The sequence below is a fragment of the Squalius cephalus genome (genome assembly GCF_949319135.1).
Source record: "Squalius cephalus genome assembly, chromosome: 9".
NCBI classification, from domain to species: Eukaryota; Metazoa; Chordata; class Actinopteri; order Cypriniformes; family Leuciscidae; genus Squalius; species Squalius cephalus.
In genome coordinates this window covers 5,165,854-6,185,515 of record NC_137130.1, presented here as the reverse complement: position 1 = coordinate 6,185,515, position 1,019,662 = coordinate 5,165,854, and the positions used below count along the sequence as shown (strand labels likewise).

General features: G+C 37.2%; 25 protein-coding genes and 1 long non-coding RNA gene across 51 annotated transcripts in view; 14 read left to right on the top strand and 12 right to left on the bottom strand.

Moving 5' to 3' along the window:
- Nucleotides 1-160,948: 160,948 nt before the first annotated feature.
- Nucleotides 160,949-389,910, bottom strand: tns1b (tensin 1b). Of its 16 annotated transcripts, none has more exons than XM_079880479.1 (34): nucleotides 389,415-389,910; nucleotides 314,294-314,408; nucleotides 298,533-298,570; nucleotides 254,167-254,205; nucleotides 239,299-239,340; nucleotides 230,627-230,676; nucleotides 226,307-226,478; nucleotides 226,167-226,217; nucleotides 225,953-226,075; nucleotides 223,796-223,860; nucleotides 223,318-223,401; nucleotides 219,608-219,720; nucleotides 218,441-218,501; nucleotides 218,036-218,111; nucleotides 215,273-215,402; nucleotides 214,355-214,420; nucleotides 214,127-214,243; nucleotides 192,537-193,964; nucleotides 190,968-191,051; nucleotides 187,308-187,492; nucleotides 187,061-187,199; nucleotides 181,635-181,730; nucleotides 178,878-179,052; nucleotides 177,013-178,058; nucleotides 175,581-175,667; nucleotides 174,570-174,698; nucleotides 173,385-173,480; nucleotides 170,449-170,526; nucleotides 168,424-168,495; nucleotides 167,424-167,450; nucleotides 165,118-165,283; nucleotides 164,302-164,370; nucleotides 163,963-163,992; nucleotides 160,949-161,378 (listed from the first exon to the last, which is right to left on the bottom strand). In XM_079880479.1, exons 1-34 carry the CDS (start codon nucleotides 389,517-389,519, stop codon nucleotides 161,237-161,239), a joined length of 5,496 nt encoding a protein of 1,831 aa, XP_079736605.1. In that variant the 5' UTR covers nucleotides 389,520-389,910; the 3' UTR covers nucleotides 160,949-161,236. The 16 variants fall into 16 exon arrangements, with proteins under 16 accessions (XP_079736605.1, XP_079736614.1, XP_079736616.1 ...); XM_079880488.1 differs by having other exon boundaries at nucleotides 187,124-187,199; XM_079880490.1 differs by lacking the exon at nucleotides 389,415-389,910 and adding an exon at nucleotides 365,671-366,034.
- Nucleotides 209,115-620,026, top strand: mettl5 (methyltransferase 5, N6-adenosine). Of its 3 annotated transcripts, none has more exons than XM_079880500.1 (8): nucleotides 209,115-209,132; nucleotides 616,690-616,829; nucleotides 618,338-618,452; nucleotides 618,546-618,727; nucleotides 618,805-618,887; nucleotides 618,976-619,027; nucleotides 619,698-619,747; nucleotides 619,899-620,026. In XM_079880500.1, exons 2-8 carry the CDS (start codon nucleotides 616,730-616,732, stop codon nucleotides 619,938-619,940), a joined length of 624 nt encoding a protein of 207 aa, XP_079736626.1. In that variant the 5' UTR covers nucleotides 209,115-209,132; nucleotides 616,690-616,729; the 3' UTR covers nucleotides 619,941-620,026. The 3 variants fall into 3 exon arrangements, with proteins under 3 accessions (XP_079736626.1, XP_079736625.1, XP_079736627.1); XM_079880499.1 differs by lacking the exon at nucleotides 209,115-209,132 and adding an exon at nucleotides 616,404-616,481; XM_079880501.1 differs by lacking the exon at nucleotides 209,115-209,132 and adding an exon at nucleotides 616,459-616,638 and having other exon boundaries at nucleotides 616,728-616,829.
- On the top strand, nucleotides 440,670-445,760 carry LOC307164090 (legumain-like). The gene is made up of 11 exons (XM_079880497.1): nucleotides 440,670-440,725; nucleotides 441,084-441,184; nucleotides 441,319-441,422; nucleotides 442,465-442,543; nucleotides 442,656-442,726; nucleotides 443,455-443,530; nucleotides 444,198-444,260; nucleotides 444,677-444,743; nucleotides 444,852-444,970; nucleotides 445,092-445,214; nucleotides 445,375-445,760. The coding sequence occupies exons 2-11, from the start codon at nucleotides 441,119-441,121 to the stop codon at nucleotides 445,414-445,416; spliced, it is 810 nt and encodes a 269-aa protein (XP_079736623.1). The 5' UTR covers nucleotides 440,670-440,725; nucleotides 441,084-441,118; the 3' UTR covers nucleotides 445,417-445,760.
- Nucleotides 538,720-543,653, top strand: LOC307164091 (legumain-like). Its single transcript, XM_079880498.1, has 11 exons — nucleotides 538,720-538,764; nucleotides 539,135-539,225; nucleotides 539,346-539,443; nucleotides 539,928-540,012; nucleotides 540,137-540,207; nucleotides 541,082-541,175; nucleotides 541,826-541,888; nucleotides 542,565-542,631; nucleotides 542,773-542,891; nucleotides 543,012-543,116; nucleotides 543,269-543,653. Exons 2-11 carry the CDS (start codon nucleotides 539,160-539,162, stop codon nucleotides 543,308-543,310), a joined length of 810 nt encoding a protein of 269 aa, XP_079736624.1. The 5' UTR covers nucleotides 538,720-538,764; nucleotides 539,135-539,159; the 3' UTR covers nucleotides 543,311-543,653.
- Nucleotides 550,498-556,221, top strand: gpbar1 (G protein-coupled bile acid receptor 1). The gene is made up of 2 exons (XM_079882273.1): nucleotides 550,498-550,621; nucleotides 553,691-556,221. The coding sequence occupies exon 2, from the start codon at nucleotides 553,754-553,756 to the stop codon at nucleotides 554,783-554,785; it is 1,032 nt and encodes a 343-aa protein (XP_079738399.1). The 5' UTR covers nucleotides 550,498-550,621; nucleotides 553,691-553,753; the 3' UTR covers nucleotides 554,786-556,221.
- On the top strand, nucleotides 567,662-575,973 carry LOC307164399 (keratin, type I cytoskeletal 18). Its single transcript, XM_079881217.1, has 8 exons — nucleotides 567,662-568,124; nucleotides 569,031-569,113; nucleotides 569,298-569,454; nucleotides 571,007-571,171; nucleotides 571,853-571,978; nucleotides 572,924-573,165; nucleotides 574,222-574,256; nucleotides 575,605-575,973. The coding sequence occupies exons 1-8, from the start codon at nucleotides 567,774-567,776 to the stop codon at nucleotides 575,955-575,957; spliced, it is 1,512 nt and encodes a 503-aa protein (XP_079737343.1). The 5' UTR covers nucleotides 567,662-567,773; the 3' UTR covers nucleotides 575,958-575,973.
- On the bottom strand, nucleotides 576,465-590,486 carry arpc2 (actin related protein 2/3 complex, subunit 2). The gene is made up of 10 exons (XM_079881219.1): nucleotides 590,260-590,486; nucleotides 588,671-588,705; nucleotides 588,402-588,514; nucleotides 585,088-585,133; nucleotides 584,829-585,015; nucleotides 584,409-584,502; nucleotides 582,680-582,806; nucleotides 581,242-581,342; nucleotides 578,782-578,882; nucleotides 576,465-577,246 (listed from the first exon to the last, which is right to left on the bottom strand). Exons 1-10 carry the CDS (start codon nucleotides 590,331-590,333, stop codon nucleotides 577,225-577,227), a joined length of 900 nt encoding a protein of 299 aa, XP_079737345.1. The 5' UTR covers nucleotides 590,334-590,486; the 3' UTR covers nucleotides 576,465-577,224.
- Nucleotides 594,121-597,942, top strand: cxcr1 (chemokine (C-X-C motif) receptor 1). The gene is made up of 2 exons (XM_079881457.1): nucleotides 594,121-594,380; nucleotides 595,032-597,942. The coding sequence occupies exons 1-2, from the start codon at nucleotides 594,371-594,373 to the stop codon at nucleotides 596,123-596,125; spliced, it is 1,104 nt and encodes a 367-aa protein (XP_079737583.1). The 5' UTR covers nucleotides 594,121-594,370; the 3' UTR covers nucleotides 596,126-597,942.
- cxcr2 (chemokine (C-X-C motif) receptor 2) lies at nucleotides 599,058-604,238 on the top strand. The gene is made up of 3 exons (XM_079880326.1): nucleotides 599,058-599,342; nucleotides 601,234-601,397; nucleotides 602,295-604,238. The coding sequence occupies exon 3, from the start codon at nucleotides 602,317-602,319 to the stop codon at nucleotides 603,346-603,348; it is 1,032 nt and encodes a 343-aa protein (XP_079736452.1). The 5' UTR covers nucleotides 599,058-599,342; nucleotides 601,234-601,397; nucleotides 602,295-602,316; the 3' UTR covers nucleotides 603,349-604,238.
- Nucleotides 608,814-611,246, bottom strand: LOC307164398 (UDP-glucuronosyltransferase 2A3-like). The gene is made up of 2 exons (XM_079881216.1): nucleotides 611,176-611,246; nucleotides 608,814-610,877 (listed from the first exon to the last, which is right to left on the bottom strand). The coding sequence occupies exons 1-2, from the start codon at nucleotides 611,180-611,182 to the stop codon at nucleotides 609,283-609,285; spliced, it is 1,602 nt and encodes a 533-aa protein (XP_079737342.1). The 5' UTR covers nucleotides 611,183-611,246; the 3' UTR covers nucleotides 608,814-609,282.
- A 55-nt stretch (nucleotides 620,027-620,081) lies between the features above and the next one.
- On the bottom strand, nucleotides 620,082-627,332 carry klhl23 (kelch-like family member 23). Its single transcript, XM_079880496.1, has 4 exons — nucleotides 626,958-627,332; nucleotides 623,964-625,181; nucleotides 622,527-622,679; nucleotides 620,082-622,388 (listed from the first exon to the last, which is right to left on the bottom strand). The coding sequence occupies exons 2-4, from the start codon at nucleotides 625,174-625,176 to the stop codon at nucleotides 622,078-622,080; spliced, it is 1,677 nt and encodes a 558-aa protein (XP_079736622.1). The 5' UTR covers nucleotides 625,177-625,181; nucleotides 626,958-627,332; the 3' UTR covers nucleotides 620,082-622,077.
- A 1,978-nt stretch (nucleotides 627,333-629,310) lies between these two features.
- Nucleotides 629,311-640,999, bottom strand: phgdh (phosphoglycerate dehydrogenase). The gene is made up of 12 exons (XM_079880352.1): nucleotides 640,762-640,999; nucleotides 639,944-640,095; nucleotides 639,537-639,602; nucleotides 639,124-639,178; nucleotides 637,085-637,183; nucleotides 636,840-636,972; nucleotides 636,085-636,233; nucleotides 635,801-635,953; nucleotides 632,658-632,796; nucleotides 630,938-631,065; nucleotides 630,627-630,843; nucleotides 629,311-629,910 (listed from the first exon to the last, which is right to left on the bottom strand). Exons 1-12 carry the CDS (start codon nucleotides 640,897-640,899, stop codon nucleotides 629,756-629,758), a joined length of 1,584 nt encoding a protein of 527 aa, XP_079736478.1. The 5' UTR covers nucleotides 640,900-640,999; the 3' UTR covers nucleotides 629,311-629,755.
- Nucleotides 641,000-643,575: 2,576 nt separating this feature from the next.
- cfap210 (cilia and flagella associated protein 210) lies at nucleotides 643,576-651,632 on the top strand. Its single transcript, XM_079880478.1, has 9 exons — nucleotides 643,576-643,801; nucleotides 643,888-644,087; nucleotides 645,382-645,555; nucleotides 645,637-645,842; nucleotides 646,909-647,065; nucleotides 647,153-647,292; nucleotides 648,916-649,108; nucleotides 649,309-649,473; nucleotides 649,553-651,632. Exons 1-9 carry the CDS (start codon nucleotides 643,735-643,737, stop codon nucleotides 649,904-649,906), a joined length of 1,656 nt encoding a protein of 551 aa, XP_079736604.1. The 5' UTR covers nucleotides 643,576-643,734; the 3' UTR covers nucleotides 649,907-651,632.
- fastkd1 (FAST kinase domains 1) lies at nucleotides 651,558-668,788 on the top strand. Of its 3 annotated transcripts, none has more exons than XM_079880474.1 (15): nucleotides 651,558-651,853; nucleotides 653,124-653,557; nucleotides 654,501-654,569; nucleotides 655,489-655,614; nucleotides 656,306-656,704; nucleotides 657,081-657,191; nucleotides 658,692-658,823; nucleotides 659,707-660,193; nucleotides 662,580-662,694; nucleotides 662,783-662,911; nucleotides 665,503-665,634; nucleotides 666,383-666,496; nucleotides 667,601-667,745; nucleotides 668,253-668,367; nucleotides 668,444-668,788. In XM_079880474.1, exons 2-15 carry the CDS (start codon nucleotides 653,223-653,225, stop codon nucleotides 668,534-668,536), a joined length of 2,502 nt encoding a protein of 833 aa, XP_079736600.1. In that variant the 5' UTR covers nucleotides 651,558-651,853; nucleotides 653,124-653,222; the 3' UTR covers nucleotides 668,537-668,788. The 3 variants fall into 3 exon arrangements, with proteins under 3 accessions (XP_079736600.1, XP_079736602.1, XP_079736601.1); XM_079880476.1 differs by having other exon boundaries at nucleotides 651,755-651,853; nucleotides 653,186-653,557; XM_079880475.1 differs by having other exon boundaries at nucleotides 651,831-651,853; nucleotides 653,127-653,557.
- Nucleotides 668,760-675,386, bottom strand: klhl41a (kelch-like family member 41a). Its single transcript, XM_079880477.1, has 6 exons — nucleotides 674,212-675,386; nucleotides 672,580-672,737; nucleotides 672,396-672,503; nucleotides 672,123-672,308; nucleotides 670,125-670,271; nucleotides 668,760-669,261 (listed from the first exon to the last, which is right to left on the bottom strand). The coding sequence occupies exons 1-6, from the start codon at nucleotides 675,304-675,306 to the stop codon at nucleotides 669,150-669,152; spliced, it is 1,806 nt and encodes a 601-aa protein (XP_079736603.1). The 5' UTR covers nucleotides 675,307-675,386; the 3' UTR covers nucleotides 668,760-669,149.
- Nucleotides 675,387-675,829: 443 nt separating this feature from the next.
- On the bottom strand, nucleotides 675,830-682,876 carry bbs5 (Bardet-Biedl syndrome 5). 2 transcript variants are annotated; one of them, XR_013822208.1, is made up of 13 exons: nucleotides 682,666-682,876; nucleotides 681,470-681,552; nucleotides 681,249-681,314; nucleotides 680,904-680,953; nucleotides 680,688-680,815; nucleotides 679,372-679,507; nucleotides 678,338-678,433; nucleotides 678,174-678,236; nucleotides 677,343-677,477; nucleotides 677,001-677,084; nucleotides 676,853-676,908; nucleotides 676,717-676,740; nucleotides 676,209-676,632 (listed from the first exon to the last, which is right to left on the bottom strand). XR_013822208.1 is itself a non-coding variant. In XM_079880473.1 (12 exons), exons 1-12 carry the CDS (start codon nucleotides 682,725-682,727, stop codon nucleotides 676,531-676,533), a joined length of 1,029 nt encoding a protein of 342 aa, XP_079736599.1. In that variant the 5' UTR covers nucleotides 682,728-682,876; the 3' UTR covers nucleotides 675,830-676,530. The 2 variants fall into 2 exon arrangements, 1 of the variants encoding a protein (XP_079736599.1); XM_079880473.1 differs by lacking the exon at nucleotides 676,853-676,908 and having other exon boundaries at nucleotides 675,830-676,632.
- Nucleotides 682,877-685,196: 2,320 nt separating this feature from the next.
- On the bottom strand, nucleotides 685,197-724,022 carry col28a2a (collagen, type XXVIII, alpha 2a). The gene is made up of 36 exons (XM_079880470.1): nucleotides 723,939-724,022; nucleotides 722,329-722,484; nucleotides 718,555-719,129; nucleotides 715,334-715,354; nucleotides 715,168-715,227; nucleotides 712,327-712,380; nucleotides 712,081-712,125; nucleotides 711,053-711,079; nucleotides 710,912-710,956; nucleotides 710,757-710,801; nucleotides 709,114-709,167; nucleotides 706,143-706,211; nucleotides 704,639-704,707; nucleotides 704,163-704,231; nucleotides 702,026-702,094; nucleotides 701,634-701,702; nucleotides 700,745-700,813; nucleotides 700,565-700,633; nucleotides 699,885-699,956; nucleotides 698,595-698,663; nucleotides 698,364-698,435; nucleotides 697,905-697,973; nucleotides 697,683-697,751; nucleotides 697,163-697,231; nucleotides 696,336-696,404; nucleotides 695,524-695,592; nucleotides 695,288-695,356; nucleotides 694,320-694,388; nucleotides 691,733-691,813; nucleotides 691,584-691,619; nucleotides 690,839-690,875; nucleotides 690,196-690,753; nucleotides 688,624-688,880; nucleotides 688,327-688,528; nucleotides 686,512-686,703; nucleotides 685,197-685,453 (listed from the first exon to the last, which is right to left on the bottom strand). The coding sequence occupies exons 2-36, from the start codon at nucleotides 722,471-722,473 to the stop codon at nucleotides 685,446-685,448; spliced, it is 3,621 nt and encodes a 1,206-aa protein (XP_079736596.1). The 5' UTR covers nucleotides 722,474-722,484; nucleotides 723,939-724,022; the 3' UTR covers nucleotides 685,197-685,445.
- On the top strand, nucleotides 686,652-732,451 carry LOC307164079. Its single transcript, XR_013822207.1, has 4 exons — nucleotides 686,652-686,728; nucleotides 697,668-697,772; nucleotides 704,641-704,744; nucleotides 732,381-732,451. It is a non-coding gene; the product is annotated as an uncharacterized lncRNA (long non-coding RNA).
- On the bottom strand, nucleotides 730,053-738,750 carry LOC307164077 (coiled-coil domain-containing protein 89). Its single transcript, XM_079880471.1, has 7 exons — nucleotides 738,461-738,750; nucleotides 735,913-736,385; nucleotides 733,742-733,872; nucleotides 733,036-733,172; nucleotides 732,877-732,953; nucleotides 732,362-732,461; nucleotides 730,053-732,280 (listed from the first exon to the last, which is right to left on the bottom strand). The coding sequence occupies exons 1-7, from the start codon at nucleotides 738,518-738,520 to the stop codon at nucleotides 732,194-732,196; spliced, it is 1,065 nt and encodes a 354-aa protein (XP_079736597.1). The 5' UTR covers nucleotides 738,521-738,750; the 3' UTR covers nucleotides 730,053-732,193.
- Nucleotides 738,751-740,832: 2,082 nt separating this feature from the next.
- Nucleotides 740,833-842,579, top strand: lrp2a (low density lipoprotein receptor-related protein 2a). The gene is made up of 81 exons (XM_079880472.1): nucleotides 740,833-740,967; nucleotides 753,343-753,456; nucleotides 755,091-755,213; nucleotides 755,487-755,603; nucleotides 756,887-756,997; nucleotides 758,460-758,573; nucleotides 758,681-758,797; nucleotides 758,912-759,055; nucleotides 759,934-760,053; nucleotides 760,149-760,277; nucleotides 761,184-761,353; nucleotides 767,204-767,427; nucleotides 767,986-768,192; nucleotides 768,303-768,505; nucleotides 770,250-770,390; nucleotides 770,526-770,729; nucleotides 772,265-772,457; nucleotides 775,165-775,290; nucleotides 775,566-775,696; nucleotides 777,261-777,398; nucleotides 777,550-777,831; nucleotides 778,348-778,587; nucleotides 779,643-779,762; nucleotides 780,041-780,157; nucleotides 781,201-781,581; nucleotides 783,716-783,730; nucleotides 784,857-785,105; nucleotides 786,342-786,553; nucleotides 786,639-786,823; nucleotides 786,982-787,210; nucleotides 788,151-788,328; nucleotides 788,944-789,078; nucleotides 791,549-791,715; nucleotides 791,858-792,001; nucleotides 793,051-793,160; nucleotides 793,883-794,060; nucleotides 794,788-795,001; nucleotides 796,129-796,368; nucleotides 797,452-797,640; nucleotides 798,769-799,689; nucleotides 800,349-800,514; nucleotides 800,609-800,767; nucleotides 800,863-801,152; nucleotides 802,541-802,741; nucleotides 803,160-803,183; nucleotides 804,032-804,064; nucleotides 804,182-804,424; nucleotides 804,513-804,638; nucleotides 806,788-806,907; nucleotides 808,687-808,818; nucleotides 811,011-811,212; nucleotides 811,727-812,022; nucleotides 813,236-813,902; nucleotides 815,071-815,241; nucleotides 815,567-815,790; nucleotides 817,105-817,282; nucleotides 817,434-817,630; nucleotides 818,542-818,787; nucleotides 819,815-819,943; nucleotides 821,664-821,783; nucleotides 825,126-825,242; nucleotides 825,510-825,626; nucleotides 826,466-826,603; nucleotides 827,423-827,545; nucleotides 827,697-827,825; nucleotides 827,973-828,104; nucleotides 829,167-829,298; nucleotides 830,687-830,830; nucleotides 831,080-831,245; nucleotides 831,350-831,478; nucleotides 832,586-832,806; nucleotides 832,885-833,064; nucleotides 834,346-834,465; nucleotides 834,692-834,782; nucleotides 835,909-835,976; nucleotides 836,194-836,311; nucleotides 837,597-837,723; nucleotides 839,725-839,832; nucleotides 839,947-840,063; nucleotides 840,563-840,634; nucleotides 841,103-842,579. The coding sequence occupies exons 1-81, from the start codon at nucleotides 740,871-740,873 to the stop codon at nucleotides 841,271-841,273; spliced, it is 14,073 nt and encodes a 4,690-aa protein (XP_079736598.1). The 5' UTR covers nucleotides 740,833-740,870; the 3' UTR covers nucleotides 841,274-842,579.
- Nucleotides 842,580-844,255: 1,676 nt separating this feature from the next.
- On the bottom strand, nucleotides 844,256-855,336 carry dhrs9 (dehydrogenase/reductase (SDR family) member 9). Its single transcript, XM_079881800.1, has 10 exons — nucleotides 855,078-855,336; nucleotides 853,549-853,863; nucleotides 852,936-853,194; nucleotides 850,740-850,903; nucleotides 850,445-850,664; nucleotides 849,657-849,768; nucleotides 848,468-848,789; nucleotides 847,737-847,995; nucleotides 845,156-845,319; nucleotides 844,256-844,749 (listed from the first exon to the last, which is right to left on the bottom strand). Exons 2-10 carry the CDS (start codon nucleotides 853,859-853,861, stop codon nucleotides 844,517-844,519), a joined length of 2,046 nt encoding a protein of 681 aa, XP_079737926.1. The 5' UTR covers nucleotides 853,862-853,863; nucleotides 855,078-855,336; the 3' UTR covers nucleotides 844,256-844,516.
- Nucleotides 855,337-864,872: 9,536 nt separating this feature from the next.
- Nucleotides 864,873-885,086, top strand: abcb11a (ATP-binding cassette, sub-family B (MDR/TAP), member 11a). Of its 2 annotated transcripts, XM_079882407.1 has the most exons (28): nucleotides 864,873-864,940; nucleotides 865,926-865,992; nucleotides 866,144-866,156; nucleotides 867,329-867,383; nucleotides 867,469-867,710; nucleotides 868,094-868,178; nucleotides 868,380-868,513; nucleotides 868,713-868,884; nucleotides 869,714-869,838; nucleotides 870,867-871,041; nucleotides 872,532-872,645; nucleotides 872,750-872,860; nucleotides 872,953-873,078; nucleotides 873,542-873,745; nucleotides 873,935-874,105; nucleotides 874,743-874,941; nucleotides 875,881-875,962; nucleotides 876,061-876,181; nucleotides 876,265-876,429; nucleotides 877,343-877,447; nucleotides 877,561-877,722; nucleotides 879,008-879,211; nucleotides 879,544-879,785; nucleotides 880,117-880,273; nucleotides 881,552-881,749; nucleotides 882,734-882,940; nucleotides 884,048-884,194; nucleotides 884,314-885,086. In XM_079882407.1, exons 2-28 carry the CDS (start codon nucleotides 865,944-865,946, stop codon nucleotides 884,512-884,514), a joined length of 3,966 nt encoding a protein of 1,321 aa, XP_079738533.1. In that variant the 5' UTR covers nucleotides 864,873-864,940; nucleotides 865,926-865,943; the 3' UTR covers nucleotides 884,515-885,086. The 2 variants fall into 2 exon arrangements, with proteins under 2 accessions (XP_079738533.1, XP_079738534.1); XM_079882408.1 differs by lacking the exon at nucleotides 866,144-866,156 and having other exon boundaries at nucleotides 864,928-864,940.
- A 1,192-nt stretch (nucleotides 885,087-886,278) lies between these two features.
- Nucleotides 886,279-891,473, top strand: spc25 (SPC25 component of NDC80 kinetochore complex). The gene is made up of 7 exons (XM_079882137.1): nucleotides 886,279-886,384; nucleotides 886,687-886,849; nucleotides 887,941-888,006; nucleotides 888,117-888,263; nucleotides 889,951-890,055; nucleotides 890,373-890,471; nucleotides 891,177-891,473. Exons 2-7 carry the CDS (start codon nucleotides 886,693-886,695, stop codon nucleotides 891,311-891,313), a joined length of 711 nt encoding a protein of 236 aa, XP_079738263.1. The 5' UTR covers nucleotides 886,279-886,384; nucleotides 886,687-886,692; the 3' UTR covers nucleotides 891,314-891,473.
- Nucleotides 891,387-901,109, bottom strand: nostrin (nitric oxide synthase trafficking). Of its 2 annotated transcripts, none has more exons than XM_079882135.1 (16): nucleotides 901,006-901,109; nucleotides 900,082-900,167; nucleotides 899,797-899,880; nucleotides 898,510-898,572; nucleotides 898,344-898,425; nucleotides 898,192-898,254; nucleotides 897,968-898,066; nucleotides 897,761-897,886; nucleotides 897,579-897,677; nucleotides 896,757-896,882; nucleotides 896,521-896,629; nucleotides 894,555-894,643; nucleotides 894,235-894,360; nucleotides 892,396-892,609; nucleotides 892,234-892,320; nucleotides 891,387-892,157 (listed from the first exon to the last, which is right to left on the bottom strand). In XM_079882135.1, the coding sequence occupies exons 1-16, from the start codon at nucleotides 901,030-901,032 to the stop codon at nucleotides 892,021-892,023; spliced, it is 1,617 nt and encodes a 538-aa protein (XP_079738261.1). In that variant the 5' UTR covers nucleotides 901,033-901,109; the 3' UTR covers nucleotides 891,387-892,020. The 2 variants fall into 2 exon arrangements, with proteins under 2 accessions (XP_079738261.1, XP_079738262.1); XM_079882136.1 differs by having other exon boundaries at nucleotides 892,234-892,317.
- Nucleotides 901,110-910,514: 9,405 nt separating this feature from the next.
- Nucleotides 910,515-960,761, bottom strand: cers6 (ceramide synthase 6). Of its 2 annotated transcripts, XM_079880344.1 has the most exons (11): nucleotides 960,392-960,761; nucleotides 954,039-954,144; nucleotides 948,438-948,568; nucleotides 934,998-935,055; nucleotides 931,335-931,385; nucleotides 929,510-929,602; nucleotides 923,688-923,816; nucleotides 920,207-920,313; nucleotides 916,946-917,102; nucleotides 914,147-914,170; nucleotides 910,515-913,593 (listed from the first exon to the last, which is right to left on the bottom strand). In XM_079880344.1, the coding sequence occupies exons 1-11, from the start codon at nucleotides 960,559-960,561 to the stop codon at nucleotides 913,444-913,446; spliced, it is 1,176 nt and encodes a 391-aa protein (XP_079736470.1). In that variant the 5' UTR covers nucleotides 960,562-960,761; the 3' UTR covers nucleotides 910,515-913,443. The 2 variants fall into 2 exon arrangements, with proteins under 2 accessions (XP_079736470.1, XP_079736471.1); XM_079880345.1 differs by lacking the exon at nucleotides 914,147-914,170.
- Nucleotides 960,762-963,274: 2,513 nt separating this feature from the next.
- The window catches only part of stk39 (serine threonine kinase 39), a 69,720-nt gene continuing 13,332 nt past the window's right edge, over nucleotides 963,275-1,019,662 (top strand). Inside the window, exons 1-15 of one of the 3 annotated variants that reach the window (XM_079880340.1) lie at nucleotides 963,275-963,547; nucleotides 968,370-968,482; nucleotides 973,294-973,402; nucleotides 973,661-973,802; nucleotides 975,832-975,887; nucleotides 980,482-980,591; nucleotides 984,343-984,444; nucleotides 987,124-987,257; nucleotides 989,023-989,071; nucleotides 989,181-989,246; nucleotides 996,393-996,440; nucleotides 999,349-999,471; nucleotides 1,001,662-1,001,691; nucleotides 1,004,772-1,004,828; nucleotides 1,006,408-1,006,469. In XM_079880340.1, coding sequence (XP_079736466.1) covers nucleotides 963,442-963,547; nucleotides 968,370-968,482; nucleotides 973,294-973,402; nucleotides 973,661-973,802; nucleotides 975,832-975,887; nucleotides 980,482-980,591; nucleotides 984,343-984,444; nucleotides 987,124-987,257; nucleotides 989,023-989,071; nucleotides 989,181-989,246; nucleotides 996,393-996,440; nucleotides 999,349-999,471; nucleotides 1,001,662-1,001,691; nucleotides 1,004,772-1,004,828; nucleotides 1,006,408-1,006,469 — 1,307 coding nt within the window. In that variant the 5' untranslated portion in view covers nucleotides 963,275-963,441. Of the gene's footprint in view, nucleotides 963,548-968,369; nucleotides 968,483-973,293; nucleotides 973,403-973,660; nucleotides 973,803-975,831; nucleotides 975,888-980,481; nucleotides 980,592-984,342; nucleotides 984,445-987,123; nucleotides 987,258-989,022; nucleotides 989,072-989,180; nucleotides 989,247-996,392; nucleotides 996,441-999,348; nucleotides 999,472-1,001,661; nucleotides 1,001,692-1,004,771; nucleotides 1,004,829-1,006,407; nucleotides 1,006,470-1,015,317; nucleotides 1,015,882-1,019,662 lie in introns of those variants that run through there. The other 2 variants (XM_079880342.1, XM_079880341.1) reach the window with 2 other exon arrangements.

The window sequence follows — 1,019,662 nt, the reverse complement described above, 5'->3', positions numbered from 1 at the left end:
AAATTTAGAAGAAAAGGCCTCTCATGTTTTCATCACCTGTACGGGCTTGGTTACAATCTGCTCTGGGCTCGGAGCTCTTAGCCCATTCTCAATAATGGCTGGGGGCTTGTGTACACTCTCTGTCTTTAGCTGTCTCCCCTATAGATGAAGTGCTTAGATAGCAGCACGCACTGAGAAAGACGTTTAAATGGAAACTCTGGATTCTGATGATGGTCCAATTACTTGGTCTGAACAAGTTTCATTACACACCCTTAACCCAACAGGTCACTTTTCACATTGTAAATTAAGGTACATTAATGTGAGAATCACCGAGCTGTTTACCAATGTGAAGTATAAAACTGAAACTTCACTTTATAAATGAAGTTCACAAAATGTTTCCAGATTTTTTTCCAGTTTTGTGTGATAACCTGATAGGAATTACACATTGCATTTTCTAAGGGTTATTTTAAAGATTTATTTATTTTATGGCCTAATGTTCCCAGAACATTCCAGGAACCAAACATTGTTATCTGGGATCACCTTTTCAAGCACCTTTGTAAAACTACTAACTGAAATGAACCAAGCTGTGATGTCAAACAGACTCTCTAAGCACCCTTTGATATTCATCCAACTTGATTTAACCTACACTACCTTTTCTCTTCTATTTTTTTGTATAGGACAAATTGTATCATAAATAAAATGATGCTATAACATTAGTGAAAAGTCAGAGTGTTTTGATTGGACTACGCAATATGACTTCATCCATAATTAAAATTTATACCTGCTGTATTCTCTGAAACGGTCGGTGGCCTCATCTCTTCCATCACATTCAAAGGAATCTGTGACAAAAACATTAGCAGAAATGTCAGGGGAGGCTTTATGAGGAACAAACAGAGCATATGTGTGCAGTTTGGCGTTAGCAGTGATGACGGTGTTTGATTTTGAGATTACAGAGCTCATTAAAGCTCTGGGCCTGAAGCGTTACTTTAAATAAAAAAGCCACCCTGATATCTTGTGAAGCATGTGCAAACATGCACAGCTTTTTATGCCCACTCCAGTTTCATAACGAGAGGTACTTAATCTTAATTACAGATGTCGCAACAACATTCTCTTTCACTTTCTTTCTTTCTTTCTTTCTTTCTTTCTTTCTTTCTTTCTTTCTTTCTTTCTTTCTTTCTTTCTTTCTTTCTTTCTTTCTATGCATTTTTCTAAACATGGTTGTTTCTAAATATCCTTTGCTATGGGGTTTCTAGAGTTTGTTGTCATCAGTTTTCTTTGTTCTTAGTTTGTCTGTGTTGACCGAATTTCTCAGTTCGTTTAATTATCAATTTCGTTTACCTGTTGTCATTTAATTAGCTAATTTCCCTGGTGTATAAATACTTCCTGTTTGGTTCAGTTCAATGTTGGTCATCGTCTATGTTAGTTGTGTAATGTATTTGAAACTATAGCTACTTTTAATGCTAGATAAATGTTTTGTTAGATAATAGTTTATTTAACACGTGGTAGCATTTAAAAGTTTGGGGTCATCAAAATTAATAAAGTTTAAAGTTTAAATAAATTTTTTTAAAGAAATTAATACTTTTGTCATCACAGGATTAAATAACATTTTAAAATATATTAAAGCATTTGTTTAAAATTTTAATAATATTACACAATATAATTTTTTTTTACTGTATTGTTGATCAAATAAATGCAGCATTGCTTCTCATGCTTTAAAAAATGTCATGGTACATCAAAGTGTTCCCTAATAGTGGAAAGCGCCATCTAACTGCTTGTCATAAAAAAAAAAAACCTGTTATTTGCACCTTTCACATTCAGTCTATAGCAGCAAGTATGATTTTTCCAGTGAGAACATTTATGTAGATTCCTTTTCTCACTGTGAATTAGGCATTTTTGCTGTTTAATGAGAAAAATGGCTAGATGAACAGCGCAGAGTTTCACTGGTGAATTACCGGTGATTCTTCGTTCCTGTGGCCGTCAGTCTGTGGCTGGTGAGGAAAGGTTTACTAATACTGAGGAATTACTTTAGTAGAGAAGCCGGAATCTACAGCCTGCATGTGGATAATGCTTTCTCAGTACACAGAATGACTCTTTTCCAAAACCCAGTGAGCTTGCTGTCTTTTGCCCAACATAGGCAGCATCCTAACTCAAATGAAACTGATTAAGTGATTTGGAATGCTCTAGGCCGCAACTCTGTCTTTGCATGTGAGTTTCATTAAACTAGTGATTTTTGTCTTAGATGTTTCTCCTACATTTTCTTAGGAGACATTAAAATCAATACAAATGAGACAATTGTTGACATGCAATAAGAGTTCAGAGCTATAAATTGAATTTGGACAGCTGCTCAGACTGTTTGATCTTGGAACAATTTTGATGAGAAATGTTTGAGTTCATGTTGACATCTCTGAGTTTAGATCACAGACTTTAGTTTCCTTGCAAATCTGAGAACAGGTTGAGATATAGGCCTATGTGTAGAGATCTCTCTTGAAAAGAAATGTCTGAGAAGCATCAGTCTCCAATTCCTCTTCATGCTAATTGCTGTCTGTGAGAAACAATATACTCTTAATGAATATATATATATACTCTTAAAAATAAAGGTTCTTTATTGGCATCTATGGTTTCATGAAGAACCTGTAACATCCGTGGACTTTTCCCAGTGCACAAAAAGTTCTTGATAGTGGAAAAAAGGTTTTATGGATTATTAAAATGTTTTTCACACTATAAAAAAATGGTTCTTTTAATGACTTAAAGGCTCTGTGCATACCCCAAAATTGTTATTCTATAGATTGCTGTGAATACCCCCTTTTGGAACCTTTATTTTTAAGAGTGAATGTGAGATCTCATGTGTGACTTGTTCTTTTCTAGGGATCAACACAATGGAGAACCAAGTCTCTGTATGAATCAAACCTCCGTATTGCTTTAATTACAGCATGAGACAATGACATTCATCAGTGGGAGTGATCTGGTCGGGACCATCCAGGGTTGGACGCCACCATCAATAGATGTTGCTGCCAAGCTGTTGGGCTTACCCGTGACCTCAGGGGCTTTCCTGCCCTATCTTCCTCGTATTCTTCTTCTCTGTCTTTGATTGTTGACTGTCTTCACTCTGGGATTTCCCTAGTGTCAGCCAGTGTCCTGTTGCTCATCTTATGTCTCTCTAATCGCAATCAGATGGCGGTTTCATTTGAACTTTGTGAGCCCCTCATTTAGGACATGGCATTCCTGTCATTCATACAGCAACGCATAGCGCTAACAACGCCAGTGTTGAGCCTGGTTCCCTGGCTCTGCACTGCGAGCCTCCGCTGACTGCGCACGCTCCTCCCAAAATGGACGAGGCATTTACACAATTGCCGTTGTACTATTCTTTAAAACAATAGGGGGTGACCCGGAGTAATTGTCCTCAAAGCAGTGAGAAGAAGTAAGGTACACAAGTGACAATGGCTGAATCTGAAATCACCCCCTGAACCTTCATTCACTATTCCCTACGTTAGTCCACTAATACTGTTCACTTGAAGAAGTGAATGAAAAGGAGTGAGCGAATCTGGGCAGCCGTTGAGCGTACATCGGTTGTACACTCGTTATTGCAGTGCAATGTGGGATTGAATAAGTACACTCAATAACATCCATCAGGTTTCAGACACCACTACAAATGGCTGTCCCCTCAAATAACGCCCTACTTGAGGTTATAGGGAGCGATTTCGGATTCAGCCAATGTTTGTTTTTATTACACTTCACCAAACCCACACTACAAAAGAACCAAAGAATCATGTAAAGACCAGTAAACCTTGAGAGTGTTACTATTATATTATAAAACTAAATTAAACAACACTCTCTTAAATATTTTCCAATTTTATTATTTTTTTTTTTTACGTACCTTTATTTTCATTAAATAGGCTCATTTCTACTATTGTAGGCTCATGTTTGTAAATGTAGGCTAAGCAATTAATTATTATATTATAATATATTATATAACCAGCGCAAACTGGAAACAGACATTGCCTACCTGCTCGGCCAAAATCACCTCAAAGTCGTGCATCTTCAGAAGCGGATCTGCACAGTATAGTTACAAAAACTATTTGGTGTGGAGAGATGGGGTCTCGGAAATGCACTTTTGCACTCGTACGGATGCGGTGAGTATATACCAGGCTTCATGGTTTCAAATTCCATGGAATGCATGACCTGATAAATGTATAGCTTGAATGCAGTCACTTAGCATGCCAATTGCTTAAATGATTTAGCCAAAAATTAAGTAGCAAATGAAGTTGCAAAAATTAAGATTCCATTGTTGCAGTGTTGTTATTGTTCACTATTAAACTTTTTTTAAGCTTTTAGTATGAATATGTTAGCCTTAAGGTTATGAATAAGCTGGTGTGTTCCAAAACAATGACTAAATTCACAATTAGGAGATTCAAAACTTACAGTCTTTCACTTCCGCTGAAATTGATCATGGATTTTTATGACATCACCGCGAACTTCAGCTTCTCATCACATCTTCTGTCCAATCAAATGCTCTCTAGAATCTAAAGTGTCCCGCCCCCTATGCTATAAATATCACCTATCCATAGCGACCGTTGACACGTCACGGAGCAATAAGGGTTGAAGATGTGTGTTCGGTTGCTCAAACGCTCATGTCTTATTCCGTTTTCCAAATGTACTTTGGTTAAGAATGAAATGGCTAGAATTTATTCACACCTCTACTATTGAATCCAACGCATAATCAGCGCTCGGATTCCCTTCCATGGTGCTGTCAAGTATGAATTGCAGTCTGTGAGGTAAACTAAACAATATTGGCTATTTGAAAAATGCCCCGCCTTAGCTTCCTGTTTCAGAGGAAATTAAGTCAACGCATCATACAAAGCTGCGTGTTACAAGGCACTTCAGTGGGCCTTTAAAACTCATTTTCGGTAATTGAAATAAAGCTGAAAATAATAATAATAATAATAATAATAATAATATTGCATGAAACTTAATCAACTTAAACAAAAATCAGAAATGCCTTGGAAACTAACTGAAATAAATACATTTAAGTTAAAGGACAGATATTATGAAAACTGAAATAAAGATCAATTAAAGGTATATATATAAATAAATAAAAACATAAAAGTGAAAAAATCACACAACAAAGTGGCAAAAAATTCAATTTTAATGAAAGCATGAAAAAAGTTTAAATAAATAATATAATAGTATATGTATAATACTAAAATAACACTGTTGTCAGATTGCATCACTAAATTCACATGTTTGTATTTACATCATAGAAATGTAATCTTGCCAAAGTTTTAAGATCTAAGTCATTCCTCATTCATGCTTAAATAACTACATTGAAAATATCTGCTCAAGCTTTGCCAGGATGACCTCTGAGTGAAATGACTTGCTTTGCACAATTCCCAGATTTATTTTATATACTCATATATATAAATAATGAAGTGTGACCACCCCTAAATTTCCATTTTGTTCTACATGCCACGTCCTTTCCGAGAGGATTTCATGACAGATCATGTCATACAACATCTGAGGTAGCACTGTTTATGGAAGAATTCCAGTGGAGAAATTGCTTTTGAATTGCAAAGTGCCTCAAAATGACTCCCTTTCGCATGAGGGAATGCTCCGTGTGCCATATTCATAGAGTGGAAAATGGAGCGCGAATCTCTACATCTCTCTGACTCGAGTTTATATTCCAAAGAATCATGTCCTATTTCAATTTTCACCATTCTTCACACCTCTGATCTCTTGCACAGAGATCAGAGTCATGTTACAGTCAGAAATAATTAGACCTGGTAATTACACGCCGCTTCGTGACTAAGTTGTGTTTAGGGATATAATGACACAGTCAAAGCTCAGCCGAATGCCTTTGTTGTTTGACAATTAACCGTATCTCTGCTCCATATTGCCTACAGTGATCTTTAGTGTTGTGTAATGTGTCACAACGTGCACGCCTGTCTCTTAAATTGTAGTTATTTCCCTGTCCCAGCACTAGTTTTTGGAAAGGGGTGTGAAAAGCATGAGAAAGAAACTACTGCAGGGCACAAAAGGGTCATTCCCTGACCGGTCACGTGCACGCTCTGATGACGCCTGCACTCAGGTTCAGATGTATAGCAGCTCACGTGTTTTCCGAGGGGAGGAAACATGTTTGAAGATCAGTACAGGATCGTCTTGGAAGTTCTAACACCTAATTTGAGCCTGAACTCAGTCTGACACCACAAAGCGGATTCCTGGAAATCACAGAGACTGTGTTCATAACACGTTGCTGACAACGTTTCAGCATCCTATTATGGTTATTTATCTCTGCACTGTGTTGCAATTAACATTTTTTTTTAATTATAGTCAACTGACAATTAGCTTCTAAATATATCACAACAAATTGAGAGAGAGAGGAAAAACACGCACTAAATCCACTAAAGTCTTGGACCGCTTTTTCTCTGAATGTTTTTTTTTTTTTTTGTGGTTTAGCGCAGTGCCATACATATTTAAATTAAAAAATTGTAAGTGATTGGCATTCATTTCAGTATAAACACACCTTTCTATGTTAATAGGCCTATAGTTAAACTTCATTTACAAAATGTAACATGTTTGGAAAAAAAAAAAAGTATATTATTATAAATGATGAAAAGAGTACATGATCAGAAATCAGATCACAATGATATTTTAAAATAAATATCATAAAATAAGATATTTTACTTTGGCAAAGAATCTGTTTTATTAATGCTAAAAATTTGAAAGGAGAAAGCATTAAATGCATTATTGCATAATGCGTAATATCATGAACAAGATGAAAGTTTATTAATAGATGAATCAAACTCGCTGGAAATGTCAATTTCCGAATAGCTTTACATGCATATTATTATTTTAAACTGAGTCACTACATGAGGTTCTTCAGTTATGAAACAAATACAATTTCAAAACAGAACAGACATCTAGGTAACATGAATTTCTTCCATTCTTCCATGGTATCTCACATCAGACGGATCACATGAATGCCACTGTCTTCAATCCCATTGGTAGTCACCACATCACTCTGCTCATTTGCATAAAGTTATACATGTGCTTGTTGAACATCGCTAGACACTCAAACTTCAAATGAAATTGAGAGAGAGGAAAAACACGCACATTTGATGTTTGAGTCAAAATGACTTTCAGTTGATTTGTTGCTGTTAATTATGTGATTTAATGCCCATTTAGAGGCGTGACAGAAAGAGCAAGATGGAAGGCAAAAGACGGCAATCATTCTACATGCCAGAGACTTTTTCTCATTCTCATTTCACATCTCTCATCTTGTCTCCTCTCCACCCGTCTGGATGACACATGTGTAAATCTCAGCGACCTTTAAGTGTATCCTGGGCTGCTTTCCCAATGGCACCGTTTCCTAATGACACAAGCGCTCGTCTGTATTTATGAAGTCCTGTGTCCTGATCATCCATCAGAGTGACAAACTCACTGTGACTCTCAAGAGGACCCTTGATGCTTATTTATGGAGTTTGTAAATAAATTATGAGAAACATTAATTAAAATCTGTAAACATTTTCCCCTCTTGACATCTTTCAAATTCATACTTGACATATTCGTCTGTCTTGGCACAGAGGTTGTAAAGTCCTTTGGGTACACGAGGGGAAAAACACCAGGTAATTCGCTTGACCCGGCAAAGTGCAAACACTTATATATCATAAAACGAATTCTCTCACTCCCAAAGTGGCCTGTAAGAGCGATCAGACAGGGATTGCATAGAAAAGTACCGTGGAAACTTGGGATGTAATGATTCAAATTTGTCATGGTTTGATTTTTATCACACTTCTGTTGTTTTTGCTTACTTTCGGTGAATGCTTGCTATACCATCAGCATAATTTTGAGGTATCAAGGTTGTGCAAAGTTAAAGAATTGGCTACCTTTGATTTCATGACTGTGAATTTGAGTTAAATTTGTCATGGATGGATGGATGGATGGATGGATGGATGGATAGATAGTGTTTAATAATAACACCCAGTTACCTTGGTATGGGTGAGTGTTTTAAAGCTACACTTGACCTGTAGACTGTCAATGGTATGTAATGCATGCCAAATTTCATCAGTGTTGTGTACATTCAGTTCTGCCGTCTAGCCTTGGACTGCATTTGTGCTAAAAATTTGAAGAATTTTGGGCAGGTTCCTTCAAGTATTTTTATAGTGGCAGACAATGACGTCACAGTCACAGACTACAGATAAGCAGTGTGTGTATATGTACAAGCGTTGTTTTCTTAGGCTGTTATTAATGATAGCTCTAAGCAAGCACACAAATCTCACAGACTCGGATTATGACTTATTTGAACTCCTAGGTGTACCCAAATACATTTATCACCGACCTACGGAGGATGACAGTTTCAACTCTCCACCTCATGTAGGCCTTAAGATAAAAATTAATTTTCTTACTCTGTGTTTGTGCTTTTAGTAATATATGTTGGGCAAAAGGTTAAGCCTTAGATTTGGAGTAACTCATAAAACATTTAATGTTCACCAGGAAATCTGGAACATAGCCTTCCCATCAAACCATGGTAGTTGACTTTGGCGGTTTCCAAAGCTACAGTATTATATGGACATAAGTTAATATATTAATACTTTTACATAAATTATGTTTCAAATAAATGCTGAACTTCCTATTAATCAAAGAAACATATATCACGGTTTCCACAAAAATAAAAGCAGCACAACTGTTTTCAACATTGATATTAATAAGAAATGTTTCTTGAGGAGCAAATCAGCATATAGAATGATTTCTGAAGGATCATGTGACACTGAAGACTGGAGGAATGATGCTGAAAATTCAGCTTTACCATCACAGAATAAATTACATTTGAATATATACCAAATAGACAATAGTTATTGTCATTGTAATAATATTTAAAAATATTAGTGTTTTTGTTATTGTATGTTTGATCAAATAAATGGAGCCTTGGTGAGCAAGAGACTTATATCAAAAACATTAAAAATCTTACCGACCCCAAACTTTTGCAGTGTATCTGACACATAAGCAAGGTGTTCTGTTATATAAATGTAAGCCAGACCTGATTTTATCCATAGATAATTTATTAGATAGTGAAAAGTGTAACATCAGCTAATAACTTGCGCTGATGAATCATGGACCAGGAACATGCATTGAAGAGTAAATAGGGTCATTGATTTTACAGCACATGTTCAGACATTGAATAAAAGCAAATACCTTACAAGGACTAGGAAAGGGCCTTACAAGAGCAGAAGCATTCCTGCCACACATCTCCTTCTCAACTGGCACCAATCATAATTACACAGAGAGAGAAACATAGTAAAGCAAACATATCCAATACAATCACACGCAATACGACTCCAAGAAGTTACCAAAACACCGGTCTAAACTTTAACAAGAAATGGTAAATATTTACAGGCTTGGAGTGTCTCAGACCGCAGACCGCAGTGGCCTCTTGCAGTGGAGTTTCAGAGTGTGACCATGGCTTTAAGTTTGGAGTTTGTTTATATAAGACCAGGTTCAGGGAGGTTGTGTTTGCCTCCTCAGGTCAAATAAGTTTACACTGGCCTGATTGAGATATTCGATAGTTGCCAGGCAACAAGCATCAACAACGGCCGTCACCGGCCACGCAACCAGCGTGCATCTCGACTCAGAGCGCTTCCTCCGCATGTGTTTGGGAAATGCATTAGGAGTGTTTTGATTGGCTGCAGCATTTGGTTCTACTTTAGTCCAAGACCGCTGACAAATTAGTCATGAAACCCCGGACGTTGCATTAAAGGTGGCCTTAGTGAATATGCGCAGAGTCCATCATATGAACTCCAGCTCTGCATCTGTGAGATTAATAGACAGACTGGAGTGCTACATCTGTCTAATCTCTTTATGACTTTGGCTTCCCATGACAGGCATTTTAGTTAACATCGTGGAGATTTAGGTCTCTGCAGTTTATCAAAGTTTCGCAGAGAGCTGGTTCGTGACAAGCTGCATGTGAGCTTACCCAAAATTAAATCAATGACAGAAGAAGTATGGAAGAGAGGTCCAAAACAGTGCTGTTTACTGAAGGGCTTGGGCTCTGTTCCAAAACTTAGTGAGCTGACTACATAGGCAACAAGATATTGCAATAGTGTATATTCAATTAACCAGATTCTAAGGATTGCATTTATGCTTTGTGAAGAGGGCAATTACATTAATTATTGCAATGAGCTGACAGACAACAGCGGGAAAAAGTGTGATTATAAATTATTTGAAAAATATATAGCTGCAATCCAATAAAAATGTACTTTTTAAACCTAATATTTGTGTTAAATATTGTATATGCATATTAAAGTAAATTGGCATTTAGCAGAAACACCAATTTCTATTTAAATCTATTGTGAATCAACTATTTGTATGAGGCACGGAATTCCTGCCTAGTGCACTTCAAATTTATGATTTACGAGGTTTCATTTTGGTTTGGATACTGCCTTAGAAGCAGCCTACTGTATGCTGTGGACAATACAGCAGCTCCTTTGGTTTGGAACAGATACTTAATCTTAAATCTACAGCTGTCCCTTACTTTCAGTCAATACATAATGACTATAGATATAGTTCTCTGGAAGAGAGATGGAACATTAATTTCCCCCCTTTAGTTATTAGTGGAGTTTGTACATTTTGTTTCGGTAGCCTAGGTGGTGGTTTGGAAGCACAAGCACCAACAAATCATGAGAAGACATTAACGTCCCAGGTTCAGATTTTTATTAAAACTAATAGATTTAATCTTTTTTTTATATTTTATTATAACTTGCCCCTTCCTGTGTGTGTGTTTACAAAAACGGTTCATTATTTTTGGCATCAAAAGTACTGGTTACCAAGAAGACAAACGTGTCAGTAAAGTTCCAAATATATTGGATTTGCGGTCCTCCAACCCGCAAGTAAATGTTACTTATTTCACTGAGTTTAGATAGGTCCAGTACAAAATGATACTTAAACGAGAACTCCGGTCAATTTTAACATTGAGCTCATTTTTTTGTACATTTGGAGTGCTGTCAATACAGAGAACAACGACAAAAATCGGTGTTGCCTACACCGTGTTATCCTCTTTTTAAAATTTGCACCCTGTTGACTTCAATGGGGCAAGTACTAAACCTGCTTTTAGCCTCTTAACATCCTTGATGTGTCATTACAAGTGCACAGGTCATGTGAGTGATTCCTTCGGAGTGAACGCGGTGAATCTGACTGCAGTAGATGTGAAAGATATGAATAAAAATTATGTTTATTTAGCCAGCGCTCATACCTGTATTTATTTCCTGTTTTCGGTCAAAGTCCATAGTAATCGATTGTCGAGTTCACGTGCATTGGTTTAATACCTATGATCATGCGTGTGAACTCGACAATCGATTACTATGGACTTTGACCGAAAACAGGATGTAAATACAGGTATGAGCGCTGGCTAAATAAATATAATTTTTATTCATATCTTTCACATCTACTGCAGTCAGATTGACCCGCGTTCACTCCGAAGGAATCACTCACATGACCTATGCACTTGTAATGACACATCAAGGATGTTAAGAGGCTAAAAGCAGGTTTAAAACTTGCCCCATTGAAGTCAACAGGGTGCAAATTTTAAAAAGAGGATAACACGGTGTAGGCAACACCGATTTTTGTTGTTGTAATCTGTATTGACAGCACTCCAAATGTACAAAAAAAATGAGCTCAATGTTAAAATTGACCGGAATTCTCCTTTAATTTCTTTCTTTCAGTAGATTACTGTATAGCTATGGCCTATTTGGTCCTTCTGTGTCTTTGAGACTTTCCATGTTCCAATATGAAATGAGATCAAGAAAAAGAGACCACAAAACAGTCTGCACTAAAACGAGATATTAAGATTAGAATGTATAAGCCCCTGCATGAAGGGACAAGTTGATGGGGAAAAAAGAATGAGATGGGAGGTCAATACTTTTGCATTCGAACGCATATCTCAAGAAACGTTTGCATTCACTTACAAACTTTCAGATTCACCAGAGAAACTTATGCAAAGTTTTTGGGATAACGCAAAACCATTGAACCCAAAGTTTTGTGAGCGAATCCAAAGTTTCACAGGGAGTGCAACGTTTTTGCAAGCAAACACAAAACCAGTGAAATATCATTTTTCCTGCCATCTGATTTTTTGCCCTTCGGCACTCTCCAAAAAAAATTAAATCATTAGGAATATTGTTAAAAATAAAAATCAGAAGTTGAATTTCAACTTTCCTTTGTTGTTCTGGTGTTACGAATAATATTATCCGTATACCTCTAGCTATTACCTCACAGTGTGGGCAGTCATAAGTTTGTCTGGTCAAATACATTCATCTATTTGATATCAGAGAGTTATAAAAGTTCAGAATGAGCCATTTTAGCAGGTAAGTTTCAATAAATGCCCAATTATTTGCATAAATAAGAGTATGTTTTAATAGCACTATGAACTGAAGTAAATTGTGATTCCTTGTGATATGAGACCTTTAAGACACTCAGTGAAAGTTGGGAAAACCAGCAGTCATAATTTTTGTATGCTTTGACAGTCTCTCTCACACACAATGTCAAGCATGCTTCATCCTGGGTGGGTGTTTGAACTGTGTGTATCCAGATCTGAGAACAGCACAAGCAAACTGTGTTTGGCCACTGTGTTTGGACAGCATGGCCAGGTCTCCCAGGGTGACTTTATGAGGAGCTGAAAGACCTATGGCCCAGTGATCCCCTTTCCCCAGGCCGCAGAGCAGGCCTGATGTCCCCTCTGGCTCTTTTAGAAACAGCTCTTTAGGCAGGAGGCCAAGTTCCCAGGGCAATGCAGCACATTTGCGTAACTCCAGATGTCCATCTGTTCGGTGGTTTGGGAGGGAATTCGAATCATTTTCTCCAACAGCTTTCCATCATCCAGTTCCCCATTGCATCTACTATCTTTGGCGTTTCCGTCTAAGAACCCAGTGAGCGGGACCCGGGTCAGGCCTACCATCGCGGGGGGAGGGGTGAGGATCATCTGATGGCAGGACGTGACCCTGACATTAGAAAAGGAGGGTCAACTGTCCCGAAGCTGCAGTGAAGTCATGGCAGTGTGGGCAAATGAACACACAGGGAGAGAGTATGTTTGGAATTGCTGTCTGACTGATTGTGTTGTGTGGGATTGGGAAAACGAGCCATCAATCAACAGGATCACGTGTATCAAGCCTGGGTTACACCGTCACGTTTTGCTCTCTCAAGCGCAGAAAGATATCAGAGCAAAAAAGTGGTCCATGTGCATCCCTGTTGTGGCGGTTGTTCTCCATGACCCCTTCAGTCATTCAAATCAGTCCTGCGAGATGCATTTCATACCAAAATCTCAGTGGAAACAGTTTTTCTTGGGTGTTTATACAGCAAATTACAGAATTTTCCTACAGTGCTACAACACACACACACACACACACACACACTCATGAGTTACAGCGGCGTCACACAAAAATAATAATAAAACTATGCGCTGTTGACTGCAACCGGTCAAAAGTGTGTGTACTCCAGTTAGAAGCCAATTTCAATAATCTTTCAGCATCTTGAAAGTATTTATAAAACACCAGCTTCCCATTTCAACAACAGTTCTCCAAATTATATGCCACTGTACTTTGATAAAATAAATCCTTCTTGTGCTTTTAAGCAGACATGTCAAACACACCACAGACTCACTTCATTTAAATCACAAGAAAAACTCAATGAGCTCCTTAAGAGCACTACACCTGACCAGGTGCAAAGCAAGACATGGCTTTAAATAATGTTGTTAAATTCACGCATTAATTGGAAAAACTCGACATTGGCTGTCACTCGCATTTGCGTGCGTGATATTGCGGGCGGAGCTACGTCATCACTCTCTCACAGAGTCTCACATCTCTCACTGCTGGTAAGTCGCATCAGTAAGCACTGTGTCAATAAAATGGAGTTTAGATTGTTTTCAAGTGCAAGGTTGGACTTTAGCCTACTACACACAAGTTTACTTAATTTGTCTGTCAGTTCCTAGTTCTGTCAGTAGAGTCAAATATGTGTTATTTGCGATGATAAAATGGAGAGTGTGTGTGTTAACCTGCTTGTGAACTCTGAATCTTTGTTTATTTCATTTAAGACTTCTGAGCAACGTTGATGCGTTGATGTACACTAACCAGCTTTTGGTTGTGTTTGTCCCAGGTATGTGTTATATTTTGATTTGTCATGTTCTGTGTAAAAATATATTATCCGAATTGAGTGTTAGCATTAACACATAAGCTCGCACGTGATGAACTGTGTAACTGCGCCATTTTAGGTCGGCGTTCTTCTCTTTCTGTTTTTCAATTATACAAAAATATGTAAAATGATGGTTACTTAATTTTATAGTTTCTCTGTATTTATGTGAATTGATGAGAAATGAGAACAGAGACAGTAATTTATATTTTATTTCTTTAAAGGGTTAGTTCACCCAAAAATGAAAATTCTGTCAGTAATTACTCACCCTCATGTTGTTCCAACCCTGTAAGACCTTCGTTCATCTTCGGAACACAAATTAAGATATTTTTGATAAAATCTGAGAGCTGGATCACTCCTCCATAGGCTGCTAGGTGATCGAAACTTACTGGCCCAGAAAAGTTTTTAAAGAGATCGTTAATATAGTCCAAGTGACTACAGTGGCTTAATCTTAAGTTTATAAAGCGACGAGAATACTTTTTGTGCGCAAAAACAAACAAAAATAACGACTTTATTCCACTATTCATTTCCTTCTCTCTGGGCCTCTAGTTGGTTCACGTAGTGTTTTTGCGTAGCGCGTCTGTGTTACACGTCACCACGTAGGCTCACAATTGGCCGAAGCTGGTCATGTGTGTGATGCGTCTGACGTGCAACACAGACGCGCTGCGCAAAAACACTACGAGGCCCAGAGAAGGAAATGAATAGTGGAATAAAGTCGTTATTTTTGTTTGTTTTTGCGCACAAAAAGTATTCTCGTCGCTTGATATACTTAAGATTAAGCCACTGTAGTCACTTGGACTATATTAACGATGTCTTTAATAACTTTTCTGGGCCAGCAAGTTTCGGTCACCTAGCAGCCTATGGAGAAGTGATCCAGCTCTCAGATTTAATCAAAAATATCTTAATTTGTGTTCCGAAGATGAACGAAGGTCTTACGCGGTTGGAACAACATGAGGGTAAGTAATTACTGACAAAATTTTCATTTTTGGGTGAACTAACCCTTTAATGTATGTTTTATTTTGAGTTTTATTCCACTATATGTTCACGATCACTTTGTAAAATGTATATTCAGCAGAGTCTCACATCTCTCGCTGCTAACTTCTGAGCAATGTTGATGCGTTGATGTTCACTAACCAGCTTTTGGTCGTGTTTGTCCCAGTTTTGTCTGTGACAGGCCCATTAAAGAGCATTCTTGAGTGACCATCCACCTGCTCTCAGTCTGATTCCATCCACACAAACACACACAGTCATATATATTATAGATTATAATTAACACATGCAGCACAACAATGCCCAATTAAATGCACCACACTTCTAAAAGAGGGTGGCTGCATCTGACATTGCATACTCTCTTGAGTAGGTACTTATTTTGAATAAGTAATTACTTTGTGTAAAAAAGTGGGTTCTATATAGTATGACTATGAATGTGTGAAGTGTGAATGTAATCTGAAGCACTACATTCACCATGTTGCCATTAACACGTGACTTACCAACGTCAGTTGCGTCGCGTCACCGCCATTCACAAATCCTCTCCCATGTCCTCATGGGATAGTAAAGTGTCCATTGTATGTACACTCCAGAGTCTCGCCGGAAGAAGTAGGTCATCCGGGTACTTTTTGCCTACTCTTTTATGAGTACTGTGAATTCTGACATACTACTTTTGTCACACAATTATCCTACTATATAGTAGGGAAGTATGCGATTTCAAATGCAGCCGCTGCGACCCAAAAAGTACATTTCCATGATGCTTTGAAACATAAACAGCCAATCAGATCTTGGCTGGGACACTAACAATACATTTTGCAGTATTTTGTTTTTATTTAGCTTCAAGCTAAGCAGTTAGTCTACTAGCTTCACATACTGTTAAAACAAATAACCTGTTAGCATAGGATGACATTAACTGATTAGCCTGCGATCTTAGCATATATGCTAAGTTACAACCCTGCCATATTATATGTTATTAGTATTATTATATAGATTATTATTATTATTATTAAACAGTTTACAGTCTCTCTCTTCCAGGAAAATAGACCAAAAGTATTGATGACTCATCATGCAGTGAACTGATTTTTGGCCAATCATATGCTCTCTAGGTTGAGCATGTCCATCCCTCTGATTTCACCTGCCATGTGTATTTGGTTCAAATGTTTGAATAACTTGTGACTGCTAAAAACTTTATCCATTTGCCATCTATTAAAAATGTGCAGTGATAGAAAGTGAATGTTTGCCAACAGAATCTACACCAAATGATTAATATGCTGCCCTTAAGAAGGATGGCCTAGGCCAAAATACACAGATATCCTTTCTCCATGGCTGCCGATAATAGATTTGACAGATCTGCACTGGACTGTAGAATGATCACTTGAAGATGCCATAAAAGATTAGCAAAACATGAGGTAGCAAACTTCAAGAAACAGCAATACCAGCAGGTGGGTCATTATCATTTCTCAACATGCTGGTTCTACTTTTAACTCTTATGGTGACTAAGTTCATAGTTATCTCTTTTCCTCTGAGACTCTTTCAGTAGAAGAGAGATAGTCGTGAACAAAAACTGAAAGAAAAAACAAGCAAAACAATGTCCTTCATTCTCTTGCCAGACAGATGTTTACCACACTATTAGCAGCTGCGATAGGCCAGGTATGTTCTTGAGCTAAAAAGTGGTTCTGCATGACCGCCAAAAAGAAAAGAAATAGCCCATATACCACAGGCATTTCTATTTATACCCTCCAATGAGGTGGCCACAGGCCCTTTGGGTTGCTGAGAAGAGACATCATGCCCCTCAGTGCTATATCCTAATACTTCAGTGTTTGGATCTCTTTGACGCTTTGTCATGTTTCTCATATTTCATCAATATAACCCTACTCGCTATGTTTTGTGCTGTCAATTGGGATTTATTATGTGTGGTAAAGTGCTGACATACAGATTTGTTTCTTCTGCTAGAAAACAGTTGATTTCTAAGAAAATGAAGAAAGACCTGTTTCTAGTCAGTGAGAGCTTTATGTTTTTGTTAGAAGTCCGAATGTTAGAAGATTAGTTGCTTTGTATGATGATGTGGTTTTACTGATCTGATTATGAAATGATATTGAGTTTAGCATGTAGCATTGTGGTACATGACAGAGGCATACTTGAATAGTGAATATGAATATAAATAGTGGAAATCCTAATGTCCTGGAAATCCTAAAATCCTATTTTTTTACATATAAAAATAATAATAAATCCAACACACAACAAATATTCAATCGACTTTCCTGTCATGCTACAAACCTGCAGCTTTAAAGTTTGTGATCAGAGGCCGCGATTTAGGGGCCGTTTACACAACACCGTTTTCAACTAAAATCGGAAAACTTTTTTTGTGCGTTTTGGCCATTCATTTTGGCTGTTCATTTACTCGACAACAGCGTTTTGGGGCCCTGAAGTCAAAGTTTGAAAATGATACTGTTATCCTTGCCATGCAACAACACATGTGAATTTGTGAAAACTACGATGTCATGCGCATGCATATTACCTGTTCAGTCTATATAGGTGCAAAGTGTTTCTTTACAAAGTAACATTTCCAACTACTGGCCTGGCATCATAATACAGCGTTTTTAGTCATTTTCACGGATCTGTATGAACGGGGATCAACATTTTGACAACATTTGTCGTCTGTACATGATAAACACGAAGGAAAAACTTTTGTGCTTTTAGTACATTGTTGTCATGTAAACATACCCTTAGTTTGTGTTTAACTTAGATGTTATGCCATGATGTATCAATCTTCTATTGATCACGTCTTCATGTGATACGAATTCGTTGGTCAGAGGTCAACGAACTTTAACTTTGGAACACAGCAAAATGCAAAACTTCTTCACATGAGCTTGCATTTCCGGTCATTGCAAAGCTCAATATGGCAGATGTGGAAATGGAAGTCCCACCTTACAGGTAAAAGAGCCAATCACAAGTTTGTTTTTATAGCAGGTGCATGAGCTATTGAACAATTTGTCCTGAAGAGGCAAAATCTATGTTTCCACTGTCCATTTGTATTAATGTAAAAATATGTAACTGAAACACATTATCGTAACTTTGACAAATAAAAATTAATGTATGGCAACGATTGTTTAAAAATTTTGAGCATGGCTTGAATGTGACCGCGATAGTAGAAATCTGTTTTGTTTCATTGTGGTTTGTTGTCCTATTGACGAGTTTAAAGACATGTTTACATGTCAGCTTATATTTGCTTAATGATTAAGCTGCTGCACAGAAGTGCATAAAATAATACTTATAATATGTTTAATAACAAACGTGTGCATAATGTTTTTCTGTGGTTGTCATGATAAAAATTATTACAATTGCCGACTCCAATCACTATGATTCCATATTTGATGATTCTTATTGACGATAAAAAGAAAATCTATTATTTTTTTAATTCCATTATTGTGCCATCTGCCATTCATATACCGGGCGAGCTTAATTGTGCAGCCGACGAGCTCTCATGACAGCCTATGCTTCTGGGAGAGTGGAGACTCTATCCCCAGGCGGTCCAGCTGATCTGGAGACGTTTCGCACCCGCACGGGTAGACCTATTTTTCTCTCCGGACAGTTGCTAGTTGCCCCTTACTGTCCTCGTGACAGCCCCTCCCTGGTGCATTCCTCTGAGGAAGGACCTGCTTTCTCAGAAACGGGACACCCTATGGCACCCGTGTGCAAACCTCTGGATTCTCCACGTATGGTCTCTAGACGGGACGCGGAGGACTTAGGTGATCTTCCCCAGGCGATGTTAGACACGAGGCACGCTTACGCCCTGAAGTGGAACCTGTTCATTGAGTGGTGTTCTTCTCAACGGGAAGACCTCCGGAAATGACAGATCAGAACTGTGCTGTCCTGCCTGCATGAAGGACTGGAGCATAGGATGTCTCCGTCCACCCTGAAAGTGTATGTTGTTGCGATTTCCACACATCATGATCCAGTAGATGGTAAATATCTAGGGAAGCATGACCTGATAATCAGGTTCCTGAGGGGTGCGAGAAGGCTAAATCCTCCTCGGCCTCACCACGTACCCTCTTGGGATCTCTCATTGGTGCTTACGGCATTACACTACGAAAAAGCTGAAAATTCTGTCAATGAAGACAGTGCTCCTGACTGAGCTGGCTTCTATCAAGAGGGTACAGGACCTGCAAGCATTTTCGGAAATTCGAATCGTGCCTGGAATTCGGACCGGCCAACTCTCACTTTATCCTGAGACCCCGGCCCGGATAATTGCCCAAGGTTCCCACCACTACTTTCAGGGACCAGAAGGTGAACCTTCAAGCGCTGTCCCTGCAGGAGGCAGACCCAGCCCTAGCTTTACTCTGTCCCATCCGTGCCTTGCACCTATATGTGGACACCACCTGTACGCAGAACTTCAGAACCTCAGACCAGCTCCTTGTTTGTTATGGAGGCCAGCAAAAGGGAATGGCTGTCTCCAAGCAGAGGATGTTCCACTGGATAGAGGATGGCATCGTCTTGGCGTGCCAGACCCTAGGTGTGCTGTGCCCCCTCGGGTTAAGAGCACGCTCTACCAGAAGTGTTGCTTCCTCCTGGGCGCTGGCGCACGGCACCTCATTGACATATATATGTTGAGCTGCGGGCCAGGCGACACCTAACACGTTTGTCTGATTTTATAGTCTTCGTATGTAGTAGGGAACAGAGACGTTACGTCCCGTCGCCACAATTAATGTATCATCGCCACAATTAATGTATCACCGCTCAGCGGCAGGGACACGGCCTCGGCTCCTCAGCGAAAACCTGGATGTGCATAGCATCCGCTTACCGTATTTATACCCGCATTGCGGGGTGGAGTGTGAGATGCAAATCTCGCACACCAATGTGCATTGGCTCATTTAGTTTACATTTGAAGGTGATTGGGCTCTCAAGCGAGATCCCAATTCGTCAGATCACTTCAGGGAACTAGGGTTACATACGTAACTGAGACATCAGTGCAAGAATGGGAGACTGTCTCCAGCGAGTCATATTTTGCTTGCAGGCACTTCAAGTGTTCCTTAGATTTTACTGGAGACAGGTAACTTTTCTCTAAAAGTCCACCCCCCACCCCATTCCCCCCATCCCCCACCCCTTCTGCTCACCTGAGAATTTAATGATACTTTCTGAAAATGCCCTCCTCAGTTTTTGCGACTACGTTGACTGCTCTTCCATCCTCATTGCAGATATGTTTGTCTGTAGGGGAATTTTTTAAAACTTTATGAGTTTTCAGAGCTCAGGTTTCTGTGGAGGGTATCATAAATGATAGTTTATGGCTCAGAGGATTCTTTATCCTGCCAACTACCACAGCTATGAAAGGGCTTCCCAGAGTGAGAATGTCATTAGAAACGAGTGCTGACGAAGAGTTTTCAGATAGTTTGAACAACCTGAAGCACTTTGTCTCACAGTTACTCAGTATTATATTTCCCTTATTCATGGCTCACAGTTCCATTGTTTCCACGAACAGTTATATAACTGACTTTGTTAGTAGTCACGTCAAGTCAACTTGATCTAACTTTATCAACTTTATCTTTATTTATCTTTATCTAGCAGTTTATGCAATAAAGATTTTAAAATTCTAAAAAGACAATAGTGTCAATATTCAGCTCAAGTTAGTTTCCTGTTGATTCAGTTATCAATTATGAATTCAGCTATAACCAGCTCTACAGAACACAACAATGTCGTTATTCAGCTCGAGTCAGTTTAGTATTGATTCAATTCAGTTCAATAACAGTGTCGAATTTGCAAAATGTCAATTATGAAACAAATTAAATTAATGTATAAAGCAGCTCTACAGAAAACAGGAGTCATCATCTAGCTCAGTTCAGTTCAAGCTTTGTTCTCATCTGATAGTGTCAGTGCAGTCAAATCGATAATATCACTGAATAGTAAGTTTCAAACCCCAACTAAACAAGCCAAAGTTTGTGTGGCATAACCCAAACTCCATCAGGTGAACAAAATGGAGAAAAACTCCTTCGGAGAAACCAAGCTCAGTTCTCCTCTAGACAAATAAATCAGATTTGTGGATTGATATTATTCAAACATTTTGCATGCAGCTCTTTTGCTTGAAGATCAGAATATGACACACCAGCATTAGATACATAATCTACCCACAAACAAACCTATTTAATATTAGTTCAGGATCATGTAAATAAAAGTCAAGGATTCAAAGTAACATCTATTCTAAAGAGTGTATTTTTATTTGAGCTTCGACATTGACACTGCCATGAATGACACAAATTCAAGACTTTACCCATTTGCATTAGTTGCAAGTTTCATTGCTGGATGTTGTAGACCATGATCTACAGGCCTTTTAACTAGGGGGAGATTGAGAGGTTCACATTTATCCTTTACACCTCGAGGTGCTGTTGAGCAAGTTGTTGCAGACGTCAGTCTTGTCGTGTAGCATACTATCAGCATGTGTCAGGCTCCCATTTGCTGCCAGATAAAGCTTGGCTGGATGCCCAGTCTCATCACTCGTGCGGGGCTGCGTGCCGCCTCACCTGTAGGAGCTGAGATCCCACTAAAACAATATTGCGTTACGTGCCAGAAATCAGAAACCGCATTTGTCACGTACGCCAGGAGAATTTACAGCCGGCTTATGTGTTTGGTGACACAAAACATCGTTTACCCTTCGGGGCTGATGCATGCTTGTGTAATACATCAAATTGAGTAGTTTAACCCTCATGTTTTGTTTAGGGTCTGTGAAACCTTTTTAACACACTTAACGTTGAAGTAGCAGGTTAAGACTATGATGCTTTTTCTAATATTGTAAGAACTGGTTAAAACATGCATCAAACCAAAAATGTTTGGGGTCTCAGAAACCCCAGATAAGAAACATGAATAAATGCAAAGAATTCTAATGCTAACATTATCTATGTTCTAGAAATATTCATTGATGACCAAAAATTTGATGACAAAAAAAGTCAAAATGATGATGCATACAGTCTCTGGAAGTCCCGAAACAGAAACGTGTAAATGCACGCTATCATTAAAAAGGTTTTTTTTTTATTCTTTTTTTTTATTTTTTTATTAGTACTTTTATTACGCAAGGATGCATTAAATTAAATTGATCGAAAATGACATTTATAATGTTACAAAAGATTTCTATTTCAAATAAATGCTGTTTTTTTAACTTTATATTCATCAAAGAGTAATGAAAAAATGTATCACGATTTCCACAAAAATATGAAGCACCACAACTGTTTTCAAAATTGATAATAATAAATGTTTCTTGAGCAGCAAATCATCATATTATATTGATTTCTGAATGATCATATGACTGAAGACTGGAGTAATGATGCTAAATCACAGAAATATGCTTTGCCATCACAGGAATGCATTACATGTTAAAAATATACTTTAATATAAAACAGTTGTTTTCAAAGGTAATAATATTTCACAATATTAATGTATTTTTGACTTCTTTCAAAAACATTAAAACATTGTTAGAGGCCCCACATATCTGAACGGTTGTGTATGAAACCAATACAAAAAATAATAAAAAAATTATCTGTAAGATCTCTGTGGAAAGGATAAGTAGCTGTTTGCATCCTTTCCAATGAATTAGTGAGTCTTTTAGATAGATTAGCACGACTAGCACAGCCTATTGGTGTTTACTAAATGTTTGCTGAGTCCTGACTTTTCTGCAGTACGTGTGCAAACATGCGAGGTGCAGACTGCAGGTGTTGTTTGACAAGTGCAGTTCTGCATAGCTTTGCCCTTTCCTTTTTTACGTTTGTCAAAAGTCTGCAAATCTCTCTTAAGTCTCATATTTGAACAGAATCTTTTGTATGTCATCAACAGTGCCCATACAGCTGCAACGTCACTAATGTTTATTTTGTGCGTTTCACAGGAGGCAAGTGAGTTCATTGGGCGGAGAAGACTTCGACAGGTTGTGACTGAAGGTATTGTACCAGAGTTTTGTTATGATCACAATGTCCAGAGGGTTTAATGTAATAGGCCTCTTCATTGAATCATGGAGTCTTTTTAGTTCTCTTCACAATAATGTGTTCATTGGTAGTGGTTGCTGCTGAATTGATTTAACAGCTCAGCACAAACTTGCGTTAATGTCGCTGACCTACATAATTGCTTTCTGCTGCTACTGCAAATGGAAAAAATGTTAATGTCATACCAGTTTATTGAAGTTGCATATTGTCGCATGCATGGGAATACCATGTGTACACGTGAGTTACCTTCCCTGCAGTGTAGCGTCATTGTGGGTTGGAGGAAAACCCTTGACCTCTCTTTCTACTTTCCAACCCCCAAAGCTCTTTATAGCTTTTTAAAGAGCACTACTCCCTCTGTTGACACGTCACAAAGCGCCCAGAGGAAATTGTTTGTGCTTAACGGTTGCCATTTCACGAGATGTTCATTTAGCTATCAATTTTGTCTCAGCTGTTTCTTCTTAAATACCTTAGAAGACATCAAAATAAACACAAATAGTAATGGCACACACTCTTAGAAGGAAAGGTTAACCTTAAAGGGTTCTGTCAGGCACTTCATATAGAATATTTTATGGCAGGGGTTCTCAGCCTCAAACTCACCTGCCAGTAACTTTTTAGCAAAGCCGAACTTCTTTTTTTTATAAAGTTGCCAGCCACAGCCAACATTTTTTGATTATTTTCACCAAATTTTCATGGCCCCCACAATATTTTGTTGCATGTATATCTGTACATGCTTATAGATCCTCTGATTTTAAACAACAACAATAGTTTTATTCTAGCTTCTATTTTACATATGCATCTGCTTACATATGCCATCGCTTGTTTCTACTTCTTCTTCACATGTATTGTGATCTGGAGATCAGTACTCTTTCAGGAGTTGTCATAGTGCCCCCTACCGTATAACAGTGAAAACACGGAACGCTGGAAATTTCCAGCAATGGCGGGAAGCGTTGTCTAATAAATGACGGAAATTTATGACGGGAGTTAATGAATCAGCAGCCTATCGGCTAATATTCAACATGTTTGCTCTTAAATATTCATTTTGGATTGATTTATTTTTTGAGTTGACAGCGAAAAAAAATAAAAATACTGTTTAATAACAGAAGTCACAGACAATTGCGCGACAGATTCAGTTTACTTCTCATTCATTTGTATATCCGCAAACAATGATTGACTGTCGCACAACTCTTCTATGACTTCAAGGCTGTAATCTGATTGGTTATGAAGGCACACGTGATCCAAGTTGGCCATTACGAATGGTAGAGCCATGGACCCTCATATCTCCCAATAATAAGACTATCTCTGTCCAGAAACTGTTTCATTCACCTATGTGTGCAAATGCTGCTTGCAAAGTTATTGTCTGTTAGGCAGCTGCCTTAGCTTTCGGATGCAGCCAATGACTGAGCTGGCACTGGAGCAGGGAGAACTCCAGGTGCAGAAAGGGAACATAATCAGGCTACCATTTTAAATGACCAGTTGCCACCGTCTGTGTTTTCTCAGCTGCCTAATTTTGCCAAAAGCACCTGTGCTGAGAAGTAAATACCAAGCAAATAAACTTAGTGAGCTGCTTAAGGCATCACAGGTGCTGTTGTGGCTGTTCCGAATAATAGACAGCATGATTTAGTTTTATCAAAAGAGTGTGTTTTGGCCAAATGTATCCTTTGTGCAGAAGTCAAATCAATAATACACTGATGATTAGTTAAAAAAAAAAACACACACACATCCAAGATGGTGGAAGAAGAAGAATTGTTGATTATAATTAATTAATTATAATTCATTCATTACGTTGAAGCGTTAATACAAAATAGTTACATTAATTATTATAATGTTAAATATAAAATATTATTTGACCCAAATTTGAATTGGCCTGAAATGGGGAACACAAAGTGGAGTCAATACGAAATGATTACAGATTGCTTTTCTGTTTAATTCCTCTTGCATGTAATGCGCATGTAAACATATGTTTTTTTTTTTTTCTTTTTCTTTTTTCTTTTACCAGACTGCAATGTTTAAGGTACGTATAAACAGAACATTTAGAATCTGCAATCAGACTGAATTTAATCAGTGAAAATCTGTGTGTGTAAACAATCAATGAGTTCACTGCCGCCTGTTGCATGTAAGTGACCCTCAAGAAAAAAATCTTGAGATTATACAAGGTGACGTGGCACGACCCTGTAATTTGAGAGTGAAGGAACTAACGCAATTAAATCCTCGGGTCAAGAAACTTTGCTGTGAATGTAGAAGAAACATCCTTAGGCATAATAAAAACATAATGAAACATAATGTGAAAGAGAGAAAAAAGCATGTAGGGACAAACACATATATAGTCACACACACAGGGCAATGAGGCAATGAGCCTGCCATGTGGTGCTCATCTGTTTTAGAGGTGAACGCAGCTGACCCAAGAGCCTGGATTTCTTATTTAATCAATACACGGACAACTTTTACAGAAAAATTCTGCTGTATGAACTGCATATGGTGAAAAACTGTATGCTTTAATATCGCATTGTGTAATTTTACTGTACAATTTTTGCAAAAGCTATTAATTACTTTGTAATTTACAATGAAAAATGGTAAAAGGACATTCCCAAAAGTATCTCTGTGACACATATAATCAAATTGTTCTGAACTCTGATTCTGTTTTATCACCTGTATTATTATGGTGGTTTCCAGTACACTTTATCACAAAGCAGATGCTGGTAGTTCAAGTAGGCTGGAGTAGTACTGCCGATACACACACGGTATCTTCCCCAGCTGTTTACGTTCACAGACATAACCGACTGTGTTTATGTGAACTTTGTGTGTATTAGTTTAAGTGCAATAAGATGCCAAAGAGAATTTAGTTTAATGCTCACGCGATGCACATCATGTGAGAGCTGGCTTTCTGTGTGCACACTTCGGATATGTTTGCTCATCAAAACAAGCAATTTTGGCTTTAAAAATCAAGCAATTAATAAACGTTCATGATGATGAAGAACTGCAATGTCATCACATAGTAACCACGATGCAGACGATAATCAAAAACAAACATGTTTTGTTTGTTGTTGCCATCCATCCATCCATCCATCCATCCATCCATCCATCCATCCATCCATCCATCCATCCATCCATCCCTCATCCAACTCATTTTGTGGAAATATTTGTATTTGACTGTGAAGAGTGTTTGATCAGTGGACTTATTTTAAATTGTATTATTTCCGTGTTGTGGAACATCTATATTATGTAAAACAGAACGCGAAACAGATTTTTACGTTTAGATTTTCTGCCTGTCCTCTATCCTCAATGTGTTGTGCCTCTGTTGGACAGCAAGCAAATGATAAATGGGCAGGGGAAAAAATGCAGTTTTTTTTTTTTCTTTTTTTCTCTTGAGTTTATTTTATGGACAGGCCTAATAATATTTTAATAACCCCTGTAAAAGTGAGCAGAAACAGGAAATGGATTAACCTGACATTTACAAGACGAGGAAGTGGGTATTCGCATAGGCTCCCTGGCACTCCCTGCTATAAATGACCATTTAGTCTGGGATTTTTTGGAATTACATTTAGGACAATCATCTCCAAGGTTCTTGGAGAATGTTCTTCTTTATATAGTGTCTCCACTGTAACATTTCATCCCAAAGTGATTTATATATACATAAATAGTGAGGCAGGAAGATGAAAAATGTTCTTTTCATTGATTTCAAGGATGGAATGTGACCAAAATCCACTTGTTTAATTGTTCTATCAGTACAAGGAAGTTGTGGTCAGGTAACTGCAATGAATACTGGCTTTGTAACTTAGAGTTAAACAGTTCAAACCCATTTTCAAGGAAACGCACGCCCACACAATAGACAAAGCGGGACTGTGTTGCGCTTTCACAACATTTGCTGCAAAATAATACCGTAAGGTTGCAGACAGCACACACCAGGGTCAGAGGTCAGGTCAAAGGTCAGACCTGGACATGGACAGGTGCAGGATTGACCCAACTTTAATCATAAAGTCTTGGCTGTTGCTTTGTTTCATAAACCTGAAAAACAAAAAAGGAATAAGTGGGGTGTACACTTTATTAATATTGTTGATTTGCAACATCAATGTCCTGTCAATTTTTACTTAATGCTACTTTTTCTATTATATTCTTTCCTATACTATGTAAACATACAATTTCACAATTGTGTTTTCCTAGCCTGGAAATATATTTAATGAATGTACACTTTCCTAGTTATGCTCTGCCCTAAAATATTTCATAAGCTATAATGCTCTCAGGTAGAATAAAACCTGCCTGTTAAAGCATGAAGTCTTATTTGTGAGTAAATTGTTATTTTCTTTGCAATGAATCTATTCAGACTGGGTCAAGAGTGAATTGGTCTGAACTGGGATTATTTTTAATAACCTTATCCTTTTTAATATTTTTTTTACTTCTGTTGTATTTTCTAAAAATAAAGTTTTGCGGAATTAGCGACTGATGTGATTTTTTATTTTTGACATACATTTGGCTGAACCTTCCAGGGTTATTTTTGCAAAGTAACCAGCAAATTAATGGTACCATATGATATGGATGATAAGCGGACGTCTTGTTTACACAAGTGGACTCTCATCAATTAGTTGTTTGGACAAAAGCAGCATCCCTAATTAAAGATCTGAATGACCTTTCCATGGTATGCGACGGTTTGATAAGTGTGTAAATAAACAGACTGTGCTTCTAAGTGCAGAATGACACGTAATTGTAGGGTTCAGACGCTGGAACCGATCAGTTGGCACTACAAATCTGTAGGTCTGCCCGTCCAGCTGACACGCTGTAGAGATCCTCAACTTCAGCCTCTGCTTTTCAAATTGTGGGACGTTCGGTGTGTTTTTAAGGAAACTTAAACTCCAGAATTTGGTCCAGAAATGGGAATTGCATGTTGTACAGTTCTTCTTTTAGAACTTGAAGGATTATAGCATGGAGTCAATCACTGTCAGTTAGCCATAGCCATGGACTTTCCCAAAGCTTCAAAAGTTTCCTGTCTGGCCACAGAGACAATTCGCTGTATCCAGAAGCAAAGCTCCTCAGGGATATGTTTAGTTTGAAATAAATCCTGTTTACAAGTTATTTGTGGATGAAGAGTTCGGGGAGCAAGAGTTTTTATTTATTTGTTCATAAGGACCTGCAGCCTCACGTTCTCTGGATGACAGTAGAGCAAGTGACTGATGACAGCAATGCCACTCTTCAGCACATGCTACATCCATTTCCTTTTGAGCTGCAAATTTACATGGAAAATCCAAAAAGGGGGTAAAAAAAAAAGAAAAAAAAAAGTAGGAGCTATGGTCTGGAGACTCAACAGAGTAAGGCTGGAAATCAGGTTGCTCTTGTTGCGAGTACAGGACAAACATATGATAGACATCTGGCCAAGTGTTCACCAGAAAACCATCTGTTTATAGACCCAGATCGTAGATGTTAGATACAGATGTTTTCAACACTTGTGTATAAATACAACACACATCCAACCTGTATACTCTGCTGGAAATGTTGAAGAATGGACAGGTGTGTCCAATTTCAATTTAAGTTCAATTTATAATAATAATAATAATAATAATTATTATTATTATTATTATTATTATTATTATTATTATTAGGGGTTCAAGCACAAAGTCCTGAAACCCTATTGCAATTGTTAGGATTTTTATTATTATTTTTTTTTATTTTTTTTTTTCATGAATTAATTAATTAATTTATTTATTAACTAGATGATCCTACTAATTTATGTTAGTTAATTCAGAATAAAAAAATGAAATGAAACAATGTGCCTTATACTGTAGGTTGATCTGGTATAGGTTCTCCAGTCTAGGCCTATGGTAACATTAGTTGACAACATTAATTAACATTGTTAATTTCCACATTCACTAATACATTATTAAAATCAAAAATTATATATTTTTTTTATATTGAGCTTACACAAACTAACAATTAACAGTTGTATTTTCAATAACTAACGTTAACAAAGATGAATACATACTATATCAGATGTATTGCTCATATGTTAATTAATGTTAGTTAATGCATTAACTAATGTTATTACACGGCTCTGTGGAATACTTGATTCTGATTGTTCAATAGCGCCATCCAGCGGTATGTTATTCCCAGATAACAACCGCTCAAAACAGATAACGCAGGCTCATCCGGGTCACTGAAGTCAGCAGTGCTACACGCCTGCTAGGAACGTTTTTTCTTCGTGGAAGTTTTGTGTTTGATGAGCTAATAAAGTATTATAACTCAGTCGAATCAATATTTTGTGTACAGTTATTTAATTTTGCCATTCAGTATCGTGGACTCGCTGCTGCCATTTTGTGACTATTGTTTTGTACACTGTTGGATTATGAGATACAAACAGGTACGATTTTAAAACAGTTTACTCTGAAATCAATATATCTTATCCCCATAATTATTTATGTGGCGAAATGCTGTGTAATAAGTGATATGAATGACTGTATACCGTATCTCTTAAAGGGATGGTGTAGGGACACTACATCCTTATGCATTGCTTTCTGCCAGGACTTTTACATGCTTTTCCCAAGTGACCTCAACGTCCGGGTTAGCAGTAGCATGAGCCATCAGGCAAGTAAATAAACTCCCGATGTACTTACAAACTTTCCAATGCCTCGTTTTATGAGTACAGAACCTATTTGTACTACTGTATAAGTTTGGTACCATTCTGAGCATTATTAGTGGGGTAATTTACAAGATAAATCCTTGGATCCATTAGCGCCTGCACCTGATATCTCTAAATAAGCTCTAACTTTAATAATGTTCGACCAAGGGTAAAAAGGCTTCTGGGGGGTGTTTGGCTTGAGGTCATGATGCAAAGGACCCTAGGTTGATTTTACTCCGAACCATCCCTTTAAATGTCCGTTTAGTTTGAACTTGCCATGCTGCAACTGCTCTCTCCGTGGAAGCTTTGCGTTTAAAGACCAAATAAAATATTTCAACTCAGATCAATATTTAGTATTTAATTATTTACTTTTGAGGCAAGTAGTCGGGATAATGTACATCCAGCCGGTGCTTCTCTCAAAATAACCCCCAATAGGGGGATGAGGACCCCGATGCGAAGCGGGGTTAATTAACCAACGGGGTTAATTGTGTTTCAACTGGTTTTGAGAACGGCATATTTGGCTTTACTTGAAAATTAGTGTGACAATGAGTTTTTCAAAGTATTTTAACAAAGTATTTTTCTGCACATTTAAATAAGAAAACGTTTGCTATTGTGCTATTTGCATTGTGTGTCTGTCACGTGTATTGTGTTTGGTTTTTATGTACTTTTGTGTCTATTTTCTAAAGCATCTTGACCCAGAGAAATTATTATTATAAAAAAATGACACTAGATATTATTAGTAAAGTAGACATTCTCTACTTTAAGAGTATAACAAATGACTGGCTTGCATTTCAAACAACATGTGCAGTATGTGTTGTGCTTTGGGATTGAATTATGAGGTTAGCATGCTGAAATATATTAAGCAAGTAATGTCCTATCCAGTGCAGTAATATATCTAAGCTGAAAGTATTGCAACACAATACAAGCCTTTTTTCTAACCACTCATATGGTTTACTGCTTGTACGGGTGGGTTATCTATCAAAGTGCTTGGCAGACTCCTCAGTGAACAAATGTCTTATAGAACTGCACGTTTACAGACTTAGGGAGGTAAATCTGTCAACTGTTAGGAGGTGTGATCTTGTTGTGAAGAATCTTTCACTTTTTTCCCAAATTCACATAGATCAGCACCAGGTGAACAACTGGCTAATCAGTTCCACATTAAACAGTGTCCTCAATTGACCCTTCACAGGGAGTTTGATTGACAGGCGATCTGACCAATCATAATCCGCCATCCGCCATTTTTGTCCAACAAAGCAATCCGGAGAGTTAGTAGATTAACGTTGGAGGATTTGAACTTGGAAAAATAGTGTGTACTGACGTCTTTCCGCGGTTAAAACAACATTCCTTCTTATGCTCATTCATGTTTATTTGATGCTATAAATAACTAGAAAGAAGAGATGATCGGCTCACGAGCAGCTTTAACTGAGGCTCTACAGCGATCTGTCAGACACATTAAAGAGCCACAAAACGGTATTTATTGTTTAAATTTCGTTAAAAATGACCAAATTTGAAAGCTGAGACTTTGTTTCACATCAACAGTAGCCTGGTCTGTCAGCGCGTTGTCAGTGTCCTCTCTGCTCCGCGATGTATTTTTCACTGCGTGAGAGTGGCGTTTGTCGGACATAGAACAGGAACTAAAGGGGGCGGGTCTTTGCGAATGGTCAATTGTAATTCAATCGATATACCAAGACTAAGAAGGTCTAATATACCTAGAGAAACCTATCCTATCAACATTCCCATTCAGCATGTGGTTGTAACATCTTTTAAATAGATTTTTGTTGACTGTATTACCAAAATTCAATGACATTTTTGCACAAAACTGGCCAAAATTTCCAAACTGATAACTGACTTAACACAAAAAATTGGGATTGGTAATGAAAAAAAAAAAAAATAAATAAAAAATTATATACATATGTATATGTATATTTATATCTTTTTAAATAAATGTCCAAGTGTACCCAGGCTAAATTTATTTAATTAAAAATATTATTACAATTTAAAATAACTGTTTTCTAAATGAATTGAAAGCTGATTTCTTTTCAGCATCATTACGCCAGTCTTCAGTGTCACATGATCATATGTCTAGAAATCCTTCTAATATGCTGATTTTGTGCTCATTTCTTATTATTATCAATGTGAATATTTGCTGCTTAATATTGTTGTGGAAACCATTGTGCATTTTTTTATGAATATAAAGTTCAAAAGAACAGCGTTTATTTGTAATGGAAATCTTTTGTAACATTATAAATATCTCTGCTGTTGTTTTTTGTTTTGTTTTTTTTTAATCAATTTAATACATCCTTGCTGAATAAAAGTAATGAATTTCTTAAAGATGCAGCATTGCAAACAGCTCTTCAGATAACAGTAAGCTAGCCTATAAATGGGAAAAATGTGGCATAAATATGTGGCCTTTGCACTGTACATTTGCACAAAAAAGTTATTGACGATATTTTAGCAGTAAGTTTGTTGCTGACCTTTAAATCAGTTTCAGTTTTTCAAGCTCCTCCATTCCTCTGTTTTAAATCTGGTACTTTTAGCAGCACCATCACGAGTAAAATACGACACAATGGCCGTGTTTGAGTGTGATGGAGGGTGATTTACTCTTTTGAGGAGGCGACCGCAGTGGGAGAAGAGCAAGAATGGAGCACATTGAGGCGAAAGTGCTGAATCAGAAGTATCGTGTTTGCATTTGCTTGAAGGAAACTCCAGTGGCTCAATGGCTCCATTGTTTGGTGGCTTTATGACACCGGCCATTTAATTTCACCCCGAGCCGAATCTCAGGAGCCATGCGGGTGATGCGGGACGTGATTGGAAGCGATCTCTCCCGGATCCCTTCTCTAGCGACTCAGAGGCGTTCATTTACCTCCATAGGGGTCGAGTCATAGGAGCAACCCATTTGTGGAACCCAAACAGACATCTTCTTTCACAGCTCTGTGGAGGGGTATAGAAGCAGAGACACAGAGATATGTATATACAGTATAGTTTGCTTGGTTAGCGGTAAAAGCAATTAAAGGGTAACTTCATACCCAGTGATGTAATGGTCATGGTTCTCCCACAATTTGTGGCCATCTGCAGATGGCGTGCACTTGATAGTAGCTCACTCTCTCTCACATGCGAAAACCTAAAGAAAAATGAATATGTTTAAGGAAGTGTTTCTATAAAAGAGCACACAAGACGTTCAGAAATATATTCTGGTCAAGCTCAGACACATAAACCTTTTTTTAATTATAACTTGATTATTTACACAATGGCAGGAAAATTAGCAGGATGGAAAAAAAGTGCTAAAGTTAGCCATTGTTCAGCATGTGGCTGAGAGTTAGTTTACACAAGGACGTCAGCTTGAAGTTTGGTTACTTTATTTTGATGGTCCACTTTAGACATTCTTCAAACTATAAGTAACTTTGCAACTACTCTACGTCAGCTAACTCTCATTAGAGTATTAGTAGACTGTTAGGACTACTAACAATGACCAATACATTTGTTACCGTATTTATTCAACTTTGTTAATGTTAATAAAAATACGTTCATTTATTGTTTGTTCATGTTAGTTCACAGTGCATGAGCTAATGTTAACAAATACAACTTTTGATTTTAATAATGTATTAGTAAATGTTGTAATTAACTAGGATTAATAAATGCTGTAGAAGTATTGTTCATTGTTAGTTCATGTAAACTAAAGTAGTTAACTAATGTTAACTAACAAAACCTTACTGTAAATTATTGTGATTTCCATCTTTAAAAATTGTGAGGTTGTTGTTTTTTTTATTTTATTTAAAGCAATTAAATAATTAAAGGATTAAAAGGGATGAAAAAAAAGAATGTAGGAGATCTATAGGTCTAATTCTAGGTATGAACTAATCAATTGAAACTATTTGCAAAATATATTTTATTAAAAAAATATTCACTCATGAAATCTTATTTTTATGTCTAATATGTTGAAAACAAAAAATGTTTCTTGTCATGTCACATTATGAATCATTTAGGCTACACAATACCATATTTTCAATTCAAAACGCCCAAACTTGATAAAGTTCAGTAGTATGCATTACTGTATTCAACTGTGGGTTGTTTAACATTTGTATTAAAAACAGTTGTCAAATATTAAATGTTTAGCTACTTACGACGCTCTTTCGCCATTAAAACTAAACGCATTGCATTTGAATTCACACTTGTCTTATGTGAACAGTAAGCCCCGCCTTCTTTGATTTGATTGGCCATCTTAGAGTCATTTTGACATTGATGAACGCTGTTAGACAACTGAGGCAGACATTTGGCCATTTCTAATTATTGGCCATTTCTCAGTGCACTGTATATGGTGGTTACGGCCCTGTTTCAGACACTTAAAAGTACATGCTAATTATCTTTATGCATTCCATCCATGATATTTGAACTCGGTGAACTGCTGATCTCTGTTGCTAAACAGACAGAGTAGAGACAGTTATCTCTTTCCAGCACTTTGCGGTCTGAGGAGAGCCTATCTCAGGCTGACTTTGGATCTGTCTCTGCCTCTCTGTCTCTCTCGCTCGCCTGTTTCCTGTCTCATATTCTCAGGGAACACTAGGAAACCGTAAAGCTCCTCTAACTGTGGTCTGTGCGATGCTGTGACCTTGCACTGAACCCAGCATTGTGGATTTGTTATTGGAAACACCCCTTCGATGCTCTTATAAAGCCTGTGTAAAGATGAAAGGTTACACTCTGTTTTCACATCTATTTCCAAAAGCAGATCCACAGTCCTCTGTGACGATGTGGCTGCTGCTAAGTTCAGATGTAAAGTAAGCAGCATTGCATGGCCAGAATCTGACTCATTTTGAATTCTCTTTAATATCTCAAATGTTTCTCCTAGAAATCAATGAGATTAAATGGAGACTTTTTTTTCTTTTTTCTAAAATGTAGCTTCTGAGAAAAAGACCCCATGGATCTCTTCTAGCTGTATATAATCTCTCAAACTCTGATCAGTGTTACTTTTGTAACATATTTGTATACTTTTGTTTTTATATATTCCGTTTTGATTATAATTGTACTTACATTTTTAGGATTTGTATTGATTTTTAGGTGTTTTGTCATTTTTGATGTTCATTTTTTACAATATTTTTTTTATATAGTTTTTTTTTTATAAATTTTTATTTTGGTTATTTTAAATGGAAGCTTGTTTCTGCCACTGAATAAATAATTATTCCACAAAAAAATAATTACACAAAAAAAAGGTAACTGCGACTTTTATTCTGACTTTTTTTATATAATTACTTCTCACAATTCGGACTTTTTTTCTCATAATATAAACTCACAATTGCATGTTCTAAAGTTACAATTGTGAGAATAAAAAGTATTTTTTTCCCCACAGAATTTGACTTAACTCGCAAATTGCAAGTTTATATCTAACAATTCTAACAATAGATCTAACAAAAAGTCACAATTGTGAGAAAAAGTCAGAATTGTGAGATATAAATTCGCAATTTTGAGAAAAAAGTCAGAATTGCGAGATATAAACTTGCAATTGCGAGGAAAAAAGTAAGAATTGCGAGATGTGAAATCGCAACTGCGGAAAAAAAGTTCGAATTACAAGATGTAAATTCGCATTTGCGGAGAAAAAAGTCCGAATTGTGAGATATAAACTCGCAATTGCGAGGAAAAAAGTCAGAATTGTGAGATTTTTTTTTTATTATTTTTTTGTGTGCGTTCCCGAGATTAGACCTTCCTTAACATAATGCCGAAAACCCGAAGTCTCTAGGTGGTCTGGTTGAGGAGGAGATAGAAGTGCAAGATTGGTGCGCACAGACAGAACAGAAATCATGAGTTAACAATCGCAATTTTGTCCGTAGGAAAATTGCGCTAAAAAGATAGAATTGCAAGATGTGAATTCACATTAGCGGAGAAAAAAGTCTGAATTGTGAGAGAAAAAGTCGTAGTTATCTTTTACATTTTTTTTTTTTTAACATTTATTTCTTTTTATTCCGTGGCAGAAACAAGCTTCCATAATTTTAGTACATCAAGTTAAAATAAGAAATGTTGTCTTGGCAACTAACTGAAATAAAATAAGTTTAAGTTTTTATATTATATTTTATTTCAGTTAACATTTATTTATTTCAAGTTTTTTTTTATGGTTTTAGTTTGTTTTAGTGAACTATAATAACCATCTTGTTCCATTTAAGCTTGTTGCTGCATAACGGAAATCACTGCAAATATCAAAGAGATCTCTATTTTTTTCCCCTACATGAGCAGTGATTCATCCCTGACTGTATTGAACAGTCATTATTCATATGTTATTTCAATGAGACAAAGGAAGTGCACCTGTGCATGACCTTTACAGTAAAGAGGAAGGAAACCACATCGGTGCCGCTCTATGGATCAGAGCAAACGGCCCACATGTGACTAAATTGTACGGGTGTGTAGGATGATCAAAAAACACGTCATCTTCTCCCCTTCCCTCCCTCTCTCAGCCCAAAGATTAATTTTCCCGGTAAGAAGTAAGGTGGAGTGACCACACAGAGGAAAATGTAATTGCTAAAAATCCTTTGGCAAAATGAAAATATGCAAAAATGAGACAACTGTTGACAGAAGACTAGAGAGCCATACAATTATTCTGGATAGTAATGCTCGTTTTATTCTGTCTTTTTCAATGATGATTTAATGAGAAATGTCAAGTTTAGGCTTACAGCCGGGTTAGGTGCTTCTACATGTTATTTACCATAATTTCCCTCTGATTTTAGGGATAGCTTATGGATAAGGTTAGCTTTAGGGGAAGGGGTAGGGATAGGGTTATGACCAAAATTTTGGACAAAAAGGCACAAGCCTTTGTGTTTCCCATGTTGTTTGTCAGGTCATGTCTTTCTAAAGCTGTTATGTTGTTGCATACATGCGCATGACGTCACTGTTTTCAAAAATTTGCGTTTTTGTAGTTTACATGGAGAAGATAATGGTATGGTTTTCAAAAACTTGCACTTTGAAACCCACTTTCAAACATTTGTGAAACAGCCGCTCAATCCTCTGCATTTATACGGTTAGTATATGGGATGTGAAATTTAGGCGGGAAAGTTTATATTCTTTAAAGTAGTATGCCACCCAGTAATAATAAAAATACTAATAATGATTAATCTTATATACAGAATATTTAATCTGTCATTCCAACCTGAGATTTTCTTCCTTCCATGGAGCATGAAAAGAACATTTTTGAATAATGTACTTTTCTTCTTTTGACCTGCTTGAATGTGAACAGGATCTTTCAAGGTTTAAAAAGGATGCAAAAACAAGCAAGCAAAAAATTAGCACATTCAATTTTGGGGGTGAATTTTCCATGTAATGGCACTGTTGACAATGGCAATGTTTTTTCTAGTTAGTTTTAGACACCCAGTTACAGTTCGACTGGAGCTGCATAGAAATGTATGTTTGTCTATAAACTAGTCTTTTGAGTGGGGTCATCACCGTTAGCATCCCTGTCAGCGTGAGTGACATCATTGACAGGCCAGGTCCTCATTATCCATCAAAAGAAATGATGCGACTCATGCGGAGCCAAAACGCAGAATTTCTCGTCCCACTCAGGGACCGATACAGTGATGCAGTTAGACATTTGTGGTTGTTGATTCATTTGTCATTTGGTACGTTCCCAGGTCAGCGGTTCTGCTTGTGTGTTGTTCTCACTTATACTCGAGGCAACACAGCGTGATGTGTGTCTGTCGAGTTGTTCAGCTTCCCCAAGGCCTTGTGGAAGATCCCTAAACTCTTTCTTCTGTATTCTCACACAAAACCTTTGCTCTGGTTTGTTGGGGTCTGTGAATCAGACATTCTATTACAATATAATCATATTTCTTCCCTGCCCCTGCCAAAGGACATTAAATATCATCTTGGAACCAACACCGGGTTTATTTGAATCATCTGTATGCTTTTTGCTTGGCGTTTGACTCCCATTTAATAGGAAACACATTCGTCATGTGTAAGAAGGAATTTACCTAGTGCTTTTTTTACTCTTTGGGCCAAGTGTGTTATTACTCTAAAATCAATTGACTAGAAAATTTGCGGATGTCACAGAGGTTGGAGAGCCCTGACAAATTGTTGTAGTCCCCAATGGCACTCCATAGTATTATGTACTGAGCAAATAACAGGGCAAACCCATTTTCATTTCAAATGTCATTCTGCTTATTTTAAAACATTAAACCAAAGGAATATGTTTCACTAACTTTGAGATCTCATGTAAAAAGCATGAGTTTTTAGATTTGAAAAATCGTACTGACACCAAACTGTTGAATGTTAGTGTACTACATCTAACACCTCTTGATCATTTGTGCCAAGCATGTTGTTGCAGTATATGGGGCAAGTTGTCACAATGGGAACAGTGCAATTAAATAGTATAGTATAGGTTTTTCAGCTATTGTAAATGGTAAACCAACTGTAGAAGAAACAATTCTGGAAACAGCAACAATTCCAAAGCCTGTGTGTTTGTATGTGTCTGCTTCTACATGTAGCATGCGTATGAGTGTATGTGTGTAAACAGAGAAGTCCGCAGATGCAGTGGGTTGTAGCAGGTGTAAATGGATCTGAGGTCCACAGGGCACTGAAATGGAAGCCAGTAGCAGCTGGAAGGCCTTATGACTCAGAAGGTCATAAGGTCAATGTAGCAGCAGGCAGCAGACTGCATTTACCAGCTCAGAGATGCAGGGTGTGAGAAGAGACTGAAACTCTGTCCTTGGAAACTTAGATTGGGGTCAGGGTGAGTATTAGACCTCATTTCATGCTTTCATTTGGCAGTTGGCACAAAGTTGAAGACATGCAACACTGATGTCAGCTTATTTCTCTGTTCATTCAACCAGGCACACGCATGTAATATAGAGCTGTGTCTGAGTTTCAGAAAAAGACTAATAAAGAGGGGTGAAATTGTTATATATACTGTACATATATATATATATATATATGAAGAGTTCAGATGCAAAAAGTGCCATCTGAAATTTTCTTCTAGAATGATCATTTTTATCAAGCTTGTATATTTAAGTTCAATAATTTCACTTAAATGGCAATGCAAATTACCTATTAATTGTCCTTTAAGTGAAATTACTTAACTTAATAAGCTTTATAAAAATGATCATTCTAGAAGAAAATTTCAGATGGCACTTAGAGCTTTTGCATCTGAACTCTTCATATATTGAAATTAAACCACACGCGATTTTACTTTTTTTTTTTTTTATGTGCAGCTTGTCAGTGAAGCACGGCTCTGTGATCAGTAGTAAATTCTGCTTTTGACCTGTCATTTTGCCAGCACGTGTCACACATTTATCATTTTTAATTGTGGCATATATGTCATATACCATCTAATGTGTTGTATATGGGTTTGGTGGATGGTCGCAGGCACTGGACATCCGTTACCATCATGATTGCTAGCATTCCTAAATGAATCAGTATTTTTAAACAAATCGGTTTAATGAATGATTCAGTGACTCACACATGTTGTGTTACTAAATGAATTGGTGTTCTTGAACAAATCGGTTGAGTAAATAAGTTGATGACTCGCTCATTAAGACAGTCACTTGTTTCGTTTCAGAATGAATTAGTGTTTTTGCACAAATTGTTTGAGTAAATGGTTCCATGACTCACTCACGTTTTGTGTCCCCAACACTAATACACAGATGGACAGCCTGGTCTGGAACCCCAAAGATATACAAGCAGATACAAACCAGCACTCTTGGCCAATAAAATTAGAGGACCGCAACTTGCTGTTGTATAAATAAGCAGTTATGTTTTAAAAACAATACATCTCTTTCAGATGATGATAGATGAACTGACAACGTACTCTTGAATCCGCTGCCCAAAGATTGTCTTGTGAATTCCACAATAACTCACAATAACTTTGCCCAGAGCGATCTTTATCACATCAGTGAAGACAATAATCAGTGCTGTGAGAACTATGCTTCTCATGTCTCTGAGATTTATAAGGCTTTTCTCCCACTGTTCGCCCAAATAGCATTGCATACCTGTAAGACTGGGAAACTCAGGTGCCTCGCTTTGAGTCAATTGGTATTCCTAGAGATATTTAGGGCACAGAATCAACTATGCCACTTTATATCCCAGCATGTCAACACAGAGAAAAACGAATAATGAGTGCGTCTGAAGTCTGAACATACGCTCCACGACATTCCAGATAAACAATTTGCCTTTGTGGAGGGATCTGGCAGAGGCTTAAAGTTGAAGACACTGAAAACACAGACACACACTGCATAAAGTAGAAGAGTATTCTGAACCAAGCTAAGATAGGATCCTGAACTTTACAAATATTCTTTTCTTTCACATTGTTAAAAAAGTTAAACTATGCTTTCTTTCTGTGTTTTTCATGAACTTTTGCGTCAAAACTGGAGAACTGTCCACAATATCTGATCCAGAACAGTCCAGCCCCATAAACACTGGGGAAAATGGGAGAAAATGGAAAACAGGGGTAGGATGTGTAAGCATCGGGCTTATTTGAGGCTCTGTGGCTCTGCCAGTAAACTCTTGGAAGCAGGATGCATCTAAAGCCGAGTCTACAGGCTGCGTAGTACGTACAAAAGGTCGTGACAAAAAGACATGGCATCTCAAAGGCCTCCGTCTTTCCACTGCATCACGAAGATAATAGAAGCAAAATCGGATTATTTACCCCTCGGATCCCTGTCTTCCCTAAACGGAGCAGGCGTGCCTGGGAACGATTTGCTTAGCCATTATCCCAGGATATTTGGGATTCTGATTAAGGGCACATTATGAGCCTGCTTTACTGGTGCTGGGATAAAAAGAGTGCTAATCTTGTTCTCTAGCCCCCTCTCCATCCATCTCACTTTCATTTTTCTTCTCTTATTTGGATGTTTTCCTGACCCGAGAACCCAAACCAACAAGTTCAGTTATCATTTCCACTCCACTCAAATTCATCAGTCATTTCTAACCACCATGTGAAACATGCGAGCATTGCACAGTATGCCTGCCAGTGCACATCCTCCCATAGGAAAGAAAAATCTTTCTCAGTTTATTCTCTTAGAGAGCAAATGGAGATGATTTCCTTCTTTCATGTCACCTCTTGTGTTTCAGAAGAGATCTCAACATTGTCTAAATCTGTGGCACGCTACTAAAATGCATCGTCAATATGAACTCTAACATGGACGGTATAGCTCTGATAATTTACTCTTGGCAAAATTCATTGAGAAATGTTTATCTTACAATTCTGTACTCGTAACAATCATTACCTCATTTGTTTATATGTTCTCCTTTTTTAAGGGAATCCATACTTAAGTATATATAATACTAGTATAAATAAACTTACATATTTAAAACTCAATATTAAAAGTTTTAAGAAATCTAAGATTTAAGAGCCACGAGTGATAAAATTTCCATCTGACCAAGAGATTATGAACCAAAAAATTAAGTTCACCCAAAATGGGAATTCTCCCATTATGTAATTGCCTTCGTTTTTTTCAAGTTGTACTTCTTAGAACAAATATGAAGCCACTGAAATTTGGTCATGAGACATATAAGAACCAATGCCGATTGGCATCAATGGTGTCTAATAGCATTGATTGAGAAACAACCATTCAAATAATGACAAACTTTTGTCTGTTTCTCACACATTTTTTTTTTTTTTAACATAAAAAAAAAAAAAAACGCATGCTGGGAGTTTGACTGCAGTCTGGGTGCTTTGTTCTTCGCTATATGTCACTCAGATCGGACTGAGATGAGTCTCTCTGTATCCGCAGCAGCCGTCTCTGGGCTTTCCTGTCCGTAAGCAAAGGCCGCCAGGCGGATAACATGGCTTGTAAGGAATTGGCAAATTACACTCTGGGGAGATGAAAGGAGCATTGAATTCATGCCAGTACGTTCTTAGTCCACAGCTGCGGATGCCAAGTGCTGGTGACACCAATCAGGGTGTCATTCACCTTTCCCAAGGGCGTCCGCTGTGGATTTAGATGTCTGTGTCAAGAATGACCACGCAATAGGGTGAGATAATTATCAGATTAATACTGTTTTTAGCCCTGGTGAGTCATAATGGTCCAATGAAATTTCAATCTCAGGTGTCCAAAGAGTAATAAAACCTGCCGAGAAAGCCAGCGATGCGACACCCAATCTGGTCATCTTAGAAGGGAAGATGGGCAAAAAGCAAACTGTGTAGAGGCCAAAAATAGAAATGTAATTTCAGAAGGTTCCCCATCCTTGTAAGTGTTAAATTTAATAGTTCATTAGTAAGTTTAGTTTTCATGATATCTCCCCTTATGATTCATTATACAGTGCTTTTGTTTTAAAATGTTGGTTTTATGATGTACACAACCAGTCAAGTTTGGATTTTCCCATAATTTAAAATATAGCTTTTATCTGTCTGTCTGTCTGTCTGTCTGTCTGTCTATATATATATATATGATGCAAATCTCCCATTCTTCCACATCTCAAAGGTGCTCCGTTGAATTGAGATCTGGTGACTGTGACATTTTCAAATTTTTAGATGATTTGAGCTTTGTGACATGGCACGTCATCCTACTGGAAGTAGCCATCAGAAGATGGGAACAATGTGGTCATAATGAACATGGTCAACAACAATACTCATGTGGGCTGCAGCGTTTACACAATGCTTAATTGGTACTAAGTGTGCCCAGAAAATACCCCTCACACCACTACACATCCACCAGCAGACTGAACTGTTGACAGAAGGCAGGATTGATCCATGCATTCATGTTGGTTACGCAAAATTCTGACCTTACCATCTGAATGCTGCAGCAGAAATCAAGGCTCATCAGGCCAGTTTTGGTGAGCCTGTGTGAATTGTAGCCTCAGTTTGCTGTTCTCGGCTGACAGGATTGTCACCGGTGTGATTTTCTGCTGCTGTAGCCCATCTTCTTCAAGGTTGGACGTGTTGTTGGTTCAGAGATGCTCTTCTGCAGACCTCGGTTGTAACAAGTGGTTATTTGAGTTACTGTTGCCTTTCCATCAGCTTGAACCAGTCTGGCCATTCTCCTCTGACCTCTGACCTCTGACATCAACAAAACATTTTCGCCCACAGAACTGCCGCTCACTGGATATTTTCTTTTTTCCGCACCATTCTCTTTAAAAATAATCCCAGGAAATCAGCAGTTTCTGAAATACTCTGACCAGCCAGTCTAACACCATCAACCATGTCACATTGTAAGTTACTTAAATCACCATTCATCCCCATTCAGATGCTCAGTTTGAACTTCAGCAGATTATCTTGACCATGTCAGTATGCCTAAATACATCGAGTTGCTGCCATGTGATTGGCTGACTAGATGTTTGTGTAAATGAGCATATGAACAGGTGTACCTAATAAAGTGGTGAGTATACTATATACTTACAGTATGTATGTACTATATTCAGGCTCTGGTTCCTAGGTCTTACATAACACTCAATATTGAGTACAGTGTGGTATGTATCAGTGATAGACATAGCAGACATAGCAGACTAATCCTCTTAACATGACCTTATCCTCTAAGAACAAAGGTCTCTAATCATGAAATAGTGCACAGTATGCTGCAAAGAGCAGACCTGCCTCCAGCGTCCACCCACCTACCCCAACATTAGAACGGTCATCTGAAATATAAGAACTTACCAGGGGATTTCGTACGTACAGTTAGATTCCTCAGCATTTTCAGTAAAACAGTAGGAATGCCAAATCGGCTCTGAATGCTTCATTTTGAGAATTTTGCATGAAACATTCAACTTTGTGGCAGCTCAAGGATTTGTACTACAAGAAGTTGCATTCTCTGTCACTTTATTGCCTGCAGTTTATTGCTCAGCTTATGCAGTAAATGGAAACGCCGTGATGTCATACCTCCTGAAATAGGTTATGAGCTACAAAGGGCCACGTTGGATGATTTATGGCCGTTGCATACAATCGCTCTAATGTACCATGAGCACTCTTTATTAAATAAATGCATTTTAGCTTCTCAGGAGTTGATTTACTGTGGAGTGTTTTCAGCGGGCACATATTTTACTGGCTGAACATGTAGTGTGCTAAAAGAGCCACATAGCATCTGTCGCTCCACATCTGCTCTCCAGGAAACTTCTCAGTCCAACCGTTATCCATATATTTATTTATTGACCGTACCAATCTCGTTAATGCCAAATTTATGGCATGCGTTTCAGTAACATAGTGATGCAAAGTAATAATAATGCAGGTTGCATCATGTCAGGCTGAACGACTGGCTGGCTAGGCTGGGGAAAAATAACTTTATGATGGGAAAATGTCCAGACCAGTTTCAACAATTGCTTTCAGATCAGTTTGAGATCTCATCTTAATTTCAGTGCATCACGTTGAAAATTTGAAATAAGCCTTCAGATAGTTTATAGGAAAAGTTGACTTTCAAATGGATATTTTGTCATCATTTATTCACCCTCATGTTGTTCCAAAACATATGACTTCTGCAGAGCATAAATTAAAAAAAGAAAGAAAAAAAAGACTATTTTTTCCCCCCATACTCTATTCCATGTAATTATAGTGAAAGAAGACTAAAGCTTCATAAAGGAAACAAAACCATCATAGTATCATAAATAGCCCATTTGACTTGTGCACTCCAAGTTTTCTGAAATCATACAATAGGTTAGTATGAGGAACAGACAAGTCATTATTCACTGAAAATCTTAACATCCACCTTAATTCCCCTTGGCAGGCAAAGTTCTATTTGATTTGTGAATGAATTATTATTTTGAATAAGATCTTTTAAATTAATCGGTTCACAAAACTGTTCTGAATGATTCTTTCATGAACCGGACTGATGCCGTTCAAACCATAAAAATCAGTTTTACTGCAGCTGTTTGTGGATGATCTTTTTTGATAAATTCTCAAAAATATGAGTCACTTATTCTCTTTGTTCATATCATCTCGGTTACATCATTCTTGATCCGGCGAACCTCTGTTTTCTTCCAACACGGATTTCTGCGACTTACCGTAGTGAATCCCATACACATTATCCAGCGGAACCTTTTTTCTCGTTTCACTCTCAGCTCTTACTGGAATTCTGTCCTGTGACCTTACTCTAGTGCTAAACTATGTGCCGTTAAAATCAACAGCCTTGAGGGGACGAGTTGAGGACAAAATAAAATAAGCAGCACTTCAACACATTGGCCTTATTTTAACAAACAATGCTAAAGATAGATTTTGCCATGACCAAAATATGGCAGCTAGAGTGTATGTCACAGAGTGTGTGGTTTCCTTAATCAGTGGTGTGTAGCTTTTGTGCAAACGAGCCAGGATTGTATTTTCTGGAAAAGTACTGACTTCCAGGTTCAGGCTCAGTTGGGATTGACCTGATGCCTCGTTACACAATGTTCTCTATCCATTAACTTTGCTGTATTGCTGCCTCCTGGGAAGTTATACTTACGAGTGCAGAAGTCATAATTGTGCTGCAATTATTTCAAGGTCACAGGAGAGACATTCCATTGCTAGATGTTCAGAATATTAGGCCTATGTATAAAGAAAGAGTATTTTTGTAGGCCTTCCAACTTTTGTACTTTGTTGATTGCATCTAGGCTTTAAAATTTATAAAGGTTCTGTTAATTTGTAAATATTATCATGATGAAGAAAACTTGTAAGAATCATAAACTTTTGTCGGACTCGGAGCTTATTTTCTGGAAGAGAAAAAAAGCCAATGGAAAATCATATTGTGCGTGTGTGTATATTTTTTGTTTTGCTCTGAATTGTTGATTGTAAAAAAATAAATAAAATGGTAACACTTTATTTTGATGGTCCCTTTTGAACATTCTCTTGACTATAAGTAACTTTACATCTACACATCAACTTACTCTCATTAGAGTAGACTGTCTGCTTAATATCTGCTAACTCTTTATTGTGATGGTCCTTCAACAGACATTCAACTGACTATTAGTAACTTTGCAACTACATGTCAACTTATTCTAACCCTACCAGTCTACTATTACTCTACTAACAATATAAATATGTCAACTCTAATTAGTACACATGTAGGTGCAACGTTACTTATAGTCAACAGAATGTGTTAAAGGGAGCATCAAAATAAAGTGAAACCAAAAAAAAAACAGTTTGACATCCCTGTCTCAGCAAATGTTTGCTAAATAGGTTGGATTATGTATATTTAAAAAAATATTTAATTATTTTATCTTAGCTGGGGACTGAGTTATAGAATTTACAATTTGGATGTCAGAGTGCATTCTATAACACATTTTTCCAAGAAGCACCATTAGAGCTAGACAACTTGACAAGTGATTTTAGTTTGACAAAATCAATGCATTGGGCCGTGTCATATTTCTCTCTTTTTAGCCTTTTAGGCACTAATGTTAACTGACACTGCATCTCTGCTCCAAACCATAATAAGTTGAATAAATCCAACCTCATAAATGACCAATATATCATTCACAATGTGTATAGCACTCTTTATGCATGCCATTATCATGTTGCTACACATATGTTCATTTCGTCCACCATCTTGAATAGATTTGTTGCAATGCATTACGAGATTGTATTTAGTTTAGTATATTATACTAATATATAGTTAGACACCACAACATATAGCCATAATGTCAGGAAATTGACATCTATAGGCAGCTCACTACATTCTAAAACTGAGTCTGAGATGTTAATTTCAGGGTGCCTTTCAGATCAGTTTTTAGCTATTTTAGACTGCCTTTGTGTCTACACTGATAATATGGTCCTCGTAAGAGTGCATCCCCACTGGTCTGCCCTTTCCCTTATCATCAAACCCTATCTATAGGCCAGCACATTGGGGTAATCATCACCCTGGATATTTATATCACTACGTTTTGCACGACCACAGAGCTGGCAGACTCCTTCGCCGCTGTGTCATTATTCCAGAGCAGCGGCGTCTTCGCGTGTAATCCCTGCGACTGAAAGAGAGCGTGCACGCCGCAGCTTTCTTTTCCTCGTGCTGCGTTCAGGTCTGGCACAGACCCATGTGCTGTCAGCCACCAACGCCACCACGCTGACGTGGGGTAGCATTCAAGTGCCACTGGTCCTATAAATTACGTTAAGTCATGTATATGGACGTGGAGTCTGCTTATAAAATACTTGGGTTCTGGAGAATTTAACAAGGTGTGGCATACATGAAAGCCTTTTTCTGTCACTCATTTAAAAGGGGATTGAGAAAAACAACAGTGCACCAGACAGTTAGGAATCCAGGGTGCTAAAATCCAAAACACTTTTTTTTTTCTTGAATAATAGCTCTTTTCATTGAATATGGGTTGACATTTCATTATAAAGCACTGTCAGGGTGTTATGTAATTCATTTTAAACACTGTCCTGGGTGAACAGGCACAGCACAAACACACAACTTTCTGTCTGGAATATATCAGAGAGATGAAATCAGGTTCTGCTTTCTCATGGCACAACCTATAGTTGAAATAACCCACAACTCTGTCAACTTTTGCTGCCACCATCTTTGTGGGTTTTTACAAGGTCTCTATGTAGAATTCACTTCTCCCTACACACTCATTAGGGAATATAGCTACTGTAAATTGGTTCTCATACTGTATACTTTATAAGTTCTGTATGTTTTACTGTATAAATTATCTTAATTCTGACACACTTAGCTTATTTTTGAATGTCGAGAACCATGTATATTTAATCTATACATTTCCATGACTTTTGCAAGCATGGAAAAAAATATTTTAATATAAATAAATTATACATATACAATTTTATATATTTATGTAATTGTTTATGCAACCCTGTAGAAATGTTTAATTTATATATATATATATATATATATATATACATACAAGTACAATTATTTTAGCTAAACTTTGCATTCCTCCTTGTCTTTTTTCTGTGGTGTTTTGTACTGACGTGATCTTGCCTTTCACACTTCTCAGGGCTCTATCACTATCAGTTGATTGGAACATACTGTTCAATCAGACACTAACAGGTGCTAACTGTTCTCTTTTTGCAACATGTTTTCTTGATTTAAAGGGGTCATGTTATGAGGAATCAAATTTTCATTGACCTTAGGCTTGGGAATAAGTGCAGCGAAGCACAGAACCTCATTGCAAATGCAAAAAAAAAGGCATTCACATCGACTATTAAAGATGCTAGCTTAATTCTAAGGGTCAGAGAGATGGTGGGAAATGATCATTAAACCACATCATATGAAAAATTGTATGATTATGACCTCTTTAAACAGCAGGATATTGTTGCATGCTATGTCAGTGTGTTTGGCACAGCTGGGTTCGACTTCTAGCAGGTGATGATGTCTGGAATATTGGCTCAGGAATACTGTTTGTGGAACACTGGTTTAAGTGGAATGCATTTTGCCAAGTTTTTTTAAGTCAACTCGCAGGAATTTAAGGTTTGATCACAAAAAGGCTGTGGCTGGGAGGAGGCTAGATGTGTCTCGGAGCTAAAGCCGACTGAAGTATTTCCACCTGGTACATTTTGTCTAGACTAACATCATAGCTCTCGTGCACTCACCTGAAAAAGATGTCGGAACAGAATGACACTTGCGTGTGGGTGTGAACGTGTGCACTGGGGCATCAGCAACTTAAGGGGCATCAGGTTTCCAAACTTGTCCATTGTTGCTTAAGCATATTTATGTCTGGTTAGATTTCAACCAGTGTAACTGTTTCCCAGAACCCTGAATTTCACCCTCGTTTTATTTTCAGCCTTGGAGGCTGTTAGTTTACATAACTGTTCAGAAATACTTTATCCAAGTACAAAGTTCCCTTCAATCATTATGAGTTATTCGACCATTATGGTTATTTAATAAAGAAGAAAAAATAACAACTGTCTGGTTTGTTGATTCATAAATTATGAATAATATAGAATCTGCACTCTAGATCAGTTGTAAATTTAAAGAAACATGAGATTTAAAGTCCACATACCAAAATAAAATAAAAAAGCTCGATGTGTGCACAAAAAAAGCCTCATGTTTCTTCAAATGTAGAATTTTCTTTAACAGAGCAATAAGCCATGAGAGATTGTGTATTACAGTGATTTAGATTAATTGTTCGGCCTTGGGTAACTTGTTGCTTTTATAAAAATAAATACAACAGAACATGTTCCTTCATCAGTTACAAGGGCTAGAATATATAGTCATTATTGATCATTTGTTTCTTATACATGCATTAAGTTCTTTTTAAGGGTAGAAAACATAAATAATAGGCATCAAGAAAATAAAACATAATAAATAAATGACAGTGTTTTACTTATGGCTGATTAGTTCACTTGTTGAGCTTTAATGACAATTCAATCACACTATACAAAATTTGAAAATGACTTTACTTTTGTTAAATATCCTGCCTGTGTTTGGTTTATAAATTACCCATAAAGAAGAGTATGCTCCGAATGAGTGAACAAGTCAGCACTTCTGAACACTGTATATACGTGAACGTGTAAAATGTAATACGTTCTTTCATGCACCTCACGAGTTCACTGCGACGAGATGTCATGATATACGCGAGAAAAAAGGCAATATTGCTAGTTTTCCATCCTCTCTTCCCACGGAAACCGCTAACAATTGTTGAATGACTCTTAGCATTGTGTGGCGAAGCAACCAATGTAGATAAAATAAATATTGCCTACACTGTCGATCAGCTTTCAGTTTGCAGTGTGAATAAAAGATTTGAAAAGACTCTTACAGTAAAAATCACACCATAACCAAATGCTCGTCAGGATTCAGACTGCCGAGGGCTGAGTAATCATACCAGAAGCAAATTTAGCTTCATAAGGGCTGTTAAAAAGCAGAAATGGTTACACACAGACCGAGGACAGTATAAAATTCTGGCTGCCTAATTGGTGACAGGATCGTGAGAGGACCTGCAGTATAAGGTCCTCATGCTAATTTAGTTTTTAAGTATTTGGGCCTCGGTGCCCCGCCCCTGCTGGGACAAGAGCACAATGTTATGGCCTCCAGATGGAGGGTAATGGGCCACACCTGAGCTCGTAACCCTGCGTCTTTGAGCTGGAAGCCTGACTCAGCCAAACACACGCCAGGATCTCTTCCCACTGCGGGCGGCCGTGCAACATGGACACAGCCATTCCCAGGATTTAGTGCCAAACCAATCCTCAGCTGATGTCTATTTAAAACTCTCACTTATTTACAATCTCCATCCCGTCTTACAGCCAGTTTTTCCTACATGCAATCATTTATGTGCCCCTGTGAATTTTCAGCAACCTAACTCCAGTCTTCAGTGTAACATGATCCATCGGAAATCACTGTAATATGCTGATTTGGTGCTTGAAAAATATATCTATAATTATCAATGTTGAAAACAGATGTGCTGATTAATATTTTTGTGGAAACCGTGATATATTGTTTAAAGAAATCTTTTATCACATTATAAATGATAATAATATAATATTTTTATATTAATAACAATTATTGAATTATTAAAGTGTGTGTTTGTGTGTGGATGCACACGCACATCATTTTATTAGAGTATTGCTAAACTGTAAAAGCCGGTTTTCAACTCAGAGTGAAGCATAAATTGTTATTTATGAGATAGTTTGAAATAAGAAGTCAAATCACTTTGTGAGATAAGTCACAAGAAATACGCCAAATCATATTGTGAGATAAGTCATTAGATAAATATAATAAGCAATAAATATAAGGCACATGACTTGACTGTATGTTTGTGTTTTGTGTCTATTTCAACTGTTCGTTGAAATGTCATGCAAAGTGATAAGTTCATTAAAATTGTAGAACGGTTAACCTGAACCTTTCTAACGTGAGAGTTTCTATTCTTAGCTGACCTTCTATTTGTGGAGTAACTTAATCAAACACATTATCTGGCACTTGAGGTGTCAGTGGACGTGGTGTCACACGTTTCCGGTTACATTTAAGTGATCAAAACCTTTTTAGGAGGAGAGAAAATTTCCTTTGTTCAGGGAATTGATTAACTTCTTAATAGGTAGTGACACATATCCAATATCTGCATTTTACAGCAGACAAAACCAAGATGAGGTTATAGCTTGATGTAGCTATAACTTGATGTAACACTTTATAATTTTTGTGTCCTCCACAGCAAAATTAGCCTTAGAATCGTAATGCTAATTCTTATTTATTTTATAGCTCTATAACGCAGTTATTGACTCATTTGTGTATTTTCATATCCAAAGGAATTTTAGGAGAAACATCTTAGACAAAGCCAATGAAATGTTTTAAGTCTCCTGCTTCTCAGATGGTTCTCAGATCTCAATGTCTCCAACTGCACAGGTTTGTCAAGATACCAGGGTCTACAGTCAAAAGTAAGAAATCTTGCTACTCAGAAGTTCATTCATTGTATTGCTCTTTGCTCATATGTAAGCTATTGACTCATTTGTGTCCATTTTTATTTCTCCAAAGGAAAGTTAGGAGAAATATCTGAGAAGTTCACGAAACAACTGAAAGCTCATTGGGCCTTATGAGCCATGAACAAAGAACCCAGTGATCTCAAATGTGTCTCCTCTAGAGTTTTTAGGTTACAATATTTTAAAAACAGCAACCTATTCGGTTGACCTCCATCACTCAAATTTCAGCAGCATCTGAATCTTCTTAGCCACGACAGACCGGATCACCAGCAGCTCTTCATGCGGAATGAAAGGTCAGTTTGTGTGGGATTCACTTCCTCATCTCTTTGTGTTTCACTTTCTCTAAGGGGAAAAGCCCTGATGCATTATGGGAAATTAGAGCAAAGAAACAGCGATGCAATTCCAAGGACACATGCTTTACACAACATTATTTGTTCCATGATTAATTGTTATTAAGAGAAGCTCTATTTGTTATTGGGTCTGAAGTAATGTTGCATGCTCACAGTCTGGTGTGACTGCACTTTAATCCATAAAAAGGGGGATGTGCTGGAGTTATAGGCAGTGAAAGCTGACTGATCTCAGGGACTAACGTTGTCCCTACAGACATTGAGAGAGAACGTACCGGTCATGAGCCGATCAGTCAGGCCTGTTCCACTGCATCAAGCTCAGTACATCCTCTTAATGGTACTGGTCATGTCTGACAGATAATCAATGACTCTTTGAAGCAAACAAAAAGCCAAGAGGAGAAAAAAAAAAACACTTCAAGAGAACAGAAGAAGATTGTGCTAACTACACAAGTTATATAAACTCTATAAGGTTAATATTGGTTCAAATGAATAATTAACTGTGTACATCTTTGGGAAATATATATAATATATTTAGAGACCAATTGTTTAATTTCAGTGAAGGCACATAGCTTGCATCAAGTGAATTTAGTTGACTGATATTACAATATTTGTTAATTATAGAAGTGATCTCCAAATCAATACATCTTTGAGTTGTAAGTTAGAATATACTGTATATGTCTGTGGTATTTATAAAAAAATACTAATTATATTTTATCAAATAAACACTAGTCAAAAGTTTAGATAAACTTGAATGAATTAGTTTTTTGTGATCTTAAAAACATTTTGATGTAGATGCTTACACTTCCTTGAGATTACATTGTGTTAACAAATATTAATTGTGTCTAGTGCCTACACATGGTTTATTACTTATTTTTTTCAAATGTATTCATATATTTTATTGATCAACCACATCCATGAATCTTTAAATGTAAAATATTGTTAATAGTATGTATTTCCAATGTTGCTTGGTAATTTATTAATTCTGGCCTGATATAAAAAATGTATGAGAAGTTGGTTTGGTGCATGAAAACCTTAAAATGTTCACAGATCCCAAATTAACAAATTATATTATTGATACTTTGCAGTCACGTGATATCTGGCGGGCAACAAACGCGGTTAGTGCATCCAATCGCACAACAACTATCTGGCATGTCGTGTACACCTCAAAACACCAACTTTTGTATATTAAAACTGGCAACGTCCTGGCAAGATCCTTGATTAGTTTACTGGTTTTCGTTGCTAGAGAATGACGTTCTTGCCCGCCAGCCAGTACAACTGACGTCACGTGCAAAGTATCAATGGCAAAGGTGTGTCTCATGAATATTCATTGAGATATGTGAATGATGCTCCTGTAAGGTCACCTAGTAACATCAGTGTGACCTAATTAATATTCATGAGCTAAGCAATTGCCATCTCATGACACACAGCCTGTCAGTCGGTGACACTTCAAAACTTTTTCGGCTGCCACTCCGAAAATCTATTTACAATTGTAATACTTTACCGCCCAGCTTTAACTCATACTCATAATATATTTTACACTAACATCTGTGTTGTTTGTGTGTGTGTTTTTGTGACTAAATGTGTCAGAATAATAGCCAAACAATGTCATGTCAAACTGCTCTTCTATTCAAGTTCCATCTATTGAAACTTTACTTCAAAGTGCTCTTGCAGGCAATGCATATGTTGTCATGGTACACAGCGCACATGGAAGTCATTCAGGGCCTTAAAGGGGGATGGTCCTTCGGCTCGACACATACAAGCTCACCCTGGTTAAAAATAGGACACAGTTTCTTATATATATATATATATATATATATATATACACACACACACACATGCACACGCACACACACACACACATATATATATATATAGTTTACTGTTACAAAAGCTTTAGATTTCAGATAAATGCTGTTCTTTTGAACTTTCTATTCATCAAAGAATTTTGAAAAAAAATTGTACACAACTGTTTTCAACATTGATAATAATAATGAATGTTTCTTGAGCCTCAAATCATCATATTAGAATGGATCATGTGACACTGAAGACAGGATCACAGTCTGCATCACAGGTTTGATCACAGGAATAAATTACACTTTACTGTATATTCACATAGAAAACAGCTGTTTTAAATTGGAATAATATTTCACAATATTACTGTTTTTGTTTGTATTTTTAATCAAATAAATGCAGCCTTGGTGAGCAGAAGATACTTCTTTTAAAAACATTAAAAATCTTACTGACCCCAAACTTTTGAACGGTAGTGTATATATTATATATAACTTCAGTGTCATATGATCCTTCAGAAATCATTCTAATATGTTGATATGGTGCTCAAGAAACATTTAGTTTTAATATCAATGCTGAAAACATTTGTGCTGCTTTGTATTTTTGTGGAAACTGTGATAAAACAATTTCCAGGGTTCTTTGAATTTTATTTAAATTAGAAATGTTTTATAACATTCTCAGTTACGTTGTCACTTTTAAATTTTATTAAATCTTACTGACCACAAGTTTTAAATATATATATATATAAAAAAATTCTGACAAAATCTGACATTGTTTTATATTTCTTGATATTTATGTATTGCCTTAAAAGGGTGAATCATTCATTCTTTTGTAATTTCAGTGAATCGGTTGAATCAATCAATGAATCAATCTGAATGATTCACGAATCAGACTAATTCGGTTCAAGTTCAGCGACAGTGAATCCGTAAATCAGTGAATAACAAAGGTTACATTTTGGTTAATTCCTCAATTAAAGCTATCATTTAGCTTCAGAACATTTTGAATATAGTGCATGAGTTGAATGGATCACTTTTATGATACTTTTATGGTGGTTTTGCATTCTTTTTGAAGCCTAACAGCAACTAGTGTGTTCAAATTTGATCTGTGCTGTACAGGAGAAAAAACGTCTTACAAGTTTGGAACAACATGAATGTGAGTAAAGAACGACAGTTTTCATTTTTGAGTGAACTTGTCATTTCACAAAGTCGCTGAAGAAAAACAAATTGCAATACTGGCTCACACACTAAAACTAAGTTTTAGGCCTCTTCTCTGTCTGTGTAGCGTGGGGACAGGAGTCAGAAAAAGTCATGGAGGCATTCCCACTGATGTCAAATGGATTTCGCCTGGGTCACAGACAGGATCCGTCTAATATGAAGACAGGGAGCTGAACTCAGTGTCACAGGGGTGTGTTTGGATTATGCATTCCAGCAGCACAATGGTTATCCTTCGAGGACATTTGGAGCACACACTTTCTGTTGTTCGCCTGACACATACGATTTGGCCTGAGACACTGAATGGACATCTGGTTAGGAAGCCACTTAAATGAACAGAGAAATGGAGAAGCTGAGAAAGTCAAGAGGAAAAAAAGAGAAGAAATAAAGGAAACATGTGTTCTGGCTTTGAACTATTGAGGTTGTATTTGTGTAGTTAACACCCATTTTCAGACGGGTGGTGGTGTTTCAGAATGCACTGATAATCCCCTGAACTTAATCCATATAAGTCAAGAGTCAGTCTTGATTACTATGATGCATTGTGAAAGCAAAGTGTAGCCAAGAATTTGTTCCAATTTTGATTTTTAATCCTTCCTTCCATTATGTTCAAATCAGTCAAGATGGTGAGCTTAGACATTTTTGGAACAAACAACTAAACCTACTGAAATTGGTCTAGGACTATAAATCAAAGGTAATCTCTTGGTATATAATTTAGTTGAAAACACGTTTTAAACAAAAGAAGACCTGTTCCCACTGAAAAGGGCCAGAATAGATCATCTTGAATCTGCATGCTAGCCCAGACTAGTTTGTGCTGACTAGTGCTGGTGCAAAATTCATTTTTGGTAGTGAAAGGAAGTAGTTGATCGAGTTGATTTTAATTAATAGTCATCCTAACTCATTTCACTGCGGCTCTCAAATCAAATATGTCCGCCAGCGGACAAATCATGTTGATGTCGAACCTCATGCAACTCATCTAATTTGAGAGCTACCATGGATATCAAGATTTGCGTCTGTTCTTCACACAATGCTAGCATGGTTTCAGAAGAACATAGGACAATCATATGGATCACTTTTCTGGTGCTTTTCTGACGATTTTGAGGTTAACAGCGCTAGTCCTCATAAACTCCATTAGCATTAACAAAGAAAGAAAGAAAGAAAGAAAGAAAGAAAGAAAGAAAGAAAGAGAAAGAAAGAAAGAATGAATATTGGGAATGACATGAAGGTGAGTAAATGATGACCACATTTTGATTTTGGGGGGAGCTATCCCTTTAAGAAACCTGATGGAAACATCAGCACTCATTTATGTTGGTCTTTTCACCAGGGTCACAAAATAAATGTGAAGTTTGATGTTGTACATTTTGACCCTGTAGTTGGTGTCAAAAGAGAAGTCATAATGGTTCAGTGTGTATGTCTGTATACAGTATGTATTTCTAGTTAGACAGCTCATGCTTTAAATTTAAAACATCAAGACATTAGTGGCCTATGGTAAGGTTCAGTGGGTGTTTGATGGTCCTTGTTGCTCTTAATCAGATTCAACTAATTCAATCAATTGGGATTTAAAGCATGGAAATAACTATGTGAATATGCATTCTATTATTACGAAGAGAAATGGATGGAAACACTCATATATAACACTTATAATGATAAGCGTCCGAACCAACAGATTATAATTCTGTTTATTATAAGTGTGTGCTGCAGTTTTGTCGTATACCACTTTAAATGCTTTAAGGTCAGGTGGATTCTAATTGGCAGTCAATGTTTTAGCATTCATCAGCTGGAAAAAAATCATTCTGAAAGTGATTCCATTGATATAGCTTTGGTGTGGACCTCCATATTCTTACATAATTTGAATGATTATTAAAACTTGATAATTATTAGTTATTTTTCTTGGTGAGAACGGGCCTTAAATCACTATCCACTTTTGTCAGAGTAGCTTGATTCTGTTGAACATGTCCTGTAAGGTTTAACAAAAAATTCAAAACCGCATGAAGGTAAGTAAATAATAAAAAAAAATTGGAATATTCCTTTAATACAAAATTTAGACTGTGAAATTGACTTTTATAGATATGTTAAACCATCTAAACCATAAAGGATTTTTCTATATATTTCAGGGCTGAACCATCCCAGACCATTTCGACAAGGCCTTTCAAAACTGAAACTATGATATGGCATTGGTCAGCTACCCGCTGCTTTGGTAGGACTGAGCGTTGAGTAACTGGAGTTGAGTTCAAGAGAAGGTTAACAAAGCAAGCCCTACCCACACCTCTGTTCTTTTCCCAAAGACAAGTTAGTGCTTTGAAATGCTCCGATATGTCAGAGGCTGACATCACGTGCTGGCTCGACTGTGGCCTGGAATCCTGGGAGTGACTTCCTATTGCATGCAGCGCGTTCTCTTCACACAGTGACGTCACCACGGTGTATCCCAGTGGGAGCCTATAAGTGAGGGTCAAACCGATGAGAGTGAGTGAACGAGAGAATAAGAAAGAAACCAGCAACAGAGCCAATAATGTTTGGCAGAACAAAAGGGGGATATGAAAAGGTTATTTCCCCAAACGTTTATTTTAAGAGGACATATTACTCCTCAGATCACTTTGGGAATGGTGTTTTCTTTCAAGTTTGGTTTGGATGGCTTTCCACTGTGTCTTACAGCGGTCATTGCTATTGACCATGAGATTATACCACTATGTGGTTGTGGGACTATGGCCTGAAAATGAAAACAGGGGCCTTTATTACATTCTGGATGTGCCGCGTCCTGATCACGGTAGGTTACGGGCTTGTATCAGCTCCAGCCTGAGTTTTGGCATGACCAAGTTTTACAAATGAAAATGCATGAGTGTAAATTTCTTGGCCAATCTCTCCAAATGCGCATTAATCTTTCTCTTGTCAAAGTGTAGCATGTGATAAAAACATGGCTTGTTGCCATTTCCTCAACATTTCAGGATGTTGTAAATAAAAAAGCATTTAACATGAAGTTTCCTTACTCCCATGTGTGAGAGAAAATGCACCTGCTTAGCTGAATTCCCACAAGAAAAATTAGTTTTGGCATTATATTCATGAAATGCATTGTTGCCTGTGATCTTGATATTATTTGGCCAATTCTACCTACAGACCTGTGAACTGTAACCCCGGCCAGAGGATCCCATCTGGGAAGGTTTGGCCCATTGAAAAGAAGCGTCCGATTCAGTTCTTGAGCCTTCAAAGATGAGTCAGAGTCATGGCATCAGAAATTAGATTAGTCAGAGCCATGGAGAGTCCAGCAACTCTGAGAAGAAACCGAAGTATTCTAGGGATCAGACGGCCTGGATGCACCCAAGAGAAGAACAAGCATAAATCAAGAGAGTGTTCATCTCAAACAATACCGCCTGCTCAGAGTCCTAAACCTCCAACAGATGCACTGGTTTTCTTGCCCTTCTCCCTATAGCTGTGGAGGCCCCGTAGCAAAAGAATGGGCTTCAGCAGAGCATTAAAAGGAGACTGGTGAATGATGGGCGCAGAAATAATGGAGCAATCCTATCTAGCCCTGTCATGCATATATATATATATATATATATATATATATATATATATATATATATATATATATATATCGTCCAGACGAGTGGGACAGCCAGAAGTAAGATGCTTGTTTTTCGCTATATAGATGTCAGCTGTGAGCAGCAAACCTACTTCCCCGGAACAGGCCCAAAATGAAAGACCCCTTAAACCGGCGGAGCTTATCAAGATTTGAGCAGAAGCACAACTGGACATGAATTAGGTTTTTTTCCCCCCATTCTGCTCCATCTGTACCACTCTGATTTACATGACGTTTTATAATAAGCAGGGCCTTGAGACAAGCAACATTTGGACAGCAATGACAGCACATCTGGCGGGAGGAGAGAAAATAGAGAAGAGAGTCTTCCTTTTCCAAATGCTAAACTTGCCTGGAATGGAAAGGCATGGTCAGGGTGGAATCCCAGGCTGGGGGCTGACATTTGGATGGCTTCTTGCACTGCCTCGGAACAGAATGCTGGGTAAGGATGCAGTGCATGTTCTTAAAGAGTCTTAGGGCCTGTCCCAATACCTCCCCTTACCCTAGATTTCTGCCCTAACCCTTGTTTTTGCGCGTTCTCGTGTAGGGGTAGGGTGTCCCAATACTCTAAAGAGCAAGGGGGAGTGCTATTCTCCCCTTAAAATCAACCCTCAAAACATAGTGCGGTCCGATGCAGGCTTAAAACGAAGTGGAAGATGAAATTACCCAGGATACCTTGCGGACTCAGCAAGCCGGTAAATTTTTTTAAACAAGATGGCGGACACCGCTGGAAAGGAACAATTGAATTGTAATTATATTTTCGCAAATAAGCATGTTAAAATTTCTAAATATGTTGGAATATGTTAGTTTGATGCACATCCAATGGACTGTAAAGTTTTGAACACTAATGTTAGAAAATATTTCACAAAGCTATCTATCTGACGATGTTCATGATATCTGCCGAGTGCTTCAAGAGAGTCTGCCCATCAAATACCTCTTATCTGGGTAGTTAATCTAATTTTATTTTCGATTTTGGCTTCCAATGATTATAAAAAGAAGATGTGAGGTAAAACTATTAAAAACTAGATTGTAAAAAGAGCTATTATAAGCACAGTGATCCGCGCAAGAGACGTTGACCCTGTTCCCATGGCGGCACGCGTTCGGAAACGGACTGCAACTAGACAAGCAAACTATACTTTGGGTTTCATGTGCGCGTCTAAACGATCAAATACAGACAAAAATATGGCTAAATGACCGGTTTGGAGATTCACTTTAACACAGTTTATGTCTTAAATGGGAGTTAGCTGTGGAATAGTTGGGAGAAAATGTGTATTATTAGATCTGCATTCGGTCTTAAAGTGGCAGCGTCTAATAAACCTGCTAATGATTACACCTTTAATGTGAATAAAACAACTAAAGGCAAAGAGAAAATTACTCCCAGCTCTTGAATGAATAACTTTAGCTTTAATGAGCATTAATCTATCTATAATAAACTATGCTGTGTTATTTTAAATTTGATTACTTTATTAGATTTCTAGCATATTATTATAGATACTTATATCCTGATCATACCTGGGATAGTTATGTGCATGTATATGTCACCGGGTGACGAATAGGAACTACAATGAACGGAACGAGTTCCCTTGGGGAAACAGTTCCGGTGTAACACCAGGCCAGTTCCGGCGGCCTGTCATGGCCGCCCATATTGATGAGCAACAGCTGCGGTGGATAATCAAGTGGCTATTTGAGCGTGTGTTGGGAACGAGTGGAGGTCCGTGGCGGTTTGAAGAGAGAGAAGCGGCAGGTTGAAGGGAGGAGTGCGCAGGCAAGCAGAGCGGTTGTGATCAAAGTCGAGGTTAAGAGAAGACGAGAGGCAGAGGCGGCAGGACGGCAGCGGAAGTAAAGACGGTTGGCATGGCGAGGGAAATGAGTGGGTCTGAATTGCAGATTGTTGGTCGAACCCTTTTGAAAGTATCCTCATAGTGGATCGGCCAGCCCCGACGAGCTGAAGTGAAGGTACACTTTTCACTGTTAAGCGGTGTGTCATTGCAGTGTCTGACGATTGAAGTGAGCACGTTGAATATTTAAAGTGGTTTGATACATGCACGAGTGTTTGAACGTTTGATGTTACCAGCACTTTGAAAACTTAGTCGGAGGCCATCTAGTCCGGTGGAGTACCAAGAATTAATGTGAACATAGAGAACCTGTTATCCGTCACTGCATGCTGCCATCGCTGTCCTGTGGTAAGAAGACTCAGTTGTTAACTGCTGGATTCTGTACTCACCACTGCTGTTTTGTGAACATAGAGAAACTGCTATCCACCATCGCATGCTGCCATCGCTGTCCTGTGAAAAGAGAAAGCCCACTGTCTGTTGCCACCCACCTGTAGTCCCTTGTACCCTGCCCGTCACCTACTGCTGACTACTGCATTTGATCTGACGGTTATTGCCTTCTGCCTACCATATACTGCTCGTTGCTCCCCACCAAAAAGGTCCTGGTCCTCCGTCCAATCCCCGTCGTCCTGTGAAAGAGAGGTGACACTCAGATATCTGATGCTGTCCTGTGAGAAGAGAAAACCCACCGTCTGTCGATCCTTACCTGTAGCCTCCTGTGTCCTACTCATTACTTGCGTTGGCCTGCTGTCTGCCATCTGAAGGTCCTGGCCTTTGGACCAATTTGTCCCTCATCCCTTTTTCCCCTCCCCCCTTCTATTGTGGTCCTGTGAGCAGAGTTTCCCAGTCCCTGCTGTTGCTTAACCGAAGGCATCCGTCCCTTGTCCCTTCCCCTTCCCCCTGTACCAATCCGTGCAAGGAGGTGATCAACTGGCGGCTGACCTGAGCCTTCCTCCACTGAAGCCCCGCTCCGATGAGTGGCCCTTATGAAGAGTTCTGGGGCAGTGACATTCCTTTAAAGTGTTTTTATATTCAATAAAAAGAATCAAGTTTTTACATCACGTCGTTGTCTGGCTTTTGGTGTGTCTTGGTGTAGCTCCTCCGGAGTGGTGGTTGTCCTCGGCCCTAGCGGTGACATATATAATTTGCATATAGTGGTGTCCCATTTCATAGGGAAAGATCTTCAACTCCACTTCCCCTCGTTAAGGGGACTTTACTTTCGAGGGCACTCAAAACCAAGTGGAAGTTTTAAGGGGGGAGAAATGGGACAGGGCCTTAGATTAGTGATTCTTAGACTGACGTAGTATGCAACATGACTCTGGAAAATTCCCATTTTATTTAAATTAGTGTTGCCTTTTTGCATGCCATTTTTTTTTTAAATATTTAGTTTTAACAAATTTGTATTTGACTGCAAAATTTGGTTCTAGCAACGCCAGGGTCAAAGTTTTGATTCCCTAGGAATCCCAGGGAATTCATAAACCGTAAACCAGGATTGTGTGAAAATCAGAATTAAATTGAGAGCTTTTTAAAGATGTAGAATTACAATTAGAATTTGAATGTAAGGATGGATAATTAAAATAAACTAAGAAATTCTAACTAGAGACAGAGTTTGTCGAAAATCTTGAATGTTGGTTTGTTCAGAGTTTTAAAAGCCTTCAAGTTGCTAGGAGGTTTCTGGGGTGTTGCTATGTGATTATTAATATGTTCTGTGTAGTTGCTAAGGCGTTGTTATGCAGGTTCTGGGGTGTTGTGGTGATTGATATGGTGTTCTGAGATATATGACTGTCTTTAACCTATTTTATTATTTTTTTTACATGAAAGTGCAGGAAGGCATAACAGAACAGACAAAATAACACACAGAATTGGCAATCCATCTTAAAAAGCCCTTAAAATCTTCCACTGAAGAACCCCTGTTTATTTCCCATGTTGTCAGAGTGATTATGGAACTTAGCATTTTTTTTCTTTGTTATATTTACTCATGAGGTGATGAAGGTTTTTTGGATGGAACAAAGGGAGGATTTTAACAGCTCCGTTTACCGACTGAAAGTATAGACTTCCTGTCAGATCAAGATGGTTTCATCCGAAGCCATAATAACAAATGTGAGATTACAAGAGGTTCGACATCATGTCACTTCATCCACTTTCCAGGAAATGTTGGCTGTTCTCAACTGTTGCACAGCCACAGCCAAGCTCTTGGGTTAACAAACACCGTGAAGCGGCATACAAAAGACTCTAGTGCAAATGTTAAATAAACAGTATGCGTTTCAAGTGCTGAACGTGACATTCAGCGCCTGCCTCATCTCGCTCTCTTTGTGTACAATTTGTCCGGCCTGGATACTTGAGACGGGGTTTGTTTTGGTGTTTGGCTTTCTTTAACTATGCAAACTCATGCATTGTTTCTCCACAGCTTCAAAAGACTGATAGTCCTAAAGAAAATACTTGCCCTCCTCCTAGATATGAGTCTGGAAAACATGGCAAACCACTGTGACTTTCAAATGAACTGGGAAAGGCCTCATATCATACGGTAATTGAAGCAACAAGTCAATTTGCCAAATTCGCCAAAGGGTTTGTCTGTAAACATGACATCTTTCATCATTTGCCGATGTTTGACAACATTTAAATCTGTCTTTAAGTTGATTAAATGATGCCACTTCCATAATCTGTCATATGTTTAAGAATGAAACTGGATTTCAATGTGAACAAATGTAGGGTGGACTTGCAGTTATCCATCAGGAATTGATTAGATGAAAATGTATTAGAATGGGCTGAATAAGTAAGAGAGTGCAAGTGATAACTTGCATGAAGTACACTCCTTACCTGGTGAAGCAAACACTGGCTCACTATAGCTACCGCTGTTCCCTGGTGACTATTGTTTTTATTTTTTTAAACTTATTTAGTAGCTGATATTTAAACAAACGAATTTGGCTTATGGTTTTACAACTATAAGCACTTATCTCTGGAAATAGCTAACTACATCTGGCCAATTCAGTTACACAGGACGGATACCCAGCAGACACATTTACGTTGTGACAACATCTGTGGCACTTTGCATTTCTGCTATGGCAACGTCGCTGTCTACGTGCTCGCAACATTGTAACAACGTAGAATTGTAAGACAATGTACGAACAACGTTGTTGCGCGACATTCAGCAACTAAGAGACGACGTTCTGACGTTCTTTTTTTATGCTAGATATAGATATCCCCCATTTAGCATGTTATTTTTTGTGGTTAATTTTTAATTAGTCATATGTTAGATAATGATATACTTTTTAAATATTGTTTATCCTTATTATTATTTATGGGCCTAACAGTAAATTCATTATAATCAACACCTGCAAGTGTACACTTTGAAGAGTAAAAATGACATAGAAGGTTTGCTTATTCAACTTTATTAAAATTGCACATGGTAATCAAATTGCACTTCCAAAAGTCATACATTTGTGAGAAAAAAACAAATTATACAGGGAGTGGACTAACGTTAACTAGCATGAGCAAACATGCGAAAATCTGGCAAAGAATGAATGAGACGACAAATCAAAGGAAAAAATAAACAGGTGTGCGAGCAGTTACACACTTTTTTTTTTCTCTGTGCGTTTCCCAAAAAAAAAGTAAAAAACATTAACGTGCAACAAGTAGGCTACGCGTCGCTGCCTGTTCAATGAGTGCTGAAATCAATTACTCATCATTAAAGTAATTTTGCCTTCATACTTTTGGCATAAAGTTAAATATTTGTCATACCTGACCAGAAGATGTTCAAATAAATGTCACATTAGACAAGGAAGTTATAGGTTGTGTTTGAATAATTGAGTATCTTATTTAGCTGAGGTAAATTAAACACAATTCTCACATATCCTTGCTTGATGAAGAATGAGACGGCCCAACGGTCAGTTGAAATTTAAAATGCTGATTTTCGCCCTTCAGGGTAGTGACGAGTAGGCTACATATGTTGTCCAGTGGTTGTCCAGACAACCTAGGCACAACCTTAAGCAATGGCCCTGAACGATGATTTAATGTCAACATTGTGACAACGCTGAAACAACCTTCACCACACAACGTAGTTATAGCAACCTTTTGGCCATGTTGTTAAAACGTTGTTTGAAGGTTGGGTACGTTGTGCCAACGTGCTGGGTATCAGCACCGTGTTTGGTCTAACGTTACCGTTTTGCCGTCAATTTGCTGTTTCTCACGGCGATCTCCGGCTGGGTCGGTTAAAGGGTAGCTCTCGCCAAAATGCAAGCTAGGGTCTTTTTGTTAATCTACCCGAGGCAAACTTTCGTTTAAAAGCATAATTAGAATGTAAACGGCACTTTTAAGTTTGACCGTATTTTCGTTTTCGGTCAAATTGCCTTTTGAATGGGAGTTCTTGGGGCACTACTATGATAGCATCAAAAATCGCTATTTTTAAAACACTAAGAAGGCTCGACACAACATAAAACTTTGCTCGAAGTACCACCAGGGGCTCTACACATGAACTCGAGCATTGAGAACATTGTACACAGAGTTTACTAAAAAGAAAGATTTTGAACAGCTCACTATGGCTGTGTCCGCCGGGATTTTGTCAGTCAAAAATAGTTGATCTCTGAATGTGAATGAACTGACTCTGAATTTTAGTATTGTTTCTTATATGAGGATCCTTTTTCAAACACAAGGTCAATATTGATTTTCACTAACGACAAAACAATAAATTATCCATGAATTTATATGGAATAAAGCTTTAGGAGCTTTCCATCTTTACTCTCCTCCCTGTTACATTGCATTCGGAGATCGACTATTTTTGACTTACAAAATGCCGGCGGACACAAATACAGTGAGTTGTTCAAAATCTTTCTTTTTAGTAAACTCTGTGTACACAAACAATGTTCTCAATGCTCCAGTTCATGTGTAGAGAGTAAACAAGGCTTAAACAAGGCTCCACCAGGAGCATTTCAGAAACGAAAGCGACTGGCTTAATGCGCCGCAGACGTGTGCAGTGTAAATAAGGGGTTAGAGTGCACGCTTTCACTGTGTGATTTAGTCTTTATTTATATAATTTAGCAATAAACATCACAAGAGTGCAGTTTTCCTCCAAATATCATGATAACAAATGTGATATTGATTTTATTTAGTAAGCAAGAAGTTGATATTAAGTGACTTATCCTTCATTTTAGATACCATATTGCCTGTTTTTGCTCTATTTCGCCAAACGAAAATAGTTCAAAACAGAGCCACACACGGCGGTGTTTCCTTACTGAGTGAATTAGCTTTTTGAACGAATCAGTTGACTATGATAGATTAAGATATGCAAATGCTTCTTTCCTTGAATGAATCAGCCGTTTGAATGAATCGGTTGAATCTCGATTCGCTCATTAACAGTGACTTGCTGCCACCTACTGGCAGTTTCAATTTCACATTTAAAGTATCTTTTCTTGTTTTAAATCATTTTAAATATCAATATTCAATATTGCAAAGATGAATTTTGTTGAAACTGATTTCATTTGATTGGTAACAGCCAACAGTCTTTTGTGTCTTATTTTTATAATTGAATTTGATTAAATTTATGAAATTAACACAAAAGATGATGCATGCATATAATTAGGTATAATTAGGTATTAGGTATTAAAAAAGGCTTTATAAAGGCAAAAATGCCCATATAAGGTAAAAATCAATTGAGACATATTGGAAAACATTTTGTCACTGCTGTGAACTGACCACCACACATAGTATGAAGAATATCAAAATCTTTAGGAGTCGGCTGTCCACGACAGTCCTAAACCTGCCAAAGTACTAACATAATAAACACACTCAGCAAAATATCGTCTAATAATCGTTATCGAGAGAATCCCAGAAAATATTGAGATATAATTTTTTGTCAATATCGCACACCCCTATCTGTACGTCTGACCACTATGGGATGTAGAGCTTTTAGTTGTAATGCTCCGAGTCTTTGGAATACCTTACCTCAAGACATACGAAATAGTTCTAGTCTTTCAATTTTTAAATCATGTCTTAAAACTATTTTTTTTAGATTAGCATTTTCTGATTGATATGTGTATTTTTTTTTTAATAAAAAAAAAATAAAAAATAATTGTTCATGTTTATATTTAGTGTTCATGTATTTTACTGTTTGTAAGGTGTCCTTGAGTGTCTTGAAAGGCCCCCATAAATTAAATAAATTAGTATTATTATTATCACAATGTGACATCAGTCGGATAGAAAGCTGTTTTAAAGGCTATTTAATTTTTTATATGGATTAACATGAACTGATAAATTTTGCACAATACATTGTTATTTTAGTAAATATTTAATAAGTAATACGTTTAGTAAATCATTTGAATTAGCTTTTACTTTGATATTTAAATTTGTATTTATTTATTTTAGTTACAACATTTCTAATTAAGTTTTTTTTTTTTTTAAGTTGAAGTTTTTCACCCAATATTTTATTTCATTTTATTATATAGCTTTATTACATTACTAAAAAAAAAAAATTGTTAACAGTAACAACACTGGCACAATAAGATCAAGAATGTAAAAGTAAAGTAAATGGGGTCAATTTTGTTTTAATGTTCGCTTTCACTGTTGTGCTCATCCAGGCAATGTACATTTACTGATTCTGTTTCCCCTCTTTTTGCATATTGTTTCCTGCCGTCTCTTTACTGTCCATAAAAATAGTAAAAAAGAAAAATACTTTTAAAGAAAAATATAAAAAGATACTGAAAAGATACTAAAAAATACTAAAATACTAAAAAGAAAAATACACGACAGTGTGTTCCAGATCCTGCCAATATCCATCAACTTCGCACAGCCATTGAAGAGGAGTGGACCAACATTCCACAGGCCACAATCAACAACCTTTTTTATATATATACAGTACAATACAGTAAAACTGCACATTTTATTGTCGCCAGCCTAAGGCACACCTGTGCAATAATCATGCTGTCCAATCAGCATCTTGATATACCACACCTGTGAGGTGGATGGATTATCTCGGCAAAGGAGAATTTTAGAGATTTAGACCAATTTGTGAACAATATTTGAGAGAAATAGGCCTTTTGTGTACTAATGCACGTTATAACCCTTGACGTTATACTCGGAGTGGTTCGTGACTCGAATTTATGCGTTCGATGGCAACACTATCAATGCTGAAATGAATCTGCAGCAGTCAGGTGATACAGGTCAATGCTCTTTAAGTTGTTTATGTTCATTATTATTGTTATGTTATGTCCTTTGAGACATGAGGTAGTTTAACACTGTCTCTCTCGTGACACTTCTGTTTGCTCCCTGTGTACGCCTTCATGTGTTTTGGAGGAGGCATGGCTTTGGAGACGCTCTGAAGGGATGGTTGGATCTTATGCTTTCAAAGCTAACTTGCTATTGCTAGCTCTCCGAAAATTGCCTATTTATTCAGCGATGCCTCTGTCTGCTGGCAATGTCTGAAATATGAGAGCCAGCAACGATAATCCATTTACCCCACACCATCTCACCGTGTGCTTCTTACAGGGTGGGCCCATGCTTGTCATACATCAGCTCTCATGTTTTGTGTCGCCCAAATTCCTTGACAACAGCTGTGTATATGTAAAGATTAAATCAATACAAGGAGGGGAAAAGATGCGCTGTTTGCCAATGACACCATGTCTTCACCTCATTCTTTCATCCTACCCATATACTGGCTTTTCAGCCTTAAGCTGGCTTTCTAAAAAAGACGCTGCCGTTCCATTAACCTTCTCGCTTTTACATTCCTGTCAGGGTCATTTGATACCTCTTCAGATATTATATTGTAACAGCCTTGGTAGAGTTTTTGTGAAATGCACTTCTTAAGAAAGTGTGTGCCCTTGATGATAGATGTGTTTCACTGTTTTACATCTCATTTCCAAAGCAAAAAAGAATGGCTTACACTGTAAAAAAAATATTTTCATGATTTGTTGTCAACATTTCTTTTTTTTTTTTTTTTTTTGTCAAAAATCAACTTAGATAATTTATGTGGTTCAGATAACATAATATTTTGAGTTTCTGTTGATTAAACCAATCTCCTTCATTTTATAACATATTTATATATATAAACAAACATGCAAGTCATGGGGAAAGCATGGAATATTATGGATAATGCTGTTCAAACTCAAAAATATTTTTACTTTCACAGGCATCTTTAGGTCTGCTCTTTGAGGTGTACAAAATGCTCCAAAGTGAAAAAAAAAAAAAAAAAAAAATCCAAAAAAGTACCAGTGTTGTTTTATTAGAAGGGCGTCAGACATACCCTCTTACTGAACATAAGGTGGTCTCAGTGACACGCAGAACTCTCAATGGGATATCCTACTCTCGACCGGCCCCAAACGGTGAGAACACTGTGGGTTCGTGGTTACTGTGCACTTCACTCTTTTGTCCGACAGCTGCCCACATCCTGCCCAGGCATCATGCTGATCTTCTCAGGGTGCCGTCACTCCCAGTCCATTAGGAAGGGAGTTGCTCGTCCTGACTGAAGTCAAGCAGTGTGAAAATACTTCTCTGGGTGGTGTTGTATTATCAGAACAAGAGGTGGGGACACTTTTGGGGCCAGCCAAGAGTTAAAGTGCTTCAGTTTATGTCATTTTTAATGGTTAATGTGATGCCATTCAAAGGAAACACATGAAACACTTTTCTCTTGAACGAGGGCCATCTGAGAGTCAGAATCAGCTTATCCTGTTGGGGAATGTTTTTGTTTCCATAATGTAAGCTGTGCACAGACGCAGATAAGAGTTATTGGACCCCTCAGCGAAGTTTGATCTGATCTTCGACACACTGCACTGCAAACACAAACAATGAGGCGCACTGCCTATGTATAATCAATGCAACGGTTGAAATGCAATCTGATATGACTGTAGGTCATTTTGCTCCTCGTAGAATAAATGCATAAATGTGTTTGGCTTCCATATCTATATCTATCTGTCTGTCTGTCTGTCTGTCTATCTGTCTATCTATCTATCTATCTATCTATCTATCTATCTATCTATCTATCTATCTATCTATCTATCTATCTATCTATCTATCTATCTATCTATCTATCTAGCATTCATTCCACTGTATCTATCCACAAGGCCTATAAACCTTAAAACGTAAAGACTTTCTTTTTCTTCAAAAACTTTCAAACAAGCCACCAACATGTTGTTAAAATGACAGTCATATGAATATCATTCAATTTTAATTGATTTCAATTTGGAATTCCTAACATTCAAATTCAAATTGCAATTCTCAATCCTGCGTCATCAGTTAAAATTCAGGAATTAATTTGTAAACTAAAATACATTTTTAATCAAATTCTAAATGGTGCACAATGGTGGTCACTATAAACTGTTGTTGTATGGGAAAAGAACAGCATATGAGTTAGCAACAGCATGAGGGTGAGTAAATTATGTCAGAATTTCGGGCGGACTATTCCTTTAACTAAATCACTATTGGTTTTGATGAGTATGATTGAAAGCATGCATCTGTGGTTTACCAGCAAGGGAGCAGATTCTTTTGGGGAGTGTTGGGAGCACAGAAGCGCTCTCTTGAGCACTTGATGTTGATTATGATCTTTCATTTGCTCAATTTATCACTCTGGTCACATTAGTCATATCGCTCCTTTTTGGCTATGTGGCTGTGATAAATCGCATTCGTCAGAAGTAAACAAGGGTAGGATGGGGTTGAGGCCGGTTCCATCTCACTCTACATTTCCAGATCTTTCTGCTTCCTTAATCAGATATTTAAAACAGGTGTTCTTTCCAGTTAAAACTGTTTTTCTTCTCCTTTTTATGAAACATGCTTGTTGCATAATGAGAAGCACATTTACCACATTACTGATTTGTTCTTCTTTTTTATTATTGTATGTTAGAGCCAAACCCCCCCACCCCCACCACCACCCCTTTTCCTGGCAGGTTGTGAAGCTGGACTGCTCTTATCAAGCTAAATAACACCTGGAGGGAAACTTTTAACACACTTCACTTAGCTCAATCCTCATCAAATCTAAACGTGTCTGGCACAAAGAGTTTGTCTTCTGGGTCCTTCTTTGCCAAGCCATGAGTCTATTAATGGCACTCCAAGGAAAACAGGTTTGGAGACCGAACAGGAAAGCGCTGGATTTGTACCAGTTTCTATGGCAGGTGAGTCAGTGTTTAGCTTAAAAAGTGCATTTATTTAAAATAATGTAGGCCACTTTTTACTGGTAACAACATAAGACATTTGGCATTATCAGGACCCACAAATATTCCCCCATTGCATTATTATACATTATATTCAACATTACACACAGTAGTTTATTATAATAATATAATATAGTAACTCTAATTTTTATTTGGGGTGAACTATACATAATATATATTGTCACTATCCACGATACATGTTGCATTTTTGTATTGCGATATAATGTGACAAGATATATTGTTATACCCCTATTGTATATTATTTTTAATTGAACATTGGTGTTTTTTATCATATTGCAGTTGCTATCGTTTTGTAAAAATAATAAGCCATGCATGAGTGGTTGTGCTTTACATTTATTCATTATGACAAAGGACATTTTTAGGAACTAATAGCATTCGCAAATATATAAGGTTAGCTGTGCAGTTGAATGTTTCATTTAAAACTATATGACATCAAAGTCATATTTTAGTTGATTGAAAGATTGACAGAACACTCTACGTAGTTTAACAATTACAATTGAAACAATTTGCCTATATACTAAAAGAAATGACTTTTGCATTTCCTAAAGCAAATATCAGTGCTTCCAAGGGATTAAAAGAACAGAGTTCATTTTAAAATGTAAAATAAAATGTCGCATTACCCCCTATAGGTGTAATTTGACAATTCAAATTCAATTTGTTGAACTGGGTGACACTCAAAATTTTCACTGACTTGTATCGAAAAATCAAAATTCTTTAGATAACTTCTGAAATGTTTGCCATTGTCATGACACTCAGCAAGTCATCAACACACAATGCAACATCATCTTTGCAAAGTAAACCTAGTTATTGATGGTTAAATGGATGCATGTATGAAAAGTTTCTATATCAGTATGTTAAATGCATATTGAGGCAAATGTCTCTACTATTGTTCATGATTAGGCTTAGGTTTTTAAACATCTAACCCTAAGTACTAAACTTTGACTAATGTGAGTATTAAACTTTCACATTACTCATCCTGAATCATGGTTATGGTAGGTAATGGTTTATTTTCAAACTTTAATCTTAATTTTAAATAAGTAAAAAGCCCAAAAAAAACGGGTAGCTCACAACCAAGTTTGATTTTAGTCTGTACATCGAGTGCTTCAGGCAATAGTTTAAAACTTAAGTGAGCTAAAAAAAAATTAAAAAATAAAAATCCTGACCTAATGTCTGGGGAATATCAATAAAGCGCTACCTTGCAAGCACCGTGATAACTTGTGAATCAAATGCAATGCAGACGGAGCGAGTTGTGTGGTATCATGCGGATCCAGTGCAAGGGATCCCTCCATCAACACGTGGAGGAGAACAGAACAGGTGGCCTTTAGCCAGAGGGGTTTTGGAAGCACTCACAGAAACACCCCTCTCATTCATCTCACGGCACAAACTGTTCTAGATTTTCACCTCAGACTGCACAGGTTCCCGTTCTCACTTCAAAAGAATAAATAAGTACTTCGCACCAACTTAAAACCGAGAATGTAGTTGATAAAGTATATTTACTACTATTTGAAAGACTTGGCAGACCCTCCAAAGTGACATGATTTAACATACACATTATCATTATTTGTGTTCATATATAGAGAATCACTCCCACAACCGCGCCGTTGTTAGCAACATGCTCCACCAGCTATGGGAACCAAAGTAATATATAATATATCAATAATAATAATAATAATAAATGCAATCATTATAATCTTACTTAAGCATGTTAAGTGGATGGTTCACATTATCAGCTGTTTTTCCAATGGTAGTAAATCAGTATTATAACAACAGATATATAACTCTAAATTCTGATGTTATGAGCTATGTTTGTTTTATGTGTCAAATATTTTATAAATAATGTTGCTACTGTAAATAATTTAAAGTTACCCGAATTATTTAAAAAATATATTTAATTGGCATTTAATAATGAATTATGTATTTTTATTTATCTAATATTTTACTCATTTATTTTTTTTAAATTATTATTATTATTATTATTTATGTCTTACCATATTTACACTTTATATCATGCCTAACTTAAAAATGCAAAACCTCCTGTGTATACATGTATGTATTAATTATTAATTTATTTTAAGCTTTCATGCCCTAGGTCACCAAAAAAACACACAAAATCAAAATCATGTGTTATGTCCTTTATATTCAAGCGCAGCATTATTTCAACATATGTAATAAAATAATGTCATAAAAAAAGAGCTATTGTATATATAAATATACATACACACATACATACATACATATATATATATATATATCCCCTAATGTGCCTCTTCAGCATTTAACGTTTAGTAAGAGCAGTTTTGGCTTGCATGGTTTGCTTCTGATATTTCCAGCAGTCAAGCTCTGGAGAAAACTATGACAAAGCTTATAAGCAAACGTTCTTGGCCGGTTATTATGGCTATACCTCTTTCTGTTTATGCTCTGCTTACATCAACAATTACAGCATATTTGTTCAAAATCCATACAGGATGGCAAACATGCTAGCTCATATTTTCCCCTGCTCTCAGAATCACTGCCAGACCTCACACTTTGTAACTCACTGTTGACTCGGCCATCACTCACCTCATCAAAGTATAACTTAACATTATGTTTTGAGTTATTACTACTGTGCTGAATTAATTGTAACCCCCTAGCTCTTTTAATAGCACTGAGATTCATAATTGTTCAGTGTAATATGCTCCGAGCCTGAAAGATGCACTGTACTTTACAAGAAGATTCAGATTTATAGTGATTGTCAAAAAAGAAAAGGAAGAAAGCAAAAACCTGGCGTCTGTTCTTTTTGGGAGTGGTGTGGTAGACTTTCCCTAATTCATCATGGCCCTTTCATGTATTACATACTAAGTTCATAGAAAAAAAAAAAAAAAAAAAAAAAGACAGCTACACCTTCTACAAGGAAAAATTCCTTCGGCAGAGCGAATATTGGACAGCCCTTCCTTTCACGGTCCTCTGTGCCAGATTCACAGAGCTCTCATGCAAAAAGTGCTGGCTTGGACTGACTCTAGGCCCTTTCATCTCAACCCTGCAATATATTTAATTACTTACCTAAATATACATATGAAAGAGGGGCGTGACATGACCAGAGAGACGTGGGCTGAGAATTTGACAGACGTCCAGATATTAAATGGATCAATAAGAGTCTCTGTCAGTAAATGAAACTAAATAGCAGCTCGCTGTCAGATGAACCCAGAGGTTTATGACTGACTGCTCATAATCCTAAACGCGGCTCAAGCCAGGCAGGACGTGAGTGTACCGTCACGAACAGAGGAAGAAACAGGACAGATTTAGCTGGTGAGACAAACTGTATGGATGGGAAAGGGAAAATAATGGAGGACTATCAATATGAAATATGAGGATTTTTGGATATGCCAGTATAATTCTGGAAAGGCAAGTTTCCCTTTGGACAGAGGAAAAAGGAAAAAAAGAAAAGAAAAAATATACTTTATATTGCACAAGTCAGAAGAGATTTGTCCAGATAAGATAAATTAATTAGAAAACTAATTGAGTTGTGTATATTTTTTGGTTGTTATTATTTTGAAATACTGTCTCCTATCACAACTGCAAGTAATTATTATTATTATTATAATTTTTTTTGTATAGTGGTTTTCACAATCCCCAAAGCAGATTTACAGAAAATGATGGCTTTTATGCCGGGTTCAGACTACACAATATTTTTGTCTGTTATTATAGTCACTGTGTCAGTCTATGCAATTTTGATTCCTAAATTCTTGCCGTGTACAAGAAACATGTCAGACCACACGTTACTTCCTGACCAATCATCGCTTGCCGTCTTTAGTGATGTGCTTGATGTCATAGAGAAGGCGGAACTAGTGACTGACTTATAGAAACAGGAGCATAAACAAACAATGGCAACCGAAGTGGCGTGTTAATATCGTTCGCCAGCTTTTTTTCACTCTGTTGTGGTAGTCACTCGAGAAAACATCATAAAGGCTATTAAAGGCAATAATATTGCTACCATAGCTCCACAAAACTTTCCACCTAGCAGCACCAGTACCATTGTCTCTTTTTTGTTTCACCATGTTTGAAAGCTGTGTCCGCAAGAGCTTCTGATGGGAAGCGTCATAGATGGGACGGAACCTGTCGTATCTTATCGTCCACTATTACACCCTAAACCAGATAAAACGATCGATTCTTGAATCCCGACGCTATTGTCTTTTACGAATTACCACAACACCTTATGCCAAACAGATCGTGCCAAAATCATGCTGATATTGTGCAGTCTGAATCCGGCTTTAATATGAGCAGTGAGTAAGCAATTGTATTATTTATTAATTTATTGTGTTAAATGCATTAATCTGTTTATTGAACATAAGTGTCTTTCGATATAAAAATCAAATTGAGCAGCCTATTTGTAAAACCCTTGTATATGTAATTTTAAGTAATTAAAATTAAGATTATTATTTGATAAACTGTTTCCACACAAGAAATGTTTGAGGGCCGTTCACACCAAGGACAATAACTATAAAGATCATAGACACTGAGCACTGACGGAAATGGCCGAGCACCTTCATTTTATCCAATCAAAAAATCTTTTGAGATTCGGGAACCTCTCTGTTTGGTAGATCTCACATCGGGTTCCAGCAGGTTTTCTACCTTTCCTTACCTAAAATTCAACTTTATTTAGCACTACAACAAAACAACCCAGCACAAAAGCTTGTGTTTTCTATTTTTCACATCATGAACTCAAAAATCATCAGGTATATCAGTGAGAGAGCGACTCTCGATAACACTCATGGAAAGAACCGGCCAAGAGTGTGGGCACCCACCCGCAAAAACATCAATCGACACCTACGATAACGATAACTATTAAGGTTTTGATAATCATTCTAATTCTCTGAAAATAGAAAAGGCCACACCACAAATACAAAGTTCTGTCGTGAAACTCTAGATGGCGCAGGCTGATGGGTTCTTAACTCAATCTGCTTGCAATCCCGTCATTCTCTATAGGGCACAGCTGATTGGTTCCTGCTGTATCAGTAGCCAATGAGCTCGCTGCTCAACCTTCAAATACTTGGTCATCATTTGCTGTAGCAGTCCAGCGCACTTTCAGAAACCCTCCACCTTCCCCAGCTCCACCTGTGCTATTTTGTACAGCAGCAGCATGTCTTACTTGCTCACAGCAGCGTGTTGTGTATGTATTGGCAGTGGAAAGGTCCCATACGTACAGCAATAACCAACAGCAGCAGCAGCGTAGCAGATCTATTCTGCCAAGACCAAACATACAGTATCAACAATGTTATATCCATTACCTTGCCAAACACTCAGAGAGCTGTCATAACAAAACTATGATAACAGCACAAGGGAACAATAAAAACATGTCCAGCTGATAAACGATAAAAACATAGATAGCCAATCATAATCCACCCAATTTTAGGTGGATTTAGAGCTCAAGCATTTAAAGTGGAATATGATGTAACTGCAGCATGTGCTTAGAATAAAGAGACCGTTATCTTGCTTTGGTGTGAATGCTACAGTAATATAGTTATCTTTAGAGTAATTGTTCTTGGTGTGATCTGGCCTTTATTCAGTCATTTTCTCCATTCAGTTCGTTCCATTCAAAAAGGTCTCCTTGTAGATGACGGCATATATGTATTAAGCTAATATCTACAAACAAAACACTATTTATTGGCATGTGATATAATAGGTTATTGAAAAAATTATACAGGCCAGCCTAAGATAGCAATATTTACTAAACCAATGGTGTGACTATGAGGTGGGATTATCTGTGTTTTAGAAACCTGTTTAAAAAACGGATTCATTTTGCAATTCAGTTTGGCACATAAATTGCACACTTTAGCTTTGATATTTCATGATTTCATACACTATATTTATCACTCGTAGCTGTAAATACTTAGGGACATTTAGATATCCAATGATAAAATTCTGGGCCTGGTTGCAACAAACTCCTTATAATTGTAAGGGAATTATCACTAAGAGTTTTCTTAATTTAAGAGGTCTGTTGAAACCGACTGACCCTTATTTATAACCTTGCCTGGTACTAATAATTTATCTTAACTGCATGCATGTGTGAAAAACATTACTGCTTTAAAAATAGTTCTGCATCTAACTTTTAATATAAGAAAATTAGCTTGCTTTTATGTTATCTTGAGGCTGCATGCAATTACTTTAATAACTTACATTCTTGGTTGGCATTGACAGCAGCTCTGAGTCTCGAAATCATATGGTGTTAGACATTAGATTTTGTATTTCTGTAACTTTAAATGAATATCTGTTGATCATTATCATTGTAAGTACACTCTCTCATCATTGTGTAAACATTTCTATTTCTAATTTCCTGCTATCAGACTTTCAGACAGATTTTTTTTTTTACATACAAGCTTTGCATCCCTAAAGATTACAGCATTTTGTTTTGAATAGCATGTTTCTAAGCGACATACACAAACATCTAACCAAGGACAAAGTCACTTGTTTACTTAGAAAAAGGAAAAAAAGCTCTAATGCTGTGCTCTTATATTCCAACATCCTTGTGCAGTTTGCCTGCAGTCACCTGGGAACACGGGCCTGTGAACATGCGTTTGGAGAGGATCTGCTGTGGTTTACACTCTCACACGTTGGCTACGTTCACACAGTCGGTGTTTGGGACTGACGAACGTATTTACTAACTAGTGTGACTTTCAAACTGTCCTGTAGGATGGAATAATGTCTGTATGGACAGGTAACCAAAGTCAGTCTCTTATCCTAACTCACAGGTAATATCTGTAACCACAGAGACATAGTAAATAAAGACTTTGTATTGGAATTTTAAGGACTTGAAGAAATAGTTATGTTGTTTGAATCCTGTATGACTTTCATGATAGCAGAAGATTACATTTTGGTTGAATATTTATGAAAATGAAGACTGGGTGTTTTTTTTTTTAAAGCTTTAAAAAAGCATCATACAAGTAGTTCATATGACTTTTGCACTATAGTATTCAAAGCCATTTGAAATTTAAGTTTAAGCATTGCAAAAAGTCTTAAACATCACTTTGATGCATTTATAAGAAAAACACCATTGTGTAATACAAAAATTAATCTTATTACTTAAGCTAATCGTTTTAGCCAGTTCAGAAAACAGTATGAATTATTTGTTCATGAATCTAAGGCCCTGTTTACACCTGGTATTAAAATGCGTTTTGATCGACAAGTGGACGACGCTAAATACAGGCGTAAACAGAGTCTAAAACGTTTTGCACTTGTCCACTTTCCATGTCACAATTTTGTCGAATGAAGACCAAGTTTGGTTTGGAGATGAAAAACGTACCAAGCACAATGTTCTCTCACCATTCCTGATTTCTTACACACATTTACCGCGTTCGGTATGGTCTTGCGGCTGTCAGAGCAGAAACTAATGTTTTCTGCTTTCACGTTCATACGTCCTTTAGACTGAAAGATCTGAAAAAGCCAATACATTTACCCACACATAGACCCTCCTCTCAAATAAATCAGGACAGAAGTGGTCAAAGGTGGACAAAAGAGATGGATTAAAACACCAGAATGTGGGAATGTTGTCTACTTGTGATCAGATCGACCAAAACACATCTTAATACCAGTTGTAAATAGGGCCTAAATGATCCGGTTTTTGAGTTTATCTCAATGATCAGGGTTGCGTTTCCCAAAAGCATTGTAAGCCTAAGCAGATCGTAGAACCATTGCCTCCAATAGTCTCTATGATCAACTTAGCTCACAATGCTTTTGGGAAACACAGCTCTGTTCAACACAGTTAGTAGCTCACTGCAGATGATAATTATCAAGGAATTAAGAGCATAAACAATGTCTGTTCCTAACGCATCCCTATGACTTCAGATGACTTGGAATATAGGGTGCAAGTCATATAGACTACAGTTTTGATGCTTTTATGGTGCATTTAGATCTTTTTTTGAAGCTTGAAAGCTCCAGTCCACATTTATTGCAACTGCAAAAGAGTGGCTAAATATATCCTTTTGTGTTCTGGAGAAGAAAAGAAGTCATATAGGTTTGCAAATGCAATGACGAGGGTGAGTAAATAATGTTAGATTTTTAATTCAAACTATCCCTTTAAATTTAAATTCAGCACCAATTCAAACAAAGACTCCAAATATAACTCCATAAATACAGTATGGCAGACATGGATGTTATGCAATATTATGACAAGATTCAGCAAGTTAAGTGAGGAAGTTTTTAATAAAGGGGAAAAGAAATCTTTTGACCGTAGGCCTATCCAAAGCCTGTGATCTGCAGTAATTCATTTCATGGTGGAGAATGTTCTGAACCCCCTACAGTTGTTCAACGACACCTCTTTTCCAACACAAACCAGCCGTCTCCAAAAAACACTTCACTAGGGACCGTGTTCCCCACAGTGAGGTCAGCTGTACTTGATTCCGACCAGCTATTATGTTTGGTTGTGAGGCGAGGATCTTTTCTCCAATAAAATTTATGATAATTTAGTCCATCTCCTTTGACAAAGGGGACAGCAAAGCAAATTATGGCCCCACCCTGTAAGACACCCTGACTAGGGCCAAAAACTCAGCATAGAGCAGATTGAACTTGGCCCGTGGACCCTCCAGATGTGTCATATAGAGAACATTTGGTCTTTTTACAATCTCAGAGCTTTTCCCTCCATTTCTCACTTGATATCCTCTGTATCCCGTGAAGAACTTGAAACAGCATGCTCTTTTTTCCATAGCGGCTTGCCAGATTTTATTTCTCTGATCTTAGCATCTCTCTTAGTCGTGTCGTTTCAAGAAACACTTGATGTGGGAAAATTCTGAACAAATCCTTAACCCTGTTTAATATGTATTAAACCGTATCATGTAACTCGTTTGAGCTTGTCTCAGAACGCTTTATTTTTTTAAGTAATGTCTGTTAAATATTCTGTACTTATTACTGTTGGACGGACAGAACTTCTGATTACAGAATCTGTATGCAGTTTTTGATTTTTCAGGTGTTTTCTTTTGAGAATTATTTCCTTTTTACTCTTTCCCCGCCATTGACTGAAGTTTCCATAATTTATGAGACAACGATTCTGCCCTATTGACTGAATTTTTCGGCTTTCCACTGTTATATGGTAGGGGTGCAACTTCTAAAAGAGCACTGAATCTCCGGATCATAACACAGGCAAAAAGGAGCAGAAACAAGCGATAAAAGCATTGCTACTGCACGTTGTAGACTTGATTTTCTTAGCATTTTGTTCAAAATGTTGCTTTTTTTATGAAACTTACCCACATTCAAGTGTTGAAGCTAGAATAAAACATATTTTTTTGTTGTTTTAAATCAGAGGCTCTGTTCTTTCTTTTTATATTTTGCACGTTCAGATATTCCTAAAAAAAATATTCTGGGGGCCATGAAATTGTCGTAAAAAAATTATCACAAATGCTGGCGGTGACTGGCGAATTTCCCCCCCAAAAAAAACTTGCTGACGGGGAAAGTGTAAGTGTGTTTTTATTTTATTTTTTTTATGCTGGTCTTTTGTGGTGTTTTCAACTTCGGATAACCCCACCCTCCTGCAGCACATACAACCAGAACTGTGATTGATCGATTTGCATGTCAATCACACTGCCTCTTCCTGTCTAGGTGGAAATAAGCTGCAATGTAGACCAGAGAGGGGATGTTTCTCATTCCTAATTTGTGCATCCTCGCTTCCTTTCGAGGATGCACAAAAATGAGGATGGAGGAATCGAAGGAAATCTTATTTTTACATTGGAATACAGTATTCTTGATCAGTCGAGCTGCGCTCAAGGGATCTGCCCTTTCGTACTGTAGGTGAAGTGTGGTTATTTAAGAAATTCATAATATAGCTATAATAATAAAGCAAGATGCCCAGTTGAAATATGTAAGATGTACACTCACCTAAATGATTATTAGGAACACCTGTTCAATTTCTCATTAATGCAATTATCTAATCAACCAATCACATGGCAGTTGCTTCAATGCATTTAGGGGTGTGGTCCTGGTCAAGAAAATTTCCTGAACTCCAAACTGAATGTCAGAATGGGAAAGAAAGGTGATTTAAGCAATTTTGAGCGTGGCATGGTTGTTGGTGCCAGACGGGCCGGTCTGAGTATTTCACAATCTGCTCAGTTACTGGGATTTTCACGCACAACCATTTCTAGGGTTTACAAAGAATGGTGTGAAAAGGGAAAAACATCCAGTATGCGGCAGTCCTGTGGGCGAAAATGCCTTGTTGATGCTAGAGGTCAGAGGAGAATGGGCCGACTGATTCAAGCTGATAGAAGAGCAACTTTGACTGAAATAACCACTCGTTACAACCGAGGTATGCAGCAAAGCATTTGTGAAGCCACAACACGCACAACCTTGAGGCGGATGGGCTACAACAGCAGAAGACCCCACCGGGTACCACTCATCTCCACTACAAATAGGAAAAAGAGGCTACAATTTGCACGAGCTCACCAAAATTGGACAGTTGAAGACTGGAAAAATGTTGTCTGGTCTGATGAGTCTCGATTTCTGTTGAGACATTCAGGTGGTAGAGTCAGAATTTGGCGTAAACAGAATGAGAACATGGATCCATCGTGCCTTGTTACCACTGTGCAGGCTGCTGGTGGTGGTGTAATGGTGTGGGGGATGTTTTCTTGGCACACTTTAGGCCCCTTAGTGCCAATTGGGCATCGTTTAAATGCCACGGCCTACCTGAGCATTGTTTCTGACCATGTCCATCCCTTTATGACCACCATGTACCCATCCTCTGATGGCTACTTCCAGCAGGATAATGCACCATGTCACAAAGCTCGAATCATTTCAAATTGGTTTCTTGAACATGACAATGAGTTCACTGTACTAAAATGGCCCCCACAGTCACCAGATCTCAACCCAATAGAGAATCTTTGGGATGTGGTGGAACGGGAGCTTCGTGCCCTGGATGTGCATCCCACAAATCTCCATCAACTGCAAGATGCTATCCTATCAATATGGGCCAACATTTCTAAAGAATGCTTTCAGCACCTTGTTGAATCAATGCCACGTAGAATTAAGGCAGTTCTGAAGGCGAAAGGTGGTCAAACACAGTATTAGTATGGTGTTCCTAATAATCCTTTAGGGGAGTGTATATTTATTTAAACAAAAAAGGTAAAACATAAAATTATTGTGACAGATGTGAATTTATACGTGCATCAGGTTATCGACAAGAAAGACTTCCGGATAGGATACACCTGTGCATCCCTGCTCATAGCTCCTCTGGAAGCTTCCTCACTCCTCGTTCCATGCCAATTAGATAATTGCTCCACAAGGCTATGAAAGACCTCCAACCACCCATTAAATATTTTCCTAGCAACGCCCCAGCAACTACATTGCAACGCCCTGGCAACCCTAGCATTGTGGTGCAGCTTAGAAACTTTTTTCCCATCTTTGTTTTCTAACATTTGTTTATTTCAGGTCCAAAAACAGATTTGAGAGAAAAGTTTTGTAGTTAATGTCAAGTTTAGGCTTACAACAAGTGTTAGGGGGGGCTTCTACATTCTTATTTACCTATCATTTCCCTCTGATTTTATGGGTAACTTATGGGTAGGGTTAGGTTTAGGGGTATAGGGTTAAGACTGTGTTTTTTGGACAGGAATGTTGTACCAGGTTCAACTAAAGATGTTGATCCAGGAACATGTCAAAATCATGTTGACCCAATAACTAAATTCAGAATAGCTTACTATCCTGTTCTTAGTATTTCAGCTTTATTAAATGGCCCAAATAGTAAGATGGTCAGTAGTATGCAGGTGTTCTATTCCGAATCCAGCAACACTTTTTGAGCTCCTCAATGAGCCTCATTTTCCCCTACACCAATCACAACACTTCTAAATAAGGCTGCACCCCTCTCTGATTCAAGTCATACATCCCTGAGGTTCCTCTTATACTTATAGCCCTCCTAAGAACTTGTATTAATGATGCTATAAAAATGATAGATCCTAGCTATATAACAGCGTTGTGTTCCCACACAGCCTCAGCCCTGTCCAGTTATGACTGGAATGCTAGTTTTGCCATGTTTACTGAAGATTCCATAGAGACAGTTTTTTACAGAAAACACCTAGTTCCTTTTTTTTTTTACAAGAACTTTGTCATTGCAATATACGAAATGTCAGAGCTCCCACTGTGCATTGTCATAAAGTTTGTAAGAACAAGAACTTGTTTTAACCAGAAGCAACACATGCAAGGCAAGTTTTGTTTATTACGAAGCAAAATATTTTATAGTTATGCAATCCCACCGGTAAATACAATGGCCATGTACACACTGCAGATAATACAATTGTCACTTGGCAAATGGATTACAAAAAGCAAATTAAATATTGCCTTTAAAAATGATTTGCCAGTTTACCATTCACTATTAACAAAATAATAATACTAATTATTATCATCATCATTTTAAAAAATGAAATAATGTTTTATTTATTTTTTTATTTTTATATTTTTTGGGAAATTATTATTATTATTATTATTATTATTTTAACTACCACTCTTAGTCCTCCATAATAATATGTTTCCAATCCCAAATGTTACTCTGGTCTGGTAAAAAAAGATGAATTGTTTACTGCCACTGCCACATAGCGTAGCTATGGTTATCACTATATCAACCAATACAATTTTGGGAGAGACTCCTGTATTGTGAACATACCAATTATAATTTAGAGGATTCACACCCTTATTTATGGTTGCTCTTAAAACTTTTCAACGTGTACGTGACCAGTGAATGTTCCCTCCAGTTGCTTTTGCCTTGAAGCAGTAAAAAAGAAAAACATTCATCATTCATCTGTCATTATTTTTCCCCAGCGCAAGTCATTCGAAATGTTTGTGAAGAGCCTCTCTTCACATCTTGTAAAGACCTGGGATGCAAACCCCACAATGCTTTTTTGCCAACAATTGCTCTCTTGCTCAAGGCTGCATTCCAGCAGAGGAGAGGTTCTTATTTTGCCTTTTTCCAAGCACCTGTTACCTTGGAGACTGGGTAACCAGGGAAACACAAACTAGCACTAGGAGGCAATATCCTCAGAAATGTACGAGACACACCCTTGGAGATGAAATGGTCGGGAATCAATCATCCTGAATGTGCAATGGAGCTCTTTGTCAAAGCATTGCATTCAAGTTGCATTCATTATTTGATAGAGTTGTGAAATCGTTTATCTTGAACATGCTGAAATTCAGGGCTATTTGACAAAGAGAGATCCTTCAAGAGGAAAAGTTGAGAAAAGTCGAAATGTCATGGCAAATAATTTTTTTTGACGCAACGGATGTGTTTAGCTTTGCAATATTCAAAAGAAATACAGTATACAATATAAAGTTAATACAAGTAGTATATTAGCCTATAGAATAGTTTATATTTACATATAGTTGTATAGTTTATATAATATTTGTAAGATGTATGAGGGTTCTTACAAAAGCATCATTATGAAATAAGAGCATTTTGCATCACCACATTACAATACACTAAGAGTGATGGCAATGCATTGGTACTCACAAACCCTTAATATGTCAGCAGTGATGTTCAGCAATATGTGTTGGGATAACATGCTTATTGTAATAAGATAACATGCTTATTAACGTATGTGTGAGTCCAAAGTTGCGCCATAGAATAAAAAATAAAAATGGTAATTCAGACATTTTTTCTCAGAATTGTGAGATATAAACTCCAAATTTTGAGTTATAAAGTCAGAATTGCATGATATAAAGTTGCAATTGTGTGTTATAAAGTCAGAATTGCGAGATATAAACTCACAATTCTGATTTTTTTTTCTCAGAATCTCTCAATTCTGACTTTAACATGCAACTTTATTTAACACAATTCTGAATTTATGACTCGGAATTGCGAATTGCGAGATAAAAAGTCACAATTATCTTTTTAAATTGCTTTATTACATGGCAGAAACAAGCTTCCATAAGAACCGCTCTTAGCATGCATATGGTAGGCTACTGCTAGAATATGTACAACTCTTTGTTCCATAGGCATTGTAATGTTTGTCGGGTAAAGTCAAAGTTGCATGATATTGCTTGGGACTAATTCCACAATGTTCATAAGAACAACAAATATTTGTTCTTATTTCCCCCAGTGCAGAAATAGACACATTGACACAGTGTTGACCTGGTGTTTGAGTGATGGACACGCTCAACAGTTCCACAGTGACCTTTCACGGTGATGTATTGGATTCTAATACCCCTTCATTTGTCACTCGGAAACAGTTTGCTGGAGCGAGCGCTACATTTTTGGAAGTGCAGGTTGCATGTCAAACTTCAGCGAGTGTTTAGAAAAGTCAACACAATTAACCACAAGAGATTAATCTGTCTCCACCCTCACTTCACTTAACATTCCTTCCTCTCGTTACTGTGATTAATAATTCCCACAAATAACAGGCTAAAACCCAGTCATTAAACACAGACAGTTGTGCCTCGGACTTCTCAGTCCTACGTTCTGCAGCTTTGTTTAATTCCTAAAATACTTTCCTTGCTCATATTTTATATAACGACTCTGACAGCCCATTATCAGGGTGGCAACTCTAAATAAACAGCGCGAATTAGTCGTTTTGTTGACCCTGTCGTCAGGACTGATTCTTATTGTGTGTGTTTGGATCAACATTAGGTCATGTTCTGTCATTTTAAGAGGTGTATTGCTGATAAACTTCAATGCTAGAGGTTATCTGTTTTGACTTGTTTGATAACCTGTGGCCAAAGCTACTGTTCTCTTGTCTCACTGATGAGATGAACTGGAGTGAAGGAGTGGTGTGGTTTTTACATTCCCATCATGCAGAGAGTGGACATCTGCTATACGCTTATCCAGTCTTCTTTTAATACAAGTCAGTCAAGAGAAATGTTCAGACTGCGTGGGGGATTCACAGTGATTCCTCCCTGCTGAGCTGCAGATCGTTTTGAGGCGCTTTCTCGTGGTCTATGGGAGCTAGAGCTGTGTGATGTGCCAAAAAAAAATCACATCACAAGCCACGTTTCCATTACACCTTCAAATTGCGCAAATTGAAATTGCGAATTGAAAATACGCCCAATGGAAACACGTCAATTTCGCAAAAACTCCCATTTATCGCAAAAAAAGTTTTTACGCTCGCATGAGGTGGTTTTTCAGGCAATTCGAAAAAGAAATATTTCGCAAAACTGCAATGGAAACAGTTTTTGCGCATTTACAGTCACCTGACTTAGAAGGCGTGGTGTGTTTGGACAGAATACGAGACAGAGTTCTTTATTGAATTCATAAAAGACAAAAGAATGACAGAAATACTGGATTCTAAACCTCAAAGAAATGCCACAATCAAGACCTTGAAGCAGAAAAGAGTGAGAAAAACCCAGAAACACTTCATATGTGCAGCTCACAGACACAGTATAAGCTCTTTCCTTGCCATTAAGAAAATAATCAGTCTAATATGCTGATTTTGCTCAATCATCAATGTTGCTGCTTAATGTTTTTGTGGAAACTGTGATACATTTGTTTTTTGGCGATTCTTTCTAGAAAATTCAAAAGCACAGATTTTTATTTCAAATAGAATTCTTTTGTAACATTGTTAATGCTTGGATAACACGCCTACGTTTCCTTCCATTAATAATAATAATGTCTAGTGCGGTACGTGACATATATATAAACTTACCAACGTCCGTTGCCATGATTTTTGGAATGACTTATCGCGAGAGGAAAAAATGACGTTTTAGTCGCATAACGTCATCGGTTAATGGAAACGCCGTCATTTCGCTATAGTTTTTTATCGATATTTAGAAAAAATCGCAAAAGTTTTGCGCGAATCTTTAATGGAAACGCGGCTACAGACACACACAAAATCAATGCTTTTTTACAGAATTTATTTATAATGTTAATTTATAAATTACTTTAAAAAAAATCTGTTGCTGTATTAAAGGGACCATCAAAATAAAGTGAGCCCATACTTGTATTCAGCAAAGATGCATTAAATCGATCAAAAGTGTCAGTAAAGACTTGAAACTGTTACAAAACAAATATTTCTGTTCCAAATACATGCTGTTCTTTTGGACTTTCGGTGACACTTTTATTTAAGGTGACGTAGTTACACATTATGTACTTACTATAGTAATAACAGTAAATTATGCATAATTACAAGTAAAAACCAATCCCTAATTGTAACTCTATAGTAAGTACATGTAGTTAATTAATATTACTCAGTACTTATCTGAGTAAGCACAATGTAACTATGTCACCTTAAAATAAAGTGTTTCTATATCAAAGTGTCTTGAAAGAAAAAAAAAATGTATAATGGTTTCCATAAAGATATTAAGCAGCACAACTGTTTTTGACATTGATGAAAATAAGAAATGTTTCTTGAGCACCAAATCAGTGATTACTGAAGGATCATTTGACACAGAAAATTCAGTTTTGCCATCACAGGAATAAATTACATTTTAAAATATTAAAATATAATACCGTTATTTTAAATTATAATAATATTTCACAATATTACTGTTTTTACTCTATTTTTTATTAAATGAAAGCACTCTTGGTGAGCATACGAGACTTCTTTCAAACACAATATAAAATCTTACCGACTCTTTTTAACGGTAATGTATTGAAAAATAACGTTAAACAAGACTAATAAATTCTGTAAAAATTAGGTTCACTATGTCATGTTTTCTAGTGCATTAGATAATGTAAACAAATTTAACCTTATTGTAAAGTAGACAAAAAATTGGACAATCAATAATAGACAATGGGCCAATGGACCAAAATTGGACAATCAATAATGGACTGAATAATGGTAAAATTGATCAACATATATATATATATATATATATATATATTGTCATACATGTCATCAGTGGGAACCCCAGGGTTGTGTGGACGGAGTTGGACTTCATGTCACAGCCCACTGCCCTCTCATGGTTTTAATACATCCAGGTCCTGCTGGCGCACAGCTCAAAGACTAAACACAGGACATTCACATATGTGTGTGTGGTACGTAGACATAAGTTTCCTGCTAGTTCTCCCCAAATAGTGCAGACCACATCAAATGCAAGAAAGGGTACTGGACTGACTTTGCTGACTGAGAGAGACAAATGAGAACGTGCCTGAGGTGAATTACAATAATAGTTCAGTCAAAAATGTACATTGCCATCATTAACTCACCCCCATGATGTTCCACATCTTATTGTTTTCTTAAACAAAAGCAGACATAATCATGAAATGTACATAGACAAAGATATATTTATTTTTCAGAAGGACTCCTTTGGCTGTGGCAGAATTTTTCAAATTTTTGTCTAATTTTTCAGTTAAAGACTTACAAGATAAATGTACTTGAGAAACAACAATACATAAGATATAAAGACTTTTTTAGTGAATGTTTTTTAGAGAATTCATACTTTTGTAAAGTATGAGTTAAAAACAAGTGAACAAAATATGTTGGTGCAGTTAGACAAAACAGAATACAATCTAAGAAAGCATGTCTTAATATCTTAATGCTGTTGCTTCAAGTAAAATACTTGATGATATGTCTTTTTCTAAAAACTAAAAAGTTATTAAGGCGTCATCTTTTTTGCAGTGTACCATAATTATCTTAGAAAGTTCACTACTATTTTTTAAACACTGGCCTGACTGGAGTTGACAGCACTCCGCATCACGTTTTTTATTTTTATTTTTTATACAAAGTTATTTAACAAACAAAAAACATACCTTTTGTTGTGCATCTAGACAAACATTAAAAATCCGGTGCGATTTCTCTCACTTGATGATTCTAATACTGTGGCTAAAACTTGAACAATACTGTATTTGGCCCCAGTGTTTGTCTCAAACTCTGCCTTTTTCATTGTGCAAAAAGAAAAGAATAGAGGGCTGGAATGATATGAGGATGAGGAAAGAATTTTCATTTGTGGGTGAACTGCTCCTTGAATCAGAGATGGAGTAAGTCGGGTGTGGTGATAGAGAAATGCTCAGCAGGAAACAAGCTCAGAGTTCAGGGAGCAAAAGAGCCAAACTTTTTTCTGAATCAGCACGTATACGCAGGAAAAGGCCTCGCCGTGTCTGTCCCTTCCCTAATTAGTCCCTTCTGACAGTTGTTATCTTAAAGAAAACAGCAGTCGCCTAGACGTTCTGTCAAGCGCACTTGAAACGCAGAGGGAAAATTGAGAAGGCTCCATCTGAAACATCACCACGTCGCTACCACTTCTGCCCATGCTGCGCAGAAGAGTGACTTAGCAGTGACTCAGATTCATCCCTGCCAAGACAAAGCCACCCCGGCACATTGATCAGCATCTCTGGTTTAATGAGCACTGCCAGTGGGGCGTCCTACAGTTTACGTCTGAAGTCTCTGCCTCTTCATTAGGCTGCGATTAATCATGTTGGCTCGCGATGAGGTATCGCTTCTGGGAGCTCCAGCAACACTAGCAGAGTTACTGGAAGCAGAACAGCTCAGCAAACAGACCTTTAGGAGGATCTGAACACGCGGCATGAGAAATGGAGGTGGACTCAAACTCGTTTCCCTCCAGTCACGTGGCCAGACGCTCAATGATCCGGGCATGGTCGATTTCACAGCGGGAACTGGACCAAGCTGACTGCGTCACGGCCACGTAATCAATCTCATTTATTATGCAAATGTTTCCTGCCTGCTCATTTAAAATATATGTCTGGTAAACTAATTGCAACACCTAAGATGATCATTTGTTAGAGCATCAAACGCGCCTGAAAGTGACACCCTGAAAACCCTCCGGAGTGTTCTGGGGAGTTGAGCTCAGTCAGCAAGTTTGTAAGGCAACAGAACTCGGTCCTAAAGACGTGCAACAAGCATCTAGCCACCATGTGCCTCTGCATGACGCTACATGTTCCTATATCTCACTCTCTCTGTGTGTTGGCCTGTATGACACTTGTTAAATATAGAGTATTGCAGCCCGGGGCAGTTAGCGAATGACGTCGGTAGTTAAAGCCCAGAAAGTCAGCAGAAATAGGCTCCAGTAATTAAACCGAAAGGTTAAATACTTGATGGAGTGTTTTGTGCAGATCAGAACGAGATAGAAAGAAACAAGTAATGCATCTCTACTTGTGTGGCATTCCATTGTCTAATTGTGGTGCCATGGTGTGTATCAGACCAGCAAGAGAAAGAATTGAAAGTTAAAAGGACTATGAAAAGTCCAGAAGGATTTGTTAGAGTTGGCTCAAGAAGACTTTGGCTTGTTTTATAGCGACAGCAGTGTCTTCAATTGGTGGCCCGCTTTTCTCTTTAAGGGTGCCTACTGCCTACGCACTTTATGTGGGAATGAGTTGACGCAAGGACATAGATGAAATCTGGTGAACTCAGACCTGCACATTCATATAGCAAAAAAAGAAAAAAAAAATCTTAAAATGATGACCTTATTAAAATGATCAAGAATATTTGACAGTTGGGAACTGCCAGGAAAGTACAAGAAGAGAGTGGAAATGGACCAGCACATGCAATATGCAATTTCACTGAATTAGATGTTAAATACTTTTTAAACTATTTTTTAACAAATTGGTCTTGAGATTATTTTTCATGGATGCATGAAGTCATGCAGTTCCCATCAAGTTCATACAGGTGTCCAGAAGAATAACCACTGGTGTAGTTCATCATATGAACAATAAACATTTTCCACAAAGTTTGACAACTAGAATGTGTCCAAGACATATCTGCAGTATTGCTTCATATTTGAAAACCTAACAAACTTAATTTAAAAAATGGTTTGATTGAAAATAATGGCATTTGTTTAGATATATAAAGTAATGGTATGGGCCAGTATGTTTTTTTATTTTTTATAATAATACTTTTCTTAATTTAAATTCACCTAAGGTGACAGTGAAGACATTTATAATGTTACAGAAAGTTTCTATTTCAAATAAATGCTTTTCAGCTTTTTATTCTTTTTTTTAGCTTTTTATTCATCAAAAAATCTTGGAAAAATGTATCACTGTTTCTACAAAAATATTAAGAAGCTGTTTTCAACATTGATACAAATAAGAAATGTTTTTCTGACCACCAAATTAGCATATTAGAATGATTTCTGAAGGATCATGTAACACTGAAGATTTATCTGAAGTTGCTATCAAAGGGTAAATTACATTTTAAAACATGGTATATTAAATTAGAACAAAAGTTTCACAATATTACCGTATTTTTGATCAACTAAATATGTGAGCACAAGAGACTTTCATAAACATTAAAAAAATATAATAATATCATACCAACCCTAAACTTTGTTCTATTTGGCTGTGATTGTGTTGTATCGTTTCTCATTTTTGCTTTTGGTGTGGGCAGGCAAATGCCTTTTCGTTGTAAAGTTGTCGGTTAGGACTCTGTGTAAAGCTTCACCTGCATGAAGTGAGAGCCGATAATGAGCTGTAGGATTCGTCCCAAATGCAGACAGCCCATCCACCACAGAGCGTAGGCAGCGGCCACAGTCAGAGAGCACTGCTGGGCCAGGACACACTGAGTGAGACCTGTTAGAGCCTTATTAAAGGTTGGCGACCGGGGCTGGGTATTTTCAGACTGACGCGTTAATTTCCAGCAGGACTGTGGCTCATTGTGGAGTGGTGGGCTCAAAGCTTCGCAAAGGCCACACATGCTGCGCAGTGAAATGGATGTAAACACAGTAGAGGGTTTTGGACTACTTGCAAGGTGATCAGCCAAACCACTCTAAGGGCTGGCTCTAGTTGGTGCCATGCCACCAGGCACTGACAGTGTCAACATCATTACTGTCAGATGCAATAAATGCCCGGGGTTCTTATGAGCCGCTCTGCAATGACTTACATGATTTACCTTTTTCTCTGTCTGGATCACTGGAGAAGACCTTCACCTTTTCTTAAGCTGGCTGTCATGGAGTCAGTTGTGTCTGAGCACAGGAGGTCACAGGCTGTTCGTTCTTTAGACGAACTCAAAAGTAATTTCGATAGTAAGATCATGATGTGAGGATATATATATATATATATACACTCTAAATAACGCAGGGTTGTTTTCACAGGGTTGTATTCACAAATATGGACAAACCCAACCATTGGGTTAAAAATGTAAGGCTGGGTTTGTCCATATTTTACCCAAATTTGGGTTGAAACAACCCAGCATTTTTTAGAGTGTATATCATATATTATTATTACATATAGAAAAGCTACTGTAGAATCAATTAATCAATATGTAGGCCATTCTTGGGACACTAAATATGTTTGGTTAATTTTATCTGAAGAGAAAGAGTGTAAATTTCAGATGTGCTGAAACTGAAATTTGTCAATGTTTAGAGGTACACTATCATTCATAAGTGAACAGACAAGGATTATAAGTCAGAAAACTTTACCTTTTGATTTCATTTAATGTCATTAAATGGATTTATATTTCTTTTTACCTTCTGCCTTTCACATCACAGCTCAGTAAAATTTGAAAGTTTTGGGTCAGTATTGTCATGACATCCTGCGGCTCTGATGATTGGCTCAAAAAGCCTGAGCACAGATGCCAACTGCTATTGTGATGAATGGGAATGCTGACGGATAGCTTTCTCCAGGTGGAATAGACCTCCTTAGCTTATCTCCCTCTGTCCTGTTGGCAAATTAACTGTGGGAACAGATGTCCAATAAACAGGACAAACAAAAGGGTCATCATTTAATGCGGCATATAATGACATGCATCTTGATATCGATATATATCTTACAAACAAAGCAATCTGTCTGAAGCAGAAAAAAAATAAATGGGCCAAGAACGAAGTAGGTATGTATTTTTGTAGCTTTTGGGGAAAAAACAAAAAACAAAAAAAGTCTAGATCTCCGGGTTCAATATAGTCAACGGTGTTTCGTGAGAAATGCCCAATTATGAAATGTAATTTTCAATTTGTGTCAGTATTCATCAATAAACAAAACGTTCTTGTGCGTGGTTTAATGTACAGTATTAGAAATAAACACATTGCTGTTCAGTCGTGCAAGCTGTGCTGTGAGTCCTGTCAAATGCTTTAAAGGGGCTATATGCTTTTTTCTGAAATTTAAACTCGCGACTGACACCTGTGGCCAAAAAACGGAACTGCTCTTCCTTTCTGCTCGCTCTCGTACGTGCACACTTCACAAGTCATCCGCTGCAAAGAAGTCAACATTATGTTTACAGAGGTAAGAACAGTCAAATACATATATTGTTTGAGAAACTACGTTTGTTTGCTGACTAGCGGTGGTGGCAGAGTGATCTGAAACGTTTAACATGAACGCGCTTGACGTCACATCCGCAGACAGCGCGCGAAAAATCCGACCCGACAGAAAATAGGAAAAATAGGATACAGGCTTATAGGTGCACCCACTGTGAGCTGACAAGGTGTCAGTATGCTCATCAGGAGATGTTTGAGTCATACATGGTCAAATAAAAAGGCAATTGTTACGTTTATTTTGGGGAAACAGTTGCATATAGCCCCTTTAAAGCAATACCCATTAGTCCAAGTTAGTAGGCCTACATTTAGGTCCGGTTTCACAGACAGGGCTTAGACTAAGCCAGGATTAAGCCTTAGTACAATAAGGGCATTTAAGTAGAAAAAAAACATTACTGGTGTGCATCTTGAGACAAAACAATGCACTGGCAGAGGTATAAAGTCCAGGTTCAGAAAGTAAAAGTCCTCCTCAGTATCGAAAAATCACGTGATAAAACGAACCGGAAATAACGCGAAACAGCACGCGCGCCACTACCCAGCGAAGAAGACGAAGAAGAACACAACACGCGAGTCTTTGTTTGAATATAGACGTCAGACAGAAATTAGTGCTGCAAACTGTTTGCGCAATGATTTGCTTCCGTGTTTCTTTGAAAACCGCGTATTTACCCGGTGACCTCAACCCATGCCTTGCTCTGATTGGCTGTAGCTCATGACATCACATGAGGTTGAGTCGTGCGACAGCTCCGGATATCTAGCATGCTAGATATTTTTCTGGGCTCGGCGACGCGTCTGCGAGGCGTCTGCGAGCGTCTTTGACGCGTTGTTGGCTCTTTCATACAAACAGATTGGCGAGCGTTCACCGCCCACTAATCCCTCGCGATTTGCACGCGATAACACCCCGACCTGTCGGCGAGCTCAACCATTTGCAAATCGGGCTTAAATCTGGCTTAAAATCATGTAGTCTGAACTTGACTTTAGTGAAATCAGCTGGCTGAGTTCATGGGTGGAATAAACAAATGGCAGGACTTTTACTTTCTGACCCCTGTACTTTATACCTCTGGGCACTGGCATATTTAGTGGAAGTTCCTTTCAGTTAAAACAGCTCAACATGCATTTTAGTCTGGGACTAGCTTAAAGGTGCAGTATGTTATTTCTCAAAGTCGTTACTGAACATATTGAACATATAGTCATTGTTGATATTTGAAATCAACTCAAACAAACATACCCCTCTCTTAAATGCTCCGCCTCCAAAACTCACCCTCCAATCCTAACTGGCCATCCTGCTCTGAGTCGATCTCGAACCCCGATCGAGCAACAGGGGATTCTATTTTTGAGACGTTGCGACTGGAACGAAACTATTATTAGGACAAAAATAATCTCAGGTCCTTTTTATGTACTTTTTTTCATGTTAAAAGCATTTAATGTGACTTTGAATATCATTTAGTGTGACTTTTATAGCCATACTGAAAGCGACATTGTATAGGCCTATTTAACCTCGGATCTTGAAAAGGAAACAAGAACGTTCATACTGTGAACTCTGTGTGAACAAACAAATGTATTGCATGAAAAAGATAGCTTCAGTGCTTTTTAATAATCTTAAAGTTATCCAAAATGTATTAATTAGATTATGTACTTATCTATTTCATTGTGAGTGCAGTACTCTTGCAGAGAGATCCCACCCATTCGCTCTTCTGATTGGCTATGATTTTTGATTGATTTTATGACGTCTCGTATCGCATCGCGTTTAGTTAGGCACACGGTGTAAGATTTTCTTTCTTTGTAGGCATTCACGTTTTAATATGTTGTGAGTGTGAGACATAAGCTGCATTTCCATTTCAGATTTGCGCAAAACTTTTGCAATATTTTCTAAATGTCGATAAACAACTATTGCGAAATGACGCCGTTTCCATTAACCGATGTTATGCGGCTAAACGTATTTTTTTCCTCTTGCGATACGTCATTCTAAAAATCATGGCAACGGATGTTGGTATGTTTACGTATATATCCCAGTCAACGCACTAGCCATTATTTTTAATCGAAGGAGACATAGGCTTGTTATCCAAGGATTAATGTCAAGAAAAGCCCCTTATACTCGGGAGAAGCACATATGAGGTGTTTCTGAGAGTTTCTCTCTTCTATCTGCTTCAAGGTCTTGATAAATTGTGGCATTTCTTTGTTGTTTAGAATCCAGTATTCCTGTAATTCTTTTGTCTTTTATGAGTTTAATAAAGAACCCTGTCTCGTCTTCTGTCCAAACATACCGCGTCATCTTTAAAGAATGACCGACTTTTACGTACGCAAAGTGACCTATAAATGTGAAATATTCCTTTTTTGAATTGCCTGAAAAACCACCTCATGTGAGCATTGTGATATATGGGAGTTTTTGCGAAACTGACATGTTTCCATTGGACGTATTTTCAATTTTCTATTTCAATTTGCGCAATTTGAAGGGTAATGGGAACGCGCTTGGCTATAGTCATAAGAAACACAGGCCAATATTCAAGTTTGCAAATCCTCTAGCCAAGCATTGACTCCATTTCGGTGCAATGGATAATGTAATGCAAAAGAGGCCTGTCATGTAGAGCTTCTTCTCATTTCTCATCCTTGTCTTTACAAGAATCATCTCACAAGAGATAAATTGAGCTGTCAGTTAATGACTGACTGAGTCTAAGCTGAAAACCACCGAAGACAGGAAACATTTGACAAGAGACATACCCTGAAATTAAAACAAAAACTTACCTTACTGAAATGTCAGATCCAAGTAGTTTCTTTTTTATCGTTAACCGCAAAAAGTGCTGTGATTTCTACAAGATCTGACAACATTTCCCTACTCTTTGCTTCGGTTTTCCAGAAATCTAGGTCATGTAGAACCTTGAGAATGGAAAGACGCATCATATGAGCATCTAACTGACAGATGTTTTATAATATTGTCTTTTTGTGCCTTTGTCGGATTGAAATTCATGAGATTCATCCTGCAAAGCATCAGACTCAGATATGTAGACAGCTCCTTTGTTCCAAAGTTCTCAACTGCGGACAATGTGTTCCAATTAAAGCTTTTGGCATTGTTCATGGATACTTGAATTATTTGTTTCCAGTAAAGTTGTGAACACCCAGTTATTTTAATCTGTGGGGCAAATCACAAAGGAGTCTGGCTGTTCTGGCTGTCTGGATATTCGCTGTCTCTGAAAAGAAGGTGACAGACACTTTAGTGTACTTTAATTGTGGCAAATTAGTGAGAAGCTTTTAAAAAAATGCACCAGTCCACATACCCATCCATTTGAGGGCTCTTTGTCTGCCTAAACCACACACAGGAATGAGAATCTATGATGCCTTTAAAATGCACACCTTGTTTTAGAAGAGGATCATATAAGTTGACAGACAGCTGAAAAGCTATTCAGTGTTTGAATGGGCACAGCTTTGACAGATCCACAATGTTTATCACCTAGCCAGCAGGACTTTCATTTTAGGAATAATATGACTCAAAAGAAGTGCTTAACAGGCTCGCTGTGCATGACTAACAGAGCTTAAGGTGTCCATCTGTATTTCAATCGCTACTTTTCATCCCAACCAGGCCTAGCTTAGCCTTCCGACCCTGAACATCTAGCACCTGCAGAACAGAGAAAAAGACTATATATATATATACAGGTATATTTAGGGGGTATGCATTGACGTCACTTTTCCGCCAAAACACTCCCCTTCAGCCGGACTGAGTGGCAAAAGAGCTGCTGCATGACTGCATTTAATGCAGAAACTGCAAAAACGCGAGTAAAGCAAACGATTATCATTTCAAACTAAAGGTTTGACTCAATATAGTGTTCCTTACAACTTACCAAAGATCCAATGATCCATGGTTATTGACATGCAGCCAGGAATCGTGTTTCCTGACATTTCTATGTGCCTGATTTCGACACTGGGGAAATACATAAAGCTAATTTGCCTGTGAACGCTTTATATAAATACAATATAGGTTGGTCTAAATCTGGGTGTCCAGCACGAAAACGTATAGTTTTTTGTCAGTGTTCATTTAAAAACATCGAATTATGCAGAATATACGATGGTAAATATTTAATGGATGATTTGTCAATACAATATATAACAATACAATATATAGGGTAAGATTTTACCCCTAATTTCAGCATATTGACACAAAATGATAACTGCAATAATCCAGTTGTTTCTATGAATTGCAGCGATCCATTGCTTCTCTGTTCTGTATCTTTCGGCAGTCTGTAAAAATATACCTCAGATTTCGTCAAATAGTTGTACAGTCAATCGCAAAGCTCTTTCCCGTTTTAGATGTTTCTTTCGCGGCATTCACGCTGAAAACAAATGCTGTCGCTCTGTCTTTTTGCCACTCAGTGGGCGTAACCGCAGTCATTCTCGCTAACGGTGACGTAACAAGCATACTTTTATGGTGTGTGTGTTTTTTTTTTTTTTACAGTGCTTTTTAGTCCATTTGTCCATGTGAAGATTATTCAAATATTCTACATTGTTATCTACAGAGAAAGATAACAGCTTACAGATTTGTAACAACGTGAGGGTGAGTAAATAATGACAGAATTTTCATTTTGGGTGAACTATTCCTTTAATATCTGAGACTTCAGCACACCTGAATGATATTAGCAGGTAAAAAAAGAGGGTGGAAAGGTATACAGTAGAGGAAGGCAATAATTTAGCGAAACTGCAATTCGATCAGAATCTATCTGTCTTTCATGGACAGTGCTTGGGGAAAATAACAGTGCCTTAAATGTGAGATGTATTTTCAGCCGTCTGGATGTGGATCCAACATGTGGTTGACATGAAATCCAGACGGCAACACGGAGAAGGCTGCACCCTGCAATAAAATGAAATCCTGACATAGATTCTCTCTCTCAAAAAAAAAGGAGATTCCTAAAAAGTTCCTTTCAGAGACCCCTGTGTCTGTTAGACTAGCCCAGCCTAGAAATGTTGGGGAAGAATCGCTGCAGACTGTGATGGAGAAAGATCCGCCTGCAGGATTAGTTTTAAGAACGAGGTGGAGGGTGGAAGTGGGCAGAGTGGCCTGGCACAAAGACTCTTCCTTCGCGAGCAGCCAACAGAACGGCCTCTGTGGCCACTGTGGCATTGCCGAAATGTCTCCTCAGACCAAAGGCAGCAGCCGGCTAAATTATCCAAAACATGTTTCACTGGGAGCGTTTGTCTCGTGCTGCAGTTCCCAGGAATAACAGAACTATTCAAATATTTGAGGGATGTTGATGCTGTAGAGATATGCATGTCCCAATAAAATTGAAGGCACCTGACTTGTAAATCTAGAGAAATGAATGCATTCCTGGGCTTGTTTTGTGAGCATGTCGTAAAAGAGCCATGCTTTAATAATTCACGTTGTAATTCATGTAATTCGCATTTCAGCAAAAAAAAAAAAAAAAAAAGGAAACAAAAGAAAAAGATCAGAATGTCAGCAGTTAAGAATATTGCTCAATTCAAGTAAAAATAAAATGTATTTTTATACTGAGCAATGTATTGTAGCATTTTATCTATTGTAGATATATATTGTAGCAATATATTATTGGATTCTACACAAAGGATAAATGCAATGCTATGATATCTTAGAAGATAATATATATTTTAATATGATACTTTTGAAAGAATTATACTGACTAATAACTAAAAATATAAAAAACACTACTTTTAATGTCTAAAAGTAGTGATGCTTCTAACTTAGCTGTTTTCATAGTAACAAGCTACCTTTTACAATTAACTGTAGCATGATAAAACACTAAACTGCTTGTTTTTGTCACATTGCATGGCATCGGCCAACTAACAACCAACATGCATTTTAAGCATTGAGGGGCAGTTGAGGCTTTATTTTAGTCAGTTCATTCTTGTAAATCAACCGATTAAAAATACACTTGCACTGCTTCCGAAATTGCATACTGTAATTGGTACTACATTTGGTTTGAAACTTACTTCATGACAGTTAAAAAAAAAAGTGTGTGTAGTTTGAATGAAATTCGGATGTACTACATCCGCCATGTTGACATTGTCATGTGACCTCACTTTTCACTTCAGATGCATCAGGTGCATCACTTCAGTTTCATTCATAAATCCTCTCCATCATATGCCCACTTCACCGGAAGTAGTAGGTCTTCTGGGTACTTTTTGCCTACAGTTTTATGTTTTCGGACATCCTACTGTTTGTTTTGTTTTTTAATATACAGTAAAAGTAGGCATATTCAGACTCAGCGTTAAGGCCCTTTCATACCAAGAATTATAACTATAAAGATAACTGTAACAATAACTATATTATCATCCACACCAGCACACAATATCGTTCTGTTCATAATCTCGCTGTGCAGTTTTGCCGTCTGTCACTTTATATACGCAAGCTCTATAAAGCAGGATGGATTCTGATTGGCTGTCAAATGTTTTTATCGCTTATCAGCTAGAAAAAAATCATTCTGAAAGTGATCCCAGTGACATCGTTCCTCTGTGCCATTATCGATATAGTTGTGGTGTGGCCTCTGCTATTCTTTTAAATTCAGAATGATTTTTAGAACTCTAACTTTATCGTTATAGTTATTGTCCTGGGTGTGAACGGGCCTTTAGTCTTTGCACTGAATTCCAACTCTTCTTTTTTGTAGCAAAATATTTAGCTAAATGCTTCTGTTCGTCACTATAATCAGTTATCTAAATCGCTGTTGTCCATAGTTTCATTGGTTCTGTTTTGTGAAAATATATTTCTATCATGACAACTCTCTGAAGATTTTTCAGCATGGTAATGGATATGACAATATTAATGTATTTGATCTTGGCTGAATATGTCTGCTACTGCTTCTGCTGTTGATTATGGTGTTGCTGTAGATTATTGCTGCTGCCACAGGGTAAGTACAGAGACTTGCTACTGCCAATATCTACACCTATACGCTGCTGTGAGCATGTAAGACATAGTTCTTCAGCACAAATAGCATATGTAAAATTACCCGCAGCAGATCTATACAGGTGGAGCTGGGGAAGGTGGAGGGTTTCAGAGGAACTCTGACAGGGTGTTGCTAACTGCTTTAGTGAATGCTAAGCACCTATTTAAATGTTAAAAAGCTATTTAAATGACTCATCAGCCTGCGCCATATAGAGTTTCATGACAGAACTTGGTATTTATTGCTATATAAATGCTGTTTAATAATGGCACTCCTTTTGAGAGCCTCATTATTTTTTGTGCTAGATAAATGCTGCTTTTATTGCAAAATAAATTGTCATCTAATAGTTGTTGTGTTTTTTTTATTTATTTTTTTAAAGACATGTTCTCATTAAATAGCTTCATTGTAGCTACTGTTTTAAAAGGGCAACATGAATGTAGTTTAACTAGTTTAAATTATGAGTGGTTTCTAGCTTGGGAAGGTACGGTTTCAAAATAGCTTCCTCAACGGTGAAACCAAAAGCCTTGATTGGTGTCATTTACTGCCCTCTGTGCTTCTGACCAATAGACTTGAATTATCAGCGGTCTGTGCCCAGCTGGCAGCTCTGTATCTTTCCTCTATACTCCAGAGATCCTGTTCATTAAACAAACCCTGGGAGGGGGCAGCCGCATGGCTCTGCATTAGCTGCTTTGTTCACTGGAAAAACCACCTGGATTGTGTTTTCGCATGCTATATTTAGCCTCACCTCTAAATGTGAACCACCTGTGCTGGACTAAGACAAAATTTCCCAAAGCTGGCTGAGAGATGTGGCAGCAAAGCTGGCAACACGTGCACCAAGACCAACAAATGCCAGCTTTAAATTAAATTGCAGTTCCTTGAGCAGCAGTGGGAAAGCATTACAGCCAGGTCAATTAATTTGGGCATGACAAGACAAAATAAAACACCTTGATGTTTACTGCAAACATTTAAGTGTAGTGATTTGAAACTGTATATTGCTATCAAAAAAACTGCGTGCAAATAGAAATCTCTTATGCTCACCAAGGCTGCATTCATTTGATCAAAATACAGTAAAACATTAATATTGTGAAATATTATTACAATTTAAAATATTTATTGTCGGTTAGATGAAAATCATAAGTCTGATCTCTTAGAAAAATAACAGCACACCTTTCCTCAGCAAGCTGCTTGGTTTGAGGAATCATTCATGTCTGTAACACAAACAGTGCAAGACAAATTGCACACAGAGTTTTTTTTTTTCTTTTCTTCATATCATGAGCAATATTAATAGTGATGTTTGCCATAGAGAAAAACTTTGTTGTTTTTGTGTGAAATCGGCCTCAACTGTAAAACTGCCTCAGCATCATCCATCACTGCCTGCCTTCTTCCCCTGCAGCTGTACTCTGAGATTTATATCATTATTTTAGAAAAACCATGGCCAAAAGTGGAATGTTGCTTTTCTTTGTGGCATTAAATACACACATGTGTACCATATCTTGATTTGTTTTTTTGTAATAGTTTTAATGAGAAATTATGCATTATATATATTTTTTTCCAAGCACAGTTATTTAACTAAAGTCATTTTGTAACTGTGTCAAAGGAGAGGGCAAAACCAAGAAGAAGAAAAAACGTACAAAAAAAAAACAAAACTAAAAAGGACTGGAAGAAGAAAACCCCAAATGCATGGGTTCCAAGTCGTAGCTCTCAGAAGCCATTAGGACGATGTAAAAATGGATCCTTTGAACAAGTAAACGAGTGTTCATATGGCATCCCAGAAACGGAGACCCCACACGCAGCTGGGTGAGTCATGTTTGCTCGGCAGTTTAGTGACCTTATTGCACGTCTAACAGGTCATTTATTTTTTATTTTAGTAATTACTATCCAATGACATTATTAATGTTGGAAGGACATAAACCTTTATTTATAGCCCTTCACATTCCAATCTCTATTCACCTTCGTTTAAGCTGAATTTGATTACACACTGCGCGCCTGCCGAGTTTTTGCATCTACTCTGAAATGTCTGTTTGACTTCAGCCCAGAAGTTGCTGTGACTTGATGTCAGGTGTCCACTGCCGGGACTTTTGGTAAACGTTTGGCGCAAAGTTTGGAAGTGTACCTGGAATAATTTGTTCTTAAAATAGAACGAGGCGTTACCCTCTTTCCTGCCGGGCTGTTTGATGCTGACACAAACTGATGAATTACAACTTCACTGGAAATTATGAAGATGGAGAGAAAATAGAGTCATTTTGTGTAATTGCGGTAAAGGCCGGTCGTGTTGGGAACTTAAGCGTTTTGGGGTGTGATTATTTTTAGAAAGTAACTTTTTTGTTCCATTAACACATGCTTTGCACACTTCACAACCCATGTTGTTTTTCCAAAGCTTTTTTTTTTCTTCTTGATATTGGAATCCTGATACTGTGTTGACAGTGTTTCAGTATGAACACTGTATTATGGGACCAAGCACCTATTATTTCCATTGGCGTTATTCTTCTTCTTCTTCCGCTCTTGAGTCTATGGCAGCCCATAGAATCGCTTGCAGGAAAGTTATGAAATTTGGCACACAGATAGAAGACAGTCTGAACTGTGACCATAGCAAATTTGGAGTCTCTAACTCAATCCCTCTTGTACCACCAACTGTCCAAATTTGCACTCACGTTTGCACTAATAACATTTGAACTGTAAGGGCTAGAAATAAAATATTTGTTCCTCTCATTCCTTGACTCAAGACGATTCGATAGCACCCTATAACGTCATGAAAATGTTTCTGCCATTTAAAATTTTCTGAAAAACCTAGGCCATTGCTCCGATTTTTACGGAAATTGAACCAGATCATTTTCAGACCAAAACGTTATGGAATTCAAGTTGATTCAACAACCTGTTCTCGAATAATGCGCAAACGAATTTGATGAAGAGGACTCCAAAATGAACGTGAGGCTATATCTCTGCAATGCTTTAGCGTTTTCTGACCAAACTTGGTGTGTGTTATGATAAGCATGACATGAGGCTACCTGCACAGTTTTGGCGCAGTGCCACCTAGTTGTCAGGAGATATGAAACTTTTTTGCTTATAACTTCTGAACAGTTTGGCCAAAAAATGTACAAAACTGGTCTCTTTAGATTTGGTGCAGCATGCCGAGTCGAACGATACCCAATTTTCCCATATCGGCCATTTTGGGCATCGGCCATTATGAATTTTGACATTAAATGCTATATTTTACGAATGCATTGGCACATCGTTACAAAACTTGGTATGTGTCTTCGATCCCATGCCCTGAAGATACTCAAAAAGTTTCGAGGCAGTGTCATCTTGTGGTCAAAGGTTTATTGAAATTTACAAACATGATAATAATGTTTGATTAAATTAGCAAAATGTAATTAAACTGACCTTAATAGATTCCTTGGGTCATGCTGAGAACATAGATACCAATTGTGCCATAGTCAGACAACCTTTCTGTCCACCATTTTGATTTTATTTTAAAAATCTACTTATTCAAATTCCTCCTAGACCGTTTGTCCGGTTTTCACCAAATTCGAGTAAGATCATCTTCAGAATGTGCAGACAAAAAGTTATGGCTTTCGTTATTGAACCATTACATCAAATTACTAGTGACTGTATTTATGATTTTCCAGTCATTTTTGCCTAAAATCATCTTAAAACATCGTTAATTGCTTGTTGTTGCAGTTGGTCTGATTCTCCCAGCCATGTTGGCATGACTTATTGTGCATCCTTAGTGCTTGGCCCCGATAATTGTTGCTTGCAACTATATTTCATGGTTCTGATTTTGTTTTTGAAACATGGGTTGAGAACAGAGAGCTATCTTTATCTCTAGCTATCTCTAAGACCATATTTTCTCTCCTGTATTGACATATTTTCTATTGGAACTGGAAGTCTGGGTGGGACCTAATGAAGAGCGTGCCCTTTTTCCAAAATAGCCATTAGGCTTTAGTTTAGAGGGTGGGCACATTTTTTATTCTAGAGAGCATTTGACTGGACAAAAATATATCTAGTGCATTTTTTTTCTGGTTTTCTTCGGGGAAAAAGCCTGTGAATTTTAATTGTTTAACTGTTAAGTGATTTTTTGTCAACTTTTAGATTACACAATAGGACATAGATAGGTAACACTTTATTTTCATGGTCCACTTTAGACATTCTACTAACTATAAGTACCCGCAACTACATGTCAACTAACTCTCATTAGAGTATTAGTAGACTGTCTGCTTATTATCTGCTAACACTTTATTTTGATGCTCCCCCAACAGACATTATACTGACTATAAGTAACTTTGCAAGTACATCAACTTATTTTACTAAATACTGAATGTTCCATTAACTAGTTACTAGATTATGCTTCTCAGATCAATGTGTATCCCATTAATCCCCGAGCCTAAATCCCCAGAATGTTTTTTTTTTTTCAAGCAATAAATATTTCATTATGTTATGGTGGATGTACAGAGCCACCGTACATGACATACAGACAAAAATACATATATCGTGGCAAGAATTAAGAATTCATTCTCTCGGTTTAGTAAGTTGTGGCCACGATTTACAAATTCTTTCCCTAATTTTAGTTAAATCGTCACCACAAATTAAGAATTAGTTACCATTCATTTGTTCCCTTGTTTTAGTACATTTTGGCCACATTGTACTAATGTGTTCCTTCGTTTTGATATAACTAAAACAAGGGTATGAATTATTACAACGTGGCCATGATTTGGTAAAACGAGGGAGCAAATTGTGCGCACGATTTACATAAAACGAGGGAACAAATTAGTGAGACATGCTGACTTGTTAGTAAGTCGTGGGAACAAATTCTTTATTCAAGGCCACTATTTACATTTTTTTTTCACATCATGTGCGGGGCTCCGTACAGATGTTTAGCCAGTGGCTTGCTTGCTTTATTTATTTATTGATTGATCGATTAATTGATTGATTGATTGATTGCCTCATAAAAGAATGAAATGGACAAAAAATGCTCAAAATACAGCTTAGAATTGTCATTAATTAAGTTTTTGTGCATTCTTATGATGTCACCCACCAGTAAGCATCAATACAGTAAGCACAATTTAGAAAGAAAAAAATAAGTTTTTCTTTAATATACCAGAATTGTAGGCATGGAGAAAGATGCTTTTGGACTGCATAATTGTGTAGTTGCAGCATCTACTAGCAGAAACGGTCACGGCAATTGCATACATACATGCAAATATTACATGCACAAAGTGTCCAATGGGATTTCTAACACATTCCTTCCTGTCTCTTTTCAGAAAGTTTCTCCTGGATTAAAACTTTCCTGTGGTTGGAAGAAAGAAAAAAAGAAAAACTGGCTCCCACACCCACCCATCCACCCAGACAGTACCATCCGCACCGAGTCTGGTAAAGGTCAGCATGTTATGAATATTGTAAACATAAACTCCTTTCGTTCAGCATGCATCTGATGAAAGATGTTCCATTCATTTAGGTGTGATATTACACAGTCCAGATCTGCTATGCAATTAAACCGCTACTGTGATTCAACAGAAACCACTAGCAAATGCACAAGCCAGCTTTTAAAACGAGGTGCTTCTATGATGTGTTCTTCCTACTGTAGGAATCCAGCACTGCTGTTCAGTGGAAAGAGAACACCAATCCGCAAATACATTAACAGGACATTGTCGCTCCGGGACTGGGATCTGACAACTTGTTGCAGGCTGTGAGATGAAGTGTTGGGATTAACCCGGTCACCATTCAGTGCTTCAGAGGAGGGCCAAAGAACGGCACTTAGGTACTCCACCTTTGTCAAGATACTCAGCCAAAATGAGTTAATGTCCTGGAAGATGGGGACGATTTTACCATCTGTCAGGCAAATCCGCCTGGACAGGCTAGGCCGGGGCTTTGCTGGCAGATGAGAGGCTGCTACCACTGAAGACTAATTAGCACAAATAAGCACCTCCTGAGCTCCTCAATCCTATGACAACTCAAGCGAAAAATTCAGAAGACGAAGTTGGCAACATACAGTTAAAGCACAATCTGAATCAGTCAAAGACCCGTCCAGAGTTTTCCTCCTTTGCTTCTCTCTGTTTAGCCACATACGATTTACCATATTATTTACCCTCCTTTCATAGGTCCCCTGACCACAGGGGACTTTGGATTCTCGGTTAGAAGTCATGCATTCAAGTTCCTTAAAAAATTTACATAAATGAGACACTTGTTGAATATAGACATACACATAATGAGGATAGCATGACTCAGATAATTTGGGTTTAGAAACATTTTATGTAAGTATACTGAGTTTATATTGAGAACCTTCTCTGACTTTTGATTGCAGATGTAATGGAGCTAGTAAGAGCTGTGCGAGTAAACCTCACTCCCCTGGCCTCCAGAGGCATACTAGCGACTGATGCTAGAGACTGCGGCCTTGTTAGCGCTACCACCTTCTACCGGTTCGAATCCCACTCAGAGCAGTGTGAGTAGGACCGAAGGGGTTACATTGGTGCCGTGACCCGTATGAGAGTAAAGTTTATGGGGGTGAGTGTAACGGAGGCCAGCTAGTAAGAGCTGTGTGAGTAAACCTCACTCCCCTAGACTCTAGAGGCTGCGGTCTTTAGCGTCCTTGTTAGGGCTCCCGCCTCCCAAGGTGGAAACGCTGGTTCGAATCTTGCTCGGAGCGGTGTAAGTAGAACTGAAGGGGTTACATTGGTGCCGTGAACCAGATGGGAGTGAGGTTTAGGGGGGTGAGTGTAACGGAGGCCAGCTAGTAAGAGCTGTGCAAGTAAACCTCACTCCCCTAGCCTCAAGAGATGCATTGACACTAGAGACTAGTCTTTAGCGCCCTTGTTAGCGCTCCTGCCTTGCAGTGCTCAGCGCTCCCAGTTTGAATCCTACTAGAAAACACATTTGAGATCTTCTCTGAAACTCTAGAGATTACTCCATTTAATCTCATTGCTGTCTAGGAGAAACAAACTAGAAGATCTGTTTCATTCCCATGAAGTCACATCTGCTATATGCCACTCTGCTGTCCAAGACATAAGACACTGGCTTAAATAGTCAAAACCACATTTAGAATGATTGCTAATGTCTAATTTTGCCGAGCCACTGCTTTTTCTCTCCTAATCCTCACCACAATAAGCATTTTCAGTTTGTTTTATCATTGAATTTCACACCTAAAACATGACATGGCTCATGCCAGAGAGAATGGAAGTAATACATACTGTACAACTCTCATAAATAATAGTAAACACTCATTTAGAAGATTTTGACTGATGATCTTAAGGTCAACAATAAATGAACACTGATGCTATACAGTATGTACTTTCTTAATACACATTTTTGGTCATTTCCCCCCCCCTCATGTAACATCCTGTTTCACTCTGAAATATGTAGAATTACCAAAATTAAAAGGGTTGCAAACAGCATGTTTATTTAAAAAATCATAATTATGTATTATGATAACACTTTTCAAAATGAGCCTATACTTAACATTAGTTAATGCAATAGCTAACGTGAAATAACAATAGACATAATTACTCTTAGTTAATTTAGGGTTTTTTTAGAACTTTATTTTAGTTTATTTAGTTTTAGTTATTTTACTACTAAACATCGAGTTTAACTAAACAAAGATGAGAAATGTTGCTTTGACAACTATTTCATTTCAGTTACTATTAAATATTTTTTAGTTAATGATAAGTTAATTTAGTTAATAAATATTATTTTTTAGTTAATGATAATAGCCCTGCCTAGATTAGTAAATTAAGTTAGAAATTGCTCTTCATTGTACCATGATACTGCATTGACTAATGTTAATGAATTGAGTTTTATTGTAAAATGTTACCTGTGTTCTCATATTGCGTAATGCAGTGTACATTCCACTATGTTGAAGTACTAAATAGCAACATATTTGTGTTTTAAATACAGGGGAAACGCACATCTCCTCCCTAATTACCAACGCCTGAGGAAAGCCAGAGACATGAAGGCTTTCCAAAAATACAGATAGCTTCTTCTTTGTCTGATTAATTCTTCACATGCATCCAGCCCCAGGTAATACGTAATAGGGCCTGTCGCAGCTCCAGCTGGTTAATTGCGGGTTTGAGGGTGTTCTTCCCTAAACAGATAGTGACTGGTGAGCTTTACCACATGTTTCATCCTAATCAGTGTCTCCATATAGTCCCTTGTCCCACTTATTGTCATTGGACATGGTGGAAATAAATGGAGACAGTGAGGGGGGAAAGAACAAAGCAGATTTAGTTTTGAGCCTGGAGGCTTTGTTTGACAGCAACACAACACAACAGCTCTTATCTGAAAATTAAAAGAGGGGTATAATTGAAAGGAAAATAAATAGGCTTCTACTCTCTTAAAAAGGAGGAAGAAATGCTTCCCATATCTTTTGTTGTTGACGTTAAAGGCTGCTCATCCCATTTGGACAGGTTATGTGACATGCTCTCATCCTTTAAATCTAAGAAAAAAACTACTTAAAAGAAAAAAGAGCCAAACTATGTTAGTTTGTACAATTAATTGTGCTGAATACATAGAATTTCATATGGTAAACGATTGACTGCTGCGCACTTAAAAATCAATATCAGAAGAAAAATTCAAAATAAATAAATAATTTTGTATATTGTTTTAATATTCAAATGAAGCATGTAATTTTTTCTTGAGAAAATCCTGTCCCTTATGGCAAAAAAACTTAATAAATTAAAACAAATTATATTTAAAATATATATTGTAAAAAGTGAAACTTAAGGAAAGTTTTTATTTTATTTTATTTTATTGAATATATATTGTGTTTAAACCTTCAAATATATATTGTGAAATACATATATTGCAAACTGTATGGGGCAAGAAAATACATTTCCAGTCTTAAAATGCAATTTGGTACATGCAATAAATAAAAGTAAATGTAAATAAATATATAGGTTGAACATATATATTTTAATTGTGAGGGAATTAATACCATTGAAAATATATTGGTAATTACATTTTAAAATCTATGTAAACTAAATATTTTGGGTTACAACAATTACGCACTTCACCTTTAAAAACATGTTTGATAACTTTTGTATATACTGTATTGTATTGTATACTGGTTGCCATTTGTGTCCAATGTGAAATCTCGGCACTGATGTAGTTCATCCACTGAGCTGAGAGTCTAGGATTGGCACAACCTCATCTCTGGGCAAAAGTCAAGTATGTAAAAATGAACATTTCACTCAATGGCATGCATGGAAAAAGCAAGAAAAGGATGAGGAGCAGTAATGAAATAAAATATCAGGGCCAAAAGCGAGAGAAAACTCAAGGGTTCTCGACCATTCAGCCACACTGCGCTCATTGACTCAGACATGAAGTAGGTGTGGCACAGTGGCAGAGAGCGGAAACCAAAACCAAATGGTAATAAGTTCAGATGGAGCGAGGCCTCCGTTGAGCCACCTGAACAAGGGCTGTAAATCTTGCGACTGGGCGTTCCGAGCGACTACCGGTGCACTCGTGTACCGCAGACAGAGAGCCAGACACAGGAAGAAGGACTCTGGGCAGTGCCATGACTGAGGCTCCTATAGGTCTTTGATGACAATCGGCAATGGTTCAACTGCCGCGGTGGTACCCCGGCTAGGCCGACAGAAACATAGGAACTTAGGAACATAGCCAGGCCAACAGAAATATAGGAACTAGGTGCACTTTAGGTTGATCCAGGCAAACGGGCTGTTTCTGCTCTGGGAGAGGGAGAATAGTTGTGCAGCAGCGCCAGTGTGACTTCTCATTTTCATTTAAGAGCACAGACATGAAACCATAAGACATACAACGGTTCACACACACCCCAAACAACACAGTATATGAGGGGTTTTCAATCCAGACAATCTGGTTTTGTGTAGCAGCTAATCAAGAGGCTCATTCCAAAGAAAAGTGTGTTCCTCAAATCTGTTTAGGAAAGGGTAAAAATATTGACTCTTTTGTTTGTGATCATGTAATCTTGAGTGGTGAGTCACTGCGATTCATTTATTTAAGCTCCAGTGATTTTAAAATGCTTAAATGCTCTCATACACCGAAGAGCCAGGTTATTATCGTTAACAGCAACATTTCTCATTCTCGTTCAGTTAAAGTTGAAGTACCACACTCTAAAATTCTGCGTTGTTTCAACCCATTTTTGGGTCAAATATTGGGACAAACCCAAACGGTGGGCTAAAAATTTTATAAAAAAATAACCAATGGCTGGGGTTGTCCATATTTGACCCAAACATGGGCTGGAACAACTAAATCTAAAACCAAAACTTATATATAGACTTTTTTTTTTTTTTTTTTTACTAATAAAAATTAAAAAAAAAAAAAAAAAAACACAACAGAATTAATACATTTAGAACTAAAACTAAAATCAAAACATATACAAATAGTGCAGTCAATCGATCAGAAAAAAAATCAAATAATTAATCAAACATTTTTCTGTAAATAATCCCGATTAATCGCACCTAACATTCAAGTTTTTTATATATTTGTATATTGTAATAATTTAACATTTTATCTCAAATTGATCCCAAATTAATTTGGAAAGAACATAAAGACAATAGCCTATATTTTAAATATTTGCTTAATGGCATCTTTTTTTATGAACGAAGGCCAGTGTCACCGATACCAATACTGCAACAGCAATACTACAAACAGAATTTGTTTTTGTTTTGTTTTTCTCAATTTTAACCATTATAGCCATTCAGAATTACAGCATAATTAAAAGTTTTTAATGTTAACATTTATCAGGCTTTAAAAATAGAACAACTTTTAATTTAAGTGAACTTAAAACAATCTTCACATAAACTCATTGTAATAAATGCCACATTTACCTGTGCCCTTCAATGTATCAGGGCTATTTTTTTTCTATTGGCCCAGTCAGACCAGTTCAGATTTTTAATTATCCAGTCAAAATGCACAAAAAGTTCTTGTTTTCATTGTTTTGACACATGTAAACTTGTAAATAGTGTTTTTAAGATTTTTAGGTAGGATATATACATGAATTCAATAAAGTTATCAAACATTTCACAGTCTTCACTGCATAAATTATAAATTAAATATAGATCAATCCTTATTAAAGCTACAAAAGTTATTCAGTCAAGAGCAGTGAGTGATTTTCTCTTTGATTCTCCTTAATGACAGACAGCAGCAGGTATATTAGGCTGCTATCACTTTAAGACTTGACTCACATGACGTGGGCTATTTTCTCACAACTATTTACGTTCATTTAAGACTTAATTTAACTAATTTAAGACTGTGCTTGCTAGGATACTCGACAAAACGAGCATTTTGCTTAATGTGTGTGTTTTTATCCATTCAAGCACTGTTTAATGCGGCTTTTACGCACGAGTGTGTGTCACACAGACAGGAGATTCACAGCACCATTACTGCACTGCATTTTATTTTGGGTCTTGAATGGTTTAAAAGCATTTACATGAATAATAGCGTGGTCATATAATGTAACACTAGACAAAGGATAATGGAAAAAATGGATGCTATATTTTTAATGTGTTAAACTAAAAGAAAAAAAACATATAAAATAACAGCACTATATAAAATAAAATCGAATTCAAAATATTTACAAAAACTATATATCAATATTAGATAGAATAATGTTGTCAAGCACTGCATCTGGTAAAAACCACAAAAACATGTAGGCACATGTTGTTTCCTTGGTCCGATTTAGTTTTGGTAGGTAATGCAAGGAATGTTCCATAGCTATACATGTTGCCACATTGAGTTCCGGAGGAAAGATTATATCCTTTATATACTTATTGTAGTTTCAAATCAACTGGTGATGAATTTTGTTGTGTTTACTTGCCAAAGTCAATTTTTGTGAAGTTCCTAAACGTAATTTTGGGAGGAGAGAACCCATCTAATCTTTCAATTAACTGGCGGAGCATATAAGCACCTGTTCACCTAGCTCCGCCATCAGCTGTTTTGGCATCCCTCCACCTCCCCAACTTCACCAACATAATTTAGGCCTCTTGCTACCATACTCATCTTCCAAGCATTAGTAGTCCCAATGGGGGGTATAGGCTCGAGTTGAAGCTGCTTCCTCAAGCTCCTCCATTGTGGACAGTAAGCCAAATATGTTTAACCTTAATAGCTTAAAGATTATTGAGGCAAACAAACTCATGAAACTTGTATTTAGTGCTTGTAGAGTGTTCATTTTGCACCCTTAACAAAGGTGTCATGTAAAACATGTCCTCGGACTTGTTTACATTTTCTTTGTCATTATAAGTTTTCATTCTGCTAGTAGGTGTTACAATCTGGCTAACGTTTTAGTTTATTAGTATGATGTTATCAAATTAAATGCCATTTGTTCAAATCAAAAGTTCCATTGAGCACTTCAGTTAGTCAACATGAGTGATTGCTTCCTTAAATCACGGTGTAATGAGAACTTAAATGTTGAAACGTTGTCACTCAATGTGCTATTGAAATTTGCTTCAATTATTTTATACACTTTATTTGTAATCATAATGTTTTCAATAAATTATGAACAGCCGCAGGCTGGATTTCTGGATCAGTACGTCATGTAATCCAGTGTTTCCCAGCCCTGTTCCTGGAGGCCCCCCAACACTACACATTTTGGATGTCTCCCTTATCAGAAACACCCTTTTAAGATCTTGGTGTACTTTACTAGCAGTCTAATGAGTTGAATCAGGTGTGTTTGATTATAAAGATATCCACAATACAGTATGTGCTGTTGGGGAGCATCCAGGAACACGATTGGGAAACACTAACATAGAGTGCTTAAACGCATGATCCTATGCCGAATGTGCCAAATAACCCATCATTGAAGGTCACTTAAATGCCTTAAAGCTGCAGTCCGTAACTTTTTTGGGTTAAAAACTTTCCAAAATAAATTTTTGAGCAAGTACATAACCAGCCAGTGTTCAAAATTATCGGCTTGCCTTAGCTCGATTCAAAACGGTAAGCTTGTAATAAGGTTTTTAATTCCAGTGGTACTGGTGGATTTTCGCGGGAAATTCGAGCATGTCTTTGCATCATGTCACATTTATACACATAAAGAAGGTGTCTCACGACTGACAGCCGCACATTCTCCTCAAAACATTGGATTCATCCGCGCTGTGCCGGGCCGAGGCACAACCCACGTAAAGTTGTTAATTCCGCGAATAACTGCAATTGCAGATTTAGCACAGAGATGGCGACAAAGAGGAAAAACTACAGACTGCAGCTTTAAACAGTGTTCTTTTATTGGGTAAAGGCCACAAACCGTTAAGTAAAAAAATATTTTTTTTCCAGAATTTTGCACACTCCTTTGGTATTCTAACACTTTTTTCAGTGTTGTGTGTACATTTCAAAACTGTAGAAAAACCTGTAATAATCTGTATCGGCCAATAAAAGCAATTATTATCTCTAAAGGGCATAGTTTAAAAACAGGGCCGATTAAAAAAAAATGATCAGGGCCGATTATATCTTGTAAATCAAAAGGGGGTGGAAAAACATGTCAGACTGCAACTCATACTGTATGTGAAGAAAATCTCTCGTGTTAAATTCAGGGCTGTCTATGCGACAATAATGCATTAAGGCTCTATTTGACCCTATAAATCACTAGAAACCAGGGTTTCCAGGTTCGCGGTTTTTCTCTACACCAAACGTTATTTGTAGCTTTCCTCGCATCCAATTATCGCAAAGAGCTTTGTTTCTTCTGATAAGAAACAAAGTCTCAGCTTTCAAATTTTGTAAAAATTCAAACAATAAATGGTGTTATAAACACTCTTAAATGTGACGTGACAGATCACTGTGGCGCCTTAATTCAAGCGTTAGCGTGGAGCACAAGCCACCTCTTTGTCTTTAATACAAGTTATAGCATGAAAAAAACATGCATGAATATCAACCGGTACAGTCATGTGAAAAAGAAAGTACACCCTTTTGAATTCTATGGTTTTAAGTATCAGGACATAATAAAAAAATCATCTAATCCTTGGCAGGTCTTAAAATTAGGTACATACAACCTCAGATGAACAACACATGATATATTACACCGCGTCATGGTTTATTTAACAAAAACTAGACCAAAATGGAGAAACCATGTGTGACAAAGCTACTGCTTTCAGAGGAATAAAGAGGGTAAGTAGCAGGCATGCGCTGCTAATCAAATACCTTTGATTAATTGATCATCAGCAAGCGTGACCAACTCTATAAAGAAGAAGTTTTGTCAGTTTGCTGGTCTGGAGCATTCAGGTGTGTGTTAACACAATGCCAAGGAGGAAAGAGATCAGCAATGTTCGGTGTAGGACATTTCCAAACAGTTTGAAGTCCATCCTTTTACAGTAAGGAAGATTATTCACAAGTGGAAAACATTCAAGGAAGTTGCCAATCTTCCTAGGACTGGACATCCCAGCAAATTTTGTATTATGTCATACGAAAAAACATAGAATTCAAAAGGATGTGCTTTCTTTTCTATATGACTGTATGAAAGATATAGTACAACTTACCGACATGTATCATGTTTAATGTAATAATAAAAACAAACAAAGATGTCATGGCATCTGTTTCATATTTCAAAATACGCCCTTATATAATGAGAACAGCATTTTCAGAGCAAAGATCTTCCTCCACTTGAAAGTTACAGGAAAGAGTGTTAATATAGCGATCAGTAGCCAGAGTTCAGACAGCTGAAGTTTTGTCATGCTGTGCTGTGCTGATCTTTAACCATGAGAACTAGGGAGTTATGAAATTCATTATCCAGGGAGAACATTTTTTTGAGAATGCACCGGGCAAAGATCTCATCGCATTTTCACGAACGACTCACAAGCTGACCATAAGACGCTTAAATTTACGATCCTTGTCTAACTTCATTTATCATACAAGTCAAGAGCTGAACATAAACCCACATGATGTTAAAATAAAACCTATCATTTAAATTGACCAAACGCAGTGCCTTGGATATATCAAATAAACAAGCGGCCTAGAAAATCAGGCAAACCCATGTTATATCAGAATGTAAAATATTGCTGAGGGAATGGGAAAGTTAACACTGAAAACCAAGTTTAAGCAACTCTGGAGCGGGTGATTGATAAATTAGATGGCGCTGTGCCGGACTGGGGTCATGAATGTGCCAAGTAAACACAGTCTGAACCCCTGTGGCCTCTCCTGATGGAGGAAAACGTCATTTCTGTTACAGACACAATAATCGTGATGCGTGTAAGAATTATTGGCCGTTAACATATGAATCAAATTCTTGCTTCGACAGTAAGCAGATGTTGTGGATAACTCTGTTTTATAGATAAAGTGGGTGTTTCAGACAAATGTCTGCTCTGTAGTAAACTCAAAATGAGAATATATTGACAGAGGTCAGCAGCAGCGAGGGTGTGAGAAATGCCCCAGTGTTTGAAAAGGTCTTCAGGGGCTCTTGAATGTGAGGCAAGTTCTGCACGTGCAGCTCTAGTTTTTCATTTAATGCTATACCACAGAATCAAAGTTCTTGGTAGACTGGAACAGACCAAGGCCCAAACTCAGGCACTGTCCCAAATGATGCACTTGATGTGGACAACACTGGATGTTTGTTTCCACTTTACATCTGAGGCGTTTAAAGTCTCCATTTGTCCATTATTTATTTCTAAAGAAACACGAAAATGTATAAAAGGCTCCATTACCTTGTATCTTACGTTATGGCCATGTAGATGCAGTTTTTGTAAAAATAGGCTAACGATTGCGTCATAACCACGCGACTCTCTGTCACACAGTAGAGAGATTACCGTATGGACAGGAGGAGAAGCTCGCGGGCAATCGGGGGGACGTGGAGGCAAAATGACAAAGTAATTAATCAGAATACTTAGCAAAAGTTGCTCCTGCTCCTAGCTCATGGACATCTCCTACTCACACTCTCCGTCTCTGCAAGTTTCGGAAGGGAATGATTCAGATTTCTCATGCCACAGCCACTAGAAGACAGACGGGTTGCTCACGTCACATCTACGTCGTCAAGCTCAGTTTGAGTCTGTGCAGTACGCTCAGCCATCAGGAAGTGAGAGCTTCTAATTGACTTCACTTTTCTCCGTTGAAACCTATGGGGTCGCTGTGTCCAGTTTATACTGTCTATGAGTCCTGCAGCACACTATCAGAGTTCCTCTGAAACCCTCCCCCAGCTCCACCTGCCTAGATCTAATACATGATTTATGTATATCTATTTATGCGGAGCAAATTTAGGCATTTTAAATTTAAAATGTATGCATTTATGCTATATGCATTTTAAAATCCCCAGTAAAATCTTACATAAATGTTGTGTCAAAATGCACAGACACAATGCACAAATCTAACAAAAAATATTTAATTTATTTTGTAATGTTCTTTTTTTTTAATTATCATTTATTTAATTTTTCCAGCCAATAAAGACATTATATGTGTGGTATTCTAAAAACAATCGCTTACTGAAGTAAGCGATTGTTTTTAGAATACCACACATATAATGCCTGTACTGAATAGTCACATTGCCTGTACAATGCCTGTACTGAATAGTCACATTGTACTCAAAATGTTATGAAGAAATTCAGAAACATACTTTCTTTGTCTATATATAATGTCATGCTAACCTGGTGGTTCCCGTTGAAATTCTTCTGTTAGGGAATTGCCCGGCCAACATGGACACCTCCAAAGTGGAGGCGGCGCTGTGAAAATTATGTAGTAGGAATGTATCAAAACAAGCAGAGGCTTTATTGCCATGTAAGGTACCAGATATCGTTCCAGCCAGGTAGTTTCTGTAACCTAAGAACCCATGAGTTTGACTTTTGACTGTATTATGTTCTACGATGCTCAAAGAGCGTCACCCCTTCCCACAGCGCGTCTGCTCCCTATCAGACACAAACATACCCTTCACTGGCTGTAATGTCACGGCTCATAACGGCCGGCTGTCGTCACACATGCCGTGTTTTTTTCAGCGCCGGTGCTTTGAAAAGGTGCTCTCCGGTTGGCACACCACACAATGGCTTTGTTGTTCGCTGAGTGGCACGAGCCTATCTCTTACAGCACAAGGCTGGCTCTCATATGTCTTGTAGGTAGCAAGAGTCCAGTGAGAAGTTCAAGGAGAGAAAATTAACTGAAGGTTTTGTTCCCTGAATGAAGTCACAAAACAAACTGATGGCAACTAAACTGTTATTTTTAAACTATTATATTAATAGTATGCAGTTTATTGTTATATTTTCAGTTTTCATTAGCAATTTTAGTTCTCAAGTTTCAAGTTTAAGTAATTTCATGTGGTTTTGAAAAACAAAAAAAATCAGTTTTTAATTTGTATATTTCTACATATAGCTTTATTAGCAATTTAAGCAAAAGTTTGCAATTTTAGCCAAATTTTATTTTATTTTATTTTTAAAAAGTTATTTCAACATTTTTTAAGTTTTTTAACTAATAATATGTATATTTTTTTTCTATTTCAGCTTTATTTTAATGAAGAAAAACAGATTTGTTTTAATAGTTTTAGTAAACAATAACAACACTGACTAATCACTGACTAATGATTAATCAGTGATATTCACTACATATGTTTATATTTTTGACTAAAATATTATTACTGTACTTTTTTTTATTTATATGTCACACTGCTATGATGTGACTGGAGTTTTCATCTCATATGTACAATGTATCATTGTAACATTTTTAAAATTACTATTTATATCTTTTGAGTAAATGAAAATGAATCTCAACCTATTGCTTTATTATAAAGCGAAGAAGATTTTAAAATTTGTTTGATTTTTTAATAAATATTTTTATACTATTTATAATATAATTGTAAAACAAAAAGTGTGCCCTATTCACTCCTGAGAGTCACTCCTCTTTTATAAGGGCATTTTGAGTGAATGGAACATGTGATAAATGTTTACCTCACCTTATTTGCAGCTTAACTGTTGGTGAGTTGTATAATATCTAAATTAAACCCATGTATTACACACATTAACTTCTGTAACAGTTAATATGTCTTACAGTGTGGTGTAATTCACTGTGTTCAATACAGTTCAGTGGGAAATTAATGAATATACTGAATGTCACAGTTAGGTTAGACTTTGCTTGTCTTGAGCTTACTTGCGCCCATTGACCTCAGCAGGGCCTTTGAGTAAAGGATGCAGGACACATGCGGCGGTAATAAGTATCACATTAAATTACCTCTTTTCCCGAGATCCATTATGTGACTTTTGACATCACTGCATGGCTTGATAAGTCTCTGAATTACGGCCACCCGTTGCATCACACACTGAGATTCCACCTGAAATTGGAGAAAGGTCATGAGATCAGATTCGGTTGAAATGAAAGCAACTGTAATTATGTTTTTACTCGCGGTGGTTCTGGTTGGATGGTGTTCAATTGCGCTGTGGTCAGATTGCTCTAGCAAACATGGCGACCAGGCCAAAGTAAACAAACATGCTGCCCTAACATCTAATCCAGCAAAACACGATGGATCACTTGATAAATGCTATGGAGACTGGGATTTATCCTCTCACTTCTTGTCTTAGACGCTCCTTTCTTTAGTGACCTACTGAGAGGTAAATGAACAAACCAGATGAGCTAACGTTCTGGTCTTTAGTAAAGTCTTTCTTATGCTTACATGATTATCTGTCAATGAACACTTTCCCTTGACTGCATTGTTTTATGAAATATATAAATACTGCAGACTAATTGTAACCTTAAAATATTTTTGAAGGATTTTTTATACATATCATTTTTGTATTTGTTTGAAAATTTGTTTTTCTAATTGAAGACTTTCCCAGATGTCCCTAAAGGCAGCTGTTTTCAGATTTAGCTAACTTCAGGGGACAATTTGCTGTAACTAAGTAATCCTACACACTCAATATGCATTATACATAATTCCAGTTGAAATAACGGACATTTGACAAGGTCTTTTTATAAAGGATTTGGCCAAACTTTAAAGTGGACCTATGATGCCTTTTTCAAAGTCTTCATTTTGTTTTTGGGTTCTACTAGAATAGGTTTTTTTTTATGCTTGAATGTAAAAAAAAAAAAAAAAAAAAAACCTTATGTGTCACATATCTTATTCTGTTTAGTTCCGGTTTCTGTGAAACCCCTCCTTCCAAAAAACGCAATCAGCTGGACCAGTGTGTTGTGATTAGTTCAACCCCTTCGAGCGTGTTTGGGAAATGTCACGCGCCCCTTAGCATAACCAAGAGTTTCAACACACTTCTAATGCAACTCAACCCGGCTTCGCCCCTTTTTTGTATATGCCTTCACAGGAATTATTTAAATGAGGAATATTGTGACATGTATGTTCCCGGAAGAAAACATCTCAAGTTGCGCTGCATCATGGTGTTGATGCTATAGGAACTCTCCTGTGTGAGCCAGTGTCTGAAGCATGTGTCTAAACACGGCAATCTGATTGTCCGAACATATGGGCGTAGCAATGTGTCACCAAAATGCACATAATCAGATTCTAAGGCCTCGTTTACACTGCAGGTCTTGATGCCTAATTCTGATTTGTTGCCTATATCCGTTTCTTTTTACCGTCTGTTTACATGTTCTTTCAATTGTGACCCATATCCGATTCATGTCTTTACTCTTGACATACTATCTGAAACACTGAGCATGCTTAAAGGGGGTTCTTGCACAGATGGAGGAACTAGCTTTGCAATATATGCGAAGTTAGCCAAACATCACCATGATTTTGAGGCGAAGAGGGCCATCATTGCAGCCTGCGCATATGCGTCGGTTATTGTGTGCGAGAGAGATCTCAGGATTGGTGGGGGCATATTGTGGCGGGCTTTAACGAGGAGCAGTGTGTCCGAAATTTTAGGATGAGCAAGCCAACCTTTGATATGTTGTGTCAACGTTTGTCCACATTCCTCTCCTACGACGACACAACGTTTCGACAGGCCATCCGTCCCTTTGCAGACGCGCATCGAGGTTGCTCTCGTCATTAAACTGCGGAGACGTAGCCTAATGCCTCAGAAAATCAGTCAGTCACAGTCGCATTGGCACATATCTGATTTATGTCTTATTTATTTCCACATATGAATGAGGCCTGAAATCAATCTTGAAATATCCGAATGCATGCGTTTTTTTCCTGTTTACGCGGTCATAGAACACATCTGTGTCACATATGAGCAAAAAATCAGAATTGGGTCAGCTAATTGTCTGAAGATGATGCACAGGTGTGTCATGTAAGAGTGCACCCTTAACAGAGCCTTGGAAAAAAACACTCATAGTGGAGTGGACCCTGACTCTTAGAGGCAAAGCTATTTTGCTCACCTCATAGGACAGAGCGACAGCATCTATAACCAATGCAGAATAGCTTTGACCGTACCCAGTTTAAGCAGGAGGAGGCTTACTGACAGGACCTGCAGATCTTCTACTCTTTGAACGACGTGATGCCAATAGTAGAGCCACTTCAAGAATCAGAAGCTTCTCCGAGGCTGACTCGAAGGACTAAGAGGTACACTTGGAGGAACTCCAGCACTGTACCAACCCTAACCCTGGGTGCAAGCTGCAGTGTTCACACATCATGACACAAAGAGCTACCATTGAAGGGCATACAATTGTTTTGTGGACTGAGCTCTGGAACTCAAAACTGTCTCAACAACCTCATTTGAGAGACCAGAATCAATGAGCTGGTACCTCTCAGGGGCAAGACCCAACGATTCCCAGGCTTCTGGTTGGGGGTAAAAGATTGACCTCTACATTTGAGATGGAAAGTCCGTCCTAAGGGAGAGCTCCTTCAAGGAGAGACACCAGATCTGAGAACCAGACTTGGGTTGGCCAGAACAGAGTCACTAATATTAGGTCTGGATGACAAGCTACACTACTTCACCACGTCCATATGTTCGGCCAATCAGATTGGCGTGTTTAGGCACGTGCTTCAGACATTGGCTTAAGCAGGAGCATTCCCGTTTTGCTAACGGCATGACACAGCGTCAAAGTTCCACTTCGAAGGAAAACTCAAAATTACAATCGAGGCATTTCAGGGAGTTCAGAAAATATGCTTAGCCTACTGATATAAATAACCTCCTTTGGGGTGACTTTGGGCTTTATAACTTTTTAACCTTTTTCATGCTCAAACAGCAACATTACTGACTAAATAAAGTTAAAAATGCATAATAGGACCGCTTTAAAAAAAATGCATTGCATATTTAGGTTGATCTCATTTGTATTCATGCATAAAGTGTGAGCATACTTTGTATTTTTGAATCCTCACAGAATTTAAAATGCAAACCCTTTTAAACGTCACAGGTGCAGGTTCAATAAACACACAATCCCATAGCCAGACTCTCATTGATCAGTATATTATGCCGAAACTTGTCTGATAACTTTTTTAATGACACATTTATTGATGAATGCACTCCAGATGGAACTAATAGAAGTCATTAGCACTCTTTGTATGGCTGATTTTAATTATCAAAGCTAAACAAGTATGAAATATAGGCGAAACACTATCAATGTTATGGTATAACATTACTTTTAAATTACTTACTGATTTGTTGTTGCAATAGTTACTGATCTGTCTTTATAATTGTTTCATTCTGTTCTGTTGTGATTTGTAATGTCAAATTAAGAAAATTTGTTAACTTCATTAAACAAATGTGATGGTGTTAAACATTTAATTAGTCTTGTTTATTATAAATAAAACCTCAACACATTCATAAACATTTGTACGTATTTTGTACATTTATATTGTCTTGGAAAAAGAAAATTGCATGCGAAATTAAGACTTGTTTTAGAGAATATATATCTTAAATTAAGTTTATGCTAACAAAATTTAGAGAGGTTTTATACAAGAAAAGAACAATTTGCCAATTTTCTAAAATGTCATACAATCTTGCTTCTAAAATATGTATGTTCCTGGGGAACCAGACAAAAAAAAAATAACCCACAGCAAAATTCCCACAGTCAATGCTGGCGCCTTCAATCTGTGACACTGGTTGCCTTGATGTTCAAATTAATCCAATTACAGATTTAAAAGCAACTGAAAGACTACACACTCTACACCTCAAATATCCGAGCGATTACGTACGACCAGCAGCTGCCAGCTTTGATGACGATGTTTTCCATTCCAAGCGAAACAATGGACAGTGACCACAGAGACACCAGTTTACTTGCAAGGAAATTTGATCACACTGTAGATTGTGGACCTCCATGTTGAAATAAACCCAGGCATTGTGATTGTGAGATAGAAACACATTTCCCGCACTAGAAAACTATGTTACATCAGGTTCCACTGTGAGCCCTCAGATACCACGCATAAAAGAGCTCAATGGAATTTCCATAATGGCTGTGAGCTTTATGATCACAGGAAGCCAGTGGTCTAACAACCCACAATCAGCATAGTGATGGAGAAAAAGCCCATGTACAGTACAAACTGCCTGCTTATGACACTTCACCATAACATTTCAGCTTTAGTCTTGAAAGTCATGCGCTTGACTTAAGGCATGAAGTCAAAATTTAATTCATAATTTAGCAGAATAATCTGTATAAAATGGCATTCATATATTTAATGTTTTTGCACAAGCCAAGTTGTACAATTTATTATGATTATGATTTTGCCATCTCATATGAATTATTGTAGTTGTCATGTATGTTGGTACTTATTATTTTACAGACATACAGTACTGTGCAAAAGTACCCCTTCAAGCATCTTGGAGACGTTCCCGCAGTTCTTCTGGATTTAGTTTGTCTCAGTTTTTTCTGTTTCTTCATGTAATCACAGACGGACTCGATGATGGTGAGATCAGATCATACCGGCTGTTGTCAGACTCCTTGTGCATACAGAAATCTCACTGGATTATTACAATTAATGACAAAAAGAATGTTTGGAAATGTAAACTGATATTTCCTACTGACACACTACAGCAAAAGATATAAATAATTTAAAGGTCCCGTTTTTCGTGTGTTTTTGAAGCTTTGATTGTGTTTACAGTGTGCAATATAACGTGTTCATGTTTCGCGTGTAAAAAAACACAGTATTTTTCGCACAATTTACTTATCTGTATACCGCTGTTTTCACTGTCCTAAAAACGGGCTGATGACTTCCTTGTTCTATGAAGTCCCTCCTTCAGAAATACGTAACGAGTTCTGATTGTGCCAGCGGTTCCTGTTTTGTTATTCGACAGCAGCTTAGCGCACGTTGCCCGGAGAGGTCACGCCTCTTACCATAACGTGGAGATTCATGCGCATGCGCATAAATTGTAACCATTGGTCTCTAAGTACAGCGTCCCTGGGAAGGCCAAACAAAGGTGATTGGACTGCGGGATGAAAATAACAGCATCTCGATGACATGGCGACAAACACACTCTACAAACGCAACTCTTCCTCTTCTCCGTGGGAGCGCAACAAGACCACGCCCCCTTTTTTGTGTATTCCTGTGGGCGGAGGTTGTCAAAAAACTGTTCTAGTGACGTCAAGAAGGAAGTAGAGGGATGTAGTCCAAACCGGCCGTTCACTGTAGGCGACTTCTGTTAAATAAAATATCTCGCTTGGCATTGAACTTTGAGCTTTATAATTTTACAGATATTATTTATACTCTAACAACAACATTACACACTAACTAAAGTTTGAAACATGGGGTCACGAAGAACGGGACCTTTAACTAAAACCTTGTAAATTTTTTTACATAAAAAAAATGTAAACAAAGAAATGCAATGGCATAAAATGAATGCAAATTATTTCAGATTCCAGAGTACTTTAATTCACTAATTTAATAGGTAATTGAACTTGTGACACTGGCTATGCTAAAAGGTCAGATTGTTATATTTATTGTTATATTTATATATTATTTCTATTGGGGACATTTATTTTGAATTAGTAAAATGCAAATACAAAGTGGAATATATAGTTCTGCTCATGTATTTCTAGTACATCAAACAAAACAGAACTTCTGTCAGGACCACTATCATCAAATACGATTGACAATTAGCATACAGTTAGGATTGGCGGTATGGTTCTGTTCTGGCAAGAACTCCCTGCGCATCCATGCAGCCTAGCATGGATAAGAGCAGCAATAACCCCCCTTAGGGGAAACAGAACAGAACCAACATGAATGTATGCAGATATCATTAATTCAAGATTTTAAAGTACAGCATATTCGAGAATTTATTCTGATTCAAGGGGAAACAGAATGCCATACTGACTGACGAGAGGAGCTGGGGATGGAGGAGGGTAATTCGCTCCTGAGAAACGCGATATCTTCTGATAACACTAAAGGAGCTTCTACATGATAGGCGTCGTATTCCTATAGGTAGACGTGGATCAGCTGATGCGAGCTTGACTAACGTGATCAGCCAGAACTGACGCTACACTTGATATCTTGTAAATATTTTGGCAAATCCAGCGCTTTACCCTTCCTTAAAACGCATTTGTTGTATTTAAAAAAAATAAAAAATAAATGAAATATGAAAAAAGATAAATACACTGCAATTTATTTTTTATTGTATTTATTTATTTTTAGCCAAGTATGTTTTTCTTGTTTTACTGAAACATATACTGATGTTGTTTCTAAATACACACTTTCCAATGAGGCATTACAACATTTAAGATATATTATCTGAAAACAAGCCATATTATCATATATTTTGGCTTTTCAGCCATCTTTCCAGATTTGAACGGCAATAGGCCTACTTTACAATGTTTCATTTGTTTACATTAGTTAACTACATTAGTCAACATGAACTAACAATGAACAATACTTGAACAGCATTTATTAATCTTAACCTAAACAATTACTAATACATTTTTTTTAGCTCAGAAGTTGCTGTTAATGTTACTGTTAACTAACATGAACATTTTTAACTAACATTAGCAAAGGTAAATAAATATTGTAAAAATATGTTTTTCATTATACAGTGCAATGCATAAGTGAATACACCCATGCTAAAGTTGACTAAAAAGAGGAATAAAAAATCATATTTTGGAAATTGAACGTAATGCCTTAATTAAAAAAATGAGGAAAAATCCAACCTTTAAGGACACCAATTTTCTTTGTGAATGAATAATGTATCGTAAATAAATAAATGTTCTTCCTTAAAATACATGGTGCATAAGTTAGTACACCCCTATGTTAAATTCCCATAGAGGCAGGCAGATTTTTATTTTTAAGTTTTTTTTTTTTTTTTTTTTTAGGATACTATGCATCCTGATAAAGTTCCCTTGGCCTTTGGAATTAAAATAGCCCCACATCATCACATAGCCTTCACCATACCTAGAGATTGGCATGGAGTACTTTCCATAAGATCATCTCTCAATGCAAATCAAACTAGCTTTTAGGCTAACTGAAATAAAACCATGCCAATCTCTAGGTATGGTGAAGGCTATGTGATGATGTGGGGCTATTTTAACTCCAAAGGCCAAGGGAACTTTATCAGGATGCATAGTATCCTATTTTTTTTTTTTTTTAAATACTTAAAAATAAAAATTAAGTTATTAATTAAATTAAGGCATTACGTTCAATTACGGAAGAACATTTATTTATTTACGATACATTATTCATTCACAAAGAAAATTGGTGTCCTTAAAGGTTGGATTTTTCCTAATTTTTTAAATTAAGGCATTACGTTCAATTTCCAAAATATGATTTTTTATTCCTCTTTTTAGTCAACTTTAGCATGGGTGTATTCACTTATGCATAGCACTGTAGGTCATGTTAGTTAATGCATTAAACATTGTTAAAGCCCCCCTGTAGTCAATAATTGTATCCCTTAAAACTCATCTTTGATTACCAAAATGACATATTTAAATGTATTTCTCATTGAAAAAAAAGTCTTCATGCCAGTGAGCGTTTACACTGAAGTCTCACACAGACACACCCTTAAATCAGAGGGGTAAAATCAGGCTAGGAAAAATGCCTTTTATTTCTAAATTATGACAATTTTTATGTAAAAATAACACTAGCATTATAAGTGCACAACAGAAAACATTATGTTGCATGCATGATAGCAGTTCATGACCCCTTTAAAGCATATTAAAAACACCACATAGACATACAGCATAAACAACATTAAAAGCTTGATTTTCACCTTTAACAAATGAGACCTTATGTGCCACCAATGGAATTGGAAATTTCAATTGTTTTTTCCCCTTAGTTTTGTGTTCAAAATGCATCAGACAGCGAGTTGAATGGAAGGTCATTTGGTCATCACCTCAAACATGCAGATGCTAACATGTGCTCAGCGCAGAAGAGTTGCAGGAAGATAGGGGAAAAAACAAAGGATTTCTGGGAACCGATATATCATATAAGATCAGCTGTGCATCACCAATAAACGCAGACGTCCAGGATCAGTGTCTCTATGGAGCGGTGTTGAGGTTACGATGTGAGATGGACGGAGCAGACCCGGGGTCAGTCTCCCTCTTCTCTACTGCCTGAGAAGCTGGATGAAAATTGGCAGCGGTTCGCTGCTGCTGGATCCAAATGTGACAGGTTTGAGTGTCCAGGGTCCTGAGCTCTTGTTAACAGTCTGAGGCCCACACCTATGCTGTGGGAAGAGTTATCTGTCAAAGCTCAAATCCATCCTGCTCCGGGTCTCTGAGGTAATAAGACCTTTACCCGTCCAAACTTCATCGACTGCTCCTACTAGAAAACGGAGATTTGGTCCCTGATGAATTCCTAAGGATTTTAACAAGACCTCTGTTCTGAGAATCCAGAATGGTGAGTCATGCATAAATTTGATCAGCATAGACATATTTATGGTTATGCAACTTCAATGGCATACTTAAGTCACAAGTTATGTGTTTTATTGATACAATAGGAGATGAAAGCCCCAATTCATATGTACTTGATCAAAGGGACGCTTTCCAGCATGCTATTATATTACGCTTTATTTTCCTGACTAAACTGAACTTTGACTGCTAACTCGTCCCACACTGCTTGTGCTACGGACATGAATGAAACCTCAAACCATGAGGCCTGTTGTGGAGCTGTATGCTGTTGCTTGTCCAAGCAATTGGATTTTTGCGGATGATAAATAGACTTACACTGAATGCCCAAATGCCGAAATACCCAACGCCCAAAATACTCAGAACACTGGGACACTCAGATCACAAGAACCAGACCTCCGCACAGACCCTGTGGCCAGCTTTGGCTTCGTACCGGCATGATGAATCCGATCCGAAAAGGAAATATTTGAATGCTACTGATCCCAATCTCAATTCTGACTTGTGATGCAGCATGAGTCATAATCACACCATGTTCGTTCGTTGGCCAGAGGAGAACTGGCCCTCACGACTGAGCCTGGTTTCTCCCAAGGTTTTTTGGAGTCTGATGGAGTTTGGGTTTCTTGCCACTGTCGCCTCTGGCTTGCTTAGTTGGGGACACTTGATATGCAAACAATATTATTGATCTGACTGAAATGAGTTGGACGATGACATCATTTTTTGCAGAACTGCTTTATAGATGAAATTAACTAATTTGATAATTGATGACCTTTACAAGGGAACTGAATTGAACAAGGGAACAACACTGAACTGACTTCTGGCATAATTTTCCTGTTATCACTGTAAAGCTGCTTTGAAACAATCGGTATTGTATAAAGCGCTATATAAATAGGTGACTTGATTTGACCCGGACACTTAGAGGTGCTGTATGTAACGGAGAAACGACGATCTCTGATATTTTAAATTCGACTGCAGTACCTATTTGGACCACTAGTTTTCATTCTTACATACTACACCTTATACATACAGCTACTGTATATAAAAACCATGGCAAACACAACCGTTCAAAAGTTTGGGGTCGTTAAGTTTATAAATATGTATTAGAATGAATGAAATTTAAATCAAAAGTGACAGTAAAGACATTAATAATGTTACAAGAGATTTATATTTCAACTTTCTACATAGAATCTTGAAAACTAAATCACAAATTCTACAAAAAAATATTAAGCAGCAAAACTGTTTTCAACATTGATAATAATAATAATGATAATAATAATAAATGTTTCTTGAGCAGAAAATCAGCATATTAGAATGATTTCTGAAGGATCATGTGACTGAAGACTGGAGTAATGATGCTGAAAATTCAGCATTTTAAAATGTCATTTTAATCAAATAAATGCAACCTTGGTGAACATGAGACTTCTTTAAAACTCTTTTTTTTAAATTTTTTTTTAGAACTGCTAAATGTAGTAAATACATGTGTCAACCAGCAGTAATTATACACTTAGCACTTTACAGTAACCACCATGCTGCAGCTTTAATTATGGGATTTTCCTATCAATAGCCCTTCAGAATTGTGGTGCACATGAATAACTCCCGAGGCCTGACCAGGCTGGATTAACAACACATGCCCTGGGTAGACAGTGTCCTTTATTCTCTCAACAACGAAGTCATTTTCTCTTGACTTCTCTTTTGAAAATACTTACTGGTCTTGAACGGAATCCAAGTGTCGAGGACCCCGGGATCTGTTCTGTTTTCATGTAACTCCCGGCAGTTCATAACACAAATGAATAAAGGAGGAAAACAACAGATGCACCACTAGAGGCCCGATCGGGCTACTGCACGGCAAGCCAGACATTTGAAGATCAGTCACGGTAATGAATCAAGCAATGCTGGTTATGAAGATAACCTGAAATCTGCTGTCCTGTGGTATGCAGCTGATTTCATAACTCTATTGACCTATCAAGGTTGAAGGTGTATTAATCTGATGCAAATGAAAAAAAAATATATATATATTACACAGGCCATGTTTTCAAAATGTGCTTTTCCACTGGAACATTTTTAGAAAGATGGTTTAGGGTTATGAAGCAGATTGAATAATGACAACTTGAATTGGTACAAGGGAAAATACTGGAGGAAAAAAACAACAAAAAAAACAAAAAAAAAACACTATTGTTTCCAAGTCTCCACTTAATGATTAGTAGATACGAAGCATAAATATTAAGTTTAAGTTTGATATATATATAGCACTTATCAATAACAATACAATATATTGTATTGTATACATGTATTGTGTACCACAAGGTGACATTTTGTCCAATCATTGCCCAAAAATTAAGCTGACTACAGTTGCGGTTCGCAAGTATGCAGTATGCAGTCAATCTGTCATCAGTTTTGACCAAACCAATAACTTTTACACCCACACCTATGTCCTATGGCCATGATTCTCTAGAACATCCATCTTTCTGTTCTCTTCCGCTATTTAGCACCTCTTTAACACTATTTCTGCCCCATTTCAGACTGGTCTACAAACACACACATGCCCCACGCATGAGAAAACCTCACCAGCCCTGCCATGAAACACACACGGCGGTCAGACGGGCCATAAGAAAAGAACATCTGCTTGACAGTGGGCTGGTGGGCTTCTCTGCAGTGACCACTGGAGAATGGAATGCCATTGAGTATTAACTGATTACAGCCAAACGGCCCGGTGTCATAAGCCGCATCACGTCACCCAACACATATGGTGTAGGATTCTCGTGTGCAGCTACCATAAGCCATCGAGTGTCCATGGACAATTTTTTTTTCTATTCCTGGATAAAACAGGCTGTTTTAGCTACTTGGGTTCATGTGGATATGGGTGATCTAATATATATAGACTGTCAAATCGATATGGAAAATGATTAATAATTTCCACGGCCCGCTCATATGTGTTTGGCGTACTGGATAATAAGAAAAAATATTAACTCTCCTGCAAATGAGAAATTATGTATTCTGGAAGAAATAATGAGGCCAGTCTTTCTCATCATAATTGCAAGCAAATGTCTACAGATTGGAAAGCCGTGGAAACTTTGCTCTTCTATAAATATAGTTCCTAATTGCCGTTAATACACGCCTGATGGGGAAAAATTGGGAGAACTAAGCCTTTGGAACATAATCAGTAATATATCACTTCAAATTGTGGTTTGGTTTTTGGAGATACGAGTGAGTACGATTTTCTATGTTTTTAAAAAAGTCTCTCATGCTCACTGAGGCTGCATTTATTTGATTCAAATTACAGTAAAAACAGTCATATTGTGAAATATGATTACAATGTAAAATAATTGCATTTTATTTGAATACATATATTTTAAAATGTAATTCATGTGATGCAAAGCTGAATTTTCAGCATCATTACTCCAGTCTTCATTGTCACATGATCCTTCGAAATCATTCTAGAAACATTTCTTATTGTTATCAATGTTGAAAACAGTTGTGCTGCTTAATATATGCGTGGAAACCATGACACTGTACAATTTGTTCAGGATTATTTGATGAATAGAACGTTTAAAAGAACAACAATTGTTTGAAATTGAATCTGTAAAAACAGAAATGTAAAAGTATTCTCACTTTTGATCAATTTAATGCATCCTTGCTGAATAGAAATATTAATTTCATATACACAAAGCTTTGATTGGAAGTGTGTGTAAAGTAAGCATAATTGGATGAAGCCAATCCTTGCATATGCCAATAATTACATCACAACTTAGAAATGCCCTATATATTTCACATCATCATTTGTTCTTTTGCCAGACAACCTATGATGACTGAACATTTTGCTATTAAGTAAATATGGAAGTGTGGAAAAACAAATGATAGACGGAGACACGTTGGACTTTAAAAAGGCCTCCAGGCCATACAAAATATGCAAATGGCAAGGAAGCTTGCGTTTTTTTGGCAAAGTACATGACAAGATTTGAGGTCACCCCTCTCCAGGAAAGCAAGACTGGACATGTTTATGAGAAGGTCAGAAGTGTAACCTCACAGAACCCTTTGCATGCTCACGTTCCTGCACCCTGCGTTTGAATGGCTGCTCATGTCAGATTCATAAAAGTGAGCCCCAGTTATCTGGGGTCAGCCAAGAATCAAGTCGAGGTTGGTGGAACACAGCAAAGCCGTTGGCATTCGCAGATGGTACAGCCCCGAGGCCAGCTGAAACAAATGCCTGCCTGATAACACATATATACACATTCTTAGACTCTCCGGCATTGATAATCAAACCCACAAATCCACAAACACAAAGAAATGGATTCACGCTCATCTGTGGGAACACACAAACACACACACACACGAACAAGACCCCTGGAAGACTTCCGACTTGGCCTGCACAGCAGTCAGTATGGTTTGCTGTAGAGAGCTGGTGTGTTGATACTTCATTGCATGCTTCAACGTGAGTAATACTTTTAATTATGGGTGTTCTGATTGTATGTAGTTTATTTCCTGGAGCTGATTCCAGATATTGGGTCATTCTCGCTGCGCGAAAGGCAGAATCTGTTCACAATTTAAATTCCTGGAGGAAGAAAATCAATAACGATTTTTCCCCCCAAAGGCATTAAATGTATGTGACATATTTAAAAGCAAACGAACCTTGTCTAGCACTTGAAATGTATGCCTAGAACGTTTCTTACAACACATGGTTCCTGTGTCATTTAACTGCACTAAACCTTTCTTATAGCAAAGAATAGTTTGGATGGATGGATAAATATATATATATATATATATAAAATAATAAATAAAATTATGATAATATAATAATGTATCAAATAATGTAACAAAATATCATTTGTATAAAATAGTATATCAAATTAGTATATATTTTTAATATAAAATATACAAATGCAAAATTAAATATAATATACCTTAAAGTAAATTAATATAATGTAAAGAAAATCTGTTCAATTTAATTTAATTTATATTAAAATATAGATTAATATAAAAAATATATAATATAATATAATAAATGGATGTCATGTCAGGGTGGTGAAGGTCAAAGGTCAAAGTTCATCTCCCCAGAGGCAGCACTCTGTGAGAGTCAGTGTCATGTGCCTTTGCTCAGCCAGCTGGGGGTGAGATGGCTAAGGTCAAAGTCAAGGGGCAGGTGAGCTTAAGCAGAGGACAACAGAACACAGTACTACCACTAATCACACCTCGCTGACCCCAAACCCCCACCTCTCTAAACCACTACGTGACTCTCTCTCTGTCTCTCTGGGCCGCTGAGTTCCCCTGTCCTTGACCGCTCTCTTACTCAGCCCACAGTAACCTGCTGCCCAGCCAGAGGAAACACAGTCCTGCATTGACATCCAGCATCTAGACCGCTGACTATACCACAGTCATCCACTTCCACCCCAGCAGTCCACATGCTGGCTCACTGCATCAATAGGTCAGCGGAGACTTATTGACAAGCCCTTGGCACCAGCAGGCCTGTCCATGCCAGAGTTTCAGTGCCAGTATTAACTCTTTCCCCGCCATTGATTTTCCATCATTTGTGACACAATGCTTCCCCGTAATTGACAAGCTTTTTCGCCTTTCCATGTTTTTTACTTGGAATATACTTAGTATAAGTATATACTTAATATACTTTGTTATATGGAAGGGGGCGCTATTACGCATCTTCTGAAAGAGTATAGCTCTGAAAAAGAAAAAGATTTACGTATTCCAGAAGGAGCTGATAGAAGATTTAATACACACAATTAAGCTAACGTGATTAAAATTTTGATTTTAAATTTTGATTTTAAATTCAACAGAATTTAAAGTGCCCCTATTCTGGTTTTTCGAATATTCCCTTTCATGCAGTGTGTAATATTGATGTCTGTGAATGTAAACGTTCTACAAAGTTGTAAAGACGAAGGTGCACAGTAAATAAAGTTACTGTCTCCCAAAAGAAAATCAACTCTGAACCGCCTCAAGTCATTTGTAATTCGAATCCCACAGCATTACCGTTCTACGTCACTAAAATGCCCACACTATTTTGTACGTTGTCTGCCATGCACGAAGAACTTGACCCTCCCTCAAACACGTCATTTTACTGGCGACTGCTTCTTAAAACTCAAGAGTTCAACTCGGGATTCGCAAAACGCATGCTTTTGAAAGATGGGTCAGTACCCAGTTTATTTGGACCAGCTTGCTCCTCAGAATCACAACCTGTAACTATGAATAATTATTGATGTATATATTTTCCACTGGGTGTTCAAAATACGTAGTTTTGTCTTTTTTATTTGTAAGTTTCCGGCAAACAGGCAAACTCACATTATTACGGTCTTACTGAAATAGTTATGCAAATCAGCAGTGGGCCACTATTACCTAAAACTGTGTCAATAATGCAGATTGTCTGTTGCTCTTACTACTATGAGAAAAGATAAAGGAAGGAGCAAGATTTGTTTTGCAAAACTAAATGTTACATCAGTCATTCACGTTAGTGCTCGGCTAACGTATGCATTGTTATTGATACAGTTCCCGCATGTGCACCGCAATCGATACGCCGTACAATACGTCATCGTTACTGTCTTTACAGTGTTTACAATCGCTGAGGACTGAGGAAGCCTTCTAAGCTGAAATTCAGTTATAGTAATGGGCATTTAGCTTCCGACAAACACTGTAAGCGATTGACCAATCAGAGCAGAGTAGCTCGCGGAAAGGAGGGATTTAGAGAGACTGATTCAGCTGATGAGTCATTTGAGAATCATTTAAATATGATGTGCAACGTATATTATGAGAAAATGAAAGTGTTTTTTGACCGTTGATGCATGTAAACCTGTTGTAGAAGACCTAACAAAATTAAGAACCTTTAAAATAGCATAATAGGGGCACTTTAAATCAAGACTGCCTAACATTACCAAATTAAGTGTGAAACCCACGAAGAGGGTGTTGATGAACTCGATCTACAGTTTGATCATGGCTCTGATTCTGATCTTGACAAAGTCTTTGACAGAATTTTTATTTTTGAGCTGTTTGTTTGTTGTTGTTTTTTTTTTTTACTTACACACGTTCAAGTATTGATAAAAAAAATAACAAATGAAGCTAGAATAATTAATTTTTTTCATGTTTAAAAGCAGGGGCTTTGTTCTTTTATTTGATATATTGAATGTTTACATATTCATTCAAAAAATATTCTGGGGGCCATGAAAATTTTGTGAAAATTATCAAAAATCCTGGCGCTGAATGGCAACTTTAAAAAAAAATGCTGTCAGGGAAATAATTAATGCAGCAACACCATCTGTCACAGAGTCCCTAAAGGGACATGGTAACGGTAAAAAAAAAAAAAAAAAATAAAAAAAAAAAAAATGCTGAGGAAAATTGAATTTCAATATATTTATAAAGTATATAACTTTTGCGTTGGAAAACTTTGAAAACTTTTGTGCTGCAAATATGTTGTGGGAGGGAAAACATCTATATTTCAGTGCTGTTGCGAGCGAATGCAAAATTTCTTGGCGGAACGCAAATGTTTTGCACAGGAACACTCATTTTCTCTGTGAAATGCAGTGCATTTGCGAGCGAAGGCAAATGTTTTGCGGAAACTATCACCTATTTCAGTGCTTTTGTGAGGGAACGCAAAGTTTAAGTGGAACGCAATAGTTTTGTGAGCAAAAGCATAGAAATATTTTTTTTTCACCATATCCCATTAGGGACTCCATAGTTCGTGACTGGGCAGCAGAGAGTGAATTCTGACCTGCTGCATAGGTTAATGTGCACAACCATCAGGGCTGCATCTGCGGACCGGGAAGAAGTGATTTCAGGAGATTCCGGGAAGGGGGACTAACATTACTTTGTGTTGATGAGGCAAGAGGGCAGGTGTTGTCCCGTTCTACTGCTCCACCTGCCACTGCCTGTCAGCCCCGGAAGCGCATGCTGCACATTCTAATGCTGTCACCCAAGACAGAGTTTCCCTACTTCGCTATCTCAAATATTATATACTTGCTTCCTATACGGAAAAATTATCCTCCCTGACCCACTGTCCTCTGAGCCAGTATCAATCCCGCTAGGTTTATCTGTGGGCTGGACTGTTTGTTTTGGTAAAGCCGCTGCACTCACATGGCACTGCATGGGAAAGCGATTTCCCACGAAACCAACCTTGACAGCTCACGGCTGCCTTAGATAGGCGTCCCAGAGCCGGCTTCTGTCATGCGATACTCCATGCAGGAGAGCTGGGGTTTTGGAAGCACTCCCTCAGTGTAGCAAGAGGGCTCGTTAAATTAATGAAACACTCTATGATCAGCGCATTTTTTTACAGCGCTGCAGAGCTGCATGCCAGCGCAGCGAGTCAGGCCCAGTTCATGCAGAGCCATGCTTCATCATCACGCTTATATGAAAATTAATTCGAAGTTTGACAGAAGCATGCGTAGCATCTAAAGCAACATTTTTAAACAAAAATAATATCCTGAGCTTTCAGTCAACATGAAATACATCAGATTGATCATGAACTATAAAAATGTTCTGAAAACGGGTGTTGTGTATCAGAATGGTGCCAAATTTGGAGGGGAGGGGTTGAAAAAGTCGAAAGGAATCCATGATGTCAGCCGAAAAAGGAAGTTATTTCACACGCGGAATATTTTATTACGTTTTGATAAAAGATTATGAAGATCCAACAATTTTTCTTTAGAAAGACATGCAATGATAAATTATGTGCTGTAAGACCAAGAACATGCACCACATCCATCCATCCATCCATCCATCATCCACAAACCTTAAATTCATGAATTAAATTGCAATATAATAGTCATTCCCAATTCAGTTCCGCATGCTGCACAATCTTAGAGCAATGCATTATACACAAGTCTAGATAAAGCAGTTCCAACTCTGGATAAATGAACGCTTTGCAATTGTGACATAATAACCTGTTGTTACGCCACTTCTGTTATTTATTATGAACTAAAAAAAGGACAGCACAGTCCTTGATCAAACAGTCTAGTCCTTGGTCAGACTGCAGCAAGATATCAAACAGTGGCGCCATGTCTACAGTGGGAAAAGTCTGAAGAAAGTAAACCAGACAGGCGACTGTGACTCTGTCGTGCAAAGGGCCCTGGCAGGGAAGGAAGTCAACTGTAGGAGAGGAAGAACTCTATACCCGTATGCCTGTTTACAAGAATCACCACAATCACCACAAAGCCCCTCCATCCCAGAGTCCTGCGAGGCAGCCGCATCTGTGAGGAGAAATCCGGCCAGGGCAAGAGCGTTTTCCCAGAGATATCAGTGAACACAGACACACTCTCTCACACAAGGTAACATACACAGATGCAGACCAGGCCAGAGAGAATGCTTATGTGAATGCCTCCATCATTTTGAGTTTTTCTCCTAGATGCCGAAGTTCAATATTACACTTTTTAAGAAATCACAGAAAGATGAGCGAGAAGGAGAAAAAGTGGCATCTACATCTGCCTACTTCACCGTTCCATGAGTGAAGCGACACCTCAGCCTTCCCAGGACACACACATTTCGTCACTGGATTGAAGTAGTGAGACTTCCACAAGTCACGACACAAATCGGCACAATGCCAAATGATTTTGTCTCATTATAACTGCGGAAACAACTTAAATTCATTACCCATAATCATTATCATTATCAACATCATTTATAGTCATACAGATAAGAGTAAGACATTTGAAACTGTAAAGCATGTCACAAAAATGAATCGGAACTCAGTGTATAGGCTATTAGCAAGCTCTTGCGTGCATTTCGTGAACGCATGCTGGGTTGGTACATACACCGTCTCTTCTTCTTCTGCTCTTTTTCCTGTTGTGGCGGTTAGTAAACAGCATTGCATTACCACTCACGCCCCCTTCTGGATTGGAGTGTGGATCGCCTGTGACTGACTGTATTTGTCGTCTGACTGTATGCACCGAACTGTGACGTCCGTACTGTGATGGTTCAAGACAAATGCATTACAGTACATTACAGTACCGTTACATCCCTAATATATACTATACTATATATAGTATGTAGTGTATGTATATATATATATATACACACACATATACACATACATATATATATATATATATATATATATATATATATATATATATATATATACACACACATATACACATACACACATATATATATATATATATATAGTATAATATAGGATATATGAAACTCATTCTTGTATTCTTGTACACTGTAAAGAACAGACTAGTCTTTCATTAATTTGTCAGATTTTTCGTTATATTTGGCCCAATAGCCAATATGTGTCAGGTCAGTCAGGTTGTAGTCTGGGAGAGAACTACTCTACCTCCACATTCACTCTCAGGAGGCCCAGGCTGGTTCTGGTGTCAGGGTGTTCCCTGCCGAGAGCCTGCGCCCATGTAAAAGAATCACTGGCCCGTCCCATTCCAGGCATTGCAGACGCTGGAAAGAATGCCGTGATGAAAGTTGTGATAGGTTCAGGCAGGATGAATGGTATTCTCAGGGACTGGGGTATTCTGGGACAAGCTGGAGAAGTCTGCAATGGGGCAATAAGGGTCAGAGAGGGTTCAAATATAAGGGTTCTCCAGACATTGAATGCACCCTGGTAGTACGGGCTATCCTGTCCTCTTCACCTACAGTGAGCATTAGGAATGGTTCCCCAGGAGTCACTGCAATCTAGCAATGGGCATTAACACCTGGGCAAGGAAAGAATCGCTGAAGGCATGCAGTTCTGATATTAGCCACCTATGAAACTTTAGAGCAATGCATAAATCAACTGCAGACATGCTGTATAACACAACAGTCCTGTATGTGAACCATGTCCATTTAAGCCATAACATACAACTGACAAGGTTCTTTTGAAATGGAATGCTGCTGATAGGACAGTAAGATTTGATATGCCCGCAGGGCTCGACATTAAGGCTTGTCCGCTTGTCCGGGACAAGTGGATTTTTTTGTAGGACAAGTGGAAGAGAAAATTAGTTGTCCGACTGGACAAGTTAAATTTCAAACAAAATAAAATGCCATGTTACTTAACGTTATGTGCCGTTAACGACAGAGCAGAACGCGCAGCGCAAACACCGAGCGGAATATTGAACAGAGAGCGCAGCACGCCGACACACACACACACACACGGAACGGAAAAGACCCGCTCGTGAAGTTACTAAACAAGCTGCGCGCACATGAAACCTGATCGCCGAACACGGAGGGGCGGGACGGCATATTTTCGGCCTTTTCGGCAGCCGCAACTGGAAGTCATTAAAACGCGGCAAAAAAGACGGGAGTGGAGAGAGATGTTTCTTCAGGCTCCGCAGCCCGGCCAAGGACCAGGAAAAGCTCCAAAAATATGTCACCCAACAGCACCAAATGGAAAGATGAATTCGACTGGGTTATTTATGAAGACAGAGAAATGTTCTGTGGCGTCTGTCGGCGGCAACCCAACCTGGCTGACAAGTAAGTGACGTTAGCTAGTTAGCGTCAGCAGCCATGTATTGTAAACAAGCATTAACAGCATTTGTATTGGTTAAATGTACATAGTTAAATATTAGCTAATGTTCAGATGTAAAGTAGCTACACGTTTTAAAGTATCCCTTGGTAAATCAGCCTCTGCTGGGTAGAAAGTGGCAAAATCCATTGTTATGTCTACAAAATTATTTTAGATATAGTATACAGTAAGTCTAGCTATAGCTTGCAAATACTGAGGCTACCTACCGAATTTGAGTTAGCCAATGTCGCTAGCAATGCAAGCTACGTTAGTTTGTTAGCTGTATATAATTATTATTATTATGAAATTATTAATAATTAATTAATTAATTTTTTACTGAAATTATTATGAAAGGTTGATAATGTACGTACTGTAACTGAGATGACGCAGTAAATAATTCCTCTTTCAAGTAATGAAACCCCTGTTCAAGTGTTGAGCATTAAATTAACTGCACGGTCTGAATGTTCCCAAGGGATCTTGGGACGAAGCTGCAAAACAGTACATAACAGAAAGTGTTTCATTCTGCAGAAATTGTGTAAATGTTTAACAAATAACATTTTTAATAACACCTAAATTGTTACCTATATTATTTGTATAATATTTCAGCTCATCTTCGTTGGTCAAAGGGACAAGTGCCTTTAGACATGACACACTGCTGTCCCACGGGATCAGCAAACGCCACCAGCACTGTGCTGTTGCAGAGAAGGCAAAAGGTCCTAATGCAGAAGTGCCAACTATAGTCCAATGAGTACAAAAAATGGATCCAGCCTTGTATAATAAAATGAAAAACGTTACGCCTGGTTCACACCGGACGCGGAAGCGATGCGGAAGCGATGCGGAAGCGGCGCGGAACGGAAAATCACGCGCGGTCCGGCGCCTGCCTGTTCACACCAGACGCGTATTCTCCGCGGCGGTCGACAAGCGCTTCTGCTCAGTTGTTGTTTATTCAGAGCTATTTTTTACATCATGGGTAAGTAAATAACCTCATAAAATGAATACACCATGTTTCTGTAACCAAGAAGTTTGTACACTTCTTTTATTAATCCGTTGTCGAGACACACACGCAACCAGAGAGAGAATATGGTAGACAGTAGTAGTGTAGATATACCGTTGAAATATACATCCTCTCTTCAAATTTATTAAATCTATTTTGTTGTGTTTTTTCTTTGTTTGTTTTCATCTTTCTAGTCTGTTTAGATACACAAATATGATCGCATTTGTCACTCGCGGTATTTTAATTTTTGAAAATTGCTTATATTTTGACAATTGACCGGATTGTCTCGTGTTTCTTGGTGTAACTTCCTGCCGGAATGGACACGGATCACTCGCGGCTCGCGCAAAAAATAGACCAGACGCCGAAACTGGCGCTTCACGGCGCGGGCCGACCGCGGCGTGCTGCGGCACTCCGCGTCTGGTGTGAACGACACCATAGGTTAACATGGGCGCTGAAAGGAAGTGGCATCCGTTCCGCGCCGCTTCCGCCTCGCTTCGGCGTCCGGTGTGAACCAGGCCTTATGCACACAGCCTATTACATTTCAAAGCAGGAGCAACCCTTCACTCAATTTCCTGAACTTTATGGGCTCATCAACAGGACCGGTGGGACACTCCCAGACAGCTACAATTCAGACAAAGCTTGCGCTCGGTATGTCACACACAGACAAAATAAACACAAATAAAGTAGCCGAACAATGCTTTATTGTGTGCAGTACCCAAAGTGTTAACAGAATAATGTTGTTCTTTGCAGCTTCATTTGTAACATATATGATGTGGAGAGGGAAAAGCTCATGGAGAAGTTGAGGAAAGCCAAATATTTCTCCATCATGATTGATGGGGCAACTGATGGTGGCACCATTGAAAATGAAGCTGTCTATATCCGCTTCATGGCAGACGAGGGTCCAGTAAATGCTTTCCTCTCCATTCAAGCTGTTAAGCAAGGAAATGCTTCTGGGATCCTGGATGCCATCTATGCAGGTAATGTGGAATGGTTGGATGGTAGATTTACGGTGCACAAGTGTTTTCACTTGAAATGTCATTATGATATTGAAATGCAGAAAGCAATTGACAAGTGAGACTGATTTGGTTGCAACTACCTTAATCCAGAGGGGTTTGTTTTAGCAATGTAATATCTGTGTTTTCATGTCTACATTTAATATATGGTGCTCAACTGACTTCTTTTTTTGTGTTTTTCTTCAAAGCATTTGGAGAAGCTGGCATTGATGACTGGAAAGAACGGCTAGTGGGATTTGGCAGCGATGGAGCAGCAGTCAATGTCGGATGCAGGAATGGGGTGGCAGCGCAGCTTCTGAGGGACATTCCATACCTCATCTCCATACACTGTGTTGCTCATCGCCTGGAGCTGGGTGTGACTAAAGCAATTAAAGAAAATGCCAACATGGTACAGCTTCAGAATACACTGAAGAACCTATATGACCAGTACCACTACTACCACTACTCCCCCAAGGCTCTCAGGGAGCTTCACCTGATTGCTGAGGCCCTGGAGGAGAAGGTACTGAAGCCGTCCAACCTCCATGGTGCCCAATGGCTACCATATGTGCATCGTGCAACAAAGGTCAGTGCTAAATTAACTACAGCTTTTTCAGCAGATTTTATTAATGAGTAATGCCAAATGGATATTATGTAATAATAATTATTTTTTTGTAGATTGTATATGATAGTTACCCTGTCCTCCTGGCCCATTTTAAGGACATGGCAAGCATGGAAAGGAACCCCAAACCATCACCAGCCGTCGTTGGAAGAGCGAAACAAGTCACTGGGTATCTCAAGAACTTGCACCATTTAATCTTCCTACACTTCATGTGTGACACACTGGATCATCTCGCTCTTTTGAGCAAAGAGTTCCAGAAAGACAACAGCATGGTATGTCAAGCGGTTGAAAGCCTGGAGACATGTTACTGGAACCTGACAGCACTCAAGACAGAAATGGGTTCACAGATGGCCAAAGTCTACGAGGCAGTGAAGACTAATGGAGAACACAGAGGAGTGCAGTTCCACGTTCGACATACAGTTCCAAGCTTGGAAGCAGAACGAGCTGCAGTGATTGGTAAGGAGAAATGTAGTGTTAGTTACATTATAGATTGGTGCTGTGTAATTAAAGATTATGTTTTGATCCAAACAGATGCCATCATCTTTCACTTAGAGGAGAAGCTGAGGGACCTACAAAGGGGCAGCCCAGTCAGTAAATTTAAGGCCTTTGATCCCTCTTGCTGGCCCAAATGGGATAGGTCAAACGGCAGTGCTCAATTCAGGGAGAGTGGTCAGGAGGATCTGAGGGCACTGACTAGTCACTTCAGTGTCCTCCTGTGTAGGGAGGGCATAAGCACAGAAGATGTCATGTCCAACTTTCAAGACTACAAGGTCTTTGCCCAGGGGAGAACAGCTGTTCCAATGAGGGACACATTCTTAAATTTCTTTATTCTTTATTCTGAAGTCAGGTGTGTGTACTACTGTAAGAATTTGACACAAAAACTGTACGGGTTCATTCTCAATAGCCTTTTCCATATCTAACACCTCCTGGTGGCAGGGTAGTGTCAACAGTTAAGGTATGCTTAAACATTATAAGTAAGACAAGGAAAACGTAGTGCCATTCAGTACGGTTGCTGTCATCAGAATGAAAGACCGATAAAATATAACCTTATATTTTCCTATCTTTTCAGATGAGAGATGTGAACGGTTCAGGAGTTTGGTGACACTCCTGAAAATGTACTTGGTCCTGCCAGTCAGCACAGCTGTGTGTGAGAGAGGGTTCTCAACCGTGAAACGGATCAAGTCCGACTGGAGGACTAGCCTCAGCTCAGTCCAGCTTCATAGGCTGCTATTTCTGTCAGTAGAGGGCCCAAAGTTGCAAGACTTTAGCCGCTTTCCGACCAAGTAGTTCTAGGAACTTAGTTCTAGGAACTGTCCACTTCTAAACAGTTCTAAGAACTACTCTCCCCCAAACTCGGTTTTGCTGTTTGCGTTCGCACTGGCCAAGTGGCCATAGGAACTGGTAGGAGGGGTAAGGGAGTGACACAAGCACGACGACTTTTATTTTGGCGGCGCTGAGAACGCCAGAGCAAACAATGCTCGCATTCTCTGTGTTTATTAGTTAGCAATCTGTCTAACAGTACTGTTTAATATCTTATTATATAGAACTGTTATAGAAAGTAGACAGTATATGAAAAAAGGTTATTAGCCTATGCCGTGTGGTTGATGTCCAGTGTTGCTAGCTGGGCAGATAAACATAATCATGTTTGGCTTGGTCCCCTCAAAGTTGCGTTGGATTTTCTCTTCAGCATAAAGGTTTAGAGACCCATCTATCACTGTTTTCCATGTTTGTATAGTTAGTTTATGGAGTAAATATATAGGCTATAATCTGTGTGTTTACATATAGCTGTTTTAAAAATGGCGGGTGCTGGTGTTCCGCGTGCGTTCGGTCAATCAGCGTGAGCGTACACTAAACGTCACGGATAGTTCCTATAGTGCTGGTTTAGACCCTACTCTGAAGTAGGACCTAAATTAGTTCCTACAAATGGAGTTCCTAGAACTAAAATCGTTCCTAGTTCCTGCGGTGCGAACACACCGGCATCCAGGTACTTTAGCCAATAGTTCTAGGAACTGTGAAAAGGTTCCTCCGGTCGGAAAGCGGCTTTTGATGCTGGATTGGTGGTGGAGAGGTGGTGGACCTGCAGCCAAAGGCAGCGGCGCCCAGGATTTAACCCCTGGGAATCAAGGCGTCAGTCCGAAGATACAGAGGATGAATAGTGTTCCAGTTATGTTGCCGATATGACTTGCATAGAGCCTGCATAAAGGTCAGATAGTTTTAATTTTTACACCAAGAGTCACCACTACCTCTGGTGATACAGTACTTTGTATTATGGAGTCTGAAGATCCTTCTACTGTTCCTTTCTACTTCTACTTCTACTTCTATGTTCCTTTCTACTGTTTCAACTGAATTGTATTAATATTGATAGTTTTTGGATGCTTTCAATGGTTTGTTCGAATTCTGCATTAGCAAAACACAAAAAAATAAATGATATTATAAATCTTTACCCGGACAAGTGACTTTTGTGCATGGACAAGTGAAACATAAATTTACTTGTCCGAAGGACAAGTGCCTCAAAAAGTTAATGTCAAGCCCTGTGCCCAGGTCAGAGTGTGTGCACCATTCAGACCGGAATTGAATTACATGCCTTTTAAATGCCAATTAAATTTCTGAATTAAAATTGAGGTAACAAACAAGATGCAGAATTGCAATTCCAAATTTGAATGCAAGGAAGTAGATAAAAAATGCACCGAAATTCCAAGTTCATACCCTGGGACTATTTTTAAATAGAAAGACTGGTAAAAACTTTAAATACTGGCCTGGCAAGCCATGAAGTTTGGTCTTGAAACCTTGATGAGTTTTGAGGGTTTACAGATGGATGGATGAAAAATATTCATTCAATATTCGATAGATAGCTAGATGGATGGATGGATGGATGGATGGATAGATAGATAGATAGATAGATAGATAGATAGATAGATAGATAGATAGATAGATAGATAGATAGATCTATCAGAGCAATGCATAAATCCAACACTTCTGCAGCAAGCCGAGACAGACAATGCAACTGTCCTAAACATGCACCACATGCATTTGAGCCAAAACATACTGACACACTGCCTTTGAAATGGAATGCATGCAAAGACAGTCTACTCAGTCTAAGCTGTCTCTACTGGTCAGCTCTAAACATATATCTCTGAGATGGACACCTGACCCATCCAGCTATTATAAAATGATTAATGATGAGGGGCCCTGCCCGCCCTCCCCCTTCTGCCAATGGACACCCAACACCTGTGGATCGTCCCGGGGCAGTGACTGACACGAGACTCATGCTGTTTCTTAAGCACATGGGTCTGTTTACTGTACTTGTCCTGGATGTTTAATGTGTTGCTCCAGAGGGTGGAGAATACAAAGCCAAGCCCACATGCAAAATTAAAAAATGGGCAAGATTCTTATGACAGTTCTGCCCTTTCTCAAAATGTTGTCTCTGGGAAAGAATATAGCAAAAAAATAGCAAAAAAAAAAAGTATTTTATCAATCACTAAAAAAAAAAAAAAAAAAAACATTGAGTGTGATTGAGTGTGAGATGGAATTTCCACACAGGCACATGTTTAGGGAAGTATCTCTCTTACTGCCTACACAGACAACTGCCCAGACTTTCGGCTGTTTGCAATGAACAAATCAAACAAAAGTAATTGAAATAGCTTGACACAACAAATGTTTCAAGTAATTTACCCAAATTCAACTGAAAATGCAACTTTTAATGACTTCTGCAGTCTCTAAATTATTCAACCCCCTGAATAGGATCCCTCAGAACAGCACAAATCTGCAAATCAGATGTTGTCTCAAGCACATCTGATGCAACCAATCAAGGGCTTCATTAGTTGAACCAGGTGTGCTTGAACACATGAAATATCTGAACTGGCTAGGTTTTTTGAGTGTCACGTTTTAACTGCATGTTAAAAATAAGTCAAAATAATGGTCCAAAAAGTTAAGAGAAGATATCATCACCCTTCACAAACAAGGAACAGGATACAAAACGATAGCGAAGGCACTAAATGTTCCTAGAGACACCATTGGAAGCACAGTTCGCAAGTTCAAAGTTAAAGGAACAGTGGTTACACTACCTGGACGGGGCAGAACAGGAAGCTATCAACGGCTGAAACCAGATTTCTGAGAAGGCAGGTTCAGAAAAACCCCTGAGTGACTGCAAATGACCTGTAAGAAGACTTGGTGGCAACGGACACTGAGGTTTCAGTTTGCACAGTAATGCCGAGGACACACTTTTTGTACGTAATAATGCATACCAGAACTCTACTACTACATGATGTTTTATTAACAAGGTTCGGGAGGAGCACGTTCAGATAATTAACACAAGTGGAAAGCACTCAGCAATCAATGGTGAGAGGTATAAATACTCGGCAGTCTCACCTCATTCCATTGACAGTTTTTGCAGCATGTAGCCAGACAGTATCGTCCTAACAGGTCCGAATCAAGCAATTCCCGTCCGATGAATAATCTCTCGTCTTTAAAGAACCTCTGCCGCAATCCTCTGACCAACATCGCGGGCGTCAGGCTTAACAAAGGGATCATAACCGCGGGTGAAACATCCGCGATCTCCTTCCGCGTATTTCTCTACACCGGTCCATACAACAATTCCCGCCATTAGAGAAATGGTTAGTAAGGCAATGCCGCCCTCTTCACGCGAGGGAAAGGGTCTTCCTCCTTCGCCAGGCCGCCACAGCTGGCCCTAAAGTAAGCCGCGCCGTGCCGCGCCGCAGATTGAGTTCCGGCCAGTCCATACTCAACGTTTGCCGGGTCAACTCAGTGAGTGCTCAGCTCGGCCCCTTTTCGTGTCTGTCTTGGTTGAGCTTGACATTGCTTCAGTTGTTTGAGTCACGAGCCAGTCATGCCATCTGTATACAAATTTGATCGGGGGAATGCAGGTTTTAAATTGTTTCCGTACAAATGATTTACTGTCATACAGTAGGTCGCACGTTACGTGCAGATTGTTCACAGAATCATTAAGAACCTATCGTTAACACTGTCCTGCAATTTATCTGCAAAATCTCGTAAAAAAAAAAAAAAAAAAAAAGGCTATACAAGCAATGTGTTTCATGCCAAGAGATTAGTAATCCTTAATTGAAACACAGTTAAATAAATACAAGATGCCTACATTTATGCAAGCTTCGTCTTTTACCATTAACCGTCTCTTTTGTACTTAACTAAATAAACTTCAGATAATCTAAATTGTTCTAAATGCAAACTATTATCATTGCTCGGTCATTTAAACTTCAATGTGCATTTCATCTCGCCTCCTTTTTCTCGCGTCTTTGATCTAAGCACAAGAAGACGAGCGTCGGTCCGCTAAGCCCCACTCTCCTCCTCCCTTTGTTCAGCCACACACCGCAGGAGCTCAGTTTCTCCAGGTAAGTTTATTCACTGCTGCAGCAGTGATGTCTCCTCTGGTCCTGGAGGAGCTCAATTTCTCTGGTAATTTCTCTAATATTGCAACAGTAATGTCTCCTCCGCTCTCACTAGAGCTCTGTTTCTCTGGCTAATCTTCTCCACTGCCGCAGCAGTGATGTCTCCTATGCTCCCACTGGAGCTCTTTTACTCTGGCTAATGTCTCCACTGCCACAGCAGTGATGTCTCCTATGCTCCCACTGGAGCTCTTTTACTCTGGCTAATCTTCTCCACTGCCACAGCAGTGATGTCTCCTATGCTCCCACTGGAGCTCTTTTACTCTGGCTAATGTCTCCACTGCCACAGCAGTGATGTCTCATGCTCCCACTGGAGCTCTTTTACTCTGGCTAATGTCTCCTCTGCCACAGCAGTGATGTCTCCTATGCTCCCACTGGAGCTCTTTTACTCTGGCTAATGTCTCCACTGTCACAGCAGTGATGTCTCCTATGCTCCCACTGGAGCTCTTTTACTCTGGCTAATCTTCTCCACTGCCACAGCAGTGATGTCTCCTATGCTCCCACTGGAGCTCTTTTACTCTGGCTAATGTCTCCACTGCCACAGCAGTGATGTCTCCTATGCTCCCACTGGAGCTCTTTTACTCTGGCTAATGTCTCCTCTGCCACAGCAGTGATGTCTCCTATAATACTTGATTAAACAAAGTAAGACTGACCAAACCAAAAAAGGTCACTTCATCTACATTTTTAACCTCGCTTCGCAAATCCAACCATACCAGTCAATTCTGGCATATCTGCAATGGAGAAGTTCTCAGGCTAAATCTCCTCTGGAACCCCTGTTCTTAGATGAATCCAAAAAACCCGTGACACGTTTTTGGTTCCAGAAACACCTCAAATCCGTTCTCCAACAGTCAGGCGTTCCAGCAAGAAATTTTCAAGTCACTCATTCCGCATCGGGGCAGCAACTTCAGCAGCCCAAAAAGGCCTCTCCCAACAGCAGATTCAAGCCCTTGGGAGATGGTCCTCCGATGCTTTCCAAAGCTACATCAGGACCAACCGGTTCCATATTTAAAAAGCTCACCAAACCCTCATCGAGTAAAAAAAAAAAAAAAAACCTCTTTCTCTTCTTTACTGTCTCCTCTTTCTGTCCAGCAAGCATTGGTCTCACAGCGGACGGAGTGAGAACTTTCCCAGTGGAGCACTTACGTTTTCTCTTTCATCCAATGATGCAGTGTGAGAAAATCTCCTGGGCAAGCACTCACTTTCCTGTTTCCTTTCCGTCCAGCGAGCATTGGTCTCACAGCGGACGGAGTGAGAACTTTCCCAGTGGAGCACTTCCGTTTTCTCTTTCATCCAATGATGCAGTGTGAGAAAATCTCCTGGGCAAGCACTCATTTTCCTGTTTCTTTTCCGTCCAGCGAGCATTGGTCTCACAGCGGACGGAGTGAGAACTTTCCCAGTGGAGCACTTCCGTTTTCTCTTTCATCCAATGATGCAGTGTGAGAAAATCTCCTGGGCAAGCACTCATTTTCCTGTTTCTTTTCCGTCCAGCGAGCATTGGTCTCACAGCGGACGGAGTGAGAACTTTCCCAGTGGAGCACTTACGTTTTCTCTTTCATCCAATGATGCAGTGTGAGAAAATCTCCTGGGCAAGCACTCACTTTCCTGTTTCCTTTCCGTCCAGCGAGCATTGGTCTCACAGCGGACGGAGTGAGAACTTTCCCAGTGGAGCACTTACGTTTTCTCTTTCATCCAATGATGCAGTGTGAGAAAATCTCCTGGGCAAGCACTCATTTTCCTGTTTTCCTTTCCGTCCAGCGAGCATTGGTTTCACAGCGGACGGAGTGAGAACTTTCCCAGTGGAGCACTTGCGTTTTCTCTTTCATCCAATGATGCAGTGTGAGAAAATCTCCTGGGCAAGCACTCCCTTTCCTGTTTCCTTTCCGTCCAGCGAGCATTGGTCTCACAGTGGACGGAGTGAGAACTTTCCCAGTAGAGTAATAATGTTTTCTCTTTTCTTCCAGCGACGCAGTGTGAGGAAATCTCAGAGGCAAGCACCCACCTTCCTGTTTCTGTAAACTACAACCGCTCCCCGTTTACAGACCAACAGGGGACGTCAGCCGGGCAGGGAGCCACCATTACGGGCCTTCCCGGTCAAGCATCCAGGCCTTCTTGAGATACCAGCCCGCCAACTCGGCACTCATTTGGGGGATCTTTAGTCCGGCGGCTGTCCTCTGCTTTAGCTTTGGGGGGAGTACTCTGGGTTCGGGCTGAACTCCGAGCTCGGAGCCCTCCCTCCGGACAGCACGCCATATACGCATTAAACTTACCCATTCAATTATATGTAAGTGTGAACTCGTGAAATGATGTTTTATTAACAAGGTTCGGGAGGAGCACGTTCAGATAATTAACACAAGTGGAAAGCACTCAGCAATCAATGGTGAGAGGTATAAATACTCGGCAGTCTCACCTCATTCCATTGACAGTTTTTGCAGCATCCCTCCACCACCCCTTCTCCACACTTCTAGTACTAAACACTTACATACGGGGGGAGTACTCTGGGTTCGGGCTGAACTCCGAGCTCGGAGCCCTCCCTCCGGACAGCACGCCATATACGCATTAAACTTACCCATTCAATTATATGTAAGTGTGAACTCGTGAATACTCATGCCGGAACTCTACTACTCTACTCACTACTGACCCAAAAGCACAAGAAAAGTTGGCTCCAAGTTGCTCAAAAATAAGCCACAGAAGTTTTGGGTTTTCGGCCCTATGGATCAGTAGTATGTCTGGAGAAAGAAGAATGAAGAGAACACTGAAAAGAACACTCTGCCTACAGTTAAGCATGGTGGGGCTCGTGATGCTTTGGGGCTGCTTTGTATCCTCTGGCACTGGAAACCTGCAGCGTGTGGAAGGCAAGATGGATTTATTGAAGTAACAGGAAATCCTAGGAGAAAAGATCATGCTGTTAGTGAGGAAGATGAAGCTTGGGAGTCATTGGACCTTCCAACGGGACAATGATCCCAAGCATATACCTCAAATTCCACCAAGGTTTGGTTGCAGAAGAAGTCCTGGAAGATTCTACAGTGGCCATCACAGTCATCTGACTTGAACCCCGTAGATAATCTCTGGTGGGATTTGAAGAAGGCTGTTGCAGCACACAAACCCAAGAACATTACTGAACTGGAGGCCATTGCTCATGAGGAACGGGCTTAGATTCCTCAGAAATGCTGCCAGAAGCAGGTGTTTGGTTTTACATCACAATATAAATATTTTTAACATTATAAATGTCTTTACTGTCACTTTTGATGTAATGCATCCTTGCTGAATAAATGGATCTTTTTCTTTGAAAAAAAAAAAAAAGTACTGACTCCAAACTATTGAACCATTTTAAATTAATTGAACTATGTTTTATTAAAAAAGTTTTAATAATTAAAAGAGCTACAGAGATTAGATACATTAAATACATTTTAGAAATAATAAAATCTAAAATTAAGGACAAGGCGAGAAAATGTAAATTATATATGTTATAAATTTTTGTTAGTTGACAATAACGTTCAATAAAGCTATATGTTATCATTAGTTAAATCATTAGGTGTCATGGAATAAAAGTGAACAATACATCAAGCAAAAAAGTGTATATATATGGTTTTATATATATATATATAAAATCATTTAAGGATCCCTAATGCTATCAAATTGAACCTCATTGCCAAATGTTACAATTGTTTACATTATAAATGTAAAAAGTGACATTTTTCTTGCCTTATCCACCTTATTTTGCAAAGCAAAAGTAAGCTATTTTCTGTGAAAGTGCTAAACTTCAGATTTATTAGTCATTATAGGGAAATAACTAAAAGATTTGCAGTGCACTACAGACCAGTGTTTATAATTACGACCAGTTTGCAATATCAAGCAGCATAACGAGCTGTTTTGTTCAGCTCAAAATAACTGAAAGCGAATGACAACGAAAGCCAGACTTATTCAATTTACAAATGGCCGTACTTGTGGATATCCTTAGATGTACATATTCAATCAGTGCAGTGCATTCTTGGATTGCCTTCACAGCAAAACTGCCATGTTGCCTCAGAATTTGGTCACACAAAGTATTTTAGAAGGCAGCAAAATGACCTACCTTCATGTACAGGAAGTACACCTATGATGCCTTAAAATACTATCTAGGTAGGAAGCTCACTAGGTTTCGAATACAGTATGTGAGTGACTGCTGAAGTTCTTGTGGAAAAGGAGGCATGATTTGATGTGAGACTGACCAGCGGTCCACCTCCAGTCCTCCACCTGCACGTTACAAAGCACCAGCCCTGTCACAACAACCACAAACAGCCGTGACCCGCACTGACCCGTGACGACCCCAGTGCCATCTGGTGCAGTAGGCGCCGATCCCTGCTGATGAACAAGGGACCATTAGCGCAGAAGGGCCCCCTGTGGTAAGACAAAGCACGGGAGCCTCGCACCCATACAATACAGATGCAGAGAGAGCGATACCACCTGAAAGATTAGTGTAAGTGCTCGGCGTGTGAATGTGCGGAGGCTATCGGGGGGCTGACTGCAATCTCCACTAAGAGCCCCAGCTGAGCAGCCTGTAAAACGAAACGGAATAAGCACCTGACCTGTTTGGGTAAACGGAGCCGGATGGTGGCCCGTCTTAGTGAATTCTCCAAGGAGGGGTCGGGAGAGACGGGTGTGTTTTCTCTATCTTAATGGTTCCCACCCGCCTTACCAATCTTTCAGGTGATATCCCACCCCCCTCACCCGTAAAGAGGAGACACCTGATCCCTCTTGGGGTTCCACATTCAGCCCCCCTCCCCTCTGGGCATGGCTCAGCCCTGACCTCTAACCCCTACTTTGGAGGCTATTTATATGGGTGCGTACTTGACCTGACAGCTAAAGAAAAGGAGGGCGGGGGAGGTTAAGCTCTATCCAGATGAGAGGCCTGAAGAGAACTCTCTGTACAAACTTAATAAGGGCACCAGGGATAGTTACAGGGCAGGACTGCATGCTGATATGAGGGTAAAGTTGGGGATGAACATCCAGAAAGTGCAGTGTTGGGGAGCAAGTATCTAAAAGTAGTGATGTTACTAACTTTGTTTGGGACACTTGACTTTTTTTTAGCAAAGTATTAACTTGAAAGTTAATAGGTTTAATGTTTAATTTAAAAATACATTAGCATTTATTCTAATTGCGCAAGTTGTATTAAGCTTAAATTAAAAATATATGTTGTCACCTTAATTGATGTTAATTTATTATAATAACTGTTTTGGTGGCAACATTTTTTAATAGATTAAAACAAACAAACATTTATATTATGATTTATATTGGGGGGGGGGGGGTTAATTCTGAAATTAATACTTTAATTTAGCAAGGATGCATTAAACTGAACAAAAGTGACAGTAAAGACATTTATAATGTTGCAAAATAATTCTATTGTAAATAAATGCTGTTCTATTCATCAAGGAACCATGACAAAAATGTATCATTGTTTTCACAAAAATTAAGCAGCACAACTTTTTTCAACATAATAGTTAGAAATGTTTCTTGAGCACCAAATCAGCATTTACATGGCATGAGCAATATCACATGACTAGCATTGCGATAAGACTGTATATCAGCAGGCTGTCCGAGTGCCATAGGTAGGCTAATCACAGCGGCTACGAGTGTGATATTGCGTTTACATCAGCTCGACGGTAGCCTACAAGTGAGTAAATAAATAAGAACAATGGAGTGTCTTGGAAAACCCCTCTTTTGTGCAGAACTAATTCCTTCCGCCATGGATTCAAATCTAAAATTGGCAGTTTAACAGTTGAGCCCAAGCTTCTGTTACTAATTCTAAAACATCACTTTAGAAGAACTAGTAACAAAGGAATGTTGAGATGCGTCATTGAAGCTTGTATTATGTTTTACCTGCATCTGATATAGCATTCATTCTTCAGTTTGATGTCCATAATATTATATCCATGTCCGCTGAGGAAAGTGATATGTTTTTGTTCTTCCCATGACAGTGCTAAAACAACTTCCTTGTTCTGGCTCACTCATAAAGACAGACTTTGCCGCCATCTAATGGCGTAATAACTTTCACTTAAGTCCATATCACGATCACTAACGGACTCTTTCTCAACACCAAATGGTATAATATTTATATAAAATAATATTTATTGAACAACAATATTTAAATTAACAACAATGGCCATTATAAAAGACAATAGGAAATAAACACACACAAACAATTCTGTCAAACGTACAAAAGCAGTTTAAGGTAAATATAGCCTAACTATAAAAAAAACCTTAATTTTACTTAACTTCATTTAAAATAAAAACCTTAACCAAAATCGATTTGCTCTGGAACAAGTAATAGATTTATAAGACCAAATCTTGCCCGATTGATATACCCTAGAATTATATCTCATGTTTAACCACTATCTACATTAGAGCCAGCTGCAAATTCCCGAAGGACTGGCCAAGATGAAGCTGTTCTCTGCCAGTAGGCTACATGAGCACTGAACGGCCGCTGACGACCCGGATCTCAATCTCCGAAAATGTCTAAACAAATGGTCAAATATGCGCTATGTATATAAGTCATAGCCTATACTTTAGGTCTAAATAATTATATTCTGGCCTAAAAAACTCATTTCTTGACAACAATAGTAGTATTTTTAAAAAATATGGTGGATTTGCTTGACCGCCATGACAGTCGCCACAAGCAGAATGATACAAACTGTGAAAAGGTTCCAGTGCTGATACTTGGGGAATATAGGCCTATGGCATGGCTGGAAAAGGCTCTCAGCCAATCAGTTTCGAGAACCAGAAAGAACTGTTGTGTATGTTGAACTGCTGTAACTATTTTAGATGACCTTTTTAGCTTTTAGCAATTTCAAAGTAGCTTCCAACACTGGTACTTGTCTAGAATAAATCCCGCTGGAGATCTGAAAGGTGTGGCGTGTGTTCTCCAAGGCAGGCACTCTTTGATAATACTTTATGAGCCAATAGAATGTCCCAAGACTCCTTTAACACACACACACTGTAATAAACACATTCTGTACAGTGTCTTACTAGGAAACACACATCATGCTGGACATGCTGTCAGAGGCAAAACATTATTACGTGTTACTGAAGAATTTTACCTCTTTAATTTATGGAGGGAAAAGAGAGAGAGGAAACATCCCAAAGGCAAAAAAATGCTGGCCAGACACGCATGTGCAGCTTAGCAATAACATCCTGGAGCGTGTATTTTTAGTAGGCAAGCTCTGGCCCTTGCTGCCTCGATGGGGTGCTGGCAAGGCCAGATCATGGTCCTACGAGCTCTTTGGGCACAAGTCTTTCAAGGCCATAGCCCCACAGCACCCCTAGTGGCAGACAATTTTCCTACTTAAAAAAAAAAAAATTACTTTTATGGATGCAGCAGCTTGTCTCTGGGGCATCTTTGTACTTTATCTACCACTAAAAGATTCAATCTAGTACCTTAAGGGTGCAAACTACTACTCGAACCTACTAAAATCCACCTTTAGGGGTAAAAGGGTACAGAGTTGTCCTTTTAAGAGTACTGCCCAGTTTTTTTTTTTTTTTTGGCAAACTGTATTCTGATAGTGTAAGCAAACAGACAGCACAGTAAAAATGCCTTCTTTTCCAGTTAAAATACCTAAAAATCCTTAAAACACTACGCTAAAAAAATGTGGTGTAGAACTTAGAAATTCCTAGTACATTTCACAATCAATCACAAAGAAACGGCAAATAACACATTGAATTAATTGTGAAATTTAAAGTTGAAAAACTTAAATAGTATTTTCTTGTAAAACATACTCCAATATTGTTTGTTTTAATTACAACTTTGAAAAAAAGTGCAATGTACATTAGATATTACATCTTGTTTTCATGGAATATACATCAAGATGCAATCTTGTGTGGTAAAGTGGCTCTTGTTTTAAAGGGACAGTATACCCAAAAATGAAAATTCTCTCATCATTTATTCACCCTCAAACCTGTATGAGCTTCTTTCTTCTGTTGAACACAAAAGAAGGTATTTTAGAGAATGCTGGTAACCAGACAGTTTACTGTAACCATTGACTTCCATAGTAGGAAAAAAAATACTATGGAAGTCAGTGGCTACCGTCAATGATGGCAGAATTGAAATTTTTGGCTGAACTATCCCTTTAAGGATTTTTACTGGAAAACAAGTCAAAAAGACTCCTTTTGTGCAGCTGTGTATGCATCATATCAGGCTATGTGTACACCGAAGGTCCTGCTTCCCAAACTTAAACAGAATATGAGATTAGAATTAATGTAACCAAAAGGATAGTGTGTTGAAAAAAGTATCTTCTTTTTTTTTTTTTAACAAAAAGAGTACATTCTTTTAGGACACAGTATAAGTAGGTGAATTGGGACACAGCACTGGTCTTCAACTTCCTTGAACTTCCAGTTTTGGAGGCACGGGCCAGATCCATAATCCATCCCTAGAAAAACCAGGAGATAGTTTGAGTCCGATTACATTTATAGCCTCAGCAAGAAACTTTGTTTTTAATTACACGGACAAACAAACGAGTTCACCATAAACTCACCCTCACGAGAGCCAGCTTACCCATCCACAAGTGCATGAAAACTCACCTAGGCCTTTTACAAATCACTCAGCAGCTCTTTTCTTCAGACTCGAGTATGATTTCAGGTCAGCTCCTTTGAGAGCGCCATCCAATCCTCGGTATGAAAGGGCGTCTCCCTCCCAAAGCTGCCACCATTCGATGTGTGATGCAAGGACAAGAAGCTTTGCCAGGCGATAGGACACCTGTTCTTGAGAAAGATTACTTTGCTCAGCAACCAGACGAAATATTGATTTTCAGATTTTCTTCCCTAGCGCACAAAGCCCGCTGGGATTAGAGGGTTATCCCCTCCTCGGCCTCAAATGGACTGTCTAATTCCTCCCATCTTGTCATTTGGACCCCCTGCCGAGAGCTCTTTCCAAAATCACAATGACATTTGCAGAAAAAAAAAAAAAATTCGGCCCACACACGCTTCAAACGTCGTGTTGTACTTTTCCATTGGCCGTAACGTCAAACAGAGATGTTTTCCTGGAGCGATACGGTGTGTATAAACTGTGGGACTAAACTGGCTCCATTGTTTGGGTGTCGGGGGCGGACAGCTCTTCGAGTCACACATCAGTGAGATTGCCAAAGCGAGACTTGCACTAACAGAGAGTGTCTGAAATTCTTCTGGGGCCTTATCTGCCTCGCTACCAGCATCAATAATACAGTGTTACTCTGTAAAGGACAGATAAGCCGGCATCTCCTCTTTACACCCAGAGACGCTCGTGCATCTCGATTTAGGAAGGGTCAACACTGACATCAAATGGAGAGCTGCTGTTATTGCAGCGTCCTAACATGATTCGGCCTCCTTGTGGTCTGCTCTCATTTTAGCAGAGATGAAACATTCTGGACATTCATTGGCATCATTTTGTCATGAAAAGGGGTGGGGACCATGCTTTAACTATTCATGATGAAACCTAAATGTGTGTGCAGATCGGTCACCATGATTTGCCAAGTGAGACATGTTCCTTGATCAACATATTGATTCCCTGTCTGAAAACATAGTCCTAACCCTATCCCAACCCCTAAACCTAAACCTGACCATAATGTATCTCTAAAATCAGAGGGATACGATAGTTGAACAACCCTGGTTCTAAGCCTAACCTTGACATAAACTATAAATGCGTCCCTCAAATCTGATTGGTTGATTGAAGTGTTGCTGCAGGATCTACAAATATGTTGATCCAGGAACATGTTTTACTTGGTGAAATCATGATATATTTTAGGCCTACACTTCTTTCCCATAAGGGCTGCGCTAAAAAAGGCAGCTACTGTAGAAGCAAGAACGATTAGTATAAGCTTAATTTGTACTAATATTTGGACATCATCAGATGTTCTCAGCGTGTGTTTTTTGTAGAGACAGCTAGGTCTTTGAATACTAGCGCAATGTACTGTAGCCGTACACCACCACCATCACCATAACTTCTGGATAATGATTTGTCATTTGTGTGCCTAACTCCATTCATGAGAGTGGCATATTTAATTGGGTAAACACTCTTAAAAATAAGAGAAAATGGGGGTTTTCATAGCAATGCCATAGAAGAATCTTTTTTTTGTTCCCCAAAGAACCTTTCAGTGAACAGAGCTTAAAAGAACCATTTTTTTCTTAACATTTTATCAATCTAAAGAACCTTTTTTTCCACTGTAAAGTCTCTTTTGTGCAGTGGAAAGTTCCAGGTGTGGAGGTTAAAGGTGCTTTATGGAACCTTAGATGCCAATAAATAACCTTTACTTTTAAGACCAATTGGAAGTATCCTGTTTACTTCATCTCTTAATCTCTCTTAAGCCATATGTCGTTTTTAAATCCTGATATTTGTGACAAGTTTTATTTAGTTGGTGCTAACTGGTGCAATATTTAGTGTAACCGTTATGAAATAAATTATGAAAAATGAAGGATTGTAGATGCCTTTTCTTGGCATTTTAAGCCCTCCGCATGTTGTTTTTTTCTCTCTCTCTCTCTCTCTCTCTCCTCAGTGGCTTTCAAAAACAAAATCGACTTTGGCAAAAAGTCGAGGGGACATGTCCCACCCGCAAATGATGCCTATGTAGACATCTCGTTCTTGCCTTTATAATCAATGTAAGAACTAGTTAAACTGATTCCCTGAGACTGTTATAGGCAGGACAAGATGATTCTAACCAATAACAGACACACAGTCTTAGGTCACCTCGAAGGGCTTTGTCTAACCGATCAGTGGAAACTCTGAGTAATGCTGTAAGCGCTATTGTTTTGCTCAGTAATCCACTGGGGCTTCAAGTGACACTCCCAAAACAATGGGCCAACGTTTTTTGTAACCTTTTAGCAATGTGAAAAAGTAGGAGTGACCCAACTTGGAACAGAACTAATGAGAAAAGGGCTTTCTGCTTACTGATCCGATACATAACTCCATACCTCCCAAATGACATCACCATCTTCTCCTCTCTCGCGGAGAGATGTAATTAGTGAGAGCGAGAGAAATGCGCCTCAGAAATGAAAATCAACACATGCGTGTCTCCTCTATTGGCTCTGCAGTCTGCTGCAAAAAACATCTGTTCTCTGGATGATCTAAACGTGCGTCATGCTGCTGATGTTCAGAGCGTTTACAGTCGGGCCCAAAAGTCAGCATTTTTCTAATCTACATGTTAGGATTTATTAAATCTGTGTTTTTTTTTTGTTTTTTTTTAAAGGTGTTTTCATTCATAATGATCTGCATTATCACAAAACTTTCCTCGAAAATTACATCTGACCGGCTGTACAAAGAGTCGAATAACGACACTCATTTATATGATTCGATACCTGTCAAAATGTTTTTGAAAGAAGTTTCTAATGCTCAACCAAGGCTGCATTTATTTCTTCAAAAATACAGTAAAACAGCAAAAATATACAAAATATTATTACAAATTATAAGAACTTTTTAAATATATTTTAAATTTTTATTTATTCCTGTGATGCAAAGCTGAATTTTTAGCATTATTACTCCAGTCTTCAGTGTCACATGATCCTTCAGAAATCTTTCTAATAGGATGATTTGGTGCTCAGGTCAAATTTCTTATTATTATCAATGTTGAAAACAGTTGTGCTGCTTAACATTTTTGTGGAATGTTAATACTTTTTTTCAGGATTCTTTGATGAATAGAAAGTTCAATGAACATCATTTATTTTCATTTATTACATTTACTAAAGCATTTATTAAATAGAAATCTTTTGTAACAATATAAATGTCTTAACTGTCAGTCTTTTTTTAATCTTACCACAAATGTTTGAATGGTATCATTGTTTCCACAAAATTGTTAAAGGGATAGTTCACCCAAAAATGAAAATTCTGTCAGTAATCAATCACCCTCATGTTACACTACGTGAATTCATTCAGGCCCACACAGACGAAAATGAATAGTTGAATAAAAGTCGTGATTTTTGTTGTTTTTTGCGCACAAAAAGTATTCTCGTCGCTTGATAAACTTGTGGTTGAGCCACTGTAGTCACTTGGACTATTGTAACGATGTCTTTACTAACTTTTCTGGGCCGGCAAGTTTCGATCCCTTAGAAGCCTATGGAGGAGTGATCCAGCTCTCAGATTTCATCAAAAATATCTTAATTTGTGTTCTGAAGATGAACGAAAGTCTTACGGGGTTGGAACAACATGAGGGTGAGTGATTACTGACAGAATTTTCATTTTTGGGTGAACTAGCCTAAACTACATTTTTAAATATATTGAAATTTTTGATTAAATATGTGTAGTCTCGGTGAGCATAAGAGACTTCTTTCAAAAACATTATGAATTTAAATGTAAAAAAATAATAATAATAATTCATCCCAGATTTTCAATCTAGTCTTACATTTTTGACCCTTCTGTATGCGTCTGGACAAATTCTCATCCAAATTCCCATGTTTCTTCACATAGCCAGGGTAATGACATCAAATCAAATTCATTTTGTGCCTGTATTTCGTGCATCGCTTACCCTAGTCCATAACTGAAGGCTCATTTGGCTATGAAAGAGAGAGTTAGAAGTAATGCATTGCCAATCACTGACCAGCAACCAAGGTTTCTTTGTGTGCGAGTTTATTTTCCTCTGTATCTGACTGAGCACTGTGGAAAAAGAGGCTTGGCCTCCGACGGGATTGGTGCTCTGACAGTCACATCAGTAAAAGCAAATACCTTTCACTCAGAGCCGTTCAGTGTAACGCTGCACCTCATGCACATGCGCTGAAGCATCAAGAAATGCACAAACCAGGACTCTTTTTCTAGCAACAGTGTACTTTAATGTAACTGATTTGGATCGCTCTTTAATGTATATTTTTTTGCCAAAACAATACAATGAGGCTGTAAAACTTGAAGCAAATAAAACAACGTGGTTCTGTACAGCAATAGTAGCTCATTCACACATTCTAAGTCTGTTAACAAGTGGACATAAAAATATATATATATAATAATACAACACTGCTGACTAATACATGGAGGAGTAGGGAGCTGGTTTTGTTGGAGGATGTTTTTTTTGTGACTGCCTAGATATTTTCAGGTAAATGCAAAAGCAATGTCTGTGTGGTTTGGAAATGATTGGAAAAAACAAAAAAAACGTGTTGTTTATCTGAGCCTATATGCACCAAATGAAATGACCAGAATGGCAAGCAAAGCGAGTAAATACATATTCTAGTGTGCGAAATCACTCTTACACCATGTCTACACCAGACACGTCCAGTTTGACAAATGTAGACGGCTTCCAACTCAACTGTCGACACTTTCTGTATTCCAGTGACTTAATTATGCTGGGTTTTTTAACTTGCAAATATCATACATGTGAATTGATTGCTCTAAATTTAATTCATTATGTATTTAAATATCGTCCTTATACATCATGTCTATGGCCTACTTATTTTAACCTAAGCAAATGTGCACATTTGTTTCAATGCTAAAAATGTGTCTCGTTCATGAAACATGACAAATGAACTGTGTAAACTGTAAATTCATTCTTAGGTAAACTGAGTAAGAGTGGACTTAATTCTGCACAACTTTCAACTCTATGTAAAAATATGTTGGTATTTTAAAACAAGCCATGCAAAGTGGATTTTAAGAAAGCTTGTATTTTGAGTAAAAGTGTAGCCTGGAGCTTCCAGTGTAAACACGGTGTTGCTGTTATAATTGAAGCAGTCATTTTTATCTGATGTTTTGCTATTTTTTCAGCTCCTGATCGTTAAGTGCTTTGCATTCTTTTGGAGTAGTTTTTTAAGGCTAAACAAAAGGGAATCATGGCAACCAAACACAGTTGAATATATATCCGTCATAGCATGTGCATCGAGTCAAAACAGACTGCCATGCCAAAAACAATAAGCCGCCGTCCGCAAACCACCAGACAGTGATCAGTTCTCAAACATATAAACGTGAAATAAAATCTTTGGCAAAAATGAAGTATTTACATACAAAAAAAAAAAAAAAAAAAAAAAAAAGCAATAATTGTTTTGAAGACATAGGACAGTTATCAGGGCGGCGTGGGTCGAACATCCTGCTTAAACTATAAAGTCAATGGGTATTTTCACCTCAGATCACAGTTAAAACACTGCAGTATTATTTTTAATCTAAATTTAGCAAGGATTCAGAACTGGTGTGTAAATCGAAGGTAATTGTAGAGGATGCATAGATGGAGATATGGCTGGCAATACCTGACAGCGCCTCACGATGGCAGTATGAAACAAAATACTGGAATCTGCCTGAGAAAATCAATGCGAGCGACTAAACAAGTGGGTTTCGCCGAGGGCTGAATACTGGGAGGGAAAGGACGCCAAAATAATAATAATATTAATAATAATACAAAAATAAAGTCACTTCCTTACTTTTCTTTACACAAAGCCTCTTGCAGTAAACATCAGCCAACTCACTTTATCTAAAGGAACTTTAGGATGTAATTCTTATATATGCAAAAGCAACAGTGAGTTCTACTTTGAATCCTATGTCGATCTAAAGCTAAAGAAAAAAGGATGTGAGAAAATATCCAATAATGACAAGCTTTCCAAATACATACACTTTACACCATATATAATAGAATGCTCCTCAAAACCTCATGATTTTGAAATATTAGTCAAAATAAAGAGTATTTCTTTTGGAGGCTAATCTTTATGTAGACTATACAATATATCTATGGGTAAATGAGTTAACATAGCGCAAAAAAAAAAGAAAATATTATACAATAAATATTCAGTAAAATCACTTTTTGAAGTATTTTATATATACTTAGCTTACTTTGGGGAAGAATGATAGTGTGAGTGTGTTTTAAGCGAGGCATAGAGATTCAGTGACAGATTCACACCTTACTGCCAGATACACAATGATACACACTCAGACCTGAAGAGAAGAGAGCTCAGCAAGTGGAGACCAGGAACTGAATGGTGACGCTGGACACTTGATTTGTCTTATATGTTGCTTCACTCAGCTCAATTTACAGCTATCTACTTGGAAAGTGCAACGGAATGGCACGTGAAGTCGGACGTCCATATATTCCTGTGATTTCAGAGATATTTCTCCAAGCGGAAGAAGGTGAATGCAGAATTTGGAATAATATCAGTCCAGATTTTCCGACGCAGTCAGGAATCCTAATCTCACATTGTTTGTGAGCCTGGTTTCTCCCAAGGTTTATTTCCTGCCACTGTCGCCTTTGGCTTGCTCAGTTGGGGCTTAAAGACCATCAATATACAGAAACAATTAAGTATTTGACTGCACTGACTCAACCAGAGAAGAACAACTTGATCTGAATTGAGCAGGATTGTCTTCTGTACAGCTGCCTTTGAATTCACTTTACAACAGACATTGTTATTGAACTGAATTGAACCAACACTGCACTGAATTGCACTGACAATATTCTTTTCTGTAAAGCTGCTTTACAGCTGAACTCTGTTATTTTCCTGTTTATTACTGTGAAGCTTCTGTGAAACTATCTTGTATAAAGCACTATATAAATACATGTGACTTGACGATATGCATGACGTCATGCAAACATGGCGGCACTGAAATAGATGTGCACAGACAATGATGAACATTCACTTTTAAGCAAACTATACAAGCAAAACAAAAGCAAGCATTGCACAGAGAATGCAATTTGGGTGCTGTACTTTTTGTTTCGCAGTCAAACACCTGCAAAATCGAGTTTCAGGCAACAGAAAACTTCAGTAGAAATGTCTCGTATCCGACTTCAATAATGAACCTGGAAATCTGACATCAGGTGCCATTGTATTGCACTCTTTCGAGTAGAGAAACATCAGTTAGCTGCTGGATATTTCTGGACCAGAGGTGAACGAAGACGCTGAATTACTGAATCAACAACTCCAGCATCCCACGTTCTCTCAGAGGAGCATCTTTGAGGGTGAAGATGTCTCACCCGTCCTCACTTATAGCTTCTCCCAGGTCTGTTATATGCGAGGGACCTTCAAAATCCCCACAAGGTTTTGAGTTTATCCAGAGTGGACTGGAAATGAAGTGTCCACTATGAAGTGGTCTTGAGAAGGAAAAGAGTTCATATGTACAGTTTTGACGAAGCAGCTGTGGTTTACCAAGATATACAAGAACGCTTGAATAATGATTGGTTTGTCCTGACTGCTCTCTTATCTTTGGTACATCAGCCCCAGATTTCAGCCTCCTCATCAACCTTTTTTTTTTTTTTTACTTTTTCTTGTCCTTTTTTTCTAAAAAACAAGCAACAAAATCACTGAGATCATTTCCACGTCCCCTGCGAGTGAGATGAAGATCACCTCCTCTCTGTCCTTCACTCCTCTACGCCCACAGTGCACTTCCTCTGTCCCTCTTCCTCACTACCGTCCGAATAACCCTTCCTCACACATTCACAACCACACGTACACGCAGCCTCTCACCCAAACATACAGAACGAAAAACAGAAACGTAAAAAAAAAATAAAAAAAAAATCAAACAGAGCAGAATGGAAGTCCTCCAGAAAGCAGCGCTGTGTGAAGAGTTCACCGCTTCTGAGAGTTGATCATCACTTTAGAGACGAAGTTGACGATGGCTGTGGCCGGCTGATCGGGATCCATCTCAGCGAACAGGTGACTGACGTTGTCTGTTGTGCTGCCCTGCTTTCTGGCCACAAAGCCAAAGAACCTGTGAAGAAAGAAAGAAAAAACCTCTTAATATGCAGTATTTGAGTGAATCTAAAAAGAACATTTCCAGGTCACTATCCTATGGAAGCTTGTTTCCACTCCAGAATAAAAAATTAAGAAGGTATTTGTGACTTTTTATCTCACAATTCAGACTTTTTTTTCCTCACAATTCAGACTTTTTTCTAAGAATTGCGTAATATAAAGTCGTAATTACGTGTTATAAAGTCATAACTGCGAGATATTAAGACTTTTTTTCAGAATTGTGAGTTTATAATTCTGAGAAAAAAGTCAGTCTGTTCCTTCAGAATTGGACTTTATAACTTGAAATTGCGAGTTTATATCTTGGAGTTCTGAGAAAAAAAGTCAGAATTGTGAAATAAAAAGTTGTAATTATCTTTTAAATGGTTTTATTCCATTGCGGAAACGAGCTTCCATACTATCCTCCCCAAAAATGAATATAATTAGAAAATTATTAGGCTGTGAATCTAAATCTGAAATATAACCGTCCTTCGGATGAGACGTTAAACCGAGGTCCTGACTCTCTGTGGTCATTAAAAATCCCAGGATGTCCTTCGAAAAAGAGTAGGGGTGTAACCCCGGCATCCTGGCCAAATTTGCCCCTTGGCCCCTGTCCATCATGGCCTCCTAATCATCCCCATACACTGATTGGCTTCATCACTGTCTCCTCTCCACCAGTAAGCTGGTGTGTGGTGGGCGTTCTGGCGCAATATGACTGCCGTCGCATCATCCAAGTGGATGCTGCACATTGGTGGTGGTTGAGGAGATTCCCCCATCTATGTAAAGCGCTTTGAGGTCTCAGAAAAAGCGCTATATAAATGTAACGAATTATTATTATTATTATAACAAATTAACAGATTTCTGTGATTAATCACACCTAAAATAAAAACTTGTAATCATAAATATATTTACACACTGATCCCTGAATTAATGTAGAATTTAAAGGAAGCATATTTATAATAATGTTTGCTAAATTACATATTTTTCAACTTGAGATGTACAGCTTATTCTGATTTGGAGAACGGATGCTGAATTAATTGCATTATTTTCTTTTTTTTCTTTTGTGCTAACAGCAGAATTCCAGAAATTATATATACACGACTGTTCACAAGTTTGGGGTCAGTAAGAATTTTTTTTTTTTTTTTTTTTTGGAAAGACGAAATGAATACTTTTATTCATCAAGGACACATTCAATTGATCAAAAGTGACAGTAAAGACATTTATAATGTTACAAAAGATTCTATTTCAAATAAATGTTGTTCTTTTGAACTTTCTATTCATCAAAGAATCCTGAGAAATAAAATGTATGACGGTTTCCACAGAAATCGGAACTATTTTCAACACTGATAATAATCATAAATGTTTCTTGATCATCAAATCATCATATTAGAATGATTTCTGAAGGATCATGTGACACTGAAGACTGGAGTAATGATGCTGAAAATTCAGCTTTGATCACAGGAATAAATTACACTTTACTATATATTCACATAGAAAACAGCTGATTTACACTGGAATCATATTTCACAATTTTTACTGTATTTTTAATCAAATAAACACAGCTTCGGTGAGCAGAAGAGACTCTTTTAAAAACATTAAAAATCTTAGCGACCCCAAACTTGTGAACGGCAGTGTATATATTATATATATAAATTGACTACCAATTTCGGAGTCTAAACTGTTTCTCCACCAAATTTTTCGGGGTTTGTGGGAATCATATACAAACTCCACCAAGTTTGTGAGAATCATATACAGTAATAAGAATGTAATAAGACCCCTACCTCTGGTCATAAAAACATGGCTAATAATTTCTTATAGCAGTATTGTACATATGAGCTCTGGCACACATGGTGACATTAGTGAACATGTTGTGAAATGCACAACCCTGTTTTACCGCTGAACATATGAACCCTGCAGTATTGTTCCTTCTGTGGTGGTATTATATTCAGGCTTCATCTCCTGAACCACAACAGCAGAATGATGTTCGCCGTGATCATGTGCTTTCATCCTCAGTCCAGTCCAATGATCTATTCTTCTTCTCTAACATATCTGCCTACTGCATCAACAGCACAGCGCTTTATAACACAGCCGCTCCAGAACAATCTCTTTCAAACTCTGCCCAGATCGAGCCGTGAGGGCTGTCACATGCCTCATTGCTCTGGGAGCGTAAAGTGTCTTGTGTTCTGAGATCTGCTCAGATTGTGTGTGAGAGGATCATATTATACCTTATACCCCCCCCCCCCCCCCCAAGGATCACTTATATCACTTATATATAATAGTCACTTATAAAAGTTTTTTCAAACGAAAAACCCTGTATGTTCTGTGGCCTCAGAGAGTAAATCATCATGCCACACATGTGTGAGGGTTAGCAGGCTAGCATCAGGTTGTGTTAGCAGCACAATCCCGCTCATTCATCATGACACCCCTGAGCATAAGCATTTTATCCCATGATGCACCAGGGAGGGGGAGCAGCGCTTGACACTGATGCATATCTAAACTGCTTTCAGATAACAACGTCTGCTAAGCTGCAAAAGATCAAGTTCTTTGTTATCATAGCTGGTACTTACTTTGCAGTGCCACCCTCAGGTTTGCTCCACCTGGAATGACATTGAAACAGATTATAGATGTTTAACTTAGGGATTTGACAACTAAAGCATTAGCTAAATAACAGTAACACATTTTATTTATAGAGCATTTTTGATATTCTCTTAAGGTTAAATTAGCTTTAGAAAAATCCTCAATTGTAATAATGAGCAACATCAACAGAAATACTGTAAAAGCACCACTAATAAAGCTAATACACTTAAACATAGTTCTGATCCTGTCAGATCCACAGATCAATGTATAAATGCAGTGACATTGACTTTTGTGTCAAAAGTAATGCTAATGTTTCAGGGTTTTCTTACTTCCTCTCCTGTGGATCAATGTCGCAGAACGTGACCGTGCTGATGGGATAATGACGCCTGAAGAAAAGCCTGTGGAAGAAAGCACAGGTATGGGCCTTTAAAACATGTTCACATGTAGCTTTTGAAAGAAAGAAAGAAAGAAAGAAAGAAAGAAAGAAAGAAAGAAAGAAAGAAAGAAAGAAAGAAAGAAAGAATGAAACAAAAGAAAGAAAAAAGAACGAATGGAAGAAGAAAAGGAAGAACAAAAGAACAAACAAAAGAAAGAAAGAAAGAAAGAAAGAAAGAACGTATGAAAGATGGAACAAATGAAAGAAATAAGATAGGAAGTACGAAAGAAAGAAAGAGAAAACAAAAGTATGAATGAATGAAAGAACAAAAGAATGAAAGAATGAACAAAAGAAAGAAAAAAAGGACAAATAACAAAAGAAAGAACGTTCAAACAAAAGAAAGAATGAAAGAAAGAACAAACAAAAGAAAGAAAGAAAGACAGAACAAAAGAACGAACAAACGAAAGAAAGAAAGAAAGAAAGAAAGAAAGAAAGAAAAAGAAAGAACGTTCAAACGAAAGAAAGTACAAAAGAAAGAGCGAACAAAAGAAAGAAAGAAGAAAGAACAAATGAAAGAACAAACAAACGAAAGAATGAACAAAAACAAATGAACGAACGAACAAGCGAAAGAAAGAACGAACAAAAGACAGAAAGAAAGACAGAACAAAAGAACGAAAGAAAGAACGAAAGAAAGAACGAAAGAAAGAAAGAAAGAAAGAAAGAAAGAAAGAAAGAAAGAAAGAAAGAAGGAATGAAAGTGTTCCCTCACTTTCTGTGGTTGTCAGTGAGCGTGATGCCCTGCGCAGACACTTTGAAGTGAACGATGGCTGAGGAGACAGCACTGCTCGTCAGGGTTTCTGAGATGGCTTTAGAGATGGCCTGAGGTCCAGTCAGAGACTCCATGTCCACTGAGTTTATGTACAGGACATTACATGCTGGGAAACACAGGGAAACATGCACTGATGAAAAGCCATGTGACATCTGCAAACAATTCAATTACAAGCAGGATGCATCTTTAAATAAACTCTAACTCTTCACACATACTGTGATCTCATCAAACATACACACACATATCATTAGTATATTCTGCATTTGCATAATCCAGTGGTTCTCAAATTGTGGTTTGTGGGTATTATTTATATATTATTACAGTATTTAATAATATTTTGTATTAGCCTTTATTTAATGTTTTACAATTTATTTTTAATTTTAGTAATTTTATGTGCTTTTTGCCATTTTTATTATTATTATTTTTAATATATTTCCATATTTTTATTTCAGTTTTAGTTTTAGCACTTTTAGAGCCCTATCATACACCTGACAGATAAAGCGTCGTCGGGAAACTCAATTCGCGTATCTACCCCGAATTGATAAAATAAAATAAAATTCTGTATAAAAAATTATAAGGAAACACCAGTACTTTGTTTAGGCTTGGCTTGTAGGGAATTCCAAACCTGCGCACATATATTCAAACGCACATAACTATAGAACCAATTCTAAATGCGCATGTGAACGCCATCAGCGTTTCTCACAGGTTTGCGTTTAAAGTCTGTGTAGAGGGAATGGTGTTGTCTTAGCGGACCCTAATTTAATAACAAATGATCGTTGTGACGGAAGCAAATCAATCAAAACTAACTTTAGATGGAAAATAACTTTATTAAAGAACCGCTATAAAGCCAAAACAATCTCTGTTACCTTAAATTATACGTTTGTAAAGCTCTTTGAAACAATCTACATTGTTAAAAGCGCTATATAAATGAAGATGACTTGACTTGACCCGGTGTAATGCAGCGCCAGGCGTGACGCAAGTGTTTTTTGCTAGCTTTACTGTGACGCAGTTATCATTTTCACGTCCTGCGCCACATTGTTTAAATAGCAAATGCATTTGCTCCCATTTGTGCGCCCATGGGCGTGCTGGTCTGAAAACGAGGTGTGTTCAGGCGCACTATTGGTGCGTTGCTATTTTGAGGCAACTGAAATAGACTACAGACCAACAAAAACCTCAAAAATGTCTTTTGTTATTTAAAGAGCACGTTAATAATATGCGCCTATAGGCGGGTGCACAACGCGCATACACTTTGTCCCATAGATGGTCAGCTTGCGCTCTTTAACCTCGTGCATGAGCAGATCCGTTTGCGCTCTGGAGAAGCGTTCAGTTTTTCCGCTTGCAAATTCCGCCATGTAAATAGCGAATGCACCATGCCATGGTGCGAGTGCAACTGGCTTTTAAAGGGAATGAGAGACGAGACGTTACGCCCAAAACACACCCATTACTCATTAAGAGAATAGGGACAACTCTTTTAGACCACGCGCTGGTGCGCCGACCATTTTTCCCGTTGTTAAACTAGCAAAAGTGGATTCGGACACTCCCTAAGTGCACTTGCACCGTGTGCTTTAGACCATGCGCTTAGATCGTTAAAATATGGCCCTAAGTTTTTTTTAACTCATATTTGTGTGTTTGTGTGTTTTCTTACATTGCATCAGGTGTTTCATTCTTGGGTGAAGGATGCAAATCAGTATTAGTGCTTTATTTTGAACATATACATTTAAAATATTCTTTGTATTTTTTCTTTTTTTTTCTTCTTAAATTTGCAGTTTTCATTATTAAAGTTTTCACGGTCTTCAAATGCAGATGATGGTTTGTATACCGGTTTATCTTTATTAAAATAACTTGATCTACATTGCTATAGAAATATGTACTTTAACAATTCATGATTGATTGGCGTATGATTGGGCCTTGAAAATGAAACAAACCTAGAATGAAAGAAACTGAGAACCACTGGCATCATCTATCAGTAGATCCATGCATAGTAATCTAACATCAGTCATGAAAGAACATGCCATATTCAATCAGAAAGGTGTTCTTGAAATACAATCGAGGCCTTGACAGACAGCAGCAGCCAAACAGTTTTTAGCAGACAGGTAAAGGTGCTTCTGGAGGTCTGAACCATCATCACATGCACAGACAGTAAAAGAGGAGTGCGGCTCTCTCTAGACACGGCAGTCAAAGTCAGGTTAAACACGACAACACAGATAAATCAATGAATTAAACACGCAGAGCATCACTGGCTTTACCATGGGAGTCAGATGAACTCTTCTGCCCTAAATCATTTCCACAGGAGTGACACCAGGGTGGAGAAGAACATGGCAGTTGATATCAGATAATAAACAAGTAAAAATGCTTGGACTAATAGAATAAAATTAATGTATCAAGAGAGCATTAATAAAGAGCTAAGATGGATAAAAATTGCTAGTAGATTCAAATCTACCAATAAATGATCATTTTCGAAGGCTAAACACTTAAAAACCTGATGAGATTGTACCTTATTTAGGGGATTTTGCTGAATGAAGTTGTGCTAAACACAATTAACATTAATGCATTTAATTCTGTTTTTGAACAAATGTTCCAGATTCAGTGCATCACTTTCATTGACATTGTAGATTTTATATTATGGTAACACTTTATTTTACATTGTCCTTGTTGCATGTACTTACAATAGTAATAACAGTAAATTATGCATAATTACATGCAATTAACCCTCAACCAAACCCTAACCCTATAGTAAGTACATGTTGTTAATTAATATTACTCAAAACTTAATTAAATAATCACACTCTAACAATGATAACAATGAAGTGTAACCTAACCTATATTACCTATTACCTCTATGAAGAATGTAGTTGAAGCAAGAAAATATTAACTTTTTCTTTTTACTAATTAGTTTACATTCTCTAGGTTTCCATTTATGTATAATTCATGCAAATTCAATGTATTATATCTATCAGAATTATAGACATTAGCTATATCACTAGCATTTAAGGCATAATGTTAATTATTGCATCCAAATGGTATAATCAATCTTTTGGAGTGCTCTCGGAGTATGCATTTATTTGTCATTTTAACTGTTGGAAATGGAGCGTAAAAGTGGACTTCAAAGATTTCTTATCCTGTTGCGCCCTCTATAGGCCATGATCAACAACTAGTCGACGCTAAGCTAAAAAGCATCATGGATGACATTACTAGAGCATACTAGTCTGTGCAACCCCTATTAGACACTGATGTAAATATCCTCACCTGCACCCTGTTTGAGCATCTCTGCCGCCGGGTTAGTAGGTGTTGCAATCTCAGGTGATTCCTCCAGAGGATCTATAAAAATGACAGGAGGTCAGTGTTTAGACTGTGCATATTCAGTCAGGTTGAGTGCTACTACGATCCTTCATTCTGCTGTGGGAATTCTTGCTAGGCTAGGAATCAAAGCGCCTGGCAAACATGCGTTCACTCTGTGTTTGAACAGGTCCGTGGCTTCATGCCCCCTGACACCTGGATGGCATATAGCAGTTGGCTGAGGACGGAGTCAGCTGAACACGCCACAGTGCAAAACTCAGAAAACACTCACGATTATTCACCCTGGGCAAACAGGACATACATCATCATGACAGAGGTCATGATGAGTGGGAATGTACAGTACATGTACACAAACTCATACAGTGGGCTCCAAAAGTCTGAGACTACTAGTGAAAATAGTACTTTTTTTCAAACAGACATGTTTGAACAAAGGAGTGCAGAAGCATCAGGCTCTTATATGCAAATTGTGCGATATTACATTAAAATGCTGGATCAAAACACCAAGATGCACATAAAAAAATCTGAAATATGCATATAAACCGTATTCGCTCCCATGAGAAGTATGCACATGATAAAAACACATTTACCAAATCCATTTTCCAGACGTGCATGTAAAATAATCACGGCATGTTGTAATTACCGTAATTGCTAGATTTCAACTTGTAAAAAGCGTTCATGTCCTCTTAGAGCCTGTAAGTACAGCTTGTAAAAAGCTCTATACCACCTGATTCATTTAGGCATTGATAGTGTTCCCATAAAACAACAATTCCCAGTCTGAGGACGTGCTCCGAATAGAACGTCACGTGTCAGATATATATATAAAAAGCATCAGCAGCTTGTGCAGTGAAAAAAAAGAAAAGAAAAAAAACCTTGATTTTGATTTTCCCAGAAGAGATAATTCAGTTCTCTTGAACTCATGGAATGGAAATGCTGCTTTATTTGCAGATTTGGTCTATATTATTATTGTTCACAAACAGTAAATTAAATTTTCAACTTACATCAAAACATGGCTAACGGCACAAATTTGATTAGGGACCTAGAAATAAAATAAAATAAAATAATAATAATAAAAAAAAAAAGTTATTGTTTTCCATTTTTCAAAATCCTCAAATTTATTTCACATTTAAATAGGGATGCACCAAAAATGAATATTCTGGGCTGAAACCAAAAATTCTGGATGCACTTGGCCGAAAACCGAAAATGCTTTTAAAAATAATTTATTTCTTATTTTAAATGAGCTTTTTTCTCATAATTGTATTAATATTAGACCTTTTAATGAAATTCAATAATTGTAATGATACGGAATTTAAAAAATACAAGCATAAAAAAATAACCAAAATTGTTTTGAAAGTAACACTAAAATTGAACAGAAAATACATTAATATTAAAAATAAATGTATTATTCTTTATTCAGTTCTATGTAACAGAATCAGATTTAACAGATATATTTTTGACCAACTACCTAAATAATGTATTGTCCTACAAAGCTATTATTATCAGAGCGTATCAAAGAGTGGATCAGTGAACAAGACGGCAGCGTCATTTTACCAGAGTTGCCCAGCAACTCCCACACCTACAGTAGGGCTATTACAAACAGAAACAAGTATAATACTACATAGAAATGTCATGTTGCCGCGTTCTTCGAGCGAGACTTTGCTGTTCCGATAAGCATGAGCGGTACATGAGTTGAGCGCTCGCATGGGCCGTTAGCAACTGAGCCACATCCAAAGTCGAGAGTGAAACCTGAGCGCTGAACACTGAGGCGTATGGCGGGGTGGCATATATTTTTGGCTCATATTTTCACCTCTTTCGGGCAAAAAAACGAAAACGCCATTTTCGGCCGATAAATTTCGGCAGCTAAAATTTTCGGAGCATCCCTGCATTTGAAGAAAAGACAAATGCCATGTTTTCAGAGTGGTCTCAGACCTTTCAGGACCCCACTGTGTGTGTAGAGAAACAGATATGATTTCTCACCTCTGGTTGGTATGACTAGTTTGCAGGGTAGAGCCAGTGGAGTGATGGAGTGCTGGTAGACCAGTGCAGACAGGCAGCCTGGACACAGAAGATGAAAACAAAATTGGGGTCAGATTTACGAGCGGAAATCAGAGGAGGGCATACTTTACATTACAACTGCCCTGAAGAGGTCAAACTTTGATGCCAGGCCTGGCAAACCGTAAATCCATGTTGCTGAAGAGTTGTGGCAGTGAAAGTTAGGAGGATAGGAAGGACAGGAATACTAGCATGTGGCATGTGGTCTTTCTTTATTAAACCCCTGCTTCAAATATTTGACTATATTAGGGAAAACTAACTCTGGATGGGCTTTGTTAGGGCAAAATCTTTCCTCCTGCGCATGAGAAATTGCTACGAAGCTGCGGAAGCAAAAAACGTGGAAAGGAGTCATTGTTGCCAATTTTAAATGTTGTTATCAACTTTTAAACTCTCCTCCTTCAACAATCAGATTTTATCAACACTAACAGGAAATGAAGATTGTTTACTCATTCCACTTTAAGGCCCCTTACAAGAATTTGTTCACTCTTAAACAGCTACTCGCCTTACATTTTTTCCAAACCTGACTTTCCTCTTTCCACGGAGTGAACGAGGACAGATACTGTCAAGCTCAAAAAAAGACAAAAGGCACCACAAAATTAGCCTATATGACTTGTGAACGATAATTCAAGTCTTCTGAAGCCATATGATATATTTGTGTAAAAAAACAGACCTAAATGTGAAAATCAAATATGGCACTGTAAAAGCATTGTGTCACGTTTGACATCAATGATGTTTAGTCACAAAATTGTTTTGTCAAAAGCTATCATATGACTTCAGAAGACTTAAGATGCTTGGACTACTTTTATGATATGTTTATGGTGCTCTCTGTCCTTTTAGGAGAAAAGAATGAAAGATTCTACAGAAATTCACTTTCTGTATCTACTAGGGGTGTAACGGTTCAAATTACTCACGATAAGGTTTTTACCACGGTTTTAGGGTCACGGTTTTGGTTCGGTATTTGTTATGTTCAGGGGGGAAAAATAATGAAGTAAATTAGAAAACATTATCAAACTTCAAGCAGCAGCACAAATAAATACAATAGAGCAAAGATAGAAATAAAATAAACAGTGCTTTTCAGGTTATTTATGTACAGTATCTTTCAGGTATAAAAATTGAATAAAGAAATCAAATGTGAAACAACATTGCATTTAATCTTCACTGTATAAATTAAATAAAGATGAATCATTATTAAAGTTACTAGAGTTACAAGAATTGAGTGATTTCCTCGTCTTTTGTTGCTTGATTAACATTAAAAACACATCCATCAGGAATATTAGGCTGCTGTCACTTTAAGACTAATGGACGGATCCAGTACACTGATAATGATACACTTAAGTTGTCTTTCTCGACTGTAACGACATAACATAAGACATAACAGACTATGTTTACTAGGGATACTTGCCAAGGTGGGCATGTGTACAATTTTTGTGTGATTTTGTCAGTTTAAGCGCAAGACAAGAAAAGAGAAATCAATATTTGTATGCTGTCTGAGAGGCGGCTTTCTGTGTGTGCGCTTTGGGTGAGTTCTTAAATTAGTTTATTTTAAACACAGATAGCATCATGTGATGTGCAGGTCTCTCCTGCACTTGTGCGCTATCAACACCCGGGTGATGACGGTGTAAGTGACTGCTCATATTAAGATGATTTAAGACGAACAGCGGTGCAAGTGCGTGCCGAACCATGGGTGGAGAACGGTATGGTTAGATTTTTTACCGAGAACCGTTACACCCCTTGTATTCACAGGAACAAATAACAGCATACTAATTTGAAATTACATGATGACGACATGTTTGGGGTGAAGAGTTTCTGTGAGCAGTGGGCGTCCTGGCAGACTTCCAGTGTCTGGAGGAGTGGAGCTTAGATACTATTGTACATTTATTAACATGAGCGTTATTCCCGAAAACACAGAAATCCTGCCAAATTTCACCCACACCTGCTTTCGTTCTCACACAACACAGTTTTTCTTTGTCTATTCTGCTTTTCATAATAAACACGCAACGAAATGGTTACCATAACAGGATGTTTGAGCTCTTATGCAAACGGCCCAGCCCTGATTTTTTATGTCTCCTTATTTGATGTGGAACAGGGTATATTGGAGAAGACAGCTCTGTCCATTGAGCAGACTAGGCCTCCATGTAATGTGGTCAGCAGACAGTAAATTAGAGAGAGGCCGTCTTTGAGATGTACTTAATAATTTCAGCTGCTTCCATGCTGTCGTTTGGACTACATGTGTTCTACAGCTTTCTGGAAGCTACACGGACAGCTTGATTTAAAGGGAAGGATTCACATGTTAACTTGTACTGAAGAGCAAAAACCACACACGCATTTGTTCTACAAGCTTGACAGATTGCGCTTTCACATTAGTGAACATTCAACAAATCATTCTTGTGTCAATGTTCTGAGCCATGTGGAGCAAGGAAGCAACATAGGCAAAAATCCTGTGAAATATATGTATATTTTGAAAAAATGAAATAAAATCGATTAAAGGGATAGTGTACCCAAAAATGTAAATTCTTTCATCATTTACTCACCATCAGGTTGTTCCAAACCTGTATGAATTTCTTTGTTCTACTGAACACAAAGGACAATATTTTGAAGAATGTTTGAAACCAAATAGTTGTGGGTCACCACTGACTTTCATGGTATTTTTTTCCATACCACAGAAGTCAATGATGCCCCAAAACTATTGGGTGACAAAATATCTAACACATAGGTGAACTATCCCTTTAAAATCGCTTTTGATCTAATTAAAAATTACCATTTTATTTGTTTTTAATGTGTTAGCAACATGCTAACACCTAAAACAGCCTAAAATAGTTTTAGTACAGAGCTTCATCAAAAATTTAAATTGTTTGATTTACCAAAGTATGGCTCGTTAGGGCAGCCCTTCAGTCTCACGCCCTTCGGACTCGTCTCAATTAGGAAATGTCTCACCAACTCGTTAGTGACGTCTCCAGCTGCAATAATGAAAAATAAGAAATAATATATTTGCAATACAATAATTTTGTCATGATATAAAAAAAAAATGTCTTCGTGTCCATTTATTTAATATAATAAACATAAGCAATGCATTTATTTATTTATTTTATTTTATTTACTTAATGTAAATAAAATAAAATAAAATAAAATAAATAAATAAATGCATTGCTTATGTAAATGTAAATGTAAATAAATAAATGTGGAATTATATGAGTAGGAAGAGCATGTATAAGAGACATACAACTAGCACAGCAATTTAAGAAATCAGTTTTCTGGTACAGTGGTCAATTATGTACTTTGTCATTATACAAAAATATTTGACCACAGAATGCCACTTCTGTCAGGACCACTATCTTCAAATACGATTGACAATTAGCATACAGTTAGGATTGGCGGCATGGTTCTGTTCTGAGCAAGAACTCCCTGCGCATCCATGCAGCCTAGCATGAATACTAGCAGCAATAACCCCCCTTAGGGGAAACAGAACAGAACCAACATGAATGTATGCAGATATCATTAATTCATTTGAATGTACAACATAATTAGAGAATTTTAGTCTGATTCAGAGGTAATCAGAATGCCAAATCCTGACTGATGAGAGGAGCTGGGGATGGAGGAGGGTAATTCGCTCCTGAGAAACGCGATATCTGCTGATAATACTGAAGGAGCTTATACATGTATACAGTGATAGGCGTCGTATTCCTATAGGTAGACGTGGATCAGCTGAGACTCAGCTGATGCGAGCTTGACTAACTTGACCTGCCAGAACTGATGCTATGCTTGATGACTGACAAATCACAATCAACTATTTCAGAAAGCTGTATTGAAAAATACTGAGTTAAGGAATGAGTAGATGGTTTACAACTAGGTTAACCACTGACTTTTGTTTTCATCATGAAACTGCATGTGTTTTAGTGTGTGTTGTTGGGTGTGTGGGTGTGTGTGTGTGAGTCTGCTGAGGACACAACAGGATTATGATCCAGGAGGGGTCAGATCTCCTGTCTGGAATGCATTTGGCAAATTATTATCTGCATTAGCCACATGCCTGGAGGAGGCACATGGAATACCTTTCTTTGTAGGCTGCGCTGTTGGAGGTGGTGAGGAAACTTTCATGGCCAAGCCGTAGGCCCCTCTGAATGAATGACTGTCCCGAATGACAAAGGCTCCAGGCTCTTGATCCTTCAACATGTTGATCGCTAAAGCAAGGGAGGAAATGGTTAGATCTCCATAGAATATCATAGTGCATATATGTAAAGGAAAAATAAATCCTTGTCAAAAAGGCTATATAAGTGCAGTTTAGTGTGTGAAAATCCCAATAATAACCAGAACATATGAAGATTTTGTCCATAGCACTGGACATGTAACAATATATATATTTTTTTTTTTATTATTTTTTTCAGATAATATAAACTTTATATGAATCTCTCTTTTTTAAATAAAAACCTGTTTTAATAATAACAGCTACATTAATATTGCAATATAATAATACAGTATTAATAAAATCAGTCCATAAATAAACAGTGACATAGGCTTTGTTAAAATGCCCTACATGCAATGAGTTGATGTACTATTGATTTATGACATGGTTGATTTTTAAATATGCATTCAGCAGAAGTCCCCCCCACCCCCACCCCCACCCCATTATACTGTAATTCCCAAGTTGGAGATGTGAAGGTGAAGGCTATAATATGTTAACAAATTGCTGCAATGTCCCCCGCAGTTTAACACACAGAGATAGAGAGTGAGTGAAGGAAAAAACCTTGCTAAGGAGGTTTATTCGTTATCGTTAAGACAAGTTAATGAAGCAACAGATGCAGATGTTCGCTGGATTTAACCAAGCACATATGTCCAATGCCGTGTGATGTCACTGCATGTGCTTGCGCTTAGAGAGGTCTCCAACGCAGATGATCTAATCCAATAAGAGCACGGAGGAGAACCAGATGTGGAGACCAACAGAGATTGACCTCATATAGGGTGGCGTGAGACATATTTTACTGTTTATGGGAGTTATGAGCCTCCATTTGGGGGTCTAAATATAGATAAATTAACCCTGGAACATTCATATACTGTGTCCTTACCTTGGTCTCTGGAGATATCTGCTTTATACCAGTATTTGGACGTGTCCTGGACAAACTTCACGTTCAGCCTAGTCTCTGGACTTCCATCTGGAGAATGAAATATGCACTTTATTTAGCAGTCCATCAGCTGTAAATAGATATTAGTTTAGTATGCCTAAGCTAATGAATGCACTACTCTTTCAAAACTACACTAATACACACACACACACCTGTTTAAAATTACTCTCAGGATCATCAGTGTCTTATTAAATTATCGACAGCAACACCTATAATAAGCACAAGTTTCTTACAGCCCATAACACCATGTATTATTACAATAAAGTACAGGAGGCTGAATGTATATGTGAATACAGTCATAGCTAAACAGTGTTGTTAGAGAAGCAGCATAGCATATCTGTAATACAGCACACTTCAAATCTCTTCTCTGAGAAAATGCTTGGTGCATAATAAAAATATTAAGGGCAGAATGATATTTTAGTACTATACTAGAAGACATGCAAGAAGAAATAAACAATTACATAATGTTATTTTATGGGCACAGATTTTCAGGAATATTCATTGTTGTCTAATTAATTCTTTCCCTGCCATTGATGGACACAACGCTTCCCCATTGATGGAATTTTCATGTTTTTCAACGTTATATAGTAGGGGGCGCTATTACACATCTTCTGATATATTGAGAAATGCTCTAACATCTGAATATGTTGAGTCCGCTTTTCATATCTCCACTATGGTTCATAAAGTTAATTTATTATAATATACAACACATTTAATAGTTTGGGGTAATACATTTCAAAATGTAATCTATTTCTGTGATCAAAGTTGAATTTTCAGCATCATTACTCCATTCTTCAGTGTCACATGATCCTTCAGAAATCATTCTAATATGCTGATTTGCTGCTCAAGAAACATTTATGATTATCATCAAATTTGAAAACAGATGTGCTGCTTTTTTTTTTTTTCTGTGGAATCTGTGATACTTTTTTTAGGGTTCTTTGATGAATAGAATGTTCAAAAGAACAGCATTTATTTGAAATCTTTTGTAACATTATAAATGTCTTTACTGACACTTTTGATCAATTGAACACATCCTTGCTAAATAAAAGTATTCATTTCCTTATAGAAAAATATCTTACTTCCCCCAGACTTTTCAACGGTATTGTATATTTATTATAAATAATATCCAAAATTCAATGTAATACAATACTAAATTATATAGATGGCTTTAATGTCAATGCATTTAATGACAATTAAATGTATTAAAAACTACACTACCATCAGTTGTGTAGCATTAAAATAATTTTTAATATAATTTTTTAATATATATCATCTTATTTACAATATAACCTTCTTGCATTGTTAACTGAAATGGAATTTAAAGGCATTCCATTTCAACTGATACCTAGTGGAATTCATCTTCATAAAGTCTTACCGCACATGTTAAGTTTGGAGAAATCAGGGAGCGTGTTGAAGAAATGAACGCTTGGAGTGCTGCCGCCACTGGACACCGGCGAGGACATCTTCCCGTTGAGCGTTCCGTAGGACAGTCCGCCATTGGAGCGATCGCTGCTGGACATGCGTCTCTTCTCGGGGAGCTGAGGCTGGAGGGCAGGGCTGCCCTGTCTGAATCCCACTCCCTCTATGAATCCGGCCGGAGAGACTGGGAAAGACGGTGTGGATGGAGGCTGGTATCCAGAGGAGCTGCTCTGGCGGGACAGGGCTCCGTGACGCTCGTCCGGGGTGGTGTAGCCGCTGTACATCGGGTGCCTGTCCAGACTGGGGCTACCCTGCGGTATGGACGTGTGGTGTCCCAGAATGGGACTGCCCTGACTGGGATGTGTGAGTGAGGATTGCCTGCTCAGGACGGGGCTGCCCTGGTTGGGCTGGCTAACGGACGGCTGTCTACTCAACACCGGGCTGCTTTGGTTAGGCAGAATGATCGGTTGGTTGAGGGACGCCTGTCGGTTGAGGACCGGGCTGCTCTGGACAGCTTGTCCCATAGGCTGCCTGTTGAGAATCGGACTACTCTGAGTCCCGTGGGGGACGGGATACTGTCTGGACAGCATCGGGCTGCTCTGTGTTCCCTGGGTCACCATGGTGTGTCTTCCTTGCATGGGACTAACAGACATCCCAGGCAGATGCCCGTTGGCCGGGGTCGGTTGTTGGCCCAGAACGGGGCCGTCCTGATTGGCTAGTCTGTGCTGAAGGTTGTAAGCGGACGTCATGTCGGGCAGGACAGTGTGGTGTCTTGTGCCAGGGCTACCGGTGAGTGGCTGGATGGTTGTGATGTTGTTTTGCACAGGCCCTGGCAGCGACGGGCTGATATCGGGGGAGATGCCCAACATGCTGCTGGAGGAGGGGTATGAGGGTGTGGGTGTTTGGTATGTTCTGTCGGAAGGCTGGGAGTGAAGGACGGAGTCGACAGTAGCCTGGGACAAAGAATTCATTCCCACCCCACTATCGGCCAATGTGTTTTCACTGAAAGACCACAAAATAAGAGAACTAGAATTATTATAAAATATGCACTAGTATGGCCCCCTTTACACCTGACATTAACCCTGTGAAGCCTGATATATGAAATAATAGTCTATTTTTTTAAATGGAAGTTTATTCAATCGTCCAACAAAAATAAAAACACTTGTTGAGTATCATGTTCGATACATAAGGCTTTTATGACTCATATGATATATTGATAATATGGAGCTTACACTCGAGAAGGAAAAAAAAAAAACACCTTCATTTTATTGAGAGGCCAAAACTGAGCAAAAATATGCAATTTGTTGGTGTTGCTGATTTATATATGGTCAATAGTAAGATGCAATTCTGATAGCTTATAAATTAATGAGATTTTTTATAACAATATAACAGGCTACTTATATAAAATGCATATACATATCAAAAACATCTCCTAATGATATGTGAGTTCAATTAAAATTATAAAAATTTCAGCAGTCTCTGTATACCAAAATAAGCTGCAAAGTGGACCAAATTTACACCACCAGTCAAAAGTATGAAGTATGAAACCAGTGTTGTTATTAACTAAAACTAAAACAATTGAAATTATTATTACATTTTTTTGACATTGAAATAAAAAAAATATTAGATTAAAAACTTAAAATAAGTTTAAGTACTAAAATTACTCAAACTGAAAATTAAATAAAAATTAAAGCTAAATAGAAAAAAATATATAAAAAAAATGACAAAAGGTCATAAAATTACTAAAATATATCAATACATGTTATGAAAGTATATAAATAATTCTACTACTGTATAAACACTCGGGTGGTGGTCACTTACACTGCATCTGGGCTCTGAATGGGGCTGCTGGAGGACAGAGGAGTGTTGTAGGCATGGGAAGGCCCGACAGGACGAGCTAAGCTGTCACTGTCATATGTTGGAGACACGGGCGATGCTGGCGGCCCACCTGACACTGCTGCCGCTTTGGCCACAGACTCCACATAGCTACGGGGCTCTGGCAAACAGACAAAGGGAAAAATACCAGTGAGCACAACATATTACAAGAGTCAAAACAGATGGAACAGTGTCCATGACTTGATGAGTTTAGTTGCTTAAAATGACCATTGATGGAAATGAGTAGGTTTAGATAATCAATATTATTTTTATAAATGTATATATATGTATATGTGTGTATATATATATATATATATATATATATATATATATATATATATATATATATTTTTTTTTTTTTTTTTTTTTTTTACATCTGACCCTGATTCATGAAGAAACTTCATTAAGATGAACCATGGTTTATGTTGCTTGACCAACATGATAAATTGATTTGAGAGAGATGAGTGAATGGAGACGACCGTTATGTGTATAAGATGACAAAAAAAAAGAAAAAAAAGCAGAAGGTGAAGTCGTTTGTATGTACAATTACACTGTAATTCTAAATCTGGTATGTTCTTACCTTCCTCATCCTCACTCTCTGTTTTCCCGACGGCAGAAGAATACAATCATAAGACAGAAATTTCAGAAGTTCAAAGAGACGTGGAGAATAGAATAATAATTGCTAGAGTGTATAATAGATTAGATAATTGTTATTTTAAAGGGGTAGTTGATAGTTGAACACTTTGTCATTATTTACTGACCGTCATGCCATTCCAAACCCAAATTAATATCTTCCGTAAACACAAAAGCACAATCTGTTTGGTTTCCATATCAGGAAAGTGGAAGGTAATTGTTTTTGTTTTTTTTAAGGGGCATATGACTTGTGCATTTTGTCTCTTTTTGTAATTTACAGAAGGAAATCAGTTGTACCGATATGAAGGTGAAAAAACAAAGAGGACATTTTCACATTTAGGTGAATTATTACTTTTAAGAAAACAAAAAGAGGGAAATGCAACCAAAGAAAACAATGTAATCTTCATTCACATTTTTTGCTGCCCCGAATACCAGCAGGCCCCAGTAGACATTAAAATACCAGAAGTAACAGGCCTTATCATCAATAAGCACATGACATCATTTAACCTAACTATAGTAGGACAAAGAAGCCCCTGTGACACATCATCTCGTAATAATGTTAGCGTGTTTACCATATATATTGCTCTTGTTTTAGCAGGCCTCAGATTAACTCCCTCAGGAACGATGCTAAAATCAGCCCTGCATGAGAACTTGTTCTAAACTAAAGAGTCTCCGCAACTCCCCATGGGATCCTGTTACCTCAGAGTCTACAAAAACTACATAGTTTAAGCCCGCTGGCCTCAGGATGAATCTCACCAAACCTGCCGAGACAAGACCGGGTCATATATCACCCCGAAAATCAAAGGAAAGAAATAAGAAATGATAAAGAAAAAGAAATGTGGACATGTTTTCATCAGGCTCACCCCGGAAGACATGACAAATTACTGCTTTGAATTGAAAGAAACAATTTATCAAATAATATTTTTGCTGAGCTTGCTAATACCAAGATTAAAAGTAATCATTTCTTTAAACATTAAATATATCCTTAAGACAAAGAGAACAGGTAATCAGTTTAAAAAGGGCTCTGTTCCAAAAACAGCAGACTTGTTGTCTACTGCCTAGGGAGCCTTCTAAGGGAACATCCTAACTGAAATGGAACCTCATAACTGACCAGTTTGTAGCGCTCAACTTTGATAGCAACTCTGAAATACACAGTATTATTTTATTTATTATTTTGATTGAGTTTGGTGTTAACATGATGCTAAACTAAAAACATGACACTCTAATAAGAATAAAATTACATACAAGTCCATTTGTAATTCAGTTAAACTAGACTGCGCCATCTTGGATGGACAATTCCCATTTGAAAATTATGGGAATGTCTTTTCTGCTCCTCACAGAAAGACTCCCATTCAAAACGTTGGGGTCAGAAAGATTTTTTAAAGAAATGAATACTTTTATTCAACAAGAATGCATTAAACTGATCAAAAGCGACAGTAAATGCATATATAATACTATAGGTTTCTATTTCAAATAAATGCTGTTCTTTTGTACTTTATATTAATTAAATAATCCTGAAGAAAATGTATCACAGTTTCCACAAAAAATATTAAACAGCACAACTGTTTTTAACATTGATAATAATAAGAAAGTTTCTTGAGCAGCACATCAGCATATTTGAATGATTTCTGAAGGATCATGTGACTGAAGACTGGAGTAATGATGCTGGAAATTCAGCCTTGCATGACAGGAATAATAAATAAAATAAAATAAAAATGTAGAGAGAAAAACTATCATTTATTATTTTAAATTCTAATAATATTTCACAGTATTGCTGTTTACTGAATGTTCAAATAAATGCAAAAGGCAGCACACACACACAAAAATTAACAGAGCACAGTAAAATGATCCCAATATAACCGCATATGAACAGAAAACAGCGATCCGTTTAAAGATGTATGAGCTCACGGCTCACGAGACGAGAAAAGGAGAAGGGGAAACACTTTGAGAGGGAGAACTGAAAGGATATTTTGATATATGGCCCACAAGATGCATTTGATCTCCCTTTAAGGAGCAAGTCTTGGACGAGTGTCTGCATGTGCATTTCTGTATGTGTGTGTAAAGTCTCACCTGAGCCCGTCTGGTGGAGCAGGATCTCAGCAGGATTGTGGGGCTTCAGGCCCAGGAAGGACAATGGTGTTTTAGCCAATCCTGGAGGAGATCGACCTAAAGCGACACAGAGCACAGAAAGAATTGTATTATTCAGAGTGTTATCAACTAAAGCCTTCAGCACAAAACATACTCTATAAGCAAGTACGTCAATGCAAATGATTATAGCTTGACAAGCTTGATTTCACGTATTTCTGCACTCGGCACTTTTTGAATGCAAGAACGCATCCTGCACATACATATGTATATACAATATATATTAGTGTTGTCACTTCGATTGTGATTAATCGCATCTAACATAAAAGTTTGTTTATATATGTGTGTGTACATATATATGTTTGTGTTTGTGTGACACACACACACATATGTATAAACATAATAATATATACACACACAAATATTGTATAAACACAAACTTTTATGTTAGTTGCGATTATATATATATAATTGTTTTTCTTTATCCATTTTCCAATTTAGTTAAAAATTCACAGTTCACACATGAGAATAGCATATGAACGTTTCTTTTTTTCTTTTTTTTTTTTTAATGTTGACTTTACTGTTATAAATCAGAGGGGATGATTAAATGTGTATTTTTAACAAATTAACATTTGCATAATTAATTGTACTAAATTAAACAGCTCTAGTTCTTAAATATGTCAGACAGCGATTCATATTGTGTTATGTAATGCTGCAAAGGTGTGCTATATTGGTCTCGCTATGTTTTTAACTAGCTACTTGAAAAACCCAACACACATCTGGTTAATGGCACAGACATTTGAAGGTAACTCTATCCCCCCCTTGAGTACTGAGGTTTGTCACGCCAGCGATGCTTTTGCCAACCATTCATGTCTGCATTTGCGTACTTGCACAAAGTATGTTTCTGTTCCTTAGACCTTATAATACAGATCTGTGTGTACCACTTTCATCTTCAATGCATTAGCTTTCGACAATCTTATCAAAGAGACCAACTTCCAGATCAAGAGCCTTTGAGAGACTGCCGTGGTACACACTGAGCTTTTAAAGACAGCAGACTGAGGTGGCTATTTCAGTATGTGACATGGCTGGGGAATGAGCTAATGTCTCATGCTCTGTGGCAAGGCCGTGCAAGCGCCTCTTTAAAAGAGTTAACGATGTGATTAACACTCGCTGTAACGATGCCCAGTCAAAAGAACGAAAACAAGACAGATCATGCAGACAGAATACACCTCAGCTGAACAGATCTCCAAAACGTCACATTGAAAACATTCAAGACCTCACTACACAACAAATGCTACGAACAACAGGACGAGTGACTCAAAAACAACGAATAAACAAAGGTGCCCAGCAAAAAAAAAAAGAATGGTGCGAACACACAAATGGGGAAAATAAATGGTGATGTGACCACAGAGCTGTGGAAAGCAGCACACTTGAAGAAAGGGAGGATTTTGTGTTTTAAAAATGTCTCTAAAGAAGAACAAAAATGTAAATAAAATTAAAATAAATACTTATACTCAATGTTGTGTATTGTTGCATTCTGAAATGTGTCAGAGCAGAATGCATAATGCAATACACATTGCACCCCAAATATGATGCTTTGAGAGGAAAAAATCTTACCTACATTATTATTTTTTTTATTCTATCATCCATGTTCACTTGTATAGTTTAAAAGCCTTGTTTTGCTGAAGTAGTTGATTGACAGGTGAACAGGCAGTCCTCTGAGGCTACGTTCAGACTGCAGGTAAATGTGGCCCAAATCTGATTTGTTTGCTCATCTATTTTTATCATGACAGTGTGAATGACACAAACCACATGGAATCTGATCTTTTCAATTCCGATTTTGGCCACTTCCATATGTGGTACTAAATCCGATATAGGTCAGATGTTTTGCATTGAGTCTGAACGGTCATATCAGAATTCATGCGAATTTTACGTCACTCTAGAGTAACATTCGGCACAATTCTGTGCTCATGGGAGTCCCTTCAAAGATTTGCATAACCGAATGTTATCAAGACCATTTTCGAAAGGTAGTCAAGTGAAGGACATTGAACTTTATTATAAGTATTACAGTGACAGGCAGCTCTATATAGTGACAAGCAAAACATGAGGGCTTATCTCATAAGTGTTTAAAAACTCAGTTTTTTTGCATCATTGTCTTAGTTTTTTTATATTACCTGCGCATAATTTCGCTGGCTTCCACGGCAGATCACGTTATAAATAAATGCGTAATCTCTTACTATAATATCCTTCGTGTTTGCTTCCATATGACAGTATGATGTGTGTCATCTTGTTATAGTTCTTTTGCGTATGCGGATCAGTCCAGGACGATGATCTGTTCACACTGGAATCTGATTTAAAACAACAATAACAACTATAAAATAAAAAAATAAAAAATAAAAAACGGATCCGAGCAATAAATCGGAATTTAGCGCTAAGGCTCGGCAGTGTGAACGTAGCCTGACTGTGGTCTGAGTGATGGAATCACAATGTCCTGTTTACACCTGTATTTAGAAATGACTACTTCAGATAAGATCATGATGTGTTTGGGTAAGTGTGTGCTCTTCAAGGCTGCTCTCCACATGCATTCTGGGTAAGGCAGAGCATTTGCTTGCGATTTGGCAGGGCCAGGTTGACATCATCGCGGACACACATGCATCCTCCACTTACCAAAGAATCCAAATCAATTCTTTGTTTGGCAGAATAAGTGCCTCAGCATTGGACACAAGGAGAAGGGGAGGGGGGTTGTGTAGAGAAGCTTTTCCAGCCTCTCATTCTCTGCAGGAGGAGGGAGCCACAGAAACGTGCTACCAGAAAGTGGCCATTGGAGCATGTGAGTGTCTGTCAATCTCCGAACAGAAATAGAGCCCCTATGGGTCACCTGCTCCCCAGGAATCCAACAGAACCACTTCAGAAAGTTCTACACATAACGTGAGCAGATCTTTTGAATGAACCTCATCACAGTATGCTGAGGATGTTCACTAGGGGGATTCTTTTTTTTTTTTTTCAGACAGTTGATGATGTTCAATATATCTTGATATTTATGTATTTGCTCTAAAATGACTTTTTTCTCTCAATCATTTTGGATAATTTCAACCATTTTAGCCACTAAGTCAAAAAGTAAAATACAGTACAAATCTAATTATAAAATAAAAAGGCATGTATTTTTTACATAAAAACATTTTAATAAATGAAAAATGCTATGCAGATTTGATTGTTGAATCTGAGTTATGAATCTATTAATTGAATCAAATTCAAATTGTCTGAAGTTTGAAATGATTGATTTAAATAAATCAAACTTACTAGATAATTTTTTCTTTGACTAAAGTTAAAATTATAATATTATAAACAGCAATAGTCACCTATACATATATTTTAACTAAAATGTTTTAACACACAAACATGCAATGGGGAGAGTTTGAATTGATTCTTTAAACAGGCTGTTTAAACTGACTCAAACAATTCTAATGCTAACATACCAAGTCTCATTCTCATACTTAAAAGTTTAGACAAAGAGGGATTACAAAACTACTCTAATGAAATCTATTGAAATGGCCAAATAAACCTCACAAATATATCATGAATATTGAAAATATTGTTCAGTCCTAATGCCCATTAAATATCCTGGGATAATGTAACACAGAAGGACAAGATTTGATTGATTATGTTTTGTGTTATTGTAGGCTGAAGCTCCGTTTTGTTTTCTGAAGCCACATCTAGGTGCTCATGGTAGCAGAACTAGTCTGAAGAGCTTCGAATGCAAAGAGGCCTTGGTGTAAGATGTCAGCTAAAGAAAATGACTTGAATATATTTCAAATGAGGTGTCTGGTGAGAAAAAATGCTGTGAAAGTCCAAGAAAAACAGAGCTGCTTAACATTGTGTGCATCTAACCTTGTAAAGAGGCTACAGACTTTTACAAGAGACATTATATTAAACCTGTAGGGACAGTATGCTGGAGGGGAAGATGAAGCAATAGGTTATAAAAACCAAAGCTATCACTATACTGGAGAAATCCATCTGAACATGAAACCTGAGGCGCAAATGTGCTTGTTCTTGGATTGAGATACAATGACTGTGGAGGCTAGAGAAACTGCTGACAAAAAACACTTCTCAGACCCACAGACGTTGGGAATTGCTGGGGAGCAAGTGAGAGCGGGGTCTTTCTGATCTGAGCACTTATGCATGTCTATGAGCCAACACAAAGTGTGTGTTATCACTCAAACGGAGGCCACACATCTTTAACATTGAGAGCATGTGAATGAACTATAGCATCTGTTAATGATATCTACTGGCTCACACAAACACCCCGAGGTAGGGTTGGATTTAACTGCTGCCAGACCTCACGTTGGCTTATAGACAGTGTGTTAATGTAATGTTAGCCCAAAAGATTCTTTTACGGAAAAAAGCAAAAACACCCACCACTATTCTGATGTGCTAATTACGAAACACAGTGGCTCTGTTCCAAAACCTAGTGAGCTTTCTTGCTGTCTACCACCTAAATAAGCAGCTGCATCCCAACCCTAATAAGTGAGCAATTGGAACACTCTACATGGGCAGCAAATCATACAAATAGTGCTATGCACGTAAATCGTGACTCACAAATGATATAAATTGAGTTTTTTTTTTTGTCTTAGCATGTTGCTAAGCTAATGGTGAAACATTATAAGAATAAAAACAAAAATCATGGGTAACCCAGTTTTAACTATTTTTATCGGTACCTTCAGTCACTAATATTTGTAATTAACATTTATCCCGAATTCTCCACCATCTTGGATGGATTATTGACACATTTAATTGCAATGCATCTTCTCTGTGAAGAATATAAGCGATGCAGCCTTAAGGTGTGGTCACATTTCAAAAAAATTTCCATTGTCCATTATCATTAGCATAGAGATGTATGAAGCACAGCTCACACTGAAGTAATTTTTAAACCAAGCATAATTTGCATGATCAACTTGAGCATGAGCGAAATCTACCTGGTAAACATTTGTACCCTTACACAAAATTCCCAATTGCAAGGATTCTGATTGGAAAGCCTGTATTTCGCCCAGCAATGGTAAATGTGACGACACTTTTATAATCTGTAATAATCATGCTGCCTATGTTCTGGAACAGCATTCGTGTTAAAAGCACACCTATGATGCTGCCTATGTAGGCAGTTCACTAGGTTTAGAAACACTGCCACTATATAAACCGCAAGTGTTACTCTAAAAACTATACAATACAAATAACATCTAAATGGATGACAGTTTGACTTCTTGCTCTGTTTACACTTTGAATTTTGAATGTTCTCCAGATAACATAAAAATGAACAGAACCAACATTCAGCGATGGCTGTGACCCTTTTAAAGCGTTGACAGAGGAAGTGATTTTACAGCTCTATGGCGCCCTCCTCCTCCAACAGGGAAACTTACTCAGGTTGAAGTAAGGGGTTTGTGGCGAGACAGGGAAGGCAGGGGTTTGGGGTAGGGCCTCACCACCAACGAACGGAGGGGGGCTGACGGGACCCCCATCCATTTCCTCAAATGCTTCTCTGTAGCTATGCATGTGTCTCTGGAGAAAGAAGGACAGGTGGACACATATCCATATACAAATACATCCACATTTATTTCTGAGATTAATACTGGGAAAAATGTAAATATGTCCATTCAGTTGGTCTACCTCCTTGGGCCGTCCCCCAGGGTTCAGAGCAATCGTATTGGCCAGCTCGGGTGAGATGCAGCGAATGGGGGAGCGGACTGAGCTTCCTCGGGTTGGGCTCTCATCTTGGGAAAGGCCCTCACTGGTAGTCCGGCACCGTCCAGGAACTGAAGCCTCGTCTGGTGACATTTCACCAAACTGAACTCCTGCCAAGAAAATAAATATATGACATCATCTCTAACAGATAACTATTAGGGCCTGCAGAAGAACATTCATCACACTTCAAATAAAAAAAAATATCCAAATGTCAAAATATTCCTTGAACAAATCCATGGAAACCTGCCAATGAGCTCTGAAGAATTAACTCTCTGTCAAAACCTGCACTGACGTCCAATTCGCACCACATTAAAGCCTGTTGGAGCTACAAACAATGTTCTCATTCAAACAGCCTAGATTACAAAAAGCTGGAATATTAGAGAAACTCAGTGGTGTACTTCTGGATAAAGCTTTGGAACTGCCTCAAAGCAACTCTCAAGCCTATTTCATCACGTTCTGTTTCATACGAAGAGATGGCGGTGTAAATAAAACTGGATTTGTGCAAGTCTTCTCTAGTAGGAAAGAAATGGATAACTGAAGCCATTTGGTAACTAAAAGCAGAAGAAATGCATCTCAATTCATTCATTTAACTTGCTTTCTATGACAAACATCACTATTATTATTGTCATATTAAAAAAAAAAATCATTCAATAAAATCTCCAGTATGCTTTGCGTGGGTTGCTAGGCAGTTAGTGTTGGAGGGTTGCTAGTGTTTCTCTTGTAGGGAGGGAAAAATAGGAAATAGAAATGACTAAGATGAAATGAAAACATGAACATGAATGATATCTAAAAAACCTGCTACTGCTACTTTTCCATTGAATTACATTAAAGGAGTCATATCAAGAGATTTGAACATCATGGAGAATGTTTTGACTCTTTTGATATTCACAACCATCCCAAACACCCTAACAACTTCCTAGAAACCACTCGAAACGCTAGCAACCACAGAGGAATGTGAAAACAGCAAATCAGAATAGCAACCACATAGCAACACAGAAAAAATTATTTGTGAGTCTTTAAATTTCTCTTCAGTACTGGGGTGTGCACAAGGCTTAAGCAGAGCTATTTCACAATTTACTGTCAACTTACAGATAAGGAAAAAGTATGTACAGGCACACACAGTTAACTGGACTCCGTTTGAGACAGAGCAAAGCATTAATACATTTGGGTGGGAGTGAGTGGAATATCATGGAAACCGGGCAACCGGCTGAGCAAAATATTTACTAGCTCCCTGAGCGCGGCCTACGATTGATAGGTTTGGTCAGACCACAGCTCAGACCATCAGAACCTCACGTGCACTGGGAAACAACTTGAGAGAGATTGACCACTTCCACTTCTGGACAAGTGGCCACCCTTGTTCTTAAACATGACGTTAGCCAGACGCTCTGACACCCAGGCAGCGTTTAAACCGCTTCTGGAGTTCTGCCCACAAAACAAGCCTTTCTGAACAATAGAGTAGTGATGTCACAAAGGGAGGGTCTTCAAGAGGACGCTCACACTCCATCTGCAATCTATTTGCATGCCTGGATGAGATTCATGCGGTTTCTACAACAATGTCAAACATGCGGATTCCAAAACTGACTGGTCTAGGAAGCGATGAATCCAGCGCTTGGATGTGCTGGGATATCATATGGTGTATATCCCCGAGTGTCACTTCAGACAAGGTCGGGAGAGGAAACATGCAAAACAGATGTAGTACGCCAGATCTACAGCTGTGCATGAAAAACTGTGCTGTTACCTTAGTGATCACACAGTCTTAATAGATTCAAGCTGCTGTAACTGAGAAACTGATTTTTTTTTTTTTTTTAATCAAACAAGCCATCATTTAAACCAAACAAACACTATTAGATTCAAAATGATTAATGAAATAAGTAAAATACACTAAAAGGCTAGTTAAGTAGCATTAATATGCACCAATATAACAATATAAACAGCAATATTTACTGTACCTACCTAATATCTTTAATAAATCACGAGTACATTCTGAGTGATTATGACAAAAAGTTTAATCTTATTAACGGATTCACTGCATTGTTGTAACTGTCACCCAAAAATGAAACTATTAAAACTGATTTTTGTTAATAATATAAGATGAAAAACTAATGTAAATGTATTCTAAGATAAAAAAAATAAGATAAGATAAGATAAAAGACCCATGAGAGAAAAGTTTATTCTTTTTCTGGCATAGCTTACTCCTTTCTAAACCTCATGGATTCAGCATGAGGTGAATGAGATATCTACACAGAGAAGCAGGATATACTGCTCTTTTTCTCTCCATAGTGTTGTTAATGCCATTGTTATATCTGTAATGGGTTGGATCAGACTCAGGAGAAATCCAAGACAAACATTCATCCTGGTAAATGGCTACCGAACACAACCCGCATGGGCCCTCGAACGGGACCGAAGGCAGTCAGTGTATGAGACGTTTACTCCCCAGTGGCAGATAAGGATGGTATAATGGTCTCCAGACTCAGGGAGGATTTAATACCCTTTGTCCTTCATCTAAATGCTAAAACAGAGGTAAAGAAGAGTCCTTGAATGAAGCCAGTGTCTGCTCGCCTTGGTATTGTTCCCCAGGTCTGGCAGACTGGATCTTGTGACATGGGCTCAGTTGATCCAGACAGACTGGCCTTTGTCCTGCTACAGTGTAACTTTAACTCGACACATAATACAAATGCAATTTGTTTGTAGAGGTCACCTAGCACAAAGGAGCAAACTAAAGCTTTTACTGTTAACCGTTATTCCACCCAAACAAGGTGAATAAAATCCAGCACAGGTTAGTGGTTAAGGAAGAGGGTTAACACTGTAAGGAGAGAGAAAAAAAAAAAAAAAAAAAAGACAAATAGGAAAAGGGACTTATTTTTTTCTAATAACTATTACTCCTAAAGTTTATTCCTTTGGTAGATAGTTCAACAAAAAAATTATATTGTGTCATTATTTACTTTGTATGGCTTTTTTTTCTATGTGGAAGACAAAAGATATTTTTTATGATTGTTTTAACTGTTTTTGTCGATAAAACCATGAAACAATTAAGTAAATGGTCTTTCATTACATAGAAGAAGAAGAAGAAGAAAAAAAACACAGACAAAAAGAAAAAATTCTCAAAATATATTTAAAATGTCTAACATGTTCTGCAAAAGAAAGACATACATTCTCATAATTTTTATTTTTAACTATGCCTTAATATTTACTTTAGTTTACACTTTTTATTAGATTTTATTACAATTTGATTTTATTTATTTATCATCCAATTAGAATTTAGTCACAATGTTTTATATTAATACTATTGCAGATAACCTAAATTGTGCAATACTAATAAAATAAAAATGATTAAGATAATTTAAAATATAATTAAATAATAAAATAAAACAATAAAATAATAGAATAGAATAAAATAAAATACAATATAATTTTTCAAATGAACTGCAGTTTTATAAAAGCAAGTACTCTCACTGAAGTAAACAAGAGCAAGGACAGATAGGGGGCGAAAGCGAGAGAGAACCGAGATATAGCACACAACCACACAACATGCAGAGGTGTAATGAGTTAATGTTAGTTGGAGGCACAGTGCATCAGAGGACCAACCACTGAAGGAGAGAGAGCGGCGGCGGTGGGCGAGCTCAGGAATGCTCTGTCTGTCACTGATGTCTCGGATACGAGCAGTGTACTCTGCACACCACCGGGAAGAGGAGGAGGAATGATGGACCATGTCAGGAAGTAAAGGAAGAAGGTGAAGAGGAGGAAGGGAAGGCGGAGGTGATGATGGGACGGGTGTTCCACAAACAGGATAAACATAAGAGGATGAGAGGAGAAAGGGGGGGGGGGGGAGAGAAAACATTAGCACATGTCAAGCTAGCATATTGAATCAAATATGGGCGATTGGTAGGGAGCTAGGCAACATAGCAAAAAAAAAAAAAAAAAAAAAACACTTGCAAATAAATTATGAATTTTATTGCACAGTCCTAACGTGTAGTATGTGTTTGCCTTAACTGCAGTAAGTAAGATAACAAACAGATAACAAACTCTATCTGTGGGGTCACACTGCGAAAGGTAAATGTAGACAAAGTGTTCCCAAATTCCAGATAGTGACACGTCTGATAACCAAATCCCAAAACTAGATACTGAGAGCTCTTCAAACAGTGTGGCAAGAGCTTGTGTCAAGAGCTAGGATTCAAGGGAAGGTTACAAAGTAAGAGAGCAGCTTCATCCTCTTGCAGTCCTTCCCATTACAGGAACACTTATCTATGCTGAGTCAACAATACTACTAAGCATTGGTCTGCAATAAAACCGAAACAGAGCTGACTAGTTTTGTCCATGAGAGCCTTATCCAAGTTGTTTCCTCTCAGGTTTAATTTGGTTTCCTGCATGCGACCTTCAACACCAGTTGGATGCTCCTTAAACATCCATTTTGTAAGATATTAAAGATAAAGAAGGCTGTAGGATCTAGAACCTTTGGTTGTAGGATCCATCAGCAGTATGTGATAGACTTAGTAATACAGCTGTAATTTAAACTCAATATCGCAAAAACCTAAACAAGTCATGGTGAATTTAGCATGCAACAAAACAAGATTGGTTCAACAAACAACTCGAATGTGCTGGCATTATTCTAAAAACATCACAAGGGAAAAACCTAGGCTTCCAGGAAAATCGTTTTAAACTTTCAAGCTGAACAGATAATGTTAACATAAAAAAGTGCACTGCCGTATAACAGCCCTCAGTTGTTTGGGCACTTCTCCAGATGTAATGTACAAATGTTCAGTTTTGGCTTGGCACAAAACAGAAATGCGGTCTGATATTGAGTCTTAAGCCAGAAGCACTTTGGACAAAGCTTTCTTTGTGATCTCATGGTGCTTATGTCAACGCCAACAAAGAAACTCCACCAAAAAAGGCACCGCCTTGAGTGTAAAAGACAAGCTCAACTCATGCACTCAAGACAAGCATTGAAATGTTTTCCTTTAATATATTTCCCTTGATAAATTGTTTCAATTTGCATTTTGTATTCATAAAAAAATGCAAGAGTAATGTAGCCTAATGGTTCAAAATCTTGGCTGGTTACTGCCCATGGGTTGATCAATGTTACATCACTATTGTATCTTTGAGCAAGTAAACCGACTCTAAAAGTATTAAAAGAGGTATTTTAAAGGTTTCTCTTACCAGCTACACGGTGAGCTACAAGACCATCCAATTTGTAGTTGGTATCTTCTGGTTCAGACTCTTTGGGCAGAGGGGATGAGGATGTAGAGTAGCTACACTGGGTCTCCTGGGGCTCAGGGGACTGGGATGTGGTACTTGAGGGGTAAATGTTGAGGGGTTTTAACTGAAGAACTTCAAAGGTGGAGGAAGGCACTGTGGACTTGGACATGGGAGCCTGACCTACTGCCTCAGAAGGGAATGCAGCATGCTGGGATATGGCTGTGGCTCTCTGATGGTTCACATTGGGTTGTGGAGGTTCTGTGGCTACCTGTTGAAATGCCATTGGGTATCCCGCCAAAGTGGCCCCTGCACGGTCATGAATGGCTGCGTCAGCCTGGTAGGATGGCCGTGCCTGGGTTTGAGAGAAAGACGGCTGGGTGGTGACTACACCACCTTCTCCAGATGGGGCACTATGGGACTTGGGGACTTGAGTAAGTGCTGGGTCAAGGTCCAGCATCAGCATGTTGAGGGCCTCAATGGACTGTTCAATTTCTTGTTGAGATGCCATGGGAGGGAACTCTGGAAGGCTGTGGGATTCTAGTACAGGGTTAAAGGTGACCCCATCTGTGACTGGGACCTCAGGAACACCATATTGTTGCCACACATTCAATCCCCTCTGCACTGCATCCCTACTGCTCGTTGTGCGTGTGGGAGCTTTGGGCATGGTCGGAGTTGTCCCTAATGATTGAGATCGGTAGATGTTGCCATTCTGGTTGGTGTAGCCACTAGAGACCCCCAAGTGCTCCTGGACAGAAGAGGAGCTGTGAACTCTGGGCTCTGGCATTTTCTCGTGGACACCCTTGTCCAAGTAGGGCGCATCTTGTCCATTAATAACCGTCTCTGACTGGTAGTATAGATCCGCTGGAGTTGCTCTGCCCTCAAATGACGAGAGGGTTCCGAGACTGTCCACACTGTTCCCTTCCTGGCTGTTGGGCAGGTCATCATCAAGTATATCTGTCTCTCTATCTATGTTGTTGTGTCCGTTGACGTGAACCTGGGCAGGGACGAGGTGTAGGACTCCTCCGCCTCCGCTGCCAGAGCTGCTTTGGTAACCTATCCGATGCATTGGTGCTTCCAAACCACTGAGCAACTGGTCTAACTCCTGTTTTTCCTCTGGGCTTAGGGGCTGGGAGGACGGCTGACTCACCAAGGTCGGCTGATGGCTGGCTTCATCTGTGCGGTCAGTCTTGATGGAAGCAGTGGAGTTGCCCGAGTCACTGCTTACAGACAAGGCATGGTCGACTGGTGGTAGAGTCTGGTCTACAGCAGGTAAAGCATGATCGACTGCAGCTGGGAGACCATTAGTTGTGACCCCTCCCTCCAAAGACTCTTTCTTCCGAACCTTAGCGTAGAGACTACCATCCAATGGACCTTCAGTGTGAATAACGTCTGTAGAAGACAAAAAGAAAAACGGAATGCTTTAATGAGTTCAGCTATTTCATATACAGATATAAAAGCAATAAGCCGCTTCACATTGTGCCTAAGAACACCAAGTTATATCAGGTTAATTTGTACATGTATGTGTCACATTACTTAATTATACTATTAAGTCCAACCAGCTAATGAAGTTAGCAAAAGCATGCATTAACATGGTAAAAAAGTAGCATTCTGCCCATTCTTTATGTATTCAGACATCGCAAAAGCTATACTCTTCACTACAATGGTAAAACAACATGACAGAATGCATTCTAAATCCCAACATATCTGGACATTAAACACAATTGCAGTTTAAAAAACATTGTTCTTATCTTATTCAAAAACACTTACAGTAGCACTAAATTTCAACATTTACTCACCCCAATCAAGTCCCATGCAAAGCATGCTGGGAACTACTATTCTCTTGGCCAGTTTCAGTTAAAGTTATCGCAAAAACAAATGTTGTATTGGGCCATATTTACTTTTTTTTGTTTTTTTGTATGGACAGTAAACATTGAGATATTTTTCAAAATATATGCTTTTGTTTTGCACAGAAGAAATACATGTATACAGGTTTGGAAACACATGAAGGTGAGTAAATGATGACAGAAATATCATTTTTGGGTGAACTATCCCTTAAATGGCACCAAAAGCAGTCTTTATTGGAGAAAAAATATGCCAAACCCTTATTTGTAGTGGACTACTGAGATACTTGATTGTTTTAAACCATGTAAACAGTTAATGAAGTGAGCACTCAGAATATGTCAAAGCAACTTCATATAAAGGATTCTCTCCTAAAACATGCACGTGTATCTACACATGCTCTGAATGGCAGCTCCACCTCGCGCAAGGAGTCAGTTTGCGCCTCTCATGAGAGGAACCACGCTCCCAGTCCAAGCCAGTGACTCACCAGTGGAAAAATCACCACATACAAGATTGGAGCCATTTCCTGTCTCCTTGGAATTGTAGCATCATTTCCTATACTCACACATTTACACACACATGCTCGGACACTTAACACAAACACATAACACACCTATTTTGGGGTGGCTGTGTTTCAATGTATCTTTGGCTCTTAATAATCAGTGTCTTGTTTCCCTGTGGTCATGGATTTTAATAACAGACTGTAACTGTTTTCTGACTTTCCAAAACCACTAAGCCACTGTTTGACAGTTCACTCTGCAATGGACTTTTGATATCATCAATGCATTGCAATCCCAGAAAAAGAAAAAAAAAAGAGCTGTGTTCTGTTCAGTGTGCTTGGGAGAATGAGACAGCCTCAAAACCACAGACTGTGACAAAATGTCATTCATTCAGATAAAGCCAGCCTGAAACACTCACGCCGAGTTTCCCATGGTGTCTTAATGCATGATCTGTCGAGCCGCAAATCTGATAATACAGCTGGGAAAAGTGGGCACAATACTCTGGATTCTACTGTGCATTTTTTGACACTCTAGAGCACTAATAGCTGAAGACGAGAGACTGTGGCTCCCTAGTCATGAACAGTCGGACTTGTGAGTTTTGGAATAAAGTTTGACCCACAAATGCTCAAACGAGATGAGAAGCAACCGATGTCAAGTGACCATCCGCAGCTTGCCTTATTTTTAAGTGCCATTTAGAGATGTTTTATCTTAAATTATGATATCACAATAAATGCAGCAGGGGAAAAACTCATATTAATTATGCAGAAGTATTGGCCCATGACCAGCTATATAGAAAACACCACCACCAACAACAAAATCAATCTGTAATCTGCAAATCTGTATACATTTTGTAATCAGAATTGCTATCCTCTAAAAGTAGCACATACACTCTATGAAATACTTTTCCCAATTTGATGTGTTTTTAAAAGTCCAATTTTTGTACATTTGTAAACATTCTACCAAACAAATAATGTGCTTAATTATTAATAAACTGCATTGTTATTAATTTTCAATATAGAATGAGATATTGAAAACATCTTCAGAAAGGTAACAGGGTTAACATTTACTTACACATTACAAAACTTGAACACAAGATGATTTAATGCTGATATTTCAACAAATAACAAATTTCCCTCTTGTCCAAATTGACACATTTCCAGTTATTTTCTATTAAAAAAATCCAGATTATTATTTCACAGACATAAAACAAAGTTAAATACACAGTGAATATCTAGTTTACTTGCTACTAAGCGCCTCAAAATATTAGTCCAAAGAGCTGATGCCACTAACCTGCTAAACTATGACTTCCGTTGCTTTAAACCAGGGCTGCAATATGCAGTTTGAGACTAACAATTCCCTCAAGCTCCTTAAAAATAGACATCCCAGGTTACCTCAAGTGACCTGTTGACCTTTAGGTTGTAGATGTCTTCTTGCAACAAATTCAATGATCACCTTTGGCCCCATGTCACATGCAGCTATGTGACCTACTGGTTTGAGAGGAGGTTAAACACGAGAGTACACAAGCTGATGTCTGTCAAATACTGCCAACTTTGATGTTTGTTGCACATCAAATGTAAATTGGTCTATTGACCCGATGAAAAACTATCCATATGCCTCATACCAGCTTAGTATAAATCTGTATAGTCACGATAACAGCAGTTTTCCATTTTCAAAACCAATTTTCATTTATCAGCAACACCTATTATTCTATTAAACACAGTTTACTTAAAAAATAAAACAATAAAAATACAATTAATTTAAAATAATGACACATGATCTCTCAATTAATTGAATTCTTTTCCAAGTAATTATCCAAGTAAATGGTACGACAGTTAGTGGCAATTCTTGTCAATATTATTTGATTTATATTAACAGCACAATAAACATTACACATTCACACTGCAATACCAAGGTACCACAATAATATTAGATTTTTCTTTTTTATGTATTATGTATTCTGTATCTTGGATCAAATACATGCAGCCTTGGTGAGCATTAGAGACATATTTAAATTATTTATGCATATTAACACAAGGATGTTCAAAAGCAGCTACCTATTATTCGGTTTCAACACTGTAGAAAGACTGGTAACATTACAGGTATCATATATATATATTTTGTTTGTTTTTGTTTTTCCTCTATTGCTTTGGTACCAAAGTACAACAGTACCAACAGTACATTTTGACATCCTTAAAGCCAAACATTGTAGGAATGAATTTGAAAGTCAAAACTGAGATGTCTATTTTTATTTTTCCTCTGTGTGACCAGGCTTAGCGCCAGAATTTTAGTTTAACAGCATTGCATGGAAAAAATGAATTTTCCCCCCAGAGTTTCCCCTAACAATCCCCCAGCTGTTTCAAACATCTCCCAGCGCCCTAGTACTCCAAAATAACCCCCACCCTGAGCCACAGAGTAGCCTTGTATAAACCACTCAGCAGGTTAAAACTTCAACCGTGTCATCTCAGATGAGCCGAAAGGATCTCATGTTTTATTTGCACCTCAAAAACACCTCATGACTTAATACTGACATCAGAGGAGCTGTCGCTGTCGCTGTCATTAGAGTCCTGCATCTCAATGTGGAATCAGACACGCCTCTTTCATGAAAAAGAAATCGCTTTCTATTTCGGCATGGTTTTTATCACCTGTTTGCAGACATGGGTGATATCACATCATCAGCAGCTTACGTTTATCCCTAATCATCACCCATAAAAATAGCAGGATGTGAACACATGCTTATGCGCTCTAGAAGATATTCAAAGCTCAAAAATCACTAAAAGAACCGTAAGGAAATGCCCCTACCTGCCTTAGTGCACTCTGTAAGTGTCCAAGAAGAAAGTTTTAAAAAGTGTCTCTGTTTTCTTGCTCTCGAGCCCCAGCAGCTCAACATTAGCGAGCTGTGGGAGTAGTTTTGGATCAGAAAGCTCTCTTCTCTTTCTCCACCTCCCGTTCTACTGAAACTGTTCTGCTAAAGATGACATGACTCTTTCCTTCTCGTTGGATGTACAACACCCCTAGTAAGGTGGGTGTGAATTTATCCTCGCCCAGCTGTGTGTCTGGTGTCTACTAGAGTGACATCACTGGGGCTTTCTTTGTCGGATAGGCTTGTTATCCTTCACTAACTCCCTGGCTGTGCTCCAAAACCCAGTGAGATGCCTACATAGGCAACATTTAAAGACATAGTTTGAATGACACAAAGATTGTTCCAACAGACACTTCTAAGATCCTTATGATGGCCCAATTCTACAGCAGCATTCATCTTTTACAGTGAAGGCAATCTCATAATGAAAAAAAACTCACCAAACAAACGAGCAAGAGATTTAGATTGTAATTCAATATTAATTACAAAAACAACATAATTAAATGCACTTTAAGAAAATATACTTTTATCCATTCAATTCCAAACAAATAGTTAAAAGTTCATCTTTGCACAATGCTAAAAATTCTAACAAAATCAACTGTGCAACTGTGTAATGCAGAGAGTTGCTGTCTACGTAGAGCCTTCCGAATCGGTCTCTTTTGAGGTTCCTGCAGTTATGAAGGGGTCTAGAAGTACGGTGACCACCTGCCCTACATTTTGGATCACTCAAACCTGGACAAATTGAGTGCCAGTCACAGAGCCGGTCACTAAGCTTACTGCCAATTTTAAAGCATGTTATTATGTGCCATAAGTCACAACAAACAGACTTTCTAACTAATGTAAATCAGTATTTACATAGTCTATAGTAGTCAATTTCAATTTATAGACGACAGCTGTCTATGTAGACACTACGCAACAAGGCAGCTTACTAGATGGAACATAACCCTCTCAAACAGACAGTCGAGGGCTCTCACTGTCCCAAATTCAATAAGCAGGGGTTATAGTGTTTCCCAATAGTCGGTAGGCAAAACAGTAGGCCTACCTGATATTACATTACTGGTTGATGCATTCAAGGTGCTGCAAGTGATTGCTTTAAGGAGAATGCATAAAACAATTTTCTTAACTGGTGGTACTGATAATGGTGGTAAAAACTAAAAACAATGCATGTTTTTAAAAATCACATATTAACATACACACCCACACACATTTTTCCAGAATGACCTCTTGCCACTTGGAGATGGAAAAGATGCTGTACTGGGAGATGTTTTCGGAAAATTGTCAATGCAGTCTCAGTATGTATGTATGTATGTATGTATGTATGTATGTATGTATGTATGTCAGTCAGTCTTAAGTAGCCTATTTCTTTCATAAAAAGTACTAAAAAAATAAATTAAATAAAACAGAGACTTATACAAGCATGACATATTGGCTCATGGTGGGCGGAAAAAGCAGACAGTCTTTTGTGATGGATGATTCAAGTAGCAAAGCATGGACTGTTTACTTGGAGTATTTAAAGAGTAAGGTAGGGTAAAGTTTCAGAAATACCAAGGTCCCTTAATAAATTTGTGTGATAAACATGTTAAATCACCAGAATGGGGAAGGGGTTTAAGATCTTTTCCTTGTTCAAGCTGTTCATTAATCGTCTACATTAATGATTTCATCTAGAATCTATCTAAATCTATTTTATCTAAATGTGCTGAATGTTAAAAGAAGATCAATAGTTCTGCGACTTCATACATTGCTGCTTTGTGAGTGATAGTCTGAGCTTTCAAGGACATGGAATGAGATAAAACCAAGAGGAAAGAGAAAAAAAAGGTTCACGGAAGGGCTGTACAAACTTCCAATGGTGCGTCTGCAGGATATGAATGAATATGTTTGTCTAAGTCGGTCAGAAACAGACTACCAGTCAGCAAACAGAAATCCTGACAATGTGACACGACTGATATCCAGTAATGACAAACACCCACTGCTGTGAATCTAAACACACGATGTGATCATCGCTTTAACACCTGCCGCAAAAACACTCCCACAACTGAATCATACTCTTGTGAACGAATGTGGTTTAGATCACCACAGCTGTCTAATTCATCTGAGCTCATCTGCATTTACATTATATGCTGTTTTTTTCTAAACAATTGCCATGTTTGAACAATTTAAGTGCTGTAAACCCTTAGAGCTCCTCAATGATTGCTTTAGCACATGGAGGACATCAAACCTGAAAAAAAAAAAACTTCAATACTGAGCAACAGGCCTAAATGACTGGGACCAAATTATTGCCATGATGTTCAGTTCCATTAAATTGAATGCTTAATGCTTTCTCTAGATTCAAAGACCTAGAGGTGCTTCTTCACTAAAAGAATCCATAAACTTGACTATTTGTTTGTCCAAACAATTCATTGTGTGCATACGTGTTCATAACTATTATTAAAATACTAATGTATTACTAAAAATAAATAAGAAAAATATAATGAAATAAATAAATAATAGAAAGTTATACATATGTATATACACTTAAGTGTAATACTTTTATTCAGGAAGGATGCATTACAGTGGCAGTAAAGAAATGTATAATGTTACACAAGATTTCTGTTTCAATTAAATGCAATTCTTTTGAACTTTTTATTCATCAAAAAATCCTTTAAAAAAGTACACTTTCCACACACACAAAAAATGAAGCAGCACAACTGTTTTTAGCATTGATAATAATAATAATAAATGTTTCTTGAGCATCAAATCAGCATATTAGAATGATTTGTAATATGATTATATCATGTGACACTGAGAACTGGAGTAATGATGCTGATAATTCAGCTTCGTCATCACAGGAATAAATTGTATTTTTAAATATATTCAAATAAATTTGTAATATTATTTTAAAAATATTACTGTTTTTATAATAATAAAATAATAAAATAAAATGCATTTCTTTTAATAATACCGATATGTTTGCACCATGCCAATAAAGCTGCATGAATGCGATTCAGGTTTTGATGAATTGTGTGGTCACTGTAACTTTGGTCAAGGGTTACTCAGAAAACACTGTGTAAGCACTTGAGAAGAAGACAAAGTGCTGTGTTTGACTTCACAGGCGCTCATCACAAGAGCTCTCTGCTAATGGAGCCTGTGTAAGGTAAGTGCAGGACATTAAATATGCATTAAAATGGTTTTGATGGTGCTCTTATAAAAAGGCAGAGATGAGAAAGCCTTGTGCGATTAAAGCACAATGAAAAGAAAGAAAGAAACCTCATCACATCTACTCCAACTAAATTCTCATAAGCAGCTACCACTCTTTGTTCAGACGGTCAGCAAAAAAAGAATCTAAATAATAATCAGATTTTTGGACTATCTGCCTCAAATCACTTTAGTTGTTTGCAATATGAGAAGCAAAAAGCTGCATTTTTACAATCCTGTTCCAAACCACATCCAACTGCGGTTTGAAAGGTGAAAACAGATTCAGTTTCAATTATGCATTTACATTTATGAATACACCAGACGCTTTTATCCCAAGCGATGTACAAATAGAAAACCATAAGCAATTTGTACCGTCATTTTGCAAGTAATTTCATTACTGACTCACAAAGAGAGTCAGTCTTAAAACTGGATTTTAAAACCAAATCAAAATCAAATGGAAGCTTGTTTGCTTGTTTCTGCCACAGAAAAAAAAAAAAAAAAAAAAGTTTATCTTTTAGACTTTTTTAGACTTTTTTCCTCGCAATTTCAAGTTTACATCTCACAATTCTGAGAAAAAAAGTCAAAAGCAAGTCAAAAGTATTTAAACGAGATATAAACTCGAAATTCTGACTTTTTCTCTAAGAATTGCGGGATCTAAATTCACAATTGCGAGTTATAAAGTCTGAATTGCGAGATAAAAAGTCACAATCCCACTGTTTGGAGAATACTTAACCGAGATGATATTTTGGGAATATTTTCCCTGTTTTGAATGTGTGCACCTGCTCGATCCCAGTCTGAGAAAGACATGCTGTGTGCACGCAGCTCTCCACGTGACTCCAGCATGAGGCCATTGATGGGTAACATTTCGTTACCGCTTACGTTGCCTTTAAGGAAAAGCAATCAAGCCCCGCTCAAAGCGCTGGGAACAGACTGGGCGAAACGAGGGCGGCTCTTTGATAGGCATGTAGCGGCTGACTGCGGTTGGGAACTGGCCCGGGCTATCCGCTCCACACACTTACGCACACAGACCGCACACACCAGCTCCTCATCACACACTTCATCATTAGTCCTCAGAGAGTTCTGGAGAACCAAAACAATGAATTACTGAATCAAAACTAAATGAGGCGCTTTGAAAATCAGAAGGATTCTGTATGTTGTGGTTCCGCTCACATGTAGTCCTGTTTCTATGAGAATATCTCATGTATCATTGGCTTTATCTTTAGTTAACTCATAAAGCATGTGAATAGAGTACAGATCCTTTACAGCAATTGATGACACAATTCATTAAGTTTAGGGGATAATTTGTAAAGGTCTCACAGAAAACAAAAAATGCATTGAGAAACATTCAACTCAAACAGCAGCTGTTATTAGCAGTCATAACATTTGCAATCAGATTCCAGATCATTTCAAGGGGACCTCTTATACGCTTTAATACTTATATTTCACATTGTTGCAGCACCTTTCATCCCAGTCTGTCAGTAACACTATGTTTAGTTTCTGTTTCTATAGACCTTATTTACAGCAGCGCCATCTCTTAAATGGGCTGTATTTATTTATTTATTTATTTTTTATTTATTTAATATGTTTTTTGGATTGTTCTGCTCGAAACACTGGAAAAATAACTTTCCAAGAAATTTGAGTTGACAAAAAACTCCCGACAATATAAGCTGTGGAAAATTTGAAGAAATCTAGGAGCTTTATACAGCTTTTTACAGCGGATGCCATTGGAAACACGGCAAGTCTATCCCTCACAGCCTCACTTTCATTCCTGTCATGGCGCTATGAAGTCCCTCCTTCTGAAGAGCACAGCGTGCTCTGATTGGTCGACTGGATCAATGTGTTGTGATTGGCCAACCGTTTCGAGCGTGTTTGGGAAATGTCACGCCCCTTATTGTAACTACGAGTTTCAACACACTGATAATTCAACTCAACCAGATGTTGCCCTTTTCTTGCGTATGCTTCGGACGGTAATTATTTAAATGAGTTTTCCTCTATGTTCCCAGAGGAAAACTCAAGGCTACAATCAAGACGTTTCGGGGAGTTCAGAAACAGTGATATAGAGAATAACTCCCTTTGGAGTGGACTTTGTAACTTTGCAGAGCTTTTTTCATGCTCAAACTGCCACATTACACACTAAAGAAAGTTGAAAATACATTTAGCAGGACCAACTCTTCAAGATTTATCTTTTAACCGATTCAAGGCAAATGGTGCAGCATATCTGCCATTTTATCCCGTTAACTCATAAGAATTGTATATGCAGGTTATGCCGTAATGTCGTCAGTTATGTCCTTGTGGAAACATGGCTCTATTAAAAGTTTACATATGGATCCCTGACCAGGTATCCATCAAACCAGTAACTACGTGAGGAAATCCCAAAAGGTTTCTCAATCAGCGTTAATAGAAGACGGGTGCACATAACTAGACTCTCAGTCTCGTAAATATCAAGACCACCGCCATCTGTCACAGGTCACTGAGAGCTATTTAGGGGGGGAATATCTAACCCGTGCTGAGCTATGCACGTAGGCCTCAGGAATGCTGGAGAAACGGGACAATCTTGTCTTGTAAAGTGTAGGGGAGTGGAGGTGGAGTGTTGATCGGCCGCTAAACGAGTCCTCGTGCTCCTCTCCACGGTAGTTAAATCTAAAGACAAACACAGACGACGAGAGGGATCTGGACAGCAGCTGCAGGCATGTCGTGGGTGTGAAGGCAAAGGTCGAAGGTGAGATGTTATGATTGGCTATATGTGAATCCTCCTGAAGGCCCCGAACACAGCCTGACAAAACAGCCTACAGAAGACACACGCTGAACAACTGAGTCTCTGTGTAAAACTGGACGAACAATTCAGGAACATTCTGGGCATGATGTGCACACAGGCCTTTCATAAGATCTGACATTTTCTATTGTGCAATGAGTTTGGAGTCAAAGCAGTTTAATTCCAGGGATCTGAAGGGACAAATCTAAAGTATGTTTACATAATATGGACACATTCTGTATGTATACAGCAGAGACTGATCTGCCCTGTGATCTGGGATGAAACATGCACACATCTCATGACAGAAGATCTAAGGTATCAGATGTGCATAACAGTTTGTATTCAGGAGCACTGTAATGTGCGATTAGGACAATGCTAAAGGCCCTGGTCAGCCAGGGTTACATTTTGATGGTCCACTTTAGATATTCTACTAACTATAAGTAACTTTGCAACTACATATCAACTAACTCTCAGAGTATTAGTAGACTGTTAGGGTTAGTAGAATAAGTTGACATTTACTTGCAAAGTTACTTACAGTTAGTAGAATGTCTAAAGTGGACCATTGAAATAAAGTGCTGCCAAATTCGGCGCTCCGAACCCATCCTCATCCCCCTGCACCCTGTGTGTGTGTGTAAACTAGCTGTAGCAGAGAATGTTTCCTTTGTGTCTGGGAAAATCTCACAAACCTTGTCAAGAACATTTTCAGAGTTAATCGTTCACTATTATATTTTGCCTAAAGAATATTAAATCTAATTTTGCTGTATTGTGATATTATTATCATGACAACCAAAATCAATTTTGATTACTGTAATGCAGCGGTCAGGAAACTAAAGAATTTAGGGGATTTATGTTCCTCAGTTGGTAATTCAACCTCACAGTGAAAGCCCTGCACAAATAATTCCATATTGCAACTTTTTTATAGTTTGTTGCATATTTGTTTGCTTATGGAAGCTTGTTTCTGCCACAAAATAAAACATTTTAAAAGATAATTGCGACTTTTTATTTCACAATTGCGAGTTTACATTCTGAGAAATAAAGTCAGAATTGCGTGTTATAAAGTCAGAATTGCGAGATATAAAGTCAGAATTGCGTGTTATAAAGTCAGAATTCTGGCTTTTTTTCTCGCAATTGCGACTTTATATCACGCAATTCTGACTTTATAACACGCAATTGCGAGTTTATATCTCTCACAATTATAAACTCACAATTGTGAGATATAAAGTCCAATTCTAAGGGAAAAAAAGACAGACTTTTTATTTATTTATTTTTTACCACAGAATAGTTTATATCTCACAATTCTGACTTTATTACAGGCAATTGCGACTTTATATCGTGCAATTCTGACTTTATTTCTCAGAATTGCGACTTTATATCCCGCAATTGCGACTTTATTTCTCAGAATTGTGACTTTATATCCCGCAATTGCGACTTTATATCACGCAATTGCCACTTTATTTCTCACAATTCTGACTTCATATCTCGCAAATCTAATTATTATTATTTATTTATTATTCAGTGGCTGAAACAAGCTTCCATATTTGCTTTTAGTTGTCTAAGGATCAAATAAATTTACTATCATTGAAATTTTATTAAAAAGAAAATTGTTTTATATGTATGTATGTATATACATACATATATATAAACACAATTTTTATTTTATTTATTTATTTATTGCTGTGGCTCTTTTGGAAAAATGCATTAACCAAAAATAAAAAAAACTGGATCTTTGTTTAAAAGGTTCCTGACCCTGACTGAGAAAAAAAGTCCGTCTTATTACTGTACGGTGAAACAAATAATGATATATGATTTAAATGGTAAAGTAATTTACATGGCAGTATTTACTGCTTAATGCATGCTTTACAGATCACAATATATTAATTAAATATATAATATAATATATATTATATTATATTATATTATATTATATTATATTATATTATATTATATTATATTATATTATATCATATTATATTATATTATATTATAATATTAAATAAAATAAAAAATAAAAAAATTTAGAAGAAAAAAAAATGAGTAGGAAAGCTTAATAATCATGAAAATAATGGCAGTGTAATTGTAAAATACCAGTACTTGTAAAAAACCTTTATGGCCCTTAAAGTATGCTTTTTTTTTTGTTAATGCAAAATATACTTTTAAATTAGATATAATATTATTATTAATAACAAAATTATATTGTAAAGCATTACAGTAGTACATCATGTTTGTAACTTATTCTGATTCAAAATCATCAATTTACAGTAAATCGCTACTGAGAATTTTAAAGTATTTTTTTACTCCAGACCTCACTGAATAGTACATTCCTGTAGGAGACAGGAGTTCAGGTTTGGCATTTCCTGATCCCAATCCCTCTTTTCTCAGCATCATTTCCTGTCCTCAATCTACTAATCCCATCAATATGAGTATAAAAGGCCAAGAAAAAGCATTATTCCACAGCAGAATCCTGTCCAGAGTCAGTATGTGATGATCAGGAATCATCTTCAACGGACATTTCCATATCATTTTCAATTCCAGCTTATCTGTGAGTGAGCCGTGGCTTTTCCCATTGTATCAAAACCACACGACAAAAACATCCGGATGACCACACACGTGAGCAAACAGTCCTCAGGTAGTTAAATCCTTCAGAGGGGAAACACGAAAAGTGCACCTCTGGTGTCATGTGTTAACAGATGGTGACAGTAAAAGCCTAGCATTGTGATGACAGTGCAGTGTCTCTGTGAACGCACTGATGAGAACTAAACTACAGCGTGCTGAAAGGGTTAACCGTCTCATTTTGTTGGCAAAGCTACTGGTTTCTAGCCACATAATATAGAGAGGCCCAGCCATCCATCGCAAGAAGGTTTTTAATTGAAGCCAGCTTGATGTGTAGACACGTTTATTACGTAACAGTTAGACTGCCAGCCACACAAACAGACCATAATAAAGCTCAGCTTTGCACAGCTGAACTCCAAAATGCAATTCAAACACCAATCCTGCAACAACTGTGATGAAACCGTAGCAGACGCTCTGTTTAAGAGCTTAGCTTAAATATGTACTAACCGCACTTAGTCTCATAATAAGGAAATCAGCTGTGCCTGCAAAACTTTGGGAAAAGAAAAAAATACAGTCTGAGTTGGTGAAATTAAACACAGCCAGTGAGATTAATTTAAAAATGCATTTTTTTTTCCTAAATGCATGCTCAAAACCTGTTGGGTTCCCGTTCATTCAACCTAAGTATATTAGCACTCTCAGCCTTGAAAACACATTTAAATTGTTGGAAGTTCTGCAGCCTAGGAAAACTTCATATCATGCTTCAACAAAAATAATGAGAGAGTGATCATACTTTTGGCATATGAGGGCGACTCTTTATTTATTGGCAGATCTTAAAAAAAATAAAACTTCTTCAAACTATACTTCATCTATATTAAAACATATCACATTTACTAAAATATAGATCTGACCACTGACCACAGACTTGATCAACTGTAAAATGAGTTTTAGTGTGAAGCGGATGTGTGTGTGTGTGTGTGTGTGTGTGTGTGTGTGTGTGTGTGTGTGTGTGTGTGTGTGTGTGCGTGTGTGTGTTTGTGTGTGTGTGTGTGTGTGTATGTTGACATTAGCTAGCAGTCAATTAACTCAATTTAAAATAAATTTTTTTAAAAAAATTATAAATATCACCATAACATTTTAATGTTATTATTTATTCATTTTTAGTTTAAAAAAAATCATTCAGTTTTATTTTATTTTTTATGAAAACAATAAAAAAAGGAAAAATATAAAAAATACAAATAAAGAAATCATGTAAAAAAGTTAATGATATTTCAGATTTTCAAACAGTCCCACTGGTTGGGGGACAAAATCATTGTATCTGACAAATATTTGATAAATTTCACCTAAACACAACAAAACCAGATTACAGTTTAAATATATATATATAAAACATATATATAACATATATAACAAGTTCCCCAATTCACAGAATAACCCATGAACATATAACAAACCAAAGCGTAATGCCATTTGTGGTTGACAAGTCAGAAAATAAGTTGTGAGAGGACAAATCATTCACACAACTTTACCTCAGAGCAGATCAGATCTACTGTCAAGCTTCAACATTCCTCTCCAAACACTTCTTCTACCTCTCCTGGGCTTTTATGGTCCAAAAAAGACTGTAACTCTGACAGTCCAGTCTGATGTGTGTGTAGTGAACAGAGACGCTTCGCTCTGTCACTCTCCCTCCAGTGACTGATAACAAAAAGGCTTTTTGGTATCCAAGCTGGAGGAGTTGGCTCTTTTTCACACACCATTTCTTTCAACGCCTCTCCAATCCCATCTCCCCGTCGTCACACTTTTCTTACCCAACCATCCCAAAAATGCTGTGGGCAGGGCCTTAGCCAAATACGGGAAGGCCACGGTAAACAAGAGCTCAGCGCTGCCTCCTGACTCCCGAACCCCAAGAGTCAGAGACACCCTCAATGACACTGATGGACAGAGCGATTGTTTTTACAGTCACAAGACCACAGACAGTTACAGTACATGCCAATTCTAATGTCTTTATGGACTTAATGGGCTTTTTTTAACAACATTAAGATGTTGGGTTAACATGTGCATGTACATTCTGTATACACATTATAATATACACTATCATTCAAAAGTTTGGGGTCAGTAAGTATAATATATTAACACTTTTATTCAGTAAGGATGCATTCAATTGATCAAAAGTAACAGTAAACAAAATATTTCAATTTCAAATAAATTCTGTTCTTTTGAACTGTCTATTGATAAAAGAATCCCGGTTTCCAAAAACTTAAGAAGCAGCACAACAGGTTTCAATATTGATAATAATAAGTATTTATATATTAATAAGTAATAATAAGTAATAAGTAATAATAAATATTTTTATTTTTTTAGAGCAGTAAATCAGCATATTACAATGATTTCTGAAGGATCATGTGACACTGAAGACTTGAGTAATGATGCTGAAAATTAAGCTTTGCATCACAGGAATAAATTGGGGTTTAACATATATTCAAATAGTAAATGGTTATTTTAAATTGCAATAATATTTCACAATATTACTGCTTTTACTGTATTATTTGAGTAAATAAACACAGCCTTGGTGAACTTCTTTCAAACTTCTTCCAAAATCTTACCGACACCAAACTCTTGAATGGCAGTGTGCATATTATAATCTGTATATTAAATTCATATACATTTTAAACTAAAAATCTTGAAAATTATGGGCTCGAGATTTTCGGTTAAAATAATTGTTTGCATAATAATTTAATATTATACAACACTAATAAGTTTTAACCATTTCAATCACCACGGTCGTAAAAAACTCACTTGCGGCGTCCTCTTCCCCCTCTCTACCGCTGCTCATGTGCGTTTGTTATGATCGGAGCAAGCCAACTGTATCGTGTGGAGCTATGTCTACCGAGGTGGGTAATCTGGTAATACATCATACATGCGTGTGTGTTTATGTCGAATTGCTGTAAAGCAATTTGTGTTTCGCGCTCTCGCTTCTCACGAGACTTCCAATTTCTATCTTGCCAGGACGGTAGTCCCCAAGTTGCAAGGTTGGTTTTCCGCCTGGGAACGCTGGGGGGAGCGGGGAAAGTCACCAATATCACCAGAACAGGTTGTTTAACCATCCAAATGAATTCTAGACAGTTTTATTAAGTTAAAAAAGTTACCAAGTTCTCCTTTAAGAACAAATTTTCATTATCAAAAACTCAATAATAATTCCATGTGAGCAAGGGGGAATGTTTTATTTATTTATTATTTATTTATTTATATTTACAGAACATATTAAATCAAATCATGCAAATTATTCTAATTGTTCTTGACAGCCTGATTTGTAAACCTGGCTTTGAAAGTAAGACACAGAAAGCTATTCTGATGGATTCCAGCCCAGCATTGCGGCCAGCTAGTGTGTGGTTTCTGATGTGTACAAATATCAGTGGACCAACAAAGATTGGCCTTGTTTTGCTCTAAGCTTGCCAGCAGCTCCTGTTAAACAGAGAAGTGCTATCTGTGGTCAAGGCATGAAGCCGATAAGACATCAATTACTGAGCCATTAACATCCAAGAAGAGATAAAGCATTATTATCTTAAAATGCTGCCCTCTCATTTGTGGGCTGGTCTACTCTAATTATGGCGCTCGGTCCAATAGATAGCGACTTACTTACTTCTCTAGTACTGGAGGGAACAAACACTGTATGGCTGTGATTCTTAGTAGCCAATATAAGATGCATTAATGTTGTTCACCAAAACAATTATAGTCTGAAAGCATTACTTGTGTCATTTTCCAATGGAAAACACAAAAGTACAATAATATCCACCTCCAAAAAGCACTATAAAAGGATCATAAAAGTAATCCATACACAACATTACAAATCTTCTGAAGTCAAGTAATAGCTTTGAGTGAGAAACAGGGTGAAATGTTTCATTTGCACTTGTATGCATTCATTGAGGCAGGACGACTCAAGACATGGCATGCAGGGTTTGACTTCAGCAATCCCATAAATCATTTGTGCGAATAACAACTTATTTTTTGGTCTGTCCCACAGAAATGTTGTATGACTTCAGAAGACTTGGAATATAGTACACAAGTCACACAAGTGTAACTTTGAAGCTTAAAGGGTTAGTTCACCCAAAAATGAAAATTCTGTCAGTAATCACTCACCCTCATGTTGTTCCAACCCCGTAAGACTTTCGTTCATCTTCGGAACACAAATGAAGATATTTTTGATGAAATCTGAGAGCTGTCTCACTCCTTTTGCTAGGTAATTGATATCTACCAGCCCAGAAAAGTTAGTAAAGACATTGTTAAAATAGTCCAAGTGACTACAGTGGATCAACCTTAAGTTTATCAAGCGACAAGAATACTTTTTGTGCGCAAAACCCCCCCAAAAAATAACGACTTTATTCAATCATCTCTTCTCTTCCATGTCATTCTCCTACTCTGTTGACGTAGTGTAACAGCGCAGCGCTTCTGGGTTGTACGTCATTGGCCAATGCTGGTCATGTGTGTGATGCGTGTGATGCTGGCCAATAGTGAGCCTACGTTCTGACGTACAACCCAGAACCCAGAAGCGCTGTGCTGCGTAACCATGACGCAAGTTCTCTGTTCTTGGTCTATTAGTACCAGTCATTCTCTACTCTGACAATGTCAGCCAGTCCTTCAGTGTTGGCATGAGCTCCAGCACAAAGGCATAATGTCTGGCTGCTTATCATGTCTCTAGAGTCGGTCCCAATCGCTCCATGGAGATGTTTGACTGTGTGATAGGCATCTAAATTCATTTGCAAATGTGCCCTTTCCATTCAGCAGTCCTACTGACTGAAGACAGTCTCTGTCAAGCATGCAGAAGTGGGCGGTATGATCAAAACTTCATATCAGGATATTATATCTCTCTCTTTGGGGGGGTTCTCAAAGAAGCTTCCAAAAAATGTATCACAGTTTAAACCAAAAAAATAAAATATGAAGCAGCACAACTGTTTTCAACATTGATAATAATAAGAAATGTTTCTTGAGCAGCAAATCAGCATAATTAGAATGATTTCTGAATGATCAGAAAACTGAAGACTGGAGGAATGATGCTGACAATTACATTTTAAAATGTGTTCAAATAGAAAACAGTTATTTTGAATTGTGAGAACATTTTCAAAATATTACTGTTTTACTGTATTTTTGGAGGAAATAAATGCAGCCTTCTTCCAAGAGTCTTCTTTTTAAAAACATTAAAAATCTAACCAACCTCAAACTTCTGAATGGTATTTATAGTATCCGTAGCATGTGGCATCTCATAAATGCACCACTGCCAGGTGATGCCAGGGGGCAGTTAGAGGGGCTTTGGGGTCTTGCCTCCTGACCAGAGATTTGGATTAGTTTACACCCCTCTTAAAGGTGGCAGCCTATTTCTGCCTGCCCTATTTAAAGAAAGGACTGGTCAAGAGGCTGGCAGACTTTATAGCCTTTATAGCCTGTCATCTCAAATGGCTTCAGCGTAGAACAGAGTAGAATTTAAATGTGTGCTAAACTGACTGGAGCTCCTAAAATATGACCCTAGGGATATTAAAAATAACACAACGATACAGTCTCGACAGTTTTAAAAGTATTTTTTGGATGGCAATAATCTAAACACACTCTTGTTTTCGAAGATAAAATAATTTATAGACGTAGCTGTTTTGGACATTGTGATCGGACAGGAATGGTCTAACTGTCTCCTCGCTGCATGAATTGCACAATTCTCAGCCAACGCCTGGAATATTTCACAAAAGGCCACTGGAAGTCGATGAGGGAAATGGAGGCTTGGGACGCAGGGTAGTGCGGTGTGACTGTGGTCAAATTCCCACAGGCAAACTGGGCTCTGTGTGTTCTCTATTCAATACTGGGATTGTACCAGCCTCCAGACCACCCTCAGTACTTTTTGATGAATAACACACGCATGCACGCACACACACATACACGGCAAGATCTAGTTGAAAAATCACCATTTTTAGTCTGATTAACTGGTGCTGGTGAACTTATTCTCCTACTTTCTAACCATTCATGCAATCATTGCAATGCAGTGTAATTTATGGCAAAATAAATAAATATGTAAATAAATATATAAATAGCTCAAAGCATTACATTTTTGAACCACCATAACTGTTCCAGGTTCAACAACGGTATATTGACAGCATTCGGGGACCCAATATTTTCTGAAGAGACTCGATCGCTTTATATGGTTTTTAGAGTCTCTTTAAATAGGCCAGTTTTATGATCTCTTTATGAACTTTTTGAAGTGTCAAAGTGGTAGTTGCATAGGTGTCAATGGAGGGTCAGAAAGCTCTCAGATTTGATCTAAAAGATCTTCATTTGTGTTCTGAAGATGAACGAAAGCCTTACAGGCTTGGAACGACATGAGGGTGAGTAATTAATGACAGAATGTTCATTTTTTGGGTGAACTAACACTTTAAGTCTAGCTTTGTGTGACTAGTTGCCATTTCACCCAAGCATGGTTGGAGAAGACTTTATTATGTGTCACTACAACATTTTATAACGAATAGTAAGTAAAAAATAAAGCAGTCTATGATGAGAAAAAAAGTGTAACAGGATGTTAAACTAAAACATATACTTCCAAACCTCGACAGAATTCCATACATATCCTCCTTGAATTCCTCGCTCTGACTTTCCCTCTCCAGAGAGCTGACCCACCAAATGAGGATGTCTCAAAATCGGACAACAAATCACATGTTTGAGGAGCAGAAGCACACCACAAGTCAAAATAAGGAGGCTCGTATCTTAGGCCACAAGGGTGTGAGGACAATTCCAGTGACACTGCGGTGCGTGTGTGAACTCTACTCGACCTCGTGATTTGTTAAAGAGCAACACTACAAACTCGTCTGATTAAATCAGTCCCTGTCGCATGCACGGATTATCATAGTCGTGTACACAAACAGCTCTGTCACAAAACTTTAATACAGCCAGAATGCTGATGAACTGATGGACTGACAGATGACCCGGACACAGACTCTCTGTGAACTCTGAGTGACCAGACTAAGGAAGCATCCTAAGTGTCATGAAACCTTGTACTCTGATCTTGCAACATCTGTGCACAGCGCACAGGAGACTCGACTCACAACTAATTTCAATAGAGTTTGGTGTAAGAATATTGCTAAGCTAGCAATACTATAGAGTGCAACAATCGGGATCCGGAAGTAAAAACGCCATTCACTTTCTCCATAGGGAAATTGATTTTTAACGATAACCTGCAAACCTTTAAAAACAGACCTACTATGAGCTACTAGGTTGTTAATCGATGGTATTTGCTTCATGTTGAAGCCAGCATTATTTCAGCCTATTTTTTAAATAATTGTTTAACAGTGGAAAAAACTACATTACCCATAATGCAGAACAGAAAATTCCACCAATCAGAGACTCAAAGCAAGCAAACACATGCCAAAAGAGCCGTTTAGCTCCGTCCACTCCCATGAAGCGCTGCGAGTGATAAAGTTTGTAGCTGGTTGTACAAGGCTTTAACAAAGACTTTATTTGAATTCCTATGGAAATGTAAAATATACTTCTAGAACTCATTCCACTGAAAAAGGGGGTGGGCACTTGCAATATATACTCATAAAAATACATAGAGGAGCGGCTTCTTTGTGAAGTTAATGTCAATTGACAGCAATTAACACTAAAATTGTTGCAATAAATAATAAAATAAAAAATAATTAACTAAATAAATATGTAAATAATTCTTAAGTTATTAATTATAAATGATGGATGGATGGATGGATGGAAAATATTAGAGATGTGAAATGTGAAACTGGTATATTTGAATTTGTCTGAAGCAAAAATAGAACTGTTTTACTACCATTCTGGCTTCACTGTGGGGAAAATCGAATCATTTCCATTCATTCGTTGAAAATGAGACTATAGTTTCACTCACCTTCCATGGAATCTTCACAGCGCTGGTTGAAGTTCTCGTAAGAATCCCAGCGAATCAGAGATTCTTGAGTATTGTAGTCCACAGAAACACTAGGCCCGTTCTCAAGGTGGTCCATTCCTATGACAGAACATCTACGGTCAGAAGCTTCTGGGCTCAGTATATGCCCTATTTACAGTATTTCTGTGATTCTTTATTAGCTGAAAATTAGCTGAAGAAAAGAATTCTTACCTTGGATTTTTTCTGGACCGAAAGAAAATACAAATTCCACTTTTCCATATTCAGGAAATCTGTCATCTGAAAAAAAATAAAAATAAATAGAATGACCAAAGCAGTGTCATCAATGCAGCCGATTTAATAAAAATAAAATAAAAAAATAAAATAAAATAAAATAAAATAAAATAAAATAAAATAAAATAAAATAAAATAAAATAAAATAAAATAAAATAAAATAAAATAAAATAAAATAAAATAAAATAAAATAAAATGTATCCGTTTACTCAGTTAGCAACAAAAACATCAGCACAGGAATATTACAAAAAATGAAAAGATTAACTAACGACAAAAGAAAAGGAGATAGAAAAAAGGTCAAAAAACTGTGTGGTTCCACTCTCTGATTGCCTGACTGTTCACTCAGAAAACTTCTCCATTCTCGCGAGATTATTCCAAACAATTAAAGGTACATGCAGTTAAAGGTAAAAATGCGATATCAGTCCTCTATTCCCAAAATATCACCAAAGTAATATAAATGCACTCTAAATTATCCATACACATTTTAGATAATTACAAAATTAACTCCTTGCATTACTGTAAATATTAACTGCATCAACTTGTAAATACTGTAAATATTACCTTCAATTTCCTCCACAAAAATGAATCATGTAAATTACTATTTAACGCATAAATTAAAATTATTTATCAGTTAACTGCATTTAGGCTCCTACAAAAATAAAATAAAATAAAATAAAATAAAATAAAATAAAATAAAATAAAATAAAATAAAATAAAATAAAATAAAATAAAATAATAAATAAAAATAAATAAAATAAATAAAACATGAAACCAACCAAATCTAGTCTCAGTCTCAGATGGCACAGCATAGTCAATAGTCGGACTATTCAAGACCAAACCAAAGCAAATCCAGCATACCTTTAAATGTTTCATCAAGCTCATCTTTGCCAAAGACGATGCCTGGGTCATGAACAGCACAGGTGTGAAACTGCACTCTGAATATGACATCACGGGACGGGCTGCGGAAGCGTTTGTGATAGCACTTGAGCTGTGGAGGACATGAGAAAACACACATAACAGGTCAAACACACAGAGACTGAAAACAGCAGAAGAAATCAGTGTAAAGGGAGTAATCTTAATTACAAAAAATATATATATTTTGACTTCTCTAAGTAAGAAATAAAGTAAGCAAATAAATAAATAAGTCAGTTATCAAGCTAAATAAGTTTTGACTTAAATTATATGTATAAATAATAGTTAAAATCTAATAAATAAGTCAGTTATCAAACTAAATAAGTTATTAATAAATAAATTATAAATAACAGTAAAAATCGAATAAATAAATACAATTATTGTATTGCAGTGTATTGTGTTTGTAGTGACTTTCATAGAAACGTATCAACGCTTTGGAGGATTGACTGGTATTTTTGTCATGTTGTCTAAAGCATAAACCAAATTGTTTTTTACCACTTTTCTCGGTGGACTGTTTTCTTTCTGGTTTTGCAATGCCAGTGTAATTCCTGTGAGTGGAGTTTGCTTCACTCAACCACGATTTATGCTTCTTTGTTCAGAAATTATTTTCTGTGGTAATCGACATGGCACAAGTCGTATTGAACTTGTATTGAACCCAGAACATTCCTTTAAGAGCATGGCAAATCATTCAAATGCAATCTTGCGTCAACACACGCACATTCTGCACAGAAAGTTCTATTCATGGGCTTGGAACAGATTGTTTGAGAGGTTTTGGATGCTGGTCGCCTCGCCTTCCCATGGTGCATCAGAGCCAGAGATGTCAGTACAGTGAAAGTATGTAAAACAACAGAGCCTCTCCAAAACCCAGACAAGGACATAAAAATGTCCTCACTGGCCACTGAGGAAACTGTATCCCTCTTTCTGTTGCCCAAAATAACTATAATTAACCTACTTAACTTAGGGCAGATGGACATAAAATGTACAGCTTTTCAGTTCGGAAAGAGTGAAACAAAACAAACACGACCAAATTGAGGAAGATGGGGGTTGGCAAAGCATGCTGCGGTTTTCCCAAACTGCAGCAGAGACTCAGTCGCACACATGGGGGGTCCGCTCCGGAAAAAAACGCATCTCAGTCATTCACAATCAGCAAAATGAAGCTTTTAAAAACAAAGCATTTATCTGAGAATGCAAAAACAAATGATGACGGCAATGCAACATTTTTACATTTTAATTTCCTCCTTAAATTTCACTCAAATTATGCTGATAATATAATCAAAAGAAATGCAAAATCAAAGTATTCTCACTTATGATCTCAGCTGCATTTGATCCTCAAGGGAAGTGTTTTTTTTTTTTTTTTCATGCGAACACCTACATTGATCTATAATATGCTTTGGCCAAAGCTCAATGCTACAGTTGTGGTTCGTGTTCGGGCGAGAGTCCTCTATAGATCAGCTCTGATTGATTTCAGACAGAGTGCTCCTCTATGAGCACAGCATTATGATAAAGCACTCAGCTCGTTTTGGCTTTCTCTTCCAAAAAGCTTTCTGGGGTTAAATGCAGAAAAAAAAAAAAAAATCTATGCAGAGAAAAGTGTCTCTCATCAGGAATAAATCTCTGATGGATGGGCCTCTAGACATCCTGCTTTATTATTGGCGTGTGTGGCTCTGAGAAATGCCCATAAATGGAGGAAAAACCTGTGCCAGATTTAACCCCACAAGTCAAAAGCAAAAAAAAAAAAAAAACGGTATGAAATTACATTTTACATAGAGACAATTAGACTAAGAGACATAGAGACTAGACTAAGAATTAGACAAAGAGACTAATTGTTTTACTTTTGAGTTGTTTTGTTATTCCATTATTATCAGTGATTACAGTGTTACAGAGTAATTGGGAGTAGGCTTTAACATTAACTCTATTAGTGAAAATGTAACATTGTATTATATTATTATTATTATTGATATTGTTTTTAACAATGTCCACATTAATAAAAAAATCACTTTTTTATTATTTATCATTATTATTCTTACTATTATTATTTTTATTTGGTTTGATCGTTTTGTTAATGGTTTGTGTGCAACATGCTAATTATTATTATTATTATTTAAAAAATGATAAAGGAAGTAAAGCAAAAAATTACCATTGTGTAATATAAAATAAAATAATATATAATATAATATAATTAATATATCTTAACAGTCATGGAAATAATGTCATGAACTTTATGGTTCGAAAATAAACTTCATTTTCTTGATATGAAAAATAGGATTCTTTTGAATTAGGCTTGACATATGTGACCCTGGACCACAAAACCATTCACATGGGTCAATTTTTTTATACACCATCTGAAAGCTGAATAAATAAGCTTTCCATTGATCTTTTTCCATTGATGTATGGTTTGTTAGGATATGACAATATTTGGTCGAGATACAACTATTTGAACATCTGGAATCTGAGGCTGCAAAAAAATCTAAACATTGAGAAAATCGCCTTTACACTGTTGTCCATTTATGTTCGTGATTGTGCTGAATTCACTCACAATTTTTTTTATATATATATTTACGGTAGGAAATTTACAAAATATCTTCATGGAACATGATATTTACTTAATATCCTAATGATGTTTGGCATATATACCCGTGCGACTTATGACTGGTTTTGTGATCCAGGGTCACATATGACCAGTGCATGTTGTGTGTGATTCATTCTTACCAGAATGTCTCCTTTCAGGAGCAGGCCGGGTTCGATGGTGATGCAGATGCTGGTCTGACTGTCTCCATGGACGTTACTGCAAATATCAGTCAGACACACACCCGTTAACCACAAAAAACCTCACATAGAAAAACATTTAAGTGATTAATGCATGACTTTCTATTTGTATTGAATTGAAAGGGTCATCTACAAAGCTGTAGTCTGAGAGCATGGGGGAAGCTACAGGGGCCGAGTTCAGTGATGTATGGGAAAAGCACATGCGGGCTCCTCAGAGTGTGTGTGTGATTCAGAAGCCCCCAACCCCCAGACACAGAGGGCCGCCTGTGATTGGACGTCCTGAAGGCTGGGCTACATGCCAGGGAAGCATGAGCAATACCGTGTAGGAAAACATGGGGTGTTTCTTACTAGATCCCAGATGTGTAGACGGGCTGCATAGCCTGGTAGATCTTGAGGAAAGGGCGGCAACCTGAGAAACCATGAGAGAGAACAAAAACAAAATGTTAGTAGAGCTCTAAAAGTGGAATATCTAAAGGTCTTCGTCGTGGAGCAGAAAAGCTCTCTCTAACTCTCTCAGGCCCTGTTTATACTAATTATATTAACATGCGTCCCAGATGATACCATCACAAGCAGAGGCAAGACTTTCTATGATGTTTCTAGAATGTTTTGGGGTATTTACACTATTATCTCCAACGTGTCTCCTGAAACTACTTGTGATCTGGTTTTGTTGAGGAGAGGGTCTGAGATATCATGACTACATGTACGTACGACTTATTTATGCTGACCTTCTGTTCTATTGCATGCTGACATCACTCAAACCAAAGACGTTCCATTTATATTGTTCTAAATGTTTTTATTGGACAATTTTTTCAAGCAATTGTTCAAACCACTTAAATAACTTAAATAACTAACTCCTAATAATATTTTTTTACTTTAAAAATAATTTATAATGTAAATTTCACAGACGATGAAGCACTTTAAAAATTAAATAAACAATATAAAATATATTTTTTATAATATATATGTTTTATTTTCTGTATAAAATGTAAATTACACACACAAATTTTTTTTGTGGTGAGGAGTAAATGATGACAGAATGGGTGAACTATCCCTTTAAAATAATCATAGTTTGTTGCTATGTTTATATCTATTGTAGTTCAATAATCTGTCAATTCGAACAATTCGATGTTGGTGCTTTTTGTCAACAATATATATATTTATTTTTAATCAGCGGACCACTTAGAAAACTTTACGGTCCATCATTCTGAGAACGCCATACATAACTGTCTGGGGAGGATGGATTTGATTATACTACAAATATGATGTGGTCACATGTTTCTCTGACTACGCCCGACTGTGGTTTCAATGATCAGATTCCGGACCCCGTCTACAGCTGTATTTAGCGCTGACCTCTTGTGATCGGATCACCCGAGATGTGTGTAATAGAGCAGCATGTTGTCAGTCTGACAGGAAGGTGTCAAAAACAGCAGGACTGGAGACGGACCCCAGAAACCTGCCTTCAACACCTCCAGGAGCCACTGACAGATGGCCCACAGCCAGAGAGATTGGGCTCACCTCCTTTGGACTCGAAGTTTGGGATCCCGTGCATGATCACGTGGTGCAGAAACAGGGGCTTGTTGTTGATCTTGATGTGACCGGAGAGCAGACCGCTGAAGTACTGCACATACCTAGAGCAAAACACAAGATTATCAGAAATAAACAAAACTAGTGGACAACAGACAACTGGGGAGGACTAAGATATGAACAAGTGTGTACTAGAGATGTCAAAACTACTGGTTCTTCTATAACAAGCCATTCAAAAAATACATCCTTTACAATAATTACAGTAATCAGAAAGATGAAGAATCAAAAAGAGCAGAATGATGGCAGCCTAAAAGTGCACGTATCTACGTTTGAGTTCATCACTTTTGTATTTTTTTGTAATATACAGTACACAAAATATAAAAATGTTTTATATATAAAACTTGCATATATTAAACTTACATAAAAATATATAGTAATACTTAAGTTAGTTGATTAAGGCATTTGCATTAATCTAGGTTAATGTTAATTTCTACATATACTGATGCATTTTTTTTTTAAAGTAAAATTACCATTAGTTAAAAGTTAACAAATTAAACCATATTTCTGTTACTATATACAGTATATGTTTACAAACAAAAAAAGAAATATGTCTAGAAAAATAAGAATAATTCATATTTACTGAATATTTTGTATATTTGCCATTTTAAAATAAAGGACCTTTTGGACATCATGTAAGTTTTTGCTGTGGTATTAAACTTTTATCGAGAATCATAAAATTTCAATGGCATTGCTATCTGCTACTGAATTTATCGTGACAACCATCCGTTTAAGAAACACAGATGCACCTGTTGTATAATCTTGCTGAGTGTGTGAAAGTCTCGGGTTTCAAGCAAAAGACATATTCATGTGAGTGTGTATTACATAACATACTATCTAAACACTGTTGACAACACCATTTAGGGTCATAAGACGGATTCATCTGCAGTTGAGGAGCGTTTTGCTGTGTTTCCGAACCCTTAGCACAGATGTAAGGCTTTATAAACAGGAAAAAGCATTTTTCTTCTTTAACGTTGAGGTTGTGTCTCTGGAGAGGGACAGTGACCAGTGTTGCTGCATCTTCCTGGCAGATCGCCCGAGCCCTGGGTTCCCATGAACATTCAGTTGTTCCAGGGCCCCTCTATTCCAGAAATCACAAGCTTCTTCTTTCGTCCTGGAGCAAGCTCTTACCATGACTCTGCTTTTCCATTTTCCATGAAGGGAGCACAAGTATGTGCCCCAATGAAATCTAGTTTTAATGAAGCCTGAAGTGCCAGTGCTTCCATATACAGATGGAATGCTTGATTCTGTAAAAGCGGCACATCCAGGGCCAAGTGTTCCCTTATGAGGCATAAATGGGTGTGTGTAGATGCATGTGCTCCAGCACAAAAGTGCATTTACACGTTTATCAGCGTAACTGTACATTGGGGTCCAAAAATCATTGAAAATACTAGTGGAAAAACATTATTTTCTTTAATATCAAATTTTTGTTGCAAAATATATAAATCACCATTGCAATCTGAGTGAAAGGTTGAACTGGAAAGCAATGGAGCTGACATGACCAAAACCTATAATTCATGTTCTCCAGCATAATTTTGAGATGTTCCAGAGAACAGCAAGAACATTTGTTCAAAGAACGTCACATGATCAATACTCCTCATTTTACTTATTTAAATGGGACCTATGCCCTTTTTCAAAGTCTTGAGTTTGTTTTTGGGGTCAACTAGAATAGGTTTTCATCATTCATAATTTTTCACATATTTGACATTGTTGCAGCACCTCTCTTCTTAGGCTTTCAGTAACACTCTGTTTAGTTTCTTCTGGTTATCCCCTCCTTTCGTAAAGTGCAATGTGCTCTGATTGGTCGGCTGGCCCAGTGTGTTGTGATTGGTCAACCGCTTCAAGCTTGCTTGGTAAAATGTCACGCCCCTTACTGTAACCGTGAGTTTCAATACACTACTAATGCAACTCAACCTGGCCTCGCCCCCTTTCTTTTTGCGTATGCCTTTGGCAGGAATGAGGAATATTGTGACGTGTGCATTCCTGGAAGAAAACAATCGAGGTGTTTCAGTGTTTACTGATATAGAGAATAACTCCCTTTGGAGTGACTTTGGGCTTTGTAACTTTGCAGAGCTTCATGCTCAAACAGCAACATTACACACTAAAGAAAGCTGAAAATTTAAAAAAACGCATAATAGGGCCCCTTTCATTAATGACCTAGAAACAATGAAGAATCTGAAATATAGATTTTTTTTCATGCAAGTCATAACTATTCTTGTGTATAAATGTTTAAAAATAATAAAACAACCAAGTTTAGTCTTGATTTTTTGGACTCCACTGTACATATAAATCTAAGTAGCAGAACTGGCAACCACTTCTGTTTAATTATAACTCAGGAAATAATAACCCAAAGGGCCGACATCCCAAACATGGCTTTCCAGTGTCTCTCCAGAACATATTTGCGAAATAATCATATAGGTATTCACACACAAAAATCTTCCACAGCTGGAACGTGATTATGAGGATTTGAGAAATGAAAATATATACATATACAAATACATGTACAGTATATATTCATGTGCATATGCATATAAACCAGGGTTTCTCAAACTCGGTCCTGGAGGGCCGCTGTCCTGCACAGTTTAGCTCCAACCCTGATCAAACACACCTGAGCAAGCTAATCAATGTCTTCAGGATCACTAGAAACCCACAGCTAGGTGTGTTTGATCAGGGTTGGAGCTAAACTGTGCAGGACAGTGGCCCTCCAGGACCGAGTTTGAGAAACCACGCACACTACCATTCAAAAGTTTGGGGTGAGTTAGATTGTTTAATGTTTTTGAAAGAAGTCTCTTCTGCTCACCCAGGCTGCATTTATTTGATCAAAAATACAGTAAAACAGCAACATTGTGAAACATTATTACAACTTAAAACAATTGTTTTCCTATTTTAATATGTAATTTATATCTGTGGTGCAAAGCTGAATTTTCAGCATCATTACTCCAGTCTTTAGTGTCACATGATCCTTCAGAAATCATTCTAATATGCTGATTTGCTGCTCAAGAAACATTTCTCATTATTATTATTATCAATGTTGAAAACATTTATGCAGCTTAATTTTGTGGAAATTGTGATAGTTTTTCAGGATTCTTAAATACAGCATTTTAACAACTTTTGTAACATTATAAATGTCTTTACTGTCACTTTCGATCAAAGTGTGCCCTTGTAAAAGTATTAATTTCTTTAAAAAACGAAATATTGCTGACCCCAAACTTTTGAATGGTAGCATATTTTTTTCAGTATTAGCAATCAGAGTGAATTTGATTGCAACTGCAGCAATAGTTTGAGCACATCTGATCTGAGACCTGGTTGTAGTGAGAGATATGTCATTTGCTTATACAGAATGATAGTGGCGGTAATGAGGCAAGATCAGACATGATCCTCAGAAAGAGATTACGTAACTTTTTTTTTTCCTTCTCATTTTAAGGACACACCACACTGCCATATGGTATGGTTAGGTAAACAACACATAACTCAACTTAACCTAACAAAACTCCACAAACATCGTTTGCATGATTGGGGCACCATTATCTGGAGGTGAAGCTCATAAATTTGAACAATGGCTGAAACTGAATGCTCACAATGAGGGTCAAACTCATAAAGCACAAAGATAAGAGGTCAGATGGGGAAAACAATGCACAACTGACCTTCTCTGGGAAGGCTGACCCACAGGAAGCACTTTATCTTCATAAAACCTCTTCATGGCAAACCTGTCCAGAGCCTGGTCCGCACTGCAGAGGCACAGGAAACACGTTTGGGGAAATTTCTCCAACACATTGCAAAAAAAGACGACATATTCTTAATGAGCATCTTTGTCTAGTTTTCCAGTAAACGCATCTAAATCTGCTTCTTGAATTTACTGGAAGCTTTCTGTTCATAAAAATAGCACTTTTTGCATTAGAGATGAATTTGATCAGCACTTAATTTGAGTCTTGAGACAAATCCTCCTTTGTAAAGTGATGCGTTTTGGCAGTTGTTTTTCCCGCCGCCCCCACCGCTCATGTGTTACCTAACCTAACGTGTGGCCAGTCTTGTGATGTGGGATTAAGGTCTTTCCATAATAAGTGTTCAGAGGAGCATCTTTAACTCAATAAACACAGACAGTACGATGTCTGCATGTCTTACCTCGCCGATATGTTGCTGTAATGCATGTACGCAGCCACAACCACCCCAGTTCGACCTCGGTTTCCCTGCATGAAGAGAAGCAGATGGGGTTATCAAATAATGCAGTAGATTATTTCATGTATATCCATCATATACGTCTAAATATTAGAAAAAATGTAACACATGTTTTTTTGTTTTTAAGATGGAAGTCATATTAGTTTGTTTATATTTAAGTAACAAACTATTATATACGGATTATATACGTCACAATTTACAATTAAGTGAAATTCTAACCTGGAAATACTGTCAAGAAAACACACACACACACACACACGCACACACAATTACTAAAATGAAAATGGAAAAAATAAAAATGTATTCAAAACACTAATAAATACAAAAATACTTTATTAATGGTAATGACTAAAATAACAGTAAAAAGGTACATCAGAGCAGCATGGATAGCAAAGTACAATGCAGAAATACAACAAAGTATTTCATCTATGGTTTGAGTAATTTTGAACACAGTTGTGCTTTTTCTGAATGAGTGAACATTTCCACCATCAAGCCATCGCCTCGTCTTTCCACTGTTACAAAGAACAACACAGGTTGCCATAACAATACAATGTTTATGGTTTCTTGTTAAAAAGGCAGCATATTTGTGTTTATGACATTTCTGGCCCTTTATAAATCCAGATCACAACCTCTCTTGGCAGTGTTCCACTTCTTAGGCCACTGAGAAAGCTCTCATGAGGCGCTTTACGGATAGTAATGGGTAAGATGCACTTTGAGGGTGTGGAAAGAGTCGGGTGTATTTGAAATCAAGTGGAAATACAGTGAAGTTTTCAGGATTTCAGGATAGACCTGCGACTCACTGAGAACCAGTGGTGTAGAAGATAACCCACAGACTCCACAAGAGGCTGGTTTCTGACGTTTATACTCACAGACAGAATCCCTTTCATTAGAGAGGCATTTAACAATACCGCTATCCTCAAAAACAACATTTTACAATCTAACTTCAAAACGCATTGTCATCATTCTAATGTTTATAAGTGGTAACCAGCAATGTGACTTAACCAAATCAGAGGGCGATGAAAGAGTAAATTCAAATAAATTGTTTAAGAAAACAGATTAGCTTGAACCTCAAGACTGGGTCAGGCAAAGGCTTTCAAAACAATGGCGAAGTACTAACTTTACAAGTAAATTCAGTCATGTTTTCTCACGTAAAGACTTTAAAATTGCTTCATAAATCTCACTGTTCAGACCACCATAACCTTTGGGCGCACACCACCCCAGGTTTATTAGGAGTAGCATGAGAACGCCATCTACTGACAAAGCACTATGGGTACTATTTACAGTAACTATAGGCCTACTGTGCAGAGAGAAAACTACTATGCAAACATCAGTTTCAAAACCTATTGAGCTTCCTTGCTGGCTATTGAAGGAGCATCAAAACTCTCATGATACCTTGTGAGACTCAAATCACAATAGATATCAATAACAAGTAACACATTAGCATTTTGCTAAGCTAACAAAACAATACTTTAATATGCATTAAAACATGTAACAAACAGTAATACATATTATTTCATTTTTTCTTTTTAAATCAGTATTAAATGATAGACACACACACACACACATACACTGTCCGGCCACAAAAAAAAAAAAAATTGGATTTAAATAGACAGATGCTTAGAGTCTATGATTGGACCATTATTGCTGTGATTAGGCTATTATATTTCAAGCCTGTTATATGTTTGGCAACAGTTCTTCTAACCCTAATTGATGGAGTGCTTGACTCTTGCATTGTCAATACAAGATCTTGAATAATAAATTGATGCACCTCTTGATGGAAATAACATCACAACATTTATTTCCATTAAGAGGTGCATCAATTTTTGATCAAGATCTTGTACTGACAATGCAAGCGACTTTTTTTTTTTGACCGGGCAGTGTATACATAATCATTAGATTACTAGATTTACAATTACATCTATAACTGCAATTCTTTTGCATTGGTAAACACCCTGAATAGATTTCTTTACAGTGCATTATGAGCATTGCCTGTTGCATATATCTTTGGAAGAGCCTTCAAATCATTAGTGCATTTATAATGCCTTCAAATCCAGCTCAATGTGTTTTTTTATTACATGCTGAGAACAACAACTAAAACAGTACCTTATTGTGTAAGACCACCACATTGTGACTGTCAGCATTCATCCAAGTGTCCATGGCTTTGCAGATGCTGCAGATCTTATCCAGAGCTGGAGCGTGATGGTCCGGCCAGCCAAAATCCAACACCTCGCGCAAACAAACACACAACAGCATAAGTAAGACCAAAAGGAACCAACATCTCTACATTAGATAACATAAAACAGTAAACTCTACTTACTTTGGGATTCAGCTTGGAGATATCATATCGCTTTTCACTGAGGTTAAACAGCTGTAAAAAATAAAATAAATAATAATGTCTAAAATGGACTAATCGAAATAAAGTGTAACCCTCAAAGCTATCGAGTTTTGAGGTCTCACCAAGTAGTTGTCACCATGTTTGGAGCGTAGCATGGTGGCCACCTCCTTTATGTTAGCGCTGTAGCTCGGTTCTTCTACATTACTGGGGAAGGTCACAGAAATGATGCGTTCTGTAATGTAGACCAGGTCCACCTCATAGTTTTCCTCCATGGCCTGGATCAAACTCAAACTCCTGCAAAAATTAGAAGACCAGATAACGGTAAGAGAACATTAGAAATAACAATGCATGTCTACAGCAAATCATTTGCTTTTTTCGGTGTGCAACAAAGGCAATTCACAACATTCACTCAGGCACAGTCTTGTGTCTCACAGGAATCATGAAATCACCATGTTTTTTCAGAAGAATGCCTCACCTCAAACATGTCAGCGCTGAACAGTCTATTAAACACATATCTGATGTTCAGTATGGTTTGAATAAAATATAGTGGGGAAAGATTGATCGCAGAGATAAACAAACGAGATATGAAAATATCCTGCATTCCGTGTGTGCAGCAGGGCAGACAAAAGAAAACAATTTGGTCACTGGTGAGGCGTAGGTCTGCCAAGGATGTAACCACAATCAGACCCCCATCTCTGACCTCACTCTCTCCTCAGGTCTGGATTTCAAGGCAATCAGAGAGAAGTACAGCAAGAAGACGGCCATCTTTAAATCCAGTGCTCCGTTCCAAAACCTACTGTAGTAAGCTTCCTAAGTAGGCAGCATTTTGGTGTGCTCCCAAACTGAAAACTGTTTTAAAAAGTAGCCTGAATTCTATTTTTGGAGGATCCCAAAATGCATTGTGACTAGCTTAAAAAAAAAAATAGTTAAAAAATATGAAAAAAATATTGGGTTCTATATCAAAGAGAATGAATCTCTCTCTCTCTCACACACACACACACACACAAAATTGAATGCAATATTTTTTTTTTTTTTGTCAAAATGTATTCTGGTATATGTAGTACAGTGGCTTACGAAAGTATTCAAACCCCATCATTTTTTCACATATGGTTATGTGGCTGCCTTATGTTAAACTAATTTAAATTAATTGTTTTTTGTCGTTTTTTTTTTTTCTCACATCAATCTGCACTCCATACACCATAATGACGAATCAAAAAACAAATCTGTGACAACTTTGCAAATACTGAAATAAGTACATTGCATAAGTATTCAAACCCTTAACTCAGTACTTATTTAAAGCACCTTTACAGCCTCAAGTCTTTTTGGGTATGACATGACAAGCTTTGCACATCTGCATTTGGGGATTTTCTGCCGTTCTTCTCCTCAGATCCTCTCAAGCTCTGTCAGATTGGATGGGGACCGTAGGTGGACAGTCATTTTCAGGTTTCTCCAGAGATGTTTGATTGGGTTCAAGTCCAGGCTGTGGCTGGGCCACTCAAGGATATTCACAGAGTTGTAAATAAGCCACTCTTGCATTGTCTTAGCTATGTGCTTAGGGTCATTGTCCTGTTGCCCAGTCCGAGGTTCTGAATGCTCTGGACCAGATTTTCATTAAGGATATCTCTATATTTTGCTGCATTGAGCAAGTTCCCCAGTCCCTGCCGCTGAAAAAAAAAAAAACACAGCTGATGCACACCACCACACTTTACTGTTGGGATGGACATGATACTTGTAAATGAGGTTCATCAGACCAGATAATCTTGTTTTTCACAGTCTGAAAGAGTCCTTTAGGTACGTTTTTGCTAATTCCAAGTGGGATTTCATGTTGTCCACTGAGGAGACGTTTGAGTCTGGCAATTCTGCCATAAAGCCCAGATCGCTGGAGTGCTGCAGTGATGTTTGTCCTTATTTTAGTTTCTCTCATCACCATTTATGACCATGGAGCTCAATCAGAGTGACCATCAGCTTCTTGATCACCACCCTCTAACCAAGGCCCTTCTCAATCGATTGCTCAGTTCAGCTCTAGGAAGAGTCCTGGTTGTTCCAAACTTATTTTACTAAGGATTATGGAGGCTACATGCTTCTGTGAACCTTCAATACAGCAGAAGCTTTTGTAGCCTTCCCCAGATCTGTGTCTCGACACAATCCTGTCTCTGAGCTCTATGGGCAGTTCCTCTGACCTCATGGCTTAGTTTTTGCTCTGATATGCATTTTTAGCTGTTAGACCTTTTATTGAGAGGTGAATTGAATATCTCTTCATTTGAATTTGCCACAGGTTAACTCCAATCGAAGTGAAAATGGAATTATCCTAAGCTAAATATTCAAGTGTCCCAGAAAAGGGTATGAATATGCAATATAATTCATTCTTCTTTATATATATATATATATATATATATATATATATATATATATATATATATATATATATATATATATATATATATATATATATATATAAATTTGCAATGTTATCACAAATCTGTTTTTGCCTTGTCATCATGGTGTATGTGTAGATTAGTGTATATTGTATATTAATTTAAAGGAGAAAAAAAATAATTTAAAGCAGTTTAACATAAGGCAGCAAAATAACAAAATGTGAAAAAAAACTGAAGGGGTCATAAAATGAATAAATGTGTTTTATATATGGTCATTTTCATTCTTATAGTTATTTTTTCACAATTCATTTTACAGAAATGCTAACAAAGCTCTATTGAAATCAAGCATGAGTTTGCTTCCTGTGTGCTTTAGTGATGTAGGAAGCAGACAGTAAGGCAGCTCACTATTGAGCATGCAAAACTTTAGTAGATTACGGTCAGTGTTTGAACTCAGGCTGTGTAGCTTTTGGAAAGATACCTGTTGGTGAGGCCCATTTTTTGCCCTTGTTTAGCAATGAAGCTATGCATAGGAAAATCTGGATTTCGTCAAGTTTTCTGGGCATTGCAGCTACAGTAAATCATGTAAATCTCTCTACGGCTGATTTTAATCGAAAAGCGATTCGCATTCAGTGCATTTCAGAGAAACAAATGTAAATAACGCATGATTGTGAATGGTACAAGACATATAAACATTGTACTTGCGCCACACTGTCTGGCAAAACACGCACAACATTGCACATCTCAAGAGATCTCTCTGGATGATCTCAGTGTGTGGAAAATACAAGGCGTAACAATGTCTGAACAATCCTTTAATGTTAAGGATTCCCCCCTATTCACACAATCCTTTTGGAAGCCCATAAGGTTTGTGCATTCATTCACTTTTAAACAATCCACTAACCATAATCCATCTTAACCAGGTTCTAAATGCAGTGAAACAGTGCTTAAAAAAAGGCACCATTGACTTTTTCTTGCACTATTTGTTTTGTGGAATTGAAAACAAAAGTTTAAGCACATTTTCAACTTAGAATGGAATAAGTTCTTCATCAAGTGATGATCAAATGAGGGAAAAAGAGCTGATTCATGTGCCTGGATCTCAAATGCTTTTCATATATTCTACGGGCATGTTTGTACTGTTAACTGTTTTGCAGTTAAATGGCAGCTAAAATAACACAGATAGTGCATGCAAATAAAACAGTCTTATCAGCGGGTGCAATTCATTCTCCAAAATAAGTTAAACTACAGTTCCACAGAAACTCCATCTACCATTGAAAAATACCTTGCCATAAAAACAAAACAGGAATGCTCTTTTTGGCAGAAACAAAGGGTTCTCAAAGGGTCTCGTTTTAAGGTTGTGCCCAAATGGACAGTTTCCCAAAACAAGAGACAAATAAAATAGCTGCCCATGTAAATAAAGAGTAAGAATTCCCCCTGGTAGCTGAAATGGGAGCTATTTGTAGTGATGCATTTCACAAAGCATCTTCTCACAGCCTGGCATGAACACACCCAACAGCTGAGAGACATAAGACCATCGGAATGGATCTGAGATCAACTCAAGTGTTATATAATTGGAGACTAATCTTTCATTTGTTTTGAATAATCTTATCTTTTGGTTTGCATCCTAGAGTGCTTTCTAGAGTGTTTTTGTGTATAAGACAGCCAATTCTGTTGAATATATTTGACATTCTTCTGATAGAAATGAATGCGTATAACTATGATACCAGGGATTTGTTTTTTCCATGGGTGGGCAGTGTCTCCTTTGCTACCAGTATCTATAGCAAGCAATCACTCAAGATAAAAGTGCCATTATTAATCTAATATACGTGGGAGAGAAGCCCTATTAGGGCATCATAACTTATCCCCGGAGACTGTGTAGATGTTTTAAAACTTGTTTATTCTTTGCACTCATAAACTGCTATAAAGAATGTGAGACTGATCCAAGCAGAGTCAGATGTCAAACGGAGCTGGATTGAGGAATGCTTCATCCCTTGTGATTTCACTAAAGCTGCACACATGAGATATTGACTAAACTGATTTCTGATTTCTGATGAAGACAAAGACATCTCTCACCTGGATGGCCTGTGTCGAGACTCCATGCTCTTGGAGGATTTGGTTGAGCCCTAAAAGAAAAGAAAATTAGTCAGTTAGAATTTTAAAAAAAAATCTAGTTGAGGAAAGCAAGTGTCTGAACTAAATTCACGATTCCTGTAGGAAACATCAGACCGAATTCTTTATTATTTTTTTTTTTTAAACCATTTGCTGTTTTCTGTTGGTTATGTATGAACACATAACACACACACACACTATATTTATGCAGCGTAAAAATGCATATATGCTTAAATAGATGCACGACGAGACATATTTGCTGTCAGTTTTGATTTCTGAACATTTTTTCAATGTAGGCCTAAGTCAATAGAAGATGTTTTAAACTTTAATCTTACATTTCATAAAAGTATAAAGTTTACAAACCTAAAAATGTTAAGATGGCTGATATAATGTCAATATATTCACAAAACAATTGAATGACTGTAAGGGTGTACTAAATGAAGTTTATGCCATTTTTGCTCAAAAATCTAGTAAAAAAAAATACTATACATAAACAAAGCTATTGGTAGAGTTTGGAATCAACACAACACACAGAGAACATTCTGTTCAGCTTATGCAGATAATCTCAAAATGACCAAATAATGTCCAATTATTCAGCCTGGCCGATACAGCGGACTAATAATGATCTCACAAATACGACAGTTTCCAGATGTTTTTAGCCCATTTCCTGTTTAAAAATGACCGTAAACCAGTTATCCAAATGGGAGGTTACTCTTCATCTCCAGACCTTAGGCTGTTCTGCTGATTACACCAATGAAAAGGCCATTTGTTTGGACAGTTTCTTTTTGTAAGTCCATATGCAAAACTGTGTTAATACAGGTTGAAGAGAGCTGATGTGAGCGTGTGGTCTGTACCTAACATTGAACATGTCATCTCAGCTGTATATACTGTAAAGGCAATGACAGCCTGTGAGGTGAGGTGAGGTGAGGTGAGGGAACGAAATTATATGGATTTCACACCGGAGACATTGAAAGGTGAAGTGTGTAATTTCTGCACTATTTTTTGCAATTTGGTTTGGTGCTGGTAGAGGGACAAAAATACACGCTTCACCTTTAATATCACATCTAGATACAAAGAAAAGTTAAAGTGTTAATGGTCTCACTCTGAGTCTTACAAAAGTAAGAGAAGCCTCGGAAGATGCGTGGTTTATGCTCACCGTCTAAATGACTAGTGTATGACTGACATGACTAAAAAGGAACAATGCCTACTAAGAAAACCCAGAATCCAACGTATAATTATACACAGTGCTGGGGCCTTTTCTAGAAACTGTATAGACTTTGTATGCGGTTTCCCATATGTAGCAGTCTGAGAATAGTACAGAATAACTTAAGGAAGTGAAATGATGGGAAATTTTCAAGTTCAAATGTCTTCAAAAAGATAACATTTTACTGAGGTTTGAATCTGGTTTAACTGGGACATTGCTTAATGAGCGATGCCATATGTAGTGCATAACTAGAATTGTTATTTTTTTACTATAATATTTACTATAGAAATTGCCAGGATTATATTGTCTAACAAAACCCATTTGCTATTCCATTTGGTTAACAAAATATGGTTTTCAAAAAGTCCCACCCCAAACTCAATGTCAATGTGACAAGACAACCCCTCCCTCCCTCCATCCAAATAAATAAATAAATAAATAAATAAATAAATTCCAATGAAACACATCAAAACTGTTCCAAAAGCCTTTTCCAGGTCTGGAAATCAAAACATTGACTGTGGGAATCCTGGGCATTTTAATTAATTCATTCTCTTAAATAAAGACTTAAAGGAACTGTCCACCTAAAAATGAAATTTCTGTCATTATTTACTCACCCTCATGCCTTTAAAACCTATTTGACTTTTTGTTTCTTCTGTGGGACACACAAAAAAGAAGATAATTTTTAAGAAAGTGTCAATGTTTTTGTTCATACAATGAAAGACAATGGGGTCTAAAATAACAGTGACTTCCTATTGACTTTCATTGTGCAAAAACGGTCGAAACATTCTTCAAAATATCTTCTTTCCACAGAAGAAAGAAAGTCATGATGACATGATGGTGAGTAAATGATGACCGACTTTTTATTTTTGGGTGAACTATCACTTTAAGTGCCTATATGTGTGTGTGTGTGTGTGTGTGTGTGTGTGTGTGTGTGTGTGCGTGTGTGTGCGTGTGTGTGTGTGTGTGTGTGTATGCGTGTGTGTGCGTGTGTGTGTGTGTGTGTGTATATATATATATATAATAGGGCTGTCAAACGATTAATCGCGATTAATCGCATCCAAAATAAAAGTTTGTGTTTACATAATTTATGTCTGTGTACGGAGTATAATTATTTTCTATATATAAATACACACACATGCATATATATATTTAAGAAAATGTGTTATTTATATATAAAATATTTACATATAATATAAATTATATATAATATAAATATATATAAACAGTATATACATGCAAATATTTCTTAAATATATACATGCATGTGTGTGTATTTATATATAGAAAATAATTATACACCGTACACACACATGTATTATGTAAAAACAAACTTTTATTTTGGATGCGATTAATCGTTTGACAGCCCTAATAAATATATATATATATATATATATATATATATATATATATATATATATATATATATATATATATATATATATATATATATATTTCGTTGTTATCTTTCGTAGTCTTTCTACTTCAAAATTTCACGTTTAACTCAATGTGTAATTAAATCAATTCTTTGTAACTCAGTGACAGTTTTTTTCAAAGCAAATCCTACACCTTTCTTCTTTTAGTGCAGGAGAATTCATTAAGTAAAATGTTCCCACACAGCATTCGTTTCCTAAATAATCCTCTTTTCCAAGAATCCCAAAAAAATCTACTACAATATTGTTTTCACATATAGTACTTCGAGACCAATCAAGCTTCAAATGATCAGACTGTAAAAGACCATTAACACATTTTGTAGTGTAACACACTTTTGTGTGTATAGATTACTGGGCCAGGCCATTATGAACACTCATAAAGTGCAAAAAAACACAAATAAGCCATACTAAAAGAGATTGCCAAAGTCGCTCACTTATAGCCCGAGCAAGACATTACGACACACTCGAGTAAAACACCCTTGGCATTGCAAACCCCCTCTCTCCATCCACAGGGTCCACCTTCCATCTCTCGCCACACCGTGCCCGGCTCCAAAAACATTCCCTTAATCAGCCGATAATTGCGACCCCCAGAAGGATGGCCAAGAAAGGGTGGGTGGGGGGTTGGACGGGGTCTCAGCCAGGCTTGATCAAAACCAGCTGGAAACGCTGCTTTCGAGCGGGCCCGACAAATGAACAATCAGAGAGCTCAGGGAAGAAAGCGAGGGATAGCTTTGAGGAAATAGTTGCCACTGCACAAAGACCTACACTCTTAAAAATAAAGGCTTTTGATTGGCATGAAGAACCTTAAACATCCATGGAACCTTTCCATTGCACAAAAGGTTCTTTAAAGTGGAAAAGAACTGTTCACTGAAAACCCAAAATGGTTCTTCTATTGCATCGCTGTGGAAGCTCCCTTTTCGGAACATTTAATTTTTAAAGCGTACAATCAAAGTCAGGCGGAAACCTGAAGGCCTACCTTAAACAGGTAACCCGTACTCCACCTCCACGCATCACGCAAGGAGGACAAGCGCCTCCGTAGGGAGCCGCTGGGATTCATGGTCGGGAAGTAACGCTTCCCTTCTCCTTGCATTCCCCTTTTCCCGAAGCGCGCCCCACGTTCCTGGCTCTATTTTGGTTCTGCGCTGTGCCGAAGATGCCACATGCCTGGCGTCAAACTCAAGCGGACCGCAGCTTTCTTCCTTCTCCCACTTGCAGAGTTACTCTTTCCCTTGTTTTGTTCCCTCCCGCCTCCCTCTCCGGCCCCTCCTTGTTCCTCGGCACCTCTCTCCTCCCTCTTTCCCATGCTGTGCGTGTGTGCGCTGCTGCCACCCGCGTTTGTTTGGATCTTCAGTCTAGCCTTTGCTCTCTCTCTGGGTCACACACTCAGCAGCTGACTGGAGGAGATGATCACTCTGACCTCACAACTTCAACAATTCACAGTTGTGTCACCTCCAGGAAACCATGGCCCATCACCTCGCTTTCTCTACAATATAAATGTAGTATATAAAGAATATAAAGAGGTCAAATCGCACTTTTTTTTTTTGTTTCTACATAGTTTTCATCCCTGAGGTCCACTTAGGATGCTAAAAATAACTGTAATTTTTAGTCATGATCATTTTCCATCCTCTCGCTGACCCTGAAGCACGCTGTGTTATTTTGCAGCCATGTCTTTAAGACTCCTAAGTCAACTTTCACTTTGTATGTGAAATGGACCTTTTTCAGAGAGTGTGATGATGCATTTCCACAGTTATTAACATTGCAAATCTAGCCAAGTATTTTATATTTTCATTTTTTGTTGATGGATCTCTTGATGGAAATAACATCACAATTTTTATGTCCATCAAGAGGTGCATTCATTTTTGGTCAATATCTTGTATTGACAATGCAAGAGTCCAGCTTTCTGTAAAGTCTATTAAGAAATGAAAGGCTACACACTCCACCATTTTCATATTTAATTTATATGGCAAGTACACTCTTAAAAGTTGACTAAATGCACATTTGCACACTTAAAATATACAGTTTTAAGGCCTACAATATTGATGACTCATCCTGCACCAATGGGCATCAAATAATGAGAATATCCCTCCCCAATATCACCTGACAGCGGGTAAAAGCAGCAGATAGCAAATCAGCAAAATAAAGCTTCCAGTATAACTGTGACAAGCCCTTTCATATGTCCTGCTGTCACTTCCTGTTTCAATAGGAAACACAGTAAAGAAACAGCCCAAAACTGAAATATAAAAATTAAAGCTAATTCAAAATATTAATAAACAGTAAAATAGTATTTATAGAATATTAAACTAACCCAAATGATTAGAGTTACGTTAAAAATAAACATCACAAATAGGATTTGATGAACTTTAAACATTTTACTTTTGCAAGTTCTAGTGTTTATAAATAATAGCATCTGCTCGTCCTTCATATTACCTCGCTGCAGCTTTATGGACCAAATTTCTGAATACTTAAAAGGTGTTGTTGACGTGTAAATGTGGGCGGCTGTACGCTACTGTCTTCATCGGTTTGACGTCAGAAGATCAGAAACCATCTTTGCGGTTTAGTTTTCAATAAATGCTCTTTTTACAATATGGAGGACATTTTGAGTTCTGAAAGTTACAGTGTGTTTTCATAGTACAATGAAGCCTTTATATCAAAAGTTTAGGAAAAAATGTGATTCCTCATAATACGACTCATCCAAATCAGAGCCAGAAAGAATAATATGCAAATCCAATGACTATAGTCAAGCCAATTTCAAAATATATCTATCTCAATCACTGCTTCAGCAGGAGAATTATGGTCTAAATGAGAAATGAGAGAAAAACAGACAAGCACGTTATCAAGCTCTCCTTGAAAAACAAGCTCTTGAACTAAAAAGATGACACAGTAAGTCATATGACAAAATGACTTTGAGATTCAAAGGGTTTGTTATTGAGAATCAAATACATCAGCATAACCACAACTAACTGACCATGAGAGACCCTTGAGGTGAGGGTGGTGCACGTTTCCCATGATGCCTCAAGAATGAGTAATACTGCCTGACACAGCTGCAAACATACACTGCTCCAAACATCTAAAGACCTATATTCTGGATTATTCACAGAAACGCACAATGCCAAAGAATAATGCAGCATGATAAATGACAAGCTCAACGTATTTTAATTCACAGCAATATACAGCTTTTTGGCATCAGGGCACTAAAGCCGAAGAAGCCTGGAGGAATCAGTTTGAATTTAAATTAAGGCCCGTCGCTCGGCATCGGCCGCCCCAGTTTTTGTGGTGTGTTCCGCACTGTTGGCACTAGCTAGACAATGTCGGCCATATTTTGGACGATTGAGGATGATGAATCGGCAGATCGAAATCTGATTGGCTGTTCAGCTTAGTGAATGAGTCATTGCACGGTAATAAAAGCAAAAGTGATGAAAGCGAGCGAAGATGTCAAGACTGCACAGACAGAAGGCCGTTTTAATTTGATATCATCTTACCTGAGCATTCTAATGCACAAATACTTTCATAACAATATTAGCTGCCTGGAATGAGGAAAGTGATCAAAATGGTAAGCAAGCGCTGCTTTGTTTATGGTTTGCATATATGCAGTCCTACTTTTGGTTTCCCTTTTTGAATGATGAATATAGTCTAATGATAGAATATAACTTTTTGGCCGACGAGAGTCGACAACACAATCAGCTTTCATCGCCGCTAGTTCTTTTACGTTGGCTTGTTGTGTCATTAGAACCCTAGCATGTTTAAAGGGTTAGTTCAGAAATTTTTTTAATTCTGTCATTAATTGATCACCCTCATGTCTTCCCAAATCCGCAAGATCTTCAGAACACAAATTAAGACTTTTTGGTGAAATCTGAGAGCTTTCTGTCCCTCCATTGACAGCTACACAACTACTACTTTTACGCTTTAAAAAGTTCATAAAGAGATCGTAAAACGAATCCATATGAATTGAGCGGTTTAGTCCAAATTTTCTGAGGAGGCTCAATCGCTTTATGTGATGAACAGATTTAATTTAGGCTTTTATTCACATTAACATTCATCAACTCACCCATTAGTTGTGGTAAATGGAAGCTCAAGCATGTTCACTTGACGTGTAAGAAATGAGGTTCATTCTCATGTTACGCATCACGTTTGAGCTTCAGCAAGAACCAATGAGGTTCATTCTCATGTAACGCGTCACGTCTGAGCTTCAGCAAGAACCAATGAGGTTCATTCTCGTGTTACGCATCACGTCTGAGCTTCAGCAAGAACCAATGAGGTTCATTCTCGTGTTACACATCACGTTTGAGCTTCAGCAAGAACCAATGAGGTTCATTCTCGTGTTACGCATCACGTTTGAGCTTCAGCAAGAACCAATGAGGTTCATTCTCGTGTTACGCATCACGCTTGAGCTTCAGCAAGAACCAATGAGGTTCATTCTTGTGTTACGCAGCACGTTTGAGCTTCAGCAAGAACCAATGAGGTTCATTCTCGTGTTACGCATCACGTTTGAGCTTCAGCAAGAACCAATGAGGTTCATTCTCGTGTAACGCATCACGCTTGAGCAAGAACCAATGAGGTTCATTCTCGTGTTACGCATCACGTTTGAGCTTCAGCAAGAACCAATGTGGTTCATTCTCGTGTTACGCATATGATCCATATCATAATAATTCTTAATTTTAAATCATATGAAGAATGAATTAATTGTGGTATTACATGTTTATAATTTAATAATGAATAATAATTGAACAATAATTTTTTCATAATTATTAAGAGTTTTTCTTTGCTTGGTCGAGTTGTTAAAAAAAATAGCCATTTTTGCAATTCACATGAAATAACGATTTAAAAAAATAATAAGCCTCTACCAACTGGCTGTGGAATGAACGAAAACATGGCAGTAATTTCACACTGGGTAACACAGACTTTTGGACTACTAGTTGATAAGGTTTAAAACACCCCACCCACTTTCAGATTGTTCTTACACCCCTGGTTACACGTAGGGCTTTGCTTTATTCGCCATTTCCTTTGGCTACCCTCCAGCTCAATATTGTATCAATAAAACTATCTAATGATGTTTCAGGGGGATTATAAGAGTCTGTTGCTCTGTCCCTAAATCTCTGAGCATACTCATGCTCATATGGACGGCTCCAAACGAAAGTCTGAATTTTATTTGGATCAAGGCAGTTAGTCATCCACAGCTGCGTCTGGAGTGAGTGTTCTTCACCCAGGCATGAGGGGGATGAGGAACGGGGTGGACGGAGGGGCTTCTGAGAGGGGGGCTGCGGCACAAGTGAACACACATGCTTGAGATACAACTCGGATCTCTTCCTCTGCTAATCAGTTAAAGGGACAGTCACCCAAAAATGAACATCCTGTCATTATTTACTCATGTCGTTCCAAACATGTATGATGTTAAAAGCAACATGAAATAACAGATGTGGTCACTTTGAACTGCTGTTGTATGGGAAGAGAGCTGAAAGAAATTTTTCGTTGTGTTCTTTTGGAATAAATAGTATCATACAGGTTATTTTTTGGGGGGGCGGGGGGTTGAGTGTACTGTCCCTTTAAAGCATATTCATTGGGCAGTCATTATAGCCCCAGCGAGGCTGTGTTTAGCTAATCCAACCAATAATTTGAGCTTCAGCACTCCGTGAGGTTTAGACTGGAGAAGTTTAGACTACAGAAGCTGCATAGCAACAGTGTTAGCTAAAGACCTAAATATTTATACCTTAAAGCCGTTATTTCTGAAGCTGTCAGTAATGGCTTTATACCGTGTTCAAACTGACCCAACAAACGGCAACACTTCAAACATTCTACATTTGGCTGTTGTACTTAGAATGTTGGAAACACAACCATCATGTTCACACTGACCCAACATGCTTGTCAATGTTCACTTTAAAGAAGGTGAGTGAAAAGGAAAAGTTTGTGGATGAAGGCAGTGTGAACTACAAAATATGCCATTGGCCATACTGATGTTAAGAAAACATACACACACATGTCAACATTCAAACATGGTTTGAAATACTCACTGTTGTCTCTATATGTTTCAGAGGGAGGTCATTGCTGGGTGCCTGAGGTAAAGAAAACAGAAGAAAGAAAGTAGGTAAGACAAGTATAAACAACTGGAAAGACTTCAGGAAATCCACAAATTCTCCAGATTCAGAATGAAGAGTGATTTTTTTTTCTATATGCACCAATGATGCATAGTAATAAACAGCAAGATTTTGATCTACCTAGTTCCCTACATATGTTTTACAGAAACATTTTAACGCATTAAAATCAACTCACTAATGATTCAAATAATCTTAAGAGCCAATAAAGTGCAATAAAAATCCCTGTAATACTAACAATTTTATTTCAATGCAATTAACTCATTTTATTTCAATGCAATTCAACTAATCATAACTCATTGTACAATCAAAAATAAAAATTTGAGCATACAGTATGTGCTACCAACGCCATTGGTTCAATTCCCAGGGAATGCATGAACTGATATATTGATAAAATCATCTTGGCCAAATGCATAAATGTAAATGCAGTGTGTACACTATTTGGTAAGGTAATTCTGTCATATACAGATCAAACATCGCCAACGAGTAAAAGAGAAGACATGGGCTGGGTCCAGTGTGTAGGTGCATCACTAAACAGCTTTGGTAAATATTTAGACAAGAGCACATAGCTCCAGCGTCACTGTGAACGAGGGGGGAATCTGCCCAGTGGCCGAGAAGGACCATATACAGAAGTTTAGCGCAGGATCTGCAGCACAGTTTATTCACCCGTCAACCCTGAGCCAGAGAAAGGTAATTATTTATGAGGACTCTGGCCCCCAGGAATCCATGATGTCATTCATGGGCCAGCTTGAGTCTGGCTAGCCTCAGAATACCCATGTAAGTCTGAGATGGCACAAGAACACAAGAAATCACCATGTAGAGATGGCAAGACATGGATAAGATAGTGCTGAGATCGCTATGTGCTGCTTTAGTTTTCCAGTAACAGGCAACTCTGCGGTTCTTTAAACTACCGCTGAACTCGAGGGCATGGTTGAATAAGTCGGGAGATGTAATGGGTATAAAAGATGTGACCAGCATCAAAATCATTCAAAACCTAAAGAAAACCTTAAAAAGGTGACTTAAAAGGAAAAGTTTGTCGATGAAGCCTTGCTTGATGCACTTTGAGACAAATAATATTATATATATATATATACACACACTCACCTAAAGGATTATTAGGAACACCTGTTCAATTTCTCATTAAAGCAATTATCTAATCAACCAATCACATGGCAGTTACTTCAATGCATTTAGGAGTGTGGTCCTGGTCAAGACAATCTCCTGAACTCCAAACTGAATGTCAGAATGGGAAAGAACGGTGATTTAAGCAATTTTGAGCGTGGCATGGTTGTTGGTGCCAGACGGGCCGGTCTGAGTATTTCACAATCTGCTCAGTTACTGGGATTTTCATGCACAACCATTTCTAGGGTTTACAAAGAATGGTGTGAAAAGGGAAAAACATCCAGTATGAGGCAGTCCTGTGGGCGAAAATGCCTTGTTGATGCTAGAGATCAGAGGAGAATGGGCCGAATGATTCAAGCTGATAGAAGAGCAACTTTGACTGAAATAACCACTCGTTACAACTGAGGTATGCAGCAAAGCATTTGTGAAGCCACAACATGCACAACCTTGAGGCGGATGGGCTACAACAGCAGAAGACCCCACCGGGTACCATTCATCTCCACTACAAATTGGAAAAAGAGGCTACAATTTGCACAAGCTCACCAAAATTGGACAGTTGAAGACTGGAAAAATGTTGCCTGGTCTGATGAGTCTCGATTTCTGTTGAGACATTCAGATGGTAGAGTCAGAATTTGGCGTAAACAGAATGAGAACATGGATCCATCATGCCTTGTTACCACTGTGCAGGCTGGTGGTGGTGGTGTAATGGTGTGGGGGATGTTTTCTTGGCACACTTTAGGCCCCTTAGTGCCAATTGGGCATCGTTTAAATGTCACGGCCTACATGAGCATTGTTTCTGACCATGTCCATCCCTTTATGACCACCATGTACCCATCCTCTGATGGCTACTTCCAGCACGATAATGCACCATGTCACAAAGCTCGAATCATTTCAAATTGGTTTCTTGAACATGACAATGAGTTCACTGTACTAAAATGGCCCCCACAGTCACCAGATCTCAACCCAATAGAGAATCTTTGGGATGTGGTGGAACGGGAGCTTCGTGCCCTGGATGTGCATCCCACAAATCTCCATCAACTGCAAGATGCTATCCTATCAATATGGGCCAACATTTCTAAAGAATGCTTTCAGCACATTGTTGAATCAATGCCACGTAGAATTAAGGCAGTTCTGAAGGCGAAAGGGGGTCAAACACAGTATTAGTATGGTGTTCCTAATAATCCTTTAGGTGAGTGTATATATATATATATAATATATATGTTTATATATATATATAAAGTAATATAATATTTTTTTCAATGTATAAACTAATATAATGAATTGATTTTTATTTAGAAAAAGTATATATAATTAAAATTATTAAATAAAAATAAATAAATTAAAATAAAATGTATCATTTTAAAATTAAAATGTGTATATATGTATATATATATATATATATATTAGGGGTGTAACGGTACGTGTATTCGTACCGAACCGTTTCGGTACAGGGCTTTCGGTTCGGTGCACGTGTGTACCGAATGACTGAATGCAATATTTTGTGTGCGGAACATAGGTACATTTTCGTGTTTCCACACGAACATATTAAGTGGCGGAAGTCTCCGCGTTCAGCGCAAATCCCGCCCTGCAGCTGATTCTAATGTTTTTTCCTATTAGACATTCTCTGGTTTTACCCGTGTTTTACCCGTCGTCACTGTAACAATGAAATAGACTGCATGGCGAAAAAAAGCTTTTCCGCTTCGTGTGCGCCGCCGCACTCTCCGTTCCGTGGCGTGCGCGCGCGCGTGTGTGTGTGTCGACCATGGTGTCGACGACCCGCTGCGCTCTCTGCTCAATGTTCGAGTCCGTGTTTGCGATGCGCGTTCTGCTCTGTGGTTAACGGCCCAAACACTCCAATCATGTACCGATCACGCACTGGAAAAGCAAAGTCCGCTCAAATAAGGTGAAATTTCTCAGTAGTAACTTAGATTTCTGTTTGCTGAGCTGGTATAGTCATGCTGGCAACAATGGTAAAATGACCTGCTCTGATCACATGCTCTGGTAATAATAGCTTTGTATAGCTTTGGACTATATTTTATTTTGATAATTATTAAAAAAGTGGAAAAAAAAAAATCTTAAATTGATTATGTTGATTAATATAGGGCTATTTTCTGTTCCTGCACTGTAATCATAGTTATTTATTTATATATTTTCATTATATTTTATTATGTGATATTGGTTTGAGACTGAGAGTATTTTATTTAGTGGAGAACTTTGCAGCAGTATTTTATTTCTTATTCTTTTTTTATTTTATATCTATTTTATTATATTTTATTAAAAAGTGTTTAAAAAAGTGTAAACAAATTGTTAAAAAAAGTTTATAGTAATAAACAACCTGCAGTTTAATGTTTGCATTTCTTTCCCTTACTGTACCGAAAATAAACCGAACCGTGACTTTAAAACCGAGGTACGTACCGAACCGTGATTTTTGTGTACCGTTACACCCCTAATATATATATATATATATATATATATATGTATGTATGTACATATATATATTATATATATATATATATATATATATATATATATATATATATATATATATATATATGCATGAGCATTGTTTTGTTATATAATGTGTAAAAAAAAAGATGTGAAATGCATCCAGGGAATCGTCCAAAACCTAAAGGAGATTCAAAACAGCCTCTGCTGAAAGGCGAAACCTCAGGCTATTGAGGTCTGAGTGGTCAGTGATGTAATGTGAATCATCAAATCTCTGTGTTCCGCAAGAGACCCTACATGTCAGTCTCAATTCCTGAGAAAAAACACTCTCTAGGTCTGTCTTCCAAGAGTAATAAAGATTGAGGGAAATTATACCCCAGCTGTAGAGTTAGCACTACTGCAGCCCCCAAAACGGCCTCCCAGAGCTGAGGCTCAACCGCTAACTAGAGCGCATCCGCTCCCTCCACACCGAGCGAGAGCGCTTGGCAACATCACATTTCTGTGAGCTTTTGAGCGCCTCATTATGTCCATCTAGCATGACCACCACCAAACCCATTATAGCCCTCACTGGTCACACAAAGACTTCGGTCCACTAGATGCAGTACAACTGCTGGTGGAAATACACAGAACCCGTTGAGCCATTCTAGATCGCCTATCTCTGTTATCTGTCTCTCCTTTGCCAAGAAGTTCCTTGCAGAAGTTTTTACAACCACATCTGATGGAAAGCAGAGATTTTCAGAGACACTAACAACACACAATTAAAGCCAGCATGCAAATTCACAGGTAAGATCATTTCACGGATAAACTCCCCTCAGCAACAACAAAACCTTGTTTCAGTCTCAGGGAGTGTGCTGGAATATCAATGAAAAGATCGGGTTGGCTGAGAACAGATCAGAGGCATGATAATGGTGCCGCTGGGAGTCTTGTTCTTCTCCACTGCTCCAAATGTTAAAACTTAGCACATTTTGCAAAATGTGACACGCTCTCTCTCATCTTGCTTCAACTGCTCTCAGTATTTTGTAAACTCTTCTCCTCTACTGCTTTCTATGTCTTTTGGTGTTTACTTTCATCTCTCTTTGATCCTTAATCTTTTATTTTCAGAATCGACTTGAAGTGAATGTAAAAAGGAAAATATCTGAGACTACGATCATGTAAAAGTACACAAAAAAAAAAAAAAAAAAAAAAAAAAAATTATATATATATATATATATATATATATATATATATATATATATATATATATATATAAATATATATATATATATATATATATATATATATATATATATATATATATATATATACATATACATATACATATACATATATATATATATATATATATATATATATATATATATATATATATATATAATTAATGAGAAGAAAATGTAAAAAAAAATTCAAATAAAATAATGACTAATTCAAAATGTAAAAAATTCAAAAGTACAATAACCGTGGCTTACAGTATGTTTATGTATTGACTGCAGAGACAGTTTCCCAGGATATTGGGTTAAGAGTATTGCACCATAGTAACGATGGTGAGCAATATTTTGCATTGAGCAACCCTCCAAATCCTGAGTCACCACAATCTTGGATAAAAGCTGCCATTTTTGTACATCAGTGGCAAAGATTCTTAATCATCAGGCTACTATTGCCAAAGTAAAGTCAGTGCTCGGGTCTTACATGCTCAGCAGCTTCCTTCAGGCTTATGTGGTTTAGACTGCTGCTTAAAATGTTAACAAGAACTGATCTTTTTCAGCTCCATCAGTCATAATGGAGCTTAGTGGACAACGATCCTGTACAGAGTGCGTCGGGTGAGGTCAGTTTCATAATAATTGACTGAGTTGCTCTTGCAATCAACGATGAATGGATGGATGGATGGATGGATGGAAAAACACATTATAAAATGTAAAGGTTTTATTCACCTCATAGATAAACAAACACATATGTTAAGTCCGACTGGGAATCGAACCCGGGAGCTCTACCTCGGTGCCAAAAGGTGGTGTGTTTCAACTCAGAATGCAGAGACAGAGACAATAACTCAGTTCAAGGGCTTTACTTGAAAAGCGGGACAAAAGTCCACTATATCTGTCAGAATCAGTGAATAATCCAGAAGCAGGAGGAAAACTCGTAATCCAAGAAACAGGCAGGTACAGGTCGGTAACAAGCAACAATCATAGGGAAAAAATACTCTGAGAATAACTCACGGACCGGTTTAGTCAACAGGACTGTACCGGTGTCAACTCAAGACTGAGCAAAGAACTCAACACGACAGGGGTTTTAAATAGGCAGCTTAACAAGGTTCAGGTGAAACTAACAAATCAATAATGAGAACATATGACAGGCATAAAACAAAAAACACTGAGGACCTCACATGGCCAAAAAAGGAACAACAGTCACATAATTCATGACACATATATCTGTTTAAAATGTCACCTGTATTATTATTTCAATACATTTTATATACTATATACTAATTAATGGACCAGACTGCAAGAAGTTCCACTTCCTGTGAGTGTGGCTAATTCTAATTCCAACCCATAAATTGAAAGGAAGCTCATTCTTAAGCGATGCTATGCGACAAAGTTTGAATAAGGTTTTGTGTTTTGAAAAATTCCTAGCCCTAAGTATATGAGCCACAGAATAGTGAAGCATGTCTTAGTGATCACAACTAACAAGAGCCGCCTGACAGGATTACAGGGGCAGATCTGTGTATCGACGGGCGCTCAAGTTGATCAAAAAGACCGAGAAATGCATGTGTGACTGACTTAATTTGGTCCAGACTGACACGGCTCATCATATGATCATACCATTCGCTTGAACTGATTCACAGAACGCAAATTATAGCCCACTTAAGTAAATACTGCAGAAAAAAAAAAGAAAAAAAAAAGCACAGGGAGTTTCCTAGCAGGAAGGCACAAATTGAGTGAACAGAGCCTCCTTTAAAATGACATGTAGCTAAAATAAACTCAGACGGTACTTATGTGAAACCATGAATGCACTATTATCATTATAATTAATATATTTATATCCTAAATCTACACAGGCAGGTCAACATTTCCAAACGAGTGTCATCTGCTACACTGATTCTATATCATCACAATAGATTTTTTGTTTACTTTTTAAAATGGTATAATGCTATGCTGCATTCAACTGGGAAAAGGCTGAAATTACCACTACTGGAAATAGTGTAAAAGATGTACTTTGCATTTGGAAATGTGCAGAAACCCCCAATTTAGATTCTGCAGAGATGATGCAGATGTATGACGGTACGAAAAGATGGCAGTAACTAGAGAGATATACACAGTATTACACCTTTACATTTAAAGCAAATCAAGTAAATCAATTAATCTTAGTTTTTGCATCATCATAAAAGCTGTTTGAACTTGCAGAGATTTGCTGTGTAATGTTGAGATGTTTTCAACATATTCTCTGTTGAAAAATGGACATCTGCAGAACAAATGCTAGCAGTGCATAGCATAGTTTACACTTGTTTTATGACAAGCCAAAAACCTGCAAACCTCTTGGAAAATCCAGCTTAGGCTGGTAGTTATGTTTTTAAAAGATGTTAGCTGGTTTCTTGAAAGTCTAAGAAGATCTGCTGGATTTTCAAACATCTATTCTTATTCAGCAATGCTAACATTAACAAAAACTAAAATGCAAACAAATGAAATAAACACAGCAAACAGAAAGAAAACAAAAAACTATCTGTGGAAGTAAAATAAAATAACATTAAGATAAAATTTAAAGGAATTTAAAATGGCCACAAATTCATTTTAGTTTTAGATACATGGTATAGGCTGTATAATAAAACTTTGCAACTCACATGTATCAAATATGTAATAGTTTTAAATATACTATTTATTTAGTGCATTCGCTTTTGCAGTCCTAAAATACCAATACTAAGATGGTCATTAGATAGTTGACAAACTACTGTGTTCCAAAAAAACATATGCTGGAATGAGTTAGTAGCTGGTTTGTTGCTGGTCCAAGATGGTTTCCCAGCATGGTGAACATAATTTAACCAAGTACGACATGATCCTGGATCAACATCTGTGTTGATCCTGGAACAACATTCCAATCTTCCAATCAGATTTGAGGGACAAGTTTACAGCTTATGTCAAGTTTAGGCTCACAACCAGGGTTAGGTGCTTCTGCATCTGTGTATGGGATAGTGTGTGTAAAGGAATAACTTATGAGTGGGGTTAGGTTTAGGGGTTAGGATAGGATTCGGACAGAAATGTTTTTTCCAGGATCAGCAAAATACATTGATCCAGGAACATGTCTTACATGGCAAAATCCTGGTGACCTTTACCAGCTATTGATTAGCTTTGTCCAGCTAAAAACCATCGGCCATGTTTCAAAACACTAAAACTGGAATATCCCACTTCTGACTTTGGATGGAAAGCAGCATAAGTGTTTGTTAAGTAGTGTCCCCACAGCGAGCAGATCTACGAAAGCGCTTCAGTTTCGGAGCTGAGGGTGTGTCCACGTCAGTTCGGTGAGACTGGTTCCTTCCCTCCCAATGTGGTATTCCAGCCTTTCTTCTGGGATCCCGAAATACTCTGCCTTTGTTTTGCTAGTCTCTGCATTTAGAACAAGGCTCCCTGTGTGCTTCTGTTTCATTCCGGCTTCATGTGGGTTAAGTTGTAGTTTTATGTTTCACTGCGAGCAGTTCAGTATGTGCCTTTATTTCCCCCCTGGAATACCGATGATCAGCAGCTATTTGTCCTAAATCACCCCTCAGACCATAATTTGTATGCAACAGGTATAAAAGGCATTTTTAAAAGCTTTCATGTGCATTTCTGTGGGCCACAGATTTATATCCCAATGAAAATTCCTTAAACCGCACAGTTAAAAGAGGCATTTTGTCAAATGTACCATGTGCTTGTCCAACTAATGATGGGAAAAACTGCCTGTTCTATGTTCAGAGTGCTTAGACATTTAGTCACTGACGTAGTTGAACTGCTTACAGAACTGCGACGATGTAGATCAGATCTGTCCTCAAACACAGCGCAAGGCTACGGAAACACAAGGAAACCACAAAGAGGAGGCATTTGAAGCCAGAAGTGAATGTACACACTGCATATTGTCTGCTGCCACCTATTGGTGGCTACGGGAAGTGCATGTTCCTTCCAACAGCACAGTGCATTACTCTGTTGATTTAAAGGGGTTATATCATGAGGTATCTGAATGTAGTTTACATTTATAGATAAAACTTTAATATACTATTTACTGTATATGATGTACTATTTGTGTACTGTAACTTCAAGCTTCAAAAAAGACTCATTAAATATAGAAGTTCCTTAAGCCAGCCAGACAAATCTGAGCACGACCATTATCACATCAACAACCCCTACTGAGTGTTCAGAAACTTAAAGGGATAGTCATCCAAAAATGACAATTCTGTCATCATTTACTCAACGACTTTCTTTTACGGGAACACAGAAGCAGCATGAGGGTGAGTAAATAATGACAAAATATACATTTTGGGGTGAACTATCCCTTTAAGATAAAGATCAGAGGAACTAGAGCAACAACAACTAACTATAAGAGTACAATGAGGTAAAGTCTGTCAAACCTGTGCATTTTCTGGCTGTGTGTAGCACCTACAGCTCTGCAGTTTCCACATTTAAAAAAGCAGTGCCAATTGTTCAATAAATCTGTCATCATTTGATGTAACTCTACAAAGAGGATGTTACCGAAGGACAAAAAAAGACAAAGAAACCTTAAAGGCACAGCTGCAAATAATGGCAGTTTAATCAGAGTTTTGATAGAAAATGATCAATGAAAATTAAGACTGTTTGCAGTGCACAATTTTTTTGACTGATATTATAAAAAATGTTGCAAAAACAATGACTAAATTATTATTATTATTATTAATATTCTAAAATTGTATTATAATTTACAATGATTTTATAATTATAATTTGATTTAATTATTCATTATATTGCATAAAAAAAGAAAACAAATAATAATTAAATTAAATAAATAATAATTAATTCATAAAATGTAATATGTAATAATTATTTTTAATCAATATGTATATTAATTGTTTTAAAATAACTAATTCGTCAAAAAAAAAAAAAAAAAAAATTAAATAAAGTATAAATATGACCCCTTTTAAATGGAGAAGTCTTGAAATGGTTGACAGCTCATTTTTTAGGGGCTTGAGGGCTTGGATAGGTCATCAAAAAGAATGTTGATTCCCTTGCAAACCCTCATCATATCAGATTATCTAATAACTCTGTTTTGGTTCATAAACTGTGGAAATGAGTTGTTTGAGGAGGCAAGCAGCTGTTCGGCTCAAAGATCTGGAGATATCTGTCGAAGTGCGGCACACAGAACACCTAAAAAGGACATGTTGTTTCATTCCTGTGTTCAGCACCTCAGAGTCAATTACAGTATGATTTAAATGTGTTTGGTTAATGTCCAGGCATGGTTGAAACAACAACAACCTTTGAAAAAAAACTAGGAGGACAACTAGGAGGGGAAAGTCGAGCAGGTCTCCAGTGTATCTGACCCGGGGGTTATGATGGATATTATGGTGCAGTTGAGGAACATGACATCAGTGACAGCTGCTTTTCTCTCACGGTTTTAGTGGACACCTGCATCTTTTCCGGCACAGTGCAGCAGAGATGGAGAAAATGTAAACAGACAAGACGTTGTGCATTTCAGTGGCACTCTGTTTACATCATGCTAATGGAGGGTCCGTGCATGCCCTCCATCCCGGGAGAGTTCTACGGAAAGAATTCCAAAGATGGTATTCAGCTAAACAACTATTAACTGTGAGAACCTGCGAACAGAAACGTCCCAAAGCAAACCTCTGACCCTGGGTTAACGCTCACAACAGGGGAAGGACCCCACAAAACAGACTAATACATGTCAAGTACTGCATAAAGCATCGTATGCGCTGAGAAAGCGAGAGAGGATGCGAAGCAGAGAGCCTTAAAGGGCCTGGGCACTGAGAATATACACAGAAAGACCTGGAAACACTGGGTCTGCTTAATGTCATCCGAGGCCCGGCATGTGTTTCACCCTCTCATGGCCAATTATGGCCAATATCACATTGTGGTGAAGCAGACGCAGACCAGATGGCTCTAGAGAAAGGTACTGTACACAGCTCTGAGAGAGAGAAAGCCTGAAGCATGTCTTCAAAATACAACCAATGTAGAGGGCATGTTATTGAGATAACGCCCACGTAATGTATGTGTCTGGACGTCTACTCGTATCACCCTGGATGCATCTCTGTACTTTTGTACTGACAAGGTTAGTTTATGAGTGAATCTCACAAAAACATGACCTGCCAGTTGCATAAACAAAGCCATTATGTTAAGACTGTGTCTTAACTAGTATGACCAACTTGCAGGCTGATTTGAAAAAGTTATGAACAGTCTTAAAGAAAAAAAAAAAAAAAAAGAAAATATATATATATATATATATATGACTAACTTCTAAGACTAGTCTTAGCAGTTTATGCAACTGGCAGGTCACATTTCACCTAAAAATGTTAACAGCAATAATAAGACATTTCTGTCCTAAGAACAGCTGTTGGACGCCGTGCTGTGTTGTCATGGGCACTTTCCAAGTGAAAATAATGAGGAAATAAAGTTGGCTGAATCTGAAATCGCCCCCTAAACCCTCATTTACTCTTCTCTTTGTTAGTCCACTAATACAGTTCACTTGAAGGAGTGAATGAAAATGAGTGAGTGAATTCGGACAGTCGCTGATCGTACATCGGCTGTACACATCGGGGTTCGTCACTTATTGGGTTCCCCTGGAAACGTTTCCGTTGTGTTCTGTGTTATTTGCAGCGCGTTTCTGTATTTGGTTGTGTTGTGAACTTTTGCAGCGTGTTTCTGTATTTGGTTTCTCGGCCACCGTACTTATGCACATGAATACATATTATGTCACAATGATCATAAAACAACAAATTACTTCAATATGTGAGAAACTTGCTTTTTGCCAAAAAATTACCACCAGATCAATGATAAAATCATTAGATTTTCTTTTTTTTTTTCACTTTTTTTTAGATCATAACACCTACAGTGAACCTTTTCATCCAAAATTGTACATTCATATTGACATTTGATCGTTGTTATTCGGCCTCAGATCACAGGTCTAGCCAGCAGCCAGCCAACTCATTTAGTGGAGGAGAATTTACCAAACATGGAGCGAGGAGAAAGCAGGTCTACGAGATTCAGCCCGACCACAGAAATATTCCTGAATTCACTGGAAAGCCATTAAACAGGGTTGTTTTTGGCTTCACTGAGCTGCGTCATTGTAAACACAGAGAGTTCAGCAGCTTCGTCCTTGCTGAAGGCAGTGTGTGTGTGTGTGTGTGTGTGTGTGTGTGTGTGTGTGTGTGTGTGTGTGTGTGTGTGTGTGTGTGTGTGTGTGTGTGTGTGTTCTCAACAGACTTTAGGTAAATAAAATCGCTAAATATTCATGTTTGAGATGTTCATGCTGCAGGTCTAAGCCTTACATAAGCATACATTCTTCATTTTCACTTTCTATCTGGACTGATCTGAGGCCAGCTGCTCTGAGTTTCCTTTATAAATACAGCCACTGCTGCCCTTAAGATCCCAGTTTATTTGATCTACTTTAGTGAAGTTCAGCTGCCACAGGCCTTCACTGAAACACTCACTCACTTCAGACAAAACACCTCTCAATTTTACCTGTCAACATTTACCCTCTGATATTAATCTAAAGATGATCACTATATAACATTCAGTCACACTTCATATTAGGGTCCAATTCTCACTATTAATTACAGTGTTTGCATCAAACTCCTAATTACTGCCTATTAATAGTTAGTAAGGCAGTTGTTAAGTTTTGGAATAAGCAGAATAAGCCATTAACATGTGCTTTAGAAGTACTAATAAACAGCCAATATATTAGTATTATGCATGCTAATTAGGGCTGTGTATTGGCAAGAATCTGGCAATACGATACGTATCACGATACATGGGACACGATTCAATATATTGCAATTTCGATACTGTGCATAAGGCGATATATTGGGATTTTTTTTAAAGAAGGACTATAATTTTAGAAAAAGTAATATTTAAAAAAAGACATGATGTGCATAAAAGTCAAAGAAGTTTACTTTAGGTAAACAATTCAGTACACAGAAAATCAAACTGCCAGTTTGGGATTGTGGTTCACATGTTCTTAGGCCAGCGACACACTGGCTGCGTGGCGTTTCTGTTGCGTGTCAGCTGCGTGGCGTTTGCGTGGCGTTTTCCATGTCTTTGCACACCAGAAACGTGTCTGACGCGGCGCTGCTGCTGCTAGGTGACATGATAAGCCTCATTGGTGATATATTTGACATATGGGGAGAGAGGACTATACTTCATGTTAAACATAAATATACAGCAGCAAAGACAACGTCGGCAGTGTTGACGGCAAAATAGGCTATAGAATATTTCGTTCTGTATTGACAGGTGCAGTATTTGAAAATCGATAATAGTTTTTTAAATTACATTTATATTTGCATTTATGTCAAAACCTAGAGACTTTCAAACATCAAAATGACATTTATTAATATGTATTCGTGTCAAAATGACATATAAACATCTTTTCCTATTCTATTTTGCCTGGAAACGCTTCCAACACGCTTGCTTGTCGCGTGAAAAATAGGCGTCGGTTCTATTTCTAGCATGCACGCGTTTTCCGCACGGCTGTCACGCAGGCAGTGTGCAAGCTCTAACCTGTTAACATGGGAGCCGAAATAAAAACGGACACACCACGCAGCCAGTGTCTCGCCGGCCTTAGTGAGCAAATTTTTATATGCTCAAGTAGGCCATAATAAAAGAAAATACATATAGCCCCTGTCACAATACATAACACATTATGTGCAATCAAATTTTTCCCAGACACAATTCACAAACTGCATGGTTCCTGTCGATATCGGTAGTGCCCTCTTTACTCTGGAAACCAAAATGATTCCACACTTCAGCAAAAATAACTTGAACTTGTCCACAACACAATATTTTTAATTGTATGGCTTATATATATTAAAATATTAATATTAATAATTAAAATAATAATTAAACTATATATATACAGTATATATGTATGTATGTATGTATTTGTTTTACATGTATGTTAATTATATTAATAATACTACAATATTAAAAACAAAATAATTCTATATTTGAATATTATATAATATACTAACAGATTATAATATTAAATTGAATGTAGAAAATATATGCATCTTTAAAGGATGTTCAATATAAATCTTTTGTCAGCACCATCAGATTTTCGGTGATGATGATTCAATAAATGGAGCTAAAAATTAGCTTGAAATCCCTTTTCTCAATTTGTCAATATTGTTGATACATTATTGACATGGCAGTACAGATAATATCTGATGATGTTGATATTTGTGATAGCAAAAAAAAAAAAAAATGGAAAGGGAAGAACTGCACGTTTAACACATTCAACATAATTCCTTGGTACAAAAACTTGTATCTTTGCAGACATGTGGCAAGTTTTGTCCCATGTCTCAGGAATCAGTTTCTTGTCCTCCAGACTCTCAATTTTCACTTGTCTTCAGAACATCAGCTTATATAGTTCATTTGTTCATCATTTCATTTGTCTGATTTCAAGTGTGTGTTTGGTGCGTGTGCCGACAGCGACCCTGCATACCTGCATTCACACTGCTCGCTTTACAACGCCATACTTCATCTGAGAAGTGATTGAGGGAACGAGAAAGAGAATTAATCAAACCCTGTCCAACCCAAGCCAAACTTTCCCCCCCAAAAACAAGTAAAACTATCTGTTCCACTGAGGACACTGTGTACAACAAGAGACTTTTTTCATGAACGCGGGTAGAGTAATGATGGACTCTGGCTTGCCTTGCGCAGGCGAGCGTACATAGGAGGAGGAGGAGGAGGAGGAGGAGGAAAGAGATCTTTTGGAGACCAAAAACACAATTCAAACCAAAAAAGGAATGTTCACTATGCTATCGCTCATGCTTTGTTATTCCCCCTGGCTTATTTAGGTCTTGGGAGAGATCTGAACCGAAGACCCCAAGCTTTTATTTCCTTCTTATAAATATTAATGGTTGTGGGATGATACGTTCTGGCCTCCAAAATAGGCAAAAATATCTCTTTATCATCAATCTGATTAACAGAGCAGATTCCAAGAGACGACTGTTCTAGGAAACGATCAAAAACGGGTCATCAAAACAACCACAGAAGTTCTTACCAGTTCATAGTTGGCAACAGGAACGCAGGAGGAGGATACCTGCAACACACAGAGAACACACACGTCAGGCCAAATTCTGGGACTTTAAAGTCTACATAACATGTTGACACATTTTACTACTGTAATATGACATATTTCCAAGGGAAATGGGAAATTCAACAAGAAAACAATGCAGGACTGGCTTTATTTTATCATTGTTGGGGTGTGAAAAGTGGGGGATTGAAAAACAGAGACTAAAGAAGAATTCATGACACTGGCGGTGCAACTTATTTAATTTGGATAAAAGGTTACTAAAACAAACATTTTGCTTTCATTTGGAAAAACTTGCACGGATGAAATGTGCTCAATAAGGAACATTATAGTGAATTATGAAGAAAGTAAATTTTGATTTCTAGCATACGGCCACAAAACACTGGTAAATTTCACACAAAACAGACATGGGAAATTCACTGTTTATATGCAACTCCATCCCGATCTTAATTTATTATTATTAACATCCTAGTTTTTATGTAAAAAAAAAAAAAATTCTGTTTTAGTTGCTTATTTATTTAAGCACTTCATCTTATTTATTTCAGTTAATTGCCAAGGCGAATAGTTGGATTCATACTTTTGTAACAATGACACTTAATTAATTTAAAACAACTAATGGACCATTCAAAATCCTTTTCTGAGGCAATTGACATTCCTAATCCCAAAATATTTATTTCTCACATGATGCTCATTAGTGACTTTATTTATATTGGTCAACAACTGAGATAAACGTCAATGAGTAGTGCTATTACAGATATAACAACCAAAAATGTATATAAACAATACATTTGTGTAAGTTTAAAATAATTTGTAAAACTGAAATAAAAGTGAATTAAAGCTACAGAAGTGTTAAAAAACAAATAACAAGCACAAAAAACTTACTAAAACAAACTAAAATTTAAATCAAACAAAAACTGAAAATAAAATACATACAAGCCAATTCAAAACATTTATACTATAGTATAATACTAAGATAAGACTGTGAATCAGTCACAAACAGATTAAAACATCACTGGTTCATGTTTTAGAAGCAGGCAAACACAGGCAACGAGAGCGCTAACCTCATTTCATCACCATTTCATAAACAGGATTGGAAAGTCACTGATGTTTAAAGGTGATTTGCTTTGTCGGAACTCACAATCTGCTGAAGTCCATTATAATAGGATTGCTGCTCAGACCACTGCCACAACTAATATCCCGCCTCCCATGAACAAATGAGCTCTGTGCTTCACAAACAGGATGGCGGACCATCATTTCTGGCTCTGCTTCTGCTTCCAGGCAAAATTGGACGTGAGGAACTGGAGTTGTGCACAAACAAGAAGCCTTCTCCACAGCTGTCTAAAAGCACAGGCAGCTGTCTAGTCAGTCTATGACTAAACCATTCCAATTCAAATATGAATAATGAGTCAAATGACAAAGCAAATATAAATCCGACTCATTTCTCAGTAGAAATGAAAACACGCACACATTTATGAATCAATTCACTCTTTCCACAGATCATGGCTTGGTGTATTTTTTAGCTTCATCTACATGTTATTTCTTTAAATAAATTAATATCATGTATTAATTAAAGGTAATTTGGCTTTTTTTGTGTGTGCATGTAAAAATGTATGCAACTGAAATAATAATTCAAGAAGATATCATGTATAATATCATGATATTACCAGATCATTCACCACACTACAATTGGAAGGTCAAGTCAAGCACATTGCATTGTGGGATACAGTGTTGCAAGGCAATAAGCCAAAAGAATGCCGTGCGTTACAGTGATTTTACCACGGGTAAGCCTGTGGCTTGGAACCCACAAACATAACGCTGGTTTATTTCTCACTGGTTGAGGACAAATGTGGTAAATAAAAGTCAAGGCAACATGGGTCAGATTTCACTTGTGCCATTCCAAGCACAACTATTTATGAATTCTCAGAGTTCAGTCATGTCTTGCAAAATTTGATTCAGATGAAAGTGAGGAATTTGACATGGTCTGGAAGCCATCGGCTCTTACCATTTGTTTTGACAGCTGAATATATGTGTGTTATTTTCAACCATCTGGCATTTGTGTTAAATTTGCTCGCTCCATTTAATTGCTCGTCTTAATGCTGACGGAGCACATCAGGTTTCCCAATGTCACTTTCACATTTATCAATGACCTCGACCTGTCATTGATAAAGTATTCATGAAAACGGTGCTGAGCCTTAACTAACTGAGTTTATAGTTTAACAGGTGTCCTGCACCTGAAGATCACATGTCTTGTATTGGTGGTGTTTGTGAAGGCAAACATTATTATTAATATTGCTCATATTTAGCAATGGCATATTAACTCACAAAAAGCACCCTAGCAACACACTAAGAGCATGCGGAAAGACATAATGCATTGGTCCGTTCCATTCAAATTTTCTTCAGGGAATGTAAAAACTAAGAATAAAAAGTCTAAAGAGTCATGCAAAAGGTCTGTGTGACTGTTTACATGGTAACAATGATCAGCCTCATGCTTTCATTATGTGAACAGGAAGTTTTCTCCTTAATAAGTGACATGAGACGTTAAGCATGACTAGTGCTTCTGTTTGATTTGACTTCTTGATAAAAGATGTTATTCCAGCTGTGGATGTGGAGCTGTAAAGCACATAAACACTGAAAAGCTCTTGTTTTTTCTCACTACAGGTCTCAGCATATCTAAACGCACTCGAAACACAAATGATCAACCGCTGTAAACAGGAAGACTGATAAGAGTGAAACAATAAATTTAAGCAAGCTGGATAAGTTATTTTGGATAAGTTAGACAAACGTGGATCCACTGCTTTTAGAACATAAGTAAAGCTTACTGTAAAACAGCAGAAAATATACAACGTTCTGAAGTCACATTGAAACAACTGTGGCCAGTTGCATAAACTTAGCCTGGGTCTTAAGAAATAAGTTGCCTTATTTTTCTGATTCAAATTAGACCGATCTACCTTCTTATGTAACTGACTTTAAAAAGTTAGGACCAGTCTTAAAAAAAAAAAAAAATGATGACTAACTTTAAAGTGTCATTTTAACATCAGTGTAAACTAGAGGGATTTAGGGTTTCAGGTAGACAAACATTAAGGTTATTTACCAACAGTTAAAATTAAATAATCAAAAGTAAAAATAAAAAACTGCTTAGTTTACACTGTATGAATTAAATATATACTGATTCTTATTATAGCTTCACAAGTTATTCAGTCAAGAGCAGTGAGTGAATTTGTCTTTGTCTTTGGTTTATTAGGCTGCTATCACTTTAAGAGCTGCACAGATCCAATATACTATTACATGCACACTTTCTTTCTCAACTGTTTAGTTGAAAAATACTGGGCTTTTTGTAATCTTTTGGAGTATTAAAATCATGCTATCGCAAGCCGTTGCATTATGCATATCACGATATTTCGATAATTTCAACATATCATGTAGCCCTATATTATTTATTAGTTTATATAAATTGAGATTTTAAAACTTTGAAAGTTGTAAAACAAAAGAAAGTTATGATATAAACTGAAGAATGTATAATGTAAATAAATTGTAAGAAATGATATAGCCAACTGGCAAAAAAATATGAAAAAGTTCTGCTCCAATATATAAATGAAAAATATTTTCATATACTGTACTTTTGCCATGGTTGTTTATGATGCTGGATCATGACTACTCTTCCTATGTGGGTGGTCATTGTTAATGAATCAGTCATTGTATAATCAAACTACCCAGCTGATTTAGGTAATCATTCTGGTGCCTTGACATGTATAAATGTTGTTGACTAATGTTCAAGCTTTTAGCACTGAAGATGGACTGATACATTTGCTCTTCGTTTTCTTTTTTGTGTGCACACTCACATTTTTGTTTGTAGACTTTGGTATTTTGCTGTCACTTTCTATGCGAATCTTCAGTAAAATAATTTTCATGGAGGATTGAATTTGTTTGGTGTGTGGATGTTTTTCAAGAAATTATATAGGCCAAATATATACATTCACATTTATTACATATTACACATTTATTATTATAATTTGTGTGCTCTGAGTCAGGCTGAAATATGTCCCATCTTATTCTTCTAACATCAACTCTTTTTCAGAGCAGGTCTCAGTTTACTGACAGCCCGTTCCGAACTGGCACAGACATTTACACGATCTTGCATGGAAACCATACACATCCTTATCTCCAGCCAGTCCTAATAAGACCACTGTACCACTCCATAATACTTCAGTGATAAACGGAAATCCCTCCCTAATCTCAGTCCGTCTCAGAGCTCTGCTCTAAGCCTTTCTCCAGTGGCCTGGTCTATCTCCAGACCGGATTCCATCACCTGGCGTAACTCAGCCTGCAGGCACCTGCTGATGACAGCCCGTACACCTGCTATCCATAACTAACAAACACCTTGTGTCTGCGCTGAGACCTGGCCCGACCCAGCATGCCTTCATGCATTCATGTCTCTGAAGATGCCTGGAATGTTTGAAACGGAGCCCTGATGACTTCTCTTTCAAAGGTCATTCTGGAAGGGCAACTTTTATTTACAATTATATTGTTAGCGATATCAAATTAAACATAAAAAATAGTAAAGTATGAAATTAAATTTTACTTTTAACTTTGACTATGTGAATCAATTTGAACCGTCTGTTTCAGTTCATCAAGCCTGCATTTATTTGATCAAAAATACAGAAAAAAAAAGAGTCATATTGTGAAATATATTACAACAATTTAAAATAATGGTTTTCTATTTTAATATACTTTAAAATATCATTTATTTATGTGATGCAAAGCTGAATTTTTACCATTGTTACTCCAGTCTTCAGTGTCACATGATCCTTCAGAAATCGCTAGACAAGGGCAAGGGCATACATATCATGAAATCTATCTTAATACTTTTAGCATGTTATTGAATATAGCAATGTTAATGTATTTGGACTAGATCGATTGATGTTGATCCTGTAGCAGATCTAGGCAGGTGGAGCTGGGGGAGGGGGAGGGTTTCAGAGGAACCGCAGGACTAGTTTACAACAAACAATGAACCAGGCTATTTAAATGTTGAGCAAGCAATCTCATTGGCTGCAGGATCAGCAGAGGCCAATCAGCTTGTGATATGCGGTAATGATGTGATTGCTTGCAGACTGCATGTAAAGCATTCATGACTGAATAAAAAAAAAAAGCCTTTTCAAAGCAAAGTATAAAGCCAAGATATATCCAAAGGCTGAAAACTGTTCGGATATTATTTTTAAGCTTTATCACCCAGTCTTACACGGAAGCACTGACCCTGATCCTTTGACACGGGTCAGACGAGGACATTAAGAGTGGCTAGAAATCCTGAAGGAGCCCGTCTCATGCAAGAAAACAAGAAAACAAGAAAACAGGTGGCTCAACTGTAAAAAGACAGCTTAAAAGTGTTTGGTAATAATTAGTACGATACAAACAACAAACAATGACACTCTTTAACGGGACGTCATCACGTCACATAATGAAACTGATGAACACGCAACCCCTTGGACCCTCATGTGTAAGAACAAGCACCCTGAGAGCTGCATTCATCATGTTGGCAACAGAAGCGGGTTGTTGCTGGTATTCACTTCAGGGCTGAGTCGTGTAAATCATCCTGAGGCGGTCTACCCCGAGCGTAACCTCTGGTAAATGTTTCATGCCAGGCCTTAAACCGCAGCAAGGGTGCAGGTGAACATACAAAAGGTGATAACCGCAGGTCTACTGGTGGGCAACCGCAACACTAAAAATAATCCTGACAATCATTCTGTGGTTATCCAAAAACCAAAGACAAACATAGACATGACAGGTTGGTACAATATTCACCTGCAAGGAAAGAAATACAATCTGCTATTGAATGAATGTCCTGAAACCTAATAACAACGTGTCCTGATCGCATTTACCCTAAAAGCAAAGGAAAAAGTTGAGGAATTCAATAAAAACATGTGGAATGATATAAAATTGTTTTGCATTGTGATATTATTTTTAGTTAGGCAATTAGACACATTTTCCCGCAAACGCTCATTACCTGTTAACTAAACTTAATGTTAAGAAAAGCTGCATTTTATGCAAATGTGAATATTAAAGCACACCATTCATCCATCAATGTATCTTTCCAGCTTGATATCATGGTACGCAACACTTTAAAAAAAATCTTTAAAGTCTATTGATCTAAAGAATGGTTTGTAGAAAAACAGTGCCTCCAAATAAAATCATTTACAACATATTTTGTTTTTGAAGAGTTGTAATGGATAGTGAGGGAAAATCATCAACATCAACATTCTAATAAACCTGACATTGTATACTATAAATACTGTTGGCTCTCTATTGGCTTATGTTTCTCACTAGTAAGTCGCTTTGGATAAAAGTGTTTGCTAAATTAATACATGTAAAAGTAAGTGTAAATAGATATTGGAAAAAACTGACATTGCGATATTTAGTTTTCCTGTGATGTGTTGTGATATGACAACAATTTCACCAGATGATTTGAATAGCTCTATTTGATAAGAATCAATCTTTCTAGGATGATTGGGGTAGTTTCGCAGCGGACTGAATCTGTATAGAAAATAAACAAATTACAAGCATAGATAATAATAATAATAAACAGAGCAAAATTACTTGCAATTTAGACTTTCTAACTCAAAATTGCAGGTTTGTATCTCACAATTGGGGGGGGGGGGGGGGGGGCAGAATAGTTATAGTTATAAAGTTATAAAGCTCCATGGTTTCCAAACTTTTGACTGGTAATAAATATAACATAGAACACACACACACACACACACACACACACACACACACACACACACACAACTTCTTGGCTGGCATGTAAATAGATATTGGAAAAAACTGACATTGCGATATTTAGTTTTCCTGTGATGTGTTGTGATATGACAACAATTTCACCAGATGATTTGAATAGCTCTATTTGATAAGAATCAATCTTTCTAGGATGATTGGGGTAGTTTCGCAGCGGACTGAATCTGTATAGAAAATAAACAAATTACAAGCATAGATAATAATAATAATAAACAGAGCAAAATTACTTGCAATTTAGACTTTCTAACTCAAAATTGCAGGTTTGTATCTCACAATTGGGGGGGGGGGGGGGGGGGGGGGGCAGAATAGTTATAGTTATAAAGTTATAAAGCTCCATGGTTTCCAAACTTTTGACTGGTAATAAATATAACATAGAACACACACACACACACACACACACACACACACACACACACAACTTCTTGGCTGGCATGTCGGTGATGCAAAACCAGTGCACTTTTAGTGTGGAAAAGAAAGAGAAACAAAGCGAGCGAGGGAGGGAACGAGACAGAAAGGGGAGTGGATGTGTGTTGATAACACTGGAGTGTACAAATGAATATTACATAATGAGCGGTAATTGTGCTGTTGCATTCCTCGCATGCTTGCGTTAACAAGATTAAACCGAGACCTGCTGCATTCAGCCTGCATCACGTGTGCTGGAGAAAAAAAACCAAGTGCCAGCCATCGCCAACATTGTTGATCATTTTCTCTGAACCTGCAATATACAGAATGAAAGAATTCTAGCTTCATGCATTCTTTTTTTATCAACACTTTAATATAGGTAAGTTTAATGAAAAAAGCAACATTTTGAGCAAAAAGCTGAGAAAAAAAGCCTTTTATTTCAAAGACTTACAACGTGCATAAGCAATGCTTTTTCTCACTTGTTTCTGTCTGTGTTTTGATCCGGAGATTCTCTACTTTTTTTTCGCCCCCTACCGAATACAGAGCCGGACAGTAACTGAGTACATTTACTTGAGTACAGTACTTAAGTACAATTTTGAGGGATCTGTACTTTACTCGAGTATCACTTTTGGGGAGTACTCATGACTTTACTCAAGTACATTTGAGAGGCAAATATTGTACTCTTTACTCCACTACATTTCTATCCATAACTGTGAGTACCTGTTACTTCTTCTAAAAAAAAAAAGAAAAAAAAAAAGGAAAAAAGAAACATCTCGGAAACCCTCTCAAATGTGATTGGATTGTGCAGGCGCCACTGATTGGGACAGCCTATCAGCAATCACCTTCAGCTTTCCGCCAAAGTCAACTCCATGGTCAGATTTAGATAAGAGAAGAAACCATGGACGAAACAATGGATGAAGACGCAGCAGGTCCATCCTGGGAGCGATATTATTTTTTTATGAGGGGAAGACTCATGAATATTCATTAGGGAAGTCATCCCTGATTGGTCTTAACCCCAGTGACGGGTAGGTTTAGGGGCGGGGTTATGGAGGTCATAAGACCCCCAGTGACGGGTAGGTTTAGGGGTGGGGTTAGGGGTAGGTCATCAGACCAATCAGGGATGACTTCCCTAATGAATATTCATGAGTCTTCCCCTACCATCCTGGGAAAAAAAATATCGCATCCCGGGAATGTGCCAAGCCGTGGCCCCACCTCGCCAGACTATTTCAATTTTCTGAACAAGTTAATGATAGTTTTCGCTTCAAGTGTTTCCTGTGTGTACCAATGTAAGCACTGTGGCAGTATTAATGCAATATTTAGAAAATGTACTCTTGTACTCTTGATACTCAAGTACTTTTAAAAACAAGTACTTTAGTACTTTTACTTAAGTAGACATCTGACTGTAGTACTTTTACTTGTACTTGAGTAAAATTTAGCAAGGGGTATCTGTACTTTTACTCAAGTAATGTAGCTGTGTACTCTGTCCGCCTCTGACCGAATAACAGTAAAAACACGAAAAGCCGAGAAGCGTTGTCTCGTAAATGACGGAAAATTCCATCAATGGTGGGGAAAGAGTTAAAGGGATAGTTTAAAATGAAAATGATAGTTCTATCAAGGACACTATATTCCTAGTCTGCTATGCCATTATGAACAGAGCAAAATTCAATTTGTTCATGATGCTAATTTCATTTTTGGCTGAACTGTTCCTCCAAAATAAGTTGAAGGAAATTAAATTGTAGTTGTGGTGTATGGAAACCACACTCAACCATGCTGAACTCAAAAACACAAGCTCCTTCATGTGTATCCAAGATGATGGAATATTTGCATTTGGCACCAAAGAAACACAGAAAGAAAGAGATAGTTGCTTGAATAAGGAGGCTTGATGTGGTATAATGCATTTCAACACCAAATTTTCAAGACCAAATGGATTTCTATAACTTTGGTGATGATTACTGTATAATGACTTTTTTATAAATAATCATCATCACCACCACATCATTTAAGGATAATTTCTAAAGTATTTTTTTAAACCTGAGCATAACTACATCGGCGAAAATATAAGCAGAGGCTGGCCTGGATGTTGAAAGTCATTTCAGAGGTTCAGGTCAAGTTTTGACAATTATTTTGATTTGTTTTTAAAGCATGCACTGAGGAATTATGCACGATAAGACCAGGAATGTTTATAAAAAAAGAGTAAAAAGAGTTAACCATGCTAACTTTAAGTTTGCATATATACACTATTTAGTTACATTTTCAGAAGAGCAACAGCACAACCAAGAGTAGCTAATATTAAGCCATAACGTATTGTCTGTTTACAATTCACCGGCTTTGCCATGCCATGGAAGAGTGGAAAAATTGCGGAGTCATTTCCTCAACAAAAAAAGAAAAACAAAAGGCAAGGACTACTGAGCCAAAGCAAAAGGTTAATATCTAATCACGAGAGACTTATAACTAAGGGCAATTTCTGAAACTCAATCCTGCTCTAAAACAGTAAGAAGCCGTTTACAACACTGTCAGGAAAACTGCTCCACATAATTCCTAACCTACACCACACATAAAACATGATCTCAATATGACCTACACAGCATGAATTGGGATTGTTGACCTTCCAGAGAATGAGCTGTTTGTTTGCTATCAGTGAAACACGGCAGGTTGAAACAGGCAAGAGCCATCTGCATTTAACACACAAGATATGATGAGTTATTGGCCAGAGAAACTCTCCTTTACAAGCAGGTGAGGAGGAGTCCCGAGTCATTCCACCTTAGGAGACGACGGCTGTCCAGATGAGTTATCCTCACCTCTCGTGCCTCGACCAAAACACTGAGATTGATGTATTTCTCTCTTACACGCACAGATACTGATCCAAATAAACTGATCCAAAAACTACAATTAGGGTGTTACTTAGGGACTCATCAAGCAAGCAAGCAATGTTTTTACACAATTTTGCCAAGGTTTATTTCCGTAAATCCACTTTAAGTTCAAACAAATGCAGACAACATGAAACGGCTTTCACAACTCACTTTACTTCTATAATTGGACACATTAAAAAAAGTAGAACACAACTTAATTATATCAACAGGGACTGACTAGATGAAGAAAAGTCTCAGAACAGAGCCAATCAGATGGCATGGATTGAAAAATAAGGAATTTCCAACATCAAGTGAATAAGAAAGAAATTTTAGAGGCAGAGCAAGTTGACATTTTGATGAAAGAATATGAAGATAAATATGTTTTTCTTTGGAATAATGTGCACTGATGAATCATGCAGATTTAGACTAAAATGTAGAGAAAATAGGAGTATATATAGTATAATGAGGACTTTAAGGCACATTTAACCCTTAAAGGCCTCATATTATGCGATAGTAGTTAATAAATATTGAAAATATGCTGTAACTTTCAAAATTTCAAAACTATCTCTCCAGTCCAAACTGACTTTTCATTGAATATGACTCATTATTTGAAAAATTAACTTGATAAATAAAATAAGAGCAAACCCTTTGAGTCTTAAAAACAGCAAAACAAAAGAAGCCCTAAAGTTCAGAGAGGCTACAAAATAGTCATGAAAAACTAAATCATGGTTGTTTTTTGGCAATTGCCTGGGTTTTATCCCTGGGTTCAGTGCTGCGTGATGTTGCATATCAGCAGAACGGTGGGGCCGGGTGCTGGGTTTCCTGCCTTTATTTCGCTGCCCGGCCCATAAATCAAATGCAAAAGCAAACAAGCCCACAGCAGCTCTGTGCCAGCAACCCCTGAAACGGGCCTGCTTCCTATAAACATTCCACAGGGAGACCGAGCCCTGATAAGACCTCCACATACTCCTGAAGATCATGAACCCCGCCTCCATTTCCCATCAGTACGACCATCAAAATATTTCACATCGTGTTCGACGGCTCTGAGAGGAACAAACTCACTGGTTCTCCACCGCTGGAATTTCCTCATGAACATACACAATCTCTAAACCCGACCGGAACGACTGATAAGAATGGATCTGCTCCAGCCCACAATTCAATGTTCACCACATGTATAGAATTTAATAACTTTCTTTGGTGGAAATTACATTGTTAACATTCTTGGAATAAAATGGCAGTGTTTAATATTTCATAAAAATACACTCAATTGAATACTTTCAAATTTATTTTACTATATTATGTGGGTGATTTTTCTTTACCCATTAAATGCTCTTCACTGATACGGCTGATACAACTAATTTCAATAAAGATTGTTTAATTGTTTGTTGCGATTTTAAAGTTTAAGGTGGTCGGGGTCTGTGTAATGTGTCTTTCATATACAGACCCTTTCCAAAAAATTTGAATATCATGGAAAAGTTTATTTATTTCCATAATTCCATTCATAACGTTTAACTTCCATAGATTATAGATTCAGGGCCCACAACTTAAACGATTTCAAGTATTTAGTTGTTTATTTGTACATAATTTGGGCTTCTAGCTCATAAAACCCACAAAAACAGGATTTCAAAAAAATTAGAATATTACATGAAATCACACAGTACTTACACAGTGATACCATGATCATTGAACCAGGTTTTGGTTCTTTTGGCAGTGTGGGCAGGTGCAAATCCTGCTGGAAAATGAAGTCAGCATCTCCATAAAGCTTGTCTGCTGAGGAAGCATGAAGTGCTCTGGAAATGTCCTGGTAGACGGCTGCGTTGACTCTGGATTTAATAAAGCACAGTGGACCAAAGTCCTCTTTTCTGATGAGAGCAAATTTTGCATCTCATTTGGAAACCAAGGTCCCAGAGTCTGGAGGAAGAATGGAGAGGCACACAATCCAAGATGCTGGAAGTCCAGTGTGAAGTTTCCACAGTCTGTGTTGGTTTGGGGAGCCATGTCATGGGCTGGTGTTGGTCCACTGTGCTGTCCACTCAACGCAGCCGTCTACCAGGACATTTCCAGAGCACTTCATGCTTCCTTCAGCAGACAAGATTTATGGAGATGCTGACTTCATTTTCCAGCAGGATTTGCACCTGCCCACACTGCCAAAAGAACCAAAACCTGGTTCAATGACCATGGTATCACTGTGTAATTACTGTGGGATTTCATGTAATATTCTAATTTTTTGAAATCCTGTTTTCGTGGGTTTTATGAGCTGGAAGCCCAAATTATGTACAAATAAACAACTAAATACTTGAAATCGTTTAAGTTGTGGGCCCTGAATCTATAATCTATGGAAGTTTAACGTTTTGAATGGAATTATGGAAATAAATAAACTTTTCCATGATATTCTAATCTTTTGGAAAGGGTCTGTATATGTGTGTATATATATATATAGTGTAGTTTTACTTCAGTTTTTCTATATGAAGGCTAGTGTGAAGTAGTGTGAAGTAGTGAAGGCTTCGCATTGAGCAGAAAAACACTCCTTACATGTAATAAATCAAATCACAGTGAAAAGTTGACTGACTGTTTTTGAACAGATAAAAAATAGACTTGTGAAGAGGTTTTGTTCACTGCAGCTGTTAAAATGCATGATACAGTCAGCAGCTGCCCTGTTCCCTTCAGTAAATATTGGTGCAAACACCACTAAAAAAGTCCTTTGCACAAATAGTAAAAATAAAAAAATAAGGCTGTCATTTTTAACATGTTATTCAAATAATATTGTTTTCAAAATCAGCTTGAAATACAACTGCATTCAGGACATGTTACGGTAAAACTTTATTTCAATGGTCCAATTTAGACATTCTATAGTAACTACATGCCAACTTACTATACCAACCCGAACTCTAACAACTGTAATCCTAACCTAACAGTCTACTAATACTCTAATAAAAGTTAGTTGACATGTAGTTGCGAAGTTACTTATAGTTAGTGGAATGTCTAAAGCAGACCTTCGAAAAAACAATCTGTTAAAACAGAACAGAGCACAACTGAATGGAACAGAACATCTCTAAAACTTAAAAACATGATGCATTCAATGCTTTACAGACAAAAACATCCATCTGACGCATATGCTCAAATACAAGCAAATGAAATAACCATTAGCCAACAATTTTAGCAAAATATATCAATCCGTCATAGTTGATTCAACTCTGGTCATTATATGATATTCTTATGTGCTCAGAGAGAGTGTGTGTGTGTTTAAAGTCAGTTGGTCCACGGTGACATCACAATCTTGGCAGGATATGAGGAAGAGAAACACATCAGACTGAAGGACTGGCATGTTATAGTAATTATTGGGGACAATACTCCATGCAAGCCACAAAGCTGAACCTCAAAGCTGAAAAAAGCCTCAAACGGGAGCGTGAGCGGCCATGTTTCCTGCCATCCCGTGTCTCCAACAGCGATGGTTGGTTTTTTAAAACCCTGTTTTTGTGAGGAAAAAGAGCCACATGATTGCACTGAAATTTTAAAATGCAGCAATCATTAAGTCACCATCCAGACATATTTCTGGCTGAACTTGCCACACTGGTACTTGCGCGCACCACAGACCCTCATCCGTACGGGGTTTGGTCAGATTGATTTGCCTCGATCACAAAATCCAGTGGTCAACTGCTGCCGACTTCTGTGAATTTCCAATCAGACAAACACCACAATCTAGAATCAGTTGAATGCTCACTGCAGAATGAACAAGGCGACATTTGGCTCACACGGAACCTGCAGACTTTTATCATGTTTTTTGGACTGATTGTTTGCAGAAAATCTATGGAAATCAGAGAGCCAGAGTACTACACTCTTATCATCAGCTGAAAGTATTAACTAATTAACCAAAATATTTAATAAACAAACATGAATGGGGTCAGAGATGTATAAATCTGCAGAGCTCTGTGGAGCAAATTCCATGTGACTCCTTATTAGTGGCTTCCAATGTCCCTTCCAAAAACCCTATTGGTTTTTATCAAGGACAAAAATGTCCCGTTAATGCACACAATTATGGTTTGTCTGAACGATGCTGTTTAATATCACATGGTCTGGAACTTCAGTAAGTAAATAAATTATAGCCACTGAACATTATAGTTCCTCATAACTTCTTTTGAGTTTTTAATCACTGCAACCTCTTTTAGTCAGAATAGAAGCCCCAGTGTGTGAAAGTGGCCCAAAGGCAGGATGTTTTAACTAATTCTGCCCCAAATGACTTCCTGTGGGCCTCTTAGCAGGTCTACGGTGTGCCAACTCTGCTAAAGCTGCTTTGAAAAGTGATCTCCATCCATCTGAGAGCCCCTCAACCACTGTCCTTTCTCTCTGAATGCCTGCTTAATGCATCACACAACCACACCAACTCAATCCAAATGGCCAATTCATTAGAGCAGCAGAATACAAGCCAAAGATGCCATTACTGTACACCCTTTATGGCCGACATCAGTAATGTAACAGCAGGTGCCAAATCATTTGGCATCAGAAACTGCTTACAGTTTACTACATTTCACTAATGTATTACTTTTACTTTTGTTGAAGTGATGAAACTACACATTTTTGTGCAGTTTTGACAGACTGATATATTTGAGGCTGTGGACGATTGTCCTGACAACTCCGTACACAATATATACGTATATGTGTGTGTGTGTGTGTGTGTGTGTGTGTGTGTGTGTGTGTGTGTGTGTGTGTGTGTCTCCCTAACTATATTTTGGGGACAAATTTGTACCCAGAAGTGACCAAAATCTCCAAAAACCTCCCTTTAGGATGTCCTAATTTGTAAATCATCATTAAAAGTTTTTTAAAATTGTAAAAATGCAGAAAGTTTTGTATGATGGGTAGGTTTAGGGATAGGGTTAGTGTAAGGGGATAGAATATAGAATTTGTACAGTATAGAAACCATTACGTCTATGGAAAGTCCCCATTTAAATAGCTAAGTAAACGTGTGTGTGTGTGTGTGTGTGTGTGTGTGTGTGTGTGTGTGTGTGTGTGTGTGTGTGTGTGTGTGTGTGTGTGTGTGTGTGTGTGTGTGTGTGTGTCTGTCTGTCTTGGTAGATAACTTACAAATTGTTGTCAGTTACTGATTCCAAATTACATGATGAATTTTTAATCAGGAAATGACTTTCAAAGATCAATTGATTAATTGGCCTGACCAATATGGTGTACAAATATCTGACCAATGGCATTATAACGACTAATATGTTTTGTTGACATGGCGACCGTTACTAATACTTAAAACATTGCAAACACAAATAAAACCCAATTCATCTGAATTGTCACAGACAAATTGACTTATTTGTATTTAAAGTGAAGATTTCGGTCTTTCAGACACATCTTTCTCATCTGCAGCTGGTTGCAACGAACTCCTCAGGTTAGGAAAACCCTTACTGATTATTCATTTATGATGGGATTCCTTATCTTAAGTGGTTTGTTGCAACCGGCCGTGTACTTTCCGACTCGTGTGATCCCAATCTTCATGACGGGTGCTCCGTCAGCCCCAGCGTGCAGAACGTGCCACCCGCCAACCTGCAGTGATAAACAACCCAAGCAAGCGGCGGAGCTTTGTTTCCGCAGAGCCAACGCATTCATCCGTTTAAATCTGCAGGCTGAGAAGATGCTGCAGGGGTCTTAAATCAGTCCCAGAGCCTCGGCTTCTACGCAGGAATGCCGTGGCGCGTGTTTCTGCCTCCGTCAGCATCTCCTCCCAACCTTCGCAGCCTCCAACCATTTGGCGGAGACAGACTTCAACTTGCTAATGCCTGAAAACCTCTTAAAGATCGCTGCTAATTTGCTGTGACCTCGTGAAAAGCTGGGCCCCAATCTAAACAGCCCCATGTTGGTTACATTTTGGCTATCTTGTCAGATTTCATGTTCGCTGGCACTGTAATTGAACAACCCTGGAGAATGTGGACATCTTGAATGCATTTGCTCTGGTTCCGTTCGAAAACAGTGGCTCTTTTAACATGGCAGTCAACAAGGATTACGGGGAAGTCTATCTGTCTGAGGATCGTAAAGCGGAATGGAAAAGTAACTAGGTGTATGTGATGGTAGGATAACAGAGGCATGATCAGGCCCAGACTGATTTTGCCTAGATATTTTGGGGCAAAATCTGCAGAATTCTGCAAAATGAATGTCAATAAATTCTTAAATGACGCTGAAATATAATCAAATTAGCCAAAATATATAATAAACAGACAAAACAAACAAGGGCCTGAGAGAATGCAGTACTCTGTGATTGATTTTTTTACTTTTTTTTTTTTTTTTTTGTAAAAATTCTATTTATAAATGACAAATATTTATACATATACACTAGGGGTGTAACAGTAGACAGAAGTCACGGTTCGATATGAGTTCGGTATAACAAGAAAAATCAACAAATACCCAATGCTAGTTTTCCTTTCATTTATTTTGATACATGTTAGCAAACTTTTGAACAATAATGTGTGTTAATCCCAGCCATTTTTTACTATATCTACATCTGTGGTTGATCTAAAGTGCAGGATGGTCAATATAAATCAAATGTAATGATGTAGTGATTGAGCAAATACACTCAATTGTGCAGAAAGTTCTGCAAGTGCAGATTCCACACGAGTCCGGTCATAACTCAAACATCTGCAGAACCTCACACGGTGGGTTGTCGCAAAAAACTGTAAATAGTATGTTATGTGGAAATAAGTGTCAGTAAGATTTCTGAAAACTCTAAGAAAAAAACAATTCCCATCAATCCTGAAAAAAAGTTTTGTTTTGTCACGGTATGAATTTGTGGTAAAGATCTCCAGGTATGATGTTAAAACACGGCTCAAGAATGTAAACAAGCTTAACAGCACTCCAAAAACACTCTCAAATTTACGAGCGAGTTCTCCTGTCATTTACCTCCATCGCTGTAATTTCCATTTATGCATTTTGAATAATTCGCTGGTATATTTGAACATGGGATGCAGCTTTTCTAGGAGGAATGCTGAGGATCGTGTGTTGATCTCATTGTTCGACGGCTGGCCAAACTCTCTAACAGCAGAGATGCTGATTTATTTATCTGGTGGAATCCAAGGCGACACTAAATACATCTTCCATCCATGAGATCAAATGATCCTTGAACTTCAATAACAGTGCGTTTTTTAAACGCACATTTATCACATTGAATTCCACAGCGGACAGTGTTAGAGTGCTGTGGATCTGAACCCATCTGCCTCTCTATGTGTAAGCGGGAAATGTTGAAACTGCAGTTACAGAGGAGCTCGAGGAGCCTCTAAATCACAGCTGAAGCCAACAGGAGGAATGCTGGAGAAAACTGCTCCGAGCTCAACCAAGCGGCTAGTATCTCTTTCGACTATGATTACCTGGAGATAAAACGTAGACGAAGCAGAGAAAGATTTTTTTTTTTTTTTTTTGCAAGTCTGGTTAATATACAAATTACAAAACCATTATTACTATAAAAATCAGCCATAAGGGTGTGTTCACACTTGTAGTTCATTTCTCTTGAGTTTTTCATGATCTGGACCAAAAAGAAAATAATACATTTAGTGCTAGTTCGCTTAGAACGTAGAGACACACACAAAAAAAAGCTTTTATGACATATATCTTGCAAGAGGACTTACCGAACATTCAGAACAATGCTGTGTGCTGGGCTAAACGGTATTTTTGATCGGATTTTTACCAGCTGAGAACTCGTGGAGACATTTTAAAATGTGTAAAGGAGTCAAAACAGCTCCAGGAATTCCTCGGTTAAACACAAACGAAGATCTGCTGCAAGGAGATGGTGTTTCCGACACCTTTACTGAACTGGGTAATGTAGCTCCTGAGAAGAACCTGGTATGTTTGAGACATCACGTCATGTTTTTGGATTGTTTAGATGTCTTTACTATGTGTCTCAGTCCGCTTGTTTGGTGCGCACCAGGGTTCGGATGGCACACTAATTCAAATGAGCCGCATTTACAGAGCAATCGCACCAGAGTTCTTTTTAATCGAACCAAACCTTTCAAGTGTGAACACAGCCAAACTTACCAATAACTAGGCCCAGGCACCTATTAAACACGGCAAAAGTTCTGCTCCTTTTTTGTTTTGTTTTATTGCGTGACGAATTTATCTGTCCACAGCTAATGCAGAAACTCTAAGTGGTTTATTTATTAATTAATTAGTAATTAGAAATAGTGGATCACTTCCAAATACAAAGGTATGGGGTCTAAGATTTGAATTAAATTCTGTAACAAAACTCTAGTATAAAGCACCATTATTTGTAAGCATAGTCAACTTACTTAATTGAAAATCATATAGAAAGAATACATTTAGAGGGCATACAGTATATGTATAACTTTATGAATAAGGGGAGCTTCAGTTCTGAAGAGCTTTCTGTGGAGTTTTCCTGATGCAGATTCAGTGTGGGCCTGCCAATAAGTCTAATTTCTCACTGGAAGAAATAGTAACTTTCTCTTAAAAACAGCCTTGAACATCAAACGGGGTTTGCAGCGATCAGACAGCTTAGTCGGGGACTAACGAAATGGTCAATTAATTAGCCATGTTGAGTGACAGCAAATCTGCTTCTTTCACATCGGAGTCATCGCAGGTTTTTAAGCTCAATCAGCTGATAGTTTTACTAAAGAAATCTGCAGAGAGCTGCATGAAGATCAAATACTGGACAGTAGGTTTCTGATCATCAAGAGCACTTTAGAGCATTCTGGCTATCAAAAAGGAACATTCTGGGGACTGATAAAGGAGAAGAATATGCAAAAGCTCAAATGGATTCTGGAGGAATAAAACACATTTGTTATGAGGGATGCAGTCATGAGAAAATGAGACCATCTATTTCCCCCTCTCGCTATCTCTAAATAATGATAAATACACTCAATGTGTTCACAACAGCATTATTTCTCTTTTTCCCCTCAATTTGAGCCAAATTAGTTCAAATTGCATCTGCAAACGTGCCAAAAATACAAAGTGTGCATTCTTTCCCACGACTGAGGTACAATGAACGAAAGGGGAACAAACAGAAGTATAAATGTTGTGTGGGTGTGCACAGATGGCATAATAACGCTTTTTAGTACTAGATTATCATCAGAGTTTTGCCAACTGAGAATTTGTAATAACATGTACCTATTCAAACATTGAAAAGCCAAAGTTTATCTAACCGTTGATGTCATAAACAAATGAGTTGAGTTGGCGTATCATAAATAACCAACACTAAAGAGTCTGGTGTTTGACATTTGAGGTCACAACTGCCTGTCTTGACCTAAGGGTCATCAGGTTATGTCTGGTCAATGGAGAAAAATCTGTGTTTGAACAAGAATGAAACTCACCAAAACATGTACGGGTCACATTTCACCCTATATTCAAAACGAGAAAAAAATATTTATTTTGCATAAAGAAAATGACCATTTTAAGACCATCAAAAATTTCTGTACTGTTTTATTTGAATGATGATTATAAATATTTATAACTCACATTCTCATTACTGCAATGTGTACAGATGTTTTTTTTTCTTTCTTTCTTTTTTTATAATTTCCAAAGAAAATAATCTCACGATAAAAATGTACTATTAAAATACATAAATAAATAAATACAATTTAAAATAAAATAAAATAAAATAAAATAAAATAAAATAAAATAAAATAAAATAAAATAAAATAAAATAAAATAAAATAAAATAAAATAAAATAAAATAAAATAAAATTTTGGCTGCATGTTATTTCAGAAAATTTCTTATTTCTTTTAATCATTTTGGGGTGAAATATGACCAGGACCTGTTCTTGACAGGTCTGGTGAGATGCGCAATAGATCACAATAGAAAGCCACACGCCGCGCTGGTCTGTGCCACAGGGGGACGGCTATTGTTCAGCATTTAACAGCAGCTTTGTCATCCTGTCAGCCGCATTTGTTACAGCAAAAAGGGAAGCTCTGAGAACATGCCACTCAGAGACCCGGATCAAAGCTGAGTGTCCTCGCTGGGAGACCACAATGACTCCAACACCAGACCTGAGACTCACTCAAACAACACTGACAACAAACTGAGCTATTATATTGAAATCTGAAAGTTCAGAAAATCCAAGCCACGTTCAAAGCAAATTCTAAAATGCAGATACAGGCAAATATTCTACATTAATGCAGCAAGTTTGAAGTTTGACAAGTTTCATTTGACAACCGTAAACAGCCTACAATTAGGCTAAATTAACTGGTCACATTTATGTATATGGTGCTTTTTACAATACAGATTGTTTCAAAGCCGCTTCACAGTAATAAACAGGAAAAGAACAGTGTTCATGTTGTAAAATTCATCAATTAGGAAAACAAATTCAGGAATACAAGAAGATAATAGCGTCGTTATTCAGCTCAATTAGTGTTGTTTCGATTCAGTTCAATAACTTAGCCAATGTTGAAAAGATAATCAGCCTTGAAACAGGTTCAATTCAGCTATAAGCAGCTCTATACAACAGAGTCATTATTCAACTCAAGTCTGTTCAATGTCGATTCAATGCCGCAACGTTAGTGTCATTATTAACCCATTTCGATTCAAATTTTAAAGGCTTACAAGTCTTTTGAAGGCTACTCACTAGACCTTGTATATAAGTTCAGATTTAATATATTGCACTGTGCTCAGTCTGATGCCACTAAAACAAGACAACATTACATCATTTGAAGGATAAATGACATTTAAAAGCTACAGTGAAGGGGAAGGTTTTCAGTGAATAACTTAAATTTAATTCTGCTCCACACACAAAGCTATTGATGGCTTCAGAAGACTTGACATATAGTCATATACACTACTTTATTGCTAATTCAACTGCGTCTGATGCTATAAACTGATCTCCAAAACATCATGAAAGAATATCATACAGGTTTGTAACAACATGAGGGTGAATACATAACAGAACTTGAATTTTCAGGTGAACTATTCCTGTTAAAATCACAGTGAAGCATTGAGTCACATTCAAAGCCAGTGTTTAATGTGGCTAAATTTCTCAACATCACCACAGCAGTCCCACGCTTTTCAGTTTGACTTGGGAAATAATAAACAAGAGCAGCTTCACAGTTCTCATCTCACTTCTACAGAACAGAACACACAAGTTTTGCAGTCTGAGCTTTTCCTTAAACACGCCTGAGAACACGCTCTGTTTTCACCAAGAACAAGCAAACAAACTGCTATACACGCGCAGCTGCGAGAGCAAATGAGGTTAAAATTCCCAAGATATCTGGCAACGTTCTCAGCGCCAGCGAGCCGTGTCACCATCTCCTTACCTGATACACAGCGGTGGCCATCCTCAGCGTGTGTGTGTGTGTGTGTGTATGTGTGTGTGTCTGTCAGCCCCAGCGCCGCATTCTCCTCTGAGCAGAGAGTCTTACGGGATCGTCCGGTCCGACTCACAGGCAGAACAGCGCACCTCTCTCAAACACACAGTTTAATCCAGCCAGCGGAAGAGTGTGTGTAGATGTGTGCGCAGACACGTCTGCTTTCTTGGCTTCCTTGAGAAAGGCTGAAATGTTGACTCACATTCCCTGTTTGCTCTAGCCAAAAAAAGAGGATCATAAAAGATATTCACACTATATATGGCTATGGACTACCAGAGCAGGTCAGATCCAGACGCAGCACCTTCAAACCCAACGAGCGCACGGCACGGGAATCTGCCAAGTCTAGCTGCAGGCTACTGACATTCTCCTTTCCCTCGCACTTTTTTTGCCCTCCCTTTTTTGCTCTCTCTCTCTCTCTCTCTCTCTCTCTCTCTCTCTCTCTCTCTCTCTCTCTCTCTCTCTCTCTCTCTCTCTCTCTCTCTCTCTCTCTCTCTCTCTCTCTCTCTCTCTCTCTCTCTCTCTCTCTCTCTCTCTCTCTCTCTCTCTCTCTCTCTCTCTCTCTTGCTCTATGTGAGCATTTATGGAACAGACGGGGAAAAAAAAACTTAGAAAAATATACATTAGGTCCAAAATTAACATTTGTCAAGCGCCAAATGAAAGAAAAAAATGGCTTTGGTGAGTAAATAAAACAAAGTTACACATCAGCTGGCCAATAACTTCATCAGGAATGGCAACGTTGGAATGTTTATATATGGTGATTTATTTATGTATTTTTTGAGTGTGTGTGTGTGTGTGTGTGTGTGTGCGTGTGTGTGTGTGTGTGTGTGTGTGTGAGTGTATGTACGTGTGTGCAGCATTTTATATTGTATTATAATACAAAAAGAACATCAATTATGTAAACAAGGAAAAAAAATATTGAAATAACTACTTTCATAGTAGTTCCTTTTTTCCTTGTTTACATAATTGATGTACTTTTTGTATTGCTTTGGGGTATAACAAAGTAGATGTATGAATATTTGGAACGCGGGTCGATTAATTGTAAGCTTTGATTTGTGGATGGGGGTGGGATTAAATACGTTTTTTTTTTTTCTTCTTCCCACTCCTTTTCGAATATGCAATGGACAATGACAATGGTTAAAAAGTCTTTGGCTGTAACTATTGTTAATTATTATTATTTTGTATTATTTTTTTTATTATGTTATTCTAATTATTTTGATTTGTCTACTTGATTTGATTTTCTTGTCGGATGTTTTTTTTTTTTTTTTTGCATAAATTCGAAAAAAAAAAAAAAAAAAAAAATTATTTAAATGTAATAATAAATGTAATACTAAATTTGTGATAGAACTATATTGGTCAGGCCAATTAATCAGCTAATATTTTGCCATTTTGAGACAACCAGATTATCATGGGTAAGTTTTATCATGTGTAAGTATTGTCAAAATAAATGGTAAATTTCAAATCTATGTATAGACTAAGACTTTTGCACAGTACTGTATATATGCTGTTTATTTAGTCAGTTATTCGTGATCACAATGGAATAAGAATAATAAATAAGATGAATGTTAAATATTTCACGGCTGATAAATACCCTAAAATACAATTATAAAATTAAAAATAAAATTGGTTATTTTAAGGACCATTAAGATATTTGGCATTGTGACATTAGTTTCATAGCAATTACCCAGACTGAAATTACTGCAATGCAAATAAATAAATAAAAGGGTTCACAGAATTACTTTAAAGTTTACAGTAATGACAATCACATTTGAGAAAATGAGAATGACCAAAAAACAGCTGAAATTCCCAGCAGGTTTTGTGGGTTGGACTTGGTTTTGACAGACAAAAAGCCTCTTCATCAGCCCTCTCCTTCTCTAGCTGTTATCAAGTTCTCAGTTTACAGGTTTAACATGAGTTGACAAGCTCAAAGGCAAACTGAGTTACGTAGAGGAGCGCCTCAGAAACGGCACTCAGCGTGAGTAACTGTGTAACTGCGAAGAGCTGTGAAAAACAAACCATTTTAATCCACGTTAAAACAGCCAGAGTGTTTGAGCTACATCCAGCAGTCTGCGCTTTTCTGAAAGATGCTCCGAATCTGATGGATTTCAGACAAAACACAACAACACTAGATTTGTAGAGCTGTTCCTGAAGGAAATACAAGTTCTAGCAAAGCAGCAAATCAAAACAATGCAAAACCATCTTTGGGGTATAAATAATGCTAGACAGAAGCGCAAAATAGATGAGAGAGATTTTCTAGATTTAATCTTAGAGATAAAAAAGAGATAAATAGCCATAAAAATAAAAAATAAAAACATGGTCATTTAAACTTCGGAGGAAAACAGGCAAATGATCATACAGGCTTCACTAACAGCATGGAATTTAACGCTGGCTTCAGGGCTGTTTAAGACCAGACAGAACCAAAGCAATTACTGAGAAGATACTGACAGGTTTAGGGCTCTAACCTTCTGCCCTCACGATACAAACTTTCTGATTCTCCTTTAGTTTAACTACAACACCACATTAGGGCTGTTTGATTGGGTCAGACAATAATATTGAGATGATTTGTTTATTTTTTATATTAAATTATAAAAAATATAAGAAATTAAATAAAATATAAAATAAATCTAATTAAATAAAAAATTCAAACCACAAAAAAAAAAAAAAAAAAAGTACACTACTTTGAAATTAATCGAAAAATAAATAAATAAAAATAAAAATAATGAACGATTATAAAAAAATCTGAAGTTATGACTATATATTTACTACATTTAATCACAGTTTTGTCCTTGTAATGTAATTAAAAAAACATCCTTGCAATGTAATTATCCAATGTACATTTTTTTTCAGAACAAATTGGTTTATCAAAGGTTTATCTGAACTCTGATGACGAGAGCAGATAACATTATCTGTTTTCACGAACGGCACACAAACTATTAGCGTAACAGCCGTCTCTCTCAGTGTTTCTCTCTTTGAAGTCGGACTGGAGTGAACATGCTCCTGCGAAGACTCAGAGAAGCACGGCACAATGTGCTCTCTATTGAATCCAGTCGGAGGGGTGCGTTCAGATTACACACCTCTCTCCCTTCACTGACGAACAGCCTTACACAACCACAGGGAGCAGTGATGTCACCGCCGAAACAACATTACCCCCTGGTCAGGGCTTGGCTGGTTACCTTCAGGTAGTTCAATAACTCCATAAATACATCACTGTGTGGACAAACAGCATCTTTCTCTATTGACGACCATTCAAAAAATAGTTGTGTACTGATACAAATAATGCATTTCCCCCCAAATAAAATTCTGAACACCATATTAAAAAATAAAATGAATATAATATAATATAATATAATATAATATAATATAATATAATATAATATAATATAATATAATATAATATAATATAATAATAACTGACTGCTCTCCTCTCTATAACACTATTTGTTCAATGTATAAATTAAATATAGGTTCATCTTTGTTAAAGCTGTATTTTTTTCATTTTAGGGTGTATTCACACCAGGAAAGTCCAATAGTTCACTTGCTTTGGTCCGGACCAAATACAATGTTGATTTTTTTTGTTTGGTACGGTTCGCTTTCACACCGCTCTTTTTGCAAGTGAACCCAAATTTGTAAACAAAACCACACGTGTGCTAAGGTCGTCCATTCATTGGACAGGAATTTATTTTTAATTTTTTTCCATCAACCTGCCAGTTGTCCTGATCGGGAATAGTGGTGTAATTCTTACTTATCTATATCTAAAGCTTTCTTATTGATATGTATTTATTGTATTGTTGTAGTGTATTTATTGTTTTCTCTTAACCATCAACCTAGAGACTACAGATGAAAATGAGCCTCTATAGCTAAATCTGGCACATTTACATTTTGGACTTTGTCCTCATGTTGATTAATGTGCGCTGTCCCTTTTAAATAAAGAAATAAATAAAAAAAGAATTCTCAAGCAGAGAAAAGCAGGAAGTGCAAAAACAGGCTCAGCATGGAGATATTTCGAAATGCAATATTTGTTCTTTTACTGATTTGGTGTTATTCTCTACAAACGCAATATGAAGAAACTATTGAGCATCATATGACACAATGTCATCTATACGATGTTGTAATTAGGATTTTGAGAAGACGACGATGTGCTGCAAGACAGTTCCGGCGGAGAGAACATGCTTTTAAACCATTTAAGCGCGATAAGAACGCTCTGTCTGTGAATGTCCTGATGCACACACGACGCTCAGAAAGACGCGCAACAGTATCGTGTGCACAGACAGCGCGCCGGAATTCTCTTTCTCGCTTTAACGAACAATAACACACACCATTATGGCAAAATGTCCGTTTTGTTAGTATCCTCATAAGAGCAGTCAAATAAAAAGGTGCAGTTTTCTGCAGTTGGGTCGGTTCATGTTCACACCGTAAACGAACCGAACCAGAGTTCGTTTGGAACCGTACCGAGACCACCTCTTCAGCTGGGTCTCGGTTCGATTGTTTGGTCCGCACCCGAGTTCGATTGCTGTATTCACACCTGCCCAAAAGATCCGCACCAAGGGGGGAAACGAACTAGAGTTCGATTCAATCGAACCAAACCAGGCAGGTGTGAATACACCCTTATTAACATTAATGACACGGACAACAGCAGCAATATTAGGCTGCTGTCACTTTAAGACCTAATACATGGAACGAATATACTGACACACATACGGTTTCTTTCTCAACTGTTCACTTATGACATAACCGAGACGATACTTGCCGAGACGGGTATTTTGACATGATTTTGTGTGTATGTGACCGTTCAAGTGCAAGTATCTCTCTCTCTCTCTCTCTCTCTCTCTCTCTCTCTCTCTCTCTCTCTCTCTCTCTCTCTCTCTCTCTCTGAGGTGCGAGTCCCGATTTCCGCCTCTTCTTCCGTGTTGTTTAAATTTGTTTGAATGTGTAAATTGGCAAGACAAACCCCGTCCAAATAAAAACCTTTAACTCTAGTATGGTTAAACTTAGCAGTTGATCCGAAAAAATCACATGTGTGCCGAACCGCGGGGCCTGGTCCGTACACATCACGAATTAACTGCGATTCTCTAATAATTAACGAACACTCTTATCATCATGATTGCTGTCTTACCAGAGATCTACTCCAGTAAGTAAACGTGTTCCTGGTACTTGGTACTCAAAAGCGCTTCACTCCAAATTTTCTGCTACACATCGTTTATTTTCACCAGTTATGTGCACTCCTGTGTATAAGTAACCGGTTTTCCATTCTTAAGCCTAATAATTGTTGTTTCATGTGGAAACAACTTGAATCATAATGTTCCAGCTTGATTCTGAAAAATACAGCTCTTTGTGCTCCTAAAAATACAGACAATTATTTGTTGGGGCGTGACTATGTGCACTCCTGCCATCTAATCAGCATTTCTGATGGTGGTTTCCACAAAGCTAACAACTGAAGGTCTTTTTATTCAGCACACCATCCTATTGGAAAACATGAGCTGTTTTGTTTGCTTATATCAAAATAATTATACAGAAGATGTCAGCTTCAAAGTGAGATGTCTGTTCGGAGTATCTCGTACCAGATGTTGGTAAGATGTGGGACGCAGAATCCAGCATTAATGACAAGCCTGACGAAAGAGGAGGAGAAGAGCAGAGGGAAAGCACAACTATCCCATCTAGCAAGAGATTGGCCATGTCCCAAATGCAGCACTTGATGTGGACTTCGCTTGCTTGCGAGACCGTAGGGCGCCACCTTTGTGGTGAACTACTACCAATATATACGATATTATGTTGTGACATTTCACAACTAGCACTCAGAATTACTTCGTTTGGATATACCTCGATATAAATAAACAATGGGCCCTATCTTGCACCCAGCGCAATTGACTTTGTACACCGACGCATGTATCATTCCTATTTTGCACCCACGCACAGCGGACTTTTCCCTCCACAGACGCACGTTGGTAAATTAGGGAATGAACCTGCGCTCCCGGGGCGGTTCAGCGAAAAGAGGAGGCGTGATCTGGCGCAAACGTTCCCTGGTGCTATTTTGCAGGTTTAGAAAACAATTCTGCCACTGACCAGGAAAAACCTAGTGGCGCATTGCGCATGTTATTCAAATGCTATTTTGAGGGCGCATGCTTGGCCATAATGTAGCGTGTGCACAACGCGCATGCACTTTGATTCTCTCATCTACACAGAAGCAGCAGTTTTCATTTTTGCAAATCATACTCTACATTATTACAAGGAAAAATATTAACACACGAGGGAAATCATTGTTGTGTCCATGAAGATGTGAAAAAAATAGGCATAAATCTAGCTTACACATTTACCCAAATTATCATACGCCTGTTTAATCGAAGCTAATTTGGGTGGGTTTATCCATCCCCAATGTCACTTCTCTGTGTTTTACGACCCTGACGAGAATGTCGGTCTCCTCGGCTGTGAACCGCTCCTGGTGTGCGTCTGGCAAATCTGCCGTTATAATAGCAATCCGCCATGGAACAAGCGCGCCTGCTCTTAAAGGGAATGTGAGATGATACTCTGATTGGTTTATTTCACGTTACGCCCAAACCACACCTATGAATAATGAAGCTACTTCAGACCAACCCATTTTAGATTTGCATCGGGCGCAAGAGTCATTTATCCCGCCGGTATAATAGCAACAGCGCCCAAGACCCGCCCACAAAGTTACTTGCACTTCGCGTTTGATACTTGCGTTTCAGATCGTTAAAATAGGGCCCAATGTGTTTTCCTAATAAGATGTTTACATGACACAAAATTCTGATTGACATATGCCAGGCGATTTACAGTATGTGAATTTCTAGAAACTGAAACATTGTTTTAATCAAGCAATCAGGTTAACACTAAATTCTCATGTGCATGTACAGTAAACACGATCATTAACACCTTCATCAAAACAGAAGACTATGCACGCATCTTTGATTACGAACAACAACAGAAACACAAACAAAGAACGCAGACCTGCAAAAATCCCCTATTAGATGTTGGCATGTTATGAGTCTGACATATTTCCTGTGTCCTGGAATTTATTATCTTTAATGATCCTCTTGGTGCTGCCTGTAATAAGCATTGTTATGGCTATAAGTAACACTCAGGATGGTGTTTAATGTCTGCAACTAGTGTAATGAAAAATAAATGCCAGGTCTAGCATGGCACAAGAGCCCAAGTGGTCCCAAAACAAGAACCATTCTTCCAGTCAGCACACTGGAACATTCCCGTGATTCCGAGGAGGAACGTCCTGCTGGAACATGCAGGGGCCAATCAGAGTCCTGCAGAGAGGCAGGGGCCAATCAGAGCCCTGCAGAGCGGCAGGTGTGTGAACAGGCAGCCCACCGCACGTTCATAGTCACATATGGAGCGCACATTCAACAAACTGTGAATTCCTGAGGCTTTCTTTAAGCGGCAGGGTGGTAATGATTGATAGAACACAGCTCACTCAATCCTCACGTACAGTAGTGGCCGAAAGTGATGACAGGCTTAGGAAAATTGACATCTTTACCCTTTATTTAAATATTATAAAAAATAAAAAAATCTGTTTTAGTTTGTCTGTAATCTGTATCTATAATCATTTTGCATAGTCATGCTTGGAGTCAATTGTAAGTGAAGTTGACAGCACAGATATAATCCCGTCACTTGAAGTTTTTAAAGCAATTTGCAAATTGTTTAATAATAAAGCTAGTGGGTTGGATGGTGTTGCTGCTGAGCATTTAAAGTTTGCAGGTGTGAGGTTGCCTCTGCATTCTATCCGTTTTACTGCTTTTCTTGTACATGTTTTTTTTTACCTGACTCAATGCTAACTGTCTTGTTAGTTCCTGTGGTCAAAGACAAAACTGGAAAAGTCGGCAGTTCTGACAATTACAAACCAATAGCATTGGCCAGCATAGTGTCAAAAAATATGGAAAAAATCCTGCTGGACAGGATCTCAGAATTTGTTAAATCTACGGATAACCAGTTTGGTTTTAAAGCTACAGTATGCTGCGCGAAGACGTGTATATATGCTCTTAAAGAGATAATTGCTAAATATATAACCAGAGCTCCTCCATTTTTATGTGTTTCTTAGATGCATTCGATAGATAAACCACAGAAAATTATTTATTAAATTAATCCAAAAAGGTGTACCCAAATATGTAGTACATATGTTAACCTACTGGTATGCACAGCAAACAATGCAGATCAAATTGGGGAGCAGTGTGTCTGCTCCATTCAAAGTTAGTAATGGGGTGAGACAAGGGGGAATCTTGTCCCCAGTTCTTTTTAACTTGTATTTGGACGAACTGTCACCAAGGCTCAGAGCGTGTAATACTGGTTGTGTGGCTGGGGATTTTGTTCTGAATCACCTGATGTACGCAGATGATCTCGTAGTGTTTAGTCTGAACACTGCTGGGCTACAGCAGTTACTCAACATTTGTTCAGTCTATGGTCTAGAACATGACATACCGTATAATGCAACTAAGAGTGTGGTCATGATCTGTAGGACCAAGGAAGACAAGTTTATGAAATTTCCAGACTTCTTTCTGTCAAATGTTGTGCTTGAAGTCACAAGTAAAATCAAGTATCTTGTGCATGCATATCTTCACAGAGGACATGTCTGATGATGAAGTCATTTTTAGACAATGTAGAACTTTGTATGCCCAGGCTAATACTCTCGCACGGACGTTTGGACACTGTACAGACAATGTTAAGATGACTTTGTTTAAGATATATTGTACATCTCTGTACACGGCCCATCTTTGGACTAACTATAAAAAAGCCAGTCTGCAAAGGCTGCAAGTGGTCTACAATGATGCTTGTCGTCTGCTTTTAAAGCGACTAAGAATGGACTAGTGCAAGTGAAATGTTTTGGTCACACTCTACAAGCAACTTTGCAAAAGTTAATGTATAGCTCTATCTGTAGGTTAAATAAATTTGAGAATTAAATAATTATGTCACTAACAAATATTAGATTTAGTGCAGTCCGCTATCAGTCCAAGCTGTGGAGGCACTGGTACAGCTGTCTTTTTAAAATGCCTATTTAAATTGTTGTTGTTTTTTCTATTTGGCGTGTGTATGTGTTTTGTATTTATATTGGACCATGAGTCCAGAATAAAGTTGAATTGAATTGAAATTTAATTTAATTGTTTTATTTGTGAAAATGTAATTAAACATGCCAAATTGTACCAATACGACCAGGCTGTCAAACAAAGAATTTATGAACACATGCAAAAACAAGAGAGAACCAACTGAAAATTAATAACAGATTACGTCGTAGTCAGTGTGTGCTCTTTTCTTTGAGCTTTTTTTCAATGTATTTTTTTTTTGTGCATAATAAAAATAAACTGTTGCTTTAGTTTCCCTTTGTTTGCTAAATAATTTTGTCAGATAAATGCCTTAAAGTTTAGTGTTTTGTTTTTCCCTCATATTTAAAATATTTACAAATAAAAAATATGTTCTTATATTTTGATGGTTTAATTTAACCTGTATGGTCATTAAAAACAAATATCCCCTCTGGACACGGCTTTTGGCCACTACTGTATGCTGAAGATTAGAAGTGATGAGTCGGCAGATTTTAAGAACTGCACTGTAAAAAAAAGAAAAAAAAGAAGAAGTAGTAGTTGCTGATTTACAAGTACAATCAGCTTGGATTACATTAAACTTGACTTTTAAAAAATGAGTTGAAACTTGTATAACAAATTTTTTTGCTGAATAAATGCTGAAGATTGGTGCAAAACATGGGCATCGTTTAGTTTAAGTTGCACAGAATAAAGTAAGTCATACAGGTTTGGAACAACGTGAGTGTGAATAATTTTTTGGGTGAACTATTCCTTTAATGCATTGTTAGTGGACGTGCATTGTGAAACTGACTGTACAATGACTCCATACATGGAATGGAATTGTTTTTATGACTCTCAACAGACGGTTTTATCCGTGAAGACCAATTCAATAAGGTCACGCAATATCAAGCCTACTCATAGGCAGGCTCACCGCAGGAACCCAACACTGCTCGAATCAACAGAATGTACACACATACGTTCATCAAAAACATGCGGACTCACACACTCTGGCGGAGTGATGACTATGTCCACATATCGAGTTCCTAGAGAAGCAGACAAGCCAACGAATGCCAAGCAATGAAAATAATCAACAATTACAGTAAGAGAGAATGCTCTGGGTTGGAGAACAGACAAGAAATTTAATGCTGTTCCAGTGGGCCTGCAAAAGAAAAATCCTGGTGCATGACTGCTGACTTTTAGGCTACGTTTACACGACAACGATGTACTAAAAACAGAAAAGTTTTGCGTATAGACAGCAACGTTGTCAAAACAATCCCCGTTCACACGGATTCGCAAAAACGCTGTATTATGCATGCCAGGCGAGTAGTGGGCGATGTCACTTTGAAAAAAATCTTACTCCAGTTTGTTCAGTAACAATATGTTGTCTGACTGAGCTCCACCCAACGGAGGAACTCATAATACACTCTAACATCCCTCATGGCAATGCCAATGTCATGATAGAGTCTGTTTCTAATAAAACTAATATCATTTGTCTGTTTTCAGCATGTGTATTCTCTTCTCTTCTCTTCTGCTCTTTCTCCAGGGACTAATGGCTCATGCTGTTACTCACTTGGCCTGCTGTTTACATATTTTCCACCTTGTCTTGATTACTCCATGTCAACCAGTTCGGGTGTTGCTGTTTGTTTTCCAAACTGTATCTATGCTGAAAATTGAGTAGGAAGAGGAACACATAAATCATGAATGATGAGTAATCATCTAACAGAGAAATCCCAAATAGACAAGCTTTTCAGCAACTAAAGCTCATGACAAATACGCGCCTGTGGCGACATTTTTATCAAAAATAATATCAAGCTTCTTGTTGCATGATCCGCAGCAGTTTTAAAGTGAAATGCCCTGTGAGTGGTGCTAAAAAGTGCATTCATTTATCTCTGAAACAGGTAAACATGACTGTGCCAACATTGTATTACATTGGTTGATGTACATATCGCAGCAGTTCGGAAATGAAATGTCCAGTGCGTGGCGCTAAAAGGTTAACACTATCGCTTTTGAAAATTACGTACAACCTACACTAAACCCAACCAATAGTGTTGAAGAAAGAAAATGTGACATAAAAGACACATTTGCTGAAGAAACCATAGAATTTTACCTTGTTTTTACAAGTTTAGTGCTCCGTTTTGCAAGTGCAATACTGTACCAAGTGCAACTTTACTACATCAGAAAAGCCATACATATGGAGCTGAATATGTGATGTAATGTTAAAATATATTAGTTTACAAATCATGCACATGGTAAAGGTGTTTTGAGGTGATAGCACAGTATTGTGCAAGGAACCACGTGAAAATCTACGTCTTTATAATGAAAATAAATAATACATTGCCTCTAGTGTTCATTTTAGCTGGAAACTCCAGTGAATTGTATGTAGAGTCTAAAAATGTAGAGTCACGTATTTCCAGTGAGCCTGGGTTGTTCTTCGGCCTCTGATTGTAGACACAATCCATGCGAAAACACTTCACCAGAACAAATGGCCCTCCAGGGTGCAAGTGATGTTCAGAAGTGTGTAACTCCTTCAGTGTGCTTAACTCGTTTTTGCATGTTCTCTCAAATGACGAGCGTTTGACTTTAGAGCTCAAGTGTGCTTCAAGTGTGCATTAAAGGTATCAACAAATGAAAAAAGAAGAAAAGTATTACTAAAGAACTCTGAACAATTCAATTCAATTCAAAAGTATCAAGCTGATCATAACTAAATCATACTGAGATTATGAAATCATATGAGACCAGTATATCGATTTGAGCTGCGATATGATAAGCATTTAACATATCATTAATTCTACATGGATTTCTAGTCTAGAAGTATATAAAGGAATAAAATCACAAAAACTAGCATTGATGTAGAACAGTTTAAGCCAAATTAAGCCATATGGAGAAGCAAAGCAATAGTGATATGCAAAGACCTGGTGTTCATAAATGCCCCTGCAAATGATTCCTGTAAAAAAATTCAGAACCTGAATCTCATTTTACTCAAATAACAGAGCTACAGAACCCCGAGTAATCCGTACAGATTAACTTTCACCATGTAGACATCTCATTCATCGTGTCCTATGACAAGCTGGGGTCAAAGCTTGTGTACCATCATAATCCCTACATAAAGTCTCAAGTTCATATAGCACACATAATAGATGATAGTGAGATGAAACAATGTAATATCACATTCTCTTGAAGGTAAAACCACACACAGAATTCAGACATTCCTATTACGTAGACATCACCAAGCCCCCAAAACCCACCAAGCTTATTTTTTTTCCATATTGACTTTTTTCACTCTGTAATCTGTTTGTTTTACACATTACAGAATCATATTAAGTTGTGAGTGGCATTTTATGCTGAAATGAAATATTATGGCAGATTTTTTATGCTTTCCTCTATCAATAAGACTCTATACTCTCTGCTCTGTTTAACAATCCACTCCACAGAAATTCCTGCATATCCCATCTGGACATGCTCATAACTTAACATCTGATACTATGATGCAAGCTCTGGTGTTTCTTGTCAGTGAGTCAGGTACATGTGTTCACATCACAAAATGTGTCTCCTGGGGTCAATGATCCCGCTGTGTGAGAGAGACTAACTCCTCATGAACTCAGAAATGAGCCGAATGTCAAGCACCGGCTTAAAACATCTGGAACAAAAGGTCAGCTCTGTGACTGTAGAGAAATACCAAGCGATTTTGTATGCGACCAAGTCTTACTGTATGTGCTGACTGTACACTAAGAAATACATAATACTTCACAAAATCAGATATGGTAAAAAGTTTAAAATTTGCAAAGCATGATATGGTTTCAATTCAATACATTTGTTCTGAAAATATGTTACTTTTTAGTAACATTTGAACACATTACAATTTTAAAGACAGCCTTTCTGAGTAATGATTGATTCAGTTTTGAATTGGTTCATTAAAATAAAGAAAAATAATCAAATTAATTGAACTTAAACTAATGTCATTTTTGATTGCAAACCTTGTTTAATGATATGGTCTTAATGGCCAAATAAAAAGTGCATTAAAATCATTGAGACATTCAATATGTTTCATCACAAATATTGTAAATATTAAAGTATTGGCCAGTCCTATTCAGAGCAACAGACTCGCTATATTGAAAAATACTCTGTGTGACTTATAATTTGATTGAACATACAGTATAATCACATCAGTCAACTGAGCAGATGCGGGAGTCTGGGTTCATATGCTTCGAATCATTATTCTCTCTCCTCTGCTGAATGACAACTATCATCACCTCTTGGCTTCCATCTCGATCCATTTACTCTATAAATCTCAGGAAATCATAGTCCCGTCCCAAAAAGCAAAGGGAGTTCACTTCCTTCAAGAGACGTCTCACTCTTCAACAGTATTGAACATCAAATGCTTCAATCTGTCACTGACTTCACAATCTGTTAGGCTCCGAAACTGTTTACCTTCCATAATTAGAGTTACAAAGGCTTGTTGTTGTACAGGATCTGAACTTCAGAAGAGACCCTGATGTGAACAGCTCAATTATAGTCGATGGGCACACCCTAAAAGCAAGAAGCCCATGTGAAAGCATTGTTTTCAGCAGGAGGAGACTGAGGACGTGCAAAACCTGAGAAATACCGACAAGAATCAAAGACTGGGAGCTGAGCCAGAGAAGAGGGAAACAGTGGAGTCTTAGGGAAGAAGCTAATAGCCAAAACCCTAAGCTCTGCCCTCTGTGTCTGGGAGCAGTGAAGTAACTATCCACAATACCCTAGCAACAACATTTCAATGTAGAACACCTTAGAAACGGCATAGGTACACCCTGGAAACCACCCAGTATACATGCTAGCATTGCAGCAGCGAGTTTTGTACCGGCAAACAGCACTCACATTTTTCATAAAATGCAAGTGTAGTTTTCCTTTGGACTGCACTCAAGAAAAATAAACCTTTTAAAAAATAATGACTATCTTCCAAAAAGTGGAGGGGTTCAGTTTAGTCATTTCTAAAAGTGAGGGTCATGTCCTTCATACTGTAGTTATAATGGTTGCTATACCTTGCCAAGCTCATCTCCATGCCAAACCCAGTCTAGCCAGCACCCCACAGGGCTATACAACCACTTCACCCACCCATGTTCACCCAAAACTTCTCTATTACATACCAGACATAAATCCTCCTTAATGACAAACTAGTCTATCTGAAAAAAGTCCCCAGAATGGGAGACAGACCATTGGATATGAAATTTTGCTGAAAGGCACTGCCAGGGTGAGGCTAGGAGAAAGCAGTTTGCAACTCATATGAAGCAATGACCTGTGCTGTAGCTGCATAAGCTGAATAGGGGTAAAGAACGGCAAACCACTTCTAAAGTAAAGCTTGCTGCAGGAACGTATCCAAATGAGGCATGACACTCCACAGCTTACTGCATGGCCACAGGCTTGTATAGCAGCTAGATATAAAACACAGCTAGAAAATACTCAGCATGTGTTCAGAATTAACAAAGCCACTGTAAAAATGGGTCACCACCAACTAAAGAGAGTGGGTGGTATAGAATGTTCCATACAGAAAACAAATACCAACACTGAACCCCATAGGAATCATCATCATCTAATATTATAAAACTTAATGTGATAAATAAGAAATGCACATCTTAGAGAGTGCGAGTAAATCACTGTTGCACATTGGCTTGTGCCTTACCTGGTACCGCAGATTCTGTTGAACGATGTTAACTGAAGATGAAAGTCCTATTCCTTCACTTCCAAATGCATTATAGCATATTTTGGTACTAAAGAACCGCTTCAACTGTACCGTACATTTTTATGGGGAGGAAAGTGTGTGTACAGGAGATCCTGCTGCTCAGAAGCCAGAACACATATGCTTCCTGTCAACCACACCTCAAACAGACTTCAAACTTCATAAGCACATACTGTACACTAACTTTTAGCCGATAAACTCTACTGATTATGGATTCTCTCTAATCATTATTATTTATTAAAACTAAATATTATAAATATAATGTATACATAAATATATAATTATAATTATTCTTTGTCTTTTGGAGCTTTCTGTTCAATCAGACAATCAGGCAGACCTTTCCTCTCCAAGTAAACAGTGCTTGGTCAAAATAAATGGCAAACTGAACCAAACTGGGGGGGGGGGGGGATGGGATGGGATGAAGAGGAGGGAGGGTCGAGCTAGCCTCCGTTTTATTTGACAATACCTCGAACGTCAACAAGAAGTGACGTCACCCAACATCGCTTAGAGCACCTTTAAGATTGATCTTAATAAAGTATACAGTATGCAGAACCCCCACCCAAATCCTAGCTATAAAAAAAATAAAAAAATTCTAAAGACTTACATCGAAGGATGGATGCAAGCCATATCTAGACACCAAAATATAATTATCACAGTAACTTGAAAGTGGCTTATTTTAACCTACACTGGTAAGCAACCTCCCAACTGTTCTGTTTTCAGGAAATTAATTATGCTGAAAAGTCGAATCACTGGCTTTGTAATAATGGATGCCTCAGCTGAAGGCCACAGAACAATGGATAGCTGCGATCAAGGGGAGAACACTTTGTGTAAACATATCAAGGACACAAATAACCAATCTGGCAATGCACCTGCTATCTGAACAAGACAAACCCATCCCAGCACATGTGCAGCTCAATCAGGAACCATATGGGCTTCACACTAGCGTTCAACGGACGGGGTGGAGCGCCGTTTTTCCTGCTCAAAGGGGAAAACACCCCGGACCAGCTCTGAATCACCCAATGTTCTTCTTGGCTAGCAGGGAATGCAGATCTTGGAAGAGGACCCATCATTGTTCTGTCCACACTTAGTTCCTCTATTTGTCCTCATTTGAGACCTTTACATCTTTATACGCTCAGTTGGGTCAGCACAGTGAGAACTAAAAGTCGTTTGAGGTGGAAAAACATGCTCCCGAGCAGCCAAATCCAGGAAGCCATTGGCTCCTATCACAGCTCCAGCCCGTCTGACCAATTCAGGAGCGAAATTGCACTCCTCAAGTGGCTGAAAAAATAAACACAGTAAGGTTATAAGTCTCTTGCAAGCAGCCAGTCAGTCCTTCAGCTCAAACCAAGACACATTGAGCTGAGGAAATGAGGTGAAGCATCGTAAAAGACAACACTGTGTTTTCAGAGCATCCCGCCAGGACTAACAATGTGCTATGATCTTAAATGGTTTTTAAAAAGCGGGAAAGAAAAAGAGCACTTAGCTGTTTAAGAAAGAGGTGATTTATGCTGGTCAGAGTTAGTTCATTTTCTCACACTGACTCCCCAGGAGCTGGCCTAAACATTACTCATGCTGTTCACTTCCAGCACAGTTCTTAGCCCACAACCCAAGTCAAAAACATTATCTGTGCAAATGCAGAAACAAATGCTTGGCCAATGGAATCATTTTAGCGCTAATGTGATGGTAACTTCAATACCCAATGGGGGTTATAGTTATCATCCAATGTATCTTGTGTTGTGTTAGGATTCACGTAGCTACAGTTGCAAGGAAAATGACTCACATGTTGCTCATTTCAAGGGTGCAATTACTTTTTCTAGTACTCTATCTCAGTCTCATTAGTTTAGTCAGATTGTGTGTAAATGATAGTGAGTTCAGTGAAGATCAAACCACATTTTATGAGTAATCAATACAAAAATCCAGGTAATTACAAAGGGTTCACAAATTTTTTCTTGCAACTGTAGAAATGAATAAAGTCAACTAATAATAATTATAAAAAAAACAGTAGCGCATTGAATTATATGTGACATTTTGAAAGAAGAGAGACTGAAATAGTATTTTCTTGTAAAATGTACTCCATGTAGCCTTTCTATTATTTGTAGAATATATTTTTTAAGTGTAGCATGTGTAGTCGGTCCTACTCGACCCACTCCGAGCAGGATTCGAAACGGGTTCTCCAGCATGGGAGGCGGTGCGCTAACAAGGACGCTAAAGACCACAGCCGCTAGTTGTAGTCGCTAGACAGCTCTTAGGCCCCATTTACACTGCATGGTTCAAGTGACCCAATTCTGATTTTTTCCTCTCAAGTGGCACAGATCGGATATGACCGGTGAACATGTAAGCAGGAAAAAAACGCATGGATTCCGATTTTCTCAGATCGGATTCAGGCCTCACTCATATGTGGTAATAAATCGGATATGAATCGCATACGTGCATTTGCGTCTGCCATGTAAGCAGACAAATCGGATATTCCCCAGTAAATGCGAGTCGTTATTAAAAAAGGATGAGCTCCAACGTCACCCGAATCCGCAGCCAAAAACAAATCATCCACCCGCCACTCACCCGCACCAATATTTTTGTCTGATTTAAGTATCCGTACCCGATGTTCAAATTATGTATTCATATGTGTTGTTACGCGTGATTATAAATGGATGATCGTCACCTTCAACAGCGTACTCGAGGCGACGGTTGATGCGAGCATCTTTAATGGTAACATAATACACTGATGAATGAGCGCTGCTTTTAAATGAACATTTCTTTAAAACAAAATTTATTTGACAGAATTTAATTTTCTTAATGGCATAAACAGGCTTTACTCCCTTGAAACTTAAACTGGAATGGAACATACTCATATTTTAGAGAATGTAGTTAATATTTTCGTTAATAATGATTTACCATATCCACCCGCGACCCACCCGAAATTAATCAGAATGTTATTTTTATTAGCCTATTGACCCGCCCGATCCGCGGATTATCCGCAGAGCCCCCGCGGATATGACCGCAATCCGCGCATCACTATAATAATTTTGTCTGCTTCTGCATCCATTGCATATTGAGCTGTTTTACTTCATTTTCCGGGTCAGAACGTCTACATTTGTTTGTTTTGGCAGTGTATAGTGTAAATGCAAATATCGGATACGGGTCACTTTTAAAAGATGATGCAAGCGGGTCGTCAAAAAAATCGGATATAGTCATCAAATCGGAATTGGGCATCAAGACCTGCAGTGTAAATGCAGCCTTAGTGGCCTACGTCCGTTACACATGCTCAGTAAGCTTCTTTTCAAAATGCTGCTTTGCCATGAAAGTAGCAGATCTGAAAGATAAAACTGACTGTAGAAGTCCACAGTTTACTCTACTGCCTGCTCTGGTGTCCATATACATTTTACTAACATGAAGCCATGATTTAGCCATGTGCGTTCAAAGACATGGATGTATTCAAAGTAGGAGGGAAAGACATTTCAGGTTCTATATATAGTATGCATAGAATCTGGAAAGACCAGCTGGAACACAAACAACGACATCAGAGCACAGACATTCTATAGCCTTCATATATTACCAAATACGGATGTATTGCTCAATAGACTACAATGACTAATGGCTTTATCTTCTAGTTGGTGCACAGCAGTCTAGGATATTTGCAGCCTGTAGCTCCATAGGTTGAGTAGGAAGTTTTTCTAACACATTGCGATCATATTTCTCACTGCCAACTAAAACAAGCATTTTGGGGCCCCAAGTTAAAGCTGATGTGTATAGTTTTTTTTGATACTTTTTCCTATTTGAATCTTTTAAGTGAACAAATCATTCTTGTTCACTTTCATTCAATGACATTTTTTGTCCACAAAAGTTTGAATTGCTCAACTGCTTTCTTGCCTATAAAGATTGACTATAGAAATAGCAAACTGCATTCCAGGTTGTGAAGGAATTTCATTAGTTGGACCTAATTAAAAAAATACACCCCTTCAAAATATTTGATCCACTAAATAAAGTTGAGGGAATGGTTTATTTGACTCATAACACACAAGAACCTACAGAAAAGGTAAACTAAATGAATGAATGAACAAATCTTTTTGATGAACTGATTCAAAAGATTTAGTCAGTGACAGTCACAATCCCCACCACCAATAGTCATTATTTTTGCAATTCCCGTTAGTGACTCTAACTAAACACAGGAATGAAACTTGAAATTTCACCTTACTGAAACATGTCAGACTACGCAATGAAGCTGCATCTGACGTCTTTGACTAAATGTTTTCCCACACCTTTTAATTCACACTGATTTCCTCTGGCATTTCCAATAATTGGCCTCCTCAACATGCACTGGTACTCTGCACACGTGCTCACCGTCGGCGTCTCACATTAGCTCTCTACAGCTCATGGCTGGCCTTTGAGTCTAATGATTCATTTACTCTCCCACTTAACCTCACTTGCCTATATTTACAATCACCCAGAGACTGTCACTTCATTTTCCAACCTTTGGAATTCAAATCAAGTCCAGTTTCACGGACGTGCTTAAACCTGTTCCAAGCCTGTGCGCAATGAACCCGCTGTGAACCGCTGCAGTCATTTCCGACCCCTCGTGAAACCAGGCTATGCTGTTGACAGAAATGAGCAATAGTAATGAGAAAAGAAGAGGTGAATTTGCTGTGATTGGAGCTGTCTGACCTGCACAACCTTCTGTTATCTAAGACACATTTATGATGTGGGCCTTTCTCTTATTGAAGTGAAGTGATGTGAAGGCCAATTATGGTAACCCATGCTCGGAATTTGTTCTCTGCATTTTTTTAACCCATCCAAGTTAGTGCACACACATTAGAAGCAGTGAGTAGTGACACACACACACACACACACACTGCAAAGCGTAAAAGTGGCAGGGGTTACACAGCGGCCACGTCTTATCTATATATGGATGTAGAGACTTATGGAACAACATGTTGGTGTGGAAACTGTCCATCTGACAAAGGCTTGAATTATATAAATTGCTTGGATTTCAATTGAATTTGCATTGGATTTAATTGAATTTTGTGAGACAGCAGAGTTTTGAGTTCCAGCTCTCGCTTTCAAAACAATTTATAACTTACCAATAAAAGTATCTAAAAATAACCTGAGAAGCAACACAGCATAAGATATTAAGACTTGTTTTCAGAGAATATATCTTCAATATGAATGCATTATGTATTTTGTCTTATCGCAACTGTCTTGTCAGATATTTTTAAAGTTTATAAGTAGAAAAAAGGTAAAATACATAATGCAATCTATATAAAAAAAAAAAAGTCTTGATATCTCAAGCATTGTTGTTTCTCAAGTAAATTTATCTTGTTTGATGGGTTTTTAGATATGTTTTAATGGAAAACCAGTCAAAAAAACTCTTCACGATATAACTTTTTAGCAGTGCAACTAAACATTAACTTTTCTGGACCAAATTCAGATAACTGTGTGTATTTCAGTCGGAGGATACTTTATCCTGTGTCCGATAGCAATGTCATGTTTGTGTTCATGTGTCTCGTTTCTTCCATTATTCCATCAGACCAGAATCAGTCTGGCCAGTGCAAATGGTCTGAGCATTTGTTTTTAGTGGCAGAGGTTACGCAGCGGCCACGTCTTATCTAAATATGGATGTGGAGATTTATGGAATAACATGTTGGTGTGGAAACTGTCCATCTGACAAAGGCTTGAATTATATAAATTGCTTGGATTTCATTTGAATTTGAATTGGAAAGTCAACACGAAATCTACTGTAAATCGAGCCTATTAATTGTATAATGCACAATTCTGTTCTTACTGGAACGATTTGTCAGTAACTTACAATGTTTAATCAAAAAATAACATGCTTTGCTTCTACAACATTCCTTTTCAGCTTACATTGCGGTTAACTTTATTTTAAGGTGATGTAGTTACATTGTGCTTACTCAAATAAGTAATTAATTAACTGCATGTAGTTACTATATATTTACAGTTAGGATTAGTTACTTGCAATTATGTATAATGTACAATAGTAAGTAAATGTACACTGTTAAAAAATGATATGATCAATAAGTTATGACAACATATGCTTTTACATTTCAACTCAAAATAAGTTAAGTAGTTTTCAGCTTTTTACAAGTTATTCAAGATTCAGCTCATTTTTTTAAGTCAGTTTAATGTCATTTAAGTTGAAATGACTTAAACATCCAAGTTGTTTTTTTTTTCTATTTTTGCAATGCAAACGGCCTTTCACGCTGACTTCAAAGTCATTTCCGTAATAAATACTTAAAAAACGGGAGGAATCCAAAGGCTAGCTCTGCATCATTCATCGTTATTTTCATCTTTTATCTAATGGCAGGAAACGAATTGCATCCATTCTTGGATCGTGGGGTCGGAAATTCCTCAGTGATTCTGGCAAGGGAAGTTGTTACAGGTCTCTAAACAGATCTGGAGTCGCAATCGCAGTTTAATCAAGGGAGCTTCTTGGTGACATAGCTGTCCTCCCAATCAGACGCAATCTATCAAACAAAATGACTCGTCCTGTTGGGTTGTTGTTTTTTTCTTTCCTTGATGGTCTCCAAGAGAACAACATCGCCAGACATCCTGTAGTTACTACAAACCACACGGCAAAAATCTCAAGTGTTTCTGAATGCCAGTGTGCACTGATCTGCTAAGTAAACTCAACAGGCCTCTAAAAACATGCACCCCTTCACACCTCTGGAATTTCCTGTTGGTGCAAGAAGTGGCACAGCATTAGTAGGGCTAGTTGCCCGACACACACACCAATATGCACAATAATAGCTGCCATATGGAGCTCAGAGATGATGGAGAGGACTAATCGGCGGCTCTGTTCCAAAATCTAGTGAACTGCCAACGTAGGCAGCATTTTAAGGCGCCATAGACACCAAAGGCTTTTTCCAAAAGCTAGACAACATAGCTAAACATTATTTAATAAAATGTGCCAATTTTACCCAATATTTTAGTATGTCTTGATTATTAAAGTGTCACATTGTTAGTTTAGCAACATGACAACACCAAACTCTATTGAAATCAATTTCCCCGCCATTGACAGAGATTTTCGGCTTTCCGTGTTTTCACTGTTATAGGGTAGGGGGGCGTAATTAGGCGCTATCTTCTGAAAGACAACTGAATCTCTGAATCAAAATACAGACAAAGAAGAAGCAGAAACAAGAGATAGCATGTAAGCATGCATTTGTAAAATAACACGATCATCAATATTAAACAGCATATAAATCAAAACTGCCAAACTTTACTGAATGAAATGTCGAGCCAGGACAAGCTATAGGACTGTGCAAGCTTCTGTTGATGGACTCAATTTACTCCATCCATATTATGATCATCATTCTGAATCCGATCCAGATGTAGTCTTTGAAAAAAAAAAAACATAAATTTTCTAAGCTTTTTGCTCAAAATGTTTGTTTTTTTATGAAACTTACCCACATTCAAGTGTTGATAAAAAAAGAAATCCATGTAGCTAGAATACAACTTTTTTTGTTTTGTTTTATTTAAAATCCGAGGGTCTGTTCTTTCTTTTGATATATTGCATATTCAGATATTCATTCAACAAAATAATCTGGGGGCCATGAAACTTTTGAGAAAATTATCAAAAATGCTGGCGCTGACTGGCAACTTTTTTTCAAAAACACTGGCAGGGAAAGAGTTAAGCCATGTCACCTGAGTTTCTGCCAATGTAGAGTGTTCAAAATCAGTTGAGGTTCCATTTACGTTTGGGATGCTGCCTTAGATGGCATCTTCCTCGTAGTATTAAAATAAAGGTTTTGGAATAGAGCCGAACAAAATAGCTCCACCTATTTGCTAATCTCAAACACTCTCACTCTCAAAACACCCTTCAAAACTGCTTTATCATACAGGAAAAGTCAGGGGATAAATTTTGGGGAGGGTATTCTTGAACAAGGAACGAGTTGGCCAAGCCAAACATGTCCTAGGACAGCATGCAGATGTTTTTTTTTAGATTCCCAAGTATGTCAATACCCTTCCTCAACCAGAGGGGCTTGTCCACTATCAAGGAAAAAAAATGTCCTCTGTGATAAGATTTGTTTGGCGTCCAGACAGAAATGTGATGGTGGATTTGATAAAAGGAGCCAAACCTGTACAAGCAGACACGACCATTTAGGGAAATTCTGAAGGCTGACAGAATAGCAAAAACTCACAACACAATTCCAATGTTACAGACATTCATTTTCTATGCATAACCTGTTAAAAAGAAACAAACTGTACACTGGTATGGTGTCTAATATGACTAATCAAGAATGCTTTGTTTCTTACCTTGACCTCACACTTCCTGTGGCAGGCTAACCGGCAAACTGCAGAGACAAAGAAAAAAACAAACATTATGTTTATATTTTAGAAATTCAACGGTACATTTCAGAAGCTTTTTGTTTACAATGATACTCTAAATGTAAGCACATTGGGGGCTTTGTTCAGGCCAAATAAAATAAAATAAATAATATTTACAAATTAGTACATTTTAAAATATATATACATTTTATTATATACGTTTTGATTACAATAGGATGTATGCACAGTGGGGGCATTTGTTGTCATAAAAAAATAAAAATAATAATAATAATACTTTTTTTTTTTTTTTTTACATTTTCTTTTAAACTTTTTAATCATCTTTTTGCACTGCAAAAGCTTGTTTACTCTGAACATTTACTATTAGACACTTGATGTTACACAGCACCCTTCATATCAGACTGAACCACCGTAGACATTGAGGAGGACATGTTCCCCGCAAGATCATACGGAGATCATTCAGATTAGTGATCATTATGGGTTTTCAATTAACATCATCTGTAATTCATGTAAAATGGAGGAAAATTCCTCAGACGACTATGACTGAAGTAAAGCTGGTCGACACAACAAAAGCTGTTTGCCAAGACCAGTTTTTCCTCAGTGTTTATATTATCATTTCTGGACAGAGTCATAGACCACCAGTGCAGAACACTGGATGAGAATTGCTATTCTCCTGCAAATCTTTGTTATAAACATTGTAGTACATTCACAACTGTCAATGTATTGCATTATAAGATTTTATGATAATTTTTTAGTTATTTAGACTTTAGCTTGCTAAATTTGCACTCTTTGACAATTTATCAGACAAAATACTGACAAGCTCTTTCTAGATGGATTTGTTTTTTGTTTTTTCTCAGGAGCTTAATCTTAATTGGTAAATCACAAATTATCAAGAACTACCTGAAAAAATATATATATATAATAATAATAATAATAATAAAAAAATAAAATAATTAAAACAAATATAAAAATAAAATATAAAATAAAATAATAAATATCTTCCACAACACCCACATCAAGACACTCTAGCAATAAATACAGAGCTTCCAAATTTATCATATTATTCAAGGAAATCACAGTTGTTTTCAGAATATAATTTAAACTCAAATATCATTTAGAAAAATGATCTAGTTGAAATAGTGTTATAGATTATCAGTGTCTGTGGGGCCCAGAGAACATAAAGAACCTCCTATTCGAGCCCATTCCAATCCATCTCCCTGCTCATACAAATACAGCACACTTCAGCAAACAGGGGCCGAGCGTCCCTGCTCTTCTTACACAGAGCCCACTCTGTTCCTCACGTCTGACCTGCCATTCCTCGGACAGGGGCGGAGCTCAGCAACAGAGGGCCTTCACACAAGGAGCGTTTTTTGGTGACTAAGGTGATGAAATATTTCCAAAGCCACACCTAATATCTCCCAAACTCCTCTAACGGCAGAGAGAGAGAGAGAGAGACAACTGCAACTTGTTATATCTTTGTGGCTTAGTGAGCTGCCTTGCTATATACAGTACTACCCTATATTTCAGTTATCTGATTTTTCCTCACAAGGCACAAAAACAAAATTAAAGCAACAAAATTTTGTGAGGATTAAATTGATTATTTATTCAAATAAAATTAAAATCCAGCAAACATTATTGATGCATATCCATATATAATTCTGTACAATTTTGCTTCTCAAACTAATTTTATCCAGCAAAACAAGACAAAATACAGATTTTCTTGGAGTTCTTAAGCGACAGATTTAGGTCATTCTATAAGCACAGTAAAAAAAATATATATATATCTTATTCAGTATTTTTGTGTTGATTTATATTATTAACATTTGATAAGCAAAACTGCATGAGATATTGAGCAGTACGATCATGCTGTCTACCTTTTGAAACAGCCTTGGTGGTGGGAATGTGCATATGATGCCTTAAAATACTCCCTACGTAGGCAGCTAACTATGGAACGTAGCCTGTATCAGTCTTCCTCCTCGTCCTGGAATCCAGGTCACAGTATAAAAACACTGGACTGGAGGCTCATACTACTCACAAATCCACTCTGTTTCAGATGGTTCCTTTAAGAGTGTGAACTAAAGGGCATTGGGAAAATCCAGAATTTCAAAGCAGAGTTTAAAAATATGTGTTTATTCTGGAGTGGACTGTACCTTATGTAATATGGCCTTCTTTCAGTCTCGTTTCACATATTTCTGTGCATACGTTATATTTGCAGTGTTTATTTTCTTAACTCATTGGTTTAGTCTTTGAGAAAAGTAGTGAAAGTCTCAATAGGGGAAAATTATCCATGGGAGCCTTTCAGGAGTGGTAAGAAAAATAGTATTTTGGCTTCATGTCCGCATAGTTATTGACTTTTTTCATGTCAGGATATTTTCATTTGCGTGTGATCCTCCTGTTTGGGAGTGTGTCGGATGTGAGACAGTTTGAAGAACTGATGAGAGTTTCATTCTGGTGTGGCTTAATGGTTGAAGATATGAGCTGGTTATGCAAAAGGTCCCCAAAAGGTTTTTATTCAAAGTGGCTCACAGGTTGAGCATTCATCACTTTGTCAGGTTGTGTGTTCCCTGGAAATCAAACCCACAACCTTGGCATTGCTAGCGCCATGTTCTAATAGTTGAGCTACAGGAACATATACCCCAGAAAAAGGTGATTCATGAGCTGCCATCATCGAGAGCAAAGCACTTAACCCCAGATTGCTCCAGAGAATTGTGCCTGTAAAATAAAGCGAAACAAGCCTGTGCTTTACAGTGATTCCACGTGGGTACAAGATCTTATAATTCATATGAAATAAATATATAATAAATGGCATACAGAGAATTATATGTGTGTGTGTAACGGTCATCAGCTGGAGTGTCCTTGAGAGCCACCTGAGGGCACTCCACATCAGACTATCATGTTTCACTCACAAACTACATCTCCCATAATTCTCTGCCTGGACTCATCAGCACTCATTATCACATTCACCTGTGTCTCATTATCTTGTTAGCTCACCCTATATAAGCCTGGTTCACCCCATAACTCACTGCGAAGTTTTGTACGTTGTTACACTGCATTTCTGAGCATTTCCACTGTTGTCTATGTTCCTGGTTCTTGATATCTGCCTGTGTCCTGGTCTCCCTGTTCCTGATTTACCCTCTGGATTTGTTTCTTTGTATGGACTGCTGCCTGTGTATGACCCTTGCCTGGATTGTGTGTGTGTGTGTGTGTGTGTGTGTGTGCCCTTGTTTATATTACATTGTGGGGACCAAATGTCCCCATAAGAATAGTAAAACCTGAGATCACCTACATTGTGGGGACCAGCCAGCGGTCCCCACTTTTCAAAAGGCTTATAAATCACACAGGATGAGTTGTTTTGAGAAAGTAAAAATGCAGAGTGTTTCCTGTGATGGGTAGGTTTAGGGGCAGGGGCAGTGTAAGGGGATAGAATGTACAGTTTGTACGGTATAAAAACCATTACGTCTATGGAGAGTCCCCACAAAGATAGTGAACCAGACATGTGTGTGTGTGTGTGTGTGTGTGTGTGTGTGTGTGTGTGTGTGTGTGTGTTTTATATTACATTGTGGGAACCAAATGTCCCCACAAGGATAGTAAAACCTGAGATCACCTCCATTGTGGGGACCAGCCAGCGGTCCCCATGAGGGAAATGGGTTAATAAACATACTAAATTATATTTTTTTGAAAATGTAAAAATGCAGAAAGTTTTCTGTGATGGGTAGGTTTAGGGGTAGGGTTAGTGTAAGGAGATAGAATATACAGTTTGTACAGTATAAGAACCATTAAGTCTAAAGATAGTGAACCAGACGTGTGTGTGTGTGTGTGTGTCTTTACTTATTACAACTTTTCACAGATGTTCTAAAGCATTCGGATATCATTAGCTAAATCATATTTTGAAGACTCACTCTCACCTTCAGACAGAACAGTCCACTCACTGACTACCTGATGCATACTGCACACAAAACTGACTAAATCTACCTGAAATCACTAACTCCAATCTGATTGGCAGGCTGATACACATCATATGGGAGTCAGAAAGTCTACCAGCCCACCTAGAGAACAAAGTCATGCTTTCAAGATACCAGGTTGATTGAATCTTGAATTTTGGAATACTGAAACAGTATTTTTGAAATTTCATTTTTTTACAGTGTACACAAACAGTACTATATACACAACTTTTAGACAGTCATACACACTACTAATGTGTTTTTTAAAGTTGGAATTAAAACAAAGATTGTTGGAGTACATTTTACAATCAGTTTTCTACATGCAGTTTCTTTGTAATTATTGTGCATTTCCGCTAGTTTCCTCACTGCTGTGCGACTGTTTTTCCTCATCTGTTATTGTCAGTCCTGTTTTTTCTCACAACAGACACACTATCGTGCCCCATGCGGGCTGCCCAGCACATTTCTGTGCATATGAGCCCTGTGCACAGAATAAAAGATCAGGACTACCATATTGGGTGTGAAAGTGCATTGTGGGGACTGTACTGTACATGGGTTTGCCTTGTTAGGAACTCAGATGTTCAGAGTATAAACACTAGGGCACTGTAGAGAGGAGAGAGAGAGAGAGAGAGAGAGAGAGAGAGAGAGAGAGAGAGAGAGAGAGAGAGAGAGAGAGAGAGAGAGAGAGAGAGAGAGAGAGAGAGAGAGCGAGAGCGAGAGCGAGAGAGAGAGCGAGAGAGAGAGAGAGGTGGAGGGGTGTGTGAAAGAGATGTAGGGAGAGAAAGAGGATTAGGAGGGGGCTTGCTTAATATCTGACACAAGGACTTAAGAATGTTCAGAAAGAGAGCGAGGAGGAGGAGCGGGGTTGGCATTTCCCATGCTGGCCTTTTGTAAAGAGCAGTGGTCCCAAAGGGCTGGGCCGTGCCGGGTTACACAGAGAGCACAATCACAGAGCCGGACCACGAGTTTCCTCAAACACAAGTACACACACATACATTCAGTCCACTTCAACATGCTACGGTCATTCTCTCAAACCCAATGGCTCCCCTGAGTGCCGCAGTGGCAAATGAGGCTTTAGTGTTTTGGCACAATCAGCACTTACGCTCGGTGGTATAACGGAACGAATGTCAAACCCTGGAGATTTTACTATACTGCTGTAGATAACTCTTTTGTGTTATGCACACTTGAGAGAGACAAAGAAACAGAGTTTAGAAGAAAAAAAAATGTTTTGCATACAATGAAAGTCAAAGAGATCCGATGTTGTTTTAGGTCAAAATGATTTGAAAGGAGGAGGAAAAAAAAAAAGAAACATTTTGTTGTTTTGCAGAAGGCATACAGATTTGGAACGACATGAGAGTGAGTAAATGATTTTAATTTTGTGTGAACTATCCCTTAAGATGGAAATAATATGAATAAATAAAATAATAAGAAGTGGAATGGAACATCCCACAGAATACTGACATCTGGATATATCACCAGGGTAAATATTAACTGTGTGCTGTTTTCTGCACTGGACACACTATTCTGGGACCAGTTGAATAAACTTTGGCATTATGATTGATAAGAGTGTTTAACGCATGCCTCAATGTCTGTGACGTATCAGACAGTCATGTGAGGAGCACAATCCATTTCACAGACAACAGACATACGGGAAATGTCTAATCGGGCCTCGTGAGAAAACATAGCTAATTTATGAGGTGGCAACTTTGTATGAATTTGTAAAAAAAAAAAAAAAAAAAAAAAAAAAATTAATTTTATTAAATTATTAATTCATTTATTTATTTATTTTATTATATATTTGATATATTAATGATACATTTTTTATTTATTTTGGAATTATTTTATACAATGTTAAAATATTGGAAGATATACAGATATGCTATGTCTCTGTGTGAGAAAGTGAGTAATAATTGTAAATCATGGAATCCATCCATTTAACCTATACATATTATTTTGCAATCAGTGTGACCCTGTTGTGTCCATTTCGAACACTCTTCAAAGTGTGATTTCAGGTGTTAACTAAGAAACAAACCCCCTGTGAGCTGTTAAGCTTTAATATCCTGTATGGACTACTTCCCACAATTCCCTCTGATGCTCATCTGGTGTGGATTCCGAGCTTTTCTCCAAGTCTAACTGAACTGCAGTCCTGAATCAACAGGCTTTCCGAAAGCCACGCTCAGGCCTGGGAACGCAGGATAAATCACAGCCACGTTTGTTGAAACAGCTGTTGAATTCAACACACATTCTGGTGGATCACAGCGCTTATGTAAGAATATAAGAAATTAACAGCATACAGTGGTCACGCTTCAGAGTGTGTGAAGTTTCATTCATTTTCAAACGTCATAAACATGTCACAAAGAGGATCTCTGCTCAATTTAAAGGCTCATAATGTACAGTATATTCTTGCACTGTCTCCTAGTGGCAAAAGCAAATACTGCAAACAGACACAAAGAAACAGCTTGTGTACAATAGATCCTGAAGCATAATACTGTATCTGTAAACAGTCTTTTTCATATATTTGTTGCATAATTTAGTATAAGGGTCAGTCTGTTTCAAAACAAATAATGCTGTCCATCAAACTAATCCCTTAAAATGAGCAAAATAACGCATCATACCCAACTAAAATGTAAAAATCTTTTGATTAAGATGTTGACTTTTGACAGAAAGCCAATCAAGGTGAATAAAAACACAATTATTGGATCTATCATTTAAATAAGGGCCCAATACTATATACTAAGTAATATAGTATTTGGTCCTTATTTAAACTAAATACTATATACATGTAGAAACTTTAAATATATATTTTTTTTTCTTTTTTTTTTTTTTTTTTTTTTTGACTACTCAAGTGATTTCCTGGCCTTATTTGAATTTTGAATCATAATGACCCATGAAGATTTTAATCCTCTAAAAACTTGTTTTTAACATAGAATGGTTAACGCTATTTTAGCAAACCAGAAATCTTTGTAAATTAAGTTTTAATTGTGTATATTATGTGCAATTTGACTTGTGTGCATTGTATGCACTATTAACACAAATTAAGCTCACCAAACATAAGAAAAAAATACTAGAAGAAAATAAATACATTTTATTCTGACCAAAATCACTCAAATGCACATCATATCATAATCACATCTTTCATCAAAGCCAATAAGGATAATAAGGGATATATTTTTAAAAAAGTAATCTTTAACTCACCAGAAGGTGGCAGCATCGCACTGGTGCATTTAACCTCAAAAGATTTTGGGGTGCTGGACCCTCCCATTCAAATTAATGGCTGAAACCAAGAAAATCTGCCTACTCAAGCCATATACAGAGACAGTAAGTCAATAATGACTAATCAGTTCATTCTATTAAGATGTGTCTTTCTGTCTGCCTTCTTTGTAGATCATCAGATGTTATGATGCAATTATCTAATTGTCCCATTAAAGGCGGCTTCATACTGAAATGCTATGTTAGAGGGAGCTGCCTTCAATTTCACACCAAATGTCTCGACATGCTTCTAAAAGCTTCAAAGAAAACGCGCAGGTTTCTCATGAATACATTCTCAGAAGTAATCTAAAAGATTGAAATAAGCACAAAAAGGAGGAAGTCCTGAGTGTGTTTACTGGCATACTAAACAGAAGGTCATGCTGAGACTGGGAGTTTTAGCTGATTAAAGTAACGATGTTAGACTCAGCACTGAGCTCGTCTATCAGCAGGGAGAAATGAACGGCCGTCTTCATCAATCTGCTTATCTCATTTCACTAATGCAGCTCCAAGAGAGGAGTGGCAACTTCAGGAAGCCCTAATGAGCTGTAGTGAGCGCTTATGTAATGTGTGTGTGTACATGAATCACAATGGCAATGACGGATGGCTGGGAAAAAGTAAACAGTGCGTGATAAACATGCTGTGGGACTTTTTTTTTTAAGGTAAAGTGTGTCATTTCAGCATGTCAAAATGAATTGCAATTTATTTAAGACTGGCCCAGCCATAACAACACTGACTCAAACAATGATGTGAGCTCTGGTTCTTAAATCTGCTTGGTTAAGTGCTGGTAAACATTCAAATAGCACTGGGGCTTTCACTGTTTGCATCACTTCACTTGCCTGTGTTTGTCAGTCCATGCATCTTTCTTTCTGTCACTCTTTTTGCAGGTTACATTGTTATGCCAGTAGGTGGCGATACTGCAAATTACTACTACAGCTACAGCAAATGCTAACCATATATTTGAAGGTTGAGCAGCAAGCTCATTGGCTGCTGATACAGCAGGAACCAATCAGCTGTGCCCTATAGAGAACGACGTGATTGCAAGCAGATTGAGTTGAGGACCTATCAGCCTGCACCATCATGGCTGGCTTTTCTACGCATACAGAAAATTCTAGTAATGTGCAAAGAATACATGGTTTCACTTTATTTTGATGTTCCCTTTTGAACATTCTGTTGACTAAGTAACGATGCACCTACATGTCTACTAACTCTCATTAGAGTGTTAGTAGAGTATTAGTAGACTGGTAGGTTTAGGGTTGGTAGAATAAGTTGACGTACTTATAGTCAGTAGAATGTCTGTTGAAGGACCATCACAATAAAGAGTTAGCAGATATTAAAGGGATATTTCACCGCTGGAAAGATGAATGTGTATTTAAATTGGGTAATTTATGTAGTAGAAATGTGAAATTATTTTAGAAGTTGGTACCTTCTAGACTGAGAATAGAATAGAATAGAATAGAATAGAATAGAATAGAATAGAATAGAATAGAATAGAATAGAATAGAATAGAATGAGGCATTTATATAGCGCTTTCATATGTACTACTGTACACCCAAAGTGCTTTACAATCATATCAGGGGATCTTTCCTCAACCACCACCAGTGTGTAGCATCCACTTAGATGATGCGACAGCAGCCACAGTACAACGGCCCCAGTGCGCTCACCACACACCAGCTATAGGTGGAGAGAGGAGAGAGAGTGATAGAGCCAATTCAGTGGAAGGGGATTATTAGGAGGCCATGATTGTTAAGGGCCAATGGGTGGAATGTGGCCAGGACACCGGGGTTACACCCCTACTCTTTACGAGAAGTGCCATGGGATTTTTAATGACCACAGAGAGTCAGGACCTCAGTTTTACGTCTCAGCCGAAGGTCGGTGCTCTTTGACAGTATAGCGTCCCCGTCACTACACTGGGGCGTTAGGACCCACACAGACCACACGGTGAGCACCCCCTGCTGGCCTCACTAACACCTCTTCCAGCAGCAACCTGGTTTTTCCCAGGAGGTCTCTCATCCAGGTACTGACCAGGCTCAACCCTGCTTAGCTTCAGTGGGGGACCAGTCTTGGGCTACAGGGTGATATGGCTGCTGGCCATATCAAAAGAGAAAAGCCAGAAAATCTATTTTTGGCTCATGTGGATGAAAGACAACAACTCCCAGAATGCACTTGCTTCGCTGCACTACGAGGCCACTCCCAAGCCACGCCTACCGGTTACAGAGGGCAGTATAGGAAGAAATGATACAACTAGGCTACTAGTCGACTCGAAACTGAAAAGACGCGGTTTTATCGTGAGATCCCCCTATGGGCGGGTTGAAAACATGCGGAACGAGCTCCTCCTACTGGCTGTAGTCTCTCGCCTCTGGACAAAAAAGCCTCCAATGACGCAAAATGACGATTTTTGCGTCATCTGAGGTTTTTTTTCCAGACACACGATACAGAAATCTCTCGTCTCAGGGGGACATGAGGGAGGGAAGCAAGGTCAATCGAAAATACTACCGGTTTTCTACTGATACAAAGCTTAATGCCAATCGGTGAAGTATCCCTTTAAGCAGACAGTCTACTAATACTCTAATGGTTGTTAGTTGACAGAGTAGTTGTAGTTGCAAAGTAAACTTATAGTCAACAGAATGTTTAAAAGGGACCATCAAAATAAAGTGTTACTGAACACATATTTCATACTGGAAGAAACAGTAAAAGTACTATGTTAGTATGCTATTCCAATATAACCGACGCAACACGAGGCACAGAAATCATACACTTCGCCTTTAAAAGACATATGTTCACTTATTTGCTGGATGGAGTCCTTTGTGTAAATGGTCTTGGACTGTTGGATTGTGTATGCACACATGGCAAACACATGCAAGTGCAAACACACACTCACACACAAATCCTCGCATCATCAGTCTCTTCAAAAGCAGCCCGCACCCCTGAGGGCGATCAGGGGAGATTTTGCATTTCTCTCTGAAAAAGGAAAACAGTCTCAATGTCCAGAGGCAGAGATGGAATGCTAATGAAACCGCAGAAAGGGCTATTTTTATGCGCATGTTTCCCCTCGACACCGTTTCATATCTCTGGGTCACCTCAGCTCTGCGCTGGAGGTGTTTATGCTGGCGCGAAGACACACCATATCAATTGATGACATTGAAAAGAAAACGAGCAACAACAGTGAGTCATGAGAGAGTCAGTCGGGCTGGTTTCACTCTCGCAGGGAAACGTGTCCAACACTGTGATCGGCTGGAATGAAAATAATCAGATGAGATCACATTACAGGGCAGGGGCTGGAAAAGGGGGACGCACGGTGCGTTCTGTCCTCTACTCTACTGTCCAGTCAGTTGCTGCTCTACTTTGCCAAACTATGACTGCTGGAGATACAGCTATTGTATGAACACACAGCTAACATTATTGTGAATATCATGATACATTTAATCTGCTTTTAATTTGTACATTTAGACTAAAAACTAAAGGGTAAAACTAGTTAGAGTCAATTTCACTTCCTTTTTTGTCAAGCGACTCATAAGAGAGACTGATGTTAGTGTTGGTTAGAGTCATTTGAGTGAGTTCAAACAGCTGCAATAAATCAATTCATAACTGATTCAACGATTAATTTGCAGCATCATTCAAAAAGGTATTGTTCATGTATGAAATGTCATAGCAAAAAAAACTGGATGGATGGATGGATGGATGATGGATGTGGATGGATGGATAGATGGATGTGATTGGATGTATGGATGGATGGATGGATGGATGGATGGATGTGAATGGATGGATGGATGGATGGATGGATGGATGGATGGATGGATGGATGGATGTGAATGGATGGATGGATGGATGGATGGATGGATGGATGGATGGATGTGAATGGATGGATGGATGGATGGATGGATGGATGGATGGATGGATGGATGGATGGATGTGATCGATTGGATGGATAGATGGATGTCCTTTGGTAAAAAACTGATTGACACAGCACAGATCAAACATCCAAAGCCTTTAAAAGCCTAATCTGCATGTATGCAATCAATTCAAGAAAACTCATATTCATTTTGCAGCTGAATTCAGTCTGACTCTGACCTGCTTTTCTAATGTCAAGTGCTCAACTGTGATCAGGGCTGCGGAGTAAACGCTTTATTTACGATTAGATGGGACACAGCTGCCTGCGCTAAAACTACATTCATTTAGGATCATGGCAGGATGCTTATCTTCCTAAAGCTTTTAAGTGCAGGTATGGTTCCTTTCAAAGAAAGTTTACTCAAACAGAGATAATTCATATATATCAGCTCAGATGAAGGCAATTACAAATGATCTACTAAAAGATAATGTCAAGTGATCAGTGATCATACTCACATAGACAAGCACATGGACTTAAAGTATCTGCTGCCTTTTAAAGGGATATTCACACTGACAGTTAAAATATATACACATTCTATACGCATTGGTGATGCACTGACATTAAAGCTTTCATTTAGAAGAAAACCCAAACTAAAATATATAGTTTATATATAATCAATTACCGGTAATAATCACTTTTATTTAATAATCAACACTCAAATCAAAACTGAGTTGCATAGAAACATTTAAGTTGCACATTGTATTATATATAACTTTATAATAATATGATTATTATGTTTATATTCCAATTTTTTGTTGAAATATAAACTTATCATGACATATTCATTCAAACACATTAAATAATGAAGACAAAAGGTAAAGTGAAAATATGTGAATTTAAAAGTAAAATAAATTATGGGATCATTTTCTTTTTTGGGTGAACTATTCCTTTAACAAGGCATAAAACTTTTTGCGATTGTTCATGTATCAACTGAATACAGCTTGTTAATTAAAAATGAGAAATCAATGTTTTTGGTTGACAAGATTTCGATGCATCACTAATAGATCACTAATGAATGTAAAGATGCTGCATTGCATCACTTCATATTTGTGACATCAAGTCATTTGATGGCTATGCAAAGCATCAACCATGTGCCAATCCAGCCACAAAGAGGACCATAAACCTCTGTCCTGTCCTTTCCATCTCAAAGCCCACAGCCATTAGAGTTCACTAAGGAGGTCTCACCCCTTTGTGTTGTGATGGACATGCACTGGAGAAAGTGGCTGTTTAACAGCTCACACAATCAGCTAATAGTCTTAACCGTCTCTAACTCAATGACTCAATACCACTCAGATGGGACAAACTCCCCAGAGACAAGTGACAATGACAGATCTATCATACTGAATGGAAAACATTGACCAAGATCATCTGCACAAGAATCTAAGGCCCGGTTTACACCTGGTAATAAGATGAGTTTTGGTCGATCAGATCGCAAGTAGACGAGGGAGACACATTCCTATTTACACCTGGTGTCTTAATCTGTCTCTTTTGTCCATTTTCAACCACTTCTGTCCTGATTTCTTCGAGGGGAGGGAACAATTCTTCTCTTTCGATCTAATGTACAAAATAAGCTCCAACAATTTACATATGAACACACCAAAGGTGACGGGAAAACACACGGAGAACATCAGCTTTCGTTTCTGCTCTGACAGCCGCAAGACCAGCCGAACGCTGTGAGTGAGTGTTAGAAATCAGGAATGATGAGAGAACGTTGTACTTGGTACGTTTTTCGTCTTCAAACCAAACTTGGCTCTCCAGCCGACAAAGTTTAAATCCCGTCTAGCTAGCCCGCTTCCCATAATGTTCACGCATTAGGTCAATAGACAGAGAGTAGACGGTCTTTTTTGTCTGTTCGGACTCGTTCCACCACATGAGCGTTTACACTACGAAAGCAATCCAGTCAAATGCGTTTTCGACTACCTCTGGAAGTGGTCGAAAGTGGACAAGCTCAAAACGTTTTAGACCCCGATTACACCTGTTTTAGCATCGTACACTTGTGATCTGATCGACCAAAACGCATTTTGATACCAGGTGTAAACACGGCCTTAAGAATCAAGTGCTAATGACTTTGAGCATAACAACACAGACTTCAGATGTATACGAATACAGAAATACAACGATCAACTTTGATACAGACATCGCTCAAGGCTAATAAATCAACATGATGACTTGATTGTTTAAATAAATATGGATTTTATTATTATTATTTTTATGTCCGACCATAACAATCTATAGTTGGCATGAGACTAATGTGATAGAATCATTTACTGTCCTTGTCTGAGCTGGACTGATGCTAAAATATACAGGACCTGAAAATGGGTGTTTTAAGCAACAGCTGCGGATTAAATGGATACATTGACTGGAAGTAAATAAATCACCTGTCACAGTCAAGAAACACAAACATCTGTAAACAACAATATAGTGGACAGTCCTACAGTCTTCAACCATTCAACTACTGAAAATGCAAAAGAGTAAGAGTATTACATTTTATTATACATATTTTAATTAAATATAATAAAATAAAAAAATATCCATAAAAAGACTGCATTAGATACAACTATTATTACAGTACAGCACCAGTAAGTAGTTTGATTTTTGCCAGAACGCTGTAGCTCTTGCTTAAAGTCTCTTTTTATTTTAAAACTATTTAAACTTTAATGTGTATTGAACCTGAAACATGCCATGTCTTGTGCAGGACTTATTCTGGATTTAAATCTGAAGATTTCTACAGATGGAGAGCATCAGACGTCTCTGACAAAAGTTTAACAGCAAATCTCTTTCTTGATACTTGAGTTTCTGCTGGCACTGCTTGGTTTTATGTAACAGATGATAATAAAGCGGTGAAGTGGAGAAATGGAGACCTGGTTTGCCAGAACCCAGCGAACCAGACGAATACTGCCTTTATAGTTACAAGCCTGAACACATTTGACCATTACCGTTGACCCAATATGAGCCTAACTCTAACTACTCATCAGAAGAAAGTCTGCACTGCCTGGTTCATCAATGGCTATGTAATGAAACAGGGAGTAAAAATGCCCGTCCGTCTGTGGAAAAATAAATACTTTTGCTCACACTGACAGAAATTAAGACACTGCCCAACGCACCACGATGACCAGGGCCATTTTTGGCCATTTTGGTGGATCTATATGAGATCCATAATGGTCCCTGTTGGTATTTGTAAATAATATGAATCTCAAGAGGTATTATTATATGAACAATAAATGTACAATTAACATATTAGACACAGTCTATATTAAGTTATTTAGATTACTTTTGCAACATTTCATGTATTAAAGGTATAGCGGAGGATTTTCCCGAATTTTAGAAAAGAACCGCCCTCTCCACTTTTTGAAAAAATGCACATGCGCAACACTCTACCTGCTCCCGAGAGGGAACGCCTATTAAACGTGTGCACGAGCTAATCATAGCTTACATTAACTTTTACTAGCAGGGATTTTAAATGGATTTCTCCAAATAGCATGCCAAACTTTACCTGTCGAGTAGAAACTTTGCGACTGAGGCATCAGCCCAACCTGTGTTTTGAGCGCACGCCATCGTGTGAATCGTGTGCACGAGCACGTACGACGGCCTTACGTAAACATATCACCAGAATGATTGACACTTAGGAGGACCAATAGTCTTGATGATCCACCCGGAAAAAGAAAATCCTCCGCTATACCTTTAAATAAAATATTATTTATCATTGCCTGTCCGTTACATAAATATGCATTTGCCAGATCTTGCCCTATAATTATGTGATCAAAATACATTGCCAGTATATTTTAAACTATTTACAGTTCAATTTAATTTCATATAAGATATAAGACAAATGAGATAACGATTGAAGCATTTGATTAAAATAATGATATGATTCTGAAAAATATTTCATAGGAGCCCGAGAACTATTATACTGACCATAAGACACTTTACAGCTTTTTTTTATTTTATTTTTTTATGTGGTATAGCGTCACTATTTTACTAAATCACTAGTTATTTTGCTGCCGTTGTCATTCATTTAAAAATGATACTTTTTCAATATATTGGAATATTTGAAAAATTCCATCTTCCTTATTCTAATATTCAGCCATATAAATACAATTAAGACTAATTAATTGCAAAAATGCAGTGTCATTATGTTAACTTGCTAACAGAGGCCCCCTCTAGATTAGAAACAGCCCTGATGATGGCGAAGACCCTGACGTTAATACATAAACCTCAAACATAAACCAGGCTTTGATTTCTAGACTTCCCCTGATAAAGTCTGACATTCCATTCTGGCTGAATCTTCACCACAGCGGGACTCAAAACAGGTGAATCGCGGAATATCCGCCCCAAGCATCCAGTATTAATGGGAAACTTGTGTGGCTCTTTCACTCTGTTCTGCGCCTAAAGTCACACAGGCGATGATGTCATCTCCAGTGGCCAACAGGTGTTGTGTGGTAGAAGCGCTGCCTGTAACGCCACACACTCTCCCTCAGTGGCCTAATGGGGTTAATGATTACGTTTCATTAGAGGAAGTGACTGGCTGGTCACTGGGAGCAGCTGACACCCTCACACACATCTTGACCTTTTTCCATTAACTCTCATCAGATGCTGGGACGGACAGATGTCCCTAGTGCAAGACACCCCACAGGCGGTCCACCCTCCCCTGGACTGACCTCTGCAGATGAGACCCTCATTGTTCACAGTCTGCTTGCACACGCCACAGTGCTTCCCCTTCTTGAACGTCTTCAGCCGGAAGGTGTGGGAGTGGACGGCTTCAAACTCTTCAGGCTGCAGTGGGAGAGAAACAAGGACAATTATTGAGATGAAAAAATAGGCTTTCAATGAAAGGAACCATCATTTCAAATAAAATTAGGTCTAATGAAAGAATTGAAGTACAATAAAAACCATCAAGGCATGTTTTTCACACTGTTTTTCACTACATTAAAACAAGGAAGAATAATATTTAATGATAAGCAGCAATATAACAACACATAGTAATAAACAGCATCATTTAACTGATTATGTTTTCATACAACATTGCAATGTATAAAAAATATGTTCTGTCATGACACAAAACAAAACGCTGAATATAGGTGAGAAAAAGTAACGTAATAAATCATGTCATATATATCCGTACATATCATCAAAAAAATATACCGGGCTAAAAACAGAATACCAAATATCAAAAACATTAACAGTTGACATATTTCTAGCAATAACCATTATTTCGCCCAGTGCTTCATCTTATCCAGTCAATTACATGCATATTTATTTTCTTAGTGTGCGCATACATAAGAGAATCAGCTTATCTAGGAAAAAACAAAATGTCGAGATCGCCTTGTTCTTTTTTCTCTAAAGTGAAAATTTAACCCAGACCGTCTCGATGAAACAGAGAACCTTATTTGGGAATGTTGCAGCTGCGTTTAGGTATGACTGAGGCCCCCGTGCTTCACCCTCAGTAGGAGCGAGAGGGGAGAGAGGGGCCATCCAAAAACAAGAGAGCCATGGACAGGATTTGGGCCGCTGCAGGTGTGTTATGTAAGCTGGAACTGCACATTTGGATCTGAGCTGTGCTCCCCTGAACGGCCCCCTGTTTTAGGCCTTCATGGTGTCATTATCCATAACAACGTCTGACGTTTCTTTTTCCTGCCTGCATTTCATGTTTAAGTGTTAAGCAGGAGATTTGAAACAAGAGGGTGGTAAAAAAGTGAAACAATTGAATTTGTTGATAATGTGCATGATGGTGATGTCTAAGATGAGTAAATACCCTTAAACTGATGGCACAAGTTAAATAATCAATGTTTCAGGTTTATTATAGTTAACTTTCTAAAACAATTAAACAAATTAAATTAAATTAAATTAAATTAAATTAAATTAAATTAAATTAAATTAAATTAAATTACAATAAATTATAAAACAAAATAGAAAAATAGCAGTACATTTCAGATTTATCAGTTAACTTTCTAAAATATTAAATTAAATTAAATTAAATTAAATTAAACATAAAAAATAAAATAAAAAAATAAAAAAATAATAAAATGAAATAAAATGAAATAAAATAAAATAAAATAAAATAAAATAAAATAAAATAAAATAAAATAAAATAAAATAAAATAAAATAAAATAAAATAAAACTTATTTTATTTCAGCTATAGTTGCCAAGGCTATGTTTTTCATTTTCATTTAGTTTAACTTGATGTACTAAAATAACTAAAACTGAAATATAAACAATATAGACAAAAAAAAAACTGACAACAAAATTACTAAAACTTTAAATTAAAATGAAAGCAGAAAATATAAAAGTAAAAAAAAACACATACATATTTTATTTTATTTTTTATTTTTTTTTATTTTTTTCAGTGTATATCAATGATATATAACACTGGTGCAGTCCAAGATGTTTTAGATCAAATAGGGTTGAATAGGATGAATAATTTCAGAAAAAAATGGGTGTGATGCTTAAAATAATTAAATAAAAATGAATTTAAAGGAGGAATGAATGAATGAATGAATGAATGAATGAATGAATGAATGAATGAATGAATGAATGAATGAATGAATGAATGAATGAATGAATGAATGAGCAGATTTAAGCATCATGTAGGCAGCGCTCCCCTTCGACTGCCAGTCTGTCTTGGCAGGGATCTGATATGCCACGTGTCTCATGTATTGTGATGCTGACGGGGCAGCACAGAGAGGACAGTGAACTTCAGCTAGCACTCGTGCTGCAGTGTTTTCTGACATTTGGACAACAAGCTCCCAAGTGTCTTCATTCTGTAGAGTTTGTCAGAGTGAGCAACAGTGACTAAAGGGGAGGAGCTTAGCAAACGCCAGATGCTGTGAAAATGCATGTTATGGATCAGGAGAACTACTGTATAGAAGAAATGACTGTATACCCCCTCAAAGTCAACATCTGCATCTATAGCCTGAAACTAGTTAAGGAAAGAAACGCCACAGTAAACATGAGTCTGTGCCTATACTGCATCTGAATTGGCTCTATTATTTAATCTTAATTCTGGAACATTATGACCATTTCTTTATGATCCATAATGCAAAGCAAAGCTAGAATCGTGCTTGAGGTTTTATTTCATTTGGACAAAGATGCTTTATGTGCAGACCTCACCGGAATGAAACTCCACGGGACAGTGTGACATTGACGGCTACGTGCCAACAATGACACAGTCTCATTTCTATTCCTCCATCAGGACGAGCCTCGGCACCAACTTAATGTGATTAGCCTAATCTAATTAGCCATAAACAATCAATGCGCCGGATAGGAGCCCCAGTCTGAGATCTGTGTGTCTTTAACAGATCCTGGATGATACCATCACAATCTTCACATACAGACATACACATGCAGTCCGGCACCTGTGTATGTGTACAGCTCAGTTTGAAATGCCAGAAATTAAAGAAACTAATAAAGACTTCATTTACTCACCCTCATGTTGTTCTAAACCTGTATTATGTTTCCATGAATTATGTGGAAAACAAAAGGAGAACTTCTGAAAAAACTGTCAAGGACCAATAATCAGCACCATAAAAGTAGTCCGTATGAATTGTTTGCTATATGCCAAATCTTCTGCAGCCATACAATTCTGAAATATCAATACTTCCGACTGATACTGATGTTGGAAGAGAATCAAAATGAAAAATGAAAAAGAAAAAAAATGAATTGCGTTCGCAAATATTTGTGTAGGACAGGAACTATTTCTCCATCCACTCATCTGAACACTAGATTCAAACAGACAGAGCAGTGCAGTATTGAAATATGCATCTTCTTTATGACTAAATAAATAAATAAACAAATTATTATTATTAATTTGTTGTTGTAAATAAAATAATAATATATTTTTGTTTTTGTTGTAATAATAATGATAATAATAATAATAATAATAATAATAATAATAATAAATCATGTTCTATATTTTTTTTATTTGATTATAAGTTGGATAGTCTGTTTTTTTTTTTATGTTAACAGCTCCCCAGAAATGCAACTTTCCATTTAATAGAAGTATCTATACTGATATCAATATTGACAGCATTAACCTTTATAATGCTTGGTTTGAGCAAGTCTCTCACAACCAAAATTCTGTAAATATTCACACAAAAAATCTGTCACTTCACTAAAAATCTTCCCCTGATCAATGGTCAATGATGGTCAAATCTGATCCAACATTTGAATGCATTTATTAAAATATTTTGGAACAACTTAAGTTAAGTAATGACAAAATATTCACTTTGGGTAAACCATTCATTTGAAATCAAAACACTTTCTCACATTGCCAAATATTGCATACCTGCACTCCTTTTTCTTTCAGCATACCACACACAAGAATGAATACTGAGGGAGCCTCAGGACAAATAAAAAAAGAGCAAGAGAGAGCGCAAAAGACCAGACAGGAAAATGTCTCAATCAGAGCTCGTGTGAGAGGAGAACGAGACTCGTCTACGTTCCTGACAGTGAGACGGGACCCCGTGAGCTTTTATTCACACGCCTACAGGAGGCTAAACTGAAGAAGACTGAGAAACACTGACAGAAAGAATCTTGGCACACAAACATACACTCCTCTCCTGATACTCCCTTGTTTACTCCGAAAATACATACGTATACATACCCCCCCAAATCAATATGACCAGGCTCCGCTGTTGTGCAATTGTTTCAGGACAATGTGGGCTTTCTGGGATATGGGTTATTGTTGAGGGACGTTGTGGCTGGGGATGTAGGAATTATGGGGAGGGCTGGCTAACCTTCCACAGTCTTTTGAAGCAGATGGGGTTACGAATTACCCAATCCCATCACCCCAAACACTGCCAGCCTTTCAAATGGCCCATCTCACTCTCTCAGACTGGCACAAAGGCCGAGCCCCCGGAGCAGGGCACACATCATCTCCCATGGCCTGCGTAACTGTATACACAACCCCCTCGCAGAGACACTAAGCCCCTGGGAAAGGCACTCAGGCCCATTCAGACGACCAATCCACACAGCAGACAATGCAGCCTCTCCCCCCAATGAGAGGAAGAGGTGGGGCGGGTGGAGTAGACACCAGACAGCAGCGTAAACACCCACATCCACGCAGAGCCCTCATTACTTCATTGATGAAGAGTTCCGAGGGGAAGACACAGGTGATCAGCCATCTCCACATATAGGCTATATCACTGGAGAAATATCTCTCAATACTTTTCATTCTTACATGTATATATTTTTTGTTGGTTTGTTTCTTTTAAGTATAAACAAGTTCAGTGGAAGTATTTTGTATTAAGCAGCACAACTGTTATCAACATTAATAATAAGAAGAAATTCTTCTTGAGCAGCAAAATCAGCATTTCTGAAGGATCGTATCCAGCAGCCATTTCACCCTGTAGCCCAAGACTGGTTTCCCACTGAAGCTAAGCAGGGTTGAGTCTGGTCAGTACCTGGATGGGAGACCTCCTGGGAAAAAAACAGGTTGCTCCTGCAAGAGGTGTTAGTGAGGCCAGCAGGGGGCGCTCATCCTGTGGTCTGTGTGGGTCCTAACGCCCCAGTGTAGTGACGGGGACACTATACTGTCAAAGAGTACCATCCTTTGGATGAGATGTTAAACCGAGGTCCTGACTCTCTGTGGTCATTAAAAATCCCAGGATGTCCTTTGAAAAAGAGTAGGGGTGTAACCCCGGCATCCTGGCCAAATTTGCCCATTGGCATATGTCCATCATGCCCTCCTAATCATCCCCATATAGCCTAACTTATGGGTTAGGGTTAAGACTAAATTTTTCACACAGGAATGTTGTCCGAGGATCAACAAAATATATGTTGACCCAGGAACACATCTAGCTCTGTAAAATCAGGTAGTTCCTAGTTGACACTGTCACTTCTTGTGTGTCCTACTCTCATGCAGAAAACTTTTCCCAAAACCGTACCACCACAAGCACCAGCAGCACCTGGTCTCAGATGCAGTTCCTACAGGACAACAATGATTCCAGATGGGGGTGGGCGTGTGTGTGTGTGTGTGTGTGTGTGTGTGTGTGTGTGTGTGTGTGTGTGTGTGTGTGTGTGTGTGTGTGTGTGTGTGTGTGTGTGTGTGTGTGTGTGTGTGTGTGTGTGTGTGTGTGTGTGTGTGGTGTGTGGTGTGTGGTGTGTGGTGTGTGTGTGAGAGAGAGAGAGAGAGAGAGACGCTGCTGTAAAGCCACCTGTGATTCTCTTTGATAGCTTTCCTTGAACTTGACGTAAGGTAAGACGTTTCCTAGAAAAGCTGGAGGAGAAAGATAACACTCTATTCTCACAGTGCTGCAGTGGGGCCGGACACAAACAGGAAGAGGTGTTCCATAGAATAAATTAGGTAATACGAGATATTTAACTGAGCCATATGTATCAATGTGTCTGCTAATACACCCTCATTTAGCTCCTGAAAGCTTCATATGCCAGGCCCAGAAGCTTCTTTCTTTTTGTTTCTCACTCCCTCTGACACACATTCACTTTCTCTCCATCCTTTCAGCTCGACGACACAGACTGGGCACACGGCCATCAGCGCTGAGGCAGGGAAGGAGGTGTGTTACATCAGAAACTCATTTTGATCAGGAGAGAGAAAAAGTATTTGGACACTTAAGTCACACTTAAGTCACACACTAAAGATAAATCCTGGACATTGAATTAGATGCATGGTCAAAACAAGTGACATCTAGAGACAAATTATGGTAGCTAGAAGTTGACTATGTTAAGCACAATTGATATAATTTTCAGGTTAATTTAACAAACTAGAAATGGAAGGTTAAACAAGTTGAGTGCTTTGCATTGTAGGATACAGTGGTGATCTATACATACTAAATACTGCACAAATATTGAGTAAGAAAAAGAAGTAGACTGCAGATTTAAAAGAGTAGTATAGTAAAATGCCATTTCAAACACAGTCCTTTGGTATAATTAATTCAACATTGTATAATGCAATGAGATTCCTATAGTTTTAAGAATGGGATTGAAGTGTGACTAAATCAATGCTGATGCTAAACAGATGTAGGGTCATTCGTTTAAGGCGTCAGGTTTTATGTCCTAGTACAGTTGGAAAGCATTGGTCTCTCCACGTGAAGCCCCGCCAAACAGCATGGGAAAGTGTCTGTAGGCGTCCTGTGAGGCGTGGTGAATACAGCCATTCACCTACAATCCTCTTAGTGTTTAATCTGTAAATTAACTCTCTGAATGAAGTCATTCCAGGGTATTCAGATCTGCCCTTAAGTGATGTTAAATTACAGCAGTGGTTACTTAAACACGTCCTCTTAAAAGCAGCATGCTACAACAGATAGGAGCACAGAGCCCCAGCAAGCCAGTCTGTGATGCACACACACATTCGTAATGTACATGGCCACCTTGCAGCTTTACAGAAAATACATGTTTCTATATTACAATTTACAGTGATCTGTTATCAGAGGTGACTGTGTCCAAGTTATGTATTTCAGCAATGTACATGTACAAATCACGCAGTTAGCTAACAATGTATTGATTTAAGGCAGAAACAATGAGCTCATTAAAGTAATTATTACGAGTTGCGAACATTGTGATTACAATATATGGAAAATTTAGCATTGGTGCATATTGATTCAGAGTTTGCATCATCTGAAGACCTCGCAGGAGTTGGAGTCATCTCTTCACACCAAATTCATCCTTCAGCTTACAAAATTAGTAAGTAAATGCTTAAAGGCACACTATGTAAGATTTTTGGATCAAAATATCCAAAAACCTCTAGAACAATGTTATATATTTTGTTGATTTGTGTACTTACATTATCCCAAATGTTTCTAAGAATGTTTAAATCCAGAGAAATAAGCAGTTTTAACCAGGATGACATGATACCCGCGTTACCCTCGATTTCCAGTTTTATTTTGTAGAAACCATGGAAACACCAAAGACGGTCTAATATATTATGTTTTTTTATTATACAGGTGAGCAACTGTTAACTGAAAACGAATCATTGTTATACAGCTCAACACAGTTAGCCTTTTAGTTTAAATCTCGTTTTCTTGATTTACCGCGAGTACCATTTTTGGTACTCGCCTAATATTGATCTAGCTCACTGCAGTGCAACATGTGTCTCATATAGTAGCTGCCGAGCGAACGCACTCGTAACCCCCTCATACGCATGACCAGAAGAAGCGGAAGCGGTCTGCAGCATAATAAAAGCTCCACTGCTCTCGAGCTGTGTGTCATGCTTGTCTCTCATTAGCAATTGCTCTAGCGACCTCGTTCCACTCCAACGGCTTTCGTAACGTTAATAAATAATCATTAATACATTACTGGTCATCCATGAATATGATTTCTGCCCGAGTCCCGTCGTATTCTCCACCGGCTGTAGAGGTGAAGGCAACAACTCCCATGATTCCACGAAATCAAGGCGTCATCAAGCTACGCCTCTGTTTTGAATAAACGACCTCTAGTGGCAAAATATTACAGTGTGCCTTTAAATTAAATGTTTGTACAGCATTCACACTGTCTGAATTTGCTCACTCCTTTTCTTTCACACCGTCCTGATACATCAAACTCTGTGGCATCCCCTATGTAGGGAACAGGGAATGAGTGAACAAGTATGTAATTTCAGATACAGTCAGTGTTTTGTTTGCTCAGTAAAGCTCTCCAAAGCTAAACCTCCAAGTGGCCTTATTTCATTTTCCCTCTCCAATCATTTAGCCCCGTTAAACATTACTCATTCCCATATATCTGCCTCAACGTACTATGCTCAACACTGGGGCTTAGCATAAATCTACCAAAACCCACACATACACTCACAGTAACCCTTAAAAATCACCTTATACAAATACACTCACCCTAAAGTCTCCTCATAAATCCTTTAAACACACACACAAATACTTAAAATCCACCCTCTTGTGTTTACCTGATACATCAATCACTCCCTCGAACCATACAAACGCAAAAACACAAAACATCTTCACCTGTGAATGAACCTAAGAAGCTGGAAAAAATGCAAGAACAAATGAGAAATCCATGCAAAGCATGTCAACACAATGCTGGAGTTTGTCTACATGTCGGAAGAGCCCATCCCAATGTATCCATTATATGCAGTGCCAGGATAAAATGGTTGGATCCGGCCATCCACTGGCCTAAAAAGTCCACACCCATGCTTCTATGATATTCTAATGCCAAAACATGGCTGGGGTGTTTTGGGTTGTTGTTGCTATGGTCTTCTAGGTGGTTGCTTTCTGGTCTAAGTCTCTCAAAAAAGCCTCAAAAATTTGGCTTGGGTTCATCCTTCAGTGCAAATCTATGGGATTTGTTTGTCCGTGTTTTATTTGCTGGTAAAAAAACATAAAGCCCATCGCTTAGAAAGCAATATCATTCACGTCCATAGCACAAACACTGCAGCACAAGGTAAGCATCTTATGAAGAACTGCTAATAACATGGCAAACAGGCTCCTTTGTACAGTCCATTACCAGCAGGTCTCCTGAACTCTGATTTATGGCTTGGACACTGTTGGCCAAACTTATTTTCACATCATAAGGTCATTTGGAAAAGGCAGCACTGAGTTTGATTACTAGGATGTCAACAATAGTATACAATGACAGTGAGATGTTTCTTGACATGTCCTGTCAGGAACCATACACAAAGCCTTTGATTTCTGGAACATGTAACCAAAACAGTGATTTGACTATCTGGATTTTCTCCAGTGATTATATTCCTTGTTCACATTACATCTTGGAACAGGGAGTTTTTGTGGAGAGCTGGGAGTATTTGGAATTGGGAGGGGAGATTTGTCTTCTCCATTGGTGTTTGACGGTGAACGTGATTTCACCAAGTACAACATGTTCCTGGATCAACATCTTTGTTGATCCTGGAACAACATTCTAAATCAACCAATCAGAAATGAGAGACATGTTTACAGTGTATGTCAAGTTTAGGCTTAAAACAAGGGTTAGGAGCTTCTACACCATTCTTATTCAACTATCATTTCCCTCTGATTTTAGGGGTAAGTTGTGGGAAGGTTTAGGGGTAGGGATATGGTTAGCACTACATTTTCAGACAGGAATGTTGTAGCAGGATCAACAAAATCTGTTGATCCAGGAACATTTCTTACTTGGCAAAATCACGGTGACCAGTGTTTGACGCCTTCTAACTACCTGCCATCCCTGGCACAACCTCAACCAAGCTTGCTGTCTGTTCAAGATCTATAATACCTGGAGAAAATCAGTCCGCTGGCCTTCCCATTCAACTCAACGGCATGGCGCGAGACTGCCTGGAAGTACCCAACCTGCTTGCTGCCTTCCCCTCACCCTGAAACATCCCACTTTCTGTACCTGACTGGGATCTGAGAGGGTCTGGCCTCTCTGGGACACCCACCCCCACCCATCCCACCACAATGTTTTCTTTCACAACGCTGCAATTCTTCTGCTCACAAAAACATTTCTCAGCAAGGGGGGTCTGACCTTTGACCTCACCCCCCTCCCTTTCCTTCCACTCTTTTTGACCCCACATCCACACAAGCACACAGAGGACGTCTTCCCTCTCCCTGCACTTTAAAAAGGGTTCGAAACCATAGGGGGGTTCGCTCACCATAGGAGGAGCCCCCAGAGCATCCGAGGACAAGAGAAGCATTAAAAGAACACCAAGAACTGATGCGGCATTGATTTGAGAGGAAGACCAATGACTCGGTGAATTCAAAGCGTTAGAGAGAGCCCAAGGGTCCGATCAAGTTCTGCTATAACATCCGCAAGGAGACAGACAGGTTATATTTGTCAAACAAAGCATTTTTGAGTGAAGTCTGCTAAGTGAAAAAAGCTAAAACATATTACTGAGGTAAACTTCCTCCATAAAAATTAGGAAAGATTGTCAAACAAAATCATTTAAATGACAGGAAAGCACGATACTGAAGTTCTGGCCTATAATTACTTTCATGTTATGGCCGATTACCAATGAATGACTGATATTATAAACAATACTATTTTGCATTAATACATAAATAATGACAATTAAAATAATGCTATGATTGATTTTATTCATCACAATATTATAAATATATACTCTTTTATTAAATAAATAAAAGAAAGTAAAAAATGACAAATAGTTTGTATCAGTCCCTCCAGTTTTTCGCGATTCCGCGATCGCTGAATACAACGCAAAATCAACAAATTGTCGCATTTTTTTGCGATCCTGCATAATTCCTAATTTAACCGCAAAATAATCACAAAAATGAAAAATACCTCACAAAACATTAAATTATAATCACCCAATTGAAATATCTCTAGTTTAATTAAAGTTTCAATGCATTTTTACGTGGATACAGATGTTGCGGGGAAAGCGGAAACTCCTTTTCCTCGATTTACTGAAGCCTGTAATGTAAAACGCATTTAAACCACAATCGCCGTCCCCGTGCAACAGGGCCACACCGGGCGGCACGTCACCATGGTTACAGATGGCAAAGAGATGCATTTTTCCTTCCTTTCCAAGTACAGGGATGCAAACAGCGCGCTTTTCGGCGCCTCCCGCTTTTTTTTTTTGGGTGACAAATTCATCTGAAGCCTATTTCATAGCTTAATGTGAGGGACAGAAGTCTATTTACATCATTAAAGTTTACGAAAACTCGTTTTCCCTCCTTTGCGGCTGTCAAACATTCTCCATTCAGTATTCAAACAGCGCGCGCGCCTCGTCCGGTTACAGCAGCATACATGCACGGTAAAACTCTCTCCAATATGATATTCACATTATAATGCTTGATCTGTAGAGAAAAGGCTGTGTATTTGCATAAAATGACTTTATTTTGTTGGAGTTTGTTGCTGTTTTTAAACGACTCGCGCTACCGTGTGCCTGTTAGATCACACACATCACAAGGACAAGGTATCACACGCACAATAACTGGAATTTAAAACTGTGAAGAAACAAATTATCAATAAACTGTTGGACAGATAGACACTAGGATTTGTGCGCTCGACATTTCTTCGCTTTGTGCCGTGAACTTATAAATGCGCACTTGTGCAGCGCTGCACACTGTGACTCCATGTTGCTTTGAGCACATCATTCTGCACCCGCGATGCGCATACGCGCTTTGTGCGCTCTGTTTTGAAGCGTTTAATATTTTCATGGTTTTGCGCACTGAAAGATTATTAAAAGCCTATATTTTTGTATACCTAGTCTGCACAATACATTTAAAATAAGCATAATTTAATTGTATGTTATTTCTGTGTAGTGTAGTGTAGGCTATATAAATATACACACTTCTGAATTCTTGACATTCATATATAAATATAAAATTGTGAAATGTATGATTGCCTGATTGAATTTCAGTATATTTTCCTGCTTTTTTGTCCTTCGCCAATCACATGCCTGATTACTACACCTGCTGTTAATATTTACATAGGTCAGGTAAAAAAAATTGCCCATAGGTTGTTTCAAAAGTTTTTCATTTGATGAGAATTTGATTAGACCAAAATAAACAAGTTTTATGCATTTTGTTTGTGATTTGTGTCATGTATGACTATTGTGCATCTGACATAATACTATTATTGTAAATGTGATGTCCTAATTATAAAATATAAAAATCGCAAATTTTTTCGCAAATTTCTGGAAATTACCACCACAAAATCAGTCATTTTGATCGCAAAAATCACACAAAAAAATCGCGAAATCCTGGAGGGACTGTTGTATGCTATAAAATAATTTTGACAATATCATAATATTTATATATGAAATATGGATACATTTTCCTTTTGAAACCTGCTATACATAAAAACTATGCTGTTTGAATTTTACAAAATAAGTCCTTATTAAAATAGAGGACGAGGCATCTGGGAAGTTTGTTAGAAAGTCCCTGAAAAACACTTAAAGTGTCAAATCTATTTCACAGTATATCACTATCCGTTTAAATTCATGCTAGATCATAAAATAGTTAGAAAAAAAATCCCATATGTATTATATATTATATTATACATTATATTATACTATATTTATTATATATCATAATATAGTATAACAATGAATTAAAATATAAATTCAAATAAACAAACAAACAAACAAATAAATAAATAAATAAGTAAGTAAGTAAGGAAGGTATTGGCAGTTAGCTGATTTGGTACCAATATATTATCCATCTGTAGTGATTTTTATGGAAAAGCACATGGAAAATATCCCTACATCACTGAAATACTGTTGGTGTCACGAGGTATAACACCTGTATTTCAGACAGTGGGATGCTATTTTTCGACCAATCAGAAGACTTTGAGTTGCTCTGTGCTTGTACGTTGGATCCTGTTTTTGGCTGCCATCTCTCTCCAAAACCCTACGCTCCAACTGCAGAGACACATGAATGACTGATGATTGAGGGACAATTCACTTTCTTCCAAACATCCTGGGTCAAATGGTTGCAATTGTTTAAGCATTTCAAACAAACCTCACACAAAGGCGCTGTAGCACAAAACCCCTTCCATCTGGATCGAATTAACCACTATCTGCCCTAGTCCAAGCAATCTAAATCAGCAATGCCTAAATGTTTATATTAGCTGTACTCAAGGCCAGACACTCATTTACTTATTTATTATGATGAGTGTGTTTGTATAGTGTAGGGATTTGCTCCCCAATCCCTTGGTCTACCCTGGCCAGTGTTGTGGACCGGGGATCAGTCTATCCCACCGGGGCTCCTCAGGAAGAGGAGATGTAGTGAGGATGACAGACGGAAACCAGTTCCCATCTCAGTACAGACCGATCTAGTCAAAGCTCATCAGACAGCTGGCACAGTTCCACCGACTGAGACCCAGACTATCCTTACATTACACTACAGGGTTCCTGAAGGAAGAATCTCATTCATTTTCTCCATAGAATAATATATTCTTAGAGATAATGTATAAACCTTTCAAGACAACACGTGTAACCTGCCAAATCATTTTAAATAACTTTCACAGATAAATATGTTTCACTTTGCTAATGCTATAATTATGATTTTTCTACTTTTGTTGATTAAATGTTAGGCCACACTTTATTTTGATAGTCCACTTTAGACATTCTACTAACTAAGTAACTTTGCAACTACATGTCAACTAACTCTCATTAGAGTATTAGTAGACTAAACTGTTAGTATGTTTGGGTGTTAGGATTTGGGTTAGTAGAATAAGTTGACGTAGTTGCAAAGTTACTAATAGTCAGAAGAATGCATCTCATTCACTGATAATTGCGTAGATTATTTCGTATTTGTGCGCACAGGAGTACTTCTCACGAAAAATCTCCGCCTAATTCACAACACGTTCGTAGGCACAAGAATTTTTTCTAAACATCGTTCTGATGTTAGTGAATTTGGAGTATTCGAAATGAGCGGCATCATTTGCATAAAACACGCCCAAACCCTCTCCATATAAGGGCTTTCCGCACATGCTTTTCTTACAGCCTTTCGTCACTCTCGTCAAACTTGCTGCCGCTGTGTGCAAACGCGCTCTCGCCCGATCCTCGAGCAAAGACAAGTGTGCCATTCTCACCAGTTCTCACAATAAACACATTTTATACAGACCCAGATTACAGACCTCTCGAGCCAGCTGAACATACGAGTATATCTGCGTTATTCAGAGAAACCTCACAGCTGACCTCAAACCTCAAAGCACAACTTGTTTAAATATTGTATATATATTAATATACAGTATAAAAAAATATATATTTTTTTTTTCATATAATTCATAACTATAATTTATTACAGTGCCAGATCATATGGAAGCTTGTTTCTACCACGGAATAAAAAAATGTAAAAGATAATTGCAACTTTTATCTTGCATGCAATATATATAAACTTGCAATTGCGAGAAATAAATTCAGATTTGCAAGATGAAAAGTCACAGTAACTTTTTTTTTTATTCTGTGGCAGAAACAAGCTTCCATAAGATCCAGTAGTGCCAAAATTATATATATATATTTTTTTTTCTTTTTTTTTTTTTTTTTATGGTAGATCCGATACCAATATCTATAGGGCTGGGTGGCCAATATAACTTAATATAAAATATAACTTAAATACAAAAAATTACAGACAATTTTCAAAAGTGTACTATAGACATTGACAACAATGTTGGAAGTGACATAAGGCAGATACTTCTGAAATAAGACAATCCAGAATATTTCAATGTTAAATACATCAGCCAGGTTGATATCAGTCAATCACTATAGAGAAAAAAAAAAGATATATTTCACCCTCTTTACACATGTTTGCAGGTGGTCTTCCTCTGTCAACCTCTAGTCCTGGGAACTGTTCTTATGATCGCTCTGTTCAGGACACAGATTAAGTCATTTTTCCTGGGATCTGCTGAAGCCATTATTCCGGTTGGGATGTCACAGCCCAGAGCCCCCATCACTGCCGGAACTACACCGGCTACACTCGACTTGTCACATTCTTTCTAACTTGTCCTTCAGTCCCGGGTATTCATTAATGTTTTATACTCTTTCTTCCTGATGTTGCATTCACATACGACTAACATATCCATGACCACCCACTGCTCCTCATCTAAAAACACACATGTGAGTGAGTGGATGACTATTACTTGCTCATCAGTCTTAAAGTCCAAGAATTTCTTAGATTTTCCTGTCAAACCACTTAGAAAACTGGCCCTATGAGGCCTTTTTAAAACAAAACACATATGCATGTCCACACGGGATATCGCCACAGAAAACACCACAAATTCAAGTTCTTCTTCATTTCATGACGTTTTGAAAAAAATTATACAAACTTTCTTGAGAGTCACTGGAGGTCTACATCATCTAAAGCCCTTGCGGCATGCTGATATCCCATGATGCCATAGAGCGCTCTATATTACATTAGGCCTGATAGGCTCACTCAGAATGCAGCCACAGAATTCAACAGAAAACTTCCAACAAAATTGGAATTTCTGTCAATCATGAAGTTGTACAACGATGGTCAACGAGGTCAATGTTGATAATGACATGAGTTAAGATTATTTCATGCATTCATGACATATACTGGATGTATTTATATATTTATATAAACATAATACACACACACTGTATAACACACTGTATAAACACACACACACACACACACGCACGTGTATATAAAATCTATATATAACTGCAAACCATCTTGAGCATCACAATCCCAGTTGTCACTGGTAGTCTGCATCACCTAAAGCTCCTAAAAGTGGGCTGATATCCCATAATTCACCAGCTGCACATGGCTGCCAAGCCATGAATACTAGCTACTTATTTGTCACTTCTTACAATATCTCACAGTCACAGACAAACGACTGCCTCCTGAACTCTGAGAATAGACACTTAATCATAGTACAAGAGCTGCAGCTACACATGATGCCCCACAGACACATTTATGGAACTCCACATGGAGGCATCATATGGAAACTGGAAGTTCAAAATTGTGTTAAAACGGAAAACAAATATTAAGAAATGTTCTCTAGAAGTCTAAAAACTTTTGGACCACAGTGCATAATTTTTAATACTTTTATTCAGCAGGGACGCATTAAACTGACCAAAAGCGACAGTAAAGACATCTATAATGTTAGAAAAGATTTCTATTTCAAATAAATGCTGTACTTTTCAGCATTCTATTAAGCAAAGATACCTGAAAAAAAATGTACATGGTTTCCACAAAAATCTTAAGCAACTATTTTCAACATAATGATATGATGATAATAAGAAATGTTTCTTGAGCAGCAAAAGCAGCATATTAGAATGATTTCTAAATGATCATGTGACACTTCAGACTGGAGTAATTCAGTAATTCAGAATAACTATTTAAAATACATTCAAATAGAAAAGCTATTTTAAAATGAAATAATATTACACACTTTTACTGTACTTTTCATCAAATGAATGCAGCCTTGGTAAGAATATAAGTGGTGGGATATTTTGGTAAGTCAAAAAAAGAGTGATCTCGCCACAAACAACCACAAGATGGTTTAGATGGGTCATGAATAAAACAACTCCATCATCATTTCTTCTCTCTCTCTTTCTTTCTCTGAGGGGGGAAGGGTCAGAATGTGACCTTGGCTGTGTGATGGTCACCTGCTTTTCATTTAGGCGAAATTTCTCCTCAGGCATTCCAATTTCTCTCTTTTGTTCTCTCATCCCCCATCTAACCTAAACGCATTTCAAAGAGGCAGAGGCCGATCCGGAAGAGGAAATTACTCACTTAATCTGACATTTAGAGTAAAGTACCTTTATAAATGCCTCAACCTGAAGCTGGTGTTTGCAGAGGCCGTGGAGTGAGTGATGGCATGACATGCTGTTGCTAAAACACTTAGTCATTCCTCGTCATGGACATTCACACCTGTCACAAATCATATCCATTCATCATACTGTACAATAACTCAGCTTAAACTGTATGTGTGAGCATGAGCGGACTTGCAGGAAGTATTGTGAATATTTAATGGAGAATAACGTGTATTAAAATAATGCTCCTGGCACAAGATGCTAAAACAAAATGCAACAGCCAAAAATGTGGCACAAAAAAAGTGCAAACTGAACTGAAGAATGCATACTGTATAAATGGCCTCAAATGTATACCTCAAATCAAGTAATGCGGCATTACTCAAAAATGCTTCACATGCTGTAAAATGTTCAATTAAAAATGTTAATGTAAATAATATTAAACACATATGTAAATAATATTACTATATTGTAATATAAAATATTACAAACTTCATGTTTATACACTCATGTTTTTTTTCGTGCTCTGTAATTTTAGACTTTGTAAAAAACTTTTGAGCAAAATTTCACAAGACTAAACAGACATTATTAGAACAGAAACTTGCATCCAATTGTATTACGCAATAAAAATGGTATTTTATGGCAAAAGCATGCTGAAGAATCATATCTTTATCACAGCCATGTAAGGCAGCTAAAGAAACTTGAGATGCAATCACCACGTAAGACCACCAGTGCATCAATCAGAGCCTGTCTTTATCAAAACCAAATAAAGTTCTGTTTCGGTGACATGTATCCTCATGAAAATAAATATCGCATATTGTGCAATTCAGAAAAATAAATGAGGGCTATTAGAAGAGAAGCATTCTTCTACGTCTGTACAGAGTGAAACAGAGTTCACTGCCAGTAATTTACATCTCTCAGTAGAAAGTACAGCCTGCCACACTAAATTGTGCCAATTACCATGATTCACACTGGCCTCAGAGGCATGATAAGGAAACTAACACCAGATCTCTGCCAGCAATGGGGTTGTAGACGCTCGCCCATAAATCAAAGACTTCTAGTCCATGGTTTCACATAGTGTTCAAAAGCCTCATAAGAGACTCGTATGACCGCCAAACTTTCAATAAATAGTTCAACTTTTCCCTCATGTCGTTCCAAACCACTTTGGCTATTAGTTTTTTTGTGTGATTGAGGTTTGTTTTACCTGTTCAACTCAAGAGTATGGACGTCAAACTCCAAAAAGGACAAGAAAGCACCACATAAGAAATAGTCAAACCATACAAATTATCAGTGAATAACAGATTCAATTTCAGTTTGTTTTTTGGAGCAAGAGTTGTGTAAAAAAAAATTATTAAAAAAATGATTTCCATCAAAAACAATAACAGCAAACAGATTTGGACCAACATCAATATCAAAAGAAGTGGAAATTTTTGTGTGAACTGTCCCTTTAAGTGCAATCTAGCACCTGGTGGGACAGAGACAGATGTCCCGAGATAGAAACGAGGTCACAAAATCTGAATCACATTAACCAATATAGGACAGGCCGACAAGAGACAACACTTGGTCATTCTTCAGCAGCTAAAATAAGGTTCCTGGGACATAACCTGAACTGAGAGTCATATTCCTGATCCAGAATTGAAATAGAGTTGGTTATACAAAGTTAAATATAAACAGTCTGCCACAAGACTTTGGCATATGGCTATGTTCAGCATGAAGTGTACAGAATAAAAAGTATTTTTAGAAAAACTACTTGGACTACGTTAATACACATTGTAAACAATAGTATGCTACACTGTTGTCACCTGACGTCACGATTGATGCAATTAAAATTTTGTTAAATGTTGTAGGTCAACCAGGACCATGCATACAGAACATTTGCATACTGCAGAAATATTAAGAAAAGTGCATTAGCATGTTATTCCAACGCATTCTCATCCTAGGGCGTCATATACTGACGCTTTTGACATTTCGTCTACATCGAACGCACATGGCACTCTTTAGCATCAATATGACACGCACAGAGCTTTGTTCGGTTATGGGTAGGTTTAGGTCTGGGGTAGGGTTACGGTTAGACCGCTAGGAGGCGCCTTCTGGCCCATATCTATCTGCGTCTCATATTGACGCTAAAGGGTGCCATGTGCGTTCGATGTAGACGAAATGTAAAAAGCGTCAGTATATGACGCTTTGGAATGAGAACGGGCTGGTTATTCTGAACAAAGGCACTGTCTTTGTGGAAGAATATATGTATTTACCTGAGCTGCGGGCTGCAATTCAGACAGTCGAATTGATTGAGAAACAATTGTGATCAAGATGTTGACGAGTGGGATTGTGCAAGGGTGCAAATTGCATAAGCAGACTGCAGTCAACTGATGGTTTTCATTGGCTGCCCGAAAACAATATCTACTTTGACCCAGCCTCAAATACTGAAGTTGTTGCTGATGGCTTGGAAGAGTTTGGTTTGTGTTGTCTGCATTTCGAGAAGACGAAATCCACTTTGTTTTCTGCGCTTTTAGAGAGACCAAAATCCTTTATCAAACGGTTTCATAAACTGTGAGAAAAGTTGTGGTGTTGTAATGTATATTATGAGAAAATTAAAGTGTTTTTGGTTGCATGTAATCCAAAGGGAGTAGGAGACCTCCAAAACAAAATTAGCAAAATAGGGGCACTTTGATTCAAAATCAGGCCACGGACTTCACACCAGTCTGAACTAAAGAAAAGAGCAAAACATGATCGGTTATCTGTAAGACCCCTAACAGGTCCATGTAGGAGGTCCAGTCAGGTGATCTGGGTACCCTATCACTGTTTACATGATTGCAAAGTACAGGTATCATTCTCTCTCTCGTCTCTGTGAGCAGCTCACCGCTAAATCCCTCATCATCTGCTCAACCACCTCTTCCGTCTCGAGGCCTCTGGTGTGATGCTGATGTGTGACTAACCACAGCACTTAGTCCTGTATATCATTCAATGGCAAGAAAAACACCACACTGCTTCAATCATGTATAGTGGTGAAGGACAGATTGAGAACTAGGGTCTGCATTTTCACATTACCAAACTCATGTTTACGGAGTAAAGAAACAAGCTCAGATACAACAGTGTGCAGACACAGGGCAAATTGCATTTTGAACATGAAAACCATTGGCCCTACTCACTCCAAAAGACAGAGTACTTGAAGTGAACACTCTCAAGGGAGCATTTGATACATCCTGCCACTTTATTTTGAGTCGGAATGTGACCCACTGCCTGACTGAAATAAATGTTGTGATGTTATGTCCATCAAGAGGTGCATACATTTTAAGTCAAGATCTTGTATTGACAATGCAAGAGTCCAGCTCTCTGTAAAGTCTCCTCCAGCACATCCCAAAGACTTTCAATGAATTTATGGTCTGGACTCAGAGGAGCCGATTCATGTGTGAAAATGATTCTTCATGCTCCTCACAACCATTCTTTCACAATTTGAGCCTGATGAATCTTGACAGTGTAATCCTGGAATATGGCCATGATGAGTCTTCCAACATGACTGTTTAAGAAATGAAAAGCTACACACTCCATCAATTAGAGTTAGAAGAACTGTTGCCAAACATATAACATGATAGAAACATAATAATCAATGTAATAATGATCCAATCCATATAAACGCATTTGCCTATTTAAATCCAAACAGCAACTTTTTTTTGAGTGATATTTCTGCTTTTTTTAAAAATTCCTGCTAAGATCTTAAATAAATTTCCAAAGTGATTTCAGAACAAATTGCCAAAACTTGCAACCCAAACATCAAAATTACTTCCTTAAAGTGATCATTGATTGAAGGGAATCCCTCTCATATCTGAAAGCATACAGCGTATCTTCCTTATGATAGTCTGAGTGGGTAGAGAAGTGAAAAATGAGAACATTTTGATGGGTGGTTTCCATCAAAACCACCAAACATTTGGTTCCACTCACAAAGACTAAGAAACAGCCCTGTTTATTTGAGATGCTGGTTGCGCATTGCTTATGAACTGCAAAGTGAACTCACATCAAATAATGCCCCCTACTGAGACAAAACAAGAACGCCAATGAAGAATAATCAAGTAAAGCTTGACATGATGAAAACCACACGACTCCCCAGATAGGCCTCCCTCTAGAAATGCCGCCAAGACATTAATGAGTTTCTGATGAATTACAAAAACTGCCTAAGAGGCATTAGATGCATTCAGTGACTTACTACAGCTCCTCAGCTAGCAAATATTTACCTCTCAGATGACAAACCTACGGTCCACCTATGGAGTGGACCGTTCATTTACCGATCAAGCTTTGAACCAGGAGGGAGCAGGCCGTCAAGCCATCAAATCCGTAAGACTTTAGAACATGCAGTAAGACTTTCATCTCTGACAGATGCTGAAAGACGGAGAAGAATCAAAACTGGCAACTCAGCAAGACTGAGGATTAAGGGAAAGGGAGAAAGAGAGACATGGGAAAAATCAGAGAGGATGACAGAATAATGAGGCACAGTGAGATATTAATAAGAAAACTAGGGGAGGTGATCAGGAGACATTCCAGAATCCAGCTCTATTGACAGCAGTGGATTAGTGAGCAGCTCTGCCCGGTGAAGTGAACACGGGTCGGACTCGCATCATAAATCATCAGAGAAGGTTAAACGGCTTTTAACGTACTCAGAGGAAAGGGGGACAACTCCCTCCGGACTGTCACTTACAGTTTCAGTTTCCACACGGTCCTCCGGTGCAATGACACACAAGGACTGCACAATGTAGCTACAAAGATATAGTGGCATTTGTCAGCCCTTATAACAACATTTTATATGCCTCTCAATGTGTTTGTGAAACAATTTAAATAAACAACATTTTAATATTTAAGAATTTGCTCTGGAATGTCTTAATATGGTGATTTAGGAAGAACCACTCATTCCTAAGCGAATTCATAATGTTTAGAGCAAAAACAACAAAAATCAAGTTGAAAATAAAGCATGCTTTTCAGATAGTTTGTCACTTAATAAACACAAGAGTGATAAATAAATGAATAAATAAATAAATAATATGCACCAATAAAACATACATGGAAATTAAAGCTACACTGTGTGATTTTTACCCCCATCTAGCGGTGAAATTGTATATGACTACCCAATGAATTTTAGTTTCTGTTCCTCTCAATTCCGAGGGCGTTTTAACTCCTACGGTGGCCGTATTATTCCAAGATTAACATGGCTTCCAGTTATCACTTCATCCATGACAATAATAAACAATACTTCTAAAATGAATAAAACTACAGGACAGATGTCAGGAGGTAAACGTCACCCTTGGAATCGGCTATCCCAGCATAATCAGATTAGGCTAACGTTACAATGTGTACAAAGTAAAAGCTATTAAAAATAACTAAAACGTTCAGTGTCCTTTTTTATATATAGCTTAAAAAATTGCGCCTTTAAAACTATTCATCACCTGTGATCCGTCGCAGCACAGATTTATGTTACAAGGTAAACAATACTTTTTCGCGAGGATGAAGTTATACTAGAGGTCGTTCTGGCGTTATGCACAACCATGCTATGGTTAGACAAGCAACTATAAAACTTAGAATTTACACAAATGAATTACAACAGGCTGAATTACCTGTCGAGAAGAAAGCAGGCAACCTCGGCGTCCGTTTTAAAATCTTTTCTCCTCATGAGCTCTTTCCATCTGGGAAAAGTTACTCCAATATTGACTATGGTCTTGCTGATTTGTCTGTCGCGTTGACGTTTTAATTATCTCTTTCAAATGTGAGTACGCACGCACACACACACACACACACACACACACACACACACACACACACACACACACACACCACACTATCTTTCAAATCTGCCGGCACTCGCGAGCTCGCGAGTAATCTCCCCCTCGCATTCGTCACGGTGTCACTGAGTGAAAAACGCAAAAGGCGAAGCTTGAATTTACAGGCATGTCCCTCTTTGGCTAATGTAGTTTCAAGATGGAGGGGCAAAAAAAAAAAAAAAAAAAAAAAAAAAAAAAAGATGGAGGGGCAACATGGCGACCGGCATTCGAACCCCTTACCCGTATGTACTTTCAATGGCAGATTATAAACTTAAGAGAATACTTTATTACTTGAAAGAAGTAAATATACATTAATGAGCACATATATTTTTGAAAGAACTAAGTGTTTTTTGCTAAGAATCAACTAAAAAAGTTACACAGTGTAGCTTTAACATCTATATCATCTAAATACTGTATATTTTTACTAAAACATTTAAGTATATGAAAAATGACACACAGAGACCTGCATTTTAGTGTGATAAATGAAACTGTTGAATTAGAGTTTTGAATTGATTCTCTGAACTGATTCAATTGATTCAACTGAACCGATCCTACCAACAGCAGTTTTTAATACTGAAGTTTATGCTGCATTGAGATCTCATCAAAATTATCATAATTATGAGATGTAAACTCTAGTATCCATCATCTTCGGACTCATGTCAAGAAATATCCATGTGCCAACTTTTTTTGCAAACTGAGGAAATGCATAAAACAAGGAATGATCAGGAATATTGTCTAATGACAGTCAGTGTTGCATAATTATTATTTACCTGCAAAATCATCACTAACACACACACACAGTATGCACTCTATTGCTCAATTTTAATGCACACAAAAACCCAGAAAACATGTACAAGACACGTGCCTAGAAGTACATGAAGAGCTGTGGCTGATCCATTATGAAGGCAAACCAGATGTTCTAATTTTGAATTTGCCAAAATTATAGGGGCCCCTCACAGGCAGCTTTGATAGAAGGATGAAGAGCTTGTAGAGCATGAGGTCATTAAAGTGGAATTCAAAAGCCAACAATGATGAGAGGTGCAAGAGTAAATCATACGCCGAGTGACTTCAAAGACCACAGACTCATTAGTCAGAGAAAATCAAAGGTGACCTACTAGAGACGAGCGTAATGCACAGGGAGGAATGAATATTTACCTGAACCTTTATTTTATAGGTCAGTATTTACATTTGAATATTTATCTTGAAGGATCTGCAAACCAGTAGATTATATATATATATATATATATATATATATATATACACAAAATTTGATAAAAAATAATAAGATAAAATAAAATAAAAGTGCAGAATTGTTCCAGATTGGGCACCGCACCACAGCCACTTCCACACTGTACAGGGCAACTTGTTTGCTGTCGACTGATCAAGAGTGTTAATGGACATTGATCACTGCGCTAAGCTCTTTGACCTCTCAGACAGCTCAAGATGCGTCAATATTTGCATTGGCTGAGTGGCAGAGATTGTGTGTAAGCAACACCTCGTCTCAATGGTCTTTACGCATATTTCCTGAGTGCAAAACATTAAGGGTTTAATAGCCCATGTTCATCCAACCTTAGTCTTTCACTAACAGTCTTTTCAGCCTTCCATCTGACAACGTGATACCATACTGGCAACGGCCACTTTTCACTATCCAATCAATTACCAATGGATAAAAGTCACGCCCTACATTTTTTTCTAACTTAATATCCAGTTTCAGTTGGAAATGCATTATATTTCGGAAGTAAAATGGGCTGTGACGTGTGAATGGCTCTTAGCATTGACTGTAATATCTTGGTAACACTTTAAGATTCAATTTGTTTCATTAGTTAATGCATGATACATTTTACATACAATTTATATAAATTATGAACAAAAGTATGTTTTCAAATCAAAAAAACTTTAAAACTTTGTGTATTCATTTATTTATTTAGGTTAATAGAATAAGTAAATGAATTAATTAACTTTATTAAATGCTGTAAAAAAAATGTTTATTGTTAGGTCATGATACCTAATGCATTAACTAATGTTAACATGTTTAATCTTATTGTAGTAAAGTGTTACCAATATTTTTTTTTTCTTGCGATCAAACTTTCAATGCCTTTTTTCAACTACTTTCAGAGAAATTTACGAACAACAGACTGTCCGGCCCGGCTGGTCCTAAAAGTCTCAGACAGGTCATTTATAATTCAGAGTTTGGAGGAAGTGCATTTCTGAGCTTTTAGGTATTGGATGTTGCCCGCTCTTTTACTGCTTCTTTTTTTCTCTCTCTCTCTCTCTGCTGACATCAGGACAGGTTTCTTTTCAGAGAAGTACATGTCTCTTTCCATTCACAATGTCATCTGTCCACAGCAGGTAATCAAACCATGCCAAGTATAGAGTTTGGGCCCAGGGATTTCGTTTTGGACGCTGCTATCAAATAAATCACATCTGCTTCATTCCGAACGCCTGTTTCCCGCATCTTCTCGCCGTGTATGATGACATCTACAGCTGTAGACAGAGTCCTCGTCCCTGTAAAGCCCATTCCACCAGAGCCAGTGCAGCAGGACTGCACAACCACAGTCTGAAAGGAAGACTGAAAAGCTCCCACTATATTCAAAAAGTGCCTGAGCTTTAAGGAGGATTTGGGATCCTTTTCCACTCCATTCACTAAAGTGGAATGCTAATTAAGAGACCAGAGAGGTCAGAATGTGTGAATGTCCAAAGAGAAAAAGGAGGGGGCACAACCATCGCAAAAGTGACAGTTAAAGGAATAGTTCACCAAAAAAAGATTAAAAAAAGTTGTCATCTTTTACTCACCCATCGGAAAGTCCGAGCTGCTCTTTTCCATCCAACGAAAGTGGATGGTAATTTATCAAGCTCCAAAAAGGACAAAAATCATGAAAGTTTTAGGAGACATAAGACAATTGCTGAAATATATTGAAGTACAGAGAAATAAAATGAATATGAGAATTGGATGAGAAATATTTGAGTTTAAAAAAATATGGCCTTGAACTTTTCTCAACCTGTGCTCTGAGATTTGAATATGAACTTTTTCTCAACAAACTTTTCCAAAGCCAAATTACCTGATCTATAAATAATCTCTAATCTCTGAAATGTTCCTCTGGATCCCTAAGAAAGAAACGTCACAAGTGAAATCTCCTTAATTTCTCAATTGTTTCTCCAATACAACTAGGTTAAATGAAGAAGAGCAAATGCAGAGTTTTGATGAAATCACCTGCTTCTCACATTTAAATTAAGTATAGATAAATAAAATCAATATGAGAATTGGATGAGAAATATTTAGGTTCATATTAAAATTTCTGATTTTGGTATCTTAGTAATGGTATCTTTGGTATCTTATTCCTCTGGACACAAGACACTTTACTCCATTTAATCTCTAAAAGAGAGATCTCATCCATGTCTCAGACGGAGATAATCACTGATCATCTTTAAAATAATGACATGTACGGTCACTTTTGGAGCTGAGTGGTGTGAATCCACTGACATCGAATTGAAAAGAGCAGCTTGGACATTCTTCCACAACCATTCTGGCATGTTTTTCTTTTGGAGTTTCAAGGAAGTGAACAAATGATGACAAAATGTTCTCTCCGACTTCCTTAAAAACACAACCTAGAGCAACAGGCTACAGTGAACGTCCAGAAAATACATCCAAAACACTTAAAATGTGACATACAAAATGAAACAAGCAGCCCTTTCCCCCAGCACAGATCTAATTCATCGAATTATTCAGGAAAATCCTCTCTCCCCCAATCCCACCTGCCCCATGCAGTGAAGTGGACTGACCCACGGCTCACCCAGAACATGCAGGACAGGCAGACCCAGGTGCGTGCGCGGCCGGCCAGAGCGGCTGGCAAGCTGAGAGACACGGAGGGCATCACGAAATCACGCTGAAGGCTTCCTCTCCTCTGGATCTCGCACAGGACACATAACTATTCCACACGCTGGTCCCACAACACTCCACAGATCCATGACACGCTGAGGAGAGCTGCATCAACTGAGCTGCTGTCCTCCTCGCCACTCTCTTATTCCAGGAGCCCTCCCTCCGTCTCTCTCTCTCTCTCTCTTTTTGGGGTCATGTATAGCTCGGCTCCACAGGAGAGAGGGGGAGGTGACTGAGAGCCTCTTTATTTCTCCCCACTGCTCTCCTTGTCGGCTTTAGCCCCTCCTCTCTCCGTGTCTCACTCTTCAGTCTTACTTTCATTCATATCTTCCACCCCCTGCTTTCCTCTCTAACCTCCCCCATGAGCAGATTTTCTCAAAGCGTGCTCGCTCGTTCTCATCTCATCCTGGAGGCAAATATACCCACAGGAAAGAAGGGTCTTTGAAAGTCTCATTTGTTTCTCCTGGATTGTGTCACCTGTCTCTCAAGATATGTCTCCTGAGAAAAAGACTCTGTAATGTGACGTTTCCAGAGTTTCAGATAAGAGAAGAGATCTCAACAACATTGCCAAGAGTCAAAAGACTAAGATTTGAATATGAACTCTTTATTTCTCCTATAAAGGGAGATGAAAGGTAGGCTAAGTAAATGGATTGATTTTCTCTTTGCAAAGTCTCTCAACAAACTCTTCCAAAGCCAAATTGTCTGAGCTATGAAAGAGAAATTTCTGAGCATTAAAATGGATCTATGGGCAACTACGAATGAAACATCACAAATGAAAACTTTTTAAATATCTCAATTGTTTCTCCTAAATGGAGATTAAAAAGGAAAGTAAATGGTCTTAAACGCTTGTCTTGAAGATTTGCAGCAATTTCACTGTGCAATGCGTCTCCTTAAGACAGGGTTTCTCAAACTCGGTCCTGGAGGGCCACTGTCCTGCACAGTTTAGCTCCAACCCTGATCAAACACACCTGAGCAATCTAATCAGTGTCTTCAGGATCACTAGAAACTCACAGCTAGGTGTGTTTGATCAGGGTTGGAGCTAATCTGTGCAGGACAGTGGCCCTCCAGGACCGAGTTTGAGAAACCCTGCCTTAAGAGCTTCAGAAGAAAACTCGACATCTCAAACTTTTCTCAGAATTGAGTAGAAACAGTCTGCAATCAAAAGTTGCAGATCTCAATATGAACTCAAACATTTCTCATCTGATTCTTCCAAGACTACCCATATTAATATTATAGCACAAAACTCTTAATGCATACCAGCAGTTGTCTTGTTTGTGTTCGGTACATCTGAGACAAAGTTAATACTTGAATGAAACATCATTGCAAACTCCATTAAGACTCTCGAGTTTAAAAAAAAAAGCACTGTTCCTAAGAAGTCACAATTGAAATAATATCTCAATTGTTTTTCCTAGAAAATAGTAAAATTAAATGGAGAGCAAATTGAGACTTAATCTTCTCAGATTTTCAGTAATTTCACATGCATCTCCACTATTGTTTGAACAACAATGTCTCAAACTGTGCTCAGAATAGACAAGATAGGCATTAGACAGTCTACAATCAAAACTCAATTACTTCTAAACAAATTCTTCAAGCTATGATCTGAGCTATACTATACCTTATTGTTTAAAGCTCTGCACTCTTACTACACATCAACTATAGTCTCATATGTGTCTTTTTATGTCTCCTAAGGAATTTTAAGAGAATGACACATGATTGAGAACTCCACAAGCCTGAAAAGAGCAACCTCTGAGCAATGATTTTTTTTCCCTCTGGGTCTGTAAATCTCCTTTAATGTCACGGCTACATGTCTCTGCCCCAGATAGCAGTGAGCGTGTTGCTTTTCTGGGCCATCAAACACACAAGCAACCCAAACAGCAAACAGAGCAGAGCAGAGCTCAGAGCTTCATTACTGTCCCATCAAACCTTCAGTGGGCCGCTGGAGGGGAAGGTGGTCTCACTGCGGGTGTCTCTGTGTCTCTGGATGATGTCTGTAATCCCTTGGCATTTCCTCCATCACACTGATGAGATGAAACCTCTCCTGGGGTCAGTCTTGTTTGCTTTCACGGACATTCACCCTGTCCATCATGGCACACGGTGGACACATTTGTAATTAGGGGTTGCATTAGCCACAGACAAGCTAATTCAGGCAGTCAGGGTGCACAAATATGCCTGTAAACATGGTAGATTTATAGCCTGGTGAATCTTTGAGCTTCAGAAACTTCTTGCTAACAAAGGTAGAGGTGAATCACAGCATGAGGGTTGTTATCTACACACAACCTGAAAACAATGTTTTTAAAGTGAAAATGGCTTTTGAGAAAGATCAGAAATCAGTGGATTTGCCAAAATGAACCAGGTTAGTGGTATATTTGAAAGATAATCAGAAAAAAATTTTGGCACTCAGTGGCAAGCAGACTACATATCCACAAGCAGAACTATATATATATATATATATATATATATATATATATATATATATTCTAGGTCTAAAAACATATAGATAAACAAAACAAATAACATTTTCAAAATCAGATAGTTGGTTGGTTGGAGTGACTGGTTAATTAATCAATATTAATTGGTGTGCTCCTTAAACAGAATAAACTGTGAAATGGACCAGAGTTTTTGCTGATAGTCAAAAACGTAGCTATATAAGAAAGGTTTGCAAAGGCTGATGAGACAAATGTCCACTTTTATGGACCGTAGAAGAATCATGCACAGCCAGCAGCGAGATGTGATTCATTAATTGCCTTTAACGTTGAGGTCTCATTCTTACAGTTCACTGCGTCTGACAGAAGTCTCTACACCAGCAAATGTCTCCGATATTTAGTCAGGCTAGAGAAAAGATAGGACAGAAATAAGTGCAGGATTAGTCCCATGCAGTTTGATTAACTTTGTCACAAGACAACATCAGTTCCCCACAGCACCTCAAAGCCTGAGGCTGTGAAAGCATCCATTTTTATTCTTCAAGCAGATCAATCCCTTTATGAGTTCCGCTCTGGTCAATAGACCGGCTAAATATACACACACACAGAACGGTCGTGATGCGCTTTCACTCTGCTCTATTTCGAGAACATGAATCAGATGAGAAGCAATACAATATAGGAAATAATATCCGGCCTCAGATGCAGCGCATTAAAGGAGATTGGGGTCAAAACAGGGAGAAAAGGGATGATTTGAAGAGCTGAGCCTTTCTTTACAGAAGCAAGGAACTTGAAGAACACAGCTGAAGCTAATGAAACTTACTGCTGGATGGTATTAAATTCACAATGCATTTCAAATGATCTGCTAATGATATAAATTCAGCAATATTGTAAATATAATTATGATTTTAATTGCCTTTTTATTTAGCCATTACATTTTTATAAAGACCTTTCAGTTTCGGATATTACACCTTAAATATTGTCTCAAACTTAAGTAGTGAAAATTTCAAAATTACAATTGGTAAGTTCAATTAATTTGCATGAATCAGTATGAATCAATTAAAAAATTCAACAAATCACATGAAAAGTGGTTTAAAACTTATCTTGAATTAAGTATATTTTTACTTTTTGTTTTTACTTCATCCTTTACATATTTGGGGATTCCTCTGAAAAAAAGGCCCTTTTACCGTGTTCACCCACTCACCCTGTTAAAACAGTTATAGCCAATAACTTGGAAAACCTAACTGCATGCAACAACACTGTTTTCAACATTTATAATAATAATAAATGTTTCTTGAGCAGCAAATCAGCATATTAGAATGATTTCTGATCTTTGCCATCACAGAAAGAAATTACATTTTAAAAACTATTTAATATGAAAACTTGTTACAACGTTATTTTAAATTGTGTATATGAAGAGTTCAGATGCAAAAGCCTCTAAGTGCCATCTGAAATTTTCTTCTAGAATGATCATTTTTATCAAGTTTGTATATTTAAGGTCAGTCATTTCACTTAAATGACAATTAATAGGTAATTTGCATTGCCATTTAAGTGAAATTATTGAACTTAAATATACGAGCTTGATAAAAATGATCATTCTAGGAGAAAATTTAAGATGGCACTTAGAGGCTTTTGCATCTGAACTCTTCATATATACACATGCATACAGTATATTTATATGGCTGCATATGGGATGTCAAGGCCTTCTTAGTGCCTGGGTAAAATGATCTTGTTTATTTTCAAGCCAAGTCATAGCATGCAGTCTAATACCTGAACAGAGTCATAGAGTGTACAGAATGAAACACAGCCCTCCAAGACCCCAAAACCATCACTAGTGCTCTTACAAGCAAACAACATCTCTATCTGAGGCCAAAACAATGAAAATAGCAGTCTTTACTGTAATGGCAAACGTAATGGAAACATGAGAACATGACTGAGTAACTCAAGCTCCCACAACAGACCACAGGTGCCAGCACAAATATAGTTAGGGTGTATGACCAGGAGCAATATAGTTTACATGGCATTTTTGTAAAACGTGCAAATTTGTCCTCACTGACCAAAAATGAACTACCTTCAAAGTCTCTTAGGTGCAGACATGGTGAACCAAAAATGCTTTCTCAACAATGTGCTGCAAGAAGTCAAAGCATTTCTTCACACAACACATGAAAATGCCAGTGAGGTGTTCTGCCGTCACTGTAAATGTTCATTTTTGCTCACATTTGGACAACTAACACACACACAGCAAATGTAATTGCCAAAATCAACAAACATGACACATTTGTTGTTGTCTATTTTATGTGACTTGCATTTGATTCTTTTCTAAATCTGTGTAAACTGCATACAATGCACAGAAATAAGGTCCAAATACACTATAGACTTAAAGTAATATGCTAATATGATAATAATATGCACCAACTAAACAGGCATTTTCTCTCAAATAAATCTCTTTACTACTGTTATTGCAATCATTATTTCCGACAAATATCAGAAAAAATTCCGTCACACTATATCTTCAGGTTGTGTGTTTGCATGCGATGGATTGTAAGTCACTGAGGGGAAGAAGAGGTCACCACAAAGACACAGATTAGCACAGTCAACATGCCACTTTACAGCTTTACACAGTCAGATAAGAGCGGTGGGAGGAAACGCTCCGTCACAGTATATGAGTCTGGAGAAGTGATTATAGGAACCTATGTATCGAGTGCAAAAGAAGGCCTCCTGTACATTTCTGTGTCATAGACCAATGAGCTGAGAGGACGAGAGCTGCCAGAGTGACCCCTAGTGTCCATGATGAGAACTGAGAAACAACAAGCTCAGATGACGATTCTCTAAACCTCAAACACATTACTGACATCACATCTACCTTAGCAACTGTTTACTGTCAGTCGTACTATCAAACAAGCTTTTGCTCTTTTCAGTCAATGGTAATGGTAACTCATTGTAAATTAGTATAAATTAATTCATTTGTATTTTACATTTACATTTTAAATGCTTTTATTCAGTATGAGAATGCATTAAACTAATCAAAAGTGACAGTAAAAACATTTATAATGTTAAAAAAAGATTTCTATTTCAAATTAATGCTGTTCTTCTGAACTTTCTATTCATCAAAGAATCAAGAAAAAAATGTATCATGGATTTGACAAAAATATTAACTGTTTTAAACATTGATAATAATAATGTTTCTTGAGCAGCAAATCCGCATATTAGAATGATTTCTGAAGGATCATGTGACACTGAAGACTGGATTAATGATGCTGAAAATTCAGCTTTACATCACAGGAATAAATTACATTTTTAAATATATTCAAACAGAAAAAAGCTATTTTAAACTGTAATAGTATTTCAATATTACTGATTTTACTGTATTTTAATCAATAAATGCAGCCGTGGTGAGCAGAAAAGACTTCTTTCACAAACATCAAAAACCATACAGACCCCAAACTTATGAACGGTAGAGTATGTATTGATTCGAGTCATTGTTTTTCTCTTTGCAGTGACTGTAAGCTAGCCTGGATGCCAGCCGAACTAAGCCCCGCCCACAAAATTTTTAGGTCGGGAAGTTTGGTCTGGACTTGATCCGTTGAGGAGCTATTATGCCCGAACAAAAGTTGTTCGGACCAATCAAATTGTCAGGGCGGGCTTTATACGATGATCAACAGTAACGTAATCATCCACGTCACCAAAGAGCGCTTGGGTTGAATTCGTTTACATTACAACAAAGATGACTGCCGCTGGAGAAATGACATTTCACGAGTTCACACTTACAAATAAGTCAGATAGAATAAATGCATATTTGGCGTGCTGTCTGAGGAGAGGGCTCGGGCTCGGTATTCGGCCCGAACCCAAAGCACTCCCCCCGTATTCCAGGCTGTGGAAGAACAAGCCGAGAGTGAGTGGAGGGATGCTGAAAACTGTCAAGGAATGTTAGGTGAGTTGACAGTGAATAAATATATGCTTCCTCTTATGCTGATAGGGTAGACATGGTAATTGTTTGATGACAAGTTGATTAGATTAGCCTAATTATTTGAACGTGATCCTCCCAAACTTGGTTTATAAAACATCATGTGTAGATTCCGCCATCGCGTCTGTTACAGATATCGACCTCGATCAAGGCATTTGTCGATCGGAAACATGAATGAAAAACATACGTCACTTACTCCGTTGCTCTGATTGGTTGTAGGTCTATCCAATTGAGTGAAGACGGCATTTTCTTTCCTGGTTCGGTTGAAACACGCCCCATAATCACAGCCCAGTGGAGCAGTATCAGACTCACATTCTGACTAGAATCCGAGTATGACGACGTCAGGCTAACTGTAAGCAGCATTTGATTAGAATCTGCAGTTGTAAATAACATTACTGCCAATTTTACACTTTATTTTAAGGTGTCTTTGTAACACTGTAATTTACTCTAAGTACTGAGTTAGATTAAAGGGTTAGTTCACCCAAAAATGAAAATTCTGTCAGTAATTACTTACCCTCATGTTGTTCCAACCGCGTAAGACCTTCGTTCATCTTCGGAACACAAATTAAGATATTTTTGATTAAATCTGAGAGTTGTCTCACTCCTCCATAGGCTTTCAGAGGGACCGAAACTTGCTGGCCCAGAAAAGTTATTAAAGAGATCGTTAATATAGTCCAAGTGACTACAGTGGCTTAATCTTAAGTATATCAAGCGACGAGAATACTTTTTGTGCGCAAAAACAAACAAAAATAACGACTTTATTCCACTATTCATTTCCTTCTCTCTGGGCCTCGTAGTGTTTTTGCGCAGCGCGTCTGTGTTGCACGTCAGACGCATCACACACATGACCAGCTTCGGCCAATTGTGAGCCTACGTGGTGATGTGTAACACAGACGCGCAACGCAAAAACACTACGTGAACCAACTAGAGGCCCAGAGAGAAGGAAATGAATAGTGGAATAAAGTCGTTATTTTTGTTTGTTTTTGCGCACAAAAAGTATTCTCGTCGCTTGATAAACTTAAGATTGAGCCACTGTAGTCACTTGGACTATATTAACGATCTCTTTAATAACTTTTCTGGGCCAGCAAGTTTCAGTCCCTCTGAAAGCCTATGGAGGAGTGAGACAACTCTCAGATTTAATCAAAAATATCTTAATTTGTGTTCCGAAGATGAACGAAAGTCTTACGCGGTTGGAACAACATGAGGGTGAGTAATTACTGACAGAATTTTCATTTTTGGGTGAACTAACCCTTTAAGCAACTGCATGTACTTACTATAGGGTTAGGATTAGGTTTGGGGTTAGTTGCATGTAATTATGAATAATTTATAGCTATTACAGTAGTAGCTTCATATGTAACAGTGGCACTGCAAAATAAAGTCTTACTGATAAAAATTCTCAGCATTGTCACACTTCCTTTCAGCCCACGTAAGAATAATATCCAAAACATTTTTATACCACTTTATGAGTGCAAAACCTGTTTAACTCAAAGCAAACAGCCTGAACTCTGACGTCCAAAGAACCAAAAGCTCTAGTGTGAAAATGCCCTTAAACTAAGATAAAAGTGTCAAATGTCACACCAAAAGGCAAACTGAATCATGTCTGAGAGACACAGCATCAGAGCTGAGTGACAGACGCTGGAGGAGGAGCCTGAAGAACACACAGCATCAACATGGCTTCGACCTTCAGCAAAGTCTTTCCTTGCAGATAAAACACAAGCATTATTCGTATTGCCTCCATTATGGAAATAAAGCTTTCTCTTTCTTTCGTTCTCTCCGACCGGATAGTCTGTGTCAAACGGGGTCGAGTACAGACTGGGGACAGTACTGACTGAGATGGAGCGATTGCTTTTTAGCTAGAGGACAGGGATGAGGATTAAAGGAGCAGAGGAAGGAAGTATGGGAGGACAGGAAAGGAGGAGAGCAGGGCTGGTAGTAGAAAAGCCACATCCAGTAGAGATTTCAATCCCGCGTGTAACACAGCTCACATCACCGAACGTGTCATTGATTGATGATGCAAAACACCGGACAAGTTTTCTTGCGTGTGTCCGTTTTTAACGCGTCTTGACTGCCGTACAGTCTGACATTTAAGACAACTGACATCTTACAGTGTGACATGGCTTACAGCGAGGATCATGTTCGTACAATCTGACAAGCAACAACTGTAAAGGATATAATATAAAAACTATAATAAATCACACACTGTGCATCTGGCTTAAGAAAGATATGATCATCGAGAGCTAAATGAAAACATTACTTGTTTTCAATTACTGTGTTTTGCAATGAAGTGACATCAATTGTTGAATATTCTCTTATGGACACTGGCCCCCCGAACACACACACACACACACACACACACAGAGCATCTGTTCCTCTCTTCCATTCGTGGAAAACAATGATGATACACCCACTCTGACTTCACGTGTAACAGCACGTTTTCCTGAGTGGTCTTTCTGAAAGGACTAGCACATACACACACAGACACACACGCACTCCCAGCAGAACACAAAAAGCGTAAACATCTCTCCTCTCACAATGACTATCGGCAAAAACACGAGGGTCTGAATCCTCCAGTGGTTTGATGTCATTCTAACCTATTACATACCACTGCTGTGAGAGCCAAAGCAAACGAACAAACCCTAGGCTTATCAAACTTATCTTGCTTGAAAACTCAGGAAATCCAGGCAGTTTAATCTGTCTTTTTTCCCCCACATCATTGTGTTTCTCTGCTTGTCAAACTTTTAATGTAACATGTATGTTTGCACAGTTTGAAAGGAACCAGCGCCGGGCCAGATCCTCATCAGAAGCTCACGGGTGTGTTATCTCATCCTCAGTAACTGTGAGAACTCCATGCTCACATAATTACCTGATATCTAATACACTGCTATTACTAATGAAAAGTGCCGCTTGACTTAATAACATTACTCATACCACAGTGACGATCTCCTTTCTTTGACATTGTAAGTAAATGTTTAACTCAATACACTCTGAACAATGATTTAAAGAATGAGAAAACAAGAGCATACATGTTCATATTAAGCTGTAACATGTGCCCTATTCAAAAAAACTTGTGAGATCTCTACGCACTTATAATAGTGTGTGTGTAGTTTTGGCTATACTTGTGAGCGCCAAATGTCCAAATGTGACATCCCTATGACAACCGACTATTGAGGACATTTTGTTGACATTTGCATTTGTCTTATAAATGGGTTTTAAAAGTTTTCATTTAAATCTAGTGTTTTGCACATGTTTCTGTGATGGTAGGTTTAGGTGTAGAGGTATAGGTATACTAATATAGTAAAACAAACATATCTATCTATCTATCTATCTATCATATACTGTATATATATATATATATATATGATTATGTCATATGTGTGATATGTGGTCAGTCTGCATTTAGCATAAAGGTTGCTATCAGAGATGGTGTTAAGGACGTTACGTCTATCTCAGATGACCTACTCGTCTCCCTCTGCCAAGTGTGTGAGTGCCGTTTAATTTACGAGCAGAAAGGACATTAGGCAAATGAGAGGAAAAGTGCTTCATCTTGCCCAATGATAAAGGCCAGATGAAAAAAGCAACGACTGCAATCAAAATGTCAATATCCTGAAATTGATTTTAGGGTGAAAGAGAAATGCTTGCTAAGATCACATTATGTCCGCCAACCCTCTCCATGTACCAACGGCTGGGCAGGACATACTGACTTTGTTTCTTAATTGACACATGGCAGTGTGTGTGTGTGTGTGTATATAGAGACAGCACAATACTACAAGCTATCTATGCACAATTAAAGCAGAAATCTGAAATGATGTTTCTGCCACTACTGGGACCACAGAGAAGTGCAAAAAACTGTCAATAAAGTCCTAACAGAGCAATTTCTGGCTAGAATATGCTGCAAACTAGACCAGATTTTATGTCAAAAGTCTAATAACAGTGTTCACCACGTCCTCAGAGCCCCTCATTGTCACAATGGCTGGTAATATCCGCTGCTGTTATATGAACAATCGTAAATACATCTGACCCTTTTGTCCGTGTCTCTTTTGCCTCCCTCATTCTCTACACATGTCTGGTGTCTCTGTGGATGCTTGATTTGTGGCCAGACCAGCAGATACAAGCACAAAGACGTTTCTGGCCTTTCTCCAAGCAGCCTGGTCTCATATTCAGAGTGCAGAACAGACCATATCACCAGAATTCACCACTGTCCCAAAATCCTTCATTGTGAAGCATTCTGCAGTGAGCCATGATAAGCATGTGGTTGTATGGAGGCCTTGAGCCAATGTGGAATTGGTACAATGGTCTGTACACTGCAGATATCGAGTGCTCTTTATCCACGCTAAATGCTCATTTGACATGCATGGATTATCATCCAGAAAACATCATTTTTGACAGAATCCGAACGTGCCAACACGGATGGGGAAGATGAAGGGACATAGTGCAACGATAAGATTGTAGAGGAAGAGGAAGATTAATAATGCCTAAAAAATACACTTCTAGTTCTGAATGTCTCATATCACATTCATAACGCAATGCAAATGCCATTGCATTTATGCATTCGGTACACTCATTTATTCAAAGCGACTTAAAAAATGCAGGAAAATCGAACTGCATGCACTGCCATTCAAAAGTCTCTTATGCTCACCAAGGCTGTGTTTATTTGATTAAAAATACAAAAAGAAAATAATAATAGTAACATTGTGAAATATTATTACAGTTTAAAATAGCCATTTTCTATCTGAATATATTTAAAATGTAATTTATTCCTGTGATGCAAAGCTGAATTTTCAGCATCATTACTCCAGTCTTCAGTGTCACATGATCCTTCAGAAATCATTCTAATATGCGGATTTGCTGCTTAAGAAATATTTCTTATTAGCATCACTGTTGAAAACAGTTGTGCTGCTTCATATTTTAGTGGAAATTTTCTTTGAGTCTTTGATGAACAGAAGGTTCAAAAGAACAGCATTTATTTGAAGAAATATTTTGTAATATTACAAATGTATGTACTGTCATATTTGATCAATTTAATGTGTCCTTTCTAAATAAAAGTATTCATTTCTTTAAAACGGATCTATCTTTGGACACTTTGTTGGTTTTATACCATTAACAGAAGCAAAGCGGCATGCCTAAGACAATCGAGTGCGAACAATCAAAGACATTCTGAGGTTATTCTGAGACAATCGAAGTAGTGATTCGAAGAGTCCCGATAGAGTTTGCATTTTATGATGACCCAGACAGAAATGAAGCGATTGCCCAATCACAAGTTGCAGCACCTCTCACAGTTCATTAGAGGACACATATACAGGAGCATGGGGCAAAACAGTCCCTCAAAACAAAAAGTAGTTCCTTAATTCCTAAAACCATTGATATTGAGGCAATAAGTATAAATACTATTCTATGTATTTATTTCTAGGAAATATTAAGCCATTATTAACCAAATATTAACCATTATAAACCAAATAGTCACCCAAACTGTTTTGAGATGTGAGAAGCCAAATGCTCCAAAAGAGATGAAACTACACTGTAAAAAAGATTTTAAAAATAAAACAGTTATTATTGGAGTGTTTTAAAACTGTCTTTCTTTTGTATTTCTACTTCAAAATTGCATTTAATTCAATGTTACTTGCCATTTCTTTGTAATTGTCTGTGAAATATTTCAGTGTACCAAACTGAACCGCACACCAATTTCTACCTGAATCCACCAGACAGAGCAGAGTGAACCCATTTACTTCAGCAGTCAACTTATAGTACAACACAAATCAATTTAGTAAGAGCATGTGGGACAATTATATAAAAAAAACATTTAATATATACCTAAAGTGAATGTAAACAGATGTAAAATTGGATCAGTGCATTAGGCCTTTGTGGTATAGGATTTACTTTTATGGAGCTCTACAAGCTAACTGTCGAAATAGGAACAATTTAGTCATGCACACGAGCAGTGCATTGTTATGATAATCAATTGAGTGGCCGTAAAAGCACACGGTGAACTAGAGATGACATTTTACAAGCTGCAATATTTCAAACGTACCACAACCTCCAGATATTAAAGGACATTCACTTAAGCAGAGTGTTGTGGCTGTAAAAACCTACGCATCCTCTTAGTGATTGACACCGTGTGGATTACACCGTGTCATCAACAAACAGGTAAATGCACCAACTAGTCTAAAACAGTAAACATGAAAAGCAAAAAAAGGGTCATGCAACTGTACTTGAGGAGAAGGGTTTACCTTCCCCGTCCTGGACAGTTTAAGCGGAAAGAGGCAAAAGAAGAGGAATTTCCCCCAGTTGAGAAGAGCCGCGAAGCACCAGTTCAGACGGGCCATCCTGGTTCGTACCTCGTACCCTGAACGTCCTTCTACAATATCCCAGCACACTCGATTCAATTATGTTCCTGTTGCGAGGATAAAAGGAAGGCAGCCTACGAATCCAAAGTGAAACTACCAGTACCTCTTCATTCACACGCTCAGTTCTCAGATTCTGAGACTCAGATTCGGTGTACCCCAATGGAGCGCGAGCTGCCTCTCACTCTCTGGATGCTGCAGTGCACATCCAGCCATGAGAAGCAGCGGAGAGGAGGGGGAATGGAGCCGGGGGGGGGAAGGGGTTCACAGCGTTCATCACCGACAGAGAAACACCAAGACCAAAATTACCACAACACTAGTCTTGAATACAACTAAAAACTGACTAGTAACTTTCAGGTAATCTCAAATGACAAACCGACCCTTTCTTATGTAAGTGATGTGCATAATTCAAATCAAACACTAACACTGCCTAATAAAGCATACTATATGCATCTTTTAACAATCATTCCATTGAATTAACTAAAGAACACAGTAAATCCAATGGACGAATAGAATAGAATAGAATAGAATAGAATAGAATAGAATAGAATAGAATAGAATAGAATAGAATAGAATAGAATAGAATAGAATAGAATAGACCTTGTTGTAGTTTGCAAATTTGTTGTGCATAAGAAACGTTGAATTATTCAATGAAGATTCATAATCAATATGACAGTGTGATGTTTTGTTTTGTTTTTTCCCAAATCAAACTCTAAAACTGTCTAATAAAACCAATGGAGGAATAGAATAGAATAGAATAGAATAGAATAGAATAGAATAGAATAGAATAGAATAGAATAGAATAGAATAGAATAGAATAGAATAATGAATTCAAACGAATTTCGAATCAATTCATTGGAATAGAGAGTTTGAACTGATTCATGAGAATGAATTGAACTTACAAACTTTTGTTTTTGCCAATTAAGTTTACATCAGAGACACTATTAAAACATTTGTCAATATTTGTAAAAATGTAAATATACTGTGTATGTATATTAAACACATAGTGTACATATATTATACATGTATTGCAGTACAGCAATGAAAGATGAGATTTTGCATTACCGTAATGAAAATAGCGGAGGAAAATGTGCAAAAATGCAAAATCTTAAAGGTTTGAAAAATGGGCTTAATTTTCTTTAAGCAAAATTGAAATGTATTGTGAACACATATATCACCCAGCCCTATAGCGGACACATCATTTTGATTCAAGATGCCATAACATCACATCCACGGGTACAATGGAAAATGGCATGTAGAAATGAGCAGATGAAATGGAGTACAGCACCCCAGGGAGATCCTGTTAGGACAGGAAGGAGAAGCATAATTAAGATTGACTAGCTCTAACAAATTGCAAAATGGGCTTGCTCTTGACCCTGTGGGACGTTTCTGCCTGTCTGAGTAAACGCTCTCATTAGGAATATTAAGAATAACAGATTTCACAATCACAACAGACCCGCAGTCACATCTGACGGGTACATTATGCTCATGGAGAGAGCGATATGAACTAAAAGAGCAGTAGATGAAATATTAGCCATGAATGAATGCAGAAAGTATATATAGAATCTTAAATCTAAATGTCAAAACAAGCACAGGGTTTTTATAGCAGATGAAGAATTGAGGAGAAACAGCTGATGCCTCAGTTTTACAACATGACAAATATGGCCAATGAAAAACTCAGAGGACATGTACATAGAACTGCACCATCCCATAATACAACAATCACATCAGTATTCAAAGCTAAAGTATGAATTTAAGGCATCATAATTGTCCACTGATCTAAAATACCTTTTGGATAACATCAATCCAATAATGCATTGTGACAAAAACATATTTGAGATATACTTACAACCCAATACTAAAAAACATAAAAATGTTTGAAATTAAATTGTACTATTATTATACTAGTAGCCTGTCTTTAGCTTAAACTAAAGACATCAATCAACAGAATCCCATACAAATCAGTCATGTATGAGGTTTTTATGCTGCTATAGTCCACTGTATCAATTTCCTCTCAGGTAAATGCAGCATGCATCCATTACAAAGCTGGAAGTGGATACGGCGTGTGCCTACGATCAAACACCTTTAATCTTCTGCATGAATGCCTGTTTTATTGAGACAGAACAGATTCAGTTTATAGTCTCTTTTTGAGAACACTGGGAAAAATGGAGGGGGTACAGTTTTTGGGTAGGATGCTGAGCGGACTGTGACTAATTCAGTGGTGGTTTCAGACCGGACTGGCTGTGGGAGATAGAGAGAGTCTGGTTCTGTGCCAGACTTGCACAGCCAGTATCATTTCACAATATGCACACTGTACAAAATGGGATGATACTGTTGATTTAGGATGTCACACAACAGCCCTTTTTCTGGAAATACTCAAATCATACAAATCAAAGTGCACAAAAGCCACAAATAAAAGCTGTAGATATGCATGAAAATGGTTGTAGAATAGGAACAACTTTTCCTCACATGCATGCCATAAACTAAATAAAGTGATCAAAAGTGACACAATGTTGCAGTGAATTTTGCAGACATGCAATGTTACAAAGGATTTCTATTTCAAATAAATCTTGTTTTTTTACTTTCTATTCATCAAAAAATCCTGAAAAATCCACAAAAATATGAAGCAGCACAACTGCTTTCAATTTTGATAATAACAAGAAGTGTTATTTCAGCAGCAAATCAGCATTTTAGAATGATTTCTGAAGGATCATGTGACACTGAAGATTGAAGTAATGATGCTGAAAATTAAGCTTTGCATCACAGGAATAAATTACATTTTAATATACATTCAAATAGAAAACAGTACTTTTAAATTGTAATATTATTTACTGTAATGCTGTATATACTGTATGAGCAAATAAATCCAGTCTTGGTAAACAAAAGAGACTTCTTGCTGGAGAGAAAAACTAAATAAAACATCCTAAGGTAGTTTGCAAGTCATAGCTGGTTTACCAGCCAAGTCAAACAGTGACAAGTACACAAAAATCCAAAACTAGTAAAACAGATGAGCCTAACCAGCTTGAGCAGGCGGAGAGACTAGTTTATCTGACCTAGGCTGGTTAAAACTGGATTTTTCAGCAGTTTTACATGGCTAAGACCGATCCCTAACCCCCTAAAAATGTGCACCATCTCAACACAAACCATGCCACTCCCTGCAGATGTCCATATTAAATTAGTTCCTCACAAAAATAATGGACAGATATCCATCAGATGCAACCATTCGCTCAGTGTCTGTGTGTATTACTCATAAAATCATAGAGGATGTGGCTCTGCTTGCTTTATGAGGGGGAAATGAGATGGAGAGAAAAAATAAAAAATCTGGGAAATCTGCAAACGTGTGGATACATAACCTCGGCCTGGGTGGGTCTCTGCTGTGTCCTGTTTTCCAGAGAACACTTTCATCCAAAATCTGGAAAAAATACAGTTTTGACAGCTGTGTTATCTTCCATTACAGAAAGAGAAATGATACGCTGCCATCTCCTCTGATAAGTGTGAATGCCTTCAGGACATCAAACACACGATCGCTTGACACACACAAGATCCGTGTTTTCTACAGAAGCGCTCTGATAGTGTCGGACATGAAAAGGCAGGAGACAGCTGGGTGGGGAACGGAGAAGCTTCCTGTTTGAGCTGAAAAAAAAAAAACCTTAGAAGCGTGTTTGTTCCTCGAAACCAGGGTTTTTCTGGGAAGTCAGGAGAGACACAGTGCTTAGTTTTCATTGTTTTATGGTCATTGTTTAGGATAGTGAAAAGGAAAGGGCAGGCCCCTGAGAGCGGTTAATCTACCTGACGCTGTTCCTGAGCTAATAAACAAACCCACATCTGCACTGTGCATGATATTAAAATTATCATGAGTTAAAGGCAGTACAACAAACTCTACAATAATTAATACATATTTGATGTTTTAAATTAATTAGATGAATGCGGTGACTTCGGACACAGCCATGGTCAAGATGATCTACTGAAGTTCAAACTGAGCATCAGAAATGGAGAAGAAAGGTGATTTAAGTGACTTTGAACGTGGCATGGTTGTTGGTCAGAAACTGCTGATATACTGGGATTTTCACGCATAATCATCTCTAGGATTTACAGAGAATGGTCTGAAAAAGAAAAAATATCCAGTGAGCTGGGGTGAAAATGCCTTGTTGATGTCAGAGGTCAGAGGTCATAGGAGAATGGCCAGACTGGTTCAAGCTGATGGAAAGGCAACAGTAACTCAAATAACTACTTGTTACAACCGAGGTCTGCAGAAGAGCATCTCTGAACCAACAACACGTCCAACCTTGAAGAAGATCACACCGGTGACACTCTTGTCAGCTAAGAACAGCAAACTGAGGCTACAATTCACACAGGCTCACCAAAATTGGACAATTGAAGATTGAAAAAACATTGCCTGGTCTGATGAGTCTTAATTTTTGCTTTTGCTATTTTTTTTCACTATACTCAAATGGCCTCCACAGTTACCAGATTTCAATCCATTTGAGCACTTTTGGGAAGTGGTGGAACGAATGATCAATTCACAACCGTCAATCACATACACTGCATTTAAACTACTCAGAAAACATGAAAACAAAAATACCCCAGCGACCAAAAAACTGCAATAGCAGATAAAGTATTACACAGTCCCATGCTGCACTGCAGGTTGAAGGAAGATATTTGCATCCTCATGCATAACCAAAGATATAATTTTCATAGCAATCTAGCCCAATTTTTTGTTGCTTAATTGAAATCGACCAACAAAGACAAGAGGTAAAGGATGTGAACGGCCTTTAATATCCATCCGTTAAGCTTGCTCAGCATGCTGTGGGAAAAACAGTGAGAGTGGCTGTGCTTAATCAAATTAGATTTGTGTGTGTGTGTGTGTGTGTGTGTGTGTGTGTGTGTGTGTGTGTGTGTGTGTGTGTGTGTGTGTGTGTGTGTGTGTGTGTGTGTGTGTGTGTGCGTGCGTGCCCTACGGCTGATGTTTTTTATAGATACTGCACCATGAGCCAGTGCTACACTCAGTCCCATACATGCTATTCACTGTGGAAAATGAATAACTCCCTCTAGAATAACTTCCGCAGACCCGTTTTCTGTGCGCACAGCAAAAAGGAGGTTCATTTTCAATTTTAACTCTCTCTCATATCTCATAGCTACTGTATGTCTGTACAAGAATGTTGAGGTCTGGTGAACCACCATGACATCATATGATATGCTGAGTGACTGATTTGAAACACTCTATATAGGCATATCTATAGGTTTCCCTTAACCTTAATGCTCAGTTTAGTGTATATTACAGGGAGAATAATATTAAACCAAAGCAATATCACTTTCTGCACATTAATACACCTCTGTACCAGTTCTTACATATACAAATAGATGCAAACCTCAACATAACATCAGTGACCGATGAAATCAATTACCCTTTCACCTCCTCCTATTGATCCTAAAGCCATTCAGAGGATTGAACAGTCTACAAATGGAGACACATGACAAGCGTCTGACTAATGAATAGAAATTTCTCATTCAAAGGATCCAGTTTCTACCAAAGAAGAGCTGCCCTTGAAAACCTGCATCCATGCATAAAATACAGGACATTAAGCAACCCAGAGCATGTGCTCACAGGAACATATGCATGAGTATGTAGAATGCAAAAAATGCTGACATTCGCACTCGTTTGTGAGACAAAAAAGTAGTACCGGGATATTTGATGGTCCTTAAACGCTAGCATTAGACTGATAAAGACTTTTCAATGGCAGACACCATTTAAAAGAGAGTAGAAAGGATAACAGGACTAGATAATATATAAAATAAATATTAACAATAATTTCCCAATAATGTCGTAGACTATGCATAAAATTAATCTTGATGAATATCACAATTATTTTAACTATAACACATTTATTAATTTAGCATATGCTAAAGGAGGTTTATTTTTGCATTTATTAAATATTAAATATATGAATTCCATTAAATTTAGGCTGAAATAAAATGAAATACAATATAAAAATAAATTAAAAACTTAAAATGAAAAAATGAAAATTATTACCTTGGCAACAAACTGAAAAGAAATAAAGTTGAAGTACTGAAATCACTAGACTGAAATAAAAATAAATTAAAGCTAAATTCAATTCAATTCTATTCAAATGTATTTGTATAGCGCTTTTCACAATACATATTGTTTCAAAGCAGCTTTACAGAAAGTGCATTTCACAAAAGCAGAAATTAAATCACCAAAATTAACAAAATATAAAAGCCAATTCTAAATCTTAACAAATACCATAGTGCATAAATTATTCTAAAATAAAAGTTTCAAAGCAAATACATGAATAGTAAGAAATATATTTATACTGTCAATAGACTGAAAATACTGGCATGTACTTTTTGTTGTTATTGCATAATACAATTTAAGATACAGCAATTATATCACTTATTTTACACAATATTAACTTAAAATTCACCGAAAAAACAACAAAAACAAAAACCCATTAGAAACATGTGCATTATTCATTGCTTTTGAAATGCATGGAAGGGGGAACTACTACTTCTGTTACTCGGCCTAATGGACGTGTTATCATCAGCCAATGCCGATTATCCCAAAAAGGCCTGGCATGAGGCAAAACATAATTTTATCACAACTGAACACTCTCAAACTGAGAGCGAGGGAGAAAAGAAAATAGGAGGAGGGGTAGCAGGATTAGCCAAAGTATCCTGGGCCGCACCAGCCCCACAATGAAGCTTTAATTGGACTCCCTTTGTCTCGAAATTGAACATTTCTGTGTGGGCCTTTAAGAACCTGCACAAAGGAGGGGAAAGGGAGGGAAAGAAAAGGCAAAAGAGGAGGAAAACGGGGAAGAATATCCTCTTCAACTCTCTTCACTCAGGATATTTGGTGCCAGTATCTTATCAAAGCTCTGAGATGGCTCATGGGGTCTCTTCCTCCACCTGAACAAGTGCTTGTTTAAGCCCGCTATTGAATGGAAGCTAATCAGAGGGAGTGTGGGAACTCAAGCATACAGCCTAACGGAGATTCATCCTTACGAAGGAACATTCAGCTATGCCAGGCAGCGTTTCCCGCCTATATATATGTGACCCTGGACCACAAAACCAGTCACATGTCGCACGGGTATATTTGTGGCAATAGCCAACAATACATTGTATGGGCCAAAATTATCGATTTTTCTTTTATGCCAAAAATCATTAGGATATTAAATAAAGATCATGTTCCATGAAGATATTTTGTAAATTTCTTACCGTAAATGTATAAAACATTTATTTTTGTGAGTGAATGCAGCACAATCGCCCACATAAATGGACAACTTTAAAGGCGATTTTCTCAATGTTTCGATTTTTTTGCACCCTCAGATTCCAGATTTTCAAATAGTTGTATCTCGGCCAAATATCGTCCTATCCTTAACAAACCATACATCAATGGAAATCTTATTTATTCACCTTCAGATGATGTATAAATCTCAATTAAAAAAAAAATTACCCATGTGACTGGTTTTGTGGTCCAGGATATATACATATATATGAAATAAAACAAAACAAAACCAAATAAAACAAAACATTAAGCTACACTGATTCCACATAAAGTATGTGTAGTATAAAAATTAAATAAATTTTTAAAAAAAATTATAAATCATTAGGCTAATCTGATTCCACTTCCACATACAGTATATGTAGCATTTTGAAAGCAGATTTGGTCACTGCTGTGACATGTTGTGGTCCTTACTTCTAATGGAGGATGTTTCTAATCAGCTCCCGAGGATTCCCCCACAGGGACAATGCTTGAAAGAGAGGGGCATAACGGGGTCAAGCAGGCTCGACCCCCAGACTGCTATGTAATCATCTATGCATTTAATGAAGGTTGTGCTTGCACATCCTCTCCATTAAGAAAAAAAGGAATGAAGCAGTAAAAAGCCATTGAGGGACTCTCTCAGTAAGTCTCTCTCATCCCTCATTCAAACACCATCCATTGTTATGTGAGGTCTGGCTCTTCCTCATGGGAATCTGTGAGGTGTTAGAAGATGATGACCATTCCTTGCACAACATACTTGGGGTATAAATTCAAACACACACTGCTTTATTGTTATAACATTCACCTTGCCAGAGAAGCAAAATATATTGGCTATAGTGATGATTATCAGCTGATCTTTAATCATTCAGGTCAATAATGGATATTTAATAGTGCACACTCATTTCTGCCTATTTTAATATCTCCACAGCATGCATTTTGTGTTCTGTTGATGTGATTTGAGAAAAAAAGACCAAATTACAATTCAGTATGTAAATATGTGTACAAAAAAGAGCCAATCAATTCAGTATGCAAATATTACGATGACACCACAGCTATCGATTTAACTTTCAATGCTGCTGAGTGTTAATACATTTTCAAACTTTACATTTCTTAAAAAGTATCATGTTTGGCAAAAATAGATACCTATTGAAATTAGAATGAACTCTTATCATAATGTTTGAAGATCATCAATACAGTAATGCCTGTGAAAATACAACGCTCTTTTGCGCTCTAAACTCATTTACTGCACTGCAATGAGATCTGCGTTTGTTCTCTAGAGCATTCTGGTTCCACTGTATTCATAACTACTGTGTCTTTCCACATTGATGAATGGCCGAGGGGCATGCAGGGCTGCCAGGGGAGCATTTTATGTAAGAGATAGCTAATCCCATTACTCTCCTAGCTGGAACATTGCAGTGTGCCGCACTGCCAGAGGCTGAGAGTTTTGGCCCGTGACTGAAGCATTAAGCCGAGAGAGGGAGGGAAGAGCCCGTCCCACTATAACCTGCTCCATGGATGACTTTGAATCACACACACAAATATCATATTAAAGCTATTATGAGATAGAATAATGTGTCTGTGTAGGCATCCAAGAGAAAGAGCAAGACAGCAAAGAAAATAAACACCCACTGTCTAATACTATATATATATATATTACTCGTAATACTCCACTCTATGAATGAATATTTCTGTTCTGAAACAAATAAAAGGCTCAGTGACAGATAAGGATGTCTAAGATGAAGGATAGGGGAAATCTTTGTAATCTGTATTTGTGTTGGTAATAGCATATTTATTTTGACTTTAACCAATTCATCATTCAGCCATTTTAATTTATTTTTGAGTAACTTTTTGAGACATCCAGCCACAAAAAAAAAGAGCATTGGATCCCATTGTTGATCCAAAATATTTCAGCGTCAATTCTCATTAAAGACTCACAATATGGAAACAGAAGCCATACCACCTCTTTCCCAAGAGCAAATTCCGAGGTCACTGTTTTGGCCAGTAGCGCAGAAACACCATAAAGTCCTGTCACTAAGAGGAAGAACCTCCAGCAGGACCCGACTGAGGAGACATGCCTCACTTGTGCAGACATGCTTCACTTGTGGGCTCCTATAGTGTGAAGTGCACATAAAGACCATCCCTGAGGGTTAAATAGACCCAGGTTCAATGACCTGCAGGAACTGTGACCAGGAATTTGAGACATTCACAACACAAAGCCATCAAGATACATCAAAACAGTTGTGCCGAAGCCATGCCAGCACTGTCAAAGCCCTCAAGCTTTTCATGGATCTGTCATCTGACTCTTTGTTATGGTCTGTGCTTCTAACCTTTGCTGGTGAACTCTTGTTCATCAGCAGCTTATTTCCTCAGACCAACCAACATGACTGGTGGCAACTGATGCTAATGGACTAAGCAGACAATGTGGGGAAGAGTCCTAATGACAGGACTGTTGTTTAAAGTTCCTTCCACCCAATGTAATTTTGTTTGTCCTTCAAACTGCACAGCAATCACAATGTATAGAATTGGTGAAACACCAATTATTATGACTAATCTACAATTTCTGTCATGACAACTCTGAGTGTTTGGCATAATGGTTATGACAATGTTTATATGTCTGGTCTTGCCGGAATAGATCTGCTACACTGCTGATGCTGTTGGTTATTGGTTATTGCAGCTGCTACTGCCAATACATACACAACACGCTGCTGTGAGCAAGTAAGACATACTGCTGCTATACAATATTGCATAAGCAAATTACCCGTAGCAGATCTATACAGGTGGAGCTGGGGAAGGTGGAGGGTTTCTGAAAGTGTGCTGGACTGCTACAGCAAATGATGACCAAGTATTTGAAGGTTGAGCAGCGAGCTCATTGGCTACTGATACAGCAGGAACCAATCAGCTGTGCCCAATAGAGAATGATGTGATTGCAACAGATTGAGTTAAGGACCTATCAGCATGCACCATCAAGAACTGTGCATTTATCCACCAAACTACAGTAATAATCAAATATTACTGTATAACCTACACTGTAAAATAAAAATGACTTAGTCAACCTATGCAGTTAATTTAAGTTAAGTCAACTAACAACTTTTGAAAACTCAAAAAAAGTAGTCTCATGAAAAATCTCATGAAATTCCTTTCTAAGTAGCTAAAGGTTATTTAGCATTTAGCAATGCAAGGAGCTACAAACCTTGTTTTTTTATCATTATGTTTGATTTTCAATGCTCACTACATGACATGGGCATTATTTGCCTCTTAAAACTGGCAAACATATTACACCGATAGATAAATATATTAAACTGCACAGATACCTCAATGCAATGTCAAACACAATGAGATCAAACAATTTGAATTAAGTAAAAATAGGAACTCTAAACTATATGACAGCTACAGCAGCATACATTAAGCCAGTAAAATGTAAAAGCAATGATAATTTTTAAATAATATTTCCCACATTATTATTTCAAGGTGCTATGCATGCTGGGACCTTGCAAAACATTGTTTAGATGGCTCAATTTGGAAAATTGGGATTTGAGTAAATAAGGTCAATAAAGCAACTTTTGTTAGCAACATTTAGAGTAATCTTGACTACTCCTACTAAAAACTTTTTGTTCAAGCTACTTCTACATTTACTACTTCTACTTTACATTTGTTAGAGAAATATTTTGTAGTGCACTGAAAAAAATAACATTTTAAATAACATGATTATTATGGTGTCATTTCTGCGGGTACATTTGCTCAAGCCTAGGTGCCAGAAAACAACAACAAAACCAAAAACAGTTTACAAGGAATGGAAACCCCATTATTTTATCCTAGAGGCACCATTAATTCAACATGAATGGTTTTGTAAAATCCTGTCCCACTTAGCAGCAGCCAGAAATCAATTTCGAGTAACTTGGCAATCTTAAGCTGACACCAGAGTCACCCCATTCACAAACAAACGCATTTAGACAGCACAGGAAAACTGTGAAACGCTCATGCCCTCCAGCAAAAAAGACAAACAATGATCCCAGACTGTGGCAATCTGTAAGAGGTGCTGCATTGGTTGTAGTAGTAAACAGGAACATCGTCACTGGTTTGTTGTTCTACCTGTCCTGTAGCAAACCTCACTGACATGTCGGGACTTGGAGCCGTATTGGTTACACTTTGTGTCTTGTTTTTCTTAACCCAGATTCAGAGTCAGATAAGACAAGAGCTGAAAAACACAGCCTGAGGGGCTGTGATTTAAATATCAGTATTATCACAGACATAGCCTTCGCTTTGTAATGTTACGGGTCATACTGAAATAACACATCATGAACCATTACCACTTTTCAACCCTAGTCAAAAAACATATTTCAAACTCAGTTTTAATACACTACTTCACTTAATAATATACATCAAAATACAACAAAATGTATTTCCGGTCATTATATCAACCTTAATAAATCTACATTCTGTGAAACTATAGAGGGGTCCAAACGTCTAAGGCCACTAATAAAAATACATTCTCTACTACACTCTCCATATGGATTTTTGAAATACCTTTGATTCAGATTAAATCATTCCGACCATTCTGTGAATCGTTTTGACCAATTCATTTAAAAAAAAAAAACGACACTGTTCGCTCACAAATCAAATATGCTTCTTTTTTTTTTTTTAACACAATAACAATATCTAGCTCATGGAGTATTTTACAGCAGAGCAGAACCAGGAAAATGTATTCTCACTCCAGAACTTTCTAAACATTTCCATGATTTAAGATTTTATTTGTTTCCATGACAAAAGTAATAAATCTGACATTTCCATGTTTTCCATGATCGTAAGAACCCTGTTTCTAATTTAATACAGCAATTTTCATTCACTCACTAAAGCTGCATTAATCTGACCAGAAAATACAGTGAAACGAGTAATATTTAATGTTTTCAGTTTTAAAGAGTAATTTCTTCCTGTGAATTTTCAGCATGATTTCCCCAGTCTGCAAGAACATCTCATAATCTGTATAAAAAGTTTAACATGATCAGTTTTAGATAAGTGACCTAGAAATAGTGCAGATTATTAAATATGTATTTTCTTGATTATTTCCAGGATTACAAAAAAAAAGGAAAGATTTTTAATAAAGTCTCAGACTTTTGGACAGCACTGTATATTATGTATAAAGTAAATGTCTTTTTTTACACATTCTGTCATCAATTCTCACTAGTCGTAAGTCTGTAATGCTCCATGTCGCCCATATAGAGAGATAGAGAGGTCAACAAGCAACTCACCGTCCAGAGGGACATCGCACAGCCTTCTGTCCCGTGAGTCTAAGAAGAACCTCCAGGTGTCAACCAGTCCAACCTCACTTTTATCATACAGCTGAACTGGATTCACGGTTCTGACTATGAGTGTATCCCAGCCCTCCTCAGCAGTGCACACTGAGAACAAGAGCCTGGATGTCTGGCCTTTGTTCTGACATATTTCCTGAGCTGCATTGTTAGCCATGGAAAGGAAACACATGCATTCTCGCACACACTTTTCTGCGAGATTCTCCTGGGGGGGATGCGATCGTCAGACAACATGCAGTGTGCTAGGAGCCCGACATTGTTTTTCTTTCCTTCACGCTTTTTCCGAGGTCAAAGTTTAACCGGTGCCTCACACAGGGCTACAGTTAAAGAGAAGACTCTTAACATCCATGTTGATCATTTACAGAAGTTTCCAAGCTTGCCTGACCAGACGATCATCCCCGCCACCCACACATGGCTCTGACATGACATTATTAGAATAGGAGGCCTTATTTACAAGTTTATCAACACAGTGTGTTTGACTCTACGAGGTCAAAAGCCAAAGTGTGTAAAATATAATTAGCTGCTGTCACAACACAACTCAATAAAACTGAGATACTCTCAGCTCTAGTTAATCCATTTTAACGTGTAAATTCACTCTGCATATTTTCCCCCAAAATTAGTGAAAATACTTTTTTTTCCCAGGATTCTTTGATGAATAGAAAGTTCAAAAGAACAGCATTTATCTGAAATAGAAAGCTTTTGTAGCATTATAAATGTCTTTACTTAATATATTTTTAATCAATTTAATGCATCCTCCTTGCTGAATAAAAGTATTAATTTCTTTAATTTCCTTCCAAAAAAAAATGTAAAAGCATCTGACCTCAAACTTTTGAAAGGTAGTGTATAATGTTACGAAAGCTTTCTATTTCAGATAAATACTGTTCTTTTAAACTTTCTATTTATCAAATAATCCTGGGAAAAAAACATCTGTTTTCAACATTGATAATAATAATAAATGTTTCTTGAGCATCAAACAGTTATTTTAAATTGTAAAAAAAAAAAAGTGTGCAGAATTTGGATGGATGGATGGATGGATGGATGGATGGATGGATGGATGGATGGATGGATGGATGGATGGATGGATGGATGGATGGATGGATGGATGGATGGATGGATGGATGGATGGATGGATGGATGGATGGATGGATGGATGGATGGATGGATGGATGGATGGATGGATGGATGGATGGATGGATGGATGGATGGATGGATGGATGGATGGATGGATGGATGGATGGATGGATGGATGGATGGATGGATATAGATATATATATATATATATATATATATATATATATATATATATATATATATATATATATATATATATACACACACACACATACATAAATACATACATGCATGCATTTATTTGATCTAATAAATATAAATTAAATATTAAATATAATATAATATATATATTAAAAACTTCTATTTTTGCACCCCTAGTGGTCAGAAATGTATTTTCCAGTATGTCAGTACTGCTGTAAAGTAGATAAGCCAATGCCTTTCAAGCCAAGCCACTTAACACGGTTCCCCATGGTTACCAAGGTGGTACATCTATAAATCTGTACCCAGGCATCAAAATGGCAAAAGGCCGGCCTGTGGGAGGGGGTTAAGCACAGAGCCCAGGCCTGCATGCATTAGCTCTTCAAACCTCACTGCCATGAGCAGAATTAGCACGGGGTGAATGTGTCAGGGGTGAGAGCCACTTGAAATTTAAAGGGCAGACGGGTCACAACCCCATAACCAGCAGCGGGGGAGCGCTTTAATGAATGCCTGAACACCTCAACATCATCTCCTGTTGTTTTCAGGTTTAAATTAAAGTGTGAAAGACAGATAGAGGTGAGATATAAGGGAGAGGCTGCTCTTTTCTATGCACCGACAGGTATTAAATAACACGTCTGTGGGCAGACTTGTCACAGGACATTCTGTGAACACGTCCTCCATTAAAGGAGGTAGATTTACTGTCCCCTTGAGCGTTGACCATGTTTTCATTTGGCGAAAGCAGTGTGACATGGTGCCCTGAGGAGAGAACATCAAGCTCCTGCCTCGACGAGTCAAATTCATCTGCGCCAGCACACACACACACACACACACACAGACATACTGTATGTGTCGTCATATGAGCCAACATACTGTTATTGTACAAATTGATTAATGGTTTTTAATTGCTAAAGCTTTCAAGCTACATCCACAAACTTTTTTTGTAGCTTATTAGATTCATGGTTTGCCAGTAGAGAATGATGAAAAGTCCCCCAAATTCCCAATCATGATGACTGAATGCTCAGTGAAAAGAATAACTTTGGGCGAGGAACAAAATAAATGTAATTATTTATTGCAAATCTTCACCTTCCGCTGCAACTCTCTAATTTCATTCTCCATTCCACATATTTGAGTTGGCGGCTGTCAGTGACATCAATCCTGGTGTGACCATCATCAATGCACCATTTTTTAATCTAAGCTTTGCCAGGGGGGAGGGATTACAAGTGAATATCGACTTTTGGTCTGTTCCTCACACAAAGCCATACAGTAGGATTTATATTAACTTTTCCAAAATCTCAATGATTGTTCCGCAATTTTGTTTTACAATTTTTTGTTGTTACAGACACACAGACAGAGACAGACAGACGGACGGACGGAAGGACGGATGGATGGATGGATTTGCTGAAAAAAATAGACTGCAATTTCGTTTGGTGGCGCAGAAATCACACATGTCATCTTTAACTACGGAATATGTTTGTGTGTGTTATGGTGTGCGCATGCCTGACAAGCCTTGAATTCAACAAAGTCCTGTGAAGGAGGGTATAAATAGAAGCACTCTCTCAGAACAGACTGTTCCCCGGTGCCGGTCAGCTGTGAATGTGTCGGATGTGAACCTGAGTCCTGAGTCCTGACTGTGAGCACCTTGAGAAAATCCCCACACACACACACAGCACAGGAAACACACTGTCCTCACCCACAGGAAACGTTCCAGCTAGACAACAAAACAACCTGCTGCAGCTAACTATAGTAACCTCTGGCCCAGTCCTCCTCCTCGTAACTGGACAGGAAGTGATGTGGGCAGGACCACGCGCCACTACACTGGCTCCTGAGGTACGCCATCACACCGCATAACAAACAAGCCAAACAACAGTGAAGCAATCACTAGTGGTCAGCTGAGGCACTATGCATCTGCTGTATTGTGTCCACTTCTATTCAGATTTCAAGAGGAGTCTCCCCAATATAATGACTATATACATCAGTTACCAGACAGACAGACAGACAGATTAATCTGTGGCTTTAGATTAATAAATGAACGAATAAACGAACGAACAAATTATTCGAGTTGAATGTTTTTTCAGTGAACCTCCTATAATAAAGTCCTTATGAAATAAAAAAAATTGTGGCTTTACAATGAATAAATAGTCTAATTGTCAGTATATTTTTTCAGTCAGCCTCCTATAAACCAAAACTTTTGTGGAAAAGTAAATGTGGACAAATATATACAATATGACATTTCAAGCCAAATGTCAAGTACATTTTTTGGTAAATCTCCTATAGTGATCGATGGAATGATAACCCTATTAAATCAAACATTTTGTGGCTTTTACTACTTATCTTTCAGATGTGACATAACTATAGCCTGTGGGCTACAAAAATAAAGAAATAATTGAAGCCCCAATATGTCCTGCACAAAATTGCTGTTCCAATAGTCTGACCTCATCTGAACTCTTCATATATATATATATATATATATATATATATATATATATATATATATATATATATATATATATATATATATATATATATATATATATATATATATATATATATATATGAAGAGTTCAGATGCAAAAGCCTCTGAGTGCCATCTGAAATTTTCTTCTAGAATGATCATTTTTAACAAGCTTGTATATTTAAGTTCAGTAATTTCACTTAAATGGCAATGAAAAGTACCTATTAATTGTCATTTAAGTGAAATTAACAAGCTTTATAAAAATGATCATTCTAGAAGAAAATTTCAGATGGCACTTAGAGGCTTTTGCATCTGAACTCTCTCTATATATATATATATATATATATATATATATATATATATATATATATATATATATATATATATATATATATATATATATATATGGTATATTTACTATATATTAGTATGTCTATCGTGAAATAAGATCTGTCGTTCCATAGAATCCGGGGACATTCAATGGAATCCCTCACACTGGCTCTGGAATCTTGACCAAAAGCTTGACCACAACAATGGTGATTGTGCTTTGTTTTAACAATACCTCCACCTTGTGGCCAGTGACTAATGTCTTATTGTCTTAAGAACAACCATTAAAAAAGGCTTTACTGACACTATAAGGTGGAAGTGATTCCAATACATATATAAACACAAACATCAAATATATATCTCTTGCAGGTCTGTGATGTTGACTGTGTGGTCAGGTGTAGTGAGTGACTTCTGCCAGATGTCATTCACTGATCACAGAACACAAAACCATAATCATCAGTTTTCACCACCTGCTTCTCAGTCACTCCTCACCTCAGCGTCATCAGCTACTGCCTGGCGAGCACACACAAACTAGTCGTGCGTGTTAAAACACACAAGATGCAGTTCTTAGCCTTGTTCCTGCAATAAATGAAACAACAGTGAGGAACGCCACAGCCTGTTAATGCCTGATTGTTAATGCTTTTAGTTGACAGATATAATAAAATTTGTATGGGTCATTCCTGTTATGCAGTACCTGGTGAACTCTGAACGCTAAAACTTTATGAATTATAACTTGATTGTTTACACAATAGCCAAAAAAATTTGAAATAAAGTTAGTCATTAGCATGTAGCTAGTCTCAGACCGTTGGCTGAACGTCTGATGCACAAGGCACACAAAATTAGAAAAACTTCAGGAGTTTTGAAGTCGTCATCTGCGTGTCATGGTCTTTAACGGTCTGCAAGGAAACAAAGCCGTTGTGACGCCAAACCCCCTCATGGAAAAAGAAAGCCGTTGTGTTTACAGCTGTGATGAACGCTTATGACCTACTAAACGCTGGATGGACTGTGTGAACTTCACGGCATATACTCTTTAAAATATGTCCAAGAGTTTTACAAGCTGGACTGGTATTATAGGGATTTCAACTTTTGATTCTGAACAAAACAATCTGTGATTGGTTGTTTTACATGTCAGTCAGATGTCATAATGGGCGGTCCTTGGCCAGTGAAAGCTGCTATCTGCCGCTAGCTTGAAGGTCTGGCTACGCAAGACTAGCATGTAACTTACATGAGCAAGTTCATTTTCTTAATCAAATTCTGAAATTACTGATTTCTGTAATTATCTTTTAAAGTTAAATATTTAACTAAAATCTGTAAATTGTGCAAAGGACATTTTATCCAATTTATTAAATACATAAGCACATAAAATATATTGCATAGAAATGACCCCAATGTTAAAGTGTCGCCCGTGAATAAATAAATAAAAAAGATGAAAGAGAGAAAGAGGTGTTTTGACTTTCTGTGGCACCACAAAAAGGCTGGAATGAAGCTCAGTTTATTTTCCTTCATTGCAGAAGAACTTTGAAGTCTCTAGACATCAGATAAACACTATACAACCGTACATCTGGAGATGACTAAAAACACTATGGAAAACATGCCATGGGCCTCTCAGACCAAAGTAAGCACTTTACACCGCACACGGTTTACTGAAATTAGCAAAGTAGATCTCCAGCATTCACGATTATAATTACAGTACTGCTACACAGACATTTCATAAAGCGTTTTAATCCTCCAATATTGAGCATTCGCAGTCTCGGTCCTGGTGATGGATACACAGGCCTCTTCTGCTTGACAGATTCTATTAAAACAGCCGACAGGCTTATTTGCAGTTGCCATACAAAAGCAAAAGCCTCATCGGCTGTAAAACTGAAGTCCCTCTCTGAAGTCAATCACGCGTTTGGCTCAAAGACACGAGCGTCTGGCTGAAGGTGACCTTCAGTGATTGTGAACAGATAACAGAAAGCGCTGTTAGCTCTGTTCTTATGTTTGTCAACCGACCTGACCTTCATCACACAGCAAATCCTACAAATCTTACATGGAATTATAAAGTACAGTTTTAGCCTATAGGTAGGGATATTTAATTATCTTTCACATTTCAATTACATTACATTGATAAGACAAATGCAATTATGAATCTTAAAATTAGGAATGCATGGCCACCATATCGGTTTCAGTCGATACATATTCATTTTTAATGTTATGTTTATCAGACCGATAAAAATTTTTTGCAGATTTATTAAAGCTGATAAATAATGGATTATTTCCTTCAGCTGAGACACATCAGATGTGCACTTTTGAATGGCTTGAAATATGATTGGAATCACTCAGAAAAGGAAAATACAGTTATAGTCCATGCAAAAGCTATTTCATTTTATTTATCCATGGCACAAGCATTCTGAATCGTTATATGTGTTTTCCAATGACTTGTTTGCATTATTTAGGAATTATTTTGTTTCTTTGTAAGGAAATAGATTTTTCTTTTGCCTTTTTTTTTTTTTTTTTTTACAAAGAAAGTTGGCCATAGGAGTGTAAAATTAATTGTAAATGTTAAGGAATCTTACACTGGTTCAAACTAGGCTACTGTATTGTATATATTTGATTTATGTAGAAGTGCTTGGTTCTTCCAAATATAAAGAATTATCGGTTATCGGTATCTGCCAAAATGTTCATTTCAGTGCATTCAGGTCTGCTTAATGAGATGTAAAACAGCTGTTTAAGCTCCAAAATAGGTGTAAGCCTCAAAAACAAATATCACATAGACAGAGTACAAAAAAAAAAAAAAAAAGTTTTTTATTTTTTTATTTTTTAAACAACCCACCAGAGCCAACAAGAAAATATACTCTGAAAGTTTTTTTCAGAATAAAAATAAATAAAGAAAACAATATAAAATAAAATCCAACAGTGCCAGCAAGAAAATACATATGGAAGTCTGTTTCAGATAAATAAAACAAAACAAAATTTCTTACATTTAATTGGGTTTCATCTATTTTATTTGTTGCTCTGGCAGAAACAGGCTTTCATAGCTAATGGACCAGAGTTGAGTGAAAGGTCATTTCCAATCAGATTGTTGTCTTGACAGCACACACAGTGTGTATTATCTGTATTACGCTTATGTTTATTGAGATCTACATTAATTGCTGAATGAGAAGGCACTGCCACACCACCTTTTGGCTGCTGACTTGAGTTTGTCATCTCAGCAGCGAGGTGGGTGAGCAGAAGACTCGTATAGTCTGATAAGCCCTTTTTATCATAGAAGTGTTAGATCAAAGGCACACAGGTGTAAAACACACCTGAATAGGTGCTATAAAACAGCACAAATAATCTTTGTCTGTCTGGCATCAACAGCCACGCACATGTCTGCATCAAAACAAATGCTTTCTTCACAGATCATATCTTCATCATCTCCAGATGGTCTGTGTTACAAAAATTCAAGTATGAACTCATATAAACGTTTAGCACAGTACTACTCTGACGTGACTGTAATTATAAATTATAAAAATGCATTAACTGAATTTCTTGACTTTCTTTTTTAACTCTTAACTACTGAAAGACAAACATTTCTATACCATAGTTCTTTTAGTGTGTTCACACTTGTAGTTCGGTTCACTTGGTTTCATTTAGTCCTGGTCTGCTTAGCGTTCACATTGGCATTTTAACATTGAACCTAAAGATACCGAACCTAAAGGCATAGGGATGTGTTCACAACCTGATTGGTCGGCTTTTATTACATGTATTTTGGTATGGAGCTTATGGAACTGTGTGTGGGTAGCCGAAATAAAATCAAATGCGTAAAGGAGTCAAAACAGCAGCAGGAATCCCTCCATCACACACACAAACACAGATCTGCTGTGAGGAGACGCGGTTCTGATGCCTGTGATGGGCAACATCACGACTATGAAGAGAAAAAAACAGGTTTGCTTCAGCATTCATATTTCAGTCGAACTGCAGCAGAGTTCGTTTGGAAGCAGATCAAGACCCATCTTTTCAGGGGTCTCAGTCCGCTTGTTTGGTGCACACCAGGGTTCGGATGGCAGCGTTCCCACGTATTCAAATAAACCGCACTAACAGAGCAATCGCACTAGGGTTCATTTTAATCCAACCAAACATGCCAAGTGTGAACACACCCTTAATATACACCCTCTTAGAAACATGACAGTCATAGCATGAGACCCTGAAAAAGAAAGCAGCAAGTTATACAAAAATACATTCCAAACCCAAAAGTCCAAGCTTCTGTACAATTACAAAAAGAGTACAAATGGAAGGTTGATTTATCTGTACTCAAGTAGACAAAATGACCAGAATGCCCATCTCTAGTAGGGCCACATACTGTATACACAAGTTCTTCTGTGAAGAGTAAAGCCTGCGGCAAGTACAGCACAAACACAAAGAGCGTGATCTTATTCCGTGCCTCATCAGGCTACTTTCAATTCCTCAAGGCACATAATTACACAGACTACAATGACCTTAGAGATTCACAACTGACCAATGAACAATGCATTGCTTTGTTCACTAAACAATTGCCGCTATGTGAATGTGAGATATCCTCACACATTTCCCCACAGCTATCAGAGAAAATAGACGCTCCAGCTCATGTTACAATCAGAGCAACATGTTCGCTCTATAAAGAGAGATCAGGATGACAACATTACACATGTGTGTTAATTACAGAGGTGTGGCACACTTGTGCTTTCCTTTTGCATTGCATGTACTGCAACCTGATTCCGTTTGGGTAATCCCAAAGTTTAGTGCAAGTTTCTAAACATACAGTGCATCCAATGTAGTCCTATTCATTAACTAATTACTTTTATGAGACTATTCATTTAATGAATCATTCAAAAGGACAACACTTTGACAGGTCTGAATCAGTCTGATGAATCCTTCACTGAATTGACTCACTGAATCAGACAGAGCAGCAACTGAATCAACACCTGACTCACTTAATGAACTGCAGTGTGTACACTGTAAGATTCATATTTACAACTGTTGCTTGTCAGACTGTATGAATATGATCCCAGCTGCAAGCCATGTCACACTAGGATCTCAGTTGTCATTAATGTCAAAATGTACGGCAGTCAAGACGCATTTAAAAAACGGACACAAGCAAGAAGACTCGTCTGGGGTTTTACATCATCAGTCCAGCATTTACATGCGGGATAGAAATGGTGGCTAGCAAACAAAAACAATCTCTAACATTAAAGGGATAGTTCACCCAAAAATTAATTTATTTAACCTGAACTTGTTCAAAACCTGTATGAGTTTCTTTCTCCTGTTGAACACAAATGAAGATATTTTAAAGAATGTTGGTAACCAGACAGTTTACGGTAGCCATTAACTTCCATAGTATTTTTTTACTACTATGGAAGTCAATGGCTACAGTTGACTGTATGGGCGTTTTCTGTCCCTCCATTGACAGCTACGCAACTACCACTTTCAAGCCTCAGAAAGGTAGTAAATACATCATAAAAGTAATCCATGTGACTCCAGTGGTTTAACCTCAATTTTATGAAGCAACACAAGTACTTTGTTTGCGCAAAAAAAAAAAAAAACATAATTGACCACTTTATTTACAAACCACTGGAGTCACATGGATTACTTTCATGATGTCTTTATTACCTTTCTGGGGCTTAAAAGGAGCAGTTGTGTAGATTGTCAATGGAGGGATAGAAAGCTTGCAGATTTCATGAAAAATATCTTTATTTGTGTAAAAAATTATAAAAAATGTACAAATAAAAAAAATTCTTTGGAACACAGTAACTAAAAAATTTGCCTTGTTTTGCACTTTCAATATGCATTTTTAACGCAGTTATGTGAAATGTCAAAATTAAGAAATTTTGAATAAGATTATATCACGCTTCCTTGGTATTTCTCCACTAGGACTCAGAATTCCACTGTGCATACTTTACTATTTTACGGAATGTGGAAGTCTGCAAGCCTATCCTTTAAAAACAGTCCGTGCAAGTCAACTAAAATTATCTGCCTTGGCTTGTTACAACATTTCACACAACGTGAAATGGAAAGAAAAAAAGTGGGACTTTCTTCCTGTGCGTATTCAAAGTAAATGCAGCATGTCAGACCAAGGGATATAGTATGATCCCTGAGAAAAACAACCCTCTCCCAGAGTTAAAAAAAAAACACACGAGACCAACCTGGATGGCCATACCCCTCTAATTACCTCATGACTCAACAGTCGTCTCCTCTACAAGAACAAGAAGGCTCTAGAACTGGGTGATCCCTAACATCAGCAATGTGGCATATCAGTCTAAATGTGATGAGCTTTATGAGAGCATTGCACCCTGTCCATCACCCCACAGGCCTTTGAGAATCCACAAAAGCAGACGAGCAGGACGTCCTAGGAGTTCCTGGTTGCCAAGTGCGATTGACTCAGCTCTTTGCCAAGTATTAGAAAGCCTACAAGAAAATCCCTCCACTAGGAAAGTGTCAACAAACATCAAGAATAAAAGCCACATTCATCAACAGACAAAAAGACAGAGCTGGACGGAAGCGACTGCGTAGAATCTACATTCTGTCCATTCCATGCAACAGGCTTGAGCCAAAAGAGGTGTTTAAGTCAGACAAGCCTTGTTATACCCCCACAAAGAGAGCATGCAAGCGTAACTCTGGGAAAAAAATACAGTTGCCCTTAATCCTTAATCGATCATGTGGACTGTCATTTCATCCTCAAAGCGATGCCCGAGCTGCATTAAAGTAGCTTTAAGTGACTGTATTAAAGTCTTTTGTACTCCATTATCTTCTGTTGACAGAGTCTTTGTGAAGGGGTTTCTGCATCAGTGGGTCTGTAATGTCCTGAAAGCCAGACTCTGAAAGAAATATCTGACCATCCCAGAGTTCTGCTGCACGTAGTGCCTCACTCACTCCGCATCGCCTTGCAAACCCCAACCTGAACTGCGACATGAAGTTTTTAGGGCTTTCAATGTAGCATATTGACAAAAATAATTAAAATGAAATGAAATTAAATTAAATTAAAACAAAAACAGTGCTAGATTTATGTTCAATGATATAGAAATATAGCAAAAATATTGACAATATTCAAACAATACTCTAAAGTCAATAAAGACTGTAAGTGCCTTTATGGCTAATAAATAAACAAATAAATAAAATAAAAATATTATGTGATAAAAGAATATTTGTAAAATATTCTTATTTATTGAGTCCTCGAACCTCAGTTTGAAATCCCTCAGTTTAATGCTTTTGAATGATCTTAATTTGGGAGGCTTTTCTCACCAAATATCGGGTAATTGATCAGAATAACGTAATATTTGATTAAAAGTTTTAATCGATTGACAACCAACCCTAGATTTTTTTTCTCAAGTGAATGAAATCGGTAATGTGCAAATCCCTTTCTCAGCTTTCAGCAGATTGTCAAGATTTTGACGTCAAGCAACCTATAATTTCCTTCTGCTCAAGCCAAGCGTGAACATTGGGAAATGGGAAAAACGATATCCTCAAATCGGTCTCATTCACACAGGCCTTCAGTGAAGGAATGAAGTAATCTGAAGCGTACAGTCCTTTGTGTTGGCATTCCCTTCACTTACACTCCACTGGCAGCTTAAACATCACTAACTCATGTAACTCTAGCACATATTTGTCATCCTGTAATCTAAAAGTCAGCTAAACCTTAGAGGATCTTATTTAATCAAACACTATCAGATGCCTATTATTATCTGCTTTTGAACTTGCAACTAGTAGAATGAAACATGTTAAACATGTTAACAAATTGAGGATCAGAATTTCCCTTTAAGAAATGCATTGGTTCGGCTGGAATCTATTCAACCTTCAGCAGTCATTCTGAAAGTAAACTTTTTTTTTTCTATCATATAAAAGTATAAAAAGTTGTATTTTCTCACCATAGTAACCAGATATTTCTTTGGGATTCTCACAAGTGTGTGTGACAACTATATAAGGCTGTGAGTTGTTAGGGATTTTTTCCAATTCCACTTAAAGTTCCTTGTACTAACAAGATACTAAACAAAAATTCTTTACTATTCTGCATAATAAATTATAAACAGCCCCGTTCACCAATGTTTCCCCATTTCTGTCAAATATGGAGTTTGGGTTTCTTGCCACTGTCACCTGACTTGCTTAGTTGGGGAAACTTAATATTCAGCAGTATTATTGACTCGACTGCACTGACACTACTGGATGAGAACTGAACTGAGCTGGATGATAACGTCACGGTTTTCTGCAGAGCTGCTTTATAGCCGAAATGAACTCATTCAAGTCGAATCAAGTCACCTTTATTTATATAGAGGCTTTACAGTGTTACACCGTGTCCAAACCAGACGCGATGCGATAAGATTCCAGTGACAAATAATTTGTCTGTTCACACTAGACGTGATGCGACTGCGAGATGCGTCAAAATCAATCAAAACCCACATCCAATCAGAACAGCGAGTGGGCGGGCTCTCGCGGCAAGTGCACAGCACCAGAGATCTTGAAGGCAATTGCAAGATAATGGATAAGTAGGCTACATAATTAAATTCACAAATATTACACAATTTAAACATTATTCAAATACATCGCCTAGGCTACTGGAGTTACTAAAACAATCTTTGTCAAAGAATACACTTGTTTGTTCACAGTTTGAGCGCTCATGTTTCCATTTGTTTCATCTCAAGATCTGAGGTGAATTATCCTGGAGCACTAAATGATATTCAAAGTCACATTACACACTTTTAACATTAAATTAAGCACATAAACAGTACCTGAGATTATCATTGCCACACTTTGTGTTTGTTATTCCAGCGCGACGTCGCAGAAAAATAGAAACCGTTTCTAAAATAGAATCGTTGCGTGTCGCCGTCACTGCTGGTTAGGACAAAAACTCTGATTAACATGGAAAAGATATTTTTTATCATGTGCCGTGGCGTTGTGGCGCGTGTAGTTAGGACACGGTGTTAAACAGAATTCAAATCTGCTGTAAAACAGCTCTAAAAGGACAGAAACAGCCATTATTCAGCTGAAATCAGTTCAGTGTTGATTCAGTTTGGTTCAATAACTGTCAAAAGTTCATCAATTATGGAATGAGTTCAATTCAGCTTAATCGGCTATAAAGCAGCTGCAGAAAACAGTGATGTCATCATCAAGCTCAGTTCAGTTCAGTTCTTACTTGTCAATAGTGTCAGTGCAGTCGAGTCAATAATACTGCTGAACATTAAGTGTCCCCAACTAAGCAAGCCTGTATAAAGCGCTATATAAATAAAGGTGAATTGACTAAAAATGCTATATACAGGAAGCTCACTGGGTTTCATGTTTACACTGCCTGGATCACAGAAATGTTTTCTAATGAAAAGAGAGAGACAGTTTGACCTTTCAAACGTAATCTTAACTTTAAATAAATATTAATGCGGTAGGACAGATAACCTCAGGTAAGCAAGTATGCCCAAACACAAAAAGTGTCAGTCCACGTACGTATGTGTTTAGAGAGGTCTGCCAGGGGTCAGGTATAGTTCCTGAAGCATTGATACTTTCATTAAAGTATGGAGGGAGTGGCGCAGAGGTCAGTGGTACTCTACACAGAGAACACACTGTTTTCTGCTGGCCAGCAGGACACTGGAATGTGGGGAGGGATTGTGGGTAACTTTCACTGCACCGCATACCTTATCAGATAATTACAGAGCGGAGGCGGGAGGGGAAACCCTGCTGGCGGTCTGTCACAACGCAAACCAGGCGGTAACTGTGTCGAACAGATCTGTGCTGTTGTCCCAACACTAATGCATAGGAAGTGACACTTCATTCAATGGAGTGATTCAGAGAATATGGGCTCGGTTCAAAATAGCATACCAACATATGAATATTTCTATTTGTACAGCAAAGACATGCCAAGAAAAAATTACTTGAAATTAAAAATTAAAAAATAAAATTGAATTACTATTATATACTATTAAAATATAATTACTAAAACTATACATTTTAAAATGAAAACTTAAAAAAATATTAAATAAAAAACAATTCAAAATAGTAATAAAACTGTAATATCTTAATGACAATAAAATAATGTCACAAGCTGCACACAAAAACAAACCTGAACAGGAATCATACTAAAAGCTTAATCAGTCTGAGGAATGATTCACTGAATCAAATGGAACGGTTACTGAATCAACATCTGACACACTGAACAGAAAGCTACTGTATCGTCGCTTCTCATGATGTCTGTCGTGAAATGGAGTCTTATGTTCAAAAATGACCGAATTTTTAATTTTTTTTTTAATGACATGATTGTCCTATATTTTAGTTCGTTAATGTTTTTTATTTAATATTTTATATTTTTAGGTGATTTTATGGTACTGAAATAAGTTTATGCAGTAGTTATAATCCATTTATTCACTTTTTGAGCATGGACCTGAAAGTGAAATTACCATCTTAAACGGTCATAAATCTGTAATGCTTTGGAGCACAGACTTATTTTGGTCTCTTTTTAAAGAAAACACTTGGCAGAGTATTTATGAAGTGAAAAAAAGTGCACTTGAAAACATTTTACATTCATTGTTATGAAAAATACAATTTTAAATTTGTATATGAAATACATATTTTCCAAAACACTTTCTACTCTAAAACTGTGAGAAAATCAAAGCCATAAATCTAAACAAGCTGTGTTCCAAATCTGTGTATGATATCTAAAAAAAAAACAAATGAGCTTTCAGTAACATGTTTGGGTGCAGTACCAAACTTTCCAATAAATGAAATTTGTCTCCCATTCATTTCCAATGTGAACAATACAAGTGTGAATTTTTACTTTTTCGAATGTCCATGATTTGTGTGTGTGTGTGTGTGTGTGTGTGTGTGTGTGTGTGTGTGTGTGTGTGTGTGTGTTCACACAGCAAGTGCCAAAACCTTTACGTACCATTCTGATGAAGTAAAAAATTCTAAAATAAATAACTAAATAAAGCAAAATGATTTGATCAAAAATGACCAAATAGCACCAGAATATTCTAAGGGCAAAAATACAATTTAATGCAGGGGTTTTCACAGCACCTAAATATATATATATATATATATATATTTTTTTTTTTTTTTTTTTTAATATTGTTATTTTCACATTTTCCATGGAGCCTTAGGAGTAACGGACTGAATCAACCGTTTGAAACCCCCTGATTTAATGTTTTTGAATTATCAAAACCAAACCCCACTTTTTCACTTATTATTTTTAAAGAAAAGTGGGAAGTATAAAGTGTAAGATACACAGCACATTCATTCACTAAGAAGTTACTAATGCATACTGAGCATAACCTATGGCTAGCAAAACACCTAATCACTTTTCGTATTCTTAACCTTGAGACAGTTCATGTAGCCATTTTGCTATGAATAAAAGCATAGTAAAGTTTGGAGAGGAACACAATAGCACCATGCCTAATTTATCTAATTCTATCTAGAACATAAACTAACTGAATGAAACCCACTAGGCTGCAATTGTTCAAATGATGGAACAAATTTCACAGTTTGCTGGCTTGTGTCCTATCTGCTCTCTGCTCTCTGCTCTCTGGAACAGGCCAAAAAAACACCGTCACAATGGAAAGTGTGTGATCCGACAACCAAATAATATTTTACATGGACTTCAAACGGATACAGGACCAGTATCAAATTTGGCTTTCAGAAATGCAAGGCATGTTACAATATGTGCTTCTCATTAGTAACTGATACTAAATACATTGAAATAAAAATAACTTGGTTGATTATGAGTTTAAAAGACAATTATGTTTTCTCATAAATCTGATGTTAATTATTTTAAATAACTTCTATTTCTGAAGTTTGGTGCACTAGCTTGAGGGTTATATTTACTTTGTAAACCCTGTCATGTATTGGACGAGTGACTCTTTGTTAAAATGATTGTCCATTTCAATACTCTACAAGCAATAAAAATCCTTCTTCCCCTCATGCTAAGCCTGGCATTGTGCTACACTTCTATTTCCTCTCAACGTTAACAAGCATGACATGCTAGTCCACAAAGAAGACTCAAACCCAGGTGTTACACAACATTCGTTCTTCAGAACAACGCTTCACAAACGCTGAGGGGGAGGGCTGAGAACGGGAGGACTTTCTTTCTATCTCTTACTTCCTTTAGAAAACCTATACCACCAATGAATCTGCAAGAACAAGCCAATCCAACACAAAGAGCAATACAAAAGCTTCAACCATAATAAAACATAAAAAAAAATCAATTGGTTTAAATGCTACAAGTGAATGTAGGCATCACAACATTATGATGCACAGATTGATAATGGATTTTCAAATTTAGATTTGCTAAAGCTCACATTTAACAACATTATTAAATTCATGTTTTAAAGATCAACTTTAAATGAGAGTTAGATGATGTAATCTAAGGGTACGTTTACACGACAACGATATACTAAAAACGGCAAAGATTTGCCTCCCCCTCCCGCCTTTGCATTTTTTGTGTACAGCCGTCAACTCGCACAGATCCACAAACACGACTAAAAACGCTGTATTCTGCTGCCAGGACTTCTATAAACTGAACACGTAACATGCATGCGCATGACGTCACTGTTTTCAAAAATTTGTGTTTTTGTCGTTTACACAGAGAAAATAAGAGTAGAGTTTTCAAAAACTTGAACTTTGAACTTTTAAATTAATAATACAATGTTTTGTTGGGCATAAAGCATTAAATTTAGTCCTTGATTTTAATATGTATTAAATAATATTACATATATTTAAGACTTAATAAAATCAAATTGTGTGTGTGTGTGTGTGTGTGTGTGCGTGTGGGCATGTGTTCAATGTAAAAAAATAAATCTTTAAAATTACATGATATTTGAAAAAAAAAAATTTTACCTTACAAAATATGCAATATATGTAAGGGAAATATGCATCAATTAATCAAAAATCAAAAATTGAAAATAGAAAATAGACTGAACACAACAATTGAATTTTCAAAAATGTAAATCAAAAAATCTCAGGTATGTCGTTTGTGCTTATTCTCAGAGCAATTTTCATACTAAGTATGAAATGTAATGTATAATAATGTAATGTTTAAATTGCATGTGATATAGAAAATCTAGGATCAAGCTAATCATTTTAACTGAACAAATCTCTTATCTTTCTCACGAACACCCCAACCTCTTTAATTGGTTTTTGATTAGACAGCCTGTGTAGGAGTGGGACTGCGACCTAAAAAACTCCATCGGATGCTAAGATCCATTGCAAAGCCAATTAATCAGTCAGTACACTGAGAGATCCAAGACTGCACACTTTCCCCAACGACAACAAATCTATTACAATCCCTATAGATTTGCCTCAGCTGCCAAAAACCGTACAGTGCGCACCCAGAGAGATCGCTCTGACAGGTAGAGTTTGACCTGTTCAATCTATGTGTAGCTAGAGGCTAAGGGTCTAAAAATAAAAGAAGGCATTCATGGAGAAACAAACATGACACTGACCACAAAGTTAGAGATGAGCGCCATTTAAAAAAAAAACACAAAGAGGGGTGAGGCACAACTGAAGATGACTTTTTAACCGGCACATGTTCCTACACCTGACTGGCCATGTTTTTCACTCAGGAACCTTTTGTGTCCAGCACAATCGCTCTGCGATAGCACAAAAGCCCAGGCAGCCGTGTGTGGAATGGCTGAATGGCGTTACTGGGGAAAGAGAAGCTCGGCCCTTTAGATGTTCTCTGCGGCAGTCGGACAGGAATACTGCGAGCGAGCGCTGAGATAAGACCAAAACATTGAGCTGAATCCCTGACAGGAGGGAATGTGTTTCAGCTGGGCGCTGACAGATCATCCAGAATATCCCAGTGGGATGGGAATGGGCTATAAAAACAGCAAACACTTGCCAAGAGTCATCTGAACTCTGAAAACAACAAGTCCCCGTTTCAAAAAGAGGCATAATTAAAAGGAATAAAAATGAAAAATGTATCTTTTTTTTTTTTTTTTTACCAGGTAGGTCAGTTGAGAACAAGTTCTCATTTACAACTGCGATCTGGCCAAGACAAAGCAAAGCAGTGCGACAAAAACAACAACACAGAGTTACACATGGGAAATGAACAAACGTAGAACGTACAGTCAATAACACAATAGAAAATCTATATACAGAGTGCAAATGTAATGCAAAATGCAGTAAGGTTAGGAAGATAGGACAATAAATAGGCCATAGTGGCGAAATAGATTAGCATTAACACTGGAATGATGGAATATTTGTTTACTCTCATGTCATTCTAAAGAATCTTCATGCATGTCTTTTACAGACAGTGATAGACCAAAAGTTCTCACAGAAAGCCATTGTATGGCTTCAGAAGACTTAGAATAAAATCTAATAGGCCCCGTTAACACCTGGTATTGAGATGTGTTTTGGTCGATCGGATCACAAGTAGACGAGGGAGACACATTCCCGTTTACGCCTGGTGTTTTAATCTGTCTCTTTTGTCCACTTTGGTAAGTTTTTTCGTCTTCAAACCAAACTTGGGTCTTCATTCAACAAAGTTTAAATCCCGTCAGCGCGCTTCCCATAATGTTTACGCGTTAGGTCAGTAGGCGGAGAGTAGACGGTCTTTTGTGGCTGTTCGAACACATTCAAGCTTTCGACTACCTCTGGAAATGGTCGAAAGTAAACGAGCGCAAAAGGTTTTAGAACCCGCATCTTAATACCAGGTGTAAACAGGCCATAGACTTCTTTTTAATGGTAAATTGAAGAATGAATCTCATTCTTTTAAAGCACCACTAGTGGCAATAGAATTGTAATCTTTAATTTTTTTGAGCAGCCTGACTAGGCCGGATATAGCTATATAGAGTGTTGCAGGAACGAGTCCTACAATGTGGAAAGTTATAAGTTAGCCTTTTTTTTGCATTTCCAGTTTCATCATCCCAGATTATTTGTTTAATGAGGTTTTAGCTAAATGCCTTTAAAATTCAAAAAAGTTGTGTTAATTTGTGAAGATTACCTTACTGAACAAAACGTGTAAGAACCATTAACTTCTGTTGGTCACAGAGCTTATTTTCTGGAATAATCCAAAAGCTTATGGAAAAATCCTGGGGTTTTGTAGAGGGAACCAGAGTGAGGAAATTCAAAGTTGGCCTACAAAAATACATCACTGCAGTACAGTGTTGAAAAACTTGTTTGAAAACAGTCACTATTTTTGCAATTCTGTATAGTCATAGTGCCACTTTAACACAGAAAAGAACACACAACTGCAAGGCATAAATTCTTGCAGATAGGAAACACATTAAAACATCAAAGATGTTTAGATGCACAATGTGTGCTTGGAATTTCTTTCCTCCTAATACAAGTATATGTTATGATTTAAGTGTAAGCATCTTTCCATAACCCCAAATCAGCCCTAGGATTTATAAACTCACGACCACAATTTATAAAATCCCACATTTTTGTTCTGACAAGTTTGAAAGAGGAAGTTTGGGGTGTGCCTTGCTGAATCCCATTAAGGGAGCGGTGCTTTATTACGCCGTCTAAAGTAGGTTCAGTGCTCATGCCGTGCTCTTACAAGTGGTCTGATAAACAAGTACATGAACCCATAGTTTTTCCCTATGGATCTACCTGGTGCAGGTAACTAGTCAGTCACTCCCTCCCATCCAAATCCCTGGAATTTCCACCTCCCTTCTCCTGACGGCCTTCCCCACCCCTCTCTAATCCCACCACAGATCTGTCTGTGTGATTTATTTCCACTGGAGGGATGAAAGGAAGCCTAAGAGGTTTGGGCACCGCTGGTTAGCTGTGATCTACAACAACCAGTCAATCAAATCTCATTCTCAATTTCTTGCAGTGTGAATTTTCCTTCATATCAGCAGTAATGCGGCTTATAGAATATTACAAACATTGTGATGTAATCTGAAGTCTTCCTTGGAATTTGTAATTATGGCATGACGTGCGTTCAAGTGATTTTGATTTAAACGAAACAGATGCGTTTGGCAATTTCGTGTTTTTTGTTTTGCTTTTTCACTTATTGGCAAAACAAGCAAATTATGTGTATTAGGTGTGTAAATGATGAATCATGTGTCTATTTTATCAGGCATGTCCTGCCCCACAGCATGATGGGAAATTGTTTAAGCCTGTCGCCCAAATAACCTGCATGATCGCAATTCTTTATCGACAGAACAAAAAAAATGGCAACACAATCTCATATCAATTCATAACTATTTTACGTTTTGGCAAATTACTGGCTAAATCGGGTGACTAGGTATGTCTGAGGCCCCAGTGCTTAGGCCCCAGTGACGCGGTTATGTGTAGAGGTGGACTTTCAGGCTTACTTTTTTTTCCCAAAAAAATCATACATTTTCATACAATTCAAATTCATACGAAATTGCTACCTCATAAAAGCATAAAATAAGTTTTCCCCTAAGATCAGGTTGAAAAAAGCGTACAAAAAAAGTTGAGCAACCAACATTCACAATTAAAACTTGATTATGACCATTATGACAAGTCAAGCTTAAAGAAAATCCTGTTTTTCACCCTAAAAATAAAATGGTTGTAATGTGCACTTAGATAAGATCATTCTGACATGGCGAAGGCAGAATGATCCAAATATGTTTATGGTTGAAAGTATGTGCAGTATTCAAATATTTACTATTATTTATATTTCAAATCTACATCTCTGAGCTAATCTTCTCATTCAAAGCATATGCACATATTTATTAATTTGCACATCCTCTTGCAATCCAATGCATTAAGCATGCAAGGCCTATATTTTGTACTTATTGCACACTGCTCAGCATTTATATGATTAAAATCATATTAAAAATAATAACACACTGATTTCCCCCAGGGAATCAAGTTCTATCTTAACCAAATGTTAATGGGAAAAAAATTATTAAGGCATGCTCATTCTTACATGCATTTGAACCTGCAGTAGCAGAGATCTCTAGTCTCACTAAAAAAGTAAATTAATCTTCTAAAAATTAATGCACATTCCTCTCATGAAATGAATGCCACAGGTTCATCGTCATCAAAGTAATGCAACATTAATGGAATAGTTCACCTAAAAATTTAAATTCTGTCGTCATTACATATTCACCCTTGTGTCTGCGAGCAAGTAAACACCATAAAAGTAGTAGAAAAAAGCCATGTAAAGACATGTCTGTGTTGCCACAGGAAAAAAACAAAAAACAAAAACAGCATACAGTTTTGGAATGACATGAGCAAATAATGACAGAATTTCATTTTTGAGTGAACATTTGGCCTTTTTTTGCTGATGACTGCAATTGCTAACAATTTTTTGGCTGTACCCCTGCAAAGTTCACATGACAGAAGCATAATTCAGTATAGCCCTAGTAGACCCTGTAACCACTGCTCTGATGAAAGGTAATTATAACTATCTACTAGGTAGAAAATAGTTTATTCTGATTATTAGATTAATAAATGTAACTATTTATTAAATATTACCTATTATACCCTTTTACAAAGTCTTGATTTTGTTTTTGGGGTCTGGTAGAATAGGTTTTCATGTTTGAATGTTCAAAAAACACATTATTTTCAACATATTTTACATTATTGCAGCACCTATTTTCCAAGTCTGTCAGTAACGCTCTGTTTAGTTCCTGTCTCTATGAAGCCCCTCTTTCCGAAAAGCGTAATGTGCTCTGATTGGTCAGCTGGACCAGTGCGATGTGATTGGTCAACCGCTTCGAGTATGTTTGAGAAATATCAAGCCCCTTTCCTAGTTACAAGTTTTAACACACTTCTAGCACAACTCAACCTGGCCTCGTGCATTTTTTTTTTTTTTTTTTTTTATATGCCTTGGGCGGAATTATTTAAATGAGGAATATTGTGACGTGTTCGTTTGAAAACTCTACAATCAAGGCGTTTCAATGAGTTGCTTACTAATTTTGGGAATAACTCCCTTTGGAGTGGACTTTGTGCTTTGTTACTTTGCAGGCATTTTTCATGCTCAAACAGCAACAGCACACTAAAGAAAGTTGAAATTGTAAACAAGCATAATAGGTCCTCTTTGAACCTTTGTGTCTAATCATATCCTGTTGCCACTACTTCATAAAAAGCATTAAGTCAGCTTTATAAAGACATGCAAAATATCAGGGTGACCCAGCTTTGTGGAACCCCATGTCACAGTGTTACCAAAAATGAAAGATGACTATCGGAATATGGGAGCAACATTCCTTCCAGAGTTCTGGTCCCTTTCTGAGAGCAAAGCAACAATGTGGGGCTTGTTGCTCCAACCCTTCTGCCCCAAGTAACGCCATGACTGACCTTCTAAATCTGACCCCACCACCCAGGGCAGACCACCCCATCAGAACAGTCCCATGTAAGACGTATTTGATTGTTGCACATACAGTACATAGTGAACTTTTCCCTGAAATATAGCAAGCAATTCAACAGAGCTGACTGTGTTTACATGCACAAGAATATTCCATTATTAATCAGAATTCAGTCTGTTTTGATTATGTAAGTGTCATGTAAACACATGAACCAATAGCTTGTAGGCATTTCAGAACAATCTGAACAATGAAGATGATGTGCATGTAAATGTGGTCAGTATGTGAAATAACAACATAAAACCAAAAGGCCTATAAATAGATCCCATGTGGCAGGAACGCACAAATTTCCAATCTGGATTCCATCCGTAATTAAACTGTGCAATGATGCAACTCATTCATTGATCCAAATGTGAACAGAACACTATTGTCTAAGCTTAGTCTTGGATTTGCCCTGATTTCTCACTGTCTGGTCATGTAGGAGATGTGTTTACCCTGTGAGGTCTGAACAGGAGATCCTGGGTTTGTTTTTCATACATAACTGTATAGGTGGGGTTTTTGTTACAAATCTAAAATCTGTCAACACATTAAGCACTTTAACATTCAAACATTTAGACAAACTTGACTGAAAGTATGTTTCTCATGATCTTAAAAACCTTTTGATCTTTAAAGGCGTATACATAAATGCTTTAAATTAGTTTTATAGCCTAAATTCTGCGTTTCCGAAATGTACAATGGTTGGACCAGATATCGAAAAGCAGTCAACAAGTAGCCAGAATACATGGTGGTTTCCAGAGATTAATTTATTTATTTATTAAGGGACAGTATTTGTTTGCTAGACTTGATTATGGAGCATTTTATTATATAATATTATTTATAAATAAATGTAAAATGTCATAAATTTAAATAAATACGGTAATTAAATACATTTTTAAACAACATTTATGAAAATCAAATCAGCATTAAATCTAAAAGTAGCTTTAAGTAGGCTAATGTACAAGACAGAATAATATAGGCCTAATATAAATGTATGTTAAACAAAAAATTTATAATCTAAGCATACCTTGAATCATCATTATTAAAATCATCCCGGCACAATTAGCACCTCATGAAGTTGGCTGAGACAATGTCCAGAGATGTGTATTTCTAAAATATTAGATAGTTTTGATTCGTTCGGCCACTACATAAGGTGTATCCAAACTCTTGACTGTTGTGCATGTTCTATTAGTTAAAGGCAATAAATAAATAAATAAATAAATACACATTTAAAAATATACGACACCTGTATGACCAAGATTAATCTTTCTGAGAAAAAAGTTAATTAAAACAAAAACTATATTTTCTCAACCAATGTACATTTATAGCTTCACTGTCAAGTTCACAGCACAACGTCAAGAACTTTCGATGGACTAGAATGTTCCTGCATGAACCCATGTGCGCCTTACCTTAGATAACAGCCTCTTTTCCTCTTTCTTTTTCTCCACATGCTGATCCAAAGGCATCTGCAGAAAATCGTCTTCACAGCAGATGAAGCTCACGGTGCATCCCATCCAGACAGGTTCAGGTGAGCGTCCTTACGACCCATTCAACGCGAGCGTTCTCGTGACTATTCCTCCTGAAGGTCAGCACGGCAGGTACAAACACTCGCGCGCATTTCAGCCAAAGAGATCCAACAGGCGTTATTCCTTTAGCATCGGCGCCTCCGCGTACGATGTTCCTTTTGCCCACAGAAGTCCCATTCAGAATGACGCAGTGAGGCAGTAGGAAGAGGAAGGATTGGAGTCTGAGGGGAAAAAAAGTTTGAAAACTGTGTGTACCTCGCGCACACGCCTCCAGAGCTGCAGGAAACGCAACTGGCGTTCAATGCAAACAGAGGCTAATGCTCTTGTGATGTGTCGCATAGCGCAGACAACTGCGCAGGTACACTACCTATCGACTAGTACGGTCTCTCAAACCTTCAAGTTATAACTTTCAAATTTCACGCTTTTCAAACTATTTATAACTTTCAGCCAATGCTTTGTCAAGGCCACCTGGCAGCTTGCTTTTATGGACTTTCCTTTTCTAGTTGTCAATAGAGTTGTAAGCGGCGAGATCAAAGCAATATAATCAACACGTGTTTAATCCGTACATGCAGTTACTGATCCGTCACTGATCCCGTCATACTTTTCATTTGCCACCCCAACATTAAAGGTTCAGAGGCTAGAATATCTTGGCTGGGAATTTTCAGCTTGCATTCCTACTTAATGTGCCATTTGTGATGGGGTTATGTTTGTCATTCAAACCTGTGATGTCAGTCAGAATATCTCGAACAAATGGTGCATGGACAGCTATTTATAAAAATACACTGCATAAAATGTCTTGTTTAAACTTATGTTAGAAATTAATTATTAAGCTAGTACATAAAAATGTCTCTACAGTAAGTGTACAATAAGGATTTATATTAAGAGCTGTCGAATTAGATTTGGCCCAAAAATTCAGGCTTTCAGTCATTTGTTTTTGCATGTTTTTATGCAAAAAAAACAATGGCTCTTTTTTTACTCTTTGCATGGAATATTTCTTATTTTACGCACAGGAGAAATGAAGCTCTAGCATAAGTTCTGCTGGTAAGACTCAATTGTTACGTCACTTATTACCTTCTCATCTATCCAATCATATTCCTATACTTGTGGTATAAAAGATTGGTACTTACACACGTCTGAGTTCGCAGATGCTAACGCTTCAATTCACCTCCATCCTCCCCACCACCACCAAGATGGGTCTTTCCCTCCATCCTCCCCAACACCACCAGGATGGTCTCTTCCCTCCATCCACCCCACCACCACCAGGATGGTCCCTTCCTATACCTCGCAGGGGGTCGGCTGCACCCCTGTCTTCGTCTTCAGGCAGGATATGCAGATCCGGACCCTCGGTTTGCAAGCTACGGACGGGGCCTACTCCAAAGAACTTGATTGCTTGTTGAGCTGTTAATAAATGTTTAATTGTTACAGTATTTATTCTTTCTGAGCTTTATTCTTTTCCGAGTCTTTCTGGTAGAACTTCTGACAAAAAAAATGTAACCTAATTGACAGCACGTGTACGCACAATGATTTGTTCTTAACCTTGTTCTAATGTTATACATTTGAAGTGTTCTAAATGAGCGAGCGCATGCCTGAGGTTAGTAATGACTACATATTTTTGTATGTTACGATACTCAATGTGTCAGATTATGCGTTTTTGACTTCTAAATTCTTATCGTGACGTGGACAAGAAACATGCCAGACTACACGTTGCTTCCTGACCAATCGCCATGTGTGTGATGTCATAGAGAAGGTGGATCTAGTGACTGACTTCCTGAAACAAGAGCGTAAACAAACTACCGATGCGGCGTGTAAAGCCTTATGCTAATTCCAACACTTACCGGGTTGCTGAAACGCCTTGGCTATCATTCGCCAGCATTTATCTTTTTTCCCTCTGTCGAGGTAATCACTCGAAGAAACGTCATAAAGGCAGGAGCATTACTGACATACTGTAGCTCCACAAACATTTCCTCCATTGCATAATTCCACCTAGCAGCACCAATACCATCGTCTCTTTTCATTTCACCATGTTTGAAAACCATGTACAGAAGAGCTTCTGTGCTCCTATTGATCAACGTCACAGATGGGACAGAACCCATCATGGAGGAATGAAAAAATGAAACATGCTAGTCTTTCTGATGGCTCGTCGTGAAGCGTCACAGACTGTGTGTAGGTTGTCGTCCACTATTTGACACAGACATTTTCTTTTACAGCCTTTCGTCGCTCTCAGAAATGTGAAAGCAATGCCAAAAGTGCCATCCTCAAAACCAGTTCAAACACAATACACACTTTTATACATACCAAAATTACAGACCTTTCATTAGCCAGCTGTACATACGCATATCTGTGTTGTTATTCAAAAGAAACCTCGCAACTCAAACTATGACGCGACTTTTCTTACGGTACATTTACACAGGAACAATGTAATAAAAACGGAAACGTTTTTCCTTTGTGTTTTTGAAAAGTTGAGTACAGGCGACAATGTTGTTAAAATGATCCCCCTTCAAACGGACCCAGGAAAATGAAAAAAAGAATTAGTATTTTGCATTCCAGGCCAGTAGTTCGCAATGTCACTTAGTAAAGAAACACGTGCCTGTAGACTGAACACGTAATATGCATGCGCATACCGTCACCGTTTTCACAAATTTATGTTTTTGTAGTTTACACTGAGACAATAATGGTATTGTTTTCAAAAACTTGCACTTTGAAACCTGTTTTCAAAAGTTTGCGTTTTCATGCCCTCAAAATCTTAATCTGTAATCTCCACGATTGGTCATCTTTCGTCTGGGACAGCCCAAAATTGTACAATGTGTACCAGGCATAAATCAACAAAAAATCATGTTCACAACCATTTTATTTCTGTAATTTGACGCATTTCCAAGTTAAACTTGATTGTATCTCTCTTGAATTGATTGTAGGGCAATTCCACGCAAAACTGTCACATCCATAACGCCAACTCAATGCCATGGTATTGAGTTGGCGTTATGGATGTGACAGTTTTGCGTGGAATTGCCCTGTACTCTAAAAAAGTCAGGTCAGGTGGTTTGAGTCAGGTGGTTTGAGATGAGAGATTGTGACATCAGTCAAAAATCAAAGTCATTTCAGAGGCGGAGAACATTATTCAATTGCTTTCTTTTTGGAATGACGAGCACAGATGAATCACTCACAATAAGGCGGCATTGCGCATTCATAAAGTAAATAGGGTAATTTTTTGATCTCCCATTGAGTGTAAGCAGTGTCTGAATTTAATTAAAACTAAAGAGTCTGTTTTGTATTTAAGAAATGAATATATTAAGTATATGTGCATATTACATCATAACCAATATTTGGCTAGTACGTTCAAAGCACACAGTGGATTTTGCAGGGAGAGCGCAGCCTTGTCTGAGTTAATTAAAGACTTTTCTGATGTTTATAGGATAGCAGAAAGCTTGGTCGCCTCTTAAGTGGTCAAAAAGAGATAAACAGTGTCATGATTAAAAACATGCGTTCCTGGTCTGCCTTTACCAGCAGAAAGAGCACTTTTTTTAATCGCACTTAATGGACGATTTAAATCCCTGAATCAATACATCACTGTTTCGGCAAGCAAAGTGGACCAGATAAAAGCTTTTGGCCATAAAGTGCATGTGAGTGGAAACATACTCGATTTATTCCTAGCTGCTTTAGTGCTTGAGTTTGTGCAGTCATATTAGACTTTGCTTGCTCAGGTCGACTGGCTGAATTGCATGGACTGATAAGGCATAGCTTAAATAATGACTTCCTTCCTCAAGAGTTTGCTTGTATTCTGTCCAGCGGCTCAGTTGGTTTGTTTGGTTCTGCAGCAAGAGCTTTCTTTTTAACTGTGGGAACAAAACAGGGTTACACTTTATTTCAATGGTCCACTTTAGACATTCTACTAACTATAAGGAACTTTGTAACTACATATCAACTAACTCTCATTAGAGTATAAGTAGACTATAGACTGTTAGAAGGGTTAGGTTTTAGGGTTTGGATTTGTAGAATAAGTTTACATGTAGTTGCAAAGTATCTTAGAGTTAGTAGAATGTCTAAAGTGGACCATCAAAATCACTAAGACCATCACTTTGAGAGTGATTCCTGTGTTTCGTCAAAAAGAATCTGTTCACAAGCTATTTGTTTGAATTGGACTATACTATTTGCTCTGTATGTTAATAGTACACAAATAATTCTGCTTAATTTTTTCTTCTTTTAAATCTTGATACCTATATCTCTACATACTGCCTTAATTTTTTGAGGGTTTAAATTTGTGAATAAAATGTGTGGTCATGACTGAATTTGAAAGCCTTTTTAGTAATAGGCAAGCGTGCAATGCATCTACAAAACGAGCATGTGATGGGTTTCAGTGTTTGTGTGGATTGAAATAGAAGTGCCAGCAGATAACGGTTTGGAGAGGGTGATTTCTTTGGAGCAAAGCCCACATTTTATGAGTCTGTTTACAACCTCTATGTCAAGACCAAATTTCCTGGTTATGTCTAAGCTTACCCATCCATCTGAAGCAAACCAGCCTCATAAAAAACATCACAAACAAGTCATAGACCATGTAATATGTCCTGCTTTTAGATATATTTACACCTGTTAAAGAGAAGGAAAAAAATGGATTTTGTGGCTTTTAGTTCATGTCTTTTAGCTTTGAGTCTGCTCACAGGGGTTTTGTTTTTCTACTATTGTTGGCACTTTTAAGGAAATGTACCATATTAGTGTAGAGGTGGGATAAAACATACCATAATGAAGGATAACTACATTAGTGCCACGATAGCCAAGGTCGAGATCAAGGTCAAGCACCTCTTTCAACCCATTACTGAGTTCAATTTGTCTCTGTCCTTTTTCCATTGACCACTGATATCATTAGTGCTAAGCTCAGGCGGTCAGATGAGTCTTCTTAACTGAGAGGAATGACATCGGGATAATTGAGAGAAATCACAACGGCCCATATTTGTTCATGTGATTATCTAAGACAGAAAATGCCTAGACAATCTTCTGTTTTAGGGTGTTATTCCAGTTTTTAGCATTGTAATTAGCTATGTTTCCATCCACCTATTTTTATGCACATTTTGCTATATTGCATTAAAAAAACGGGGATGGAAACGCTAGGATGCGAATAAACATGCGCAAAAACTACGATGGAAACACATTTACTCAATAAATCCATCGATGCGCAACAAAAAAAAACATGTGACACTGCCTCGACAGAGGATGTGATTGGAGAACTGGACTAACCAGCAGACCAATTTCATTGCACATCATCTCAAATGTTGGTTTGATCATTCTGAAATGCCTGAAATAAAAATTATTTGGTTTAATTCTCTTCCATAAGTGTCTCACATGATTGCATTCCCAAACACCAGCATCCGAACGCAATAGAACATGACAGAGTTTATTGCGTTTCGTCTGCATGCTCCGAGAAGCAAGTCATTAATGATGTCGGAAAAACTTCCTTTTGTTTTAAAGATATTTTGCTCCAATTTCACAGGAAGTGCACACCCTAAGATAACTGTGTTTTTGAGGATCGGTACACACATGACCAAGTATTTCGAACACAGGACTTCCGCATGTGATCTTAAAGATAAGCCATAAGCAATCCATATTCATATAACCCATCATAACCCACTTTCCAATGTGAGCAGTTATGGAAACCAACAGTGCACAAGCAGTAAAAGCTGTAAAAAGGTTTGTGTATTAGCTTGATTCTGGGTCAGTGGATCATCTCTTTCTGATGGACGTGCTCCAGTTATCTTCACTGGCAACGTGGCTAAGTGTAATTACTTGGACTGTGTATTAAATTAATCCTATAGCACTAAGAACATCTAAGAGCATGTTCATTTGATCCGTCAGCAAAGGAGGGCCCAGTAGGGGGAAACATATCCCTGTTTCCATAGTTATTGTGGCTGTTTTCTTTTACACCTATAAGCAATTCAGCAGCATGATGATAAGAGACAACTGTAGAACCTCACATCTATTTTATTCTTACATGTATTTAGCAAGAACACATTAAATTGATCAAAATTGACAGTAAGACATTTATGTTACGAAAAAAATATTTCAAATAAATGCTGTTCTTTTGTACTTTCTATTAAATCAAAGAAACCGTAAAAAAGTATCATGGTTTAAATAAATATATATATTTTTGTAAAAAAAAAAAAAAAAAAAGTTTAGCACCAAATCAGCATATTAGAATGATTTCTGAAGGATCATGTGACACTGAAGACTGGAGAATGATGCTGAAAATTCAGCTTTGCATCACAGGAATAAATTACATTTTAAAAAATATCAAAACAAAAAACTGTTATTTTAAATTGCAATATTTCACAATGGTACAGTTTTACCATATTGATTTAAATGCAGCCTTATAAAGAGTGAGCATATAAAAAAGTGAGCATATAAAGGGACTTCCTTCAAGATCATTAAAATCCTCCTGACCACACACTTTTGAATGTGATGTAAAGTCTATTAATATGTATGGTGGTCATCATTAGCAAAGTATTTCAAACAAAAAAACTCATTGATTTTGTGGATAAAATAACATTAGAGGATAATGCACAAAAACCGGTATTAAAAAAAAGAGTCATTCAGACATTTTTTTTTTTTACTGTTTATTTCAAATCTGCAAAGTCATCTGTTACAGATGTTTCCGCACCGTCACTGAATTTCTTGCATTCACAATGGTCTTCTTTTATTGACTATTTGACCTCTGTTGTGGATTTTGTTTTTACAATTTTAGATTTTTAGCATTTTAAAAAGCAGTTACTTTGCAATGTTTTTTGTCTTTTTTTCATAGAATGGGTAACTATGGACAACAGTATTTGTTTTTCCCCACTAAACCACGCACCCATTTTATGATATGTTCCTGACTGTATCTATACTGTGTTTATAGGCCAATATTGTGAGTGTGAGAGAAAGAGAGAGAGAGAGAGAGAGAGAGAGAGATAGCGAGATAGAGATAGAGAGAGAGAGAGAGAGAGAGAGAGAGAGAGAGAGAGAGAGAGAGAGAGAGAGACATACCTGTTTATGCTGTTTTCAAAGCAATAAAGGTGTGCTGTAGATGAAACTTCACATTCCACAACTTGAAAGGAATCTTTTGGTCTGCTCCCTAAAAAGATTGCAGTGGAGATATGCTGCTTTTTCAGCGTTATTGTTCTGTGTAGTCTGCAGTATATATATATTGCTAAGAACCAACCTGCAATTGTAACATAAATCTGAAGTTATAACACAATGATTAGATGGAAGAATATAGAAAGGTGATATATATTGTATTACTGAAGGATTAGTCATACGAGATATTAATTTGCTGTAATTATTCTATTATATTCTAAAAGAACAGGTTATGTAACTTGCTCATATTTCAGAGGGCCCTGGAATCATTATCTGACCACAATACCTAATATGAGCTTTGCCCTTCACCGTCAAACGTCAGGTGGTTATTGTTGGCTCTTTGGAGTCAGTATGTTGGTCCTGCAGGCAATTTCTTTGCACCACGGGAGAAAATGAAGCTTGGAAAATCCTTTCATTTCTACTTGTGACATGTTTTGGGAAGGCTAGGCTGGCAGGATTGAAGTTGTTGTCATTGATCTTTGTGTACATTCTTTTGCCAGACTTTTCCAAGAGATGGTAATTCTACAACAGTGGAGAATGACAGGCCTCGTCATGTTTTGTTTTGTGTTAGGGTCTTGAGCAGACAGAGCTTGCATTTTTCCATCCCGTTCACTGGAATCCTACATCACCTTGGAATGGGGCTGTTATGTATTTGGGCATCTGCCTTGATAGACTTGGGCTTCTTTCCTCTCTAAGTGTTCCAGCACATTGACATGATGTCCCATAATGCACTGCTCCAATACTCTTCACTCTTCCCCTTAATTTGGAATCGGGATAATCCGATAATGTGCCCTGAGAGAACAATAGGGCTTAAAAGCAGTCTATCCCTTGGGTAGACTGGCTACAAGAGAGGCATTGTGCTTCAATGCCAAACTTAGGTAGCGCTAAGCTGATGTTTGAGTAACGTTTTACGTCGCTCTCATGACTTCCTGTCTGAGATGTTTTCTTGAACAATAAAAGCAATAAAACAATAAAACCAATTAAAATTATTTCCACCATGCTTTTAATGTGCTTTTAGAACAATATTGCACAACAATCTAATAATTATGTATAATTGTTATGAAATTGTGTATAAGGACAAGATACTGAACTAAATTATAGTTTGCTTTAAAATAAATATATATATAAAACAAAATCTAAAATTAAACTGGTCAACTGAGCCCATAATGTCCCATAATATCAGCATTAATATATTTCCTAATCCTAAAATATTCCCAGTCATCAATGGCAGTCCTGCTTTACCTTATCCTTCAAGTTTACGAACATTTATTTTAACCCTAAAACAAAGCAATACAATGCATAATTCAAAATATTCCTTCATGTTAACACAGCATATTGTGCACTATTTTTACTGGCTTTTCTAAAACGATTCTTTAAAATAAATAAATTAATATATCACACACACGCGCACACCTCATGTAACTAATCAAGGGCTTCATTAGTTGCACCAGATGTGCTTGAGCTAGAACACAAGAAATATCTGAACTGGCTAGGTTTGTTGAGTGTCACATTTGACTGCATGTTAGAAATAAGTCAAAAGAATGGTCCAAAAAGTTAAGAGAAGATATCATTGCCCTTCACAAACAAGGAACAGGATACAAAAAGATAGTGAAGGCACAAAATGTTCCTAGAGATACTTTTGGAAGCACAGTTCACAAGTTTAAAGTTAAAGGAACAGCGGTTACACTACCTGGACGGGGCAGAAAAAGGAAGCTATCAATGGAATATTCTAAAATATAATATAACGAAAATATTCAGACAGTTGATGGACCCCATTGACTTCCATAGAGTATTTTTTTTTTCCCCCACTATGGAATTCAATGGGGTCCATCAACTGTTTGGTTACCGACATTCTTCAAAATATCTTCTTTTGTGTTCAGCAGAAGAAAGAAATTCATGTAGGTTTGAAACAACTTGAGGGTGAGTAAATGATGACAGAATTTTCATTTTTAAGTGAACTATTCCTTTAAGCATGGTGGTGATGCTCTGGGGCTGCTTTGTGTCCTCTGGCACTGGAAACCTGCAGCATGTGGAAGGCAAGATGGAAATCCTATGAGAAAACATCATGCCGTCAGTGAGGAAGCTGAAGTTTGGGAGTCATTGGACCTTCCAACAGGACAATGATCCCAAGCATACCTCAAATTCCACCAAGGCTTGGTTGCAGAAGAAGTCCTGGAAGATTACACAGTGGCCATCACAGTCACCATAGAAAATCTCAGGTGGGATTTGAAGAAGGCAGTTTCAACACGCAATCCCAATAATATTACTGAAGTGGAGGCCATTGCTCATGAGGAATGGGCTTAGATTCCTCATAAACACTGCCAGAAGCTGGTGTCTGGTTATACATCTTGTTATACAAGTACTAAAGATGCTTGCCATGAAGGAGTTGAATAATTTTGACACTGCAGAAGTCATTAAAAGTAGCATTTTCAGTTGAATTTGAGGAAACCACTTGAAACATTTGTTGTGTCGAGCTATTTGAATGTTTTTTTGTTTTTTTTTTGTTCATTGCAAACAGCTGTAAGTCTGTAAATTTTACCAATAAACCTGATTAGCAATGGGGATTGAATAATTTATATATATATACTTTAAGCATAATCCTTGTAAGACTTGTACACAGACCTCATTGTCTTACACACATCCAACACACTTCAGCTTTCTTCTTAGCTGTAATCTAAGAAGGAACAAGAAAAGTGGGAAATGGTTCGGAGATATGCGGCCGATGCCCATCGCCAGAACTCCTGGGGGCCAAAGGACCACAAAAAGGCCTCTGTGGAAGAGAGATCCGGGGTCGGGCCAGTGCTGCTTTCATGTCTGGCTTTCCTAGGTCACTTAAATCTGCAGGTTATGACTGCCCAACATTCCCAGGGTGCCATTTGATACAGATGTGAATTAAAACATCCTGTAACTGATGACTGAATTACACTGAACTCATTTCACAGCTTAGCAGTCACATATATTTTATATTCCCATTGGATTCATGTAATATCAGTGACCACTGTTCTGACTATGAAAATAAGCAATAAAATAAATAAGTTTCCCATTGTGCAAACATACTACATAACCCTATAAACCCTTCTGTATTGTATTTGATATGTGAATTAAGGTCTTTAAATTATCAACATGATCAAAACTGGTTGTATGCAGTCTGCTACATGACTGTCATCTGACTGAAAGTTCATACTTTTTAAGTTCAAAAGGCCTTTATAATTATAATTTTATAATGTATAATTTTAAAAATGTCCTCCTTCTGGTTGTGGTACATGTCTCTTTTTGCTGTGAAATCCTTGACGATTCTTATAAAATAAGAGTAAGAATAACTTTTATATTGTTAGTAATATTTCAAGATGAACACTTACTGGATTGAAGCAATTTAGGTTTACTAGAGTATCCATATATAATTATTAGAAAACCATGTTGAAATGTGAGTGTCAAATATGATCCATCAGGCTTTTGAGGAACTTTTATTTGTTTATTTAATGAGCTCTCAATCATCATTGTATTGTATTGCATTGCATTATACTGTATGCCCCCCACAATTAAAACTACAGAGCTTTGACCATAAGGCTAAGCATTTAAATATCTTAATAAGACATTATTGGGAGATATAGAGTCAAAGCTAATACTTATATGCACTTTAAGTATGTAGTCTGTTATAAAGTTTGCACTGATTTACACTATAGTATCATACTATATGAGTCATAAAAGCCTGATGTATAAAATACAAACAACAGTTTAGCCACATAATTTGATTCAAACCGTGGATGGATGGATGGATGGATGGATGGATGGATGGATGGATGGATGGATGGATGGATGCGAAACGTGTTTGACAGATCACCAAATGCAGTGAGGCACAAGGAAAACAGACTGAGAGAAGCCAAGTCAAACTAAGACATACTAAAATATAACATTTACAAAATGTTACAAAATTGTCAAAAGCTGTGTGAACAGTTTTATAGTTTATGGGCAAACACACTCAACACAATCTCAGTTTAATTTGTCTCTAAGATAGATATCTGGGGGAGGAAGTACTTCACATCTTGGGGAAAATCCCAGCATGTTTCCTCATCAGTTAATGTTATTTTATAAGAAACATATGAAACAGAAACATATGAAACAGAAACATATACATATATATGTGAACTCTGTAGTATACTCAGAATGAGCAATGCACATTAAATGAGGATAAAAGGATTTTAAGTGACCCATCTCATGTACTCTACCCCTCTTATGAACTCTTATCGTCTGGAAGAAGATATAGAACTCTCCGTTATAAATGGAACAGGTTTAAAAACTATTTTGTACCAGTATTAATTAGACTGTTGAACATGAATTAGTGAAGTCTATTTATTTCTATGTGTATGAATATTTTGTGTAATTTTTTAATGTATGAGGTTTTGGCGAAATGCCGGCTATGGAGTCAAGTACAAATTTCCCTATCAGGGACAATAAAGTAAATTTCATATACATACATATATGCATATGTGCAATATATATATATATATATATATATATATATATATATATATATATATATATATATATATATATATTGTTTTACTGCAGGACCGCCCCCTTAGGTCTTCACTTTTTTTCCCTGAGGAGACGGAAGAAAAATGCTTTTAGGCAGTATCAGAGAAAAACAGATTCAGGCATTGGCCAGTCAAAGGTCAAGCTCAAGTTACGAGTGGACATTAAAACACAATTGCGTTTGGTGTTAAGAAAGCTGACATTTAAAGTCCAGGGGCTTTGCAGCAATAACCATCATCCCTTTAATCCCAATGCAAAAGCCAGGGGCGGCAATGATGTGAGGAATTTGACTTAAAGTCGACATTTGGCAGCCCGTTCAAAGGAGTCGGTTATAGTGAGGGCCTCATGCTCTATGGATATACAACTGTCCTTTCAAGAAGACATCGGGAATGTGCTTAAGCCACAAAGCAAATGCTATTCAGATGGAGACAATGTGGCTTCTGCGGTCTCTTCTTTTAATTAACACTGGATAATAATTGGGTTAAGTCAAAGGTGTTTTTAGTGTAAACTGTCATTCAGGATTCTGCGTTATAATGGACAAATCCAGTTTTCAGGATATTGTGGATCGCTTTCCCTTCACAAAACACATGTCAGCTCTAAGTTAGATTGATAAGGAGAGTCATAACTATAAGAGTGCAATACCAATTCTAAAGACTGTACATCTATCAACACCACAAAGTACCTCCATAAAAACCGCCTCTAAATCTTTGAATGACGTGAACCTTGCTAGATTATATGGGAAACTCTCATTATTCATATTGTCACCATTTGTATTATATTGTGTTAAAATGTCGAGTCACTTGTAAGAGTCAGTGATTCTTTCTGAAAGTCACTTTAAATTTAAATATGGTCAAAGGCTGCCCTCTGTTGGTCAAAGAGTAAAATATGCTACCAATATACTATTGTTTATTGTTATATAACTGAATATCCTAAATGTAATTTCGGGAGGAGTGAACCCATCTGATCTTTCAATTAACTGAAGGAGAATATAAGCAGCCGTGGTAGAAAAGTACCACAACAACAGAAAGTACGACCACAGGTACAACAACTCCAGAAAGTACCACAACAGAAACAGGAAATAAACGTGATTGATTGCAAATCAGATACTCGAAAACTTTTTCTCAAGTGGTATTGGAATTGGTGACTTGTAACTTGTAAAGGAGTCGTTTTCGCTGTAAGGTATCTGTACTATTTACTCAAGTATGGTTTTCAGGGACTCTTTTCACCTCTGTACAATATTCACATTGGTTCTAGTTTTACACTTGTGTCATAGGTCAACCAGTGCATATACAGAGCATTTGTACGCTGCATACAGTAAACATGCTGCGTCCTGTAGATAGTAAGGATGGTTATCAAATATATTTTTGTGAATATATGCTGCCTTCACGTGCAATCAGAATGATTATAAATACCAGTATCCTAGTTAAAATTGGACATGAATGCCCTCTCAAGTTGTATTGACCACTGGGAAACAGAGATCATTTTGATTCCCGAGATGGATGGGTCATAAACTTCAACCAGTGATCAGTTAAACTTTAACTGATCGCTGCTGTCACTGTGACTGCTTTTCTGTATTAGTTTTCTCCACAACAGCTACATCGCCATGTCTTGTTGTTAAAGTAGTGCATATTATTTACATATATGAATAATCATTTGAAGTAGGCATTGTGTGTTTTATACACAGTGAAAATAGCCTGTATTTGACCAAAAATCCATCAGCAAGCTGGTCAATGTTTACTGTATATGGTTGTCAATGACTGGGCCGCTAAATATCATTTTGGCTTTAATAAGATCTTCCCAATAAATAGGCAAGAATAAACCAATAGTCACTGTGAGTCAATTCATGTTACCCACAATTCTCTGATTGACAGCGGCAAAGCAAACCATCTACAGTGAAATAGCATTTTCTAGTAAAATGCCCGGTCTCACCCCAAAACGTCACATACTGACGCGTCTTGACCAAACGGCAATATACGACGAAAAGGGTACCCCTAAAACGTCCATATGAGACGAAGACATAAGCGCACCAGCAGCGCCTCTTAGCGGTACCCTAACGCATACCTAAACCTACCCATAACCCGAATAGTCACATACGGACGTTTTAGGGGTACCCTTTTCGTCGTATATTGCCGTTTGGTCAAGACGCGTCAGTATGTGACGTTTGGGGGTGAGACTGTGTTGGTTTTATTTATAATTATTTTAGATTTATTTTTTATTTTATTTATTTATTTTTTGCAGTGTACATCAATTCTCTAATTATTTGATCATTTTGTTATTATACAGTAGGGTGAGGGTGAGGGTGTTTTAAGGAAGTTACAGAAACAAGAATTTACTTTCTAGTTGGTTATTATTGTCAGACAGACTGGACAATATTGCAGTGGGAAATTCCACAGCTAATATACACACATTCTCCCATAGAGAGTCACAGGTGGCTGGAGACAGCAGCACACTTCAGTGCATTTAGATTTATTAACCTGAGTGTGTGACACTGATGAATGCAACTCTGCACTTTACAAATTCTCTGGGCCTCTTCTACTCAAAACTATATTCATCATAGACTAGGGTTTGAGGGTTTTTTCAGGGTTTGCTTACATCTGGGTACAAACTTGTCCCCAAAACATGGTTAAGTAAGTACACACACACGCGCGCACACACACGTGACCGTACACACACACATGTTGGGCTTTCATGTTTTGTGGGGACATTCCATAGACATTATGATTTTTATACTGTACAAACTGAATCTATCCCCTAACCACTACAGAAACTTTCTGCATTTTTACAGTTTCATAAAAAGATAAAAAGGACTACACACACATCCAGAGGAAAGAAAAATCAAATCTCTTAAACATCTCAAATGTTTCTCCTAGACAAAAATGAGGTTACTTTAACATCAAATTGAGACTTTTGCTTGCGTCTCCTGCTTTTCACACTTGTCTCCTGGGACAAAAACTTGAACACTCTCACAACGGTCTCCTTTAAAGGTTCAGAAGAGATCTCATCAACATCACACTCTGTGCTCAGATTTTTCTCCTTAGCTACCCTAGTGAAAAAAAATAGTATACTTAAGCACAATTTATTCGTATGTACTTTAATATAACTAAATGTATTTATGGCATAAATTATACTTAAATACTTAAAATCTGTTAAATTCGAACAACTAATTTTGTACTAAATGTATTTTAGTTGTCCAAAAGCAGTGCTGAAGTTTAACTAAAGTTGTATTTAATATACTTGTTTGTGCTAAAGTGGAACTATTCCAAATATACTTAAGTACACTTTAAATAGCTACTCTTGGATTTAAGTTTTGAAATGTCGAAATTTACTCAGCAAAATCTTCAAATGTATTTTGGTGACATTACAATTGCAATTCAATTACACTGTAAGAGTGTTGAACATACATTAATATTATACTGATAACAACGGAGGTTATACTATCCTTTACTTTTAGTGAATTTAAAACACATTCCAATGGAATTCCAAGTAAACTTGGAGTGTACTATGGCATCATTAATGTGTGCTTCAAATACAATAAAGTAATCTTAAAAAATAATGGCACAGCTTAAGAATTTGCCATTACTGACGCCCCCAGTATACCAACTCACTTATCTAGACAACATCAGTGAAACAATGTAAACAGATATATGTACATTGAAATGTAGGAAACCCAACGGACTGTATTAGAACCTGGGTCTCTGCCAAACACCATGCAGACATGCATCACGCAAAACTGGGGTTACTTTGTGTTCTTTCCATACTGTTACAAGTACTGCTATACGCAAACAGACTTTTCCATCAATGACAGCACAAATTATATGGATTTAAAGACGCAGAGAAATGTCTCAATATAGGCTTGGTAAGCGGTGCGTGAAAATAAACGCGAAACTGTATAGAACATGAAAGTGCGTTAAACAAGCTGTTGAAGAAATAAAGCCAGCAGACACAACATTAAAGGGACACTAGGTAACTTTTTAACCTTAACTGAACAGCTTCGGAGTCAGTGGAATGGTTATATTACTTATTTCGGGTTGAATGGTGGTGGTTTCGCACCCCCCTGGTGCCCGAGAGCGGAAAAAACTCACTTGCAACTTTGGGCCGGCGGGTCGGCGGCCTCGCCGTCAGGAAGTATCGCGTGATATCAGGTCTCGCGATGTAACGAATTGCTTGACGGCACTGCACACGTACACGCCCCCATTCAAGCACCGGCTATGTATAAGCAAAGGGCAACGATAGACTGAGTTATGGCTGAGCCTGTAAAAAAGAAGCAGAAAGCTAGGAAATCTTTGTCGGAGGACCAACGAAAGAGGAAACGGGAGACTGACCGAGCAAGAAGTCAGACTCGAGTAAATATCGGACCGGCTTTTTCAGAATGGCGAGAACTGAGAGAAACAGAAGCCTGCAAAACGGATGCTGATCCTGCTGTTGCACTTGTAAGTATCTTTGGAATAAACTGTGTTTAATATTTAAATTTCAAGTAATTGCGACCTCAGGATGTTTGCTATTGTCTGTAAAGGTTTTTATTATGATCGCTGTCTGTTACGGGCTTACTAGTACGCTAACGTTAGATACTATAACTTTGATGTTAGCATTGTCATTAGCAAACATGTTTGATTTCTGTAGTTGTTTGGCCGTTCCTCTGTCGGTTTTATTTGTGTAACTTACACTTTTATTTTATGTCACTAAGTCAATGCGTCTGATAATAGGCAATATCAGACGCGCAAAATGTTGCACAGATCATGATCGAGCTAGAAAAAACGTTCTGATGTTTTCTTAGACAAGCAAAGGTAAACCATCATTCTACCAGATGAACTTATAGACCTTGCTAATATAACTTTAGACAAATATAGCCTCCGATATATATATATATATATGCTCATCCCCATTCTCCCAAAAACAAACAAACACGAAAGCAGTAGTTCGCCTCGTTCATATCGTTCGTTCCCGGTAAAAATACTAGTATGCATGACAACACAATAAAAAAAAAAATCGGCATCAGTTGGAAAGAAAGTATTGCTTTACTTGCCTCGGTAGACATAACTGGTTTTGAAATAGCCGGTTCCTCTGCTCAGCTGGGTTGACAGCTGATCAGCTGGGTTGCTCGTGGCGAGGGGGGAGGGACAACAGTTCGTTTTTACAACAGAGTGTTTGAAAGCATTTACTACCAGACACTAGGGGGAGCTTCGTAGAGAAAAAACACTCAGACTTGCCTAGTGTCCCTTTAAATATAATCTGCAGAATGTTTTTCCCTTTTACCTGACATGATCTTTCATTAAAGCTGCAGGAAGGAATTGCATTAACCAGCATAACATTAGTTTTATTCTTGTGCACTAAAACACAGACAGTTCCGTTGTTTGGTGGAAGAATGTGAACTGAACTGTGAACTGAACAGAACTGCTTGAGTTTCAGTGTGTGTGGATGGAATAAAACCATCCGTAACATTTCTCACAACTCTCCATGTTCTGCAGAACTGCTCCTGATGTAAAACACAATGAAATGATTTGGGATTTGACTGTCTCTCATAATTTTAACTTTTTGTGTAATTTTTTATGGTCAGGATAATTGTTCAAATGTGTTTAATAATTCATGATATTTTGACAGCCCGAAAGGCTGCAGTCCACATTTCAATGTGCAACGGGCCATTAAAGTTTAATGGGAAAAGTGTACTGAAGGTGCATTGGAGTGAATTAGGAATTCACTAAAGTAATAAAACTTCTGATCTTTCTCCATTCTTTCTCCGTTCTTTCACCATTTCAAACTGACTATGTTGTTTTCTTTTTTAGACATAATTACATATCTTTACTTTCTATACGTAGGCTATGCAAAGCTGCTTTGCAAACCATTCAAAATTATGAAAAGTGCTATAGAAATACATCTGAATTGAAATAAATAAATTATTGAAAAGGTAAAGGTCATAATTATAAAACTTACTTCATGATTATGAATTATTATTTTTTGAAACTCAAAACACATTTCCTGTAAACTTTTATATTGTTATACTCAACAAGTAGAACTCAAATACAGTTCATTGTGTTGTACATTTAATCATAACAGGTCAACAGAGGATTAAATAAAAATAAATTTCTTAAATATTTAACAAATTAAATTGTTTTATTTGCAAATTGCTCATTGTTATATTTGCGCTGTAGGCAAAAGTTGTGTTTGGAAATTCTGCCCTTACAGCACCTGTTAGCAGAAGCAAACTAGATGTTTGTCACATTGTCTTTGGTTCCCTAGTGAAAAAAAAACATGTACCAAAATGTATTTAAAATACATTTATGTTATACTAAGTATACAAATTCATTAACATATTTACTGACATTGAGATGATTAAACATTGTTTGGAGTATTTCTTTATTGAACAATGCATTTTTCTTAATATTGAGCCTAAAATGTGTTTAATTTCACTATTGCTAAGGATAGGATCTCTGCTTAATATTAATCTTAGTCTTTAAACGCAAGATATTTAAAGTGTACCTACAGCATACTTGCATTAGTTACACTTTAGCACAATCAAATATACTTCAGTATATCTTTAGTTGGACATCAACACTATTTCTGGATAACTAAAGTACATACAAATTTAGTTGTTCCAAATTAGCAGACTTTAAGTATACCTAGTATGCCAAAAGTACAATTGCAGGGTATTTATATTAACTACATAAATATGAAAATGTATTTGTAGTATATGAAGCATAAAAGTATTTCAAATACATTTTAGTATATTTATTTTTCACTAGGGGTTGTTGAGATCTCCTGAATATTTAGAGAAAAATGTGAGACTACCAGATTCTCTAAGGAGAAACATCTGAGCAGTGTGTGTGATGTTGTTGAGATCTCTTCCCTTCTCACCTCTCCCATTGCTTTCTGTCTCTCCTCCTAATATCCTGTCCATTAAAGGTGAAAACCCCAATGGCAAACAACAACAATAATAAAAGAACAGCAACCTCTGCAAGACAATAAAGAGATCTCCTATGGTTCTCAAAGTCCATTCTCATTCTGAGACTCCTTTTTCTCAGAGCTTTCTCGTGTCTCAGTTGTGCCTTCTTTTATTTCTCCTTAGGAATTTTAGGAGGAACATCTGAGACACTGTTGATAATAAGATGAGAGATATTTGAGAATCACAACCAAGTCTCATGAGCTTAATTGCTTTTGTAATTATATATTTTGGTTTAAAAGGGATATTATCTCCAGCACTACTAATATATTGTATTATATTATTATTACTATAGTTTTAGAATGACTGTGATGGTCTGATGTAGAATTAAATGTAAAAACTAACATAGATGAGTCACATAGTTGGTTCTGTCTTGGATTTGGACCTGTTATCGTTACTTCTAGGTCTTCCGTGTAAATGAATCTAAATAATAAACATGCTAGATGATTTTTTTACATGTTAGGAAAAATATTTTGATGTCTTGTATTAGGGATAAATCACCCTCTCTAAAAGGCTGGCATAAACTTTTAAGATTATTCCTTTGGAGCTCCTGATTCACTCCTCAACAGATTTATTTATTTTAAATCACATTTGGACCCCATTTCTTATTGTTGATATATGTTTTTATTTTGTGTTGTCATACTTGATGCTGTTATTATTAATTTCCCCCCTTTACTATCGATTGGGCTATGTTTGATTGTTATTATGTTTTAATGTTTTAATAAATCTATGGTTTTATATATTTATATACCGGATATGGGGACAAAACGTTCCCAGAACAAAAAGTTCCAAATTGTGTAACTAAAACCAGTGAGTTTGTGCAATCAAAACGGCTGTTTTCAGTATCTCAGTATCTATCTACAGTTTCATTTTTTTCTTGGGAGGTACATGACTGTATAGTCATGTATGACACACTGTACTGTGGCAAATTTTGTGGATTTCCAATGAAACTTCACTGAAGCAGCCCACATAAATACCTTTCATTTTGAAGTGAGAAAACTAACATGTCAAAGAAAAAAATCTGGAAAAACAAGAAAACCTATGGATGAACTTCATGACTTATCTATCATTAACTCTATATATTATTTATCTATATATTATCTATCTTTTAACTTTTTCAGATTTATTTATTTTGGTATTACTAATGATAAACTGTCAAAATGCTTAGTCCTAACCACAAAAGAATCATCCAATATATAACCATCATATATATATATTATTAATAATAATTAATTTGTACATTACATATTAATTTTCCACACATATATTTTGTATATATTTTAAGTATTCCATCTGCACATAACTTTGCTTTACAGTAATATTCTAAATATTCTAAACTACTAGTTTCAGGTCATCAAAAATGCACGGTTTACAGACATTCTAGCATATTTTCAATTATGTTAGTCCAGTAGGCTACACACAATTACAAAGTATCTTTTTCATCCACAGACCAGGTCATGTTTGTAAATGAGAAGTGGTTCTCAAACAGTTTACCTGGATAAATAAAGGTTTAAACAACAACAAAAAAACTACACAAAATGCTTATTACTATAAAACTTTTCATTTGCATCACTTGTGGTTCAGTTTAATACATTTGTCAATTTTTAATCCAGCAAACAAGTTGTGCAGTTGTGCGTTTTATAATTCTGAGGAAATTCTAAATGGAATTTAGTCAAATCCATCTAAATGTAATAAGTAAATGGATAGACCCAACACTTCGTGGTCACAGAATCATGGTCACTATACAACTGTTGTGGTATAGTGTAGTGAGTCTGATCCACTGTGAAGTTTAAAACAATAACCCGAAGCAGAGTTTTAAATAGAATAAATATTGTTTCAGCCTGAAGAACTGTGGTTAAGTAAGCTTTTTTTGTAGCAAAGAATAAAAAACCTTTTGGTGTGGTTTAGTGCGAAGTACTGTGACAGATACTATTCAAAGCCCTGAGACCCACCATGGGATTGATGGAACTGACGGAGCGGCACAGACTCGAACAACAGTGACTGCTTCTTCTAGAAGGACTTATGGTTCAAATGAAAAACAATTGCAAAAAGAAACAAGGGGAGATCAAACCATTTCAGAGACTACAGACAGCAGTCTTTCCACCCAGACAGAAAACAAGTGGGCAAAGGACACTCACACACCAAGAAGTGCACAAAGACACAGACTCACTGCACATGACATGAGACAGAGACAAATACAGTGGGGAGAACAAGTATTTGATACAATGCCGATTTTGCAGGTTTTCCCACTTACAAAGCATGTAGAGGTCTGTAATTTTTATCATAGGTACTCTTCAACTGTGAGTGACGGAATCTAAAACATTGTATGATTTTTAAGTAATTCATTTGCATTTTATTGCATGACATAAGTATTTGATACATCAGAAAAGCAGAACTTTGTTTGCAATTACAGAGATCATACGTTTCCTGTAGTTCTTGACCAGGTTTGCACACACTGCAGCAGGGGTTTTGGCCCACTCCTCCATACAGACCTTCTCCAGATCCTTCAGGTTTCGGGGCTGTCGCTGGGCAATACGTACTCCCTCCAAAGATTTTCTATTGGGTTCAGGTCTGGAGACTGGCTAGGCCACTCCAGGACCTTGAGATGTTTCTTACGGAGCCACTCCTTAGTTGCCCTGGCTGTGTGTTTCGGGTTATTGTCATGCTGGAAGACCCAGCCACGACCCATCTTCAATGCTCTAACTGAGAGAAGGAGGTTATTGGCCAAGATCTCGCAATACATGGCCCCATCCATCCTCCCCTCAATACGGTGTAGTCGTCCTGTCCCCTTTGCAGAAAAGCATCCCCAAAGAATGATGTTTCCACCTCCATGCTTCACGGTTGGGATCGTGTTCTTGGGGTTGTACTCATCCTTCTTCTTCCTCCAAACACGGCGAGTGGAGTTTAGACCAAAAATCTCTATTTCTGTCTCATCAGACCACATGACCTTCTCCCATTCCTCCTCTGGATCATCCAGATGGTCATTGGCAAACTTCAGACGGGCCTGGACATGTGCTGGCTTGAGCAGGGGGACCTTGCGTGCGCTGCAGGATTTTAATCCATGATGGCGTAGTGTTACTAATGGTTTTCTTTGAGACTGTGGTCCACGAGGTGAGATCTTGCATGGTGCCCCAGACCGAGGGAGATTGACCGTCATCTTGAACTTCCATTTTCTAATAATTGCCCCAACAGTTGTTGCCTTCTCACCAAGCTGCTTGCCTATTGTCCTGTAGCCCATCCCAGCCTTGTGCAGGTCTACAATTTTATCCCTGATGTCCTTACACAGCTCTCTGGTCTTGGCATTGTGGAGAGGTTGGAGACTGTTTGATTGAGTGTGTGGACAGGTGTCTTTTATACAGGTAACGAGTTCAAACAGGTGCAGTTAATACAGGTAATGAGTGGAGAACAGGAGGGCTTCTTAAAGAAAAACTAACAGGTCTGTGAGAGCCGGAATTCTTACTGGTTGCTAGGTGATCAAATACTTATGTCATGCAATAAAATGCAAATTAATAACTTATAATCATACAATGTGATTTTCTGGATTTTTGTTTTAGATTCCGTCTCTCACAGTTGAAGAGTACCTACTGTATGATAAAAATTACAGACCTCTACATGCTTTGTAAGTGGGAAAACCTGCAAAATCGGCAGTGTATCAAATACTTGTTCTCCCCACTGTACTGTATATACACATTTGAATGCAGAAAATATGTACTGATTGTACATATGTGGATAAAAGATGCCCACACTGAGAAAATGGACACAATGAAAAACACATGCACATCATACAAACACATTATATTGTATTATATTGATTGTAGATTTTTTTTGAGTTATCAAAACTAAACAATATGCTAATATCATTGATGCAAAGGATAGATAGCCACATTGTGAAAGCCCAACAAGGCCAAGATTATACCAAAACAAATGCATGATGGAGACTTAGATATTGCCTATTCTGGTTTAAGTTGGGATATACACTTTAAAACAGCTGTATGTGTATACTTTATCTTCCTAATTATTTGCCAAATGCATTGTTATGTGTTCTATGTTTAAATGTCAAATTGCAGATACCTCGATGATCTCTTTAGGTTATTTCCCGCTGACTGTGATTGTTCTTGAATGTCTCTCTTCCAAACCCAAGAAATATTTCATATAGTTTCAAATTTTAAGAGTGACTCTGATAATTCTGCCTAATGGATGGAGCTGTAACCAGTGTGCAGGAGGTGTCGACCCAATGACGGGTAAGATTCCCGAGTGGCCAGAAGAGGACAGCCTAAGGCTTCACCGCCACTGGTCACCTGCCCTATAGGGAAGGGAGGTGTAATCTGTGAATGTGATGCTTCTTTTGGGCCAAGAGCATCAGGGGGACTGGGGGGGACTGTAAGAATTTGTAGTCTGCCTCGACTCAGATTCCACTCCAAAGTATATTTTATAATAAGCTCATTCCCAAAATGGCGTAATTATCCTATAGAAGAAGAAAGTCAGTAATATATTTTATGTACCATTAGGGTTGATCATATCCTGAGCAAATGGTCATTAATTGTAGGATGGAATGGGTGTGGGACACAGAGAACCTTCTCAGAAAATGGGGGTGTCTTCAACTTCCAGATCTGGGCCAACACTATGTTGCTGTCTGTGAAGCCATCACAGAAAACTTTCTGCATTTTTACAATTCTAAAAAAAACTTTAATTACTTTCTTCTTCTTTTTTTTTTTTTTTTACTGTTTTTTACAAACAAGGACATCCCCAAAAGAAAATTTTTGGAGATTTTGTCAGGTTTTGCTCAATTCTGGGTACAAATTTGTCCCCAATATATGGTTAAGTAGGTACACACACTCACTCACACACACACACACACACAGTAACATAATTGAAAATGAACTAGTTCCTTTTTTTGTGAAATTAGTGCCAAGCATGAAAAAAGGCAACACTTTATACGTATTTACAAATCATTTGCAAACTATTAGTTTAAAGTTAATTAATAGTTTATAAACTTTAGTTAATACATTAATAGACTAATAGTGAGTTTTTCCATTCATTGTCAATGTAATTAAAGTGTTATCATTTAATTATGTCATATGTAAAGTGTTAGGAAATGCTTTGTTAACAACTTATTGACCGTAAAAAGTTCTCGATGAAAATTGGGAAATGTCATTAATTAAGTGCTTTAAACCTAACAATTATTGGACAATAATTGCATTAGTATTGAGAGTTCATTACAATGTTTACGAATACATTAAGCCTATCCTAAAGTTAGACATAATAACCACTTAAAAAAAAAAAAAAAAAAAGATATATATGTATATATAGCATATACTGTATATATATATATAGCAAACAAATACTTTGTAGATCACATTGGTAAAATACATCAGTTAGGATTAGGGGATAGAATAGTTTGTACAGTATAAAAAATTATTTCTATATGTGTGGCATAACATAAAGTTACATGTGTGTGTTGCTCAAGTGATCTTTGTCTTGCCTGCATGTTTGCACACCTCTGACTCCCACATTTGCATTCCATTTCCACATAATCTGTTGAGAAATCAACAAAGAAAGATAAGAATTTGAGAAAAAGAACAAAAAAAAACACTAACATGGAATTACGTTTCTGAAGAAAATGTAGAGGTTTTCAAATGAGTGATTCTTTCGTCACTGCTGCATGTGACACTGGTATTTGTTTTTTTTTGAAACATGCATGTTGCTGTTACTGATTTTTTTAAAGATTAAAAGACAGGACTTGTCTTGTCTTTTAATCTATAGAAAATAAGTATATGAAACTCAGATGTTTCAAAAGAAACTACTGGAGTACAGCAACAACAAAAAAAAGTATTTATTGTCACTGAATCAAAGCCATTTAGTTCTCTCCTTATTTATGTTGATGCATTTTGTAAGATTTGTTTTTCTTTTGCAGTTTTTTTTTCACCTTGGTAGTAATTCTTTTGTTACATTAAAACAACTCTACAGAAAATATCAAAAACACTAGTTTCAAATGTTTAAAGATATTACCATGTGACTGAGTACTATAGACAAAATCAAGTGTTAATTTGGTTATTTTGAAAATATTATATCTGGACTTCCTTTAAATTAATTGTTTGATTTTCATATTATAAACAGCAGCTGAATAAAGGTCAAATTTATTAAAATTAATTTTTAAAAAAAGAAGCAAATTAAATGTATTTTATCCTCTCCCTGAAAAACAGACGCTTCTTTCTTGGAATGTAATTATTAATTTTTATTTATTTTTTGTCTTATATGCATTGTTTTTATACTCCTTTTTTGTTGTTGCTATAATTTAATCCCTGTAATATTTTGTCATGCATGCCAATTATCAGACTCTCTTGGAGCTCCACCTGTGATAGAGTTGTACTTGTGATAATTAATTTCGGCTGATGACCCCTAATTGCTACTATTCCAACAAAAGGGTGAATGTTTGTTTCAGAGTGAGCACTGAAGATAGCAATGTGCTGAAACGTTTGCTCCTGTTCATTTGTTTTTAATTCAGTTTGCACTTTTTGCACTATGCAATCCAGAAAATAAAAAGAACAATTTTTGATAGACTTCTGTAGTCTGTGCTGAATTCAGTGTGCGGCCAGCCTCCTTCTTGCTCTTTTTGGAATTTAATCTATGAACACAAACTACACCAAACAGGTGTTTTACAGTATCTGGATTAATAAGTATATTTTATATAAAATGTAATTTTTTGAGAATTGCTTTTGATATATTTTGATGAGTGAACTTTTTAACCTGAACTTTTTAACCATGATAAACTTATGTTGACCTGCTCTGTATTTCTCATCTAATATAATATTCCAGTCAATCCTAAAGATTATGCTGTAGTTATAAATGCTGTCCCATCTGGGTTAAAATGCTTCATAAAAATATCTAAATGTCCTTAGATTTCTCTACATTCACTGATATTACTAATGCACCCTTTAAATAACAAAACAAAAACAAAAATACTGTGCCATTGACTTTAGACCAGGTTTCAGTTGGTCAATGGCTCAGTCTATTTCAGTTGCTTAGGGCGTCATATACTGACACTTTTGACATTTCGTCTACATCGAACGCACATGGCACCCTTTAGCGTCAATATGACACGCACAGAGCTTTGTTCGGTTATGGGTAGGTTTAGGTCTGGGGTAGGGTTAGGGTTAGACCGCTAGGAGGCGCCTTCTGGCCCATATCTATCTGCGTCTCATATTGACGCTAAAGGGTGCCATGTGCGTTCAATGTAGACGAAATGTCAAAAGCGTCAGTATATGACGCTTTGGAATGAGAACGGGCTGGTCCAGCACGCCCATGGGCGCACAAATGGGCGCAAATGCATTTGCTATTTAAACAACGTGGCGCAGGACGTGAAAATGATAACTGCGTCGGGCTGAAACTAGCACAACACACACATGTCTAGGGCCGCATTGCGCCGGGTGTGTGATAGGGCCCATGGTCTCCAGCACTAATATATTGGATTATTCTATTATTGGTTTTTACAACGACTGTGATTGTCTGATGTGGAATTAAATGTGGAAATAAATATTTAATTAAATATTTATGAATATTTAATTTAAAAAGTCATTTATTTTAACTCATTTGAAAATATTACTATTGCAATTATTTTCTTCTAAACAGATTTTATTGTGAAATTGATATATTTTGTACATTTTGTGGTTTACATGTTGAAACTTATTTTGTTTTTGGTCTGATTAAGGATTACATCATGCCCAGCTTTCAACTGTTGAAAAATGGAAATGCTTTATTTGTTCTTTCCCCATGTCTTATAAGGAATATTATTCAATTGATCTTCTACTTTTATTACCTAAATGTAGGATACAAAAAAAAGGAAAGTATGGGGAAATAAGTTCAGCTGTAAACATTAGATTCTATTAAGTTATATGGTTAATTGAAGCATAAAAAAAACATTATCTAACTTTACATAATAGCTTATTAAACAATAATTCTTCAATCATTGTAACTGTAATAAACAAAATAATTATTGTTTAATAATTAACAAAATAATTATTAAACAATAATTATTTTGTTAATTACAGTTACAATGATTGAAGAACTCACTAATATGATTATTTGTAAGTATATATAATGTGTTATCCTCTATTCCATAGACAAAATGACTGTTAGTGTTATACTGTACAAACTGTATTTTTATGCCCTACCCCTAAACTTATGTTCACCCCATCACATGAAACCTTCTGCATTTTCAAAAAAAAAAAAAAAATAATAATAATAATAATAATAATTCACTTAGTATGATTTATAAGCTGTTTTCCTAATGGGGACCAAAAGAAAAGTCCCCACAAGGTTAAAAATGCCTTGTATTATTATCCCAGTGGGGACATTTGGTCCTCACAATGTAGGGATTACCAGGCACACACACACACACACACACACACACACACACACACACACACACACATTTACAATCTTGAATGCATTCTATTTTGGCATAATCTGTCAATTGCATAATAAATCACCAAAGAAACAAGATAAGATTTTGACGAAAAAACCTGATTGAAACAAGCGATTAATTCGTCATGAATTTGTGTGGGACAAGAGTTTATCTTAGTTTCATCTGACACTTTCATGTAACACCATTCATATCTTAATCTTTTCCGTTTCATGAGAAAGTCAATGTCAAAGCGTACCTTTAATGTCATTGAACTGAATATGATAGTCTAAATTCTGACTGGAAATCTCACAAACACAATTTATTTTCTAGTATTTTTGACTGAAAAGGGAGATTTGAGGTCGATCTGTAATGAACTAATTTTCTAGGGTAAAGTTGTGTTGTTTTTAATGAGAGGCTTAACAGTTAGCTTGAAAGTTTTTGGGACATATCCTAATGACAATGATGAATTAATAATATTAAGGAGTGAATTTATGACTTCTGGAAGCATCTCTTTCAGTAGCTTAATCGGTATATAGGCTCTAACAAACATGTTGATTTTGATGATTTAACAAACTTTTGTGGAATCAAATTGTGGCTGTGTGTATTTCCCCTTTCTGACAAATCTTTACTGAAGCAACTTGCACAAATGACATTCAATAAATAATAATAATTCAATAATTAAAAAAAAAAAAGTGGATGAGCTTCATATTTCCAATTTGATTACTTGTATGTAACTGTTACTGTAACAAGTGTCCCACCTCAAAAGTTTAAAACCAAATCAACTTAATTCCAATTCAAAACTCGGTTTCAGATGATTCACAAAGTCACCAACTGCCATCAATTAAAGTGAATATGAAAATTATTGCAAAATATGAAATACACACTCCCACCGGCACAAACTCTCCGCCCATGAGTCTCAAATGAAAGGGATAAACTGTGTATATAAAGACAGAGGCTGTCTGACTAAAACCACCAGAGATCAACAGGACAGGCACACAGGAACACCTGATACTCAACACAGGTATGATGGCATATGATCCAATCATCTACATAATAAATCACTAAACATTTATAGCAACTGTATTTAATTACGGTATGTAGATAATAAAATAGAAACATTTTTGAGCAGTATTTTTAACATCATGACGAGTGATTGACATTTCAGCACTTCATGAATAGAAAGCAACACTTAAGTTTAAAACCTGAACTCTTGTTATATCGTCCTAAACTTTATAACATATCACCTACTTGTGTTCTTTTCTGTGTCTCTTAAAACGCATCATAAATGTATGAGCCATTAAAAAATGAATGTTACCCAATTAAAAGCATTAGAACAATGTTAATTTAGTTTTAAATTGTTAGTATTATTATTATTTTTGATTCCAATAGACTTTGCTTTGAAAAGACTCAAGAAATGTCTGGAAAAAAATGGATTCTCCTTGTCGCCGGCTCAAAGGACTGGGCAAATTACAGACACCAGGTTTGTGTTTGTTTGTTTAAAAAAAAAAAAAAAAAAAAGACATACTGCTAAATTCCCCAAGGTGTGATGTGCCTCAGTTTATAAATGATGACAGTAACTGAAATTATCTTTGTCATTTGCGTTTCAGGCCAATGTGTGCGGTTTATATCAGATCATTAAGAAACATGGGATTCCTGATGAGCAGATTGTGGTGATGATGTATGATGACATCGCTCACAATGGAAAGTGAGTAATATGCCAAAGCTTTTGAGTATCATGTGTTTCATAGTTGATCTCAATCATCTGTGCTAAACATACTGCTAATTAGTAGTGCGGGAACAACAGTGTAACGGAGCCGCATACAGTATCTGGGGTTTGTTAAAAGCAAAACAGGGTTGTCACAGAGGGACGACTGGAATACATTACATTATTTTCTGCATTCGCCACAATAGCAAAAGGGGAAAAAGATCAAAAATGCATGATAACAGCATCTGCATGACTTTCCAAAAGAGGAAGAAAATAGAGAGATTGATTACGGAAGACAAGAAAGAAAGATGTCAAATCAACTGTCATTTCCTCAGACATGCATTACAAACACCCTCATAACAGCATTTGCTAGAAATCTTTGCAAGATTGAATAATTCTAGAAACACGTCATCACAGAAAAGTGTGGATAAGATTGTTGGAGCTGACCGCATTTAACACTTTCTTTTTCTTCACTGCCTGCAGAAACCCACAAAATGGAGCCATTCTCAGTGTAGTTGATGAGTCAAACGTGTACTCTGGAGTTCCAAAGGACTACACTGGAGAGGTAATATTTGTTTTGTTTTGACATGGTAACATGTTTAGTTTCGTTTTAATGTTTTTATTCTATATCTGTGCACAATTATAACTTTCAACAATAATGATTAATTATGACAATTATGATCTTATAGGATGTGACCCCAAAGAACTTCCTGTTTGCTCTTCGGGGGGATAAGAGCACACACAAAAAAGTCATAGAAAGGTTTGTTTGTCAGTAAATAAGAAATCTTTCAACCTTTCAATGATATCAATGTCATGTAACGTTTTATTATCATTATTAATATATCATCACTTTTGAGCAGTTAAACGTACAGTATGGAATTTTTTCTCCACTAGGGGTCGCTAACCTCTTTACAATAACAAAGGCGTAGTTTGATGACACAACATTTGCTAAGAATTATGGATCTTGTCGTCAACGTCAAGCCGACCGATCTAATAATGTTTATGGATGAGTGAATACATCGATGTTTTTATCATGACTGTGATAAGAAGCAGGTCGGGATTGCTAAGAGACAGCTTTCAGCTCCACACGCGACGCGAGTCCCGCGGATATAAAGGAATATGGACATTTCATTCTACCGAACTAACGTTACACGCAAGTGCAGAATTACAATTCAGTTTATTAGACAAATTAAACTTGTGAGGTAACGCAGCGTTGTTTCACTTGGTCTAACATTACACTATCACACTAAACTGCATTTAAATGTGTTGAAATGTATGTGTTAGTCTGTCTGTATGAGAGCAGTAAGCTAGATCAACATTAGAATAACATAGATCATATTCTAACATTTTATCATTGTTGAACAATATAACATTGATTAGTTGTATGTAAATGTGCTCACCTGTTTAATAAAGTACATGTAGGAGCGGTCAAAGTCTCGGACGTGGAGCTCTCGGCATCTTGAAAACACCGCGCTGATATTGATTCTCGTTTTAGTTCTCCTTTTTTATCCAGAGTCTGCTTGCCATGGTCCATAATGTTTGAACGAAACAACAACAGCGTGCAGATAGACATTGCGAACTACACAGTTGTCCACGTCTGTCGCCTTGGTTACTATCAGAGAGCTCTGGTTCATAGCTCTGGTTGCTATGGCAATACGAGCGGAAATCAGGGAGAACGCGGATATGACGCCATTGACTGCGACAAAACGGAAATAAAGAAACGTGCCGTATCTTCGAATTAAATTAAAATTTCTCCTGGTTTGAAAGTTGTTGGAAACAGTCGGGATAAAGTACACAACTAAAAAAAATATATAACATAGATATAGTGATTTTTGCTATTTTTAAAGCAAAAAAGTTACATATTGTGCCTTTAATTAAGGGCCAACCACTGAATGTGAGGAAGCAGCACAAGTGCTTAAGTCAAGTCAAGTCAAGTTTATTTATATAGCGCTTTTCACAACATAGGTTGTATCAAAGCAGCTTCACAGTAATAAATTAAAACAATACATCAATGTTTGTTTCTAGTGGAACGTCTACATCCTTAGAGATGTAGCTTTGCATCCTTAGAGATGTAGCTTTGTGTAGAGATGTAGATGTTCTCTAAGATGTAGCCTTAGAGAAAGCTACATCTCCTTAGAGATGTAGCTTTGAATCTGAAATCACATACTTCCCGATATACATATATATGTATATGTGTGTGTGTGTGTTCCTTATACGACCTTAAGTCATAGTGCTGGAGCCTTTCCCAGTTTCCTAGGCCAGAGTCAGGGGAAAGCACCCCAGACAGAAGGCCAGTACTAAAGAGGCAAAAAGCAGTATGTGACAAAAGAAGCATGTCCGAATTTCTCATAAAAGAGTTGGCAAAAAGTACTCAGATTACCTATTTCTTCCGGCAAGATTCTAGCTTCGTCTGAAATTGCATACTCTCTTGAATAGGTACTTATTTTGAATAAGTAATTATTTCACGACCACTAAAAAAGTCATTCATACTATATAGATCCTACTTTTTTAGCAGTCGAAAAGTAATCATTTATTCAAAAGTACCTACTCAGGAGAGTATGCGATTTCGGACGCAGCCAATATGTTCGTCAAAATACACAATTTTCTATGAATTAGGTGACCGCACCTCCTACTGGTCAAAAAGCAATTGTTTCACGTTATAAATATTTCTACATGTGGATTTTGGAAACAACTTTGCCTACAATTATCACCAGGGATGCTCTGTACAATGAAATAACTGTAACAGATCTGCCGCTTCAGTGATTGGCCCTGTAATTGCTGCTTGCAGCTAATGTGAATTTGCAGCTAAAATGAAGTTATTATTTTCATTTAATGCAGTGGACCCAATGACAACATCTACGTCTACATGTCCGGTCTGGGACAAGAAGACGAAAAATTTCAAGAAGGCCCGTTTCAGTTTCTTGAGAACGCAGTAAGTATAAAAAGATTCAAGAGATTATCAGAATAGACATGATATACGGTACATTTATAATGATGAGCCAAAATATTATGATATAAAAATGCCAATTCTCTACTCTCAAGAGTGAATGAAGCTCACAGATCTCAAATAATTCACTTTTAAACCAAGCAGTTTTCTGTCTACAAACTTGAATATGAGCAAAATCTATGGGGAACATTTTCACCCTAATGCAAAACCCCAATCGCACGGATTCCTAATGGAAAGACATTCTGCCAACCCAAAAATTTGCAGTAAAACAATAAATGGGCAGGAAAAAATATAATAATAATAATAATAATACTAATCTATAGCAGAAACCGAAAATTTGCATCACTCATTTATAAGTGTAACTATGGATATACGTTTGACAACAAAACATACAAAAATTTTGTTTTATTTTTTACATTTATTATTTATTTATTTGCTTTTAATGGTTACAAGCGATCATCTTAAAAATGACTATTTACCCAGTAGGAATTTACCATGTAACTACAGGGAATAAAACTAACAATTCAAGATTTTGCATGTAACTACACTGATAAGGGCATAGGAACTGTTGTGTTTAATCTGAAAACCTGCTGACTTCTAGACCATTAATTCAGTGTGTTTTATGACAGCTCGATCCTAAAGATCTCATTAAAGCGCTCCAGAACATGCATGATGAAGGAAAATTTTCAAAGGTATGTATTCAGTAATGTTCACATGATTTTTACGTATTATAGTATTATCCTTCAGAAATCATTCTAATATGATTTAATGCTCAAGAAACATTTTGCATCATCAATGTTGAAAATAGTTTTTTACATTTTTATTTCAGGATTCTTTGAAATAGAAGATTTAAAAGAACAGCATTTCTCTGAAATAGAAAACTTTTGTAACATTAAACACTACCGTTCAAAAGTTTGGGGCCAGTAAGAATTTTATTTTATTTTTGGGGGGAAAGAAATAAAAGTGAATATACTTTTATTCATCAAGGATGAATTAAATTGATCAAAAGTTACAGTAAAGACATTTATAATGTTACAAAAGATTCTATTTAAGATAAATGCTGTTATTTTGAACTTTCTATTCATTAAAGAAACCTAAAAAGACATAAAAAAATTGTACACAACGGTTTTCAACATTGATAATGATGAAAAATTAATGTTTTTTGAGCATCATTCTATTTCTAGCAGGTCCATCTTACCCTACAGTCACATTAGTAGACCTACTGATACTGCCAGCTTTTGAAAGGGGCAACAACAACCTGTAGTGATATAAAACTGCTTAAGTAAAGAGAATGAGTGGGCTGTAAATATCGTACTATTTCCTCATCATGTATATGTGCTGCAGATGGTGATATTCATGGAGTGTAGTTACTCTGCAAGGATGTTTGAAGACCTTCCCGATGATATAAACGGTAAGATGCTATACGAAAACCACAACTAATGGTCCTGCCTTATTCACACTGGTTTTTATTTGAAAGTTATGTGTCCATAATCTATTTTCCCCCCAAAAATCTGAACTGATCTGTTCTGAATCTGTCACCCAGTCTATGCGTTAGCTTCATGTCAGAAAGATGTCCCACTCTGTCCCTCTAATTTCAATAAAGAGAGGGACGTCTACCTCTCTGATCAATTCTCAAGTGCTTGGTTGAAGGACCTTAACACGGTATGTGTTTTCTGCCAGTGAACTTTAAACTGCAAATTGCATTTGAAGGTTAACATTCTGATCTCATTACAGCCACAAAGTAAACATGAAAAATGTGTGTTTTTGTCTTTGTATTCACAGGCTGACTTTACTACAGCAACATTCAAGCGCATAACAATGGCTAGACAATCTAAATATCTTGAAGAAAATTCTGATGGACCCTGCCCCTGCCAGTTTGGGAACAAGGTAGCCTATTAACAATTACAAAACTTTAAACAATAAGAACTTAAGTTATTATTTTCATTATTTAAATGTAACAGGATATGAACACATATATACTGTATATATTCACAAGATCCATGAATTTTGTACTTTTTTCTAAATTGGTTTCTGTTCATTTTTCTTTCTTTCTGTAGGATTACATTAACTGTCACCTCAGTGAATTTCTGCAACAATGAACTCCCTACAAGCTGTTCAACCCTTGTTCAAGAAAACATCCTGCTGAGGCTCAAGCAAATGACCAGAGTAATTAAGAGTATTGTGATGACCTTTTGTACTAGTTTCTTGTTTCAGACTTATAGCTTTATGATTAAAATTAAATTGATTGCAAAGTAGCATACACTATTATTTAAAGGTTTCTGGTTTGGGGTTTATTTTTTTTCTTCTTCTTATGTTCTTCTTTCTTATATTCTTATGTTCACCAAGGCTGCATTTGTTTGATCAAAAATAGCGCCTAAAAAGTAATATTATGAAATATTGTACCAAAAAAAAAAAAAAACAATAAAACTGGGAATAAGGTTAAAAATCCAGTGATTGTGTGTGTTATTTTATGTATGTGAATGGTTTTGACAGCTTCTTTAATTCTACATTGTCTTACGGTGCAAACGGCTGAAAGAATGGTTCGTCAAAAGGATGAAGACTTCACCTTCTAATTTGCTTATTTAAGTTTCACTCCTTACAAACAGATGCAGAAAAATCAGGCATGAAAATCACACAAAGTGCACACATGTAGATAGAAGTGATTTATTTGACTGACCTGTACAAATTTCAGACCTGAACTTCACTGAACACATTTGGGATAATTATATGCATGGATTTGAAATGTGTGGTGTTCGAAATGTGGGGGGGGGGGGGGTATATAGGTATTGCAAACGTGATAGAGCATAAACTTTTAGCGCCACTCAGCGAACATTTCATTTCCAAATGGTATGATGTACAACAACCAACATAATACAACATTGCCTGATTCACGTTCACCTCCTTAAGTTTAAGGCAAGGCAAGACAAGTTTATTTATATAGCACATTTCATACACTGTGGCAATTCAAAGTGCTTTACACAGAAAGGAATTAAAAAGCAAGGAAAATTAAAACAGTTATAAAATGAATTAAAAGAGATAAATGATACAATTATAAAATGAATTGAAAGAGTAAAAAAGATGATACATAAATAAACTTCTCATCTGGCAAAACACCAGTGTACCATATTTTTCACAACTCCCAGTTTTACTCTGATTTCACTGTGTCTGTGGTGTTCTCTTGGCACGCCTAAGAAATCTATTGGAGGTCTCCGATGGATCCGATTTTTCCCTAAAATCGGACAGGAGGAGCTGTAGGAATGACTCATGGGGTAACCTCAGGTTCACTGCCCCATCAGTCCACACCCCAAAGATTTGTTCGGAAGCTCTAGGAATGGGATCGATCCAGTCCGCACCCCACAGAACCTTGAGTGTAATTACTCGTCAAACTCACTACTCCACCACAGACCCACGTCATCAGCATGGTTTCATCTCTCTTACCCAATTCTCAGTGCCATTTCACTTCAGTTTAGAATCAAAAGGAGGAAGCAAAAATAAAATACAGTGTAATCAGTCGTACGTGAGTGCCACTGTATCATTCAGTAAATACACCTGTAGCTAAGCAGATGTGTTTTGAGTCTGGATTTGAATGTGACTGTAGGAGCACATCTGACTTCTTCTGGAAGCTGGTTCCAGCTGCAGCTGGTATAGTAGCTAAAAGGACTTAACTTGCTTTGAGTGAACCCTTGGTATTTCTAGCTGATGTGATCCTAATGATCTGAGTGATCTGTTGGGTTTATATTCAGTGAGCATATCTGCAATGTATTGAGGTCCTAGGCCATTGAATGATTTATATACCAGTATTAATACTTTAAAATCGATCCTAAATGTAACTAGGAGCCAATGTAATGACCTGAGGACTGGTGTGATATGTTCATTTTTTCTGGTTCTGCTCAGAATCCTGGCAGCTTCACCTGTTTAAGTTCAGACTCACAGCCTCACTTTCATACCTGTCATGGTGCTGCTCTGAATAAGGGCTGCGTCCGAAAACTTAAAAATGCTGCCTTCAAAAATCGATCAGATGAAGGTATCTCATAGAGACAGGAAGTGAAGCTGACATTGGATTCGAACATGTCTTGAGGACTTCTTAGCATTTTTTTTTTACGTTTTCGGACACAGCCCTTATTCAGAGCAGCACAGGGCATCAAGGCCCGTCCGAATCCAATGTCAGCTTCACTGCCTGTCTCCTGAGACTGATGTTTGAAGGCATTATAGATATTTCCTTCACTGCTTTTAATATCTCACAATCGTGTTCCATTTAGTGAAGAGTTGAGCTAGAAAAATAAAGATGGCGTCTGAAAGTTGGACAGTTTGTGTGTAAATGTAAATTTTTGACCAACGTTTTCCACTTCTGATATAATTTCTAGCGAGCAAGTAGTCATAAGTATTGCAGTAATTAATATATGCTTAGTTATCACCAAAGCTCTCTTTATTTTTCTGCAGATCTGTCATCTTAGAGCTTCAGTGACCTGACTGCCCTTCTTGCCCTAAAGGTGAAAAAATGACAGAGTCACCATAGGAGGGATTCACAGTCCTTGGACGTTTAGGTGAGGGCTCAACAGTAGACATGTCAGCGGAGTACTGCTGAAATTCACTGTCATTTTCTCTGAGATTTTTCAGTGCTCCAAAACATCCCTGCACAACTTCAGCTGCACTGCACAAATCAACATGCTGAGACTGTAGGATGGCATTTGCTGGTTTTAAAATGGCAAGAAGATATATCAGAAATTTGCCAATGTAAAAAGGTCAGCTGATGCATTGTCATCATTGGAAACCTTAAAATGAATGTTAAGAATGACTTCCTCATTATCCACAACACATTTTGTGACTTCATAATGAGTTGTCCAGCGGATTTCCAACAGTCTCTTGAGATACGGGCAACTGTATCTCTGAGAGACAAAATGATGCCTGAAAAAAAAGTGCAGGGAGCCTGACAAGTCAAAGAATCTTTTGGCACAAGGTTCACTTTGAATTGCATGTATGACAGTGAGGTGAATCTGGTGGTTATAGCAGTGGATGTAGGGGATATTCCTGCCCAACCTTTGTTGTAATAAAGCCTGAACACCAGCTTGCACCCCACTCATCACTGATGCTCCATCATAACACTGGCTCATTATATTATCAGCATACACAGTAGTGATGTAATCTGCATCAAGCTGCTGGAGTTCTAACAAGCCAATGAGATGTTCCTCATTTTAAGTGTTGCACCGATCCCTTGTGCCATCACTTTTTAAACAGAATGCAGCTGAATCAGCAGTGTCATATTTCTGTTTTATTTATTTTTTTCAGAACCATGAACGCCAAAATTTCAATCACTTCATTCTGGATGGTTTTGGAAGTGTACTTTGCATTTTGTGGGATACTGATATAATGTCAGCCAGGTATTTTTCTTTTTCCAACGTGTATTTAAACAACTTGGCAAAAAGTCCAGCAGTTATGCAATCTTCCTCACTGTCACATGTTTCACAATCGCCACGTAGTGATAAAAAAAAAAAAAGAAGATATATATATATATATATGTATATATACCTTTGATCATAGGAATAAATTACATCAGAATAAAATATATCAAAATAGAAAACAAATAAAATAAAATTTTAAATTGGCATAAATTGGCATAAAATTTTACAATACAATTTTTTGTATTTTTAATCAAATAAATACGGCCTTGGTGAGCAGAAGAGACTTCTTTTAAAAACATTAAAAATCTTACAGATCCAAAACTTTTGAATGGCAGTGTATGTATATATATATATATAGAGAGAGAGAGAGAGAGAGAGAGAGAGAGAATTAATAAATACATATATATATATATATATATATATATATATATATATATATATATATATATATATATATATATGCTTTGCATCACAGAAATAAATTAGATTTTTTAAAGTATATCAAAATAGAAAACCATTACTTTAAAAAAAATAATTCTGTATTTTTGATCAAATAAATGCAGGCTTGATGAGCATAAGGGACTTCTTTAAAAAAATAAAAAAAAAATAGTAATGTGTTTGCAAATTTTTGACCAGTAGTACTGTAGCCTACTATTATACTATTGCTGCAAAATTATCAAAAATGTTGAAATAATAACTCACCATTTTGCATGTTGTTTGTCAGCCTACACTTCACATAGGTCTGTAGGTTTAGGCTTCATTTAACAAACTATGATAGTTTCATCAAATGGTAAAAACGGTGTATCAATATAGACTAAATACAAATAACTTGAATACTATACTTACCATTAATGCTACTTTTGGTGCTGGTTTTGTGTAGTGCTTTGTAGTCAATTAACATCCATTAGTTCAGCGACGCAGATTCAGATCGCTTTATAAATGTAAATAATTCGTCTGCCCATGTAATTTTGTCCATGTAATTAAAAAAAATTCAATTAGACCGCCTCTAAATCTCTGAATGATGTGAACCTTGCTAGCTGATTTGGGAAGCTCTTTATATTGACACCATTTTTATTATTGTTAAAATGTCGAGTCACTTGGAAGAGTCAGTGATTCTTTCTGAAAGTCACTTTAAATTTAATTATGGTCAAAGGCTGCCCTCTGTTGGTCAAAGAGTAAAATATGCTACCAATATACTATTGTTTATTGTTATATAAGTGAAGTTTCTAAATGTAATTTCAGGAAGAGTGAACCCATCTGATCTTTCAGTTAACTGCCGGAGAATACAAGCAGTCTTGGTAGAAAAGTACCACAACAACAGAAAGTACGGCGGCGTCGTAGGTCAATCAGTGCATATACAGAGCATTTGTACGCTGCATACAGTAAACATGCTTGTCACATGCCTGTCCTGTCTTGTGCTGCACATGGGTGTTTTGTTATTTTGGGCCATGTGCTCGTGTCTGTTGTCTAGCCCCTCCCATCTTGTTATCTGATTATTGGTTAATTTGTCCCACCTGTCTGTCTCGTTACCCTCCTTTGTTTGTTCCCCTATTTAGCCTCCTTGTTTTTGTAGTCTTGTGCTGGTTCGTTGTCCGAGTTTCCCCGTTCCTGGAGTCCTGAGACTCTGTCACGAAACAGTAACGTGAGACGAGGATACAGATGCAGAGGAAATTTATTAGTAACATGCAGACAAGGTACAAAAACTCAAAAAACTCAGGACTCCAGGAACTCCAGCATTTTTTAGTAAAATGTACTCCAACAATATTTGTTTTATTTATAATTTTTTTTGCAGTGTACATCAATTCTCTAAGTATTTGATAATTTTGTTATTATAGGATGAGAGAAGAGTTTGAACCAGAAAAAGAAATAAAACAAGCATTTGTGACAACATGACGACACAGTCGTGGCTACAAGGTGTTGTAAGAAAGTTACAGAAACAAGAATTTACTTTCTAGTTGGTTATTATTGTCAGACAGACTGGACAGTATTGCTGTAGGAATTTACACAGCTAATATACACACATTCTCCCATAGAGAGTCACAGGTGGCTGGAGACAGCTGTCACAGTCACCAACGCTGTAACCTGTCAGCACTACACTTCCCAGCATCCCTCCTGGTCCCCACCTGCACTCAGTCAGCCATCACCACACCTGCTGCAGATCACCATAGATCACCTGAGTACTGACTCGCTGCACCTGCTCTTCTACTCAAAACTATATACATCATAGACTACAAGAATACAGGCTACAACAGACTGCAGGTGTCAGTAAAACCACGTTCGTGATGTGTAAAAAAATCACTGCTTTGAACTATAGGGCACAAGGATCATTAAGCCCATGTGCAAAAATATAAAAAATTAGCAGCAATACAGAAAACGTCTTGGTTGCGTATGCAACCCTTCTTCCCCCCGAAGGAGGGAACGGAGACGTAGTCGACGTCGACTGAATAGGATCACGCTAGGGAGCCTGTCTTCTTCGAGTACTACTGAACGAGCCAATGGAATAGGCGTGCATGATTCGCATCACATACTCCGCCTCCGCTGTGCGGGTATAAATACGGAAGCGGATGCACGCACTGGTTGCTTTTTGCTGAGGAGCCGAGAGTAACTCAAGAGTCAGCGGTGGTCCAGCTATAGTGGTTTAGGGACTACGTCTCCTTTCCCTCCTTCAGGGAACGAGGGTTGCATACGCAACCGAGACATTCCCTTTCAGTCGTTCAGGTTCGACGTAGTCGACGTCGACTGAATGGGATCTACTATGGAAAGCGCCACTAGAGCTGCCACCTTCCAGTGCCTGGACGAAAGCCTCCTGACCCCCTGCAATTTTGAGGCGGAGAAGGACAAGGCTTAGGCCAGGGATGTCAACTGCTGTTCCACAGGACCACTGGGAAGCGTACCCTATCAAGGAAGCAAGGGAAGCTGCGGATGACCGGGCGGAACAACATATGGAATGTCACACAAGGATTGAGGATCTCTTTTCTAGTATGGAGATGGATGACTCCAGCCTAAACAGAGCAACCGACAGTGACACTGGCTCGCTGCAGGGAGCCGTACCGTGGAAGAATACACATATGGGATCGCCGTAGGGATCACAACATATGGACCCAGCCTAACACAGGTTCCACCAGTGCATACGAGTGATAGGCCTGGCTTTGGACGTTCCGCCACGTCCGTTGCTGAAGGGTATGGAGGAACTCGACAGGGTTCGGGTAATAAGGGGAACTCTACTGGAGCAAGAATTGCGCACGTATGCAGTCTTTAGGAGGGGAATGGCGCAGCAAGCCAACACTTGTTTACAGTGAAACTGGCTTCATGTGAAGGGAGCCCACGGTAAGCAGCAGTTCAACACATAGGCTAGTTCTCTAGTGAACATGTATAGGCGTCGCCCAGCCCCCAACTTTATTTAATATCTGTTCAGCGAGGTACTCTGTGTCAACGCCTAGGAGGGAGCAATACTCTAACTTAGGAGGAGCTCACCGCCCAGGTGGGCACGTGCATCTTGGGAAATTTTTTCACCAAGATGAAGGCAACCACATGTAGTGGGCCAACCTCTGCTTGTTTCCGTAACAGAAGAGCTGGTCTAAGGTCTAGGCTTTGCCTTCTGTATCACGTATAACCGCACTGGAGTGGACGGACAGAGAAAAGCGAGGGCTGGGTCTGCCTCCTCCAGGGCAGCGCTAGCAGGCTCACCGAAGTGATCGAACACCTTCGGCATCTCCTCACGGAGAGAAGACTCAATTCAACGAATAGGTTCCACTTCTAAGGGGTTCCACTTCTTTTTTGAGAGGTGCTCTCACAGAAGTGATGGTCTCTACGGCATAAAAAATTATTGCGGTAGTAACCAGAATCTCCGCGTCCCGTTCTTTTTAGAACCAGACCAGGAACTCTCCAAGGTCTAGACGCGGGTGCCGTTATGCCTCATCCCTGAGAATGTACTCAGAGGAATGAGTCAGGAAGGCTGTAGAGAGGAGAGGTCGGTTGGGCCAATAAGGGACAACTATCAGGACCTGCTTCACCTCTTCCTGATTTTAGCACCGTAGTGCAAGAAGGCTCACTGGGGAGTGCATTTCTGCGGGGGCCCCAGGGCCAGCTGTGGCCAGAGTTTTTTCTTTGTCGAGGGATATCTACTCAGACAGGAGAAGAAACAACTGGCGGAGGGACAAGTCCGGAGGGGCAACAGACGTAGCTGTGCGGCCCCGAAGTAATCCCAAACAGCTGGCTAGCTGGGGACGGAGTCTCCACTCTGTCTGGACCAGAGGCTGTTGTGAGGCTTGTTAGTGGCACGGTTGAGCAGGCCAGCAGTAATAAGTGGAATGAAGCCTCCAAGAGGAGGTGGTGGGCGAGTTGCAACATGCGAGGGGAGCGTAGCTCGACGGTCGCAATGTTGTCTTTTCAGACCAGTACATGCTCGCTGAGCAGCGTTGTCTCGAAGCGAGGAAACTGTAAGCATTTCGAGGCAGTAGATGCCAATGCAGTCGGAGGGTGCCCAGACTTCTGTTACTGTTACTCCTCAGCCGGTATTAGTGGACACTCACTGCCATTGGCCCGGAGAAACGCAAGGTCTGTTTATGGGCTGAGGGTTTGGCGATAGGCCACGGTGTTTATCACACGGAGCGTGTCGCTCTGCCATGGCCACCTCAGGACTCGGTCGTGAAGCCAGTGCTGAAGCGGTCTTAATATGGAAGAAGCCATGTGTCTGCGTCTGCCATATGCCCCAGGAGCCTCTGAAAAGTTTCAGTGGGACCCTTTCTCACTTCTTGAATAGCACTGAGCTGACACATCTCTATGTGAGAGATGCGCTGGACCGAGACCATCTCCATACTAGAAAAGAGATCCTCAATCCTTGAGTGAGTTTACTCTTTCCCAGTTGACCTGAAGACCCAACTGGCTAGCTGGCGAATGAGGGGGCTGAAGGGTGTAAGGCTTTGCAGGGTCACACACCGTCAGACCAACCCTCTTAGGGCCCAGGAACAGAAATTGCTCTTTCTTTGAATATGTGGGTACCGCTGGCTCCACTTTCTGGGAGCCAATGGCGTAACAGACACACACACATATAACAAAAAACTTCACCCGGCCCTGAATGGATCGCTGACCATCTCCTAGAGCATTCCTCCATCCCTGGGCGGTCCGCTCGGGTCAGCATTTCCGCTGTCGCTTGCCACTTGGCTTGGCAGCGCCTGAAGCGGATGGCGATCTGCGGCCGATGACCGAGTGGAGGCAGCAGCAGGCCGCCGGGGCAGGATGTGCCGGATGGCCTCCGTCTGCTTCTGGGTGGCAGAGAACTGCTGGGAAAAGTTCTCTACCGCGTCACCGAATAACTCAAAACTTACAGGCCTTAGAGGGGAGACGAGGATCCCCCTTCCATGAGGTAGCGGTCGCTGGACACAGCTGCATCGCAACAGACCGCTCCACTGGAGGGATCACCTCGAAACCCTTTGCCAGGGTAGGGTAGTGAGGGGGGAGGAGCTACTCAGGCGGTTTCTGGCAGAGAAAGGTGCCGTCCATGCCTTCGTCAACTCCTCATGCACTTCAGAAAAGAATGGCACTGGAACGGCGGGCTGAGAACCAGACCGACCCGCTCCGAGAAACCAATCATCGATTGCGAACGAAGGCGAGTCTCGACCTCAATGCCGAGATGGTCATGTTCCCGCAATGAGAGCATGAGTCATCCACAAAAGCTGCTTCAGTAAGAAGTTGCATCACGTGTAAGCCCAGACACGTGATGCAACTTTCGTGACCGTCAGAGGGGGACAGAGCCTTACAGCACCCAGAAACGCACGGATGGAATGGCATCTTGAGAAGGACGCCAACGCACCCGTGTTGCTCTTTCAGAAAATGGGACCCATCACCAGTGCCGGAGCACACAGGGAATGACCGCGGCAACACTTATTTCAGCGAACTGAAAACAGTGAAGCACTCACTTTTCCGCCCTCAACCAACAGTCAACACACAGACAAAAAGAGAAATTTGTTTGCTGTTAAAACAGCAGATGAGAGCTCAAAAATGTAGGAATCAACAGCAACTGGGAGAGTCTTTTCAGAAGAACACCGACACACTTGCTCGTTGTGTACAACAATACTCTTCAGAGACATCAATGACGAACGGCTCTGACGCAAAAAGAAACTAGTGCGTGCATCCACTTCCATATTTATACCCGCGCTGCGGGGGCGGAGTGTATGATCCGAATCATGCACTCCAATTCCATTGGCTCTTTCAATATTACTCGAAGAGGACAGGCTCCCTAGCATGATCCCATTCAGTCGAATACGTCAAATGTGAATAACTGAAAGGGAACCAAGATTTAAACATTTAATGTCTTCATTTTGTTAATTTTGTTTTAAGGTTAATTTGTTTTAGCTTTCAAGCCTACGGGAGGAATTAAAGGTGGAGATATGCGACTGAACATAAACACACACAAACATTTGTTTCACTGCATTAGTGAGGACATCCCATTTATTCCCAGATTAATGAAATTTTCTATCATCTAACCTGATCCCCTACCCCTAAACATAACCCTCAGAGAAACTTGTGCAAAACACTAGATTTGTGATTCAATAGATTTATATGGGTTTCCCATATTAGTGATGACATTATTGAATAGCGAGGACATATTGGACCTCATAAGTAACCTACACGCACACAGTGGTATTCCTATCATTATGTGACATTCCATAGATGTAATGATTTGTAATACTGTACAAACTGTGTATTCTATCCCTTTACACTAACCCTACCCATCACAGAAAACTCACTGCATTCTTACAATTTTAATAAAACTTCAGTTGCTTAGTTTTTATACCAGTTTTACAAGTCAAATTTGTCCCCAAAACATGGTTAAGTAGGTACACACACGCGCACACACACGTGCATGCACACATATATTGGGCTTCCATGTTTTGTGGGGACATTCCATAGACATAATGATTTTTATACTGTACAAACTGAATCCCCTAACCACCACAGAAACTGCATTTTTACATTTTTTATAAAAGATCCTTGTGTGATTTAAGCTGTTTTCCTCATAGGGACCAAACAAATGTCCCCACAAGATCAAATTACTGGTGTTGCCATCGAGGGCATTTGGTCCCCATAATGTAGGGAAAACCAGGACTACACACACACCCCGAGGAAAGAAAAAATAAATCTCAAATGTTTCTCCTAGACAAAAATGAGGTTACTTTAACATCAAATTGAGACTTTTGCTTGCGTCTCCTGCTTTTCACACTTGTCTCCTGGGACAAAAACTTGAACACTCTCACAACGGTCTCCTTTAAAGATTTGGAAGAGATCTCATCAACATCACACTATGTGCTCAGATTTTTTTCCTTAGCTTCCCTAGTGAAAAAAATAGTACATTTAAGCACAATTTATTCGTATGTACCAAAATGTATTTTTGACATGCTATAAATTATACTTAAATACTTAAAGTCTGTTAAATTGGAACAACTAATTTTGTACTAAATGCATTTTAGTTGTCCAAAAGCAGTGCTGAAGTTCAACTAAAGTTGTATTTAATAGGAAGTATGACCATATTAGCCCGGTTCTGTCAACACTGCATTGGCTCCCTATTAAACATTGCATACATTTTAAAATATTGCTGATTACTTACAAAGCACTAAATGGTTTAGCTCCGCAGTACTTGAGCGAGCTCTTAACGCATTATAGTCCATCACGTCTATTGCGATCTCAAAATTCCGGCCAGTTAATAATACCTAGAATGTCAAAATCAACTGCAGGCGGTAGATCCTTCTCCTAGATGACTAGTACTCGTTACATCATGAGAAGAATGGCATCTACGCTAATTTTAGTGTCTGTGTTTATCCCAAGGTTTTCCCACAGCCTGCCGGATCCAGGCCGTATCCAGATCCGATGGACTTTCGCCTGGACCGATGACAACGCAGTGCTGAAGTGCCAATTAGTCTCTCCCTATGGAGGATCCCTTTACCACTCTACAAATAAGGCGTTGTCGGGAAAATTCGTTTTGCGTTCCCACCCCGAAGTGACAAAATAAAATAAAATTCTTTATCAAAATTTATAAGGAAAGACAAGTACTTTGTTTAGGCTTGGCTTGTAGGGAATTCCAAACCTGCGTACATATATTCAAACGCACATAACTATAGAACCAATTCTAAATGCGCATGTGAACGCCATCAGCGTTTCTCACAGGTTCACGTTTAAAGTCTGTGTAGAGAGAATGGTGTCGTCTTAGCGGCCCCTAATTTAATAACAAATGATCGTTGCGACGGAAGCAAATCAATCAAAACTAACTTTAGCTGGAAAATAACTTTATTAAAGAACCGCTATAAAGCCCAAACAATCTCTGTTACCTTAAATTATACCCTTATCTCTGTAAAGCTGCTTTGAAACAATCTACATTGTTAAAAGCGCTATATAAATGAAATGAAGATGATATGTGGATAAAAGATGTCTACACTGAGAAAATGGACACAATGAAAAACACTGGTTGAATTGGGTTGAGAGAGTATTTCACTGTCTGTTGTTTTAATGAATATTTTGTAAAATGTATAAATTTTTGTATAATTACCATTATATTTAACTATATTTAGTTTGTTTTCTAACATATTGTTTTGAATATTGTTGAATTCTTTGAATGATGATGATATTTTAATGTTTGTTAACAATAGACTAATCTCTGATTGAAACACCATGCTTGACTCATCTTGAATATATCTTATATTCATGCATTAGGCCTGTGCAGGACCAGTAATATTTGCAAAATGCCCCTTAAACTTATAATGGTGGCACACTCTGGCCTACACTATCTGTTGCAAATCAGCTGTTCCAAGAGATAGTTTACAAAAGAAACTACTGGCACAGACTACTTGCAAGGTAAGAGAATAGTTATCCAATTTCCATCTGTGGATGGACTGAGGAATAGTTATATAATTTATATATATATATATATATATATATATATATATATATATATATATATATATATATATAATTTATATTTATATATATTAGTATTTCGAAATATTTCATAATTATGTAGTTGTCTCTTCCTATTGTCTGTGGGCAAGTATTGATTGCAAAACCTGCATCTCTTCTGTGGCAAATGTTAATATCATAATGATGCCTACTTCATGAAGTCAAGCAGCAGAAGTTTAGTGACAATGTGCAATACGTTAGACACAGGCCGTTCATCCAATCTGAGGCTGATAATAACTTTGATGCATGTCTTCAGCACTCATGAATACAGAAAAAGTCCCTACTAGCATTAGTATGACAGCGCTCTGACATTCTCTTACTCCTCATTGAGTGGCCTTTTGTACAAAAACCTAATACTAATAACATTTTCTGATTTTCTGTGACCTTATCTAATGTGAGAACTATTTATGGTTAATTAGTTCAAGCATAAAAAAACATTATCTAACTCTTTGAATATGAGCTAATTAAACAATAGTAATTTTGGTAATTACAGTGGCAATGATTGAAAAACTTTCTATTTGTATATAAGGTAGAGACTACAATTATGAATTAACAATAAACTACTAGTTTGCACATGATTTGTAAGTACTTTATTACTGTATAATTATTATTAAAGAGCTACCCTCTATTCCATAAACATAATGATTGTTATACTGTTATACAAACTGTATATTCCATCCCCTACCCCTAAACCTACCCATCACAGGAAACCTGCCTTTTTGCATCTTCAGAAAACCTCAGTTAGTATGATTTATCAGATGTTTTTCCTCATCGGGACTAAAAATACAAACAAACAAAAAACACACGTTTGCTTAGCTATCTAAATGGGTACATTGCATAGAATTCTGTTGTTTTTATACATGGATAGTTATATATAACGGGTGGTACCGCCCCCCAGGGGGTGTTCAGAGAACAACGGGGGCGTTGGAAGCAAGATTTTTGAAAGGGGGCGTTCACGAGTTTACACCAAAGATCCATGCAAGACACAATTAAACATGTAAATACTTGCAAAATAATTGCCTACAACATTCTAAAATCTGCCCGTTTAATGTGACATGTAAGCTATGTACCGTTTATTTTGCAACGATTTTTCCAGTCATAGACCAGCGCTCAAGCACAGACTAGAATCCAGCGCTGACAAGAATCAGCATTCACGTGCTCAAAAATGTGTTTCACGCTGACAACAATCCGGTGGTGGCTAGAATCATGCAGCGGAGGAATGGAAAGTTGAAAGCCATTAAAAAAGTATTGACTTAAGAACCACTTATTTTCAAATATTTTCAATAAATCATGTTCCCATTCAATCCGGCAACGAATTTTAAAATTAATGAAAGGTAAAACTTTTAAATTTTTAGGCATTAACTAATGCCAATGCCTAATGGCAAAATGTTTTCTTTGTTCACCAAGTAATTTACTGGTCAGGCATTATTGTTAACTCGCAAGACTGTAAGGAGAAAATGACCATTTTTATGGATAATTTAAATATATTCTGTTATCACATTTTGGTAGGCCTATGTGAGAGACCCTGTTTCAGGATAGTTAATTTTTTTTTTTTTTTTTTTTTACTGATTATGAACACAAATTAATCATGATAAACCAAATTAATTGTAATTGTATTAATTATACCATTGATGAAAACATGCTGATACCAAGGTATTTTAGGCCTACATTTTAAATGTTCATGAAAAATCATGATTGTAGCTTTTTTTTTTTTTTTGATAGTAAGGTTAAGCAGCTTCTTGCAATACTCTACTAAATGCGTAATAAAACCTAAGTGCAAACATGACCGCTTTAATGACCGTATAGCCTTCGGTCGTTTTTACTGTCCAATGACAGCCCATCTTATATCTACAGTACAGGTCAAAAGTTTGGAAACATTACTATTTTTAATGTTTTTGAAAGAAGTTTCTTCTGCTCATCAAGCCTGCATTTATTCGATCAAAAATACAGAAAAAAAAGTAATATTGTGATATATCATCCATTCAATCATTCATTCATTCATTCATTCAGCTTTGCATCACAGGAATAAATGATACTAATGATACTATACTAATTTAAAGTATAATAAATTGAAAACCAATTATTTTAAATTGTAATAATATATTCATTGATAAAATACATCAGTTAGGATTAGGGGATAGAATATACAGTTTGTACAGTATAAAACAAAATTATTTCTATATACATATAACATACAGTTAAATGTGTGTGTTGCTCAAGTGATCTTTGTCTTTGTCTTTGTTTGCACACCTCTGACTCCCACATTTGCAATCCATTTCTACATAATCTGTTGAGAAAACAAACACAAACATTGAATTGCGTTTCTGAAGAAAGTGATTCATTCGTCACTGGTTCCCCGAACTAGTACTCCTCGCGACAGCACCTCCCTGGCTAATTCCCCTGAGGAAGGACCTGCTTTCTCAGGGACGGGGCACCCTGGCACCCTCGTCCTGATCTTTTAACTGTAATTTGTTAATTACAGTTACAATGATTGAAGAACTCACTATTTGTATATAGTCTATTAACATATAGAGACTACAGTATTTGTATGTGTGTGTGTATATATATATATATATATATATATATATATATATATATATATATATATATATATATATATATATATATATATTTGTAAGTACTTATATAATGTGTTATCCTCTATTCCATAGACAAAATGACTTTTATACTGTACAAACTATATTTTTATACCCTACCCCTAAACTTACCCATCACAGGAAACCTGCATTTTTGCATTTAAAGAAAAATCACTTAGTATGATTTATAAGCTGTTTTCCTAAAAGAAAAGTCCCAACAAGTTTAAACACATGCCTTGTATTATTATCCCAGTAGGGACATTTGTTCCTCACAATGTATGGATTACCAGGTACACACACACACACACACACACACAAACACACATTTACAATCGTTGAATGCATTAATAATAATTCACCAAAGAAACAAGATAAGATTTTGACGGAAAAAAAAGTAATTGAAACAAGGTGATTCATTCATCATGAATTTGTGTGGGACAGGATTTTACTTTCATGTGACACCATTCATGTCTTAATCTTTTCAGTTTCATGAGAAAGTTAATGTCAAAACATTATGTTACATTTAACATTACACTAAGTTATATAAAAAAAAAAATCCGAAAGTGTAAAAAAACTGTAAAACTTGTGATTTTGTGGAATCAAATTGTGGCTGTGTGTATTTTAAAATAATTTATAAGAATGCTTCTTGTTTGCAGACTGGCTGTTCGCGGTACAGCTGCTTTTGATTCAATTTTGAATGTCAAATTTGTAACCTGTCCTAAACCATCACAGAAAGCTTTCTGCATTTTTACAATTCTAAAAAAAACTTTAATTAATTTTTGCTTTTTTACAAACAAGGACGTCCCAAAAAGGACGTTTTTGGAGATTTTGTCAGGTTTTGCTCAAGTCTGGGTTACAAATTTGTCCCCAAAATATGGTTAAGTATGTACACACACAAACACATACAGTAACATAATTGAAAATATGCTGAAATTATTCCTTTTTAGACTTGCTTGTGCAATTAGTGCCAAGCATGAAAAAAGGCAACACTTTATAAGTATTTACAAATCATTTCCAAACTATAAGTTTGAAGTTAATTTTTAGTTTATAAACCGATACATTAATAGACAATAGTGAGTTTTTCCATTCATTGTCACTGTAATTAAAGTGTTATCATTTAATTATCTCATACGGTATGTAAAGTGTTAGGAAATGCTTTAACAACTTATTGACTGTAAAAAGTACTCTTAAAGTCATGGGAAATGGGAAAATGTCATTAATTAAGTGCTTTAAACCTAACAATTGGATAATAGTTCATTAAATAGTTCATTAAAATGTTTATGAATACATTAAACCTATCCCCAAAGTTAGACATAACCACAAAATAAATAAATAATAATAATTATATATATATATCATAATGCTGTCAATATGAATTACAAACAAATACTTAGTAGATCACATTAATAAAATACATCAGTTAGGATTAGGGGATAGAATATACAGTTTGTACATATAAAAAAGCATTATTTCTATATGTGTGTCATAGCATACAGTTACGTGTGTTGCTCAAGTGATCTTTGTCTTGCCTGCATGTTCACACACCTCTGACTCCCACATTTGCATTCCATTTCCATATAATATGTTGAACAAAGAAAAAGAACAAAAAATATGTTGAAATGACATTTCTGAAGAAAATGTGATTTCTGAAGGAAGTAATTAATTCGTCACTGCTGCATGTGACACTGGTATTTTCTTTTGAAACATGTTGCCATTACTGATTTTTTTTAAAGATTAAAAGACAGGAATTGCCTTGTCTAATCTTTTAATCTATAGAAAATCAGTATATGAAACAGATTCAAAAGAAAATACTGGAGTACAGCAAAAAAAAAGTTTTTAATTTTGTAAGATTTGTTTTTCTTTTGCAGTTTTTTTTTCACCTTGGTAGTAATTCTTTTGTTACATAAAAAAAACTGTTTAAAGATATCATTTGACTGAGTACTTTAGACAAAATCTTTTTGTTATTTTGAAAATACTATATCTGGACTTCCTTTAAATTAATTAAATTTTCATATTATAAAGAGCAGTTGAATAAAGGTCATATTTATTAAAATGAATGAAAATAGAAGCAAATGAAATGTATTTTTTCCTCTCTCTGTAAAATAGATGCTTCGATCTTGGAATTTAATCTATTAATTTTTTTCTATTAAAAATTCTGTGTTTTTTGTCTTACTGTAAAACTGTAAAACTTGTGATTTTGTGGAATCAAATTGTGGCTGTGTGTATTTCCCCTTTCTGACAAAACTTTACTGAAGCAACTCGCGCAAATGACTTTCAATACATAATAATTCAATAATTTTAAAAAAGAGAAAACCTGTAGAACAGCTTATTTTTATTTCCAATTTGATTACTTGTATGTAACTGTTACTGTAACAAGTGTCCCACCTCAAAAGTTTAAAACCAAATCAACTTAATTCTAATTCAAAACTCGGTTTCAGATGATTCACAAAGTCACCAACTGCCATCAATTAAAGTGAATATGAAAAGTATTGCAAAATATGAAATACACACCCATGAGTCTGATGAAATGAAAGGGATAAACTGCCTATATAAAGACAGAGGCTGTCTGACTAAAACCATCAGAGATCAACAGGACAGGCACACAGGAACACCTGATACTCAACACAGGTATGATGACATATGATCCAATCATCTACATAATCTAAATCACTAAACACTTTTAGCAACTGTATTTAATTATGTAGATAATAAAATAGAAACATTTTTGAGCAGTATTTTTAACATCATGACGAGTGATTGACATTCAGCACTTCATGAATAGAAAGCAACACTTAAGTTTAAAACCTGAACTCTTGTTATATCGTCCTAAACTTTATAACATATCACCTACTTGTGTTCTTTTATGTGTTTCTTAAAACGCATCATAAATGTATGAGCCATTAAAAAATGAATGTTACCCAATTAAAAGCATTAGATCAATGTTAATTTAGTTTTTTAATTGTTAGTTTTATAATTATTATTTTAGATTCCAATAGACTTTGCTTGGAAAAGGCTTTTGAAATGTCTGGAAAAAACTGGATTCTCCTTGTCGCCGGCTCAAAGGGCTGGGAAAATTACAAGCACCAGGTTTGTGTTTGTGTTTTTTTTTTTTTTTTTCATTATTTTTGAGACACATTGCTAATAAATTCCCCAAGGTGTGATGTGCCTCAGTTTTTAAATGATGACAGTAACTGAAATCATCTTTGTCATTTGCGTTTCAGGCCAATGTGTGCCTTCATTATCAGATACTTAAGCAGCATCCTGAGCCGATTCCTGATCAGCAGATTGTGGTGATGATGTATGATGACATCGCTCGCAATGGAAAGTGAGTAATTTGCCAAAGCTTTTGAGTATCATGTGTTTCATAGTTGATCTCAATCATCTGTGCTAAACATACTGCTAATTAGTAGTGCGGGAACAACAGTGTAACAGAGCTGCATTTCTGGGGTTTTCAAAAGCAAAACAGGGTTGTCACAGAGGGACGACTGGAAGACAATACAGTAAATGATTTTCGGCATTCGGCACAATAGCAAAAGGGGGAAAAGATTAAAAATGCATGATAACATTAGCCTAGAAATCTAGACGCACCCTAGCAGCAGCAAAATGTATTTTGCAGCCAGGGTAGTCTAGCAACTCTCCATTGACTTTCGTGCTGGAAAAACCTAAATTGGGTCAGGCCAATCACGTCGTGTATAGAGTAGGCGGGGGCGGGCTTAACATATGACGACAGAGTTGCGACGGTTCCCTGCTACTTGAAAACAAAGAACTGCTGCTGCTGCTGGAGAACAGTCTTTCGAATCGGCTTTGGCCACGACTCTGGAGGACTTGAAGTTAAGTTCTTTGAAAAAGAGCAAAGAACGGCACTTAAGTCATTCTTAAAAAAAGGAAGATGTGTTCGTAGTTTTGCCGGCCAGATTCAAAAGTTGAATCTATCAACTAACGTTAGCTCCACTGTTGGGAAAACGCTCTGGTTGGTTGAAGCGCTGTCCTATTGCGTGCAGAGGGAATTTGAAAGACCACTGTTTATCCCACCCCTCGGATTGAGCCGTGTCTATGGTGAGTTGCCAGACCTAACATCCTGATGTAGGTCTGGCTTGCCAGGCTATGATAACATAGCATTTGCATGACTTTCCAAAATAGGAAGAAAATAGAGAGATTGATTACGGAAGACAAATGAAGACAAGAAAGAAAGATGTCAAATTGACTGTCATTTCCTCAGACATGCATTACAAACACCCTCATAACAGCATTTGCTAGCAAACTCTGCAAGATTTAATAATTCTAGAAACACGTCATCACAGAAAAGTGTGGATAAGATTGTTGGAGCTGACCGCATTTAACACTTTCCTTTTCTTCACTGCCTGCAGCAACCCAAGTGATGGAATTCTCAGTGTAGTTGATGATTCAGACGTGTACTCAGGAGTTCCGAAAGACTACACTATAGAGGTAATATTTGTTTTGTTTTGACATAGTTTTGTGTTTATGTTTTTATCCCATATCTGAGCACAATAATAACTTTCAACAATAATGATTAATTATGACAATTATGATCTTATAGGATGTGACCCCAGAGAACTTCCTGGCTGCTCTTAGAGGGGATAAGAGCACACACAAAAAAGTCATAGAAAGGTTTGTTTGTCTGTAAAGAAGAAACTTTCAATGATATCAATTATTAATCATTAATATTATTAATACCTTCACTTTTGTGCAGTTAATTAAGGGCCAACCACTGAATGCGAGGAAGCAGCACAGGTGCTTAGAGATGTAGCTTTGAATCTGAAATCATCTCTCTCTCTCTCTCTTTCTCTCTCTCTCTCTCTCTCTCAAATCGCATACTCTTTTTAGTATTTTTAATTTTTTTTAATAAGTAATTACTTCATGACTGCTAAAAAATTATGTTCTATATAGTATTAGTGTGTATAGTATGAATGTAATCTGTACGTACTACATTCGCCATGTTGTCATTATCATGTGACCTACCAGCATCAGCTGCTCGCTTAACCCGAGAGATTTATGAATGGCAGTGACGTGACACAACTGACGCTAGCATGTCATGTGATAAGGACAACAATGCAAATGTAGTATGTACGGATTATTACATTCATACTACACACACTCATACTATAAAGAACATACTTTTTTAGCGGTCAAGAAGTATTAATTTATTCAAAAGTAAAATATTTCTACATGTGGATTTTGGGAACAACTTTGCCTACAATTATCACCAGGGATGCTCTGTACAATGAAATAACTGTAACAGATCTGCCGCTTCAGTGATTGGCCCTGTAATTGCTGCTTGCAGCTAATGTGAATTTGCAGCTAAAATGAAATACCATTATTATTTTCATTTAATGCAGTGGACCCAATGACAACATCTACATCTACATGTCCGGTCTGGGACAAGAAGGCGCGTTTCAGTTTCCTGAGAAGGCAGTAAGTATAAAAAGATTCAAGAGATTATCAGAATGGACATGATATAGGCCGACGGTATATTTATAATGATGAGCCAACAATATTACGATATAAAAATGGCAATTCTCTACTCTCAAGAGTGTAGCAATGTATGAAGCTCACAGCTCTTAAAGAATTCACTTTTAAACCAAGCAGTTTTCTGTCGACCAACTTGAATATGAGCAATATGGGGAAAATTTTTCACCCTCATGCAAAACTCCCAATCGCACAGATTCCAATAGGAAAGAAATTCTGCAAACCCAAAATTTCGAAGAAAAACAATAAATGTTAAGGAATCTTTTATCTGAACATGAAAAAATATTATGATAATACTAATCTGTATAGTTAAAAGCAAGAACTTGTATCGCATTTATAAGTGTATCTATGGATACGCAATTGACAAAACGTACAACAATTTTATTAAAAAAAATCAATTTATTATTATTTATTTATTTGCTTTTATTGGTTGTTTATAAGTGATCATGTCAAAAATGACTTTATTTACGCAGAAGGAATGGTCATTTCAGGGAATAAAATGATAATTTCAAGATTTTGCATGTAAATACACGGATAAGGACATAGGAACTGATGTGTTTAATCTGAAAACCTGCTGACTTCTAGTCCATTAATTCAGTGTGTTTTATGACAGCTTCATCCTCATAAACTCATTCAAGCGCTCAAGAACATGCATAAAGAAAGAAAATTTTCAAAGGTATGTATTCAGTAATGTTCACATGATTTTTATGTATTATAAACATGATTTTATTAAAGTGTTATTTACATTTTTATTTCAGGATTCTTTGATGAATAGAAAATTCAAAAGAACAGCAATACTGAAATAGAAAACATCTGAAATAGAAAGCTTTTGTAACATTAAACACTACTGTTTAAACACTACTGAGAGAGTGAGAGAGAGAGAGAGAGAGAGAGAGAGAGAGAGAGAGAGAGAGATGGATTCTGTTTAATAATAATAAAAAATAAAAAATCCTGCCAAATGTCCAAATGTGACAACTCAAAAGAAAGGGGCAACAACAACCTGTAGTGATCTAAAACCGCTTAAGTAAAGGGAATGAGTCGGCTGTATTTTTAAATATCTTACTATTTCCTCATCATGTGTATGTGCTGCAGATGGTGATATTCATGGACAGCGATTACTCTGCAACAATGTTCCAAGGACTTCCCAAGCATATAAAAGGTAAGATGCTATATGATACTAATGGTCCTGCCTTATTTGTAACCAGAGTCACACTAGTCTTTATTTGAAAGTTGAGTGTATAACCATAATCCATTTTCTGTCACCCAGTCTTTGCGTTGGCTTCATGTTCCAAATATACCGAAATCACTCCCACTGATTACAATAAAGAGAGGGACGTCTTCCTCTCTGATAAATTCTCAAGAACTTGGTTGAAGTACCTTGACAAGGTATGTGTTTTCTGTCAGTGAACTTTAAACTGCAAATTGTATTTGAAGGTTTAACATTCTGATCTCATTACAGCCACAAAGTAAACATGACAAATGTGTGTTTTTGTCTTTGTATTCACAGGCTGACTTTACTACAGAAACATTCCATGAACTGGTAAAGACTAGACAATCTAAATACCTTAAACAAAATTCTGACCCTGCAAAGCCTGATGATGATCCCTGCCCCTGCGTGTTTGGAGACAGGGTATTAAAAATTCTAAAACTTTATACAATAAGAACTTAAGTTATTATTTTCATTATTTGAAAATAACAGGATATGAACACGTATATACTGTATATATTCACAAGATCCATGAATGTTGTACTTTTTTCTAAATTGTTTTCTGTTCATTTTTTTTCTGTAGAAAATCACTCACTGTTACCTCAGTGAATTTCTGCAAAACTGAACTCCCTACAAGCTGTTCAACCCTTGTTCAAGAAAACATCCAGCTGAGGCTCAAGCAAATGACCAGAGTAATTAAGAGTATTCTGATGACCTTTTGTACTAGTTTCTTGTTTCAGACTTATAGCTTTATGATTAAGATTAAATTGATTGCAAAATAGCATACACTATTATTTAAAGGTTTCTGGTTTGGGGTTTATTTATTTTTTCTTCTTATGTTCTTCTTTTTTTCTTATATTCTTATGTTCACCAAGGCTGCATTTGTTTGATCCAAATAGAGCCTAAAAAGTAATATTGTGAAATACTGTACCAAAAAAACAATAAAACTGGGAATAAGGTTAAAAATCCAGTGATTGTGTGTGTTATTTTATGTATGTGAATGGTTTTGACAGCTTCTTTAATTCTACATTGTCTTACGGTGCAAACGGCTGAAAGAATGGTTCGTCAAAAGGATGAAGACTTCACCTTCTAATTTGCTTATTTAAGTTTCACTCACTACAAACAGATAAAGAAAAATCATGCATGAAAATCACACAAAGTGCACAAATGTAGATAGAAGTGATTTCACGAGTTCACACTTACATACAATTTGAGGGGATAAAGTTTAATGCGTATTTGGCGTGCTGTCCGGACGGAGGGCTCCGAGCTCGGAGTTCGGCCCGAACCCAGAGTTCTCCCGCCGTATGTAAGTGTTTAGGACTAGAAGTGTGGAGGGGATGCTGCAAAACTGTCAATGGATTGAGGTGAGACTGCTGAGTGTATATATACCTCTTACCATTGATTGCTGAGTGCTCTCCACTTGTGTTAATTATCTGAACGTGCTCCTCCCGAACTTTGTTAATAAAACCTCATTTATTGGACTGGCCTGTACAAATTTCAGACCTGAAGTTCACTGAACACATTTGGGATGGTTATTTATATGCATGGATTTGAAATTTGTGGTGTTTAGCACTTTTGCACAAGAGACTTTAAATATGCTGCATATTGACACATAATGTCTTGCTAACAGTGATTTTATGTTGCTGAAATGACCTGTTCACCATTAGAACATCTATAAAACCTGATTACAGCAGAATTCCTGCAAGACGCGAGCTCTAAACAACAACATGAAGGGCCCTATTTTAACGATCTGAAACGCAAGTATCAAGCGCGAAACGCAAGTAACTTTGTGGGCGGGTCTTGGTTGCTATTATACCGGCGGGATAAATGACTCTTGCGCCCGACGCAAATCTAAAATGGGTTGGTCTGAAGTAGCTACATTATTCATAGGTGTGGTTTGGGCGTAACGTGAAATAAACCAATCAGAGCCTCATCTCAAATTCCCTTTAAGAGCAGGCGCGCTTGTTCCATGGCGGATTGCTATTATAACTGCGGATTTGCCAGGCGCACGCCAGGAGCGGTTCACAGCCGAGGAGACCGACGTTCTCGTCAGGGCCGCAAAACACAGAGAAGTGACATTGGGGATGGGAGAAACCCACCCAAATTAGCTTCGGTTAAACAGGCGTATAATAATTTGGGTAAATGTGTAAGCTAGATGTATGCCTATTTTTTCACATCTTCATGGACACAACAATAATTTCCCTCGAGTGTTAATATTTTACCTTGTAATAATGTATGGTTTTCTAAAAATGAGAACTGCTGCATCTGTGTGTAGATGAGATAAGCAAAGTGTATGCGCGTTGTGCACACGCTACATTGATTATGGCCAAGCATGCGCCCTTAAAATAGCATATGAATAACATGCGCCACTGACTTTAGACTAGATTTTTCCTGGTCTGTGGCAGAATTGTTTTCTAAACCTGCAAAATAGCACCAGGGAACGTTTGCGCCGGAACACGCCTCCTCTTTGCGCTGAACCGCCCCCGGGAGCGCAAATGCATTTCCTAGTTTACTGACGTGGGTCTGTGGAGGGAAAAGTCCACTGTGCGCGGGTGCAAAATAGGAATGATACATGCGTCGGTGTACAAAGTCAATTGCGCTGGGTGCAAGATAGGGCCCGAAGTCTTTTACACCTGTTATAAACCACAAAGCAACTTTTGTCATAAATATATCATAACAGATATAAATTGTATGAGATACATGAATTGTCTCAAATATTATCCTTTCGAAGAGATACAGTACTAGTGTTGTCACAATACCAAAATTATGACTTCGATACGATACCAGACCAAAATACCTCGATACCGATACTGAATCGCTACCACGGCAAAAAAAACTAAAACAGTAAAAGTAATTGAAAAATATGACAGAACTTACAAATCATTGTTTTATAAATTAATTTTAAAAAGCTAAAAACTCACATGACCAGCATGTTCCTGCCCTGCTTTATGACCATTCCCTCCCCTTTATTAAAAATAATAATAATTACATGTCAGTGTGAACGTCCTTACCGAGATGTTTGCAACAATCACATTATTATCAATCATGCTAACATTTACAAACCTTTCACAACTCTGAACAGGTTGGGATGACCAAAATCTTATTTCATGATACGAGTCATTTAATATTTTTTAAATGTAATTTTATAATTATAATATAGATATTTAATTTAATTGTATCTTTGTTATTAAAAATAAGCAAAAAAGCAAATTACAAACAATATGACAAATACTAGGCTATAAGAGACAAATAAAATAAACAGTGCTTAATTTATTTTTTGAAAGCTAAATAGACCTTCTGTAGCTGAAAAAATAAGATCTTCACTCTATAAATTAACTATAGACTGAAGGCTTATGCTTAAATCCTTGAAATTAGTTAGACAAATGTAATTTAAGAGCAGAGGCAGATGCAATCATATCCAGACAAGCGAATTTGAAGAAGTTTAAATATAGGCTAAGTAAGCTTCGATTTTACTTTTCTTAAATGTAGGGAAAATAGCAATAATATAAAAATGAGTGAAATAATTGTAGGATTGAAAATAATCCAAGATATTTGAAATGAACCCAGACATTTGCTTTACTGTTTTCCAGCCCCTTTTTCTACCACAAGGACCATTTGGAGTTCCTAAAGGCACAGATGGGCAGATAGTGATCTAGGCCTGTAGGCCAAGATGTGTGTACTTTGGGGGTCGATGAATTGTCACAACTTTAGCTGGGGGAACTTGTAATTATCTGATTGGTCAGTTTGAATGTCTCACATCTGGGTTTTAGTCACATGGTCAGGAAAGGATAAAAGAAGACTGAAACTTTTGCTCTGTCTCTTTGGTGCTCTGGCTCACTGGCTCTTATTCTCTGGGTCCCTTTCTTGGGGGGCTCTCTCTCTCTCTCTTTACATGCTGGGTAAGATTAATGGTATAAGTTATCATCATCTCGTTCATCTATTTTGTAACTATTTTAAGTGTAACCATAAACATTTTCTGTCATTAAACCTTTTCAATTACAAATAATGTGCTAAATAGTTTTGATTTGATATTGACTTTAAAGTGCTACATATTGCAATACAATATTGTCACTCTCTATAGGAACGCTCTCCCACATATTAAGCTATTGTAACTGTGCTTATTTCCATCGTTGGTATAAGTAGCAGTGGGTAGTAATAGACAAGAAATGTGCAGTTTTCTACCATCTTGCTTATAACATTTCTTTAGTAATTCGGCAGTCTTGCAGACTGAACCCCAGCAGGAAATCCACCCTTACATTGCCCAAACATTTGATTCTACCATGTTGATATTTCTCAAACCTTCAGGTTTGTGCATTAGGCATTAAACTTCTGCAATCAATTCAACCCAAATCAGACTCTTATTCAAACCTTCACACTGCAAAGTGACTTTGAGTCTCTGTTAATTTTGATATTTGCATCACATAACCAGCTCCATATGTATGGCTTTTTCTGATGTAGTAAACCTGCTTGGTAGCTCATACATTGTGCTGCATTCACACCATGTCGTAATTGCCGTAATTTCGAGATGACGACATGTAACATTCTACTCTAAAATCTTCAAGTCCTCGAATTGGGAATTATGCATTTCTGTGGCAACACTATTAATGCCTAATGACGCTTTCCACTGCATGGTATAGCTCGGTATGGCTCAGTTTTGGGGGGGGGGGGGGGTTCCATTGTGTACAGTACCTAGTGCCTGGTAGCCGGTTCAGGTGAGCCGCACATGCATTCAGATGTGACGTATAAACACTGCAGATTAGGGGTGGGCGATACTGCAAAATTCAGTAAATATTCAGCAAATACAGGGGCCAGTATCGCCGATATTGATACCGATACCAATACTTATTAATTTTAAATGCATGCACTTGAACTTGCATGCACTTTCCTGTGCTAGAGCAGTGTCATGATTTATGAGATGAATGCATCATTAATATGCTAAATCTGAATACGTTTTCATGACCACTAAATATTTTATGATTTGTGCTCTCAACTCGCCGGCAATTATTAGTCAGTAACTTTTACCAAACTACCTTAATTATTGTAAATGCTCTATTGTACACTAGCCTACTCTTCAAAAGTTTAGGGTCTGTAAGATTTTTAATTCTCTAACTAATAATAATATTATTACAATTCAACATAGGCTATCTGTTTTCTATGTCATAGTAAACTGTAATTTATTCCTGTGATAAAAGCTGAATTTTCAGCATCATTACTCCAGTCTTCATGATCCTTCATGATGATAATTCATTTATATGCTGATTTGGTGCTTAAGAAACATTTCTTATTATCATCATCAATGTTGAAAACAGTTATATTTAATTTTGTGGAAACCATGATACATTTTACGCAGAATTATTTGATTAACAAAGTTGAAAGAACAGCATTTATATGAAATAGATCGATCCTTGTTGAATAAAAATATTAATTTCATTAAAAAAATCTTACTGACAACAACATTTTGAACAGTTATGTACACTTTTAGTTTGTTTATTGCAAAATAACTCCCGATTGTTTCTCTGTCATCTAAGCAAGGCTTCGTTTCCCAAATGCACTGTGGGTCTGTGAGCTCAGCGAAGCACCAGCATCGAACGCTCTCTGTGATTGATTGGTTTCGACTTGTGTCCAGATGAATAGGAGAAATAGTTATATCCTACACAATTATTCACTAACATTCGCTTATTTTCCCACTTAGAAGCTTATTTTACACACTGAATTGTGTGCTAAATTATTAAAAAATATACTGGTAAAAAACACACACATTTGAATCGATATTTTTAATGTGAGGATCGATCTTTTTCGATACCACGTCAGTATCGAATATCGATACTTCAGGATCGATCCGCCCACCCCTACTGCAGATCACCACAGAGAGAAGCGTCACTACCAGCGTCATTGGATTTGCGTCATTTGGATTTGGCGCAACTACAACGATCAGTTGTAATCCCACTTTGAAGCGGTACTACTAAACTGCAGTGGAAAAGAAAACCCAGAGCCGTTGAATATGGATATGTTTTTCAACGGCTATGAGCAAACCGAGCCAAAATAAAGCAAGCAGAGCCTTACCATGCAGTGGAAAAGCGACTAAAATTAATCTGTGGGTGTTACAGAGGTCATGTGGAAGGCCACAAGAGCTCTTGGAAAATGTTCAGCTTACTAAATGTAATTTCGAGCTCTATGAGGACATGAACGCTTTTTACAAGTTGAAATCTTGTAATTACTGTAATTATGACATGGCGTGAAAGCACCATAATTGCATTTGTGATACAGAGCACATAATACAATTCTCATATTTGCTTTTGGTAACACTATCGATTACATTTACGGTATAGGCACTGCAAACATGATAGAGCATAACCTTTTAACGCCACTCAGCGAACATTTCATTTCCAAATGGTATGATGTACAACAACCAACATAATACAACATTGCCTGATTCACGTTCACCTCCTTATAAGTTCATGGCAAGGCAAGACAAGTTTATTTATATAGCACATTTCATACACTGTGGCAATTCAAAGTGCTTTACACAGAAAGGAATTAAAAAGCAAGGAAAATTAAAACAGTTATAAAAGAAATTAAGAGATAAATGATACAATTATAAAATAAAATGAAAGAGTAAAAAAGATGATAGATAAACTTCTCATCTGGCAAAACACCAGTGTACCATATTTTTCACAACTCCCAGTTTTACTCTGATTTCACTGTGTCTGTGGTGTTCTCTTGGCACGCCTAAGAAATCTATTGGAGGTCTCCGATGGATCCGATTTTTCCCTAAAATCGGACAGGAGGAGCTGTAGGAATGACTCATGGGGTAACCTCAGGTTCACTGCCCCATCAGTCCACACCCCAAAGATTTGTTCGGAAGCTCTAGGAATGGGATCGATCCAGTCCGCACCCCACAGAACCTTGAGTGTAATTACTCGTCAAACTCACTACTCCACCACAGACCCACGTCATCAGCATGGTTTCATCTCTCTTACCCAATTCTCAGTGCCATTTCACTTCAGTTTAGAATCAAAAGGAGGAAGCAAAAATAAAATACAGTGTAATCAGTCGTACATGAGTGCCACTGTATCATTCAGTAAATACACCTGTAGCTAAGCAGATGTGTTTTGAGTCTGGATTTGAATGTGACTGTAGGAGCACATCTGACTTCTTCTGGAAGCTGGTTCCAGCTGCAGCTGGTATAGTAGCTAAAAGGACTTAACTTGCTTTGAGTGAACCCTTGGTATTTCTAGCTGATGTGATCCTAATGATCTGAGTGATCTGTTGGGTTTATATTCAGTGAGCATATCTGCAAAGTATTGAGGTCCTAGGCCATTGAATGATTTATATACCTATTAATACTTTCAAATCAATCCTAAATGTACCTGGGAGCTAATGTAATGACCTGAGGACTGGTGTGATATGTTCATTTTTTCTGGTTCTGCTCAGAATCCTGGCAGCTTCACCTGTTTAAGTTCAGACTCACAGCCTCACTTTCATACCTGTCATGGTGCTGCTCTGAATAAGGGCTGCGTCCGAAAACTTAAAAATGCTGCCTTCAAAAATCGATCAGATGAAGGTATCTCATAGAGACAGGAAGTGAAGCTGACATTGGATTCGAACATGTCTTGAAGACTTCTTACTGTGGAATGCGTCCTCCGAAGGCAGCATTTTTTTTTTTTACGTTTTCGGACACAGCCCTTATTCAGAGCAGCACAGGCATTAAGAGCCGTCCGAATCCAATGTCAGCTTCACTGCCTGTCTCCTGAGACTGATGTTTGAAGGCATTATAGATATTTCCTTCACTGCTTTTAATATCTCACAATCGTGTTCCATTTAGTGAAGAGTTGAGCTAGAAAAATAAAGATGGCGTCTGAAAGTTGGACAGTTTGTGTGTAAATGTAAATTTTTGACCAACGTTTTCCACTTCTGATATCATTTCTAGCAAGCAAGTAGTCATAAGTATTGTAGTAATTAATATATGCTTAGTTATCACCAAAGCTCTCTTTATTTTTCTGCAGATCTGTCGTCTTAGAGCTTCAGTGGCACATTCAGAACCTGAGTCACCATAGGAGGGATTCACAGTCCTTGGACGTTTAGGTGAGGGCTCAACAGTAGACATGTCAGCGCAGTACTGCTGAAATTCACTGTCATTTTCTCTGAGATTTTTCAGTGCTCCAAAACATCCCTGCACAACTTCAGCTGCACTGCACAAATCAACATGCTGAGACTGTAGGATGGCATTTGCTGGTTTTAAAATGGCAAGAAGATATATCAGAAATTTGCCAATGTAAAAAGGTCAACTGATGCATTGTCATCATTGGAAACCTTAAAATGAATGTTAAGAATGACTTCCTCATTATCCACAACACATTTTGTGACTTCATAATGAGTTGTCCAGCGGATTTCCAACAGTCTTTTGAGATACGGGCAACTGTATCTCTGAGAGACAAAATGATGCCTGAAAAAAAAGTGCAGGGAGCCTGACAAGTCAAACAATCTTTTGGCACAAGGTTCACTTTGAATACATTTCATTTATACATTTTTTATATATACTGTATACATACAGTATATATACACTTGTATATATGTATATACATATACATATACATATACATATATATATATATATGTATGTATATATACCTTTGATCATAGGAATAAATTACATCAGAATAAAATATATCAAAATAGAAAACAAATAAAATAACATTTTAAATTGGCATAAATTGGCATAAAATTTTACAATACATTTTTTTGTATTTTTAATCAAATAAATACGGCCTTGGTGAGCAGAAGAGACTTCTTTTAAAAACATTAAAAATCTTACAGATCCAAAACTTTTGAATGGCAGTGTATGTATATATATATATATATATATATATATATAGAGAGAGAGAGAGAGAGAGAGAGAGAGAGAGAGAGAGAGAGAGAGAGAGAGAGAGAGAGAGAGAGAGAGAGAGAGAGAGAGAGAGAGAGAGGGAGAATTAATAAATACATATATATATATATGCTTTGCATCACAGAAATAAGTTAGATTTTTTAAAGTATATCAAAATAGAAAACCATTACTTTAAAAAAATAATTCTGTATTTTTGATCAAAAAAATGCAGGCTTGATGAGCATAAGGGACTTCTTTAAAAAAAAAAAAAAATAGTAATGTGTTTGCACATTTTTGACCAGTAGTACTGTAGCCTACTATTGTACTATTGCTGCAAAATTATCAAAAATGTTGAAATAATAAGTCACCATTTTGCATGTTGTTTGTCAGCCTACACTTCACATAGGTCTGTAGGTTTAGGCTTCATTTAACAAACTATGAAAGTTTCATCAAATGGTAAACGGTGTATCAATATAGACTAAATACAAATGACTTGAATACTATACTTACCATTAATGCTACTTTTGGTGCTGGTTTTGTGTAGTGCTTTGTAGTCAATTAACATCCATTAGTTCAGCGACGCAGATTCAGATCGCTTTATAAATGTAAATAATTTGTCTGCCCATGTAATTTTGTCCATGTAATTAAAAAAAAATCAATTAGACCGCCTCTAAATCTCTGAATGATGTGAACCTTGCTAGCTGATTTGGGAAGCTCTTTATATTGACACCATTTTTATTATTGTTAAAATGTCGAGTCACTTGTAAGAGTCAGTGATTCTTTCTGAAAGTCACTTTAAATTTAATTATGGTCAAAGGCTGCCCTCTGTTGGTCAAAGAGTAAAATATGGTACCAATATACTATTGTTTATTGTTATATAAGTGAAGTTTCTAAATGTAATTTCAGGAAGAGTGAACCCATCTGATCTTTCAGTTAACTGCCGGAGAATACAAGCAGCCTTGGTAGAAAAGTACCACAACAACAGAAAGTACGGCGGTGTCGTAGGTCAACCAGTGCATATACAGAGCATTTGTACGCTGCATACAGTAAACATGCTGCGTTCTGTAGATAGTAAGGATGGTTATCAAAGATTCTTTTGTGAATATATGCTGCCTTCACTGCTATCAGAATGATCATAAATACCAGTATCCTAGTTAAAAATTGGACATGAATGCCCTCTCAAGTTGTATTGACCACTGGGAAACAGAGATTATTTTGATTCCCGAGATGGATGGGTCATAACTTCAGACATGGCGATGTGACTGTGGCTGTTGTGGAGAAACTAATACACAATATCAGTCACAGTGACAGCAGCGATCAGTTAGTAGTGCATATTATTTACATATATGAATAATCATTTGAAGTAGGCCTATTGTGTGTTTTATACACAGTGAAAATAGCCTGTATTTGACTGAAAATCCATCAGCAAGCTGGTCAGTGTTTATATGGTTGTCAATGACTGGGCCGCTAAATATCATTTTGGCTTTAATAAGATCTTCCCAATAAATAGGCAAGAATAAACCAATAGTCACTGTGAGTTGCTTCATCTTACCTACAATTCTCTGATTGACAGCGGCAAAGCAAACCATCTACAGTCACAGCAGTGTGTTGTTGTTCTAAGTTTGACACTAGAGGGTGCTGTGACTTTTTTTTTTTTTTTTCAACAAAATTGATTTGTGTGGAATACTATGTAGTTTGGGATATTTGCTGTATTTAGGACAGTCTCATAACATTAGCTGCCACTTTATAGTCAGTATTTCAGTAAATTCTCAACCTTTATTAGAAAAGTAAAGATTCAGAAAAGAACTGTGACTCATTTTTCAATAAAAAAGAAATAAAACAAGCATTTGTGACAACATGACACAGTCGTGGCTACAAGGTGTTGTAAGAAAGTTACAGAAACAAGAATTTACTTTCTAGTTGGTTATTATTGTCAGACAGACTGGACAGTATTGCTGTAGAAATTTACACAGCTAATACTGTATACACATGTTCTCCCATAGAGAGTCACAGGTGGCTGGAGACAGCTGTCACAGTCACCAACGCTGTAACCTGTCAGCACTACACTTCCCAGCATCCCTCCTGGTCCCCACCTGCACTCAGTCAGCCATCACCACACCTGCTGCAGATCATCATAGATCACCTGAGTACTGACTCGCTGCACCTGCTCTTCTACTCAAAACTATAAAATCATAGACTACAAGAATACAGGCTACAACAGACTGCAGGTGTCAGTAAAACCACGTTCATGATGTGTAAAATCACTGCTTTGAACTATAGGGCACAAGGATCATTAAGCCCATGTGCAAAAATAGAAAAAATTAGCAGCAATACAGAAAACGTCTCGGTTGCGTATGCAACCCTCGTTCCCCGAAGGAGGGAACGGAGACGTAGTCGACGTCGACTGAATGGGATCACGCTAGGGAGCCTGTCTTCTTCGAGTACTACTGAACGAGCCAATGGAATAGGCGTGCATGATTCGCATCACATACTCCTCCTCCGCTGCGTGGGTATAAATACGGAAGCGGATGCACGCACTAGTTGCTTTTTGCTGAGGAGCTGAGAGTAACTCAGAGTCAGCGGTGGTCCAGCTATAGTGGTTTAGGGACTACGTCTCCTTTCCCTCCTTCAGGGAACGAGGGTTGCAGACGCAACCGAGACATTCCCTTTCAGTCGTTCACGTTCGGCGTAGTCGACGTCGACTGAATGGGATCTACTATGGAAAGCGCCACTAGAGCTGCCACCTTCCAGTGCCTGGACGAAAGCCTCCTGACCTCCCGCAATTTTGAGGCGGAGAAGGACAAGGCTTAGGCCAGGGATGTCAACTGCTGTTCCACAGGACCACTGGGAAGCGTACCCTATCAAGGAAGCAAGGGAAGCTGCGGATGACCGGGCGGAACAACATATGGAATGTCACTGGGATGACTCCAGCCTAAACAGAGCAACCGACAGTGACACTGGCTCGCTGCAGGGAGCCGTACCGTGGAAGAATACACATATGGGATCGCCGTAGGGATCACAACATATGGACCCAGCCTAACACAGGTTCCACCAGTGCATACGAGTGATAGGCCTGGCTTTGGACGTTCCGCCACGTCCGTTGCTGAAGGGTATGGAGGAACTCGACAGGGTTCGGGTAATAAGGGGAACTCTACTGGAGCAAGAATTGCGCACGTATGCAGTCCTTAGGAGGGGAATGGCGCAGCAAGCCAACACTTCGAACCGTGTTTACAGTGAAACTGGCTTCATGTGAAGGGAGCCCACGGTAAGCAGCAGTTCAACACATAGGCTAGTTCTCTAGTGAACATGTATAGGCGTCGCCCAGCCCCCAACTTTATTTAATATCTGTTCAGCGAGGTACTCTGTGTCAACGCCTAGGAGGGAGCAATACTCCCAGCTCACCGCCCAGGTGGGCACGTGCATCTTGGGAATTTTTTTCACCAAGATGAAGGCAACCACATCTAGTGGGCCAATCTCTGCTTGTTTCTGTAACAGAAGAGCTGGTCTAAGGTCTAGGCTTTGCCTTCTGTATCACGTATAACCGCACTGGAGTGGACGGACAGAGAAAAGCGAGGGCTGGGTCTGCCTCCTCCAGGGCAGCGCTAGCAGGCTCACCGAAGTGATCGAACACCTTCGGGATCTCCTCACGGAGAGAAGACTCAATTCAACGAAAAGGTTCCACTTCTAAGGGGTTCCACTTCTTTTTTGAGAGGTGCTCTCACAGAAGTGATGGTCTCTACGGCATAAAAAATTATTGCGGTAGTAACCAGAATCTCCGCGTCCCGTTCTTTTTAGAACCAGACCAGGAACTCTCCAAGGTCTAGACGCGGGTGCCGTTATGCCCTTTCCCTGAGAATGTACTCAGAGGAATGAGTCAGGAAGGCTGTAGAGAGGAGAGGTCGGTTGGGCCAATAAGGGACAACTATCAGGACCTGCTTCATCTCTTCCTGATTTTAGCACCGTAGTGCAAGAAGGCTCACTGGGGAGTGCATTTCTGCGGGGGCCCCAGGGCCAGCTGTGGCCAGAGTTTTTTCTTTGTCGAGGGATATCTACTCAGACAGGAGAAGAAACAACTGGCGGAGGGACAAGTCCGGAGGGGCAACAGACGTAGCTGTGCGGCCCCGAAGTAATCCCAAACAGCTGGCCAGCTGGGGACGGAGTCTCCACTCTGTCTGGACCAGAGGCTGTTGTGAGGCTTGTTAGTGGCACGGTTGAGCAGGCCAGCAGTAATAAGTGGAATGAAGCGACCTTAGAAGCTTCTGACTCCAAGAGGAGGTGGTGGGCGAGTTGCAACATGCGAGGGGAGCGTAGCTCGACGGTCGCAATGTTGTCTTTTCAGACCAGTACATGCTCGCTGAGCAGCGGTGTCTCGAAGCGAGGAAACTGTAAGCATTTCGAGGCAGTAGATGCCAATGCAGTCGGAGGGTGCCCAGACTTCTGTTACTGTTACCCCTCAGCCGGTATTAGTGGACACTCACTCTAGGAACCATTGGCCCGGAGAAACGCAAGGTCTGTTTACGGGCTGAGGGTTTGGCGATAGGCCACGGTGTTTATCACACGGAGCGTGTCGCTCTGCCATGGCCACCTCAGGACTCGGTCGTGAAGCCAGTGCTGAAGCGGTCTTAATATGGAAGAAGCCATGTGTCTGCGTCTGCCATATGCCCCAGGAGCCTCTGAAAAGTTTCAGTGGGACCCTTTCTCACTTCTTGAATAGCACTGAGCTGACACATCTCTATGTGAGAGATGCGCTGGACCGAGACCATCTCCATACTAGAAAAGAGATCCTCAATCCTTGAGTGAGTTTACTCTTTCCCAGTTGACCTGAAGACCCAACTGGCTAGCTGGCGAATGAGGGGGCTGAAGGGTGTAAGGCTTTGCAGGGTCACACACCGTCAGACCAACCCTCTTGGGGCCCAGGAACAGAAATTGCTCTTTCTTTGAATATGTGTCCAAAAGCAGTGCTGAATAGGGCTGTGTTGAAAAAATCGATTCACCGATTCTGAATCGATTTTCATATTAATTTCTAAAGATCGATCCGTAACTCAGAGGATCGATTTTCCCCGTGAACTTTAACTTTCCGCGTCATTGAATTCACGCATGCGCGCGAGGTAGAAGGACATTAAAACAACGTCAGTAACGTTAAGCAAGCGGTTGCTTTGAAAACTCCAGAAACGCTCAAAGCTGCGATCTGGCACCATTTCGGGTTCAGAAGCAATGCAGAGAACGAGCTTGACAAAAGCAAAGGTTTTGTAAGTTCAAATTTTATTTACATTCTGATAGAGATGCGCGGTTGGCGGTTACAGCCGCGGACTCCGCGGATAAACCGTGGATCGGGCGGATGACGTGACGAAAAATTATATTTTCGGATGGGTGGCGGGCGGTTAACCAATCAAATAAAAAATATATGCATACATTAAGCGGATGGCGGGCGGGTGCTGTTTTGAAAATTGGTCAAAAACGTTGGTGCGGACGGATGAGTTTTGTGATGCGGTTGAAATAATAGCCCATCCGCGCATCTCGTTGTCTGTTTACTGTGAAGCCAGTAACCAACAATCTGTTTACATTTGCACTGGCTTAGAACAAATGTGTTCTAAATGTTGATCATTAAAATAAAAAATAAAGGTGCATTTGCATCTGAACTGTAGCAGCTTTTTGGAAAATTCTTAATGTCATTTTTAATAATAGGCCTACATCAGGTTCGCGTCTAAATAATCGGTCTACTGCTGCTGATATACCTCTGCGTCCTCGGTCGTCTACACCAGTGCAAGTTTGTGAAAGCAGTTGTATCAACACTCTGGAAGGGGGATTGTTCTTTACAACCACCAATACTCCATTAATTTGCAGTTGAATGTCTATAATAATAGTATCAATATGTTGCATAACTACAGTCCTGTAATTCAGGTAACAGCTGGAAAAAAATGCTTTTTTCAAAAACCATTATCTAAATCTCGAAGATCGGATCGGATCGGATCGAATCGAATAATGATAATCGATTCAAGATCTTGAGAATCGGAATCGAATCGATTCTTGAAATTTGAATCGAAACCCAGCCCTAGTGCTGAAGTTCAACTAAAGTTGTATTTAATATACTTGTTTGTGCTAAAGTGGAACTATTCCAAGTATACTTAAGTACACTTTAAATAACTACTCTTGTATTTAAGTTTTGAAATGCAGATTATACTCAGCATAAACTTCAAATGTATTTTGGTGACATTATAATTGCAATTCAATTACACTGTAAGAGTGTTGAACATACATTAATATTATACTGATAACAAATCAAGCACAGAGTTAGTTCAGACAGGCCACATAGGCATAGGCTGCGATCAGCTGACGCGGTCAGCTGTCAAATTGCTCCAACCACTACCGTTCTCCTATTAGACCGGAAGGATATATATATGCGGCACTTCCGCCTGGGAAACATGCTTAAACTACTCGCAACCCCCCCACCCTCACCACTATAAGTATCAAGCATATTTCTGTGCACCTATTGGCTGTTGTCTTCTTTGTTTCAGATTATCAAGGCTTCCAAGTCCTAGAGCCACAGACATCATCGTGAGAGACACACCCTTCCTCATAGCAAGCTACAGCATAGACGTCCCGGACTTCACTGCTACGTCTACATGTTTAACCACGGCTTAAAGACATTACTAAACTGTCTTAATCATCTGTGTATTGCTCAAGCTGATGGTTCCATAGGGGGGTTAATGCTAAAGCTACGTATGTCATTAATTATGGAGCAAGAACCCCCATAAGGAACCATACCGCCAAAGATAAATTGTGTTCAATAAACTCAAGTAAACTTGCCAAAGTGGTCTCGTCTGAACTGAGGTTATACACTGTAAAAATAAAAGGTGCCTAGAGGAACCTTTTGGGGTTTTTCAATTTGCCACACTGGCGGAACCGTCTGTAGATCCTCTAGGCACCCTTTAAAAAGGGGTGGTTCTCTGAGGAACCACGCAGATTTCCTGAGGAACTCTTATATTAGACACTGTGTGGAACCGTTTTGGGTGCCTCCAGGAACCAAATTTTTTATTTTATTTTATTATTCATTTCATGTTGTTACTATGGTTACCATTAAATTCTATTATAATAAACAAAATGAACCGAATACAAAATAAGAATTATTACATATTTTAGATCCATTTTAATACATACACTTCCATGCACTTGGGAAAAAAAGCTAGTAATAGATTAATATCAATGAATATCAATGAATGCACTAGTATGGTTCAAATCATACTTATCTGACCGTTATCAGTTTGTAGCAGTAAATGAAGAGATGTCATATCGATCACAAGTTCAGTATGGAGTACCACAAGGCTCAGTACTAGGACCGTTGCTGTTCACCCTGTACATGCTACCCTTGGGAGATATCATTAGAAGCATGGAATTAGTTTTCACTGTTATGCTGATGATACTCTGTTGATATTTCTACGTGCCCCGACAAAACGCACCAATTCACAAAATTAACAGAATGCAGAGCTGATATAAAAATCAGAATATAAAAATATAAAATAAAAAAATTTCCTACGACTTAATTCTGAAAAAAAACCTGTTTTTTCTAATTATTGGGCAAAAAACCTCTGAACGTATTAACCCAGAATACTGTCAAACAATTGATGGCTGCTCTGTTAAGTCTTTGTCGTCGGTTAGGAACCTGGGTGTGCTCTTTGATACCAATCTTTCATTTGAAAGCCACGTTTCTAGCATCTGTTAAACCGCATTCTTCCATCTTAAAAATATATATAAACTAGATGTACCGCATCGCGGTACAAAATATGACCGCCGCTCAGGCCTGCACTGGCTTTCCACAAAAATAAATGACGTGGAGTAATTTGGCTGTATTGCGTGTTTATGTATATACCTAAAAAAAGTAGTAGTATGTGCATGTCTGTCTGTGTGTGTGTGTGTGTGTGTGTGTGTGTGTGTGTGTGTGTGTGTGTGTGTGTGTGTGTGTTTGTGTATGTGTGTGTGTCTGTGCGTGTATGTATGTGTGCATACATGTGTGCGCGTGTGTGTTTGTGTGTGTGTGTCTGTGCATGTGGATTTGTATGTGTGTGTATGGGTGTGTGTCTGTGCGTGTGGATGTCAGTGTGTGAGCATGCTTGCGTTTGTTTGTATTCCTGCATGTGTGTGTGTGACAGTATCATCCTAAACCAGCAACCCTTCGCTCAACAGCACCATCTACAGGCCGATGAGTGTACAGTCACTAAATGTGCACATAAATGAATTTATTTTATACCCCCCCATGGATGAAATTCTACGAAACTTAGCAGAGGATACCCCCAGAGGATGTCAAGTTAATCATACACATGAAATATGGTGCAGTTCTGAACATCTCCACTGAAGATAGGGGCGATTAAAGCAGAATAATATTGCATTTTCATTTTTTATGGGAGGGGCGCAAATCACAAATGAGTGATTGTGGGCTAGGTTGATGTGGGCCCTTAAGAGCAACATACCATAAAAATTTATTTTGTTTCGGTGTCCCTGGTATCGTTGACGAAAAATTTACGGGGGCCCCAGCGCAGGGGGGAAGTGGCCCCCGGGGACCAAACAAAATTTTTCCGTAAAAGTCTAGTAGACCAACATACCATAAAAATTTCTTCATCCTCGGTGCCACGGTTCAGGTAGTTATTTAGGAAAAACTGCATTTTTTTGAGTTTGGGGGGGCCCAGTGCGGGGGGGAGTGGCCCCCGGGGACCAAACGAAATTTTTCCGTAGAAGTCTAGTGGGGCTACATGCCCACCAAATTTCATGTTCCCTGGTGCTTCGGTGTCCCTGGTATCGTTGACGAAAAATTTATGGGGGCCCCAGCGCGCGGGGGGGGGGAGTGGCCCCCGGGGACCAAACAAAATTTTTCCGTAAAAGTCTAGTAGACCAACATACCATAAAAATGTCTTCATCCTCGGTGCCACGATTCAGGTAGTTATTTAGGAAAAACTGAATTTTTTGGGGTTTGGGGGGGCCCAGCGCAGGGGGGGAGTGGCCCCCGGGGACCAAACTAAATTTTTCCGTAGAAGTCTAGTGGGGCTACATGCCCACCAAATTTCATGTTCCCCGGTGTTTCGGTGTCCCTGGTATCGTTGACGAAAAATTTACGGGGGCCCCAGCGCGGGGGGGGAAGTGGCCCCCGGGGACCAAATGAAATTTTTCCGTAAAAGTCTAGTAGACCAACATACCATAAAAATGTCTTCATCCTCAGTGCCACGGTTCAGGTAGTTATTTAGGAAAAACTGCATTTTTTGGGGTTTGGGGGGGCCCAGCGCAGGGGGGGAGTGGCCCCCGGGGACCAAACGAAATTTTTCCTTAGAAGTCTAGTGGGGCTACATGCCCACCAAATTTCATGTTCCCCGGTGCTTCGGTGTCCCTGGTATCGTTGACGAAAAATTTACGGGGGCCCCAGCGCGGGGGGTGAGTGGCCCCCGGGGACCAAACGAAATTTTTCCGTAAAAGTCTAGTAGACCAACATACCATAAAAATTTCTTCATCCTCGGTGCCACGGTTCAGGTAGTTATTTAGGAAAAACTGCATTTTTTTGGGTTTGGGGGGGCCCAGCGCGGGGGGGGAGTGGCCCCCGGGGACCAAACGAAATTTTTCCGTAGAAGTCTAGTGGGGCTACATGCCCACCAAATTTCATGTTCCCCGGTGTTTCGGTGTCCCTGGTATCGTTGACGAAAAATTTACGGGGGCCCCAGCGCGGGGGGGAAAGTGGCCCCCGGGGACCAAATGAAATTTTTCCGTAAAGTCTAGTAGACCAACATACCATAAAAATTTCTTCATCCTCGGTGCCACGGTTCAGGTAGTTATTTAGGAAAAACTGCATTTTTTGGGTTTGGGGGGGCCCAGCGCGGGGGGGGGAGTGGCCCCCGGGGACCAAACGAAATTTTTCCTTAGAAGTCTAGTGGGGCTACATGCCCACCAAATTTCATGTTCCCCGGTGCTTCGGTGTCCCTGGTATCGTTGACGAAAAATTCAGTAAGGTGACGGGAAAAAAAAAAAAAAAAAACTTTGACAATCCCTATATGACCGCTTTCGCTAGCTACGCTAGCGGCGGTCATAATTATGACACATGCTTTCAATGAAAAATACGGAACAGTTAGTTCATGCGTTCATGACCTCAAGGCTAGATTATTGTAATACTCTACTGGATGGTTGCACTGCATGCTTAGGGTGCTTTCACACCTGCCTCTTTTAGTTCAGTTGAATCGCACTAGAGTTCTTTTTCCCCATTGGTGCAGTTCGTTTGGGCAGGTGTGAATGCGGCAATCACACTCAGGTGCACACCAAAGGAGGTCTCGGTACACTTTGAAACGAACTCTGGAGCGGTTCGTTTGTGGTGAGAACGTGATCCGACCTCGAACAGAACCAACTGCCAAAGAACTGCGGATTTTTGGAATAAACCAGTTGCTGTAGTCAGCTGCGCTGTGCATTATGGGATGAGGAGAAATGTCAGTTTGCACTTTAAGCATGGCAGCTCGTGGACAAACTTGGAGCTGTTAGGAGGTGTGGAGCCTGATAGAAATTATTAACATTATTTTCGAGCCGCATCCTCGCTTCATTCTCAAATATTATTTTTTGTCTAAAGTGGTGTAGACAAACTATATAATAAAATATGACCAAGGATACAATCAGCCCACGCAGTCGTCTCTCCATAGTAAACAGCGGCGTGTTGTCTGCCGGATTTTCCACCTCTTTGTTTACTTCCGGGAGTTCTGTTGGAATTTTCCCGCACGTTAATTCTGACCAAACGAAGAGCAGTTATGGAAATGCGTTCAAGACACATCTGGCCAGCAACGAGTGATGTGGATGTTGTCACGTGACTGCATTTTGGTTTGTTTTATCAACTCATAAACTGATTCGGACCAGAGCGATCAGTGTGGTGTGAAAAGGATCGGATCGGAAAAAGTATCATTTTTCGCCCTTGGTCCGGACCAAATGAACCGAACTACAGATGTGAAAGTACCCTTAATAAACCAGTCCAGTTGGTCCAAAACACAGCAGCTAAAGTTCTCACTAGAACCAGGAAGTATGACCATATTAGCCCCTTTCTGTCAACACTGAATTGGCTCCCTATTAAACATAGTATAAATTTTAAAATATTGGTGACTACTTACAAAGCACTAAATGGTTTAGCTCCCCAGTACTTGAGCGAGCTCTTAAAGGGATACTCCACATTTTATTTTGGAAATAGGCTCGTTTTATAACTCCCCCAGAGTTAAACAGTTGAATTTTACAGTTTTCGAATCCATTCAGCCGATCTCCGGGTCTGGCAGTACCACTTTTAGCATAGCTTAGCATAGATCATTGAATCGGACAAGACCATTAGCATCTCTCTCAAAAAAATGACCAAATCGATATTTTTCCTATTTAAAGGACAAGTTCGGTATTTTACACTTAAAGCCCTGTTTACAGATTGTATCTGATGAAATAGAACGGTTAAGATAAAAATTTGGACACATGCTCCTGTCCCGAGAATTTTAGGTTTATTTCGCTTTCCCCCCCACCCCCACAATGGTTGTCTAGGTGCACTGGAACATTCCTTCCTAAAAGACATTAAACTTTCGTTTACAAAGACGTGAAACTCACCGAGTGGTCAGGGGTGTTCACTGGTATGCTCACTCAAAAATCGCTGCAAAAGATGCTTTCCAACAGGTTTTATCGTAGTTTTTGTCCAACTCCATTGACTTGTATTGAAAGAGCTGTGTGAGGTACGGTATTACTCCGCCGCTTCTTCTTCTGCTTCTTCTGTGTATTCAGTGAAATGCCAGTGGTTTGCTTGCAATCGGCAAATGTGCATTGTCGCCACCAACTGGGCTGGAGTGTCTATTATTCAAGCTCTCAACGGAAGAATCTACGGGTGTGAGACGTTTGGAAAAATAGGTCCACAGTTTTACAACTAATGGTAAAACACCCGTTGGAATGCATCTTTTTCAGCGATTTTTGAGTGAGCATACCAGTGAACACCCCTGACCACTCGGTGAGTTTCACGTCTTTGTAAACGAAAGTTTAATGTGTTTTATGAAGGAATGTTCCAGTGCACCTAGACAACCATTGTGGGGGTGGGGGGGGAAGCGAAATAAACCTAAAATTCTCGGGACAGGAGCATGTGTCCAAATTTTAATCTTAACCGTTCTATTTCATCAGATACGATCTGTAAACAGGGCTTTAAGTGTAAAATACCGAACTTGTCCTTTAAAACTTGACTCTTCTGTAGTTACATCGTGTACTAAGACCGACAGAAAATGTAAAGTTGCGATTTTCTAGGCTGATATGGCTAGGAACTATATTCTCATTCCTGCGTAATAATCAAGAAACTTTGCTGCCCTACCATGAGTGCAGCAGGCGTAATGATATGACGCACATGTGTTGGTTGACTCACTGTACTGTGGCAAGTGTTATGGATTTCTAATGATTTCCAATGAAACTTCACTGAAGCAGCCCAGTAGGCTACACACAATTGCAAAGTATCCTTTTCATTACACAAAATGAGTGTTTCATCGATATAAATGTTTAACTATATACAATAATGCTTATTACTATCAAACTTTTCATTCGCATCTTTTGTGGTTCAGTTTAATACATTTGTCAATTTTTAATCCAGCTAATCTTAATGATTTATTAATAAATAATTTGGAACATCTATACATTTCCACGGATATAGATTCGATAGAACTGCTTTGCAATTTCTGAAACTGAAAAAAGAATTCTTAAAGTCATTTGAGAATTTATCACTAAAAATTCTAGCTTTACTTATTCACTTTACTATAACTTATACAAGTGATTCACTTTTTAACCCAAAGCAGTGTGTTGGCAGAGTTGTATTAGATCTGTTGTTTCTAAACTATACAATAATAATAATAAAAAAGAGCAACCTCTGCAAGACAATAAAGAGATCTCTTATAAATCACCCTCTCTAAAAGGCTGGCATAAACTTTTAAGATTATTCCTTTGGATTCATACCTCAACACTGAATTGGCTCTATCACTCTCTCTCCTCTCCACCTATAGCTGGTGTGTGGTGAGCGCACTGGCGCCGTTGTACTGTGGCTGCCGTCGCTTTGGGTGTACAGTAGTACATATGAAAGCGCTATATAAATGCCTCATTCTGTTCTCATTCATTTTAACAGATTTATTTATTTTAAATTACATTTGGACCCCATTTCTTATTGTTGATCTATGTATTTATTTTGTGTTGTCATACTTAATGCTGTTATTATTAATTTTCCCCTTTACTATGTATTGGGCTATGTTTGATTGTTATTATGTTGTAATGTTTTAATAAATCTATGGTTTTATATATTTATATACCGGATATGGGGACAAAATGTTCCCAGAACAAAAAGTTCCAAATTGTGTAACTGAAACCAGTGAGTTTGTGTAATAAAAACGGCTGTTTTCAGTATCTCAGTATCTATCTACAGTTTCATTTTTTTCTTGGGAGGTGCATGTGTTGGTTGACTCACTGTACTGTGGCAAATTTTATGGATTTCTAATCATTTCTAATGAAACTTCACTGAAGTAAGTGAAAAAATCTGGAAAAACAGGAAAACCTGTGGATGAACTTCATGATTTATCTATCTTTAACTTTATATATTATCTATCTATATCAAATCTTCCTTTCATAGGCAAGATCATTGAAAAAGTTGAAAAAGCTGAACAAATTCTTAAGCTCCAATGGATACTTTGACAATTTTCAATCTGGTTTCGGACCGCAGCACAGAGACAGCGCTCATAAAGATAATAAACGATATTCGCTTAAATACTGATACAGGCAAATTATCAGTGCTGGTACTACTCGACCTCAGTGCTGCATTTGACACTGTCGATCATACTGTAACATACTTCTTGACAGGCTGGAAAACTGGGTGGGGCTTTCTGCGATAGTCCTAAAATGGTTCAGGTCATACTTAGAAGGGAGAGGTTATTATGTGAGTATAGGAGACTTTGGGCCCTATTTTAACGATCTGAAACGCAAGTATCAAACGCGAACGCAGGTAACTTTGTGGGCGGGTCTTGGGCGCTGTTGCTATTATACCGGCGGGATAAATGACTCTTGCACTCAACGCAAATCTAAAATGGGTTGGTCTGAAGAAGCTACATTATTCATAGGTGTGGTTTGGGCGCAACGTGAAATAAACCAATCAGAGCATCATCTCACATTCCCTTTAAGAGCAGGCGCGCTTGTTCCATGGCGGATTGCTATTATAACGGCGGATTATAACGGCATCCCATTGATTCCCATTCATTTTGGCGTCACTTTGACAGCGAATAACTTCACATCTGAGGCGTTTAAAGACTCCATTTGTCTATTATTTATTTCTAAAGAAACACGAAAATGTATAAAAGGCATCATTACCTTGTAGCTTCCGTTATGGCCCCGTAGAAGCAATTTTTGTAAAATTAGGCTAACGATTGCGTCATAACACGCGACTCTCTGTCGCACAGTAGAGAATTACCGTATGGACAGGAGGAAAAGCTTGCGGGCAACCGGGGGGACGTGAAGGCAAAATGACAAAATAATTAATCAGAATACATAGAAAAAGTTTCTCCTGCTGCTAGCTCATGGACACCTCCTACTCACGATCTCTGTCTCTGCAAGTTTCGGAAGGGAATGATTCAGATTTCTCTTGGCACAGCTACTAGAAGACAGACGGGTTGCTCACGTCACATCTACGTCGTCAAGCTCAGTTTGAGTCTGCGCAGTACGCTCGACCCCCAGGAAGTAAGAGTTTCTAATTGACTTCACTTTGTCTCCGTTGAATCCAATGGGGTCGCTGTGTCCATTTCTTTTACTGTCTATGTTTACATTCTTATCAGTTCTTGCTTTCCCTGGGAAACGAACCCATGACCTTGGCGTTGCAAGTGCCAACACTCTACTGTTTGAGCTACAGGAAAGCTGTGACAGTTACTATTCGAAGCCCTGAGACCCACCATGGGATTGATGGAACTGATGGAGCGGCACAGACTCGAACAACACCAGTGACTGCTTCTTCTAGAAGGACTAATGGTTCAAATGAAAACAGAACGGACAATAGCAAAAAGAAACAAGGGGAGATCAAACCATTTCAGAGACTACAGACATCAGTCTTTCCACCTAGATGGAAAACAAGTGGGCCAAGAAATGCACACATACACAGACTCACTGCACATGACACTAGACAGAGACAAATAAATACACACTTGAATGCAGAAAATATGTACTGATTGCACATATGTGGATAAAAGATGCCCACACTGAGAAAATGGACTCAATGAAAAACACTGGGTTGCATTGGGTTGAGAGAGTATATCACTGTTGTTTTAATGAATATTTTGTAAAATGTATACATTTTTGTATAATTACCATTATATTTAACTAGATTTTGTTTGTTTTCTAAAATATTGTTTTGAATATATTGTTGAATTCTTTGAATGATGATGATATATTAATGTTTGTTAACAATAGACTAATCTCTGATTGAAACACCATGGTTGCCTCATCTTGAATATATCTTATATTCATGCATTAGGCCTGTGCAGGACCAGTAATATTTGCAAAATGCCCCTTAAACTTATAATGGTGGCACACTCTGGCCTACACTATCTGTTGCAAATCAGCTGTTCCAAGAGATAGTTTACAAAAGAAACTACTGGCACAGACTACTTGCAAGGTAAGAGAATAGTTATCCAATTTCCATCTGTGAATGGACTGAGGAATAGTTATATAATTTATATATATATGAAGAGTTCAGATGCAAAAGCCTCTTAAGTGCCATCTGAAATTTTCTTCTAGAATGATCATTTTTATAAAGCTTGTGTATTTAAGTTAAGTAATTTCACTTAAATTACAATTAATTGGTAATTTGCATTGCCATTTCAGTGAAATTATTTAATTTAAATATACGAGCTTGATAAAAAATGATCATTCTAGAAGAAAATTTCAGATGGCAGTTAGAGGCTTTTGCATCTGAACTCTTCATATACTGTATATATTAGTATTTAGAAATATTTCATAATTATGTAGTTGCCTCTTCCTATTGTCTGTGGGCCAGTATTGACTGCAAAACCTGCACCTCTTCTGTGGCAAATGCTAATATCATAATGATCCCTACTTCGTGAAGTCAAGCAGCAGAAGTTTAGTGACAATGTCAAATACTTTAGACACAGGCCGTTCATCCAATCTGAGGCTGATAATAACTTTGATGCATGTCTTCATCAGCACTCATGAATACAGCAAATGTCCCCACTACCGTTAGTATAACAGCGCTCTGACATTCTCTTACTCCTCATTAGGTGGCCTTTTGTACAAACACCTAATACTAATAACATTTTCTGATCTAATCTAATGTGAGAACTATTTATGGTTAATTAGTTAACAAAGCATAAAAACAATATCTAACTCTTTGAATATGAGCTAATTAAACAATAGTAATTTTGGTAATTACAGTGACAATGATTGAAAAACGTTCTATTTGTATATACTAACATATTAACAAGAGACTACAATTATGAATTTACATTTACATTTATGCATTTGGCAAACCCTTTTATCCAAAGCGACTTGCATTGCATTTCAAGGTACACATTTACATTCTTATTAGTTCTTGCATTCCCTGTGAATCGAACCCATTACCTTGGCGTTGCAAGCGCCAACACTCAATTAACAATAAACTACTAGTTTGCACATGATTTGTAAGTACTTTATTACTGTATACTTATTATTATTAAAGTGCTACCCTCTATTCCATAAACATAATGATTGTTATACTGTACAAACTGTATATTCTATCCCCTACTCCTAAACCTAACCATCACAGGAAACCTTCTGCATTTTTGCATTTTCAGAAAATCTCACATAGTATGATTTATAAGATGTTTTTCCTCATCGGGACTAAAAATACAAACTTAGCTATCTAAATGGCGTTGGAAGCAAGATTTTTGAAAGGGGGGCGTTCACTAATTTACACCAAAGATCCAGGCAAGACAAGATTAAACATGTAATTACTTGCAAAATAATTGCCTACAACATTCTAAAATCTGCCAGTTTATTGCGACATGTAAGCTATGTATCATTTCTTTTGCAACGACTCTATTCAGTGGCGTGCACAGACCTCTTCAGGGCAGGGGCGGAAGGACCAAAAAGGGCACTTTTTTAAAAAACGTTTATTTTTTAAATAAATCACCTGTATTTAAAGCAGTACCCGTCTGCCTGTTGTGTTTTTATATATTTTAAAGGGGTCATATAATGCCATTTTTGTACAAGCTAATATGATTCTTTAGGGTCTAAATTAAAAATTTGTAATATACTTTAATTAAAAATTCTCATTAGTATTGTAAGAAAACATTCATTTTACCTGGTCAAAAACAGCTCTGTTTTCAGCACGCCGTTTAAGTGCATGTGTCTTTAAATGGTTATGAGCTTTGCTCACCCCGCCCCTCTGTTCTGTGCGTACACCGTTTCTAACACAATAACACAATAACCATAACGCGTTGTTCATTATAAACGTGGGATTATGAATTATATTCAGAAAGTCGTACATAGAAAACATGCCGTAATGTACCCTGAGTGTAAACAGCCGCATTCATCGTGAAGCATGCTAGCGATTTGCAAAGATTAATATAAATATTAATATAAAGGTTAATAAAACGTTACACGCACTTCACTTCTTCGAGGTGCAGCAGGAACACGAATAGTTGGTACTGATCCTTTTTTCAGGAGCAGCTTCTTAGCAAAACCAGCTTTATACTGACCCTCGTTTATAAAGCAGTCTGGTGAGAAATGATTCGCACAAACATGAAAGCATTGACGTTGATCGTGGGGAATATTCCCTTCAAAAACAAAACTCAGCCACTGCGTCTTCAGTGGTTCGGATTTAGGAACATCAAAATGATGCTGTGTTCCTTATTACACCCAAGAACAGAACACCACAATCGCTTAGACGCCATTCTGCTCATAGACAGTGCTCCAGCGTATCAACAATGACGCGCGGACTATGATGACAGACAGCTCGCTCACGAGTGAGGGCGGGTCTGTGTTGAAACGCTGCTGTCAATCAACAATCGTGGGAGGGGCGTCGATTTTGTGACAACGGCTTGATTTGAGAAAGGGTAAAACATATAAGGAGATTTAAAAAAAAAACACTGGATGTATTTTTATCATTTTATGATGGTTGTGTACAGGCACTGCCAACACACATTTCAGTACAATCAACTTGTAAAAGTGCATGTACCATTATATGACCCCTTTAATGACTTCCTCACAATTATTTGGAATATCTCGCTCGATGGAGAGCAGCAGTAGGTCAGAGAGCCTCTCTTCATTACCAATAAAAAGATGTTGATACAATTAGAATGCATTACACATCAAACAAAAATAGGGAAATTATGATAATATTACTAAATATTATTTACTTTACCAAACAAAACAGAGAATCAAGTGGGTAATTATGAGGAATTCATGTTTAGTTATGTTGATGTTATAAATGTTATGTATGTATTCATTAAAGTGTTAGCTATAAACACTATATTATATATAAATAATATACTGTATATGTATTTATTTATTTATTTATTTATTTATGTAAATAAATAAATCATTCTGCTTTTTCCCTGTTAATGTTCTCTGTTCAAAATAATTTATAATAATGCTTCTTGTTTGCTGACTGGCTGTTCGTGGTACAGCTGCTGTTGATTCAATTTTGAATGTCAAATTTGTAACCTGTCCTAAACCATCACAGAAAGCTTTCTGCATTAAAAAATGTAATTAATTTTTGCTTTTTTACAAACAAGGACGTCCCCAAAAGGAAGTTTTGGGAGATTTTGTCAGGTTTTGCTCAAAGTCTGGGTTACAAATTTGGTTAAGTAGGTACACACACAAACACAAACACACACAGTAACATAATTAAAAATATGCTGAAATAATTCCTTTTTACACTTGCTTGTGCAATTAGTGCCAAGCATGAAAAAAGGCAACACTTTATAAGTATTTACAAATCATTTGCAAACTATTAGTTGGTATAGGGTCTAACAAACATGTTGATTTTGATGATTTAACAAACTTTGACAATTCTTCCTCTCCTATAGAAAAGAATGAAAAGAATGAAGAATGAAATGTTCCTCAGGGTCTATTGCACAATGTCTGAAGCAATACTGTCGATGGTTGCATGGTTATCATTTTCTCTGATATTATACATTTTGCAAGTAAAAAAAAAAAAACTCATAAAGGTTTATTTAAGACATTACCAAATGTTTGCATATTTTGAAAATATTTCATCTGGACAGGATTTTTTCTTTAAAGTATCTGAGTTCTAAAAAAAATCCCAAAGTGTAAAATAACTGTAAAACTTGTGATTTTGTGGAATCAAATTGTGGCTGTGTGTATTTCCCCTTTCTGACAAAACTTTACTGAAGCAACTTGCGCAAATGACATTCAATACATAATAATAATAATAATTCAATAATTAAAAAAAAAAGAGAAAACCTGTGGAAGAGCTTCATATTTCCAATTTGATTACTTGTATGTAACTGTTACTGTAACAAGTGTCCCACCTCAAAAGTTTAAAACCAAATCAACTTAATTCTAATTCAAAACTCGGTTTCAGATGATTCACAAAGTCACCAACTGCCATCAATTAAAGTGAATATGAAAATTATTGCAAAATATGAAATACACACTCCCACCACACTGTTAATTATTTCCCTGTTAAATAACTCGAAATTACTGGCAGCAGGGTTACCATTATTTTCCTGGTATTTTAACAGTTAATATCTGTTAATGTTTTTCAACAGGAATTTACTGTGAATCACAGAAAAAACAGGAAACAACTGGCAGCAGTGTTATCATTATTTTCCTGTTAAATCATTAAATATTAATAATTAAATATTGTTCATTATTTTTAGCATAGTAACGTGTACCACTGATTGTTATAGACATATTCTAGCTTGAGTTAATACAAGAATAGGCATAATCCATCAGATAACACTTAAGTGAAAGAAAACTAATAGTTCCGTGTTGAAATTAACTTTTTTTTTTATTGTAATACAAACACTGAAAGGTAAATACTTACAAATGTAGGCACAGATGGATCAGACCAATCACAGAAATATACTGTATATCATGTTCATTGCTGACATTTGTGGTCGCTGGACGGAAAATAACAACTGCGTCTGTCTTAAACTAGCAAAGACACTTGCGTTTGGCTTTGCGCTGCGTCGGTGCAAGATAAGGCCCTAAACCTCAACATTTAATGTTCCCTGAACTGCTAAAATTCAGCTAAAAAGACTCAAACCAAGGATATACACTGTGACTCCTGGTCACATAAATTTTTTACACATAGGCTCAGATTAATCACAAACAAATCTCATTTTCTCATGTTCATGGCTTAAAAAGTATAGCAAATACATTTTTAAACCCAAATACATTGTTCATTATAACAAAATACTGAACCTCAACACTTAGTGTTACCTAAACCACTAAAATTCAACATGTATGAATACATTCAAACCAATACTTAACACTTATGGAACTCTTCACCAATAAAGAGCAATAAACAATAAAAACACTGTCACTGCTTAGGCCACTAACCATTTTCTCAAAGCACACAATGAGGATCCTTTGCAAAGTCTTGGGTCTGTATATGAGAGAGAGAGAGAGAGAGAGAGAGAGAGAGAGAGAGAGAGAGAGAGAGAGAGAGAGAGAGAGAGAGAGAGAGAGAGAGAGAGAGAGAGAGAGAGAGAGAGAGAGAGAGAGAGAGAGAGAGAGAGAGAGAGACGTTTAAAATTCTTTACTCAATCAAAAATTACATTACACACAACATTAATACAATAAATGTTCAAAAGTATTCAGCAAACAAATGATAAAGAGTTTTCTTCACAAAACACAAACAAATCACTATTTACACGCCATTTGTTCATAAATTCACCCATATTTCCGGTAGTTTTAAAAATATATATATTCTGCCCTTATTCTTGATTCAACAAGTGCTGTAAACAGTCAAAACTTTAACAATTCTTCCTTCCAGAGCAAGTCTGCAAGTCTTCCACATAGCTAATTTTGCTTGCCCAAGTATAAAATTAGCAACAGTACAGCGATCCTTGTTCACTTTAGAATACCTACAGCCATAAATAAAAAGTACTTTGTTAAACTCAAAACCCAGCCCATCAATAATTCTTTCCAGCAATGCCAAAAGTGCCACTAACCTTGGACATTCAATAAAAACATGAAAAACCGTTTCATGACTATTACAGGCATGACACAAGGGCAGAACATTCAAGTTGAGTTTGGACACAAAAGCATTAGTGGCTAGCACACAATGTAATATTCTCCATTGCAAATCACCTGAACGTTTTGGAAGAGGACTTTTATAAAAGAGCCTCCAAGAAGGAGAAATATCGTCTGCAACTGTGAGTTTTTCTCTCCATTTTGTATCAATTCTGTCATGAAGATCCTTAAAATACGCAGTTTTTACACAGGCCTGATACATGTCTTTTTTCCCCACAGAATGGAAAAGTAGCCCTTTTAATCTCTCAAAATTTAGCAGCTTTCCAACCTGCCTGGTTTCAGGACAAACTCCAGGGCACACACCTAAGTCAGGAAAATCAAGATGTGTAGGCCCACCCTCTAGAGAAAGCTCTACAAACTGCAAAAGAGGAAACGGAAGAGCAGCTTTCAAACCTGAAATCATCCGCTCTACCACCCTCACAGACCTCACATCAACCTGACTGGCAATATCTTCTGCTGATCTCCACTCTTTTGAGTCTACATTAATCAAGTGCCCCACTTTAGTAAAACCTTTCTTCATGCTTAACTTAACTATACTATTAGACACGCAAACATTTCCTAAAAAAGGATTAAAAAACAGTGGTTCATTCAAACCATAATGATCATTTTCAGACCTATACAACCTAAACACTTCCCAAGATTTCAAAACCGATGCATAAAAATTAGCACCAAATGTGACATTTTCAATAAACGGTGACATCAAAAACAGCTGCTTATCAAGATCACTACTACAAAGGGATCTTAGTAAAGTTAGTCCAAAAGACACCCAAGGGATAAAATCTCTAGAAAAAAGCAGCCTTTGGGCAGATTTTAGTCTCATGGCTCTGATTTTAGCTGATAGTTCAATCAGTCCTTGTCCTCCTTCATTTACTGGCAAATATAGGATTCCTGAAGGAAGCCAGTGGAAACCATCCCAAAAAAAATCCACAAAGTCCTTCTGTAGTTTTTGTAGTAGTTCTTTCGGGGGGTCGATAACAGTCAAGCGATGCCACAACATAGACGCTGCTAGATTATTAACAAGAACCCTTCCTCTGTATGACAACTGTGGGAGAATCCATCTCCATTTCTGCAAACGACCAGCCACCTTTTCATAAACGCCTTCCCAGTTTTTCTGCATGTATTGCTCTGTTCCAAGAAAAAAACCCAGCACTTTAAACCCCTCTGAACTCCAGGGGCAGCGCTGAGGAAGTTTGGGAACAGGCCTACCTTCTTCCTCCCATTGGCCTAATAACAACGATGCACTTTTTTCCCAGGTGACTCGAGCTGAGGAGGCTTTTTGATACATGTCAAGAGCCACTTCCAGCTTGCGCACATCTTCATTGGATCTTATTATGACAGTGACATCGTCAGCATAAGCACTGAGTTTAACGGATACCATCTCTGATGTAAAAAGGCCCGCCGTTGAAACTCCACAAAGTTGACGCCTCAGAACAGTTAGCAACGGTTCAATGGCCATGGCATATAAAATACCTGACATACTGCATCCCTGCCTTATGCCTCTGCCAACTGAAAAAGGTCTTGTAAGTGAACCACTTATTTTTAAGAAACTATAAATATCAGTATACAATAATTTAACATAAGAACTAAAAACAGAACCAAAACCGAAAGCTTCAAAACATTTAAAAAGAAACTCATGATCCACACGATCAAAAGCTTTCTCCTGATCTAAAGATAAAAAACCCACATTAACATAATTGTCTCTGGCAAATGAGATCAAATCACGAAGCAGAAACAAATTATCAAATATTGTGCGTTTTGGAATACAAAATGACTGGTCTGCATGAATTATTGTCGATATATAGAGTTTTAATCTATTAGTTAACGCTTTTGACAGAATCTTATAATCCACTCCAAGCAACGACACTGGACGCCAGTTTCTTATATCCGCAAGATCACCCTTCTTGGGTAGCAAGGTGATAAGTGCTCTTCGTAGACTCAGCGGTAAGGTGCCTCTTTCAAAGCACTCTAAGAAAACTGAGAACAAGTCTTCTCCAATCACTGACCAAAACCGTTTATAAAATTCTGCCGTTAAGCCATCCAATCCCGGAGCCTTTCCAGCAGACATGTCTGTAATAGCAGCAGTCAATTCACTTAAGTGCAAAGTCTGATCAAGCTTGGCCTTATCACTCTCCATCAGATGAGGTAGATCCTGGAGAAGTGTTTCTGTTATTTCTCCATCACATGGCTCTGCTTTGTAAAGGTTTTCATAAAAAAAGCCGTGCTTGAGCAATTATTTCATGTTCATCAGTTGTTTCACCTCCTTCAGGAAGTTTCAGACGACTTAAAGTTTTTTTTATCAACAACTTTCTTCTCCAAATTGAAAAAAAAAGATGTTGGGGCATCCATGCAATTAAAGGATGTAAACCTTGCCCGAACCAGAGTCTCTTTTGCTTTCTCTTCCAGGAGATTGTGGAGAAGAATTTTCCTAGTTTCCAACACTTCAACAGTACTTCCATCATATTGTTCAATGTTCAGCTGCAAAATGTCCTGTTCAAGTTGTCTCATTTTGCTTCCAAGAGTATTCTTATTATGTGCAGTATACTTCTGGCAAAACATCTTGACTTGAACTTTACTAATATCCCACCACTGACTCAGGGATTTATACTGAGACTTACTCTCTCTCCACATCTCCCAGAAAAGTGTAAAAGAGTGCACAAAGTTGTGATCCTGCAAAAACTTATTGCTAAAGCGCCAGTAGGGGCATTTAAATGTGCTCTGTGCAGAAGTGATATTGACAGACACATAAGACGTTACCTATCAAAATCCATAAAACTCATCCCAGAACAATTCTTGACTGACCTATAATCAAACACAATTGAAGCTTCTAGGTGATTTTGCTCAAACATAATCCCACACAGAGTCTTCACATCCCAGACTCAAATCACCAACAGGTGCCAGAGAGTCTGCAAAAGACCCTTCTAATGACCAAACTAACGGAAGGACTTGTCAATGTGAGGGGGGTTTTAAAAGAATGATTGGTTCAGAGATGGCACAACTCAGTGCTCTGTCAAGATACCAGCAGATGTTGCTGGACCCCACAAAATTCCTGACCCCTCCCCCGTTAGGACCTCTGAAGGACCAAACCAGAGTTCTCTTCTCTTTAAAGAGAGATTTTTCCTATAACAATACATAAAATCATCCAGAACAGTTTTCGATGGACTTATAATCAAACATGCAACTACATAATCCTGTGTTGTTTCTACCACTTATATGCATGTTTTAATAAGATTATATCCCATGTAAGTCCTTTAATGATTGTAACTGTTAGATGTTTAAATGAAAGTGTGTTGTGTTTCATATCAGTATGATCGTATGCTCGTGATTCAAAAGATGGCTTGATTGAAATCTGTGTAAAATGTTTTGTATTCTTATAATAGTAATGATGTCTAAACTGTGGCCTCTGTACTCTCTGCTAGAGCTTGGAGAGTAAGGAGATCCCAGATAACGCATGATTTACGATGAGACAAATAAAGCCAGTGTCTAATTGGTCCGATCTCTTCAGGAGGTGGGACAAACTTTTGAGTTTAAAATCTTAGATCCGAAACAGTGCTCTCTCTCTGTTCTCTCAAGAAGGCTCTCTCTCAAGACTTGTAACCATGTAAACGCGCAGACGAAAGAACCCAAATCAAGATCAGAAGAACATGGGTTAAACAGCTTTATTCAAGCCATCTTACTACTCTCGTCTCAATTTTCTTTCTTTTCTGAGTTTTCCTTTCTTTTCCGATTGAAAGTCTCGGTTTTAAGTTAAGTTTTGCTGCAAAGTTTCAGTCCACGATTCACGGCTGCAACGCACACTTTCAACTTCAAAGACTTTTCAACCATCCGCCATCCACACCACGTGAGTGGCCACCACATCTATCCAGGCATGAGGTGACCAACCAACGGACCCCGAAAAACACTCTTGTACCCGACAAAAGGGAATCCTCAAACAAAAGCAAAGACGCAAGTACCTCCAGACTCTTAAACTGAACTGGTGCATTGATATAAATTTAATAACCTGCTTAAAACGATAGAAGGGTTGAATTAATGCTTGAGGTTCGTTCAGGTTATGTCTTATAAGTGCATAGAATCTTGAGATTTCATCATCTCACTCTTAAACTCATTCTTCCCAAACTCTTTCTTTCTTTCTTTCTTTCTTTCTTTCTTTCTTTCTTTCTTTCTTTCAGCAACTTGTATGAATGTGTGTCAAGTCAAGTCAAGTCATCTTCATTTATATAGCGCTTTTAACAACGTAGATTGTTTCAAAGCAGCTTCACAGAGATAAGCGTATAATTTAAGGTAACAGAGATTGTTTTGGCTTTATAGCAGAGTTAAGTTATTTTCCATCTAAAGTTAGTTTTGATTGATTTGCTTCCGTCGCAACGATCATTTGTTATTAAATTAGGGGCCGCTAAGACGACACCATTCCCTCTACACAGACTTTAAACGCGAACCTGTGAGAAACGCTGATGGCGTTCACATGCGCATTTAGAATGGGTTCTATAGTTATGTGCGTTTGAAAATACGCAGGTTTGGAATTCCCTACAAGTCAAGCCTAAACAAAGTACTTGTCTTTCCTTATAAATTTTGATAAAGAATTTTATTTTATTTTGTTGCTTTGGGGTAGGAACGCGAAACGAATTTCCCGACAACGCCTTATCTGTAGAGTGGTAGAGGGATCCTCCATAGGGAGAGACTAGTTGGCACTTCAGCACTGCGTTGTCATCGGTCCAGGCGAAGGTCCTTCGTCAGATCTGGATACGGCCTGGATCCGGCAGGCTGCAGGAAAACCTCGGGATAAACACAGACACTAAAATTAGCGTAGATGCCATTCTTCTCATGATGTAACGAGTACATCAGGATTTTTGGGAAGTGTTCCCGGTTCCGGCTGACCTAATCTATGCAGCCTAACATTAAATTATAGAAGTCTATAATGTATTATGTGAATGCTAGGTCAAAGAGATGTGTCTTTAATCTGGCTTTGAACTGACAGAGTGTGTCTGCTTCCCGGACAATGGTAGGAAGACTGTTCCAGAGTTTTGGTGCTAAATAGGAGAAGGATCTACCGCCAGCAGTCGATTTTGATATTCTAGGTATTATCAACTGGCCGGAATTTTGAGATCGCAATAGACGTGACGGACTATAATGCGTTAAGAGCTCGCTCAAGTACTGCGGAGCTAAACCATTTAGTGCTTTGTAAGTAATCAGCAATATTTTAAAATTTATGCGATGTTTAATAGGGAGCCAATGCAGTTTTGACAGAACCGGGCTAATATGGTCATACTTCCTGGTTCTGGTAAGAACTCGAGCTGCTGCGTTTTGAACCAGCTGTAGTTTGTTTATTAAACGTGCAGGGCAACCACCCAGTAGAGCATTGCAATAATCTAGCCTTGAGGTCATGAACGCATGAACTAATTGTTCCGCATTTGTCAATGAGAGCATATGGCGTAATTTAGATATATTTTTAAGATGGAAAAATGCAGTTTTACAGATACTAAACACGTGACTTTCAAATGAAAGATTGGTATCAAAGAGCACACCCAGGTTCCTAACCGACGACGAAGACTTAACAGAGCAGCCATCAAGTGTTAGACAGTATTCTAGGTTATTACGTGAGGAAGTTTTTTGTCCAATAATTAGAAACTCTGTTTTTTCAGAATTTAGAAGTAGGAAATTACGAGTCATCCAATTTTTTATATCTGCTATGCATTCCGTTAATTTTATGAATTGATAAGTTTCGTTAGGTTTTGAAGAAATATACAGCTGAGTATCGTCAGCATAACAGTGAAAGCTAATTCCATGTTTCCTAATGATATCTCCTAATGGTAGCATGTACAGAGTGAACAGCAGCGGTCCTAGTACTGAGCCTTGTGGTACGCCATACTGAACTTGTGATCGATGAGACATCTCATCATTTACTGCTACAAACTGATAACGGTCAGATAAGTATGATTTAAACCATGCTAGTGCATTTCCCGTAATGCCAACATAATGTTCTAATCTATTTAAAAGAACGTTGTGGTCAATGGTGTCAAACGCAGCACTAAGATCGAGTAACACTAATAGCGAGATACAACCACGATCGGATGATAAGAGCAAATCATTTGTGACTCTAAAGAGAGCTGTCTCGGTACTATGGTACGGTCTAAATCCTGACTGGAAATCCTCGCAGATATCATTTCTTTCAAGAAAGGAACACAGTTGTGAGGATACTGCCTTTTCTAATATCTTTGACAGAAAAGGTAGATTCGAGATCGGCCTGTAATTGACTAATTCTGTAGGATCAAGTTGCGTTTTTTTAACAAGCGGTTTAATCATAGCCAGCTTAAAGTTTTTTGGTACGTATCCTAGAGACAAAGATGAATTAATGATATTAAGAAGAGGATCTAGGACCTCTGGAAGCATCTCTTTCAGTAGCTTAGTTGGTATAGGGTCTAACATACATGTTGTCGATTTAGATGATTTAATGAGTTTAGTAAATTCTTCCTCTCCTATAGCAACGAATGAATCAAATTTTTCCTCAGGGAGGCTACAATGCACTGCCTGATGCGATACTGTAGTAGACGGTTGCATAGTTATAATTTTGTCCCTGATATTATCAATCTTATAAGTGAAGAAGTTCATAAAATCATTACTGCTGTGTTGCTTGGAAACTTCTGGGCTTGAAGCTTTATTTTTCGTTAGTTTAGCCACCGTTTCAAATAAATACCTAGGATTATGTTTATTTTCTTCTAATAGGGTTGAAAAATAAGCAGATCTAGCCGCTTTTAAAGCCTCTCTGTAAGTAATTGAGCTCTCCTTCCATGAAATGCGAAATACCTCTAGTTTTGTTTTCTTCCAGTTGCGCTCCATTTTTCTGGCTGCTCTCTTAAGGGCCTGAGTGTGCTCGTTGTACCACGGCGTTGGACTATTTTCTTTAATCTTCTTTAAGCGCAACCTTTTGTGTGTGTATGCGTGTGCGTGTGTTTGTGTTAGATATTAGTCGTATGTGTTAGTATATAATCAATAAAGTATTGTTTGTATTTGAACAGAGGAGTATTACTTGTGTTATGTGCTTACGAATTTATTGTCTTGAACTGCGATCTAAGTTACCTATGCTTTTACCCTTGATTTCTTAATTTACTGTTAGCTGGGGATTATTCTTTCTTGGCCAGGAAGATATTATATCTCCTAGAGTTAATAATTGTTTATGCTTTCTTTTCATCAGATGAACTGATAAAATTAATACTATTGATTCTGCTACAGTAAATTCTGAAAATAATTAAATTATTAATTATTGATCATAATTCGTTATGAATAATAATTAATTATATTTATACGGGCGTATAAACGCTACACCTGAGCACATAATGTGTTTTGGTCCACTAATGATTTTGTATTGTCGACCGCAACACATTGTTGTCTGCCATTAAGGTAAGATTGAATCCATGCTATTGTGTTTGTGTGAAGAGAAAAATCAGATAGTTTGCTGATGAGAAGCTGGTGATTAACTGTATCGAAGGCCTTTCTCAAGTCCAGAAAGACCGCCCCTACCACACCTCCACCATCAAGACTGGATTTGATGTCTTCTAGTAAGTAGCAGCACGCAGACTCTGTGGAGTATCTTTTCCTGAACCCAAACTGGCAGGGATGTAATGCATCAGTGTGGTCGAGATGCTCTACTAGCTGCTCTGCCACCACCTTCTCAAAGATCTTGGAGATGGCTGGTAGGATACTAATAGGTCGATAGTTTGACACACAGAGCTTGTCTCCTGACTTGAAAATCGGTTTGACTACTGCTTTTTTCAATGCCAAAGGAAAATTGTTTTCGATTCACAGCTATTGTTAGACCAGGAGTTAGAGTAATTTTGTGTTCTTTTAAAAGGGATGTATCAAGTCCAAATATATCCTTTGCTTTACTATTTTTTAAATTTGCTATTATTTTAGAAATTTTATTTTCATCTATATTCTGCAACCTACAGTAAGACACATTGCCATCCCCATGATCATCTCGGCAGCAGTTCACTTCAGGGAAAGTCTCCGCCAGGTCTAACATAGAATCCAAGAAATAATTGTAATGTTTAGCCAGTTCAAATAGTTGAAGTGTTTAGCAATGTTTAGCCAATCTTCAAACAGCAATGACTCAGGAGGGTGGGGAAATCCATTCTAATGTTTATTCTCAACTGCCTTTCAAAGTTAGAATGCTGAACTCCTCTTCCATGCTCTTTTGCCATTATTTTTTTGTTCTTTCAATGAATTGTACTCATCACACTTTCTATTATTTTATGTTATTCTGTCTGTTTTGTGCTCTGTTTCTAAAATTAGCTTTTGTTAGGTCAAGCCATGTGATATAATATAAGGATCCTCATTGTGTGCTTTGAGAAAATGGTTAGTGGTCTAAGCAGTGACAGTGTTTTTATTGTTTATTGCTTTTTATTGGTGAAGAGTTCCATAAGTGTTAAGTATTGGTTTGAATGTATTCATACATGTTGAATTTTAGTGGTTTAGGTAACACTAAGTGTTGAGGTTCAGTATTTTGTTTTAATGAACAATGTATTTGGGTTTAAAAATGTATTTGCTATACTTTTTAAGCCATGAACATGAGAAAATGAGATTTGTTTGTGATTAATCTGAGCCTATGTGTAAAAATTTTATGTGACCAGGAGTCACAGTGTATATCCTTGGTTTGAGTCTTTTTAGCTGAATTTTAGCAGTTCAGGGAACATTAAATGTTGAGGTTTAGGGCCTTATCTTGCACCGACGCAGCGCAAAGCCAAACGCAAGTGTCTTTGCTAGTTTAGACAGACGCAGTTGTTATTTTCCGTCCAGCGACCACAAATGTCAGCAATGAACATGATATACAGTATATTTCTGTGATTGGTCTGATCCATGTGTGCCTACATGTAAGTATTTACCTTTCAGTGTTTGTATTACAATAAAAAAAAAAGTTGATTTCAACACGGAACTAGGCCTATTCGTTTTCTTTCACTTAAAGGTGCTGTAAGTGATGCGACGCGTTTTTTAGGCCAAAACATTTTTTGTCACATACAGCAAACATCTCCTCACTATCCGCTAGCTGTCTGTCCCCTGAACACACTGTAAAAAACGCGGTCTCTCTAGACACCACAGGCTCCACAAACGGCAACAAAAACAAACTGGGCTCACCCGCACCACGAAACACAACAAACAGTGTTACAGCCAATAACCGACAAGAAGTATTGGAGGGTGGGGTTTGGGGGGTTAGTGCGCGTGCACGTGAAGGGGGTGTGGAGGAGAGAGAACCAGAGAAGGGAGCCTTTGTAAGGTCTAGGAAGAGATGGCTGGAGGAGGGGGAGCAAAATTCTGCTTACTTTTTCCGTCTTGAAAGATACCGATCTAAAATCAATTCTATCTATAATTTAAATATTAATGGGGTAGTTACTGATGACGCTAAATTAATTTCAGATTTTTGTTCAAAATTCTATAGCAATTTATACAGCTCAAAATATAATAAAGAAGTTACGTCTCATTTTCTTAACTCAATAAATAATGTAAAAAAGATTGATGTGGCAGACAAAGATTATTGTGACACCCCTCTTTCATTGACAGAGGTCACTGATTCGATTGCTCGACTTAAAAACAATAAATCTCCGGGCACTGACGGGTTAAATGCAGAATTTTACAAAGCGTTCTCAGAGCACTTGGCCCCATTTTTACTACAGGTTTTTATAGAGAGTATAGAGAATGATTCCCTTCCTCCTAGCCTCACTCAAGGGCTTGTCACATTGATTCCCAAGCCTAGAAAAGATCCACTCTTTATTGACAACTGGAGACCCATTTGTCTGCTAAACAATGATTACAAAATTATGGCTTCAATATTTGCCAGAAGAATTAAAGAAACTCTTGACACGATTATAGATGAGACACAATCAGGCTTTATGAGAAACAGGCATATATCTAATAATATTAGACTAGTATTAGATATTCTTGACTACTCTGACTTAATATCTGAAGATGGCTTCATCCTCCTCTTATACTTCTATAAGGCCTTTGATACAATAGAACACCAATTTATTTTTTTATCTTTAGAGAAATTTGGTTTTGGGGATTTTTTCCGCAAAGCAATTAAAACCTTATATGTTAATGGCAATAGCTCTATAAAACTGAAAAATGGAACTTCCCCTAGATTTAATCTGAAAAGGGGTATTCGTCAGGGATGCCCGATTTCCCCTTATCTGTTTTTACTTTGTACTCAAATTCTCACAACTTATGTCTGTAATAGTGCTATACAAGGAATCTCTATTGCGGGTAGGGATATCATCATCAGTCAGCTTGCTGACGATACCACAATCTTTTTAAAAAATGCAAGCCAGATACCTGTCACCATTCAAGTAATTAACCAGTTTTCAGAGGCATCTGGTTTATGCCTAAATATTAATAAATGCGAGCTGTTGCCTTTAAGAGACTGTAATATACAAACTATTTGCAACATTCCGATCAAGAACGAAGTTACCTATTTGGGTATAATTATATCTAAAGATCAGAAAATGAGATGTCCGTTAAATTTCTCTCCAATTATTAATAAAACTCAGAACAAACTGAACCAGTGGTTGCAAAGGGACTTATCTCTAAAAGGCAGAGTGTTGCTTACCAAGGCTGAAGGGATATCTCAGCTTACATATGCAGCCCTTTCTTTACACTTAGATAGTAAAATTTGTAAAGATATTGACAGAATGCTTTTTGACTTCATCTGGAAAAATCGTATCCATTATATCAAAAAAAGTGTTGTTATGAACAAATATGAATCTGGTGGGCTCAATTTTTTGGATTTCAATACTCTAAATAATACTTTTAAGATTAATTGGGCTAAGCATTTTCTTAAAAACCCTGTCTCGATTTGGACTTTTATTCCCCATTATATATTTTCTCGTTTTGGTGGTCTGCGCTTTATTTTGAATTGTAACTACAATGTAGACAAACTCCCTGTAAAACTGTCCACTTTTCACAAGCAGGTCCTCTTAGCTTGGTCTCTTATTTACAAGCATAATTTTTCACCTCACAGGTATCTAATTTGGAATAACAGAGATATTTTGTATAAGAACAAGTGTCTTTTTTTTGAGAATTGGGTCCGTAATCAGATTCTGCTGGTGGACCAGCTATTTAATGAAGAGGGGCGACTTTTCTCCTATAGAGACTTTTTATCAACATATAACATTCCAGTTACACCGAAAGAATTCGCAATTGTATTTGACGCTATTCCATCAGGTACAATCATGCTTTTTAAATATACTAGCAGACTGCCACCTACCTCTATCTCTCTCCCCGATGTGGCTGATTCGCCAGTTGGAAGAATCTGTTTTTCCCAACTTCCTCATAACAATAAGAACATTCGTGCATTATTCCAGAAAGAAATTGTTTCAATTCCTAATGTTAAATTTGATTGGAACCGATTTGTAAATGACATTGATTGGAAAAAGGCTTGGATGATTCCTCACAGATACTTGCTAGTAAACAAGGTGAAAGAAGTATCTTTCAGAATAATTCACAGATATTACCCGGCTAATCATTACATGATTAAATTTAAAAGGGACATCAATACAAACTGTTCTTTTTGTGAAGACCACCCAGAAACTGTCTTGCACCTCTTTTGGTATTGCCCACTCACCAGAACATTTTGGCAAAACCTCAGCAGATTCGTAATTGATCATATTTATAAAGATTTTTCTTTATTGTGGAAGGATGTTATTTTTTGCTTTTATAAAAGTCTAAATAATGAAAAGATGTATTTCATTATAAATTTGTTAATTATTTTGGCAAAATTTCATATTCATAAATGTAAATTCAGTGCTAAAAAACCTAGTTTTGTACTTTTTCTCCATGAAGTTGAACATTATATTAATCTGATTTCTGGCTCAAACAACAAAAAGGCTGTTAAAACTGTCAACATATGGACCTCTTTTTCTTTTAAATAAGCTTCCCCTAGCAATTTTGTTTTATATATTTATTTATTTATTTATTTTATTATTTTTATGTTTTTATTATTGTATTTTATGTATATTTTGGCTATTCACATGTCATTTGTATCCTCTGTTTGCAATAAAAAAATAAATAAAAAAAAAGAGAACCAGAGAAGCATGAAGAGGGAAGTTTGAATTATGGCCGACACACGACCAAAGAGACGACGTTCCGATGAACAAATTGCAAAGAAGAGGGACGAGGATAAGGAACGCGCGAAGTCCCGAATTTACATCGGAAAAACCTTCGAAAGGTGGCGAGAACTCCGCCAGCAGAAGGGCTTCCAATCTGACATTCAGTTGCTCTGTTTTTGCAGAACAGGTAAATCCATTTTTCTTTCTAAACTGACGTTCATGTTCGCCAAACCAACACAAGGATGTAATTAGCTAGATCTATGCAGTGAGCGTTAACTTTGGTGAATACAACATGTTTCTAGCAGCGATTAATCTCTATTGTAAATGATCAAGCAAATTCACAGTAGGGCGATAATTTGTGTGAACGATTGTTTTCACCCACTGTTTGTTATGAATTTGAATGTTCATTTATAGGCTATTGACAACTTTGACCAAATTTGTTTACGCCGCCGCCGTTGTTTATGCTCACTGGGAAACGCGAAGCTAACGTTATCTTGCTATTATTGCGTCCTTGTATGGGAGATAGTTATAACCTCAGGTGTCGAAACTATTTTAAATGTTTCTCTTTTCTGCATTCTGTTCTGCAATATATAAAAGCATTTATCTAACTTGGCGACAGTACACATTGAATGAAGTATCAGTAAAACTTAACTTTGTTTGTAGTGACTATTTTGACTTTCCTTTATGCCGGAAGGGAGGGGAGGAGGGAGGAGACGGGGTGAGGAGGAGGGAGGGTCTAGCTAGCCTCTGTTCCCTTTCGAACGGTCACTTCGTATTGCGTAGCTATACGCAGTGGGGAAACTCCTTTTCCTCGATTTACTGAAGCTTTTGTTTAAAACGCATTTGCAGCTGCACAGCTAGCACATTGAGCGTCCAACTCGCTCATAGGCTGTGCTGCAGCAACTGCACAAACCAATGGCGTGGGCGCCTCTGACCTGCAACCAATGAGCATCATTGCACGTCAGAGCTCCCCAAGGGGGTGTGGCCTTAGCCTATATCAGAGCCCCGAATTTGCCATTATAGCAGATTTTACTCCTTCAGCGACAACTGCATGTCCCTGACTGATTACTGCAAGCTTCGCCGTAGATCAAGCCCTTCAGTTTGAGCAGCATTCCTCTCAGCGGATCACGTCCCTTCTGCCGTTTTCCCCTGACGCCGTCTCACCTGTGGCTATCCGGCGACGACGACTATATCCTTTCTTTGAAAAACTATGTCTACTTCGTCCTGTGCCACGTGCGGTCTCAAGCTGCACAAGGCCGATGGACACGCGAGCTGCGTTTCTTGTCTGGGAATCATCCACGTGGAAAACGCACTCTCTGCTAGCGGATGTGAGGCCTGCGAAAGCATGCCGATCTCCATGCTGCGAGCGCGGCTAGCTCTCTTACGAGACGGCGAGGCCGTGTCACCTGCGCTTCCCTTCCCGGGCACTACTTCAGCCGCGGAAGAAGAAACGCCGCAGCCAAAGACCCCCCGAGGGCATGGAAATGAGCGAATGCACGCCGGCCGAGTCCCCACGTGCTTCACATTCTCCGGAGATGTCACCCTCCCCCGTTCTCTTTGAGGGAGATCAGCGCCCCCCCAGCCACGTGGCGGGCCTGGTCTCATTCAGGGGATCGAGCGACCACGAGGACAGCCTGTCTATCGCTGCATCTAAGGAGGATTGGCCGGGCTCTCTCGACCCCGCCAGAACTTCTCAGTCTTTGGACAGCTTTACAGCGACCAGGACCAATTCCGACGCCGAGATGCTTCGGGTCCTAACCAATGCTGTCGCGGACCTCGAGCTTGAGTGGGCCTCGCCCGAGGAGAGATGCCCCGTAGTCGGTTGGATGGCTGGTTCCTCTCGGGGCGCCAGCAGGCCCCTCGTCACAAACCAGCGCCATTTTTCCCTGAAGTCCACGAGGAGCTGACTAAGGCGTGGCGCGCTCCGTACTCAGCGCGGGTGGGTTCATCGGTTTCCGCGACACTCTCTTCCGTGGATGGCCTCTTCGGTCCGGCGGTTAAGGGGTTCTCAGAGAGATTCACCGAGGCACAGAAGGCGTCCCAGGCCATGCGACACTTCTTGCCTAAGCGCTCCAGCTCCGCGTCCAACAAAGCCAAGCCAGCTTCTTCGCCGCAACCAGCCAGACCAGCGAAGCAGGTATCTCAGCCCCGCCCCGCGGCAGATACCTTCCGCCAGCCGAGACCGGCTAAACGCTACCCGATGCCCCGGCGCCAAGGCCCACGGCCCAGCGGTGTGAGCGAACCGGTGCCACCGAAGTCGTCCTAGCAAGGATGAAGAGAGAGGGTTCGTGTCTTGCGCTAGCCGGACCGCCCTCGAAAAAACCTGCACTACTTCCCGCAGCTCCCTGTTTAGCTCAGGCGGCTGGGGATTTTATTATTGTAAACAGGCCCACAGCAGTGAACGCGCCTCTACAAACAAACGCCGTTTTCACGGCGACCCCAATAAAGCACAAAAAGAGTATGTTTCACAATCACAACTCATGGTTTCACGGTCCCCCTACACTAGGTGGCCCCCTCCATGTTGTAACACTGTCTTCCCCACAAGCAAAAGCTCGTGCAGTCAGTCAAACACTCAATATGTGCACAAATCACAAAATAAGGGTAATAAGTAGTGATGTAGTACTCGAGTCCGGTCTCGGACTCGAGTCCGGTCTCGAGACCGATTTCTGCGTTCTCGGACTCGACTCGGACTTGTTCTTACAAAGACTCGGTCTTGACTCGGACTCGACCCTTCAAAGACTCGGTCTTGACTCGGACTCGGCATAGGCGGTCTCGTCCCATCACTAGTCCACTAGAATACATACCACTAGAAAATTTTAATTGACTGTTCGCAAAGACCCACCCCCCTTAGTTACTGTCGCTATGTCCGACAAGCTACACCGTTCTCACGCCACACCATGTTCTCACGCAGTGAAAAATACATCGCGGAGCAGAGAGGAGACTGACAACACGCTGACAGACAGGACAGACCAGGTTACTTTTCGGTTACTTTTGATATTAAACATATTAAACAAAGTCTCGCCTTTCAAACTTGGTCATTTTTTAAAAGAAATTTAAACAATAAATACCGTTTTGTGGCTCTTAAATGTGTAGTGACAGATCGCTGTAGAGCATCAGTTAAAGCTGCTCGTGAACCGATCATCTCTTCCTTCTAGTTACTTTATAGCCTCAAAATCATAAACATGAACAAACATAAGAAGCAATGTTGTTTTAACCACGGAAAGGCGTCAGTACACTCCGTGTTTCAAGTTCAAATCCTCCCATGTTAACCAACGGACTCGGTCTCGACTCGGACTCGACCCTTCAAAGACTCGGTCTTGACTCGGACTCGACTGAATTTGAAAACCAACGGACTCGGTCTCGACTCGGACTCGACCCTTCAAAGACTCGGTCTTGACTCGGACTCGGCATAGGCGGTCTCGTCCCCATCACTAGTAATAAGTCCCCTCACGGTGGGCGACTCATCCCAAACAGTGGTTCGATCCTTAGCCACAAGGGTGCAGGCCTGGCAAGCCATCCCCGAAGTGTCGAGTTGGGTCTTAAACATTATAAAGCGAGGCTACTCGCTCCAATTTGCTCGCAGACCCCCAAAGTTTCAGGCGGTTGTCGAGTCTTCAGTGAGAAGCAACATGGGTCACGTGCTTCGCACCGAAGTACAGAATTTGTTAGCAAAAGGGGCGATAGAATCAATCCCTCCCGCGCAAGCACACTCAGGGTTTTACAGCCGGTATTTTCTAGTTCCGAAAAAAGACGGCGGCCTCAGACCCATACTAGATTTGAGACATTTGAACAAAGCTCTCATGAGACGGCCATTCAAGATGTTGACTATCAAACACATACTCGCGCAAATTCGCCCGGGGGACTGGTTTGTAACAATAGATCTGGAAGATGCATACTTTCATATTCAGATAGACCCTCGTCACAGGCCATTCTTGAGATTCGCCTTCGAGGGGCAAGCTTATCAGTACACGGTCCTGCCTTTCGGTCTAGCCCTGGCACCCCGTACATTCACGAAATGTATGGATGCAGCGCTTTCTCCTCTGAGACATCAGGGAGTTCGCGTGATGAACTATCTCGACGACTGGCTGGTGCTGGCGCAATCGAGAACAGAGCTAATAGCTCACAGGGATTTGATTCTCGGCCATTTGAAATGTCTGGGTCTCACAATCAATGTTACCAAGAGCAAACTAACACCCAGCCAGAGTATAGTCTTTCTGGGCACAGTTTTAGACTCTATGACGATGACAGCGCGGCTCACACCAGAGCGCGCGCTCTCAGTGCAGACGCTAGCAGCCTCGTTCAGAGCACGCGAACGCGCACCTCTGAAAAAATTCCAGAAACTTCTGGGTCTCATGGCAGCGGCATCGTCAGTACTCTGTTTGGGACTACTGCGCATGCGCCCGCTGCAGCACTGGCTGAAGCGTCGTGTGCCAACCCATGCGTGGCAGTCCGGCAGCCTGCGCATCATGGTGAATCACGGTTGTTTGAAAGCCCTGGTTCCCTGGCGAGCTCAGGACTGGTACCTCAAGGGTGTGACTATGGGAGTTGTTTCCAGAAGGAAAGTGGTGTTTACAGACGCATCCAACCTAGGTTGGGGTGCTCTGCACGAGGGCAAGCCTGTCTCCGGCCTCTGGTCGAGCACGGAACAGAGCTTACATATCAACTGTCTGGAAATGAAAGCGGTTGGTTTGGCCCTAAAAGCTTTTCTCCCAAACCTAAAAAAGCACCATGTCCTGGTCCGTACGGACAACATGTCAGTGGTGGCTTATATAAATCGCCAGGGCGGCATCAGGTCGGGCAGACTGTGTGCCATGGCGAGAGACCTCCTCATGTGGGCGCAGAACAATCTGTGCTCTCTGAGGGCGATGCATATCCCTGGTGTTCAAAATCTGGGCGCGGATATGCTGTCACGGGGCAACACTCCCCCAGGCGAGTGGTCCCTGAACTCACAGACGGTTCGTCTGATATGGAGTGTGTTCGGAGAGGCCGAAATAGACCTTTTCGCCTCGAGATCCAACACTCATTGCAAAATGTTCTTCTCGAAGAGCAGGGATGCGTTGACCCATCTTTGGCCCAACTGCCCCCTTTATGCTTTTCCCCCTGTATCGATGATTCCACAAGTCATAAAGAGGGTCAGGGAGAGCGGGCGCCCAGTTCTACTGGTGGCCCCTCTCTGGAGATCCAGACCGTGGTTCCCGGAGCTGATTCAGCTGTCAGATACAGCCCCATGGCCTGTTCCAATGAGGAAAGACCTCCTCTCTCAGGCCAAGGGAACGATATGGCATCCGCGACCCGATTTGTGGGCCCTCCATGTATGGCTCCTAAACGGGTACCCAGGGACCTCCCCGGAAAAATTCTAAACACTATCTCAGAAGCTAGGGCTCCTTCTACTAGGCGCTTATATGCGTTGAAATGGTCAGTTTTTTCCAGCTGGTGCTTGAAAAACGGTCTGGACCCGGAGTCATGTGAGATAGCCGTGATACTCTCCTTCCTACAGGAGCTGTTGGACACGGGTCGCTCCCCGTCCACGCTTAAAGTGTATGTGGCAGCTATTGCAGCGCATCATGCTCTGGTGGCTGGCCAGTCGATAGGAAGAGATGAGCTGGTGGTGCGTTTTCTGAAGGGTGCGAGGAGGATTAACCCCTCCAGACCCCCTTCTGTGCCCATCTGGGACCTGTCCCTGGTCCTGAGGGCTTTAAAGGGCCCGCCATTTGAGCCGCTTCAGTCGGTTGACCTGAAACCTCTCTCGCTAAAGACTACTCTCCTGTTGGCACTGGCATCTATCAAGCGAGTAGGTGATCTGCAGGCGCTCTCAATGAGCCCTTCATGTTTAGAGTTTGGCCCAGGTGACGCTAAGGTCATCCTCAAACCTAGACATGGTTATGTTCCTAAAGTGCTCTCAACGCCGTTTAGAGCACAGGTCATTACGTTATTAGCTCTTCCCCCTTCTGAGGAGGATGGGGAGGTTAATCTTCTCTGCCCTGTCAGAGCACTGAGAATCTATCTGGAGCGTTCTGCGTCTTTTAGACAGTCAGAACAGCTTTTTGTTTGTTTTGGTGGCCGATCCAGAGGCGATCCAGTCACTAAGCAAAGATTATCTAGATGGATTGTGGATGCTATATCTATGGCTTATACCTCTCTGGGCCAGGTTTGTCCCATAGGTGTTAAAGCCCATTCGACTAGAGGCATGGCTTCGTCGTGGGCTTGGTCATCGGGTTTTCCCATTCAAGATATTTGTGATGCGGCCGGCTGGTCCTCGCCTTCCACATTTATGAAATTTTATAACATGGAAGTGCCCTCGCTGCAGGCGAAGGTATTGGCGATATGATGAGGACCCGGCGGGTGCCCGGTCTCGTCTGCATTGTACTGTGCATAATCACACACACATATATAAAACCCGCTTGCTGGTTGTATTTTTATTATACTGATGGCCCCGACGGTGTCCGGGTTCATTGGTATTATATTAAACATATATTTTATAAGACCCGACGGTGTCTGGTCAAATATATATATATAAATGGTTTCGGTTCTTGTTTGGGCTCAGATTCTGAGTTCATTCTGCCGGTTACTTGTGTGCGGCGTTTTGCAGGGTGTCCCCACTGCGTATAGCTACGCAATACGAAGTGACCGTTCGAAAGGGAACTACTCGGTTACTATCGTAACCTCAGTTCCCTGAGATAGGGAACGAGTATTGCGTAGCCTGCAGCACTATAGTAACCAGGTGGGTTGTCGCTTCAGTCATTGAAACCTGCTATAATGGCGAATTCGGGGCTCTGATATAGGCTAAGGCCACGCCCCCTTGGGGAGCTCTGACGTGCAATGATGCTCATTGGTTGCAGGTCAGAGGCGCCCACGCCATTGTTTTGTGCAGTTGCTGCAGCACAGCCTATGAGCGAGTTGGACGCTCAATGTGCTAGCTGTGCAGCTGCAAATGCGTTTTAAACAAAAGCTTCAGTAAATCGAGGAAAAGGAGTTTCCCCACTGCGTATAGCTACGCAATACTCGTTCCCTATCTCAGGGAACTGAGGTTACGATAGTAACCGAGTAGTTTTGTTTGACAACAATTCGAATGTCGACAAGAAGTAACGTCTCCCGGGATCGCTTACAGCACCTTTAAGTGTTATCTGATGGATTATTATGCCTATTCTTGTATTAACTCAAGCTAGAATATGTCTATAACAATCAGTGGTACACGTTACTATGCTAAAAATAATGAACAATATTAAATTATTAATATTTAATGATTTAACAGGAAAATAATGGTAACACTGCTGCCAGTTGTTTCCTGTTTTTTCTGTGATTCACAGTAAATTCCTGTTGAAAAACATTAACAGGAATTAACTGTTAAAATAACAGGAAAATAATGGTAACCCTGCTGCCAGTAATTTCGAGTTATTTAACAGGGAAATAATTAACAGGGCACGAGTCTCAAATGAAAGGGATAAACTGCCTATATAAAGACAGAGGCTGTCTGACTAAAACCACCAGAGATCAACAGGACAGGCACACAGGAACACCTGTTACTCAACACAGGTATGATGACATATGATCCAATCATCTACATACATAATCTAAATCACTAAACACTTTTAGCAACTGTATTTAATTATGTAGATAATAAAATAGAAACATTTTTGACCAGTATTTTTAACATCATGACGAGTGATTGACATTCAGCACTTCATCAACACTTAAGTTTAAAACCTGAACTCTTCGTCCTAAACTTTATAACATATCACCTTGTGTTCTTTTCTGTGTTTATTAAAACGCATCATAAATGTATGCGCCATTAAAAAATGTTAGCCAATTAAAAGCATTAGAATAATGTTCATTTAGTTTTAAATTGTTAGTATTATTATTATTTTTGATTCCAATAGACTTTGCTTTGAAAATACTCAAGAAATGTCTGGAAAAAACTGGATTCTCCTTGTCGCCGGCTCAAAGGACTGGGAAAATTACAAACACCAGGTTTGTGTTTGTGTTTTTTTGTTTGTTTTTTTGAGACACATTGCTAATAAATTCCCCAAGGTGTGATGTGCCTCAGTTTATAAATGATGACAGTAACTGAAATCATCTTTGTCATTTGCGTTTCAGGCCAATGTGTGTGGTTTATATCAGATCATTAAGAAACATGGGATTCCTAATGAGCAGATTGTGGTGATGATGTATGATGACATCGCTCACAATCCAAAGTGAGTAATTTGCCAAAGCTTTTGAGTATCATGTGTTTCACAGTTGATCTCAATCTTCTGTGCTAAACATACTGCTAATTAGTAGTGCGGGAACAACAGTGTAACCGAGCCGCATTTCTGGGGTTTTCAAAAGCAAAACAGGGTTGTCACTGAGGGACGACTGGAAGACAATACAATACAGTAAATTATTTTCTGCATTCGCCACAATAGCCAAAGGGGAAAAAGATAAAAAATGCATGCTAACATAGCATTTGCATGACTTTCCAAAAGAGGAATAAAATAGAGATTGATTACGGAAGACAAGAAAGAAAGATGTCAAATCGACCATCATTTCCTCAGACATGCATTACAAACACCCTCATAACAGCATTTGCTAGCAATCTTTGCAAGATTTAATAATTCTAGAAACACGTCATCACAGAAAAGTGTGGATAAGATTGTTGGAGCTGACCGCATTTAACACTTTCCTTCTTCACTGCCTGCAGCAACTCGAAATTTGAAGGACAAATTCTCAGTGTAGTTGATGATTCAAACGTGTACTCAGGAGTTCCGAAAGACTACACTGGAGAGGTAATATTTGTTTTGTTTTGACATGGTAACATGTTTAGTTTCGTTTTGATGTTTTTATCCCATATCTATGCACAATTATAACTTTCAACAATAATGATTAATTATGACAATTATGATCTTATAGGATGTGACCCCAAAGAACTTCCTGGCTGCTCTTAGAGGGGATAAGAGCACACACAAAAAAGTCATAAAAAGGTTTGTTTGTCTGTAAAGAAGAAATCTTTCAATCTTTCGATGATATCAATATGTCATGTAATGTTTTATTATTATTATTAATATATCTTCACTTTTGTGCAGTTAAATGAGGCCAACCACTGAATGTAAGGAAGCAGCACAGGTGCTTACAGATGTAGCTTTGAATCTGAAATCACGTACTTCCCAATATATATACATATGACCTTAAGTCATAGGGCTGGAGCCTTTCCCAGTTTCCTAGGCCATAGTCAGGGGAAAGCACCCTGGACAGATGGTCAGTACTAAATAGTTTGCAAAAAGCAGTATGTGACAAAAGAAGTATGTCCGAATTTCACAGAACTCATAAAAGAGTTGGCAAAAAGTCCCCAGATCAAGATTCTAGCTTCGTCCAAAATCGCATACTCTCTTGAATAGGTACTTATTTTGAATAAGTAATTACTTCACGATCGACCACTAAAAAAGTATGTTCTATATGTGTGTAGTATGAATGCAATCCGGACATGCCTCATGCGATAGTAAAGTGTCCATATGCACACTTCAGAATCTCGCTGGAAGTAGATGATCATCCGGGTACTTTTTGCCTACTCTTATATTCTGTCACATCCTTTTTTTTCCGCTTACTTTATAGTAGGGAAGTATGCGATTTCGGATGCAGCCAATGTGTGCATATGATGGATATTTTACTATCCCATGAGGCCACAGGAGAGATTTATGAATGGCAGTGACGTGACACAACTGACGCTAATAGGTCATGTAATAAGGACAACATGGCAAATATGTATGGATCATTACATTAATACTACACACATTCATACTATATAGAACATACTTTTTTAGCAGTCGAAAAGAAATCATTTATTCAAAAGTACCTACTCAGGAGAGTATGCGATTTCGGACGCAGCCAATATGTTTGTCAAAATACACAATTTTCTATGAATTAGGTGACCGCACCTCCTACTGGTCAAAAAGCAATTGTTTCACGTTATAAATATTTCTACATGTGGATTTAGGAAACAAATTTGCCTACAATTATCACCAGGGATGCTCTGTACAATGAAATAACTGTAACAGATCTGCCGCTTCAGTGATTGGCCCAGTAATTGCTGCTTGCAGCTAATGTGAATTTGCACCTAAAATTAAGTACCATTATTATTTTCATTTAATGCAGTGGAAGAGATGACAACATATACGTCTACATGTCCAGTCTGGGACAAGAAAGCGCGTTTCAGTTTCCTGAGAAGGCAGTAAGTATAAAAAGATTCAAGAGATTATCAGAATGGACATGAAATACGATATATTTATAATGATGAGCCAAAAATATTACGATATAAAAATGGCAATTCTCTACTCTCAAGAGTGTAGCAATGTATGAAGCTCACAGATCTCAAATAATTCACTTTTAAACCAAGCAGTTTTCTGTCGACCAACTTGAATATGAGCAAAATCTATGGGGAGCATTTTCATCCTCATGCATAACTCGCAATCGCACGGATTCCAATGGGAAAGAAATTCTGCCCACAAAATTTCGAAGAAAAACAATAAATGTTAAGGAATCTTTTATCTGAACATGAAAAAATATAATAATTAAAGCTGCAAGCAGCGATGAAAAGGGCCCTCGCACCCGTGCCGCCGCCACCCGGAGCCTTTAGGAAAACAGAGCACGGTGGGCAGTATGTAAATATAGGAGGACTATGTCAAAGTAATTTGTATTTGCCACACTTCCTTGTCAAAGTAATTTGTATTTGCCACACTTCCTGCTACCAGCAGGTGGCGCTATTGCTATAACCAAATATGAGCATGGTCATGTGTTCAGGACAGGACTCTTATCAAACATGTGAAGTTTGGGGCAGATTGGACATCGTATGCCTGAGTTAATGCAGGCTGTCTGTGGTTGCCTAGCAACATCGGAACTGCAAGCAATATTAACTTATCTGATCATGCATATATCACCAAAAGGCCGAAATTGGGTGTACGTTTGTCAGGCCGCCCGAGGGCACACCCTTCGACAAAAACTCAAGATCTTCGTAATTTAACGTCGCAAAGGTCTTAAGATTACACTCACCAAATTTGAAGACGATCAGATCAAAACTGTAGGAGGAGTTCGTTAAAGTACAACATCAGGAAATTACGAAAAATGCACAAAATCTAGGAGGAAGTTCAAAATAGCTGACTTCCTGTTGTGTTTAGGGCTATGCTCCAAGAGACTTTTTTGTAGGTATTGGGTCATTACATGTATGTAGCAAATTTCATACCTGTACGTGAAACCTAGAGCCGGGGCAAAATGTGGGGGCAATAATTTACCGAATTTGCCCCACCCAATTTTGAAAACCATATCACACGTAAATTTTCACCACTTCTGAAGCGTGTGCAAAGTTTCATGAGTTTTCGAGGATGTTTAGGCCCTCTAAAAAGCGATTCACTTTGGAGAAGAAGAAGAAGAAGAAGAATAAACGGAGCAAAAACAATAGGGTCCTCTCACCATCGGTGCTCGGGCCCTAATAATACTAATCTGTATAGTTAAAAGCAATAACTAATCGCATTTATAAGTGTATCTATGGATACACAACTGACAAAACGTACAACAATTTTATAAAATTTTTTCAATTTATTATTATTTATTTATTTGCTTTTAATGGTTGTTTATAAGTGATCATCTCAAAAATGACTTTATTTACGCAGAAAGAATGGTAATTTCAGGGAATAAAACGATTTTGCATGTAATTACACGGATAAGGATATAGGAACTGTTGTGTTTAATCTGAAAACCTGCTGACTTCTAGACCATTAATTCAGTATGTTTTATGACAGCTTCATCCTGATAAACTCATTCAAGCGCTCAAGGACATGCATAAGAAAAGAAAATTTTCAAAGGTATGTATTCAGTAATGTTCACATGATTTTTATGTATTATAAACATGATTTTATTATAGTATATATATATATACATATATATATATATATATACACACAATGCAGTTCAAATGTTTTTGATCAGTAAGATGTTTAATGTTTAAAAAACCAAAACAAAAAACATTAATATTGTGAAATATTATCACAATTTAAAAAAGCTGTTTTCTATGTGAATATATAGTAAAGTGTAATTTATTCCTGTGAAATCAAAATTTATTCTATTCATCAAAGAATCCTAAAAAAAATGTACAAACTGTTTTCAATATTGATAATAATAATGAATGTTTGTTGAGCATCAAATCATCATATTAGAATGATTTCTGAAGGATCATGTAACACTGAAGACTGGAGTAATGATGCTGAAAATTCAGTTTTGATCACAGGAATAAATTACATCTTAAAATATATTAAAATAGAAAACATTTATTTTACATTGTCATATCAATTTATTCAAATGTTACAATATTGTTTTGAAAAAATCATTCAAATGTTACAATATTACAATTTCTTTATATTTTTAATCAAATAAATACGGCCTTGGTGAGCCAGAAGAGACTTCTTTTGAAAACATTAAAAATCTTACCAATCCAAAACTTTTGAATTACAGTATATATACAGTATATACAGTATATATATATATATATATAGAGAGAGAGAGAGAGAGAGAGAGAGAGAGAGAGAGAGAGAGAGAGAGAAAATTAATAATAAAAATCATTTGCTGCCAAATGTGACACATTTGACCCTCTTCCACCTTCCTTATAACAAATCCCAATCTTAAATTCAGACCTTGCGATTCTTTTTCCTACTCTTCTATTTCTAGCAGGTCCATCTTACCCCAGTCACATTAGTAGGCCTACTACTTTCACAACTGATACTGCAAGCTTTTGAAAGGGGCAACAAATAGTGATATAAAACTGCTTAAGGGAATGAGTCGGCTGTATTTTTAAATATCTTACTATTTCCTCATCATGTATATGTGCTGCAGATGGTGATATACATGGACAGCGATTACTCTGCAACAATGTTCGAAGAACTTCCCAAGAATATAAACGGTAAGATGCTATATGAAAACCACAACTAATGGTCCTGCCTTATTTGTAACCAGAGTCACACTAGTTTTTATTTGAAAGTTGTGTGTATAACCATAATCCATTTTCTGTCACCCAGTCTTTGCGTTGACTTCATGTCACAAATATATCGAAAACACTCCCACTGATTACGATGAACCGAGGGGCGTCTTCCTCTCTGATAAATTTTCAAGTACTTGGTTGAACTACCTAAACACGGTATGTGTTTTCTGTCAGTGAACTTTAAACTGCAAATTGCATTTGATGGTTAACATTCTGATCTCATTACAGCCACAAAGTAAACATGACAAATGTGTGTATTTGTTTTTATATTCACAGGCTGACTTTACTACAGAAACATTCCATGACCTGGTAAAGACTAAACAATCTGCATATGTTGGACCCTGCCCCTGCGTGTTTGGAGACACGGTATTAAAAACTCTAAAACTTTATACAATAAGAACTTAAGTTATTATTTTCATTATTTGAATATAACAGGATATGAACACGTATATACTGTATATATTCACAAGATCCATGAATGTTGTACTTTTTTCTAAATTGTTTTCTGTTCATTTTTTTTCTTTAGGAAATCACTAAATGTTACCTCCGTGAATTTCTGCAAAAATGAACTCCCTACAAGCTGTTCAACCCTTGTTCAAGAAAACATCCAGCTGAGGCTCAAGCAAATGACCAGAGTAATTAAGAGTATTCTGATGACCTTTTGTACTAGTTTCTTGTTTCAGACTTATAGCTTTATGATTAAAATTAAATTGATTGCAAAATAGCACACTATTATTTAAAGGTTTCTGGTTTGGGGTTTATTTATTTTTTCTTCATCTTATGTTCTTCTTTTTTTTTCTTATGCATTTGTTTGATCAAAATAGAACCTAAAAAGTAATAATATGAAATATTGTACCAAAAAAACAATAAAACTGGGAATAAGGTTAAAAATCCAGTGATTGTGTGTGTTATTTTATGAATGGTTTTGACAGCTTCTTTAATTCTACATTGTCTAAAAGAATGGTTCGTCAAAAGGGTGAAGACTTCACCATCTAATTTGCTTATTTAAGTTTCACTCCTTACAAACAGATGCAGAAAAATCATGCATGAAAATCACACAAAGTGCACACATGTAGATAGAAGTGATTTATTGGACTGGCCTGTACAAATTTCAGACCTGAAGTTCACTGAACACATTTGGGATGGTTATTTATATGTATGGATTTGAAATTTGTGGTGTTTAAAAGCTCACTTTTGCACAAGTGACTTTATGCTGCATATTGACACATAATGTCTTGCTAACAGTGATTGTGTTGCTGAAATTACCTGTTCACCATTAGAACATCTATAAAACCAGATTACAGCAGAATTCCTGCAAGACGCGAGCTCTAAACAACAACATGAAGTATTTTACACCTGTTATAAACCACAAAGCAAAACTGATTTTGTCATAAATATATCATAACAGATATAAACTGTATGACATACATTAATTATCTCAAATATTATCATTTAGAAGAGATACAGTACTAGTCAAAAGTTTGATTGAATTTGTTTCTCATAATCCTCAAGACCTTTTGGCCTTAAGGCTTATGCTTAAATCCTTGAAATTAGTTAGACAAATGTAATTTAAGAGCAGAGGCAGATGCAATCATATCCAGACAGGCGAATTTGAAGAAGTTTAAATATAGGCTAAGTAAGCTTCGATTTTACTTTTCTTAAATGTAGGGAAAATAGCAATAATATAAAAATGAGTGATATAATTGTAGGATTGAAAATAATCCAAGATATTTGAAATGAACCCAGACATTTGCTTTACTGTTTTCCACCCCCCTTTTTCTACCACAAGGACCATTTGGAGTTCCTAAAGGCACAGATGGGCAGATAGTGATCTAGGCCTGTAGGCCAAGATGTGTGTACTTTGGGGGTCGATGAATTGTCACAACTTTAGCTGGGGGAAGTTGTAATTATCTGATTGGTCAGTTTGAATGTCTCACATCTGGGTTTTAGTCACATGGTCAGGAAAGGATAAAAGAAGACTGAAACTTTTGCTGTCTCTTTGGTGCTCTGGCTCCCTGGCTCTTATTCTCTGGTTCCCTTTCTTGGGGGGGCTCTCTCTCTCTCTCTTTACATGCTGGGTAAGATTAATGGTATAAGTTATCATCATCTCGTTCATCTATTTTGTAACTATTTTAAGTGTAACCATAAACATTTTCTGTCATTAAACCTTTTCAATTACAAATAATGTGCTAAATAGTTTTGATTTGATATTGACTTTAAAGTGCTACATATTGCAATACAATATTGTCACTCTCTATAGCAACGCTCTCCCACATATTAAGCTATTGTAACTGTGCTTATTTCCATCGTTGGTATAAGTAGCAGTGGGTAGTAATAGACAAGAAATGTGCAGTTTTCAACCATCTTGCTAATAACATTTCTTTAGTCATTCGGCAGTCTTGCAGACTGAACCCCAGCAGGAAATCCACCCTTACATTGCCCAAACATTTGATTCTACCATGTTGATATTTCTCAAACCTTCAGGTTTGTGCATTAGGCATTAAACTTCTGCAATCAATTCAACCAAAACCAGACTCTTATTCAAACCTTCACACTGCTTATTCATTTTATGCATTTGAACTTGCATGCACTTTCCTGTGCTAGAGCAGTGTCATGATTTATGAGGTGAATGCATCATTAATATGCTAAATCTGAATACGTTTTCATGACCACTAAATATTTTGTGATTTGTGCTCTCAACTCGCCGGCAATTATTAGTCAGTAACTTTTACCAAACTACCTTAATTATTGTAAATGCGCTATTGTACACTAGCCTACTGTTCAAAAGTTTAGGGTCTGTAAGATTTTTAATTCTCTAACTAATAATAATATTATTACAATTTAACATAGGCTATCTGTTTTCTATGTCATAGTAAACTGTAATTTATTCCTGTGATCAAAGCTAAAATTTCAGCATCATTACTCCAGTCTTCATGATCCTTCATGATGATAATTCATTTTAATATGCTGATTTGGTGCTTAAGAAACATTTCTTATTATTATCAATGTTGAAAACAGTTATATTTATTTCTGTGGAAACCATGATACATTTTACACAGAATTATTTGATGAACTAAGTTGAAAGAACAGCATTTATATGAAATAGATCGATCCTTGTTGAATAAAAATATTAATTTCATTATAAAAAATCTTACTGACATCAACATTTTGAACCATTATGTACACTTTTAGTTTGTTTATTGCAAAATAACTCCCGATTGTTTCTCTGTCATCTAAGCAAGGCTTTGTTTCCCAAACGCACTGTGGGTCTGTGAGCTCAGCGAAGCACCAGCATCGAACGCTCTCTGTGATTGATTGGTTTCGACTTGTGTCCAGATGAATAGGTGAAATAGTTATATCCTACACAATTATTCACTAACATTCGCTTATTTTCCCACTTAGAAGCTTATTTTACACACTGAATTGCGTGCTAAATTAATAAAAAAAAATACTGGTAAAAAACACACACTCATTTGAATCGATATTTTTTATGTGAGGATCGATCTTTTTCGATACCACGTCAGTATCGAAAGTATCGATACTTCAGGATCGATCCGCCCACCCCTACTGCAGATCACCACAGAGAGAAGCGTCACTACCAGCGTCATTGGATTTGCGTCATTTGGATTTGGCGCAACTACAACGATCAGTCTATAATCCCACCCACTTTGAAGCGGTACTACTAAACTGCAGTGGAAAAGAAAACCCAGAGCCGTTGAATATGGATATGTTTTTCAACGGCTATGAGCAAACCGAGCCAAAATAAAGCAAGCAGAGCCTTACCATGCAGTGGAAAAGCGACTTAAATTAATCTGTGGGTGTTACAGAGGTCATGTGGTAGGCTACAAGAGCTCTTGGAAAATGTTCAGCTTACTAAATGTAATTTCGAGCTCTATGAGGACATGAACGCTTTTTACAAGTTGAAATCTTGTAATTACTGTAATTATGACATGGCGTGAAAGCACCATAATTGCATTTGTGATACAGAGCACTCGCGTAAGAGTAGCGTGAAACATGAGTCATATAAAATTATCTCATATTTGCTTTTGGTAACACTATCGATTACATTTACGGTATAGGCACTGCAAACGTGATAGAGCATAACCTTTTAACGCCACTCAGTGAACATTTCATTTCCAAATGGTATGATGTACAACAACCAACATAATACAACATTGCCTGATTCACGTTCACCTCCTCAAGTTCATGGCAAGGCAAGACAAGTTTGTTTATATAGCACATTTCATACACTGTGGCAATTCAAAGTGCTTTACACAGAAAGGAATTAAAAAGCAAGGAAAATTAAAACAGTTATAAAAGAAATTAAGAGATAAATGATACAATTATAAAACGAAATGAAAGAGTAAAAAAGATGATACATAGATAAACTTCTCATCTGGCAAAACACCAGTGTACCATATTTTTCACAACTCCCAGTTTTACTCTGATTTCACTGTGTCTGTGGCATTCTCTTGGCACGCCTAAGAAATCTATTGGAGGTCTCCGATGGATCCGATTTTTCCCTAAAATCGGACAGGAGGAGCTGTAGGACTGACTTACGGGGTAACCTCAGGTTCACTGCCCCATCAGTCCACACCCCAAAGATTTGTTCGGAAGCTCTAGGAATGGGATCGATCCAGTCCGCACCCCACAGAACCTTGAGTGTAATTACTCGTCAAACTCACTACTCCAACACAGACCCACGTCATCAGCATGGTTTCATCTCTCTTACCCAATTCTCAGTGCCATTTCACTTCAGTTTAGAATCAAAAGGAGGAAGCAAAAATAAAATACAGTGTAATCAGTCGTACGTGAGTGCCACTGTATCATTCAGTAAATACACCTGTAGCTAAGCAGATGTGTTTTGAGTCTGGATTTGAATGTGACTGTAGGAGCACATCTGACTTCTGGAAGCTGGTTCCAGCTGTGGCTGGCATAGTAGCTAAAAGGACTTAACTTGCTTTGAGTGAACCCTTGGTATTTCTAGCTGATGTGATCCTAATGATCTGAGTGATCTGTTGGGTTTATATTCAGTGAGCATATCTGCAATGTATTGAGGTCCTAGGCCATTGAATGATTTATATACCAGTATTAATACTTTAAAATCGATCCTAAATGTAACTAGGAGCCAATGTAATGACCTGAGGACTGGTGTGATATGTTCATTTTTTCTGGTTCTGCTCAGAATCCTGGCAGCTTCACCTGTTTAAGTTCAGACTCACAGCCTCACTTTCATACCTGTCATGGTGCTGCTCTGAATAAGGGCTGCGTCCGAAAACTTAAAAATGCTGCCTTCAAAAATCAGTCAGATGAAGGTATCTCACAGAGACAGGAAGTGAAGCTGACATTGGATTCGAACATGTCTTGAGGACTTCTTACTGTGGAATGCGTCCTCCGAAGGCAGCATTTTTTTTTACGTTTTCGGACACAGCCCTTATTCAGAGCAGCACAGGCATTAAGGCCCGTCCGAATCCAATGTCAGCTTCACTGCCTGTCTCCTGAGACTGATGTTTGAAGGCATTATAGATATTTCCTTCACTGCTTTTAATATCTCACAATCACGTTCCATTTAGTGACAGTTGAGCTAGAAAAATAAAGATGGCATCTGAAAGTTGGGCAGTTTGTGTGTAAATGTAAATTTTTGACCAACGTTTTCCACTTCTGATATCATTTCTAGCAAGCAAGTAGTCATAAGTATTGTAGTAATTAATATATGCTTAGTTATCACCAAAGCTCTCTTTATTTTTCTGCAGATCTGTCGTCTTAGAGCTTCAGTGGCACATTCAGAACCTGAGTCACCATAGGAGGGATTCACAGTCCTTGGACGTTTAGGTGAGGGCTCAACAGAAGACATGTCAGCGGAGTACTGCTGAAATTCACTGTCATTTTCTCTGAGATTTTTCAGTGCTCCAAAACATCCCTGCACAACTTCAGCTGCACTGCACAAATCAACATGCTGAGACTGTAGGATGGCATTTGCTGGTTTTAAAATGGCAAGAAGATATATCAGAAATTTGCCAATGTAAAAAGGTCAACTGATGCATTGTCATCATTGGAAACCTTAAAATGAATGTTAAGAATGACTTCCTCATTATCCACAACACATTTTGTGACTTCATAATGAGTTGTCCAGCGGATTTCCAACAGTCTTTTGAGATACGGGCAACTGTATCTCTGAGAGACAAAATGATGCCTGAAGAAAAAGTGCAGGGAGCCTGACAAGTCAAAGAATCTTTTGGCACAAGGTTCACTTTGAATTGCATGTATGACAGTGAGGTGAATCTGGTGGTTATAGCAGTGGATGTAGGGGATATTCCTGCCCAACCTTTGTTGTAATAAAGCCTGAACACCACCTCGCACCCCACTCATCACTGATGCTCCATCATAAAATTGGCTCATTATATTATCAGCACTGTATACACAGTAGTGATGTAATCTGCATCAAGCTGCTGGAGTTCTAACAAGCCAATGAGAAGTTCCTCTGGCACACCATTGCACACAAAACGAATTATACAGACACATTTTAAGTGTTGCACCGATCCCTTGTGCCATCACTTTTTAAACAGAATGCAGCTGAATCAGCAGTGTCATATTTCTGTTTTATTTTATTTTTTCAGAACCATGAATACCAAAATTTCAATCACTTCATTCTGGATGGTTTTGGAAGTGTACTTTGCATTTTGTGGGATACTGATGTAATGTCAGCCAGGTATTTATCTTTTTCCAACGTGTATTTAAACAACTATGCAATCTTCCTCACTGTCACATGTTTCACAATCTCCACGTAGTGATTTTTTGAATAATAATAATAATATATATATATATATCTATATATATATATATATATATATTTAAAAAAAATAATTTGCTGCCAAATGTGACAAATTTTACCCTCTTCCACCTTCCTTACTTAACAAAGCCCAATCTTAAATTCAGACCTTGTGATTCTTTTTCATACTCTTCTATTTCTACCAGGTCCATCTTACACTACAGTCACATTAGTAGGCCTACTACTTTCACAACTGCAACTGAAATCTTTTAAAAGGGGCAACAACAACCTGTAGTGATATAAAACTGCTTAAGGGAATGAGTCGGCTGTATTTTTAAATATCTTACTATTTCCTCATCATGTATATGTGCTGCAGATGGTGATATTCATGGACAGCAGTTACTCTGCAACAATGTTCGAAGAACTTCCCAAGGATGTAAAAGGTAAGATGCTATATGAAAACCACAATCAATGGTCCTGCCTTATTTTCAGGGACGTGCAGAGAGTTCCTCAGGGGCAGGGGCTCAAATGTAAAAAGGGGCATATATATACATATATGAAGAAAAAAGCTGTATATATATACTGTGTATATATATTAGTGGTGGGCCGTTATCGGCGTTAACGTGCTGCGTTAACGCGAGACTCTTATCGCGCGATAAAAAAATATCGCCGTTAATCTATTCTCAAAGTTGGGTTGGTAACTACTCTATACTACACAAGCTATGATGACGCAATCTACCCGCGGCCGCGAGGTACACCCGGCTGCAACGCATCATATTCATCGTCATCTTAAGTAAACACGGCTGAAAGTGAAAGCTGGTGAAAAAGATCCGTGCAACATCCATTATTTGGACTTGGTTCGGATTTAAGCCGTCCGACGAGCAGCAGCAAACTATAGACAGAGTGTGTGGGGTCACAGTTCGGTAAGTTAACACACGACTAATCCGTTCTACCACCTCAAATTCAAAACGAAACATGATATCACTGAATACCAGCGCGCGTATTATTCCCAATATATCTTAGTGGTGTAGCACATAATCTCTGTCTGCGCCCGATTTTAAGAATCGTTGTTGTGTTTCTTTTTAACTGAAAAGACATCAGTTAGACAATATTCTAATTTTAAATTTGGGGTTTCATAAGCTCCAAGCCATAATAAACATTACTTAAGTCTCTGCAGCTAGTGTACTTACATTTTATTTATCTGCAAAATTATGTTGTATACTTACAGTTTTGCAAAATATTTGTTCTCAAAACTACATACACCCTTTAAAAAAAAACAAAAAACATTCAGCTGTTTTTCGCAGGGTCTGTGTAACCTGTTCTGAAATGGTTTTATTATAATATATATCGTTATCGCAAGAGGCTGCAATGTATATCACAATATGGATTTTAGGCCATATCGCCCATCCCTAATTGATAGCCTATAGTAGTTGATAATAACATAGGCCTACCTAATGTTGCCTACGGACGGTAACAGTACAGTAGTAACCTTTTAAAGTCTATGAGTAGAACAGCTTTCTCAAGCAGTTTGTGATGCATTTTGGAAACAGGAGATGAGCCCCTGGTCTAATGCGCCACCTGGCTTGAGAAACCCGTTCTCAAAGACTTACTTTTATAGTCATTATTTGGGTAGCACACATATTCTGAATAACTTCGTCAGAATTCAAATGAGCCATTTTAATCTAGATTAATCTAGATTAATTTCAAAATTAATCTAGATTAAAAAAATTAATCTATGCCCACCTCTAATATATATACATATATATACATATATATATATATATATATATATATATATATATATATATATATATATATATATACATACATATATACATATATATATATATACATATACATATATATATATACATATACATATATATATATACATATATATATATATATATATATATATATATATATATATATATATATATATATACACACACATATATATACACACACATATATATATATATATATGCTTTGCATCACATAAATACATTTTTTTTTTTTAAGTATATTGAAATAGAAAACCATTACTTTAAATTGTAATCTTTTTTTTCTGCATTTTTGATCAAATAAATGCAGGGTTGATGAGCATAAGGGACTTAAAAAAAATGCTGCAAAATTATCAAAAATGTTGTAATAATAAAGTCACCATTTTGCGTGTTGTTGTCAGCCTACACTTCACATAGGTCTGTAGGCTTGGGCTTCATTTAACAAACTATGATAGTTTCATCAAATGGTAAACGTTGTATCAATATAGACTAAATACAAGTGACTTGAATACTATACTTACCAATAATGCTACTTTTGGTGCTGGTTTTGTGTACAGCTTTGTAGTCAATTAACATCCATTAGTTCAGCGACGCAGATTCAGATCTCTTCATAAATGTAAATAATTCGTCTGTCCATGTAATTACAAAATTTCAATTAGACGGCATCTAAATCTCTGAATGATGTGAACCTTGCTAGCTGATTTGGGAAGCTCTTTATATTGACACCATTTTTATTATATTGTGTTAAAATGTCGAGTCACTCACTTGGAAGAGTCATCGGTTCTTTCTGAAAGTCACTTTAAATTTAATTATGGTCAAAGGCTGCCCTCTGTTGGTCAAAGAGTAAAATATGCTACCAATATACTATTGTTTATTGTTATATAAGTGAAGTTCCTTAACGTAATTTCGGGAGGAGTGAACCCATCTGATCTTTCAGTTAACTGCCGGAGAATATAAGCAGCCTTGGTAGAAAAGTACCACAACAACAGAAACTACGACCACAGGTACAACAACTCCAGAAAGTACCACAACGGAAACAGGAAATAAACATGTGATTGATTGCTGTTCTCACAAATCAATTACTTAAGTACTGTTAAAATCAGATACTCTAAGACTTTTACTCAAGTGGTATTGGAATTGGTGACTTGTAACTTGTAAAGGAGTCGTTTTCGCTGTAAGGTATCTGTACTATTTACTCAAGTATGGTTTTCAGGGACTCTTTCCACCTCTGTACAATATTCACATTGGTTCTAGTTTTACACTTGTGTCATAGGTCAACCAGTGCATATACAGAGCATTTGTACGCTGCATACAGTTAACATGCTGCGTTCTGTAGATAGTAAGGATGGTTATCAAATATATTTTTTGTGAATATATGCTGCCTTCACGTGCAATCAGAATGATCATAAATACAAGTATCAGTTAAAAATTGGACATGAATGCCCTCTCAAGTTGTATTGACCACTGGGAAACAGAGATCATTTTGATTCCCGAGATGGATGGGTCATAAACTTCAACCAGTGATCAGTTAAACTTTAACTGATCGCTGCTGTCACTGTGACTGCTATTCTGTATTAGTTTTCTCCACAACAGCTACATCGCTATGTCTTGTTGATAAAGTAGTGCATATTATTTACATATATGAATAATCATTTGAAGTAGGCATTGTGTGTTTTATACACATTGAAAATCGCCTGTATTTGACCAAAAATCCATCAGCAAGCTGGTCAATGTTTATATGGTTGTCAATGACTGGGCCGCTAAATATCATTTTGGCTTTAATAAGATCTTCCCAATAAATAGGCAATAATAAACCAGTAGTCACTGTGAGTTGCTTCATCTTACCCACAATTCTCTGATTGACAGCGGCAAAGCAAACCATCTACAGTCAAAGCGGTGTGTTGTTGTTTTAAGTTTGACACTAGAGGGTGCTGTGATTTGTTGCTGTGAAAATTGATTTGTGTGGAATACTATGTAGTTTGGGATATTTGCTGGATTTAGCATAGTCTCATAACATTAGCTGCCACTTTATAGTCAGTATTTCAGTAAATTCTCAACCTTTATTAGAAAAGTAAAGATTCAGAAAAGAACTGTGACTCATTTTTCAATCCATCAGTTGAGAATCATTATGAGAATGAATTTCAGTTCATTTCAGAGTTTCTACAAAAAACTTTGTTTGTCTTTGTTTCTCTCATTGTGTAGTGGTATCATCTGTACACATTCTGTTTTGTGGGTCAGATCTGGGCAGACATTATGTTGCTGTCTGGGTTGTTTTAGTTGTTGTTGTTATTTTTTGTTTTGTTTAAGAAATCATTTTTCTAAAAACTCAGCATACTCTGGGTAAAAAAAACCTTGGTGTAAATAATTTTGTCTCAGAATTTGCATTTAAATTTCACAATTAATTACAAAGAAACAGCAAGTAACACATTGAATTACACATTAAATTTTGAAGTAGAAAGACTGAAGACTGAAAAAGCATTTTTTTTTTTTTGTAAAATGTACTCCAACAATATTTGTTTTATTTATTTATTTATTTATTTTTTTTTTTTTTTGCAGTGTACATCAATTCTCTAATTATTTGATCATTTTGTTATTATAGGATGAGGGAAGAGTTTGAACCAGAAAAAGAAATAAAACAAGCATTTGTGACAACATGCCACAGTCGTGACTACAAGGTGTTGTAAGAAAGTTACAGAAACAAGAATTTACTTGCTAGGTGGTTATTATTGTCAGACAGACTGGACAATATTGCTGTAGGAATTTACACAGTCACCATCCAGCTAAGTCACCATCTGCATCTTTCTGTCACCATCCACTCTTTATTGCCTGGTTCCGCTACTGCTTCACCACTCTGCGTCAATACTATTTTACACTTACCACCTATCCGTCCCCTTCTGTGTGTGACAAGAGCAGCACACTTCAGTGCATTTAGATTTATAAACCTGAGTGTGTGACACTGAATGCAACTACATTGCTCTACTTTATAAAGTCTCTGGGCATCTTCTACTCAAAATTATATACATCATACAAGCTACAACAGACTGCAGGTGTCAGTAAAACCACATTCATGATGTGTAAACACTGCTTTGAACTATAGGGCACAAGGATCATTAAGCCCATGTGCAAAAATATTAGCCTGACTTCGTCATACTCATATTCTAGTCAGAATGTGAGTCTGATACTGCTCCATAGAGATTTGATTATGGGGCGTGTCTCAACCGAACCAGGAAAAAAAAAAACTCTGCACTCAATTGGATAGACCTACAACCAATCAGAGCAACGGAGTAAATGACGCATGTTCTTCATTCATATTTTCAACCAACAAAATGTCACGGCTCTCTGTTCCTCTTTTAAAATGAATGCGCTGTGGATATCTTCTATAACAGACGCGATGGCGGAATCTACACATGATGTTTCATAAACAAAGTTTTGGAGGAGCACGTACAAATAATCAATCTAATATCAACTTGTCATCAAACAATACCATGTCTAACGTTACCCTATATCAGCATGAGGAAGCATATTCACTCTGTCAACTTACCTAACACTCCTTGACAGTTTTTCAGCATCCCTCCACCACCCCGAATCCTCACTCTTGTCTTGTTCTCTCACAACCAGGAATACGGGGGGGAGTATGGCTACCGAGCCCACAGCCCTCTCCTCGGACAGCACGTCATATACGCATATCTGACTTATTTGTGTGAACTCGTGAAATCTCATATACGCATTTATTCTATCTGACTTATTTGTAAGTGTGAACTCGTGAAATCTCAATTCTCCACCTGCAGTCGTCTTTGGAATAGCCAATGGAATAGCCGTGGAATAGGCGTGCATGATTCGCATCACATACTCCGCTGCGCGGGTATAAATACGGAAGTGGATGCATGCACTAGATGCTTTACGCTGAGAATAACTCAGAGTCAACGGTGGTCCAGCTGGACTACATCTCCGTTCCCTTCTTCAGGGAACGAGGGTTGCATACGCAACCGAGACGTTCCCTTTCAGCCGTTCACGTTCAACGTAGTCGACGTCGACTGAATGGGATCTACTATGGAAAGTGCCACTAGAGCTGCCACCTTCCAGTGCCTGGACGAAAGCCTCCTGACCCCCCGCAATTTTGAGGCGGAGAAGGACAAGGTTTAGGCCAGGGATGTCAACTGCTGTTCCACAGGACCACAGGGAAGCGTACCCTATCAAGGAAGGAAGGGACGCAGCGGAAACCACATCCTGCCTGAAGGGAGGTAACGTGGAGAATACAAATATGGACTGGGCGGATGACCGGGCGGTACAACATATGGAATGTCACTGGGATGACTCCAGCCTAAACAGAGCAACCGACAGTGACACGGGCTCGCTGCAGGGAGCCGTACCGTGGAAGAATACACATATAGGAACGCCATAGGGATCACAACATATGGACCCAGCCTAACACAGGTTCCACCAGTGCATACGAGTGATAGGCCTGGCTTCGGACGTTCTGCCATGTCCGTTGCTGAAGGGTATGGAGGAACTCGACAGGGTTCAGCTAATAAGGGGAACTCTACTGGAGCAAGAATTGCGCACGTATGCAGTCCTTTAGGAGGGGAATGGCACAGCAAGCCGACACTTAGAAACGTGCTTACAGTGAAACTGGCTTCATGTGAAGGGAGCCCACGGTAAGCAGCAGATCGACACATAGGCTAGTTCTCTAGTGAACATGTATAGGCGTCGCCCAGCCCCCAACTTTATTTAATATCTGTTCAGCAAGGCAATCTGTGTCAACGCCTAGGAGGGAGCAATACTCTCACCACATGTAGTGGGCCAACCTCTGCTTGGAAACAGCCTTTTCCTTTCTGCTGGTTTCCATAACAGAAGAGCTGGTCTAAGGTCTAGGCTTTGCTTTCTGTATCACGTATAACCGCACTGGAGCGGACGGACAGAGAAAAGCCAGGGCTGGGTCTGCCTCCTCCAGGGCAGCGCTTGCAGGCTTACCACCTGGTCCCAGCTTAAGGGAGAGTTAGGAACGTTGGGCACATATCCAGGCCGGGGTCTCAGGAATCATGAGAGTTAGCCAGCCAGAATTCCAGGCACAATTTGTTGACCTAAAATGCGGGCAAGTCCCTACCCAGATAGAGACCAAAGAAGCAGAAGGGACAAGTTCGGAGGGGCAACAGACGTAGCTGTGCGGACCCGAAGTGATCCCAAACAGCTGGCCAGCTGGGGACGGAGTTTCCACTCTGTCTGGACCAGAACCTGTCGTGAGGGTTGTCAGTGGCACGATTGAGCAGGCCAGCAGTAATAAGTGGAATGAAGCGACCTTAAAAGCTTCTGACTCCAAGAGGAGGTGGTGGGTAAGTTGCAACATGCGAGGGGAGCGTAGCTCGACGGTCGCAATGTTGTCTTTTCAGACCAGTACATGCTCGCTGAGCAGCGGTGTTTCAAAGCGAGGAAACTGTAAGCAACTCGAGGCAATAGATGCCAATGCAGTCGGAGGGTGCCCAGTCGGAGGGTGCCCTGTTACCGCTGTCGCTGGCCACCTGGCTTGGCACCGCCTGAAGCGAGCATCTGCAGTGAGCAGGCGGAGGATCTGCGGCCGACGACCAGGTGGAGGCAGTAACAGGCCGCCGGGGCAGGATGTGCCGGATGGCCTCCATCTGCTTCTGGGCGGCAGAGAACTGCTGGGAAAAGTTCTCTACTGCGTCACTGAATAACCCAACCTGTGAAATAAGAGAGTCCAGGAATCGAACCTTGTCCGCTTCTCTCATATCAGCCAGGTTGAGCCAGAGATGGCGCTCCTGGACCACAAAGGTGGACATCGCCAGACCGATCGCGCAAGCTGCAAACTTCGTACCCCGAACGACAAGGTTGGTTGCAGTGCAAAGCTCACCCATTAGCTCACGGTCTGGGCGTGTTCATGAGTGCTTGGGCCTGATGGACTTGAAGCAGTGCCATGGCATGCAGTGAGGAAGCTTGCCCACAGGCTTTGTAAGCCTTGTCCATCAGAAGAGACGAAAACAGGTCTTAGAGGGGAGATGAGGATCCCCCTTCCATGAGGTAGTGGTCACTGGACAAAGCTGCATCGCAACGGACTGCTCCACTGGAGGGATCACCTTGTAACCCTTTGCCGGGGTAGGGTAGTGAGGGGGGAGGAGCTACTCAGGCAGTTTCTGGCAGAGAAAGGTGCTGTCCATGCCTTCGTCAACTCCTCATGCACTTCAGGAAAGAATGGCACAAGAGCGGCGGGCTGAGAACCAGAACGACTTGCTTCGAAAAAAACAATCATCCAACCGAGACGGCTCGGGACACGGTGGTTCGTTCCACTCGAGGCCTCAGCTGCCTTTTTCAGCATAGCTGCCATTTCTGGATCCGGTTCGGGCAACGCTGGTCTCCCAGAGTGTGCAGCCGAGTCGTCATCTCCAGAGCCCAGCTCACCCTCCGATGCTGCGACAGACATCCTGTCCTCTGGAGGGGCCCTGAAAGAAACAGCTGGTCGGTCCACCACGGAGGGACCAGCTCGCTCATCGGGGGGCTCCACCGGCTGCGGCGTGAAATAGAAAGGAGGGATCCACAGGGCTTTGCCGGGCCGATTACCCCTTACCGTAATCCTCAGGTCACCCAGCCCAGACGGCACTCCAGGCTTCTCCTGGGAAGGTAGCCCAGAAGGAACGCTACAGCCGGGCCCGGGGATGGGTACTCTACCTTCGCGAACGAAGACGAGTTTCGACCTCAACGCCGAGATGGTCATGTTCCCGCAATGAGAGCATGAGTCATCCACAAAAGCAGCTTCAGCGTGCTGTAAGCCAGACACGTGATGCAACTTTCGTGACCGTCAGAGGGGGACAGAGCCTTACCGCACCCAGAAACGCAGGGAGATTCGCGCTCGGCACATTATATTCCGCGCGCGAGCAGAGAGATTCGCGCTCGCGCATTACAATAATGCGCTCTCGACATTTGACAGGAAAATAACGCCATAGTGGTACACACACACGCACACACACACACATGCATGCACAAATATGTTGGGCTTCCATGTTTTGTGGGGACAGTCCATAGACATAATGATTTTTATACTGTACAAACTGAATCCCTAACCACCACAGAAACTGCATTTTTACATTTTTTATAAAAGATCCTTGTGTGATTTAAGCTGTTTTCCTCATAGGGACCAAACAAATATCCCCACAAGATCAAAAAATTACTGGTATTGCCATCGAGGGCATTTGGTCCCCATAATGTAGGGACAACCAGGACTACACACACACCCAGAGGAAAGAAAAAATAAATCTCTTAAACATCTCAAATGTTTCTCCTAGACAAAAATGAGGTTACTTTAACATCAAATTGAGACTTTTGCTTGCATCTCCTACTTTTCACACTTGTCTCCTGGGACAAAAACTTGAACACTCTCTCAACGGTCTCCTTTAAAGGTTCGGAAGAGATCTCATCAACATCACACTCTGTGCTCAGATTTTTCTCCTTAGCTTCCCAGTAAAGAAAATAGTACATTTAAGCACAATTACACTGTAAGAGTGTTGAACATACATTAATATTATACTGATGATAACAACTGAGGTTATACACTGTAAAAATAATAGGTGCCTGGAGGAACCTTTTGGGGTTTTTCAATTTGCCACACCGGCGGAACCGTCTGTAGATCCTCTAGGCACCCTTTAAAAAGGGGTGGTTCTCTGAGGAACCACGCAGGTTTCCTGAGGAACTCTTATATTAGACACTGTGTGGAACCGTTTTGGGTGCCTCCAGGAACCAAATTTTTATTTTATTTTATTATTAATTTCATGTTGTTACTATGGTTACCATTAACTTCTATTATAATAAACTAATTAAACCGAATACAAAATAAGAATTATTACATATTTTAGATCCATTTTAATACATACACTTCCATGCACTTGGGAAACAAAGCTATTAATAGATTAATATCAATGAATATCAATGAATGCACTAGTATGGTTCAAATCATACTTATCTGACCGTTATCAGTTTGTAGCAGTAAATGAAGAGATGTCATATCGATCACAAGTTCAGTATGGCGTACCACAAGGCTCAGTACTAGGACCGTTGCTGTTCACCCTGTACATGCTACCCTTGGGAGATATCATTAGGAAGCATGGAATTAGTTTTCACTGTTATTTCACTGTCATTTAGTTCGGTTGAATCGCAATAGAGTTCGTTTTCCCCATTGGTGCGGTTCATTTGGGCAGGTGTGAATGCGGCAATCGCACTCGGGTGCACACCAAAAGCGGACCAAACAAGCGTATGCTTTGAAACGAACTCTGGAGCGGTTCGATTGTGGTGAGAACGTGATCCGACCTCGAATAGAACCAACTGCCAAAGAACTGCACATTTTTGGACTAAACCAGTTGCCGTAGTCAGTTGCGCTGTGCATTATGGGATGAGGAGAAATGATTGTTGACAGTTTGCACTTTAAGCATGGCAGCTCGCTGACAAACTTGGAGTTGTTAGGAGGTGCGGAGCCTGAAAGAAATTATTAACATTATTTTCAAGCCGCATCCTCGCTTCATTCTTAAATATTATTGTTTGTCTAAAGTGGTGTAGACAAACTATATAATAAAATATGACCAAGGATACAATCAGCCCACGCAGTCATCTCTCCATAGTAAACAGCGGCGTGTTGTCTGCCGGATTTTCCACCTCTTTTTTTACTTCCGGGAGTTCTATTGGAATTTTCCTGCACGTTAATTCTGACCAAACGAAGATCAGTTATGGAAATGCGTTCAAGACACATCTGGCCAATGAGTGATCTGGATGTTGTCACGTGACTGCATTTTGGTTTGTTTTATCAACTCATAAACTGATTCGGACCAGAGCGATCAGTGTGGTGTGAAAAGGATCGGATCGGAAAAAGTATCATTTTTCGCCCTTGGTCCGGACCAAATGAACCGAACTACAGATGTGAAAGCACCCTTAATAAACCAGTCCAGTTGGTCCAAAACGCAGCAGCTAAAGTTCTCACTAGAACCAGGAAGTATGACCATATTAGCCCCTTTCTGTCAACACTGAATTGGCTCCCTATTAAACATAGTATAAATTTTAAAATATTGGTGACTACTTACAAAGCACTAAATGGTTTAGCTCCCCAGTACTTGAGCGAGCTCTTAAAGGGATACTCCACATTTTATTTTGGAAATAGGCTCATTTTATAACTCCCCCAGAGTTAAACAGTTGAATTTTACAGTTTTCGAATCCATTCAGGCGATCTCCGGGTCTGGCAGTACCACTTTTAGCATAGCTTAGCATAGATCATTGAATCGGACAAGACCATTAGCATCTCTCTCAAAAAAATGACCAAAGAGTTTCGATATTTTTCCTATTTAAAACTTGACTCTTCTGTAGTTACATCGTGTACTAAGACCGACAGAAAATGTAAAGTTGCGATTTTCTAGGCTGATATGGCAAGGAACTATACTCTCATTCCTGCGTAATAATCAAGAAACTTTGCTGCCCTACCATGAGTGCAGCAGGCGTAATGATATGACGCACATGTGTTGGTTGACTCACTGTACAGTGGCAAGTGTTATGGATTTCTAATGATTTCCAATGAAACTTCACTGAAGCAGCCCAGTAGGCTACACACAATTGCAAAGTATCTTTTTCATTACACAAAATGAGTGTTTCATCGATATAAATGTTTAACTATATACAATAATGCTTATTACTAATTTTACTACTTTTCATTTGCATCTTTTGTGGTTCAGTTTAATACATTTGTCAATTTTGAATCCAGCTAATCTTAATGATTTATTAATAAATAATTTGGAACATCTATACATTTCCACGGATATAGATTCGACAGAACTGCTTTGCAATTTCTGAAACTGAAAAAAGAATTCTTAAAGTCATTTGAGAATTTATCACTAAAAATTCTAGCTTTACTTATTCACTTTACTATAACTTACACAAGTGATTCACTTTTTAACCCAAAGCAGTGTGTTGGCAGAGTTGTATTAGATCTGTTGTTACTAAACTATACAATAATAATAATAAAAAAGAGCAACCTCTGCAAGACAATAAAGAGATCTCCTATTAAATCACCCTCTCTAAAAGGCTGGCATAAACTTTTAAGATTATTCCTTTGGATTCATACCTCAACACTGAATTGGCTCTATCACTCTCTCTCCTCTCCACCTATAGCTGGTGTGTGGTGAGCGCACTGGCGCCGTTGTACTGTGGCTGCCGTCGCTTTGGGTGTACAGTAGTACATATGAAAGCGCTATATAAATGCCTCATTCTGTTCTCATTCATTCTAACAGATTTATTTATTTTAAATCACATTTGGACCCCATTTCTTATTGTTGATCTATGTATTTATTTTGTGTTGTCATACTTAATGCTGTTATTATTAATTTTCCCCCTTTACTATGTATTGGGCTATGTTTGATTGTTATTATGTTGTAATGTTTTAATAAATCTATGGTTTTAAATATTTATATACCGGATATGGGGACAAAACGTTCCCAGAACAAAAAGTTCCAAATTGTGTAACTGAAACCAGTGAGTTTGTGCAATCAAAACGGCTGTTTTCAGTATCTCAGTATCTATCTACAGTTTCATTTTTTTCTTGGGAGGTGCATGTGTTGGTTGACTCACTGTACTGTGGCAAATTTTATGGATTTCTAATCATTTCTAATGAAACTTCACTGAAGTAAGTGAAAAAATCTGGAAAAACAGGAAAACCTGTGGATGAACTTCATGATTTATCTATCTTTAACTTTATATATTATCTATCTATATCAAATCTTCCTTTCATAGGCAAGATCATTGAAAAAGTTGAAAAAGCTGAACAAATTCTTAAGCTCCAATGGATACTTTGACAATTTTCAATCTGGTTTCCGACTGCAGCACAGCAAAGAGACAGCGCTCATAAAGATAATAAACGATATTCGCTTAAATACTGATACAGGCAAATTATCAGTGCTGGTACTACTCGACCTCAGTGCTGCATTTGACACTGTCGATCATACTGTAACATACTTCTTGACAGGCTGGAAAACTGGGTGGGGCTTTCTGCGATAGTCCTAAAATGGTTCAGGTCATACTTAGAAGGGAGAGGTTATTATGTGAGTATAGGAGACTTTGGGCCCTATTTTAACGATCTGAAACGCAAGTATCAAACGCGAACGCAGGTAACTTTGTGGGCGGGTCTTGGGCGCTGTTGCTATTATACCGGCGGGATAAATGACTCTTGCACTCAACGCAAATCTAAAATGGGTTGGTCTGAAGAAGCTACATTATTCATAGGTGTGGTTTGGGCGCAACGTGAAATAAACCAATCAAAGTGTCATCTCACATTCCTTTTAAGAGCAGGCGCGCTTGTTCCATGGCGGATTGCTATTATAACGGCGGATTTGCCAGACGCACGCCAGGAGCGGTTCACAGCCGAGGAGACCGACGTTCTCGTCAGGGCCGTAAAAGACAGAGAAGTGACATTGTATGGGGATGGGAGAAACCCACCCAAATTAGCTTCGGTTAAACAGGCGTATAATAATTTGGGTAAATGTGTAAGCTAGATTTTTTCACATCTTCATGGACACCACAATGATTTCCCTCGTGTGGAATATTTTTCCTTGTAATTATGTATGGTTTGCAAAAATGTCAACTGCTGCGTCTGTGTAGATGACAGAAGAAAAGTGTATGCGCGTTGTGCACACGCTACATTATGGCCGAGTATGCGCCCTTAAAATAGCATCTGAACGCACCACTGAAAACGCGCCACTGACTTTAGAACTTTGTTTCCAGTCAAGACTTAGAGAAACTTGTACATGCTTTCATCACCAGCAGGGTGGATTTGCTTTGGGTGCACTTACCTAACGCTAAAAGATGTTTCATGGCTCTAACTTAGAGCCATGATCTAACAAGTTCTTTCGATCTTCTTTCTGATCTGAATGGTGTGTGGAAAACACTTGAGTTTTGCCAGACTTGTCCCAGCATCTTGAACGCAACTGAATGCTTTTTCAAGCATCTCCATACTTGAAAACTGCAGAAAACTACTTTTAAACACGAAATGACGAAATATTTACGTACATATTTACAGCGGGTCTATTCGCACGGGATTAGTATTACCTGAGGTAATTTTTCCAGACCTTTTCACTGAAAGTAAAAGTCGCCGTAATCTTTACTGATATTGTCCGTAATGATTACTGAGATGGCACATTCGGACGGGACTAAAATCACAGAGAAGCTCTAGTAATTATTACTTTACCCCACCTCTCCATGTTAAACTAGTCCTGTCCGAATAGGGATATACTTGCATTTGTATCTACAACTCTCGTTGTGACACTTACATTGCATTTCAAGTACACATTTACATTCTTATCAGTTCTTGCTTTCCCTGGGAAACGAACCCATGACCTTGGCGTTGCAAGTGCCAACACTCTACTGTTTGAGCTACAGGAAAGCTGTGACAGTTACTATTCGAAGCCCTGAAACCAACATGGGATTGATGGAACTGACGGAGCAGCACAGACTCGAACAACACCAGTGACTACTTCTTCTAGAAGGACTAATGGTTCAAATGAAAAAAGAACGGACCATGGCAAAAAGAAACAAGGGGAGATCAAACCATTTCAGAGACTACAGACAGCAGTCTTTCCACCTAGATGGAAAACAAGTGGGCCAAGAAATGCACACATACACAGACTCACTGCACATGACACTAGACAGAGACAAATAAATACACACTTGAATGCAGAAAATATGTACTGATTGCACATATGTGGATAAAAGATGCCCACACTGAGAAAATGGACTCAATGAAAAACACTGGGTTGCATTGGGTTGAGAGAGTATATCACTGTTGTTTTAATGAATATTTTGTAAAATGTATACATTTTTGTATAATTACCATTATATTTAACTAGATTTTGTTTGTTTTCTAAAATATTGTTTTGAATATATTGTTGAATTCTTTGAATGATGATGATATATTAATGTTTGTTAACAATAGACTAATCTCTGATTGAAACACCATGGTTGCCTCATCTTGAATAATATTCATGCATTAGGCCTGTGTAGGACTAGTAATATTTGCAAAATGCCCCTTAAACTTATAATGGTGGCACACTCTGGCCTACACTATCTGTTGCAAATCAGCTGTTCCAAGAGATAGTTTACAAAAGAAACTACAGACTACTTGCAAGGTAAGAGAATAGTTATCCAATTTCCATCTGTGGATGGACTGAGGAATAGTTATATAATTTATAAATATATGAAGAGTTCAGATGCAAAAGCCTCTTAAGTGCCATCTGAAATTTTCTTCTAGAATGATCATTTTTATAAAGATTGTGTATTTAAGTTAAGTAATTTCACTTAAATTACAATTAATTGGTAATTTGCATTGCCATTTCAGTGAAATTATTTAATTAAATATACGAGCTTGATAAAAAATGATAATTCTAGAAGAAAATTTCAGATGGCACTTAGAGGCTTTTGCATCTGAACTCTTCATTTACTGTATATATTAGTATTTAGAAATATTTCATAATTATGTAGTTGCCTCTTCCTATTGTCTGTGGGCAAGTATTGATTGCAAAACCTGCACCTCTTCTGTGGCAAATGCTAATATCATAATGATCCCTACTTCATGAAGTCAAGCAGCAGAAGTTTAGTGACAATGTCAAATACTTTAGACACAGGCCGTTCATCCAATCTGAGGCTGATAATAACTTTGATGCATGTCTTCATCACTCATGAATACAGAAAATGTCCCCACTACCGTTAGTATAACAGCGCTCTGACATTCTCTTACTCCTCATTAGGTGGCCTTTTGTACAAACACCTAATACTAATAACATTTTCTGATCTAATCTAATGTGAGAACTATTTATGGTTAATTAGTTAACAAAGCATAAAAACAATATCTAACTCTTTGAATATGAGCTAATTAAACAATAGTAATTTTGGTAATTACAGTGACAATGATTGAAAAACGTTCTATTTGTATATACTAACATATTAACAAGAGACTACAATTATGAATTTACATTTATGCATTTGGCAAACCCTTTTATCCAAAGCGACTTGCATTGCATTTCAAGGTACACATTTACATTCTTATTAGTTCTTGCTTTCCCTGTGAATCGAACCCATTACCTTGGCGTTGCAAGCGCCAACACTCAATTAACAATAAACTACTAGTTTGCACATGATTTGTAAGTACTTTATTAATGTAAATGTAGCAGGTTTATTTGTATACTTATGAATTCCACCAATAATATTTATTTTTGTATTACTGGGAGTTTCGTTTTGGGTTCATTCTGCCTGCGCGTCGGGTTAGTGCAGTGCGTGTGTGTGACGTCATCAGACCGGGGACTTGCGCCGCGCAAGGTCGACCTCAGTCAGAGCAATGCTGAATTTGACTGAGATGCTAACCTGATGTCACGCAACACTCATTGCTATATTGTTTATGATCGCAGGAGAGCAATGCTGAATTTGACTGAGATAATAAACTGCATTGTGACAGCCCGTGCCTCTGTGTCTACTTGAGAACAACCCAGAACACAACGCAGAAAGACAAGACGGGTTACATTGGTGCCGTGACCTTCTGGATTCTTCGAGTATCGACGCCACTTCGATCGCCGTGGGGACTGCATTGTTTCACCCAAGTATTGCACAATGGACTCAGTAAATACACCAGTGGGTACGGGTGTTTTTGATCGAGATATGTATGCTACTGCGGGGTTTGGGAGGGGGAGGTTATTCAAGGACGAGGTTCAGTCGCCTGATGTGGGGGGGTTGAGAACACCCAGGGCGTGTTCCAGCCGTGTCCAGTTTCCCCCCAGTCTTTCCCCAAGTGAGCAGCGTACCACATCAGCCTCTAGTGACGATGTAAGAGCCCTTATTACAGAGTTAGCCAGCCAAATTGGCCAGTCCATTGCAGACCAGCTGCAACGTAATAGTGATGTAACAGCACACGACACATCTGTAAAAAAGGGGGGTTCACAGCCTGAACAGCAACCGACGGAGTTTAATTTGTCCGGTGTTAGGCTAGTAATGCAATCTGATGCTAAGGAGCCGCCTATTTATAGGGGTGATAGCAGTGATAAGTGTTCTGTCCGGGAGTGGGTGGAAATGGTTGGGGCATATTTTCGTAAGAGTAATGTTCCAGTACACCTGCAGCTACAGGAGATATTAGCTAAGCTAAGGGGGAAGGCTAGAGATGTAGTGCGGGTTACTCTACGACATAACTCTACTGACGCGACCCCCGACTTTGTCTATGACATACTGAAACAACACTTTAGTGAGTTGACCTACTCATCCATGCCAATGGCTGACTTTTACAACACCAGGCCACTGCGAGACGAAGGGGTGATGGACTACTGGATCAGGTTGAATAACGCCATTGATATCGCTGACGAGTGCCTAAAGAGACAGAAACGAAGTGTTGAAGATCCGGGACGGGAGGTATGCATGATGTTCATCAAGTTTTGCCCAGACCCCATACTCTCTAACAGACTCAGCTTCAAGGCGGCTGAGGAGTGGACCACGAGCGAGGTCCAGGAACGCATTGACGCCTACCAGAGGGAACTCAGGATGCGCACGCTGACCAGTTCTCATACTCCACAGAGACACATAGTCACTCACACACAGTCAGCCATGTCACGAGAGCCAGAGCGGTCTCAACCAGCGCCAGCAGAGCCCCAGTTTCAGCTGCCTTTTTCCCAGGGGTTCGTTCCGCCTCAAGCCACTATGTTTGCCAACGCATCAGTTCAGACACCAACATCACAGCTTTCACCTTTAGCTGAACAGTTTGTGCCCAATTCCCCAGCTGTTCACTTGCCTCAACCATCCCATGCACAGTCTGTTCCACAATATGCACAGTCTGTTCCACAATATGCACAGTCATGTAAGAACAATGGGTCGTACATTAATATTAATATTAGCTCAAATGATCTCTAGGGAATTTTAATAATTAATCATGAATATGATTAATATTTTGTATGTTACAGTTACATTAATTTATCGCAGCTGAACTAGATTGATATATGAACGATTACCATAACGGGTTATGGTTCGTCATTAATACATCAATTGTTCTTATTTCAGCTCGAAGTTATGGGATAACTTTAATGGAATTAATTTAGTTATCAAACAATCTGTTTGTCCAGCGAACAGATTGTACGTAAGATTAAATTAACTCTCAAGGAAAATTATCCTTCTTACAAACACGAGAAAGAGTATCTTTTCCAGGCCTTGAAAAGACACTCTCGGTGTTTGTAGACTAAAATTAGGTTACTTAAATCGTAGCCTACCAAGATAAAGCATATAGCTAAGATCGAACATTTCAGGGACTAAGTAACATGGGCAATTAAATCAGAGTCAGTCAAGGGCATATGGAATTTAATAATTGGACCAATACATCGAACTAAGGGATATATCAAACTACACAATACACACGGATTATATGTCTATGTACATAAAATACAGTTAAACAATACAAGATAACGAATAACAGTGAGAGAGAATAAAATGATCAGAGTTAGAAAAAGATAGAATGCCAGAAAAGGATTAAGAGAGAGTGGATGAGAGAGAGAGAGAAGGATGGGGGACGAGATCGGAAGTGAAAGCAAAAATCTGCGATCAGAGATCGCAGTTGGCTATGGCAAAATCACAGACATGTAACCCTTAAGACACAACAAAGAAATCACATCATAAGTTCAATTCAATAATCGATACTTGCATGGCATATGGTTCTCTTTGTATGAGGTGTGTAGGACCGCAGGGTTCTGCGTGTCTTTAAAAGCAGCGCGAGTCGTCTGAGGGGAGGCGTGCGCGTGCTGTCTTCCGGCGCGCGTGCGAGCGCGGGAGCTTCAAAGAGTTGCCGGGAATGATTCAGGCTAAGTTCATTCAGCTCGTGAATGAACAGAGGCGAAGAGGAAAACGAAACTAGACTATAGAAAAACATAAAAGAAATAAATAAAAAGAAAAGAGAAGCAGGCCGAAGCCGGTCCGGACTTGGGTTTTGGAGGAGGAAGGAGAGAGCGTAGGCATGAGAGAGAGAGAGGTTTTCTGAGTCGGTCTTTTATGGACAATATGGGTTGACGCCTCTGTTCGCGCGAACAACCAATGAACGTCCAAAGGTCTGAAGCGGGAAAAATGTCTTTGTCTTAGTTCCCAGTTTAATTTGCATGTTTTATGGCAGCGTTATTATGTGATCAGTTATACTCTAACGAGGGTAAAAATAGTATCATACATTTTACCAGATCCTGATGCATACATTTGGTTCCAGTACAAGGAGAGCTTTACGTGGATACCGAATTAGATATGTTTCGAAGGTACACGTCGAGATAGATTATTATTCTGTAAAAATAAGCTTAAAAGTTAAACTAACAACCTAGGAATAAAATGAACCCAACATGTGGTGTACATTGATAAGTGGGCATTGAAGATTGGACTTTAGAAAGATCCACATGGCATATCTATGATTGAAAAAGGGTGCACATCTGAAACATTATTCCTTTACGGTTTACAAGAATACAAAAACCCATCACAGAGAAGAACAATCATGAAAAAGAGAAATTACATTCAGGCTTACATATTTCTTCAATGGTTATACATATAAAATATCTAGGATGAACACCTAATTCTGCTCTTCTGGCTAACATTCCGTTAGGTAATAAAACACAGTTCCACACAGGGGGGAAGGGATTGCCAGAGAATGTTAGTGAACCCTCTCTAACTAAAACACTATTGATTAAAGAATACATTTCAAAACCACACCTCTAGAAAATCATAATTATATGGTCAAACGAATTAATAAAACATGCGTACAGGAAGATCAAACCCAAATCTGAGTTACATACATTAAAACTATATTTCTATAGGAGGATGTTTGTGTGTGTGTGTGTGTGTGTGTGTGTAGAAGGTTTCAAGTTTCGTTATCTCTCTGTGGTCCAGAGAGGGGAAAGGGGGGGTTTGGAATGTCTCTGAGGTGACATTAGTGTCGTAAAAGTCAATTGGTTCCAGTCTTTATGGAGCCAAAGCCTGATTTGCACTCACGAGTTCAAAGTGCACCAGCTTTTGTATTCAGGAAGAAATGTTTTTAGCAACACAGAGTATTTGAATTTGTTAATTCAAACCAACGACGAATGATTCGATAGCCAATGTTGTTACAGTCACCAGCATGCTTTCAAGCTCCCCAGTCCAGTCACGCCACTCCAGCCACTGCCACTGTTGGTGTGAATAGCATGAATGCACTGATCAGTCTTCTAGATCACTTGGTGGTGCGTCAGAACGTCCAAGCCCCTGCACAAGAGCCATCATATGCTCCAATGCCCTTTCAGAGGAGGAGTTGTAGAGTCTGTGACGATGTCAGACATTCCACGCTCGCACATTGCAGGAGAGAAAACCTGTGTCTCGCGTGTTTTACTCCTGGTCACTGGAAGAAGGACTGTGACAAGTATGGACGGAAGCGGGTGGGCCAGGCTGATGCCAGACAAGGGCCGCCGGCGGGAAACTAGAGAGCCCACACTTGGAGAGGGGCAGTGTGGGGGATCGACACGACACCCTCGTTGGAGACGAGGACTTGGAGCTACTTTACGTTAATGCCTGTTCAGCCGTACCAGAAGGTCTTCAGGTCGTGGTTCAAGGGTCTGGAGAGGTGCCAGCTTTCAGTGAATTATTCTACGTCCAGGTTGTGGTTAATGACAAGGTGGAGCTGAAGGGCATGATTGACTCAGGATCTATGGCTTGTACGATGAGTGAGGGGGCTGAAGCATTACTCAAAGTGGCGGGAGTCCTTCTTAAAGAGCCTGAATCAGCCGAAAGAATTGTGCTTGTCGGTTGTGGGGGAAAGCAGACGCGTCCCAAAGGTGTTTATGACTTGACGCTCTCTGTGTATGGAGTGAAGTGCGCTGTTCCTGTTCTGCTTGTGCTGGGCCAGCGTGATGAGCTCATCATCGGTTCAAACGTCCTCAAGCACCTCGCACGTACCATGAAGAGCGATGAAAACTACTGGAGACTCATATCAGCTGGAGGCAAGAAAGTACCGTCAGACTGTGACCAGTTCCTTGATATGCTGTCCTGCACCACAAGATGGAAGAGTGAGGATGTCCCAGACAAGATCAGCTCTTTGAAGCTGCCTCATGCTGTCACACTGGAACCGCAGCACGAACACCTGGTGTGGGGTAGGCTGTCCAGCAAGGTGCCGATGTCTCCAGGCAGCACAGTCATTGTGGAGCCATGTGGTTCCAGGTCAAGTCCACGGGATGTCCTTGTGGGTCGTGTCATCACCGCGATGTGGGCTGACAGGTGGGTGCCCTTGAAGATGACGAATCTTTCGCCGAAGCCAATCACATTGAGACGTAATGCCATCATCGCTGATGTGTTCCCGTGTCTTGCTGTGGAGGACTTCAACGTTCAGCAAGGTCTGTGTGAGATGGAGGGCTTGGAGCCAGAGAGTGTTATAGTTTCAGCTGCCACGGATGCTGATCTCAAAGAACGCCTGTCCAACCTGGGGTTGAGCGATTTGGACATTGACTCATGCCAAGCCAGCTTTTGGGCGAAGAAACGTCTTGTCGAACTGGTTGGAGAGTATGAAGACATCTTCTCCAGACACTCACTTGATTGTGGCGAGGCGAGAGAGTTTGTGCACAGTATTCGCCTGACAGACGATCGCCCATTTCGCATGCCATATAGGAGAGTCCCTCCTGCACATTACCAACAGCTACGACGCGTGCTCTCAGACATGGAGGAGAGGGGGATCATCCGCAAGTCCATCAGTGAGTATGCATCCCCTCTCGTCATGGTGTGGAAGAAATATGGTGGGCTCAGAATCTGCACAGACTTCAGGTGGCTGAATGCACGGACTTTAAAAGATGCTCACCCACTGCCTCATCAGGCCGACTGTCTAGCAGCACTGGGAGGTAATGCTGTTTTCAGTACAATGGATCTGACCTCGGGCTTCTATAATGTTCCGATGTGTGAAGACCACAAGAAGTATACAGCCTTCACGACACCTGTTGGTTTGTATGAGTACAACAGGATGCCGCAGGGGCTTTGTAACAGCCCAGCATCGTTCATGCGTATGATGCTGAGCATCTTTGGCAGCCTTAACTTCACCAGCCTGCTCTGCTACTTAGACGACCTACTTGTCTTCGCGCCCACTGAAGAGGAAGCACTAAACAGGCTCCAAGTGGTCTTCGGTAAGCTCAGAGACAACAACCTCAAGCTGAGCCCCAAGAAATGCCACCTTCTGATGAGGTCAGTGAGGTTCCTTGGTCACGTCATCGACCAAAGTGGGGTTGCGGTGGATCCCACCAAAGTTGATGTCATCTGCAAGATGCCAAAGGAGGCTCTGATGGAGGAGGATGGTCGTACCCCATCTGTAAAGAGGCTGAAGTCATTTCTTGGCATGGTGTTCTTCTACCAGTCTTTCATTCCTGGCTGCTCAGCCATTGCCAAGCCCCTGTTTGCTTTGACGGCAGGCCAGAGGAGGAGAGGCCGGACTGGTCGGAGTGGTGGAGGTGCTGGTATGTACAGGAAACTGACTGCAGCGGATTGGACTCCTGAATGCGAGAAGGCTTTCCAGAAGCTCAAGACAGATCTGCTCAACTGTGCTGTATTGGCCCATCCTGATTTCTCCAGACCATTCATCCTGTCCGTTGATGCATCCCTGGACGGGCTTGGGGCTGTGTTGTCACAATTGCCAGTAGGGGAGGACAAGGCTCGCCCCATTGCTTTTGCCAGTAAGACCCTCAGCAAGTCACAGCAAAGATATCCCGCTCATCATCTTGAGTTTATGGCACTGAAGTGGAGCGTCTCTGAAAAGTTCAGTCACTGGCTGAAAGGGCATGACTTTACTGTGTGGACAGACAACAACCCGCTGACCCACATCATGACCAAGCCCAAGCTCGATGCATACGAACAGAGATGGGTAGCCAAACTGTCTTCATACAACTTCGACCTGAAATACATCCCAGGCCCAAAAAATGTTGTAGCAGACGCACTCAGTCGAGATCCCTTTACCACTTCAGTTAGCAGGCGTCTGATCCAAGAGCCATATGGTAGCCTAGTGCAGGAGGCTGAAGGTGCGGAGGCTGAGGAGGTGCAACAGACATTCAGACTGGGCGTCCAACACCTCCAAGCGGTTCAACAGCACAAGCCACCACATGACACCACAGGCTCCTACAGTGCAGCTGAAGTCAAAGCTGCTCTAGCCTCTCACAGTTCCTGGAGGAGTGGTGTGGAGAACAGGGCTCTTTGTCTTGGCCAACATGTCCAACAGCTGCAACCTGCAGGCCAGTGTACCCTGCCCTCACTGACTCTGCGCGAATTGGAAGATAAGCAGCTTCAGGATCCCACTATATCTTCGGTTCTCCCGTTTGTGGTCCGCAGACGTCGCCCATCCAGACGAGAAAGGCACAGTATGGGCCCCAGTTCGTTGGCATTACTGAAACACTGGGAGAGGCTAGTCATTCGGAATGGTGTCTTGTACCGAGAAACGAAGGACCCTGTGAGTAGGATGAAAAGATTCCAGTTGGTACTGCCAGCCAGTTTGAGGGTTGATGCCTTGAAGGGAGTTCATGACTTGGCAGGGCATCAAGGACAGGCGAGGACGCTCCATCTGGCGAGACAGCGCTTCTTCTGGCCCAATATGGAGAGAGATACGAGAGAGCATGTGCGATGCTGTGAGAGGTGTGTACTTGCAAAATCCCCGGAGCCCTCAGCACGAGCCCCCTTGGAAAGTATTAAAACTTCCGCTGCCATGGAACTGGTCTGCATTGATTTTTGGTCAGCAGAGGATAAGAACAAGAACTCTGTTGATGTGCTGGTGGCGACTGACCACTTTACGAAAATGGCTTTTGCCTTTCCTTGCAGGAACCAGACTGCCAAACAAGTGGCCAGAAAGTTATGGGATTGTGTCTTTTGTGTCTACGGGTTCCCTGAGCGTATCCACTCTGACCAGGGCCCTAGTTTTGAGAGTGAGCTGGTGTCTGAGTTGCTGCAGCTGTCAGGGGTGGCAAAGTCTCATACAACGGCATATCACCCAATGGGCAACGGGGGCACAGAGCGCTTTAACCGCACACTGGGCAACATGATACGGAGTCTTCCTCTGAGAGCCAAGCAAGAATGGCCACAGCAGATCCAGACGCTGACATTTGCATACAATGCGACTGCTCACGAAACAACCGGCTATGCACCCTTCCACTTAATGTTTGGCCGCGTTCCAAGGCTCCCAGTTGATGTTGTCTTTCAGTCTGTTCTGCACGACCTCACTGTGACAGACTTCAGCAGCTACTCGAGGACTCTGCTATCTTACCTGTCTGAGGCAGCCAACATCGCCCAGCAGCATACCACTAAAGAGCAGGAACAGCAGGCTCGTCAGTACAATAAAAAGGTCAGAGGGGTTTCCTTACCTGTTGGAGCCCGAGTGCTGCTCGCGAACAAGGGAGAGAAAGGAAAAAAGAAGTTAGCCGACAAGTGGGAACCTGCAGTGTATACGGTAGTGGAGCGGAACCCCAAGACTCACATCTACAAGATCAGCGATGCCTCTGGCCAGAGCAAGGTTGTGCACAGGAACCTTTTGCTTGACGTGAGCTTCCTTCCTATCCAAGACACCCTGGAGAATCAGTCTTTTGTCAGCTCATCAGAAGTTGAAGGCACAAGTGTCTGTGGAGATGTGGATAGCCTGAGCAATCTGGAGCGAGAGTCTTCCTTGGCACGGACGTCCTCATGGGTTCTGTCAGACCCAGATCGAGCTGCTGAGGCTTCAGCAGACGAAGAAGTTTCTATTCCAGAACTTGAGGATGAGTCTCACGCTCATGAAGACATGGCCAGTTCACCTGAAGCGACTCTGTCTGACCCAGATCTTGTTCAGTCAAATGCACCTACTGACGTTGATACGACTCCGACTGACTCAACCCCCACTCAAGCCTGCTCACCTGCTGACTCTACTGTGACTCAGACTGCTGTAGTTGATAACAGAATTCAAGGCAGGGTTGTAACTAGAACTGGGAGGGTGGTTAGGTCTGTCAATAGGCTTATTGAGAGTATGGTTCAGAGACCTGTTATATGGGGCCTCTCTTTGCCTCAGAAAGTTTGATTTAGAGTGCACACCGTTAAGTTTTTCTCTTTTCAAACGGGTTTTTTTTTTTCCTTTTTTTCTTCCTTGAATGTGAAACCGTACTGTGGGGTTTTTCAAGCCAGGGGACCAGATGTTTAGGGGTGTCGGCTGCACCTTTATGTTCCTGAGAGGATGAGGGCCTGATCAACCTTCTTTTTTCTCTTGATCTGTTTTACGGATAGTTTTTACTGAACTTTGGGATTAGATCTCATTGTTATTTGGTCCGGGTACGAGTGTGTTTACATTAATGCATCTTTGGTGCTATTATAGAATTCAAGGGTGTCGTTATTTTGGTGGAATTCAGGGGGGGTGAATGTAGCAGGTTTATTTGTATACTTATGAATTCCACCAATAATATTTATTTTTGTATTACTGGGAGTTTCGTTTTGGGTTCATTCTGCCTGCGCGTCGGGTTAGTGCAGTGCGTGTGTGTGACGTCATCAGACCGGGGACTTGCGCCGCGCAAGGTCGACCTCAGTCAGAGCAATGCTGAATTTGACTGAGATGCTAACCTGATGTCACGCAACACTCATTGCTATATTGTTTATGATCGCAGGAGAGCAATGCTGAATTTGACTGAGATAATAAACTGCATTGTGACAGCCCGTGCCTCTGTGTCTACTTGAGAACAACCCAGAACACAACGCAGAAAGACAAGACGGGTTACATATACTTATTATTATTAAAGTGCTACCCTCTATTCCATAAACATAATGATTGTTATACTGTACAAACTGTATATTCTATCCCCTACTCCTAAACCTAACCATCACAGGAAACCTTCTGCATTTTTGCATTTTCAGAAAATCTCACATAGTATGATTTATAAGATGTTTTTCCTCATCGGGACTAAAAATACAAACTTAGCTATCTAAATGGGTACATTGCATAGAATTCTGTTGTTTTTATATATGGATAGTTATATATTTTATAACTTACTCTTAACCCACATCCTAAACGGGCGGGTGTTCAGAGAACAACGGAGGGGGGGGGGGGGGGGGGGGGGCGTTGGAAGCAAGATTTTTGAAAGGGGGGTGTTCACTAATTTACACCAAAGATCCAGGCAAGACAAGATTAAACATGTAATTACTTGCAAAATAATTGCCTACAACATTCTAAAATCTGCCAGTTTATTGTGACATGTAAGCTATGTATCATTTCTTTTGCAATGACTCTATTCAGTGGCGTGCACAGACCTCTTCCAGGGCAGGGGCGGAAGGACCAAAAAGGGCACTTTTTTAAAAAACGTTTATTTTTTAATAGGGCTGTCAAAAGATTAATCACGATTAATCGCATCCAAAATAAAAGTTTGTGTTTACATAATATACAGTATGTGTGTGTACTGTGTATAATTATTTTGTATATATATAAATACACACACATGCATGTATATATTTAAGAAATATTTGCATACATATACTGTATATATATATATATATAATTTATATTATATATAAATATAATTTTTTTATATATAAATTACACATTTTTCTTAAATATATACAAGCATGTGTGTGTATTGATATATAAAAAATAATTATACACAGTACACACACATATATTATGTAAACAAAAACTTTTATTTTGGATGCGATTAATCGCGATTAATCTTTTGACAGCCCTATTTTTTAAATAAATCACCTGTATTTAAAGCAGTACCCGTCTGCCTGTTGTGTTTTTATATATTTTAAAGGGGTCATATAATGCCATTTTTGTACAAGCTAATATGATTCTTTAGGGTCTAAATTAAAAATTTGTAATATACTTTAATTTAAAATTCTCATTAGTATTGTAAGAAAACACTCATTTTACCTGGTCAAAAACAGCTCTGTTTTCAGCACGCCGTTTAAGTGCATGTGTCTTTAAATGGTAATGAGCTTTGCTCACCCCGCCCCTCTGTTCTGTGCGTACACCATTTCTAACACAATAACACAATAACCATAGCGCGTTGTTCATTATAAACGTGGGATTATGAATTATATTCAGAAAGTCGTACATAGAAAACATGCCGTAATGTACCCTGAGTGTAAACAGCCGCATTCATCGTGAAGCATGCTAGCGATTTGCAAAGATTAATATAAATATTAATATAAATGTTAATAAAACGTTACACGCACTTCAGTTCTTCGAGGTGCAGCAGGAACACGAATAGTTGGTACCGATCCTTTTTTCAGGAGCAGCTTCTTAGCAAAACCAGCTTTATACTGACCCTCGTTTATAAAGCAGTCTGGTGAGAAATGATTCGCACAAACATGAAAGCATTGACGTTGATCGTGGGGAATATTCCCTTCAAAAACAAAACTCAGCCACTGCGTCTTCAGTGGTTCGGATTTAGGAACATCAAAATGATGCTGTGTTCCTTATTACACCCAAGAACAGAACACCACAATCGCTTAGACGCCATTCTGCTCATAGACAGTGCTCCAGCATATCAACAATGACGCGCGGACTATGATGACAGACAGCTCGCTCACGAGTGAGGGCGGGTCTGTGTTGAAACGCTGCTGTCAATCAACAATCGTGGGAGGATCGTGACGTCACAAAATCGAAGGGCTTGATTTGAGAGAGGGTAAAACATATAAGGAGATTAAAAAAAAAAAAACACTGGATGTATTTTTATCATTTTATGATGGTTGTGTACAGGCACTGCCAACACACATTTCAGTACAATCAACTTGTAAAAGTGCATGTACCATTATATGACCCCTAATGACTTCCTCACAATTATTTGGAATATCTCGCTCGATGGAGAGCAGCAGTAGGTCAGAGAGCCTCTCTTCATTACCAATAAAAAGATGTTGATACAATTAGAATGCATTACACATCAAACAAAAATAGGGAAATGATGATAATATTACTAAATATTATTTACTTTACCAAACAAAACAGAGAATCAAGTGGGTAATTATGAGGAATTCATGTTTAGTTATGTTGATGTTATAAATGTTATGTATGTATTCATTAAAGTGTTAGCTATAAACACTATATTATATATAAATAATTTACTGTATATGTATTTATTTATTTATAAATAAATAAATAATTCTGCTTTTTCCCTGTTAATGTTCTCTGTTCAAAATAATTTATAAGAATGCTTCTTGTTTGCTGACTGGCTGTTCGTGGTACAGCTGCTGTTGATTCAATTTTGAATGTCAAATTTGTAACCTGTCCTAAACCATCACAGAAAGCTTTCTGCATTTTTACAATTCTAAAAAAAAACTTTAATTAATTTTTGCTTTTTTACAAACAAGGACGTCCCCAAAAGGAAGTTTTGGGAGATTTTGTCAGGTTTTGCTCAAAGTCTGGGTTACAAATTTGTCCCTAAAATATGGTTAAGTAGATACACACACAAACACATACAGTAACATAATTGAAAATATGCTGAAATAATTACTTTTTACACTTGCTTGTGCAATTAGTGCCAGGCATGAAAAAAGGCAACACTTTATAAGTATTTACAAATCATTTGCAAACTATTAGATTGAAGTTAATTTTTAGTTTATAAACTGATACATTAATAGACTATAGTGAGTTTTTCCATTCACTGTCACTGTAATTAAAGTGTTATCATTTAATTATCTCATACGGTATGTAAAGTGTTAGGAAATGCTTTGTTAACAACTTATTGACTGTAAAAAGTACTCTTAACTTCATGGAAAATGGGCAAATGTCATTAATTAAGTGCTTTAAACCTAACAATTTGATAATAGTTTATTAAATAGTTCATTAAAATGTTTATGAATACATTAAGCCTATCCCCAAAGTTAGACATAACCACATAATATATATATATATATATATATATATATATATATATATATATATATATATATATATATATATATATATATATGTATACATGTCGGGGGGGGGGGGGTACTTTCACCAGCTCTCTTCAACTTTTACATGGATGAGTTATCCCACCAATTATCAAGTTGCAAAACAGGTTGTATGATTGGCAACACCTTGGTTAATCATTTTATGTATGCTGATGATTTGGCCGTTTTCTCTCCCAGCAGTGCTGGTTTTCAGCATCTACTGAATATCTGCTCTGAATATGGGGTGAAATATGATGTGTTGTATAATGCCAAAAAGAGTGCTGTATTGATATGTAGGACAAAAGTGGACAAAGATCTTTGTTTTCCAGACTTTTATCTGTCAGGACAAGTGATGAGTGTCTGTAATAAAATTAAATATCTGGGTCATTAATTACATTACAGATCAGTTATCTGATGATGAGGATTTATACAGGCAGCGTCGCATTTTATATGCCCAAGCTAACATGCTGGTAAGAAAATTCCACATGTGCACGGATGACGTCAAAATTAGCCTGCTTAAAGCATATTGTACTCCTTTGTATACTGCTCCTTTATGGACTAAGTTTAAAAAGGCAAGTATGCAGAAGCTTAAGGTTGCTTATAATGACTGTATGAGGATACTGCTCAACAAACCCAGGTGCTCTAGTGCAAGTGAACTGTTTTGTAATGCAGGGGTCAGTACCTTTCAGGCATTATTGAGGAGACTCATTTACAAATTCATTTGTCACCTGAACGACTCCCATAACAGCATTGTTATGCTGCTAGTAAATCCTGGGTTTAGTGCCATACGATATCAATCATCACTATGGAAACACTGGTATAAGTGTCTTTTATAGAAATGCCTTATTGTAGTTTCTTCTGTTGTCTTTGTATATGTTTTTTTTCCCTCTCTTTATATGATGTATGTCATGCCTGTGCCTTCTGAATGGACCATGAGTCTGGAAATAAAGTTGATGATGATGATCATGATGATGATATATATATATATATATATATATATATATATATATATATATATTTATTGTGTGTGTGTGTGTGTGTGTGTGTGTGTGTGTGTGTGTGTGTGTGTGTGTGTGTGTGTGTGTGTGTGTGTGTGTGTGTGTGTGCGAATTACAAACAAACACTTAGTAGATCACATTAATAAAATACATCAGTTAGGATTAGGGGATAGTTTGTACAGTGTAAAATAAAAACATTATTTCTATATGTGTTGCATACATATAACACACAGTTACATGTGTTGCTCAAGTGATCTTTGTCTTGCCTGCGTGTTCACACACCTTCGACTCCCACATTTGCATTCCATTTCCACATAATCTGTTGAGAAATCAACAAAGAAAAAGAACAAAAAATACGTTGAAATTACATTTCTGAAGAAAGTAATTAATTCGTCACTGCTGCATGTGACATGGTATTTTCTTTTGAAACATGTATGTTGTGATTACTGTTTTTTTTAAAGATTAAAAGACATATACAGAAAATCAGTATGAAAGATGTTTCTAAAGAAAATACTGGAGTACAGCAAAAAAAAAAAGTTTTTTAATTTTGTAAGTTTTGTTTTTCTTTTGCAGTATTTTTAAACAAAATCAAGTGGTAATGTGGTTATTTTGAAAATATTATATCTGGACTTCCTTTAAATTAATTGTTTGATTTTCATATTATAAAGAGCAGTTGAATAAAGGTCAAATTTATTCAAAAGTATGAAAATAGAAGCAAATTAAATGTATTTTTTCCTCTCTCTGAAAAATAGACGCTTCTTTCTTGGAATTTAATCTATTAATTTTTATTTATTTTTTGTCTTATATGCATTGTTTTTATACTCCTTTTTTGCTCTTGCTATAATTTAATCCCTGCAATATTTTGTCATGCATGCCAATTATCAGACTCTCTTGAGCTCCACATGTGATAGAGTTGTTGTGATAATTAATTTCAGCTGATGACCCCTAATTGCTAATTTTCCTACAAAAGAGTGAATGTTTGTTGTAGAGTGAGCGCTGAAGATAGCAATATGCTGAAACGTTTATTCATGGTTTCATAACAACACGCTTGGATTATTGTAATTCTCTGTACTGCGGCATTTCAAAATCCCAGCTCGCACGCCTCCAATTGGTCCAAAATGCTGCAGACAAATTTCTTACGCAAACACGCAAATACGATCATGTTACACCGATTCTGCGAGCTCTACATTGGCTACCTGTCCAATATAGAATTGACTATAAAATTATCCTACTTGTGTACAAATGCGTGCATCATCTTGCTCCAAGCTATCTATCTGAACTTATACATTCCTATAGCCCATCCCGTGTCTTAAGATCTTGAAATCTTAATATTCTCAATATCCCTTGTACTAGGCTAAAACGTAGAGGAGACAGAGCTTTTTCGGTGGAGGGGCCTAGTTTATGGAACAACTTGCCAGCACAACTTAGAGCAGCTCCTTCTCTATCAGTTTTTAAATCCCTGCTGAAAACCCATTTGTTTTCCCTAGCTTTCAATACTTAATGTTAATGTCTCTTCTATGTAGCCCATATGTTTTAAATTTTGTTTTTGTCTAATTGCCTCCATTTTTGGTTCGATTTATACATGTAATCTCTTAGCTGCTTTTACTTTAACTCTTATCTTATGCTTGTACAGCACTTTGGTCAGCCTCGCAACTGTTTTAAATGTGCTTTATAAATAAATGAACTGAACTGAACTGATGGTTGCATGGTTATCATTTTCTCTGATATTATCAATTTTGCAAGTAAAAAAAAAAATCATAAGCTTATTTAAGACATTACCAAATTTTTGCATATTTTGAAAATATTTCATCTGGACAGGATTTTTTCTTTAAAGTAAGTGAGTTATAAAAAAAATCCCAAAGTGTAAAATAACTGTAAAACTTGTGATTTTGTGGAATCAAATTGTGGCTGTTTGTATTTCCCCTTTCTGACAAAACTTTACTGAAGCAACTTGCGCAAGTGACATTCAATAAATAATAATAATTCAATAATAAAAAAATTAAAAAAACCTGTGGAAGAGCTTCATATTTCCAATTGTATGTAACTGTTACTGTAACAAGTGTCCCACCTCAAAAGTTTAAAACCAAATCAACTTAATTCTAATTCAAAACTCAGTTTCAGATGATTCACAAAGTCACCAACTGCCATCAATTAAAGTGAATATGAAAAGTATTGCAAAATATGAAATACACACCCATGAGTATGATGAAATGAAATGGATAAACTGCCTATATAAAGACAGAGGCTGTCTGACTAAAACCACCAGAGATCAACAGGACAGGCACACAGGAACACCTGATACTCAACACAGGTATGATGACATATGATCCAATCATCTACATAATCTAAATCAATAAACACTTTTAGCAACAGTATTTAATTATGTAGATAATTGGGTAAAATAGAAACATTTTTGACCAGTATTTTTAACATCATGACGAGTGATTGACATTTCAGCACTTCATGAATAGAAAGCAACACTTAAGTTTAAAACCTGAACTCTTGTTATATCGTCCTAAACTTTATAACATATCACTTACTTGTGTTCTTTTCTGTGTCTCTTAAAACGCATCATAAATGTATGAGCCATTAAAAAATTAATGATACCCAATTAAAAGCATTAGATCAATGTTAATTTAGTTTTAAATTGTTAGTATTATTATTATTTTTGATTCCAATAGACTTTGCTTTGAAAAGACTCAAGAAATGTCTGGAAAAAAATGGATTCTCCTTGTCGCCGGCTCAAAGGACTGGGCAAATTACAGACACCAGGTTTGTGTTTGTTTATTTATTTTTTTAAGACATATTGCTCATAAATTCCCCAAGGTGTGATGTGCCTCAGTTTATAAATGATGACAGTAACTGAAATCATCTTTGTCATTTGCGTTTCAGGCCAATGTGTGTGGTTTATATCAGATCATTAAGAAACATGGAATTCCTGATGAGCAGATTGTGGTGATGATGTATGATGACATCGCTCACAATCCAGAGTGAGTAATTTGCCAAAGCTTTTGAGTATCATGTGTTTCATAGTTGATCTCAATCTTCTGTGCTAAACATACTGCTAATTAGTAGTGCGGGAACAACAGTGTAACGGAGCCGCATTTCTGGGGTTTGTTAAAAGCAAAACAGGGTTGTCACAGAGGGACGACTGGAAGACAATACATTATTTTCTGCATTCGCCACAATAGCAAAAGGGGAAAAAGATCAAAAATGCATGATAACAGCATCTGCATGACTTTCCAAAAGAGGAAGAAAATAGAGAGATTGATTACAGAAGACAAGAAAGAAAGATGTCAAATCGACCGTCATTTCCTCAGACATGCATTACAAACACGAAACACCCTCATAACATCATTTGCTAGCACACTCTGCAAGATTGAATAATTCTAGAAACACGTCATCACAGAAAAGTGTGGATAAGATTGTTGGAGCTGACCGCATTAACACTTTCTTTTTCTTCACTGCCTGCAGCAACTCGAAATTTGATGGACAAATTCTCAGTGTAGTTGATGATTCAAACGTGTACTCACATGTTCCGAAAGACTACACTAGAGAGGTAATATTTGTTTTGTTTTGACATGGTAACATGTTTAGTTTAGTTTTGATGTTTTTATTCTATATCTGTGCACAATTATAACTTTCAACAATTATGATTAATTATGACAATTATGATCTTATAGGATGTGACCCCAGAGAACTTCCTGGCTGCTCTTCGAGGGGATACGAGCACACAAAAAAAAGTCATAGAAAGGTTTGTTTGTCTGTAAATAAGAAATCTTTAACTCTTTCGATGATATCAGTTTGTCATGTAATGTTTATTATTATTATTAATATATCATCACTTTTGTGCAGTTAATTAAGGGCCAACCACTGAATGTGAGGAAGCAGCACAGGTTCTTAGAGATGTAGCTTTGAATCTGAAATCACATATGTCCCAATATATATATATATATATATATATATATATATATATATATATATATATTCCTTATACGACCTTAAGTCATAGTGCTGGAGCCTTTCCCAGTTTCCTAGGCCAGAGTCAGGGGAAAGCACCCTGGACAGATGGCCAGTACTAAAGAGGCAAAAAGCAGTATGAGACAAAAGAAGTATGTCCGAATTTCACAGAACTCAAAGTACCCAGATTACCTATTTATTCCGGCATGATTCTAGCTTCGTCTGAAATCGCATACTCTCTTGAATAGGTACTTATTTTGAATAAGTAATAACTTCACGACCACTAAAAAAGTCATTCATACTACACACATTCATACTATATAGAACCTACTTTTAGCAGTTGAAAAGTAATCATTTATTCAGAAGTACCTACTCAGGAGAGTATGCGATTTCGGACACAGCCAGTATGTTTGTCAAAATACTAAATTTTCTATGAATTAGGTGACCGCACCTCCTACTGGTCAAAAAGCAATTGTTTCATGTTATAAATATTTCTATATGTGATTTTGGAAACAACTTTGCCTACAATTATCACCAGGGATGCTCTGTACAATGAAATAACTGTAACAGATCTGCCGCTTCAGTGATTGGCCCTGTAATTGCTGCTTGCAGCTAATGTGAATTTGCAGCTAAAATGAAGTATACATTATTATTTTCATTTAATGCAGTGGACCCAATGACAACATATACGTCTACATGTCCAGTCTGGGAAAAGAAGACGAAAAATTTCTAGAAGGCCCGTTTCAGTTTCCTGAGAACACAGTAAGTATAAAAAGATTCAAGAGATTATCAGAATAGACATGATATACGGTACATTTATAATGATGAGCCAAAATATTATGATATAAAAATGCCAATTCTCCTCTCTCAATAGTGTATGAAGCTCACAGCTCTCAAATAATTCACTTTTAAACCAAGTTTTCTGTCGACCAACTTGAATATGAGCAAAATCTATGGGGAACATTTTCACCCTCATGCAAAACTCCCAATCGCACGGATTCCAATGGGAAAGAAATTCTGCAAACCCAAAATTTTGCAGTAATACAATAAATGGGCAGGAACAACTATAATAATAATAATACTAATCTATAGCAGAAGCCAAAAATTTGCATCACTCATTTATAAGTGTAGCTATGAATATACGTTTGACAACAAAACATACAACAATTTTATTATATTTTTTACATTTATTATTATTTATTTATTTGCTTTTAATGGTTACATAAGCGATCATCTTAAAAATGACTATTTACCAAGGTATGGATTTTAGAATTTACCATGTAATTACAGTGAATAAAACGATAATTTCAAGATTTTGCATGTAAATACACGGATAAGGACATAGGAACTGTTGTGTTTAATCTGAAAAACTGCTGACTTCTAGACCATTAATTCAGAATGTTTTATGACAGCTTAATCCTGATGCTCTCAATGAAACGCTCAAGAGCATGCATGCTGAAGGAAAATTTTCAAAGGTATGTATTCAGTAATGTTCACATGATTTTTACGTATTATAGTATTATCCTTCAGAAATCATTCTAATATGATTTAATGCTCAAGAAACATTTTGCATCATCAATGTTGAAAACAGTTTTTTACATTTTTATTTCAGGATTCTTTGATAAATAGAAGATTTAAAAGAACAGCATTTCTCTGAAATAGAAAACTTTTGTAACATAAAACACTACCGTTCAAAAGTTTGGGGTCAGTAAGAATTTTATTTTATTTTTGGGGGGAAAGAAATAAAAGTGAAAATACTTTTATTCATCAAGGATGAATTAAATTGATCAAAAGTTACAGTAGAGACATTTATAATGTTACAAAAGATTATATTTAAAATAAATGCTGTTATTTTGAACTTTCTATTCATTAAAAGAATACTAAAAAATAAAATAAAAAAAATTGCACACAACGGTTTTCAACATTGATAATGATGAAAAATGAATGTTTTTTGAGCATCATTCTATTTCTAGCAGGTCCATCTTACCCTACAGTCACATTAGTAGGCCTACTACTTTCACAACTGATACTGCAAGCTTTTGAAAGGGGCAACAACAACCTGTAGTGATATAAAACTGCTTAAGTAAAGGGAATGAGTCGGCTGTATTTTTAAATATCTTACTATTTCCTCATCATGTGTATGTGCTGCAGATGGTGATATTCATGGAGTGTAGTTACTCTGCAAGGATGTTCAAAGACCTTCCCGATGATATAAACGGTAAGATGCTATACGAATACCACAACTAATGGTCCTGCCTTAATTGTAACCAGAGTCACACTCGTTTTTATTTGAAAGTTGTGTCCATAATCTATTTTCCAAAAAAAATCTGAACTGATCTGTTCTGAATCTGTCACCCAGTCTGGGCGTTGGCTTCATGTAAAAAAGATGTCCCACTCTGTCCCTCTGATTACAATGATGAGAGGGGCGTCTACATCTCTGATCAATTCTCAAGTGCTTGGTTGAAGGACCTTAACACGGTATGTGTGTTCTGTCAGTGAACTTTAAACTGCAAATTGCATTTGAAGGTTAACATTCTGATCTAATTACAGCCACAAAGTAAACATGAAAAATGTGTGTTTTTGTCTTTATATTCATAGGCTGACTTTACTACAGAAACATTCAATCACAAAATAAAGGCTAGACAATCTAAATTTCTTAAACAACATCCTGATGGACCCTGCCCCTGCGTGTTTGGGAACAAGGTATTAACAATTCCAAAACTTTATACAATAAGAACTTAAGTTATTATTTTCATTATTTGAATATAACAGGATATGAACATGTATATACTGAATATATTTACAAGATCCATGAATGCTGTATTTTTTTCTAAATTCTAAATTTCTTTCTGTAGGATTACATTAAATGTCACCTCAGTGAATTTCTGCAACAATGAACTCCCTACAAGCTGTTCAACCCTTGTTCAAGAAAACATCCTGCTGAGGCTCAAGCAAATGACCAGAGTAATTAAGAGTATTCTGATGACCTTTTGTACTAGTTTCTTGTTTCAGACTTATAGCTTTAAGATTAAAATTAAATTGATTGCAAAATAGCATACACTATCATTTAAAGGTTTCTGGTTTGATTTTTTTCTTCTTCTTATGTTCTTCTTTTTTTCTTATATTCTTATGTTCACCAAGGCTGCATTTGTTTGACCAAAAATAGAGCCTAAAAAGTAATATTGTGAAATATTGTACCAAAAAAACAAACAATAAAACTGGGAATAAGGTTAAAAATCTAGTAATTGTGTGTGTTATTTTATGTATGTAAGTGGTTTTGACAGCTTCTTTAATTCTACATTGTCTTACGGTGCAAACAGCTAAAAGAATGGTTCGTCAGGAGGATGAAGACTTCACCATCTAATTTGCTTATTTAAGTTTCACTCCTTACAAACAGATGCAGAAAAAGCATGCATGAAAATCACACAAAGTGCACACATGTAGATAGAAGTGATTTATTGGACTGGCCTGTACAAATTTCAGACCTGAAGTTCACTGAACACATTTGGGATAGTAATATGCATGGATTTGAAATGTGTGGCGTTTAAATGCTCACTTTTGCACAAGTGACTTTAAATATGTGGTTTATTTATACATAATGTCTTACTGACAGTGATTGTGTTGCTGAAATTACCTGTTCACCATTAGAACATCTATAAAACCTGATTACAGCAGAATTCCTGCAAGACGCGAGCTCTAAACAACAACATGAAGGCATCATTTGTGTCTTTTACACCTGTTATAAACCACAAATCAAAACTGATTTTGTCATAAATATATCATAACAGATATAAACTGAGATACATGAATTATCTCAAATATTATCCTTTAGAACAGTGGTTCCCAAAGTGTGGGTCGCGGTGGGTGCCAGGTGTGCAGGTGGATGCAGGTGCAGGTGGGTGCCCTCCCACCTGCACACTGTTGTTTACCTTTTTCCGGCTACAACTGAGTTCCCACGGGACTTCAGAGCGAGACTACAGCTAGCCGTCTAAAACACTATTTTACGTGAATTTAAACAATGGCTAAGTTGCTAAACGCATCTTGTTGTCATTTAAGGGCCCTGTTCATGTTGGACAGACATTTTAATTGCATTTTGTGTCAACAGGCACCAAGACACCCTTTATGTATATGCCCCCATAACTGCCGTTATAGCTAAGTGGGAGCTCTGGACATTAGCTGTAATATCTCCGTGTTGCAAGCACCGATCCGGTTCTTTTATTTTTAGTTAGACAAATGTAGTTTAAGAGCAGAGGCAGATGCAATCATATCCAGACAGGCAAATTTAAAGAAGTTTAAATATAGGCTAATGGTGCGTTCAAGTCCTCCTGGGAAGTTCGTACGTACGAGGTGGGAAGTTGTGTTTACGACGGCATGTGCGTTCAAGTCACTTTCGTCGGAGTAAGATGGCGGAGTACTTTCTCTTAATTAATTATACAAAAATACAGCAAGGTTCTTAAACTCTTGTTCTAGAAAATGAAGAACAAAGAAATGTGCACCTGGTGTACTTTGTTTCTTTATGTTTTTAATTAATTTATGAAGCCACTGCCAACTTTATCGTTACATGTTGCATTGTTATATTATAATGCCTTCATATTCTGTGCCGGCAATTAGCTTACAGCGCTCTAAATAGAAAAGCCTGACAATATCACTGCTAAATACCTTTAAGTATTGTGGTATTCCGCCATGTTTCTCAGTGACACGCCCCCAACTCGTAAAGATCGGGGCTTAGAGAAAATCCCGAGCTTCCCACTACACTGAAAAAAATTATTCGTTGAATTTAATAAAAAAATTTATCGTAAGTGGTTGCATTCAATTGATTTGATCTACATTTAAACAAATGCATTAAGTTGAACTAAAATTGATTAAGTTCAACTTAATGCATTTGTTTAAATGTAGATAAAATCAATTGAATGCAACCACTTACGATACATTTTTTTATTAAATTCAACACAAATTTTTTTCAGTGTGGTATTTATGACATTGTGGTGCCGTTCAAGTACGTTCAACTTGTAAATACGATCTATATGAGATGACTTTAACGCACCATAAGTAAGCTTTGATTTTACTTTTCTAAAATGTAGGGAAAATAGCAATAATAATGTATGTCGTATTGTAGTTGCCTTAATCAAAAATGTTCATTAACTGGAAAGTTGAGTGATAATATTTCAAAATGATCATTTTGACAGACAATAAGTATTGCATTTACCTGCTTTAGAAACATTGCAGTAAACACTGCTATGAGAAGAGAAAAGAGGGGAAATTTACTTTTTAAAGCATCCATGTGAAAACAAACCTGGAAAGGAGACGTGAGGATTTGGGTAGAAAAACAAGAGATTCGTATTGCATTGCAGTGATTATTTATGGGATATATATCGTAAATTAAATCGGAAGAGCAAAGCACAAATGTGCAGGTTATTTATACTGTTACAGTAGAATACAAAGGAAAAAGGGAAAAGAATCAGGAGGAAAAGAATGCAGCGACTGAAACGAGCTCTAGCCATAGATATTTTGTCACATTAAATACCAAGTGTTAACGTTATTTTCCTGACATCTGAAAATAGAACATGAGGGAAATTTTACAGCTCATTGAGTTAAACTGACTGATAACTTAAGGATTATTAGTAGCACAACCTTATGATTTGAAATGTTTTGTTTGTTTGTTTGTTTATCAGTATTTTTGAGCGGAAGCCGGAAGTGCCTCCCATAATCTCGTTGGGAAAAAGGTGGACAGTTAAACCAGTTTTGTGGTTTTGAACCACAGCTCTAGATGGTGCTGAACTCAATCTATCCACCAGATGATGCTGTACACTCATCAAAATCAGTTCCTTCAATCAAAAACGGCCTTTGAGTAAATGTGTATTGAAGATGTTTCAGATGCTTTGGGTATAAAGTCTATTAAATTACCAACCACTGTTAGAAACTAAATACACATATTTTCACTAATGAGGTGAAAATCTCTAGCATAAAAAGGTTTGAATATCATCACTTGCATCACAGATGTGATATTAAAATCAGAAAATGGGGGTTAATTCTGTAACTTGTATGACCTCCAGCCAACAACCATCTACACACGCAATACACATTCACATACAATACAGGGAAGTGCAACCCACTACAAACAGACATACAGTGTAGTATCCTGTAAACAAATAACTGAAGCATACGGTGTGCACACTGCCAACATGTGATTTAAAGACAACGGTATAGGATATATTGTTTCTGCACTCCTGGATATTTTGTATGATGGGTTTTTTATAGTAATTACTTAGTTTTGTGTTTGTCAAACGGGTTTATCCTACTGCAAAAAGCCATGGTAAAGTCATTTGGCTGTCGTGAAGTGCTTGGCCTTTACCCTATTTCCTGCTCTTAATGCTTGTCACTGAGGCATTTGGCATGTATAAAGTTTTTGGGTAAACATTTTTCTCATTTTATAGCTCCTGGGCGTATATTTACTACACAGGTCCACTAAAAAAAGCTACTGTGAAGAAAAATAGGCTTTATGAGATGAGACCATCAACCTTTGTGCTCCTTGCGTTTCTGAGGCCAAACACACACGGTAACTCTGTGTTGTTCAACATGACAGGTGACATCTTGAAAGTTTCACACTTTCTAGGTTATTTGTACTAGATAAAATAATATTATATGATATGATAATAATATGAATATTACTTTATATTTTATATCATTGGTGTTACTCTAGCATTCAGCTATTAAAAACTCCTAACTCTAAATATTAAACCTTGAATGCAGCAACATATATGAATGATACCTTAATTTATGCAGCTTAGTGAGAAGAGATGTGCTATTACTGTTTTAAATTATCTTACATTTATGTGAGAACTGCAATTTTGCAATTTTTGCTTGCATGAAGGATGGAGTATAGAGCCAGAATATACAGACTTGGAAATGGGCTCTTTTAACTTAGACCAGTGAGTAACCACCTAAACATGTTTCATAAAATTGAAAAAATCTATTTTCCACCATATCATCCATCTAAATCAACAAATTCTAAGATATATATTTGTCTTCAGGTGAATTCTTACAGTTTTATTTGGCATTATAAGGTCATGAAGCTGAAAGGTGCTTCTCTGATAATTTAATATTGATATTTCAACAAATATCCACTTTTTCACTAATTTTGCTATGCAATATAATATTTTTTATCTTTAAAATTGTTTAAAAATGATTTTTTTTTATATATGTCAACTATTTCTAACTACTTTCAAATAAATGCTGTTCTTTTGAACTTTCTATTCATCAAAGAATCATTAAAAAAAATGTGTCAGTTTCCACAAAAATATGAAAGTAAGCATGAAATGGAAGTTGCGATAGTGTTTTCTTCCCTATTGTTACGTGTATCCAAGTGAAATGGCTTCTCAAACAGGAATAAAAAGGTAGGACGGGACTTGATTTTGTCCAGGAATCGACTGGATGGTTGTGGTTTGCAATTGGTCGATCTCATGTGAGTGACAGGTTGTCCCGCTCTCACGCCAGTAAACACATCACCTGAATTCGGAAAGGCACAGAAAATGAATAACGCATTCTAACCTAAAGGAACATGATTATGCTTCCTGTGGTAGTCGGTTACATTACAGTACATCAGATTTCACTTATCACGTGAAGACAGTAAGGAGAGATGACTGTCGGTGTGCAGTCTTTGCAGATCCTGATTGTCATTGACAAATATCTTATCTTGTAAAGTGTGTGGTCAGTGTCGCTGCTCTCTACACAGAATATGCGTGATCGTGAACTGTAAAGGGAAAGTAAAATGCGAGCGTGCATTCAAAAGCGATTTCAATACCCCGCATATTGATATCTTCTCCCTGATACCCGCAAATTATATACAATATAATTACCCAACTGTACAACTGCAAGAGTACGCTATTAATTTTTTTTCTCCCCTCATGTTTTTTTTCCATCACCATGTCCCTTTAGGGGCTCCATAGAATGCATCATTTAATTTTTTAATCATAGTATTCTAAATTGTGAGTATAAGTTTGCACCATTTGATTTAAAAATATCTATTAACAAATAACCTTTCAAAAGAACAGTTTCACTTCCTAACCATCATGTCGTTCCAAACTATCTTCTTTTGTGTTTCGCAGAAGACAGAAATGAAAACAATATTTACATTTTTGGGTGAACTATCCCTTTAAGAGCTTTACATGTTCTCACATGGCCAAAAATATACTTCCAACAATCATGCAAGTTTGGAAACCGTTTGTTATGTGGCCATAACTCTTTCTGTCCAGGTGTCTGGACAACTCTGGCATCAGATGAGCGATATCCTCCATCCATAACTGTTTCACTTCTGACCACTCAGGAAAACAGCCACAGAATGTCCAAGTGTCCATTTCCTGTCCCTCATCCCACAATGCGTATTTAATTACGTAACACAGGCCTTTCTTTTTATGTGTTTTTCCTAGGTCTGTATGTGTTTGTGTTTCTGCACTTGTGACGCCGCGTATCTCAGGGATGAGGCCATCCGAGGGGAACCTTTGGAAAATGACACAGAGGCTGATAGATGTGTTTGCTGTGGCACCAGGCAAAGCAAGCCTGACTGCCGCCCGCCTGCTTCTTCTCAGCAAACTGAATGTTGTTCTCATGCATCACTGCTGTTAGAGTACAGTAGAGACCTTGCAGACTATGTACAGTAAGTAAAGAATGTTTGGATGTATCTAAGGTCTAAAGCATTTCAAGCATTTAAAATGTTGTCATCTTTTTCTCAGCCTGAATTTGTTTTGTTCAATTTAATCTGAAAGGTTTGAAGTCACTTAAAGCAATTGCCATTTTGCATGTCACAGAACAAGTAAATAATAACCTAATTTTTCATATCATATAGCTTCAGAAGACTTGAAATACAGTGCACGGCTACTTTTGTCCCTTTTGGAAGTATACACTACAGTTCAAACATTTGGGGTCGGTAAGATTTGGGTTTTTTTTTTTAAGAAATTATTACTTTTATTCAGAAAGGATGCTTTAAATTAATCAAATGTGACAGCAAAGAAGTTTATAATGTTGCAAAAGAGTTCAATTTAAAATAAACTTTCATCGTTCTTTTCATCAGATAATCCTGGGGGAAAAATGTATTTGTACTAAAATATACAGTTTCCACAAAAATCTGTTTTCAACATTGATAATAATAATAATTATAGTTTATAATAAAAGTTTATAAGTATAGTTAATAATTGTAGAGTTCAGATGCAAAAGCCTCTAAGTGCCATCTGAAATTAGATAGAAACAATAGGTCATTTTCATTGCCATTAAAGTGAAATAGCTGAACATAAACATACAAGCTTGATAAAAATAATCATTCTAGAAGAAAATATCAGATGGCACTCAGAGGCTTTTGCATCTGAAGTCTTAAATTAGTTTCTTGAGCAGCAAATCATCATATTAGAATGATTTCTGCAGGATCATGTGACACTGAAGACTGGAGTAATTAAGCTGAAAATTCAGCTTTGATCACAGGAATAAATTACATTTATTCCTTTATTTTAAAGTGCTTTTACTGTATTTTTGATCAAACAAATACAGCCTTAGTGAGCATAAGAGATATCTTTCTAAAACTTTTGAACAGTAGTGTAAATCACCATCTACTTTCATTGTAAATTATAAAAGACCAGCTCATACATTTTTCCTAAGATCTCATTTTGTGTTTCACAGAATAAAAAAGAAATTACCGGGTTGGAATGACATAAGGATGAGTAAGTGACAAATATTTCCTTTTTGTGTGAACTAACCCATTCATTTCATTTTAAAAAACACTCAAATGTTAGAGTATATTCTACTGCATAGTAGTACAAATGTTGTGCAACACTCTTTTTAGTTTATACTAGTTGCACAAACTACCCCTTCAATGTAATTAAACTATTTTTATGATAGAAATATACAATTAGATATCAGCATTGCATGTTTCCATGCCTCCCACATCCATCTCATAAATCGAGTGTAAACTGTTGCTTCCTGAGTTGAAATACCTCTCTTGTGATGCTTCATGGCCGAAGTCAGAATGAGGTCACTGTCTCTTTAAGAAGCATCCTGCTGACTACTGTGAACACAACTCAGATCTCCGTCCGCAAATGCTGGTGAGAGGAGAGGAACACAGAAGAGTTCACATGTGAGAGAACCTCACAGGATCACTGATTCACACATGGCTGGAACATCTTATGCGAGTCTAATGTATGAAGATTAACATTATTTGTAAGGTGAGTATTTGACAGACATGTTTCTTTTAGTTGCACTGCCTCATTTCAAGTGCACTAGGAAACAAAAGTCTGATTTCTCTACTTATATTGCTTTTTTTTTTGCTTTTTCAAAAGAAAATTCTGCATTAAAAATGACTTGGGATGCACAATATATCAGTCACCATATTGGTACCGGCTGAAATATGTTCTTTTTTTAATGTTATCGTTGTCAGCCGATAAGAAAATGTGACTGATATATTAAAGCTGATAAATAATAAATGATTTCCCTCAGCTAAGACACTTCAGATGCGCACTGTTCGCCGTGGTGGTTTTGAATTCCTTGAAATATGATTGGAATCACTTCAAAAAAGAAAATATTGTGAAGTGCAACATGTGCAGTGCAAGTCTGTCATGGGCTACATAAAATTATAATGAGAACATTATAATTGTGTACTTAGGACATGGCTTTTAATGGTGAACCATTTGTTTTTTGTAACCAGGTTCTCAAAAATTACATAAAAATTTGGAATTATATTTATAGGGCAATATATTGGTTATTGGCTTTTTAAATATAAAGTGAATCATTATCTTCAAGGGAAAAGTAAAATTAAAGACCAAATTCAACAGAAAGCAACACTGAACTTCAGTGCATTTACACCTTGAATGAGAAGGAAAGTTTGCTTGGTGCAAGTGATGGACATTTGATAGCCGTCATGCCATCATTGTTTAATACAAATGGAAACATGAACCTATATGAATATTTAAACATTAGCCGAATGCAATTGTGCAGCACTGGCTTTTATGACCTATAAAAAGGTTAACATGTTCCCTCTAATACTTTGGGGTCATGCAGCTTTGGTTGTGGTTTTTATCTGCATTCTCTGTCTTTATACTGCGTCAACTCCAGCATTAGAAGTAGAGTAATTTTGAGTGATAGCTGTGCATCATGATAAAGAAACATCCGATTTACTAGATATTTTGACCAGTGGAAAGGTCAAATACTAAAAAAGATATTGAATTCAAACTGATCAGATGTTAAAGGCATGAAAATTCTTTATTGACCCATATAGTTCCAAACCCATATGCTGTTTTTTTAGCAGAATCTTTCAGCAATTTCACAGATTCACTGGCGGGAAAGATCTATCAGTAGCCGCGTTTCCATTACCCTTCAAATTGCGCAAATTGAAATTGCGAATTGAAAATACGCTTAATGGAAACACGTCAATTTCGCAAAAACTCCCATTTATCGCAAAAAAGTTTTTATGCTTGCATGAGGTGGTTTTTCAGGCAATTCGAAAAAGGAATATTTCGCAAAACTGCAATGGAAACAGTTTTTGCGCATTTACAGTCACCTGACTTAGAAGACGCAGTGTGTTTGAAGTCCATGTATAGCTACGCAAATAATAATAATTTTATATTATTTTATTATAACATGTAATAGGCTATATTTAGAAGACGCTTTTTGCAAAAAAGGAACAAAGCTGAGCGTGGAGCGCACACTGCATGGCACGGAGGCGCGAGCGCGAACACTTGCATTTTCCTATCAACAGTGGAAACAACTTAAAATACTCTATCATTTCTGGTCAGACAGAAAATAATAATACATTATTCTCAACTACTTTTATTTGTGTAAACTCACAATAACAAGAAAACGCTGTGCTTTTGTAAAATAAAAGAAACAATCAGACGCACTTTCATGATCTCCGTAAACTGGAGCGCGAGAACTGAAACAAAATATATGTAGGCTAAAGCTTGAAATGTCCACTTTAAAACGAACAAATTCGAATCGAAAGCTAATACCTTCTGATCATGTAGGCTAATCCGTATGAAAGTTGCATTTCTCTCTAAAAGCGCATCTGCTTAACAGCGGAGATGGAGATGTGATTTTAGCCGACACTTAGAAAACAATAGTTTATTAATTATATTAATGGCTCTTCTCATTCAGCACTGCGGGAAAGACATCAATTCCAGTTTCTAATTTGGCCTTATAAAACCAGTAAAATCGACATGTTTTCCATATTAATTTGTGAATATTTTAAATGTTTAATAAAGGGGCAAAAAGTCATAAACAAAGCACAGCAGTTGGTGTAGCCAGTTCAAATTAAAATTTTGGTGTTCAACTTTGCGTTTTAAAAAGACAACAACCGTTCATTTTTCGTTTTTCAATTAGGGGTTAAAAAAGGAAAAACAAATAAAAGTAGCCTACATGGATCGTTTGGACAGGATACGAGACATAATTCTTTATTACATTCATAAAAGAAACAATAATTAGCCTATAGGAATACTGGATTCTAAATATCAAAGGCTTTGATATTTAGAATCCAGTATTCCTATAGGCTAATTATTGTTTCTTATGCCACAATCGGAGCAGAAATGAGGGCGAAACACCCAGAAGAAACTCCTTATATGTGTCGTTCGGGGGTCTTTCCCTGCCATTAATGCTTGGATAACACGCCACGTCTCCTTCCATTAATAATAATAATAATGTCTAATGCGTTGGCTGTGATATGTTATAAACCAACGTCCGTTGCCGTGATTTTTGGAATGACTTATCGCGAGAGAAAAAAAGACGTTTTAGTCGCATAACATCGGTTAATGGTAACGCCGTCATTTCGAAATAGTTTTTTATCGATATTTAGATAATAGCGCAAAACATTTGCGCAAATCTGTAATGGAAACGCGGCTACTAATACATACTAATAAAAACTAAATTGAAATATAAAAATAAATAAAAAATGACAAACACAACACAATTACTAAAACTTTAAAATGAAAATATAAAAATAAAGACTAATTCAGACTATTGATTTAAAAATGGTACAGGAATGACATAAAAAAAAACACTGTTCCACAGAAATAAATAAAAGCAAATGAATTTTAAATGAAAATGTTAATCATGAGAGTTTTCATTTTTTGTGTGACCTATTCCTTTAATTCATTTCAGGAGGGTCAGATGTTAACTCTCATTCTGTCTTATATAAAAGGGAAGTAAAACAAACCGGTAGCACTGAGATGAATGATTACGTCTCCAAGCAACTGAACAGATATAATAGGCAAGACCTGTTTACTATATTTTACTTATGTTTTCAGGACTCTCACAGTGGATGGAGAAGGTTTAGTCTGGTTTAGTCCAGTGGGGAACAGCTCTTCATCATGAGTCCAGACGACAAGATGAGCAAAGAGAAACTGATCTTCTATCTGACAGTTCCACTCTCCACAATCATCATCTTCTCCAACCTCTTCATTATCATAGGCATCGCCTGCAACCGGCAGCTGCACAACACCCCTAACTACTTCTTCTTGAGTCTGCTGGTGGCCGACTTGTGCACGGGCATCACCCTGCCTTTCATTCCCCGCATGACATTAGACCGGCATCTGGACTTCAAGCACTGTTTGGTGATGTACATCTTCCCAAACTTTCTGTTCTTGTCGTTCCTCTTCAATCTGGTGATGGTGCATTACGAGCGATACCTGTGTATCGTCAGCCCGCTCCACCACAGCCAGTTCTGGGTTCACCGTTACTTCCCATTGGCCTTATTAACAGTTTGGCTCCCGCCGTTGCTATACGCATCCCTTCCTGCTTTTGGATGGAATAATTGGGTGGAACCCAATGCCAACAAGAGCTCCAACCCAAACGAGACGTTACTGAGATCAAACACAGTTGGTAACACTTCCAAAGAGGATGAGGTTTGCTCCTACAAACAGGTTTTTCCCAAGGCCTTCATTTACCTGGAAGTGTGCGGACTGGTTCTGCCGGCCATGCTGTCCATCGTGGGCATGATGGGACGGGTGTTGTGGATCGCACACAAGCAGCTGCAGAACATCTGCAAGCTCCACCGGGCCGTGGACCGCCTTCAGCAGCAGCAGCAGCCGACGGACCACGAGCAGCAGCTTAACCTGCGTTACGCCAAATGCGTGGCCGCCGTGTCCCTCACGTTCTTGGTCTGCTGGGTGCCGTATATCATCTACCAACTCATGTCCGTGACGGCTCTGCAGAGCGGCGTGAGCTTGCCAAGCTCCTCTCTGTACATCATCATGTCCTGTACGGGAATCGGGAGCATGGCCGTCATTCCGCTGATACTGGGATTGGCCAACAAGCAGTACACTGAGCCCATCCGCATGGTGATGCGGAAACTGAGAAACCGCTGGAGAGGAGGACAGAACAACAGAGATATTGCGCTTTGACGAGTGGACAATGAGTCGTAGGATGTTTCAATTGAATGTTCTGTCATGCATTAAATGCTTTATATAAACTACTGTTTAAAAGTTTGGGGTCGGTAAGATCTCTTATGCCTGGTTCAGATTACACGATTTTAGCCCGATTTTGGCACGATCCATTTGACGTAGGGTGTCGTGGGGATTCGTAAACGACAACGGGCGTCGGGACGCAAGATTCGATCGTTTCATCTCGTATAGTGTGTCATAGTGGGCGACAACCGATGCTTCACGACATCACCATAAAAAGACTAGCATGTTTCATTTTTTTTCAGTCCTCCACAACGGGTTGCGCCAAGAGTGAGTGAGTGTGTGTGTGTGCGCGAGTGAGTGAGTGAGTGAGTGAGTGAGTGAGTGAGTGAGTGAGTGAGTGAGTGAGTGTGTGTGTGTGTGTGTGTGCGCGAGTGAGTGAGTGAGTGAGTGAGTGAGTGAGTGAGTGAGTGAGTGAGTGAGTGAGTGAGTGAGTGTGTGTGTGTGTGTGTGTGTGTGTGTGTGTGTGTGTGTGTGTGTGTGTGAGCGTGAGTGAGTGAGTGAGTGCATTTGTGTGAGCGAGAGTGTGTGTGCGCGTGTGTGTGTGTGAATGCGTGTGTATATGTGCGAGTGAATGTGTGCGTGTGAGACAGCACATGATGACTGGTCGGAAAGCAACGTGTAGTCTGACATGTTTCTTGTCCACGACACGACAAGATTTTAGGAGTCAAAATCACGTAATCTGACACAGTGGCTATCGTAACAGACAAAAAAATTGTGTAATCTGAACCAGGCATTATGCTCATAAAGGCATATTATAACTTTTTAACTGTATTGTAAAAGAACAAAACACTCTATTAGTTAGTAATCACATCTATTTATCCCAGGCTCAACAATAAGTTTGTCATGTTGACCTGGGAGTTTTGTGTTGCCACTGAAAATCTTACATTTCATCTTGTACATGTATTATTATGCCTTGTAAACGTAAATGTTCCGTTTTCTGTGATGTGTTCTACGTTGTTGTTGCAAACTGTGCTGATTTGTCACCAAGATAACAAAAGTTACTTGTCATACTGATGGAAACATCAGTAAAAATATGTTGAAAACTACAAACCACTTAATGATGTTTTATGCTGTAAAAATTTTACGGAATGATATTATATATATATTTAAGCACATTCTTAATTTTGTACAAAAAAAAAAAAAAAAAACCTGGAGGATTTTTTTTTTAAATAACGTTAAAGGGTTAGTTTCCCCAAAATGGAAATGCTGTCATTACTCACCCTCATGTTGTTCCAAACCCATAAGACTTTTATTCATCTTCAGAACACAAATTAAGCTCTTTTTAATGAAATCTGAGTTTTCTGTCCCTCCATTGACAGCTACGCAACTACCACTTTCAAACCCCAGAAAGGTAATAAAGACATCATGAAAGTAATCCATGTGACTCAAGTGGTTTAACCTCAATTTTAAGAAGCGAAGCCAGTGCTTTGTTTGTGCAAAAAAACAATTTACCATTTTACTAACAAAATATTATTCTCCAACACACATTCATGAGAGCAGAGCACCACAATGCATGCATTTTGTGTTGACGTGAGAGTAGACATTGTTGTGTGTTGTCTATCTATCTATCTATCCATCTATCTATCTCTATCATTACAAATTGAGGACAGTAAGCTAAAACACATTTGTTTGCCACATTCATAATCTAAACATTTCCCACTGAGATAAAGCATTTACTATTGGACATACATCTGACGTCATAAAGTGAATAAATGAACAAATATGAGAACTTTAAATTGACCAATGGTTTAAGATGTGATCATAGATGTGGTCAGCTATTTCTGTGACTGAGATAAGAGTGTTTTTCAGAGGCCCTTTACTCATACGCTCATTCCCAGAAACTGTCCTTCCGCTGCCAAATGCAGTGCACTAACATTGAATTCATCACGGTGGGGAATTGTTAAATGATACACTGAGTCTAGCGAAAGTCTTTTGAATATTGTGTGTTTGCATACTGTCTGTATGACCCACAAGACAAAAGGCTAAAAATCACAAAGTAACTGTAAACAAGAGATATAAAGACAAATCGAGCTGTCCTGATGGTTTGTGTTGCAGGGTAAAATGTGAAATATGTCCAGTCCCTAGAGAACATTTCAGTAACTTCACAACAAACACTGGCCAAGACTCTCTAACGTTGATCATTACTCACATGTACATTTATATAAAGAAGAAAATATTTGCTTAATGCTTTTAAGTCTGACTCTTTGTTCCCCATAGTTTTGAAGAAGCTAAGGAAGGTCAATAGTGTACAGAGTAAAAAACCACAAACACACCCTCTTCCCTCCACCCACACACACACACATTTATCACTTGCACTTTCGATACCCGATAACACTTTCTTCCTTCTTACTACTCACAGAGCGTTCAGCTTTCAGAAGACAAATCATTACTATTGCTCATACTTACATTTAGGGACTGGAACCCCTGATCTTAACTATTACATTTCAGTATATATATAGGCCTGGGGCCTGTTTCAGAAAGGAGGTTCAACCAACTCTGAGTTAAAACTTGAACTCTGAGTTGACCTTACCCTGAGATGGGAAACTCTGAGTTTTCGGTTACAGAACAGCTGAAATGAGTTAGTTCAATCAACTCTGAGTTGACCTACTCTGAGTTAAGCGCGTGTACCACAACTATAAAAAGCCATTATCAATGGAGCACAGATATTATGAGTCACCATGGCAACAGCGCCAGACAAAAAGAGGTCTTCATATTTCTCACCAGTACGAACATTATTACTGTAATTTTACAGTATTAGAACATTAATACTGTAATTTAATTAAAGGGATTACTCTTAATCCTTCTGTAATTTAAAGTAAAATCTGATGTAATTGCATTAGACTATAGAACAATTCTGTATATTTAACATACATTTTTAAAAGGTATATTTTTAATGTAACCTTCTCCCTCTACACACTTTGGTCAATTCAAGAATAGTCCATGCAATTGTATATTGTTTATCTGAAAGCATTAAAAGTGCAGTTTCTTGTCTCTCCTTGTATTGTTCAAGTGGTTGAGGTTGATATGGGGTTTAGTAATTAGTAATAAGTAGACCAATACTTTCTAAAGATAGTCATTATTACATTAATCTAATTACACTGTTGAAGATGTCATTTGTAGTAGTAATACAAGTAACTTAATATCAGAGGTTAAACTGGAAGAACATGTTATTCAACTTAATTTTAATTTTCATGTAGGTGCAATCCTGCAGGTATTAAAAGAACATGGCAGCAGCTGAAAATTAAATATAAAAACATAATTCTATAGAATCAAAGTTTAAATCTAAGTATAAACGGGTATTCTTATCTCTCCCCGCGCCCCCAGAGTGTGGAAGAACAGCAGGAGGACGGTCCATCAACTTCTGGTGCACAGATGAACAGTTCAGTGATTTCCAGTAAATGCCACAGTTTAATTCTGTAGAATTTGTTTAGAACTACATTATGTAACTTTAATCTACTACTGTATTTTCAGTTGTAAAGGAGTTATATAGACTTCATCTTATTAAAAAAAATAGAAAAAAACTGCAGTAAAAATAGCAATATTTTATTTATTAATAAAAGATTAATTGTATTAATAAAAATGTACTGAAAGAATGAATGAGGTGTTTAAACACCACTTCCTCTTTAAAAAAGGGGAGGAGACCGATAGAAACTCTGGGTTTACCGAAGAAAACCTGCTCCCGACCAGGTTAGGTTTACAGAGTAAGTTACCATGGTAACTGACTCTGAGTATAAGTTACCTCTCTTTCAGAAACGGGCTTGACTTACTCTGCTTTCTCAGGTTTAACATACCTCCCATTCTGAAACAGAAAACTCAGAGTTTCCCTCATTTCAGGGTTAACATACTCACTTTTTCACTTAACCTCCTTTCTGAAACAGGCCCCTGGTTTCACAGACAGGGCTTAGATTAAGCCAGGATTAGGCCATCAAAGTAGCTTTTAACGTGCCTTAGAAAAAAACACATTACTGCCGTGCATCTTGAGACAAAACAATGGCAGTGACAAATTTTAAGATATGTCAGTGAAGATATGTCAGATATGTCAGAAAGCAAGTGTTGCTTTCAGTTAAAAAAGCTCAAACATGCATTTTAGTCAAGGATTAGGCTAAGGCCTTGTCTGTGAAACCGGGGGATAAACTTTTAAATATTTCTGTGTTAAATATCTATATTGTTCCATAAAATATTTAGTTATTTTATTAAAGGGGTGGTATAATGCCCTTTTTACAAGATGTAAAGTAAGTCTCTGATGTCCCCAGAGTGTGTATGTGAAGTTTCAGCTCAAAATACCCCACAGATATTTTTATATAGCATGTTAAAATTGTCACTTTTTGAGGGTGAGCACAAATGCACCATTTTGTGTCTGTTCCTTTAAATGCAAATGAGCTGCTACTCATTGCACAGGGGGCGGAGCTTCAAGAGCTCCTGGCCTTTTACCTTACACACACATGCACTGAATATTTCTAAAACTTTTAGCCTTTTATGTTCAAACCGGATTCAGACAATAATGGAGAGACTCAAGAAGAAGTGACAACATGTAGAAGCAACAGGACGTTTCTGAATGGTTAGTTGATGAATTTCTGTAGCTTATGTGTAGTTATCCTCTAGTCATTGATTAGCATATTCTGTCTTGATAATCTATTAATCGTGTTCAGGGGGCGGGGTTTATGTAAATTCTAGGGCTGGTGATGTCACTAACCCTGGAGGAATGTTGTGTAGTCCATACCAGCAATTTCTTTAAAAGCAAATATCTCCCTTTGCTTTGAACTTTGAGCGTTGTAACTTTGCAGATGTTGTTTATGCTCAAACAGCAACATTACACACTAAAGTAAAAAAAAAGTGAAATCATAATCAACCACCCCTTTATTAACATAATGGTTTATAAACCAAGTACATTGTGAAACCCAATATGATTCAATTTTTATGAAAGAACGAAATATCGCAGTGTCCAGACTATACTCAAATTTAATAAATCAAAATAATAATACAAACCATTCAAATAAATACATAAAAATTGAGTATATAGTCTATTTAGGCTTTGACCTTTCAGTCTCTGAGGTTTTGATGAGCCTCTTCTTGGCTAAGAATAAGGGACGGCAGTCACTCCTATTGTGCGTGGATGTTTGCGTAAGCTATGGTATGTTTATGAATATGAACGGCACATGTGATATGATATTGTAGAAGAGCATTTTATTAACACCACCCCAGTGTTTTTAATCCACTGTTTGATGGACATTCTGCTTTATTAAATGCCTTATGGTGCAAACGTCAGAATGCATGAGCTTGAAACTATTTCATTATGTCTGTTTTTCATTTTTCACTTAAAAGCATTTTAATGAGCTATAATTAACAGTATTGCACCTTGCCGGCACTTATTTCAAAGTTATTTAAAAGATATTGTGACAGACATGGATTTTTTTTGCAATAGTATTATAAAGAATGTATCTATATGTATTATATTTATCTCCTCATTTCCCCTTTACACTCATGGTCTTTGGGATCACACACTTACAGAGCAATTGTATAATTTTTTTTTTTTTTTACATATTTTAATACAAAAGATACTTTTATGTACAAAAACTATACATTTATGCTGTGATTTGGGGGATATGTGATCCTTTTTTTTTACCTGTTTTCCACAAAATTGCTCAACTACACCAGTAGTTTGCATTTGAAATTTGCTTGATTAATTATTTCTGGGAAAAAAATATTTTAATGATGATCTAAAAAGTTGTTTCTGGAAATTAATCTAGGTCTTATAGGCAGAATTCTGCCATCTGCTGGTGGGTGTGTGTGTGTGTGTGTGTGTGTGTGTGGGTGCGTGCGTGCGTGCGTGCGTGCGTGTGCGTGTGTGTGAGTGTTTGGTCTCACCCCTTCATATCTACATTTGTGGCTTATTTTGTTTCCTAAACTCTACATATGCTGTCTGTGGCAGTCACACCTCATGTGTGTGAACATTTGTTTCACATTGCATTTGTGCTCTAATACTAGGCCTTTCGTTTCTGTTTGAAAGGTTTCAGAATTATGCTGCATTTATGAATTTTATTAAAACAATGAACTAAAAAAAAAATCTTAATTTTTCGCCTTTCCCATTCCTTCTCAGTGTGGGCCCGGACCCCCGAAGACCACGAGTGTGTTTTTTTTTTTTTTTTTTTTTTACATACCTTCAGAACAATCAAATGAAGCATGTTTTTTGTGTGTTTTTAGATAGATAATGTAACAAAAGTCACAAAAATCCCATGCCACTGAGATGAAGAAAACTATTTTTATTTTATTTTTTAATAAACATCAACTTCAAATGGAGTCCACAAATATGATATACCGGTATATATATATATATATATATATATATATATATATAATATATACACTCACACTTTTCATAAGGGTGATGAGTGAATCACAAAAACATGTCAAATCAAAACTTTTTTTTTTTTTTTTTCTAAAAAATTATATTTGTATTTAAAATGACTTGGGCCTAAATTGTTTTGCATTGCAAACCATTCCCAATGTGACATATTAAAGGATTAGTTCACTTTCAAAAAAAAATTTGCTGATAATTTACTCACCCCAATGTCATCCAAGATATCCATGTCTTTCTTTCTTCATTCGAAAAGAAATTAAGGTTTTTGAGGAAAACATTCCAGGATTTTTCTCCACAGAATGGACTTCAATGGCAACCAACTATACCAATGTTCAAAGAAGGTTCAAATGTCAGTATCAATGCAGCTTCAAAGTCTCTAGACGATCCCAGTTGAGAAATAAGAGTCTTATCTAGCGAAACGATCTGTCATTTTCTAAAAAAAAAATATATATATATATATATACTTTTTAACCACAAATGTCAGTCTTGTACCATCTCTGAGATGCGCCACGTATTACGTCATCACGTTGGAAAGGTCACGAAAAAAATAAAATAAAATAATAATCAATTAAAACAAAGATGTCGGACGATTTTGAAGTTGGAGGAGAAAATGAGATGGACCTTTTTGAACCAGAGTACACAGACAAATAACTTAGACAGATGACGTGACGCGTGACCTTTCCAACGTGATGACGCAATGCGTCGCACATCTCAGAGATGGTACACGATGAGCATTTGTGGTTAAAAAGTTTTTTTGTTTGTTTTTTTTAGAAAATGACAGATTGTTTCGCTAGATAAGACCCTTATTTCTTGGCTGGGATCGTGTCAAGCCTTTGAAGCTGGATTGAGACGGATATTTGAACCTTCAAACCGTTGGTTGCCATTGAAGTCCATTATATGGAGAAAAATCCTGGAATGTTTTCCTCAAAAACCTTAATTTCTTTTCGACTGAAGAAAGAAAGACATGGACATCTTGGATGACATCGGGGGTGAGTAAATTATCAGCAACATTTTATTTGAAAGTGAACTACTCCTTTAAGCATAAGAAATGTTTTAAAAATATTATAATATGAATATTTAAAAAAGCATAAATAAAAGGCATTGCAAAAAATATAACAAAACAAAAAACATAATACTGATGAATAAATATTTTACTATTTAAAATGTGCTATTTTTCCCCCATTACAGTAATGCATCATGGTAATAAAAACTGGCAAGATTTTCTTATGGCGGTGATGACCAGAAAACTTAAAGGGTTTCATAAGATTCCCCCATTTAACGGTTTCCTCTCATCTGTTGAGAACTGTATATTATATTCACTTGTATCATAAAATCCATCTGCACAGAAATGCATCCCCCAAAAAAGCAGGTGCATCCTATAGCCAGTTTAATTCAGGCCATTTATTGTGCTATGACCCTTCATCTGAAAACCACATCCAATAAGATCCAATATTGTAAAGGTGCTTTCATCAATGACAGCAGAAGGGTAGCCACAAACCAGAATTTAAGATTAGATTATTTTACTCATCAGTGAAGGATGAGTGTATTGTGACTGAAAAGGTAACTAGATCCAAATCAGATACACTTGACCAAAAGCAATACTCATCTTTTTTTATCCCTGTTTGTTCTGCTCTCCATCATCTTTATTGCAAGCGGCAGCAACCTCATTCTGGGCCGCCAGTTTCAGGATGTTATCTTTCTCCGTGCTTCTCTGGGTCTCCATGCTCAGAACATTCCGGCTTGGGATTGAAGCTCAGCAGATCTTCTGCTTAAAGAAAGAAATAGGCTAGTTCACTCATTTGCTCACACTTATGTCAGATCTTTTAAAGAACATGAAAAATTTTCATTATTGATTTTTTGCTCAGCCTGTCATTATACACATTATAGTACATGAGGAATCAACAGGTGGAAAAGTTGTCGGATGTGATTTATCTCCCTGAGAAACATTATATGTCGACTGGCCTGAGCATCTGGGATCCTTTGAGTCGGAATGATTTACGCTAGACTAATACAGATTTATACAACCAAATGCCAACAGCTGTTAGATCTACACCTCTGAGATAAGCTGAGCACAAACAGACAGTGATCTGTATTAAAACAGACTCTTTCCTAAATGATAATCATGCATTTTCCTAGAAATGGAGCCTGTATTTTGAGGAGAGCATGCATTAGTATCTCTATGTGTACACACAGACATGTCTGTTTGATTCAAACAGTAGCTTATGGGAGTTTAGAAGTCTGATCCATTCCTGAATGTCCTGTTTAAGTCATTTATGTTCTTATCAGAAGTCCATAACCTTGTCATAATTCAGTTCAGCAGTGGATTCTGATGTTCATGGGCCGCTCCATGTTGTTTATCAGTTCATAACAGACTAATCTTTGTCGCTCTTTGTGAGACTAAAGCTCTACAATGTTTAGTCTCCAGTCTCCAGTGCTTTGTTTACCACTGATTTTTCCGCACCTGTGACAAACGATTTGCGACCTATGGCATTTATGGCATGCAAACAATGGGTTATCACACACTCAGTAGTCATATTACATACCATGAAACTACTTCTCTTTCCATAAAATATATTTAGTTATGCTTACAAATTAAATTATAATCATGGGAAGCTACAGAACTGTGTCAGAAAGCTGTAAAGAACTGTGAAACTGTGTGAGATTGCAACTGATAGGGATCTCTGAGGTCAGATAACACAAAAGCATTGCACGAAATATGTTTTTCTGCTCACATAAATAAGTTACTGGGAAGAAAAAAAGAAAACTGTTTAAGCACATGAAATGATCAAAGTTGTTACCAGAAATATACATACATATCATAAAAGAAAGATGTGAAATTTGCCATTCCAGAGGCAAATATATGATTTTTGAGAGAAAACTTCTATTAATATTCCAGACTTTTAATAAATGAGCAGCACTGCTAAAAAAAAATTGCCAGGCCTTACATTATCAATCAGCCATTTAAAAATAAGTAGGCCTACTATAGGCCTACTGAACTGAAAACCGATAAAAATCGGTAGTCAGATTAATTTCACTCATTAATTAATTAATTAAACACTGATTAATTTCAAGGTTCAAAAAACTATTCAGTGATTTTTTTACGTCACGTCGTACTTAAGAAATCAAAATTGTTGCAGCCATGATTTAACTCATAAAACAAAGTAATTTATTTTAATTCATTTACAATAAACAGTAGCCTACTAACATTCATTTACATCACTCGGATGAAAAGGCTGAGTATTTTAATAAAAGCTATCCGCATGCGTGTTGACATTTTATTTGAAACATTTTTTTATTCAACTATTAAAAAGTAACGTTAATCAAAACTTACTTCTCAACTGTTCTCTGTTCAATGAGTACTAGACTGTTTGACTCAAGAACCGATTCAGTAAGCTACGATTCACGCATCATTCAGACCGCTTTAGAGAACCAGTTCAAACAATGTAGCAGCTATTGTATGAATGTAACGTTACCCTATTCATGTATCATGATCCCTGAACAGAGAACTACAATCCTTCATGATTCCTGAAGAACGTCTCTTGTGTGTAACAGAAATCAAGCGTTCTCTGCTGCCCTCATGTGGCCATGGAAAGTCACACTTCAAGAGATGAAATAAAGAGGTGGGTAGAATGATCACATAATTCTAAAGATTATTAGAAATATAAAATGCACTTTAATTATTTGAAAGCACAAAAGAATGTGGGCAACATAAATATACATTCAAACACAAGTCAGCCATATAATTAAGGTATTTGAACTGAATGGTTGAAGGATGAGAGGATTTTTCATAAATGGCAAATTGGGGCATGTTGTCACGTATTTTAAATGTAAAAAAATTCATCAAATTTATTACAAATTTTAGTTGGCCAGAACAATAATTATTATTGTTGTTTTTTTGTTTCATAATTTTTTCTACACTCTAAAAAAATATTTTCATGATTTGTTATCACAACTTTTTTTCTTTTGTCAAATCAACTTAGAAAATAAATGTGGTTCAGATAACATAATATTTCGAGCTTCTGTTGATTAAACCAGTCTCATTATTTGTATTAACTTAATTTACATTTTTAGTTTCAATGAACTGAATTTTAAGGCAACCAGGTCACTTTTTTAAGTTAAGCCAACAATAATTTACAGTGTATACTTGCATTAAGCTGTTTCATGGTAAGTTCCTAATGTGACAACTTACCCCATAAGCTACTGGGCCTTGTTTTCACAAAAGGTCAGTGTGTGTTCAATTCTCAACTCTTAATTTTTTCCCTGGGCTATAACGGTGTAGGCCTAAAAATGTCACGTTTTTGTAGACAAATATACAAAAAATTGTCAAAAACAATTAATGTGTTTATAGTTACATTTTATATTTTTGCTATGTAATAACTTTTTCTGTTTCATAATTGTTTTACTGATTATATTTTGATGAAAAGCTGTTAGGCTGTTTGGTGTGGCAACTTACCCCATAAGGTATTGCTAATGGGGCATGTTGTCACAAAAGTTAAAGCAAAATCTGATTCTTAGAATGAAATATTACCTTGGCGTTTTCTTGACAGATGTTCTGAGACAACCAGCATGCTTATATTTACTTTTCTAATAGCATTTTAAAATGTTTACTTTCATGATTTTGAATTTCCACCACAAAGTAATAGTTCACCAAAAAATGTAGTCACCTTCAGCCCATCCAAGATGTAGGTGTCTTTTTTTTTTTTTTTCTTTACTAGAACAGTAAAGAAGTTTTTAGCTGAAACCAGGGTCCTTAGTGATTATAGGCATGTCAAAGGCTCCCTCACTTTGAGTGAGTAAAAAAAACTAAAAACATAGCCTATGCAGGCAAAACAAAATGAATACCCGTGACTCCTGATGATACACTGACTTATTATTAAGCGAAACGATCGGTCTGTGCAAGACACTGACCACTATTTACAAGAGTATTACCTGTAATCCACAGACAGGGCAAACGGTCCTTAGCGCGTTCACAGCACTCTGGAGCGCGAGCGAGCTTCCTGTGGCATTATGAAGTATGCGCGTGAGCAAACTCACCTGTGACCAGCTGCGTTTGTTTACATGTTTGTATTGTTCATCAAAGTGGAACTTACATGTGGGTGGATGGATGGATTTACTCCTGGATGCCGCAAGCTATTTAAAAAAATAAAAAATAAAAATAAAAAAAATCAAGTTTACGTTCACTTCGTGATCTCAATCGGGAAGATTGACTTTTTACAGATTCCCAATGAGCTCCTGCACATACGTCATAATGCGACCGGAAGCTCGCGCAGCTTTCTGAAGATCGGCACGGGAGGAGGAGATTGTTCCAAAAGGTAGGCTAAACAGATGAACTCGCGCTGGCATCCCACCTCCTAACCTTCTACATTCATCTTTCTATGTATTTTTCCATTTCATTTCATGGACAGCATGCCAAGCCTTTATATTTTATATATTACTTTATATTTTCAAGCCCTATATTTTTCCATATGATTCTATGATCAAGCGAACTCACAATTGAACTATTCTGATGTCTTTTATATGCAATAGCAGACTAACTTGCTTGCAGGTTACTCGTGCATTTGCGAGATTACTTGCATACAAATTGTAGCCCGTTACTGATTTCAAATTACATGATGAAATTGTAATTTGTAATTGCAATTACATTGCCAATGTTATAATCTGACATTTTTTTATTTATTTTTTATCACTTTTAGACTAGGGTCAAACTGGGGTTCGTGAAGAAACTTTCATAAAAGTAATCATAAAAAAAGTTTAAAATATTTTTTTTAAGTAAAAACAAATCCAAATAGAATACAAAAAGATGTGACCAATTTCCCCTTCCAATTTTTTTTTTTTTTTTTACTTATAATGTATGAAGTCAATAGGCTTTTTAGAAGATAGAAAAGATCAATAGTGCCCAGGAGTAAAACAAAAAGACATGAACTTTCTTTTATTCCACGTGCTCTTAAATTGTTTTATAAATAACGTACAGGTTTTATTGTATGAAGCCTGTATTTCAGGTTTTTCTGTGTATCTGTTTTACTCCATCTGTTTTTTATTTGTTCTAAATTAGGTACATAAGGTTGTCTCGAAGTATGTGTTATGTTTGATACATTTCAGGGTTTTGTTCTTCAATATCCTGCCTTCTCAAACTCTAAATAAAACTAAATTACTAAATTTAGCTAAATTAAATTAATTAGCTAAGAAAATCGATATGAACAATTTACTGCCATTGTGTTAATAACATGTAATCATGTAATCTTTTTTTTTTTTTTTAAAGTGAATGTAGTCTGAGGAGTATAAAATGTAATATAATTACAATATACTCAATTTTTGGAATCTGTTCATGTAATACATAATCCCAGCACTGTGCAAAAAAAAATTCTCTACTAGTTTGTTTGTTTACCGTCTTTAGGATTTTGCATTTGCAAACAAATGAGAGAGGTGCAGCAGCAGACAGACCAATCACAGTAGAGAGCTGAGTCTATATATAGCTGCTCCCAAACCCCCCTCACACTACTACCTGCTGCAGGTAAAACAACGGACCGTGTCTCGCAAACACATTCAAAGGCACCTCTAATCCGCACCATGTCGTTCAAGGGCCCTTCCAGGAGTTTCTCCAGCTCAAGCCTGTCTGGCAGCATGGGCTCCAGGGGCAGTTTGTTTGGGGCTTTTTCCCCATCCGCTATAGGGAATCTGGCAAACGCACTGCGTCCGCATGTGCAGATCAACAGCAACACTTTGCCCCCTCTAGATGATAAAGAGACCATGAAGGGTCTGAATGACCGTCTGGGGGATTACCTGTCGAAAGTGCGACTGCTGGAGGAGTCCAACAGTAAACTGGAGGAGCAAATCAAAGAGGCTCTGATGAGAAAAGGAGCGGAGACCGGCAGAGACTGGAGCCCATATGAGAAGATCATTGCTGATCTGAGAAACCAGGTGAGCAAATAAAAGGTTTTGTTAAGCATCCATGCATGCTTTTTTATCATAATGTACACAGACAATGTTTGGACACACCCGACTACTACTTTCCTCATTTCAGAATGATAGTAAAGTCATCAATATGAAATAGCACAGTGGAAGTATGGAGTGACCAAACAAATTGCATATATTTGAGCTTCTGCAAAAGCTCTCCACCCTTTAGATTCCAGCTCTGCTCACTTTATCAACTTCATGAGATGCAAGCTAATGCTGGACTCATCCATTAAAAATCACATTTGAAATTAAAATGTCATTTCAAGCATGTCTAAACATTTGGATGGTTTAAGCTTGTAATAACAACTTGCTAACACTATATGCTGCAACGACCGTTAAACTTTTAATGAGAATGTATTTAATTTAATTGAATATTCAAGTGGTTTAATAAAATATAATATTTTTATAATGCATTTTTAGTTAGTAATCTTTATTTAACCAAGTAAAGAGTCAAATTTTTCATTGGTGACCTCGCCAAAAGCAGCAAAAGATAACTGTTGTAGAAATATTAATAAGAAAGTTTAAAAGATAACTGGGTGCATTAAAAAGGGCCACAAAAACAAATACTACATGAACTGCTTTCACGGAAGAGGTACATAAAAATGTTACAAAATGCATATAGCCTACTTATTACTACAGGAGCTTTTTTATATATATATATATTTTTTTTTTTTTTTATGAGATGTAACAATTTAAAAGAAGAAAATACCGAGCTACTATATATAAAAGTGTATTTGTTTTATATTTAATTACTTAATTTGTTAATTTTATTATAGTTTATTTTCCTCAGCATAAATTGTAGATTTTTGGGGGGATTATTTGCTGTATTGAGATAGTCAATGCGAGACAATGATATCATTGTGTTTGTAGATCCAGGAAATGAATTTGGACAATGCCAGACTGTTTCTACAGATAGACAATGCGAGACTGGCTGCTGACGATTTCAAAGTCAAGTGAGATATTTATTTATTTATTTATTCTCTTATAATAGAACAATTTAAGAAATGTATTAAGTTTTAACTCAATGCAAATATACAGATATTCCACATCATGTTAAAAATAAAAGCTGTCAGTATCCTGTAAGTGTGACATACGCCCTGTAGTCTCTCATGTAAATGGACCGTCCCGTCCGGGCAGGTTTGAGTCAGAGCAGGGCATGCGGCAGGGGGTGGAGCAGGATCTTGCTCGTCTCCGCAAGATGCTGGACGACACTTACATGGGCCGCATGCAGCTGGAGAGCCAGATCGAGTCTATGAGAGAAGAGCTGGCGTTCCTAAAGAAGAGCCATGACGAGGTATACGCCTTAAACACACTATTCAACACTGATTAAACACCTACAGATGTACTACTCATGGTTTGTTTGATCTGTGATTAATGAGACTCCAACAGACTTCTAGTAGTAGTTAACAGATATTTAACATTAATGTTTAATAAACTTAAAATATATTATTTCATATGTATAATCAATTCAATTGTAGACCTATCATCAGTTTTTAGGATGTCATTCATAATGATTCATTATATAATGAGGCCTGTAGGCCTACTTTTGTCTGATTTCTGACTTCAAAGGTTGATTCAGAAACGTATTTATTTATTTAATTTAAAGGGGTTGTATGTAGAATTCAGAAACCCTTGTTATTAGCGACACCGGTGGCCATTAAGTGAACTGCAGCCAGCAGCTTAATTGCTCGTGCGTGCACATGTAACGCACAAGAGACTGATCGTGATTCAATGCACTGATATACTCACTGTGAAGTTCTTTTTCATTTTTTGCTTAGAAGTAAGAAGTTGGAAATACCTTTGCAGCGATATACTGTTAACGAACACCCCAACACCGTCCACGCTGCTGAGAGAGACGATAAATAGATGAATATGTTAATGTAGTGTTGCACGCTTTCCTCAATAAAATAAGCATGGAACAAAAATGACAGCAGTGAGAAATCAGCAGTTAAGAAAGCATCTGATCATAGCGATGTGAATATGTTTGACTTTGTACAACAAACTCTGCAATTCACCCGTATCATGCCAACAGATGAGGTAATAAAAATGACACGTTGATAGTTTGATTATTAAGTATATTTTTGAGACTAGATATCTGGATATGTGAGACTATTTGAATTAGTTAGAATGAATCCCTTTTCTTTGCATGACACATCTTTGCATTTTCCTGAACATAAGCATTTGTTTCATGTGTCAAAGAGCGAATGCAAATGTCACAACATTTTGATTTTCGCGGCGGCAAAAACATCCTTCACATAAAAATCAGTCTACAGGCTTTAATAGGCAACCTAGGAAATCGGGGAAGGTCTCTTTTTCTTTCTTTTTTTTACAAGCTGTTCACACTTAAGCAATAAAAATAGTGATTAATACATGGAAATTCCTCATATAGCCCCTTTTACTTAATATTTAATTTAAATGTAGGCCTATTTATATATATATATATATATATATATATATATATAGGCAAAATGCTTCCCAAACTAAGGCAAGCTAAAAAAAAGTTGGCAGTCACCATAAAATCAATAGGTGTGTTCATCTTAAAGCGGCACTGCGCACACCAATCGGTGTATGACATTAAAGTACCACAAGAGATTCGAAAGCATACAGAGCCGTCTGCTCTCTAATCGTTCTCGCCACTTTGATGTCGTACACCGATCGATCTGCACAGCGCTGTTTCAAGTCGCACACACCTATTATTTAAGCCTACTGTCAACAGATCTTCCCACCTGGTTTCCAATGCTTTAGGGCAAGTGTTAAACAAACTCAGTTATCTAGTAGCCACACTGTTTCCAGATCCTGTTATTATAAACCGTATAACTAAAGTCATTTATCATTTTATTTCACAGGATGTTGCCAACCTGAAGGGCCAGATCAGCGACTGTCAAGTCAATGTGCAAATGGAGAATAAAAACAGTCCAGACCTCAATGACACCATTAGTAACATCCGCAAGCAGTACGAACGAGCTGTACAGAAGAGCCGCGAGGAAACTGAAGCCTGGTATCAAAACAAAGTCAGTTGTATTGTGCATTCTTCTGTTGTCTCACTCTGTTTTTCCAAATTGTTGGCACTTTCTATCCATATACACTATGCTTTGGTGTCCCATTACAAGGCACTTTTTATGATGTAGGTACTATTAGATCTATTAGCTAAACTGTTATTTTTAAATTAAAATGATCCTAGCATGAATATCACATCATTTTCAACACATAAAATGTCGGTATCTCCCATTAATTTGCAGATGTTGGCCTGTTTGCAATCTCATTCATCTCTAAACAAACATTTGCTCTCAGTCAAACTAGCACTTGGGATCATATTACCCTTTCTGACCTACTTTTATTTAAAATGTTTTAATCCATCCAATGATTTATTTATTATCTAAGGATTTATGTATAGTATACATAATAGTATACATATACATATATATATATATATATATATATATATATATATAGTATACTATGAATAAGGGTGATAATTTATATTTAGAAAATTCAGCAAAAATGGAAAATCTCATATAAAATATATTTAAAACAATTGTACCTTCAAAGAAATGAAGCTTAAGCACATCCTTGTTATGACCCTATTTTACACCCTATGGGAAAGTGCCTATTATTTAGGAGAGCTTTGTGCATAATTATAAGGCGGACCTATATTATCATGTGTCCTGAAAATCTTGTTCCTCTCTATCCAGTTTGACAACATCACAGCTGAGGTGACTCAGAACACAGAAGCCCTGCAGACATCAAAGACTGAGCTGAATGAGCTGCGCAGGCAGAGACAGTCTCTAGAAATTGACCTGCAGGCTCTGCACAACATGGTACGATACACAAATTACACTAATTATCTGCTTGACAAATCATTCTGCATTCTACACAGTCAGCGCTCTTACCTGGCAGACATGTGCATCCTTCAAACAATTATGAAATGTCCCATGCTTGTCTTCATGCATGCATGTCATCTTACACATTATCTTTGTGCACCCATGTGTTTTCTAAACCATGAGAAAATAGAAGCTGAGAAACAAAGTGGTTTGTCAAGATTTTTTGGACCTAAAGCAGTCATGCACAAAAATGTTCACAGAACTCTGATGCGCATACTTTTTATTAATATTATTTCCCACATTTTAGAATAATAGCAAAGATGTCTATAAATAGCACAAATGGAAACATAAAGAATTCATTTAAAGCCATTTAAAAGGTTATTAATATTATGGGAAAATAATTTCCGTCAAGTGTGTCCAAACTTTTCTTCTTCTGCTTGATCGCTTGAAATGTGATTTCAAAAAAAATGTTCCGATGCCTATCTCTGTGCGTGCATGTCATCTGATTTTACACATTATTCCTGTGCACCCAACTGTTTTTTTAAACCATGGGAAAGCAGAATCTGTTTTCATACAGTGGTTTGTCAAGATTTGTTTTTGTTTTTGAACTTGGCTGAAACACAATCCTGCACAAAAATGATTGCATAACTTAGTAAAAACGTTGACGCACACACTTATTCTTTATAATTGCTTTATTATTATTTCCCACGTTAATTTTTAACTCAATGCATTGCAAATACTTTATCTCATCTATAAAAAAAAGTAATACAATACAGTTAATAAAATATAATTTATTAAAAAATGTTTTTTTATTTTTGTCCATAAAACTAATTGCAAGCATTTAAGCAGAGGCCTTTATTTCAAAAGGTTATTAAGATCATGAGAAACATAAATTTGGTCAAGTGTGTCCAAACTTTTCTTACTCTGCTTGGTGCCTTGCAGATTCGTTCTCTCGAAGATTCGCTGCATGAGACTGAAGCACGTTACGGTCAGGAGGTCAATGGCCACAACTCTCAAATCCTGCAGCTGGAGAGTGAGCTGGGACAGGTGCGTGCCCAGGTGGAGCGTCACACGGCCGAGTACGAGGCGCTGCTCAACATTAAGTCCAAACTCGAGGCAGAGATCGCCAGCTATCATCGTCTTTTGGAGGGTGTTGTTGACGACAATAAGGGGGACAAAGACAGGTAAGATGGAAAGTTTGTGAACAATGAGATTCAAAAAATGGATGGCGAAAAAATATTCCAGCTCAGTGCTAGACTCATCCATTATACTTAATCGCCTCAAGTCCCTAATGAGCTGAATCATTTGTTTTTCTTTTTTAAAACTACAAAAGCTGTCACTGGGTTGATACCAAGGGTGCATATTAGTACCTAAAGTGTGCATTTTTGGACCTTTCGAAAGGGTTCTGTCCCATTTGTACCCTTTTTTTTTTTTCTTTTATCCTATTTTTTTTTAGAGTGAGTGTGAAGCCTGAACCCTTTATAAAGAATCAATACCACAATCTTAAAAATAAAGGTTCTTTATTGGCATTTATGGTTCCATGTGGAAACTTTAACATTTATAGAATCTTTACATTGCACAAAAGGTTCTTTATAGTGGAATTAAAAAGTTCTCCACACACAAAGGGGAAAAAAAGCATTCTTTGTGGAACTCAAAATGATTTTTCAATGGAAAAAAAAAACTTTTGGAACCTTTATTTTTAGGAATGTACCAGTTATAGGTAGTTATAGGTAGGACATTGGCCCTCCAGGACCGAAGTTGCCCATCCCTGATATATATATATTGCTGTTTGTTCACATGTTTTGGTGTAGTTCAGAACAAATACAAAAAGCATGTTTAATTTTGAAAAGCATTTGGTCACAAATTGCAATGTGCACATCACACAATATTGCTGTGTCCATAGAGCATTTTCCCTGGTGAGCTGCCCATGCAAATCTAGCATATCTTTCCATGGTGAAGTCACGCTAACAAACACAAGGCACAAACTCTGTCCCTACAGGCTTGTGAGAAACATGTCCCAGCAAGCATTTGTCTTTTAAAACAGACATCACTTAAACACCATAGACAATGAGGGGGTCACATCCCCCCCTGGTATGCAGAAAAGTGGTCGCCCAATGTAGGTTTTTCAGTGAACGATCCTTAACTTCGATCCATCCCAGTCTTGAATAATTAGTTGCATCCTTTCCCCACAAGTACCTACATTTGTGCCACTCTCTCATGTTTTCTCTTCCCTCCCACAGAGAGGAATTTTCTTTAGAGCAGGCGTTGTATGCAGGTGAGTACGTGACGTGTAGATTTTAGGCATCGTCGTTCAGTTTGAGTTAACAAACGCTTGCCTAACCCACATCAAGCTTGTCTTCATACTAATCATTACTCACTGCTCTACGGTCTCACACAGACGAGTAATCAGTGCTGCCTGAGCCCTCGCTGGCCAAATATACATGCATCAGTCACACTGTTTATGTTTCTCACTGCTATCCTCATGCAAATATGTTTGAAGATAATCATCTTTACAGTTTGTTAAAGAATCAAAAGGGTCATTCTACAAAACTTACCATATGTATGTATGTATATATATATATATATATATATATATATATATATATATATATATATATATATATATGGTACTAGTTTTGTTGAATGACCCTTTTGATTCTTTAACTAATTGTAAAAGCCTGATGCTTTAACCCTGATGCAATTACAAATGTTGCTTTCTCAACTAATATATACAGCACCAGGGCTTGACATTAACTTTTTTGCTCACCAGCCACTGTGGCTAGTGGTTTTCCGAAATTACTAGCCACTCACCATTTTCACTGGCCACAATTTTGACATTGATACCATGGGGAAAAACCGCCATATAGATATTTTTAATATTATCTCATAATTTGTTAGCAGGAATTTTAGGCTGCTGTCACTTTAAGACCTGACACATGGACCCATTACACTTTTAAACATGGTTTTCTTTCTCAACTGTTTACGTTAATTTAAAACATAACTGTGTTTAAGTGAATACTCGCCAAGGCCGGCATTTTTACATTATTTTGTGTGTATTTGACTGTTTAAGCAGCGAAAAAGAACTCAATTTATTACTGAGAGGCGGCTTTATGTGCGCGTACTTTGGGTGTGAGAACAACATCTGCAGGAATGAGTAAAATTATGCGCAATCTCACGCTGAAATTCAAACCCTGTAACACCAACAACATTTATCATCCGGAGCAAATGAATCGAGTGAGTAAAGGGATGCAGTTTGTGTGTAACTCATAGTCGGAGAGATGAGAGAGTGAGAAAATGCAGTTGAAATCCTGTATCTGTTCTGCAGAAAATGAGTATTGGAAGGGTTTCAGATATTTCAGCATCGATATGTATCAAAACAAATCTATATTTTTGACAACACTGCATTGCACTTAGTTTATTATTTCAGATGCCTTTTTAAAAGAATTACAATTTGGCGGGTTGGTGGGTGTTTTGTCAAGCCCTGTGCAGCAGTTAAACAGTAATGATTTGTTTGCTTCTAATGTTTTTAGAGAACAATAACTACTTTTTTTTTTTGTAAGCTACATAAATGTAATGAATTACTAAAGACTGACTCTAACCTCCAGCCTACGTTCTGTCTCCAGCTCCTCCTCTTCCGTCTTCCGTAGGTCTTAAGAAAGCCATCATCATCACCCAAGAAATAGTGGATGGAGAGGTGGTCTCTCAGAGTGAACTTGAGCAGAATCATACTAACCACAACAGCCAGGACGTTTTTGGGGAGGAAGAGGAGTTAGCAGAACTGCAGGAGATAGTGGAGGCAGAACTACAGGAGTTAGTGGAGGAAGAACTGCAGAAGTCAGTAGATGAAGAGGTGTTGGTGGAAAAAGAGAAGAAACCTGATGAACAGAAGGAAGATTCTCTAAATGTAGTGGAGGAAGAGAAGAAACCTGATGAACATGAGGAAGATTCTCTAAATGTGGAGGAGGAGAACGAGTGACTTTCTACTGCTGCTCCTACATTTCTCTTCCTAATCTTACAGCCTGAGGGGTTCTTCATCTCTCTTTCTTTCCTTCCTGCTCAGTTTATTATTGTGAAGACCATGACTCTCTTATCATTCTACTGTGCCACATTAAAACAAGTATGGGCCTCATTTTCTGGTCAGTGTTGTTATTATATAATGTACAGTACATTTAGGTTAGAAAGTTAGGGTTAGTGTATATATATATAAGAAATCAATACTTCAGCAAGGCAGATTAAATTGATCAAAAGTGACAGTGTAAACATTTATAATTTTAGAAAAGATTTCGGTAACACTTGAAGCCTGTATAATGCAATATTTTCAATGCATTAATTATGCCTTGTAATGCACCTTATAATTAATGATATGATCTCATGTATAATTGTAACCACAGTTACAATACTTGTCTATTCATTGCATGGAAATGCATTAAAACACATGACAAACAACCAATTTCAGATGTAACAAGCAATCTGAAAATATAATGCATTTTAACTTCGGTTACAATTATTTATGAAAAGATATAATGAATTATAACATACATTATGAATACCTTATAGTGCATTAGTTCTGTTATTTTGATCTCCTGGAAAAATAAATCACGTTTTCCACAAAAATATAAAGAGGCACAACTGTTTTTAACATTGATAACAAAAAGAAATGTCTCTTCAGCATCAAATCCGCATATTAGATTGATTTCTGAAGGATCATGTGACACTGAAGACTGGAATAATGATGCTGAAAAACATCACAGGAATAAATTTCATTTCAAAATATATTCAAATAGAAAACAGTTGTTTTGAATTGTAATAATATTTAACAATATTACTGTTTTTACTGTATTTTTGAGCATAGAGACTCAAAAACATTAAAAAACCCAAACTTTTAAATGATTTCACCCCAAAGAACAGACAAAGAATCTCTTGTATAGAAGACTGGTTTATTCATGACCATTTCATGATGTCCAATATTGATGCATTTGGCGAAACGAAGGAAAGAGGAAAAGGAAAATACTGCAATGACTATGTCAATAAAACACTGTCAGTCAACAGCGCTACACAGTGAAACATAAGAGTGTATCAAAAAATCTGTTTATCCAACATACAAATAACATTTATCCTATAAATGCAAAGCGAGGAATTTATTTGTCTCCCTGTTGCAAATTCCACGTGGAGGATCGACATCACTGGCCAGAGGTGTATAATGGAGTCCACGGATGCTGGTCTCGTGATTGCACATCATGTCCTTAACGAGAGAAGGTCTTGCCCCTGAACAGATCATGTGAGGGTTAGATTCATGTTCCCAGGTCAAAACAGTGGAATAAATGTGATAAAATATCACTCTAGTCTGTGGCAAATCATAATTTTATACTCAATGGGTCAGATTTACTAAAGTCAAATTAGTGCAAGTGTGCAATCCCATAAAAGCACCGATGGGAGTGGAAAGTTCTGTGTGTGATCTACTGACGAAATAAACAACAAATTAAAGAACACAGACGCAGCCGGATCATTTCCATAATGACCAACTCAATCTACCAAGAGCAGCGCAAATTAGCGTCTGGTTTAAGACATACGTTTGCTTTATTTGGGGCGGTAAATAATGGCGCAAATACCAGTAAATTTACTAGCGCAAACCATAGTAAATCACCTTGTGTGATTCATTTAAATACTCTCCTCCCATAAATGTTGCATCTGAAAGGGAAACTCCTACAAATGCATATGCAATAAGGTCCTCCGCAAAAATAACCCATTCCACGGCTTTTCAGCGCTAATTTAGTCTTTGGTAAATCCCGACAGTAGTTTTTTAACTCCTAACCTTGCGCTGGTGCAAGATGCTAGTAAATCTGGCCCAATATTGGAAACATTTACTACAGACACATAATACAAAAGAAATGTAGAAGTGCATACACATTTTAAACAAAATGGGCAACCTAATTAGCCTGGTTAAAATTCTCAGTAGTAACTGAGTAATGGTTTGGCAAAGCTTCATTAATAACTCATTTCCAAAGGGCCGTCACCAACGGACGTCGCTCAAATGCCTCTGGGCGCAATTGGATAGACTTAAAACCAATCAGAGCGATCGTCATTGTGTAAAGCCCACCCCAACGTTTCTGATTGGTGCCGCGATTTGGACGGATTAGAAATCGGCTTGAATGGGCTCTTTGCCAGACTACTTGCAGAGCAAATCTAAATTTGCCGGAAGTTTGTCTGGGTTTTCCCAGGCTACAACCTAATATAAAAATTACACTTTATTTCAATAGTCCACTGTAGACATTCTACTAACTACAAGTAACTTTGCAACCACATGTCAACTACCAGTCAATAGAGTATTAGTAGACTGATTGCTTAATATCTGCTAACACTTTATTTTGATGCTTCCCAACAGACATTATACTGACCATAAGTAACTTTGTAGGAACTAATGCTCTAATTAGAGTTAGTTGACATGTAGTTGCAAAGTTAAAAGAATTTGTAACATTTGGCCAAGTTTCAGTTTAAACAAGCTCAAACAACAACCAGTGTGTTTAAAAAGTACACACTAATCTGCTCTGATCAGATCAACCTCTAAGAGTCAGCAAATGGTGCAACACCTCTGTGTAATTAATAAAGACGAAGAGTCAGAGCCAGTTAAACACACACTATCACAAATTAATCTTTTGCAAGTATGTGCCTCTGGTATTGGATAAAACCCAGAGATAAGCACCAACATCAGCACAAATGGAAAAAAAGCCCATGAGAAAGTTTTTTTTTTTTTGATGTGCGGTTTCATGTGAAGTGCGAAAAGTTGTGAAAACAACACTTACGAAATAGTTTTCATCTCTTTCTTCTCAGCGTCTGGGCGAGCTCGGTTGAGTACCTTGAGAAACTCTGAGGTCTTGGCCCTCATACGAGTGTGGATGTAGGCCTAACACAGGAGAAAACACACCGATTATTCATTAACTTCACACTGGCAAAAGCCCCCAGCATATTTGTTTCATCTGACCAAACAAAGGGCCGAATGGTTGAATGGCAAGTATGCAAACTAAAAAGCCCATTAAAAAGCTTTTTACAAACTCAAGGGCGTTGCTCAAACCCTCATAAACACAAAGGCCGTGTTTACACCTAGTATTAAGATGCGTTTCGGTCGATCGGATCACAAGTGGACGACACTAAATAAAGGTGTAAACAGGGTCTAAAACATTTTGAGCTTGTCCACTTTCAACCACTTCCAGCGGGAGTCGAAAAAGCTTTCGACCGGATTACTTTCGTAGTGTAAACGCTCATGTGGTGGAACGAGTTCGAACAGCCACAAAAGACCGTCTGCTCTCCGCCTACTGGCCTAATGCGTGAACATTATGGGAAGCGCACTAGCTAGACGGGAATTAAACTTTGTCGGCTGAAGACCCAAGTTTGGTTTGAAGATGAAAAATGTACCAAGTACAATGTTCTCTCCATTCCTGATTTCTAACACTCACTCACAGCGTTCGGCTGGTCTTGTGGCTGTCAGAGCAGAAACTAAAGCTGATGCTCTCTGTATGTTTTTTGCTAGTATGTAAATTGGGCAAGATTATTTCATCCATTAGATCGAAAGATCTGAAAAAAACCCATATATTTACCCACCCATCAACCCTCCCGACAAAGAAATCAGGACAGAAGTGGTTGAAAGTAGAGGCTGACATTTTTTCGGGAATGGGAAACAAAATCACTATTAATCACGGGATTGGGACGGGACAGGAAAAAATGTCAGCGGAAGTGGGCGGGACCAGGAATCGTAATAAAACTATGATAGCCTACCCAACTTTATACACAAATATACAGTTTCTATAAATAAACTCTATATTTAAATTTTGAACTAAATTCTATCTGCCCTGTCTCTTTATGCTCTCTTGTTTGCTTTGGTGTGGCTGGTAAAGTGAATGACGTGCTCCACACACCCGTACCAGTTGGTGGCTGTAATATATGCACCAAGTTAGTATACAATGCCAACCACCAATAATATAAGACAGAGCTGCCAACTCTCACGCATTCACCGTGAGACACATGCTTTTCACACGCTCTCACGACACACATCCATTTTCTCACGCACAGAAAAATCGCGACGCAAAGAGGACACGGAGACCGACAGACTAGACAGAGGTTACTTTATGATATTAAAAAAAAACTCAGCTCTCAGATTCTGTCAATTTTATTACGAAATTCAAACAATAAATACCGTTTTGGCGCTTGTAAATGTTACGTGACAGATCCCTAGCGCACGTGACACGATCATCTCTACTAGCTAAAAGTAAATAAACACGAATGAACACTGTTGAAAGATACAGTACAACTTACCGAAATGTATATTCCTCATACATAATATCGATCAATAAAGTGTTTTTTATCAGCGTGAAGAGGTCAATAACATAGCTGGAGAACAATTATGTCACATTTACCTCAGGAAAGCCATTTAATGAACATAATATAGGCTATAGCATGTAGTTGGCAAGAAAAAAAAATAGCTATAGAGAGTATTTTGCTAAATATGTGTTCTATATTACATATTTATTATATTATTACTTATGTCATTAAATAAAGTTGTTATTATAATAATAAAAAAACGCATTATATTTAATTTGAGTTATTTTTAACCTTAAATAATAGCCTACTACCAGCTGATAGGGCTCTCTGCATGTTTACAGCATTAGGTGAGTTGTTTTTTTCTTGAGAAAAAATAACGCCTATCTTGTGTAGCCTACCTAATATTTATCCAAATGAGTCAATATTAAATCAAATCACAATAATTGAATTGAATTGAAATAATACGTGTGTGCCTGTGTGTGTGTTTGCATGGATGATTTACAGGAAATTTAATGTGTTTAATGTGCATTGTTTAAACTGGCTTTCAATTCAATAAAGTAACATAAACTGTGCTATGCTGTTATCTGTACTGTATTTTTTTTACTGTAACAGAGATTCCGGTCAAAAAAACACAACACGGGAGTGGGAGGGAATAGGAGTCATTCTTCTGGGATTGGGACGGGATTGGATGTTTTTTCGTGGGATTGGGACGGGACAGGATTTTTTTTTGTGGGAGTGGGACGGGAGAGGTTTGAAAATCCACTCCCGTGTCACCCTCTAGTTGAAAGTGGACAAAAGAAAGGGATTAAAACACCAGGTGTAAACAGGAATGTGTCTCTCTCGTCTACTTGTGATCCGATCGACCAAAACGCATTTTAATACCAGGTGTAAACAAGGCCAATAAGTCGTTGTTGGGTCGACTGAGGCGTTTCTGAGGAGGGTCTCACCTTGGAGCACTTTATGTGGTAGTGCAGATAGTCCCGGAAGGTGTGGATGAGGTTGATGGTGTTGTCTCTGGTACTTGCGTTGGTGTGTCGGGGGAACAGCACTGGTTGGAAATCATTTCAAATAATTTTAGGATTTATATTTAAAATAGAATATGACATTCAGTGTAAATGTGATATTTGGGTAACATATACATACTATGAATAAAAATACTGCAAAAAAAGGTTACACTTTATTTTAAGGTGACGTAGTTACATTGTGCTTACTCAAATAAGTACTGAGTAATATTAATTAACTACATGTACTTACTATAGAGTTAGTTACTTGTAATTATGCATAATTTACTGTTATTACTATAGTAAGTACATGTAGTAACGTGTAACTACGTCACCTTAAAATAAAGTGTTACCAATATAAAATACATATTTATTATTTAAAAAAATATACAAGTATTTTATTTATGTTTTACTGCAAAAAAAAACAAAAAAAATGTATCAAAATCCTTAAAACAAGATACATTTACTTAAGCAACACTGCATAAGATATTTAGACTCGGTTTCATAGGTTGTGTCTTTATCATGAGAGTATTTTGCCTTACTGCACAGACAGATTCTTTCACTTCTTCTTAACTTGTTTATACTTAAAATAAAATAAAAATCTGCCAGATCAGTAAGACAAAATACACTCACATTAGACACTGTGAAAACAAGTCTGAAAATCTTCAGTGTTGCTTAAGTAAATTGATCCTGTTTAAAGAATTGTTAGACATTTCAACTGGAAAAAGGGGAGAAAAACTAATTAAATACTTAAGAAGTCATTTAAATCAATGAAACTTGAAAACAGATGTGTAATCCTAAAGGTATAACGTCAATCTGAGTAACTAAAAGCATTTTTCCCAGAATACATCAATCTGTAATATGAGGTTTGCATAGGTTAACACTAAAAGAGCAGTAGTTTCAGTTACTGCTGCAAGCTACCAGAGTAAAATGAACAAGAAATTAACTAAATAATCACTCGGTAAACATTGCATGTCTCCAAATACTTCCTTGGTTGCATGAAAAACTGAAGTAGAGTAGCGCTGGTAAACGTCGTTGGCTTTGATAAAAAGGGTGTGGTGTTTTTTTTAATCATTAAGAGGTTTGTGTAACCGCCATGAAGAGAAGCTGGGCGTTTGCTCTCTTGAACCAAATGCAAATACACAGTGTACCTGCCACAGGTAAGCAGAAGCGCTTTGTTCTGGCCACGTATTAACGTGCAAGTCATCACCAAGTAAACCTGACAAGAGTCTATATTTAACTTTGTTCCAGCTAGTAGATGTGGTTGATAACAGTGTTTAACCAGGGTCCAAAATGAACACTTTCTTAGAGCCATTTGTGAGTAAAAATAACCATTCTCGACACTAAATTCCTGTTTGTGTGTATGTGACCTCATGGTACAAACCAAAAGTGATGTAGCCGATGTTGTCTCCCACAGTGGCGTCAGTATCCTTCAGCTCGAGAGGAGGCTCTCTGTGACTGAACAGCACCTGCGGAGCCGTGTGACTGGCCCTCCTGCCCTCCTTAAACTCCTGAACACAGAGAGAAACAGTCATCGGTCTGTCAACACGCCACTGTAACAAACACAGCAGCCGTCCTGGTGGGGGTTTGCACTGCTGACATCATTACGTGCAGGTGATTTTGTGAAAACAGTCAAATTACATTAGAAGTGCCTTTCATTTGTAAAGCATTTCATTAATTGGATTATCCCAAACATAGACATTATTACATCGTCATTCATTGTATAAAAGAGGCCAAAAGCGATGTCCGGAGGGGATTTTTGTTTTTTACGACCCCCTACAAGTTCGATTAATCAATCAAATCATGAGTAAAATACTTTATATTTAGGGATTATTTAAAATATGAGGGAAGAACAAAACACTAAACTTGGTTATGGAACTTATCTGAAAATGATTTGGCAAAAAAGACAAACTACAGCTGCAGGATTTATTTTACTATGCAAAAAAAAAAGCATAGAAAAACAAAAAAAAAAGCATACATAATACATAACAACAACCAGTTATTAATATTTTGTTTGTTATCTCTTGTTTTTGCTTGTGTTAATAATTTCTTTGTATGACAGCCTCGCCAGAAATTATGTCTACACAATTTCATTGCGTTATCACAAATAGAACAATTGACTTCAAGCACAATTATGCAATACGATTACAAAATCTTTAATACATTTTGAATAATATTTGAATCAAGGGTGAAGATGTCAATTTTCCTAAGGCCGGACATCAATTTTGCCCACTATTGTACTTTCCAGCAAAAATAAATTACATTATACGATATATACAAAATGGAAAACAATTATTTTAAATTGTAATGATATTTTTAAAAATTAGTTTTTACTGTATTTTTGATCCAACAAATGCAGGCTTACTATGCATAAGAGAATTCTTAAAAAAAAAAATCTGACTCCCAAATTTGAAAGTGTATACACTGAAGAAAATCATTTTCTTGGTACTTAACTCTTACTTTCCAGTTAAAATATCTAAAAACCCTTAAAACAAGATAACCCACGCTGCATAAAATATTAAAACTTCACTTGTGTTTAACTGCTGGTTCACAGTCTTAAAGACGCAGTCTATGAAAACAAGTCTGAATCTTATGCAGTGTTGCTTCTAAATTGATCTTGATCCTTTTTAGACATCAGCAAATATAATAAATTTCTATAGATGTATTATGTAGCCCCAAAACATATTTGGACACTTCTGGACACTTAAAAAGCTCACTGCATTACATGTAAACTAAATATTTTGATTAAAATGAGTGCTTTTTATATAAAGCAAATATTTTAGATTGTGGCTTGTTTGTCAGAATACTTTTTGGGATGACTGTACATATGTTACAGTGCTATACAATGACTTAAAATGTTGAGTCATGAGTTTTAAATGATAGCATTTCATTCTGTAAATAATTACAGGAATGACAGCGTTGGTGGATGACGTCATACAGTGGTTTAAATAGGAAACCATGACACAAAATGACTGGATTGCAAAACACCCAGAGGACATGTGTTTCAACATTGTAAGCATACAAAAATGATTGAATGGCGAGTCAAAACAGAAATGGTCGAGACTGAACCTGAGAACCAACTATTCCAAAGAAATGGGACAAAATGAGCGAACCTGCATGAACACTTTCCCGATGATGACATCGTCGTCATCCTTGAACACTGTGCTGAACACAACAGTTACTCGGTCTTTCTTAGCCTCAATATACCTGGAAAACACAAACACAGGTGAGATGTGAGCTGGATTATAAACGGTGTGCTAGGGGTGTTGTATATATATATACACCTATATGTTTATCTGAAGTAATTAATATGGTGAAAAGATTTGCGCCACTCAATTTCTTCAGAAACTGTCAAATTCTAGTCTAATTCTAGTCCCTTACGGCCTGAAAATTGCAAAATGATAATATGTTTTGTCAATTAAATGCAAAATAATAAAATTTTATTCAATTAATCAGACAAATAAAGACTCGATTTGTTGATTATCAATAATTTGTCAGTTGCAGGACTAATGAAGAAAGATCAAGTATCTTACATAGACTCGTCATCCCTGTAATGGACAACAGCCCGCTTCTCTCCCTCACGACCCTCCTCCTGGAAATTAAAGTACTTCTCGAAGACAGAAGCAAAGCAGTTCCTCTTGAGAATGCCGGCCTGGTGGATCACCTCCTCTTTGTTGGGCGGAAGTGCCTCCAGGTCAAAGAGCAGTGAAATATTGTACCCTTCAGAGAGGAACAGCAACAAACCGTCAAACCAAAATTCTTACAGTAATAAATTCTTACCGTTTAGCTTACCATCTTCTGGTGCCACGAGGAAATTGCCATAAACACGCTTCAGCAACTGAAACAAAACAAAATTCAAAAATTTAAATCTCAAAGTCTAATTTAAAAAAGGACAAAAACACTGAATTATTCTATAAGAATAATAACAACTGCAACAAAGTTAATGCAATATACTTCAAAGTCAAGTCAAGTATATTTATATAGCGCTTTTCACAATACAGATTGTATCAAAGCAGCTTCACAGTATTAAATCAAAATAACACAACAAGGTTTGTTTCTAGTGGAAAAAACATCCACGTTTGGTAAGGCTGATCAATAGTATTATTGATTGATTAAATTAAATTAAATATCCCCAACTGAGAAAGCCAAAGGCAACAGTGGCAAGGAACCGAAAAACTCCATCAAGTGACCTAATGGTGACCTAATGGTGACCTAAAACTCCATCAGATGACCTAATGGTGACCTAAAACTCCATCAAGTGACCTAATGGTGACCTAAAACTCCATCAGGTGACCTAATGGTGACCTAAAACTCCATCAGGTGACCTAATGGTGACCTAAAACTCCATCAGGTGACTTAATGGTGACCTAAAACTCCATCAGGTGACCTAATGGTGACCTAAAACTCCATCAGGTGACTTAATGGTGACCTAAAACTCCATCAGGTGACCTAATGGTGACCTAAAACTCCATCAGGTGACCTAATGGAGAAAAAAAAACCTTGGGAGAACCCAGGCTCAGTCGGGGGCCAGTTCTCCTCTGGCGTTTATGAACTAGAAGCCGGATTTAACTGTAAGATTAAAAATATTATAAAGTGAACATCTTGATTTTAGATTAAATTTAAATTTTTACAAGTGAAAGTGTATATCTTAGGCCCTACTGCTGTTTACTATTTACTACACTTTTTAGCTAAACCCTCTGGTGCGGCCTGGTCATTTTTGACCGAAAAATGTTATTATTTTTTTTACTTCATCGGAATGGTACGAAACTTGGTAAAGGTTTTAGTACATGTTGTGTAAACAAAAAAATATGAACATGATTCAAAAAAGGTAAAATGGTCCAAAAAAGGTAAAACAGTAACACTTGTATTGTTGTATTGTATTTGGTACTGCACCAATACAAATTCTTTCTGAAAGCACATTTTTTGAGATATCAACCATACATTTGGAACACAGCTTGTTTAGATTTATGGCTTTGATTTTCCTCACAGTTTTAGAGTCAAACGTGTTTTGGAAAATACATATTTCATATAAAAATTTTAAATGTTATTTTTGTGCATAATAAATATAACATTTTATAATTTTTTTCAAGTTCCCTTTTATATACTTTTTTTCACTTCAACAATAATCTGCCAAGTGTCATCTTTAAATTAAAAAGAGACCAAACTTAAGTCTGTGCTCCAAAGCATTACAGAAATATGACCGTTTAAGTTGGTAATTTCATTTTAAGGTCCATGCTCAAAAAGTGAATAAATTGGATTATAACTACTGCATAAATATAATGTAGTGCCATACAATTCCCTAAAAATACAAAATATTAAATAAAAAACATTATCAAACTAAAATATAGTACAATAATTTCATTGAAATAATTTATTTTATTTTAAATCTGTCATTGAACAGCACTGACAGAGTTAACTAGCTCATAAAAAAAAAACAGGTCCTAAAATATCAGCATGTGTAACAATTATAACGGTATGAATAAAATGCATTTTTAAATAAAGTATAGAATGTCACATTTCAGGGCACATCAACATCCAAAAAACTATTTCATGTCACTAACCACGTATGAAATAACAGGCACTGGCTTGTTTCATTCCTGGCATTTTTAACATGCTTTGAGTTCCCTGTATTTTATCTTTTGTCATCTGTTTTAGCCTGAATGTCAGTATATAGACAAGATATTTTCAACAAATAAAACAGTTGCCAGGGGGAAAAAAACTCATTTGAATTAATTTTTGTCTCAGAGATTGTATCTGTGTGGATGGCAAGAGCAGACAGGAAAGCTGAGGGCCATTCTACTGGTTCCTCTATTTTGCATTGGTAATTCGTTTGATTTACATTGGCAGTCCTGAATGGGGCTGGAACATACTTTGAATATTTATTTGCATTGGCAGGGAAAAGGCTACCCATCAACCTCAACTCCATGAACCCTAAAGATTCTTGATAATCCTTCCCTAAAAACAATTCATTCATTTTTTTTCTCAATGCACTGATTCAAAATCCTGCCGATGCAACTGCAATGATCTTGAAACATCACAGCAAATAATGAATCAATTCAATATTTAAAACAGCAAATAAACAGAACACAACACTGGCTTAAAAGGACAAGGAACCAATGTTTCTTTTTTTACAACGTGTGACTTCCTCCATCCAAAGCGAGTCATAGACACTTCCTGTTTCATAGTGAAACCACAAGTCATTTAAAACCTTACATGGTGCTTAAATGTGATCACCCTGGACTGAGCCATGTAAAATCACAGGACAAGAACCGTATGAAAGAATGACACAAAAGACTGTGTGAAATAAAGCAACTTGTCGGCAACTTCACATTGCATAATTGTCCATAGGAAACCTGAACTGTACTTTTGTAACAGACAAGAATTACAATATATAATCTATAAAAGTTGCAATCTTGCAAACTACTAGTCCATTTGCTCAGTAAGCTATGATGATGTTCTTGTGAAAAACTGCATTGAACATAATGTTGTAACACTCATAAAAATAATAAACCAGGTCATATTTCACTCGAAATCAAAAGGAACAAGTAATTAAAATACACTACCGTTCAAAAGTTTGGGGTCAGTATGATTTATTTTAAAGAAATTTATACTTTTATTCAGCAAGGGCACATTAAATTGGCCAAAAGTGACAATAAAGACATTTCAAATGTTACAAAAGATTTCAATTTCAAATTAATTCTGATCTTTTGAACTTTCCATTCATCAAAGAATCCTGAAAAAAGTATCATGGTTTGCACAAAAATATTAAGGAGCAAAACTGTTCAGTAAGAAATGTTTCTTGAGCAGCAAATCATCATATTAGAATGATTTCTGAAGGATCATGTGACACTGAAGACTGGAGTAATGATGCTGAAAATACAGCTTTGATCACAGGAATAAATTACATTTTAAAATATATTCAAATAGAAAACAGTTCTATTAAATTGTAATAAAATTTCTGAATATTTCAGTTTTAACTGTATTTAAAAAAAAAAAAAAAAGCATAACGTCCCCAAATGGTAGTGTATTTTTTGCATAAAAAGATAAAGCCAATTTTTAGGCTCACTGAAATTCCACTCGGATATGTTCTTGACATGTTCTCGTACCTCGTCGGCGCCGTGCTCCTGAAGCTCCTTGTAGAACTTGAGAGAGATGCTGACCATTAGTTTAGTTTTGTCTCCATTGGGGTTGGAGATGTGGTAAAGCACACCATCGAAGTCTGTAGCAAAAATATAATCAGGTCCCATTCCAATCATTCACTTTGCTTTTATCAGTGTATATATTTGATCAATAAAATACATGCATAGTAATAACACAGTTTGGATTAACAACAGAAAGACTTCCACTTCTGAGGTCACTCATATTTCACCCTTACCTGCAAATGTAACTTCTACTGCTTCAGGCTTGTTCCTGAAAGAAAGAAAAAAAGCATTTTGTGAGTCTGCTATCTGGAAATGAATGACAATCTATAGGCCGTGTGGGCACTAAGATAGGAAAATCAAGGTACTGTCACTTTAAATTCGGGACAGCAAATGGATATTCAGCCTCATTAAGGCTGAGCAGGAACATGAATGATATTTAAAAGAACAGTTCATCCAATTGATAGTATTTTCCACATGAAACACAAAAATTAAAACAAAAATAAGAAAACGTGAGAAAAGGTAAGGGATAAGTCATCCATTATTATGCAATAGTACATTATTCCACTTACTACACAACTACTTGCCATGGACATTCAATATTCACTGTTGAAATAATTGTATTAGTTTGTACAATGCTAATATAGGTTATTTATACGGTGTGGTCATGAACAGCGGTCATTATCAAGAAATATTATTATACCATAATGTTGTGATTGACCAATCAAAATTAAAGGTACAGTTCACCCAAAAATGACAAATTCTGTCATCATTTATTCACTTTCAAGTTGTTCCAAACCTGTATGAATTTCATTCTTCTGTTGAACACAAAAGAAGCTATTGTGAAAAATATGGTAAACCAAACACCCGATGGACCCCACTGACTTCCATAATATGGGAATGGGGTCAATGGGGTCAATCAAATGTTTAGTTTCCAACATTCTTCAAAATATCTTCTTTTGTGTTCAGCAGGAGAAAGAAATTAATACTGGGTTGGAACAACTTGAAAGTGAATAAATTATGACAGAATTTTCATTTTTGTGTGAACTGTACCTTAAAGGATCCCAGTAATAATGTAAACAATGACAGAATTTTTATGTTTTGATGAATTATTCCTTTTAAAAGCAATAACGTGCCATTTCATTTACTTTTATTTTAAGGAAAATCACCTTCTTTTTTTTAAACACAAAGCGGAAACAAATCATAACTTCGTTATATTTATATCCTTTGATGATGAGTCACAGCAGGCGCGTGGCCGTTCCAACTCGAGCGCAAGCACGCGCAAAGTCACACATATTGGAGAAGAATGAAATGAAGGGGAGAGAAGTTCCCGAGGAACTGTCTGCAAACTAAGCTACTTCATCCTGCATGGACGGGTCTGATAGTTGCTTGTTCTTGCAGCGACATGTAGGCTATTCAACTGATTTACATGGACGCTATGAACAGGAAGTGTCTTCAGTCTTCACTGGGACTAAGCATTTATAGAAATCTGGTCAGCCGAAAGCGACATGTATGAAATGGTCAGAATCACTCACGAGATTTGTTTTAGCAATCACTTGACACACTGATCCACTCTCACTCACACATAAATCATTGTTTTCTATGTGACCTGAACAGCTGGACACACCCCATACAGGATACTTCATTACTCGACCACGGACAATCAACAGATTAGCTCACAGAACAGAATCAATCGAACACGAATGCATGCGTTATGTTATTTTATCCGTGCAAAAGAAAATATGTCTCTTGTCAACGCATGCATGCATCAGATGAGCGATGTTTGATGTGAGTTCTGACTCAGACAGGAAGATCTTCCTCTTACCCGTTGCTCGCGCTGTCGAATTTGAGGGTGAGAGTCTCCTCTATGATCCGATTGTTGATTTCCAACAAAATCATGATGATTTAAATGACTGTTTAATGGCTATGTGGAATTAAAAAAATAAGAGTAAATATTGCTGTTCTACAATCCTACTACAATCGTTTTGGTTTTCCTGCTCCTAGACCTCTGGCCGCTTCCGCATTGACTCGAAAGACCCGCGAGCTGCCCGCGTCACTGCCTGTTCGTTTGTGCTAATCATATCCTGAAATTAAATAAGAATTTCTACTATTTATTCGTTCTTTCTAAAATACTTCAGATATTTTATTTTATATTATTACATTTACATTAATTAGTTTATTGAAATCGCGCTGTTTGGGGCCATTCTCTGATATTTCCCAGTTTTGATTGTGAAAGGCCTGTTGATACAAATAGCCTATTGGCTACTGTGCTGTATACTGTCCAGTTACTAAAAAGAAAATGAAATCGATTTTAAGAAAACTGAATAATTATGTATTTTGCTACAATATGTGTCTAAAATTCGATCTTTTGTTCCTCATGATGAAAATTTAGGACAGTGTTGTGATTATCTAGTAGGCTACGGTTGTTTTGTTATGTTTTGTTATAAGGCTAAATTTGTCTTGCCTGAGATTTGAGTGAGTTTGATGTTTAGAAAATTTCCTCCAGTTAAGGCAGTAGCAAAATAGTTTGTGTGTCAGTGTGTATTTTGTGTCATTCACTCTTAAAAATAACTGCTAGCGGTGGTTCATGCAGGAACTTTAACAACTTTAGAATCTTTCCACTGCACAAAAGGTTCTTTAAAGTTGAAAAGGGTTCTTCATATTGTAAGACTGTTCTTCACAATAAGAAAAAAAAAAGGTTATTTTAAGATCTGTTTACTGAAAGGTTTTCTGCGGAACCAAAAATGGTTATTCTATGGCATAGTATACAAACGTCCTTTTGGAACCTTTATTTATATGAGTGTTACACAAGATAACTAGATTCTTCAAAGTTCCCTTTCTGTGTTTTTTGGAAAAATGCCAGCATGCGGGTTTGGAATAACATGAGGGTAAGTAAACAATGACAAAATAGTTGGGTGAACTATTACTTTAAGAATTATTATCTTGTTCTATCTACTCCTATTAAAATCCTATTCATTTGGCTCATTAACATTCACTGCAGAGATCTTTATTTTGATTGGAAAGTATCATAAACATGCATCAGCTTCTGAGGATCTTTGATGAAACTGATTAGCCTGAGGCTTTCAGGCAAGAATTTTCACCTCTTTCTTTTTGTTGCCATTTACACAGACTGTAATCGGAGAAGGACACAATTTTCCATTCTCTGTCTATAAAATGTTTTTACTTTCGTGGAATGAAGTGGGGCTGGGATGTCTCCCTATTTACAGGTTATCACAGTTTACAAAGAAACTTGATCTTTCAACATAAAATATATAAATTGGATTTGGAAGAAATAGATGAACATTTTTGAGTTCAAATGTTGAAATCTCTGACCTTTGATTGCACACAATATTTTGATTGCTGAGATATTAAAAATACCTAATTTGAGATTTTCTGCCCCTATATGGGTTATCTTGTGCCTACCATATTTTAATATGAATGCTTGAAATGCTATGAATGAACTTATATAACATTCCGATGTAATACAACCACTTTACATCTCATCTTGCATTCCTTGCCTTATTCTTCACAGAGAGACGTGTTTCTTCCTGTCCTGAACACAGCAGAAAGGGGTCTTAGTCAAAAAGGGCCGGACCAGATTCACGCTGCTTTAAATTTCACAAAGTCATCTAATTTAAGATCAAATCTCATTGTACTTGATCACATTGCTGACAATAACGTAAATCTAAACAGAATTCTAGCACTTATTTTAAAATAACTTTGCATTAAGTCATTTACAATTATTACATTCAAATATTCATGTTTGGGGGAATATCTATAAATATGCCTATATTATACCATTCTCAGCCCAGCCCCCAAATGTTTGGATTTAAATAGGCAAATGCTTAATAGTCTATAATTGGTGTCACGTGCGTGTGCTAGAAGGAAGACAAAGACAGAAAAATATAGTTCCAAACATAGTTTAATAACAGGTAATCCAAGAGTAGGCAGACAGGCATTAGCACAACACAACTTAACATACCGGTGACCGGGAAACTTGAGTAGGCTACTAAATGCAAACGAGGTAATGTAATGACAATACACATCTGATACACATGACGGTAACCAAGGAAACAGATTAGTGGCGGAAATCTAACCAAAGAAACATGTGTGACTAACCAATACAAACAGAAGGTCCATGAAAACTCAAACTAAACTGAACATAATTGTGACAATTGAATCATTATTGCCGTGATTATTATGTATCATGTTATATGTTTGGCAACAGTTCTTCTAACCCTAATGATGGAGTGTGTAGCTTTTCATTTCTTAAACAACCATGTGAGAAGACACATCATGGCCATATTCCAGGAAGACAATATCAAGATTCATCAGACTCAAATTGTGAAAGAATGGTTGGGAGGGAGCATGAAGAATCATTTTCACACATGAATCGGCACATTTGAGTCCAGACCTTAAATTCATTGAAAGTCTTTGGGATGAGACTTTTCAAAGTGCTGGACTCTTACATTGTCAATACAAGATCTGTGCTTTCAATGATTTTAAATATACCTCACTCCAATCCGGGTCACGGCACCAGTATAACCCCTCTGGATCTACTCGCACTTCTCTGAGGTTCAAACCAGCGTCACCGGCATGGGATGTGGACAGACTAACAAGGGCGCTAAAGACCACAGTTTCTAATACAATAGTGCGCCTCCTGAGGCCAGGGGAGTGGGGTTTACTCGCACTTACTAGCTAGCCTCTCTTACACCTCAAAATATAAAAAACAGATATTTTATCATTTACACCTGAAAGGATTGCTCTGCATGTTTGTTTACACACCACATCAATATTCATAAATGAAGGTCCAAAGATGTAAAAAAAAAAAAAAAACTCAAATACCCAGGATATCTCCAGTTTATGGTTACTTTTCTGCATTTAAAAATAGCCAATGAAATTAAATTGGTCGCTTCCCATGTGAGAAACACTTGTTTACAGCGTCTTCAGGACAAACCATAGTGGGACGGAGTTGCTCAATTTCCCTGATAAATGTTGGTAAGTGATGATTTGTGGCCTCACATCTCTTCACATGTGACGCATCTTTCCTCCGATGTTGAACAATCACTTCCATATTACGTATTTTAGGTTTTTCTAAATCATGTTTATGGTGTTCTTTGATTCATTTAAAATTCAAAAATGTTATTTTACAGTCACACAATATGTAACAAATAATGAAATTATGTATTAGTTTAAATGTGTTTGATTTCCTAGTTAGATTTACTCTTAAAATTAAAATAATTTATTTTCATCAGGTTTTTTTTATTAGTTTTTTTTTTTTTTTTTTTTTTTTGCAATGCACATGAATCACAGAATATATTTTATGACTGTTATTTAAATATAACAATTGTAAGACTGTCATGTATATGTAGAAAGAAACCCATTAATGTTCCTATTAATATTCACAACCAAAATTATGATTTAAAACTGGGTTTCAGAATTCTTATTAAATGGCCCCATGACTTTGTATCATAAATATTATGATTTTAGTCCACATGATTCTTAGTTTCACTTTTGGTGTTTTGATCATGTTTATGTCTGATTGAACACGAGTGAGGATCTTGTGACCATTTGAATGTCTCAAATTCCCCCAGCATACATCTCTTACCTTCTGCTTTCTTGTTGCTACATAAAAGCAACATCACCAAACATCCTAATCTTCTGCATCCCATTCAGATATTGGAGACATAAATGTGAGATCTGCTTGTCTCCTGTGAAAGGGGGAAAGATTATTCCAGATATGTCATGAGTACCGAGAATACGTTTTTGAGAAGAATCGGAGCATCTTAGTTGAGATGGTGCACTTTAGGTAACTTTTAGGACTTAGGCAAACAGGATATATCAACATCCCTTCAAAGAGTATAAAGGAACCTTCAGCACACAAGTCTAACATTGTATCCCGTGGATTCTCACGTACAGCACGTACAAAAGAAGTTATGATGACTGGTAAGTCCCATATCTTAATTTTATCATTCATTTAGAAGTCAGTCATTTGGAAATCTTATTATCAAACGCTTTTAAGTCGTTGACACTGAAAATGTTTATTTAAAAACAGATAAAATTTATATTAATGTATAGGCCTATGGGACCATTTCAGCTTTCCCTAAAAATGTTTAACCATCTGAAAAATAAATTTTGCTAGTATATTTCCATGTAAACCTTCAATTAAAAAAAGCTAATATATACAGCATGCAATGGGCCTAAAAAGCTACATTTTAAATAGTAACAGTTTTAATAATAACAGTAAAATAGTTTAAGATAGCATGTCACATTGCAGAAAAACATTTTAAATGTCAACTGCCCACTAAAAAATCTGTTAGAATATCAAATAATTAATGTATTGTTTTTTTTTTTTTAGACATTAGACAAAAAAATGTATAGTGAATTTCATTAATAAAAACTGATGAAGAAAAAAAATGTATGAATGTATGAATTTATTTTTAAATGTAAGGTGTTTTTTTTTTTTTTTCTTAATTTGATTTGTATCAATTTGATACAGAGTTAAGCTACTAAACTGTACAGTATTTCTTGTCGGAAAAATTGTTTATTTATAAATTATTAATAATACATTGCTTTTCTATTTGTTCTTCTCTACAGATCTGAACACCTCTTATCATATGGGGACTATCAAGGACTTCAGTGAATTCTACAATGAAGAGTTCAACTATACAGACCTGAACGAAACTGAATTTGTTGTGGATGAGAAAACGCTACTCTGCTCCTCCATCAATATGGCGGATGCCATCAACATTTCATTCTGTGTCTTCTACGTGTTCATCTTTCTGATGGCTATTCCCGGGAATCTGATCGTAGGCTGGGTCATCGGCTCTAATAGACGCTCTCTTTCTGCTTCAGATGTTTACCTATTCAACCTGATGCTGGCCGACACGTTACTGGCTCTCGTTCTGCCCTTTTCGGCGGTTTCCGTGATCGAAGGTTGGGTGTTTGGTGATGTTTTATGCAAGTTGGTTAACCTGGTGAAGGAAGTGAACTTCTACACCAGCATCTTGTTTTTGGTGTGCATCAGTGTGGACCGTTACTTGGTCATCGTACGGGCTATGGAGTCCAGGAAGGCTCAGAGGAGACTGTGCAGTGGGGTCGCCTGTGTATTGGTGTGGGTTTTGGGCTTTGTGCTGTCCTTGCCATCACTCTACAATGAGGCATTTTACAACCAACATTCCCAGAAGATTATTTGTGCAGAACGCTTCGAGACAGACCACGCCGACGAGTGGCGACTGGCCACACGTATCATGAGGCATCTGCTGGGCTTCCTTCTCCCTCTGGTGGTCATGTTGGTCTGCTACAGCGTGACAGTGGCGCGGCTGTTGCGTACACGTGGTTTCCAGAGGCACAAGGCCATGAAGGTGATCGTAGCCGTGGTCGTGGTTTTTCTTCTGTGCTGGACCCCCTTCCATGTTTCCATGATGGTTGACACCCTCATGAGGGCCAAAGTGGTTCACTTCAACTGTTTCGCACGGACATCGATGGACATCGCCGTGTTCGCAACTCAAAACTTTGGGCTTCTGCATTGCTGCGTGAACCCAGTGCTGTACGCCTTTGTGGGAGAGAAGTTCAGAAGAAGGCTTCTGCAGTTGCTCCATAGAAATGGACTTCTGAACCGGATCTCAGTCTCTAGATCTAGTAGGTCTTCCTCCTCTCTGACCTCAGAAGTCACTTCCAGCTTCTTGTGAGCTACTGCCAGGCCATGGACATCAATGTATGTGAATTGCAAGACACTTAGTGCACCTTTCCATGTTTGCTTGAAATACAACAACACTGTGTTATAGAGCAGGGGTGTCCTATATTATGTTCCTGAAGGGCTACTTTCCGTCAAAGTGTAGCTTTAGCTCTAATTCATAACATCTGAACCAGATAATCAAGGTCTTCAAGACTACTAGAAACTTCCAGGTAGTTGTGTTGGAACTAAACTCTGCAGGAAAGTGGCCCTCTAGGAGCAGGATTGGAGACCCCTCTTCTAGAGACTAATTGCCATGTTGCGTTGGCTCCATCTATTGGTCAGAAAGAGTAAAATCCATGATTGGGTGAGAATAGAAGTGGTGACATATTTTTGTGGACAAAAACCCAATAGGATTTTTTTTCCTTTGGGCTGTTGGATGATTACAGAAAATAAGCTTTGTGGCCAACAACATTTATGATTCATACACCCTTTGTTCATCATGATAATCTTCACAAATTAACTCAACTTTTATGAATTCTGAAACTCAAATACAGTACAATCAGCGGAAGTGAAAAGCTAAAGTTAGGCTATAAATGAACTACACTATAGTCACATGACTTAAACGCCACCACCATTAAGCTTCGGACAACTGGTTACGCTTAAGGAGACTAGATTGCTTTATATGATGAACAGATTTAATTTAGACTTTTATTCACATATAAACATTGATCAGCGAACAGAAGCAGAAACTCAACCGAACCTGCTTGATGCAAGAATGAACCTCATTGGTTCTTGCTGAAGCTCAAACGTGCTGCGTAACACGAGAATGAACCTCATTGGTTCTCGCTCGTCAAGCGAACATGCTTGAGCTTCCATCTACCACAACTGATGTGTGAGTTGATGAATGTTTATATGTGAATAAAAGCCTAAATTCAATCTGAAGATTGAAGAAAGTCTTACGGGTTGATGAACGAAAGTGTTACGGGTTTGGAACAACATGAGTGTGAGTAATTAATGACAAAAATGTTCATTTTTGGGTGAAATTATTTTCATTAAAGGTGACCATTTAATGTCCCCGACAATCGTTATAGTCCCATTTAGCCACTTGTTAGTAAAAGCTAAAAAAGCTTTTAAAAAATCACAAGTTGACTTTTACTGATGTATTTTGTGTCAAAGATTGAAACGTGAAAACATCTTGAGCTTGTGTTCACCACAGACCTTATTCAGGCTTTTAACTAAAAACCCATTAAAAAAAACGATTTGACTTTGGGACAATGGGACCGGAAGTGCTAGGACGATGATAGCACAAGTGAAGAAACCCATTGACTTACACTGAAGGATGGACCCGAGCCACCTGAGAAAGCATAATATCATAAAGACTTAATGGTGATGAACTCTTTTGACTTGCCAGTAAACAAACACATGCTATTGCATAATGCTAGGAGGTTGATGTTGGCGAAATTGCTTACAACACACCACGCAAAAGCTTTTCATAGTCATGTTTTGCTCAAGGCTGCTGGTTTGTACAGTATGTGGTCAGCAAGCAAGATGCTTTTTATTTATGAGATTATAGTCTAAAATGCACTTGTATAATGCATCAAAATGCATTATACTTCTTTTCATAATGCATAATGTACTTTTTTCCTCCATTAATTTTACAGTATTCTTCATTTCATTCAGGGCATTCTGGAGGGGTATTATATTATATTTTTGTACTCATGAAGTGTTTATGGTGCGATGGTTTATCAGCCTTAAATGAATGCAATAATAACAAAACCTCTCCAGGACTTAAAATGGATGTACTGTTTGTTTGTTTTATATGCTCATTTGTAAGTTTAAAAAATAAAAATGCTATATGAACACTCTCATGTCCCTTTAATATACCGTCAGCCCGAGCATGTTGCACAATAAACTCAGAAAGGGCGATCAGTACACACTTAATTAGGGGTTTATTTTGAGATAATGTCTCAAAAGTAGCTGTTGAGGCCACTTCTGTGTTTTGTGTCATGTGACATTTTAAATGTTCAAACATGTGACTTCATTTTTAGCTACTTTTAGATATGGTTTTGTTGGTTACAGTTTCGTTTTTATTTAATCTGCTCATTTTTATATTTTTCAGTTTTTAAAAGCTGAAGTCAAAATAACTCAAATAATTACAATTAAAATAATTGCATTTTAGGATTTCAAAAACTTTAAGAGTTGAATGTTCTTCAGGGCTCCCAATATTTTAAACCAATGAATTTACATGACTCTTCCAATTATTCATAATTTAGGCCTACATGGATTTTTTTTTAAAGAGCTTGGCATATAGTGCAATGTATATTTATTATAAAAAAATACTGATGGCTTTTTAATTTGAAATGAATTTACATTACTTTTCCAGGTCTAAATCACACTTCCACATACAGTATATCCAGGTTTTCCAAGACCTGAACCATGAACTGTTTCTTCATAGGCAACAAACAGTTGTTGATGGGATGAATAAAAATAAGAAATATGGTCTTTTCTCTTTTTTAAAAATCATTTAAAATCATCTTGAGGCCCATTTGGAAGTTTGCTGAGGCTCTGGTTGAAAATCACAAATCCTTTTCAGAATCAACAGCATTTCTTTTATCACAAACCATATTGCCCGCTGTGGGACGTCTTCTCACAAAAAGAAAAACATTCAACCGTGTGAAAATGCTGACTATGGAAACGTGCCTCCATTCTGGTTAATTTATTTTAAGTTAAATTAATTTGGTTATTAAATGTTATTTTATTTGATCATAGTTTTATCATTGTTTCAATAACCCTGCTCCGATTAGAAAGCGTCAATTTTAGTAGTGAATGGCCATAATCACTGCAGCAACTGCTATATGATTTGTTACATCCCAAAGAAATAATTTCACTTCTCTAAAAGGGTATAACCAAATTCCCTTAAAGGCGAGTCATTTCGCTCGACGGCCATCATTCAGTCGTGTAAGTACAGCTCCTATATCTCTCTGACTGGGAAAACATCAAATTCACGAAAGCTATAGCTAACGATTAAATGTAGTATTTGAAATCACCACTGAAATCTGACAAAAGAAGTATGTCTGAATTCACAGTAGGCTACTAATCGAAGGCAAAAAGTACCCGGATGACCTACTTCTTCCAGCAAGATTCTGAAGTGTGCATACGATGGACACTTTATCCCATGAGGCCACGGGAGAGGATTTATGAATGGCAGTGAAGTGACGCAACTGATGTTGGTAGGTCTGACAATTACCATTACTTGTTACCAAGCCATTACTTGTGCACTTACCATTGTCCGGCCTGGAGCCAACCTGGTGAAGACGTGGGTCATCCGCCCCGTGTTGTTCCTATCTGTCTTGAATAGGACTAGTTATCTGCCTATTTACCACGATACAGTTCAAAGAGGATTCCCTAGTCCCGTACTTACCCTTGTGTAAGTTTCCACTGAAGAGGGAAGAGGCCAGGATTCTGAGAAGAAGAGGAAGTTGATTGAGTGACACGTTATTTTAAGAGATACTTTTAATTCAATAAAGATGAACTTTGTACCTTCTATCTGATTGTCTTGCCTGGTGGTGTACTTTGCTAGCTCCTCGATGTGGTACGGTTCATAGGGGCGGTGCGTAAAGGCCCGGTTGCCCGCCCCGGCCTGTGACACATGTCTTCACCTTCCTAAAATAATTGCCTAAGTCATTTTTTGACAAAAAGATTTTTTTGCACAAGTGATCTCCTCATGATGCTGGCCACCTCTGGTTAAATCGCCCACATCCTCAGTTGAACAGATCATGCAATTCAACCCCTGTGGTATAATGGCCAATGTCAAGAGTGTGATTTAGGCCGTTTTATTTTTCCTAAGTCGAAAGACGAAAGACAAATGGTTAAATACATTTTAAACAAAGCAATCCTGCTACTTTTTAGCCTAATATGCTTATGAAATGTTTGTCCATCAAAAAATAGTGTAACTTTGTGTGTATAAACTATATATTTGATATTTTTATCAAATTTCCTAGTGTCCCACATTAGGAAATGTGGTTTCCAAATCCGGGACAGCATGATCAGCCTAATGTGGGACAGTACTTCGATCAGAGTCAAAAATGTGTGGTGGGGCATGGTTTGTGGGACAAACATGGTTATTTACATGGTTTTAGTCCTGTAATGCAATATTAGAATACTGTTAATGCAGATTTTTAACAGTTAACAGCACGTTTATGAATTAAAGTTTGTTCAAGCTGTGTTTGTTGTTAAGTAAACTGAACTAGATAATATTGTATTATCGGTCTGATGGTGTTCAGTTATCCATGTTTCATCCATCCATAACCAAGAGAATTACTAACTGAGATTTAAGGGAGAATCTAAAATAAAATAAGATTTTACTATTCATCAATGGGATTTTTGGTCTTTTATCATAGATTTTTCAGTGTCCCACATTGGGGACACAACTGTCCCACATTAGGAAGCTGCAGATTGTCTCAGACGACTTGCAGGAAGAGCACTAATATGTCTATAATTTCTCTTATGAATGGGTTATCTGAATTTTCTCTTTTGATTTGATTAGGACACATCCTGGTTTTTTTTAAATGGTACTGGGTGTGTATTTAATGTTTTGGTTACACATCGCAATATGTCACAGACGTCTGAAGTGCAAAAAATGTCCCACATTAGGGCAATTCACCCTACTCTTGTATGCAAATTATATTTTGTTCTAAATAAAAATCATAAAAAATAAGTCTTTGGTACAACACAGGGGTTTGTATCTTTTCAGAGCTACATTTATAGTTCCTACCCTGAAGCGAACCTAAAGTGCAGTTTGTACACAGGCCTGAACCACTGTACAGCTATATGTGATTTTGAACCAATGAGATTTCGTTGTGGGCAGAGCTGGCATGGAGTTGCGGTCACTACTTGAAAATAACTATTAGCGCTTTATGGACACATGTACTAGCATATAGTGTGTATTGTGGTTTTTATATCACATAAAAGCAAGCCAGAGTCAACATGACCTACTGTGTGTATCACTAATTGCTAATACCTGAACAGGTTTTAAGATGTTTTTAGTTGTCTCTCTTGTGAAACTGTGGTACTGATAATATCTGCTCTTTTTTTTTTTTTTTTTTTTGATTATTCATGCAGGAAGGAAAGGGACGTGGTAGTAATAATGAGTTGCTATCAAACCTGTCATTCTTAGAAAACTGTGAGAAATCAGTCAGTAAGTATCGGAGAATTTCCACTGAATGATCCCTAAACTCAAGATTGTCAGCCCTGAAAATCTCAGTAAAATCACAGAAGATAAAACGGTAAGAGAATAAAAAATATTAAGTGTTTGTTCAGCTTTTCGATGTGTCAGTATGACTTACTGTGAAATATTTCCTTTGAATTGTCGAAGTATACTTTTAGATTTATGCATTTAAGTGTATAATATAACAGTCAAAAGTTTAGACATCTACTCCTTATTATAAGAATAATTAGTCAAGTCAAAATTGATTTATAGCACTTTATACAATACAGATTGTTTCAAAGCAGCTTAAGAAACAAGAAAATAACAGTTAATGTTGTGAAGATCTTCGATAATGAAATTTCACAGTTTCAGCTGTAAAGCAGCTCTAAAAGACAATATCAATTCAGAGCAAGGTTGTGAGTGATAAATAAATAAATAAATAAAATAAAAACCTGTATAAAGCTCCTAGATCACTTATAATAATCCAATGCTCATGTTTTTTGGCTACAGAAATTTCTTGGAAAGACATTTTTGCAATGTTTTGTAAGCAGAACGATCCAAAAACGCATTAAATAACAGTACAACCCATCCCGTTCAAAATAAAAGATAGCGCTGCTGTGAAAAAGGTCTGTAGTGGCAGTAGTCCATTAGTTGTGAAGCAAACTCAATTCAACTATAAAGCAGCTCTTCAGAACATAATAGTGTCATTACTCAGCTCAAGTCAGTATCGTGTCGATTCGGGTTTGTTCAATAATAGTTTATTAACAAGCTTAATTCGGCTAGTGCATATGAGAACTATTTAGTTTGAACCATTATAAATGAATAGTTTACATTTAATAAATAACATACAGTGATTCACACATACTGTACAGTATATCTTTTAATATCAGCATAACATTTGATTGGTAGTGAGTCATATTTTGTACATTTCTCAATCTGAAAATGCTGGTCCTGATGAACTTTTCGTCCCCTGCAGTTGACAGCCAAACTCCTTAAACATGGAAGACCCAAACATGGAAGTTACTACTTTTGATTACCCTGCATTGATGGCTCCCTGCCCGGACAACTTTCAGCATCTGAACAGCACGCCTTTGGTCGTAGTCTACATCATCGTCTTCGGCCTGAGCTTGATGGGCAACACCGTGGTGATATTCGTGGTGTTTTGCATGGAGAACCGCAGGACGTCTACTGACGTTTACCTGATGCACCTGGCCATAGCCGACCTGCTCTTTTCTTTGACCCTCCCTTTCTGGGCCGCATTCCTTCACGCCGGAGAATGGGTGTTTGGCACCATTATGTGCAAACTGCTATCAGGCATACAGGAAGCCACGTTTTACTGCTGCGTCTTCCTGCTGGCATGCATTAGTGTTGATCGCTACCTGGCCATCGTGAAAGCAACCCAATTCATCAACCAAAAACGGCATTTGGTTGGCATAGTGTGTGCGTTGGTGTGGCTGTGCGCCATTTTCTTGTCCATTCCCGTTATGTTGAATCGCGATGCCATCGCGCCCTATGGGGAGTACATATGTCATGACAATGTGACGGCGGAAAGCATGGAAAACTGGAGGTTGAGCCTACGGATTCTCCACCACACTTTGGGATTCTTCCTCCCGCTTGCCGTGATGCTGTTCTGCTACGGTTTCACCATGTGCACGCTCTGCCGCTCGCGCAACAGCCAAAAGCAGAAGGCCATGCGAGTCATCTTGAGCGTCGTTCTGGCTTTTATCTTCTGCTGGTTGCCCAACAACATCACAGAGCTCTTAGACAACCTGATGCGAGGCGGCAGAATCACGGAAACGTGCAAGCTGAGGGACGACTTAGACGTGGCCTTATATGTCACGCAGGCCATAGCTTTCGCCCACTGTGCGATAAACCCCATCTTGTACGCCTTCATTGGGAAGAAATTCCGCAACCAGCTCCTGACTTCTCTCTTTAAGAAAGGCCTGTTGGGGAGAAGCGTGTTGTCGAAATATCGAGTGGGATCTGTTCATAGCTCTGGGAGCACAAGGCACACGTCAGTCACACTGTAGTCAACCGCTGTTCTCTAATGAGGGTGCAAAAGCCTTTTGCTTCTGTTAAAGAAATAGTGTAGACAAAAATGTACATTTGGTCATTATTTACTTATCCTTGAGAACAGTCAAAGGAGTGAGTGAAAAAAATGACAGAATGTTTTATTTTTGTGTACATTGGTCTTTTGCTTCCATGTAAACTAAATTCTTCTTAATGTATAGCAGTTTAATTTACAAGGTATAGACTACACCTTGTTTGTGAATCTTGTGATAATGATCATAAAAAAAAAATGTTTTTGGCTTGAGGTGACATGCCACGCTTGTGCTTTTAACTCTGTGGGTTCATATCAAAAATGATCTGTGAAAAACACTTTGCAGAGGTTTCAGATTCTGTCAGAACAGAATAACCCATGAAAGCAGAGATAGTCTTTTTTGTATATTTTTTCATCTGTATTTTTACCGGTGTTGTATACAATTTTGGGTCAGTTTTACGAATTGGGTCAATTTTACGATTTTTTGACAAAAGCCTCTTATATGCTCACCAAGGCTGCATTTATTTGATCAAAAACACAGTTAAAACAGTACACTGTAAATATTTGAAGTTCAAAAGAACAGCATTTATTTGAAACATACATATTTTGTTACATTATAAATGCCCTAACTGTCACTTTTAATCACTTTAATGTGTCCATGCTGAATAAAAGTAATAATTTCTTTAAAAAAAATATTACTGACCAAACGTTTGAATATAGTTTGTTGTTGTTTTTTTTTTTGTTTTTTTGTTTTTGTTGCTTGTTTCAGGGCATGTTATTTTTCTTCTTAATGTAAAAAGCAAATAACTGTGCTGACTCTGCTTCACAGCTGTAAATAAAGTTGTTTCAGTAAAAATAAAGTTCTTACACTTCTACATTAAACTCTGTTGAGAAATCAGTCTGCTCTGAGCCATGCAATGACATTATTTCACTAATGTCTCCACTTCCCCTCGACAACAAAACAGAGAGAAGTGAAGCAACCTGTTTTCTTCCTTCACAGGTCACAACCCTTAAAATATTACAACATCATGCACACACAAACTGACATACAAAAAAAAAGTTATACTACTTTCTGTATGCCACTAAAATACAATTATTAGATTTTATTATTTTATTATTTTTATGACTATGTCGACTAAGTGTTAACCATGATAAAAGGACACATGTACATGTGACACGTCATCCTTATGTGGTTTGCGTAAATAAAGTCTTGAGAAATGGAAACAGGAAAAAATACTTTTGAAACACAATCCAAATTCTTAATGCTGTATCACATATAATCTTTATCCTCATTACGCTTGTTATCAGTGTGAATTAAGACAAGAAAGATCATTTGTTTAAAACCACTGCCTTGGAACATTGATAGTTATTCCGCAATAATAATAATAATAACAGTAAAATCTAAAATAACTTTAATCAAAAACTATATGTATAAGTATGTTGATGAACTAATAATGTGGTAAACACATACAGCATAAAAAAAAATTGTTTTCAGAAAGGTACAGGATGTGGCTTCACACTTGTTTTCTTTCCATTGTATCCAGCGTATAAAAATAAACTGAAAGAGGGTGGCTGGGTAAACATAAGACACAAGAACAACTGCAGTAGATATAAACTTGTGGGGAGTGATATACTTGTAGCCTACTAGAAAAGGCTGCTTTAGGGCATGTCAAAGATGAAGCAGCTTGGATGTGAGGGATCAGGAGTGATTTTGCCTGCTCTTTTGTTCACTCTGGATGAGTGCGGTTCTTGGAGAGTGGGAAGTAGTCTTCTCAGGTCTGATTTGGTAGCCGAGTCGAACCAGACAGTTACAGAAGTGCAGAGGACAGACTGAATGACTGCAGAACTGCAGAAGCAGCTCCTGTGGCAGATCTAACCTCCTTAGCTGGCGAAGGAAAAATGACCTCTACTGGGCCTTTTCAAAATGGAGCCTATATGTGGATCACTGGATCACAAAACCAGTCACGAGTCGCACGGGTATATTTGTGGCAATAGCCAACAATACATTGTATGGGTCAAAATTATCGATTTTTCTTTTATGCCAAAAATCATTAGGATATTAAGTAAAGATCATGTTCCATGAAGATATTTTGTAAATTTCCTACCGTGAATATATAAAACATTTATTTCTGAGTGAATGCAGCACAATCTCGAACATAAATGGACAACTTTAAAGGGGATTTTCACAATGTTTCGATTTTTTTGCACCCTCAGATTTCAGATAATAATAATAATAATAATAATAATAATAATAATAAACTTTATTTTATAGAGCGCCTTTAAAAGCAGCTTCTCAAAGCGCTGTACATAAAACCACAGTCCACCGGAAAATACTACAAGTAAAAATGAATAGAAACAATAACAGCAATTTAAAAATTACTAACAATCACAATTAAACATCAGCATTCAAATGCAAGTTTAAAGAAATGTGATGTGCAATGCAATGCAATGCCTGATTGCAATGAAATGTGCAAGTTTAAAGAGATGTTCAAATAGTTGTAGGCCAAATATTGTCCTAACAAACCATACATAAATGGAAAGCGTATTTATTCAACTTTCAGATGATGTATAAATCTCAAGTTCAAAATATTTACCCATGTGACTGTTTTTGTGGTCTAGGGTCACATATATGTGAGTGTCCCACTTCCGGTCCTGAGAGATGGTAATGCCAAGAACCTGAATGACTCCACTGCTTCACCAGTGCTGTCCATTATGGTGTTCCTCCTAAAGTCCACAATCATCTCCACTGTTTTGGGAGTGTTCAGCTCCAGGTTGTTGTGACTGCACCAGACAGCCAGCTCTTTAAAGGCACAATATGTAACTTTTTTGCTTTAAAAATAGCAAAAATCACTATATCTATGTTATATTTTTTTTTTTGTTGTGTACTTACATTATCCTGACTGTTTCCAACAACTTTCAAACCAGGAGAAATTTGTAATTAAATTCGAAGGCACGTCACGTTTCTTTATTTCCATTTTTGTCGCCGTCAATGGCGTCATATCCGCGTTGTCCCTGGTTTCCTCTCGTATTGCCATAGCAACCAGAGCTATGAACCAGAGCTCTCTGATAGTAACCAATGCGACAGAGTAGTTCGCAATGTCTATCTGCACGCTGTTGTTGTTTCGTTCAAACATTATGGACCATGGCAAGTAGACTCTGGATAAAAAAGGAGAACTAAAAAGAGAATCAATATCAGCGCGGTGTTTTCGAGATGCCGAGAGCTCCCATAGACAGTATATAAACGAGACTTCAACCGCTACTACATGTACTTTATTAAACAGGTGAGAACATTTACATAAAACTAATCAATGTTATATAGTTCAACAATGATAAAATGTTAGAATTTGATCTGTATGTTATTCTAATGTTGATCTAGCTTACTGCTAGTCTCATACAGACAAACTAACACATAAATGTCAACACATTCAAATGCAGTTTAGTGTGCTAGTGTAATGTTAGACCAGGTGAAACAGCGCTGCATTACCTCACAAGTTTAATTTGTCTAATCAACTGACCTGTGAGTTGTAATTCTGCACTTACGTGTAACGTTAGTTCGGTAGAATGAAATGTCCATATTCCTTTATATCCGCGGGACTCGCGTCGCGTGTGGAGCTGATAGCTGTCTCTTAGCAATCCCGACCTGCTTCTTATCACAGTCATGATAAAAACATCGATGTATTCACTCATCCATAAACATTATTAGATCGGTCGGCTTGACGTTGACGACAAGATCCATAATTCTTAGCAAATGTTGCGTCATCAAACTACGCCTTTGTTATTGTAAGAGGCTAGCGACCCCTAGCCGCGAAAAAAAATTATATACTGTACGTTTAACCTCCTGTCTATAGGCAGACTCAGCGTAGCAGGCTTTCCTATCATTTGTTCCCTGGCAAAATTGCTTTTGAGGGGGCAAAGTGAAGTTTCATAACTTTATATATTTTTAGGCTATTGTAGCCTTCTAGAGCGATGTATTTGCCTGAATTGTTTGCTTTATTTCTTATTATATTTTCTTTTTACTTTTATACTCACTATAATTATTGATCATTAAAATTTTGATCATTATTGATTAAGGGTGTCACGATTTCGATTTTAAATCGAAATCGATCGAAATTAATGCTCAATCTCGATTATCGAATCAATAAATGGAATCGTCGATGCTGTCACGCCCCCATGTCGCGTCAGCTCGGCTTGCCAAGCGAAAGAAAAAAAAAACACACGTGTTGAAGTGCTGCCAACTCTCACGCATTCACCGTGAGACACACGCAATTGACACTTTTCACACGCTCTCACGCACAGAAAAATCGCGAAGCAAAGAGGACACGGAGACCGACAGACTAGAGCAGGTTACTTTATGATATTAAAAAAAATCTCAGCTCTCAGATTCTGTCAATTTTATTACGATATTCAAACAATAAATACCGTTTTGGCGCTTGTAAATGTTACGTGACAGATCCCTAGCGCACGTGAAGATGCGATGATCGATCTCTAGCTAATAGTAAAGAAAAACACGAACAATATTGAAAGATACAGTACAACTTACCGAAATGTATATTCCTCATACATAATATCGATCAATCAGTGTTTTTCATCAGCGTGAAGAGGTCAATAAAACAGCTGGAGAACAATTATGTCACATTTACCTCAGGAAAGCCATTTAATGACCATAATATAGGCTACGTAGTTGGCAAGAAAAAAAATAGCTAGAGTATTTTGCTAAATATGTGTTCTATATTACATATTATATTTTTTACTTATATCATTAAATAAAGTTGTTATTATAATTAAAAAAACGCATTATATTTAATTATTTTAACCTTAAATAATAGCCTACTACCAGCTAATAGGCTCTCTGTATGTTTACAGCATTAGGTGAGTTTTTTTTTTTTTTTTTTTTTTTTTTTTTGACAAATTAAGCCTATCTTGTGTAGCCTACCTAATATTTATCCAAATGAGTCAATATTAAATCAAATCACAATAATTGAATTGAACTGAAATAATAAAAAAGTGTAGCTTAATTGTACCATGTAAACATTGTAACATGCAATTGCAATGCAATTTTTTTACAATCAAACAAATCGAGAATCGAATCGAACCGTGACTTTAGAATCGAAAATGTAATCGAATCGAGGATTTGGAGAATCGTGACACCCTTATTATTGATCATTAAAAAGACATTTAACAAAAAGAGACAGGGTTGTGTTTTATGTCATGTTTAATTTTATTACAGTGAAGACAATCAGAGTACATATGCACATATTGCCTGAACCACATATTAATATGTTTAATAATTTTAAATTCATGTAACACATACTGCAATGAATATATAAACAGTAGAGAGTGTCATTCTTTTTTTTGTAACAACATTTTAACTGTGTCAAGTTGAGACTGACAAAACACGAACAAGTGATATACTTGTAGCCTACTAGAAAAGGCTGCTTTAGGGCATGTAAAAATCTGGGCTGCTAACACAAAGGTCATAGATGTGAATCATAAACTAGAGATATCCATCACTGTGCTCTTGAGCATAATCATAATCAAAGGTTACCAATGGAAATGTCACTACTGCTTGTGTCATTCAGAATATGACTATTCAATTCTATTCACATTTATTTGTATACCGCTTTTCACAATACACATCGTTTCAAAGCAGCTTCACAGAAACTAGGTCAAGTAATGAAAGGTGTTTGTTGTTTTCCATTTCCTAAAAATGCTTTTTAGGAAAGAAAAGGTAATGACGTACTGTAAAGAATGCACAGCTAAATGAGCAGGTAAACATTTTATTATTTCCCAAATATATTTCCCCAAGTACTCTTGTTATTAGGTGCATTTGGAGATTAGCTGAGATAGATGATTTAATTGTATTTTTAGACAAACAGGAAAGTAGGAAAGTAATGCAAGAAATGCAAATTCTAAGAACTCCTCATTACTGTTGCTTGTTTTTAGTTTTTCTCATGAATATTCTGCAGCAGAAATACTTGATAACCATATATATGATCAGGATTATGAGTGCCACAGCAGAAAGCAGGAACAGTGTGACATCAACAGAGTGGTAAGAGTACCAGGGCATTTTATGAGACTCTGTCTGCAAGTGAGCGGCACCTTTGTGCCTCATAACAAACTCAATCCAGAAGATGGCGTTGTCCAGAGGCTTCACTGGGACGTCCTTGTGAAGCCTTGAGAGCCTCTGCATGTTCTCCCGATAAGAGGGCTCATAAAGAACCTCTTTAACAGTTTTAAGAAAGAAGTCTTTATCCATTGTGGCAAAGTCTACATTCTTGGCTACACCCTTTACTCTCATTTTTAAAAGATTACTAGGCTGGTCAAAAATCAGCCCAAGTCCAATGATTGGCACGCCGTGGTAGATGGCTTCTTGAACTCCATTGGTTCCTCCATGTGTCACAAAGGCTCTGGTCTTAGGATGGCCCAGAAGATCATTCTGAGGCATCCAGTCCATCAATAAGGTGTTGTTCCCTAGTGCAGATGGTCTCTTTCCTTTGTACCTCCAGATGATCTTCTGTGGAAGTTCTGCAAAAGCTTCAGCAATTGCCTCAGCTACATCATCAGGAAGCTGACCAATGAGAGTTCCCAGAGACATGATGATGACCCCATGCTCACCAGAGCTCTGCACAAAGTCCTCCAGGTCTCGTGGAAGAGGCTTTGATGGCTTGCAATGAAAACCACCAATGTAGATAATGTTTGGCATAGTGGGACGCGGGAATTCAAAAATAAAATCAGCTCTATGGAGCCACAGATCAGCACCCTGAATTAAAGAAAAGTAGGATGTTCCTGGGCCAATGAACCGTTCACAAAGTGCATTATAAGTTGGAGTAATCAGGATAGCTAGGAGTATTTCTGGAACGATGTACATCGCAACATTCTCCACTCTTTCCAAGAAACTCATGCGGTCTGATAACTCCACCATTGAAGCAGGAACATAAGAAAGCGGTGAAGGAGCTATTACAAAATGAGCCTCACTGTAATCTGTCCAACGGACATTGTAGACAATGGGCAGCTTAAGATAATGACCCAATAAAACACCTCTAAACATGGCTGGATCTGTTAGAATCATATCATATTTGGCATCTTTTAAGGACTGCATTAGCTGCTGGTCTTCAAACATGTTGATTATTATCTTGTTTTCTTCTTCAACCATCCATAAAAAACTTTTCCACATAATTATCTCCAGCTTCAGACGAGCCCAAATCGAATCCTCCCTCACAATTCCCAGTAGTCTGGATGTAAATGTCTCGAGGAGTTCTTCACTAAATCCTCCTTCACTCTTGAGATTGATCGATGTGTAGTGAGGTGAGAATTCTTTGATGTGCCAGCTGTCGTCTATCCGAATGACTGAAACATTGTGACCTTTGGCATGAAGTGCTTCAACCAAGATGTTCATGTTGACCCAGTGACTGCCACCCAAAGGACAGACAAGAACCTTCCCGCTCTGAACAACTGGAACAGTCGTCAGAAGGAGGGTTAGCATGATTGGACCAAGCACCTGAGAAACCTGTCCAGTACCTGTATCGCAAAGGAGGGAAAGAAAAGATCAAAATGAAACAGTAAATAATTATGGTTAAGATACAGTATACAAAAAAAAACTATACCCATTGAAACTGAATCTATAGAGGAAATACTGTATGTACAGGCACATTTCAGCATATAAAACTATGAAATTTATCACATTAACTTGACAGCTCTAATTTATACAGGACCCATATGTATTTCAATAAGGAAACATTGAAATATTACACAGCAATATAAACATGAATCACAATAAGATAGACTACATCTTTTCAAGAGAAAAAAAAAATATCACCCATCATTGTGTATAATGGAAAATCTGTGTAATAGTGCAAATATCATCCAACTGCAGCCTGTCAACATCTGTATACAAGTGACGGTTCATATAACAAGCTTTAAAGGGCACGGAGCATTTATCCTCAAAGTTAGTTAATCAGTGACTAACCAACAGGGGCTGGTTGGGTCGGCAACCCATGAGCAAAAGTGAAAGAGGTGTAATCATTTCATTCAGATAAAGTACCTCATATCTGCATATACAGATCTACATTTTGAGGTAATCATTCGTAATAACACAGTTTGTTTTATTCTGACAGCTATTTATTTTAACTGACAGCTTACAGTTTGCTACACTATAGTCAATGCTATAGCCTAAATTTTGGAGATTTTCAACTAAGTATACTGAGTCCTTATTAAACATTCCACTCACATCAGAATGACTGTTATGCATGTGAAAACTCCATTCATGCGTAACCTTAGCCTGTTTAAAACCAGACCATTCTCAGTAGTAACTGAGTTATGGTCTGGCAAAGCTTCTTTTGTAACTCATTTCCAAAGGGGCGTCACCAACGGACGTCGCTCAAATGCCTCTGGGCGCAGTTGGATAGACCTAAACCAATCAGAGCGATCGTCATCGTGTAAAGCCATATGCTGCGTCCCAATTCGCCTAAGTTACACTACGCCATAAAAGTATGTAGCGTTACTCTTTTTGTGAAGAAAATGTATTTACTTTTGAATGTGTAGCAAAAAATTAGGCAAGCTTTGGGACATACTACTTCGTCATCTTTATCGGACGGATCTGTCGCGTGCATCCTGTCACGTAAACTGCCCTGTCTATCATCTTGTCACAGTTAAAATCCTCTATTAAATCTAATTTAATTTCCTACCGTTTCGGAGAGAAATGTAGTAGCACATTCATCTGCCAGTGGGTCTTTCATGGAGACTGTCCTCCTCATGTGTTTGCAATTTGAATATAATAATGCATCTAAAAGTTGATGCGCTTCACCAACGGACGTCGCTCAAATGCCTCTGGGCGCAATTGGATAGACCTAAAACCAATCAGAGCGATCGTCATTGTGTAAAGCCCGCCTCAACGTTTCTGATTGGTGCCGCGATTTCGACGGATTAGAAATGGGCTTTAATGAGCTCTTTGCCAGACTACTTGCAGAGCAAATCTAAATTTGCCGGAAGTTGTCTTTTCCCAGGCTAGCGTAACCTGGTCACTTCACGTGTTTTCTCTGATCAGATAGCTATCCAAAAAAAGACTGAAAGAGAGTGCATTTTTCCTATTCCAGGTAAATGTATAGGCTAGCTGTCCGATCAGTAAAAATGCACAAATGCAACACATTGCAAATAGGCCCATTGGAAAGAAACAAGCTAAAGGATTTTGACAAAAGTAAAACAGAGTTTATGAAAAATTGCTCCTATTTAAGGTTCTGCACCATTTCTATGTTAGCCATTATATTTAAAATATGTTAAAGTTTATTTATACATGGGGTTAGGGGGTGTTATGGCACAGTTAGGGTTAGCATAATATATAGGCTATAATATATATAAAAGATAAAAAAATAGAGGTCCACCCTATTTCACCAAGGTCCACCCACTTAACGATTTCCAGCCTTGCCAATGTTATAGACGCTGCAACATTTAGGAAATAGCCTACATATGGTAGAATTCAGAATATACATATATTCGAATATTCGTTCAGTGGGTTGGTATTCGATTTGAAAATTTGACATTCGAATATTCGTTTTTTGTTTTGTTTTGTTTTTTGCACACCTGGATCCCCCGCGAAACGGTTCTCATTCGCGCTTGAATAAGGCCGGCGACACACTGGCTGCGTGGCGTGTCCGTTTTTCGGCTCCCATGTTAACAGGTTGGAGTTTGCACACTGCCTGCGTGAGACACGCGTCTCAGGCGCGGCTTGAGCCACACGGAAAACGCGTGCATGCTAGAAATAGAACCGACGTCTGAGTGTTCCAGCAACGGTAGTGTTCTCTGGCTAGAGCGCAGAACAGCGGAGTTTGTATAGACCGAATTGCATGCATGAGCTTGTGTTTTGGGTTAAGCTGCGTTGCTTTGACATTGTGGAAAATAATTTAACTCAATTTAGTTTTTCTTTATTTAAATTTCGTTTTTCTTTATTTAAATCTACCCTTTACTGTGTCAGTAATTTGTTAGTCAGAAAAATATTAGACTACCTTAAGTATTGCTTAAGTTAACAGACCTGTGTGTGTGCGTTTTATATCACTAGTGCAGAGTCCATTCTCGGAGCATATGCCCTGCCCGCGTGAGGTGCGCCGCTTCCCGCTCGCGCTGTTCTGTAGTTTACTGTTTATTAATTCTGAACGTGTCGCATCTCGTGTCCATCTATATTGCACCAAATGCAACACTGCACTCCCTTGTGAAGTCGACTGGATGAACGGTTCTCGAAATAATCAAAATGCAAACGGACATACAGACACATAGAGATTCCTGCCTTTATTAGAGAGAAGAATATGTTCAGCACCCTCTCTCCGAAGCTTTGAATATTCGATGTTCATTACTACCGAAGCTTCGAAGCTCAAAAAATGGTATTCGGACCAGCCCTAAGCTTAGCATAGATCATTGAATCGGACAAGACTACTCTCTCAAAAAAATGATCTAAGAGTTTCGATATTTTTCCTATTTAAAACTTGACTCTTCTGTAGTTACATCGTGTACTAAGACCGACGGAAAATGTAAAGTTGCGATTTTCTAGGCTGATATGGCTAGGAACTATACTCTCATTCCTGCGTAATAATCAAGAATGACGCTGATGATGATTAGTTCACACTATGATGCAGCGCTTGAAAATAGGTCTAATAGGTTAGACAAACTTAGTCCCGGTCACGTTGGAAGTTACCGAGCTGGGGACTATTTTCAGGCGCTGCGTCATATCATTACGCCTCATGGTAGGGCAGCAAAGTTTCTTGATTATTACGCAGGAATGAGAGTATAGTTCCTTGCCATATCAGCCTAGAAAATCGCAACTTTTAATTTTCCGTCGGTCTTAGTACACGATGTAACTAAGAGTCAAGTTTTAAATAGGAAAACTATCGAAACTCTTTTGGTCATTTTTTTGAGAGAGATGCTAATGGTCTTGTCCGATTCAATGATCTATGCTAAGCTATGCTAAAAGTGGTACCGCCAGACCCAGAGATCGGCTGAATGGATTCGAAAACGGTAAAACTCAACTGTTTAACTCTGGGGGAGTTATAAAATGAGCCTATTTCCAAAAAAAGTGGAGTATCCCTGTAAGGGCTATATGTAAGATTTTTCATGAATTGATACATTTTTTATTGTCAATGTGTGAAGCCTGTAGATTAAGTTTTTACCGGGAAAACCAAGGTCGTTTACACGTGCTCCCAAGAGCCTGTCTTCCATTCTAATCTATGACACATGAAACGAATGCTTATATAGTCTCAAATATATAGGCTACTTTATCAAACTATCATAAGTATAATTGTATTACCTCATCTGTCGGCATGATGGTAAACTGCAGAGCTTGTGCAAATATACATCGAAAGTCACCAATATCACCAGAACAGGTTGTTTAACCATCCAAATGATTATTAAGTTAAAAAAGTTACCAAGTTCTGCTTTAACTTGCTTGCTCAGCATTAATAACTGACAGACTTCAGCAAATGTCCTTTGCTTTAATCCAGCCGGGAGAGTTCTCAGAGCAGTTCTCCAGAGAATCCCACCCAAAAAGAAGAATACATCAGGTTTTATAAAATAAAGACAGACACATCAAAATAAGATCAGTGTGACTAACATGTCACCTTCTATCAATATGATTGGTTCAATTGGTAAAGCAAGCCCCCCCCCCCCCCCCCCCCCACCTTTCACCCTCTGTTACTGACATAAGCAAAAATATCTTGAATCTTCAAAAACATTGTGAAGAGTTAAGTTCAGTCGATTACTCAATATTGACATAATCAGACAAAGAACAGAACGTTTTAATAGATTATCTCCAAAGTAAAGAACAGACGTTTTAGTAGGACATTATCTGCAAAGTCTGTCAGAATATTAAACCTAGAAGGGGGAGTCAGGTTAGAGTTTGTCATAATGTTAGATAATCTAAAAGTCAGATTTAGAAACAGTGTGCGAAATACCTGTCAATATTGACGGGGACGGGGGGGATTGTTGCGCAATATCTAAATTTTCTCAATATGCAGGCCAGTAACATTACAATATAAGACAATCAGTCTATAGCCTAGGCTACATGACAACACACACACACACACACACACACACACACACACTTAACAATTTTTGATAACCCAATTTGTTCAGTGATGTAGTGGTGGCTGGAGAAGTGGGTATACTCTTAATGTATGCCCCCAATATATTTTTTTAAGCGTCCCAGCAATGGATGAACGCTCTGTGTTATAAACAGTGACATGTAAGACTAGTCTTGCATATTAGTTCACAAAATGGGCCAGTAGTATTTGCACATGATCACTTAACTTTTGCTGCTTGACTTCACAGAGAAAGGATGATTGTGAAATTAATATTAGCCACAGAAGAGGTGCAGGTTTTGCAATCAATACTGGGTTTTATAAATACAGAGGTCCCAAAAATGATCTTGCTATAGGGGGGTTGGGGGGGCATTTTATATTCACACAAACCAACCAAAAACCACAAAGGATTGCAGAACTGATTGCTAATGCATATTGATATTTGTATTAGTAGTATGATATATTTTTAAGTTCAGAAACTGAAACACTTGGAACTGGACAGAACTACAAAAATGGCCAGCACCCAATACACTGCACTACATATGAATAAGGAGGCAATTCAGGCATAGCTAGAAGCTCTTTTGTTGACACTTGAAAACAATTGCCAAATTAAAATATTTCACATTTTGTTTTTTGGAGAAGAAACACCTAAATATTTGTTTTATATTTTTTCTTGTACATTTTTTTTTTTCATGTTAGTTGTAAGTGTGCATAAAGCACTGGGGAAATGGCAAGTGAAATGATTTAATAAATAAATTGCCTATGTTCCGTTAATAATGATCATGTGATATTAAAACTAGAGGTGTAAAGTCCAGGTTCAGAAGTAAAAGTCCAGGTGCAATCACCTGGATTTGCAAATTAGCACAGTTATTCATCCAGGAGAAAGAACTAATTAGTGAAATCAGATGGCTGAGTTCATGGGTGGAATAAACATATGGCAGGACTTTCACTTTCTGACCTGACTTTACACATAATTTGATTTATGGTGGTAATCATCCAGCAGATGGCGCTAATATGCTAGGCCGGCAAGATAATCTTCCAGAAGAAGAAGAGAAAAACACATGTAAGTGCACTACATGTTTTCATATTATCAATGCGATCCAGTGTATAAACTATCCACTTGAGGAAAAGCACCCTATATCAGAAGGAGACATCACAAGATCCCTGTAACACATCAGTCTGGACATCATGATCATTAGGCGCTTCAGTTAAGAGAGTCAGTGAGTCAACGTTCCTCATCCGATTAACATTAGCTTGACATATACCAACAGGCTGATATGAGCTGGATTAACTGATCATCTGATGTAAGTTATGAAGCTTAAAGAGCTGGAGAGCTGCCTTCAGCAGGTGGATGGGTTTGAGGAGCCCAAAATCCTCCTGGAGCAGTACCCCACCAGTCCTCATATAGCGGGTGAGGATTATGTATTTTTGTTATATAGACTCAATAATGACACTTTTATTTATTTAATGTGAGATGCGTACTTGTGGACGTATGGATGTGGTTTACTAGTATCAGGCGAATAAACACACACACACACACACATATTATATATATATATATATATATATATATATATATATATATATATATATATATTTACATTTACATATTATATATATTTTATATATACACTCCTGGTCAAAAGTTTTAGATCGGTAAGATTTCCTTTTTTTTTTTTTTTGGAAGAAGTCTCTTCTGCTCACCAAGGCTGCATTTATGTGATAAAAAAACAATAAAAAAAACAGTATTATTGTGAAATATTATGACAATTTAAAATGACTGTTTTTTTATTTTAATATATTTTAAAATGTAATTTATTCCTCAGATGAAAGCTGAATTTTCAGCATCATTACCCCAGTCTTCAGTGTCACATGATCCTTCAGAAATCATTCTAATGATTTTGTGCTAAAAAAAAACATTCATTATTATTTTCAATGTTGAAAACAGTTGTGTACAATTTTTTTTTTTCAAAATTCTTTGATGAATAGAAAGTTCAAAAGAACAGCATTTATTTAAAATAGAATCTTTTGTAACATTATAAATGTCTTTACTGTAACTTTTGATCAGTTTAACTCATTCTTGATGAATAAAAGTATTGATTTATTTTATTTCTTTCCCCCAAAAATAAAATTTAAATTCTTACTGACCCCAAACTTTTGAACGGTAGTATTTAATGTTACAAAAGCTTTAGATTTCAGATAAATGTTGTTCTTTTGAACTTTCTATTCATCAAAGCATCATGAAATAAAAACTGTTTTCAACATTGATAATAATCATAATTTTTTCTTGAGCATCAAATCATCATATTAGAATGATTTCTGGAGGATCATGTGACACTGAAGACTGGAGTAATGATGCTGAAAATTCAGCTTTGATCACAGGAATAAATTACACTTTACTATATATTCACATAGAAAACAGCTGTTTTAAATTCTAATAATATTTCACAATATTACTGTTTTTGTTTGTATTTTTAATCAAATAAATGCAGCCTTGGTGAGCAGAAGAGACTTATTTTAAAAACATTAAAAATCTTACCGATCTAAAACTTGACCGGTAGTGTGTGTGTATGTATGTATGTATGTATGCATGTATGTATGCATGTATGTATGTATGTATGTGTGTGTGTATATGTGTGCATGTGTGTGTGTGCATATGTGTGTGTGCACACATTCATCTAGCAGACCATATATATATATATATATATATATATATATATATATATATATATATATATATATATATATATATATATATATATATATATATATGCTATACCACAATTCAGTATATATATATATATATATATATATATATATACATATGCTATACCACAATTCAGTATACGTTAATTAATGTTGTTAACGTTATTAATGTTGAGCCCTGCATTCAGTTGTCCTATGTGCTTTTGTCTGTAGGCTGCATGTTGTACACCATTCACAACACATTTGATGACATACAGAATAAACTAGTTGCAGACCTGGGCTGTGGGTGTGGAGTTCTGTCTATAGGAGCTGCAGTCCTTGATGCTGGGTAAGACCAACTCCATCCTTCTCTCCATGGCCTAAAATTACTCGAGTTTTAAAAATGATGTGAATCAACATAACCGTAATCTTTCCTTACAAGACTGTGTGTTGGATTTGACATCGATGATGACGCCTTGGATATATTCAAAGGAAATGTTGAGGAATTTGAATTGTCAAACATTGATATGGTCCAGTGTGACGTGTGCTCTATCGGATCCTCTTACGGCAAGAAGTTTGACACGGTCATCATGAACCCGCCATTTGGCACCAAGCACAACCAGGGTAAGAGTCAGCTTATCCTCTGCATGCAGTGCTTCAATTCACATTAACTTATACATGATCCATGTCTTCAACCTTAGGTATTGACATGCAGTTCCTGCACACAGCGATTTCTATGGCAAGTACGGCAGTGTATTCCCTTCACAAGACCTCAACACGAGATGTAAGTTACCCCATTGTGTCATAATTTAGCAGCTTCAACTCTATACATGAGAACACATAACTTACAATTGAATTGCAATTTTGTGCAGCACATTCAGAAGAAAGCAAATGACTGGAAAGTGAAAATGGAAGTCATTGCAGGTAACATTTACTACACCTATAAACACATACTACTGGTTCAGAAAGACTTTATTTGAAAGAAATTATTACTTATATTCATCAAGGATGCATTAAATGAATCAAAAGTGACAGTAAAGACTTAAATTTTTTACAAAAATTGTTTTATTTCAAATAAATGCTTCTTTTGAACTTTCAAAAGAAGAATCCTGGAAAAAAGTGTCATGGTTTTCACACTATCATATCAGTTAACATTGATAATAAAAATGCATGTTTCTTGAGCAAAAAAATCAGCATATTAGAATGATTTCTGAAGGATCATGTGACACTGAAGACTGGAGTAATAATGCTGAATATTCAGCTTTGATCACAGGAATAAATTATATTTTAAAATATATTCAAATAGAAAATAGTTATTTTAAATTGTTATAATATTTCACAGTATTACTGTTTTTACTGTATTTTTGATCAAGTAACTGCAGCCTTGGTGAGCAAGAGATTTATTTTCAAAAACATGTTTCCTAACATTTTATTTTATTTTATTAACATTTAATTCCTAACTTATTGTAGGTTTTATTGTTTTGTTTTTGAACTACAAGAGCATGCAGGAGTTTCTGCAATACCTTTAGGTAATAAGCTTTATAGTTTGTCATAATGATATTTTATTTATCTTGAACTGTTGTCTTCCTCACAGAGCTCAGATATGACCTGCCGGCATCTTATAAGTTCCACAAAAAGAAGTCGGTAAGTCCATGTTTTGGACTGAGAAGTTTAATTTCCACATTTTACACTGCCACAAAAAAAAAAAAAGAATTATTGCACTGGCAACATGTGCATCAGACTTTACTATGATAAACTGCTAATATAATAATTTATTTGTATCTGATTATTGTAGGTTGATATTCAAGTGGACTTCATTCGATTCACTCCAACATAAAGGCGTTGGGGAAAAGGAGTTTGTGTTGCTTTGCAACATTTTAGTAGGGTTTTTCGCTGTTGTACAAAATAAATTTTATTCATTTACATACTGTATCATTTTTGGGTGGGTATCGCAGAGATTTACAAACACACTATTGTTGGAACTTTATTTCAATTTGTGCTTTTCACATTTTTGGCAGCATGTGTACATCATCATCATCATCATAACTAAAAACAATAAATTACACATCACACATATTTTTTAGCAACATCCTGGGTTCACAATTGTATTACAAATTCAAAATCAGGTAAATGAATACTGATTAAGGAATAAATACATTTAAATCATGTTTGAAATACCAGTAGTTTTGTTGTTAGTTGCAAAATATTATAAAGTCACTGCAAAAAGTGAAGTGCTGTAATCTATTGTCACTATACATTTAGAAACAGCCCTTTATCTTCCAGCACAGACAACAGACAAACTGTTTCTCACACATTATCAGTGACTTCACATGTTGAACAATTATAATATCATATTGACACCATTCACAAGTTCAAAAAAAATTATATAGTGGGGTTCAAAAGTCTGAGATTTTCAGGGTAACAATTCAAGTGATGAATCGAAACTGAAAATGTGCATGAGTTTCAGTTCATTCTTAATTGTTTTTTTTCCCTTTTGGCGCTGACATGAACAAAACCTGATGATCATGATCTCCAGTATGATTTGAGATTATCCAAAGAGCATTTTGTGCATCTGACCTTATGTACAAAAAGTCAGATGATCAATGTAACAAATTTGCAGGGTTCCTTCCTACGCAGAATGGAAAAGTATGGAATTTGATTTTAGTCATTTCCATGTCTGGATAAGTGTGGAAAAATATTTTATTTCATACTATTGCCTCTATTTTGTTGTCTAAAATATAAAAATAATTTTCGAAAAATAGATTTGTCATACAAGCAGAGCAGGCATTCGGATCAGGAAGAGAGCGGAGCCAAAGGTTTAGTGAATATGATGTGAGAGTGGATTTGCAATGCATGAGGAATTAAGGCCCGTTCACTCCAAGAACGATAATGATATACAGTTGTGATTAAAATTATTCAACCCCCATTGCAAATCAGGTTTATTGGCAAAATGTATAGACTTACAGCTGTTTGCAATGAACAAATCAAACAAAAGTAATTGAAATAGCTCAAAAAAAGTGGGTGAAAGTGGTTTCCCCAAATTCAACTGAAAATGCAACTTTTAATGACTTCTGCAGTCTCAAGATTATTATTATTAGTTGCACCAGGTGTGCTTGAGCTATAACACATGAAATATCTGAACTGGCTAGGTTTGTTGAGTGTCACAAGGTGCGTTTCCATTACAGAATTTGCGCAAAATGTAGACAAAAAACTATTGCGAAATGGCGACTAAAACGTAATTTGTTCCTCTCGCGATCAGTCATTCCAAAAATCATAGCAACGGACATTGGTAGGTTGATGTATATCCCAGCCTCCGCACTGGCCATTATTATTAATCAAAGGAGACGTATGTGTGTTATCCAATCATTAATGGCAAGGAAAGACCCTTATACTGTGAGCGGCACATATGAGGTGTTTCTGGGTGTTTCTCACTCATTTCTACTTCGAGGTCTTGATTGTGGCATTTCTTTGAGGTTTAGAATCCAGTATTCCTGTAATTCTGTTGTCTTTTATGAATTTAATAAAGAACTCTGTCTTGTATTGCCTGAAAAAACCCCTCATGTGAGCGAAAAATTGTGTTTGCGATAAATGGGAGTTTTTGTGAAATTGACGCGTTTCCATTGGGTGTATTTTCAATTCGCAATTTCAATTTGCGCAATTTGAAGAGTAATGGAAACACGGCTAATGTCACTTGACTTGAACCCCATAGAAAATCTCTGGTGGGATTTGAAGAAGGCATGGGCTTAGATTCCTCAGAAACGCTGACAGAAGCTGGTGTCTGGTTATACGTCTCGTTTGCAGCAGGTCATAACAGCAAAAGGGTGTACTACTTTGATTTGTGACCTTGAAATTCAGAACCTGAAGTACTGCTTATTCATTTAACGACATTGCTTGAACTATTTATTTTCAGGTTTAAATAAATACATGGTGGTCTCAGACTTTTAGACCCCACTGAATGTGATTGTGTAGTGATTTCACATGCTGAACACACAAACGCAACCGTGTGAGCGTGCGGCCGATGGGAGGTTCCCCACGATCTCCCAGCAGTCTATCTCAGGGTCGTACCTCTCTATACTTTGCAGATACGTCCCCTTAGAGTATGAATACCCTCCTGCTACATAGATGCACCCGTTTATAACGGCCGATCCACACTCCATCCTTCTCTCCTTCATCGCACACATCTGTCTCCATTCATCTTGCTCGGGGTCGTAGCAATCTGTAATGGTGGTCTGACCGCCGACCAGATAAAGCTTATTGTTCAAGGAGACCGAGCAAAGACCGTACTCTGAAATTAAAGAGTATTGATGAGTTTTCAAATGATAAGGGATGGAGAAGAAAGTCAAATATAGGCAGGTACATCATTATGAGGATGCTGGTGGAGAATACATTTTGGCTCATCTGATACGAAGCGTAGGTGGCTCACCAGGATGTGGACACATCGTTGTGATGGTCCACTCGTTGATATCTGGCCGGTAAGTCTGAATCTTCTCGTAAGTGCAGGTTCCTCTGTACCCATAATGCCCTCCAGTTACATAGATTCTTTCATTCACCACGCAAGAGGTTGCATTTCCCACACCTTTAAAGTAAAAAAAAAAGATGAACTTTCATCAACAGGCATTTTAAGTCTTTGGTATTTGAAAGTTTTTCTGTGTAAGACAATACATTTTCCAAGATATTTATTTTTTAAACTGTCTTTTAATAGCTAAAATCATAGTGAAAAGCTGCACTACACATACGTTTTTGTAATAAGTCTCTTTTGCTGCTCACCAAAGCTGCATTTATTTGATAAAAAATACAGTAATATTGTGAAATATTATTACGATTTAAAATAACTGATGTCTAGTTAAAATAACTGATGTCTATAGTTTGACTATCTTTTAAAATGCTATTTATTCCTGTGATCAAAGCAAAATTTTCATCATCATTACTCCAGTCTTCAGTGTCACATGATCATTCAGAAATCATTCTAATATGCAGATTTTCAACTGAAACATTTCTTATTATTATCACTGTTGAAAGCAGTTGTGCTGCTTCATATTTTTATGAAAACTGCTACATTTTTACCAGGATTCTTTGATTAATAGAACGTTCAAAAGAACAGCATTTTTTATAAAATAACTTTATAACTGACTTTACTGATCAATTTTTAATGCTTCCTTGCTGAACAAAACTACTAATTAATCTTACTGAGCCCAAACTTTTAAACAGTAGTGTATATGTCTAAATATTTGTCCAGAAATGTACTAAAGAAATTTGTAATAATCTGTATTTAAATGAGAATGTTTTATTTCATACCATGGTTTCTGATTTCATTACGTAATCCATGAAACATTGCACATGACACGACAACATTTAAGAGCACAGTCTTGTACTTTTGTCCTTTTTTGTCATATTTTCATATACTTTTTTGCTGAAAATATGTTGTAATTCATCTTGGATAGATGCATCTGGTAGATTTGGCAAATGGCTATTTATTGAAGTATTTTTTTTATAATCCCAACAAAAAATTAGGGAAAAAATACTTCCAGAACTGAGAGCGCTTAAAAAAAAAAAAACCTTTTTAGAAAAAGGTTGTGTATAAATAAACTGAAGATGCGTCCCAATTTACCTATGCACTATTCTGTGCCGTTTTATAGTATGAAAGTAGTGTTTTTACACTGAAAATTCCCATAAGTGAACTTCAAATACTCAGATCATGCACTTAATTGTGGGATGGTGGACACATCATGCACTCAACTAGTTGAGGGGGAGGGGTTATAAGACTTATGTTCGATGACAAAATAACCTTATAAAATTAATACACTACTACACAGTTGAGTATATGGCGAGTCATTTGGGACACAACTTGAATTTCTCATACCTTGTATCATATCCGCCACAGGGAACCATGTCTTCTTCAAGGGGTCATAGAATTCAGTTTCTCGTGTAGGAGCTCCTGCCGTATATCCACCTATGACATATATGCACCCCCGTAAAGCCACGGAGCAGTGGTAATATCTGGCTGTGATCATCGGACATCCTTCTGTCCATTCATCCGAGTCTGTGTTATAAATCCACACGGTGTCTAAAGCATCTACAGTCTCTGTCCTGTATCCTCCGGTCACGTAGATATCAGGGCCTTGAAGTACCACACTATAACTCTCTCTTGCAAAGTCAGGCATGTCTTTGCCCTGAACCCACGTGTTGGAAACAGGGTCCCACATGTGGACTTCACACAACGGATGCCAGTAATACCCACCAATAACATACAAGCTGCATGTTAGTTTTTTGCAGCAGTTTGAGAAACCTTTGCTTGGCTTCAAGGAGGTGAGAATTAGGGATCGCAATTTGCTTTCAAAGCTTTGTTTGCGTAGATCCAAAGCAGTTTTGAGATATACATCATTTATGTCAAGATGGATGCAGTTGAGAAGCTCTTTCAGGTGGTCTATTCGAGGAGCCGCGTCATGGGCGACCCATTTCACCACAGCGTCCAATAACGTCGCCTCTTTCCACACATTAAGGTTTTCAGTTGCTAAAATCCCCTCGAGCTTTTGGAAATCCACCTCTAGGAACTCCTCCTGAAGTGTGAGTTCCTCAAAGCGGCTCAGTATGATCCTCAAGGCCGCGCGCTCCAGTGAAGAGCACACGTGAAGCTCGGCGAACGAGTGCATCCCGAGACAGTTGTCGACATCCAGCAGACGAATCAAGAAGTTCTCGCAGGCTTTCTTGAGCGAGCTGAGCTGCAACAGGTCTGCGGCCTCCAGAAGACTTTGAACGTTGCTCTGGGTTATGCTGATCTTTGAAGTGTAGACGTAAGTCACCAAAGCACCCAGAATCTCCCCGTTTATGCAAGGTAGGTTGATTGTGTCATTCAGACGTTCTCTCATGTCTAAGGTGAACATTACCTTGAAATAGGAGCTGCGGGCTGATAGGACAGCCTTGTGGCAGTGGAAGAGCTGTCCGGATGAAGACTGCAGGGTGATGTCCGTGAACAAACCGCTGCTGTGGAACTCGTGAAGAGCGTCCAGCACTTCTGATGAATGTGAAGCGTCGCAGAACTCATACGAGTAGCCGCTTTGAACTTTTCCTGACATTGCAACTGGAAAGAGATGATTTTCAACACTGTAAACCCTAATGCTCAAAATAATTAATTGGTTTGAGTAGGGTCAACTTAAATTAAACAAATTAGTTTAAACTTTTATGAGTATTTAGAACTTTCTTTTTCTTTGGGGTTCACAAAGCTGACACATTTTACGTCATCTGAATTGTTTAATTGTTTTGAGTTTTATGAACTTGTTTCTTTTAATTTAGACTAACTTAAATTTAACTAAAACTGGGATGGGATTTATATTTCCCAGCATGCTTTGCCATGACACTCAAAAGGGAGAGTAAAGTTTTATATAATGTTTTTTTGTGTGTGTGTGTGCAAGATTTAAGCTAAAATATAATGAATTGGCATAAAATGTATGTAAATATGTAAAAAGTAAAATTTCAACAGATAAATAGCAAATTTAAAAAGCACATTTAATATTTTAGACGCTGGGGCTAGTTGTCATATTAATTCCAGTGAATATTTTTCATTATTATTTCTGAAGGTCAGTTGCTGTATACGAAGTCTTTAATATCAAAACGTGGTTGTTTATTGTCACACATGTTGACCTAGTCTTAGTTTGTAGCACCTTGCATTAAACATTATAGGCAAAATGCAAAAAGTAAAACAATTACGAAAAAACAATCATGAAAAAGCTATATGTAAATTGTAACATATAAAATATTATATTGTTTTGGCCAGGAAATAGTAATTAGTCAATTGTATAAAATTACAACATCGTAAACACACGTGACAATAAATTTGTCTGACATTTATCTCTTTTCTGTTTCAGCTTTTGTTTAAACTTCTTTCATTATATAGTTGACTCTTGTCTGAATGTAGCCTATATAGTCTGTTTTTTACTGGGTTCACTTGTTTACTTAACAGATATAACAAAAATATTTTTAGAAATTTTAGTTATGAGCACAAGATGTACAAAACAATCCTAATAAAAGGCAAATTTGAACCAGTGTTATTTCAATTTTGTTTTTATTTTTATATTTACCATTTTCCTTTTCATTTTGGTTACCGTTTTAGTAATTTGGTTGTGTGTAGGCCAGGGATGTAGGCTACCGATATGAACATTTTGGCCGATAACAATAATTCTTTATATTTGAAAGCAGATAACCGATATATTGGCCAATAAATCAAAATCCAAAGTTTTGATAATTTTGAGAGCCTGATTATAAGAACAAAAGTCTTATCATTAAAAGCCATGTCCCAAGCACACAATTATAATGATGTCCTCATTATAATTTTATGTAGCCTATATGACAGATTTTGTGCTGCACATGTTACACTTGACTGTATTTTCCTTTTTGAACAGTTTTGAACAGTGTCTCAGCTGAAGAAAATAATCCATTATGTATTCAATATCGACCAAATTTTCTTATAGGCCGAAAACGATAACATTAAAAATGAACATATATCGGCGATACCGATATGGTGACTGATATATTGTGTGTGTTTGTTTTGTTATATTTTAGTTTAGTTTTAGTTGTTTTAGTACATAACGTTAAACTAAATGAGAAATTAGAAAACAACTAACGTTAGCTGAAATAAAGGGTTAATTGTTTTATTTCAGTTAACTTAATTAATTTAAGTAGCATGTTTGTTTATTAAGTTTTAGTTAAATATAACCCCGTGAACCTTTGAATGAAGTTTTTGCAAGCAAAATTACAAAACACTGCGAATGAAAACAAGCCTTCATGCAATTTATAACTCGTTACCTCACAACCTATATGAAGCTTGTGACAACTAGCCCCTATGTAAAAACAAGCTTACCTGGCCCGTAATGACTGACTGACTGACTGACACAGCTCGTCCTTTCTTCGCTGGAGAAGTTTTATCCCCAACAGTGCAACTTGTGCTCGGACAGATCAGACATGTGGCCCCCTGTATTTAGTCTCAGCCACTAGAGAATGTCGAGCTCCTATTTTGGTATCTGTGTAATAGCTGGAGACTCGCTGCTGTCACCCGCCACTAGTGATTCAACACAGCCGTCCTTCAGCCATGTGACAACACCAGTATGTTCACAAGCATCCCATCTTTACAAAGACATGTTCAAAGTGCCACCATTTGATCGATTCTTCAATCAACTGAGACATAATACTAGCTTTCACGTTTCAGTTATCATGGCAGTGCTGAGTGTATAATCCTAATAAGGATTAAAGCCGTTGCATAATAACGCTTGAGGGACACTACTAGTACCAAGGGCGGCCGAACACCAAGAATTAATCCATTCCGAGCGCTTCACCGCTTTCTTAACTCGTTTAAAAAACGTTTGTTTATATAGCTTAGCGACGGTGAGTTATTGGTGTGCAGCTACCATTAAGTCCATAGGGTACATTAAAAGGACAGAAATAACTCACAGTTACCATGGAAACAGTGTTGAGGGTCAAGTCGATGAAGCGAGCGCCTTTTCCTGCTTGATAGAGGCGATTTATAAGTAAAGTTCTCAGAGGTTTTACATATACTTTCATGTTATTATTAAGTCCTAATAATTGAATGCATTTTGTAATCTCAAGATACATTCAATTCACATGTATAATTGAAATGTGAATTGAATCTCAAGATATAAACACATTAAAGGGATAGTTCACCCTCAAATTAAAATTCTGTCAACGTTTACTCACCCTCAAGTTGATCCAAACCTGTATGAGTTTCTTTGTTCTGTTGAACACAAAAGAAGATATTTTGAAGAATGTTGGTAACCAAATAGTTTCTGGTCCCCATTGACTTCCATAGTAAAAAAATATATTATGGAAGTCAATGGAGGGACCAGAAACTGTTTGAGTATCTTCTTTTGTGTTTTGTAGAAGAAAGAAACTAAATGACAATGTTTGGTTCCTGAAACGTTCTTTGAACATTAGTTTATGTCATTAGTTTATGTTTAGGTAATATAATAATAAATCCCTGTTTAATAATGCCCTGTTTAAATTACTATCAGTGTAAAACCTCTCAGCAACATTCTGGGAACATTAGCTATAAAAATGAGGATCGTATTCTAATGTTAGGGGACATTCAGAGTTTGACATTGCAACCCTAGTGGTCAAGGTGGTGAAACTAAAAAGTGTTCGAAAGTGGATTTAATGAAGACTCAGGAACATATTTTTGTCAAGTGATTATATTAGCAATAAGTATACATCATCTATATCTTCCTGTAAAGAGAAGCACACCAAAAAAGGGCTGTGTGATTTTACTCAAAAAGTAATTTGGGAATGAAAAGGAGCTAAAGTAATTTATTACAAATTGATCTCAACTTGAGACCAATTTGTTTTTATGTTCATCCCCTGATTACCAAAATAAAACATGTGATCAATATATTAAAAAAGACTTTCTGATAATACATAAAGTAAAACACATGTATTGTGTATGTGTATATATATATATATATATATTAGGGCTGTCAAACGATTAATCGCATCCAAAATAAAAGTTTGTGTTTACATAATTTATGTCTGTGTACGGAGTATAAATATTTTCTATATATAAATACACACACATGCATATATATATTTAAGAAAATGTGTTATGTCTAAAATATTTATATATAATATAAATATATATATACACAGTATATACATGCAAATATTTCTTAAATATATACATGCATGTGTGTGTATTTATATATAGAAAATAATTATACACCGTACACACACATGTATTATGTAAAAACAAACTCTTATTTTGGATGCGAATAATTGCAATTAATCGTTTGACAGCCCTAATATATATATATATATATATATATATATGAGAGAGAAAGAGAGAGAGAGAGAGAGAGAGAGAGAGAGAGAGAGAGAGAGAGAGAGAGAGAGAGAGAGAGAGAGAGAGTTAAAACAAAGTGCTATTTGTTAATGCATATTTGTTAAAGGGATAGTTCACCCAAAAAAGAAAATTCTGTCATCATTCACTCACCCTCAAGTTGTTTCAAACCTGTATGAATTTCTTTTTCTGGACCCCATTGACTTCCATAGTAGGAAAAAAAATACTATGGAAGTCAATGAGGTCCATCAACTGTTTGGTTACAGACATTTTTCAAAATATCTTCTTTTGTGTTCAGCAGAAAAAAGAAACTCATACAGGTTTGAAACAACTTGAGGGTGAGTAAATGATGACAGAATTTTCATTTTTGGGTGAACTATCCCTTTAATAAGACGTTAGAAACAGAGGTGGGGACAGTCCCAAAAACTCCATCCTGATGATGAAAGAAACAGGGAAAAAAAAGGGAAAAATAAGTGCACTGTTTAGTAAATATCTATTTTAGTAGTACAAACTGGCGTCGGTTATTTAACGTACTTTTTACACTTTAGAGACAAAAATGGCAACCCTTTAGTATGAAAAGAGACACAATCCACTGCAAAGCACTGATGTTATTGTTTTAATCGAACATTCACATATCTGCAATAGAAATAAGGTTTAGTGAACTAATAACAACAACAAAAGTAAAAATCTGACTTTTTCACACTGTTGTTTTAGGAAATGTAATGTTGTGATCAATGTGAGTAACAGCAAGTAATGAAACTCAGTCAGGCTAGAGCTTTAGACGCTGGAATGTTAAGTGTTTCAGTGACAGATATTTAAACAGTGAGCTGTGCAGCCTCTTTCACTAAGGACTTCAAGGCCCCAATGTCCCCCAGCAGTGAAGAAATCCCCATGCAGTACCACTGGTCTCCACTGCTGGCAGTAGAGGCACTGAAGGACTCCAGCTCCACACCTGCAGCAGCCAAAACTCCTGAGGAAGATAGGAAAGCATCAATAAACTGAAGGTCCCGATACACTCACGGCGAGTAAAAATAAGTCAGAAATATGTGAGCAGCTATATACTGTACTGTTAGCGAACATTCAACACCCACACTGCTGAGAGCGATGGTGAATACGCTTTCCTCTCAGTAAAAAAAAAAACGTATTTATTTATTATAAATGTATATATGAAGAGTTCAGATGCAAAAGCCTCTAAGTGCCATCTGAAATTTTCTTCTAGAATTATCAAGCTTTTATCAAGCTCGTATATTTAAGTTCAGTAATTTCACTTAAATGACAATTAATAGGCAATTTTCACTGCCATTTAAGTGAAATTTCTGAACTGAAATATACAAGCTTGATAAAAATGATCATTCTAGAAGAAAATTCATATATAGCCATATATATCCTATTCATATATAAATAAACATTATATTTATTCCAGGATGTTGTAAGTTGAAGAAAACAACAACAGGTTTCTCATGCCTTTTGACCAATACATTTTCACGACTTTCAGTTGTTCGTGAATACTTGAGGATTTTTAAACATTTTCTATGAATTACATGCAAAGAGCGATTTCTGGTCAATATTTTAGAGCTGAACAGAAAATCATCTTTTTAAAATTCCTAATATTGCTAGTTTTTTCATCTCAGTTATTCTTCCCATTAAAAGCTACACTGTATGTGCAAAACGTGAATCAGCCTTTACCGGTTATGGAGAGCAGGAGCTCAGTGGAGGAGGCGGCCTTGAAGAACAGCAGGTGTCCGCTGAGAGGAACAGGCTGTCGAAACACACTTCCATTCAGCTCCAACAGCACAGGAACCCCAGCCTGCACCGAGCCAACCGCCTTACAGCTACTGCCGTTCACAGAGACCTCCACAACACACGCCTCGCGGTCACTCGAGTCGTTATGATCCGTCTTCATCTGGGGGTTTGTGACACAGGGACAGATTTAACGTAACGTGTGCTTTGACCTAAAATACATGGTTCAAAACCATGGTTTTGTCAAGTAGTCTTACGGTAATTCCCGTCTCTGCAGCAAGAGGCAGTGCATTCACCAAGTTGGGGCCTTTCTGAGGACCTTCAGTGAGCAAACCAACTACAGCTGCTGAGCTCAAAAACCCAGTGGACTTCTTCAAGGACTCCCCTGAACAGCAAAAAATAAACAAACAAACAAATATTTTGTATTTTTTTTACATTTTATATGTATATATACTGGATGTAAAATGGATACAAATGTATGATATTGCCACAAGATGGCATCCTTGCACTGTTGATGATAAAAATGTACTGCCAATTGATAAAAATGTAAATTGTCATTATTTCATTTGTAAGTAATTTATCTAATTGTAATACAGCAGAAAGGTAATCATTATAAAATGCAAAAAAATCTTTGTTTCATCAAGACAATGTTATCATGTTAGTTTTTTGGGGTTTTTTTAAGCGAAAGCCAGATTCTTTGGTTATTTTCATGGCGAAAACCATACATTATTAAAATTTAACCCTGTGATGCATGACTTTTTACATCACATATGAATATATCTAAAAATTCAAACATTGATATTTTAGTATTATTTATATACTATTATTGGTTTATTAGTAATATGAATTAGCTTGTTATATTTTCCTTTTAAGTTTTAGTTCTTTTGTTTTGTGTTAACTTATTTTCATTAGTTTTTGTTTAAGAAATATTTCTACTAAGATTTCAGATTAAGCTTATTCTATTTCTTGGTTTATTAGGCAACATTTCTAAATAAAATTTTAATGTATCTAATATTTATATTTTATAATTCCAATTAATAATTCCAAATTATTAATCCAGAGAGAGAGTTACACATCTCTAGTGGTCACACAGGGTTAAGATATTAAGACCTTATAAACTACTGTAAATGTGGATTAATTTGATTAAAAACAAAATAAAAATAAAAACACTGAATAAAACATTTTTCTCAGAAGAGTAGAAATATCTACTCTAATGGCGTGTTCACACCAAACGCAAATTTAATTATTTGCGCGAGTAGATTACATAGAAAGTCGATGCAAAGACGCGAATAGACGCGAATTCGCGCCGGGCGGCGCGAATGACGCGAATTGGGCGACGCGTTTGCCGCGAAAGCTCTATAAATCGCCTCAATCGCGTCTTCCGCGCAAGTTGAAAAATTTCAACTCGAGCGGAAAATTCGCTAAGACGGTGAAATTCACCAAGTTGAGTGCGCGTCTGGATGGTGCTGTAAACCCAGACACGTCGGCGTTTGGCTTTCCTCCGTATTTGGGACTTCCACAACAAGTACAGAGCAGCAATATCATTTATTTCAGACATGACGGAAAAATTATGGCAGAAAGAAGTTGTGTTGTTGTTGATGATGATGACACACTCCTTTTCGCGGGATGTTTTTATTCGCGAGGGACGCGAAAAACAAGAAAAACATCCCGCGAATAATCTAGAGCGAGTAACGCGATGCGAATATACACTTCGCGTTTGGTGTGAACACACCATAAAAGTCCATAAAATATATCTGACGGACAGCAAACTCTCACATGTATATATGGGAGGGTTTTCTCCTGACAGTAAATATGTGTGTGTAAATCCAATCCTGCATCATGTGTAAATGAAAAAATGGTTATTAAAAGAATTTAACAGTATTTCTTGAATTTTTTTTAAGAACTCATTCAGTTAGTGAGTTAATAACAAAAGTTGACAACGTATTTGGCTGAATTATTCCTTAATAATTGACCTACCAAGTGATGTGACATGGACCTGGCTGTAGGGTTTTTTAGAAGTGCTGCAGGCCTTCAACACTCTGCCCATGGACTCTCCCAGCCGAATCCACTGATGAGAGTCAGGAGAGAAACTACTGACCAACACCTGAGCATTGACCTGAGGAGAATAAAACAAGAGATTAAAGTCTAGATGTAACAGACGTAGTCCAGATCTGTTCTACTGTATTGTGATATATAGTACTGAGACAAATGATTTGCTCTTATCATCCGATCGTGGTTGTATCTCTCTATTAGTGTTACTCGATCTTAGTGCTGCGTTTGACACCTTTGACCACAACATTCTTTTAAATAGACTAGAAAACTATGTTGGCATTAGTGGAATTGCACTAGCATGGTTTAAATCATACTTATCTGACCGTTATCAATTTGTAGCAGTAAATGAAGAGATGTCTCATCGATCACAAGTTCAGTATGGTGTACCTCAAGGCTCAGTACTAGGACCGCTGCTGTTCACTCTGTACATGCTACCATTAGGAGATATCATTAGGAAACACGGAATTAGCTTCCACTGTTATGGCGACGATACTCAGCTCTATATTTCTTCAAAACCTAACGAAACTTACCAATTCACTAAATTAACAGAATGCATAGCGGATATAAAAAATTGGATGACTCGTAATTTCCTTCTTCTAAATTCTGAAAATATCAGAGATTCTAATTATTGGACAAAAAACTTCCTCACGTAATAACCTAGAATACTGTCTAACACTTGATGGCTGCTCTGTTAAGTCTTCGTCGTCGGTTAGGAACCTGGGTGTGCTCTTTGATACCAATCTTTCATTTGAAAGTCACGTGTCTAGTATCTGTAAAACCGCATTCTTCCATCTTAAAAATATAGCTAAATTACGCCATATGCTCTCATTGACCAATGTGGAACAATTAGTTCATGCTTTCATGACATCAAGGCTAGATTATTGTAATGCTCTACTGGGTGGTTGCCCTGCATGCTTAATAAACAAACTACAGCTGGTTCAAAACGCAGCAGCTCGAGTTCTTACCAGAACCAGGAAGTATGACCATATTAGCCCAGTTCTGTCAAAACTGCACTGGCTCCCTATTAAACATCGCATCAATTTTAAAATATTGCTGATTACTTACAAAGCACTAAATGGTTTAGCTCCGCAGTACTTGAGCGAGCTCTTAACGCATTATAGTCCTTCACATCTATTGCGATCTCAAAATTCCGGCCAGTTGATAATACCTAGAATATCAAAATCGACTGCTGGCGGTAGATCCTTTTCCTATTTAGCACCAAAACTTTGGAACAATCTTCCTAACATTGTCCGGGAAGCAGACACACTCTGTCAGTTCAAAGCTAGATTAAAGACACATCTCTTTGACATAGCATTCACATAATACATTATAGACTTCTATAATTCAATGTTAGGCTGCATAGATTAGGTCAGATGGAACCGGGAACACTTCCCATAAATCCTGATGTACTTGTTACATCATGAGAAGAATGGCATCTACGCTAATTTTAGTGTCTTTGTTTATCCCGAGGTCTTCCCGCAGCCTGCCGGATCCAGGCCGTATCCAGATCTGACGAAGGCCCTTCGCCTGGACCCGATGACAACGCAGTGCTGAAGTGCCAACTAGTCTCTCCCTATGGAGGATCCATTTACCACTCTACAGATAAAGCGTCGTCGGGAAAACTCAATTCGCGTATCTACCCCGAATTGATAAAATAAAATAAAATTCTGAATCAAAACTATAAGGAAACACCAGTAATTTGTTTAGGCTTGGTTTGTAGGGAATAACAAACCTGCACACATATATTCAAACGCACATGACTATAGAACCAATTCTTAATGCACATGTGACCGCCATCAGCGTTTCTCACAGGATCGTGTTTAAAGTCTGTGTAGAGAGAATGGTGTCGTCTTGGCGGCCCCTAATTTAATAACAAATGATCGTTGCGACGGAAGCGAATCAATCAAAACTAACTTTAGCTGTAAAATAACTTTATTAAAGAACCGCTATAAAGCCAAAACATTCTCTGTTACCTTAAATTATACGTTTATCTCTGTAAAGCTGCTTTGAAACAATCTACATTGTTAAAAGCGCTATATAAATGAAGATGACTTGACTTGACTTGACTTACAGCCAATTTAAATAAATTGTCGAAACACAAAAGAATGAAGGGCGGGTACTATTTCTGTCCGTCGGTTGTTGATTGGATGGAGGCAGATCTGAATGTAAGGAAAGGGGCAGGGTTTAAGCAGACTAAATGATTGGAGAATTCCGGCACACGTCACCAAAGAGAAATCTACTATTTTTACTAGAAGATTTTGTTATGTCAAGTTATGAAATTGATTAAAAATTACAAGCATATGCATGGATGAATGGTTTACAATAAGATCAATAACATGCTCTTACAAAATAACCTATATCAATTTTCATTTCATGCTGGCTTTAAACAAATTAATCTATGCAAATATCCTAAAGAGTTCAGATACTTTCATTTCATTTGCCAGTTTATAACATCAATTTCTTAATTGGATAAGGGTTTTTAAAACTCATTCATTAAGATGAATATGCTAATGAATCTTTCAGTTCATTTTGCGAATCGGTTTCATCGGATTCACTACAAATAACAATTCACACACAAACTGGACATCACTTTTGTCGGGCAAGCAAGTTTTACAATACACAAGAGTGTTATTATTTGAAAGTGAGAATTGAATAAATTGAATGTATTTTTCAGAGCTGTTGTGTACCAACTTTTTCCTTTCAATATCTAGCAAGGAGTTCATTATCAAATTTCCTGATATTTCCAGGTTTTCCATGGTGGAATTTGGAAAATAAATATCTGTGGTGAACATTACTTTTTTTGTCCTCCAAAATAATTTACTTGGTTGCATTATTTACAGCTACTTTTTCATTCATAATTGTTCAGATTGAAAAATTTTATTTTAACTGAACTATTTGACATAAAAGGACAATTTGCTATGATTTTATATGGTTAGAAAAAGAAAATCCCTCATAAATATACAAAATGTCCCTGAAAAATCAGAGGGGAAAAGAATCAAATATTGACAAATATTGCCCCATCCATCATAAAGTTCATTTCTGACACTGGTAAACTGAGCGTAACTCACAGCCCCCACTAATGCTTTGCCAGTAACCATGTCCACAATCTGCAGGGCGATATCCTTCCCACACCGAGCCTGTGCTTCTTTAGTGCTGGCTCCCAGATGAGGACAGCTGATTACATTGGGGTGGTTCACCAGCGCCCGGTTCTTTGGAGGCTCCTGAACCCCCAAAAATAACAGCAACATTATTAGTAATATTTAAAATATTTTTGAAAATAATGTTAATTATTTATATTCATGCAGCTAAAAGCTAAAACAGTTCTCAGTCTGGGTGATAGACAAGCTCTGACCTCCACAAACACATCCAGTCCCGCTCCTCCACACTGCCCCGACTCCACAGCCCGGAGGAGGGCGGCTTCATCGATGATGCCACCACGAGCACAGTTGACCACCTTCACACCCTTCTTACACTTAGCAAATGAGGCGTCATTGAGGAGGCCTGTGTAGGACATCAGAGGTTTGATTTTACACTGGGGCAATTCTGGATGTGATTGAATGGATGTAATGGATGGATGTAATGGATGGATGTAATGGATGGATGGATGGATGGATGGATGGATGGATGGATGGATGGATGGATGGATGGATGGATGGATGGATGGATGGATGGATGGATGGATGGATGGATGGATGGATGGATGGATGGATGGATGGATGGATGGATTGGATGGATGGATGTGATTGATTGGATGGATGGATGGATGGATGTGATTGATTGGATGGATGGATGGATGTGATTGACTGGATGGATGGATGGATGGATGGATGTTTTTTACTGAACTTAGGATTTTATCTATACATCTATAGAACATAATTTCAAATATTCAACAATAAAAATTAGATTAGATTAGATGCAGGTTTTAGATTATATTATATTAGACGCAGGTATCTCAGGACTTTAGTCTGGGCATCCAAGCAACGGCAATATGAGATGAGATGTATTGAAATATTTGCCAGAATAAATCCCAATTTTATTTTTTAACCAAATTATGCAGCCTGAGCAAACTGGGAAAGACGACACATGTCCTGTTTTGGTTGTGTGTACCTGTGGTGGAGGGCATGAGTGGAGTGTGGACAGTGATATAATCACACTGTGGCCACAGTTGCTCCAGAGACATCTGCTCCACACCCCAGCCCGCAGAAACCTCCGGAGGCGTGATGGGGTCGTACCCAATGGTCTATTAGGGATACAAAAAGTTCAATCTTTGTAAAACAATCAAATTATTTGATAAAAATCACTATCATGCCTGCATTTAAGTCAAGTCTATTTTTAGGTCACAAAGATCTTACCTTCATACCAAAGGACTGCATTCTCGCCGCCACCTCTTTGCCGATTCTTCCAAGCCCTACAATTCCAAGAACTTTTCCATACAGCTCTGCACCCATGAACTGCAAAATCATTAGCAAAACTCTCAGCCATTCGACCAAAACAATGTGAAGCAACACATTCAGTGATCACATTTGATTAGTGATGACTGAGTTATCACAGACAGGAAAGCATGGCTATGGAACGGCATACTGGCATACTATTTCTGCAGGATGTACTTTGTACACTGATGAGCTAAAACAGTATGACCAGTCACAGGTTAAGCGAATATCGTTGATTATCTCCGAACAAAGTCACATAGGGTAGATTAGATGGTAAACAATCAGTTCTCGTAATCAATGTGTTGGAGAAACAGGCAGGAATAAAGCTCTGAGTGACTTTGACAAGGGCCAAACTGTTATGGCAAGGCGACTGGGTTGCTCTCGATCAGCAGTGGTGAGAATTAACTAACACTAGGTGCGTATCCATTACAGATTTGCGCAAAACTTTTGCGATTTTTTCTAAATGTCGACAAAAAACTATTGCGAAATGACGGCGTTTCCATTAACCATTATGTTTCCATTATGTTATGCGACTAAAACTTCATTTTTTCCTCTCGCGATAAGTCCTTCTAAAAATCATGGCAATTGGCAACAGATGTTGGTAGGTTGACGTATATCCCAGCCACCGCACTGGCCATTATTATTAATCGAAGGTGACGTGTGTTATCCAAGCATTAATGTAAAGGAAAGACCCTTATACTTGGAGTGGCTGGTGTTTCTGGGTGTTTCTCACTCATTTCTGCTTCGAGGTCTTGATTGTGGCATTTCTTTGAGGTTTAGAATCCAGTATTCCTGTAATTCTTCTGTCTTCTATGAATTTAATAAAGAACTCCATCTCGTATTCTGTCCAAACACACCCCGTCATCTACGTCAGGTGACTGTAAATGCGCAAAAACTGTTTCCATTGCAGTTTTGCAAAATATTTATTTTTCTAATTGCCCGAAAAACAACCTCATGCGAGCATAAAACCTTTTTGCGATAAATGGGAGTTTTTGTGAAATTGATGCATTTCCATTGGACGCATTTTCAATTCGCAATTTGAAGGGTAATGGAAACGCGGCTACTGACATTGAGGAGGGACAATCCGGCGACAGGGTGTTGGGCGCCCAAAGTTTATGGATTTATGAAGGCAATGAAGGCTATCTCGTCTGGTCCAAGCCAACAGAAGGTCTACTGTGGCACAAGACATACAATTTTAAATGATGTTTATAGGAGAAATGTGTCACAACACACAGGCTAAGTAGCCACAGACCAATCAGAGAGCTTATGATGACCCTTGTCCACTGCCGAAAGCGAGTGTCAGAACTGGACCTTGGAGCAGTGGAAGAAAGACGGCCTGGGCGGCCATGTGGATGTGTGCTGTTCACCTGGGGAAGTGATGGCACCAGGATGCACTGTGGGATGAATACAAGCCGGTGGAAGGAGTGTGATGCTCTAGGTAATGTTCTGCTGGGAAACCCTGGGTCCAGCCATTCATTTGGATGCAATTTGAAACGTGCCACCAACCTAAACTTTGTTGCAGACCATGTACACCCTTTCATGACCATGGTGTTCCCTGGTGGACGTGGTCTCTTTCAGCAGGATAATGCATCCTGCCACACTCCACATTTTGTTCACGAATGGTTTGAGGAACATGATGAAGATTTCAAGGTGTTGCCCTGGCCTCCAAATTCCCCAGATTTCAATCCAACTGAGCATGTGCGGGATGTGCTGGAACAACAAAGTTCGATCCACGGCAGCTCCACCTCACAACCTACGGGACTTGAAGGATCTGCTGCTAATGTCTTGGCACCTTCAGGGGTCTCCTAGTGTTTTGGCTCATCAGTGTATACTTTGTACAGTATTTGTAAACTTTCAGTATGCATAGAATACATTGATGATTCGCCAAAATATTTGTTGCATGCAATACTCTATCCCATAATGCAATGCCTTGTGCAACAGAGGACAAAAAGTGTGCATACCTTTTTACGATCCCATTTTCCATCCTTCATTGACATGACAGCCTGGGGAATATGTCTAAGAAATGCATAAAATAATAATATATTATTGGAAATTTTTAATAAGGTATTTAATAGGAACATAACATAATGATTGTGAAATCTCAATTTAACAAACTTAAAGGGATAATATCATGTTTTTAAAAAATGATCTCTGAGGTCCACTTATTCTACAGTCCAAAGCAGCCAAAATTTAGTTTATAAATTTATTGTTTGACCATTTTCTTCCCTATTTCAGACCCACCATCAGACATCAGTGACTTCGGAGTTCTGAATGTTACAATCATTTCTTAACACAATTAATCTTAAAACATGATATGAACCCTTTAAAAAAACAAACAGAAGTTCTTTATTGAAGAATCATTTTTCAAGTTTACCTTGACAAGCTCATCAAAAGAGCACAGGTGAGCTCAGCAGCACTGATTGTGTTTCCACTCGGAGTGCTAAAAATATACAAATAAAAAAAAATGACATCTTTCTGCTATCACCTTCTTCACTAATAAAATAAATAAATTAAAAAACAGTATGAAAAAAAAAAACTTTTAGGAAAGAAATTCTTAGCCATTCTTTTTAGCACCTCCTAAGATGCATTTTTGACGAGAAAAATAATATATTATACAGAGTTAAAATAACACGAGATTCAATAAATTATGATGATTTTATTTTTGGTGCAAACTATTCCTTTAACAACAGAATAAAGAAAAGTGCGCAACTAGAACAACCTGCTTTAGCACTGAGAACACAGAGAATAGAGGTCAGAGCAAGACTCAACATGCTTCATTACTTCATGACAATGATTCCTCTCTTGGTCGCTGCATCCACATCCACGTTGTCAACTCCTGTTCCGGCCCGGCCAATGATCTTCAAGTTACTGCCAGCATTGATAACATCAGCAGTAACTTTGGTTGCTGATCGGACAACCAAACCATCATAATTCTTGGGGGAAAAGATTATAAGACATGTAAACAAAATTGGCATGTAAAACAAGGTATTATTAAGTTTATCCCAAACCTTTATAAGAACGACATGCAAGTCAACATGCAATGTATTACTGACAATAAATAAATGTATATTTATTGTTGTTTATTTATCCTGAAAATACATTATATATGTATATATATATTATAAAATACATTATATATGTTTATAAATACATTATATATGTATTATATTTTATAGTTCTGCAATGGCAGAATCATTGGTGATATAATGAAAATGATAAACTGCGAATGCTAATACCTTATAAATTAAAACACAACCAATAAAACACATGCAGAGAGCAAAACACACTTTCATTAAGCACACTGCACTGGGAAAGGATCAAGATTGACTGTTTGATGTCTAATACAATCATTAGTTGTGAATCTAATGTGTAATGGTGCAGATACAGGCTGCTGTTGCATCAGACTCTTGTAGAGGAGGAGGAGGGGTGACAGTCGCACACAAACTTCAGCACATCCAACAGCCACGCATTCGCATGCTTATATTTGACATCACATTTGTACTGTTGCTGCATTGTAAGACGCCATTAGCTTGGCGGAGATTCAAATCAAGCCACTTGATATTCCGGTGAAGTTGCTGCACAACTTCAGAATCACTTACCTGAATCTCTGCAATCAACTCTTCCTTAGTCATCTGTTGCTTCTCCGTGACTTCGATGCCATTCTCTTGCAGAATAGTTTTGCAGCATGCATCAACACTTTCACTGATTAAAACGCGTTTGACTAATACCGGAGCCATTGCTGTTGATTCACTGACTCGACTCGACTCTAACGACTGATCGCGTGCGAACTGCGAACTGATGTTCTGAATAAAGATCTCCTCCTCATATAAACTCCGCCCTTCACGCGCCTCGCTGCATGGGCAACAGAAGCACCACATACTTCGCAGTAGTTTTGTTTATCGACATTTAATGGCAACGCAAGTATTATTGACCCACACATCTGCTGAAATTAACAATAAGTCAATAAATAACAGAAAAAGAAAAAAAGAAAGATAAACAAGTATTGTAGGCCTACAATTAATTTTTGTACTACTGTTTCCTTTTATTTATTATTTTCTGTATTTATTTTTACTGCTTTTTCATGTATTTATTTCCTTATTAATTTATACATTAATTTATGTTTCCCACATATATTTATTATATCAATTTATGTATTTATTTATTTATTTATTTATACATTTATTTATTTTCCCACATGTACTTATTAATTTATTTCCAATTTTATGTTTCATTATGTATTTTCCTATTATTTATTTATTTATTTATTCTCACATACATTTATTTATTTGTTTATTCATTTATATATTTATTTTCCCCACATGTATTTATTTCTACTTTTATATATATTTATTTACGTAGTTTCCTATTATTACATTTATTTATTTATTTATTTATTTTCACATCAATTTATTTATTTGTTTATTCATTTTTCCCACATGTATTTATTTATTTCCACTTTTATATATTTCTTTATGTATTTTCCTATTATTACAATGATTTATTCTCACATGTATTTATTTATTTGTTTATCTATTGTTCAAACATGTATTTATTTATATATTTCACATTTTAGATATGTCTTTATGTATTTTCCTATTATTACATTTATTCTCACAAAAATGTATTCATTTTTCCCCACATTTATTTATTTATGTCCACTTTTATTTATTTAATTCCTATTATACATTTATTTACTTATTTATTCTTAATTTCTGCAGTTTTGGATCTTCATACTTTATTGGGTGTTTCAATGATCAATATGTTTCAATATATCAATGATCTATTCATTTGAGCTTAAAGTGAATGTAGGATGAAAAGAAGGCTATTACAGGTCAGTTGGACTAATTCTTCACACAAGCTCCATCATCTGACTAATTAGGTGACCACATGACAGACATTTATTCTGCTGCCATTTTCTCTCGTCTTGACTTATCTGTTAGTAATAATTTAGTAAAGTAAGTAAAATCATAATAAAGTTTATGCATTTTTTGTTTTGTTTTATTGAGATTTCATAAATATGTGAAATGTGTTAAAAGGAAAAGTTTTTTGTTTTTTTTTAACACTGGATGACAGTAATGTGTTTCAGAATTGTTTCACTGTAATGGCAAGTTTCAGTTGTGACAACTTACCCCATAGTGTGACAACATGGTAGGCCAACATTATGTTCAGTAACATTAATCAACACTAATTTGAAAGAAAAAAAGGCAGTTAAAAATAATATAACTATGTTATTTACTGGAATAAAATGTGTGAAAACTAGCCCCTGGTCTACCCTATTTTAGAAGTCAATATCACTGAAGTAAAATCATGTAGGAGAATGTACTTTTTGGGCTATTTTGCCATTTTGTCTTAACATGTACCAGACCAAGAAGAAAGGCTTCCGAGCGTATCAGTATTACTAAAAGTTCTATGGATTTAAAGTAAATATAATTTCATTTCATTCCATAATGTTAAGAATTTCAAGGCAAATGAACCAAATTGGCTAAATCAGTTTGTTTTGCTGGCTCTTTAAGGATTCGCATGACGTCACCTACTTCACAGGCAGGATTATGGAGTTAATATTGTGCCATAATTAAACAAACAAATCCAGCATTTTGCAAACAAACTCGATCTGCTTTGCAAAGGAAAACTCGACTCGCAAACAAACAGAAAGCAATGTCCAAGAACAAATGTCAATTTGAGCGAAAATGCAGTGAAGTAACACATATGCATTGTGTTTTGCAAATAGAAATAAATGAGCCTAGAACATATTTCACAAATAAATACAAACCATCCAACAAATTGCATGTAACCTTTGAAAAAATACCAAATCTATTAGTTCATACAAATGCATATCTGTCTGTTATGATTGTGAGACACTTGCTTTTTATGAGATCTCTCGGCTCGATTTTCTCACAAATGCAGTTGAGCAACTTCCTCTTCCAAAACAGTAGATGGTGCTAAGATAGTGGATTAATTTAGCGCTAGTCTTCTGGGAGAAGCACTGATTTGATCCCCCCCTCCCCTAAATTAATCCCCTATCTTAGCGCCATCTACTGTTTTAGAAGAGGAAGTTGCTCAACTGCATTTGTGAGAAAATCGAGCCGAGAGATCTCATAAAAAGCCAAGTGTCTCACAATCATAACAGACAGATATGCATTTTTTTTGCACTAGATTTGGTATTTGTTCAAAGGTTACATGCAATTAGTAGGATTGGTTGTATTTATTTGTGAAATATTATCTAGGCTCATTTATTTATATTTGTAAAACACAATACATAGTTGTAACTCCACAGCGTTTTCGCTCAAATTTACCTTTGTACTTGTACATTGCTTTCTGTTTGTTTGCAAGTCGAGTTATCCTTTGCAAAGCAGATCGAGTTTGTTTGCAAAAAGCTGGATTTGTTTAATTATGGCACAACATTAACTCCATACAGGGTTGCTGGGTAACGGTGTAACAAAAGTGGTTGCCAAGCAATACAGTGTAGAGTCCGAGCATGTTACCAACGTTAGCCAAGTTCGTCGACGTGTGAAGGAATAAAAATATAAAAGCATCTAAATATACATCTAGATCAACGAATGTGAGGAGTTAAAATGTCAACAGCCTTAGTAAGAACAGGTGCCGTCCAGTACGGTCGGAGGAAAGGCTCGAGTAAACAAGGTGAGAATTAAAAATACTGCGCAACAAAATATCTGAAAATAATGGCTTTTATAATAACTTGGAAATGTGTTGTCGAATGCATACAGTTGTGAGTTCGGAGATGGGGAAAACCGAAGCAGACCTTCGTCAAGTGGTAGTTTTGTCCAAATCTGAATGGCAGCGCGTGCAGGACAGTGTGAACGGTGTGAATCATCACGACAGAAGTGTCATAGCAGCAGCTGAACAGCGGGAGGCGCTGCACATGCGCTCTAAAGAGCTCGTCAAACACTGGTCCAACACCATAGCTGTGAGCAACGAGTGAATTACTGCATTTGTAGCTCTCTTATTTACGGAGCCCCGCACATGACATGCAGGAAAAAATATTAGGCTAAATCGAGGGAACGAATTAGTAAACCGTGCACACAATTTTTTTTTCTTGCATTAGACTCACTGAGCAATAATACTTGCTTGAAAGACCCAAATTTACCCTAAAACTTAATATGCGTAAACATCATGCTTTTTATTGACCTAAACACTTTTAAGGAGGAAAATAGACCTTTTTTCAATATTAAGTCTTATTTTACTTTATTAAATCTCCTACTTTTATTTATATAAGTCTTTATTAAGAAATAAGTATAAGTATTTTTAGCTTGTATGTATAATGTATTATAATATTTTGTCAATACCCCTGTTTATTTTGGATTCCGTTTGTGTTTAGAATGTTTTCAGGTTACGCTTTACAATATTAGTTAATGCATTAAGTAAAACTTGAAATTCATTTGTTACAGTATATCTTAAATGCTTGTTAATGTTAATTATTAAAATACAGCTGTTTATTGTTAGTTCATGTTAGCTCAGGTCTATTAAATATTAACAGACTGACAAATTTTGATTTAAAAAATAAATAAATAAATAAAAGATCAATAAATGTTTTAGAATTATTTTTCATTGTTTGTTCCTGTTAACCTTTGAACTTAACTAATGGTGAATTTAATATACAGTGGACACATGTAGTACCACACACACAAGTCAGAGATAAACAAAGAGTACTTTAATCACCAATGGAAACATGCAGGAGAAACAGAATAACCATTACACTTAATACAAACAATTCTGGACAAGGAACTAACTCAAACTGAGGGCTTAAATACACAGAGCAAACAAAAGAGCTAATTGTACAACGGGTGAAAGGAATGATTAATCAAACACACTGGGAAACTAAGTCAAATGACAAGGCTCACAGGAAACCGGGAACAAAACTAAAACACAAACTAAACACAAAAAGAACAAACACAACACACAAAAATGTTACCGTTATGTATTCTTTTGAGCATGTGCTGATTCTTTTATTTTTTATATATAGCCTTATTTATACTTCTCTCTGTCTAATTTTCTTTTTGTGTCTGTGCCCCTATTATAATATTAAGTTTGTTACAATTTGGTATAATGTTAAATTGTAATTTGAATGTCATCTTGATGTGATATTTTAGTTTTTCTTCATTAAAAAAATAAAATTAAACAATACCTGGGTCTCTGAGGGTTAATATGAGACTTGATGTATACAGTAAGTACAACAAACAAATCTGATTTTGTCCTTACAGGGACAACGACAAAAGAAGCTAGAGGCGAAAAAAATTCGAGAGGCGATCGAAGAAGAGGAAAAGAAACTACATGACATAGAAGAAGCGAAATACCAGGCCCAGATGCGAAAGGAGGCCATTGAGAAAGCAAAAACCCAGCAGTACTACCAGAACGACCGAGTGAAAGGCTTCCATGTTTGTGTCTTACGTTATTAAATCACAAATCTTTTTGTGTAGTAAAATGTTGGTAGAAACTATATCCTCTTGTTTTTATAGAGCGCTCTGATGCTGGCGGAGGTTCTGAAGGAAAGGGAGGCTCAGATCGAGCTAAAACGCATGAAGCAGAATGCCAGCAAAGACGGTGACAGAGATATCTTGGCTAAAATGGCTTACAGAGAAGAACAGGCTGTCCAGAAGGAGCAGCAGAAAGCACTGCAGAGGAAACAAGACCAACTGGCCATTTCTGAGAGCTTGAGACTACAGTAAGGAGAAAATAAAGTGCATTCATGCTTCAATGCATTTGGCAAAAACACAGCTAACAAAAATATGCTCTATAAACTAAAAAACGCACTACTTGTATTAAAATAGTAAACTACTAGTATACTTATAAGTTCACTTGTAGTACAGATGCATTACAAATGAGAAACCTAGTTGTGTACTTAAAGTTTACACTTATAGTACACTTAAACGTATACTTACTAAAAGTGGGCCAATTTAGTCCCAAGCAGTATTGAAATAGTACACTTACAAGTTTACTACAAGTACACATTGATATTAGTATACTAACTACATAAAGTATGCTTAAAATATACTTGAAGTATACTACTTAAGTATACTTCATAAAAGTATACTTCTTTTTCGTAAGGGTATTTCAGCAATAAAAAAATGAAACACAAATGTGTTGTTCATCTACAGTCATTTTTGATTATTAGTAATTGGGACATCAAAGGTCAACAGCAAAGGCATTGCTTAATAAAGTGAGATTAAATGCATAAAGTATTTATATTATTTGACATATTACCATATTCTTAGTTTTTACTGTTTTTATTTATTTTGAGGAATGCTGAATATGTTTTTGTGCAAGTGAAATGCAATAACCATCATGTTTACACACAAACGCCTCTGCACTTACTCCCGATTTCTCTCAACATGGGGACAGGAGAGCTATCAGTCCATAAATGGGAAAACGTGTGTTACTTATTTGAAAGATTAACTCGGATATTTTGTTGTAAATTTAAAAGTAATGTATATGTAAAGAAACTCGTTACTTGAAATCTTATTAAGTAATGCAATACCCCGAACACTGCTTTTGAATGTTCTCTGAACGTTCTGAAATAATTGGTAACATTCAAAAAAAGTTAGACGAGTGTCCAACTAAAACAGTATAAAAAATGTTTTTGTGTTAATGTTTTGAGAACATGATTAAAGACCAGATAACTTTGAACGAACGTAACTTTGAGAGAACCTTATCTAAAGTTCTGAGAACATTCCCTGTTAGCTGGGAATTACCTTAAAGGACAAAGTATCTGCTGTTTCCTGCTTTATTAGGTTTAAGGATCATGAAATGAAGAAAGCGCAGGAGAGGCAGGAGATCAAGCGGGAGGCTGAAGAAATTGAGCGACTCAGAGATCTTCATCTGTGGGAACAGTCCATGAAAGAACGCAAGAATCAGGAAAAGAAGAGAAGCACAATGAAAGCTTTTCGTGTAAGGCGGTTGTTGGACAGCATTCACACTGTAAAAGCAGATTGAATCAGATGCTGTTTTGAAATCTCTTCTTCTGTCTTCCATCAGGACCAATTGACCAACAGAGAGCTGATGAAAGCAGCAGAGGCTCGGAGGGAGGAGGAAGAGGAGGAGAAAAGAAAGCAGCTCGCCAGCCATAAAGAAAAAGTGACGAGAATGAGGAAAAAAAAGCAGGAGGAAATATTTAGGTATTGTACATAAGACAATGGAAATGCGTCCTGTGGTGGATATAAATGACAGGATTCTCATTAGTATCAGAAATGAACTTCTTTATTTTGCTCCCTGCAATTGATTTTCAGGAGCATTTTGTTTTTACATTTATGAGGGCTAACACATATAAAACACACAGCATGCTGATTATTTATGTTAAACACCTCCAACCCATACTAAACTTGATATATTAAATGCTAGATAACAGATAAAATAACTTTGGGCGTATTTTAGACATTTTTGTTGCTTTAAAACTGTGAATCTCTAGAGATCATGGGCTTTCAGTATTATTTTAGTATTATTTATAGTATATAGTATTTAGTAATGTTTTGAATTACTTTTTATTTTTTGTGGTATGTGCTTTTGTCATTTTTTTATTCGTTTTTTTTTTTTTTAGCTTTATTTTATATTTATTTCAGTTTTAGTAATTTTAGTACTTCAACTTACAAATTGAAATGTTATTTCAGTTAGTTGCCAAGGCAACATTTCTAAGTTTAAGGTTAAGTTTCTCATCTAATGTCTCATCTAATATTAATTATTATTTTTTATTTTTTTGCTTCACTGTAAACCTTAACGCTCAAAATAATTAATTGTTTTGAGTTGGGCCAACTCAAATTATACAAATTAGTTCCATCAAATAAACATAAGATACTTCAAATTAAACATTTAAAACTAAGTATCACAAAACTGACTCATTTTAAGTAAGTTGAATTGTTTCATTGTTTTGAGTTCTATGAACTTGTTTCTTTTAACTTAGACAAACTTAAATTTAACTGAAACGGGGCTGGGATTTCTATTTCCCAGCAAGCTTTGCCATGACACTCAAAAGGGAGATTAAATGCTAAAATGAAGTGTCATATAATGTTATGACATATAATACCAGATGTTAAGTGGGAGATTTAGTAGTGTTTAATGTTTTGTAATGCTAGTTTAGAAGAGTTTCTGTTGTTGGGTTTTTTAGGGGGTTACCATCATGGCTGGTGACGAGCTGGAGACGAGCTTGGTTTGAGAACAGTGTATGTTAAATGTTTCAAGTTGCTGTACTCATTCAGCAAGTGCTGTGATATGCTGATGCTATCAAAGCATTGTGTCACCAATTAGCTATAGGTAGCACTTGAATTAGCTGGTTAAAGTTAGCCAAGTTTCCACCACTAAAAATATTAAAGTTGAGATTACATGATAATTTTAAGTTGTGTATGAATTAGCTTATACTCAAATATTTCAAGTTAAGAGCAATTAAAATGTATGATTACAAAAAAAAACCAAAAATCTGCTCTTTCTGAGTGTTTGTTTCAAATTCAAACTTGCTTGCAAACCAGATCCAATCTTTAATTTGTCTGTGAAAGGTCTTTTGGGAACATTTCTAGAAATGTAAATAAATGACATCAAATCAAAAGATTAATGTTACCTGACATACCATTTGACATCCACATTCTTACAACTTGTTCATTCATGAATCACATCTAACTGGGAAGGTTATTGAAATCATGGAAATTCAGTGTGTGGGTGAAGTGTGGGAAGCCTGGAGGGAAAGTCTAATTCTTTCCACTGCTTGCTTTGTCTCAGAACTGGGCTTGTATTTGTCTTTCTTTTTGCTTTAGAGAGCTTCAAAGACACAGAGAGACTATTATACAGAAGTTAGCCGTGCAGAAGCAGGAAGAAATCAGCAATGAGGAAGAGATCATCGCAAAAGCGGTCGCTGAACGCGAGGCCAGACAGGCCCGAGTGCAGCGTGAGAAAGAAGAAAAACATGCAGCCGTGTTGAAATCTATCGCTGCACACAGAGAATCCATGGTAAATCACCTATTCCTCATGTTTTTATACATGTAAAACTCCCCATAGCTGTTCTAAATCCACTGTAAAACACGGCTTTGCGGGGCTTATTGCTTAATTTTACCACAGTGATGCTGAGATTATGAGCATCACACTGTTTATATATACTATCATTTGAAATGCATTTACTGAAATAAACATTTTTCTCAACTCTATATCAGAGGCAAGAGCTGGAACGAAAGGCAGAGGAAGAAAAACGGAAAGCTCTGGAGATGCTGATTGCAAAGAAGGAAGCAGATAAAATCTTCATGGAAAAGCAAGAACGTCAAGCTCGAAAAGCTAAAGAAGAAGGAAAAGCACTCCAAGACATCTACATACAAGAAATGGTGGGTATAGCTCTTAATATGTTTTATTTTATGCACTGAACTCATAATTTCTCTCTAATGCAACATTGGTTTTGTAAAGGCTGAAAAACGTGCAAAGCATCACCGTACGAAGAAAGAACAGAAGGACTTTGTGGCGAAGAACACCGCTCTCATTGTTGAGGAGGAAAACCAGTTCCAGAAATACGCCAAACAAGTCGTCGAAACAGCCGAGAAGGCTGGGAGAAACATCTACCCGCTCCTGAAGGCTGGCAGAGAGGGCATCGGAGGGGGCCTGGGGCCCATGTTCGGTGGAATTAGACCAAGCTATCTAGTCCACGATGAGTCGGGTGTTCAGATGCCCACTTATGTGAACGGCACCACTCAAAACATAAAAGAGCTGAATGAGACCGATGACATTCAGAAGTCCAAGAAAAGACTAGGATTTACCTGGTAATCTAGTTGTTATAATGACTATCTCTGGCTATTGCCACAATTTTATGATTTTATGCAAAAGAAATGTTAATTGCTGCAATTTTATTACAATATCAAATTGGATGTTTTATAAGTATGTTTCGAAATATTCTGATGTGTGGATTCCTCAAAGAAAAACCGCTTGTTTATGAACAAGTAAGTAGTAATATTATAAATAAGTCCTGAAAGTAGTATTCAGAGAAACTTGAGGAATATCTTAAAACAAACTAAACTGAAAGCAGTCAAATTATAGTATGACTTTGCCTTACGATGCGAAAAAAATGAATGTATTATAATATATATCTTTTTTTCTTTTTCTTTATTTTTTTTTCTTTCTCATTATACAAGACGAACACATGCAATAACTAAGATAGGTGTTATATCCATACATAGCCTATAATAAACAAGATAACTATAATGTCGATCTGCAAAAAAAAAAACATGGTTTCTGGATAAAATCTGTTATCACAATAAATTTAAGGGATTTTAAGGAATAAACAAACCCCCTTTTAAATCCGATATGGGATTAAATTTTAGTATGATTTTTTGTTTGTCTGCGTTGCAAGGTATCAGGTCTGATGATAAACGGCAACGCATGGGCGACTGGATTTTGCAAGTGTTGTTGTGGAAATGGCAGGTATGGGAAAGTTACAAAGCTGACCAAATGCGGACGTCATCGGAACGTCATAAAGCGGACCAAAATTTGCGGACGTCATCGGAACGTCCGCCCGGGAACGTCACAAAGCGGACCTAATGGGGACCCTATAATGAGCGACCCTATAGGTTAACAATGAGAAAATGTCTCGCAATTATGACTTAACATCTTGTAATAATGCGAAAATGTCTAGTAGCCAATGAGAAACTTTCCCGTAATAATGACTTCCCTACAAACAGGGGATCTCCTGGACGTTTCTAACGTCCCCTGTTTGTAGGGAAGTCATTATTACGAGACAGTTTTTCATTATTACTAGATGTTAAGTCATAATTACGAGAACATTTCTCTTAATTAGCTATGAGAGGAAGTTGGGGTTTTTTCGTAATAACGAGAAACCTTCTCATAATGACTTAGTAACCATAGGCATAGGCTACTAATGTGAAACTTTCTCGTAATTATGACATAACCTCTCGTAATGAGAAACGAAGTTTCTCAGTATTACGAGAAAGTTTCTCATTATTATGACATAATTCATTGTTATGAGAAACTTTCTCATTATTATTACTTACAGAATTATACTTTTTACTCAGCTGTGGCGGAAACGGGCTTCCATACAATGGGGTCCATCAACTTTTTGGTTACCGACATTCTTCAAAATATCTTCCTTTGTGTTCAGTAGAAGAAAGAAATTTATACAGGATTGAAACAACTTGAGGATGAGTAAATGATGACAGAATTTTTATTTTTGAGTGAACTATTCCTTTAAATATCAGGATATTAGGAGAATTTCTTTTTCATGACATTGATTTACTTGTGTAATTATACATTTATCAATTTTTATTTTTTATTCAAAGTTTCATTCATATTTTAATTAATGATCCCACCTCAAAATTCATTATGGTTTCACTCTTGTCCAATAAAGATTTTTCTATCACATGGTGTGACTTTTATTTTGACAGACACCGTGACTTTTAGCTGTGCGCTTCATTAAACAGGAAGCCAGTAGCAGCATTGGCCATGAAACCACCCACAGAAAACAGAAAACCACCCGTTTCTGTTCAGCTGGTTGATAAAACATTGTTCTTACGCGCACGATAAGCATCTGTGTAACAAACACAAGCAGTAGCGCAAATCTGTGGGACTGAAACACCTTATCTTACGTCATCAGTCCTTCAAACACGTGGTCTGCTGTGGCTCAGGACACTCATGTTGTGTGTTACATGATGTGTGTTATTTCTTTACAGTCTATGGTTATGGCATGGCAGCTTGAAGAAGGTACTGTGAATCTCTCTTATTCGGCTTTATTTATATAGCACATGATCCTGTCCAACACATCTGCTGCTGACATTCAGACTATGTAAGAACTAACTCATAAAACATAAGTATATGTTTGTTAGTTGACATTCTAGGAGTCATTAGATAAGTAATAATAATTAATTTTGCTATGGCAAAAAAAAAGAAAGAAAGAATGATATAATGATGATGACATGTTATTTATTTATATATATATATATGTCAAAATATATATTTTATATATATATATATATATATATATATATATATATATATATATATATATATATATATATATTCACACAGTACAGGTCAAAAGTTTGGAATTGGAAACATTACTATTTTTAATGTTTTTGAAATAAGTCTCTTCTGCTCACTAAAGCTACATTTATTTGATAAAAAAAACAGTATTATTGTGAAATATGATTACAATTTAAAATAATGGTTTTCTATTTTTATATACTTTAAAATAAAATATATTTCTGTGATTCAAAGCTGAATTTTCAGCATCATTACTCCAGCGTCACATGATCCTTCAGAAATAATTCTAATATGCTGATTTGATATTCAGTTATTATCAATGTTGGAAACAGTTGTGCTGCTTAATATTTATTTGGAGCCTGTGATACTTTTTTCAGGATTCATTGATGAGTAAGAAGTTTAAAAGAACAGCATTTATTAAAAAAAACGAATCTTTTCTAACAATATAAATCTTTGGATCAATTTAAAACATCCTTGCTGAATAAAAGTATTTTGAATAAATATAATTCTTTCCAAAAACTTTTGAACAGTAGTGTATATTGTTACTAAAGATTTCTGTTTTAAACAAATGCTGTTCTTTTTTTGTTGTTTGTTTTTTACTTTTTATTTATCAATGAATCCTGAAAAAAGTATCACAGATTATATATAAAAAAAAGCATCACACCTGTTTCCAACATTGATAATAAATCATCATATTAGAATGATTTCTAAAGGATCATGTGACGCTGAAGACTGGAGTAATGATGCTGAAAATTCAGCTTTGTGTCACAGAAATAAATTATATTTTAAAGTATATTAAAAAAGGAAACCATTATTTTAAATTGTAATAATATTTCACCATATAATTATAGGTAATAAATCATAAGAGTCTTCTTTCAAAAACATTAAAAATAGTAATGTTTCCAAACTTTTGACCGGCACTGTATATACAATTTACATGTATTTCAGAATGTCTTGTGTTTGATATTTCTCTCCTTTGCTTTAATAACAGCAGTGCTCTAGCTGACATGGACAACAGTTGATCTGATTCTTCGGTACATCTGATCTCTCTAGTATGTGGAGTGACTCCTGACGGCGGCTGTCCTGTGCCATGTTTCGGCTCCGGTCGCTTCGGGTCTGTTCCCGAAGGCTGTTTCACAGTGGGGTCGTCAGCCGTGACCAGCTTCTAGACCAGCTTCGGGCTTGCTCTGCTGAGGACCAGGTGTTCGATGTGGTGGGCCGGAACAAAGCCAAGCTGTCCGTGAACCATGTGAGCTGCGCTATTGGACTGCTGTGGCAGTTTCAACGGGACCGGCCACAGATGCTCAGGACATTTGAGTTCGTCCAGAATCACCCGCAGTTCCTGACGCTTCGAGTTCTGGCTGAAAACAAGATCAGCCTCTTGGATGACAGTTCAGTGGTGAAAATGCTTTATGATGTGCTCAGGTACAGCGTGAAAATGTGCAAAACCTTGTGTTTAGCCTACCTAGATAGTATTATACGGTCAGAAGTTTGGAATAATTAAGTTTTTTTTTTTTTAATCTTTATGAAAGAAGTCTCTTTTGCTCACCAAGGCTGCATTATATTATTAAAAATACAGTTAAAATAATAATATTGAAAGGTAAAATGTAATTTATTCCTGTGATCAAAGCTGAATTTTCAGTTACTCCAGTCTTCATTGTCACATGATCCTTCAGAAATCATTCTAATATGATGATTTGCTGCTCAAGATTTTTTTTATTATTATTATTATCAATGTTGTAAACAGTTGTGCTGCTTAATATTTCTGTGGAAACTGTGATTCACTACCATTCAAAAGTTTAGGGTAAGTGAGATTTAACAAAAAAAGAGTTACAAAATTAATACTTTTATTCAACAAGAATGGATTAAATTGATGAAAAGTGACAGTAAAGACATTTATAATGTTACAAAAGATTTATATTTCAAATAAATGCGGAAGGATCCTTAAAAAAATTTCCTCACAAATATAAAGCAGCAAAAACAAAATAATTTGAAATATTATTAATACTGTGATGCATTGCATTGGACAGAAAAAGTTATTTTAACGTAGCAGACAAATGTAGAGAAATGTTGATCAGAATAAATTCTGATTACATTTTTTTTTTTAACCAGTATTATTGTATGCAATGTATTTTATGCTTAAAGTGTTGTGTCATTAATTTTGCAACATGCTAACACCAAACTCACTTATGAATCAAAAAGTTTTCTAAGCATTCGGTCGCTTATGAAGGTTCTATTGCAGTTCTATTTTCATCTATGTAGGTTCTGGAACAGAGCCATTGTCAAAACTACAATGTAAATATAGTGTCTTAATTAATTATTTGTGGGAATATAGCCATATTTTGATTGCATTGGTCTTGTTTTGCAGGCTTAAAGTAGAACATCACGACTCTCTTGTGCAGCACTTGGTGACAGAGGCTTGGACCCGACTGGAGAGGTACATGAAACATCTCATAACTGCAACCACTTCAGTGAGAGTTTGGTGATTGCCAATGGCATGATTGGAAGTGCCTTGGTTCTGGAAGTATTTTTCCCATTCATTCTTTTTCCATAGGAATTTTAAAAAGTCTTTGTTAAATAAGCCATGATGACCCAAAACATCCAGCTAGGAGGTGAACCACAACATTTCAAACTTTGATTTCAGGCAAAAAAGTATTTTTTAAAATTGGACAGAAAGACAAAGATACAAGACTGTCATTGCAAATTACATAATTAAAATAAATAAATAGTTAAAATAAACAACTGATTTAGAGGTGTTGATTGTAATATATATATATTATAATTACATGACTAACATGTCAACTTTGTGGACTATATGTAAACATCTTTTATGCAAAATAACGTGCATTTTGTATGATCCTCTTATTTTCTTATATTAATTAACATTTTGCAGACCCTGCAAAATATATATACACACACACACACACACACACACACACACGATCATAGGGAAGACTGACTGGGTGGGCGCTAAATAGTTATTTTGGTATGATTTGCTGTTTCAGTCCTCTGATTGGTGGAGACTTCTGCAGAATCATATAGTTTTATACCAGGAATTCTGCTGTTAAAAATGATTAATTAAAAAATAAGTTGGAAAAAATGCAGCATAGCTTATACCATTGACTAACAGCCTTGTAGCTCACAGTAAGTCTGTCTTTAAAGATTTACGAGCTATTGTTAAAAATCAGTTGTTGTACTCTAATGCAGATGTGATGTGGATACTGTAAGTGCTGCAGCAACAAAGTTTAAAAAAAGTTTAATTCTATGCAAATGAGCAGCAACATTCAATGTCCTGTTGCACAGTCCACCAGCACCCATGATTCGCCCCATAAAAGTTTGCTTTCTGTGCTTCACAGATTCCAGATGAAAACACTTTCAAAGTTTGCGGTTTGCCTGAGTGATCAGTTCCTGCAGCACAGCCCTCTGATGGGGCAGATTACTCACATAGTGAGTCAGAGACTGGACTCCATTCAAGACGCCAGGTGTGTTTTTAACCATCAAACACCTTAAAGGTGTAGTGCACTATGGCAAGCCGTTTTAGCTTAAATTGTACCCAGCGTTACTCGTCATAATTGCATTTTTACTAGTAAGAATTCAATTAGAGAGCTCTACAATTCATTTCTAGTAGCATTTCCAATTAGAGAGCTCTCTTATTCAATTATTACTAGTAAGAATTACAATTACAAAGCTCTCTAATTCAATTCTTACTAGTAACAATTACAATTAGAGAGCTCTACAAATGAATTTTTACTAGCCATATGTCTCCATTGACTTCCATTCATTTTTAATTACGGAGCTCTACAATTGAATTGTTACTAGTAAGAATGCAATTGCAGAGCTCTTTAATTCAATTACAGAGCTCTGCAATTATTCATATCTTTAATTCATTTTTTTACTAGTAACAATTCATTTGTAGAGCTCTCTAATTGGAATTGTTACTAGTAAGAATTGAATTAGAGAGCTCTGTAAATGTAATTCTTACTAGTAATAATTGAATAAGAGAGCTCTCTAATTGTAATTGCTACTAGTAAGAATTGAGTTGTAGAGCTCTCAAATTTAATTCTTACTAGTAAAAATGCAATTACGACGAGTAACGCTGGGTACAATTTAAGCTAAAACGGCTTGCCATAGTGCACCCGAAAATAAGTGTATTTACACATGTCCTCCTTACAGAGTGCTCACACCCTTGATGATCAGTATTTTTGCCCTGGTGTCGCCACAACTGCGGGACGCGCTGCTTACAAAAGCGGACACCCTTCTGGACAAAATGGACCCGTTTCAATTCAACAACCCCAGAAGGGTGGTGCAGTTCCTCCGAAACGTCAAATATATCCACCTACCTCTCCTGGAGAAATGCAACCAGCTTCTCGTGCAGAACGTGGCCCATCTGGACGCAGAGCACATCAATATCACGTTGGGAATGTATCAGTCATTGCAGTACAATAACTCTGATTTCAGAGTGGCTGCGAGACAGAGACTCATGGAGCTGGTGGACACAAGCACTGATCCTGCCACTTTCACCAAACTCTTCGCTTCTCTTGGACCAATGGCAGGACAAGGTGTCAGAGAGGGGTGAGTAAGGGAAAGCATCCCTTATTCTTTTATTTACGTACTTTTGTTTTATATCAGTGCTATTTTAGTGTCATTTATATACTGTACTATGGAAGCTTGTTCCTGCCATGGAATAAAAAATAAAGAAGGTAATTGCGACTTTTTATCTGTGCAAATGCTAGTTTACAGTATTTCTGACTTTATTTCTCATATGTTCATATGTTGTTCAGACCAATTCCTCTGACTTTTGACCTCATCTCTGTATAATAGAGTGCAACAGGGACTGTTTTTTCCATAGGGATTTGAATCAAAGTGTTTTAAGCCATGAACCACCAGACCAATCAGTTCTGAGATGAATTTCCGCTGTATGTTTTGATTGGTTTGATTGGTCTTGCAGGTTAGAGAGTACTGCGCTGCTATTGGCTGATGAGCTGAATCCCCAGCAGGCTTTAGGAGTGTTGGAGTCAATGGAGGAGATGCAATGCAGGAACCTTCAGTTGATAAACAAGTAAGACGAGTTATCTGCATTACATCCACATGTCAGAACTTAATAGACATATCACAGTTAGGGGTCGGTGAAATCATTAAATTTTTTGTCTCTGCAATAATAAAAAAAAATGTGATAATAATTTTTTTTTTTTTACACTACTGTTCAAAAGTTTGGGGTCAGTTAAAAAAAGAAGAAGAAATTAATATTTTTTTTCAGTAAGGATGCATGAAATTGATCAAAAGTGACAGTAAAGACATTTAAGCCCCTTTCACACAGAGATTCCGGAAAATACACGGATAAAGTGACCCGGGATTTGACCCGGTTTCGTTTGATTTTGGTTCATTCACACTGCCAGTGACACACAACCCGTAAAGACACGTGACATCGATGTCATTTGTAATGTCTCAGCAGCGTCTTAAGTTTGCTTATGAGCTGTGATTTCTCTCTCGAGAAACCACGCTTGTGCATTTTTTTCTCTGATTCGATCATAAACTTGCGCATAAACACGGCAATGTTACTAGGTCCCCAACCCGGCACCGATGCCGGCATCAATCCCGGGTCGTGTTTGCGTTCACACAGAAGGCGTTCTGGAAATTTGCCGGGATCGTCGCGCTGTGTGAAAGGGGCTTTACATTGTTATAAAAGTTGGAGTAATGATGCTGAAATCCAGCTTTGCATCACATCAAAATAATCTTAATGACCCTAAACTTTTAAACTATATTGTGTATAATTTACACACACACACACACACACACACAATACACAAAGGTATTTCAGACTTGTTTTTACCCCTAAGCAAAGAAAGTAAAATAGCTTCGCTGTGAGTACATCACAAAATAACTTTGACGTCAACTGTGCATTTATGTATAAGGTTCATAACTTCATTAAAACAATATTTGAACTTCTTAACCTTAGACCTATTGATTATTTCACATATTCTGGTTTGACATCAGCGTCGGACAGACGTTGGATTTTGGTTGGAAATGAAAGTCGGGTTGACGTCAGAACCTGATTTTCATTTTCAACCACAAGACAACGCATGTCCAACGTTGGAGATTAACGTCAATCTGGCGTTGGATTCTGACATCAACCTGATTTTCATTTGTTGGGTTTGGTCTTCTAAACTAACTAACTATAAAAAAGCCAGTCTGCAAAGGCTGCAAGTGGCCTACAATGATGCTTGTCGTCTGCTTTTAAAGTGACCAAGATGGACAAGTGCGAGTGAAATGTTTTGTCACACTCTACAAGCAACTTTGCGAAAGTTAATGTATAGCTCTATCTGTAGGTTAAATAAATCTGAGAATGAAATAATTATGTCACTAACAAATATTAGATTTAGTGCAGTCCGCTATCAGTCCAAGCTGTGGAGGCACTGGTACAGCTGTCTTTTTAAAATGCCTATTTAAATTGTTGTTTCTTTTTATTTGGTGTGTGTGTGTCTCTTGTATCTATATTGGACCACGAGTCCGGGAATAAAGTTGAATTGAATTGAAGACCTTCCCATGTCTTTTCTGATAGGATGGCAGCAATACTCTTCAAGAATCTGGAGACATATCGTCCTGTGGAAATCGCTCGAATTACTCAAAATCTCATCCTGCTCCACTGCCAGAATCCCGAGATCTTCTCCAGACTGAAAGCCAAACTGTTGCAGTGAGTGTTTCCAAAAACCAGAGAGCTGTCTCAGAGTCTTATAATTAAAGGGATAGTTCACACAGAATGTCAAATTCTCACATTATTTACTCCTCATTTTGTTTTGAACCTGTATGCTGTTATTTACACTGCGTTAAGATTTTTTTAAATGTTTTTCAAAGAAGCCTCTTATGCATATAAAATAATCTGATCAAAAATAAAAAAACAGTAAAAAGGATAATATTGTGAAATATTATTACAATTAATGTATCTTGTAAAATGTCATTTATTCCTGTGATGCAAAACTGAATTTTCAGCATCATTACTCCAGTCTTCAGTGTCACATGATCCTTCAGAAATCATTCTAATATACTGATTTGATGCTCAAGACATATTTATTATTATTATCAATGTTGAAAACAGTTGTGCTGGTTTATATTTCTTTGGAAACTGTGATAAAAAAAAAATCAAGATTCTTTGATGAACAGAAAGTTCAAAAGAACAGCATTTAACTTTTGTAATATTATAAATGCCTCCTTGTCGAATAAAACTTCTTTAAAAAAATGGAGTGATTGACTCTACAGGTAACACTTTTAACATTTGTTAACTAAATTATTTAACATGAACTAACAATGAAGAATCATTCTACAGAATTTATTAATACTATTTTCAACATTTAATAATTTTTAATCAAATGTTGTATCTATTACCATTAGTTGAACAATTGTATTTTATTAGCTAATATAAAAAAAAAAACGTTTTACTATTAAGTAATATTGCTCATTGTTACTTAATTTTAGTTAATGCATCATTTAATATTAATATAAAGGGTTAACACAATTAAATGATCTTATTTAACACATTTAACCAATATTGTTTTTCTGTCTTTGATTGTCACTCCTAGTTTCCAGCAGGGCAGTGTGTACCCGTACGAGGTGACCATGCTAACTAGGGTTCTGTCCATGCTTCCTTCTCGGCATCTCGACGAGGGCGTCCTTTCCCGTGTGGAAGCCGTGCTCCCGCAGTGCAACCTAAACAACCTCAACACTTACGCCATCGTCGTCGCCAAGTGGATTCGCAACGACCCCTCGTACCAGCACAACACCCCCAGCAAGTACGTCCGCCTGCTGCAGACCCTGAACCGCTGCGCGCACGAGCGGCTGCACAAGCTGGAGCATGTGGATGTGGTGCTGGAGGAAGTGAAGTACTTGTCGGGGGAGTGGTTTGATGAGATGCTGCTGGAGGAGTCTATGGTCACCTTGCAGAGACTGCTTCACCAGATATCCTGGACTAATGTGCATGAGGTGGCCGTTTACCTGACCAGGACTAACTACTTCTGTGCCGCGCTGCTGGACCGTATCGCTAGTGTGACGATTGGAAATATAGACAAGGTGGGAGTCATTTCAAGTGGTGTTTGAATGCATTTTCACTTGAATCAATTTAAAGGAGAACTCCGGTCAATTTTAACATTGAGCTCATTTTTTTGTACATTTGGAGTGCTGTCAATACAGAGAACAACGACAAAAATCGGTGTTGCCTACACCGTGTTATCCTCTTTTTAAAATTTGCACCCTGTTGACTTCAATGGGGCAAGTTTTAAACCTGCTTTTAGCCTCTTTACATCCTTGATGTGTCATTACAAGTGCACAGGTCATGTGAGTGATTCCTTCAGAGTGAACACGGGTCAATCTGACTGCAGTAGATGTGAAAGATATTAATAAAAATGATATTTATTTAGCCAGCGCTCATACCTGTATTTACATCCTGTTTTCGGTCAAAGTCCATAGTAAGTCCACTCGATTGTCGAGTTCACACGCATTGGTTTAGTACCTATGATCATGCGCGTGAACTCGACAATCGACTACTGTGGACTTCGACCGAAAACAGGATGTAAATACAGGTATGTGCGCTGGCTGAATAAACATCATTTTTATTCATATCTTTCACATCTACTGCAGTCAGATTGACCCGTGTTCACTCTGAAGGAATCACTCACATGACCTGTGCACTTGTAATGACACATCAAGGATGTTAAGAGGATAAAAGCAGGTTTAAAACTTGCCCCATTGAAGTCAACAGGGTGCAAATTTTAAAAAGAGGATAACACGGTGTAGGCAACACCGATTTTTGTCGTTGTTCTCTGTATTGACAGCACTCCAAATGTACAAAAAAATGAGCTCAATGTTAAAATTGACCGGAGTTCTCCTTTAATGCTCTCTTGTTGAAAAAAAGTTTTTGAAAAAAAAAAAACACATTTTTTTTACCCCAATCTATTAAATGGTAGTGTATCACGGTTTCCACTAACATTTTAAGCTCCACAACTGTTTTCAACATTGATAATAATAAGAAATGTTTCTTGAGTAGCGAATCCGCATATTAAAATGATTTCTGAAGGATCATGTGACACTGAAGACTGGAGTAATGATGCTGAAAATTCAGCTTTGCACCAGAAGAATAAATTACCTTTTAAATTATTTTAAAACAGAAAACAGTTATTTTAAATTGTAATAATATTTCACAATATTACTGTTTTACTGTATTTCGATCAAGTAAATGCATTTTTGGTGAACTTAAGAGACATTTTTGAAAAACATAAAGAAATCATTATTCCAAACTTTTGACACCAGTGTGTATGAGTAGATTTATTATTAAGGTTATATGAGGTTAACTTATAGAATGTATATATGGTTAATAATTATTTTTTTTTTTTATAATTTTGTTTTAGTATTGTTTATGTATTATTAGTATATATTAATATTTTCATCTATTGTTTATATTTTATTTCAGCTTTATTTCAATTAACTAAAAGGATTTTTAATAGTTATAATAGTTAAATTATAGTTAATAGTTAAATTATTTTAAAACAGAAAAGTTATTTTAAATTGTAATATTTCACAATATTACTCTTTTTACTGTATTTCGATCAGTAAATGCAGCTTTGGTGAACTTAAGAGACATTTTTGAAAAACATAAAAAAATCGTTATTTCAAACTTTTGACCGCCAGTGTATAAGTTGATTTATTATTAATTATTATTATTTATTATTATTTAATAATTTTGTTTTAGTATTGTTTATGTATTTTTGTAGTTTTCTGAAAAGTTTAAAAGTTTAAGTTTTTCATCTATTGTTTATATTTTATTTTATGTCAGCTTTATTTCAATTAACTAAAATTATTTTTTATAGTTTTAGTTAACAATAACAACAGATGTCACCAAATGTAAGTATTATTCAAATTTCTGGTGCTGAAAATTTATTTTGTACAGTGTTCTTCAGAAATATCATTAATTTCCCCCATAGAGAAAAATACATATAACATATAAAGATTTCAGGACAGATCTGCAATGAGCTCTGAGGTTGTTAAGCCATTAAATGTTTCTTTTGAAGCCATTGTTTACCACACAAAATATAGCGAAAAATATTATTTCAATATTTTCATTAGTCATTTGATGATATACATAAACTGCTGTACAAAAGTTTGGGGTCGGTATGATTTTTTCAAAACGTTTTTGAAAGAAGTCCCTTATGTTCACCACGGCTGCATTTATTTGATCAAAAACACAGTAAAAATGCTAATATTTTGATATATTATTACAATTTTAATATATTTTAAAATGTAATTTATTCAGCATCATTCCTCCAGTCTTCAGTGTTACATGATCCTTCAGAAATCAAATGCTGATTTGTTGCTCAAGAAACATTTTCTCTTGTTATTAATATGCAAAATACATCAGAACCATCTGTTATAAAACAAGTGTATGTCTGTCTCTTCCAAACAGATTCATTACTCTGCAACATACGCCACTTTGCTGCCTTTTGCTGTGCTAAATTATGACCCACCGATGGTGGAGGAGTTTTTTGATGCCTGCATTCGACATTTCACTCCATATATTAGTAAGATCCTTCCGCTGTGCATCAATAAATGAGTTGTTTCTAAACTTTAAGACACAAATTCGAACCTGTTCCTGCTGATTTGAAACAGGTTCCTTTGACCCTCACCTGCTGGTTCTCTTGGCGTACGCACTGGCTATGGCTGATTATTTCCCTGAGGAAGTGATCAGAGAGATCTTCAACGTGGACTTTCTTGCAAAGTTGGATGCCCATCTGGAAAGTATGTGTATTTTTGAGATTATATAATGTAAACAATTATATGATTAATGTATCTTGAAGGTCTGAAAGAGACATCTGCATATTTGGCCACTCCCACAAAACAGTGTTGGGAGTGAGTCCAGGGGCCGGTTTCACAAAGCTATTTTAGACCGGTCTATAGTGTTAGACAAGTCTAAAATTTGCTCATGTAGACTATTTTAATACAAGTTAGACTGTTTCACAAAAATAAAGACTGACTTAATTTAGACCAAAATTAGACACCTTACCCCCAGGCTAACTTAGGTCTAAGACTCTGTTACCTTGGCAACCAGCAGTAACAATCAGTTACATTACAAACAGCCAAAAGAAAAGGGAAAATGGCTCATTTCTTCTTGTTACTACATTCTCCGCTAAATTTCCCATGTAAAATGTCCTTGTAACTGTTATACTCCTCCAACAAACACATATTTTCCGCTGTGGTAAACTGCACAGAGCGATTGAATGCGCTTACTCGATCCGCCATGTTTTTTGTTTTGAAAAGTGTCTTATTTTACCCAGAATGCATTGCATTGTAGTCCTACTTAAGATAGTCAGAGTCTTTAAGTGCTTTGTGCAACGGTCTGATTTAGATGTCTATCTGAAGTCTGACTATCTACTATATCTAAGCCATAGTCAAAGTCTATCTTTGTGAAACCGGCCTCAGTGTTCCGTACACAGTATGGGTGTAACGGTACAAGAAAATGATGGTTCGGTACATAAGTCGGTTTTGAAGTCATGGTTCGATACATTTTCAGTCCAGCAGGGGGGAAAACAAACCATGTTTTTTTTTTATCATTAGGGTTCCCTTCCCATGAAATCAAAATGAAAGTTTTTTGGCTTTTAGTATGAATATGTTAGTTTTACTGTTATCTATGAGTTTGTGTGCTCCAAAACAATGACAAAATTCACATTTAGGAGATATAAGCATTCAAAACGTACAATCTCTCACTTCTGCCAATATGGATCAATGATTTGGATGAAATCATCACTCTGCACTTCAGCTTCTCATCAGATTTTCTGTCCAATCAAATGCTCTCTAGAATCTAGTGCGTCCCGCCGCCTTACATTATAAATAGACGCTGAAGCTGCGGTTAAAATCGGTCACTTGTTCACACATTTACTATTTTCTACATGGTGAATGGCACATAGTGCACTATATAGGGGATAGGGAACGATTCAGACAGTGTAAATATGCTTTCCATTGGGGCGAATGAAGTCTGGTTTCACGTTAGTGTCATGTGAACCTCCGCAGCGCACACACAGTCTGCTCTGGTCCAGAGACACGGCAGCACAGAGCGGATCGTATGCGCGAGTCGGCACGGACCAGAAAACGTCTCATTTGAATTCTGCACAGAAGGCTGTATTTTAAAGCCATATGGCGGAAATTAGTAGAAAACACAGTTGGAGATTAGGAGGAAACTGCTGCTTTCCCGAGCTCAACGGCTCTGTCTGAGCTGTGATATGAACAACCTGTGTTCACAACATCAAAGATTACTGATATAAACGATATTGACCCCGATATTGAAACGATATTGAAAAATTCACCCCCCTCACAGTTGTCATGAAGGGAAAAATAAGCTATATAGACCAAAGCCACTTTTTGCTCCAGGCTGTAAACGCGTTTTTTTCTGCTGTAAAGTTGGGCATTTTAACATGGGGGAGATGCAGATTTGACTCACTTCTGCACCCAGCCTCAAGTGGCCAGATGATGAATTGCCGTTTAATTCACTTCCGTGTTGGTTTCAAGAGAGAGACAGGGAGGTTGTAGACCATCCGGCTCCAAAAGTAATCCATCCGGCTCCAGGGGGATAAACGAAGGCCTTCTGAGGGTAATCCGTGCGGTTTTGTCATAAAAATATACATATTTAAAACTTTATAAATGAAAATAACTGGCTTCCGGCAACGGTCGACTCGCACGTTCACGGGAGATGGATGCCGGTGTATGACGTAGGCCATTGCCGGTGTTGTGCCGAATTTCGACTCCCTGCCAAATTATTACCCCCCTTGTTGAAGTCAGACCTGATTGCCTAATCCTAACCCCACCCCCACAACTAATCCTAAACCTACCAATACTAGGGGGGTAATAATTTAGCAGGAGTCAAAATTCGGCACGACACCGGACCGTTGTTACGACAAAACCGCACAGATTACCCTCAGAAGGCCTTCGTTTATCCCCCTGGAGCCGGATGGATTACTTTTGTGAAGGATGCATGCACATTTTTGGGACTTGAAGGAGGTGGACCCCATAACTTGACATTATAACCACTGAAAGATCTAAGACATTTTCTAAAATAACTGAAAATGTGTTCGTCTGAAAAATGATTGACATATGCATCTCGAGTGGCTTGAGGGTGAGCAAATCATGGGTTTAATATCATTTTTGGCCGAACTATCCCTTTAAAACAACACACGCGTACCAAACCGAAAGACCTGTACTGAAAACTAATGGTTGGAATATGTTTACCGTCTGCCTAATACACACACAGAACGATAGCTTAGGGGACTCCCGTATTTAAATGTGGTTGTCACTCATGAAACTTTACAAGTGTGTGTGTTTTTCCCCGCTGCTGACAGCTTTGCCGGATGCTCTGAACATGCGCATACGTCTGCGTCTCATGGAGCTGAATCGGGCCGTGTGTCTGGAGTGTCCTGAGTTCCAGGTGCCCTGGTTTCATGAGCGCTACTGTAAACGGCTGCAGAAGAGAGGTGAGCACACCGGAGATCCATCTGGAGATCCGGACTAGAATTGGATTGTAGAAATGCTAGAATTGGAGAGCAGTTCTTGTCTGAAAGCATTTGTGCTTTGTACACATTAATATTAATAATGGCTGTTCCATGTAGATAAAATAATTATTTCAATAATTTTAACCATTTGATAAGATTTGTACACTACTGTTCAAAAGTTTGGGGTCAGTAAGATTTAAAAATATATATTTTTTAAATAAATCTCTTATGTTTACCAAGGCTGCATTTATTTGATCAAAAATACAGGAAAAACAGTAATATTGTAAAATATTATTACAATTGAAAATAACTGTTTTCTATTTTAATATATTTTAAAATATAATTTATTCCTGCGATGCAAAGCTGAATTATCAGCATCTCTACTCTAGTCTTCAGTGTCTTCAGAAATCATTCTAATAGGATGATTTGCTGCTCAAGAAACATTTCTGATAATTACTAATGTTAAAAACTGCTTCATATTTTTTGTGTAAACCATGATGCAGTTTAATGCTTCCTTGCTGGAAACAAATATTAATTTCTTTTTAAAAAAATGTACTGACCCCAAACCTTTGAACAGTGTATATATCAATATTTATGTACTTTGAAATAACCTTTTTTTTTTTTTTTTTTTTTTTTTTTTAAGAAAGCATAATTGTAGTCAAATAGATTGAAATGTTTAATGTAAGAACTACATTTTTCAAATAATTGAAGAATGTTTTTCTGACTGCAGCCAACAGCTCCATTAGTCCAATTCAGCAGCAGATCCATAAGATGCTCGGAGACGTCCTGGGTGGGATCAACTGTGCTAAAGTCGGAGTGCTGACTCCATACTTCTATACTGTCGGTGAGTTTTAAACTAGCGTTACAAGTAAAATAGTCCACATTATTTATTCCTAACATTGTTGATATATATATATATATATATACAGTATGTGTGTGTGTGTGTATATATATATATATCAATATCTGCTCAATACAATTGACATCTTCACCCTTTATTCAGATAGTATTAAGAAATTGTTGCAGATTTTGTAAGCATATTGAGTAGTTGTCCTTGGGGTCAATTGTTTGATTTGTAATAATAACGCAATGAAACGTGCCAAATTGCAGAGTTAATATTTGGCTAGGTTGTCATACACAGTAATTATGAACACATTCAAAAACAAGAGAGAACCAATAGAATATTAATAACTGATTATGAATGCTTTTTCCTGTGAGCTTTTTGTTTTTCTATGGGGTTTTTTGTGGCTAAAAATAAAACCTGTAGCTGTAGTTAGTTATCCTTTTCTACCAAATATATTTTTTGTCAGATTGTACCTTAACCAAGTTTAGTATTTTGTTCTTTGTCTCATATTTAAAATATTTTAAAAATATAAAATATTTTCCCCATCCTTTGATGGTTTAATTTAACTTTAATTGAAACAAATCCGGGCATTGCTTTTGGCTTTTATGAATATAAAGGTTTAAGGTCCAACATCTATTTTAACTGAAAAACGTTTTTTATTTACATTTTTTATTTTATATTTCATTCTGTTTTATGTTATAAAATGTTATGTTTTATTTTATATATATATATATATATATATATATTTTTTTTTTATTGTTATCTATCTATCTATCTATCTTATATATATATATATATATATATATATATATATATATATATATATATATATATATATATATATATATATATATATGTTATCCATGTTATTTCCATGCTTAAGCATTATCTTGTCAGTATTTTACCTGTCAGTATGATTTGTCTAGTTGTGGGGTGTTATGTACCATTAAATACTATGAGTTGAATTGATTTACTCTCCGATCCATTGTAATATGTCATTGACTAAAAAACATTTGCAGACATACAGTGGTACAGGATGACAGTCCTAGATACAGCATTGCTGTCTCTGTAGGCTCATGAAAACTGTCATGTTTTTGTCATCAGATTTTGAACTTGTCCTGGATCGTCATCTTCAGCCGGTACCGTACAGCGAGCCGAGTCGGCTGCAGGTCAGCGAGAACGGAAACGTTCACTGGCAGTCTGTGTCGGCAGACATAGAGAGGACGGAGCTGCCGCCAGGAGCTCGCCGGTATGTTATGCTTCAATGTGCAAAACTACACGTAATATTCAGACGGAATATGTGACCCTCGACCACAAAACCAGTCACATGGGTCAATTTTTTTAAATTGAGATGTACTGTATACATCATATGAAAGCTGAATAAATAAGCTTTCCATTGATGTGTGGTTTGTTAGGATAAGACAATATTTGGCCGAGATACAACTATTGAAAATCTGGAATCTGAGGGTGCAAAAAAATCTAAACATTGAGAAAATCTCCTTTAAAGTTGTCCATTTATGTGCACGATTGTGCTGCATTCACTCACAAAAATAAATGTTTTATATATTTACGGTAGGAAATTTACTAAATATCTTCATGGAACATGATCTTAATATCCTAATGATTTTTGGCGTAAAAGAAAAATCGATAATTTTGACCCATACAATGTATTGTTGGCTATTGCCACAAATGGACATGTGACTGGTTTTATGGTCCAGGGTCACATATAATTCTCCCTGCTCCTTCATCCGTCTAGCATTGCCTTGGATTTCTTGGACTCCAAATCCTTCTGCAAAAATTCCCGGCACATGAAAGGGGAGGCCATGATGAAGAAAAGACATCTTGAGATTTTAGGATATCAAGTATTACAGGTCAGTAGAAAGATATAATATTTGACACACATACTTGATAAAAGTGTGTTTTAGCTGATAATATGCATTTCTACAGATTCCCCACTTTGAATGGAACTCAATGGAGCTTTCCACAGAAGAGGCATGGAAAGAATATCTGAGGAAGAAGATATTTACAGAGTTGCCCTGAGACATTATCTAAACTGGATGTTGTGCAATCAGCGGGAGACACTATGGATTGTACTTCAGGTTATCCTTCATTAGAGCTGCAAGATAGCACTGCAAAGTTATATGAATTGCTCATTTTTTTCTAAATGACTCCATGTCACTATTTTCATTAACAAAGTAGAAATGCTTACCTGTTTGCCTTTAAATGTGTATTTATTATGCATTTTATATAAAAGAGATGTATATGGAAAAAAATAAAGTAAATTTAATTTTGACATCCGATGTTTTCCTCAACTTCACCACATTTACAACAGAACCCAACATTAATATAAATCATAGGTCATTTTTATGTTGAAGGTCAACATGAAATACCATTTGCTACCATTTTACCTCCGTTATGAAGAGTGATGGATGATTTGTAATGTCAGCCTAAAAGGAACATTTTGTTACATTTTGATTAAAACATATAAAGACTGGGAATGTGCATTAACTCTTTCCCTGCCATTGACAATTTTCCGGCAAGCCATGTTTTCACTGTATGTGAGTAGGGGACTATAAGTTTTGTGTGGTTTATGCTACTTTAAAATATAGTTACAGTTTGTTATTGGATACAATCAATGACAGTGATGATGTTTTTAAAGTTTAGGCATCTTTGCTGAATTTAGTCTCATAGAAACACAAGAGGCGCCGGCAGCATATCGCATCTCCTGTATCATTCCAGCCCACTGTTTCTTGTCCTCCTCATACCTGTCAAAAAAAGAGCGGTTTTAGATTTAGTCCCAGTTAGAATGATTCATTACCAGATAAAAGTTTAAATAAACTTGTTTAATTAAATCATAATTTTTGTGATTTTAAACATTTTACAGTACCGTTTAAAAGTTTGGGGGTCATTTATTATGCTCACCAAGGCTATTTTCTATTTGAATATCTTTTAAAATCTCATTTATATCTGTGATCAAAGCTGAATTTTCAGCATCATTACTCCAGTCTTCAGTGTCACATGATCCTTCAGAAATCATTCTAATATGATGATTTGCTGCTCAAGAAACATATCTGATTATTGTCAATGTTGTGCTGCTTAATTTTGTGGAAAACAGGATACAATTAATTTGAATAGAACTTTCAAAAGAACACTATTTATTCGAATTAGAAATCTTTTGTAGCATTATAAATATCTTTACTGTCACTTTTGATCAATTCAGTGTGTACTTGTTGAATAAAAGAGAAAACAAAATCTTGCTGAACCCAAACTTTTGAACAGTATGAAGGAAGGCTTAAAGGAATAGTTCACTCAAAAGTGAAAATTATCCCAACTAGCTGTATATGACTTTATTCTTTCAGACGAACACAATCAGAGTTATTATTATAATAAATAATATCCTGTATCTTCCCAGCTTTGTAATGGCATTGAATAGCACACAAGTTTTTGAAGCTCCAAAAACAGCATCCATCATAAAATAAATCTATACGACTCCAGTGGGTTAATAAATGCGAAGAGAAGCAATGGGTTTAATTCAACTATAATCGCCAGCTTCTGGCAACGGCCGTACGCGCATTCTTTGGGTGAACTGTTCCTTTAAAGATGAGATGTGTGTCAGAAGAACACTTACTGCCAGATGTCTGTGATTTCTGACGGGATGCACTGTTTGTCATCGTTCTCCTTCACAGTGAATCCACCCACCACGTACAGCACTCCGGCAGAACTGACCACATTCACAGAGCTTCTCTCCTGAGAAAACTCAGGGAACGCCTCCCATCTATTGGGGAAAACAACATGGTTTTAACTGATTCTGATAGATTTGTAGAGGATAACATCTGCTATATCCCATAAGATAAATGCCACAATATCTCAAACCTTTTAAATAATTTAACTACTCATTTTTGTTATTGTTATTCACCTCTTTAATAATTTTTTTTTTTTTTCAAATAAAACATGTTTTCTTGGAAATATTGTTTTAATTGGTGACCATTTTATAGGTTTGCCCTCTAATCCCAGCAAACAGAACGTTCCCCTAATGTTAGTATTTGGTTCCCGTTTGGTTTCGCTTTTTATTTTATTTTTTTGAGAACCAAATAATAACGTTCTAGGAATGTTCTTTTTAGTGTTTTTTTTTTTTTTTTTTTTGGGCAAACACAAAATAATGTTCCCAGAACATCACAGGAGGGTTATTTTTAAAAAACCTAAAAATAACTTATACAGAACGTCCCCTAATGGTTATTTTTAGGTTATTATTTAATACCCGTTAAATAAGGTTACAGCGAGGTAATGATATCGGAGTAAAGAGATTAGGGGAATACCTGAGAACGTTAGAATAACGTTAGGAGAACATTAAAGTAATGTCAAGTAACCAGAAACTAACGTTCTATTTCTGTTAAGAAAACTTTCCTTTCTAGCCCAAAAACAACCCTTAAAAAAAAATTACGTTTTGGGAACCAAAAACTAACATTCAGGGAACGTTCTCGAAACCAAAAATTGTTGGCTGGGATTTTATTTTTCAATCCTGTCAATCGATGTAATATCACTTTAACAAAAGCCAGTTCCACATCATCCTCCAGGAAGTGACTTTATTTTGGAGGGAAAACAATGGCTCAAATCAGAAAGTGTTATCAATAGATTTGCAGAATTCTGTAATGTTTTGAGGTGTTAAATGTTATGACTGTAAACCCGAATAAGTTAGCAGAACTCAAAAAATTTAAGGCAATCGATTGCCTCAATTTTTTTAAGTTTTGAAATTCAAAGTTTAAGTAAGCAGAACTGGCAGATTTTAAGTTTGTACTTAAACATTTCAAGTTAAGAACAATTAAAATCAGAGTACACTATTTCATACATTTAACTTAAAACCTTCATGTAATCTCAATGTGAACACTTTCCTTAGTATTAACTTATAGTTTTAACAGGCTAGTTTGTTAACATACTATTATGTTATCATGCTAACAATAGTATGTTATACAGCACTTGCTGCATGAGTGCAACAATATAAAATTTTTATTTGCTCTCAAATCAAGACGCATGCACCACTCGTCACCATGATGGTAACTATCCTAAAACCAACATTAACAGAAATTCTTCTAAATTAGCAGAACAAAACATTAATCAATACTTAATCTCCCACTTAACATTAATCTTGCACAAAAAAACAAACATTATATTACACTTAATTTTAGCATTTACTCTCCCATTCAAGTGCCATCGGCAAAGCATGCTGGGAAATAGACATCCCAGCCGTTTCAGTTAAACTTAAGTTTGTTTAAATTAAAATAAATAATTTCATAAAACTCAAAACAATGAAACAGTTCAGTTTACTTAAAATATATCAGTTCTGTGAACTTTAAAGAAAAAGAAAGTGCTAAATACTCATAAAAGTTAATTTGACTGAACTAATTAGTTTAATTTAAGTTTGTCCTACTCAAACCAATTCATTATTTTGAGCGTTAGGGTTTACAGATAATGTCAGTATTTCAAAATATAGATGAAAAAAAATTGCAAGCTAACTTTTAATCCTTCACTGAGCACTGGCTAACTTTAGCTTTAATTTAGTGCATCTTTAAGCCTTTTTAAAAATGTGTTTCAGGATTAAATATCAATAAAAACAACTATTAATACGTACTTGTTTGTTGAAAAGTCATACGCTTCACAAGAGGCTAAAAGGCCATCTTCATTGACTCCTCCAACCACAATGATCTTTCCTTTGTGGACGGCCACTCCAAACATGGACCTGGGTGTCTTCATGGCTGCCAGCTCTTTCCATTCGGACTTCTTGTGGTTGTACACAAACATCTTGTTGATGGTTTTACTATTCCAGAGATCAAAACAAGCAATGACACTTTATCTCAGGCTTTTATTTTGTATTTAAGCTCATCTTAACTCAAATTTGACTTACTTTTCATCCGTCTTTCCTCCTATGCAGTACACCAGTCCGTTCTGTGAGATCACACTGTGACCGTGGATTCTTAAGGGCAGTTTTTTGGTCTCCAGCCACTTCATCTTACTGCCGAGAACAGCGAAATATAATTCGTTTTTTGGTTTATGCATGAAGCAGAAAATGTAGAAGATGTTGTACTTACTCAACATCATAACACAGCACTGAGTCCAGAGACTCGCTGGTCTGCAGGTCTTTACCAGCAACTGCAAACAAGAAGTTTTCAAACTCGCCCATGGCGAACAGACACCTGGGCGATGGCATCGGTGGCAGGGCAATCCAGTTTGGAGAATGAGTGTCCAGCTGAAGAAAATGGATGATTTAAAATGACTTACAAATGTAAATAATTTCCATTCTATTCTCCCTGGTGACACATAACGCCTTTCCACCTAATTCCAATTCCTAGAAATATAAAGTCACGCAATTGAATGAATAGTTCACCGTTACATCATTTACTAACCCTCATGTCATTCCAAACCACTATAGAACACAAAAATGGGATTTTCACACTAGAAAATGTTAATCCAGAGTCATTCTGAACTAAAACTAAAACCTTTTTTTGTTTTTTGAAATAAAATAAACAATAACAAAATCAAATAAAATATTAAGGCAACATTTCTCATTTTCATTTTAGTTTAACTTGATGTACTGAAATAACTAATACTAAACTATAGACATAAAAAAAAAATACTAAAACTTTAGCTAAAATGTACGGAAGCGTATTGCATTCACTTGAGGGAAAAAAATCTACTCTGTTTTTCTGAATTAATGAGTTAATTATCTCAGAATTACGAGATAATTTTTCATGAAAAAAATATTTTATTCTGTTTTTCTGAATTAACGAGTTAATTATCTCAGAATTATGAGATCATTTTTAATTTTAAAAAATTTGCTCTGTTTTTCTGAATTAATGACTTAATTATCTCATAATTCTGAGATAATTAACTCAATAATTCAGAAAAACAGAGCAAAAACTTTTATTCATGAAAAATGATCTCGTAATTCTGAGATAATTAACTCGTTAATTCAGAAAAACAGAATAAAATATTTTTTTATGAAAAATTATCTCATAATTCTGAGATAATTAAGTCATTAATTCAGAAAAACAGAGCAAAAACTTTTTATTGATGAAAAATGATCTCGTAATTCTGAGATAATTAAGTCATTAATTCAGAAAAACAGAGCAAAAACTTTTTTTCCATGAAAAATCATCTTGTAATTCTGAGATAATTAACTCGTTAATTCAGAAAAACAGAGTCGATTTTTTTTCCTCAAGTGAATGCAATACGCTTCCGTAAAAATGAAACTGGAATATATGAAAATAAAATAAATTCAAATATATACATTTATAAAATTATATATATATAATATATATATATATATATATATATATATATATATATATATATATATATTGTTTCATAGATTTTGCGCACTACATTTGTAAATCCTGGGATAAAATTATTATTAAAATTCGGCCAGAAAATATATATTGGATAAATAACATTCTTATTGGTCTTCCTCTGATGAATATGAATATTTAATATGGTTGCATGAATATTATATAATGTTTTATATATAATGAGGCGAGCCTGTGCATATTCTGTGAGTTTGTAAGTACCCGGGGTTAAAAGCAGTTCTAACTCCCATCTCGATTCTTCTTGATTGTGTGTAAAAAAAATAAAAACTAGATTTCCTGCAAGATACCTTCATTATTGTTACAACTAGAACGAGACAGTTGTGAAACGACTATTATACAATAAATGAGTGTCTTAACCTGATAGAAATAGCTCTGCAGTGGTGAATCCTCGTCTTCCTCATCCACAAACAGCCCTCCCACAACGTAGAGCAGGTTCTTCTTAGACGTAATGCTAACGTGGTTTCGCGGGATCTGCTCTGCCATCGCTGCTAGGAAGCATTCGTTTTCATTAGCATCATAGGCCACGGCCGCCGTGTCATTTATCATCAGTATGAGATCCCTGGTGAACATCCCCAACCGCTTGCTGTCATTCAGATAACCGGGCAATTTATTTTCCCCTTCTTCTCCTTCGCCTTTCGCGCCCTCCTTCATTTTTGGAAGTTTTCCAGCAAAAGCCTCATTGACGATCTTCAGCTTCTTGAGGAGCTCAGGGTCGGCCTTGACGATGTCATCCTTTTCCACTTTCTCCTTGAAGTATTTCTCCGGCAGAAGTCGGAAGCGGATGTGCTCGAAGGCATCTCCCAAAGCTATTGCCCGGGTCTCCTTGTTCTTCCGGACCCATTTCATCAAGAGCTCGTACACGACCTCTTCTTTTTCCACGTTCAGAGAATCGCACCCGATGATGGCGAACAGCTCGGGACCGGTGAACTCAAGAAAGTCCTCATCCTTGGACAAAGTCTCAAAACGCTCCGCTATGAAGTCCCTAGCGGACACAGCGAGCCGTGGGCAGTCCAAAACCAGTCCCATTCTGAAGATGGCCAAGCAGTTTCCCAAAGACAGCTTGTTTTGTAGATAGTTGACGCAAATGGTGAAAACGGATGGGATCTGAAACCTGTTGGCGACTGCGAAGATGTCTTGCACGTTATCATCTGTGATTTCGATGTCTGCAGAGTAGAGATAGTGCACAATCATTTCCATAATGGCAGGATCCACGTTCTCCAGCACTACTTCCTTGCTGGAGTCTTTCTTCTCAACCCCGTCCTCAGTGAAGTACAGCTCTCGGAAGTACGGGCTGCACGCTGCCATTATGAGTTTGTGGCAGGGAAGACTCCGATCTCCAACCTTTAGAAAACAATCCACAAACTTGTTCTCCTTCAGAAGTTCCTTTAACCCATCCTGGAGAAGAGTGCTCTGAAAGAGCCTCAGGTCATCCTTTATTCTCATTGGTTCCATCTCAAAGCTTGCAGGTCTCGAAGAGGATGCGGTACTTCCTCTCGTCTTGCCGTCTCAAGTGTAAGAGGCTGAAATAACACAGCACCAACACAAACCCCCTGCAATTTAAGTCCACCCCTCTAAATATAGACCCCTCATGCAGTCAGAAAGAATTCAGGCTGACTAAACAGGAGCCGTCATTAGGCAGCTGTCAAAGACTAAAAAAGACAACTGTGAACCTTGGACACACTCAGAGGTCAGGGGTGTTTTGTAAAGGGAAAATTATTGTGTGTTTGGGAGTGACACGTTAGCAGGAATCCAAAAGAGTTTTAAATAATCATATAGGTGTGTGTCATTGCTTTTGTTTTGCATGTGCCGTCATTTGTACGACTCTCAAAAATTTCTGTGACTCATTCATGTTGTACTTAATCCATGTCTGGATTAACTTGAAAAGTTCAGCCAAAAATGAAAATTCTGTCATTATTCATGCTGTCTATATGGAGTAGTATTATAAAATGTATGATTTTTTTTTTGTGTTCTTTTTGGTGCTTGGAAGACTATAAAGGGTCATCGAAGTAGGAAATAAGTTTAATTTGACATTTTTGTTTCACAGGAAAAATAACAGCACACAAGTTTGGATCAACATGAAGGTGAGTAAATCATGATAAAAATGTAAAAAACAAAACGTGTTAACATTTTGTTGCCTAAAAGGTCAGCAAACAACAGCTGCTGTGAAGCTAGAGAGCAATTATCAGCGCTTCTGGTCATTTGTGAAGTAGTTGAGCTCCTTTAACACATTTTGAACCCGACTTTGTCAAACCCGAGCTAAAAACAGAATGTGATGGTTTGATTAAGCCACTGCTATCAAAACCACTTAAACAGGTTTTGGAAAACAGTTTAAACACAAAAAAACTATTTCCAGTCACATTCTCTCATACTTTTATTACAACACAACAGCAAAATTAGCATGTAAAGTTAATTTCTAATATACAAATATACATACTGTATATCATTTTTTTCTATTTCTATGCATACATTCATATATTATACAAAATAACTTTTTTTTTTTTAACTTACACTTGGTTCAAATATGATTTGTAAACATATGTAATTATCAAATAGCAAATAAATGCTCTGAAAATAAATGCAAATTTTGCTAATTACAAAATTCTTGATGTTGGATGTAAACAATGTATCAAACTATGCAATGCCAAAATACATAACTGTACAGAGTGCTTGAGCATTTTAGCCCATGACTTCCCAGAGTCCCTGTAGTGTGAATCCATCCTTCAGTTTCTCTATAGCCAGACCCAGCTCTTCAGAAAACACCGGCTCACGATCATGTTGCTTAAGGAGAGGAAAAAAATACGTCATTTAAAAGGATAGACAGACATACAGATGGATAGATAGATGGACAGACAATAGATTTACCTTATTTCCATCTGCAAAATAAGCCTTGAGATGAAAAAGAGATAAAAATCAGTGATTATATATGTAATAAAATCTTAGATAATAGAACATTTCCAATGTCAGAATCATCAGACCTCTGTGTAAACATTGTTGATACCTGGCAACAAAAGTCTGTGTTGGATGGACATTGTGAGTCGTGGCTTAAGCCGTCAGCTATTTTCAGCATGTGAGACACACACACACACACTATGTGGTGAAAGCAGAGCGTCATTATCTCTGAGAGTAGCATATGAGGTAAAACTCACGGTAAAAGCATCAGTGTGCTCATCCGGCTCAATCTCCACGTCATCAGGCGGCTGCTCTACGGTCAGCTCCTCCAGAGGCTGAGGCTGAGAAGAAAGCTCATTATTTGTATATTATTTATGGGCCATATGCCTTTGATTTACAGAAAAGTGGAGGCATAGGTAACAGAGATGCACCTCGGCTAATGGTGTTTTAGATACAACGCAAAACAGAGAGCACCCGTTAGAAGTATAGACTACCAATACTACCATGAACACAAATATTTGTTATAGACTACCAATACAGTTTCAAAACAACTGTTTTCAATATTTTCACTACACATGAACACAAATATTTGTTACTACCTTTTCTTCCATCTCATATTCCACTCCAAAAATGGGGTTTGCAGAGTACACTTTGTGTAAGGAGTTGATTTCCTTCACTGCATCTTGTAACTTGTCCATTGGATCGATCTTGAAACCCAGCACATATCCTCCTGTCTGAGAAATGAAAGAAATAAAAATCACAAATTGTTGCCTTCAGTTCACACCAGGGAATTAAATCCACATGAACAACAGTTCCAATGTTTGGGGTCGGTTAGTGTTTTTGGAAAGAAGTTTCTTTTGCTCACCAAGGCAGCATTTTATTTATTACAGTAATATTGTGAAATATTATTACAATTTAAACATTTTTTTATTATAATATATTTTAAAATGTAATTTATTCCTGTGATGCAAAGCTGAATTTTCAGCATCATTACTCCAGTCTTCAGTGTCACATGATCCTTCAGAAATCATTCTAATATGATGATTTGCTACTCTTTTCTTATTATTATCAATGTTGAAAACAGTTGTGCTTCTTAATATTTTTATGGAAAACGTGATACATATTTTTCAGGATTATTTGATGAATAGAAAGTTCAAAAGAACAGCATTTATATGAAATAGAAATCTTGTAACATTATAAATATCACTCATCAATGTAACGCTCATCAATGTAACGCATCCTTGCTAAATAAATGCATACTTTTTTTTTAGAAATCATACAAAATTTAGCAATAGTGCACAAATACTTTATTTTATTCTTTACCAAATCAAATAATAATAATAATTTTAAGAATAATTATGCATTAAATAAAAATGTTGGTGTCATTATAGGTGTTTTTTCTGGAGATCTGGATCCTGGTCCACACTTACCTGTTGAGAGCTCTCAATCACAAGAGCTAGTCCAAACTTAGAGTCTCTAATCCTTATGGAGCGCTTCAGACAAAGGGATAAGAAAAGAAAGCAAGGTTTTTATAAATACAACTCATTACTGAGGGCTCATTCTTTGACTTTTTTGAAGCAGAAGAAACACTCACAATTTGCAGATAGGGAATGCTGACATTGAAGCTCTCGTTCATGTTGGCATGCCACACTATCCTCACGTTAGTAATGAAAAACGTTCCAAGATTACCCTGAAACACAAGGCGATGCTTAGTTGCTCTCCTCTCGTGTGAATTACACTTCCTTCCCTCGCCGAGTCAAAATGACCCGACGCATTAAAATTACACTTCTTCAAAAAAAAATGTTTTGGTCCAGAATGCTTATATCATTTCATTCTGATAATAGTTTTTTTTTGGGGGGGGGGGGGATTTTTTTGTTATTTTATTTACCTCTAAATTTTAACAATAATGAAATTTTAACAATAAAAATAAGCACATTCTACACATTCTTTCACTTAAATACAAAATAACTACAAATAAAATAAAACATTCAGTTAAAAAATCATGCATTGGGTGTCTCTGCTGTCCTTTTGAGGAAAGAAAATATTATATAACATGGTATTTCAAGACTATTGCTAATAGATGGCCTTAAAGCTCTACATGGAGCAAATGAGCATTTGATCTTTTTTTTGAAAATTGAAAAGGAAAAAAACATTGCCCCATTATATGTCCCCCATTTATTTTTAAGGCAATTTCTTGGTGTGTGTTTGTCTGTACATGTGTGTGTGTGTGTATGCGAGCGTTCTGCATTGGGGATGTTTTATGGTGTCTCATCCCTTCATCTGTGTGTGTGTTCTGGGTTGAGACAGATTTTAAATAAAAAAACATTTTCCCCATTTCCCATTCATTCCTATGGGGGTCAAATTGACCCATGAGGAAAGGATTTATTACTATTTTTATTACATCCACAAAAACACCTTGAATCCAGTAATTATTTTTGTGCGTATTCCAATTTCAAGTGTGACAAAACTGACCTCTCCAATGAACACTCAACTCTTAAGAATTAAAAGAAAATGAATTTCGGGTCAAAATGACCCGAGGAAAGTATAAAGGTTAAGGTCACAACAACAGGCTTTAAATTCCTACTAAATCAATAAATAATAATATTGTAAATAATCCACTGAAAATACCTGATCACTAGACAGGTTCCAGACTCCATTAATCTTGTCATAGACCTGCTCTTGTGGCAGAAGCCTCAGCTGCTTATTCTGAATAAGAGCTCCTCTTAGCTTCAGATCCCGATACATTTTGGAAGTCTCATAAGCTCTGCAAGAAAAAGAAATAATTAGTTTGATAACTATTCTATATACCTTATTGTATCTAATACTTTACATGTCCTAGTAATATTATTTGGGTCAACTAAACAAATAAAAGTAAATGAATAAATGTATTCTATTGACATCCCAATAATTTCAACATGATCATTTTTGTTCCATTTTTTTTTTTTTTTTTTAGCTATTTGTCCAATGTTTTATCTTGTTCAAAATTGCATTTCCTTTTATTGACACTTTCCTATAAAAATATTTCTTCTATTATTATAAAAAGGTGACCATATATATATACATATAAATATATATATATATATATATATATATATATATATATATATATATATATATATATATATATATATATATTAGGGCTGTCAAACGATTAATCACGATTAATCGCATCCAAAATAAAAGTTTGTGTTTACATAATATATGTGTGTGTGTGGAGTATAATTATTTTCTATATATAAATACACACACATGCATATATATTTAAGAAAATGTGTTATTTATATATAAAATATTTATATATAACATAAATTATATATAATATAAATATATATACACAGTATATACATGCAAATATTTCTTAAATATATACATGCATGTGTGTGTATTTATATATAGAAAATAATTATACACCGTACACACACATGTATTATGTAAAAACAAACTTTTATTTTGGATGCGATTAATCGTTTGACAGCCCTAATATATATATATATATATATATATATATATATATATATATATATATATATATATATATTTTTTTTTTTTTTTACTCATTATGTACATTTATACTAAATCCAACCAATCATTTATCTTTTGTGGTATCTTTTGTGTGCTGTGCTAAATAAATATAGCTTGTCGCTCTTTAATCTTACAATACATACCCATGACAACATCTTATTAATTTTTTTTAAATGACTAAAACATATTTTGTTCTAACTCCTGTTCAAAATACTTTTTAACTGTTCACATACAAAATGTGGTATTTAATATTATGCAATTCACAGAATAAATTTCCTTGAGTATTTTCAGGATTAAACTACAGATCTTGCTGTAGATTTAAAGATTAGTCCATTAATTAACAAAAACAAAGCCAATATGCCAACTCAAAAAAAGAAAAAAAAAGAAAGATGTATGTATATGTATACGTATAACACAAGTACCTGTGAACAGCAATGACAGATGTAAACAGTCTCGGACTTCCTGGAACCACGTTGGTGAATATGAACTCAAATCTAGTGTTATTAGATTTGGTTAATATGTAAAGCGCTTCGGTCTGACCTCTCAGTTTCTGGAAAAAAAGGGGGAATTTGACATCATCTATATGGGCTATTAAAAAGTGCTTCTGATGTGAAGGAACATGAAGGAAGACGGCTCACTGAATTTGCTGTCCTCGTGGTGATATTAATAATACAGTTGTATCCCACAGCTGTTAATAAACACAAAAGACAGAATGTGTCAGATAATGATTGACGGTCCTGCCATCAACTGATGCACAAATGATTAAATCTCAAATTTATTTTTTACTTAAAAACAAGAAAATAATCATTCAAAATGATGTTTTTGAGAGGGCTACATCTGTCCCGTTCAATAAAAGATAAGCGTTTTAGATCTTTTCATTGTAGTAATTAACTCTAATTATATTCTGTTCAATAGAGGGCGACAAAGGCTCTCTATGAAGAGCTGCAACAGAGATTATTATTTAATATTACTCAAATACTTACACAAGTTGACTCTTGGCAGTGCCAACGAATGCCAGATTATCCTCAAATTGGTCACCAGGAGTCTTCCTATATGAAGACAAAACAAGACGTGACATTACAATAACCAAAACAATATACAATATAAACAAGGCAATTAATGATATTTTACATGACAATAATCTAATAAAAAAACAACAAAGGTAACGGCAAGTTATTAGGATGACATTGCCACATTTAATCACCTCTATCGCCATTATTTCCCTTTGTGTCCTCGATGGAGTCCAGACAGTCGATGAGCGCTTCACCCGGCCTGGTTTTCATCTGCCTTTAAAGAAACATAAAATCACTTGCTGTTGTCTGAGAGAAATAAAACACCAACCTAACTTTAGTCCCGGACTAAAATGCATGTTTGAGCTGTTTTAACTGAAAGCAACTTGCACTGACATTTCTTAAAATCTGCCATTGTTTTGTCACAAGATGCACACCAGCAAAAGGGACGTTCATAAAAGCTACTTAAATGTCCTAATTAAACTAAGGCCTAATCCTGACTTAATCTAAACCCTGTCTGTGAAACCAGGGTTATTTTACAGTAAGTACAGATACACTATCATGATTTTATAAAGACTGGTCATTGAAAAGTGGATGCTTGTATAAAGCATTTTTTCTAGGAAGTGCCTTTGCACCATATTTTGCACATGTAATGAAAATAAAGTGTAAAACAGTATCAAATAAAAATGTAAAAAAGTGTGACAATCCTGAAGGCATGATTACATGCCTTATATGTAGGCCTATTATATTTTTTATATGCATTTTTATATTTATTTATGTTTTAATCATACATAATAGTATTATTAGTATTATTTTAGTATTTATACTATAATATTTGTTAATAATATTTTGATTAAAGCCTTTATTTTTGTATTTACATTTTTTATTTTAGTTTTAGTTTAATTTTTTTTTTATTTTGTTTGTTTGTGTGCTTTTGTCGTTTTTTTATTTTTATATTACTATTTAGGATTAATTTATTTTTGCTATTTATTTCCAGATTCCAGTATTTCCCATTTTAGTGTTTCAACTTGAACTTATTTCAGTTAGTTGCCAAGACACAATTTCTAATCTTCGTTTAGTTTGTTTTTCATCTAATACTTATATTTATTTTTTCAGCTTGATTTAAATTAACACAAATGTTTTTAATAGTTTTAGTGCACATTTACAATAATAACCCTGGTGATAGTTTAACTATAAACACCTTATCACTTTTAAATTCATTGACTGACTCAAATTCATGAATGATTAATGTAAACAAACATGAATTGCATCATATGGAAACACTTGTACGGTTAATTTACATCCATCCTGCTAGTTCACTGTTAATGTATCTGATTTAATGAATTCATGTCATTAGCTTCTCAGCTAGCAGATTAGCGCGAGGACTTACTGCGGAGTGATGTCAAATCTCACGTCTCTGTCCTCCCAGAGTGCGTCTAACACTGACGCCATGATCAGTCAGCGTTTTTATAAGCGAATTTAATCAAAGTAAATATGTTTTTCCTCTGATAAGAACTGAAACCCTCTCACTCGCTCCGTAAGAGGATTTAGCACAGAGCAGAGCGTCTTCACGTCACCACGGTAACATCAGTGAGTACGGCGGGCCGCGAGGGACAAACTTCGAAGATCTCAAAGTAGATCTTTTCAGTTTTAGAGGGCGTCGGAGTCCAAATGTATGGAAGCTTGTTTCCGCCACAGAATAAAACATTTTAAAAGATAATTGCTACTTTTTATCTCACAATTGCGAGTTTACATCTCGCAATTCTGACTTTATTTCTCAGAATTGCGACTTTATTTCTCACAATTCTGACTTCATATATCGCAATTGTGAGAAAAAAAGTCGCAATTATTATTATTTATTTATTATTCAGTGGCATCCATACTATTGAACTCACTCAAATAAGAGAACACATCATAAAACCATTCCTTTATTACCATATACTTTAAATGCTTATACATATTATAGTATATACTAGCTATATTAAGCTGTCAGGATTGATGTTTAAATGATCTACATTAGGCTAGATTATTATATGATCTATAATAAATTAAATTATAGTTACTTGTGAATTATTTTGGTTACAGATGTTCAATAACAAGCACAAAGTTAGACATCATTATTAAACAAACATTTTATTCAAGAATTCCACAAAAGAATACCTTAAAATATATCATTTGCATAAAACAGTCAAAATGTCCACATACTGTATTTCAGACAACAACAGAGTTGGTTCATAAAAAAAAGGACAAAAATTATTTTTAATACAAAATTCAGGATTGCAAAACTAATTTGTCTGAATTACACTATAAAGCCATTGTTGACACATGAAAAAGAATATATACAAAATGTTTTCGGTTTTGAAAATCGTAATTGCATTTACATTATTACAACTTAGTGACTTGACTGCTTGATATTCTTTTACTCCCTACAAAGTGACAATATCCCTATAAAACCCTCAACACATAATTTATGATGTTTCTGCAACCTGCTAAATCTGCTAAAAACCTGCCTGTGTCTTTACTCAAGTCACAAATTGAATATCATTTTTAAATAAAACAAAACATATATATACAATCAATTCCCAGTGAAGGTTGTAAATAATATTTCTGCATGTCACAACTGTCACATGTAGAGCAGTGCACAGATTCTCAGTGGATACCAAGACAAATAAGAAATGTCTGTTGTGCTTATAAATGAATATGGAAGCTTCACACTAACACCCGTGTTTCACTTTAGGCACATGTAAGACACGTAAGACTTTCGTTCATCTTCAGAACACAAATGAAGAGCTTTTTGATTAAATCAAAATCAATTTCTGTCCTTCCATTGACAGCTACGCAACTACCACTTTGACGCTTCAGAAAGTTCATAAAGAGATCCTAAAACTAATCCATATGAATTGAGTGGTTTAGTCCAAATTTTCTGAAGAGACTCGATCGCTTTATATGATGAACAGATTTAATTTAGGCTTTAGCGAACATAAACAGAAGCTCAAGCGTACATGCAAACCTCATTGGTTCTTGCTGAAGTTCAAAAGTGATGCGTAACACGAGAATGAACCGTTCCGGAAGTCAATTGAACATGCTTGAGCTTCCGTTTACCACAACTGATGTGTGAGTTGATGAATGTTTATAAATGAATAAATGAAATATGTTCATCATATAAAGGAATCGAGTCTCGTCAGAAATATGGACTTACATTTATATGGATTAGTTTTACGATCTCTTTATGAACATTTTGAAGTGTCAAAGTGTCAGTTGCGTAGCTGTCAATGGAGGGTCAGAAAGCTCTCAGATTTCATCAGAAATATCTTTTGTGTTCTGAAGATGAACGAAAGTCTTACGGGTCTGGAACGACATGAGGGCGAGTAATTAATGACATAATTTTAATTTTTTGGTTGAAATAACCCTTAAAAAACGAAATTTTCCGGCAATCCATGTTTTCACTGTTATACGGTAGGGGGCGCTATTGCGCATGTTTTGAAAGGGTAGAGAATCTCCGGATCCAAAAACAAGCGAAGAAAAAGCAGAAAGAGCCGAGCCGAGCCATAAGTAATGTGATCATCAAACATTGAACAGCACATAAGTCCAAACTGCCTAATGTTACTGAATGAAATGTCGACCCAGGAAGAGGTACAGGACTGTGAGGCTTTGGGAGTGTCGATGGACTCGATCTATGTTTGATTATCGTTCTGAATCCGATCCAGAAGTAGTCTTTAACAAAAATGCGATTTTCTCAGCTTTTACTTCAAATTTTTTTTTTTTTTTTTTTGGTGAAACTTACTCATTATTCAAGTGTTGATAAAAAAATGGATAAAGCTAGAGTAAAATGTTTTTTGTTTTTTTTGGTTTGTTTGTTTTCAAAGCAGAGGCTCATTCTTTTAATATATTGTAGGTTCAGATATTCTTACAAACAAAATATTCTGGAGGCCATGAAAGTTTTTTTGAAAAATGATCAAAGATGCTGGTGTTGGCTAGCAACTTTTTAAAAATAAAAATCGCTGGCGGGAAAGAGTTAAAGTTGGGGAACATTTTTATGATATAAAAAGAAGTGACCGAAGTGGGCATCTGTCATTGAGGTTCATCATCATCATCATCATCATCATCACCAGCATAAAGTTCATCTATTGAGGTTGAGTGTAGGATGACCGATGTAGATCTCCATCCAGTTTAGCCAGCTATAAAAACAAAGGCAGAAAAAGTCAGTAAAATATGCCAGAAAGATGTAAAGCTTTGCACATTTTAAAGGAAAGTTCTGTTTTTGACAGTATTTGTTATATAATGTTCTCAAGTATTGCGTCTATAATGCATAGCCAAAAGTTTATCTAGACAACTTTATTGTTCAAATACTTTTGTTTTTACTAAATAATTCACAGTGCTTTAGCACTTTTTTTTTTTTTTTTTTTACACATTTCTGCTTTTAAACCTTCCGGAACAGAATCAGTTCAGTTCCATACATGAGTTAATGTAACTGTGGTTTAGGTATAATTCATTTTGTATAAATTTATATTAATATATATTTATATATATTTATATATATTTTGTATCAAATTATATTAAAAATGTACATTAAAACCATAATTGGCATTATGCCACATTATGTTATTTTAGTATGTTTTTACATAATATTATATTTATATTTAATATTTAGAATTTCAGTTTTCATTTTATATTTTTTCATCTAACAATCATATTTGATATTATTTCAGCTTTATTACAATTACAGACAATAATTTCAATTATTTAGTTTTAGTTAACAATAGCAACACTGGCCAGAATGAGAAGTTTTAAGGCTTAATTTCAATAAATGTAACAATAATAATTGTAATAATTGCAATAATAATCACAACGCTGCTGTTGAATGAGCTAAGATTTCTTTTAACTAGGAGAATTCAGACTTATGTTTTCCATTTATTATTATATTGGTGCATGTGCATGAAAATAGTTAAATGTCTAAAAATAGAAATCCTTGATTATTTTAACTACATTTTTGGCTGTATTTGAATTCTTGCATTACATTTTATGTTTTTCAATTGATATTTTTATTTATATATTCCAATATAAATGGTAATAATAAAAACATATTTAATATAATTTTTATTCATTATTATTTTATGTTATAACTTATTAAATATAATTTGTATGATACTTATCAGCCTATTGACAATATTTATTGACGCCAATATTTGTGTTTTATAACAGCAGCAGAATTCCTGTCTGCAGGAGTGAATAATACCTGTGCTGGCGAGGACACACGTCTTCTTGCATTCCTCTTCTGTCTGGAAACGGTTGTCGTTGCCCTGACAGCCTCCATACCAGAACTGAGCACAAGCGTTTGCCTGTTTGTCGTAGTACCAGCGAATGATGTAGTCTCTACAGGAACCCTGATTGATACTGAGCAGACACCGAGGATCCAGGGGAGCTGATTCTGACAAACCGCAGAAGAGGAGAAAGTAAGATCAGTTCACTATTATGCTTTTTTACACTATCAAGCGTGTAATGTTGCTGTTTGAGCACGAAAAAGCTCTGCAAAGCCACAAAAGCACAAAGTCCCTCCAGCGTGAGTCATTCTCTATATCAGTGTCAGTGTTTCTGAACTCCCTGAAACGCCTCCATTATAGTCTTGAGTTTTCTTTCGGGTACGAACGTCACAATATTCCTCATTTAAATAATTCAACCTACAAATAGAAGGCATACGCAAAAAAGGGCCGAGGCTTGGTTGAGTTAGTTAGTAGTGTGTTGAAACTCATGGTTAAGGTAAGGGGGCGTGACATTTACGAAACACGCTCGAAGCGGTTGACCAATCACAGCACACCGGTCCATCCAACCAATCAGAGCACATTGTGCTTTTTAGAAGGAGGGGCTTCATATAGGGCTGGGCGATAAAACGATAACGATAATTATCGCGATATAATTTTTCTCGATAAAACGATATCAAGAGGTCGATAAATGTTCGATAATGTTTATGCGCCAAAAGCGGAACGAAACTCATTTGAACCGCGGCTCATTTTATCCGCTCGGCTCAAAGTCCAAACGGCAGCGCGAGCGCGAGCTCACTAAAGTTAGAGCAGATGCGTTTACTCTGATCGGTCTCGGTCACGAAATCCAGTGAGAAGCGCTTGAATTCAGCGAGGAACACAAATGTCTCAGTGATTTAAACCAGCTTAAAGGCAGATGAAACAGCGCTGACAAACTGTGCGCAACGATACAGTCTGAAGGCTGAAATTCCCATCATTTACCACGGATTTACTGTTAGCTTAGTAATATTAACTGCACTATGAAATGTAGGATATACATTGAATTGTATTATATTATTAATGTAGACAATGTATTAAAGTACTAATGGAATATAATTACAGTATTTAATAATGTATTTAGACTACTGTTTTTCATACAAATACCATAGAAACCATAAAGTTACATTTTGCCATGATAGTGAGGTGCTATAGGCTAGCCCTGGTTTTATCTGTGGTTATCATGATCTAAATGCATGATACTGGATGACCAATGGTTAAGTTTAATAAAACTCAAACAGTTAGAATATTACATTTTACCAAAAAAAAAAATAAATAAATAAAAATTAGCACATGCAGAAACTAAGAAATTGTCCAATAAATATATTTATTTTGTTAAGGAAAAATGACAAATGTTTGTCATGATATGTTCTGACAATAAAGAGTAGTTTAAAACCACAGTTAACGCTCTGGTTTCTACAACTTTCACTTAGGAGCAAAAATCTGCCTTTAAACTTTAAAGAAATAAAGATTTGACTTTTATCGTGATAATTATCGATATCGACTGATATAAAAAAAATTATCGTGATATTTTTTTTTGGCCATATCGCCCAGCCCTAGCTTCATAGAGACAGGAACTAAACCAGAGTGTTACTGACAGACTGGAAGAAAGGTGCTTCAATAATGTAAAATGTGTGAAAGATAAGACCTCAAAAATAAATCAAGACTTTATAGAAGGGCATAATGGGGGTAAATGACCGAAATTTTCCATTTAGCTGGAGAATGTTGGTGTGGAGTGCATTGTGTTTCCTTAGTACCTTTTATCACTACAGGACGAGGCTTTGCGTTCACATTCACCGAGGTAGAATGTGTCGACACTGATGAAGATACTGATACTGATGATGACGAAGAGGTTCCTTGCTGTACAGGTTGGACGGTCTTATTGACAACAGCAATGGTGCCTCCACTTTGAGTTCGTGTCTTTATGTCATGGTCCTCTGCATCATAGTCATTCTCCCCCTGCACAGCAGCCACAACACACACTCAGACAGCGCCCTGCTTCAAATCACTTTGCATAAATGAAATTCACAGTAAGTTAGTTTATGTGAGCTGACCTGTGCTTTGAGAGGGCCGGGGTTGATGGGAAGAGGTATGCTGTGTCCTCTGCCTCTGGTGTGACCCGTCACCGCCGATCTGTCCAGTGACTCCTGAAATCTGTTCCCATAAACACTGTTCCCGTTTGAGTAAAGGTCTTTTTGGCCGTTGTTGTAGACATAGCCGTTGTTTCCGTTCAAGCCGTTGGTAATCTTGTTGAAGAAGAGGGCCCCGTTCTCATCCTCACAGAACTGGCTAACCAGCTTAGACTCCAGAGCTGCGTAAAGACACGAACACAGAGCAAGATGCGGTTCGCTTGAGCTTGAAACTGTTGAAATGACGACCTTTTTAGTTTTGCATTTAGGACTCTTCATGATGACTTGCTGATACAAAATGAAGCAACATCATCATGAATATTGCGATCTTAAAAGCATATTATTAAACTAAACATGAGTTAAGACTTGTTTATGGATGTTGAAATAGTGTCTCTGATTTAAAAATCTGGAAAAAAAATAGTTAAAATTGGTAAGATTAATTCATTTTAGGGAATCAGTTCAAAATTTCCATTTCAATGAATCGATTCAGAACTTTGCAAATGTTTGCACCACTCAAATGCCACTCAGAACTCAACTTATGTTTTTCATTTATTTATTTTTATATGTAGGTGTATAGTATTACTCTATTGTTTGGTGCATGAAAATAGTTAAATATATAAAATTAGAAAACATGCCTTGATTATTTTAACTAGATTTTTGCTGTATTTTAATTCTTGCATTACACATTTTCAGTATAATTGGTGACAGCGGCTGTTATAAAAACATATATTTAATACAATTTTATCTTTTATTATTTTGTTTTATAAAATATAATTGACAATATTCAACATTGTCAATGTTTTATAAAAAACATTGTATAAAAATTATCTTTAATATTATATTTAATACAATTTTATATTTTAAAATGTAATTTCTATGATATTTTCAGCCTATTGACTATTACATATATATGTCAATATTTATGTTTTATAACAATCATTGTATAAAAATGTTTATTTCATATTTCATTATCGCATTATAATTCAGCCTATTTACAAGATTCAGTATTGCCATCATTTGTTTTATAAAAAGAAATATATAAAAATTATATTTTATATTATATTTAATAAAATTTTATTATTTGTTATTTTATATTTTAAATAATTATATTTTTCAGCCTATTGACTATTATATATGTTAAAATTTATGTTTTATAACAATCATTGTATACAAAATATATTTATTTGTTTTATTATTACATTTAATAAAATGTATTGTTTATTATTTTATATTATTAAATATATATATCATCCAGGCCAATATGCATGCAGTTAAAAATACATAATCATTTCTCTGTGCATATAGGCTATTTATCTTTTATAACAATCATTGTATACAAAATATATGTATTTGTTTTTATTACATTTAATGCAATTTATTGTTTATTATTATATATTATAAAATATAATTTTTTTGTTATATCTCCCAGGCCAATATGCAGTTAAAAATACATATTAATTTCTCTGTGCATATAGGCTAGATTTCTTCCATGCTCACCTGGCAGCGTGTTGTAGTCATCAATGAGGAACATGTGTTCACTGTCAGGGTCAGAGGCGATGAGGTTGAGCTCCCTCAGGAACTCTGCTTGTGTGGGGTCAGAGGTGTTCACGATACCCAGCGCATACATCTCAATATTCGCCACTTGAGCCTCACGTACGGCAATATCCAGCTTAACGGATTCCCTTTTATCCGTTTGTCCATCCGTAATGACGATGGCTACTTTCCTGACACCGTTCCTGGCGCTGTAAAAGGCCTCCTGTGTGGCTTTGCGGATGGCAGTGCCAGTATAGGTGCCCTCTCCCATGTAAGGCATGTTCCTGATCGCCTTCTTGACGTCCTGCTTTGTCATATACCTGGCCAGGTTAAACTCCAGATGGACTTCCAAACTGTAAATAATGAGACCAATTCTCGTGGCATTACGGCCCACTGTGACACGGTCCACCAAGGCTGTGACAAAGTCCTTGATGATCTCAAAGTTTTCCGGGCCCACGCTCTCAGAGCTGTCAATCACAAACACCAGCTCCATGGGCCTTTCCTTGCACTTGATACCACATCCTAGAAATATACAGTCATGTCATGACGCACCTGTTATTTCATTATCAAATCATTTGATTTGCCATTTTTAAAACCTAAGACTCACCACAAATCTCCTTGATCAGCTTGATTATGTCTTCTCTCTGGAAAATCATTAAAAAATGACTGAATTTGCTAATATTTACAATGCATATGGTTGCATTGTCTTCCAAACATTAACTCAAGCTTAATTATGTCTTCCCTCTAAAACAAACATTGAAAATGACTGAATTTACTAATATTTAGAGTGCATATGGTTGCAGTTTTTCTAATACTGTATTACCTATTTAACAAGCTTGATTATGTCTTCTCTGAAGAATCATTAAAAATTATTACATTTTCTAATATTTACAATGCATATTGTTGCTTAGTTTCCCTAAAATGAACTTGTTAATCAGCTGGATTATGCCTTCTCTATGAAAAAATCATTGAAAAATGACTGTATTTGCTAATATTTACAATGCATATGGTTGCATAGTTTTCCAAACATTAACTCAAGCTCAAAATAACTCAAATAATATTATAGTAACTTATATTTACAATGCATATGTTGCATAGTTTCATAGCTGAATTGTCTTTCCTCTGAAAAGCATTGAAAATGACTGAATTTGCTAATAATTACAAAGCAAATTGTTGCAGTTTTCCTCAAATTAACATTTTAATAAGCATGATTATGTCTTCTCTCTGAAAAATCATTTAAAAATTACTGAATTGCTAATATTTACAATGCATATGGTATCATTGCATTCCTAAATTTAACATCTACTAAAATTAAAATACAATTGAAAAGATGCGAATGTGTTTGATCTTACCGTGAGTCCTTGTTCGCCCTTTAATCCTGTTCTTCCCTAATGGAGGAGATTTAAACACTCATTAAACACACTAATGTACAGTGTGATTTAGTATTTACACTGTCTGCTCTTTGCACAAACGATGGTTTATAGTGACTAAATGAACTCACAGCTAGTCCTGGAGTCCCTGGGTCACCAAAGTCACCTTTGGCTCCTTTAAAGCCCCTTTCCCCAGGCAAACCACGATCACCCTGCAGGACAGAGAGAAATACAGATGAATGGGGCATATCATTGATATCAGTGATTTTAAAATCATTGAATTTGTATACCTGAGGTACACTTAAAATAGACTATTTTTCATCAAAAAATCTTTCTGTCCCTTTTTTCATTTAGACCTGAACTAAGCAGGCTGCTTTTATACAGCTGTGCCTTTAAAGCTCTATTCGCACAGGAGAAGTATTACCTGGTGACCTCTAGTCATTTGTAATAATTGCAGAGGTTTTCTGTAATCTTAATCCTGTTGCGAATCGGCCATGTCTGTAATTTGTAAAGTAAAAATTCCCCCGCAAATGACCTACCATATTTCGCCGAACACCGAGGTCCTGTGATAATATTAGTCCCGTGCGAATCGGCATCTCTGTGATTTGGCGGGGTCGTTTATAATTTTTTTCAAGGTTTTTGTTTCCTGTGTGCTTTTTTATCCATCTTTCGCAAAGAATTGAGTTTAAGTGTTTTGATAGTACTTTGGGTGCTGGGTCATATCGCTATACACCATACAACTATACAATTTGCAGAAAGAGAAAGCTGAAAACCATGACTATATTGAGATGGATGACATGTATAGCAGCATGCGGTAATGAACATTCTTCTGTTTATGATATATCATACAGCTAGACCTATAATAACGACAAGACATTTCCAAGCAATCTATTGACATCATATCCGTCAGTAAATTCGAGTAAAATCACAGGCTTCGCTTATCCCGTGCGAATGCGCCACACGAAATTCAGATATGGGTTGGTAATTTCTAAATCACACGAGATCCCCAGATAATACTAATCCCGTGCGAATAGGGCTTAAGAGTGCGTTCACACTTGGCATGTTTGGATTAAAGCGAACACTTGCAGGGCTGCCAACTTTTGAGTTTAGCTTGGAGTGAGTTTTTTTTTTTGGGGGGGGGGGGGGGGGGGTGTATGTAAAAACTAATATTGCATCACAATAAGTGTAATTGTGATTGTCAAAACATTTGGTAACTAAATAGAATTTTATGAAGTTTAGTGACAACATGTTACAATGTTTACATTGTGCAATGACTGGTAGGATACAGTTTTTATTATGGCTTGACAAAAATTTCAAGATTTCAATTCCATTCTTGTGATTTGATTCCGATTTTGATTCAATATTGACTAATTTGGATACATGTTTATTTTAAATTTTATTTAAAAAAACAATCTCACCTAATGCTGTAAACATAGAGGGCCCAATCTGCTGGTATTATTAAAGGTTAAAAATAACAAATTAAATTAAATATAATGCAGTTTTTGTTATGATAACAATTATTTAATGACATAAGTAAAAATATAATAAATATGTAATATAGTGCTCAGCAAAATCTCCTCTCTAGCTATTTTTTTCTATTCAGTTAACATGCTATGGTCATTAAATGGCTTTCCTGAGGTAAATGTAACGTTATGTGACATAATTGTTCTCCTGCTGTTATATTGACCTCTTTCCGTGGTTGAAAAACACTAATTGGTCGATATTATGTATACTTTCGGTAAGTTGTACTGCATCTTTAAATAAAAAAGTAACAGATGATCGGTTCACGTGCACTTGAACTGAGGCGCTCAGCGATCTGTCACGTCACATTTACAAGCGCCAAACGTATTTTTGTCTGAATTTCGTAATAAAATTGACAGAATCTAAGAGCTGAGAATTAGTTTAATATTAAAAGTACCTCTTTGCTCCGCAATTTTTCTGTGCATGAGAAAATGGATGTGTGGCGTGAGAGCGTGTGAAAAGTGTCAATTGCGTGAGTCTCACACTCAATGCGTGAGAGTTGGCAGCCCTGCACTTGAGCGATTGCTCTGTTAGTGCGATTGTTCATTTGAATAAGTGTGAACGCTGCCATCTGAACCCTAGTGTGCACCAAACAAGTGGACCGAGACCCCTGAAAAGATGGGCTCCGCTTCCAAACGAACTGAAATATGAACGCAACATGAGGCAAAGACATGTAAACGAACCAAAAACAGGACATGATGTCACGATGCGACCCTAAAAAGGACAAAATGCTGTTTATTCCTCTTCACAGTCGTGATGTTGCCCATCACAGGCATCAGAACCGCGTCTCCTCACAGCAGATCTTGGTTTGTGTGTGTGACGGAGGGATTCCTGACGCTGTTTTGACTCCTTTACACATTTCATAAGCTCTTCACGAGTTCTCAGCTGGTCAAAATACCATCATATTTCGGCTACGCATATACAACGAGCACATTTATCCCGGAACACAGCAAAGTTTTGGATGTTCGGTAAGTTCTGTTGCGAAATATACATAATAAAAGCTGACCAATCAGGTTGTGAACACATCCCTATGCCTTTAGGTCCGGTATCTTTAGTTCCGGTGTTAAAATGCCAATGTGAACATGTGAACGCTAAGTGGACCAGGACTAAATGAAACCAAGTGAACTGAACTACAAGTGTCAACACACACTAATGTAACATCTTTAAAACTCCCCCGTCTTCTTTAGTTAGTCTCACCTTGGAGCCTGGAAGTCCTTCTCCTGATGGGCCCCTCGGCCCTGTCACTCCAGGACCCCCATGATCACCCTGATGGATTCAACAAACTATTTTATTTTTTAAACCAGGTTATCATGACTTGGACACAATGCCATTACATTCCAGTAGTGGGCAATATTGCATATTCATGATTTTGCTGCTGATTTAAAATGACATCATGACAATTATATCTTTTCTTTATTTAGTTTAAAAGGTGTCTTGATTTTTTATTTAAAGTACACTACCAGTCAAAATTAGGAATAATTGAGATTTTTTATGTTTTTGTCTCTTATGCTCATCAAGGCTGTATTTATTTGATCAAAATACTGTACAACAGTAATATTGTGTAATATTATTGTATATTTATAAGAATATATATATATATATATATATACATATTTATTCCTGAGAGGGTTAAGCTGAATTTTCAGCATCATTACTTCAGTCTTCAGTGTCACATGATCCTTCATAAATCATTCTAATATGCTGATTTGCTGCTCAGTTATCATCAATTATTATTTTTTAATAATGGTTCTTATTATTAGCAATGTTGAAAACAGTTTTTTTGCTGCTTCTATCCTCAGATAAATTGAATGTTTTCAACATTGATAATAATCAGAAATGTTTCTTGAGCAGCAAATCAGCATATTAGAATGATTTCTGAATGATCATGTGACACTGAAGACTGGAGTAATGATGATGAAAATTCAGCTTTGATCACAGGAGTAAATAAAATAAAAAAAATTAAAAAAGAAAACAGTTATTTTAAATTGCAGTAATATTTCACAATTTTACTGTATCTTTTAACAAATAAATGCAGCCTTGGTGAGTATAAAAAACTTCTAAAACATTAGAAAATCTTGATTATTCCAAACTTTTGACTGGTAATGTATACTGACTGCTGAAAAATATCAATGTATAATTATTTTAGCTGTATTAAATTAACCTACTTTGGGTCCCTGAATACCTTCCCCTGGGGGTCCTTGTGGCCCTGGAGGACCTGGCCTTCCCATGTTGCCCTGAAACAGCAATAAAGCAAAATCAATAGGGCAGAACAGACAGCTTGTCTTCCTCAATCTCCACAGCAACACAGACAGACTCCCAGTGCATGCTTGTTCAGGCCGTGCAGCATCACAGGTTCATTACTGTAGTCAGGGACATTTATGGGAATGAATATCAATCTTACCGGCTGTCCCTGCAGTCCTTCACCAGGTGGTCCTGGCAAACCAGGCAAACCCCTGAACCCAACATCTCCCTGAAGAGAAAGTCAAGTTTCACCAAAACCACCTTTTAAATTCATTCCTACTATGCAGCACATTTTCATGTTCCCATCTTAATATATTGAACTCAATATTTCTGTATTAACTGCCACACAATCATTAGTTTGCTTTCTTTTATCACAATAATACAATCAAGTGAAGTGTGAATTTTAAATAATAAGTTAGACATGGCAACAAAAAAAAATAAACTAGCAAAATGTAAATTTTGGCCATTTTTTTATTATTGCAAGTGCTTCCTAATTTTTGTCTTTTCTCTAATATTAATATTTTTTTAGGAATATTGATTTAATTTATAATCAGTTTTTACTGGGCGTTTTCTGTCTTCAATATCACATTGCATCCTGATAGTCTTTTGTCAAATCCATAACTAGCAAATGCCACTTCTTTCATGACATAATCCTACAGGAAGTGACATCATTAAGTGAAATCAAATGTCAGTAAGTATTCTCAATGGGTTTGATGTATTCTGTGATGTGTTGTGCTATAAACTCTAAAACATCCCATATTTTGATAATATCAGCATTTCAAAGGATGGTTAAAAAAATACCAAAATGAATCCCTCACTGACAAATGACTAACTTTAGCTCCTTCTTTCCATTCTTGTCATTGTGTAATTAATCAAGTCATAATTAATAAAGTTTAAGTGTCCGAACACACTTAAAGTCAGAAATGACCCATCATTAACACATGCTGTGCCAGGTTCAAGTGGTAACTTCACCTTTGGTCCAGGAACACCGATGCCCTCGGGGCCGGGCTCACCTGATGGGCCTGGAAAACCAGGCAGACCCTGTGGAAGGTAAACACACATGCTCTTATACCTAGCAACAAACCTTTGTAAGGGAACTATGATAAAAATGACTTAAGAAATATGTCTTTTGAGTGATGTTTAAGCATTAGGTCACAAGATCTCGCGATATTAGAACGTGACGATATTTCTCGTCGAGGTGAAAGCTGTCTCGCGATATCAGTAATGAAGGAGTTGAGCTTGTGGCAAAACCTTTTACAGTGCTTGCTGGTTTGGCCAATATTAAACAAGGATTTGATCATGCTGTGAAGTGTAACAACAGCAATCACCAGGTCATTGCAGGCAATTGTTATACTACGCAAGTACAGTATGTATTTTAACAGTGTTGTTCAATAAAACCATATGATTACTTGCTTTTGATACTTTATTTGAACCAATTGTTATTGCCTCATTGTTATTATATATATATTTTAAATATTTTTTAAGGCTATTGTTTACTATTTTTATTACCACAAAAATATCATCCGATTACTCAATCCAAATAATCGACAGAATACTTGATTGTCGTTAGTGACAGCCCTAGATAAGTTCAAACATTTCCAAATGCACCTGATTTCTTTTGTATTTTGTGACTTTCAGTCACATATTTTGTCATTGAAGATTACTTAAAAATAGTGTTAAAATATTGTCTTCTCGTGAACTCAAAATCGTGTATAGTCTCGTCTCGTGAGCCGTGTGTATCGTCACACCCCTAATGAGCATGCAGTGATGCTTTAAATAAGCATGTAAAAATTGCTTACCACTGGACCAGGGAATCCTTCACCTTTAGGCCCAAGTGGTCCGGGAGGGCCCGGGTTACCTCGATCACCCTAAATGTGATAAGGGAGGATATATATATATAAATGAATATGTATTTATCTATAAGAAGACTCTTATGTTCACCAAGATCAAAAATACAGTAATGTTGTGAAACATTATTACAATTTAAATTGATTATAACTGAGCAGCAAATCAGTCTATTAGAATGATTTCTGAAGGATCATGTGACACTGGAGTAATGATGCTGAAAATTCAGCTTTGCATCACAGGAATAAATTACATTTAAATAAGCATGTAAAAATTGCTTACCACTGGACCAGGGATTCCTTCACCTTTAGGCCCAAGTGGTTAAAATATTTTCAAAAACAGTGTATATTTCACAATATTACTGTTTTTACTGTATTTTTGGTCAAATAAATGCATTATTCCAAACTTTTCACTGGTTATATCTCATTCCTTTTGCTCATTTTCTTCACTGTTCTACAGATTAAAAAGTCGCACCTTTGGACCAGGCAAGCCGTAACCAGTCTCTCCAATCGGTCCGGGAGGACCCGTGGGACCCAAATCACCCTGTAGGCACGAGGAGATGAGGTCATCGCATTACTTAACTCTCTTTTATTGCTAAGTTGGCAATGATGAATGTGAAATAGAAACGTTCTGATTCATTGTGCTGGCAGTGGGCCTGTAAGGAGGGGCTCAGTTGTAGTAGCTTGGCTTTGTTACCTTTGATCCTGCAACAGATCGTCCAGGAAGTCCCGGCATGCCCAGTCTTCCTGGTGTGCCTGGCTCTCCCTGAAAAACAGTATAATGTTTCTATGATGTAACTGCATTACCTCTAAAACTGTGAAAAACTACAAGCATTGTGTTGCACTGTTACTTCAAACAATGATTGGTTTTGTAAGCTTGGAGCTAAAAAAATCATTCAGTTTTCCTCACATTTCATATTCCATTCCTTTAGTTATTCCCTATAGAGCACAAGAATAAGGTTTTGGAAACAGAAGCCTCATTCCCTACACTCTTGAATTCGCAAAAAAAAAAAAAAAAAAAAAAAAACAACCTTTTACATATTTTACAATAAACGTATACTACCGTTCAAAAAAAACTACTTCCAGAAACAAAGTTGCACTCAATTTTTTTTGTTGTTGTTGTTGTTGTTGTTGTTGTTGTTGTTGATATTCTCACCTTTGCTCCTGAGGGGCCACTTATGCCAGGAGAACCTGGCAACCCTCGAATGCCACGTTGGCCTTGATCTCCCTATTAAGATTAATACAAAGAACATCAATCAACACATACTGTAGGTTATAATGACATATGATACTTTTTTGACATCCACCAGATGACAATCACAAGACGCTCATATAGAAAGAAACTCTGGCACATATTGAATATTAAAAAGATGAATGAATAAAGTACCTTCTCTCCTTGAGTGCCAATTCCAGGAGCCCCTTCAGGTCCCCTGAAACCTGATGCCCCAGGCTCACCCTGATTGAAGTGAAACACAATGGAAGGAATATAGATCCAGATTTACTAAACAGGGCAAATTAGCATGAGAGAGCAATTCCCAAAAATGGCCGATGGGAGTGGAAAGTTCTGCACGTAATCTACTGACAAATAAAAGAACGCAGACTCCGCTAGATAATTTCCATAATGACCATCGCAATCTACCAAGAGCAGAGCAAATTAGCGTCATGTTTAAAGTCCCCGTGTTGTCAATAACTGTGTCCCTTTTAACTCATCTTTGATCACCAAAATGACACATTTAAAGTTTTTTTCCTGTGATAAAATGTTCTGCATGCTTTAAAATAGCTTGAATGGAACTCTACACCCTTGCTTCATTTATTATACACGGATTCATGAATATGCTATTTAGCCCCGCCTCCACTCGCTCACACCAGCTCAGAGATCCACTCGCTCAACTTACTGAGGTAAACACAATGGTATCGCTCTTTACAACATCAGCACTTAACGTAATTAATATGATTAGCCTTTTGCTTGACTATGTTATCAAACAGCTGTGGTGTTTGCTAATGTTAAAATATGCCGGGATAACCTGGCTTCTCTTGAGACTCCACTGCTTTAGAGCGGTCATAGTTAATGATAGTTAAACTCGCCCGCACGTCTTTTTTTCACTGCAGTTTTAAAGAGAAAATCCTCAGCAATGGTGTTGACTTATGAATTTGCACATGGTTTGTCTTAAAGCATATTAAAAACACCACATAGACATATAAACAACATTAAAAACTTGATTTTCACCACAGGGCGACTTTAAGACATGCTTTTTTTGGGCTGTAAATAATGGTGCAAACACCAGTAAATTGATGAGCGCAAACTTTAGTAAATCATCTTGCATGATTTATTTCAATACTCTCCTCCCATAAATGTTGCATCTGAAAGGGAAACTCCTACAAATGCATATGCAATAAGGAATATGCAAAAAATAACCCTGTCCACGCCTTTTCAGTGCTGATTTTGTCTTTAGTAAATCCTGACAGTTGTTTTTTTTACACCAAAAGAGGGTTTGCGCTGGTGCAAGATGTTAGTAAATCTGGCCCAAAAATGTCTTCCCCTTTAGGTTTTGTAATGCATTTAATATCGGGTTCACTAATTCGTTAACTTATTTGCTCCGAGACAAATCTAATATCCAAGAGAATATTAGATGTTAAATGACCTCAGAGCAGTCCAGACATCAGAAAGTTGAGTTACCTTTTGTCCTGGAGCACCGTCCTCCCCGGGAAGTCCAGGTACCCCGGCCAGGCCAGATGAACCAGGTTCACCCTGAAGAAATAATATCAGTAGCCTACTTAGTAAGGATGTGCCCGAAACCAAATACTATGTTCGGAAAGAAAATTATGCACTCTACGGAGCCCCTAAAGGGACATGAAATATGAGATGGCAAGAAAACATATATTTCAATGCTTTTGCATATGTTGTATATAATGTGCAGACATCATGGAGCTGCTATCAATATGCAGATTTTGAAATCACTTTTGAATGGACGCTCGCTTTTCACTTTCGCTTTCCAATTCAGGATCACACATACTCTGTGTAGGGAGCGGCGACACTGACCACACACTTTACAAGATAAAATATTTGTCAATGACGTTCAGGATCTGTTGCACACCAAATCCTCTGACCGTCATCTCTCCTTACTATCTTCACGTGATAAGTGAGATCTGATGTACTGTAATGTAACCGACTACCACAGCAAGCCTAACCATGTCCCTTTAGGGGCTCCGTAGAATGCGTTATTCAATTTCTGTGCCTTTCCGAATTCTGAATTAGGCTTCGGGCTCATAGTATCACCTAAATTCTTCATCATGGTCTTAAATTAGCTTCCATCCTGAATGGCCCATTCCTTTGTTGAGCTTATTAAGAATACAAACCTTAGCTCCGGATTCGCCCTGCCCTCTCTCTCCTGGCGCCCCCATCTCTCCTGGTAAACCTTGTTCTCCCTAGAAAAATGGAAAATATAGTCAACAGATTAAGCCAAGAACAAATTGAACACTTCCTTTTACAGTTTGCCATGAATTACGTTATTCTCTTCAATCTTTAGCAGTACCAACCTTGGGACCAGGGAAGCCCTCTCCTGGTGTTCCTCTTCCTCCCGGAGGCCCTCTCGGACCCTCAACACCCTGAGATTGAGAAATATTACATTAGAAAACCTAACATTTAAGATCGCTAATAATAATTGTGCTAGAAATAATGATTTCCTTTTGCATTTGAAAATCTAATTTTTATGGTTTTAGTATTAGAAAATGGGATATATATATATATATATATATATATATATATATATATATATATTTACTATATATATATATATATATATATATATATATATATATATATATATATATATATATATATATATACTATATATATACAGTAGTGGCCAAAAATGATTACCACAAAAATGGTAACGACAGCTACAGGTTTTATTTTACTATGCCAAAAAAAAAAAAAACAGGAAAAAGTATACCTTAACTACCACATAATCGGTTATTAATATTTAGTTGGTTCTCTCTTGTTTAATGTCTGCACAATTTGGCATGTTTCATTGAGTTTTCACCAATCAAACAATTGACAAAAAACTCAATATGACTACAAAATCTTTAACAAATTTGTAATAATATTTGAATAAAGGTTGAAGATGTACATTTTCCTAGGCTGGACATCACTTTTGGCCACTACTATTATTATTTAATGCATTAATACATCAAAATGGCACACTGAGTTTAGGCTTGTATGTTTAATCTTTTAAATAACAAAATAATAGACCAGGAGCGCTCAATCCTGCTCCAAGAGAATAGACTATAAACTGTCTGTTATGACAAGGTGCAGTTTAACTGATAAGGACAACATTATATGTTATAGAATAATTAATGTCAATTCATGTACATTTTCTTATTTCTGTGAACCCTATAAAAGTCAAGGAAGGACGCATTGTATCACCTTTTCACCCTGAATGCCAAGGCCTGTGAGTCCAATTGGTCCTGGGAAACCTGGAGGCCCCAGCTCACCCTGAGGACACAGAGAGGATGGACAGCACTAAATAAAACAGCTCTAAAATATCCTGAAAATTAACTTATGAGAATAATAACCTTTATTTTCTGAGCATTGAGCATTTCATGATACTCAGTAGGTGAGCAGGACTCATTTTTGTCACAGTAATTTGAGCTGTACCCTCCTATCTGCCCTTTCTCGCCCTCTATCACGGTCCAATCAGTCCCCAGCATTTAAGTGGGAATGTATGGCCACTTTACATACTTCATTAAGCCTTTTGTGTGAGACAGATGGTGTGGTTGTGTGAAGCCCATTCATGGGCTGATATATTTACAGCCCACCTTATCGCCTTTGATTCCCGGGCCCGGCTGTCCTCTTGGTCCCTTCGGCCCCTCCAGGCCCCGGTCCCCCTGTCAAACAAAAGAGCAGTGTCAGACCAGTGTCTCTGAAATGCCAACCTCCCATTCAGATGCATTTACTGCACTGCTCGTATTGCTTCTTTGTCAAAAGAAAAGGTTCACTCTAGGATTTATGACTGATAATGATACAGCACAATCCCTAAATGAGGGAAATTGTTGTTCTTTCAAAGTGGCTCAATTTGTCTGATGGTTGGTTGAACTAATAAGGATTCAATTAGAGCTGATCCAGGATTTGTTGATCTTGGTATAGCTTTCCTGTAGCTCAAACAATAGATTGTTGGCGCTTGCAACGCCAAGGTCATGGGTTTGATTCCCCGGGAAAGCAAGAACTGGTAAGAATTTTATATGTGTATCTTGAAATGCAATGTAAGTCGCTTTGGATAAAAGCATCTGCCAAATGCATAAATGTAAATGTAATATAATAAACACTGCTCAACAGTAATCAAAATAAAACCTTCACCACTGATGAATTCCAGTATTATTTTGGTATAATTGATATAATATTGTAGTATTTGTTAATATTTTAAATTAGCTTTTATTTAAAAAAAAAAAATCATTTTAATATCTTTTAGTATTTTAATAATTTAATTTAAGTTTTATTAATTTGTTTTGTTTATTTGTTTGTCATTGGCTTTATTAGTTTTTAAAAATTATTTCTATTTAGCTTTTCTTAATTTTTTTTTAGTACTTCTTATTTAAACGTATTTATTTCAGTTAGTTGCTATGCCAACATTTAATTTTTTTGTTTAAGCTTTTTAAGTTTACGCTTTTCTTATAACATTTATAATATATTTGATTTCAGCTATATTTAAATTTCAGCTTAATTTATATTTTAGCTATATTTAAATCATTGCTCATGGCTATGAGGTAAATTAAAGCCTATTGGCTATTTAAAGAAATTGACGAGCCATTTAATATGTCCCGCCCCAACTTCCTGTTTTAGTAGGAAATACATCCTACTAAAGCCGCCGAAGTTTCCACCAAATCTCTAACGTTTCTCCTCCATTCCTCCATATCACTTTAAAATATAGCATTCTGTGCAGAACTGGAGCAGACTGTGTGTTCCTTCGCCCCAATGGAAAGCGAAACGTTGTCGTGGTCTGAATCGTTCCCTATCCCCTATATAGTGCACTATGTGTCATTCACCATGTAGAAAATAGTAAATGTGTGAACAAGTGACCGATTTCAACCGCTGCTTCAGCGTCTATTTATAATATAAGGCGGCGGGACGCTTTAGATTCTAGAGAGCATTTGATTGGACAGAAAATCTGATGAGAAGCTGAAGTGCAGAGTGTGATCCATATTGGTGGAAGTGAGAGACTGCACGTTTTGAATGCTTATTTCTTCTAAATGCAAATTGTGTCATTGTTTTGGAGCACACTAGCTTATAGATAACAGCAAGGCTAACATATTCATACTAAAAGGCAAAAAACTTCCATTTTGATTTCATGATTTAATAATGAACTTATGAAGCAAAAATGGTCTTAGATCTGATAAGTTGGGAATCAGTTCAAAATGTATGAATGAATTGGTTCAAAACTGATTTTTTTTGCATCATCATGATGTATTGCATACTGAATATCATCATAAAGTAATGATATAATTTAGTTTAGCTACTGTATGCAGGTTTTCAAAGCACTGAGGTTCAGGTATACAGTAGGTCTTTGACGTGAATCAAGTTTCTCTGCTATATTTTTCCTTTATGGTTACATTTTAAATGCAGTTCTGGCTTTGATGTAGATCTCGTTAGATGCTAACATTAGATAGATTACAAAGAGGCTTAATAGAGTTCAAGGAAATGGAGCCTCGTGTCCTCCGGCTGGTAATGCTCAGCTAATTTACCTGTGAACATACATTAATTAATAGCTTTGGGTTTTGAGATGATGATTTACCAGGGGACTCTGAGCCTCTAATGAGGTATATTTAAAAACAAATGACAGTCTTGAATTTGTTTACTTAGATCTTCTCAGATTGCCTTTGGCTGCTACAAATCTCCAGCTAGATTAAAGAGCAGAGAGTGACATTTGTGAGAACATGGCTGTTTTTGGGCTAACCTTACCTTTGGACCTGGAAAACCCTCTCCTTGTGGTCCTTTCTCACCTTGAACCCCCTGTGGCCCTTGAGGCCCCTGATTTGATGAAGAAATGTGAAGAAAAATGTCATATAGCACCACAATCCAAGAACATAATCTAATCACAATTATAATAAGCCTAAGTAAAGAATTGATTCTTGTATCTTATAGTGGTTTTTGCATGCTGAGTTGCAGACCTAAACAGAGTGTGCTGCATTTTCTGCGCTGATTTTGTGGGGAAAATCTGTTAAATGATTTTAAATAAATGTGTTAAATGGAGCTGAGAGTGCTACATTCTTATTAAATTAGCCAAAATATTTAATAATTTAGCATGCAAGGGACAGGGGCATGTGTAGATCTTTGTGCATGATGTGCATTTAGATTCTGTACAAACCTCTGGCTGTGAATTCAGTGTGGACTGATTAAGAAACTGAATATTTCTGACCTTCTGCTTGTATACTTACAGGCAGACCTGGCTCGCCGATGCCTGGTGGACCCGGAGGACCTGATCTCCCCTGAAATCCCATATCTCCCTGCAGACCGATCAGAGTGAACAATTCAGGAGAAAGAGTAAGACATATAAGATATGACTGCATATATGAGAATCACCACAACCATTACTATCTATGTCACAACCATTACTATCTATGTCAAGTTTTTTTCTTTTTTTTTAAATGCATTATGAGATTATAGAGAAATTAACCCTGTAAATCCTGACATGAATTGTCAGAAAATCTTTTTTATGGAACGGTTTAAGGAACCTTTAGACAAAACCTTATAAGTAAATCATATCATATTTGATAAACCAGCCTTTTATGGCTCATATAATATGATATAGTGAGAATATGGAGCTGCTATTTGTGTTAAATCGTCTGTAACCATGGGTAATATGTTGATACTGAACTGATGGTTATCGGAAACCAAATCCACCCTCTCTTTTCTTTTTCTTTTTTCTTCTTCTTTTTTGTTGTTGTTGAAAAAACTGTTTTATTCAGAGGCCCAAATTGAGAAAAAAATATGCAATTTGGTGCAGTTGTTGTTTTGGCCAAAAATTAAGATGAAATTCTGATTCTGATAGCAGACTAGTTACATAAAATGCATATAAATGTCAGTTGTGACTCTATATCACCCATTAATATGTCTTAGGATAATATTTAAATTCTTAGTTTTATGATCAAAACTCTGTAGCTTTAATTTTGAGGGGCAAAACATATAATGTAGTGCAAAACTATTATGATTCAAAGGCCTTATGGATCATATTTGATACATTTTAACATGGTTTAAAAAAATGCAGTATGCAGTAAATGTTCATCTTGAAATATTTCTAACAATATAAAAGCTATTCTTACATTTACTTTTTAAAAATAAGACATTAATGGGGACATTTTTACAATTATACTAAAATATCTTTTACTTGCTACTAAACTATCAATCAGACGACAAAAGGCATGTAGTAGATTGTGTGCAACAGGCTTTTCAGTAAAGTTTTGATCATTATAATTTTAATGTTAATATGATACAGAAGGCTTTATAGGGTTAAATTAAAGTCTGTACTTGATGTTTTTTAATTTCCTTTTCCTTTCCTTTCCATGGTTAATGAGCCACCTAAACTGGTTAGGTGGCTCATTAACCATGGAAAGGAAAGGAAAAGGAAAAAAAAAACATCCAGCCTAAGATTGTTTGCTGGTCTACACTGGTATTATGGTGGTTTATCTGGGGTGTGCGTTTCCCAAAGCCAAATATGGTCTCCAGTTCTGTCATTACCAACACAATTCAACAGAACTTGCAACCATAGTTGGCTAATGATGCTTTTAGGAAAAGTGAACTGAAAAGCGACCCAAAGTTTTCAAGGCTGAGAGACCAGTAAATCAGCTTAGGCATTTGTTTTTACAGCTTTAAAGTCTGATTGTTTGTGGTAATTTTGGAGAATTTAAGTGTATTTAAATATAAAAGATATATGCGACTGACCTTTGTTCCAGGAAGTCCAATTCCAATGTCGCCCTGTATTCCAGGTGGGCCAGCAGGGCCACGCTCACCCTGTGATTAATTACAAACAAAAGCAACAAATATCTAAGTCATTATATCACATTCATTATTATGTATGCAAGAATTTTTTCATTGTGTAAAATCTATATCCAAAAAGACATAAGAGTTTCTTAGGAGAACCTTTATAAGGTGTTAAGTATTATATAAATTCAGGTTTAAGTTTAAATTCAAGTTGTCATCTCAGAGAAACACTGAAGGAATGTTCTGTGTTCAGTATAACTTAAGCTGTAAGGACAGTATCCGTGTCATGCTGTTGATTATCACGGAAAATAATTTAAACTCGTCCCTCAGTTTTTACAAACATAACTTAAAATGGTGCTGACAGAAATCCACTTACAATGGATCCACTTCCAGTGAAAGCACATGACTGTCAACAAGATGAATTTATTTTCTGTGGAAATCGACAGCAGGCCACAGATTCTGTCAATAGAGCTTAAGGTAAATTGAACCAAGAACATTCCTTTTACATAACCTTCAGTCAGAACACTATATGATGTACATGAACATAGTCAAACTCATACTAATACTACCACAAAAAAAGTATATAAATATATATATATGAAGACTTCAGGTGCAAAAGCCTCTAATTGCCATCTGAAATTTTTTTCTAAAATGAGCATTTTTATCAAGCTCATATATTTAAGTTCAGTAATTTCACTTTAATGACAATTAATTGGTAATTTTCATTGCCATTAAAGTGAAATAACTGAACATAAATATACAAGCTTGATAAAAATGATCATTCTTGAAGAAAATTTCAGATGGCACTAAGAGGCTTTTGCATCTGAAGCCTTATATATATATATATATATATATATATGTACATGTCACCTATATCACCTCAAACCTCAAAAATAAAAATAAAAACCTAATAATTATTATAAAGAGGGATTAGAGTCTGAACCAGAAACGTTAGATTCTTTACTATTCCTGTCCATATTTAAGGTATTGTTAAACCTGTTTGTGCATTATCGGCTTATTTAAAGCGTAATTTTCAAATAGAACCATATAGTTGCTGTAAACAACTAAACCATATAAACCATATAAAATCCAATCTAAACAAATAGTCAGTTAAATGATCTGCTCATGACATTTACAGTTTTCTCTTCGCTGTGCTGCATTTCTATATGCTGGAAATGCTCTTTGTTCACGTCATCTGCGTGTCTGTGCATGAAGAGAACACATTTATACTTTGCACAGCATTTTTCCATCATGCACATTTCTGCTGTTATTAGCGACCTTGACAATAATCGCAGACCACCCTGAATCCTGACAAGCACTTTCTAGCAAGTTACAATCTAATTGGTTGACGTTTAACCTTGGTAGTAAGGGTTTTTTATTATTATTATTCAAATAATAATGACTGTCTTTTATTGTGGTATCATCTATTCTATTTTAAGATGAATCTGCCTCTAAAAACAAAACAAAGTGTGGTTCATATCAGTCAGACGGTCTTTGACACTAGTTTTGTGACCCTGTGCATGTGTAAAGAAGCATCCGTGACATCTGCAGAGCTGTGTAAACCTCTGAATGCTTCCTGCTGTTAAATTAAACAAGGGGAAAACTACTGGAAGAGCAGCAGGTTTCACTACAGGCATCTATTAAAGGAAATCCAAAACGTGTCAAAACACGTTCATCTTCGACCCTATTTTTGAGCACAAGCGCAAGACACATACTCAAACTAAAATGGCTGCAGTACATGAACCCCTTGCACTGCAGATGAAACCATTGTCTCTTGAAAGAAGACACTTGGGAGATTATTGTCCAAACGTCAGAAATAAAGGATTAGTTCACCTAACAATGAAATTATATAATTTATTCACACTCATGTTGTTCTAAATCAGTATATTGTTTTTTTTTTTTTGGAATCAATGACAAAGGAATCAATGACACGCACACGCACGCACACACACACACACACACACACACACACACACACACACACACTACTTGTATATGTGGTTTACGGTAATGGTTTTGCTACTGTAAAAATTTAATTAATCAATCAACGATACTATTGATCAGCATTACCAAACGTGGACGTTCCACTAGAAACAAACATTGATGTATTGTTTTAATTTAATACTGTGAAGCTGCTTTGATACAACCTATGTTGTGAAAAGCGCTATATAAATTAACTTGACTTGACTTGACTTATATTCTATTCCCCTATAACCCAACTCCTAAACCTACCCATCACAGAAAACGTTCTGTATTTTTTTTAAGCCATTTGGTTCATGAGGACACAGGAAATGTCCTCATAAACCATGTTTACATTGTAATACCCATGTCATTATACACATTTATATCCTCAAAAACCATATATACAAGAACACTCACTCACTCACACACACACACCATTAAAGGGTCACGATGCCAAGACTCCTGAAACCGTGCAAACAGCTTTCTGTATGTAAACAGATCAAAATGTATTGAAAAGTAAATTATGAAAGAAATTCATTTTTGGGTGAACTGTTCCTTTAAAAATCATGATGAGAAATTAAGACAATTTCAAATGCATTGTAAAGGCATTTTTTTACATGAAAATACACGACACTGGCCTAGAAACACAAAGAGTGAAAGCCTTATATGAGACTCTTTTGTCTCTATTCTGCACCTGTTCCCCTCAGAGTGCATCATTTAGTCGAAAATGGACACGAATGATAATTCCCTCTAAAGACGTGAAGTAAACAACTGAGAATGCATCAATATTTCCCATTCACTGTGGCATATGGTTTTGAACTAATGGATGTAGCAAACAAACAAGCCTCCAACGCGTGTGTTTTCTCATGCACGCTAACATGGGAAACAGTGAGACTTTTCCAGGTGTGCTTGGTAAACGTGATGAGCTGAATTTTTTAGGATAATGGGTTTGTGATTATAAGGCACAGACCTTCTTGCCCTGTGGGCCCTCTGGTCCGATGTCACCCTGTGGTCCTGGTAAACCCTGCAGGGGAAACATGAAACAGTGGCATGAACATTTGCGTGATGTCTCTAGGGATGTGTAGCATTATCTGTAGACACCTAAGCATTATGCTGCTTTACAGTGCAGTAAAATACAAGTTTTGATATTTTAATCATATGTTGGGTGAAATTCAAGATGTGTTTGAACATTTACCTTCTGTGAAATAAGTTCTTTAAGATTTAGTTTGAATGAAAGGAATGGTACAAACATCGGTCTCAGTGCTAAATACAGGTGTAAACAGGCTTTCGAACGTTCTGTTATTGATCACTCAAACCACATTTGCATATTCAGTCAGCAGCGAAGGACCGCCTACTCACCTGTCAATCAACCATAGTGCTACCTCAGCCAACAAAAGTGCTAACGTTCCCATTAAGTTCCGAAAACATTATTTCTGAATGTTCTCAGAACGTTCAAATGTCAAAATGTATTTATTTTTTTGGTTATGGAAATGTTAAAGGGTTATTAGTTCATCCAAAAATGAAAATTCTGTCATTAATTACTCACCCTCGTTCCAAACCCGTAAGACTCTCGTTCATCTTCAGAACACAAATGAAGATTTTTTTGATGAAATCTGACACTTTGACACTTCAAAAAGTTCATAAAGAGATCGTAAAACTAATCCATATGAATTGAGCAGTTTAGTCCAAATTTTCTGAAGAGACTCAATCGCTTTATATGATGAACAGATTTAGTTTAGGTTTTTATTCACATATAAACATTGATCAGTGAACATAAACAGAAGCTCAACCGAACATGCTTGACGCTCGAGAATGAACCATCTGGTTCTCGCACGTCAAGCGAATATGTAGGGCGCATCGCAGATACCATAGGCCCTTAAATATGTGTGTGTTGATGAATGTTTATGTGTGAATAAAAGCCTAAATTAAATCTTTTCATCATATGAAGTTATCGAGTCTCTTCAGAAAATTTGGAGTAAACTGCTCAACTCATATGGATTAGTTTTACGATCTCTTTATGAACTTTTTGAAGCGTCAAAGTCAATGGAGCGACAGAAATCTCTCCAATTTCATCAAAAATATCTTAATTTGTGTTTCGAAGATGAATGAAAGTGTTACGGGTTTGGAACGACACGAGGTTGAGTAATTAATGATAGAATTTTCATTTTAGCGGAACATTCCATTTTATCATTCTACAATCCATTATGGGAACGTTTCTTTTGAATGTTCTCTTAACATTCTGAAACGAGCAGCAACATTTAAAACATGTTAGATAATGTTTCAGATAAAGCGTTCCCTGAATGATGTACAGGATAAATGTTTTTGTCCTGACATTTTAGAACAATATTAAAGACCAGATTGAACGAAAGTTCTATTAATGTTACTGAAACAACGTTTGCTCGTAACTTTGAGAGAACCTTGCCAGAACTTTCTGAGAACAATCCCTGTGAGCTGAGACAACATTTTAAAAGTAAAAGGCCTTAAACTTTGAAATGGCTTTAAAAGAAAACAAAAACTGTACATTTTTGACATACATATACATGTAAATATGCAGACAGGTGTGACATTTTTTGTTTGACATAAGTTTTGAATAAATAAATAATAATCGCATACCTGCAGACCTCTGGACCCTTGTGTGCCAACTGGACCTTCAGGACCCTTTCAGATGGTACAATATAAACTAATTAAGCATTTGAAACATATATTATTGTGTTCATCACATATTCAAGGAGCGTGCAGAATGCTGTGACGTCTGAAGGTTTATGTACCCGGTCTCCTTTGATTCCTGGGGTTCCACATTCTCCTCTTTCACCCTGTACACAGTCAAGAGATGATCAGAGTCATGACAATCTCACATGACTGTGCGCTTTAACAGAAATGAATTATGATTTGGTGCGGGGCTTCAGTACCTGCTCTCCTTTGTAGCCTGGTTTCCCCTGTGTGCAAAACAAGAAGATATTAATATATGTATTTTTTAGAAATACCCTAATTATTCGCATCTTGCACATTGGTCGGTGATGTCATATATTGTCTGGATATATTAAGTCATTTAAAATAATTATAAAAATGCAATTCATACTTAGAATGGCTTGACTACACTTTTCAATTTCTGAAATTTAAAATGTATTGTAATGATTTAAAAATATGTAATTTATGTAAAGTAAAAATGTCTAGGTGGTGTAAAAGTCTGGAAAATGTAATCAAACAATCTTGAAAAAAAAATTAGTTTGAAATGATATTTTATTAATGTAACAGTGAAGCAGTTTTGTTTTATATATATATACATGTATGTATATATATATATATATATATATATATATATATATATATATATATATATGTATATGTATATATATATATATATATATATATATATATATTTAAAACAAAACTGCTTCACTGTTACGTTGATAAAATATTATTAAAAAATGTCTACCAAATAAAAGTCAGCGTGATGCAATAAAAAATAAAGGAAACCATTTAGCTGTCACATGACAAGAAAACAAAATCAGGAAATGACATCACAGTGGACTCCTCTAAGTGTAACCCTCATGGTCAGTAAGTGCTTTTCAAAATATTGACTATTTTTACCTTCTTTTTTTTTCTTTTTTTTTTTACATGATAATTAGTTCACCTTTTTTAAATAATAATTCAAATGGAATAATTAAAAAATATATTTATATAAAATATTTGAACCTTTTTAAATGCTTTTTCTTTGAATAATTAGGATATAGTGTATTCAGTAATAATGTTTAATAGTTAAAAATTTGGTAACTTTTTTTGATGATCACACCACCAGACAAGTTTAGACCTTTCTTTTTTTTACGTACTTGTTTAATTGTACCCAAATACTGTAGGTTTTCGATCATGTAGCACAATATTTTTGAGTATTGTGTCGTGATTTTGCGGATAGTTTGTCCCAGCATCAGCCACTCACCTCTGTACCCTCACGACCAGGAAGTCCACTCAAACCAGCATCACCCTAACAACGGCACAAAAGTGTTTTTTAGAAAGAGTTAGCCTGTCATTCTTGATCCCTGTATCTGAATCTGAGAAAATGTGTATATGAAATATTAAGAGACAAATACACAACTATATAAATGGCCATCAGCTTCCTCATCACATTTCCCATGTACATCAACATAAGCAGGCATACGCCAGAGAGAATGATAGAAATGCTGACCTTATGACCTTTAGCCCCGGGGGTTCCGTCCTCTCCTGGGCGACCCTTCTTTCCCTGCCGGGGAAACGGGAGAAAGTGAGCAGCTGTTTTAGTTCTGTTTGAGTGAAAAAGTGAATGACCTCATATATCTGATGCTTAGTGGAGCGGCCTTGTTTTTATATGTCACTATGTTTCCATCCACCTATTTTTATTCGCATTTTGGAATATCGCATAAAAAAAACTGGATTTAAACTCCAAGATGCGCATAAATTCTAAAAAATGTGCATAAAATGTTATGCACTCAGTTGAGGTGGATACATATTTTTTATCTAATAAGAAAGCAGGCGCATTAAAACTACAATGAAAAACTTAATAAATCCCTTGATTGCATAGCTTTTTAAATGTTGGTTTGATCACTCTGAAAGGCCTGAGCCAAAGTCTGAAATCAAAATAATTTCATTTAATTCCCTTCCAGAAGTGTCTCACATGATTGCATTCCCAAACACCAGCATTCGAACGCAAGAGAACATGACATGAGTTTATTGCGTTTATGATGTAGGAAAAAAGAGCCATAGTGGCTTCCCCTTCCATTTTTATTACAGATATTTTGCGCCAATTTTCCAGGAATGGAATGAAACGGTACTTTATTCCCAAATGTTTTATTTGATATTCCAATTTTCCAAAGTTAAATTTGCAGTTTTGGATGGAAAAATAGCTATTGTTATTTTATTATTTATATAATATTATGGTATTTATTAATATTTTGAATTAGCTTTTATTTTTATATTGTTTTATATTGTTTTCGTTTTAAGTTTTAATGACCTTTTTATGTGCTTTTGTCATTCTCTTTGTTCTTTTAATGTTTTTTTTTTAATGTTTTTTTTTTATCTTTGTTTAGCTTTAATTTATTTTTTATTTTAGTTTTAGTTAAAAGTTCAAGTTTTTCATCTAATATTTATATATTTTATTTCAGCTTTATTTCAATTAATAAAAAACTGTTTTTTAAAATAGTTTTAGTTGAAATAACAACACTTGTTTTTGTTTAGTCTAGCAAGTATCTGTTTATAATTGTTGCCAAAAGTTTACCAAATCTGACAAAATCTCCTATTAGCAATTTATGGCAGTGTTATTTCAATTAAAAAACAGGGTGTAAAATAGTGAAATAGTGAAAATAGTGTCTAGTGAATTGCTTTCTGAACCATTTAGATTGTTCTAAATTGTTCAATTGAAACGATTCATTAAATTGAATTGAACTTCTCAGTCTGGAGTTTGAGTTTATTGAGTTTATTGAGTTTGACTCGGCACCTGGTCAGCACCTGATCGACTGCTTCGGTCACAGCAAAAGTGCAGGCCAGAGAATGTTAAACTAATGAGAGCAATTACCTAAGCCTGTCATTTAAATCCATGAGAATGTGTGGAATCCCTGAGAGGTAAAACACCTGGATAATGATGGTTAGGCGCCTGCCGCTGAATAACCGACTCTAACGTGATCCGCCCTTCTACACACTACAGTTTAAGCCGTGTTAAAAGAGCAATAAAAAGATCAATCTGAACTTGTTCAGTGCATCTATTTTATTTTGACCAGAATCACTTGAACTGAATCAAACTCAGTAACTTTGACTAGAGATGCACCTATTGCAGATTTCTTGTCAGTGACAGAATAAGAACAAATAAACAAATTTGCAAACAACAGCACAAATAATTGCAATGTATAAAGAGAGATATGAAATAAACACGGCTTTAAGTTTTTCAGGTGTGTCTAACAGAAGGTCAGTATTCAGGAAAGAAAAAAATACTACAGAAATGATGTAAAACAACACTGTATAGTCTTCATTGTAAAAATTAAATACAGATGAATGCTTACAACGTTACAAAAGTTATTCAGTCAAGAGCAGAGAGTGGTTTTCTTTGTCTTTTGTTCTTTGATTAACATGACAGACGGCAGCAGGAATATTAGGCTGCTGTCACTTTAAGAGTTTAAGAACACAACACAAGTTGCACAACATGCGTTATCTTTCTCAATTTACGTTCCAAAACTGACTGTTTTTAACTGAATACTCACCAAGACAGGCATTCTGACATAATTGTGTGTGTATTTAATCGCTTAATTGCAGTAAGCCACTCATTTTGGTGCACAAGCTGTTTGAGAGGCGGCTTTTTGTGCGCGCCAATTGTAAATCTTCGGGAATTAGTAAATTATGCGCAATACAAGCACTATTTAACTATTGTCACTTTGCCGTCGGAGAGAAGAGAGTGAGAACGCGCAGCTGATGTTATTGCCTGTGCCGCTGGCAACAAAACAGACCGGCTCGGAATCGAAAATACGTGAGACTGACCGGCCGGTCCGGGCCGAGCATGTGAAAATTCGGCTGATTCTGGTCTCTGGCCAGTCAATCGGTGCATTTTTTATCACAAAAATCCCAAAATGCTAAATAACTGCAGTTATAAGGACAAAAAATATAAATGTCACCATGACTATATTCACCCATCATTGCCAGGTGTGGCAAAATGTTAATTTTGGACCCTTAAGTGTTTGGAAGTCAAGGTTTTCAGTCATAACATGTAATTACATTCTCTTCACTTTCAACAGGCTAAACATGAAAAACACTTTTTTCAGAATCTTATTTCGTGTTTTCCCTAAGGTAGTGCTGAAGGGTCCTGACAAAGATAATTATCCTGACTTTTACAAAGCAAAGTAGTTATCCAAGATGTCAGAACTGTGCCTGTCTCTTCCCACTGTTGACAATCCTCAAAGGAATACGCACCTCTTAGGAATCGGAAAAAAGAGGAGAAAAATGTGCCCGCGGGCCTTTCTGGAAATATGGTCCCATGTTGAAGGAAGTTTACAGTGAAAATACTTACCGCTGGGCCAGCGGGTCCTCTCTCGCCTTTCTCACAAGCACACTTCTGGGACAGAGGACACTAAATATAGAGAAAAGAGTGTAAATGGAAAAGCAGGTTTTATTTGTTTGTGTTTCAGTAAGGCAGTGATGCTTTACATTAAATATTATCTATATGATCTACTTACCCCATCATTTGCCAGCTGAGCCTATGTAGAGGGAACAATAAGAAAATTTGATTCTGTACAAACTATAACTGGTATATAAAAGCTGCAGTCATAATTGTTGCTATATGGCAAGGATTCATTTTGTGAAGTTTGGGTTAACATTATGAACATCAGGCCATACGTTCATAAATCTCCCCAGAGATTAAAGGAAACACTATCATTTAACATGTTGAGTCCTGCTTTACACTGGTGTTTCTGCTCAAATGAGAAAAATGAAACCTGCCATAAATGCTTATCAGTATAACAGCAGGAATGACAACAAAGATTTATGGAATATATAAACCCAGTCCCAGATGTATAGAAAAGCCACAACGGGACGTGTTTACTCTAATTATAGTAAATGAAGTGTAGAAAGGCTAATTGTTAGGTGTCAGGGATCCTAAAACATTAGCAGAATGTAATTATTTTCTCTTCTGTACGTTCAAATACTTGTCAAATACAGGCCAGATGTGGTTAGCTGGTCTTATCTGGTTTAAACTGGTTTAACAGGTCTCCCAGCCTGACCAGCTGACAAGTCCCCCTCTAAAACCAGCCAACCAGACCGACCTGCGGAAACCAGGTGACCAGCTAAGACCAGCAAACCCAGTAAAGCTGGTTTAAAGGGATAGTTCACTTTGAAATTAAATTTTGGTATGTTTTAGCTTACCTGAAGGGCATCCAAGATGTAGGTGTCTTTGTTTCCGCAGTAGTTTCAATTTTGATATTTTTAGGTCAAACCGTTCTTGTCTGTCAGTCATATAATGCAGGTCTATGGTCACCACCTCAAAGGTCCAAATTAAACAATTCCCCATCGTAAGTACACATTGATGGCCTAAGACACGAAACGTGTGAGAAAACGATCAGTATTTATATCGGTTTTACCGCTTGCGCAGACTAAGCCAGAACGCGCGCACACGTCACACAGCAGGAAGCGCCCGCGCCCTCAGATCACTTGGACGTGGCTGTGTACAAGAGGTAAAAACTATATAAATACTGTTCGTTTTCTCACACAAACCGCTCGTTTCGTGTCTTAGGCCATCAATGTGTACTTACGATGGGGAATTGTTTAATTTGGACCTTTGAGGTGGTGACCATAGACCTGCATTATATGACTGTCAGACAAGAACGGTTTGACCTAAAAATATCAAAATTGAAACTACTGCGGAAACAAAGACACCTACATCTTGGATGCCCTTGAGGTAAGCTAAAACATACCAAAATTTAATTTCAAAGTGAACTATCCCTTTAAGTTTAAGTTTAGCAGGATGATAGTCACAGTATTTCACAAGCACATATTACTGACACTAAAGACGTCAATCGTTCATGTAAAATAAAATAAAAATTCCCAATTAAGCACGATATTGAAAATCGTGACATTAACAGTTCACTCTATGTCAGGTTTTAATGCATTTTTGTGTCATTCAGCCGTTTTCAGTGATGAAATATAATAATAATAATAAAAGAGCAAGTGATAAATCAATATTAAACTAACAGAAACATTTGGGCAAATTCCTACAGTAATTAAATTGGAAGTTTGATTCGAGTGAACACGAACGACTGGTGAAGCCCGATTCACAAGAAAATGACTCTTATAAACTGGTTCTTTTTAGTGAATCAAAAACACAGCACAACAAATAACTCTTATAAATCACACACCCAATCTTTCAATATCAAGTTACAATCACTTTCAGTGATTGAATTTAATAGTAATAAGGCCTTTATTGAATATTGCTGTGTGGAAATGTATGATATTTAATGTTTTTGTAATATACCAATGGACAGTGAAACTAAAATATGCACAAGTTATTCCGAATCAAAATCAGAATCAAAACAAGAGCTTGTGAATTGAAATCGAATCAAATCAGGAAATCTGAATGGTTACCCAACCATGTAAAAAGAGCTCTATGTAGAAATCCCAGTAGGAGAAGTGTTTGTAGCTTTTTTTATTTTAGTTTTTACCCTTGAACAAGCCCAGAAAAGAATCTGCAGACTTTTTACATAGAACTGTAACTATGTAGACTTTTACTGTAGAATGCCAAAAAAGTATTCAGAGGTGGACAGTAACAAAGTACATTTACTTGAGTACTGTACTTAAGTACACCTTTTGAGTATCTGTACTTTACTTGAGTATTATTTTTTCTGGAAACTTTTTACTTTAACTTCACTACATTTGAAAGACAAATATCGTACTTTTTTACTCCACTACAATTTTGTCAAGGTCCTTGAGTAGAAAGTAACATCAGTCAGTGGATGATTCTGGTTGCAGGGGTTGCATTTTGGTTGGAAATGAAAGTCGGGTTGACGTCAGAACCCTGCATCTGATTGACATCAAAACCCGACGTCAGATTGACGTTGGATATTGATTGAAAATAAAAGTCGGGTTGACGTCAGAACCCGACTGATGTTGGTTTCTGACGTCAACCCGATTTTCATTTTCAACCACAATACAACGTCCGTCCAATGTTGGAGATCAACGTCAATCTGACATTGGATTCTGACATAAACCTAATTTTCATTTTCAACGTTGGGTTTGGTCTTCTAAATGTGAATTTTGTCATTGTTTTGGAGCACACTAGCTTATAGATAACAGTAAGGCTAACATATTCATACTAAAAGCCAAAAAACTTTAAATAGGGCACTATTTGAGGGAACAGCCATTTGGGTGTCTGAAACCATTGTGGACGTTATTGAGTGACTTATTCAATCTCACATTCAATCCCACTACTGGAACTGTGTTCTAGAAATAAATGTGATATTGATATAAGTGCAGGCATATATTCAGAGGCATAAGGTACTGTAAGTATTACACACAACAGTGCAACAATAATAAAACAATGCATTGACATTTACTTTTTACTTTTGATACTTAAGTACTTTTAAAAACGAGTACTTCTGTACTTTTACTTAAGTAAAAATAGGTCTTTACAACTTTTACTTGTAACGGAGTAATATTTGACCAGTAGTATCTGTACTTTCACTCAAGTAAGGAAGTTGTGTACTTCGTCCACCTCTGAAAGTATTCAACAAAGCTCAGAGTACTCTTACTGGTAGCTGAAAGCACAATCAAATCAGCCAAAATAATGACTACACAAACACTCAAGTTGCAGGAATGAATTTGACCAGATTTGAGGGAGTTCTGTGTGTGCTTGCCTATGACACACTGTGTGAGGACAGAACGAGTGCTTGCGGGACACCATACTTACAATCTGAATAATGACTTTTTCCATGACGTTCGTGTCCTGCAGATTATACAGGAATTTGGAGGCTGGCGTACTCGCCAGCAGTCTCAGGTTTGCTGTGTTGGCAGGCTCATTGGCAGTGTGAGTGATGCCAATTGTGAAGGCCTTCACGCCCTGGTTCTTTGCATCAGCCATAGCAGAGAAGATATCAGGGTTTCTGGGATGAAAGAAGCCATCGGTCATCAGCAGGGCAATCTTGATGCTTTGTGGGCTCGATTCTTCCACAAATATCTTGGTCATGTTGGTGATGGCGTAGGTGGTGTAAGTGCCGTGGCCGATGTAGGCCATCGGTGTGATTCTGCTCTTGAAGTTCTCCGAGCCTCTCCACTGTTTGAAGGTCTGCTCGATGATGACGTGGCTGCTGTACTGAAGCAGGGCCGCTCTCCAGCTGAGCTTGCGGCCTGTATCCAAGCGGATGCTCTGGAGGCCTTCTATAATGTCCATGGTGAACTTCTTCTCTTGCTGGTGGTTGTCCTTGGCCGTCTCAGAGCTGTCCAGCAGAAAGCCCAGCTCCAGACTGCAGTCCTCATCCAGGATAGCTGACGTCACAGCGAGAGATAAAGTGTTAATGGAAGATTAGATAATCTATTATACAGTTGGGTAAATTCTGAATTTAAGAATCAGTTTCCTTTGATTATGATTGAAATGAGTTGAAATAGAGTTGAAATCCAACACTCACAGAACAAAGAAAATTCATTAGTCCACCATAAATGTTTTGTGACAGAACATAAATAAATATATCAATCATTTTTGACTAATTATGCGTATTTGTTTCCTGATATGTAGAATATGATTTAACATATTTCTCTGAACTTAGTTTAATATCATCATCAATTAACGCAGCTATTGGCCAAACAAATTTGATCCATATAACACAACAAAACATCCAACACATTTTTTCAGATAACTTTATAAAATACACACACAGACACAAATTATATTTATTTGTGTGTGCGTGTGTATTTTATAAAGTTATCTTTCAAAAAGTTACATCTCAAACAGTGGAGAGGCTCAGAGAACAACAAAAAAATCTGTATGCATTATGCATATTATCATAATGCACATCATCAGGTATTTCCAGAAATATATACAGTGCATGTGTATATATATACACATACACAAATACATACATATATACATATATTTCTTGGAATACCTGATGTTGTGCATATGATAATATGCATAATGCATAAAGATTTTTTTTATATGTATTAAAAAGTACTGGCACCAAAAAAGTTTTTTTAAAAAAAAGTGGAATTTAAAAGGCCAAATCAATTCTGAATAGTGCTCAACCCTGCAATCTATATGGCTTTTTGCACAGAGGATGAAATTCATCTACACTTTTTTGATGTTACATAACTATTTCCGAACTAACTCTGTCACTAAATTGTTAGATATTGTCAATATTGTTTTAAAAACACCAATCATCCTCTAAGTATTCTAATAATCCTATTTGGACTCACTAAGCAATGCAGTCTGTCATCTGATCTTACTTTCAGCACAGCAGCTCATCAGTCTTCATGTCACCGGTGACAAGACATGCCTACCAGTTCTTGTGCGGATATGAATGATAAATCATGTATATGTTAGGAAACTGTGAAGGATAATGCCTGAGGCCTCTGAAATCACTACGACCAGACATCCTCTAAGAAAGATGGTCTTTAGATGTGCTGCTGTAGTATGTCTAGTATGTCTTAACATGACATTGCATGTTTTAAAGCGTAAAACTAGCTTTATGTGTCTTAGACTGCATGAGATGCACTGACGGTGACCCATGAGTTCATAACTCATACAGTAGTAAGAAGTCTTAATGAGTGAGTCATTGAATCATTCACTCAAATCAATTCGTTCTGAAATGTTGATTCTTTCAGGATTGAAACGCAACGGTTCTGATGGGGCTTTGTTTGGATCTATTTTCATTGAAAGAGCAAAAACAGACAATATGTGTCTTAAATGTAAGTTACATACTTAATATTAACTTATTGTTATTTAACATTCCTAAACCCTGGGTTAACGTCCTTAATTACATATTTACGGTGTCAATGTCACACGCTGTATGTTTACATAAAGGCCCTAGCATTGCGCATCCTCATATTATATTGTATAAGTTTATCCTTTATCTATAAATGTAAGTCTGTCTTCATTGTCACGTTTTCTGTCACCATTTTACATTTTCTCCTCAAACGCTGAACGCACAATGTTTCCGTGAGTGTCCAAAGCACGAAAATTTGAGGCGCGTGATTGGCTGTTGGTTGCTTAGCACCTAACCATAACATTCTAACACCACATCGTTTTACACTGTACAAGTTTATGGCTTTTCACACTTGAAATATTTGTTACACTTTATTATGATGGTCCTTTTTACACATTATGTTGACTATACATTGCACATGTCAACTCTAATTAGAGTGTTAGTAGAATATTAGTAGATTGGTAGGGTTAGAATAAGTTGACCTAAGTTACTTATAGAAAGTCTGTTGGGGAACCATGAAAATAAAGAGTTAGCAGATACTAAGCTGACAGTCTACTAATACTCTAATGAAAGTTACTTGACATAACTGCAACGTTACTTACAGTTTAGTCAACAGAATGTTTAAAGGAGACCATCAAAAAAAAGTGTTACCAAAATAGTTATCCCTGGATCATTTTAAAATCCAGGTAAACGCAATCCTGGGTTATCTTGCTTCACTTTTCACACTGCTCATAATTTACCCGAAGTTAAAGGAACACGCCGACTTTTTGGGACTTTAGCTTATTCACCGTATCCCCCAGAGTTAGATAAGTCCATACATACCTTTTTCAACTCTGTGTGTGCCGTGACTCTGACTGACGCACCCACCGCTAGCCTAGCTTAGCACAAAGACTGGAGGTAAACAGCTCCAGCTAGCATACCGCTCCCAATAAGTGACAAAATAACGTCAACATTTTCCTATTTACATGTTGTGATTTGTATAGTCACAGCGTGTACAAATAACAAGGTCACATGAGACACAGCCATCTTCTAACCGTACCGTACACATACTGGGAACTATATTCTCAGAAGGCGAAGCACTGCTACTTGGGCGGCGTTATTTTGTCACTTATTGGGAGCAGTATGCTAGCTGGAGCCGTTTACCTCCAGTCTTTGTGCTAAGCTAGGCTAGCGGTGGGTGCGTCAGACAGAGTTACGGCACGCACGGAGATGAAAAGGGTGTGTATGGACTTATCTACTCTGGGGGATACGGTGAATAAGCTAAAGTCCCAAAAAGTCGGCGTGTTCCTTTAAACATTCCTTGACACCGTACATTCCTAAACCTTGGGTTAACGTACTTATTTTCATATTTACGGTGTTAGCAAAGCGTTCCTTTACCCGGGGTTAAAAGTGGGGTTTAGAACGATGATATCCCAGGGTAAAAGTGCAGTGTGAAAAGCCCTTAAGTGACATACTGTATTTTTCCGAGTGAATTAGGATTAATAAATGTAGGGCAGAACTTGATTTCATCATGAAAGTTGTGCGAAAGGTTAAAAAAAGGCGCGTTTTTAAAACCAAAAACTCTACAGTAGACAATATATGAATTACTTTTATCCTCCAAAAATAGCTGTAGTTTAGAGTCAGTGTATTCAGTAATGCTTTCTTCTATCATGTCATGCATGCTAAAAAGCAAAAATGAATAAAAAAAAACTGCTCATGGATCTGGTCAGACAAAAAAAACAATGCATTGCATACTGTCACACAACACACTAACATAGACGCCTCACATTGACCATCATGTTTCTGCAGTTTGCCCGCCGTCTGTCCTCCGGTCTTGACTCTTGTTGGCCCGGTTCGTTCCTCATAGAAGTCCTGAGCCCAGACGCTCAGCAAACCAAAACACAACAGGGACCAGCTCAACGTGTGAGCCATGACTGCCACTCCTGCAATAATAATAATAATGTATAATTATAAACTTGTCAAAAACATAGAAATAAGAATATTAAAGTTAGCATGAAGAGAATACACAGCATTAAATGTTACTGCATTATGATATTATTTAACAGTTTCCACCTGAGTTTCTTATTACCACAATACACAATAGTGTGCATATCAACTCCTGACTAACACATACATTATTATTTGAATTATCACTTAGTGAATTATTTAACCATGTTTTATTGTTTCTGGAAGGCTTTTGTCTTTCAAACACATGAAAATGTACAAATTCACATCATTTCATATTTACATGCAATGCAGAGATTACCCTACTTGTTTGTCAGTTGAACCTCTTTGACCTGATATATTTTCTTGAAGTAAGCCTGTAGATTTTAAGTTCTTAAGTAAGGCCAATAATAAAATTAAGTCAATAATAATAGAATTATGTTCACAGTTCTCTGATGTTGGTAAATGGTCATATGGCATGCAGGAAAACAAATACATATTTAAAAAGTTTTTTTTTTTTTTTTTTTTTAATGCTATTTTCAGTTTTAATGATTTAATTATTAGATTTTCATTAAACTCAGGAACTCGTAATTTATTTAATGTCAATTTTTTGCAATATGTCTATTTATGTGTACAAAATCTGTGTATTCTGTGTGGTATGCGCATATAATGCGTGTTGAATGTTGCTCCTGGTACAGTTCGTGAAAACACATTTCCAGAATGAGTCTGAATCTGAACCTAGTTCCATCATGAACCCCAGTCTGGGAAACTCTGACGTAATGTAACATTTAATGCACTTCATGTTGTTGATAACAAAGAATGGAATATATTTTCTTTCTCTTTGTATTTCTATATCAATATGGTACAAGATTATTCTATTCAAATCAATGTTATGAACAAGTTAGGTCAAAAGTAATCAAAAAGTAGTCTGATTATATTACCTTATAATGGATTACACAACTTCAATTTTTGCATGTAATTTGGAATCAGTAACCAACTACAAATTATAAGTAATCTACCCAGCACTGACTACATAGTACAGTATTTATAGATTAACAGATCAGTCTTTCTTGCACTGCCTAATTTTACAGTCATTGTTTTTTTTTTTACCTAATACATTATAAAACCCTTTATGTAAATTACAAAAAAGGGTCTAATTTTCTTTATGCAAAATATCTTTTCTTATTTTCTCTGTAAATATTTAACTTATTAATATATCTCTTCTCAAACATAAATCAATACACAAACAATTTCCAAGGGCAAATGAAATCTCTAATGATATTCTTACATACGAACCTGCTTGACATGCACTGTACAATATTACCTTCCAGAGAGACTTTAATAATGCAAAGCTCAAAGATGGCAAAAAAAGAAACTTTCATATTTTTATTAGATGTTGAAAAGTTAACCACAATTTGTAATAATGTAATGAATATATATGGCAGTGACTCACCTTTGGCAGCAAAGCCTCTTGCCACAAGCACAGCCCAGGTGTGCAGCTCAGCGTTCCTCCGGTGACGTGTGTGTGTGTGTGTGTGTGTGTGTGTAAGTGAGTGGGTGAAGAAGACTCTGAAGTGAAGAGCAGTTCTGCCTGAGTGAACAGAAGTAGAAGTCTTCCTCGGGCTGCGTCTGGGACTGTCACTCCCACTTTGAAGGGGAGGAGAGCCCACCAAACTCTTTAGTAAAATTGCATCTAGACTGCACTTTTAATACACTTTTTGTGAGCTTTAAAGTGTACTACAAAGTAGATGATGCATCTCATGCTTTACAATTATTATTATTATTATTTTAAAAATTCCACATATATTCAGATCATTAAAGGCAGAATTGATCCTAGAATTCTATCATTATTTACTCATCCAATCCCATATGCTGTTTTTTTCTTCTTCCATGGAACACAGAAGGAGAATTGCAGAACACTGATCTGCAAACAAAAAGCTTTAGAACACTTGGAACAAGTACAAATCATACAGATTATTTTTATGATTTTATGGTGCTTTCTTTTGACCCGGGCAAAAGATAACATACGAATTTTAAAAGACATGAATATGTACAAATACTCCCTTAAAGGAATAGTTCACTTCAAAATGAAAATTCTGTCGTCATTTACTCACCATCAAGTTGCAATGAGTTTCTTTGTTCTGTTGAACACAAAAAGAAGATATTTTGAAGAATGTCGGTAACCAGACAGTTGACGGACCCCATTGACTTCCATAGTAGGAAAAAAAAATACTATAGAAGTTAATAGCTACCATCAACTGTTTAGTTACCATTCTTCAAAATATCTTCTTTTGTGTTCAACAGAGCAAAGAAACTCATACAGGTTTGAAACAACTTGATGGTGAGTAAATGATGACAGAATTTTCATTTTTGGGTGAACTATCCCTTTAAATGGTCTTGTGACTTAGTACGGTACTCCTGTATGGGGTTTTATGCTACATGACAGACTTAAGATATATGAGATGAGGCAAACAAAGGGGAATATGGGTGGAGTTAGTTTTACAAGTTTTTAGTCTTTCTTCAGGCATTCCCCGGGATGCTCCGGTGGCTGTCATGGTGATCAGAGGGCCTGACCTCAGATAGTCTTTTCTTTACGAGCTTTGTTTATGACTATTATAACACCCTGATGACCGTCCTGGTCATCATGATGTTGCACCAGACTAATATACGACGACAACGGGAAGCGAGATTGTCCACAATGTTCTGAAATCTGGTATATATTTTACCGTTTAAAAATTTGGGGTCGATAAGACTCTTATGCTCACCAAGGCTGCATTTGTTTGATAATAATACTGTGAAATATTATTATAATTTAAAATAACTACTTTCTATATGAAAATGTTAAATTGTAATTTATATCTGTGATGCAAATCTGAATTTTCAGCATCATTACTCCAGTCTTCAGTGTCACATGATCCTTCAGAAATCATTCTAATATGATGATTTGCTGCTCAAGAAACATTTCTTATTATTATCAAGGTTGAAAACAGTCGTGCTGCTTAACATTTTTGTGGAAAAATCGTCATGCATTTTTATTTCAGGATTATTTAATGAATGAACAGCATTCATTTAAAATAGAAATGTTCTGTCACTTTTGATCAATTTAATGTGTCCTCACTGGATGAAAGTATTCATTTCTATAGCTTGCACTTTATTTTACAGTATGCGCACTTTTAATGTACTTACCCACAAAAGTACTGGTAATGTAAGTTATAACAAGGTAACCCTGAACTTACTGCCAAACCTAACCTTAACCCATGTAATCACCTTACATTACCAGTACTTTTGTGGGTAAGTACACTGTAAGTACATGTACTGTAAAATAAAGTGCAACCAATTTCTTTCAAAAGAAAAACATCATACTGACCCCAAACAATAAGTATGTTCTAATAAAGTAAGCAATAATTTGAGTCAGAGAAAAAGAGGATGGTCCTCACAGTATATCTGGGGCATTATATCACTTTTGGTGGACTTTTCACCCTCAAGTCCCAGTTCATTTCTGACCCGGGTGTGAGCGTATGTGACCTGTGACCCAAGTGCAAGTATGGTACAAGTGTTTGCATGTCCGGAGCAGACTGTGGAAGAAGCCGAGGCTCTGCCGTTTCGGTTTCTAACTCCGCAGGCTATGAACACTCAGAGCTCGACTGACACTCTGGAATGCTTTGTCTCAGAAACCACACACTTAACCCTCTCAATAAGGATTATGATACAAAAATGTGAGTGTATGGAAGTGAAATCACAACTGAAATCTCTTTAATATCTCAGCTGCAAAGAGATTAAATTAAGAGAAGTTTCTTTCTTCTCTAAAGTTCCCCTTTAGACTTTATTTTATGATGGAAATATCAGTTAAATCATGCCATATTCATTCATTTTAGCCAATGGAAATAACATATTAGTTGATGAAAACATGCTAAATTAAATAAAATATTCATACGCTTTACATATGATTCATCACCATTTAACACAAACTGAAGCAACATTATAATGAATATAGCCTACACTATTGTAATACATTGTTGAGTATCTTCATTTTGATTATTTGAAATAATCATATTCATCCCAGATTTAGCTAATTCTGGCTTAATCTAATAAAATACATGTTGGAGCTGTTTTAACTGAAAGTAACTTGCACTGAGATATCTTAAAATATTAAGATTTTATTAAGAAACCTAATTGAACTAAGGCCTACTTCTGGCTTAATCTAAGCCCTGTCTGTGAAACCAGGCCAAAATGTTTTATTTAAAGCATAATCACTGTCACAATATGCATTTTTCGTCTCACCTATTGTTGTCAAACCTTCGCTGACGAATATTTTCGCCTGTTATTTTACTGACGAAATAAACACTGAATCTAACATAAGATTTTCAGAGATCTTAAAGGGTTAGTTCACCCAAAAATGAAAATTCTGTCAGTAATTACGTTAAGACTTTCGTTCATCTTCGGAACACAAATTAATATATTTTTGATGAAATCTGAGAGCTGGATCACTCCTTCATAGTCTGCTAGGTAATTGATATCTACCAGCCCAGAAAAGTTAGTAAAGACATGGTTAAAATAGTCCAAGTGACTACAGTGGCTCAACCATCAGTTTATCAAGCGATGAGAATACTTTTTGTGTGCAAAAACCCCCAAAAATAACGACTTTATTCAACTATTACTTTTCTTCAGTGTGGGCCTCTGAGTGAGTTCACGAGAGCAAGACGACACATGCGTGAGAACTGAGAAGATGACACTCTCGATCATTTGAAAGTTAAGCCATTCATTTTGCGGCATTGGTAAGGTATACTTTTACGTTTTCTATGTTTTCACGATTCGGACATCCAGGAAATGCACACTTTAGAACCATTTTAAACACGACATCGAGACCCGTCTGTGTCATCTTCTCAGTTCTCACGCATGCATCGTGTTGCTCTCATGAACTCATTCAGAGGCCCACACAGAAGAAAATGAATAGTTGAATAAAGTCGTTATTTTTCTTTGTTTTTTGCGCACAAAAAGTATTCTCGTCGCTTGATAAACTCAACTTAAGGTTGATCCACTGTAGTCACTTGGACTATTTCATGTCTTTACTAACTTTTCTGGGCCGGCAGATGAAATTACCTATCAGCCTATGAAGGAGTGAGCCAGCTCTCAGATTTCATCAAAAATATCTTAATTTGTGTTCTGAAGATGAAGGAAAGTCTTACGGGGTTGGAACAACATGAGGGTGAGTAATTACTGACAGAATTTTCATTTTTGGGTGAACTAACCCTTTAACATGCACTGTAAAAAAAAAGTTGCTGGCTTAAATTTTTAACGCACAATCAACTTGGATGTTTAAGTCATTTCAACTTAAATTACATTAAACTGACTTAAACAAAATTTTGTTGAATCTTGCATAACTCAAAAAAAGTTGAAAATTGCTTAACTTATTTTGATGAGTTCAAGCAATGTAAAAACATATGTTGTCATAACTTATTGATCATATAATTTTTTTCAGTGTGTGTTCAGATTTGCAAAAACACAAATATCTCCATCGGAAAGTCAAAATGAACTCAAATATTTCTCACCAAGTTCTTTCAAGACCAAATGATTTGATACTATACTACAGTAAAAGCTATACTCTGTTGTCAGCTTTTGACTCCTTTCTGTCTATTTGTATTTCTTCAAGGAATATTACCCGAGATGAAATTCAAACTTGCAACATCTGAACAATAAAATCTGTTTCTTTAAAACGTTTCACAAATTGATTCCACTGTGCATGAGTGAACATGTGAAGAGGTTTCTCAAATAAATATGATTCTCTACAACTAAAAGTATCAAGACAATCCTAATGGTGCAGCTCAACCACAAATTTTACATTTCTCTCTGAAGAATGACAGAATCATGTAAAGGCATGCAGCGGCGCTCAGCAATGGCACTGCTCTTTCCATTGTTAGAAATTCCAGCTGTAGACGGAATGAACTGACTGACGTTTGGTCAGGTGAGAGTCTTGGTGAAAGTGCTGCTGCTGGGGGCGTGGCTTCAGGTGTGGGGGCGGAGCCAGAAGACAGTTGTGGTGGGAGTTTTCCAGGGATGCAAGTTCAGGCAGTCATTTAGGAGGCGGTGGTCCGGCGTCATCATGTTTCAGTGTGCAATTCAAGCTCCATTATAGGTCTGTCATTTTGCTCATTTTGATTACGCTCAAGTATGACTTAAGTATGACTTTGTTGGTTTATTCTTTTTTTCCCCGTCCTGGAATGATTATTTGTACATTCCTTGTTTTTACCCAATTTGTGTATTTCTGCTGCATCCATAGTCAGAATTACTGTAATTATGAGTTTCCGACTAGTAAAAACCATCACATCTTTGTCAAGCTCATAATTACAAGTTGGAAATTTGGAAATAGTAGTGGCTTCAACAGTTAAAGGTAGTTATTATGTGGCGACAATGACGGATTGAGTTGAGAGTTGTAACACTTTAAAATAAGGTTTCATTTGTTAACTACATTAGTTAACATGAACTAACAATGATAAATAGCTAAAGCACTTATTAATCTTTGTTAATGTTAATTTCAGCATTTTACTAATATGCTACAATATTGAAATCAAAGGTAGTTTCTGTAAAATTATTTAATGGACCTAAGATAACATGAACTAACAAAGAACAGTTGTATTTTTATTAACTAACGTTAACAAAGATTAATAAAAACTGTAACAAATGTATTGCTCATTGTAAATGTTAAAAAAAGTAAGCATTTTTTAAAGATTTACGCATTTTACAAATTAGTAAACATTAGTAAATGCATTATACACAAAAAAAAATTCAAGCCTGTTTTTAAGATTTATGCATTAGAATTAATAGTAAAATTCCATCAAATTGAATTGAATAATCCTTAATCAATTAAAATGTGTAAGGATTATTCAATTCAAATTAATGGAATTTTACTATTAATTCTAATGCGTAAATCTTTAAAAAAGGCTTACTTTTTTTTAGTGTATAATGCATTTACTAATGTTAACTAATTTGTAAAATGTTACTGAGATCACTATGACCTCTGCAGATCTAAAATTGATGAAGTTAATTCAAAAACAGCTGGAACGAGTGGCAATATAAAGAGTTTGCACAATATATGTTTGTACAATATAAAGAGAAATGAGAAATATTGTAGCAGCTTTTATGTTTACTTGTCGTGAGATATTACTGTGACTTTTTTCACATTTGTAAAATAATTTCCCACTATTTAGACGTTACCCAAAAACAAGCAATACGACAAAATAAAGGGCCTTGCTACACCATAATCAGTCCTTTTATCTGTTTTGGGAATACTTTGGCATCAGACCATGCTCAAGTCATTGTTACAATGTGATTTTTTAAATCATTTTGTAGTAAAATCTGATCTGGACATCGCTGCTGGAAAACCGGCTTAAACCAGTCTGGTTTGCTGGTCTCACAGTCTGACCAAGCCTGGAAAGTGCTCAAAACTTCTCTAAAACCAGCCACCAGACCAACAAAGACCCACACACCAGCTTAGGCCAGTTTAAGATGTATGTTTTTTGTTCTTGATTGGAGATATAGCTTACAAAAGAGGATCACAAAAAGTTGTGCTTTCATATAGTTTTTATACATACTTGAAATGCTTTACATATCATCTAAAATAAATGATCTTAACAGTCAAGTCCTCTCTACATCAGTATTTTTGGAAAGAATTACAACCAGTAAAAAACAAGAGGTCACAGAAACAGGGTCATTCACACCATTCCAGTGATTCCCATTTAAGGCAATTCCAATATTCACAGCACTTCTGAGGAAAAAGATTGTCATGGCATTGGGGTTATGAACCGCTGACCAGGTCAGATGCAAAGGGCGGGTACATTGGGTCAGTTATGGCACGGACACAAACTTGCCTCAACTTGATTGTGATGTATGAAATGGTGATACGGACTACGGCAACATGCAGTTACGAGAGCACGAAGGAATCCAGCATTTTGACCGCAACCTCACAGTCATTAAAACTCACTCAGATGATATAAGGACATACCACTTGCATACCTAACCTTAGAGGTTAAAGATCTGAGCTAGTCTCTGGGTTCACACCCCATAGAAGGACCGTCATTTTGAGAAAAAAAGGCTCTGCTTCATGACTAAATATACTCAACTTAGGACTAAAATATATTTCATCGCTAAATGCAATGCAAGATGCAATTAAAATGTCTTTTACTAGTTAACTTAACATGCTATCAGGGATGAACATCTACAAATCATCCAGATGTTCTAAAACACATATACAGATGCAGACCAGATGACCATATACAATTATGCTAACTACCTTTTATCTGCTCACATATTAGTTCAGGAATGACGTTAAAATTACCACACTAAAAATTACAAAGAGCACGTCAAAATGACAAACTTTAGCAAAATACTGTCATTTTGTGCTGACAAACTTTGTAAATGCAAAAGATATGTTGTTTCATGGAGGGATACAGGGTGAACCAAAGCATGACTTCAAGTGCTGGTAGAAACTGGAAGATGAACATTACACTTCTACAGGGGTGTAAGTGCAATATGGCTTGAGAGCTTTTACTACACAGTTGAATGGTTTTATCTACTCAGGAATGAGGCTACATATAGAAGAGTTCAATTTATTGCATATACAGATGAGCATCAGATGAGCTGGCATGATGATTAAAATGGCATGATAATTGAATTTTTCTGGTTTTTCCAAATGCTTGAAATTACGCAGATTTCTTCTGAAGAAACACAAAAGAAGATATTTTGAAGACGATGGAATCCAAACAACATTGGAGTCCATGATTTTTACTGTATATACTTTTTTCCTCCAAAATACATATTTTGGTAAACTTTATTTCGATGGTCCACTTTAGAAATTCTAGAAGTAACACTATAAGTAACTTGGCAACTACATGTCAACTAACTCGCTTAATATCTGCTAACGCTTTATTCAGATGCTCCCCAACGGACATTATACTAACTTTGCAACCACATGTCAACTTCTCTACTAACCCAAACCCTGAACCTAACAGTCTACTAATGCTCTAATGAGAGTTAGTTGACATGTAATTGCAAAGTTATTTATAATTAGTTGAATGTCTAAAGTGGACCATCTAAATAAAGTGTAACAATATTGTTTTTGTGTTATAACAACATCAGGGAGAGTAGTAAATAATGAAAATCTTCTTTTTTGAGCTGAACTTTTCCTTTAATTTGGAACATTCTAACTCTATCCGATAAGAATTATACGATGTAATCATTTTGGTTGGAGAGAAAAAAAAAAAAAAAAGTTTAAAATTCCATTCAAAACATTCCAAATTTGTTTAAAATGTCCTTATTTGAGGCAATATTTGACTGGCATTCAAAGTTTACAATGATCAGTGATTTCTCCAATAATCATGTTCAGGCGATTCTCTAATAATCACGACAGCCTATCGCGATTAAATCACAGTTTAAGTTTAAAAATGCTATTTTTTTATTTCATAGAATCACAGTTCAGCCAAAACTATTTGCAAACTATCAACAAACCCACTTTTTCCTCACAGAAGGACATTACACTACCCTCTACTAATGGAAGACGTTCTCTTAAGAAAAATCTCACTTCAACCTTGTCCTCTGGTTCGTTACATACAACCAATCCAAGTGCGATGATCCAGCTCAGCTGTCAGTGAATGAGTTTTGCTTTATAATGACTGACTTTTATGGTAGAAATGCACTGGAAATGGGATGGATGGCTCAGATGACCATGTGGCGAAGTTTGCAGTTTAAATCCTTCTCCTTTTCAAGCATTTCACTGCTGTGCTTTTTAAATGCCTCAAACGCCTAAAAGTGTGAGATGTAAAAACATTGAGATGCCATTTAGACCAAAATGTCCAATGTACATACAGGCTTTTTTTAACAGACCTTTTTCAACTCATTGCAGGTGTCCTCTGCCCTCTCTAAGGCATCCTGTAGTTCCTTCACCCTTAACTCGCTCTTCACGGCTGATGCTTCCTTTTCAAACCTGATGAAAAAAACATGACAAAGACAAACTGAGCCAATAATGCATCATTTTATTTTCAATTTCCAGTCGGCTCATGTTATTCTGAAAATATTTGTGCGTTCGAATGCTCAGGTAAGATGATGTAAAATTATAACTGCCTTCTGTCTGTGCAGTCTTGACTTGTTTGCTCACTTTCATCACTTTTATTACACATTCGCTAATCTGAACAGCCAATCAAAATTCTCTCTCTCACCGACACAGATTCAACACGCTGAATCGGCCCAAAAAACCCAGACAGCGTCTGACTAGAGCCAGCGGTGAGGAACACACAGAAAAAACTAAGTCGACTGACATTAGTGTGTCCTGGCCTTAAAAGTCCATTGATTAAGAATAAAAATCTTACAGACAGATTAAAAGTGTGTTTTGAGAGTCATACCTGTTCTCTGCATCTAGTCTGCTTTTCTCAGCTTCAAGCCTTTTTCTCTCCAGCTCCTCAATTTCAGCTTGCTTGTCCTGTAACACGTTGCAATGAAATCATTACGTCTCAATCTGAAAACATACAGTGAAGTAACTAATGATTCATGTCAAATCTTACCCGAATAACTTTTCCCCGCTGTAAAGAGAGATCAATTAGCTCATCCTTTTCCTTCGTGAGTTTCTCCAGTCTCTCCTGAGTGTCTGTCTCTCTCATTGATTCTTTTTCCTTTGTTTGTCTTAGTTTGAGATCCAACTCTGTCAGAAAGAAATGTGTGAGGTGTTTAACAGTGTGCCAGTAAGAACTAGTGAAGAGACAATTGTTCAAGCTCAGGGTTTGCCCACATCTAAATTAGTGCTTCTCAACTGATTTTGTTTCAGGACATTTTACATTTAACATCAGGTGGCGACCCAACACAGTTTCAAAACTGATTAGCCTATAAAAGTGAACAAAAACGTCTTTAAAATCAAACACTGAAATGAAATTATTGTTTTATTAGATCTATTTAAACCAAACACTGTAGAGTTTGATTGGATGCACAATCTTTGATCTCAACAACAAATATTTCTCATGTTTTCTCTTTAATAATAAGTTTATATGCCTAATTGTTTTCTTACACTAACTATGCATGATTTCGTTAGTTGCATTTTAATATTTGATCTTGTTGTAATTTTTCCCACAAGCCAGAAAAGACCTGCAGTCTGTTTTTGGGCTGTGATCCATCAGTTGAGAACCACCATTTTAAATGTCATTTGACTTGTTTTGATCTGCAAAAACCACAATTGTGACTAGAATAGTTAGTTTTGGTAAAATCCTGAATGCGTACCTGCACACATCTCCACAGCGTTCTTCAGCTGTTTCTGTGTGTCGCTTAGTTCGTTCTTCAAAGACGCCTCTTTGATCTGATGGAGGTTGATCAGTTCTTTCAGTTTAATCTGGAAACCCGTCGTTTTCTCCCTGTTGGGATAATAAAGATTACTGACTAATGTACTTGTTTTACTTATTTCACTTGAATGATATAAAGTAAACAATGATAGTCCACTTTTTCAGCGGCCATAGTTCTGGAAGTATATTTCCCATTCATTTCTCCATATACTTTAAAAAAAAAAAAAAAGGAATCAATAAATTGTACTAAGAAGCATGAGTATAAGCACATTTTTAAACAAGACAAAGGTGGATCTCTCTTTAGGATTATGAATATCTATGTTAGTGAAGTTTTTATGAATATCTATGTTATTTAGCAAATTTTTTTTTAAGAGGTCCTATTATGCTTTTTCACATTTTCAACTGTCTTTAGTGTGCATTGTTGCTGTTTGAGCATGACATTTTTTTCAAAGTCACTTCAAAGTGATTTATTCTCTATATCAGTAGTGCGCACTGTTTCTAAACTCTCTGAAACGCCTCCATTGTAGTCTTGAGTTTTCTTCCAGGAATGAACACGTTACAATATTCTTCATTTAAATAATTCCCTCCCAATGCATACGCAAAAAAAGGGGCGAGGCTTGGTTGAGTTAGTCAGTAGTTTGTTGAAACTCATGGTTATGGTAAGGGTCGTGACATTTCTCAAACATACTCGAAGCGCTTGACCAATCACAACACACTGATTCAGCCGACCAATCAGAGCACATTGTGCTGTTCAGAAGGAGGGGCTTCATAGAGACAGGAACTAAACAGAGTGTTATTAGCCGCTTTCCGACCAAGTAGTTACAGGAACTTAGTTCTAGGAACTGTCCACTTCTAAACAGTTCAAAGAACTACTCTTCGTTTGCGTTCGCACTGGCCAAGTGGCCATAGGAACTGTTAGGAGGGGTAAGGGAGTGACGCAAGCACGGTGACTTTTATTTTGGCGGCGCTGAGAACGCCAGAGCAAACAATGCTCGCATTCTCTGTGTTTATTAGTTAGCGATCTGTCTAACAGTACTGTTTAACATGTTATTAGATAGAACTGTTATAGAAAGTAGACAGTATATGAAAAAAGGTTATTAGCCTATGCCGTGTGGTTGATGTCCAGTGTTGCTAGCTGGGCAGATAAACATAATCATGTTTGGCTTGGTCCCCTCAAAGTTGCGTTGGATTTTCTCTTCAGCATAAAGGTTTAGAGACCCATCTATCACTGTTTTCCATGTTTGTAAAGTTAGTTTATGGAGTAAATATATAGGCTATAATCTGTGTGTTTACATTATAGCTGTTTTAAAAATGGCAGGTGCTGGTGTTCCGCGTGTGTTCGGCCAATCAGCGTACACTAACGTCACGGGTAGTTCCTATAGTGCTGGTTTAGACCCTACTCTTCAATTAAATTGAAATTGTATTTATTTACACAAGTTTTTATATGACTTTTTACTTTTGTTTTTGTTAAAAAGGTGCTATATAAGTAAAAGTTTTTGATCCTATAAGTATACATGGGTTCTTAGTTCATGAGTTTGATCTAAATTTTAACCAACTTAAATCAAGGAATATTTTCAGTTCATCTTCTACTAAATGTCTTTGTTTATGTTTGTATGTTGTATGAATGCATGCTTATTTTGTAAAAATTGATATGTAATAGTGATTTTGACCACAGGAAGAACAGCACTCATATGTATATATATGAGATAGCTGATTGTTGGATCAATAAACAATTCAATTCAACTCTGAAGTAGGACCTAAATTAGTTCCTCCAAAAGAGTTCCTAGAACTAAAATCGTTCCTAGTTCCTGCGGTGCGAACACGGGTACTTTAGCCAATAGTTCTAGGAACTGTGAAAAGGTTCCTCCGGTCGGAAAGCGGCTAATGACAGACTGGGAAGAGAGGAGCTGCGATAATGTAAAATGTGTGAAAATGTTTTTTTGAACATTCAAGCATGAAAACCTAGACCTCAAAATTCAAATCAAGACTTTGTGAAAGAGCACAATATGTCCTTTTTATAGTGAAGTTATCATTAAAAATGTTTGTTTCTCTATGGAGAAAATGACCAATGAGGTTTTTACTTTCAAAACAGATTTGTGAACAATTTCTTACTGATACTCCGTCTCTAGTATCTTATGTTGCTCTGCCAAGTCCTTGAGCTCTTGGGTCAGTTTGAGGATTGTCCCCTCCTTTTCTTGCACTTGCTCGCTGAAAAGCGTTTCATTTTCCTTTCTGACTCTCTCATTCTCTTTCTTCAGCTCGTCATTCTGACTTTTGTACTCGTTCATGAAGTTGATGAGCTCTCTGTGGTTGGAGGCCAGGTGCATGAATCTCTGCTCCAGCAGTGCAGATTTCTTCCTCTCGTTCTCCAGCTCCACCTGCACATTGGCTCTCAGGTTCTCCAGCTCTGTGTTGATCTTCTCCAGAGCCTGACAGCGCAGGAGCATCTCGTCCGCTCTCTGTTTCAGGATGCAGATGAGAGTAGACTGCTCGTCGATTCTTGAACGCAGCACTTCTGCCTCGGTCCTCTCTTCCTGGGAGAGACTTCGGAGTTTTTCCAGGGCTTGGTGCACATCGTCCATATCCTTATAGGAAAGATTAAAGCGTTAGTTCACCCATATATTAAGCTCTGGTATTAGGAAAGTGACTGAAGTATGTATGTGTTTCCAGGTACAAAGGGAAAATGGGGTGCTTCTCAATACTCAAATTGATGTTTCCTCGCTCCTTTCATTCTTTGCAGCCTTCCCTCGCATCCTAGGGGGGGATGGAGTTGAGACACGAGGACAGGAAGCGAGGAAAGGAAACGAGGATGCACAAATTAGAAATGAGAAGCACCCATTGTGGATCCACCTTTCTGCCACTCCAGCAGTAAATCATTTCTGTGTGTCAGTGAATCATATCTGTGAGTCAGTGAATCATATCTGTGAGTCAGTGAATCATATCTGTGAGTCAGTGAATCATATCTGTGAGTCAGTGAATAATATCTGTGTGTCAGTGAATCATGAGTCAGTGAATTATATCTGTGAGTCAGTGAATCATATCTGTGAGTCAGTGAATCATATCTGTGTGTTAGTGAATCAGTCAGTCAGTCAGGGGGGAGGGAGGGAGGGTCACACACAACTGTTCACATCTCTTTGCTGTAGTTTTGATGATTAATTTTCTTATTAGTGTTGCTATTGACACAGTTGTGTGCTAATTTAATAACTATGGGTATTATTCTGTGGTTTGTCTTTGTTTAGGTTTTATTACTGAATGTTGTTTAGTTTTTTAAATGTTATTTTTTTTATTTAGCCTAGTAATTGTTCAGCAGGGGACCTCTTATTTTATAAGATATTTTTATTTTTGATGTCTACCCTTATTTTTTATTATTATTATTTTTAATAGGGAAAAAAAATTGTGACCTGTAGAGATGGAAGAAACGGATCCGTTTGAAGCGCTGGTGACGCCTGCTGGTCAGAACGGTGTAAATGCATAGAAAACTCGGCCCTAACATTTTATAAACCAATTGCAAATGTTTTATTGAAAGTGTAATCTATTAAATGCAATTAACAAATTATCTAATACCATTAAATATAAAGTTTCGGTATAATATGTGTTATTTTATTAAATTGTTGTTATTAAATTGTTCTTGTTTTTTATGGAGAGCTTCGGGCCAATAACAGACTATTAACTAAAATTCTTCCCTTTTATTATACAAACGTGTCTACAAAATCGGCTAATCGCTCCTAGTGGCGAGCCATTGAAATGCCTTGTTTACTGAAATCACGTGACTCGGGCAGTTTGATACGAGCTCCGAATCACTGTTTCGAAACAAAAGATTCACAAAGGTTTCGAAGCTTCAAAAAGCACTAGTGACCTGAGTTTATCACCTGGTTTTATTGAACACAATTAAACCACACTGGAATACAGAAGGCAAGCAAGAGTCAAATAGCTAGGCTATGATGGAAAGATTTCAAATGACAGGTTGTTGGGGCAAGTTGTCACGTGTTTTAAATATTTCAATAATATTTTACAGTATAATATTTATTAGCCAAAACAATAGTTTGGTATTTTTGTAAATTACACTATACATTTCTGCTTGCATTACGCTATGCATTATGCAAATTATTTTTGTGACGCCACTAAGGCATTTTATCACAAAAGGTCAATGTTTGTTACATGAACTGTTTTTTTTTCCGCCTCGGGTAATATCTATGTAAATCTTCCAAGTCTTCAGTGTGTGTGTCCTCGAAACTGAATCGAGGGGAAAAATATAAACCCATGAAAAATATTCACTGGGGTAAAAATGTGACAACTAGCCCCGATATGTTTTCTCTACTGGCGACTACTGGTTTTAAAAGCTCACAAACTGCATGTTGAGTATAACGTCTCAGATATTATGAAACAAAAGCTTAAATTCAAGTCATTATCATAATTAATAATAAATAATAATTAAAAAAATGACGTAAAATCTAAATTACAAAATACGACATCGTTTCGCAATGAAATGCACCACCAGTTGCTTTGTTATTGCTTGAGAGAATTATGTTTCAAACTACGATTTAATCTCAAATGCAAAATCAAAACAGTCGCTAATCGATCGTAAACAGAGATAATGCGTGTCAGTTGCTGAAATGGGCGTAAACAGTTTTGTATGAACGTCACGCGCTCTCAAACGTACCTGTTTAGTGTCTATGATCATCGTTTTAAGGTCTATTTGGATTTTCCGAGGAGATGTCATGTTGAATCTTTCAAGGTTGTGTCTTGCAGAAGAAGAAGAAGAAGAAAAAAAAAATCTGGTTTCTTCACAAAGGCGTCTCAACCGCAATGAGCCGCAGCAATCCGACCGTTGGTGGCTATAAAGTTTCGCCGGTTGCCCCTAGCAACAGTCGAATTCTGTCGCGATTATTTCGCGTGCTTTTCCTCTTTTAAATTTGAGAATGTAATTCAGTATTTTAAAATGCGACTTACATGTATGACACGCACTATTGATCCAGAAATTTCTATTTTGCGTTTCCCCCCTCAGGTTAAGCAAAAAAATAAATAAATGTAGGTGTAGTGCTCGAGTATTAGCACTAGATGTCGCCATGACTCTTTTTTAATGTGTATGAATATACTGGTTCGATTGGTGCGGTAAGAATTGTTGGTAACACTTTATTTTAGTGTCCTTGTTACATATGTTACATGTTCTTACCATAGTGATAACAGTAAATTATGCATAATTACATGCAACTAACCCACAAACAAAACCATAATCCTAACCCCATAGTAAGTATATGTTGTTAATTCATATTTCTCAGGCTATAATTACAGACATCTTAAAATAAAGTGTAACCCGAATTTTTGTTTTACACTTTTGCTTTAGGTTAATAAGAATGGTAAATAACAAATCATTATTTTTAAAGAATGATTTTGATTAGCTTTAAGTTATGCCCTTCAGCTCTAGCTGAAAAAGCTTAAACTGGTTTGGTGGATCTAGTTGGTCTCCCTGGCTGTTCTTTTGGTTGGTTTTTATAGTGGTTTTGAGCACCATTCAGGTTACACTGAGGGCCAGCTAAGATCTTCAAAACATCGTAGGCTGGTTTACAATGTTTGTTTGTTTTTTCTCAGCGTGAGCTCGTTAATTTTAAAGTGAGAATCACATTAAAAGTTTTGTTCATAAAAGACTCACTTTCATACACCAAATTTGCAACTACTTTAGCTTTGGCGCAAAAGAATCACTTATTAGCCAAGCATGAGATCTTTGACTTGACTGAGTGACTCCCTATAGAAACCTGCTGACCTTAAGTAACACATTTAAAACAGTGTTCTGCATTATTTTAGTCTTCTTGGCTACAAAGCTGAAATGACCTACTCAGCCTATTGAAAACATGAACTTGTGCTCAGTCCTGGGGTTATGCATTATTATAATTAATAATAATTCATCCTGTTGCAGTAATACATATTATAAGCACGCATTAAAACAAAGTTAACTTGTTCTAATTATTAAAGCTAAATTGAATTGTTTAAAGTTTTGTTTCTTTTTAATGTCCGTTGCCAATGTTGATTGATGCCTGTTATCCCTTCAGGAGAATCCAGGTTAAGATGGTAGCTGTCTTTTGTAACATAGTTAGTTTTCTAACTGGTTTAAGCAAGTCATTAACTGTTGCAAGCTGGTCATTAGGTGGCTGATCACCAGCTTAATTACTCACCCTCATGTCGTTCCAAACCTGTAAGACATTCATCTTCAGAAGAACACAAATGATGGTATTTTTAATGAGATTCATGTCCCTTCATTGACAGCTAGACAGCTATGCAACTACCACTTTCAAGACCCAGAAAGACATCATTAAAGTAATCCTTGTGACTCCAGTGGTTTAACTTCAGTTTTATGAAGCGACGCGAGTGCTTTGTTTGGGGTACACTTATATAATAAAAATTATTATTATTATTATTTACCACTTTATATACAAAATATTAATCTCCAACACGCGTTCACGCAACACGCATGCGTCGATGTGCTCTCGTGAACACGTGCGCATGCGTGTTGTGTTAATGCGCGAGTTTGTTATTTAACTGATTACACACGTTACATGTTTTTACTATAGTAATAACTATAAATTATCCATAATTACATGCAACTAACCCTAAACCAAACTCTAATCCTACCCTAATCCATAGTAAGTAGCCTACATGTAGTTAATTAATATTTCTCAGTATTTAAAGCTATAATTACACTGTAACAGGTTGTACCGCCTGACATAAAAACAGTAAAAAATATAAATAAAAAAAGGTGTTTAAACACATTGTTCATGACTCGAAAATATGCATTGCATCAGTTTTGAAAAGATTAGAAAAAAACACCTTTATGAAGCTTTATTTGTCAATGAACCCACATATTTCTCATACTGTGACTGTTTCGCAATCCACACATTATGCAGGCTCGTCAATGAGCTCAACAGGTTGCTGGGAGCCAGTGAAGGATTTGATCCTGTGGGTCGAGCTGAGGGGGAGCGAGCGTCATGTGCACGCCCTTTTTCATCAGCCCGGGACAAGTGAGTAAGAGCCACTTCACTGCATCTCAGTCCCAAGAGCTCCATCTGTCCGGCTTCATGAGGGGCTGGACACACCAGCCGGGACCGTGCGTCACGATGCACCTACAACTACTCCTCATTATAACTTTATGTGCTCTTCATTGCAATTGCCAAGGTACGTTGCTACTTTTATTAACTTGTCTCGTATCATATTTGTTTTAGATATGATTTAGTGCGTATCCTTTCTAACAATAGACATAACGGGCAAGTTACCCCGCATAATATCACAAGTGTTCGTTCTGGTTTAATTGTCCTACAAGTGGGGGAATGTGCAATTAGATTCTCACTGCATGTTAGAAAATAAACAATCGCTTATTTATCCCTGGGAATAACGGTGTTATCTAACTGCATTGTTATTTATGCATACTAGAATGAACGGCTTTTCGCTCAAAGCAAAGTCAGAATCGCGAAAACAAACACTATACGTGACAGAAGTGTATATTCTTTTTTTTTTTTTTTTTTTTTAAATAGTTCCAAATGGAATTGTCGCACAAAGCCTCCCTCAGACAGATTTGAGGTTCTCTTAGAACTTTTGCATGGGCTTTGGCGTTGCTAGGTAACAGAGACGAGCATGTGACTTGAAGACAATCTCTAGCAGACCCCAAGCTGCTGCTACAAAGCAAATTCACACACATTTCAGCGCTCGGGCCTGTTTCTTAAAGACTTAAACAGTCTGCTGTGGAGGGGACGTGGAGTTTGAGCCGTGCATTTTGCTGCATTGCAGTTGGTTAATCAGTTGACAGCCCAACAGGTTCCTCTGGTGCAAATGTGTGGTTGCATGGCTAGAGCTTCTCGGATTGTAATCTGCTTTCTTTTTGCCCAACCCTTCGTATGTAAGCTTCTTATGTGAATCAAGCAACTAATTACTCTGCAGCTGCCGCTCAAGATGACCATTGCTTGCTTCGACACTCTGTAGTGAAAATTAGCTTAGGATGACTTCATCGAGCCTAAATCACTATAGATTGTCTGTGTTCATTTGCCAATTTCCTTAATAGGGAGAATTAGGATGTTTGCATTCAAAAAAGTAGAGCTGCATTAAAACCAGATGATTGAATTCAGTTTATTGTGACCTGGAGGTGTCAAAATCGCATTTTCTCACACACTCCCTCTTTTGGGAATTCATACTGCTATGAATCAGGCTTAAATTTGTGGCCATAGCCTTGATTGATCTCCTCAGAAATGCGAGCCAGGAATGAGTTCCTGTAATCCAGCTTTATTCAGCATGTGTTTCGGAGGAAATGACCAAAAGGGTCTCGATGGAGGGGGACAGGTTACTTTCTCTAATCCGCTGAGCTTCACTTCCTGTTGGTTCCTCGGGCTCTCAGTTTCAGACCCAGGGGTCAAAGGTCTTAAAAAGGTAGTTACTTATTGCCTTGTTTAACATGCATTTTATTTTAAACTTGGACTTCTTTATAAAAAAAAGCCTTGAGTTGGCACAATTTAAACGGTTTTGACACCTCATTTCATGGTGTTTATTAACCAACTTGTGAAACCGCTCTGTATAAATTATTATTTACAGCCGTGTGTTACTCATTGCCTGCAAATGTGATGATGCTGGCGATTCATAACTTGTTTTTTCAAAAGCTACTATCATTAGTCACGTATTAGCCATCTTTGGATTGCAATGATTAATAGGACAAGTTCTCTCAGTGTCACATTCACCAGTGTCGTGCCAAAGATCAGCAAAAGATCAGCGAACAATGATATCTCATTCAATAGGCTGAATCAGACGTGGACCAGTGAGGGGCCTCATGAATGATCGGTAACAGGATTTCGAGAGAGAGGAAATCAGTTTGATGCTGGACAGAGAGGACCTTATCTGAACCTGACTGTCAGCAAGCTTTAAAGTGCATCACTTTTGTATTGGACTTCTTTTATAAACCGCAACTAGAACTAAACAATCCCATTGACAGCTTCCAAAGAGAAATATAATAATGTCTTTAGTTTAAATACTTTAAAACTACTCCTATATTTCATTATTTTTATTTTATATCGTTGCAGAATGTAAACTATATTTTCACCTGGCAATATATTTAAAGTTGTATATATTGTAGGCCTACAACTTTATCTGCAAACATACAGTGTACTCGCATAAAGTAATATTTACCATATAGCAATTATTGGCCGTGTGATTGCTTATATCGTCGCAAAGTGTTAACTATATTATCACACAGGTCTATATGTACAGTTGGATATATAAATATATATCCTACTTCATCTGCAAACATACGGCATACTCACATAAAGCAATATATACTATAGCAAATATGACTTAGTGTTTGTTTATATCGTCGCAAAATGTAACTATACACTCTCAGAAAAAAAGGTACAAAAGCTGTCACTGGGACAGTACCCTTCAAAAGGGCTCTAATATGTACCATTTAGGTACTAATATGTACACGTTTGGTACCAATATGTCCCTTTGAGGGACTTAAATGCACTCTTTAGGTACAAAGGTGTACCTTTTGAAAAGGTACCGCCACACAGTGACAGCTTTTGTACCTTTTTTTTCTGAGAGTGTATAATTGCAAAGCTGTATATATATATATATATAAGTGTATCCAAATTTATTTGCATACATACACTCATGTAAACTGGTAGATACTATTGCAAATCCTGGCTGCGTGATTGTTTATATTGTTGCAGAATGTCAACTATATTATCACACAGGTCTGTTTATACAGTATGATATATAAGTACAGTACATTGTATTTTATCCACACTAATTAGCCAGTAATACACAAATCTCGGCTGCCTGATAATTTAAACTGTTGCAAAATGTAAACTATATTATCGTTGAGCTCATCCGCTAAATGTGACTAAGGCGTGAAGACATTTTCTGAAAACAGCTTTAAAACAATTGGTAAAAAAGTGCTGTGCAAATAAATTTGACTTGACTTGACTATTATGTTTTATACCATATTTTATAACTTCATTTGCAATTCTGCATGAGATAAGTAGATTTTCAAATATTTTTTGCTTTACATTAAATGTACTTTTGTAATTCTTCTCAGAGCTGGTTGGTTTGGTTCAAAGATTATAACTTTTTATTGAAGAATGTTTTGAAATCCTTATGAAGCAAATGAATGGAAAACGTATAGATCGAAGGCTGCTTTAAAAGTGGGCTGTAACTGTTGCAACTCTGAAAACATAAGTCACATAAGCTGGTTCTTCTTGTTTAAACCCAGAAAGCAATATTGCGCTTAAACAACGTCTAATAGCCGTCCAAACAGTGATGGCGTCTAGGCTAAAACAAGGCAAAATTTGGGCAGTCAGTGAAAATTTAATAGACGTCTAAACCATAGCCCAAGAATAGACACGCATAGAACATGACAAAGAAATAAAAGCAAACACTTTGTAATCATTGTTGACTTTGCTTACATGATGGAATATCATACATCTCACAAGTTATTTTCCCAAAAACAAGTTATTTTGGCTAGAAGTGGGCAACTCATAGCCGGACTATATCGGGTCTAGTTAACCTAGACTGTGAAATGACGGCTATTGCTTGATGGGATGTTACTTAAAACATACTTAAAGTTTACAGCTATGGTTGTTAAAATGTGTCTTCTAAGTAGCACGGCTTTCAAATTGTCTTTGTTGATTGTTCTAGAAAGAATGGCACGTCCTCTTGATGCATGTTTGGTGATCATTTCTGCGTGTATAGGTTATTATAGGAATGTGTGAACAAGCTAAACAAACAGTGATGACGTCTGCGTTTTGAACAGTGAGAAAATACCGCAATCCCATTTTTCCTGTTATGCACGTGCCCCTTAAACCTCACACATGCGTCTGGGCCTTTCCGGTGTAAGTCCTTGAGCAACAGGGCTGCTGTATTAGAAACAGGAACAGAAGTTAACACAGTTGGCACTAATGAAGACTTCTAATCCTCTCAGAGTAAACAGCACCCTCAGTGGCCGTATTAGTCACTGCCGCAGTGCCATCAGAAAGACGAGACGCCTGTGTGTTGGTGTTGCCGTTTGACTGCATGAGACTGCGTTGCGAATCATTGTATCTTAAAAGAGATACCCAGAAGTTCACCCAGAAATAATGAGCCTGTGATCATTTACTCATCCTCATGTCGTTCCAGACTTGTATGGTTTTCTTTCTTCTGTGAACAGTGCAAAAGAGGATCTTTTTTACAAATGTCATAGTGTTTTTTGCTCATGCAATGAAATTGCTGCAGGGCTGTAAATGCATTGGTGGTGCTCATTAAATACATAAGAGGTGAAAATCAGATGAAACAACAACATTTCCAAGGCACTCACGTGATTAGGCATAAAAAGCCTAAACTGGGCTAAATCATTAAAAGTGTTGATCAATGTATTTCGGCTTGACACATCCTTTTTCAGGATGCACATCCATTGTTCGCACAAGCATTCTTTAAACTATTAACAATCATTGGCTCATCAAAACAGCCGGTTAACCAGTGGCTATAACCAGACAACTTCTACAAAAACATTGTAGTAATTTTTCCAATGCTTCAAAAAATAAAGTAAAATAAAAATAATAATAATAATGTTGTTTTGGACCCCACTGTCTTTCAAAACAGCTCATGTTGTGTTCCAATAAAGTAAATGGTGATATATAGTGAAAAATCTAAAGTTAAAAATAAGCTAAAAAATAAGTTATTTGTTAACATTAGTTAATGTATTAAGAATTGCATGCTAAATGAAGTGGTGTTATAGTATCATCAAGATACTATTATAGCTGGTCATATTTTGAATACGATTTAAATTTTAGTTAACATTTTAGTAATTTTGTCAAAATTTTTTTGTATGTATTTTTTGAATATGTCGGTATTGTTTTTAGTTTTAGTTTATTTCGTTTTAGTTATTTTAGTACTTCATCTTCTTTAACTAAATGATAAACGTTGCCTGGGCAACTACCTAAAATAAAATACGTTTTTTTTCTTCAAATATTTTATTTCATTTCATGTTTTATTTTATTTCAAGTATGCTTTATGCTTTTATTTTTAGTTAACTATAACATTAATAACCCTGCTAAATGCACAATACTTTTACAGCATTTATTAATCTAGGAGGTTCATGTTAATTTCTACAGCTATTAACGAACAATGAAAAGTATATTTACAGATTCAAGAAATTAGCTGAATAAATGCTGTAAAAATGAATGCTATTTTTCTTTTACACTATGACATGTTTGCCTGTAGATTTTGGAACTAACACATTTGTCAGAATTGCCAATCGGGTACAGTTATCCGCCAGTGCTGATTATTTCAAAATGTGCAATTAATTTGGATGATATTTCGGTCTCACATACAGCTAATTCATTGTAAAGTTTCTAACGGGAGTCACTGGTTTAATAGGCTCTCCGACTCAATGTTTGCCTCCTTTCCACTTGCGGCCAATGCCAAGCCGCCTTCGCGAACCAGTAGGTCCTTTCTCTACGATTGCGAGCCAAAGTCAGTTGTAAAGCAATTGACTGCGTTCAGCGTCGTCCATTTCCATATGAAACGGGCTGCGGCACTCTGCTCCACGGTATGGCCGGCCAGCCTTGGCACTGGGCTTTGCCAGCCATTCCTGCGCAGGCATTCACTCCAGCCGCCCCCCAAAACAAGGCGGCATTGATGAAAGAAGCGGCACCTCTCCCATGGCCCCCGCGGGACTGGAAAGAGATGTTTCGGGGGGCTAGTGGCTGGCAAGTGCCTTTAGTTTTTTTAAAGGAAAGAGGGATGGCAGAATGGAGGAGGATGGGCTCCGGGGGCCTCTTTTCGGCTTTCTTTCTCGCAGGAAGCTCTACTGTATTCCCCCATTCTGCTATCCGTCTCCATCGGCCCTTTTGGCGTGCTGACACTTTCAGTTATGGGGCTGCAGTCCCGCCAGCCAGGCCATTGTGCCATTGTGGTCTCACAGTGGGGTCTAAGCCTTTGGGAGGCTTCATTCTAATGAAAATTCCTCCACCGCACTCTCTTTGTGGCCTGACGTTGGCGCGTCCTTGTTTTTCTCCTCAGATAGTTTTGGGGATTCTTGCCTGCTGAGGGTTTAAGTTGGCTAATTAGAAAAGACATGCCCAGAGAGGAGACGGGGATGGAGGGGGGCAAAAAAGGAAACAGAAAACGGAACAAAACAGGGTAAGCAAAGACATTAATGAAGGAAGGAAAAGCAAGCTCAGACCCATCAACAGGAGGACGGCATTTGCATAATACAAGCCGCTCTCCTCACAATGGCCAGCCGGGGACAATCGCATAACTGTTGTCATTCGTGCAATCTTAGTTAAGACGTCCAAATAAAACCCTTTTAAAGACACCCCAGGAAATTACGGGGCTAAATGCTTGGTTTTGTTGAGTGCAGGAATAGGATAGGCCTGCCGCTGTTCACTTTACCTGTCGGTTTTCCCAGTTGCTGATACTGTCAGGAAACGCAGGCTTTATTTACGATGCTGTCGGCGGATAGGTTTCGGCTCTTGGCAAAGGTTGTTAAAAGCTGTTTGGCTAATGTATAGCTGATTCATAATGTAAAATGAGAGAAAACAATTAATCAGAGAGAGAAAATCATTAACATACTATTATAGTTTTTTAGTATTTTGGATTAGATTTTATTTTTATATTTTGTTTTAATATTAATTTTAGTTAAAGTTTTGTTTATTCATTTTGTTTTTTTATTTAATAAATTTGAGTTTTTATAAATTTTTCTTTTCGTTTAATTCACCCAAAAATGACCCATTAATTACTCACCCTCATGTCATTCAAAACCCGTAAGACGTTTATCTTCGAAACACAAATGAAGATGTTTTTGATCAGATCTGAGAGCTTTCTGTCCCTCCATTGACAGCTACGCAACTGACACTCTGACGCTTCAAAAAGTTCATTGTGAGATCGTAAAACGCATCCATATGAATTGAGCGGTTTAGTCTAAAATTTCTGAAGTGACACGATTGCTTTATATGATGAATAGATTTAATTTAGTATTTTATCCACATATTAACATTGATCAGCGAACATAAACAGAAGCTTGAAACTAGACCATGCTTGACGCATGAGAACAAACCTCATTGGTTCTTGCTGAAGCTCAAACGTGATGCGTAACACGAGAATGAACCTCATTGGTTCTCGCACGTCAAGTAAACATGCTTTAGCTTCCATTCACCACAACTGATGTGTGAGTTGATGAAAGTTTATATGTGAACAAAAGCCTCAATTTAATTTGTTCACTTTTTGAAGCGTCAGTGTCAGTGGCGTAGCTGTCAATGGAGGAACAGAAATCTCTCAGATTTCATCAAAAAGATCTTCATTTGTGTTTCGAAGATGAACGCCATGAGGGTGAGTAATTAATGACAGAATTGCATTTTTTAGGTGAACTATCCCGTTAACTAAGAGAAAATTAGAACTGAAATAATTTTTTAAATATATTTTATATTATTTCAGCGAACGTTTATTTCAAGTAATTATTTTTTTTAATGGTTTTTAGTTTTAGTTAACCATAATAACCCTTGTGAAAATTATATTCTGTGTCTGTGTGTTATTTTTGAACCTTGACGTGATGCATCTTTTCCCCTCGAATCCTGGCAGCGTGTGCGGAAACGGCTGAGGCTGATGTTTAAATTTCTATTGCGAGCGGGTGTCAGTAAGAGCGTCTTACCTCCCAGATCCTGTATATGCCAATTGTCTACCTGTGCGTTACAGACGCTGCTGAAACCTCCGGGATCATGTCCTACCAACAAAGGGTTCCTTTGAGCGAGTAGAGCAGCAATTTTATCATTAGTAAACTGAGCAGGAAAAAGGCTCGTTTCCCAATTGGCTGCCGAAGGAGTTAAAAAGGAAGCCCATTTGGCTGGCATGCTTTAAAAGCGTTTGCTGTGGTGTTTGGTCTAGACCTCTCGCTATGAGGCCCTCGCTGAGCTTTTAGCGCCGCGGCTCAAGCGCAGAACCCCGTGGCCTTCTGGCAGAGGACGAAATCCATTATTAAAGAGTACATCACAGGGAACGAGGCTGATAAACTTCTGACTCATACATAATAAATGCTCTGCTAATACAACATTTGTTTTGCAATGGCACAGAACCAACAGCTGTCTACTATGATATTATGTTTTTGGTCTAAATTAATATTTAAGAGGAATTTATTGAGAGCAATATTTTACCTGCATACAGAAGCACCAAAGTTAAAGCATTAAAGCAATAGTTCTCCCAAACATGAAAATGTAGTCAATGCAAACCCTTTTTGAATTTTTTTTTTTTTTGTAGAAAAGACAAGGAGAATTTTGAATATTTGTCTTTTTCAGATCCTGACAGTCATTGTTACTGTGAACTGGTTTTGCATGGCATTTCTGGATGAACTATTCCTTTAAACACTTCTAACCTGCCACGTCTCACAACAAGAGGGAGTTGTTCCTCCATCCATTTAGAGATTACTTTGTTGCACTGTAAGACACATTTTTTGTCAGTCGGATGTCTAAACATATTACTTCAGATTTTTAGCAAGGTTACTGGCCGGGTAAATGTCAACGATGACCTCATGATGTAGTTTAGCCCAGTTCTCAGTTTCCTATTGGCAGGCTCAGTGTTTGACTGAGTCACATGAGTTTCCTAAAAGGCATCAGGTCAGATAAGATTCTTGTTTCAACCGATCCAAACAGCCAGGCTTCGTGAAAAATTAAAATGAAAAACCTTTTTGTTCATGATAATTTATTGAGGTTGGAGTAATTTTCACAGTTCAAAATGCTTTCTTTACTCATCTGAAGCGGCTTTTTGTTTGTCGGATCATTATCATTGTTTAGGACTGTGAGTCAGTGCAGTGTGATGGAATAAGAGGATCAGCGTTAGGCTCTTGTTGAGATCCAGCAAATTGATTTTACAGTCAGAATATATATAGAATTGCATGATATAAACTCACAATTATGACTTTTTTTCTCAGAATTGCGTGATATAAACTCACAATTATTACTTTTTTCTCAGAATTGCATGATATAAACTCACAATGACTTTTTTTCTCAGAATTGCATGATATAAAACTCACAATTATGACTTTTTTTCTCAGAATTACGTGATATAAACACACAATTATTTTTTTCTCAGAATTGCGTGATATATACTCACAATTGGTACTTTTTTTCTCTGAATTGCGTGATATAAACTCACAATTATTACTTTTTTTCTCAGAATTGCGTGATATATACTCACAATTATGACCTTTTCTCTCAGAAATTGTGAGAAAGTCAGAATTGTGAGATAGAAATTCACAATTATCTTTTACATTTTTGTATTCCTTGGTGGAAACAAGCTTTCATACCTTGGATATTAATAATCAAAAAGAAAAAAAAATTGCACTGCATTTCTTTTTATTAATTGCTTTTAATGTAATTTTATTGAGAAGTATACCTGTGATGAGGTGTGTTCTCTGACCTGTGAGAAATATAATAAATAAATATAATGTAATTATTTAAAGTGTGTGTAAAACATTTTATGCTTTCTTTTGTGATTATTTGATGTTTATTTAAAATATATGTACACAAAACTTGCTGCCACAATACTAGGGTGTCATGGATGTCTACAAGGGTTTTGCGATGCAACTGGTAGAATGTTCAGGGTGGTTGCTAGGGCGTTGGTATGCAATTCAATTGGTTAAATGTTTTGTGTGGTTGCCAGGTTTTTGCTATACAACTGGTAGTGTGCTTTTGGTGGTTGCTATGGCCTTACATTAGAATTAGTAGAATGTTTTGGGTGGGTTGCTGAAGTGTTGCTATGCAATTATTAGAACGTTCTGGGTGGTTGCTAGAGTGTTGCAATGCAGTTGGTATGTTTTTGATGGTTGCGTGGGGCGCTGCCATGTAGTTGGTAGAATGTTTTGGGCGGCTGCTAGGGTGTTGCTATGTAAGTTGTAGGATGGTCTGGGTGGTTGGTAGAGTGTTGCTTTGTAGTTGGTAAATTATTGGTTTATTAATTAATGGTTACCAGGGTTTTGCTATGCAGAATGTTCTGGGCGGGTGCTAAAATGTTGCTATGAACTGTGGAATGTTCTGGGTTATTGCGAAGGTGTTGCTATGTGGTTGCTTAGTGTCCCAAGTCAAAAGAGCCCTCAAATATAATATCTGTGATATTTTGATAAGTTTGGTCACTTGGAAAAGATAGTTTAATAACACAATCCCATGGAAATTTGTACAGATATGTTTAGGGTAGAACCTTCATGCTTACTTTTTTCAAAAAATCTCATTTTTACATTTTTCTATGATTCACATCATACGGATTTGTATGAAATCGCCACTTCATAAAATACTTACACTTTCCTATGAGATCAGGTTGGTTTAGCACCTTATCTTAAAAAGTTGGTTTCAGTGATCATTCCGGTGTTGCACAAACAGTGCAGGATAAATTATACTAGGAAGTTTATTAAAGTTCCTAAGTATGACTAAACCTGCCCTCAGAGGGCATGCAAAATAAGATATGTTGGATTTTTTGACCCTTTTAATGTTTTGCTTGACAAAAACATTATGCATGAAACTATTGGTAGACCTTTTCATTGGTTGAATTGGAACAATCAAATAATTATGGGGCATTTCATTTTAAGTTCTAGGAATTTCTGAATTTGACTCCTGCAGCTTCTTTTTGGGAATATCACATACGTTTGACCAGCAGACTGTGTGTGTATGTGTGTGTTTAGGTAACTGGTGATAAGACATACTCACTCACCCACTCTCCAACCCTCCAGCACTTCACCACGTCATTCCACCTTGCATCTCCCTTTGCTTTTTGGAATTTGGGTGTAAGGGCTACGGTACCACCCGGTACCGATATTTATCCTAATTACATTTCTGACATGGAACAGCATGCACCATTCGTCAGTGTCAGCGAGAGACAATCAGAATCCCACATTCCGCTCGTCCGAGCGACGGCCCTGACGGAGAGCTCTTCGGCTGAACTATGCTGATGGTGTCGATATGTCCTGGAGCCTGTCGGGGAAGGTAGAGGGGTGGTACCTTATCTCCTCAGATGTCACTCACAGGGAGAGATCAAAAGGAAGGGTTGAGATGAAGGAGAGTTAGTGCCTGCTCGTCGACTGGCACGCTTGGCTCCGCTAGCTGTCAATTCGGTTGTCTAAATGCTTCATCAATGGCATGACACAACCCCATGCACACTTGACTAGTGAAGTGCACTCACTGCTTTTCAGAAGTAATCACAGAGGGGTAATGGGTGATGCATTGATTTAGATGATTTCACAGGAGTATCTAAACATCCCTTAAACAAGATATACGCAGAAACGAAATTGTGATATTTGTTTACAGAGAATGTATCTTGAATTAAGAATATGTTTTGAGCTATTTTTGGTCACTTGTCTATTTAAGACAAAACCAACGGCAACAGTTAGTTCTAATATCTTATACAATTTTGCTTAAATGTAATTTTATTTTATTATAAGGATGTTTAGATACTGAAAAACAAGGCAAAAATAAGAATTTAGTTTTAGAATAAGTTTTTTTGCAGTATTGTGTAACTTTTGGCTTAGAAGAAACATTTTAATTTCTCAAACTCAATTTAAATGGTAATTTTGCATTATTGCATCTAATTTTTAATTACGTCTTTGTACATTCTGTGAATGCCAGGGAATATAATTTTCTTTTAGACTAAATTTAAATGTTTAATCTTGATAAATAAACTTGGGAAATGCTAATAATAAGCGTCTCTGATTTACTTAGCGTACTAGGGTCTCATTTTGTTACACATACATATTTAAACTTATGCAAACCAGATTTTATTAAAATGTACAAAATAAACAATATAGCAGATTTTAAAATGAATAAATGTAAATGCAGAGTACAATATATAAAGAATACAGTCACTTCAAAAAAGATGACGAGGTCTTCTATGATCATTGTTATGAAGAAAACAATATACATTTTTAGATAATTGACAGGGATTCTCGTTCAAGGCGTTCTCATGGATCCTCAACATTGATCATGCATGTATCATGCAATCTTGCATTGTACGAGTGCATCTAGAACGGTCAGAGGTCTTTGGATCGGTTTATGTACAGAATGGCATTGTCCATGTAGGGGGAGATCTTTGAACCTTATCTTGTGTTGTAACTCCTGCAATGTTTACATTATTTCTTATTACATTACATTATCTGGACTTCACAGACCCATCATGGTCAGGTTTTATGATCTGTGGGAGTAGATCTTCCAAGTGTATGTGCAAGAACCTTGGTTGCTATCTGTTGGTCGGCATTGAGTAAGTCCACAGGCCTGATTGATGAATGTGGGTTTTTCTCCCCTTTTTAAAAGCTAATGGATGCAAAAGGTTCAGGCATCTGTCATTTAGACCTGGCACAATGATAGGGCAAAGCTCAGGTAAGAATGTTGCATATAATTAATGTGGGAAATTATGCTAGCGTCCCTTCAGGATTTTTTTTATATATGAAAAACTTTTAATTTACATATGTGTTTATATATATACTGTATATAAGTTGTTAATATTTATGTGTATATTTATTCATTTAAAACAGATTGTCACAATATCTTGTCATTTTCTGTGTAGGTTCAGGTTGTGAGGTTGGGTCTTTCCACTGTGGGACGGGCCGTTGTATTCCAGTAAGCCAGAGGTGCGATGGGACAACCGACTGCTCGGATAGCTCAGATGAAATTGGCTGCCGTAAGTAACTCTTCCAGACAATCACAAGGTCACACTGAACGCTGATAAAGAGTGACAAGAGTGAAATAGAGCCGTTTAGTTTGTAATCCATAAACCCGGAACAGAATTAGCATTAGCCATGTGCTCCCTCAGGAATTTAAAATGGGATTTTAGAATAGTTTTTGTTGACTCATTTTTTCACATACATTTGTTGAGATAAATTATGTGCAGTCATAAAACATGAATTATAGAGCCTTTTTTGGGCTTTAAAAACATGTTTCTCACAAGTTAAATAAGAGTACGTTATCAAGTAAAATCACACACAGGAAGTGAGCAGTAGCGTTAGCGCTCTTTTCAAACATTCATTCTAGCCCATGTATTCAAGAATTGAAAGTAATAAATAAAATAAATTCTGCTGTAAACTTGCTACCTATGGAACCACTACAAATCTGCTCAGATGACTGTCACAGATCCAGTCACAGAAGAAAACATTAAACATTAAGAAGTTAAAAGGTCAAATTAGGGTCTTTGCAATGTGGGACACAATACCCAATGCAATATATTCTGCTGCATACTGCACATTTTGGCAATTTTAGTAGGTATTCTATACATACTGAAAGGTCACATACAAGTATAATAGTATACTAGTAGTTTTGTCTGTGTACAAAACAATAAGCTGTGTTTTTTTGCAGTGCATTGTGGGATTGAATGAGTGCACTCGATTACGTTTCAGACACCACTACAAATGGCTGTCCCCTCGAATAGTGCCCTGTTTAAGGGTATGGGGGCGATTTCAGACACAGCCTAGGTCAACTAACAATGACAAGGAACACATGCAAACAGAACCAAACCAAAACAGAATATACAGATTATACATGTTACAGCTGCATGACCTGCAAATATAGCCTATGGTACTGGAGTAAAGTGTACAGCAATTACAACGTGATTAAAAAAAAATGAATGGCTTTCTTTTGCATGTAAATTAAGTATAATAATCAGACATTAATGAATCGATTAATTTGCAGAAGTTATTACTAAACACCTGTGCATGAAGTCATTAACGACTGATGTGCGACGGATGTTACTACACTATAAAAAATGATTTTTCGAAGTACTTCTTACAAGAAAAACCTGTTTCAGTCTTTCTACTTTAATTCAATGTGCTGCTTGCTATTTATTTGTAAATAATTGAGAACTTTACTAGCAAATTCTTGAGTGAAAATTTTTTCCACACCCAATTTTTTTTCAGTGTATGGTTTTGGGAAACAAGTGACTAGCTAGTTAATTTCTCCTGTAGTGATGCATCGTACGATGGTAGTTAAGCAGCGCATTATGTTGTTGTATAGTAAATTCCGCCCAGATCTGATCTGATCTGATAATATGCAGTGTACATACTATATACTTCAGAAATGGTATAGATAGCATGCTATTCCGAACAACTGTGGCCCAATAAATAAGGAAAACGTTGAATTAATATGATCAGTAAAGTCAATTTCTTGGCATGCTTATTTCTCTGTCCGTGTCTGTTCTTGCATTCCTCTGTTTATGAAATCTGTCAAGGAATTCTGAGCTATCTGAAATGAGCTCTCTTAGCGCAGGCCAGCTCAAATCTCCTCTAGCTTGGTTAACAATGCCGTCTCATTGCGCTCTTCCAGCCCAGCCCACCTGCGAGAGCGCTCAGTTCCAGTGCCTGAGTGACGGCGAGTGCATTCCTCAGCACTGGGTTTGCGATGATGAGGAGGATTGCGAGGATGGCTCCGATGAAAGGCAGCACTGCCGTGAGTACTCCTTATCTCTCTCCCTCACTTTCTGCTTCCATTTCAATTACGACTGTCCGTCAGAGCTGAGAGCTCCATTGACTCCCAGTAATGTACCGGGATGTAATTTCCGTCATGTCGGAGAAACACGATATCTCAGATGTGCAGGCATCAGTATGAGAAACAAAAGGCAAAGCGTGCATGTGTCGTAGGGAGAGCATCCCACTTTAGTGAAGACGAGGACCACCCAGCGCACTCGTATTATAATCATGTCTCTTTGATCTTTGCTGGCAGCTGGCAGGACGTGCTCCGGTTCACAGTTCACCTGTACGAACGGGGCCTGCATCCCGGGAGGATACAGGTGCGACCGAGTGCCTGACTGCCTAGATGGAGCAGATGAGAGAAACTGCTGTAAGTATTCTGCTGGCGTGTGTGTGATGGGATTAGAGCTAAATAGCTAAATATATCTTACAGTCGTGTTGTACCATTCAACAGTGTTTTCCAAAAAGTCTCTTATGCTCACCAAGGCTGCATTTATTTGATCAAAAATACAGAAAAAACAGTAATATTGTGAAATATCATTACAATTTAAAATGACTATTTTCTATATGAATATATTTTAAAATGTAATTTATTCCTGTGAATTTTCAGCATCATTTCTCCATTCTTCAGTGTCACATGATCCTTCAGAAATCATTCTTAAATGCTGATTTGCTGTTTAAGAAACATTGTTAATATCAATGTTGAAAACAATATTTTTGTGGAAACCGTGATGCATTTCTTTCTTGATTCTTTAATGAGTAGAAAGTTCTAAATAGCGGCATTTATTTGAAATGGAAATCTTTTATAACAATGTAAAAGTTTACTGTCAGTTTTGATGAATTGAATGCTATCCCCAAACCTTTTTTGTCAGACATTTTGAACCAAACACCATTGCAGATTCAAAATGGTTAAAGCAAGTAGTAAAATACAGTAAAAACCTAGTTTTTCATGCAATAAACAAATATAAGATTCTTATTTAATAATTTTCATGTATATGCTGCTTAATAACAATATATACCACTCAGTATGCAAAGTTGCATTGCATTTAATGAATTTGCTTTCATAATGCACTAATTTTTTGCAAGTCCCAAAATAGGGAGGAAGCAAAACTACTCAAATGACACTTAAATATCAAAATAAGTGCATAAACATCTCAAAATTCATGATATTGCTTAATTTTAAAGTGTGAATATAACTTTATAGTGTGAATATATGACATATTGATTGAGGGAGGAAACACACACACATTCACACACATACACAAGGTATGTGTGTTTCCTCCTCCCTCAAAGGCTCCTTTGGCATTTTAATCAATTTGTAAGATTAAGAGTCTCGCTGATGGACAGAAATGGCCACAATATGCTTCTTGTTTGTCAGAGTTGATTGCAGATTCCTCTGTGGATTAGTGCAAGTGTCAGTTCAGTTTCTGTGCCATCATTGAGCTCTTATCACATACTGCTTTACTGTAACAGACTTACTACTGACATAATGGTTTATGTTTGGTTCTGCATTAGCTTTATGCTGATTCTTTGCTCGTACTGTACATTAAGAGCACTCACTGTATGGCGTACCTCAGTGGATGCTGGATTGTATTACACAGTGATTATATTTAATTGAATGACTGAGTGATGGACAGAGTCTCTATTTCTCAGTATACCCAGAGTGCTCGGAGCTGAGGTGTGCTAACGGTGCGTGCTATAACAGGAGCCAGCGCTGTGACCAGGTGCTCAACTGCCGAGACGGATCAGACGAGGCCAATTGCAGTGAGTATCTTTCCCTGGCAGGACACGTATATAGACACAGTCATCTACTGGATGGCCTGGAAAATGTTTACGCTACATTTACCACTGCACGATTTTGCAGATATAATATTTGGTTGTGTGAGAAACATATTTAAATGAGAAAAATGCAAATGTATATATACATAATATTTAATATATGTGACCCTGGACCACAAAACCAGTCACATGAGTCCATTTTCTGAAATTGAGATTTATACATCATATGAAAGCTGAATAAATAAGCTTTTAATTGATGTATGGTTTGTTAGGATAAGACAATATGTGGCCGAGATACAACTATTTGAAAATCTGGAATCTGAGGGTGCAAAAAAATTGAGAAAATCTCCTTTAAAGTTGTTCATTTATGTTCGAGATTGTGCTGCATTCACTCACAGAAATAAATGTTTTATACATTTACGGTAGGAAATTTACAAAATATCTTCATGGAACATGATCTTTACTTAATATCCTAATGATTTTTGGCATAAAAGAAAAATCGATAATTTTGACCCATACAATGTGTTGTTGGCTATTGCCACAAATATACCCGTGCGACTCGTGACTGGTTTTGTGATCCAGGGTCACATATATAATATTTTATTCATATTTTCGATTCACACTTATTTTTATATTTTCAGTTTACATTTCAATTTCAGTCTACATTTGAGTAATTTTGTTACATACTTTTTTATTAGTTTTTTGGTATTACTGTTATTTTTATTTTATTTCAGTTTTGGTATTAGTTAAGTTTTAGTTAATATTTATTTTAAATTAGCAGTTTTAGTGCTTCAACTTCAACTTATTTCAATTAATATTTATATAACTTTTTTTTTAATTTCAGCTTAATTTCAATTAACAAAAATGTTTTTAATAGTTTTAGTTAATAACCCTGATTCTGTGAAACACAAAACAAGATGCTATTCATAAAAAATATGAATAACAGTGACTTTTGCGCAACCTCTCAATTTTTATGAAGCCATTTGATCGTTTTTTGAATCGAACAAAGCAAGTGTAAGTTATTGTTCACTGATTGTCCCATTCGCAGTCTTGTTTTTATTGTCGTGATTCACCGCGACATTCGAAAACCAATTACATCTGCCATCAGTGATATCAAACCTGGAGCAATTTGTTCAAATGCGGCATTTGTGAATTGAAAACAGGGACAAATGATATTTGAGAGGCTTAAATTTAGAGCTGACCGCACACAGATCTATTGTAAGGCTTCATATGAATCATAATATACTTCATATGTATACATAATATACATAATATACTTCATATGAATCATAATATACATAATATACTGCACATATTGGGTGAATACGACGTGAGGGTGAATAAACAATGACAAAAATGTACTTTCGTGTAGTTATTTTCCACTGTATTAAACTATATTTAACTTTTGTGTGAAACTGTGTCATGGATGTGTCTTGGTTGTGTTCAGCCCGGCGGTGCAGCAGCGGTCAGTTTCAGTGCAGCAACGGCGAGTGTATTCCTCGTGGATACGTCTGTGACCACGATGATGACTGTGGAGACAGAAGTGATGAACAGAACTGCAGTACGTAGATTTAATTTTGCACATTTTTCCACATCTGAATCATAAAGAATGTAAAAAGGTAACATAAAGTAGTAGCTTAGAAAAGCCTGTGTATATGCTATCTACAGCCTACCCAACCTGCAGAGGAACATACTTCACCTGTCCCAGCGGCCGCTGCATTCATCAGGTCTGGCTGTGTGATGGAGAGGACGACTGCGAGGACAATGCGGATGAGAAAGGCTGCGGTAAACCTTTGAAATGTTGCTCTGCATGCTAATTATTGCAAAAACCAGGCTTCATTTTCATTGTTTTCTTAATATGAATATGGGCTGAAATTGTGTTTTATGTGACGTGTTTAGACAATGTACAGCGTGAATGCTATCCAGGGGAATGGCCGTGTCCTTCTTCTAGTGTTTGCATCCCTCTTGAGCACCTCTGTGACGGGACGGTACACTGTCCTGACGGAGAAGATGAGACCAACACCACTGCTGGACGCAACTGCAGTGAGTTACCACTAAACACTAGCTGACTTTTGACAGAGCTATTTTAGTATTATCTATATACTAGCCTATTATAGTATGTATTCATATTTTTAATCAGCTTTTATTTTTATATTTTCAGTTTTTGTTTCTTGCGATTCATTTTTTTATGTGCTTTTGTTTCTACCTGTATATAGCTGTAGATTTGATTTCAGTTTTAGTCATTTTAGTACTTCAACTTAAAACCTATTTTATTTCAGTTCTTATTTTCAGTTATTTCAGATCAAATATTTATATTCTATTTATTTTATTTTATTTGGTGTAGAAACAACACAAATAATTAACAAAAGAATCAAAAATACTTACAAAGTAAGAGCAAGTAACACATTGAATTAACTGTGAAATTTTGAAGTGAAAAGACTGAAATAGTATTTTTTATAAAACATACTCCAATAACCTTTGTTTTATCTACTATATTAATTTTTTTATTACCTTTATTATTATTTATTAACTTTTAAAACATTTTTTTTTACAGTTGTAACAATAACATGTAAAAATGTATCTTTTTTTTTTATCTTTTATCTTTTAACATTTTCCTTTTTTTTATTCATGTGCCCTCATCTTTAATGATATCTCTATGATATCTCTTCTCTTCTCTGATGACGTGTTTACCGGCGTGAGGGCGGGACAACCTGTCACTCACATGAGATCGACCAATAGCAAACCACAACCCAACCAATCAATTGCCAGTGGACAAAATCAAATTCCACCCTACATTTTTTCTGCCGTTTCACTCGGATATAAGTCACATTATGGAAGATAAGACGATCGCAGCTTCTTTTTTCATGCTGTCTTTAAAGTTGACCTAACATTTCGAGTGACGTAGCTGTGTTTTGTGTCAGGTATATGGCGCTGTGCATCCCTGAGCTGTGAATATCATTGTCACGCCTCTCCTGACGGAGGAACCTGCGCCTGTCCTCCAGGATATGTGGTCAGCAGAAACGACAGCCGCTCATGCATCGGTAAAACGTTCGATTGGTGATGAAAATGGTTATTCACACACTCAGTCAAACTTGACATGAACTCAACTCTATCCCTGTATTTTGTGCACATGCAGATTATGATGACTGTAGTCTATGGGGTATGTGTGACCAGCTGTGCGAGGATCGGATCGGAAGCCATCGCTGCAGCTGTCGAGAGGGATACCTTCTGGAGCAGCACAGATACTGCCGAGCAAATCCCTCATGTAGGTTCATTCAGGCCTCTAACAATTCAAGCTTATTTGCTTCAAAGCAGCTTCACAAAAATGCATGTTCTGTTATCAGTCAGAGATGAGTGCCAAATAAAGTCACCTTTGTTTATAAAGCACTTTATACAATATAGTTTCAAACTGCTTCACAGTGATACACAGGAAAATAACGATCAATGATGCAAACTATGAGACAAAATCACATTCTGCTGTAAAGCAGCTCTGAAAAAGACAATAGTGACATTCAGCTCAATTCAGTTCAGCTCAATAACTGTGGAAAGTTCATCACAGTGTGTCATAGATATAAGATAATACAAGTTATGTAGCAGATTAAGAAGACACAATGAACATGTTAGGCAATGATTACAGCTTGTGTTCATAATGATTACAATATAAAGTTGACGTCCTTTGAAGTTTTGCATTTAAATCATATCAAATTAAGTAATATTTTTTCATATATTTTACACAGTTTTACAAGTATTGCTCTTTTTATACATTTATTTGTTTTTATCTTTTTGCTGTTATGTCTGCATTGTATTTTCCTGCATGCTTTCACTTATGTATCATGGCTTTCAGACTAATATTCCTAGTGTTAACTGTTATCTTTTATGTCCATTAATCAGGCTTTTAGCAGCCCATCTCTCTTCAAGCGCCCCAGTTTGCATTGAATGCCATCATGTTATTAAGCTCCTGAAATGTCTGCCTCCCAACCATTTGTTTGGCAGGCCTGGGAAAATGAATAACAAGCGCTGGCACCAAACAGCCAATCCTCAACTCTCTCACATTAGTCATGTCTTATCAAATGTACATTATATTATGTGAGCTGTCTGAAGATTGTCAAACCGTATCCTTCATTTTGAAGGCATATTCCTAAATGAATCCACTTTGTTTGGTTATCTTTAGCTGGGATGCCCTCTCTGATATTCTCCAATGGGAGAGACTTGCTGATTGCTGATGTCCACGGACACAGCGCTCAAACCCTGGTTGAGTCCCAGAACAGAGGAGTTGCTGTTGGTGTGGACTTCCACTACCAGCTGAACAGGGTCTTTTGGACAGACACAATCCAAAATAAGGTAAAATGGACTTCAGACTAAGAACAACAGGTTGCATATAGTTCCTAAAAATGAGCAGGGCTGGGCAATTATATACTACTGTTCAAAAGTTTGGGAAGAGTTTTTCTTTTATTCAACAAGGATGTATTCAATTGATCAAAAGTGTAAATACATTTATTTATTTATGTTACAAATTTTGAAAAAACGCTGTTTTTGAACTTTGTGTTTTTCAAAGAATCCTGAAAAATGTTTGGTATCTACAGAAATATTCAGCAGTTTTCAACATTGATAAAGATAAGAAATGTTTCCTAAGCAGCAAATCATCATATTAGAATGATTTCTGGAGGATCATGTGACACTGAAGACTGGAGTAATGATGCTGAAAATTCAGCTTTGATCACAGGAATAAATTACATTTTAAAAGATATTCAAATAGAAAAGTTATTTTAAATTACAATAATATTTCACATTCACATTTTTACTATTTTAAATTAGTGCAGATAAATGCAAAAAAGAAATGCAGCCTTGATGAGGATAAGAGACTTATTTTAAAAAAACTTTTTTTTAAAAACGTATCAATCCCAATCGTTTGACCTGGTGTATAATCTCAATATTTTTCAGTCTTTCAGACAAGGTTGATATTTTTGTAAATAACTTTTTTCAATCTAACATTTCCATCAAACAGCCATTGTAGCCTAGTAGTTGTTTAAAGGAGAACTCCGGTCAATTTTAACATTGAGCTCATTTTTTTGTACATTTGGAGTGCTGTCAATACAGAGAACAACGACACAAATCGGTGTTGCCTACACCGAGTTATTCTATTTTTAAAATTTGCACCCTGTTGACTTCAATGGGGCAAGTACTAAACCTGCTTTTAGCCTCTTAACATCCTTGATGTGTCATTACAAGTGCACAGAAAATGTGAGTGATTCCTTCCGAGTGAACACGAGTGAATTTGACTGCAGTAGATGTGAAAGAAATGTATAAAAATGATGTTATTTAAGCCAGCGCAAATACCTGTTTACATCCTGTTTTTCGGGTGAAGTCCAAAGTAGTCGATTGCCGAGTTCACGCGCATAGGTTTAGTTACCTATGATCACGCACGTGAACTCGGCAATCGACTACTTTGGACTTTGACCGAAAACAGGATGTAAACACAGGTATTTGCGCTGGCTTAAATAACATCATTTTTATACATTTCTTTCACATCTACTGCAGTCAGACTCACTCGTGTTCACTCGGAAGGAATCACTCACATTTTCTGTGCACTTGTAATGACACATCAAGGATGTTAAGAGGCTAAAAGCAGGTTTAAAACTTGCCCCATTGAAGTCAACAGGGTGCAAATTTTAAAAATAGAATAACTCGGTGTAGGCAACACCGATTTGTGTCGTTGTTCTCTGTATTGACAGCACTCCAAATGTACAAAAAAATGAGCTGAATGTTAAAATTGACCGGAGTTCTCCTTTAATGCAAGTTGAAAAATCTATTAAAAAAAATTATGGCGCAATATTTACAATATTGCTTAACTTGATTATATTTTTATGGTGTTAGCAATATCATTGGATATATTGTGAATGTTCTAATTGCTTTACTGCTCATTGTTTTCAAAGCTCAGTGTGTGGCATTAATGTTTCCCACTTACATTCATTTAATGCTCTGGCACCTGCCACGGCTTCTCAGCTTTCCTGAATTTAATAAGTGGCATTTCACAGATTACTGAAGTTCTAACCTTGTCAGGCCGAGAGATATCGATGTTACATTTGTTGTTGATAACAAAGCTCTGCATTATACCAGCTCTTCCTCCTTGGACATGTACTAACGTCCCTGACCCTCAACACACACTCACACATACAATCATTGTGCCAGTCAGACTGCTCTGATCTCACCTCATACACCCCAGCAACAACGTTTGGCTAAAGGCCCAAACAGAGTGTGCCAGCATCTTCCAAGCCTCCCTAAACTCTTCCTGAAGCAATCAGGACCAGGCAATATTATGTTAACCCTCAGAGACCCACTTAGAAATTAAAACAGATTTAAAGTATATATAATATCTGTTTTCACTAAAAATAGGTTACAACTTCATATACCTCTCAAATGCATGATTGCAACAAGTTAATGATTGTGTAATGTGAATTTACTGTAGTAGTTATGTTATATGAATATATACACACAATACCATCTAAAAGTTTGGGTCTGTAAGATTTTATTGAATGTCTCTTGAATGCTCATCTGTTTGATTAAAAAAAATACAGTAAAAATAGTAATATTGTGAATTATCATGCAAATTCAAATCAACTGTTTTCTATTTTAGTATGATAATATTTTAAAATGTAATTTATTCCTGTGATCAAAGCTGAATTTTCATCATCATTACTCCAGTCTTCAGTGTCACATGATCCTTCAGAAATCATTCTAATATGATGATTTGCTGCTCAAGATACATTTATTATTATTATCAATGTAGAAAACAGTTGTTTTTACAAAAAAATGTATTGTTTTTTCCCTATATATATATATATATATATATAGTACTGTGCAAAAGTCTTAGGCATGTTAATCCCCCCCAAATAAGATTTATATCTTTTGTTGTAGTATGTCAGTAGGAAATATCAGTTTACATTTCCAAACATTCTTTTTGCCATTAATTGTAATAATCCAGTGAGATTTGTGTATGCACAAGGAATCTGACAACTAACTAACTGTAATAACTGACTTAAAACCATTTTTTTGGGGGGGGGGGGGGGGGGGGGGGGTATTAACATGCCTAAGACTTTTGCACAGTACTATATATATATATATATACAGTTTTCTCAAACTTTTGAATAGTATAGTATATGTTGTATATGTATACTTGAATCGGTTGACAAACATTCTATAATTATTTTCAGGGAAACGCACAGCTAAAGTAGTTCCAGGCAGGTCTTGACCACATCGCATGTCCATATCACTTCGCCAAATGATTTCAGTTATTTCAAAGGTCCTTAGAGATTACAACAGCAAAAGAGCCAAAGCCCACAACGACAACGAACAAGCAAATAAATATAGTAAACAATAGGATAAAACGACAAATTATTTCTGTTTTTTGCCACAAAATTACATTTTATTATGTACGGAAAGCACATTCTTACTTTCTTCCACTCTCTCTCCCTTTCAAACACGCACACATACAGTTCAGACACACACTCGCACAGAAATGTGTTGTCAGCGCTGCTCGGAGGATTTTATCAACAAAATAGTTTAGCAACTTAAAAGCTACATCACATTTCTCACTAGCGAGGTAATAACGGCGCTGTTCTTGAATCAGATAAACTTACAGTTTCGCTATAAGTAGAGACGCTGCTGCCGAACACTGCTGATACACGCACAGACTCAGGTAATTCACACACACTCTCTAATAACTGCTATCAACATGCTAACATGCTATCAATGGCTCAGTTCTTCGTTACTAGCTCTAAAATTACGTTCTGGCGTGGGATGAGCGTTTTAAGGACAAAAACCTGACAAATGTCTTGAAATACAGCATATGAACAATGCCTTGAAGTGTGGTAACCGTAGTATAAGCGGAATAATTGACTCTTGTCAGTTTAATGATTAGAAAATAGTGTACACCCGTAATGTAACGGCCAAAAAGTTATATTCTAAAACTAATATTCTTTCCTTAATTCCCAACACTGAGAGTGCCTTGAAAACCCATTGATTTCCGTTTTGTTTTGCTAATGTTTAACTAATGTTCCTTCAAATATGAGGAAAAAAAGAACTATCAGTGCTTTGGTGTGGAGGCTATGAAGGAAGTTGGCTCTCCGTCAGCGGAAAAGGGAATTCTTCAACTGATGCCTGTAGATACTGCTAATACGTTAATAATGGGCGAGCAGTCTGGCTCCCAAAGGGCTGCAGTCACGGTAACTGGCTCACATCGGTGCTAGACTCTACATTTTTCTAATCTCCAGAAAGTGTCTGATATGCAGGAGAATGCGTGCATATTTCTGCGTAATTTTATGCAACCCGAGAGGATCTGGAGTGACCGTGCAGTATTCGTGTTCCCCATGTTCAGTCCCTTTTTTTACGCATTTTTTGGCCAGCTCAAAGAGCTTTGTTTCAAACTCTTGGCTACTTTGTGATTTGGAGATCAGCCATGGAGCAAAAAAAGTGGGTACATACAAGGAGACGGGTTTCTGCGATTAGTACCCCAACATAACACAATGCCGGTAGAGACTCTTCGCAGGGGGTCTGGAAAGAGCCACACCACCAAACCACCTTCACAGCTTGAGTTTCTGTTAAACGGGTCAGCTAAGAATCATAGTCTTTTAGACGTTTGGCTCTGGTTTCCAAAGGGCGAAGCCTGCAAAGAGCAATGGTGCCTTAGCTTGTGTTATGATGCCAAGGGATCCAGCCTGAGAAACTGGTGCCATCTTTTAATCAGTAGGGCAGTGGTTTCAGAGTACCACCTCTGGGGCAGCGGAGAAAGGCAACCTCTCAGATGTTAGATGATACAAGCCAGACAATAATCTTATTACCCATGATTATTTAAGAAGAGAATATAATGGCAAGTTTTGATTGTTTTGGTAGGATTCTAAACCTTAGATCATCAGGTTGGACTTACATAGGTTGATTTCGTGCAGCATACTAGGAAATAAAGCATAGCCATGCTGTTTACCGGCCAAACTTATGAGGTTGGTTGTCTATTGTGATCTTTCTATAAGTGAAGCTGGTTGAACCCGTGTTGTTTTAGTATTATTTATATGCTATTAAGGTAAAAATTAAGGTTATGATCGTTTAGATTCTGTCCGCTTTGAATCAGACAAAGATAAAGAGATGAAGTAGTGCGTAAGATTACATTTACTTTAATGAATGAATTATAACATTCATTTTAATTAATTATTGAGAGAGAAAGAGAGAGAGAGAGAGAGAGAGAGAGAGAGAGAGAGAGAGAGAGATGAGAGGTGTGTGTGCGTGTGTGTGTGAATTAACTGCGTCTGTGTGCAGCTTCTCTCTCAAAGAATCTGTGAGTTGAATTACTTCAAAACCAGCGATGAAACCCCCTCATTGCTGAGAAATATAATGTAGTGATACTACTTTTATTAATAAAAGTTACGGGGAAGCGTTGATAACAAGTTCCTGTGGGTGTGCAGCATGATCTCCGCTGTGTGCGAGTGATATATGTCTGTGTGCGCTTCAATAAAAACAGCACATTAATATAGCACGGTGATTACACTGACTTGGAACTAGCTGTCCATTAAACGGTTTTATTGCACACCTTCCAGCCAATCAGAATTGAGTATTCAGACAAACCATGGTATAACAGTTTTTATAAATATTTTAAATAGCTTTTATTTTTTTATTTTTCAGTTATCACTTTAATTTTTGTTTAATTTTGAGTAAAACATTTTTTTTATTTAATATTGCTATTTAGGTGTAAATTGTTATTTCAGCTTTAGCTTTCGTTCAGTTTATTTATTCACTAATTCTAAGTTTTTTTTAATTTATTTTACTTATTTTTGTTTAGTTTAAAAATTTCATCTAATATTTTATTTTATTAACAAAAATGCTATTAATCGTTTTTAGATTTAATATATAAATAATTTATTTATTTAGCAATTTTGGTTAATTTATATTAATTATTTAATGTATCATATTTATTATTTGAATATATATATTATAAATATATAAAATATATTTATTTATTTAGTCATTTAGTTAGTAATTTCGTCAACTTGCCAAGGCATGTTGCATTTTATTTCAACTTTATTTCAGTGAGATAAACTTAAGAAGTTTAACTTCTTTAACTTAAGAACACTACAACAAATGCCGGTCTTTTCAGCAATGTTAAAACCTCAACAGCTTCCCTAACCAGTTGTTTTCTCCAAATAGGTGTTTTCCGTGGATATGGATGGGTCGCATTTGCAGGTGGTACTGAACGTATCCGTGGACTATCCTGAAAACCTCGCCGTGGACTGGGTGAATAATAAGCTGTATGTGGTGGAGGGCAGCGTCAACAGAATCGACATGGTGGACTTAGACGGGAGCAATCGGGTCACGTTGATCGCCGAACACCTGGGCAACCCAAGAGGTCTCGCGCTTGACCCGACTGTGGGGTGAGTTCCCAGAGGAGAGGTTAGACGGTTCCCATTGACTTTAATCTTACCCTAGCTTCCTCCACATAATCCGCGCCCATTGTTAGTGAAATCATAAAGCTGATCTCGGATCTGCAGCATCAGATACTGAGAATGGGAATGTTGTACACTGTCTGTAAGGATTAGTCAGAAGTAATTAAGCAAAGATGAGCTTCATGGAAACCAGATAGGGCCGTATGGCCAGGTGGCCCCCTGCTAAATTGAGAAGTGACAATTAATGCGTAAAGTTGAATCGCTATGGATCGTGTTTGAAAATAAAGTTCTTTGGGTATTTATTTCAAAATCTCGTTCTTATCCCCAAGGGTTTATCCGTAACCCAATACTGTCCAAACTGAGCGCTAACAGTATATTAGAGTAAATACCTTTGAAATTCAAGTTGCTCTTCAAGTCTTTCAGTGCAACATTAGATTGATAAATCATGGTTTAATATAAGATTATTTCCTCTTTTTATTGTAGACAGTAAATGTGATTATAAAAGAATGTCTTGTGTCACAATGAGTTTATTGTGTTTGAGTTTAGGTACCTCTTCTTCTCTGACTGGGATACTTTGAATGGGGAACCAGGTTTGGAAAGGGCCTACATGGATGGCACCAATCGATATGGGATCATTAGGACCAAACTCGGCTGGCCTGCTGGGATTACTTTGGATCTTGAGGCCAAGAGAGTGTATTGGGTGGACAGCCGTTACGATTATATTGAAACCACAACCTACGATGGCTTGCACAGGTATCTTCTACAAGTTGCAGAGATGTTTCATTTGGGAATGCATGCTGATTTTCCCATGTTGTTTCCACTTTTCAGAAGTGTATTAGGCTCTTATTTGAATTCTCCGATAGGAAAACGGTGGTTCATGGTGGTTCTGTGATTCCTCATCCATTTGGCATTGCTTTGTTCGAGCATTCGGTCTACTACACTGACTGGACCAAGATGGCAGTTATGAAGGCTAATAAATACAGCGACAACAGTCCTCAAGAGCTCTACAAGACCTCTCTGAGACCACATGGTCTGACTGTGGTCCATTCATACAAACAGCCCTTTGGTAAGCAGCCTAGAAAGTGTATGTGCTACTCAGTATCATTAAAATTAAACTGCTTAGATGTCGCCAACAGAATTTTAGTTTGATAAGTATGTGATTTCAGTGCAGTTTTGGTTTTGCTGTGGTTTTGGTTCTATGAGTATTTTCCCACTCATTTTCGCTAAGTTTTAAGCAATGAAGCACAGGTTAATAGATCATTGAGGCAAACTGATGATATTCACACAGTGTTAACTACTTGGCACAAGCTGATTGGTTCATATCGCATCTGCAGCCAATGAGCTTGCTGCTCACAACATTTAAATGGCTGGTTAGCATTCACAATAGCAGTTTGCAGCAGTTCCTCTGAAACCCTCCACCTTTCCCAGCTCCACCTGTATAGATCTGCTATGGGTAATTTATAAATATCCTATTTGTGCAGCAGCAGTATGGCTTGCATACTCACAGCAGCATATCAGCGTATGTTTTGGCAGTAGCAAGTTCCTGGCCTTGCTCTTCAGCAGCAGCAGCGTAGCAGATCTAGTCCGCCAATACCAAATACATTAATATTATCATATCCATTACCATGCTAAAAGTCTTCAGAGATTTTTCATGATAGAACTAGAATTAAACTGAATACTGAAAATACCGATTGTCATTAGAACTGACTAATGTTAAGGCAGTGTGTCCACCAAAGCGTTTTTTCACACGGCTGGCGTATTTTTTCAATTGTTTTCAATGGGAGCGCCGCGTTTTTAAAACGGCATGAGCGTAACGAGGTGCTGAGTGTTTTTTTCATGCTGACGCGCTGAAGCGTTTTTTACAGGTCACCGAGAGTTGAAGAATATTCAACTTTGGGTAAAACGCAGCGCTCATCACTGTCACTTTTTACCCAGCCGTCCAATCACAGTGGAGGAGGGGCGGGACAAATACCACACCGACCAACCGCCACTTGCTGCTTGTACAATGTCAACAGACGACAACAACAAGCATAATAACGGAACAAAATAATTTAAAACAAGAGCCAGAGAAAATACGTTACATTGTATCGACATTTTAATATAGAATCGACACAGAAACAAAATATGTGTGAAATGAGATACTAATGACACTTTCGCGGATATTCCGTATTATAACAAGCAAAGCGTCTCAACTGAAAAAAATGCTGCGCTGCCAAACCGCTCTCAAGTGCCCATAGCTAGGCGTTTTCAGCTGGCTAAAAACGCTTTGGTGGACACACGGCCTAAGTATAAAATAGACTATATTTGTATACGTTTATATATTTGTATAAGTTTAAACTTTTTAAATTCAGTTTAAGTTTAAATCTAAATATGCAAATTGATACATGCACACACACACAAATATATATATATATATACATATTTGAATATTTTGCAATAGACTATCAGAGATTTCCATTACGTAAATTAGTGGTCACTACTGAGCCGTTCCTGTTTCCATGGACCTTGTTTATATCTCTGGATTATGCATTCACAATTGATCAGCGCTAAATACAGGTGTTAGTGTGGTCCAAAAAGTTTTGTTTTGATCAATAAAACCACACATAAAAATAATCAGAAATGCAATGTGATCTCATCTTATTTGTAGTGTAAACATTATGTTAATCCGTCCTGTTGCATCCTGAATGGCAGTGAAACACCTGTGAATTAATCACTGTGCTTAGGAGAGGTTTAAAACAAAAACACTGAATGATTTGCTATTCTTTTTGTGGTTTTATTCTGGTGACATGTATGTTTGTTTGCTCGGCCAGTAAGTAACCCCTGTGGCACTGGTCGAGGAGGCTGTGAGCACATCTGTGTTCTGAGTCACAGAACTGATAATGGCGGTCTGGGATATCGCTGCCGCTGCCGAATGGGCTACGATCTGCACGCTGACGGCAAGAGATGCGTCGGTAAGACAGATCTTAGTCACACCTTGTGTTTGTTTCTTTGATTAGCATTTGCATCTTATGTTTTTATATTAGACATCTGAGATACAAGAACTTGATGTTTAAGAATACACATAATGAAAAATATGTCTCTTGCAGCTGTGAGGCAGTTTCTGCTGTTCTCCAGTCAGCTGGCGGTCAGAGGAATCCCATTCAACCTGTCCACACAAGAAGACGTCATTCTACCTGTGACAGGAACTCCATCTTATTTTGTTGGAGTGGACTTCAGTGCTGCAGACAATTCAATTTTCTTCTCTGATACAGTGAAGGACATCATCTACAAACAGAAAGTTGATGGAACTGGTGAGAATGGCTAGTTTTTAACAGTAAAGCTGCTGTATATATGTGTGTGTGTGTGTGTGTGTGTGTGTGTGTTTGTGTGTGTGTGTATTATGCATATTTAATTATATTAAATATGTATAAATATCATATATAAATGTATATGATTATATACACACACACACACACACACATATATAGATATAGATATATATTATTGCTTATATTCACTGAAATGTTCTTCAGTTCGAATTATCTCATCATTTTTATTTTGAAAATCGTATTCATTTTGCTGGTGAACAAAAGCACAACATCTTTGATGAAATGTCCTTGACCTGTAGGCAGATAAAGTGAGAAACTGATACTCACTGAATACTCCATTCAGCCCTCGGGATGTTTGCTGTGTGCCAACAACACATTTCGCTGCATGTGATCTCGGCTATCAGCTACCTTCAAAGGCCAACTACATGAGATAATGTGTTCGCTGGTGTTGGACTACATTTCTAAAATAAATCCAGGACTCTAATACAGTCCTCCTCCTGACTCAACCCAAAAAATATAGACAGTTCATGTTATTCATCACCTGTAAGACACAAGTTGGGAGGCAAGCAGCTTAGTACCAAAGGTCAGCCAGTGTGACCCTGTAGAGCTGATGATTAGGGTTTCAGAAGGGGCAATACATGGGAGCCTGGTGCATTTTGGGGCGGGGAAACAAAATTTGCTAAATGAAGTGCTGCTTTAAGACCCCACACAATTAATTTTTTTTATAGCATTTATGTTTGTTAGCATCAAGTTCATCTCCACTACCATTCAAAAGTTTGGGATCTGTAAGATTTTTAAAAAATGTTTTCAAAATAAGTCTCTTATTCTCACCAAGGCTGCATTTATTTGATCAAAAATACAGTAAAAACTTTTAAAATGTAATTTATTCCTGTGATGCCATTATTATTCCAGTCTTCAGTGTCACATGATCCTTCAGAAATCATTCAAATATGCTGATTTGATGCTCAAGAAACAATTCGTATTATTATCATCAATAATGAAAACAGATGTGCAGTTTAATTCTTCTTTGGAAACTATGATACTTTTCTGGATTCTTTGGATGAACAGAAAGTTCAAAAGAACAGCATTTATTTGAAATATAAATCTTTTATAACATTATTTTGATCAGAATTGATCAATTTAACGCATCCTTGCTAAATAAAGGTATTAATATATTTTTTAAAAAACTTACTGACCCCAAACTTTTGAACAGTAGTGTATATGCTAGTGTACTTATAAAAGTTCACAGAATTGGCTTTCGGAAGTGTAAATTACAACTTATTACCAATATCAATTGGCTTTCATCTTAATTTTTTATCTGACATGCCCCCAACTTGGAAAGTTCCCCAACTGAAATACTTCCAATTTCAATAGTATGTATAGTTAAAATCTCTACTGCCAATACAGGCTCCACATTTTTCCACATTGTTTCTTGCTTTCACAGCTCTTAAGTGTACATGCAAAACAGCAGTGGATTGCACTTTCATCTTTGTGTTTCTTTGCTTTAAACTGCACAGGTAGGGAGGCACTAGCAGCCAATCGGGTGGATGGTGTGGAAGATCTTGCTTATGACTGGATATCAAAGAACCTATACTGGACCGATCCACGGTACAGGAGTATATCTGTCATGAAGGTCTCAGATAAGTCCAGACGAGCCATTGTACGCAACCTCAACAACCCCAGATCCATAGTGGTCCACCCGGTGGCTGGGTGAGTCATTTATCAGCTAGTCTTGATATTGCTATTTTATATACATCAAAAAAGAAAAGTAGTTAATACTGTGGCTCTGTTACAAAACTTAGTGAGCTACAATACTTTGCTGTCTACTGGCTAAATAGGCTGCTATCTTCTAGAAAGTGAAATCGAACCTAATAAGTGACCAATTTGGAGTGCAGTGACCTTACTGACCCTTATGTTGTTCCAAACCTGTATGAGATTCTTTCTTCTGTTAAACACAAAAGAAAATATTTTAAAGGAACACGCCAACTTTTTGGGATTTTAGCTTATTCACCGTATCCCCCAGAGTTAGATAAGTCCATACATACCTTTTTCATCTCCGTGCGTGCCGTAACTCTGTCTGACGCACCCACCGCTAGCCTAGCTTAGCACAAAGACTGGAGGTAAACGGCTCCAGCTAGCATACTGCTCCAAATAAGTGACAAAATAACGCCAACATTTTCCTATTTACATGTTGTGATTTGTATAGTCGTATACATACTGGGAACTATTTTCTCAGAAGGCGAAGCACTGCTACTTAGGCGGAGTGATTTACTCCAACTCTGAGCGAACACTCTGCTCCTCAAATCACTCCGCCCAAGTAGCAGTGCTTCGCCTTCTGAGAATATAGTTCCCAGTATGTGTACGGTTAGAAGATGGCTGTGTCTCATGTGACCTTGTTATTTGTACACGCTGTGACTATACAAATCACAACATGTAAATAGGAAAATGTTGACGTTATTTTGTCACTTATTTGGAGCAGTATGCTAGCTGGAGCTGTTTACCTCCAGTCTTTGTGCTAAGCTAGGCTAGCGGTGGGTGCGTCAGACAGAGTTACGGCACGCACGGAGATGAAAAAGGTATGTATGGACTTATCTAACTCTGGGGGATACGGTGAATAAGCTAAAGTCCCAAAAAGTCAGCTTGTTCCTTTAAAGAATGTTGGTAACCAGACAGTTTGACTTCATTGACTTCCATAGTAGGAAAAAAAATGTATATGGAAGTCAATGGGTGACGTCAACTGTCTGGTTACCAACATTCTTCAAAATATCTTCTTTTGTGTTGAACAGAAGAAAGAAACTCATACAGGTTTGGAACAACATGAGGGTGAGTAAAGAATGACACGTGTTTAATTTTTGGGTGAACTATCCCTTTAATGGAAAAAAAGGATTATGATTGTGGGTTCAAAACCACAGGAACGTTCAAATGTGAACAGACACAATTCATAAACACAGCTTGGGGGAGCAAAGCTTTCACCTCGCTTCTCTGTTTCTCTAAGACCATGAAAATAAAATCGTGCCACTTGTGTCCAGTCACACCTTTCATAATGCAGGAGGTGCCCAGCCATTCATAGATTGCTCCAGCTTTGAACCTGGCACAGATAAAAGAGCTCTTTATGTCGAGCTAGTGGGACATTTCCAATGGCTTCAAAGTCATGAGGCCTCTGGGCCCAGGAGACTAGATTAGTGCTGCATGAAGGCTGGTATTGTAGTGCACACTAAGAACTTGGCTTAACGGGGGAAAGCCCCGCAGAGCACTGTCTATACCTAACAGTTTATAAATAAAACCCAGCGGATGGTTTCGAAAGTGTCCCCACCTATTAATTTGGCGAGGGCACAGGGTGAAGATTTGGGGTGATTTTGGCATTATGTCTTCACGCTCATGCTGTCCCAAACATGTATGACTTTTTGGCCACTCTTTTCAGTTTAATGAATGAGGACTGGAGCTGTCAAACTCCAAAATGAGAAAAAAGCACCACAAAAGGTATATTATAAGAGTGGTCTATAGGTGTGAGGAACAGACTGAAATGTAAGACCGAAACTTTGAGAGGGCATATCAAACAATTTCTGATTGTTAAAATTGTCTTTTGTATGTCTTCAAAAGACAAATATATATTCTGCCATTCAAAAGTTTGAGGTCGTATGATTTTTTAAAATAAATGAATACTTATACTTAGCAAGGGCACATTAAATTGCTCAAAAATCAAGCGTAGCATCAGTTCTGGCAGGTCACGTTAGTCAAGCTTGCATCAGCTGATCCACGTCTACCTATAGGAATACGACGCCTATCACTGTAAACATGTATAAGCTCCTTCAGTATTATCAGCAGATATCACGTTTCTCAGGAGCGATTACCCTCCTCCATCCCCAGCTCCTCTCGTCAGTCAGGATTTGGCATTCTGTTTCCCCTTGAATCAGAATAAATTCTCGAATTATGTAGTACTTTAAAATCTTGAATTAACGATATCTGCAATACATTCATGTTGGTTCTGTTCTGTTTACTGTTTCGGTTATTGCTGCTCTTATTCATGTTAGGCTGCATGGATGCGCAGGGAGTTTACCCAGAACAGAACCACACCGCCAATCCTAACTATATGCTAATTGTCAATCGTATTTGACGATAGTGGTCCTGACAGAAATATCAGTAAAGGCATTTATAATATACTTATATTACTGATCATATTATACTATATATATATATATTGGAACTTTTTGGAAGTTTTGGAACTTTGAAGGTTATTTTGCATCCTTTTTGAAGCTTGAAAGATTTATTGCCCGTTCATTATAATTGCATGTAAAACAGCCTGTGTTCCTCTGAGGAAAGAAAGTAAAGAGGGTGAAGAAATGATGACAGAATATTTATTCTTGGGTGAACTATTTCTATTAAAGTCATGTATGTGTCTTTGCTTTGTGCTCGGCAGTTATATTTTCTGGACCGACTGGTACCGTCCTGCGAAGATCATGCGGGCCTGGGGTGATGGGTCACATGCTCAGTCGATTGTAAACACCACTCTCGGCTGGCCCAATGGCCTGGCCATTGACTGGAGGTGAGTTGTATTTCCCAGAATGAAACCATAACAATACAGCATTCGTTTATGCTCATAATATCGCAAACAATAATCCATCTCTGTTTCATTCATAAATATGCCTCTCTTTTTTTTTATTTTGATGGCTTCCTAAAGCCGTGACTCATCGTTCTTTGTTTTGTTACACATTCAATGCACACTCACTCCTAATCTCCTTAAAACCATGATCGGACATAATCCTGTTTCTCAGCCTTGGCCTAAACCCCTCTGCTCTTGATCATGTCTCTGCCTCTCAGTGCCATGCGATTGTATTGGGTGGACGCCTTCTTTGATAAGATCGAGCACAGCAATTTCGATGGACAAAACAGGCTGTCTTTGGAACGCATCACCCAGATCTCCCACCCATTTGGACTTACTGTTTTTGGAGGTGGGTTTATCAATATGCATGTCTGTCTGTCCGTCTGTCTGTCTGCCTTTCTGTCTGTCTGTCTGTCTGTATGTCTGCCTTTCTGTCTGTCTGTCTGTCTGTCTGTCTGTCTGTCTGTCTGTATGTCTGCCTTTCTGTCTGTCTGTCTGTCTGTATGTCTGCCTTTCTGTCTGTCTGTCTGTCTGTATGTCTGCCTTTCTGTCTGTCTGTCTGTCTGTCTGTCTGTATGTCTGCCTTTCTGTCTGTCTGTCTGTCTGTCTGTCTGTCTGTCTGTATGTCTGCCTTTCTGTCTGTCTGTCTGTCTGTCTGTCTGTCTGTCTGTATGTCTGCCTTTCTGTCTGTCTGTCTGTCTGTCTGTCTGTCTGCCTTTCTGTCTGTCTGTCTGTCTGTCTGTCTGCCTTTCTGTCTGTCTGTCTGTCTGTCTGTCTGTCTGCCTTTCTGTCTGTCTGTCTGTCTGTCTGTCTGTCTGTCTGCCTTTCTGTCTGTCTGTCTGTCTGTCTGTCTGCCTTTCTGTCTGTCTGTCTGTCTGTATGTCTGCCTTTCTGTCTGTCTGTCTGTCTGTCTGTATGTCTGTATGTCTGCCTTTCTGTCTGTCTGTCTGTCTGTCTGTCTGTCTGTCTGTCTGCCTTTCTGTCTGTCTGTCTGTCTGTCTGTCTGTCTGCCTTTCTGTCTGTCTGTCTGTCTGTCTGTATGTCTGCCTTTCTGTCTGTCTGTATGTCTGCCTTTCTGTCTGTCTGACTGTCTGTCTGTCTGCCTGTGTATGTCTGTCTGTCTGCCTTTCTGTCTGTCTGTCTGTCTGTCTGTCTGCCTTTCTGTCTGTCTGTCTGTCTGTATGTCTGCCTTTCTGTCTGTCTGTCTGTCTGTCTGTCTGCCTTTCTGTCTGTCTGTCTGTCTGTCTGTCTGTATGTCTGCCTTTCTGTCTGTCTGTCTGTCTGCCTTTCTGTCTGTCTGTCTGTATGTCTGCCTTTCTGTCTGTCTGTCTGTCTGTCTGCCTGTGTATGTCTGTCTGTCTGTCTGTCTGTCTGTTTGCCTTTCTGTCTGTGTATATCTGTCATAATATGCTCATAATACCACAAACAATGGTGGTATTATGTCTGTCTGTCTTTCTGTCTGTTTGTCTGACTATCTATCTGTCTGTCTGTCTGTCTGTCTGTCCGTCTGCCTTTCTGTCTGTCTGTCTGTCTGTCTGTCTGTCTGCCTTTCTGTCTCTGTGTGTCTGTCTGTCTGTCTTTCTGTCTGTCTGTCTGTCTGTTTGTCTGTCTGTCTGTCCTGAGATGCAGCTGACTTCTATAAAGCAGTCTAAATTAAACCCACCGACTGATGTAATGTTAATTTTGCCATTCATCGATGTCTGTCATCATCACATTAGTCACACTGGCCTGTTCTTTGATGATGGACAGTCATTTCTGGTATCTGTGAAATGAAGGTCATTATGCCGCTTACTTATACTTGTGTAGTTCGTCTGTTCGGTGCTGAAAGATAAAAGGGCAGAAGTCAGAGTTCATGGACTGGTATTTCACAGAGATAGCTTGCTTGATTACATTAATGAAGTTTTCTGGTCCAGGTTACGTGTACTTCACCGACTGGCGGCTGGGTGGAATCGTGAGGGTCCGTAAAACAGACGGAGGGGAGATGATGATCATTCGCAGAGGGATCAGCCACATCATGCACGTCAAATCTTTCAACGCTGACACGCAGATTGGTGAGAGTCACTTTCATTTGTTTATTGATGAATTTACTTTACTCAGTTTTTGCATTGGCTGTAATGTAATGCAACAAATTGCCATGAAGCAATAGATGAAATTAACTTGTGTGTTTAATCAATAATGTGCATTGCTTTTTACCCACAACAGGATCTAACTTCTGCAGCAGGCAAACTAACCCAAACGGAGACTGCAGTCATTTCTGTTTCCCAGCACCGTACTCCCAACGAGTGTGTGGCTGCCCATATGGAATGAAGCTGGAAGCGAATCAGCAGACGTGTGTAGATGATCCATCCAATGAGCCGCCGACGCTCCAGTGTGGCTCAAACTCCTTCTCATGCACTAACGGGAAGTGCGTCCCTCATAACTACCAATGTGACGGCGTCGATGACTGTCACGACAACAGTGATGAGGCCAACTGTGGCGCTAATAGTAATGTTTACTATTTACATTCCATGCAAATGTTTATGCGCTGAAAGCTGTGTGATATAGATTTAAAAATGATGACAAATGACAATTTTGCTGGCACAATACAATTATGCAACATCCTGAATTACATTTATGCCAGAGCAAATTACAGAAACAAAAAGCTCTTGCGGAATGAATGAGTCAATGCCAAATCCCACCTTACCTCAAGCCCTAAATCAACCAGTATATATTAGATAAATGGCACGCAGAATGGGAAGAATGTCAAGATCACAAATTATTTGAAATAAATCCAGACATGATCAAGTTGTGTATGCAAGGTGTCGTATAGGCCATACTATACTGATTCATGGCCATGTATTGAGGGGGCAAAGATGTCTGTAAAATGTTTTTAATGTCATGAGACAATGATTTTTATCATGGTAATCTTTGAAGTACTTCTTTAGTAAGATGGACCCAGAAAAACGTTAAAGTCTTTTTCACTTGTAATGAAAATAACCCCCCCACTCTGCTGGCTCACAGATAACACATGCTCGCCCACTGCCTTCACCTGTGCCAATCAGCGCTGTGTGCCCAGAAGCTGGCACTGCGACGGACACAATGACTGTTTTGATGGCAGTGACGAGAGGGACTGTCCCACACAGACCCCTGGCACTTGCCAGTCGGACCAGTTCAGCTGTGCCAACCATCGCTGCATCCCCCGCACATGGCTCTGTGACACCGACAACGACTGCGGAGACGGGTCGGATGAGACCGACTGTGGTGCGGCCTTGGCAACTGTTAATTGATTATATATATGGGGGCTATTAATTCATTATGAAATTTCAAATATACTTTTTTAAATGGATAGCTTTGACTCTAAATTCTGATTTGATGAGGTCCTTTTTAAAGCCGTTTTTTTACAAATTTTTTATTTATTTTTTTGCATTGAGGTTGCAAACAGGATGCAGGAGTACAACGTTTTATAAGCCTTATAGTTAAACGAACACATAGATCTGTACTAATCACAGATTTGTACTAATTTTCTTTCTAGTTAACAGAACTGTAATTCAATAAATTCACCTTCCTCTAATTCCACTTCCTGTGGGCGTGACCAATTCTAATTCTAACTCATTAATTGAAAGGAAGCCGATTCTTAAGCGATGTTATGTTGAAGTTTGAATACTTAAGGTTTGGGGTTTTGGGAACTTCCTAGCCTTAAGTATGAGCCACAGAACAGTGAAGCGTGTCTTAGTGATCACGATTAACAAGGGCCGATTAGACAGGATTAGAGGGGTAGATCTGTGTATCGACGGGTTTTATGAATATTTACAAATGTATTTAAAATGTTGGAGATCTCAAAATGAACTCATACTGTATATATCTCATCAAATAATGTTAAAACCAAATGATCTGAACTATGTGCTGTTCATATTAATTTCATAGCTTGTGAATTTTTTTTATTTCTCTTACCTCTAGTTTCACGTACAAGTCTTAAGTCTAGTCTCAGACTAAAATGCGTGTTTGAGCTGTTTTAACTGAAAGCAACTTGCACTGACATTTCTTAAAATCTGCCATTGTTTTGTCTCAAGATTCACAACAGAAATGTTTTTTCTAAGGCATATTTATAAAAGCTACTTGAATGTCGTAATAATTGAACTAATCCTGGCTTAATCTAAGTCCTGTCTGTGAAACTGGGCCTAAAGGTATTTTAAGAGAAACATCTGAGACAAAGTTGATTTTGAATGAAACATAAATCAGAACCCTATTAAGTCTCTTGAGCTTTGAAAGGGCTACTTCTGAGCAATGAACTTTTCTTGTGGTGTTGCTTTCTCCAGATTCTCTTGGCACATGCCACCCTGGTCAGTTCCAGTGCCCGGACCACCGCTGCATTGACCCCAATTACGTGTGTGATGGAGACCGAGATTGTGCAGACGGGGCGGACGAACAGGGATGTGGTAAGAGTTCATTTTATGAAGTTAACATGCAATATTGTTTAGCTTAGAATTGCAGAACATAAATCTTTTATTGCATTTCTAAAATGGTAATGGCATTTTATTTCTTTACAAATTAAATGTATTTCAACATAAACCAGACATGGCCGTGTAAATATATGAATTCTCTATGCACACAAATGTAACTTTCACGATATAAACAGTATAATAAAATCTCTAATGGAAGTTCAAATCAGATCAAGCTGATTTTTATTTTTTGACTTAATCTTTTTGATCATCAGTGTACAACTGCACAGCCTATGAGTTCAAGTGTGTAAACGGGCATCAGTGTGTCAACTCATACTACCGATGTGATGGGGTGTTTGACTGTAACGACCGCTCGGATGAATCTGGCTGTCGTAAGTATAAACAAATTCATTTTAAGTTTGTCTTTTAGTTCTGATGATCTTCAATATGTCTTTCAGTTATGATTATTGTGTAGGACATTGCATTACATATGCAGTATATAAATGGGTGAATCTTACAAAAACATTTCCAGTCACTGTGCACCCCCAAAACAAAAGTAAATATATACATATATAAATAAAGAAAAAACAAAGTGTATTTTAGGAACATTCTTTTTTTTTTTTTTTTTTTTTTTTTTTTTTTTTTTTGTTATTCCCATTATTCTCAATGGTGATTCGTATTAAATTTGCATTATTATGATATATTTTTAACCGTATAGCATAAGTATTGTAATACAATATTTTTATTTATTTAAATTAGCTATTTTTATTTAAATTAAAGGCAGTACAACAAATTCTGCCATGATGTAGGACTATATTATTTTAAAATTGATCATTATTACATTTATTTAAACTACTGGACTGAGAATTGTCACGGGTGGTTGCAGGAACGCAGACGAAGACGAGAATACAGTATATTACCAACACGAAGGTTTAATGGTAATAATATAAATGAAAGCTGAACAGGCTGCAACACACACCATACACAACATAGATCGGAGAAAGACTGATTGAACAGACGGAACTTAAATGCAAAAACACTATGGTAAAACACAATATTTCTAAAGATCCTACAAAAAAATTGGTAACACTTTATTTCGATGGTCCACTTTAGACATTCTACTAACTATAACAGTCTACAAATACTCTAATTTGAGTTATCTGACATGTAGCTGCAAATTAATGAGAGTTAGTTGACATGTAGTTACTATTAGTTAGTCAAATGTCTAAAGTGGACTATCGAAATACAGTGTAACCTGATTTTCTCTTTAAGAAAAATTACATTTAATCCTTTTTTTCTTTTAAAATTTGGGTTGAAATACAACCATGTTCTTAATTCATTGTTTTGAGCATTTCTTTTAAACCTCAGGAAACGCCAACATTTGTCTTGGATTGACTTGCATGCATTAACTTAGCATGACCTTTGACCCTTCCAGCCACTAGGCCACCCGGCATGTGTCACCACGAGAGTGAGTTTCAGTGCCAGTCAGACGGCAGTTGTGTTCCCTCGAGCTGGGAGTGTGACGGGCACCCGGACTGTGAAGATGGCTCAGACGAACACCACGTTTGCCCGCCGAGGACGTGCCCCACCTCACAGTTCCGCTGCGATAATGGGAACTGTGTTTTCCATGGCTGGATATGTGACGGAGATAATGACTGTCGGGATGGCAGCGATGAGCGGGACTGTCCCACGCCACCGTTCCGCTGTCCCAGCTGGCAGTGGCAGTGCCCAGGACACAGTGTGTGTGTTAACCTAAGCAGGGTGTGCGACAACACTCCAGACTGCCCCAACGGGGCGGACGAATCCCCTCTCTGCAGTAAGTCATGCCAGATGTTTTACTGAGATTTGCAAGACATATACACTACCGTTCAAAGGTTTTGGGTCTTTTTGTTTTTGAAGGACGTGTCTTATGCTCAGCATTTATTTTGATCATAAACTCACAATATTTCACAATATTGTGAAATATAATTTACACAATATCATATATAAATGACATTGTGTAAAATGTAACTTATTTCAGTGATGGCAAAGCTGAATTTTCAGCATCATTACTCCAGTCTTCAGTGTCACATGATCCTTCAGAAATCATTCTAATATGATGATGAAGAAAGATTTATTGTTATTATCAGTTGAAAATAGTTGCACTGCTTCATATTTTTATGGAAACCATGTTACAGAAAGTTCTAAAAACAGCATTTATTTGAAATCTTTTGTAACAATATAAATGTCTTTCCTGTCACTTTTTATTTAAAAAAATGGTCCCACTTTATATTAATTGGCTTTAAGTACTATGTACTTACATCGAAAAATAAGTACAGTGTATTTATTGTGCTCATGTTGTATTGTAAAACACTTTTACTGCTATTGAGGTGTGATATGGGTAAGGTTAGGGACAGGTGTGGGTAAGGAAGGTGTAACATTAAGGTGTAAGGAAGGGTCAACTGTGTAATTACAAATGTAATTACATAAATTAATTATATCTGTAATTAAATGCTGGTATTTTTAAAATATAAGTACAATGTAAAAACATGTATGAACACAATAAGTCCATTGTATCAAATTATTAATTTCAATGTAAGTACATAGTACTTAAAGCCACTTAATATAAAGTGGGACCAAAAAATTTCTTCTTTCAAAAAAATTAATCTTACTGACCTCAAACTTTTGAACGGTAGTGCATAAACTTTAAGAATATTGACCTCCCTAATAAACATCTTGGCTTTGTTCTAAAACTTAATGAGCTGCCTATGAAGGCAGACACTCTTACATTAAATATCATGTTCACCGAGTTGCTGCGAGTTGTTCACATGAGTTTTCATTCTTGTAGGATGCTGCTTATGTAGACAGTGGATAGCAGAATATCTCATTGGGTTTTAGAACACAGCCCTAGTATTTAAAATGAATTAATTAATACATTTTTTGATGTATATGGAATGGAAAAGTTGTTTGGATGAATACTATTGAGGGCTGAAACAACTTCCCAAAATGTTTAGCCATTATTGTACGTCAACAGGACCTAAACAGCCTTTATTCTCTGGATCAATCCCACAAGTCTCTATTCTGCTTTGTCTCATTTAAACAGTGCTAATGACTTATGGTTGAAACATGGTTGAAAATCTACACATGTTCATTTGATACATGTTCCTGTGTCTAAGTTAAAACCCACAGATGTTGTTGATTGCCACAGAAAATAATTGTTATACCTCATTCATAAAAAAGTGAACACCATCACACTTCCAATTGGGCAATGCATTACATCTGAATAAAGATTAAAATACACAGTTTCATGATGTTTGTTACTGTTAACTGAAGCTAAAACTATTAAAAATTGTTTTCGTTAATTGAGATAAAGCTGGGGGGAAAATTAGATGAACTTAAAAAACTTGCACTTAAAAACTAAAGAAAGAACATTAGAAATGTTCCCTTGGCAATTAACTGATATAAAATAAGCTTAAGTTAAAGTACTAAAATAAAACTAAAATTGAAATTAAAATTAATTATAAAAATATAAAAAAAAAACAGAAAATGAACAAAAGGACACAACAAAATGTTGTCACTATATTGATATTGAATGATACTAAAATAACATTGGTTCGATAGATTCATTTGAAATGTCTTGCCCCTTAAACTTTAATTGTGAGTTTCTATAAACAAGATTTTTTTAAACCGTGGGATGAATGAATCGAAATCATTTTCTGTGCTAATCAAAAGTATGCCACAGATTCTGTCGTTGTACATTGAAATCTTCCATCTTTTTCTTGATATTGAAACTATTAAATGGCAATTCATGTGGTCAGTCAGTCGATTCCAATAGTTCATGGAGTATTTCAGAATGTTGTCTGTGTTATGAATCCCATTTGCCATCAAATCATGCATGTGTTTAGCTAATCTGGAAATTAACATTGAAATGATCTGTGATTTTCCTTCCATGTTGCCTTCCCTTCTCACAGATGAGCCCTTACCAGGTAGGCTGAATCCCTAATCACCCACAATCCTCTGCATGAAGCACTAATCCATCCCAGTATCTGCCTGGCTGTACTCACTAACCATCCAATTACCATCAGAGTGTCTGAATGTGACAAGATTGTGTGTGTTTAGCATCATAGACATGTAGTTTGTAGTACTATTTACCTGTGTTAGTCCATAGACTATGGTACACAACCACCGATGTATCTCACCCAATACCAGTTCCAGAAACAAGGACAACGGATTTAAACAGTAAACATTAGGGCTGGGGAATAGATTGAATATTCACAATATATCTGCAATGGTCATCATGAACATTAACTCTTTGCCAACCTGTGTTTAAAAATAAAAAGTCAACGCCAGTATTTTTGATTATTTTTATAAAACTTCATGCATTCTTTTTTTATCAAGACTTGAAAGTGGGTAATTTTCAACAAAAAGCTGAGAAAAATGCGTTTTTACAACTTTTTGACATTTAATTCGGTATATACACAAAAATAAATAAATATCGTACTTCTTTTGTTGTTTATTTCCTGAAAAACTGTGAAAAACATGCCTTGATCATTTTACTGCATCATAATCGTTGAGATACTCTTATAGTTTTATGTTAATTGTTTGAATTAGTTCTTATTTTTATATTTTCCGTTTTTATTTTAATTATTTGTTAAAGCCTTAGATATTTAGTTTTTTGTTGTTGTTGAAAACGTTTTTTTATGTTCTAATATGTAATTTTATAGTTTTTTAATGTCTCAGTTTTAGTTTTAGTTATTTTAGTAAATCAAGTTGAACTATTGATATTTTTTTTCAGAATTGTATTTATCTCAGTTAACATTTATTTAATTTTGAGTAAAAAAAAATGTATGGTTTTATTTTTTTTGTAATTTAATGATCAAAAATGGCTGTTTAATCACAAAAATGGTTTATCTGAATGAAAAAAGAACACATTTTCATGCAGTTTTAGAATAAATATATAAATATAGAGATTTTGTTTCATTTATATTGCCCAGCCCTAGTAAGCCTCCCCTTTAATGGTTGTCCTTACCATGTTCCCACAATACCTTGTGTCTTCATGCATATGATATGCTTCACATTGGTATTCATCTTGACTTTTGTGCTCGGTCGTAGATCAGGAGAGCTGCTCGGATAACAACGCGGGCTGCACTCACGGCTGCATCCAGGGCCCGTTTGGAGCCCAGTGCACCTGTCCCATGGGGTACCAGCTGAGCAACGACTCCAAGACGTGTGAGGACATGGATGAATGCCATCCTCTGGGCGTCTGCAGTCAGCACTGTTTCAACGAGAGAGGCTCCTTCCGATGTCATTGTCAGGACGGATACACTCTGGAGGCGGACGGACGCACCTGCAAGGCCTCAGGTTTGTGCGTCTCCTCTGAGCTTTGTGATCTCTGAGCGAGTGGAGCCATGCTCGGTCTCTGAGGGCCAACTGGACCAGCTCAGCTGGGTCTACCGCAGCTTCTCGGATTACCACAGATAAGACAAATAACATATATGTCAGTCACAAACTTTCTTACGGGGGTAATTAGGAGGTAATCACCAAACAAAGGGTTGTTTATGAGCTCTGCCGCTGACAAGAGCCCATTCCCTTGAGATAACCCGTTGAAAAATGCTGTCATCCGATATACCTCGTCTTCTTCCTGAATGTTGCTTTTCAACGGGAAAAAAGCTTTTTTATCCTACTATTTGGCCTTGTTAGATATGTCTTGCATAGTTTTATAACTGAGAGCTGATACATGAAGAAAGTTTGGATTCATTTCTGCTCCTGCGAGGTTATTTGATATGTTTTGAGATAATTGTGATCACTGTGGACTTCATATTTGGATGGCAATATGTGATTAAAGGATAAAACACAAAATGCTTACATGCCAGGCAGAAGTTTGACACAAAAAAGTTGGAATTATGTTTGTGATGACAGGACTGCTTGAAGGATTGGAATTTAGTTTTCTTTACAAAATGTGCATTTAAATGAATTTCATTTCAAAACTAAAATTTAGTTTATTTTTAATATTGTTTTTCTAAATGGATAAATATGACTGGATAGTGAAGAAAAATCATCAACAAGGGTGTTGTTTAACATTTTAGTCACTCCGTAATTCTAATAATCATAACAACCTTAATAATTCATTTTGTTTTGTATACAAATTCATTAAAAAACTAAAATGTCATTTATTTTTTAGATATTTTTGAATGGATGTATTGGAATCAATAGTGAAGTAAAGCATCATATATTGAGGTCACTACATAATGTTCATAATATCATGTGTGCTATGCCATAGTTTTGATCACTTTACAATAATTCTAAAATGTGTGCGAAAATAGTTCAAAAGAGAAGTGTTTGTCTGTAAAAAAATGTTAATAAATAAATATATATATTTAATTTATAATATTTAAATTCAAATAAATGTTGTTCTAATCCATTTCTACTAACTTAAGCATAATGAGCATATTAAATGATTGTTAAAGGATTATGTGACATAATGTTTTTTTTTTAAATATATTAAGAAAGAAAACATTTAAAAAATAAATATATTTTAAATTGTAATAATATTTCACATTATTCTATTCTGTTCTGCATCCTTTCTCGATCTGGCAGGATCTCGAGAGGCCTTGCTCTTAGTGGCGAGTCGGAATCAGATTATATCAGACGACATCCTCGCACAGCCAAACGCTATCCGGTCTCTTGTGCGAGACGGCCGTAACATCGTGGCGGTGGATTTCGACTCAGTCACAGATCGTATTTACTGGTCTGACACCACCCAGGACAGAATATGGAGCGCTCACAAAAATGGGAGCGACCGCACCGTGGTGAGTGACACAAACGCTGCTCCGGCACCCTTACAGTGAACATAAACCATCATCCCCCTAAAATATCATTTCTCTTCCCTGCCAGATCTTTGATAGTGGAGTGACCGTCACCGAGAGTCTCGCCGTAGACTGGGTTGGCAGAAACCTGTATTGGACAGACTACGTTTTGGAGACCGTAGAGGTGTCCAAACTAGACGGATCCCACAGAACAGTGTTGATTAGTGAAAACGTGACCAATCCAAGAGGTCTGGTCGTGGACCCTAGAAATAAGTAAGACCAATGACTCACTGCATTTACAGTACACTGAGAAAAAAAAATGGTGTAGAAACTATTTTGACTGAAATTGCTGTATAGTATATAAAATGAATTTTAAATGACCACTGGTTGCAAACGAAATCCCAGTATGCCCTTTTCTACATGTATTTCAGCACGCACCTCATGTTTTGGACTGACTGGGGCCGAAATCCTCGCATTGAGAGAGCCAGCATGGATGGGAAGTTAAGGACTACGATCATCAGCAACAAACTTTATTGGCCCAACGGCTTAACAATTGACTACCCCAACAATCTGCTTTACTTTGCCGATGCTTACCTAGACTTCATTGACTACTGTGATTACGATGGAAAGAACCGAAAACAAGTGTTGGCCAGTGATTTGGTGAGACTTTTTTGTTTTATGTGCACATTTATGTTTATGAATCTGTAGCTTTGCATGGACAATACTGTACACTTCCTTAGTATTTTTGTCTTGTTTGCCAGGATAAATATCTAAACATTCTTGAATCAAGAAATAATTACTTGAGATGCAAAATGACAAGATAAAAAGGTCATGTGTTTTGAAAAATATAGCAAAAATAAAGTGAGTTTTTTGCTGAAAACAAGAAAAAATATCTGCCAATGGGGTAAGAAAATTAAAAATGCAGTAATTCAAAGGGAAAAAACAAGTTTATTTTTCTTACCTCACTCATCTTATGTCATTTCGCATTTAAAGTAAATGTATATTTATTTAAGAATGTTTATATATTTGTATTGGAAAAAAAAAATCAAGTAAGAAAATTCTTTTTTTTTCAGTGCAAGCAAATATGGTGCTATTTCAAAAATGTAATATTTGGACAGGAAGTCAGGAATGATTTAAATTCGGGATTTAATGTATAAATATTAGGCCATAAAATGTAGTAGCAAGTATGTGAACGCAGATGCTCAATGTTTAATTGAATGCATACGATGCATTTAAATTTTATGGAAAGACCTGGAGGAGTTTGAAATCAAGCAAAAACAAATGCAACTGCCTCTCTGAATGTCTAATCGGTCGACATTAGACTGCATTGAAATCTTCTCAACTTTTGGTCACATGATTGAGCATCACTTTTGCAAACCCTACCATTTTCCCTCTATGTCCTTGCAATGCACCATCCCCATTTAAATGTACTCGCAGCATTTGCTAATGCAATATAAACTCTAGTTCGTGATGCAATGCATTGGCATCTATGTTTACGCACTTGCATAAAGTATCTTGCACAATTATGAATGCTTGTTTTGTTTTTTCTTCATATTTACCATGTGAATAAATAAAACACCTCTTGTTTCTCAATGAAAAGGTACTTCAACATCCCCACGCAATTACCATTTTTGAGGATTTTGTCTATTGGACCGACAGATACGTCAACCGCGTGATCCGGGCCAACAAGTGGCACGGACAGAACCAGACGGTGATGCTGTATAATCTGCCCCAGCCCATGGGCCTGGTGGCACTTCACCCTGCCAGACAGCCTGCAGGTACATAAACTGCCTGCTATCTGGAGAGCGAAGTGTTATTGTTAGGATTAAATGCAGAAAGCATTTCTGGAAGTCACTCCGATAAGAAAAAAGATTTGAAAGGGGGTTGAATAATAAGAGCTTTTTGTCACTCTGGCTGAAAAGGAAAGTAATTTCTTTGGTAACACTTTATTTTACAGTGTCATTGTTACACATGTTACATGTACAGTAGTTACTGTAGTAATAACTATAAATAATGCCTTAACAAAATATTACATGCAATTAAACCTAAACCAAACCCTCATCCTATACCCAACCCTATAGTAAATATATGTAGTTAATTACTATTACTCAGTATTTAAATGTATAATTACACTGGAATACTGACACCTTAAAATAAAGTGTAACCATTTATTTTGTGAAAAAGAAGTGTGCTTAACTGTATTCAATGTAAAGTGTTTTTTTATGTCACAAAGTTTTAGAGGCAAAGCAAGTCATATTATGTAGTTTTCTTTCATCAGAATAACAGGCACCAATGAACCGTTCAGAGGAAAACCAGAAGCGTGTTGAGAAAACAAATAGGGTCAATATTGATTTGATGTTTAATGTTAAAGTTTCGATGTGTTCTTCCTGCAGGTTTTAACCCCTGTGACCCCCGTTCGAGCCCCTGCACTCATATCTGCCTGCTGTCAGCGATTGGTCCCAGGTTCTACTCCTGTGCCTGTCCGTCCGGCTGGACTCTCGCCGCTGACCAGTTCACGTGCGCTAGAGGTACGAGAGACATCAGCCGATGTGGGGTTTTCAGTGGCTGATGCAGATATCTTGAGAACAGAGTTACTTATGGCTAAAAATACGTCCTAAAGTCAGTGGGTTTTTTGAATGGGCTTCTAGTTAAAAGCCTGAGATAAGGTCTGTGGTGAACACAAACTCAAGATATTTTTATGTTTTATTCTACAACATAAAATACACCAGTCATTTTTTTAAAGCTTTTAAGTGTCTTGGAAAGGGCGATTGATAACAAGTGGCTAATATACTCACACAAACTGTTCTAACTCAAGCTTTCCAACTCGTAGATTAAAAAAAAAAGATTTAAAAAGTTGTTGGAAGTTTATTGATGGTGACGTCGTTTACATCCTAACTTTAGCTTTTTACTTCTTGCAATTGTATTTAGGCTTTAAAATCCATAAACGTTGTATTCATTAGTCTACTTTTACAGCCTCGTTGTGTTTATACTCATGCAAACTGTTCTAACTCAAGCTTTCCAACTCATAGATTTGAGAGTTGTCAGGAAACTTATTGGTGGTGATGTTGAAGTCGTATAACCCTGGCGTAGTTCTCTTATATCCTAACTTTAGCTTTTTACTTCTTGCGATTTGTATTTAGGCTTCAAAATGTATTCATGAAGATCATCTTGATGAACAAAATGTGTAAGAATCATACCGTCAGATTTACTAACAGCTTGCACCAGTGCAAACCCTGTTGTGGAGTATAAAAACTGCTGTAAGGATTTACTAAGGATAAAAAATTAGCAATGAAAAAGCGTGGACACAGTTATTTGTGCATATGCATTGCATTTGTAGTGATTTTCCTTTCTGATGCAAAATTTAAGGACTAAGAGTATTTCAAAAATCTTGCAATGTGGTTTACTAAGGTTTGCAATAGTCATGCTAATTGGCCCTGTTTGGTAAATATGGCCCAAAAACTATTGTTGGTTTCAGAGCTTATTTTCTTCAATAATCCAAAAGCCAATGGAAAAATACCATTGTTTTTTTTCAAGGGAACCAGGGTGATGCGAACTTGCGAGTTGGCCTACAAAAATGCATCATTACTCCAGCCCTCTATAAGAAATGACCTCTGATCTTTAAAAGTAGTAAAGCTGTACCATCTAAATTAACTTAATAAATACGCCATGGACAAAGATAAATGAGTTTAACAGTTTATTCCTGCTTGTGGCTGTTTTTAAAGAATAATGCATGTGTCTATGTCTTTAATGCTGGCCTCTGTCCATTTAATATGCTTTGCAGTGAATGAATGAAGCAGTCTTCTGTTAAAGTTGGATATAGATTTCAGGGGAATGAAAACTTGTCAACAGAAACCCATTTTCGATTTACTAAGTAAGCTTCTTTGTGGAGGCAAACATTTACTTTTATAAAAGACCTTAGCTCAGCTGACGGTAACGGGTGAAAGCGCGCAAGAGTCCTTTAGTCTTAAGAAGCCCTTAACATTCTCTTTGGGACAGGCTCTCAACCTTGCTCATGTTTCAGCCTTTGTTAGCGCTGTCAAATGCATTCTTCCATGAGAGTTTAACAATTAATCCAGACAAACGGTGATTGAATGGCCTGTTTTTCACAATCAACTGTGCTGATATGGCGTAGTTTACTCTGCGAGGACTTTTTCACCAGTACCTCATATCTGCAAGACTAAACGAGATGATACCTAGTTCTGGGAATCTGTGCTGTCCCTTGTGAAAAAGGTGTGCTTAAGTGTATTGAATGTGCACTGGCAGTGGACTTTAAATCTAAAAAAGTATATTACTGAAATAAAATGCCACTTAAGTGTATTTAAAGAGAGTACACTTTGATGACTGTTTCTTCTCACACTGAAGTGAACTTTTTGAGTACATTTTAAATCACTATGTTTTAATATTTTTGTCAAGTTTTGTCATGAGAAGTGCACTTATTTTGATGCTAAAGCACATGTAAAGTACTTAATTATAAATTTAACTCTAGTATGTTATTCAATATTCGGTTTAAAGTTAATACATTTTACAATTGTGTAATTACAAATAAATTTAAATACATAAAGTTTTAATAGCAATGACATTAAATTATATTTTAGTTTACCATGAATGCTTGTTAGTACATATTTCAAAGACAATATAATATATAAAAATATGTATTTTTATCTTACTTAAGTGGGTCAAAAAGCGCTCTCAACTTAAGTTTAACTAATTGCATTTAAAAAAAAAAAAAAAATTCCACATAACATGCAATTAACTGTCAGAAAACATTACATTCAGTTTGCACTTTATTCTTTTATTATTTACGTAATAATACTTTTTTTAAAAGTATGCTAAAGTGTATTTTTTTTTCACATGGCATCTGTAAGCTTGCTTACAAGAACATTATTTCGCATGACGTAATTGGTTGAAAATCAAATGTGTTACTGACGAAAAGCCCATTATTATGATTTTTTTATGTATGGCATTTGAATTATGTATAATGTACTGATGATTTTGCAGTTGAGGATCCATTCCTGGTGGTGGTGAGAGATAGCATCATTTACGGCATCCCGCTCAACCCGAACGACAAGAGCAATGACGCCATGGTGCCGGTCGCCGGGCTGCTGAATGGATATGATGTGGACTTTGATGATGCTGAGCAGATGATCTATTGGGTGGAACATCCGGTAAAGCATATAAACATTTCCTACCTTATCTCAGATGATTAAACCAAGATGCATCCTTAATTTGAACTAGTTAACAGGTTTTAGTTAACTAGTTAAGGTTTTAAACTCTGAAATTAGGTTTTTGTCTTATTTATCTGCACAGGGGGAGATTCATCGGGTAAAGTCAGATGGTACCAACAGAACTGAGTTCGCACCAGCGGCCATCTTGGGTTCTCCGGTCGGACTGGCTCTGGACTGGATGTCGCAGAATCTGTACTACTCTAACCCTTCATCACAATCTATTGAGGTTGGCAAGCCTCATTTCACTGCATCATAGCTTGTTCTTATCAGGGCTTATTTCTACCTACTGAAGAATAGTTTGACCACACAGTTTTATCAATGTTAAAAACTAGTTTAAGTCTTGTAACCAGTAGATCTATGTGCTACAAGCAGTGTTTTTATCGTTAACTAAAACTAAAAATACTTAAATAACTGTTATTAATTGAAATAAAATATAGATATTAGATTTATTTCAGTTAGTTGACATCAATGCTAACACTAAAACTGAAATATAACTAAATTAAAAATAAATAGAAATATGAAAAACTACAAAAAATAATAATAAAGACAAAAGCACCTAAGAAAACTGCTAAAGCTTAAACTAAAATAAAAATAAAAGCTAATTCAAAAATATTAATACATTCTACAATTGTATTTAAATCAATCAAAATGATAATAAATACAATAATAGTATATAAATAATACTAAAATAACACTGGCTGCAAGAAGAGCCAAGTTAAAAATGTTGTTTTCAATAATGATCTTTGTTTTCGATACAAAAATACATAATATAATACCTGTATTTGATGAGGTATTACTGTAAACAGTGTCAGTTTGCCTCTAGTAAATGTAAACAGGCGGAACAAAATGATATATAATTATATAAATGAATTATATATTTCTAAATATTTACTTAAATACTTGATACTGCTATTATGCAGGTGAAAAACTTCATTTGTATTGTTTTTCTATGTTGTATTGCTTGCAATTTGTTGCTTTGTTCTTTATTTTATTATTTACTTAAATTATTACTTGAACAGGCTGAGGAAATATATTACATTTACAATTTATATATTAAATTTTAAATTTAAAATATATTAAATGTATTTATTTTGTATTTATTTGTTTATTTATTTGTTAATACTTAAATTTTTTAACATTTCAAATATTAAATGTTTTAATAAAAGAGTGTGTTAAACAGCATATTCGCTTTGCTACTGTATTGCAATTGGTATCGATAATTGAGAAATTTCACTGGTACTGTTACTGTGACAAAGCCAATCTGATTTGTTTCAGGTTCTGAGGCTAAAAGGAGAAAATCAGTACAGAAAAACTCTGATCACCAACAACGGCTCACCTACTGGCGCAGGAGCTCCCGTTGGCATTGCGGTGGACCCGGCACGTGGGTAAGCCCAGATAAGCAGAACCGTGGCATTAATCCTGATCCCCAAATTCAACAAGCTTGAGCTGATTTAATGTCATCTGCCAGGTCTGAACTGACTGAGCACAATAAACAACAGTCAACACACACAGAGTCGTGATCAGTCCTAAATATTTATATTCAGAAACAAAAAGACGCTGTATTTCAGGTGTTTCTCCCTATGGAGGATCCCTTTCCCGCTCTACAGATAAAGCGTTGTCGGGAAAATTCATTTCGCGTACCTACCCCGAAGTGATAAAATAAAATAAAATTCTGTATCAAAATGTATAAGGAAAGACCAGTACTTTGTTTAGGCTTGGTTTGTAGGGAATTACAAACCTGCGCACATATATTCAAACGCACATAACTATAGAACCAATTCTTAATGCGCATGTGAACGCCATCAGCGTTTCTCACAGGTTCGTGTTTAAAGTCTGTGTAGAGAGAATGGTGTCGTCTTGGCGTCCCCTAATTTAATAACAAATGATCGTTGTGACGGAAGCAAATCAATCAAAACTAACTTTAGCTGGAAAATAACTTTATTAAAGAACCGCTATAAAGCCAAAACAATCTCTGTTACCTTAAATTATACGTTTATCTCTGTAAAGCTGCTTTGAAAACAATCTACATTGTTAAAAGCGCTATATAAATGAAGATGACTTGACTTGACTTGACTTTCTGTTTAGTGATGTTTCATATCTGTTTTAGAAAGATGTACTGGACAGATCAGGGGACAGAGAGCGGTATCCCGGCCAAGGTGGCGTCGGCAGATATGGACGGCTCCAACCCCGCCATCCTCTTCACCCATAATCTAGAACATGTGGAGTTCATAACGATAGACATCAGAGAGAACAAGCTCTACTGGGCCGTCACAGGAACTGGCGTGGTATGCCCTGTTTCCACATGTTTGGTTCATGCAATCAGACATATTTCTATAGTTGCATGCTTTAGATTTGAGCTAGTTGGATGTAAAGTATTTATCAAATACACTACCGTTCAAGGCTGTATTAATTTGATCAAAAAATACAGTAAAAACATTAATATTGTGAAATATTATTACAATTTAATATAACTATTTTCTATTTGAATATATTTTAAAATATAATTCATTCCTGTAATAGCAAAGCTGAATTTTCAGCATCATTACTCTTCAGAGTCACATGATCCTTCAGAAATCATTCTAATATGCTGATTTGCTGCTCAAGAAACATTTATTATTATTATCAATGTTGAAAACAGTTGTGCTGCTTTTTTTTGTGTGGAAACTGCTAATTTTTTTCAGGATTCTTTGATGAATAGAAAGAACAGCATTTATTTGAATTAGAATAATTTTGTAACCTTATAAATGTCACTTTTGATGAATTTAATTAATTATTATCTTATACTATAATATTATACGGTGTGCATATATATGTACACACACACACACACACACACACACACACACACACACACACATATATAAAGGTTGATGCAAATATACTGTATATGTATGGATTTGCATCATCCTTTATAAAACCAATGTTGGTCGATATATATATATATATATATATATTAAAAAACATATTTAACAGAATAACTCAAATTCTACAACTGTTTCATCAATGTTTCAGATCGAGCGTGGTGACCCTGATGGATCAAACCGCATAACTATGGTGAATGGATTATCCCACCCATGGGGTGTGGCCGTACACGACTCCTACCTTTATTTCACAGATCGAGACTTTGAGGTGATCGAGCGTGTCGACAAAGCCACAGGACTCAACCGAGTCGTAATGCGGGATAACGTGGCTGGTCTTAGAGTACTCAAAGTACACTATAGAGACTGTGAGTATTAAAAAATAGTATGTAAAAATGTTTTTACATATTGTTCCAAAACCTAGTGATCTGCCTTGCTACACCTACGTAGACGACTGCCTTATAAACCACTGAATTTGGATGAAAAATCATTTTTGTAACTCTCTTCATAGACAGTAACTCCACACATAATACAAATATCTCTTCCTACACAAAGTGCACTGAAGATGCACTATTGATTTCAGTTTGATGTTTGCATCAGTAGATTTCAATTACAATATATATCTTCAAAGGCCGTTTTCTTAAAATGAGTAGTAGCACATACATACGGGGTTTGTTCATTTTTATAGTTCCTTTATTTGATTTACTTAAATATGGTGAAAATGTATTTGATAAAAAGCGATATCCAAAGTCCTCTGTAAAAAACCTTTGTAAAAAGGTAAAAAAAAGTATTTTGAACCCGGCTTTATCCAATATTCAGCTTTCTGTAATGCAAATTTGTGCATAATTATGTGTAATTTGCAGAGTTAAACATAACATTTCAGAAAACTTGTAATTCCAGACATTTGTCCTAATGTACTGTGATTGATAAACTGGGGAAAAAATGGTGATGTCAATTAGTTAAATGTTTTAAAAATGAGATTGGACCTCTGAATGCTGCCTATGTAGGCTTCTCACACTGTCATTTTTGAGCATTTATCTCTGATTCATTCCACGGTTGACTTGTGGTGGTCTTTTCTGGAAGTCATCGTAACCTTGATGCCCGTGTTGCAATTACCAGAGAGGGATGAATGACTTTCAATGGGATATCAGTTTACCAATTAGTTCCCCTCCGCCTCAGGGGGACACTCAGCTTTATACGGAGAAGAATCAGTGTCCCTTTGTTCGGCGCTCAGTGCACATGTTCATTCTCTGGGGCTGTGAACGCTGTCTATTGTATAAGTCCTTCCAGTAAGAGGTGGAAGTGATAATATATCAGTATCACAACATACTGAGATGCACCAGAAATGTGTATACATTACCAGAATAGACAGATATGAGTCAGTATAATGTATTCTCATGATTACCTCTTTGCATTTTTTTTAAGTATTAAATATCTCCCTCTCATTCTCTTTATCTGGTTTAAGTTGTTTGTCTTTCTGTCTGTCTCCCTATAGCTTCAGCAGGCTCGTCTAACGGTTGCAGTAATAACGTGGGGACATGCGATCAGTTGTGTCTACCACGTCCCAGTGGCCTGTTCAGCTGCGCCTGTGCGACTGGGTTCAAACTCAACTCTGATAACAGAACCTGTTCTCCATACCAATCCTACGTTGTGATCTCTATGCTCACTGCTATCAAGGGCTTCAGTCTGGAGGGAGCGGATCACTCGGAGTCCATGGTGCCTGTGGCAGGCAGAGGTGAGGATCAGCAGGGCTGGGCTGTACAGAAACAATATACTATTATTTAAAATATTATAATATATTTAATTAATATCATATAATAATGGTATATTATATAATACAATATATTTTTATTATATTACTAAATATATTTAGTAAATATGTAATATAATATATTTTTTTAAATATTTACTTTAAATTTTAACTGTTTTATATAAATATAAAATCACTTTTATATAAGGGTTTCCAAATTTTATATATATACTCGGTGTCATTTTTGACGTATATACAGTATACACATACATACATACACATATATATATATATATATATATATATATATATTCTTATTAGTTAATATTAATAATATGAATGATAATATTTTATATTTATATATTATGTATAATATTTATGATTCAAATTCATATTATTAATGTTAATTAATACGAATATTTGTGTTCATTAATTAAAATACAGTAAAAATATAGTTTTAAAAATTATAAATGCATGTGGTCTACATTGTTTTCCACAAACACAAGGACGGATAATATTTAAAGTTTTTCATTTATATGAGCGAATATAACATAACTATTATATTTATATAAAAAGTATTTCCAAATTCTTTTTATTATTTAATTAAAAATTAGGATTAGCCAGGATTAGATTCAAAATGTTCAAAAAGTATAATTCATGAATTAAAGTACAGTAAAAAAATCTAGTTTTAAAAATGCATTTGGTCTGCATTGTTTTCCTCTAAATGAACAGCGATAAATAATAGTTTGAGTTTACGTTCCATTTATGTGAATGAATGTAACATAACTACATTTTTGTTCACTAAATATTTTAATATATAATATAAAGACTTTTTTGAGTGACAACCCAAACGTTTGTTGAATGAGTGTTGAATCAATTAACTGAAGTGGACTGTTCGAACTGACTGAAAGTATTAAAGCTTTACAGCCAATAAAAAGCATGCTAGCATACTTTTACAAATACATTGTGAATATAGTGTGTAATGAGAAATGCATAGTACAATGGAAAAAAAAAAAACATTTTTGCACTATAACTTTTTGTGCATGTGTGTGTGTCTGTGTCTTGTAGGCCGCAATGCTCTTCACGTAGACGTGCACATGCCTTCCGGTTTCATTTACTGGTGTGACTTCAGCAGCACCGTGGCGTCTCAGAACGGAGTCCGCAGGATCAAACCGGACGGCTCTGGGTTTCGCAGCATCGTCAGCTCTGGAATCGGACGTAATGGAATACGGGGCATTGCTGTAGACTGGGCCGCAGGTGAGGGGTTGTGTGCTTGTATGTTAAAAACAGATTTGGTGAATTTGTCTCACCGCTTCTCTCGTCATACAGAACATGTTGATTGAAACGAATTTGGCCACATCCCAAAACCAGTGAAGTACCTCAAAGGAATGTGAACTCTAATGCCAAGTACCTCAGATACACTGAATTCATGGAGCGTTTTGTGAAGTCACTGCTTTCATGTGGTTTATACTATTCTGGAATGTTCTAGAGCAGCTTTAGAGGTCAGTATGGTGACGGCTTACTGTAGGGACATGTTCATTAACTCACGTTAGTATAAGCACAGACAGGTGGCATTGGAGAAGATTAAAGGTTAACATATGACAGATAAGAGGCTCAGTTAGTTTAGACCCCGGTGACCCAAACAAACTTTTGACCCCAATATGTGAATAAACAAGTTTGGCACACTACAAATCAAAAGTTTGTGGTCGGTAATGGTACGATTTTGAAATGTTTTTGAAAAATGCCTCTTATGCTCACCAAGACTGCATTTATTTGATCAAAAATACTGAATTTTTTATTATTTAAAATGTAATTTATTCATGCGATGCATAGCTCAATTTTCAGCATCATAACTCCAGTCTTCAGTGTCACATGATCCTTCAGAAATCATTCTAATATGATGATTTGCTGCTCAAGAAATTTTTGTGGAAACCATAAGAATTTTTTTTCAGGATTCTTTGATGAATAGAATAGAACTGAACATTCATTTATTGTGGCCAGCCTAAGGCACACCTGTGCAATAATCACGCTGTCTAATCAGTATCTTGATATGCCACACCTGTGAGGTGGAGGGATTATCTCGGAAAAGGAGAAGTGCTCACTAACACAGATTTAGACAGATTTGTGAACAATATTTGAGAGAAATAGGCCTTTTGTGTACATAGAAAAAGTCTTAGATCTTTGAGTTCAGCTCATGAAAAATGGGGGCAAAAACAAAAGTCTTGCGTTTATAATTTCGTTCAGCGTAGAAATGAAGTATTCATATAAGGCATTTACTCAAGTTTAGTTTTACTTTATATAATTTACTTTTTACTTAATCATGACTACATTTTTTTTGTTGCTAATTTTGTGCTACTACTCTTTCTTTTATTTGTTTTTCCTCAGGAAACCTCTATTTCACCAATGCCTTTTTGACCGAGACGTACATTGAAGTCATCCGACTCAATACCACGTTCCGTCGTGTTCTTCTCAAAACCCAAGTAGACATGCCACGTCATATTGTGGTAGACCCCATGAACAGATACCTCTTCTGGGCCGACTACGGACAGACCCCCAAAATCGAGCGGGCTTTTCTAGACGGTTCCAACCGGACAGTGCTGGTTTCTTCAGGCATCATCACCCCCAGGGGTTTGGCTCTGGACCACCGAGACGGATACATCTATTGGGTGGACGATTCCCTGGACATGATCGCACGAGTCCGGCCCGAGGGGGGCGAGACGGAGGTCGTACGGTACGGAAGTCGTTATCCGACTCCATATGGCGTCACGGTGTTTGAGGGGAATGTAATCTGGGTGGACAGAAACCTGAAGAAAGTCTTCCAAGCCAGCAAACAGCCAGGCGCGACCGACCAGCCGCTCGTGATCAGAGACAACATCAACATGCTGCGGGACGTCACCATCTTTGACCGGAGAATGCAGCCAAGCTCAGCCCACGAGCTCAATAACAACCCCTGCTTGGAGTCTAACAGCGGCTGCGCTCACTTCTGCTTCGCCATCGCGGGAACTCAGACGAGGAAGTGTTCGTGTGCCTTTGGGAATCTGGCTGCGGATGGTAGCAGTTGTGTGGTGTCCCGGGATGACTACCTTATTTACACGACAGAAAGCACTGTGCGATCTCTACGGCTGGATCCAGAGGATCACTCGCTGCCGTTTCCCGTGGTTAACGTTCCCCGGACTTCGGTAGCCCTTGATTTTGACCGGTTGGATGGCAGGATCTATTTCACCCAGAGCTCGGGAGCGGGCCAGAGCAAGATCAGCTTCATCACTTTGGCTTCACCTTCCTCTCCTGCTACAGAGGTGGCCTCAGGTGAGCTGCTTATTCAAACCCCGAATGCACTCTGACACTGCAGGTTTAGCTAGAAAAGGAAAGTTAATTGCAGCAACATTTGAATGTTGGCTTGACAAAGTATCTTGCATGACATTTACATTTTACAATGGCTAGTTTGCAGTCAGGAGATTATTTGGATCTTATTTACCATATTAGCCAACTTGTTCTTTTATTATGAATTATAAAATAGAAAGAAAGCATTTGAGAAGTTATTTGTTTCACAGGCAGAATTTTTTTTTGCAATTTTCATTTTGAATTTTAATTGGAGCAGATCAAATGTTCAGTTCTGGAGTAATTTGGGATCATGCATTTCTATTGCCTGACAGTCATCGAGAATTTGTGCACAAAAAGCAAAATATGCAAAAGCAGCCCTTAGAGTATTATTATTTATTTTTTTAAATAATAATAATTATATAATATAAAATAATATATTTATATTTAAAATGAATAATAATATTATAATAAATGTATTACTATGAATAATATATTTAAATTTGAAAATATTTCAATATTGTCAGAATCGTCATTTAGGAAAAATATGGCTTGGGTTTTTAAATCGAGATTGCGATTTTTGATTAATCTTGCAGCTCTAATGTTTATATATCTTTGTTTCTCTTAATGATTTCTTCTCTGTGGAGATCTGGGAGCTCCTGATGGAATCGCGTATGACTGGATCAATAAGAGGATCTATTACAGTGATTACATTAACCAGACCATCAGCTCCATGGCAGTGGATGGATCTCAGAGGACGGTTGTAGCACAGGTGCCTAGACCCAGAGCAATCATGCTCGATCCATGCAGAGGGTGAGTCTCTGATTCAGTAGGTCTGTGATTTAGATGTTTAATGAGCCATTTTCTCATTTTATTTAAATGCATTTCTATTTCTGTATGTGGTCAGATATATGTACTGGACCGACTGGGGAACCAATGCAAAGATAGAGCGTGCAACTCTGGGAGGAAACTTCAGGACAGAGATTGTCAACACTAGCCTGGTTTGGCCAAACGGTCTGACACTGGACTATGAAGATCAGAGGCTGTATTGGGCAGATGCCAGTTTGTAAGATCTATATAATATTATTTTTCATAATTATTGGTATTATTAACTATCAACACTTCATCTGCACTGTGTACTGGTGTTTTCTCTCCGTGCAGGCAGAAGATTGAGAGGTGCTCACTCACCGGCACTAACCGTGAGGTCATCGTAAGCACTGCCATCTACCCATTTGCAATGACAGTGTACGGTCAGCATATCTACTGGACGGACTGGAACACACGCAGCATCTACCGTGCAAACAAGCATGACGGGTCCGACCAGAGGGTGATGCTACAGAACCTTCCATCACGGCCCATGGACATCCATGTGCTGTCCAACGGCAAACAGCAGCAGTGCAGCAGTCCCTGCGAACAATTCAACGGTGGTTGCAGCCATATTTGCACCCCAGGTAGGCTCATATTTTAAAACAATTTTTAAAGCCAGTATGCTCCAAAATAAAAGCTATGTTCCAAAAACTAGTGAGCTGCATTTTTGGTGACTCATTGAGAACACTACATAGGCACAAACTCAATGCAAGTTGATTTAACTATTTTAATATTTATTGGTATTAAATTATATACAATTTATATATATATATGTGACCCTGGATCACAAAACCAGTCACAAGTCGCACGGGTATATTTGTGGCAATAGCCAACAATACATTGTATGGGTTAAAATGATCAATTTTTATGTCAAAAATCATTAGGATATTAAGTAAAGATCATGTTCCATGAAGATATTTTGTAAATTTCCTACCATAAATATATAAAGCATTTATTTATGTGAGTGAATGCAGGACAATCGCGAACATAAATGGACAACTTTAATTTAATTTTCTCAATGTTTCGATTTTTTTGCACCCTCAGATTCCAGATTATTAAATAATTGTATATTGGCCAAATATTGTCCCATCATAACAAACAATACATCAATGGAAAGCTTATTTATTCAGCGTTCATGTGATGTATAAATCTCAATTTCAAAAAATTGACCCATGTGACTGGTTTTGTGGTCCAGGGTCACTTTTTTTTTTTACTTCATCCACTTTATTGAGTTGATTTTATTCCAAATTTTCTTGCTGCACTGCATTATGGGATTGTAAAGGATAAATGTGATGCTGCCTTAGAATTTAATTATTTTTGCATCAGGAGTGCACATTATGATGCCTACATAGGCAGCTCACTATGCTTTGGAACAGAGCCTACATCCTTTTTTAAAAAAATAAATACATTTTAAACCATCAATACATTTCATATAGTTATAATGTTTGGACCCATCTTTAAAATTAAATATTTTTAATACACATAAATTGTGACCCTGGACCACAAAACCAGTCACATGGGTCAATTTTTTTGAAATTGAGATTTATACATCACATGCAAGCTGAATAAATAAGCTTTCCATTGATGTATTGTTTGTTATGATAGGACAATGTTTGGCCGAGATACAATTATTTAATAATCTGGAATTTGAGGATGCAAAAAAATCTAAACATTGAGAAAAACGCCTTTAAAGTCATCCATTTGTTCATGATTGTGCTGCATTCACTCACAAAAATAAATGTTTTATATATTTACGGTAGGAAATTTACAAAATATCGTCATGGAACATGATCTTTACTTAATATCCTAATGATTTTTGGCATAAAAGAAAAATCGATCATTTTGACCCATACAATGTATTGTTGGCTATTGCCACAAATATACCCGTGCGACTCGTGACTGGTTTTGTGATCCAGGGTCACAATTGTGAAATTAAGTACTTTAATTTCAAATACAACACTATTTCCTCCAGGTCCTCAGGGAGCAGAGTGTCAGTGTCCCTCTGAGGGCCGCTGGTATCTAGCCGACAACAAACACTGCATCCCTGACAATGGGACACGCTGCCAGTCGGGCCAGTTTACGTGCATGAACGGCCGCTGCATCCGCGCCCAGTGGAAATGCGACAACGATGATGACTGTGGGGACGGCAGTGATGAACTCGAGAGAGTCTGCGGTGAGATGCATTGCTGCTTACATGTTGTCAGCTTGTACAGAGGACTTCAAATCTTTTCAGAATCGAGGGTGCTTTTATGTAAATGCAGTTTATTGATTCAGAAGATGTGCCAGTGCCTTCATATATGGTGTGTATGAGACAGCAATAATCTGCACCCTTCAGAGTGCTCACTTCAAGAGGAATTGACCCAAACGATGCACTTTCAAGGGTGAACTAAACTTAAAATTGATATTTGTGCACAGCTTAGCGTAATGTTGACAATCAAATCTCTAAGTTTAAGTCTTTCCGTCGCTGTCTGACCATCTCTGTATGCCGGTGAATGGATTTTCCTCTCCTGCACTGGTGCGCAATCTTTCACTAACATATTTCTTCTTGCTTTTTTCTTACTTGCACAATCTGCTCAAATCTCTTGCTCCAGGATCCAAGAGTCATTTCGTTTTTGGTGTGTATTCTTGCTTACCTCTATTCACGTGTAGATGAAATCTTTGTTCCAAATTCTTGTGTTCTGCCTACATAGTTAACATTATTATGCTGCCCTTTAAGATAACTTCTTTCGGCCAAATTCTAAGGCAGTACTGCATGTATGTTTTGCAGAGACAATAATGCCATACAAGCTACATGCAAAAATAAATGCAATTTATGTTAATTATACATATAATTATAATTTACTCAGAACTCAAAAACAGATAAAAATCTAATCAAAAAATTTTGCATTTCATGAAAATCCTATGGGTTATGTCAAGTTTAGCTACAGTAACGTTCTGACAAGCTTCTCTTAAAATTATGAACAAATGTTCTTCCAGTAACGTTAATAGAATGTTTGTTTAAAGTTATATGTTCTCTAACAATGTTCTCAAAAAATGTATTTATATATCGTTCATGGAATTTTTGGATGTTCGTAACAACTAGTTTCAGAATGTTCAGAATGTTCATTCAAAAGTAACATTCCCATTTTTTTTTTTTTTTTTTTTTTTTTTGAAGAATGATTAAATGGAATGTTTCCTTAACATTCATATAACCAAGAATAAAAAATAAAAAAAACATTCAGAAATAACATTAGCGAAACATTCTTACAATACATTTTTTGTTAGCTGGGTTTATGCTTATTAGTTCACTGAATTGTTAGCTTAGAATGCTAACACAAAATTTTATTAAAATCATTTATGAGTCAGCAGACGCCAAGGCAACTTACTAGGATTTGGAACAGTAGTCTTAGACTCTAAAGTTTAATAACCATCCATAAACATACTAACCTCTTCTACAATGCACCGCTCTCTCTTTCGCATGCAGTCCCACAAGCAGCGGCATTCATTTCACTCTCAGGTAAACTAAAGTAGAGAGATAGAGGAGGTAGGCGGCGAGTTCCACTAGTTTCTGGTAATCCATTCAGCATTTTCTGCAAAGTAACATGATTTTTTTTTAATTATCTGTGCATGGCAGCATTTCACACCTGCGAGCCCACCGTGTTCACGTGTGGAAATGGCCGTTGTGTGCCGTATCACTACCGCTGCGATCACTATAATGACTGCGGTGATAACAGCGATGAGACAGGCTGCATGTTCCGCCCCTGCGACCCCATCAATGAGTTCACCTGCGCTAATGGCCGCTGCATTGCACGGGAATATGTCTGCAATGGAATAAACAATTGTTACGACAACGGGACGTCGGATGAGCAGAACTGCGGTAAGTTCATGTGCAATGTTACAAAAAGTTGCTTCTCAACTATAAACAGCCTACAGTTTACAAGCATTTATCCAATCCAAAAACACAGCTGAGAGGACATGCCAGCCAGAGCACACCAAATGCCAGACCACCAACATCTGCATCCCACGCTCGTACCTGTGTGATGGAGATAATGATTGTGGAGACAACAGTGACGAGAGCCCGACGCATTGTGGTGAGAGTCCCTGTCACACCCTCTCCCTCTCTCCTGTGGGAAAAGGGATAGTTCACCCAAAAATGAAAATTCTGTTCGAAATTCATCATTTACTCACCCTCAAGTTGTTTCTTTCTTCTGTTGAACTCAAACGAAGATGTTTTGAAAAATGTGGGTAGCCGAACAGATGCTGGTCTTCATTGACTTCCAATGTATGAAAAAACAAAATACCATGGAAGTCAGTGGTTATCAACATTCTTCAAACTATCTTCTTTTGCGTTCAACAGAACAAAGAAACTCAGGGTGAATAAATAACAGAATTAACATTTTTTGGTGAACTATCTCTTTAAGCTGCCCTGATATTTGTTAATATGCTAATGTGATAAGTAATGACTTATTATAAAATGGATAGTTCCGGTCCTTGATTCTGGTTGGTTGAGCCAGGTTCGAAGCCGTTGTAAATTACTCAACAAACACACACCTGTGACTGCATTACATTAGTATTACTGCGCAACTGCCGTTTGTGATGCTTTGTTGCTGCATGTGTTGATTGGCAACCTCTTTGGAACTACATTGCTTGGCGGAGGAATAAATATGTTATAACGTTATATTTTTTGTTGCTGGTGTTTATTTAATGAATAAAATAAATATTAAAATGAATATTTTTATGGAGTAACCGTTTTATAAAAGCAATAAGCCCTTTGAAGCCTTGTTTCTCTCTGTGTTCAACGCCCCTTAGCTGTTCTAAATTCACTGTAAATCACGGCTTCGCGGGGCTTATTGTTTTAGCGCTTTATGGTTTATATTGCACAGCTAATAGTTTCTGATGCAGAAAAGCTAGTTCATGCATTCATGACCTCGAGACTAGATTACTGTAATGCTTTATTAGCTGGTTGTCCTGCATCCTCAATAAACAAGCTACAGTTAGTCCAAAATGCCGCCGCTAGAGTTCTTACTAGATCAAGAAAATATGATCATATAACACTGATTTTATCATCTCTACATTGGTTACCTATAAAGTTCCGTATTATTTACAAGGTATTGCTACTGACTTATAAAGCCCTAAACGGCTTAGCTCCAGTCTATTTAACCGATCTTCTATCGCCCTATAATCCATCGCGCTCTTTAAGATCACTAAATTCGAGGCTTTTGGTCATACCTAGGATATCCAGATCCACCAAAGGAGGGAGAGCATTTTCACATTTAGCTCCAAAACTCTGGAATAGCCTTCCTGATACTGTTCGTTGCTCAGACTCGCTCTCCCAGTTTAAAACTAGATTAAAGACGCATCTCTTCAGCCAGACATTCATATAATACTTTTAATCTTACAGTTCAAACTACAATCCGACCTCTAGTTCATAAACGCCAGAGGAGAACTGGCCCCGACTGAGCCCGGGTTCTCCCAAGGTTTTTTTTTTTTCTCCATTAGGTCACTTGATGGAGTTTTTTGGTTCCTTGCCACTGTTGCCTTTGGCTTGCTCAGTTGGGGATATTTTGGGGATATTTAATTTTATTTTATCAATCAATAAATTCCACTAGAAACAAACCTTGTTGTATTATTTTAATTTAATACTGTGAAGCTGCTTTGATACAATCTGTATTGTGAAAAGCGCTATACAAATATACTTGACTTGACTTGACTAATGTTATGTAAAATTGAGGAATTTATTATTATTATTATAGTATTGGATGCAAAAAATATTGACATAATTGTCAAATTGACAAAAAAAGTACTAGTTCTATTTTAGTTTGATGCTGCTTTACAATGTAGATGCTTCAAAAATGTGACAAATAGAATTTAGTAGCAGTAAAAATAAATAAGTAAATAATCAATTAATTAATCAACCACCGGAAGAATGACAAAATTAATAATAATTTGATTTTATTTAATAATATTTCTGCTATAGTGTGGAATTAGATGAGTAACTGTTTAACATCTCCAAATGCATTAGAGAATAATTTCCTTTTACTTTTTGAGCCAAAGTTGTTGCTCAACTTGCCCTTTCTGGAATTTCAGTTAATTAGTGGCACTTTCTGGGCTTTCTGGTTTGATGATAGTTTGGACCCTGTTTTACATAATGTTTATGACCCATGTTTGCCATTTGAGGCTGACTGATTGATTTAACCCTCATCTGTATACTTGACTTTAGTGTTGTTCTTCACTCCTCAGCCACATCTACATGTTCCCAGAACGAGTTTCGCTGTTCGAGCGGACGCTGTATTCCCGGGCACTGGTACTGTGATGGTGGCACAGACTGTAATGATGGTTCTGATGAGCCCACTACCTGCAGTAAGTACGACACATAACTATATGCACTTTAATGGCAGATTCATTCAAGTAGATGATTTTAAAAAACAATATACATAGGCATTCATCCAGCATATGTGGAAAAAAAGTTAATTTTGGACCACTTAACTGGGGAGGAACTATGAAAACACTGTGATGTGAGGATAAAGCTGTGTTTTTAAGGGAAACCGTTGGCCATGTTTTTGGGTGGTGAATTAATGATGGGTATCCTGCCTCATTGTTTGCCATGGTGATGGAGGGAATTGAAGCTGGAGGGAAATGATGTTGCCCCCCACCCCTTATGTTACGCTCCACTGGTGATGCATGCAGTCGGAAAGTGGAAAGATGAAGCTGACGTTGTGTTCAAGAAACTGCTTCAGTTGGCAGAAACAGAACTAAAATGTAGTAATTCAGACCAGCATGTCTGTGACAAAATGCCCTCACAAAAGACTGAAGGTGTGTGTGTCTCTGAGAGCTTCATATCCAGCAGTTCTATTCATTAGTAGTGTATATGTTTTATTTTGCTAATGTAAATGACCATACAAATGCATTTTTTTTTTTACATTAATAAGGCACAATACGGATTTTGTTTTTTTATTCAATTGCCTACATACACTTGAACTTTTGTGAAAATTTTATATATAGGTGATTCCTGTTAAGCAATGCATTTTCATGTTCCAAAAATATTAATATATCTTAAAATATTAGATATCATACACTACTGTTCAAAAGTTTGGGATTTTTATTAAGAATTTTGTGTGTGTGTGTTTGAAAAATGCTCAAGGCTGCATTTATTTAATCAAAATAATAAAAATATAATTTATTTTATAATATTTTAAATAATATTAAATATGAATTTATTAAATATTAAATAAAATATTAAATAAATTTTCAGCATCATTACTCCAGTCTTCAATGTCAGATGAAGCAAGAAACATTTCTTGTAATTTTCAATGTTGAACATTTTTCAGTTGTGCGTTAGATAATTTTCATTTATCACAGTTAAGTGACTATAGGGTTGAATTTGAAATTATTTCACTACTTTGATGTGGATGTTGTTATTTGTATTTATTAACAAATATTAAGATGTTAAAACAGAAGCGTTTCAAAAAGCGATCTTTATAGGTTAATAATGTATAGGTTTTTGTTACAATCAAGGGTATATCTTAAAGTCAGATAGACTATGGAAATAGAAATACAAGTATTATAAACTAAAACGTGCTACATTACAGAAATGACCAATAACATCAAATAACTAGAAGCTACAATAATATGAAAAAGGTTTGCTTTTCTGAATGACACTTCAGTGGTATCTGAAGTGCTTTCTTTAACCGTCTGGTGTATTTGGCTATATGTCTATGATGCCAATGGTCAGTCCAGCCCTCCATTGTGTGTCACATTCCTCCAAAGTGACGTTCAGCAGAAAAGCCCTCACACAGACACCGGCACTTCCTTTGACATTCTCTGCCCCCTCCTCTCACACACACTGCCCCATCCTCTCGCTTTTGTCCCGTTAATCACAGCTCCCCTCGGTGTCTTTTGTTCAAGCGGGACACTAGAGCGAGGAATGCTTATTCTCTCCCAGAATTCCTCTGCCTGTGGAATCCAAGCACTCAGCCACGTTTCTGGCTGTTCAGGATGGGATTTAATGGTTAAATGGATTACGTAGGCCTCATGTTCCTTAGTTCCCTATGATACCAGAGTGAGACATGGCCCTCGGGCAGCTCGCTCTTCTGCTGCTTCTTGATCCGTGGCTCACTGCGGTGTGTTTGATCCCTACAGCCCCCATGGTGAGGACCTGCAACTCTGAGCAGTTCCGCTGTGATGACGGGAGGTGCATCGCTTCATCCTGGATCTGCGATGGAGACAACGACTGCGGGGATATGAGCGACGAGGACGAGAGACACAACTGTGGTCAGTATTACTCGGGCCTTTTACTCAGTATTACGCTGCTGTCACATTAAGGCAGAATGCACGGATCCAATGCACTGATACACATCCGATAACTGTTTACGTTCTCTTAAAGGGGTGGTATAATGCCCTTTTCACAAGATGTAAAATAAATCTCTGATGTCTCCAGAGTGTGTAAGTGAAGTTTTAGCTCAAAATACTCCACAGATATTTTTATATAGCATGTTAAAGTTGTCACTTTTTTAGGGTGAGTAAAAATGCACCGTTTTTGTGTGTGTCCCTTTAAAAGCAAATGAGCTGCTTCTCCCGGGACAGGGGGCGGAGCTTCAAGAGCTCCTGTCCTTTTACCTCACACACACATGCACTGAAAATTTCAAACACTTATAGCCTTTTATGTTCAAACTGAAGTCAGACAATGATGGAGAGACTCAAGAAGAAGTGACAACATGTAGAAGCAACAGGACATTTCTGAATGATTAGTTGATGAATTTATGTAGCTTATGTGTAGTTATCTTCTAGTCATTGATTAGCATATTCTGGCTTGATAATCTATAAATCGTGTTCACGGGGGCGGATTTATGTAAATTTTAGGGTTTGTGATGTCACTAACCCGGGAGGAATGTCATGTAGTCTCTACCAGCCGTTTGTTGTCGTCCTTAAAAAGCGATTTCTTTAAAAGCAAATATCTCCCTTTGCTTTGAACTTTGAGCGTTTTAACTTTGCAGATGTTGTTTATGCTCAAACAGCAACATTACACACTAACTAAAGTTAGAAAAGTGAAATCATAATCAACCACCCCTTTAAGACATAACCGACTGTATTTACATGAATACTCACTAAAACTGACATTTTGACATAATTTTGTGTATTTGTCCGTTCAAGCGTGAAAAGGTGTGCGTTGATGTCTGAGAGGCGGCTTTCTGTGTGCACACAGAAAACCAGACCGAATTGAGCTCTCTTTCGCTTAGTCACGCTTTCTCAGATTTATTTATCCATATTCATGCTCTTCTCTTTCTCCCACTCTCCCACATTTTTTTACATTTTATGAGACATGCTAGACTGGCTCTGTCCAATTCCTTTTAACCTCTCGACGATGCTCAATGGCTTCTTTTTAGCAAACAAATCGCTCGAGTGGGTGTAAATACCACTAACTTTCATGTTTTTTTTTGTGCATAACCTGCATAAATCGCTCGATTCCATTGCTGCTTCTGCAAACCGCTGATCAACACGTTTGGTTACACATTTCCTGCCTGGAGTTTTCGCGTCACTGCAAAGTACGTCACCCGGATCATTGGTCTGATTGGTTGAAGTCATTTGAACTATGCCCGTTGATCACGCCTCTTGTGCAGTAGAAAATACATAGCAGACTCTCCAGACTAATGTTCAATCTTAAAAGATTGAGCTTGGTCTGGTGATAGCCAGACTAGAGACATGCAGCAAGTGAATGCCAATTTATGTCCCACTGGGTAGATTAGCACGTTACAATTCAAATATGCGCATCATCTACAATGCAGGACATCAATTCTGACTGGATCTCTTCCCAAATCATCCCTCCCTAACATTTCCGTCTCATTTTTATTAGTTGACAAAAATGTCAATAGATGTTCGTCATAGTTTTTTTCATTCAAAACTGTTTTTTATTTAGTTATCGTCGTTGACAGAAATTTTGACAAAAGTTTTTCGTCAACGAAATGAACACTGGCTGGTGGTTGGGTGGAGGCTCTAGAGCTCATGGCTGAGGTCTGAAGCCTCTGTGTAAGGAGTCTGCATTCCTAATTTCTCCTGCCTCACTCACTGCTTTGTGAGTGTCTTAGCTGGCTGCTCTCGCTGCATGGATCAGCTCTTAAACTCTCTCTGTTCTCTCCGGTTCTCAAGACGTTGCTCTGTCATAGCTGATGAGCTCTCAATTAAAGTATCAAAAAAGTCTCAAATAGACACAAATTAGATAATTGTTGACATACAGTAAGATTAAAGAGCTGTAAATTGAACATGGATGGCATTGTTAATAGATCGATAATATAGAAGAATTTGATGAGAAATGTTTGAGTTCATATTGAGATTTGACTTATTGTTGTTTCCACTAAGCTTGTGAAGTACAACACTTTAAAAAGCATGTTTGCAGACGTTGATTTGAACATAAAGAGTTTGCAGAATTTTATAATTTTTTAATTCTGGCATCTTGTTTTGTCCCACAGCTAATCGCACCTGCTCTCCTCAAGAGTTCACCTGTATGAATAACAGGCCTCCTCAGAGGAAGTGTATCCCGAGGGACTGGGTGTGTGATGGAGACGCTGACTGTTCTGACGCATACGATGAGCACCAGAACTGCACTCGTAGGTCCTGCTCCACCAACGAGTTTACCTGCAACAACGGCCTCTGCATCCGCATCTCCTACAGGTTAGAATTGCATTTAAAGCAAAAAAAGGCTAAGAGATGCAAAGAATACAACATCCTCATAGGCAATTTATGTGTAAACAAGCCGCTTTGAGAAGCTCATCATTTAAGTTTCTGATAACTAATATGCAGAATTGATTTTTAATTATTTTTTTATGCAGTTTTTAAAACTACTACTAAATTATTATTATCATCATCAATAATAATAATAAATATATAAAATGCATTGCATTATAATTGTAATTAATTGTATTTATTATTTAAAAAAATAATAATTTCTATAATAATACATACTGTATGGAAAATTAATTGTATTATTTAATTTTCTGATTCATTTTTTTTTTACCATTTGATCCTCTTTTTTATGTTTATGATGAATTTACAGTGTTTATACAAAGCAAGTTTTTATTGTCACCAAAAACAATGTTTACATCAAGTAAGCTTAGGTTCCAGTTGGTTCCTATAATAAACAGCAGTCTCTCCCATAAATCCCTGCTGTGCGTTTGGTGTCTACCAGGTGTGACCGGCGTAATGATTGTGGAGACAGCAGTGATGAACAGGGCTGCACATATTCGACATGTCCACAGCACCAGTTCACCTGTCAGAACGGGCGCTGCGTCTCGCAGGATTTCGTCTGTGACGGGGACAACGACTGCGGGGATGAATCTGATGAGCTGGATCACATGTGCAGGACTCCGGCGCCCACCTGCCCACCCGGAGACTTCCGCTGTGACAACGGGAACTGTGTGCCACTCAGCGAGGTGTGTGACAGGAGTGATGACTGCAACGACAACAGTGACGAGAAAGGCTGTGGTAAGCACTGCGTCATGTGACCACTTGTGATCAGATTTCATTTAGGTGACTTCTTCTTGTTTCTAGTTGTTTTATCTTTGTTTTGAGAAACATTTACTTTTACTTCACTACATTCCAAAGCATTATATTGTATTTTTCTCTCCACTACATTTCATAAAAACATATCGCTCCTCATTATTTCGAATAGTGAGGTCAAATTTGTGAATGAACTGATTATTTTTTGTAAACTTGTTAAGTCGGTTTGCGAATCGCACTGAATGATTCATTCGTGACTGATCTGATTGCAGCTGTTCTTGAGTCAACAACTCACTGGTACGAAGATACAGTTTTTGCTGCTCAGTATTTTTTTTGGAAACCATGTTACATTTTTTGATGAATAGAAAGTTTGAAAGAACAGTATTTATTTGTAGTATGTATTTACTGTCACTTTTGACCAGTTTATTGCATCCTTGCTGTATAAAAGCATTATTTTTCTTTTAAATCTTACATACCCCAAACTTTTGATTGGTAGTGTATCACAGTTTCCACAAAAATATCAGCCAGTTTTCAACATTGATAATAAAAATAAATGTTTCTTGAACAGCAAATCAGCATATTAGAATAAAATATATTCAAATAGAAAACAATATTTCACAATATAACAGTTTTTACTGCATTTTTGATCAAATAAATGCAGCTTATGTGAGCATAATAAACTTCCAAAAACAAAAAAAATCATGGTTATTATAACTTTTTATAAGTTTATATTGACTGACAGCCTTACAAAATGCACAATTAGCCTGAATTAGAAACGCATCAATATTCATGATGATTACGCAGCATACATCCTTTGTGACACAAACATCTTAAAACATTTTAATCACTATATTGTTTTATGTGAATGAGTGGGCAGGATGATTTTCACGTCGTTTCGAAGTAAAAATTCTAGGCTACAAGATCCAGTTCTCAAAAGTCTTGTGAACAAATGTTCAGTATGGGTTTTATGGCCTTATTTCAGTGACTTTTTTTCACAAACCACACATAAATGTCATTTTCTCAAAATCACAAACTTTTACATACATGCTGCTCACATATTATTGAAGCGGATTTTGTGAATACAGTGTAATCAGACATCTAGGAAATTGGAAACACACATCTAGGGCCCCAAAAAAAGCACCTCAGACCCCAGAGGGTTAAGATGCACTTTTCAGATTGTCTGTTTTTGTTGTTTCAGGCATCAATGAATGCACAGACCCGTCCATGCACCACTGCGACCACAACTGCACCGACACACCCACCAGCTTCATCTGCACCTGTCGTCCCGGGTTTCGTCTCATGTCCGATAAAACAACGTGCGACGATGTGGACGAGTGTTCGGTCACTCCCAGCGTGTGCAGTCAGGTGTGTGAGAACACCATGGGCTCGTACGTGTGTAAGTGTGCGCCGGGCTTCCTCCGTGAACCCGACGGCCGCAGCTGCAGGCAGAACAGCAACATCACCCCGTATCTGATCTTTAGCAATCGCTACTATCTGCGCAATCTTTCCACGGATGGCGAGGCCTATTCCCTCATCCTGCAAGGCCTCAGCAGCGTGGTCGCTCTGGACTTCGATCGAGTCGACAGACGCTTGTACTGGATTGACGTGAGTCGGAGGGTGCTGGAGCGGATGTTCTTTAACGGGACGGGCCGAGAGGTGGTGGTGAACGGGCTTCTGCACGGAGAAGGCCTGGCGGTCGACTGGGTCGGGAGGAAGCTGTACTGGGTCGACAGCTTTCTCGACTGCATGAAAGTGTCGGAGCTTGATGGGCGGTTTGTGAGGAAGTTGGCAGAACACTGTGTGGATGTTAATAACACGTACTGCTTTGAGAATCCCAGAGCCATTGTAGTGCATCCCAAGTTTGGGTGAGTGTACCAATGATAGAAGTCATTTTCAGACCTATGGAAAAATATCAACATTTTAGTAGTGAAATAGAAATACAGGAGTGAGTTGCCTAAATCTGTAGTTGACAGCTGGTGAGTGTATTCTGATAGGATTGTGAAAACGCAAACAGTGAACTACAACCAACTTTAAAAATGTACATACAACCAAAATAACTTTGGCTAAAACATTTTTAAAATGGAGGAGCAATCATACTTTTTTGCTGATGTCAAACGCCTCGCATTCCAGTCAAATTCTGTAGAATTTTGGTGCAAATAAATGTATTACCTGGCATGTATATTATTACTATTATTATTATTAATTAATTATTTATAATTAATTTATAATATTATTTTTTTATATAAAATAATATTTTTTATTTTTTATATATTATTTTGTTATGGATTTTATATATATATATATATATATATATATATATATATATATATATATATATATATATGAAGAGTTCAGATGCAAAAGCCTCTAAGTGCCATCTGAAATTTTCTTATAGAATGATCATTTTTATCAAGCTCGTATATTTAAATTCAATAATTTCACTTAAATTGCAATGAAGATTACCTATTAATTGTAATTTAAGTGAAATTACTGAACTTAACTATACAAGCTTGATAAAAAATATCAAAAAAATATCATTCTAGAAGAAAATTTCAGATGGCATTTAGAGGCTTTTGCATCTGAACTCTTCATATATATATATATATATATATATATATATATATATAATATATATATATATATAAAATTGTCATTATTCATTGTTCTTGGGTTATGGCCAATATTCTAAGTCTATAGTATTGAAAATACTATAAGATAAGAAACTTGAACCACACTAAAAAGTTAAAAAATAATTATTATTAATTGAATTTAGATGTAAAAAATGATAGTGCCAACACACTGTGAACCTACTGTTAGCAATAAACAGTTGTTCAGTTTGGTTCTGTACACACTACATGGAGTTATAAAAAAAAAAAAGAATTCTGGTTCTAGAATTCAGGTGTCAGTTCTGTGATAAACTCAGTGTGAACAGAACAGGATTAAGCTCTTATAACTGCAGGGTGTATGTGACCTTTACATTGTTGTAATCTGTTTTAGCTTCTATTTTTTAAATCAAATGTCATCTTCGCGCAGATACGTGTACTGGACCGATTGGGGAGACAAAGCCTTCATTGGACGTGTTGGGATGGATGGAAATAACAAGTCAGCCGTCATCACTACTAAGATCGAGTGGCCCAACGGTCTCACTATTGACTACACCAATGACAAGCTGTACTGGTCTGATGCTCACCTAAACTACATCGAGTAAGACTTTCTCACGTTTATATCAAATCCTGTCCACACTGAGCAAAATGTTTAGTTAGTTCAACTTAGAAAATGTACTTCATGTGATAACATCTACAATAACTGGTTTTGTTGAAATGAAATAAAGGATTTAGGATTATTGATTATATACTTGCTGTTTCTTTCTCATTTAATTGTGAAATTTACTAGCAATTTCTGAGTGCTTTGGAGTGCTTGAATTTAGTTTAGAAAGCAAAATACCACCTTAAAAATGAATGTACAGGTTAATATTGCAGATTTGTTTGCATTATTTTTTGCTATTGTTAAAATGGTTGTGTCTCCTCAGATTCTCTGATCTGGACGGGCATCACAGGCACACTGTGTACGACGGTATCTTGCCGCATCCTTTCGCCATCACGGTGTTCGAGGAAACCGTGTACTGGACAGACTGGAACACTCGCACGGTGGAGAAGGGCAACAAATACACCGGCTCTGGACGGGAGGCGCTCGTCAACACCACCCACAGACCGTTCGACATTCACGTGTGCCATCCCTACCGCCAGCCCATAGGTGAGCCCGGGACAGCGTAACCCGAGCGGGATGCAGTCGCAGGCGTCAGATCCATATCTCTTCCTTTAAACGTCCGCTGAGGCACTTAAGGGTCTCTGCCAATATTTACACAGTCCGACACAATGCCGCCAGTCTCTGCTCGCCTGTCTTTTCTCAGAGACAGGAAAGACTAAACTCTTTATCATTGCTTTAATGGCCAGGACAGGTAGTTTAAACTCTTTATCTGTGGGCTTCTTTAGAAAGAGGAGCTACAGCTACATGATGTGGAGCCACATCCTGGTTCTTTGTAAGAGGATACAGTCTAACTCAGTGACTCTCCAGATTTTACTTTGTGTCATGACCCAGTTCAATACCACATTTGTTTATCGTGCAAAAGTAAATAAAGATGTGCTTGAATGTTTTTAATGGATGAACTTTATTCAATATTTGAAATTAAAATAATAGTAACATTCCTGTGATATATATGCTTAGTTAATTATTTGCATTATTTTAGCATTTTTTAAATCGGTTATTCTTCTCATGTTTTTATTTTTTTGATTCTAAGCACATTTTGCGTATGATTAGAATTTATTAGGATTAACCCCTTGAGATGTATCATCTCGTTTTCGAGGGGGTCCTTACAATGAAACATTATTCAACACTTTTTTATTTGTTTGGATGAATAATAGAGAATAATCCTAAGAATATTATAAATAAACATTTATTTTTATTTGTAAAACATTTAATGCATTTCAAACATTGAATGTTTAGTTAAAAATCAAACTGAAATGTTTCTAATGTTTGAAGTTAAAAATAAATATTAATATAAATATTAGTCTATTATTCGTACAAAAGTAAAAAACAAAAACAAATCTGAAATAGGGTCATTAATTGCAAACACTGAATACATTTCAAACATTAAATAAATATCAGTGTTTGATTGATTTTTAAGGACTTTTTTTTCATGCATGAATAATCAGGAATATTATAAATATATATTTATTTTATTTGCAAACATTGAATGCATTTTAAACATTGAATATTTCCTTAAAACACAGTACTAAAAATCAACTTAACATTATATATTTAGTTAATTACTATTTGCATTAAATAGTTTTTTTCTTATTATGTTTTATTTTTTATTCAAAGAACTTTTTTATCTTTTTTTTTTTTTTTTTACTTTTTTGTTCATACGAATAATAGCAAATACTCGTTAGAAAAAAATAAATATTTCTTTTAATTGCAAACATTGAATAATAATTGCAACCCATTTTTGCTCTTGACCCATTAGCACAGAACCCCTGATATAACTCTCACTATATCTTTCCCCTGTAGTGACGAATCCTTGCGCGGTGAATAATGGAGGCTGTTCTCACCTGTGTCTTCTGCGAGCGGGCGGTCAAGGTTATACCTGCGAGTGCCCTGACCACTTCCTTACCGTGCAGATAGGGGGCGTTGCACGCTGTCTGCCCATGTGTTCCAGCACGCAGTACAGATGTGCAGACAACGAACGGTGAGTTTATCCTTTATCTGCTTTTTACATCTGCTTTCATTTCAGGCTATGTTCTAAAACCTAATGAGCTGCGTTGCCGTATACTGTCTATGTAGGCAGCTGCCTACTAAGGGAGCATCCAAAGTAAAATGCAATATTTTGTTTTGTTAAGCTGTATCCCTATTTGGTGGAAGTGTGATGGTCAGCGGGACTGTAGAGATGGTTCGGATGAACCCTCGACGTGTCCCGTCCGGCACTGCAGACTGGGCCAGTACCAGTGTAATGACGGAAACTGCACCAGCCCGCACTTCCTGTGTAACTCTAATCAGGACTGTCCCGATGGCTCGGATGAGGACACCGTGCTGTGTGGTATGGAACAAACCAACATCATGTCATGCCCCTTTCACACACACAGTCTTCACTGGGAAATTACCATTAAGAGATCACGTGTGAACAGGACCTTTTCAGAAAATACCAGTACACCGGTTCTAGCAATTTACCAGTATGAGAAGTTGTAACATTACCAGTAAATTACTGGTATGATGCTGTGTGTGAACACAAAATGAAGATTACGTGTATGAAGTCTGAAGGTGCTGACATAAGAAGTCTGCTTTGGACTAAACAAACAACTTCTTATGGAGATGAAGTGATTACTCTGCACTGTTTACAGTAAGCTCAGATGATTTTTAATAGCTTTTCTATGTAAATGTGCGCTAGATGGACATATTTGACCACTGCGCCACATCTCGCAGCTTTATCAGCGTGTCGCGCTCGAGACCCTGCCTTCTTTTCCATTCATCAGCACTGCGGCTCATTTGGATACTATTATGCTCATCTCTTGTGTTTAAGAGCAAAAACACATTCTGTATGATCATCCCCTTACGCCTGTCACTCAGACATAAAAAAATGTTGTCAAATTGAACAGATAGTGAAACTAAAGCATTTCCGATGACTTACATCACAGAATTTACCAGTATTTTGGTGCTGATGTGTGAATGGTCTCTTAACAGTAAAAAGCCATAACACCGTAGCTTGTGTGTACAGCATTTTTGTGTATTTACAGGTAAAGTCATTCTGGTAATTTTACAGTAATTTACTGGGATTGCTAGTGGCTAATGTTTACAATGATGCAGATGATAAGGCCTAGTGGCTACAAATCAGGTTGTAGGTTTGAACCGCATGATTAAATGTACACTGCATTCAAAACAACACTGCTATTCTGATACTTGCTTTTGATTGGGCTGTTGCTAAAGCATCTTCTTCTGTTTCTGTACCGTCAGCCACGCATCAGTGCGAGTCGCATCAGTGGCAGTGTGCTAATAAACGCTGCATCTCCGAGGCCTGGCAGTGTGACGGGGAGAACGACTGCGGCGACGGCTCCGACGAGGATCCCACACACTGTTCCAGCAGGACTTGCAGACCCGGACAGTTCAAGTGCAGGAACGGACGCTGCATCCCACAGAGCTGGAAATGTGACGTGGATGACGACTGTGGAGACAACTCCGACGAGCCCATCGACGAATGCAGTGAGTTGCTGACACGCTACAGCATTCATTGGTTTAATAGAAGCTTTATTTAACCAGGAGAGAAGACTCACTGAGATTAAAATCTCTTTTACAGGAGTGTCCTGGATAGACAGCCGAGTTTGCATATACAGTTATACATCAAAGTTACGACATACAAAAAAAAAACATATAAACATAAAGCATGCAACCGGGTAAAAACATTTACATACCACTTAAAGGTGCCCTAAGCGATGTTGGGTGAAGTCACTTCTTGTTGACGATCGAAGTATTGTCAAACAAAACGGAGGCTAGCTCGGCCCTCCCTCCTCCTCATCCCGTCCCCTCCCCCTCCCTTCTGTGCTTCCTGAAACAGTCATGAACCATTTAGAAAAAACAAACTGGATTTACCCCCCTGTCCAGCAAAAACAGAGCCACCTGAATGTGGGATTGGAAGCCCTTCTGCCGGCGGAGTTCTCGCCACCTTTTGAACGTTTTTCCGATGTAAATTCGGGACTTCGCACGTTCCTTCTTCTTTGTTATTTGTTATATCATATCAAAATTCAAAATTCTCAAGAATATACATTTTTAACGCTAGTTGTTATCGTTGTCTAGGACATCTCTCCTCTTGCTAACTTCCCTCTTCATGCTTCATCCACTCCTCACGCCCCCCTTCATGTGCACGCGAACTAACCCCCCCACCCCCACCCCCAAATCATTCTTGTTGGTGATTGGCTGGAACACTGTTTATTGTGTTTCATGGTCCAGGCTGGGCCAGTTTGTTTTTGTTGCCGTTTGTGGAGCCTGGGCTGTCTACAGAGACCGCGTTTTTTACAGTGTGTTCAGGGGACAGGCAGCTAGCGGATAGTGAAGAGATGTTTGCTGGATGTGACAAAAAATGTTTTGGCCTAAAAAACGCGTGACATCGCTTATAGCATCTTCAAATTAGTAAAGGAAGAAAAAGGAGAAATTGTGCTGCAGAACGAAGTGAACTTAAATCTCTTTCAGTATTTTTCATTGTTCTAAATGTTTTGTGTGATGTTGTTTGCAGTGGGTTCAGCGTACAGATGTGACAATCACACAGAGTTTGACTGCAGGACAAACTATCGCTGCATTCCTCTGTGGGCCGTGTGCAATGGACACAACGACTGCAGGGACAACAGCGACGAACAGGACTGCGGTGAGACATCAGACAAACACACAAATCAAAACTCGACTTTTTTATTCACAAACACCAGTGCTTATAACTGCTGACAATTAATGAAATAGTTAAGTAATTGTAATAATATTAAAATTCATAGAAAATAAAATTATACAATTTTATCAAATTTATTTTCATGAGTGAAAAAAAAAACTTTTTTTATTCACAAACAGCAGTGCTTACAACAGAAAAAATTATATATTTCTTAATTAAAATAATTGTTCTTTTTTTTTAAATAATTGTTCTTCCGCATTTTTTTCTTCTGCTTCCTAATCTAGATTCCTAACAAGTCTGAGCTGCAAAAAAATCCAGTTTTTGGAATATTGCAATCTATACAGCAAAAACATATTACCGGTAAATCTTTTTGTTATGACAAAAAAAAAAATAATAATTTGTCTTTTTAGAGTATTAAATAAATGTAACACTCACTTTTCACAGTCGAATCAACTAATGGATAGAATCAAGTCCCGTACTACTTTTTCCCCCTTGTTCGATAAGCTGCTTCACTCAGAAGCTTCAAAAACGCCACAATATAGCAGTAAATTCGACTGCAATTTCTCTTTTATGCTGACATAAAAAATAATAATAATTACAAAATAACACTAAAATTAAGACCAAGCACTTTATATATAATGTATCATGTAAAATGACTTTGCATTGTCTCCATAATCAGTGATGTTTTATAATGCTGGGGTGGTGTGTGTTTGTTTGAGTTATTCATCCCCTCACACTCCAGCGTATTAGTGAGTGTTAGTTCAGTCTCTCTGTGATGGACGGGCCCTCGGTGACCCCTCCTCCTGTCTGGGGCCACAACTCTGATTTATGTGTGTGTGTTAGGTATGTCTGTGTCAGGCACCAATGTGTGTGTGTGTGTGTGTGCAGTTGTGATTATGTTTGTATTGTTTTATTAAGGATCAATAGGTATATAATATTCAGTAAAAAATATATATTAATCACCTCAGTTTGTGAAAAAGCAACTGGTGATGAGTTTTGATTCATTATGTGGCTTTCTCATTACCACCTGTGGTTAACTGTAACGTGTATATAAGAGCATAAATATCGTATACTTCAGCAGGTTGGTATTTTAACATTATATCAGTTAAAGAAATGTATTTTTTACTGTACATTGTTGCAGATGTGGTGCAACATTTTAGGTTTTATGTATTTAAAACCTAAAATGTTGCACCACATCTGCAGTTTGGTTGTTTTTTTACCATAAATTTCACAGATTTTTTTGTCAGTGATCTGACTGGTGTTCACATCAACACACACACACTCACATGAAGCCCTGGTTCTCCTGGGTCTTATCAGCTCCTCCTCGCTCCATTAGTGCCATCCTGCACAGAGAGGAGAGAGAGGAGAGATCGCCCTAATCTGACTGTAAGAATGTGCCGCCCGGGTCAGATGTTCCTACAACTCCTCTACCTTCCTCTCCTCTCGGCCATGTGCATATTTTCGGCCCCATTTCCTCCTCTTCTCTCATTTTCTCAGTAGCAGTAATCATCATGTCTTCATTAAAGCACACACCGTTAGGTGGTAAATAAGGTCTTCTTTATCAGACGTGTCTGCTAATGTACTGGCACTTTCTGTCAATGAGACTGAGGTCTGTGTGACTGAGTCTGAGTCCACTTCCACTCTGTTTAACTTCAACTTGTGTGTTAAAGTTTGTGTGAGCCTGTGTTGTCTGTTGTGTTTGCAGAGGAGTTGACCTGTGAGCCGGCGGGTGATTTCCGCTGTGATAACCACCAGTGTATTCCCCTGCGCTGGCGCTGCGACGGAGACAATGACTGCGGCGACGGATCGGATGAACACAACTGCAGTGAGTAGCAGCTCTGTGACCTCTCGTGTTCGGTCAGATCAATATAAAAACAGTAGGGATAGTTTGATTGGTAACAAAAGGGATAGTTTACCCAAAATCATTATTTACTCACCCTTGTGTGGTTCAGTGGAATACAAAAGTTGATTTTATTTTATAATTTTTCAAAATCCAAAGTGCGCATCCAAAGACTTACACAGTTAAACACAAAATGCCGGTCTTGGCGAGTCACATAAACAGAGTCAGTTATGTTTTAAGTGAACGTAAACAGTTGAGAAAGAAAACGCATGTGTAACAGTGTAATGGATCCGTGCGTCAGGTCTTAAAGTGACAGCAGCCTAATATACCTGCTGCAAAATTATGAGATAATATTAAAAATATCTATATGGCAGTTTTTCCCCATGGTATCGATGTTAAAATTGTGGCCAGTGAAAATGTTGAGTGGCTAGTAACTTCGGAAAACTTCTAGCCACAGTGGCTGGTGAGCAAAAAAAGGTAATGTCAAGCCCTGCTTACCAGAGAAACAGTAACTGTAAAGACATGGAAGAAAAGATTTGATGGGAACAAATTGGAAAGACAGAAAGCGTGGAGGAGACGGCGTGATGGCAGACAAGGTGCTGTGAGGTGTGAAAGGTTGACAAATGGTCTGCGCTAAACCTTTGAGCGGCATGCTGATTTTTTCAGCACTTTCTCCTCCCTGTAGAAGAGCTGCGGGGGTGGTGAAGGCGGGTCATTCCCCTGATGAATTCAGCTATGAACTCACCTCCGAAAAATGGTCCTCTTGCTGAAGGGCAAGCCGTAGCTCATCAGATGTAATCCCGAGACAGTGAAGCACAGCCTAATCATCGCCCTCATCTGTGTCAGAGGCTTGTTGTGCTTTACTTAAACGCTTCAGGTCGTGTTTCTGCTGCGTTTTGGCCTTATAAGCACTTAATGAAACATTGCTGTTCACTAGACATACTATTACTGCGTTATGCCGGAAATATTCTTTTTTGAAGTGCCAGATCTTGGGCCATTGCGCAATAACTTTCTTAAACTTTTTACTAACGTTATGAAAACGTTATTTCTGAATGTTCTAAATGTCCAGTCTCCCTGTAGTCAATAATTGCATCCCTTAAAACTCGTCTTTGATCACCAAAATGACATATTTAAATGTTTTTTCCTTGAATAAAAAATTATTCATGCCTTAAAATAGCTTGAATGTTACTTTACACCAGGGTTCACCAATCTCGGTCCTGGAGGGCCACTGTCCTGCAGAGTTTAGCTTCAACCAGCTCCAACACACCTGTTTGAAAGTTTCTAGTATGCCTAATGAGACCTTGATTAGCTGGTTCAGGTGTGTTTAATTGGGGTTGGAGCTAAACTCTGCAGGACAGCGGCCCTCCAGGACCGAGATTGGTGAACCCTGCTTTACACTCTTGCCTCATTAAGTATACATGGTTCTATGAATATGCAAATTAGCCCCGCCTCCACTCACTCACACCAGCTCAGAGATCCACTCGTTGACAATCACACGTTGTCGTGATTGGTTACGCGGTAGTATGTGACGTCAGCGATTTCAAACCGCGTTTTTGAGAATGTCTTTGGTTCACTGTAGCCTGGAAATCCAGACCTAAATCTGATAGCTTAATGGTCTGGCATCGACTAATGAAACTCGCCCAGCTTGAGGGGCGGCGCCAAGCATGCATTTGAAAATCTCACTGCACGCAATTGGATAACACTACGACCAATCACAACAAGCCCCATACGCTTAGCTACCAGCGGCGCTACCTGGTAGATTAGACTCTTGCCGTATCTGGTCGGCAAAACAGTGAAAACGCCCTTCTTGTAAAGGAATGATTCGAGCGCCGTCTTCTGTTCCTCTTTTAGATAAAAAGCCAAGTCTAACTCGTTCATTGTAGCGGCCAAAGCCATTTCAAACAACTGGTGTTCATCCATAGCCATCTTGCAATGTTTACTAATGACTTCGACGTCACAGCGCTGTCGTCATCTTGCCTCTGCCCCGCCTATATCAGATAACCCGATGTGATTGGTGCAGCTCGGATACAAGGGCATAGTTAATGAGCATCATTACTCGACGCCAGAGTAACTCGCTGAGCAAATTCAATTTGTGCTCTCGCGAGAACTCTGGATTTCCAGGGTAGGTTCACTGCAGTTTTAAAGAGAAACTACTCAGCAATGGTGTCGACTTATGAATTTGCACTTCGTTTGTCTTAAAGCTAGGGAAGCTTGTTTTCGCCACAAAATAAAACATTTTAAAAGATAATTGCGACTTTTTATCTCACAATTTCGAGTTTACATCTCGCAATTCTGACTTTATTTCTCAGAATTGCGAGATATAAAGTCAGAATTGCGTGAAATAAAGTTGCAATTGCGTGTTATAAAGTCAGAATTGCGAGATATAAAGTCAGAATTGCATGATATAAAGTCGCAATTGCGTGTTATAAAGTCAGATTTGCGTGTTATAAAGTCAGAATTCTCGCATTTTTTTTCTCGCAATTGCGACTTTAAACGCAATTCTTCTGAATTTATAACACATAATTGCGAGTTTATATCTCAATTCTGACATCTTTTCTCAGAATTGTGAGATATAAACTCACAATTGTGAGATATAAAGTCCAATTCTAAGGAAAAAAAGACGGACTTTTTTTTTATTTATTTTTTTATCTCAGAATAGTTTGTATCTCACAATTCTGACTTTATAACACGCAATTGCGACTTTATATCATGCAATTCTGACTTTATATCTCCCAATTGCGACTTTATTTCTCAGAATTGCGACTTTATATCTCGCAATTGCGACTTTATTTCTCAGAATTGCGACTTTATTTCTCAGAATTCTGACTTCATATCTCGCAATTGTGAGAAAAAAAAGTCAGAATTGTGAGATAAAAAGTCGCAATTATTATTATTTATTTATTATTCAGTGGCGGAAACAAGCTTCCATATAAAGCAGATTAAAAACACCACATAGACAAATGAACAACATTAAAAACTTTCACCACAGGGGGGCTTTAAAAACTTTTTTTCGGTTATATGAATGTTAAAGGAACATTCAATGCCTTCATTTTGAAAAACATTATGGGAACATTACTTTTGAATGTTCTCTGAACATTCTGACAAAATTAGTAGCATTTCAATGCACAAAATTGCTGTATTGTTTGTTCAACAATAATTTTACCACATTTAAGAGGGTTTTAGGCATTCTTCATGCTTAAGAATGCCCCTTGCTTGTGGTAAATCACTGTGACCAACAGCCGCTTGGGCCTTATTGCTTTATTGGCATGTCTGCCTTTTATGTATGTTCATGTGTGTCAGATTGACACGCTTCTTATGCGTCCACAGCCCCTCGCCCGTGCACTGAGAGCGAGTACCGCTGCGACAACCTGCACTGCATTCCTGACCGCTGGGTGTGTGACCATGACAACGACTGCGAGGACAACTCTGACGAGAGAGACTGTGGTGAGTGAAAGAAAAGAAGAGACAGCAGAAAGGAAAGGCCATCAAAAGACAGATGGAGAGAGAAAGAGTGTGGCCGTGGCACTAGCCGCCATGTTCAACATCATAATACTGTCTTTTTATCACAGATTGATCCTCAGTGGGTGATATCTCAATGCATTTGTGTGCCTGGATACCTTGTGAATGACTTACAGGAAGTGTGCATAATTCATTCTCCATGGAGGATTGAGAGAGATTGGCTTTATTCTTTGTTGGATGAATGTGTTTCAGAGCTGCGGACCTGTCACCCGGGTTACTTCCAGTGCGGAAGCGGCCACTGCATCTCTGAGCGCTTCAAATGTGACGGCAACGCTGACTGTCTCGACTTCACCGATGAAAGCTCCTGTCGTGAGTGTGCCGCGTTTTTTATCTGTTTTAATTCTGGAAATGCACCTGAGAACAAGACAGCTGTGGATTATATTGTAGCGCCCTCTAGAGACCAAAAGGGTTGTGCATCTGTAACTGTTCCCACTGGTATGGAAACTAGGGAATATCTTGGCCTTGGAAACTCATGGAAATTTTACATTTTGATTAAAGATTACAAAGACAAACATACACAGATGAATCATTCACAATAAGATCAGAAACCTGTTGAGCAGCATCCCTGTAGCTTAAACATTAAGCCTTGGCACTAGCAATGCCAAAGTCCTGGGTTTGAGTCCAACTGAAGTCAAGTCACCTTTATTTATATAATTCTAAGTACAACACAGATTGTTTCAAAGCAGCTTCGCAGTAATAAACAGGAAAATAATGATCAATGATGCAAACTTCATCAAATATAAGACACATTCACATTGTGCTGTGAAGAGCTTTAAAAAGTCAATAGTGTAATCATTCATCTCAAGTCAGTTCAGTGTTGGTTCAGTTCAGTTCAATAATTATGAATTGAGTTTAATTAAGCTCTAAGTAGCATTACAGAAGACAAAAGTGTCGTTATTCAGCTCGAGTCAAGTTTTGTTCTCATCTGATATTGTCAGTCAATTTAATAATACTATTGAAAATTAAGTGTCTTTTCTTTTAAACCCCAACTGAGAAAGCCAGAGACGACTGTGGCAAAGAACCCAAATCAAAAGATGATTGTTTGAATGCAATGTTAGACGCTTTCATATGCCAAATGCTAAATGTATTATGGAAATTTATGTTGAGTTGTGTGTGTGTGTGTGTGTGTGTGTGTGTCCACATTTCAGCCGCACGCTACCCGAACAGCACCTACTGTCCACCCTTCCTGTTTGAGTGTAAGAACCACGTGTGTGTGCAGCAGCACTGGATATGTGACGGAGATAATGACTGTGGGGATAATTCAGATGAGGAACTACATCTCTGCTGTGAGAAACACATCTATCTATCTATCTATCTATCTATCTATCTATCTGTCTGTCTGTCTGTCTGTCTGTCTGTCTGTCTGTCTGTCTGCCTGTCTATCTATCTATCTATCTATCTATCTATCTATCTATCTATCTGTCTGTCTGTCTGTCTGTCTGTCTGTCTGTCTGTCTGTCTGTCTGTCTGTCTGTCTGTCTGTCTGTCTATCTATCTATCTATGTCTGACCATCCGTATCTATCTATCTATCTATCTATCTATCTATCTATCTATCTATCTATCTATCTATCTATCTATCTATCTATCTATCTATGTCTGACCATCCATATCTATCTATCTATCTATCTATCTATCTATCTATCTATCTATCTATCTATCTATCTATCTATCTATCTATCTATGTCTGACCATCCGTATCTATCTATCTATCTATCTATCTATCCAATCGATCACATTCATCCATCCATCCATTCCATCACATTCATCCATCCATCCATCCATCCATCCATCCATCCATCCATCCATCCATCCATCCATCCATCCATCCATCCCTTCGATCACATTCATCCATTCATCCATCCATCCATCCATCCATCCATCCATCCAATCAATCACATCCATCATTTCATCCAATCGATCACGTCCATCTATCCCTATATAAACCTTGACATTTTTAAAGTGCATAAAGCCTATCCAACTAGTATATTTCTAGTACAATTTGCAAGTATATATCAGCGATATAACCCAGTAAAAGGCAACTTTTGGCATCTTATATGTAGAACAGTTTTAACATGCACAAACTTCACGTGTCTTGTCTCCTCAGTGGACATCTCATGCGATCCTCCGTTCCGTTTCCGTTGCGATAACACCCGCTGCATCTACAGTCACGAGCTCTGCAACTCTATAGATGACTGCGGTGATGGAACCGACGAGAGGGCGGAGCATTGTGAGTGATGGTCAATCAACAGATTTTCACATCATACAGACTTAGCATTTATTATGCTGACTATATGTAATATGCACCCGTTTTAATTCCCCAAATTCAATTGAAACTGTAGCGTGTTAAAACACCCTGCTCTGTGTGAATGATTGCTCAGGTGTGACTCCCACGCACGGACCCTGCTCTGCAGATGAGTATAAATGTGGAAACGGTCACTGCATCCCTGAGCAGTACGCCTGCGACGACTATGACGACTGCGAAGACCAGACCGATGAGCTTGGCTGCTGTGAGTTTTCTTCATTTACTCACCCTTATGTTGTTTATTATCTTCTTTCTTGCATGAGCAAAAGTGGATGACGATTTTATACTAACAAGCTCAAAAAAGGACAAAAAAATCTTGTTTTTGTAACGTTTCTTCATCTCTCTTTGTCAGACGACGGCCATGGGCGCTCATGCAGTGAGAATCTGTGTGAGCATAACTGCACAGATTTGTCGTCCAGAGGCTTCATTTGCTCTTGCAGACCTGGATATAAACCTAACCCGGAGGACAAGAACACCTGCGATGGTTTGTGATGTCATCTTAATACTTTCTTTATTAGAAGACCTCAATATTTACAATAAAACAGGCTTATATAGAGGCATTCCGGATGCCGGCCAGGACAACGGGAACTCCTGCAGGGGTTTCAGCGACTGATCTGTTTCAAAACTCAAATCACAATACTGTTTTTTTTATATTCTGTCCTTTTCATGGAATCTTTTCTGTCTGGATGGGAGCAACATAAGAAGCACATGCCGTCCATGCACAATGCTTAGACACAACATTATAAGTTAAAAGGCTTACTAAGTTTTAGCACTGAATGCATTCAGTGACTTTTACTTTCAAAATAAATTAAATCTTTTCTCATTTTTTTCACACAACCAGCACCAAAACTCTGTGTAGCTACAGGCCAATTTACACGTTTACACACTTTTTTCAAAACTGTTAAACTTCAGTTCAAAACCTCTAAAAAACATGAGTTAAAAATATATTTTTTTAATTTTATTAATTATTAATAAACAATTTATTTATCCGTAATTTGATGCTTTTCTACACTGATACTATACTGAAATATATTCCAAAGCTAAAACAATTAGATGTAGCTGAACACTTACACAGGTGTTACAATTTTATTTCAAGGATCCATATCTCAATACTTCGCTTGCTTTTTCAATTTCACTACCATCTAGACAAAAGTGGAAAACTTAAATAATATTCTACTGTGACATAAACATGGACCACATAACATGCATTGCAGTGAATTCGAAACAGTAGAGAAGTGTCTTTCTTGTTTTGTAAAGAAATTTTACAAAAGAAAACATTGTATGCTACTTGTTGTTAGCAGGTCATTGTTTTATAGTAATATATAGTGAAGCGTGTTTGCTGGGTGACAACCTTTGCTAGTGTTATGGAAGAATGAGTTGATTTGAGACATATATGAAGTGTTTTGGTAGTTTTATTATGAATGTGAAATTAACTGCTGAAAGTTGGTTAGAAGAACTGTGTGAAGGCTCTTGAGAAATGTGTCCTAGCGATTGTAAAAAAAAAACACTGAATGTGTAATGTGAAGTGTTTTGTCCCCATCTGCAGATGTGAACGAGTGTGAGATTTACGGGATGTGTCCGCAACAGTGCAGGAACACTAAGGGCACTTACGAGTGTTTCTGCGCTGAAGGCTTCCGATCCGTGGGAGAGCAGCCGGGAGTCGAATGCGCCGCTGAGGGTGAGGCCTGCAGTTTTATTATTTCTCTCTGGGATTTTTTATCCTCCTTTTTTACCTTCTATGGCCTGTTATACCGTTCTTCTGTCTGGGGCTCTTTCTATGGATATCTGCATCTTTCACCTTTGTCATTTGTAGCATTCTATGCATTTGTTTCTACAACTTAGTGAGCTAGTAACATAGGCGTGTTCTTGAAAGGCTGAGACCTCATGACATGATATTAAATTGTGACAATATTTCTCGTTGAGGTGAAAAGCCGTCTCGTGATATCAGCATGACGGAGTTGAGTTTGTGGCAAAACATTTTACAGTGCTTGCATTATATTGTCCAAATTTAGGAAATTTTGGCAATTCTATAACGCACTACAGTAAGATTATTGGAAAAAAATATAGAAATGTTGATTACAAATATAAATATATTAGGGCTGTCAAAAGATTAATCGCGATTAATCGCATCCAAAATAAAAGTTTGTCTTTACATAATATATGTGTGTGTACTGTGTATAATTATTTTGTATATATAAATACACACACATGCATATATATATATTTGTATATATTGTATATATGTATATACATGTATATATTTAAGAAATATTTGCATACATATACTGTATATATATTTATATAGTTTATATTATATATAAATATAATTTTTTTATATATAAATAACACATTTTTCTTAAATATATACATGCATGTGTGTGTATTTATATATACAAATTTAATTATACACAGTACACACACATATATTATTTAAAAACAAACTTTTATTTTGGATGCGATTAATCGTGATTAATCTTTTGACAGCCCTAAAATATATCAATATAAATATAATTATTCAGTACTGAAAAGTATTGATAACATTTTTGAGAATGACTGAAAATGACTTTTATCCAATATTAGTTGGTTTTAAACATGTTTTTATGTTTTTTTAGATTATCGAGGTGTTAGCTTGGCAACCTGCTATTTCCAAACTCTATTAAATTGATGCACATTTGTGAGTTGCTGCTTATGTAGAGCGTTTCAAATTGTTGAAAATCATCAAAGCGTCAATCATTTCAGGTAGGCTGCTGCCTTAAGGTGCAGTGCAGTCACATTAGCAAAAATTTTAACTACATTTTGCAGGAAAAATTGTCAATTGTCTAATGTCGATCCACCATATTCTTAATGTGAGAGCGGATGTGGCCATTTGCAACTTGAATGTGTCTGGCTTCCAGTGTCATTCGTTTCCAGTTATTTTAGCTGTACAAAAACAATACGTTATTTGCTATCATACTATTTTAATGAATTATCGTGATCATAAACACACAGGCTGTGACGTCCTAATTCAGTGTGTCCCTTTCTCACTCTTCTGTTGTTTCTTTCATTTTCTGTTTCTTTTTTCCTCAGGAAATCCTCCCGTGTTGTTATTGCCTGATAACGTGCGCATCCGTCGCTTTAATCTCTCGTCTGCACAGTACTCTGATTATGTGGATAATGCAGAGCACATTCAGGCACTGGACTACCTGTGGGACCCAGAAGGCCTCGGTCTCAGTAAGGCACTATTCACGGGATATCACATATATGTTTTGATGCAGATGCAGCACAAGGAAGCATAATCTCTATAGAGGAATACACTTTTTGTCTGATTTTCAAATTCCATTTTGCTTCTACTTAAAGATTGTAACATTGCGAATCATCTTGGTGCTTATTAGTTTGTGACTTGAAATCTTTATTGAAGAATGTTTTGAAATTCCTACCATACCGTCCTAAGTTCCTGAAAACATGATCACTGATTTTCAGGTATAGTGTACTGGACAGTGTTGGGACGAGGCTCTGAGTTCGGCTCGATCAAGAGGGCGTATATGACCACGTTTGATGACCATGGAAATAATCCTGTAAAAGAGGTGGACCTGGACCTCAGATACATCTCCAGTCCTGATGGCATCGCTGTGGACTGGATTGGAGGGTTTGTGCACTGCTTTTCTAAACTTTACTTGAGGTCTGATGCAAACAGTTCCAGAAAAATAAATATCTATCTGCTATGCGTTTTGTCTTTTCCGTTATATATAGCCATATTTACTGGACGGATGCTGGGACTAATAGAATCGAAGTGGCTAAACTGGATGGACGTTACAGAAAGTGGTTAATTTACACTCATCTTGATCAGCCGGCTGCTATTGTGGTCAACCCTGGTCTAGGGTAAGAACATGAATATATAACTGCTCACTTGGGATTGAAAAATTCAGTGGGCAGTCTTGAGAGATGCATGGTTATGAAAATCCTGCACTGCGAAAAATTATTTTCTTACTTTGTATTTTTGTCCTTTTTCCAGTACAACTCTCTCAACATTCTTACGTCAAGATACATTTACTTGAGACGCAAAATGACATAAGATGAAAAGTCTTGTTTCTGAAAAACTTATCAAAATGAATTGATTAATGCTTAAAACAAGAACAAATATATGCCAATGGGATAAGAAAATAAAAGCTTATTTCAAAGGGTAAAAATACTTTTTTTATTTTTATCTTATGTTATGTTTGCATCTCATGTAAATGTCTTTTTCAGATATTTATACGGGAAAACAAGACAAAAATACTGATGAAAAACATCATTTTTTTTGCTGTGTGAAAATTTTTAAATTGTGATTTTCAGGTCTGGGGAAGCCATGGTAATAAATAAACACAAATATATTTTAAGTTATATTGAAGAAATGTTTTTGGCTAGATATTGCTCTTTTGTTGAGCTTATGTAGAGATTTGTAAGTGAATCGTTCTTTTTGTAACGATTCTTTTCTATGAATAGTCAAATCAGTTCTCAATTTGGAGTGTTTCGTTAGTGAAATGTGGTGTGGAGGAAACATTGAACATTTATTGATCATCACTCTTAAAAATAAAGGTTCTTTATTGGCATTAATTGGTTTCAGGAACAACTTTTAATGGCCAATTCACAGACCAACGCGGACAGTCCCCAGATTACAGTACCTCACTTCTCAGACATGTTTAATCACTGAAAACAGACACATTGATCCGACAAATTATCTGTTGCCGTCTGTCGGTTTGAATTGGCTTTAACATCCATGAAACCTTTCCGTTTCACAAAAGGTTATTTATAGTGGAAAAAAGGTTCTTCAGATTTTTTAAATGTTCAGACTAAGAATTTTTTTTTTTTTAAAGAACTGTTCACTGAAAATTTCTGGTTCTTCTATGGCATCGCTGTGAAAACTCCCTTTTGAACTTTTATTTTTAAGAGTGTAAGCTGTGGGAGCCCTGATTCTTCTGAACTCATGCTGTGCTGTATATATTATAGGAAGATGTTCTGGACCGACTGGGGCAGAAAGCCCAAGATTGAGGTGGCATGGATGGATGGGCAGCACAGAGAGGTGCTGTTAGATGAAGATCTGGGCTGGCCTACTGGTTTAGCTTTGGACTACCTGAATGAAAACCGGATCTACTGGTGTGACTCAAAAGAGAACATCATCGAGTCCATGAAAGTGGATGGAACAGACCGGCAAATTATCATATCAGGAGGTGAGACACTGGAGCATAAGACCGGGAACATCTCAAACTTTTGAATGGCCCTCGTTCACACGTTTGTTTTCATTGCAGACATCGGGCATCCCTACAGTCTGGATGTGTTCGAGGGCCATGTGTACTGGACGACTAAAGAAAAGGGAGAAGTGTGGAAAAAAGATAAGTTTGGGAAAGGAGAGAAGGTGAAGGTGTTGACCATAAACCCCTGGCTGACTCAAGTACGCATCTATCAACAGCACCGACACAACCACTCAGGTGAGACAACAACTTATAAAAAGTAACATATTTCCACAATATATGACCAAAATCCACATTAGATCACAATTGGAAGTTATTGCAAACACTCGTTGGTGGTTTAAAGTGAGTTTTGAGTAAAAGCATAGTATTAACTGTATAAAAGGTCTTATACAGCTTGATGATAATCTAATATTTCATGACATATTTTGTCAAGAGTTAATAATTTCCTTTTTTTGGGGGGGAAAGCCATGTAATGCCAGAAGGCTAATAATGGCTGAAAAAAAAAAAGATTATGTATCATACCCAGCAAAGGTGTGAAAGGTTTGTCGAGTGAGAACAATAGAAACATGAATGAGGCAATTTGACACACCAGACATAGACAATAGACCGCAAGGGAGCTTACAGGGGGCAATATTTTTTTTTTATTAGTCTTCTCTAAAAACACACATGACATGGTGTGTGAAAATGTTTTATAAAATTCATATTTTTAGAGATAATATCTTCAGAACTGAAATGAAGCATGACCACACGTGTGGCTTCTGCTTCATTGTATTTCTAAGTTTCTACTCTACAGCCACATCATTTTTTTTATATATTTAAAATATATATTGTTAATATTTTTATTTTATGTTTGAGATTATATGTTTATATGTATATGTTTGAGATCCACATTAATAACAGTCAGAGTAATTCTGAGTCTTGAACTATAAACTCTCAAGTGTTGGCTTTCTAATTATGTTAGTTATGTGTCTATTCAGAATGACTTATGAGCAGCAACCTTTTTATTTTGGGTATGTCATTAATGCCTCCCTTGCAAAAATCGGGGGTGCAGAGAAAGGGGTTAAGCAGCCCTTAAATTTAAATACAATACCACATTGTGCAGAAGGAGTGTTCCTAGCTAATTAAATGTTATCTTTATATCCTAGTATGAACAGTAAACTGTATATCACAATATAGTTGTTTTTGCTGGAAATTTGAAACATTGTTTCTATTTTATAAATTCTTGTGTTAAAACCTATATTTGCATAATTAATAAAATGAAATACTTAACAAATGAAAGGTACTCATTTATCTTATTTTCTCCTTTTTATGAATTTTGATGGAATAATATGATAAAGGATAGATCTGACATTATTTATTGCCTAATTTAAAAGCAAAAAAGGCTTAAACCTAATACTAGTAAATTGATAGTTACAAACCTTAAATATAGGCTTTAAATAATCACATCTTAGGTGAATTATTCAAAATACTGGTGGGTAAATTTTCTGTGACGGAATAAATCATTGCTTTCTCTTGCAGTGCTCAACCCCTGTCAGGATGCCTGCAGTCACCTGTGTTTGCTGCGGCCGGGTGGATACACCTGTGCCTGTCCGGAGGGAACCACGCTCCTCAGCTTCAACAAGAATGAATGTGATGCCGGTAAGAGATGCAGATGCACAGATGCCCACTGCTGTTTGTTTGTGAGATCATCAGATCACGTCCCTTCAATCCTTTTCATAGCGTACATGCATGTGCTGCATCGAATACTGCATGATTTCATTATTGCCATGTGATGTTTTGAGAAGGTGTGTGTGTTTGACTTGTGATGTGAATACGTTGTGGTTGTGTTACATTATCATGTCATGCCTGGCCTCCGCACCTGCAGCCATTGAGGCAGAGGTGTCCATGCCGCTTGCATGCAGATGCATGAACGGAGGAACATGCTTCACTGATGAGGGAGGCCTGCCCAAGTGCAAGTGAGTGTGACCGCTAGTCAAGGAGTATCTTATGCTCACCAAGACTGCATTTATTTGATCCAAAATTAATATTATTTTCAATAAATATACTGTAATATTTTAATATTGATATATTTTATTTATATAATTTATAAATAGTATATTTGACCCTGGATCACAAAACCAGTCACAAGTCGCACGGGTATATTTGTGGCAATAGCCAACAGGGTCAAAATTATCGTTTTTTCTTTTATGCCAAAAATCATTAGGATATTAAGTAAAGATCATGTTCCATGAAGATATTTAGTAAATTTCCTACCGTAAATATATAAAACATTTATTTTTGTGAGTGAATGCAGCACAATCGCGAACATAAATGGACAACTTTAAAGGAGATTTTCTCAATGTTTTGATTTTTTTGCACCCTCAGATTCCAGATTTTCAACAGTTGTATCTCGGCCAAATATTGTCCTATCCTAACAAACCACACATCAATGGAAAGCTTATTTATTCAGCTTTCAGGCGATGTATAAATCTCAATTAAAAAAAATTTACCCATGTGACTGGTTTTGTGGTCCAGGGTCACATATAAACATTTCTGCTTTTTCAATGCCTTTTATCTATTTTTTTCTATTTAAATATATATATATATTTCAGTAATAAATATAATTTATCATACCCAAAACCTCTATATTTTGTGATGAATAACTATTGCAATATTTCATATGAAAATATATAATTTAATGATTTAAATATTTGTAAAATTATTAAATATAAATTTTAAAAAATGTAAGAAAAAGACAATTTATTAAAGTAAGCTGTTAAAACGACTCTGAACTGTTGCAACATTTGAACACATGCACGCATGACTGTGGTCATGAAATTCTAAACTGTTTCTGACATTTTGTCAGGAAAGAAATATTAACATGACAAATGTAAACAAGGTAAAAAAAATTAAATAAATGATAAAAATTCTTTGGCCCCTTTAAGGACATGGAATAGGAAAATAATTATTTTAATTCCTTTTTTAGAATGAAACTGGTGAAATGCAGTAAGTCTCAAATAGTAGCAAGAGAAGTCATTTTTCCAAAGCGATTTGAAATGAACTGTGGAGTGTCTCTAACAGGTCCGTGTTTTTTCTCCTCAGGTGTCCATACGGTTACTCAGGGAGTTACTGTGAGATGGGGAAGTCTAGAGGTGCTCCTGCTGGGACAGGTAAACAAACTCTTACTTGTTAATTAGTGAAGTATAAGTGTTGAGTAGGCACCTTTACTCACAGTTTTTAACATGCGATGCTGTTATTTATCAACTCTGATTTCTCTAATAAGCTCGTTCAGCAGATTTTCTCATTCCCAGCGAAAGAGCATGTTCATTTGAAATGAAGTGTAATGAGACTGCACTAATATATCTTACATATTGTGTGTGTTTGTAGCTGTGACCGTCCTGTTAGCAGTGGTTATTATTCTGATTACTGGAGCTCTGGTTGTGGGACTTTTCCTCAACTACAGGCGCACCGGCTCTCTCATCCCGTCAATGCCTAAACTACCGAGGTACAACACAAACACTCAACTACACACAGTAGAAATGTATTTAAACACTTGAGCCACACTTAAAAACACATGACTTCTCTTTAAGCAACCGGTCTCGAGGTGCTTTTAGTGGATGTATGAACAGTACGTCTATTGTGAATTTTTGGGGGGATTTTTTTGCCGTTTTATTTATTTATTATTTTTTGAGTTGAAAAATCACCAAGGCTGCCTTTATTTTATCAAAAATACAGTAAAACAGTAACATTGTGAAATATTAGAATTTAAATTTTTTCTATTTTAATAAAAAAAAATTACATTTACATTTATGCATTTGTCAGACGTTGCATTTTTTTCAGGATTCTCTGATGAATAGAAAGTATTTATTTAAAATAGAAATCTTTTGTAACATTATATATCTTTATTGTCACTTTTCTTGAATTTAATACATTCTAGCTGAATAAAAGCAATAATTTCTTATTCCAAAAAACTGTCTTGAATGGTATACATGTTGATAGTGATTTTTTAATATCAAACCGAGAACTTTACTAATAGCTTGTCACTGTTATACAACATCAAAATTGTTAAAGATTTGTTGGTTGCCAACAAATAGAGTTATGTCATATTGAATATTCATGATATAATATTTGCAATGACTTTGCTGGTGTTATCAAATGATATCAATGTTACACTGCTTTTAATGTGCTTTTTATTTGGCTATGAAGTGTCCATGTCATTAGACTAAAATTAAGATCTTTCTGAGTCTCTGATTTAAACTTGAGCATTGAAAACACTGTACAAGTTGGTTCAATTTCCTGTGAAATCATTAAAGGAATAGTTAACTTTAAAATGAAAATTCTGTCATAATTTACACACAAACCTGTATGAATATCTTGCTTCTGCTGAACAGAAAAGAAGATATTTTGAAGAATGTTGGTAACCAAACAGTTGATGGACCCCATTGACTTCCATAGTATTTTTTTCCAAAAATGGCGTCCATCAACTGTTTGGTTGATGACAGAATCTTCATTTTTAAGTGAACAATTCCTTTAATATGGATCGATTCAAAACTTTTACTAGTATTAATTTACTTTATCGCTTAAAAAGTTTCAGAAGTCCCCTTGTGGAATCTTTCATGTAAAATGTTTAGTAAAATTATATGTCAGTAAATATTATATGTATTGTTATATTGATGCATATAAATGAAAATGTTTAAATATTCTTCCATGTGTTGTTAGTGTTTATTTATAATTATTATTCCAGTTATTTAGATATCATGTACCAATTATTTCTCCACTGTTTCTCTTAGTCTGAGCAGCCTGGTGAAGTCGGGGGACACAGGAAATGGAGTGTCGTTTCATTCGGGTGACAATGTCACGATGGACCTGGAGCCTCAGACTCTGGGGGTGTCGTTCATCGACAGGGCCATGCAGCTGGTAAATCTGGCCTTTTTAACAGTAACTTGTGTCTCCTGAATTGTTAAGTGCACTCAGCACATTTTTCCTGACTAATCTATGAGGCGTAAAATCCCTGTTCGACCTTTTGAATTTGACCCTAGTGTTAATATTACATAATTTCCAGGATTTCTAAGTGCACTAGTTTCTCATGGGATTTCGCAGTATCATTAATCACACTCTTGGCTAATAAAGATCCTGTTAAAAGTAGTGGTCGACTGATATATCTAGTTCAGTCATGAAACGCTAGAGGGCGCAGGCTGATAGGTCTGCTACCAATCATTACCGCATGGCACAAGCTGATTGGCCTCTGCTGATCCTGCAGCCAATCAGATTGCTTGCTCAAGATTTAAATAGTCTGGTTCAGTGTTTGCTGTAAACTAGTCCTGCAACCCCTAATGAACCTCTGAACCCCTCCACCTCCCCCAGCTCCACCTGCCTAGATCTGCTTCGGGATTTATGTATGTCTATTAATACAGTAGCAGAATGTCTTACATGCTCACAACAGTGTGTCTGTGTATCTATTAGCAGTAGCAAGTACATACTTGCTCTATAGTAGCAGCAGATCTAGTCCGCCAAGACACATTATCACTGCCATATTCAATTACATTCAAAAACGATTCCGAGAGCTGTCATGATTAAAATGAGCTTTTCAAACGAGACGATGTTAATTACATGAACTTTTACACTTTTGTTTAAAAGTTTGGGGTCAGTAATTAATACTTTTATTCAGCAAGGATGCATTAAATTGATCAAAAGTCACAGTTATGATTTCTATGATTTCTTTAAGATTCCTGGTGAGCATAAGACACTTGTTTCAAAAACATTGACCCCAAACTTTTGAACGGCAAACAACTTCTGTTTAGTGCCAAGTGGACATGGTTATCTGCAGGGCTGCCAACTTTTGAGTTTAGCTTGGAGTGAGGGTGGGGGGGGGGGGGTGTATGTAAAAACAAATATTGCATCACAATAAGTGTAATTGTGATTGTCAAAACATTTGGTAACTAAATAGAATTTTATGAAGTTTAGTGACAACATGTTACAATGTTTACATTGTGCAATGACTGGTAGGATACAGTTTTTATTATGGCTTGACAAAAATTTCAAGATTTCAATTCCATTCTTGTGATTTGATTCCGATTTTGATTCAATATTGACTAATTTGGATACATGTTTATTTTAAATTTTATTTAAAAAAATAATCTCACCTAATGCTGTAAACATAGAGGGCCCAATCTGCTGATATTATTAAAGGTTAAAAATAACAAATTAAATTGAATATAATGCAGTTTTTGTTATAATAACAATTATTTAATGACATAAGTAAAAATATAATAAATATGTAATATAGTGCTCAGCAAAATCTCCTCTCTAGCTATTTTTTTCTATTCAGTTAACATGCTATGGTCATTAAATGGCTTTCCTGAGGTAAATGTAACGTTATGTGACATAATTGTTCTCCTGCTGTTATATTGACCGCTTTCCGTGGTTGAAAAACACTAATTGGTCGATATTATGTATACTTTCGGTAAGTTGTACTGCATCTTTAAATAAAAAAGTAACAGATGATCGGTTCACGTGCACTTGAACTGAGGCGCTCAGCGATCTGTCACGTCACATTTACAAGCGCCAAACGTATTTTTGTCTGAATTTCGTAATAAAATTGACAGAATCTAAGAGCTGAGAATTAGTTTAATATTAAAAGTACCTCTTTGCTCCGCAATTTTTCTGTGTGTGAGAAAATGGATGTGTGGCGTGAGAGCGTGTGAACAGTGTCAATTGCGTGAGTCTCACGCTCAATGCGTGAGAGTTGGCAGCCCTGTATCTGATAAAGTGCCCAGATATTGGTGGATTTAATTCACCTAACTGGTATCGGTTTCTAGCCAGCTGTGGGTCGTAGCATTGGAAAAATAACAACTACTAAAGATATTAAAGGAAGACATTTTCTTTGTGTCTGATCTGGAATCTGTTTTTTATTATTAGGATGAGAATTTTGCAGACTCTGGGAGGCAGCCAATCACATTTGAGAATCCTCTGTACTCAACTGCAGCCGGCCCATCCAGCGACCCTGCAGTAATACATGCTACACAGGTATATTTACTACTCGAACGCCTTTCATAACCCTCTAGACACTTCTGCAGTATAAATCGAACGTTTTAATTCTGAGCAGGGTCTTTAGTTTTTTTGTTTCTGTGCTTCATACAGGTCACTGTGAACGTCAGTGGTGACCAGGTGGAGAATAACTTCTCAAACCCCACGTACCACACTCGTCAACATGCGGTGGAAGTGAAGAGCGAACCTGCAGAGGAAACGACCACTCAGGTTAGGACATCTGAACGGTTGTCTTCAGTTCTTTCCACTACACATGCTAGCAGTGAATAGCTACATGGCTAATAGCGATTAGCTAAGTGTTAAAACATGCTAAAAATTTTAACTAATTATTAAAACATGATAAAATGTGTTAGCATCATGATAACAACATGCTTAATTAATGCTCAATGCTCAATAAATTGTTAGCATCTCCTAGCTACCTAAACATGCTAAGAACATGTCAAAAACATGTTAACACATGCTAGCAACATATTAAATGTTAGCATTATGCTAACAACATGTCACGTTAGCATCATGCTAGGAACAAGCCTAATGTGTTAGCATCATGTTAAAACATACTCCTCTTAGAGTATCATAGAGAAGTGGGTGAGCTTTTTTAGCTCGAGCCAGTGTAGTTGCACACGGCAAGCACCACTTAGATTCTCTTCAGAAAATGTACATGTTGATTTTCCATCATGTAACCATGTTTTATTTTTATTTTATTACTCAGGAGTCCAAATGGAGTTTCTTTAAAAGAAAACTGAAGCCAAGCACAACGTTTGAAAACCCTACTTATTCAGAGGTGAGCAGCAAGACAAAGGAAACTTCAAATAGTATATGATTGTTTTTATAGCAGAACATTGAATGTACATTGACCACATTTATATATGCACATTAAAATTAGATTTTTTGACGTTATTAGGAATATTGCAATTTAGTCATATTCTATGTAAACATTTATTTATAATTTCACTTGTCCAATAGTAATACAATAGTAATATTGATTAAAACAATAAACAGCTAGCCAAGGAAACACAAATATTACATTTGCATTTTGTCATTAAACAGACACATTTAAGCAACTTACAAATAAAGAAAATCATAAGCAATTAGTCAAAGAGATAGGAGCTGCTCTTGCATGACTGAAATAGCTGCCCGAGAGGCGTTTCAAAGGTGACTTGCCTTAAAGAGACTTTGGTTTGAAGCAGAATATGGGTGTTAATCTGAGAATGATGAAAGTTGACATGGTCTTTGCTCTTACACGTGTCAGATGCAGGACGAGCCGACATCTGGAGCTGTAGACGCCAGCTCTTCATCACAGCCGTCTCCTTTCGTTCCTCCTCCCAAACCCCAGAAGCGAGAGAAACTCAGCGCCTATTCACCAACAGAGGACACCTTCAGAGACACGGCCAACCTGGTTAAAGAGGACAGTGAAATATGACCAACACACACGGGAAATAATACAAAGAAACACTCCCTTTGCACAGAATCTATTTTTATATGCAGCCTGCATACAACAGAAATCAATTTAAGATTATTTTTGACAAAAAAAAAAAGTATAGATGAGAATAGATGAAATGTTTGTATAGCCTACAGAAAAGACACTTTGCCTTCTGATACTTTGTATGCCAATTCATGTTGTATGATTCTTTTTTTTTATTATTATTATTGTGATGTTATATTTGTATATCTTTGCACTGATGCTGCTGAAGGAGAATGTTATGAATATTTTGTACATTTGTAAATTGAAAAGATTTTGTTTGATAATATCCTCTGGTCAGACATTATTTTGAAATAGATTATTACTTATTCCTGGAGATTCACACACAAAACACACACACACACATATGCCAATGTTACTGAGTAAAGTGCATCGAGAGCCATCTGAGACTTTGCCGTTTGATATTATTATTCTTTAGCGGTTTTCGCCACTGGAGAGAAAACACCACGCATATGCATCACTTATGTAGATATACCTCATTTGTGGAGCGGCCAGATTCAAGAGTAAGAGCAAAACACCACAGTTTGTCTGAGATATCAGATCTACCGAGTGCAATTAAAGGAATAGTTCACCCGAAAAAGAAAAAAATATCTGTCATTATTTACTCATCTTTAAGATGTTCTCTTTGTCAGGCTCCAAAAACAACCATAAAACTAGTCCATATTACTTGTGCTTTGTGAGGGGGACTACCACTGAATATATGATAAAGAGCTGTGTGAAGTTTCCTTATAAAATTATTTTCCATAATATAAAAGAATAAGGGTTTCCAAAGACATCAGGGTGAGTAAATAATGGCAGAAATGATACTCTAAATACCGTGTGATTCAGAGAAAGGGACTCTCATTAAAGAAAGTCTGAAAATATCATAATGCAGTGACATATTCTGCTGTAAACACATCATAATAGAAGCAGAAGACACAACTTCTGTTTTATATATTTAATTAATACTTGAAATGTCCCAGTTTATATGCATGGGTTAGGATTATGACTCTGATTTCTTCGACCTGTGCTGGAGATCTCTGATGTCCCATCAGCGCTTCAAGGGCTTTTCATATTTACTTTCCCATCTGACAAGTCCATGGGCAGGAAAGTCAATTTTAAGTGATTTTGTATATCAATGACATTAAAAAAAGAATATCATGAATGTATTCATCTTAATAAAGCCCATTTCTGATGAGAAAAAGAACTGGAAACAAATTAATGCTGCTGTGAAAAAAAATCAAATAAATTTGTTTTGTTTGTTTTTAAGAAATGTGCAGATTCTTTATGTACAACATATTCACACACACACATATACATATAATATATATATATATACATACTGTAGCTATATGAGTTACATATGGCTACACTTGTTCATTGCTGATACATTTTATTCTTCTCTTCAACTAATAGGCTAAATGATATGGGTTGAGCAAATTAGTGAAGACAGGTGATACTGGTTACTTAAAACTTAATAAATCTTCAAAAAATGTGTTCACTAATGGGGTTGAAGGAGTGAGTGTGAGGAATGATAATGGGAGAGTGTTTTTGTGTAAAATTGGAAGAAAGATTATTTGTGAGGTCAGTTGGTCTGAGCTGAATGAGCGGTTTGTGATCTATGCTCTTTTAAAAAAAAAAGCCTGGTCTTAAACACTTTTACATTTTAGAGGCTCCTTAATTTCAATTAGTCCTTTCATGCACGTTCTACCCATCCATGCTCCACCAATATGCTCACCTCTTCTATATGCTTTTTTATTAGAAAAAATTAAATACAAGTTATAACAAGATTTTAAAGGGGTGGTTGAATATGATTTCACTATTCTAACTTTAGTTAGTGTGTAATGTTGCTGTTTGAGCATAAACAACATCTGCAAAGTCACAACGCTCAAAGCAAAGGGAGAAATTTTCATTTAAAGAAATCGCTTTTTAAGGACTACAACAAACGACTGGTAGAGACTACACAACATTCCTCCCGGGTAAGTGACATCATTGCCTTTGGCTTGCTCAGTTGGGGATACTTAATTTAATCAATCATTCAAAAAAATCAGCATTACCAAACGTGGACGTTTTACACTAGAAACAAACACTGATGTACTATTTTATTTAATACTGTGAAGCTGCTTTGATACAATCTGCATTGTGAAAAGCGCTATATAAATAAAGTTGACTTGACTTGACTTGACCAACCCTAAAATTTACATAAACCCCGCCCCCGGGAACGCGATTTATAGATTGTCATGACAGAATATGCTAATCAATGATTAGAAGATAGTTAACTCCACATCAGCTGCATAAATTTAAACATAACAAAAAAGTTTTTGAAATTTTCAGGACACAAGCTCTTGAAGCTCCGCCCCCTGTGCCGGGAGCAGCAGCTCATTTGCATTTAAAGGGACAGACACAAAAACGGTAGCCTGGATGCCAGCCGAACTTAGCCCCGCCCACAAAATTTTTAGGTCGGGAAGTTCGGTCTGGACTCGATCCGTTGAGGAGCTATTATGCCCGAACAATTTTTGTCAATCAAATTGTCAGGACGTCACTTACTCCGTTGCTCTGATTGGTTGTAGGTCTATCCAATTGAATGCAGAGGCATTTTCCTTCCTGGTTCGGTTGAAACACGCCCCATAATCACAGCCCAATGGAGTAGTATCAGACTCATATTCTGATTAGAATCTGAGTATGACGACGTCAGGCTTCAAAAACGGTGCATTTTTGCTCACCCTCAAAAAGTGACAATTTTAACATGCTATATAAAAATATATGTGGGGTATTTTGAGCTAAAACTTCACATAAACACTCTGGGGACATCAGAGACTATTTTTACATCTTGTGAAAAGAGCATTATACCACCCCTTTAGGTTAAGGATGAAAGCAACTACAGTAGATCTTTTCTTCCATATTTCTTCCATCAGAGTGTAACCAATTATTGAAAAAAGAAATATGACAGGGACTTGATTCTTTCGGCTGTTGATTGTTTATTTGCACTCAAAAGTGGAGGTAGATGAACGTGAGCTTTGGCGAAGTCTACTGTTGTGTGTCTTATTCATGGAATATGTCACATTGTATAAAATACATCTTTATTTGATTGCATTTGTTGCATACAGCAATCACAGTTTCAAAGACAAAAATACCCCTTTGAATATTTCCTCTTATTAAATTCACAAAGATGCTTGTCTTGATCTGTCGAGTGTAGTGGCCTGTTCAGGAATTCTCTGGAACGATGTTCTTCAGGGAAGGCGTTAGAAAGGTCATTAAGACGTCTGCTACACAACTAGGCATGTATGAGAGGGGGATCCAGAGAAACTTGGCGTCCCAGCCTGCAGCGTAGCGTGTTCGGGGATAACGTGCTGAAAGAGCGTGCTGCATGCATGACGTCACTTTGGAAAGATCACTACTGGCCAGAATCCTCATGGAAAAAGCCTGCAACTTTATATCTGGAGGACAAGATTGAGAGAAATGCAAAACAGCAAAGCATCGTCACATGAGAGTCTTCCTCAAAACGTTTCCATCTAATCAAGATGGCTGATTAACTCATTAAATCATGAAAAGTATCAGTGACAAAATTGGTTTGATATAATTAAACATTGGATGTTTTACCCAATGTGTGTGAACTGTATTATTAGAGTATAGAGGTGTTTACTTACCAACATGCTAATGCTAAATGACATTTAATAAGTTGTGAGTCACGTGTTTTGTTGGATGAGCACTGAGCACAGTTTGTGTGAATGTTTGCGTGAACTATTCCTTTAACTATGCATCATGCTCTATACATGTCCAAAATAGAAAGTACTACTGTATATTGAATGAAATCTGCATTGAAATCCCATCTGAAGCACTCACAGTCCTGCAGGTACGAGTCTCCGTAGGCTCTCCTGACCTCTGCTGGCAGGTTATTCCACCGTTTCTTCATATCATCTTCAATGAGGCTCAAATCTGTCACTTGTGTTTTAAAGAAGCCTGGTTCGATGATACTTACCTTCACTCCAAAGTGCATCATGTCCCTCCTGAAAACACAGAGAGAGGGAGGAAAAAAGATTTTAGATGCAAATCTCAATGAAGTTAAAATAAGGGTATGGGTTAAAAGTTTCAATGAAAAGTCAAAGGATTTCAAGGTTAACTTCCGAAAGACTTTGATTGATACGAGTCTCACAAGAACAAATCACCACAGTTGTTGTGGCCAATTAGAAATTCATTTTGTTGGCTGTTTTTAATAAGTCAGATGATTTTACTGGTTTGTTAGCAACATAATATAATATTTTTTATATATTTGTAATACATACATACATATTTATTTATTTAAAAAATAAAATAAATAAACACATAAAATATACTTATTTATATTTTAAAATAAATAAATACATTTAAGCCATGACCTGCATGTACTTCTGTGCTAATGGGGTTGAAGGAGACATCTGTACTTTTGTGGCCACTTAGAAATAGATTTTGTGGATTTAAAAAAAAAATAAAATCAGAGGAATTTATTGTCTTGTTAGCAATATATGTTTTTTGTAATATATTTTATTTCTTTATTTTCAAATGTGTAACTTTTAATATTTTAGCTAATTATTATTTTAACATTTTTAATAAATGCATAAAATGTATATATTTGAATAAATAAATGTAAAATATGACATTTGTACGAAATCTGTACTTTTGAAGATCTAACAGTTGCTTGTTGTTATATATTTATAATACATAAAAACTGTATATACAATACATGCATATGTATTTATATAAAAATATTTTAAATACATACAATATACTTATATATTTGTATTTGAAAATAAATAAATAAATGTATTTAAGCCATGACCTGCAACATCAGTATACCTTTTTGTGGCCAGTTAGACTTAAAAAAAAAAAAAAAAAATTAGATGTACTTCTTGTCTTGGTAGTGTGGTAGATTTTTCCCTAAACCTAACTATCTGGGGCGTCTCAAAATCGACACCCAATTGATCTTATTACCTGAGGCGTCTACAAATCGACACCCAATACCTTTATACTCTAGCTCTTGCGTCTTCAGTCAACAACTGGCCGAGTTTTTACTCTAACAAACTTGCTTCCCTAAACTAGCTTACTTCCTAAACTAGCTTCCTAAACTAGCTTCCTGTGCAGGAATAATCGACAAACAGACTTAAAGGAGAACTCGGCAACTCTAGCGAACTCTAGTCACTTCTTTGCGGATTTTCCCTTTTGTTGTCGCATGTTTTCCCCACGAGCTCCCCCTACAGCTGTGGGGGGGGGCGTATATTTCACAACACGGTCGTAAAAAACTCACTTGCGGCGGCCTCCTCCCCCTCTCTACCGCTGCTCATGTGCGTTTGTTTTGATCGGAGCAAGCCAACTGTATCGTGTGGAGCTATGTCTACCGAGGTGGGTAATCTGGTAATACATCATACATGCGTGTGTGTTTATGTCGAATTGCCGTAAAGCAATTCGTGTTTCGCGCTCGTTCTCGTTCTCGTTCTTGCTTCTCACGAGACTTCCAATTTCTATCTTGCCGGGACGGTAGTCCCCAAGTTGCAAGGTTGGTTTTCCGCCTGGGAACGCTGGGGGGAGCGGGGAAAGTCACCAATATCACCAGAACAGGATGTTTAACCATCCAAATGAATTCTAGACAGTTTTATTAAGTTAAAAAAAGTTACCAAGTTCTCCTTTAAGCAAATGTCCTTTAAATGCTTTAATCACGGCCAGGAGATCTTCCTGAGCAGTTCTCAGGGAATCTCTCCCAAGAAGCAAGGCCGGAGGATCTCAGACAAATTCCATTGAGAATCCCACCAGAAAACACGGATACAACAGTTTTTATAGAATCGAGAAAACAAATAAGACTAACATGTCACCTTCAATATGATTGGTTCAATTGGTTCAAAAGCCCCAACCTTTTCCCTCTGTCACTGGCACAAGCAAACTCTGATTTTGTGATTACTTATCACAAGGTTTTGTCTAGTTTCACTTCCCCTAATTGTTATTAATCCATCACAATAGCAATATGATTTTTTAAATATTTTTGTAGCTTAATACATTTCTTAATGTTTCACATTTTTAACTTATAAAATTGTAACTAATTTGAACTATTATTTTAACATTTGACCTGCAAAATCTGTACTTATGAAGCTCTAACAGTTGTAATAGGCAAATTAAAAATGGATTTTGTTGGCTGTTTTTAATAAAAGCCAGGGAATTTTATTGGCTTGTTAGCAATACAATTAAAAAAAAAAAATGTTTTTAATATTTTATTTACTACATTTATTATATTGAAATATAAAGAGTTTTATGAGTACATATTTATAAATAAATCAATTTAACGATGACTTGTGAAATCTCTTAATTGTAAGGACTAAAAAGTATGATAAAGAACAAGTGCAAAACATGAATACAAGGTCTCGTTTGCATGTCTCAAAGTTTAGAAGCCTAGACACACCTCAAGCTATCAGAGAACGCCTCCACACCGAATTTAGAGAGACAATATCCTCCCCCGATGAGTGAGAGTCTGCCCAGTATGCTGGCCACGTTCACCACCCGACCCCGGGCCTTCTTCAGCAGAGGAAGAAACTTCAGCGTCACCTCAATGAGGCCGATGAGGTTCACGTCCAGAACCTTCTTAAAGTCCTCCAGCTGCATCCAATCTGTGGGGCCGATGGGGACCGAGATGCCAGCGTTGTTGACTAAACCCCACAGACCTGACACAAGAAAGAAGCATTTTCTTTTTCTTTTTAAATCTAGTGTTGCGTAGATGTATAGATTTTATTTATCAATCTAATCTCAATCTGACATAGGCCTACTTTGTATTACACTCTTGTGCAAGGCAGGGATATAGCCTATGTCTCTTTAACGTGTAAAAGTTCAATAAGATTAAGCAACAAAAAAGTAGTGTACATGCAAACCACACAAATTAGGGTCAAAGGTCAGTAAAGTGTGCAAATGTCAGGTGCATTACGTGAATGTATGTCATTCTATAGGCTAATAAACGATGCAGTTTTGGTATGAGAATGGCATTTCGCTGCAGATGCTCCTCCAGGTCAACTAAAAGCTCTTGTCCAAGAGATTTACGAGTTGGTCTGAGGGCTGTGTGGTCGTCAGAGAGCCTGTATCTCGGCTTTATCTCTAGCTGTGCTTGACTCGAGCTGGCACACTATCTATCCCCCGTCTCACCTCTCTCCCCGGTCTCCGTGCGCACGCGCTCCACCGCGCGCTTGATGCTCGCGCTGTCGGTAACATCGAGCAGAAGCGTGATCAGTCTGGGGGAGGCCATCGCGCGCAGCCTGGAGGCGCCAGGTTCGGTGAGACACGCGGCGATTACACGAAACCCCCGCTGGTCGAGCTGCCGCGCCACGAGGTTTCCGAAGCCGCTATCGCAGCCCGTCACCAGGACGTGTTTCTCGTGGATGCCGGTGATGCGACCGGAGTCTCTGAAGAACCACCAGACCGCGGCGAAGAGCGCGACAGCGGCCAGTGAAAGCCAGCAGAAGAGCACCTGCGGGGGAGATGATAGAGCAACCTGTGCTGAATACACACTCACCTGTCCAACTGTTTATGAGTGCTTACTATGATGCTTTTCAAAATAACTTTTGTACTGATTTTAATTTTGTTTGACAGGCAACATTTTTACCAATTAGATATGATTACACTTAGTAGTGTACAAAAATACTGCAATGAAACTACTGAATCTAGCCAATAATAATATTTTTAAAGCAAAACATAACTAGAAAAGAATATCTACTAGAGACATGTCCATGACTTAAAGGGATAGTTCACCTAAAATGAAAAATTTGTCATAATTTAGGCTACTCACCCTCATGTTGTTCAAAACCTGTATGCGTTTCTTTCTTCTGTTGAACATGAAGATATGTTAAAGAATGTTGGTAACCAGATGGTTTTTTTTTTTACCATGGAAGTCAATGGGTGTTGTTAACTGTTTGATTACCAACGTTCTTTAACATATCTTCTTTTGTATTCAACAGAAGAAAGAAAATATTTCAGGTTTGGAACAACTTTAAATGTTAGTGAGTGATTACAAAATTTTCATTTTCGGGTGAGCTATCCCTTTAAGAATGAATTGACACTGAATTTGACACACTCTTTAGCCTACTATATAGAAACTAAACACTTATAATCTAAACTGTTTAAAATGCTAAATAAAAACATGTAATTATAGACAAATCATTCAAAAAGCCCATAGGTGGCGTCCCAACGATGTTTTTTTCTGCCAATCATTTGTTGCAAAAATCATTTATAGCCTTGAACACTGAAATATTCATTAACAAATCATGCACACATTAATCCCAGCTATATGAAATAAAGACACAAGTTGCGTGATTATGCTCAGAATAGACTGACGTACCATGACTAGTGCAGTCGTAAATATTTCTTCAGCGTGAAAACTAGTAGATCTTTTGTTTCGGCACTCCCGTCCTGATCCCACTGAGCTGAAGAGCTCAAGGACAGCAAGCTGACTGCAGGGTCAAAGGTCTCTCTTGAACATAACTAACTCTAGAAACGTCACCAAAGTTGTGCAATAAACTCTGGCCTCGTTTAGCTTCTAAACCTTCAAACTTTGATTTTTGTGGCCATGCTGTACCTGTGGTCAGTGTTGGAGGTAATGCATTACAAGTTATTCGAGTTACGTAATCAGATTTCTTTAGTTTCCAAGTAAGTAAAGTAACACAAGGTACCTCGTTTTCCCATTTATTGACTGACAGCTCTCCTGTCCCCATGTGGAGAGAAATCAGGAGTAAAGGTGCAGAAGAGTTTGTGTGTGAACATGATGCTTATTGTAGTTCTAGAATAAATGTGAACATGTATTCCTCAAAATGAATAAAAACAGTGAAAATGCAAACTCACAATACAAACCTGCAAGAATGAAATGTTAAATTACACAAATATACTTTATGTGTATCTCACTTTATTAACCAATGTCTTTGCTGCTGCTGACCAAATCCTTAATGAAAAAACAAAACCAGAAGACAAATGTAAGAGATTTTAAAATTGTATTTAAATTAATTTAAAAAAATTTATTTTAATTCAATATTGTAAAAATGTAAATTAAGTATTAATATATATATATATATATATATATATATATATATATATATATATATGCTGCATGAGCGTAGCGCTGTTTCTGCTCACAGAACTGAAACTTTAGGTTTAACAGCAGTTTTTAAGACGAAAGCATCCGAGATGAAGGTCGGCATGTAGGAGAGAGGCAGCCAGAAGAACTTGGCATCCCAGCCTGGAGAATATCTGGTCCGAGGATGGACAGCGGCCACAGCATGCTCCATACAGCTCACCACCTTCATCAGATCTGGATCCAGAATCTTCTCAATCTTCTCCTTAATCACCAGCTTCGCTACAAACACAATTACTAGTTATAACTTTCTGACCTTTATTGCTTTTTGAAACTGGTTATTGGATTTGAACTCACTTTTGTCTATGAAATCACTGCCGTATTCATCCTTCACCTCCTCAGGCAACCTCTTCCATAATCTGTGTATATGACTCTCAAAGATACTGGAGTCAGTAATGCTTGTTTTGAAGAATCCAGGTTCAATGCATAAAACCTTCACTCCAAACGGTGCCATGTTCCTCCTGCAGAACAAAGAAAAACACATGAAGACCAGGTTTAACAGACAAGACTTAAGCTAGTCCGAGACTAAAATGCATGTTTAAGCTGTTTTAACTGAAAGTGACTTGCACTTCCATGGCACACTGTTTTGTCTCAAGATGCACACCAGTAATGTTTTTTTTTTCTATGGCATGTTTATGAAAGCTACTTAAATGCTCTAATTGAACTAATTATCATGATAATTAATTGCAGAATGTTTTGTTATGTTTGGACCTTGCATTCATAACATATACTCACCTAAAGGATTATTAGGAACACCTGTTCAGTTTCTCATTAATGCAATTATCTAATCAACCAATCGCATGGCAGTTGCTTCAATGCATTTAGGGGTGTGGTCCTGGTCAAGACAATCTCCTGAACTCCAAACTGAATGTCAGAATGGGAAAGAAAGGTGATTTAAGCAATTTTGAGCGTGACATGGTTGTTGGTGCCAGACGGGCCGGTCTGAGTATTTCACAATCTGCTCAGTTACTGGGATTTTCACACACAACCATTTCTAGGGTTTACAAAGAATGGTGTGAAAATGGAAAAACATCCAGTATGCGGCAGTCCTGTGGGCGAAAATGCCTTGTTGATGCTAGAGGTCAGAGGAGAATGGGCCGACTGATTCAAGCTGATAGAAGAGCAACTTTGACTGAAATAACCACTCGTTACAACCGAGGTATGCAGCAAAGCATTTGTGAAGCCACAACACGCACAACCTTGAGGCGGATGGGCTACAACAGCAGAAGACCCCACCGGGTACCACTCATCTCCACTACAAATAGGAAAAAGAGGCTACAATTTGCACGAGCTCACCAAAATTGGACAGTTGAAGACTGAAAAAATATGTTGCCTGGTCTGATGAGTCTCGATTTCTGTTGAGACATTCAGATGGTAGAGTCAGAATTTGGCGTAAACAGAATGAGAACATGGATCCATCATGCCTTGTTACCACTGTGCAGGCTGGTGGTGGTGGTGGTGTAATGGTGTGGGGGATGTTTTCTTAGCACACTTTAGGCCCCTTAGTGCCAATTGGGCTTCGTTTAAATGCCACGGCCTACCTGAGCATTGTTTCTGACCATGTCCATCCCTTTGTACCCATCCTCTGATGGCTACTTCCAGCAGGATAATGCACCATGTCACAAAGCTCGAATCATTTCAAATTGGTTTCTTGAACATGACAATGAGTTCACTGTACTAAAATGGCCCCCACAGTCACCAGATCTCAACACAATAGAGCATCTTTGGGATGTGGTGGAACGGGAGCTTCGTGCCCTGGATGTGCATCCCACAAATCTCCATCAACTGCAAGATTCTATCCTATCAATATGGGCCAACATTTCTAAAGAATGCTTTCAGCACCTTGTTGAATCAATGCCACGTAGAATTAAGGCAGTTCTGAAGGCGAAAAGGGGGTCAAACACAGTATTAGTATGGTGTTCCTAATAATCCTTTAGGTGAGTGTATATGTTGATTAATCAAAGTGTGCCACAGGCCACACCCACATGTGACCCTGGATCACGTCACCAGTCACAAGTTGCACAGGTATATTTGTGGCAATAGCCAACAACACATTGTATGGGTCAAAATTATAAATTTTTCTTTTATGCCAAAAATCATTAGGATATTAAGTAAAGATCATGTTCCATGAAGATATTTAGTAAATTTCCTACTATAAATATATAAAACAGTTATTTTTGTTAGAGAATGCAGCACAATCGCGAACATAAATGGACAACTTTAAAGGCGATTTTCTCAATGTTTCGATTTTTTTGCATCCTCAAATTCCAGATTTTCAAATAGTTGTATCTCGGCCAAATATTGTCATATCCTTGCAAACCATACATCAATGGAAAGCTTATTTATTCAGCTTCCAGGTGATTGTGTGACTGGTTTTGTGGTCCAGGGTCACATATTACATTGGTTTGTATCTGAGAAATGCTTTGAATCTGAATACTTCTGATCAGTTTATGTCTCCAGAAGAATCATTCAGTGGTTATGGGACATACTAACCTCAGACTGTCATTAAATGCTTCTACTCCATACTTAGTAATGCAGTACGCCCCTCCCAGGGTACTAATCCGGCCAAACACACTGGCGACATTGACCACTCTACCCTTGGCTTTCTTAATGAGCGGTAACACACTCAGAGTAATGGCTACAACCCCGATCAGATTGACATCGATCATTTGTTTGAAGTCCTCAATATCCAGCCAGTCATTGGGAGCAGTTGGGAAAGAGATACCAGCGTTGTTGACCACAGCCCACAGACCTGCGAACACACACACACACACACACACACACACACACACACACACACACCAAATTACAAAATACAACCGTTTTCTTTCATTACAAGAGATTGCTTCATAAGTCCTGTGAAGAAACTACTTGAACAACAGTTTCATTGAAGAACACTATGAGAAAACACAGCGTAAGATAATATTAGAAATATCATTACAAGTTATGCAACTAATTAAATTAAAAAGCATTTATTTTGACTACTTAATCCTGATATTTAAAATTATTTTCCATCAACTGAAAAATTAGGGATATTTAAGTTTTAATTTTCAGAACTAATAGAAGGCAAAGTGTCAGAACAGCACCATCTGTTTCGGTGACTTACCCTTCTGTCCCACCAGGGTTTTAATGGTGTCAGTGGCTTTTTTAATGCTGTCATTATCAGTGACATCCAAATGCAGTGTTGTGAGTTTGTCGGAGCAGGCCTTTTTCAGCTCAACCTCTCCCTTCTCTGTGAAGCAGCCAGCGATGACACGGAAACCCTTTGTGTCCAGGTGTCTGGCCAAGAGATTCCCAAAACCCGTGTCACAGCCTGTGATATACACAAACTTCTCAGATTTGTTGGGAACTCTTCCCAGTTCTCTGAACCACCGATAGACATAGAGCAAGACTATGAGACCAAAAATGTACAGGAACATGTCTGCAAAAGAAAATTAATTTTTCATCAGAAAAGAGGAATCGCATTCATGCAACACCACCAAAATCAATAACATAGACGAGAGAGCACGCATTTGGTCAAAGCTCCACTAATAAAATACATGACTTAGTAAACCATTAACTAGCTTATGATTGTAAGACACTGCAGAACAGTATGAAGAACTTGTAGAAGTAAAAGCAAAAGAAAAGATTAATTGCAGTATATTATAAATAAAGGAATAATAATTCTACGTTTCTCTGTTTATTTAACTTTCCATATTGGAGAATTGTGCAGATTCGTTAACGAATCGTTCTTTTGATTCTGATTTAGTCAAAGAATCAGTTGAACCGGTTCATACAAGCCGGTTTGAAAGATTCGTTCACGAGTGGTTCTATATGAAGTCAATTCATTGAAGCGTTTATTTCAAGCAATCCAATTTGACCAGAATTGAGTTCGATGAAAGTTCAATTATTAAAAAAGAAAAAAGAAAAGAAAAAAGAAAGAAAAGTAGGCATACTGCAATGTAACTAGTAGGCCTACTACTTTTATCAATGCACATACGAAATAGTTGGTTTTAATAAATGTCATTTAATTAGGCTATAACTTGAAACTAATGTTTATTCTAGAGATGTACATGTACATTAGTGTTGTTTATTGTAAATACAAATGATTTAGATTCGAAATGACTTGTTTTTATGAGCGTAGGCTAATCGTGGCTGCAACAACTGAACAGTTGAACTAGGACACATGAAACTACAAATGTAATAAAAATATCTGCTTAGATGCTCTTTTATTTATCACATTAGGTTGATAGGTTTATTGAAACTGTATTGAACACAACACATCGGATATCAGGACCACGTGCGTACTGACGTATAAGAACCGCTCGGTTTGTTTTGAACCTGTTCTGTCGAAAATGAACTGTTTAAAAGAACCGATTCCCACAAACGAGTTAGACTTCACTTCACTAATAGGCGTGTAAATGAACGATACTGTATTGTCGTTGCATAGGCTACTTGCAAAGAACAAAAGAAAGAAACTAAGCTAACGTTGTTGCAACATCAACATGGCATTATAAGAAAACGCGTGATTAATAGGCTATAGGCTACTCGAAAAATGCCCAGACAGAAATCCTTTGCAAACATCACCAAAAACTGGAATTTTCTCACTTCTTGCAAAACAGTCTACAAACCGCCCGTATAAACTAGGCTACTCACCGTTTTTTAGAAGTCAGCTTTATCAGATAGGCTAACTGTTTCTAGTAGCCTAGGCTATGTCAGTTGTCTGTCTCAGTAGCCTAGTGTGGGAATTCTTTTTAGTGTAGAGTGTTTGTTCTTCCTTGCTGCTTTGTATCTGACACCGCTTTGTATCTGACACTAAAGTAATAGATTATGTAACACATAGTGTTCTGTTTTGTTCCTGCTGTCATGAAACACACGTGTTTTTTTTAACTCTTGCACTGAACTCTCTTGAGCGCGTTCTGCTCAAGTTCAACAGTTGAACCACTCAACTCCTGCAGGGGGCGCTGAATGATCAGGAAGCAGAGTTTCCTCTTCAGGAGCACTGGAATCCCACAATCTCCCTGGAAAGTTCGGCAGCTGGTAGAAAATGTCAACTGCAGTGAAAAGATCAGGTAAAACTCTAGAGGTTAATGTCTCTCATTTCTCTCTAACATTTTTCTAACAGTTGCAAAGCAGCTTGAAACGATGGTGATGTTGTTGGTAATCGTTTAGATGTTTTTTTCTTCTTCTAAACATTCAATAATAATAAAGCAAGCCACAGTTGTAGTCTTTTAAAAGGCACCTGAAATTATAAACTAAGTGCAATGTTGTATTGTCAAAAATATAGATTTTTCGATACATATTGATACTGAAATATCTGAAACGCTTCCAATACTCATTTCCCACAGAATAGATAAACGATACCAGCTGTGCTTTCTCGCATTCTCATGATCTCTCCAAGAGCGAGTTACACACAAACCCGCCTCTCCTCACTCACTCATTTCATTTGTTCCGGATTAATATTGTTGGTGTTACAGGGCTTAAATTTCGGTGTGGGATTTTGTATATTGCGCATAATTTTACTCATTCCCACAGATTTTGTGCTCACAACCAATGCACACACATAAGTCGCCTCTCTGTATTAAATTGTGTTTTTTTTCGCTGCTTATTGCACTTAAACAGTCAAATACACACAACATAATGTCAAAATCATGGTCTTGGCGAGTATTTATGTAAACACAGTTATGAGTTATGTTTTAAGTGAATGTAAGCAGTTGAGAAAGAAAACGCATGTGTAACAGTGTAATGGATCCGTGCGTCAGGTCTTAAAGGGATAGTTCACTTTGAAATTAAATTTTGGTATGTTTTAGCTTACCTCAAGGGCATTCAAGATGTAGGTGTCTTTGTTTCCGCAGTTGTTTCAATTTTGATATTTTTAAGTCAAACCGTTCTTGTCTGTCAGTCATATAATGCAGGTTTATGGTCACCACCTCAAAGAGCATGCACAGAGAAGTCCAAATTAAACAATTCCCCATCGTAAGTATACATTGATGGCCTAAGACACGAAACGAGCAGTTTGTGTGAGAAAAGTTTTTTTAATAATATATGTGTGTGTACTGTGTATAATTAAATTTGTATATATAAATACACACACATGCATGTATATATTTAAGAAAAATTTGTTATTTATATATATAAAAAATTATATTTATATATAATATAAACTATAAATATATATACAGTATATGTATGCAAATATTTCTTAAATATATACATGCATGTGTGTGTATTTATATATACAAAATAATTATACACAGTACACACACATATATTATGTAAACACAAACTTTTATTTTGGATGCGATTAATCGCGATTAATCTTTTGACAGCCCTAGTTTTTACCTCTTGTACACTTTCCGGCGCTTGCGCAGACAAAGCCAGAACGCGCGCACACGTCACACACCAGGAAGCGCGCGCGCCCTCAGATCACTTGGACGTGGTTGTGTAGAGGTAAAAACGATATAAATACTGTTCGTTTTCTCACACAAACCGCTCGTTTCGTGTCTTAGGCCATCAATGTGTACTTACGATGGGACCATAGACCTGCATTATATGACTGACAGACAAGAACGGTTTGACCTAAAAATATCAAAATTGAAACTACTGCGGAAACAAAGACACCTACATCTTGGATGTCCTTAAAGGTAAGATAAAACATACCAAAATTTAATTTCAAAGTGAACTATCCCTTTAAAGTGACAGCAGCCTAATATTCGTGCTGACAAATTATGAGATAATGTTAAAAAATATCTATATTGCAGTTTTTCCCCATGGTATCGATGTTAAAACTGTGACCAGTGAAAATGTTGAGTGGCTAGTAACTGCGAAAAACTTCTAGTCACAGTGGCTGTTGAGCAAAAAAGTTAATGTCAATTCCTGCTTATTATTATTATAAATGTGTAATGCCTGTAAATGCATCTCTTGAAGCTGAATGAACATCACCTGTAGAGTGACAACACACTCTCCTCTCAACACAACAAGAGGATTGTTCCTTTATTTAAAACTGCAACAAACAAAAAAACAAAAAAGAATTAGACCCAGAGATTTAAAAATCAGAAAATAAAATCTAGGTCTATAGGGGAAAGAAAAAAAATTAACACGTTACAATAAGGTTTCTTTTGTGAATAGTTAACTACATAAGTAACTAATTTACAATAATTAAAATATAAATAATAATTTACAATAATTTACAATTTAAATAATTTACAATATATTTTTAAAATCAAATGTTGTATCTGTTAACATAGTTAACGCACTGTGAACTGACATGAACAAACAATGAATGAATTTATTTGTATTAGCGAACATCAACAAAGATTAGTAAGTGCTTGTAAAAACAGATTGCTCATTGTGTCACAGATCTGCACTACATCTCCCATCATCCTCCTTGGCTCCCACCTGCACCTCATCATCACACTCATTACCTACACTACTTACAGTATACACACACTTCACCCCAGCTCATGGTCCGGTCTCGATTACACATAGTGGACTATTCTCCCTGTCTCCAGTGTCTTCAATTCCTCTGTGTCTCCCTCAAGATCATCATTTGGACTCTAACATCCCTGCTCAGTTCATCACTGCCCCATTACTGTCAATAATCTCACTGTTCACCTTCCATCTTCCTCTCCAGTGTCTGCATTACGTGACACATTGTTAGTTCATGTTAGTTAATGCATTAATTAATGTTAATGAATGAGACCTTATTTTAAAGTCTTACAGAAAAAATATATATATTTGGAGCTGTTCCAGTCCAAACTGTTATTTTAGTAGGCTATTATTTATCATTTATTAATATTTTTAATTAGCTTTTTTTGTGTGTGTATTTGAATAATTATGTTGAATGCGTTTATCATTTAAAATCATTTTTATAGTTCAAATTTAGTTGCTTTTTTTTTCTTCCAGTTTTAGTTCTTTAAATTAGACTTTTTCAAGTAGTTACCAAGTCAACAACTAATTTGTTTAATTTAAGTTTCTAATCTAATATTTATATTGTATTTTATTTTAACTTCATTTTAGTTAACAATGATATTTAATAGTTTTAGTTGATAACAACCCAGGTCCTGGAGATCAGTTTCTAAAGAAGTAGTTTCCTGTGTTTAGGATCGTGTAAACAGCACATTCCCAAACACAGGAAACATCCTCAGACTTCTTTGAAACTGTGTTTGTACAGTGCGCAGGAGTCACTTGTGCTATTGTTAATGCTGCAGTTGAAAAAGCTCCAGAGCTGCTGGACACTTCCTATTTGAGGCACATTCAAATGACTCTTTTGGCAGATGCTGTTATTCAGACAAAGTAAATTAAGCGGTTCATCCTGAAGAGACGAAAAGAGAAGAAAAGCTGCTTAAAAAGTACTTTCAAGATTGCTCAGAAAAGTAGGACATTGGCTACATTCATACAGGAATTACAACCCAAAAACATGCTGACAGCGGATCAAGTTCTGTATGAACAGGTAAATCTCTTTTCAATCTCTTTCTGGAAGTATAATAAACATAAATACTCTAAGAATTTAACCCTTTTCAGACCAAGGACCCATTAAGACCACATAAAGAGATGGAGCTGATACATAAAACTGGGTCTTGCATTTAAAACCTGGCTTATTCACACACTGATAATCTTACTTCATACATTTTAATGCGGGGACAGGGTTGAGCGCCATTCAGGATTGAATTGAGAATGCATATCTTAAAGACAAGGATTGATACCTGATGTTCAAATGACAATGAAGAGTGGGAGAGTTGCAAGATGCAACTTTATGGCAGAATATTGCAAACAACGACACCAGCTTGTATCACTTTAGCTGTAAAACTGATTAATAAGTAATAAGTGATTTATCACAGGTCAAAAAATACCTTGTAGTTATTCACCGCACGGTCACTGACCTTATTTTACACACTTTCCCACAAGATGATACCTGTGATTTTAACAGCATTTAATTTATTTAGCTAATTGATTTAATGATTTGAGTCCGTAACATCAGATTCCTAAAGACACATAGACCAGTAGCTGTTTCCAAATATACACTGTAAAAATAATAGGTGCCTGGAGGAACCTTTTGGGGTTCTTCACTTCGCCACACCGGCGGAACCGTCTGTAGATCCTCTAGGCACCCTTTAAAAAGGGCCGGTTCTCTAAGGAACCACACAAGTTTCCTGAGGAACTCTTATATTAGGCACTGTGTGGAACCACTTTGGGTGCCTCCAGGAACCAAATTTCATTTTTTTTAAATATTTAATTTAATACAATAAGAATTGTTTATTACATATTTTATTTTCATTTTATACATACACTTCCATGCACATGGGGAAAAAAGCTAACTATAGATTAATATCAATGAATACACACAAAAAAATTGTATAATACATAAGCAACATCAATAATCAACCATGTACATACAATAGGCTATACAAGAAAAGACATTTCAACAAAATGCATGGAAACTCATATGTTCCACGAAATAAATCAAAGTAATTTTTTTTAAAATTTTGACTAATTAAAAATGTCCATCTTCACTTAACTTTAAAACATTTGTGTTTCAGTCCGATGGGAAGTCTGACATTACTGTTTCCAAGTCCAAAAGCTCTATCAGATGCCAAAAACAAACAAACAGTGCTAATATACACTCATCGTGCTGTAATATTCCTGAAAATTATGATCCTAACCTTTATCTCTATACCGAAATCTCAGATGGTTAGTTATTCAGCTATTTTGAATCATAAAATGTTGAAGTCTGGGATGCCGTTAGACTGTAATGTACACTATGGCTTTTGAAAAGCTTAAATGTGTGACTTAAATCAACAGTGCTCATAAATGGTTGTTGAGTATTCTCACTAGATACAAGATAGAGGAAGTAGAAGTAGAGGCTTCGACCCAGAAACAGTATTAAGGTGCAGTAAAATGATCTGTTGTTCTGTGAATGTTCACTGGTGAATTCCAGTCATTTCAATAAGAATCAACACGATCAGCAATTTCGTTTGTGGTCAAAAATGTCACTATGGGACCAAGTTGGTGTGAGGTACTTAAAGAGTTAGTAAAGTGAAAAGGTACAGCAGATTCGTTTTCCGTTTGTTTTTCCTCTTTTCTGGTGGATGGTCCAGGCACTTCAGTGATTTTCAGGTCTACAGGAGGATTTTTATTCTTGTTCAAACTTGTATTTCAGCTTACCGAGATCCCTGCAAAGTACAAAATTTACTGTTAGTAATGTTATTAAAGTGATAGTTGTGAAATTTAAATAATTTCCTCAGCCTTGTGACGTTCCAAACCTGTTTGACTTTCTGTCTGTGGAACCCAAAAGCACATCTCAGGCATAATGCAACCCCAGCCATTCAATTTCACTGCATGAAACACAAGCAGAAAACAAATGTGTAAATCATTCATGAAACCATTCTTATGTACACTTGTCTAGTTCAATTCAATGCAACAATTTATGTAAAAATGGTTAAAGAGTATAGTTCACCCAAAAATGAAAATTCTGTCATCATTTACTCACCCTCAAGTTGTTCCAAACCTGTATGAGTTTCTTTGTTCTGCTGAACACAAAGGAAGATATTTGGAAGAATGTTTGTAATCAAACAGATCTCGGTCCCCATTGACTACCATAGTAGGAAAAAAATATACTATGGTAGTCAATGGGGACCGAGATCTGTTTGGTTACAAACATTCTTCCAAATATCTTCCTTTGTGTTCAGCAGAACAAAGAAACTCATACAGGTTTGGAACAACTTGAGGGTGAGTAAATGACAGAATTTTCATTTTTGGGTGAACTATCCTTTAAGCTACAAAAATGTGCCAGAAAAGATCCTAAAAATAATCAATGAGTTCACAACTCATGTGTTATGGGTTGTGCTGCAAGTCTCCTGAAGCCATATAATAGCTTTTTCCTTTTTTTTGACTAAAAAGACTAAACTTGAAGTTATAATTCAGAGTTAAAATGTCTTATATTCAAATGCAGATGATAAAGATATAAGAAAAAATGCATAGCATTATTGGCGCCAAACCTGTAATATTATTTTTTCTGAGTAACATGAATGAGATTTGAGAGCATGAGGGAAGATTTTCAGAGAATAACTGATTAAAAACACAATTTCACACGGAGAAAGTTATAAAGTGCATGTGGTGCAGGTAACTTACTGTAATTCAATGTTGCCTCTGAAATATTCAGATTATTTTAGAAATGTTCTGGTTGTTCTGGGGAAACAAAAGAACAAAGCTGATTATTCACAACATAATATTGACCAGTAAATGGCTTTAAAATGGTAACTTATTTGAGAGAACGAGGGCACCTGTAAGTAAAGTTAGGCTAAACAAAAACAGACCAAACTATATTAACCTGCTTTTGTTATTCATAACAAACGCCAATGACGACAGAAGGAATCAGCTAAATTAGTTAGGCTATATCAGCAATTTGAAGACACAGTTGTACAGCTAATTAATGCGTTACAAATGGGTTGAAAACCGATAAAACAGGCGTGTGTGTGTGTTATCATGCTAATTTCTAAATCCATGAGGAATACATGATAAATACACAGGGACAGATGCCGCATTCCAGGCAACCTGTAACCCGTGTTTTTCCAACTCGTAACTGGGAGTACATCGATCTAGTACGAGTTCACGGGTGGGAAGTTACGGGTTTTACTGCTGTTCCAGTGCACTTTCACGGGTATAAGGTTGGAAAAAGGTTGCCTGGAACAATGTACTCCCAGTTACGAGTTGGAAAAACACGGGTTACAGGTTGCCTGGAACGCGGCATAAGTTAAGTTAATTAAGTTAATTAATTAATAGAGCACCAGGTGAACGGAATACATAATCAGACTCTCTGGGAAACTGGGTCAAATGACGGACACAGGGAAAACAGACCCAAAACACAGCATACATGTTTCAACTGGATTCAGATAGTGGGGGTAAGTATGAGATTTGTAATCAGTTATTGATCATTTATATGTTTTTTAAACGACATGTCACCGAAAGGGTTGAATGACCGCTAGGTTATTAAACTATCACCATTTATGATCGTACATGATGCATTTATTAATCTAGTCTGAATGCAATTGTAGATAAGGGGGAACATTTTTCAAAACAACTAGTGATTATTATTATGACACTGGAGCCAAATGGTAGGCTACATTATATAACTTTTTTTATATATATTGTAACATGAACAAAAAAAAAAATTTCTATCATCACATCTGTCAGTTTGATGTTTTGTTTAGTTGTCTTTTCTTTCCTATGTGTTTGTTTCTTGCGCTTCAGTTCAGTTTATCCTTGATTGTTTCCTAGTTAGTCTCCTTAGTTACTGATTATGTTCAGCTGTCGATCATTGAGTTTCTGTAACTCAGGTAATAAGTACTTCATTTGTTCTGTTCCTTGTCATTGCGTGCGTGTGGTAAACGTGTTTATTCTCCTGTGTAATTCTGTTAGTGGATTAAAGACTATTTGAGTGAATTCCTGATTTCTTCGTGTTGGATTCAACCATACGACTGTGACAGAATAACCAACCCTCAAAATGAGTAAAATTGAATGGGCCTGTTACCTGCAGAATAGAGGAATATGTGGTGGAGTATCTGGATCTCTACAATGGGCTGTGAAGGGATGAAGAGACCCTTAAACTTTTTTTGGAGTGGAATGGATGACATTCTTGGACAGATGCTGCTGATGAGGGAGGAGGACCGTCCCTTTGCCGAGTTTGTGGACTGTGCCTTATGGGTTTGCAGATCCTCCATCTCCGTGGGAGTCATGGAGGACGATGCCATCGACTCAGACTCCCCGAGACATTCAACACCTTTGGCAGCCATCTCCCTGTTCGCTCCAGAAAGGGCTTGTCATCCCAGACCGGAGAGTCCTGGACAACAAGAGAAAACCTGCCACGGACCACGAGTGTGAGCCCCCTCCAACCACAGAGTCATAGCCAGCCAAAGGGTTTGTCCCAGAGCCACTGCCAGTTGTCACATTCATCCCTAGGCCGGAGATTATCGCCAGGTCCATCACGGAGACCTCCATGCTGTTTGAACAGTCCTCTCTGGGTAGAGGGAACAGTCCACCTTCCATCCAGATGGAGATGACTGGCTCATTGATTTTATAGCGGAGCCAACTCCCACCCTCTTCCCCACCCTTGAACTCTCTTCTCAGGTCAAGCCAGCTATGATTCTGGATGATTCGCCTGTCTCGCTGGTGCCTCGCAGCTCCTGGCACCACCCTCACCGCTGACTCCTGAAAGCTCTTTGGCTTCGCTTCGGGCTCCTTCACCTCCGGCATGGCTCTGTGAATCAGATCCACAGTGGTCCACCATCACTCAGGATCCACCGGGCTCCCTCATCCCTCTAGCTACACCTTTGTCTCTCGTCATCCTGGTTTCGTTGCAGACTTCCGGACCTCCGGCTGTGCCTCAGTCTTCCTCCCCTTCGGCTCCACCTTGGTCCTCACTCCCTCTGGTGTTGCCCAGTTCTACCAGGCCCCCACCTCCACCATGATCACCTGAGTTGACAACGTCGCCTCGGCCCTCCATGCCTATGATGTTGCCGTGGGCCATTGTCCTTGGAGTTTCGCTTGGGTCTCCACCTCGTCCTACTCCAGCCCAGGCTCCATTCAGGAAGACCATTAGGGCTCTACCTTGGCTCCTCCCTCCACCAGTTCTGCCGTTGTATTGCCCTCTTCTGGTGTAACCCCTCACCCAGGTCCTAATCTCCCCGCTCTGTGCGGGCTTCAAACTCAGGTCTCTGGCGTAGGAGTCAGGCGCTCTAAGAAGTAGGCTAAAGTCTGCAGCCTCAGCCTCTAGCGTCAGTCACCAGGCTGTTTTACTCGCAAAACGACTACTAGCTAGTCCGTTACACTCTCCCCCTAAACCTCAGTCCCATCCGGGTCCACAGCACCAATGTAACCCCTTACCCAGGTCCTACTCACCCCGCTCTGTGCGGGCCTCAAACCCGGGCCTCCGGCGTGGTCGTCAGTCGCTAGAGCCCCTCTTGACATCAGGGAAGTGAGGTTTTACTCGCACAGCGACTATAGCTGGCCTCCTTTACACTGGCTCCTCCTGTGTTCAGTCCTTCTCCAGCCTCTCCTCGTCCTCCTCCCAAACCCCCTCCCTCCACCGATGGACACGTGCTTACGGCATGAGGAGTACCACCCAATATTGCAAGCCCAACCTTATATGCTTGTCTTAATAAACCAACAACCCAACGGTCATTCAACCCAATTTATTACTGTTGTCTGTGAGATGACGTTAACAATTAGTAGTAAATCTCAATGTGATTTGATCAGTGATTAATAAATGTGACCAATATCAGGAAAAAAATCATATTGGCAACTCATTAACACTTTTAACATGACCCCCTCCCCCCTCCCCAACACATCACCATCGCTCAAATCTCTGTTTAGAGAACAGACTGTGCACACCTTGACCTTGCCGGGCTGAGATCAGGTAATGTCTTATCAGTCTAATAGATAGTGTTGGAGGTGTGACTGCACTGATAGAAGAGCCCCTCTGACATGAGAGAATCGCCACTGAGAGCAGATCAGCACAACAGGTATGAACCAGTCCTTCTCGCTTTCTCCATTACAAAAAAAGACTATTACAGTTTAAATTATTTGATAGAGCAGTGTAACTGCTGGGCATTTGAAATCTTTCATAAAGTCTATTTGGAAATAGAAAAGAACACAATTAGATATTTCTGATGTTTCAGTAGTTGGCAGTGAGATTGACTTCTGCTTTAGTCGCATGCATTTCGCATTTATTTTTTTCAAGAGACAAAGATGTCAATAGAGTTTCTGGAGAGATCCCAGCAGTGTCTTATAGAGTTTGAAATCTCAAATATGAGATTTTTTAATATGAACTGTTTGAATTTTTCTTATCAAATTCTTGCAAAACAAAACGATATGAGCTGATTTTGACATTACGATGCTTTGTAATCTAACCACTCTTAGAAAAAAGGTTCAGTGGTGTTCTATATAGAACTATAGTGTTCTTGAATTATTGTATAATACTTTCATGTTTAATGGGTTTTTTTTTTTCTAGTATGCTTAATTCTTCCAATTAAAATAAAAAAAATTGATTAAAACAAAATTAATTGATTTAAACTAAATCCCTAAAATGTTCACCTGACAGTTCTGTATAGAACCTTTTCTTCTAAATCTGGATTTCAACAGTTGTCTCATTTTTGTATTTCTATTATTTATGAATTTATTTTTCCATGGTGCAGTAATGTTTTTAATTTTCCTGTACTAATTCATCAGACATAATCAGTTCAGGTCTCTTAATATTCAGTAACTAGCTCTGTTGTATAATCAATATGAAGTGTCAGGTTAATAATAGCATGTAGAAGTTATCTGTATTTCAACACACAAAAGTAATGAAAAGAAAAAAAGAGTTCAGCATTACCACCTCTTCAGTTCTCCTCTAAAATGTATTACAGATATGACTAAATGTTGTGTTTTGTCATAAGGAGAAGTTATTTGATGCCGTTGAGAGGTTGAAAATAGCTAAAGTTATTCCTCTGTAAAATCGCATTTCAGATGCAGCCAAACTGAAGAATGAAGAAGAATAAAAGTAAAAACACAACATCAAACAATGCTGATAAAGGTAAGAACTGTAGTGCACTGCATGCATGTCTAATCTTAATTGCTCAATATCTGCAATTACATGTACATAACAATTAAGAAAAAACTAATTAGTTTTTGATGTTTTACTCAGTGCAACTAATTTTCTATTACACACTTTTCTTACAAAACAGATGCTGATCTCAAGTGAGTATTTTGTTATTTATTGACCTAAATTGATCCATATCATCTGGACCGGATCTGGATCAGACACACACAAATTATGAATTATTTTTAATGAATAATCCAGCAAACTCACTCTCCCAACAAAGATCTATGAAACTTCCCAAAACTAATATCCCAAATGAAACCGGTGTCCTGTTTCAGGACACATAAAGACTGATAATACTTTTTACGACCCCAAAAGGAATTTGTAGAGAGTTGTGAATCTCACTTAATTCTTGCTGAGAAGGAGAAATAAACCCTTTTAATCCTATATATTCTATATATAACCACTTCAGACATGTATAAACATGTATCTAATTTTCCCATCTCATGATTTTCCTTTTACGTGGTTTGGCCTATGTACTCTTTTAAACTCTTTTGGGTTAAGTGTTTAGTCTAGTTAATAAAATCTTGTTCATGTCACACGTAAAGTTGTCCCGTGTCTCAAGTTCATATACTGGAGTCCCTAATCATAGATTTTGACTGCTTGCTCTTAGCAGTACTGTAAAGTAAGAAAGACATTTCCTATACCCCAGAAATGTACATTTCTTAGAATTAATAAACAATAAACACTGAGTGTTCATGGGACAAACAGGTTAATTGATTGTAATATTCATTTACAACATTAAGTTAATTCAAATATTCATTATAACAAGTTATTATTTATTATTAATATTTCTTTAGAGCTAATTTGCTACACATATTATTTATGCATGATATAACAAGAATGCTACCATTTATGAGAAACATTTCTTAATATTTTATGCATTGGATTAGTGCTTTAGATATGTGTAGTTGTTAAGTAGGTTGATAATATAAAGTGCTTCTCGGTGAAAAGGGGAAGAGAAAAACAAAAATTAGAAAATTAAACACAATCCCAGCAACTCCAAAACTCCTGTTGACAGAATAACAGTGTGACTGAAAATACTATTTATTGTGCATTATTTACAGTTATTTGTACAGATACTTGGTATTGATTAATCAATTGATTCAATTGAATTTATTTATTTATTTATTTATTTTATTTATTTATATTTATTTATTATTTTTTTTTTTTTTTTACTGTGCATTTGTATTAATGCCCTCATAAAGGTTGTGCATGAAAATCAATTTTCAGGTACAAAAAAGTATCTGAATTCTCTCTGTGTTTGAAGGAAGGGCAGCGACGAAACAAAAGAGAAAGCTCTGACCGTTGGATTCTTTCAGCTGGTAAGTGTCTCGATATGATTCTGCGGTTCAGATTGATCTAATTCTTGATTTTTCTCACACATCACTGTTTGTGACCTCTGCCCAGTTCCGCTTTGCCACATGGAAGGAAGGCCTGATGATGGCGGTGGGAAGCGTGTGCGCTCTGGTCCACGGCGCCGCGTCCCCTCTCATGCTGCTGGTGTATGGCATGATGACCAACACCTTTGTGGAGTATGAGCTCGAGGTTCAAGAACTGACCGACCCCAACAAAGCCTGCATCAATAACACCATTACCTGGCTGAACGGGTCTGTGGTCGAGCGGCCGGACAACACCACCACATACTGTGGGTGAGTGAGGATGTTCAGGACACCGTTTGAGGCATACACATGATTCTGTCCTCACAACAACCTTTCTACTAGAGGGAAATGTATTGTTCTGTGCAAGAGCCAAGGATCTAGTCCACTCTGGACATTCTACTTACTATAAGTAACTTTGCTATTACATGTCAACTAGCTCTCATTAGAGTATTAGTTGGCTGTTAAAGGTATAGGGTTTAATTTTTGGAGAGGCTATACACAGTATATACATACAGGATAGTACAAACATTGTAAAATGTGTCACTTTGCATATGCATTTGTTGAATGCACAGATGTAATACATAATCAAATGATACATTATACATAATTGCATTATACATTAATACAGTATATTGTAAATGCTGTCTCTCTAGAGTGGATATTGAGGCTGAGATGACCAAGTTTGCATTTTACTATGTTGGAATTGGAGCTGGAGTCCTTATCCTGAGTTACTTTCAGGTACAAGAAAACATTTTTACTGTATGTAGCCATCTAGATGAATGCACTTCAAGGAACTGACCCAATATTAATGTCTATCTAGGATAAGAGATGCAATCAGGGTCCTAATACACATCAATTCATCTCAGTAGTGCTGCAGGAGAACCTCAAGAAGAAAGTTTGTGAATTGACAGTATTCATGGGTATGCACTCTGGTTTCAGATCGCTCTCTGGGTTTCTGCCGCCGCCAGACAGATCCAACGCATCCGAAAAATGTACTTCAGGAAGATAATGTGCATGGAGATCGGCTGGTTCGACTGCAACTCCGTCGGGGAGCTGAACACGAGAATATCTGAGTAATATTCAAGTCTTTTTTGGTGCCATCTTACACTATTGTTAGCTATGTTCATGAATCTGTCATGGTGTTAAATATCAAAACCTCAAAACGTGCATCTTGAAGAGTGATCAGAGGTTTCTGTGGACGATAAACCGATTTTAAAAACAATTTAGGAAGTTGTTTCATTTAGCATGTTTGTGACTTCTTTTTTCATGTAGTGACATTAACAAAATCAACAACGCTATAGCAGACCAGGTGTCCATCTTCATCGAGAGGATCTCGACATTCATATTTGGTTTCATGGTGGGATTCATTGGCGGATGGAAGCTGACGCTGGTGGTGATAGCAGTGAGTCCTCTCATAGGACTGGCTGCAGGACTCATGGCAATGGTTAGTATCACCACAGATAGTTTAATACGATGAACCACTTGTAGAATTCAATGTACAGTACCTTGAATGCAATGTAAGTGCTTTGGATAAATACGTCTGCCAAATGTATGCTACCGGTCAAAAATGTTTTGCTTTTGAGAAAAGTCTCTTATGCTCACAAAGGCTGCATTGACTTGAAGAAAAATACAGTAAAAATTGTTATATTGTGAAATGTTATACAATTTAAAATAACTGTTTCCTATTGTAATATATTTATAATATACATGTGATGCAAAGCTACTCATTACTCCAGTTTTCAGTGTCACATGATGAAAAAAATATGAATCATCTATTATTATTATTATCAATGTTGAAAACAGCTGCTTTAATATTTTTGTGGAAAACATAATTTTTTCTCAGGATTCTTTGATAAATAGAAAGTTCAAAAGAACAGCATTTATTTGAAATCTTTTGTAACATAAATGTCTTTACTATGACTTTTGCTCAATTTAATGCATCCTTGCTGGATAAAATTAATTTTGTTCAGTTTCAGTTTCCCAAAAAAAATTAAGCTGCAAAAACTGTTTTAACAAGGATAATAATAAGAAATGTTTCTTGAGCAGCAAATCAGCATATTTGGGAGTATAAGCATTAAAACACCTTAATTATTCCAAACTTTTGACTGGTGTTGTAAATGTCGAAAAACTAATGGTAAAAATCTCATGGCAATCGTCATTTAAAAGAGGTATTTTGGGTTTTTGTCAGCCATATAGTTTTGATCTTCCCATCAGATTATTTTCTAATCTGAGAGTGTTGTAAAATAATCTAAATGTGTTTTATCGATGTGAAGGCTGTGGCGAGGCTGACGGGTCGTGAATTGAAGGCCTATGCTAAAGCCGGAGCGGTGGCCGATGAAGTCCTTTCCTCCATCAGAACGGTGGCTGCCTTTGGAGGAGAGCACAAAGAGGCAGAGAGGTACAGCATGCCCTCTCTCTGTCAGTGCAACCCTCTTCACTTCTGGATACTCAAAGTGAAACAGTATATTCAATCAGAAAATATTGCACTTTCATATATCTGAAATTATGTGTATTATGCTTGAAATGAAGGGGTTGAAATAGTAAAAGGGATGGTGATTCTGTCAACAATTACTCACCCTCATGTCGTTCCAAACCTGTAAGACTTTCATTCATCTTCAGAACACAAATGAAGATATTTTTAATGAAATCTGAGAGATTTTTGTCTCTCCATTGACAGCTACACAACTACCACTTCGACGCTTCAAAAAGTTCATAAAACAAATCCATGAATTGAGCGGTTTAGTCCAAATTTTATGAAGAGAATCGATTGCTTTATATGTTGAACAGATTTAATTTAGGCTTTTATTCACATATAAACATTGATCAGCGAGCATAAATATTAAATTTATTACATTTTATTTGGTGTGTGTGTGTCTTGTATCTATATTGGACCACGAGTCCAGAATAAAGTTGAATTGAAATAAACCGAACCTGCTTGACACACAAGAATGAACCTCATTGGTTCTTACAGAAGCTCAAATGTGCTGCGTAACACGAGAATGAACCTAATTGGATCTTATGGAAGCTCAAACGTAATAATTATTTTACATAATGCATCTGCTTGCATATGATATCACTTGTTTCTGCTTTTTTTTTTCACTTGTGTTTTGATCTGGAGATTCAGTACTCTTTCAGAAGATGTGTAAAAGAAACTGAAACTTCCATCAAGGAGTTAACATGAACTAATGTGTTGATGTTAATAACTAACGAGACCTTAGTATAAAGTGTTACCAGTTAATTTCTTTCAACTTGAGCTATACTATTAAATGCTTTTTCTTTCTTTTTTGGCACATCAATCTAAGATTAATTATTGTTTAGTCAATTTGCATACAATTGATTATTAATGATAAAGTCTTGACACTTTTCTGGGTGTTTTTTCATTTAAAAAAATCACCTCTGTAAAGTGATTTTTTTTTTTTCCCACAGGTATGACAAGAACCTCATCGAGGCCCAGGTGTGGGGTATCAAGAAGGGAGCGATCATCGGTGTGTTTCAGGGCTACCTCTGGTGCATCATATTCCTGTGTTACGCTCTGGCTTTTTGGTACGGCTCAAAACTGGTCATTGAAACCAAGGAGCTCACACCCGGAGGCCTCGTTCAGGTATGACTTACAAGTGTGAACACATAAGGAGAAATTCTGAAGAAACTTTACAACTTAAATTTTGGTCTTTACCTCAGACAAGGCTATTATATGACTTCAGAAGAGTTGGAATATAGTGCACAAGTCATATGGACTACTATTTTTGTCTTATGTGGAGCTTACGAAATGAGGTCATTGTGACTCGTATCGAAAGTAAATCTTTTGTGTTGCATAGAAAACATTAAAGTTTTGGAATGACATCGGTGTTATGTTTGGCAAGGCAGACAAAGATGATGGAGAAGCAGGGAGAGGTGGATCTTAATATTAGCCGATTAAACTATTAATAAACAAAACAATGAAGATAATCCATAAGATATGATGAACGTTAACAGATTTGGTTTACACTCAAAGACAATACAGGCCAATGAACTGAACAAAACTCAGGGCTTTAATATGCACAATTCGATAATTCGCAACTCAACTAGAAACAGGTGATGAACATAATTGGTAACCATAGAAACAAATAATGAGGGGGAAAAAGGAAACGGGAACGGAACACATAAGGTAACACAAACTTATGGTACGTTTACATAACAAAAGTGTGCTAAAAACAGAAAAGTTTAATTTTTTGCGTAAAGATGACAACGTTGTCAAAATGATTCCCCCCCCCCCCCCCCCCCCCCCCCCCGTTCTCACGGATCTGCGAAAACGACTAGAAACGCTGTATTCTGCTGCCAGGCCAGTAGATGGCAATGTCACTTTGTAAAGAAACACTACACGCCTATAGACTGAACATGTTATGTGCATGACGTCTCTGTTTTCCCAAATTTGTGTTTTTGTAGTTTAGACAGGGACAATGTTGGAATCGTTTTCAAAAGTTTGCATTTTCAGGCCCCCAAAATGCAGCTGTCGTGTAAATGAACGGCCTAAAACGTTTTTAGTTGATAATGGTGTTATGTAAACGGCCCCTAAAAGTCTGTAAAACAGAATGAAAACCTTACAATGGGTTAAATAAATTATGGCAATTTTTATTTTGTTTCTTTATTTCATTGTTTAAATTATGATATTTATTTTTTTGGTTACACTTTATTTTAAGGTGTCTGTTACTTTGTAATTATGCATTTAAGTACTATATAATAATTAACTACATGTACTTACTATAGAGTTAGGGGTTGGTTTAGGGTTAGTTATTCGCAACTATGCATAATTTACTGTTATTACTACAGTACTGTAACTACATTTAACGTGTAACAAGGACAATGTAAAATAAAGTGTTGCTTTTATTTTTTATTTTTTTTCCATTTTTGTTTTTGACCAGTCATTTTATAGATTATTGATTATTGTTCTGACATTTTTCCAGTTTATTTAGGCAAGGTAAGTTTATTCATATGGTAATTCAAAATACTTTACATAAAAGTGATTTAAAATAATCATAAATAAAGGTAAAAATGTATTAAAAAAAAAAAAAAAAAAAAAAAAAGAATGATACAGAATGTTTTTATTCTCCACAGGTCTTCTTTGGTGTTCTTATGGGTGCCATGAATCTGGGCCAGGCCTCTCCTTGTCTTGAGGCGTTTGCCTCTGGTCGGGCTGCAGCCAAGATTATATTTGACACTATTGACAGGGTGAGAATAACACACACTCACAGTTCTTCTCACAAAAATCAATGAATTTAATTCTTTCAGCTTCAGGGAAAGATTAATCACTGTCACATCCTGTTCCCGTACAGGAACCAGAAATCGATTGCTTCTCAGAAGAAGGTCATACGTTAGACAAAGTTAAAGGTGACATTGAATTCCATAACGTTCACTTCAACTATCCCTCCCGTCCTGAAGTCAAAGTGGGTTATGTTTTTAGCATTTATTCTACCACGATATTTGCATTAAACAGTTAAATTCTATCCAGTACTGACTGACCTTGTCTTGTGTTCAGATATTATATGATTTGAATGTTGTGGCCAAATCTGGCGAGACAACTGCATTTGTTGGACCCAGTGGATCAGGAAAGAGCACAACGATCCAACTCATCCAGAGGTTCTACGATCCAAAAGAAGGAATGGTACAGTAGTTCAAATCAGTGTTATTTTGGTATTATCTTTATATCATTATACTAATTATTATTATTATTATTATTATTATTATTATTATTAGTTTGAATTGGCTTTTGTTTTTATATTTTTCATTTTCATTTTAGTTTGAGTTTGTCAGTTTGTTATTTGTATTTCAGTTTTAGTAATTTTTCATTAATATTTATTTATATTTTTTCAGCTTTATTTCAATTACTGTAATTTTTTAATAGTTTTAGTTTTACTTAACAATAAAAACACTAGTTCAGACTTCTTAAAGAATTTTGCAGCTCATCAATTATTTCCAATGAATAAATAAAATGAATAATGCAAAAAAAAAAAAATCTTATTTCATCTTAGTTGTTAAAAGATAGTATAAATGCCAGTTTAATGCAGTAAACCTAAAATCTAGTGTTGAAAATGTGGTTTTGTATCAGCATTTATTGTCATTTTTAGGTCACCCTGGATGGTCATGACATCAGAAGTCTGAATATCCAGTGGTTGCGCTCCCTTATTGGAATAGTGGAACAAGAGCCTGTTCTGTTTGCCACTACGATCACTGAGAACATCCGATATGGCCGACGTGGAGTCACCATGGAAGAGATTATAGAAGCCGCCAAACAGGCCAATGCTTACAGCTTCATCATGGATCTGCCTCAGGTGCCAATTACTGTACAAGATCTGTACATGCATTACCTTACTGATAAAATACACAAAGTATCAGAGGAAGTGCATGATGACAAAGAGTTTTATCCCTTTTAAAAAATAAAATTCTCAATTAAAATATATTTTTATATATTAGCTTTGCATAATCAAACTAAAGTTTTATGACACTGTCGTTTTGTGTAGAAATTTGACACACTGGTCGGCGAGGGTGGTGGACAAATGAGTGGAGGGCAGAAACAGAGAATCGCCATTGCTCGAGCGCTGGTCAGGAATCCCAGAATCCTCCTGTTAGACATGGCCACGTCAGCGCTGGATAATGAGAGTGAGGCTACCGTACAGGAGGCCTTGGACAAGGTGAGTTTTATAACATCCTTAAACTGAGACCAAATTTAACAACTTCTACAGTTTTCAAGCTACATCCACCAAACTCATCCTGCCCTGACTTGCTTAAGTATATCTCTTCTAACTGAGTGGATTAATGGATTTCCTGTAGCTGACAATCATAAGCAAAAGTCTAACCACTATTTAGAACACATTAAGAAGCCCCAGCAACTCCCTAGCAACAATCCAGCAAATCACTTAGAACTCCTTAAGTGCCCAGCAACACCCTAGCACCACTTAGAACACATTAAACACCAAGCAATGCCCTAGCAACCAGTGAGAAAACCTTAACAAACGCCCAGCAACTCAATAGCAACCACCCAGAAAATCACTTAGAACACCATAAGCGCCCAGCAACACCCTGGAAACCACTTGGAACACTTTAACAAGCACCCAGCAACCACTTAGAACACTTTAACAAGCACCCAGCAACACCCTAGCAACCAATTAGAACACCTTAAGCACTAAGCAACTCCCTGACAACCACTCAGAACACTTTAACAAGCACCCAGCAACACCCTAGCAACCACCCAGAACAACATTGCAACCACACCTATATATATTTCCATGTATTTGTTTTTGCACACACTCATTCAATGACATTTGTTAGGCTCGACAGGGAAGAACGACTATCAGCATCTCACACCGTCTGTCCACAATCCGCAACTCCGATGTGATCGTGGGCTTTGAGCATGGACGTGCTGTAGAGAGAGGCACGCACAGCCAGTTACTGGACAGAAAGGGAGTGTACTTCACCCTAGTCACACTCCAGAGTCAAGGAAAGGATGCAAACACTGATAAACCAGAGAGTGAGTACAGGGAGCTTTGGGAGTCTTATCCAGCAATTCAGATTGCTTGCATACTCAAAGCAATTGCTTACCAAAAGATGCAATCATTTACATCATTGCAAACCTGCATGTTGGTATTTTTCTGTGAAACACGAAAGGAGACATTTTGCAACATTTAATTAATGAATTTCATGCATCATATCCTTCCGTGTATTTTTATGCGAATTTTGGGATAATGCTAAAAAAAAACGCTGGAAAAGGCAAAATACGCATAAAAAACGTATGAATTTAAGACATGGACATGTGCAGAAACTATGATGGAAGCGCATTTACAGAATAAATTCCTCTGTGCAACAAAGCACTGTGATTTTTGCCTCAACAGATCATGTGATTGGTCTGCTGGTTAGTCCAGTTATCCAATCTCATTGCACAGCATCTCAAATGTCCTGTGCTAAACTTTGCCTGTCATCAAAGTAATTTGATATAATGACCTACCAGAAGTGTCTCACATGATTATGTTCCCAAACATCAGGCCTCCGAATGCAAGATACATGACAGCGTTTGTTATTGTGTTTTGTCTATTATGTAGGGCAAAAAAAAATCAAAAATCACAGGCTTCCACGGTTGCAGCAACTTTCATTTTTATTATTAATACTTCGTGCCAGATTCTCAGCAAGGGATAATTTTATTCTTTTGAAAATGTTTATGTGATATTCTATTTAAGTTCACAACTTTGTATGTACAGTATATTATTACATTATATTATTACAGTACATTATTCTAAAGAAATGCAATAGGTAATACTGTATAGCATATTGGTGTGTTGTCCTTTTTGGGAATTGTAAAGGAAAATATCTGCATGAAGATGCTAGGTTTTGAATGATATGAGGGTGAAAGATCATTCAAAAATTGAAATACTGTCAGTTTCTTTAAACACTAACACAATCTTGAATCTCACAGCTGCTGAGATCACCAGTCCAGAGGAGGATGGATTTGAGAGAGTAAGAAGCTTCAGCAGAGGAAGCTATCAGAGCAGCTTAAGGTACATGAACGCCTCATGTTTAATATTATCTTGAGGAGAGTGTCCAAAATGGTCTCTTTTTTTAATTTTTTATTTTATTAAAATTGCCTTTCCTGTAGGCGGTCTTTGAGACAGCGATCTCATTCTCAGATGTCAAACAAAATTCCGGATGCCATTTCTGGGAAATTTGAATTCCACTCAGACCTTTTCGAAATGGAGGAAACTCAAGCAAACAACACGGTCTGGAACTGAATATAGTATCACCCATGTAATAACACCCTGTCTTTCTATATTTATCTAAAGTTCTCTATCTTGTCATGCAGAAAGGCAAAGGTGATGCTGAAGAGGTCATTGAACCGGCTCCTGTGGCACGAATCCTGAAGTATAACCGTCCTGAGTGGCCGTATATGCTGATGGGATCTTTAGGTGCTGCCATCAATGGATCGGTCAACCCCATCTACGCTCTTTTATTCAGTGAAATCCTTGGGGTGAGTGCTGAAAATGCAGCTTTGCATCACAGGAATACATTACAATGTATTCATATAGAAAACTATTGTTTTAAATGTTAACATTTTACATGATATTACTGTATTGCTGTTCAAATAAATGCAGCCTTGGTGAGCATAAGAGACTTTAAATAACATTTTAAAAAATCGTTCCGATCCCAAACTTTTGAATGGTGGAATGCATTTGAAAAAAGGATCCAAGCTATTTCTAGAAACCTGGTGATGAGCTCTTTTGATTTGACCTGGTAATAACTTAGGAACCACTGAGAATGACATCCTAGGTCTAATGGCATCTAAAGCCTAACATCCTAGCAAACACCACTAACATTTTTTTACAAGAGTTTTCCACAAGCAAAGGCAACTCACTTCACCTACAGAACATTTTCTGCAGAAAATGTAAAAATCGAGCATAAATTGTACAGATTTTAAATTTGACGTAGCATTTTTTTCAATGGTAAAATATTTTCTCTTTCGCAAGATTAATAAAAAGAGAAAAACATAAGCAAGTTTGATTCTACCGAAAACACTTCTCCCCAAAATGCTTAACATTCTTTTGACGAAGAACTGACTTTTCAACCATTGCTTTTATGTTTTCATCTTTCTTTAGTGTGTAATGTTGATGTTTGAGCATGAAAGTCACTCCAAAAGTTATTCTCTATATCAGTAGTGCGCACTGTTTCTGAGCTCCCTGAAACGCCTCCTTTGTAGTCTTGAGTTTTCTTCTTGGTCATAGATGTCACAATATTCCGAGTATAAATAATTAATAAATAGAAGTGTATTTTTGGAATTGCGTTTAAAGATGCTAGTGGTGCAGATATTACGCATCCTTAAATCTTTAAGTATAATCTTTTATTAAACACAGGAATGTTTAACAGCATCATTGATGCTTTTTCAGACGTTCTCCATTCAAGACCTGGATGAACAGAGGAGGCAGATAAATGGGATTTGTCTTTTGTTTGTCATCATAGGAGTCCTGAGCTTCTTTTCACAGTTCTTACAGGTATTTCCACATTTCTTTAGTGAAGTTTGCATATCTACATTTTATCCTTTCCCATGAGTAATCTATATCGTGATATTACAGCAGATCGCTGATACTGTGATATGATATTGCAGGGCTACTCATTTGCTAAATCAGGAGAGCTGTTGACCCGTCGGCTGAGGAAGGTCGGCTTTCAGGCAATGTTAAAGCAAGAGGTTGGCTGGTTCGACAACCCCTTTAACAGTCCTGGTGCTCTGACTACCAGACTAGCCACTGATGCATCCATGGTGCAGGGGGTGAGTGCCAAAAGTTACCCAAAAATACAACAACGTTTTTTTGCTAAACTGGTATGCTGTAAAACTGATCTATATAAATGACTGGATTGCTCATTGCGTTCTAGACTGCTGTCAGACTGTGAAGCCACTGGAAGTGTGCATCACGGACTTACAGCCTAAACACTGAACTAAAATCAGCTGATTTTCATCGTATCGGTCGCACATGAATAGTTAAGATATAAATACTGTATGTACATTAATTGATACTTCGAACGTTCTGTAATTTATCTCTTTTCGGGCAGGATAAGCGATATATAGAAATCGTTAAGATGAGTGTGTCTGCTGCACACTGCCGACTCTTTATGCACTTCATGCAGGAAATATTAAGCATGAACATATATCTGGGATTATTAGCAAAAATTGATTAGAATACACATTAAATATTACAATACATACAATCCCCTATTATGAAATTGCACTATACTATGTTTAAAAGGTTTAACATGCATTTTTTTCTTGAGTGACAGTGTAAATGCTTGGAAATAAAGCTTCATGTCTTTTAATACATACGCAGTCAGCGCCATTTCTCATAAGTTGTGACGTCTGTATATTATTTCCTGATGTCTTTTTGTTGACCAAGATCCACTTCAGACTCGTGGAGATCTTGGAAAACTTTAAAAAGTCACAGGTCAGCTCAAATGCCTTACAAAGCATGAATCTTTATTCATATTTCATTGCAATATAAATATGATTTGTAATATTAATGCTTCAGTCCTTCAGCTGATCTGATATTTGCTACTGTAACAAAGATGAATGTAACTTTTAATAAGCAGGGGAAATTCCCGAATTTAAACCAATAACCATTCAAATGTTTAGGATGTTTGCATAGTAAGAATGTAGGGAATGTTTTCTCATTAATTCCCATTAAATCAATAGAATGTGAAGGAATGCTTGGGAATACCAATGTGGCGGCACAGTGGCTTCACTTTTTATGACTTCATGAGAAATCCAGTCATTTATATAGATTTATATAAGGCATTTTTCATGCTCCTTTTCAACACCAACATTACATACTAAAGAAATAAAAAAAAAAAAAAAAAAAAAAAAGGCATAATAGGACGCTTTAAAATGCGAAGCTGGTGTTTCTTAAAGGTGCATCGGTGAACTTTGTATGGTACACAAAAACAAACATTTCTAGTTGACCTTAGGGGATAAATTACACGATAAATCTGTATGATATGCACTTTTAAGATTTATATGGTTAATTGCGTGTTTGGTTGTTTAATCAATGTTCTCTTCACCAAAGGCTACAGGCTCACAGATGGGCATGATTGTGAACTCACTGACCAACATCGGCGCTTCCTTCATTATTGCGTATTACTTCAGCTGGAAACTGAGTCTAGTGGTCACCTGCTTCCTCCCTCTCATTGGCCTCTCCGGAGTTTTTCAGTCTAAAATGTTGACGGGATTTGCTAATGAGGACAAAAATGCATTGGAGGCTGCTGGACAGGTAAAAGTCATGTTAAATAAGGTCTGATGTACTCATGCATGTATATTTGCTGCCTCAGTGAGAGCATGAATGTCACATTTGAATATGCAACCAGTTTAGTCAGATTATAAATGAATTCCTGGTTCTTTTTAATGAATCCTTGCAACAATCAGCCTCAAAGTCATAAGTTATTGGCTTGAAACAATCTCATGACTCAGTAAACCAGTCAGAGTTGTTCTTGGCTTACTTCTACAAGTCATTAATGTCACCGTATTCAATTCAAAATAAAGCAAGAAATCTTACTGTGTTATGTGTGTTAGTATGCATATAAATTGTACTCTGCGTTTATACAGGTGTCCGGTGAAGCTTTGAGCAACATCAGGACCATCGCCGGCTTGGCCAAAGAGAAACACTTTGTGTCTCAATATGAAGAGCAACTAGAAACGCCATATAAAGGGGCCAAGAAAAAAGCTCATGTTTACGGGATCTGTTTCGCATTCTCCCAGTGTGTCATTTTCATGGCCTTCGCTGCCTCTTTTAGATACGGCGGCTATCTGGTCAGTAATGAGGGGCTTCCATACATGATGGTGTTCAGGTTAGTGCTTAGTGCTGTCATTCATCTGTAACTTTTATACATTGCATTATAGGATGGTGCTTTAAAGCAGATATGGAATTGGAAATGAATGCATTTGTGGTGTAATGCTAAAAAATAATAATGATTCTTATGCCTGGTATTTTTTATATAAACAAAGATTGTGGTTAAAGTAACATGCATATGGAAATAAACATCTGTATTACTGCATATATAAAAATTAACATCAGTGAGGATTATTCACGGAAGGGAATTACTTGAAATGTTTGAAATGCACCAGTAGATCAAGTCTTTGGTGTCATTAAAAGATGCTGTGTGTGTGTTTGTTCCTCAGAGTCATTTCAGCTCTCGTGACCAGCGCGACTGCACTCGGCAGAGCTTCATCTTTTACACCAGACTACGCCAAGGCTAAGATTGCTGCTGCCCAAATTTTCAAACTGTTGGATAGGGTTCCCAAAATTAACATCAGCAAAACAGAAGGACAAAGTTGGGTAAGAGAGTATGTGTTTTCCCCCATCTGCTAGCTTCTACCGGTTTCCTTACTTCCACCATTTGCTTTCTAAAGACATCAAAACCCAATTTTTCAAAGTTTGGCTAGTTAGCATGGCCTATGTATCCCCTGCTAGTAGAACTACACCATTCAGTGGGCAAATAGCATTCTTCTCCATTGGCAGCCATTCACAATTAGCCAATATTTCAGATCACACTAGTTGTCTGATTGAAATGTTGGTTGATCCTCTAACTCCTTTTACTGTTTGCATGGTCTACTTCTAGTCAAGTATGATTTTAATTTTTAAATTTAAATTTAATTTTACCTTAAGTTTCCCCCATTACTAAGGGTACTCCGATCAGGATTTTTAGAGCCGATCACTGATCGTCGATCACAGGAAGCAGTGTTTGCCGATACCGATCACCGATATCGATCTATTTGTAGCCTTCTTTTTATCATGTACAATTATTTATAGGAATGCTCCAGTCAGGATTTTTACAGACATCTTTTTTTTTATTTTTTTTTTAACACTTTTCATAAAAATTATAATTATCTCTCCTAAAGGTTTGATCATGCAGTGCATTGTTGTTTTTACAATGCAACAATTTTGTTGCGCAATAGCTTACACACAACACAGGCCTGATTTCAAACGTTGAATTGAATTCACAAAAAAAAGGAAAAAAATAAGAACAAATAAACAATTTAGAAGCAGCAGCGCAAATAAAATACTAGAATAAAGAGACAAATGAAATAAACATTTGGTTTTTGCAGGTAGGTCTAACAGTATTGAGGTAAGAAATATTAAAGAAAAAAACAATTAAAGTTATAAAAGTTATTCATTCAAGAGCAGTGAGTGTCATTAATGTTAATCAAACAACAAAAGGCAAAGAATATCAGAGACTGCAGCAGGATTATTAGAATAAATGCACAAATGCAATCTACTGTTACACACAGACTTACACACAAACACACACACACAAACACACACACACACAAACACAACCTATTTCAGTGATATCTGTCATTTTATGCATTTTATTCCCCAAAATAATTGCTGACAGACACCGTCAAAATTAAAATTGGAGTGTGGTTTTTAGTGCATGTCTATTCTCTTTGAGATCATTTACAGTACATGCTAGTGTAAAAGTTGCCAGTATTTGCTTTTAGCAGATGTACTTTAAAATGTTTAGTCTTTATAGGACAGGACAACAAAAATAATATTGATGACTCCTCTTTTGTTGCCTTTTAAAATGTATTGTCGTCTTCCATCCTGTTACAGGATGACTTTAAGGGCAGAGTGGAATTCAAAGGGTGCAGGTTCACGTATCCCAGCAGGCCAGACACCCAGGTTTTGAGGGGACTGGAGGTGTCAGTACATCCAGGACAGACTCTCGCTTTTGTGGGCAGCAGCGGCTGCGGAAAGAGCACCAGCGTTCAACTGCTGCAGCGATTCTACGACCCGGATGGAGGACAAGTGGTATGAAACCACATTTACTGCTTATTTAATGCACTTCCTCTGAAATGGCTTAAAGGGGTGGTTGATTATGATTTCACTTTTCTAACTTTAGTTAGTGTGTAATGTTGCTGTTTGATCATAAACAACATCTGCAAAGTTACAACGCTCAAAGTTCAAAGCAAAGGGAGATATTTGCTTTTAAAGAAATCACTTTTTAAGGACTTCAACAAACGGCTGGTAGAGACTACACCACATTCCTCCCGGGTTAGTGACATCACCAACCCTACAATTTACATAAACCCGCCCCCGGAACATGATTTATAGATTATCAAGACAGAATATGCTAATCAATGATTAGGAGATAACTACACATAAGCTACATAAATTCATCAACTAACCATTCAGAGACGTCCTGTTGCTTCTACGTCACTTCTTCTTGAGTCTCTCCATATTTGTCTGAATCCGGTTTGAACATAAAAGGCTAAAAGTTTTTGAAATTTTCAGTACATGTCTGTGTGAGGTAAAAGGACACAAGCTGTTGAAGCTCCGCCCTCTGTGCCGGGAGCAGCAGCTCATTTGCATTTAAAGGGACAGACACAAAACAGTGCGTTTTTGCTCACCCTCAAAAATGTACAATTTTAACATGATATATAAAGACATCTGTGGGGTATTTTGAGCTAAAACTTCACACACATCAAAGACTTATTTTACATCTTGTGAAAAGGAGATTATACCACCCCTTTAACTTATAGCTAAAATTATTGCCAGATTCAGAAGTAAGCAGTAAAACAGAAGACATCTATTTTAAAATAATCATGGCATTAACTAAAGGAACTGCTGCTACTATTAAAAAATCTCTTAACAATTTCGTACTCATAAGGCGAGGAAGCATTGTAAAATCCTTGATTGTGACACAATCAATTTCTAATTAGGAAGTGATTTCCCTTCCTGACAAATGTAAAAATGTTTCCCAAATCAAACCATGACTTGCTCTTATTGCCCTAGCTGATCGATGGACGTCCATCTGAGAGCATCAGCGTTCCCTTCCTGAGGTCTCAGATTGGGATTGTATCCCAGGAGCCAGTGCTGTTCGACTGCAGTATCGCAGAGAATATCCAGTATGGCGATAATTCTCGCACCGTGAGCATGCAGGAGATTATAGAGGCTGCTAAGAAGGCTTATCTGCACGATTTCGTGATGACACTTCCTGATGTAAGTTATGCATTATCTTGACTGACAATTTAAATTTACACATCAAGTTTAATTTGGCTCAACGTCGACATGAAATGTTCTTCGCCCATTTTATGTCTGTAATCTAATGCATTTACAAGTAAAACAGAGTATGCAACAAGAAAACATATAGGGTCAGTTAGCCATACTTTACTAACCAGTGGTCATGCACTATTGATACAAATAGGAAATTGATGGGGCAATTACATTTGATGAATGATTATGAAATTTGGAATAACAAGCAAGCACTGATGAATTCTGCACAAGGCTTATCTGCCTCTAAATACTAACATGATCTAAACTTTGCTGAAAAGCCTGTTGGACACAATCTACTACATGTCGTCTGATTGATAGTTCATACTTTTAAGCAAATAAAAGACATTTTAGTATAACTCTAAAAACATCCACCTTGGTCGTGGACCGGTTCAATCTTTAATAATCGTTGCTGTTCAATCTTAATGATTTTTATAAAGCAAACATAACTTTTATATTGTTAGTAATATTTCAATTTAACATTTACTGAAGCAGTTTAGGATTACTTGATTATTTTCTTTAGATAAATCATGTTAAAATGTGAGCATCACATATGATCATCAGGCTTTTGAGGAAAGTTTATTTGTCTTATCTTTGTATTGCATTGCATTATATGTTTGCCCCCACAATAAAAACTACAGAGCTTTGATCATAAAACTAAGCATTTAAATATCATCTTACTAAGACATGTTTTAATCGGGTGAAAGCGTGACATTTATATGCATTTTATGTATAGTAAGTAGTCTATTATACTGTGATAAAAATCTCATTGATTTATATTACAAGCTATCAGATTTCATCTTACTTTTTGTCCATATAAATATCAGTAACTGCACCAATTTGCATATTTTTGCTCAGTTTGGGCCCCTAATAAAACGGAGGTGCTTTTTCCTCCAAGTATGAGCTCCATATTCTCACTATATGAGCCATAAAAGCCTGATGTATCAAATTTGACACAAAACACATTGACTTTTCTGCCAATGATTTCACATGTCTGGCATTACAGTGTTAAGTATGGCTGAACTGTAGAAATGATAACCCTATTGTGTTTTTCAGAAATATGAAACTCAGGTCGGAGCTCAAGGCTCTCAGCTGTCCCGCGGACAGAAACAGCGGATAGCGATCGCACGAGCCATCGTCAGAAACCCTAAAATTCTGCTGCTGGATGAAGCCACCTCAGCACTCGATACTGAGAGCGAGAAGGTAAAACAATATCAATGTGTGAATGCAAACTGTCTATTTTTACACACTTTCACTATATTTTCAGTATTTTTGAATACGGTTTAATACACAAAACGTTGCATTGGGTTTTGAATCTTCAGACTGTTCAGGCAGCGCTGGATGAAGCTCGGCTGGGACGCACGTGTATCGTCATAGCCCACAGGCTTTCCACCATTCAGACTGCTGACATCATTGCTGTGATGTCACAGGGTGTGGTCATTGAGAAAGGGACCCACGAGGAGCTCATGGCCAAGAAAGCAGCTTACTACAAACTTGTCACCACAGGTGCCCCTCTTAGCTAAAAATATATAGTGTTTGGACAAGACTTATAGTCCTGCCTCAAACTCACGCTATTACTTGAGCCAGTGTTGGCTTGTCTCAGTCGGGTCGCTCAAACAGATTGCAATTGTTGAGGTGTTTATTGATATGTATTTATTGAGAAGTGTGTTTTTGTTATGTCATGACAATATTCTTGAACTTCACTTTATTTAAATTATACTTATTTAATATGCGGTTAGTCAACCTGGATGAGTCAACCTCTGTATTAAAAAAAACTGAATGAAAATGCATTGTATTAAAATGTTTGACATGCAAACAATTGATTTGTGCAAAAAGGTTGTAAAGTTTCTGCCTATTCTAGACATTACTATATCAGTAGCTGAAGATATGGTGTCCTTGAACTATAGTGGCAATTGAAGTGGACTGATAACATGTTCTTAATCACTGATATGTTAATGCTCAGTCATTGTTATCTGTTGCGTCATGTGTGATCTATATGTAATTTTTTTGGTGTCTGTCCAGCTGTCATTCTGTAGATGCTTTGTCCTATGATTTGTACATAGGTAATGTATTTAAAAGACCTTTATGAAACTGTATGTGAGTCTATGTGAATGCAACATTCAGAACTATTAATTTAGGCTTCTTTGAGTAGTATTTAGACAGTTCACATAACTTCAAAGAGGAGCAAATACCTTTAAGTAAATTGTGCTCATTTAGTTTAGCAACAATAGCATGGCATTATTTATTTATTGCTTGGTGTATGTCTAGACTATAAATTGTATGGTCACAAAGCTGTCATAAAGATTTTTAATGATGATAAAAGTATTTTGTAAACCAAAATACTACTCTAAAACCTACCTAAAATTACTTTAAAGTGGCCCAAATACTGGTTTAAGAAGTTTTTCCTTCATCTGGGTAACTGAGTAAAACACTAGGAGGCTAAAATGTAGATAATACATTTTAGATGAGAGTTTAGTATAGTGGAAAAACCAGATGACAACTAACAGCTTAATATGAAAATGTAACAGTTGAATATTGTGTACATGAATGTTTTAATATATTGCATCAAGACTAGCAGAAAACACTCCACACTAATACCGCTGAAATCCCTCTATGGTGATTTGCATGATTATCTTCAAATGAAAATAAGTCATACTTACATTTCTAGCATTTAGCTACATGTAGGTAGATAAGACTGCTAAAATATAGGCTACAATACTGCATTTATATTACAATAAATAATTGATTATTATTTTATCTCTACTCGAAACACATTTGTGGTCAGCAAATCCTCTGTCCACCAGAGGGAGGTGTTCATACACTACTTTTGATTATACATGTTCATCAACAGAGCAAAGAATTAGTTACAATTAATATGCCCATTTGTGATCACAAATGCAATTATAAGCCAGTCAGACATTAAAATTATACTTCCTACTCAAAACGCGTATTGGTTTCCTGTTCCTGATGAGAAACATGTAATATGTGCTAAAATGTAAGCTACTTCAGACTAGGAATGAAAGTCTCACATGAAAGAAAGAGCACACCTAGTGCAGTAGAGCTCAAACTACACTAGATGGCGCAGCATTACTACTGTACTGAATCAAAGGGACTTTGACTGAATGAAGGGAAAATAAACGACCGCAGATAAGATATATAATAATAAAAACCTATAATTTTAAGGGAAAATAAAATGCATACTTTAGAGTTAATTATGTACACTATGAGCAGTTAGCATGGAACAAACAACAAAGGTAATTTCAATGCCGCTATTTTGTAGTTATGATGACGTAGCGTTTATGTTACGCCATTTCCGGTGTAACTGACGGTCCAGGCGCCGATTTTTGAAAACAAGAAAAATAAATTTGTGTTTATTTTCATTCCATAAAGCGGGTAAGTGATTTAAATGAACTGTGCGACTATTAAAATAACATTTAATCAATATCATCTAAGTTTCAGCGCATAGAAATGAAGGAAAAATATGAAAATTGAATCGCACTGAAGTTTTATATCTAACAATAACATCTTCATATTGTGTGCTAATTTGATATTATATAGAATTATTATATATTATTATATTGTTGTAGACCGACAGGGTGTCGTATGGAATGAACATGTCCTGAATGTGAGCAGACTGCGGTAGTAACGTTGCTAGTAACCGTCATTGTGTTTGTGTTGTTTGGATGATTTCGCAGCTCAGCATGGCATCCATCAGAGACTATAATGTAGTGGAGCAGTTCAACAGCAGACTGCAGGAGATCAGGACCAAACTTCTGGATCAGGCCATGGGAGAGGTGCTCAATGACAGGGCTGCGGAGCTCTGCCAGGACCACAGGCAGTACATGAAGTCCGTCTTGGGTGAGAGATCCACAGGATTGTGTTGTGCTTGCCATCATGGTTTGAGTTTGGATGTGCAGGATGTTAATTATCTAGCAGTGTTATCCATCTACATTAAAAGTAGGCTGGGTGGTATGGCGAAAACAATTATATTGTGATGCATTTATTTGTGGCTGGTTACACAGACAAGGCTTACGCTAGTCCCAGACTAAACTGCATGTTTGAGCTGTTTTAACTGAAAGCAACTTGCACTGACATATCTTAAAATATGTCACTGGCTGCCATTGTTTTGTCTCAAGATGCACACCAGTAATGTTTTTTTTTTTTTTTTTCTAAGGCATGTTTATAAAAGCTATATAAAAGTCCTACTTGAACTTAATCTAAGCCCTGTCTGTGAAACCAGGCCGTAATGTCTGTATTTATGGATGTTTTTTATGGACTGATTCACAGAATTGAAAAATGAATAGACAAATAAAAAGTAAACTCATGATATTCACAATTCAACATTTGGAATAAAAAGCAAAGCACTGATGAAATCTGAACCAAGACCAAGAACATGCATTAAGAGTGTCAATTTAGTTGGTTTTAACCCTAAAGCATACTAGATCATATTTTATACATGAATGTATCTAAATTACCAACATGATCTAAACTTGTCTGAAAAACCTGTTGCACACAATCTACTACATGCCTTCTGTCGTCTGATTGATAGTGTATGTTTTTTAGCAACTAAAAGGCCTTTTAGTATAATTGTAAAAACATCCACCTTCAGGTTGTGTCTTTGCTGTGAAATCTTTAATGATTTTTTTATAGTAAACATATGAATAACTTTTATGTTGTTGAAACGTTTTAATATTTCACAAACTGTTAGTTAACAACTTAGGTTTATTTGATTATACATACATCATTTTTAGAAAAAAAAAAGTCTTAAAATGTGTGCAACAAACACGATACAACAGACTTGTCCATCGCTCAGTCATCATTGCATTGCATTGCATTATTTGTTCGGTTCATTATTAATTACAGAGCTTTGATCATAAAACTAAGCATTTACACATCAAATATTTATATATTTGATAAATGTTGATTTGTATTTATTTTTTCCTACACAGATACTTGCTTTAAGAAATGCAAGGAGGATGAAACCATGTTTGACACGATACATGCTTACAAACAAGGTAAGATGTTGACTGGCACAACAGTTTGACACTTTAATATACAGTACGTGCCATCTGCAATAAGCAGTTGATTGACCACTATTATGTTTCTCTATTGTTACTTTTTTTAGATTTGAAGGAGAAAACATCTTTACTGAAAGAAAAGAGTGCTGAACAGCTTGAGGTTGTGTCGGAGATTGAGGACAAGGAGCATCACAAAGCACTCTTATTTCAGAGAATTGAGAAGCTCAAGAAGGATCAGGCCAGAAACAGGGAATGTGTGTAGGCCTCTCTTTCCTCTCATGCACTGTCATAGTCTTTATGTTGATGTGTAAAGCTCGGGACACACCAAGCTGACGTCAAAGAACTAGCGGCGATGAAAGCTGACTGTGCTTGAACACACAAAATGCTGCGCTTGAACACCAAAAGGACCAAAGGTGACTCTCAACTAGCACATGCGTTGTGTGCCTGCGTGTAAGTTAAAGGAGAACTCCGGTCAATTTTAACATTGAGCTCATTTTTTTGTACATTTGGAGTGCTGTCAATACAGAGAACAACGACAAAAATCGGTGTTGCCTACACCGTGTTATCCTCTTTTTAAAATTTGCACCCTGTTGACTTCAATGGGGCAAGTTTTAAACCAGCTTTTAGCCTCTTAACATCCTTGATGTGTCATTACAAGTGCACAGGTCATGTGAGTGATTCCTTCAGAGTGAACACGGTGAATCTGACTGCAGTAGATGTGAAAGATATGAATAAAAATGATATTTATTTAGCCAGCGCTCATACCTGTATTTACATCCTGTTTTCGGTCAAAGTCCATAGTAATCGATTGTCGAGTTCACGCGCATTGGTTTAGTACCTATGATCATGCGCGTGAACTTGACAATCGATTACTATGGATTTCGACCGAAAACAGGATGTAAATACAGGTATGTGCGCTGGCTGAATAAACATCATTTTTATCCATATCTTTCACATCTACTGCAGTCAAATTGACTCGTGTTCACTCTGAAAGAATCACTCACATGACCTGTGCACTTGTAATGACACATCAAGGATGTTAAGAGGCTAAAAGCAGGTTTAAAACTTGCCCCATTGAAGTCAACAGGGTGCAAATTTTAAAAAGAGGATAACACGGTGTAGGCAACACCGATTTTTGTCGTTGTTCTCTGTATTGACAGCACTCCAAATGTACAAAAAAATGAGCTCAATGTTAAAATTGACCGGAGTTCTCCTTTAATATCAGTCTATATCAGCAGGAATCAATTGGTATTAATAGTCTGTTTTCATCATTCAGAAAGTGAAACAAAAACTAGGACCGCAGATACACAAACAGTAAACAAAGCAGCGCTTGCTTACCATTTTGAATATCAATCACGCCAATCAATCAAGGTAGTCGGCTCATGTTATTATGAAAATATTTGTGCATTCAAATGCTCAGGTAAGAAAACATACATTTATAACTGCCTTCTGTCTGTTCTGTCTTGACTTCTTTGCCCCCTTTCATCACTTTCACTTTTATTGCCGTGCCCTGACTCGTTCTCTAAGCTGAACAGCCAATCAGAGTTCACTCTTTCACAGACGGCCCGATGCCGATTCAACCCAAAAAAACTAAGCTGAGCGACGCCAGAGACAATTTATATGGCGACGCTTAATGTTGGCATGGTGTGTCCTGGCCTTAATGGTTTACACTTAAAATAAAGGAGGTGGAGAGATAGTTATCAGTTACAGATGAGTGATTCATGAACACTTCCTGAAACATTCCACCAAATAATCTTTTGTGAATCATTTGCTAAGAATATAATTGAATGAAATGCATGTTGTATGCCCAGTAAAACTAATAGATATGAGCTCTATTTGTTTATAAATGTCTTCATTTCCTGCACGTGACTGTTAGATGACAGTCACAACAGACTTTATTATTTCTGATGTCCTTAATGCTTGTTTTATACATTTTTATAGTGATTCAGTCACAAAACAAAGCCAACAAGGACAGACTGAAGAAGCTGAACAAGTGTAAAGACGTCTTTCAGAAACACCTCAGTCTTGAGATCAGAAAAATCCAAGGTAAAGTCTTTGTGCTAAACTACAGCGTATGATTGAAGTATGAAGTTGGTGTTTTTTCTTTCATTATGTGTTAAATACGTCATGCAAATAGAGTAAGGTTCAAAAGCCTGATTCAAACCTGGAAATGAACAAAGTTTTAGGATTTTGAAAAACATTTATCACTATTTATAAATCACTAATAAAAATTTCCCATTTTAAATTGAGCTTTTTCACTAAAATTTTTGTTGTTGATTTTATAATTTGTGAGAAAAATTAAAAGTATTTTTAATAACTGCAAAAGTTTTGATGGTGTATCACCAACATCTGTTGATTTGCAGGTGAGAAGCTGCAGTTCGTCTTCAGGAACATCAGTCGTAAAGATCCAGACATGGTCCATACGTTCCTCCTCCAGCTCGATGCAGAGGGCGTTTACCACAGTAAGTATTCGTCTTCTGGTCGTTTTTTATCCTTGATTTTTTTTTTTTTTTTTTGGCTTAAATTAAACCTGATTTTCCTCCTGCATGTGATTATGTCCCAGCATTGGTTTATACTGATAAAATATTATTATTATTATTGCATAAATAAAATTTCTACTTTTAAATTTACAAGGTTTTAAAAGAAAGTTTTTGAAAGAAGTCTCTCATGCTCACCAAGGCTGCATTTATTAGATGAAAACACATTGAAAACTGTATATATTGTGAAATATTAGCACAATTTAAAATAACTTTTTTCTATTTGAATATATATTAATGTTATTTATTCCTGTGATGCAAAGCTGATTTTCAGCATCATTACTCCAGTCTTCAGTATCACATGATCCTTCAGAAATCATTCTGATATGATGATTTGCTGCTCAAGAAACATTTCTGATTATCAGAGTTGAAAACAGTTGTGTTGCTTAACATTTTTGTGGCAACCGATTTTAAATATAAATCTTTTTTAAATATAAATCTTTTTTAACATTGTAAATGTCTTTACCGTCAATTTTGATCAATTTAATGCGTCCTTGCTGAGTAAAAGATTATTATTATTAAAAAAATAAATAAATAATTAAATCCTACTGAGTCCTATCTTTTTAAACGTTAGTGTATGACAGACAAAACTAAGCACTGAATACCGTGATTATATTCCCCCCTCTTCAGTCATCTCTTGTGACCCTCCACTGGAGAAAATGGCACATCTAGAACACAGACTGCAGGAGACCAACAACTTTTCGGCCTTCCTCGCTAATGTCCGGAGAGAGTTTGTGGCGCTTCACAGTGGTGCAAAGATGGCCTGACTGATGAACCGTAGCTAACTGTTCATTTCAGATCCATTTGAAGCGGTCAGAGACCATATTTGTAGATATCATTACTAAACATATTGAGCTTTTATTTACCTTTCAATCTTTTGTACATTCATTTATTGATTTGTAATTTTAGCAATAAACAAAGTTTTTAAAAAAGTGCTTTGAAATGTCTTAATTTAGTTTTATACTACAGTGACAAGAAGTTCTAAACCATTTGCATTTAGTGGTTTATTACTGTGCAAATAAAATCTCTATATTTTTCCACAATACAATACATTTTGATGAAATGTTTTATAGCCACACACTTGTATTTCATTGAAAGGCTTCCCATGGTCATGAAAAACTTGAAAACATGACCTTTTATAATAAATAAAAAGCCTTTCCAAACTTTATAGGAATTTTTGTAGCAAATAAACTGCTCTAAAATATTTAATCGGCTAGATATTGCTCTTGTGCACCGTAACACTACACACAAGCTGTAGTAATGTATGATTTATGAGTAAATTGTACTTTGGAGTCAGTGAATCTGTTGAAATGATTCATTTGAATGATTTTCAAAAGTCCTTTTTCCTGTAATCACATGGAAAGGTCATGGGAAAGTAATTAGTTTAAAGTCTGTTTAACTCTACAGCATGAATGAATCATAATTCAGTGGCACCGAGGTCAGTGACCTTTTTCTTTCACATGCTCTTTTGAAGCTAAGCTTCAGATGACTTCATCGCAGTAAAAACAGGCAGCTCTTCGACGTACGTGGAAGGGAAATGTCCTCTCTGTCCGTTCAGCTCACCGAACCACCAGCCCGTGTCGTCCTTCTGAAAGATGTCCAGTACGTCTCCTGCCAGATTGAAGAGGGAGAGTCAACAGAAAGCATGTGCTGAGGGATGATGTATTAAGATGAACTACCATATTACCTTCAGTAATGTTTAACTCGTCCTCTCTCTCTGACGTAAAGCTGTATAAAGCCTTGCATCTGCCGACTGAGCAGAGTTCTGCACCTGCTTAATAAATCAGTTTGTGTGTTAAGAAAACCCTTGAATGGAAGGGAAGATAAACACATGTGGTTCGCTGTTCACCTTTATCCTCTTCAGCTTCAGTCACGCATCCATTAACCGGACCGCTCTGTTGATCATCGACTTTGGTCGTCTCATTCGAGGGCTCGTTGCTTGTCCTATCAGGGCTTTGGTTGGTCAGCGCACTCTTATTGGTCCTCATGGACTGCCGGGATCTGAACGGAGTCTTTTTGATCCTCATAGGTCGGGAAAGTTGCACTACGCTGTGCTCGCAGTCCTGGAGCAAAACCCGAGATAGAATTTAAAAACTCAAGAAACATATGGGTGATTTTTAGCTAAACCTTGTTTCTAAAAATTGTGATACTGTCTTTCTCCACCCTGCAGCCTTGGGAAAACGTATATATTACAGTTAACAAAGTGTAGGCTGTTTGAAAGCAACAGCACAAACAAAATATGATGCTAAACTAGAGTTGGCCTATTTTCTCAGTTAACCCACTTGTGTTTATATTGCTTTCCATGTCCTGGATTCATCAAGACTTGCATGTTTAATGGAGCTATTTCATGAATCAGAATCAGCCAAGGATGATTTAAGAGTTTAAATCTATATATATATATATATAAAACAAAATAACCATATTTAAAAAATTTTTTTTAAATTCTATTTATGCATCCCCCTGCAGTACCTACACAGACTATGCACTTGAAATGCATGCTAATAATAGTTTTACTAAAATTCAGTGGTATTTTGTTATCATAGAGATCTTATTATAATTTAATCATTTTTAATTTCAGGTCAAGTTATAGTTATTGTGTAGTGTTTTGTCAAGTTTTTTTATCTATATAGTTTTTATTTTTCCGTTTTAGTTATTTTAGTACATCAAGTTAAACTAAATGAAAATGGGAAAAGTTTTCTTGGCAACTAACTAAAACTTTTTATATATATAAGGTACACTATGTAACTTATTTGAGTCAATACATTATCAATCCTTCTTCCTAAACGTGTTTTTGTCTTACCCAGATTCACAATGGTAAGTCTATTGAAAGTGTTTTTATTTTAGACCTGACGGGATGGGTTTCTCGGGAAATTGTGTACTTGCGTCACCCGCCAGTGCTTGTCTCATCATGTCCATAAATAGAGAAAAGTTGCTCCAGTCATGACAAATCGGGTCCTCCCTCGAAGTTGGGTCTCTATCAACTATCAGATAGTGATTATACTAATTACAAACAAACAATATTACTTTTAAATATGTATAGGCTACTTTGTTGCGTTAATAGTATTGGAGTGCCATAGGTTAGTTGTCACAACAAGCGAGAAAGGTTGACAGAGAAACGCGACAGAGCTCGTTGGATATTATTGGGCTGTTCGGAGAAGGCGAGAACTGAGAGATCTGAAATGTAAAATCGATGCGGAGATGGTGGCGTTTTTATTACTCAACAGGTGAGTTGCATTTCATTGAACAGATAAATTGCCATATGTAGCTCTCTAACATAGTTATTTGTAAATAGAGGTAATTGTAAAGCATTATCTTTTGTGAAAGTTATTACATTATAGTTGTTGTAGCGATGTGCTGGAATTCATTTTCAAGGGAGTATCATGTCTATTAATGGGTAAAGCTACAGTAATGTCTTTAGCTAGTCAGCTTGAGATCCTTTCCATCTACACTGGTTGTTTTATAAGCAGTGGAATAATCTCTCTCTCTTTTTTTAAGCTATGAGAAAAATTCAGAGCTAAAACTCAACCAAAACAATGTTCTTCCGCAAAATGCTTGCAGTTTTGTTTTTTAACCGCTAGAGGGCCAAAAGTTACATAGTGTATCATTAACGTCAATTTTATTTCAACAAACGAAATAACGCTTCTAGAACTGAACAGGTGGTGTTCAGGATAGGATGTGTAAAACTCACCCTTTCTTTCCATTTAGTGATGCTGTCACTGAATCGATGTCTTGATTTGGGTTTTCCCTCTAACTCCGCCAGACTGTGAGTCAGTTTGCAGTGCGTCGCCTCTAAAAGGTCCAGTTTGAGGATGGCCTACCGAGAGAGATCAGTCAGTATTTATTTTTTGTTAAAACCTTTTTGTTGAATAATTTTTTAATACAATATTTGAACACAGTGGGGTCAAAAAGTCTGAATGAAAATTTCATTAACCTGTTTTTTGAAAAAAATTTAAGTAAAGCAAATACTTGAAATTTAGCAGAACATTGGAATGAAATGTGACATCTCACCTCGTCCAGTAACTGTTCTGTTTCCTCCAGGGTTTTTTTATTTGAGAAGTTTGGTTGTTCTGTGTATACTTTCACCATTTTCTCTAAACCTGAAAACCAGATTTGTGTCAGCGTTGAGCTAGATGTCATATAATGTGAACAATATAACAGGACAGAACCACCTAATAAGATCTCTGAGGAATAAACCAGTTCTATTTAAAGGGGTCATATCACACTTTTTTAAAATTCAATTCCCCCAGATGTCCTCTTCTAAAGTAGTAGCTTCAGCAAAAACCAATGAGGTTCGTTCTCGTGTTACGCAGGTTCGGTTGAGCTTCTGTTTATGTTCGCTGTTTAATGTTTATATGTGAATAAAAGCCTAAATTAAATCTGTTCATCATATAAAGCAATCGAGTCTCTTCAGAAAATTTGGACTAAACCGTTAAATTCATATGGATTAGTTTTACGATCTCTTTATTAACTTTTTGAAGCGTCAAAGTTTCGTAGCTGTCAATGGAGGGACAGAAATCTCTCAGATTTCATTAAAAAATATCTTAATTTGTGTTCTGAAGATGAACGAAAATGAGGGTGAGTAATTAATGACAAGATTTACATTTTTTGGTGAACTATCCATTACTAACCATACATCAAGCTCTTAACTGAAACCTTTAATAAAAAATAATTAAAGGGGTGGTATAATGCCCTTTTCACAAGATGTAAAGTAAGTCTTTGATGTCCCCAGAGTGTGAATGTGAAGTTTTAGCTCAAAATATTTTTTTTGATATTTGATATTTTTATATAGCATGTTAAAGTTGTCACTTTTTGAGGGCGAGCAAAAAAACGCACCGTTTTTGTGTCTATCTCTTTAAATGCAAATGAGCTGCTGCTCCCGGCACAGGATTCTGTCTTGATAATCTATAAATCGTGTTCAGGGGGCGAGGTTTATGTAAATTGTAGGGTTGGTGATGTCATTAACCCGGGAGGAATGTGGTGTAGTCTCTACCAGCCGTTTGCTGTAGTCCTTAAAAAGCGATTTCTTTAAAAGCAAATATCTCCCTTTGAACTTTGAGCGTTGTAACTTTGCAGATGTTGTTTATGCTCAAACAGCAACATTACACACTAACTAAAGTTAGAATAGTGAAATCATATTCAACCACCCCTTTAAAAACCTAAAATAAAATTTAATAAATGTTTTAATGTCCCTATACAAACAATGGTCTTGATATGAGGAGTCAATTAGGCCACGCTCCGGTACAGAGCACATTAGCAGCGATCCTAATGGAGCGCTATTAAATATGAAGCAAAAGACAGCGGACTCCAGATACATCTCAGATTAGTTTATAACAGACGTATCGTCCTCTTGTAATCTGCTACTTCGGTGGCTTAACAGAAGATTCACTCACATTATAAACGCAAAATAATATGAATTTTAATTTAAATTCTTGCACTTTGTTTGCCCCAGCTAAGTGGTGATGAAAAAAAGAAAAGGTTTTTCTTTTCAATCTAAAAATAATACGTTAATAGACGTCTCTTTGATCGTTGTGCCTTGTCTGCTTCTTCAGTTTCTCATGCCATGTTTTAAAACGCCACGTCAAGTTAAAAGTTCAACTCGACACCCTGCGCTCTTTTCCATTCTGTTCACGTGTTTAAAACACAAACGCATTGGTTCACTCACTGCAGTTTTAAAGCCTTCATTAACTCTTCTGGTCAGTGGGTGGGAATGTCAGCCAGCAGGTTTCATAATTCAAAGAGCTGATAAGGTGATAATAAAGATGTTCAGCGAAATTGAAAACGTGCTTAATAACTCTTCACTTTAAAATGTGACCTTGTGAATTTATAGTTTTAAGGTAAAATGGAAAAATAAATAAATGAAATGCAGGATATTGAAGGTCACTTTTAAATTATTTTAGCACCCCCTCTGAGTTGTTAAGCCCCCCCCCCCCCCCCCCTTAGCCAAGAAAAAAATCCCAGCCTACAAGATCCAAACCTTCTCTGTCGCTTTTAGCTTTTGTGATGCAGTCCTCTAGACGCTGAAGCTTAGTCCTGATGCCATCTCTCCTTCTATCTTTTCCCATCACTGTTTTTCCTTCTTCCTCCTACACACACACACACACACACACACACACACACACACACACACACACACACACACACACACACAAAACAAGCCATTTCATTTAAATTCCTTCCACATGAGTTTGTGCTGTAAACTCAAAGACTTACAAAGTAGTCAGCCATGAGAAATTCAGCTTTGTTCTCGTCCGCTGTAGCGCCAACATCCTCGACCAGTGATTGAATGTCTTTCTCCACATCAACCCTCTGTACGGCCTGCTCGATCTGTTTGTGACTCTGCCACCAAAAAAAAGACTTAAAAGTCAGTTTAACCACCTCAAGAGAAATCTAAACAAGGACATAATTCCATTTTATATATATATATATAATATATATATATATATATATATATATATATATATATATATATATATATATATATATACACACACACATAAAAATGTGTGTGTGTATGTGTAAAGTTACATTTATGTAATATATACATTAAATGGTAACACTTTACGTTAAGGTCCCATTAGTTAACATTAGTTAACGTATTAACATTAATTAACATAATAAATGCTTTAGACGTAATTTTCATTGTTAGTTCATGTTAACTAATGTTAACGAATGAAACCTTATTGTAAAGTGTTATAATGCACATAAATGGTATCTATTGAATTAACTTTTAACTGATATAACACCATGGAACAGAAGCAGGTTAATTTCCCAGAATACTTTAATTTACTCTATTTAATATGTAGACAAATTTATATATATATTTTTTTATATATAATTTTTTTTTTTTTTTTTTTTTTTTTTACAAAATATTAAAGTATATAATATAAATACATAACTATAAATTATAGAATGTTGTGTTACTGTGTGGCAATAGTAAATGAAATGTTTTTTTAAAGTATTGAACAGTACTGAATCCAGTTCGTGGTCATTTCGATTCATATTCACACTCATGAATTCAAAGGCAGTGCTCACGTGAATGACGGTCTGTGCGTATACAGTCATGAAGAGGCTGTACTTGTTTAAGGTGTCGGATAGAGTCTCTATTCTCTGCTTCTCAAGCTCCTGGACGATCTGAAATGCAGCACTGAATCAGTCAAAATGCAATGGCTTCCAAGACAATACATAAATATCAGGATGTGTAAAACAGCCTGAACCTGGTAGCAGGTTTTCAGTGTGTTCTCCAGCCTCAGACGGATGTGGTGACCCTCCATGTTGGTGTTGAAATATTCCTCATCAACTCTGGCCTGAAGCTCTGCTGATTTAGTCAATCTGTTAAACATCTGGACAAAAACGAATACATAATATCACAAAAATAGTTGTGTTAACCTATTTTTTCCCTGTCAGTGAGCAATCACAAATACCTTCTGCTTTTCTTTCTCTGTGCTGATTTGCTTATTTTTCTCCACGAAGCTGAAGAGAGCTTCATGTTCTCTAGTCAACCCAATCAGCTTCTTCTTCAGCTGTAGAAACAGACATTTCTGTTCAAAACGTATTCTCCTCATGGCAAAATTCCTTTTTTAATATTGGGTTCATTTGATTTGATTCCTCAGAATTAGAAAACACACTTCTATAAGTATTTTCTTACCTTAATTTGCTCACTCCAGTTTGTAAGAACAAGCTTTCCTGATTTTTCAACGGCATTGTCAAGCTGTGTACAAACAAGACTTAATGTAAACATGCTTCTGTAAATCCTAATGTGAATATATGCATATGTTGCATAAACGTGAAGTGATATACCGGTCTTTTTCTTTTGCCGTGTTCATCTAGGATTTGACGGATTTTCTGAATAGCATCTTGGTTGAGAGCATTTCCCAGTATGCTGAAAGAATAAGCCCAAGGTAAATACACAACAGCAACTCGCATGAATAATAAAAAGAGCGTATCATCCAGCGTAGCTTCATACCGGTGAGCATCTGCTGAGGCGTACATTTCATCTGATATGAAGGACCACGCACGATATGTGGAGCTTTGAAGAGGAAAAACTGTCAATGAGCATCAAATATTAACCTGCACTGCTGATGCAAGATACATTACACTGCAAAAAAAGTCTAAACTCTTGACATGAACAGCAACAATTCATAAACTATGGGGTGGTTTCCAGGAGTAGGCATTAATCTAGAATAGATTATCTTGAATAGGAATAGGTAGGTAATCGTGTCTTTAAAAATGTCTTTCTGAAACAGACTAAGTACAGATTACTAGCCAGTTGCATAAACATAGCCATTATGTTAAGACTGTGTCTTAAGAACTAGTATGATCAACTAGAAGTTAGTTAGGGGTAATCAATCTTACTGTTCGGTGTCAAATTAGACCAATCTATGTTTTTATGTTACTGACTTTAAAAAGTTATTAACAGTTTTAAAGAATAAAATTGGATGACTAACTTGTAAGACTAGTCTTAACAGTTTATGCAACTGGCTACAGTGGACTAGAGTAAAAAAAACAAAAACGGATTAATTTAAAACCAACTGTGCTAATCTGAATTAGCATGAATGAACCAAGAAAATCTTAAAATTGCATGGTACTGAGAAGCAAATCCAAGGAAAACATTGACAGCAGAAAACGACTGCAATAAAAAAAAATACAATAAAAAAAAAAACTGAACAAGAGAAAACTCTTTTAAAGCAAACAGCCAAGTAAAACTGCACACACACACACATATGTATATATATATATATACTGGTAGGTTTAATTTAAGATTAAATTTAGTCCTGGAGTAGCTCTAGTCTTCCTCCAGGAAATCAGTTTATTAAACTATGAGTCTAGGGATATTTAAAACCATGACAGGGAAAGCAGATTTCTGTTAATCTGGTTTAAAGGGCAATTTAGGCCAGGACTAGGCTTAATCTCTGTCCGGGAAACTGCCCTTATAAATCTCGTTTTTTATCCATTTTTTATAAAAAAAAAATCAATATTTTATCTACTTAGCTTTCATCCTTTAATATTTATTGCTAAAATTATTACATTTATGTATTTATTTTACTGTATATTTATAAATTAAAACATATTTTATTTATTTTAGATTTTTCTTATTTTACTTAGTTTACATGTTTTAATATATTTATAAAAATCACACAAATCAAGGTTTTAAAGAGTAAATTTAATTCTGCCCTGTTTTGTACCCTATTCATGTGAAGTGATTCCTAAATCACACAGTAACTCAGGCTTTGATGGAGACGTGCTCACTCACTTGTCGCTCATCTCTTTCGAGACTTTAAGGAGTTTCCCTGCGATTTTCTGAAGTCCTTTTGAGTAGTTGATCTCCAGTTCAGATCTAAATTCAAAGAAAGCCGTGTCAGTTGTATTGGAGATTCTGCCCTGAACTTTTTTCTAAGCACATTTTCAGGAGAACTATCATATTCTTTTCCATCTCATTTTCTTCTCCTGAGAATGGAAAGTCGAGTATATGCAATCTAGTCTTAGAGGTCAAGCACTACAATAAACTTGCTAGAAGAGAGCAGAGTTCGTATATTACCTTTGCTGAAACACGGCCAAGAGCTCTTTGCAGAAATACTCGCCATTCTTAGAGATTCTCTTCAGGTCCTGATACAGCAGATTATACTGAAACAAATCATACAGTTTAATGAAGCAGTAAACCACGAGATTATCTATCTATCTATCTATCTATCTATCTATCTATCTATCTATCTATCTATCTATCTATCTATCTATCTATCTATCTATCTATCTATCTATCTATCTATCTATCTATCTATCTATCTATCTATCTATCTATCTATCAAAACTTTGAGTACTTATTTAAGTGTTTTTGTTTTTTTTCTTAAAAAATATTTATATATATATATAGTTTTAGTAATTTTAGTACTTACACAGACTTATTTTATTTCAGTTAGTTGGCAACATTTTTACTTTTAATTGAATATTTATATTTCATTTTAGCATTATTTTAATTACCAAAAACTGTCTAACACTATAATGTTCAAGAGAACTGCAATGCCCTAGCAACCACCCAATAACTGCTTAGCAACATCCTGGCAAATCACTTGGAACCAAAACAACCTAGTAACCAGACAGAACTCCCTAGCAACCACTAACATCTCCGAAACTGCCTCTCACAGCTAAAAAGTCTTTCTTGTCTCTCTGTCTACCCTTTCAAACTTAGAGGATTTTAAAAACTTTTTCAAGTTATAATAAAAAAGCTTAAAAAGTTCAAGCTTTCAGGTTAACAGCAAAGCCTTGACAAACGTGACTCTTCTAGTTAATAATAAGCAATTCTTCCGAATGTAAAAGTGAACAGAAGTGTGTTTTATATAGAGATGTCCTCGATCAACATTGACCACCTCATCTTTACACTATTACTTTCTACAGCAGATATCAAGTTAGTAGTTGAACACATTAGTAAGAGTTAACACACAGAATGAAACAGGTCTGGACTCACAGTACAGCTGCTCAGCGGGTCCTTCATCTTCACACTGGTGGAACTATAACTCTGCTGTTCAAACTTTGACCTCTCTCCGCTCCTGAAGAATGCATGCGGAAATCACCTGTGTGTCTGTGCACAAGATTACTGCATCATTAACCCACCATAAAACCAAAGGAGTGGCGTAATGCATGACCAGTCCTTGCTATAGAAATCACTGTTTCACTTTGCATGAAGTTTTGGCTTGGTTTTCCACTATAAGGAACCGTTTGTGTCAATAAAGAACCTGATTAGGAATTATACAAAAAATTCCATCAAATGATATATATTTATATATTTTGAGCTTCAACTTAGTCTAGATTCCAGCTCTGGATACTCGGCAAATTAGTTTAGCCTATTGTTATGCTCAACATTTTTGTACAGAAATTCTGTGGTGATTTTTGTGTGTGTGTGTAATTATGCTGAACTGCAAACAGTTAAATTGCAAAGAATTCACTGGAATCACTATATATATATTTTTTTCTTTTTTTTTCCTTATCTATAAATGATTGAATTTTGTTATATTGTGTATTTATTTTCCTTGTTATTGTTTTTGTGTAAATGTAAACTTTCCTGTTGTAACGTTAGCGAGAGTGAAAGAGATAGACCATATTGTTATGTGTGTTATATTGTTTATTTATTTTTCTTGTTATTATTTGTTTTGTGTAATATTGGGTTACACTTTATTTTAAGGTGTCCATGTGTAACAGTTCTAGGTTAAATTTAGCCTGGGAAAACCCAGACAACTTCTGGCAAATTTAGATTTGCTCTGCAAGTAGTCTGGCAAAGAGCTAATTCAAGCCCATTTCCATGCCGCCGAAATCGCGGCACCAATCAGAAACGTTGAGGCGGGCTTTACACAATGACGATCGCTCTGATTGGTTTTAGGTCTATCCTATCCAATTGCGCCCAGAGGCATTTGAGCGACGTCCGTTCAACTTTTAAATGCATTATTATATTCAAATTGCAAACACATGAGGACAGTCTCCATGAAAGACCCACTGGCAGATGAACGTGCTACTACATTTCTCTCCGAAACGGTAGGAAATTAAATTAGATTTAATAAAGGGTTTTAACTGTGACAAGATGATTGACAGGGCAGTTTACGTGACAGGATGCACGGGACAGATCCGTTCGATAAAGATGACGAAGTAGTATGTCCCAAAGCTTGCCTACTTTTTTGCTACATATTCAAAAGTTAATACATTTTCTTCACAAAAAGAGTACATACTTTTATGGCGTAGTGTAACTTGGGCGAATTGGGACGCAGCATATGGCTTTACACGATGACGATCGCTCTGATTGGTTTTAGGTCTATCCAATTGCGCCCAGAGGCATTTGAGCGACGTCCGTTGGTGACGCCCCTTTGGAAATGAGTTATTAATGAAGCTTTGCCAGACCGTAACTCAGTTACTACTGAGAATGATCTGGTTTTAACCAGGCTAGGTTAAATTCATTGTTACTAGTGCTTCTCCACTACACTAGGGGGCGGTGTCCTCAGTTGTTGATAGCAGAGAAGAAGTGAAGTTAAGGCAGAGGTAACTATAACATGGATGTGAGTTGTAGTATTCATCCTTAGTTTGGCTTTTTGATGGGAATTTTTTCTCTTTGATATTCATTTAAGCATTATGTTCTAATTGAGCACATGCTAAATAAGTGTTGAGACAAGCTTTTCTATTGGCCTGTTTCATGCTAAGTTGTTTGACTGCGTAATGCGCGTGGGAACTACCAATGGATTATATTGGCTGAGTTTACCATCTTTGGAACTGTTTAAACCTGTGGAACTTTACAACAATGAAGGCTTATGACAAACAGCGTTGGAAACTCAGGTTTTTCTATCACGCAAACCATTGACTGATTTGAATGAACTGATTTGTATATGTGTGTCCTGTTGGGGAATGGTGAATACATTTTTTGTTACTTGTTTGGCACTTAAATATAACCACTGCAAAAGCTCAATGGATGGTACCCTACCTCTTTATAGTGGTTTTGTTCTATCTTTTGAAATTTAAGATGGTATGTTACACTTAACGGCGCCCGAACAGGGACATTCTGGATAATGTTGAGGGAAGGTAGTGTGTATATGTGTGTTATTTATGTATCAGCAAAGTGGTATAAGTTGTTTGGTTTAAGTTTGGTGTTTACTCTCCTGAAAATTATGCTACCTCATAATATTTCCAAATGGATGATCCTGCCGAGGACGGGAGTTAGTCTCAAAGAGAACCTAATTATAGAGCAGAAGAATTTATGGTGTGTCGAGAGCCCATACAATATCTGATTCAATCATGTACTGTAGTAGTCTTTATTTAGAACCTGAGCAGGACGATGAGGCTAATGAGGTTGAAGATAGTACTCAATTACCACCTCCCCTGCCTCTTGAAGAGGAGGATGAAAGTCTTTTCTCTATGGTTTTGGCCAATAGAGTTAAATATTTGGAAAATACAATGAGTAAGGTAAAGGAAAAACTGAACATCCATTTTGATAAGTTTGAAACCCAGATTCTGGATAGTTTAGATACTTATCAGAACAAAATCAGTTCTTTAGAAGTCTAAGTCAAAGACTGTGAAAGATCCTTGAGACAACGAGAGAAAGCGATAATTTTAGAATCTAAGAAAGAGTGTCAAGAGTGAAAAAGGTCTTGGAGGAGAGCATTCAGGATCTGGGACGTGCAGTTACGGACTATCTCAAGTGGAGAGATGCTACCTCCACACCTGCAAGGCATTCAACTCCACTGCCAGATACTTATTCTCAATCCATTCAGTTTAAAACTCCCATCAATCTTGAGTTTCCTAAACTCAGTAGTCTGGATGGAGAAGATCCTATTGCATATTTAGAGAAATGCGAAGAGTATCTCGCTATCCAAACTTTGAGTAATGCTGAGATATTGTCTCTGTTTTCATCTGTGCTTACCCATACGGCTAAGGACTGGTGGATAGCAGAGAAAGCATGTGTTAAGACCTGGACACAATTTAAGACAGTTTTCCTTAAGTCATTTTTACCTGAAGATCATGAGAGGTGGAGGTGGAGAGAAGGACCAGAGAAAGAAAACAGGGAGTGGATGAGAACATTCAGTCTTTTGTTTATCAATATAGAGCTTTGTGCTTGAGATTAACCATGACGGATCGTGAGTTTCTTCAAGCTTTATTGAGGAATTGCAATCTGCGCATTGCTAGTATCTTGAGATGGACTTTATCCACAATAGAGGAGCTAGTTCATGTGGGCACACTGGTGGAATGGGACCTGAGAATTTTCTGGAGGTAGAGGCAAGCTGAACAAGCAACTTTGCGTGGAGGAGGAAGATCAAGTCGAGGGAGGTCGAACAGCCATAACATTGCTGTGTATGCTAAGTCTTCCATGTCTACTCTGATGCTGCCTTCAGATATTTTGTAACCAACATTTGGAGGCAATTATTGATAAAGGTAGTACTTATTCTTTGATCCAAGAGTCTCTGTGAAAACAGATCAAGCATGAAGGGGAGATTTTACAGTCTAGTAAGGGTCAAACATTTTCTATGCACATATTCAAAATGCACTTGGTAAAGTTTCTCTGCAGTGTGTAGTGCATGGCCAAGCCTTTCCTTTAATAACATTCATGATCAGAGATCATGATTTGGTCTTTCCTCTCATCATGGGACTTGAATTTCTGACTCTTTCTGGTATGAAGTTGGATTTTGCCACCACGTCCTATAAGTTCCCCAAAGAGGAGGAGCTACCTTATTTTACTAACCCTCCTGACTTGAAGCTTGCTATTACATCACCCTCAAGTACTTGATTGCATGTAGCACTTCCAACTAGACAGCAGACCAATGTTAGTCAAGCTATGATAAAGGAGTTGTTGAATACAGCTGAGGCTTCAAGAAGTCAAAAAAGAAATTTGGAACAATTGTTGTTCGATTAGTATTTCCATCATTACTCATCAGATCAATACAAAAGACAAAGTAATGGCGAGGAAGAGGGCATATTCAGTACCCATTCATAAGCAAAAGTTTATTTATGATGAAATAGCTAAAATACTGGAGAAAGGTATTATCAGACCTTCTACTTCATGGGCTGCATAGATAGTACTTGTACCGAAGGAGGACTTTTCAATGAATGATGAATTCTATTCTGCAAGACTTCATTGGCAAGTTTTGCTTAGTCTATATCTATTATATTGTAGTCTATTCTATAAGTCTATGTAGTCTATAAGAAAAAAGGCACTAGATGGGAATGGATGGCCGAATGTCAGCAAGCCTTTGAAACTCTTAAAGAAGCTCTTCAGTCTGCCTCCATACTGCGACCCCCTGACTTCATTTGTGACTTTTGAGTGCAGACAGATGCTTGTAATATAGGACTTGGAGCTGTGCTTACTCAAGAGCAAGGTGAGAATGTAGTTGCATATGCTTCAAGACTTTTGCAAGGGGCTGAAAAGCATTATTCTGCAGCAGAGAAAGAGAACTTGGCAGCCTTGTTGGCAGTGAAGAAAACCCCCAACCTTCTTCGCATCTCACGAGATGGGCGATCAGGCTGCAGAGCTTTGAGTTTATTGTAAAGTATCGAAAAGGCTGATGTAATCTGGTCCCAGATATGTTGTAAAGAGGAGTGGAGGAAGAAAGTCAAGAAACTATAGGTACACTTACACTATAAGCTGGGAAGATATTGGCCGAGAACAAAAGGAGGATGCTACTCTCCAGCCACTGTGGGATGAGGCAAAGGATGGTGATACAAAATTTTCTAGCCGAGTACGTTATGTTAACCAAAATGGCTACCTTTTCAGAAGTACTATGGACAAGAACAGAAGCCAGAATGAATTTACAAGTTGTTATACCAACCAAGTTTCGTGAAAAGTGTTTGCAATATGTAGCCTGCTAAGTGGTCATCTTGGGTGTATGCAGACGTTGAGGAGACAACTGGAAGTAACACACTGGACTGAGATTCATAAATATGTCTGGAGGATGTGTAAGGAATGCCAAGTATGTCAACAGTATAAACCTTGCATTACCAAGCTTGCAGGTCGAGATACAGTCTACACCAGTGGTTGGGTTGAACCAGGAAACACGCTGAAGATCGACTTGATGGGGCCATTCCCCAAAAGCACCTTGTTTGAATGAGTGGTAGTTGACTACTTTAGCAAGAGGGTAGAACTGTTTCCAATGAGATCTGTAAAGACCCCTTTAATAGCCAACATCTTGATCAAAGACATCTTCACTAGTCCTTAAAATGATGATTGCCTCCTTATGTCCATGATAGTCACAAACAATGGGACCGATGGATTGCTGAGTTTCAATATGCCATCAATTCCACCTGGCAAAAAAAGTACGGGCCATACTCCGGCTGAGATTGCCTTAGGCAGGAAATTGAAAGTTCCATTGTAATGACTGGTGTACAAGCCTCCAAACCCTGACCAGTCGGCATACACTTTGCTATAGTGGCAAAAAGCAATGCTAGAAAGAGTTAAGGAGAATGTGAGTAAAGCGCAAGAATGACAAGCCCAATATTATGATCTACGTAGGAGATCAGTACAGTATGAAGTAGAAGATTTAGTTTGGATACTCACCCATTGTCTCGTGCAGGTAACACTCTCCAATAATACGGGGAAGGTTTCTGTGTGTTACTGTCTTTACTTTTACGCAACACAACAAGATTAAATGAAATACATTTTCTCATATGTATTACCTCGTTACTTCATCTGACTTCAAATGAAAAAGGTTTTAATGATATCTGAGCATCATTAAAAGTGAGATTAGGAAACTATGTCGCTCAGAGGTCCTCACGTCTTCTGTTTAACACGGGTCTCATGTACACAAGCTCATCAGTTTTGATCACCAAACAGAGGTAATTGCTATCTACCTGAGATCGGTCACATTCACGTTTACACAATCAAAGATACTTTGGTATAGCCTCCATGGAATTGCATACACTTGAATTTAACTTAAATGTTTACTTCAGTAGAGGTATGGCCACTATTACAGATATAAGCTGACCAACATTACTTCTCTTATAATAGCTTTGGATTGGCCATGCCGTGGTTTCCCACATACACTTATCTAAAGTAACATTAAATTACAGAGGTAAGACACATCCAGATTGGTCAAGCAGCATTTGCTGTTCTAAACGGTAATTAACTTATTGTCTTTGCAAACCAAGTACACTTGAATTGATGCCAAATATTAGTTTGTCACTGATCTGATGCAAAACTTGCAGGAACATACGAATCCGTTTAATCTACAGTCGGAATAAAATCAAATGTAACAATTTATTATGTCAGGTAAATGTTTCATGCCAATTTCATAATCAGTTCAAAGATAAATACAAAACATCAAATGCTCAGTGAACCTGACATCAGAAAATATATGATGCAGAGTCTCGGCCACTCTCAGCATCACGCGCTAATTTGAGCTACAAAACGCCACAAGCCTTCTTCAGCATCTCCCTAAATACTCAGACCTCTTTTCAAATGAAAACATGAGTTCACAGTGGGAATTTGCATTAATCACCATCCCAGACTTATTGGGGACAGAAGTTGATTTACAAGGGGGCACACCCACAGCAGTTAACAAGACATCTCTAAACTCTCCACACCTTATTACCTTTTTGGTTTACTTCTGTGGGAATGAGACCTTTGTACCAGTCGCACTGAGACATTTCAAATGATACCAAACATGTATAATACTGTATGATAATTGTTCATATTAAATCATATAGCTTTTTGGGTGAATTCAGGAAGGGATGGGTAAAGGGAATGATGTGTAAATTGGGAGGTGATCAACTCAAGTGTGATCGTGTCTCGAATGGGATTGGTAATATAGCAAGAGAGTTCAAATGTTCATTTCCTTTGTTTTCTCAGAGAGTAGCCCTCTCTTCCAGTTCTTCCAGTTTCTCCTGTCTTACAGTTTTTGTAGGATTGAAAATAATCCAAGATATTTGAAATGAACAAAGACATTTGCTTTACAGTTTTCCACCCCCTCTTTCCCCAATGACCTTTGGAGTTGAGGGGCTGATAGTGATCAAGGCCTGTAGGCCAAGGTCTGTGTACTTCGGGGGTCTATGAATTGTCACACCTTTAGTGCAATGGGGGAAGTTGTAATTATCTGATTGGTCAGTTTGAACATCTCACATTTGGGTTAAAGTCACATGGTCAGGGAAAAGATAAAACAAGATTGTAACTGTTGCTCTGCCTCTTTTATTCTCTGGGTCCCTTTCTTGGGGCTCTCTCTCTTTACCTCCTCTTTTCTTTGTCTCTCTCTCTCAGGTAACATTTTACATATATGCACATCATCTCATACATCTATTTTGTAACTATTTTAAGTGTAACCATAACCATATTTTGTCATTAAACCTTTTCAGTTACAAATAATGTGCTAACTAGTATTGATTTGGTATTGACTTTGAATTGCTACCTATTGCAATACAATATTGTCACTCTCTATAGCAACGCTCTCCCACATATTAAGCTATTGTAACTGCGCTTATTTCCGTAGTTGGTATAAGTAGCAGTGGGTGGTAATAGACAAGAAATGTACAGTTTTCTACCATCTTGCTGACAATGTTTCTCTAGTCATTTGGCAGTCTTGCAGCCTGAACCCCTGTAGGAAATCCACCCTTACACTTTTATGGCAAGGTCCCGCTGAAATAGTGGCACAAGCTAACATATTGAACTATAAGGTAAAATTGCTCGATGAACCTTGTAACATTGACATATCATGTTGAACAAATTGAAACCCTTTTTTGGGGCTGTCCAGCCTTCTCCTAAAGGGGTGGGAGTGTAAAAGTTCCAGATTGAATTCACTGTTACTAGTGCTTTTCCGCTACACTAGGGGGCGGCGTCCTCAGTTGTGAGGATGAGGATGCCGATGCCAATAGCAGAGAAGTGAAGTTAAGGCAGAGGTAACTAAAACATGGATGTGAGTTGTAGCTCATTGTCCTTGGTTTGGCTTTTTGATGGGAAATAGTTTTTCTTTGCCATTCATTTAAGCCTTATGTTCTAATTACATAGTCCTCTTTTGGACTGTTTTATGCTAATTTTGACTGTGTAATGCGCATGGGAACTACCAATGGATTGTATCGGCTGAGTTTGTTGTCTTTGGAACTGTTTAAACCTGTGTAACTTTACAACAATGGAGGTTTATGACAAACAGCATTGGAAACTCAGGTTTTTCTATCACGCAAACCATTGACTGATTTTGAACTGATTTGTATATGTGGTGTGTCCTGTTGTGGATGGTGAATACATTTGTTGTTACTTGTTTGGCACTTAAATATAACCACTGCAAAAGCTCAACGGATGTTACCCTACCTCTATTGTGGTTTTATACTATCTTTTGAAATTTAAGATGGTATGTCCCACTTAACGGCGCCCGAACAGGGACATTCTGGATAATATTGAGTGAAAGTAGTGTGTATATGAGTTTTATTTATGATTGAAATTTAAGATGGTATGTATGTTATAGTACTGAGTAATATTAATTAACTACATGTACTTACTATAGGGTTAGGAATAGGGTTTGGTTTGGGGTTAGTTGCGTGCAATTGTGCAGTTTATAGTAATTACTACAGTAACTAAATGTAATGTTTAACCAGGATACTGTAAAATAGTGTAATCCAATATAGTATGTAAACAAAATCATGCAAATGAAGTACTATTGTGGCAGATCATCACTCTGAATGTCTGATTGTTCTAGTCTCCACCCACTCCTCATGCACCAATCAGAACGCTCGAGCCCTCGTTGATCACAGCTGCTGTGGTATAGGAGGTTTAAAGCTGCTGTGCTGCCTCATTTGTAGGTTTGACTCTAAGGGGCCATTTACAACACACCGTTTTCAACTAAAAACGGAAGACTGTTTATGCGTTTTAGCTGTTCATTTACACTACGACTGCCTATGGGGGCCTGAAAACGCAGATATTTGAAAACTGTATTCGAAGTGCAAGTTTTTGAAATCGATAGCGTTATCGTCTACGTGTAAACCACAAAAACGTGAATTTGTGAAAGTGGTGACGTCATGCGCTTGCATATTACGTGTTCACTCTATAGTCATGTAGTATTTCTTTACAAAGTAGGGTCTGTGTGAACGAGGATCATTTTGACAATGTTGTCGTCTGTATGCGAGAAACGCAACAGTTTTTACTTTGCGTTTTTGTAGTACAATGGTCAAATCTATCTAAAAAATCTCGTCTCTGTATATTTTTCCACTATGTGGTTATGGTAATATATTTTTTCCTACAGCTGATCTCTTCTGTGTCTGTTGTTTTTAGTTATATTAAGTTTTATTTATTAGTTTGGGTGTTTGGAGCTCTTTAGAGGGTGTTGTATCCCACAACAGTTTTTATGAGTTATTCTCTTTTCACTTCATTTTCTATTTGTTTCATTTTCTCCTGCAACCTGCAAAAGAATAACTCAATCCAAAAATGCTTCGAAATAAAATGACAAATTATCCCTTGCAACTAATCATGAATTATTAGGTGTAATATTAGAGATACAGACACATAAAAGCAGCCAGAAGGGGTTTGGTCTGTTGTGTTTATTTAAAATACATGGCAACATAATTCATTAGTACCGCTGATAATCAGTTTTCCAGCGAAGGCAGAGAACACAGTTGTCTTTTTTTTTTTAAATTCTTCGCCTTTTTGACATCAAATGTAAACCACATAACACAGCAACCTGTCTGCAGTGCAAATAAGATGACGGCTAATTAGCTTTAGCGCTTCTCCAGCTTTAAACAGACAGCAGCAGCGACCTTCCCAACACTGAAAGAAACGGCATTAAAACACTCAAATCAAATGCTTTAAATAAAGCTCGGCTGAATGATGATCAAATGCATGTGGAAAACGGGAAGAATATTTTTCTAAACTAAAAAAACAGACAACATAAAAAACAATGTTGGTCTCAAACAGTGTGATAGTTTGATATATTTCATCATCTCATATGTACCTTGTTTCTGAAGTCTTACTGTGCACAGTAATAAAACCAAACCTTATTTATGATGGGCCTGATGATGCACTATTTATTTGGAAATATGACTGGGATTTAATGAGAAAAGACTATCAAATATTTCATCCTAAAACTTTCCTTAAATGAAGCGGAATCCAATATGCTTTTAGAAAGACAGGAAAGATTCTTCGATAAAAAACTTACAATAAGTGTCACTGTGTCCATTTTTCTTTTTATCACATGAAACACTGATAAAGGGTTTCCATCAATGCATCAAAAGTTTGGGGTCAGTAAGTTTTATTATTATTATTATTATATTTTTGAATACTTGAATTTACAGAGGATGCATTAAATTGATCAAAAGTGAAAAGTGACTTTCGCTTTCAAATAAATGCTGTTTCAATAACAATATGAAGCAACTGTTTTCAATATTGCTAATAATAAATGTTTGTTAAGCATCAAATCAGCATATTAGAATGATTTTCAAGTGATACTGAAGACTGGAGTAATGATGCTGAAAATTCAGCTTTGCATCACAGGAATAAATTAAAATTGAAAATATATTAAAACAAAAATCAGTTATTTTTAAATAGTAAAATGTTTTTACTGTATTTTTGATCAAATAAATGCAGCACCTCAAAAACAGAAACAAAAAATCTTGCCAAACCCAAACTACCCCACTAATTAATAGTGATTCATTTGAACAAATTATACATTTGAGCAAATTGACTGACTTTGGTAATTCTGCCCATTTAAAACAGTTACCCCTTTTCTACGAAAATGATGCTGGAACTCGTGCCAAGACCGGTGCTCAGCTGGGGATCTGTGAATCTCTCGACTTGAGAGCCGAATAATGCCGTAAATGATTGTTACTGCATAACCTTTCCACAAGTACATTATACTTGACAGCTAGCGGTTGAAATGGGTACTGCAGTCCAAATTCAAAATACTGGAGAGAAGTGTTTCCCTCCTCCTCAGACTCACACTCACACTGGTTGCCAGATTGAGGGCACTTCGACAATGGAAGGCAACAAGCCTTACACTGTATATTTATCCATGTTTTAATGAGCGTTTTAATATGCCTCTTTTTAGATTGATGCCGATGCTTTTTATGTTTTGTAGAATCTGCAATCTCTGACCCAGGGGTGTCGAAATGTTATTGGGTAAATTTACATTTGCCTGTCTTAATGAGTGAGTCATTGAATTATTCATTGAACCAATCCATTTAAAAAACAATTCCTTCAGTAACGAAACATCACCATGTGTTGCACAGAGATGCAAAACAGTTTGTTTTGAGCTATATTCGTTTGAGTGAGCCAAAACAGGCAATTTTGTGTCTAAAATGTAAGTCACTTAATACTAACTTCCTGTTTATTGAACTGGTGTATAAAATCAATATCACATTTGTAATCATGCTGATATTTGGAGAAAATAAATGGCACTTTTCGTGTGATATTGATGTATTTCAAATGAGAGACACATACTCGATAATGTCAGATCGCATTTCGTTAGAATATAAATCGTTTACGATATAAATCGCACAACCCTCGGTATTTCATTTGGTTTGAAACTTCGCAGCCATTAAAAATGTATATTCTATATAATATGAATGTGTGTAGAATGAATAAAATTCAGACTTACTACAGCCGCCATGTTATTGTCATGTGACCTACAGTGTTGTGTCGCTTCACTACCATTGACAAATCCTCTCCCGTGGCCTCATGGGATAGTAAAGATCCATTGTATGCACACTCGCCGGAAGTAGTAAGGTATGTATTCAGACACATTACTCTGTTGATGTATTGTTTTTCAGACGTAGCAATTTTTTTTTCAAAATGTTACAGTTTGAATTGAAATCTCTTGCGGAATGCAATGATGCATCGGCTGAATGTGCTTGACATTCATTTACTGTACTTGCATAGAGCATGTTTCAGGCCTACGAGGCTGATTCGGTGGAAATGTGCTGAATGGTTCCAGACTGGGCACCGGCTCCAGCACCGTCATCTTGTCGTGGAAAAGGGGGAATGTATGTTGAGAAAGAAGAGAGAAAAAAAAAAAAACAGCAGCACGGAAAATGCAAATTTATTAAAGATACAAAAAATAAATAAATACAAAAAGACACTAATCCAAGAAAACTTCTATTCCCAAGATGCCAGAATACATGACCGCAGCAGCATGCTCACGTGATTATGAAAGAAAGAATGAACGGCGATCTTTCATTCGCCTGCTTGAAACAAAAGAGTGAGCTGCACTGAATCTAAAAGGTGCTTCGATAACCAATGGCGCAGGATCAACGACCACAAAAACAAAAGCAAACGAACGGAACACAAAACATCTGGGGGAAATTGTGGAAAGCGGCCAACCGAAACAGAACTGCATTCACATTATTGAGTAGTTCCAGTACGGGACCGGACCGGTAATGTTCATACATGGTTTGACACAACGGAGAGTGATGCAGGTACCATCTGCAGTTGGGACCCAGTGAAACGTCCTCCACGCGGGGCGGATGGTTAGTGTTCGTCTGGACACGGGGACGGGGACAGGTAGCCGTTGGTGCCGTGAGCCCCGTTGGTCCCATTAGTGTGGTGTTTCTGAGAGGGAGGAAGAACCTCGTCTTCATCAGAGCTCGATTCAATGTCACTGCGGTCATCCTTTGACACCTGGGAAGATTATAGAGATGCTTAAGATTACAATACACGCTATTCTTATGACAGAGTTCAAATAATATACAAATAATTGCAATGAGTCATAATTTTTGTTGTGATAGAAAATTATAACCACCTACATTTAACAGTTATCTAAGAATAATTCCTGCCAACATTCACTACAAATGTGTGGGGTTGGTACGTTTTTTGAATGTACTTGAAAGAAATCTATTATGAAAAAAGTGTCACATGATCCTTCAGAAATCATTCTAATATAGTGATTTTTTTGTGTGTGTGTGTGTGTGGAAACAATGGTGCATTTTTTCCACAGTTCCTTGATGAATAGAAGGGTCAAAAGAACAGCATTTATTTAAAAATAGAAATCTTTTGTAACATTTTAATGTATTTACTGTCATTTTTGATCAATTTAATTCATCCTTGCTGAATACGTGTTAAACAACCTTACTGACCCCAAACCTTTGAATGGCAGTGTATCTGAAAAATCAGACTCTAAGAAGCTTAATGCATCCACGCACAGAACAGAACACTTTTACAATGAACTACTTACATGTAAAGGATTCCATTTTCCCGCCTTTGATGTCAGCGTGTGAAGTAGAGAAGAAAGAAAAAGCAAATTTATATATAAAATGTATAAACCAAGTTTGATAGTAGATGTAACAATCTGATTTTGAAAACAACATGAAACGCAGCTTTTATCAACCGCCAATTCTCTGACGATTGTAACTTTATGGAAATAATTTTCCTGTTTTTGATCACAGGATCATGGGTGCCTTATTTAAAAGCTGAGGTAATTTGTTACCTCTTACACATCCACAGATAAACCACAATACTGTCCCAATAGCGTGTTAATTCTCCTTGTTTAATCAGTCAAAATGTCTATCTGCGTTTTATTCAGCTACAGTGATTGCTGGATGTCTTTGTCAATATTAGGGATTTCCTGGAATGTCATAAATTACATTAATAAACACTATTTATCCAGATTTAAAAAAGATATTGATGAAAGTTGTAGTTTTTGCAAAAAGAAGCCAGAGACAGTTGTTCATTTATTTTGGCACTGCCCTTATGTGTCTTTTTTTTTTGGCAAAATGTTCTTTATTTCATTGTTGGAAATATTGATGAAAATTTTACATTACTGTGGAAAGTTGTTCTAACTAGGTATTGTAAACTCAAAAGATAAAAAACCCCGCACTTATTTTATAAAATTTTTTTGATGGCTAAGTTTCACATTCATAAATGCAAATTTTCAGGGAAAAAGCCATGTTTTGTTGCATTTGAAAATGAAGTGAAGCTTTATATTGAGTCAATATTGCCCTCGAAGAAACAAAAAGCTATTAGAATTTTACAAGCATGTACACTCTTTAAAGTATTCCCATAATACTATCTGTACCTCCCCCTAGCATTTGAAATGTAATGTCTTTCTATTGTTTGTTTTGAAATTTCTTCAATAAAACTGTATTAAAAAAAAAAAAAAATTACATTAATCCTATGAGTCTAACTTGTGGTCTTCCTGTACGAGGGCACCCTCCAGTGTCGAGTATGAATTAAACAAATTACATGTGAGAGTTTAACACTCCATAATGCTCACATTGTCCTGTTGTGGGTAAAAATAGAAAAAAATACTGCTCTCTAAAGATATTTGAAGTAAACATGATAATCCCTAAGTTTTTTTATCCGAATGTGCACTGTCTGCTTGTGTTTTATGACAGATGGCAACCAGTGTTAAGGTGCAATACTGACACCTACTGTACGATGGGATGTCAGACAAAAAGTGGTTATCGCGGTAAAATTACGGTTATCGCCTATAACGGTATATTGCAACACCCCTAAATGACCGTTCGCAAAGCCATGCTATGTCCGACAAGCCACGCCACTCTCGCGCCACACCATGTTCTCACGGCAGTGAAAAATACATCGCGGAGCAGAGAGGACACAGACAGGACAGACCAGGTTACTTTTGAAGTCTCACCTTTCAAATTTGGTCATTTTTTAAAGAAATTTAAACAATTAATACCGTTTTGTGGCTCTTTAATGTGTGGTGGAAGCTCACTGTAGAGCCTCATTTAAAGCTGCTCGTGAACCGATCATCTCTTCCTTCTTCTTAATTTATAGAATCAAATAAACATGAATGAACATAAGAAGGAATGTTGTTTTAACCACGGAAAGACGTCAGTACACTCTGTTTTTCAAGTTCAAATACCTTATCATTAGGGCTGGGCGATATATCGCATGACAATGACTACGTTTACAAGCTGTCAATATTCGGGTTATGGTCGGGTTAAGGTCACTATTTAGGTTTCTGAAACATTCGGAATAACCCCGTTTACATGCGTGAGCAGAGAGAGTTACTCCTGTATACATGGAATTTGTAATCAATTGGCAATATCCCGATGTAAACGGCGACGCACGGTTAGCGTCTGGACGTACGGACAACCTTAAGACGCAATATGTGTCATTTCCGATTCTTCTTCCTGTATCCAAAGACAACAACAACAGCAGCAGCACGCGGATAATGAATAGTTCGGGGCAGATAGCGATCGCCTTTGTTTGCGCTTTCCTCCTCGCTCCAAAAGTGTGGTGCTGTGCTGCGTCTCGCCATGTTTACCTCTACTTCTTGTTTACTTCCGGTATACTGCACCTTGCGAATAGAACATGCACAGAACACAAATCAATGTTCCTTTTGATGGGGAAATGCCGATACGCGTTTACATGACCAAATATTCGGGTTAGAAAAGGGGTACCCCAGGGATCATATCCGGGTTTTTAAAAACCGGGATATGAGCATATTCGGGTTTTTGCCGGTGTTTACATGGCCGTGCGCGACCGGGTTATTGCTAATATTCCGGTTTTGAACGGATTATTGGCTGCATGTAAACGTAGTCATTGTTAGGCGCATCTCATCAGTAAAGCCGGTTCCTTGATTAGTAGTAAATCGCCATCACCTGCTTTCAGATGGAGCGGCATTCACTACAAAGAGCCGTAGTTAACTGACAAGCTGAGCCATATCGCATTAATTATCGCAGGCGATACGTCCGCGATAATTAATGCGATATGGCTCAGCTTGTCAGTTAACTACGGCTCTTTGTAGTGAATGCCGCTCCATCTGAAAGCAGGTGATGGCGATTTACTACTAATCAAGGAACCGGCTTTACTGACGAGATGCACCTAACAATGTCATGCGATATATCGCCCAGCCCTACTTATCATCTATATCGGTATATTGCGACACCCCAAATACAAATAAACTTGAATTGAATTGTCAATAGCTTTGCTAATTTAATGGCTAAACATATTCAAGCCCTTGCAATAAGGGTGATGGAGGAGATGGTGTGGTTTTCTGAAGTCTCACCTTTCCTCTGGAAATGGCCCTGTAGGCGGTGCGCACTATGAGATATGACCAGAAGGAGTGCAGGGCCTGCAGAAGGACGAGCAGTGTGTTAAACACCCACCACGATGGATACGGCCCAACGATCTCCCAGCTCTCAAACACAGTAGTGTTTAAAATCCTGCAAAACACACATTTTATTACAACATCTTAGGACATTCCATTAGTTCAAGTATATTCAACAAACATGGCTTCAAAACCCAAATGTGAGATCAGTGGGAAAATATTTGGCACACAGATAGAGGACAGTCTCAACATTAAGTCTCTAACTCAATCCCTCTAGACTAGAGCCACCAAATGTCCAAAGTTGCACTCATGTTTATGCTAATAACTTTTGAACCATAACGGCTAAAAACAAAGTTCTTTTTTCCTCTGATTCCTTGGCTCAAGACAATTCGACATTGATCCACCATGAGAATTTTTCCACCATTTTCTGACAAACATACTTGTTCAAACTCATCCTAGATAGTTTGTCTGATTTCCACTAAAATTGGCACAGATCATCTTTAGACCGTGCTGGCGAAAAGTTAAAAGATTTTCAAAAATCCAAATCATTCTTGAGTAATGCGCAAACTATTTTGAAGACGAGCATGCCAAAATAGACATGAGGCTGTATCTCTGCGAAGACTTGGCGTAATAAGGCCAAACTTGGTACATGTCATCACAAGCATGACCTGAGGCTACTTGCTGCAACTTCTGAACAGTTTGCCCAAAAATCATAGAACGGATCTCTTTTGATTAAGTGCAGCATACCGAGTCGAATGATACCCAATTCTCCGGTGTCAACCATTTTGGATGTCGGCCATTTTGAATTGTGTCGTAAAATGCTGTATTTTACAAACACATACGCTTTTTTACGAAACTCGACATGTGTCATTGGCACCATGCCTTTAAGGTACTCATAAAGTTTTTGCAGTTAAAAATTACTATGAATTTTCCAAAAATCCTAATAGCTTTTGATGAATTCTGTCTATTTTAATTAATCTAGAGTGGGACTATGCCGGCAAAGAGTTTCTGATAGACAAAACCGTTTTTTAAATAAAGCATTAATGAAATGAATGGCATGATGGCAGGCTGATTCTGAGGCTGTAACTGCAATGCTTTTTGGCATATTGAACCAGACTTTGTGACCACAACACATCGATTTGGTAACAGCGCCACCTCTTGGTCAAACGTGAAAAGCAATTAAATCATATCACTAGTGAATGTATTTATGATTTTCAGCCTTTTTGACTAAAATCCGTGTGTGTTATAGTGTTGTTAAAGTTGAATAAAACTGAAACAAAGCCGAATAAAATGTAAATATTAGATGGTAAACTTAAACAGAAATTAGAAATGTTGCTTTGGCAACTAACTAAAATTAAATAAGTTTAAGCTGAAGTACAAAAATGTCTAAAACTAAAACAGAATAGCTTAATATAAATATAAAAAACAAACTAATAGAAACAGAAAATATAAAAATAAAATTATTTTAAATTATAATAAATTACAATTAATAAAAATGAGAAAAGCACACAAAAATAAAATAAAACAAAAAATTAAATGAAAAAATAAAAGCTAATTTAAAATATTAATAAATGACTATTAATGTTAATAAATACAAAATAGTAATAAATACTACACTAGCATTTCTGAACCTTCTGGCATTGTAGATCTGGAAATAAACTGTTCTAGGACGTTATCACGATTAATGTTAATCAACGAAGCAATATTTCAGATTCTGCAGGACACTAGATCAAATGTAAATCAAATGAGTGATACTGATCATGCAAACTCTTTTATAAAAGGTCAGCTTTCATTGCTGCATTGTAGCACAAGATGCACGACTCTTAATCTCTAAAATAAGACTGAATCAAAATTGACATGAACAGCATATCAGTGAATACAAGGACTATGACAGCAGCTCTGTGAAGGCCATTTCATAATCATTACTAAATGACAGTGAGGACTCTGAGGACCAGAGACTTGGGCTGCTGCCGTCACATCCATCATCAACTCAACGGTTCCTCACGTGGAGCTGAATCTAATCGCACGCTTTGATTAGACCGTTTCTCTAATTCCATTAGAGTCACACAATCAAGTACTCAAAAGCCACAGTAGACACTTAGATGAAGTGAGTGAATAAAACAACTTTCCAGCACTAAATGATTAATGAAGAGAAAGCACAGATGACTCATTCTGAAGAAAAGAATCATGTCAAAAGAATAATGGATCTGAAAAAGTCAGAGTAGTGAGACGCCGATACACCTGGTATTAACATCAGCTAATTTCAGGCACAAACATGCTTCAAAACTTTATGTGATCGAATAAAACCACATTCAGAGGTGCTAAGTTGAGGTAGAAAAATTGGATATGCATCCATTGGATATGGATAATTTTATCACACTTTTCTCATGTCAACATGCACATTTACGTCTTGTTTTAACCTTTTTGTGTGTGTGTGTGTGTGTGTGTGTGTATTTTATTGTTTTTATTACTTTTCCAATATTTCTTTTTTATGAAATCAATGTTATTATTTTATATACTATTATGGTTTTTATATTTTTTTAACTAGATTTTATTTTTATATGTCAGATTTCATTTTAATTTTAGTTTAAGTTTTAGTAATTTTGTTGTGCTTTTGTCATTTGTATTAGTTTTTTAATATTTCTATTTAGCGTTAACTTATTTTTATTTCAGTTTTAGTCATTTTAGTACTTCAACTTATTTCTAATTTTCGTTTGTTTTTTATTTTTTCATCCAATATTTACATTTTATTTGACTTCAGCATTATTTTAATGAAGAAAATCATTTTAATAGTTTTAGTTAACAAAAACAACACTAAAATTAAAATTTTAAATTATTTCTTGTGGAAATCTGCAGTGCCACACATTTTTAGCCAAAATCCGAAAAGTTGTCTAAATGGTTAAATGCTAATAAAATTAAATGTTTAAATGTTTGATTAAAGCACAATGCTATTTCCTTTTGCGATAAAATGCTAATTATAGGTGTAAAAAACTAAGATCCCATCTGTTTTCTCTCATTCTGGACTCTTCCACATCTCAACACTACTGCTGTAGCCATAGTAACTATTACTTGGCAACAACACTGACTGAAGGTGTCAAAACCTGAAATAAAAACGCTGGAAAAGATGATAAAATAGAACATTTAAGATATACAGATGAGAACGAGAGGTTCTGACACATAATCAACGCACATCATCTGTTACTGACAGGAGTGTCTTACCATACAGGATACACTCCCAGCCTGGAACTGATGAACACCAGGGCAAACATGATGAACAGGACGTTGCAGAGTCTCTGGCACTTGGAGTAGTTGGCCATTTTAGCAGCCTGCAAACACAAACTTGCTGCATGATTTATAATCAACATGACAGACATCTAATGCATGCAAATAGCACATCTTGCATCACCAATCGTGAATCCTGAATGTACAGTAAGACTAGATTCAGACTGCAGGTTAATGTGCCCAAATCCGATTAATTTGCTCATATGTGACTCAGATCTGTTTTTGTCATGACAGTGTGAACGGCACAAACCACATAGAATCTGAGCTTTTCGATTCTGATATGTGCCACTTTCATATGTGGTACTACACCCGATATAGTTCAGATGTTTTGCAATGCGACCTTCTGTCTGAATAGTCATATCAGAATTCATGCGACGTTTGCGTCATTCTAGAGGAACATTCGTCACAACTCTGAGCTCATGGGAATCACATTTTACATAACCGACGTAATCAAGACAGTTTCGAAAGGTAGTCAGTGGAGGACAGTGATGTGTCAGAACTCATAAGTATTACAGTGACAGCTCTACAAGCAAAACATGAGGGCTCATTTCATAAATATTTAAAAACTCTGCTCTCTTTTTTCGCATCCTCGTCTTTGTTTTTAATATTATCTGCGCATAAATTCGCTGGCTTCGACGGCAGATCACACTATAAATAAACGCGTAATCTCTTAATGTTCTCTGTGTTTGCTTCCGTGTGCTGCATGACGCCTTTTTATTGTTTTTTTGCGCATGTGGGTCAGTTATAATAATAATAAAAATAATAATAATTTGTTACATTTATATAGCGCTTTTCTCTGCACTCAAAGCGCTTTACATATGGAAGGGGGGAATCTCCTCAACCACCACCAATGTGCAGAATCCACCTGGAAGATGCGACGGCCGCCATATTGTGCCAGAACGCCCACCACACACCAGCTTACTGGTGGAGAAGAGACAGAGTGATGAAGCCAATCAGTATATAGGGATGATTAGGAGGACATGATGGACAGAGGCCACTGGGCAAATTTGGCCAGGATGCCGGGGTTACACCCCTACTCTTTTTCCGAAGGACATCGTGGGATTTTTAATGAAAACAGAGAGTCAGGACCTCGGATTAACATCTCATCTGAAGGATGAGGATGGTCCAGTTCAGGACCATGATCTGTTTGCACTGGAATCTGATATTGGCCACATTTAAAACAACAATGTGAATAGCTATACAAAAAAAATGGATCTGAGTGTAAGACTGGAAAAACTGGAAGAGAGGGCAACTCTCTGAGAGAACAGGAAATTAACATTTGAACTCACTCTTGTGCACCATTCGAGATGCAAGTCTCACCTCAGAATCATCCTAATCTACATCTCTTTCCCTCTTCCCCATTCCTTCTCTCTCATGCTGAGATCACCAAAATTCACCCAATAATCTATATGGTTTAATGTGAATAATTATCATACAGTATTACACAAATGGCATCCTGCTCCCAAAAGGTGTAAACTCTGAATGCAAATTCCCACTGTTAGCAAATGTTTTCATGTGAAAGAAGTTTCCGTCTATATAAAGAAATGCAACATGAGGCTCAGGGTGATTTGTAACTCAAATTAGCCGTGATGCTGAGTCTATGCAAAACACTTCGCATCATGTATTTTATAATGTCAGGTTTGCATCCTCTCTCTTTATTCCAGAGCATTTGATGTTTTCATTATCTTTGAACTGATTATGAAATTGGCATGATACATTTTTCTGACATAATAAATGGTTACATTTGATTTTATTCCGAATGACTCTGAAATTGTTTTCCCAAGTAGATTAAACGGATTCGTATGTTACCGCAAGTCTGCGTCAGATTAGTGACGACTAATATTTGGCACTAATTCAAGTGTACGTGTTTTGCAAAGACAAGAAGTAAATTTCCATTTAGAACAGTAAATGCTGCTTGACCAACCTAAATCTGGATGTGTCTTACCTCTGTTTTAATTTAATGTTACTTTAGATAAGTGTACATGGGAAACCACGGCATGGCCAATCCAAAGCTATTTTAAGACAAGTAAAGTTGGTTGACTTATATCTGTAGTAGTGGCCATACCTCTATTGAAGTAAACGTTACTTTAATTTCAAGTGTGATTGTGATAATGAGACCCACGTTAAACAAGACGCGAGGACCTCTGAGCGACACAGCTTCCTAATATAAATGGGTAAAATATAAGTAAAGAGTTAAATAGAACAATCAAATGTATTGTTAAACTATTATATAACTGACCAATAACCAATTGGCAATCTAACTTAAATTCGAGGTTGTGATAAAATGTAGTCAGATATAAAATGGTGTCAGATAAAAGCTTAAATGGAATTAAATTACTTTGCCACACGGGAAGACAGTAACACGCAGAGACCTTCACCCGTTCTGGCGGAAACCCGCATTTGGACCAATAAACGGGCTTACAATGAGCAATAAATCGGAATTGAGCACTAAGGCTTGCGGTGTGAACGTAGCCTAAGTGGTCCAGTTTGACATGCCGTATAAGTTCTGGGGGTTTATGATAGGGTTTGGTGAAGAAGAAAAAAACAAATCGAAATGTAATATATTATTTCACAAAAATCCTGACCTTGGCCGTTGGTCTTGTGTGCACAGCTATGCGCATTTCATGTCACGTAATGTGTATTTATTCATCTTGATTTGTCACAACTTGTGTGCTTTTTCAGGGTGAGTCGGAGTGAACTGTGCCACTAATAGAGTCTCTTGAACACAGACACACACAGAAGACCAACGGCCAAGCTCAGGATCTTCAATTCATAATGCATTAAATTTGGGTTTGTTTTTCACCAAAGCCTATCCTAAACCCCCAGAACACTTGGAATATACGACACGTTTCGTATCGGACAATTCTGTGATACTTTTGCATCTTTTTGAGCTTGATGTTGGTCACTATTCACTGCCATTAAATGGATGAGCGTGAGCAGGACATTTAAAAAAAACATAATTTTGTGGTCCAAAAAAAGAAAGAAGGACATATGGCATTAGAACAACAGCAGGGTGAGTAAATTATGACTTCATTTTCATTCTAAGGTGACCTATCCCTTAGAAAATAGCACATGACTCATACTGACCACATTTATAGTACTTTATGGTTATTTATTTGTACTATTTGTGATTTTCCCAGAAGAAAAATTGTCAAGCAAGTTTGGAACAACATGAGCTTGTAAACAGTGAATTTTATTTATTTTTTTGAGCGGACTATGCTTTTAAAATGATCTCTCCCTATCACGTAGACCTGCCAAAAAACTTTCCAACAATAACATTTGAATCTGTAACTTTAAAATTAAAACTTTATTTACCAAGGAATTCCTGTTGCTGTAGGTGATGCCATAGATACTAATAATAATGGGCATAGAATTGTGTCTTTGTTCTGTGGTTTTAATGTATGTAATAGGAAATCACCTCCAGCAGAACGTCGGCAGCGTCGTGCAGGCACATGACAAGCGTTCCCACTCGAGCCATGTTATTCACATATGAGAATGTGATCAGAGAGATGGTGGCCACATGATGCAGGAACATCAGTAGAAAGTCCTGCAGGAAGTCACATAGAACGTGTAAATGTTTATGCACTGTAAACCTAGAAGGCAAACTTTGGGTCATTCCTAATATGCAGTACATTTTCCAGTCTTCATCATACATGTCTAAATACACTTCATAAAACATTAAACTCACAATTTGTTGGAAGTTGATGGAAGTCAAATTAGTTACTTTTTTAATCATAATATCACAATTAATTGAACATAAAAGTGAATAACTTTTTATTTAATTAATTAAATTTATTAACAAATATTCCAGCTGTTTCTTCATTAGTTTAATTGATTTGTTTAAAAAAAAATTAAAGAAAAAAAATCATATTCATTTCATGTTGGCCCCCTCATCATGAAAGTGCTTACTGCCGATTGCTGAACTCTGACTGAGCAATGGTTGACTATCAATAGCTCTTCATTTTCAATGTGTTAAGTCATTTGATTCATTTTCTGGCCATTGTGTAAATCAAGTTAGTATTAAAATTGTTCATTTGTCTGAGCTTGCCCACAGATATTTCTGAAAGTTTGTTATACCCTTTTATGTAAATACTGTTTTTAAATTAAATTTCAAAAAATTAAATACAGATTAATGTGTAAGACTGGAAAAACTGAAAGAGAGGGCAACTCGCTGAGAGAACAGGAAACTAACATTTGAACTCACTCTTGTGCACCATTCGAGATGCAAGTCTCACCTCAGAATCATCCTAATCTACATCTCTTTCCCTCTTCCCCCATTCCTTCTCCCTCATGCTGAGATCACCAAAATTCACCCAAGAATCTATATGGTTTAATGTGAATAATTATCATACATTATTACACATGTTTGGTATCATTTGAAATGTCTCAGTGCGACTGGTACAAAGGTCTTATTCCCAAAGAAGTAAACCAACAGGTATTTAAGAGTTTAGAGATAACTGGCACACAGAGGAGGGTGTGTCTTCCAGGCAAACGGCATCCTGCTCCCAAAAGGTGTAAACTCTGAATGCAAATTCCCATTATTAGCAAATGTTTTCATGTGAAAGAAGTTTCCGTCTATATAAAGAAATGCAACATGAGGCTCAGGGTGATTTGTAACTCAAATTAGCCGTGATACTGAGTCTATGCAAAACACTTCGCATCATGTATTTTATAATGTCACGTTTGCATCTTCTCTCTTTATTCTAGAACATTTGATGTTTTGTATTTATTATCTTTGAACTGATTATGAAATTGGCATGATACATTTACCTGACATAATAAATTGTAAACATTTGATTTTATTCCGATTGACTCTGAAATTGTTTTCCCAAGTAGATTAAACGGATTCGTATGTTACCGCAAGTCTGCGTCAGATTAGTGACGACTAATATTTGGCACTAATTCAAGTGTACGTGTTTTGCAAAGACAAGAAGTGAATTTCCGTTTAGAACAGTAAATGCTGCTTGACCAACCTAAATCTGGATGTGTCTTACCTCTGTTTTAATTTAATGTTACTTTAGATAAGTGTACGTGGGAAACCATGGCATGGCCAATCCAAAGCTATTTTAAGACAAGTAAAGTTGGTTGACTTATATCTGTAGTAGTGGCCATACCTCTACTGAAGTAAATATTACTTTAATTTCAAGTGTATACAATCACGGGGGCTATACCAAAGTATCTTTGATTGTGTAAGCGTGAATGCGACCAATCTCAGGTATATAGCAATTACCTCTGTTTAGTGACCGAAGCTGCCGAGATTGTGATCATGAGACCCACGTTAAACAAGGTGTGAGAAACTCTGAGCGACATAGCTTCCTAATATGAATGGGTAAAATAAAAGTTAAGAGTTAAATAGAACAATCAAATGTATTGCTAAACTATTATATAACTGACCAATAACCAATTGGCAATATAACTTAAATTTGAGGTTGTGATAAAATGAAGTCAGATATAAAATGGAGTCAGATAAAAGCTTAAATGGAATTAAATTACTTTGCCACGCGGAAAGACAGTAACACGCAGAGACCTTCACCCGTTCTGGCGGAAACCCCCATTTGGACCAATAAACGGGCTTACAAATGCTTAAAATTAAAGTTACAAAACTTATGCACACAAGAGCAGAGTGATTTTTCTCTCTGTATTTTGTTCTTTGATTAACAGGACAGACGGCAGCAGGTTTATTAGGCTGCTGTCACTTTAAGAGCTAATGTACGGATCCAATACTGTTACACAACGTGTTTTCACAACTATTTACATTGCAAAACTGACTGTATTTATATGAATACAAGGCAAGACGGGCATTTTGACATAATTTATTATGTATTTGTGTGTTTGTGTAGTGAGAGCGCACTATTCCTCCTTGAAACCCTCGAAAACGAGTTGGTTCATCTCAAGGGGTTAATCCTAATAAATACAATTCTCTATTCAACCGAAGCAAATGTGTAAGTGAGTGAGGGGAGGCAGGTTTGTGTCAATTCGGAGAGAAGAGAGAGCTAGAACACGCAGCTGGTATCGGTGTATCGTTACTACAGAAAAGGAGTATCGGAACCTTTTCAGATATTTAGGCTAAGTATTGTATAAAATATTGATATTTTTAACAACACTAATTGACAGCATCGCAACTACCATTTTCATGCCCCAGAAAGGTAGTAAAGACATCATTAAAGTAATCCATGAGACTCCAGTGGATTAACCTCAATTTTATGAAGCAACGCGAGTGCTTTGTTAAAACATAAAAACATAATTTACCACTTTATTTATAAAATATTAATCTCCAACGCACGTTCATGAAAGCGCCATGCCGCATGAGTTTTGTGTTGACGCGAGAGCAGACGTTGTTGTGTGAACGTGCATTGGGAAATTAATATTTTGTAAATATTAATCTTGTCCTGTGAAAACTTACGGCACTTTAAAACCTGTTAAATTTGTGATATCAACTTACAGTATACAGAACACAGCTTGTCTAGACATATGGCTTTGATTTTCTAGTACTTTTTTTCAGTTTTGTCTTTTGAAGTGCTTTCTGTATTCTGTATTTTTGTTTTCTAAAGCATTCATGAATTACAAACATTTAAGTTTAGATCTATGCTCAAAAAGGGGGGTGAGAGTCCAAAATGTACTGCAGAACAGGAATGACTAATTCAAGACTTTATTCACAACTTGTTCAACAAGAAATCTTAAAATTAAGCAGCTTCATTCTGAAACAGTGTCCTCACACTCTAATCTCTCAGAGGAAATCCTGTTGAAGAAAGCTGTTAAGAGGCCAGGTGTTGCATGCTCCCCTGCGGCATCGTGGGATTGAACTGACTCAGCCGAGCAGGTTGATGAAGATGAAGATGAGGAGGAAGTGCAGTGGGGCGAAAAACAGAATGGAAGCATGCCAAACGAAGAGAAGGAGCACACACTGGTGCAGGCGGGAATGGGGCAGAGGACGTCCTCAATGTGGGCTGAATTGTGGGCATGGAAAAAACTGAAAGGAAAGAGCAAAAGAAACAAAAACAAGATTTGCATTTTCTGAAGGAAAGAGCAAGGTATGCAAGGCAGCAAAAGGATCGAATTTGAGTCTTAGGTTGTATGTACAGTAGTTTTTTTACTGTTACAATATGTCTGGTTCACTATATTTGTGGGGACTCTGCATAGAACAAATTGTATATTGTTCTCTCCCCTTACACTAACCCAACCCCTAAACATACCCATTACAGAAAACTTTCTGCATTTTTACATTTTCAAAAAAACTCATTCTGTATGATTTTATAAGCTTGTTTCCTCATGGGGACCTCAATTTAGGTCCACTCGGAGCCACGAGTCCCCATGAGTCTCTGTGCATTGTGCATGTCAAGTCCCCACTGGGATAGAAACACACACAAACACAGACAGCGTGTGTTAAGCAGTCCAAACTAAATGAATTGCAGAAGTTTGAAATGAAGAGTTAGCTGTTTCCACCAAACCCTAAGCAGTATGTGCTGCCTTGCAAACACTGTAAAAACAGAAAAACATGCCAACAATGAGCAGAGAAATGAGAGCGAGTGAGTGCATGAGTCTGACACTGAGGGGTTGTAAAGGAAAGAAGAGAAAGAAAATATATAAAGCACAGACTGCAAGTGCTAACTGCGGTTTCAAGAAGTCTTTGAGAGAAACCGTCCACCTGTTCAAACACACAGGCTGAGCATCTCTTGCGTTACACCACAAACCCGATACGGCAGCTGCGGAAGAGCTCTTTCACATTATTAACACACGATGATTACAGAGCCTGTGGATCTCAATGAAGCTCTGAGACTGCTAAAGGCAGACTGGATTTTAGTTGTTTACATTTGCATTCATTTACATGACATTTGTTTAAGACTTGCGTTGTGTCCCAACCAGGTGTCAAGTCATTTGCCTGTCCACAATGAAAGCACATATGATGTGTGGCATGGCGCAATAACAGCCAAACAGAAGATGTTTATATAAATGTTAATCTAGAATTATGTGAGGATTTTGGACCAATGATTTCATGGTGGACGAGGCAACAAGAAACAAAGACCATACGACAGATAGAATGTCTAATCGAAGCTATTAGAAAAAAACTGAAAAAACGCAGATTTACGTGGAAGCTTTTACTGTTCGTTGCTTTATTATAAAATCATTCTACATGCAAATGTACAACAATTTCCCAGAATGTTCCTATGAGTGATTTATAAATGGTCCATGTGCAGAAAAAAGGTTCCTGACTTTAGATTCGGAGCATTTATTTAGTTAGTTGGTTAGTTAGTGTTCAAAAGATTGTTTTAAAAAAACTTTTTTCAAAAGAAGTCTCTTCTGTTCATCTATTTATTTGATACCCGAAATACAGTAAAACATTGTGAAATATTATTCAAATTTAAAATATCTACATTTTTTTTTAAATATTCTAAAATGTCATTTATTCCTGTGATGCATCATGCAAAAGCATCATTACTCCAGTCTTCAGTCACATGATCCTTCAGAAATCATTCTAATATGTTGATTTGCTGCTCAAGATTAATATCAATGTTGAAAACAGTTGTGCTGCTTAAAATGTTTGGTTCTTTGATGAATAGAAAGTAAAAAGAACAGCATTTATTTGAAATTCAATTTTTTTTATATTATACTTTTTAATATTATGACACAATTTAATGCAGTTTTACTGACACCAAACTTTTGAATGGTAGTGTCTTTATTTATTTATAGTGCTTAATATGCCTGAGTAGTAGAGATAGATCAATATATATATATATATATTCTTTAGCAATATTCACAATTATTTACTTGGTCCTTTATAATCAAAATGCCAAAGCTGAAAATAAATTTGCAACAATTTAGATTGCAAAACAATATGTGAAGCAGAACTGCAATGGATCAGATAAATTATTTATCAGGCACCCACCGACTTACAGTATTCAGCTGAAAAACTGCAATTTTAACACGTAACAACACATTCACAAAGAAACTTAACTCAACTTGGTGTATGAATGAGGATCATGCATACTGAGCATAAATATGTATTTTTAAACCCTAGGATGAATATTAGAACACAGAATGAATATTAAACACTGCAAGCTTAATCTGAAATGAAGTGGCAGCAGTTATTAGTGGTCATGCTTGAATGTTGAAAAGGAAGTTTTGCCTGTGCACAGCAGAGGAAGCCAGACCCGCACGTCTCTGCTAATAAACCCAGCGCGAGCCATTCTCACGAGAAACTCAAACCACTGAAGCAGACACGTCTAACCAAACCTCACGTACCTTTCTTCTGATGTCCGTGAACTGCGAGAAGAGCAGCGACAGATAGAAGGACAGCTCCAGTATGTAGTAGTAGTGCAAATCCACGGTTAACGGCTACAAAAGTCATACACAACATCGTCAATGCAACACAAGACCACATTTGCAGTGGCCCTAATGAGGATTTTGACACATCACAGCAGGGATTCCCAAACCTTTTTTGTCAGGTGAAAAATATTCAAATTTTAACAACACATAAGCATATTGGTTAATGGTCACATGACATGCAGGTAAATAAAATATTTAATATTTAAACAAAAATACATTTCATTTTAATTTTAAATACATTTACATTTTTATTTAATAAAAAAAAAAAAAAAATCTTTTAAAATAATGTAATTTTGATATGTTATGATTTAATTAATAATGAGCTTTAATAGGGGTTTGTGAACCCTAGTTTGGCATTAAAAATGTAACAATCACATTATTTGATTATATTTGACTACAATGTTAAAGGGTTAATTCACCCAAAAATGATAATTTTGTCATTAATTACTCACCCTCATGCCGTTCCAAACCCGTAAGACTTTTGTTCATCTTCAGAACACAAATGAAGGTAATTTTAATGAAATCTGAGAGATTTCTGTCCCTTCATTGACAGCTACGCGACTAACACTTTCAAGCTCCAGAAAGGTAATAAAGACATCATGAAAGTAAACCATGTGACTCCAGGGGTTTAACCTCAATTTTATGAAGATTAATATTTTGTAAATAAAGTGGCAAATTATGTTAGTTTTTTTTCCACAAAAAAAGTCGCTCATGTTGCTTAATGTCTTTATTACCTTTCTGAAGCTTGAAAGTGGTAGTTGCGTAGCTGTCCATTGAGGGACAGAAATCTCTCAGATCTTCATCAAAAAGATCTTCATTTGTGTTCCGAAGATGAACGAAAGTCTCATGGATTTGAAACGAGATGAGGGTGTGTAATTAATTAACAGAATTATTGCTTTTGGGTGAACTAACCCTTTCATTGTCTTGCCAGGCTAAATGGTTAGTAACTTTTAAAGGGATCTTAGGCCTTGTTTAGACCTGGTATTAAGATGTGTTTTGGTCGATCCGATAATAAGTGGACGACACTAAATAGAGGTGTAAACGGGGTCTAAAACGTTTTGAGCTTGTCCACTTTCAACCACTTCCAGAGGTAGTCGAAAACGCATTCGACCGGATTGCTTTCGTAGTGTAAACGCACATGTGGTGGAACGAGTCCGAACAGCCACAAAAGACGGTCTACTCTCCGCCTACTGGCCTAATGCGTGAACATTATGGGAAGCGCGCTAGCCAGACGGGATTTAAACTTTGTTGGACGAAGATTCAAGTTTGGTTTGAAGATGAAAAACATACCAAGCACAATGTTCTCTCACCATTCCTGATTTCTAACACTCACTCACAGCGTTCGGCTTGTCTTGCGGCTGTCAGAGCAGAAACTAAAGCTGATGCTCTCCGTATGTTTTCCGTGTCTCCTTTTGTGTTCATATGTAAATTGCGCACACAAAGACCCTCCCCTCGAAGAAATCTGGACATAAGTGGTTGAAAGTGGATATAAGAGACGGATTAAAACACCAGGTGTAAACTGGAATCCCTAGTCTACTTGTGAGCCGATCGACCAAAACGCATCTTAATATCAGGGAACAGATTCAGAGAAGGTGGAATATGGTCATAAAAAAATAATGACTGTTTTGTCTAAAAAAAACAACAACTTTACATAGCTGGTAGATCTCAAGAGAAATAAGTATGATAGTGTGACCAAACCCTTTAATAATTATGATTGATATAACAAACAGTATAAGTGTACCTGATAGGGGTAATTGTACCAGCACTCTCGGGTGTTCCACAGCCACGGGGTCTTTAAAATCAAACAGAGAGACAAATGTTCTCCAGAGCTTTTTACGAAAGACACAAGATCATTTCTTTTGAAAGAGCTTTTGAATTCTGCTGTTTACATCAAAGCATAGAAAAGACTGAAAATACAGTCATTATCCTCAATGCAACATAATTGAAATGCTTTGAATTCACTTTTTCCCTCCTCGATAAACCACATCATTATGTAGGAAAGTTAAAAGCCTGCTATGGTGAAACCGATGATTTCCTGTGAGATCTGCTGTTGTGTTTTGAGAATGCTGACAATATGATCCGATCTAATCCAACTCTTGTCTAATTAGCTACTGTATATCACAGCATCTTTCTCAAAGGCCACATACAAGAATAAGACAACCAAAGGCTGCGGCTCCAAACTAGCATCACTCTGGAGGCATCACTTAAATGTGCTAACATCATTGTATGCTCTTTATACTAGTTAAACTATATACTCAACAGTGAATTCTCACCAGGGCAAGTAGAATCAAGTACTTTAGGCCTGGTTTCACAAACAGGGCTTAGATTAAGCCAGGATTAGGCCTTAGTTCAATTAGGACATTTAAGTAGCTTTTATAAATGTGCCTTAGAAAAAAAACATTACTGATGTGAATCTTGAAACAAAACAATGGCAGATTTTAAGAAATGTCAGTGCAAGTTGCTATCAGTTAAAGTATTAGTTCACCTTCAAATAAAAATTTCCTGATAATTTATTCACCCCCATGTCATCCAAGATGTCCATGTCTTTCTTTCTTCAGTCGAAAAGAAATTAAGGTTTTTGAGGAAAACATTCCAGGATTTTTCTCCATATAATGGACTTTAATGGCAACCAACGGTTTGAAGGTCCTAATGTCAGTCTCAATGCAGCTTCAAAGGCTTGACACGATCTCAGCCGAGAAATAAGGGTCTTATCTAGCGAAACGATCGGTCATTTTCTGCCGTGACCTTTCCAACGTGATGACGTAATGCGTGGCGCATCTCAGAGACAGTACAAGATGGGCATTTGTGGTTAAAAAGTATATAATTTTTATTTTTTTGACAAAATGACAGATCGTTTCGCCAGATAAGACCCTTATTTCTCAGCTGGGATCGTGTCAAGCCTTTGAAGCTGCTTTGAGAATGACATTTGAACCTTCAAACCGTTGGTTGCCATTGAAGTCCATTATATGGAGAAAATTCCTGGAATGTTTTCTTCAAAAACCTTAATTTCTTTTCGACTGAAGAAAGAAAGACATGGACATCTTGGATGACATGGGGGTGAGTAAATTATCAGGAAATTTTTATTTGCAGGTGAACTACTCCTTTAAGACAGCTCAAACATGCATAATAGTCTGGGACTAGACTTAAGCCTTGTCTGTGAAACCAGAGGTGTATGTTTTTATTCTGTGTAAAATCTATTCAGCACTAACACTATTTTGTTGTGATTCAGCTAGTTTGTTTGGTTCAAGGGTTCAAAATCCTCACTGAGAACTTATTTGTGATGGACAAATCCCTCAAAACCATGATATTCAGATCATGCATATTATAACAGTTTTACTGTTTCATTTCCTGTGGTTAGAGGAATGGGCCAAACCTCTAGGGATGTGCACACCCTGGATGGCGGGAAATGCTCATTTTAACTAATTTAGCAAATATCAGTTGTGCAAATGGAAATATTTGTTTTCTCTTGCCTGTAGGTTGTATGTATTGATTTTTTTCAAACTCTTTGACTTAACTATCATTGAGGGAACTTGCTGAAATGCATAGAGAGAAGAGTTAGTTTTACAGAAAATGGTAGGCGGGAAAATTGTGCATTTAAGAGAGTTCAGAAGTGAGGCAGGGGGAACAGAGATTGTTTTAGAGAATGCAAAGGTTGTTAATGCTGTTTGAGCATGAGAAACTTCGGTCTCCAACAGTTAGAGAGAGAAGTTGGTGCTAGTTTTAGTACCTCAACAGTGCTAGTTTTTAGACTGTTTTTGTACCCTTTTTGTTGTAATTTTTGCTCTTATCCCCTGTTGTATGGACATTTTGTACTTCCTTGCCCTTAAAGTATTAAACTTCTTTTGGAACGACCTTTAAACAGATGCCTGGTGTGATTCTCCTTGTGACCGTTCGGGTCTTTATCACATTATTTCAATATGCAGAAAATAAATAATGGAAAACACTTCCAGAACCACAGCTGGCGAAAAGGTCGATGGTCACGGTTGTGTCCACTTTTGCATAATTGTAAAATGGAAAGGGAGTTACAGATACACTCTGCTTGGTTGCTCCATTTCTCCATAACCTACTCTTCTTAATTAGGATAAAAGAAACAGGTGAATCTGTTCTTCAATATCTGCTCAACAGTTCTTCACCCAGGATGAGCTGTGGTCTGTATTGGGTTTATGTCAGCCCAGTTGCCTGGTACTATTAATAACACCAGCAGGAGAAACCCGTCCCATCTGCAGTAAATGAACTCATTCAGTAGAAGGCTTTGCCATGCAAGTTCAAGCTGTTCACCTTTAGCCTAGTTTCTACAAAGACACACAGCATTACCTATCCTGTATCTATGTATTTATAAAATATATATATTATAGATGTGTTAAAATAATCAAAAGTCATGCAAATAATGCTTTATCCATTCCCCATTTAAAGGAACAGTTAGTTTAAAATGCCTTTATTTGTTTACTTTCCATATCTATCTATCTATCTATCTATCTATCTATCTATCTATCTATCTATCTATCTATCTATCTATCTATCTATCTATCTATCTATCTATCTATCTATCTATCTATCTATCTATCATAAATCATAAGGCATCATCCATCCATCATTTTTTATATATATGTATAATTTAATATTATATATAGCCTATATATATATATATATATATATATATATACATATACATAAGCTTGTTAATTTGTTAGTCTTTTTGCGGCATCTCCATAAACTCCATATCCCAATGCATTTTGCAGCACTGATGCTAAGCTTTAACTCCATTTGCGATGTATTGTGCAGCTCTAGTTTGGAACAACATGAGGGTGAGTAAATAATGGCAGTATCTTTATTTCTGTGTGAACTTTCCTTTAATTGCTTCATTGAAGAGTCAAAGAAGGGGCCAGCTCTGCCAAACATGTTTGCTTGGAGGGAAATAATCTGCATTATGGATAGACTGATGAATTATGAATAGATTTATGAGAGGAAGGGCAGAGAGAGAAAGAGAGTTTATGGATGCTGTCTCTCGTCGCACAGTACGACGCAACAAATAAAAATCAAAATCAAGTCAAAGCTGACATCTCTCTAACTTCATCTTGTCTGCATGTTCGCTCCACAAAAAACCCCAAGAGATGATGAAAAGCAGTACGAAGAATAACTCTGCATGTGTGCGGCATTTGACAGTCGTGATACCATGACTACAAAATAAGTAAATAAAAAAACTGTGACACTCCATCTATTTGATAATGCTGTTAAAAAAGACAACGCTTCTCTGCTCGACAACATCCTGTCAACAACTCTGAGTGTTTTATGGAAACAATAAGACTGAGGGCAAACCAAAATAGTGGATGTATCAACATGTCATTCATAAAAGATTTACTGCTTCACATTGACCATCAATTTTTCAGTCATACAGATTGTTTACCTTCTTCAGGAACCGCACGCCATAAGTAAATATGTACAGGTAAAACGTGAATCTCCACCTGTGAAGAAAACAAACAGAACGGTACATTCAGAAACATGTTGTTAATATTTTATTTTGCATTATCACTGCATCAAAAGGTAATTTATAAAGCAGAAGCGTCATCCGTCCAGAGAAGGGGGGAGGTGAACACAGCGATCAGGTTAACCCCACTCCAGGGGCTGAAGTACTTCAAAAATAATTAGGAATTCAATGTGCAAGATGTCCTATTTCTTACATCCTTCTGTTACCGTGACAACATTTCACAGCACATCATCCACAACAAAAGCAATGCTGGAGACAGAACGCTGACCTGGGCTGATATAACATCATATTTCAGCCGTTCCCTCCACAATTACCCCCAGGTGCAATTAGAGGCAGCGTTTGATAAAATTAATATTTTATTCTGCAAGGATGCATTAAATTGATCAAAAGTGACATTAAAGATATTAATAAGGTTAGAAAAGATTTGTATTTCAAACAAATTCTGTTATTTTGAACTTTCTTTTTTATCAGAATATCCTTGGGGGAAAAAATGCATCACGATTTCCACAAAAATATTAAAGGGCACCTAATATGCAAAATGAACAGTGTCTCAAAATGAGTCGTTCACATTTCCTATCACAATGTAACAAGCCCCGACCCCGACTGGCAGCAGAATCGAATAAGCTTAGCTCCTCCCCTAAGAGAGCTGCACACAGTCTGCCATGTTTATCTCCTCACTGTAACGGCTAGCGGAAAAACAAGAATGTCTCAGCTACGTGATAAACAATCAGAATGTTCTGTTGTTGGCTGTGTCAATGAACACAGAACGCGTTTTTCAGTTCCACCGCGCTACTTTTCCATTGCTTTTCTATGTAAACGCACTAGATTGAGACCGTTGAGCTCGCATCTCACATCTTTACAGCACGAAAAGGTGTTCCAAAATGTTAATGACAGCAGCTCATTTACATTTAAAGATACACACACGAAAACAGCGTTTTTTTGCATCTACCCAAAAAGGGGCATTTTGGGCATGGTATAATAAATGACGTGTGGGATATTTTGAGCTGAAACTTCACAGATTAGTGGACACCAATGATTTATTAGATCTTGTAAAAGGGACATAATAGGTCACCTTTAAGCACAACTGTTTTCAACATTGATAATTATAAGAAATGTTTCTTGAGCATCAACTCAGCATATTAGAATGATTTCTGAAGGATCATGTGACACTGAAGACTGGAGTAATGATGCTGAAAATTCAGCTTTACTATCAAAAGAATTAAATTACATTTTAAAAAATACATTCAAATAGAAAACAGTTATTTGAAATTGTAATCATATTTCATAAAATTACCATTTACTGTGTTTTCAGTCAAATAAATGCAACCTTGATGAACACATACAAGCATCCAGCATTAAGCAAACAGAATTAAACAGAAACAGAATTTATACCTCATATGCCATAATTTGATTAATATCAATATTCCTATAATGAATGAAACAGAAACAGAATGAATACCTCAAATGCCATAATTTGATTAATATCAATATTCCTATAATTAAAGGTGCATTAAGCAACTTTTCATGTTAAAGGACAAGTTCGGTATTTTACACTTAAAGCCCTGTTTACAGATCGTTTCTGATGAAATAGAACGGTTGAGATAAAAATGTGGACACATGCTGCTGTCCCGAGAATTTTAGGTTTATTTCGCTTCTCCCCCCCCACCTACACAATGGCAGCCTATGGGCACTGGAACAATCCTTCATAAAACGCATGAAACTTTCGTTTACAAAGACGTGAAACTCACCGAGTGGTCAGGGGTGTTCACTGATATGCTCACACAAAAATCGCTGCAAAAGATGCTTTCCAACAGGTTTTATCGTAGTTTTTGTCTCCTCCATTGACTTGAATTGGATGGGCTGTGTGCGGTACGGTATTACTCCGCCGCTTCTTCTTCTGCTTCTTCTGTGTATTCAATGAAATGCCAGTGGTTTGCTTGTAATTGGCAAAGGTGCATTATCGCCACCAACTGGGCTGGAGTGTCTATTATTCAAGCTCTCAACGGAAGAATCTACGGGTGTGAGACGTTTGGAAAAATAGGTCCACAGTTTTACAACGAATGGTAAAACACCTGTTGGAAAGCATCTTTTGCAGCGATTTTTGTGTGAGCATATCAGTGAACACCCCTGACCACTCGGTGAGTTTCACGTCTTTGTAAACGAAAGTTTAATGCGTTTTATGAAGGATTGTTCCAGTGCACATAGGCTGCCATTGTGTAGGTGGGGGGGAAAGCGAAATAAACCTAAAATTCTCGGGACAGCAGCATGTGTCCACATTTTTATCTCAACCGTTCTATTTCATCAGAAACGATCTGTAAACAGGGCTTTAAGTGTAAAATACCGAACTTGTCCTTTAAAAATACTCGTTTTTCTAACCCATACATGCTTAAACAATAATTGCCTGATGGGCTGAATGAGCCCTTCTATGATCACTGCGATTGCCTCTATAATCCTGTACAGTAAAATAAATAAGAGGGTTTCGGGACGGAATTTGAGACTGGGCGTGACGTCATGCGCGTTCACGCTTACCTGGCTATGTCTGGCAGGTTTGTGTATTCGCCGCCATTATCCGCATCAGCGAAGACAACTCAAGCGACTTTTGCAAAAATAGAAGATGGATTCAAAGAGACCGGCTTCTAGTTCATCCCAAACCCCAACGCAAACTCCACGTAACCGCGTGCACAACTCTGGTTGCAGTTTCGTGTGTCGCCAGAAGGGGGCATAGTTCTGCAAAAACTCAGAGACTTGCGCAATGCACCTTTAAAGAACATGCAAATGTCCCTTGACTGGCCCTTTACAGATCTATCGGAAAACATAAATAATTCACAATATCACAATATCATATCATGTTAATACGCTAATTTTGCAGTCCAATTCCATCTTCTTAAAACTAGTACAAACCCTCAAAAGTTTAAAGTCAATTTGATTTCTCATGATGATATAACCCCTTTAATAAGCTTTAATCTTTGATTTGAAGGACATTTTTATATATTTTGACCAGATGTTAAAAAAAGTAAAATCTGGGTCCTGAAGCAAAACCAGTTAAGAAGCACTGCTCTAAAACACAGTCGCCCTGTTTTCTCAGCATGTAATCTGAATGAGTCACCGTAAACCAGTTGTTCCACCACAACCACACACATTCGGTCCTCTCACCACGCTTTCCAATGCTGATTCATGTAACCTATGTATTTTTCCAGCCATCGACTTCTGTAAGTCTGAATACTCTTAGAGGAGTGTTTGTCAAATGTTTCAGGCCAAGTACCACCTTCGATTGAAAACTCCTGGCTTAAGTGCCCTTTGCAGATCTATGGAAGAGCCTTAAACACATGCACAACAAAAATAACATTTAAAGTTTTGCAATCCTATTCAGACATACTAATACCTCATAATAACTATATTTATGAATTTGGAAGAATGTACTCTATCTTTAAACTTTTGCTGACTGCCCTTTACCTCAAACAGTACAACATCACTGTAAAAAATTTCTAACCCTCCCAAATCAAAAATTTCAAGTGACCGATAACATCTAAATTTTTCAATTGGCCAAAGTGAAATTCTGTAAATTTCAATTGGCCCAAGTGAAAATCTGTAAATTTAATTTTATAATTTACAGAATTTCACTTGGGCCAATTGAAAAATGTAAATGTTATTGGTCACTTTAAATTTTTGATTTGGGAGGGTTAGAAATTTTTTACAGTGATGGTGCTAGCAACAACGAGATCATGGGTTCGATTCTCAAGGAATAAGAGCTGTGCGTGTAAACCTCACTCCCCTCACTAGCGACTGACGCTAGAGGTTGCGGTATTTAGGTTCGAATCCCGCTCGGAGCTGGTCAAGTAGGACCGGTTACACGTGGTGCCGTGACCCGGATGGGAGTGAGGTTTAGGGGGGTGAGTGTAACGGACGTAGCTGTGTGTGTAAACCTCACTCCCCTGGCCTCAAGAGGTGCACTAGCAACTGATGCTAGCGGCTACGTCCTTGTTAGCGTGTCCGCCTCCCACGCCGGAGACCACAGTTCGAATCCTGCTCGGAGCGGGTCGAGTAGGACCGGTTACACATGAACTGATAAAATGTGTACATTGCATGCAATGTTAGATGCTTTGGATAAAAGCGTCTGCCAAATGCATAAATGTAAAATGTTTTCCGTTCACATTCTGCACTGCCGATGTAAAAACGTAATGTATATATCAAAATTGAGAAACAGATATTAGAAAAACAATTTTAATTAAATGTATATTTTTAGTTTAATACTGTAAAGTAGAGATGCACTGATTAAAATTTTCTTGGCCGATTTCCGATTCCGACCTGCCGATACCGATTTTAACCGATTTCGATTTCATTTTTTCTAATCACTTTACAGCACACACAAATATTTATTTTCTATCTTGTCTTTAATAGAACATTTTGCATAGAACAATGGAACTATATAAATTACTCCTGGTGTGGGAAATTAAAAGTGAATTAAAATTAAACTAAAAGAAAGCTTATACTGTATATTCTGACTAGTTTACTCTTTTTTTTTTTTTTTATAAAACACCATATAGTACTTTTACCCAAACTGAATAATAAAAACAAGTTTAAATGGGTAATTTTTTTTTATAAATATTATTTTCTGACATAGCCTACTCCAGTTCTTGTTAAAACACACTAGACATGCAAATTCTGTGCATTTTGGGCACATATTGTGTGAAATAATACTTATTTTGTCCATCAAAAGTGTGCTTTCACTTTAATTGAGCGTGAGCAGCAGCACAAATACACTCAGCGCCGAAACCCGCTCACGCTTGCGGTGTGAAACGGCCGTAATTCATGAGGTTTCCTATTGCATTCCGTTTGCATGTGTGATGCTGATGTTGCGCGATGTTAATCATGCCGGGTGCATTTGACCGGCATAAAATCGGCATATGTTAGACTAACCGGCTCATGGCCGTTCACGTGAAAATCGGCCAATTCCGGTCACCAGCCGATCAATCGGTGCATCTCTACTGTAAAGTGTTGTGCTGCGTACCACCTGATTGAGAACCACTGCTGTTGAGAAATATGACGAGGCCATTAAAACTAGCGATTATGGTAGTGGGATATGCCAATGAGCAGCATGGAAAAAAGAAACGACAATAGAGTGTTGCAGGGATGATGTATTTTTGTAGGCCAAAACCCGGAGCATTTTAGCACTTCCAGTTCCATTGTCCCAAATTCAATGGCTTTTTTAAATGGGTTTTCGGTTAAAGGCCTGAAATAATGTCTGTGGTGAACACAAGCTCAAGATGTTTTCATGTTGACATATAATACATCAGTAAAAACCCCTTGTGCTTGTTCTTAAAGCTTTTACTTGTCTTGAAAAAGGTGGTTGCTAACAAGTGGCAAAATGGGATTATAGAGGTTCTCAGGGACAGTAAAAGTCGCTCAGTGTTGTTGTTTTTTTAATAGCGCCCTCGCAAACTACTCTAACTCAAACTTTCAAGGATTTTTTTTTGTCAAAAGCTTAATGATGGTGACGTTGAAGTCATCCGTGGAAGGGGTTTAACGGTACATGTATTCGCCCCGAACCGTCACGGTACAGACGTCACTGTTCGGTGGATACAGTCAGTCACAGGCGATCCACACTACAATCCAGAAGAGGGGGTGTGCGGTAATGCAATGCTGTTTGCTAACCTCCACAACAGGAAAAAGTAGAGATGATCTATGCAACAACCCAAAACAAGAGTTCAGATGGCACGCAAGAGCTTGCTAGTAGCCTATATACTAAGTTTCGATAGTATATAGATCTGTATGACCATAAATTACTTTAAGTTGCTTCCACTGTTATAATGAGGGGTAGTGGGCAGACGACATCATCCAAATGTGCCAATCACCGGAGCAAAGCAGAAAAAGACTACAGGAGTGCAAAAACTAATCTCTGCACAAGTTTAAATAGAATAAAATAGAAACCTAGCACTTGGGATTTGTTGCTTTTTCCTGTTCAGAGGTGTCAAGTAACGAAGTACAAATACTTCGTTACCTTACTTAAGTAGAAATTTGGGGTATCTATACTTTACTGGAGTAATAATTTTTCAGACGACTTTTTACTTCTACTCCTTACATTTTGACGCAATTATCTGTACTTTCTACTCCTTACATTTTAAAAATAGCCTCCTTGCTCCTATTTAATTTCGGCTTGTTTTCATTCTGGCTTGTCGTCGTTAAAAAAAAATAAATTGGCCAATTACACAAACGGTTTAGATCTGACTCCTGCCTCCTGAATACACATCGCTAAACTGATTGGCGTTGTGGTGTCTTTCTAACTTGTGAGAGGCTGTAGTCACATTTGGTTGTGAGAGAGAGAGAGAGAGAGAGAGAGAGAGAGAGAGAGAGAGAGAGAGAGAGAGAGAGAGAGAGAGAGAGAGAGAGAGAGAGAGAGAGAGAGAGAGAGAGAGAGAGAGAGAGAGAGAGAGAGAGAGAGAGAGAGAGAGAGAGAGAGAGAGAGAGAGAGAGAGAGAGAGAGAGAGAGAGAGAGAGAGAGAGTTTTTTTCCTTACATTACTTTTATAACTTTTGTTGCTCAAAGAGATTATTTTGTGCAACCAATGGAAAAATTCTATTGTTTTTTTGGCTATGCTAAGTTCCAGGTTAGCCTACAAAAATAAAGCATCACTGCAGCGCTAAACTAAAGAGTCAGTGAGTGCAGGGGAATACCAGGTGAGTTAAGCTAGCTTGTCCCTGTGGTCATAGATCTCTCTGCCTGTGGTCAGTTTCCAAGCGCAGACACCTGTGCCAGCCGATACCTCAGATCAAAGCCAAAGAAATGAGTAACAGGGTCTCACAGCCAAACAAACAGCTACCACAGTCTGAGGCCGAATGACTGCGGTCGTACAGCCCTCTGAGGATTACCATGTGATATACAGCATTAATTACTGCTTTGATATTCACACAGACAGATCTCCCTGTCACTCTGCATCAGAAATGAAAACAACATCAATTGCGGTTCCTTCCTTTAAGGCTGAGCTTCACTACAGACGGACACGGAGACCACCCACAGTAACATTCGCTGGCTGTCTGACGCATAGTGCACACAAAACTGGAAAAATTGCAAGCAAACATTAGATTGCATTTCCATGAGTCAGGAAGCACTGGCTATTTTTTGAACATGAAAGACTGATGCAAACTGGTTGACATTATGAGCGCTCGTGACGGAGAACTAATCAAATCTGTGAAAGATATTCAGGCACTGACTAACAAACAATCTGTATGTTCTGCTTTGTTTTTTGAGTCTGTAAAATAATCTGTACACTCCTGGGCAAAAAAAAATAAACAGTGAAAAATGGGCCAAGCCAAAATTGGCTAAATATTTAGTGGTCTTTTTAATCACAAATCACTAGTCAGGGAAATTAGCAAGAATTGCACAAATACTGTAGATAACTTGAATAGCCGGTAACACCTTTATTTTAAGGTGACGTATTTACATGTTACTACATGTACTTACTATAGTAATAACAGTAAATGATGCATAATTACAAGTAACTAACCCTAAACCAAACTCTAACCCTAACCGTAACACTATAGTAAGTACAGGTAGTTAATTAATATTACTCAGTACTTATTTGAGTAAGTACAATGTAATTACATCACCTTAAAATAAAGTGCTACCGAAAGACCCTGAAATGCTATTCTTTAAATGTTTAAGCCGTGTGGGTAAACTTGCAAACAGAAAAGAGTCAGTGTTGTTCCACACAATGCTAATGGCTTCAAACAGTTCATGAGTAGTTGAAAAATGTCTCCCAGTTAGTTGGAGTTTAATGTGACACCATTGTGATATTCACTATAGGGTTCAAAACTGGACAAACATGAGCCTGATGGATTTGTTCTCAAGTCACTTCTAGGTTGGCTTTGCAATTTGGGCAGGAGCATTGTCTTGTTGAACTATAACACCTTTTCATTTGTGGAAAGCAAGCCATGCTGCAATATTCTCCTGTACTCCAAAGCATTATATTACCTTACACAGTGAAGTAGCTCATCAAAACCAGCAGCTAAAAGGGCTCCCACACAATGACAGTCTCTTCATCGCTCTTCATGCAACTCGTGTTTCATTGTGATTCATCACTTACACACAACTTCCCATATCCTGCCAAAAACTTCATTCTGTCTTTGATGTTTTTCTAGGACAGCAATGGCTTTTTAACTAATTTCCAGACCAATAATTTGTGGTTAAGATAAATGAAAGCTAAGTGTTTAGCCATTTTGGGCTCGGCCCATTTTTTATTTTTGCTCAGGAGTGTACTTTGAATAGGCTGGACGTATTAGTTGGACAGTAAATTGTAAGAGTAAAAAGTCTATGCAAAACAAGACTGAAATTACAAAACGACATAACCTACAAAAATGTCAAAGTATGAATAATTGAAAATGGATTTTTTTTTTTAATTGAAACTCTGTTCAGAAGTAATGTGCTGTGAAATGTAAAAATGTAAAACCAAATGCTATTTATAATCATTTGGAAAGTAGGCTGGTGAAGATATATGTACAATGACTTTGCAATAAAATAAAATAAATCAATAAATGGGCAGACAAGGGGAGTGTTCAGGAAAAATGCTAGAAAATTATATAAAAAAAAAAAGTTTTTTTTTTTTTTTTGACAATTTCATTTGGTGATGAAAATCAACTAAAATCAAAGTTGGAAAAATAATTTCTGTAAATCCTATCCATTTTAAATGAATACGTTCAGAAATCTGATTCAATGAATATACATAGGTAAATAGTGCTATAAATATTTAAATCTAGGTAATATTGACACTTATGGCTATTTATTGGTTCATTTAATGAAAAAATATAATTCATTCCTGTTCATTTATTTATTCAATTTTAACAATGTTTTTTTTACTGTATTTTTCTTCTTGCATTAAACATTTGGAATCTACTTATTGTTTGAAATTATGCTTCAAAAGGTTGAAATAATGTCAAGATTATACAAGCTATCACTCAGTCCTAATTGCAAGAAGGAAATGCATTTGACAATGTGTTCCTCAGGTCATTATTTGAGAAGCTTTGGACGTCTTCCTTTCAGCAGGTTTACTGGAAAACACCAGACAGCAAATCAGAGCCTTTGGGCTTGGGCTGAAGACTGACCTTGAAAGACCATTCCAGAAGGAGCAGATACACCTGAGTCTCCTCACAGAGAGGGATGCTCTGCTTTCAGACGCTGTAGATGATCAGTGATGTTGTCTGACAGGCTCTGAGGCCATTAGGACTGCGCTGGACCATGGAGCACAGAAACACCCACTTCTCAGTAACTTTAAACTGCATCACCCATTAAACCTTTCCACGGCTGGCTTCTTCATAATCAACGGCTGAGAGAAAGAAAGATTTTGTTTGGCTAACGAAGCACGGGGAGGCCTTTTTTAAGCAAAGGGAAAAACAATCAATTCAAGTGTATTGAAATGAAAGGGCATTTTTTGCTGTTTGGCATTATTTAACACACCAAAATGTTTAGCCTTATTCTTGATCAATAGTAAAAACAAACAGGAGTAATTTACCTAATTAGAGGTCAACGCAGTTGCCTGGCAACAGGTTAGTTAAAAATGGGATCGAAAAAGAGAGAGAAATAAGCATTTGCGTGAAGTTCACACGGTATAAGACTATAGCTGGTTCCATACCCACTAACTAGACAGCAAATCAATGATCACCCACTTTTTCAGCAGCCTTGGATAAGTATTTTCCCCATTGATAGTTTAGATAGTTTAGGTCCTGGATGCTGAATGTTCAATACAGACACACTAGAACACACCAGACACAGCAAAATACACTGTTTTGTAACACTCCTCACTCCAAAACTGAAGTGCATTGTGGATTTAATAAAGCACAAAAGCTTCAGAGTTCTCTGAGAGAGATTGCATTGTGAGACATTTTTATATACGTTCCCAAATTCCCATGTTTTTGATGGGATTGGAAGTGCACCATAATCGTGGTGATCTCAGGCATTATGCAATAACCAGGTCTAAATCTTTTGTGAAGCATCTGGTTGTTTTTATACAACTCTTGACAAAATACTGAACTGAAAATGCATAAAACTGACCACACGATCTGTGTAAACGTTCAAGTCGTACAGTGTTTCTATGGAGACTAAAAATATTCCTTATTCTCTGTGGGTGTGAAATAATCCACTCTTTCCACTGAGCTTTCTATGAGCTGTGATTCTTTCCTCGCAAAGTGAGAGAGATGATTAAAAAAAAACGCAGTCGATGTTACACGACTAACAAGAGAAATCTCAAGACTTCCTTATGCCAAAAAAACACACATAAAACCCCCAAATACAATTAGTTAAAAATCTAAGCCAAAAAATACTCCACTGACAGAATGAAGTTATGTTCAGACTAGAATACTACCATGCTATTTACTATTTGTGCAGTATAGAGCTGGTAAGTCCCGCCCCTTCCGCTAACCCCACTGGACCTCTAGGTTGAAAAATCGTCAATGCAAGTGAATGGGAGAAAATAATTATTTTCTGGTCCCGTTTGAATTTTGCCATGAATGTGAACATATGTTGTCAGTGAATTTTTTATATAACTTTTCGTGTAAAGAATGCTACAATTTAGCGGGTAGAAGTTTGATACGGTTAGACTTTGTGTGTGAGCACTTTGTGGACTACAACTCTTCGCTGCTTTCGACGCGTTTGAAACGTCAACACCACTAGCACACGGACACTAGCTCACGGATCCCGCTAAACATGGCTGTGTCTTTGGTGCACTTCACCTCCTTCTTTCAGGGAGAGGACAAAATCATTGAGGTTGGCGAAAACCACGGGTAAGCCAACTTTATGGGGTGACGTCACATAGGCGACATGTCGTCTTTCTCGTTATGTCTTTTCCACAACTGCTAGCCGAAGAATCATACCATATACTGTCAAACTTGTAACATGAAAAGTTATATAAAAAATTTACAGACAACATATGTTCACATTCATAGCACAATTCAAACGGGACCAGAAAATAATTATTTTCTCCCATTCACTTGCATTGACGATTTTTCAACCTAGAGGTCCAGTGGGGTTAGCGGAAGGGGCGGGACTTACCAACTCTATATAGTATGTAAACTGTGCATAGTAAGAAAAAGTCTTCTGTATGCACAAAACACACACGTCCAACTAGATTAGCAAAAAACACAGCACATGGTCTGAGATAAAATGCAATGACCTTGACCTTTCCGTGTGATGCATGAACCAGAAGACTTTTTATTTCTTAGATGATAACTGGATGCCACTCACAGAATTAATTATGTACATAAGGTCACATGACAAACGTAACACTCTCGCATACTTCTATTGCATTCTGTTCCTTCAGTTTATACTAGGACTGTATAATATATAAAAGATATGGTTTAGATCGATTATCAAATCATTAAGGCTGTGAAATAATAAATGTATGAACTCATGACCTCTTGTTTTCAGCGTCTCAGATGCTGATCTCTTTGGGTTGCTTTAATGTGCATTTGGGAACACAATGCATGCCAACCATCTTTCAAAACTTGTAACGAGAAGCGCTTATAATCCGGTTGTTGTCAATATAAAAGAGACGCTTTAAAGAGGTAATTCACAGCTGACAAAATGGGCTTTAAATAAAACTGATCAGTCAAATACTGCATTGCTTGAGCAGGAAATACTTCTTAGCAAACTTTGAGTTACATTGGTGTCGACTAGCATTGTTCCCGGGTGCAAGAACTCAAAGACTAAACGTTTAACAGGGAGTCAAAGCTGCACGATTCTGGATAAATTGAGAATCACAGTTGTTTTAGCTTCTTCTTCCCTAAAATCAGTCCTTTTTCAAGCACCACAAAACACGATCTCCAATAGAGCCTTTAGCAAGAATCAGAGTAGCTCTATAATTCTCATCATTTCATAGTTCTCATTAGGCTAGTTCTCAAAAGTGAGCGTGTTCTGTGATCTTTGAAGACTTTGGGTTAATTGACTCTGAAAGAAATGGCACAGTGTCGTGCTTTAGCACTGATTAGATGGTCACTATGACTTCTGGGGCTTTTCAGACTCGACTGTAGATCAGAGAGAGACCGACAGAACATTAGTGTCATTGAATCCTACAGCTGAGGCTACAAACGGTGAACAAGGAGACGGCGTTCACACATACAGTGCTACAAAGCCATCGTGAGACATTAAGTTGCTGATTTACGCCGACATGAGCAACAGCGAACGCTGCCGATGAGAGTTTAGCAGAGGTTTACTTTATGCAAATGAGCAGTGACATGATGCAGCATGTTAGTTAGGTTTCTGGTAAAATATTCATTTAAAATCACGTCTGAGTTATGGGAAAATGTGGAATGGAAGAAGAAATACTGTTATTGCAGAGAGATAAAGCAGTAAAGGACAAGAAAATGAGATTCTGTGGACAGGACGAGCACAGACAGGTGACAAGATGGGACAGAAAGAGAGAGAGACGGGAATAGACTGTGGCCTACTTGCCCTCACGCCGCCTAACTAGCCGACTCTGGGACACAATAACACTCACAGGTGAGACCTGTCTATTTCAGACACGCTTCGCCACAGGGACCAACACCAACCAAATGAGTTCAGCAGGAACTTCACACAGACAAAAGAAAAGTGGAACAAATGTGGAACAAACAACTCAGGTTAGCGTGACCATGTTCACATTATCGTCCAAAAGTTTTTGAAAGGATTTAATACTTTTTTTCAGCATTGAATTGAACAAAACTGACACTGAAGACTGGAGTAATGATGCTGAAAATTTTGCTCTGCATTACAGGAATAAATAACATTTTGAAATATATTTTAAATTCTAATAATATTTCACAATATTATTGTTTTTACTGTACTTTTGATTTAAAAAAAAAATGCAGCCTTGATGAGCAAAAGTCTCCTTTTCAAAAACATTTACAAATCTTACAGAATTGCCCTTAATGCATGTAGCTGGCCTTATTGTGAACGATTCATCATAGCACATTACTCCAAAGAAAAAAATGTCCCATATATGTATATAATACTGCATTTAATATGGAAACGGTACTTTAAAACCATTAAGTGGGCTCAATTTTTGTGATACCAACTTCAAATTTGGAACACAACTTGGTTAGACACATGATTTTCTATTTTAGAGTCCAAATTATCTTCCAAAATATATATTTTACATAAAACAAAATGTTTACTTCAGTACATTTGCTTTACAGTAAACTTTCATGTTTTGAAACTGCTTTCACTTCTGCAATAATTTTGAGTGTCTTCTCTAAAAAGAGACCAACCTTTTTTTTTGGTCTGTATTCCAAATCATTCATGAATTACAACCATTTATATTCAGATTATGCTCAAAACATTAACAATAACAAATCAGGCCCCTAACAAAGCAAACACAGACAAAACGCCAATTCTCACATGCTCTCGCAGAAGCGCGCCAGTGTGCTGGGTTTCTCTTGGTTGCGTCGTTGTCTGAACCAGCGTTGGATGGTCCTCACGTCCCAGTCCAGCTGCTTGGACAAACCCTCTAACCGCTTCTCATCGGGGTGCTGAAACACACAGCACACACAAGCATGTCACTGCAGAGATCTGACACTGTTCGAGGACAAACAAACCGCCAGGATTTGGATTTAACAGCTTGAAAAATTCACTCAATGCACATTTAAAACAGTTGTCTTTAAAAAGCCATCTGCACATATGAGCCAGTGAGACTCACACATAATCACACTGTGATGTACTGCTGTGATACTATAAGGACTCGAGTAGTGGGGAATCAGTTGTGAATGAACAAATCTTTCAAGTGAACAAGTCATTCGTCTTCACTTCCATGCCCTAATTCCTAAGGCACATTTCATTGATTTTTTTTTAGCTTACTGAACGCATATGCCAATTTGAACTTGTCTGGGGTGCGTTTCCCGAAAGCATCGTTAGCCAACTATGTTCGCAAGTTCCGTCGTTATCAGCATAGTTGAACAAGTCAGTGTTTCCCGAAACCATCTTTCCAACGAACATTCGCAAACAGCATCGCAGAGTTGTGTGGTTGGAACGACAGCTCTCGACCTGTGGTTAGAAGCATAGTTTCTAGTTTGCATGACATGTGGACTTAATAAATCCTTATCTTGAGCCAAATAAGCAAGATGACAATCAGTACAACCTGTGTCTTTAATTTAGAATACACACAAATGTCATTTACCTCTTTTAGTTTGTCAAGAGATTTAAAGTGTCGCTTTTTGAAGAGTGCGCATGTGTGACTGGCTCTAGTGCGCAAGAACGAGACTATGATTGAATCTGGAAATAAAGCAAAACAACTGAAATAAATGAGAAATAGTCCTCAGATGCCATGTCTGTAATTAATATCAAAACATTTAGCGTTAATTCGATCTCAAACAGTTTCATTAAAATAAGTTATTACTCCCAACACGTGCGTGATGTCATAAACCAAGGTGGTTGAACGACCACTTTGTTACAATATGGTTTCAGGAAACAGTCGTGACTAGCTAGTTGATTTCTCCAACGATGCATCGTACTATGGTATTGAAGCAGCGAGTTACGTCGTTGTATGGGAAACACACCCCAGCATAGTTCAACGAGTCTGTGTTTCCCGAAACCATCGTTCCAACGAACATTCACAAACAGCATCGCAAAGTTGTGTAGTTGGAACCAACTAGGCCTACATAGAAGCATAGTTTCTAGTTTGCATGACATGTGGACTAAATCCTTATCTTGAACAAAATAAGCAAGATGACATTCAGTACAACCTGTCTTTTATTTAGAATACATACAAATGTCATTTACGTCTTTTAGTTTGTCGAGATTTAAAGCCATTTTTGAAGAGTGTGCATGTGCGAACGTGCTCTTCTAAGTAAGAACGAGCCTATGATTGAATCTGGAAATAAAGCAAAATAACTGAGAAAGATGAAAAATAGTCCTCAGATGCCATGTCTGTAATTTATATAAAAACATCTAGCGTTAATTCGATCTCAAACAGATTCATTAAAATATCTATATAGCCTTTTTTTTTTTTTTTTTTGCGTTTGATTTTTTTTTTTATTATTATTATTAATATTTTTTATTGCAGACAGAACAAGTAACAAACATAGCATACAGTATTACAAAACAAAGAGTGACATTAATTGGTAGCAGGGGATCCAAAAATAATATCAAAATATTTTAAACATGTTAATGACTTTTTGTTTTTTAACAATTTCGGTGAAGACATGAAACAATCAAATTCTAATTTAAACATTTTAAATATTGGGGATGAATTTAAATATCAGTTAAATTTCACAATTATCGATACTTCAGTAAAAACTAATACTAGGTTAAATGATGTAAGAAAAAGATAAATCAATTACGATTAATCGCACAGCCCTAATGCGAGCAAGCACAATAAAGTTCAATAATTATCCCTCTTTAAGGGCATTACTGAATCTCATCATTTATTTATTTAGGCTTTTTAGTCTCTAGCTTGATCAAATGAAGGGAAAAAATCTGCTTTGTTGTCATTTGTGGAGACAAATACTTATAGTAATCTTAAGACTTTGTAGACATGAAATGAATAATGACAACTTTTATAATGAATTGATTTTAATAATGTATTAGTAAATGTTGAAGTTAACATTAACTGAGATTAATAAATGCTGTGCTAGTTTTACTCCGCTCTCTTTCTCATAAAAAAACCCTTCAATCAATATTTTATGTCCATTTATTTATTTATTTGGTAAGTAGTCATGCAAAAAGCGGGATAATATACAGCTATTATTGCAAAACAAACCACTTCAGGATGATACAAGACACCTGAGCTTTGGCCAAAAAAAAAAAAAAAAAAAAGTTCTAAAGAAAATGACTTTTTTCTTAATAACCATCTGCTACTTTTATAACCAAAAATATTTCATAACAGCCCTAGAACTGATGTCTATCAGTAATGCGTTTAATGCAAACTCAATCAAATTCCAATTAGAATGAGGTATCCGCTAACATGCTACATGAGTTTCGCCCCGAGGACACACACACACACACACACACACACACACACACACACACACACACACACACACACACACACACACACACACACACACACACACACACACTCAATCTCACTCTCTCTCTCTCTCTCTCTCTCTCTCTCTCTCTCTCTCTCTCTCTCTCTCTCTCTCTCTCTCTCTCTCTTCATTTCAGGCAGGAATTGTCTCTTTATTCTTAAAGTGTGCCTGGATCTTGTGTGTTTGAGAATCTGAACATTTGTCAAGGAAACTTAGTTCTGTGGTGTCTAAAAATAGTCGCAGTGCGTCAGTGCACATGAGCTCTGATAAAGCCACACACGTCAAAGAGCCACGCTATCACTCTGCATTTATAGCTTTGAGATTACGATTACCTGTACAGTCAATCCATACTGCCGTCACCATCGACACGGTTCTCTTTTTTTCAAAGACAAGAGCTCAAAAAGTTGAAATATTATTCTTCTTTTACATGGCAACTGCTGCTCTGCTTTAGTTCAAAAGTTCATGCTGTGGATTAAACTCTGTCGTCCTCATTCTCAAATGAACTTCAGTAAGAACACTTGCGTTTGATTCAAGATAAATGAACTTAATTTACATTACATACTGATTCAGCTCATAGGAGAGGCTAGGAGGCTAGGAGAGTTCACAGTGAATTTGTTGTAGAAATGTCCTGTTCACTTAATGTGATTCTCTCTAATCAATTTTCAGCAACTGTGACAAGCGCTTGATTTGATTCTGATTCACAGTCTCTGCAGGTTTTAATCACATTTCTGCATAATTTAACAATTATTTAAAGATAAATGACTGATAAAAAAAAAATCCAATGTCATGATTCATTCCAGCCCCAGTAAGAATATTATACATTATATAATTACTAAACTAAATTACACAATTGTTTTACATTTTACTGATAATACATTTTGTACTTTTTTTTATTTATTAAAAAAACTGTTTATTGGCCATTGGTGCCTTTTTAGGGATATCAAAAGCACAGATAAAAGTCTATACAACTAAATGGATGGATGGATGGATGGATGGATGGATGGATGGATGGAGGGGGTGATGGATGGATGGATGGATGGATGGACTGAATGGATGGATGGAAGGGATGATGGATTGATGGATGGATGGATGGAAGGTATGGATTGATGGACGGATGGAAGGAATGAATAGATGGATGGCTGGATGGATGGATGAAGAGTTAACTCAGAATCAGAATGAGCTTTAATTGTGCTCACACACACAAGGAATCTGTCTTGGTGACAGAAGCTTCTAATGCACAGAAATACAAAAAAATATATACAATATAAATACTCAAAGTACTGATAAAAACATGCAAAAAAAGCTCTCCTTGGTCAAAACACACAAGAAAATGACAACTGACGTTTCATTTTTGGATAAACTGTCCCTTTAAGTGAACTTTAGCAGGCAGGAAGAGTGTCAAGATATCAAATCATTAAGCCTCGCAAATGCAGCCTAAAAGACCTGTCGCTCTCTATTATCCTGTTAATATTAATGAAATGACAATATTGACAAGATGAAACGCTCGCTTCTCTGGCTGGTTTAACTTTGGTAGGTTTAATAAGCCCTTTCAATCTAAAACACAAAAAATAAAATGTTTATACTGACCTGCTTCAGTCAAACTCTGACAGCATCCAATATCCAGTACTAATGTCACATCTGTTTAGTCTCTGTTAATGTTTTCATGTCTTTTATTTTGGATTTGGTAATGCCATGTCATGTGAATCCATCTTCCCCACATGTGATCTAGTCATGTGATCTCTGTTTCCCGCTTGTTCTTGTCAAGTTTTCATTAGCCAGCCCTCTCATATCGCTCTCACGGTATTGATGGCATACATCATGTGGCATCTACGCCATCTTAAAGGAGAACTCCGGTCAATTTTAACATTGAGCTCATTTTTTTGTACATTTGGAGTGCTGTCAATACAGAGAACAATGTCAAAAATCAGTGTTGCCTACACCGTGTTATCCTCTTTTTAAAATTTGCACCCTGTTGACTTCAATGGGGCAAGTTTTAAACCTGCTTTTAGCCTCTTAACATCCTTGATGTGTCATTACAAGTGCCCAGGTCATGTGAGTGATTCCTTCGGAGTGAACGCGGGTCAATCTGACTGCAGTAGATGTGAAAGATATGAATAAAAATGATGTTTATTCAGCCAGCGCACATACCTGTGTTTACATCCTGTTTTCGGTCAAAGTCCATAGTAATCGATTGTCGAGTTCACGCGCATGATCATAGGTACTAAACCTATGCGCGTGAACTCGACAATCGATTACTATGGACTTTGACCGAAAACAGGATGTAAATACAGGTATGTGCGCTGGCTGAATAAATATCATATTCATTTTCTGATTATCGTGTTATTAGGTCTGTCTCTTCATTGGTTCATGTTCATCGCCTTTTTATCTTGTTTATTAGTTCCGTTTTATCATTGGTTGTTTACGTCATGTGATAGCCCATTGATTTACTAACAGCTCGCGTCAGCACAAACCCTCATTTGCCGTTAAAAACCGACTGTCAGGATTTACTAAAGACACGCAGTTAAAAATGTAGCGCTAAAAAGGTGTGAACAGCCCTAGGTGTTTTTTTCTTTTTGTAAATCATTGCTTGGATAATCGTCTTGATCGAACCCGTTCACTCGCATTATATGGGCTCATATAGAGATTCTTTTCCTAAAAATGTTCGTTTGTGTATTTATCTGAAGAAAGACATATACATCCGGGATGGCATGACGGTGAGTGAACGATGAGAGCAATTTTCATTTTGGGGTGAACTATCCCTTTAAATACAAATATCTGTTCAGTAGCATATTAGTTATTGCTGTCATATTGAAACTAACTTACAATAACCCTATGTTATCAAACTGCAGTCACAGCCATTTATAAAAGCACTAAACCGCTCAAAAAGCAGTGTGTTATAGTGTTTCTTCTTCTTCTTCTTACCCTCCCAGAGCAATAAATCCTCTTTAACCGTGGTAAGAAACATGGTCTTTACCTTGGTGATGGCAGTAAAGACCTTTTCCAGAATGGCGTTGTGCTGAGCCTTCTGCGGTCCATTGGCCTGGATTTTCAGACCTAGTGCGCATGGTCTTGCAATAAACCTACAACAACCAATAACAAAGAAGACTTTATTAGATTTAGATCTTGTGATATCCATGCTTGCTGACTTAATTCTGAAGGTCTGACAGGCTGCATTAAAAATCCATTTTGGAAGGGAACCTCAGAGGTAAAATGCCTGCAACCACAGCGGGCGGCTAAAGAAATCCTCCTGTTTGCAATCACTGTGGAAGCCTTGCCAAATCTGCAGAGACAGCGAGGGAAACCACACGGGCCAGGTGTAAGCACTTTGCCTGACTAGCTTCTTATGCGAAGGTCTGATAAACATGATCAGAGCAAATGCATTAAAGTTAGTGTTTTTATGCTAATGAGATTATATCTTGTTGATGTGATAATGAGAATGTCATAAAGGAAAAACAACCAGAAGAGACATTTCATGGGTCATTGCTGTTATGCAGTACATTTTCATATCCTCATCTTAAAGGTGCTGTGTTTAACTTTTTCACTCTACTTAAAGCATAAAAATACCATAACATGTTTGCATATATTGAGGAAACATGTGAAGTTCACATACTCGTTTCTCTGAAAAACACTTCTACAGCCAGTTATTTTCCTTTGAAATGTGCGTTTCCAGGCTGGAATGTTTGTTATTGTTTTGGTCTGTGATACTGTACGTTGCCAATTTTCATTGTTCATTGCACTCGTTTCTGTTGCGTGTGCTCAATCTGGCAACCCTTGTGAGCGCCATCCAGTCTGAGGAGCAGGAGGCGGGAGAAACGACGATCTCAGATATTTTGAATTCGACTGCAGTACCTATTTTGACCACTAGTTCATTCTTACATACTGCACCTTTAAAATCTCTTATTTGACAAAATATTAAACTCACTATTTTTAAGATGGAAGTCATGTTTATCACATTGTCAGAGAAGTGATCATAAATCACTTAACTTTCTTAAAGCTTAAAGCACATTGATAATTTGTCCAACGTCTGAAATTATAAACTGGCAATTTCTTAAATGTTCCTGGCAATAATGCTTATTTCTGGTCATCATTTCATAGAATTTCACTTTAAAACCCTTTTAAAAACCTTTAACTAACAAAGGCAGTGTGTTAAGGACATCTTCCTGCAATGGGTTTGATGAATTCTGTTTGATATTGGCTGGTTTGTGTCTTTCTAAAACATTTCTATTTGATTAAATTACACAAATCATTATGATAATTATATTAACGTTGATTTCAAATATGAAGTTCACATTGACGTCCTCGTGTATTCTAACTCAATCCAGCAATGGCTGACTTTAGCTTGTTATTTACATTGTGTTAATTTTCTAGTCGATATGCAAATAATCAAGTAATAATTAATAAAGCTGAACTGAGAGAATATTTTTGAAAGTCTGGCATACACTTTTATAGAAATACATCCTTAACTAACACAAGCATATTCATTTTCACAAAGTTAAGGAGTTCAAATGGCACTTCAGAACAATAACTAAGTATATATACTGTATGTGCACTACATTTCAAAAGTTTCGGGTTAGTTTTTTAAAGAGATTAATACTTTTATTCTGCAAGAATGCATTAAATTGATCAATTACATTAAAGACATTTATAATATTACAAAAGTTCTTTTGAATGTTCTATCCAATAAACATTATGAAGCAGCACAACTGTTTTCAACATTGATAATAATATGTTTCTTGAGCATCAAATTATTATATTAGAATGATTTCTGAAGGATCATGTGACACTCAAGACTGGAGTAATGATGCTGAAAATTCAGCTTTGATCACAGGAATAAATTATGTTTACAAATATATTCAAATTCAAAGGAGTTATTTTAAATTGTAATAATATTTCACAATATTACTGTTTTTAATGTATTTTTGATCAAAGAAATGCAGCCTTGATGAGCAAAAGAGACTTCTTTCAAAAGGTCAAATCAAGTAAAGTCACCTTTATTTATATAGCACTTTATACAATACAGATTTACAGGGATAAATGAATAATGATTCAATCATGCAAACAGAATTCAATTCTGCTCTAAAGCGGCTATAAAAAGAGAATAGTGTCATTGTTCAGCTGAGGTCAGTTCAGTGTAGATTCAGCTCAATAACTGGCGATCATCAAATATGAAATGAGTTCAATTCAGCTAAAAACAAAATCTTGGATGACAAACCTTAAGCTCATTGAAAGTGTTTGGGATGTGCTTGAGGAGACTTTACAGAGTGCTGGACTCTTTGACAATACAAGATCTTGACCAAAATATGATGTACCTCTTGATGTAAATAAATGTTGTGATGTTATTTCCATTAAGATGTTTTGTTCAAGTTCTTGTATTGACAATGCTCTCTGTAAAGTCTCCTCCAGCACATCCCAAAGACTTTCAATGAATTTATGGTCTGGACTCAGAGGAGCCGATTCATGTGTGAAAATGATTCTTCATTCTCCCTCACAACCATTCTTTCACAATTTGAGCCTGATGAATCTTGACATTGTCATCCTGGAATATGGCCATGATGTGTTTTCATACATGCTTGTTTAACAAATGAAAACACGCTCCATCAACAAGAGTTAGAAGAACTGTTGCAAAACATATAACATGATAGAAACATAATAATCACTGCAATAATGATCCAATCATTGACTCTTAAGCATTTGCCTATTTAAATCCAAACAGCAACTTTTTTTTGGCCGTGCAGTGTATATGTAAGGGATAATGTCGAGCGAGGCGGTTGTTATAGCGAATACAACCCCGACAGGCTGATCAGGACCCCGACGCGACACTGTATTCGCTATTGATACTTTGCAGTCACGTGACTACCACGGATACCTGGCGGGCAACAAACGGGTATTTTCAACATTGAGTCCTGTAGTTCCAGGTCTTTCTAGTAGCTATCAAGTCTGTTAACAACTAGCTGCATAACTATGGACTACGATTAACTCCAAGGTAGCTAAATTGTGTAGAGCAGACTTTTTTTTTAAGATAATCGAGCAGCAATAATTCCTCCGTAAATAATCTAGCTCTACTGTTGGGTCATCTCTGGTTCTCATTGAAAACCATAGATATCACAAACCTCAAAACAACCTATCACACACTTTTGTTGTTGTTGTTAGCAAAAGACGACCGCTGTTACTGTGCGTTCACACCGCCACCGGCGAGAGTGTCAAAGTGCCCGGAAATCATTCATTTTCAATGAGAACGTACAGTTAGACTCATAACACAAACAGCTGACTCGCCGAACCAGCTGGTGAATACTGGTGGTGTTGATTAACAAAACTACAGTAACTTAAAGACACAATTAATTACATGATCATACATCCATTGTATTCAAACAAATGTTGAAATTACCTTTGATGGTAATTTGCACAGACGTGTGTATACTGTGAAGGTTGCTTATCTCATCTGCGGTTAGTGCATCCAATTGCACAACAACTATCTGGCATGTCGTTTACACCTCAAAACACCAACTTTTGTATAGTAAAACTGGCGACCCTTGATTAGTTTACTGGGTTTCGTTGCTGGAGAACGACGTTCTTGCCCGCCAGCCAGTACTTGTGACGTCACGTGCAAAGTATCAATAACAAACGCCTCGCTCTACATTATCTCGCTTATTACATGGCTACCTACCAAATAAATAAATAATTTGACACAAAATATTGATTTAAAAAGGAGTTTATTGATTTAAAACCGACTGTATTGCTTCCGCTAAAGAAAATAGTCTGTTCCGTCTCTACGGTTAGAATCCTGCGTCCATAGCAACGCTCTGTTTTTCATGGCAACGGTGTGTTATACTTAGCAGCGTCTGTTATCAAGAAATAACACACCGCATTCTACATTAGAATTCAACCAAGCCATGTAATAAATATGTATACGCAAATACTTATGAACTGGTCGTCTAATGCTGGACATGGGAAGTGAGATGTCACTAGACAGGAGACAGTTTTAATGAGCTTTTGCCACTTAATGAATAAGCTCATCCAATTAAGAGCCATCACACAATGAAAGTGCAATTCAGTGCAGAAAACGCTCCAGAAATGATTCTTATATAAAGCTGAAGAGCCACGATAAGGTTATGAAGTCCGTGCTCAGACTGATTTGCCGCTTGCACACTGTTTGCTTTTGTGGGGCTGAAATGCCATAAATGTGCTGTTCCTCATCGTAAAACTTTACAGCGATTGTACAATGAATGCAGGATTGAAGAGCACGTCTGTGTCCTCTTTCCACAGAGGAAGAGAAGAGATGCCACAGTGAAGACCACAGCAGCTTTCATCAACTTTTGGTTGGACACGGATTGCTTTTTATTATTTTGAAAATGCTTTTTAACATGCAAAGTCAGATCCAAACGTTTCAACTACCTGAACGCATGGGTTAAGCTTAGTAATAAACACAGTTCCTAGAAGATCCGTCATCCTCCCTAGACGCAATCCCAGAGGAGACAGTATATTTCTCCTTCTAACAATGAAGATCAAAATTCAGCTGTAAAGAACTCTGTCAGATGAAGGTGAAGAGCAGATGGTCTGAGGCATACATAAACACAAAACCTGACACTGCGCCGTCCCGCTGGGAATATGTCAAAACTGCTGCTTTTGTGACATCGAAAGCCAACACACTTTCAGATGTCAAAGCTCATAATTAATAATTAATCATATTAACCAACTGGAAAGCATGATATACGGCTGATATCAAGCGCACAGTGAATAATCTAAATTATATAATTATGATATAGGGGAGGGCGGGGCTAGTTGTCACAGGGGATGTATGTTAGTAACTAGTCAAAAGCTCAAATGCACAAAAGCTTGTTTCTATAGCAGTCGTTTTGAATTTTGCTTTTAAACCAAACACTGGTTCTGGGTTTTATATATATTTAAAAATCTTTTTTTTTTTTTAAGAAATAAATAAATATATATATATATAAGATTTTGTATTAAGGAAATTATTTCGAAGACTACGAAAATTTTCAAACTGATTATTAGCTCTATCTATTAAATTGTTACCACAACACAGTCATGACAGAAAATGTTTTGATAAACCATATTTTCTATGTCACATGCAATAATTGTTTTTGAAATATAGTTTTCTGGTGCTGCAGCTAACAGCACCTGCATAAACAATTATGTAAAACTATGTAAATTATATTCATTTCTTTTCTATTTGTGTGAGTTGATGTATCATGGTTGTGACAAAAAGATGAGCATAATTACCTATTAATACAGTATATAATTACTTATATGCTACCATTCAAAAATTTGGGGTCAGTAAGATTTTTTAAAGAAATTAATCCTCAGCAAGGGTGCATTAAATTGACCAAAAGTGACAGTAAAGACATTTATAATGTTTTTAAAATATGGTTTCCAAAGAAATATTAAGCAGCACAACTGTTTTCAATATTGATAATGATAAGAAATCATCATATTAGAATGATTTCTGAAGGATCATGTGACACTGAAGACTGGAGAAGAGATGCTAAAAAATTCAGCTTAGCATCACAGGAATAAATTGCATTTAAAATAATATTTTAAAAGAACACTGTTATTTTAAATTGAAATAATATTTCACAATATTACTGTTTTAACTGTAATTTTGATCAAATAACATGAAATTATTTCAAAAACATTAAAAACATTGTGATGAATTGCAAAATGTAGGTCATGAGACTCTTATAAATGTAGGCCATGACGTTTCTTTTAATGTTTGTAAATATCTAAATAAGATGACCTAAAATTCTGATTAATACATGCCTTTGACGGGTTTCTATAAACCTGAATATGTTACATAATACACTTCCGTGACATGACGCATATTAGAAAACATATTAATGAGACAAAATTCTGTGCTTCATACAGTAATAGTTTCACTGTTTGTTTGTTTGTTTGTTTTTTTGAGCTGAAAAGGATAGGTTCCCTTTGTGACAACTTACCCCATACAGTAGTGTGACAAGATGCCCCAGTGATGGGAGTCAATGGGAAATTCAAAAACTTTACATTCGCTATAAAAGCATCCCGTTTAGAAAACGCAAAACTATACGGCACACCTAAGACTGATCTACAAAACAAAGACAGGCACTCACTGACCTACTTTCATCAGTATCATTATTCCAGAAGAAGGGCCATATTGAGTTCCTGTCATTGTCCTAATTCATACAAGGATTCAGTGACAATGTGAAGGAGCACAAACCAGTCCCATCATGATCATCAGCTGAGGATGAAGCCCTGAGCGCAACATCATCTTCAGCAGTGATGATGATGCTGGTGCTGATGGTGAGGAGGATGAAGATGTGACACTGGACGTACCTCTCAAAGACCAGCCGGATCATAAACATGCAGAATGCTAAAGGACACGCTAGATACAGATCCTCGGCTTGTGGAAAGGTTGACTCGTCAGTATTTTTCAAGTCAGCCCAGGTTACGTTGTGCGGGAGCCAGAACCTCTCGTTCCAAAACCACACCAGAATCCCTGCCATTTCCAGCGGATCTGATGCTTTGACGCCCGTGCTGATGTGCAGTCAATGGCCGATGCGGCTTTGCGACGCTCTTTCACGGCTGATCTTTGCAGGTCCAGTGTGTGGTGATGATGATGATGATGTTGGTGATGATGGACCGCCCGTTTGTGTTGTGAGTCTCCGCTCTCTCCAATGTAGGGAAGTAGAATGCGATCGACACGCTCCGCCTCCGCGATCCTGATTGGTCCGCGAGCTTGTCAATCATAAACGCGTCGCTTAAAGGAACAGTTCAGGAAGAAATTAAATTAATATTCTTCTGTGTTTATTCTGAAAAAAAACTGTTTATGTGTCTCTGATCCGGTCTGTATTTGATTATGGTCGTGTGGTGTATGGTTCCGCCTCAAAAAACCTTGTTAGAAAAACTCATTAAAATACAAGCTCAACGAGACAGTGTTTTGTAAGTCTTGTTATGCCATTAGAAATGACAATTAATGATTAATTACTGGGCTAAGGGGCATGAAGAAGAACATCATACAAATATGGTTTTACAGACGTGCTGGGAACAAAATCAAAGTTGTAAAAGAAGCTTTGGGTGAGTGGTAAAATGTATGCAAGTAAATAGTATCAAGATGAGCCCAACAGTTGTAATTTCCTGAATATGAGCCATCATGGGTTTATGTAATACCTCAAGTAGATCTGTATCTGTTGGAGGCTAAAAAAGCAGAATGAGAAGTAGACTTGCCATTTGCATTTTCAGTATATGTTCCCCTTATTCAAATATTTACAGACGGCTCAATTGATCCAGAGCGTCAGACAACTGGGGCGGCTTTTTTATTCCAGACTGGAAATCAGAGGATCAGCATCAAATCATGTGGGAGAGATCTTGAGATCTGTTAAATCTATAGCTATCAAGATCCTATCTTTACAAATACATTCAGGAATTGTCCAAAATGATATATAAGTCAGTTTTAAATTAATTCCAGCACACATATGAGTAAAGGGAAATGAGGATGAGGATATGGATAAATTAGCAAAACAAGCTTTACAGAGAGAAACAATAGAGATACGCTTCCATTAAGCAAGTCAGAAATAAATCAATGAAAGAAGAGGTTATTTATAATAGAATAATGTTAGGGCATTACAATTTAAATAGCAAACAAAACATCCAAATGGGTTATGACGTGAACAATGTCATGTTGAAGAAACAATACGTCATGTGATTTTCGAATGTAGGAATGTAGGAAAGAAAGGAACAATATGATAGAAAAATGGAATTAATTCATACATTTTAAGGTTTTAATAAAATGGTCAAGTGAAATAAATAGTAAAGCATTCTTTTATTTTATTAGGGAGACAGGGTTGATGCATAGAATATAAAAAAACTCAGTTTCATTTATATTGAAAGTATAAATGTCATATAGGCCTACTACAGGTTATAGGTCATACATAACTCTTAGTGCTTCTAAACCACTGTTATTTTAAGTATCATTTAGGCTACAATTTATTAATATTTTGAAATAGCTATTATTTTAATATTTCAAGCTTTCATTTTAATTTCAGTTTAATCTTTAAGTTTAAATATTACTATTAAGGCTTCATTTCTGTTTAGTTCAGTTTTACTGTTTATTTATTTATTACTATAAATTAGTAATTTTGGTGCTTCCAACTTAGTTCTATAATTGTCGTTTAGTTTGCTTGTCATCTCATATTATATTTTAAATTATTTAAATTATTTCAACTAGCAAACACAATTTTAATAGTTTCAGTTAACCCTAATAACCCTGCTCTGAAATAAACTTTATTCATTTTTGTATTGTTTTCTAAATGTTTTATGGCTCCCTGTATTCTAACAAGAAAGCAATTCCATATTTGTGATTTTATTGTTTAATAATGTGTTTTGTTAAAATGTATTTTTGTGTTATTTTTATTGATTTGATCCTTATATGTAATAAAGCATGTTTTTGTATTAGTCTGGCTCTTTGCAATATACAGTAAATCCCCTTATAGTTCTAAATCAAAATAAAAGCATAAATCGGACTAAAGCGGGTCACGTGTCATGGGCCCTTTAGCTGCCAAAGCTTATGAAATGGCGCCACCTGCTGGGCGATGGCCAATGTGTCCCAGCGGCCACTGCAATGCTGGGCTTCATAATTTTACATTGTACAGGTTGTTTTACAGACGTGAATACAAATAGTGATTATATCGTATCTTGCTAAATTCTTTATACATAACGCCAAATTTATCAAGACCCAAACACTTTTCAAATTTTTTTTTTAACAAAAGTGGAGTTAAATGTGTTAGCCTAGTTCATTAAGAATGCTAATGTGCATGATGATGATACATTAGCAGATGGGTTATGATAGGAAATAAATAGAAACCTGTAAAATTATTCAAAGCCATCTTTCAAAAAATTGAAATAAAAAAGCCGAAGAACTCCGAAATAAATGAAACTACCATACGTGACTGTAAAATTACGGTCTGTAAAATGACTGTAAAATGATGCAACGAAGCAGGTCACCAAACAACGTCACCATATCACCGAACCGAATCTATATTCATCAGCTAATGTATGACAATGACGATAATTGTTGTTAATGTTTTATTCTTTTTCTTTTTTTCTTCTAGCATTTAATAATAATACACAATAAAATAAAAATCAGCTAATTAACATCCACAAGCCACGCTGTAGTGATATCAGCGCGCTGAGATGAATATTCATGAGCTCAGCCTTCGCTGTAGTAGGATTGGAGATGTGTGTGTGTGTGTCTCCGGATGTGTTCTCGCAGGCGGTAGTGAATGTGAATGCTCCAGCAGCAGCAGCAGCAGAGAGAGAGAGAGAGAGTGAGAGAGTGTGTGTGTGTGTGTGAGTGAGTGTGTGAGAGCGACTCTCTCAGCATCATCATGGCGGAGCAGAGCGACTCCCCGGCGGCCGTCCAGACCCCGCAGCCCTCGCTCAGCACCAGCTGGCCCATCGTGAAGGAGGCGTACGAGCTCCAGGAGGTCATCGGTGGGTAGTTACAGATGGATTTGAGCCCGTCAGTGGCCGCAGTTTGTTGGTTTGGGCCTACCGGCTTTTTCCCCATATGCACTGGCCGATGACACTAATGCAATGCGGATGTGACAAGTGAAGCTTTCGATCATATGTTGTGAAGCTGTTGGGTGTCATGTCATGCTCAGGACAGCGCGCGCGTTATGAGTGGTGATGCATCATTGAGACGTCAGGCTACTGTGATGTTTACAGGAAAGGTGCAGGTGTGATGACACATGTGTGTAGGGAAGGTTATTTTTGCCCAAAAAAAAAAGTGCAACCAAGTTTTTGTGATTTAAGTTGATGCATAGCACAGGCCGGCGGATATTAAACAAAACACTAATAACTTATGTTTATAAATGATTTTTTTTTATAAATATTAAGTGTGATCTTGAATGTTCTGAGTGTGTAGTGTAGGTGTGGATGTTCTCAGCACTGTCTGTGAGATTTAAAGGTGTCACTTGATTTGCTGCATGCGATGCGATGCGTTTGCGCTGTGCTCGTGACGCCCTCTGCTGCGCGTGCACTGCATTTCTACTCAATCTGCTGCTTCACAAAGTTTTACACAAACAACAAAGTTTGCATACGTGTTTTATATTTTGCATCATATTTGATACATCGGGCTTTTATGGATCATATAGTGTGATATATTGAGAATATGGAGCTCACTGATACTCGAGGAGCAAAAAGCAAACTGAGCAAAATGTGCAATTTGGTGCAGATGCTGATATTTACATATGCTAAAAAGATATCATTCTTGCAATGTAAGTCAATGATATCTTTATAACTGTATAGCAGACTACTTGCATAAAATGCATATAAATGTCACTCAATATCTCGTAATAATATCTTCGTAAGATGATATTTAAATACTTAGTTTTATGATAAAAGCGCTGTAGTTTTTATTGTGGGGGCAAAATATAATGCAATACAGTGATGAACAAATAAATGCTCCTCAAAAGCACGTTGAATCCTATTTGAAACTCACATTTTAACACAAGTTTTCTAAAAAAAAAAAAGTTTTTATAATCAAGTAAACTAAGTTGCCTCAGTTCAGGAAGTGTTTACTTCATATAAAGCGTTCAAGATTTCACAGCAAAATAATATAAGCGAACTATTATGTGGTTACTGTTTTTCATAGTTTTTTTTTGTATGATTGATCAACATCAAGATGTTAGTTTAAAATTCTTTTATGATTTTTTTTCTCTATTTGGAAAAAACATTTTGCTTTCACTAGTTAATTTTAAATGGTCAATATGAGGTAATAAAATTATGCAAAGACACTTTTTAAAATAGTTTTTTTAGATGAAATATTACACACATAAGTTGTTAATCTCTAAATCAATTAAAATTAAAATTTCAGTTTTTATTTTCAACCATTAGCATGATGTTGTTAATATGATGTTGTAAATATACATATTACACTGTTGGCGTGTAGCGCATTACTAAATAATTAATTACTGTAATTTAATTATTTTTCACTTGAAAAAGTACAGTAAGGGATACTGTAGACTACAGAACAATTCTATATCAAATAATAGTGGAGTTAACATCAGAATTTAATGTTTAATGTTATTATAACCTTCTTCCTTTAAATACTTTGGTCAGTTCAAGAATACTTTATGCAATTTTATATTATTTATTTGAAAGAATTAAAAGAGCAGTTTCATGTCTATCCTTGTTTAACTGGTTGAGGTTGATGGGATTTAGAAAGTAATTAGTAATAAGTTATGCAATAATTAATTTAATTAATTAATTACTTTTAAGAGTAACTTGCCCAACATTTGGCCTATTAAAATAGTTCCTCTGTTGTTCTTCTGCTCATCGGTGCGTGACGTGTTCAGGACCCCCTCCTTATCTCTCAGCCACAGTTGGCACAGTACCACACTCTTGCAGTGTGTGTTTGTGTGTGTTTACAGTCACAAACACAATGTGCTATATCTAATGTGAATCAGCAACTGGCTATAAATGTTTAATTCATTTATTGTTGAGTAAATGTGTAAATTGATCAACCAAACCGCCTCTGTCAAATTAAGTCTAATACATTTTGAGTAGATAGATTGTAGTCAGATTTATTTGATTTTTTATTAAAAAATATATAAAAAATGTTTCACGGTTTCAACAAAAATATGAAGCAGCACAACATTGATGATAATAAGAAATGTTTCTTGAGCAGCAAATCATCATATTAGAATGATTTCTGAAGGATCATGTGACACTGAAGACTGGAGTAATGATGCTGAAAATTCAGCTTTGATCACAGGAATAAATTACATTCGAAAATATATTACAATAGAAAAGAGTCATTTTAAATTGTAATAATATTTCACAACACTACTGTTTTTACTGCATTTCTGATCAAGCAAATACAAAAAATGTGTGTGTGTATATATATATATATATATATATATATATATATATATAAATAAAAGAAAAACATAAAAAAATCTTATTGACAGAAAACTTTCTGAATGGTATTATTTAGATTTTTATTAAGTTATGTATTTTGTGTTATCATATTATTTTGATATTATTTTGTCCCTGTGCCAATTTTGTGTGTATGTGTGTGAGTGTGTATTTATTTGTGGTCAAACAATATTATTATTATTTTTTTTTTTATGTTCGGAGAGAATGGCCTATATAATGCTGAAATACAGTTGCAGGAAAAAAAAGTATGTGAACCCACTGAGTTTCTGCAAAGTCCCTTTAAGGCAAGTCATTTCGCTCGGCGGCCATCTTTGGCCATCTCTCGGGCAGCTATTTCAGTCGTGCAAGTACAGCTCTTATCTCTTTGAACAAGAAAACATCAAATTCTCCAAAGCTGTTAAAGCTTACGATTAAATATCATATTTGAAATCACCATTGAAATCTGACAACAACTGTCTCATAAATTTTGTTTCTAAATCCTCAGAAACAAAAAGAAAAACTTTTCAGGCTAATGCGCATGTGCAGTCATAATTTCTATAGCAACTCAAGCTTCTAACAGCAGCTTCAGTGACACCATGAATTTCCCAATTCCCTATTGGCCCTTTTACTTAAAAGGCGGGATTTATTCTGCCATATTGTGCGGTACACTTTCTCCCATTTATAGTAGTATGAGTGCACCATCGTTGTATATCTAAAGTCTGGTTTCTGCCTGGTTTCATTAAATGACTTCCCAGACAGTGTTTTGTATGAAGGTACCTTCTAAGAAAGTGGATTCAGACACTATGAGGCAGAGCTGGCACAATTCTGGATACATTGAGAATCAAGATTTTTTTTTTTTCAACTAGAGGTCACGATTCACTCACGATTCTGAACAGACAAACTAAACAAAATATCTTGAAAATGTTAAATTCTGTTGTCTATGTAATTTTTTTTTTATTAATTTAAAAAAAATGTTTCAATGAATGATTCAATGACTTGATTGAATTATTCACTTTTTTAATTTCTGGATGAATCATGGTTTTGAACGAATCTCTTGAATGAATGATTCAATCCTTATTTGAAGCGCCAAGATACTTTCAAAAGTTGATTTGCTCTATTATTTCGATCTCTATGGTAGACATCACTGTTTATATAAGTTTAGAAACTTTTATTCTAGTACTTAGTGATAATTTGACTATTTGTCTCAGAAATAACGATACTGTGTGGTTGAAAATACCGTTTGTGAAGCAGTTTCATATCTATACATGAATGATTTCTCTGGGTCAGCGTGAGCATTGAATGTTCTGGTGTGATTTTGTCAAAGCTTCAATAGACACAGGCGAATCGTTGTCCATTCGGGAATGAGATTGCATCTGTGTTTGAATATAGTGATTAATCATGCAGCTCTATTATGAGGTCATGTCTAATGATCTAGAACAAATTTGAGTGAGCTTAGCCATAACCAAGCAAATATCTAGTACCTACAATGCAGATTTCGCAGTAGTAATTGAATCATAAGTTGACAAGTATTAAAAAAATTGACATTTGACTGCATGCACAGCATTGTGGGATATCAGTGTAGGACACTTTCAAAAACCAAGAGAGATCTCAAAACACCTCAGAATAAAATGTTTTGCAAGATGAAAATGGTTTTTTAATGGTTTTCCATGACACATGGTGAAACTGTCTATAAATGGAGAAAGTTCAGCAGCGCTGTGGGTGTTCTGCAAAGATGACTGATAGAGGAAGCCATCGCTGTCCCAAAAAAAAGCATCGCTGCACGTCCGAAGTGGGCAAGAAGTCTCCTGGACAGCTTGCTGACATTGATGGGAAAATGAATTCCCAAGTTGATCAGATTCAGGACATTTTTCAGGAGACTGAAGGCCATCTGTCCGCCAGCTGAAACGGGACCCAAACCACACAAGTAAATCATCCAATAAAAATATGCCACCTTGAGTGACCCTGACTTCAGCCTGAATATTGCAGAACTGAAACCGTTTTGTTTGCTGGTTTAGAAAAGGTTACGCTGCCAAAGGACAGCCAATTGGATTCACATACTTTTCCCACTCACACTATGCATATTTGCTGACTGTTTGTCTGTTGCTGATGAGTTGATTGAGAGGATTGAGCATTACATGGTAAATACAATGTTCAAATACAATGATTGAAATAATATGCACGCGCATTTCTAGTATAGCATGCAATTTGTCTCCTTTACAGTAAAGCTACTTATCAAAGCGTCACACGCGTCTGATATCAATCCTATAAGCACATCATATGATCAGCTGCACCTGCTGTGCACAAGCTTTTATTTTCCAGAGGGCTTGTTTACTGTCTGCCTTTCATCTAGAATAATGTCTTTGTTCATTAGAGACGTGTATACTGTGTTTTGTAGGTAGCGGAGCCACAGCAGTCGTCCAGGCCGCTCTTTGTAACCCACGACAGGAGCGTGTGGCCATCAAGAGAATCAACCTGGAGAAATGCCAGACCAGCATGGATGAGCTGTTGGTGAGGAACAACATAAAAACAGCTGTGTCTACTCATGCAGGTTTTGCCATACACATGCATATGCATGTTAACACACACACACACACACTCACGTTTTATGGGGATTTTCCATAGACATAATGGTTTTTATACTTTACAAACTGTATATTCTATCCCCCTACACTAACCCTATCCCCAAACCTACACATCACAGAAAACTTTCTGCAATTTTAGATTTTCAAAAAACATTATTCTGTATGATTAATATGCTTGTTTCCTCATGGGGACCAAAAAAATGTCCTCACAAGCCAAGGTCAAAATTTATTGATATTACTATACTTGTGGAACATTTGGCACACACACACACACACACACACACACACACACACACACACACACACACACACACACACACACACACACACACACACACACACACACACACACACACACACACACACACACACACACACACACACACACATTCTTGTACATCTATCTTTATGAGGACATTCATTGACACAATGCAATCTCTAGCCGCTTACCCTAACCTTACCCATCACAACTAAGTGCCTAACCCGACCCCTGACCCTAAACCGACCCTTAACCTCATTATAACCTTATCCCTAAAACCAAGCCTTGACCCTCAAACAGGCCTTTAAAGGCTCTCAGAAAGTGAGGAGCGGCCAACATGTCCTCACTGTACTCTCTTTGTCCTCACTCCAATGGTCTAAAACTCAAACTGGTCCTCACAAAGATAGTTGTACAAGTACACACACACACACACACACACACACACACACACACACACACACACACATACTCACACTCACACTCACACTCACACACACACACACACACACACACACACACACACACACACACACACACACACACACACACACACACACACACACACACACACACTCACACTATCACACTATATGGAATCGCAAAGAGTTGGAGGTGAATTGCAATTTGTTTGTTTGATCAGCCTGACTGGACCGGGATAAGCAATATTGGATCGACCAATGACATCAGTTTGGAGCCTGTCATCATTTGCTTCCAGAAGTATTTTTTTTTCCTATTCATTTTCATCTTTCATGAACGGTATTCCAAAATAATCTTAAATAAAGAGCCAAACTAACCCAGATAAATCACAACTTTATAACCTTTGATTTAAAGCAGAAAATGAGAATAAAAAAAGTATGGTGAATGATGTATTCGAGTCAGAAATTCTGCGCGCAATGTGTATAAATTGCTCTGTATTTGAAGATAACTGTGAAATATTTAAAAGAAATTGACTGAAAGAAATGCAAAAAAGTATTGAAAGAAATTCATATTTGTATTCAGAAAGGATGCAAATTGATCAAAAGTAACAGTTAAGATATAATATTTCTACTTCAAATACATGCTGGTTTTTTTACTTTCCGTTAATTAAACAAAAATTAAGTAGCAGATAATAATAAATATTTCTTGAGTAGCAAATCATCATATTAGAATGATTTCTGAAGGATCATGTGACACTGAAGACTGGAGTAATGATGCTAAAAATTCAGCTTTGATCACAGGAATAAATTACATTTTAGAAAACAGGTATTTTAAATTGTAACAATATTTCACAATATTACTATTTTACTGTGTTTTTTGATCAAATAAATGCATCCTTGGTGAGCATAAGAATCTTCTTTCAAAAATATTGTAAAAATGGTACCGAACTCAAACCTTTGAATGGTAGTATATACAGATGCAGAAGTTGACTGAGACTCGTTTACTTCGTTCGCAATGCTTCATGGGAGTGGGCGATCGCTCTTTTTATATCGGAAAATCTGTTTCAGAAACATTCATTTGAAATCATCCTGACTTATTGCTTCTTTAGAGGTATCAGATTATATTATGTCTTAAAATACTTGAATACTACAGTTACCTTTTCATTGATTACATAATTACATGTTATTAAATTATTCATTGATTCTCCCTACTACTTCTTTTCTATCTTTTAAATTTTCCTTTCTAAAAAATATATCCGTTCAGAAGGTCTTCCAGGTTTGTTGAATCTCACACACAGTATTTGATCACTGGATTTACAGAAATCATTTCACTTTTCAGTGTTTTCTCAACATTTCAACATTGCATATCTAATCAACTTCTGACAAACACATTCATTATTATTTGAATTATCAATTATGAATTATAGTGAGTCATTTAACCATGTTTCTGGAAGGCTTTTGTCTTTCAAACACATGCAATGCAGGGATTCCCCAACTTTCTTGTCAGCTGAACCTCTTTGACCTGATACTGTATATTTACTTGAAGTAAGTTAATAAGTTAGGTCAATAATAAAATTCAATCAATAATAATAAATAATAAAATTAAATTCATGGTGCTCTGATGTCTGTTAACGGTCACATGACATGCAGGTAAACAGATTTTGAAGTATTTTTAGTAGGTGTTTTATTTTATTTTAAAATGATTTATTGTAATTTAAAATTTTAATGATTTAATTAATAGCTTTTCAATAAACTCAGGAACTCCTGCAGTTCCATCATGAGCCCCAGTCTGGGAAACTCTGACGTAATGTAATATTTAATGCACTTCATGTTGTTTATAACAAAGAATGGAATATATTTTCAGTGTATACAGTGTAATACATGGATACAATGGAATATATATCAAATCAATGTAATAAACGAGTTAGGTCAAAAGTAATCTAAAAGTAATTAAAAAAGTAGTCAGATTATAGTACCATAAATATATAATGTATAATATATAAAATATGTTTGGAATCAGTAACTGACTACAATAAATAATCTACCCAGCACTGAGACACAATTATCATTGTTTTACCTTCGAGCAGTTTTAATTAGATTTTAAACTTCAACAAACACTTCAGATTTAATCATTTTGAAGGAATAAATGACTTGATAATGTGCATGTGCATTAAACGTACAATGTAAGTGTTTCAAAAGTCAATTAAATCATTAATCACAATTATTTGTAGGATGATTGATCATTAGCCAACACTTATAGTTGTGACTGCCCTAGTTTCTCATGAATGTGTTTCATATCTGTCAAAGACACACGTTACATGCTTTTCTCACAGCGCGCTTTCCCTACTGTTATCATGCGCGCACACACGCACACACACACACACACACACACACACACACACACACACACACACACACACACACACACACACACACACACACACACACACACACACACACACACACACACACACACACACACACACACACACACACACACACACACACACACACACACACACACACACCCAGCAGGCCTTTCACTCCGACACTCATGACTGAGTTGTTTTCCATTGATCTTTGTTTTGGTGCAGAGAGACTGGAAACTGATGGTTTGATTAATGACTATTCTGCCGCGAAAACAAGTTTATTCCCGGAGATGGGAATCTGCTATAAGCATCTCTCAGATTTACTCTCAAATTGGCTGACACAGAAATATGGGTTTGTGTAAATTTATGCGGAACCCAGGCATACATACGCAATGACCTTTTTCAATTTTCTTCAGATTTGGATCTTGCAGGTTTTTTATTAAAGCCTTATATATTATTATAACATATGAAATTACTTCATCAGTTGTATGTTGTTGACCTGCAAGAAAAATGCCATTTTTTCTGCTTTGAAATAAACTGAAAAACAGCTTTAATCCTGAAGCATTGATTAGCATTTCACATGTCGAGGATTAGAGTTTTTTATTTGTCTGATGTTTTCAGAAGTAAAGATTGCTCATTAAATCAGGATCAGGTAGTCCGAGTGAGTGGAGGCGGAGACTAATTTGCATATTAATGTATCCGCGTATACTAAATGAAGTAATGGTGTAGTTACATTCAAGCTATGTTAAGGCATGAAACAATTATTTTAACTGGAAAAAAAGTTGAAAAATTATATTTGGATTATCAAAGATGACTTTTGGATAAAGTTATTGGCTGCAGGGGGACTTTAAATGTAGTTTTAAAAATATATATATTTTTTAATACTAATCATTACCATGGCATGTATACACATCAATATAACAACATTTATATGCATATTATTGAAACATTTTAATACATTTAGAGAACTACATTTTGAATGATGGCTCAAATAAATCGTTTAATCAAATTGAATAAATGTTTTTATGCAATGGACAGTAAGATCTGATTCATGTACATTTGCATTAATTCATTTAGCAGACACTTTTATCCAAAGTGAGGAGCAAAAGCAATTTTTTAAAGAGCCAACAATATACATGACATTACAGTAATGAGAATTGATTTTTTTTTTTCTAATAGGATAATGAAAATTGGAGGATAAATGTGTTTAATTGGTATTTACATGTTTTAGAAGTCAAACAATTCATAGTCATAAACATGGGCTTAATTTCCTTTTTTGATTTTGGGGTGAAATATGACCTGAACACACAGATTTGGTGAGATTTATTCTATTGGTGAATGGTGTCTTTTATAAATCAGTTCAAGAACTTCTCTCTGTTTCTACCTTTGCAATCACGTTGATGTGCATGCATTATTTACATTTACATTTACATTTATTCATTTAGCTGACGCTTTTATCCAAAGCGACTTACAATTGCTATATGTGTCAGAGGTCGCACGCCTCAGGAGCAACTAGGGGTTAAGTGTCTTGCTCAGGGACACATTGGTGTCTCACAGTGGATTCGAACCCGGGTCTCTCACACCAAAGGCATGTGTCTTATCCACTGCGCCACACACACCCCTATGTATAAAGCACATAGACATAATTAAAGACGTGCATTATGAAGCTAGACACCTCCATCTGTCTCCACAGAAAGAGATCCAAGCCATGAGCCAGTGTAACCATCCAAACGTGGTCACATACTACACTTCATTCGTTGTGAAAGATGAACTTTGGCTCGTCATGAAACTCTTGAGTGGAGGTGAGAGGAATCAGTCTTATTGTATTCATTTTTAACACTAAATGTATTGTTTCATCATTTAAAACAAACTGCTTATGAAATGTTTTGCCTGAAAAGTGTGGTTGTGTTTTTTAAATGTCATTTTGATTTGATAATGTTGTCCAATTCTCACTTTCTGTGTCTAAATACTATTTGTGGCAACTGTATCTGTTATATGCATGTATATTTTGTAGACTTGCATGTGTTTTGTGTGATTTACAAGGCTTTTTATTCATCCAGGATCAGTGTTAGACATCATAAAGCACACGTTCATCAAAGGAGAGCATAAAAACGGTGTCCTAGATGAATCCACAATAGCAACCATTCTGAAGGAAGTACTGGAGGGATTAGATTATCTCCACAAAAATGGGCAGATTCACAGGTAAGGAAAAATCTATTATTGTCACTATTCCACTATGTAACTCCCTTCCAATCACAGGCCATTTGCGTCAGTCCTACTTGAACTTAAAGTTTTCCTGGTTAGTGGCATCAAAGTGGGAAGAAAAAAATACTCAAAAGAGCTTTTTAAAACACCTACTAAGTAAATACCAAGTAAATTAGACATCCATATTTCACTTTGGCCCTGTTTACTCCTGGTATTTTAAAGGGTTAGTTCACCCAAAAATGAAAATGATCCCATAATTGACTCACCCTCAAGCCATCCTAGGTGTATATGACAATCAGAGTTACAGTAAGAAATATCCTGGCTCTTCCAAGCTTTATAATGAGAATGAATAGAGCCTGAGATTTTGAAGCCCAAAAAAGCGCATCCACCCATCATAAAAAAATCCATATGGCTCCATATGGTAATAATGCCTTCTGAAAAACAAAACAAAACACCAGTCACAAATTAGTCTAATAAGTCTAAAACGAGAATTTTTAAAGAGAAATGTCGGAGGAGCTTGAGTTTGTTATTTGTTTGAACCGCGAGGTGCGTCTACTCTCACCTAAGCTTACGCCTAATTCCTAAATCGTACGCCGGAACTCAACTCTTTCGTGAACGCATGAACGGACGTTACCAGAAGCTACTGATTACAGTTTATAAAGGTTTAAATATGGATCATTTTCTTACAAAAACGCATGGCTTCTCTTCAGAAGGCCATTATTAACACCCTCTATGGATTACTTTTATGATGGATGGATGCACTTTTTTGGTCTTCAAAATCTCAGGTTCTATTCACTCCTATTATAAAGCTTGGAAGAGCCAGGATATTTTTTTTTATATAACTCTGATAGTGTTTGTCTGAAAGAAGAAAGTCATATACACCTAGGATGGCTTTAGGGTGAGTAAATGATGGGATAGTTTTCATTTTGGGGTGAACTAACCCTTTAAGATGCGTTTTGGTCTATCGGATCACAAGTAGACGAGGGAGACACATTCCTGTTTATACCTGGTGTTTTAATCCGTCTCTTTTCTCCACTTTCAACCACTTCTGTCCTGATTTCTTCGAGGGAAGGGTCTATGGGTGGGTAAATGTATGGGCTTTTTCAGGTCTTTCGATCTAATGGACAAAATAAGCTCTTGCAATTTACATATGAACGCGACTGGAGACGAGGTAAAACATACAGAGCATCAGCTTTAGTTTCTGCTCTGACAGCCGAAAGATCACGAACGCTGTGAGTGTGTGTTAGAAATCAGGAATGATGAGAGAACGTTGTACTTGGTACATTTTTCATCTTCAAACCAAACTTGGGTCTCCAGCCGACAAAGTTTAAATCGAACATGGACAAGCTCAAAGCTTTTTAGACCCCGTTTACACCTGTATTTAGTGTCGTCCACTTGTGATCCGATCGACCAAAATGCATCTTAATACCAGGTGTAAACACGGCCTTAATCATACTTGAACTTGAAGTTTAGTTAGAGGCATCATTGTTTTGAAAGATACTCAAAAGAGTTTTTTTTTAAACACCTACTTAGTAAATTAGACATCCATGAACATAACTGCATATTTCACTTTGTTTTCTGAGTTATATTTGGAAGGACATAAATAAGGATTTAATTCTGATGAAGTTTACACAAATTCTCTGCAGTATTGATTTCAGATTTACCCGGGCCTAAATGACAAAATGATTTATAGCTTGTCATTTCACATGCATTTCAGATGGTCTCTTCCTGTTTGAGTGAACAACTCTTGGTCCAAATAGGATGCAAATTGGCCAGACTTTATGCTGACAGTCAAACGTCTGGTTTTGTGAAACTAGAGTAAAATATGCTTTAATTAAATTCCTCTGCATGTTAAGTGCTGAAAAATACTAATGTGGTCTTTTCCCTCCAGGCCATCACTGCTGTAATAATGGTCTGAAAAATTCATAAACATGCGGATTCATTCTTCAGCCACTGGCATTATTGTTAATGTTTAAGATTATAATAAACCGTGACGTGTGTGTGCTTTGTCTTGGTTTGACCTCAGGGACGTGAAGGCTGGTAATATTCTACTGGGAGAAGATGGATCGGTGCAGATCGCAGGTTTGTAACTTTGTTTGCCTTTGACTTTACTGAAACTTTACCGTAGATTTTCTGAAAATTTTTTGTTCCTTTTTGTATTAAAGTTAGTTAATACTTAGTAAGTTAAACCACCAACATCTTGTCTGGCCTAGCAACCAGCTTAGGACAAAAATGTTAAAACATGTTAGCAACATGCTAATTCATGTTAATAACAACATGTTAAAACATGTTAGCAACATGATCATTCATGCTAGAAACATGTTAAAATATGCTGGCAACATGTTAAAACATTAGCAATATGTTAACATGTTAGCAATGTGCTGTCATATTCATTCATGCTAGCAACATGCTAGCAAAGTGTTAAAACCTATTTTTTTACAGTCTATGGTTAAAACAAGCTAGAGACATTTTTATCAATTTACAGGGCTGCCAACTTTTGAGTTTAACTTGGAGTGAGATTTTTTTTTTTCGGGGGGGTGGGGGGGTGGGTGGGGGGGTTAGAGGTATGTCAAAACAAATATTGCATCACAATAAGTGTAATTGTGATTGTCAAAACATTTGGTAACTAAATAGAATTTTATGAAGTTTAGTGACAACATGTTACAATGTTTACATTGTACAATGACTGGTAGGATACAGTTTTTATTATTGCTTGACAAAAATTTCAAGATTTCAATTCCATTTTTGTGATTTGATTCCGATTTTGATTCAATATTGACTAATTTGGATACATGTTTATTTTAAATTTTATTTAAAACAAGTAATATATATATGAATATAATATAATTTATATAAAAATAAACTTGACTTGACTTGACTTAATAAAAACTCGGTGAGTGTTTTAGCGCAATTTTCTCACCTCATGGGATCACAACACTAAGAGATAGTAAATCTTTTCCTGGATTTTTTTTGTGCGTTCCCGAGATTAGACCTTCCTTAACATAATGCCGAAAACCCGAAGTCTCTAGGTGGTCTGGTTGAGGAGTAGATAGAAGTGCAAGATTGGTGCGCACAGACGCACAGAACAGAAATCATGAGTTAACAGTCGCAATTTGTCCGGTGGAAAATTGCGCTAAAAATAATCTCACCTAATGCTGTAAACATAGAGGGCCCAATCTGCTGGTATTATTAAAGGTTAAAAATAACAAATTAAATTAAATATAATGTAGTTTTTGTTATAATAACAATTATTTAATGACATAAGTAAAAATATAATAAATATGTAATATAGTGCTCAGCAAAATCTCCTCTCTAGCTATTTTTTCTATTCAGTTAACATGCTATGGACATTAAATGGCTTTCCTGAGGTAAATGTAACGTTATGTGACATAATTGTTCTCCTGCTGTTATATTGACCTCTTTCCGTGGTTGAAAAACACCAATTGGTCGATATTATGTATACTTTCGGTAAGTTGTACTGCATCTTTAAATAAAAAAGTAACAGATGATCGGTTCACGTGCACTTGAACTGAGGCGCTCAGCGATCCGTCACGTCACATTTACAAGCGCCAAACGTATTTTTGTCTGAATTTCGTAATACAATTGACGGAATCTAAGAGCTGAGAGTTAGTTTAATATTAAAAAAAGTACCTCTTTGCTCCGCAATTTTTCTGTGCGTGAGAAAATGGATGTGTGGCGTGAGAGCGTGTGAAAAGTGTCAATTGCGTGAGTCTCACGCTCAATGCGTGAGAGTTGGCAGCCCTGCAATTTGGTAAGACATGCTAGTAACATGCTAATTCATGTTGACGTTAAAATGCTTGCAACATGTTAATAAATGCTAGCAATGTATAGCGTGTTAAAACATGAAATCTAAATAATACTAGACACATGCATTTAAATGATAACAACATGATAAAACTTGTTAGCAACATGATAAAACATGCTGAAAGCTTATAAAATGAATAGAAGTCTTTGTCAACATAAAAGTTTGTCCCAATGAACTTCACTTTCTAGTTTTAAGAGTGAGATAGATAGATAGATAGATAGATAGATAGATAGATAGATAGATAGATAGATAGATGGATGTTATAAAAAACTTAACGTTATACATGGACCTCAGGGGAAAACATAAAATGATATAAAAGATGTATGACTCAGAATATGTTATAAATTTCTTTGTTGCTCTTAACTGATTTTGACCAATGCATTCTTAGGGCCCTTATTTTAACGATCTAAGCGCATGGTCTAAAGCGCTGGCCACAAGTGCACTTAAAGGGCGTGTCCGAATCCACTTTTGCTAGTTTAACGATGGGAAAAATGGTCGGCGCCGCGGCGCATGGTCTAAAAGGGTTGTCCCTATTCTCTAAATGAGTAATGGGTGTGTTTTGGAATTTACGTGTGTTAAACCAATCAGAGTCTCATCTCCCATTTTAAATGCCAGTTGCACTCGCGCCATGGCAGATTCGCTATTTACATGACGGAATTTGATAGTGGAAAGACCAACGCATCTCCAGAGCGCAAACAGAACTGCTCGTGCGCGAGGTTAAAGTGGGACAAGCAGGACAAGCCGGATTCCACCATATCTTTATGTACACAATATTAATCTTTTACATTGTAATCCTTTTATTTAAAATATTTGGCATGTTTGTGTGCTGCTGTGCGTCCCTGTGTGCGTAATAAGCAGAGTGTATGCCCCGCCTATAGGCGCACATTACTAACGTGCTCATTAAATAACAAAAAAATAATAATATTGCACCATTGACTTTAGACCAGGGTTCAGTTGGTCAATATTGCCTCAAAATAACAACGTGCCAACAATACGCCTGAACACGCTTCGTTTTCAGACCAGCACGCCCATGGACGCACAAATGGGCGCAAATGCACTTGCTATTTAAACAACGTGGCGCAGGACGTGAAAATGAAAACTGCATCGACTGAAACTAGCAAAACACACATTGCGCCGGGTGTATGATAGGGCCCTTAATATTCAGTCGCATAATTATTTCAGCCCTTTAGCTTATTTATAGCCATGAGTTAATTAAGCTTTCTTTAGCTGTAAAAATCCTGTTTTAATTAATATTGGTTGTCACTCTAAAAAGCAACATTTATGGGCCTTAAGAGAGATTAAACCATGGTAATTAACTTTAATTATGCTAACTATAAAAGCAATAAAAAGCAGTGATTTAATCAGTCAGTCAAACCGCTGTCAAGAAAGTTAATTATGTTTTGATTATTAAATGGTAATATAATATATTTTCAACTTTTGTTGTCTTTTACATTTTGTTTTGTGAATTTGCAAGTTCGAGCGACATGAAGGAGAGCAGACAAACATGCCTGAGATACATTGATTGTACTGTGGAGAAGTGTTAAATTCCTGAAATGGGGCTTTTTCCGTCCCTGGAGGGAAACTGGCTGATCTAGTTCTGGAATATTGATTGGTTTTATGTAACAGGGGTTTCCACCAGCGACCTTGGCTTGCCTTTGTTGAGATTGTAGGTCACATCAGAGCTTTTTCTATTGAAATGTTTGACAGACAAATTTATAAAACGTTTTCACACACACACACACACACACACACACACACACACACACACACACACACACACACACACACACACACACACACGGGTGAATCCAGGTTAAATTTATACCCTCCTCCCCCCCCAAAAAAAATTAACTTAAAAAATTAAGCCTATTTTTACATTGTGAAATAATTTACTTTATTTTCTTAAAGTATCACATTTTTACTTTTGAGTTTTTTTTTTTTAATTCCCATTATTTTCAATGATGATTCTAATTAGGTTCTCTCTCTTTTTTTTTTTTACTGTTACATTTTTTAAATGCTGTCATCCAATTACCTTAAATCATGATTGAATGAAACAGTGAAACCTTTCAAGACCTAAAACATGCATCTTCACTCTTTCATAAAAAGTTTAACCTATAATCTTGATCATGCTATGCATCAACTACCAATGAATACTTTTGAAATAATATATCATTATTTTTCAGCAGTAAACAGTTAACGAAAAAAAAAAAAATCACAGAAAATATGAAATGTGTTAATTGTCCTAAATTACTGTAGGACTCATTTGCTTTAGACAAAATACAGTTGATTTCTTTGATGTTTGTTCTTTGTAAAAAAAGTATAACTAACCTGGAAAATGTTTTCATGAGGATTCACTCACAAATTTTTTAATTGTTTCACAAGGCAAACCACATTAATGGCCCTAAAAATAGGCTTTATTTTTGTTATGCAAAATATTATTTTTGCAGTAAAATATTGACCTTTTTTTGTTTTTGTTTGTTTTTTATGAGATTCACCTTTTATGTGTGAAAATGTTTTTTTTTTTTTTTATCTGTCAAACATTTCAATAGAAAAAGCTCTGATGTGAACTACAATCTCAAAAAAAAAAAAAAAAATCTGATTGTTGAAAGAAAATGTAAATATGGCTGTGAAGGATAGACATACAGTCTCTGTTTAGATTTTTTGGAAAGACATGTTTTCTGAACAGTCACATTTATCAGACTATATGTCTGTCTTTCATGTGCATGCATGTCAAATTGAATATCCATTTAAACATTTACTTTCAGCTCTTCAACCCATGTTTCAATAGATGTTATTTGTGCATGATCCTTTGATGAGGTTGTTACTCATTTGAAACGGTCGACTCTGTAGATTTCGGTGTGAGTGCTTTTCTGGCCACCGGTGGAGACGTCACTAGACACAAAGTGAGGAAGACGTTTGTGGGGACCCCGTGCTGGATGGCCCCGGAGGTGATGGAGCAGGTCAGTTTGCTCAAAGTACCAACATTAAAGTGTACATACTGTAGTAAGATGGTCTATTTGGGCCTCATTTTAAAGCAGCATTAAATGTATCCTTATAAGACATGAATAAGTCAATCCCAGTTTGCATTGGCATTGACAAGCTCAATAGCATAATCCATCAAAGAAATGTTGAATTATTCCTTACTGAAATCTACAGTATCAATATCAAACACTACCGTTTTTACACATTTTTTAAAAGAACATTATGTTCACCTAGGCTGCATTTATAAAGTAAAACAGTACTATTATTAACATTTTAAATAATAATTTGAATTTGAATATATGTGACCATGGACAACAAAACCAGTCACATGGGTCAAAATTGAGATTTATACATCATCTGAGAGCTGAAAATAAATAAGCTTTCCATTGATGTGTGGTTTGTTAGGATAGGACAATATTTGGCTGAGATACAACTATTGAAAATCTGGAATCTGAGGGTGCAAAACAATCGAAACATTGAGAAAATCTCCTTTAAAGTTGTCCATTTATGTTCAAGGTTGTGCTGCATTCACTCACAAAAATAAATGTTTTATATATTTACGGTAGGAAATTAACAAAATATCTTCATGGAACATGATCTTTACTTAATATCCTAATGATCTTTGGCATAAAAGAAAAATCGATAATTTTGACCCATACAATGTATTGTTGGCTATTGCCACAAATATACCCGTGCAACTTATGACTGGTTTTGTGATCCAGGGTCACATATTTTAAAATGTAATTTATTCCTGTGATGCAAAGCTGAATTTTCATCATCATTACTCCAGTCTTCAGTGTCACATGATCCTTCAGAAATCATTTTAATATGCTGAGTTGCTGCTCAAGAAAGATTTCTGATTATTATCAATGTTGAAAATACCTTTTCAGGATTCTTTGATGAATAGAAAGTTCATTAGAACAGCAATTATTTGAAATAGAAATCTTTGATACATTATAAATGTCTTTAATGTCACTTTTGATAAATTTAATGCATCCTTGCTGAATAAAAGTTTCTGAATTAATTTCTTAATAATCTAATTAATTAAAATTAAAATCTACTATTTTACCCAATATTTATGTGTGTTATTTATTTTTATGCTTATTAGACTATCATGCCGTTAGAACAGCGATATGATAACTGGATCAACTGAAGCGTAGTTGCTGAAGAAGAAAGATGCTCACTTGGTTTTGTAACAAAGCAAAATATTTCTTTCATCTACTGTAAAATGACGGATCTTTGAACCGTGAAAGTGTTCACAGCTAGCCTATTTCTAAGAGCTTTTCCGTTACTGAATTATTAATAACCATTAAACTATTATAGCACAGATCATGGAGATTAAGGTTAAAGTTAAAGTCGGCATAAAATGAAAGTTGAAATAGTCTTTTCTTCTCTAATGTGACATACAACCCCAAATCAGAAAAAGTTGGGACACTGTACAAATTGTGAATAAAAACAGAATGCTGTGAATGATGTGGAAGTTTAAAATTTCAATATTTTATTCAAAATACAACATAGATGACATATAAAATGTTTAAACTGAGAAAATGTATCATTTTAAGGGAAAAATAAGTTGATTTTAAATTTCATGGCATCAACACATCTCAAAAAAGTTGGGACGAGGCCATGTTTACCACTGTGTGGCATCCCCTCTTCTTTTTATAACAGTCTGCAAACGTCTGGGGACTGAGGAGACAAGTTGCTCAAGTTTAGGAATAGGAATGTTGTCCCATTCTTGTCTAATACAGGCTTCTAGTTGCTTAACTGTCTTAGGTCTTCTTTGTCGCATCTTCCTCTTTATGATGCACCAAATGTTTTCTGTGGGTGAAAGATCTGGACTGCAGGCTGGCCATTTCAGTACCCGGATCCTTCTTCTACGCAGCCATGATATTGTAATTGATGCAGTATATGGTCTGGCATTGTCATGTTGGAAAATGCAAGGTCTTCCCTGAAAGAGACGACGTCTGGATGGGAGCATATGTTGTTCTAGAACTTGGATATACCTTTCAGCATTGATGGTGCCTTTCCAGATGTGTAAGCTGTCCATGCCACACGCACTCATGCAACCCCATACCATCAGAGATGCAGGCTTCTGAACTGAGCGCTGATAACAACTTGGGTTGTCCTTGTCCTCTTTAGTCCGGATGACATGGCATCCCAGTTTTCCAAAAAGAACTTCAAATTTTGATTCGTCTGACCACAGAACAGTTTTCCACTTTGCCACAGTGCATTTTTAATGAGCCTTGGCCCAGAGAAACACCTGCGCTTCTAGATCCTGTTTAGATATGGCTTCTTTTTTGACCTATAGAGTTTTAGCTAGCAACGGCAAATGGCACAGTGGATTGTGTTCACCGACAATGTTTTCTGGAAGTATTCCTGAGCCCATGTTGTGATTTCCATTACAGTAGCATTCCTGTATGTGATGCAGTGCTGTCTAAGGGCCCGAAGATCACAGGCATCCAGTATGGTTTTCCGGCCTTGACCCTTACGCACAGAGATTGTTCCAGATTCTCTGAATCTTTGGATGATATTATGAACTGTAGATGATGATAACTTCAAACTCTTTGCAATTTTTCTCTGAGAAACTCCTTTCTGATATTGCTCCACTATTTTTCGCCGCAGCATTGGGGGAATTGGTGATCCTCTGCCCATCTTGACTTCTGAGAGACACTGCCACTCTGAGAGGCTCTTTTTATACCCAATCATGTTGCCAATTGACCTAATAAGTTGCAAATTGGTCCTCCAGCTATTCCTTATATGTACATTTAACTTTTCTGGTGTCTTATTGCTATCTGTCCCAACTTTTTTGGAATGTGTAGCTCTCATGAAATCCAAAATGAGCCAATATTTGGCATGACATTTCAAAATGTCTCACTTTCAACATTTGATATGTTATCTATATTCTATTGTGAATAAAATATAAGTTTATGAGATTTGTAAATTATTCCATTCCTTTTTTACTCACAATTTGTACAGTGTCCCAACTTTTTCTGATTTGGGTTGTATATCCAAGTGAAGCAGCTTCTTGAACAACATAAATTGTAGGGCGGGACTTGATTGTGTCCATGGGGAATTGATTGGATGGTTGTGATTTGCTATTGATGGATCTCATGTGAGTGACAGGTTGGTTGTCCCGCCCTCGTCATCAGTGAGCAAGAGGGAGGGGAAGTTATTTTGATTAAAGATTACAAGGGCAAATGAATAAAAAAAACAAAAACAATGATGTGCACAAATCAATCATTTATAATAAATACTGCAGTGTTCCATAAAAAAAAAAATGACTTAAAGGGATAGTTCACCCAAAAAGGAAAATTCTGTCATCATTTACTCTCCCTCAAGTTGTTCCAAACCTGTATGACTTTCTTTCTTCTGCTGAACACAAAAGAAGATATTTTGAAGAAAGTCGGTAACCAAACGACTGATGGATCCCATTGACTTCCATAGTAGGAAAAAAAAAAATACTATGGATTTCAATGGGCACCAGCAACTGTTTAATTACCAACCTTCTTTAAAATATCTTCTTTTGTGTTTAGCAGAAGAAAGGAAATCATACAGGTTTGGAACAACTTGAGGGAGAGTAAATGATCACAGAATTTTCATTTTTGGGTGAACTATCCCTTTAAATCATTTGATTTCTGCTGTGGGAAAATAACAGCTGTTTATGGTTGATGTGGATCATAGTTTGCCAATCAATCAACTGATGTCAGTTAGCATGTCATGTGACTGCAGGTACGGGGTTACGACTTCAAAGCTGACATTTGGAGTTTCGGAATCACTGCCATTGAACTTGCAACAGGCTCTGCGCCGTATCATCGGTACCCCCCTATGAAGGTAAACTGACAACTGCCCATTCATGTGTTGATTCGTGCTGTGTGTTTTGGTGAAAACCCTGTTTTTATAACATTTTCACAAGGTAAATCAAGTGTTGGTGGTTTATTTTAAAGAGGACCTATTATGCTATTTGTTTTTTTGGCTCTACTAGAATAGATTTTTATGCTTGAATGTTCAAAAAACACATTATTTTCCCCATATCTGACATTATCGCAGCTCATCTCTTCCCAGTGTGTCAGTAACGCTCTGTTTATTTCCTGTCTCCATGAAGTCCCTCCTTGTGAAAAGCACAATATGCTCTGATTGGTCAGTTTGATCAGTGAGTTGTGATTGGTAAACCGTTTCGAGCGTGTTTGAGAAGTTTCACACCCTTACCATAACTGCAAGTTTTAACACACTACTAACTCGACTCAACCAGGCCATTGCTTATGCTGTGGGCGGGAATGATTTAAAAGAGGAATATTGTGACGTGTTCGTAAGTGTCTGGAAGAAAACTCAAGACTACAGTGGAGGCGTTTCAGGGAGTTCAGAAACTGTGACACTGATATAGAGAATAACTCACGCTGGAGGAACTTTGTGCTTTGTAACTTTGCAGAGCTTTTTCATTAGCCTGGATGCCAGCCGAACTCAGCCCACAACATTTTAGGTCGGGAAGTTCGGTCTGGACTTGATCCGTTGTGGAGCAACTATGCTCGAACCTGAGCTGTTCGGACCAATCAAATAGTCAGAGCGGGCTTTATATGATGATGGACAGATGCTCAACAGTAACTGTTACAAACCCTTTTAGTCTAGAGAGAATAAGGCGTGCAACATTAAAATACTGAACGTGTACTGGAAAACATCTCACACACAAACCAATCTAGTTTAAAGGGTTAGTTCACCCAAAAATGAAAATTCTGTCAGTAATTACTCACCCTCATGTTGTTCCAACCTCTTAAGACCTTCGTTCATCTTCGGAACACAAATTAAGATATTTTTGATGAAATCTGAGTGCTGGATCACTTCTCCATAGGCTTCTAAGGGACCGAAACTTGCTGGCCCAGAAAAGTTATTAAAGAGATCGTTAATATAGTCCAAGTGACTAGACTACAGTGGCTTAATGTAAAGTATATCACGCGACGAGAATACTTTTTGTGCGCAAAAACAAACAAAAATAACGACTTTATTCCACTATTCATTTCCTTGTCTCTGGGCCTCGAGTGAGTTCACGTAGTGTTTTTGCGCAGCGCGTCAGTGTTGTACGACACACGCATCACACACATGACCAGCGTCGACCAATAATGAGCCTACGTGGTGACGTGCAACACAGACGCGCTACGCTTAAACACTACGTGAACTCACTCGAGGCCCAGAGAGAAGGAAATAAATAGTGGAATAAAGTCGTTATTTTAGTTTTTTTTTGCGCACAAAAAGTATTCTCGTCGCTTGATATACTTAAGATTAAGCCACTGGAGTCACTTGGACTATATTAATGATCTCTTTAATAACTTTTCTGGGCCAGCAAGTTTCAGTCCCTTAGAAGCCTACGGAGGAGTGATCCAGCTCTCAGATTTCATCAAAAATATCTTAATTTGTGTTCTGAAGATGAACGAAGGTCTTACGGGGTTGGAACAACATGAGGGTGAGTAATTACTGACAGAATTTTCATTTTTGGGTGAACTAACCCTTTAAGTAAAGTGATAATTTATTACAATGAGAAACGAGATGAAAAGGACACCTCAAAATAATTGTTTTACATAAATGTACAACTTATACAAACCAAAGAAAAAGTTCACAAAAGAAAGAGGTAAAGAGAAAAGAACTAGACCGTGCCAAATCAAAGAAAGAAGTAAAACCAAAACCAATCTTACTAGATAAACAAAACAATGTATAGTCTGACTAAATTAACATTCATCAAAGACAAAAACAAAAGATCTTCAGCGTCAAAGCCGTCCTAAATAAACTACATCTAACCGTCGTGTAATCATCCACGTCACCAAAGAGCGCTTGGGTTGAATTCGTTAACAACAAAGATGGCTGCCGCTGGAGAATTGAGATGTGTAGATTCCGCCATCGCGTCTGTTATAGAAGATATCGACAGCGCATTCATTTTAAAAGAGGAACAGAGAACTGAGATCAAGGCATTTGTCGATCGGAAAGATGAATGAAGAACATACGTCACTTACTCCGTTGCTCTGATTGGTTGTAGGTCTTGAGTTAAGCTAATTGAGTGCAGAGGCATTTTCTTTCCTGGTTCGGTTAAAACACGTCATAATCACAGCCCAGTGGAGCAGTATCAGACTCATATTCTGACTAGAATCTGAGTATGACGACGTCAGGCTACTTTATCATGCCCAAGCAGGAACATTTCACACTTAAGAAAGATGAAAGTGTAAAAAAGCATAATAGGTCCTCTTTAACTAAATGAATGCAAAGCCTGTACAGTTGATCTAATATCTAATGTGGTTGTGCAGGCTCAGAGGGTGAAAGTAAAGTACACCGAAAATGAAAATTGTTACAATTTATATCTTCCTTGATATTGTTCAGGCTTTCATTAAAATTCACAAGATGTTTTGCAGAGAGTTCATAAGTTAGCATTTCAAAAGTATTCCTCTTCCTAGTAGCAGCATTAAAGACGTTCTCTCAACCCTACAAATATTCTAAAAGTATATATATTTTTTTTTTATCTGATGTTTGCAGGTTTTAATGCTCACGCTGCAGAACGATCCCCCGACCCTGGAGACTGGGGTTGAGGACAAAGAGATGCTTAAGAAGTATGGGAAGTCTTTTAGAAAACTTATATCCTTGTGCCTTCAGAAGGACCCGGCAAAGAGGTAATTGGAATCCGCCAATTCATCATTATTTGTTCGCACAAATAAGTAATTCTGTGTCCAAGGATCATAACGAATGCTGAAGGTTTCAGAAGTTTCAACAAAGCCCTTTAATACTCAAGGCAAACATATTGATTTGAATTGTGCTGTGTACAATATTGAATAGAAGTTCTCTCTAAAGATAAATTGCAGTCAGTAAAAGAAATTCCTCACAGACAAAGTAGGTCTGATCACGCTCAAATAGATACAGATGAGCTAATGTGATCTCGAGAACATAAATTACTGCTGGTCTGTTCATTTTCTATATCAGCGGTCTCATCCGGTCAATATACAGACCAATTTCGAGCCGACGTCACAGTTACGTCATGGCGTTAGCTGGTGGCAAAACAAAGGGAAAACTGGAGGCGGCCAATACAAACCAGCACAGATTCGGCTACATAATAAGGAGCTTAAATTATTATTATTGTTATTAAATGTCATCTTGTTGTGTTGTTGGGTGCAAGAATCGATGGAGTACAGGCTCCAATGTGAAATTTTATCGCATAATGTTTTCTAAATGATTGTGATTATTTGAATTATCTATGATTGTATACATTGTTTTGATTGATTGTGACTAGACTTTTTGAAGAACCTGGTAAGAAAGGGTAATCAAATACATAGTTAAAAAATGAATATGCTGTATCTGGAATTTTTATTTTCTAGAAAACATTCACATCATTAAAATTGCACCGTAATGTCACTCTTTACATTGTCGTCTTCTGTCTGGCCTTGGCGCTGGCTAGGCAGAACTGCGGGTCTTGTACGTGACCATTTAGTACAGTTATAGGCATCTAAAGATTTATATGCCCTCAGTTTCTCTTTACGCTCAGTTTCTCTATCGGGTAGGTGTAGAAGTCAGGCCAAATCATCTGACAAATCCTGTCAGATCGTCCATCCATTGACTGAGCGTGTACGGGTCAGCCAATCTGGGATGTCCGTTAAAATTAACTTTTGCAAATTACAATTGCGGTCCTGGACAGTGAGTGACCTTGCACATTAAGATAAAATCGGATTTTCTCCAGTCATTAATGTCTGATGTCGGGTTACACAAAGCAAATCATCTACAAAATTATTTAGTTTTCTTATTTAATAACCAACAATTTAATTGTGTTGATAATTTTGGCATAAGGCTTATTAGCGTTAGGCTATAGCCTGAAAGGTCTGATTTACGCACTGTTACAACAGTAATTATTATAATTTTTTTTTCACAATGACATTTGAGTTCAAATGTAGTCTGTTTTTTTTGTGGCAGACTAAAAACTAAATGACAGACTGTCGATCTTTGAATAAAAATATGTTCAGGTTTGAAATTCATTATCTTATCTACCCCCAACCCCCCCCCCCCCCCCCCACAGGCCAATCTCATCAGGTCATCTAGCGATAATCATTTTATATCATGATAACGTGATATTCATTCCATTACACATACACACACTTACATTGTATGTATATACACATACATGCACGTTAAATATAATATCAATAATATCACATAATGTAACACTTGAGTGACGATTATTTAAATGTGACTGGAAGCAATTATAAAATAATCTCTGACAATATCACAAAATTTGGCCTCAGGAAAAGTGAAAATGTCACCAGGTCAAATAAAAATCTGATAGCCAACATATCCAGAACCAAAAAATTCTTAGTGTTGAGTCCTGAGATATGGACCTGTCTGAAAATGTCAGCATCAACCGCTTTAACTCGGCTCTTCTCATCTCCACAGGCCCACTGCAGCCGAGCTTTTGAAATGTAAATTTTTCCAAAAGGCTAAGGTACGGCCGTATACTCTCTCTCCATACTTCAAATGCTTTAACCAGTGCTTCACAGCGGTCTGTTACTAATATATGTTCTGTGTTTCCCCACGCCTCTGTGTTGTTGTAGAATCGAGAGTACTTGAATGAAAAGCTGCTTACTAAAGGACCAAATATAAGCCAAAGAGCCAAAAAGGTAACGGTCTCATTCATTCCCACACATTTGAGTGTATTTCCCCCACAGGCCAGATGGGTCTCTCTTCGCTCATGTTTAGCAGAGTGCTTTCTGTATTGATTAAACAGTGTGGCTGCTTTTGATTGAGGGATCGGAAACGTAATGTTTCTCACTGCAGGACATCTGCCCTCAACACTCACTCGTCCACTCAGATTCCAGAAACACTTTAACCTATTAGCCGGATCATGAATGGACTCAACGTGACCTCTTTCCCTGTTAGCGGTTTACTCTCTGCTAGATGATGTGTTTGCTCTATCTATCTCTCTCTGTCTGTCTATCTATCTGTCTGTCTGTCTGTCTATCTAGATGATTTGTTTGCTCTATCTTATCTATCTATCTATCTATCTATCTATCTATCTATCTATCTATCTATCTATCTATCTATCTATCTATCTATCTATCTATCTATCTATCTATCTATCTATCTGTCTGTCTGTCTGTCTGTCTGTCTGTCTGTCTGTCTGTCTGTCTATCTAGATGATTTGTTTGCTCTGTCTATCTATCTATCTATCTATCTATCTATCTATCTATCTATCTATCTATCTATCTATCTATCTATCTGTCTGTCTGTCTGTCTGTCTAGATGATTTGTTTGCTCTATCTATCTATCTATCTATCTATCTATCTATCTATCTATCTATCTATCTATCTGTCTGTCTGTCTGTCTAGATGATTTGTTTGCTCTATCTATCTATCTATCTATCTATCTATCTATCTATCTATCTATCTATCTATCTATCTATCTATCTATCTATCTATCTATCTATCTATCTCTATCTATCTATCTATCTATCTATCTGTCTATCTGTCTATCTGTCTGTCTCTCTGTCATTCACTTTATCGCTCTGTCTGTCTGTCTCTCGTTTGCTTTTTTGTTCTGTCTGTCTTTCGTACTATCTATCACTCATTCTGTCTGTCTGTCTATTGTTCGTTCATGGTAGAACCAGGTTATTACAGACCTATATGAGATCAAAAGACTACAGCTGTGTTTGAAATCTCCCCCATACCCTCATTCACTATTCCCTACATGACTCCACTGATATAGTCCACTTGAAGTCATTCGGCACGACCCTCACAGTGCATTATGGGTATTCTCTAGTCGTTGAGTGTACATCTGTTGTACACTCGTTATTGTGGTGTATTATGGGATGAGTGCACTCGATAACATCCACTATGGTTTCAGACACCACTACAAATTGCTGTCCCCTCAAATATTGCCATATTTAATGGTATAGGGGGTGACCAGTAAATTGACGAGTGCATACCTTTGTAAATCACCTTGCATGATTCATTTACATAATCTCCTTTCATAAATTTTGTGCCTGAAAGGGAAACTCCTACAAATGCAATAAGGTCAGCCGCAAAAATAACCCTGTCCACGCCTTTTCAACGCTAATTTCATACTGTGTGTCTTTAGTAAATCCTGTAGTTGCAAGTCACAAGGAGTTTTAATAGCATTTCTGATTTAAACTTATTAGTTTATAATTAAATAATTGAATTTAAACTGTTTCAATGAATCGATTCTAAACTGAACAATTCAATGATTTGTTTGAGTAATTAATTACTCTAAATTTTCATGGAAGTTTCTTTCAAATGTTTTCGTAAAAATATGTTATTAATATTAATTAATTTATGTGCACTAAGTATTGTAACATTGGTGCATATAAATGATAAATGAAAATCATTAAATAGGCATTTGCAATAAGGTCAGCTGCAAAAATAACCCTGTCCACGCCTTTTCAACGCTAATTTCTCACTGTGTGTCTTTAGTAAATCCTGTCGTTTTTTAACGCCAAAAGAGGGTTTAGTAAGCTGTTAGTAAATCTGGCCCCTAATGTCTCTGAGCTCTGATGAGCAATGAAGAAAGATGAGCTTTAATGCAGGGAACAGGGTGTTGTGTTAAACCGCCATCTGCATGCCAGACCGTCTGTTTGTCGGGACAGAGAGGGCCGGCTATCAGCACCCCACACCTCTAGCCCACTAAATGAGTGAGAGAAATGGCAGGTAAAGAGCTCTGCTCATCCATCCATTTAGGAGGATGTGCAGAATGTCCTGGTGGAGATGGAAGTGGAGGTTGTGACACTGATGGGCTGAAATGATGGAGGGATGTGGGTGTTCTCAAATGTGGGAATGCCGATGTTGTATCGAGGTACGGCTGGCAACAGACAGAATGAGAGAAATACGCTGGGCATATGTAGAATATTCACAAGGGTTTTGCTGGCTGTATATAAACATTGTGAATATTAATGTATGTGCTTTTGATTTGGCTATTCAGTCTGCAGTCATTCCTCCTCTTGCAAGTCACAAGGAGTTTTAATAGCATTTCTGATTTAAATTTAAAAATTGAATTTAAACTTGTTTCAATGAATCGATTCTAAACTCAACGATTCAATGATTTCTTTGAGTAATTAAGTACTCAATATTTTCATGGAAGTTTTTTTCAAATGTTTTCATAAAAACATGAGCACTTTTAATTAATTTATTAATTTATTTATGTGCACTAAGTATTGCAACATTGGTGCATATAAATGATAAATGAAAATCATTAAATAGGGTTATTTGGTAACACTTTATTTTACAGTGTCCTTGTTACATATGCTACATGTACTTACCATAGTAATAACAGTAAATTATGCATAATTACATGCAACTAACCCTCAACTAAACCTTAATCCTACCCTTACCCTAAAGTAAGTACATGTAGTTGCTTAATATTACTCAGTACTTAAATATATAATCACACTGCAACAATGACGCCTTAAAATAAAGTGTAACTTGTTATTTTTATTATTGTATTTTTATTTAGCATTAAACACTTTGAATCTAGTTGGTTACAATGACTGTTTGGTTAAAATGATTGTTCTTTTGATTAAAAATAATTATTTTAAGCCAATATATAACAAACGCATGGAGATATATGTACAGTATATGACTGAAAAATACTATGTGTTAAATATATAATATTTTAACCATAGCAAACAACAAAGAACTGAGAGAAACTCTTTGCAAACTGCCTTGTGGTATATTTGTAATAGTGTTTTTTTAGGTTGAATGACTTGCGTGCATCAAAAAAAGGTGTTTTGTACTGATAAAGGGATTTATTCCAGTAGATGACCGAATGAGTGCACTTAAAAGCCACCCGGCAGATTACTGTGCAGCCACACAGACATGTTTAGTCTGACTTGTAAAGAATAATCACTACAGCAGATCCATTTAGAATTGATTTTGTTGATGTGTGATGGTGTTTTAGTTGTCTGAAGTGCTCTGGGAAAACTAGTCGTGCTTTCAGTAATAGACTCTTCTCAATGAATTACAGTATTAATGGGTGGGAGGGAGAAACCGACGTAGGGTCTGTTGTCTGGGTGGAACGGAGCCCATGCATACTTGTTAGATTTGACAAGAGTTGCAGTCAACCGAGGAGTCGTATTCAGGAAAGGGAACCTCTGGGAAATGTAGTTTTAATTGGAGATCTGAAACATTATTTGCAGTGCCTCAATTGTGTAATTGGAGTTGTTAGTGGGATGGTACAGTAGTGAAGCTCATCAATTGAAACTGTGTCAACAAACAGCTTTAAGGGACATTCACACACACACACACACACACACACACACTAACAGTGATTGAATCGCTGGAGGTCAGCGGGTCTCTATGCTGTTGGGTTCTGCTAGTCGATGGCAGTGTCCAGCTTTATCAGGTGATGGTTCACTGTCTGTCCTCCCCTCAGTTGTCCATCTCAGATGCCGCTCTCTGCCACTGCACTATGTTTTAATCAGTGTTTTTTGTCTTGTTTTCCTATAAAACTATTTGAACATCCTTTAAACACAATATATTTTCTGGAGAAGCAAAGATGTTAAGACATTTTTACAGAGAATACATCAACTTTTTAACCTGTAAGCTGATGAAAACCTAATGCGATGCACTTCGTATTTCTTGTATGAAATTTGCTGGTCAAAAACCTCCTAACTCCTTTTTAACTTGATTTTGGTCAAATGTTAATAATATAAGACACATGTGAGTGTCTGACCATATTTAAAGTCACAATTTAAACTTAAACAACACACACAATGTTTAAAAATAGTGTTTTTTCCATTTCCTTAAAAGTAGCAGTTTTGGACATATAAGGTTTCCACCCGACAGTGACGATTTCTTAAATTAAGCTTATTTTTTAAACCATATTGGCAACTTTTTAAATTTTTTAAGTTAGCATGACTTCCCTATTGTGATGTATATCTGTGTGAAGTGGCTTCTTGAACAAAAACTTGGACGGTACTTGATTTTGTCCATGGGGAATTGATTGGATGGTTGTGGTTTGCTATTGGTGGATCTCATGTGATTGACAGGTTGGTTGTCCCGCCCCCACACCAGTAAACACTCATCAGAGAAGAGAAGAGATGTCGCTGTAAGTGGAGAGGAAGTTATTTTTGAAAAAGATTATACTAGGACACATGCATATAAAAAAAATAAAATGATGTGTACAAATAAATCATTTATAATAAATACTGCAATGTTCCATAAAAAATTAGGAGTGGTCAACTTTGATTTTGTGGTGACTTCAAGTATAACTAACAAAATGGAGTGAGTTAATGCTTTAAAATCTTTGAAAACAAGTTTTAATATATTATACTTAAAATAAAGAAAGATTAATTTAATGATACATTCTGTTTTAATGATGTTTAGATCATTTGTCCAAAAGTCTCAAAAGTTTGAGATCAGTAAGATTATTTGAAAGAAATACATGCTCAATAAGGCTGCATTTACTGGGTTGAAAATACAATAAAAACAGTAATATCGTGAATTATTATTATTATTATTATTATTATTATTACAATTTATATATTTAAAAATATAATTTATTCCTGTGATCAAAGCTGAATTTTCAGCATCATTACTCCAGTCTTCAGTGTCACATGATCCTTCAGAAATCATTCTAATATGATGATTTGCTGCTCAAGAAACATTATTATTAATGTGGAAAACAGTTGTGCTGCTTAATATTTTAGTGAAAACCGGGACTTTTTTTTTCATGAACAGAAAGTTATTGTACTGCCGGGCCGGCAGAGGCAGTGTTTTCCAGGTTTTGGACGCAGCCACGTTGTGAAACCAGAGTGTAGCGTACTAAATATGTGAATTATGAAATTGAATCCTGGTCCTCATGAATATTCTGATGAAAGATGTGTCAGTGTCAGCAGTGTGTGCGTGTCCTTTCTGTCACCTGGTGTCTGATGTGTTTGTGTCTGATGTGTCGATCCTGCCTCACTCCCACATTATGTATCCAGTCAGCATAGCCGGAGCCCTCGGAGAAAGATGCTGTCATGTAAGGACTCTCTGACCTGAACAACTCCTGACAAACACCATTTCTCTTCCTTACCTCACTGTCTGTATTCCTTTATCTCTCTCTCTCTCTCTACATGGCTCTCTCTCCTCACTCTGTCTTTGTCATTCTCTTTCTTTCTCCTCACCGTGAGGACTTGAATATTAGCAGCTGTGCTTCTGTTCAGGACACTATGGAGAGAATCAGTATTTGACCTTGGAATTTCAAAGCTTTCAATGACGTCCACTTGAGCGATACAGATTTGAGCAGCGTTGCGAAAATCACAATGATTTATTTGGCCTTCGAGTTTTCTAAAGACTGTGTCAACAATCATTTTTTAAACACAAATATTTTACTCTTTTTGACATTGAAAAAAAACAAAACGATGACCTTGGTAGGTCACCTGATAAGGGCAACAAGGTGAATGTAGTACATCCAGATTACATTCATACGTCACACATACGAACATACTTTTTTAGCGGTCGTGGAGTAATTACTTATTCAAAATAAGTACCTTCTCAAGAGAGTATGCGATTTTGGACGTAGCCTGTGATATTTCCTGTTTCCTGTTCCACAAAATTAATATATATTTGTTATATTATTAACAAATAATATTTTTTATTATTAATATATATTTACTATATTATTAATAAATAATACTTTTTATTATTAATATATTTTAAAACATATATTAATAATAAAAAACAAATAGTATTTTTTTTTGCTTGTAAATAAATTGTAAATATTAAAAATGATGCTTTACATTTTTCAATGTTTAATTGTATTTTTCCTACAATTTGAGCATTTTAATCTTTTTAATCTCATTTGAGTCTTTTTCTTCATGTTGTAAACATCAAATAAGAGATTCTATTAATTTTCTTTATGGATTTTTAATTTTACTTCACCAATGATCAAAAAAAAAAAAGGAAACATTTTTCTCTCTTACATCTCATCTTTGATGTTTGCAACTTAAAAAAAAAGACTCATTAAAATGGCATATATATGCTATATATACATATATCATCCTGTATCCTGTCATTTATCCTATTTAATTATCCTTCAATCTGCCGCCTCATAAAATTAGATTTTCCTGAAGCAAATCTGTCATTGAAGAAAGTCAAGATCAAGATGTTATTGTGACCAGAGATAAGGTCTTATCTTCTGTCTTCACTTACACCTGTAATAAGATTACATTTTAAATCTGTATAATTCTTCTGTCTAGCAAGTGAAGTTGCGTGGTTGTAGTGTAGTCTGTGTCCAGTAGGGGGCGCAACAGCTCGCTGGTTTGACTTGCAGCATCTCTGCAGTGGACGCATGTGTTGACTCATGGTGGAGAACATTATTTTTATAATCTCTTGTTATTGATTACTGAGTTATACCTGCTGCTGAATTAAAGATGTAAATCAAAATATATTGCTATAAAATCTTCATTTCAGTCAAAATAAGCAATGCTTTAGTGGCTCGACTGACATTTACTGTACTGCCAAAACATATAAAGTAAGTATACAGTAGTGCAGAAAACAAGGTGAAGTAAATCAAGATAGAACAGTGTACAGTGTGAATGAATGTCTGCATCACAATACTCGATTGCACATTACATTTTTCTAAGAGAGCAATTTGCCACTGGGTATTTGTGCTTACATAACGTCTGTAAATGACAGCGAGTGTGTGTTGAAGAGCTCTGTTCCGCTGACCCACTCGTGTTGTTCATAAACACACAGCCCGCAGGTGTAGTTTGTCATCATCATGCGCTCATGTTTATTTGTTGCTCTGTTTATCTGTGTGTTATTTTGAAGGATCCAGAGCCGAGGAAGCAGAACACAGAGCAGGATTCTGGGAGACGGGTACATGTTATCTCACTCGCTGAACGCTTACTTGCTGCTTCTCGCTTCTAGATGTACTTGTGTGTGTGTGTGTGTGTGTGTGTGTGTGTGTGCCGTATTTCACCTCTTGTCTTGAAGTGGAAGCTGAGTAAATCTCCTGGAAGACAGTGTGTCTTTGTGTCAGGACAGGGCGGTCGGGATGGGTATGTATCGGGTTAAAGACGCGTCGACTGGATTTCTCGATCAGGCCAATATGATTTTGTCAATAACTTCAGAAAGTGCACTGGTTGCATATTGTCTGATATCCACAGTCTAGTGCATCATATTTCACAGACGTCCAGAGGATCTAAGGTCTTTTCGATAGAGTTATCGCTGGTAATGGGATTAAAGGGATGGAACTAGCTATAACTCTTCTAGTCTCGTGTGGTTCCAGACTTTGATCCTCCTTAGACCAGAAGAGATCGTCTGACAGACATGAAAAGTGTTCAGGTACAGTTTGTTTGATTTGATGTGCTATTTAGAGGAAGGTAGAAACAATAATAGGGGTGAGTGATATACAGGTTAAAACAATACTGCCTTTTTGAGTATGTTTTTTTTTTTTTTTTTATCTGCAAAAACAAGCCACCATTATTATTTTTCCATTAAAAAGGGTATATTGTGAATGTAAATACTTAACTATATATATTTTAGAATATATATATATATATATATATATATATATATATATATATATATATATATATATATATATATATATATTCTTATATATTTTTAAGAACATATAAGTGCTGTCAAATCGATTTATATATATATATATATACACACACACACACACACACACACACACACACACACACACACACATATATATACACTGCCAAAAAAAAGTCGCTGTTTGGATTTAAATAGGTAAATGCTTCGATGAGTCGATGTGAGATCAAATGAGTCGATGATTGGATCATAATTGCAGTGATTATGTTTCTAGCATGTTTACAGAGTACTATATGTATTATATGTTTTTTGCCTTTTTTGTCCAGGCATAAATATATGATTTGACAGCACTAATAGATTCTTAAAAATATATAAGAATATACATATTAATTATTCAGTATTATTTATATTCACAATATAACCTTTCTGCTGTCAAATCGATTAATCACGATAATGCATCTAACATAAAAGTTTGTTTATATATATATATATATATGTGTGTGTGTGTGTGTGTGTGCGCATATGTCTATATGTGTGTATACACACACACACACACACATATGTATAGATATACAGTATGTATATATATATATATTCTTTTAAATGTACTTTATATACATATACACACAAGTATAATATTTTTTTTATTAAATAGAATTATAATTATTTCTAAGTATTTATTAAATAGGATTAAATAAGGATAATAAATACAAATCAAATTTGCCATTACTTTGCAATTTATCAAAGGAACCATTATTATTTTCAATATATATTATATTATATTATATTATATTATATTATATTATATTATATTATATTATATTATATTATATTATATTATAATATTATATTATATTATATATACCTTCCCTTCACAATAACAGAATAGTTCTTCCTCAAAAGTGTTCATTTTATAAACCTGGTGCCTTGTAAATATGACTTGGTTTGCTGGTGGGTGATATTAAAACCTGTGTACACTTATCCTCAGAAATTGTGTAAAGCCAGCCGATCAGATTAGGGCTTGCCAGACTGAGAAAGGCTTGTGTAAATGACAGGAATTTTGGGATCTTGTTGAGCAAAATTGCATCTTTTCAGGAGCTGAGCTGATCGCCTGGTTTGCCGAATATCGATGGATGTTGAGATGTAGGCCAGATTAAAGCTTTAGCATGTTTTGAAGGATGTGCCTTGCATAAGAGAACAGATAGTGGGATATTTCAGTGCTGGTTACAGACACTGAGCAGGCCTCAAAAAATCACTTCACTGACCCAGAGAAATAAGCCCTGTAGGTTCAGCACAGACTGTATCTGACAGACTCGAGCCCTGCTGAGATCGACGCGTGACGCTGTAGAGCACAACCGTAGGCTTCTGAAAGTACAAATGCCATTCATTTACTCCATAGAAAAATTGATTTTTAACAATCTTTTGTAAACATACTACATTGGACCTACAGCTCTGAAGTTCTTAAACATTGATATGCTTCTGTAGGAACAAGTCAGTGTGATTTTAGCTAAATATAATATTATTGTTTAAAAAGTATAGTTTGAAATATAAAATAGTTTAGAAAGTGGGGATTAAATTAATAGTTCCCTTATTAAAGGTGTATATGTGTCTGTATTTATATAAGATAGATAGATGTATAGATAGATAGATAGATAGATAGATAGATAGATAGATAGATAGATAGATAGATAGATAGATAGATTTCTCATGATTAAAAGATTTTGATTTTGTGGGGATTAAATTAATAGTTCCCTTATTAAAGGTGTATATGTGTCTGTATTTATATAAGATAGATAGATAGATAGATAGATAGATAGATAGATAGATAGATAGATAGATAGATAGATAGATAGATAGATAGATGATTTCTCATGATTTATGATTATGATTTATAAATTGCCATGTAGATAGATAGATAGATAGATAGATAGATAGATAGATAGATGATAGATAGATAGATATGTTTAATAATTCAAGTTAATTTCTGATTTTCATATGTTTTCATATGTTTCGCTTCAAATTAAAGGTTGTAATGTGCTTCATTATGTGCATCTCAGAGCTGGTTGGTTTGGTTCAAGATCTCTTTATTAATATTTTAAAATGCTTATGGAGAAAACGAATGAGATAAATACTTTCAGCAGCACGTCTGCTGGAAAAGTGTGCGGTAACTGCTGCGCACTATTGTGAGTTTGACGGCGTGTCCCGTTCACACCCGCAGGTCAGAAGGGTCCCGGGGTCGAGCGGTCACCTGCACAAGACCGAGGATGGAGACTGGGAATGGAGTGATGACGAAATGGACGAGAGAAGTGAAGAGGGGAAGGCTGCCGTCAATCACGGAAGGGTGAGTGGATGCCAAATGATCTTTCTTAAAATGAATAATATATACAATATTTATATATATATATATATATATACACACCGGTATATGTGTGCATGAGGCGAGTTTGGTACTGTACATTTACATGTCCACCAATATATGTACTGTTACACCCTATACATATAGATAGATAGATAGATAGATAGATAGATAGATAGATAGATAGATAGATAGATATTTAATTAATAAGTTTATTTGAAAAATTCAGATAAATTCAGATTGTTTGAAAAATTCAGGCAAAAATTGTCAAATTTACTGAATAATCCAATAGCAGCAGTTATCAAGATTATGAGTATTAAGTGTGTTTCTCAACCAGGGGCCGTATTCACAAAGCATTTTATCTTACCACTAGGAGTACTCCTAAATCGCACTAAAATATTTTAGCTAGGAGTTTTCTCTTAAAAGTTATTCACAACGCCTTTCAGACCTACTCTTAGTAAAGAAAAATGACAACTCCTAAACTAAGGCCCCGTTTACACGAGAACGCTTGCGGGTGAAAACGTAAAAATATTTTATCAGATGTGCCTTTCGTTTAGACGGTGACGGCGTTTTTGGGGCTTAAAGACGCAAAAAAGTGAAACCACCCTCCAGAGTGGAAATCTTAAAAACGCTCCACCGTCGCGTTCCCGTCTAAGGGGGTAAAAACGCAAAAGTATGCTAGACAGTGAAGGCACCGATCACCGGTCCATTGCCACCTAGCCACCTGGAGTGCATACTACAGCGAATTTCACACACTTTTGCGTCACCATATGCACGCAGATTTCCCCCCCAAAACGCTCGTCTAAACGCAGAATAAAAAAGTGATAACGCAACGCCACTTTTGCGTTTTCTCTTCAGATCGTTTCCGTGTAAACATAGCCTAAGAGTGAGTCTTCGTTGCTATGGATGACGTCATTACTCATGCACGAGCTTGACTGAAGTGACCACCTTGATTGGCTGATGATTGTAACGCGGGAATGATTCCGAACACCTCCCCTACGATGATGAGTGACAGGTGACAGGTCTGAGAATGCGTGCGCTACACAAGTAGTGCGAAGGACGGAAGATGATGAATAACTGAATAAATAGCCTAAATGAATAAAGAGTAAGGCTAAACAAATAGCCTATAGCCTAATGAAACATATGGATTGATGCAATATCTTTGCAACATTATTGAATTAATCTGTCACTATGCCTCTGCCTACGTTTGCAAAGAGAAGAACATTTTAATTTGATTCACAATGAAACGTTACAGTTAGTTTACATGCAATGAGTAGCCTAGTTTTGGTTGTTGTCGGTGGCGTTATTGCATCCCTAGTTATGCCTACAGTGCAAAATTGTTCCCTCGCGACTGGAAGCTCCTGTAGCGCCGCACACGCATTTCAAAACATCGCAACGTGAAATGCCACAAAAAGCGTTTTGTGAATAGGTCTTAGTGAGTTAGGAGTCCTCTCGACTTCTTTTAAGCTGTCCCAGGCTTAGCTGCTACTTTTAGGGCTAAAATGCTTCGTGAATTACTCTTAGTCAAAAAAATTAGGAGTCCTAAAGTTACGAGTGACACGCCCATTATTTTTAGGAGTTGCTCCTAAATTCACCAGTTAGGAGCTACTTTTAGCCTTAAAATTCTTTGTGAATACGGCCCCCAGATCTATTATCTGTCTTCAGAAGATGTTGTATTCAGTTAAAAAAATTCAAAATTAAATCATTTTCATGAGTGGTCTTAGACATTTTGACCTCACGGTATAAATAAAGCCTCTATTATGTATTTGTTATTAACCCAAATACGAGATTTGAACGAATGCACTTCCTCTGATGTAGAGCCAAGCGTTTCACCTCAAGCTCCCTTAATATTTGATCATAAACGCCCTGCCTGTACCATACGGGTGACGCACACCATTTGATCAAAGCCCAAGGCCTTTTTCACTCATAAATGTGGAATATATAATGCTAAAATGTCTTCGCCAGGAAGGAACAATCAGAGCCCCTGAAGCGAAGCGTCCGCAAATCAGCGGCTGCTAATGAAGCTGGAGACGTTGTTCTTGTGTTTATTGTTTATTATGGAATGCAAATGAGCAAGTGCTGATTGCACTCCCACACAAATAGCTACATCTGTCTGTCGTACTTTGTGCGAGAGCGAGAACCTAATTGAATCCTGTCTCGTTATTGCTTTTGCAGTCACGCAGGGTCAAAGAGGAAAACCAGCATGTAAGTTACAGTTATTCTTTCTTTGTCTTTTGAAATGGATGTTTTTTTTAATTAGTTGTGTGTGGTAATGCATCGCTGCTTTGAGTGTGAAATCAGAACTGACCCTGTTTACATTTGTAATGCAATTTACCGGCTATATTGTGAATGATTCATCAGCACGAGACAGTAAATGTTTGTCTTTAAAATCTTTCATCAAAACTCACTCCGCCTCTGAAACAACCTTCTTTTTTTGGTAGTACAGGCTGTTTGTTTATGTAGACAAATAGGGATTAAGTCGTTGTTAATGCAGCCTTTCTAAAATCTAAAAATTATTTTCATAAGCACAATGACCCCGGCAGATAAAGACGTACATGAAGGAGGGTCTTGGGCGATAATTATAGGCCAGAATATCGTATGGAGTTTGGGAAGGGCTCTTTTAATTTGAGCTAGTAAGCAAACACCTAGTAACCACTCAGGGGTGTGTTTCCCGAAAGCATCGCTAGCCAACTATGATCGCAAGTTCCATCGTTATTAGCATTGTTAAACGAGTCGGTGTTTCCTGAAAACATAGTTCCAATGAACATTTGCAAACAGCATCCCAAAGTTTGACCTGTGGTTAGAAGCATAGTTTGACATGACATGTGGACTTAATAAATCCCTATCTTGAGCAAATTAAGCAAACTGACATTCAGTGCAATCTATGGGCCAGATTTACTAACAGCTCGCGCCCGCATAAACCCTCTTTTGCCGGTAAAAAAACTACTGTCAGAAGACGTGCAGTGAAAAATTAGCGCTGAAAAGGCGTGGACAGAGTTATTTTTGCGGCTGATCTTATTGCATATGCGTTTGTAGGAGTTTCCCTTTCAGAAGAAAAATCTATGTGAGGAGAGTATTTAAATGAATGTGATTTACTAAGGTTTGCGCTCGTCAGTTTACTGGCATTTGTGCCATTATTTAACGACAGCAGCTTTTTGTGAAAATAGCACATTTTCTTTGTGATAGATGCTATTTACACTAAGTAAAAATAGCAGTATTTTCTTTGCAATAAGTGTAAATAAATAGTAGTTAGATACTATTTGCACCTCAGTATTTTTGTACATTATAAGACGGTGTGCAACAATAACATATTGAGCGTAAATGATTATATTAATTAAATAAATGCCGCCTTATTGGGACAATAAAGCCCTCCCTAACCCTACCCGATAAACACTTTATTATTAAATAACTGTTAGGCAATTTAATTCCACTTATCACATATTTTCTCAATTTTTATTGAAAATAAATGCCTTTCCAATCTGATATGCGATGGGAAAAGGGAGAGGAATGAGTTTGGGTTCGATCGCGTCAGAAGTCGCCACTGCTGCTGAGAGGTCACATGTGTTCTTTGTACTTTTGTCTGGTCCAACCAGACATTGGTGGGCGGAGTTAGTGTAAATAGCCTCTGCGAACAAGGCAGGCTATTTGCACTTAGTGTTTTTACACTTTATTTACCCCCCAAAAAAGCAAGTCTTAAACCAGACGCTAATTTGCACTGCCCTTGTTAGATTGTGTTTGTCATTATGGAAAAAATCTTTAATTTTCGTGTCGTCAGAGGATCATGCGCAGAACTTTCCACTCCCATCTGCGCTTTTTTGGTTTTGCACTCTCATGCTAATTTGCCCTGTTTAGTAAATCTGGCCCTAAACCTTTTATTTAGAATATTTACAAATGTCATTTATGTCTTTTAGTTTGTCTAGAGATTTAAAGCACCGTTTTTAAAGAGTGCCGTAATTTATAGCAAAAAAATCTAGCAATAATTCGACCTCAAACCGATCCATTAAAAGAAGTTATTACTCGACCATCTGCGTGATGTCATTAATCAGGTTTGTGATGAGGGCTGGGCAAAAAATCCAATTATTTTCTTAATTTCTTTTTATTAATTAACCACTTGTAAACTTATGTTCACCGTTCTTTTTTTAGAAATATAGGATTTGTATTAAATCTATATTCATTGAGTCGAATCGGGAATCGAAATCGAATTTAGAATCGAAATCAAGTCGAGAATCGAAATTGAATCGAATTTAGAGCTTGCGAATCGAAATCGAATCAAATTGGAACATCTGAATCGATACCCAGCCCTATTTGTGACAGTATGGTTTCGGGAAACAGTCGTGACTAGCTAGTTGATTTCTTCAGCGATGCATCGTACTGTGGTCGTGAAGCAGCGAGTTATGTCGTTGTACGTCAAACACACCCCTGAACGGCCTCAAACATCATTGTGGCGAGTTTTGCATGGGAAAACACCACTTGTATTCTCTTCAGAAAACATTAATGTTACAAAAGTTTTTTTTTATTTAAAATAAATGCAGTTCTTTTGAACTTTTTTTGTTCAAAGTATCCTGAAAAACGGTTTCCATAAAAATATTAAGCAGTCCAACTATTTTCAACATTGATGGTAATAAAATATTTTTCAGAAAATTTTGCATTCCCATCAAATTAATAAATTACAATTTTAAATGTATTAAAATAAAAAAGTTATTTTAAATTGTAATAATATTTCAAAACTACTGTATTTTGATCAAATAAAAGCAGCCGTGGTAAGCATAAGATACTAAAAAAAATCAATGAAAAAACGTAAACTCTCAATTTGCCCTACGGCTAAAATCCTAGATAACTGTAAAGGCTGTAAATGTGAGCTCACAGATACATCAGGCTTGACTGACTACGTTTGCCCGTGAACAGATTTAATTAACGACTAAAGTATCGTTTGATCATTTAATTAAGAGTATCGAGGGATTGCGCTATTTGCCTAATAAACTACATATTAAATAATTAACAAGCGTGGCCCATTCGACCGTATTGGACAAATAGCAATTAAGCAGCACAAACACAGAACTTATTTCCTAATGCCTGTGTGTGCGTAGCGATCTTCCACTCATATTTTCTCCCACTGGATCACCAAATGTCATGACTTTTAGTTCAGGCTTTGAGGCTGTAGAAAACCCATTTCCCCAACTGCTGAAAGAACTGTCCTTGAAGGGAATGAAAAGAAACAGTGAGGGGCGGAGAGATGTCTTTCTGTGCCTTCCTTCATTTCTAAGCACTCCATTTTGCTTCTGCAGGGAGAAGTGAATGCTAACAGTCTCCCGCTAGAGGACCTGTCCATTCAGCATCCCCAGGTGAGGGCTGACAGTGTTTCTGTGATGTGTGTTGATTCGGTGGCCCTGATGCTGGTCTCTGGGCTGGCTGGAGACGACCCTGGGGGCCGACTGGCCTTGAGGGAGCCTATTAAACGTAATATCTCAAATAAAAAGAGTGAGAGAGTAGACCTGCTGCAGCAACATGTGCAGAGTTTCTATCCCAAAACCTAGTAAGCCGCCTGAGGAGCGAACGTTTCAAGGCTTCATAGCTGCACTGCGGACACAAAGACTGTTTGAAATGGGAGCTTTTTGTTAAAGTCTCCAGCCATGTTGCATGCATCCTTTGTTAAGAAAGCAATCCTATGATGCATTCAGTGTTATTTATATACTATTATAGTTTTTATCCATATTTTAAATCAGCTTTTATTTTATGTTTTTAGCTTTCATTTTAATTTTAGCTTGGTTTTTAGTCAGTTTGTTTGTGCTTTTGTCATTTTGATTTAGTTTTTTTTTTTTATTAGTTTTAGTGTAGTTTTAGTTTTTATTTCCAGTTAGTAATTTTAGTGCTTCAACTTTTAATTTTTAGTTTTAGTTAATAATAACCCTGATGCATTGTGATAAAAATGTTGAATGAAGTGAGAGAAATGTTGATTTGCATCAGCATTCTGTAAGCATCAATAGCAATTAATATTAATGGTTCAAATTAAATACTTAAGTTAATTAAATTAATTAAATTTATACTATTTTGTCTGAGTAAATGAAAAATGAAACACTAGTAAAAACTAAAAATCAATCATTTTAAACGCTACAAGTGAATTTAGGCGTCTCAACATTGTAATGTACAGAATGAAAAATGGAAATTTGTAATGAATTTTTATACTTGTATAGTATGTATTGATATTTTGAATTAGCTTTTATTTAAAATAAAAATCATTTTCAGTTTTCATTTTAATTTCAGTCAAATTTTTCAGTAATTTGCTTTTGTCATTTTTGTCATTTTTTTTTAAATATTTTTATTTAGCTTTATTTTTTTGGTTTTAGTTTGTCATTTATAGCGCTCCAACTAACATTTATTTTATTTGTTATTTATTTAATTTGTATCATTTTAATTTAATTTTCATCTAGTATTTCATCTATTTGATTTCTGCGTAAACATTTTTTTAATCGTTTGAGTTATTGTTTAGCTTTACAGTCAGTAACAACAGACTTTTAGTGAGCATTAGATGACTTCAAAGGTAATCTAAATGTAAAAATAGTGGCATGCTCAATAAAATATGAAATATTGGCCAGAATAAATATTCATCATCATTCATCAACTGTAATATTAAAAGAAATTAAAAGATTTCTAATAATGGCTAATAGCAGTTATGGTAATATATTGTGGATTCCTATTAAAAAGCTGTTTTACCCAATATTTGTGTAGGTTTAACACTGTTACTCAACTAATATGGGTTGACTAGAGTAATTTTATTGCTTCACATCTCCAATATAACCCTGATATCCTCAAGACCCGTTCGTAATCACCAGCGTGTGTGTGGTGTAAAGATCTTTTAACCTCAACAATCAGAACACTAGCATTAGCAAGTAACTTACCATAATGATTTGTGTTTCTGTCCAGGTTCAACCGTTGGATAAACCCTGGAGTGGTCAGGGAGCGGTCAACATGGTCCTGAGGTTAAGGTGAGCGAGCTCGTTGCCGTTTCTCTCTTTTCTCTATCACCCTTCATACATATTTTATCTGCAAAGTGTGTCTGTTTAAAGTGACCTAACAGTAGAGTGTGTATGTGCAGCTGGAAGAAGTGTGTGTCTCTTTTTTAAACGATCTCTTTCACTCCATCGCTCGCCTCATGCTGAAGTGCATGGTGTTAATGCATTTCTTTCCTGGGTAAGCGTGGGAAGACGGCCTTTAACCCTGACCTCATGTTTGCATTCCCCTGCCTGAATTTGTGTTTGAAACCATGCAAAAGAGAGACCACAATCTGTTCACAGATCACGTCTATGGCCAGGAAAGCCGAAGTGAGTGTTTTTTATGTAGTATTTAATTAAAAACTTAAAGTATTTAAAGTCAGCATAAAAGAGAAAACATTTTTCCTGAGTAAAGCAGCTTATTGAACAAGGAAATCGTGGGCCGGGACTTGATTTTATCCACCAGTTGTTGACTGGATTGTGAAAAGTGAATGTTATTGGCTTAACTGCAGTGCGGCCTTGCATACGTCAGCAGAGAGAAGTATAACAAGAACAAGATAAGATATTTTGATCATCCATCCATCCATCCATCCATCCATCCATCCATCCATCCATCCATCCATCCATCCATTCATCCATCCATCCAATCATATCCATCTATACATTCACATCCATCCATCCATCCATCCATCCATCCATCCAATCATATCCATCTATACATTCACATCCATCCATCCATCCATCCATCCATCCATCCATTCACATATATCCATCCATCCATCCATCCATACATCCATTCACATATCCGTCCGTCCATCCATCCATCCATCCATCCATCCATCTATACATTCACATCCATCCATCCATCCATCCATCAATCACATCCATCTATACTGTACATTCACATCCATCCATCCATCCATCCATTCACATCTATCCATCCATCCATCCATCAATCACATCCATCTATACTGTACATTCACATCCATCCATCCATCCATCCATTCACATCTATCCATCCATCCAATCAGATCCATCTATACATCCATTCACATATCCGTCCGTCCATCCATCCATCCATCCATCCATCCATCCATCCAATCACATCCATCTATACATTCACATCCATCCATCCATCCATCCATCCAATCACATCCATCTATACTGTACATTCACATCCATCCATCCATCCATCCATTCACATCTATCCATCCATCCAATCAGATCCATCTATACATTCACATCCATCCATCCATCCATCCATCCCATGGTGCAACACTTTTTACTCTGTTTAAATCCAGAAGAATCAGCACAGAAATTGTGAAAAACGTCCACAGAATGTGTGTGTGGTTCAAAGGCATGCTCAGAACCAATCATTACATTGAAATCTTTCTGTCTTTCATCCAATTATCCTCAACAGCCTCAGTCTGGATTGACAGAGAATGAACCGTGTGAAGAGCTTTTTCAATTTTCAGCATTGAAACTTATAAACAACATTGATTCAGTGCCAAAAACGGGCGCCTAATCAAGCCTCACGGAAAGCTGAGTTTGAGCCCTCATCACAGAGAGTTAGAGAGAGAGAGAGGTAAACAGATGCAGGAGAACAGAGATGAATGGCTCGGATCCATTTGCACAGTCAGGTCAGCAGCGAGAGCAGGTGTTCGGCTCATCAGAACGGATCAGGATAATGGCCAGGAAAGCGAGGGATAGACTTGTTTGCTAAATTATTTAAAATGACTTTAATTAACTCTGCAAATAGTTCTTGACGTAAATACACGCGAGTGAATCGATGAAGGCTGATCGTTGAAGCGGCCTCTTATGATTACTTTTCCAAAGCGGATCTTGACCCAAGTTGATCTGAAATTTTGGCTCGATTGTGAAACGGATTTCGGTAAGGTCTTTGTTTGGCTGTGTGAAAAGGTTGGATAACGCTTGAATAAATCTACAGACCCGGTGCGGTGGAAGTGTTTGCCTTAGATACCATCTAAATCCACGGATTAATGTGAAGTATGAAAGCGCTGAATTACAGCGGTCCAAACTATCACAATGCTGGCTTGTTTAGCACGGAAAGTTATTACGTTGGTTTCCTGATATTCTGATAGATTCCTTTGTTGAAATTGGAACGCGGTGCGAAATCTCCCGATCTCATCATGAGGTATACAGAGGCATGAGTCTATAAATCTGGGGTTTATTGGGATTCAGCCGGCGGACAGAAAAATGTCGGTGTTTGATAAGATAATAAGTGTTGTGTGGAGTGACTCGGAGAGAAGGGCGAGAGTGAGCGAGGAATTCTCAGGAGAGAGGATGGATTTCTAGATATTGCTCTGAATTTAGATCCTCTTCAGTTCGCCAGTGCGAGAGACGAAACCTGCGTGAGCAAAAACTCTAAAAACTCTGACTCTGAACTGTGATTGGATGAGCAGCGCTCACCTGTGATGCACAATCTGTGTTAAAGGGATAGTTCACCAAAAAAAATAAAAAAAAATTCTGCCATCATTTAGGCTGCTCACCCTCAAGCTGTTCCAAACCTGAATGAGTTTCTTCTGTTGAACACAAAAGAAGATATTTTGAAAAATGTTTGTAACCAGACAGATGTGGAACTACTTGTTATATTGACTAAATTTAAATGATAAAAGAAGAATGTAAAGAATGTAAAAATGAGTACTGCTACAAACAAGCAAAACTGTAAATTTACCACAGTTAAAATGGATAGTTCAACCAAAAAAATCATTATTTATTCACTCTCATGTCATTCTAAACCATTCCAATGTTCCAGACTTTCTTTTCTCTGTGGAACACACACACACACACACACACACACACACACACACACACACACACACACACACACACACACACACACACACACACACACACACACACACACACACAAAAATATATTTTTTTATTTTTATTTTTCTGTCCATACAATGAAAGCCAATGGACTCTTTCAGAATATCTTCTTTTGTGTTTCACAGTTGAAACATGACACAAAGTCACACAGGTTTGGAATGGCATGAATTTTAATTTTGGGGTTGAACTATCCCTTTAAGAGAGTTCTGCTTTGTAACCTCACTGCAGTGAACGGCCTCTTGTGTCATATTGCTTTATTATAGTGGCACATATTTATCTTTGTAGGTTTAGTTATTAAAAACACATACAGTACACCCATGCAAACACAAAATAGAGATTAGAATGGACAATATTGTGTTTTTGATTTACTTTTGAATTCATGTCCATATATTATTCATATAAATAAGCCCCACAGACTGCTTTCCCCCACATTCTCATTTGAGATAATGCTATAGTTTATTTGAGAAAGTTTCTCTGCACAGAAGCTGTTCTCGCTCTCGTGTGTAATAGGGTCTGGGTTGATGTGATAACAGCATCTACTTGCTCCTCCCAACACTTCATTATAGAGCGCAAAACACACACACACACACACACACACACACACACACACACACACACACACACACACACACACACACACACACACACACACACACACACACACACACACACACACACACACACACACACTTCCATATGTTCCCTAGACCCCCTATCCAGTGCACAAAGCCCTTGCTCTCTAGAAACAGGCCAAGTGGAGAGAGAGCTCAGGGAGGTGTAATTATTCTAACCTTGACATGTTAATGAATGCTTAAGTCCAGCATTACTCTCTGTTCCTGCTGCTTGACTCTCAGCCCAGACTCATAGTTTTACACAATACTGGATTTAATGATCCTGAGTTTCTTGAACTGAAGAAATGTTGAAGTAAACTTTAGTTTTTGCATCAAAACCCAGAAGTTAGTGGTCATTTAGGTTTTGTTTATCATCCATCCATCCATCCATCCATCCATCCATCCATCCATCCATCCATCCATCCATCCATCCATCCATCCATCCATCCATCCATCCATCCATCCATCCATCCATCCATCCATCCATCCATCCATCCATCCATCCATCCATCCATCGTCTTGACAAATGTTTCTTTTCTGGTTATAATTAGGTTTTTGAATTTCTCAAATTCATTTAAATTTCTGCTTTCATATTCGAATTGCGATTCTGCTTTCTGTTTGCTAGCTCAGTTCAAATCCAGTAACTGAATTAAAATTCACAAGGCGTTCTAAATTCAGTTCCGAATGGTGCATCACCCTGTTCAAACCAGTATTGGTGAAATTTCATGCATTTTTATGCTGATATTGCTACCACAGGAAAAAGCTAGTTTGTTATTCAACACATAGTCTTTTATGTAAAGTTAAATGTTATTATATACTGTATGTTAACAAATTAAATCACTGCTGTGTACAAGTATTTCTCAATTGAGTAAACATTGCTTAAGGTTTTTAAACTAATTAATCAAATGAGTATTGAAGAACCAAGAAATAAATGAGCAGTAAGTGGTTTTCTTTTTTCCTTGTCGATTGTTGATGAAATAATATTAAAAATGAAATAAACAGCAGCAGATCTGTTAGGGTTCATTTACACTGCGGAGTCTAATGCTGAGATTAAATTCATCATTTATTTAAAGGAACAGTCCACCCAGAAATCCTATCATTATTTACTCTGTGGAACACAAAAGAAGATATTTTGAACAATGTTGGTGATCAAACCGTTTTGGTTCCCAACGGCTTCCATTGTACGGTCAAAAGAGAATGGAAGTAAATGGGAAACGACTATCCCTTTAAATAACCATTTACATTAATATCTCACTAAGACAAGAGTTTTAAGAAAGCATGCAAGCATCTGTATTTTCCGGGAAGCATGAGTGTTCAAATACATGTAACCGTCACTTCATACTTCTGATACCGTAGCAAGATGATTACATTTCTTATTGGTGTCTTATCTACAATTTCCCTATTGAGTGCTGCAATTCCTCCCATGCATTTTTCTATAAGGGGTTAGGGTGTCTTCTCCTTTAACACCTCAGGTTGAGCTCAGACTTACTAAAGATAATGTCCACTCACTCCCAGTGGATGCGTTTTTGGTTTTATTTTCCTGTTCGAATAATTGTAAGCGATTGACTCTCTCTTTGTAAGCAGTAGTGGATCTAAGATAATGGCACCGGGGGAGCGCTGAACCTCATGTGTGTAGTCTTCACACACATTTAATCAACTAGTGGTGTTGTTATCCGGCCTGCTGGCTGTGAAGGCATTGCTACTGTCGCTCTGGCTCAGCTCACGCTCAATGGTTTTTGCTGAGTCCTGTCAGCTCCCATTACCCAACAATGAGGCGTTTGGCCGATCATCTCTGACAGCTTTTGTGGCGGAATATGATACGGATTTGTCCTTGCCTCACGTCTTCGCTGGAGTCTTACTCAAAGCTCTTTGCGCGCCGCCAGTGTGTAAAGAAGCTCCGGAAGCGTGAGGCTGCGTTTGATTTGAGGCCTCTTATGGAGGGTGACTTACATTTAACTGCGTTTCACAGTTGTGAATTCAGCGGGTTAGATTGTGTTTTTTCTGGCAGACAGTCTAGTCCAGCACTTTTAAAGCGCTTTCAGGACTCGCATCAGGGCTTCAATGTAAATAGCATCACAAAGATACAAAGTTGCCTAAAGATATGTATATTAGGGGTTGGACGACTTTAAGTCGACATTTATGTGATGGTTGCTGATGATGTCATCAATGAACAAATAAGCCTGAACCTCGAACAGAGACTCGAACGCGGATTGTCTTGTGCACAGCTATGGTATCTGACACAGTGCTACCCGTAAGGCTATTGCTCCCATAACAGCTATCAGTTCTTTTGTCTTTGGGTCGTATTTCTCACAGATTCTGCTCGTTTTTAATCAGATTCAGATAAATAATGCATTAGTGAGTGAATTAACTCTACCTGGCAGCGTCTTTCTACTAATAGTGCAGCTGTGGGTTTTAGTTACTAAGAAATATATGCTAGAACATTTCAGTTTCTAAGCTATTTTATTGATAAATCACAGAACAGTGTGAACAGCGCTACTGAATGTTTCTGTGTGCACACGATTTGCATTCGTGCTTACTGTCTATATGTGTTTGGGTTACAATGCATTCGTTTATAACGCGATTAACTTACGTGCACAATAAGCTGTTTAAAACGTGCATTCACCCGATCAATTTTGAGCATCCAGATGGTATAATCAAACATATCTTGTGGAGCGCTCTCAGAGTATGCATTTCGTTGTCATTTTAACTGCTGGAAACAGAGAGTAAAAGTGGACTTCAAAGATTTCTTATCCTGTTGCGCCCTCTATAGGCCATGATCAACGACTAGTCGTTGTCAAGCTTAAAACATCATGGCAGAGCATTAAAGTCGACTACTCTGTGCAACCTAATATGGGTTTGTAAGATTCATGTTTTTGAAAGAAGTTTCTTATGCTCACCAAGGCTGCATATAGTTTTCCTCAACTACAACACACCGCTCTCTCATCCCTTCAATGCCTAAACTCCCCAAGCAAAACACAAACACGCCACTCAACTACATACAGTAGTATTTGAACACTTAAAAACATATTTGAACACTTACAAACCTCTCGAGGTGCTTTTAGAGGGTGTGTGAACAGTATATATTATATATATTGTGCATCTATCTATTTTGGGGATTTTTTTGCTTTCTTTTCTTTAAAATAAATGCCACTTGGTTTGATATTTTTCTCAAGCATCTTTAAGCAGGCTTGAAATATTATTAGTTTCAAATGACTGTTTGAATATATAGTCAAATGTAATTTATTCCTGTGATCAAAGCTGAATTTTCAGCATCATTACTCCAGTCTTCAGTGTCACATGATCCTTCAGAAATCAGTCTAATATGATGATTTGCTGCTCAAGAAACATTTATGATTATTATCAATGTTGAAAACAGTTGTGCTGCTTAATGTTTTTGTGGAAACTGTCATATGTTTTTTTTTCTCAGGATTCTTTGGTGAATTGAAAGTTTTAAAAAAAAACTGCATTTATTTGAAATGGGGAGATGCTGTGAAGGTGCATTTGGTTTAAAGCGCCAACTTTATGCACAATTTTATTTGGAAAAGTTTTACAGTTTGGCATGATTTGCATATTACACACTGAGTTTTTCCACACACTTGGATGTGTCTGCTTTAAAACGATCCATTATTGTAATTTAGGTTCATCTTTAGCAAACTCAGCTTGAAACCTTTTGATTTGTGAGTCTTAACATCCCAACCAGAGACTACCATCCCATTTATCAGACCAGTCAAAACTGGACAGAGTGAAACCTCATTAGAGATGGACTTTGAATTAAATTAACTCCCTCAATTAAAGTCTTACTCTAATTAGTTAGCAGCTCTTTAGAGGAAAATAAAGTGCACAGAGAGAGAAAAACGTAAATGGTTCTTTAGTTAATTGTTCTTGTTGTTGAGTGTAAACTAATGTTCCTAAACTTATTTGTTCTTAAAGGTGCACTAACTCTTTTTTTATATGTGAGGAGTACTTTTGAAACTAGAAAAAATATGTAGCGCTCCAAACAGGAAAAAGTCCTTGTACTGCAGGTCCTACAGGTGCGTAGAGCCAATGATGAATTGGAAAATGAACAAAAAAGGTGGCTGGCCGCACACTGATCCACTCAAGACTGAAAGTCTACAAAAGCATTTTTTATAATTTTATAAATTGCATAGTGCAAAAAGTGCAAAGTGCATGTGAGTTAAAAACAGATACCAGCAAGCAAACGTTTCAGCACATTGCTATTTCAGTGCTCTGAATGTGCTCAGTGCTCTGGAGCACTGAAGATAGCAATGTGCTGAAATGTTTGCTTGCTGGTATCTGTTTTTAACTCACATGCACTTTGCACTTTTTGCACTATGCAATTTATAAAATAATAAAAAATGCTTTTGTAGACTTTCAGTCATGAGGAGTACTTTTGAATAATATGTTTTAAATATTGTGCAATCACAAGACTCAAGTCAAATTCTACTCGCTTTACCACACTAATTCCCCTATTATCAGACACTCTCGCTCGTAGAATAGATTCATAATGTAGTTATTAGTCAAGCCGGTTGTGGGCTGTTGGGTTTCTCTGTTGGCTTGGGCTGTCCAGGTCATGTTTCACTTAAAAAACAAAAGAAAAAATAAGAAATTATGTTTTGTATTAAAATAATTTAGACTATGGCACCATTACAATATTTTACATATATATATATATATGTATGTATGTATGTATGTATGTATGTGTATGTTCTTAATATATAATATTATTATATTATATAAATTAAAAATATACATTTTTAATTGCACACAAAAAGAATATACATTTTTTTGTTATGTAAGAATTTTAATAAAATGTGAATAAGCATAAAAAAATGCTATTAGGTGTAAATGCTTAAATGTGTGCAATTCAGCTTAATTTTGATTTTGAAGTTTTCATTGATTTATTGGGTCACACTTTAGATTAGTGTCCAATTCTCACTAACTAACTATTAACTATGACTTTTGCCTCAATAAACTCTTAATTACTGCTTATTAATAGTTAGTAGGTAGTTGTTAAGTTTAGGTATTGGGTGATTAAGGGATGTACAGTAGAATATGGTCATGCAGAATAAGGCATTAATATGTGCTTTATAAGTCTTAATAAACAGCCAATATCTTAGTATTATGCATGCTAATAAACAACTAGTTAATATTGAGAATTAAACCCTAAACTGAAGAGTTACCTATTATTGTAATGGCGTTTGTTATGAAAATGTGCCTAATTATCATTTAAATAATGTCATAATGCAAAGTATCCTAAAATGCATCCATTTTCTTTAAGCAAAATATCATTTCTTAATCTTTTTTTCGGTATGATTTTGGGGCTGAAATAAAACCCAGGCATTTTTCTTGAAATTCCCCCTGTTTGTTTGGCTGTTTAGGTCTTTTGCAGTCAAGTGGTTATGTAGTGGACGTCTCCTGAGGGAAATGAGGGATATCAGATCAGATAGATGAGAACCAGAGGCCCCCGTGAGCAGAAAAGAGAGAAAACAGCAGCAGGGATCTGATTTTCTCCGGCCACAGGGTGAAAATATCACCTGGAGCCAGCAGGAGACACGTGTCAAGTACGAGGGCTCTCTGTGGCTCGAGATCGATTGGCTGGATAACGACGACAGGCCGAACAGGACGGCTATAACAGCGTCTCGAAGGCTGGCAGGCCACACTGTACACGCAGAGCATCTGTGTGTGTTTGGGAGTGTATTTTCGCGGTTTTCGCTGCTTTTAAGTGCGAGAGATTGACCTCCGAAAACTGTCAAAACATAACGACAGTGAGAAAATTGTCTCTGAGATGTCAGGTCTCAGCCGCTGGCGATGGCTGTGTCAAAATATCCAGCCGGTCAGGCAGAAGAACAAACACCGCATCTCAGGCTAAAGACTGTTTGTCTTTAGGCAATGTTTATCCCCTAAAAAATTGTTAAAAACTTTTTTGCAAGATCATGAAGCATATCTCATTGCATCTTGTTTTCTTTTTTGAAACTTGAACTCAAATTGGACGAAAACCAAAAGATAAAATGATTTATAACATATTAATAATAACTATTACAACTGCTTCACATTGATACACTAACAACTTATTATTATATTATATTATATTATATTATATTATATTATATTATATTATATTATATTATATTATATTATATTATTTTTAAAATTCATGTATAGTATTTCTCTTCAAATTATGATACACTAACAACTAATATATTATATAATATTATTATTTTTAAAAATGCATTTATTATATTTTTCTTCAAAATTTGATACAGTAACAAGTAATATTCTATTAATTATATTCTATTATTTTATTTAAAATTTTTATTTATATTATTTTTCTTCAAATTATGACAACTATATATATTATTCAATTTATATCTATTATTTAAAAAAAATGTAATTTTTCTTATATTTATTTAGATTTCACCTCTGCATTCTGATTGGATGAGGCAAGTTTCAACGATATAGTTACCTGATATGCAATATCATAATTTATCCTTTCCTACATTTTCAAAGTAATGGTAGATTTATCGCAAATATGATGAATTTTGATTTATTTATTTTAATAGTCATGGGCATTGCAATAAGTTAACAACTTCATCAACAATTAAATAATTATTTAAACTACTATTTTATTATTTTTAATAATTATTTACTGTTTTAATTGTTTTATCTTTTTTATCTGATTGATCAACTTATCATGCAAACAATAAGGTATTTGTCTTTTTAGTTAAGCATGATGAGTGTCGTCTTTTGTTGTTGTTTTGAAGTCTGTCCATCAGAGATTTCTTTTTTTTTTTCGTTTTTGGCAACAGTATATAATTACCTGATGTAAAGGCATGTTTAGTCCACATATACTCAATGATACTAATTTGATTTGTGTGTATTTAGCAAAAATATCTACAACATTTTAGCATTTCCCCCCACAACCCCTGGTTATTTTCTGATGCTAGTTAGAAAGCAATTGAATGATAATATCAAAGCCCTATACTGAAATTACAAAAGTTTTACATGGCATAGGAGGAGTATATATGTGTGTATAAGCATTACAATCACTAACTAAAATCTGGTTTTATTCCGTCTGCCTGCTAAGATTACTTCACACCCCTACAGACTACTTTTTATTAGCTCCATAACGGATTTATCGCTGCCAGCATGATGGTTTTGCTTTTTAAAATCCTTTTTAGTCTTCAAGGTCCACCGTGCCATTGACAACCCACTATGCATCGTAATGTGGGACCGGCTATATAAACCTCTTAAAATTGTTGTTCGTATATTCGCCTAGAGTAAGATCAGTTAAGTGACCTACTTGAGAGACGGAGGGGTGGAGAGCAACACCAGTGATGATTGCTGTCATTATAATCTAGTACTAGAGAAAATTAGGCTAATGCAAGTGTCAATCTGCTAAATAAGTCCACTGGGCTCAATAGCACAGCTGGAGCTCTGGAACAGCGGTTAAAGCAGCCGCTGAAGGAGCTTGCACACACAGCTTGGTAATATGGAGACTTCACCTTTCACAAAATCAACTTGTATATGTTTAGTAAATGCATTATCAGGCCTTTTGATCAGAAGATAAAACATTGTCAATGCACCATGTCCTAAACAGATGTGGCATTGAACATGGTGTTGTAGATGTCTGGATAACCAGGTACTGTGTGTGTATATATATATATATATATATATATATATATACTGTATATATATTAGTGCTGGGCAATGATTAATCACGGTTAATCGCATCCAAAATAAAAGTTTGTGTTTACATAGTATATGTGTGTGTACTGTGTATAATAATTTTGTATATTTAAATACACACACATGCATATTTAAAGCTGCAGTCTGTAGTTTTTCCTCTTTGTCGCCATCTCTGTTCTAAAGCTGCAATTGCAGTTATTCGCGGAATTATCAGCTTTACGTGGGTTGTGCCTATGCCCAGGCACAGCGCGGATGAATCCGATGTTTTGAGGAGAATGTGCGGCTGTCGGTCACCGCGCCGGTATGTCATTCGCAATCACAGATTCTACTTTTTGGAAGTATGACCAACATAAGAATTTTCACCGGAAAATGTTATCCGAACAAGTAAGTAACATCCACTTTTGTTCTGACTAACTAAGGGAAAAAAAGCATTGTAAATCGCGCTAATTAAATCTAACGATCGCTTATCATATCACGTCAAACTGTGCAAATTATACTCTGTTCTCAAATTGTTAATGTTAACAACATCAGCATTGCGTGACTACATTCAATGCCCTTCCGATATTTATCCTTGTTTTCGCATGGGCCCGGTTGCAGTCTCTTTTTTTCTGTAGCCAGTCCAAAGTCTTTTGCATTTTACAACGGGTGAATCTCCAGTTGTCACTGGTGATTGTCGTTTGAACCTTTCTGGATCCGCCATCAAATTGACAAGTTTAATTATATCAAGTGCTGTGAGAAAAGGCTGTAAATCTCCACCTCCAACATCCTCACACTCATAGCCTACTAAGTACCACTGGAATTAAAAGCATTATTACAAGCTTACCGTTTTGAATCGAGCTAAGGCAAGCAGAGAGTTTTGAACACTGGCTGGTTATGTACTTGCTCAAACATTTATTTAGGACAATTTTTAACCCAAAAAAGTTACGGAATGCAGCTTTAAGAAAAATGTGTTATTTATATATCAAATATGATTGTTTATATATAATATAATTTATGTATAAATATATACATTTATATGTGTGTATTTATATATACAAATAATTATACACAGTACACACACATATATTATGTAAACCCAAACTTTTATTTTGGATGCAATTAATCGCGATTAATCATATATATATATATATGACAAAACATACACATATATATATATATATATATATATACATATATATGTACACACACACATACACACATTTATATATATATATATATATATATATGTATGTGTGTGTGTGTGTATATATATGTATATATATATATATATATATGTGTGTGTGTGTGTGTGTGTGTGTAAAATGCCTAGAAATACTTTAGCCGTGCATTTCCCTGTAAATAATTGCACACCTTAGAACATTTGTAAATCAATCAGATTCAAGCATTCAACAGCCCCGTAGTATAATTACTAATAAGAACTATTTTTCTCTTTCTTTGTCCGGCATCTTAGATGGATTTTTTCACTGGGCTTGTCACAGTGATTTATATGATTGCCTTCTTTGTGAATGATAAATATGATACCCCAAAAGAAGTTTCTTAGACAGCAGCGTAATTAATCTGCATACTTTTCAAACAACCTAAAAAAACAGTGCTGTTAATGAGCTTTTTGACGTGGAACTAGACCTGGACATGTTCTTGACGTGACATTTTTAACGTGATTCACCAATGGTCAGTGGTGTGCATTGGAAGTGTTGGACACACACACACACACACACACACACACACACACACACACACACACACACACACACACACACACACACACACACACACACACACTCCCTCTGTGATGCATGACGTGGACACATCCCATAGTTGTGGTGACTTCAGTGTTCTCTCCCACTTAAATGACTGGAAGCGAGTGAACGGAGCCGCTGCATATTGTTTGTGTCCTTTGCCTTTCCCCTGCAAATGTAACTTTTATGAGGTTGTCAGCCCTTGTTGTTGAAGCAGAACAGACTGTTTGATGTTAGAGAGAACAAAGTGAAGGTCTGGCTCAGATCTCACCAAATACACAAGGGTGGTTTATCATAAACA

Bases quoted from the DNA above. Each gene is read 5' to 3' on its own strand.
- tns1b (XM_079880479.1), bottom strand. From the start codon at position 389,519: ATGGGATGCACCGTGAGCTTCATCTGCTGTGAAGACGATTTTCTGCAG. The intron at 314,409-389,414 runs GTAAGGCGCACA...CTCCCACTGCAG, and splicing joins AAAAGAGGCTGTTATCTAAG to CCTGAAGAGTTTGAAGCCGT. The intron at 239,341-254,166 runs GTAAGAACTTCT...TCTTTACCTCAG, and splicing joins CTGTTGCCAACTATGAACTG to GCACCCAGCAATGACCTCCC.
- LOC307164090 (XM_079880497.1), top strand. From the start codon at position 441,119: ATGTCTGGAAAAAACTGGATTCTCCTTGTCGCCGGCTCAAAGGGCTGG. The intron at 443,531-444,197 runs GTAAGTATAAAA...GTTTTATGACAG, and splicing joins TTCAGTTTCCTGAGAAGGCA to CTTCATCCTCATAAACTCAT. The intron at 444,971-445,091 runs GTATGTGTTTTC...TTGTATTCACAG, and splicing joins GGTTGAAGTACCTTGACAAG to GCTGACTTTACTACAGAAAC.
- LOC307164091 (XM_079880498.1), top strand. From the start codon at position 539,160: ATGTCTGGAAAAAAATGGATTCTCCTTGTCGCCGGCTCAAAGGACTGG. The intron at 540,208-541,081 runs GTTTGTTTGTCT...CATTTAATGCAG, and splicing joins CAAAAAAAAGTCATAGAAAG to TGGACCCAATGACAACATAT. The intron at 542,632-542,772 runs GTAAGATGCTAT...TCTGTCACCCAG, and splicing joins CCTTCCCGATGATATAAACG to TCTGGGCGTTGGCTTCATGT.
- gpbar1 (XM_079882273.1), top strand. From the start codon at position 553,754: ATGAGTCCAGACGACAAGATGAGCAAAGAGAAACTGATCTTCTATCTG.
- LOC307164399 (XM_079881217.1), top strand. From the start codon at position 567,774: ATGTCGTTCAAGGGCCCTTCCAGGAGTTTCTCCAGCTCAAGCCTGTCT. The intron at 571,172-571,852 runs GTCAGTTGTATT...CTCTCTATCCAG, and splicing joins AAGCCTGGTATCAAAACAAA to TTTGACAACATCACAGCTGA. The intron at 573,166-574,221 runs GTAAGATGGAAA...TCCCTCCCACAG, and splicing joins AATAAGGGGGACAAAGACAG to AGAGGAATTTTCTTTAGAGC.
- arpc2 (XM_079881219.1), bottom strand. From the start codon at position 590,333: ATGATTTTGTTGGAAATCAACAATCGGATCATAGAGGAGACTCTCACC. The intron at 582,807-584,408 runs GTTCGCTCATTT...CTCTGTGTTCAG, and splicing joins TCGGGAAAGTGTTCATGCAG to GAGTTTAAGGAGGGCAGGAG. The intron at 578,883-581,241 runs GTGAGACCCTCC...CTCCTGTGTTAG, and splicing joins ACCACATAAAGTGCTCCAAG to GCCTACATCCACACTCGTAT.
- cxcr2 (XM_079880326.1), top strand. From the start codon at position 602,317: ATGGAAGACCCAAACATGGAAGTTACTACTTTTGATTACCCTGCATTG.
- mettl5 (XM_079880500.1), top strand. From the start codon at position 616,730: ATGAAGCTTAAAGAGCTGGAGAGCTGCCTTCAGCAGGTGGATGGGTTT. The intron at 616,830-618,337 runs GTGAGGATTATG...TTTTGTCTGTAG, and splicing joins CACCAGTCCTCATATAGCGG to GCTGCATGTTGTACACCATT. The intron at 619,028-619,697 runs GTAACATTTACT...TCTTCCTCACAG, and splicing joins GAAAATGGAAGTCATTGCAG to AGCTCAGATATGACCTGCCG.
- klhl23 (XM_079880496.1), bottom strand. From the start codon at position 625,176: ATGTCAGGAAAAGTTCAAAGCGGCTACTCGTATGAGTTCTGCGACGCT. The intron at 622,680-623,963 runs GTATGAGAAATT...TTTACTTTAAAG, and splicing joins TGTGGCGGATATGATACAAG to GTGTGGGAAATGCAACCTCT. The intron at 622,389-622,526 runs GTGAGCCACCTA...CTTTAATTTCAG, and splicing joins AACGATGTGTCCACATCCTG to AGTACGGTCTTTGCTCGGTC.
- phgdh (XM_079880352.1), bottom strand. From the start codon at position 640,899: ATGGCTCCGGTATTAGTCAAACGCGTTTTAATCAGTGAAAGTGTTGAT. The intron at 636,973-637,084 runs GTAAGATCTTTG...TATCCCTAATAG, and splicing joins TGCAGTCCTTTGGTATGAAG to ACCATTGGGTACGACCCCAT. The intron at 631,066-632,657 runs GTAGGTCAATTA...TTTGCTGTTCAG, and splicing joins GGTCCATGTCACATCACTTG to GGGAGTCCTTGAAGAAGTCC.
- cfap210 (XM_079880478.1), top strand. From the start codon at position 643,735: ATGTCAACAGCCTTAGTAAGAACAGGTGCCGTCCAGTACGGTCGGAGG. The intron at 644,088-645,381 runs GTGAGCAACGAG...TTGTCCTTACAG, and splicing joins ACTGGTCCAACACCATAGCT to GGACAACGACAAAAGAAGCT. The intron at 649,474-649,552 runs GTGGGTATAGCT...GGTTTTGTAAAG, and splicing joins ACATCTACATACAAGAAATG to GCTGAAAAACGTGCAAAGCA.
- fastkd1 (XM_079880474.1), top strand. From the start codon at position 653,223: ATGTTTCGGCTCCGGTCGCTTCGGGTCTGTTCCCGAAGGCTGTTTCAC. The intron at 655,615-656,305 runs GTGTGTTTTTAA...TCCTCCTTACAG, and splicing joins GACTCCATTCAAGACGCCAG to AGTGCTCACACCCTTGATGA. The intron at 657,192-658,691 runs GTAAGACGAGTT...CTTTTCTGATAG, and splicing joins AACCTTCAGTTGATAAACAA to GATGGCAGCAATACTCTTCA.
- klhl41a (XM_079880477.1), bottom strand. From the start codon at position 675,306: ATGGAACCAATGAGAATAAAGGATGACCTGAGGCTCTTTCAGAGCACT. The intron at 672,309-672,395 runs GTAAGTCAAATT...TCTCTGGAATAG, and splicing joins GGAGGAAAGACGGATGAAAA to TAAAACCATCAACAAGATGT. The intron at 670,272-672,122 runs GTACGTATTAAT...TTTCCCCAATAG, and splicing joins TATGACTTTTCAACAAACAA to ATGGGAGGCGTTCCCTGAGT.
- bbs5 (XM_079880473.1), bottom strand. From the start codon at position 682,727: ATGGCGTCAGTGTTAGACGCACTCTGGGAGGACAGAGACGTGAGATTT. The intron at 680,816-680,903 runs GTGAGCCGTCTT...CTTTTTTTCCAG, and splicing joins CCACGAGGACAGCAAATTCA to AAACTGAGAGGTCAGACCGA. The intron at 679,508-680,687 runs GTACTTGTGTTA...TTTTTCTTGCAG, and splicing joins TCTGTCATTGCTGTTCACAG to AGCTTATGAGACTTCCAAAA.
- col28a2a (XM_079880470.1), bottom strand. From the start codon at position 722,473: ATGGCTCACACGTTGAGCTGGTCCCTGTTGTGTTTTGGTTTGCTGAGC. The intron at 695,593-696,335 runs GTGAAGTTACCA...CTTTCTCTTCAG, and splicing joins TCGGTGTTCCTGGACCAAAG to GGAGATGTTGGGTTCAGGGG. The intron at 690,876-691,583 runs GTAAGATCAAAC...ATGATTTTCCAG, and splicing joins AGGGCGAACAAGGACTCACG to AGAGAAGACATAATCAAGCT.
- LOC307164077 (XM_079880471.1), bottom strand. From the start codon at position 738,520: ATGACATCTCCTCGGAAAATCCAAATAGACCTTAAAACGATGATCATA. The intron at 736,386-738,460 runs GTACGTTTGAGA...CTTTCCTATAAG, and splicing joins TGATCATAGACACTAAACAG to GATATGGACGATGTGCACCA. The intron at 733,173-733,741 runs GTACGCATTCAG...TCTTTCTGACAG, and splicing joins CGCTGTGGAGATGTGTGCAG to AGTTGGATCTCAAACTAAGA.
- lrp2a (XM_079880472.1), top strand. From the start codon at position 740,871: ATGAGGGGCTGGACACACCAGCCGGGACCGTGCGTCACGATGCACCTA. The intron at 825,243-825,509 runs GTGAGTGAAAGA...AATGTGTTTCAG, and splicing joins CTCTGACGAGAGAGACTGTG to AGCTGCGGACCTGTCACCCG. The intron at 836,312-837,596 runs GTACAACACAAA...TGTTTCTCTTAG, and splicing joins TCAATGCCTAAACTACCGAG to TCTGAGCAGCCTGGTGAAGT.
- dhrs9 (XM_079881800.1), bottom strand. From the start codon at position 853,861: ATGTTCCTGTACATTTTTGGTCTCATAGTCTTGCTCTATGTCTATCGG. The intron at 850,665-850,739 runs GTGAGTTCAAAT...TTGTGTTTGTAG, and splicing joins CAGTGATTTCATAGACAAAA to CGAAGCTGGTGATTAAGGAG. The intron at 845,320-847,736 runs GTGTGTCTAGGC...CTGTGTTTTCAG, and splicing joins GCGTTCTCTGATAGCTTGAG to GAGGGACATGATGCACTTTG.
- abcb11a (XM_079882407.1), top strand. From the start codon at position 865,944: ATGAAGAAGAATAAAAGTAAAAACACAACATCAAACAATGCTGATAAA. The intron at 871,042-872,531 runs GTATGACTTACA...TATTCTCCACAG, and splicing joins CACCCGGAGGCCTCGTTCAG to GTCTTCTTTGGTGTTCTTAT. The intron at 872,861-872,952 runs GTGGGTTATGTT...TCTTGTGTTCAG, and splicing joins CCTCCCGTCCTGAAGTCAAA to ATATTATATGATTTGAATGT.
- spc25 (XM_079882137.1), top strand. From the start codon at position 886,693: ATGGCATCCATCAGAGACTATAATGTAGTGGAGCAGTTCAACAGCAGA. The intron at 886,850-887,940 runs GTGAGAGATCCA...TTTCCTACACAG, and splicing joins GTACATGAAGTCCGTCTTGG to ATACTTGCTTTAAGAAATGC. The intron at 890,056-890,372 runs GTAAAGTCTTTG...GTTGATTTGCAG, and splicing joins TGAGATCAGAAAAATCCAAG to GTGAGAAGCTGCAGTTCGTC.
- nostrin (XM_079882135.1), bottom strand. From the start codon at position 901,032: ATGAAGGACCCGCTGAGCAGCTGTACT. The intron at 900,168-901,005 runs GTGAGTCCAGAC...GATTTGTTTCAG, and splicing joins ACCCGCTGAGCAGCTGTACT to TATAATCTGCTGTATCAGGA. The intron at 898,255-898,343 runs GTATATCACTTC...GTTTGTACACAG, and splicing joins ACGGCAAAAGAAAAAGACCG to CTTGACAATGCCGTTGAAAA.
- cers6 (XM_079880344.1), bottom strand. From the start codon at position 960,561: ATGGCAGGGATTCTGGTGTGGTTTTGGAACGAGAGGTTCTGGCTCCCG. The intron at 948,569-954,038 runs GTAAAGACCATG...TGTGTGTTTCAG, and splicing joins TCTTTACTGCCATCACCAAG to CACCCCGATGAGAAGCGGTT. The intron at 923,817-929,509 runs GTACGTGAGGTT...GACTTCCTGCAG, and splicing joins TCACGGACATCAGAAGAAAG to GACTTTCTACTGATGTTCCT.